Below are 975,175 nucleotides of genomic sequence, written 5' to 3' on the forward strand. Positions count from 1 at the left end.
AGAAGAATTTCCTAACTTTTAACTTTAACTCCTCTTCTGAACATTGCTCCAGAAGAGGAGTGGTCCTGACCTCCACTAACAAAAAATTGAAATATTTAATACAATTTAGAATATGCTTGATGAAAATCATAATCCAAGATGGTGCTTTGTGCAAGCAAATTGCTTTCACAGTGTAAGGCCCCCTGCCCAATGTGGGTGAGGCACATGAATAAAATCTACTCCCTGCTCAGAAGGCGTCCATAATCCATGGGAGAAAATAGACACATGCATAAATAACTCTAACTCAAGAGAGGCCCTGATATGTGATTTACTTAAGATACAAAGGGATGCTAGGAGAACAGTCAGGGAGAGGGAAGAAGGTTGAGGGCTACAAATGAAGGTTTCTTAGAAAAAGTGAGACATCGTCAGGCCTATTTGCTAATGGCAAATATAATTTTTTTGCCCACTTTACATATATTATTTCTTATATCTTTTAATTCTCACAATAACCCAATGAGCAAGTCGGATATGAACAAAAAGCTGGAATACTCAGGACATTCATTGGGTTTGGAGGTACATGTAGAAAACTGCATGGAGTTGCCCATATGAGAAGCATCTGGACCTTTGATCACTGCCAGCAGCTGGAGAGTATGCCCAATGGTTTGGATTTGAGCTCATAAAGTAGATTTTTTTTGCATGCCTCACAGTCTGTCTATTAAGTCTGACCATCCCTAACATGCCTTCCAGATTTGGAAACAATCCGTCTCAGGACTTTGGCATAATCTGGTGGCCAACAGATAGAAGAGCAGAGACTTTACCTTCTTGTATTGAGTCATATGAAATTGTCATCTTTGTGGGAGCAGTGACGTTTCAGATAGCTCAGCATAACTGTTCATAGACACACTGGGCAGCTGCTCCCGGGCATCTGATCTCTGTGGGGCACAATGCTAGTATTTCATGGCTGATAATTTTCATCTCATATTGGCCAGTTTAAAAAAATCTGAACAGGTTATCACGGGAAACTCAGAAGATGCGCTGGCATATAGAGTCCTGGAGGCAAGGATCAGGCAGGGTCTAGGTGAGATTTCATTGTGGGGGTTCTCCCCGACCAAGGCTGGGCTTCTCCAGGGCAGAGATCACAGCTCGTGCAAATGTCTTCTGAGAACAGAGTAGATGTCCCTAAAGAGCTTACTGAGTGAGACAGAAGATAGGAGGAAAGAGGACAGGAAGACCATGAGAATCATCCAGCTGCAGGACCACCAGAACTTGTACTTGAATGAGGAAAGCCAGGTAGCATGAAACTAAGCCAAGTGTTTTTGATGCTTCAAGGGGAAGAAGGAAGCCTACGGGTAGAAAGGAAGAACCATCAAACAATGCCTGTGGTCCACCTTCCACTCGTGGTTTCTGCCAATATCCTCCGTGACTGATACATGTGACGGGGAGAGGGTAGGATCTTGAAATGTTATGTTAAACGAAGACTTTGAGGACATGAGGAGCCCTGAGTGCTGATCCATACATGCCGTTTCCAAGCCCACCAAGATCCTGGGCATCTCCCTCATTCCCCTCTGACCCAGACTGTCTGGAAGCGCCTTATGTCTCCCTATTGAGCTCTGCATGGCAAGGGCAGCCCTGCCTAAGAACATGATACTTTAAAAATCCAGCAAGGAGATAGCACTGGGGAAGAAGCCAATGCAGTGTATTGCAAAGTTTGTTCCTTTCCAGAGGACATTAACAAGTGTAAAATATTTTGAAAAAAATTTGTGTACAAATACATTTAGGAAATGAGCTAAAGTCTAAAATGAATTTTTTCTTTCCCCTGACATATTTTGTCTCTCTCAGATATTTGTAAAGTACATTGTGAATTTCTAAAATAGGATGAGAATATGAAATGTTGCCTAAACTTACTTTACCAATACTTTTTTTTTCCTTAACAAACATTTTGTGGGCCTAGTGTTTTATGCCACTCACTTTGGGAAAAGTTGATATTAACTTTGCTTATGTGATATATTTTTAGCATTCTATTTTTGTGCGGTTCCCTTATTGTTGGGCTTTGCTGGTGGTTCATATGGTAAAGAATCTGCCTGCAATGCAAGACACCCAGGTTTGATCCCTGTGTCAGGAAGATCCACTAGAGAAGGGAATGGCTGCCCACTCCTTGTATTTTTATCTGGAGAATTCCATGGACAGAGGAGCCTGGTGGGCTACTGTCCATGGGGTCACATAGAGTCGGACATGATTGAGCAAGTAATGCTTTCACTTATTGTTGACTCAGTTTTCATAATAACTTGGTAATTAAGAGAGAAATCCACTAAAAACTTATAACCAGGTATTCAGTATAATTATAAAAATAATTTAAAAAACCTATCTCTAGGGAAAAATGTAAAATGAATTATTCCATGTTATCAACAGTGATCTTTTAGCATAGAGCAAATAAGTAATTTTTTATTTATTTCTTTCCTAAGTACTATTTAAGGATATATTGTTAATGGAAATAGAAAAAAAAATAAAAGGAAGATATTTTACAAGTTAAAAGGAAGAGTGATATAGGAGAGCAAAATCATAAAGTGAGACTCAAATTTTTGAAGAAGTTTGTCTTATGTAGGTTTCTTTCATTTCATTTTTTTTATGACTGAATATATTGCAGTTCTTACCTTGATCCTCGAGACTGCATATTGGGGTTATTAACAGTCATTGTCGGGTGGTGGAAAAGACCTGGGATTTGGAGATTTAAAGAATTTAGCTTTTAAGCCTAGTTCTCCTGTTTAAAAAAACAAAGATTCAGTAAGAAGTAGTTATGTGCATGGCACTGTCTTCACCTTGATAAAGAAAAAGTCTGATGTTTTTTACTTTTTGTAGAAATATATTCTCATTACAAAAACAATCTCATTACAAAAACAATCTCATTACAAAAACAATCCAACAACAAGAAACTTAGGAAACATGAAGAATGAGTCATAGAGCTGTAAACATCACGGATGACTGTCCACCTGACAATGTCCTCATTGCTGGTCTGTATCTATTCCACTGTCCACCTAACAATATCCACATTGCTGGTCCCTATCGCTGGTCTGTATATATTATACCATCAGAAAGGTGAAAGCAGGGTTTTATTATTTTGTGTGTTCCTGCAAGGAGATCCAACCAGTCCATCCTAAATGAGATCAGTCCTGGGTGTTCATTGGAGGGACTGATGCTGAAGCTGAAGCTCCAATACTTTGGCCACCTGATGTGGAGAGCTGACTCATTGGAAAAGACCCTGATGCTGGGAAAGATTGAGGGGAGGAGGAAAAGGGGACGACAGAGGATGAAATGGTTAGATGGCATCACGGACTCAGTGGACATGGGTTTGGGTGGACTCTGGGAGTTGGTGATAGACAGGGAGGCCTGGCATGCTACGGTTCATGGGGTCACAAAGAGTCAGACATGACTGAGTGACTGAACTGAACTGAACTGAACCATATGAGGAGACACTTAATAAATTTGCTCAATGAACATGAAAGCATATTTTCCTTACTATTTACCTCAGACTTCTCTTTTTCTCTTATTCAGACTTATGCATATTCTGTGCCTTAAAAGCATGGGGGTAGAAACAAGCACAGTCTTGCACCTTTCCTCCTGTATTTCCGCTCTCTGGTGTTAGTGTCTAATGCTTTAAAACTGTGTAATTACAAGAAGATGGGGCATGCCAGCAAAAAAAGGCCATTGATTTGGTGTGGTTCAGTGCCCTAGCAATTCAGCTAGTTAGCAGAATAATCATGACACAAAATGCTGAAATATCGATATAATTGGGGAGCAAGGATGTAAATGGGGTGTGACTAGAGATGAATGCACATGCATAGAAGATGGAGGGCCAGGGTGAGAAACTGGAAGGAAGGGCTTCCCCTCCCATTAAAGAGAAGTTTGCAGAAGGGTCCAGTGCCTGCCCATCCTTGGGCTTTCCAGAAGGTGTGGGATTCTAAGGAACTTCCTTCTCCTCTCCAGTCCAGTGTAAGGCTCTGCCCTCCTATCTGTGGTCCAATGTAGCAACCTGTGATCAAGCAGGGATGTTTTCCCAGGTTTCCTGGAGCAGAAAAGTCATAGAAGATGCTACCTCTTCTGTCTTGTCTTCAAACACTCATGTTCCCCAGGAACTCTCTCCTCCTGTGTCCTCTTCTGCTTCTAGCCCACCTTCTGGACTTTGCCAAGTACTTAGTCTATTCAGGCTTCCATAATGAAAACACCACAGACTGGGCAGCTTAAACAAGGGTCTAGTTCTCACAGCTCTGGAGTATGGGAAGGTAAGGGTGTGAGCAGGGTCAGGTTTTGGTGAGTCAACCTCCTGATGCATAGAGGCCCTTCTTCTCTTATAACCTCACATGAGGCGAGGAAGGGCAGTGGGACCTCTTTAATACTAGCGCTAATCCCACTCACAATGACTCCACCCTCATGACCTAATCACCTCCCAAAGCCCCTACTTCCTAACACCACCACATTGGGGTTTGGCTTTGAATTTGAAGGGACACAGGATTTAGTCCACAGTATCTACTAGCTATGACCAACCTAGACTGCATATTAAAAGCAGAGACATTACTTTGTAAACAAAGATCCGTCTAGTCAAAGCTATAGTTTTTCCAGTAGTCATGTATAGACATGAGAGCTGGACCATAAAGAAAGCTGAGTGCCAAAGAATTGATGCTTTTGAACTGTGGTGTTGGAGAAGACTCTTGAGAGTCCCTTGGACTGCTAGGAGACCAAACCAGTCAATCCTAAAGGAAATCAGTCCTGAATATTCATTAGAAGGACTGATGCTGAAGCTGAAGCTCCAATACTTTGGCTACCTGACGCAAAGAACTGACTCACTGGAAAAGACCCTGAAGGCAGGAGGAGAAGGGGATGACAGAGGATGAGATAGTTGGATGACATGACTGACTCGATGGACATGAGTTTGAGCAAGCTCCAGGAGTTGGTGATGGGGAGGGAAGCCTGGCGTGCTGCAGTCCATGGGGTCACAAAGAGTCAGATACAACCGATCTACTAGCTCATTCTGTGACCTGAGGTAGAGAATAGCAGGAGTAGCTTCAGTGGATTTTCTCTCCCTCAGCCAAGGACTGGAGAACTTTCAGGTGGCACCCACCACAAAGAAGCAGGACCTCTCAAAACGTGAGTTCATGTAGTGATCCTAGGCCTTTGGTGGTCTCCTGGGACACCTGTATAGTTCCCTCCAGGCTGACTGGTCATCATAATCCACCCTCTAGTATTTCTCATTTGAGCTTGAAGCTCCAACGTGTGTTAAATCCTACAGGCCCCTGGGGATGACTGAAGGTGTCTTCAGTCAAAATTAATCCACTTTCTCACCAGGATTGACTGTCAGTTGTTGACTAAAAAAATAGTTACAACCTGATAGTTGAGAGCAGGAGCTACTCCACGTCCAAGATCAGGAGCAGCGGCTGCGCTTTGCTAGGCAGCCGTGAGGAGATACCCCATATCCAAGGTGAGAGAAAACCAAGTAAGGTGATAGGCACTGAGAGAGGGTATCAGAGGGCAGACAGAGTGAAACCACAATCACAGAAAACTAGCCAATCTGATCACATGGACCAAAGGCTTGTCTAACTCAATGAAACTAAGTCACGCCACGGGGGCCACCCCAGATAGGCAGGTCATGGTGGAGAAATCTGACGGAATGTGGTCCACTGGAGAAGGGAATGGCAAGCCACTTCAGTATTCTTGCCTTGAGAACCGCATGAACAGTATGAAAAAGCAAAAAGATAGGACACTAAAAGATGAACTCCCAAGGTCAGTAGGTGCCCAATATGCTACAGGAGATCAGTGGAGAAATAACTCCAGAAAGAATGAAAGGATGGAGCCAAAGCAAAAACAACACCTATTTGTCGATGGGACTGGTGATAAAAGCAAGGTTTGATGCTGTAAAGAGCAATATTGCATAGGAACCTGGAATGTTAGGTTCATGAATCAAGGAAAATTGAAAGTGGTCAAACAGGAGATGACAAGAGTGAACACTGACATTCTAGGAATCAGAGAACTAAGATGGACTGGAATGGGTGAATTTAACTCAGATGACCATTATATCTACTACTGCGGGCAGGAATCCCTTAGAAGAAATGGAGTTGTCATCATAGTCAACAAAAGAGTCTGAAATGCAGTACTTGGATGCAATCTCAAAAACGACAGAATAATCTCTGTTTCCAAGGCAAACCATTCAATATCACAGTAATCCAAGTCTCTGCCCCAACCAGTAATGCTGAAGAAGCTGAAGTTGAACAGTTCTATGAAGACCTACAAGACCTTCTAGAACTAACACCCTTAAAAAGATGTCCTTTTCATTATAGGGGACTGGAATGCAAAAGTAGGAAGTCAAGAAACACCTGGAGTAACAGGAAAATTTGGCCTTGGAGTACAGAGTGAAGCAGGGCAAAGGCTAATAGAGTTCTGCCAAGAGAATGCACTGGTCATAGCAAACACCTCTTCCAATAACACAAGAGAAGACTCTACACATGGACATCACCAGATGGTTGACACTGAAATCAGATTGATTATATTCTTTGCAGCCAAAGATGGAGAAACTCTATACAGTCAGCAAAAACAAGACCAGGAGCTGACTATGGCTCAGATCATGAACTCCTTATTGCCAAATTTAGACTGAAATTGAAGAAATTGGAGAAAACTACTAAACCATTCAGGTATGACCTAAATCAAATCCCTTATGACTATACAGTAGAAGTGAGAAATAGATTTAAGGGACTAGATCTGATAGACAGAGTGCCTGATGAACTATGGAAGGAGATTCACGACATTGTACAGGAGAGAGGAATCAAGACCATCCCCAAGAAAAAGAAACGCAAAAAAAGTAAAATGTCTGTCTGAGGAGGACTTATAAATAGTTATGAAAAGAAGAGAAGCAAAAAGCAAAGGAGAAAGGAAAGATATACCCATTTGAATGCAGAGTGCCAAAGAATAGCAAGGAGGGATAAGAAAGCCTTCCTCAGCAGTCAATGCAAAGAAATAGGGGAAAACAATAGAATGAGACAGACTAGAGATCTCTTCAAGAAAATTAGAGATACCAAGGGAACATTTTATGCAAAGATGGGCTCAATAAAGGACAGAAATGGTAGGGACCTAACAGAGGCAGAAGATATCAAAAAGAGGTGGCAAGAATACACAGAAGAACTGCACAAAAAAGATCTTCATGACCAAGATAATCACGATGGTATGATCACTGACCTAGAGCCAGACATCCTGGAATATGAAGTCAAGTGGGCCTTAAGAAGCATCACTATGAATGAAGCTAGACAGAATTCCAGTTGAGCTATTTCAAATCCTGAAAGATGATGCTGTGAAAGTGCTGCACTCAATATGCCAGCAAATTTAGAAAACTCAGCAGTGGCCACAGGACTGGAAAAGGTCAATTTTCATTCCAATCCCAAGAAAGGCAATGCCAAAGAATGCTCAAACTATCACACAATTGCATTCATCTCACATGCTAGTAAAGTAATGCTCAAAATTCTCCAAGCCAGGCTTCAGCACAGTGAACTGTGAACTTCCAGATGTTCAAGCTGGATTTAGAAAAGGCAGAGGAACCAGAGATCAATTTGCCAACATCTGCTGGATCATGGAAAAAGTAAGAGAGTTCCAGAAAAACATCTATTTCTGCTTTATTGACTATGCCAAAGCGTTTGACTCTGTGGATCACAATAAATTGTGGAAAATTCTGAAAGAGACGGGAATACCAGACCACCCGACCTGCCTCTTGAGAATTCTGTATGCAGACCAGGAAGCAACAGGTAGAACTGGACATGGAAAAACAGACTGGTTCCAAATAGAAAAGGAGTATGTCAAGGCTGTATATTGTCACCATGCTTATTTAACTCATATGCAGAGTACATCATGAGAAACCTTGGGCTGGAGGAATCACAAGTGGGAATCAAGATTGCGGGAGAAATATCAATAACCTCAGATATGCAGATGACACCACCCTTATGGCAGAAAGTGAAGAAGAACTAAAGAGCCTCTTGATGAAAGTGAAATAGGAGAGTGAAAAAGTTGGCTTCAGTTCATCAGTTCAGTAGCTCAGTCATGTCCGACTCTTTGCAACCCCATGAATTGCAGCATGCCAGGCCTCCCTCTCCATCACCAACTCCCAGAGTTCACTCAAACTCACATCCATCGAGTCAGTGATGCCATCCACCCATCTCATCCTCTGTTGTCCATTCTCCTCCTGCCCCCCATCCCTCCCAGCATCAGAGTCTTTTCCAATGAGTCAACTCTTCACATGAGGTGGCCAAAGTACTGGAGTTTCAGCTTCAGCATCATTCCTTCCAAAGAACACCGAGGACTGATCTTAAGCTCAACATTCAGAAAACTAAGATCATGGCATCCGGTCCCATCACTTCATAGCAAATAGATTGGGAAACAGTGTTAGCCTTTCTTTTGGGGGGGTCCAAAATCACTGCAGATGGTGATTGCAGCCATGAAATTAAAAGATACTTACTCCTTGGAAGGAAAGTTATGACCAACCTAGACAGCATATTCAAAAGCAGAGACATTACTTTGCCAACAAAGGTCCATCTAATCAAGGCTATGGTTTCTCCATTGGTCATGTATGGATGTGAGAGTTGGACTGTAAAGAAAGCTGTTCTGAAGAATTGATACTTTTGAACTATGATGTTGGAGAAGACTCTTGAGAGTCCCTTGGGCTGTGAGGAGATGCAACTTGTCCATCATAAAGGAGATCAGTCCTGGGTGTTCATTGGAAGGACTGATGCTGAAGCTGAAACTCCAATCCTTTGGCCACCTAATGCAAAGAGCTGACTTGTTGGAAAAGACTCTGATGCTGGGAAAGATTGAGGGAAGGAGGAGAAGGGGACGACAGAGGATGAGATGGTTGGATGGCATCACTGACTCAATGGACATAGTTTTGGGTGGACTCTGGGAGTTGGTGATGGACAGCGAGGCCTGGAGTGCTGTGGTTCATGGTTTTACAAAGAGTCAGACATGACTGAGCAACAGAACTGAACTGAACTGATAGTTGAGAGTTATGTTTATTCAGTGGTGATTTTTAGGACTTCAAGCCCAATAGGCAGCATCTCAGGTAGACCTGAGAAACTGCTCCAAGGAGGCAGGGTAGGGAGTCAGGTTATATAGAAGTTTGTAACAAAGGGAGGCAGGCAGCCTGAACATCAGAGATATTGTTAATTGAGGGAACCAGCTATCTCAAGTTAAGGAATTTAGCAGTCTTCTATGTAAGGAAAGATGCAAGTTTTGGGCTTAGGGAAATCATTCCTTTCATATGCGTCTCAGCTATCTGGCGCCAGCAGCATCTTGTATTTTCACATCCCCCCCCACCACACCCCCTGGCTCAGAAATTCACATTTGGAGGGCCAGAAACACTGATGCCTGTGACATCCTAGTTTACAGATATGGCAGGTGATATTCCATTTCATACTCTAATGAGGAAAGGTCAGATGCTGACGTCCAGAGATGCAGAGATGAAACAGAGCAGGGTTGGAGGGTTACCCACCTTTGCAGACATCAGAAGCATAATTCCTGTCAGTTACGAGCACTTGTTTAGATTTTGTGGCTCTGTGGACTCAAGCAACCTAGTAGCTGGGTTTTCCTGAAGGCTAGAAGGCAAGACCAACCAGATGAGCAGAATGAAAGAATGGTGTCAAGTGGGTCTTTCTGGACAATTTTCTAGATTTTGCTGGGTTTTCACAATAAGCTGTATGCCTTCTGCCTCTTCCCTCAAGTTTCCTGGTGACACTGAAACATATATCACATTTTTTGCGAGGCCAGGCTCAGTCTTAATCTGTGGCCAAGGAAAGAGAGATGCTTCCTCTTGGCAAAGGCTTCTTCTTAGTCTTAAAACTGTATGTTTTTCTCTGCAGCAGTTTCAAATAGTATTGAGATTGTTGATTTGGCATGAGGGAATAAGGTAGCAATGGGGGGTGATGAGAAAAAATATGTTTCTACTACTACAAATGTTAAAATATTTTAAAAATATTTAAATGTCAAATCTCCTTGACTGACAAATTCTTGGTTCAATTTAACTATTTTTACTAAAATTGAAGGTTTTTCTAAAGACAGAAAACAGAGCACTTCCCAACATATAGTGTTAGCTTTTTGTATTAATGACCAATGTTTTAGGGTTAAAACATTGTGGGTATCTGAGTTTAAAATCTTCCAACAAGTTTAATTAACCTCCAAATAACACACAAGGGAATTCCCATAAGGATAACAATTAAAATAAATAAATTTATATTACAAAATAAAAAATAAACTCTTCCAACAAGTTTAATTTTGGGAAAAATCTTTTTTGGGGGAGAAGGATAAGGGAGGGTGGAAATAAAGACTAATTCCCTAGAAAAATCTGACAAGAAGCCTGCCTTGTGGGTTTTAATATTGCTTCTTAAACACAGTAGGCTGCTGACTATTTTAGATCCAGTGATTACATAATCTGTTATAACATATTGAAAGTCATTCAGTCATGTCTGACTCTTTGTGACCCCATAGACTGTAGTCCATGGAAATCTCCAGGCCAGAATACCAGAGTGGGCAGTCTTTCCTTTCTCCAGGTGATCTTCCCAACCCAGGGATCGAACCCAGGTCTCCTGCATTGCAGGTGGATTCTTTACCAACTGAAGCACATATCAATTTCAAGCTCAAAGGGATTTTCCAAGTGGGCCATGTATAAAAGCTCTTTCCAAATGAAACACAAAATCTGGTTGTAGTTAATTGTGAAATATTTTAGCTACAGAGAACTATAAGAGTGATTGATTCAGGTAAAGAAGTTAACCCATTTTCCATACAGTATCTTTTTCTGAAACAGAAAGCAAAAACAAACAGGTATATGTGACTTAGTTACTTGATTAATCTAGGAGCAAGTCTTACTTGTGCTGGTGATTGCATCATATTTGTATAGAACCGGTTGAGAATTAAATCACTTTTTCTTATTAAAATTATAGCTTTCCCTTCATGGAAAATAATCTAGTGTACACCGAATTTGGATGTCTGTAGGCAATATTTTAATTAGTGGGCTTCCCTGGTGGTTCAGATGGTAAAAGCGTCTGCCTGCAATGTGGGAGACCTGGGTTTGATCCTTGGGTTGGGAAGACCCACTGGAGAAGGCAATGGCAACCCACTCCAGTGTTCTTGCCTGGAGAATCCCAGGGATGGGGGAGCCTGGTGGGCTGCCGTCTATGGGGTCACACGGAGTCAGACATGACTGAAGCGACTTAGCAGCAGCACAGTCAAATTCCTGGCAGAAAGAGCTAGGGTCCTTAGATACATTAGTAAAGTTACTTAGATTTCATTTATAACAAGCATCACACGGTTTATAGGAATTATGTAGATTATTTGCTATCAGGAAAATTGCTAATTTCCAAAGAAAGAAGACAGACTTTGACCTAAGTACCTGGAAGATTTGTGTGACTGCTGTTTTGAATTCCAGAAATACTTTTGCAAAAGATAAAGGGCTTTCAGAAAGATTCTCCATTCCCATCCCATCCTGTAGCATCTATTAACTAACAGAATTTTGAGGTAACATTAACTAATTTATAACTTTCAGCCACATTTAATTAATTTTCCACCCCATTTCTGCTTACAAATGATATCTCACTTTGAATAATGGCTTTGCACTGGTTTGTTTGCTGGGTACATCATTCCAGATGGAATAAGAAATGGAAATCTGCAAATGCAAGGAAGCATTATTTAAACACCACCCCCAAATGTGGAGGGGTTTAATTTATTCTGTGGCCTCTAATTGTGCTAATTAAGAATTTTCATAAAAAATTTAAAACAGGGGTTCCTAACTTGGGGCCTGTAGACTATAGGTCAAACCTTAGACTGCATGAAGTCTGTGCATCTACTGAAATAAGCAGAATTTCAAATGTGTGTGCATATATACTTTTTACTAGATACAGATTTTTCTACTTTTTGAGATTCCCAGAAGTGTTCAAAATTCAAAAAGTATTTAACGATTATGCATGCTAAATTCTAAAGGAAAAATTAAAAAAATAAAAATATACGTCATTTGCAAAAGATGTCCTAGAATGAGTTTCCTTCCAAATGATAAGTTGGAGACAATCTCTTCAAATAAATATATTCATTAAGTATGTAAATATGCTTACATAAAGAATGCACTATACTTTACTGGTACACAGTACTCATTCTAGTATATAAAGCAGCAGGCTCCAACCTTCTTGGCACAAGGGATTAGTTTAACAGAAAACACTTCTTCCATGCACCTGGCATGGGGGGATGGTTCAAGCAGTAATGGGAGCTTTAGGGAATGCTGGAGAGCCACTCATGCCTGCTGTGTGGCTCAGTTCCTAACAGGCTGTGGACAGGTGCCCATCTGTGGCCAGGGGTTGGGAACCCTTGATATCAAGCATGGAGTTTGGGTTTTGTCCCACTGAATAGTGACAGCCATTTATAAAATTGAAAGCATGAAAAAAAAAAAAAAAGAACAAGTCAGCTATTTCACAGGGAATTGAATGTTTTGGTTACCAAAGAATTATATGATTTAATAAGCATGGATAAGCACATTTCTCACAATTTAATACATTTTTCTCTCACTTTTGTTCAGCACTTCAGAGCTTCCTGGTCACTTCCATGCCCACTCTATTGCTTGATCTTCAACATTGACTTCTGATGCATTTGTGGCATAATATATAATGCTGTTGTCAGAGATGAGCAAAGTGAAGTTGTCACATGACTTGAGCACAGCTAATATGAGCCAGACTTCAAGGTGGGTCTTTTTGTTCAGGTAGATAATAAAGAGGTAATAAGCAATATAGAACAAACAAATACAAAAATCATTTATTAGTTTTGGATGTTAAAAATAGTATACATAATAAATTCAGCATAGTGATGATAGTGGTGCAAGAGAAGATTTTACTGTTCAGATTATAGATTGTGCCAATGAGGTTGCTTTCCATCCAGAGTTTCAAAAATCCTGTTTTTATTACTAAATGCCTCTGGACTTCCAACTTCTCTGGTGGTGTAATACCTGACACATTGCAACTGAAGCTGTGTGACCATTGTCTTAAAGATCTTACTAAATCCTTGCATAGTGCAAATAAATGAGGCAAATACTTCCCCCCTTATGAATACTAGTCACCAAAACTGTCACAATGTCAAAATAAAAATCATTCCTTTCTCCTTTTAAATCTCAGTTACTCTTAAAGTACATGCATAAGAGGAAGTTAAAAACAAAAATGGAAACTTTATGCTGTATGCTATGTCAATGTTAAAATTCACAGACTAGTTTCTATTTATTTATCTAGCTGTGCTGGCATGTGGGATCTAGTTCCCTGACCAGGGATTCAACCCAGGCCCCCTGCATTGGGAGCTCAGAGTTTTAGCTGCTAGATCACTAAGGTAATCCCAACAGACTAATTTTTAGATGTAATCTTTCTAGTTCTGGTACTCAAAGAAATCAACTTTGTTTTTGCATTCAAGGAACTTGTATCCAATGGCGCTTTGGGACTCTAAGATTTGGTTTGTGTCAATCTGCATGTTTTATATCCACTACCTGTGTGTTGTGTATGTGTAAAGCATGGAAGCCAGAGTATCTGCATGTTGATGGATATCACCTCCCTTCTATCAGCTTCATGTTGTGGATGCAATAGAAAGTCCATGGTTACTTTTTCTGGATGTCAGTGCTTTGCAAAGATGAAAATTTTGCCTTTTGGACGCAACAAGTTCTCTTCTATGAAAGACCTTTCAGCAGAGATCTGATCAGCTCTTGGGAGGGGGCTGAGAGGGGCATTTAGACAGCAGTGAGTAGCCAATAAGGACAGCCAAAGTTTTGTTCCAATTTCAAGATTCGTTGACTTTTCACACTCAATTCAGCCTTATGTTTCTTTTTAGATGAACTAAAATGTTTTCTCTGTCTGCATGGTAGATATTTTCTAAAGAGTTAGTCAAATATATAGTGGTGCAAAGTTGCTGAAGATGAATAAATATTTTTGCTTGATTGCAGTTTTTTTTTAAACATATATATATATATATATATATATACGTGTTTTTTGTTTTTTGTTTTTTGTTTTTTTTTTGCGGGGGGTTGGGGGCACGGGGGTGTGCATCCCTGGTGGCTCAAATGGTAAAGAATCTGCCTGCAATGCAGGAGGCCTAGGTTCGATCCCTGGGTGAGGAAGATCCCCTGGAGAAGGGAATGGCAGCTTACTCCAGTATTCTTGCTTGGAAAATCCCATGGACAGAAGAGACTGGCAGGCTACAGTCCATGGGGTCAAAAAGAGTTGGATACAACTAAGCACATGTATACCTGTGGTGGATTCATTTTGATATTTGGCAAAACTAATACAATTATGTAAAGTTTAAAAATAAAATAAAATTAAAAAAAAATAAAAAAAGAAAAGAAACAACTAAGCAGCTAACAGTATTCCTTTTTTTAAGAAATGGAGTATAATTGGTTTCCCAGGTAGCTCAGATGGTAAAGAATCTGCCTGCAATGTAGGAGACCCAGGTTCAATCCCTGGATCAGGAAGATCCCCTAGAGAAGGGAATGGCAATCCACTGTAGCATTCTTGCCTGGAGGATTCCACGGACAGTGGCCCCTGGAGGGCTATAGTCTATGGGGTCACAAAGTGTTGTACACAACTGAGCAATTAACACACACACACACACACACACATATATCCATTTTTTTTAAGATTCTATTCCTGCATAGGTCATTACAGATTAATGAGTAGAGCTCCCTGTGTTATACAATAGGTCCTTATTAGTCATCTATTTTATATATAATAGTATGTATATACATTGACCCCAATCTCCCAATTCATCCATCACCCCCTTTTCCACCCCTTGTAACCATAAGTTTGTTTTTGACATCTGTGACTCTATTCTTTTTTGTAAATAAGTTGATTTGTGTCATTTTTTAAGATTCCACATATAAGCAATACCATAGGATATTTGTCTTTCTCTGTCTGATTTACTTCACTTAGTATGATCATCTCTAGGTTTCCCCTCCTACCATATTGCTGCAAATAGCTTTATTTCACTCTTTTTCTGACTGATTAGTCTTTCATTGTATATATGTACCACATCTTTTTTATCCACTCATCTGTTGATGAATTCAAGGGCTTCCCATGTGTCTCAACTGATAAAGAATCTGCCTGCAATGTGGGAGATCTGGGTTCAATCCCTGGGCTGGGAAGATCCCCTGAAGAAGGGAAAGGCTACACACTCCAGTATTCTGGCCTGGAGCATACCATGGACTGTATAGTCCATGGGGTTGCAAAAAGTTGGACATGACTGAACGACTTTCACTTTCCCTGTTGATGGATATTTAGATTATTTCCATGTCTTGGCTATTGTTAATTGTGCTGCAATGAGCATTGGGGTACATGTAGCTTTTCAAATTATGGATTTTTCTGGATATATGCCCAGGAGTAGGATTGTTGGATCACATGGTAACTTTATTTTTACTTTTTAAGGAACCCCCATACTTTTTTTAAGGTTTTACATAGTGGCTATACATTCCCACCAACAGTGTACAAACATTCCCTTTGCTCCATATCTTCTCCAGGATTATTTGTAGAATTTTTTATAATGGCCATTCTGATTGGTGTAAGGTGATACATCATTATACTTTTGGTTTGCATTTCTCTAATAATTAGTGATGTTGATCATCTTTTCATCTGCTTTTTGGCCATCTATGTGTCTTCTTTGAAGATATATCTATTTATATCTTCTGCCCATTTTTGATTATTTTTTATTTATTTATTTTTAATTGAAGGATAATTGCTTTACAGTATTGCATTGGTTTTACCAAATATCAACATGAATCAGCTATAGGTTTACCCACGTCCCCTCCCTTTTGAACCTCCCTCCCCATTCCAACCCTCTAGATTTTTATCAAGCCTCAGTTTGAGTTCCCTGAGTCATACAGCAAATTCCCATTGGCTATCCATTCTACATATGTTAATGTATGTTTCCAGTTATTTTCTCCATACCTTCCACACTTTCCTTCTCCCCCTGCCACCATGTCTGTAAGTCTGTTCTCAATGTCTTTGTCTCCCTTGCTGCCCTGCAGATAGGTTTATCAGTACCATCTTTCTAGATTCCATATATATGAGTTAGTATATGATAATTGTTTTCTCTTTATGACTTCATTCTGTATAATAGGCTCTAGGTTCATCTACGTCATTAGGACTGACTCTAATGTATTTATTTTTATGGCTGAGTAATATTCCATTGCATGTATGTACAACAGCTTCTTTATCCATTCATCTGCTGATGGGTATCTAGGTTGCTTTCATGTCCTAGCTATTTTAAAAAGAGCTGAAATGAACATTGGATAACATATGTCTTTTTCAATTTTGGTTTCCTCAGGGTATATGCCTAGCAGTGGATTGCTGGGTCATATGGTGGTTTTATTCCTAGCTTTATAAGGTATCTCCATACTGTTCTCCATAGTGGCTGTATCAATGTGCATTCCCACTAAGGGTGCAAGAGGGTTCCCTTTTCTCCACACCCTCTCCAGCATCTATTGTTTTTAGATATTTTGTTGATGGCCACTCTGACTGGTGTGAGGTGCTATCTCATTGTAGTTTTGATTTTCATTTCTCTAATAATGAGCAATGTTGAGCCTCTTTTCATGTGTTTATTAGCTACCAATATGTCTTCTCTGGAAAAATGTATGTTTAGGTCTTTTGCCCATTTTTTGATTGGGTAGTTTGTTTTTCTGGTATTAACTTGTATGAGCTGCTTGCATATTTTGTAAATTAATCCTTTGTCAGTTGTTTCATTTGCTATTATTTTTTCCCATTGTGAGGGTTGTCTTTTCACCTTGAATATGGTTTCCTTTGCTGTACAAAAACTTTTAAGTTTAATTAGGTTCCAATTGTTTATTTATTTATTTTATTTCCATTACTCTAGGAGGCGGATTTATGTCATAGAGTGTTCTGTTTTCCCCTAGGAGTTTTATAGTTTCTGGTCTTACATTTAGGTCTTTAATCCATTTTGAGTTTATCTTTGTGTATGGTGTTAGGAAGCGTTCTAATTTCATTCTTTTACATGTAGGCATCCAGTTTTCCCAGCACCACTTATTGAAGAGACACTTTGACCCATTGTATTTTAATGACTCCTTTGTCAAAAATAAGGTATTCATAGGTGAGTGGTTTATCTCTGGGCTTTCTATCTTGTTCACTGGCCTATATTTCTGTTTTTGTGCCAGTACCATACTGTTTTGATGACTATAGCTTTGTAGTATAGTCTGAAGTCAGGAAGGTTGTTTCCTCCAGCTCCATTCTCATTTCTTGATTTCTTTTGTCATTAGGACTCATTTGTGTTTCCATATGAATTGTGAGATTTTTTTTTGTTCTAGTTCTGTGAAAAATGCCATTGATAATTTGATAGGAATTGCACTGAATCTGTAGATTACATTTGGTAGTATAGTCATTTTCAAAATATTGATTCTTCTAACTCAGGAACATGGAATCTCTCTCCATCTGTTTATATTGCCTTTGATTTCTTTCAACAGTGTCTTATGGTTTTCTGCATATAACTCTTTTGTCTCCTTAGGTAGGTTTATTCCTAGGTATTTTATTCTTTTTGTTGCAATGGTAAATGGAGTCGATTACTTAATTTCTCTTTCTGATTTTTCCTTGTTATTGTATAGGAATGCTAGTGATTTCTGTGGATTGATTTTGGATCCTGTCACTTTGCTAAATTCACTGATTAGCTCTAGTGATTTTCTAATGTTATTTTTAGAGTTTTCTATGTATAGTATCAGGTCATCTGCAAACAATGAGAGTTTCACTTCTGTTCCAATCTGGATTCCTTTTATTTCTTTTTCTTTTCTGATTGCTGTAGCTAGCACTTCTCAACCTATACTGAATAATAGTGGTCAGTGTGGGCACCCTTGTCTTTTCCTGATCTTAGAAGGAATGCTTTCAGTTTTTCATCACTGAGAATAATGTTTGCTGTGGGTTTATCATATATGGTCTTCATTATATTGAGGTAGATTACTTCTATGCCCATTTTTTGAATAGTTTTTTTTTTTTATCACAAATGGGTGTTGAATTTTGTCAAAAGCTTTTTCTGCATCTATTGAGATTTTCATATGTTTTTTTAATCATTCAGTTTGTTTATATGGTGCATCATATTGACTGATTTGCATATATTGAAGAATCCTTGCATCCCTGGAATAAATGTGACTTGGTTATGGTGTAGGAGCTTTTTAATATGTTGTTAAATTTTGTTTGCTAGAATTTTGTTGAAGATTTTTGCATCTATGCTATCAGTGATATTGGCCTGTAATTTTATTCTTTTGTGTTGTCTTTGTCTGGTTTTGGTATCAGGGTGATGATGGCTTCATAGAATGAGAATGAACACATCCGTGTTCCTTCCTCTGCAACTTTTTGAAAGAGTTTTAGAAGGATAGGAATTAGTTCTCTAAATTTTTGATAGAATTCCCCTGTGAAGTTGCCTGGCTCTGCACTTCTGATTTTTAGGAAATTTTATATCACAATTTTGATTTCCAAACTTAAAGCTCAACATTCAGAAAACTAAGATCTTGGCATCTGGTCCCATCACTTCATGGCAAATAGATGGGGAAACAGTGTCAGACTTTATTTTTTGGGGCTCCAAAGTCACTGCAGATGGTGGTTGCAGACATGAAATTAAAAGACGCTTACTCCTTGGAAGGAAAGTTATGACCAACCTAGATAGCATATTCAAAAGCAGAGACATTACTTTGCCAACAAAGGTCCATCTAGTCAAGGCTATGGTTTTTCCAGTGGTCATGTATTGATGTGAGAGTTGGACTGTGAAGAAAGCTGAGCTCTGAAGAATTGATGTTTTTGAACTGTGGCATTGGAGAAGACTCTTGAGAGTCCCTTGGATTGCAAGGAGATCCAACCAGTTCATTCTAAAGAGATCAGTCCTGGGTGTTCTTTGGAAGGACTGATGCTAAAGCTGAAACTCCAGTACTTTGGCCACCTCATGCGAAGAGTTGACTCATTGGAAAAGACTGATGCTGGGAGGGATTGGGGGCAGGAGGAGAAGGGACGACAGAGGATGAGATGGCTGGATGGCATCACCAACTCGATGGACATGAGTTTGGGTGAACTTCGGGAGTTGGTGATGGACAGGGAGGCCTGGTGTGCTGCAGTTCATGGAGGTGCAAAGAGTCGGACATGACTGAGTGACTGAACTGAACTGAACTGAATTGGGGTGTTCATAAATCCTATTTCTTCCTGGTTCAGTCTTGGAAGGTTGAACTTTTCTAAGAATCTGTCCATTTCTTCCAGGTTGTCCATTTTATTGGCATATATTAGCTCATAATAGTCTCATGATTCTTTGCATTTCTGTGTCGTCTGTTTTAACTTCTTTTTAATTTCTGATTTTGTTGTTTTGATTCTTCTCTCATTTTTTCTTGATGAGTTGGTAAATGGTTCATCACTTTTGTTTATCTTCTCAAAGAACAAGCTTTTAGTTTTATTAATTTCTACTACTGCTTCCTTCATTTCCTTTCCATTTATTTCTGCTCTGATTAAAGATCAGAAATCATAAACTGATTTCTTTCCTTGTACTAACTTTGGAGATTTTTGTTCTTCTTTCCAGTTGTTTTAGGTGTAATGTTAGGTTGTCTATTCAATGTTTTCTTGTTTCTTGAGGTAGAATTGTGTTGCTATTAACTTCCCTCTTAGAACTGCTTTTGCTGCATCCCATAGATTTTGAGTTGTCATGTTTTCATTATTTGTTTCTAGGAATTTTTTGACTTCCTTTTGATTTCTTCAGTAACCTGTTCATTATTTAGAAATGTATTGTTTAATCTCCCTGTGTTTGTATTTTTTACAGTTTTTCCCCCTTGTAATTGATGTGTAGTCTCATAGCATTGCAGTCAGAAAAGATGCTTGTTATGATTTTATTTTCTTTGAATTTACTGAGGTTTAATTTATGACCCAAGATGTGATCTATCCTGGAGAATGTTCCATGTGCACTTGAGAAGAAAGTGTATTCTGCATTTGGGTGGAAATTTCTGAAGATATTGATTAGGTCCATTTGGTCTAGTGCTTCATTTAAGATTTTTGTCCTTATTAATTTTCTATTTTGATGATCTGTCCATTGGTGTAAATGGGGTGTTAAAGTCCCCTACTATTTTTGTGTTGCTGTCAACTTCCCCTTTTATGTTTATGTGTTGAGTGCTCCTATGTTGTGTGGATAGACATTTATAATTGTTATGCATTCTTCTTGGATTGATCCCTTGATCATTATGCATTGTCCTTTTTTTATGTCTTGTAATATTCTTTATTTTAAGGACTATGTGGACTAAGATGAGAATTGCCACTCCAGCTTTTTTTCGATTTCCATTTTCATGGAATATCTTTTCCCGTCCTTTTACTTTTAGAGACACTGTATGTGTCTCTAGGTCTGAAGTCGGTCTCTTGTAGACAACATATGTATGGGTCTTGTTTTGTATTCATTCTGCCAGTCTGTGCCTTGTGATTGGAGCACTTAATCCATTTATATTTTAAGTAATTATATATATATGAGGTTTAATTTATATATAATTATATATATATATGTATATATATTCCTATTGGCATTTTCTTAATTGCTTTGGGATTGTTTTTGTAGGTCTTTCCTTTCTCTTGCATTTATTACCTATATAAGTTCCTTTAATATTTGTTGTAAAGCTGGTTTGGTGGTGCTAAATTCTCTTAAATTTTGCTGGTCTGTAGAGCTTTTGTTTTCTCCATTAATTTTGAATGAGATCCTTGCTGAGTAATCTTGGTTGTAGTTTTTTTTTTCTTTCAGAACTTTAAATACATCCTACAATTCCCTTCTGTCCTGTAGAGTTTCTGCTGAAAGATTCGCTGTCAATTGTGTGCGTTTTCCTTTGTATGTTACTTCTTGCTTTCCCCTTGCTGCTTTTAATATTCTTTCTTTGGGTTTAATATCTGTTAACTTGATTAGTATGTGTCTCAATGTATTTCTCCTTGGGTTTATCCTTCGTGGGACCTTTGTGCTTCTTGAACTTGATTGACTATTTCCTTTCCCATGCTGGGGAAGTTTTCAATTATAATCTCTTCAAAATTTTTCTCAGTACCTTTGTTTTTCTCTTCTTCTTCTGTTACCCTTATAATTAAAATGCTGGTGCATTTAATGTTGTCCAAAAGGTCTCTAAGGCTATCCTCAATTCTTTTCATTCTTTTTCCTTTATTCTGCTCTTCAGCAGTTATTCCCACCATTCTATTTTCCAATTCACTTAACCGTTCTTCTCTTTCCATTAATCTGCTATTGGTTCATTCCAGAGCATTTTTAATTTCACTAATTGAGTTATTCATCTCTGTTTGTTTAATCTTTATTTCTTCTATGTTCTTTGTAATTGTGTTAATCGTGTTGGTTTCTTCTGGTATTTTCTCCATTTTATGTTCGAGATTATGGAACATCTTTACTGTCATTATTCTGAATTCTTTTTCAGGTAGTTTTCCTATTTCCTCTTTGGTTACTTGGTCTTGTATGTTTCTAATTTGTTACTTCATTTGTACAATACTTCTCTGCATTTTTTTTTTTTTTAATATTGTGTTTGGGATTTTTTTTTTTAATATTGTGTTTGGGATGTCCTTCTCTGTCTTTGAGGTTGAATTCCATCTTCTTTTTGGTTTCCGCTCTTGGTAGGTAGGGTTGATCCAGTGGTTTGCATAGACTTCTATTGGGTGTGACTTGTGCTTGTGCTCTGGTGGGAGGAGGTACTTTTTTTTTTTTTTTGCCTGTGGTGGTCAGGGCTGTATGAGGTGGTAATCCTGTTTGCTGATGATTGGGTTTGTGTTTTTGTTTTATTTGTTGTTAGGATGAGGTGTCCTGCACTGGGTGCTGCTGGAAGTTCTGTGATGCCAGGTCTTGTATACAAGTGGAGGCCTTTGTGGGAGTTCTCACTAGTTAATACATCCTGGGGTTAGAAGTTTCCTGGCATTCTACAGTCTTGTTGTTAGTGTTCCCACTCCAAAGGTTCAGGGCCCAACCCCTGGCCAGAGAACTGAGATTCCACAGGTGGTCTCTTATGGCATTATAGGGGATTAAAACATACACACTAAAACGAGAAACAAAATGCAAATCCCAGACAAACGGCAAATAGAAGATCAGGCAAATACTAACAAAAGTAATGGAATATATACACACACATACAGACAAAAAAAAAAAAAAAAGCAAAAAAACAAATCAGTCCAAAAAAAAAAAAAAAAAGAAGAAGAAATAAAGTAGAAAAGATTGGCTCCATGAGCAAAAGAAAGCAAAAATGATATAAATCAGTTGAAAACAAAACTAACTAAAACATAAACTGAAACACAAAACCAAAACAATATGCCAACTGGGGAACAAAGCAATGACAGCAAGACAGACTAATAAACATGGTGAGAAAAAGAGAGAAAAGGAAGAAAAGAAGAAAGAATAGAAAAACAAAGTCAAATAGAGATAGATAAAGGAAGTTTATATATATTAAAGAATAACTGGAGCCTATTATGCAGAGAGAAGTAAGCCAGAAAGAAAAATACCAATACAGTATACTAACGCATATATATGGAATTTAGAAAGATGGTAACAATAACCCTGTATGTGACACAGCAAAAGAGACACAGATGTATAGATCAGTCTTTTGGACTCTGTGGGAGAGGGTGAGGGTGGGATGATTTGGGAGAATGGCATTGAAACATGTATATTATCATACGTGAAACGAATTGCCAGTCCAGGTTTGATGCATGATACAGGATGCTTGAGGCTGGTGCACTGGGATGACCCAGAGGGATGGGATGGGGAGGGAAGTGAGAGGGGGGTTCAGGATGGGGAACACATGTACACCCATGGCTGATTCATGTCAATGTATGGCAAAACCAATACAATATTGTAAAGTAATTAGCCTCCAATTAAAAAAAGAATAACTACAACAGGAAAAGAATAAGAAAAGCAAACTAACTAATATATGTAAAAAAATAATAACAAATTAATTATTTTAATTAAAAAAGGAAAAAAAAAGGAGGGGACCTCAAAACCACAAAAGGCCAAAGTAGAGGCAGTGTATTTAAAGGAAATAAAAATTGTGATTAACAAAAACAACAAAAAATACTCAAATTGTAAATAGACTTATTAGTACTAATAAAAACAGCAACTATAGCAACAGAGGGAAAAAAAGGAAAAAAGAAAAAAAAATCAGACCCAGCTACAGAATAAGGTAAAATATAAGAATAATAGATGTTTTTCTTGGATCTCAGCTGTCAGTGTCTTTTCCCTCTGAATCACAGTCTATCTCACCCCTCTAGGAGGCCCTTCAGTACTGGGCTGGTATCTGGGTCTTTTGTGGGGGCAGATCAGACTGCAATCTAGTCCTACTCCTGTGTGTTCTTGCCTCTATCATCTGCATTTACCCGTGCTAGTGCATTTTCTTTTGTGGGACCTCTTATTGTCCTTTTATATATTCCATAGATTCAAACACTGCCTAGTTGATTGTGTGGATTTAATCTGCAGCTTGTACCACTGATGGGAAGGTTTTAGGTTCTCTTTTTTGGCCACATTGTGCCTGGGTTTCAATTGTGGTTTTATTTCCAACTCTGTGTATGAGTCATCCCCAGGGGTTTACTTCTCAGGCTGCCCTGGAGGACTTGGGTCTGCCCTAGGGAAGACCGGTGGGAAGGTGGTATGGCTGCTTGGATTGCAGGGGCCCTGGCGGTACTAGGTACTCAGGGGAGCTGGCAGCTGGGAATTGGCAGCTAGCAGGGAATATGGTGCTCTTGGGGCCTTTTCTAGCCTCTAGCTGCTCTGACCCAGTGGGGATCATGCATGGGGGGTGACAAGGAGAACTTGGCTCATGGGTACCCTGGCAATGCCAAATACACAGGGGTGCTGGTGGCAATTGTCACAGGAGGTATGGCACTATTAGCTTCTAGCTTCTGGGAGTTCTGCCCCAGTGAGGATTTAGTGAGGAGGTGGCACAGCTGCTTGGATCATGGGAGCTCTGATGGTGCCAAGTGTACAGGGACACCAACTGCCTCAGTCTCAGGAGCTATGGTCCTTGTTGTTCAGTTGTGTCCAACTCTTTGCGACCCCATGGACTGCAGCACGTCAGGCTTCTGTGTCCTTTTCTATCTCCTAGAGTTTGCTCAAACTGATGTCCACTGAGTTGGTGATACCGTCTATCTATCTCATCTTCTGTCATCCCCTTCTCCTACTGTCCTCAATCTTTCCCAGCATCAGGGTCTTTTCAAAAAGTCAGCTCTTCCCATCAGGTGGCCAAAGTATTAGAATTTCAGCTTCAGCATCAGTCCTTCCAAATAATATTTAGGGCTGATTTCCATTAGGATGGACTGGTTTGATCTCCTTGCAGTCCAAGGGACTCTCAAGAGTCTTTTCCAACACCACAGTTCAAAAGCATCAATTCTTTGGTGCTCAGCCTTCTTTATGGTCCAACTCTCGCATCCATACATGACCACTGGGATTGGTCTCCAATCTCTATGCCCCAGCTCCCAGCCACTGCACTTTCTAAGGGACTTGCATCCCTGTCCAGGGTATATGTGGCTGCAACAAGATTGCTTGTATGATTCTCATTCCACTCAGACTGTCACAGATTAGCTGTTTCACTCTCCAGTACCCTCAAATGCTTCACTTCCGTCCTAAAGATTTGTCCCATGTGGGGATCTGACCCCAGCTTCATTTGTTCCATCCCCAGTTGCAGATCCAGCCCTACTCACTCCCCTCTTTTTCACCCTCCTTCCTTTGTCCTACCAAGTTTTGTGTGGTTCTATATATTCTTTTCCAGTGGTCAGGTACTCCTGCCCGCTCTCAGCTGGAGTTCTGCAAGATCTTCTGTTTCTGGAGGTGTATTCCTGATGTATACCTGGAGAGAGATGCACTCCATGTCCACCTACTCCTCTGCCATCTTGGATCTTAGTTGTTGTTGTTTTTGATATTGAGCTGCATGAAACTGTATATATTGGAGATTAATCTCTCACTGGTTGCTTCCTTTGCAAATATTTTCTTCCATTATGTGGATTGTTTTTTTTTATCATTTTATTTTTTAATTTTACAATATTGTATTGGTTTTGCCATATATCAACATGAATCTGCCACAGGTATACACGTGTTCTCCATCCTGATCCTTGTTTTCATTTTCTTTATAGTTTCCTTTGCTGTGCAAATCTTTTGTGATGAATTAGGTCCCATTTGTTTATTTTTGTTTTAAATTTCATTGCTCTTGGAGGGAGATTGAAAAAGGACTTGCAGAGAATGTTCTGCCTATGTTTCCCTCTAAGAGTTTTATTGTATCTGGCCTTATATTTATGTCTTTAATCCCCATTTGAGTTAATTTTTGTGTACAGTGTTAGAGAATATTCTAATTTCATTCTTTTACATGTAGCTGTCCAGTTTTCTCAGCACCATTTATTAAAGAGGATGTCTTTTCTCCATTGTATAGTCTTGCTTCCTTTGTTGTAGATTAAGTGACCATAGGTATGTGGGTTTATCTCTGGACTTCCTACTCTGTTCCACTGTATTTGTGCCAGCACCATACATTCTTGATTACTATAACCTTGTAGTATATTTTGAAGTCAGGGAGCCTTATTCCTCCAACTTCATTTTTCTTTCTCTAGATTACTTTGGCTATTCAGGGTCTTTTGTGTTTCCTTACAAATTGTAAAATTTTTTGTTTTAATCCTGTGAAAAAATGCCATCGGTAATTTAATAGGGATTGCACTGAATCTGTAGATTGTTTTGGATAGTATAGTCATTTTCACAATTTGATTTTTCTAATCTAAGAACATTGTATATCTCTCCATCTGTTTGTGGCATCTTTGATTTCTTTCATCAGCATCTTTTAGTTTTCTGAGTACAGGAAATCCTCCTTACATAGGATTATTCCTAGGTATTTTACTCTTTTGGTGAGATGGCAAATAGGATTGTTTCCTTAATTTCTCTTTCTGATCTTTCATTGTTAGTGTATAGGAATGCAAGCGGTTTCTGCATATTAATTCTGTAGCCTATAAGTTTACGAAATTCATTGATGAGCTTTAGTTGTTTTCTGTTAGCATCTTTAGGATTTACAATGTATAATATCATGTCATCTTCAAATAGTGACGGTTTTGATTCTTATTTTTCCAGTGTGAATCTCTTTTATTTCCTTTTTTCCTCTGATATCTCCATCACTTGATGGACATTTGGCTTGTTTCCAGTTTTTGGCTATTATGAATAATGGTGCTATGTACATTCATGCACAAGTCTTTTTGTGGACATTTTTTTTCAGGTTGGTTATGATCTAAGAATGTAACTACTGGAATGTATGGTATGTTTAGGTTTAATATTTAACAAACTGCCTTACTGCTTTTTCAAAGTGGCTGTATCATATACATTTCCACCAGCAAAGCACAAAGATACTGGTTTCTTAGTTTCAAGTGACCTTGTTGGTCTTTTTGGTTACATTAATCCTGCATGATGTGTAATTGCACCCAGAGTCGGACACGACTGAGCGACTGATCTGATCTGATCTGATGGTTTAAATATTCATTTTTCTAATGACAAATTATATTGACCATCTTTCAATATTTATTGGCTATTTGTGTATTTTTTTTTGCAAAATACTTACTCAAATGTGTATTTTTAAACTGGGTTGTTTATGTTAGTGTTGAGATGAAGGTCATGTTTCTATACTATGAATATAAATTATTTATCTGATATGTGATTTGATATTATTTTATTCCATGGTATGGTTTGTCCTTTAATTTTTGAATGGGGCCTTTTAATGAACAGAAGTTTTTAATTTTTATGGAACATAATTTAACACTTTTAGTCTTGGGGATTGTACTTCTGTTTTTCCCTCTGACCAATCTCTGCCTGACTTTAGGTATCAATAACTTCTTGTGCTTTCTTTTAAGTTATTTTATAGTTTTAGACTTTACATTTAGGTCTGTGCTCCATTTTAAGTTAATTATGGTGTAAAAGATGAAGTGTATTTTTTTTTCTTTTAATATATGAAATTTCAATTTTTCCAGCAGCATTTGTTCAAAAAAGATTCTATGGTTTGTCCACTCATACTTTTGCACTTTTGCTACAATCAGCTGTCCATAAATAATTGAATTTATAGGTCTATCATGTTCCATTGATCTGTTTGTCTTTCTTTATGTTAACAGCACACTCCTTGATAATTGTAGCCATATGGAAAGCTTGGAATCAGGTAACAGAAGTTCTCCTATGTTGTGCATATTGAAAAGCAGAGACATTACTTTGCCAACAAAGGTCTGTCTAGTCAAGGACATGGATTTTCCAGTGGTCATGTATGGATGTAAGAGTTGGACTGTGAAGAAAGCTGAGCACCGAAGAATTGATGCTTTTGAACTGTGGTGTTGGAGAAACTCTTGAGAGTCCCTTGGACTGCAAGGAGATCCAACCAGTCCATTCCGAAGGAGATCAGCCCTGGGATTTCTTTGGAAGGAATGATGGTAAAGCTGAAACTCCAGTACTTTGGCCACCTCATGTGAAGAGTAGACTCATTGGAAAAGCCTCTGATGCTGGGAGGGATTGGGGGCAGGAGGAGAAGGGGACGACAGAGGATGAGATGGGTGGATGGCATCACTGACTCGATGGACGTGAGTCTGGGTGAACTCCGGGAGTTGGTGATGGACAGGGAGGCCTGGCGTGCTGTGATTCATGGGGTCGCAAAGAGTCGGACACGACTGAGTGACTGGACTGAACTGAACTGAACAGAAGTCCTCCTATGTTGTACTTCTTTGTCAAGTTTGCTTTGCTTCTTCTATGTCCCTTGTATTTCCATACAAATTTTAGGGTCAACTTGTGCATTTCTAACAAGTTTTATGGGAGTTTTGATAGGAATTGAACCTATAGTTGAGCTCTTTCAAATCCTGAAAGATGATGCTGTGAAAGTGCTGCACTCAATATGCCAGCAAATTTGGAAAACTCAGCAGTGGCCACAGGACAGGAAAAGGTCAGTTTTCATTCCAATCCCAAAGAAAGGCAATGCCAAAGAATGCTCAAACTACCGCACAATTGCACTCATCTCACATGCTAGTAAAGTAATGCTCAAAATTCTCCAAGCAATATGTGAACCATGAACTTCCTGATGTTCAAGCTGGTTTCAGAAAAGGCAGAGGAACCAGAGATCAAATTGCCAACATCACTGGATTATGGAAAAAGCAAGAGAGTTCCAGAAAGAAATCTATTTCTGCTTTATTGACTATGCCAAAGCCTTTGATTGTGATCACAATAAACTGTGGAAAATTCTTCAAGAGATGGGAATACCAGACCACCTGATCTGCCTCTTGAGAAATTTGTATGCAGGTCAGGAAGCAACAGTTAGAACTGGACATGGACAACAGACTGGTTCCAAAAAGGAAAAGGAGTAGTTCAAGGCTGTATATTGTCACCCTGCTTATTTAACTTATATGCAGAGTACATCATGAGAAACGCTGGGCTGAAAGAAACACAAGCTGGAATCAAGATTGCCGGGAGAAATATCAATAACCTCAGATATGCAGATGACACTACCCTTATGGCAGAAAGTGAAGAAGAACTAAAAAGCCTCTTGATGAAAGTGAAAGTGGAGAGTGAAAAAATTGGCTTAAAGCTCAACATTCAGAAAACAAAGATCATGGCATCCCATCACTTCATGGGAAATAGATGGGGAAACAGTGTCAGACTTTATTTTTTGGGGCTCCAAAATCACTGCAGATGGTGACTGCAGCCATGAAATTAAAAGACGCTTACTCCTTGGAAGCAAAGTTATGACCAACCTAGATAGCATATTTGAAAGCAGAGACATTACTTTGCCAACAAAGTTTCGTCTAGTCAAGGCTATGTTTTTTCCAGTGGTCATGTATGGATGTGAGAGTTGGACTGTGAAGAAGGCTGAGTGCTGAAGAATTGATGCTTTTGAACTGTGATGTTGGAGAAGACTCTTGAGAGTCCCTTGGACTGCAAGGAGATCCAACCAGTCCATTCTGAAGGAGATCAGCCCTGGGTGTTCTTTGGAAGGAATGATGCTAAAGCTGAAACTCCAGTACTTTGGCCACCTCATGCGAAGAGTTGACTCATTGGAAGAAACTCTGTTGGTGGGAGGGATTGGAGGCAGGAGGAGAAGGGGACGACAGAGGACGAGATGGCTGGATGGCATCACTGACTGGATGGACGTGAATCTGAGTGAACTCTGGGAGTTGGTGATGGACAGGGAGACCTGGCGGGCTGTGATTCATGGGGTCGCAGAGTCGGACACAACTGAGCGACTGAACTGAACTGAACTGAACCTATAGATTAATTTGGAAATTACTGCCTTTTCAATATTGTCTTATGGTTGATGAACATGATGTGTTCTACACGTATTTAAGTCTTTAATTTCTCTCAATACTTCACGGTTTCAGTGTACTAACCTTTCACATCTTTTGTTCAATTTAATCCCAAATATTTATATTCTCATATACTATTATGAATGACATGATTTTTAAAATATCAGTTTCTGATAGCATGTTGCTAAAATATTTAAATATAATTTGTTTTTATATATTCATGTTGAGTCCTGCAATTTAAGTAAACTTATTTATTAATTTTAAGAACTTCTTTTGAGATTTCATCAGATTTTCTACATTGATGTTTATATCTATGAATAAATTTTAATTACCCATTTCCAGGGTGGATGACTTACATTTGTTCATATTTTCTATTGCACTGGCTCAAACCTCCAGTTTAATGTTGTATAAAAGCAGTGAGTCCAGAGATCCCTATCTTGTTCTTAATCTAAGGGGTAAAGTGTTTACATTTACCATTAAGTATGATATTAACCATAGGCTTTTCATTGATGCCGTTTGTCAGACTGAGAGAATTTCCTTCTATTCTGCTTGTCAAGAGTTTCTGTCAAGAATGACTGTAGTTTTGTCAACTTCCTTCTTTACATCTATTGAGACAATTGTGGTCATTTTTATTTGTTGGTTGTTAATATGGTAAATTATATTGATCATTTTTGATATAAAATTTTTGTTTATGGCTATGAAGGAAACTGGTCTATAGTTATCTTTTCTTAAAATTGCGTTTGGAGCAGGACATAGTATAGATTGGGAAGTATTCTTTTCTTTTCAATTTCCCTGAAAGAGTTGCTATAGGGTTGGTATCATTTCTCAAGAATTGGCAATATACACTGGTAATCCATTTGGGCCTGGAGTTATCTTTGTGGAAAGGTTTTTAAGCTACAAGTTCAATTACTTTAAAAGATAAATAATTATTCATGTTATCTCTTCCTTCTTGGGAGATCATTGGGAGTTTGTATCATTCAAGGAAATTAATCAGTTTCATCTACATTGTAGATTTCACTGGCATGAAGTCATTTATGTTATTCATATATTAATGTTTATATATTATCCTTGTAATATATATAGAGTCTGTAGTTACTACCCTTTTATGTATCTTGATATTGGTAATTGTGTCCACTGTCTCTTTGTCACACCAGTATGACTAGAGTTTCACCCCACTCCAGTACTCTTGCCTGGAAAACCCCATGGACGGAGGAGCCTGGTGGGCTGCAGTCCATGGGGTCGCTAAGAGTCAGACACGACTGAGCGACTTCATTTTCAGTTTTCACTTTCATGCATTGGAGAAGGAAATGGCAACCCACTCCAGTGTTCTTGCCTGGAGAATCTCAGGGACAGGGGAGCATGGTGGGCTGCCGTCTATGGGGTCGCACAGAGTTGGACGTGACTGAAGTGACTTAGCAGCAGCAGCAGCAGCATGGCTAGAGTTCTGTTAATTTTACTTATTTTACTCAAGTATCTAACTTTTAATTTCATTGATTTTTTCTATTGCTTTTCTGACTTTTATTTAATTATTTTCACTGTAAATTTATTACTTTTTTTCTGCTTATATTGGACTTAACTTGACCTTCTCTTTCTAATTTCTTAGGATATAAATGGATGACAAATTCTTTTATATTTTGTAGGTCCGAAGAGGACTATGTTTATTCTTCCTGTTGACAAAATCAACATGAAGATAGAAAATCAGTTACTTTTAATTGCCTTTTAATATTTTAAAGACCTTATTCAACTGTTTTCTCACTTGATTGCTTCTGATGAGAAACAAATGTCATTCCTATGTTTATTATATGGTGGGTAATGTGTCTATTCTCTGGTTGCTTTTGAGATTCCCTTTTACCACTGAATTCATTGATCAACTTGATTATGATGAAAGCCTTGGTGTAGTTTTCTTTATGCTTCTTGTGCTTGGAGTTTACTGAGCTTCTTGAATATATGACCTTATAGTTTACAACAAATTTAAAAACATTTAAACATTAATTCTTCAAATACTTTTTCCTTCACTTGTGTTTTCCTTCCATTCAGGGATTTTTGATTGAAATTGCCCCATACTCATGGATACTTTGATCATCTTTTTAATTAAATTTTTTCTGTTTTATCTTGGTTGTTTCCATTGCTATGCCTTCAAGTTCACTAATCTTTTCTTCTGTAATGTTCAATCTGTCACTAATCACTTTCTAGTGCAGTATTTGTCTCACACCTTGTATTTTTCTGCTCTAGTACTCTTGCCTGGAAAATCCCATGGATGGAGGAGCCTGGTAGGCTGCAGTCCATGGGGTTGCCACAAGTCTGTCGTGACTGAGTGACTTCACTTTCACTTTTCACTTTGACGCAATGGAGAAGGAAATGGCAATCCACTCCAGTGTTCTTGCCTGGAGAATCCCAGGGATGGCAGAGCCTGGTGGGCTGCTGTCTCTGGGGTCGCTCAGAATCGGACACGACTGAAGCGACTTAGCAGCAGCAGAAGTTTGATTGGAGTCTTTTAAATTTCTTTCCATATTTCTTCTTAACTTTTAAGCATCTGGAATATAGCTATAAGGAAAATTTTAATGCTTTGTCTGACAATCTTAACATCTGTATCAGTTTTGGATCAGTTTTAGTTGATTTTTTTCTCCTCATAGATTTTATATTCTTGCCTCTTTCCATGACTAGTAGCTTTTTCTTGGTTCACGAGCACTGGGAATTTTATCTTGTTGGTCTCTGGCTATTTGGGGATTCCTATAACTATAATTTAGCATTGTTCTGTGACCCAGTTAACTTACTTGTGAAGAGTTTGACCTTCTCAGGCTTTGCTCTTTATGTCTGTTATGCAGAACAAAAGCATGTTTAGTCCAGGATTTCCCTGCGACTCAGATGGTAAAGAATCCGCCAGTGATGCAGGAGATCCCAGTTTGATCCGTGGCTTGGGAAGATACCCTGGAGAAGAGCATGGCAGCCCACTCCAATGTTCTTGTCTGGAGAATCCCCATGGACAGGGGAGTCTGGCAGGTTACAGTTCTTGGAATCATGAAGAATGGGACTTGACTGAGTGACTAAGCACAACCGATTACCACCAAAGAAACTAAGACCTATCTAAATCCTCCACATGGTACCCTGTCAGTTCTGAGACTAGTCTGGCTGCTATGAGAAAATATGATTTTTGGTCTGATGTCAGCCACATGTACTGTTCTCTTTAATCCTTTTGGGTAATTCTTACTCTAGACTAATTTCCTCACATTTATGCACTGAACAGTACTCAGTTGAATACATTATGAAACCCTTTGCAAATATCTAGAACTCTGTGTAGCTCTGTGCTTTCCAGTGTTCTCTTCTAAGAATTAACTGGCCAGTTTCCCCAGCTTAGAGAGTTGGCCATCTCTAACTAGTTTCTCCTTCCCAACAGGAAACTGAAGCCACATAAGTTCATCTTATTTACTTCCTGTCTCTCAGTGATCACTGTATTTTGTTGATTGAGGTATAGTCTTTTGAAAAACATTTTTTGAATTTTGCTTTTCTTTTGACTGGAAGGTAAATGTGATTCTTCACACGATAACTTTGCAAAACATAAATCCTTCTCAATATTCTTTCATAATAAAATTTTTTCTTATTTTCCATGAGACAACATAAAGACATACAACCTGTGCCTTGTACATTGACTTGCTAAAGACACGGTGTTTGAAGTTACTCTCTTAAGAAATCTTCTTGGTCAGTTTTCTAAACAGTGGCAAAGCATCTTTGCTTTAACCACTCATGGTACTTATAAGAACATAACAATTTAACTGATGACATTTATTTTGTTACACAGTTTTTAATTAGTCCTGGAAGCTTTTTTCTCACTGTTTTTCTCCTTTATGACTTGATTGCATTGCCAGCAAAGAAGCCCCATTCCTTCTGGAAAAGATTCCTGTGAAGAAAAGTTCTGGGGCCTGATTGTCCTAAAGATGGCTTTGTCCAGACGCAATTTAAGTGTGCAGCTGGAGAGCCTAATTCATTTGATCTCTGATCTCTGTGATAACATATGCCTCCCCCAAAAGTGGGGAAAGTCAAGGTCATCTGTTGCTAATCATCGCAGGATTTGAACTTCAAAAAAATGGAAATAGAAGATTTTCATGAAGAGCCCTTATGTCCTTTTGCTTCCTTTCCAAGACTTAATCATTTTTCAATCTCAGGGCAGAATGAAATAATTATTCAGTCTTATCCTAAGGGGATAAGAGTATAGCTAAACATCCATTTAAAAATATTTCTTTTTCTTTCAATGTACATTCTTCAATGGATTTCAGGAGGATTACTGAGTTCCTGTTTTTGTTTTTCCTTTTTCCTTTTTATAAAATAGGTCAGGCTCCTTAGAGGAAATAAGTCAATAAAAATGCTTGTCTAAAGTGTGAGGTTTAAAAGACATCTGTTTAAGAAGACAAGGCAAGGGAGAAAGAGAGGAAATGACTTATATATCTAGGCTTCTACAAACAAGCATGGCCACTGATTCTGTGGATGAAGACTTACTGGCAAATCCATTAGGCCAGCACGAAGGCTCTGGGCTCTGATTCAGGCTGCCTGGATTCAAATTCTGGTTCATTCACTTACTGGCTAAGCCGTCTTCACCAAGTTACATAACGTTACTGTATCTCTGCTTCCCCAACTCTAAGTGGAATGGTGATGTCACCTCTCTCTGATGTTTGATATAAAGATAGTTCGAATTAATATTTATAAAGACCTTAGAATAGTTCCTAGTGCATAGAAAGTGCCGTATATACAAGTGTCCTACAAAATATGCCTTTTAAAAATATATTTTCTGGGAAATACAACCATTTGCTGACCCAAGAATCACCCTATTTTGGGAACTGTCATTTTGTGCAATTGTTATTAAGGTTGGGTTCCAGTGGGAAATAGAATTGAAATATCTATGAAAGAACTTGTGTAGAAAGGGCTCTTATCTCTTACTACAATAAGTGAGCAGAGTATTTTTTCATAAAAAATGTATTGAGGTCTTCCTGGATATTCAACATAATGCCAGGTGCTAGGAATGTAAGGATGAACAAGGCTGCTGCTGCTGCTGCTGCTGCTAAGTCGCTTCAGTCGTGTCCGACTCTGTGCGACCCCGTAGACGGCAGCCCACCAGGTTCCCCCGTCCCTGGGATTCTCCAGGCAAGAACACTGGAGTGGGTTGCCATTTCCTTCTCCAATGCATGAAAGTGAAAAGTGAAAGTGAAGTCGCTCAGTCGTGTCTCTCAGTGACCCCATGGACTGCAGCCTACCAGCCTCCTCCATCCATGGGATTTTCCAGGCAAGAGTACTGGAGTGGGGTGCCATTGGCTAAGTTTCACATAAGGAGCATTGCAGTCAGCAGACCAATAAGTGGATCATTTTAAAACAATGTGGGGATGCAGTAGCAAGAATGTTTCTAAGGAGCACCAGATAAAATGTCCTAATCCAGTGTGTTGGAGGGTTGGAAATCAGGTCAAAGAAAGCCTCCTGGAGTTGGTGAGTGTAAGGCAACCAAGCCATGAGGAGGGAAATGGCATTCCTGGCACAGGGAGAGAAATGACAGCCGTTATGAATTCAGGGAATAAAGCGAGCTTTATGCTGAGCATTGCTGGAGACTGTACAGGCAGAGGAAGCACTGTGATTTGGTGGGCACTGCCCTTCTTGGTAGCTCTTCTTGCAAGTGACATCCTGGACAGAGCAGTACTATATTTCAGGGGCTAGGAAGCAAGGAAAGGTTGGTGGTAGCAAGGGTGGAGGCTGGGTCTGTGGGTAGAGGCTGGGTCCCATGGGCTGGCCATATCCTGAGAGATCACTCTAGGATCTGGAACTGCACCCAAGCTCTGGAGTTCAGGGCACAATTTCATCACTTTGCCCATGGGTGAACTGAGTCTCAGGTTGACACAAAATAACCAGACTCATAAGCAGCTGGTTTTCAAACAAATGTCATATTATAAATATACACCAAAATCTTAATCTTGCAGAATAACCAACATGCTCACAGTGCCTCTGATCCCCACTTTGTTGCTGAAATCCATTTCAGAAATCTAATTAGAGATCTGATTGCTGGTTGGTCAAAGTCATTCTTGATGTGCATTTCCAACAACCTAGACAAGTGGATTGCCCACTCTTTTATTTCAATATGCAATATTTCTACCCCAGTGATATATATTGGTCCTTGAGAGAGAGAAGAAGCTTCCTCTTCTGGAGAAAACTGAATAAAATTGGATAGTTCACTGCCTTATGGCTTCCTGGTTTTAGAATTTCCTTATCTCAGAAGGCTATGTTATGTTATGATAACTTGGCCACAGTTTTCTCTAACACCAGATCTATAATCATGTTATATTAAAAAAACACTGTTGTTTTCTCAAGTGGGTATGGGGGTTTCTTGTTTTCTTCACAAAATTAGGGTAAAACCTTGCCATATGATCCATCATTTGTTGATTTTTGTTAGATTTCAAAAGATAACTGTTTCCTTCACTTTATCTCTTAACCCAGGTCTTTGTTTTGCTTTCATTTTAATTTTTGGTGGTTGACATTGCAGACTAGTTTATAGCCTTTAAATGTACTTCTGGGGCCAGACACTAAGGAACTACTTGAACATGAATCTCTGATGAGTGGAGAGTATGAGAGCATTAGGATTAAATCTGGGTGACAAAAACAAAATACTATGAAAAATTACTATTATTCATTTGCAAATTTCAAAAGCAGGAGAGAAACCCCATATGCATCGTATTTTCATCCCTCAATTCTTTCTTCTTTGCTGTATCACAGGCCAAATTGCCACCTGGACCTCCTTAATGCTGCCAAGCAACTACTTGCCATATAAGCTCCCTGATTATTTTTCATGCCTTTTGAATTTTATCTTCCTTTAATCATGTCAGTAATGACTTGCTGTGTCCAGCAGTGTAGTATCTACCATACGGGACAAAGAATTACTAGTTAAAAAATAAATAAATAAATAATTGGAGAGAAGAGATAAGATGCGTGAAAATAAATCACACTTTTTTTTAAATTAAAAATCAATATATATATAAGTTGTTTTACTAGCGAATGGGGCTCCCGAGGTAACTCACTGGTGAAGAATCTGCCTTCCGATGAAAGAACCACAGGAGACATGGGTTCCATCCCTGGAGAAGGAAATGGCAACCCACTCCAGTATTCTTGCCTGAAGAATCCCATGGACAGAAGAGCTGGCAGGCTCTTGGAGACAGTCCATGGAGTTGCAAAGGGTCTGACATGATTGAGCGACTGAGCACACACGGGCAATCACTTATGAATTTGAAAGAAGAATTATAATGATTCAGTGCAGCTAAAGTATGCTGATAAAGGTGGCACTTGTGGTGAATCTTAAAGAATGGATACATAGATCACGTGTTGACACAAAGGGGATTTTAGAAAAGAAAAGCTTAGAGAAAATGGAGACGGGAGCGGGTTTCATGTGTGCCTTGTGTGCCTGTGTTGTTGAAGGGCAGGTCATAAGAAGAAGTAGTCCTGTGGAGGGAAAATGTAATGTGAAAGTGTTAGTCGTTGTCACTCACTTAGCCCCATGGACTGTAGCCCACCAGGCTCCTCTGTCCACGGAATTATCCAGGCAAGAATACTGGAGTGGGTTGCCATGCCCTTCTCCACCAGTTCTTTTTGACTCAGAGATCAAATCCCGGTCTTCTGCATTGCAGGCAGATTCTTTACCACCTGAGCTACCAGGGGAGCCCCTTATTGAGGGAGGCTGTTCCTATTATGAAATCCAGGTAAACATCTTTGACTAGGTAAACATAGCTATGATTTATAAAATGTTTCCAATGCTGTGTCCCACATAAATTATCTAATTTCAGTCTTAACCAGAGACCTGTGAAGTAGGTACCGCTATGGTCAGCCCCATTTTACAGAAGAGGAAGTCGAGGCTTAGTGCCTGAGTTCTCAGCCAGTGAGTGGTGGAGTCCGTAGAAATCTGGGCTACTGAGTCTGGGTTTCTTCTACAAGACCATCTGTCCTCATGCCAGAGGCTTTGCTGTAAGAAATGGGAGCTCTGACTGACTGCCTTAGGGTGACAGAAGGCCATTACTGCTCTGTGGGTGATGCGGTGAAAGTAGCATATAAGGAGAAGCGGCATCACAGGAACACACAGGGACTGGGGATCAGCTCGTGGAAAACCCGTGGGAGAAGGGAATGATCAGATCAGATAAGATCAGTCGCTCAGTCGTGTCTGACTCTTTTCGACCCCATGAATCGCAGCACACCAGGCCGCCCTGTCCATCACCAACTCCCGGAGTTCACTGAGACTCACGTCCATCGAGTCAGTGATGCCATCCAGCCATCTCATCCTCTGTCGTCCCCTTCTCCTCCTGCCCCCAATCCCTCCCAGCATCAGAGTCTTTTCCAATGAGTCAGCTCTTCGCATGAGGTGGCCAAAGTACTGGAGTTTCAGCTTTAGCATCATTCCTTCCAAAGAAATCCCAGGGCTGATCTCCTTCAGAATGGACTGGTTGGATCTCCTTGCAGTCCAAGGGACTCTCAAGAATCTTCTCCAACACCACAGTTCAAAAGCATCAATTCTTCAGCGCTCAGCCTTCTTCACAGTCCAACTCTCACATCCATACATGTGAGGCCAAATCATCAATAAAAAAGTGATGATTTCCTTGCCTCTCTCTGCATCTTTTAGCTCTACTACAGGCACATTTTGGGTATAGTTAAAAGTGGAATAGCATAGACCGCCCTCACCTGGTGCTACACACTTCCACTTCGAGTGGATTCTGATTCAGTGGAAGGATCTTGACTGGGTCCCATTTGCTGGCATATGAAGAGGTTTGGGGTAATTTGGCCAGCTGGAAGGAGGTTATTTTGAGCCAGGAAAGCAAACGAGTAATACTCTCGATACCTGGAGTGGGTGTAATTTGTTGCTTAAACATGCATCTTACTCACCTTGAGGCTCATTTGTGGGGGCTATAATTCAGGATAAGCCTTCATTTCTATGAACACACACCAGGACCATGAACTTGCTTCCTGTCTGCTAAGTAGGCAGTGGGACCCAATTTCTGATGATCCGTTTTCTTCTTCAACTTACACCTTGGCTCATAATGAAATCCCACCACACCGAAGGTCATTTTGCATGATTCATGCTTCTAATTTTTCTCAATAATCCTAATGTGCCTTGACACTAGTAATTCCATAAATCAATGAAATAAGTAGAGATATTAGTCCAAAGAGAAATACAGTTTTCTTTATTGTGGCAGACAGATATGCTCTACCGGTTTTCTAGTTAACCCAATACTGGAAGGCATATTCTTGTTAAAATATAAAAGGAAAAATAATAACTAACATATATTGGCCTTCTGTTTTGGTGCTTTCCAAAATTTTCTGTAACAGGAACAACAACAAAATCAGCATGCTTTTGTTGTGTGTACAGCCAAAACCTAAAACTCAATGAGCATTATTATTGCTCAGTTACTCGGTTATTGACCACATGGAATATAGTTATAATAACTGTTTTAATGTTCTTTTTCTACAAATTCTATCATTTGTGCCATTTTGGTGGCTGCTTCTATTAACTGATTTTCTTTTCCCTCATTATAGCTAATATTTCCCCACTTCTTTGCATATCCTTAACCTTTGAGTGTGGGCTACACATAGAATTTTGCATTGTTGACTGCTGATATCTTTGTTTTCTTTTAAATATTCTTGAGATTTACTCTGGGTTGCAGTTCAGTTACCTGCAAAGAGTTTGAAACAGTTTAAGGTGCTCTTTGTAGGCTTGGATAAGTGAGATAAGAGCAGCCTTTTTTTTTTTTTTTTTTAATTGGAGGATAATTGGTTTACAATGTTATGTTGGTTTCTGCCATACAACATGAATCAATCATAATTATATATTCCCTCCTTCTTAAACCTTCCCATCCCACCCCTCTAGGTTGTCATAGAGCACTGATCTGAGCTCCCTGTGTCATACAGCAGCTCCCCACTAGCTACATGGTGGTGTATATACATCAAAGCTGTTCTCTCAATTCATCCTGCCATCTCCTTCCCCTATTGTGTCAAGTCTGTTCTCTATGTCTGTGTCCTTTAAATGCAGGGTTAAACATTCCCAACTACTGAGGCCATGCTCTTCTAAACACTCCACCTGACACTTGACACCTTCTCTATTCTGAGTGTTTTCTACTCTGGCTGGTGGAAATCTGAACTACTTTCTGTTCTGTGTCAACTCAGTGATTGCCCTCCTGCTTCTGTTTAGTGGTGCTTTCCCTGCTCCCTGGATTAGTCACACACAGGTGCCCATCAGCTGATGACTCAAAGGGACCCCTCAGGCCACCTGCATGTAATGTGTTTGTGTGTGTGCTTTTCTCCCCTATTTGTGTGTATGTATTTCTTCCTTGTTTGTGCAGCTCTCTCCTGTCTAGGATTTTGCCTGCAGATCTTGCCTCCTGTGCCTCCTTGGACTCTCCTTTCTGTCTCCTCACTCGGGGTGACCGTTGTGTCCTGAAATACTCTGCTGCGGCAGCAGTGAGCTGGGCAAACCCTGTGGCTCACCTTGTTTGTTCCGTATCCCATTGAAATCACTTGTCTGTTCTGTTTCCTCTTTGCTATCTAAAAGCTCTTGTTGGACATATATTTGGACTGTTTTCTTAGTTACCTAAAGGTGGAGAGTAAATCTAGTCTTGGCTGGAACAGAAAGTCCAGTTACTCAGATTTTGGATGTGTCAAAAAAAAAAAGATAAAAATTTGAAAACTTTTGGTATTTATAATAAATCATGAGACATTTCCTTGTTCTCAAAAACAAATCTGGAATAATTCAGATGTTCTTTGGGCCCTGTGAGCAGAACACAGAACTCTTTCAGATCCTTGTTATATCTCTTCACTGCAAAAATTGATGTTCCAAAATTCTGTTGTCTTTACATCAATTTTTTTTTTTTTTTTTTGTGGGGAGGAATGAGATGAAAAAAGACTCTCTGGACTAGCAAGTGTGAAAGAGTATTAACTGTATTGGGGACAAAAATCATTGTGATATGTAGGTCTGTGTACCTACAGCCATGTATATGCATTTGTTTGAATGGTGTTATAATTGATAACTGACAATATTTGGGTGGAATACATGTTATGGTAAATTGAATTCTTGGTTAAATTAATATTTGATAGATATTTTTTCATGCCTTGTTGAATTATTTTTTAAAATATTTTATATATTTACCTGGCAATAGAGAAAATTCAGTGTGCTTTAATATTTCTCATGTATCTAGGATTCTAGTAGTATTTCCAGGTCAAAGTGTTGAACATCAGTAATCACTTTATACTACCCTATATGTGGCCAATGCAGTGTGAATGTGGCTCAACTGTGAATACTTTGGTCAGATAAACAATGCTTGGCATCCAGGAGAATGGGCACAGACATATTCCTGCATAAAAGAGTATAGTCAAGGCAAGGTTCTGGGAAAGCCAGGTTTGACAGCCAAGAATCCAACAATGTGCACCAGGTAACTTGTAGGTAGAAAGGAGATTTAGCAGCAAATAGAGGAATGTTCCAGTTCCAGGAGAAAGTGATTTTGGGGAGATCTCAGTATAAGTAGTATGTGTAGACACACAGAAATTAGAATTTTAGTCTCTGAAGAAGACAGTGTAGGGACAGGCAAGGCCCCTTTCTTCAAGGAAGTGGGTGAAAGAGAAGAGACTGAAATAAAAACCAGGGGGTTAAAATCCAAAATATGTAAGAATCCCGAAGAATTGAATCTTTTGAACTGTGGTGTTGGAGAAGACTCTTGAGAGTCCCTGGGACTGCAAGAAGATCCAACCAGTCCATTCTGAAGGAGATCAGTCCTGGGTGTTCATTGGAGGACTGATGCTGAAGCTGAAACTCCAATACTTTGGCCACCTCATGCGAAGAGTTGACTCATTGGAAAAGACCCTGATGCTGGGAGGGATTGGGGGCAGGAGGAGAAGGGGATGACAGAGGATGAGATGGATGGATAGAGTCACTGACTTGATGGACATGAATTTGGGTGGACTCAGGGAGTTGGTGATGGACAGGGAGGCCTGATATGCTGTGATTCATGGGATCGCTAATAGTCGGACATGACTGAGCGACTGAACTGAACTGAACTGAAGGACACTTACAACTCAGTAGGAAAAGAACTGAAATACATTTTTTAAATGGGCAGATCTTCTGCAAAGACATTTTTTCCAAAGAAGGCTTAAAGCTTTCTAACAAATACACAAAAGGTTGCTCAACATCACTAATCATCAGAGAAATGCAAATCAAGACCACAATGAGATTTCATCTCACACCTGTGAGAATCAGTTCAGTTCAGTTCAGTCGCTCAGTTGTGTCCGACTCTTTGTGACCCCATGAATTGCAGCACGCCAGGCCTCCCTGTCCATCACCAACTCCCGGAGTTCACTCAGACTCACGTCCATTGAGTCAGTGATGCCATCCAGTCATCTCATCCTCTGTCCTCCAGTTTTCCTCCTGCCCCCAATGCCTCCCAGCATCAGGGTCTTTTCCAATGAGTCAACTCTTCGCATGAGGTGGCCAAAGTACTGGAGTTTCAGCTTCAGCATCATTCCCTCCAAAGAAATCCCAGGGCTGATCTCCTTTAGAATGGACTGGTTGGATCTCCTTGCAGTTCAAGGGACTCTCAAGAGTCTTCTCTAACACCACAGTACAAAAGCATCAATTCTTGGGCGCTCAGCCTTCTTCACAGTCCAACTCTCACATTCTTACATGACCACAGGAAAAACCATAACCTTGACTAGATGGACCTTTGTTGGCAAAGTAAAGTCTCTGCTTTTCAATATGCTATCTAAGTTGGTCATAACTTTTCTTCCAAGGAGTAAGCGTATTTTAATTTCATGGCTGCAATCACCATCTGCAGTGATTTTGGAGCCCCCCCAAAATAAAGTCTGATGCTATTTCCACTGTTTCCCCATCTATTTCCCATGAAGTGATGGGACCAGATGCCATGATCTTGGTTTTCTGAATGTTGGCTTTTAAGCCAACTTTTTCACTCTCCTCCTTCACTTTCATCAAGAGGCTTTTTAGTTCCTCTTCACTTTCTGCCATAAGGGTGGTGTCATCTGCATATCTGAGGTTATTGATATTTCTCCCGGCAATCTTGATTCCAGCTTGTGTTTCTTTCAGCCCAGCGTTTCTCATGATGTACTCTGCATAGAAGTTAAATAAGCAGGGTGACAATATACAGCCTTGACATACTCCTTTTCCTATTTGGAACCAGTCTGCCATTCCATGTCCAGTTCTAACTATTGCTTCCTGGCCTGCATACAGATTTCTCAAGAGGCAGATCAGGTGGTCTGGTATTCCCATCTCTTGAAGAATTTTCCACAGTTTATTGTGATCCCCACAGTCAAAGGCTTTGGCATAGTCAATAAAGCAGAAATCTATGTGTTTCTGGAACTCTTGGTTTTTCCATGATCCAGCGGATGTTGGCAATTTGATCTCTGGTTCTTCTGCCTTTTCTAAAACCAGCTTGAACATCAGGAAGTCCACGGTTCACATATTGCTGAAGGCTGGCATGGAGAATTTTGAACAGTACTTTACTAGCATGTGTGATGAGTGCAATTGTGCGGTAGTTTGAGCATTCTTTGGCATTGCCTTTCTTTGGGATTGGAATGAAAACTGACCTTTCCAGTCCTGTGGCCACTGCTGAGTTTTCAAAATTTGCTGGCATATTGAGTGCAGCACTTTCACAGCATCATCTTTCAGGATTTGAAATAGCTCAACTGGAATTCCATCACCTCCACTAGCTTTATTCGTAGTGATACTTTCTAAGGCCCACTTGACTTCACATTCCAGGATGTCTGGCTCTAGGTCAGTGATCACACCATCGTGATTATCTGGGTCGTGAAGATCTTAATTGTACAGTTCTTCTGTGTATACTTGCCATCTCTTCTTAATATCTTCTGCTTCTGTTAGGTCCATACCATTTCTGTCCTTTATCAAGCCCATCTTTGCATGAAATGTTCCCTTGGTATCTCTAATTTTCTTAAAGAGATCTCTAGTGTTTCCCATTCTGTTGTTTTCCTCTATTTCTTTGCATTGATCACTGAGGAAGGCTTTCTTATCTCTTCTTGCTATTCTTTGGAACTCTGCATTCAGATACTTATATCTTTCCTTTTCTCCTTTGCTTTTCGCTTCGCTTCTTTTCACAGCTATTTGTAAGGCCTCCCCGGACAGCCATTTTGCTTTTTTGCATTTCTTTTCCATTGGGATGGTCTTGATCCCTGTCTCCTGTACAATGTCATGAACCTCCATCCATAGTTCATCAGGCACTCTATCAGATCTAGTCCCTTAAATCTATTTCTCACTTCCACTGTATAATCATAAGGGATTTGATTTAGGTCATACCTGAATGGTCTAGTGGTTTTCCCTACTTTCTTCAATTTCAGTGTGAATTTGGCAATAAGGAGTTCATGATCTGAGCCACAGTCAGCTCCTGGTCTTGTTTTTATTGACTGTATAGAGCTTCTCTATCTTTGGCTGCAAAGAGTATAATCGATCTGATTTTGGTGTTGACCATCTGGTAATGTCCATGTGTAGCGTCTTCTCTTGTGTTGTTGGAAGAGGGTGTTTGCTATGACCAGTGCATTTTCTCGGCAAAACTCTATTAGTCTTTGCCCTTCTTCATTCCGTATTCCAAGGCCAGATTTGCCTGTTACTCCAGGTGTTTCTTGACTTCCTACTTTTGCATTCCAGTCCCCTATAATGAAAAGGACATCTTTTTTGGGTGTTAGTTCTAGAAGGTCTTGTAAGTCTTCATAGAACTATTCAACTTCAGCTTCTTCAGCATTACTGGTTGGGGCATAGACTTGGATTACTGTGATACTGAATGGTTTGCCTTGGAAATGAACAGAGATCGTTCTGTTGTTTTTGAGATTGCATCCAAGTACTGTATTTCGGACTTTTTTGTTGACCATGATGGCTACTCCATTTCTTCTGAGGGATTCCTGCCCACAGTAGTAGATATAATGGTCATCTGAGTTAAATTCACCCATTCCAGTCCATTTTAGTTCGCTGATTCCTAGAATGTCGACATTCACTCTTGCCATGTCCTGTTTGACCACTTCCAATTTGCCTTGATTCATGGACCTAACATTCCAGGTTCCTATGTAATATTGCTCTTCACAGCATCAGACCTGGCTTCTATCACCAGTCACATCCACAACTGGGTATTGTTTTTGCTTTGGCTCCATCCCTTCATTCTTTCTGGAGTTATTTCTCCACTGATCTCCAGTAGCATATTGGGCACCTACTGACCTGGGGAGTTCCTCTTTCAGTATCCTATCATTTTGCCTTTTCATACTATTCATGGGGTTCTCAAGGCAAGAATACTGAAGTGGTTTGCCATTCCCCTTTCCAGTGGACCACATTGTGTCAGACCTCTCCACCATGCCTGCCTGTCTTGGGTGGCCCCACAGGGCATGGCTTAGTTTCACTGAGTTAGACAAGGCTGTGGTCCTAGTGTGATTAGATTGACTAGTTTTCTGTGATTATGGTTTCAGTGTGTCTTCCCTCTGATGCCCTCTTGCAACACCTACCATCTTACTTGGGTTTCTCTTACCTTGGACAAGGAGTATCTCCTCACCACCACCCCTCCAAACCTTGAACGTGGAATAGCTCCTCTAGGCCCTCAGGCGCTCGTGCAGCCACTCCTCCCGGCCGCTGCCCCTGGCCTCAGGTGTGGGGCAGCTCCTCCTGGCCGCTGCCCCTGGCCTCAGACACAGTGTAGCTCCTCTCAGCTGCTGCCCCTGACCTCGGACGCGGGGTAGCTCATCCCGGCTGCCGCCCCTAACTTCGGACGTGGTGTAGCTTGCCTCGGCCGCTGCCCCTTGGGCATGGGGTCCTCCCGGCTTCTGCCCCTGTCAGAATGGCTGTGATCAAAAAGACAAGTGTTGGCGAGGATGTGGAGAAAAGGAAACATTGCTGGTACAAATATAGATTAGTGCAGCCATGATGAAAACAGCATGGAGGTTCCTCGAAAAATGAAAAATAAGTTTGAGTTGCCACGTGATCCAGCAATCCCACATCTGGGACCCCATTTATCCAAAGGGAAAGGGAATACTAACTCAACCAATTTATTTACATCCTCATGTCCACTGCAGCATTATTTACAATACCAACACATGGAAATGACCTACATATCAATCAATGGATGAATGAATAAAGAAATGTAGTGTATGTATTCAATGGAAGATTATTTGGCCATGAAAAATGAGAAAATAATGCCAATTGCAACAGTGTAGGTGAACCTTAAGGGCATTATGTTCAGTGAAATCATTCAAAGACAAACGCTGTGTGATTTCAATTCTATGTGGACTCTAAACACACATACACAGCCCCCCACACACAAAACCAGAACTCACAAATACGGAGAATAGCTTGGTGATTGCCAGAAGTGGGGTGATGATGGGCAGGAAATGGGCAAAGGTAAGAACTTCTAGCTATGAGATAAATAAGTCCTAGAGAGGTAATGTATAGCATGGTAACTATAGTTAACATTATTGTGCTGTATATATTTTTTCATGTATTTAAAAAAATTTACTTAGTTTTTAATTGAAGGATTTTTTAATTTACAGAACTGTGTTGATTTCAGTGGCTGAGAGTATAAACCTTGAAAGTTCTCATCACAGGAAAAAAAAAAATCTAACTATGTTTGTTGATGGATGTTAACTGAACTTATTGTGGTGATCAATGAGCAAAATGTATATGTCTCAAGTCATTTTATAATACACTAAAATATACCCCTATATCAGTTATATCTTAATTAAAGTAAAAGTAAAAATACCTAGTAGTGTTTGGAAGTTACTTGAGACATGAAGTACTTGCTATAGGACTCAGGATGTGCTTTCTGACAGCATCTTGCCGAAGGCTGAGGGGTGACCCACTGAGTTTTAAGTGGATTCAAACCTAAATATGGAAATGATTTTAGAGCCCAGTGTGAGTCTTCAGAGGCAGTCAGCAGATTGTTATAATGTTGGAGAATGTGCTGACTGTACCAGTGCAGGCCCTTTAAATCAACTCAGTGTAACTCCACAAAGGTACACTAAGAGGTCATTAAAAAGAAGTCAGAGGTACGTCACTCTGGGATTAATCCACTAACCTGCTCACAACATTCTTCTGTGTTAGTGAAATAGGGAAGAATCTTTGTATTCTATTATAAGTTCATCACTAGAGGGATGTTGCTTATAACCTTAGATTATACATAATGGCTCTGGAAACCCTGCCTCCCAGGTAATGAGCATTAAGCTAAAATGCCTTTGTTTAGCTTTCAGGAAACATCCTGACCAGGCCCACCTATAAATAACTGCAGGAAGGAAGAAATTAATACATTCCCTCTGGAGGCTGATGGAACTAGGAAATGCTTGACTTTATTCTCTCCCCTTTTAGTGAAAAAGAAGCCTGAATTCTAACCTAGGTAAGATGAGTCTTTGAGGCATGAGCCCACTGTGTTCTTAGGTCTTACTGGCTTTTTAAATAAAGTCTCTATTCCTTGTCCCATCAACTCATTTCTTGACTTATTGGCATGTTGTGTGGCCAGCAGTGCGAGCTTGGACTCTGTAACATTAGCTCTTCTTGTTTATAAATCTCATCCTTCAAGTACAGATGCCCAGATTTTTTCTTTTGGTGCTTGTCACCTTGCCTTTGATTACTGTTCTTGTTTGGGCTGTTTCCAGGTATGTTGGGCCTCCCTCCATGACATGCCTTTGGACATTCACTCTCTGGTCCTAAAATTCACTAATCTGGTCTATGAGGCAGTCCTTTTATGCCTTCAAGGGTTCTCAGGGACTGACTGGTGTGTTCTTTCAGCTGCTTGATCAACAGTCTCGATCCTGAGTTAAAGCCTAGGAATGACATTTGAATGAATCCCTGGAATGAACCAGTTTTCAGTTCAGTTCAGTTCAGTCACTCAGTCGTATCCAACTCTTTGCGACCCTGTGGACTGCAGCACACCAGGCTTCCCTGTCCATCACCAGCTCCCAGAGTTTGCTCAAACTCATACCCATTGAGTTGTTGATGCCATCCAAACTTCTCATCCTCTGTCTTCCCCTTCTCCTCCTGCCTTCAGTCTTTCCCAGGATCAGGGTCTTTTCCAGGGAGTCAGTTCTTCCCATCAGGTGGCCAAAGTACTGGATTTCAGCTTCAGCATCAGTCTTTCCAATGAATATTCAGGACTGATTTCCTTTAGGATTGACTAGTTTGATCTCCTTGAAGTCCAAGGGACTCTCAAGAGTCTTCTCGAACACCACAGTTCAAAAGCATCAATTCTTCAGTGCTCAGCTTTCTTTATAGTCCAACTCTCACATCCATACATGACTACTGGAAAAACCATAGCTTTAACTAAACGGACCTTTGTTGGCAAAGTGATATCTCTGCTTTTTAATATGCTGTCTAGGTTGTTCATAGCTTTCCTTCCAAGGAGCAAGTGTCTGCTAATTTCATGGCTGCAGTCACCATCTGCAGGGATTTAGGAATATAGAGCCATCACCAAAATCCTTTAAGTGGGCAATTTTCATCATACTGCTCTCAGGGTATGCTTAGAGCCCAATTTCAGGAATTATCCATCATTTATGGCTCTGGGCGTAATTTCCATCTATGCAATTTGGGGGCTGTATCACCTCTCAGCCTTGGTGTCCCCATGTGTGATTATAGATGAGAGTTATCATTCAAGTGTGTCAGCTCTCAGTTCATCTCCTCTCAGTTCTAAATGCACTCTTCAATTTTGTTCTTTTTAAAATGGCAGACCTACTATATAGCACTGGGAAGTCTACTCAATACTCTGGTGACCAAAATGGGAAGGAAACCCAAAAAAGAGGGGTATATATAAACATATCACTGTTGTACTTTGCTGTACAGCAGAAAGTAACACAATTTTGTAAAGCGAATATACTCCAATAAAAATTAATTAAAAATGTACCCTTCAATATATGTGGTAATGGGATTATAACATAGATGTACTTTTCCTGTGTCCACAATTTAGCCCTCTAAAATGATTTTTGTGTTTGTTTCTTAAATTTAGATTCTTTTTTTCTTTTTTCTTTTTAAATTTTATTATTATTATTTTTTCTTTACAATATGTATTGGTTTTGCCATACATCAACATGAATCTGCCATGGGTGTACATGTGTTCCCCATCCTGAACCCCCCTCCCACCTCCCTCCCCATACCATCCCTCTGGGTCATCCCAGTGCACCAGCCCCAGGCTTCTTGTATCCTGCATCCAACCTGGACTGTCAATTTGTTTCTTATATAATATTATACATGTTTTAATGCCATTCTCCCAAATCATCCCCACCCCTATAGAGTCCAAAAGACTGTTTCTTAAATTTAGATTCTAAAGGTGCCATAATATATCACTCTATTAGCTCAGTTAATAGGGCTTCCCTAGTGGCTCAGATGGTAAAGAATCTGCTTGCAATGCAGGAGACCTGGGTTCGATTCCTGGGGTGGGAAGATTCCCTGGAGAAGGAAATGACAACCCACTTCAGTATTCTTGCCCAGAAAATTCCATGGACAGAGGAACCTGGCAAACTACAGTGCATGGGATTTGCATAATAGGCATGACTGAGCATCTAACACTTTCGCTTTCAGCTTGGTTAATAAACCCACAAATATTTTTCCCAGTATTTATCTATTCCATAGGCATATTACTTACTAATGTGATTTTCTTAGATTTTGTAATAGTCATGCTATGTGAACTTCACTTGGAAACATTTAGTCATTTCACCGTTATGCATCATAACCAACTCTTTCATGTCCCAAAAGGTTGATCCTAATGCAAACCCATGCATGACAGTGAGCTGGCAATGATACAGTGTAACATACTACAAGATAATATTTTCTCCATGCTATCAGATGGGTGCTTCATTCCACTAATATCTGCAACTTATTAGGCTTAGAAAATATACCTGAATTGCCAAAGTTTGTATGAAGTATTATGATATCTAGGAAGATTTTTGGGTCAGGGATCACATGGACATGTCTGTGGGATGCATTCTGTGGAGGTTTAACCACAAAATTCCTTCAGCTGTTAAAACATAACCCATCATTTCTGTGTGGATTAAACTGACATGCTGTAGGAGATTTTTCCCTTATATTTCTATAGCTTTCCCCCATTTCCTTCCTTATATAACACACATTTAGGTAGAAGTGTTTCTAATATTCACTAACTTAAATGAGGTTTATTTTGAGCATAATCATAGGTGCTGCTTGAGTGGGAGGAATTTGTGCTGTGGATGTGAAAGAGGAGAAAAGATGCTTCTTACATACAGAAGTTGGTGAAAAGATATGTAATAGACTTGGGAGAATACCACTACTGCCATTAATAGATTCTAGGATGTGGGCAGCTCAGAATGCAGAGAACCCTCTACTCACCCAAGTTGGATGCACCCCCATGAACTTGTAGTTTCTGATAGGTCGCTGAGTTCTGTTTCTCACTGGTGCTGCTGATAATACAGGGATATGATTTTTTTTTTGTTTGTTTGCATTTATTTATTGAAATGGCTGCATGGAGGTTGTAGCATGCAGGATCTTTAGTTGCTGTGCACAGACTCTCCAGTTGTGGCACATGGGTTCCAGGGCATGCAGACACAGTAGGTTTAATTTTTAAAATAAATTGCTGACATTTAAATGTTGAGTATCACCAATTCTTCCTGTGTATGTTTTCTGACAAAAAAACTCAGAATCTTGTCCCTATGCACATAAGATTTGAAAGACCACAATAAAGGACTAAGCCTGAATATTTGTTCATAACACTCGAACGCCTTGTACATGTCATCTTTATCTCTAAAGCGCTCTCTGTTTCAAAGCCCTTTTAATTCCTATAACTTCAGATAGAAATTCCCAATCAGGATGTTCATGAACATCTGGAAGTATCTTTTTCTGTTGGAAGATGTCAGCAGACAATGGCACGAGCAGTTAGTGAGGGATTGGCTGGGACCTGGCAACAGAACAAGGAGCAGATTCTCACGTTTGAGAACCTGAATCGCTTCTTGATCTTGACATCCTTCACAGCATACCCGATGAATGGATCTCCAGGATGATGACAAGGGGATGAGTCAGAAGACGGAAGCTCCTTGATGTGACTAGGGGTACCGTATTTTGAATCCTCTATTCTGCCTATTGCCTTCTCCTCTCCTTGCTTTCTATCCTTTTCCTGTTCCATCCTGGCCATATTCCCTTTGCAGCTCCTCTCCCACCTCACACTAAGAAACTCTAGACATTCATTCATTCAACAAATATTTACTAAGTTTGACTGTGTTCTCTGCACTGTTCAGTTCAGTTCAGTCGCTCAGTCATGTCTGACTCTTTGTGACCCCAGGAATCGCAGCACACCAGGCCTCCCTGTCCATCACCATCTCCTAGAGTCCACTCAAACTCACGTCAATCGAGTCGGTGATACCATCCAGCCATCTCATCCTCTGTCATCCTCTTTTCCTCCTGCCCCCAATCCCTCCCAGCATCAGAGTCTTTTCCAATGAGTCAACTCTTTGCATGAGGTGGCCAAAGTACTGGAGTTTCAGCTTTAGCATCATTCCTTCCAAAGAAATACCGGGGCTGATCTCCTTCAGAATGGACTGGTTGGATCTCCTTGCAGTCCAAGGGACTCTCAAGAGTCTTCCCCAACACCACAGTTCAAAAGCATCAATTCTTTGGTGCTCAGACTTCTTTACAGTCCAACTCTCACATCCATACGTGACCACTGGAAAAATCATAGCCTTGACTAGACGGAACTTTGTTTGCAAAGTAATGTCTCTGCTTTTGAATATGCTATCTAGGTTGGTCATAACTTTTCTTCCAAGGAGTAAGTGTCTTTTAGTTTCATGGCTGCAGTCACCATCTGCAGTGATTTTGGAGCCCCCAAAAATAAAGTCTGACACTGTTTCCACTGTTTCCTTATCTATTTCCCATGAAGTGATGGGACCAGATGCCATGATCTTCATTTTCTGAATGTTGAGCTTTAAGCCAACTTTTTCAGTCTCCTCTTTCACTTTCATCAAGAGGCTTTTAGTTCCTCTTCACTTTCTGCACTGTTAGGTGATTGGATATAGAGTTAGGTGATTGGATACAGAGTTAGGTGATTGGATATAGAGTAATGAATAAACAAATTGCTTATGTGGAGCATTTATTCTAGCAGGAAGGTTAGATCCTGAATTAGTGGTTCCATGTCACACAGTGGAAGAGCTCTTCACCAGCACTCTAAAGATCTGTCCTCTGTAATGAATGACCCTTAGCACTGGAGACCAGAATCCACATCTGGGGTTGCATGTAGAGGGAAGGAGTTCAAGTAGATTGGCGATAATGGAGGGCAGAGCTGAAGGGGGAGCACAAATGCAGTGAAGGGACCCAGAGGAAGGAAAGGGCTTTTTGTAGCTGCCTAATGTAAGACATTTTAAGGAGATACACATATAACTAAAGTGATTTTTTGAAGGCTGTGTGCATGAAACACTATACATAACCCCTGAGCTTTTAAAGTAAAGCAATAATAGTTGCTTTTACAATTATTCTTTAGGATTTTAATAGACTTGTATTTGTGTTTGTATTTCTGGGTAACAGATTGAGAGTTTTCATTATGATGATTTTTATTTAGTTCATGTAAAGCAAAATGTTCATGTTTTCCCTACCTTTTGGCCACTAAGAATGAATCACATAGAATTCTTATTTCAATACAACTGGAAGAAAAAAAATAGTAGCTAATACTGGAGTTACTTATTGGTGAATAACAGTTACACAAAGTGAGATTGGTGAGTAAGATGTGTTTTATGACTGAGAAAAACATGGGAGACTAGTCTAGAGGGCAAAATGTAGGGTTGGGGGGCTGCCTTCTGCCCTCATCAACTCATTCTCTCTCTTTCTCTTCCTTCCTACTCCAAGCAAGTAAATGTGTACAACTTTCTTATACACTTGAACTTAAATTATCAGCTTAATATAGACTGTTATAACTATAATATGTATTATGAAAGCCTCTTGGTAATGACAAATCAAAAACCTATAACAGATACAAAAATGATAAAGAGAAAGAACCAAAACCAACACAACAAAAATAAATTCTCAAAGACAGCAAGAGAGGAAGAAAGGAACTACAAAGAAATAAGAAAACAATGAACAAAATGAAAATAGTAAGTCTTTACCTATCAATAATTACTCTAAATATAAATGGTTTAAATTCTCCAATTAGGAGAAATAGAGTGACCGAATAGATCAAAAAAGCAAAACCTAACTCAGTGCTGCCTACATGACACTTAAGCTACAAGAACACAGGCTGCGGGTGAAGGGATGGAAAAAAAAATACTCCATGCAAATGCAAACCAGAGAGCAGGTGTAGCTATGTTTATGTCAGAGAAAATAGAGTTCAAGTCAAAACCTATTACCATAGAAAGAAAGCTCACCATATAATGTAAAAGGGATCAATTTATTAAGTAGATATAAATATATTAAATAGGTACAGAAATTTTAATTTATATTAATTTAATTTAATTTATATGCACACACAATATTGAAACATTCATATATCTGAAACAAATATTAACAAATCTAAAGGCAGAAATCGGAGAAGGCAATGGAACCCCACTCCAGTACTCTTGCCTGGAAAATCCCATGGATGGAGGAGCCTGGTGGGCTGCAGTCCATGGGATTGCTAAGAGTCAGACACGACTGAGCGCCTTCACTTTCACTTTTCACTTTCCTGCATTGGAGAAGGAAATGGCAACCCACTCCAGTGTTCTTGCCTGGAGAATCCCAGGTATGGGGGAGCCTGGTGGGCTGCCGTCTATGGGGTCGCACAGAGTTGGACATGACTGAAGCGACTTAGCAGCAGCAGCAGCAGCAAAGGCAGAAATAGGCAGAAATGATAGTAGAGAACTTTAACACTCCATTTTCAACAATGGATAAATCATCCAGAAATCAACAAGGAAATAAAAGATTTGAACTTCATTTTAGACCAAAGAACCTAACAGACAAATTCTGAAAATCCCATCCAAGAGCAGCAGAATACACATTCCTAAAGTGCACATTAAAATTCTCCAGGGTAGATCACATGATAGGTCACAAAATAAGTCTTCACAAATTTATGAAGACTGAAATCATCAGGCAATTTTTTTTTACCACAAATATATGAAACTATAAATCAATAACAGGAGGAAATCAGGACAATTTATAGATATGTGGAAACAACATGCTTCCAAATAACCAATGGGTCAAAGAAGAAATAAAAAAGAAAATAAAAATAAATAATGTCAAACAAAGAAAAATTTATAAAGAAAATTATGGGATGCAGTAAAATGTACTAAGAAGGAAATTCTAGTGCCAGATGCCCACATTAGAAAGAAACAAAAATGATCTCAAACACCCTAACCTTATATCTCAATGAAGCACAGAAAAAGAACAAATTAACCCCAAAGGTAGCATAAAGAAGGAAATAATAGAGATTATAGCAGAAATACATGAAATAGAGACTAGAAAGACAAAGATCAAAGACACTAAAAGTTTTTTTCCTAAAAGATAAACAAATTTGAGCAGTTAACTAATTAACAAAAAAGAGATGAATCAAATAAAATTATAAATGAAAGAGGGCACATAACAATTGATCCCAGGAACACAAAGTGATGAGATTTCAATGAACAATTAAATAATAACAAATTAGATAACCTAAAAGAAATGGACAAATTCCTAAAAAACATTTATCAGTCCTGAATCTTGAAGTAATAGAAACACTAAAGTGTCCTGATAATGAAGTGCAGCAGGGACACTACAAGGAAAGAAAATTACAAGCCAATGACCCTGATGAACACAGATGCAAATATCCTTAGCAAAACACTAGCAAACAGAATTGAAGGGCATGCTAAGAGGATCACACATTATGAGTATGTGGGATTTATCCCTGGGAATCAGGAAGGGTCCAACCTATGCATGTCAAAAATGTGATACATCAAAGTACTAGAAGGAAGGATAAAAATCCTATGAACATTTAAATAGATGTGGAGAAAGTATTTGATAAAATTCAACATCCTTTCATGATAAAAGTTCTCAACAAATTCATTATGGAAGGAATATACCACAAAAATAATAGAGTTCATATATGAGAAATCAACAGTTAACATCATACTTAGTGAAAAATGAAAAGCTTTTTCCCCATGACCAGGAACAAGACATAGATACTTACTCTTGCCTCTTCTATTCAATGTAGTACTGGGAGCCCCATTGCTGTTGTTAGTCACTAAGCTGTGTCTGACTTTTTACGACCGCATGGACTGTAGCACCCCAGGCTTCTCTGTCCTTCAGTATTTCCTTGAGTCTGCTCAAATTCACTTCAATTGAGTTGGTGATGCCATCCAACCATCTCATCCTCTGTCGTCCTCTTCTCCTTTTGTCTTCAATCTTTCCCAGCATCAGAGTCTTTTCCAATGAGTTGTCACTTTCGATCAGATGGCCAAAGTATTGGAGCATCAGCATCAGTTTTACTCAGCATTGATTTCCTTTAGGATTGACTGATTTATCTCCTTGCTGTCCAAGGGGCTCTCAAGAGTCTTCTCCAACACAACAATTTGAAAGCACCAATTCTTGAGCACTTAGCCGTTTTTATGGTCCAATTCTCACATCCATATGTGCCTACTGGAAAAATTATGGCTTTGACTGTGTGGACCTTTGTCCACAAAGTGATGCCTCTGCTTTTTAATACGTTATCTAGTTTTGTCATAGCTTTTCTCCTTAGGGGAAGCGTCTTTCAATTTCATGGCTGCAGGCATCACCCGCAGTGACTTTGGAGCCCAAGAAAAGAAAATCTGCCACTGTTTCCAATATTTCCTCATCTATTTGCCATGATGTGATGGGCCAGAATGCCATAATCTTAATTGTTTGAATGTTGACTCTCAAGCTAGCTTTTTCACTCTCCTCTTTTACCCTCATCAATAGGCTCCTTTGTTCCTCTTCGCTTTCTCCATTAGAGTGATATACTTTGTATGTCTGAAGTTGTTGATATTTCTTCCAGCAATCTTGATTCTGCTTGTGATTCATCCAGCCTGGCATTTCACATTATGTACTCTGTATATAAGTTAAATAAGCAGGGTGACAATATACAGCCTTGATGTACTCCTTTCCCTATTTTAAATCAGTCTGTTGTTCCATGTCAGATTCTAACTTTTGTTTCTTGACCTGCATACATGTTTCTCAGGAGGCAGGTAATGAGGTCTTGTACTTCCATCCTTTAAAGAATTTTCCAGTTTGTTGGGATCCACACAGTCCTTAGTGTAGTCAATAAAACAGAAGATGTTTTTCTGGAATTCCTTTGCTATTTTGATGATCCAATGGATGCTGGCAATTTGATCTCTGGTTTATCTGCCTTTTTTAAATCCAGCACGAACTTCTGTAATTTCTAAGTTCTTGTACTGCTGAAGCATCCTTGATGGATTTTGAGCATTACCTTGCTAGCATGTGAAATGAGTGCAATTGTGTGGTTGTTTGAACATTCTTTGGCATTGCCTTTCTTTGGAACTGGATTGAAAACTGATCTTTTCCAGCAATTAAGAAAATTCACACACACACACACACACACTCACACACACATATGAGTGAGAAAGAGCACCCAAATCAGAAAGGAAGAAATAAAACTGTCTCTGAAGATAGTATGCTCTTATATATAGAAAACTTCTCACCCAAAAATTGTTACAAGGAATATATTTTGTTAAAAGTTGCAGAATGGTGATAGAAAAGACAAAACATTTTCAGACATCTGTATGATAAGAACTAAATGTTAGCATGGAGATTATATTTAGAATCAACAGCAAATTTATTGATCTGATTATTTTAATGTCAAACAAATAATCTAAGAGTTCTATTCTGATTGTGGCAACTTGAATATGACAAAAACTGAGCCTTTGTCTTCCTTTGTAGCCCCCAAATCTGCATTATCCTAGCTTGTTGAACAAGCTGGTTGCAGGGTGTTTGTTCTGCTCCCTGCTCTCCCTCACCCATTTTTATCCTATCTACTACAAGCCCCCAAGAATCCTTGGAAGCTCAGCTTGTAAAGTATCTGCCTGCAATGCAGGAGACCCTGGTTAAACTCCTGGGTTGGGAAGGTCTGCTGGAGAAGGAATAGGCTACCCACTCCAGTATTCTTGGGCCTCCCTCATGGCTCAACTGGTAAAGAATACACCTGCAATGTGGGAGACCCAGGTTTGATCCCTGGGTTGGGAAGATCCCCTGGAGAAGGGAGAAGCTACCCACTCCAGTATTCTGGCCTGGAGAATTCCATGGACTGTGTAGTCCATGGGATTGCAAAGAGTCAGACATGACTTGGACTTCCACTTTCACCACGAAGACCCAGCAGTGATACCTCTCAGGGAATTTTGAATCCACCCACTTCTTTGCCTCCACCACCCCTGACCTCTACCCCCAGGAATCCCAGGCACTAATTCTCACAGGGGCTCTTCCAGAGACTTCAGAGAGTGCACCCTTGCTCTGGGAAATGGTCTCTAGGAAATTCAAAGCCCACTTCCAGATTCTCCCAGCACTGAATGCAATAGTTTCCTATGCTCTAAGGGTGTGACCGTTGTTCTCTAACTGACCAGCTTTTGCTGCTTTAAGCACTCAGGTCGTCACCATGACCCCCTCCCATACCGAGGTTTTCAGCACCTGTGGTTTTATCTGCCCAGAGTACACTTCCCTCACCCTTTTATTCTAAGACAGTCCTACTCAGTCTTCAATGTTATGCCCAGTCTCTTCTCCCTCTGTCTGAGACGTGTGGGTCTTGCTTTAGGGGTCCTGCAAACAAAGCAACTGACAAGGGATTAATCTCCAAAATACACAAGCAGCTCATGTAGCTCAATGTAAAAAAGATAACAAAAACAACCCAATCAAAAATGAACAGAAGACCTAAATAAATATTTCTCCAAAGGAAACACAGATGGTCAAAAAGCATGTGAAAAGATGCTCAACACCACTAGTTATTAGAGAAGAGCAAGTCAAACCTTTTAATATAATGAAGTATCACCTCACACCAGTCAAAATGGCCATTATCAAAAAACCTACAAACAAAAGTGCTAGAGAGGGTGTAGATAAAAGGGAACCCTCCCACACCATTGGTTGGAATGTGAATTGGTATAGCTACTGTGGAGGTTCCTTTAAAAAGCTAAAAATACAATTACCGTATGGTCTAGCAATCCCACTCCTGGGCAGATACCCAGAGAAAACCATAATTCAAAATCATGCATGCACCCCAATGTTCATGGCAGCACTGTCCACAATAGCCAAGTCATAGAAACAACCTAAGTGTCCATCAACAGATGAATGGATAGAGAAGACATGGTGCATGTGTGCAATGGAATATTACTCAGCCATAAATAGAAAGAAATAATGCCTTTTGCAACAACACTGACACGACTAGAGGTTATCATGTTAAATTAAGTAAGTCAGAAAGAGAAACAAATACCAGATAATAGTAGTTATATGTGAACCCTAAAATATGGCACTATGAACCCATGTACAAAGCAGAAACAGACTCACAGACATAGAGAACAGATTTGTATTTGCCAAGGGGGCGGGGCTGGGGTCAGGATGGAATAGGAGTTTGGGGTTGGTAGATTAAAACTATTACATTTAGAATGGGTAACCAACAAAGTCCTACTGTGTAGCACAGGGTACTCTATTCAGTATTCTGTGATAAACCTTAATAGAAAAGAATATAAAAATAATTAATGTATGTATGTATATAACTGAGTCACTTCGCTGTACAGCAGAAATTGGCATAACATTGTAACTCAACTATACATCAATAAAACTTTTTAAAAAATAATTACAGTTTTAAACTGATGCCTCTGCCCACGGCCCTTCATGTCAGTGATCCCAAATGACCCCTGTCCTGGTTCTGACCCGCAGCTGGGCCTTGGGTGCTGGTTCCATGGAGAACCCAGGCCGTGCTTGCACCTCCCTGTTTCTAGCCTTGCTTTGGATGTTCTGGGCTGGGCCCTGCCATCACCCAGCATCCTCAGCCTCATCCTGGACCAGTGTGATGTTGGCCTTCTGGCTACAACAGCCCTTCTCTTTCCCAAAGCCTGGTGGCTACTGATTGGTTGGTAACCTGGAAGTCTGATTTCCTTAAGAGATGACACAGGGAATGTATTCTGCTTGGCTGTCACAGGAGCACTGTTGCTGATAATTATAATCCCACAGGGAGCTTTGGAAGGTTTTGAAGCCCAGTTCCCAACCCTAGGGACTCCAAATTAATTGATATGAGATTCAGTCTGGATATTGGGGTTTTTAAAAATGTGTATAGTTGTCAAACATAAATGAAGCTGGATACTAAAGTAAGTACAGATGTTAATCAGTGATGCACAATTGCAGTGGGGAAAAGAGTTCAGTCTGAACTGAGCTCAGCTATGCTTGGGTGACCAGGTGCTTTAAATGAGAATGAAGGGATAGGAAGTGGGGGCGATGAGTGAGGGCCTAGCAGAGTCAGGGAAGGAAAAGTCACAGAATGTGGGAAGGGGGCTGGTCCATAGGAAACCCACTTGGGTTGGTTAATGACCACTCTGGAAGTCAGGCTTCTGCCCTCTCACAGAGCCTGGGACTCACGCCCCATCTGCACCTGTGGGCTGGAACAAAATCCTCCTGGCAGCTTTGAGTTTTCACAGGCAGACACTCAAGGGGAGCTTAGGTCATCCTAGGGGCATGGCTTGAACTGTTAGAAACAGGTTAGTGTTTTAAGAAAGTCTTTCTAGGCCAAGGTTGAGTGCTGGTGGAGAACAGGGCTCCGATCAATGTGGCTAGAAATTGGTTGAGAGAATCTTTGTCTCAGCCAAGTCTGAGAAATGCTGATCCAGTATTGTCAATGCCTGTCCCTGTCTCTGCTCTGAGGTCCAGGCTGCTGTTCATAGGAGGCTGATTCCTGATGTGCAGGCCTTTAAGACAGGATTCAACTGTTTCCTTTTCTCCTGGCCCCCCTCCTCCTTTACCTACATTTTTTGCTAGACCCTGATTAAGGGTGAAAAGTGAAAGTGTTAGTCCCTCACTTGTGTCAGACTCTTTGCGATCCCATGGACTGTAGCCCACCAAGTTCCTCTGTCCATGAAATTCTCCAGGCAAGAATATTGGAGTGGGTAGCCATTCTCTTCTCCAGGAGATTTTTCCCAACCCAGGGATTGAACTCCAGTCTTCCGTGTTGCAGGCTGATTCTTTACCATCTGAACCATAAGAGTACATTTGCCTTCTCACCTGTGGACTTAATTCTTTCCTGCCTGTGAGAACTTCCCTCCACTTTAGCATTTGAGGAGCATGCTTCCTTCTCTGCACTGCCCACCCCCACATACACAGGGACCCCATCCCCTCAACATGCTCTCATGTGGGCGAAGCTGTGGTCCCCCCACTGCGGCTCTTCTGTGACCTGGGCTTCAGCCAGTGCCTGGTCCTCTCTTATGCCTCATTCAGTTAGGCTCTGTGGGGCTGGCTTCTCCTCTCTGGGTTCTTGCCTCTGACCCTGAACCTTCTCTACCTTATGGCATAACTCTGAGGCGGGGGAGTTTATGGGGTTCACTGAGCAGCAGGGAGACTGGTGCTTCTCACCCGACTTCTGCTCGCTGCTCATTCTAATGCAGCACTTGACAGAGTTCTTAAGATCATCAATTTATTAACTCATTAACAAACACTCCGTGAGTGACTTGGGAGTCTATTTTTAGTTTTATAAAGTAATCGGAGTGGTTGTTACAGCATTTTCAGCTAGAAGCCAGGGGAGGGGTATGACTTTCTGAGTCAGTTAGCCTTGTGTGTTTGTGCTCAGTCACTTCAGTTGGGACCCCATGACTCTTTGTGACCCCATGGACCATAGCCTAGCTAGTTCCTCCGTCCATGGGGTTTCCCAGGCAAGAGTTCTGGAGTGGGTAGCCATGCTCTCCACTGAGGGATCCTCCCAACAGGGATCGAACCTGGGTCTCCTGCACTGCAGGCAGATTCTTTACTATCTGAGCCACCAGGGAAGCTCTCAGTTAGACTATTGTCATGAAAAGATAAAACAGAATGGGTCAACATCCTCGGTAATTTCAAAATGTCTTCTAGGACTTTAGTTGCTCAGGTGGAGTAAAGGTTTTTATTATTATAAAAAGAGCATAAACTTTTTGTTATTGAGTGTTTATCACATGACCAGACTTTTTGCCTACTTTTAAAAATACAGTTGAGTGGGATATCACACATGTATGAAAATATAAAAAATAACTGAATATATGATGTACAAACATATATGAGGAAGGGAGACAACAGATACTGTGGTAGAAGCACAGAAAGCAGCTCTGGTGAGGAGCAGACATTTGGAAGTCTTACTGAGAAAACATCATTGAAATTGTCTTGGAGACAGTAGAATTTTAGCAGATATAGATTTGGAGACATGGCCTGGGCACCCCAGGTCCGGAACCTCGAGTGCAAGGGTGATGCAGTGGAAAACTTGGTGGGAGAACTTCAATGTGCTGACATTATCAGCATGTGTGGTTTCAGAGAGGTGTGCACCCAGCTCTTAGTGCTGAGAAAGTGCCCATCAAAGCATGTCATTGAATGACTGACCTTGGAGAGATTCCTCGAGGGGTTCACTAGGTGGCGCTCTGTCTTCTTTGGCAGCCTCTTCCTAGTCCCTCATAATAAGGGGCATAATCCTTGGAATTACTGCTGAGATGTACCACAAATAGATGAAACCTGAGACAGTGTAGCCTTTCTGTCTCTGTGGATGGAATGCTGGGAAGGAGGATTTACAAGTGACATGGAAAACACCACCAGATAATTGAGATTCCTTACCTTTGGGTGTGATAGTCCAGAACTCTTTTTACCTTGGAAAAATTTTGTGTCTATTCACAATTCTTCCATTTAATTCCTTTATTTAAAGTTTTCCACTCCTGAAGGATGATTGTAAAAAAAATTCTGTATCTTGCATTTGTTTGAAACTCATCTACTGAATCTATTTAAATTAAAACATATCTAACCTTCCATTTTGGAAACAGGAGTATTGAGGTCTAAATGTCTGTAATCTCAAAGTCATACAACAGAAATATTATAGAAATGGGTTTTTTAAAAGGTATAACTGAAGAAGAGAATAGAATCTGAAAAAGATTAGACACATGTATACCTGTGGTGGATTCATTTCGATATTTGGCAAAACCAATACAATATTGTAAAGTTTAAAAATAAAATAAAATTTAAAAAAAAGAAAAAAAAAGATTAGACATAGACAAATATACAACTTAATATACATATATCTGAATCATTTTGCTGTACATCTGAAACTAACATTGTAAATCAACTACATGTCAGTAAAAACGGTTATAAGATTTAAAAAAAGAAAAAGCACCTAATAGCAAAAAATATATATAGCTAATAGCTTTTAATTGCAATCAATGTGTTCCGGAAATTGTTGACCTATGCAAACTCCGGGAGATAGTGAAGGACAGGGAAGCCTGGCATGCTGCAGTCCATGGTGTCACAAAGAGATGGACACAACTTAGTGACTGACTAACAAATAAAATCCACAAATGAAATTATAGCATATACTGTGTCACATGTTAATTTATTTATTTTTTGTTTTTTTACATGTTGATTTTAAAATGTATAACTTTTCATATGAATTCATCAAACATTATTTTTGCCATAGATTTTGACATCTTTGGACATAGATTGTCAGGTATTTTAATAAATATGCAGTAAGTGACAATTAAAATCCAAGTTCTCTGGAATAATTATGCTTTCAGTTACCCCTATTAGCACCACAGAGTGCATTTTTTTGTTGTCACTTCTCAATGAAATGGGAAACCTTGTCCTTATGTGCCCTGTACAGGTTCTCTGCCTACTTAAATGTTTAAAAATTACTTAGAAGAAAGATATTTAAAAGAGCAATATTAGAAACATGTGTCAGTAAAATCATATATTTTTAATGGAATTCTGATAGGAAAGTGGCAACAAAGTTTTCTGACTCCTCATTGAGGATTAAAAAGCAAAATTAGAGGGGGATGCAGACAAGTAATAAGCAAATGAACAAAACTTAGAGAAGATGTGGTACATACTTACAATGAATTATTACTCAGCCACTTAAAGGAGCAAATAGGGTCATTTGTAGAGATGTAGATGGATCCATGGAGAAGGCAATGGCAGCCCACTCCAGTACTCTTGCCTGGAAAATCCCATGGACGGAGGAGCCTGGAAGGCTGCAGTCCATTGGGTCGCTGAGGGTTGGACATGACTGAACGCCTTCACTTTCACTTTTCACTTTCATGCATTGGAGAAGGAAATGGCAACCCACTCCAGTGTTCTTGCCTGGAGAATCCCAGGGACGGGGGATCCTGGTGGGCTGCTGTGTATGGGGTCACACAGAGTCGGACACAACTGAAGCGACTTAGTAGCCGCAGCAGCAGCAGATGGATCTAGAGTCTGTCATACAGAGTGAAGTACATCAGAAAGAGAAAAAACAAATATCATATATTAATGCATATATATGAAATCTAGAAAAATGCTTCTGATGAACCTATCTGCAGGCCAGGAGTAGAGATGCAGACACAGAGAAGAGACATGTGTACACATTGGGGGGAAGAGGAGGGTGGGATGAACTGAGAGCTTAGCACTGATATATTTACACTACCATGTGTAAAATAGATAGCTAGTGCAAACCTGCTGTCCAGCACAGGGAGCTCACTTTGGTGCTCTGTGATAACCTAGGCAGGTGGAGTGCCAGGGAGGGAGGCTCAAGAAGAAGGGGATGTATGTATGCAGATAACTGATGCACTTCATTGCACAGCAGAAACTAACAAGCACTGTAATGCAATTATAGTACAATTTTTAACAAAAGACAGAGTCTACGAGTAGAATTTCGATGTGTTAGATGCCTGAATGCAGTAGGATATAATAAACATGGGTGAAAGGAGGAGAAACTAACAAAATAGATGTAAGGTTTTGTTTTTTCCCTTTTTATTGTTTGGAGATGAATTGCTAACTTGTCTGGAAAGACCGTTGAGATAATGTGCTGACAGCTATTTGGGAAAGTGACTTTCCTTCATATTTCAGATCACATTTCTGACCAGCACCCTCTGGACCACGTCTTCCGCGTCACTGATGTGTGTGTGCGCTGAGCCGCACCCTGGACAGACTCCCTTCTTGAGGTCTGGAAGACTACCCCCGCTTTCCCTGTGAATCCTTCAGGGCTCAGGCTGAACGTCTGTCCTCTCTGTTCCCTCCTTTCTGGTCCCTTCCCGACAAAGCCGCTCACGGTCGCGTGCTGCACAGGGGGTGCTGATGTTCACCAACTTTCAAGCTTCTCGCTCTCTTCCTAGGTACCCACTAAACCCTTTCCTAGCTCCTTTCCTCATTCCTTATGGTAAAAAGTGAAGAGGAACTAAAGAGCCTCTTGATTAAAGTTAAAGAGAAGAGTGAAAAAGCTGGCTTAAAACTCAATATTCAAAAAAACTAAGATCATGGGATCCAGTCCCATTACTTCATGGCATATAGATGGGGAAACGATGGAAACAGTGAGACTTTAATTTCTTGGGCTCCAAAATCACTGCAGATGATGACTGCAGCCATGAAACTAAAAGACACTTGCTTCTTGAAAGAAAAGTTATGACAAACCTAGACAGCATATTAAAAAGCAGAGACATTACATTGCTGACAAAGGTCTGTCTAGTCACAGCTATGGTTTTTCCAGTAGTTATGTATGGATGTGAGAGCTGGACCACAAAGAAGACTGAGTGCTCAAGTACTGATACTTTTGAACTGTGGTGTTGGAGAAGTCTCCTGAGAGACCTTTGAATTGCAGGGAGATCAAAGTAGACAATCCCAAAGGAATTCAATCCTGAATATTCACTGGAAGTACTGAGGCTGAAGCTCAAGCCCCAATACTTTGGCCACCTGATGCAAAGAGCTGATTCACTGGAAAAGGCCCTGACGCTGGGAAAGAATGAAGGCAGGACAAAAGGGGGACGATAGAAGACAAGATGGCTGGATGGCATCACCGACTCAATGGACATGAGTTTGAGCAAGCTCCAGGAGTTGGTTAAGGACAGGGAAGCCTGGGGTGCTTCAGTCCATGGGGTCACAAAGAATCAGACATGACTGAGTAACTGAACTGAACTGAGAACTGGTTCATTCCAGGGATTCACTTGAGAAAAACATAAAAGAGATGGAGAAATTAGAACACATAAACTAAATAAAATGGGAGCACTGAATATGGAATAGAAAAAGTGAAACAAATGAAATAAAGTAAAAGATCCTCATATATTCCAGTTGTTTTAAAACACGACTGCTCACTAGGGACATATCTGGAGTTCTAGGGAAAAAAAGCAATATGTGGACATTTGTATTTTTCAAAAAATTCCAAGATAATTCTGATATGCATCTGGGTTTTAAAAAGTGATTACAGATTTTTCTACTAGTACCTAGTTTTGGTGATATACAGTTCTATTATTTTTCTGTTGACCAATCACAATACAATGGTATTAAGTGAGTAATAGTTAAATAATCACAATGGTAAAAGTTGTTTATCATTTTCACAATCAAAAGCCAGACAAAAATAAAAGATAATTACAATTACAAGCCTTAATGGGAACATGATTAAACTAACAGTATAAAATACTTACATACAATTTGGGGGGTCATGCAGAGTGATGTGGTAAGTGGAAGTACGTGCATGCACATGTTTTCATCTGCTCAGCCAGTCTATGTCTTTCGGTTGGTGCATTTAATTCATTTACATTTAAGGTTATTGTATGTAATATGTATGATCCTATTATCATTTTCTTAATTGTTTCAGGTTTGTTTTCTGTAGGTAGGTCTCTCCTTCTCTTGTTTCCTGCCTAGAGAAGTTCCTTTAGCATTTTTCATAAGGCTGGTTTAGTGCTGTTGAATTCTCCTAACTTTTGATTGTCTGGAAAGCTTTTGAAATCTGAACAAGAGTCTCAATGGTTAGAATATTCTTGATTGTAGTTTATTCCCTTTCATCACTTTATTTTTTTTTTTGTCTTTTTTTTTCCCGTAAAAAAAAATTTTTTTTAACTTAACAATATTGTATTGGTTTTGCCATATAGCAACATGAATCCACCACAGGTATACACGTGTTCCCCATCCTGAACCCTCCTACCTCATCCCTCCCCGTACCATCCCTCTGGGTTGTCCCAGTGCACCAGCCCCAAGCATCCAGTATTGTGCATTGAACCTGGACTGGCGACTTGTTTCATATATGATATTATACATGTTTCAATGCCATTCCCCCAAATCATCCCACCCTCTCCCTCTCCCACAGAGTCCAAAAGACTGTTCTATACATCTGTGTCTCTTTTGCTGTCTTGCATACAGGGTTATCGTTACCATCTTTCTAAATTCCATATATATGTGTTAGGATACTGTATTGGTGTTTTTCTTTCTGGCTTCAGTTCAGTTCAGTCGCTCAGTCGTGTCTGACTCTTTGCGACCCCATGAATCGCAGCACTCCAGGCCTCCCTGTCCATCACCAACTCCCGGAGGTCACTCAGACTCACATCCATCGAGTCAGTGATGCCATCCACCCATCTCATTCTCTGTTTTCCCCTTCTCCTCCTGCCCCCAATACCTCCCAGCATCAGAGTCTTTTCCAATGAGTCAACTCTTCGCATGAGGTGGCCAAAGTACTGGAGTTTCAGCTTTACCATCGTTCTTTCCAAAGAAATCCCAGGGCTGATCTCCTTCAGAAAGGACTGGTTGGATCTCCTTGCAGTCCAAGGGACTCTCAAGAGTCTTATCCAACACCACACTTCAAAGGCATCAATTCTTCAGCGCTCAGCCTTCTTCACAGTCCAACTCTCACATCCATACATGACCACAGGAAAAACCATAGCCTTGACTAGACGGACCTTTGTTGGCAAAGTAATGTCTCTGCTCTTGAATATGCTATCTAGGTTGGTCATAACTTTCCTTCCAAGAGTAAGCGTCTTTTAATTTCATGGCTGCAGTTACCATCTGCAGTGATTTTTGAGCCCCCCAAAATAAATTCTGACACTGTTTCCACTGTTCCCCATCTATTTCCCATGAAGTGATGGGACCGGATGCCATGATCTTTGTTTTCAGAATGTTGAGTTTTAAGCCAACTTTTTCACTCTCCACTTTCACTTTCATCGAGGCTTTTTAGTTCCTCTTCAAGCTGAAGTTGAACGGTTCTATGAAGACCTACAAGACCTTTTAGAACTAACACCCCCAAAAGATGTCCTTTTCATTATAGGGGACTGGAATGCAAAAGTAGGAAGTCAAGAAACACCTAGAGTAACAGGCAAATCTGGCCTTGGAATACGGAATGAAGAAGGGCAAAGACAGAGTTTTGCCAAGAAAATGCACTGATCATAACAAACACCCTCTTCCAACAACACAAGAGAAGACTCTACACATGGACATCACCAGATGGTCAACACCGAAATCAGATTGATTATATTCTTTGCAGCCAAAGATGGAGAAGCTCTATACAGTCAACCAAAACAAGACCAGGAGCTGACTGTGGCTCAGATCATGAACTCCTTATTGCCAAATTCAGACTGAAATTGAAGAAAGTAGGGAAAACCATTAGACCATACAGGTATGACCTAAATCAAATCCCTTATGATTATACGGTGGAACTGAGAAATAGATTTAAGGGACTAGATCTGATAGACAGAGTGCCTGATGAACTATGGATGGAGGTTCATGACATAGTACAGGAGACAGGGATCAAGACCATCTCCATCGAAACGAAATGCAGAAAAGCAAAATGGCTGTCTGGGGAGGCCTTACAAATAGCTGTGAAAAGAAGAGAAGTGAAAAGCAAAGGAGAAAAGGAAAGATATAAGTATCTGAATGCAGAGTTCCAAAGAATAGTATGAAGAGATAAGAAAGCCTTCCTCAGTGATCAATGCAAAGAAATAGAGGAAAACAACAGAATGGGAAACACTAGAGATCTCTTCAAGAAAATTAGAGATACCAAGGGAACATTTCATGCAAAGATGGGGTCAATAAAGGACAGAAATGGTATGGACCTAACAGAAGCAGAAGATATTAAGAAGAGATGGCAAGAATACACAGAAGAACTGTACAATAAAGATCTTCACGACCCAGATAATCACTATGGTGTGATCACTCATCTAGAGCCAGACATCCTGGAATGTGAAGTCAAGTGGGCCTTAGAAAGCATCACTACGAACAAAGCTAGTGGAGGTGATGGAATTCCAGTTGAGCTACTTCAAATCCTGAAAGATGATGCTGTGAAAGTGCTTCACTCAATATGCCAGCAAATTTGGAAAACTCAGCAGTGGCCACAGGACTGGAAAAGGTCAGTTTTCATTCCAATCCCAAAGAAAAGCAATGCCAAAGAATGCTCAAACTACCGCACAATTGCACTCATCTCACACGCTAGTAAAGTAATGCTCAAAATTCTCCAAGCCAGTCTTCTTTCTGGCTTACTTCACTTTAAATATGTCATGCGATTCCCTTCTAGCTTGTAGAGTTTCTGTTGAGAAATTAGCTGATTGCCTGATGTGAGTTCCCTTGTATGTTATTCATCATTTTTCCTTTGTTGCTTTAATATTTTATCTCTGTCCTTAATTTTTGTCAGTTTGATTACTATGTGTCTAGGTGTGTTTCTCTTTGGATTTATCCTGCCTGGGGCTCTCTGTGCTCCCTGGACTTGGCTGATTATTTTCTTTCTCACGTTAGGGAAGTCTTCAGCTATTATCTCTTCAGATATTTTCTCAGGTCCTTTCTCTCTCTCTTCTCCTTTTGGGGCCCCTATAATGCCAATGTTTATGCATTTAATGTTTACATCATAAGGAGCCTTCCCAGACAGCTGCTGCCGGTCCCCACCACCCCTGCGGTGAGCCCCTGCTGACCCATGCCTCCACAGGAGACCCTCCATCAGTAGCAGGTCGTTTGGGTTCAGTTTCCTGTGGAATCACTGCTTCTTTCCTCTGAGTCTTGGTGTAGGAAAGGTTTTGTATGTGCCCTCCAAGATTAGAGTCTCCGTTTCTCCTAGTCCCATGGAGGTCTTGTAACAAAATCCCCCTGGGCTTCAAGGTCAGATGCCCTGGGGATTCTCAGTCCCTTTGTCAGGTCCCAGTTTGGGAAGCCTAATGTGGACTTCTGAACCGTCACAGCAGTGGGAGGACTCCTTTGGTATTATTGTTCTCCAGTTGGTGGGTCACCCACCCGGCAGGTATGGCAATTGCTTTTATCTTGATTATCTCCCTCCTATCATCTCACTGTGGCTTCTTCTTTGTTTTTGGACATGGGGTGTCTTTTTTTGGTAAGTTCCAGTGTCCTCCTGTCTATGGTTGTTCATCAGCTAGCTGTGATTTTGGCGCTCTCACAGGAGGAGATGAGTGCATGTCCTTCTACTCCGCCGTCTTGAACCAGAAGCCCTTCAGATAAAACGTTAACAATCATTTCTTCAGGAATGTCTGCCTGGTCTCCTAAACTATACCTCCTCCCAACATGTTCCTTGTACTGAGTTTATGTCTTTAGTGTCTACACTGTCCACTGTTATAGCCCCAGATCTTTACATACTGCTTAGCACAAAGGAGAATAATAGAGGTTAATTACTTGAATTATTTTACTTATTAGGCAGTGATGTAAACATTCTTTTCATGTATCTTTCTTCCACTATACTTTGAAGCTCTTGAAACCATAATCCAGAACTTTCATTGCTAGCACAGTGCCGGCACAGAATTGGCATCTAAAAGGACTGAGTGATTGAATGGAACAATTATTAACAGAAGTATCTGTGCTTGGCCCCTGTGCTGAGAGGGATGGGATGGCACAGTTCAGTGTAACAGGATGATGCTGGTGCATAGAGAATCCCGAAAGCCATCACGACTGCCTGGACAGAACACATATCTTCTCGAGATTTCTGAGCATCACGTGCATAAAACAGGAGCAGGTACTAAAAGTGCCTGACTATTCATGAGCTAGGTTTTCTCCTGCTCTTTTGAGAAAAGATATGGGTGGAGAGAAGGAAGTGAAGAGAGAGCCTGCATTTTCTGGGTAAGAACATAAGCTTTAGTGGAGCATTGAGAATGAGGTGTAAGGAGACAGGCTTTGGGGCAAATACAAATACAGGACAAGTGCAAAAAATTGGATGTGGAAGAGTGAATTTTAAGAACTCATGGGTTATAAATTCATGTTCAGTGAGGAACACAAAAGTATTTAATTAACGTGGGTGTAGGACTGTTTCTTCAAATGTAACTCTGCACTGACATGTGATCCCCTGGAATAAACAGATTTATTTAGCAAAGAAGAAAATATGTATTTCCTATTGATCTTACCACATAGCTATGCCATTTGATTTGCAATGATATTTCATGAATAGTTCAGGTAATCATTTTACACATAGAACCTGAGACTCTGAGGAGCTAAGAAGCCTCAACCAAATTCACAACCGGAACATGAAAATACAACATTAATGCACACACCTGTGTTCTCTCCCACCCTCCATGTTACTACTGAATAAAGAGGACAGAATATCTTATTCATTATTTTATAATTAACTTTTAAAAAATTATTATTGGAGAATAGTTTATTTACAATGTTGTGTTAGTTTCAGATGTGCAGCAAAGTGAAACAGTTACACACATATCTACTATTACTTAGATTATTTTCCATACAGGTCATTGGATGACTAAAGAAATCACTAATTAAGAAAAGAATCTTACAAAAATTTTATAGGACTATAGGAAACAAATCTTGTTTTTATGTCTTTTGAATATCAAGCATATGTGCTTATTTACTAGCATGGGAACTCTTATTATTTAAGTCCATTTCCTCAGATAGGTTGCAACAACTAACTGCTTTTTTAATTAATTAACTACCTTGTTAAACAGCCACTTGTTGATGCCAGCCAGAAGATTAAACTGCAAATAAGGTAGAGCCTCTTTTCTCAAGGAATTTCCCCTTCCTGGAAAGATGTTGTGATAGAAAATGAGAACTTAGTGGAGTTAAATGCATGGATAGAAAATAGACACAGAGTTATAGAAGCAACTAATTCCATCTAAGGTGGGCTCAAGAAGGCTTTCTAGAGCTTGGCTTGAGATGTGCCTTACAGGTTGCGGAAACACTTCAGGCAGTGGGCCCAACATACCTGTAGACTGAGACTATAGGCAGGACAATTTGTGTGTGTGTGTGTGTGTGTGTGTGCATGCACGTGATTTGACTACAATCAAGTGAATGTCTTGCTAAAGCACAATTTAATGATCAGAGACAAATATGAATAATAGTCAGAGGGTCTTGTATGTTATGTCAAGGTGTTCAAGCTTTATAAGTACACGATGAGGGATCCTTTAAAGGGAATGTCGTGATTATATCTGCATTTAGATAGGGGGCTCTGTCTATTGGGTGAAGGGAAGATTGAAGAGCAGAACACCAGAGATATTTTATTTAATTATTTTAGTCCAATTTATCCTATGAAGCTAATATCAATCTAATTAATATATTCATGAGTGAAACAATGATAATACAAATGTGCACAATAACAAGAAATTGTACACAATTGTATACAAGGAATAGAACACAATGCAATTTTCTCCTGTTTTATCATTTTGTTTACTTAAAATAGCATCTGAAAATTTTGAGACTTTAGATTCTAGACCTGCATTTCAAGTCTCCAAGATAAGGTTAAGCCATCAAATGATGAATTCATTCAGAAAATTCAACAAGAAATTCATTATAAAAGGTAATTAACTGTCTAATTCAGAAAACATGATTAAAAAATTACTTCTGAAAATAACCAACAAAGGAGAATTCATGAAAAAGATGCTGGAAACCCATGATATCAGGCAATGAGTGATCAAGGTTGACATATGTGGGGAGCATACTAAGTTTATGTAGCATCTGGACCACATGATTGAAGGCTTTTATCTGATTTTGTCATACTTGAAGGTATTTACTTTTGTTTGTTAAGAGAGGATTCTTAAATGATAGAAGATTGAGAATCCAGCCAATGCTTGAAGAGGAGCAGTGGTAGTTAATATTATGGACAAATGTTTATTTCTCGTACATTTTTCATGCATACAATGACAAGCACAGATATACCTTGGATTTAAAGTCCTACAAGGAAATTGTACTACTATATTTGGGATGGCAAATTGTTTCCTATTGATTAGAGTTTCCGGGACTCAGACAAATAGGCAAGAGTGAAGATCAATCTGGAGCATTAAGGGCTAAGACTGAATTTCTGCAAGTGGTATTAAGCATCATCTTTCTGAGTGATAATATTTACTCTATTACAAAAAGTGATATTCTTGAAAATAAGCCAAAAGGAGAAAGTTTGATGAACTATTTCTCCAAGTTGTACCACAAGGATAATTACAGCCCTGCACTCCCTGCCAGGCTGATATGAATGATAGATTCCAGGATACAACAGGGTTCACAGAGAGGGCTCTTTTCACTCATCCTGTGGAGTCAGAGGACTCAAAAAGTAACTTAGCTTGGAAGATATGGCCAAAAGAAAAAAAAAGTGGAAGCTATTTATTAATTACTTATTCATTCAAAACTGATGTTTTAAAAATTCCAGTATATCCAGCCATTCTGACTCTAATTATTCTTTTTCTTTTTCTTTTTTCCTCTTTGGAATCAGAATCACTTGAAGAGCTTGTTGACTAAATATTTCCCTGGGATACACCCAAAACTACTGAGCCAGATACTACGGGGTGTCTTATGGTTCCTTTCTGCTTTGCGACGTATAAAATGAGCAGGCTTCTCTTCTATGGGTGCAGCACAATAAAGTGAGGTTTTAAAGCTCCTGTCCTCTCCCCATAACTCATATTTACTTCTTCTGCTTTGTTGATGTAATTTAGGGAAAGGAAAAATCAGTACAAATAGTATGGTCAAAAGTTTATTAATCATGGCAGTTTCCGTTAGTTAACTTGAAGGGTTTAATTTTCCAAAGAAGAAGACATAGTCATGGTAATATTTGAATCTTTACAGTGATTATTATCTGAGACCTGCTCTTTGTAGAAATCTTGATCTGAAGTGGCAAGTGTGGTCTTAAATCTGTAGCTCTGGATTGGAACTACAACTAAAGAGAAAATTCAAGAGATTTATACAGTAAATAAAATTTGAAATGATGGACTCAGACCTCAGAGAGTTGAGAGGGAAGTGTCATAAGATTACCAAATCTCTTCATGGCCACATCCCCTTTGTGGGGAAGGAGGTCTCCACTATGAACTGAACACAGCAAACTTCTGGGACCCTAGGAACTTTAATAGTTGACTCATGATAGCCTAATTTTTATACTTAAAGAGGCATTTCTCTGGCTCAGGGATTGTCTTAAAGTGCTGTTGATGTGTGCACGCTCAGTTTCTCAGTCCTGTCTGACTTTTTGCGACCCAGTGGACTGCAGCCTGCCAAGCTCCTCTGCCCATGGGGTTGTCCAGGCAAGAATATTGGCGTGGGTTGCCATTTTCTCCTTCAGAGGATCTTCCCAACACAAGGATCGAACTGGCATCTCCTGCGTCTCATGCATTGACAGGCAGATTCTTTACTGCTGAACCACAGGTGAAGCCCTAAAGTTCTGTTAGCCCTTAGCATTTTACAGTAATTATATGAAAATTGATTCATATATTAGTTTATTTAAGAAAATTCCTTTTTTATACTTAGCAAAGAAAATGAGATGAGTTAAATATTGTTATTGATTGTGCAATAATTTTTTGTTAGAATTGACTTCAGTATTTTAGAGCTTCCCTTAGAAATAGTAAGTGAATACAAAGCAAAAATAGAAATTTCAAAAATTCACAAAAATAAGGATTCTCAACTTCCCTTTACTTGCTTTTAAGAGATTCACTCATTTGAACATGAAAATGAATTTTTTACAAAATTCTGTTCTTTCTTAGTGTATGTTCTTTGGAAAAGATTATATTTGTGAGATACTTGCAAGTTGGAGGAAATTGATTAGCTATCAAAGAAGGTTAAAAAAGGGCATGATATACTTTTTAGAACATTCTGTCATGGCCTGTGGGTTATAGAACATCAAGCTTTCTTTCACAGTGAAAACTTTTGTTTCCTGTATCAAAAAAACAGACCACAGTATTGTGACTTAGCAGAACTTAAATTTTGCTATCATGTGGTTTTTCTTAGCTTCATTGGAAATTTATTGTATTAAAGCAAGTTTTATACCATCATTTTTTCTGTGTATGCTGCTTTTGTTTTCATATTACATTGTATCCATTTTTTCTCAATGTCTAATTATAATTTTTTTATCTTTCCCTTTTATTTTATTGATTAAATTTGTATGTTTGCCTATCTTCTTTGTTTAATTTCATTTTCTTAATGTTGCTGATATGTAGAGACACAGATGATCTTGCATGTAGCCATGTTGCTAAATTCTCTTGGAAACTATAATAGCTTGTAGATCCTTCTGAATTGTCAACATGTATAAAATGTTTGGGAATAGTGAAGATCTTTTTTCAAATTCTTAGAATTAGAACATTTTTTCCTAAACTTACTGCACTGGCCAGGACCTTAAATATAATATTGGAAAAATGGCAAAAGCAGGTATACTCTGTATGATGTCAAGTCTTTGACATTTTGGGGGAACTTTTTCTATGGTTCAAATATACAGTTAATTTTGGAGTCAGTATATTATGTATGTTTGAGAAAAGTGTCAGTGTTAAGGGAAATATTCTATTTCATTAAAGCAAATTTCTTAATTTTGATTTTCTAGTCTTCTGTATCTTTTGGATTTGCATGCTGCGTCACACACACATTCTCTCACATGAGAGAGATGTGTTAAATTCTCCACTTAATGATTTTGGATTCTCCAATTATGGATTTGTGTATCTTTTTTTTTTCTTTTTTGGTATTTAGTTATATTTCCATTATTTATATCAAGGCTAGACCAAGAGGTCCCCAACCTTTTTGGCATGGGGACCTGTTTTGTGGAAGATAATTTTTCCATGGATCCAGGGCTGGGGGTTCGGGGAGTCAGTGGGGAGGATGGTTCAGGTATTAAAGTGAGTGATGGAGAGCCATGCGGAGCAGCAGATGAAGCTCCACTCCCTCCCCAGCTGCTCACCACCTGCTGTGCAGCCAGGTTCCTAACAGGCCATTGGCCAATACTGGTGGTCCAGGGGTTAGGGATCCCTGGGCCAGACTATAATACTCATCTAAGTTTGTAATTATTACATATTCCTATGGATTAAATCTTTTATCATCTTGAAATTTATTTCTTGTATCTACTAAAGATCCTTGCCTTAAAGCCTCTTCGGTCTGAAATTAATATAGATATACCAGGCTTTATTTTTTGCTTAGTGTTTGCATCTTTTTCATTCAAAATGTGATTACTATCATATTAATGTATGCATCATTAAAAAATTAGTCAAGCACACTTTGTAATATATTTAGAATATTTTGCCCACTTGATTTAAAATGCTTATGGTTATATTTGAGTTTAAAAGTACTATGTTACCATCTGTTTTCAATTTAAGCCATCTTGTCTCTTTTTGCATCCACTTTCTTTTTCCTTTACATTTACTTCTCTTCTTATTCTTCTTGAAATCAAATATTTTTGTTATTTATTTTTTCCAGTTTGTTAGCTTGCTAGTCATAGTTTATTTTAAATTAGAGGATGATTACTTTACAGTTCTGGGATGATTTCTGCCACACATCAACACACATTGGCCATGCTGCTGCTGCTGCTAAGTCACTTCAGTCGTGTCTGACTCTGTGCGACCCCATAGACGGCAGCCCACCAGGCTCCCCCGTCCCTGGGATTCTCCAGGCAAGAACACTGGAGTGGGTCATAGGTATGCATATATCCCATCCCTCTTGAATTCCCCTCTCACGTCTTTCTCCAACCCACCCTCTAAGTTGTCATGGAGCACTGGCTTTGGGTTCCCTGCATCACACAGCAAACTCCTACTAGCTACTCATTTCACATATGGTAATGTATATGTTTCAATGCTATTCTCTCAAACAGATATACATTTAAAAATTCTCTTTTAGTGGTTACCAAATATAAGAGTATACTGAAAGAATAAAATACTTAGGAATATATATACCTAAAGAAACTAAAGACCTATATATAGAAAACTATAAAACACTGGTGAAAGAAATCAAAGAGGACACTAATAGATGGAGAAATATACCATGTTCATGGATTGGAAGAATCAATATAGTGAAAATGAGTATACTACCCAAAGCAATTTATAGATTCAATGCAATCCCTATCAAGCTACCAACGGTATTTTTCACAGAGCTAGAACAAATAATTTCACAATTTGTATGGAAATACAAAATACCTCGAATAGCCAAAGCAATCTTGAGAAAGAAGAATGGAACTGGAGGAATCAACCTACCTGACTTCAGGCTCTACTACAAAGCCACAGTTATCAAGACAGTATGGTACTGGCACAAAGACAGAAATATAGATCAATGGAACAAAATAGAAAGCCCAGAGATAAATCCACACACATATGGACACCTTGTCTTTGACAAAGGAGGCAAGAATATACAATAGATTAAAGACAATCTCTTTAACAAGTGGTGCTGGAAAATCTGGTCAACCACTTGTAAAAGAATGAAACTAGAACACTTTCTAACACCATACACAAAAATAAACTCAAAATGAATTAAAGATCTAAACGTAAGACCAGAAACTATAAAACTCCTAGAGGAGAACATAGGCAAAACACTCTCTGACACACATCACAGCAGGATCCTCTATGACCCACCTCCCAGAATATTGGAAATAAAAGCAAAAATAAACAAATGGGACCTAATTAACCTTAAAAGCTTCTGCATATCAAAGGAAACTATTAGCAAGGTGAAAAGGCAGTCTTCAGAATGGGAGAAAATAATAGCAAATGAAGCAACTGACAAACAACTAATCTCAAAAATACACAAGCAACTCCTCCAGCTCAACTCCAGAAAAATAAGTGACCCAATCAAAAAATGGGCCAAAGAACTAAATAGACATTTCTCCAAAGAAGACATACAGATGGCTAACAAACACATGAAAAGATGCTCAACATCACTCATTATCAGAGAAATGCAAATCAAAACCACTATGAGGTACCATTTCACGCCAGTCAGAATGGCTGTGATCCAAAAGTCTACAAGCAATAAATGCTGGAGAGGGTGTGGAGAAAAGGGAACCCTCTTACACTGTTGGTGGGAATGCAAACTAGTACAGCCACTATGGAGAACAGTGTGGAGATTTCTTAAAAAACTGGAAATAGAACTGCCTTATGATCCAGCAATCCCACTGCTGGGCATCCACACTGAGGAAACCAGAAGGGAAAGAGACACGTGTACCCCAGTGTTCATCGCAGCACTGTTTATAATATCCAGGACATGGAAGCAACCTAGATGTCCATCAGCAGATGAATGGATAAGAAAGCAGTGGTACATATACACAATGGAGTATTACTCAGCCATTAAAAAGAATACATTTGAATCAGTTCTAATGAGGTGGATGAAACTGGAGCCTATTATACAGAGTGAAGTAAGCCAGAAAGAAAAACACCAATACAGTATACTAATGCATACATATGGAATTTAGAAAGATGGTAACAATAACCCTGTGTACGAGACAGCAAAAGAGTCACTGATGTATAGAACAGTCTTATGGAGTCTGTGGGAGAGGGAGAGGGTGGGAAGATTTGGGAGAATGGCATTGAAACATGTATAATATCATGTATGAAACAAGTCACCAGTCCAGGTTCGATGCACGATACTGGATGCTTGGGGCTGGTGCACTGGGACAACCCAGAGGGATGGTATGGGGAGGGAGGAGGGAGGAGGGTTCAGGATGGGGAACATATGTATACCTGTGGTGGATTCATTTCGATATTTGGCAAAACTAATACAATATTGTAAAGTTTAAAAAAAAAAAAAAAAAACCCAGAAAACTAAAAAAAAAAAAAAAAAAAAAAGATTATTATTTTGTTGCTTTCTAAACAATGCAAAAAATTTGGGTGATTTTAACTCTTTGTAACCTTCTCCCACCTTTAGGGCTATTTGTTATATATTTCCACTCTGCATGTAATTTAAAACACACAGGTCTTACTGACATTGTTACAGAGACAATATGCTGATTTAAAGTCACTCACCCGTTTAACTCCTCCATTGTCTTTAGTTACTTCCTACAGTGAACAAGCTTTCACCTGGGTCCATTTCTCCTTTGCATGAAGAACTGATTTTCATCTTTCTTTAGGAGAATTCCATGGTAGAAGAACTTTCCCAATTCTTCTCAGTTTCGCTTTTATTTTTTAAGAACATTTTTTTTGTTGTTGTTTTGCAGGAAATAGAATTCCAGTTATTTTCTTTTTTAATCTTTAAAGATATCCTTTTGTCTTCTGGCTTATGTCATTGCTGTTCTGAAGTCAGTTTCAATATTATTGTTGCTCATTGGAAGATAATATGCCATTTCTCAATTACTGCTCTAAAGGTTCTTTTTTTGTATTTGAATTTCAGTAGTTTAATTATGATGCACTTCTGTATCCATGTGTGATATCTATGTGTGTATATATATATATGAATCTATCTATCAGTCCATTCATCTTTGAAATTGCAGAGATTCATGAACTGTGAACTTCCAGATGTTCAAGCTGGTTTTAGAAAAGGCAGAGGAACCGGAGATCAAATTGCCAACATCCGCTGGATCATGGAAAAAGGAAGAGAGTTTCAGAAAAACATCGATTTCTGCTTTATTGACTATGTCAAAGCCTTTGACTTGTGTGGATCACAATAAACTGTGGAAAATTCTGAAAGAGATGGGAATACCAGGCCACGTGACTGGCATCTTGAGAAACCTATATGCAGGTCAGGAAGCAACAGTTAGAACTGGACATGGAACAACAGACTGGTTCCAAATAGGAAAAGAAGTATGTCAAGGCTGTATATTGTCACCCTGCTTATTTAACTTATATGCAGAGTACGTGAAAGTGAAAGAGGAGAGTGAAAAAGTTGGCTTAAAGCTTAACATTCAGAAAACTAAGATCATGGCATCCAGTCCCATCACTTTATGGCAAATAGATGGGGAAACAATGGAAAGAGTGTCAGACTTTATTTTTTTGAGCTCCAAAATCACTGCAGATGGTGATTGCGGCCTTGAAATTAAAAGACGCTTACTCTTTGAAAGGAAAGTTATAACCAACCTAGATAGTATATTGAAAAGCAGAGATATTATTTTGCCAACAAAAGTCTGTCTAGTCAAGGCTATGGTTTTTCCAGTGGTCATGTATGGATGCGAGAGTTGGACTGTGAAGAAAGCTGAGTGCCGAAGAATTGATGCTTTTGAACTGTGGTGTTGGAGAAGACTCTTGAGAGTCCCTTGGACTGCAAGGAGATCCAACCTGTCCATTCTAAAGGAGATCAGTCCTGGGTATTCATTGAAAGGACTGATGCTGAAGCTGAAACTCCAATACTTTGGCCACCTCATGCGAAGAGTTGACTCATTGGAAAAGACCCTGATGCTGGGAGGGATTGGGGGCAGGAGTAGAAGGGGACAACAGAGGATTAGATGGCTGGATGGCATCACTGACTCGATGGACATGAGTTTGAGTGAGCTCTGGGAGTTGGTGATGGACAGAGAGGCCTGGCGTGCTGTGATTCATGGGGTCACAAAGAGTTGTACACGACTGAGTGACTGAACTGAACTGAACTGAACTTGAATCTTCAACTGGATATAATCCATCATTTTAACAAATTTTTTGGTCATTATCTCTTTATATATTGCTTCTGCTATGATTCTCTGCCTATGTTTCTCTGGAATTTTCATTGTACATACACTAAAAGTGTATATCCTTTATGTTACTCAAGCTGTTTTCTTTTTTATTTCCATATTTTTTATTCTCCTTTAATCTGGACACTTTCTATTGACCTGTCTTATGGCTTGTTTTTATTTCTTCTGCTCTATCTAATCTGTCATTAAATCTGTTTAATTGTTTCTATAGATCAGTTCATTTTACATGTGATTAATTTTTTTTGATTTGATTTGATTATGTAATAAAGTCCAATGTTAGGATGAAATTCTCCACATTTTATTTTTTAGATTTTAATTGTTGTCTTAAATTCCTGGTCACTTAACTTCAATGTCTTCACCACCTAAGCATATAGTATTGCCTTTCTTCAATCTTGGCATTCAGTTGTTTTGTCTTGTGTCTTGGCGGTTGATTAATTCATAATTCATAAAGGTTGACTAATGTGTATGAAAAATATTATGGATATTTTGAGGTTTCAGCTGCTGTTTTATTGGATTTCCTTTGCCTTCTCACAGGCAGTTAGAGTTCATCAACCCAAATTGGAGTTGGCCCAGTTCTATGAAATCTGTTCTACTTCAGGGGTGTCCTTACTCCTGTGATGTTGTCTTTCTTACTCCCTCTTGATGTTGTCTCTTGGTTGTCTTTTCTCGTTCAACTTGAGATTTTCCTGGTCTTTGACATAAGAAGTTATTTTTTTATTGATTTAGATGATGGTAGTCAATCATTCCTCCAGTACTCTCGCCTGGAAAATCCCATGGATGGAGGGGCCTGGTGGGCTGCAGTCCATGGGGTTGCTAGGAGTCGGACACGACTGAGCGACTTCACTTTCACTTTTCACTTTCATGCATTGGAGAAGGAAATGGTAACCCACTCCAGTGTTTTTGCCTGGAGAATCCCAGGGACGGGGGAGCCTGGTGGGCTGCCATCTATGGGGTCATACAGAGTCGGACACGACTGAAGAGACTTAGCAGCAGCAGCAGCAGCAGCAGTCAATCATTCTAAATGAGGGTGGTAGTTGGGTTGTACTCATACCTGAAGCCTTTGCCGACACCTTCAGGGGGCAGTGGGGCGCTGCCTGTCTTTGCCAAGGGGAGGATGCCTGTTGGGCTCTGCACACACTCGCAGTAAACATGGACACCTGCCCACCAGGATGGGAAGTCATGTTCTGACTGCCAGGCTGTGCTGGTAATCAGATCTCTTTCTCAAGTACTCCTGATGTCAGCTGTCAGAGAAGATAGGTTTTACGGGAGGCAGTTTTTCTGAGGTTTGTCTGGTGTTATCCAAAAGGTTATGCCCTCTGTGGCCACTCCCTTCTAGTTCCTTTGGCTAAAGAAACCAGGCTTATTTTATTTTTGTTTATTTTCAATTTTTGTCTGCCCTATTGCTCTTTCAAGCTTCCAAAATTCTCCATTAACCAAGGCAAGAAGAAATCCAGAACTTGCCAGGTTATTGTTTGAGTCACAAGATCCCTAGAAAAGCTATCTTCTTTTTTTTCACCTGAAAGAATCTTCTGATGTTTGTTTCATGTATCGCATGCTTAAGAAGCAGAGACGAATTGGGTAAAATATTTCTATTCTGCCTTATCTGGAACTGGAAACCCTCCTTATTTTAATACTTATCCTTCATTTAAACATGATTTTGCAAACTTCTAAGTAACCAGCTTCATTCAGTATGAAATTCTTACACCACTCAAGCTCTGAGTGGGAAGGAGAAGTCGGAACAGAGTGGTACCCATGTCAATGAGACTCCAGCATCCCAGATCCACACCCAGAGAACTGCACCTTGGCGACCACTATCCTTTTGTGTCTTTTGTAAAATTGAGTTCACAGTCCTTAGTTTTCTGAATATAAAATAAACTTCTAGTCACTAGAGTAAATTTTAAAAATGTCTATTATTTTATATAAGGCTTAAAAATTGTGCTAGATCCCAACATCCAGGCACAAAATATATTCCTTTTATCTTGGTACATTTCATTGCATTGTTTAAAAAATTACTTAATAATTTTCTTTCAATCTAATATTTTATCTCTTGATGGCCTCCTCATTAGAATAGTTACATATTTTATTATTTAATATTAGAATATTACATATTTACCATTTGCTTATTAGAATGTTTACATACTTATTAAAATTAAACAACACCAACAAATTCCCAGACTCTACTCTCTTCTTGAGCTGCTGTGCCACCTGCCAGCCAATTGGCTGGATGCTTTGGTCTTCACCATCACTAGCCACCTCACAAGTAGGTACTGCCTTGCACTCTCCACACCACCATGAGTGTGAATTCTACCAGGTCACTGATTGACTCTGTCTTCCTAAATGCAGTGGGCACTTTCTGGCCTTTGCCTTCTTGAGCTGTGATGAGCATTGGATGACTCTGACATTTCCTCCATCTCTCCCTTTTCTGCTTTAAACAAAAGCAACATATCTATTGTTTCCAAGATGACTTTTAACTTTTTTTCTCTCTTTTTGCTATATCACAAACACAAACTCATGCTAGACATTCAAATGATGCTTAAGAAAAGCTAAAATTTGCTTTTCTTACTAAGACTCAAGGTACTTCTGCAGAGGAAGGCATGGTTGCTGCTGCTGCTGCTAAGTTGCTTCAGTTGTGTCCGACTCTGTGCGACCCCATAGACGGCAGCCCACCAGGCTCCCCAGTACCTGGAATTCTCCAGGCAAGAACACTGGAGTGGGTTGGTTAGGTTACCGCTTATAATTTCCTCACATAAAAACTTTATATTTTTCATGATAATATTTTGATACACCTAAAATGCATTTTTAATTCATGATAATTCTTTTAACTGCCCTCTGACAGTCCCCCATCAGACAATATTATCCCATGTCTTAAGAGAATAAAGGATATTTATAAAGGCAATTAAAAATTATTCCCCAGTTTTCTGAGTTTCAAAATAGTTGGTTGAAACATGTTAGAGGAATCATTTTGAGAAAAAAGTTTTTGAATTTTGGGTTGTGCTACTGGAGTTATTTGAGTTACAATACCTCAAAGATATTGCTGATTCAGTTCCAGACCACTGCAATAAGGTGAAAATCGAAATAAAGTGAGTTGTGAGAACTTTTTGGTTTTCCAGTGTATATAAAAATTCTGTTTACACTATACTGTAGTACATTAAATGTGCAACAGCAATATGTCTAAGAAGCAGTGTACAAAACTTAATTAAAATAGTTTATTGCTAAACATTTATAACAATTATCAGATAATGCAGGGTTGCCACCAATCTTCAATTTATAAAAATGCAATATCTGGGAAGTATAATAAAGTGAAGTGCAGTAAAAGATATGCCCCTTTTCAGTGTTTTCTATTTCACATAAGTGGTGTCTTTATATATACGTTTGTGTGACTCAGAAACCCAGAAGTCATCTGTACAGCTTATTCATGCTCACACTTTTATCCCATTTATTTGAGCATCCTATTAATTGTGTTTCCTAAACTTCACAAGGTTATTACAATTTTCCCTGTCACTACTACTGTCACCCTAGCCTAACCTACTAGTATCTCTTGTCTGAATTTCTTACTATTGCAGACACTGTTCTAATAAGTCTTAGATTTCTCTCTCCATATCTATGTGGCTCATCCCAAAACGACTTCCTCATTAATAGCTAGAATACACTTTTAGAGGGCAAAGATCATCTTCAGGTCTCCTTTTGAAATTCTCCAGAGATTTTTCATTGCTTTAAGAATGGAGGAAAAATAATGCAAATCATGGTTTCCAGGGCACTCCCTCCCTCTACTGTGATCAGGACCCAGGTATACAGGAGGATTTGACATCCTTGCACTTTTCTCAAATGTTTGTTCTTAGGTAATTTATCTTTTTTGATTTTTCATTATACATTCTGATATTTTTCATTTTTTTTTAATTTCCCAAAACTTCTTACTGTCTTAATACTTTCCAGAACTTATTTCCTGTAACTTTCAAATATAAAATTTTATTATTTTTAAATACTAAATATTGTACTACCTACTTTACAATATTTGTTCTGCCTGCTTTTCCCCTCTTGTTTAACTGCAGTGGTTAATACCCCTGAAACGTAATTATGAAAGAGTAAAGACAGCAGTTGCCTCTCACAATTTTCTAGTATTGTGTCACTAACCGTCTTCCTGATTTTATTTTTCGTTTTCTCTCTCTCTTTTCTAAAAGTCACCTCTGTTCCTGATGACTTTTTTTATTCCATGCTTGTTTCACTTCATATGTATCATGTGTAAAAAGGAAACAGTCTCTTTACTGGATAATCTGAGTGGCTCTCTCTCTCTTTTTTTTTAAATGAAAAAAAGAGAAAATTTAAACAATGGACACTTTCACTTAAATTCCAATAAAGTTCCTTCAATGGATGAATATATTCAATATACAATGATAGTTTATTTAACAGTTTATTGCCGTGTATTCAAAATGTTTTATTTTTTATTAAAATCTCTCTATAATATGTATATTTATACTTAAAACACCTTTACATGAATTTTAAATGATTCTGTCAGGGTATAGTCCTAGAAATGACATTCTGGATTAAACATATGACATTTTTTCAAAAGGTTATTGATAAAATAGCCCAATTCTCTAAACTGTGTTCTGGAAGTTTTCTACCAACTAATACTTCCATTAAAGTGGGATTAGTTTTCAAGTTTTGCCTGCAATTAAAGGAAGTAATCCCCTTGGGAAGGGGCAGTCTCGGACTACTGATTCTGCTGGAATCTTGCATTAGGTGACAGTCTTGCACCTCCGGGTCTTCCCTCTCTGCTCCCCCTTCACACAGGCATAATGATGCCCAGAGGCCAGGCCACATTCAGATGCTGGGCTGGACTTATTGAAGCTGCAGGCCCAGAAGTGCTGCCTGAGTCCTGGTATGGTAACTACAATGTTGGTGTTATTATTTCTATTCCTATCTGCTCTTGGCACAAATGACAGCAGTTCTGGCAAAGCCGAATCTGTTTTCCAATGCCAACATGTTCTACTAATGATTGCTGCAAAATGCCAGCTGTAGAGACAGAGGGAAAGATTTCTTCTGCTTTTTTTGCCTTTAGGGATGGAAGGAAGAAAAAGTCCTCAGTGAATGTGCATTGGGAGCCAATTACATGGAAGTTCCTCTGTTTCTAGGTCGGTACCTTCTGCCCAAAGCTCCCCGAGCTCTCTGCTCCAGGCAGAATTCCCTCTTCTCTAACCAGGTTTCTCTGCTTAAACTATGAATCAATCGCATTCTCATTACCCTCAGAAATGGTATGGACTGGGGTGGTGGAGTCCTCTGAAAATAGAAGTGCAGATTTCCCTCCTCCTAAACCACTCTGCTTGCCTGGATTCTGTAAAATTTCTGAAAGGACCCTAATCAGGACCACACTCAGGGAGCCAGAGCCACATTCATCCTGGGACAACTGCCTGTCTGAAGCATCCTGCAGAGGGGAGGGAGAAGGTTAATTGCCCGCCTTGCCCATTTAGGGCTTGCTCCTGAGATCAGCATTCTTCAATTCTTACAGTCTTCCTAGATGGCTCCTTTGGTTTCTGTCTTTAAGGTGAGAGAACCAAGGCTCAGAGAGGTTAAGCAGTTTTGCAAAGTCACACAGCTAAAGCTGACAAAGCCAAGACTTGATTCTAGATATGGCCGCCTCACTCGGGCCCTTCCTCCCCAGGAAGCACTTGGCCCCAGTCTTCGCTGCGCTCGCTGGAGCAGCCGGAGCATCCTACTCCACAGAGATCAACGCAGTAAAGGGAAGGGCAGAGTCCACGGTGGGGGCCCTAGGATAGTGCTGAGTGGGGCCTGGTGTTTAAATTCCTCTAGCGATTCTAACACAAGCCAGCCGACTGAGAAGACTCCTCAGTGAAGCCCTGCCCGGCTCTGCATTCAGGCTGCCGGCGGCGGTTAGTCCTTTCTGTCCCCCGCTCCAGGCTGGGGAGGATTTGGGGCACTTCTCAGACTGCAATCAGAGCAAGTCTGCTTGCAAAGCTTTACGATTTTCAATCCCCTGAAGGATTAATTCCAAATTCCCTAACCTAGCAAATTAAGTTCTTACCTTTCTCTCCTCTTCCCCTCTTTCTCCGTCCTGCTGTTATATTCTGCCTCAACTGAATTATGTGGGGTCCCCTTGACAGCCCTCCCTTGCCCAGGTCTCCAAGGCTCTGCATGAGCTCCTCCATCTGCCAGATGCTTCCTTCCTCACCTAGTGTCGCCTTCATTCCAAATCCCAGTGAGTTTCTGGTAACCTCATCTCCTCTCAGAACCCCTCCCCACTCCACCCCCCGACCCCGACCACCACCGCCATTGGTCATCTTCATTTTCTCCAGTGAGGCCAAATTTTGTTTTCTTCCTCCGTTGTTCTGGCCTCCCATCCTGACCAGGCTCAGCACACATCCTGCAGAGATGATTTTGTTTGCTTGCATTCTCTCTGACTGGACTGTGGCCTCCTTGGAAACCTGTCTTGCCTAGCAGTACATAGGATGCAGTAATAAACACTGAACACGAAGTGCCAAGGAAAGCTTGAGCTAGATTCTCTGGAAGTATCTAGATTCTTATCTTCCTTGGTTCAGAAAGGTGAAGGCTTCTGTAGGACCACTTTTCCAGCAAAGGAAGAATTAATTTGAATCAGTACAACTTCAAGTACTTATTGAATTTCTACTGTAAAGTCCTTGTGGAGTCTTTTGTCTCCCAGGTAAATATTAATAGAAATACTGTTAATCAAAAACCGTGGCTTTAATAGACAATGTTACAAGATAAGCTTTTTGAAACAAGAATTTGCTTCACTTGGTGTGTACGCACACTGGAATATTGCTCAGCCATTAAAAAAGAATAAAATACTGCCATTTACAGCAACATGGGTGAACCTCAAGATTATCATACTAAGTGAAATAAGTCAGAAAGAGAAAGACAAAGAATGAAAAAGACAAATACCATATGATATTGGTTATATGTGGAATCTAAAATGTGTTACAAATGAACATATTTACAAAACAGAAACAGACCCACGACATAGAAAACCAACTTATAGTTACCAAGGGGGAAAAGTGGGGAGGGGTCAATTAGGACTTTGGGATTAACATACACACTCTACTATATATATGTGTGTGTGTGTATGTATATATAACATGACTTATAGATAATATGTTGATATATTTCAATATATAAATATTGGTAACCAATAAGGACCCACTTTACAGCACAGGGTACTATATACAATATTTTGTGATAATCTATAATGGAAAATAATATGAAAATGAATATATAGAGAGTATATTCTATATATTTTATATTTTAACTGAATCATTGTGCTGTATACTGGAAATAATGTAAGTCAACTGTATTCCAATAAAAATTTTAAAAAGAATTTGCTTCAAATATGTGAAACATGTATACCAAATGGATCATATGCAGTGGTTTATAACATAGACTGAAGTCCCGAGCCAGTCTGTAGACTGACATCTCCTGTGATGCCGGACACGCAGGGAAGCTGGTGTCCTTGGGAGGAGTCAAATAATGTGAGTTGAATTTCTACTTAAAATGAGAGAAACACTGGAAAACAATTTGCTTTAGTTTGGCTTCGAATACCTTCTTTTTAATTTTTTTTTTCCTCATGGAGTCAGAGGAGTAAAGAATATGGTTGGTTTAATGAAAAAGTTCAGAGGAGGTTGAAATTTGCATGTAAATACAGTTGTTCTAGATTCCTAACTTACTGGCAAAACTCCTACATCTTATCATAGGTTTAACTTAAATGATTTAAAGAGCAGAGGGGCTGCTGTATTATTTTATACATAAATATAAAATAAAAGTGGCTGAACTACAGGACTGGACTCCACGGGAAAATCTGGATTTTCGATGAGTGCACTGCCAGACTCTGTGGTCTCCCAGTGGCATGCAGTACAGACACACAGAGAAAAGATAAAGGCAGGAACAGAGGGAATGTTTCTCATGCCTTCATGGGGACTCTGTTCATTCACCTAATTCACAATGTCCTTTCCTTTACAAGAGTCCTTTAGGGATCCCTTTTGAACTGTGGTGTTGGAGAAGGCGCTTGAGAGTCCCTTGGACTGCAAGGAGATCCAACCAGTCCATTCTAAAGGAGATCAGCCCTGGGTGTTCTTTGGAAGGAATGATGCTAAAGCTGAAACTCCAGTACTTTGGCTACCTCATGCGAAGAGTTGACTCATTGGAAAAGACTCTGATTCTGAGAGGGATTGGGGGCAGGAGGAAAAGGGGACGATAGAGGAAGAGATGCCTGGATGGCATCACTGACTCAATGGACGTGAGTTTGAGTGAACTCTGGGAGTTGGTGATGGACAGGGAGGCCTGGAGTGCTGCAGTTCATGGGGTCGCAAAGAGTCAGACACGACTGAACGACTGAACTGAACTGAACTTTAAAAAAATACTTTTATTGAAGTGTAGTTGATTTACAATGTTGCATTAATTTCTGCTGTATGGCAAAGTGATTCAGTTATATATACCTGTTTTTCATATTCTTTCCCATTATAGTTTATCACAGGATATTAAATATAGTTCCCTGTGCCATACAGTGGAAACTTGTCCATCCATTTTATATGTAATAGTTTGCATCTGCTGATCCCAAACTCATAGTCCTGTCTCCCAACCCTCTCCCCCTTGGCAGCCACAAGTCTGTTATCTATGTCTGTGAGTCTGTTTCCATTTCATGTGTAATTTCATTTGTGTCACATTTTAGATTCCACATTTAAATGATATCACGTGATATTGTCTCTCTTTCTGACTTACTACATTTAGTATGATTATCTCCATTCATGTTGGTGCAACTGGCATTATTTCATTCTTTTTTATGGCTGAGTAGTATTCCATTGTATGCATGTACTACATCTTCTTTATTCATTTGTATGTCAGTGGAAATTTAAATTGCTTCCATGGCTTGGCTATTGTAAATAATGCTACTATGAACATAAGGGTGCATATGTCTTCTTGAATTTTAGTTTTGTTTGGATATATACCCAGGGGAGGAATTGCTGGATCATATGGTAGCTCTATTTTTAGTTCTTTGAGACACTACCATACTTGTTTGCCATAGTGACGGCACCAAATTATGTTCCCACCAACAGTGTAAGACGGTAGGGATCTCTCTTAAAATAAAGTAGCATAACTCCTTAATGCAGAAAGGAATGAAGAGTATTATTTGAAAATTTTTCACTTCCAGAAAAACTTCCAAATGCTAACAGACTAAACCAAATATATATAAAATACTTGTACAAGCAGTTTTTTGAAAGTTTTTAAAAAACAGAGTAGATAGAAGTGATCAATGTGGTCAAAGAACAGACAGCCCTGACTAGAGTTAAGGAAATTCTTTCTAAATGGCTTATCCCACATCTCTCAGCCATTTAAAAACCATGCCCCACCAGATTAAATGGATTTTATAGAGTTTAACTTTCTGCATTTGCATTAAGAGTTCAAGCTCATGCTATTTGCTTCTCAGCTGAACCCCTTTATTATTAGAGATGCTTTTGCAAGCTGCAGAGTACCCTCATCCTAGAATCTCAGAAGTCACAGATCAACTTCTTTATACACAGAAATTCACCACATTCTTCCCACCAGTCACCACACTTAAAACCAGCTTTTGGCAGGGAAGAGCTCCCTGCAGGCATCCCCTTTGTCTTGTCACTAAAAATAAACCAGGCACCCTCTATGCTCTACTCATCTCTGGCCCCAGCCCATACAGAGGGGAAGGGTGATGACTCTGATCCTTCTTCTCAATGATTAACTGAGGTTATTTCCCTTTAAAAACGTTTATGGCCTAGCAGAATCTTCACAAGTGGGTTTTGGGGGACCGCACCTCCACCATTCCTCTAGATTGCCAGCATTCTGATTAAAAGCCACTTTATTTTCTGCCAACTTTTGCGAGTAGTGATTTTTAAAGTGGCGAGCATGTGGACCTGATTTGTTAAAAATGCTTTGGGTCGAAGTGCCTTAATGGGGTCAGCTTCTGCCTGGATTCATTATGTAGTCCTGGTCAAAAGGCTTATTAAGGAGGGGAACCCCTCCTGAAAGAGTGTTTTATGGACTGACTGACACCTCCAGAAGGAACTCATGGTAATATGTCTACTTATTTAAAGGAAACTAGGTGCAAAAGTGGTAAGATTAGGTAAGCACACATTTATTGTACAACTGTAGTTTCAGCTTTTTCCTTGAATTTCAATAACTAATGCCTTGACTCTATAAATGTTTGTATCAAGTCTTGTGTTCATGTAAACCTTCACTTCTAAATATTACATTACAAAGCTGTCTTATGTAATTTTTATGAAAACAAAATATTAAAAAAATTCTTGCTCTATATGTGAATTTATTTACATGATGGAATTTTATTAAGCTTATCTTAGATAGCTAATATTCCTTATTAAAAACTTGAAATTAGAAAAGATGAAGATTTTAGCCTTTTACTCCCTCAGGGGCTTTTAGTTTGGTAACCTGTTTACTGTTTCATTAGGTGAGCCATTTAATCAGATATTCATTGTAGATGTAGAAATTACTAAGTTTAATGGTTCAGGAATTCCCTGAAGAGACAAATAATAACTAAATGGAATACTCTAAATTGATGAGTTTTGCATGTATCATAACAGCTCCTGGAAACATAATATTGAATCTGTCACTTCAGTATTATTCATTAGCTCATTTCATGCATATGTCAGTATCCAAGAGCAATTGCACAATACAGTTTGCCATTTCATTCTTTTTTAAAAATTGCTTTGTCCTTTGGGGACTTTTATCTTTGATAATACAAATTTGATATGTAAACCTCATAACAAAATCAAATCGTATGATGAGGGTCATCTCTCTAATTCTTGAATTATACATTGAAGCACTGTACACATTGTATTGACTTTTTTCAGGGAGTCCACACCAGCCATATCATAAATAATAAAGATATTATGCATTGTAAAAGATACAAACATGTGAGGTAGAAAAATATATCCTTGAGGAGCTTACAATCTGTGACTTTGAGAAGGTAATGTATAAAATATTTTTTGAATGATATGTGACAGGCTTTGGTGATTAAAGGGCAAAATGTAATTTGTACATTTAATAGAATGTTGTCATTCAAAGAGCTACTTTGGCAAGCTATCTAACTATTAAGTTTGTTGACATTGCCCCAGTATAACTTTGGAATGCTGTCATTTGGATTTGTTTTCAGAGTGAATTACAAAAGCATAAGGATACTTGTTTCTTATTGACATAGCTTTTTGAAAAAACTGAAAATGCTATTGGCCTGTTCAATGGATAATGTTCAATAACTTTTGATGTTTTAAAATTACATTTCTCACCCTGAGAAAATTAAAATTATATATATGCCCAAACACCTGAGAGCAATTCCAATGAAGTTATTACCAATATAGAGTTGTATACCTGTGGTGGATTCATTTTGATATTTGGCAAAACTAATACAATTATGTAAAGTTTAAAAATAAAATAAAATTTAAAAAAATAAATAAAGTGGCAAAAAACAAACAAACAAACAAAAAAAAATTATATACATGCCCAAACACCTGAGAGCAATTCCAATGAAGTTATTACCAATATAGAGTCATTTTAACAAAACTGGATGATTTTTTAAGGTGACATATTTGAAGACATTGATGACTTGTAGTGCATTCATTTAATCCATACTTATAATATTTACATAAAATGTATATATATGTATTTATATAATATGTGTATATTTATATGATAGAGTGCAATGTTATGGAATCTCACATGAATGATGTTCAGATAACAGAAGGAAGGGACAGGGCATTCATGATAGAGAAAAAAAAGAAAATATTGGAAATAACTAAATGATAGTTCCAACCACAGGAAAGAGACCAGTGAGCACTTCAAAAATGATTGGAAAGTGATGGTGACACATTTGACTAAAAAAAAAAAAAAAAAAGCAATAGGAAGGGAAAAAAATTAAACAAGTAAAAGATTTCTAGTTTCTCTTTCTAGAATGAAAGGTGTTGACTTCAAAGGAAAGATGATGTTTCTATGACTAAAAACACGAAATAACAATTTAAAAGCCTGACCTTAGATATCATCTTGCTAGAATTCTCCTCCTTCTCAGAAAACAAAGAGAGAAAGTATTTGACCAAAAGCATGAAGCTCACCAATGGACAGCCAACATTTGATAATACTTCCACTTTGGAATAGATATGAGTAGAAAAGTCATGCTAGTAGAGGAGTGGTGATTTAGGAAAAATAAAAAAAATTTAATGGAGGAGGCTATGTCCATAGAGAGGTGAAGGTAGAAATGCAAAGCCTTGGGACGTTTGAAGAGAAGGAGAGTGATCAACCAGGCAGAGGACACCAAGAGCTTCCAAGTCTTTTGGAGGAGAAATGGTGAAAGATTGGATATTTTCCCCCTACAATCAAGAAGGCATGATGTTCATATTATCACATTTATTCAACATAATACTAGCAGACCTAACCAGTGCAATAACATAAGAAAATTAAACAGAAGATAAACAAATTAGAGAAAAAAAAAAAAAAAAAGAAAGAAAACTGTCCCTATTTGCAGATAGCGTAGCTATCTATATAGGAAATCACCAGGAATGTACAAAAAGCTCCTAAATATTGGCTGTAACTATAAAAATTCATACAGAATACATAAAGCCATTTTGAAAAAGAACAAATTTAGAGGACTCACACTTCCCATTTTGAAATTTATTACAAAACTACAATAATCATGTTAATGTGGTACTAGCATAAAGATGGAAATATAGATCAATAGAACATATTTTAGGTTACAGAAATTAACCCTTACATTTGCAATCAATTGATTTTCAATAAGAGTGTCAAGGTAATTTAATGAGAAAAGAATAGTCTGTTCAACAAGTGGTGATGGGACACACAAACGAATCAATTTGCAATGCACAATATGCAAAAGAATGAATTTGGACTCCAAACTTTACATCATATACAAAAATTAACTCAATACATGAGATAAAGGACTTCTCTGTTGGCTCAGATGGTAAAGCATGTGCCTACCATGTTGGAGACCCAGGTTCAATCTTCTGGGTTGGGAAGATCCCCTGGAAAAGGAAATGGCTACCCACTCCACTGTTCTTGCCTGGAAAATCCTATGGACAGAGGAGCCTAGTAGGCTACAGTCCATGGGGTTGCAAAGAGTCAGACATGACTGACTGACTTCACTAGTTGAGATAAAGCTATAAGTCATTTGAAGAAAGCATAGAAAGAAATCTTGTGACCTTGGATTAAACAATGGTTTCAGGGATAATACCAATAGCATCAATTACAAAAGAAAAAAAAAAAAACATATATTGAAATATATGAGAATTAAAATATTTGTGTTTCAAACGATATGGTCAAGTAATTGAAAAGAAAATCCAAATAATGTGAGAAAATATTTGCAAATCATATATCTGATAAGAGACTGGTATCAAAACAAAACAAAACAAAACACTTACAATCCAACAGTAAAATAATTAATAATAATCCAACTAGAAAATGAGCAAGAATTTTGAAGAGAAATTTCTTCAAAGAAGAGATACAAATGGCTAATACACACATTAAAAGATCCTTAGAACCATTAGCTTTTAGGTAAAAGCAAATCAAAACCACAATGAAATATTACTACATGCCTACTATTAAAGTTGTATTTTAAAAGGTGGACAATAAGAAGTACTGACAAGATGTGGATAAATTGGAACTCTTTTTCTCCCATATAGGTTGTTAGAAGGCATTGAATATAGTTGCTGTATACAACAGGGCCTTGTTTTTTGTTTTGTTTTCAATTTTATATATAGTATTCTGTATATGTTAATCCCAAGCTCCTAACTTATCTCTCCTCCCACTTTCCTGTTTGGTAACCGTAAGTCTGTTCTCTATGTCTCTGGGTCACTTTCTGTTTTGTAAATAAATCAATTTGTATAGTAGATTTTAGACTTATAAGTGACATATGACATTTCTCTCTCTACAGGCTGAAGATTGGGCCTAAGCTTCTGTAATAAGAGTGCTGAGTCTGAACTGCTGGATTAACAGGTAGCTTCACGCCCCAGGGAATATTAATCATAGTGAGGTATTCCCAAGGTCCACAACTCAGCACCAAGACCCAGCTCTGCCTGACTGTCTGCAAATCCCACTGCTGGAAATCTCAGGCCAAAAACTAGTTAGACACAGTCCCACCTATTAAAAAAAAAAGTGAGATGACAAAAAATATGTTAGAGATGATAAATGAAAAAGAAATAGGCAACCTATTTGAAAATGAATTTAGAGTGATAGGAAAAATGTTTCAAAATCTAGAAAACAGAATGGAGAAAATGCAAGAAACATTTGACAAAGATCTAAAAGAACAAAAGAGTAAACAAACAGTGACAAGCAACACAACAAATGAAATAAAAAATACTCTAGGAGGAATCAGTCACAGAATAACTGACCAAGAAGATCCAATAAGTGAGCTGGAAGACAGAATGATGGAAATAACTGCCAAAGAGCAGAATAGAGAAAAAAAAAAAAAGAATGAAATGAATTGAGGATAGTCTCAGAGACTTCTGGGACAATATTAAACACAGCAGCATTTGAATTATAGGGGTCCTAGAAGAAGAGAAAAGGTCTGAGAAAATATATAAAAGATGAAAGTTGAAAATTACCCTAACATGGGAAAGGAAATAGCCATCCAAGCCCAGAAAGTGCAGAGAGTTCCATACAAGACAGACTCTAAGAGAAACAAGATATGTATTAATCAAACTAACAAAAACTAAGTACAAAGTAAAAATATTAAAAATCAGCAAGACAAAAGCAGCAAATAACATACAAGGGAATCCCCATAAGGCTATCAGCTGATTGTTTAGCCAAAACTCTGCAGGTCAGCAAGGAGTGGCTGTATATATTTAAACTGATGAAAGGGGAAAAACTACATCAATGATTACTCTACCCAGCAAGAATTTCATTTAGATTTGATGAAGAAATTAAAAAGTTTACAGATAAACAAAAAGCTATGAGAATTCAGCATCACCAAACCAACCTTACAACAAATGGTAAAGGAATTTCTCTAGGCAGGAAACACAAGTGTAGAAAAAGACCCACAAAAACAAATCCCAAACAATTAAGAACATAGCAATAGGTACATACATATCAATAATTACCTTAAATGTAGCCATTTACATGTCCTCAACCGAAAGACACGGACTGGTCTAATTGGACACACACACGAAAAAGATCCATATACATGATTTCTACAAGAGACACATTTCAGACCTAGGACACGTACAAAATGAAAGTAGGGGGATGGAAAAAGATATTCCATGCAAATGGAAATCAAAAGAAAGCTAGAGTCTCTCGGGGGTGGAGGAATAGGACGGGGAGACCACGTTCTCCCCCACAAATTCATCAAAAGAACATTTAAACGCTGAGTAAAATCCACAAAACAACTTCTGAATGCTGGCAGAAGACATCAGGCACCCAGAAAAGCAGCTCATTGTCTTCAAAAGGAGGTAGGAAAAATATAAAAGACTAAAAAAGAGACAAAAGAGGTAGGGACGGAGCTCCATCCTGGGAAGGGAGTCTTAAAAAGAGAGGTTTCCAAACACCAGGAAACACTCACTGCCGAGTCTGTGCCGAGCCTTGGAAGAACAGAGGACAACATAATAGGGAGGAAAAATGAGTAAATAATTAAAACCCACAGATTATGAGCCCAACGGTAACTCCCCCAGTGGAGAAGCAGCACAGATGCCTGCACCCGCCACTAGCAAGCAGGGGCTGGGCAGGGAGGCGCGGACTGCATTGCTTAGAGTAAGGATAGGGCCTGAATGCAACCGAGGGTAATCAGAGCGAAATAATTTGGGCTAGCAAACCAGACTGTGGGATAGCTACCACGCGAAAAGCCCTAAGACACTGCCAGGCCCGCGCACAGAACAAAGGGCTGAACAGAACTAGCCATCTGCAGACCGTTCCCCTCGGGTGACAGGCAGCCAGAGCTGGAAGGAGGCAATCGCAGCTCCAGAGAGACATTATCTACCAAACTGCAAGCAGGCTTCTTTGCTAACTAAGATTTCTTGGGGTTCTGGACAGTCATCTACCTGAGAAGGTGTGCTAGTTGTACACCCAGAAAACCGAGAGGCAGGGACGGGAGAGGCGATAAGTTGCAGTGACCGTGCTCGCCAAACACCTCATCACCCGAGCTGCTCGGAGCTGGGAAGGGCACAAAACGCAGGCCCAACTGAGTCTGCGCCTCTAAGGACTACCCGAGTGCCTGAACCTGAGCGGCTTAGACCTGGGAGGTGCATGCAGCCCAGGGCTGGCCTCGGACAGTTCCCGGCGGAGCAACCTAGAGCCTGAGCTGTGTGGGCAGGGAGGGTGCACGAGCCGTGAGCAGGGACAGGCCCAGTGTGGCTGAGACACTACAAGCACACGCCAATGTTATTTGTTTGCAGTGTCCCTCCCTCCCCACAGCGCGACTGAACAAGTGAGCCTAAAAAGAGTGTCCACCACCGCCCCTTTGTGTCAGGGCGGAAACCAGACACAGAAGAGACCAGCAAACAGAAGCTAAAACCGAGGGAACCACCTTGGAAGTGACCGGTGCAATAGATTAAAACCCTGTAGTTAGTACCGACTACATAGGAAGGGGCCTATAGATCTTGAGAAATATAAGCCAGACCAAGAAACTATCCAAAAATGAACTGACCCCACACTGCCCACAACACCACCAGAGAAAGTTCTAGGTATATTTTTACTATTTTTACGATCATTCTTTTTTTCTTCTTCTTCTTTTTTCTTTTTTTAAACTTTAAAAAAATTTTAAGTCCTCTATTACTCCTTTAATTTTAATTTTTATAACCTACTATTACTTTCCAAAAAAAGACTATTTTGTAAAGCAAACTTCATATATATATATACTTAATAACTTTTGTGACTTTTTTCTTCTTCTTCTTCTTTTCTTTAAAAATGTATTTTTGAAAATCCAACCTCTACTCTAGAATTTTAATCTTTGCTTTTTGGTATTTGTTATAAATTTTATACCTTTAAGAACCCAATCTTCAGTACTTGTTTTTACTTGGGAGTGAGATTACTGGCTTGACTGGTCTCTCCCCCTTTGGACTCTCCTTTCTTTCCACTAGGTCGCCTTTGTCTCCTCCCTCCCCTTTCTCTTCTCTACCCAACTCTCTGAATCTCTGTGTATTCCAGATGGCGGAGGACACTTAGGGAACTGATTACTGACTGGATCTGTCTCTCTCCTTTTCATTCCCCACTTTTATCCTCCTGGCAGCCTGTCTCCTTCCTCCCTCTTCTCTTCTCTGTACAACTCCATGAACATCTCTGAGCGGTCCAGACTGTGGAGTGCACATAAGGAAGTGATTACTGGCTAGCTTGCTCTCTCCTCTTTTGATTCCACCTCATCTCATTCGGGTCATCTCTAACTCCGTCCTCCCTATTCTCTTCTCCATGTAACTCTGTGAACCTCTCTGGGTGTCCCTCACTGTGGAGAAACTTTTCATCTTTAACCTGGATGTTTTATCAACGGTGCTGTATAGAAGGAGAAGTCTTGAGACTACTGTAAAAATGAGACTGAAAACCAGAAGCAGGAGGCTTAAGTCCAAATCCTGAGAACATTATAGAACACCTGACTCCAGGGAACATTAAGCGATAGGAGCTCATCAAATGCCTCCATACCGATACTGAAACTAAGCACCACCCCAGGGCCAACAAGTTCCAGAGCAAGACATACCACACAAATTCTTCAGAAACACAGGAACACAGCCCTTAGCTTCAATATACAGGCTGCCCAAAGTTACTCCAAATCCATTGACATCTCATAACTCATTACTAGACACTTCATTGCACTCCAGAGAGAAGAAATCCAGCTCCACCCACCAGAACACCGACACAAGCTTCCCTAACCAAGAAACCTTGACAAGCCACCAATACAACCTCACCCACAGCGAGGAAACTCCATAATAAAGAGAACTCCACAAACTATCAGAATACAGAAAGACCACCCTAAACTCAGCAATATAAACAAGATGAAGAGACAGAGGAATACCCAGCAGGTAAAGGAACAGGATAAATGCCCACCAAACCAAACAAAAGAGGAAGAGATAGGGAATCTACCTGAAAAAGAATTCTGAATAATGATAGTGAAAATGATCCAAAATCTTGAAATAAAAATGGAATCACAGATAAATAGCCTGAAGGCAAGGATTGAGAAAATGCAAGAAAGGTTTAACAAGGACCTAGAAGAAATAAAAAAGAGTCAATATATAATGAATAATGCAATAAATGAGATCAAAAACACTCTGGAGGCAACAAATAGTAGAATAACAGAGGCAGAAGATAGGATTAGTGAAATAGAAGATAGAATGGTAGAAATAAATGAATCAGAGAGGATAAAAGAAAAACGAAGTAAAAGCAACGAGGACAATCTCAGAGACCTCCAGGACAATATTAAATGCCACAACATTCAAATCATAGGAGTCCCAGAAGAAGAAGACAAAAAGAAAGACCATGAAAAAATACTTGAGGAAATAATAGTTGAAAACTTCCCTAAAATGGGGAAGGAAATAATCACCCAAGTCCAAGAAACCCAGAGAGTCCCAAACAGGATAAACCCAAGGTGAAACACCCCAAGATACATATTAATCAAATTAACAAAGATCAAACACAAAGAACAAATATTAAAAGCAGCAAGGGAAAAACAATAAATAACACACAAGGGGATTCCCATAAGGATAACAGCTGGTCTTTCAATAGAAACTCTTCAGACCAGGAGAGAATGGCAAGACATACTTACAGTGATGAAAGAAAATAACCTACAGCCCATATTACTGTACCCAGCAAGGATCTCATTCAAATATGAAGGAGAAATCAAAAGCTTTACAGACAAGCAAAAGCTGAGAGAATTCAGCACCACCAAACCAGCTCTCCAACAAATGCTAAAGGATATTATCTAGACAGGAGACACAAAAAAGGTGTATAAACTCAAACCCAAAACAATAAAGTAAATGGCAATGGGATCATACTTATCAATAATTACCTTAAACGTAAGTGGGTTGAATGCTCCAACCAAAAGACAAAGACTGGCTGAATGGATACAAAAACAAGACCCCTATATATGATATCTACAAGAGAGCCACCTCAAAACAGGGGACACATACAGACTGAAAGTGAAGGGCTGAAAAAAGATATTCCATGCAAATAGAGACCAAAAGAAAGCAGCAGTAGCAATACTCGTATCAGATAAAATAGACTTTAAAACAAAGGCTGAGAAAAGAGACAAAAAAGGACACTACATAATAATAAAAGGATCAATCCAAGAAGACTATATAACAATTATAAATATATATGCACCCACATAGGAGCACTGCAATATGTAAGACAAATGCTAACAAGTATGAAAGGTGAAATTAACAATAACACAATAATAGTGGGAGACTTTAATACCCCACTTACACCTATGGATAGATCAACTAAACAGAAAATTAACAAGGAAACACAAACTTTAAATGATACAATAGACCATGTAAACCTAATTGATATCTATAGGACATTTCATCCCAAAACGATGAATTTCACCTTTTTCTCAAGTGCACATGGAACCTTCTCCAGGAAAGATCACATCCTAGGCCATAAATCTAGCCTTGGTAAATTCAAAAAAATTGAAATCATTCCAAGCATCTTTTCTGACCACAATGCAGTAAGATTAGATCTCAATTACAGGAGAAAAACTATTAAAAATTCCAACATATGGAGGCTGAACAACACGCTGCTGAATAACCCACAAATCACAGAAGAAGTAAAAAAAGAAATCAAAATTTGCATAGAAACGAATAAAAATGAAAACACAACAACCCAAAACCTGTGGGACACTGTAAAAGCAGTGCTAAGGGGAAAGTTCATAGCAATACAGGCACACCTCAAGAAACAAGAAAAAAGTCAAATAAATAACCTAACTCTACACCTAAAGCAACTAGAAAAGGAAGAAATGAAGAACCCCAGGGTTAGTAGAAGGAAAGAAATCTTAAAAATCAGGGCAAAAATAAATGCAAAAGAAACAAAAGAGACCATAGCAAAAATCAACAAAGCCAAAAGCTGGTTCTTTGAAAGGATAAATAAAATTGACAAACCATTAGCCAGACTCATCAAGAAACAAAGGGAGAAAAATCAAATCAATAAAATTAGAAATGAAAATGGAGAGATCACAACAGACAACACAGAAATACAAAGGATCATAAAAGACTACTATCAGCAATTATATGCCCATAAAATGGACAACGTGGAAGAAATGGACAAATTCTTAGAAAAGTACAACTTGCCAAAACTGAACCAGGAAGAAATAGAAAATCTTAACAGACCCATCACAACGACGGAAATTGAAACTGTAATCAGAAATCTTCCAGCAAACAAAAGCCCCGGTCCAGACGGCTTCACAGCTGAATTCTACTAAAAATTTAGAGAAGAGCTAACACCTATCCTACTCAAACTCTTCCAGAAAATTGCAGAGGAAGGTAAACTTCCAAACTCATTCTATGAGGCCACCATCACCCTAATACCAAAACCTGACAAAGATGCCACAAAAAAAGAAAACTACAGGCCAATATCACTGATGAACATAGATGCAAAAATCCTTAACAAAATTCTAGCAATCAGAATCCAACAACACATTGAAAGGATCATACACCATGACCAAGTGGGCTTTATCCCAGGGATACAAGGATTCTTCAATATCTGCAAATCAATCAATGTAATACACCACATTAACAAATTGAAAATTAAAAGCCATATTATTATCTCAATAGATGCAGAGAAAGCCTTTGACAAAATTCAACATCCATTTATGATAAAAACTCTCCAGAAAGCAGGAATAGAAGGAACATACCTCAACATAATAAAAGCTATATATGACAAACCCACAGCAAACATTATCCTCAATGGTGAAAAATTGAAAGCATTTCCCCTAAAGTCAGGAACAAGACAAGGGTGCCCACTTTCATCACTAATATTCAACATAGTTTTGGAAGTTTTGGCCACAGCAATCAGAGCAGAAAAAGAAATAAAAGGAATCCAAATTGGAAAAGAAGAAGTAAAACTCTCACTGTTTGCAGATGACATGATCCTCTACATAGAAAACCCTAAAGACTCCACCAGAAAATTACTAGAACTAATCAATGAATATAGTACAGTTGCAGGATATAAAATCAACACACAGAAATCCCTTGCATTCCTATACGCTAATAATGAGAAAATAGGAAGAGAAATTAAGGAAACAATTCCATTCACCATTGCAATGAAAAGAATAAAATACTTAGGAATATATATACCTAAAGAAACTAAAGACCTATATATAGAAAACTATTAAAAACTGGTGAAAGAAGTCAAATAGGACACTAATAGATGGAGAAATATACCATGTTCACGGATCAGAAGAATCAATGTAGTGAAAATGAGTATACTACCCAAAGCAATCTATAGATTCAATGCAATCCCTATCAAGCTACCAACGGTATTTTTCACAGAGCTAGAACAAATAATTTCACAATTTGTATGGAAATACAAAAAACCTCGAATAGCCAAAGCAATCTTGAGAAAGAAGAATGGAACTGGAGGAATCAACCTGCCTGACTTCAGGCTCTACTACAAAGCCACAGTCATCAAGACAGTATGGTACTGGCACAAAGACAGAAATATAGATCAATGGAACAAAATAGAAAGCCCAGAGATAAATCCATGCACCTGTGGACACCTTATCTTTGACAAAGGAGGCAAGAATATACAATGGAGAAAAGACAATCTTTTAAACAAGTGGTGCTGGGAAAACTGGTCAACCACTTGTAAAAGAATGAAACTAGAACACTTTCTAACATCATACACAAAAATAAACTCAAAATGGATTAAAGATCTAAACTTAAGACCAGAAACTATAAAACTCCTAGAGGAGAACATAGGCAGAACACCCTCCGACATACATCACAGCAGGATCCTCTATGACCCACCTCCCAGAATATTGGAAATAAAAGCAAAAATAAACAAATGGGATATAATTAAAATTAAAAGCTTCTGCACAACAAAAGAAACTATAAACAAGGTGAAAAGTCAGCCTTCAGTATGGGAGAAAATAATAGCAAATGAAGCAACTGACAAACAACTAATCTCAAATATATACAAGCAACTCCTGCAGCTACAGAAAATTCCAGAAAAATAAACGACCTACTCAAAAAATGGGCCAAAGAACTAAATAGACATTTCTCCAAAGAAGACATACAAATGGCTAAGAAACACATGAAAAGATGCTCAACATCACTCATTATCAAAGAAATGCAAATCAAAACCACAATGAGGTACCATTTCACGGCAGTCAGAATGGCCGTGATCCAAAAGTCTACAAGCAATAAATGCTGGAGAGGATGTTGAGAAAAGGGAACACTCTTACGCTGTTGGTGGGAATGCAAACTAGTACAGCCACTATGGAGAACAGTGTGGAGATTCCTTAAAAAACTGGAAATAGAACTGCCATACGACCCAGCAATCCCACTGCTGGGCATCCACACAGAGGAAACCAGACTTGAAAGAGACATGTGTACCCCAATGTTCATCGCAGCACTGTTTATAATAGCCAGGACATGGAAGCAACCTAGATGTCCATCATCAGATAAATGGATAAGAAAGCAGTGGTACATATACACAATGGAGTATTACTCAGCCATTAAAAAGAATACATTTGAATCAGTTCTAATGAGGTGGATGAAACTGGAGCCTATTATACAGAGTGAAGTAAGCCGGAAAGAAAAACACCAATAGAGTATACTAACGCATATATATGGAATTTAGAAAGATGGTAATGACAGCCCTGTATGCGAGACAGCAAAAGAGACACAGAGGTATAGAACAGCCTTTTGGACTCTGTGGGAGAGGGAGGCGGGGAATGATTTGGGAGAATGGCAGTGAAACATGTAGAATATCATATATGAAATGAATCACCAGTCCAGGTTCGACGCAGGATACAGGAAGCTTGGGGCTGGTGCACTGGGATGACCCAGAGGGATGGTATGGGGAGGGAGGTGGGAGAGGGGTTCAGGATGGTGAACACATGTAGACCCATGGTGGATGCATGTTGATGTATGGCAAAACTAATACAATATTGTAAAGTAAAAATAAAAGAAAGAAAGAAAGAAAGAAAGCTAGAGCAGCAGGACTCATATCAGACAAAATAGGCTAAAATAAAAAAAACTGTTAAAAGGGATAAGGAATGACATTATTTAATGATCAAGTGAACAATCTAAGAATATTTTTTTAACTATTATAAGCATGCATGCACCTAACATAGAAGCACTTCAATACACAGATCAGATCAGATCAGTCGCTCAGTCGTATCTGACTCTTTGCAACCCATGAATCGCAGCATGCCAGGCCTCCCTGTCCATCACCAACTCCTGGAGTTCACTCAGACTCACATCCATCGAGTCAGTGATGCCATCCAGCCATCTCATCCTCTGTCGTCCCCTTCTCCTCCTGCCCCCAATCCCTCCCAGCATCAGAGTCTTTTCCAATGAGTCAACTCTTCACATGAGGTGGCCAAAATACTGGAGTTTCAGCTTTAGCATCATTCCTTCCAACGCAATCTCCGGGCTGATCTCCTTCAGAATGGACTGGTTGGATCTCCTTGCAGTCCAAGGGACTCTCAAGAGTCTTCTCCAACACCAAAGTTCAAAAGGATCAATTCCTCGGCGCTCAGCCTTCTTCACAGGGAAATGATAACACCCATAAAAGGAGAAATTGACAGTAACCCAATAGAAGTGAGAGACTTTAAAACCCTATTGATACCAATGGCTGGATCTTCCAGGTAGAAAATGAAAAAGTAAATACAAGCTTTAAATGACACAATAGACCAGATACAATCAACTGATATTCATAGGACATTCCACCTGACACTGGCATAATACAAACAGAGCAGAATAAAGAAAAGAATAAAAATGATAGTTTCTCAACTGCACGTGGAACACTCTCCAGTATAGACCACATTTTGGGTCACAAATCAAGTTTCAGAAAATTTAAGAAAACTGAAATTGTTTCAAGCTACTTTCTGACCACAGAGATTAAAAATTAATTACAAGGAAAAAAAACTTTAAAAAACACAAGCACACAGAGACTACAGGGTGCACTGCTAAATATCTAAGTGATCATTGCAGAAATTTTAATAAATACATAGAAACAAGTGACAATGGAAATATGATGACCAAAAACCTATGGGATGCAGCAAAAGCAGTTGTAAGAAGGAAGTTTATAGCAATTCAATCTCACCTGAATAAATAGTAAAAATCACAAGAAAACAGTCTAAACTTACAACTAAAGCAACTAGAGAAAGAAGAACAAAGAAAACTCAAAATCAGAAAAGGAAAAAAAGCTTACAGATCAGAGAAGAAATTTAAAAAAAGAAAAAAAATGAAGAAAATGGCAAACATCAATAAAAGTAAAAGTTGGCTCTTTGAGAAGATGCACAAAACTGATAAACCTTTAGTCCGACTCCTCATGAAATTTAAGAGAGGGCTCAAACTAATAAAATTAGAAATGAAAAAGGGAAAATCACAACTGACACAGTAGAAATATAAAGGATCATAAGAGACTGCTACAAACAACTATACACCAATAAAATGGGCAACATTTGAAGAATAGGACAGATTCTTGAAAATGTATGACCTTCCAAGACAGAACTGGCATGAATCAGGAAATATAAACAGACCAATCACAAGTAATGAAACTGAAACTGTAATTAAAAATCTTCTAACAAAAAAAAGTCCAGGACCAGATGGCTTCACATGGGGAACTCTATCAAACATTTAGAGGAGAGCTAAAATTTACCCTTCTCTTCTAAAAAAACCACAGAGGAAGGAACACTCCCAAATTCATTCTACAAGGCTACCATCACCCTGATACCAAAACAAGACAACGATATCACAAAAAAGAAAATTACAGACCAATATCACTAATCAACATTTATGGAAAATCCTCAACAAAATACTAGCAAACAGAATCCAACAACACATTAAAAGTATCATACACCATAATCAAGTGGGATTTATCCCAGAATGCAAGGATTCTTCAATATATGCAATAGGTGAATATATTCTTCAGTATATGCAAATCAACCCATGGGATACACCATATTAAAAATTGTAGAATAAAAATTATGTTCATCTCTATATACACAGAAAAAGCTTTTGAGAAAATTCAACACTCATTTTGATTAAAAAAAAAAATTCTCCAGAAAATGGGCATGGAGGGGACCTACCTCAGCATAATACAGGTCGTATATGACAAATCCACAACAAACATCATTCTCAATGGTGAAAAACTGAAAGCATTTTCCCTAAGATTAGGAAGAAGGCAAGGATGTCCACCCTCATCACTCTTATTCAACATAGTTTTGGAAGTTCTGACAGGTTATGGCCATGAGTTGTGAACAGATCAGATATTCATGACCTCTGGAGAAGAGGATTTCAATCTGGAGCCAGAAATGAGCCTGATCACTCAGAGATTTTGTGTAGCAAAGTTTTATTAAAGTGTAAAGGGATAGATAAAGCTTCTGACAGACATCAGAAGGGGGACAGAAAGAGTGCTTCCTCGCTAGTTTTTTAGTAAAGCCGTATATACTTGTTTGCAAGCTGCTAATCATAGATAAAAGAAACACCTCAAAAAGACTGAGTTGAACCAAGCTCCTCTCCCACAACATCCATTTTGAGATGGATTCAGTGCAAGGGGAGTCATCCGTGGCCATAAAACAATTGACATGAGTCTTGAAGAAAAGCAGATTCCCAAGCAAATACATAGTTTCATTAACATAGTTCATTTCCATGAATAAGACATATTGGTTTGCTGAGCAATTAGCAGCTCAAGGTTTGAGATAAAGTTAGTTTTAGGTGCAACCAACTGTCATCATGGCAACACAGGATTAAAGGAGGACCTTTAATCCTGTGCAGAGAAGAGAAAAAAACAAAAACAAAAACGTCCATCATGTGTAGTTTATTTCCTCCTGCCACTTGGGGACTCTGGCCCCCTTACCTGATCATTAGCTTTTTCAGTCCTCATCATGGCAATGAGGGGAAAAAAAGTAATACAAGTTGGTGTTTGCAGATGACATATTACTGTACACAGAAAACCCTAAAGATGCTATGAGAAAACTACTGGATCTAATCAATGAACTTGGTAAAATTACAGAATACAAAACTAATGCACAAAAAAATCTTGCATTCCTATACACTAACAATAAAAGAGCAGGAAGAGGAATCAAGGAAACAATCTCATTTACCATGGCAACAAAAAGAACAAAATACCTAGGAATGAACCTACCTAAGGAAGCATACTTACTTAAATACCTACTCAGAAATCTATAAAAACTATAAAAACTCAGAAAACTATAAAACACTGATGAAAGAAACCAAAGATGACACAAACAGATGGAAAAATATAACATGTTTCTGTATGGGAAGTATCAATATAGTGAAAACGTATATGCTGCTCAAGTCAGTCTACAGATTCAATGTAATTTACCAATTGGATTCTTCACAGGATTAGAACAAAACAAATTTACAGATTGTATGGAAACACAAAAGATCCCAAATAGCCAACATAATCTTGAGAAAGAAAACTAGAGCAGGAGGAATAAGGCGCCTTCACTTCAAACTATACTACAAAGCTTACAGTAGAAAGCCCAGAGAGAATAAACCCATACACCTAAGGTCAACTAATCTATGACAAGTGCAGCAAGCCTATACAATGGAGAAAAGACAGCCTCTTCAATTAGTGGTGCTGAGAAATCTGTACAGCTACATGTAAAAACATGAAATTAGAACCCTACCTAATACCATACATAAAAATAAACTCAAAATGAATTAAAGACCTAATTGTAAGATCAGACACTATAAAACTCTTAGAGTAAAACATAGGAAAACCATTCTTTGACATAAACCACAGCAAGATCTTTTTTGACCCAGCTCTTAGAGTAATGAAAATCAAAACAAAAATAAATGTTTGCAATGTAATTAAAATTAAAGGCTTTTGCACAGCAAAGGAAGCCATAAACAAGATGAAAAGACGACCCTCAGGATGTGAGAAAACATTTGCAAATGAAGCAACAGACAAAGGATTAATCTTCAGAATATATTAACAGTTCATGGAGGTCAATATAAAAAAAATCCTATCAAAAAAATGGGTGGAAGCCTGAACAGATATCTCTCCAAAGAGACATACAGATGGCCAAAAAGAACGTGAAAAGATGCTCAACACCACTAATTACTAGAGACATTCAAATGAAAACTACAATCATGTGTCAACACATATAAGTCATACTGGCCATCATCAAAAATTCTACAAATATTAAATGCTGGAGAGGGTGTGGAGAAAAAAGGAACCTCTTACACTGTTGATGGGAATATAAATTGATATAGCCACAGTGGAGAACAGCATAATGTTCCATAAAACACTAACATAGAGCATGTACTCCAATGTTCATTGCAGTGCTATTTACAATACCCAGGACATAGAAGCCACCTGGGTGTCTACTTCAGATGAATGGGTAAAGAAGATGTGGTACATACATAAAAAGGACTATTACTCAGCCATTAAAAAAGAGTGAAACTAACTTACTTGTAGGGATGTGGATGAACCTAGAGCCTGTCATACAGTGTAAAGTAAGTCAGAAAGAGAAAAACAAATATCATATACTAATGCATATATATGCAATCTAGAAAAATGTTACTGATAAAACTACCTTCAGGGCAGGAATAGGGGTGGAGACATAGAGAACAAACACAATTTGGACAGGACAGGGTGGCACAAATTGAGGGACTAGTATTGACTTACATACACCACCATGTGCAGAAATAGCTAGTGGGGAGCTGCTGTTTAGCACAGGGAGCTCAGCTAGGTGCTCCGTGATGATCTAGAGAGGTGGAATGGGGGAAGGGTGGGAGGGAGGCTTGAGAGGGAGAGGATATATGTGTATCTACGGCTGATGCACATTGCTGTGCAGTAGAAACTACCACAGCATAGTAAAGCAATTATAATTCAATAAAAAAAGAAAAAAAGATGTCATGCTGAGGATATCCTATTTTTCATGATGAGCATCATCTTGATAGATTATGCTATGATAACCAAAAAAGGTCTACTACATTGTTCGTGATCTTTGTGTTTTGTTTTGTTTTTTTTCTGTCAATGATTGGGTCTATGGTCCATGATGTCAAAATAAGGAGGGGAAAGGGCTGGAATGATTGGGCTGGGTCTATAGCTTGTTTTGTGCCATAAACATACATGTGTGGAGGTTAGGAAAAACTCCTGAAGCTCTGTCTTTACTGGTCTAGTCCACATACCTAGGTTTGGACTTTGTTTATTTTTTATAATATTGAAATCTTCCCTGGACAGGGAGATTGATTCTTCACACTTTGCTCAACTCTCACAGGGTTACTCTGGGTGGGGCAACATTTTAAGGACTGGTCTCTTGCTCACCACTTCCAATGGATGGTCCCACCTGCTGAAATAATGACCATAATAAGCGTGGGTGAACCTTGAAAGCTTGATGCTGAATGAAAGAAGCCAGGCACATAAGACCAAAGAGTAGAGCTTTGTTCAGATGAAAATCCTTAAAAGGCCAATCTAGAGAGACAGAAAGCAGATTAGTTCTTGTTTAGGTCTGTTGGATTGGGGAAGAGTGGACTTATGGTTAAGTATAAGGAATTTCTTTTGGAGATGATGAGATTGTTCTGAAATTGACTGTGGAAATGGTTCTACTTGTCTGTGAGTATGCTAAAAACCACTGGATTGTACACTTTAGGTGGGTGAATTATGTGATAGATGAATTATATCTCAATAAAGCTGCAATCGGAGAAGGCAATGGCACCCTACTCTAGTACTCTTGCCTGGAATATCCCATGGATGGAGGAGCCTGGTAGGCTGCAGTCCATGGGGTCGCTAAGAGTCGGATACGACTGAGCGACTTCACTTTCACTTTTCACTTTCATGCATTGGAGAAGGAAATGGCAACACACTCCAGTGTTCTTGCCTGGAGAATCCCAGGGACGGGGGATCCTGGTGGGCTGCTGTCTATGGGGTCGCACAGAGTCAGACACGACTGAAGTGACTTAGCAGTAGCAGCAGCAAAGCTGCAATACTTAAAAAAAAGAACAAGTAAATATGAAAAAAGTACTGATCTCTGTAGGAATCAAGATTGAATTTGGAACACTTCTTCCTGGGATACCTGGTAAACCCTTGTTCTCCCTTCTCCATGCCCCAACACACACACACACACACACACACACACACACACACACACATGCACACGCACACACACACAGACTGAGTTAGCTTATTTTCTCTTTTGTTCTTTATTTGGCATAGTCCCCATTTCCTTCCTTTCCTCCTGGTCCACTATCCTGGGGATCATTGCACACTTGGCAATTGAGTCCTTTAAGGATTCCTTGGATTGAGATGTTGCCCACACACTCCTCAGTGCTCCTCAAAAATTGTAGAACATGGTTGCACAATGGGTAGTCAGGTTGAAAGCTGCAATAATTGAGACTATGTCACTTCATGAAGAACTAGAGGTCAGCTGTACTTTGATAAGTAAGTAAGTAAATAAGTATTAGTCACTCAGTTGTGCCCGACTCTTTGCGATCCCATGGACCTCAGCTCACCAGACTCCTCTGTCCATGAGATTTTTCCAGGCAAGGATACTGGAGTGGGTTGCCATTTCCTTCTCCAGAGGATCTTCCAACCTAGGGATCGAACCTAGGTCTCCTTCACTGCAGGCAGATTCTTTACCGACCGAGCTACAAGGGAAGAGATGTAGAGAAAGTTGTGTACACAGCAGCAAAGGCCATGGTTTTCCAGAAAAGCAAGTTGCCTTTTGCTAGAGTGAGTGATGGGTGAACTGGACACTAGAGAAGAGGCAGGGCAAGGGTGCTGGGGAGCTTGCATCCCATGCTGAGAAATATGGGGAGGGGAGCATCTTAAACAGTGGGCAATATGGAAGTGTTTGATATGTGAGCAATTTTAAGTAGAATTTTTGTCTCTATAATTATGGTGCTTCTTGATGGTTTCTAACTCTCTTCAGAATTTGCAGCATATGGTCACACAAAACTAATTTTCTTCCCTTGAAGTGATCATTTCATGTTTTAAAACCATCATTAATTTGATTTTTATACAAGTCTAAAGGTTATCATGAGTCACATTCAGCATCGTCATTTTTATTACATAAGTTTCCAGTTAAATATTAACCAGGCTTTTAAATGTCTTATTAAATATTTTATTGCACACCCTCAGATTTCATGCTAGTTATCTTGTAGCCATGACTGAGCAACCTGAATGTTGCAAAATTTTTGGCATGAAGGTTGCATAATTTAGAGATAAACAGCTTCTTTGCAAATGCAAAAGATAGACAATCAATAACACAAAATTTCTAGGTAAAACTAATATAAAACTCTCAGGAATCACATTGATCAGATTGTCAGATTGATTAGTTTGTGAATCACAGCCACACAAAGCAAGCAAGGTGTCCTTTAGTCACGGGCTTCCTGTTATTTTTCTCCCGACACTATTTTAATAAGATTCTGACAGGACCCAGAGAATCAGTTCTGATCACTGTCACTCTTTTTTTCCCTTCAGTCTGTTAAGGTAATTATTAACTTAGCTAAGCTAATTACCACCACTCTATTTGCAAGCAGCCCCTAGAACATTCTCAAATGGCAATGATTCAGTTGGCACTCACTCTGCTTTCACTATGCCTCACATGTACACCTTATGTCTTTAATTGTTGATAAGCTTCTTGAAGTCTAAAACTCTGTTCCACCCCAACCCTTGATTAGCAGAGCACCAGCTAAGAGCAGGCACTCCAGCATCTTTTCATAAATGAATGAATGAATGAATAGCATCATTATATTTTCTTCATTATCCCCTTTGAAGTTCCTCTCTTTTATTTCAACCTTGGCTAAAATTATTTCTTTAAGCCTTGCACTGAGGTTCCTTTAGATATTATTTCCAGGCAAGAATACTGGAGTGGGCTGCCATTTCCTTCTCCAGATTATTTGCCCTACCATATTTCAATGTAAATTATTAAATATCTACTTGGGAAAAAGCCTGTATTAAGAGGATAAAAGGTGGAGAGAAAAGACCTTCAAGGGGTATCTCTCTTTCTCTCTCTTTCTCCCTCTCTCCCAGATCAATTTTCAAAAACCAAAATATCAAAAATTGGAAACTGTCACAGACACATTTTAAACATATTTGTTACTAATTAAAGTTGCACTTAAAGAAATTTTTAAAGAAAGATGGCAATCTGGATTTGTCTGCTCACAAAAAGAATGTGTCTTTTTATGCTACCTTATATTGACAAGAGATGAGTTCCTTTAAGTTACAGTCACAGATTAAGCTCATTATGTGGTCTTTCTCCAATCAAACTTATGATTTTGGTTGAGAATTTAAGCAAATACTTATTTTTGATTTATATAAAGATTGGTAAATTTAATTGCTTTAAATTTTTCAAACTCTCAGCTTCTACATAAAATATCTGGCTCATGATCTTGTGATATATCCAGGGGTTGTAATTATTTTAGTGCCTCATTTTCAAGTGGCACAAAAAAGTAATTTGGTGGCAGGCTTTGGAATTATTTCTCTGTGAGTTGACACATACATTCCAAAAAAATACTTGATAAGCCCATAACTGGTAATGAATTTGGGATACACAATTTAAGTGCTGTATCTATCTGTTGCTTGACAAAAGGAAACAACTTCTAGAGCTCTCCAGACTTCACCAAGATTTAGTATGTAACTATGCCCCAAGGCTGTATTGGCAGGTGAGAAATCTTGACCACTGGGAAACGATTACTTTGAAATGTTGCAGATTTCTTTCATAATTTACGTTAGTGAAGGACAAGTGAGAATTGAAGACAGAGTGTAACTCAATGAAAAGATGGAGTGTTGGAAGGATAGAAGACTTGCACCACAGCAATTCCAGGAAATATGAAATTTATCAGGTCAGGCAGGATGAACCCAAGTATTTGAGGATTTGAGATCTGACATTAAAATATTAAGAGAAAGGATACACCCTTTCTGAATGGTTAATCATTCAAAAAATTAAAATTAGCTAGATGTGGCTAAGTTTGAGGTCATTGCTTAAAGAAGGAGAATGTAATCTTTGTGAGGGTTAAAATCTGTGGTGAAATATAATACTTGGAGAAGGTAGTAGCATTCTGGTGCTGTGAAGATAAATGGAGACTATTGAACAAGAGAAAATATTTTCCAGAATTTAATTTTGATGAGTATGTTGTGTCTTTGAAAACTTGTTGGTGGTTGTGCTTTGGTATTTTTATGCAAAAGGAAAATGATTAAATCAGAGAAACTGGACATAGGATTTTTACAATAGTTACTAAAATGGTCTCCCAATTTACATCAAAGTAAAATTCGGTTTTTACTGTGAGTGAACAACCCATGTGATTTGCTCTGCTCAACCACCAAGCTTCCTGCCCTAGTCTCCTGTGTGCACCCCCACCTTAATTCTCCCACTGCAGAGGCTATATGAGCTCCCTCTGCTATTCCTAGGACATGCCAAGCACACTCCCACTCAAAGAGTTTGCACCTGCTGTGTCCTCCTGCTGAACCCATGCTTTTTTCTTTCTTTTTTTAACCTGCATGTTTCGCTTGGCCATCTCCTTTACGGACTTCATGTTTCTGTTGAAATGTCACTTTATCTTTTGTCTTCACTGATACTGCTATATAAAATAGCACTCTCCTTATCAGTTTCTATACCTTCTATTCTGCTTCATTTTTATGACATTTAATGCCCACAGCACTTATTTGCTTCCTTCTATCTCCCCACTTGGAGAAGGCAATGGCACCCCACTCCAGTACCCTTGCCTGGAAAATCCCATGGACAGAAGAGCCTGGTAGGCTGCAGTCCATGGGGTCGCTGGGAGTCGGACACGACTGAGTGACTTCACTTTCACTTTTCACTTTCACGCATTGGAGAAGGAAATGGCAACCCACTCCAGTGTTCTTGCCTGGAGAATCCCAGGGACGGGGGAGCCTGGTGGGCTGCAGTCTGTGGGGTCGCACAGAGTCGGACAGGACTGAAGCGACTTAGCAGCAGCAGCAGCAGCATCTCCCCACTAGGAGAAGTGCATAAACTTGGATTCATCACTGTATTGCCAGTATCTGGAACTGTGTTTGGCACATGGTATGTCCTCAAGAAAAGATTTATCAAGTGAATGAATGGCAAATGAGAATATATATTGATTCTTTACAGCCTAAAGTCTTAGCTTCCCTGGTGGCTCAACTGGTAAAGAATGCACCTGCAATGAGGGAGAGCTGGGTTCGATCCCTCTGTTGGGAAGATCCCCTGGAGGAGGGAAAGGTTACCCACTCCAGTATTCTGGCCTGGAGAATTCCATGGACTACACACACGATCTAAAGTCTTAGAACTCCCTTAAAATAACATTTATGAATGAGGGAACTCTCCTGGTTAGTCAGAAGAACTTACAGAGGGCAGAAGTGGGGAAGTGTTTGTCTGCTTATTTCGATGTCTGACACTGTGAGGAAAAGGAGCAAAACAGACCAGCAAGAGCAGACAGTTAGAGACAAATGATCAGTGAAGAGTTGGAAGCAGCAGTTACACAGATAATCCCAAAGAGCAAGCAATTCCTAAATTTTTAAAGTGATACACACAATGCAAATCTTCCCCTTTTAAGGAAGAGGACTCCTGGAGCCAAGGAGCTCCTCTCTTGTGCGCAAGCGCGCGCGCAAGCGCGCGCTCTCTCTCTCTCTCTCTCTCTCTCTGTCTCTTTGAATTGATGCAGATCCAGGATGGGAATTTTCAATCAGAACATATGAAACAGTCAGGAAGACACAATACCTGTTAATTTACTGGGAATTATCTGTCAGGTAAAATACATATGCTCATTGATTTACTGCCAGGACCCAACTCTAGTGTTCTTACTAGCTTTTGATTTAGGAGGATTATCATAGAGTATGTTGTGCAGGTACTAATCATTGTGAGATAACCAGAGAAATAGATTCTCTGATCAGCTCGTGTTAAAAAAGCCTGGGCTAAGCAAAGTTGAGCAGGTCTCTGTATGAGAGAACTTCTCAAGGACAATCAGAGATCTAGATTAGTACCACCCAGCTGTAAGCAAAAAACTAACTGTGGCTCACCAGCCAGACCTACAAGGATTGAAGTTGTAACTCCCTGAGGTCAAATTCAACAGTACACTCAGAGAGGGAATAAAGACAATAGCAGAATGCTCTGTGCTATGGACAAGCAGGCTCCTTAGATGCTTAGATGTATACCTCAGGAAGAATTTTAGTGAACCCAGACTCTTGCACATTCCCATACATAGAAAAATCACGAAAATCCTTAACTTGCTATATCTGTTCCTTATGACTACCAGTAATTTTTTACTGAGATGGATGTTTGACTGCATGCATTCCCAGCCATAAATCATATATAAACTGGCTTTTTTCCTGTGTCTTCAGAGCAATTGCCCTAGAGCAACTGAAAGCCTGTCTCCCAAACTCTAGTCTTTTGCAAGGTCCCTGAAGGAAACTTAAACTCATACCCCTTAAACCATGCTTTACCTTTCAGTTGACACAGCCAAGTCTTTTAATATTTGCTAACTTTGTAAGTAAAAAAGTTTGACTTCCCTCTTTCTGTAACCATCACATGTAATAGTTGAGCCAGCTCTGAGCAACCTGATCCCTTATCTCAATTGTTTTCATCTGTTCTGAGAAGAACTGATTTAAAATATTTTCTTTGATGTATTTAGGAAGAACTGTACCTTTTTTTTCATTCAACAAAATGTTGTCTTTATTGATTCTGAGGAGTCAAAGTTCTGGGAGAAGATAAAAGCTCCTGGACCTTTGGGTTAGCTCTGCCAGGTCTGCAAATCAGAGCTAGAGGTCTTCCTGCCAAGCTTCTCCTTCCCTCAGTGTGACAGGGGGCAGTGTGGGGAGGGCCGCTAAGGCGGGGGTCCTCTAGCGTCATATCCAGTGGCCCCTCTAGGCTGAAAGTCCTGCCATCCAGCTGCAGCCTTTGCCCACTTTGCTTGTGAGGAAGGCAGTGTTCTCTTTTTGCTGCACCTCAGACATTAATCCATTCCTCCACAGCACAGGGGTGATAATCCACTCAATACCATGATTTGGCAATTGTCTTTCTCCTCTTCCCTCTCCACTCCAGACTCAGGTGAGGTGAAGATCCTGGGTGAGTCTGTCTGCTCTGCAGATCCACCATGTTCTCCAGGACACATCTCAGTACCTTTAGAGAAACTGCAAGTTTCTGGGACTTTGCTGGCGATCCAGTAGTTAAGAATTCACCTTGCAATACAGGGGATATGGGTTCCATCCCTGGATGGGGAAGTAAGAGTGCACAAGCCCCAGGGCAACTGAGCCAGTGCAGTGCAACTAAAAAGCCTGTGAGCCCCAACAAGGCCCAAGCACAAGCCATAAAAAGAAGAGGAAATTAAAAATTACTGTGGATAAGTGGGCTATACATGACTCTGTTCAATTTTTAAAAAATAAACTCTACTTTTAAAACAGTTTTAGATTTACAGAAAAGTTGAAATAGCACAGGGAGTCTCACATATCCTATATAGAGTTTCCCATGTTATTAACTTATTACATTAGCATATTTATACGTTTGTACATCTGTTACAATTAATGAATTAATATTGATACATTGATATTAAAGACCATACTTGATTCATATTTCCATACTTTCTACCCAGTGTCCTTTTATCTGTTCCAGGATCCCATTCAGGGCACCACACAACATGTCATCTCTTCTCCTTAGACTCTTAGCTTTGACAGTTTCTCAGTCTTCCCCTGTTTTTGATAAACTTGACAGTTTTGGTCAGGTATTTTGTGGAATGTCTTTCAGTGAAATTAGCTGGTACTACTCTCATGATTGGAACTATGTTTTAGGAGAAGGGTCACAGGGGTAAGGTGCCTTCATTATCACCTCATATTAAAGAATATATAATCAACATGACTTTTCACCATTGCTGTTGACCTTGATCATCTGGCTGAGGTAGTGTCTGTTAAGTGTCTCCAATGAAAAGTTACCCTTTTTGTCCCCTTTACCTGACACATTATTTAGAAGGTGGTTCTTGTGTACAACCCACATTTAGGGGCTTGGGAAGTCCTGCTCTCCTTGAGGTCCAACTGTATACTCTGTTCCGTTCTAACATTAAGCCTTTGATACATGTATCTGTTTCTGTGCATCATTCTACAAAGGAGTCATATGTTCAGTTACTAAGGACAGTTAGTAACTCATAGGGCAACTGACAAAATATTGTGACTCAAGTAAAGGTGCAGACTGGGTGAAGAAAATTCGGTTTTTCATTCATTGAACATTTACGATCAGTGTAACCCTGACCCTCAGACTTGATGCTCTGAGCATCAAAGACTTGTTCTCAGGAAGGTTATAGTTTGTCATGACAAACAACTACTCAAACAAAACAAAACAAAACAAAAAATTTCACTATTGACATGTGGGCAAAATTTAAGATAAAACACTCTGCTGCTTGAGAACAAATTTCTACAGAATAGTTTTCTCAGGACTTAGTGGGAATTTAGTGCAAGTAGCTAGAGAAATGTGTGGCTACTGTCAAGTAGCCAGAATGTGACCCTGTTGGTGTCGTAGAGAAGAAGATGGTGTGTAACCCTCAGCCTTTGCTGAAGGGTCCCTCCAGGGCCTCAGGCGAACATGAACCCCTGTGGGTAAGCAATGAAACAACCAGGCCAGTGAAACTAGTCCTCTCATCCTATCCATGTGGATTCTTCACAAACCACCTAGGTTTATGGGGAAGAAGTTCCCAAAGAATATCCTAGGATACTCCAGAATACTCAGAAAGAATATTTCCAGGTCACAGGCTGTAAATAGACATACACACACAATGGCTAATCTTGGAATTCAGTGGATGTGGTGAAGTTTAAAGTTTATTTTCACTGTTTTCTTTTTTGATTAATTAGACTTAAAATAAACATGCCAGGAGCCAAGAGTCTTATAAGTTTTGTTCATTTCCTACCTCTTTCAGGTTGCGAGAACCCTGATTCTGTATGTGTCCAGCTTTGCCCAGAGTCACTCCTGAGTAAATTTTGATTGCTATAAACTTGGTCCAGTGATCTTACACCTCTTTTAGAGGTTAGTTTGGAGTGAGTACTCTCCCATGTCTACCGAGACTTGGGGAAGGTCTACTGAGAGTAGGGGGCTTTGGGAAAGAATTTACATCACTCCTTGGGTTAGACAAATAAGGAAGAGACACAAAGTCTCTTCCTAGATGGATTAATTCCCTGGTATGCTGTGGCCTGAGGGGTGCTAGCCTGGGAAAGACAGACCCGCTAAGGATGGCATAAGGGAAAGACAAAAAGGACTTTGGTGCCATAATGACATTGAACACTTTAGTTTACAAACCATGGATCACTTGTTTGGAAGCTGACAAGTTTGCATCCTTGTTGTTTAAGCCGATTGAGTCAAGAACATTTGTTACTTGTGAACAAAGCATTCTATAGGATATGAGGGGGCTATATATAAGAAACCACACGCATGGAAGGATTTAGGGCTTTTAAAGATATTTTCAAGATAATTTTGTCCATAAGAGGTTGTTCAATGTGTGGCAAGTTTAGAACTTGATCCCTGCTAAGAGACAACTCCACAGAATATGTCTATTGATGAAGGTAGTATCGACTTCTTGGTCTGATATCTCTCTTGCTGTGCTGTCTTAGGCATATTTGGGGCATATTTAATGCATATTTAGGCATATTTAATGTCTCAAGTCATATTCCCCTTATCCAGGAGTGCTTCACTCCCTGGTTGGGTGAACTAAATTGTACCTCAGTATTCCTAATCTCTGGCTATCTGCAGACTAGAAGAGACTCCTGGCCCAAGCTGAGCCCTTAGACACACTCTTTAGGGTATTTGGATTTGGGTCTCTGACAGATGGATTATTTTTTATTAGCTTTGAAATTAAGAAGTGATGCAAACTAGGATCTGGCTCAGCCATGTTTAGTCTGGTGCATGTCAAAGGAGAGACATCAATTCTGCAGAAAAATAAAAATAAAAGGAAAGAAACAGGGATAAGAGACCATGCTAATCCAAAGAGACACAAGAGAATAGTTTTGGTGTTCTTCTTCTTCTTATTATTATTTTTAATTTAACTTTTGGTGTTTTTATTATCCTGTTTCTGGATCTATTTTCTCCAGAAGGTTGAACTTGGGTTTCATGAAATACATTTACATTTGATAATATTTCATCCCTTTTGTTGCAAGAAATCGAAGGAGTTTACATTACTTTGAGCTTTCTAATGCTTGACTAAGGTACTTGTGAACTAATAGAGATTTACTTAATAAGATTTTATTTTTTCATTGAAAGCATTTACCCTAAAGTTAGGAACAAAACTAGGGTGCCCACTCTTACCATGACTATTCAACATAGTTTTGGAAGTTTTAGATACATAAATCAGAGAAGAAAAAGAAATAAAAGTAATCCAAATTGGAAAATAAGAAGTAAAACTCTCACTGTTTGCAGATGACATAATCCTCTACATAGAAAACCCTAAAGACACCACCAAAAAATTACTCGGGCTAATCGATGAATAAAGTAAAGTTGCAGGATGTAAAATTAATACACATAAATCCCTTGCATTTCTATACACTAACAATGAGAAAACAGAAAGAGAAATTAAGGAAACAATCCCATTCACCATTGTGACCAAAAAAAAAATATTTAGGAATAAATCTACCTAAAGAAACAAAAGATTTATATATAGAAAACTATAAAACACTGCTGAAAGAAATCAAAGATGACACAAATAGATGGGGGAAATATACCATGTTCATGGATCAGAAGAATCAATATAGTGAAAATGAGTATACTTCCTAAAGCAATCTACAGATTCAATGCAATCCCTATCAGGCTACCAACAGTATTTTTTACAAAACTAGAACAAATAATTTCACAATTTGTATGGAAATACAAAAAACCTCAAATAGACAAAGCAATCTTGAGAAAGAAGTATGGAACTGGAAAAATCAACCTTTCTGACTTCAGACTATATAACAAAGCCACAGTCATCAAGACATATGGTACTGGCACAAAGGCAAAAATATAGATCAATGTAAAATAATAGAAAGCCCAGAGATAAATCTATGCACCTACAGACATCTTATCTTTGACAAAAGAAGCAGGAAAGACAATCTCTTTAACAAATGGTGCTAGGAAAACTGGTCAACCACCTGTAAAAGAATGAAACTAGAACACTTTCTAACACTATAAACAAAAATAAACTCAAAATGGACTAAAGATATAAATGTAAGACCAGAAACTATAAAACCCTTAGAGGAAAATATAGGCAGGACACTCTCTGACATAAATCACAGCAAGATCCTCTATGACCCACCTCCCAGACTAATGGAAAAAAAAGGAAAAATAAGCAAATAAGACCTAATTAAATGTAAAAGTTTTTGCACAACCAAGGAAGCTATTAACATGGTGAAAAGACAGCCTTCAGAATGGGAGAAAATAATAACAAATGAAGCAACTGACTAAGAACTAATTTCAAAAATATACAAGCAGCTCATGCAGCTCAATATCAGAAAAATAAATGACCCAATCAAAAAAATTGGCCAAAGAGCTAAATAGGTGTTTCTCCAAAGAAGACATACAGATGGCTAACAAACACATGAAAAGATGCTCAACATCACTCATTATCAGAGAAATGCAAATCAAAAACACAATGAGGTACCATCTCATACTAGTCAGAATGGATGCTACAAAAGGTCTACAAACAATAAATGCTGGAGACGGTGTAGAGAAAGGGGAACCCTCTTGCATCGCATATTGTCACCCTGCTTATTTAACTTATATGCAGAGTACATCATGAGAAATGCTGGGCTAGAAGAAGCACAAGCTTGAATCAAGATTGCCCAGAGAAGTATCAATAACCTCAGATATGCAGATGACACCACCCTTACGGCAGAAAGTGAAGAAGAACTAAAGAGCCTCTTAATGAAAGTGAAAAAGGAGAGTGAAAAAGTTGGCTTAAAGCTCAACATTCAGAAAACGAAGATCGTGGCATCTGGTCCCATCACTTCCTGGCAAATAGATGGGGAAACAGTGTCAGACTTTATTTTTTTGGGCTCCAAGATCACTGCAGATGGTGATTTCATCCATGAAATTAAAAGATGCTTACTCCTTGGAAGGAAGTTATGACCAACCTAGACAGCATATTAAAAAGCAGAGACAAAAGACCTATATATAGAAAACTATAAAACACTGGTGAAAGAAATCAAAGAGGACACTAATAGATGGAGAAATATACCATGTTCATGGATTGGAAGAATCAATATAGTGAAAATGAGTATACTACCCAAAGCAATTTATAGATTCAACGCAATCCCTATCAAGCTACCAACAGTATTCTTCACAGAGCTAGAACAAATAATTTCACAATTTGTATGGAAATACAAAAAACCTCGAATAGCCAAAGCGATCTTGAGAAAGAAGAATAGAACTGGAGGAATCAACCTACCTGACTTCAGGCTCTACTACAAAGCCACAGTTATCAAGACAGTATGGTACTGGCACAAAGACAGAAATATTGATCAATGGAATAAAATAGAAAGCCCAGAGATAAATCCACGCACATATGGACACCTTATCTTCGACAAAGGAGGCAAGAATATACAATGGATTAAAGACAATCTCTTTAACAAGTGGTGCTGGGAAATCTGGTCAACCACTTGTAAAAGAATGAAACTGGACCACTTTCTAACACCATACACAAAAATAAACTCAAAATGGATTAAAGATCTAAACGTAAGACCAGAAACTATAAAACTCCTAGAGGAGAACATAGGCAAAACACTCTCCGACATACATCACAGCAGGATCCTCTATGACCCACCTCCCAGAATATTGGAAATAAAAGCAAAAATAAACAAATGGGACCTAATTAACCTTAAAAGCTTCTGCACATCAAAGGAAACTATTAGCAAGGTGAAAAGACAGCCTTCAGAATGGGAGAAAATAATAGCAAATGAAGCAACCGACAAACAACTAATCTCAAAAATATACAAGCAACTCCTACAGCTCAACTCCAGAAAAATAAACGACCCAATCAAAAAATGGGCCAAAGAACTAAACAGACATTTCTCCAAAGAAGACATCCAGATGGCTAACAAACACATGAAAAGATGCTCAACATCACTCATTATCAGAGAAATGCAAATCAAAACCACTATGAGGTACCATTTCACGCCAGTCAGAATGGCTGTGATCCAAAAGTCTACAAATAATAAATGCTGGAGAGGGTGTGGAGAAAAGGGAACCCTCTTACACTGTTGGTGGGAATGCAAACTAGTACAGCCACTATGGAGAACAGTGTGGAGATTCCTTAAAAAACTGGAAATAGAACTGCCTTATGATCCAGCAATCCCACTGCTGGGCATCCACACTGAGGAAACCAGAAGGGAAAGAGACACGTGTACCCCAATGTTCATCGCAGCACTGTTTATAATAGCCAAGACATGGAAGCAACCTAGATGTCCATCAGCAGATGAATGGATAAGAGAGCAGTGGTACATATACACAATGGAATATTACTCAGCCATTAAAAAGAATACATTTGAATCAGTTCTAATGAGGTGGATGAAACTGGAGCCTATTATACAGAGTGAAGTAAGCCAGAAGGAAAAACATAAATACAGTATACTAACGCATATATATGGAATTTAGAAAGATGGTAACAATAACCCGGTGTACGAGACAGCAAAAGAGACAATGATGTATAGAACAGTCTTATGGACTCTGTGGGAGAGGGAGAGGGTGGGAAGATTTGGGAGAATGGCAATGAAACATGTAAAATATCATGTAGGAAACGAGTTGCCAGTCCAGGTTCGATGCACGATGGTGGATGCTTGGGGCTGGTGCACTGGGACGGCCCAGAGAGATGGTATGGGGAGGGAGGAGGGAGGAGGGTTCGGGATGGGGAACACATGTATACCTGTGGTGGATTCATTTTGATATTTGGTAAAACTAATACAATTATGTAAAGTTTAAAAATAAAATAAAATTAGAAAAAATAAATAAATAAAAAGCAGAGACATTACTTTGTCAACAAAGGTCCATCTAGTCAAGGCTATGGTTTATCCAGTAGTTGTGCATGGATGTGAGAGTTGGACAATAAAGAAAGCTGAGTGCCGAAGAATTAATGCTTTTGAACTGTGGTGCTGGAGAAGACTCTTGAGAGTCCCTTGGACTGGAAGGAGATCCAACCAGTCCATCCTAAAGGAGATCAGTCCTGGGTGTTCATTGAAAGGACTGATGTTGAAGCTGAAACTCCAATACTTTGGCCACCTGATGCAAAGAGCTGACTCATTTGAAAAGACTGTGATGCTGGGAAAAATTGAGGGCAAGAGAAGAAGGAGACAATAGAGAATGAAATGGTTGGATGGCTATACCGACTCAATGGACATGAGTTTGGGTAGGCTCTGGCAGTTGGTGATGGACAGGGAGGCCTGGTGTGCTGTGGTTCATGGGGTCGCAAAGAGTCGGACACTACTAAGGGACTGAACTGAATTGAACTTACACTGTTAGTGGGAATGAAAACTAGTGCAACCACTATGGAAAAGTGTGGAGATTCCTTAAAAAACTGGAAATAGAATTGCTATAGGACCCAGAAATCCCACTGCTGAGCATACACACCAAAGAAACTAGAATTGAAAGAGACACCTGTACCCCAATGTTCATTGTGGCACTGTTTACAATAGCTAGGAGATGAAAGTAACCTAGATGTCCATTGGGAGACGAATGGATAAGAAAGCTCTGGTACATATACACGGTGGACTACTACTCAGCTATTATAAGGAATGCATTTGAATCAGTTCTAATGAGGTGGGTGAAACTGGAGCCTATTACACAGAATGAAGTAAGTCAGAAAGAAAAACACCAATACAGTATATTAATGAATATATATGAAATTTAGAAAGATGGTAATGGTGACCCTGTATGCGAGACAGCAAAAGAGACACAGATATAAAGAACAGACATTTGGACTCTGTGGGAGAAGGAGAGGGTGGGATGATTTGAGAGAATAGCATTGAATCATGTATATTACCACATGTGAAGTGGATGACCGGTCCAAGTTCGATGCATGAAACAGGGCACTCAAAGCCGCTGCACTGGGACAACCTAGAGGGATGGGATGAGGAGAGAGGTGGGAGGGGGGTTTGGGATCAGGGACACATGTACACCGTGGCTGATTCATGTCAATGTATGGCAAAAACCACCACAATATTGTAAAGTAATTAGTATCCAATTAAAATAAATTAATTAAAAAATTAAAAGATTTTATTTTTCCTGTTTTGGTAATGCCACAGCAGTTCATACTATTTTATGGCTCCAATTTCAATCTGTCTTGTATTAGAATGACTTGATGACTTGCATAATCTATTAGTATGAGTTATGAGCAAGGATTAGCTTTATTCATTTTTTAATCTATTAAATCATGAAATATTATTCTTTGCCATAATAGGAACTTGAAATATTTATTGAGAGGTAACTATAGCCTGAAGAAAGAGAAAATAAAAAATTTCACCCACCCAAATTGAATTTTTATTTCATCTTTTTGGGAATGCCCTGAACCACTGAATAATCACATATTCAAATAAAATTCATTTAGTTTATTCCAAGTTATTTAACACAATTAAATCCTTTTTAGCAGTCAACAGCATCATCATCCTAGGAGCATTTTAAAATCATAACAAAAGCTATTGAAAGGTTTTTGCATATTTTTGGAGATTAAGTAGTCCTTTAAAAAAACAGACATGCTTCTTTTTAATGAATTTGAAGACAGTGCATTCCAAATGGGATTTCATTGTCAAAGACCTTAAAACTTTTAAGAGGAGGCAAAGCTATAGGGGTGGCATTGCTCTAATGACCCTTCTTTTAAATAATGCAAGAATTATCCCCTTTGAATAGTGAGAGTCAAAGAAACCCTGTAAATGCTGTGACTTAGGTGGCTCAACTCTATGCCCCTGACCTCCCTTTTCTCAGAACATTTACTTCTGAAAATTTGTAATTGCAAAATCTTTCTCTGACCCTTTGAAATGTACATAAATCCTTCCCTGACTTCTTTCCTGAATTACACTCCAGGAATGTCTTTCTCAAGGACCCAGGAGCCATCCCTTTGAAGTGTAATCACAAGGAAGATAGTGCTGTATTGTTGGCATATGATATCACTTACCTTCCAGTGCCCTTGGGAGGGTAGGAGCTAAATTCCTTAGGTGCTTTGCCCCAAGTTATAAAATTGCCTCCTGACATAAAGATTTTAGAACATAAGGCAAAAACTCCAGCTCATGGTTTACCGCTGAGTTTAGATGGAATTTTAATCTCTCTCTTATTGCAATAGTCTTAAATAAAGTCTTCTTTCCTGTTTAGTCATGTGGTAAAATTTTTGCTATGACTGTTTCCATAAAATGAAAAAGTAAACTTCTGCCAGCAGTATTTATATAATACTGCTAGGAATCTATCAGTATTACATGAATTTGATGTTAAGATATTCAACTGCTTTACACATTTTATTCAGGAGGTAATGATAAATTGTATTTAAATTAGGTTATACAGACAGGCTTTGCATGACCAACTGTCAGATAAACTATTTTATTCTGTTTAGTTGCATAAGGGGTATCACCCTAACTCATTGCTAGTTCTGAGGAGCCTGGAGATTCTGGAGTCAGTTGCTTCTGTTATGCGAGTGTATGTTCCTTGGTTCTTTGTCTCGTCACAACAAAGATTTGGAGTGATGGACATTAAGGCCCCCTTGGCGCGTCACAGCTCTCAGGTCTTGGATAGACGGTGTTATAGCTCTCAGGTCTCGAATGGACCATGTTATAGCTCTTAGACAAATCAGTGCTACAGCTCAGTGTTACAGCTCTATTTTATTTAGAAGATAGCAGGAAAATCCATCTTCAAGGCATGAGGGCACGTCGATCCAAAGACACGAGGAGAAGAGTGCCCCAGCGTGCGGGAGAGAGAGAGAGAAAGCTAGCTTTGGCTCCTCTATTTATATGTTTATCTCTCCCTGGGCCTGTCCTATGTAAATTGAGCCAGCCAGGAGTGTTCTTTGTTTTACCTGAGGTCCTCACTCTGGTCCTCGGACCTTCTTTTGTTCTATTTTCTCAGGCTTTTCCCTTCCTTGTCTTTTAGCCACTGCCATTTTGGACTCCTTTTCCCTATTCTACCTACCTAACACTTCCATGACACAAGGTGCACTTAGATTACTTTTGTAATAAGTAAGTGTTTTGCTATTGAAGGCTGCCATGCCATTCTTTCTGATTTTTACAATTTTTATCACTTATCTCCTAATGCTATAATTACTCTTGATAACAGACATTTCCAGTTTGTGACAACTATTTCCCCTTCCTTGGCAAGAGCATCTTTTCAGGTAAGCACACTCATGTTAGGGAGCAAACACCAGGTAAATAAACAAGGTGCTTTCAGTGCCCCTGGCTTCCAGCTCTGCTCATCTCCTCAGGCACCTACCTGGATTCTGCGAGTGGTCCCCTTGTCCTGGAATTTTCCAGGACTGGCCTGGAGAACCTCTCTCAGATGAGTGGCAGGAAGAGAAAGGAGAAGGTTCGTAAAGGAGTTTCTGTAAAGTTGAAGGAAGAAAGTTACTATGTGTCACAGAAGAGCACAGTGGGTTGATAGAAGGGATCTTTGATTTACCCCATAATGATTAAAAGAAAAATAAGAAGTTTGAAAAGCAAAAAAAAAAAAAAAAAAAGTTTAAATGAAGTGGAACATAAAGGGAAATAAGACAGGCACACATGTTCTTACCACTCAAGATTACCATCAGTGAATACTGGATCACATGTTTTGCACCTATCATTGCCCCAAGTAGAGAATTTAATTTAATTTATTATTGAGTGATAAACATACCCCATCTCTTCTGGTGATGCTAGCTCTTCTATAGTTTATTAAGGAAAAGGTCTTAGTCCTATAAATATAGGGCAGGAATAATGAGATTTAAAAAATTAAAAAAATTCTTAAATAACAAGTACTAATCCCTTTCAAGAATACTTAGAATTTGTTAAAGATTTATGATAATTTTAAAAATAATTATGCTTTATTTAGAATTTACAAATACCAGAAGTGAACTACTTTCTAAGTGTCATCAACTTTAACTAGTTGCTGCTTCTGCTGCTGCTGCTAATTCTCTTCAGTCATGTCTGACTCTTTGCAACCCTGTGATCTAAAGCCCACCAGGCTCCTCTGTCCATGTGATTCTCCAGGCAAGAATACTGGAGTGGATTGCCATGCCCTCCTCCAGGGGATCTTCCTGACCCAGGGATTGAACCTGAGTATCTAATGTCTCCTGCATGGACAGTGGGTTCTTTGCTACTACTTCATAAGAAATTTTAGACATAATGAGATAATAAGTACTTACTTGAAAGATGACCTATCTACTGTGTTCCATTCATGTAAGAGAGAAGCTGACTAGGTGTGGACTGGATGTAAAATTGTGCATATAGGGGTTGGGGAGTTGGGATCTGTGCAAGTCATATATAAGGTACTCATTTGCAGAAGACAATGCCATTGGGCTAATGGAAGTTCAGAGAAAGTGGTAGGAATCCTGGATAGTAGTAGTGGGATGGAAGAATGATTTGGGGAGAGATAGGCATATGGAATGTTGAGTGAATTAAACTGATTGATGTGTGTGCATGTAAACCATCCCTATTGTTCCTCCAAATTTCAGGAGACCAGCTGAAAACAGTCCCTGGGCCTAATCCGTGTTTCTTGCTGTTGCTATCCATGAGGGAGGATCTTTATGGTGAAAAAAGAAAGACTAACATTGACACCACATAGGCTCCCATCAGGGTTACTTCTAAAAGACTTTACACAACGCAGAGTACTAACCACTATTGTAAAGTTTAAAAAAAAAAAAAAAAAAAAAAAAGACTTTACACAGAACTCCTTCATGTGCAGATGGAAAAAGCAAATCAACAAGTAGTGTTTAATGAATGCTCACACTGTGTGGATCTTGTCTTAAAGTGTTAACTGAATTTTATGTCTGATAAATATTAGCATATGCTATTGTCCATTTTGGAGAAGGCAATGGCAACCCACTCCAATACTCTTGCCTGGAAAATCCCATGGGCAGAGGAGCCTGGTAGGCTGCAGTCCATGGGGTAGCGAAGAGTCGACTGAGCGACTTCAGTTTCACTTTTCACCTTCATGCATTGGAGAAGGAAATGGCAGCCCACTCCAGTGTTCTTGCCTGGAGAATCCCAGGGACGGGGGAGCCTGGTGGGCTGCCGTCTATGGGGTCTCACGGAGTCAGACACTACTGAAGCGACTTAGCAGCAGCAGTAGCATTGTCCATTTTACACTCTGAGTAACATGGTTTGTTCCATTGCATTTGCACAGCCTGGCTAGACTCAAATATGTAAGCCTGGTTTTATTATTCCTTTACAGTGGAATTACTCACTTTCTTCGGAGAAGGCAATGGCACCCCACTCCAGTACTCTTGCCTGGAAAATCCCATGGACGGAGGAGCCTGGTAGGCTGCAGTCCGTGAGGTCGCTAAGAGTTGGACACGACTGAGTGACTTCACTTTCACTTTTCACTTTCATGCATTGGAGAAGGAAATGGCAACCTACTCCAGTGTTCTTGCCTGGAGAATCCCAGGGACGAGGGAGACTGGTGGGCTGCCGTATATGGGATCCCATAGAGTCGGACATGACTGAATCGACTTAGCAGCAGCAGCAGCACTCACTTTCTTAGTTAGCATTTATTGGCAGTATTTGTTGCTGGTGATGAGTTGGACATGACTGAGCAACTGAACTGAACTGGTGACAACCTGAGAGATGGCTTTCTCAAGTCGCTTATTATTAAGGAGCTGAGACAGACATCTAAACAAATGATTTTGACACAACATAACCTGTGCAATAAGAGAGAAATTTTTAAAGTGTTACTAAGCATGGAAAAGGAGTCAATATTATTGGATGAAGAGTAGATGAGGAAAGATGCTAGATAGAGTACCTGCATATTCTAGTATCACCCATTATAGAATTTTCCTATGGACCATTATAAAGTCTCCAATTAGGGGTTGGAGACAAGAACTGTTCTAAAAACACAGGCATAGTTTACTAGAATGTGACTTCTATTTTTGTTTTCTGGTCAGTTAACAAACATTGGCATTAATGTGCTAGTTATAGAGCCTGGCACCCAAATTTTGGAATGCAGGAAAAATCAAAGCAATCTGCTCCAAAGTGAAGCCAACAAGATAGTTCTGCCAAAAGATGATGGCAGTGTTCTAAATAGAATCATTTTGTGATCATAGGCCAGTTTCTTAGTTTCCTTTCCTTTATAGTCTCTCTTGCTTACATTTGGATAATAAATACAAATGCAATTTATTTACCACAAAGTAGGCCACTTTAAAGAAGTATGTTTCCAGACAATTTCTTTGAGGCTATACTGACCCACATTTATCCAAGGAATCCCATCATTGTGTTACTCACTCTGAGTGCATTTAGGTTGCACCAAGTAATAGGGCTTACTGAGCACATACTTGAGTTTTATGTTATATGTTCATTTAGGCAGCAATGATGCTCTGAAGGAGCTTCTGGACTATCAGTGGAATTCTGTAATGTGATCAAGGTAGTGTGTACCAACCCCCAAACCTAAAAACCACGCAGGACGCAGGGGCAATTGTTTGAATAGTAATTCACACTTTTATTTAGAAATAAGATTTAGGGAAGATTGTGGTGTAAGCAGATAGAGAGCAGTTACTATTGGAAAATGTGTGGAATCTTGAATGCAAGATAAGGAATAAAGCAGGGACTGTCCCCTCACTGGGACTTCATCTCCAGGTGAGGTTGTTGTTTGTTGTGGTGTGGTTATTGTTGATATGGTGGGGTCTGCTTTCTGAAGGTAGTGCCACCTACAAACTTGCACTTGCCTTCTGCCTCTACAATGACTAAGGCATAAACCACTGTGGCTGCCAGCCTTCAACAGCCCTGAAAGGAGTGCAGGGTGGAGATCAGAAATGAAGACCTCTGTGCTTTGAGAAAAACTGCCAGAACAGGGCTTCAGATAGTCAGATATTTTTAGGAGAAAATTTTATGAGCCCAATCCTATATCTGCTCATATCTAGAAAAGCACTAAAATCATTAAGGTTAGCATCTGTTCCTCCTGACTAGCAGCAAGGCTTTGCCAAAATGTGTGTTGATTGCATGTATTCTCCCTTCATTAATATCACATATTAATTGATATTAATTAATATCACCTTCCCCCTACATCTTTGGAGCATTTCCTCAGAACTACCTGAGAGGCTATCTCTTGGGTGATAATCCTCATTTTACCCCAAATAAAACTTAACTCACTACTCTCACACTGTACTTTTTTTTTTTAAGTCGACAGTATATTGGTTCCTACTTTAGAGAATTTAAAGTTTATCTTCCTGAGTAGAATTAATTTAGACTCTGAACAAGTATAATATCCTCAATACTGGTGCTACTCAAACCTTGGTAGGCTCTAGAAATATTCAGGGGAGCTTAACTGAAAATGCAGATTTTCAAGCTTCACCTTCAAAATCCTGTGTTAGTACATGAGTATGGGGCCTGGGAGGTTGTATTCCTCTTAATATCCCTAGGGGATTTATCTTTATTTTTGTTAATATTATTCATACACTTTTATATTCTTGTACTACATCTTTTGCAAGAAATAAATAAATGAATAAATAAGGTATTAATTGCTCAGTCATGTTTGATTCTTTGTGATCTCATGGGCTATAGCCCACCAGAATTCTTCTGTCCATGGAATTCTCCAGGCAAAAATAATGGAGTGGGTAGCCAATCCCTTCTCTAGAGGACCTTCCTGACTCAGGGATAAAATCCAGGTCTCCTGAATTGCATGCAGATTCTTTACCATCTGAGTCACCAGGAAAGCCCTAAATATTTTTCACTGCTTTATAACAAATCTTGATATGTCCTTGTATACATCAATTTTTTACATGTATCTTACTATGTATCTCTCTTGATCTAGATAGGTAAAAACTTTGATCTCTTATGTGTATTGCAAAAATATTCCCTTGTGCTATTGCATTTTAGCTGTATTTTTGTTTGTGTGTTGGGGGTGTGTGTAAAATGAGCAGTGTGTACCATAATACACACTGGCTCTCTGCACTGTGATCTTTGGTGTATTTCACTGCTAAGAGACAGATAACTTGAATAATTGGTTTCAGTGGGATTATGATTTTGAAATATTAACCAAATTTTAAACAATATCACCTGACAGTTCCCTTTGGTTTCTCTATCCCTAGTTAAAAGAAGAGGTTTTTCTGGATTTACTGCTTTAGGGAAAAGATGTTTGGGCAAAAGACAGCAGAGGAGATGCTACTCTGGATTTTAAGCTAAACAGCTCAGGCCCTCTGAATAATGGATGAAGAGGAGCAAACAATAGGCTTGAGAAAAATATGATGTCTTTCTGCCCCAAAGTCTTAGTGAAAAACAGTGTTCCTTTGATTAGAGGGAGGGAATGTAGGGCTATGAGAGAGCAAGAGGTCATGTGAGGGGTGGTCTTCTTCCCCTCCTCCCAGGGGTGTATGTGCAGGAGCAGACCCCAAAAGGTGAGTGGGCTCTGGAAGGCAAGGGAACCTGGGGATGCCCGTCCTGGCTGACCCCTCTGGAGTTTTCTGGGGATATGCAAGTCCTGAGAAACAGTTAATAGGGTGGGTTCCCAAATCCAGACACCAGCTAGTCTGGTAAAGTTTCTAGTTCTCCAGCATGGTGGGGAAAGATGGGCCCTTTGTGCCTGAGAGTTGAGGAAAATAGCAGAAGTTGATACTGGTTCTGTAGGGCATTTGCAGATGGAAATAAGAGGTGACTCAACACCTAACTGTGGGAACTAATAGTTGTGGACCTCAGTCCTTTGCAACCCCTTGACCCCACTTCTCATTCATGTGTACTGGATGATCTGGGTAGATGCAGATCAGGGGGGAAGGGGAAAGGCAGAGGGAAGTGTCAAAATATGAGTCAAAGTGGTTTCTGAAAACAGACGAAGGAACCTTTGAGCGTGCCCATTCTGTGCACACCAGCGTTTGGCCTGCTGAGCTCTCACCTTGGAGCGGGTGCCCTGGGTGGTTTTGTCATTGGAGAGGGGAGTGTATGTATCTGCTGTCCATGGCCGCTTTGGACTGGGGTCATAGTCAGGCAGCTGTGGACAAGCACCCTGTGTCTGAGAAGCACTCTGGAACCTAGAACACTTTACTTTGCTCCAGATCATCCCAGCCTTGAGCTTGAGCAGAGTCAATGGCATTGGAAAAAGCCCTGTACTTATCCCACTGGGCAGGGCAGGAGAGGACAGTGAATATGAAAGGACAGGTGGCATCGTCCTAATGCTCCACTGGTCATTCCTGAGCAGGTGGTGAGCTTCAAAGGGGAGCTTCTGGGTAGGTTTCCTCCTCCACCTTCCTTAACTTGCTGGTTTCCTTGCATATCTTTTTATTGGAGTCTAAGCTTCTTCAATGTAGGTTAAATTTCATTGCCTTGGTTTTTTTCACCACAGAGCTAGCTTTCCAGCTTCTAAGCTTAGGCTACATTTCCTAACTTCAGATAGAGTGTTGGCAAACGTTTCTTCAAAGGGCCAAACAGTAAATATCTTAAAGCTTTGCAGGCTATAAGCTCTCTGTTGCAACTATTTGACTCTGCCACTGAAGCACAAAAGCAGCCATAGGCAACCAGTAAACTTTGGGCATGGCTTTGTTCCTGTAAAACCTATAGAATGAGCAGGTGGCAATCATGGCCATCACCTTAAAGTCTACAGATAATAAATGCTGGCGAAGGTATAGAGAAAGGGATCCCTCCTACACTATTGGCGGAAATGTAAACTGGATTGCAGCTGCTATGGAGAACAGTATTGTTGTTGTTTAGTCACTAAGTCTTGTCTGACTCTTGTGATCCCATGGACTGTAGACCTCCAGCTGTTTCTGTCCATGGGATTCCCCAGGCAAGAATACTGGAGTATGTAGTCATTTCCTTCTCCAGGGATCTTCCCAACCCAGGGATTGAACCCAAGTCTCCTGCATTGGCAGGTGAGTTCTTTACCACTGTGCCACCAGAGAAGCCTGCAGAACAATATGGAGCTTCCTTAGAAAACTAAAAATAGAGCTACCATATGACCCAGCAATCCCACTTTTAGGCATATATCCAGAAAAGATGAAAATTAATTTGAAAAGATACATGCAACCCAGTGTTCACAGCAGCACTAGTCACAATAGCCAAATCATGGCAACAACCTAAATGTCCATCAACAGGGAATGAATAAGTATATGTTACATATATATATATATATATATATATATATATATATATATATATATATATAAAATGGGCTATTACTCAGTCATAGAAAATAATGAAGTAATGCCATTTGTAGCAACATGGATGGACCTAGATATTATCATGCCAAGTGAAGCAAGTCAGAGAGAGAAAGATAAATATCACACAATATCACTTGTAAGTGGAATCTAAAAACAAATACAAATTAACTTATTTACAACACAAAAACAGATTCACAGACATAGAAAACAAAGGGGAAAGTGGGAAGGGGATCAATTAGGAGCTTGGTATTAAGATGCACACTTTTGTTGTTCAGTTGCTCAGTCCTGTTCGACTCTTCGTGACCCCATGGTCTGCAGCACACCAGGCTTCCCAGTCTTTCACTATCTCTCAGAGTTTGCTCAAATTCCATCTCATCTTCTGTCATCCCCTTTTTCTCCTACCTTCAATCTTTCCCAGCATCAGGGTCTTTTCCAATGACTCATAGTTCTTTGCATCAAGTGGCCAAAATATTAGAGTTTCAGCTACAGCATCAGTCCTTCCAATGAATATTCAGGGTTAATTTCCTTTAGGTTGGACTGGTTGGATCTCCTTGCTGTCCAAGGGACTCTCAACACCACATTTCAAAAACATCAATTCTTTAGTGCTCAGCCTTTTTTATTATCCAACTCTCACATTCATACATGATTACTGGAAAAACCATAGCTTGACTATATAGACATTTGTTGGCAAAGTAACATCATTGCTTTTTAATATGCTGTCTAGGTTTGTCATAGCTTTTCTTCCAAGGAGCAAGCATTTTTAAATTTCATGGCTGCAGTAACCATCTGCAGTGATTTGGGAACCCCCCAAAATAAGGTCTGTCACTGTTTCCATTGTTTTCCCATCTATTTGCCATGACGTGATGGGACTGGATGCCTTGATCTTAGTTTTTTGAATATTGGGTTTTAAGCCAGCTTTTTCACTCTCTTCTTTCACCTTCATCAAGAAGTTCTTTAGTTCCTCTTTGCTTTTTGCCATAAGGGTGGTGTCATCTGCATATCTGAGTCTATTGATATTTCTCCTGGCAATCTTAATTCCAATTTGTGCTTTACCCAGCCTGGCATTTCACATGATGTACTTTGCATAGATGTTAAATAAGGAGGTGACAATATACAACCTTGATGCACTCCTTTCCCAATTTGGAAGCAGTCTGTGTTCCAAACAGTTAGAACCAGTTCTAACTGTTCCTTCTTGACCTGCATATAGGTTTCTCAGGAAGTAGGTAAGGTGGTCTGGTATTTCTATCTCTTTAAGAATTTTCCACACTACTACTATATATAAAATCATCTACAAAGATCTACTGTATAGCACAGGGAACTAAGTTCAATATTTTGTAATAACTTATAATGGTGAGAATATGAAAAAGAATATATATATATATATATATATATATACACATATGTATACATTTATACGCACATGTATGTCTGAATCTCTTTGCTGTACACTTAAAACTAACACAACAATGTAAATCAACTATAGTTCAATTAAAAACAAAAACACACTAAGCAGCTGGCCAAATTTTGCCAATGAACCTAGTTTGCCAACTCCTGCTTCAGGCGTTGCTTCATCTCTCATTTTATCTATGAACTTGCTCACTGGAAATCAGGGTTCAGATTATGCAGGGTGGTGTGTGGAATAGTCACTCCTGGGCTTCTGTTTGCCTCTTCAAACTGTGTATTAGAAGGAAGTTTGCATAACATTATGTGGACTGGACAGCTGGTGTTATTTAAGATGAACTAACCCGAAGTTAGTGCGTGAGCGGCTGTGACCAGCACACTGAGCGCTGTGGAGAGGAGCTACTCCATGTCCGAGGTCAGGGACATCAGCCAAGAGTGCCAGGCTGCAACAGCGCAGGAATGGGCGAGAGGAGCTACCCCACGTGTGAAGTCAGGGGTGGCAGCAGCTGAGACGAGCTACCCCATGTCCGAGGCCAGGGGCGGCGGCCAGGAGGACCTACCCCACGCCCGTGGCCAGGGCCCATGGTCAGAAAGAGCAACCCCACCTCCTAGAAGCGGTGGCTGCACAGGCGCAGGAAAGCCTAGAAGAGCTATTCCATGTTTAAGGTCAGAAGGGGCAGCGGTGAGAAGATACCCCTCATCCAAGGTAAGGGGCAGTGGCTGCGCTTTGCTGGAGCAGCTGTGAAGAGATACCCCACGTCCAAGGTAAGAGAAACCCAAGTAAGACAGTAGGTGTTGCAAGAGGGCATCAGAGGGCAGACACACTGAAACCATACTCACAGAAAACTAGTCAACCTAATCACACTAGAACCACAGCCTTGTCTAACTCAATGAAACTAAGCCATGCCCGTGGGGCCACCCATGATGGGCGGGTCATGGTGGAGAGGTTTGACAGAATGTGGTCCACTGGAGAAAAGAATGGCAAACCACTTCAGTATTCTTGCCTTGAGAACCCTATGAACAGTATGAGAAAGCAAAATGTTAGGATACTGAAAGAGGAACTCCCCAGGTCAGTATGTGCCCAATATGCTACTGGAGATCAGTGGAGAAATAACTCCAGAAAGAATGAAGGGATGGAGCCAAAGCAAAAACAATACCCAGTTGTGGATGTGACTGGTGCTAGAAGCAAGGTCCGATGCTGTAAAGAGCAATATTGCATGGGAACTTGGAATGTCAGGTCCATGAATCAAGGCCAATTGGAAGTGGTCAAACAAGAGATGGCAAGAGTGAACGTTGACATTCTAGGAATCAGCGACCTAAAATGGACTGGAATGGGTGAATTTAACTCAGATGACCATTATATCTACTACTGCGGGCAGGAATCCCTCAGAAGAAATGGAGTAGCCATCATGGTCAACAAAAGAGTTGGAAATGTAGTACTTGGATGCAATCTCAAAAATGACAGAATGATCTTTGTTCATTTCCAAGGCAAAGCATTCAATATCACAGTAATCCAAATCTATGCCCCAACGAGTAATGCTGAAGAAGCTGAAGTTGAACGGTTCTATGAAGACCTACAAGACCTTTTAGAACTAACACCCAAAAAAGATGTCATTTTCATTATAGGGGACTGGAATACAAAAGTAGGAAGTCAAGAAACACCTGGAGTAACAGGCAAATTTGGCCTTGGAATACGGAATGAAGCAGGGCAAAGACTAATAGAGTTTTGCCAAGAAATGCACTGATCATAGCAAACACCCTCTTCTAAGAACACAAGAGAAGACTCTACACATGGACATCACCAGACGGTCAACACCGAAATCAGATTGATTATATTCTTTGCAGCCAAAGATAGAGAAGCTCTATACAGTCAACAAAAACAAGACCGGGAGCTGACTGTGGCTCAGATCATGAACTCCTTATTGTCAAATTCAGACTTAAATTGAAGAAAGTAGGGAAAACCACTAGACCATTCAGGTATGACCTAAATCAAATCCCTTATTATTATACAATGGAAGTGAGAAATAGATTTAAGGGACTAGATCTGATAGATAGAGTGCCTGATGAACTATGGATGGAGGTTCATGACATTGTACAGGAGACAGGGATCAAGATCATCCCCATGGGAAAGAAATGCAAAATCCTTACAAATAGCTATGAAAAGAAAAGTGAAAAAGCAAAGGAGAAAAGGAAAGATATAAGCATCTGAATGCAGAGTTCCAAAGAATAGCAAAAAGAGATAAGAAAGCCTTCCTTATCAATGCAAAGAAATAGAGGAAAACAACAGAATGGGAAACACTAGAGATCTCTTCAAGACAATTAGAGATACCAAGGGAACATTTCATGCAAAGATGAGCTCAATAAAGGACAGAAATTGTATGGATAAACAGAAACAGAAGATATTAAGAAGAGGTGGCAAGAATACACAGAAGAACTGTACAAAAAAGATCTTCATGACCCAGATAATCACGATGGTGTGCTCACTTACCTAGAGCCAGACATCCTGGAATGGGAAGTCAAGTGGGCCTTAGAAAGCATCACTACGAACAAAGCTAGTGGAGGTGATGGAATTCCAGTTGAGCTCTTTCAAATCCTGAAAGATGATGCTATGAAAGTGCTGCACTCACTACACCAGCAAACCTGGAAAACTCAGCAGTGGCCACAGGACTGGAAAACGTCAGTTTTCATTCCAATCCCAAAGAAAGGCAATGCCAAAGAATGCTCAAACTACCGCACAATTGCATTCATCTCACATGCTAGTAAAGTAATGCTCAAAATTCTCCAAGCCAAGCTTCAGCAATACATGAACCATGAACTTCCTGATATTCAAGCTGGTTTTAGAAAAAGCAGGGGAACCAGAGATCAAATTGCCAACATCTGCTGGATCATGGAAAAAGCAAGAGAGTTCCAGAAAAACATATATTTCTGCTTTATTGACTATGCCAAAGCCTTTGACTGTGTGGATCACAATAAACTGTGGAAAATTCTGAAAGAGATGGGAATACCAGACCACCTGACCTGCCTTGTGAGAAACCTATATGCAGGTCGGGAAGCAACAGTTAGAACTGGACATGGAACAATGGGCTGGTTCCAAATAGGAAAAGGAGTATGTCAAGGCTGTATATTGTCACCTTGCTTATTTAACTTATATGCAGAGTACATCATGAGAACTGCTGGGCTGGGAGAAGCACGAGCTGGAATCAAGATTTCTGGGAGAAATATCAATAACCTCAGATATGCAGATGACACCACCCTTATGGCAGAAAGTGAAGAGAAACTCAAAAGCCTCTTGATGAAGATGAAAGATGAGAGTGAAAAAGTTGGCTTAAAACTCAGTTTTCAGAAAACGAAAGATCATGACATCTGGGCCCATCACTTCATAGGAAATAGATGGGGAAACAGTGGAAACAGTGTCAGACTTTATTTTGGGGGGCTCGAAAATCACTGCCGATGGTGACTGCAGCCATGAAATTAAAAGACGCTTACTCCTTGGAAGAAAAGTTATGATGGACCTAGATAGCATATTGAAAAGCAGAGACATTGCTTTGCCAACTAAGGTCCATCTAGTCAAGGCTATGGTTTTTCCAGTGGTCATGTATGGATGTGAGAGTTGGACTGTGAAGAAGGCTGAGCGCCGAACAATTGATGCTTTTGAACTGTGGTGTTGGAGAAGACTCTTGAGAGTCCCTTGGACTGCAAGGAGATCCAACCAGTCCATTCTGAAGGAGATCAGCCCTGGGATTTCTTTGGAAGCAATGATTCTAAAGCTGAAACTCCAGTACTTTGGCCACCTCATGTGAAGAATTGACACATTGGAAAAGACTCTGATGCTGGGAGGGATTGGGGGCAGGAGGAGAAGGGACAACAGAGGATGAGATGGCTGGATGGCATCACTGACTCGATGGACGTGAGTCTGAGTGAACTCCAGGAGTTGGTGATGGACAGGGAGGCCTGGCGAGCTGGGATTCATGGGGTCACAAAGAGTCAGACACGAATGAGCGACTGAACTGAACTGTACTGAACTGAACCCAAACTTTGAGAAGTGGATTGTGAGCTCTGGTCCTAGATGTAGGGGTCAGAAAACCACACTATAGGGCAAAGATCACCAAAAGTGCAGTAGATTTTCTCCTAGCCAGCCTGGGCATAAAGGCCCATGGGGATATGAGCACATGAGTGGTGCACTGGGGTCCTATCTCACCTCTGAGGCTTGAAGGGTCCTGTGGTTAAGGGTGGAGGGTCCCTCACCACGCGTGACTCCACTGGGGTCTGGAAGGTCCTGAGGGATGTTTTTGCATAATTGTCTCGACTACTCCTCACAGCAATAATCTGTTGCCTTTTGGGCTGAGCTTCCTTTTTTTTCCCCCAGCTCAAGAAGAGACTTGATCACCATCACAATTCTCACATACCTCAGTTGGCCAGAGGGATAAAGGATGCAGCATTTCTGTCTCCTCCGTGGGGCCAAAGAGGGCTCCTTTGTGGTTAACAGCAGTCCATGGAGGAGAGCCTGGGAGGAAACCTAAGGGCTGGCCTGGAACATGTGCAAGGCAGTGACTTCAGAGACTCCCAGAACAGCTGCCAGGTATGTTGCAAGCAACGCAGACTTTTGACAAATGCACCAGTAGGGACTGGGGTTAAGATAAAAAAGAAATAAGCTCATGTCTTGTTTAGCACCTGGTGAGGCCACTGATATGAGGTACACCCGATTTCTAACCCTCACAAATTCACTTATCAATATACATATATTATGTTCTAAAGTTGCTTTGTCGTGTATACCTTATGGTCAGTTTCACTGCTGGATTTCTTCCAAATAAGAAGATTCAAACTTGCTAATGTTAAAAATAAGTTTAATAATTATTTTGGGGAATATAGTGTCATCAGCGATTTTCTAGCCATTTTTATGTTTTTTTTTTTTTGGCAAGTATCATTGTTTTCATCCCCCAGATGAAGAAGCTGAGATTCAGAAAGCTTAAGTGACTTTCTAGGGTCAAATAACTAAGAAGTTGTAGAAACGGGGATTCATTCTAAATTATGGATTTCTCCAATTCTTGTTCCATTGTATCAAATACCCTTAAAAAAGAGGAAATGCAGTTCTCTCAATATCTGTTTATGATTGTCTGAAAGCATCCTTTAAAAAAAATTAATTCCTGGAAAACACAACTGATGCTGAAAATCTCAGAAGTTTATTATTAGAGTTCAGAAAGTTTCATTCAAAGATGAAGGTCAACAGAGACAAAGTAGACACAATTCCAATCTGTTTTAATGAATCAGGACTGACGGAATGAATTCCATTTTGTAAAGAAAAAAAAAAGGTCTGTTACTGTGGTTTCCTCTAAAAGATTTTATTCAGTCTTTGATTAGACCAAGCAGAACATATTTCAAGGACAGAAATCTTTTTTTTTTTTTTTTTTCAGATGTAGAAACACCTTCTGATTTGGAATCCATACTTATTTTCTATACAAAATTAAATTTATAGAAAGTAGGGTTGGGGTTATGTCAAAATGGTGATAGAGAAGACTATAATGTCCTTCAGCAAAAGCTAGATGAAAACTTTGTTCCAGGTGACACTTTCTGCCGAGTCCTTGCCTTCTTCAGCTGTCAGGTTCTGCTTGGAGTTTCTGTCCCTGCACACTTGTCTCTTCCTCTGTCTCATCCCCTGACGTCTGTCTGTGTCTCTTGCTTCCTGCTTTGAATGTCTCCTTGTTTTCACATTTCCTCCCTTGGGAATCCTTCTCTGAAGGGTTCACTTGTGGTGGCTGCTAGGGCTGTTCCAGTCTGCTGGCCCGAGGGTGTGATTTAATTCTTGTGGAGGTAGATGGCAAGCACCCATGTCAAGTGTCAATTTATGATTGATGAAACCATCCTTTCACTGCAAGGATAAAGGCTCAAGGGTGTGTGGGTGGAACTTCTCTATAGATATGACTTGGAAATACAGGACTTGAGGTCCTAACAAGGAAACAGTAATTACAGTAGCCCCAGGAGGGCAGAGCAAGGGCCTCTGGCTCTGGTGCTAAAATAGCCAAAGATCACAGAGATTCATGTGTGGACATTTTGAAAAAACAGGAAACCAGATGGAAATTTAGAGCCAGGCCTAAAATAATGTTAAACAGTTACCTGACACCCTAATGTTTGAGGTTTTGTCCATAAGAAGAAGCTGTTGAAGATCTAGATTTTTGCAGAGAATGATCTCTTTTTTTTGAATGTGACTATTATATGCTGTAAGCAATTATGTCGCTTTCTTGACCTGGGAATGTTGGTAGCTCTTAGTAATGGGCTTAAGAGGGTAGGACATGGTACATACTTAAGACCAATCTATATTTTATGGGACAAGTTGTCTCCTATTTACTATTGAATATTGTCCTTAAGTACCAATGGAACAGAAGTTCTTTAAAAGACATTGTAGATAAAAATAAATTCACATTTTAAATTATTTCCTGGTATATTTGATCAATATTTTTATGATTTTATGCTTTCTTGATTTATAGACTGAAATTCTTACTTTTTAAAATACATTAATTTATTTTAATTGGAGCATAATTACTTTACAATATTGTGGTGGTTTTTGCCATACATCAACATGAATCAGCCATGGGTATATATGTGTCCCCATCCTGAACCACCTCCCACTTCCCTCCCCACCTCATCACTCTGGGTGGTCCCAGAGCACCGAATTTGAGTGCCCTGCTTCATGCATTGAACTTGCGCTGGTCATCTTTTTATATATGGTAATATACATGTTTCAAGGCTATTCTCTCAAATCATCTAACCTTTGCCAGCACCCACATAGTCCAAAAGTCTATTCTTTATATCTGTGTCTCTTTTGTTGCCTTGTATACGGGATCATCATTACTGTCTTTCTAAGTTCCATATATATGCATTAATATACTGTATTGGTGTTTATCTTTCTGTCTTACTTCACTCTGTATAATAGGCTCCAATTTCAACCATTTCATTAGAACTGACTCAAATGAGTTTTTTTTTTTTTTTTTAATAGCTGAGTAATAGTCCATTGTGTATATGTGCCACTACTTCCTTATCCAATCTTCTGCCGATGGACATCAAAGTTGCTTCCATGTCCCAGCTGTTGTGAATGGTGCTGCACTGAACACTGGGGTATGTGTCCCTTTCAGTTTTAGTTCCCTTGGTGTGTATGCCCAGGTGTGGGATTGCTGGGTCATATGGTAGTTCTATATCCAGTTTTTTAAGGAATCTTTGCATTGTTCTCCATAGTGGCAGTACTAGTTTGCATTCCCTCCAACAGTGTAAGAGGGTTTCCTTTTCTCCACACCCTCTCCACCATTTATTATTTTTAGACTTTTTGATGGCAACTATTCTGACCAGTGTGAGATGGTACCTCATTGTGGAGCAGCCATGAAGAGATACCCCACGTCCAAGGTAAGAGAAACCCAAATAAGATGGTAGGTGTTGCAAGAGGGCATCAGAGGGCAGACACACTGAAACCATACTCACAGAAAACTAGTCAATCTGATCATATGGACCACAGCCTTGTCTAACTCAATGAAACTAAGCCATGCTGTGTGGGGCCACCCAAGACGGGTGGGTCAGGGTGGAGAGGTCTGACAGAATGTAGTCCACTGGAGAAAAGAATGGCAAACCACTTCAGTATTCTTGCCTTGAGAACCCCATGAACAGTATGAAAAGGCAAAATGATAGGATACTGAAAGAGGAACTCCCCAGGTCATAGGTGCCCAATATGCTACTGGAAATCAGTGGAGAAATAACTCCAGAAAGAATGAAGGGATGGAGCCAAAGCAAAATCAATACCCAGTTGTGGGGACTGGTGATGGAAGCAAGGTCCGATGCTGTAAAGAGCAATATTGCATAGGAACGTGGAATGTTAGATCCACGAATCAAGGCAAATTGGAAGCTGTCAAACAGGAGATGGCAAGAGTGAACATCGACATTCTAGGAATCAGCGAACTAAAATGGACTGGAATGGGTGAATTTAACTCAGATGACCATTATATCTACTACTGTGGGAAGGAATCCCTTAGAAGAAATGGAGTAGCCATCATGATCAACAAAAGAGTCCAAAATGAAGTACTTGGATGCAATCTCAAAAATGACAGAATGATCTCTGTTTGTTTCCAAGACAAAGCATTCAATATCACAGTAAGCCAAGTTCCAACCAGTAATGCTGAAGAAGCTGAAGTTGAACGGTTCTATGAAGACCTACAAGACCTTTTAGAACTAACACCCCCCAAAAAAATGTCCTTTTCATTATAGGGGACTGGAATGCAAAAGTAGGAAGTTAAGAAACACCTGGGGTATAGGCAAATTTGGCCTTGGAATACAGAATGAAGCAGGGAAAAGTCTAATAGAGTTGTGCCAAGAGAATGCACTGGTCATAGTAAACACCCTCTTCCAACAACACAAGAGAAGACTCTACACATGGACATCACCAGATGGTCAACACCGAAATCAGATTGATGATATTCTTTGCAGCCAAAGATGGAGAAGCTCTATACAGTCAGCAAAAACAAGACCGGGAGCTGACTGTGGCTCAGATCATGAACTCCTTATTGCCAAATTCAGACTGAAATTGAAGAAAGTATGGAAAACCTCTAGACCATTCAGGTATGACCTAAATCAAATCCCTTATTATTATACAATGGAAGTGAGAAATAGATTTAAGGGACTAGATCTGATAGATAGAGTGCCTGATGAACTATGGACGGAGGTTCATGACATTGTACAGCAGACAGGGATCAAGACCATCCCCATGGAAAAGAAATGCAAAAAAGCAAAATGGCTGTCTGAGGAGGCCTTACAAATAGCTGTGAACAGAAGAGAAGCAAAAAGCAAAGGAGAAAAGGAAAGATATAAGCATCTGAATGCAGAGTTCCAAAGAATAGCAAGGAGGTATAAGAAAGCCTTCCTCAGTGATCAATGCAAAGAAATAAGAGGAAAACAACAGAATGGGAAAGACTAGAGATCTCTTCAAGAAAATCAGAGATACCAAGGGAACATTTCATGCAAAGATAGGCTCGATAAAGGACAGAAATTATATGGACATAACAGAAGCAGAAGATATTAAGAAGAGGTGGCAAGAATACACAGAAGAACTGTACCAAAAAGATCTTCACAGTGCAGATAATCACGATGGTGTGCTCACTCACCTAGAGCCAGACATCCTGGAATGGGAAGTCAAGTGGGCCTTAGAAAGCATCACTATGAATAAAGCTAGTGGAGGTGATGGAATTCCAGTTGAGCTCTTTCAAATCCTGAAAGATGATGCTGTGAAAGTGCTGCACTCACTATGCCAGCAAATCTGGAAAACTCAGCAGTGGCCACAGGACTGGAAAACGTCAGTTTTCATTCCAATCCCAAAGAAAGGCAATGCCAAAGAATGCTCAAACTACTGCACAATTGCACTCATCTCACACACTAGTAAAGTAATACTCAAAGTTCTCCAAGCCAAGCTTTAGCAATACATGAACCATGAACTTCCAGATATTCAAGCTGGTTTTAGAAAAAGCAGGGGAACCAGAGATCAAATTGCCAACATCCACTGGATCATGGAAAAAGCAAGAGTGTTCCAGAAAAACATCTATTTCTGCTTTATTGACTATGCCAAAGCCTTTGACTGTGTGGATCACAATAAACTGTGGAAAATTCTGAAAGAGATGGGAATACCAGACCACCTGACCTGCCTTGTGAGAAACCTATATGCAGGTCGGGAAGCAACAGTTAGAACCTGACATGGAACAACAGACTGGTTCCAAATAGGAAAAGGAGTATGTCAAGGCTGTGTATTGTCACCCTGCTTATTAAACTTATATGCAGAGTGCATCATGAGAAACGCTGGGCTGAAGAAGTACACCCTGGAATCAAGATTGCCAGAAGAAATATCAATAACCTCAGATATGCAGATGACACCACCTTTATGGCAGAAAGTGAAGAGGAACTAAAAAGCCTCTTGAAGAAAGTGAAAGAGGAGAGTGAAAAAGTTGGCTTAAAGCTCAACATTCAGAAAACTAAGATCATGGCATCTGGTCCCATCACTCCATGGGAAATAGATGGGGAAACACAGTGGAAACAGTGTCAGGTTTTATTTTTCTGGGCTTGAAAATCACTGCAGATGGTGACTGCAGCCATGAAATTAAAAGACACTTACTTCTTGGAAGGAAAGTTATGACCAACCTAGATAGCATATTTAAAAGCAGAGACATTACTTTGCCAACAAAGGTCCATCTAGTCAAGGCTATGGTTTTTCCAGTGGTCATGTATGGATGTGAGAGCTGGACTCTGAAGAAAGCTGAATGGCAAAGAATTGATGCTTTTGAACTGTGGTGTTGGAGAAGACTCTTGAGAGTCCCTTGGACTGCAAGGAGATTCAACCAGTCCATCCTAAAGGAGACCCATCTTGGGTGTTCATTGGAAAGACTGATGCTAAAGCTGAAACTCCAATACTTTTGCCACCTCATGCATAGAGTTGACTCATTGGAAAAGACTCTGATGCTGGGAGGGATTGGGGACAGGAGGAGAAGTAGATGACAGAGGATGAGATGGCTGGATGGAATCACAAACTCGATAGACATGAGTTTGAGTGAACTCTGGGAGTTGGTGATGGACAGGGAGGCCCAGCGTGCTGCTATTTATGGGGTCACAATGAATCGGACATGACTGAGCGACTGAACTGAACTTATAATGAGTGATGTTGAGTATCTTTTCACGTTTTTATTAGTCATCTGTATGCTTTCTTTGCAGAAATGTCTCTTTAGTTCTTTGGTCCACTTTTTGATTGGGTTGTTTGTTTTTCTGATATTGAGCTACATGAGTTGCTTGTACAATTTCGAGATTAATCCTTTGTCAGTTGTTTCATTTGCTATTATGTTCTCCCATTCTGAAGGCTGCATTTTCACCGTACTTATATTTCCCTCATTGTGCAAAAGTTTTTAAGTTTAATTAGTTCCCATTTGTTTTTTTTTTTTTTTTTTTCAATTACTCTGGTCGGTGGGTTATAGAGGATCTTGCTGTGGTTTATGTCAGAGAGTGCTCTGTATGCTTTACTCAAAAAATTTTATAGTTTTTGGTCTTTCATTTAGATCTTTAATGCATTTTGAGTTTATATTTGTGTATGGTGTTAGAAAGTGTTCTATTTTCATTCTTTTACAGGTGATTGACCAGTTTTCCCAGCACCACTTGTTAAAGAGGTTGTCTTTTCTCCAATGTACATTTCTGCCTTCTTTGTCAAAGATAAGGTATCCACGGGTGCTTGTATTCATCTCTGGGCTTTCTATTTTGTTCCACTGATCTGTATTTCTGTCTCTGTGACAGTACCATACTGTTTTGATGATTGTAGCTTTGTCATATAGTCTGAAGTCAGGAAGATTGATTCTTCCAGTTCCATTTGTCTTTCTCAAGATTGCTTTGGCTATTTGAGTTTTTTTGTGTGTGTTTCCATACAAATTGTTAAATTATTTGTTCTAGTTCTGTGAAAAATACCTTTGGTAGCTTGATAGGGGTTGCATTGAATATATAGTTTGCTTTAGGTTGTATATTCATTTTCACTATATTCATTCTTTCAATCCACAAGCATGGTATATTTCTCCAACTATTTGTGTCATCTTTGATTTATTTCATCAGTGATTTTTAATTTTATAAATATAGGTCTTTTGTTTCTTTAGGTAAATTTATTCCTAAATATTTTATTCTTTTCGTGAATGGGATTGTTTCCCTAATTCCAGAAATTTTCAGAATTTCTCTTTCTGTTTTTTTTTTTTTTTCATTGTTGGTGTATAGGAATGCAAGGGATTTCTGTGTATTAATTTTTCATCATGCAACTTTTCTTTGTTTATTAATTAGCTCTAGTATTTTTCTGGTGGTATCTTTAGGGTGTTCTATGTAGAGGACTGTGTCATCTCCAAACAGACAGAGTTTTACTTCTTTTCCAATCTGGATTCCTTTTTTTTTTCTCCTTCCTCTCTGAATGCTGTGGCTAGGACTTCCCAAACTATGTGGAGTAATAGTGGTGAGAGTGGGCACCCTTGTCTTGTTCCTGATTTTAGAAGAAATGCTTTCAATTTTTTGCCATTGAGGATAGTGTCTCCTGTGGGTTTGTCATATTAGGCTTTTATTATGTTGAAGTATGTTCTTTCTATACCTGCTTTCTGGAGAGTTTATCATAAATGGGTGTTGGATTTTGTCAAAGGCTTTCTCTGCATCTACTGAGATAATCATATAGTTTTTATTTTTCAATTTGTTAATATGGTGTTTCACATTGATTGCTTTGTGAATTTTGAAGAATCTCTGCATTCCTTGGATATAGCCCACTTGGTCATGATGTTTGATCTTTTTACTATGTTGTTGGATTCTGTTTGCTAGAATTTTGTTGAGGGTTTCTGCATCTATGTTCATCAGTGATATTGGTCTGCAGTTTTCTTTTCTAATGGCCTCTTTGTTTGATTTTGGTATCAAGGTGATGTTGGCTTCATAGAATGAGTTTGGGAATTTACCTTCGACAGCAATTTTCTGGAAGAGTCTGAGTAGGATAGGTGCTCAGTTCAGTTCAGTTAAGTCGCTCAGTCCTGTTTGACTCTTTGCGACCCCATGGACTGCAGCACACCAGGATAGGTGTTCAATCAGTCAGTCAGTTCAGTTGCTCAGTTGTGTCCAACTCTTGTGACCTCATGAATCGCAGCATGCCAGGCCTCCATGTCTATCACCAACTCCCGGAGTTTACTCAAACTCATGTCCATCGAGTCTGTGATGCCATCCAGCCATCTCATCCTCTGTTGTCCCCTTCTCCTCCTGCCCCCAATCCCTCCCAGCATCAGAGTCTTTTCCAATGAGTCAACTCTTCGCATGAGGTGGCCAAAGTATTGGAGTTTCAGCTTTAGCATCAGTCCTTCCAATGAACACCCAGGATGGGTCTCCTTTAGGTTGGACTGGTTGGATCTCCTTGCAGTCCAAGGGACTCTCAAGAGTCTTCTCCAACACCACAGTTCAGAAGCATCAATTCTTTGACACTCAGCTTTCTTCAGAGTCCAGCTCTCACATCCATACATGACCACTGGAAAAACCATAGCCTTGACTAAATGGACCTTTGTTGGCAATGGATAGGTGTTAGCTCTTCTGTAAATTTTTGGTAGAATTCACCTGTGAAGCCATCTGGTCCTGGCCTTTGTTTGTTGAAAGATTTTTAAATTACAGTTTTTATTCCCATGCTTGTGATGGGTCTGTTAAGATTTCCTGTTTCTGAACCATAAAGTTCAGTTTGGAGGGTTATACTTGTCTAAAAATTTGTCCATTTCTTCCAGGTTGTACATTTTATTGGCATATAATTGTTCATGGCAGTCTTTTATGATCTTTAGTATTTCTGTGTTGTCTGTTGTATTGTCTCCATTTTAATATCTAATTTTATTGATTTGATTCTTCTCCCTTTTTTTCTTGATGAGTCTGACAGTTTGTCTATTTGATTTTTCTTCTCAAAGAACCAGTTTTTAGTTTTGTTGATCTTTGCTATAGTCTCCTTTATTTCTTTTTCATTTACTTCTGCTTTGTTTTTTATGATTTCTTTCCTTCTACTAACTTTAGGATTCTTCTGTTCTTCTTTTTCTAGTTGTTTTCAGAGTAAAGTTAGGTTATTTATTTGATGTTTCTCTTGTTTCTTGAGGTAGGCTTGTATTGCTATGAACCTCCGTCTTAGCACTGCTCTTACTGAATCACATAGGTTTTGGGTTGTTGTGTTTTCATGTTTTGTTTCTATGCATATTTTGATTTTTTTTTCTTTTTGATTTCTTCTGTGGTCTGCTGGTTATACAGAAGTGTGTTGTTTAGCCTCCATGTTTGTCTCTTTTTTTAATTTATTTTTTTTCTTGTAGTTGACATCTAATCTTACTGCATTGTGATCGGAAAAGATGTTTGAAATTCTTTCTTTTTTTTCTTAAGTTTACCAAGGCTAGGTTTATGGCCCAGGATGTGATCTATCCTGGAGAATGTTCTGTGTGCACTTGAGAAAAAGTTGAAATCCATTGTTTTGGGGTGAAAAGCCCTGTAGATATCAATTAGGCCTAACTGCTCCATTGTATCATTTAAAGACTGTGTTTCCTTGCTAATTTTTTGTTTGGTTGGTCTATCCACAAGTGTGAGTGAGGTGTTAAAATCCCCCACTATTATTGTGTTACTATTAATTTCCCCTTTCATCCTTGTTAACATTTGCTTTACATATTGTGGTGCTCCTATGTTGGGTGCATGTGAAAGTGAAGTTGCTCAGTCGTGTCTGACTCTTTGGCGACCCCATGGACTGTATGTAGCCTACCAGGTTCCACCATCCATGGGATTTTTGAGGCAAGAATACTGAAGTGGGTTGCCATTTCCTTCTCCAGGAGATCTTCCCGACCCAGGGATTGAACCTGGGTCTCCCGCATTGTAGGCAGACGCTTTACCGTCTGAGCCACCAGGGAAGTCTAAATGTTGGGTGCATATATATTTATAATTGTTTTATCTTCTTCTTGTATTGATCCTTTGATCATTATGTAGTGTCTTTCTTTGTCTCTTATCATGTTCTGTATTTCAAAGTCTATTTTATCTGATATTAGTATTGCTACTCCTGTTTTCCTTTGGTCCCCATTTGCATGAAATGTATTTTTCCAGCCCCTCCCAGTCTGTATGTGTCCCTAAGTTTGAGGCTGGCCTCTTGTAGACAGTATATATAGAGGTTTTGTTTTTGTATCCATTCTGCCAGTCTTTGTCTTTCGGTAGGAGCATTCATCCCATTTACATTTAAGGCAATTGTTGATAAGCATGAACCTGTTACCATTTACTTTGTTGTTTTGGGTTTGTTTTTATAAACCTTTTTCTGTGTTTCCTATCTAGCAAAGATCCTTTAGCATTCGTTGAAGAGCTGGTTTGGTGGTCCTGAATTCTCTCAGCTTTTGCTTGTCTGTAAAGCTTTTGATTTCTCCTTCATATCTGAATGAGAGCCTTGATGGGTAGAGTAATCATGGTTGTAGGTTTTTCTCTTTCATCACTTTAAGTACGTCCTGCAATTCCCTTCTGGCCTGAAGAGTTTCTATTGGAAAGTCAGCTGTTATCTTATGGGGATCACCTTGTGTGTTATATGTTGCTTTTCCCTTGCTGCTCTTAATATTTTCTCTTTGTGGTTAACTCTTGTTAGTTTGATTAATATGTGTCTTGGGGTGTTGGAGATCCAACCAGTCCATTCTGAAGATCAGCCCTGGGATTTCTTTGGAAGGAATGATGCTAAAGCTGAAACTCCAGTACTTTGGCCACCTCATGTGAAGAGTTGACTCATTGGAAAAGACTCTGATGCTGGGAGGGATTGGGGGCAGGAGGAGAAGGGGATGACAGAGGATGAGATGGCTGGATGGCATCATTGACTCGGTGGACGTGAGTCTGAGTGAACTCCGGGAGTTGGTGATGGACAGGGAGGCCTGGCGTGCTGCGATTCATGGGGTTGCAAAGAGTTGGACACGACTGAGCGACTGATCTGATCTGATCTTATCTGGGGTGTTTTGCCTTGGATTTAGCCTGTTTGAGACTCTCTGTATTTCTTGAACTTGGGTGGTTATTTCCTTCTTCATTTTAGGAAAGTTGTTGGCTATTATCTCAAGTATTTTCTCATGCCCTTTATTTTTGTCTTCTTCTGGGACTCCTATGATTCAAATGTTGGGGTGTTTAACATCGTCCCAGAAGTCTCTGAGGTTGTCTTCATTTCTTTTAATTCTTTTTTCTTTCTTTCTCTCTGTTTCATTTATTTCCACCATTCTATCTTCCACCTCATTTATCCTCTCTTCTGCCTGTTATTCCACTATTGGTTACCCTCAGAGTGCTTTTAATCGAATTATTGCATTGTTCAATATTGATTGCTAAGCTAAGCTAAGTCGCTTCAGTCGTGTCCGACTCTGTGTGACCCCATAGACTGCAGCCCACCAGGCTCCGCCATCCCTGGGATTCTCCAGGCAAGAACACTGGAGTGGGTTGCCATTTCCTTCTCCAATGCATGAAAGTGAAAAGTGAAAGTGAAGTCGCTCAGTCGTGTCCAACTCTTAGAGACCCCATGGACTGCAGCCTATCAGGCTCCTCCATCCATGGGATTTTCCAGGCAAGAGTACTGGAGTGGGGTGCCATTGCCTTCTCTGCATTATTGATTGACTCTTCTTTATTTCTTCTAGGCCCTTGTTAAAAATTTATTGAATCTTATCAATCCTTGTATCTAGTTAATTTATCTGTAACTCCATTTTGTTTTCAAGATTTTGGGTCATCTTTATTATCATTCTGAATTCTTTTTCTGGTAGATTCCCTATAGCCCCCTCTTTTGTTTGGTTTTATGGGTTTTTATTATGTTCCCTCGCCTGCTGAATATTTATCTGCCTTTTCATTTTGTTTAGATTGCTGTGTTTGGGGTGTCCTTTCTGCAGGCTGGAAGTTCATGGTTCCTCTTAATTGTTAAATCTGCTCCCAGTGGGTGCAGTTGGACCAGTGGCTTGTCAAGGTTTCCTGATTGGGGGAACTTGTGTCTGTTTTCTAATGGGTAGAGCTGAATCTCTTCTCTCTGGAGTGCAATGAAGTGTCAGTAGGGGCATCAGTAGGTCTGGCATGGCTTTGGGAAGCCCATCTTTTAATGTTTAATGTTGTGTTTCTGTTTTGCTGGAGAATTAGCATGGTGTGTCTTGCACTGGAAATTGTTGGCTCTTTGGGTGGAGCTTAGTTTCAGTGTAGGTATAGGTATGGAAACTTGGATGAGTTCTTGTCTATTAATGTTCCCTGGAGTGAGGAGTTCTCTGATGTTCTAAAGTTCTGGAGTTAAGCCTCCTGCCTCTGGGTTTTGGTCCTTCTGTTATGTTAGCCTCAAGACTTCTTCAGACATACAGCATAGAAGATAAAACCCCTAGGTTAATGGTGAAAGAACTCTTCACAGTCAGGAACACCCAGAGAGATTCACCAAGTTATATAGAGAATAGAAGAGGGAGGAAGGAGATAGAGGTGACCTGGAGCAGAAAAGGGAGAGTCAATAGGGGAGAGAGTAATCAAGCCAGTAACCAAATCCCTAAGTGAAAATGGATAATGAAGATTAGATTCTTAAAGGTACAAAATTAATAACAAATATCAAAAAGCAGAGATTTAAAATGTAGAACAGTGGTTAGACTCTCAAAAATACAATACAAAAATGCAAAACAAAATTGAACACAAAAAATAGAAATATATATATATATATGGAATTTGTTTTTAAAAATATGGCTTTTTTTGAAAGCTATGATAGTAGGCTACAAAAATAGAAGTTAGAGTAATAAAGAACTAAAATTTTAAAGTGATAATAGTAAAAATATATCTAGGAATTTCTCTGGAGCTGCTGTGGGCGGTGTGGGATCAGTTCAGTGTCAGATAGTCCCTTCTTCCAACTTGTACTTGTTCTCATGGTCTATAGTTGCCCCTCGAAGGCACAGTATCAGAATTAACTGAAGGGTTTTAATCTGTTGTACCTGTCTCTTTCAGAGCCATCCACCCTTCTTTGTTTATTTGGGCTCCCTCTGTTTGCAAGTCTCTTCAGTGTCTAATTTCCACCCTGACATGAAGGGGCAAAGGTGGCCACTTATTTAGGCTCACTTGTTCAGGTGTGCTGTGGAGAGGGAGGGACTCTGCAAACAAACACCGCTGGCATGTGTGGGACATGCTTTCAGCAGATGGGACACACTAGGCTTGCCATAGTCCAAGGTGATGTGCACTTCCCAGGTCCACACTACCCAGACTCCAGGGTGCTCTGCAAGGGCACTGTCCCATGTGGACCCTGCATTTCAGGCACTTCCCAGGTCTAAGCCACTCAGGTTCTCTGGTGCTCCGCAAGGGCACAGACCCAGATGGGCTGTGTGTTTTGTGCCCTTCTTCCATCCAAGCTGCTCAGGTGACCAAGTGCTTGGTGAGTGCTCTGTCCCAGGTCAGCCATGTGTCTTATGCACCTCCCTGATCCCGACCACTCAGTTTCCTGGGTGTGCCACAAGGGCACAGTCACAGGTGTGCCTTTTGTCTCCTCTGGGAAGCTGATCTCAGGCTGTGACCCTCTTGGAAGATGTTAACTGTCCAGGATGCCAGGAAGACGTGGTTAGCAACTGACAACCTGCTCAGGTTGGTGGAAGATATGATCTATGTGGTTGAGATTACAGCAGCCCCTTGCCTTCCAGCTCTGGCTGTCGCACGCCTGCTTCTCTGCCTCTGGGGAGGGAGGCCATGAAAGCCAGCCGACTTGCTCTCCTTGGTGTTCACCCAGTCCTTTGTTTTGTAAGCATGCCAAGGATCACCATGTGGCATTAGAATCGTTAGTGGGAACGTTCCCCTTTTTTGTTTTTGTCTCACTGATGACCCCACAGTTTGGGTTGTCACATTAGCTCCCTCAGATTGTCCTCAAGGCATTAAAGTCCAGTCCTTACCCTAAGGATGGACAAAACAGCCCATGCCTCTCTGCCCAGCCCCAATCGCTGGTGGTGGAGGCAAGCGTCTAAGCTGCTTCTCCACTGTTAGCTGCAGTTAAGCGTGTATTCTGTGTTTGTTTGTTTGTTTTTTCCCAGTTATGCCACTCTCTGGGATTCCAAAGCTCCATACAGACTTGCCTGTGAAAGGGTTGTCTATTGTGTGGAAATTTCTTCATGACTCCCTCACCAGGATGGGTCTCCATCCCTAAATCTTTTGACTCTGTTTTCATCTTTTATATTCTGTCTGACCTCCTTTTGAGGAGTTTGGGCTGTCTTTCTGGGTGCCTGGTGTCCTCTGCCAGTGTTCAGAAGTTGTTTTGTGGAAGTTGATAAGCATTCAAATGATCTTTTGATGAATTTGTGGGGGAGAACAAGGTCTTCCTGTCCCATTCCTCTGCCATCTTGGGACCGCTCTTAAATTCTTAATGTAAATGATCTGACCCCTTTTTACTTTAAAATGATTGAAAGATTAACCAATCCCATATTATGATATGCATTAGTTTTCTTTTATTTCTTCACTGTTTCCCTTGTCTCTGTAACATATATGTGTATAGTCAAATTTTATTTTAAAGAAAACATTTAAATGGTCTGCCCAGAAGATTAAATTAGCTCCTTGAATATATTTTTCTTTCCTTAGTAGCACAATTTTAATAGTAAAAACATCAACATATATGAAAATAAAGATCACATTCAGGATCACATTTACTCCAGTATTAAGCCTAGAATTAGTGGCCCTCTGAATCTAATTTTCAGTTGTTTAGAAGCAAAGGACTCACTTCAGTTCAGTCACTCAGTCGTGTCCAACTCTTTGTGAACTCCATGGACTGTAGCACGCGACACCTTCCTGTCCAACACCAACTCCTGGAGTTTACTCAAACTCATACCCATTGAGTCAGTGATGCCATCCAACCATCTCATCCTCTGTCATCCCCTTCTCCTCCCACCTTCAATCTTTCCCAGAATCAGGATATTTTCAAATGAGTTAGTTCTTTGCATCAGGTGGCCAAAATACTGGCGTTTTAGCTTCAGCATCAGTCCTTTCAATGAATGTTCAGGACTGATTTCCTTTAGGATGGACTGGTTGGATCTCCATGCAGGGACTCTCAAGAGTGTTCTCCAACACCACAATTGAAAAGCATAAATTCTTGGCACTCAGCTTTCTTTGTAGTCCAGCTCTCACATCCATACATGACTATTGGAAAAACCATAGCTTTGACTAGAAGGACCTTTGTTGGCAAAGTAGTGTCTCTCTGCTTTTTGATATGCTGTCTAGGTTGTTCATAACTTTTCTTCCAAGGAGCAATCATCTTTTGATTTCAGGGCTGCAGTCACCATCTGCAGTGATTTTGGAGCCCCCCCAAAATAAAGTAGGTCACTGTTTCCACCGTTTCCCCATCTATTTGCCATGAAGTGGTGGGAACGGATGCCATGATCTTAGTTTTCTGAATGTTGAGTTTTAAGCCAACTTTTTCACTCTCCTCTTTCACTTTTATCAAGAGGCTCTTTAGTTCTTCACCTTCTGCCATAAAGGTGGTGTCATCTGCATACCTGAGGTTATTGATATTTCTCCCAGGTGTTAGGAAGATATTAAGAAAAGGTAGCAAGAATACACAGAAGAACTATACAAAAAAGATTTTCATGACCCAGATAATTACGATGGTGTAATCACTCACCGATAGCCCGACAGCCTGGAATGTGAAGTCAGGTGGGACTTAGGAAGCATCACTACAAACAAAGCTAATGGTGGTAATGGAATTCCATTTGGGCTATTTCAAATCCTAAAAGATGATGTTGTGAAAGTGCTGCACTCAATATCCTAGCAAATCTGGAAAACTCAGCAGTGGCCACAGGACTGGTAAAGGTCAGTTTTTTATTCCAATCCCAAAGAAAGGCAGTGCCAAAGAATGCTCAAGCTACCACACAATTGTGCTCGTCTCATATGCTAGCAAAGTAATGCTCAAAATTCTCCAAGCCAGGCTTCAACAGTACATGAACTGAGAACTTACAGATGTTTAAGCTGGATTTAGAAAAGGCAGAGAATCTAGAGATCAAATTGCCAACATCCATTAGATGATCAAAAAAAGCAGGAGAGTTCCAGGAAAACATCTACATCTGCTTTATTGACTATGCCAAAGGCTTTGACTGTGTGGATCATAACAAACTGGACAATTCTTCAAGAGATGGGAATACCAGACCACCTGACCTGCCTACTGATAAAACTGTATGTAGGTCAGGAGGCAACAGTTAGAACTGGACATGGAACAACAGACTGATTCCAAATTGGGAAAGGAGTACATTAAGGCTGTATATTGTCACCCTACTTATTTAACTTTCATGCAGAGTACATCATGAGAAATGCTGGACTGCATGATGCACAAGCAAAGGACTAATGAAAGTGAAATTGCTCAGTCATGTCTGACTCTTTGCAACCCCATGGACTGTAGCCTACCAGGCTCCTCCATCCATAGGATTTTACAGGCAAGAGTACTGAAGTGGGTTGCCATTTCCTTCTCCAGGGGATCTTTCCAACCCAGGGATCGAACCTGTGTCTCCCACATTGCAGGCAGACGCTTTACTGTCTGAGTCACCAAGGAAGCCAAGTACTAATGAGATAGGTATTATTTCTACGTCAGTTCTGGCAAGAAAAAAAAGTTCTAAATACTTTTGAAAAGAAGGTTTTCTTTCAGTTTAAACACCATATTGAAAAATGTTTGCTGTGGTTTATTATTTGTGATATCTTTAATATTAAAATGTTTAATGTAGCATTAATATTCTTTCTTAAACATTTGTTGAGAGAAATCTAACACTTGTAATTCCATGCAATGAAAACATCTATACTTGAATGTCATTTAAATGTAACGCTCTCATGAGAAAGGAGCTGCTAGGAGTATGTTTTTCCTTGTTGCACTTAATAGAACCATATGATCTTGTTTTAATTGAAATTTTATTAACAAAGTTCTCCCTGGGTGACGAGAGTTCTTAATTTAGCAGCATCCAACATCAATTTAAGAACTTCCAATGACTTCCCATTTATCAGTCCCTCGCCTAGTTCTTTCAGTTAAACAACAAATATTGCTTTATAATTAAGGAAACAGTCCCAAATGTTTCAACAGGTAATGAGAAAATAGGAAATAATTCCATGTCCATTTAAGAGTGGAGTGATTATTCTTCAATATTTTTTTCTTGAAATATTGCTGATTTACAGTGCTCTATTTGTTTCACTGCAAAGTGATTTGGTTATATATTATATATATACACACATATACATATATACATATATATATATACATGCACACACACACACATACACATATATACATATTCTTTTTTTACATTCTTTCCCTTATAGGTCATTACAAGATATTGAGTATAGTTCCCTGTGCTATGCAGTAAGTCCTTGTTGGTCATCTATTTTATATACAGTAGTAAGTATCTGTTAATCCCAAACCCTTAGGAACTGTGAGGGTGCTAGAGCAGTAAGAGGCTTACTGCCTGGGAGTTATGAGTATGGACTTGGTCCCTCTCTCATCAGACTTGTCACTTTAGGAACTGACTCTCCAAGATTCTGTTTCACCATCTATAAAATGGAGATAGTAATAATCGTATTCCTCCTCCAGGGACTATTGTGAATGTCAAATGAGATCTTGAATGAATGTGAAGATTTATCATTGAGCTGAATTTAGCACTGAATTCACTAGAGGCTGGTTTCATTTTTATTATTATATAATTATTGAGTCTATCTCTTTCACTTTATTAGATGAGAAAGTCAAGATTCAGCAACTTTAAATGACAAGGCCAGGGTACTTCAGCTTTTCTTCTTCCTATGCTTCTTCCTATGTTGTATAGAATCCAACCTGATTATCAAATTGAAATAAGAAATTCAATCTGGACTCTGGGGTCTCTAACTTTCCCTACATCTCTCTTTTTCCAGAAAATTAAGAATAAGGTCACTAAATGCTTGAGGGGGACAAATCCAAATCATACCTCCCAAGACACAGTTCGAGCAAATGCCTGCTGGTGTGTGGAGACAGAAGCAATACACTGTGTGTGTCACTCTGCTGTGGACCACTAATCGCTGAAGGCTAAGGGAGCACATCCATGTTTATTTTTATGAATGTTCTGCTCTGCAAACTCTGTGGGACAGGCAGAGACAGCCATGGTCCAGGACTCCGAATGCTTGTCTTTCATTCTGCTGCCCCTTCTAAGGTGCATGATGTTAATAAGAAAACCAGCTTTTCTGAGCCTCTTCCCAGATCTTCTGTCCTCATCCATGGATGGAGAATGATGATATTTATCTCCTGCTCTTATTATGAAGTTCAAGTTCAGCTCTTTTCAGGATATAAATCTGGATTTCAAGTGTTAAATGCTACACAACTGATTGGAATTAGTGAGCAAGTTTAAAAACCCAGTGGATGAAAGAAAATTATGAAAGTATGTATGAAAACCCATTTTAGTTAACAAGATGAAAGGAAAACATAGATTTTAGAGCTGAGGAGAAAATATATCAATAGGATTTGGAAATTTCTTTTTTTAGCATGACCTACCTTGCCTAGTGGGATAATTTAGACTAATTTTTCTTTTAAGTTTATGCTGTTTTATTTGCATATATTGTCTTTTAAATAATGTTAAGTTTGGATTTAAATACAACAGCACCATTTATAATAAAAATAATCTATTTTAAGGAAATGTGTTATATATAAGCACTCACTCATAATTAATCTATAAGCTTATAGTTTATTTTGAAAAAATTATCAAAGTATAGTTTATTTAGATTTATAGTTTTGAAGACAAAGAAAGAAAGAGTAAAATTGTACCTCTCTTGTACATGGAGAAGCACAGAAGGGCATGAGTAACACAGATCAGAAAAAATGAGCATAAAAAAGGACAAATGATGTCCTCAATCTTTTTTAGTGATGTTGAAGTTGGGTTTGCCATTGTTCATCAGCATGAACTCAGTTTCATTTTGAGATCCAAAAATGTGGTTAGTTACTGAACATAGGACAGTTAAAACATGAATAAGATGAAATTGTCTTAAGAGAAAGTAAGGCCAATATCAAAGGGCAGAGGGTGAGAAACAGAAACATCATTATCACTTCCAAACAATAATGAGATACGTGGGGGGGTAGCCAGCAGATAACGTGATCACTAAACACAGGGTAATGGCAGAAGTAAAAGCGGATGGATTAAAGGAAAAAGAGGAAAAGGGGTTGCATGACAGGAGGTGAGAGAGACATGCACGGTGTATGCAGAGTATGTTCTATAAATGGAAATGTTTGCAGAGCCATTTCAGTTTACAATCGAAAAGACGGTTCTCGTTGGAAAGCAAATAAAAAACAAGGCCGTTGCAGGGTGCGGGGGCAGGAACTAAAAGCCATTCCAAGAAAGGTTTTCAAATTCTCTTCCATTCGATACCTTTGTGTAATTTCTGTTAGAATGTGTGAGGAATTATTAGTAGCCAGAAAACGAAAGCTTTATCTTCGATTACTTTCCCATCATCTTCTAAAGACATCTTTTAGTGAAGTAATCCGTTTAGGCATTACCATGTGCGTTTATGTAAAGGTGTCCCTAAAACATTTGTATAAAGGTTACAGTATTAACAAGCATGTGCTAAAACAAGTACATCAAAATATTTTACATAAAACAGGAGTAAAGTATGTAACAGTGTCAGGCCTAATAGAAATCAGTGCCTTGTGATTTCAAGGTGTTAATTGGTATATTCAGAAAATTCACAGCATTTAATTTTAGGATGATTTCCAATTAGATTATTAAAATATTTTGGGCTATAAGAAAATGGTCCCCAAATAGCAAAGATGATTTAATTCAAGCATTGTGATTTCAATATGATCTTTTCAAATAAGTATTTATACCACCAGTTAAGTTTATAGAAGACCTTAATATATGAAACATGATGTTGGTAAAAATCAAACAACAAAAGATAATGGAATTTGCAAGGTAAGTTCTATACTTTGATTTTTGCTTTGTTTTAAACAGAGAAAGGTTTATTGCAGGGCCAGGCAAGGATAATGGGTTATTTGTATTAAAAAAAAAAAATCAAATTCCTATACTTTGTTAAATACCACAAAATATTAGTCTCATTACAGGCCTGAACAAAGGAAACTATTGAAAGCATTAATTTTTAATCGAGTGAAAACAGTCAAAAACTGTGAAGTTTATATGATTATAAAAATATGAAAGGGAAACAGCCATTCACTGATTCACTAACTTAAAAACACGTGGACTGCAGCACCTCCCAGGCACTGGTCAGTATTCTAGCCACAGCAGTGGACAAAGCAGACACTGTCACTAGCTTTGTGTTGGTGGAGGACACAAACAACAAACGCACATAAATTGGTGGCTGTGGGACTGTGGGGAGAAATTAAGCAGAATAAAAAATGACGGAAGTGGGAAGACACATTTTAGACGAGTGGTTAGGGAAACCTGAAGGAAGAGAGGGACAAGTCATCTGGTCATCAGGGGAGGATCACACCAACCAGAGGGAGCAGAGAATGCATGGAACATTTGGGTCATGTAGATAACAGAGAAAGTGGAAGGCAGCATGGGGTGGGAGAGAGGGTGGTGGAGAATTCTTGGTGGACCGGATCAAGCAGGCGCTTAGGACTTATTAAGAGGGAGATGCTAAGTTTGAAATGTGCATTGGGCATGGTTGACTCCAGATTTCAGGTAACATGCTTTGGCTAGAGAGGTGATTTTTGGAGTATTTGGCCCTGGAGATGGTGTTTAAAGTGGTAGGACTGGGTGTACCGTTTAGAGGATGTGCGTAGTTAAAGAAGGTAAGAGGTCTCAAAGATCTTCACGTGATCTAAAGAAGCTCTCCAACAGTTGCAAGCTGGGAAGTCAAGGAGGATCTAGTAGAGGAGAATGAGAAGGAATGACCAGAATGTCAGAGGAAAAGAGTGTGGTTTAAGGTGTGAATGATGACCTGTGTTGGATACTGAGTTATTGCGTCTGGCAGCAGGGAGGTAAACAAAGATATTGACAAGAGAAGATTGCAAAGAGCAGTGGTGACAAGTGAGTTGCTAGAGAGTGGTCATGGAAGGACAGAAGTGCAGAGAGAAGGTAAAGTCAACTCAGTTTCAAAGTTTTGCTGCAAACGAAGGAAGAAAGAGCAGAGCAGATTTTCAAAAGAGGATCTAGGTTTAAATATCAGTTCAAAACATTTTTCAAAGTTTGGATAATATAGACAGTGGGGGATGATCATAGAGGAAACAGCGATATGATTTTCAGTTATTCCAGCTGTTTCATTTGCATTTCTGAAAGTAAATCTGTGTTTTGATGCACATACTTATACTTAAAATTCATGGTGGAAAACTTGCCCAAAGCACAGTGCTCTTGTCTTCCTTGGTCCAGATTCCTCATAATCTTTGTATCTAAATATTAAAATAAGCATGTACCCATCCCACTTGCTGAAGGTAGCTGAATTGCCTTCAAAATAATAACTCAGAACATTTCTAAATCATGAGAATTGTGTTATACACTGTTAGTTTCCTTCCCAGAAGTCATACCTCTTCTTTCTTTTTAACAGAATCCCCAGTTTTGTGTAGACTGGAGATCTGTTTAGCTGTTAGCAAAGAAAACCTCATTCCTTTTAGCCAGGGCATTTTATGTGTGTGGCTGTGGCAGCTACCTTGTGATCATGAGGAAAAAGGAAATAAGCCAAAAATGGCAGATAAGAAAATTAAGAAGGGCCTTGGTTTTTGATAACATTTTGAGCTCCTGTACCACATCAATGGGGCTTCCCTGGAAGCTCAGCTGGTAAAGAATCCATCTGCAATGTGACCCTGGTTTGATCCCTGGGTCAGGAAGATCCCCTGGAGAAGGGATAGGCTACTTACTCTGGTATTTTGGGGCTTTCCTAGTGGCTCAGATGGTAAAGAATCCACCTGCAATGCAAAAGACCTGGGTTCCATCCCTGGGTTGGGAGGATCCCCTGGAGGAGAGCATGGTAACCCACTCGAGTATTATTGCCTGGAGAATCCCCATAGACAGAAGAGCCTGATGAGCTACATACAGTCCATGAGGTCACGCAGAGAGATACGATTGAGCCACATAAAGTTGCTAAGCACAGCACACACAGCACCATATCAGTAACACTTTACAGCTATATTTATTATAGGTAAGAATTAAATGGTTTTATTAATTAAATCTTGATTACTCAGGTATGGTGTTAAACTTGCAGCTGAAAACATTCCTGATATAATTTTGATTTTAATTGATGACTAGGAATCACAGGTGGAAGCATCTTAGATTTCTCACTGTGTGTGTGTATGCGTGTGTGTGCTCAGTTGTGTCCATCTCTTTGTGACCCCATGGACCAAAATGGGAATAACTCTGTCATCTCTTATTCCCATTTTGGTGCTTTCATTTAAAAAACCATAAATCTATTTTTAATAATAATAGCTAACACTTAATAGCACTTACTTTGATCCAAAGACTATTCTAAACACCTTACTTACAGTATTTTATTTAACCCAATAAGATATGTATTACTATGTTTTGAATTTTTACATATGAGAATCTGAGGCACAAGGAGATTAATAACCTCGCCAAGATAACACAAATGATGATCAGCACAGCTGAGATTAGAACTTCAACGTCTGCATCTCAGGGTCCAGACTCCCAGGGCTGAGTTAGGAGGAGTGTTCACCTGCTCCTGTCTTCCTTCCCCTTCTTCACTCCTGTGCCTCACTACCCCCTACAGTCAGATGTCCCTTCCTAGTTTATTCCTTCCTTTTATTAACATGTCTTCATCATATCACTCTAATTGTGGGGTCAAGCACAGCCTTTATCTCCCAAGAGGAAGGAGACCCTCATGATATTTTTGGCTGCTCCACAACATGTTATTTGGCTCTCTTTCCATCCAGTTATTTTGTGTGATTATTAGGTCTAATCGCTCTTGTCTTTCTTTGGTGAAAGTCCCGTGTTTCCTGGAACTATACCAATTCGCTTTGCCCACCTGCACTGCTAACATAGATTGTGACAAACACTTAGAATGTAGACACAACACACAAAAATAGAATCTCTACAAACATTCACAGCAAGCAATATCCCATTGCATGTACAATTACTAAATAGGGTATTTCAGTGGACATCTAAAAATTCTATAAATTATATGTTTATTTATATCAACAGATTTATACATACATAAATTATGTATGCATATGTACAAATTGCATATCTATACATATTACACATACTGGACATATTGTCATTTAAGTTTTACAAAAATCCTAGGACATTGTTGGGCTTCTTTAGGTGGCACTAGTGGTAAAGAACCCATTTGCCAATGCAGGAGACAGAGGGGACACAATTTTGGTTCCCATGTCAGGAAGATTCCCCTGGAGAAGGGCATGGGAACCCACTCCAGTATTCTTGCCTGGAGAATCCTGTGTATAGGGGAGCTTGGAGGGCTATAGTCCATAGGGTTGCAAAGAGTTGGACATGACTGAAGTGACTTAGCATGCATGATATATTGTTTGCACTCATTTTATAAGGCTCCCAGAGAGGTTAAGTTCCAGTAAGTGGCTTGTATCCTCAGTACAAACTTGTATAGCTTCTAGTACCTCTTCTTTCTAATGGCTGTCCTTAGCTGTCAAGTATACTCGTTTTTTGTGGAGCAGGGAACCACGTATTCTGCCGTCTGTTGGCACATTCTCGGAGCTCCCCTACCTGGCAGTCGCAGAAAGGCCTCGCCTTTGGGGTCAAGGCCTGTACCGCTTCACCCCTTGGCAGAAAGTTCAGAGCCGCGTGGTTTTCCCAAGCAGCCTAGTGTCCACTGGAAGTCCAAGGGACAGAACCCTGAACTCTGGCCGGCTGGCCCAGCCCTGCTTCTGGCACTTTGTAGGCCAGCAGGCCCTTGACCACCTGCTGGGATGGGAAAGGGAAGGGTCCACAAATTGCACCCTAGAAACTTAGTAGGGTGCATGGATTTAAAAACCTGGTGGCCGCCCAGGCAGGAAAGAAGGGGGGAGGGCACCTTGCTGCCCTTTCATGGCAGAATCTGTGGCTGTCCTGCTGTGTGGGCCTTTTCATGGGGACCTTGTGCAATAAAAGTTTGGTGTTTTGGAACTGAATAATTAGAACGTGTAAAAATTTTAAATTATGTGGTGGTTTAATTAAAAAAAAAGTATACTTGTTTTTACAAATTTTTTAAAATATTTAACCCATGTTATAAGGAGGCAGGACTCAATTTTATTTTCAATAAAAAAATTGAAAATTTTTCAATATTGAAAATAATTACATATTGAAAATATTTAAAGATATTTTATTTATGTAAAATAATTTAATATTTTAAAATTAATATATGAAAAAATAAATAAAATGTATAGAACTAACATTCAGATAGTATCAGATTACAAATCCAGTATTCTTTCGCTAGCTTGCTGATCTCTCAAAATTTCTAAGAAGCATCTGGATCAGGGGTGTCAAATCAAACAAATAGGGTACCACTCTCTTTATGTTCCTGGGGCACACTTTGCTTAATAATCATCATGTTTTTGCCCAATATGCCTTTTTGAGGCCTCAGTATTATTCTCCACTCAGGTCTTTAGACGTCACTACTGACCAATTTTTCTTGTCTAAGTTGAAATATATTTGCCATCCCAAATCTACAGGATAATTGCAGGAAAATTTTTGTCTTGTTTCATATATATATGCCCTGTTTCCATAAGGTTTTCCAACACTGAGGAGGGGGAAAGTTTGGATATTAGCAATGGCTACACCATCATAGAAATTAACAAATTCTGAGTGCAAATAATTCTCTACTATTTATCTATTTGTCAGTCTACCTATGTATCTATTTACCTGCCTTTGCTTCATGAAATGGTTTATCCTTTAAGGGATATTGCCTGCCAATTTTGTCACATTCATGGTAGACCCTAGTGGCAGAAAGCAAAGAGGAACTAAAGAGCCTCTTCATGAAGGTGAAGGGAGACTGAAAAAGCTGACTTAATGCTCAACATTCAAAAAATGAAGATCATGGTATCTAGTCCCATCACTTCATTGCAAATAGATGGGGGAAAAGTATAAACAGTGACAGATTTTCTTTTCTTGGGCTCCAAAATCACTGTAGACAATGACTGCAGCCAAAAAATTAAAAGATGCTTGCTCTTTGCAAGAAAAGTTGTGACAATTCCAGACAGCATATTCAAAAGCAGAGACATCAATCACTTTGGTGACAAAGATCTGTATAGTCAAAGCTGTGGTTTTTCCAGTGGTCATGTATGGATGTGAGAGTTAGACCATAAAGAAAGCTGAGAGCCAAAGGATTAATGCTTTCAAGAATTGTGGTGCTAGAGAAGACTCTTGAGCATCCCTTGGAGAGCAAGGAGATCAAACCAGTCCATCCTAAAGGAAATCAACCCTGAATACTCATTGGAAGGACTGAAGCTGAAGCTCCAGTATTTTGGCCACCTGATAAGGAGAGTTGAGTTGTTGGAAAAGACCCTGATGCTGGGAAAGACTGAGGGCAGGAGCAGAAGGGAGCAACAAAGGATGAGATGGTTGAATGTCATCACTGACTCAATGGGCATGAATTTTAGCAAACTCCGGGAGATAGTGAAGGGCAGGGCAGCCTGATGTGCTTTAGTTCATGGGGTCACAAAGAGTCAGACACAACTTAGCAACTGAAGAACAACAATGCTAGACTGGACCAGCCTCACGATGGCTACAATGCTTGTGGCTCCCTTGAGGAGACCTGCACTTTTCTTGAGGAGGGCAAATCCTAAAACATAGTTGCCTAACTGGTACTGCTTAAGCTCAGCTTTGATCACACTGATGGAACTGGACACTTGTATCAGCGTAAGGAAATAGTAGTAGGCTGGATACGGAGCCTTGAGGCCAGATGAGTCCCAAATATCTCAGGATGTTTCAGTGAAAGATAGCAGAGAAAGCTGAGGATGTTATCAGTAGAGGAAGGTGCTGGAAATACAGTACAGAAGTATACGGATGTCATGAGACAAAGGAGTTTGCAAGAGCATATTTTTCTGGTTGGTATGTGAAAAATACACACTGGTCTGGGTGAAAAATAAAAACATCAAAGCATGCAGATAAAGCTGTTCTAGTGTGCTGAGAAATATTTTTTCCTGTTTTTATTCTATGATATGGTCTGTATAGCGGCTTCCCAGGTAGCACTAGTGGTAAAGAACCTGCCTGCCATTGCAGGAAACATAAGAGATGTGGGTTCGATCCCTGGGTCAGGAAGATACCCTGGAGGAGGCCATTGCAACCCACTCCAGTATTCTTCCCTGGAGAATCCCCAAAGACAGAGGAGCCTGGAGGGCTACAGTCCAGGTTCACAGAGTCAGATATGACTGAAGTGACTTAGCATACACGCACATGGTGTGTATAAAATCAGGCTAATTCTTACAATGCCTTCATTTCAATTACTTTCAATAAATTCCATGATATTTTCCAATGTATTAAATTCACATTTAAAAAATAACTTTCAGGTTTGTCTATCTTTACTCTTCTAATAGTTAGCTGCTATTGGATTTGTATTCCCTAGAAAGCACATCTTCTGTTTATAGATTCTCAGAACTCTTTGTGCAGTTCCCAGGATGTTCTTCAGGTAACAATACCAAATATTTAAATTGGTCTGTAATGCCAAAGGGTGTGGAATATTCAGGGAAATGTAATTTTAACTGAAGAGATGAAGTGCCTCATATAGGAAGGAAAAATAACCATTGATTAGGGGATGAATGAGTATTTAGTAATGAATTGAGTAAGTGGGATTTGTAATTTTCTGTCTAAGTAAATACACTGATAAGGAGACTCAATTAGGTGGCTGTTAATCAGCATTTTTGTTATTGATATGCTTGAGATACACTGATTTGGCTAAGAATGTAGACTTCTAATACACGCAGTATGGCCCCATGCCTAAATTCTCCTGGGATATGCTTGGCGTGATTCAGCCACATTAGGAACCAATAGGAGCATGTTGGACAGCTCAACATGATTTGATGTCTTTTACACTCAGCTATATCATTATTAATTTGATTCTCTTATTAATATAATTAGAAATTTAAAATTTTGGGTCAAATATATTTTTATTTGATGCTAATCATGACAATGTTCTAGTATTTATTAATTAATTTTTATTTTGTTTTTCTAATACCCTTCTCAAGTTTATTTGGTTGGTTGTTTATTTTGTTTATAATTATGCTTTGGTCCATTACCTATGATTTTTATTATCTTTGGTTAACTTTTTATCTTTACAATGCAACCTGTTTTTATTGTAGAAAGTTGGAAAATGAAAAAAAGCATGAACATGAAAATCAGAATCTCTGAACTTCCAAAGACTTTATTTTTAACAGTATTTTATCCATTAACTTGAAAGAAATACAGGATAAATTTAGGTGTTGTGGAGCATTTATTTTCATATTCAATTAGAGAACTTATAAGAGTAATCAGATATTTTAACTATAAGACACAAATAAAAACTTAGATCAATCCCTCATCTTGAATATTAATCAGTTACTTTTACAACTAAACAAGTGAGAAACAAGAATAATCTCAATTTGTGTAGACAGAAAGACAATAAATATAAAAGCAGAATCAGAAAATTCACATGTGATGGTGAAGATCAGTGTTGCAAGGACTATTTGCTTTCCCTATTCAATTCTATTGTCTTTTTTTCCTTATTAATACAATATCCAGTATTCATATGTGCAACATGAATAATAACTACAGGTGTAGCTGGATGAAATTGTGGGAAGAGGTTTTGTTCAATATAAGTTAGTGAACATGTTTGGGAGCAGCTTTTTTAAATCATCCTTAAAGCTAGTAGACGTTCCTTGCCTGTTCCTTACTTACTTATCCTCCATTTTGGACCATGAGGATAAGATGAAATGATGTACTAAAAAGATCTTGACTCCTTAAGATCTTGACTAGAGCTGTTCTGTTGACCAGTAGAACCCTCTCTGATGTGAGAGAAAAAAATTCTATATTTATTAAGCCACTGTGATTTGGAATTTCCCTGTAATTGTCATCTAGAACTAACCCCATCTAATAAAATCAATTAATCCAAAACATGGTTCTTTGAAAACATACTAATATTTGAAAATGTCTAGGTAGACTTACTTGTCTCCCCCTGCACCCCAAAAAGAGGAAAACCATGGAACGAAAGAAAGAGAAAAGCCAAATATGTAATATGAGGAAATAGAAAACAGGACATAATTTCTCTGGCATTAAAAAGTAAGGTGGAAAAGGAAATGGCAAACCACTCTACTCTTCTTGCCTAGAGAATTCCATGGACAGAGGAGCCTGATGGGCTACAGTCCATGGGGTCGCAGAGAGTCAGACACGACTGAGCGACTAAACCACCACCACCAAAAAAGTAAGAGGGTAGTATGAAAAATGTTACACCAATAAATTTGAAAAAATATATGAAATTCCAAGCATTACATAGTATAAAATTGACTTGAGAAAAGATACAAAATCTGAATAGTCTTATAATCATTAAGAAAAATTAATAAGTATTTTTAAAAATCTTGCCACAGGGAAAATACCTGAACTGGCTTTATCAGTAAGTTCTATAAAATATTTAATATTTAGAATACAAGTGAATTTTTAAAAGGTCATGCTATGTACAACAGTCCTAAGATAGCTGTGTCATACACAGCATGTATGTATTTCTTGTTCACCTTAGGTCATATTCTCTTTGTTGCTGTAACCTTTCTGTAGCTCTTCTCCAGGTGGGCACTGGGATCATATCTTCTAATTCATGTCTTCTAGGACTCAAGTGGAAATAGCTACTCTTTTTCTGGATACATCTTTCTCACCAGAGGGGATGCAGGAGCAAGAAAAGAACCTACGTATCCATGCAATTAGGCTTCCATGATGGCTCAGATAATAAAGAATTTGACTGTAATGAAGGAGACCAGGGTTCAGTATTTGGGCAGGAAGATCCCCTGGAGAAAGAAATGGCTACCCACTTCCATATTCATGTCTGGAGAATTCCATGAATAGAGGAGCCTAGAGGGCTATAGTCCATGGGGTCACGAAGAGTTGGACATAACTGAACGACTGACACTTTCTTTTTTATCCGTCCAATTGCACTATGGTGTCTGCCTGAATGTGACATGTATCCCACCCAATCATATACTATCAGCTGAACTACATCACATGACCAAGTCTAGATCAATTGGATTAGAAAGTACACTGCTTCCAGAAATTATAGGATTTGGGAGGAGAAGTTTTGTGAATGAAAAGTGAAAGTGTTAGTCACTCAGTCATGTCAGACTCTTTGAGACCCCATAGAATGTAGCCCGCCAGACTCCTCTGTCCATGGAATTTTTCCAGGCAAGATTAACAGAGTGGGTAGCCATTCCCTTCTCCAGAGGATCTTCCCAACCCAGTGATTGAACCCAAATCTCCCACATTGCAGACAGATTCTTTCCATTTGAGCCACCAGAGAAGCTCTATTTGTGAATTGAGATTTACCATAAATAATAAAATAATAAGCTAGTAATCATAAAATAATAAACACTCTGTGGTAAATCCCAATTTTTACACCAAATCAGAGTATAAGGAATGAAAACCCTCCAACTCATTTATGAAGATATTACAAAATTGGAAATGAAAATAAAGTTAGAACAGTCTGAGAAAGAAAAGCAATTGCCAATATCCTTCAGGAATTCAGATAAAAAAATTCCAAACAAGAAAATAAATCAAATTAGACATGCTTAAAAATAAAATATTTACTGACAAAGCTACTTTATAACTATGAGTGGATGTTTTAAATTGCACTTGCACTGTAAAAGTCAAATAATGTAGTTCAACATATTAATTTATTTAAAAGAAAAATATAATAGATGTAAGGAATCATTGAATAAAATTCAATATTTTAATAAACCATTATCAGCAAGTGTAAAATGCATGGACATTTCTAAATGATATTTTATTTATTTATTTCTGAAACAAGCTCAGTCTTCCCCAAAACTTACAAAAATAATGTCAAGAATTCCTGTATACACTTTCTCAGCTTACTCAGGGGTTAAGATATAACAATAAAGTTTGTTTTTGTTGTTTAGTCACTAAGTCATGTCCAATCCTTTTGCGACCCCATGGATTCCTCTGTCTATGGTTCCTCCAGGTTCCTCTGTCCTTGGGATTTTCCTAGCAAGAATATTGGAGTGGGTTGCCAGTTCCTTCTCCAGGGGATCTTCCCAACCCAGGGATCAAACTCGCATCTCCTGCATTGCAGACAGATTCTTTACCAAGAGCACAGCTATTAAAACCCAGAAATTAATACGGGAAAAACACTATAATTAGTCTACAGGCCTTCGCCAAATTTCATTAGCTGTCCCACGAATTCACTTTTTCAGAACCAGAATTCAACCCAAAATTAGATGTTGATTTAACAGTCATAGTCATTGCTGCTGCTACTGCTGCTAAGTCGCTTCAGTCGTGTCTGACTCTATGCGGCCCCATAGATGGCAGCCCATCAGGCTCCACTGTCCCTGAAATTCTCCAGGCAAGAACACTGGAGTGGGTTGCCATTTCCTTCTCCGATGCATGAAAGTGAAAAATGAAAGTGAAGTCACTCAGTCGTGTCCGACTCTTAGTGACCCCATGGACTGCAGCCCACCAGGCTCCTCCATCCTTAGTCTCTTTTAATTACAGATAATCTTTCACTTTTGCTGGGGGAGGCTTACGATATTCTTGAAGAGTACTGCTCAGTTATTTTGTACAATATTTCTTAATTTATGTTTGTCTTATGGTCCTTAATGACTAAAGTTGAGTTATGTATTTTTGGCAGGAATAGCAAAGAAGTGATGTGAGATCCTGGAGCATCATTTCAGTAAACGTGATGTTTCTACCTTTCACTGATGGGAATGCTTTCTTTACAAACCTCTTAAGGTAGCGTCTGCTTGGACTTTCCTTAGCGTCTGCTTGGTCTTTCCTTTGCAAATATACTATTTTCCCTCTTTGTAATTAAATAGTTATTTTGTGGGAGGTTTCTTTGTGACCAGGTAAATATCTCATTTCTCACAGTAGTTTTGCACATTAATATCATTTATGATGTTTTACTGCAAGACTTATTACTGTGTTGCTTGCTAAAATGGCAATGTATTTACACAATTCTTTCTTTTTTCAATAATTAAATTTCTCCTGTGAGAAAGAGCTCTCCTCTCTCTCATTTACTCAATTATTCATTTATCATCATGATAAATTTACTCAATTATTCATTTATCATCATGAACTTGTGAATATTTGTCTTGCTCTGTGAGATTAACTCATTACTTTCATTATTTCTTCTATTGATCATATCACCCAAGCTTTGGCCATTGGGAGCCACTTCCAGTTTGATTTTATTTTGAATTATGTCCCTATCACATTTTGACCATTTTCTTGTTTTCTAAATTGAAAAGCGTTTTCAGGCTTAGCTTGTTCTTGCTCTGTCCCAGCTCTAGAATTGACTGTTTCTTTTAGGAGCACTGGTTCTTTCTGTTAGAAAAGGACCGTGTCAATAGAGTTGTGGGTGTTGGATGTCCTCCTTGCCAGTGGGGTGTTATTACTTTTTATTTTTTTGGGGGGGGTACAGTTGCTTCACAATGTTGTGTTAATTTCTGCTATGCCACAGTGAATCAGTGATACATATACATCCCCACTTTTCTGAAGTTTAGACTTCCATGAACAAATGGAGCTAAGAAAGATAGATGTTGACATAGATTAATAAATATTCATATATACCACATCTGTTTATAGATGTATATTGCAAGCAATAAATTTATAGTGACACCATCGATTCCAATCCCCATCTCAGAATCCATCTAGCCTCCCTCTTTCCTTACCTATAAATGGCCTTCTCTGACAATGAGTAACATGGCTCTCCTTATCCATGCTCATTTACTTATTACTCAGTTAGTCTCAGAACTGCTAACTCATCCCTCTGTGAAAAACAAATTTACTAGCTGGAGAACAGTATTTGTGGACAGCTCTTCTGGCTTCAGCTTTAGAATATGTTGTCAACATGCTTCCCCCAAGTTACAAGTTACTCGGCTTTTGCTACATCTCTGAGTTCTGCCTGTGTCTCCATCTTGTCTTGTCCTCTGTGTGTCTGCAGAAACCTCTCTCTGCCTCTCTTTCAGAAAGACTCTGTGGTTGCATTTAGGGCTAGCCTAAATAATCCAGGACCATCTCTCCATCTCAGAATTCTCCCATCTGCAAAGACCGTTTTCCCAAATAAGGTTCCATTCGCAGGTCCTGGGGAACAGTCTACGGATGCATCTTTGGGAGTTGTCCCCAGCCTCCACCAGTAACTACTGTCACTATGGCCCAGTCGATCTTTTCTGTGACTTTTGTTGTCAAAGTGGGGCAGGCAGGTGGCATTACTGGTAAAAGAACCCACCTGCCATAAGAAATATTGGTTCAATCCCTGGGTCAGAAAGATTCCCCTGGAGGAGGGCACGGCAACCCACTCCAATATTCTTGCCTAGAGAATCCCATGGACATAGAAACCTGGAAAACTATGATCCATATGGTTGCAAAGAGTCAGACATGACTGAAGCGACTTAATACAAACACACACATATATAAGCATGTGAAGTGAAGTGAAGTGAAAATCACTCAGTCGTGTCCTACTCTTTGCAACCCCATGGACTGTATAGTCCCTGAAATTCTCCAGGCCAGAATACTGGAGTGGATAGCCTTTCCCTTCTCCAGGGGATCGTTCCAACCCAGGGATTGAACCCAGGTCTCCTGCATATCAGGCAGGTTCTTTACCAGTTGAGTCACAAGGGGAGCCCAAGAATGCTGGAGTGGGTAGCCTGTCCCTTCTTCAGGGGATCTTCCCAACCCAGGAATCGAACTGGGGTCTCCTGTATTGCAGGTGGATTCTTTACCAACTGAGCTATATATAAACATACATAGTCTTATTTCCTTTTCTTTTTAAGATGGAAGACAGCATAGATTAGATAATCTTTTGTACTTTACTTTTAAAGTTTAACAATATATCTTGGAAATTTATCTGTATCCATTCCTAGACAGCATCTCATTTTCTACAGCTTCATAGAACTCAACTGCATGGATTGGCTATGGTTTATTCATCCACTCTCACATATATGGACATTCAGATTGTTACCAATAATTTGTAGTTTCAAACAGCATGTATGAATGTTTCTCTTGTTGAAAGTTTATCTTTAGTGTAAATTCCTCAAAGGATAGCTGGGTCAAAAGATAAGTGCATAAATAGTACTACTGGTATTTCCAAATTCCCCTCTGCCTTAGTCTGTTCAGGCTGCTACAATAAATTACCATGGACTGTGTGATTTAAACAACAAGCATTTCTCCCACTTCTGGAGGCTGGAAGCCTGAGATCAGGGTTCCAGCACCATCAGGTTCTGGTGGGAGCACACTTCCAGGTTGCAGTCAGCCACCTTTTCATATCCTCAGGCAGTAGACAAGGGGAGAGAGCTCTCTGGGATCTGTTTCATAAAGGTACTAATCCTATAGTAGCGGCTCTGCCCTCATGACCTGATCACCTTGCAAGCCCCACCTCCTAACGCCATCACATTAGGGGTTAGCATTTCAGGTATGATTTTAGGGAAGATACAGTTCACCCTTAGCACCTCCAGAAAGGGTTTGTGTTCTCAGCAGCCATATATGGCATTTCTGTTTCCTCATAGTCTCACTACAAACTACATCATCACAGTTTATAATATTCATGAGTCTGATAGATAATAAGTGCTTGAATTTTCATTTCTCTAATCATGAGGAAGGTCAAACATATTTTCATATGTTTAAGGACCACTGTAGAATCTTTTTTAAATTGTATTTTTGTGCATAAGGAACTTCCATAACCAGATAAATCATACTTTGAAATAAATCTGAAGACATATCATATTAATAGAGAATTGTTTAAAATATTCCATTTTAGATTAGAAACAAAGAAAGAATAACTGCTGTCATTACTTTCGTTCAGCATTGAATTGAATGTCCTAGCTAGTGAAATAAGAAGGCATGAAAAGAAATGAAAAGTAAAGGGATTGAGAAGAAAGAAACAAATCCACCATCACTCACAGTTAGCATGATTATTTATGCAGAAAAATCAAAGGAATCAGTAATTAACATATTAGAACTACTGAGATGACAATATTCCTGGTTACAGAATTAAAGATAATTGCATTTCTAAACATCAAAAAATGTACTTTTATAAAGTACATAAAAAACTTACAACAAAAAATAGAACGAAGTGCCAAATACCTAGAAAACCTTGAACCAAAATATTCAAGGCATTTACAGAGAAAATGATAAATTTTGTATTTTATTGAAAAATATTAAAGAAGATCTAATAAATGGAGATAGATGTTTATGAATAAAACAACACACTGTTATGAAATGTAATAGGTTGAGCTACAGATCCAGAATACTTTCGTTCAAAATCCCAACAGGTCATTGAAGTAAACAATTTACAAGCTGACTCAAAAATCTACTTAGAAGAATAAAGAATTAAGAGCAAGATTGGAGCATTTGGTCCATGAGTCACAAAAATATCAGCAGAAGAGGAAATTCTGAATGGTTAATAAGCACAGTAGAAGATGCTTAACCACTCTCAATACCATTTCACTTTTATGTAGTTAGCAAAAAAATGGTAAAGGTGGAAAAATATTGTCATAAATGGGAACCAAGTGGACACTGGTGGGAATGTAAAATTTAAAAATACATCCTAAAGCATTTAGTTTCATCCCCCAAAGCTTAAAATTGACATTTATTTTTACTGTAGAAATTGCATTTTTTGAGACATATGTCCTATAGAATGTGTTTGATAATAAACATCCAGAGATAAACACAACAAAGTTTGTAACAGCAACATTTGTGAGAATAAAATGTTGGTAAGAACCCAGATTTCCATCCACCAGGGAATAAATAAACCACAGTATGTCAGACAATAGCAAATCTATAAAGCAGTGAAAATGGATGACCTTCGGCTGCGTGTGTCAATGAGGATAAATCTCGAGAACAATGCAGAGCACAGACCAGGCTGCAGAAGAAGATATATGTGTTCTACAAAGCTTATAAATAGATAAAGCTAAACAACGTATTATTGAATGTATTGCTAGGGATACACAGTAAAACTGTCTTACAGACACTGTAGGACTGTGGCTGACTCAGATGTTGTGGGAGATCAGGAAAGGTCACACAAGAAGATTTAAAAGTACTGGAATGTTCTATTGCTTAAAAAGACCTATTCTTCATATTTTATGCATATTGCAAAAATACTCCTGTGAATACATAAAAACTTCAAAAAAAGATATCAATTTAAAGCATTGACATAACTCATGATTTTTGAGATGGTTACTTGAGTGCTTTGTTCTGAGAGTTCTTAGAGCCACTCTGTCCCCTGCCCCACCTCACCAGTATGTGTGCCCTTGTTCACCTCTTGCTGAAGAACTTGGTGGAGAATATTGCTCTCCACTCTAAAACCAAAACACACAAATAAAGCAAAGAGTATTAGAGTCCATATCTTGGGACAAAAATGTCCAGATGAGCAGTGATATCATTAGCAGGAAGCAGGAAGCTTTCTGAGGGAAGGGGGATGGGTGGGACAAGGCGTGAATGCTGCTAGTTGCCTATGCTCATCGTCTGAGTATCTAAAGGGGAACAATGAATGCAGTTAACTAACTGAGTTTAGGAAAGAACGTGAGTCTACAATGATGTTCCAAAAGAGAAAAATAATGTAAGTTGCTAGAAGAGATTGTATACATCCATATGAGTTAATTTAATATGAGCTAAGTTTTTCCCAGACAGAAGAAGAGATAAAGCCATCCAAGTTAAAGGAAATGGACTGCTCTAGTGGGTTTAATTAGAACAGTGTTCTCACTGCGTCATTCAAGTTGAAGCATTGGTGAGGAGCACTGTTTACTGTTTCCACTCTGGCTGAGATGTGAGGAATGTCTTACAGTGACAAGGACGGATGAGCTGAGTTAATACTGTGGGATGCTGATCTGAGAAAAGTGGCTGGCTTGCAAGAGTGGTTCCCAGGCGTGGCAGGAGGGATGTATTAACACTACTGGGTACAGAACCTTCAGGACTGAGCCACAGGTGTCTCCAGGTATGTGTTCCTCTCTTAAGAAGCAGGTAGAGATGCAGAGCCAGAATACATAACTAATAAGAGCCTCCTGTATAGCTGAGGGAACAATACTCAATGCTCTGTGGTGACCTAAATGGGAAGGAAATCCAAAAAAAAGGGGGGATACATGTATGGCTGATTCACTTTGCTGTACAGCTGAAACTAATACACCATGATAAAGCAAATATACTCCAATACAAATTTATAAAAAAATGAAATGAGAAGCTAACATACAAAGCATCAGCATGCTGTTTCATTCACATCCCACCTCCCTCCCCATCCCACCCCTCTAGGTTGTTACAGAGCCCTGGTTTGAGTTCCCTGAATGATACAGCAGATTCCCATTGGCTATCTCTTTTATGTATGGTAATGTAAGTTTCCACATTACTCTCTTCATACATCCCACCCTCTCCCTCCTCCCTCCCCCTGGCGTGTCCATAAGTCTGTTCTCAAGTCTGTGTCTCCATTGCTGCCCTGCAAATGATTTCATCAGTCCCATCTTTCTAGATTCCATATATATGTGTTAGTATATATATGAGCATTTTGGGGGGCTACTCCTTTACCCTGGACATGGAGTCCTACTTAGGGATAACAAAGATGTTCTCCAGGCTCTCGCCTAGACTAGAGAGACCTGATTGGTGTTCAGTCATTAAATCGGTGCTGTCATCACAGGGCAGGGGGATATACCCAAGGGTGATGGGTATACTAAAGATGCTACCCATAAAAAGGAAAGGCACACAAACGTGGGAGGAAACTGACTGTCATTCCCACTTAGGAGACCTCTATGAGCCTGGAACATGTTGATATCAGGTCTAGTAGGCAACTCAGAAATACATCCAAAATGGAGCTTGGCGTTTCTATTTTCCAACCACCCTCCAAACCAAATTCCTCTCATTCCTTCTTTTCTACTGGAGTAAATGGCACCACCATACACCCATGTCTTTTGGCAGAAAGTCTAGGAAACACCCTTGAAAGCTCCCCTTTGAGAAGAAATTTCGCCTCTTCACCTCAGTCTAATGCAAGTCCTAGCATTCAGTGATAGGTGTATATCTTTGAGCTGTCAGCCGTTCCTCTAGTTCTGGATTCATCCTCCAGTCTCTACCTGGGATATGACATAATCTTACAGTTTCTGACTGCACTCTTGCCAAGCCATCCTTTCTTACCTTCTAGACCCAAATTTGTTCCCTTGCAGCCATCGTTGTATAAAAGATGCTTATAAAAGCAAATTATCTTTCTTAAAATTTAAATTAACTGTTTAATTGAAGGATAGTTGTATTATAGAATTTTGTTGGTTTCTGCCAAACATCAACATGAATCAGTCATAGGTATAGATACGTCCCCTCCCTGTTGAATCTCCCTCCCTATCCCACCCTTCTAGGTTGTTACAGAGCCCCGGTTTGAGTTCTCTGAGTCATAGAGCAGATTCCCATTGGCTATCTATTTTATTTATGGTATTGTACGTTTCCATGTTACTCTCTTTATACATCCCACCCTCTCCTTCCTCCCCACCTTCCATGTCCATAAGTCTGTTCTCTATGTCTGTGTCTCCAATGCCGTCCTGCAAATAATTTCATCAGTCCCATATTTCTAGATTCCAAATAATGCATTCGGTTCAGTTCAGTCTCTCAGGTGTGTCCGACTCTTTGCGACCCCATAAATCGTAGCACGCCAGGCCTCCCTGTCCATCACCAACTCCCGGAGTTCACCCAAACTCATGTCCATCGAGTCGGTGATGTGATCCAGCCATCTCATCCTCTGTCATCCCCTTCTCCTCCTGCCCTCAATCTTTCCCATCATCAGGGTCTTTTTAAATGAGTCAACTCTTCACATGAGGTGGCCAAAGTATTGGAGTTTAAGCTTCAGCACCAGTCCTTCCAATGAATACCCAGGACTGATCTCCTTTAGGATGGACTGGTTGGATCTCCTTGCAGTCCAAGGGACTCCCAAGAGTCTTCTCCAACATCACAGTTCAAAAGCATCAATTCTTCAGCGCTCAGCTTTCTTTATGGTCCAACTCTCACATCCATACATGACCACTGGAAAAACCATAGCCTTGACTAGACGGACCTTTGTTGGCAAAATAATGTCTCTGCTTTTTAATATGCTATCTAGGTTGGTCATAAGTTTCTTTCCAAGGAGTAAGCATCTTTTAATTTCATGGCTGAAATCACCATCTGCAGTGATTTTGGAGCCCCCCAAAATAAAGTCTGACACTGTTTCCACTGTTTCCCCACCTATTTGCCATGAAGTGATAGGACCAGATGCCATGATCTTAGTTTTCTGAATGTTGAGCTTTAAGCCAACTTTTCACTCTCTTTCACTTTCATCAAGAGGCTTTTTAGTTCCTCTTCACTTTCTGCCATAAAGGTGGCGTCATCTGCATATCTTAGGTTGTTGATATTTCTCCCGGCAATCTTGATTCCAGCTTGTGCTTCCTCCAGCCCAGTATACAGTAATTGTTTTTCTCTTTCTGACTTACTTCACTCTGTATAACAAGCTCTAGGTTCATCCACCTCGTTAGAACTGACTCAGTCTTTGAATGCTATGATTAAACGTTTCCTCACTGCTTTTAGAGTAATGCCGTCAGTGTTCATGCAGGGTCTTGAGGCCCCATAAATTGGTACCCTGGCCCCATCTTCAGTATAATCTCATGCCACTTGCCCTGTTGCATCCCAGACTGTGCTCAACGAGATGCCTTACTGCTTCTCAAACGCATCACCTCTGTCCTGCCTTGGTTTATTTATGCCTGTTGTTCACTTGCCTGGCCCAGATCAGTCTTTTGAGTGGTGGCTGAAATGTTATCTCCTTACCTGGCTCCTTGACCACTAACTACTCATTGTCACATTGCCCTATTTATTATCTTCCTAGCACTAGTTTCAATCTAAAGTAATAGTGTTTACTTGTGTGTGCCCATTTTTGTTTTTCGCTTGTTTGTTTTTGTCTACCTCCCACCACTAGAATGTAAGCTCCACTAAAACTGCATTAAGTCTCTTTTCTCCCTCCTATACCCCAGCACCATACACAAATAAACAGATGCACCATGAATTCTTGAAAACGAATGTGGAAGACATTGAGAGACATGAGGGTATCATTTCTTTGGGAAACCCAACCGATTCAGTAAAGCAATAAAAATATCTACAGCAGTCATTCTTTATTGAATGTAGTTTTATGCCAAGTATGATCCCAGCCACTTTATATACACAATCTCTTTTAATCTTTACAGCAGCCTCATGAATTAGGTATTATTGCAAATGATTCAGTTGAGGTACAGGGAGATTGAGGTTAACTTTAAAGAATTTGTCCCAAATATAAGTGGCAATTGGAAATAAAGAAATTTAATGTAAACTTAGGTCTGACCTTAGCCTTTGTTTTCTCAGCACCCGTGCCATGGGTCTTCGCAGAGTAGCTGCTGAGATGCAAAGGATCCATCAGTGACTTGTCGACTGAGGCCTTCATTCTGTTGAAATTTCTATGATTCAGGTCACTTCTCTGGGTCTTCTATTTGTGTAACTAAGGTGCAATAGAGACATTTATTAAAATATTAGATAAATGCATTCATTTGCCTAATTTAGCATTGTTCCATTTCAGTTGATGCAGACTGTAGTCCCGAAAGAGAGGAACTAGGAAAGTTGAAGTTTGGTTAGACAGATTTCTGGGAGGAGGCAACTGAGAAGCTTAATCAGGTAGAAGAAATCATAAATAACTAAATGTAAAAATTATATATCCGTGTACCCAAATACAGACTTGAGGCGCTGGTGGCTCAGATGGTAAAGAATCCACCAGCAGTGCAGGAGACCAGGGTTCGATCTCTGAATTGGGAAGTCCCCTGAAGAATGGCATGGTAACCCACTTGAGTATTCTTGTCTGAAGAATCCCTTGTACAGAAGAGCCTGGTGGGCTACAGTCCATGGGGTCACAAATAGTCAGACAGGACTGAGCAACAGCCAGGGGAAGTATCATCTATATTTTGCTTAGACAAAGTTAGAAAAGCTAACTATTTGCCCACAATCGACCTGAAATGAGGAGTGTGTCTAGAGCAGAGGACACTGAGTTCTAAGTGAAGTGTTTGTTCTAATGTATCAGGTTCTATACATGATGCGGTAACCAGAATGTCTCATCCCAGCCACACTAGGATATCTAAGTTCTAATTTCTGGAAGTACATTATCATACATGAGAAATGGAACTTTTCAGATGTGATTAAAGTTAAGGACCTTGAAATGTGAAGATTATTTTGGATATCCTGGTGAGCCCAAGCTAACCACAGGAAACTTTAAAAGCAGAAGACCTTTCTTAGTTGTAGTCAGATGAAGATGTGAAGAAGGCTCAGGAAGATGCAATAATACTAGCTTTGAAGATGGAGGAAGGGGGTCATGGGGCAGAAAATATGGAGAGCCTGCAAAGCCAGAAAAGGCGCTGAAACAAATTCACCCCTGGAGCCTCTGAACAGAGACTGTGATTCCAGCTCAGTGATATCTATGGCAGGCTTCAGGCCTATAGAACCAAAAGATAATACATTTGTGTTGTTTTTAAACTACTTAAAATGTGGTAATTTGTTATAGCAGCAATGTAAAACTGATACATATCCAAATTAGAATTTTAAACTGCCATTTAACTTTTACACAGAAGGGTTCAACAGAGAGCACATTTCAGGAGGAGCTCCTTTTCCATCTTAAGGATTCTTTCATGAGTTAAATCATTTTCACGTCATGAACACTGTTGGGCTCTCTGCTGTTTCAGGGACTAAATGCAGTTTGGTTAAATAACATTAACTCCGCTTTCCCAAATGGAACCTAATTATTTTTCCCCCTCTGTCAGATGGTGACAGACAAAGTTTCTTGAGGGAAGTTATAGCTCTGATACTGGTCAATAGGTTTTGCCAATTATTTGTTTTGCCTTGTTCCTGATATGATTAGCTAGTATTGTCATTATTGTGAATTTGGGAACAAAGAAAATTTAGGATTCTTAAGCTATCAAAAGGTGAAACAAGCATTTTAAACACAGTCTGTGTTTTTATGAGCCTTCTTGTGTTTAGTTAACATCTTGTTTATTTTTGAGACTATGTGGAGGTTGCTTCCTCTCATTCATTATAGAAGTTTATGATTCATCTCATTTCCCTCCTTGCTCAGAAAGAAAAGTGAAAGCAGCTACATTGGGAATTAGAACTGTTATCAGTCTCAAACATTTAATTAAACAATGCATTTGGTTACTTCTAATCATGCTGCATTAATCTTAGTTTTGCCCTTACATCAGTCAGGCAAGTCTAGGCTATATTGTAGTAATAAATAAATACTCAAAGGCTAAACACAGCAATGTTTGTTTCTCTTCAGTGTCTGCAGCCTTTCTTCTCCAGGTTCCCATGTGTAGATGTGCCCCAATGTGTGGACGATCCTCCATTCTGGGGTATCCACATGTGCCCAGGCAGGAGAAGGAGGCTGGCTACTTGAGTGCACCAGCTTTTAAGAGTCCTTCGTTTATTTGTCTTTCTTTTTCTGATCTACATTACTCAGTAAGTGAAGTCACTCAGTCGTGTCCGACTCTTTGTGACTCCATGGACTGTAGCCTACTAGGCTGTGAGGAGCCTCTCAGTCCATGGAATTTTCCAGGCAACAGTACTGGAGTGGGTTTCCATTTCCTTCTCCAGGGGATCTTCCCAACCCAGGGATCAAACCTGGGTCTCCCACACTGCAGGCAGATGCTTTACCGTCTGAGCCACCAGGATCTAAATAATATTTTTAAAAGGGAAATGTATGTATATGTGTGTATATATATATATATATGTTTAACAGAATTACTTTGCAGTACAGCAGTAATTAATACAATGTTGTACTTCAATTGCATTTCAATTAAAACAGTTCTATCATTTTTGATGACTCAGACGGTAAAGAATCTGTTGGGAAGATCCCCTGGAGAAAGAAAAGGCAACCCACTCCAGTATTCTTGCCTGGGAAATCCCGTGGACAGAGGGGCCTTGCTGGCTACAGTCCATGGGGTCACAAAGAGTCAGATATGACTGGGTGACTAACAACAATCAGTTTTGAAAGGTCAAAAAACAAGCCTTGGTTTAAAAGTGACACATCATGTGTTGTTACGCAGCAGTCACATGGCCCCTAACTTCACGGAAACTAGAAATTAGGAGGATTACCTGGCTGCTCAATGAGAAATAAACGTTTCAGCCCCAGAACCCCAAGTGCTACTTTCCAATTTTACAAAGAAGCACATAAGAAATGGAAAAGTTCTTCTGGTAGTTTAAGGACAATAGATGTTTTCAGTTGTACTTTCGTCACTTTCGGGTGTCATACGGAACCACTTTGCTGGCTGTATGAATAACTGAATATCAGTCATTTTTTAAAAGCTGAATCACAAGAAAGTAAAGCAAGAAAGTACTAATACATGCAAAAGTATAATTGAGGTTTCCTTCGTAAACAGCAAGCACACGCTCATGTGGAAGGAGCAATGGATGAAAAGCTGGTTTCTTTTCCTAGCTCTTTTTGAATTCATAAAAAAGGGAAATGAATAAATTAATGAATGAACCCCCAACGTAACCAGGTTAAGTCTTTGCTTGCCTGCCTCCTCATCTGTAAAACAAGGAGCTTGATTACATTTTCTGTATCTAAACTGCTATTAGGTGCAGAATTTTAGTAACCCAAACTTCATAGTCTGTATCAATTTATTTAAGCAATCATTCTCACCCTTGGAATGGAGGTCCCTGCAACCTTTTCAGGATCTTTATTGATATTACAATGATGAATATTTGTCATTATAAGTTTGCCCAAACCCATAGAATGTACAACACCAAAAATGAACCCTGTTGTAAACTATAGACATTGGAAGATAATGATATGTCAATGTAGGCTCATCGTTGGTAAAAAAAATGTACCATCTGGTGAGTCATGCTGATAATGGGGGAGGGTCTGCAGGTGTGCAGGTATGGTTAAATGGGAAATCTCTGTACCTCCTTCTCAATTTTGTTGTAAATCTAAAACTTCTCCCCAAAACATAGTACATTGGATTAGGACCCAACCTAATGACCTCATTTTAACTTGATCATTTCTATAAAGATTCAGTCTCCAAATAAGGTCATATTCTTAGTTACTGGGGGTTAGATTCCATCATCAGCTTTTTAAAGGGGTTTTGGAAGGGACACTATTCAACCTATAAAAGCATGCAAACGTGCAAAGACATGTAACTATCAACTGGCAAGATTCCGTTCTCTGATTTCCTAACTTTTAATCCAACGCATTTTCTGCCAAAGTGCTGTTTCTTAAAATATGGATCACATTTGTCAGAACTAAGAAAATGCAGATATGTGTGTATGTGCTAAAATGCATTCCTAGGTTCCACCTCAGACCTCCTGAATCAAAAGATGAGTATGAGATTCATACAGACAATATATCTTCACATCTAATAATAACTTGTGCTTTATTGCCAAAATGCTTTTTACAGCAATTTTGAAATGTACTCTTAAAGACATACAGAGAGGAGATAAGGTATAAATAGTTGTGTTGAATAATTAATCCAGCTTTCTCTCTAGAAGTATATATTATTTATAAAAACTATTTCAGGTATGTTTTTAATTTTTAGGATTTCCTTCAAACATAAATTGATTTGAGATCTTCAGCAGTTAAACATGTAAACTCATGGTGATAGTTGGGGTTCAAAATCTCTTAGAGACTGAAATCTGTCTCTTAGTTCTGTGGGGTGCTATCAATCAATACCTCATACAAGCAAAGCAATTGGCTCAGTAAAATCATAGCACATATCTCAAATTGTACACACAGTATTAGAGCATCATTGATCTCAATCAATATTACTTACCAAAATGCAATTGGGTCAGCTAAAATTGTTAACAGAAAATAACTTAAAGCCCTGTATATGCTATTTGGGTTACACTGATTTCTACACCCATCATATTGATTTCTATACCCGTCACATTGATTTCTACACCCGTCATTGGAACCAATTTGGTACCATGTATCTTTTGCAATCAAATCAGTTATTTTTTGACTGAGATTTTCATATACAGTATAGCGATCAAGAAGAAAACATTAAAAATGTATTTCTGATGGACACTTATTCTGGGGGTTGATACATAGGGGACTCAAATGTGACCAAAAAGATTAGTAATAATAACAACAGACCTTTGTCCTTTCTGGTGTGTGTTTTGCAAATCTCATTATTTTTTGCAAAAGCCAAATTTCTTTCATCCTTGCTCCTTAACCCTAAATTTGGAACCAACTAATGTGATTGAATGGAGAAGGCAATGGCACCCCACTCCAGTACTCTTGCTTGGAAAATCCCATGGACAGAAGAGCCTGGTAGGCTGCAGTCTATAGGGTCGCTCAAAATCAGACACGACTGAGCGACTTCACTTTCACTTTTCACTTTCATGCATTGGAGAAGGAAATGACAACCCATTCCACTGTTCTTGCCTGGAGAATCCCAGGGATGGGGGAGCCTGGTGGGCTGCCTTCTCAGGGGTCGCACAGAATCAGACACGACTGAAGCGACTTAGCAGCAGCAGCAGCAACGTGATTGAAAATGGCTCAAACCATCTCTCTTGTTGGGTTTTTAGAGGAATAATTAATGAATATTCCTCTTGGGAATATCCCAAGTGCTTGGAAAATTTAATGTGCTATTTAAGTACTAAAAAAAAAAAAAAAAAAGGAAGAATCCTTTGGTACTTAAAGAAAAGACCTAATCGTCACACTAGACTAAAATTCTGTTTTCCTTTAGTGGATTCCATTTTTGCAAAGGCAGGATATGGTTGAGTGTTGATGGAGTATTCCAAAGACTCTGGTTTTAGTGCAGTTTTGACGTGCATGTCTGAAAGGCAACCCTTCAGTAACCAGTAAACCCCATCAGAACTGTTTTTAACATATCCAATAACAAACATTAATACTATGAAAAACTACATGTCACCTTGATCATTTCAAAAGCATTAGATATGGTGGGTGATTTGCTTGCTTTTATGCTAAGCTATCTTTACACTGTTGGTGTACATAGAATATCAGTATAAGACTCAAGGTTTTGTGTGTTTTATTAGTGTATCAGAGCAAGACACTTGGATTGCTGGTCTGCCACTAAATTATACTCAATCTTTCCAACCCTCAGTTTCCTATACATAGTGTGAAGATTTATTTCTTGCTTTCAGAGGTATTGAAAAGTTTAATTGATGTTGCAAAGTTCAGTTTACTTCATCTTATGAAACTTTCCTCTGGGAAGCTATTTAAGATAGATTATTCAAGTTTCACCAATCTGTTATTTACTATACTTTTCAGAGGGAATATATTAAAAATAATTTGTATTTGTTATAAAATATAATTAGGTAGATGTCACTTACACAATCTTTAAAGTCTAGTTAAGGCTGTGTTAGCTTTTTAAGGGCCAAGCATAGAAGCTTATGAGTATAAAGCCAGACACATAAATGTTGCTCAACAGAGGTGTGGATAAATGAACAAAGAAACTTAAAATAACTGAGATTCACCATTAACCCAGACAAAGTAATGCATCTTCCTGATTGCAAGAGATTTTAAATAATAAACCTTTTCTCTAACCAAATCAAAATCCCTCTATCCACAGAAATTATGTCTGAAAGAGAAATGACCAGAATAGCAAAATATATCCGATTTATTACTGTTTTAATAATATACAGTTTTACCTCTCAAACAATGGCCTTAGAATTAACTTTAGAAAGCTGAGAGCACTTAAAGCACAAAAAATAGCTAAAAAAAAAGGAAATGACTATTGCTGGTAATCACATATCTGAATACAAATTATTTGCTTCAACAGATCAATGCCTGTGGCTTGCATAGCCAACAGAGAGAAAAGGCAATGACAACCTCTGAAGAAATGACACCATAAAATTCAAAGCTCAACTTGGCAAGGGTGCTGAAAATGGAAAATAATACCCTTGAAACTTGCTTATTATTGCTTAGCAATTAAATTGATTTAACCTAAGGTGCCATTTATTGACAGACACACTACTATTTTATATATGACTAATGGCAGATAGATAAGGAAACAATGGAAACAGTGAGAGCCTTTATTTTGGGGGTCTCCAAAATCACTGCAGATGGTGACTGCAGCCATGAAATTAAAAGACACTTGCTCCTTGGAAGAAAAGCTATGACCAACCTAGACAGCATATTAAAAAGCAGACACATTACCAACAAAAGCCCGTCTAGTCAAAGCTATGTTTTTTCCAGTAGTCATGTATGGATGTGAGAGGTAGACTATAAAGAAAGCTGAATGCCAAAGAATTGATGCTTTTGAACTGTGGTGTTGGAGAATGCTCTTGAGAGTCCCTTGGACTGCAAGGAGATCCAACCTGTCAATCCTAAAGGAAATCAGTCTTAAATATTCATTGGAAGGACTGATGTTAAAGATGAAACTCCAATATTTTGGCTGCCAGATGTGAAGAACCAACTCATTAGAAAAGACCCTGATGCTGGGAAAGATTGAGGGCAGGAGGAAAAGGGGATGACAGAGGATGAGATGGTTGGATGGCATCACTGAGTCAATGGATATGAGTCTGAGTAAACTCCAGGAGTTGGTGATGGACAGAGAAGCCTGGTGTGCTGCAATCCATAGGGTTGCAAAGAGTTGGACATGACTGAGTGACTGAACTGAGACTAAAAGAAAAAAAAAAAAAAGGTTAATTCTATTTGTAGGATGTTAGATGTTACTGGCTATACCAATTTCAAAAATGAAAAGAATGCATTACAGAATGATTGTAATGTAGTATGTAAAGTGTCAGTTGGGGATAGCAAATAATCAAAAAAATCTAATCTGTTAAGAAGTTGGTCTGTTAATAGGGCTTCTGTAACAAAGTGGAGAAGGCTGGGTGGCATAAATAGAAATTTGTTTTCTCTCAGTTCTGGAGGCTGCAAGTCCAAGATCGAAGGGTCAGCAGGTTGACTTCTGAGGTTTCCCTTTGTCTTGTAGGAGGTGATCTGCTCCCTGTGTGTTCTTCTGTATTTGTCTGTGTCTTAATTTCCTTTTGTTACAGGGACACCTAGATTGGATTAGGGCCACTGAATGACCTCATTTTGACTTAATTACTTCTTTAAAGACTGTATCTCTAAGTACCAGCACATTGAAAGGTACGGGGTTAGGAACTAAACACTTGAATTTAGAGGGGGTCACAATTCAGCAAATAAAAAGTCTAAGTTGGTGTCAATGCCCCCTGAGCCTGCCTCAGGGAATGAGGTATGATTCTAATCTAGGTCTTTTTACTCCAAAGCCTATGTTCATTTCCTTATAGTATCAACATGATCACTAGCTATGGAATATTTATGACTCCTATGATGATTCGGTCACAGAACAAGCTGAATTCATCCAGCTTAAAAATTGTAATATATTAATACATAGTGAATACTGCATACAAACCACATATGAATATTTGTAAGTGAATACTTAGAAGTGGGAGTTAGTCCGATATGGTACAATGGAGTCCAATCAGATGCACTTACATTTAGACATTTATTCTTCAGGTCTAGACCTGTGCTACCTTCCTCCCAAGATTGTAGTGAACATTAAATGAGGTTATACCTACTAAAACTTGGCTTGAAGCAAAATATTATCAGCATTGCACTTATTTAAAGAGAACAGCACTGTGGCAATTCTGTCGGAAGTAAGAGAAACACAATTGCCTTTTTAAAGTTAAGCCTCACGATCATCACATGATGGATAAAATCTTCTTGTAGTGGCAGGAATGGGGACAGTATGACTGTTAACACAACTTATGGAAGGATGCTTCACATGTGGGATGAGAGAGCCCATGGCCTAGGAGAGGAGTCAGGGAGACAGATGTCAGGGGCACCCACCTGGGCACTTTCAGGAAACAGGAAATTAAAGCCAGTAGTTTTTGTTTGTTTGTTTTTTAAGATCGTATAGCCAAACTCCCAACTAGGGGATGAATTCTTAGGCCTGTTTCAGCTTTTATTGGAGTATGGTTGCTTTACAATGTTGTATTAGTTTCTCTTGTTCAGCAAAGTGAACCAGCTATACCTGTACTTATATCCTCTTTTCTTTGTCTTTCAGTTCAGTTCAGTCTCTCAGTCATGTCCGACTCTTTGCAACCCCATGAACCACAGCACACCAGGCCTCCCTGTCCATCACCAACTCCTGGAGTCCACCCAAACCCATGTGTATTGAGTCAGTGATGCCATCCAACCATCTCATCCTCTGTCATTCCCTTCTCCTTCTGCCTTCAATCTTTCCCAGCATCAGGGTCTTTTCAAATGAGTCAGCTCTTCGCATCAGGTGGGCAAAGTATTGGAGTTTCAGCTTCAGCATCAGTCCTTTCAATGAATATTCAGGACTGATTTCCTTTAGGATGGACTGGTTGGATCTCCTTGCAGTCCAAGGGACTGTCAAGAGTCTTCTCCAACACCACAGTTCAAAAGCATCAATTCTTCAGCACTCAGCTTTCTTTATAGTCCAACTCTTGCATCCATACATGACCATTGGAAAAACCATAGCTTTGACTAGCTGGACCTTTGTTGACAAAGTAATGTCTCTGCTTTTCAATATGCTGTCTAGGTTCTTAGCCTTAAACCATAAGATATTCATTCATTATACATTTTCTGCCTGAAAACCAGTTTAACCTGAACAAAAGTGGTGTCACTATGCTTGCAGAGGTCATGAGAGTCTATCATCCTAACTTGGGTCTTCAGTAATTACGTTATTATTTCTGTATTTAAGTAAATAGACTTTGATGACTTTAATGTCATTGAGCTATGAATCCCACATTCAAAGTAAATCTGGTTTCTGTCTCTGAAAGTCTATGGACTCAATTCTACCACATTATAAATTTAACTTATAAGATTTAATGTTTAGGTTTATCAGATTTAGTGAATATATAGAAAGCCCAATTAAATTTGAATTTCAGCTAATCCATAATTAACATTTTTTTGGAATAAGTCTGATCCATGCAATATAAAATGTATTCATTGTTCACCTGAAATCCAAATTTAGCTGTTCATTGAGCATTTTAGCCAGCAAATCTACAAAGACCTCTTTTAACACAGCTCCTAATTTTAATGCTTAAGTCTTATCACAGATTCTGGCACATAAAACCAAAATGGTAACACATTTGACCTTTTTATAAAAGATATTATGTAGGTTGAAAAGTAATCACATTAGTTAATATGGTTGCTAAAGAGAAAATCCACACATTTCTTTTTCCTTTTACTCTTAAAAATGAAAGCCTCAAAAGTTAGCTACTAATTCTCTGATCAAGAAAGGTCATATTTCTTCCTTTTTGTTTAGGAGGTGTCCAAATAAGAGGATATTTATGAAATGGCCCCCAATTTTTGCTTCCCCTCAAGCCTGAATGATTACAAAATGGCCTAAACTCATGTATTGAGTTGGACACCACAGAAGCAACTTAGCAGCAGCAGCATGTATTGAGATTTCTTCCATCTGCCTGGTATAGACTTATGGCTGACGTTAACCTGGGAGTGAACCAATGTGTAAAAGTGTTGACTTTCAGTCCAGCCACACATCTGATCACCTTCATTCTTCCCTTTTTTCTTTTTTTCTAATTGAAATATAGTTAGTTGAATTACAATGCTTTGTTAGTTTCAGGTGTACACCAAAGTGGTCCAGGTTTTTTTTTTTTCAGATTCTTTTCCTTTATAAGTTATTATAAAATATTGAGTACAGTTCCCTGTGCTATACAGTAGGTCCTTGATGGTTATCTACTTTATATATAGTAGTGTGCATATGTTAATCCCCAGCTCCTAATTTATCCCTCCCGATCCTTCCTCCTTTGGTAATTTTAAGTTTGTTTTCTGTGTCTGTGTGTCTGTCTCTACTCACTTCCTCTCAGCTCAATGGGAGCAGATCCAGGTGATAATTGACAGGAACATCTCTAAAACTTTGTAGACAAGAAGCAGTTGACATTCAGGGTGGCTGAATGTCCAAGAAGAAAGTGAAGCTTAGCGCGAGGAAACAACTATTCTTAGGGCTCCACAAAATCCTCGGAGATTTCTAAAAGAAAATCCTATTGAGTAATTAAAAAAATATCCTTTTCTTACCACATTTGTCTGCAAGACCAAAAATGTCAAAAAATTGAAAGCTGTTAACTACTGTTTTGAAACACTTGGTGGGTTGCTTGATTTGATGATTTGCGTCAACTAATCAATATATTCTTCCTTTTCTTTGTCTTCCTCATTCCTGTGCTGTTCTTGAAAGAGAACCCAGGTCACTCCCTGCTGGAAAGAACTCCTTTAACACAGGCCACATGGAGTAGAAATCCGACCTCTCATGGAGAAACACTGTATGTGGTCCCTGACTTGTGTTTATACAACCACATGAAAATGACCAGTGAACCTACATGATTAAGTTCTCATTGGGGAATTACTTCTGTACTTCTTCCATGAGTCTAATTTTGATATTATTTTTTTAATCACAAGAAGATAATAGCATTATCAAAAATTAATGAGCAAAACACCTAAGTGTCCATCAATAGAGGAATGGATAAAGAAGGTGTGGTACGTATACAGTGGAATATTGCTCAGCCATAAAAAGGAATGAAAGTGAATCATTTGTAGACATGTGGATGGATCTAGAGAGTGTTATATAGAGTGAAGTAAGTCAAAAAGAGAAAAACAAATATTGTATATTAGCACATATATGTGGAATCTAGAAAAATGGTATAAATGATCTATTTGCAAAGCAGAAATAGAGACATAGTTGTAGAGAACAAATGTAACAAATGTATGGATACCAAGTGGGAAGGAGGAAGTAGGAGGAACTGGGAAATTAGGATTGACATATTTATATTATTGATACTATGTATAAAATAGATAACTAAGGAGAACCTACCCTATAGCACAGGGAAACCTACACAGAACACAGTCTGTGTAGGTTTTCTGAATGGGAAGGAAGTCCAAAAGGGAGTGGACATATGTATACACATAGGTGATTCATTTTGCTGTACAGCAAAAACTAAAACAACCCTGTAAAGCAATTATACTCCAATAAAAATGAATTTGAAAACCAAATGAGCAGAACACATTAAAAGACATAGAAATAAGTTCTATTGCATTACTCTGCATTCTACATCCATAGATTTTAATAGAACAATAAAAATTTGAAATGAATATAATTGTAAGGCAAACTTTTATGTGTGGGACTTATACGGAAAAATTTTGGACTTTCTTTTTTAGCCTGTTTTAAAGAAGCATTTAAAATAAGCTCTCCTCCTGTTACTTAATTTCAACAAATAAGATAAAATGGAGGTTTAAATTACACGTCTTGTGGAGTGATTTGGTTAGCAAAACCGAAGTGTGTGCATTCTGTAGGAAATAATTACCCTAACAACAACAAGCATTCAATTGGCTTCTTTTCTAAAGACTCACAGGATGCCTTATAATTAAAACACAGCAAGCTGACCTACATTTTTAAGGGTGTGCAGGAAGAGGAATGAACAGATATTTCTTTAGTTTTAAGCGTCCAGACAGAAGAGTACTATGAATAGAATCTGGAAAGAAATTCTGGGGCTTCAAAAGCCTGGAGCTTAGGAGTGGGATAAAACAAATAGCCCGCTGACTCTGACCTTAATGATCGACCAGGGACATATGGTCGTCACAAAAGATCTAACAAATTTCCTGGGCCTCAGCCATTAAACAGCTCATCAGTGAGTGACACACCGTTTGAGTCAGCACTGGGTTTCAGTTCTGAAATGTGCAGCCTGAGGGCCCAGTCGCCTGAGCCTGCAATCAACAGAGCTGACCAAGGGCTACTTCCTCGTATGCACCAGGACCTAGTAGCTTACCTTATCACCAGTGACCAAGACTGAGCTGCACTCTGAAGTAGGGTGGTGGAGGAGAGGTCTCCAAGACCACAGTGGGAATACCAGTGGAGAAGAATTCTTGGGGTCAGCAGTAGTGACACCCAGGTGATGCTGCTGGCACCAATAGCTCCAAAAACATCATCTAACTTTTCAGGCCAGTGCAGCATTAGCCAAGTTCCTCAGCCATCTACTCTGGACTTAAAGGGGCATGTATGGGATTTCTTTGGAAGGAATGATGCTGAAGCGGAAACTCCAGTACTTGGCCACCTCATGCAAAGAGTTGACTCATTGGAAAAGACTCTGATGCTGGGAGGGATTGGGGGCAGGAGGAGAAGGGGACGACAGAGGATGAGATGGCTGGATGGCATCACTGACTCAACGGACGTGAGTCTGAGTGAACTCCGGGAGTTGGTGATGGACAGGGAGGCCTGGCGTGCTGCCATTCATGGGGTCGCAAAGAGTCGGACACGACTGAGCGACTGATCTGATCTGATCATGTATGGTTGACCTTTTTTACAGTTAGAGTCTGCTGACAAGACAGACCTGAATACATCCCAGAAATTTGGGCTCAACTCTCTGGTGTCCTTCTCCGAAGCTTGAAGATCCTCAAAGCTGTCTTCATCTTCAGATACATGCAAACAACCAACCAGTACTATTTCAGTATGGAAAGTACATTCAATGAAAGCAAGTGTCACATCTAAATTTGTCTTTTAATAACAAGTATTAAAATTATTCCAACATCAGAGTAGATCAGTGGTTCTCAACCAAGGGCAATTTTGCCCTTATCTCCACCCCAGGGGATATTTGGCAATGCCTGGAGACATTTTTGATCATCACAACTGGAGGATGCTACTGGCATCTAGTGGGTAGACCCAAAAGTGCTGCTAAACATCTCACAATATGCAAGACCCTCCACCCAACGAAGAAATATCCGGCCCCAAATGTCAGTCATGCCACGGGTGAAAGACCTTGAGTTAGATTATGCTGCATTTAAATTATCTTGGTCTATTTGGGGAATGTACGGAAAATTTGAGAAAGTTTAAGATAGCTAAATTGCACCCTAAATTTAGATTTAGTCATATGTCTTGCACGATTTGAGGGAAGCATTCAATCAAGGTGACATGAACAGGTCGGGGAAGGTTTGGGGAGGAAGGATGTTTTCAGGTGGACTTAACGGTTATGTAAGCAGAGAGATGCCATTGGTGGAAGGGGAAAGGGCACATCACAACTGGAGAGAAGTGTGAAAGAGTTGCAGCATGACCATCTCATGTCTCCAGCTCCAGGTGAATCTACACAGGACTGAGTAGCCTCATGGACGTGCATGGGGTTGAGTGCCTCCTTCTCCTTTTCTCCCACCACCCCCACATCTAGGTAGTGGCCCTAAAGATGAGACTTGGAGGAGAAGTGGATACCACGTCAGGACTGTGAGATGATTTGCCAGTTGCATAGCAGTTGCCTACATCAGATCAGATCAGATCAGTCGCTCAGTCATGTCCGACTCTTTGTGACCCCATGAATCGCAGCACGCCAAGCCTCCCTGTCCATCACCAACTCCCAGAGTTCACTCAGACTCACGTCCATCGAGTCAGTGATGCCATCCAGCCATCTCATCCTCTGTCATCCCCTTCTCCTCCTGCCCCCAATCCCTCCCAGCATCAGAGTCTTTTCCAATGAGTCAACTCTTCGCATGAGGTGGCCAAAGTACTGGAGTTTCAGCTTTAGCATCATTCCTTCCAAAGAAATCCCAGGGCTGATCTCCTTTAGAATGGACTGGTTGGATCTCCTTGCAGTCCAAGGGACTCTCGAGAGTCTTCTCCAACACCATAGTTCAAAAGCATCAATTCTTCGGTGCTCAGCCTTCTTCACAGTCCAACTCTCACATCCATACATGACCACAGGAAAAACCATAGCCTTGACTAGACGAACCTTTGTTGGCAAAGTAATGTCTCTGCTTTTGAATATGCTATCTAAGTTGGTCATAACTTTCCTTCCAAGGAGTAAGCATCTTTTAATTTCATGGCTGCAGTCACCATTTGTAGTGACTTTGGAAGTTGCTGTGCCAGTGGTCATGCAGGCTGAAGCTTACTGACTAACATGCAATTCAAATTTCTCACACTTTTATACTCCCTACAGTCAAGGATAAGGGGCTCTGCCTCACTCAGGTGGGCTTTATTGACAACATGTGTCACATATTTCTTTGCCCTGTACAGCAAAAGTCACGTGACTCTAAACCACACTAGCATTTCAATTGGCCTGAATATAGACAACCTCCTCCCTTTTTCAGTACATGGCACAGTAAGGTAGGGGTGAGTTCAGGAAAGGTAACTCAGGAAAGTCAAAGACAGTAGTGGATGAGGTTACACTTTTTCAGAAGAAACTCACTCTACTAGGTAGTTGTGGGGTGATCATTTCTAAGTTGCCATTTGACAGAACGGTATATGTTTTCAAATAGAGAGGTCTCACTTTAACTAATATGATGAAATTGTTACCTACAATGGTACTGGGCTCCATGACTAGCCTCAGGTATCTGATAAGTAGTCGTGATTGTTCAGTCACTATGTCGTGTCCGACTTTTTGTGACCCCATGGACTGCAGCATGCCAGGCTACCCTGTCCTTCTTGTTTCCCAGAGTTTGCTCAAATTCATGTCCATTGAGTCAGTGATGCTATCTAACTACCTCACTCTCCTTCACCTCCTTCTCCTTTGCCTTCAATAAGTAGTACTAGTATTAACTGATAGCGACCGGGTCATGGGTGATAATCAGAGGGGTTGGTTGGTAATTTGGTTGATAATTTGTTACCAGGAACCAAGTCATCTGTATCATCTGTATGGAGTCTAAGAAAAAGATAGCCAAGGAACAAGTATTTGGTCGTTCTCACCACTGTTGAAGAGCAGAATGTTCTGATACCAGAAATCCATTTACCCATCCTTGAATTAAATAGAAATATCCCTCCTACATAAGATGAGTTATTTCTCAGGCGCTTTGGGCTATGGTTCTCACTTTGATCTGATGTTGTTTTATTGAGTTATCCTCTGATTTTGAATTTGTTCCCTTCACCAGCCTGGCCAATTAGGGGGAAATGCCCTGAATGATGAGTGAGTTTCAGTTCTCAAGTTAAGGACCTCTACCAAAATGTTCCACTTGTAAAACACTTGGAGTTTCACATTAGCTTGTTGTATCTAGATCCAAGCCTGTGAGGTCAAGAAAAGAGTGATTTTTATTGATGAGCATATCTACAGAAAACAAAAATTAGAAAGGTCCATTGGTTTGTCAAAGTTCAATCAGTTGATATATACCAGCCAACTCTTTCCACAATACTCACATCTAAGGAGAGTTAATAGCACAGATATCAGAAGATGAGAGGATGATCAATATAGACAATATAGTGTGAATATTTCCCCCAACAACTGTCTCCACCTATGTTGCTCCCAGTTCTGCTGCCTCCCTCTCTCTGTGGTTTTGTGACTTCAGTTTCCATTCAGTAGCCTGTGGAATGACCCATGCTCCTCCCTCACACCTGGAGGCATTGGGATGACACAAGAGATGAGGGAGGTACTGTGGCATCTCCAGAGGCAAGCACAGAGGAGAGGTTTCTTCATGTGCACAGAGGCTAGACTGCCCCCAGGAGGCAGATATTTTGAATTCCAAACTTACCATGTCCTTCTTAATTTTTAGACTATTGGACAAATTCCTGCATCGGCTACCTCAATGTTGTTTGCAATTCTTGAATAAGAGTGCAAAAATGACTTGGTTAAAAAAAAAAAAAAAGGCAAGTCCTTTAGAGATACTGAGCTAACAAGTAATTATAATAAATTAGATTTCCCTAATCATTTTTAGATGTTATCAATTATTTCCTAGTCTCACTACATTTAATCAAGCAGGTGTGTTAATAACATTTCTCCCTTTTTTGCTTGCTTTGTAATAGTTTGCCAATCTAATTCCTTTGAAAGTGGGGCATATATGAGACTCTTCTTTGGGTATAGCTTTTTTCCTATTTTTAATATCTCATATTCACTTATTGCTAAAAGACTATATTAATAAATTCTAAAAAAATGAAAATATTTAAAGGCATATGAGAAGAATTGTGAACAAATTCAATCATACTTGACCATACCTAATGATCAAAGCAATTCAATAAAATATCAAAAGGGAATTTAACATTAACTTTTATATTTATTTTTTAAAATGTAGACTAGAAGTTTCAGTAGCTGAATTATTAAGGTGCCAGAGAGTCTGTGGTGCAGAGATAAAAGCATCAGAAAAGGGAATCCCATTCAGTAACAGATGAATTATTCTTTCTTGCTTTAAACTGTCAGTTATAAGCAAAGACTGGCCTTAAATGATACATAAGACCAGAGGAACTTACTATATATATATATACAGAATATTCTATCTCAAAGCAGCATAATGTACATTCTTTTTAAGTGCATATAGAATATTTTCCAGGATAGGTTACATGTAAGGCTATAAAATAAGTCTCAATAAATTTAAGAAGACTGAGATCATATCAAGCATCTCTTCTGACCATAATGGTATGAAACTAAAAGTCAAGTATAAGAGCAAAATTGAAAACAAAAACAAAAACAAAAAAAACAGAAGTACATGGAATATAAACAATATGCTACGAGACAACCAATCACTCACTGAAAACAATCAAAGAGGAGATTAAAAAATACCAAGAGACAAATGAAAATGGAACCACATAAATCAAAATCTATGGGATAGAGCAGAAGCAGTTGTAAGAGAGATAAGTTGGAAAACAAGAGAAATACAAATGAACAATCTAATCTTACATCTAGAGAAACTAGAAAAAGAAGAACAAATAAGACCCACATCTAGAGAAACTAGAAAAAGAAGAACAAATAAGACCCAACATTAGCAGAAGGAAATAAATTATAAATATCAGAGCAGAGACTTAAAAAAAAAAAAAAAAGAATGAATGAAAAAAGAAGACATCAAAGGAAATTAGAACTGGTTCTTTAAGATAAGCAAAATTGTTTAACCAGTTTCATCAAAAAAGAGAGAAGGCACAAATCAGTAAAATCAGCCATGAAAGAGAAGTTACAACTGACACCAGAGAAATAGAAAGGAATGAAGTGATTACTATGAACAATGATCGTTCAATAAAATGGAAAATGTAGAAGACATGGATAAATTCCTAGAAATGCACAATCTCCCAAGACTGAATCAGAAATAAATAGAAAGTATGAAAAGCACAATTATTAGTAATGAAATTGAATCAGCAATAAAGAGAAAAATCCCCAGCAAACAAATGTCCAGGGCCAGATAGCTTTGTAGGTGAACCTTACCAAACACTAACGCTTTAAAGAAGAGTTAACACTATCTTTCTAAAATGGTTCTAAAAATATTTCAGAGGAAGATACACTACCAAACTCATTCAAAGAGGCCAGCTTCACTTTGACAGCAAAACCAAAGATACTACAAAAAGGTAATTACAGACCAATATCACAGATGACCGTAGATAAGACAAAAAACTCTCAACAGGACATTAACAAATTGAATTCAACAATGTATTAATAGGGTGATTCAGTATCTGCTAATCAATCAATGTGATACATCTTATTAACAAATAATTAAAACTATAGGAACATGTCAATACGATGTGGAAAAATCTTTTGAAAAAATTCAACGTTCATCCTGGATAGACCTAGAGAGTACTATGCTAAGTGTAATAAGTCAAGCAGAGAAACACAAATACTGGATGATTTAATGTACATGTGCAATCTAAAGAAGTAACACACATAAAACAGAATCAGACTTGTAGATACAGAGAACAGGTAGTTGCCAGGGAGGAGGTGATGAGCAAAATAAGGGAGAGGTTGAGAAGCACAAATTTTCAGTTATGAAATAAATAAGTCATGGATGTGACATGCCGGGAATACAGTCAATAATTGTGTGGTGGCAGGTGATGCTAGACTCACATGGTGACTATTTTGTAATGTATGAAAATATCAATTCACTATGTCGAACACTTAAAATGAATATAATATTGTAAGTCAACTGAACTTCAACAGAAATAAATAATCTGCTAGTTATCAACTTCCAAATTTACTGAATATCTAAAGGAAGAGCATATTTGTTTACATTGAAGTATCTGTAGATGCAAAGATCTGTCACCTGATTTCAGCTTGAATTGATTGATTCCTTTGAGTTTAGTCATTTTTCTTGTTAAGAGGAGCAACCATGTGAAATACCAAAACTCTCATTACATTTTTTCATGATGTGCCTCGTGCCTCTGGACCTGTCCAGGTTCCATTATTATGTTTTGTGTGTTCTGACAATTTCAATTCATTTTTATTCCTTATGAATCTCAGTACAAGAAGATCTGGGAATAAAAAGGTTTGTATCAATAATACATGAACACACAAACCTGCTGCTCCCTATTGCTTTTATATCCCTAATGGTAGAAAGAAAATTGTTCTAAAATCCTGTGCTGTAAGGCCCCTGGAGAACTCCTCCCTGTATGAAGACAAAAACTCAAAATCTTCAGACAGAACGTTAGAACTTTAAAACACCCCTGATTGGTGTTTAGCATCTAAATTTAGCTGCTTTGCATGGACAGGTTTTTAATTTGGGAAGTGTGAGAACAAATGGAATCCTAAGCAAATTTTTTATTTGGGAATAGTCTTTTAACTCTGAGACTGAAGTATTACAAGAAATTTCCTCAGTTTTGCAAATTTTTTCTAATAGGGAAGAATTGGGGAGCAGTAGGTTTCTATTTATTTTTTCATACATAAATGTGTGCTTTTAATATCACAAGTTCTCACTTGCTGGTTGGAAAGATTCTTCTATAAGTCTGTTTCCTGAGACCCTTTTGCTTCTGTTAAAAAGACCCTTTTTCTTCTCTTCAGCTGACATCAGAGACACACAAGCAAAACCATATTTTCACAGTATAAAAATTTTATGGAGATGGATGTGAACATATTCAGTAACTTATATTTTTTGAAAATTACTTGTTTGGAAGTTTTAGATGTAATAGGGGATACTTTGTTAATGTCTTCAGTGAAGGGAAAACCTATGGAGACATTGTTCTTATTGGCTTTGATAGAACTTCAAAATCTTAGAAATGATAGAAGTTCCTGGTGATCTGTTTTTCAATTCTAAGAAATTTCTTTCTCAGTCACAGTTGGGAGCATTCAAATGAGTTCAACAGAATTGAGTTGAAACCTCGTAATAAAGATAGTGGAGGACACGGAAGTTAAGGAAGATGGTGTTTATCTGCTCCCTGAGCACATCTCACAGGATGCCGACATCAGAGGACTTACATTTATCATAACTGCGATGCTTCCTCTCCACCAGACTGCAAGTTCTTGGAATTCTAAGGCAGGTTCTCGCAATCTCTTTAGCAGCTGTAGCACAGTGCCAGGAACATAGTGACCCTAGAGAATGTTTATGGAGAAAATGACCACTTTTATTTTGTGATAGGAAAAGAAATGGCATCTAATGTTAATACATTTCTGTGCAGTTCCTTCTATTGACCCAGTCTTTTTTTTTTTTTTTTTACAAATATAAGTATTTTATTTTATTATTTTTTTAATTTTATTTTATTTTTAAACTTTACATAATTGTATTAGTTTTGCCAAATATCAAAATGAATCCACCACAGGTATACATGTGTTCCCCATCCTGAACCCTCCTCCCTCCTCCCTCCCCATACCATCCCTCTGGGTCATCCCAGTTCACTAGCCCCAAGCATCCAGTATTGTGCATCGAACCTGGACTGGCGACTCGTTTCTTACATGATATTTTACATGTTTCAATGTCATTCTCCCAAATCTTCCCACCCTCTCCCTCTCCCACAGAGTCCATAAGACTGTTCTATACATCAGTGTCTCTTTTGCTGTCTCGTACACAGGGTTATTGTTACCATCTTTCTAAATTCCATATATATGCGTTAGTATACTGTATTGGTGTTTTTCTTTCTGGCTTACTTCACTCTGTATAATAGGCTCCAGTTTCATCCACCTCATTAGAATTGATTCAAATGTATTCTTTTTAATGGCTGAGTAATCCTCCATTGTGTATATGTGCCACAACTTTCTTATCCATTCATCTGCTGATGGACATCTAGGTTGCTTCCATGTCCTGGATATTATAAACAGTGCTGCGATGAACACTGGGGTACACGTGTCTCTTTCCCTTCTGGTTTCCTCAGTGTGTACGCCCAGCAGTGGGATTGCTGGATCATAAGGCAGTTCTATTTCCCGTTTTGTAAGGAATCTCCACACTGTTCTCCTAGTGGCTGTACTACTTTGCATTCCCACCAACAGTGTAAGAGGGTTCCCTTTTCTCCACACCCTCTCCAGCATTTATTATTTGTAGACTTTTGGATCGCAGCCATTCTGACTGATGTGAAATGGTACCTCATAGTGGTTTTGATTTGCATTTCTCTGATAATGAGTGATGTTGAGCATCTTTTTATGTGTTTGTTAGCCATCTGTATGTCTTCTTTGGAGAAATGTCTATTTAGTTCTTTGGCCCATTTTTTGATTGGGTCATTTATTTTTCTGGAGTTGAGCTGTAGGAGTTGCTTGTATATTTTTGAGATTAGTTGTTTGTCAGTTGCTTCATTTGCTATTATTTTCTCCCATTCTGAAGGCTGTCTTTTCACCTTGCTAATAGTTTCCTTTGATGTGCAGAAGCTTTTAAGGTTAATTAGGTCCCATTTGTTTATTTTTGTTTTTATTTCCAATATTCTGGGAGGTGAATTGACCCAGTCTTGCTGGATCTGCTGAGTTAAAATAACAGAAAAGGCTCCCAGCCTCCTTTCTCATTAATCTGAGATCTACCACGTTTTTGTTGTTAATTTTTCTATTATGATACTATTTTAACCATATTTAAGTTCACAGCTCAGTGGCTCTAAGTACATTCACATTGTGCAACTCTCACTATCATTCATCTCTCAAATTTTTCACCTTCCTAAACTGAAACTCTGTCCCCATTCAACACTTAATCCCCACTCCCCTCACCCTTCCCACCCCTGGCCCCTGGCATTTATCAATGTACTTTCCGACTCTATGAATTTGACTATTCTAGATACCTTGTACAAGTGGAATCAAACAGTATTCGTCTGCACCTATTGTATGTTGGAATGCATTTCAAGGTTAATTTAATACATGTCCTACAAACAGATTGTACTTTCTCCCCTGTGCTATACAGTAAGCTCTCAATAGTTCTCTTTTACACATAATACTGTACATATGTCCTTTCCAATCTCCCGATTCATCCCACCACCACCACCACCCTCCCTTGGTATCTGCCACATTTACTAAAAGTAACGGGTAAGGTCTCATTTACAACAATAGGTCTCTTTTACTCTGCTTTCATGACTAGGACTCTCACTCTTATTGGCCCAGAGTCAGTTGGGGTGGGAGGAATTGGGGTAGGGACACCGAAATAAGATGAACATAAAGAGAAAATGTAAGCAACATGCAGTTTTGGACGGTCAAAACCGGACAACAACTTTTCAAGCCATGCTAATTTTCTGGAAAAGGAGTTCCCAAGTTCCTACCACTCCCATTTAGTGTATTAAGGAGCTAGGCTGCCCTTGGAGTCAGATGGAAGAAGGATTTCATGTGGCAAAGTCAAAGGAGACTCAGGCTCTTTCCAGCCTCTGGGTATTACGGTACAAGGTAAAAAGATGCAAGGAGAAAGGTGACCTGTTGTACGTGTTAGAGGTTTTTTTTTTTTTTTTTCCCCTGCATGGCTTCATCTCACTAAAAGTTGATTAGTAAGGGGGTCAAGACAGGCGGTGGGGGTTGGGAGACGCTCTAGCCTGTGCTCTTAGGTTTGGACTCTGGAAAGAGATATTTCCTTTTGCTTCTCTTAAACAACACGGGGCTTGGCCATGCCAACTTGAAGGCTCAGTGAGTAATCACAGGCATGAGTCATTTTAATTTCTCCAAACTACCCAGAATTACCATGGGGCAAGGATGCTGAGTTGAGCTATGAAGGGTCAGCCATCAGGTCCTTTGTGGCAACAGGAGCTGAAGATAAAGAGGCCAGGACGCTGAATGGAGGAAATGCACAGATTCAAGGGTCTTCAGGTGGTAGAGTTGAAAGGGACCCTGTGGGCCAGGCAGCTGCACCCAGCTCCGTCCAAGCTAAGGAGAGACTGTACATCCCACCAGTTCTGAATTCCACCAGCCACAAGCAAGCACAGGCAACTACAGCTAAATAAGACACACGTTCTCCTGAGATGGCGTGGCTAAACTTGCAGCCAGTAGATGAGAATTCCTGAAAACATCTAATCTTTATGGATGAACTGTGATCTTTTGTCTGAGCATCTAAATTGTAATCAAATTCTGCAAGCCCAGTCATGAGGACAGCAGTGATTTGCCAGAATCTGAGAGCAGAACGGTCTTGTTTCAACTTGTCCATGACCAGGCGGTGTTAGTACAACTCAGTATCTCTTTGTGGCCATGTGGAAATGGGCACTGGGAATTCCTTAACCAGAGAATGTTCCTGATAGGAAGAGTCTCTCCCTGCTTAAGCCTTCAGGGTTCATTATGCCAGATCGCAGTATAAACTCAGGTGAGAGTTCGGATCAGGAGGTAATGACTGCTTTCAATTCACTCTAGAATATTTACAGTAATGACTTATACTCAATAACGTATGTCCCTGTTACAAATGCTTGTTCTAGTGTTTCCTATGGAGTAGCAGAAGTAATAATTTACTGTATATCACATTTAATATGCAAATATGTTTTTTAATCCTCACAATCAGTCTGAAGATAGAAATTATTAGTCCAGACTTATAGGATCCTGACTCTTCATGTGTACAGCCAATAAGAGGAAAGGACATGTATTTATTGGATGAGTGATTATTATGGGTAAAGAGTTTTTCATTAGCTATTTGAAATATTCTTTGACATAATCCTCTAAGTTAGATGCTAATGTCTATTTACTGGGGCTTCTCTGGTAGCTCAGTTGGTAAAGAATCTGCCTGCAATGCAGGAGACCCTGGTTCGATTCCTCGGTCAGGAAGATCCCCTGGAGAAGGGTTAGGCTACCCACTCCAGTATTCTTGGGATTCCTTGGTGTCTTAGATGGTAAAGAACCCACCTGCAATGTGGAAGAGCTGGGTTCAATCCCTGGGTCAGGACGATCCCCAGGAGGAGGAAATAGCAACCCACTCCAGTATTCTTGCCTGGAAAGTCCCACGGACAGAGGAGCCTGGTGGGGAAAGATAAGTCATTTGGTCCAGATTGCAAACAAGACTAGAACTCAGTTCTGATTTCACTTAAATCCTGCTGTTCTTTCCATTTTCAGTAGTCTTTCTTCATAATTATCTGTTTGAAGATCAATTTGAACCACTATTCAATTCATAATATATTTTAGAGCCTTTATTTGTAGCTTCTTATATTATTTGAAGGATGAAAGGGCAAATCAAAGCATAACAGACTGAAACACAGTCTAAATTTTCTGAGTCCTTATTGCCCTATATTTAATTCTGTCATCTTTCAGGGATTAATGAGATAATATATCAAAAGTGAAAGGCAAAGGCCTGGTGCATAGTAGATTGTTAAATGATTTTATTGTTTCTACATTGTTAAACAATTTTATTTATTTTTTACCCATAAGCTCAGAATATCTATATCTATATATACATATAGATATATACACATATACATACTTATATACCTATTTCTCTTATATAATATATAATTCATTAGTACTATAAAACTATAAAAGATAAAGATAAACATTTGAGCAATTTTGCATAGAGTTTTTAATAGATACAAAAGAATATAGACCAAATTCTTACAAAGAATGCCTAACTGAATCAACACTTAAATGAGGAGACAAATCTCAATTCAATAAAGCCTAAAAATCTTAATATTACTAAAATTATAAAACTTTATTTTCATAATAAAAATTTCATTTGAAGCCATATAATATTTTTTTTATTCTTGGTGTTCAAATGACATTGGGTATAGTCAGGGGAAAGAACTTAAATGTGTTTTGAAAATTAAAATGCTTGAGAATAACAGACCAAACTGTAGGTCTAAGTAAACTGTACTTAGGGAAAATATCCCTTGACAACTGTGAGAAACAGAGACAGAGATGGTTTGCAGTGCTGAGCAGTGGAAGGTCCACATCACCCTCCCGCGCTCTGGGATTTCAGCCAGTCCATCTGGCCATCTAACAGGAGGCTGAAAGACAGTGGGTGATCTCACAGGCCATATGCACGTAGATACCTAAGAACCACTGGAGCTCAGATAATGACATGGCTAAACCTAAATTTGGGTTTAACTTGCTTTTACTGAGCAGGATCCAAAGTTATTGTTTTGTCTGTTTTTTGCACATTCCTTGCTTTGTATTTTATTAACTTAGAAATAGGGTTGCAAAAATATACCGTTTTTATTAGAGACATGATTTGACTGACCTGTTTAACCAATATTATGCCTCTCTTCCCATGGAAAAAAAATTAAAACCTGGGAGAGAAAAATGCTGCTATTCTCTTTGTGCTGAGAGATATTAAGATGAATCACCAGGGGTTGACACTGGTATTGCAGCTGTGAATGAATGACGGGGTAATGTCTTTTAGCCAAGGCTGTCTTTAACTCACATGAATGTACAACTGTGGAAACAATGATATAACAAGCCTGCAGAGGGTGACTAAACCCAGGAGGGGTGAGGAGAGTCCAAACAGGTGAAAATAAAGATCTGGGAAGATGATCATCAAAATCAGGTGATGATGGAGTCCTCCCAAAATGTTCCTCTTATTGTCTGTTCCTATATAAGCATCTTTTTCTGTAAGAGGCCACCTCATTTATATAGTTCTCAGGGAAGAGACATGTAAGGTAGATCACAGCAGGGAGCATTCTAAAGGAATGATATTAATAGCATTCTGAACTGGGTGTCTGTTATTATTATTTGGCCGTGCACCACATGGGAACTTCCAGGGACAGAACCCACATCCCCTGCATTGGGATTGTGGAGTCTTAACCGCTGGAGCACTAGGGAAGTCACTTGGTCTCTTATTTAAATCACTAAATATTTATTTTCTCCATCTCCAATTTCAGGCTTCCCTGTGGCTCAGATGGTAAAGAATCCGCCTGCAATGTGGGATACCTGGGTTTGATCCTTGGGTTGGGAAGATCCCCTGAAGAAGGAAAAGTCTACCCACTCCAGTATTCTGGCCTAGAGAGTCCCATGGGCAGAGGAGTCTGGCGGGCTTACAAAGAACTGGACACGACTGAGCAACTTTCATTTCACTATCTCCAATTTCACATTGATCTCTAGACCTAGTAGATAAAAGTCCAAGATTATTAAGACGCTCCTTCTTAATTCAAGATGAGTGCAACATACATTACAAGATGAAGGAAAATTCTTTCACACACAAGAAAAGCAGGGAAATGTGTTTGAGATGACTGATATAATTATTCTGCAGAAATTTTACACCTACAGAGAGCAAGTTGGCGTGATTTCCCCTGCAGACTCCTTTCCCAGCTCAGCATCTTTGTTAACAATTTGTACAGGATTAAAAAGCATTAACTCCAATCCCCATCCTTAGTTTTCACTTATTAAGGACTTGATCTGACGTTTAAAAGCAAATTAAAAGTCCAGTTAAGCTTTACATAAATGACGACTTCTATTTAATGTGTTTTTACAGAATAAAAATCAGAAGACTGTAAGGTTGTCTCTTAGTTCATATGGTGTTGCTTTAAATTCCATTTTTTTTTTCTGGTTTCTGATTTAAAAACTGGTAAATATGCCAGGGAAATGCCACATTTAATTCAACAATGTGTCATCAGATTGTTTGGAAGCAATTTTTTAATTCAATTGAAATCATTTGGGTAATATTAACTTTAATATTCAAAATTGCTCTCGGATTATTCTCAATATCACATTTAATGGAAGATTACAAAAAGGGAACTCATGCTTTGGTCTGGAGATAGTTCTGAACATCTTACGCACTAAATTCTCTCCATTAATTTATCAGTAGGCTATTTGGTTACACTAAGTAACAATTTATTTTGTATCTGTGGACACTGATACACAGAGTGATACTGGGAAATCAGAGCTTCCCTAATAGCTCAGTTGGTAAAGAATCTGCCTGCAATGCAGGAGACCCCAGTTTTATTCCTGGGTCAGGAAGATCCATTGGAGAAGTAATAGGCTTCCCACTCCAGTATTCTTGGGCTTCCCTGGTGGCTCAGTTGGTTAAGAACCTGCCTGCAATGCGGGAGACTTGGTTTCAATCCCTGGGTCGAGAAGATCTCCTGGAGGAAGGAAAGGCTACCCACTCCAGTATTCTGGCCTGGAGAATTCCATGGACTGTATAGGCCTTGGGGTGCAAAAGAGTCGGACACAACTGAGTGCCTTTCACTTTCACTGGGAAATAGTGGCTTATCAGTGTAGCAGTGGTGTCATAAGGGTTAGAAATGTATTTATGATACTGGTTCTAGACTCTGGATGCTGATTTCATATCATCAGAACAGAACAGGAACTCCTATTTACTCTAGGTGAGCAACTACAGTTAAGAGGACAATATATACTTCCATTCAACATAGAGGTGATCAAAAAAAGAACAATGGAAAATGGCACTGTGAAATTATGGTCACCAAGTTAGACCTAAACATGAAACAGGAGTCCAGATGGTAAAATTTCTAAACTAAGAGTCCTGTGGCTATTTTCCCTGAAAAGCTTGTGGTTGAGTCCCTGTAGGAATACATTTACTGATCCATTCAACAAATATTTACTGTGTGTATCAGTCAAAGCACAGTCAACAGACAGAAATTACATCAGGGACGTGAATAGAGAGAATTAAGTGTAAAGAATCATTAAGAGTATGGTTAAATGATAAGATTTTACTGGAAAGGGTTAAAGCAAAATTTTGGGTACCATGGTAATAGCAACTATAGAAAGCAACCACCATCCCTAGGGGTGAAGGAACAAGGGGAAAGATTAGAATTAAAACTTAGAAATTTCAAGAAGTTCCACAAAGCTGAAACATACTTCCCAGGAGGAGTTGTTGTGGGCCTGATGGTGGCATCGCTGAGCTTAAAGAATCACCCTGTGAGTCTGAGACTCAAACCTTTGAAGAAGGACCACCAAGCAGCGGTGTTGGTTTCTTGATCAGACACAATTTTGTCTGGAATGGATTGATGGTGAGTAAGGTATCCTATTACTCTATAGGTTGTCATGCTGGCATATGTGTGATGGACAAGGAAGGCAGAACAAGATCCAGAACAGATATGTATTGTGGTGAAGACCATGTCCCCCTCTGTAATGGGAGAGGTCCAGTATAACCAATCTGCCATCAAGGGACTGTCTGGTACCCAGGGCTCTGGGCCATGTTAGGGTCTCAGTGTTCACTCCTGCTGTTGATGGGTAGGGTATTCTGCCCCAGTGGGAGCCAGGTCAGGCCTAGTGAGGGTCACATTATACATAGGCCACTGGAAAAGGACTACATGTCTGGGAAAAGCGAGTCATGGACAGCACAAAGCACATTATTTGTCTGTCTTATCCTGGAAAGCTTTCTCTGTAATAGTTGCCCTAATTCTTTACCATCCAGCCAGCTCAGGAGTTACTGCCTCTAAATCCCTGCAGGTGTGTACTTATGACTATTTATTTCCAGACAGGTGGGAAAGCAAATAGAGGCACTCAAAGATCCGCCCCCACCCACTCCCAAAAGAGTCCCTGTCAGTGTTCTCTGTAAGTGGGGTTTTAATGATACAGATATCCATTCTTCTTTAGTGCCACCATTTGGAAACCAGGCCTATTATTTTACCTCCTCTATTAAACGGTCGTAATGAATTCACCCAAAGGGACACAAGTGTCAGTTGAGGGAGGGATTCAATGAAGCAGGTGTTGGTGCCAAAAAGCCAGAGGCTTGTGCTCATGCAACCTGCATGGGACTTTTGGACCTGCTCAAGTCTGTGTGGGATGTCACAGCTGGCCTTCCTTTCAGGACTATCTCAACATGCTCAATGAGTTGGTTCATGCCTACATTTGTTTGTGTTTTATCTCTAACACCTCGCATATGTCATACTAAGGCCTTTGTTGATATACTGTAGCTGTGAATGGCTGTCAATGGGCTTGGTGGGTCAGATAACATTCTAGTCAGTTGATGTCACCTGATTAAGTGCTCCATTTCTACGAGGACCAAAAAGCAGGGTAGAAGCTGTTTCTCAAAAAGAATGGTTACCTGGAGAAGTGAGCCAAGATTTGATCACTTGTCCCAGACATCTGATTCTTTTATAGCTGTTTGTGAGAGGGTCCAAACTGCACTCTTATCAACCATGCATTCTGAATGTCTTGGAATTTGCTATGTCTTTTGGTCCAGGTGCATTCACTGCCCTTTAGACTTACTGCAAAATTTACCCTGCTCTGCTTTTCACTTCAGATTGGAAGATTTATGAGTTACTTGATAGAGGTGTCAAGCTGGCATATTTGAACATGGAATATGCTGCCTCCCCAGTTCAAAAAAGTACATGAAGCATCGTTCTTCCTTCCTGTGGTTAGTAGTGCAAGATGGTACAGCTTGCCTTTTACTTTAGAAGGGATATCTTAACATGCTTTAGACCACAGCATTGAGGTGGCTCCTGGCTAAATTTTTATGTGGTTTATCTCTAACACTTCAGATACATTATATGAAGGTGTTGAAAATATTTATTACATCAGCTAATGGGATCCAAGTGGCATATTTTGATTATGGAGAGATCCAGTGAAATATTGGGTGAAATCAAGGTGGTCAAGGTCTCTTTTATGTTAAAGTATAGCATGTGAATGCATTCCCTCCTAGTGTCAGATTGTGAAGGGTGAAGTAAACTGCTTCTGGTCTTTCTTGAATGTGTGTGCAGAGGGATAAACATTTTTTTTCTAGGTCATATTTGCATGATAGATTCCAGAGTCTGTGTTGATTTGCTCTGGAACATATGCCACATCTGGGATATTGTTGCTGGTTAGTCACTAAGTCCTGTCTGACTATTCCGTGAGCCCATGGACTATAGCCCACCAGGATCCTTTGTCCACAGGATTTCCCAGGAAAGAACACTAACTGAAGTGGATTGCTATTTCCTTCTCCAGGTGATCTTTCTGACCCAGGGATTGAACCGTATTTCCTGCATTGTAGATGGATTCTTTACCACTGCAGACACCAGGGAAGTCTTACATCTGGGATACCAAATGCAACTGGAGTCAGCAATTGACAAATTTTATGATACTCCACTGTCACTCTCCAAAACCTGCCCACCTTCTGCATGAGCAAAACAAGGGAGTTAAATGAGAATGAGGTGGATATCACTATGTTTGCATATTCAAGACTTTGATGATGGCATTAATTTTCATTTTTCCAGGAATATGAATATTTTTGGCTGAATACACTAGTAAAGAGGGGACATTTCTAGGAAGTTCCATTTTGGTGTTTATTTTTGTTGTTGTTCAGTCACTCAGTCCTGTCTGATTCTTTGAGACCCCATGGACTGCAGCACACCAGGCTTGGCTGTCCTTCACTATCTCCTGGAGTTTTCTCAGTCTCATGTCCATTGAGTCAGTGATACCATCCAACCATCTTATTCTCTGTCACTCTACTTCTTCTCCTGCCCTCAGTCTTTCCCATCATCAGAGTGTTTTCCAGTGATGGGCTCTTTGCATCAGGTGACCCAAGTATTGGAGCTTCAGCTTCAGCATCAGCCCTTCCAATCAATAATCAGGGTTGATTTCCTTTAGGATTGACTGGTTTGATCTTGCAGTCCAAGGACTCTCAAGAGTCTTCTCCAGTACCATAACTGGAAAGCATCAATTCTTTGGTGCTCAGCCTTCTTTATGGTCCATCTCACATCCATAGATGACTACTGGAAAATCCATAGGCTTTATTATACAGACTTTTGTCAGTACAGTGATGTCTCTGCTTTTTAATGTAGTGTCTAGGTTGGTCATAGCTTTTCCTCCAAGGAACAAGTTTCTTTTAATTTCATGGCTGTAGTCACCATCTGCAGTGATTTTGGAGCCCAAGAAAATAAAGTCTCACACTGTTTTCATTGTTTCTCCATCTATTTGCCATGAAGTGATGGGACCAGATGCCATGATCTTCATTTTTTTGAATGTTGAGTTTTAAGCCAGGTTTTCCCCTCTCCTCTTTCACTTTCTTCAAGAGGATATTTAGTCTTCTTCACTTTCTGCCATAAGGGTGGTGTCATCTGCATATTTGAGGTTATTGATATTTCTCCAGGCAATCTTGATTACAGCTTGAGCTTCATCCAGCCAAGCATTTCACATGATGTATTCTGCATATAAATTAAATAAGCAGGGTGACAATACAGAGTCTTGAAGAACTCCTTTCCCAATTTTGAACCAGTTCATTGTTTCATGTCTGGTTCTAGCTGTTGCTTCTTGACCTGCACACAGCTTTCTCAGAGGCAGGTAAAATGGTCTGGTATTCCCATTTCTTGAAGAATTTTTCACAGTTTGTTGTGATACACACAAAGTTTTTAGTGTAGTCAATGAAGCAGAAGCAGATTTTTTCTGAAATTCTCTTGCCTTTTCTATGATCTGAAGGATGTTAGCAATTTGATGAGTTTCTACCATAGCGATCTTTATTCTTGTAACAAATTCATTAATGAACATGAGAAATTCACTTTTTGAGTGCTGTGTTGACTGTCCAGATGCTTTTCAAGACAGAAGAACTCATTTCCTGAGCTGCTGGAAATGTCAGCTGCAGACAGTTCACAGCTCTGTCCTTTTCCAAAAATTTCCATCAGCGGTAAAAGCTTTAGGTAAACTTGCATCTACTCCCCACCATCTTCCCACATTCAATGATGAGTAAAAACAGGATGCAAAATGGTACAAAGGTCAAACTCCCTTGCCGTGATCTGGGACATTTGTGAACAGTCATTCCATCTTGGAGCTTCATTAGAATCAACTTTGAGGTGCTGCAACCACACTGCCCCCAGAATTCTTTTCCTGCCTAATTCTGCTGCCTTCACTCCCTCCAAGAATTAGTCCACAGAGCGCTCACAAGAAGTTCCTCCTGAGTGAGGATCTCAAATCTAAGCACCTAGGGACTTGAGAAATCTCAGCTGGAATCTTAGGAATCAGATTTTGTAGTTGGTAATTGGCAGTCTGAGCAGCAAGGAAGACCTCAGCACTTGTGATGAGGATGGATATCGCCACACAGGCAGTTCAGGATTTCTCCAGTGGAGAATTGGGAAAAGGGACCAGTGCAGGGCACCATGTGGCACATGCAATCTCTCAAGTGTTTGTGAAGTACAGGAGAAATAGCCATTATAAAGACTATAACATTAAATATCTCTGGCCCAGGGTCAATAAATGTATTGGAGAAAGACAATGAAAGGATAAGTATGATTAACTATCAATTTAATGCAAAGTATAAAACCTGAAGGCTCTTTTGGGAAGCCTATACAGAAATTTTCATCCACTGCAGTCTGAAAGCAGAAAAAAAAGCTGAGAGGCATCAGGTCTAAAACTTAATCATAAGCATAATAACAACCAAAAAGATGTTGAGCCATCAACTTCAACAAATCTATTACATCGAAGCCAAGATCCTGATTGAAACGAGGTAGGTCTCTGTGCCTTGGAAAGGAACATTTGGCTAGAAGCACATGAAAATATTAAATCCCTGAATTCACTGAGATCTTCCTAAAATCTTTGCTGAGGTGGTCACCCCTCCCCCATTTATTGAAGACAATCCAAAAATCCCTGCCTTGTGGGGCCTCTATGCTGTCTCAGGATTTCCCCTACTTCCCCTGCTAATTACCAGAGCCATTGCTAAGTCACAATGTATACATACCTATGTGGCAAAGTGCTAAGTCTTATAATAGAGGGAAGATAAAATTAATATCCTGAAGGGACTGCAGGGTTCAGCCAACATATCCTGGAAGGAACCATAGCATATACAGGTGCCCTGATTCTGAACATCCTAGATTTGAAGAAGCAGCACAGAAGGTTGGATGAGGGAGATGTTACTGATATGGAGGCAATTGCCTATGATACAGGATTTACCACTCTAGGACAGACCTTGGGAGTTGGTGCTAGCATATTTCTGGGATGGAAATCCTCAAAGACTGGAGAAAGCAAAGATCTATGCTAATAGAATTAGAAATACCAGAATTGCCACAACAAGAATGGAAATCAAAAGGCTGGTTGAAGTGGACATTCTCCAGTGCTAAACCCCTGCAAGCTGACTATATAATACAGGAAGGCTCAGACAACTTGCTCACCTAAGTGATAGGATGCATCGCAGAGGGGCATGGGCATCACGGGGAACTCAAGGGAGCTGCTGTCTGTAGGCCAGGTCTGACTGTAGGATGGAGAGAAATGCTACCCTGGGTAGCAAAAGGAGGGTAGGCCCTGAACACTAGAGTCCAGGTGGTGGTTCTTATCTTTCAGAAGCAAGGTGAACACAAGTGCACAATCATCGTAATAAACAGTGAGCACAGAGTGCCATCTGAGAAAGACCCAGTTTACATAAAGGTGTGGGGGCGTTTAATAAAATACAGTAATCTCAGAAGCAAATGTCAATCTAAAATTGGCACTTGCCATCTTCCTCTACAAGGATTAAAGCATGTACTGCTGCAGTTGCTGGTTTTCAAGACCTCTTGAAAGGAGTTCAGGACAGAGAACAGAAATGAGGCATTCAGTGCTTGGGGAAAAGCTGGCAGAGCAGGTCTTCAGATAGACATTTTCAGGAGATAATTTTACAAGCCTAGTTCTTGCATCCCCTCTTACTGACAAAAGCACTAAAATTCTGACAACTGCTACTCGTGACTAGCAGAAACCTTGTAAAAACAAGCAAACAAACATGTTCTTGATTCTATATCCTCCCCCTTCACCAAAATCATATATATACTGACCTTCCCCTAAGCCTCTTCGGAGCAGCTTCTCAGGGAAGTCTGAAATGCTGTCTCCTGGACCACAGTCCTCATTTTGTCCCAAATAAAACTTAACTCACATGTTATGCTTTTTTTTTGTTTGTTTTTTAAGTTGGCGTAAGATAGATGGGAACCTAGCAAGGACATTGTTTAATCTGCATAAACCAAAGGAAGAAAGGATGCAAGTTTAAGGGGCTAAGTCAACTGCCCAATCAAACATTACAATCCCATGACCTGTTTCTGAATTTGACCCAGTTTTCAGATGTAGAAGCCATACCTGAAGGAGATTCTGGGATTACAGAAGGAAAAACCCTGAAAATTCATGGCCATGGCATATCATAATTATTCCTTCTTTCCTTTTCTCTCAAAGACCTACAGCCCTGTGCTCAAGTTATCACACTTTAATGAAAAGATACTGTTAGCTATTTGGAGCACTATTAAATACTGAATTTGATTTAATACTTATCTTCAGAGACTTATCTGAATTTTGTCATCCTATTTCTCCTGTTAAAGTAGGAAGTACGTTGGCAACATATACTCAATGGAATATTGGCTCAGGCTCCGTTCACCATGGACTATGTGTCTACTCCCTCATCCAATGATCGTTCTCTTGGTTTCCCAATATAATTAGCAGGGATATATTTTGCATTTGCCAGAAATAAACATTGGTTTTTTGACCTGTGAAGTAATAGCTACCATAGAAGCCAAACATAGAAACTTCTGATCACACCACCACCAGACCTTATCCCCAAATTAAGACAGTGTATCAAACACAGCATTGAATCATTAAGAAATGACAGGGATTTGCCATCATATCTTCATTGGCAACATATAATTAAACAACTATCTTCATTTAATTCATCATTTAGCCCCTAGGTAAATCCCATAGATCTTAGAGGGTAAAGGTCAGCTACCACAAACCTACCCATTTGTAGCTGCTGTGCCAGTTAAAATGTCTTTGCTAGAACAGGTTAACACAGCTTCAGCTTTATTTACGTATCTTTTATGTATTTACATTTTTATTATTTTTGAATTCCTATTTATATTTTGTTGAAGTATATTTGATTTATAATATTGTGTTAATTTCTACTGTAGAGCAAAGTGACTCAGTTATACATATGTGTATACATTCTTTTGTATGTTCTTTTTCGTTATGGTTTATCACAGGATGTTGTATAGAGTTCTCTGTGCTATACAGTAGGACCTTGTTATTTACCCATTCTATATATAATAGCTTACTGTCTACAGCTTCAGTTTTAAATATGGCAGTTATATTAGCACAGTGGTTCTCAATTGGAGTGGGTGCCATTTTTATTGTCATGACTGGGGTGGAGCTATGGTAGGTAGAAACTAGTGATACTGTTAACATCATTTAATGTACAAGACAGACATCCACAACAAATATGGAATATCTGGTCCAAAATTTCAGTAATGTCAATACTGGAAATCCAGACTTAATGAGTGCATTTTATCCCCATCTCTTTATCAGGAGGGAAGCTCAGGAGCAGTCACATTCACAAGGAATGGGAAAGAACACACACTTACACCCACAGTCCTGCCTTTGTTGCTTCTACTATCCTCTGTCATGATATAATTCAAGGGCACTTCAACCATCTGGATCTGGACATCCCACTGAATATCATGCGAGTTTATTATGTTGATGACTTCATGTCAATGAGGACAGATAAACCAGAACCAGCACGTATTCTGAAGGTTTTGATAAAACTCTGTGCTGCAGAGGGTTGGAGATAGTCTTCAGGGTCAGAAGTCCATATAGTCAGTGCTACTGGTTTGTGTCATGCAGAGAAATCCCCCTACAAACTGAAGAACATATTGTTGAATTTCGCACTTCCCATATCTAAGACAATTAAACAACGTGCAATAGGTTTCCTTGGGTTCTCAAATTCTGGAGGGAGCATACTTCTCCTTTAGGACTAGTGCTCAGATTGGTTTACTGAGTGACATGGAAGGCTTACAGCTTTTAGTGAGCCCAGAGGAGGAAAGAGGTCCAGGAAATACTGGCTGTAGTCAAAAGATTGCTGTCACTTGGACCACAGGACTCAGCAGACCCCAGGCTATTCAAGCTAACTGTGGTGGGAGAGAGTCCATGTGGAGTTTATGGCAAGTCCCCAACAGTAGGATCATTACATAGACCTCTAGAGTTGTAGAGCAGGGCCATGTCATCTCTAGCATAAAATTTCAAGCCATTCAAAAATCTGCTCCTAATATGCTGTTGCATCATGACACAAACAGAGTGCCTGACATGGGACCAGAGACCCTGGGTCCATAGCTACACATTATGAGTTGGGTTCTGCAGGGTGGTGTGTGTCTAGAAGCAGTCATAAAGCAGGAGCATTTTATCTAGTACTGGGCATAAATAAGACAAGAGGGTACAGAATGTGAAGATCACACATTAATGTTAATATCCCATATTAACATGTCAAAGACACTTAATCTCTAAAAAGAGAGAAAGACTCAGTCTGCTGTCACCACACAACCTCTGTCACCCTGGTGTTAGCACAACAGGAGCATGAAGAAAGTGCCCTGGTACAAGCACAGAGGCTCCTCCGCCTTGTGGACTCTCACACTGAAGCTGACACTGCAGCTACTGATGCTAGACCAATAGCACTGTCTATCTCTGGGCTCCTGAGGTGAGCCTTTTCCCTTAAGGACTCTGACTAGCCTGGTGGAAAGTTGATGACATTGAACCCCCTTTACCGTCAACATACAGCAATTCATCTTGGCTAAGATTGGCAGGTATATTAGGTATCTGCCTGCCTATCCAGCCTGCAAAGTGCAGATCTCACTGAGATTACAGTGTTTGGTCTAACAATGTGGGAAACCACTTAAAGTTGCATGAGACCACAGGACCTACTGTGTATCAAGGAGGTTGGCCACGGGCAAATGGCCATGGGGTCCTCTGGCTCCATAGCAAGGTGCACCAGGCAAAAGCTGCTGGCCTGATAGAGTGATGGCTTTTGAAAGTGTGGCTAAGATTCCAGCGTGGTGATGATAACCTGCAACAATGGGTCTTCACCCTCCCAGAGGGAGAACTCACTCTAAATCATGCTGTGTCTCTCATGTGGAGAATATGTGGGTCTGAAACTCAAGGGGTGAGACGGGCTCACATTTGCTGTTACTCTCAGTAACCAAGCTGGGGACTCTGTGCTTCCTAACCGTGCAACCCTGAGCACTGATGACACAGGGATGCTGGAGCTCAGAGGAAGAAAAATTCTACCACAAGAACACAGTGAGACTCATTTTAAACCATAAGCTAGTACAGCCACCTGGTTGCTTCAGTTTCATTGGGTCAGTAAGCTAGCAGTCAAGGCAAGGAGTCACCGTCAAGTTGGGAGTAGTAGACATTGATAGGATGGAATAAGGCTTCTGTTTCAGGATAAAGTGACTGAATGATGTGTTTGACATGGAGTATCTCACTGGCAACAAAGTTGGCAATCCCCTAACCAGTTTTGGTGGCAAATGGAAAAATGCAACAACTAGAATCTTCTTAGGGCACACTGGATAAGGGCCCAGATCCCTCAGGAAGGAGGCTTGGAACATGCTACCATGTTGCTTAGCAGCTGCTGCTGCTGCTAAGTCACTTCAGTCGTGTCCGACTCTGTGTGACCCCATAGACGGCAGCCCACCAGGCTCTCCCGTCCCTGAGATTCTCCAGGCAAGAACACTGGAGTGGGTTGCCATGTATCGGCAAAAGTTGAACAGAACCTAGAAATAGGTAATAAAAAGGTAAATGATGATCATCAGTTGTAACCCTAAGATCACTGTGACAGAAGAGACTGTAGTATGTTCTACTAACTTTTTTTTGAAGTTTCTACTGAAAGAGACCATTTAGAATACTGAGAATCCTTGTTTTCAGGTAGAGGAAGCATAGCATTTGAAATAAGGAGTTTGAGTACCATGACAGTCGACTCCAGTGGAGGCTGGAGTGTACTGTCTAGATTCCCCCTGGATGTGGGAGCTCACTCCCTTTCTTCTGGGACTGTCAGCTGCTGAGTCTTCACAGGTGTGTTCCTTTAGGAGAACTGCCTTTGCCTTCACCCAAGGTTATGTCTTCTGGAAGCAGCCTTCATCCAATCACTGATCAATGCAAATAGGAAGTTCTTCTCTTCCCTTGACTTGAGACATATTTGAAGGTAAACCTAGCTGCATGGTATCAACTATTCTGTACTTCAAGCTCTCCTTCTGCCAGATTTTGCTTTTTTTGATCACTGTAGATGCTCCAAATGGCACTTCCCAGTAAATCCTCTGCAAGCAAATCTCAGAGCTTCATAGTCTGTTTCCTAGGGAAGCTGACCTGTGGAGGCCACTAATTTCACAGAGCTTAGATTTGGTTTCAGTACTAAGGGGACTTATGGATAATAAACATGTAAACAAACAACCAAATAAAATAATTTCAGAAGATGATAAAATATCATAAAAGGGTACTTAAACATAATAGCTGATGGTGGAAATAGAATAGTCGATGGTAGAGGGGGAAGTGATCTAACATGAAGAGCTGAATATTTGTGCTGAAACCTCATAGGGGCTTACCAGGTGGTGCTAGTGGTAATGAACCCACTTGTCAATGCAGAAGACATGAGACACGAGTTTGGTCCCTGCATCAGGAAGATCCCCTGGAGGAGGGCATGGCAGGCCACTCCAGTATTCTTGCCTAGAGAATCCCATGAACAGAGGAGACTGGCAGGCCATAGTTCATAGGGTCACAGTTGGACACGACTAAAGCCACTTAGCAAACAAGCACACACTAAAATCTCACGGTGGCATGGAAGCAGGAGAAAGGTAATCTTTGAACACCAGCAACAGCTGAGTTTGTTTGGGGACCAGAGAACGAGAGGAGAGGATGCGAGGACATTGTATTAGTAGGAGGACCTTTGTGGATGGTGGTTGGCGTGTTTGGTTTTTACTCAATTTTCAGTGAAACCAATAGAAGATTTTTAAGCAGAAGAGTGGTATGATATGAATTACTCCTAAAAAGGATCATGTCAGTCATCTTGGTAAAAGGGACTTTTTCCTATCTAAACTGTTACTCTTATCTCTCCACACCTTTTCCAACTTTTCATATCCCTCTTTCTCTGCATTATATTTCTTGCATTAATCAGTAATATAAAGTAAGCTACTTCTTTATCTAGTATATGATCTAGCTCCCTAATAGAATGTAAGCTCCTTTGACCAAAGAGAGTACTTACTGCTATCACATAGCACATTCAAGATAAATACATATTAAATGGAAGAATAAAAGTAAAAGTTACTGTTATATAGATTATAGGCTAGGGTGAAGGAGGGGCAGAGAGAAAGTCTAGAGCAGCAGTCCAGATGAGAGATGGTGGTTAAAGCTTTAGTGGTGCAGAAAAAGAAAACATGGCTCATTTCAGTTATGTTTGAGAGTATAGTACTCGGTGATAAATTGGATGTTGGAATGACATCTGAGAGAGGGAAATCAAGGATAATTTCAGCCAGAGCAACTAAACAGCTGTTGGCATCATTCACAGAGGTGGGACAGATCAGAGGAGGAGAAGGCTTGTAGATAGCAGATGTGGCTGGAGAAGCTATCTCTATTAAAAATTCAGGGAGGTGGCACCTTCATTTCTGTGCTCAGAGTAGACTGGGAATTAAGTCCTTACAAGACTTAAGGGAATGAACTTGAGCATGAAGAACTTCTTTAGAAGAATTTATAAGTCCTCATTCTTTAATGGTCTTCTTGGTTATTAAAAATGTTGGAACATTGGTAAGAGGGTAGGAGAAGTGAGGATCTTTAATTACAATGGTTTAATGGAAAGGTGTATATACAATGGAATGACCACTGGTTACTATTTCTGTGACCTTATTGGATTTCTGAGCTGCACTGATTGATGGATACCTGTTAATAGTCCAGTCTCTGTCTTTTGTGGCAGTGTGATTTACACACAAGCATGTTAGTCCCTTAAGCAGTAAAAGTCCTGGACTTTTGAATGTTATACTTCTTTGGACATGCAGATGTAGCATGAATCATAATCAAACTATCTCAATCACATTATCAATATTGAATGCATCTGATAGATCTACATGTAATAGAAATGGAATGGCATCCACCTGGGACCACTAGAAAGAGTGTCATAATGATTGAACTGCAAGATTCTCCTTTCCAAACTGGAGAAGAACTTTTTCTAGTTTATGTCATGAAACATAACAGTATTCTCCAAGATGCTGCAAAGTGATTGTTCAGACAGCCTCAGCAACAGCAAAACACTCTCTTTTTCTCTTTTGTACAGATTCTCAACTTTGCCTGCATATTAGAGTCACCTAGGGAGCCTTTAAGAATCCTGATGCCTGTGTCACGTTATTATCCAAGTAAATCAGAATCTCTGGGTGTCACACCCTGACATCAGAATTCCTAAAAATCCCTAGGTGATTGTAAGGTGTAGTTAACACTGATAACCACCGCTTTGAGATTCTTGAAGCACACTAGTAAATAAACAACCTGGTATATGTATACCTATGTCTGATTCATGTTGAGTTTTGACAGAAAACAAAAAAAATTCTGTAAAGCAATCATCCGTCAATAAAAAAATAAATTAAAAAAAAAAACACCTGAGAAGTAGGGCAATAAAAATACTCATTTTGGGGGGTTTAATATATAATTTACAAAGTAAAATTCCTCACAGTTATGAATCATTTATATTATTTCAAGGATCACTACTATAATATGGATATATTCTGAAAATATTTCTGTAGATAGTTTAGAGATAACCTGCACTTTCTATGACAAAATTATGCAAATCTGAAGGATTAAAAGATAGCATCTCACCATTTTTCCCATTTGCATATCCTTTTTTATTAATGGGGTGAACATCTGTGCATATGTTTATTTAAAAGTCAGAAAGCTTTCAGGATTGCTGCTTATGGTTGTGAATAATTCAAACAAAGGATTAGGGGAAGAAGCTCCACAAAAAACAGGAAAAGAAAGGCAGTGTCCTGGGCCTGGTCATTGGAATCAGAGTCCCGGGGCTTCACTGCTATCAGCATGCATGGCATCATGTGAAAATTACAAGGATGGCAGCACAGAGACCTTTAATCATGTTCACCTACGTAGCCTCAAAACTCAGCCAGGTGTGTGTCAGAGCCTCAAAAAGCATTTATTAAATAAAGGATTAAGGTGTTGGCCTTTATCCTTCTAAGGCCTTTCTCCTTGACTGCTGGATGGTTCTCCTCTTTACACAGCTTTCTTTCGGTGTGTGTTTGTGTCTCAATCTCCTACCCTTTTTAATTTTTTTTTAAATTTATTATTATTATTATTATTATTTTACTTTACAATATTGTATTGGTTTTGCCATACATCAACATGCATCTGCCACGGGTGTACACATGTTCCCCATCCTGAACCCCCCTTCCTCCTCCCTCCCCATACCATCCCTCTGGGTCATCCCAGTGCACCAGCCCCAAGCTTCCTGTATCCTGCATTGAACCTGGACTGGCGATTCGTTTCTTATATGATATTATACATGTTTTGATGCCACTCTCCCAAATCATCACCCCCTCCCTCTCCCACAGAGTCCAAAAGAATGCTCTATACATCTGTGTCTCTTTTGCTGTCTTGCATACAGGATTGTCATTATCATCTTTCTAAATTCCATATATATGCATTAGTATTGGTGTTTTTATTTCTGGCTTACTTCACTCCGTATAATAGGCTCCAGTTTCATCCACCTCATTAGAATGGATTCAAATGTATTTTTTTAATGGCTGAGTAATACTCCATTGTGTATATGTACCACAGCTTTCTTATCCATTCATCTGCTGATAGACATCTAGGTTGCTTCCATGTCCTGGCTATTATAAACAGTGCAGCTATGAACACTGGGGTACACGTGTCTCTTTCAATTCTGGTTTCCTTGGTGTGTATGCCCAGCAGTGGGATTGCTGGGTCATATGGCTGTTCTATTTCCAGTTTTTTTTTTTTCTTTTTTAAAAAATTTTATTGTTATTATTTTTTTACTTTACAATATTGTATTGGTTTTGCCATACATCAACAGGAATCTCCATGCTGTTCTCCATAGTGGCTGTACTAGTTTGCATTCCCACCAACAGTGTAAGGGGGTTCCCTTTTCTCCACACTCTCTCCTGCATTTATTGCTTGTAGACTTTTGGATCACAGCCATTCTGACTGGCGTGAAATGGTACCTCATTGTGGTTTTGATTTGCATTTCTCTGATAATGAGTGATGTTGAGCCTCTTTTCATGTGTTTGTTAGCCATCTGTATGTCTTCTTTGGAGAAATGTCTATTTAGTTCTTTGGCCCATTTTTTGATTGGGTCATTTATTTTTCTGGAGTTGAGCTGTAGGAGTTGCTTGTATATTTTTGAGATTAGTTGTTTGTCAGTTGCTTCATTTGCTATTATTTTCTTCCATTCTGAAGGCTGCTTTTTTCACCTTGTTTATAGTTTCTTTTGTTGTGCAGAAGATTTAATTTTAATTACGTCCCATTTGTTTATTTTTGCTTTTATTTCCAATATTCTGGGAGGTGGGTCATCAATCTCCTACTCTTAAAAGAATACCAGTCATGTTGGATTGTGTGCATGTGTGCTCAGTCATGTCCAACTCTTTCTCAGGTCCCTATGTCCATGGAATTTTCCAGGCAAGAATACTGGAGTCAGTTGCCATTTCCTTCTCCAGGGGATCTTCCTGACCCAGAGACTGAATCTCCTGCATTGGCAGGTAGATTATTTACCAGTGTACCACCCGTGAAGCTGTAAAATGTTTACTTATTTATGTATGGCTATGTCAGGTCTTAGTTGAGATGCATGGGTTCAGTATTTCTGCATTTGATCCCTGGGTCGGGGATATTGGATTAGAACCTACACAAAGATTTCATTTTTTGACTCAATTCCATCCTTAAAGAACCTATTTACAAACACTCACATTCTAATGATTTGGGGGCAGGGCTTTCAACATATGAAATAGAGGGCTACACAATTCAGCCCATAACACTGTGTCAGTCAGTTCAGTTGCTTAATCGTGTCCAACTTTTTGAGACCTCATGGACTGCAGCACACCACGCTGCCCTGTCCATTACCAATTCCTGGAGCTTGCTCAAACTCATGCCCATCAAATTGGTGATGCCATCCAACCATCTCATCCTCTGTTATTCCCTTCTCCTCTTGCTTTCAATCTTTCCCAGCAGAGGGTCTTTTCCAATGAGTCAGCTTTTTTGCATAAGGTGGCTTAAGTACTGGAGCTTCAGCATCAGTTCTTCTAAAGATTATTCAGGACTGACTTCCTTTAGGATTTGATCTCCTTGCAGTCCAAGGAACTCTCAAACGTCTTCTCCAACATCACAGTTCAAAATCATCAATTCTTTGGTGCCCAGCTTTCTTAATGGTCCAACTCTCACATCCGTACATGACTACTGGAAAAACCATAGCTTTGACTAGATGGATCTTTGTCTGCTAAGTAATGTCTCTGCTTTTTAATATTCTGTCTAGATTGGTCATAGCTTTTCTTCCAAGGAGCAAGTGTCTTTTAATTTCATGGCTGAAGTCACCATCTGCAGTGATTTGGGAGCCCAAGAAAATAAAGTCTGTCACTGTTCCCATTGTTTCCCCATCTATTTGCTGTGAAGTGATGGGACCGGATGCCATGATCTTCATTTTTGATGTTGAGTTTTAAGCCAGCTTTTTGACTCTCCTCTTTCACTTTCATCGAGAGGCTCTTTAGTTCTTCGCTTTCTACCACAAGGGTGGTGACATTGCATATCAGGTTATTGATATTTCTCCCTACAATCTTAATTTCAGCTTGAGCTTCATCCAGCCCAGAATTTTGCATGATGTATTCTGCATAGATGTTAAACAAGGGGGTGACCAATATACAACCTTGATGTACTCCTCTCCCAATTTGGAACCAGTCCTTTGTTCCATGTCCAGTTCTAACTGTAGCCTCTTGACTTGCATACATATTTCTCAGGAGGCAGGTAAGGTGTTCTGGTATTTCCATCTCTTTCAGAATTGCCCACAGTTTGTTGTGATCCACACAGTCAAAAGATTTAGTATACTCAATGGGCAGAAATATATATTTTCCTGGAATTCTTTTGCTTTTCCTATGATCAAACATATGTTGGCAATTTGATCTCTGGTTCCTCTGCCTTTTCTAAATACAGTTTGTACATCTGGAAGTTCTTGGTTTATGTACTGTTGAAGCCTAGCCTGGAGACTTTTGAGCATTGTGTTGCTAACGTGTGAGATGAGTGCAATTCTGTGGTAGTTTGAGCATTCTTTGGCATTGCCTTTCTTTGGGATTGGAATGAAAACTGACCTTTTCCAGTCCTGTGGCCACTGCTGAATTTTCCAAATTTGCTGATATATTGAGTGCAGCACCTTCACAGCATCATCTTTTAGGATTTGAAATAGCTCCACTGGAATTCCATCACCTCCTCTAGCTTTGGTAGTAGCGATGCTTTACCTGACCTCATACTCCAGGATGTGTGGCTCCAGATGAGTGATGACACCATCTTGGCTATCTGGGTTATTAAGATCTTTTTGTATATTTCTTCTGTGTATTCTTGCTACCTCCTCTTAATATATTTTGCTTCTGTTAGGTCCATACTGTTTCTGTCCTTCATTGTGCTCATTTTTGCATAAAATGTTCCCTTGGTATCTCTAATTTTCTTAAAGAGATCTGTAGTCTTCCCCATTCTATTGTTTTCCTCTATTTCTTTGCATTGATCACTTAGGAAAGGTTTCTTATCTCTCCTTGCTATTCTTTGGAACTCTGCATTCAGATGGATATATCTTTCCTTTTCTCCTTCGCCTTTAGCTTCTTTTCTTTTCTCAGCTATTTGTAAGTTCCCCTCAGATAACCATTTTACCTTTTTGAATTCCTTTTTCCTGCAGATGGTTTTGATCACTGCCTCCTGTACAATGTCATGAACCTCCATCCATAGTTCATCAGGCACTCTGAATATCAGATCCAGTCCCTTAAATCTATTTCTCACTTCCACTGTATAATCATAAGGGATTTGATTTAGGTCATACCTGAATGGTTGAGTGGTTTTTCCCTACTTTGTTCAATATAAGTCTGAATTTTGCAATAAGGAGTTCATGATCTGAGCCACAGTCAGCTCCTGGTCTTGTTTTTGATGACTGTATATTCATGTTGATATATGGCAAAACCAATACAATATTGTAAAGTTAAAAAATAAAATAAAATTTAAAAAAAAAAGCGTCTCCCTCTTCAGCTGTAAAGAATATAATCAATCTGATTTCAGTGTTGACCATCTGGTGATGTCCATGTGTAGAGTCATCTCTTGTGTTATTGCAAGAGGAGGTTTACTATGACTAGTGCTTTCTCTTGGCAAAACTCTGTTAGTCTTTGCCCTGCGTCATTTTGTACTCCAAGGCCAAACTTGTCTGATACTCCAGCTATCTCTTGACTTCCTACTTTTGCATTCCAGTCCCCTATGATGAAAGGATACCTTTTTTTTTTTTTTTTGGTGTTAGTTCTAGAAGGTCTGGTAGGTGATCATGGAGCCATTCAGATTCTTCAGCATTACTGGTTGGGGTATAGACTTGGATTACTGTGATATTGAATGGTTTGCCTTGGAAATGAATAGAAATCATTCTGTCATTCTTGAGATTGTACCCAAATACTGCAATTTAGACGATTTCTTTGACTATGAGGGTGACCCAATTTCTTCTAAGGGATTCTTGTCCACAGTAGCAGGTGTAATGGCCATCTGAATTAAATTTGCCCATTCTGGCCCATTTTAGTTAACTGATTCCTAAAATAACAGTCTGTCAGTTCAGTTCAGTTCAGTTCAGTCGCTCAGTCATGTCCGACTCTTTGTGACCCCATGAATTGCAGCACGACAGGTCTCCCTGTCCAACACCAACTCCCGGAGTTCACTCAAACTCATGTCCATCGAGTCAGTGATGCCATCCAGCCATCTCATCCTCTGTCGTCCCCTTCTCCTCCTGCCCCCAGTCCCTTCTAGCATCAGAGTCTTTTCCAATGAGTCAACTCTTTGCATGAGGTGGCCAAAGTACCGGAGTTTCAGCTTTAGCATCATTCCTTCCAATGAACACCCAGGACTGATCTCCTTCAGGATGGACTGGTTGGATCTCCTTGCAGTTCAAGGGATGCTTCAGAGTCTTCTCCAACACCACAGTTAAAAAGCATCAATTCTTTGGCGCTCAACTTTCTTCACAGTCCAACTCTCACATCCATACATGACCACTGGAAAAACCATAGCCTTGACTAGACAGACCTTTGTTGGCAAAGTAATGTCTCTGCTTTTCAATATGCTATCTGGGTTTAGTTTAGTAAATTCGACCTCATCTTTTAAAATATGTGATTAGAAGCTACAGTGCAAGTTCTGGCTCTTTTTAGAACAGTTTCCCTTCTGGCTCAAATTCATAAAAGGAAGATGTTTGGTGAAATAAAATGATTTTAAATGTGTTTAATACTTGCATCTTGAGATTGTATGACAATTAAGTGAAAGGATGTACTAATAAAACATATACAACACAATAAAGAATTGGTAACTGATATAATTATTAGGATAGAGAGAAAGATTATTTCAAGGAGTCCTAAGTGACAACAAAACAGGGAAATAAAATGCAAATAACCATAAGGGAGAGCTTGTGGATGTTTTGTGAGAAATGGTCTGATCATTCCAGTACACCTGTGTGTCCCAGGATTCCACTTTCCTTCTATGGGGTAGATCTCTCAATCACAGTCCCTGCCGATCTTATGATTTAAAAACAAATAATTGAGTATACTTGATTTACAATGTTGTATGGTTCCCTGAGCTTTAGCCTAGGACTTTGTTTATCCATCCCATGTATAATAGTTTGCATCTGCCAGTCCCAGTCTCCCAATCCTTCCCTCCCACACTGCCCTCCCCCTTGGTAATCACAAGCCTGCTCTCTTTGTCTGTGGGTCTGTTTCTGTTCACAGATAAGTTCATCTGTGTCATACTTTAGATTCCACATATAAGTGATAGAATATGCTATTTGTCTTTCTCTGACTTACTTCACTTATTATGATAATCTCTAGGACCATCCATGTTGCTGCAAATGGCAGTACTTCACCCTTTTTATGGCTGAGTAGTATTCCATTGAATGTATGTGCCAGCCTTCTTTATTCATCTGTCAGTGGGCATTTAGGTTGTTTCCATGTCTTGGCTACTGTAAATAATGCTCTATGAACATAACAACCTTGTGATTTTTTAGTCTTTTTAAATTTTATCCTTTAAGATGTAAGACTCAATTCTGTTTACTTAGAGAGTGATTGGTCATAATATCTGTGATGTTTATTGTTCATGGCCCCAATCTTTTTGACATCTGAGAAGAAATATTTATATTATTATCTATTTCTTCTATACAATGAAACTGTGCAATAGTAATCATAAAGTGAGACAAACCATATTAATGACCAGAAAATAAACGTAGACTGTGACATTTTTCTTTTACTCAATTTTGTTATATAATCATGCCGGCAAATTTGTTTAATTAAATACAAAATAACTGTAAAGTGAAAAAGGGAAAAACAAATTGTTTAATACTGTTCAACTACAATAACACATTATTTGAAACAGGGGTTTAAATTTGCACCTACATAATGGCTTGTCACAGAAGTGAATAATAAAATTACAATTTCTGTGTCAATACCTATCTTTTGCATGTTTTTCAATGATTTTGTGACAACTGACTTTTTTGCATGTTCATTTTCAACAGAAGGCCAATCTTAGCTTACAGTTCAACAAAAAACACTTTTTATTAATTTTTATTTAAAAACACTTCTTTCCCAAAAAGTGACAGATACTAAATTTATTATGAAAAGTTTTTTATGTAAGGATGTATTGACAGCAATTTGTAAAATCTCATTTCATGATGAATTCTAGAATTTCAACATTTTTTTCCCAAGGATTGACTTCAGTAGTGGAAAGTAATTTGAACACAATGAAAAACTCCAAATAGTCACATAGAATGGCAGGATTGAAGTAATTAAAGTTCTGTTTCTTAGTCTTTTACCATCATTGTGTTATTAACTGCTTAAACACAGTAACACATTGGTTAGAAATACAATTGCATGCTGAGTGAACTCAAATTATTCTAAACTGTTGCAAAATTACTCTGTAAACATAGATATATAAGTCAATCCCTTTGTGTTGGGAGATTAATTGTATAATCAGAATTTTCTCAAATTAGCTTTGATTATATATATATAATGTTTACAAAATTTTATTGCAAATTTGCATATTATATTATTATTAAAGCTCAACATTCAACTATACTTGCCACAAGTATAAAATTAGAGCAGCAAAAGGTTTGATCTGATTTGGGAATGACATTATTTACAAACTTCTGCTTACCTTTATTGAATCTCCAGGGTAGGCCTCTTCCATCTGCTTTGGTCTTGGTACCTCACTGTTAGAAGACAGTTTCTTATGGGTGTCTCATACTTCAGATTGCTTTGTGAACTGAGGTGCTGATTGCCTTTTTTCTAGATTATTTTCCTAAGAATGTCTGCACTGAGAACAGTCTTAAAAGAAAAAGATGGCATCTTCTTCCTAATCGAAGGTCAGAATCAAAGAGAATTTCTTTCTCCAGGATAAAGAGCACATATGTGTATTCTCATTTATAAATGTTTGGAGTTCCCTAACCTTGAATTCTTTTCTGTAACATGACAATTACCTAGTCTTTTTCACATCACATGATGGAACTAGGGCTTAGAAAACTGGCCTAAATACTAGTATTCTGGCCCTTGCTATCGCTATGTGTAATAAAGTAGTTTATCTCTGAACCAGGTGTCTCATGCCTTCTGCCAGCATCCATAACATTGTGGCAAGTAGGGTGAAATCTCACTTAGCACAAACAACTCTGTTACAAATATCTTGTAGATAAATTAACCTGTTCAAAATACAAAGGAAAGTAGATGACATAAAAAAAGAAATTTGGAGGATTTCTTTGTGTCTTAGAAGGGGTTATACACAGAATACTCTAGTCTTTAGATGTTACTTTCATGGTGTTTAGGTCATTTATGTGTTGTCATGGTGACAAGAGGCATGACAGGCTAAAACCAGAAACAATCAAGGGCCATGCATAGAAACAATGAGTTGCCAAGTGGTACAGGAGGCAGTGACTTCTTGGAAAGGAGGCAATTAGGGTCTAACGTGAGTGGCTAATCAGGAAATGTCACATCCTGAGAGGCAGAGGTCAGAAATTAAGAACAAGGGGTAGTAAATGAAGATGAAGTAGATGAAAGTTGGCTTAGAAGAGGCAGGATGATAGCAACTTGTTGAACTCAATCTTAATCACCTCACATTGTCCCCCACACTTTAAACCTGCTTTGAGCAACATATGTTCCTCCACATCCTTAGATGCGGTCTCAGATCTGAAATCTGCAGGGAGAGTATTAGTATCATTTGCATCATATCTCATTTCTTTATAATCTTTTTCCAGTTTATATTATGTTTTTCCAAGTTTGAACATTTAAAGGGAAAAATCAATTAAATTTAGTTCACCACATTTTCACAACTCTGGATTCTATTATAGAAGGTGTTTATTTGTTTCCTTCTCTTTATTTTAATTTATTGTTTGCAATCTTTATTACAATCATTTAGAGACACTTTTCCCCAGTTACTAATCCCTTTAGAGCTGATGGGTGTATCATAAGTACTAACATCATCATTATTATGTAGCAGCATGTTCTTAGGGAGATGCAGTGGGAAACAGAAAACATTTACGTCTTCTCCCTGGAGGAGATGTTAAATGTAGCAGGATAGAGGCTATATTAATGCCACAGACTCTAGAGAATATATTGATGTGTACTTTTTCATCATACGGATATTATCAGGTTGACCATACACTGTATAAAAATTCCAAAAATTATAATTTAGACTGTAATTTTCAGTCTAAGATGACCATTAAAAATGTTGAAGTATCTATATGAAACCAAGATGCAAAGATATTCTTGTTCCCTGGTGTTTAGAGTTAACTTTCCACTCTAAGGAAATGAGACTGTGTTTAATTAAATGTCATTCCTTGTTTGCTGAGCAGCTACTGTGTTCCAAACTTGGAGTCGGTGCTGGGATCAGACATCAGCTAAAACACAAGACCCTTCTCTCATACAAAATTAAAAGAAAAATACTAAGTATTTACCAAGGGATATTAAATATATATATATATATATATATATATATATATATATATATAAACTTGAATAAGTGAATGATAATATTGTATTTAGGGACTGGAGATACTGGATGTCTTAATGGTATTCTTCCAAAATTAATTTACATATTCAATTCAACAAGAATCTCAGTGAGAAAATAGATGATAGGTAGGTAGGTAGATAGATTCAGTTCAGAATAGTTCAGTTCAGTCACAGTGTCTGACTCTTTGTGACCCCATGGACTGCAGGACGCCAGGCTTCCCAATCCTTCACCATCTCCCAGAACTTACTCAAACTCATGTCCATTGAGTTGGTGATGCCATCCAACCATCTCATCCTCTGTCGTCCCCTTCTCCTACAACCCTCAATCTTTCCAAGCATCAGGGTCTTTTCCAATGAGTCAGTTCTTTGCATCAGGTGGCCAAAGTATTGGAGATTCAGCTTCAGCATAAGTCCTTCCAATATTCAGGACTAATTTCCTCTAGTATTGACTTATTGGATCTCCTTGCAGTCCAAGAGACTCTCAAGAGTCTTCACCAACACCACAGTTCAAAAGCATCAATTCTTCAGTGCTTAGCTTTCTTTATAGTCCAACTCTCACATCGATACATGACTACTGGAAAAACCATAACTTTGACTAAATGGACCTTTGCTGGCAAAGTAATGTCTCTGCTTTTTAATACGCATTCTAGGTTGGTCATAGTTTTTCTTCCAAGGAGCAAGGGTCTTTTAATTTCATGGCTGCAATCACGACCTGCAGTGATTTTGTTTTTTGTGTTTTTTTTTCCAACTACAATTTTATTTTATTTTTAAACTTTACAAAATTGTATTAGTTTTGCCAAATATCAAAATGAATCCACCGCAGGTATACACGTGTTCCCTATCCTGAACCCTCCTCCCTCCTCCCTTCCCATACCATCTCTCTGGGTCGTCCCAGTGCACCAGCCCCAAGCATCCAGCATCGTGCACTGAACCTGGACTGGCAACTCATTTCATACATGATATTTTACATGTTTCAATGCCATTCTCCCAAATCTTCCCACCCTCTTCCTCTCCCACAGAGTCCATAAGACTGTTCTATATATCAGTGTCTCTTTTGCTGTCTCATACACAGGGTTATTGTTACCATCTTTCTAAATTCCATATATATGCATTAGTATACTGTATTGGTGTTTTTCTTTCTGGCTTACTTCACTCTATATAATAGGCTCCAGTTTCATCTACCTCATTAGAACTGATTCAAATGTATTCTTTTTAATGGCTGAGTAATACTCCATTGTGTATATGTACCACTGCTTTCTTATCCATTCATCTGCTGATGAACATCTAGGTTGCTTCCATGTCCTGGCTATTATAAACAGTGCAGCTATGAACATTGGGGTACACGTGTCTCTTTCCCTTCTGGTTTCCTCAGTGTGTATGCCCAGCAGTGGGACTGCTGGATCATAAGGCAGTTCTATTTCCAGTTTTTTAAGGAATCTCCACACTGTTCTCCATAGTGGCTGTACTAGTTTGCATTCCCACCAACAGTGTAAGAGGGTTCCCTTTTCTCCACACCCTCTCCAGCATTTATTGCTTGTAGACTTTTGGATTGCAGCCATTCTGACTGGAGTGAAATGGTACCTCATAGTGGTTTTGATTTGCATTTCTCTGATAATGAGTGATGTTGAGTATCTTTTCATGTGTTTGTTAGCCATCTGTATGTCTTCTTTGGAGAAATGTCTATTTAGTTCTTTGGCCCATTTTTTTGATTGGGTCATTTATTTTTCTGGAGTTGAGTTGCAGGAGTTGCTTGTATATTTTTGAGATTAGTTGTTTGTCAGATGCTTCATTTGTCTCCCCCAAAAAAGTCTGTCACTCTTTCCATTGTTTCCCTATCTATTTGCCATGAAGGGATGGGACCAGATGCCATGATCTTGTTTTTCTCAATGTTGAATTTTAAGCCAACTTTTTCACTCTCTTCTTTCACTTTCATCAAGTGGCTCTTTAGTTCTTCTTCACTTTCTGCCATAAGGGTGGTGTCATCTGCATATCTGAGGTTATTGATATTTCTCCTGGCAATCTTGATTCCAGATTGTGCTTCATCTAGCCTGGCATTCCACATGGTGTACTCTTCATAGAAGTTAAAATAAGCACTGTGACAATATACAGCCTTAACATACTCCTTTCCCAATTTGAAACCAGTGTGTTTTTTCATGTCCAGTTCTACAGATAAATAAATATATAGATATCAATATGTTTTTGGAAACTTAGAAGGTGAATTTAAGTTTGTTATGACAAAAAGAACCAATACATTTTGGAAAAAGTTTTGTGAATGTGAATGTCCTACCAGATATAAAAATAAAAAGCTGCATAAATAAAGAGACACATGTGGTCCTGAAAGAAGACTTAATACCTCAAAGAGGACAGAATTAATAAGCCAGATATAGACAAGGGATATACAAGGAACTCAGTGCATAATAAAGATGACATCACGAAAGACTGGAGGAAAATTATTCAATAAAAGACATTGGGGAAAATATATATGTACTTGAATGATCACTCCTCACAAATGGTTCTTCATTAGAATTAATTCCAGAGGTATTGCAAAGTTAAATGGAAGAAATTAAACTATTAAAAAAAAGAAGAAAACTTCATGGATGTCTATTTTAGTGACCTTGAGGTGGGAAATAAAATTCTATATAAAAAAGCAAAGCAAGAGCACCCGAAGAAAAAAAAATATATTTTTCTTAAAAGAAACAAATCGCCAGTCCAGGTTCAATGCAGGATACAGGAAGCTTGGGGCTGGTGCAATGGGATGACCCAGAGGGATGGTATGGGGAGGGAGGTGGGAGGGGGGCTCAGGATGGGGAACATGTGTACACTCGTGGCAGATGCATGTTGATATATGGCAAAACCAATACAATATTGTAAAGTAAAATAAATAAATAAAAAATAAAATGATAAAAAAAGAGGCAAAGGATTCTGTGCATAATTATGGTTGGAAGGCAAAAAGAATGAGAAGTTGGAAAATATATGCAATAAATGCAGCAAATTTTTCATGTACAGAGATTTTGTGGAGAAAACTCACTAAATCTCCCCATTGAGGAGAGGACAAAGGGCATGGGCAAAGGGCATGGGCAAAGGACACCATGGTGTGGGCTGCCAGCTGTCCAATGAAATCCATCCTGTCTTTGACATTGATAGAGCTGTAGTCTGGCCCATGACTAGTCTCACTCCCAACCTCCCTCATGGTTGCAGAGCTAAGATTTTGCATGTGGGCCAGGAGCAGAGTGATGGATCCACTTGAGGAGCAGAACTTCTCTGATAGGGAACGTTCCTGCCTAGATGCCTCTCATCCTGCCCGCTGAAGCCTGAGGTGCAGGACCCAGCACCTCAAGGTCAGCTTTATAGGGTGCAGAGCCACTGGGCAAAGGGTCTGGTCTTTCCATGACCATGTGGAGGACGTCCACCTGCCAGTTTCACATCAGCTGGGAAGGGTGACAGATAAGCCTCTACGTGTATTTTAGCCTTTGCATTAACCATGTGGCTTGTTATAGCAATGTAGCTCACCTTTTACACAATGCTAAAAAGAAGAAACGCATGTGGTTAACAGCCACACAAAATATATTCATTATTATTAATAATTAAGAACAATTAAAACTCTGATATGTTACTTTCATCTATTGAATAATTGTTTTGCAAATATATATATTTTTAAAAAAGCAAAATTGCTCAGTTTTGACAAAGATTCAGGATAACTGCCATTCTTAAATAGTTCCATGAGAATGTGTACTGGTTCAAAGTCATCAAAAATCATTTTACAATATATTATTTATTGAACAGTCTTAGAAAACATACATATTTTAACCTAGTAATTTGTCTTTAATAAATTTATTCTAATAATTAGTATTTAATGAAGATTTATGTGCAAAAATGTTCATTGCAATGTTCTTTCCAAAAAAAAAAAAATTTAGAAGCAAATTAATGCTCTCAAATAATAAAACAGATAATTAAAATTGGGTGTATTATTATGATGAATATATATTCATTAAAATTGTGCTTCAAAAATTTTAAGTATTGACACCTTAGTTACTAATATGAAAAGGTAGCACACAAAATGTAATATGCAGTAATAGAAAACATGCATCTAATATTTGGAGGAAACAACTAGGCTATACAAACTATAAATATAGATAATACATGGACAGAGATTTGAAATAATATTTGCTGAATATTATATTTACTGCAAGTTACTTCTATAATCTACATTTACCTTTATACACTTTTTAGAACTCTCTATAGCAAGTATTTTATTCATTTTTAATTGAAAATAAGCAATTTTGAAGGGAAAATGAGTTGCCAAAAACTTGAAGTAGGTTTGTGAACTTCTATTTGTTGATATACCAACTATTGCAGCAAATAGCTTAAAATGTGCTATTTAGAAGACTAGTCTAGGTTTATTTATTTTTGTTCTCTGGTTATGAAACATTTTCTAATATTAGAGTTTTAGAACTGCAGCATTTTCTACAAAGTGGTACAAAGCTAGTACGTTGGATGTCAAATATTAATTTTTTTTTTATTCAAGTATAACATATACACAGAATCATGCACATAGAGTAGATGGTTCCACAATCTGAAAGCATAACCATATATCCAGCATTTAGATCAAGAAACAAAAGACTTTTCATGTTCCCTTCTAGTCACTTATACCCAAGCTAACTAATTTTGTCTATATGTATTTAAAGAAGTTGAATCGTAGGATATAGCATCTTTTATGTCATACACCTATCACTCAATTTTACCTGTTTTAGATCGTTCATTCTTTTTGCTGTGCATCTTCCATTGTGGAAGTGTACTCTGTTCTATGTATATGTTCTACTGTTGATAGGCATTTACAGAGATTGGAATTTGGGGCTTTTATGATGAATTAGAATATTCCAATACATATCCAGTGAATATACATGTGCATTTTAGTTAAACGAATCTGTAGGAGTATAAAGTGAAGTTGCTCAGTTGTGTCTGACTCTTTTTGACCCCAGGGACTGTAGCCTGCCAGGCTCCTCCGTCCATGGGATTTTCCAGGCAAGGATACTGGGGTGGGCTCCCATTTCCTTCTCCAGAGGATCTTCCCTATCCAGGGATTGAACCCAGGTCTCCCTCACTGCAGGCAGACTCTTTATTGTCTGAGCCACCAGGGAAGCTTGCTAAGTAATAGGCAAGCAGATGGCCAGCCGTAGTAGATATTGCCAAATACTTTTAAAAGTTGTTTAAAATTTCTATCTCATCAGTGGTGTGTGAGTTTTCATTGCTTCACACTCTCACCAGTACTGGAAGTATCAGTTTTCCTTTTCTTCTCTTAGTCATTCTGGCAATAGTTACTGAAGTGGTCTTGGCATCTTAACATTATTGGGTCTTCCAGTGAATGAATATGACATATCTTTCCATTTATTTGGGTTTTCTTTAAATTTTCTCAATTGTTTTAATAGTAAATGATTTAGTTTATCTTTGTCTTTAGATTTGTTCTTATTTGATTTAAAATGGAATGTTCTTTTTTATTTTTTAATTTCTGCACTCTATGTGTTTAGTTCTGCACTCTATGTGAACTCTGGCCACCATGGTCTTCCAAGACATCCATCTCCATCTCTCTACCTAGGGTGTCCTCTGGGACGGTTCTGCATTCCACTTCTCTCAACACAGCAAGTGGGGACAAGCTTAAGTTTTACTTCATTAGTCCCTTACAGATTACAGTCCTTCATTTGCTAATATTTGTGTTTTTTTTTTTTTTTCAAATATGTTCTGGTGTTTTTTGTTTTTTGTTTTTTTTTCCCAGTAGAGAGTACAAGTCAGTTTCCTTATCCTCCATCTTGACTCAAAGCAGAAGACATAGACACCACAGGTGTTTGCTCTGTTATTGTTCTTCCAGACTATACGTATAGATTTTCCTTTTTTTTTAGCCGCATGTCATGTTTTACATATACACAAATACACAATTTTAATGAGTTTTTTCAAAGTTATGGAGAGTCCTTATTTTAAAACGTTATCACAGTTTAAAAACAAGTAGGCAAATTTTACAATTTTTTCAACATTCACTTTCTTCTCAAGCATTGGAAGAGGAAGCAACAGGAGAGTCATACAGAGACTTTGAAATAACCACTGAGGTTTGGCCACTGCTAAGTAGAAGCAGTAAGTGGTTGCTATTTCTCATTTTGATGACAATTGGGTTAAAGGAAGTCTGTAGCAGCAGGAATGTGACAAAGTTGTGGTTTAGAAATGTAAGAGCTGGAAATGCCAACATCAATTCAAAAATAAATAGCAGAATGTGGCTATTCTCTCAAAGTTTAAGAAAAAAAATATTGAATTAAATAAAAATCAATGGCAGTTTGCAGATTCCAATAGCATTAAATCCTACTTAGGTTTTCGAACTCTTAGATACCTTCTCTAAATTATGTTCTTTTGAAAATTCACATTACTTTGTTATCTCCTAGGGTGTACTTAGGTAACAAGAGACTCCAATTTTAATCTGATCTGTAGGCCATAAGTTTGGAAGCCACAGGTTTTAAGATTTTATATTTTCTAACCACCCCTCCATACGCCCTGTCCTCCCTAGTTATCATTACATGACATTAGTGAGACAGACTCCAGCTCATACAACTTGCAGCACAACAGGCCAATCTAAAAAAAAATTTGGTGGGCCAAACAAAGCAACTTTATTCAGCAAGCCAGCAGTCCGAGGACATGGTGAACTGATGTCCAAACAACCATCTTCCCTGATCTTCTTGAGTTAGAATTCAGGTTCCTTTTATAGTAAAAGAAAAAACATCATGGAAAATAGATGGGGAAACAATGAAAACAGTGACAGACTTTACTTTCTTGGACTCCAAAATCACTGTAGATAGTGACTGCAGCCATGGAATAATTTGCTCCTTGGAAGACAAGCTACGACCAAAGTAGATGGCATATTAAAAAACAGAGACATTACTTTGCCAACAAATGTCCATCTAGTCAAACCTATGGTTTTTCCAGTAGTCATGTATGTATGTGAGAGTTGGACAATTCATTTCGATGTTGGGCAAAGCTAATACAATATTGTAAAGTTTAAAAATAAAATTAAAAAAAAAAATAAAGAAAGCTGAGTGCTGAAGCATCGATGCTTTTGGACTGTGGTGTTGGAAATTCTTGAGAATCCCTTGGACAGCAAGGAGATCAAAGCAATCAATCCTAAAGGAAATCAGTCCTGAATATTCATTGAAAGGGCTTATGCTGAAGCTGAATCTCCAATATTTTAGCCACCTGATGCAAATAACTGACTGCTGCTGCTGCTGGTAAGTCGCTTCAGTCGTGTCCGACTCTGTGCAACCCCAGAGACGGCAGCCCACCAGGCTCCCCTGTCCCTGGGATTCTCCAGGCAAGAACACTGGAGTGGGCTGCCACCTCCTTCTTCAATGCATGAAAGTGAAAGGTGAAAGAGAAGTCGCTCAGTCGTGTCCGACTCCCAGCGACCTCATGGACTGCAGCCCACCAGGCTGCCCCGTCCATGGGATTTTCCAGGCAAGGGTACTGGAGTGGGGTGCCACTGCCTTCTCCGAAATAACTGACTAGTTGAGATCAAAAGGATATGGCTGCAAGAAGGGGTTACTTTCTGACCTTGTCCTTGTATCCTGGGCTTCTGGTCATGAGCAGGCTTGGGAGCAGGTCAGCAAACACACTGTGACTGTGACGTGGGGACATACGCCCTGCTGCAGGGTGCCCACAGGGAGCCGGCACTCAAAGGAAGACCTTCCACTCTGGCTGAGATGTTCCAGAGTGAGCCAGGGTCAAAGATGGAGACCAGGTTTCTCATTTCCTTATCAGTTAGGAAATCCTGCACTTTTGGAAAGGGAGCAAGGGAGTAAGAAGCCCCAAAGGAGTTCTTGGGATATAACCATATTCTACAAGTGCTTGCAGTTTATGGTGTGTCCGGAAAGAGAGCTTGGGTCACTACCTCCCCAAGGTGCTCTGTACCCCACAGAGTGGCCATTCATTCTGGTTGCTTGGTGTCTGCAAGAATTCACACAGATGTGACATTCAATTCTGACACATCTTCTACAGTCCCAGCTCCAGCAACTCCTTGCCAAATCCGTGACGATGTATTTCAACATTGTCACCACTTGCTGTTAAATGATGCTTGAACTCAAATGCCATTTCTTTGATTAAACATTCTGTAACCCCTAAACTTAACTATATTTTCATCTGTCTGCTTATGACACGGTTTCCACTTCCTTTGTCATTTTTTGTTTAATTTTGCATTATAACTGGTTTGTTTTTACAACTGTTATCCTCATAAAACTTTAAATCAGTTAATGTCCTATATCTACTCTTCAGTGTTAATGAAACACATCTAGAAAAATTTCCTCCAGTAATTATGCTACTAAATGCAACTTTGTGTGCTCTACCCACAGTGAAACCAAATAAGTGGAAACATCAGAGTTTGGAGCAGAGAAAGGTATATTGCAGGGCCATTCAAAGAGATCAGTGGCTCATAGCTAAACCCCCCAATTCCCCTAAGGATTTCAACCAAGCATTTTTAAAGGCTAGATGAGGGAGGTACATGGCTGCAAACTTCTTGGTGTAAGAATCCTTTGTTCTTGCAGTTGTCCACATAGCTCAGGTCAGAATGTTCCTGTAAATCTCCAACAAGACAAATGTTATTCTCTATTCTTAAACATTTTATCTCCATGTAAATGAAAAAGTGTTATACCCTTAAAGGTCAGAGCCTTAAGAATGGGCTCTTCTGTATATTTCAGGCAATAGGCAAAATTCTTAACTCTAAACAAAAGAAATAAAAAACTAAGGTTAAAGCAAAATCTGACTACTGAGTCAGATTTCTTCTCAGGATTACAGTTATTCAATAAATATGTTTAGAGAATAATTTGATTGAATGTCAAAATAATCCTCATGTTGACCATGCGGTGTTACCTAATCATGAAACATCAAATTTCGGGGGAGGGGGGAGTCTAACCAGTTTTTAATGAGTATCTATTATATTTTATGTCCTATTCATAATGTAATGTGCATTTCAATCAAGGAAAACAATATATTAAACTGTGCCTAACTACTTCTAGGATTAGAAAATTGATACCAACTTGAATTGGAGAAATCAGGAACAAAAAGGTATCTTTTCTGACAGATCATTGAAATTGAGTTAATGAGTTTAGGCACAGGCCAAAATGAAAATTTCTCAAATCAATTTACCATACTAAGGTGTAACCAGGAGTCAATATTTGATTAACAGCCTGGGTTTGGAGACTCAAGACAGAGAGATTTGAAACCTAAGGAAAAAGAAAGAAAAATAGATAATATAAGCCTGAGATTCGGTGAAGTGTAGAGCAGTGTTAATTTGGTCCAGCCTTTGTTGAAACAGGATGGGCTTGAGAATCTGATCATCAGGAAAGAACCTTTTAGGGGTTTTAAACATGGTTGAATTTAACATTGTTGTTTCTGTTTATTTTTAGCTTTTTTTAATTTCTTTCTTGCAGACTATAGTCTGTGTGTCCTGACCATCTTCTATTAAAAATGCTAATTAAGTTGTGACTTGAGGATAACATAAATAAAGATATAAATAGATAAAGACTTAACTAATTACTATAAGACCATCTTCAAAGTAGGTGAGTAGTTTTGACAGAGACAGTAATTCTTTTCAGTGTCTCATTCCCTTTCTAAATGTTCTATTTATATTCCATCTCCAATAATACAGATGTGCCCTACTTTTCTTAGCACAAACAAGGATTCATATTTTCAGGACAAAAAAATGAAAATAATTATTTCAATTATGAGATAAATACTTAACATGTCGACATTGCAAATATATATTATTTGATTTCACTAAAATATGTTGTTGGTTTTTGGTTTTGGTATAAATTCTGGCTTACAGAGGTTTTCCTGGAGATGGGCCAGAAAATTTAATGTAACAGATTGGAAAGTACAAACAACTAAAACATTGTTTAAATCTCAGTTCAAATTTCACTTCCTGGGTGAAGCCTTACCAAGATTCCTAATTAGAATCTGTCATGTCAACAGAGAGAAACTTGAATCACTAAATAATTCAGAAAAGAATATTTTTTAATATATATTTAAAAAGCAGTTTTGAACAACTCCAGAAGCTAACACATCACATAAGGTTGTATGCTGGGGTACCATCTGCCAAGTAGTGAAATACTGAGTGGAAATGACAGTACTTTTGACTTCCCAGTTTAAAGTTGACATTATGTCCAGCATTGTGTAAGGAAACAGAGAGCATTCACTTCATTGCATGAAATGGGCTTCCATAGTGGTGGTATTCCTTTGCTCTTTAAACAATTTATTTTTAATTGGAATATAGTTGCTTTACAATGTTGTGTTAGTTTCTGTTGTGCAGTAAAGTTAGTCAAAAATATGTTTACATATATCCTCTCTTTTCTGGATGTCCTTCCCATTTGGGTCACCATGGAGCATTGAGTAGTTTTCCCTATGCTATACAGAAAGTTCTATTACTTATTTTATATATATTACTGTATACATGTTAATCCCAATTTCCTAATTCATTCTACCCACCTTCTCCCTTTCAGTGTCTACATGTTTGTTCTCTATGTCTGTGTCTCTGTTTTTTCCTTACAAGCAGTCTCATTAGAAAAAATAATAATAATTATGCTTTAATAAGAAATCATTGAGCTAAAACTGTTTCAAACTGAACTTTTTCACTTTTGAGGTAAGTGCATTTGAGGTAGGCACATCACCATTTTGAGATTTAGTTTCCTCATCTGTTAAAAAACATGATGAGTCTACTTTACAGCCATTGTGAAAATTCATGGAGACTGAATACACAAAAAATGTCCTGCAGAGTAGCTGTTACTGAGAAGACAGCCTGGAAAGCAAAGCCTTGTTTATCTGGTTTATATGTTTAACCAGAGATGCCTGGAGTAACAGGCAAGTTTGGCCTTGGTGTGCAAAATGAAGTAGGGCAAAGGCTAACAGAGTTTTGCCAAGAGAACGCACTGGTCATAGCAAACACCCTCGTGCAACAACACAAGAGACAACTCTACACATGGACATCATCAGGCACTCAATACCGAAATCAGATTGATTATTTTTTTTGCAGCAAAAGATGAGGTCATCAAAAACAAGACTGGGAGCTGACTATGGCTCAGATCATGAGCTCCTTATTGCCAAATTCAGACTTAAATTGAAGACAGTAGGGGAAACCACTAGATCATTCACATATATCCTAAATGAAATCCTTTACAATTATACAGTGGAAGTGACAAATAGATTAGGGGGATTAGATCTGATAGACAGAGCACCTGAAGAATTATGGATAGAGGTTCATGACATTGTACACGAGACAGTAATGAAAACCATCCCCAAGAAAAATAAATGCAAGAAGGCAAAATGAGAAGGTCTTAAAAATAGCTGAGAAAAGAAGAGAAGTGAAAGGTAAAGGAGAAAAGGAAAGATATACCCCTTTGAGTGCAGAGTTCCAAAGAATACCAAGGAGACATAAGAAACTCTTCCTCAGTGATCAATGCAAAGAAATAGAGGAAAATAATAGAAAGGGAAGGACTAGAGATCTCATCAAGAAAATCAGAGATTCCAAGGGAACATTTCATGCAAAGATGGGCACAATATAGAAATTGTATGGACCTAACAGAAGCAGAAGATATTAAGAAGAGATAGCAAGAATACAAAGGAGAACCATACAAAAAAAGATCTTGATGACACATAGGTTTGTGTCAGGATGGTTTGATCACTCACCTAGAGCCAGACATCCTGGAATGTGAAGTCAAGTGGGTTTTAGTGAGCATCATTATGAACAAAGCTAGTGGAGGTGAAGGAATTGCAGGTTAGATATTTCAAATCCTAAAAGATGATGCTGTTAAAGTGATGCATTCAATATGCCAGCAAATTTGAAAAACTCAGCAGTGGCCACAGGACTGGAAAAGGTCAGTTTTCATTCCAATCCCAAAGAAAGGCAATGACAAAGAATGTTCAAATTATCACAATTGCACTCATCTCACATGCTAGTAAAGTAACATTGAACATTCTCCAAATCAGTCTTCAACAGTACACGAACTGTGAACTTCCATATTTTCAAACTGGATTTAGAAAAGGCAGAGGAACCAGAGATCAAATTGCCAACATCCATTGGGTCATCGAAAAAACAAGAGAGTTCCAGAAAATCAACTATTTCTGCTTTATTGACTATGCCAAAGCCTTTGACTGTGTGGATCACGGCAAACTGTGGAACCTTCTTCAAGTGATGTGAATACCAGACCACCTGACTTGCCTCCTGAGAAAACTGTATGCAGGTCAAGAAGCGAGAGTTAGAAAAAAATAAAATTAAAAAAAAAATTAATGTGTTTTCAAATGTTATTATCTTTACCTTTTTAAACAATATGTCCAGAATGTATATAAAATGATAACATAAAATAATGATGATACTTACATATTACCCAACATAATAATTGATAACACTGTTGAACTAATCTTTTAAAATTAACATTATCATTGTTGCTTTTATGAGTACTATCTTTTGATGCATCAAATATTGCTGCATAAGTAATTTAAATGATTTTATTGTTTTGAATTGTTTACAAACTTTATCTAATAAGAACTTTAAAAATCGAAAAAAAAAAAAAAAAAAGAACAAGACATGGAACAGCAGACTGGTGCCAAATTGGGAAAGGAATACATCAAGGCTGTATATTGTCATCCTGTTTTTTTAACTTATATGCAGCGTACATCATCCAAAATGTCAGGCTGGATGAAGCACAATCCGGAATCAAGATTGCTGGGAGAAATATCAATAACCTCATATATGCAGATGACACCAGCTTTATGGCAGAAAGTGAAGAGGAATTAAATAGTCCCTTGATGAAAGTGAAAGAGGAGAGTGAAAAACTGGCTTAAAACTCAACATTCAAAAAACAAAGATCTTGGCATCCAGTCCCATCACATCATGGCACATAGATGGGGAAACAATGGAAACAGTGACAGACTTTGTTGTCTTGGGCTCCCAAATCACAGCACCTGGTGACTGCAGCCATGAAATTAAAAGACGCTTGCTCCTTGGAAGAAAAGCTATGACCAACCTAGGCAGGATATTAAAAAACACAGACATTACTTTGCCAGCAAAGGTCCATTTAGTCAAAATTATGGTTTTTCCAGTAGTCATGTATGGATTGGAGAGTTGGACGTAAAGAAAGCTGAGCACTGAAGAACTGATGCTTTTGAACTGTGGTGTTGGAGAAGACTCTTGAGAATCCCTTGAACTGCAAGATCAAATCAGTCAATCCTAAAGGAAATCAGTCCTGAATATTCATTGAAAGGACTGATGCTGAAGCTGAAGCTCCAATATTTTGGCCACCTGTTGAGAAGAACTGACTCATTGGAAAAGACCCTGCTGCTGGGAAAGATTAAAGGGAGAAGGAGGAGGGGATGACAGAAGATGCGACAATGTGTTGGATGACATCACCAACTCTATGGAGATGAATTTGAGTAGACTCTGGGAGTTGGTGATAGACAGGGAAGCCTGGTGTGCTGCAGTCCATGGGGTTGCAATGAGTCAGATACAACTGAACTAGTGAACTGAGCTGAACTGAACACTTTTAACAGCATATAGATGAGACGTCTGTTCTTTTATCTGTTACTTTTTAAATGAAAGAAATAAGAAGGCAAAAGAATGATTTGTGAAAATGTAAACCAAAGAGATGTTTCTATAGTATGGCATCACAGAATTTTTTGAAACTGAAAAATTTTCTAACAGCCATATGTGTGGATCTTGGGGGTACTTTGGAAAATTCAGGCACTGCAGTTCCTGTGGGAAGTGTGGCCTGTGGATGTCCATTGCATAGCAGAAGCGAGTTTGGAAAAATGCTGACACTCAGGTTTATTGTTGACTTTGGTGTTGCTTTAAATTGAATTCAATTCCCCACAGGGGCATTTCTTCTCACGGTTGTATTTAACCTGTTATATTACATAATATACAAGTTGCTGTGTGATAACCCCTGACTGCATCTGAGTAACCATGCCCATTCCTACCTCTGCTCACAGCCAGATGTCAAAGAGGGAAAGAGACTGGGCCAGGGATGTGTAAGATCTTTTGTTCCTTTTCTGTTTGTTCATCCCTGTTTTTCTCAAACCTTAATCATAATGATGAGATCACTGGGTAATATTTAACCTAGGTACTAATTTTTGGTTTACTGAATGTACACAATACCTTGCCTAACCTGTTGGCTGCTCTTCTGGATTAAGAGTAAGAATGAATAATTAGGCAGATAAAGAGTGACTGCCTCTCTGCTCCTACCTCCTTCTCTTTAGCAAATTTGCAGGTGGATCCCATGGGTGCACCAGAAAGACAGCATCCAAAGGCAGATCAGGAGAAGTCAACAGGTCTTCCCACAATGGAAAAGTGCTGACACACCTGACATGTTACCTTAATGATTAACTGAGATTGTTTCCCCTTCCTCCCTTTAAAAAAAAGTCATGGCTGAGCAGAATATTCAGAGTTGGTCTCTGGACACAAGTCTCCCTTCTCTCCAGCCTTTTGGAGTAAAAGTCTCTCCTCTCTACCAACACTTGCCCCTCAAATATTGGCTTTTGAGCAGAGAACTGCTGGACCTGAGTTCAGTAACAGAAACAGCTCTTCTTGGACAGGAGGACTGGGATACAGGGTTCCAGCTCCATCTTTACCACTGTAATCTCTGGATGTTCAGTTTCCTTACTTGTCAAATGTGGGGTTTGGTTAGCACCAGCTGATTTACAAGGTCTCCTTTCACTACAAAACTCTGAATTCAGGTCTTATGAAGCTGAATTAAATGTTCTTTTGCTATCATCACAGTTCCTTCCTTCTTCCCTAGGAAATAGAAAACTTCTGCACTTGAGAATCAGTATTATCTGACTTCCAAAAAATGTCCATACACTTGTATTTTATAGGTTCTATTTTAACAAAACAAGCCTACTGTCAACCTGTGAATTCTCAGGATTGTTGAAATGCAAAAGCAAAGTGAAAGAGAAAATCATTTGATTATTTTTCTTAGATAGCAAGGAATAAAAGTAACTTTGTCTCTCCTAGTATAGCCGTTCCTGGCAATTCATTATATCATGGGAAAAAAATGGGTCAGGTTTAAATATCCTGCTGTTTATAAAAATATATGAAGCCATAAAGCAGTCTTTGTATGTGTCCTTTTTGAGAGAGGGGATGCTTTAAATGACCAGGCTGGCTTTTGTAGAGCAAGCCTTTTTTTGCGCGGCGTGACCATTGGCGGGAGGCTGGGAGGGGTTACCTCGTGTCTCAGACACAGGGCAGAATGCAGCTGTGAGTCAGGCACCGAAAGCCCATGATATTGGCTCTAGAAAGGATGATAGAAATTCTGTGTTCTTCTGATTTTATTTTTACCCACTTCTCACCTCTAGTTCTGAAGGTGATTAGAGGGGTTCCCAGAGACAAAGACATGTGCCGCACACTGCTCTCCACACTGATTTGTGGTCTTGGTTTTATAAGCCTCTTCATCGAGTCCCATATCCATACATTAAAGAAGATTTGTCTCAATGCCACTTGTAGGATGAACAAATCACTTAATTTTTTATTGCATATGCTTTCCCACACAACCACAGGAGCTCTTTTATTTTCATCTTATGCTAGAGAATGAGATTTCTTGAGTCTTCCGTGTGCTCTTTTATTTTTGAACGATTGCCATGATCTATTTGCAAGACTGGAAATCTATTTAAATAGCGTAGAGCTATCAACCTGATAACTAACGAAAAATGCATTTAGTTCTGCTTTTTAACATAAATCTCTCTGATCTAGATTTCCACTCCTAAGAAGGTCATGGGGCCACTTACTTAGGGTTGGGGAGGGTTGAAGAATAAATTATGGCTGCCTATAAATTGAGCGAGTGAGGCAGCAAATGACGAGGCAGGGAGATGTGGAGTCACATAGACCTTGAAGAGGCCACTTGGGGATGATCTTGCTGCCAAATCATCAGTATTTATGACATCTTCTTTGAGGTTGTAAAATGTTGGCCCTGGGTATTATACGGCGGTAATATTGCATGGGTCACCTATCTTGCTTCTGAATTTTTGCTCAAAATATTCCCTATACCTAGATGTGTCTCTCCCTGCTCCTTCAGTAAGTTTTATTTATGTATAAACTTGATTTCAAACTCTAACCTTGGCTTTTCAAGAATCCTGCCTGAGTTGACGTAAAAAGTCCATCATTTTACCATGTTAAGCGCATGTCTTCATTTTTAAACATAATTATTTATATTAAATTTAAAAATATATATATTTTAAATGTCCACTACAAGACAAGCAGCACAGTAGTAGACAAGCACACAAATATCGTAACCACATTTGCAGACATTGTAGGAATATAAAATTCTCTGCTTTGCTTGAGCTGGGTAGGACCTTCTGACCCCAAATAACCTTCCCATAAATCAGGGCAGGAAATCCAGTCTTCCTTGGTCCTCTCTCTTGTTCTAAATTAAACAATCTACCCTGGGTGAGGTGACAACGGAATTTGTCATCAGCATTTAGAGGTGATAGGTTTACTCAGCACTTCAAAAGGAAGGCTTTTCAGGAGGGGAAGGAGGACGGGCCACAATGGTAGGGCAGTGGTGACCATCTGCATGGAGCTCACCACACCTCAAGGCACACAAGCCAAGCCAGGAGATGGCTAGTGACCCTCTCTGCAAGGCTCCTCTTCAGACACCCAGCTCCCAAAGAGAGGAGAGAAGTGTGTTGCACACTCAGAAGTGTCCTTCTGGAAGGAAAAGCAAAGAGCTCAAAATAGTGAATTCCTGACCCTGAAGCGATATTGCTGTGTCAACTACCTGGGGGAGAATAACTGCTCCCCCTGAGCCCTTGTCTCACCATGTGCCTTGCTGTTACTCCCTGTGAAGATGAGAAGGTCCTTGTGGCATCTCTCTGTCTCCAGGAAGGGTGCGTATGAAGCAGAATTATGGGTATTAAACCCTACTCTGCATTCTCACACATCTGGAACTAGGACATGCTTTTTGGTTGAGGTGTCCATAAGCCCCAGGCCCTGGCAGTCCGGCTCCCAGCCTATGGTCAGACTGTTGGTATAGATTTCCTGATGTGCAACAGAAAATCCCAACAGGCAGGTTTTTTTTTTTTTTTTTTTTTTATGTTTAGTTAGAAAAGCAGAGAACTTCAAATCTTGCTTGGGGTAGGTCTTCAGAGACCATGTAGCTAGTGGACTTTTTGATTTAGTAATTGTGATAAATTCAAATTCTGTATCAAATATCAGTAGGTCACCATAAAGAAAACTCTCAGTATCCTTGAGGGCTCTGAGATCAACATCTTCAGTGAGAAATAAGACATAATTGAATACAGCCAAAAGGAGATGGCTTCTCTGTGGACAGAAATCTTCCTTTCTTCCCTTTCCCCTCATGCTTTCTGTCACATGGAAGTCCTGCTGCCTTCTCTTCCCCCAGAGCTGATCTCGCCCAGTGTGATCTTATTAAAGCAGGTGACACTGAGAGATTTAACACATTCAATGAAGATTTATTTTTTATTGGAGTATAGTTGATTTACAAGGTTATGTTAGTTTCAGCTTACAGTAAAGTGATTCAGTTATACACATGCATCTATTATTTTTCAGATTATTTTCTCTCTTAGAGGTTGTTACAAAACATTGAGTGAAGTTCCCTACACTATATTGCATATTGTTGTTATTTCATACATGGTAGTGTGTATGTGTTCATCTCAAACTCCTTATTTGTCCCCCTTCCCCCACTTTCCACTTCGGCAACCGTAAGTTTGTGTTCTGTGTCTGTGAGTCTACTTCTGTAGATAAGTTATCTGTATTTCCTTTAGATTCCACATACAAGTGATATGATTTTTGTCTTTCTCTGTCTCACTTACTCCATTTAGTATGATAAATAGCCTCTAGGTTGACTCATGTTGCTGCAAATGGTCTCATTTCATTCTGTTTTATGGCTATGCATGTGTATGTGTTAAGTTGCTCAGTTGTGTCTGACTCTTTGTGACTCCATGGACTATAGCCTGCCAGGCCCTTCTGTTCATGGTATTATTCAGGGAAGAATACTGGAGTGGGTTGCCATTTCCTCCTCCAGGAGATCTTCCTAACCCAGGGATCAAACCTGAATCTCCTGTATTTCCTGCATTGGCATGCAGATTCTTTATCATTGACCACCAGGGAAATTTGTTATGGCTGAATAATATCTAAAAACTTTTTAAAAGATTGAAAGTCATTTTAAAAAGAATGAAATGTGAGACTTAGAAAAGTGTGAGACTTAAACCATCAGGAATAATGATGAATTCTTTGTTAACAGCAGGATTCATATCCACAACTGTGTGATTCAGGCCCTCTGCCTGGAGGACTGTCAAATGTCTTGCTCTGGATGGAGCTTTTACTGAGCCCTGTGAGAGAGCAAGCAGCTCGCAGGTAAGAGGGATGTGTTACAACAGGCCTCTCCAATTCAGAGAGGAAAAAGAGAATCAGGGATCTCCCAGAACAAACTAGGGATACTGGAAAGACAAATGAGAAATTGAGTTTAAAATTCTTTATTAAGGATGTGATACATATATTCAATAGGATATTTCTCAGCCATAAAAAAGAATAAATTCATGCCATATAGTTTTGTTTGAAACCAACACAACACTGTAAATTAATCATACTTTAATAAATTAAAACATGATTTTAAATGGAAAAAAAAAAAGATGTTTGCCAACCCAATGCCTACACATAACTCTGAAAACCCTGTGTCCTAAACAGTAAGCTTGTGCTCTAACCTTGCCTTGTCTCCTGGTTTTGATGGTCAGAATCAACCACATTCAACTCCTGTAACTCTTTCTCTGACTTTTACCTGCATATTTCTGCTTTTTTATTCCTTAGCGAAGTTTGGCTATGACCTATTTGTTTGACAAGACACAAGGACATACGTTTCTAACAACCTCTTGCCTGCATCACTGCCTTCCCCATAAAGGTAAATCAATATTCTGTGTTTAAATCCCTATGTCTATGCACATGCTGTCTGTACTCAGCCAAATGTTACACCAGGATTTCTTCTCTTGTACAAATTTTTGTTAATCCTGATGTTCATATACCTTGTTTGTCATTTGATGAGTTTCATAATGATCACTCATCCTTTCCATAGTTTCTAACAACTTTCCACTGCAGTTTGCTATAAAACTGAATGTTCCATTTAATTGTTTTTCTAGAGGGTTCCCCTCCTGGAGGTCGGAGTCATATGCTTTAGCGTAGATGGGTGGTGGTCCAGGTCTGCTCACAGCTGTCACTCTGGGATGTCCCTACACAAGCACCAGAGCATCCTTCTGCCTGGACTCTGTGTAGGGTCTCTGGACGCCTGGTTCCCAGGGCCTCTTTTCTTGGTTAACTTCCTTGTTTTGAGAGCTCACACACCCTCCCTTTGGGTGGATTCCTGAGAAAAGAATGCATGGGAAGTAAGATCCTGATATCTTGGAAATCTAAATGTTGTTATTCTTCTTCCACATTCTTTAATTAAGATTCTGATTGTGTGCAATAATACAGGGTGATAATTTCTTCACTCAGAATTGTGAAAGCCTTTTGCTTCTCAAAAGCCTTTGCTTCGCAAAGAATCCGACACGACTGAGCGACTGAACTGAACTGAACTGACTTTGCTTCTCAATGCGGTTTCAAAAAACGGATGTCATTCTACTTTATATTCCTTTTTATGTAATCCATGCTTGTTCCGCACTGGAGATTTTTGAGGATAAATTTCTTTATCCTTCCTGTTATGAAATATATGATACATTGCCTCGATATTTTCCTTCCTTCCTTCCTTTGTCATTTCCTCCCTCCCTTGCTTTCTTTCTTTCATCATGCTTGGCTTTGGTAAACCAATTTAATCCATTGACTCATGGTTCAGGTTCAGGAAATATTTTGTATTACTATATTTTGATAATCCTATCTAATCCTCTACTGACAATTTAGGGGAGGTTTATTTTTGAGTAGGGATAAAGACATGTTAATTTGCCTGGATAATTTGCCTGGTTTCCCTAGGATTGTCTCGATATTAATGCATGAGTTAAGCTGGTCAGTATTCAGACACTTATTCATCCTACAAAATGCAATATGTGCCTTATATCCTTTTACCTGCTACATCCTAAACTCAGAGAGCCTGTCAAACTCCACTTGGGCTAAACCTCCTTGCCCTGCATCTTGAAAACTCTTTCAAGACAGTGAGCTCAGGGAATTACAGGACCCTTCTCATCTGCCTTCCTTCCCTCAAGGTCCATTGTTCTTTGTTGTTTGATATCCAGTATCAACTTGAGAACTCTTTTTCAGATATTTTAGTTGGTGTTGAGGTCATTTCCGGGGGGTGAGAAGAAAGGGTAATTCTCCAGTCTTTTTACTCCATCTTGACTAGAAGTAAAAGATCTGACTCATTTATATTTGAAGCTTACTTTTACATTATAGGAAGATTTAATCTTTGCTTCTACACACTTGCTCTCAGATATTTCATTTTAGCTTTCAGTGTATTTTTATAGCAGATAATAGCAGCTTCAATTTATGCTTTGTAAATCATTGATGTGAAGTTTTTCTCTTGTTACTTTCCCTTACTCTTGTATTTAGACTTCCCAGTCAGATAACTTTCTGATTCATAGAAAAATGTTTGTGTTGATGATCATTTTGGCATTAAATTTCCTTAGAATTCTTTACAGTATCCAATTTTTTAAAACGATTTCAGATACACTCTTTTTCTCAGTTTTATCACATCTTTCATTGCTTTCCACTTAAAAAAAACATAATGTAATCAAAAATATGCTGAGTACTAGTAAGAAAATAGCAGTGGTCATTGATTTCTATATGTGTTAGAGTTACAATTTCATTTTTATAAGTTGTAACAAAGTGAATTTTCTCACAAATAAATTGCAATTTTAATTCAGGTGCAGAGATTTTTAAAAATTTAACTTATATGAGTATTTATGTGCTCCAAAAAACAGCACATCATGCCTTATATTATCTATTTATGACAACAGTTATTTAAATAAAGTGTTTTGCTTTACTGGGGCAAATATGACTCAGGAAGGATCTTCCCTGAAACAATCTATCAATACCCTTCTTGGCAACAGTCAAGATCATATTATAAGGAAGCATGTGAAGAGTGAGTCTGATTTTTATCACATTTATAGCTTCATTGATGTCTATTGGAGAGAAGGCCTATAACACTTCTTACCTTTGTTTTTACTTTTTCTAATGCAGACTCATTTTTTGGGGAAACTCTTACTTGGAACTCAAGATGTAAAACAGATGATAACAAGTTATGCGTTGCTGAGCTACTGACACCTTGAAAATACTCAGCCAGCAGATGTGTGACAATCCAGGAGGCATTTATCCCTTTTGTATTCTTTCATTAGTGTCCTTGGTGTTATCAAATTTTAAGTAGGGTATTATGCATTTTCTCAGAAATCCAGTGTTTCAAATTTGATCCCAGTCCAGAATTAGTGTACACTTAGTTCTCAGAAACATCATTAAAAAGCTGACTCCTGTCTCTTCCACATTGTCTGATAGGATATGAGTGTCCTGGTCATCGGAGGAAGCTTTCAACAATCATCTTTGTGGTGATTAGATATCTGTGTTCATTCACCCCACTATGTATAAGCATCTATTAGGAACCTAATATTATAAAAAAAAATGTTAAAGCATCAGAGAAAACCTATGTCCTTTGGCTAGAACTTTGAGTTTATTGTAAGCTCTGATGTCTTCATTCTTTATAAAAGGAGAGGATGAAGTGGCATGTTAGTCTACAATATGAGGGGATCATTTGAACAGATTAGAAAAGGTGAGTTTTAATGTTTATCACTGCTCAATGCATAACCAACTATCCTCATGAGTAGGCCAGCTAATGGTGACCATGTGGAATAATTTGTGAGCCAGAGATAGCATCACTGCTTTGGGATAACATGTTTTCTTCACTGCTGGTTATTCATAGGCATTAAATCACTAGTGCCCTAATTCACAGCCATCGTTTTGTTAAGTCGGATCCACTGCCAAGCAAAACCTGGACTTGTATTTCAGGAGGAATCTTAAATAAAACTTTGTAGGTGATAAAATACACTTATAAAATGATGAGCTCCAGAATCCCATTTTTGTATTCTTTTTCCTCTAAATATATCCTTCAATTGTGGTCTCTCTGTTTTTGTGTTGACCTAAGACAACAATGCAGGAGATCCAGGCTCGATCCCTGGGTCAGGAAGATCCCCTGGAGAAGGAAATGGTAACCCACTCCAGTACTATTGCCTGGAAAATCCCATGGACAGAGGAGCCTGGTAGGTTACAGTCCATGGGGTCGCAAAGAGTCGGACACAACTGAGTGACTTCACAGACAGACAGAAGACAACAATAAAAAATTTCAGTACTGTTACTTGGGAGATGTGCATGTTAGTATTGGCTCTAGAACTCAGTACTGAGACCTTGGGACTTGGCTTTCTTGTGTGTAAAATGGGAAGTTTGAGCAGCATGGTTTGTAAAGTTTTTTAAAGCTTCCAGATTCTGGAATATTAACCTGTCTATCACTGAGGAAAGGACTTAATAAGATCATGTGAATTGTTAGTGACTTTGTCACAAATTCCCAATAAAGTTGTATCTAAAAGAAAAATATAGTAGTCCTTCTGTAAGAAGGACTGATTTCACTTTCTGCAGATTCAGTTACCAGCAGTCAACTGTAGTTTAAAAATATCAAATGGAAAATTCCAGAAATACATAATTCATAAATTTTAAATTGTGTGCTTTTCTGAGTAGCATGAGGAAGTCTTAGGTCATTCTTCTCAGGGATCCGCCACAACTGACATAACCATGGTTCCAGGACCCAGGCTCTCCCAAAGCAGGTGATGGCCCATACATCCTCAGATGGTCAGTATTAGATTATTGCTACTTCAAAACACCTCCATCATTCACTCACATTATTTCATCCTACTGACATTTTATCCTCTTCCATCATCACAAGGAGAAGGGTGGGTAGAGTCCAGTAAGATATTTTGAGAAAGAGACCATATTCACAAAACTTTTGTTATATTAGATTGTTATAGCTCTTCTCCTTTATTATTAGCTATTGTTGACTTCTCTGAAGGCTCAGATGGTAAAGAATCTGCCTGCAATGCAGGAAACCCAGATGTGATTCCCTGGGTCAGGGAGAATACACTGGAGAAGGGAATGGCTACCTGCACCAGTATTCTTGCCTAGAGAATTGCAAGGACAGAGGAGCCTGGAGGGTTATAGTCCATGGAGTTGCAAACAGTTGGACGCGACTGAGAGGCTAACACTTTTCACTTTCATTGTTGTTCATCTCCTTTTGTGTCTAACATATATTAAACTTTATCATAGGTATGTATGTATGTATAGGGAAATACATAGCATAGGTGGGATTTGGTGCTATCCATGGTTTCAGACATCTGCTTGGGGTCTCGGAACACATTCCCCCATACAGAAGGGGGGAGGACAACTGTATACTTGAAATGATTGTGTCAAGTTTTGAGAACTAGAGTAATGAGAATTAGAGCTTCATTATTTCTGCTAACATCATCATTCTGGGTGATCCCAATAAACACACTTTCCATTTCCATTAAGATATGATTTTTATCTACTTATGTACTCCACAAGTATCTACTCATTCATTAAATACATCTTGAGTGTCTACTATGGAACAATTACTATTCTAGGTATTTTGCAGGTATGTTTTAATTCATATAATTATTTTACATGCTAATATGAGGTTTGGGAAATTATGGGGTCTCAAGTGAGTGCTCTAGAAAATGGTGAAAGACTGAAAAGTACATTAGAAAACAGTTTTCCCACCTCACTGAGCTGCCTCATTCCCTACTTCCACCCCTGTTGCACCCTGGGCAATTCTTTGAATATTCTTCCCAAATATTTTGGGTGAAAGGGGAAGAATAATTTTGATGGATAGAGCAGGACTCCAAGAAGGCAATATTAACATAATATATTCAGGCAGATACACTCTTTAATGAGGATGGAAGAGAAAGTAGCCATATGAGATGGAGGGGTCAAAAATACATATCTTCTGTATAAGAATGCTTCCCAGAAATTATACTTCTTCTTCTTTTTTTTTTTTTGGTGAAGACACAGCCTGAGTGTGTGTGTGTGTGCATATACACAAGTTTTTTTCTACATTATATATATACACACGCATATGTGTGTATATATATGTGTGTGTGTGTGTGTGTGTGTGTATGCTTAGTCACTCAGTCATGTCTGACTCTTTGCCACCCCATGGTCTATAGCCTGCCAAGCCCTTCTGTCCACTGAGTTCTCCAGGCAGAATACTGAAGTGGGTTACCATTCTCTTCTCCGGGAGATCTTCCCAATCCAGGGATTGAACTCGGGTCACCATCCGAGCTACCAAGGAAGACATATAGGTCTTAAATGATCAAAAGGTTTTGGTTTGTAATTTTTACCTGGAGACATTACATTTTCCAATTTATTTTTAGCATATTTGCAATAAGTGTGCAGTTCGAGAGAATCCATCTATGCAAATCTATCCCTTCTTCAGTGGATCTTTCCAACCCAGGAATGGAATCAGGGTCTCCTGCATTGCAGTCAGATCCTTTACCAACTGAGTTATGAGGGAAGCCCATAATGTAGGAAGACACATCAGAAATAAGGGCCTGGAAGTTACGCACACCTCTGTGAGCACAAGACTGAGCCCTTTGTGTCTAAACTGTAGCATTCATTTTTCCAGGTTCCTCCGGCTCTCAGGCTGCACATTTGTCATCTTAATTTAGTTGTTTACATGTTTATTTTGGGAAAGCAACATTTAGAAAAGTAGAATCTGCTTCAAGAAATAAGAAGTGAGAATTCCATCACAAAGTAAATACTGAAATCAAGTGGCATTTATTTTTCACGCATCTTTTATTGAATTCTGTATTTTTGGATATCACCTTTTAGAGAGCTTGCAATGAGCAGGATATAAAATACAAACCAACTGTCAACTGAAATTCATGTGTTAAATTATGGTAAAAGTTTGAAAATTAGAATTGGGTGTGAGATTGTTTTTTTCCTTTCAACTTCAAGAAGTTGAAGAACTAATTGTTGAGAAATGGAATAATGTTTAAGCAAAAGCACAAGCTCAATAGTCTAAAATATTGCTACTGAAATGCTTCAGTGTAATTTTTGATTGTGTGATTTATTAATAAATCAGTGTGTGATTTATTCAACAAATGCATGTTAAAAACCTGATATGTATAAAACATAGTGTTAGAAATAGGACATGAAAAGAGACAATTATAGAAAGGTGTAAGGCATGGTCCTTACCTAAGTTTACAACAGAAAACAGTAATTATCTCTGCAACTCCAGTGTTCCTGATAAAATATATGTGACATTTTTAAAAAACCTCTTCTGGAAAACCCATGAGTCATTCACCTGAAGGCTCCTAATATTGTAACATGAAGCAGGACTTGTCTAGAGAAAAGTCCTTTAAATCCTTTATGAAGAGTTCACCACAAAACAGGATCCCCATCTTGGGAGGAATTCACTGTTCCTGCCCTTTATTCAAACGACCCTGACAGATGAGAAAATAATAAGACACTCTTAGGAAACCTAGGGCGGTGGCGCATTCACAGCCGCCAGCATGATATAACTGGCGTTCCACATTTTCTAAACGTGAATTAGTATGTTGCAAGTCACCCGTGAGGTGGCCAGCAACATCGTCACCTTCAGGTTTATGGATCATCTGTGTCCACAATTCATGACGTGAAAGTTCCCCAGAAGCAAAAGAAGACATGCAGACTTTGAAAGAAGGGGGAGTTTTACAGGCGACCCCTGATTCCTCCTCAATTCCCTTTGGGGATTAACTCTGTGGGTGGCCACCACCAAAGGTGGAAATTCTGGGCCAAGAATTCCATAAATTTAAACCTGACTCCAACTCGGTTTATTTCAAAATTTGTCTCATTTCTCTCTGAACTACTCACCTTAAAGTAAATCCTGACACTAATTTACTGCTTCCCAAGTCCTAAATTAGAACATTATAGGCTTGGATTGCAATGATTCCCTGAATTTTTAGTGTTCCTAAATCTGACCCTGAAATACATCCTTCAAATAGAATAACTGGATATTTAAAAATATATTGAAGAGAACACTTAAAAATGAAGAGAGACTGAATGTCAGCGTTGTGGGAAGTTAGCTTTTGGCATTTGAAAAACACCCGTTTTGAAACAATGTTAATTATACAGCTATTGTTTTGGTGCACGAAGATGAGACAGAATTTATAGAAAGTAAAGGAGGCTAAGTGGGAAATACAGAGAAGTTATCCACAGAGACACCATGTCCAACTTTCACAAGTAATCTTGGGATGCTGGAGCTTTGTGGGAGAGTGGGCAACCACTTAGCAGGGAAGATACACAGTGGCTCACATTTAATTATTGCTTTCTTTTCGAAATACTTTTCTGTTTTACAGCCCTGTGTTCTCATTGATTCAGACTAAACCACCTCCTTTTTTCTTGGTAACTCAAAGTTATACATCCTTTTAAATATCATATTATATTACCCAAATGTAATAATTCATTTGGGCTTCCTTAGTGGCTCTGGTGGTAGAGACTCTGCCTGCAATACAAGAGACCCAGGTTCAATCCCTGGGTCAGGAAGACCTCCTGGAGAAGGGAATGACAACTCACTCCAGTATTCTTGCCTGGAAAATTCCATGGACAAAGGAGCCTGGCAGGTCACAGTCCTTTTAAGTTATAATTTTTTGTGCACTAAGTTTTAGGTTCAATTACATGAGTTGCTAATCTGTTATAAGAATATGGAGTTAATTGGAGGCAGAGATCAGAGAGTTGAAGGGTTTTTCCGCACAACTTGAAAATGTCATATAGATAATATGGTATCTGAACCGTATCACCTTGAGCGAGATGTAGTGTGGCTGAACCCAGATCAAGAGAGAAGGCAGAGAGACTGTCACAGTTATGGCACATTGCCAGGAGCCGGCATATTGCATATTGAGTGCATATTGCATATTGAGTGCAGCACTTTCCACAGCATCATCTTTCAGGATCTGGAATAGCTCAACTGGAATTCTATTACTGCCGGTAGCCAGCGTGAGGAGCTCCGCCCATGACAAAGGTCATGAGGAAGGAGGCTTGGCACATGCAAAGGCGGGATCGAGCCTCAGGAGTCCCCCTGGAAATTCTCGAGCATTTACACCCAAAACCAGACTCTGCCTACTTTCTGCTTTGTGCTTTCACCTACACCTCTGACTTTACGGGGGGCTGTCCCCCACTACCTCTCTGAAAAAAGAGTTAGCTTACAGCTCCAGTTAATAATTCCTGGGTGTGACAGTGTTTCAACCTACAAACTCCTTTGGAAATCCTCTAGCCTGCCTGAATAGGTTTTTCCGGCCACATGTGATTGTTCAGAGCCTCCCAACTGTGAGAGGCAGGAGATGTTCTAAACTGTCTAAACACAGATTCTTTTGAGTAGTTAAAAGATTGATTAGAAATTGTATTGGTGAAGGGATTTTCACTTGTTGGGCCAATGTTTGCTGCTAAGTTTCCATATCCCTTACCTGCTGTGTCCCTGGCAGTGTATTGATTAATATAATTGGTGTAAGTAGTAGCTTTAATGTTTGTAACCTGGGACCCTTGAGTTAATTCTTTTTCTTGTTATAGCCCACCACACCTTTGCTCTGTAGGAATGCAACTTTATCTAATGCTTTTGGAGGGTGGCTCCTGACCAATCATCTTTAGAGAAAAATAAGTTTTCTGAAGAAAGAGTCTTAAAGTGTTAACAGGCCTCTGGGCCAGAAGATGATGTAAATCACCTAAGCTTTAGCATATGATAAGTTTGCAGGAAGAAAGCCTGGCTTGCTGCCTGACTCTACCCCTTCCCCCATTATCCTCTATGCATAACTTAAGGTATAAAAACTACTTTGGAAAATAAAGCGCGGGCCTTGTTCACCGAAACTTTGTCTCACCATGTCGTTCTTTCTCTTACCTTCTGGCTGAATTATTCAACCTCTTTTCTCCACTGAATTTCCTCACTGAGCTATCCTCATTCTATTACTCTTTATACCCTTAATTAACGTTTAATTAAGCAGTAGTTTCCTGATCTTCGCCTACGCCGTCTCTCCTTCGAATACCCTGGATCAGCTGGGGCTGGTCTCCGGCAGCACATTCTCTGGGAAAGCACAGCTTCTCAGGTTGCATGCCACTGGGGTTGGTCACAGGCACAGGGAGAGACATCTGTGGGGATGTGCTTTTATTGTGGTTTCTGTGGGAAGAACAGGGTGACACAGGATAAACAGGTTAGCATTGATGAGTTTGACAAACTTCAGCAGATTCTGGGATGTGGAAACTGACCTTGGATGCCTGCTACGTGGCCCTGCATGGGCTTTTTTGGGGGATGTAGAGTGTCCAGAAGTGTGCAAGTCCTGAGGGGAGTAGGTGGAATGGTGGCTACGTGGCTTCTCAAGAATGATAAGCCTCTCAGTTCAGTTCAGTCGCTCAGTCATGTTGACTCTTTGTGACCCCATGGACTGCAGCATGCCAGGCCTCCCTGTCCATCACCAACTCCCAGAGCTTGCTCAAACTCATGTCCATCAAGTCGGTGATGCCATCCAACCATCTCATCCTCTGTCATCTCCTTCTTCTCCTGCCTTCAATCTTTCTCAGCATCAGGGTCTTTTCAAATGAGTCAGCTCTTTGTATCAGGTGGCCAAAGTATTGGAGTTTCAGCTTCAGCATCAGTCCTTCTAGTGAATATTCAGGACTGATTTCCTTTAGGATGGACTGGTTGGATCTCCTTGCAGTTCAAGTGATGCTCAAGAATCTTCTGCAACACCACAGTTCAAAAGCATCAATTCTTCAGCACTCAGCTTTCTTTATAGTCCAACTCTCACATCCATACGTGACTACTGGAAAAACCATAGCTTTGACTAGATGGACCTTTTTTGGCAAAGTAACGTCTCTGCTTTTTAATATGTGTTCTAGGTTGGTCATAGCCTTTCTTCCAAGGAGCAAACATCTTTTAATTTCATGGCTTAACTCACCATCTGCAGTGATTTTGGAGCCCAAGAAAATAAAATCTGTCACTGTTTCCATTGCTTTTCCATCTATTTGCCATGGAGTGATCAGCCTATAGCCAGAGTCTTACCTCTGGGTCATGACAGCATCTTAGTAAAACATGAGAGATAGTGCCTAGCTCTGGGTTATAATATTGTGAGTGATCTCACTAGGAAGTCTTCTCCCCCTTGACTAGACCTCAGGTTTCTAGTTGAGGTCTAGAAAAAAAAGTTTCTTCGGTTCAGTTCAGTTCAGTCTCAGCCACATCCGATTCTTTGTGACCCGATGGACTGCAGCATGCCAGGCTGCCCTGTCTATCACCAACACCCAGATCCTGCTTAAACTCATGTCCATTGAGTCCGTGATGCCATGTTTATAAAATGTTTATAAGTAAAATCATATCTTAAATGCAATAATGAAATTGTATAGTGTCCTCTGATAATCTTGGAATATGAAATACCTTCAACATATATATATTTTTAATTTTAGCTTTGTTTTGGCATATCTTTTCAATATATTTCATAAACTGAATATATAGTAAAATACTTAATGAGATTACTTTGTGTGTCTTCATTGTAAAAGGGAATTCTCTCTCAATTAAGAATAGTTAAGTATAAACAAGAAATGGCTAAAACATAACCTGTTATTGAAAATTCATATATCCAGAAAAGACACAAACTAATTCTAAAAATACATCGCCCCCAATGTTCATTGCAGCATTATTTACAGTAGTGAAGACATGGAAGCAACCTAGATATCACCAGTACATGAATGGATAAAGAAGATGTCATATATATACAAATATATCTTGTATATATATATATATATACACACACACATACAAATCTATCTTTTATATATATATACTCAGAGATTTATAGAAAGACATATATATCTATGTTCAGTCTCTTCAGCCATATATATATATACACACATACAATAGAATATTACTACACAGCCATAAAAAATAAATAAATAAAATTAATATAAACATTAAAAAAAGAATGAAATAATGCCATTTGCAGAAACTTGGATGGACCTGGAGATGATCATACTAAGTGAAGTAAGACAGATAGAAAAAGACAAATATCATATGATATCACTTATATGTGGAATAAAAATAAGATAAAAATGAACTTAACAGAAACAGGCCCACAGACATGGAGAACAAACTTAAGTTTACCCAAGGGGAAAGGGAGAGAGGTTTAAATTAAGAACTTGGGATTAGCACATATAAACTACTATATATAAAAACAGGACATACAATATAGCACAGGGAACTATATTCAATATCTTGTAATAACGTATAATGAAAAAGAATCTGGAAGGGCAGTCCTAAGATGGCGGACGAATAGGACGGGGAGACTACTTTCTCCCCGACAAATTCATCAAAAGAACATTTAAACACTGAGTAAATTCAACAAAACAACTTCTGGATGCTGGCAGAGGACATCAGGCACCCAGAAAAGCAGCCCATTGTCTTCAAAAGGAGGTAAGAAAAAATATAAAAGACAAAAAATAGAGACACAAGAGGTAGGGATGGAGCTCCATCCTGGGAAGGGAGTCTTAAAAAGAGAGAAGTTTCCAAACACCAGGAAACACTCTCACTGCCAAGTCTGTGGTGAGCCTTGGAAGCACACAGGGCCGAAAAATAAATAAATAATTAAAACCCACAGATTACGAGCCCAATAGTAACTCCCCCAGCACAGAAGCAGTGCAGACGCCTGGACCTGCCACTAGCAAGCAGGGGCTGAGCACGGAGGAAAGGGCTTCATGGCTTAGAGTAAGGACCAGGCCTGAATACCCCGAGGGCAATCTGAGGGACCTAACGGGCTAGCAAACAAGACTGTGGGATAGCTACCAAGCGCAAAGCCAGCCCTAACCCAAGACACCGCTAGGCCTGTGCACAGAATAAAGGACTGAACAGAGATAGCCGGCTGCAGACCATCCCCCTCTGGTGACAGGCAGCCAGAGCCGGAAGGGGGCAATTGCAGCCCCAGAGAGACATTATCTACCAAACTGTAAGCAGGCTTCTTTGCTAACTAAGACTTCTTGGGGTTCTGGATGGTCAACATCTGCCTGAGAAGGTGCACCAGTTGTACACCCAGAAAACCAAGTGGCAGGGAGGTGATAAGTCACAGCGACTGTGCTCACCAAACACCTCATTACCTGATCTGCTCGGACCTGGGAAGGGCACAAAATGCAGGCCCAACTGAGTCTGCACCTCTGAAGACTACCCGAGTGCCTGAACCTGAGTGGCTCAGACCTGGGAGGTGCATGCAGCCCAGGGCCAGCTTCGGACGGTTCCTCGTGGAGCAACCTAGAGCCTGAGAAGTGTGGACCATGAGCGGGGGGCAGGCCCAGTGTGGCTGAGGCACTGCAAGCACATGCCAGTGTTGTTTGTTTGCAGCATCTTCCCTCCCCACAGCGCGACTGAACAAGTGAGCCTAAAAGAAAGTGTCCACCACCACCCCCTTTGTGTCAGGGCGGAAATCAGACACTGAAGAGACCAGCAAACAGAAGAAGCTAAAACAGAAGGAACCGCCTTGGAAGTGACAGGTGCAATAGATTAATACCCTGTCCTTAGTACTGACTACATGGGAAGGGGCCTATAGATCTTGAGAACTATCAGCTGGACCAAGGAACTATCTGAAAATGAACTGACCCCACAATACCCATAACAACACCAGAGAAAGTCCTAGATACATTTTTACTATTTTTACGATCATTCTTTTTTTTTCTAATTATTTTTAATTTTTAAGTCCTCTATTACTCCTTTAATTTTCACTTTTATAACCTACTATTACTCTGCAAAAAAAAGACCCTATTTTTTAAAAGCAAACTATATATATATATATAATAAATTTTGTGACTTTGTATTTTTTCTCTTTCTTTTTTTTTCTTCTTTTCTTTAATATTGCATTTTTGAAATTCCAAACTCTACTCTAGATTTTTAATCTGTGCTTTTTGGAATTTGTTATCAATTTTGTACCTTTAAGAACCCAATCTTCAGTACCCATTTTTACTTGGGAGCAAGATTACTGGCTTGACTGCTCTCTCCTCTGGACTCTCCTTTTTCTCCACCAGGTCACCTCTGTCTCCTCCCTACCCTCTCTCTTCTCTACCCAAATCTGTGAATCTCTGTCTGTTCCAGACGGTGGAGAACACTTAGGGAACTGATTACTGGCTGGATCTGTCTCTCTCCTTTTGATTCCCCACTGTGATCCTCCTGGCCACCTCTGCGTCCTTCCTCTCTCTTTTCGTCTCTGTTTAACTCCATGAACATCTCTAAGAGGTCCAGTTGTGGAGTGCATATAAGGAAGTGATTACTGGCTAGCCTGCTCTCTCCTCTATTGATTCCACCTCATCTCATTTAGGTCACTTCTAACTCCCTCCTCCCTCTTCTATTCTCCATGTAACTCTGCGAACCTCTCTGGGTGTCCCTCACTGTGGAGAAACTTTTCATCTTTAACCTAGATGTTTTATCAATGGTGCTGTATAGATGGAGAAGTCTTGAGACTACTGTAAAAATAAGACTTAAAACCAGAAGCAGGAGGCTTCAGTCCAAATCCTGAGAACACCAGAGAACTCCTGACTCCAGGGAACATTAATCGACAGGAGCTCATCAAACACCTCCATACCTACACTGAAACCAAGCAGCACCCAAGGGCCAACAAGTTCCAGAGCAAGACATACCACACAAATTCTCCAGCAACACAGGAACACAGCCCTGAGCTTCAATATACAGGCTGCCCAAAGTCACTCCAAATCCACTGACATCTCATAACTCATTACTGGACACTTTGTTGCACTCAAGAGAGAAGAAGTCCAGCTCCACCCACCAGAACACCGACACAAGCTTCCCTAACCAAGAAACTTGGACAAGCCACCGGTACAACCCCACCCACAGTGAGAAAACTCCACAATAAAGAGAGCTCCACAAACTGCCAGAATACAGAAAGGCCACCCCAAACTCAGCAATATAAACAAGATGAAGAGACAGAGGAATACTCAGCAGGTGAAGGAACAGGATAAATGCCCACCAAACCAAAGAGGAAGAGATAGGGAATCTACCTGATAAACAATTCCAAATAATGATAGTGAAAATGATCCAAAATCTTGAACTCAAAATGGAATCACTAGCCTGGAGACAAGGATTGAGAAGATGCAAGAAAGGTTTAACAAGGACCTAGAAGAAATAAAAGAGTCAATATATAATGAATAATGCAATAAATGAAATCAAAAACACTTTGGAGGCAACAAATAGTAGAATAACAGAGGCAGAAGATAGGATTAGTGAATTAGAAGATAGAATGGTAGAAATAAATGAATTAGAGAGGAAAAAAGAAAAGTGAATTAAAGAAATGAGAACAATCTCAGAGACTTCCAGGACAGTGTTAAATGCCCCAACATTCGAATCATAGGAGTCCCAGAAGAAGAAGACAAAAAGAAAGACCATGAGAAAATACTTAAAGAGATAATCATTGAAAACTTCCCTAAAATGGGGAAGGAAATAATCACCCAAATCCAAGAAATCCAGAGAGTCCCAAACAGGATAAACCCAAGGTGAAACAACCCAAGACACATATTAATCAAATTAACAAAGATCAAACACAAAGAACAAATATTAAAAGCAGCAAGGGAAAAACAACAAATAACACACAAGGGGATTCCCATAAGGATAACAGCTGATCTTTCAATAGAAACTCTTCAGACCAGGAGGGAAAGGTAAGACATGCCCAAAGTGATGAAAGAAAATAATCTACAGCCCAGATTACTGTACCCAGCAAGGATCTCATTCAAATATGAAGGAGAAATCAAAAGCTTTTCACACAAGCAAAAGCTGAGAGAATTCTGCACCACCAAACCATCTCTCCAACAAATGCTAAAGGAGAGTCACTAGACAGGACAAAAAGGGTGTATAAACTTGAACCCAAAACAATAAAGTAAATGGCAACAAGATCATACTTATTAATAATTACCTTAAATGTAAATGGGTTGAATGCCCCAACCAAAAGACAAAGACTGGCTGAATGGATACAAACACAAGACCCCTACATATGTTGTCTACAACAGACCCAAAACAGGGGATGCATACAGACTGAAAGTGAAGGGCTGGAAAAAGATATTCCATGCAAACAGAGACGAAAAGAAAGCAGAAGTGACAATACTCATATCAGATAAAATAGACTTTAAAACAAAGGCTGTGAAAAGAGACAAAGAAGGACACTACATAATAATAAAAGGATCAATCCAAGAAGAAGATATAACAATTATAAATATATATGCACCCAACATAGGAGCACCGCAATATGTAAGACAAATGCTAACAAGTATGAAAGGGGAAATTAACAATAACACGATAATAGTGGGAGACTTTAATACCCCACTCACACCTATGGATAGATCAAGTAAACAGAAAACTAACAAGGAAACACAAACTTTAAATGATACAATAGACCAGGTAGACCTAATTGATATCTATAGGACATTTCATCCAAAAACCATGAATATCACCTTTTTGTCAAGCGCACATGGAACCTTCTCCAGGATAGATCACATCCTGGGCCATAAATCTAGCCTTGGTAAATTCCAAAAAATAGAAATCATTCCAAGCATCTTTTCTGACCACAATGCAGTAAGATTAGATCTCAATTACAGGAGAAAAACTATTAAAAATTCCAACATATGGAGGCTGAATGACACGCTGCTGAATAACCAACAAATCACAGAAGAAATCAAAAAAGAAATCAAAATATGCATAGAAAACAATGAAAATGGAAACACAACAACCCAAAATCTGTGGGACACTGTAAAAGCAGTGCTAAGGGGAAAGTTCATAGCAATACAGGCACACCTCAAGAAACAAGAAAAAAGTCAAATAAATAACCTAACTCTACACCTAGAGCAACTAGAAAAGGAAGAAATGAAGAACCCCAGAGTTAGTAGAAGGAAGGAAATCTTAAAAAGTAGGGCAGAAATAAATGCAAAGGAAACAAAAGAGACAATAGCAAAAATCAACAAAGCCAAAAGCTGGTTCTTTGAAAGGATAAATAAAATTGACAAACCATTAGCCAGACTCATCAAGAAACAAAGGGAGAAAAATCAAATCAATAAAATTAGAAATGAAAATGGAGAGATCACAACAGACAACACAGAAATACAAAGGATCATAAGAGACTACTATCAGCAATTATATGTCAATAAAATGGACAACGTGGAAGAAATGGACAAAGTCTTAGAAAAGTACAACTTTCCAAAACTGGACCAGGAAGAAATAGAAAAATCTTAACAGACCCATCACAAACACAGAAATTGAAACTGTAATCAGAAATCCTCCAGCAAACAAAAGCCCAGGTCCAGACGGCTTCACAGCAGAATTCTACCAGAAACTTAGAGAAGAGCTAACACCTATCCTACTCAAACTCTTCCAGAAAATTGCAGAGGAAGGTAAACTTCCAAACTCATTCTATGAGGCTACCATCACCCTAATACCAAAACCTGATAAAGATCCCACAAAAAAAGAAAACTACAGGCCAATATCACTGATGAACATAGATGCAAAAATCCTTAACAAAATTCTAGCAATCAGAATCCAACAACACATTCAAAAGATCATATACCATGACCAAGTGGGCTTTGTCCCAGGGATGCAAGGATTCTTCAATATCTGCAAATCAATCAATGTAATACACCACATTCACAAATTGAAAAATAAAAGCCATATAATTATCTCAATAGATGCAGAGAAAGTCTTTGACAAAATTCAACATCCATTTGTGATAAAAAAAAAAAAACAAAACTCTCCAGAAAGCAGAAATAGAAGGAACATACCTCAACATAATAAAAGCTATATATGAAAAACCCACAGCAAACATTATCCTCAATGGTGAAAAATTGAAAGCATTCCCTCTAAAGTCATGGACGAGACAAGGGTCCCACTTTCACCACTACTATTCAACACAGTTTTGGAAGTTTTGGCCACAGCAATCAGAACAGAAAAAGAAATAAAAGGAATCCAAATTGGAGAAGAATAAGAAGTAAAACTCTCACTGTTTGCAGATGACATGATCCTCTGCATAGAAAACCCTAAAGACTCCACCAGAAAATTACTAGAGCTAATCAATGAATATAGTAAAGTTGCAGGATACAAAATCAACACACAGAAATCCCTTGCATTCCTATACATTAATAATGAGAAAATAGAAAGAGAAATTAAGGAAACAATTCCATTCACCATTGCAATGAAAAGAATAAAATATTTAGGAATATAACTACCTAAAGAAACTAAAGACCTGGAAAACTAAAACTAGAAAACACTGGTGAAAGAAATCAAAGAGGACACTAATAGATGGAGAAATATACCATGTTCATGGATTGGAAGAGTCAATATAGTGAAAATGAGTATACTACCCAAAGCAATTTATAGATTCAACGCAATCCCTATCAAGCTACCAAAGGTATTCTTCACAGAGCTAGAACAAATAATTTCACAATTTGTATGGAAATACAAAAAACCTCGAATAGCCAAAGCTATCTTGAGAAAGAAGTATGTTACTGGAGGAATCAACCTACCTGACTTCAGGCTCTACTACAAAGCTACAGTTATCAAGACAGTATGGTACTGGCACAAACACAGAAATATTGATCAATGGAACAAAATAGAAAGCCCAGAGATAAATCCACGCACCTATGGACACCTTATCTTTGACAAAGGAGGCAAGAATATACAATGGAGAAAAGACAATCTTTTAAACAAGTGGTGCTGGGAAAACTGGTCAACCACTTGTAAAAGAATGAAACTAGAACACTTTCTAACACCATACACAAAAATAAACTCAAAATGGATTAAAGATCTAAAGGTAGGACCAGAAACTATAAAACTCCTAGAGGAGAACATAGGCATAACACCCTCCGACATACATCACAGCAGGATCCTCTATGACCCACCTCCCAGAATATTGGAAATAAAAGCAAAGATAAACAAATGGGACCTAATTAAACTTAAAAACTTCTGCACAACAAAGGAAACTCTAAGAAAGGTGAAAAGGCAGCCTTCAGAATGGGAGAAAATAATAGCAAATGAAGCAACTGACAAACAACTAATCTCAAAAATATATAAGCAACTCTTACAGCTCAACTCCAGAAAAATAAATGACCCAATCAAAAAATGGGCCAAAGAACTAAATAGACATTTCTCCAAAGAAGACATACAGATGGCTAACAAACACATGAAAAGATGCTCAACATCACTCATTATCAGAGAAATGCAAATCAAAACCACTATGAGGTACCATTTCACACCAGTCAGAATGGCTGCGATCCAAAAGTCTAAAGCAATACATGCTGGAGAGGGTGTGGAGAAAAGGAAACCCTCTTACACTGTTGATGGGAATGCAAACTGGTACAGCCACTATGGAGAACAGTGTGGAGATTCCTTAAAAAACTGGAAATAGAACTGCCTTATGACCCAGAAATCCCACTGCTGGGCATCCACACTGAGGAAACCAGAAAGGAAAGAGACATGTGTACCCCAATGTTCATCGCAGCACTGTTTATAAGAGCCAGGACATGGAAGCAACCTAGATGTCCATCAGCAGATGAATGGATAAGAAAGCAGTGGTACATATACACAATGGAGTATTACTCAGCCATTAAAAAGAATACATTTGAATCAGTTCTAATGAGGTGGATGAAACTGGAGCCTATTATACAGAGTGAAGTAAGCCAGAAAGAAAAACACCAATACAGTATACTAACGCATTTATATGAAATTTAGAAAGATGGTAACAATAACCCTGTATACGAGAGAGCAAAAGAGACAAAAGATGTAAAGAACAGTCTTTTGGACTCTGTGGGAGAGGGAGAGGGTGGGATGATTTGGGAGAATGGCATTAAAACATGTATAATATCATAAATGAAATGAATCGCTAGTCCAAGTTTGATGTTTTGATACTGGTTGCTTCGGGCTGGTGCACTGGGACAACCCAGAGGGATGGTATGCGGAGGGACGAGGGAGGAGGGTTCAGGATGGGGAACACATGTATACCTGTGGCGGATTCATTTTGATATTTGTCAAAACTAATACAATTTGTAAAGTTTAAAAATAAAATAAAATAACTTTTTAAATATGATTTTGCTTTATGTAGTCTATTTTATTTCCTATAGCCTTAATTTGTGCCTTTACATGAATTATTTCCTTCAGTTCATTCATTTACATCATTTATTCATTTTTAATACATGCATATAAATGTCTCTAAATAGTATTCTAGCTGGACACACATTTAGCTATTTATTAGTTGTATTATCACTTTCAGTATTTTCTGGTTTTCATTGATTTCTTCCTTGATCTGTGAGTTTTTAAAAGCATATTTCTTAATTTCATATATATAAAGTTTTTCTAGATTTGCTTATCTAATTTATTACTACTATTGCTGTGTTTTAGTCAGAGAACATGGCCTGTAAGATACCAATTCTCTGAAATGTGATCTGACTTCCTTTGGAGCCTAGAAAGTAGAAAGATTCTCTATATATTCTACATAATATTCTATTGTGTTGAAATAGAGTATGTACTATGCAGCTGTTTCAGTCCAAGATTCTTTTATTCTCTCTCTACATTTGAAGAAACTTTTAAATTATGATATTTAGTCTTCAAATCTTTACTTATTTTTTATTTATTTGACCTATTAATTCCTGAGAAAGTTATGTTAAAATTCTTTCGGTGATTATGGAGTTAATTGTTTCTTCCTGCTTTCCTGTATATTTGCTTTATTCATTTAGGAGCTATGTTATTAGGTATTTAATTTTTTAAAGATTCCATAAATAATTGAAGTTTTTGCTTAAAAAATTTTTTATTGAAATACAGTTGGTTTACAATGTTGTATTGTGCTTAGTCGCTTAGTCATGTCTGACTCTTTTCAACCCTTTGGACTGTAGCCTGCCCAGGCTTTCTTCAGGCAAGCATATTGGAGTGGATTGTCATTCCCTCCTCAATGGGATCTTCCTAAGCCAGAGATATAACTCTCATCTCTCATGTCTCTTGCATTGCAGGCAAATTCTTCAATCTCTGAGCCATCAGGCAATTCCACTATGTTGTGTTAGTTTTTGTATACAGCAAAGTGATTATTTTTCAGGTTCTTTTTTTTAAATTTAAATTTATTTATTTTAACTGGAGGTTAATTACTTTACAATATTGTATTGTATTTAGAGTTAGGTTATTTATTTGACTTTTTTCTTGTTTCTTGAGGTATGCCTGTATTGCTATGAACTTTCCCCTTAGCACTGCTTTTACAGTGTCCCACAGGTTTTGGGTTGTTGTGTTTTCATTTTCATTCGTTTCTATGCATATTTTGATTTCTTTTTTGATTTCTTCTGTGATTTGTTGGTTATTCAGCAGCGTGTTGTTCAGCCTCCATATGTTGGAATTTTTAATAGTTTTTCTCCTGTAATTGAGATCTAATCTTACTGCATTGTGGTCAGAAAAGATGCTTGGAATGATTTCTATTTTTTGGAATTTACCAAGGCTAGATTTATGGCCCAGGATGTGATCTATCCTGGAGAAGGTTCCATGTGCGCTTGAGAAAAAGGTGAAATTCATTGTTTTGGGATGAAATGTCCTATAGATATCAATTAGGTCTACCTGGTCTATTGTATCATTTAAAGTTTGTGTTTCCTTGTTAGTTTTCTGTTTACTTGATCTATCCATAGGTGTGAGTGGGGTATTAACGTCTCCCACTATTATCGTGTTATTGTTAATTTCTCCTTTCATACTTGTTAGCATTTGTTTTACGTACTGTGGTGCTCCCATGTTGGGTGCATATATATTTATAATTGTTATATCTTCTTCTTGCATTGATCCTTTGATTATTATGTAGTGACCTTCTTTGTCTCTTTTCACAGCCTTTGTTTTAAAGTCTATTTTATCTGATATGAGTATTGTGACTCCTGCTTTCTTTTGGTCCCTATTTGCATGGAAAGTCTTTTTCCAGCCCTTCACTTTCAGTCTGTATGTGTCCCCTGTTTTGAGGTGGGTCTCCTGTAGACAACATATGTAGGGGTCTTGTTTTTGTATCCATTCAGCCAGTCTTTGTCTTTTGGTTGGGGCATTCAACCCATTTACATTTAAGGTAATTACTGATAAGTATGATCCCGTTGCAACTTACTTTATTGTTTTGGGTTCGAATTTATACACCGTTTTTGTGTTTCCTGTCTAGAGAATATCCTTTAGTATTTGTTGGAGAGCTGGCTTGGTGGTGCAGAATTCTCTCAGCTTTTGCTTGTCTGAAAAGCTTTTGATTTCTCCTTCATACTTGAATGAGATCCTTGCTGGGTACAATAATCTGGGCTGTAGGTTATTTTCTTTCATCATTTTAAGTATGTCTTGCCATTCCCTCCTGGCTTGAAGAGTTTCTATTGAAAGATCAGCTGTTATCCTTATGGGAATTCCCTTGTGTGTTATTTGTTGTTTTTCCCTTGCTGCTTTTAATTAAAAAGTGTTTTTAAAAGGTGGAAAAATTGCCTGAAAATATTAAATATCAAAGAGAATATGGTGCTCTGCATAGAGCAGTTATGTTCTACATCTGCAAGTGTTACATAAATTTTGGAATATAGTTTGGCATATCTGCTACAGTTGATGATGAACATACCCTATAACCTGAGGCACCTATAAACCAGAAACTATTGAAACTGCACTTGAAAACAAACAAAAGTAAAAAAATTCATAGAAGTACTCTCTGTGATAAAACAGTATCAATTTTTTTAAAGTGAAACAACATGAGTGACTTTGAAAGTAAAATGGACACACTGTAGCATGCTGCTGCTGCTAAGTCGCTTCAGTCGTGTCTGACTCTGTGTGACCCCATAGACAGCAGCCTACCAGGCTCCCCCATTCTGGGATTCTCTAGGCAAGAATACTGGAGTAGGTTGCCGTTTCCTTCTCCAATACCTGAAAGTGAAAAGTGAAAGTGAAGTCGCTCAGTCGTGTCCGACTCTTAGCGATCCCGTGGATTGCAGCCCACCAGGCTCCTCTGTCCATGGGATTTTCCAGGCAAGAGTACTGGAGTGGGGTGCCATTGCCTTCTGCAACTGTAGCATAGTCATACAATAAAGTACTACAGGGTAATTAGAATTAATGTATTTCAGTTATATACAATGGCATTGAAAAATCTCAGGAACAAAATATTGAGCTAAAAGAGCAATTCAGAGAATAATATTAATAAATAATACATAAACTCAAACAAATATGCAAGACTAAACGGTATATTATTATGGATTAAAGGTTAGCTGATGGATGAGAAACAACTAGCAGAAATCTTATACCATCAGAGGTCAGGATGTTAAGAAATAGGACATAAAGAAAGTATCTGTCGAGAGTTAAGAGAGAAAAATAAAGCTAAAAATGCCTTCAGTTGTGGTGAACTTGGAGAACAAAATAGAAGAATAGCAAAAAATTGATGTTTCACATCAGTATGTTCTCAGCAGATAAATCCTTGCCTACATGCAGCTTAAGCTGATCAGTGCCCACTAATTGGGATTTGTTGCCTTCTTTTTCACCTTTGTTCACCTTGCATCTCCCTCCCTGAATTCCTTCCTTCCCTCCCCCTCATCCTACTCAAGGGAGGATTAAAGTGTCACTCACGGAAAGTTGTCAGAGGTCACTCCCTGTTCTAAAGTGCTCTAGGCTCAGTCCAGCACTTAATTATTTGTAGTGACTTAACCAAAAGAACATGACTGAAGCAACTTAGCACACACATGCACCAATCACCTAGGAATCAGACTTCAGTTTTAAATATTCAGAATGAAACAAGAAATTTGGAAACAAATGGAAAAAGACAGATGATTGTGGGGAAAACAGCTGTCTTAAAGCCTGTGTATGTGTGAGTCAGTGTGACTTGAGCTCCTGTAACAGAGTCCCTTGGACAGCAAGGATATCCAACCAGTCCATCCTAAAGGAAATCAGTATTGAATATTCATTGGGAGGACTGATGCTGAAGCTGAAACTCTAATACTTTGGCCACCTGATGCAAAGAACTGACTCATTTGAAAAGACCCTGATGCTGGGAAAGATTGAAGGCGGGAGGAGAAGAGGATGACAGAGGATGAGATGGTTGGATGGCATCACCGACTCAATGGACATGAGTTTGAGTAGGCTCTGGGAGTTGGTGATGGATGGGGAAGCCTGGCACACTGCAGTCCATGGGGTCCCAAAGAGTCATATATGACTGAGCTACTGAACTGAACTAAACAGAATCCTCGGTATACCTATTGGCATTCTGGTCTCCCTGGAAGACATATATGGTTCATGAACTCTGTTCCCCAAAGTCCTGTTACAATGTCAACCAAAATTCTGTTCTGTTTTCACTGTTTGACAACCAAACTAGAGGAGAACCCTAAAAGCCAATGTTGAATTACCATTCTCCCATGAAAAGCTTCCAAAGCCAAAAAGCAGCACATGGGATATGGGATGTCACTGATATCCCAAAGAGAAAGACTTGGGTGAAAGGCTGTATTGACTATGTCTACGCTGGCTTCAAGTTGGTAACTGTGCGTGGAAGGAATTCAGCATCATGGGCACCTGCTTATTAGGTGAGTCAGTCAGGTTGGAAGAACGCTGAATCCTAAAGGAAAGGGAGAATCTATGTGACATTGTGGAATCAAAGCAGTGGAACCTCATGCCCCTAATCAGGGCAGCTCTGGGAGTTTGAGTTGAAATTCAAAAGTACTCCAATTCAAAGTCTGGAGCTTACATCTTGCTCTTAGTCTTTCTTGTCTAACTTGGGTACCAAACCTCCATAACTGAAAAATCCAAGGGGCTTATTTAGCAAGTTTTCAGTTTGAGGGTGACTGCCCTGGGAAGTATCTGATGAGTGGAGTGAGACCGCTGAGTTGCAGCCCTGAGATTCTGCTACTTAAAAGTTGCAGTAATGGATGGGGGATGGGCTGCTTTCTGTGGGACAGGTGCTGGGAATGAGAAAGGAATGGGACACAGCAAAACTAGCAGCTGAAAGTGTCGTGAAAATATGTAGAGAGGCCAGGGCAATCTGCAAGTCATCTTCTGCTGTCCACTAGCCTAAATCTGTAACTTTTAAGAGAATAGACACAGTAAGAAAATTTACCTATGAGAGTTGTCCCATTGCCCATCATATTACATCAGTGGGATGTTTTACACTGACTCACATTGCATTTTGCTTCCAATTTGCTGGGACCTTTTTTGTGTCTGCTGAAGGAAGTGCTTCTCTGAATCAACAGAGATCAAGAATGCAAAAACAGGAGGCAAAACCTCTACATGTAGATTACTACTAGTAACAATACTTTCACTTTTTGTTCCTTGATGTGTTTATTCTGGCCACTGAGGAATAGGAGCTAATACTTGATACTGGATTAAGGAATAAACCATATTCTGTGGCAAAACATAACAACTCTGCAGGGTGTGATGTCCCATCTGGGAGTATAACTGACTCTTCTTTGGGTCATTCCATCATTCTGTTGGACTGAAGTTTCAGAGAAGTAGAATGAGGAGTGAGATCACCGAATTCCAGGAGCACAGGTACAATTGTAGCGAAATGAATCGCTTGAGTGGAACAACGTTATGGGAAGAAAAAGGAACAGTGCATTGGGCTTTTTGAAAGTTCATGAATAAAGGCACTAACAGAGGGATAAGGTAGCTGGGAAAGACAAATCCTTGTCAGGAATATCAGCCAGTGGCTCTGAAGACATATCTCTGCCTCTTTTATGATCAAAGTCATCCAATGTCATCTAGTGATTACAGTGGGAAGACCAGGGGACTGCTGGTCCCCCCAGGGTGTGATGACTTACTGCAGACTCAGCACCAGCTCCTGATGTATGTGGGTGGAGCCCTTAGCAGAGGTGGTAGTTATATGGCACCTGCCTCCACCACTGTTCCACAGTCACTCTGTGCATGGCTCACTTAACAAGCAGCAGTCAGCTGACGTTCACAAGGCAGTTCATTGGGGTGGGATGAGGAAGGAGATGGGAGGGAGGTTCAAAAGGGAGGGGACATATGTATACCTATGGCTGATTCATGTTGAAGTTTGACAGAAAAGAAAAAAATTCTGTAAAGCAATTATCCCTCAATTAAAAAGTTAATTAATTAAAAAAGAAGTATAAATATATATATATATAGTACATATGCTCATGCTATTTATAATCTATTTTATGTCACCAGCTACTAATAAAGAACATAGTTTTTTTTTTTAAAAAAAAACCTCATTATTAACTTCTTGTTGTTCAGTTGCGAACTCATGTCCAACATTTTGTGACCCCATGAACTGCAGCACACCAGCTTCCCTGTCCTTCACCATCTCCTGGAGTTTGCTAACTCATGTCCATTGAGTCAGTGAGGCCATCCAACCATCTCCTTTCTCCACTTTCCATCAATCTTTCCCAGCATCAGGGTCTTTTCAAATGAGTTGGCTCTTTGCATTCGGTGACCAAGGTATTGGAGATTCAGCTTCAGCATCAGTCCTTCCAATGAATATTCAGGGTTGATTTCCTTTAGGATGGACTGGTTTGATCTTGCAGTCTGAGGGACTCTGAAGAATCTTCTCCAGCACCACAGTTCAAAAGCATCAATTTTCTTTTGATGTGTTTATTTTTTATTTTTATTTATTTTTAATTTATTTATTTTAATTGGAGGCTAATTACTTTACAATACTGTAGTGGTTTTTGCCATACATTCACATGAATCAGCCATGGGTGTACATGCGGTCCCCATCCTGAACCCCACTCCCACCTCCCTCCCCATCCCATCCCTATGGGCCATCCCAGTGCACCAGCCTTGAGCACCCTGTCTCATGCATCGAACCTGGACTGGCTATCTGTTTCACATATGATAATATACATGTTTCAATGCTATTCTCTCAAATCATCCCACCCTCGCCTTCTCCCACAAAGTCCAAAAGACTATTCTTTACATCTGTGTTTCTTTTGCTGTCTCGCATGCAGGGTCATTGTTATCATCTTTCTAAATTCCATATATAAAAAGCATCAGTTTTTTAGGACTCAGCCTTCTTTATGGTCCAGCTTTCACATCCATTCAGGGCTACTAGAAAAACCTTAGCTTTGACTAGATGGACATTTGTCGGCAAAGTGATGTCTCAACTTTTTAATACACTGTCTAGGTTCGTATAGTTATTCTTCCGGGGAGCAAGCATCTTTTGATTTCTTGTTTGCAGTCACTGTCCACATTTTGGAGCTGAAGAAAATGAAGTTTAACACTGTTTCTGTTTTTCCCCATCTGTTTGCCATGAAGTGATAGGACCAGATGACATGATGTTAGTTTTTTTTTTTTTAAGTGTTGAGTTTTAAGCCAGCTTTTTCACTCTGCTCTTAACCAAATTTAGTAATAGTCACTAATATTTTATGTACCAAGCATCATAGTGAACCAAACATCATGGTGGTCTCACACATAAATTCTTCTAGAAATACATGAGAAAGTAAAAATCTACAAACTTATAGTGCTAGATATTAATGTATATTTTTCAAAACTTAAAAATCAGACAAAAATAAAACAAAACACAGGGATTTGGAGATTCAGTAAATAAGTTCAATTTTATTAATATATATGTGAGTATATAGGTGTATATTTAATACACACACATATATATGTGTGCATTCATGTATATATGTATGTGTCTGTACCTATGGGCTTCCCTGGTGGCTCAGTAGTAAAAAATTCACCTCCAATGCAGGAGCTGCATGCTGCTGCTGCTGCTAAGTCGCTTCAGTCGTGTCTGACTCTGTGTGACCCCATAGACGGCCTCCCACCAGGCTCCTCCATCCCTGGGATTCTCCAGGCAAGAACACTAGAGTGGGTTGCCATTTCCTTCTCCAATGCATGAAAGGGAAAAGTGAAAGTGAAGTCACCCAGTCGAGTCCAACTCTTGGCGACCCCATGGACTGCAGCCTACCAGACTCCTCCGACCATGGGATTTTCCAGGCAAGAGTACTGGAGTGGGGTGCCATTGCCTTCTCTGGCAGGAGCTGCACACTAATACTCAAAACAATTTTTATTATACTCATGAAACAGGCCCCAAAATTCATCACATATAAGACTGAATTATATGAAATAGTCATTTTTATAGATTAAAAAATAATAAAATGTCAGTGCTTTCATATGTTTCAGTTTAATAATTGATAATTCTTTAAAACATAAACTTTATAAATAACAATATATAAGACAAAAAACAAACAATAAAAAGATGGTCTTGCCCTGCAAAAAGAGTCAGTCTCTTGGAAGCTGATAATGAAAACTTTTAATACAAGACCCCCTGAAGGAGGAAATGGCAACCCACTCCAGTATTCTTGCCTGGAAAATCCCACAGACAGAGGAGCCTGGCGGGCTACAGTCCATGGGGTCACTAAGAGTTGGACATGACTGACCACAACACAGCACAACAGTATTAGAAAGCTTTAAACCAAATGCACTAAGCAATCAAATTAATAAACTAGAAAAAGAAAGAAAAATAATCAAAAGGAAATCTTAAATAAATAAAGTAAAAAAGCAAAACAAAAAGCAACAACAACAAAACACATAGGATGGTAAAAAAAAAAAAAAAGAGCAAAAGCCATCACACATATGTAGAAATATAATTCATTTTGATACAATAACTTAAATTTCCTAACCTTGCCAAAGTTATTTACTAACTATGATACCTTTTTGTTTGTTCTGAAATTTTATATGTACTTTTCCTTTCCCATCAACATGACTTTTCTTCATTTTTCTATCTTATTGTATTTGCTAAGACCTCTCACAAAATGCTAAATTTGAAATAGGAAAGTTTTCTATCACCATTTCATATGTTGTGGGCTGTAGGTCTCTACTAGATTTCTTTAATAAATTTTTAAAGCAAGTTCTCTTTATTATTAATTTGCTAAGAGATTTGATCATTAATTGATATTGATTTCTTGTCAAATACCTTCTCTGAATCTGTTGATTTTTTTTCCTTTTGGTCTATTGGTTTGATGAATTATCTTGGTTGATTTTAAACTATTGAAGCCACTTCATATTTTGGAGAAAAATACTATTTGGTCTTGATATAATTGGTTGGTGAAAAAATTTGTTCATTTTTTTTCTGTAAGATGGCTCCAGTTGTCTTTAACTCCATTTGAAACAATTTTGTTTTTCAAGAAGCAATTTTATTATTTCAAGAAAGGTAAAAATGTAACTGAAACACAAAACAGAGTTGTGCAGTATATGGAGAAAGTGCTGAGACTGATCAAACTTTATACTGAAGATTTCTCACTGGACGGTGCTCACGGTTCAGTAGACCAGTTGATATTGATAGCGATCAAACAGAGACATTAATTAAGAATGATCAATGTTATACCACATAAGAGGTGGCCGACATACTCAAAATATCTAAATCGAGCATTGAAACATCACTTGTGCCAGCTTGCTTGTGTTAAGTATTTTTATGTTTGGGTTCCACATAAGCTAAGTGGGGGAAAAAAAAAAAAACAACCTTCTTGACCTTATTTTCACATGCAATTCTCTAATTAAAAGTAATGAAAGCATTCCATTTTTAAAATAAATTTTGATAAGTGATGAAAAGTGGATATTGCACAATAATGTTGAACAGAAGAGACTGTAGGCCAAGTGAAATGAACCACCACCAACTACATTAAAGGATGGTCTTCATTCAAAGAAGGTAGTCTTGTGTTTATGGTAGAATTGGAAGGGAGTCCTCTATTATGAGCTTCTTCTGAAAAACCAAAGGATTGATTCCAACAAGAACTGCTCCCCATTAGACCAACTGAAAGCAGCTCTCAATGAAAAGTTTCCAGAATAAGTCAACAGATAATACAAGACCCCATGTTTCTTTGATGACCAGGCAAAAACTGCTTATAGCTTGGGAGGAAAGTTCTGATTGATCCACTGTATTCACCAGATATTGCACCTTCAGATTTCCCTTTATTTTGGTCTTTACAAAATTCTTTTAATGGAAAAATTTTCAACTCCCTGGAAGACTGTCAAAGGCACCTGGAACAGTTCTTTGTTCAAAAAGATAAAAAGTTTTGGGAAGATGAAGTTATAAAGTTGCCTGAAAAATGGCAGAAGATAGTGGAACTCAATATTGCTGTTTTAATGTATTAGTGGATACAACATGCTACTGTTTTGTGAGGAATGTTCAGGTCTGTGTTCACGAGAGACATGCTCTATAACTTTTTATCTTGTTTTTGTACCAGGACAATACTGGCCTCAAAAAAATGTTCTGGACTTGATTTATCTCTTCTTTCTGAAAGAGTTTCTGTAGAATTGATATTATCTCTTCCTTATATGTTTGATAGAATTTCCTAGTGAAGCTATCTGGGTCTGAGTGTCCTTAGAGGGAAGGTTGTTAATTACTTCTATTTTTTAAAATAAATATAAGGCTTTCAGGTAGTCTATTTTTTCTTGTATGAGGTTTGTTAATATATGCATTTCAAAGAATTACTTTCATTTGTCAGATTCATCAGCATAAAGTTACCTCCTTACCTCCGGGTCCCATAAGCTTCAATTGTTCCATTGGTAAACTGCTGATATTTTACACTTGAAGAGAGATCAGGGACCGTAGCCACCAGCAGATAGTTGTAAGTATGGCCTCCTCCCCTAGACATCAACCGTCCCTGCACATGTGCCTCTGAAGCCTGTTCTATCCACCCTCCAGCAGTGGATTCTTGCTGCTGTTATCCAGGTCAGGGCTCTCTGCGTGAGCAGGCAGTGGGGTTGTTGGTTCTCCACCACCAGCCTTAGGCAGACCTTGTACCTGAGCCTCATAGGTAGCAGATAACCGCTCTCTCCTGCTGAGTCCAGGGTTAGAGCGTGTTTGGTTTCCTGCTCTCGCATTTTCCCTTGGCAACCAAACTCTGCTTGTGTCCTTTGGGGTCTGTTGCCTGGGATCAGTGTGCAGTGGGTCAGGGCAGCCTTACGGCTTCCCCACCCATCCCCAGCCACAGCCTACCTTCGCTCTCATACTTTGATCAGGAAGTTCGAGGTTTTCCTGACCTTCCCACCTGTCAGCTTCTGCCAATGAAGGGTCTAGAGCTGACCACCAGGTACCTCACATGTGCCTGGGATGTAGGTGCCCTTTTTCTGGAATAGCTGCTGCTCCCTCAACCACTGCCTGACCCTGAGTACCTGAGCCCTTGTGCGATTTTTCAGGTTTTTTTCCCCCAACAGGTGAAGGCCTGTGCAAAAGAGTGAGCAACTGAGTGAGAACTCCCCTTTACCTGAGACTCTCAAGGATAATAAAGGGTAATGCTAGCCCACATGTTCTTGTTGTTGTTCAGTCACTAAGTTGTGTCTGACTCTTTTGCGGCCCTTGGACTGTAACCCTCCAGGCTCCTCTGTCCATGGTACCACCCAGGCGAGAACACTGCAGTGTGTTGCCATTTCCTTCTCCAGAGGATTTTTTAGATTGGCAGATGAGTTCTTTACCACTGAGCCACCAGGGGAGACTTTAAGAATTGTGAGTAACGTGATTGTTTTCTTCTCATCAGCCCATAGGGATGCCCCTTCTTCTCCTATGTTCTAATGATGGTAAAAGAGGTTGTCATCTCTCTCTGCTGCTGTTAAGTCGCTTCAGTTGTGTCCGACTCTGTGTGACCCCATAGACAGCAACCCACCAGGCTCTGCCATCCCTGGGATTCTCCAGGCAAGAACACTGCAGTGGGTTGCCATTTCCTTCTCCAATGCATCGTCTCTCTCTAGAACCCTTTTAGAATTCAGTTCCCCTGATTTGTTTTGTGACGGCATCTCAGAGAGGAAAAAATGAAAAAAAAAAGAGAAATAAAAGGGTTTTCTAAAATGATAATTTTGAAATATATTCAGATATCTTCTCTTTTCTAGGATGGGAGCAATGTTTTCTTAAGGTTTTCTACATCCTCAGAGGAAGCAGAATTCTGGATGCTTCCATAAGTAGAAAACCTTGGAGACAGGATATCTTTAGCTGAATCATGAATAACTCATTAAGGATAGGCTGCTTCATCCTATAAGCCCACTCCTACATACCTGAGGACATTTAAGGCCTTCGTTGTTCTGGGATGTCATGGGAAGGGCCTTGTTTCAGTGTGTACCTTCCTGGCAGGGTCCAGATTGACTAAGGCAAGGCTCCAGAAGTATTTTCTTGGTGAGAAAATGACTTGGTCAGATATTTAGATGTCCACTACTTTATTTTACCTCCTCTGGGATAGTTTGAACCAAAGCACTTAAAACAAAGACCATCTGCTGGAAATCTTTTACCTTGAACAAAAGGCCCAATTTAGTTTCTTGGCACAGTTCTTCAATTCAGTCATTTGTTTATGGAACAGATATTTATTCAGTGCCCACTACATGCTGGGTTCTGTTCTGTGCCCTGAAGACTGTATAATAAATAATTGTATAAGATTGTATAATGAATAAGGCAAAGACTTTGCCTTCACTGTGCTCATGTTCTTATGGACAAAACAGACAATATGCAAAAACTTAGTTGGGTGTATGACATAAGTGCAGGTTTCAACTAAGAAAAAGAAGCAGTATAAGTAGATAGAGAGTAAAACTGTCTTCTATATAAGTAAGGCAATCTGAGTTAAGTCCACATGGTGACATATGGCTGAGCTTTTACTGTCCAAGGAGCTGTGTTTGGAGTCAGAGCACAGTGAGTGAAGAGCTTCAGAGTGGAACCACACAGTGAAACCACCATGTCAATGAGCATAGATGTCTCCGGGGGAGTCCTAGAGCGGTTTAGTCTATCAAAGTGATGTGCTTCTGAGAAAAAAGAGGATGGATCAAGGCTTGATACTGTAGGTATTAGTGAAAGTGAGATGTCCAAGTACAATATTGATATTTTCTAGGTCTGATAATATTTGACAAGTGCTTGAAAATTATTATATTTACAATACCTAAAGTAGGGAAAAACCCCAACATTTGGGATATTGTGGAAACCTAAATCCTGAAAAATCTTTAAAAAATTACTTTCAAGTGCATATATAAAATTGAACTAAGCTACTTTATTAAACAAGAATTATTTACAATTAGAATATCAAAATTTTTCTAATTGAGTGCTTATAGAATGCTTTCAAAACTGGTTCTAGATCACTGACATAGGTTCCCCAGGATATGTTGATACATAATATTAATTTATTCATTTAGCAGGTCCTGTCTCACAAAGTGTGGATTTAAAACCCTACCTCTTGGTCTTAAAGTTCACAAACCTTTATAAGACTATGCTGATTGAGATTAGTCTAATTATGAAGCTTTCTTATTACTATTTTGGTTACTTCCTTGGGCCACAGTCTGTCAAGACCCAGATCAGGAGTTTCAGATGCTCTGAGGAGCCCAAAACAGAATATTTTAGGAGGAATAGATGCCAACATTTTGAGCTTAAAATTTGCCAGGAGTGATGTTTTCATACTAAGGGATTCAGAAAGACAAGTACAGAGTCCCCATAAATAAGGCAGAGATTCATCTATGGTATGTTCAGCTTGTCAATGTCCAACTTTTTTGCGGGCAAAATTCAGAATGATTTATTTCTTGGTATGCTTTGGTATACTGGCATACTTTATTTTTTTTTAATTTCTTTCTTTATTTTTTTTTTTTTGGTTTTTATTTTTTTTATTTTTTTTTTCTAATTTTATTTTATTTTTAAACTTTACATAATTGTATTAGTTTTGCCAAATATCAAAATGAATCTGCCACAGGTATACATGTGTTCCCCATCCCGAACCCTCCTCCCTCCTCCCTCCCCATACCATCCCTCTGGGCCGTCCCAGTGCACTAGCCCCAAGCATCCAGCATCGTGCATCGAACCTGGACTGGCAACTTGTTTCCTACATGATATTTTACATGTTTCATTGCCATTCTCCCAAATCTTCCCACCCTCTCCCTCTCCCACAGAGTCCATAAGACTCTTCTATACATCAGTGTCTCTTTTGCTGTCTCGTATACAGAGTTATTGTTACCATCTTTCTAAATTCCATATATATGCGTTAGTATACTGTATTTATGTTTTTCCTTCTGGCTTACTTCACTCTGTATAATAGGCTCCAGTTTCATCCACATCATTAGCACTGATTCAAATGTATTCTTTTTAATGGCTGAGTAATACTCCATTGTGTATATGTACCACTGCTTTCTTATCCATTCATCTGCTGATGGACATCTAGGTTGCTTCCATGTCTTGGCTATTATAAACAGTGCTGCGATGAACATTGGGGTACACGTGTCTCTTTCCCTTCTGGTTTCCTCAGTGTGTATGCCCAGCAGTGGGATTGCTGGATCATAAGGCAGTTCTATTTCCAGTTTTTTAAGGAATCTCCACACTGTTCTCCATAGTGGCTGTATTAGTTTGCATTCCCACCAACAGTGTAAGAGGGTTCCCTTTTCTCCACACCCTCTCCAGCATGTATTGCTTGTAGACTTTTGGATCGCAGCCATTCTGACTGGTGTGAAATGGTATCTCATAGTGGTTTTGATTTGCATTTCTCTGATAATGAGTGATGTTGAGCATCTTTTCATGTGTTTGTTAGCCATCTGGATGTCTTCTTTGGAGAAATGTCTATTTAGTTCTTTGGCCTATTTTTTGATTGGGTCGTTTATTTTTCTGGAGTTGAGCTGTAGGAGTTGCTTGTATATTTTTGAGATTAGTTGTTTGTCGGTTGCTTCATTTGCTATTATTTTCTCCCATTCTGAAGGCTGTCTTTTCACCTTGCTAATAGTTTCCTTTGATGTGCAGAAGCTTTTAAGGTTAATTAGGTCCCATTTGTTTATTTTTGCTTTTATTTCCAATATTCTGGGAGGTGGATCATAGAGGATCCTGCTGTGATGTATGTCGGAGAGTGTTTTGCCTATGTTCTCCTCTAGGAGCTTTATAGTTTCTGGTCTTACGTTTAGATCTTTAATCCATTTTGAGTTTATTTTTGTGTATGGTGTTAGAAAGTGGTCCAGTTTCATTCTTTTACAAGTGGTTGACCAGATTTCCCAGCACCACTTGTTAAAGAGATTGTCTTTAATCCATTGTATATTCTTGCCTCCTTTGTCAAAGATAAGGTGTCCATATGTGCGCGGATTTATCTCTGGGCTTTCTATTTTATTCCATTGATCATATTTCTGTCTTTGTGCCAGTACCATACTGTCTTGATAACTGTGGCTTTGTAGTAGAGCCTGAAGTCAGGTAGGTTGATTCCTCCAGTTCCATTCTTCTTTCTCAAGATTGCTTTGGCTATTTGAGGTTTTTTGTATTTCCATACAAATTGTGAAATTATTTGTTCTAGCTCTGTGAAGAATACTGTTGGTAGCTTGATAGGGATTGCATTGAATCTATAAATTGCTTTGGGTAGTATACTCATTTTCACTATATTGATTCTTCCAATCCATGAACATGGTATATTTCTCCATCTATTAGTGTCCTCTTTGATTTCTTTCACCAGTGTTTTATAGTTTTCTATATATAGGTCTTTAGTTTCTTTAGGTAGATATATTCCTAAGTATTTTATTCTTTCCGTTGCAATGGTGAATGGAATTGTTTCCTTAATTTCTCTTTCTGTTTTCTCATTATTAGTGTATAGGAATGCAAGGGATTTCTGTGTGTTGATTTTATATCCTGCAACTTTACTATAGTCATTGATTATTTCTAGTAATTTTCTGGTGGAATCTTTAGGATTTTCTATGTAGAGGATCATGTCATCTGCAAATAGTGAGAGTTTTACTTCTTCTTTTCCAATTTGGATTCCTTTTATTTCTTTTTCTGCTCTGATTGCTGTGGCCAAAACTTCCAAAACTATGTTGAATAGTAATGGTGAAAGTGGGCACCCTTGTCTTGTTCCTGACTTTAGAGGAAATGCTTTCAATTTTTCACCATTGAGGATAATGTTTGCTGTGGGTTTGTCATATATAGCTTTTATTATGTTGAGGTATGTTCCTTCTATTCCTGCTTTCTGGAGAGTTTTTTTTTTTTTTATCACAAATGGATGTTGAATTTTGTTAAAGGCTTTCTCTGCATCTATTGAGATAATCATATGGTTTTTATTTTTCAATTTGTTAATGTGGTGTATTACATTGATTGATTTGCGGATATTGAAGAATCCTTGCATCCCTGGGATAAAGCCCACTTGATCATGGTGTATGATCTTTTTAATGTGTTGTTGGATTCTGATTGCTAGAATTTTGTTAAGGATTTTTGCATCTATGTTCATCAGTGATATTGGCCTGTAGTTTTCTTTTTTTGTGGCATCTTTGTCAGGTTTTGGTATTAGGGTGATGGTAGCCTCATAGAATAGAGCCTCATAGAAGTTTACCTTCCTCTGCAATTTTCTGGAAGAGTTTGAGCAGGATAGGTGTTAGCTCTTCTCTAAATTTTTGGTAGAATTCAGCTGTGAAGCCGTCTGGACCGGGGCTTTTGTTTGCTGGAAGATTTTTGATTACAGTTTCAATTTCCATGCTTGTGATGGGTCTGTTAAGATTTTCTATTTCTTCCTGGTCCAGTTTTGGAAAGTTGTACTTTTCTAAGAATTTGTCCATTTCTTCCACGTTGTCCATTTTATTGGCATATAATTGCTGATAGTAGTCTCTTATGATCCTTTGTATTTCTGTGTTGTCTGTTGTGATCTCTCCATTTTCATTTCTAATTTTATTGATTTGATTTTTCTCCCTTTGTTTCTTGATGAGTCTGGCTAATGGTTTGTCAATTTTATTTATCCTTTCAAAGAACCAGCTTTTGGCTTTGTTGATTTTTGCTATGGTCTCTTTTGTTTCTTTTGCATTTATTTCCCCTCTAATTTTTAACATTTCTTTCCTTCTACTAACCCTGGGGTTCTTCATTTCTTCCTTTTCTAGTTGCTTTAGGTGTAGAGTTAGGTTATTTATTTGACTTTTTTCTTGTTTCTTGAGGTGTGCCTGTATTGCTATGAACTTTCCCCTTAGGACTGCTTTTACCGTGTCCCACAGGTTTTGGGTTGTTGTGTTTTCATTTTCATTCGTTTCTATGCAAATTTTGATTTCTTTTTTGATTTCTTCTGTGATTCGTTGGTTATTCAGCAGTGTGTTGTTCAGCCTCCATATGTTGGAATTTTTAATAGTTTTTCTCCTGTAATTGAGATCTAATCTTACTGCATTGTGGTCAGAAAAAATGCTTGGAATGATTTCTATTTTTTGGAATTTATCAAGGCTAGCTTTATGGCCCAGGATGTGATCTATCCTGGAGAAGGTTCCATGTGCGCTTGAGAAAAAGGTGAAATTCATTGTTTTGGGATGAAATGTCCTATAGATATCAATTAGGTCTAACTGGTCTATTGTATCGTTTAAAGTTTGTGTTTCCTTGTTAATTTTCTGTTTAGTTGATCTATCCATAGGTGTAAGTGGGGTATTAAAGTCTCCCACTATTATTGTGTTATTGTTAATTTCTCCTTTCATACTTGTTAGCATTTGTCTTACGTACTGTGGTGCTCCCGTGTTGGGTGCATATATATTTATAATTGTTATATCTTCTTCTTGCATTGATCCTTTGATCATTATGTAGTGACCTTCTTTGTCTCTTTTCACAGCCTTTGTTTTAAAGTCTATTTTATCTGATATGAGTATTGCTACTCCTGCTTTCTTTTGGTCCCTATTTGCATGGAAAATCTTTTTCCAGCCCTTCACTTTCAGTCTGTATGTGTCCCCTGTTTTGAGGTGGGTCTCCTGTAGACAACATATGTAGGGGTCTTCTGTTTGTATCCATTCAGCCAGTCTTTGTCTTTTGGTTGGGGCATTCAACCCATTTACGTTTAAGGTAATTACTGATAAGTATGATCCCGTTGTCATTTACTTTATTGTTTTGGGTTCGAATTTATACACCGTTTTTGTGTTTCCTGTCTAGAGAATATCCTTTAGTATTTGTTGGAGAGCTGGCTTGGTGGTGCAGAATTCTCTCAGCTTTTGCTTGTGTGAAAAGCTTTTGATTTCTCCTTCATACTTGAATGAGATCCTTGCTGGGTACAATAATCTGGGCTGTAGGTTATTTTCTTTCATCATTTTAAGTATGTCTTGCCATTCCCTCCTGGCTTGAAGAGTTTCTATTGAAAGATCAGCTGTTATCCTTATGGGAATTCCCTTGTGTGTTATTTGTTGTTTTTTCCTTGCTGCTTTTAATATTTGTTCTTTGTGTTTGATCTTTGTTAATTTGATTACTATGTGTCTTGGGGTGTTTCTCCTTGCGTTTATCCTGTTTGGGACTCTCTGGGTTTCTTGTACTTGGGTGATTATTTCCTTCCCCATTTTAGGGAAGTTTTCCACTATTATCTCCTCACGTATTTTCTCATGGTCTTTCTTTTTGTCTTCTTCTTCTGGAACCCCTATGATTCGAATGTTGTAGCGTTTAATATTGTCCTGGAGGTCTCTGAGATTGTCCTCATTTCTTTTAATTCGTTTTTCTTTTATCCTCTCTGATTCATTTATTTCTACCATTCTATCTTCTAATTCACTAATCCTGTCTTCTGCCTCTGTTATTCTACTATTTGTTGGCTCCAGAGTGTTTTTAATTTCACTTGTTGCATTATTCATTATATATTGACTCTTTTTTATTTCTTCTAGGTCCTTGTTAAACCTTTCTTGCATCTTCTCAATCCTTGTCTCCAGGCTATTTATCTGTGATTCCATTTTAGTTTCAAGATTTTGGATCAATTTCACTATCATTATTTGGAATTCTTTATCAGGTAGATTCCCTATCTCTTCCTCTTTTGTTTGGTTTGGTGGGCATTTATCCTGTTCCTTTATCTGCTGAGTATTCCTCTGTCTCTTCATCTTGTTTAAATTGCTGAGTTTGGGGTGTCCTTTCTGTATTCTGGCAGTTTGTGGAGTTCTCTTTATTGTGGCGTTTCCTCACTGTGTGTGGGTTTGTACAGGTGGCTTGTCAAGGTTTCCTGGTTAGGGAAGCTTGTGTCAGTGTTCTGGTGGGTGGAGCTGTATTTCTTTTCTCTGGAGTGCAATGAAATGTCCAGTAATGATTTATGAGATGTCTATAGTTTTGGGGTGACTTTGGGCAGCCTGTATCTTGAAGCTCAGGGCTGTGTTCCTTTGTTGCTGGAGAATTTGCTTGGTATGTCTTGCCCTGGAACTTATTGGCCCTTGTGTGGTGCTTGGTTTCAGTGTTGGTATGGATGCATTTGATGAGCTCCTGTCAATTAATGTTCCCTGGAGTCAGGGGTTCCCTGGAGTCAGGGTTTGGACTTAAGTCTCCTGCTTCCGGTTATCGGTCTTATTTTTACAGTAGTTTCAAAACTTCTCCTTCTATACAGCACCATTGATAAAACATCTACATTAAAGATGAAAAGTTTCTCTACAGTGAGGGTCACTCGGAGAGGTTCACAGGGTTACATGGAGAAGAGAAGAGGGAGGAGGGAGTTAGAGGTGACCCAAATGAGATGAGGTGAATCAATAGTGGAGAGAGTGGGCTAGCCAGTAGTCACTTCCTTATGTGCACTCCACAACTGGACCACTCAGAGATGTTCACGGGGTTATACAGAGACGAGAAGAAGGAGGAAGGTAACAGAGGTGGCCAGAAGGATAAAAGGGGGGAATGAAAAGGAGGGAGACAGATCCAGCCAGTAATCAGTTCCCTAAGTGTTCTCCACCGTCTGGAACACACAGAATTTCACAGAGTTGGGTAGAGTAGAGAGGGGTTAGGGAGGAGACACAGGCAACCTGGTGGAGAAAAAGGAGAGTCCAAAGGGAGAGAGAGCAGTCAAGCCAGTAATCTCACTCCCTAGTGAAAAATGGGTTCTGAAGATTGGGTCCTTAAAGGTACAAAATTGGTAACAAATACATAAAAGCAAAAATTAAAAATCTAGAGTAGAGTTTGGAATTTCAAAAATACGATGTTAAAGAAAAGAAGAAGGAAAAGAAAGAGAGAAAAAACGAACAAACAAAAACAAACAAGGTCGCGAAAATTATAAAGAAAGTACAGGTAAAAAATTGATAACTAATACCAGAAAGCAAAAATTAAAAATCTAGAGTAGAGTTTGGAATTTCAAAAATACAATGTTAAAAAAAAAAAAAAGAAGAAGAAGAAGAAGAAAAATAAAGAGAGAAAACAAACAAACAAATACAAACAATGTCACAAAAATTATAAAGAAAATACAGGTACAAAATTGATATCAAATACCAAAAAGCATAAATTAAAAATCTAGAGTAAAGTTTGGATTTTCAGATATGCAATGTTATATAAAAGAAGAAGAGAAAGAAACAGAGAAGAAGAAAAAAAAAAGTCACAGAAATTATATAAAAAAAAACTATAGGTACAAAATTGATAACATATACCAAAAAGCGAAAATTAAAAATCTAGAGTAGAGTTTGGAATTTCAAAAATACAATGTTAAAGAAAAGAAGAAAAAAACAAAAACAAAAAAAAACAACAAAAAAAAACAAGGTCAAAAAATTATAAAATATATATGTATGAAGTTTGCTGAAGAAGAAAAAAATAGGGTCTTTTTTTTTTTTTGCAAAGTAATAGGTTATAAAAGTGAAAATTAAAGGAACAATAGAGGACTTAAAATTTTTTTTTTAATTAAAAAAAAATAAAAGAAAGAATGATCGTAAAAATAATAAAAATATATCTAGGACTTTTTTTTTTTTTTTTTTTTGTGGGTGTTGTGGGTTCAGTTCATTTTTGGCTAGTTCCTTGGTCAGATTTATATTTCTCAAGATCTATAGGCCCCTTCCTATGTAGTCCGTAGTAACCACAGGGTTTTGATCTATTGCCTGTAGCTTCCAAGGCGTTTCCCTCTGTTATATCTTCTTCTGTTTGCTAGTCTCTTCAGTATCTGGTTTCCGCCCTGACACAAAGGGCACGGTGGAGGACACTTTTTTTTTTTTTAGGCTTACTTGTTCAGTCGCGCTGTGGGGAGGGAGGGAGGGATGCTGCAAACAAATAACACTGGCGTGGGCTCGCAGTGCCTCAGCCACCCTGGGGCTGCCCCTGCTCATGGCGCGTGTAGCCTCCCTGTCCACACTGCTCAGACTCTAGGTTGTTCCGCCGGGAACAATCCGAGGCTGGCCCTGGGCTGCATGCACCTCCCAGGTCCAAGCCGCTCAGGTTCAGGCACTCGGGTAGTCCTCAGAGGCGCAGACTCAGTTGGGCCTGCGTTTTGTGCTCTTCCCAGGTCCGAGCAGCTCAGGTGATGAGGTGTTTGGCGAGCGCCAATGCTGCGACTTATCGCCTCCCCGCCACTCGGTTATCTGGGTGTAAAACCGGCGCACTTTCTCAGGCAGATGTTGACCGTCCAGACCCCCAAGAAGTTTTAGTTAGCAAAGAAGCCTGCTTACAGTTTTATAGATAATGTCTCTCTGGGGCTGCGATTGCCCCCTTCTGGCTCTGGCTGCCTGTCACCGGAGGGGGAAGGTCTGCAGCCGGCTATCTCTGTTCAGTCCTTTGTTCCGTGCGTGGGCCTGGCGGTCTTAGGTTAGGGCTGGCTTTTCGCGTGGTAGATATCCCACAGTCTGGTTTGCTAGCCCAAATTATTTCGCTCAGATAGCGCTCAGGGTATTCAGGCCAGATTCTTACTCTCAGCGATGCAGCCCACGCCGCGCCTCCCTGCCCAGCCCCGGCTTGCTAATGGCGCGTGCAGGCGTCTGTGCTGCTTCTCCGCTGGGGGAGTTACCATAGGGCTCGCAATCTGCGAGTTTTAATTGTTTATTTATTTTTTCTCCCTGTTATGTTGCCCTCTGTGCTTCCAAAGCTCAGCACAGATTCGGCAGTGAGGAGGTTTCCTGGTGTTTGGAAACTTCTCTCTTTTTAAGATTCCCTTCCCGGGACGGAACTCCGTCCCTCCCTCTTTTGTCTCTTTTTTTTTGTTTTTAATATTTTTTCCTACCTCCTTTCGAAGAGTTGGGTTGCTTTTCTGGGTGCCTGATGTCCTCTGCTGGCATTCAGAAGTTGTTTTGTGGAATTTACTCGACGTTTAAATGCTCTTTTGATGAATTTGTGGGGGAGAAAGTGTTCTCCCCGTCCTACTCCTCTGCCATCTTGGCTAATTTATTTTTTAATGGGAGGAAAATTGCTGTACAATGTTGTTTTGGTGTCTGCCATACAACAATGTGAAACAGCCATAGTAAAAATATATCCCATCCCTGTTGAGCATCTGTCCCCCAACACCCCTGTATCCCCACCCCTAGGTCATCACGGGGCACTGGCTGAGCTCCCGTGTTATACAGCAGCTTCCACTAGCTATCTATTTCACACACTGTAGTGTATATATGTCAGTGTTACTCTCCCAGTTTGTCTCCAGCCATGTCCACAAATCCATTATCTAGGTCTGCATCAAAGCTCAGTTCTTTTAATAAAAGTACATTGTAAATCTACTAAAATGAGAAATTTTCTTTATGGCTATTGTCTTCTATTTGACACAGCATACAGAGGAAAAATATCTATTTTTAATTTTTATCTTTTAGAGTATACAATACTACGATTCAACACTTGTAGACATTGTGAAATGATTGTCACAATCAAGCTAATTATAACATCCATTATCTCACATAGTTATCACTTTTTTTTCTGTATGGTGAGAATATTCATGATCTATTCTCTCAGCCAACATCAGTTATACAGCAAGATTTAGTAACTACAGTAAACATACTGTACAGTTCGGTTTCCAGAAATTATTCCTCCTGCACAGCTGAAACTTTATACCCTTTGACTGACCACTCCCCATTTCTCCCACCCACCAGCCACTGGCAGGAACCACTCTGCTTTCTGTTTATATGATTTTGACATTTTTAGATTCCACATGTTAATGAGATCACACAGTATTAGTTTTCTCTAGGGTTGGTTTATTTCATTTAGCTTAATAACATCCATATTTATCTACATTGTCAAAAATGGCAAGATTCCTTTCCTTCTGTGGCTGAATAACATTCTCCTGTGTGTGTGTGTGTGTGCGTGCATATTTCTTTATGTACATTCCTCTGTGGATAGGCACTTAGGTTGTTTCCACAGCTTGGAAATTACAAATAGTGCTGCCATGAATATATGGGTGAGGGACAGAGGTGTGAAATAATGATTTCATTTCCTTCAGGTATATACACAGAAGTGGAATTTCTGGGTCAAATGGCAATCCTACTTTTTTGAGTTATAAAAATTTTCCACAGTGGCTACATCAATTTGTATTCCCACTAACAGTGACAAGGGCTCCCATTTCTCCACATTCTCACCAATACTTATTTAGTTTAATTCAGTCACTCAGTCATGTCCACCTCTTTGCCACCCCATAGACTGCAGCACTCCAGGCTTCCCCATCCATCAACAATTCCCGAAGCTTACTCAAACTTGTGTCCATTGAGTCAGTGATGCCATCCAGCCATCTCATCCTCTGTCATCTCCTTCTCCTCCCGCCTTCAATCTTTCCCAGCATCAGGGTCTTTTCAAATGAGTTAGTTCTCATCAGGTGGCCAAAGTATTGGAGTTTCAGCTTCAGCATCAGTCCTTCCAATGAATATTCAGGACTGATTTCCTTTGGGATGGACTTCTTGGATCTCCTTGCAGTCCAAGGGACTCTCAAGATACTTCTCCAACACCACAGTTCAAAAGCATCAATTCTTCGGCACTCAGCTTTCCTTATAGTCCAACTCTCACATCCATACATGACTACTGGAAAAATCATAGCCTTGACTAGAAGGACCTTTGTTGTCTTTGATGTCTCTGCTTTTTAATATGCTATCTAGGTTGGTCATAGTTTTTCTTCCAAGGAGCAAGCGTCTTTTAATTTCATGGCTGCAGTCACCATCTGTAGTGATTTTGGAGCCCAAGAAAATAAAGTCTGTCACTGTTTCCACTGTTTCCCCATCTGTTTGCCATGAAGTGATGGGACTAGATGCCATGATCTTAGTTTTCTGAATGTTGAGCTTTAAGCCAACTTTTTCATTCTCTTCTCTCACTTTCATTAAGAGGCTTTTTAGTTCTTTTTTGCTTTCTGCCATAAGGGTGGTGTCATCTCCATATCTGAGGTTATTGATATTTCCCGTGGCAATCTTGATTCCAGCTTGTGCTTCATCCAGGCCAGCATTTTGCATGATGTACTTTGCATGTAAGTTAAATAAGCAGGGTTACAATATACAGTCTTGATGTACTCCTTTCCCGAGTTGGAACCAGTCTGTTGTTCCACATCCAGTTCTAACTGTTGCTTGATTACTTTGTGAAAATTTTAAGAGTCCTGATCCTTTAAATTTTGAAATCACTGTGGGAAATGGAGGAGGCAATTTTCCAAGAATTGGAAAGGGAAGAGGCAGTCTGACTAGAGACCAAAAAGAAACATTGAGAATTACACGTAGCTTGCAAATAATCTTGGACTGTATCAGTTGATTTTGTAAAAAACAAAAAAGCATGTCTAGCTGCTTTAAGTGAGTTCAAGTGCCCACACTTTGATGACTTTCATTCTAAAATACTAAAAAGTACTTGCACATATGATTACATAATCAGTGCTGTTAATAATAAGGAGTTTAAGGTCAAGGAAGAGGTGGTAGAATTAAGAGATGAGTAAACTTTTAATTTCTAATATTGAGGAAAACAGTGAATTCCAAAATAATGTGAAATATAAATTCTCAATAAAATTAAAAAAAATTTAGAACCAGTTATTGGGCAAATGGCTTGTGAATACTGGGAAAAAGAATTCACTAGAACTATCATGAATTTTCTAAGAGCAAGTCATTAACCAAGTTAACTTTATTTCCTTTTAAAAATACTGAAAAAAAATGTGTATTTTGGGGAATCTGAAAAAGTTATCTTAGGAATACTTTGTGGACATAGGGATTAAATTGTGAAGTTTGTTCCTCGTCTTGATTTAAGGGTTCAGGTAACTCTCTATTGGGCTCTGTGTGTTTACTAGTTTGTCAACTTAATTGACAATAAACATGCCCTGTTTAGCATACCTGGATATAGCAGAATCAGGAGGGTGGTTAACATGTTAAATGGCAAAATCAGAAATAAAAAAAAAAAAAACACAGTAGATAGAAAAAAATGAGTTAAAATGATGTCTAACCAAAATAACATAAATTCCGCATTGAACTAATAAAAAATCAATCCTAGAGCAAAAACTTAAATTAATTTGGAGCTTGACATCTATCTAGTCATTGCTTTTAGCATAAGTTCATACTGACAGGCAGGCTGAGAATATTACTTTTTTTTTCTTTTCATTTTGCTTATGTGTCTAATAAGTCTGTCTGCATTAGGCAATTGCTCTTTAGAAGGGAACAATGATTGTGACAGGGCACATTGTTGCTGGCGTGGCAGGAATCAGCCAGTCTGGTTTAGGCTGTGGCTGGAAGATGAAGTAGTAAAGAATTTACAAAATAGGACATTTATCCAAGTCCTGAGGTTCAATGTTTGAAGCAAAATTTGACAAAATTAGGCCCGAAGGTCAAATCCAGCACACCAGCCTTTTGTAAAACTGGTAAGCTAAGAATGGGTTTCACATGTTAAAAAGGTTGAAAAAAATCAAAAGAAGAAGAGTATATCAGGACACTTGAAAATTATATAAAATTCAAGTATCCATAGATAAAGATTTATTGGAACACTGTCATCAAGTTCTGCCATTAAATATTCAACTTTGCTCTTGATGACTCTAAGACATCCTTTTTTGTATGACACGTTTGATGAATCCCTCACTTTGGCTTTAAATACGTTTTTTTTTTAATTATTTTTTGTTGGAATATAATTACTTTACAATGTTGTGTTACTTTTTTGGTGTATAATGAAGGGAATCAGCCAGTTCCATTGTCACATCTTATCTCAACAGACTTCCCATATTCATTAAAGTAACTGTGTACAGAGAGAAGTTTCCCTGAAGTCCTATGTATTAAAACAGTTAAAGTTTAGTTGGATATAATTATAATAATTTGTGATGCCAGAATTTAATTATAAATTATTGCTTTACTTTGGATAATATTGTAAGTGAAAATCTTCGTTCTTTGCATTTGTAATTTAAATTTTTGTCTCAAAAATTGTTTTGTCCATATGATAACCATAAATATAACTAACAAAGAGGAAAGAACTCAAATAGTATCTTTAAGTGAGTTTAATCAACTTGTCACTAAACTGTCTAAAATATATATCTTAAAAACAAATACTTTCCATCTTTGCTATTTCAGCAACTAAAATGATAATCCTCAATTAGGAAATTTTACTGTCTCCTCAGGGTTAAAAACAAAAAACAAAAAAACAAAAACAAAGAATGGACCTAAATTTTCCCCATCAAACACTAAATTTTCATGAATAAGATATTGTTCTGAAATTATTTGCTTAAAACTGTGTCCATCTCTGACCATTTTTTTCCAGACAAACTATCCATACAGTAATATTAGTGAAGACACCAATGTCAGCTTTCAGCCTCAACTGCTAAGTCACTTCAGTCGTGTCCGACTCTGTGCGACCCCATAGACGGCAGCCCACCAGGCTCCCCGACCCTGGGATTCTCCAGGCAAGAACACTGGAGTGGGTTGCCATTTCCTTCTCCATTCAGCCTCAACAGCTACATGCAAATCGATAAAGGATGGAAACCCAACTGAAGGACAAGAAAAGGCAGAGATATCCATCCTTAGGGATGGACACACAGCTAGGAAGAGAATTGCTTGATTGCATGGTAATTCTATGTTGAACTTTTTGAGGAACTGTCAAATTATTTTCTGCAGTAGTACCTATACCATTTTACATTTCCATAGCAATGCACAAAGGTTCCAACTTCTTCACATCCTTGCCAACACATTTTTTCTTTCCTTTTTTTTTTTTTTTTTTTGCTTTGTTATGTTTTTTTCTGGAAGGTGTGAAGTGGTTGGTGTCTTGTGATTCTGATTTGCATTTCACCAGTGATTAACGACGCTGGGCATGTTTTCATGTGTTTATTAGCTATTTTTTTTTACCTTCTTTGAAGAAATATCTATTGAAGTCTTTTGCCGAATGAAAAACGCATTTTATTAGTTAGAGCAGTTTTGGGTTAAGAGCAAAATTGAGAGGAAGGTACAGATTCCCCCTATGCCTATCATACCCACATACACATAGGCTCTTCCCCTCTATCAAAATTTCACATCTGAGGGGTACATTTTTTATAATCCGTGAACCTATATCCATCATTATCACCCAGAGTCCATGGCTTACATCAGGGTTCACACTTGGTGTTCTATATTCTCTGGGTTTTGATGGTACACAATGATGTACAGTATCACACAGAATAGTTTCACTGCCCTAAAAGTCCTCTGTGCTCTGCCCAGTCATCCCTTTCCCTTAACTACCACAGATGTTTCTCCTGTCCCCAGAGTTTGTCTTTCCCAGAATGTCATATAGTTGGAATCGTATAGTATGTAGCTTTTTCAGACTGGTTTCCTTCTCTTTATCATATGCTTTTAAGGTTTCTCCGTGCTTTTCCTAGGTTGATAGCTCATAACCTTTTAGCACTGAGTGTTTGAATGCTTGGATGTATGCAATTATTTACCCATTCACCTACTAAAGGACATCTTGGTTGCTGCAAAATTTTAGCAAGTATGAGTAAAGTTCCATTTGCCTGCCTGTTTTTGTGAGGATGTACTCTTTGGGGTAAATACCAAGAAGCACATCTGCTGAATCATGCAATGAGAATATGTTTGGTCTTTCAAAGTAGCCACTTCACGTGGCTTTCAAAGTACCATTTCATGTTCCCACAAGTAATGAATGGATTTTTTGTCATATAGATCTTACACATGTTTGTTAGCATTTCATTTTGGAGGATACTAATGTAAATGATTTTTTGAGTTTTAATTTCAAATTCCACCTGTTCATTTATGGTCTATAGGGAAATGATTGCCTTTTGTATAATAACTTATCTTGCAACCTTGCTATATAATTGCTGATTAGTTGCAGGAAAGTTTTTTATTTGATTGTTTGCCAGGCAGTTTTGTATCTTTCTTTCCTAATCTGCATATCTTTTATTTCTTTGCTTTATCATCACATTAGCTTAGGACTAACTGTATGATGTTGAAAAGGAGTGGTAAGATGGGACTTCCTTGCTTTGTTCCTGGTTTTAGTGGAAAAGCATCTAGTTTCTTGCCATTAAGAATGATGTTCATTGTAAGTTTTGCAAATCTTCCCCTTACATATCTGAAATTATTCGTTTTAATTAAAAAAAAAATCCACTGTTTTTTACACAGTCAGGTAAGGTTATTTTTGCCTAATCATAAGTATCATAACAGTCTTGGAGGTGTGATTTGCTATTAAAGAAACAGATTCCTATCAGCCCTGCCCCCACCTGCCTCTTCTCTCCTTAGATTCTGTGGAATCACACCACGGTGTCTCTTGCAACAAGTTTATTCTAACTTTCTTGTTCCTTATACTGGCACCTGTTTTCTTTAGAGTATCCCACTTATTAAAACTTACAAGCTCACAGAATATTAAAACAATGATTCTTCATGAACATCCGATCCCATTCAAACAGCAAAACTTCACCTGTATTGGCAGTGGTATAGGGATTTGGAAGAAAAAAAAAAACAACAACAACAAAAAAGCAAAAAAAAGAGATTGTAGATGTCAGATCCATTGGCCTCATTTAGAATTTTAATCAGTGCCTCAAAATATCTGCTCATGTTTGTACATGACAATCTCAGGATAGTGGGATTTTTTTTTTTTTGAGACTATATATCTGTATTGTGTAGATTACTGTGTATGAGAAATAGATGGCTAAGATGCAAAAGAGAGGAACCATAGCTGTCATGTAAGACATACTCTTAGTATCTCTTTTCCATTTTTAGAGAATGACTGTATGCCTGCTCTTTTTAAGGTATGAGAGTGAAAGTGAATGTGAAAGTTGCTCAGTTGTGTCCGACTCTTTGCAACCTCGTGGACTATACAGCCCATGGAATTCTCCAGGCCAGAATACTGGAGTGGGTAGCTATCCCTTCTCCAGCAGAGCTTCCTGACCCAGAGATCGAACTGGGGTCTCCTGCATTGCAGGTGATGTCTTTACCAACTGAGCTATAAGGGAAGCCTTTTATAAGTAAGCATGTAAGAAAAAAGAGAGATCATAAATGAAATTAAAAATTCAGTATATGAAAGAAATCTGAGAATTATTTTAATGTATTAAATTCCATGATAACATGATTCATGGCAAATACTTTGACATCGAGGTTATTCTGAGCTGGAGTCTTAGACCAACTAACCTCTCAACTAGCACCTCAGGGCATGTGTTTAGACAACTGACTCTTGGTACTAAGAACATTACTTCCAAAGCCTTCTCCAGGGAGTCTTCTTTCCCTCTCACCCCACTTCTCCTGCACTGATAGCTTTAGTCTCAGGTGGCTCTGTTTTGCTTCCAGGGCTCTGGGCTTCTCACTCCCTTAGAAGCCCACCCCCAACTTCAGCACCAGACTTTCCAGAGTTGGAGCTGTGCCACCTCTTTAAGGAAGAAGCACCTCTCATGCTTTGACATTTGGTTATTCTTGCTGTGATTATATGATATCATTAAATAAGTCAAGATAAATCATGCTAATAAGCATGAATTTAAAAAACTGCAATAATACAACTATTACTAAACTATTGTTTCAATTATTCCCTCCTCAAATACAAAAACTATGGCAGTTAACTCTAAAGCATAATAATTTCCAGTTTCTTTTGAAAAGGAACATATTCAAGCTTTCATTATATGCTAAGGACCATTTCCCTAAAAATTGGGAGGATGTTATGCTCTATATCTGTAATTATGCTGCTTCCACAAAACATTTCTCTATAAATTTAAGAAGTAGTATTCCATCTGGAATCCTAGTCATTCCACATTTAGTGCATCTGCTAATTATTATGGTATAGGCCTTCCAGACATAATTTTAGGGATTCCAAAAAGCACTTTGCTAATGATTAAATATGAACATTTCTGTTCATTAAGGTATTACTTAATCATGGCATCTTTGTCTTTTAATTTTACAATTGCTTGGAGAAATATATTATTTAAAATAATATGAGTCTTAATTTAAGCAAAACAATGTAAAAATAAAGGTTTTTTCAAGAATAAATTGGGGGTGTGACTACTCATTTTACAGAAAGAAATAAAAGCTTAACTTAGATCAGGGGTTGGTTAACTATCACCTGTAGACAAAGTCCAGCCCACTGTTTTGTAAATAGTGGTTTTAAAAAATAGTTTGTACCTCCAACTCCCCCAAGCCTATTGCTCCTCCCTCCTCTGCACTGGTAACCACTAGCTTGTTTCTGTATGTGTGAGTCTGCTTCTTGTTATATTCAATAGTTTGTTGTATTAAAAAAATATGGGAATCTAGTTGATTTACAATGTAGTGCTAGTTTTAGGTATACAGTAAAGTGATCTGTTATCATATACATATATCCACTGTTTTTTAAAATTCTTTGAGTAGAGTTCCACGTGCTATACAACAGGGTCTTATTAATTATCTGTTTTATAAATGGGCTTCCCTGATAGCTCGGTTGGTAAAGAATCCATCTACAATGCAGGAGATGCTGGTTTGATTCCTGGGTTGGGGAGATTCGCTGGAGAAGGGATAGGATACCCACTCCAGAGTTCTTGGGCTTCCCTTTTGGCTCAGCTGGTAAAGAATACGACTGCAATGTGGGAGACCTGGGTTTGATCCCGGGGTTTTATATATATTAGCTTTATATTTTTATATTTAGTTATAGCTACTTTATATAATTTTTAATAGATATTTATATTTAGTTATAGTTTTATATTTAGGTTTTATATCCCTGGGTTTTATATGTATTAGTACATATGTGTCAGTCTCAGTCTTCCAATTTATCCCTCCCCACCCTTTTACCTGGTAAGCATAAGTTTGTTTTCTATAACTGCAACTGTTTTTCTGTTTTTTAAATATGAATCTTTTTAAAGCTTCCATATATAAGCAATATCATATGACATTTATCTTTCTGTTGTCTGACTTACTTCACCTGATATGACAATCTCTAGTTCCATCCATATGATGCAAATGGCATTATTTTGTTCTTTTTTATATCTGAGTAATATTCCTTTATGACTGACTGGAGATCAAACCAGTCAATTCTAAAGGAAATCAACCCTGAATACTTACTGGGAGGACTGTTGCTGAAGTTGAATCTCCAATACTTTGGCCATCTTCTGTGAGGAGCTGATGCATTAGAAAAGACCTTGATGCTGGAAAAGATTGAAGGCAAAAGGAGAAGGGGGTGGCAGAGGATGAAATGGTTAGACAGCATCATCAATTCAATGGACATAAATTTGAGCAAGCTCCAGAAGATGTGGAGAACAGAGGAGCCTGGCATGCTACAGTCCATGAAGTCACAAAGAGTCAGACACAACTTAGGGACTGAAACACAATAATATTCTATTGTATATATGTATATATGTATGTACTCCGGAGAAGGCAATGGCACCCCACTCCAGTACTCTTGCCTGGAAAATCCCACGAACAGAGGAGCTTGGCAGGCTGCAGTCCATGGGGTCGCTAAGACTTGGACATGACTGAGCATCTTCACTTTCACTTTTCACTTTCATGCATTGGAGAAGGAAATGGCAACCCACTCCAGTGTTCTTGCCTGGAGAATCCCAGGGACGGCGGAGCCTGGTGGGCTGCTGCCTATAGGGTCGCACAGAGTCGGACACGACCGAAACGACTTAGCAGCAGCAGCACCATATTCTTTATCCATTCATGTATTGACCATACTCAATGGGGAAAAGATGAGAATAAATCCAATCAAAGAGGTAAAAGATCTGTTGTATTTTTTATATTTCACATATGTCATATGATATTTGTCAGTCTCTGACTGACTGACTTCACTTAGGATAATGCCCTCCAAGTCTATCCACGTTGCTACAAATGGAAATACTTTGTTCTTCTTTATGCCTGAGTAGTAAATAAAGTTGTATTGGAACATAGTCATGTGTACTCATTTGCATTGTCTGTGGCTGCTTTGCTGATACAAAAGCAGAGTTAAGTAGTTGCAACAGAGATCACATGGCCTACAAAGCCTGAAGATTTTACTATTCAGATCTGTACAGAAAAAAGTTTGCCAGTTTTTTTTGCCAGCTTAGGTTTTCAAATAGGAGTGTTTTCAACTGTAGGCATTTCTGATGAATTAGAGAGCTTTCTTGATAAAATTTAAGCTTGCTCATGATTTTGGGGGGGTGCATCTGTCATTTATGGGGAGATCCACCCATATTAACAATGATTTTAGAAAGTTCTGTTGTTTCCTTTCACTGAAGGTCACTGGCTAGTGTTCTATTGAATGATGAGAAAATATAGGTCATCCTTCTATTCTGTCTATAATTTAAGAATAGAATTGTTTGTCCTTAAACAGCAGCAACATTTATTTATATTTCATATCAGTGGAATGGTGGGTGCAGTGCAAAGAATAAGGTGATCTTGGTTTTTAACACTTGTCAACACCCCCTACATTTTTGTCTCTTTACAAAATACACAGACACTACCCTGAGGTAAAACATCTCAAACTTGGGTCAGTGCAGTCCTCTATATTTTCTGCTCCTGGGCCCAGACTGCTTAGCGCTGTTGGAGAAAACTCAGTTCAAAGCAAGGTGTCGCACTCTCATGGGCCTGTAATTTCAGCCAAGCTTTTCTAGCACCTTCATCCACATCTCCAAGACACATACATTCTACATTTCTACAAGCCATGTAACATCAGGACTGTTCTCCTCTCATGAATTACTTTCACGGGGATACCTTTACCTCCTCTGTTATAAAACAGGAATTTCCTCAATGTCCACCTCTAGGGTGAACTAAATCTCTAAACCAATTATTACCTGCATTTCTTCCATTTTGCAATAACATGCAAGATCACATTTTCAAACCAAAATTAAGTGTCTATCAAGGAGTAAGAGAAAGCTTGCTAATAATTTCAGGGATACAAGTAAATAGAGGGCACAGACAAAGCAGAGAGAGGTCCAAGATCACCAGCTTAAGTACCCATCCCAGCCTTTCTGCCCCAACCACAGACCCCTAAGCCAATTCTAACACTGATTCCATCCCAACCCTTGGTACTAGCCACTCTACTACAGCTCAGATGATGCTTCCTCACCAGTCAAATCTCAGTTTAGATGCTGCTAATTTGAGTAAACATCCCCCAAGTCTCTGCCTGGGAGGATTTGCTCAATCTTCATCCTCCATGCATCATAAACCAATTCTGGTTGTCTTGTAACAATTTATTATCATTCTCCTGGACGGTAAGCAACTTGTAAGTGGAAAGTTTTTACTTCCTTTTATTTCTGTATCTCTAGCTACTAGCATCGAGCCTTCATCAGATTTGGTGTTTAATAAATGCTTATTAAAGGATAAAAACATTAGGGATATTTTCCCTCTGATACAGTAAAGATCTAAAGTGGGAAAAACAACAGGAAGAAGTGATGAAAGGACAATGTCATAAGAGTTATTACAGATGCAAAAAGCTGTAGAAACATTGAAGGGAACCACTAACTCTGCTCCAGGAAGTCTTGGAGAATTTCACAGAGACAGAGGAGAAATAAAGCTGCGTCTGAGGGGAGAATAGATTTTTTTCAGGCAAAGAAGAGGGGGAAGGTTGTATGGGACAGAGGGAATAGTGGTTCTGAAGTCATCATTATCATTCTGCAGTGCTCAAGTATAATGATGAAAATTAGGTACCTCATGTGATAAATTATTCAAGTGTTATGCTTTGTTTATATAAAGCATCTGGTATTTCAGTATTTACAAAGGAAGTGAATTTAGCCTAAATTCATATTATTGGATGAGGAAAGTATTTTTAAAATCAGTGCATAACTTGAAGACAGATTTTTTTGGTTGATCGTTATGCAATGATTATTACAGATGTCCTGTGAATTATTGATTTAGCAAGCAATTGAGTTTCAAAACTGAGAAAACTGAACTTATATGCATTTTATTTTTATGAGTCATGTATTTGAGTATAGAAGCCAGTTACTTATATTTGGAAGAAAAACAAATATTGTCATTAATCAATGTTTAAATAACAAAAGAAAATGCTCCATCAATTACTCTGAAGTTCATGGTGATTTCAGATACTCAAGGTAAAATTTTTACTATGCAAAAGGATTGGAGAAAAGAAGCCAATGACATAAAATCTGGGTTTAAGGGTAAATACTGCTATTGTCCAAATGTTTTTGTCCCTTCTCCACCCTTGATTTCATAGGCTGAAATCCTAACCCCCAAGGTGATGATATAGGAGGTGGAATTTTGGGGAGACAATTAGGTGAAGAGGGCTCTGCTCTGAGGAATGGGATTAGTGCCCCCATAAAAGAGGCCTGAGAGGGCTCCCTGGCTCCATCCACCATGTGAGGACACAGCAAGAAGTCACCATGTATCTTCTTGACCCTTGGTCTTGGACTTCCCAGCCTTCAGGATGGTGAGAAATAAATTGCTGTTCTTTATAAGTCACTCTGTTTACAGCATTTTGTTACAGTAGCCCAAACCAACAGAGGCAAGTACTATGTACAGCTGCTGACATGTACACATTCATCAATATCTCGCAGTGCTTTGTAGAGAATTGTAATTTGTGACAGGAACTGCATTCCTTACTGATTGTTGGCATTGTTGACATCAATAAGATTTAATACTCACCAGTGACCAAAGGTGGCGAATAAATGGGCTAGGAGAAGGGGCAGGAAACACGCAGGGATAGTGAGCATTCCTGTGCTCTGAGGATTTACATGGATGGTTGCTTGCAGGTTCACAGGCTCCGGAGGAGCACAGCATGGGACCTACAGGGCCCTTTACATACTGGAGACTCCAGGCCCCGCCACATCTAACATCTGTAGGGAAACCAAAGAGACAAAGATGCACAAGGGAAATAGTGTCGATGGGACCTAGCGGGGACCCCAGAACAGTAGTTCCCAACCACAAGTGGCCCTCCTCACTCCACTGCGGAGGATATTTGGCAATGTCTGAACATATTTTCAATTGTCACAAGTGAAGGATGCTACTGGCATTTAGTGAGCAGAGGCCAGAGATGCTGTTAAACATCCTGCCATGCAAAGGACAGGCCCACAAATAGAATTATCCAGCCCCAAATGTCAATTGTGCTGAGATGAAGAAACCTCTGTGCTAACCCACTATTGATGGCAGATTTCCTTTGACTATTAAGAAGTAAAAGAAATACGGATAAGGAATGGATTGGCATTACTTTTTGGATTACAAATACAAGGCATAGTTTTAGAAGTTGTAAGTATGGAAAATTCATTTGGTATATACAAAATAGTATAAAGAAGAAAATAAAATTCACTTGTGGTCCTGCCATACAGAGGTAACCACTATCAAACTTTTAATGTTTTCCAAGTAATTTGTGTGCAAATATGTTGGAAAGGCACTATAAATCAGATGGGAACTTGTAGCAATGGGGAGGGCAAGCTATCGAGTTTAATTGGTAGAAATAGCAGAAGAGAAGTTTAGTAACTGTAAAGCAGAAATGCACAGGTTAATAAGAACTTATGAGGAGAAAAACAAGGAGACAGGAAATCAAGACCATTTTGATGAGGTAGTGAAGGGTCTGTAGTAATTAAATAGTGCTCCCCTACTCCCTGTGGTGCTAGAAATGGAGCTGGGATCTTATAACAATGTTCAGTGAAAAGTAAAAATAAAACAAACACTTGCAAGTGAAATAAATAGTAGAAGCAGACATCTTGGCTCAGAGCCTGAGAACTTTGAGGGAAGATTTTGCATCGTGCATGGGGCTTCCCAGATGGTACTAGTGGTAAAGAGCCCATCTGCCAATGCAGGAGACATAGGGGAGTGTTGCTCTCTGGGTCAGGAAGATCCCCTGGAGGAGGAAATGGCAAACCACTGCAGTATTCTCGCCTTGAGACCACCATGAACAGTATGAAAAAGGCTACAGTCTATGGGCCACAAAGAGGGACGCGGCTGAGATAGAATGGCTAAACTAGACCAGCCTGTCCAAGAACCTCAGGTATGGCAGGCACTAGTTTTTCCCCGTGGTTGTGTAAACCAGTTCTCCCAACAATGAAAAATTCACTTATTTTGTCTGTTCTGTTTACTTCCTTTGCGGCCCAGAAGACTTTTGTATTAGGAAAGTGGAGGATGCTTTTTCTTGGTGGTCCAGGTCAGCTCTCTTAGAATTAGTACAATTGAAACCATCACCACCGCTGACTCTTCCTCCTCTCTAGATCCCCTACAGGAGTAACAGGAATAATCCAAGGGATAAACAATACACACGGTGGGTGGACACACGTGTCTTACAACTGCATTATTTTAAAACTTGAGATGATAAAGCACAGAGAGATTTCCATATCTTTTTTTTTTTAATTTGGCAATATGCCATGAGGATTCTCTCATTTCACTTATGTTCTAAACAGGTTTTATCACCTTCTACTCACATAGCTTTATCTTCATTTATATATCTAATCCCTGTTGCTGAACATATAAGCTACTTATAACTCTTTTTTTTTTTTTTTTTAATAGAACAGTTCACACTGATCATCATTCTACAGTGAGGTTTTGTTATAAAATGCATTTAGAAATCAAGGTTGGATAGATAAGCAACATATTGGACTTTTCTGTTATTAACAAGTTTATTGAAGTACAATTTATATGTTATAAAAATCACCCATTTAAAATATACTACTTAGTAATTTTTAGTGTGTTCCTAGGGCTGGGCAACCATCACCACAATCTAATGCTAGAATATTTTCATGACTCCAAAGAGAATTCTTGTGCCCACTCCCATGCCCAGCCTTAAGCAAATGTTAATATACATTCTCTCTGTATAAATTTAACCTTTTGTGGACATTGCATGTAAATACAATAGTACAATATGTTTTCTTTGGAGTCTGACTAATTTTTTCTTTTGTTTCAGAAATTAGTTGTTTTCTGTCACACCTCAACATGAATCAGCCATGCTGCTGCTGCTACTGCTAAGTTGCTTCAGTCGTGTCCGGCTCTGCGCGACCCCATAGATGGCAGCCCACCAGGCTCCCCTGTCCCTGGGATTCTCCAGGCAAGAACACTGGAGTGGGTTGCCATTTCCTTCTCCAATGCATGAAAGTGAAAAGTGAAAGTGAAGTCACTCAGTCATGTCCGACTCTTAGCGACCCCATGGGCTGCAGCCCACCAGGCTCCTCCATCCATGGGATTCTCCAGGCAAGAGTACTGGAGTGGGGTGCCATTGCCTTCTCCGGCCATAGGTATATATACATTCCCTCCCTTTTGAATCTCCCCCCACCCCTCTAGGTTGATACAGAGTCCCTGTTTGAGGGCTCTGACTTCTTTCACTAAGTCTAATGCTTCCAAGGTACATCCATGCACCTAATGTGTTCATACATTATTCCACAGTGGACTCTTACCTGCCAAGAGCATCTACAAATCTCCAGGCAATTAGACTAAGAAGCTTCTGATGCAGGCAGGGCTGATGGGGGTCTTGGCTGAGTGGTTACATACTTCTGAGCTGCGAATATGTATGGTGAGTGACTTGTATTTTAACACCTTGATGCAGTTTAGGGCCAAAGAATTCTGTTCTTCCCAGTTGGAATACACACAATGACTTCCTGCAATCCTTTTTTCTAGATGAGTATTTCTGGCATATTATGGGTTTTCTAGGTCTAAACACGACTAATGAAAGGGCAAAATATATTTGTTTGACGTGAAAATTTAACCTAACTGAAGTCACTTTGCTGTTGATTAGCCATGAGTTTGATTTTCCAGGCTGATACACCAAGAGGCACATGTTTTAAAGAAATCATTTTTTAAAAGCCATCAATCAAGTGCATAAATGAAAACTTATCAGGGTACAGTTGACCAAACCTTTGTAATGAAGAGTAGGAATACTGTAAAATGGCCCAGAATGTGTTCTAAAATGGCTGAGGGAGAGGATGATTTCAGAAAATACTATCAAATGCCAAATGAAATGCTAGCATTTCTGGACTTCGCTGGTGGTACAGTGGATAAGAATCTGCCTACCAATGCAGGGGACAGTTTGATCCCTGGTCCAGGGAGATTCTACATGCAGAGGAGTGACTGAGCCCCTTTCCCAAACCACTGAACCCACACTTTACTGCGTGCGAGCTGAAACTGCTGAAGCCCGTGAGCCATAAAGCCTGTGCTCCACAATACGGGAAGTCATCACAATGAGAAGCCTGTGCAGTGCGACTACAGAGTAGCCCCCACTTGCTGCAATTAGAGAAAGCACACACAAAAGCAATGAAGACCCAGTGCAGCCATAAATAAATACACAAATAAAAATGTTGAATGTTTCCGAAAACAAAGAATCCAGCTAAGAATCCAACTGTGGTAGGTAGAATAACGTCTCCCTAAGATTTGTACAATCCTAATCCCCTACCTCTGTGAATATGTTACATTTCTTGGCGGGACTGATTTGGCAGATATGATTATGTTAAGGATCATGAGGAGATTATTCTGTATTATCTGGGTAAACCTGATGTAATTACAAGTATCCTTATAAGGGAAAGAAGGAGATAATAGAGTGAGAGGAGATGTGAGGATTGAAGCAAATGTCAGACTCGGGAGAACCTTGGACCAAGGGATGCAGGAGCCTCCAAAGCTGGGCAGACAGGCAAGGAGACAGATCCTATTCCAGAACCTCCAGGAGGAACACACGCCACTGGCGCTTTGATTTTAGCCAAGCGCAAGCTGCTTGGGGTTTCCATGCTTCCGAACTATAAGAGCATGTGTCTGTCGTTTGAAGCCACCATGTTCTGGCGGTTTGTCCCAAAAGCAGTGTGAAACTATTATGCAGATGCTTACCACAGTGATAAAGGGAGGGGAATCTGACCCACTATCAGGAAAGGAAACACAAGGCCATGAGGGCGGCAGAGCAGCTCTGAGGCAGCCAGTCTCTGATTGAGCCTGGAAACTGCCCCCAACCTCCTGCCCACCGCCGCTGAGCCTGGACCAGGCCTGACTCGTCGTCTCTGAGCTCTGAACTGGAACGTCCCACACCCTTTGTCCTCTCTTCCCCCAATATAGGTTACCCTACAACCACTACTTCCAGTCTACTTTCAACTCAGGACTCCCCTAGAACACAGTTTAAGTGCCCCTCAGTCCTCTAGGTATCTTTTACGTTTGCAACCTCATATGTGATTGAAACTGGGATGAGCAGCCGGATCCAGGTTTGCATATGTCTTTTCCTCCAGCCATCACGGTGGGCAAGAGACACAACATATTTAAATGTTAGTGCCTTCATGAGAAAAATGAGGAAATGTCACCACCTGTTTCCTGGAGTCATTGAGGAGATCAAATGAAGCACAATGTCTCCTTCTCAACAGCCGTCAACATCAACAGCCTATAGTTATCTCCACCATCTCATCATGGAAAATCACTGGTGCCTGGCACGTAGAAATGCTGTGTAAGTGTCTGTACGTGTATATTAACAGATCAGAAACCAGGCAGATTGCTTCCATGTTCTGGCATTATTTGTGAATAATGCAGCAATGAACATGGGGTGCATGTATCTTTTGAATTATATTAACAGTTTTTTTTTTTTTAATATGCCCAGGAGTGAGAATGCTGGATCATATGGTAGTTCTATTAACATTTTTAGTTTTTCAAGGAGCCTCCATAATGTAGGAGTTCATCAAGGCTGTATATTGTCACCCTGTTTATTTAACTTATATGCAGAGTACATCATGAGAAACGCTGGACTGGAAGAAACACAAACTGGAGTCAAGATTGCCGGGAGAAATATCAATAACTTCAGATATGCAGATGACACCACCCTTATGGCAGAAAGTGTAGAGGAACTCAAAAGCCTCTTGATGAAAGTCAAAGTGTAGAGTGAAAAAGTTGGCTTAAAGCTCAACATTCAGAAAATGAAGATCATGGCATCCGGTCCCATCACTTCATGGGAAATAGATGGGGAAACAGTGGAAACAGTGTCAGACTTTATTTTTCTGGGCTCCAAAATCACTATGGATGGTGACTGCAGCCATGGAATTAAAAGACGCTTACTCATTGGAAGGAAAGATGATCAACCTAGACAGCATGTTCAAAAGCAGAGACATTACTTTGCCAACAAAGGTTCATCTAGTCAAGGCTATGGTTTTTCCTGTGGTCAAGTATGGATTTGAGAGTTGGACTGTGAAGAAGTCTGAGCGCCGAAGAATTGATGCTTTTGAACTGTGGTGTTGGAGAAGACTCTTGACAGTCCTTTGGACTGCAAGGAGATCCAACCAGTCCATTCTGAAGGAGATCAGCCCTGGGATTTCTTTGGAAGGAACGATGCTAAAGCTGAAACTCCAGTACTTTGGCCACCTCATGCGAAGAGTTGACTCATTGGAAAAGACTCTGATGCTGGGAGGGATTGGGGGCAGGAGGAGAAGGGGACGACAGAGGATGAGATGGCTGGATGGCATCACTGACTCGATGGACATGAGTCTGAGTGAACTCTGGGAGTTGGTGATGGACAGGGAGGCCTGGCGTGCTGTGATTTATGGGGTCGCAAAGAGTCAGACACGACTGAGTGACTGATCTGGTCTGATCTGATCTGATGTTTTCCATAGTGGCTGCATCAACTTACACTCCCACCTGCAGGGTAGCAGGGTCCCCTTTCTCCACAGTGATACTGTATGTAAAACATTTAACTAATGAGAACCTACTGCATAGCTCAGCGAACTCTCCTCAGTGCTCTGTGGTGACCTAAATGGGAAGAAATTCCAAAAAAGAGGAGATATATGAAACATATAGCTGATTCATTTGCATGAACAGTAGAAACTATTCACAACACAGCGTTGTAAAACAATTACACTCAATAATAATTTAAAGAAAGAAATCAGGCAGGGCCCAGAAACAGGTGATTCTGTGACATCAAAGACATACTGATGATTAGATATACTTTTTGCAGATTTTCTGTGACAGATTAAGAACTACACAAAGCATGTTTCATCATGTTTATAGCTGTACAACCTCTTACTTGACCAGCTTTAAGGAAAGTGTGACTATTTCAGCTGGCACTTCTGGAATTTACTTAATGGAATGAATAATAATTTGATTTTTTTTCTCTTCCTGTCTGTTGTCTTTGTGATTACAGAAAAGTTTAAAGGAAAAAAAAAAAAGACTTGCTCTGTAAACAAACCAAAAATTACATGTCTGTGCATAGATTTTTTTTTTGTTCCAGTGAATTACCCCTGTATTTTCCCATGGTATGCATATTTCATTTCTTACTGCACCATGTAGTCAAAATATATTTTGTACTTTGATGTTATTTAACTCGTTCACCACAGTGGTGTGTATCTTCAATATCACATATGCAGTTGCAAGTAATTTTTGCACAAGTCAGGGTCAGTGCACTTAAAGGATCTGGCTTGGTGGCAAAAGCCAGCGTCCGCTTCCTCTGAAAATTCCTAACACACACATGTTAGGTTGTCTACACAGATCCCTTTGTCTCTCCTTCAGATCCTGTTTAAACAGTATCTTCCCATGAGGCCTTATAATCCAACAACCACATTATTTAACATTGCTCTGTCTATTCACTCTTTTGTCAATATTCACTGTTCTTCAAAGCATTTTTCTCAGAGACACAGTCTCTGACATACTATATATTGCACTTATTTATTTTCTGTCTCATTTGTCTACATATATGCTCCACAAAGCATGATTTTTGCATATTTTGTTTACTTCTGTGTCACTAGCCCCGATAACAGTATTACCTAAATTGCAGACATTCACCAAATATTTCTTTAATTGATGAATGAATGATGCCATGTTTGCTCAGTGTTCTATTTCCAGCAGGTTGAAGTAAAATTGCAAAATTGTCAAAATCTTTTCAATATATTTAGTGCACCTTGCAGAAGAGTATAAGAGAGAGCTTGGTGGCTGGAGTTAAGACATACTCCTTGTCTGCCCAGAAATGCTAAAAATCACAAGCTGTTTCAGGGAATTGGGGGATGATCATATTTGCAGATCCCCAACTCAGGTGTAGGAGACTGGAATGAATTCTATTCTATTCATAGACACCATTCTGTACACCCTTCCTTTGAAAGGTTTGCCCCTGGAAAAATTCTGTCCCAATGGTCTGTGTGCCAAGTGGGGTAAAGTCCAGGTGAAACAGCAGTCAAGCATGCAGACCAGCCCTTCCTCAGGGACCCATCCACTTTCATAATAAGGAGGATCTGGCTCCCTTGGGAGGAGCCTTTCATCACTGCTATAGGGAAGCAGATGAATGACAACTTGTATCATTTTCTCCTACTCTAGTGGAGAGAGCTGTGGATCCAAGCCATTCATGAACAGTATTTTCCAGGCTCTTCCACAACCTAAATGAGAACATGCCTAGTTATGCCTGGTGCCCTGGTCTGATTGCAAGCTGTGATGTGCCTACTCAGGAAGATTTTCTCACCAGGAGTGGAGCCCTCTTCTAATTTTTACTCAGTCATTCTGAATTGTGAATTAACAAGATATCATTTCCCAAGGCTATGTTTATTTATCTTTGTAAGAAACTGTCAACATATCTTCCAAAGTGGTCGTGCCTTTTTAAATTCCCACCAGCAGTGGATGACAATTTCTGTTGTTCTGTATCTTTGCCATCATTTTTCAGGGTTTCTGGGTTTTTTTATTTTTTATTTTAGCCTTTCTCATAGCTCTGTGATTGCTTATTGCTTATTTCATAGCTCGTTGTTGTTTTGTTATTCCTTAATGCAAATCATACTTGGCATGTGCTATTTTAACATCTGCATATCTTCCTTGGTGAGGTGTCTTTTCTAAGCTCTTGCTCATTTTTCAGTTGGGTTGCTGCTTTCTCACTTGTTAGTTTAAAGATTTCTACATGTATTTTGGATTCAAGTATTTATCAGGTTATGTGTTTTGCAAATATTTTCTCCCGGCCTGTGGCTTTTAATTTTCTTAGTAATATTTTTCATTTAGTGAGTGAAGCGAAAGTCGCTCAGTTGTGTCCAACTCATTGTGACCCCATGGACTATAGAGTCCATGGAATTCTCCAGGCCAGAATACTGGAGTGGGTAGCCTTTCCCTTCTCCAGGGGATCTTCCCAACCCAGGGATCGAACCCAGGTCTCCCTCATTTATCAGGTATGTGCTTTGCAAATATTTGTTCCCAGCCTGTGGCTTTTTATTTTCTTAGTAGTATCTTCCATTTAGAGTAAATTTTGAATTTTAAAATGTCTAAACATTTCCATTTTTTATTTAAAAAATGGAAAATTTTATTCCAAGCAACTGGAGGATTTTAACCTGGGAGACAGTCTTTTAGAAAGCTCTGAGGACTCATTAAGAGCCAAGAGGTATATGGGATTTTGGCAAAGGGATATGTGCAAGCAAGCACACCTCTTGATAGATGATTACTGTTATATGTGGGAAACAGACATCTAGGTTAATGGTTTTAGTGCTTTACAAAGTATGCAAAGATGCAAGAAACTTGGTTCATAAATTTTTTCCTGAAAATATCTCATTATCTGAGGGCCAGTTTTTCCATAGCTCAGAATGCCACATCCTGGCCTTAACCCTGAATGCCGTTCAGGATGTAGTGATGATCAGCAAGTGGCTAACAACTTGATTCTTGTATAATTGGGTGGTGGGCAACATTCTTTATTTAATAGTTCCCTTCCTCTCAGTCTTAAATTTAATCAAGGATTGGGAGGCATTTTCTAATCAACTTCTCCCACATGCTAGGGTTCTATTGATATGTCACACCACATGATATTACTGGACTATTAACAGATTCTATTAACAGTAACCAAAAACCTCTAGATCACCTGTTTTACTAGTCTGTTTTGGTCCAGAATCTGATTCTCTCTTGTTGCTTCTTCCCATATCTAGAATTACACCATTACAATCATTGATCTTATAGATCATTCTTTAACACTATACACAAAAATAAGTTCAAAATGGATTAAAGACCAAACACGATCCAAAAGATTACATGTACCACAATGTTCATTGCAACACTGGTTATAATAGCCCAGACGTGGAAGCAATCTAAATGTAAATTGACAGAGGAACAAATAAAAAAGGTGTGATGCATCTATTGAATGGAATATTATTCAGTCATTAAAAATAAAATAACGCCATTTGCAGCACCATGGATGGACCTAGATATTGTCACATTGACTGAAGTTAGATAGAGAAGGAGAAATATCCTATGGTATCCTTTATATGCAGAATCTAAAAAGAAATTATACAAATGAACTTCTTTGCAAAAAGGCAGAGGAACGAGAGATCACATTGCCAACATTGGATCACAGAAAAAGCAAGAAAATTCCAGAAAAACATCTATTTCTGCTTCTTGACTATGCTAAAGCCTTTGATTGTGTGGAACAGAACAACTGTGGAAAATTCTGAAAGAGATGGGAATACCAGACCATCTTACCTGCCTCCTGAGGAACTTGTATACAGGTCAAGAAGCAACAGTTACAACCAAACATGGAACAATGGACTGTTTCAAAATTGGGAAAGGAGTACCTCAAGGTTGTATATTTTTCACCCTGCTTATTTAACTTGCACGCAGCATATCTCATGTAAAATGACATGCTGGATGAAGCACAAGCTGGAGTTAAGATTGCTGGGAGAAATATCAATAACCTCAGATATGCAGATGACACCACCCTTATGGCAGAAACTGAAGAGGAACAAAAGAGCCTCTTGATGAAGGTAAAAGAGCAGAGTGAAAAATCTGGTGGAAAACTCAACATTCAAAAAATGAAGATCATGGCATCCAGTTCCATCACTTCATGGCAAATAGATGGGGAAAAAATGAAAGCAGTGACAGACTTATTTTCCTGGGCTCCAAAATCACTGCAGATGGTGACTGCAGCCATGAAATTAAAAGACACTTGCTCCTTGGAAGAAAAGCTATGACCAACCTAGACAGCATATTAAAAAACAGAGAGATTACTTTGCCAAAAAAGGTCCATTTAGTCAAAGTTATGGTTTTTCCGGTAGTCATGTATGGATGTGAGAGTTGGACCATAAAAAAAGCTGAGCACCAAAGAATTGATGCTTTTGAACTGTGGTGTTGGAGAAGACTCTTGAGAATCCCTTGAACTGCAAGATCAAATCTGTCAATCCTAAAGGAAGTCAATCTTGAATATTCATTGGAATGAGTGATGCTGAAGCCAAACCTCCAATACTTTGTCCACCTGATGCAAAGAACTGACTCATTGAAAAAGACCCTGATGCTGGGAAAGATTGGAGGCAGGAGGAGAAGGGGATGACAGAGGACGAGATAGTTAGATGGCATCACTGACTCAATGGACATGAGTTTAAATAAGCTCCAGGAGATAGTGAAGGACTAGGAAACCTGGCGTGCTGCAGTCCATGGGGTCACAAAGCATTGGATATGACTGAACAACTGAATAACAGCAACAAACAGACTCACAGACCTAGAGAACAAAGTTATGGTTGCTAGGGGGAAAGGATGGGGAAGAAAGGATAGTTAGGGAGTTTGGGACTGACATGTACACATTGCCATGTTTAAAAGGGATAACCAAAAAGGCCCTCCTGTATATCACAGGGAACTCTGCTCAATGTTACGTGCCTGCCTGGATGAGAACGGAGTTTGGGGGAGAAGTAATACATGTGTATGTATGACTGAATTCCTTTGCTATCCACCTGAAATTATCACAACTTTGTTAACTAGCATACTCCAGTGTGGGCTTCCCTGTTGGCTCAGTTGTAAAGAATCAGTCTAGCAATGTAGGAGATGAGAGTTTGATTCCTGAGTCAGGAAGATCCCTTGGAGAGGGAAATAGCCACTCACTCCAGTATTCTTGCCTGGGAAATGCCATGGACAGTGGAGTCTGGTGGGCTATAGTCCATGGCATTGCAGAGTCAGACCTAACTTAGCGAATAAACAACAACAACATACCTCAATATAAAATTTTTTAAAAGTTTAAAAAATATGAGATTGCTAACAAAAAGATAAATTATTCATTTTAAAATTATAGCAAGAATATTTCCTTTTAAGCAACAGAAAAAGTAGTTTTCTCAAATATACAATAAGCCAAAAAAAAAGAAGAAGAAGAAGAAAAAATACAGAATCAATGAAAGCAAAAAACAAATGAAAAGCAGATTAGAGTACTTATCATACCATCAGAAGCCATATCCCAGGCTCATCTCAATGTAAGGAGAAATAGAACTCCAAAGAGAACAGAACATTATTAGACTAACGAAAAATTTTCTAACAGAACCTAAGCATAATATTGTACTTCTGTCTACTCCTTTTTGGTGCTCAGCCAAATACAGTTACTAACAGTAGTAAAAGTATTCTGGAAATTGGAAAATATGGTTTATGCCAGTTAACAAACTGGAATGGAGGCTTTTATAAAACCCTTAATTTGTTTTCAGGAAAATCTGTTCTTCATCATTATTTGTTACTGTTATTGGACTATGGGGAAAGCCATTGTTAATGACTTGAGAGTTTATGTAAGATATATGAAATTATTCCTGGGAAACTTTGAAGGTTAGGCTCATTTTGAAGCTGGAAGTGATTAAATAATTTATTGGGGGCAGAATGCCATTTTGCTGTCTTGGTTTTATAACTATTAGTATCTATACACATACATGTACTCATAGCACATGCAAACACACTTCTTAATATAGGTGCCAAACAGTTATGATTTGAGATGCAATGATGGTTTAAGTAATAAAATCTTTGAACCCTTTACACTAAAATGCAAGAGAGTATAATAACCAAACGCCTGAAACTTGTATTGAATTAAAATTCTTTAACTTTTAAGAGAAAAGGAATCATCTTTTACCCTGTCAATTATTTAACTAAATATTCAGCAAATCTCCACCCCCTTTTCCTTAGTTGTCCAGAATCAAATGACACACTACCTAATAGTCACCCTCCTTTAAAACTTGCACAAAGGTGAACTGTTGATCTTACACACCCATTTCAAGGAAAGGAATGATGCAAACACACACAGGTGGAAACTATTCAAATTGACCCTACTCTTTTAAAATAAGATATTTAATAATCATGTTTTGCTGCCTGGAATCTTTGAGAACACTGTGTGTTTCTACCTGAAGTTTATTTACTATTGGCAATTAAGCAGTTCAGAGCAAGGAAAAATGCTTTTACAATTTCACACCATTGGCAGGACCAAAAATTATTATGCATATTAACGAGAAATACAATGTGAATTAAATCTTCATACTTTATTGCAGATTTTTTTTCTTTTGCTGATCATGCTTTTGATAATATCTAAAGACTCATCATCAAACTCAAGAAACTGAGATTTTTTTCTCTTACATGTTATTCTAGAAGTTTTATAGTTTTGCATTGTACACATAGGTCTCTTTTACACTTTGACCTAATATCTTTGAAAAGCATAAGATTAATATATAGTTCATCTTGTTGATATGGATGTCCAAGTGTTCTAGAACTATTTCTTATAGGGCTACCCAAAACTTCATTGAATTGACTTTGCTCATTCCAAGGCAAACCTACTTAATATCACAGTAATGCAAGTCTACCCCAACCACTAATGCTGAAGAAGGTAAAGTTGAAAAGCTCTATGAAGACTTATAAGACCTTCTACAACTAACACCAAGAAAAGACGTCCTTTTCATCATAGGGAACTAGAATGCAAAAATACAAAGTCAAGAAATACACAGAGTAACAGGCAAGTTTGCTCTTGGAGTACAAAATGAGGCAGGGCAAAGGCTTACGGAGTTTTGCCAAGAGAATGAACTGGTCATAGCAAACACCCTCTTGCAACAATACAAGAGATGGCTGTACGCATGGACATCACCAGATGGTCAATACAGAAATCAGATTGATTATCTGCTTTGCAACTAAACATGGAGAAGCTTCATACAGTTACAAAAAAACAAGACCAAGAGTTGACTGTGGCTCAGATCATGAACTCCTTAATGCAAAATTCAAACTTAAATTGAAGAAAGCAGGAAAAAACACTAGGCCACTCAGCTATGACCTAAGACAAATCTCTTATGATTATACAGTGCAACTGACAAAGACATTCAAGAGATCAGATCTGATAGACAAAAGGCCTGACGAACTATGGACAGAGGTTCATGACATTCTACAGGAGGCGGTGATTGGAACCATCTCCAAGAAAAATAGTGCAAACAGGCAAAATGGCTGTCCACAGAGGCCTTACAAATAGCTGACAAAAGAAGAGAAATGAAAGGCAAAGGAGAAAAGGAAAGATATACCCATCTGAATGAGTTCCAAAAAATATCAACGAGAGATAAGAAAGCCCTCCTAAGTAACCAGTGCAAAGAAATAGAGGAAAATGGAAAACAATAGAATGGGAGATACTAGAAATATCTTCAAGAAAGTTAGAGATACCAACGGGATATTTCATGCAAATATGGGCACAATTGAGAACAGAACCGGTATGGACCCAGCAGAAGCAGACGTTATTAAGAAGAGGTGGCAAGAATACACAGGAGAACTATACAAAAAAGATCTCAATGACCCACAAGATAACCACAATGGTGAGATCACTAACCTAGAGTTAGACATCTTGGAGTGTGAAGTCAAGCGGGCCTCAGGAAGCATCACTACAAATAAGATACTGGAGGTGATGGAATTCCAGTTGAGCTATTACAAACTGTAAAAGGGGATGCTGTTAAAATGCTGTAGTCAATATGCCAGCAAATTTGGAAACCTCAGCAGTGGCCACAGGACTGGAAAAGGTCAGTTTTCATTCCAATCCCAAGGAAAGGCAGTGCCAAAAAATGCTCAAAAAACTGTACAGTTTCACTCATTTTACATGCTCAAAATTTTCCAAGCTAGACTTCAATAGTACATGGACCAAGAACTGTCAGATGTTCAAGCTGGATTTAGAAAAGGCAGAGGAATCAGAGATCAAATTGCAATGATCTGTTGGATCATAGAAAAATCAAGAGATTCCAGAAAAACATCTACTTCTGCCTCATTACTAGAGTAAATCCTTTGACTGTGTAGATCACAGCAAACTGGAAAATTCTGAAAGAGATGGCAATACCAGACCACCTTTCTTGCCTCCTGGGAAATTTGTATGCAGGTCAAGAAGCAACAGTTAGAACTGGACACGGAACAACGAACTGGTTCAAAATTTGGAAAGGAGTATGTCAACGCTGTATATTATCATACTGCTCATTTAACTTATATGCAGATTGCATCATGTGAAATGCTGGGCTGGATGAGGCTCAAGCTGGAATCAAGACTGCTGGTAGAAATTTCAGTAACCTCAGGTATGGAGATGACATTATGTGCATAATGGCAGAAAGTAAAGAGGAACTAGAGAGACTTTTAGAGTGGAAAAAAAAAAAAAAAAGGCTTAAAACTCAACATTTAAAAAACTAAGTTCATGGGATCTGGTCCCATCAGTTCAGAGCATATAGGTGGGAAACAAGGGAAACAATGATAAACTTATTTTCTTGGGCTCCAACATCACTGCAGATGGTGACTGCAGCCACAAAATTAAGACATTTGCTCCTTGGAAGAATAGCAAGACAAACCCAGACAGCATATTAAAAAGCACAGACAATACTTTTCCAACAAAGTTCCATCTAGTCAAAGATATTGTTTTTCTAGTAGTCATGTATGGATGTGAGATCTGGACCATAAAGAAGGCTAAATGTTAAACAATCCATGCTTTTGAATTGTGAAGAAGACTCTCGAGAGTCCCTTATCTGCCAGGGGATCAAACTAGTCAATTCTAATGAAAATCAACCCCAAATATTCACTGGAAGGACTGATGCTGAAGCTGAAAACCCAATACTTTGGCCATCTGATGCGAAAAGCTGACTGAATAGAAAAGACCCTGTTGCTGGGAAAGATTGAAGGCATGAGGAGAAGGGGACAACAGAGAATGAGATGGTTGGATGGCGTCAACCGACTCAATGAACATGAGTTTGAGCGGGCTCCAGAAGATGTTGAAGGACAGGGAAGCCTGGCATGCTGCAGTTCACGAGGTCACAAAGAGTCGAACGTGACTGAGCAACTGAACATTTGTCAAAAATTAGCTACCTGTATTGTGAATCTTTTCGGGCTTCATTTTCTGTTCCTTCCCTGTTTCTATTTTTTTTTTTTTTTTTGCAATACCATGCTATTTTGTTTACTGTAGCTTTGTAGTAATACTTAAAGTTGAGTTGTCTGATTCTTGCAGCTTTTTCTTTTCAGTATTGTTTCGCCTCTTCTAGGTCTTTTACCTTCCCATTTAAACTTCCGAACCAGTTTGTAGATATCTGCAAAAGAGTTCAGTAGATATCAAAGCCTAGTTGTTGAAATCATTTGCAAATTTTTTTCTCCCTTTCTGTAAGTTGTCTTTTCACTTTGTCAATGCTATCCTTTGCTGTGAAAATATTTTTAAGCTTCATTAGGTCCCATTTAGAGCTTCCTTGGTGGCACAGACAGAAAAATGTCTGCTTGCAGTGTGAGAGACCTGGGTTTGATCCCTGGGTTGAGAAGATCTCCTAGAGAAGGAAATGGCAACTCACTCCAGTATTCTTGCCTGAAAAATTCCATAGATGAAAGAGCATGGAGGGCTATAGTCCATGAGGTTGCAAAGACTCAAACATGACTGAGCAACTAACACACAAACACACACAGGTTCCATTTGTTTATTTTTGCTCATATCTTTTGTTTTAGGAGACATATGTAAAAAAATATTGGTATGATTTATGTCTAGTGTATTCCACCAATGTTCTCTTCTATGAATTTTATGGTTTCAGATCTTACATCCTTTAATCTATTTTGCTTTTGTATACAATGCAAGGAGATGGTCTAATTTCATTCTTTTACATGTAACTGTCCAATTTTCTCAGCATCATTCATTGAAGAGACTGTTCTTTTCTCTATTGTACATTCCTCTCACCTTTGTTGTGGATTAATTGGTCACAGGTGCATGTGTTTATTTCTGGGCTCTCTTTTCTGTTCTGATGATATGTGGGTCTGGTTTGTGTCAGTACCATGCTGTTTTGATTACTATCACTTTGTAGTATAGTCTGAAGTTTGGGAGGTTAATACCTTCAGGTCTGTTCTTTTTTATCAAGATTTTCTCAACAACCTCTTGTCTTTTGTGGTTCTGTTTAAATTTTAGGATTATTTTTCTTGTTCTGTGAAAATTTTCATGGATATTTTGACAGGAAATGCATTAAATGTCCAGATTTCTCTGGGTAGTATGACCATTTAAGCAATAATTATTCCAATCCAAGAGCGTAGGATGTCTTTCCACTTCTTTCTACCATCTTCAGTTTCTGAGAGTTAATTACTAGTAGGTAGGGCATTAACATATTTTTGTATATTAATCTTATATCCTGAAATTTTCTGAATTCAATTATGATTTCTAACAGTATTTTGGTAAATAACCAAAGGCTCTTTGGTGGTATCCAAAGGGGTTAGTACCCCAAAACATAAACAGACCATCCGAATCAATATCAAAAAAGCAAACAACCTAATCAAAAAATGAGCAGAAGACCTATGTGGACATTTTTTTTTCCCCAAAGAAGACATACATATGGCTAGCAGGCACATGAAAAGATACTCCGAATTGCTAATTATTAGAGAAATGAAAATCAAAACTATGAGATATGTATCATCTTACATCTATCAGAATAGCCATCATCAAGAAGTTCATAAATAACAATTGTTGGTGAAAATGTGGAGAAAATTTAGAGAAAATCCCTCCTCCTAGTAGGAATGTCAGTTGGTGCAGCCAATATGAAAAACAGTACTATGGAAATGCCTAAAAAAATTAAAATTGAACTATTAATACTATATAATCCAGCAACTCCATTCTTGGGTATATGTCTAAAAAAAAATGTGAAAAGATATAAGCACCCCAATGTTAATAGCAGCATTATTTATAATAGTCAATATATGGAAGGAAGCTAAGTGTCCTTCAACAGATGAATAGACAAAGAAAATGTGGCATATGTTATATATACTATATGTATATGTATACATGTATGTATAAAATGGAGCATTACTCAACCATTAAAAAAATAATGAAATTCTGTCATTTGCAACAATGTTGGTAGACTTAGAGAATATTATGCTTAGTGAAATATATTGGAGAAAGACAAATACTGTATGATATCACTTATATATGAAATCTAAAAAATAAATGCAAATTGTAAAACAGAAACAGACAGAGATACAGAAAACAAACTAGTGGTTACCAGTGAGGAGAAGAAAGGTGGGAGAGATTAACAGATACAGAGTACTCTTTGTAATATAGGTAAGCAACAAAGATACAGCAAATTATAGCCACCATTTTGTAATACTTTAAAATTTTTTATTTGGCTGTACAAGGTTTTAGTTGCAACGTGTGGTTCTACTTCACTGACCAGGGATAGAACCCAGACCCATGCACTGGGAGCAAGCAATCTTAGCCACTGGACCACCAAGAAAGTTCACTGTAATAAGTTTTAATGGAGTATAGTCTGCAAAAAAATGAAGCTATACACCCAAAGCTAATAAATTATTGTAAATCAAGAATAATTCAATGAAAAAATTAAGCCTGCATCCAACAGCAACAGAACTCATGCTTCTCAAGCTCATATGGAACACTGAACAATAAGAATCAAAGCATATTCTTAGGCATAAAACATCATAATAAATTCTGACAAATAGAAGTAATGCAAAGAACATTCTCAGACAATGATGGAATTAAATGAGCAACAAACACTACACAGAGAACTGGAAAATCCTCCATTATCTGGGCACTGAATAACCATTTTCCAACATCACATGGAGACAAAAAGAAGTTTCAAGAAAAATCAAGAAATGTTTTGTGCAAAATGAAAATGGAAATACACCTTATTAGAATTTGTGCAGAATGCAACAAAGCAGTGCTTAGAGGAAAATTATACCATTACTTTTATATATTAAAAAAAAGAAACAAGAATCAATAAAGTAGTAAATAGTGGAGAAATTGTAGAGAAAATCAAGTAACTCTAAAATATGATTTTAGAGAAGATCAATAAAGTTGATAAAGCCTCTATGCAAGGTAATCAAAAGTCAGAGATGGAGAGTGGGGGAAAAAAATTACCAATATCATAAATGAAATAGTCATCACTATTGAAACCATGAAGCTTAAAACATGATGAATATTAAGAATAAATTCATGCTCACAAATTTGATGCCTTAAATGAAATGGATCAATTTAATGAAAATCATAAACTGTTCAAACTCATACAAGGAGAGAGACATAACATAGACAGGCCTATGTCTATTAAATAAAATAAATCAATAATAAATAAACTTTTAAAAAGAAAGCATCAAGCTTAAATGGTTTTACTGATATATTCTATTGAATATTTGAACAAAAATGTTATATCAATTCTTCACATTCTATTCCAGAAAATAGAAGCTAAGGGAATACTTCTTAATGCACTCAATGAAGCCTGCGTTGCTCTAATGCCAAAACTAGACAAAGGCATTACAAGAAAAGAAAAATGCGGACCAATATATCTTATGTCAATCAATCAGTTCAGTCGCTCAGTCATGTCGGACTCTTTGCGACCTCATGAATCACAGCACGCCAGGCCTCCCTGTCAATCACCAACTCCTGGAGTTTACTTAAACTCATGTCCATCGAGACGGTGATGCCATCCAGCCATCTCATCCTCTGTCGTCCCCTTCTCCTCTTGCCCCCAATCCCTCCCAGCATCAGGGTCTTTTCCAATGAGTCAACTCTTCGCATGAGGTGGCCAAAATATTGGAGTTTCAGCTTCAGCATCAGTCCTTCCAATGAACACCCAGGACTGGTCTCCTTTGGGATGGACTGTTTGGATCTCCTTGCAGGCCAAGGGACTCTCAAGAGTCTTCTCCAGCACCACAGTTCAAAAGCATCAATTCTTTGGTGCTCAGCTTTCTTCACAGTCCAACTCTCACATCCATACATGACCACTGGAAAAACCATAGCCTTGATTAGACGGACCTTTGTTGGCAAAGTAATGTCTCTGCTTTCGAATATGCTATCTAGATTGGTCATAACTTTCCTTCCAAAGAGTAAGCAACTCTTAATTTCCTGGCCGCAGTCAACACCTGCAGTGATTTTGGAACCCCCAAAAATAAAGTCTGACACTGTTTCCACTGTTTCCCCATCTATCTGCCATGAAGTGATGGGACCAGATGCCATGATCTTCATTTTCTGAATGTTGAACTTTAAGCCAACTTTCTCACTCTCCTCTTTCACTTTCATCAAGAGGCTTTTTAGTACATAGATGCAAAGATCCTCAAGACAGTATCAGCAAATTAATTCAATGTGTAGAAAGGATTATACCAAGTGGGATTTATTCTAGGTATGTGAGCTGAATCAATACTCAAAAGTAAGATAATAAATCTATCACATCAGCAATATAAAAGGATCAAAGACATGACTGCATCAGATAATGCAGAAAACAGAATTTTAAATGCATTTTAACAACACCAAAGCTTAATCTGTGAAAGAAATACTGCTAAGTTGGACTTTTAAGAAAAATCTTAGGATTAAAAACTCTGACAAAAGTAGAAACAAAGGGGCACTTACTCAACTTGATAAACAGCATCTGCAAAAACCCTACAGTTACACAGACAGCCTACTTCATGATGAAGAGCAGGACAATGCCCTTTCCCCTAAGATTGAGACCAAAGTCAGAATATCTCTATTCATCACTCCTATCCAACCTCATACAGGTAGTCCTGGCTAGGGAAACAAGGCTATAAAGTAAAATAAAAAGTGTGCAGATTGAGAAGGAAGAAACAGCTGTTTTTATTCATGGATGACATGATTGTCTATGTGAAGAATCCTAAAGAACAGGCAAAGAGCTCCTGGAACTAATAAGAGATAGTAGTAAGCCCATGGGATCCAATTGCTTTTCTATATTCAAGCAATGCTGCTGCTGCTGCTGCTGCTGCTAAGTCGCTTCAGTTGTGTCCAACTCTGTGCGACCCCATAGATGGCAGCCCACCAGGCTCCCCCGTCCCTGGGATTCTCCGGGTAAGAACACTGCAGTGGGCTGCCATTTCCTTCTCCAATGCATGAAAGTGAAAAGTGAAAGTGAAGTTGCTCAGTCATGTCCGGCTTTTAGCAATAAACAACTGCAATTTGAAATTTGAAAACATAGCACTATTTACAATAGCACTACAAAAAAGAGAAATATTTTGATATAAATCTTATAAAATACATAGAGAATCTAAAAACAGAACATCATAAAACACTGGTAGAAGAAGTCAAAGAAAATATAAATAAAAAGATATTCTATGTTCATGTGTGTGTGTGAAGTTTCTTCAGTCATGCCCAACTCTTTGCAATCCTATGGACTATACCCTGCTAGGCTCCCCTGTTCACATGGTCCTCCAGGCAAGAGTACTGGTGGGGGTTGCCATGCTCTTCTCCAGGGGGTCTTCCTGACACAGGGATCCATTCCACATCTCTCAAGTTTCCTGCATTGGCAGATGGATTCTTTACCACCACCACCACCTGGGGAAGCCCTCCATGTTCATAGGTAGACACAGTTGTCAAGATGGCAATGCTTTCCAAATTGATCTGCAAATTCAATTCAATTCCAGCCAATATCCTACCAAGCTGCTTTTTATTTAAAAGGGATTTTGCAGCTTAATTTTTTTATTTTTATGGAAGTACAGTTGATTTTCGATATTCTATTAGTTTCAGTTGTACAGCATAGTGATTCTGTATTTTAACAGATTATACACATTAAAAACTATTACAAAAGATTGGCTCTGCTTTTCTCTGCTGTACAATATATCCTTGTGGCTAATCTACTTTATACAGAGCACCTTGTTTCTCTTAATCATTTTCTCCTAATGAGCCCCTCCCCCCTTCCCTCTCATATGGGTAACGTCTAGTTTGTTTCCTATATCTGTGAGCCTCTTTTTGTTTTGCTATATGCATTTCTATGTTTTATTTTTAGAGTTCATATATAAGTAATAATATATAGTATTTGTCTGACTTATTTCACGAAGCATAATAATCCCTAGGTCCACCTATATCATTGCAAATGACAGAATTTCATTCTTGCTAATAGTTGAATAATATTCCATTATATATATATATATATATATATGTATGTATGTATGTATACCATGGTTTCTTTATCCATTCATCTGCTGATAGACACTTAGGTTACTTCCATATCTTGGCTATTGCAAATAATACTATTATGAACATTGAGGTTCATATATCTTTTTTTAATTAGCACTTTTATTTTTGCCAGATATATGTCCCAAAAGGAATTGCTGGATTATACGGTAGTTCTATTTTTTTGAGGAACCTTCATATTCTCTTCCATAGCAGCTGCACCAGGATACATTTCTGCCAACAGCATACAGGGATTATGTTTTATCCACATTCTTGTCAACATTTGTTATTATAGACTTTTTGATGACGGCCATTCTGAAGGTGTGAGGTGACAACTCATTATTGTTTTGATTTTCATTTCTCTAATAATTAGCAATGTGAGCATCTTTTCTTGTGCCCATTGGCTATTTGTATGTCTTCTTTGGAAAAGTGTCTATTTAGGTCTTCTTCCTATTGTTTGTTTGGGTTGTTTGCTTTTTTGATATTGAGTTGGATAAGCCGTTTATATATTTTGGATATCAACCTCTTAACAGTCATATCATTTACAAATATTTCCTCTCATTCTTTAGGTTGTTTTTGTTTTGTCTATGGTTTCCTTTGCTGCGTGAAAGCTTTTATTTTTTTATTTGGTCCTTGACTGGACTACTTTAAAGATGGATTCTATTAACATGTAAAAATAGCTAATACCTCTCCCTCTCAAACCATTCCAGAAAACTGAAGAAGATGTGGTCTTTAAATGCTAGTTTTTAATCAAATTGATTGATAGCACTGTTCAGGTTGATTTTCTTCTTACTAATTTTCTTTCCCCTAGATCTATCACTTACGGAAAGAAGGAAGTTTATTTATTTTTATTTTTTTTTAGAAGGAAGTTTAATTCTCCAACTACAATCCAAATGCCTCCTTGAAGTTCTACCAGTTTTTGTAGTGTATTTTGATGCTCTCATGTTAGATTCATGCAGCCTAAGAATTGTTATGTCTTGGAGAATTGACTTCTTTATTGTTACCCCTCTTTAAGACTGATAATTTCTGTGCTCTGAAGTTCACTGCTTCAACTTTCTTTTGATTAGTGTTAGCATTGCATGTCTTTTTCATTTCTTTTACTTTAACCTAGTGACTCCGAATTTAAAGTAAATTTCTTATAGACCATGTACTTGGGTGTTTTTTTTTTTTTTTTTTTTTTTAATTCACTGACAGTCTTCTCTCATTATTTGGTATATTGACATTCAGTTCAGTTCAGTTCAGTCACTCAGTCGTGTCCGACTCTTTGTGACATCATGAATTCCAGCATGCCAGGCCTTCCTGTCCATCACCAACTCCCGGAGTTTACTCAAACTCACGTCCATCGAGTTGGTGATGCCATCCAGCCATCTCATCCTCTGTCGTCCCCTTCTCCTTCTGCCCCCAATCCCTCCCAGCATCAGGGTCTTTTCCAATGAGTCAACTCTTCACATGAGGTCGTCAAAGTACTGGAGTTTCAGCTTTAGCATCATTCCTTCCAAAGAAATGCCAGGGCTGATCTCCTTCAGAATTGACTAGTTGGATCTCCTTGCAGTCCAAGGGACTCGCAAGAGTCTTCTCCAACACCACAGTTCAAAAGCATCAATTCTTTGGTGCTCAGCTTTCTTCACAGCCCAACCCTCACATCCATACATGACCACTGGAAAAACCATAGCCTTGACTAGATGGACCTTTGTTGGCAAAGTAATGTCTCTGCTTTTTAATATGCTATCTAGCTTGGTCATAACTTTACTTCCAAGAAGTAAGTGTCTTTTAATTTCCTGGCTGCAATCACCATCTGCAGTGATTTTGGAGCCCAGAAAAATAAAGTCTGACACTGTTTCCACTGTTTCCCCATCTATTTGCCATGAAGTGATGGGACCAGATACCACAATCTTCGTTTTCCGAATGTTGAGCTTTAAGCCAACTTTTTCACTCTCCACTTTTTCTTTCGTCAAGAGGCTTTTTAGTTCCTCTTCACTTTCTGCCATAAGGGTGGTGTCATCTGCATATATGAGGTTATTGATATTTCTCCTTGCAATCTTGATTCTAGCTTGTGCTTCTTCCAGCCCAGCATTTCTCATGATGTACTCTGCATATAAGTTAAATAAAGCATGGTGACAATATACAGCCTTACTCATATTTTAAAATGTTTTGGTGTAAAGTTAAAAAATAAAATTAAATTAAATTTAAAAAAATACCTTATATTTGTATCTACCATATATGTATCTGTTTTCCACTTGTTGTAATTATTCTTTGTTGCTTTTATTTTCCTCTTTTTTTGCCTTTGTAATTTTTTGTTAAAAGCAGATTTGACGTATTGGTAATAGGAACCAAAATGAAAGACCTTGTGTTCCTGGACTGAAAGTTGGGCTGTGTTTACAGTTTTCTGTAGCTATGCCTGTCAGAAGTTTCAAATTCTTCTAGGGTCCTTGTTTTAATGTCTGCTTTTGTCTCTTCACTTCCCTAGAAACTTCTCCTTAAATAATGTATTTTCTTGCAGCTCTTGTAATCAGTAATCTACTCTTATCATACTAAGACACTTGTAATTTGGTGACAAATTGTAGGGGAGGGGAGTACTCTATAAACTACATGCTAAGTCACTTCAAGTCATGTCCAGCTCTTTGCCTCCCCATGCATTGTAGCCTGCCAGGCTCCTCTTTCCGTGGTATTCTCCAGGCAAGGATACTGGAGGGAGTTGCCATTTCCTCTTCCAGGGAATCTTCCTGACCCAGGGATCGAACCTGCATCTCTTACATTTCCAGCATTGGCAGGTAGGTTCTTTACCACTAGCACCATCTAGGAATCCCCCTATAATCTTTGATTAAATATTATTCTTTTACTGAGCTGGTTTCACTAGGCAGTGACCCTCCCAGGTGTTTCTTAACTTCTCCCCTCCCCTTTAGGGAGACAGCAAGGATAAAAGATTCTAGGGTTGAATAAGGGCTTCCCTGGTGGCTCAGATGGCAAAGGATCCGCCTGTCATGTGGGAGACCTGGGTTCAATCCCTGGGTTGGGAAGATTCCCTGGAGAAGGGAGTGGCAAATCTACTCCAGTATTCTTGCCTGGAAATCCCAATGGACAGAGGAGTCTGGAGGGCTACAGTCCCTGGGGTCACAAAGAGGCAGACACAACTGAGCAACTCAGCACAGTGGGGTTGGATAAACTTTTATTCTCCCTAGGTGGGATAAGGCTATGGTAAAACTATTTTTCCTGGAGAGTAGTTGTGGGGAGAGCAAATTAACCCAGATGGAGTGTTCAGGCTCTCTTGCCCCACGTTTTGTAAATACTGACTATGTAACAGCTGAGATCATCTGTAGCACTGTACACCAGCATTACGAGGCACTTGGTTGGTCACAAGTTACTTTGTGCTGTAGGGATATAGGGGCTCCACCTAGAAAGTGGTGGTATTTACTGCTGAGTCACAGCTGTGTCCATTGGGTCAGCCACAAAAGGAGCGAATATAGGGAGTCTACTGCTATGGCTGCTGCATCAGCCTAGAGGGAGGCTATGCTATGGCTGCCATGCCAACCAGGAGAGAATAAACATGTCTGCAGTTCCTACAGCTCCTCCAGTCTCCTTCAGTCTCTTAGCTCATGCCTTGCCTACCTTGGTTTCAATGAACAGTGCAAACAGGGTGAACAGCAATACAACTGGCATCAAGAACAGGATTGGCGAGACAGTAGCTCTCTGTAATGGAAGACACTCAGGGTATGTTTCAAAATGATATTTCTCTCTCCCTCTTCTAGAGCCATAAGAGGACTTTTATTGGCTCCTCACTGTGAGAACATTAAGAAACTTTTCCTTAGGGTGAAGTAGGTAAATCGTGGAGGGGTTCCTTTAAAACTGCAGCTCCAAGGAGCTTCTCCTCGCACTAGTCTATACTCATCCTCTAGCAGTTTGTTAAGATTACCATTTAAGTGTTCCCACCAGTTGCGGGCTCTGCTCCCAGTAGTCGTGGTCTCAGCTCTGAGTCTCTGCGTTCTCCTGTCTCTCCAGATTTTGGTGTGGTGGTTTGCTTTGTGACCTCAATTCTCTGATGGCTCCAAGAAAAGTTACCTTTCAATTTGTTATATATATTTTTTCCTTTGTTGTAAGATTGGGAGTAGCAACTTGCAAATTCTTTATACGACAAAGCTGAACACAGACATCCCCATGTAGTTCTTAATCTTTCATTTCCTACCACCATGAATTGTCTTCCCTGTGGCCACCATGGGGTCTCAGTACTCACTGATCCAAACAAGCCAGGGACTTCTGATTACTATAGCAGAGGAAATGGTGGTACTTAGCCAGATCATGCATGGTAGCTCAGTTTCTCCTCGTGAACATGTCATAGAGACAAGGAACTGGTTTCATTTTTGATGCATCAAGTTTAGCTGACCTTTGTCAAAAATAGTCACATTGATCAACATTTGATTCTATGCTGGTGAAGTCCTATGTGAGGATGATCAAAGAGGAAAGGGGAAAAATCACCTCAACTCTTCTTGGCATTAAAATATGAGTTCCTTTATGGTTTCTAGAAAATATTTGGATCATAATAGGGGAGATTCATCTCCTAGTTTGAGAAAAACAAGTTTATTCTATTATTACAAATATATGAAAGAAAAACTATATGAGTTCCTTTCTTGGAAATATTGATATTTAAGTAAATTCCACTACATTCTTCAGTGCTGGGTCTGAAAACATTACCAAGAAAATAATATTTAGGCTTTTGTTGTCTAAGCAGAAAGTTTGAAAAATTTCCTTGTTAAAAGTAAATATTCTACAAAATGTATATTCATGATTTCAGTATAATTCAACTTCAGGTGATGTATTCATTCAAAAAATTATTAAACATAGATTTTGACATCCAAGTAGTTAATTCTTACTTTAGGAAATAATAACATTATTATAATTAGAGTTAACAATTAGAAAAATGTCCACATTTCAGGCAGAAAGTGAGAATAAAGGGAAGAACCAGGATTGGGGGGAGGTTGAGAGAGAGATGTTTGGGGAAATTGTGGATGATAGAAAAAACCTGGAGAAATCCATACATGGAAGCTCTGTCTGAAATACACAGTTATGTTAAGAAGGTAACCTGAACACAGGTGACACTTGGAGGCTGGCAAATGTCCCCAGCAGAGGTTAATGCACAGGCTATGGCTTAGACCCAGGGAACAAGAAGAAACCAAAGGAGATCTCTCGGGCTTAGCCAGACCAGTGGGACTGTTGACACAAGTACAAGGGGCCAGAGGAGAGGAGACTCCACAAGTAAACCTCTGTTTGCTTTCAACAGATCATTTTCTCTCCTTTTCCCAGATGTGACCGGACAGCTTGAAGAAGCTGGTTAATTTCCTCAACTGCCCAATTCACTGAGAAAACTCAAGAATTTGGTGCCAAGCCTTACAAGATTAAAAAAAAAAAAAAGGAAAATATAAAACTAATTTAAGGGTCATGGTGAGGTCTGATGAGTTTCAACATGACGTCCAATCACAGAGAGGCAAAGTAACTGCAGACTCCAAAAGATGCCTGTTCAACCAAAGACAGCGGCGACTATTGCTGAAGTGTTTATAGATCATCCCCGAATAGTGCTTCTGGGATAAACTTCTAAACCCATTTTTCTGCTTGCAGCCTCAGTTTGCTTTATGAAACATGTGATACATTTTAACAATCCATCCTTGTGGTCCACCCACCTCTGCCCAGACCATGCAGACTCATCTCTGTACGATGCACCCTGACCATGTTGTCTTCACCTGAAACTCTCCCATGACTTCCCCTCCCCTTGTGAGAAGGGCCGGAATTCTTTATGTACCTACCACACCCTCGTGTGGTGTGGCCCTAACCATCTCCCCAGTCTTATCTCCTACTTACTCTTCACTAGAAGAGCAGCACCGAACAGAACTCTCTGTGAAGAGGGTCATTTCAATACCTATATCTTTGGTGTCCAACACAGAAGTCACCTGTTGCATTTGACCAATTAAATTTAATATCAAGCACATGTAAAAGTCAGTTCCTCAGTTACACTAGACATATTTAAGGTGCTTGACAACCACATGTAGCTAATGACTGCTGAGATGGACAGTCAAATACAGAACTTTTCCATCAAGGCATGAGGTCCTTTAGGGCAGTACTGATCAGCACAGACTAACCTCACTTTCAGTCAGTTCAGTTGAGTCACTCAGTCGAGTCTGACTTTGTGATCCCATGGACTGCAGCACACTAGGCTTCCCTGTCCATCACCAACTCCCGGAGCTTGCTCAAACTCATGTCCACTGAGTCGGTAGTGCCATCCAACCATCTCATCTTCTGTCGTCCCCTTCTCCTCCTCCCTTCAGTCTTTCCCAGAATCAAGGTCTTTTGCAAAGTGTCAGCTCTTCGCATCAGGTGGCCAAATATTGAAGTTTCAGCTTCAGCATCAGTCCTTCCAATGAATATTCAGGACTGATTTCTTTCAGGATTGACTGGTTTGATCTCCTTAATGTCCAAGGCACTCTCAAGAGTCTTCTCCAACACCACAGTTCAAAAGCATCAATTTTTTGGCACTCAGGTTTTTTTTATGGTCCAACTCACATCCATCCATGCCGTGAGTACTGGAAAAACCATAGCTTTGGCTATATGGACTTTTGTCAGCAAAGTAATGTCTCTGCTTTTTAATATGCTGTCTATGTTTGTCATAGACTTTCTTCCAAGGAGCAAGCATCTTTTAATTTTATGGCTGCAGTCACTACCTGCAGTGATTTTGGAGTCCAAGAAAATAAAATTTGTTACTGTTTCCATTGTTTCCTAATATAATTGCCAGGAAGTGATGGGACCAGAAACCATGATCTTTGTTTTTTGAATGTTGAGTTTTAAGCCAGCTTTTTCACTCTCTTCTTTCACCTTCAAGAGGCTGTTTACTTCCTCTTCACTTTCTGCCATAAGGGTGGTGTCATCTGCATATCTGAGATTACTGATATTTCTCCCAGCAATCTTGATTCCAGCTTGTGCTTCATCTAGCCTGGCATTTCACATAATGTATTCTGCATATAAGTTAAATAAGCAGGGTGACAGTATACAGCCAACTGTGCAAAAAGAGATGGGCATATCAGACCACCTTACCAGCCTCACTTTAGGACCTCTAAATATTTTCTTACTTGAAAGTCTTTCCAGATGTCCCTTCTGTCCCCATCTCTCTCCTATCTGTCTCTTGTAATGTCTTACTTTTTTCTTTATTTCATTTGGAAGAAGTCTTAAAACACAACCTAGGTTATATTCTTGTGTATTACCTCATTAATAGAGCTGTTGATCATTGTATGAATGATTTAATGATTTTTTCTCACTAGGTTGTAATCTTTATTATGAAAGACATTATATTTGTATTCCCATTTCTGACAGCAAAAATGACCTTAATGCTACCGCTACTGCTAAGTCACTTCAGTCGTGTCCGACTCTGTGCGACCCCATAGACAGCAGCCCACCAGGCTCCCCTGTCCCTGGGATTCTCCAGGCAAGAATGCTGGAGTGGGTTGCCATTTCCTTCTCCAATGCATGAAAGTGAAAAGTGAAAGTGAAGTCACTCAGTCGTGTCCGACTCTTTGCAACCCCATGGATTGCAGCCTACCAGGCTCCTCTGCCCATGGGATTTTCCAGGCAAGAGTACTGGAGTGAGGTGCCATTGCCTTCTCCATGACCTTAATGGGAGCTCATTAAAATTTATTTAGAAAAGAAAAATTAATAAATGAGTAAAGGAAAGATATGGGACTGAAAATTTATCCATAAAGAAAATGCTTATTAAGTATGGGAGTGAAGAAAAGAAACTAGTTTTGGTAGAAAGGGTGTTTGTGTTTGTGTATGTGTGCTCAGTCATGTGCAACTCTTTGCGACCCCATGGGCTATTGCCCACCAGGCTTCTCTGCCTATGGATTTCCCAGGCAAGAATACTGGAGTGGGTAGCCATTTCCTACCCCAGGGGATCTTCCCAACCCAGGGATAAAACCCATGTCTTCTGTGTCTTTTACATTGTCAGGCAGATTCTTTTCCACTGAGCCACAAGGAAAGCCCTTACTTTAACATTAGACAAATTGCCTTTGAGGTGATGGTGGGCTAGGATCATTTGTCCACTGGAAATATGGACCTGAGTCTGGGAGTGGAAATGGAGCTGGAAATGTGAGAACTCAGAGTTGAAGCCTTGGCAGCCAGTGAGATCTTTAAAATAGTGTAGGCAGATACAGGATAAAATTGTGCCACCCATGGATGAGAAGAGAGACGGGAGGGCTTCTTTTGTGGTCCAGTGGTTAAGAGTCTGCAGTCCCCTTCCAGTGCAGGGGACACCTGTTCAGTCCCTACTGAGCCCTCACTCTAGAGCCTGCAAGCCCCAACTACTGAAGCCTGCCACCTAGAGATCATGCTCTGCAACAAGAGAAGACACTGCATTAAAAAGCCTGCACACCACAACCAGAGAGGAACCCCCACTTGCTACAACTAAAGAAAAGCTTGAGCATGGCAATGAAGACCCAATGCAATCAAAAATAGATGTAAATTATTTTTTAAAAGAGAGAGAAGAGAAATCATTGGTAAAACCTGTGAGACTGAAAGAGCTCCAAAACTGTCTAATGTCATGAAAGCTCAGGAAGATGGGCAATGGAAGCCAGGGATGTCATGCAATAAGACCCTCCATCTGGAAAAGCTCTTCATTCAATACCCTGATACAGAAAGTCAGTTACTCAGGGTTAGTCAACATGTAGGGAGAAAAGGTGGCAAAGTTGCCTGTAAGTTAGGGCTGCATTTGAGCAAAAGATCCTGGAACGCAGGTTGGTTGGCTGTCATTCTACCCATGAAGGTGGGTCTCCTGGGATTAGGGATCCAGAGACTGAAGTGGATGATAAGAATGAGTAGGCATAGACTCTGAGAGTGTGACCCACATGTGTTCCAGGTCAGGACCCCCAGGAAACAAACTGTGGACTCTGATATTTATGTGCAGCAAGAGCTTGTTATGAAGTGTTCTTGGCACTAATGGGAGAGAAAAAAGGAAAGAGGCCTGGTGGTGGTGGTGGTTTAGTTGCCAATCATGTCTGACTCTTGCAACCCCATGAACTGCAGCCTGCCAAACTCCTCTGTCCATGGGATTCTTCAGGCAAGTATACTGGAGTAGGTTTCCATTTCCTTCTCTAGGGGTTCTTCCTGACCCAGGAATCGAACCTAGGTCTCCTGAATTGCAGGCAGATGATTTACCAACTGAGCTATGAGGGAAGCCCAAGAGGTCTGGAAAGAGTGCAAAGTTGAACAGCGATGGAAGGAATCATAGCAGAATTTAGCAGAATCATAGCAGAGTTTCACCCGATCTCCACAAGGAGCTCCAAAACAAGGCCCTGCAGGAATGTCACTAGTGGAAGCCAGGAGACCAGGCTTTTGAATGCCTACTTTGGACAGTTATCAGACGTGGGCTCTCCTGGGGAGATGGTGTGACCTTGAGTGAGGCAGATTCCTTATGTCAAAGGCAATTCCAAGAAAGAGATGCAGATGTGAGCCACCAGAAGCCAGTCCCCCCAGCATATGGGAAAAGTATGCATCAGCACAAAAATGAGACCTAGGGGGACACCATGGCACTCATTCCTGTCCACTCCTTCTGCTGCTTGAATCTACTTGTTTCGAAGAGTGTGTTTATCCCATTTGGGAACAACTCTTCCAGCATCCTGGTTAGTCTACATTTGTGAGGCACCTTACAAAAGCAAGGTTAGTGAAAAGCTGGAACAGTGGATCCAGAGACCATGACTGACCCTCATCATCTCTTTCTTCTGCTACTCAGTGCACATCATTCTTTGTGTAGTAGCTAATCTGGCCAGATGTCCCAGACCACTAACCCTTAAAATCCTCGTCTCTTGATCACCACACCTTTCTCAGGCTTTGGCTAATGACCTTGCCAATTTTCCATTAAATGGACATGAGAGTACCAAGAGACATTCCAGACATTCCACATCATCTGAGCATCACACGTGTCATGGAGTTCCCTGACCACCATCATGTAGCTTCCTGCTTATGACCAGAGTCAACAATGCCTGCAGCATAGACTCCTTTTCTTTGATGGTTTCTTGGCACAGAGGTGGAAGTGACTGAGAGGCATCCATAGCTTAAAGATAAATGGGAATATTTCTGTGTCCCTGAGGGGAAATATTCTGTCTCTGTGAATCTCTGGACTGGCAGAGCCTAGGTGTATGGGGTCGAGAAGCACAAACTCTCCATGAAGCTACTTGAAATGATGGTAAAGGGGGGACACTTCAACCTCTTGCTGTTTGAACTCATATTCTGATTGCAGGAGATACCATACAATATTATTTCCATTGATTTTAGAGTGTGTATTGAATTTTGGAATATTGCACTTCACTTTTATGGTATTAATTTCATATTCAAACCTATTCCTTCAGGGCAGTAGTTTTGAGGTGGTACAGTATGTAATAGGACTGGTAGATTCCAAGATCATGGGCGCATTCCTTTTGTTTTAAATTAGATCTCTTAGTCTTATTGGCTATATGTGGGATTCTCTGTTAGTAGTTTAGAAACTCTATAAGCTCTAAGTTGATATACTTGCTGAACTTTGGTGAGCAAGAAAGGCAAATACATAGCCAGAGTATGTGCTGATTCCATCCAGATGAGTTGCTTCCCATTCCAGGATGCAAAGAGTTCAGTGAAATCAACTTGCATCCCAGTGGCTGGTTAGTGTTCTCTAAAGCTGGTGCTATACTGGGGCTCAGGGCTTACCTCTGCTTCTGGTAGATTGGCTCTTTGGCATCAGGAGGCCAGATCAGCGCCATTGAATTGGAAAAATATACATTTGGATCCATGTATACCTACTATCTCAATCTCATGATTACTCTGTTCATGAGCCTATTGTACCAGCCTTGGGATCATCAGTAACTTGGTCATCAATGACACAGCATGACAGGCATCAGCTATCTCAAACATCCTGCCTACTTAGCTGTTTAGTACTTTTACCTGATGGATTCTCTCTGTTAGGCATGATTATGAGACAAAAACGTCTTTATACTTTGTGCCGCCTCCACAGTTCAATCTACAGGCCTCTTATCCAGATCTCCTTGTCTACAATAATTCTCCTTCCAGACCCCTAACCAAAACACTAAGTCATTCATCTTCCCATGAAACTGTATATAGTCTTGTGGTGGCTGTTGTTGTTTAGTCGCCAAGTAGTGTCCAACTCTAGGAGACCCCATGGACTACAGTACACCAGACTTCGCTGACCTTCACTATCTCCTGGAGTTTGCTCAAACTCATGTCTATTGAGCCAATGATGCCATCCAACCATCTCATCCCCTGTAACCCCTTTCTCCTCCTGCCCTCAATCTTTCCCAGCATTTGGGTCTTTTCCAATGAGTTGACTCTTCTCATCAGGTGGCCAAATTATTAAAGCTTCAGCTTTAGCATCTGAGCTCATTCTGCTGTTTTTAAGATTATGTCCAAGTACTGTATTTCAGGTTCTTTTGTTGACTTTAAGGATTACTCCATTTCTTCTAAAGGATTCTTGACCACAGTAGTAGATATAATGGCCATCTGAATTAAATCTGCTCATTTCTGTCCATTTTAGTTCACTGATTAAGATGTTAATGTTCACTCTTAACATCTCCTGCTTGATCATGTCCAAATTTACTTTGATTCATGGACCTAACATTCCAAAATCCTGTGCAGTATTGTTTACAGCACCAGATGTTACTTTCACCACCAGATGCATCCACATCTTAGCATCATTTCCACTTTGTCCCAGCCTCTATATTCTTTCTGGAGCTATTTTTCACTCTTCCACAGTAGCATATTGGACATGTTCTGACCTGGAGGGCTCATCTTCAGGTATCATATCTTATTGACTTTTCATACTGTTCATGGGATTCTCAAGGCAAGAATACTGAAGTAGCTTGCCATTCCCTCCTCCAGTGGACTGCGCTGTGTCAGAACTCCCCGCTCTGACCAATCCATCGTGGACAGCCTTGCACAACATGGCTCATAGTTTCTTTGAGTTACACAAGCCCCTTCATCACAAGACTGTGATTCATGGAGGAGCTATATATTCTTACCTTGAGCCAATCTTTTTCCACATAGAGTAGATGACTAATGTACTGCCCAAATCTCTGACTGTTAAAGGGTTTTCCTTTAATGGTATCTTTCAGGGTCATGCTTGAGACCTACAGGGATGCAAAGACGACCTACATTTGAGCCATGATAAGCCTTTTTTCCCTTAGTCAGCTGGACATAAAGGCCTTCTCATGCAGCTATGGTCACGAGCTGGTAGACAGGATTTAGAGCCACCTGCTCATATTTGTGCCCTCCAGACCAGCTTATGTCTACTAACAGAGCATTTACACCTTACTTGTATTGCTTCTGGACCTTCTGACCTAATGACACAATGCGACTGGTATAACCCAGCTCATGATAGGGAGTTTGGGCTGCATGCTTGCTTGTATCCCATGATTAATGTGTTCCATTACTACCAGGGCCCTGGACCATGCCAAGTGTTTTTGTTTATTTTCAAATACTGTATAACTTGCTGCTTCAGATAGTATGGCCTTGGTCAAGCCCAAAAGATTCATATTGTGATTCTCCTGTTGGAGGGTGAGATATGGCATTGTTCCCCTAAAGATGCCTGTCTTTCATTAGATACTCTAATACTAGTGTCTGCTGGGTCACATGGAACAAGCTGATGGAATACTGAGCCATAACATGGACTTAATTCACGGACTTCTCCTGCTCTGCTGCTGCTGCTGCGTCACTTCAGTCGTGTCCGACTCTGTGCGACCCCATAGACGGCAGCCCACCAGGCTCCTCCCTCCTTGGGATTCTCTAGGCAAGAACACTGGAGTGGGTTGCCATTTCCTTCTCTAATCCATGAAAGTGAAAAGTGAAAGTGAAGTCACTCAGTCGTGTCTGACCCTCAGCAAACCCATGGACTGCAGGCTACCAGGCTCCTCCGTCCATGGGATTTTCCAGGCAAGAGTACTGGAGTGGGGTGCCATCTCTAAACCCCTCTAAAAACGTTTTGTATCATCCAGTATTTGAGAGTATTGGGAGCAGTATTCCCAAGTGGGGAGCCAAGTTGTCTCTAAGACCTAAAGAGGCTCATCAGTTGTGAGAGATAAAAGATGCAATAAATTTTCCTTTATGTGGATTGGGATGGTTCCTGTTTTCTCTCCACCGCTAGACCTAGAACTTCACCAAGGGGTCAAGTCGCTGAATCTTTGTAGAGTTTAGTTTACTCTCTTAGAAGAGTTTAATGTTTTACAATGGTTTTTTATGTATTTGTGATTCCTTGCTCATTCAGTTTGATTAACATGATGTTACCAATGTAGTGGAGAGATGTGATGTTCTATGGCTTGGCTCCACAGCCTGGGTGTCTTTGAATTCTATTATGAGAGAGATTAATGGGGTCAACAAAACCCTGTTGTGCAGTGTAAATGGATATGCTTGTCCATTGTGGGGCTTTTATTTTTCATTTTTTATTGGAGTATAGTTGATTTACAGTATTGTGTTAGTTTCAGATATATGGCAAAGGAATATATGTATATTTCTGAATATCTGAATGATATGTATATATCATAAAATGATATACATGTATAATATTATATCTGATATGTATAAATATACATATATATATATATATATATATATAACTATATTGTTTTTCAGATTCTTTACCATTATAGGTTATTACAAGATATTAAGCATAGGTCTCTGTGCTATACAGCAGGACCTTATTGTTTATCTATTCTATACACAGTAGTGTGTATATGTTAATACCAAAGTCCTAATTTATCTTTCTCCCTTTTCACTTTTGGTAACCATAAGTTTGTTTTCTATGTCTGTGTGTCTATCTTTATTTTGCATATAAGTTAATTTGCATCATTCTTTTCAGATTCCACATATAAAGACATCATATGGTATTTGTCTTTCCCTGTCCAACTCACTTCACTAAATATGATAATCTCTAGGTCCATCCATGTTGTTGCAAATGGCATATTTGTACTTTTTATGGCTGCCTAATGTTCCTTTTTAGGAATCAATGAACTAAAATGGACCAGAATGGGCAAATTTAATTCAGATGACCATTATATCTATGACTGTGAGCAAGAATCCCTTAGAAGAAATGGAGTAGGTCTCATAGTCAACAAAAGAGTCCAAAATGCAGTTCTTGAGTGCAATCTCAAAAACAACAGCATGACCTCAGTTTGTTTCTAAGGCAAAACATTCAATATCACAGTAATCCAAATTTACAACACTAACAACAGAAGAGTGGAGGTTGAATAGTTCTATGAAGAACTACAAGACCTTTTAGAACTAACACCAATAAAGATGTCCTTTTCATAACAGAGAACTGGTAGGCAAAAGTAGGAAGTCAAGAGATACCTGGAGCAACACAAAAGTTTCCTTGGAAATTAAACAGGGCAAAGGCTGACAGAGTTTTACTAAGAGAATGCACTGGTGATAATGAACACCCTCTTCTAACAACACAAGAGATGACTCTACATAGGGGCATCACCAGATGGTCAATACTGAAATCAGACTGATTAAATTCTTTGCAGCCAAAAATGGAGAAGCTTCATACAGTCGACAAAAACAAGACTGGGAGCTGACTGTGGCTCAGATCATGAACTCCTCATTACAAAATTCAGACATAAATTGAAGAAAGTAGGGAAAACCACAAGACCATGCAGGCATGACCTAAATCAAATCCCTTACAATTATACAGTTGAAGTGAGAAATAGACTCAAGGAATTAGATCTGATAGAGTGCCTGAAGAACTATGGATGGAAGTTAATGACATTGCACAGGAGGCTGTGATCAAACCCATTCCCAAGAAAAAGAAATGCAAAAAGGCAAAATGGCTGTCTGAGGAGACCTAATAAATATCTGAGAAAAGAAGAGAACCAAAAGGCAAAGGAGAAAAGGAAAGATATACTCATCTGAATGCAGAGTTCCAGAGAATAACAAGAAGACATAAGAAAGCCTTCCTAAGTGATCAATGCAAAGAAATAGAGGAAAACAATAGAATGGGAAAGACTGGAGATCTCTTCAAGAAAATTAGAGATACCAAGGAAAAGTTTTATGCAAAGACTTGCAAAATAAAGGACAGAAACAGTATGGACTTAACAGAAGCAGAATATATTAAGAAGAAGTGGCAAGAATATACAGAAGAACTATACAAAAATAGATCTTAATGACCCAAATAACCAGGAGGGTGTGATCACTCATCTAGAGCCAGACATCTTGGAGTGTGAAGTAAAGTGGGCATTAGGAAGCATCACTACAAAGCTCATGTAGATGATGGAATTCCAGCTGAGCTACTTCAAATCCTAAAAGATGATGCTGTTAAAGTGCTGCACTGAATACACCAGCAAATTTAGAAACTCAGCAGTGGCCACAGGACTGGAAAAGGTCAGTTTTCATTCCAATCACAAAGAAGGGAAATGCCAAAGAATGTTCAAACTACTGCACAATTGCATTCATTTCACATGCTAGCAAAGTAATGCTCAAAATTCTCCAACCTAGACTTCAACAGTATGTGAACTGAGAACTTCAATTTAGATTTGTTGAAACTGGATTTAGCAAAGGCAGCAAACCAGGGATTAAATTGTCAACATCTGTTGGATCATAGAAAAAGCAAGAGAATTCCAGGAAAACCTATGCTTCTGCTTCATTGACTACACAAAAACCTTTTGCTGTCTGGATCACAGCAAGCTGTGGAACGCTCTGAAAGAGATGGGAATATCAGATCACCTTATCTGCCTCTTGAGAAACCTGTATGCAGGTCAAGAAGCAACAGTTAGAACTGTACATGAAACAAGGGATTGGTTCAAAATTGAGAAAGAACTGCATCACGGGTGTATATTGTCACCCTGCTTATTTCACTTATACAAGCTGGAATCAAGGTTGCCAGGAGAAATATCAATAATCTCAGATATGCAGATGACACCACTGTTATGGCAGAAAGCAAAGAGGAATTAAAGAACCTCTTGATGAAAGTGAAAAAGGAGATTGAAACAGCTAGTTAAAACTCAACAGTCAAAAAATGAAGATCATGGATCTGTTCCCCTTGCTACATGACGAATAGATGGGGAAACAGTGGAAATAGTGATAGACTTTATTTTGTTGGGCTCCAAAATCACTGCAGATGGTGGCTACAGCCATGAAATTACAAGATGTTTGCTCCTTTGAAGAAAAGCTATGAGAAAACTAGACAATATTCAAAAGCAGAGATATTACTTAGCCGAAAATTGTCCATATAATCAAAGCTATGGTTTTTCCAGTAGTCATGTATGGTTGTGAGAGGTGGGCCATAAAGAAGGCTGAGCACTGAAGAATTGATGTTTTTGAACTGTGGTTTGGAGAAGACTCTTGAGAATTCCATGAACTGAAGGAGACCAAACCACTCAATCCTAAAGGAAATTACCCCTGAATATTCATTGGAAGGACTGATGCTGAAGATGAAGCATGTGATGCAAAGAGCTAACTCATTAGAAAATACCCTGATGCTGGGAAAGATTGAAGGCAGGAGGAGCAAGGGGACAACAGAGGATGAGATGGTTGGATGGTATCACAGACTCAATGGACATGAATTTGAGCAAGACCCAGGAGATGGTAAAGGGCAGGGAAGCTTGGCGTGCTGCAGTCCACGGAGTCATAAAGAGTCGGACATGACTGAGGGACTGAACAGCAACAGATATTACATTAATACTGAATTTGTTGTTGCTGTTCATTCACTGAGTTGGGTCCATCTCTTTGCAATCCCCTTCATTATGGCACACCAGGCTTCCCTGTCCTTCAGTATTCCTAGAGTTTGCCCAAGTACATGTCCATTGAATCAGTGATGTTATCCAACCAATTCATCCTCTGTGGCCAATATCCATAATATCAGATCAGATCAGATCAGTCACTCAGTCGTGTCCAACTCTGCGACCCCATGAATCACAGCACTCCAGGCCTCCCTGTCCATCACCAACTCCCAGAGTTCACTGAGAGTCACATCCATCAAGTCAGTGATGCCATCCAGCCATCTCATCCTCTGTCGTCCCCTTCTCCTCCTGCCCCCAATCCCCCCCAGCATCAGAGTCTTTTCCAATGAGTCAACTCTTTGCATGAGGTGGCCAAAGTACTGGAGTTTCAGCTTTAGCATCATTCCTTCCAAAGAAATCCATATATATAATGTTCCACTTATATATAATGTTCCATTTATATATAATGTTCCATTTATATATAATGTTCCATTACCTATAGGTAATCATTATCTATCTATCTATGAATATATATACATAAGCACACACACATATTGGGCATGCATGCTCATTTGTGTGCAACTCTTTGTGATCACACAGACTGTGGCCCACCAGGCTCCTCTGTCCATAGGATTTCCATAGGCAAGTATACTGGATGCATTGCCATTTCTTTCTCAAGGATATCTTCCTGACTCAAAGATCTAACCCACATCTCTGGCATCTCCTGCACTGTCAGGCAACTCTTTACCACTAGCACCATCTGGGAAGCCCTACACACACACACACACACACACACACACATATACCACATCTTCTTTATCCATTCATCTCAGTGGATATGGAGGTTGCTTCTAAATGAACACTGGGAAGCATGTATCTTTTCAAATTATATTTTTTATCATTTTTTTCTGGATATACACCCAGGAGTGGGATTGCAGGATCATATGGTAGTTTTATTTTTACTTTTTTAAGGAATCTCCATACATTCTCCTTAGTGACTGCACCAATTTACATTCCCACCAACAGTGTAGAAGGGTTCCCTTCTCTCCACACCCTCTCTAGCATTTATTATTTGTGGACTTTTTGATGATGGCCATTCGGACCAGTGTGAGGTGGTACCTATTTGTAGTTTTGATTTGCATTTCTGTGATAATTAGTGATCATAATTAGTGATCTTGACCCTCTTGTCATCTGCCTCTTGGCCACCTGTATGTCTTCTTTGGAGGTAAATTGCATCTGGAACTCTTTCCCAGAAGAGTAATGAAAAAAACATATATTCGTTAGATCAATGTCTACATACAATGAACTTGAAGACATGTTAACTTGTTCTAGGAAACTTACTATATCTGAAAAAAACAGTTAAAATTAGGGCTACTATTCAGTTTATTTTGGGCAAGACCGTTGTCATTTCTAGGATTCTGTGAATTAAGTGAGTACACGAGGGAACCAATCAATCCCATATACTTTTTTTTTTCCTATTATGGTATATCATAGGATAATGAGTACAGTTCCCTGTGCTGTATATTAGCACCTTGACTAGCAATACTATATGAAATAGTTTGTCTTTAATTTTTCATTGGTAGTGATATTCTCTTCCATTCCTCTTCAGTGTGCAGTATTGTTTTTATTCACTCTCCTGGTCTAGTGGGAGATTATTGAAGAAGTTTCTACTTGATTTCTCTATTACAGTAGCTCTTATCTCACAGACCAAGAAGCTAATTGGGGATTCTGCCAACTTCCAATTATGTCTATTTTAATTATATTCAGAAACCCAGGAAATGACTAAGGGGAACAGTAAGCCAGATCCAGTGGATGGAATATAAGCCAGACCTGTGTCAGGACTTCTTTTTAAAATTAATATTTTATACAGCCCTAATTTTAAAAAGAGACAATTATGATACTTACCCTGTTTATCAAATTCAGCTCAAACCCTACATTTGAAAGTTCTGAAAAATGGTAGTTTTAGTGCACAGGTGCCTGAGAAGGTGAGTGTGGGTCATTTGGAGAGTCATTACCATTATAGACTTGTCCTGATTTTGCAGTCTCCGTACCTGGGCATGTGTACTTTTTGAAAACGGATTTTTAAGTCTTAAAAGTCACCCAAGGAAGCTACCCTTTGTCCCCTGATTTGTTGTTTAGTCACTCAGTTATGTCTGACTCTGTGTGACCCCGTGGACTGCAGCATGCCAGGGTTCCCTGTCTTTCACCATCTCCCGGAGTTTGCTCGAACTCAAGTTCATTGAGTCGATGATGCCATCCAACCATCTCATCCTCTGTTGTCCCCTTCTCCTCCTGCTTTCAATCTTTCCCGGCATCAGAGTCTTTTCCAATGACTTGGCTCTTTGCATCAGGTGTCTAAAGTATTGCAACTTCAGCATCAGTCCTTCCAATGAATATTCAGGGTTGATTTCCTTTAGGATTGACAGGTTTGATGTCCTTGCTGTCCAAGGGACTCTCAAGAGTCTACTCCAGCACCACAGTTTGAAAGCATCAATTTTTCAGTGCTCGGCCTTCTTTATGTTCCGACTCTCACATTGGTATATGACTACTAGAAAAACCATAGGTTTGACTACATGGACCTTTGTCAGCAAAGTGATGTCCCCATCCCTTGATTACTATCCTTTATTTCTAATCATTATATAGATGGAACAAATCCTTGTTTTCTGTATTTGAATAGATGGATCAATTAGCCATCTCCATAGCTGCTGCCTCTCCGATCATGTTGCTTCTTATAATAACTGTATCTAATTTTCTTCTGATGGTTAAACACCACCTGACCTCTATAATTTTGGAATTGTCTGATACTCATTTCTGTCAGCGAGTCTAGTTACTTCTGGCCCGGAGAAGAAGCCACCACTGAGTTTTTTTATAGATGTCAGTTGCCCTTTCCACCAGCTTCTAGAATACTGCTTTGATACATGGAGTGTCTTCCAGGGTCTTGTTCAAAAGATATTTGGCCGTTAGCTTTTATGACCTTGTATGATATACCCACACTAGCAAGCTCCTTTCTCTGCGTCTTTTGATCCACTGTCTGCCCCAGCAGTTCTGGTATTTCTAACCCACTTACTATGGACTTTCACTTTCCCCACATTTCAAACATCCATCCCAGTGATATGTCAGCAGTGCCTCCCCAAACCCTCACCAGAGTATTTTGTCCTGCAAATGAGAAAGTTTGTCTGTGTTCAAGTCAATAAGCTCTCTGGTTTGTGACTTTATTTCCAGGCCTGCTTAATCCAAGAGAGTCAGGGTTCAGTCCCCTACATACATCCTCGGCTCCTCCTGCAGGGTGGCCAGTCCTGTGGCTCCTTCAGGGTGTGGCCCATGTTCTCTCCAAGCAGGCTCAGCATGACCCAGCTGGGTTATATAGTGACTCAGGCCTGTCATTACTGGCCTGGTGGCCAAGAAGGGAGGCAAAGAAAAATCTTAGGGGAGATACTACATCTCCCTTCAGTTAAGGGTTAGCCCTGGCACTTAACATAAGAGAAAGCCACTTTGGCTGGCTCAGAGAGTTAAAGCTCTCTGGGGATTCAGTCTTTCTGAGAACATAGGCCCAGATGCTTTCATCCCATGTCTCAGACATCCAAACTCCCTCCATTCAGGCTCTGATTTTGGTGTAGCTGAATTATTGAAGTTGAGAATTCAACCACTTAAGGATTTCAACCACTTGGAGAATTCAGTCACTTGGAGAATTCAACCACTCAGGTCTGAATATCATCTTTGTCTGTTTTATAGCTGTACAAGATGAGACTCTTGGTACATGCTGCTAAAGAAGCCCTTTGACTTTTACACTTGATCTTTAATTGATGATTAATTGCCCTCATTTAATGTCTCTATCCAGTGAATTCATTTCACTCAGAAGCAGCCATCCAATTCCAGTCTTTATAACTGTAACTTTTTCATGTCTCTCAAGTGTCAGGGATGTTGCACTCATCAGAGTAATCCTATGCATTGCTGCCCATCCCAGCTCACTCTCAGTGAAAGTTTGAACAATTGTATGGCTGCTGAATGAAGGCTATGTGTATTATGCCTACCACCAATGGGCTCTTTATCACCAGTTGGCCAGCAGGTGAGTCAGCATCATAATCCCATTTTTAAGTCTGCTTCCTTGGACCACTCCTGATAGCACCTGCTGTGCTTCAGGTTCCCAGGGAAACAGATGCAAAAACTCTGTGATTAGCAGGCAAGAGGTTTATCATGCTATACTTTTGAGAACACCTGTGAGGGACCAAGGAAGGGTGAATTTGATGGGGAGAAAAATTGAATATCCACACAGGTGCAAAAGTGCATGCTACCAATTACACAGGATCTCTAAAGATGCTTCCCTTTTTATAACAAATAAACAGGCTGGATCTTTGTAAACTGCAGCCTTGACCACTCATTGAATGAGGGCTTCTTCAAGGAAAGGAATGTAAGGTGAGACAGCACTCTTAATCTAAATGTCTGCAAGCAACCAAACTCCCAGTCAGAGAGGTAATGAGTGCCTTGGTTCTGAAGGAAGATCTCCATGAAACTTGACTACATCCACTAGAGTAAGCATTCTATTTCTAAAAACAGGGTGTGTTACATCCAAGGTGTCTGAACTAGAGTCAGTTGAAAAGTAACTTATGAATTGAAGAAAATGCGTGGAAAATTAAGTCTTGAAAGAAACGAGGGTGACATCGTTGTAAATGGATGTTAGGATTTCTCAGTACTTAATAAAACAGTGACATCACAATTCAATGGTTTCATAATCCTTTTATTCTCACCTTGACCTTGAAGTAGGATCACTCTCTTTAGACTACAGCTCTTCCATATGCTGCAGTACTATGACAGAGAATGGGTAAAACACATAACTTAAACATCGTGTGAATGAAATATGCTCCAACATAGAATATAATGATGTACTGTTTCCTAGGTAACTCCATAAAATTTGTCTACCTATCAAGGACCACATGCCAACTCCTGAATCAGTCCCCATGCCCAAAATAATGCTATTCCTTGTTTCAAAAGGAAAGTAAGTTTATCCCTTGATTTAGGCAAAGAAGCTCCAAACAGGAAGCTGGAATCAATCCCTAAGCTGTACATTTCTAAGAGTGAAATAAAAGGTGCAGATGAGAGCACCATTTGAGGTAAAGAATAAGACAAACATTTTCATCTGCCTTCTTCATTTTTGTTTTAAAGTATTTATGGAGTCCAGGGAATCACAGAGGTTGGTAGATAGATTCTCATAAACCATCACCCAGCTTCTCTCAATGGTGACATATTATATAACTGGAAAGTGAAAAGTGAAGTCGCTCAGTCATGTCTGACTCTTTGCAACCCCATGGACTGTAGCCCACCAGGCTCCTCTTTCCATGGGATTCTCCTGGCAAGAATACTGGGGTGGGTTGCCATTTCCTTCTCCAGAGGATCTTCCCGACCCAGGGATTGAACCCAGGTCTCCTGCATTGCAGGCAGACGCTTTAACCTCTGAGCCACCAAGGAAGCCCAGGAAATTGACATTGGTGTGATATTAACTAGACCTTAGTCCATTTTCAGCACTTAAAAAATATACATCCAAGTACTTGTGTGTATGTCTGTGTATAGTTCACAACCAGACCACTCTCATCCTTACCCTGGCATCCACTAAACTATTCTCCATCTTTATAATTTTATTATTTATTAAATGCTATAAATGGAACCTTTTGGGAAGGTTCCATTTGGTTTGAGCAAAGAAGCTCCAAGTAGGAAGCTGGAATTAATCCCTAAGCCACAGGTTTATAAGAGTGAAATAACAGGTATAGATGAGAACCATTTAAGGTAAAGAATAGGATAAATGCTTTCATCTGCCTTTAGTTTCTAGTGTGAATTATTTAGAGAGTCCATAGGATCACATTCTTTGCCTACATGTGACCTTTTTGGAATTATCTCTTCAGTCACCATCATTTCCTGAGATTGGTCCAAGTTGTTGCCTGTGCTAATAGTTAACTCCTTTTTGTTGTTTAGCCTTCCATTAGTATGGATGTACAAGTTTCTTTAACCATTCACCCAGATAAGGACTTTTGGGTTTTTCCCAATTTTTGCTATTACTAATAAAACTCCCATAAACATTTGTATGTAGGTTTTTGTATGAACAAATGTTTTTATTTATCTGGGAATAACTCTCAAGATACTGATTGCTAGGTTTTTTAAGAAAATTATTTGGGTATAGTTGATTTGCAAAGTTACAGCCTTGTCTAACTCAATGAAACTAAGCCATGTCCGTGGGGCCACCCAAGAAGGGCGGGTCATGGTGGAGAGATCTGACAGAATGTGGTCCACTGGAGAAGGGAATTGCAAACCACTTCAGTATTCTTGCCTTGAGAACCCCATGAACAGTATGAAAAGGCAAAATGATAGGATACTGAAAGAGGAACTCCTCAGGTCAGTAGGTGCCCAATATGCTACTGGAGATCAGTGGAGAAATAACTCCAGAAAGAATGAAGGGATGGAGCCAAAGCAAAAACAATACCCAGCTGTGGATGTGACTGGTAATAGAAGCAAGGTCTGATGCTGTAAAGAGCAATATTGCATAGGAACCTGGAATGTCAGGTCCATGAATCAAGGCAAATTGGAAGTGGTCAAACAAGAGATTGTAAGAGTGAATGTTGACATTCTAGGAATCACCGAACTCAAATGGACTGGAATGGGTGAATTTAACTCAGTTGACCATTATATCTACTACTGCGGGCAGGAATCCCTCAGAAGAAATGGAGTAGCCATCATGGTCAAAAAAAGAATCCGTAATGCACTACTTGGATGCAATCTCAAAAACGACAGAATGATCTCTGTTCTTTTCCAAGGCAAACCATTCACTATCAGAGTAATCCAAGTCTATGCCCCAACCAGTAATGCTGAAGAAGCTGAAGTTGAATGGTTCTATGAAGACCTACAAGACCTTTTAGAACTAATACCCCAAAAAGATATCCTTTTCATTATAGAGGACTGAATTGCAAAGGTATGAAGTCAAGAAATACCTGGAGTAACAGGCAAATTTGGCCTTGAAATACGGAATGAAGCAGGGCAAAGGCTAATAGAGTTTTTCCAAGAGAACATACTGGTCATAGCAAACACCCTCTTCCAACAACACAAGAGAAGACTCTACACATGGACATCACCAGATGGTTAACACTGCAATCAGATTGATTATGTTCTTTGCAGCCAAAGATGGAGAAGCTCTATACAGTCAACAAAAACAAGACCGGGAGCTGACTGTGGCTCAGATCATGAACTCCTTATTACCAAATTCAGACTTAAATTGAAGAAAGTAGGGAAAACCACTAGACCATTCAGGTATGACCTAAATCAAATCCCTTATGATTATACAGTGGAAGTGAGAAATAGATTTAAGGGACTAGATCTGATAGATAGAGTGCCTGATGAACTATGGACTGAGGTTCCTGACATTGTACAGGAGACAGGGATCAAGACCATCCCCATGGAAAAGAAATGCGAAAAAGCAAACTGGCTGTCTGGGGAGGCCTTACAAATAGCTGTGAAAAGAAGAGAAGCGAAAAGCAAAGGAGAAAAGGAAAGATATAAGCATCTGAATGCAGAGTTCCAAAGAATAGCAAGAAGAGATAAGAAAGCCTTCCTCAGTGATCAATGCAAAGAAATAGAGGAAAACAACAGAATGGGAAAGACGAGAGATCTCTTCAAGAAAATTAGAGATACCAAGGGAACATTTCATGCAAAGATGGGCTCGATAAAGGACAGAAACGGTATGGACCTAACAGAAGCAGAAGATATTAAGAAGAGGTGGCAAGAATACACAGAAGAACTATACAAAAAAGATGACCAGATAATCACGATGATGTGATCACTGACCTAGAGCCAGACATCCTGGAATGTGAAGTCAAGTGGGCCTTAGAAAGCTTCACTATGAACAAAGCTAGTGGAGGTGATGGAATTCCAGTTGAGCTCTTTCAAATCCTGAAAGATGATGTTGTGAAAGTAATGCACTCAATATGCCAGCAAATTTGGAAAACTCAGCAGTGGCTACAGGACTGGAAAAGGTCAGTTTTCATTCCAATCCCAAAGAAAGGCAATGCCAAAGAAAGCTCAAACTACTGCACAATTGCACTCATCTCACATGCTAGTAAAGTAATGCTCAAAATTCTCCAAGTCAGGCTTCAACAATACGTGAACCGTGAACTTCCTGATGTTCAAGCTAGTTATAGAAAAGGCAGAGGAACCAGAGATCAAATCGGCAACATCCGCTGGATCATGGAAAAAGCAAGAGAGTTCCAGAAAAACATCTATTTCTGCTTTATTGAGTATGCCAAAGCCTTTGACTTTGTGGATCACAATAAACTGTGGAAACAGTGAACCGTAAACAGCAGCAGCAATTTTAGTTTGTATATGTTATACTAATCTTCCAATATATCCCTCCTCTTCCTTATCACCTGGTAACCATAAGTTTTTTTTTCTACATCAATGACTTTATTTTGTTTGTAAGTAAGTTCATTTGCACCCCATTTTTAGATTCCACATGTACGTGATATCATATTTGTCTTTTTCTGTCTAACATACTTCACTTAGTATTATAATCTGTAGGCTCATCTATGTTGCTGCTAATAGCGTTATTTTGTTCTTTTTCATGGCTGAGTAATATTTCATTGTATGTAGGTGTCAGATCTTCTTTATCCATCCCTATTTTTTTTTTTAAGAGTAAATCAAAAAATTTTCTGAAAAGATAAGTACACGTGGAAAAGCACACAGGCCAGCTCAGAAAAGAACTGCACCTTTGGGAAGTTTAAATCCTTTATGAAGGAGTAGCATTCTGGTTCTTTGTCTTCCCTCAGGCCAATCACCTTACTTTGTCTCCCATGGTTAATTTGTCTCAGGACCCTCCCCTGGGGTGTGCACTCACACCCTAGCCAAGATAGATCTCAAAGTGAAGGCTTCTGGGAGGACCAAGACTCATTATGGCCTGGAATCATCCCCTGGCTTCTGACTCCAAGGAGTCTTTCTGCAAATGTGTAGTGTTTCCCTTTTCAGACAGGGTGTTTTCCTTTCTTTGTTCATGCCATTATTATTCCCTTGAGGTAACGGACAAAGACTGGCTATTTACCTTTTTTTCCCCCCCTTCAGTGATGTTATTTTATTTTGGATTTTATTTAATTAATTTATTTTAATTGAAGGATAATTGCTTTATAGTATTGCATTGGTTACTACCAAATATCAACACAATTCAGCCATAGGTTTACCCCTGTCCCGTCCCACTTGAACACCCCTCCTGGCTCCCTCCCTATTGTACCCCTCTGTTTGAGTTCCCTGAGTCATGCAGCAAATTCCCACTGGCTACCCATTTTACGTATGTCAATGTACATTTCCATGTTACTTTCTCCATACCCCCCACTTTCCCTTTCTCCCCCAGCCAACTGTGTCCTTAAGTCTGTTCTCTATGTCTGTGTCTACATTGCTGCCCTGCAAAAAGGTTCATCAGTACCATCTTTCTTGATCCCATATATGTGTGTGTGTGTTAGCATACAAAAATCTGTTTTTCTCTTTCTAACTTCACTCTGTATAATAAGCTCTAGGTTCATCCACCTCACTCAGTCATGTCTGACACTTTGTGGCCCCTAGATTATACAGTCCATGGAATTCTCCAGTCCTGAATACTGGAGTGGGTAGCCATTCCTTTCTCCAAGGAATCTTCCAAACCCAGGGATCAAACCCAGGTCTCCTGCATTGCAGACAGATTCTTTACCAGCTGAGCCACCAGGGAAGTGCTGTATATATCTACTAGTAGATGATAACTGGTTTTCTTTTTCTGACTTACTTCACTCTGTGTAATAGGCTCTAGGTTCATCCATCTTATTAGGACTGACTCTAATATGTTCCATTAATGGCTGAGTAATATTTCATTCAGGCTTCAGCAATGCATGAACCGTGAACTTCCAGATGTTCAAGCTGGTTTTAGAAAAGGCAGAGGAACAGATATCAAATTGGCAACATCCGCTGGATCATGGAAAAAGCAAGTGAGTTCCAGAAAAACATCTATTTCTGCTTTATTGACTATGCCAAAGCCTTTGACTGTGTGGATCACAATAAACTGTGGAAAATTCTGAAAGAGATGGGAATACCAGACCACCTGACCTGCCTCTTGAGAAACCTGTATGCAGGTCAGGAAGCAAGAGTTAGAACTAGACATGGAACAACAGACTGGTTCCAAAAGGAAAAGGAGTACATCAAGGCTGTATATTGTCACCCTGCTTATTTAACTTATATGCAGAGTACATCATGAGAAATTCTGGGCTTGATGAAGCACAAGCTGGAATCAAGATTGCTGGGAGAAATATCAATAACCTCAGATATGCAGATGATACCACACTTATGGCAGAAAGTGAAGAGGAACTAAAAAGCCTCTTGATGAAAGTCAAAGCGGAGAGTGAAAAAGTTGGCTTAAAGCTCAACATTCAGAAAACGAAGATCATGGCATCTGGCCCCATCACTTCATGGGAAATAGATGGGGAAACAGTGGAAACAGTGAGAGACTTTATTTGGGGGGCTCCAAAATCACTGCAGATGGTGATTGCAGCCATGAAATTAAAAGACGCTTACTCCTTGGAAGGAAAGTTATGACCAACCTAGATAGCATATTCAAAAGCAGAGATATTACTGTGCCAACAAATGTCTGCAAGTCAAGTCTATGCTTTTTCCAATGGTTATGTATGGATGTGAGAGTTGGACTGTGAAGAAAGATGAGTGCCGAAGAATTGATGCTTTTGAACTGTGGTGTTGGAGAAGACTCTTGAGAGTCCCTTGGCCTGCAAGGAGATCCAACCAGTCCATTCTAAAGGAGATCAGTCCTGGGTGTTCATTGGAAGGACTAATGCTGAGGCTGAAACTCCAATACTTTGGCCACCTCATGCGAAGAGTTGACTCATTTGAAGAGACCCTGATGCTGGGAGGGATTGGGGGCAGGAGGAGAAGGGGATGACAGAGGATGAGATTGCTGGATGGCATCACCAACTCGATGCACATGAGTTTGGGTGAACTCCGGGATTTGGTGATGGACATGGAGGCCTGGTGTGCTGCAATTCATGGGGTCACAAAGAGTCGCACATGACTGGGCGACTGAAATGAACTGAACTGAGTATTTCAATGTATATATGTACCACAGCTTCATTGCCCATTCATCTGTGGATGCACATCTAGGTTGCTTCCATGTCCTAACTATTGTAAATAAAGCTCCAATGAACATTGGGTTGCATGTGTCTTTTTCAATTTTGGTTTCTTCAGGGTATACACATAGTAGTGGGATTGTTGGGTCATATGGTGGTTTTATTCCTAGTTTTTTAAGGAATCTCCATACTGTTCTCCATAGTGGCTGTATCAATTTTCATTCCCACCAAATGTGGCTCAGCTAGTAAAGAATCTGCCTGCAGTGTGGGAGACCTGGGTTTGATCCCGGGGTTCAGAAGATCCCCTGAAGAAGGGAAAGGCTACCCACTCCAGTATTATGGCCTGGAGAATATAATGGACTGTATAGTCCATGGAGTCGCAAAGAGTCGAACATGACTGAGTGTCTTTCACGTTCATTTTCTTTCAACAGTGCAAGCAAGTTCCCTTTTTCCATGCCCTCTCTAGCATTTTTGATGATGGCCATTCTGACTGGTATGCAGTGATATCTCTTTGTAATTTTGATTTGAATTTCTCTAGTAGTGAGCAATGCTCAGCATCTTTTCATGTGTTTATTAGCCATCTGTATGTCTTCTTTGGAGAAATGTCTGTTTAGGTCTTTTGTCCATTTTTTGATTGGGTTGTTTATTTTTCTGCTATTAACTTGTAAGAGCTGCTTGTGTATTTTTGAAATTAATCCTTTGTCATGTGTTTCATTTGCTATTATTTTTTTCCATTCTGAGGATTGTAATTTTACCTTGTTTATAGTTTCCTTTGCTATGAAAAAGTTTTTAAATTTAATTAGGTTTCATTTGTTTATTTTTTTTAGTTCCATTAAACTAGGAGGTGGTTCATAGAGGGTTTTGCTTTGATTTATGCCATTAAGTGTTCTGCCTATTTTTTCTATAGTTTTATAGTTTCTGGTGTTATATTTGGGTCTTTAATCCATTTTGCATTTATCTTTTTGTATGGTGTTTGGAAATGTTCTAATTCCATTCTTCTACATGTAGCTGTCCAGTTTTCCCAGTACCACTTATTGAAGAAGCTATCTTTGCCCCATTGTATATTCTTGCCTCCTTTGTCAAAAACAAGGTATCCACAAGTGTGTGGGTTTACCTCTAGGCTTTCTTTCTTGTTCCATTGGTCTATATTTCTGTGTTTGTGCCAGTACCATACTGTCTTGATGACTATAGCTTTGTAGTATAGTCTGAAGTCAGGAAGGTTGATTCCTCCAGCTCCATTTTTCTTTCTCAGATTGCTTTGTCTGCTCAGGGTCTTTTGTGTTTTGATATGAACCGTGATTTTTTTTGTTCTAGTTCTGTGAAAAATGTCATTGGTAATTTGATAGAGATTGCATTGAATGTATAGATTACACTTGGTAGTATAGTCATTTTCAAAATATCAATTCTTCCAGCCCAGGCACCTAGGATATCTCTCTGTTTATATTGTCTTTGATTTATTTCATCAGTGTCTTATAGTTTGCTGTATACAGCTCTTTTGTCTCCTTGGGTAGGTTTATTCTTAGGTATTTTATTATTTTTGTTGCAATGGGAAATGGATTGAGTCCTTATTTTCTCTTTCTGATTTTTCATTGTTAGCGTTATGTGAATGCAAATGATTTCTGTGTATTGATTTTGTATCCTGCCATTGCTAAATTCACTGATTAGCTATAGTAATTTTCTGATGGTCTATTTAGGGTTTTCTATGTATAGCATCATGCTGTCTGAAAACTGTGAGAATTTTATTTATTTTTTAAATTTTATTTATTATTATTATTATTATTATTTTTACTTTACAATATTGTATTGGTTTTGTCATACATCAACATGCATCTGCCATGGGTGTACACGTGTTCCCCATCCTGAACCCCCCTCCCAATTCCCTCCCCACACCATCCCTCTGGGTCATCCCAGTGCACCAGCCCCAAGCTTCCTGTATCCTGCATTGAACCTGGACTGGCAATTCGTTTCTTATATGATATTGTACATGTTTTAATGCTATTCTCCCAAATCATCCCCCGCTCCCTCTCCCACAGAGTTGAAAAGACTATTCTATACATCTGTGTCTCTTTAGCTGTCTCGCATACAGTGAGAATTTTAATTCTTCTTTTCCAATATGAATTCCTTTTATTTCTTTTTTCTTCTCTGATTGCCAAAAACCATGTTGAATAATAGTGGTGAGAGTGGGGACCCTTGTCTTGTTCCTGATCTTTGAGGGAATGCTTTCTGTTTTTCACCATTGAGAATAATGTTTGCTGTGGGTTTATCATATATGGCCTTTATTATATTGAGGTAGGTCCCTTCTGTGCCAATTCGTTGACTTTTTTTTCTTTTAAATATAAATGTGTGTTGAATTTTGTCAAAAGGTTTTTCTTCATCTATTGAGATTTCCATACTGTTTATATTTTTCAAGTTTTTAGTATGGTGTATCACATTGATTGATTTATGTATGCTGAAGAATACTTGCACTTCTGGAATAAATTTGACTTGGTCATGGTGTATGATCTTTTTGACATGTTGTTGAATTCTGTTTGTTAGAATTTTGTCGATGATTTTTGTATCTATGTTCATCAGTGATATTGGCCTATAATATTCTTTTTAGTGTTTCCTTTGCCTGGGTTTGGTATCAGGGTGACAGTGGCCTCATAGAATGAGTTTGGAAGTGATTCTTCCTTTGCAATTTTTAGAAGAGTTTTAGAAGGATAGGGATTATTTCTTTTCTAAATGTTTGATAGAATTCAACTGTGAAGCCATCCAGCCCTGGGCTTTTGTTTTCTGAGAGATTTTTGAATACAGTTTTGATTTCAGTGCTCGTAATTGGATTGTTCATAATTTCCATTTCTTCCTGGTTCAGTCTTTGAAGATTTAACTTTTCTAAGAATCTGTCCATTTCTTCCAGGTTTCCCATTTTATTGGCATACAGTTGTACATAATAGTCTCTCATGATCCTTTGTATTTCTGTGTTGTCTGTTGTAATCTCTACTTTTACATTTTTAATTTTGTTAATTTGATTCTTCTCCCTTTTTTTCTTAATGAGTCTGGCTAGTGGTTTGTTAATTTTTATCTGTTGATGGGTAACATCCATCTGTTTTTATCCATCAACAGAGGGATGGCTAAAAGAAGATATGTCACATATATACAATTGATATTAACTTTTTTTTTAATCTTCTTTATTCATCCCTCTGTTGATGGGCATTTAGGTTGCTTCCATGTTCTGGCTATTGTAAACAGTGCTGCAGTGAACACTGGAGTGCATGTATCTTTTTGAATTATGGTTTGCTCAAGGTATATGCCCAGAGTGGGATTGCTGGGTTATGTGGTACTTCTGTTTTTAGTTGATTGCTGAGTCTTATGGTGAGTATATTAGTTTTAGAGGAAACAGCCAAAGTATTTTCCAAAGTGACTGCCACATTTTACATTTCCACCATGAATGTGTGAGAGATGTATCCTTGAAAGCATGCTTTCCCTGCATCCTTGAAAGCATTTAGTATTATCATTATTTTTATTTTAGGTGTACTGATAAAGCATACAGTGATATCTCATCATGGCTTTAATTTGCATTAGTTTTAATTTATTTAATAACTAATGATGCTGGTAAATTGATAGGTCTGACTGAAGTAAATTGTCTAGCTTAATGTTCCTGATTTTCTTGCCTACACATTCCATTATAATGATACTCTTATCTCACAAAAAATGTTCTTTATTTATTAATTACTGCCTGCTATATATCATTCCCTGTCTCTTTGTATGTTATAATGTTCAGTTCAGTTATTCAGTTGTGTCCGACTTTTTGCGACCCCATGAATCACAGCACGCCAGGCCTCCCTGTCCATCACCAACTCCCGGAGTTCACTCCGACTCACGTCCATCGAGTCAGTGATGCTATCCAGCCATCTCATCCTCTGTCGTCCCCTTCTCCTCCTGCCCCCAATCCCTCCCAGCATCAGGGTCTCTTTGAATGAGTCAACTCTTCGCATGAGGTAGCCAGAGTATTGGAGTTTCAGCCTCAGCATCAGTCTTTCCAATGAACACCCAGGACTTATCTCCTTTAGGATGGACTGGTTGGATCTCCTTGCAGTTCAAGGGACTCTCAAGAGTCTTCTCCAACACCACAGTTCAAAAGCATCAATTCTTCAGCGCTCAGCCTTCTTCACAGTCCAACTCTCACATCCATACATGACCACTGGAAAAACCATAGCCTTGACTAGATGGACCTTTTTTGCAAAGTAATGTCTCTGCTTTTCAATATGCAATCTAGGTTGGCCATAAATTTCCTTCCAAGGAGTAAGCATCTTTTAATATCATGGTTGCAGTCACCATCTGCAGTGATTTTGGAGCCCAGAAAAATAAAATCTAACACTGTTTCCACTGTTTCCCCATCTATGTTCCATGAAGTGATGGGACCAGATGCCATTATCTTCGTCTTCTGAATGTTGAGCTTTAAGCCAAGTTTTTCACTCTCCACTTTCACTTTCATCAAGAGGCTCTTTAAGTTCTTCTTCATTTTCTGCCATAAGGGTGGTGTCATCTGCATATCTGAGGTTATTGATATTGCTCCTGGCAATCTTGATTCCAGCTTGTGCTTCACCCAGCCCAGCATTTCTCATGATGTACTCTACATATAAGTTAAATAAGCAGGGTGACAATATACAGCCTTGACGTACTTCTTTTCCTATTTGGAACCAGTCTGTTGTTCCATGTCCAGTTCTAACTGTTGCTTCCTAAACTGCATATAGGTTTCTCAAGAGGCAGATCAGGTGGTCTGGTTAGAGATGGCTAGACTCTTAAAAATACTGGTAGAATACTGAATTTTACATAATTAGGAAATTAGGTCTAGAAATATTAAGTAATTTTAAGAAATAAGAAAATAAGAAAAAAATTAGGTCTAGAAATATTAAGTAATTTTAAGAAATAAGAAAATAAGAAAAAATTTTAATAAATAAGAAAATAAGAAAAAAATATTGTTCAAGATTGCACGCTTAGAGTTGGAACCGAAATCCTGATGAACAGTGTCTTGGTTCACTCCCTATTTTGACACAATTATATATTGATGTTTGGTCTTCCTTGACAAATTGGAAGTGCTTATTTAACTTATATGTGTGTTTCATCTTACCTCCTTCCACATCAAGCACATTCCCCTGAACACAGCAAGTGTTCAAAATATAGTTATTTGTTTATTAATAGACTGAGAGTTACAAACATCTCTCCTCCAGCTCAGTTTTTCACATTTGTTTTTGTCAACTGCCTGTTTTTCAAATACCCAGCCCTTGATTGATTTTTACTAGAGTTAAATTCTGCATTGTATTAATGATGGATGTGTGTGTATGAAAGTGTGTGTATGGTCAATGAATGCTTTTAATTTACTACTTTCTCTAGCTCCCTGGCCTTCTGATACCCTTAACCAGAGGATAATTAGATAACATATACTTGTCTTTAACTTCACAAAGCATTACAAGTTCTATCTAGCTTTTGGGACATACACAACTGAAAGAGTAGTGGAAGGGGCAGGATAACCAGGGATGAATAGAGGTAGAGACAAAATTCTGTTGGTAGAAACGTGGATGGAGATCTGAGCTGTTAAGTTTTGAAGGAGAGAGAAGTAGACAGAAGCAGACCCAAGGGCAAGTAGCACGTTTAGAAATGAATGGATACTCCCATAGGGACTTCCTCAGTGGCTGAGATGGTAAAGAATCTGCCTGCAATGCATGAGACCTGGGTTCAATCCCTGGGTTGGGAAGATCTCCTGAAGAAGGGAATGGCCACCCACGCCAGTATTCTGGCCTGAAGAATTCTGTGGACAGAGGAATCTGGTGGGCTATAGTCCATGAGGTTGCAAAGAGTTGGACACAACTGAGCGACTGACACTTCCACTTCCTTAGCGAATGAACTGGGAAGAATTTATTTGCTTGATAGGCTCTTTCTTAAGCCAAAATAAAATCATATCTAGCATTAGGTTTAAAATCCTTCCCTTTCATTTTGTAATTTGCTTTGATTCTACCCATTATTTTGATGAAGACTGATAAACACACCTTACTATCCATGCATGTGGAGAAAGGAAGAAAGAATCAGAATTACTTTCCAAATCCATTTTCCACTTAAGATGTTGTTATCTTTGTAGGTAGGTAAAATTTAATGTTCCTTTTTAGACAATTCCATCCATCTTCCTTTTCAATAAAGAGATTGATTGTATACAGAGGAGGAATTCACTCCCATAGTGGGGAGGATGGCACTAAGACTAGTGCCTCAACCCATCTGGTATAAACACTCAGAAGGCACTCTCAGAAGGACAGAGCTAATAAATAGTTATAGCATGTAAGAAGGAGACTCTTCATATCACACAAAACCACAACCAAAGAGTTCTTAAGAAGTTACTCAAAGTAGAGAACAGAATGTAGAGAAATTATGCTCAAACCCTGCCAATTAAACATTCTAAGTGTGACTAAAATGGAAGATGATCAGTTTCAAAAGAATGTAAAAGAGGCCATGAACTCTGATACTCTGATTTTTTTTTAAAATCAGGAGATAAGTATTGCAATAACTCAAAGAGAGACTAGTTAAGAATATTTTTATTCTTCCAAGAATTAATTGCTTAGAAGTATGTCCAAGGCTGGTGTGACCCACCAGGCGAGAACAGAATCATGTTCCTTCTAGGTCCAAGGACCAAGACAGTCCCACACATTCAGTTGCTCATGAAATAAATGACAATAGTGGAACCTTACCAAAATTCAAATTAAAATAAGAGTTTGGTTGAATTCGAGTAAAATCTCATATCCACTTTCAGCCAAATATTTTAAGTGAGATCACATGAGAGTTAAATGTTTGCTGAAGCCAAAAATACAACATTGTTTTTGTAAATAATGATAACTATGTATAAATAGGGGGACCATATCATTTGTCATCCAAACTAGAACACTGTTAAGTGAAAGAAGATGCTGTTTATACAGGAGGCACAAACTCAGACAGTCCTGGGTAGACAGGGACACGTGATCAACTTATATGGAAACCATTTTTGTGTAACGGCATAGGTGCCCATGACAATATGTGAATAATATACAGGTTGAGATGATGATAAATTAAATTAAAACTCACTGTTGCCATTCACTGGTTAGGCGAGACTGCTTAGGTGTTGAAGATGTTCCTAATTTATTTCCAAATTTTCCAGAAGTTAAACATTGCAACTTTCATAATTGTAACGAGTTATATGGAATCCTAACATCACGAAAGCGCTAATTCCTTGGAGTAGAAATTCCCTGGAGGAGCTCATCTCCTGTGTTTCCTCCTCTCCTCTCAGTGAACCCCCCTCCCTGGCCCATCTTCTGTTTCTCTAGGGCTCTGCCCCTTCCTGACTTGAGCCTTGTGTCCATTGCCTTCCTCAACTTGGAACACTCTGAGCCAGGCATTTCTTAGAATATATATAAACTAAAATACAAAATAAATTAGTCCCACTACTACAAAAAAAGAAAATGCCTTCTTCTTCTTTAAATCTCTGCCTACAGAAGCCGTCCTTAGGACACCATGACTACCCACTACCCACAGTTTACTTTCTATTCTATACTGCAAGTTATTTTTTAGAGCAATTATTAAAGTCCCTGTTCTTGTGTTTATTTAGTTATGACTCTTTCTGCTCCAATCACATTGTAAGCACCTGGAACAGAGGTCGACAAACCTATTTCTGCAAGGCAGATAGTTAATATTTTAAGTTTTGCTGTGGTTTCCACTGTACCATCATAGCAGCAAGGCAGCTATAGATATTACATCAATCAATGGGTGTGGCTGTGTTCCAATAAAACTTTATTCACAAAAACAGGCTTTGGGCTGCATTTGACTCATGGGTCATACTTTGCTAATCCTTCTAGGGCCATTAACTTATATTCAGTCTTCACTCCCATAGCCTCAGAGCCCAGCTTTCAATATTACCAAAATCCTGGAAGCTGGATAGTGTTATTTACATTTTATAGATATGCAACATAAGGCTCAGCAAGGCATACTTCACCCAAACACACATAGATGTTGTAACAACTTTCTAGGGCTTCTATAGCAATGCAGCACAAGTTGCAAAACTGCTTGAAACAATAGAGATTTAGTCTCTCACAGCTGTGGAGGCTGCAAGTCCAAAATCCAGGGGTTGACAGGCCAAACCTCCTCCCAGATATGCAGAGGAGAATCCTTCCTGTGTCTACCAGCTTCAGGGGCTCCCTGTGTTTCTGGGTCTGGGGCTGCCTCTCCCCGCCCCCCGCCCCCCCTGCCTGCTTCCACATGGCCTTCCTCCCTGTGTATTTGAGCCTCTCTCCTCTTATAAGGACAAAAGTCATTGGGCTTAGAACCCATCCTATTACAATACGATCTATTTCATCTAATATCATCTGTAAAGATCCACTTCCAAATACAGTCATATTTTGAGGTTCTGAATAGACCTGAACTTTGGGGAAAGGCAGTTTTAAACTCATTACATCTGTCAAATGGTATAGTAAGGATTTGAACCTGACCTCATTTCAGTGATTTTTCTACCTGGAAGTTATAGTCTTCGCTACTAAGTTAAACTAGCAGTTATCAGTGATGTTGAATTTTAGACATCTTTCAAGAAATGATGATTTGAGGACATCAGTGGAAAAGAGAGCTTAGAATTTTACCTGAGAGGAGCTTGGTCTCAGCCATCTCTTCTGACTTAAGTCCTGAATGTAGGATTAGTGTTGACCTGACAGGCATTTGATACATATCTTATGAATAAAGATTTAAGACAGTTTCCCATAGATTTCATTGGCTGGGCAAGGGGCATCTCAGGAGAAGTTTCATAGTCTCTCTAGTCAACATCTCTGAGTGCCAAGCTTATAAGATGAGATTTTTCCCAGTACTTGTCCAAAGTATGCTTTGTCCCTTAGGGAAATGGGCAGTTTCATCACTGTCCAAACAGAGTTGGGAAATGCCAGGCCAAACCAAGCAAAACAAATTTTGTTACTGCAGTAAATAACTTGCTTCTTAGTACCTTTTATTTGTTAAGGTAGCTTGTGAGTTTCTAAGGAGGAAGTGAAAGTTGCTCAGTTGTGTCCAACTCTTTGTGACCCATGGACTATACAGTCCATGGAATTCTTCAGGCCAGAATACTGGAGTGGGTAGCCTTTCCCTTCTCCACGGGATCTTCCTAACTCAGGGATCGAACCCAGGTCTTCCGCCTTGCAGGCAGATTCTTTACCAGCTGAGCTACCAGGGAAACCCTGTAAGGAAGAGGTATTATGCATATTTTTCTATGTTTATTGGATATTTTTTGTACAGTATCTTCAGGAACTAATCATCTGTGCCACACACTTTGGCACATCTACCTTGGGCATTTATTTGCTTGCTTAAGTGCATATAAGTCTGATTTTCTGGAGGAAAATATAAAGAAATGTACTTCTCTTGGATTTGAACCCCTTGATAATGGATGGGATCCCTGACAGAGGGGACACATCGATGGGTATACCTTGGCATCCACTAATTCATTGGTCAATTCAGTCTCTCCTTTATTCATTTATCCACTCGCTGATTTCACACTCAAAAGAGAAGGCAAGGAGTTGTAAACATAAAGATGATTGAGACCAGACTTCTTATCATTAAATCATTTAGATAATACACTTCAATCACCATTTCCCAAAGTGATTCTAATAAATGGAAACCGCTAGTAATGGACTAGTGGAACTGTGTGCCCCGCACCCTGAAAGTCACAGCCGAAGCCCTAATCCTGAGCACGTTAGAATGTGACTGTATTTGGAGATAGGACCTTTGAAGAGGTAATTAAGGTTAAATAAGGTCGTAAGGGTGGGGAGCCTAAATCAACAGGAACAATGTCCTTATAAGCAGAGGAGTGACAGCAGGGATGGGCCTGCTCAGAGATCAGGCCATGTGAGGACACAGCGAGAAGGTGGCCAAGGAGAGAGGCCTCAGGAAAAATCAATCCTGCCAACACCTTGATTGTGGATTTCTAGCCTCCAGGACTGTGAGAAAATAAATTTCTGCTGTTTACCCAGCCTGCAGTATTTTGTTACAGCAGCTCTCTCAGATGAAAACCACACTGTTAATTGTTCATTAGGCCCCTACCTTCGAGAACTTCATTTAACTAGTTCTAGTGTCTACTGAGGGTTTCTCATTCCTTTATTGACATCTTAGAAGGATTTCAACAGCTTGATTGTCCACCATGTGAGGACACGGACCTTGTTGTGTCTTCACATGGAACAGCAGAGAGGCAGGCGTCAGACAGAATGAACGTGTCGCCTGCATTTCTCCTCCCCTTTGAACATCAATCACGGAGAGATGGCCTAAAACATCCTTTGCAAGAAAAAAAGAGGACTAGAAAATATTAGGCACACAGCTAGATGCTCCAAATATGCCTTCTAATTTAACATCCCTCTTCTATTTTGAGGTGAGTATCTTTACTCCTCTTCCTAGGGGAAGAAACAGAGATCCAAAGAGGATAATGGATTTGCCAAGATCATGAAATTACTGATAGAGTCAGAATTCAAACTCATATATCTTTCCCTCCCAAGTATATGCTGGTCTAAGGGAAATAAGGCTAATTTTTTTAAGTGAAGAAAAGATGCTGATTAGAGTGTTTTCATCAATTGCTTAATTAGAGGAAAGGGGAAATCTGGCTAGGCAGTAGCAGTTACAAAAAAAGGACTGAAAATTTTAGAACTATGTGTTTATTTCAGCGACATCCTCATAACCAACATGACTACCAAAAAGACGGGCCAAATGTTAAGTTGTGCAAATAAAAATAATGATTACAGAGCAAGCGTCAGGCCCTGTTCTTGGTTCTTTCTGTGTGTTCTTGATACCGCTATTCAGGAAGGCTAGTGAAAAACCGAAGAAGGCAATGGCACCCCACTCTAGCACTCTTGCCTGGAAAATCCCATGGACGGAGGAGCCTGGTAGGCCTCAGTCCATGGGGTCGCTAAGAGTCGGACAAGACTCAGTGACTTCACTTTCACTTTTCACTTTCATGCATTGGAGAAGGAAACGGCAACCCACTCCAGTGTTCTTGCCTGGAGAATCCCAGGAATGGGGGAGCCTCGTGGGCTGCTGTCTATGGGGTCGCACAGAGTCGGACACGACTGACGTGACTTAGCAGCAGCAGCAGCAGCAGTGAAAAACCACCAGAATGTCCCAAGGCAGGTGACAAAAATGACCATATTTTGAAATCATGCTACAAGATTGTTGGTTGAATAAACTGGGAAGGGTTACTGTGGAGAAAATGGAAGATGATAAGATGGGCATCTCAAGGAACAGAGAGATTTTCAGGTAGAAGGGAAATTTAGATATATGGATAAAATTAAGAGGTAGCAAAACTTCCATTACTGAGATTATGCAAATGAATGTGTCCAGATAGAAACAATACCCCCCTTCATTCAATGGGAGATCAACTAATTAAACTCCTAAATTTTTTAAACTAGAATATTTTAGGGCTTTTAAGCACTTATAAATGTCATCATCCTTATCTTCTTTATTAACAAAGTTAGACTTGGAGGGAAAATTAAAAAAAAAAAAACTAGATCCCTTCCAGAACTATAAAAAGAATTGGACGGGAGAGAAACATCACATTTTTCCAACACCATTGCTAAGAGAAATTGTTGTTCAATTTGCACTCTTCTCTATATTAATTTTTTAAATAAATATATTGACAAAATTCAGTCTCAAGTATTGAAAGCCAGTAACATCAACAGTTTTGAAAGGATTGTCTCTTTTTGCCTTTATCAGCAAGGGGACCTCATCCTTAATGCTTATCATTGGGCCAAGCATTGAGCAGAAGCTTCTCACAGTAGGCTGTGGTGGAGTGGTTTTCTCATCTGGGATCGGTGATTCTTGAGAAGTACCTACAGAGGCTAAGAAGTGAATGCATGATGATAGCGAGCATCATTAGAGGAATTAGAGAAGATAATCCATTTGCCAACAGCAGAGAAGTGCAGTTATGTGATAAGATGGACTATCCAGAGGCCAAAATGACAAATTAAAGATTCGCCGTGGTGCCTCTGGAGGGGGATTTCAGATACATTGCACAGCAGGAACGCAGAGGGTGGGTCAAGGAAGACTGGAAGACCCAGAAAACCCAGGCTGGTGTGTGTGTGTGGAGGGTGGAGGGGGCGAGGTGGATCAAAATTATCTTTAAAAAACACATCGTTGTGGCTATGAACACTTGATCAGTACATGAGAAAGATACTGTGGAGGGGAGGAAATGCATGCTGAGGCTGTTTCGTCCTGTTCAGAACACCAAGGGTGTTCTGATAATACTAATGATCCACGAAGAACATGGGGAGCGGGGATGATGACGATTAAGGCAAACCGTGGAGACACAGGGCTGGCGAGGATGGCAGAGACTAGGGAGCGGGAGAGGCAGGATGAGTCACGGGCCGAGGTACCTGGGCTGGAGCGCGGCAGTGTTCACGCCGGCCAAGGGCGGGGGTAGGGGGCGCGCGGGCCCGGGCCCGGGAGTGGGCGGGTGGGCGCCGTGGGCGGAGCGGCTCGGGGCCGAGCGGCTGGCGGCAGTGTCTGCGAGCTCAGCAGCATCACCGGAGCCGAGCCGCGGAGACTCCGCCTAAGTGCCACCCAAACTCTCCTCCCGCACCGCGGACGCACGGAGGCGGTCGAGCCGGAGCATCCTAGCCGAGCCCCGAGCATCCTCGGCCCCGTGCGCTCCCGCCCCCGCCCGGGAAGGCTGGGCTGCGGGAGGCGGCCGGGCGCCCGCGCCTCGCCAGGGCCACCAAAACAAAGGCGGCCGCCTCCGGGGCTGGGTGCAGGCGGAGGACCATGACAGCCCGGGCTCGCGCGCTGCCCAGTCCCGCCGCCGGGAGGGCGCCGCGGTGAGCCGAGCAGGGACGCGGCCGCCGCCGGGCGTGGATCCGAAGGTGCGCTCGCGCCGAACCCAGGCCATCGAGGAGGGGCGGGCCAGGCCGCGAAGATGTCCTCGGCCGTGGGGCCCCGGGGTCCCCGCCCGCCCACCGTGCCTCCCCCGATGCCCGAGCTGCCCGACCTGAGCCACCTGACCGAGGAGGAGAGGAACATCATCCTGGCGGTGATGGACCGGCAGAAGGAGGAAGAGGAGAAGGAAGAAGCCATGCTCAAGTAAGCCAGCCGGCCGGGCCCGCCGAGCCTCCCTCCCGCGGGCCGTTCCCCGCTGCCGCCCGGTCCTCCCGGCTGGGGGTGGGGGCGGGGCGGGCCGGGTGCTGGGTGCGGGCGGAGGCGCCTGCCTGGGGGCCTGGGGCCCCAGAGGCCGGTGCAGGGAGGCGGGTGGGGGGGGGGGGGTGCAGGACAGGTGTCAGACGAGGATGCGCTGAGCCCTGAGCCGAGGAACCTGGGGAGACGATGGCTGGGGACCGAGGTGCAGGAGAGGACTGGGTGTGCGGGGGCCACCCGGGGGTGGGACGTGTGGAAGCTCAGAAGAGCAGATGCCGCCCGAGTGGAAGGAAGGGGCCCCGGAGCCGGAGCAGAGGAGGGGCAGGCGCTAAACAGGCAGGAAGGCGAGGTGGGGAAGAGCTGCCAGAATAGCTCTTCTTGCCTTGGAGTTGTTGAGCAGGTTGGGGTTACCCCAGCCAAGGGTGCCAGCATTGATGCAAGAAAGATGCTTATTTTGAGTGTTCATTTTGCTACTCATTCATCTCGCAGCCCGAGGTTGGGTCTTTTTTTTTTTTTTAGGCAGTTGCCATCTTTGGTAACCTGCCTCCCCAGCTTCTCTTTAACCTTTGATTCAGGGTCTGCTACACAGAAAACCTGTGTGAAGACATTTTCTTCCCTACATGTGATGCCATTGGCAATGCAAAGTTTTTTAACAATGGGAGAAGCTGATGGGCACCCTGGCCTGAATAAAATACAGGTTCCTCCTTACTGGTTTTCAAGGGAGCACCAGGGCCTGCTCCTTCCTGGTGCAAGCCTTACAATAGAGGACTGAATCTTTGCACACATCAGCCCTTCTTTAAATCCCATCAACCAACCCTGCAAGGGACCTCTGTCCAGTGCCCCTTTTAGCTGGGTTTGGGGAGGGGACGGACTGGTGGCTGGAGATGTAGGCATGGGTGACCCTGTCCTGCCACCTGCCTTAGTCTCAGGCCAACCCGCCCTGGGGTGCTGGCCTTCCTGCACCTGCTTCCCATCACTGATGATGAGTAGAGTTGGAGGGGACTTCCCCTAAAGGGGTCTCCCAGTATCGGGCAAAGTTTTCAACTTGGCAGTGAGGGGCTTCAGAGCCCCGATGGAGACGAGCTCCTTGGAGCCCCAAGTTAAGGCCAGAAGGTGTGTCCGGGGGCAGAAGATTTGTGTGAAGAGCCAAAAGGGAGCCTGTTGCATCTGGAGTTAGTGAATAGAGAAGGAGGGATGGCAAAAGGGTGATACCCACTAGAGCTCAGGGCAGCCAGGGCCTCTCCCCGACCCACCCTCCGGAAGGCCTCCAAAAGAGAAGATGCTGCCATAGGAGGGGGGATTTCCTCCTTCTGCCTGGGTGCAGCGGAGGCTGGCAGGAGAGAGCTGGAGGGAGCTGTGTCCCTGACCTGTTGGGTCTCCAGCAGCATGGCTGCAGCCCATATGGGGGAGGGGGGCTTTGAGGACAGCTGTTGGGGCCGATCATAGCACACAGGGAGAAACCCAGTCATCCCTGCCCTTTTATGGTAGACTCCGAGAGGAGCCATTAACTTGGAAGGCCAGAGTTGGCCTGGTTCTATGAAGAGCAGCAGGTTTCTAAATTCCCTGTCCCTTCTTATCCAAAACAAAAAACAAAGACTTTAAGCCTCCCGGCTTGAGGGAGGCAGAACCTCCTTAATCTGCTGTCTGTCCCTGGCGCTGCAGGCTTCCCCTCTTCTGAGACTGGAAGTAATGGATGGTGTCTGCTGGTGCTACTGTCTGTCTGTCTGGTTGTCAGTCCGTCTGTCCTCCCCGGCCGCCACCCCTGCCACCTGTCCCAGACATCTCTCCTGCCGGTCAGGACGCACCGTTTGGCTCCCATTTCTTTTGGTGTTCGCTGCACACAGCAGGTGGACGGAGGCCTCCAGCCGCTGTGGAAAACATGGGAGGCTGCCTGACAGGGTCCGACCGGGAAGGGAGGTGCAGGGCACGCGGGTGGGCGTCACGCCTCTTCATTGGCTGTTTCAGGGCTGGCAAGGAGTGAGGGATTCTAGTGGGGAGGGTGCATCCTGGTAGTGATCAGATCCTACCGGCTTCTATGGACAAATAAAAATGAAAGATGCTGTCCAGCTGCTCACGTGGAAAGCATCGTTCCCGCTGCTGTGCCCGAAACTGCTCTCCCGCACACAGCGCTTCTTTATTGCAGATTCACAAAACGTGATAGGGTGTGATGCTGTCACACCACAGCCTCTGTAACCCGGGGCCTGAGCACTAACTCTGTCAATCAGCCTAATGTCTTGGCCTTCCTTGCCCTGGCAGATTGGGCATGCTTTGGAATCCCAGTTTGCTGCGATGTAAGTCTGCGCTGTTATCAGCTCATTGGTGGAACAGAGCTGTACTTTTTTTCTAGAGGGCACTTTATGTCTTAAAAATAGGATCCTTAGGGGGTATTCAGATGACACACCTATGTGGGAATGTAATGACACACAGTCATGGGTGGTAGCCCTTTCTAAACTTTGCATAAAGATAGATTGGAAAAAAGCAGGAGGCTTTTCACAAGGTTTTGAAACAGTTGTTAAATCAGAGACAAGTTTTTGTGATAATGCGTGGTCATCATAGCACATACCTAAGAAATTGCTCTCACAACAGGTCTTACAAAGCTAAGCTCCTGGTAACAGAGCATTTAGACTTGAAATTCACTTTAGTCATTACTGTAGAGTCATCCCCTTGGGCTCCTTACCTACTGTGTGTACTCGCTGTTCACAATTTGTAAAATCAGATATCAGCAGAGAGAAGAGAGAAAACTGATGGGTGAACATGCCAAAGAAATGTTATACAATATCAATTACAATATATTCATGCAGTTTCATCAGTCTTGATTTTATATTACTGCTTGAATTTTGTCTTGATAATGTCTTTAAATTTTTATAAATAGAAAAGAATAATGAAGCTAGTTTCACCTTAAGATTTCAGAACAGGAATTCTTTGAAATTTGTAAGTAATTTGTCATACAAATAATTTGTTTTGTTGGCAAGGTGCACTGCTTTTAGACACCATTGCCATATAGTAATTACTAGATGTAATTTACTCCTGCAAATAATTTCTAATGGTTTGATTTATTTCCCTGCAAATAGAAGGTCTTTCTTAATCTTAGGATTTCGAGGTGTGTTGGTGTGGGTATGACTATGTGTTCCAGAAGTTTTTTTGGAACCTAACTTCCTCAATGAATACTCCTTGAGGTAACTGTCACCAGACACCAAGAGCCAATATATTACATGGGTTGAAAACTGTGTTATCCTGGGACCTAAATCAAAGAAGATCTCATTAGATCTAAAATCTTATTCCCTTTTTATAAAAGCTTCATAGAGAAAAGAGCTACAGAGTAGTGAGACAAGAGAAAAAAAATATAGAAGCAGAAAATGAAAGTGATTGCTAGAGGCAGGGAATTGAGAATCGTGTCAGAATATTTAATAGAACTACTAACATTTATTGAGCATTTACCTCATATTGGCCATTATCCTAAGTGGTTATTGAAACAAATGCCAAAGAGCTGAACTGTGTTCAAGTTCAATATGTGTGTATTTGGATTTTCCCAAAGAGCTTGTGTAGAAGGTAATCATGTCATCCACAGATCCTTGTCCTGCCCTTAGAGGTTTCCTGTGGTACCTTGAACCGCCTCACAAAACATAGCCCAACCAGGTCCAGACCTTTTATGCTAGGTCCGAGCACAGTTCCCACATGCCACTCTGCCCTTCTACCGAGAAGAAGAAACCTGCGTTTCATCCACCTCTTCTTTAAGTTGGTGCCTGTTCTTCTTTCAGTGTCAGAGAAGGAGTTTGGCAGAAGGTTAGGCTGATTCAGAGGATGAGCTGCTGATTATAGGAGAACCAGGAGCTTCACCCACACTCTTAATAGGGTCTCCCAGTGGAGTGAGGGCAAGGGAATTATCTCCAATTTGAAGGTTATAAAAAGCATAGTGGAAAGTCCATTAAAGTTGGATCAAACATTTGGGGGTTCAAGTTTTAGTTCTGCCACTTACATTGTATAAATGTGGGCAAGAAAATTCATTTGGGATTCTAGGAGGTTCTGTCTTTCTTACGAATCCTGCAATTCATGGTGTGAATTGATTTATAAAGGATATTGAGTTTGGACTTCTCCATCTCTCTTAACAGGGAACCTTGCACCCACTAACTCTTCAAACCTCCGTAACGCCTACTTCCTTTGTGAGAGGAGAGACAAAGGAGGGGGTAGAACCCTTGTACCTTCAGCTTTTTTTTCCTCCTTTTTCTCCTCCAACCAATTATAATATTGTGACTCAAAATTCATCCAGCAGTCTCAATTGGCAACTAGGAAATGAAGGAATGGTAGCAGAGGGCTTCTGGAGTGGAGTGAGGGCAGAGTCCCCAAGAAGGCAGATATCATCTTTTCATGGACATTTGCATAGATTTTTGTATATTATACCCCAGAATACTCTCTCATGTTGCTGAGGCAGGGGTGCATAAGGGGAAAAGTAAATATTAATTTGAGAATGCTGCTAATGCATTCACAGGCCCAAGGTGCTGTGTTAAGTAGAAAAGTCTGGGGGATAAAATGTACCCTTTCACCCAGAGTCTAGTCTCATTCACACCCCTAATTGGATAGGGTTAAATTTAGGGAAGATTGTTCTTGAATTATTGTAGTTTTCTGATTCAACAAAAATCTATCTTAGTAAATATACATACCTAGTACTAGGTCCCAAAATGCTCCTGGAGAAAATTCAGAAAAAGAGAAGCCTTAAAAAATGAAAATGAGGCATTATCAAAGAGAAGAGAGGGTAAGAAACATAACACTTAGTTCACATTTTTGCCAACCTGTCTTGCTTCTCTGGGGCTTCCCTGGTGGCTCAGACAGTAAAGCGTCTGCCTGCAATGCGGGAGACCCAGGTTCAATTCCTGGGTTGGGAAGATCCCCTGGAGAAGGAAATGGCAATCCACTCTAGCACTCTTGCCTGGAAAATCCCATGGACGGAGGAGCCTGATAGACTACAGTCCATGGGCTCCCAAAGAGTCGGACTCGACTGAGCGACTTCACTTTCACTTCACTTGCTTCTCCTTTACCTCTGAGTATTCTGTCTTAACCAGAAGCAAGGGGCACCACTGCTGAAGTAAATAGATTCCTAAATCTGCAGTAGAATGTGGAAACCAGTGTGGACTGCAGGCACCCCTGCTGACTTGAATAGAAACACAGCATCTTGTGAGTGTTACTTGCTCAACTGGTCAGATGAGAAGAAAGGTTTGAGTTCAACCTATGCAGAAAGAGTCAGCTACCTGCAAAGATATCAAATAGCAAAGTCTGCAATAATATTATTGCCCTCTAACATCTGTAATATGCTGGTGAGATTACTGTACCATGGATTGTAAAGCCTGTTGTATGGCATTTCATTCATCTTTATGGACTGTTTTATATTTTTAAGCAGCTTTCTACATATTGTTCTATGATAGGAGCTGGATATTTTAGAACTTGTCCTGGGAGTTGAATTAAGTTGGCCTGAGGCATATGACGATGAAAGTAATAGAACCCAGAACCCACATACATGGACTCCATATCTTTAGTGTTCTTAAAAGTCTTTTCAAAACTGCATCAAGCTGTGGATATCAGGGTTAGTTTCCCTCTTCTGTCGGGGAAGGAACTTAACATTTGGTCATTTGGCTGCATACATTACATATTTTACTCTGCCCCACGCTCATCTCCTGAGAGGGCTATTCTGTGAGTATTCTATTATTACTAGTTTCTGTTAGTGAAATTCCCAGAACTAACTTGGTTCCTTCCTTGCCTTTTAGTATTTGATCCTGGATCCAGAAAATAAACCTAAAAGGAGCAAAAAGATGTCATGTGAACAGTGGCATTTTTCAGCCTTTTCTGAGGACCCCAGTCACACTCCAGGCTCTGGATCTGGCCCACCCCATGTACATCTGGGTTCTCTAATCTGGCTCATTTGCTCACAGAATTCTCGAATCCCTTTGCACTTTCCCACAGTGAGGTTCTCTCTTCTCTCTACTATTGTGATAAATTTTATGTGTTAGGTAGGTTATTTCTAACAAGATATCATGTGATAATAAATTCACCAAATAAGACCATTTTATCTGGTGTTAGGGTTGGGTCAGGCATTGGGCTGTTGGGTAAAGAGAAAATCTTTTGCTTTAGCCAGATGTTGACTAGTTCCTACCACTTAAAAACTGCCATGGCCAGAAAGGAAGGTGAGCATGAGAGAGTGTGACAGAGCAGGGGACTACATTCAACTCAACATTGTCATATTCCATAGGTGTAAACATAGATAAGTTAACTCATCTGTGCCCTGATTTCTTCCTGTGTAAAGTCAAATTGCTAATTTCTGCCTTTCTAACTTATGAGGCTTTAACATGATGGTACAGGCACCCTTAAACTTCCAATTGCTGTACCAAGAAAGGTGGCATTATTAACTTTACTCTGTAAAACTACAGAAGATTCCCAGGAGCACCTTTTCCTGTGATGGCTGCAGCTACTAGAGGTCCTGCTGAGACTGGTCCTTGTGGAAGAATCCATCCATCGTATTGTGCTAGCTGGGTGGTGTGACCAGGGCTGCAGCCTCCAGGGTGCAAATTTGGCAAAGAGATCGAAGGTAAAATGAGTCCAGGGTTTGACCTGAGGTTATTTTTACCTTCCTTCCAGTCTTCTTTCTTTCTCATTAAATAGCTCATAAATGTCTTTGCAGGAAAAGCAATGTGGGCAAAATGATAAAGTTTGAAATGACTAAAAGACAACCCTAATTCAAAAATGAGAAGAGAAATTAGCTTAGGGTCATTCCATCATCTTTTGCTAGAAAAAAAATGGAGAAACAGAGTGATGATTTTAGTGTCACAAGATTTAATTAATTATTCACTGTGAATTAGAATATGGGGCCATTTACTTGCCAAGCAGAAGTTCCTGTTTCATGTCAGTTAAGTGTTGGGTACAGAATAGATTTAAATATGGTATGTGTTGAAGAATTTTTTAAGATTCTGTGGTGGATGTCTTGGGTTTTCTGTATTTATTTTCTTATGCTTTTACATCAGGCTTATGTACATTTATTATGATCTAAGTAAGTGTTCTTTGGATGATGAGAGGGGAATATATTGCAGAATTGACATTAACTTTTAAAAATTTGTTTTGGTGAAGTACAATGTTGTGTTAGTTTTTGTTGTAGAGCAAAGGGATATATTTATATTTATATCAGTAACAGCAAAGTTATTTATATATATATTATTTTTTATATTCTTTTCCATTATGTTTCACTACAAGATATTGTATAGTTCCCTGTGCTGTACAGTAGGACCTTGTTGTCCGTCCATACTGTAGATAATCCTGTATATAGTAGTTTGCGTATGCTAATCCCAAATTCCTAATCCATCCCTTTCTCCCCCGACCCCTGGCAACCACAAATCTGTTCTCTGTGTCTGTGAGAGTGTTTGTGTCTTGTAGATATGCTCATTTGTGTTGGATTTCAGATTCCACATATGAGTGATACCATATGGTATTTCTCTTTCTCTTCCTGATTTATTTCACTTAGTCTGATAAACTCTAGGCCCATCCATGTTGCTGCAAATGACATTATTTCATTCTTCTTTATGGCTAAGTGATATTCCACTGTATATATGTACCACAACTTCTTTATCCATTCCTCCGTCGATGGACATTTAGGTTGCTTCTGTGTTCTGGGTATTGTGAATAATGCTGTAGTGAATATTCAGATGCATATATCTTTTCAAATTATGGTTTTCTCTGGGTATTTGTGGGGCTTCTCTTGTGGCTCAGTGGTAAAGAATCAGCTTGCAGTTCAGGAGAAGCAGATTCAATCCCTGGGTGGGGAGAGTCCCTGAAGAAGAAAATGATGACCCACTCCAGTATTGGTGCTAGGAAAATCCCACAGACATAAAACCCTGGCAGGCTACAGTCCATGGATCACAAAGAGTTGCACACGACTGAACTGAGCACATGTGCACTAGATATGTGCCCAGGAGTGAGGTTCCTGGATCATATGGTAATTCTATGTTTAGTTTTTTTGAGAAATCTCCATACTGTTCTCTAGAGTGGCTGCACCAATTTACACTGCCACCAACAGTGTAGGAGGGTTCCATTTTTTCTCCACATCTTCTCCAGCATTTATCATTTTTAGACCTCTTCATGATGCCCATTCTGACCAGTGCTAGGAGATAACCTCATTGTAGTCTTGATTTGCGTTTCTCTGATAATTAGTGATACTGAGCATCTTTCCACGTGCCTATTGGACATTCACATGTTTTCTTTGGAGAAATGTCTATTTAGGTCTGCAGAATTAGCTTTAGATATTCTTTAATCTGTTGCTAACTTGTGAAAACTTTTCATACACATAAACATTTATTTAACCGTAGAATAAAATATTAAAAAGGAAAGTAGTTATGTGTTGGCTTGCCCATGACAGTATCTGCTGATGCCAATTTCTTCCTTAATTAGAGCTCGTACCTCTTTCTCGCAATTTTGAATTTCAGTCTGAATGATAACTTAAATTATCTCCCTCTTTATAGATTTTTCTTTCCCTGAGCCAAATTATTCATCAGAAAGTCAAGTAATTAACGGTCATAAAATATAGAAGTTAGTAATTATCAATAAGTAACACAGCAAGATGTAGACGTAGAATCTTGAAAATCGTTGTTTGGTAAATGGAAAAGCGTTTGCTGAGAATCAGGTATTATCTTTTATGGATTCTCAGTGAAATGCTACATTTAATGGCAAAGGTGAATTTAAAAGTTCAAAAGACTTTTCAAATAACAGTAACTAGAATGCAACTATATGCAGGACTCTCTCTATGAAGATTTTTCTTTGGGACTTGCAAAGGAGCAGCCTATGGTTTAGAGAAGATATTTAACTAGATTTTAGGAAGAAATATACTGATAATTCCTCTGTATTATATATAGTAAAACAAGATAATTTTATAGAAAATAATTTCATGAAATTTGAAAGCAAATGCTTAATTAGATATTAAAGAACCATAATGAACCAAACATATATGTGTATCTAGTATAAAGTATAACACTTAGCTGATGATTTCCATATTATTTAGTACCATATTTTCTGTATTTCCCACAATTATGCCAGATAATTATCCTCTATTTTTGTACAACAGCACTCAGTTGTGCAACTCTTTGTGACCCCATGGACTATACAGTCCATGATATTCTCCAGGCCAGAATACTGGAGAGGGTAGCCTTTCCCTTCTCCAGGGGATCTTCCCAACCCAGGGATTGAACCCCAGTCTCCCTCATTGCAGGCAGATTCTTTACCAGCTAAGCCACAAGGGAAGCCCAATTATCCTCTGAGAGATGCCATTATATTCAGATAGAGAGGAGATGTGAATTGAAAACCAATTAAGGTATCTATGCTGTCTTGTAAGTGTCTTAACTGCTTAGCTTTTTTTCATAGACTTTGATTCATGATCTGCATATTCACAAATGAGGACTAGTGTAGTAGTGGTTTTTGATGGGGTTTTCTGTCTGTATTTGCTAAACTTTATGTAGTCTAGTCGGAGAAGGCAATGGCACCCCACTCCAGTACTCTTGCCTGGAAAATCCCATGGGCGGAGGAGCCTGGTGGGCTGCAGTCCATGGAGTCACAGAGTCGGACACAACTGAGCGACTTCACTTTCACTTTTCACTTTCATGCATTGGAGAAGGAAATGGCAACCCACTCCAGTGTTCTTGCCTGAGAATCCCAGGGACAGAGGAGCCTGGTAGGAGGCCATCTATGGGGTTGCACAGAGTCGGACACGACTGAAGTGACTTAGCAGCAGCTTAGCAGCAGCATGTAGTCTATTAAATTAGTTCTGACTTATGTTCCTGTACCCAAAGCATTCTTGATGGATATTTGAGAAGTGTTCTTAATTTCAAGCATATCAAGTTATTTATTTATTTATTTTTTTAATATAAGTTATTTTAAAGTTGTAAGTGATGAGTACACAAGGGTCATGTGACACATTTTTCTTGTTTAAATATAGTTCTTAACACACAAGGAGGAGCTCTTTGTTCTGTTTTCAACTTATGGGGTTTATATTTTAGAAAAAATAGACGGTATACGAAATAGCTAAGGAATTCCTAAATCCATGTATCAGGTCTTTTTAAGTATGGAGTGGTATCCCAGGTAGCTCAGACAGTGAAGAATCTGCCTGCAGTGCAGGAGACCTGGGTTTGACCACCGGGTTGGGAAGATCACACGTAGAAGGGCATGGCAACCCACTCCTGTATTCTTGCCTGAGAATTCCATGGGCAGAGGAGCCTGGCAGGATTCCTTTGGGGTCGCACAAAGACGGACTTAACTAAGCGACTCACACACTCACAGGGATCCACATTCAGAAGTTCTATCCAGGTCAGAAAGATTAGTTAGTGTCTTAGTATAAAGAGATGAAAACAAAAGTAAAGTAACCCGATGGCTTTCTTTTTACTTTTCACCCAGTGTAGCAGATTTATCTGCCTTAGCTGTCTCTGTCTTGTAATATATTGAAGCTTAAGTCTTCTTTGCTAACCCTTTTTTTTTCTTCAGAAAAACATGATATATTTTACATCCTGTTATCTGAAATATAGGACTATAGGTATCAGCTGGCTAATATACTTTAGATATTAAATTTTTGGTAAGAGTAAAAATTATAAAGAGATTCTGTTTTGATATTCTTCACGATAGTCATGACAATTGTCACAAAATGTGATTTGGAGAAATAAAATAACATAAAATCTTCCAGTCTTTAGGCTGAATACTTCAATGTACAGACTCTCTGTTCCCTAGGCCAAAAATAGTGACCTAATATATAGCAGCCTGAAGTAAAATCTTGATACCTGTCTTAAAAAGATTGTACCATCTGAGTATTGTTCCAGACATAAGTATTAGAAAGGGATTTCATGGTATTTGGAGCTTCAAAGGTCTGAGCTATAATATTCACTGTATGATAGATAATCAGTCAGGTGACTTTCCAGTCCTGCCTTCTAGAAAGACAGCAAAGTGGAAGATTCCTGGAGGCACAGGTGCAATTTTAAAAAGTCAAAGTCCTAATGGATAAACAACAAGGTCCTACTATACAGCACAGGCAGCTACATTCAACACCCTGTGATAAATCATAATGGAAAAGAGTATGAAAAATAATGTGCGTATATGTATAACTGAATCACATTTCTGTACAGTAGAAATTAACACAACACTGTAAATCAGCTATACTTCAATAGATTTTTTTTTTTTAAGTTAAAAAAGAAAAACATGGTCCTGACCATTGGGGTCAGATATGGTAAGGTAGTACACATCTTAGAAAACATGACATATGTACTTTGGAGAAGGCTAATTAGGTAGCAAGACAAATTGTGCAAAATGAGTGGTGGTTATAAGAGCTGGAGGACTTTTGGAAGCTTCCTCTTGCCCTTCCTTCTATAATTCCATTTGCTTCTGATTTGCCTTCTTCTGTGTGGTTTCTGGTCATGAACTCAGTCACCCTTATGTGTTAATGATCTCAAGTCTATATTACAACACTGAAATTATCTACCAAATCCTGAATTCACATACCTTGCAGCTGCTGCTGCTGCTAAGTCGCTTCAGTCGTATCCGACTCTGTGCGACCCCATAGACGGCAGCCCACGAGGTTCCGCCGTCCCTGGGATTCTCCAGGCAAGAACACTGGAGTGGGTTGCCATTTCCTTCTCCAATGCATGAAAGTGAAAAGTGAAAGTGAAGTCTCTCAGTCGTGTCCGACTCTTAGCGACCCCATGGACTGCAGCCCACCAGGCTCCTCCGTCCGTGGGATTTTCCAGGAAAGAGTACTGGAGTGGGGTGCCATTGCCTTCTCTATCACATACCTTACCACTTGCTAAATTGTCTCCACCTGGATGCCCCATGGGTGCTTCAAACTGAGTGTTATCCTTCATCCATTTCTTGATTTTCTGCATCAGCCCTACAAACACTTGTATGAGTCTTGTCTGTGTGGGTAGATCACCATTGCAACCCCTTACTCACTGTGTTGTCAAATCCTTCAGGTACGATCATCTGACTGTGTACACTGTCACCTCAGCATCAGCCCTGAGAGCAAGGTCGTTCTCATCTATGTCTGTCACATAAGCACAGAGCTTGCCATGGGATAGGTACCTGATTTCTAAACTGTGTGCATGAATGAATGAGCACATCCAGAGGATGTGGGGCAGAGGAGTCATCTAAGGCTGCTGGATAGATTCATAGGGTATGAGTAGGTGGCTGGAGTGGGAAGTTTATTCTAACTAGAAGAATTCTATCAGCATATTCTGAAAGCAAAAAAAATGAGCTGTGTATTTTGACTATTGAGAGAACCATGTTGGCCAGACTTTATGAGAAGAGCATACTGGTTGTTAGATATCACAATGTGAAATTGAAGTAAGATTTTCAGATGATATGTTGTACTCTTAATTTATCATTCATGGCTTTGTGAAGGACAGCATTCTGACAGTGTTTGAATGCCAGTGTCGGAGGATGTAAACAACACATTTTAAAAAGTAATCCTCTAGACAGACAAGCTTAATGGAAACATTTCCTTTGAATTCAAACATTAGTAACTTCAGTGAGCGTTTAAAGCATAATATGGATTCTCTGATTTGATACTTAGAATTAGATCAGATGCTTATGACTGTAAAGTATTGTACTTTTGTAAAGTATTATATTTTTAAATGTTTTCTGGTTAAGTCATCTTCTAAACTTTTTTTAAAATTTGAAATATAGTTGATTTATAATGTGTTGATTTCAGATGTAGAGCAAAGTGATTCAGTTATATGCACATACACACATATGTATTCTTTTTCAGATTCTTTTCCCTTATAGGTTATTATAAAATATTGGCTATAGTCCCTTGTGCTATGTAGTAGTCATTGTTGATGATCAGTTTTATATATATATTTATACAGTAGTGTGTATATGGTAATCCAATCTCCTAATTTATCTCTCCCCTCCTTTGCTCTTTGGTAACCATAATGTTGTTCTATGTCTGTGGGTCCATTTCTGTTTCTTAAATAATTTCATTTGGATTAATTTGTAGATTCCATGTATATTCCATGTAAGTGCTATCATTTAATATTTGTCTTTCTCTTTCTGGTTTACTTAAAATGATAATCTTGATAACCTCTAGGTCCATCTGTGTTGCTGCAAATGGCTTTATTTCATTCTTTTTTATGGCTGAGTAGTATTCCATTATATATGTGAACCACATCTTCTTTACCCATCCTCTTCCAGACTTAAACCCCTCGAAGACAAGTATCTGCTCTTAGTCATTTTCATATTTCCATTGCCTAACCTGTGGCCCATAAACAGTGGGACCTCAGTAAGTGCTGCTTGAGCTGAGCTGCACGCACTTGTTCTTTGACACAACACAGATGGAGTTGAAATGTGAATGGGAGCTTAGAGGCTGCCTTGTCCAGGTCTGGCAAATATTCAGAATGCACAGACAACTTTCTGAAGCTAGAACAGTATTGCCGATAAATGTCAGATGCCTCAAAACCCTTCTGCATGGAGTATCCCAGGCCATCAACTGATGAGAGTTGCAATCAAGATAACACATTTTAGCCACTGAATATTTATTCCAGTTCCACTTTTAATACAAGAAAACTGAAGCCCAGAGGTTGTTTCAACTTTAATTAGTAATTGGCTAGAGAGTTAGGTATAAGACTTGGGGTTTTCTTTCTCCTGGTCCAGTGTTTTTTCTACTGTCACACTCTCTCCCCATGGTTTCATTTTAATGACCATCAAATTCAAATGATTATTTTTTTTCAAATTTGGTTTGTCTGCTCTATATGGTTATATCCTGTTATAGAAAACTCCAAGGAAACCTCTTATTTATTTTGATGATTTTGAATTTGGTTATATTTAATATTACTTATAATAAGTAGGTCATTTACAGGGATCAAGACATACTTTATTTAAAGATTTCATTTTCAGTGGTATTTGTTACAGTTGAATTGAACTGAATTGAATAATTATTAACTGTGATCATTTTATTTTTAATTTTTAATACATCTTGAAAGCGACAATGTTTTCAGTATGCAGTAATTTATTCATGATTCCAAAGAGCTTTTCCTACCATGCATTTGAATTATATACAGATTAAATTCATGTTTTGTTTTATCAGTAGGAAAAACCAGTTGGTCTTTATTCATTCTGAGAACTTTCCTTGGTTCTCTCTCATCTGAAGGTTTGATTTCAGTTAGATGATTGGTCAGGTTTCCCAATTGGTCCTAGTGGTGGAGAATCTGCCCACCCATGTGGAACACTCAAGGGACACAAGTTCAATCCCTGGGTCGGGAAGATCCCCTGGAGAAGGAAATGGTAACCTGTTCCAGTATTCTTGCCTGGAAAATTCCATGGGCAGAGAAGCCTGGTGGGCTACAACCCACGGGCTTGTTAAGAGTCAGACACGACTGAGCAACTGAACACACACACGCAGACTATTGGTCAGTGACCCAAAGAAAGAATCAGTAGGTTAGGGAAGGGGGTGGTATCCTATATATAGATCTGTGAACACTCCCACTCATATATCCATCTGTACTTATACACCTCACACCCACACACCGGAAAACGTATTCTTTCTAGAAAGTCTTTTTTAAGGAGTTTAATTTTATCTCATTTAGAGAATTGGCATGATCTAGACATTCCTCACTTTTTTGCATTACATAGTTTCATTTATTTATTTTTAAATTTTATTTTATTGTGGTAAAAGTCATATAATATAAAACATACTATTTTAACCATATTTCCTGTACAGTTCAGTGGCACTAAGAATATTAATATTATGTACAACTCTCACAATCATCCATCTCTCAAAATTTTCACTTTCCTGAACTGAAACTCTGTCCCTATTAAACAGTGAGTTCCCATTCCCCCTCCCCACCCCCTGAACCCCAGCCCTTGGCACCTCCCAGTGTTCTTTCTGACTCTGTGTATTTGACGATTCTAGGTATCACATGTAAGTGGAATCAACAGTATTTGTCTGCACCTAAGTATATTGGAATGCACTTTAAGGTTATCTTAATATATGTCCTAACAAACAGTTATTCCTTCTTTTTTTCCCCTTGGGCTATACAGTATTTTTGTAGGCACAACCTATCCTGTGAATTTTGCCTCAATGAGCATTCTGGAAGAAGCAGTCCTGTTTCCATATGTGCCTACCCTGGCCATAGTGATTGGACTAAAGATAAAAGATATGATCCAAGTCCAGATGATTCATTGACCAACCAAGAACTAGTAAGGTTCTCTTTCAAAATGAAAATAAGAAACAATCAGGGAGTCAGGAGGGTGAGTGATACCCATTCATTTTTTCTTGGAACAGAAATGGATTGAGCATTTATGATATGCCAGGAATTGTACTGAAATTAATAGAATTATCCAGAGTCCATGCCCTTTGCAGGGGGAGATGTATTTCACTTAAGTCAAATCAAAATTAAATGAGGAATTAATATCTCTGATAAATGCAACACAGGACAATACATGATCCTTTGATAATATAAGCCAGGAATTCTGATTGAGATCAAGCTGGCCAGGAGTGGAAGTGACAGTGAGACTGAACTAAGGTCTGAGGATGAGGAGGAGTTAGTGGGGCAAAAACAGAGAGAGGTACCCAGCCAGTGAGGGAATCAGAGGGTCTCAGGTGGGAGAGGGAGGGGTGATTCTGAAAAAGGGGAAGGAAACCAGTGTCATGGAAGAGCAGAAAGATGGCTTGAGAGGGTCTTGGAGACTAGAAGCCTGACAACGTGAGGTCTTCCAGGTCATGTAATAGAGGTTTATCTTCATCTGAAGAGCCAAAAGACTTTGAGGAGAGAGATGATATAAGCCTATTGGTATAAGATCCATCTGGCTCCAGTATCTAGAAATGATTGGATGGAGCACAGGTGTGTGTAAAGACTTGGGGAGGCTATTGCAGGATTCTAGGTGAGAGGTGATTGGAGAAGGAAATGGCAACCCACTCCAGTGTTCTTGCCTGGAGAATGCCAGGGACGGGGAAGCCTGGTGGGCTGCTGTCTATGGGGTCGCACAGAGTCGGACACGACTGAAGTGACTTAGTAGCAGCAGCAGCAGGTGAGAGATGTTAGAAGCAAGGGCTTCTTGGAAATGGCAAAATGTTAGGACTGGAGAGATTTTGGTATGCCAGAGCCACATTTTTTTTTTCCTTTTAATATCTTGAAAATGGGTTAACTTCTAGCTTGTACCACCAGAAAGGGAGATCCTATATCTTGTCTTGGTCATTTTGCTTCTGCAGGCTGGAGGTTTGGACCTTAGAAGAAAGATGGTTGGAAATGTAAACTCCCAGTGAGTCGTCTCTGCACAGGTGTCAGAGATGCTACAGATGAAGATGAGTGATTAGATCCAGAGCAGGAGAAAACCTAGGAATTAGCCTTAAAGAAACTTTACCTTTCAAAGCAGAAAAGCAACAGTAACCTTGCAAAGGCGGTGTAGAGAAGCAAAGGATAAAACTCTGGAGACATCTTGTTACACCAAACAAAAGGGAAGAGAGAATTTCAAGGAGGATAAGGCACTCTCACTAGGATGCCTAAAATGAAGGAGACTGGCAACATCCCATGCTGAGGAAGGTCATGAGGAAGCAGAACTCTCAGTTACTGTCTGTGAAAGCATAGTATGGTGTACCATCTTAGCAAACTCTTTGGTAATTGCTGTAGAAGTTAAACATGCTTTTATATTATGGTCTAGCAATTATTTATACCATTCATAGAGGTTATAGAAAAGAAATGAAAACATTTATTTGCAAAAATTCTTTTACAAGAATATTTAGATCAGCCTTCTTCATTATAGCGCTAAACTGGAAATAGCCTAGATGTACATCAGCAAAAGAATGAACTAAAAACCTGTGGTATATTCATCCAATGAAATATTATCCAGCAATGGACAGGAGTAAACCACTGGTACATGAACACACATATGAATCTCAGAAGCATCATGCAGAATGAAAAAAGCCAGACACAAATCATACAGACCATAAAATTCCATTTACATGAAGCTCTAGAACACACCAACCTAATTCATGTGTTAGAAACTAGACTGGCATTCAGCTCTGATAGCACAGGTGAGGGGTTGACAGGAAGGGGATAGGGGGCAATTTTATGGAGCGATAGAAATGTTCTTTATTTTGATAAGGGTTTGTATTATATGTGTGTATGTACTTCTCAAGACCAATCAAACTGTACACTTAAGATCTATGCATTTCACTATATGTAAATTATATCTGAATTAATAGAAAAGGAATTCAGCTAAGACAGATAATAGAATTAGAACTGATAAATAGCTATTAGAGTCAGTAACAAGAAATACCACTGTAACTTCATAAAATACACACACATAGCTGACAAATGCATTAATTAGCATGGACAAATCTTTTCAGAACTTTGGGAAGAGGGGCATAAGGTGTAGCAGGGGGTATGGGAGGCAGGTCCAAGGTGGGCCTCCTTTAAATGCTGTTTGAATAGAATATATGCCCATTGGCAGATGAATGGAAAAGGAATTTGTGGTACATATACACAATGGAATATTATTCAGCTATAAAAAAGGAAAGCATTTGAGTCAGTCCTAATGAGGTGGGTGAAGCTAGAGCCTACTATACAGAGTAAAGTAAGTCAGAAATAGAAAGACAAATATCATATGTTAATGCGTGTATATGGCATCTAGAAAGATGGTACTGATGATCGTACGTGCAGGGCAGGAAAGGAGACACAGACACAAAGGACAGACTTTTCAACACAGTGGGGGAAGGAGAGGATGGATGACTTGAGGGGATAGCATTGAAACATGCACTTTAATATGTAAACTAGATAGCAAGTGGGAGTTTGATGTATGAGGCCAGGAACCCACCAGTGCTCTGTGACAACTTAGAGGGCTGGGGTGGGGACAGAGGGAGGCAGGAGGCAGGTTCAGGAGGTTGCAGGTACATGAATGCCTATGGCCGATTCATGTTGATGTGTGTCACAGGCCATCACAATATTGTAAAGTAATTATCCCCCAATTAATTACAAGGTGACAAAAATAAAAATGTTGATGGAAATCATATAGCAAACAAGATGGCTTGAATAAAGGAAGGTATAAGTTTGTGACTGGAAAGATGAGGGACCTTATGTCTGATGGTTTCTGTTTTTCTGGGAAGTAGGATTGGAGTCATCTTCTGAGAATGATGGGAGTTGGAGATTTGAGGGTGAGGAAGAAATTCTGAAATATTTGAGTTGGAAAGCAGGATTGTAGATTTGCAGAAGTATCCAGAGGAAGCCACGTTGGGTCATGTGCAAGAGGAGTCAGTGGTGGGGATAGTTTCAGGTAAAAGGCGTGGCTGCTGAGAGAGGCCTTCTGGCTCCCAAGTGAAGAGACTTTGGTCCTGACCTCTGGGCGGAGTCACAGTGAGGCTGTCTGAACTCTTGGCTGTTCATCTTGATCTTATTTGAGTAGGTTTCTATTTCTTCCAGCCTAAAGAAAGCCATAATTAGGACTTTCTAGTTCTGCTTCTTTCTGCACTAGAGATGCCAGCTATTCTCAAGTCTGCATCTTTAGTTTTCACATTCTGAGAGGATATTTTCAATTCAGTAATGAGTACATATTGGGCTAGCTAAGAAGTTTGTTTGGATTTTTCTGTAACATCTTACAGAAAACCCAAAAAACTGTTTGGTAAACTCAGCATATATACATATGTGTGTGTGTTGGCTTCCCTGGTGGCTCAGACAATCTGCCTGCAATGCAGGAGACTGGGTTCCATCCTTGGGTCAGGAAGATCTTCTGGAGAAGAAAACGGCTATACCCACTTCAGTATTCTTGTCTGGAGAATTATATGGACCAATGCCTGTGAAAAGAAGAGAACTGAAAGGCAAAGGAGAAAAGGAAAGATATACCCATTTGAATGCAGAGTTCCAAAGAACAACATGGAGAGATAAGAAAGCCTTCCTCAGTGATCAATGCAAAAAAATAGAGGAATATAATAGAACGGGAAAGACTACAGATCTCTTCTAGAAAACTAGAGATACCAAGAAAACTAGGGATCATGCAAAGATGGGCACAATAAAGGACAGAAATGGTATGGACCTAACAGAAGCAGAAGATATTAAGAAGAGATGGCAAGAATACACAGAAGAACTATACAAAAAAGGTCTTCATGACCCAGATAACCACGATGGTGTGATGACTCACCTAGAACCAAACATCCTGGAATGCAAAGTCAAGTGGGCCTTAGGAAGCATCACTACAAACAAAGCTAGTGGAGGTGATGGAATTCCAGTTGAGCTATTTCAAATCCTGAAAGATGATGCTGTGACAGTGCTGCACTCAATATGTCAGCAAATTTGGAAAACTCAGCAGTGGCCACAGGACTGGAAAAGGTCAGTTTTTATTCCAATCACTAAGAAAAGAGATGCCAAAGAATGCTCAAACTACCACACAATTGCACTCATCTCACACGCTAGTAAAGTAATGTTCAAAATTCTCGAAGCCAGGCTTCAACAGTACATGAACCGTAAATTTCCAGATGTTCATGCTGAATTTATAAAAAGGAGAGGGACCAGAGATAAAATTGCCAACATCTATTGGATCATTGAAAAAGCAAGAGAGTTCCAGAAAAAAAAACATCTATTTCTGCTTTATTGGCTATGCCAAAGCCTTTGACTGTGTGAATCACAATAAACTGTGGAAAATTCTGAAAGAGATGGGAATACCAGACCACCTGACCTGCCTCCTGAGAAATCTGTATACAGATCAATAAGCAACAGCTAGAACTGGACATGGAAATAGACTGGTTCCAAATCGGGAAAGGAGTATGTCAAGGCTGTGTATTGTCATCCTGCTTATTTAACTTATATGCAGAGTACATCATGAGAAATGCTGGACTGGATGAAGCACAAGCTGGAATTAAGATTTCTGGGAGAAATATCAATAACCTCAGATATGCAGATGACACCACACGTATGGCAGAATGCAAACAACTAAAGAGCCTCTTGATGAAAGTAACAGAGGAGAGTGGTTTAAATCTCAACATTCAAAAAACAAAGATCATGGCAACTGGTCCCATCACTTCATGGCAAATACATGGGTAAAAAAATGGAAACAGTGAGAGATTTTATTTTGTGGGGCTCCAAAATCACTGCAGATGGTGATTGCAGCCATGAAATTAAAAGAAGCTTACTCCTTGGAAGGCAAGTTATGACCAACCCAGATAGCATATTCAAAAGCAGAGATATTACTTTGCCAACAAAGGTCCATCTAGTCAAGGCTATGGCTTCTCCAGGGGTCATGTATGGATGTGAGAGTTGGACTGTGAAGAGGGCCAAGTGTTGAAGAATTGATGCTTTTGAACTGTGGTGTTGGAGAAGACTCTTGAGAATCCCTTGGACTGCAAGGAGATTCAACCAGTCCATTCTAAAAGAAATCATTCCTGAATATTCATTGGAAGGATTGATGCTGAAGCTGAAACTCCAATACTTTGGCCTCCTGATGTGAAGAACTGACTCCTTTGAAAAGACCATGATGCTGGGAAATATTGAAGGTGGAAGGAGAAGGGGAAAACAGAGGATGAGATTGTTGGATGGCATCACTGACTCAATGGACGATACTGAGTAAGCTCCAGGAATTGGTGATGGACAGGGAGGCCTGATGTTCTGCAGTCCATGGGGTCGCAAAGCGTCGGACACGACTGAGTGACTGAACTTAACTGAGGAGCCTCATGGGCTACAGTTCAACTGAGTGACTAACACAACAATAATATATGTGTATGTGTGTGTGTGCTTGTGTATGTGTGTGTGCACATATGCAAACCTTATTTGAAGTCTCCATAAATGAGCACTGTGCTAGCAAAAGACCTTGTCCTCCTCCTCTTCCACATACCTCTCTTAGTTTATGTTCTGTCCTCTCTCTCAGGATGCTCCTGTTTATTTGAGTTGAATGTATTTGGGGACACAGAATAGAGAGTGACATGATTTGCTTCACATCTTTACCGTGAGGGACAGCCTGGGACACACGATGTGATGGGAAAATCTCTGAACACCTTAGTTTGACTTGTTTCCCATCTTTGTGGCTAGAGAGTCATTTAGATTTGCTGTCAGTCAGACTCCCTAGGAACAGACTCTGAGATGGGGATTCTTGTGCAAGAAGTTTATTAGACAGTGCTTTGGGGATTGACATCTGGATAGGAAGGAAAGCAGCAGATTATAAAGAGAGAGAAGCTAGACTGCTGAGCAGGTCCAGTAAGACTCTATCAGCCCCTTGGAGGCAGTAACAATAGTTACAGTATTCTTGCATTGAATGGTCACCAGACTCATGCCGCCCAGGCCATGGGACCTGGCCATTGGAGAGCTGGCTCTGGTTAGCAGAGGACAATTCAAAGAGAGGTTTGCCAGTTAAGAGCATCCCCTGTGTGTGCCCACAATGAATGGGGCATCTGGACAGCTTTGGGCAGCACCACTTCATAGTTTTAGCTGAAAATCAAACTAAGAAATTTGGTGAATTAAATATTTTTTTAACTGCCTGAAAATTTAAGGAAGCCAAATGCTATATATGAAGTCATTAATGAGCTAAACTTATCATTTATGAACAAAATTGAATATTTAAATCAATTTTTGAGACTGTCCAAATTGTACATCTATTTGGGGTTTGACAATATCACCAGAATATTAAATTATAAGTCTGTCCATAGATTGAAAGCAGGAAGAGAAGGGGACAATAGAGAACGGGATGGATGGATGGCATCACCAACTCGATGGACATGAGTTTGAACAAGCTTTGGGAGATGGTGAAGGACAGGGAGGCCTGGCGTGCTGCAGTCCATGGGGTTGCAGAGTTAGATGCAACTGAGTCACTGAGCAACAACAAAATAGAACATTTGAAAATTCCTGAGGCAGTGAATAAGATTTGTAGAGGGTGGTGACTTCACTTGGGAAAGATATCTCTGATTTCTTTCTGCATTTAATTGGAAAGATGAGCCTTCATAAAATCTTAATCTGTATAATATTTCTTCCCACCAGTTTTCCCATAAACAAGACAATTGACCTGGTACTTCAAACAGTATGGAAGATATGCAATTACAGGATTTTTATTCAGTGACAAAACTTTTGGGACAACTATGATACATAGTTTAGCACATGAGACAGCTATGACGCATATGACTCCTCCTATTTAGACCATTCTTCCCCAAATATCCTTACCTCATCCTCTGAAACATGTGCTTCTAAAGCACTAAACTCTGTGGACCCATTATTATCTGTGAAAATAGACAATTAATTGAATTTTAGGGATCTACTCAGGGTTCAGCCTGAATATCCTTATTAAATTAAAAGTGTATATTTGCCAGAAAAAAATGAGCCAAGCAACTTTCCTGGCTTAACATAGTAAAACTTCATTTCTCACGAGTACAGCTCTGTGTGGGTTGAGTGGGCTCTTCTTCCAGAAGGTAGTGACCTCTGGACCACATGGCCACAGCCAGGGAGGGGATGGATAGGTGAGGTTGAATGAACCTGTGTCACTGCTGTCCATGGGCCACTGGCGGGGTCCAGACAGCTGTGAGAGAGGAGAGAAGCTGTGAGAGAGCATGTGGACATTGGATGAGCAATTTAGAATGATTTAAAAGTCAGTGTTTTATTAATTAAGCTACTTGATACAAAAAAGAAATGTTACTTTCCTCAATATAGAATTATTAACCCATTGAAGATAGATGTCAGTATTTAGGCTCATGGAATTGGAGTCAAAGGGGGACTTCAGCATCCAAATCAGAGGTTTCCACACTGTGTCTGGAGGATTTCCCCAGAGTTTGGGGAGTGATAGTGAGCAGAGAAGAGAAAGTTGGTGAACAGGGTCTGAGCACATGGATGCTATAGTGCCATAGCTCCTGCTTTAACCCCAGATCTCGACTTTAGCTTCTTTATAGTTTGCAATTTGGGTATCTTACTAAAAAAAAAAAGAACAGTTTTGCAGCTAAAGGAAATGTCTGAAAACCACTCATCTATTCCAATTCTACTCCTTTCATAGCTGTAGAGGTTTATTCATCCATTTAACCAATATCTCTGTGCACTTGCTATGCAGCAGGTGCCGGTGTGGGTTGTGAGAGCAGGATCCCTGTCCTGCTCAAGAGAACACTCTGGCATGTCCCAGAGAGCGCCAGTGCCCCCAGCATCTAAGTAAGATCTAGAGCCGACTGAAATTACAGTACTCTGTGAACTGAGAATATTTTTAAGACTGCCCAGAAATGACTAGCTCTGCAGTGTCTATATTTCCCATGGAAAATGGCATCTGTCTTGGAGAAATAACACTAAACCCCTTGAAGTTTTTTTTTTTTTTGAGTCCAAAATATGGGCATCATTTGGACTTCTTTTCTTCCTTACTTCTAATATCTAGTTGACCACGGAATTTTCCTCTCAGAGTCCAGCATGCATCCATTGCTGCATGCATGATAAATCGGTTCGGTTGTGTCCAACTTGTGATGCTGTGGATGGTAGCCCATAGCGTAGGCTTCTCTGTGCATGGTATTCTCTAGGCAAGAATACTGGAGTGGGTTGCCATGCTCTCCTCCAGGGGATCTTCCCAAACCAGAGATTGAACCCGCATCTCTTACCTCTCCTGCTTTGACACGAGAGTTCTTTACCACTAGCACCATCTGGGAAGCCCGATGCATCTGTTAGGACCAAGTATTATCATTAACAACTAGCATTTGTACCTGGAGCAGAATGTGCTTGCATGCACACTTCTCGTATGTTCTTACTCTGGTGCTATGAAGTAAGACAATTATTACTACTATTTGTACTTACATTAAATAGAGAAAAAAGTGATTTAAGTCAAGATTACACAGACGAGCAGTGAATGCTCCATGGACTTGGGAAATTAACTTCATTACTATGTGTTATTACAACCAGATACTGAAATACAAATCGTAAGGGAGAGTCTCTCTGATTGTGCACACTTACCCCTCGTTGTGGCAGGAATTATTGTGGGATGCAGAGGAGGGAGAGCTTAAACATGTGAACTTCAGAATCAAAGAGGCCTGGGCGTGCATCCCAGACTCTAGGACCCACTATGTCATCTTGATCAGCCATATTTCCCTCCAAGGTCTTATCTGTGGTACAGAGCTGGTGGAGCAGTAACTAAGAGAGCAACAGTTACGTGATACACTTGGCACAACTCTTCATCCAAGGGCAGCATTAACAACTCAGGCTGTCATAATCAGTATTTATAACAGTGTGAATGTAAATAGTACTGTGCACCCAGCATTCACGTGTCTTTGAGTATAAAGACAGGCGCAACTACACGGTGTGAGCCCTGTTCCAGCTCAGAGGTACAGAACTTGCTGTGTGGATGCTACATAAAGGAATTTTGAATCACAATTGGAGCCTCTTTCTCAAGTGTGCTGAGCCTGAATACCCTATTCATTGATGTGGTTTTAGCACAATTCAGTTACCTGAGCTTTGGGAACACACAGAAGAAGGGGGTGCTTTTTTATCCAACTTGGGTAATATCCTTATTTTAGCAGCAATTTGAAATAGGTTTACCATGCATTATACCAGATTTAACTCTCCCCTTTTGTTGTTTTACTAAGGAAACATTTTGACTCACCTATTTGGTTTATAATCTCAGATGAATGCGTAAGGATTTACATACATAATTCATATGGTTTATATTCAGTGAGACGGACTGAAACTCAAATATCCTATTTCCAACCAGAAATAATCTTTGTACAAGACTTCCTTATTTCAAAAATTAACAGATTTCCACACTGAATCAATGATATTCCTGAGTAAGTACTCACAAGAAATGCTGAATAAAATATAAAAATGTTCTTCAAAAACATTGTTTAAATGAAAGGCAAGAATGAATTTATACTGGTGAATAGTTGGAATAATGCTGACATTTTTATACAAAATTGGAAGTAATGAGAATAAATTTCTGGTGTTTTAAAGAGGCAACTGCATCATAGATCTGTACCTTTGCTGAGACTAAGGTGTAATGAAAAAACTGAAAGATATAATAAAAACATCTAACCATGACTACCAACTTCTAGCTTATAGCAAGTGTCTGTGCATGTGTACAAATCACCACATATATCAAAATGCCTGCTTTTAACTCATGAGAAAATCAAGTGCCCATAATAATGACCTGTGTTTTACTGGTGAAACTCTGGCAAATTGAATATATATTCTACAGCACTTAATGCAAATTTTCCAAAAGATAAAGCTCCTTCTAGATGCTTGCTCCTTGGAAGAAAAGCTATGACAAACCTAGACGGCATATTAAAAAGCAGAGACATTACTTTGCCAGCAAATGTGTATCTAGTCAAAGCTATGGTTTTTCCAGTAGTCATGTATGGATGTGAGAGTTGGACCATAATAAAGGTTGAGCACCAGAGAATTGATGCTTTTGAATGGCAGTGTTAGAGAAGATTCTTGAGAGTCCCTTGGACTGCAAGGAGATCAAACCAGTCAATCCTAAAGAAAATCAGTCCTGAATGTTCATTGGAAGGGCTGATGCTGAAGCTAAAGCTCCAATACTTTTGCCACCTGATGGGAAGAGCTGACTCATTATAAAAGACCCTGATGCTGGGAAAGTCTGAAGGCAGGAGGAGAAGGGGACAACAGAGGATGAGATGTTTGGATGGCATCATCACCTCAATGGCTATGAGTTTGAACAAGCTCTGGGAGATAGTGAAAGACAGGGAGGCCTGGCATGCTTCAGTCCATGAGGTAGCAAAGAGTTGGACACAACTGAGCGACTGATCAAAAACAATAAATACAGTGATGACTTGGGCTTCCCAGGTGGCAAGTGGTAATGAATCTGTCTGCCAGTGAAGGAGACACCAGAGAACCAGGTTCACTCCCTGGGTAGGGAAAATCCCTTGGAGGAAGAAATGGCAACCCAGTATTCTTACCTGGAAAATCCCATGGACAGAGGAGCCTGGTGGGCTGTAGTCCATGGGGTTGCAAAGAGTTGGACACGACTGAGTGACTGAGCACACACACAAAAGATGACTTAAAAGAATCAGTGTAATTCTGAGAATTAATCCTTAATTTTGTTTCCTTCAAATTTGAAATTAAGAGGCTAAGCTGTTTGCCTGTATCCCACCAGCATCGTTAAATCTTTTATGCTGTAGGTCTGTATGCTGCTGCTGCTGCTACTAAGTCACTTCAGTCATGTCTGACTCTGTGCAACCCCATAGACGGCAGCCCACCAGGCTCCCCTGTCCCTGGGATTCTCCAGGCAAGAACACAGGAGTGGGTTGCCATTTCCTTCTCCAATGCAGGAAAGTGAAAAGTGAAAGTGAAGTCACTCAGTCTGTCCGACTCTTCGCGACCCCATGGACTGCAGCCCACCAGGCTCCTCTGCCCATGGGATTTTCCAGGCAAGAGTACTGGAGTGGGGTGCCACTGCCTTCTCCCTTAGGTCTGTATGAGCGGTGGTTAATCTTAAGGTAGATAACTGTATGTCTGTTTAACCTTTGGACTCTTGGTTCTGGTGGGCAGGTTATCTGCCCCTCCCTGTTGACACCCTAAAAGATGGCACTCTTCGGCTTTCAGTTTCTGTTTTTCTTTCTTTAGGGAAGAAATTATGGATAATTTAGGCTGAAATTTAGGGACTTTATCTCCGTCTTCCTTTCTTTGCTCTCTCTTCTCCTCATTACACGAGATGGAAATCTGAGAGCCTCAGTGGGGAATTTTCCCAGAAGGGATAGATGAAATATCCATTCATCTATAATGCCAGTCATTTCCGGGGAGGAGTGATTCTTGTTTGGCCCTTGGGCTCTGCTCTGCTGGGCAAACCCAACTGTTCGAGTGATCCTCCCAGGGCTGAAGGAAGGGAGACTTTTTAGCAGAGAAGCTGTGCAGATAGGAGTGAGCTCCTTCTGGGAGAGTCAGCCTCCTAGGATGAAGTCAGCATCTTGGACTCTATGGGCATGTGGGGTACTTAATTTATTTGTAGGCAGAACAGAAACTGTGGATGAGGCAGAACAACAAATTTAGAAAGGAAGAGGATGTTGTGCTGTCTGCACAGTCATTGTAGAGTTTGGGTACCCCCCTATTATTTTCCCTTCAGTGTGATGTTACAGTATGTTTTGTTCAAGCCTAAATGAACCTTTTATCTGGTAATTAACTTTTTTGCAGTGTTTCTCCTACCACCATATATTTTTGTTTAGAAAATTAAGACCCAGAGCCACAGTCAGTGTTTGTTTTGCAGAGAATGTATTTAAACCCGTACGAGTTGATTAGAGGGTAAAATGAGAAAGTTAAAGCTCATTTAATCTCCACCTCCTTGATTGCCCCATATATCAATATTTTCATCCTACTGTCTTTGGGGTTTCTTTCTTACTTATATTCATTGAATTTGTTTCTGAATTCATCTCTTTCTAACATTACGTGACCCGTGCAACCATCAGTGAGTTTAGTGGCCTCCTTTTGAGGACTTGCACCTCAACGAACATGAACATGCGTACTCAACTCTGAGCTTGAAATGACTGTGTGGGAGCCCCTGTCCTAGTCACAGGTTAGCTCAGGAGATCCTGGATTTTAGACCCGATTCTACTGTCTGTAATCTAACCCTCTAGGGTCTCTGAGTTGTCAAGAATGTTCCATTCTTCTTAATTCATTAATTTCTTAATTAAAATATTGTTCTGGCTCTGCCTTGCGGAGGTGTACTAAAATGAACAACAATTACATTTTAAGTTACTGCTGATCATATTAAACTTTCAGGAAGCTCTGTTTTTTATGTACATGTCAGAGTGAATTTTTAATTTATCTGAAGAGGCTTGTAATTACTGTAATGCTGACCATAAAATGTATGCTCTTTGGATCAGAAAAAAAAAAATGGTATGGATTCAGTCTTTGGTTCGATGTAATCTGAACTGGAAACTGTGCTTCCTGGCATCCCTGTGTTGTGGTCATCCTGCCCTCTGCCCTCTCACAAAGCACAAAGGCCACCTGGACGAGAAGTCAGCCCACTTCTTTTGCAACACTGATTATTTGCTCTGAGCAGGACGGTCAGAGACTTCATTCAAGTTTCTATTTAGAGAGCTAAGCTACAGCAGAAAAGAGTTTACACTTAGGAAAGAACGTATTAGTGCTAGACGATCTTTATAGAAATCAGAGAGAAGCATTTCTCTGTACACACTTGCTCTGAGATCAGGAGAAAATAAAAGATGACTGCCCATTTGATAGACTCTCAGCTAAGCTGACAATCCAAGGCTTCAGAGGAAATCTGAACATTCCATATTTTTAAAATATATAACTTTAGGAGGATGGAGAACAAAATAAAATGTAGGTTTCAGTGTGCTTGTCTGACAGTGGAAGCTTTGTCACACTGTGAAATATTGTGTATTTTTGGACACACAATATCCAGTCCAGGAATACACACTGGGCCACATTATGTGTACCAAATTCTTGATAAGGTCCCATATTCTATACTGATAATTTGCAATTCTCAGTGCTATGTAATTTTCGTATGCATCTGGGTTTTTTAAAACAGATTTTTAATGCTAAGAAGCTACTGACTTATGGCTGGATGGCATGACCAATGCAATATACATGGACTTGGGCAAACTCTAGGAGATGGTGAGGGACAGGGAGGCCTGGCATGCTATGGTCCATGGGATCATTAAGAGTTGAACACGAATGGGTGACTGAACACCAACTGATTTATATTTGTTAGGTTCATGTTTTTCAAAATCCACTAAATGCTGCTACTGCCACTCTGAACTTTCACCCAGAGTTTTTGACTTGAACTTATTCCTTCCTGGTGACTTTCTTGATCCCATCAAGGCACTTACCCTCTTTTCTCTGTTCTGTATCCTTTGTGATCCAGCGTTGCTTTTAGGCATATTTCACATACATTTTTGATGATGTGTGGTACACATGATGTCATTGTCCTTTGCACCTACATCCTGTGCTTTTGGTAGTGTGAAGATCCAAGAGATAAAGGAAGTTAGTTAGGGTTGTATCTAAGTAAATGTGGGTACTTCAGGGAAGATGTGTATAAGATACCCTCCAGCAGCTCAGAAGTTTGTCCCAAGTCAAAGGTTAAATACAAGAACCTGGGAGGGCTCCCAGCTCCAAAGAATCAGAGGCGTCAGTGAGTCTGGCTCCACCAGAGAGACTGGGCTAGAAAAAATTGCAAGAGTGATGCTGATGGTGAAGTTAAATCTAATTTGTGCGTTTGGTTCCCAAGGCAATACAGTAGATCAGGCAAAACTTGAATATTGTTGAAATTGCTTTTGAAAACTCTGCCAGAGGAGTCACACTGAAGGTAAACACATCCTGTCTATCACATCCACACAGGCATTTACCTTCTGGCCCTAGAGGAGGCAGCTCTGTTGAACACCAGAAGATGTCGTTGGCTTGTGCTTTAAGGTCCTTATTAGATAAAATATATGCATCACTATACCATTGAATCCAGTGACTACCAGTGTCCTTTAGTTGGACAGGGTTTCTCTCAATTGGTGAACCACATAGGACCTGAGGCTGCCTTGAGTGGAAAATTTGCATGCTTACTCAGAGTAAATGCTTATGGAGAAAACTGGAACACTGAAGGGATTCCTGTCGACTATTTAAAATTTTTTCTTGCCTACTTCTCTGTCCCATAAGTGTGGTTCCATTCTCATAAGCTAAGTGCTTGTACAACACAAATGGACATTGTTTGTGGTCAATTGGCCAAAGCAGAGGAAAGAAGATTCCCGGGATCCTCGTACTCCATTTCTTGGTGGATGAAGCACTGGAAATAAAAATGTCCACTGGTAAAGATTCCTCTCTTGGATATCCATTGTATGGATTACCTCTACAGAAATGGGCTAGATTTGTTCTCACAAAATCACATTCACCAGAGACTTAAAATATGCAAAACTTTGGAAACATTTGCTTCCCTACCACACATCAGTCTAATGATTAAGGATTGAAGGGCATTTATTTGTCAAAAATTTGGCAGTGCTTGAAAAATGTAAGGCATCACCTGGCCCTGGCACATCAGTGTATAGAAGGGACATAGAAGTGTATGGAAGGGGTTCATGTTGCAGCCCTTGTAGGGCTTCCCTCTGAACTTGGTCTTTCTGTTTCTCCTACACTTGACCTCATCACATCCCCACTTAAGACCTGGGAGTGTGAAGTCCCTTCAGGGGTGCGTCTACTGAATGGATGAAGCACTCCGTCCACACCAGGGCCAATGCTCATATTCAGTGTCAGTGTGGCCTTATGTTCTCAAGTTCTTGCTGCTCCCCACTTCATAGAAGGTTTTTATTAAATTTTCAAATTCATTCAAATCCACAGGAGAGTTTGGAATTGTGTATAGAGGAAAAAACATCTGAAGTTGAGGAATTAGGCTTAAAAACTGGCATTCAATTTTTCTGTAGTCTATGAACTTATATCAGAACTTATATAAGAATGTGCTTCAAAGATCCAGGGCCAGTTCTTTCACTGTTTTTAGGTAATAGGTTTTTCACTTAATCAAAATATATTTTGCTATGAAATGTTTGTAAACAAAGTCTCTGACCCTCAAATTAATTCTTTATTTCTCAACATTCATTCTTTCCCTGGTTCCTTATTTCTTCCAACATTGTGTTTGCTATAAAGCAAACAGAAAGAACACTCTGATCTCTACAATATTGGAATAGAATTTAAATATCCTACCTACTTATTGCTATTGTTTATTGTAATTTCTATTACATTATAATACATGTATTTTTCTGTAATGACGGTTAGCTTTAATGACTTTCTTCCCTATGCTAACACATTTATTTAAAATTTTGTAGCATTGTTCCCAAGGCTGGTTTCCATAATCTTCTCCAAACAATGACTTCTTGTAATGATAGGGAGCCTCTTTAATGGTAAAAATGGTGCTCAGAGGTCTTGGCAAATATTAGCCCTTAGAAATGAACACAAGCTTAACTATTCAATTTAATTGAACAAATATTTATTAAGTATTATATGTCAGGTGCTGAATCATATTGCCCAACATAAAAAATCTATTATTAAAATAAGTGGAATTTTAATGCAGAGAAGCATTTGCTGCCTTCTTTGAAGCCAGTGGCATGGGAAAGAATGATTGGATGTTTCAGTATTATTTTGCAAACAAAAGATAAGTATGTTTTATTACAAAACCCTTGGTAAAAACAAATGTGAAAAACAGACTTCATGCAAGCTTCTTGAATTTCATGTACTATCTTTTGTTCTGAAAACAATTGACTGCAATCAGATATAGTTTGAACTTGTTAAAGGAAGTGCACTCAAACATTTTTTTTTTTTAGCCATAAGCCACCTTCAAAGCCAAAGCTTTGAAATTATAAGTTGTGTAGTTTGCATTAAAATACATACTTATTTAAAATATGGAGATATGTTATACCATTTAAATGATTAGGAATATAATTTTGTTTTGCAAAATATCTGTAAACAGATCCTTATGGTAAAACATTCCTGAGAAATAGTTCGGCAATAGGACAAATGGATGAGTTTTCATGAATGCTCCTTGCAGGGTGGGGGAGACTGGAAGGGCAGGATGGGTGGTTGACCACCAAATATTTTTTTTTTTTAATTTTATTTTATTTTAAAACTTTACAATATTGTATTAGTTTGCCATATATTGAAATGAATCCGCCACAGGTATACCTGTATTCCCCATCCTGAACCCTCCTCCCTCCTCCCTCCCCATACCCTCCCTCTGGGTTGTCCCAGTGCACCAGCCCCAAGCATCCAGTATTGTGCATCGAACCTGGACTGGCGACTCATTTCATACATGATATTATACATGTTTCAATGCCATTCTCCCAAATCTCCCCAGATGGGTGGTTGACCACCAAATATTTTTTAGATTACAGTGTTGTTTAGGGGAATCTTTTTATACGTTTTATAATCTTCTTTAAATGTGTTTGAAAAATATATTCTATAACCACCCCCCATTCTCTTTCTATTTATACTGGGATTTTTATAATGCATCATCCTTAAATAGAGAACAGTTGCATCTAATCCTATTTAAAATGGTTGCTAAGGGACTATTCAGAGGAGCTTAGAAATGAGTCCAGATCTCCCTTTAAGAAGTAAAGGAGAAAAAGTAAAGAAAAGAAAATGTATGGAAAGAATTCTGGTATATGAGTTTGTGTCACACATTTCCTGGTGTTTGGATTCATTTCCCAATCTGTGAAGTCTAGGCCTCCCCTGAGCCCTGAATCTTCACCCATTTGCTGGTCCCCTGTACACCTGAGGACCCTCCAAGGGTACACAGAATCAGGCAGAGAGTGCAGGCTAAGAGTGATGCACCCTTCTAGGACAGCTCTGGCCTGATAGAAAATGATAACTAGGTTTCCATGCATATCTACTAACCAGTTCCTCCAGAGAGGAGATAAGGGTCCTTGCTGCGGGGAGGGAGAGTCAGGCTAGCTGACCAAGAGTTCTCCAAGGTCCATTTAAGGAAACACGGAAGTTCCTGCTCTTCCTATCTTGGGATGAATGGGATGTGATGGATACACATTATGTACACACACACACACACATACACACACACACACACACACACACACACACACACACACACACGGCTTCCCTGGGGACTTAGCAGCAAAAAATCCTCCTATAATGCAGGAGACACAAGAGAGCCCTGTGTCAGGAAGATCCCTGTGTTGGGAAGATCCCTGGACTAGGAAATGAGAACCCACTCCAGTATTCATGCTAGAAAAATCCCATAGACAGAGGTGCCTGAACGGCTGCAGTCCATAGAGTTGCAAAGATTTGGACATGACTAAAGCGACTGAGCACACACACACATATATACACACACATGTGTATATAAACACACATATATGTATACACACATGTAGTTATGCACACATACATGTGTGTATGTGTATATATACACCCAGACATAATACATATATGTATATATACTCACATTTACATATATTATTTTTGTTTTTCTCTGCAATGGGAAAAATATGAACTCCAAGGCTTGCTATAACCCAGGTAGAGTATATTTCTACTCTAAACATTGTTTGTTTGCTTTTTTTGGCCTGTTTCAAAAACAGGAGCTCATAAGAGGGAACTATGAATGCCAACGAGACATTTCTTCTGACAAGCATTCAGTAAGAGATCTAGTAGCTTACAAAACAGTTAAGAGTAGATAGAGGGTTTTTTAAAAATCAAAACCTGTCCAGAGATTTTAGAGCAAAGAATATAGTGAAAATCGTAGGATGAATTAGTTCTCAAAAACTAAAGGTGGAACTAAGTTGAGATTACATATGACACTTTAATAATGAAGGTGTCAATTTATTTTTAGGTGTTTCTATTTAAAACAAGAGCTACATAGATATGTTCATATACCAATGCTGGCTAATATTTATTGATTATAAATATAGATTGGTCACTCTATAAAATGGCCAAAATAAGGTCAGACATTGTTATGGTCTTCATCTCATTTTGCCAAACAGCTTTGAGATCTATCCAAGGCGCTGTAATTTATTGTTTGCTCTTTATAAAGCAAACATAACTCTTTAGGGAGAAATGACCTCTGACTGTTAGCCTGTCATGTCCAAACAAATCAAATCTTAGGAAACATAAAGCGTGCTACAAATTTAGGGCCATTTTTTGCTGGATTTAAGTTTTATGAGGATCTGGGTCATCCTAAGTTGCTGACCTCTGTGTTTCCTCTAGCACCTCTGTGTTTCCTGCAGGAGTGTCTAAAATACAGTGAAACTCAGTGGGTGCTCTTGTTCTAGTGAACTTAAGTATATAATCATTTATAGTATGATTTGAGAAGCTTTGTTTTCATAATCAAAATACCAATTGCAGAAATATTGCTAAGTTATGCACATGGACCCAAGGCTTCCTTTTCTTCTATGTGTGGATTATTTGGTGTTTTTTTAATTACTCTGAACCTCTGCCAACCTATATATTGACTACTTTCCTATTTACAAGATTTCCTACCAATGTTATCTACAAGGTGTACTCCTTCCCCCTTTCAAGGTCTTATTCTTTATATTTCCCAGATCCTGGCATATATGATTTTCATCTTTGCCTCTACTTCCTCTCCAACTACGAGATGATCAAGCTGCTCCCAAAGCAATGAGTCTAGTGACACGTGAGGTCATCTGCCTTTCTTTAGAACAATGGTTCTGAAAAGAGCAGCATCTGAGGATCCATTTGCTCTGTGTAGGTGGTCCCAGCCCTTTTCCAACTGTCTGCATGCTTTCTATTCAAACACCTCTTTGTCTCCTTCACTGTCCTTGGCTCTTTCTTCCTCACAGGGGTTCTTCATGGAAGATTACATAGCCCGGGCAGGTCGCTCAGCTCTTGGCCTGTGTCCTGTTATCACAGGGTTGTTGGGAGAATTAAATTAGATAATATTTATGAAGCACTTAAAACAATCCCAAGCACAGAGTAAACTTTGAATCATTTGATAAACAAAATAAATGAAAATGGGTGTGGAGGAAAATCAGTGGTGAAGAAACTGATATGGAGGGCATAGGAATCCTTCACTCTCCAGTTCTGTGAGTTAGTGGTTAGAGAAGAAGAAATGAATACCAAGAAGAGCTTTGCCACATAATGGGTCAAAGTTATTCCTGTGAAAGCCAACTAAAGCCCTGGGCATTCAAAAAGATCGCTTTGTGGATTAGCATGTTTGAGGGAGAGCTTATAAACTGTTTCCAAGGTTACAGAGCATTTTCCAGCAGACTCCTTGCTAAATCCATTGTCCCACTGAGCAGTGATGAAATTTTACTTTTCTATAATTCCTTTTAAAAATTCAGTGTCTGCTCCTCTTCCAGAGGTTAACAATCACCTGGTTTTATACTGCTAAGAATTTACCCTAACTTTGAGGGGTCTAAGCCAATTTTTAAATTAACTTTATAAGATTATTCTTACTCTAGATTTCTGAGTATAATATTAATTTGCTAATCTGAAAGTCATTCATTTCTAGCACCATGAGGAATAAGGCATAAATTTTTTAATGTCTTAAGAATCAAAGGGGATATTACTCAGCAAATTGTGTCTTACAACACTTTATTCATAGGCTGACACTTTATTCTTAGGTAAATAAACCCTTTAGGGTCTCACACTGAGGCTGTATATTCTACCTTGTTTAGGTAGTTATTAAATGAATTAATTTAATGAGTTAATTAGTTGCTTATTGTCAGTTAGGAGGGGAAGGGGGTCAAGCAGAGGAAGATGCATTCATCTTTTTCACCCAGTCGGTACTTATTTACAGAGTGCCTTCAGTCCAGGGACTATGACAACACAGTGGCAACCAGACAAACTCCCTGCCCTCCTGGAGGTTACATTCTGATGGAGTACTGGTGTGATGGATATGGTGAAGTCACTCAGTCATGTCTGACTCTTTGTGACCCCATGGACTGTAGCCCACCAGGCTCCTCTGTCCATGGGGTTTTCCAGGCAAGAATACTGGAGTGTGTTGCCATGTCCTTCTCCAGGTGTGATGGAACAGGGCCTGTTTATATCCCAATGGTTGATAAAAGTACTACTTACTGTGGGCCACACCAAGAGTTTCAACCTCTGTATACCTTAGTGTCTCTATACGTGAAGTGAGAATTATGAAGTTACTTACATTGTAGGGTTATTTTGATGATTAAATGAGTTAATATGTGTAAAGTGCTTAAAACAATGTCTTACACACAGTGAGTGCTGTGTAAACATTAGCTTCTATTATTGAGAAGTTATTTAACATGCATCACGTAAAAACATAAATGGGGTGAACTGGGTGAAAGAGACCATTCAACAGTCTACTGCAGAAATTCAGATAAGATATGATCATAGTTTGAACTAGAGCAGAAGTGAGAGTCGGTTGGTTGATGAGCAGATTGAGTGCAAGTTATCTAACAGAGATGGAACTGGCAAGTTTCTTATAAATTTTAATGTGTGTAAGTGAAAGAGAAGAGTCAACAATCTCTCCAGTTTTGTATGTAGGCATCTGAATGAGGGAGGTGCCATTTACTGTAAGTAAGTAAGTGTTAGTCACTCAGTCGTGCCCGACTCTTTGTAACCCCATGAACTGCAGCCCACCAGGCTCCTCTGTCCATGAGATTTTCCAGACAAGGATACTGGAGTGGATTGCCATTTTCTTCTACAGGGGATCTTCCCAACCCAAAGATTGAACCCAGATCTCCTGCACTACAGGCATATTCTTTACTGACTGAGCTACAAGGGATGGTGTCTATTTGAGGATGAGGTCTAATTGGACCAAAAGTCCAGTTTGAGACATTATCACACTGAGATGCTGATTAGGTAAACGCTAGAGATACTGGGTAAGTTGTTGAATATTCAAGTTTGAGATACAGAGAGATATTAGGGCTAGGGATATAAATTTGGAGTGACCAGGTTATAGATATTTTGGAAAGTTGTGGAACTTGGATTTTATCGCCAAAATCCGGGATAGACAGAGAAGAGTGGAAGAATAAAGAGGGAGCTGCAAGATTGCTAATTTTTAGATGTAGAGAAGAGGGTGCAGGGAGAGTAAAGGAAAAAATATCAAAGTGGCCACTGAAATAGGGAGAAGACTAAGAAAGTGTGGAGTCATGGAAGCCAAGTGAAGCAACAGTTTCAGGAAGGGGAGAGTGACCCAATCTTGCCGTGTGTTCTTGAGGAACCAAGTAAAAAAAAATGAGCCCCAAGAGGGTCTTATGGAGAAGGCAATGGCACCCCACTCTAGTACTCTTGCCTGGAAAATCCCATGGATGGAGGAGCATGATAGGCTGCGGTCCATGGGGTCACTAAGAGTCGGACACGACTGAGCGACTTCACTTTCACTTTTTCACTTTCATGCATTGGAGAAGGAAATGACAACCCACTCCAGTATTCTTGCCTGGAGAATCCCAGAGAGGGGGAGCCTGGTGGGCTGACGTCTGTGGGGTCACACAGAGTTGGACACGACTGAAGTGACTTAGCAGCAGCAAGAGGGTCTTATCGGATTAGACAATGTGAAGGTCACTGGTTCTCTTTTCAAGAGCGTGTGCCTTGGGGTGGTTAAGACTGAAACATAATTTGAGTAGATTCAGCAGAGAATGAGAAACTCCAGGGATGGATAACTCCTTTGAAGAGTTTTGACATAAAAGAGTCTGAGAGATTGGGTGCTATTTGCAGAAAATGTGGGGTTATCTTTCTCTTTTTTAGAGGTGTTTTCAGAAGTGTATGTACTACTGAGAATGGGTCAAGCTAGAGCTTAAAGGAGAAATCTTGATGGTGCAGAGGACTATGGGGTAATTATGGGACTGAAGTCCTTGAATGGGGAGGAAAGGAGGAGGGGTGGGCAGGTGAACAGAGCATCATAACTGTGTAGAGAGATATTCAGTGGTCACAGAGCCAGGAGGTGGAAGACAGGAAAGTTGTGGGAAAATGTCGAAATTTTGCCTTGATCACTTCTGTTCTCAGAAATATAATGACCAGCTGAGAACAATGAGGAGTTAGGGTTGTTCTAGGAGGAAAAGATGCAGATTAGCAAGCGGGGGCTGGGCAGGGAGGCGCAGCTGCATCGCTTAGAGTAAGAATCTGGCCTGAATACCCTGAGCACTATCTGAGCGAAATAATTTGGGCTAGCAAACCAGACTGTGGGATATCCACCACGCGAAAAGCTAGCCCCAACCTAAGACACCGCCAGGCCCGCGCACGGAACAAAGAATTGAACAGAGATAGCCGGCTGAGACCTTCCCCCTCCGGTGACAGGCAGCCAGAGCCGGAAGCGGGCAATCGCAGCCCCAGAGAGACATTATCTATAAAACTGTAAGCAGGCTTCTTTGCTAACTAAAACTTTTTGGGGGTCTGGACGGTTAACATCTGCCTGAGAAGGTGCGCCGGTTTTACACCCAGATAACCGAGGGGCGGGGAGGCGATAAGTCGCAGCATTGGCGCTCGCCAAACACCTCATCACTTGAGCTGCTCAGACCTGGGAAGAGCACAAAACTCAGGCCCAACTGAGTCTGCGCCTCTGAGGACTACCCGAGTGCCTGAACCTGAGCGGCTTGGACCTGGGAGGTACATGCAACCCAGGGCCAGCCTCGGATTGTTCCCGGCAGAACAACCTAGAGCACGAGCAGTGTGGGCAGGGAGGCTACACGCGCCGTGAGCGGGGGCAGACCCAGTGTGGCTGAGGCACTGCGAGTGCACGCCAGTGTTATTTGTTTGCAGCATCCCTCCCTCCCTCCCCACAGCGTGACTGAACAAAGAGAAGAAATACAGCTCCACCCATCAGAACACCGACACAAGTTTCCCTAACCAGGAACCCTTGACAAGCCACCTGTACAAACCCACACACAGCGAGGAAAAGCCACAATAAAGAGAACTCCACAAACTGCCAGAATACAGACAGGACACCCCAAACTCAGCAATTTAAACAAGATGAAGAAACAGAGGAATAGCCAGCAGATAAAGGAACAGGATAAATGCCCACCAAACCAAACAAAAGAGGAAGAGATAGGGAATCTACCTGATAAAGAATTCCGAATAATGATAGTGAAATTGATCCAAAATCTTGAAACTAAAATGGAATCACAGATAAATAGTCTGGAGACAAGGATTGAGAAGATGCAAGAAAGGTTTAACAAGGACCTAGAAGAAATAAAAAAGAGTCAATATATAATGAATAATGCAATAAATGAAATTAAAAACACTCTGGAGGCAACAAATAGTAGAATAACAGAGGCAGAAGATAGGATTAGTGAATTAGAAGATAGAATGGTAGAAATAAATGAATCAGAGAGAATAAAAGAAAAACGAATTAAAAGAAATGAAGACAATCTCAGAGACCTCCAGGACAATAATAAATGCTACAACATTCGAATCATAGGGGTTCCAGAAGAAGAAGACAAAAAGAAAGACCATGAGAAAATACTTGAGGAGATAATAGTTGAAAACTTCCCTAAACTGGGGAAGGAAATAATCACCCAAGTCCAAGAAACCCAGAGAATCCCAAACAGGATAAACCCAAGGCGAAATACCCCAAGACACATATTAATCAAATTAACAAAGATCAAACACAAAGAACAAATATTAAAAGCAGCAAGGGAAAAACAACAAATAACACACATGGGAATTCCCATAAGGATAACAGCTGATCTTTCAATAGAAACTCTTCAAGCCAGGAGGGAATGGCAAGACATACTTAAAATGATGAAAGAAAATAACCTACAGCCCAGATTATTGTACCCAGCAAGGATTTCATTCAAGTATGAAGGAGAAATCAAAAGCTTCTCAGACAAGCAAAAGCTGAGAGAATTCTGCACCACCAAACCAGCTCTCCAACAAATACTAAAGGATATTCTCTAGATAGGAAACACAAAAATGGTGTATAAAGTCGAACCCCAAACAATAAAGTAAATGGCAACAGGATCATACTTATCAGTAATTACCTTAAACGTAAATGGGTTGAATGCCCCAACCAAAAGACAAAGACTGGCTGAATGGATACAAAAACAAGACCCCTACATATGTTGTCTACAGGAGACCCACCTCAAAACAGGGGACACATACAGACTGAAAGTGAAGGGCTGGAAAAAGATTTTCCATGCAAATAGGGACCAAAAGAAAGCAGGAGTAGCAATACTCATATCAGATAAAATAGACTTTAAAACAAAGGCTGTGAAAAGAGACAAAGAAGGTCACTACATAATGATCAAAGGATCAATCCAAGAAGAAGATATAACAATTATAAATATATATGCACCCAACATGGGAGCACCGCAGTATGTAAGACAAATGCTAACAAGTATGAAAGGAGAAATTAACAATATTGTGTTAACAATAATAGTGGGAGATTTTAATACCCCACTCACATCTATGGATAGATCAACTAAACAGAAAATTAACAAGGAAACACAAACTTTAAATGATACAATAGACCAGTTAGACCTAATTGATATCTATAGGACATTTCATCCCAAAACAATGAATTTCACCTTTTTCTCAAGCGCACATGGAACCTTCTCCAGGATAGATCACATCCTGGGTCATAAAGCTAGCCTTGGTAAATTCCAAAAAATAGAAATCATTCCAAGCATCTTTTCTGACCACAATGCAGTAAGATTAGATCTCAATTACAGCAGAAAAACTATTAAAAATTCCAACATATGGAGGATGAACAACACCCTGCTGAATAACCAACAAATCACAGAAGAAATCAAAAAAGAAATCAAAATTTGCGTAGAAACGAATGAAAATGAAAACACAACAACCCAAAACCTGTGGGACACAGTAAAAGCAGTCCTAAGGGGAAAGTTCATAGCAATACAGGCACACCTCAAGAAACAAGAAAAAAGTCAAATAAATAACCTAACTCTACACCTAAAGCAACTAGAAAAGGAAGAAATGAAGAACCCCAGGGTTAGTAGAAGGAAAGAAATCTTAAAAATTAGAGCAGAAATAAATGTAAAAGAAACAAAAGAGACCATAGCAAAAATCAACAAAGCCAAAAGCTGGTTCTTTGAAAGGATAAATAAAATTGATAAACCATTAGCCAGACTCATCAAGAAACAAAGGGAGAAAAATCAAATCAATAAAATTAGAAATGAAAATGGAGAGATCGCAACAGACAACACAGAAATACAAAGGATTATAAGGGACTATTATCAACAATTATATGCCAATAAAATGGACAACGAGAAAGAAATGGACAAATTCTTAGAAAAGTACAACTTTCCAAAACTCGACCAGGAAGAAATAGAAAACCTTAACAGACCCATCACAAGCACGGAAATTGAAACTATAATCAAAAATCTTCCAGCAAACAAAAGCCCTGGTCCAGACGGCTTCACAGCTGAATTCTACCAAAAATTTAGAGAAGAGCTAACACCTATCCTGCTCAAACTCTTCCAGAAAATTGCAGAGGAAGGTAAACTTCCAAACTCATTCTATGAGGCCACCATCACCCTAATACCAAAACCTGACAAAGATGCCACAAAAAAAGAAAACTACAGGCCAATATCACTGATGAACATAGATGCAAAAATCCTAAACAAAATTCTAGCAATCAGAATCCAACAACACATTAAAAAGATCATACACCATGACCAAGTGGGCTTTATCCCAGGGATGCAAGGATTCTTCAATATCCGCAAATCAATCAATGTAATACACCACATTAACAAATTGAAAAACAAAAACCATATGATTATCTCAATAGATGCAGAGAAAGCCTTTGACAAAATTCAACACCCATTTATGATAAAAACTCTCCAGAAAGCAGGAATAGAAGGAACATACCTCAACATAATAAAAGCTATATATGACAAACCCACAGCAAACATTATCCTCAATGGTGAAAAATTGAAAGCATTTCCTCTAAAGTCAGGAACAAGACAAGGGTGCCCACTTTCACCATTACTATTCAACATAGTTTTGGAAGTTTTGGCCACAGCAATCAGAGCAGAAAAAGAAATAAAAGGAATCCAAATTGGAAAAGAAGAAGTAAAACTCTCACTATTTGCAGATGACATGATCCTCTACATAGAAAACCCTAAAGACTCCACCAGAAAATTACAAGAACTAATCAATGATTATAGTAAAGTTGCAGGATATAAAATTAACACACAGAAATCCCTTGCATTCCTATACAGTAATAATGAGAAAACAGAAAGAGAAATTAAGGAAACAATTCCATTCACCATTGCAACGGAAAGAATAAAATACTTAGGAATATATCTACCTAAAGAAACTAAAGACCTATTTATAGAAAACTATAAAACACTGATGAAAGAAATCAAAGAGGACACTAATAGATGGAGAAATATACCATGTTCAGGATTGGAAGAATCAATATAGTGAAAATGAGTATACTACCCAAAGCAATTTATAGATTCAATGCAATCCCTATCAAGCTACCAACAGTATTCTTCACAGAGCTAGAACAAATAATTTCACAATTTGTATGGAAATACAAAAAACCTCGAATAGCCAAAGCGATCTTGAGAAAGAAAAATGGAACTGGAGGAATCAACCTACCTGACTTCAGGCTCTACTACAAAGCCACAGTTATCAAGACAGTATGGTACTGGCACAAAGACAGAAATATAGATCAATGGAACAAAATAGAAAGCCCAGAGATAAATCCACGCACATATGGACACCTTATCTTTGACAAAGGAGGCAAGAATATACAATGGATTAAAGACAATCTCTTTAACAAGTGGTGCTGGGAAATCTGGTCAACCACTTGTAAAAGAATGAAACTAGAACACTTTCTAACACCATATACAAAAATAAACTCAAAATGGATTAAAGATCTCAACGTAAGACCAGAAACTATAAAACTCCTAGAGGAGAACATAGGCAAAACACTCTCTGACATACATCACAGCAGGATCCTCTATGACCCACCTCCCAGAATATTGGAAATAAAAGCAAAAATAAACAAATGGGACCTAATTAAACTTAAAAGCTTCTGCACATCAAAGGAAACTATTAGCAAAGTGAAAAGACAGCCTTCAGAATGGGAGAAAATAATAGCAAATGAAGCAACCGACAAACAACTAATCTCAAAAATATACAAGCAACTCCTTCAGCTCAACTCCAGAAAAATAAATGACCCAATCAAAAAATGGGCCAAAGATCTAAATAGACATTTCTCCAAAGAAGACATACAGATGGCTAACAAACACATGAAAAGATGCTCAACATCACTCATTATCAGAGAAATGCAAATCAAAACCATTATGAGATATCATTTCACACCAGTCAGAATGGCTGCGACCCAAAAGTCTACAAATAATAAATGCTGGAGAGGGTGTGGAGAAAAGGGAACCCTCTTACACTGTTGGTGGGAATGCAAACTAGTACAGCCACTATGGAGAACAGTGTGGAGATTCCTTAAAAAACTGGAAATAGAACTGCCTTATGATCCAGCAATCCCACTGCTGGGCATACACACTGAGGAAACCAGAAGGGAAAGAGACACGTGTACCCCAATGTTCATCGCAGCACTGTTTACAATAGCCAGGACATGGAAGCAACCTAGATGTCCATCAGCAGATGAATGGATAAGAAAGCAGTGGTACATATACACAATGGAGTATTACTCAGCCATTAAAAAGAATGCATTTGAATCAGTTCTAATGAGGTGGATGAAACTGGAGCCTATTATACAGAGTGAAGTAAGCCAGAAGGAAAAACACCAATACAGTATACTAACGCATATATATGGAATTTAGAAAGATGGTAACGATAACCCTGTATACGAGACAGCAGAAGAGACACTGATGTATAGAACAGGCTTATGGACTCTGTGGGAGAGGGAGAGGGTGGGAAGATTTGGGAGAATGGCATTGAAACATGTGAAATGTCATGTATGAAACGAGATGCCAGTCCAGGTTCAATGCACGATGCTGGATGCTTGGGGCTGGTGCACTGGGACGACCCAGAGGGATGGTATGGGGAGGGAGGAGGGAGGAGGGTTCAGGATGGGGAACACATGTTTTAAAATTATTAAATTAAAAAAAAAAAGAAAGAAAAAAAATATAAATAAATGTAAATGGATTATATGCTCCAACCGAAAAAAAAAAAGAAAAAGAAAGAAAGATGCAAAGCAGTAGCCCCAAGAGAATGGGTGAATAAAATCACCAGAGAAATATAGAGAGTTGAAAGCAGTCCTGAGGATTTATTTGAGGTTGGAGATTATACATTTTTAATTTGAATTTAGTTGACATGTTGTGTGATTTTTCTCCAGCTGTATTCAGCTGTTTGGATGTAAGCAGTGGGTGAGTGGAGAGTGGGATTGAACCAGGGTTAGAGTTTCACCAAATGAGTCTGAACACTCAATAAAAGGCAGATGCTCTGAGAGTGTGTATCACAGTATGGTTATAGGGAATTATGGTCCTTGAAATCTTCATGGGTAACAGGGTAGAGTCCATGAGTGTAGGTACTTCTGGGCTAGAGGATTGTGAAGAAGGATTTCTAGAGTGAGTGAGCAGAAGAAGAGAAAGTGATCTTGAGTGAGAAGAATCTTTGAAATTGAGAATTGGTCCAGTCTGTGATTGTGGCAGTGAGCATCTGAGTCATGGCAGTGAACTGGAAAAAGAGGCTGAGCCACTGAGAGGCCAGTGGTCAGATGAATGATCTACATGTGCACTGAAATGAGCTCCTCTAACAAAGTATACTTAGGCCACCTGATGCAAATAATTGACTCATTAGAAAAGACCCTGATGCTGGAAAGATTGAAGGTAGGAGGAGAAGGGGACAACAGAGGATGAGATGGCTGGATGGTCTCATTGACTCGATGGACATGAGTTTGAACAAGCTCTGGGAGTTGGTGATGGATGGGGAAGCCTGGCATAGAAATATATCTCTCACTGTTCTGTAGGACAGAAACCTGACATCAGGGTGCCAGCATGGTCAGGTACTGCTGGGAGACCCATTTCAGGTTGCAGACGGCCACATGTTCATTGCATCCTCATGTAGCAGAAAAAAATGAGAGAGCTCCCTGAGGTCCCTTTGATGAGGGCACTAATCCTATTCTCGGGGACCCCACCTAATCATTCCACAAGTTGTCACTCTATAATATAATACTGGGAGTTAAGATTTCAATGTAAAAATTTTTTGAGGGAGTACAAACATTCAGTCTGTTACAACTGGAGAGAGCAGTGGTGAAGAAAAGGATGATAAGTCACTGCAAATGTTTTAGGTGACCAGGGCTTTGCATCCAAAGCTACATAGGAGATATAGGTTCATGACATGTACTTTGACTTTTAAGGGTCTTATTCTAGGTATGAGAGAGTTTAGTACCTATAATATGCAGGTGCTTCAGGGGATCAAAAGATGCATCAGACAATCATCTTAAGGAGTTTGAAGTCATTTCATAGGTGAGATGAAAATCGTGCATGAGTGATATAAAAGCAGGGTAATGTGATACAATAGACCATAGCAGTATAGCTAAAACACAGACTGGAGTTAGCAGAAGCATCTCCTTTGAGATGGGGAAGAATCCATGGTGAGCTATTGGGAAGAAGTGCCTTTCATATGGAATTTGGAGGCTGGAAAGAGTTTGAGTGTGGAGATAGGATAGAGAAAGCTTCACACAAAGAATAATGGAAGCAAAGGCATGGAAATGAAGAATTACAGGGACGCAGCAAGTGGTGTATCTTGACTTCCACGATGCTTGAAGAGAGAGAGAGCGCTGGAAAATCTGAATGGAACCAGATGAAAGGAATCTAATGCCAAACAAAGGCCTTTCCTTCCACAAGCAGCAAGGAGGGGAGCAGGATGTAAAGGCACACAGATGATGTGGTCGGATTTGGGCTTCGGAAAGAGAAGTGACAGCCCCAAGTCCAACGGAGAGAGGAGGAGGAGTCTACGAAAGAGGTGAGTTAATAGCACAGGCAGAGAGTGATGTGTATTTATTTTATGATTTACGAAGCCCACCATGGCTGGGATGATAGTAATAATAGCAATGGAAAAGGATTGGTGGGGTCAAATTAATAAAACAAGCAGAGATTCAGTCAACGCATATTGACAACTGATTGGATGCACTTAGTATTGAGAAGTATGGAGTATGAGAGTCAAGAAAATGACAAAGTTGGTGATAAATAGAGGACAGAGGAAGGAAAGGACCAAGGGCAGGCAGAAAGATGATTATTTTGGTTTTGGCATATCTGCAGGTAATCTGAAGGATAACCCTGGCACCTGGGAGTCTTCAGTGCTGATGGGAGGAGTCGTGAGCCCAGGTTAGAATGCCAAGGAAAGGGTGGGTGTGAGAGAGAGATAAATAATATCAATGGAAGTCTTCGTGGCACATTTTTATTATGGGGGAAGAATGAGGAGAAAGGGCTATAGATTAAGGCAAATAAGATATAGTGAGGTCACCACAGAGCATACCTAGGAGACTATAATGTCCCTGAATCCAAGGGAAAATTTTGAATGAAAGTGCTATTTAATTTCATCAAACAATCCAAGAGCAATGCAAATAAGAATCGAAAATATGTCGTTGGATTTTTAACTGAGAAATCACAATTGATGGACAATAGCAAAATAACATGAATAACAACCATCACAATAGCTTAGACTTTGTGAACAATTCAACAGCAGCATTTTATCATCAGCAGAGAAAACACAGTCCAAACACCAGGAACATGAGAATGTACTTAGGTTTGTACTTTACAGGGCCAGATAGTTTGAGATTCAAAGAATGCGACTCATTTAAGCAAACCCTGGAGGAATTGGTAAATTATGGTATGGTTTAATTAGGCACATTTGTTTATTTTTTGCTTTTATTTCCATTACTCTGGGAGGTGGGTCATAGAGGATCCTGTTATGATTTACGTCAGAGAATCTTTTGCCTATGTTTTCCTCTAGGAGTTTTATAGTTTCTGGTCTTACATTTAAATCTTTAATCCACTTTGAGTTTGCACAATGAGGGAAACTATAAGCAACATGAAAAGACAGCCTTCGGAATGAGAGAAAATAATAGCAAATGAAGCAACTGACAAAGAATTAATCTCAAAAATATACAAGCATCTCCTTCAGCTCAATTCCAAAAAAATAAGTGACCCAATAAAAAAATGGACAAAAGAACTAAGCAGATATTTCTCCAAAGAAGACATACAGATGGCTAACAAACACATGAAAAGATGCTCAACATCACTCAGAGAAATGCAGATCAAAACCACAATGAGGTACCATCTCACGCTGGTCAGAATGGCTGCTATCAAAAAGTCTACAAACAATAAATGCCGGAGAGGGTGTGGAGAAAAAGGAACTCTCTTACACTGTTGGTGGGAATGTAAACTAGAACAGCCACTATGGAGAACAGTGTGGAGATTCCTTAAAAACCTGGAAATAGAACTGCCATATGACCCAGCAATCCCACTGCTGGGCATACATGCTGAGGAAACCAGAATAGAAAGAGACATGTGTACCCCAGTGTTCATCACTGCACTGTTTACAATAGCCAGGACATGGAAGCAACCTAGATGTCCATCAGCAGACAAATGGATAAGAAAGCTGTGGTATATATACACAATGGAATATTACTCAGCTATTAAAAAGAATGCATTTGAATCAGTTCTAATGAGGTGAATGAAACTGGAGCTTATTATACAGAGTGAAGTAAGTCAGAAAGGAAAACACCAATACAGTATATTAATACATGTATATGGAATTTATAAAGATGGTAATGATGACCGTATATGTGAGACAGCAAAAGAGACACAGATGTAAAGAACAGACTTTTGGACTCTGCAGGAGAAGGTGAGGGTGGGATGATTTTGAGAGAATAACATTGGAACATGTATATTATCATATGTGAAATAGATCGCCAGTCTAGGTTCGATGCATGAGACAGAATGCTCAGGGCTGGTGCACTGGGATGACCCTGAGGGATGGAATGGGGAGGGAGGTTGGGGAGGGAGGGTCAGGATGTGAAACACATGTACACCCATGGCTGATTCATGTGAATGTATGACAAAAACCACCACAATATTATAAAGTAATTAGCCTCCAATTAAAATAAAAATAAAAAATATTATGGTATGGTGCAATTGATGCCTATAATATCAAAACATAAGTCTTTAAGAAAAGGTCAATTTACATTACAGATATTGGTTTAAAAATCACTGATGTTGAATGCAATATGAACCCTGAATTTCTTCTTGGAACAGTAAAAGAATACAAGTGAAAAACTAGTGAAATAAAAATTGAGTCTATAGTTTAGTTAATAGTCATGCACCAATGCTAATTTCTTAGTATAATATTCCATGTATGATGGAGCATTAGGGAAGCTAGATGAAGGGTCATGAAAATCCTCTACTGCCTTTGTGACTTTTCTATAAATTTAAAATTGTTCCAAATTTAAAAGCATATTTTAAAATATGTGCCCCCATATTTAGATGTGTAATATAAACAGATTTTCCAGCCCAAATAGTTAAATTAATACTTTTGGTGCTTACAAAGGTAAGTTTTAGTTAATGGAAATTTAATTTTTCAGAACTAACTCATTCCTCACATGGTTTTGTATGTATGAGGCATTGTTGTTCTGAGGTCAAATAGTAAAACTGAATAAGATATCCTTCAAGTCACCTCCTTTCTCCAGTTGACTTTTTGATCTATAACCTGAATAGACAGCACCAAATAAACCTATTTACACAATGAAATCAGATATAGTTTTATATTTGTATTTAGTATTTTTTCATAATAATAATTCATATATGTTTTTCCTCACTAGGAACTTAAGACCAGAAAGAGACATGTGGCCACTGTTTACAAATAAATAAATACAGTTGACCCTTGAACAGCATGAGTTTAAACTTCCTGGGTCCACTTGTATGTGGATTTTTTTTTCAGTAGTAGATACATAACTACATCGTCTGTGGTTGGTTGTACCTATGAATGGGATAGAACCACAAATGTGAATGTTGACTGTAAATTATTTGCAGACTAATCTTTCAGTTGTTCAAGAATCAACTTTAAATCGTTGTCACTAAGAAAAGGACTGGCTTCTCCTTCTGGAACCCCTATAATGAGTCTTTTTGATGAACTAGAGAAAGGAAAGCACATCTTCCCATTTAGAAGTCCATGTTACCATGGGCAGAATATTTTACAGGATCCCTCCAGTGAAGCAGCAGAAGTGTGCTGCCTGGGAGACTGGGTCAACTGCCAGGTCTGAGCAACCAAAGAGACCAAGTCCTTAGCCATTGGAGTGAAAGTACTGACTCCAAGACCCTAGACTGCCAGAGAACTAACCCTAGGGAGTATCAAACAGTGAGAACTCACACAAAGGAAACCACTTAAATACAAGACCTGGCATCACCCAACCACCAGTAGCACCCTATTCAGGACACCTCATCTAAAAACAAACAAAACAAAAATACAAACCCAATCATCAGCAGACAGGATTACCACCTCACTAAGCCTTGCCCATCAGAGGAAAAACAAACAAACAAAAACTCAGCACAAATCTCACCCTATACGAAGCTTACACAAACCACTGAACCAAACTTAGGAGGGCAGAAATCAAAAGGAAGAAAGAATTCAACCTTGAAGCCTGGGAAAAGGAGACCTCAAACACAATAAGTTTAAAAAAAAATAATGAAAAGGCAGAGAAATACTACTCAAATAAAGGAACAAAGTAGAAACACAGAAATTCAAATAAATTAAGAGGAAGTAGACAACCTACTTGAAAAAGAATTCAGAATAATGATAGTAAAGATGATTAAAAAAAAACTTGAAAACAAAATGGAGAAAATGCAAGAATCAATTAAAAAACACCTAGAAGAATTAAAGAATAAACATACAGAGGCAAACAACACAATTACTGAAATTAAAAACACTCTAGAAGGAATCAATAGCAGAATATCTGAAGCAGAAGAATGAATCAGTAAGCTGAAAGATAAAATGGTGGAAACAACTTCTGAAGAGCAGAATAAAGTGAAAAGAATGATAAGAATTGAAGATAGTCTCAGAGACCTCTGGGGCAATATCAAATGCATCAACATTCAAATTATAGGGCTCCCAGAAGAAGAAGAGAAAAAGAAAGGGTATGAGAAAATTTTTGAAGTGGTTATAGTTGAAAATTTCCCCAACATGAAAGAGGAAACAGTCAATCAAATCCAAGAGGCACAAAGAGTCTCATACAGTATAAATCCAAGGAGAAACAGACCAAGACACATACTAATCTAACTGGCAAAGAGTAAACGCAAAGAAAGAACATTAAAAGCAGCAAGGGAGAAACAACAAGTAACAAACAAAGAAAACCCCATATGCTTAACAGCTGATCTTTCAGCAGAAAGTCTGCAGGCCAGAAGGGAATGGCAGGATATATTAAAAGTACTGAAAGGGAAAAATCTACAGCCAAGATGACTGTACCCAGCAAAGATCTCATTCATAATTGATGGAGAAATAAAAAGCTTTGCAGACAAGCAAAAGTTAAAAAAATTCAGTACCACCAAACCAGCTTTACAACAAATGTTAAAGGGACTTATATAGTTAATAAATACAAGAGAAGGAAAAAAATCTACAAAATCAACCCCAATCAATTAAGAAAATAGCAATAGGAACATATATCAATAATTACTTTAAATGTAAGTGAATTAAATGCTCCAACCAAAAGACACAGACTGGCTGAATGGATACAAAAGCAAGACCCACATATATGCTGTCTATAAGAAACCCACTTCAGACCTCAAGAACACATAGACTGAAAGTGAGAGGATGCAAAACTATATTCCATTCAAATGAGAAGCAAAAGAAAGGTGGAGTAGCAATCCACATATCAGACAAAATAGACCTTAAAATAGAGCAGATTACAAGAGAAAAGGAAGGACACTACATAATGATCAAAGGATCAATCCAAGAGGGAAACAACAGTTGTAAATATCTAGGCACCCAACATAGGAGCACCTCAATACATAAGACAGACACTACAGACATAAAAGGAGAAACTGACAGTAACACAATAATAGTAGGAGACTTTAACACCCCACTCACACCAGTGGACAGATCATCAAAACAGAAAATTAATAAGGAAACACAAGTCTTATATGATACATGAGATAAGATGGATCTCATTGATATCTTCAGGACATTCCATCCAAATGCAGAAGAATACACCTTCTTCTCAAGTGCACATGGAACATGCTCCAGGAGAGACCACATCTTGGGTCACAAATAAACCTCAGTAAATTTAAGAAAATTGAAATTGTATCAAGCATTTTCTCCAACCACAATGCTATGAGACTAGATATTAATTACAAGAAAAAAGCTAAGAAACACAAACACATGGAGATTAAACAACACATTTCTAAATAACCAACAGGTTACTGAAGAAATCAAAAAGGAAATAAAAAAAATTTCTAGAAACAAATGACAGTGAAAACACAACTCAAACCCATGGGATGCAGCAAAAAGCAAGTCTAAGAGGGAAGTTTACAGCAATACAATCCTACCTCAAGAAACAAGAAAAACATCAGTCAACTGAACTTTACACGTAAAACAACTGGAAAAAGAAGAAAACAAACAAAAAAACCCAAATTAATAGAAGGAAAAAATCATAAAGATCTGAGCAGAAATAAATGAAAAGGAAATAAAAGAAACAATAGTAAAGATTAATAAAACTAAAAACTGGTTCTTTGAGAAGATAAAATTGACAAGCCTTTAGACAGACTCATCAAGAAAAAAAGAGAGAAGAGTCAAATCAACAAAATTATAAATGAAAAAGAAGAGGTTACAATAGACAATGCAGAAATACAAATGATTATAAGAGACTATTATGAACAACTATATGGCAATATAATGGATAACCTAGAAGAAATGGATAGATTCTTAGAAAATTTTAATCTTCCAAGACTGAACCAAGAAGAAATAGAAATTATGAACTAGCCAATTGCAAGCACTGAAATTGAAGCTATAATCAAAATTCTCCCGAAAAACAAAAGCCGAGGACCAGATGGCTTCACAGGAGAATTCTATCAAATGATTAGAGAAGAGCTAATGCCCATCCTTCTAAAACTCTTTCAAAAAATTGCAGAGAAAGGAGCACTTCCAAACTCATTCTGTGAGGCCACCATCACCCTGATACCAAAATAAGACAAAGACAATACGAAAAAAGAAAACTACAGGTCAATATCACTGATGAACATAGATGCAAAAATCCTCAACAAAATTTTAGCAAACAGAACTCAGAAACACATCAAATAGCTCATACACCGTGATCAAGTTGGGTTTATTCCAGGAATGCAAGGATTCTTCAATATATGCAAATCATATATCAATGTGATTATGATTTATATATATCACAATCAATGTGATACAGTATGTTAACAAATTGAAATATAAAAACCATATGATCATCTCAATAGATTCAGGCAAAGCCTTTGAGAAAATTCTGCACCCATTTATGATTAAAACTCTTCAAAAAATGGGCATAGAAAGAACCTACCTCAACATAGAAAAGGTCATATATGATAAGCCTACAGGAAACATTATTCTCAATGGTGAGAAACTGAAAGCATTTCCCCTAAGATCAGGGACAAGACAACAGTGTCCACTTTCCCCAGTAGTATTCAACACAGTTCTGGAAATCCTAGCTATAGCAATCAGAGAAGAAAAATAAAAGGAATCCAGATTGGAAAAGGAGAAGTAAAGCTCTCTCTGCAGATGACATGATACTCTACATAGAAAACCATAAAGATAGTGTCAGAAAATTACTGGGGCTAATCAGTGAATTTAGCAAAGTTTCAGGATACAAAATCAATACACAGAAATCACTCTCATTTCTATATACTAACAATGAAAAATCAGAAAGAGAAATTAAGGAATCATTTCCATTCACCATAGCAACAAAAATACTTAAATATCTAGGGATGCACTTACCTAAGGAGACAACATAATTGTACACAGAAAATTATAAGACATTAGTGAAAGAAATCAAAGATGACACAAACAGATGGAGAGATATTCCATGTTCCTGGGTAGGAAGAATCAATATTGTGAAAATGACTATACTACCAAATGCAATATAAAAATTCAATGCAATCCCTGTCAAATTACCAATGGCATTTTTCACAGAACTAGAACAAAAAAATTTCACAATTCATATGGAAACACAAAAGACCCCAGATAGCCAAAGCAGTCCTAAGAAAGAAGAATGGAGCTGGGGTAATCAACCTTCCTGACTTCAGATTATACTACAAAGCTACAGTCATCAAGACAGTATGGTACTGGCACAAAAAGAGAAATATAGACCAATGGAACAAGATAGAAAGCCCAGAAATAAACCTTCGCACCTATGGATATCTTATTTTTGACAAAGGAGGCAAGAATATACAATGGGGCGAAGACAGACTCTTCAAGAAATGGTGCTGGGAAAACTGGACAGATACATGTAAAAGAATAAAATTAGAACACTTCCTAACGCCATGCTGCTGCTGCTGCTGCTGCTAAGTCTCTTCAGTCGTGTCTGACTCTGTGCGACCCCATACACAAAGATAAACTCAAAATGTATAAAAGACCTAAATGTAAGACCAGAAACTGTAAAACTCTTAGAGAAAAACATAGGCATAACACTCGATGACATAAATCAAAGCAAGATCCTTTATGACCCACCTCCTAGAGTAATGGAAATAAAAACAAAAGTAAACAAGTGGGATCTGATTAAACTTAAAAGCTTTTGTGCAGCAATGGAAACTGTAAGCAAGGTGAAAAGACAACCCTCAGAATAGGAGAAAATAATAGCAAATGAAACCACTGACAAAGGATTAATTTCCAAAATATAAAAGCAACTCATATAGCTCAATGTGAAAAAAACAAATAACCTACTTTAAAAGTGGGGAAAAGACTTCAACAGACATTTCTCCAAAGAAGACATACAGATGGCTAACAAACACCCGAAAACATGCTCAAAATCACTCATCATTAGAGAAATGCAAATCAAAACTACAATGAGATATCACCTCATACCGGTCAGAATGGCCATCATCAAGAAGTCTGCAAGCAATAAACGCTGGAGAGGGTTGGAGAAAAGGGGACGCTCTTGCACTGTTGGTGGGAATGTAAATCGATGTAGCCACTATGGAAGATGGTATGGAGAACCTTACAAAACTAGAAATAAAACCACCATATGACCCAGCAATCCCACTCCTAGGCACATATCCTGAGGAACCCAAAATTGAAAAAGACACATGTATCCCATTGTTCATTGCAGCACTATTTACAGTAGGTAGAACATGGAAGCAACCTAGATGTCCATCAACAGATGAGTGGATAAAAAAAGTAGTGGTACATATACACAATGGAATATTGAGTGAGGGAGTGGGTCCTTCAGTCGTGTCTGACTCTTTGCGACCCTATGGACTGACTGTACAGTCCATGGAATTCTAGAGGCCAGAATCCTGGAGTGGGTAGCCTTTCCCTTCTCCAGGGCTTCATCCCAACCCAGGGATCAAACCCAGGACTCCCACATTGCAGGAGGATTGGTTACCAACTGAGCTATCAGGGAAGTCCTCCACAGTGGCTGTTCCCAGTTTCCATCAGCAGCATCCGTGTAGGAGGGTTCCCTTTTCTTCTTCTCCTCTCCAACCTTTACTGTTTGTAGACTTTTTCAGTGGCCATTCTGACCCATGTGAAGTTATACCTTGTTGCAATCTTGTTGCATTTCTCTTGTTGCAGCAGTGTTGATAGCTTTTCATGAGATATTTTTTAAAATGGTGTGAGTTAAATTTACCTCTTGTTGTTGGCTCCTTGGCCATCTGCCTTGTTTTGAATTCTTTTTTGCTGACCAACCGTAGGATATTTCAGGTGCAGGCGTTTTTTTTTTTACTACAGCCCTAAAGGCTTTGTTAAGTAGTTAAGTGCCCCTCAGCGCAGGTTTAAGTTGTTTTGAAAAGTGCCCAGAAGGTGGCAGCATTTCTTAACCCCCCTTTTTTCTTCTTGTAATTTGTTATTTCATACTGGAGTAGAGTAGGAATATTACTCAGTCATAAAAAGGAACACATTTGAGTCAGTTCTGATGAGGTGGATGAACCTAGAACCTATTATACAGAGTGAAGTGAGTCAGAAATAGAAAGATATCATATCTAACAAAAATATCATATCTAACATAAATAGAAAGATAAATATCATATCTAACATAAATAGATAAATATCATATTCTAACACATATATACAGAATCTAGAAAAATGGTACTGAAGAATTTATTTACAGGGCAGCAATGGAGAAACAGACATAGAGAATAGACTTATGGACATGGGGAGAGGGGATGAGAGGGTGAGATGTATGAAAATAGTAATATGGAAACTTACATTACCACATGTAAGATAAATAGCAACGAGAATTTGCTGTATGGCTCAGGAAACTCAAACAGGGGCTAAGTATCAACCTAGAGGGTGGGATGGGGCAGGAGATGGGAAGGAGGTTCAAAAGGGAAGGGATATATGCACACCTATGGCTGATGCATGTTGAAGTTTGACAGAAAAGAAGAAAATTCTGTAAAGAATTATCCTTAAATAAAAAAATAAATTAAAAAAAAAAGAAAATGACTATCCACTTTTACTGGGACATATTTCAGCTTTGTGGGTAGTGATATGTGTGTATAATCCACATTAACCCAAAGCAAAGCCATGCTCCATCTAGTCCTGGCTAAATGTTCATCCCTGCAACTGAGGCAGAGCATCTCCCTCTGGTCTTTGAAGCCAGTGAGGTTGTAACCAAACCTCTGGTCTTGAATGTATTTCATTCTTCCGCCATTTGACAGCAAAGGGAAGCTCATGCATCTAGCTTTTATTTTTGAATACAATATATTTCTGGATAATTCCCACAAACTTTACATCTCTTTTTGTGCTAAGGCTTGTGCTGAGCATCAAGTCTTGTCCAACTCCTTGCTCAGTCTTGTCCAACTCCTTGCAACCGATCACCAATTCTCACAGCTTGCTCAAACTCATGTCCATCGAGTCACTGATGCCATCCAACCATCTCATCCTCTGTCATTCTCTTCTCTTCTTGCCTTCAATCTTTTCCAGCATCAGGGTCTTTTTCAGTGAGTCCATTCTTCGCATCAGGTGGCCAAAGTATTGGAGTTTCAGCTTCAGCATCAGTCCTTCCAATGAATATTCAGGACTGATTTCCTTTACGATTGACTGGTTGGATCTCCTTGCAATCCAAGGGAATCTCAAGAGTCTTCTCCAACACCACAGTTCAAAAGCATCAATTCTTTGGCACTCAGCTTTCTTTATAGTCCAACTCTCACATCCATACTTGACTACTGGAAAAACCGTAGCTTTGACAAGATGGGCCTTTGTTGGCAAAGTAATGTCTCTGCTTTTCAATATGTTATCTAGGTTGGTCATAGCTGTTTTTCAAGGAAGAAGTGCCTTTTAATTTCATGGCTGCAGTCACCATCTTCAGTGATTCGGGAGCCCAAGAAAATAGTCTGTCACTCTTTCCATTGTTACTCCATCTTTTGCCATGAAGTGATGGGACTGGATGCCATGATCTTCGTTTTTCAAATGTTGAGTTTTAAGCCAGCTTTTTCACTCTCCTCTTTCACTTTCATCAAGAAGCTCTTTAGTTCTTCTTTGCTTTCTGCCGTAAGGGTGGTTTCATCTGAGTATCTGAGGATATTGGTGTTTTTCCTGGCAATCTTGATTCCAGCATGTGCTTCATCCAGCCTGGCATTTCACATGATGTACTCTGCATATAAATTAAATAAGCAGGGTGACAATATACAGCCTCGACATACTCCTTTCCCAATTTGGAGCTAGTCTATTGTTCCATGTCTGGTTCTAACTATTGCTTCTTGACCTGCATGCAGATTTCTCAGGAGACAGGTAAGGTGATCTGGTATTCCCATCTCCTGAAGTATTTTCCCCATTTTGTTGTGATCTACACAGTCAAAGTCTTTGGTGTAATCAATAAAACAGAAGTAGATGTTTCTCTGGTATCCTCCTGCTTTTTGAATGATCCAACAGATATTGGCAAATTGATCTCTGGTTTGTCTGCCTTTTCTAAATCCAGCTTAGACATCTGGAAGTTCATGGTTCATGTACTGTTGAAGCCTGGCTTGGGGAATTTTGAGCATTACTTTGATAGCATGTGAGATACGTGCAAGTGCAATAGTTTGAATGATCTTTGGCATTGCCTTTCTTTGGGATTGGAATGAAAGCTGACCTTTTCCAGTGCTGTGGCCACTGCTGAGTTTTCCAAATTTACTGGCATATCGAGTGCAGCACTTTCACAGCATCATCTTTTAGCATTCGAAATAGCTCAACTAGAATTCCATCATCTCCACTAACTTTGTTGGTAGTGATGCTTCCTAAGGTCCACTTTACTTCACATTCCAGGACGTCTGACTCTGGGTGAGTTATCACACCATCATGATTATCTGGGTCATGGAGATCTTTTTTTTGTATAGTTCTTCTGTGTATTCTTGCCATTTCTTCTTTATATCTTCTGCTTCAGTTAGGTCCATACTATTTCTGTTCTTTATTGTGCCCATCTTTGCATGAAATGTTCCCTTGGTATCTCTAATTTTCTTGAAGAGCTCACTAGTCTTTCCCATTCTATTGTTTTCCTCTATTTCTTGCATTGATCACTGAGGAAGGCTTTCTTATCTCTCCTTGCTATTCTTTGGAACTCTGCATTCAAATGGGTATATCTTTCCTTTTCTCCTTTGCCTTTAGCTTCTCTTCTTTTCTCAGCTATCTGTAAGGCCTCCTCAGACAACCCTTTTGCCTTTTTGCATTTATTTTTCTTAGGGATGGTCTTGATCACTTCTCCCTGTAGAATGTCATGAATCTCTATCCATAGTTTTTCAGGCACTGTGTCTATCAGGTCTAATCCCTTGAATCTATTTCTCACGTCCACCATATAATTCTAAGGTATTTTTTTTTAGTTCATACCTAAATTAAGTCTGAAATTTGCAACAAGTAGTTCATGCTCTGAGCCACAGTCAGCTCCCAGTCTTTTTTTCTGCTGACTGTATAGAGCTTCTCCATCTTTGCCTGCAAAGAATATAATCAGTCTGATTTCAGTATTGACCATCTGGTAATGTCCATGTGTAGAGTCTTCTCTTTTGTTGTCAAAAGAAGGTATTTGCTCTGACCAGTGTGTTCTCTTCGCAAAATTCTGTTAGCTTTTTCCCTGCTTTTTTGTAGTCCAAGGCCAAATGTGCCTGTTACTCCAGGTATCTCTTTGCATTCCTGTCCCCTATGATGAAAAGGACATCTTTTTTGGTATTAGTTCTAGAATGTCTTGTAGGTCTTCATAGAACCATTCAACTTTAGCTTCTTCAGCATTACTGGTTGTTGCATAGAGTTAGATGACTGTGATATTGAATGGCTTGCCTTGAAAATGAACAGAGATCATTTTGTCATTTTTGAGATTGCACCCAAGAACTGCATTTTGGACTCTTTTGTTGACTATGAAGTCTACTCCATTTCTTCTAAGGGATTCTTGCCCACGGTAGTAAATATAATGGTCATCTGAATTAAATTCGCCCATTCTAGTCCATTTTAGTTCACTGATTCCTAAATGTCAATATTCACTCTTGCCATCTCTTGTTTGACCACTTTTTATTTACCTTGATTCATGAACCTAACATTCCAAGTTCCTATGCAATATTATTCTTTACAGCATTGGATTTTACTTCCATCACCAGTCACATGCACAACTGGGCATTGTTTTCCTTTTGATTCCATCGCTTCATTCTTTTGGAGTTATTTCTCCACTCTTCTCCAGTAGCATATTGGGCAACTACTGACCTGGGAAGCACAGTGACACACAAATGTGGACTCTTCTACAATTTTGGTCTCCTGCAGAGTCACATTCATTGACCTGCATTTTGGCCACAGAAAACATCTGCCTGCTACATTAACAAGTGTAGAAATCAAAACTGCTTGAAGTCTGTGGGGGAAGGCAGGGTGGGATGATGTGAGAGAATAGAACTGAAACATATATATTACCATAGGTGAAATAGATGACCAGTCTAAGTTTGATTCTTGAAACAGGGCACTCAAAGCCAGTGCACTGGGACAACCCAGAGGCATGGGATTGGGAGGGAGGTGGGAGGGGGGTTCGGGATGGGGGACACATGTACACCCTTGTCAATATGTGGCAAAAACCACCACAATATTGTAAAGTAATAAGCCTCCAATTAAAATAAATAAAAACAACTGCTTATAAAACAAGAAATGGTGAATTTTGGAAAGCTTTTCCTATAAAGTTGTTGAATCTTTCAAAGTTTAAAATTAGCTTGCATATTGTACTCTATCTATTGGGAACCACAAATACAAAAAATAGTCATTTTATCCAAATACTACCCAAAAAAGAACCTGCTTTGGTGTTTATTATGCAAATACAGTTGAGGAAAACTGGCCACCACATCATATAGTACTTCCTTTATGAGAATCCCTGATGACTCTTCTCTGGTTTCTTTACCAGTATTTTTCCCTGGCAGTTGCTCTGTTATATTATGGATATTGTGAGTTTTTGTTTTGGTTGTTAAGAAAATCAGAACAAAATATGCCTTTACGTTTAACCACTGTGTTGAACTTGATAGCATATGCATGTGTACTTACCCAATTTCAACCTATTTTCTCATTTTTATTTCACTTTCTTTCTGTCTCTCTGTCACACACATGTACGCATACACACACACACACACACACACACACACACACACGCATTCTGTTATATGTATCTCACTCCTTCCTCAAATTCCTTTCTTTGGTGTGGTTAAAATATGCACATCAATATTTTTCATTTTAACCATTTATAAATGTACAATTCAATGGCATTAAATGCATTCATAACGGTGAAGTAATCATCACCACTCTCTACATCCTGATTTTTTTCTTCATCTCTAACAGAAACTCTGTATCCTTTAAGCCATAACTTCCCCCTCAACCCCTTCCTCCCATCCCCAGCTAACCTCTCTTCTATTAATATTTTTTGTCTCTATGATTTTGCCAATTTTAGGCACCTCATATAAGTAGAATCCTATAATATCTGTCCTTCAGTGTCTGACTTACTACACCAGGCATGATGTATTCAGGCCCATTCACATGGTAGCATGTATCAAAATGTCATTCCTTTTTATAGATGAAAAAAATTCCCTCAAATCCATTTTGAAAAAAGACATGTTACTGAGTCTAAGCTCATCCTGCTTGCCCCCCTCTATAGGAAACAGGCCTTGCTGACCCAGTAACCAGTTTGGTAACATCATCTTCAAGGACATATTTTTTGTTGCTGTTGCTGAAACACTTTGAGTTTAAGTTGTTGACATATGGTCTGTACTTAGACAAATACTATGCTGTCAGTTCAGTTCAGTTCAGTCATTCAGTTGTGTCCGACTCTGCGATTCCATGGACCGCAGAACACCAGGCCTCCCTCCCTGTCCATCACCAACTCCCAGAGTTTACTCAAACTCATGTCTACCGAGTTGGTGATTCCATCCAACCATCTCATCCTTTGTCATTCCTTTCTCCTCCCGCCTTCAATCTTTCCCATTACCAGGGTCTTTTTCAGTGAGTCCGTTCTTCGCATCAGGTGGCCCAAGTATTGGAGTTTCAGCTTCAGTATCAGTCCTTCCAACGAATATTCAGGACTGATTTCCTTTAGGATGGACTGGTTGAATCTCTTTGCAGTCCAAGGGACTCTCAAGAGTCTTCTCCAACACCACAGTTCAAAAACATCAATTCTTTGGCACTCAGCTTTCTTTATAGTCCAACTCTCACATCCATACTTGGCTACTGGAAAAACCATAGCTTTGACTAGATGGACCTTTGTTGGCAAAGTAATGTCTGTTTTTTAATATGCTGTCTAGGTTGGTCATAACTTCTCTTCCATAATTAAAAGCAAGCATCTTTTAATTAAATTAAAAGCTGCAGTCACCATCTGCAGTGACTTGGGAGCCCCCCCAAATAAAGTCTGTCCCTGTTCCCATTGTTTCCCCATCTATTTGCCATGCAGTAATGGGACCAGATGCCATGAACTTAGTTTTCTGAATGCTGCGTTTTAAGCCAACTTTTTCACTCCCCTCTTTTACTTTCAGCAAGAGGCTCTTTCAGCATGGGAAAATACCACCTTTGTCATTGCACATACCAATGAATAAACACATTTGGACCAGGATACCAAAGAGTTCTCATGAAGGAAGTTTATTACAAGTCAATAAAATATAATGGTTTGTTCTTGTCTGCATTCCCTTCCTCCGTTTGTTTTACACAGAGGCAAACATTGCTAGAAATGGCATCAAGGGTGTTGACTTCACCAGTAATCCACCGTCTCTTATTTTCAGATGTGCAATGTTCTCCTGTTGAAGAATGCTCTGAAACAGTCTGAGGGTCTCAGAGGTGGGGACTATGCAGGGCAGTCTTAGCAGGTGAAATCTGGTGGGTTCTTCCTGAACAATCCTGAGTGTTTGCATCAATGCATGATAACTACTTATAGAAGAGTTTAACATATAATATGTTTTTATAACACTAATGGGTAATTAGGATTAATTTTGGAAGACTTAAATCCATTTAAGAGTTTAAATGGAGTATAGTTGCTTTACAATATGGTGTTATTTTTGCTGTACAACACAGTGAATCAGTCATATGTATGTGTGTGTGTATATATATATATCTCCCCTCCCTCTTGGACCTTCCTTCTTCCTGTCCCATCCCACCCATCTAAGTCATCATAGAGCACTGAGCTGAGCTCCCTGTGTTACAGCTTCCCACTGGCTATTGTTTTACCCATGGAGTGTATATATGTCAATCCTAATCTCCCAATTCATCCTAGTCTCCCTCCCCTCCATGTCCACAAGCCCATTCTCTACGTCTGCATCTCTATTCCTGCCCTGTACATAGGTTCATCAGTACCGTTTTTCTAGGTTCCACATACATGAGTTAATATATAATATTTGTTTTTCTCTCTCTGACTTGCTTCGATCTGTGTAACAGACTCTCGGCCCATCCACGTTCTGCAAATCCACTTTGAGGTTTCCCTGCCATCATTCATTTTGGCACAATAACATCTTTCAGTAACTGGCTTTGTCAATTTGGGCCACTGAATGGCCTTCTGCTTGAGTGAGTCTCTCCCTTACCATGCCTCTCCAGCTGCAAAAGTGTGAGATCAGTGTGATGATGTCTGTCAGAGCTCCATTCACCATTTGTAAAAAAAACATAATAGGACTTCATGAAGTTTGTATGAGAAAAGAAGTTGAGAAAGGGTCAGGCATCTGATAAATTAAATGTTATTTTTCTTCTCTCTTATTTGAATCACAAGTTGTAGGGCAAGACAGATGGGACAAATGGTTGTCAAAAGGCTGCAAGGCAGGAATTTAAGTTTAAACGCAATTGAGAAAGTGATTTGATAAATAACCAATGTCCTGTTAAGTTGGAATATTTGTTCGACATGGATTTTGAAGCATGACCTCTTAGGTGAAACACTTAACAACATCGGCTGATATTACAAATTATAACATACCACAACAGAATTTGTGATTGATGCACAGGTATGAAATAGTCCAGCTATTTAGCATAGTAACTACTTCTCTATATAATCTAGTTTGAAGACATGGAGGAAAGTTTAGACACCAAAATAAGATTAGGTCTTTGTAAAAACATTCAAAACTAAAAATCAGCATTGCTCCAAGTGTTTATGTCTTTGGTCAGCCCTGTTGTCTTTTTACCTGTCATTTTATAGATATTTATCTCTGTGATTTTAAAGCTGGTATTAACTGGTGCTTCTTTATAGCAGCCATCGATACTATTATATGTTTAATTAGATGGAGAATTGGTAAATTTTAATTGATTCAGCCAGTTTAGACATGAACTTTGGGTTGTTCATATCAAGATTAACTTCTCCTTTAAGGAACTTTTCCATATATATTGATACAGATGTCTTCTAGCTCGGTCTCACATTAATAATGTAAATAAGAGTTTAAAGATTCAGTGTTATCAAGTATGAAGGATATAATGCACATTAAAAACACAATTGTAGAATCATGTACGTGGTGCTAATGCAGTCAGCATCGAACAACCAACCTGAAACATTTTCTCATGTTATCAGCAGAATCAAAAATAAAGTATTCCCAGCATGTTGAGGAGGGGCAGTTGATATACCTCAAGTAAGGTGATGAGGAAACTTTTATTGAATTCAACATACAGCAGTAGCCCAGATACTTATACTTGTTAACATCAGCCTGATTACTTTGATCTTTAGTTATGACATGAACTTTAAGTACATAGATACATTTCATGGTATGATTTTACAAAGTAGTTTAGTAATGTTAATTTCTTTCTACCTGGATACCCACAGATCATAGGTTCTGCTCTGAGACATGGTAAGTAAGGAATTATTAAATTCATTTTACATGTTAGAAATCCAAGGGAAGCACATACACCCAGTGAGTGGCAAATCAGCATATATATTAAAGCTTTCTCTCTTTTTTTATTTTTGGAGGGGAGGCTATTTTGCCACTCTAAATTACTGCCGTTTCAAGATTAAGTTTAGGGAATTCTCTGGCTCTCCAGTGGGTAAGACTCCACACTTTCACTACTAAGGGTGTGGCTTCAATCTCTGGTCAGGGAACTAAGATCCTGAAAGCCAAAACAAACAAACAAACAAACAAACAACTTTATCTGAACTGATTAGAGGTGGAGAAAAAGGCAGAATAAATGTGAGAATGAGTGAATGACAGTGAATAATTTCTTTTCCTCATTCATTTTTACTCAGAAGTAGAGCAATGGGGGAAAACAAGAATACCTCTCAACTCCCCAGGTACTTCCCTACCCTGACCTTCATCAACCAGGTCATTTAAACCAGCAGAGCCTGGCTCTTCTGTATAACCCAGCAGAGTTACTCTGTTGGATAAAAGCATCTGGATATTTAAACCTGACTGATTCACAGTTTTCTTGTTATTGTGCAGTTCTGTGCAATGGTTTGTAAAATTGTTACAGTCAACCACACAACATAATAAACTCAAGCAATGTTGAATATATTTTAGTGTATCCTGTGATGAATAGAGTCACAGTGAGTTAGACATGAAAGGATAGTTTTGGTTGAATAAAGGTGAATGTTATTAACTGACTGATTAAATAAGATTCAGCTAAGTTCTTAAGGACCTGCAGTTGGTGTATATGACTGTGAATTTGGACATGTGAATATCTGTCAAGTTTTTTCTTTGACTTCATAGTAGGAAAATATATTATTGAATGATGTTAAAGGATAGTCTTTAATTGCTAGAGAAGCCTTCACTCTGTAATATTCTGGCTATATACCAGGTAATGGTTAACTTATTTGGGGGCTAATGGAGAAATATCTTGGGATTATTATCATAAATCTTCATATCATAAAATAAAAGTATCAATTTATAACATTTGAAGAATGATATATTAAATTTCCAGGTAAGTAGAATGCATTTGTAAATTTCCATTTGGCCAATTTTCTTCTGAAATGACACACTTTTATATTAAATTATACAGTTGTTTTATAGTTGAATATGAAGACTTATCCTATTCTTTATAAGCTGGCAAGTTATTGTTCTTTGTAGAAATTTTAGAAATCAAAAACTAGTGTTTTAAAATAAAAGAATGCATGCTTATCCCTTTAAAAAGCTGAGCAATATGTAATTTTATGAATGAAAAGGCACAGCCGTTTCATTTTCTTCCCTCAGCCCTAACCACATTCTGCAGTGTAGGGATTCCAGAGGTCACTCTTTGTATTTATTAATATAAACAAATGCATTGGTTTTCATATAGACATACATATATACACATTTAATTACAAAAGATAACTTGTTTCATTCAAACTGTTCTGAAATCTGTTTTTTTTTTTTTTTAACTTAACAGTGTATCCTAGACATCTTTTCCTTCAGAATGTATGTACATGCTTAATTGCTCAGTCATATCTGACTTTTGTAACCCCATGGGCTGCAGCCTGCCAGCTCCTCTGTCCATGGGGATTCTCCAGGCAAGAATCCTGAAGTGGGTTGCCATACTTTCCTCCAGGGGATCTTCCCAACCCAGGGATTGAACCCAGGTCTCCCTAATTGCAGGTAGATTCTTTCCAATCTGAGCCACCACCAGGGAAGCCCAAGAATACCAGAGTGGGTAGCCTATCCTTTCTCCAGCAGATCCTTCCTACCCAAGAATCGAACTGGGGTCCCCTGCATTGCAGGTAGATTCTTTACCATCTGAGCTACCAGAGAAGCCCTCAGAATAAATAGAATGACCTTAATATTTTTACTGTTTCCCCACTGTATCATGTAATAATGTTTATTTAACCAATTCTTTGGTAGTAGGGTCTCCTTTTCATTATTTGAAGTACTGTTCAGAGAATATCTTTCAACATGTATCCCCTAAGTGATTAAATTTGGTTTTCTCCAACTTAATATTATATTAGTATGATTATTATATATTATATAACATAATCATGTTATATATATTAATTTATATTTTATATCATGTTACTTATATATTCAGCATGAATCACTGGATTGCAGAATGTTAGGAGAAAAAACATATATAAACTAAAACTTAAACCCATATATAACCTTTATATCTGTATATTCTATGTTAACCAATAATATATACAATAAACTAGCTAATATACATTTTTTCTTCATCACGTCCTTGCATTTGTAGAAAGCACTGCATATAACAATGCTTCTCAATTTTGGTTGCACTTTAGACTTTTAAAATCATGATTCCCAGATTGCATTAATTAAATTAGAGTCTCTAGCATGGGAGACCCAGGCTTTGCAAAGCTCCTCAGGTGATTCCAGTGTGAATCAGTGTTGAAAACCACTGACTGTGTAACACAAGGAGCCCAGCCTGGCATTCTGTGATGACCTAGGATGGAAAGGTGGGAGGCACTATATATATATATATACATATATATATATCCCCTGTAGATATACCTATATATATATGGTTGATTTATGTTGTTATATGGCAGAAACCAACAACCACATTGTAAAGCAATTATCCTACAATTCAAAAAATAACAATAAAGAAAATAAAGAAAGAAGACTGACTAGACAGAGTAACTTCTTTAGAATGAGATGCTGCTCAGAGAGAAATAGAAATAGAGAAATGCAAGGAAAAAATTTCAGTAAGTTAGTCATCAAGAATTTTATGTATGTGAAAAACATGTCTACAGAATGCTAATTTTTTGCACGAGACCTTAAGTGTCCTTTTTCTGGTTTAATTTGATTAATGGAAGTGAAGGAACAAGTTGCAGCATCTTGCTGGGCTTGAAGAGGTAACAGGATGGGGTAACAGGCTCCCCACAGGATGGGACCTGTTACCAGCTATGCTGGCTCATGGCATCTCTCCTCCGAGGCAGTTGTTTGGGTGGTATTACTTCTCGATTTATTGTCCTCCCTTTTCCACTCATGCTTCTCTTTCCTGGTAGAGGGGACCTTCCTTGAGCAGGGACCCCATCCCAAGTTCATAGTAGAGCTAACACAAACAACTTTGAATCAGCATTGTTTCATAAATAAATGACTTTTGTCCTCCAAAGGAAGGTAACAGCTAACTAAATAGAGCTGATCACCATATGAAAAGATTGGTTCTGTTTTCACTCTGTAAAATTCTTATAAGCCAGATTGAGAATAAAATACATTTTATTTGGAGAGATATCAGAATGCATTTCACTTCCAGTTGGATTGTCTTTAAGAAAAATAGAAGAAAGGTGATTTTGCATCATATACAACTGGAGTAAGTGTAAGAAAAGGATGATAAAGAATATTAGGAAGAAAAAAAGACATTTTATTTAATACGGTAATGAGTACATTCTTCAGAAAGGCAGAGAAATATTATTATACTCTTTTCTAAAAAAAAAAAAAATTGTATTTAAGCAAGAAATAATCGTAAGGAAACCTGGTTCTGTGAAAGTACATTTTCATCAGAATGGGAAAGATTTCGTGTGGAATAAAGACGGTACCTAAAGAAACCAGGAAGGGTCAGATCAGCACTGGAATGAGGTTTGACAACTACATTAAAAGGAAATATTCTAGAAGTTCAGTTAAAATGACTGAAAATATGAACATTATCATGTTTAATGTCTAATATTAAAATAAATGAGACAGGCATGACTCAGGAAAGAATGAGAATGATTCTGCTGTACTCCAGGAATCTAAGAACTTGGTGTAAAATATCTCATTCAACTGTTGGAGAAAAAACAGAATAGTTTAGCCATCCTTGCAAACTTGTACTTGTAATATCTGAGGAAATGAAAAATAGTATTTTAATGGCCCGAGGCATGATGTAGGTGATGACACACATTGTCAGTTTAATATAGATTTGATTTCACTACTGTGTAAATTCAGAAATAGGAAAGGCCCAAGTGTATGGGAATAAAGGTGTGAGTATATGAAGATGTGGATTGTGAAAAGGAAAAATATTTTTATCATGTTTGTAATCATAATTATCTGCAATAAATCATTTCCCTGCATTTATTTCTTATATTTAATATCAATACTTTCAAAACAGTTTTAAATTTGACATCCTTAGAAGCATAATGGTGAAATAATTTTATCATGATCTTTTGTCTCAAAAAACAAAACCAGTCCACCTCTATGCAGTTTTTATTCTCCAATTTATTATTTTATTCTGAACATCTTCAGTTGTCTGTGTTGTATATTTTATCATTATCAGTGTTATGTTGCTGCTGCTGCTAAGTCGCTTCAGTCGTGTCCAAATCTGTGCAACCCCATAGATGGCAGCCCACGAGGCTCCCCTGTCCCTGGGATTCTCCAGGCAAGAACACTGGAGTGGGTTGCCATTTCCTTCTCCAATGCATGAAAGTGAAAGTGAAGTTGCTCAGTCGTGTCTGACTCTAGCGACCCCATGGACTGCAGCCCACCAGGCTCCTCCGTCCATGGGATTTTCCAGGCAAGAGTACTGGAGTGGGGTGCCATATGCAGGCCTAATTAGGAATGTCTTTTCTCCCATATAAAGGGATCAAGCATTTTCAAGTGGCAACTTTAAAAGAGAATTTTAGGACAATACTTGTTTGTTCAAAGTAATTGTTTTAATAAAATAAACTAGATAGACAGCATATTAAAAAGCAGAGACATTACTTTGCCAACAAAGGTCCATCTAGTCAAAGCTGTGTTTTTTCCAGTAGTCATGTATGGATGTGAGAGTTGGGCTATAAAGAAAGCTGAGCACCGAAGAATTGATGCTTTTGACCTGTGGTGTTGGAGAAGACTCTTGAGAGTCCCTTGGACAGCAAGGAGATCCAACCAGTCCATCCTAAAGGAAATCAGTCCTGAATATTCATTTGAAGGACTGATGCTGAAACTGAAGCTTCAAGACTTTGGCCACCTGATGCAAATAACTGACTCATTTGAAAAGACCTTGATGCTGGGAAAGATTGAAAGTGAGAGGAGAAGGGGACAACAGAGGATGGCATGGTTGGGTGGCATCACAACTCAATGGACATGAGTTTGACTGAGCTCCAGGAGTTGGTGATGGACAGGAAGGCCTGGTGTGCTGCAGTCCATGGAGTCACAAAGAACCAGACATGACTGAATGATGGAATTGAACTGAACTGAGATGGCCTTTTGAAATGTATGTGGTTCATTATTTCATAATATTTTCATTTCTAATACCACGTTTTCTTACTCTGTTCTTGAGGATCAAGGTGTAGCTTTTAGTAGTAAATTATGGCATTATGAAAAACTGTAGTCATTATTTAAAAATCTACTTCAAGACTACTTAAATATGATGTCTTCCATCTTAAGTTATTTTACAGTATTTTGCAAATAAAGATAATTTTATGATTAAGCACATGAGAAGGTTATCATAATAAAATCTGAAACCCAATGAAAATTGGTATCAAGTTCACTATGACAGTCTCCCAGATTTTAGAAGGTATAAACATTTTATAGAATCAGAATTATATTGCTGGTGGAAAGACTCTAGAGATTAGCCATCCATTACCTTCTATTACAGATGAAAAACCAGGGCCCAACAGGTAGTTATTTAGATACTGATGAGCTGTGAGTACAATCCTAACTCTTGATTCCTAGTTTACTGTTCTTCTGTGTCATAATACACTGATTTTTTAAGTGAATCAAGACCAAGTATTTGTCCTCTGCATTCCCCCTTTCCATTAGCATTCCTTTTCATCAGGAAAATAAAAAATTGTCCTCTTCCTCTACTTTAAAGGTTGCCTGAAAATGTACAGATGGAAATAATGTTAGCACAGCCGGAACCAGAAGATACCTGATCTGAGTATTTATATTATATTATGATAAAGGTCAGGTTGGAAAAGTCAGCCTGGATTAAAGGCAAAAACCAGCATAAGCACTAAGACCAGTATCTATTAAAACTCTAAAGCAAAGACTGACCACATGTTGACCTTTTTTTTTTTTTTATATAAAGCCACTAAAAATATAAATAAATCCTTGCATCATAAATTATGTATTGTTGACACTAATTTTTTGACTTTTGGAATATATTTTTATAATTATATTTTCATGTATTCATATATAACTCTGGTTGAAAACACAAATCCAATGACCCTAAGGAACTTAATTCTCTCAGCTCAAAAATAGGACTTTCTGAATGATTTCATCAGAAGGTTATTATGCTTTCTTTTAAAAGGGTCATGTAAGACCTCAGGAGAAATATTTGCTTTATGTTGTGTATTTAAACACAGGGCATTTTTATCAAAACTCTAATTTACATATGCTTATGAAATATAAAAGAAAGAGGAGAAATAAAATCTGACAGGAATATCTTGACAAATGGCCCAAAGAAATATAATCTTACTTTGCAATGGGTAGGTTCTGCCATGTATAAAGGAATTTAAGGACACCCTTTCATAGACAAATTAGAAAATCTGTCATCTTAGGATAATGATGAATTATCATTAGCTGTGTTTAATAGATGGCATTCTAGGATATATATCTTGACATACAACTTACCTTGGATTTTTTTCATCTTTTATAGATGGGCTTCCCTGGTGGCTTAGATGGTAAAGAATCTGCCTGTAATGAGGGAGACCTGGGTTCAATCCCTGGGTTGGGAAGACCCCCTGGAGAAGGAAATGGAAACCCACTCCAGTGTTTTTGCCTGGAGAATCCCATGGACAGAGAAGCTGACCAGACTATAGTCCATGGGGTTGCAAAGAGTCGGACAACACTGAATGACTTTCACTCACTCACTCATACATGAGAAGATCCTCAAATAAACTGTTATGGAGTACGTAGAGGAACTATATAAGTTTGGGGGACACACTTGATTAAAGTTACATATTTGAAGAAAATTATAAGGACCAAGGAAGGGAACATTAATCAAAGAGTCTTTATTGGGTTCCTGATCCTTTAAATAATATTTATGGTCCACATATTTATGTGGTAGGCATTAGGGCATATAACAATGACTGAAGTGGACAATAATACATTTTAGCAAGGCATACTTTTTACTGTCAAAGGTGTATCATCAGTGCTTTGAATGCTTACAAAGAAGGGGGTGGTCGAGAGTAAGCCTGGGGATGCAGAGAGCAGATAGAACAGAGAGCCCTGAAAGGCAGAACCGCTGTAGGGTACAGGCGGGCTGAGTTTTGGGACTTTGTCCACTGTGGAGCCCCCTCTGATGCAGATTCTGCATGGGCTCCTCTAATGGACCCTGACTGTTGTTGCCCACTTGCTAAGTCAGGTCCAGCTCTTTGTGACCCCATGGCCTATGGCACACCAGGCTCCACTGTCCTCTGTTGTCTCGCGGAGTTTACTCAAATTCATATCCTTTGGGTCATGACCCTGGAAGGTCTGTCTGTTTCCCACCTTGTAGTAACCATCTCATTCCATTGCCTCTCCCTTTGGCACACCCGCCCCCCGCAACTCCCCACCATGTTTTCTTACCTTTTCTCGCTCCTGGCTCTGAGTCATTTTGAGCCGTGAATTTTCTCGCATCTGAGATCCAGCTCTGCTGCCTGGCACAGGGCAGGTGCTCTGTGGTTTCTGCTTAATCGATATGCTAGCAGTTATCTGACAAAGCGTACAGGGGTTGTAGAGAAACATCATCTCCGTGCTTGACCATCTGCATTACATTAGAAACATAATGATTGAAAACATCTTTCCCTTTGAATTGTTTAAGACCGAATACCAGTGGCGGGGAGGAGAGGTCCTATGGGAGAGAGGGTTGTAGCTGCCCTACTCTCTCCAAATAATATCTGCCTCAATCACAAGTCGGAGAAGGCAATGGCAACCCACTCCAGTACTCTTGCCTGGAAAATCCCATGGACGGAGGAGCCTGGTAGGTTACAGTTCATGGGGTTGCTAAGAGTCGGGTATGACTGAGTGACTTCACTTTCACTTTTCACTTTCATGCATTGGGGAAGGAAATGGCAACCCACTCCAGTATTCTTGCCTGGAGAATCCCAGGGACAAAGGAGCCTAGTGCGCTGCCGTCTATGGGGTTGCACAGAGTCGGACATGACTGAAGTGACTTAGCAGCAGCAGCAGCAACCACAAGTAGATATAACTGGACTTAAAAAAAAAATGTGAATTTACCTTCAAAGCATCTCATAGGCCTAGGTTCCAGTCAGATATCCACTCCAAAGCTATTATACTTCCAGCAAGTTGCTGGCTATTGCAAATCACTACAAATAATTATTTAATCATGTTATAAAAACACAATCTGTATAACAAAACCCCAACCAAGCCCCCTGCCCTAGATGCTAGAGGGAAACCCATGCCTAGAGGGAAAATGGCAAGTGGAAATGTACTTGAATTCATGCCTGGAAACCCCCTCCCCGCACGTCCTTGAACTCCCGCAATGAGAACTGTTTTAGGTTCTCTCTGGACTCTGTGCAGAAATTCTGGTTGTGGGAGTAAAAGCATGAGCATCCCTGTGTGCTAAATTCACATAGCGAAAATTAAATTCCAAGCCTTCCCTAGAAGAACTATGCAACAACCTGACCCAGCGTTACCCCTGGTATTTGCTTCAGAAAATCGTTTGAAATATAACTGTTGTCTTTGGTTTCAAGTTTATAATCAGAGCGGTTTGAAATCTATTGGCACTGAACATAAAAGCCAAGGATGAAAATGGGAACATATGAACACTGAATATAGGTAGCGATGAATCACAGTGTGTCAGCTTTCAAGTATTACAATTATCCACCTAAAAATACCCTAAGGCGCCCTGTGCCCTTCCCTACTGTTTACCCTGCTTGCTGCCTGAAAAACCTCGAGAGCTGCTACATGTTGGCTTTTAGGTGATAATGTTAGAACTCTTATATATATATATATATATATATATATATATATATATAAAATGTGTGTGTGTGTGTGTGTGTGTGTGTGTGTGTGTATATACTTTTTCTACTTACCAATTATCTTTTCCTTGTTATATATTTATCTTGTGAGATAAATATAACAACTCACTAATCACACTAATTGTGGGTGGGCACTGGTAGCATTATGGGATTTACAGATTAGTCACACTTAGAAGGAGAGGGAGTCAATGTTAGCTGGATTATATCAGTGCTGCAAATTAAAAAGGAAAAACAAAACAAAACAAAAACTTAGTGCAGACTTTGATCTTGGACTCTGAGCCCTAGAGTTAGCTGCCGAATGATGTCAGATTCCTATTGTTAACTATTAAAGAACCCAAACAGGGTTTCGGTTTCTAGCATCTCTGGATGTTTATTGGAGCTCAGAAAATCTCCGCCATTATTATGTGTAACTACGATGACCTTGAGTTTGTGGAAAGACCATCTTTCCCTCTAGAATTTATGTGTGCGTGCATGTGCTTGTGTGCTCAGTCCCTTCGGTTGTGTCCCGCTCTTTGCAATGCTGTGGACTGTGTAGCCCACCAGGCTCCTCTTTTCACGGGATTTTCCTGGCAACAATACTAGAGTGGGTTGCCATGCCCTACTCCAGGGGATCTTCCCAACCCAGGGATCAAACCCACATCTCCTGCACCTCCTGCATTGCAGGCAGATTCTTGACCACTGAGCCATTGTGTGTGTTTCCTCCTTAAATAAAAGGGCGGGGGGTGAGATAGAACAAAAATTAAAGCTCTACAAATAAAGTTCAACTATTGTCAACATTGAGACCAGTGGTGAGGCAAGTATATTGAATAAAAAGACAAAATAAAGTGCAGCTGGAGTCGGGGGAGAACAGAAGAAAAGAAAGTACTACATAGCAAGAGAGAGGCAGAAAATAACCAGATGGGTTGGTTTCCTGGGAGGTTTCCCTACAGCTCTGGATCAGACGAGAAAATAACTTTGAAAATTAACTCTTGCCTCTCACTTGTAGAAAAACACTTAATTTAATATTGTACTGAAAGTCCTTGAGTTCAAACAGAGGTGAGGGATGAAAAATTTACCAAGTCAAGTGGATTTCCTTTCCACCAGCTTCATGTCTTACTCTGTAAACTAGAAAAGTTAATTTATGTCCCAATTAAAAATGTGTCAGAACGCAATCTTACCTGATTTAAGTGCTTATTTAAAAATAAGCACTTAAACAATAAGCCCTGATTTAAGGGTTATTTTTGTAATGCCATATATTTTCACATTTGTGCTGTCATTATTGTTATAAGACAAAAATCGAGAAAATATACAACCCCATAATTAATGTCTAGAAAAAATGTTTTTACAAACATGGGTTTCTTTCAGTGACATACACTTTTGTCTAGACACACATGGATGTGGGTGAACTGCAGGAGAAAGCCACCTGCATTTGCTGGGAAAGAAAAGGCTGTCGGGAGTACACTGGCTGCCCTGTGGCCTGTTTGCTTTTTGCCTCTCTCCCAGTTCACTGCTATCAGCATCTTTTCTGAGTGCAGTGTGATATGCCCTTAAAAACGTGAGCATATACATGTTGTACCTGAGACCATGAGCTGAATTATCCTGAGAAGGAGAGGAGAGCTTCCTCTGGAGAGCCTGCCTGAGATTATGCAGTTGGGATTAAGCTCATGGACAGCTGAATTTAGACAATTGCCTGTTAGATGTGAGAAATTCCAGAATGAGGTCTTTGACTGGGTTTCCCAGGCAGTGCAGTGGTAAAAAACCCACCTGCCAATGCAGGAGACTCAGGTTCGATCCCTGGGTCAGGAAGATCCCCTGGAGGAGGAAATGGCAACCGACTCCAGTATTCTTAGCTGGGACATCCACATGGACCGAGGAGCCTGGTGGGCTACAATCCATGGGATCATAAAGAGCCCGACATGACTGAGCATGCACGCACAACAATGTCTTTGACTTTGGGGAATAAAATGCCCCTCAGTGGCTATTCTTCTATCCCATGGTGTGTCCATGTCACAGGACTGACTCCGAATAGAGTGGTTCAGAGAGCCAGGCTTTGCTGCAGAGGAGCTTCTGAATGTTCAGTGGATTTAGAAGTAACTCCCTAAACTCTTTCAGTCTTCTTGACTCTAAGCAGAACTTGGTCCCCAAGTGTTGGCTCCCAGTCCATATGGGAGGTTTCCCATGCACTCCCACACAGTGCTCCCACACCCTCTTGGTGCCCTGAATCAGCTCAGCTCGGACTCCGTGGAGCTGGAGATGGATCACATCCTGCAGGTCTAGGGCTCAGTCCCTAGGACTGCCCCACCCCTGCCTCAGAAGGCAGTCCCAAGTCCAGGTTTTCACTTAGGCACATGACCAACTGTATAGATGGAAGGTTCCAATGCTATCAGGTTATATAGCTGCAGATCCCAGGTCCCAGTGATCCTCTCCCTGGGTTCAGTTAATTTTCTAGAGCAGCTCACAGAACTTGGAGAAGGATTTGACAGGCACACCTCAGATACCCTTCAGGCTGGATTCCAGTCCACCACAACGAAGCAGACACTGCAATAAAGTGAGCCACGTGGCTTTTTTGGTTTCCTAGTACACACAAAAAGGTTTGCTTACACTATACTGTGATCTGTTAAGTGTAAACTAGCATTATGTTTAAAACACACATTGTTGTTCAGTCACTAAGTCGTGTCTGACTCTCTGCGACCCCATGGACTGCAGCTCACCAGGCTTTTCTGTCCTTCACTATCTTCTAGAGTTTAAACTCATGTCCACCGAGTCCGTGATGCCATCCAAACATCTCATCCTGTCGCCCCCTTCTCCTCTTGCCTTCAGTCTTTCCCAGTACCAGGGTCTTTTCATTGAGTGGGCTCTTTGCATCAGATGGCCGAAATACTGGAGCTTCAGATTCAGCATCAGTTCTTCCAATGAATATTCAGGGTTTATTTCCTTTAGGATTGACGGTTGATCTCCTTACTGCCAAGGCACTCTCAAGAGTCTTTTCCAGCTCCATAACTCAAAAGCACAAATTCTTTGGCACTCAGCCTTTTTTATGGTCCAACTTTCACATCCGTACATGACTACTGGAAAAACCATAGCTTTGACTATATGGACCATTGTCAGAAAAGTGATGTCTCTGCTTTTTAATACACTATCTAGGTTTGTCATAGCAAGCGTCTTATAATTTCATGGCTGCAGTCACTGTCCACAGTGATTTTGGAGCCCAAGAAAATAAAATCTGTCACTGCTTCCACTTTTTCCCCTTTTATTTGCCTTGAAGTGACATAATCTTAATTTTAAAATACCGTATTGCTAAAAATCACTAACTATCATCTGCGCCTTCATGGAGTCGTAATCTTGCTGATGGAGGGTCTTGCCCCCATGCTGATGACTGCCGACTGATCATGGTAGTGTTTGTGGCAATTTCTTAAAATAAGACAACAGTGAAGTGTGCTGCACTGATTGGATCTGCCTCTCATGAATGATTTCTCTGTAGCATACAGTGTTGTTAGATGGCATTTTACTCACAGCAGAGCTACTTTCAGAATAGGAGCCAGTCCTCTCAAACCCTTGTGCTGCTTTATCAACAAAGTTTATGGAACAACCTAAATCCTTTGCTGCCGTTTCAGCAATCAATCAAGTTTGCCATCTTATGTGAGCACTATTCATGGTGTCCCAAATAATTACAATAGGAGCCTCACTGATCACAGATCAACCATGATAGATATAATAATAATTAAACGTTTGAAATTGTGCAAGAATTACCAAAGTGTGATTCAAAAACTTGAAGTGAGCAAATGCTATTGGAAAAATGGCAAGACACAGGACACAGGGTTACCACAAACCTTCAATTTGCAAAAAACAAAAAAAAAAAGAGAGAAAGAAAAAGAAAATGCGATATTTGCAAAACAATACAATGAAATGCAATAAAATAAAATGAGGTATGTCTGAGTTTATCAGATCACTGGTTTGTCCTATAAAGGTGTAACTCGGGAGTAGCCATATGGAGGGGATGCAGAGGGCAGGGGATGGGGAAAGGGCACAGAGGTTTCGTGGCCCTGTCAAGTTCATCACTGTCCCAGAATTTCCATGTGTTCAGAAGAGCCTGAGTAGAGCTTTTTCAATCAAAAAATGTTTGTCAGTAGCTACTGTTTTTGTGAATCTGTGGTGGGGGTGATGGGATATTATAAACCAGAGTTTACAAGTCATCTTCCAAAATATTCTTTGGTGATTTAGTGTAGAGCATCTATGTGATCTGTCTACAGGTTATGGACCACAGATTTCCAAACTAAGGTAGATCCTCATGCTGGTAATTACACAGACTAGTTAGAAGTTTTTGGAGGGTGTTGATTTGCAGGGTTTTTTTGGGGGGTCCTCTTTTTAGCCCCTCCTTCCTTTCTCTGTTTCTTATGATACTGAAGTCAGCCCTTTGGTTTATCGCTTCCACACTATCTCTTGCCCGTGGATCAGGCCTTTCTGCTTCATGTTATAAATCTGTGCTGACTCTATTTTCCACACACTGAACTGCTGCTTCTCTGCTGGCCTCTTCTGATTAAAACTTGGGTTGAGCTGTCTGCTTGGCTGTTGGGGTGGGGCATCGCATTGTCCTTGTGCTTTATGGCTTTGACCTAGTGCTGTCCTGACCTAAGGCCAGGCCAGGCTTTCTGATTGGGATCAGGGGCCCCGGGTCCAGGGAGGAAACCTCCAGTGATTTCCAGTCACTGCTCTCCTAAGCGTGATGCCAATTCTACAGGACCACCCTTTCTACCATTGACACCCTGCCTATGAACAGTGAATCCTTGGTAGATTATCCTGCAGTTATGCTTCGCTCCTTACCTTGGGTGCTTGCTGGGCCAGTGCTTTAGATTCTGAGGAGGGCCAGCCTCACCACCACGGGGCCGGGTGGATGAAGTTTCCTGGTCCTGTGGCATCCCTGCTGTGACGCAGGCACAGCAGAGGGCAGTGCCTACTCTCCCTGTGTGTAAGGCCAGCCCAGGTAAGGCCACAGCCACTCAGAGCCGACTCACCATTGAGAATGGCGTTAGCTATGGGTTCATCATGTATGGCCTTATTCTGATGAGGCACATTCCCTCTGTGCCCAGTTTCTGGAGATTTTTTATCATAAATGGATGGTGAGCTTTGTCTAAAGATTTCTTTTTAATCTGTCGAGATGATCATATGATTTTTAGCGGAAATAGAGACACAGACGTAGAGAACAAACCTATGAATACCAGGGGGAAAAGTAGGATGAGTTGGGAGATTAGGATTGACATAATATACTATAGATACTGTATATAGAATAGATAACTAATCAGATCCTACTGTATAGGACAGGGAACTCTACTCAATGCTGTATTCTAAGGTGACCTAAATGGGAAGGAAATCCAAAAAAGAGGGGGTATATATACACACATAATGGATTCACTTTTCTGTACAGCAGAAATTAATACAACATTGTAAAGCAATTATACTCCAATTAAAATTAATTTTAAAAAGTTGAGTTACACAGGCAACCAATTCTGTGTTTATTGCTCTGTTATTAACATGAGGATTAAAGGTAAACTTGTAAATCCTCCCTTGACTAGACTCCACAAGCAGGTCATAAATGGCTTGTAAAATTGATCACCCTAAATGTTATTACATATCATTTTTAATAGATGTCACTAGTTTATTTCCACTATACATAGATTCTGGAATTTTTATTCAGATATCAAATGATTCAAGCATGTATAGTAAACTATTTATTTTTCCACAGCATATTTTATTTTATGTACTTTACAGCTTTAGTTTTGCCCTAAATTTAATTGTAACATTCATAAACCAATAAACAGGTGCATGTAACTTTCTTAGAACTCTGGAGGAATTTTCTTAATGAATTACCTGTTGCTATACTACCAAAAACATCCTGGTGTTTTATAAAAGAAACAAAAACAAAAGAGGCAAAAATTAAAATAACTCAGAGACAAAGAAACAATACTATGCATAAAAATTAGATGCTTGTGTATTAAAATTTTTCTGAATCTCTGAATACTAATAATTGCTCATACATAATTTATCTAAAAATACTTGTGCCAATTTAGAGCAATACTTTCAAGAAGAAAGGTTTACAAATATTAAATGTAAATTTATGTAAGTATTAAAACTAGCCATAGATACTTAAAGACTGCTGTGTTAAAAATGGAAAATGTACTAAAATGAAAATATATGAGTGAAAAGATCAGTGAAAGTGAAAGTTGCTCAGTCATGTCCAACTCTTTGTGACCCCATGCACTGTAGTCCTTGGAATTCTCCAGGCCAGAATACTGGAGTGGGCAGCCTTTCTCTTCTCAGGGGATCTTCCCAACCCAGGAATCAAACCCAGGTCTCCCACATTGCAGGAGGATTCTTTTCCAGCTGAGCCACCCGGTAAAGCCAAGAATATTGAAGTGGGTAGCCTATCCCTTCAACAGATCTTCCTGACCCAGGAATCGAACCAGGGTCTCCTGCGTTGCAGGAGGGTTCTTTACCAACTGAACTATCAGGAAGCCCATTGAGATCAGAGATATGTTAAAATCTTGATTCAAAAATAAATATAACTACAGTATATTAATGCATATATATGGAATTTAGAAAGATGTTAACGATGACCCTATTTGCGAGACAGCAAAAGGGACACAAATATAAGTAACAGACTTTTGGTCTCTTTGGGAGAAGGCGAGGGTGGAATGATATGAGAGAATGGCATTGAAACATGTATATTACTATATAAGAAATAGATGACCAGTCCAAGTTCGATACATGAAACAGGGCACTCAAAGCCAGTGCACTGGGACAGTCCTGAGGGATGGGGTGGGGAGGGAGGTGGGAGGGGGTTCAGGATGGGGGACACATGTACATCCATGGCTGATTCATGTCAGTGTATGGCAAAATCCACCACAAAATTGTAAATTAACTAGCCCTCAATTAAAATAAATTAATTAATTAAAAAATAAAAAGTCAATATAACTAGTATTCGAAAGAGTCAAGATAAAGTCCAGGTTACTTATGCCCATTCTTACATAGAGAAGTTACTCCTAAGATAGTGCTGATGTCTTTATTAAACAAAACAAAAACATTACCTACCCCTGAGTTGTAAATAATTAACATTTATTTATAGCTTGAGATGTGTAGAGGTGAAATTTCACCCTTAGATTTTAACTATAAATTCTGAATTTGGTTATATTTCCTGGCTGTGCTTAGTTATTTGAAACCTATGATATCTGTGGCCAAGCAGAAGGAGATTCCTTTAGGAACAATGTTGCTGATTTGCATTCATAAAGTAGGATCACTTAACACATTTCCCCCTGACACTGTTTCCAGGCTTTTTTTTTTTTTTTTGGCCCACAGACTCAGCACTCTAGGAGGAGTAACAATTTGCAGTTTCTGTCAAAAAATTGTTTCGCAAGGATTAGAAGTCAGCCACTCTTAAAAAGGACAAAACTTGCTCTTTAATTTGTTGAATTTTACCTGTGCTCAAAATTGGCACTGCCTTTCTTCTCGGTAATTCTAATCCTGTATAATATGCACGGATTCTGTGCATACTCAAAGCCTGGTTGATAATGTGAATGTAGCATAATGCAGACTGGTTATTTAAGAGCAGTTTGACTTTGTTTAGCATGTACCAAATAATATAGGCAATAAGCAATTTTTCCTTCTCAAGAGCAGTAGGTAATTCTTATAAGTATCAAAATTGCAGCTGCCATGGTTAGTTTTCTCCCAAATTGTTTGAGCATAGCAACTTTCTGGAGTATTTGAAAGCCAAAGTTGTGATCCATTCTTTGAGTTGCAACTCTCAAATGTAAAATGTCAATCCAAATATTTCAATGGCTTAAACCTATTAAGTGGTAGGAGGTTGTAAACTGATAGACTCAAAATATTTTATATTACTCAACACATGGAAATAGACTACTTCGTTACTAGTTTTAATGTATATAAAGGAAAATTACTTTAAAGCATTTTTAATTAAAATGATTTTCTTAATTTTTTGGAACACATACTTATGTAAAATGCAATGATAAAATAAATGATGCCTCTTAGTCTTAGGCATTGTTTATATTACTTGTTAAAATAATATTATGATTAATATAAATTCAGAGAAGCATTTGGGTTTATTTTCATATTTACAGTGTCTTATTACAAAAATATACCACATTAGACAACCATTTAATATTTAAAATAGGTTATATATACATGAGTTAGCATTAGGAATTTTAAGTGAATACTGTACATATTTTTAAAAAGAAACAGATTGTTTGAAAATAGATGTGTAAGAGTAGAACTGTGCTGCTTCAAAAAGGCACCTCTTCTTCTTGGGGCCCAACCTCTTCCCTGCTGGAGGGCATGGTATGGGGGGAGCCAGCTTTACCCCAAGGCTTGCTTCAGGAAGATGGGCAGCCTGCTCACTGTGCTGTGAACCTGGCTTAAGTTGGAAGTGAGGGAGGGTGGGGTCTAAATGCTGTGAAGGATGCAGTGGTGTTAGAATGTGGAGCTGGCTTGCAGTAGATGCAAGAGGGAGGAGGGGAAAGGGAGGACCCTTTGTGTGGGCAGAAGGGTCATGAGTCCATGAGAAGGGCTTCACATGAAGGAAGCAGTGACAAATAAGGCTGAGAAGATTCTGAGTCACAGGCTACAGGCATTGTAACAATAACAATAAAAACTATCCCTCACATCGTATGTGGACTTTGTGTGATCTACATAGAAATCATGCATAATGCCTGCCCTGGGGATACTCAGGTCATGTGTGTACATCTGAACTGGAATTCAGGTCCCTCAATAAAGCACCCTTTCCACAATGCTCCACTGACATCTCGTGATTTATCCAGAAGATGACGTGTTCCCACCTGTAGGAACAGGTCCGGCAGGAGATTTGATCACTTATGGAAAAGTCTAACACCTGTGTCCTCTTTATGTATCTGAAAATAGTGTGTGTGAACTTTCTGGACTTCTACCTGAAGTCCTATAACAAATGGCATGAGAAAATGGGTAGTTTGGAGAGGATTTAGTAAATGGACTGACTATAAAGATGTGGGCAGTGATTAGAACAGACAGCAAGGGATGGCAAAGGAACCTAGAGCCAGGCCAGTTGGGAGGGGCCTCTCCGTCTTTAACCCTCGAGGAGCAAGGGTGAAGCCAGAGACAGCTGTGTGGTCATGCAGATGTCAGGGTGCGGCCTTCATTAGAGAGACAGCCTCCCTAAGGGGATGCTGGGAAGATGGACACCTCACCCGAGGTCTCTTCTATTTGATAGGCTTCAGCTGCCTGCTGTGGATAAAGTCAACCCAGCACCAGGAAGGAAGGAATCCCATTGTTGCAGCTTGAGTAGCTGAGCCCCCAGGCCCCAGAGCAGTGGAGACAGGGAGAAGGATTGCATCTGAAGAGATGGACAGAAAGTGTCTAGGGACAGTCATCCCCAGCCCACCAGTCACTCATCATAAAATCTTTATGATTTATGATTGTTTCTTAGCGCTTATTTCCTTGTTGATGTTTAGTCGCTGAGTCATGTTCAACTCTTTTGCAGCCTCATACAATACTGGAATGGGTTGCCATTTCCTTCACCAGAGGATCTTCGCGACCCAGGGATCAAACCCATATCTCCTTCATTGCAGGCAGATTCTTTAACACTGGGCCAACAGGGAAGCCATCAGTTATTACTTATAATTATTTATTTATGTATCCATTGCTTATTTTCTATCCTCTGTCTCCTCTCATAAGAACAAGGACCTCATCTGACTTGTTTTCCCTTCTACCTCCAGTTCTTAAAGCAGTACACTGCAAACCATGGTAATCAATAATTTCTTGATTGGATAAAGGAAAGACATGTATTAAACATTCATATGTGTACACACTTTTATTACTTATATATTATATATAAATATGTTAATTATGTATATATATGCATAGTTTGGGTAAATTCTCTTTCTTACACAGGGTTATATTTTATAATTTAAACCCTAATAATATCTAACACACTGATGTCCATAAGTAGCCTCTCATTAAAAACTTACGAAAGGGTTATAAGTGTATCTGTTTATGATGCTAAATGAATATATTCAAGTAAGTTAGTTCAGTTCACTCAGTAGTGTCCAACTCTTTGCGAGCCCATGGACTGCAGCACACCAGACATCCCTGTCCATCACCAACTCCTGGAGTTAACTCAAACTCATGTCCATTGAGTCGGTGATGTCATCCAACCATCTCATCCACTGTCGTCCCCTTCTCTTCCTGCCTTAAATATTTCCCAGTGTCAGGGTCTTTTCCAATCAGTCAGTTCTTCTAATCAGGTGTCCAGAGTATTGGAGTTTCAGCTTCAGCATCAGTCCTTCCAATGAACATTCAGGACTGATATTCTTTAGGATGAACTGGTTGGATCTCCTTGCAGTCCAAGGGACTCTCAAGAGTCTTCTCCAACACCACAGTTCAAAAGCATCAATTCTTTGGTTCTCAGCTTTCTTTATAGCCCAACTCTCACATCCATACATGACTACTGGAAAAACCATAGCTTTGACTAGATGGACCTTGTTGGCAAAGTAATGTCTCTGCTTTTTAATATGCTGTCTAGGTTGGTCATAGCTTTTCTTCCAAGGCACAAGCATCTTTTAATTTCATGGCTGCAGTCACCATCTGCAATGACTTTGGAGCCCCCTAAAATAAATTCTGCCCCTCTTTGCATCATTTCCCCATCTATTTGCCATGAAGTGATGGGACTGGATGCCATGATCGTGGTTTTCTAAATGTTGAATTTTAAGCCAAATTTTTCATTGTCCTCTTTCACTTTAATCAAGAAGCTCTTTAGTTCTTTTTCACTTTCTGCCATAAGGATGGTGTCATCTGCATATCTGTGGTTAATGATATTTCTCCTGGCAATCTTGATTCCAGCTTATGCTTCATCCAGTCCAGCATTTCTCATGATATAATCTGCATATAATTTAAATAAGCACAATGACAATATACAGCCTTGACGTACTCCTTTTCCTATTTGAAACCAGTCTGTTGTTCCATGTCCAGTTCTGATTGTTGCTTCTTGACCTGAATACAGATTTCTTAGGAGGCAGATCAGGTGTTCTGGTATTCCCATCTCTTGAAGAATTTTCCACAGGTTGCTGTAATCCACACAGTCAAAGGCTTTGGCATAGTCAATAAAGTAGAAGTAGATGTTTTTCTGAAACTTTGTTGCTTTTTCAATGATCCAGCAGATGTTGGCAATTTGATCTCTGGTTCCTGTCTTTTCTAAAACCAGCTTGAACATCTGGAAGTTCATGGTTCACATATTGCTGAAGCCTGGCTTGGAGAATTTTGAGCATTACTTTAATAGCATATGAGATGAGTGCAATTGTGCAGTTATTTGAGCATTCTTTGACATTGCCTTTCTTTGGGATTTGAATGAAAACTGACCTTTTCCAGTCCTGTGACTACTGCTGAGTTTTCCAAATTTATTGGCATATTGAGTGCAGCACTTTCACAGCATCATCATTTAGGATTTGAAATAGCTCAGCTGGAATTCTCATCACCTCTACTAGCTTTGTTCATAGTGATGCTTCCTAAGGCCCATTTGACTTCACATTCCAGGATGTTGAGTTCTAGGTGAGTGATCACACCATCTTGATTATCTGGGTCATGAAGATGTTTTTTGTATAGTTTCTCTGTGTATTCTTGCCACATCTTCTTAATATCTTCTGCTTTTGTTAGGTCCATACCATTTCTGTCCTTTATTGAGCCCATCTTTGCATGAAATGTTCCTTTGTTATCTCTAATTTTCTTGAAGAAATCTCTAGTCTTTCCCATTTTATTGTTTTCCTCTATTTCTTTGCATTGATCACTGAGGAAGTCTTTCTTATCTCTCCTTGCTATTCTTTGGAACTCTGCATTCAAATGGGTATATCTTTCCTTTTCTCCTTTGCCTTTCACTTCTCTTCTTTTCATAGCTATTTGTAAGGCCTCCTCAGACAACCCTTTTCCCTTTTTGTGTTTCTGTTTCTTGGGGATTGTCTTGACCCCCAAGATCTTTTTCTTAGGGATGGTATTCAAGTAAAAATGCAGTTAATTTCATATCAGTTGAAATCAATATTATTAGCATATAGTCATAATTTGTGACCTTTATTATTCACCACAGGATTAAAAATACCCATCCAGTTCATATATTAAGCATTCATCATATAAGCTACATAGGCATTGCCAAGTCCTGATACTATCAAGTGAAGTCATCATTACTGTTCACAGATATTTCTGGTTTGCCATCTTCCAGGCACTTGCTAGGATTATACCTCACACTCTTAAGTTGGGTGTGGTCATGACACTTGTTCTGGCAATGAATAGGAAGAGAAGTGACATTCCATTTTCTGAGCACAGGTACATCAGAGCCCATTTTTAGTTTGCCACTTCCCCTCCAAGTGGCCTGGAGCCCTCCTGGGATGAGAACAATGTGGAGAAGAACACCCCCACGCTGGCTGAGATGATGCAAAATCCATGGGAAATCAGCCATCATGATTTTCAACCACTAAGATCTGGAAGCTGTTTGTCATACATAATAACTTGATTAATGTGGGATGATACAGCAAAGTAAATGAGAGTGAGTTTTAGCTCCCAAGGACTTCATGATTTAATGAAGGGGGTAGACTTAAAAGCAAATTACAGTAAAGCATCTCAGAAAGTTTAAGTAAGAGTTATCAGAGACATAGGAACACAGAAAATGAAACCTCCACATGAGTTAGGGCAGGATTCAGGAGGTGACACAAGAATTTGGGCTCGAAGAAAATGTAAAGCGTTCTCAGATGCCTTCCAGGATGAGGAGCGCCATGAGTCATAACATCAAGCCCTGACTTGGGACACATATTTATACCCCAACAGACACTTGGACCAACTCTAGAGTCTTAGACACTGCATAGTGAAATGGGGACAAGTGTGGCCTCTGGAGTAGCATTACCTGGATTTGAATCCTACTTTGATATTTGTGGTCTCTTAACATACTACACAGCTTTCTAAGATTCACTTTCCCCCTACATAAATTAGAGACAATGAGGATGCTGTGAAGATGATTTTTGATGCATTTAACAAAGTACATGTTGGAAGCGATCTGAATGTTCGTCAACAGAGGAATGGATAAAGAAGATGTGGTATATATCCCACATCTAATTTTCATATATATATATAATGCAATACTACTCAACTATAAAAAAGAACAAGGTTGTGCCATTTGCTGAAACATGGATGGCTCTAGGGGCTCTACAGGTGGCACTAGTGGTAAGGAACCCACCTGCCAATATAGGAAACATAAGAGACACTGGTTAAATCCCTGGGTTGGGAAGATCCCCTGGAGGAGGTCACTGTAACCCATTCAAGTATTTTTGCCTGGAGAATCCCACAGATGGAGGAGCCTGGCGGGGTACAGTCCATAGTGTGACAAAGTGTTGGACATGACAAGTGACTTATCGTGCACTCATGCACAGATGGACCTAGAGATGGTCGTACAGAGTGGAATAAGTCAGAAAGGGGAAGAAAGATATCATATATTAATGCACAGATGTGGAATCTAGAAAATGGCACAGATGAACCTGTTTGCAAAGCAGAAATAGAGAGCCAGACGTAGAGAACAAACAAACGGTACCAAAGGGATAAAGGGTGGGGGTGGAATGGTGTAAGGAATTGGGAGATTGGGATTGACATATATATATATATATATATATATATATATATATATATATATATACTACTATTGGTAAAGAATCTGCCTGCCAATGCAGGAGATGTGGGTTCAATCTCTGGGTCAGGAAGATCCCCTGGAGAAGGAATGGCAACCCATTCCAGTATTATTGTCTGGGAAATCCCATGGAGAGAGAAGCCTAGTGGGCTATAGTCCATGAAGTTACAGAGTCACACATGACTTAGCAACTAAACAACAACAAGAACAATGTATACAATAGATAACTAATGAGAATCTACTGTATAGCACAGAGAACTCAACTCAATGCTCTGTGGTGACCTAAATGGGAAGGAAATCCAAGAAAGAGGGAATATATGTTAACTATAGCTGACTCACTTTTCTGTACAGCAGAAACTAATACAACATTGTAAATAAGCTATACTCCAATAAAATTAATGAAAACAATAAAAAGTGATTAACACCTAATAAGTGTGTAAAATGTGCCTCATAATTATTGCTAGTAACAGTCTGTGGGCTGTAAGAGCTTCACAGATGGAGAAAGGGGAAGGCAGGGGAGGAGGGCTGGATGGTGCTGGCCTGAGGGCAGATGGGAAGGGGCACTGCAGGCTGAAGTGACCTGGGAACTCCTCCGGGCGGTTAGAGCAGGGAGGCCCTGGGGATGTGTAAAGATGCTAGAACGCTGACCTTGCCAAATCATATCCATTTATGTTTTTGGTCTTTATGCATTAAAAGGGTCTAAGTTTACCCGTCAAACCTATAAATGGAGTGAGGGCATAGCTAATTCAGGCCTGCAAAGCAGAGGTGAGGGCAATTACCAGGGTCCCTAGTATAGACATCACATGGTCCCTGGCGACAGACAAGCGCATTTCAAACTGGGCTGAGGACGTTTTTACAGTAGGAAAATTGGTCCCTGTAAGTGCTTATGGGTGTATTTTTATAGCTTTCAATGCAATATCTTAATGCAGGTTGAGGGTGTATATGGAATAGGAATGGAAAAACAGACATGACTTGCAAACTTGATCTCAGTATAATTTAGTAGGGTTTAAGCTACCTTGGGATGTCACTTCCTAGATCCTGGATCTGAGCATAGGAAGTTAATAAGAAAAGTGCTTTATATCATGTAGCATACTTTCTTCTTCTTTCTCTGAAGGTCCAGAATAAAACAGAATGAAAAAGAACAACTCTCTGTTCTGTTTTCCAAGTATTATTAAATGTACTGTTGTAGGCAACACCCTCCTCTGGTGTTTGCTACACACAGTGGGCTTTGGAATCACAGCACCTCAGATATTTTCACTTTCATGCATTGGAGAAGGAAATGGCAACCCACTCCAGTGTTCTTGCCTGGAGAATCCCAGGGACGGGGGAGCCTGGTGGGCTGCTGTCCATGGGGTCGCACAGAGTCAGACACGACTGAAGCGACTTAGCAGCAGCAGCAGCAGCAGTTAACATTCCAAATTTTGTCTTATTTCATGGGCAAATTAACCACTTTAAGCTTCAGTATTCTCATTAAAATAAATGACAATATTAAGTACTCTCTACTCGTAGATATACAGCAAAAATGAAATGAGACAGGCAAACTCTTAACCTTCATAAATGTTAGACTAATGCAAGTTGAATGGCTATGAATTGTCAAGTCATCCTGTGGTCTTACATACAATGGTTAAGTGTAATGCTTCCATTGACCAGTTAAGGGATTAGTAGTTGAAACTTTTCTATACTGCTGACAGAAATATAAAGCAGTGTAGCCACTTTGGGGAACAGTGTAGCAGTTTCCTCTAAAATGAGCATGCACTGGCCAGATAACCCACCGGTTCCACTCCTAGGTGTATCCTTAGAAGGAATGAAGAAATATGCCTTCACCAAAGATCTAGCCTCAATTTGTAGCAGTTTTATTCATATAGGCAAAAACTGGAGACAATAAAATAGCCATCAACTGCTGAGTGAATGGGCAAGCTGTGATACATCCATAAGATGAAATACTGCTCAGCTCTAGAAAGGACCCAAATAGTGATTCATGGGAAAACACAGTGGGTCTCAGATATATTACGCTAACTGAAAGAATTCAGACAAAAAGACTACAAATTGGATGATTCTAGAAAGGGAAAATTTATAGAGGTGAAAAAGACATTGCTGGTTGTCATGGGATAGAGTTGGGGCAGAGGTGAGAAGAGTGGAGGAGATGGACACAGGAGACAGGAAAGAACTTTTTGGGTGATAAGAGTGTTCCATATTTTGACTGCGGTGTTTGGTACAAGGCTGTATACATCTGTCAAAGAACTGATAGCCATGAACTTTAAATGAGTGAATTTTATTGCATGTAAGCTATATCTCAATTCTTAAAACTTAAGGAAGCAGATATCAAGGAAATCTCTGAGGAGGGAGAACATCACATAAATTTGCAACCCAGAAAATCATTCTAGAAAGGAGAAACCAACAACTTGGACAGTGCACATGTAGCCATCCTGACATTTGAGTCTCTAATTAGGATCTGGTGATAGTGAATTAAGTAAAAATGTGAATTCAAAAACAGAAACATCTTAGAAAATCTGCAGTTACAAGTTTATTAGAATAATTTTAGAAGTCTCTTCTAAAACTTTTGTATGAGTGTTTGAGAACTATGAATTGTCCAGAAATTTCAAGATTTATTTTGAAAAATAACTTGCTGTTTAATCTTCCTCCCCAAAATACTTTTTTCCTACTACAAGAAAACTTCTACCTTTAAAGCTGGTTTTTAAGTGCCATAGTCTGATATGTTTTATCTGAAGTGATGAAATAACACAAGCTTCCTCTTAAAAAAAAAAAAAAAAAAAAAGGAAGAAAACTCAAAACACTGCCTGAAGCATACCTTTTGTGCATTTTTTTTCCATGTTTACCTCTTTTATTGGACTGCCTTTACCAAGAAATCCATAAATCTAATATTTAAAGTGCAAAATTATATGTAAGTAGCTGTAATACTTGGCATTTAAATGTGTACTTAAAATCCGCAAGCAAGAATCAAATATATTGTTGGTTAGTTGACTGTGGTTAGATGGAAGACATAAGAAATCAAGTAAGCTTACCCGAAGATTGGGACACTGGTTTCACATTCTGTTCCCCAGCCTGATCTCTTTAGTGTGTTGATAACACGGTAAATCCAGAATTTTTCCACAATTTTTTTCTGACCTAGCTCCTATTTTAGCTTCAGCTTGGTTAGTTCCTTGCTTCAGGAGGTTTTTTGTTGTTCCCCTGCTCTCAGAACCACCTTGCACTGACTACACAACCCTGTTAGTAAGGTCATTAGTCAATAGGATGATATGTCTTCTACATTCTCATACACAACATTTTTGAAGCACCTCTATTTCCAAGGTAATGTTCAAATCAGGGTGAAAGAATGACTTTTTAAGATAATATTATACAATGTGATAGTGTCTTCAATGCATTTTTAAATGTAGTGTTTCATTTCCTATTGCTAAGAATCCTCAGCATAATAGAATCCTCAATAATATTATGCTCACCGTGTCCTGCAATAAGGAGACACAGAAGGTTACTCATCTAATGTTTTCTAGTCAGTAGGTGGCCAGTGCACCTAGAACTCAGTTCTTTTGATGCCTTTTTCTGCTTCTCTACCATCCTACCTTTCTATGTTAACCTTCTTGCTCTCTGATAAAATAAACAAATTTGGACACCTGTATTTGGTTGGCAATTGTGTTTTTCCATCCAGGTCTCTTGGGATGAGAGTCAGTAAGAGGTCCAGACTGATATGATTTTCATGACTTTTTGCATTTTTCAGTATCTTTTAATAAAAATATTTTACACTTTTGGCATAAGGTGTATAGAAATTACAGCTAATGCTCAGAATTCCTTATAAAAGAAATGTCATTTGCTTTATCATAAGGCATATGGCATAGGGCATATTTTCAGTTCTACATAAATTGTATACTGAGTCTTCCAAAATACCAATTTTAGGATTTTTTCCCCCACCATAAATGCTTGTACCAGTCTTCCATAATATGTTGTGTAAAATACTGGAAGCAAATTTACCTTTTAAATAATCTGCATATGTGACAGGTAATAATTTAAATATGGTTTTAAAACCATAGTGCCATGTTTGTCCTTTTCCTGAACTCTATTTTAAAACCTCCTTTAAGTTCTTTAAGTGTACTTAATATTTCATCTTGATGAAAAATATCCCTACACAAAACATATTTCTTAGCTTTAATTATGTTTATATTTACCATTCTGACAGTGCATAAAGGAATACAGTGTTTGCTTTGAAAATGTGTATTAATTGACTTCCACAGTTGTTTATTGGAGTTACTGTTTTCTAAAACACATTAAACTGTTTTCTACTTACATGAAAGATGATATATCTTCAAATTACTAGACTTTTGACTTCTTTCTTTGAGCTATTGGTTATTGTTATTGCTTATTTTTTACTTTTTTATTAAGATGTAATTTACATACAATGAAATGCACAGATCTGAAGTTTTTGGCTTGATGAATAATGACATTTGCATTCACTTGTGTCACCACATCTCAAAACAGGATATAAAACATCCTCATCACTCGATCCATCCACCCCACCTGTGGCAACTTTGTTCTTAATCTTGACACATGGAGGACTTTTTACCTCTTCCTTATAAAAGTTTAATCACACAGTCAGAAACCTTGTGTCTAGATTCTTTGTTCAACAAAATATTTTTGAGGTTCATCCACACTGTTGCGTATAACAGGAGTACATTTCTTTTTATGAATATACTAAAATTCTTCTCAATAAATTCTTCTGTTGATGGGTTGCTTCCACTTTTAGGCTCTGAATATTCTTGTATAAGTCATTTTGGAGACATATGTTTCATTTCTCTTGAGTAGTAGACTAGGTTGCTTCTTTATTGATTTATAATAAGTATTCTGGATACAAGCCCTGTATATGTACATATAATTAGTATATAATGAAGATTTATAAAATAAATATTTTCTCTCAGTTTGCGACTAGCATATTTTTTACTTTAATGTGATTTTTGGGGAGACAATTTTTTTTTGATATTAATGAGTCATATATTAAAATTTTTATCACTGGTGAAAGATCAGTAATTTTTAATTATTTAGTGTCAAAACCTATAATACTTTTCCAAAGTAAAAATGTCATTTTAAGTCATTGTTGTTTGTTGTTGTTGTTTGGTTGCTAGGTCATGTCTGACTCTTTTGTGACCCCATAGACTGTAGTCCACAAGGCTCCTTCATCCATAGGATTAACCAGGCAAGAATACTGGAGGGTGTTGCCATTTCCTTCTCCATGGGATTTTCCTGACCCAGAGATCAAACCCACATCTCCTGCCTTGCAGGCAGATTCTTTACCACTGAGCACCATGAAGACAATCTTCCCGATGCCGTATTTTGGGGTAAATGTACTACTTCAGTTCAGTTCAGTTCAGTTGCTCAGTCGTGTCCGACTCTTTGTGACCCCATGAATCGCAGCACACCAGGCCTCCCTGTACATCACCAACTCCCGGAGTTCACTCAGTCTCATGTCCATCGAGTCAGTGATGCCATCCAGCCATCTCATCCTCTGTCGTCCCCTTCTCCTCCTGCCCCCAATCCCTCCCAGCATCAGAGTCTTTTCCAATGAGTCAACTCTTCGCATGAGGTGGCCAAAGTACTGGAGTTTCAGCTTTAGCATCATTCCTTCCAAAGAAATCCCAGGGCTGATCTCCTTCAGAATGGACTGGTTGGATCTCCTCGCAGTCCAAGGGACTCTCAAGAGTCTTCTCCAACACCACAGTTCAAAAGCATCAATTCTTCGGCGCTCAGCTTTCTTCACAGTCCAACTCTCACATCCATACATGACCACAGGAAAAACCATAGCCTTGACTAGACGAACCTTTGTTGGCAAAGTAATGTCTCTGCTTTTGAATATGCTATCTAGGTTGGTCATAACTTTCCTTCCAAGGAGTAAGCGTCTTTTAATTTCATGGCTGCAGTCACCATCTGCAGTGATTTTGGAGCCCAGAAAAATAAAGTCTGATACTGTTTCCACTGTTTCCCCATCTATTTGCCATGAAGTGATGGGACCAGATGCCATGATCTTCGTTTTCTGAATGTTGAGCTTTAAGCCAACTTTTTCACTCTCTTCTTTCACTTTCATCAAGAGGCTTTTGAGTTCCTCTTCACTTTCTGCCATAAGAGTAGTATCATCTGCATATCTGAGGTTATTGATATTTCTCCCGGCAATCTTGATTCCAGCTTGTGTTTCTTCCAGCCCAGCGTTTCTCATGATGTACTCTGCATATAAGTTAAATAAGCAGGGTGACAATATACAGCCTTGACGGACTCCTTTTCCTATTTGGAACCAGTCTGTTGTTCCATGTCCAGTTCTAACTGTTGCTTCCTGACCTGCATACAGATTTCTCAAGAGGCAGATCAGGTGTTCTGGTATTCCCATCTCTTTCAGAATTTTCCACAGTTTATTGTGATCCACACAGTCAAAGGCTTTGGCATAGTCAATAAAGCAGAAATCGATGTTTTTCTGGAACTCTCTTGCTTTTTCCATGATCCAGCAGATGTTGGCAATTTGATCTCTGGTTCCTCTGCCTTTTCTAAAACCAGCTTGAACATCAGGAAGTTCACGGTTCACATATTGCTGAAGCCTGGCTTGGAGAATTTTGAGCATTACTTTAGTAGCGTGTGAGATGAGTGCAATTGTGTGGTAGTTTGAGCATTCTTTGGCATTGCCTTTCTTTGGGATTGAAATGAAAACTGACCTTTTCCAGTCCTGTGGCCACTGCTGAGTTTTCCAAATTTGCTGACATATTGAGTGGATCACTTTCACAGCATCATCTTTCAGGGTTTGGAATAGCTCAACTGGAATTCCACCACCTCCACTAGCTTTGTTCGTAGTGATGCTTTACTTCACATTCCGGGATGTCTGGCTCTAGGTCAGTGATCACATCATCGTGATTATCTGGGTCATGAAGATCTTTTTTGTACAGTTCTTCTGTGTATTCTTGCCATCTCTTCTTAATATCTTCTGCTTCTTTTAGGTCCATACCATTTCTGTCCTTTATTGAGCTCAGGCCTGGGGTTGCTCCTCCTGGCCCCCGCCCCTGGCCTCGGGCGTGCGGGTATGGGGTATCTCCTCCCGGCCACCTCCTCTGACCTCGGACGCTGGGTATCTCCTCTCAGCTGCCCCCTGACCTTGGACGCAGGATAGCTCCTCTCGGCCGTTCCTGCGTGGTCGTGGTCTGGTACTCTTGGCCGCTGCCCCTGACCACGGATGTAGGGTAACTCCTCTTGGCCGCTGCCCTTCGGGCATGGGGTCCTCCCGGCTCCTGCCCCTGACCTCGGACATGGGGTGGCACGCCCGTCGCAGCCGCCTGCGCTTTGGTGCGCTCTCTCTATGGGGAAAAAAATATATATATATACAGGAAATTTGTCTGAAAAATAAATGTATAAAATGTATGTATGAAAAGTATAAATTTTAAAGGTTTGTGGTATTTTTTCTCTTATATTAGTGTGACAAATATTCTTACCTATTGCAGTAATTACATTTTTATTTCCCATATATCTTACTTAGGAATTACAAAGAAGAACATTGGGATTTCTGCACTTTTAAAAATTATTTCTCTCAAATTTTACATAACTATATTGATGGCTTTTGTTGAGTATGATGACTACTCCATTTCTTCTATGGGATTCTTGCCCACAGTAGTAGACATAATGGCCATCTGAATTGAATTCTCCCATTCCTGTCCATTTTACTTCATTGACTGCTAACATGTCAGTGTTCACTCTTGCCGTCTCCTCTTTGACCACTTCCAAATTACCTTGCCCTCATAGTCAACGAGAGTCTGAAATGCAGTACTTGGGTGCAATCTCAAAAATGACAGAATAATCTCTGTTCCTTTCCAAGGCAAGCCATTTAACATCATGATAATCCAAGTCTATTCCCTAATCACCAATGCTGAAAAGATTGTTGCAGTGTTCTATGAGGGCCTAAAAGATCTTCTAGAAGTAACACCCAAAATAGATGTCCTTTTCCTTTTCATCGTAGGGGACTGGAATGCAAAAGTAAGAAGTCAGGGGATACATGGAGTAACAGGCAAGTTTTTGGAGTACAAAATGAAGCAGGGCAAAGGCTAACAGAGTATTGCAAAGAGAACACACAGGTCATAGCAAACACCCTCTTCCAACAAAACAAGAGATGGTCATCACCAGATGGTCAATACTGAAATAACAATGATTATACTCTTTGCAGCCAAAGACAGAGAAGCTCTATACAGTCCGCAAAAACAAGACTGGGAGCCAACTGTGGCTCAGATCATGAACTCCGTATTGTCAAATTCACACTGAAATTGAAGAAAGTAGGGAAAACCACTAGGTAACTCAGCTATGACCTAAGTCAAATCCCTTATGATTATACAGTGGACAGAAAAATAGATTCAAGGGATTAGATCTGATTGACAGAATGCTGGAAAAGCTATGGATGGAGGTTCATAACATTTTACAGGAGACAGTGATCAAAACCATTCCCAGAAAAAAAGAAATGCAAAAAGGCAAAAGGGTTGTCTGGGGAGGCCTTACAAATAGAAGATAAAAGAAGAGAAGTAAAAGGTAAAGGAGAAAAGGAAAGATATACCCATTTGAACATTTGAATGCAGAATTCCAAAGAATAGTAAGGAGTGATAAGAAAGATGTCCTAAGTCATCAATGCAAAGAAATAGAGGAAAACAATAAAATGGGAAAGATTAGCGATCTCTTCAAGAAAATTAGAGATACCAAGGGAACATTTCATGAAAACATGGGCTCAATAAAGGACATAAATGGTAAGGACCTAACAGAAGCAGAAGATATTAAGAAAAGGTGGCAAGAATACACAGAAGAACTACACAAAAAAGATCTTCATGACTCAGATAACCACACTGATGTGATCACTCATCTAGAGCCAGACATCCTGGAGTGCACAGCCAAGTGGGTCTTAGGAAGTATCACTACAAACAAAGCTAGTGGAGGTGATGGAATTCCAGGTGAGCTATTTGAAATTCTAAAAGATGATTCTGTGAACGTGCTGCACTCAATATGCCAGCAAATTTGGAAAACTCAGCATTGGCCACAGGACTGGAAAAGGCGTTTTCATTCCAATCCCAAAGAAAGGCAATGCCAAAGAATGTTCCAACTACTTCACAATTGCATTCATTTCACATCCTAGCAAAGTAATGCTCAAAATTCTCCATGCTAGGCCTGTCGGAGAAGGCAATGGCAACCCACTCCAGTACTCTTGCCTGGAAAATCCCGTGGACAGAGGGGCCTGGTAGGCTGCAGTCCATGGGGTCGCTAGGAGTCGGTTACGACTGAGTGACTTCACTTTCACTTTTCACTTTCATGCATTGGAGAAGGCAATGGCAACCCACTCCAGTGTTCTTGCCTGGAGAATCCCAGGGATGGGGAGCCTGGTGGGCTGCTGTCTATGGGGTCGCACAGAGTTGGATAGGACTGAAGAGACTTAGCAACAGCAGCAGCAGGCCTCAGCAGTACATGAAAAGAGAATTACCAGATGTTCCACCTAGATTCAGAAAAGGCAGAGGAATGAGAGATCAAATTGCCAACATCCATTGGCATAGTAAAAGCAAGAGATTTATAGAAATCTATAAATAGAGAAAGCAAGAGAATTCCAGAAAAAAACATCTACTGCTTCATTGACTACTCTAAAGCCTTTGACTGTGGGGATCATAACTAACTGTGGAAAATTTTTAAAGAGATTAGAATACCAGACCACCTTACCTGCCTCCTGAGAAACCTGTATGCAGTTCAAGAAGCAACAGAACCAGACATGGAACAACAGACTGGTTCCAAATTGGGAAAGGAGTACAAACGGTCTATATATTATCACTGTGCTTATTTAACTTGTATGCAGAGTACATCATGTGAAATACTGGGATGGATGAAGCACAAACTGGAATCAAGATTTCTAGGAGAAATATCAATAACCTCAGATATGCAGATGACACCACGCTTATGGCAGAAAGTGAAGAGGGACTAAAGAGCCTCTTGCTGAGGTGAAATAGTAAAGTGACAAACATGGCTTAAAGCTCAACATTCAAAAAATGAAGTTCATAGCATCCGGTCCCATCACTTTATGGCAAATAGATGGGAAAACAATGGAAACAGTGTCAGACTTTGTTGTCTTGGGCTCCAAAATCCCTGCAGATGGTGACTGCATGAAATTAAAAGACTCTTGCTCCTTGGAAGAAAACCTATGACAACCTTGACAGCATATAAAAAAACCGAGACATTATTTTGCCTACAAAGATTCATATAGTCCAAAGCTATGGTTTTTCCAGTAGTCATGTATGAAAATGAGAGTTGGTCCATAAAGAAGGCTGATCGCCAGAGAATTTATGATTTTGAACTGTGGTGTTGGAGAAGACTCTTGAGAGTCCCTTGGACAGGAAGAAAATCAAACCAGTCAATCCTAAAGGAAATCAATCCTAAATATTCATTGGGAGGACTGATGTTGAAGCTGAAGCTCCAACACTTTGGCCAACTGATATGAAGAAGTGGCTCACTGGAAAAGGCCCTGATGCTGGGAAAGATTGAATGCAGGACGAGAATGGGATGATAGAGGATGAGATGGTTGGATGTCATCACCAACTCGATGGACTTGAGTTTGAGCAAGCTCTGGGAGATGGCCAAGAATGGAAACCTGGTGTGCTGCAGTCTATGGGTTTGCAAAGAGTCAGACATCACTGAGGGACTGGAAAACAGCAAATGATTACTACCTGCATAAAAAGCTATCCAACCAACATACAAAATCTTTAAGCTTTGCCCAAAGGATTGCTAGTTTAGGCAAAATCTGTCCCTTTGATGATCTGATATTGATGGTTAATTATAAAATAAAATAATTTATTATATAACTTTTGGTGTCATCTCTCAGTGAAAGTAATATATAAGAATAGAGAAAAATATGTACTCTTAATCTGTATTGTCTTACTTGGAAGATGAACTTTCTGAGAGTTGGGTGATACGTTTATTCCATGGACCAAAATGTAAGGCCTTTGCCTATGTTCAGGTAGACACAATAAAGCTTTTAGACTAATAAGTGGCCACATCAAGATATTCTCCCCTGAAGTTTAGTGCAGTTTTTGTTCTTCTGTGTCACCTGGAATAATTTACCAAGCATTGATTCTGTCCTGTGAAGAATTCTTATTTTTCTCATGTTGCAGTTATCAAGTGCCACATCATCACTTTCTGAACTGTATTTTATTCCTTGGAAAATGCTACATATTATGCTTCTGTGTTTAGAGAACAGTGAACACTAGCATTTTGAAGAGTCTGAAAATTTAAGCAGTAAGAAAACCTACCCTGCCTGTCTAAATTAACATTCTCCTCATTTATTTTATTTGATCATTAAATCATTTCCTTTCTGTGTTTAACAGTTCCTAGGGAGGGTTTCCCTGAAACAAAAAATTCTTTCTGAAATGCTAATTTTGTATAACACGTCAACCTTAGAAAGATGTCATTATCATCATTATTATTCTTTTATATATATATTTTATATTGTGTTTACATATTCATATATTAGATGCCAGGTATGCTCTTTAAGATTTATTAGAGTTTTATAATGTAACAAAAATTTAATTTAAATTTTCCTGATGGGATAAAATTTTAACCTTTTTCTATTATTCTTTTTTACTTTTCTCAAATATATTTCAACATAAAACATTAGTAAAATGTAGATTGAAACTTTTAAGTAAGAAAAAATGAGGTTACAATAACCCTGTATACAAGACAGCAAAAGAGACACTGATGTATAGAACAGTCTTTTGGACTCTGTGGGAGAGGGAGAGGGTGGGATGATTTGGGAGAATGGCATTGAAATATGTATAATATCATATATGAAATGAGTCGCCAGTCCAGGTTCAATGCACGATACTGGATGCTTGGGGCTGGTGCACTGGGACAACCCAGAGGGATGGTATGGGGAGGGAGGAGGGAGGAGGGTTCAGGATGGGGAACACATGTAAACCTGTGGCGGATTCATTTCAATATATGGCAAAACCAATACAATATTGTAAAGTTAAAAAATAAAATAAAATTAAAAAAAAAAAAACCTCTTTGGATGGTTCTGTGACCGTGTTTTGGAAGCCATGCACTGATAATTTCCCCTGAATATCACTTCTGTCAATTGGCCTTTTTCTAGGACCTGGATATTAGAGGAGCATCATAAAATTTGAGTTTATATTCCTTTCTGTGGACCTAGAGGGAAAATATTGCACAAAAAAATGGAGCCAGGTTTTAAGAGAATTGTTAACCAAAAGAATTGCAGCTAGAGTGGGCCAGTTCCCTGAGCTAATGCCTTAGGAGACTACCTGCATAAAAAGGAGACATAATTGAGGGGCTGATGAGAAAGAAGCAAAGATTTGTATAGCTGATTCACTTTGCCATGTTGAAACTAACACAAGATTGTAAAGCACCTATACTTCAATATTTTTTTAAAAGTATCTTAGTTCTTGAGGCTGATGACCAAAAGGTCATCCTTAAAATTTTGAAAGGACTCATAAAACAAAGATGATATATCTTTCAAACTCTTTCTTCTTGATGAGTGATCATTTTTCTATTTCCATGATTTTTAAAATATTAAAGGACTTTGCTTTTGGAAAAAGAAAGAAAGTAGCAAAGAGATTTAATTCAAGTACACGGAGAGATGTCTCTGTGGCTTTAGGTTTGCCTACAGCAGAAGCATAAGAGCCATAGAGGAAATTAGTGACTTGGATGGAAGGTGTGTTGAATTTAAGTCTTGGAGTTTAAGAACCTCTCATGTTTTTCTTTACTCATAATATGTACATAAGAGGTGTATTCCAAGGAAACCCTAGGAATGACTAGCTGGAACTCTGGAAATGATAGCTAAAAAGCAACCTGAACATTACTTATATGTTATAATGGAATTATAATTATTTTATGACCTTGGAGAACTGACATGACAGTGTAGATATACATTTAAAATAAAAGAGACTATAGTTTTTTTCTTCAAAATGAATATAAACTTTATATTTAAACATTTGGTGGGGGCAAGAGGCAGCCTCTATTCCATTATTAGCCTAGATTCCTACACTTAATCTTGTTGTTTCTGTACTTGAAGATAATATTTTATATTAAAATAGGAGGAATTTAAGCAATTTCAAATAATTAAAATAGTATACTAATAGAGCTCAGTTGTGGAATGAATACCGTTGCAATTTACACGTTAGGCTTTTATAAATGCTTTGTCATGTGGTTATTTAACTTGCCCACCATACAGAGTTGTGAGGATCACATGAGTTCATGCATATAGGGGCTTAAAAGAGTCTGTGTGATCAATGCTCAGTAAACGTAAGTTGGTAATTTCCTGCTGCTATTGATGAGCAAGCTGATTTGCTTTCAGGTTGTGGTATAGCACAGGGCATGGTACTTGGCACAGAGCAGCTGTCCTGTAAGTGTTCATTCATTGATCACAAAGATGTCATGGTCATTGGAGCTTCCCAGTCAGGTCCCTGGAACACACTTTCATTTCATGTCCTATTTCTAAAACATGTATTTCCTGAATGCCTTTCCAGCTGTTAACAAAATTTTTCATCCATACATAAGGACTAATTTGTTTCTTAGAAGATGCTAGTGAAGGATTAATGGAAGTCTTTAGCCTGGAAGGCTTCCTAGAGTTCAGTGCATTTGAGTTGAATTTTGTAAGAACTAAAAATGAATGGAGAGGGAAAAGGAGGCAGAACATTTTAAGCAAGAAATGTGGCATATGAACTGGAGATGCAAGCGACAGAAGGATGTTCTGAAATATTGAGATGGATGCACCTAACTTGAGAAGCAGACTCTGTTAGGAGTTAAGAGGAAGAGATTAGTGAATGAGGATGTGTGTAGGTGGGACCCTGGAACTAGACAGTGGTGTGTGTATTTGACATGATCGGGGATGGGAAGTGTTTTGTGGAATCTGAGGGCAGGAGAAGATGGCACTTGAGGAAGATCAACTCAAGCAGTTCACTCCAGAAAGAATATGACTTTGGAAGCAGAGGACTAATGCCTTACTGGCCATTAGAGAAAGTAAGAGGCCACAGGGCACCAAGATTGTGGACATCAGTAACGGGAGGGTTTAACTGACTACCAGGCACACTTTGGGAGGTGTTTCAGTCTAGGGTGGGGGGGACACTGAGTTTAGTACTTTAGTCTGATCTGGCTCAGTCATTAGGAAGGTTTTCAGGTAGACAGATTTCAGACCTGATAGGTAGTGGAAATTGAATTCTGGAAATAATAGTTCAGGAATCATCAGCCCCTCGGAAGCCACAAGAATGATGCTCTTATTAAGTCAAAAGTGCTCAGAGAGTGCTTACCCTTGTCAATGAGGAGTCAGCAGTCCTAGTCTGTGGATTACTTTTCCAGATCTCATACACCTCTTATTTGTCTAAATATCTTTACATATTTTCATCAGTTTGGTTGAAGGGGAGAAGAAAATGATTTACAAGTTTTTTGATATTTTCATTCTGAATGTCAAAAATACTTAGAACAAGAAGCAATCATATTCAGGTATTAAAGTTTCTATTGATGTGTCCAAATGATTTGGATTCATCCTTTTGTCATATTTTGGGTAAAAAAAAAATAAAGCATCATGGCCTCTTGAAAAAATAAAGAAATCTTCATTTACTATAGGAAAGGAATAGTGTATATTTAGTATTGAGCACTTTCATATTTATATGAAAATTTATATATATAGTCCATGGGCAATGTATTTTCATATCTGATTGACTCCAGTTTCTCTCTAAGTTTCCAGCCAGGTGAATCAGATGAGAAATTAGTAATAATTAATTGAATACAATACCTGAAATATTTCATTAATTAATGCTTTTCCAAGTTCCAATTCCCCATTTTATCTATTTAAAATCCACTTAAATCCCACCAAGGAACTATTATGGACCTCTTAGTAGATATTTATTTAGCTATCTGGCTTCCCATGAGCAAGGAGAAGGAATACTTGTGGAGAAAAGGCACACGTAGAACAATCCTAAAGTCATTATTTAAAGAGCTATGGCTTTGTGTTACAAATAAAAAGCAGGAAAATCATTAGTTGTAAAGAAGCTCTGGCAATAATCCTTACAAATACCATTCATCCCTCCTTGCTACCGAATGGAATTTTTTATCCTGGACATTAAACTGTAGATAAGCATTATCAGACAGCTCTCTATTCTTCTAGGATCCTGAAATGTCCACAAGAGGATGTGAGGTGCTTAAAGCTTGAAATACTCAATTACAATCTTGTGTCTCATGCTAACACTTGAATGACAATGGAATAATTTATTTGATCAAAACAAAGCACTTCACAGAAGTGTGTAGTTTTTGAAATGAGTTGTGCTTCTGAGAAGAAATGGTAATACTGCACAAGTAAACATGTAACTTGGGTGACACCAAGGGCCACCTATGACCTGTGAGCAGATGGCATTCTAAAGGCATATGGGATCCTTAGCTCAGCTCCTGGCCCAAGGCAGACACTCAGAAATGTGAGCTGATATCACTCACTGTCCTCTTCCTGTTCTGTTATTGTAGAGTTTTTGTATCTGAATAGATTTACATTTCTTGAAATTCATCTTGTTTTGCTGAATTGCATTTTTGATTAATGAAGGCAGTTTTACTTACTTGACTCTCTGTGTTACTGTTTCCTTGTAACTTGATATCATTGCTGATCCAGCAGACTCTCTCATCTCAGTCATTCAATCGTGTGGCCCTCTGTGTAGGTGGAGAGACCACCCTCAGCCAGGCTTGAGACAGAGCCCCAGTTCAGAGTAAGGATCCCACGTTGGGCTCTAAGGCCCAGGAGCTGGCTGTGAATGGCCAGCCATTCACATGTGTGCATGTGTACTCAGTTGCTCAGTCATGTCTGACTCTTTAGGACTCCAAGGACTGTCGCCCTCCAGGCTCCTCTGTCCAAGGGATTATCCCAGCAGGGATGCTGGAGCAGGTTGCCATTTCCTCCTACAAGGAGATCTTCCTGATCCATGGATCAAACCAGGGTGAGGTCCTATTTATGAATGGAATTGAAGTACTAACAACTATAAACAATTTCCCCTTTAAGATAACCATATGTTAGTGGATGAGTGTTTGCTCAGTCATGTCCGACTCTTTTTGACCCTGTGGACTGTTGGGGTCCTCTGTCCATGGGATTCTCCAGGCAAGAATATTGGAGTCGGTTGCCATTTCCTTCTCCAAACCGTATGCTGGTTCCAAGATTATTCCTCAGTACTACCATTCTCATTCACTTTAGATCAATATGCTTTCTCTTGTTGTTGTTCAGTCACTCAGTCGTGCCCAACTCTTTGCCACCCCACAGACTACAGCACACCAGCCTTCCTTGTCCTTCACCGTCTCCTGGAGCTTGCTCAAACTCATGTCCATTGAGTCAGTGATGCCATCCAACCATCTCATCCTCTGTCACGCCCTTCTCCATCCATTCAACTTCTCCCTTTGTCAGGGGGAGTTCATCACCTGGGACTGTGCCTATAGATATAAAAAAATTAAAACCTTCCTCATGACTCTTTTCACACCCTACCTTACCTCACTCTCTATTTTCACATTGCTCTTTCCCCTCAACCTTCTGCCTCTCCACTGAAGTCTCCCCACCCCCCACTTTTAGTCTTGGAGGGTCCAGAAGGTGGCTTAGGCCTCCCTTGCCTCATCGGTGCCTCTGCTGCCTTGATTCTAGGATTGTTTCTTCTGGCTGGAAATACCTTACCTCTTAATAGATGAGATTTTTTTCCCCTCTATTGAATGCACACAAGTCATTCTCCCTTGCAGGTTTAGTGGCAGGAATTTTCTCATAATCTTCCTTTTTTCTAAAGTTACGTTCTATCTTGCAGGCAGCAGGTGGCTTCTGGTGAATGCACACAGATTAATAAGTAGAAAAATGTCAGCAGGATGGTGTGTGGGGAATGGTAGCAGATATAAATCCATAGGTCTATGTAACACTTCAAGAATGGCAAATGGAGACAGGAACTGATTGTGTTAATAGGAAATATTAGCTTGGGTAAAAGGTTAATTGGGTGTATTGCTGCCATGTTGGAAACAATATTAGGACCTTATAGAACCAAACCTGTTAGCATCCTGGAGACATGAGAGGTGATAAACAGGCAGATTTGAATGGTCCAGAAGACCAAGGGCTTGATTTCTTATGTATTATTTTCCTTCTTATCAGTCTTTGAGAAAATTGTTTTTCCCACATTTAAAATCACCCATTAATCTCTGTAGCAAATCGATATCTTGTTATCACCTTTATTTGAGAATCCTATACTTTTTAGTCTGGTTTTGTGAATAAATTCCTGGCCTAGTTAAGGGAGATTTAACTGTCCTCACAACTTACTGTGGAAACTGGCCAGCTGGGTTCCCTTTTCTTACAATTAACAGCCTAACTTACCTGTCCTCATTGTCTTTTTTAAAATAAAGGTCACTCTTATGTAGCTTCTGAGCATTCTCTGAATATACATCAGAGGTAGAACACACCCTGATGATCTGTGATTAGTACATCTGGCTTTTCAACATCCACTTTTTCCGTCTGGTGTAGAATTGTCACTGTTTCATCTTCATCTTAGGGGTAGCAGTTATCACGCTTATCAGTTCACTGCTAAGTAGACATAAATATGCAACTTTTAAAATGCATTTTGTAAAATAATATTTTCAACTTTTCTGCTTTCAGTATTAGTAAATGGAGATGAAAAGATCACTTTTGAAGATTTCCTTTGAAAAGTATTTTTGAAGAGATTTTTATCAACCAAATTATATTTGTCTTGCAAGTAATTTAAAATTTTTTTTCACTTTCTTGACTCTTTCTTATATAAGTTGCTTTTCTCTATATGCAGGATGACCCGCCTTGAGTTTTACATTCCCACTGGTTTCAAGGTCACTCTGCATTTCTAATTTAGCCAATCTGACACCTGCTGTCACCATTGTTCTGCTGATATATTTGGAGAATATGGTCTTGGAATACTAGAATAATGTTTCAAGAACACTCAGCTATGTGAGATATCTGAATAGTTTCAATAATATACCTATATCATGAAATCAATTATATTGAAACATATCTGAGGATACTGGACTCTGTAGCTTCATGATTGATTTGTATTAATTTTCATTCATCTTTTGAGTGTTAATGTCAGAGGGCATCGTTGAATGATGAAGAAGACATTACCTTTGGTCCCAAACAAAACTTGATACACATCTTGGCTTCTTAAAATATTAATATTTGCCAGTTATCATTGGAAAATAAATTTAATCTCTTAGAGTTGTAGTTATTTCATTTGTCAAATAGGACAATCAGATCTCCTTGCAGAGCATTGTGAAGATTAAATAGGATATTAACTGAATATTCTTGAACATTTTCAAAATAGATGACAATAAACAGAAGTTTTTTGTTAGTTTCCTACACTGTTTAGAAAAATCAATAGAAAGGGGGATTAATTTTCTATCTTTACTATTAAGGAATTACCTTATGTACAATTATTTTAAAGTTTTATTTGATAAAAGAGCAGGATACTAGATGTTAAATAGTGTCTCATTGTTTTGAAGTAACAATGTGACACTGAAGAGTCTTTTCCACAAAATTAATCATTAAGGAATTACCTTATGTACAATTATTTTAAAGTTTTATTTGATAAAAGAGCAGGATACTAGATGTTAAATAGTGTCTCATTGTTTTGAAGCAACAATGTGACACTAAAGAGTCTTTTCTACAAAATTAATCAGTTTTTTCTTGTTTAGAAAGAGAATGAACCTTAGTCATGTCATATAAAAACAAATATAATAGATTATACAAATCATAAAATTTGTTGGTCATACGTTAATTTATATTTTGCAGATATTTTATATAAATATGCTATAATCATGCAAAAAAGTATTACTTACATCTATTTGTAAATAACTGTATTTTAGCATGTTAGTTACTGAGGCTGGAAATATAAAGCATTTTGTCTTATTCATTTAACAAATATGTAGTGAGTGACTATGATGTTCTATGTGACTATGCCCTGTTCTAGGCTCTGGGCCTTTGCCAGTGAACCAAACAGACATCCTTCCTCTTGAGCAGCTGGTATTTCAAGCTGGGTTGAAGAGGAGAGGCAGATTTACAATGGCAACCCACTCCGGTATTCTTGCCTGGAGAATCCCATGGACAGAGGAGTCTGGCAGGATACAGTCCATGGGGTCGCAAGAGTTGGACATGACTTAGCACCTAAACCACCACCACCACCAGAGCAAGATGAGGTGAAGGGCACTGAAAGTCTGGTGGGGGCAGACTGTAGCAGTAGGGAACCACCAAACACTGACACTTGAGCCAAGACTGCAAAGTGGGGAGGGGTTAGTCTGATACATATCAGGGAGGGAATCTTTGGTACAAAGGTCCTGGTGTGTCTGAGAACCAGCAGCAAGGTCACTGCAGCTGGGTAGCATGAGTTGGGTGTGGATGCTGGGGAGGAGATAGTAGGAGAAGAACATTGGGAATTATGTGAGGCCAGATGACACTCCAAGGACTCCTGCGTTTTTGTGAGTAAACTGTAGTACCATTGCAGGATTTGGAGCAGAGGAGTCATGATTGATTTATCTTTCCAAAGGGTCTCTGCCAGCAGCCAGTGAGAAGTCTAATTCAGGAATCCAGTGAAAAGTAGCGTTGACCCCATCGAGGTAGCCATAGGGGAAGGAGGAGAAATGGGCAGATGGCTGCACATATTTGAAAGGAGAATCAAATCTGATGGACTGGACACAGGTACAAGAGAAGTGAGGCCTTGAGACTAAAGCTTTTCGCCTGAACAGCTAGAGAAACTTTTTACAACCAGCCAAGATGGTGCTGGCCCTGGAGGGTCAGGTGTCTAAGAAAAGGTGGATTCCGACTGAAAGTGTTGATTTTAAGAAGCCTACTGGAAACCCAAGCAAAAGTGTTGGGGAAACAACTGGATGCCTGCAGTTAAGAGAGATTCAGGGTGAAGACAAGACTTTTGCATACATTTTCATACTTTTGCCTAATGTCTTATGTAAGAAGGGTCTCAAGTGCTGAATAGAAGGTTCAGAAGAAAACAACTGATTACAGAGCCCTATTCTTGCCTATTTTTCCCTTACTTCTTTGTGTCTGATTGGTGATCAGCAAATTAGAATACTGTATGTTCGAAAAGTATTTCATTTTCTCAACATGATGTCATTATAACTGACAAACTCTTGTGACAAATGCAGACTAGTACAATCCTACCCAGGGAGTAGGCACAGACACACTTCCCCTAGCCTTGGTTCAGTGTAATTGTCTCTATCACTGAAGGAGAAACCCCAGTAAAGTCCAAAACCACAAAAAATGGAGAGTAGAAATGCATAGGTGTCATCCTCTGTGGTACGCTCAGTGCTCAGTCACTAGACTCATGACCTTGTCATCTAGCTGAGTTGAGATAAACTTTCATAAAACAGTAAGGGGTTTTTTTTTGTTTGTTTGTTTTGTTTTTTAGTTATTTTGCAGGGAAGGGGAGGCAAAAGTGGGGCTGGTGACTGCAGGCACCAAAATAGAAACTCAAAAGAGAGAAAGTGATTATGTAAATTGTGCCTTTTGAAGGCATTGAGAATGTTTCATTCACATACTCTAAGTCTCTGGAAGCACATTTAGTTCCTGTTTGGGGAGATGAAAGCCTTGCCACAGCCTCATCTGCGGGCTTGCGGCAGGGTGAGTTTCTCTTGTGTGTACGGTGCCGGGAAGGGTGGGCAGTTGGCAGTGGTTCAGCATTGATTGCAGTCATTCATAAAATCCAACCGCGCGGAAGGCGGAGTCCGGGGGAGCTTCTCTGAGATGCTTGCAGGATGCCTCATTTGAACAAGTCCTCAGTGATGCTTGAGGGATAAGGGGTGCTCGCAAGCACCGCCAAGATGGTGAGGGGTCCACCGTCCTTCCCAAGTAACTGAAGACTTTGCAGGAATCAGAGGTCACGCCTCTTGGACTCCTGGTCTCTCCATCCACAGCCTTTCTGGAAAGTCGGCTTTGTAGCTTATCTGTGGCCTCTTTGTGTCTGGATGACGGAGTAAATCATATGTAAGGAAGACCCTTCGGAGAACGCAATGGCACCCTACTCAAGTACTCTTGCCTGGAAAATCCCATGGACGGAGGGGCCTGGTGAGCTGCAGTCCATAGGGTTGCTAGGAATCGGACACGACTGAGCGACTTCACTTTCACTTTTCACTTTCATGCATTGGAGAAGGAAATGGCAACCCACTCCAGTGTTCTTGCCTGGAAAATCCCAGGGACGAGGGAGCCTGGTGGGCTGCTGTCTATGGGGTCGCACAGAGTCGGACACAACTGAAGTGACTTAGCAGCAGCAAGGAAGACCCCTGGGGCTTCCCAGGTGGTACCTGTAAAGAGCCCTCATGCCAATGCAGGAGAAATAGGAGATGTGAGTTTGATCCCTGGGTCAGGAAGATCCCCTGGAGGAGGGCATGGCGACCCACTCCAGTGTTCTTATCTTCATGAACAGAGGAGCCTGGTGGGGTCCCTAGAGCATTCATTGCAAAGAGTCTCACACACTGAAGGGCCTTAGTGCACAGCAGTGTGCTGATATATCACTATGGTGTTTAAGTATGAGGGGTCCCTGTTATTGTGTTACGATTAACGCCTGGGAGAGGATGGGAAGTGGTCGGCTGAACAGTTTCCACACATTACAACTGGCGACACCACTTTGGTTTATCCCTCAAACTGCAATAGGACAGACAAAACAATCCAAATATAACTTTAAAGAAATGCTAATTCATTCAGGCTGACAAAAATCTGAGGAGGGCGTTGTATTATTTTATGTATCTTATTCTGAATGTAGGGATTTTTTTCTTCTTCTCTTTCCCTGGAATTTCAATTTCATCTTAGAAAGTCAGATTAGAAAATGTAGGAATACATATTGGCATAGCTTCGTGCCCCCTCAAATTGGTTGAATAACTAGCAATCTGAAACTGATCACTTTCTCCCTGAGAACAGATTCAACAGCTAGCTGATTCACTCTAAACCTGAGATCAGGATATAAGTTAGTATGAAAAATTAGTTTTTTCTTATTTTGTTTTAAATAAAGTATATTAATTAAGTTAGTATATTTTAAATTAAATACATTAAATTCTAGCAACATTGTTTTTGAGTATTTATGTGTTTATTCTTATTATCCAAAAAGAGCTTTAAATTTTAGAAATTCAAATGAGGTTTTTATGGGCCAAAAAACTAAACAGATATTTCTCCAAAGAAGACATACAGATGGCTAACAAACACATGAAAAGATGCTCAACATCACTCATTATCAGAGAAATGCAAATCAAAACCACAGTGAGGTAGCATCTCATGCTGGTCAGAATGGCTGCGATCCAAAAGTCTATAAACAATAAATGCTGGAGAGGGTGTGGAGAAAAGGGAGCCCTCTTACACTGTTGGTGGGAATGCAAACTAGTACAGCCACCATGGAGAACAGTGTGGAGATTCCTTAAAAAACTGGAAATAGAACTGCCATATAACCCAGCAATCCTGTTGCTGGGCATACACACTGAGGAAACCAGAACTGAAAGAGACACGTGTACCCCAATGTTCATTGCAGCACTGTTTACAATAGCCAGGACATGGAAGCAACCTAGATGTCCATCAGCAGATGAATAGATAAGAAAGCTCTGGTACATTTACACAATGGAATATTACTCAGCCATTAAAAATAATACATTTGAGTCAGTTCTAATGAGGTGGATGAAACTGGAGCCTATTATACAGAGTGAAGTAAGTCAGAAAGAAAAACACCAGTACAGTATACTAATGCATATATATGGAATTTAGAAAGATGGTAATGATAACCCTGTATGCGAGACAGCAAAAGAGACACAGATGTATAGAACAGTCTTTTGGACTCTGTGGGATAAGGCAAGGGTGGGATGATCTGAGACAATAGCATTGAAACATGTATATTATAATATGTGCAAGAGATCATCAGTCCAGGTTCGATGCATGAGACAGGGTGCTCAGGGCTGATGTACTGGGATGACCCTGAGGGATGGGATGGTGGCGGTGAGGGAGGTGGGAGGGGGGTTCAGGAGGGGGGACAGATGTACACCCATGGCTGATTCATGTCAATGTATGGCAAAACCACTACAATATTGTAAAGTAATTAGCCTCCAATAATAAAATAAAAATATAGTAAATAAAATAAAAATAAATAAATAAGATTCTATAACATAGGCAGACCGATGAAATATGCCAGTTACTATAGTTTTAAGTAAAAACTACTCAATTCTTAAGATTAAATGAGAATTTTCTTACACAGACATGGTCTTTTATGCTGGCTAATAATCCACTTTTATTGGAGAAGAGTTATTTAAAAACATATTGAAGGAAAACTCTAACTGAGTGGCAGATTTCTTTTCTTCCCAAAACTTTGCCTAAATACCTGAATTTTCAGGAGGAAAAAGAAAAAGAAAAAAGGAAATGAACTAAGACAGAAGGTTGCATATGGTTTCTCTACATATAATTCTTCAAGATTTTCTCCGAAGTTGGTGATATTTCCGATATTTTCACAAACCAATGCGTGTAAAAATTCAACATGCCATGTGGGCTATTTTTAGTTGAGTGAGAATTGCTAAAGATTTCCCAGTGCAGTGAAATGTAACTTCCTGTGCACTGTACTTGAGTAAGTTATATTAACATTTCATAGCTCAGTAATACCCCAGGGTATTACTTCTCCTTGGCAACTGCCTTCTTGAATGTTCTCTGAACCTTCCTGCCAGAGGGTCCTTCTCCTCCAATGACTGGTGACCAGTCCATTAAGAGTTTAGCATTCACTCTAGACAGTTACCACATTTCTTTCCTTTGAACCCAGGAGGGGTGTCTTTGAAATGGCACCGTTTTCTTTTCTTGTCACATTATATACTGATTTCTAAGTCTTACTTGATCCTGTTTGGACTTAGCTGTGTGTGTGTGTGTGTGTGTGTGCACGCACGTTTCTGTGCAGTGTCCACGTTTGCCTGTATCATTTCTTTCAGAAGTGGAGAATTTTGCCATGCAGCTTTTAGCTCTGGAAAAACAGTTTATCTGCCACTACCTCACCACTGAGCCACCCCTTGAATAGCATGACTGGCCTTACAGGTAGTCAGATCTCCAAGTGCAGTCCAAACCACTGTCAAAGTTAAGAACCAGGTCCATGCTTGAGAATCCCAAGTCCTGTGTGGTTTTTCCATTTAGCAGAGTCTAAGAATCAGGGTCTCAACTTTCTAAACGGGGCTTCCCTATTCAAACCAAGGTTTGTTCAAGGCTTCTGAGGTAGAGGGATATCTGAGCCATCCAAGGACAGCCTCAGAGGGCTACGTTTTCTGGCTTATGCCGTGATTCTCTCCAGTGCTCCATTAAGTCCTGTTGACATCAGGTTAAGAGCATCTCCACCTGCTGCCCTTTGCAGCTGTGACCCATCCTCTGCATTTATTTATTCTGTGATGGACAACTTAAGACCCAAAGACCTTTTCCTGCCTATTTTCACACTGTGCAGGCATCTTGCATATTTATTTTGCATACTTATGGAGACACACACACTTTATATATGCACATTTCCCTCTGACTCTTCCTCCTTTCTTAGCTTGAATGAATTTAGAACATGGGGGATATCCTGAAACATCTCAGATCTCTGTTTTATTTTTTTTATTTTTTTTTTTTGCATAAAGAGAAGGGCATGAAGGGCATGAAAAAAAGTCCATGTCTTTCAGTAAGAAAGCCAAAGCCACAGAAAGTCCTGCCTGTTTTTAACATATCAGCACAACAGCTGCTCCTGTGTTTACACTTTCAGATGTCTCCATAGGGTAAAGCCAAAGTTTTCAGCAGCTTTGCTTCTATGGGGAAGCCTAATGAGGATCATTTTATTGATACTAAACAGGAAATCCAATACTGAGGCCAGCACCAGTATGGAGTTCATCTGGGTGTAATTGAGCTCTTGGAAGCATGAGCTGAAGGTTCCTAACTCCCAGGGCTTCTCAGGGTCTCCAGGTTAATACTTAGGGGCTTGCAGACAGTTCCCTTAAACTTGTTTTCAGTACCGTGTTTAATTTCCAGATGTTTCTCCCCGTTTTATAATTAATAGTGCGTTGTGCTGTCTATCATGCGCCCCAGGTGTGTGGTCAGGGACATGGTGAAGCCTGCTGCCTGCAAAGCCCCAAGAAATGTTGAACACCAGCCCCACCAGCCTCCACCGTGAGTATGGCATTGGTTTTATTGACTGAAAATGTCGTCTCTAACACAGATCTCTGGTTCCAGATGTATTAATTCACATTGCATGTGGGAGTGCAAACTCTGGCTGCTCTGGGGTGTCTGGGGGTAAAAGACTGCTACTGAATTAGATAAAATGATCTGGAAACTGAGCTCTGTGTTTCAAGCATCTTCATTAAGTGCTGTTTCTAATGCCATATGGAAAGCATGAAGCTAATTATAGGAAAGAGACATGTATTGGGGAACTCCGTGGTATCAGAAACTCTGTACCTTTCAGATTTAGAAAGTATGTGGATTCGAGCCTGAGACCCTTTCCGAGAAAGTAATGCAAAGGTGCAGAGCGGGGATGCTTTCCTAATTGTGAAGAAGGGAAGTGCATGGCTCGTTCATAACCACCCTCGCACTGTGTCAGGTAAAGGTCAGGGACAGTCCGAAAGAGGGATGGACCTTCAGTTTATTTTTATTATTGTAACCTCAAGTGTGGATATTCATGAAGGATTAAATGGCCCACCAAAGGGAATTAAAGGAGAAACTAAGTAAATGAACTCTGTGTTGCAAATGTGGATTTCTGTAAGGTGAAATGTAAAGAGCTTTAAAATCCTGCAGAGCAGCAAAATCTATTCAATCTTCTGAATAAAATTATGCTCCTGGTAAGAAAAATTAAACATTTCCTTAAAATGTCTCAGCAGTGGTAATACTGTTAGCATAACCAATACAGCCAAGTAGTTACTCCCAGGGAAATGCCTCCTTCCAAGTTATTTTTGCAAAAGCCATTGAAGAAATGTGTCTTAGGAGTGATTTTTCTATAGGTTTCCTTAGCTATCTGACAATTTTTTGAAGTAAAACCAAAATAAAGTAATAAGATTGTCCAAAGGCTATGAAAAGAAAAGTAAATTTTTGTAATTCTTTTGCTGTGTCAAGTTTTTATTCCCATTGGCAAAACTAAAATTAAATGAAATGTTTAAATGCTTATATTTTGCATACACACAGTCACAAATACAAAATTATTTATGGCTTGAGATATAAAATTTGGGTAAATAAATTTCAAGAGGCTCCATAAATGGGTTATAGATTTTATCTATGTGTATTTGAATATCATCTTCCACAGTTGATCAGTACTTCTCAAGGAACACGAATAATTTTCACCTAACTGTAGTAAAAATGGTTTATAATTGCATTGAAAAAAGTTTTAAGTTGGAAGAACTGTTTGTAATGATGTTGCCATTTTGTTCTATATATGTTCTAGCCATAAATCCATTTTCTTGATGGTGGAACTTTTTTTGAAAATTCATGGAAAACTTACAATCCCCATTTTCCATCATATATTCCAGGCATTAGAAAACAAGCAACTTTGGGGAAAGTGCTTTGAGGAATTAACATGAATTTTAAGATGTGTTATATTTCATATATTGAGGTTCCATTTTTATTTGTACCACTTATTCCAGTGTCCACCTAAATTGGAATTATCAGATACGAAGCAGCAATGGACATCCTTGCCAAAGAGACATTAATTATCTTTTCTTATTTTGCTTCTGCTTTCCATGGACTCCTAGAAGTGGAAAGCTGTTGTAACTTACCGTGAACCTAGTAGAACCTTCCTGGCTGCCTTTCTGAGTAAAGTGAATGAGAGTGGCTTTTGGGTTCTCCTTTCTGATAATCCTTTTCTTCACTCCACGCTTAACTAATCACAACAATGGACCTCTCTTTAGGTGACTTGAAGAATTTAAAGTTCGCAGTCCATTCCTCATTTCTACTGATTCTCTCTAGAGAGGGGTGTTTATAAATTGAGCTCTCCATTTCCATATAAGCCCCTTTCTAGGCTGCTATGAAAAGAATGACAGTAATTGGGGGTGGGGAGGACACTAAGGATGGGCTTTAGCCTGTAGGCCGGTGTTTTTAAATATGTGCATTACAACCTATCAGTGGGGCTGAAGATCAATAAAAGCTAGTTCTTTAGTGTGGAGGTTATGTTTAAATTTTGAATGGAACAGAAAATATAAGATGACATCCTGGGTTACTATTGTAGGATGAGCTTAGATTTCTGTACATGATAACTGGATCAAAATAAAATTTAATAAACACTACATTTAGTTTTGAGCATGCACTGATGGATTTTAATTCATCAGATTCTCATTATGTGTATGTATGTGTGTGTGTGTGTATAAAATATGTATAACTTACTTTAGCAGAAGTAAGAATAATGGCATATGAATAGGATGTGGGCAAAACTGGAGACAAGCAGATCAATTAAGGGACTATTGCAACTGACCAGAGAAGGACGAGGTCTTGACCTACAGAAGTAGCAGAGGGTGTAGGAAGGAAACATTTTAAGAGCTCAGTAAGAAGGCAAATGGGCAGTGCTTAGTTGCCAATTGAATATGGTTTGTAAGGAAAGAGTTTAAGGGGGGCGGTTGTATCAGTGGTTTGGGTGATTGAGGACCAGCAGCTGATGTGGGGAAATAAAGAAGTAAACCAGGCCAACCAGTAGGGTGGGCAGTGAGGAGTTCAGATCCTGATAGGATGATTTGGGGCACCTGTGCATTATCCAGGAGTATATGTTCAAGAACGAATTGGGTGTATGAACCCAAAGCACTCAGCTGGGGCAGTAGATGACATCACCAAAGGGTACAGAGTTAGAAAAAGTAACAGAGTGCCTGGGTAAAACCAGTGTTTAAGGAGTGGGTAAAAGAAGAGGCTCCCCTGACTCAACTGAGAAATAATGGTCAAAGAGGTAGGAGAACCAGAAGCTAAGTGGGAGGAGTCACGGAGGGTGCCCCAGAGTAGCAAATGCTGCCAAAAAATGCTAATAATAATAATTCAAGAGATTAAAATTTTTTTGGCCCCTTGGGTCATTGGTGGCATTTGTTGTAACACTTTAAATATCTGAGTGGGTGGAAATACTTTATTTGTATAGATGTAAGGGAAAAAAAATAGTCAGGAGGAAGAGATGGTGATTTTGCATGGGGAGCAGGAAAAGAGAGAGAGATTATTACCATGTGAATCGGTGGTAGAGTCATTGTATTCAGGTCACTCAGTGCCATCTGTTTTACAAGTTAGGTCAATGGCTGCACATGTCAATATAATTTGTATTTTGATAATCATGTATGTAAATGATCTGAAGATTCATTTTTCAGTTATTATTAAAATGTCACTTGGTCATATTTTAAGCATGCTGCTTAAGTTGTCATCACTTAATCAAAGTTCTGTTCAGTTCAGTCATTCAGTAGTGTCCGACTCTTCGTGACCCCATGGACTGCAGCACGCCGAGCTTCCCTGTCCATCATCAACTCCTGGAGCTTACTAACTCATGTCCATCGAGTCAGTGATGCCATCCAACCATCTCATCCTCTGCTGTCCCCTTCTCCTCCTGCCTTCAATATTTCCCAGCATTAGGGTCTTTTCCAATGAATCAGTTCTTCCCATCAGATGGCCAAAGTATTGGAGTTTCAGCTCAGCATCAGTCCTTCCAATGAATATTCAGGACTGATTTCTTTTAGGATGGACAGGTTGGATCTCCTTGCAGTCCAAGGGACTCTCAAGAGTCTTCTCCAACACCACAGTTCAAAAGCATAAATTCCTCAGTGCTCAGCTTTCTTTATAATCCAACTCTTACATCCATACATGACTACTGGAAAAACCATAGCTTTAACTAGATGGACCTTTGTTGGCTAAGTAATGTCTCTGCTTTTTAATATGCTGTCTAGGTTGGTCATAGTTTTTCTTCCAAGGAGCAGGTGTCTTTTAACTTCGTGGCTGTAGTTACCATCTGCAGTGATTTTGGAGCCCCCCAAAATAAAGTCTCTCACTCTTTCCCCATCTATTTGCCATACCAGATGCCATGATCTTAGTTTTCTAAATGTTTATCAAAAAGATTAGTGGAGTTGAACAGATTGAGTTTGATAGCTGCTATTCTTCAGGTATGAGATTCACAGCTAAAGCCCTCTCAAGTTGGGGGCAGCAGTTATATAATCCAATTAACTATTACTACATGATAACTGCAAGATTAGAAGTATGTCTATAAAAGAGAAAATGGCCTGTTCTCTTTGGGGTTGATGAGGTCAGACAAGAACTTTCAGAGCCTGAATTTAGAACAAAGTCTCCAGAAGAAGGAAATGATTAACTAGTGCCCCAAAACATCAAGTTGTGGGTGGTGATTTGAAACATGTACTCATTGCTGGAGCCTGAGAGTGTGCAAGTGTGTGTATCTGTGTATTTGTGTGAGTAAGAGTGCATGTGTAGGAGGGTGGGGTGAATGTGTTTGGGTGTGGTGGAGAGATTTATAACGACTTCAGGAGGTGCAGCACCAGTGTCTTTAAGGAAGAGAAAAGTGAAACTGAAGTCGCTCAGTCGTGTCTGACTCTTTTCGACCCCATGGACTGTAGCCTAACTGGCTACTCAGTCCATGGAATTTTCCAGGCAAGAGTACCAGAGTGGGTTGCCATTTCCTTCTCCAGGGGATCTTCCCAACCCAGGGATCGAACCCGGGTCTCCCACACTGCTGCCGCTAAGTCGCTTCAGTCGTGTCCGACTCTGTGGGACCCCAGAGACGGCAGTCCACCAGGCTGTCCTGTTCTTGGGATTCTCTAGGCAAGAATACTAGAGTGGGTTGTCATTTCCTTCTCCAGTGCATGAAAGTGAAAAATGAAAGTGAAGTCGGTCAGTTGTGTCCGACTCCTAGCGACCCCATGGACTGCAGCCTACCAGGCTCCTTCGTCCATGGGATTTTCCAGGCAAGAGTACTGGAGTGGGGTGCCATTGCCTTCTCCCTCCCACACTGCAGGTAGATGCTTTACTGTCTGAGCCACCAGGGAAGCCCCAAGGATGAGGATGTTGGTCTAACTTGGAAAGGATAGGCTATACACTTGGTCTTGTCTTTGGTTTAGTTTTAATACAGTATTTTGAAAGTTGACCTAACATTATGAGGTTTTTGAGTTTTTCCAAGTGATCATGGATTTTAGAACACTGACAGTCCTTAAGTCTACCAATCAGTTCCAGCTGTGGATGGAAGCAGGTCTAGGCAAGCGAGGCAGTGGTAGGGCAAATTTGAGAATGTTTCCCGGGTGGTGTAATCAGAGCACAGTGATTCATTAGCTCTGATAATAGAGTCAAGTGAAGAGGAAATAATTCACTTTATCTCTGGAGAGTAGGTGGATGTGATCATAGCAAGAAGAGTTAATTTAGGCACTAAAACAAGTTTAGATTTAGCTTTAGATGTATGTGAAAGTTGAAAGTGAAAGTCGCTCAGTTATGTCCAACTCTTTGTGACCCCATGAACCCCATGGAATTCTCCAGGCCAGAATATTGGAGTGGGTAGCCTTTCCCTTCTCCAGGGCATCTTCCTAACCCAGGTCTCCCAGATGGCAGGCAGATTCTTTACCAGCTAAGCCACAAGGGAAGCCCAAGAATACTGGACTGGGTAACCTATCCCTTCTCCAACAAATCTTTCTGACCCAGGAATCAAACTCGGATCTCCTGCATTGCAGGCAGACTCTTTACCAACTGAGCTATCAGGGAAGCCCCCTTATATATATATATGTATTAGTGGCCAAAGAAATCTCTGATTGAAATATCCAGAAGGTAGTTGGCTATTCATACCCCAAACTCAGGAGAGACTTACATGACTTAATTTGTGAACAATTATTTTATAATAAACTATGAACACAAGTGAAATAGCATTTAGAACTATACTCAGTATTCTGTAACAACCTGTAAGGGAAAAGAATCTGAACATAGTGATATATATACACACACGCACACACACACAATAATGTGTTATTTTCAAGTGTATGGCACGGTGATTCAGATAAATTTAATTTCAAAGTTGTTTTACAGAGTATGATTTCTATAAGATTAATTTTATATCTCTAAAAAGTAAATTTTAGGAGTAACTTTATTATTAAAATACTTGAGATTAGAAAAAAGGAAAAAGTAGGATGGAGAACATGATAGGAGATTCAGATAAATTTAATTTCAAAGTTGTTTTACAGAGTATGATTTCTATAAGATTAATTTTATACCTCTAAAAAGTGAATTTTAGGGGTAACTTCATTATTAAAATACTTGAGATTAAAAAAAAAGGGGAAAGCAGGATGGAGAACATGATAGGAATTAAAGTGAAGAGGAATTAAGTAAATTATACAAAATCAGGCAGGAACAAACTTTGCTCAGTTTTCCTGGAATTTTCCATGTTTTAGTGCTGAAAGTCTCATGTCTTGGAAACACCTGCAGCCCTGGGAAAACTGGAATGATTGGCAACATTAGAACTGGTAAATTTAGAGTATGAGAGTAGAAACTTAGAAAAAGAATATATAGCCAAGGAATAACCGTGTTTAGGCAAACAATTTTTACATTACTCTGGACAGTGACATGATCAAGAATAACTTGGATTCAGGAAGGTACATCCATCATACTTCAGCTCAGTCTTTTCAGTTTTCCTTTGTTTTGTTGGTGGTTGCCTGCTTTTAAAAATAAATAAATGCCACACTTGCAGTTCACCTTTTCAATGGGTAAAAGTTAGTGTTTTTATTCAATTGTTCAGCTGCTCAGTCCTGCCTAATTCTTTGCGACTCCATGTACTGCAGCATGCCAGGCTTCCCTGTCCTTCACCATCTTCCAGAGTTTGCTCAGACTCACGTCCATTGAGTCAGTGATGCCATCTAACCATCTCATCCTCTGCCGTCCTCTTCTCCTCCCGCCTTCAATCTTTCCCAGCATCAGAGTCTTTCCCAGTGAGTTGGCTCTTCGCATTAGGTGGCCAAAGTACTGGAGCTTTAGCTTCAGCTTCAGTCCTTCCAGTGAATATTCAAGGTTGATTTCCTTTAGAATGGACTGGTTTGATCTCCATGATGTGCAAGGGACTCTCCAGAGTCTTCTCCAGCAATACAGTTTGAAGGCATCAATTCTTTGGTGCTCAACCTTTTTCATTGTCTAGCTCTCACATCCATATATGAGTACTACTGGAACAACCATAGCTTTTGCTAGATGGACTTTTGTTGGCAAAGAAATGTCTTTGCTTCTCAATATGCTGTCTAGGATGTCATTGCTTTTCTTCTAAGGAACAAATGTCTTTTAATTTCATGGCTGCAGTCACCATCTGCAGTGATTTGGGAGCCCAAGAAAATAAAGTCTCGCACTGTTTCCATTGTTCCCATTTCTATTTGCCATGAAGCAATGAGACCAGATGCAATGATCTTCATTTTTTTAACATTGAGTTTTAAGCCAGATTTTTCACTCTCCTCTTTCATGTTCATAAAGAGGCTCTTTAGTTTCTCTTCATTTTCTTTCATAAGAGTGATGTCATCTGCATATCTGAGACTACTGATATTTCTCCCTGCAGTCTTGATTCCAGCTTGTACTTCATCCAGCTCAGGATTTTGCATGATGTACTTTGCATATAAGTTAAATAAGCACAGTGACAGTATACAGCCTTGATGTACTCCTTTCCCAATTCAGAACCAGTCCACTGTTCCATGTCCAGTTCTGTTTGTTCTTGGCCTGCATACAGATTTCTCAGGAGGCAGGTAAGGTGGTCTGGTATTCCCATCTCTTTAAGAATTTTCCACAGCTTGTTGTGGTCTTCATAGTCAAAGGCTTTAGAGTAGTCAATGAAGCAGAAGTTGATGTTTTTATGGAAATCTCTAGCTTTTTCTATGATCTAATGGATATTGGCAATTTGGTTTCTGGTTCCTCTGCCTTTTGTAAATCCAGCTTGTATATCTGGAAGTTCTCAGTTCACATACTGTTGAAGCCCAGCTTGAAGGATTTTGAGCATTACTTTGCTAGCATATGAAATGAGTGCAAAAAAGTTAGCAGTTTTTACAAAATTGTGCAACTTTTTCCACTATGCAATTTTGAAACAATGCTGGATTATTCCAAAAAGAAACATAATATTCATTAGAATCATCCCTATTCCCCTCAAAACTGAGCTTCTAGAAGCCACTAACCTATTTTCCATCTCTATGGATTCACCTATTCTGGATATTTAGTATAAATCAAATCACATAATGTGTGATTATTATGCTCTCATTTTTATAACTTGGTTTAACTTAGCATATTTCCAAGATTCATTCATATTATAGCATTTATCAGTACTTCATTTCTTTTATTGCCATATAGCATTGCATTATACCGCTTGTACAGTGAAACATATGCACCACTCTTGTGTCTGTATTTGAATTGTTTCCAATTTTTTATGCTGTATAAAGTGACCCTTAACATTTATGTACAGGTTTTTGCATAGACATATGTCCTTACTTCTCATAAGTATAAATCTAGGACTGAAATTTCTGGGTCATTTGGCAACTATATGTTTCCATTTTTTAAGAATTGTCAAACTGTGTTTGAAAATAGCTGCAGCATGTTACATTTCTACCAGCAATATAAGAGGGTTCCAATTTCTCTACATCCTTGTAAACACTTGTTATTGTTGGTCTTTTTAGTTATAGCCATCTTTGCAAGTGTGATGTGTATGGATGGTTATCTTATTGTGGTTTTGATTTCTTTCCCTAAACAATAATGATGTTTAACATCTTGCCACACGCCCATTGGCTATTTGTATCCTTTTTTTTTTTTGGAAAAATATAGATCAAATATTTTGTCTATTTTTTATTGGATTATTTGTCTTTGTTGTTTATATATATATATGAAAGTGAAAGTCACTTAATCATGTCTGACTCTTTGCTACCCCCCATGGACTATACAGTCCATAGAATTCTCCAGGCCAGAATACTGGAATTGGTAGCCCTTTCCTTTTCCAGGGGATCTTCCCTACTCAGGGATTGAACCCAGGTCTCACACATTGCAGGTAGATTCTTTACCAGTTGAGCCACAAGGGAAGCCCAAGAATACTGGAGTAGGTAGCCTATCCCTTCTCCAGTGATCTACCCAGCCCAGGAATCAAACCAGAGTCTTCAGCATTGCAGGCAGATTCTTCACCAACTGAGCTATCAGGGAAGCCCCTAATATTATGGTTATATATATATATATATATATATATATATATATATATAATGGATGCTATATTCTTGGCAGATAAATGATTTACAAATACTTCCCCTCATTTAGTGACTTGTCTTTTTGTTTTCTTGTAGGACATAATTTTTAATTTTGATGAAGTTGAATAGTTATATTTTCCATTGATTACTTGTAATTTTGGTGTTGTATTTAAGAATCTCTTGTCAAATTCAAGGTCATAAAGATATCCACCTAGGTTTTCTTTTAAGAATTTTTATACATTTGTTTCCTACATTTATGTCTTTGATCCATTTGGGGTTATTTTTTGAGTATGGTGTGAGGTAAGGATCCAGTCTCCCATGTGGACATCTAGTTGTCAAAATGTGGTGATCGCAGACATACATGTCTTGTTCCTGATACTAGGAGGAAAACTTTCAGTCTCTAGTGATTAAATATGGTGTTAATTGTGAGGTTTCAATTCATATTCTTTATCAGTTTTAGTGTTCATATCTTGAAAGAATGTTGGATTGTCTCAAATGCTTTTCCCGCATCTATTGAGATAATAATGTGTTTTTTGAACTTATTGTATTAATATGGTGTAATGCCTTGATTTATTTTCACGTTTAAACACTCTTACATTCCTGTGATAAATCCCACTTGATTATCTATTTTATTTGTTGCTTTATTTGATTTGTTAACATTTCTGATGATTTTTTATGCATGTATATATAAGGGATATTGGTTTACTGTAATGCCTTTGTATGATTTTAGTATCAGGATAATACTGGCCTCCTAGAATGAATTTGGAAGTATTTACTAGCATTCTATCTAGGAAAAGTTTGTGAACTATTACTATAATTTTTTCTTCAAATGTTAGGTAGACTTCACCAGTGCAGCCATCATCTTTTCTTTGTAGTAAGTTTTTTTCTTACTAAGTTCATTTTGTTTAAATATTTGTAACAGTTTTATAAGAATATATATGTATATTTAGGTAAGTGTATCATGTGAAATCCCTGCATCTTTAGAACAACTCACATTCCAAAGTCAGTTCTATTTAACTCTTGAACCATTCTTGATTTGTGGTTATTGATATCTTGGTTTCCAGTTCCCATAAAATAAACGTAATTCTCTCTCTCTCTCTCTCTGTGAGACTAACTAATCATTATAAAAATTATCAGTGTAACCTCAGAGTCTGGGATCAATGTAGTTAAAGGCCAATCAGAAAGAAAATTAGTATCTAAAAGAGCTTGAAGGTATAAGTTCTTAAATCTTGTTGAGATTCTTTAGTTGGAGTTTATCTGATTACCACTGGAAAAATTGAGAAACTGGTTTTGATATAGCATTTATTTTTACTTCTTTTTCTTTTGTTTTGCTAGGTAGATGTTTGTAGGTCCTATAATTAATTATCAATTTCATTCATCTAACAAAAAATGAATTTAGGTTCTGGATAAAAAATACAAATTATTTAGTCTCAGGATTTTACTTGGCCACTCTCTCTCTGTCCTCTTCACTTCCTCCTTCCCAGAAATGGTCTTCCTGTGCCATGGGAACTCACATCCTGAACTGGATCATTGGGTACATCTGCGTTGAGGCTTTTGACATGGGCGTGTGCACCACATACACTCTGTTCTTTTCCCTTCTCGCAGCTTCGGATGAATCAGCCTTGAATTGACAGGGAGCCTGCATCCAAATTTTTCTTTTTACTAGACATACTTTTTCAGATATCAGGGGCATGGATTTTTTCAGCAGTAACAGTCACCCTTCAGATTTGATTATAACACAGGGACTTCTGAGGACCAACATGTATGGAACTAGAATGAATTTAATAATCATGGAAATGTGGCATCTGGTAGTAAACTTAGTTTTAAAATATTTGGCAAAACTAATACAATATTGTAAAGTTTAAAAATAAAATAAAATTTTAAAAACATAAAATAAAATAGTCTACCTTTAGGACCAAAAATATGATTGAAAAATACCTATTAATATATTTACTTTTCCCATAATACTACAGGAAATCTACATATAGGAAATCTACATAATACTACAGGAAATCAAAAATATGATTGAAAAATACCTATTAATATATTTACTTTTCCCATAATACTACAGGAAATCTACTTGAAAATATGTTTTTTCACTAAAATCACATCTATAACAGCAAAATTATATATCATAATGGATAACAGATCAAACAGAAGTGTCTTTGAGGTTTTAAACAGTTGGGCAGCAACCTTTGTCATTGTGTGACTGCTTTTAAGGTCTGCTCACCACATGTGATCTTTAGGTTGTGAGTACTGATGCCCAGAACTTTGTGTCTTGCTGTAGTAACAGATGGCAGAAGGTGCATGGATAACACAGAAAACTGGGAAACCCACTGGCAGACATTCACCACCTCAGACATACCTCTGTCATGAATCTAAGGATTCTTCTGCATAGCCTAGGAGAGATGCCTTGGGTGCTGAAATCGAGCCTGCTTTTCCCTGATTTCCCTGATCTTGACCCTCAGCTCCTCCTGAGCCTCCTGGTGTTCTGTGCTCCTGATGTTCTGCAGATTAATACCCAATCTTTTCCAAAGTCTCCTGAGTTCTGAACTCAGCCTGGCTGTGGTCTAGTTCTTCAGTGAGAACCTCTCAAATCAGCTTTGGATGAGAAGGTAGCATTGAGCAAAGGGGGTTTGAATGTCTAAAGTTGGTTGGAAGAGTGTGCAGTAGGGAAGCAATGCACTGCTGGCTCTGCAGTGAATCTGTCTAGTCCTTCTTCCTTCACAAATATTTATTTACTCTGTGCCATGTGCAGAGCCTGGCACCAGGCACTGGAGGTGATGCTGAATAAAGTAGAGTCTTCATAGAACTTAGTGTGTGGAGGGGAAGATATTAACAACAAAATAAAATATGTGATAGAAACTCTTCCTTTTAATCCAGGGCCTAAACCAAGTGCAGGGATGGAGAGCACACGGGGAAGCTGTCCAGGGAGCAGACTCAAGGAGGACTTGGGAAGAGATGACATTTAAGGAGAGACTTGATGACCATACAGGGGAAGCTGTCCAGGGAGCAGGCTCAAGGAAGACTTTGGGAAGAGATGACATTTAAGGAGAGACTTGAAAGATAAGAAGTTGGCATGGAGAAGAGTCAGCGAAACGGAATTCTAGGCATAGAGAATGCTACATGCAGTGGACCTTATAAGGAAATTTGTGTAGTGGGGTTGGAAAACTAAGAGAAAGGCAGAGAAAAGTGAGGAGGAGGTGGGTGGTGGAGGAGATAAGCAAGGTTCCACCCCAAAGACTTTTCAGGTTTTGGGGTTTTATGTAATACTATGAACAATCCCTTGAGGCCTTTCAAAGAAGGGAGAATCATGATCCAATGTGGTGTGGCCAGTGGGTAGGAAGAAGATGAGGGACTTTGGGAGGCAGTTGGGGTGGTTTGGACTCTGCTGGTGGCCAGAGATGTGGAGGAAATAGAATTCAGTGAAGTTTAGTGGCATTTAAGGAAGTTTTTAAAGCAACGAAGGAGAAATTTCTGATGAGAACTGGAGGGAGGGGACTTCAGTTCATGTTTGTGATCCCCAATATACTTGATCAGTCCTCTGTTCATTAAATGCATAATGTGTGGGAACATTTTCTCATAAAGTCTTAAGCACCCTATTATATATCTCCAATTTATCTTCAATGGCTTATATAAGTGACAAATTTAGAAATCTCACTTTATCACTTTAGGTAAATTTGCATAGAACTTCAAGTATTGAGATTAAAAATAGTGAAAAGTAAAACTGAGTATAATTGAAACATGATTAGACTTTACCATTTTAAATAAATTTTTTTTGCATGATTTTTTTTCACTCTAATATTCTGTTGGGATAGATTTAATAATTTTGTAGGGGTTTGCATACACTAGAGGAAATGAATATTTAAAAATATATACTCCTTATAAAAATAATAATCCTTTTCTGAAAGGTGTCTCATTTTTCTGAGTAAAATTCAGCCAATAAGAAAGATAATGTGTTTTCATTTGCTAATAATCTTTTAGCTATAGATTTTATTATGAATGAATGTATTATTCAGAGGCAGGCAGCTGTTTCTGGACTTCTTTTAGCTACATGTTTACATCAAAATGTGATGAGTTTTTTATTTTCCTGGGTTCATTTTTTTTTCTTATACTATAAAAGATGTTCAATGTCATAGTCTATAGTTCTATTACCAAACATAGTAGGAATCGTATTGAGCAAGTGATAATAGAAAAAAGTTTCAAATAAAAAACATGTTTTTGTCTTTTAGAATAAAGTCAGAACAGCCAGTAACTTGAAAATAGAGAGTACTGGGAACACTGACATTTCCAATTCATGGTTATAATTAGGAAGTGACAGAATTTTTTTTAATTGTGTGGCTTTTATAGACTTCATTCTCTTTGTATGATTTGCTAGTTTCTGCAAGTCATTTTGTGCCAGTTTACAAAGTCTTACAAAGCTCCTCTTTCTGATGTAGCTATTTTAATTTTGTGTTTATCTCTGTCTGAGTTCTCAGAGAAGATGCCTCCTTCAACTTCCTAATATTAAAAGAGTTTAATTCTTTAATTCTTTAGGAATAGAGCCATAGTAGTTTTATATGTAACAGTTATATTTGGTGGAACTTTACTAGGCATTAATTGCTATCACCAATTATCCCTTGTTGACTGAGCTAGGTCCTCTTTTAATGATGCTCTGAGCAGTACCTTAAGCTGAGGACCAGACGTGAGCAGCCAGCTCAGTGGATTTTCCTACTTTCCACTTTCTTTAACTAAGTGATATATGTCCATAAGAACAAAGAATTATGTTTAAAAGATGTCCATGTCCAGAGGAAACTAAGGTTGTACAAACCCCAGCAAACCTTTGATTGAGTTCATTTAATGTCAGCTTTACCTTGAGCCACATATGGGCAACAAACAAGCTTGGAGGATATGTGGATTTCATCTGCATATGGTGAACACCACATAGACCTGGGAAGTGCCTCTCAGCAGGAGGGGGCAGATCTAGGTCTATAATTCATGTTTTCTGAGTTCATAGTTGAAGATGGATCCAAATTATGCAGATAATCCACATTATTAGCAAGGAGAAGAATTTTGCTGTTGTTCAGTTCAGTTTAGTCGCTCAGTCCTGTCCAACTCTTTGGAACCCCATGAACCACAGCATGCCAGGCCTCCCTGTCCATCACCAACTCCCAGAGTCCACCCAAACCCATGCCCATTGAGTCGGTGATGCCATCCAACCCTCTCATCCTCTGTTGTCCCCTTCTCCTCCTGCTCACAATCCCTCCCAGCATCAGAGTCTTTTCCAATGAGTCAGATCTTTGCATCAGGTGGCCAAAGTATTAGAGTTTCAGCTTCAACATCAGTCGTTCCAATGCACACCCAGGACTTATCTCCTTTAGGATGGACTGCTTGGATCTCCTTGCAGTCCAAGGGACTCTCAGGAGTCTTCTTGAACACCACAGTTCAAAAGCATCGATTCTTCAGCGCTCAGCCTTCTTCACAGTCCAACTCTCACATCCATACATGTACATACACCACTGGAAAAACCATAGCCTTGACTAGACGGACCTTTGTTGACAAAGTAATGTCTCTGCTTTTTAATAGGCTGTCTAGGTTGGTCATAACTTTCCTTCTGAGGAGTAAGCGTCTTTTAATTTCATGGCTACAGTCACCATCTGCAGTGATTTTGAAGCCCAGAAAAATAAAATCAGCCATTGTTTTCACTGTTTCCCCATCTATTTGCTATGCATTGATGGGACCGGATGTCATGATCTTAGTTTTCTAAATGTCGAGCTTTAAGCCAACTTTTTCCACTCTCGTCTTTCACTTAAATCAAGAGGCTCTTTAGTTCTTCACTTTCTGCCATAAGGATGGTATCATCTGCATATCTGAGGTTATTGATATTTCTCCCAGCAATCTTGATTCTAGCTTGTGCTTCCTCCAGCCCAATGTTTCTCAAGCTGTTCTTCAGGGAATAATAAATAAATTCTAGCTTTAAGGCTTCAAGCTATGTATTTTTTATCCTTGCTCTGATGTTCATTTGCTGGATGATGGTGGCCCAGTTATTTTAACTTCCTAAATACTTAGTTTTCTCATCTGGAAAATAGGAAGAAAATAATTTCTAGTTATCCCATTGGGAGCTTTTGAGGATGAAATGAGATAAAGTACAAGAGTTATATATAAAGCACCACAAAAAATATTATTCTATGAACGTATACATCAATAATCTTTACATTATTTATTACTTCATCCATTTGACAAATATTTGCCAAGTCATTACAGTGTGCTATACTGACACATTTTGAATATATATATATATATATATATTTGCTAATTCAGTCAAAACATAGACTATCTTTTCTTACCTATTACTGTTTCTTCTTGAGAGGAGTGGTGTAAAAAGCATACACCCACCTCATGCTACCTCTTCACATGTATCAAATGTTCCCCTCTCTCTTCACGTGTATCAAATGTTCCCCCCATACATGGGTAGGGAGGCCAGGAAATGTGTATTTGGATCATTTTCCCAAGTTATCCTGATCTAGTCTCTTGATTTAAAACCACTGATGTGTACCACTGAGATGCTCAATAAAAGTGAACATTAGCTGAGATGAGTGATCATTCATAATTCCAAATTAATGTGAATATCACTAAAGTGCACTTCTCTAAAATTCACGTAGAGAGGAAATAAATACTGGCGGCATTATTATTAGAAAGTCACTGTGCCTTGGGGCTAGCCTCATTTCTCTGTGAATCACTGCTATTTCCTCTACTCTTCTATGGAGTCTTTTGTCCGGGACAAGAACGCTCTCCCTGTGCCAAGAAAATAGATTGTGTTTGTGCAAAAACAGGGATCTATAAGATCCAAAGGAGAATATGTACCCATGGCTACTTCTGCTGGTATTAGAAGGAAGGTATTAAATAAAAGGAAGAGATTATTTCCAGTTCCTTGGCAATCTATGCAGCAAATGAATGTTTATTTAGTGAGAAATGATTTAGGTAGATAAATAAATGCACTCATCTATTATGCATGTAACAAATATTAAACCTTGTGGATGTGTCTAGCTCTTTAATGATTTCAAATAGTGTCGCTAGCGATCTGTAATTAAGGTCATTGGTAGACAAATTCAGAACATGGCAGGCTGAAGCAGACCTCTAAGTCTTATTTAACTCTAGGTAATGTTAAATAAGATTTCCATCAGTTCAGATGACCCAAATATGTAGCATCTATTGTGACATTTATTCATTAATTTTTACTCATTCATTCAACAAATACTAGAGACTTATAAAGCTATTAAGAAGATGTAACTTAGTTAACCTGACATACAGGTAAACAAATAATTACAATAAAGTACAAGATGAAGCTAGAAAAAGGCTTACAGGTTCCTTTGAGAGCAGAGAGGAATCTAGCTCAAAATGGGAGGTGAGGAAAAATTGTTAGAGCCAGTCAGATTTTATCATAATTACATTAATATTTAATTATATGCTATCTGATATGTGTCTGGGATGAAACCCCATGTCCCAGGACAGAGAAGCCTCAGCAAGATGGTAGGTGCTGGAACAGTGGCTGTGTGGTGCTGGAGTGACTTTGAGGAGATACCCCATATTCAAGGGCAAAGGAGAAGCCCCAGCAAGATGGTAGGAGGGGCGAAATCACATTTATCATATATAGCTTTTATTATGTTGAGGTATGTTCCTTCTATTCCTGCTTTCTGGAGAGTTTTTATCATAAATGGATGTTGAATTTTGTCAAAGGCTTTCTCTGCATCTATTGAGATAATCATATGGTTTTTATTTTTCAATTTGTTAATGTGGTGTATTACATTGATTGATTTGCGGATACTGAAGAACCCTTGCATCCCTGGGATAAAGCCCACTTGATCATGGTGTATGATCTTTTTAATGTGTTGTTGGATTCTGATTGCTAGAATTTTGTTAAGGATTTTTGCATCTATGTTCATCAGTGATATTGGCCTGTAGTTTTCTTTTTTTGTGGCATCTTTGTCAGGTTTTGGTATTAGGGTGATGGTGGCCTCATATAATGAGTTTGGAAGTTTACCTTCCTCTGAAGGTATGAAGTATGAAGGAGAAATCAAAAGCTTTTCAGACAAGCAAAAGCTGAGAGAATTCTGCACCACAAAACCAGCTCTCCAACAAATACTAAAGGATATTCTCTAGACAGGAAACACAAAAACAGTGTATAAACTCGAACCCAAAACAATAAAGTAAATGACAATGGGATCATACTTATCAGTAATTACCTTAAACGTAAATGGGTTGAATGCCCCAACCAAAAGACAAAGACTGGCTGAATGGATACAAAAACAAGACCCCTACATATGTTGTCTACAAGAGACCCACCTCAAAACAGGGGACACATACAGACTGAAAGTGAAGGGCTGGAAAAAGATTTTCCATGCAAATAGGGACCAAAAGAAAGCAGGAGTAGCAATACTGATACCAGATAAAATAGACTTTAAAACAAAGGCTGTGAAAAGAGACAAAGAAGGTCACTACATAATGATCAAAGGATCAATCCAAGAAGAAGATATAACAATTATAAATATATATGCACCCAACACAGGAGCACCACAGTACGTAAGACAAATGCTAACAAGTATAAAAGGAGAAATTAACAATAACACAATAATAGTGGGAGACTTTAATATCCCACTTACACCTATGGATAGATAACTAAACAGAAAATTAACAAGGAAACACAAACTTTAAATGATACAATAGACCAGTTAGACCTAATTGATATCTATAGGACATTTCATCCCAAAACAATGAATTTCACCTTTTTCTCAAGCGCACATGGAACCTTCTCCAGGATAGATCACATCCTGGGCCATAAAGCTAGCCTTGGTAAATTCGAAATCACATTTAAAATCAAATCCCATACCAACTAGAGACAGAGGGCTCAAATATACCTTGTGTGCACCAGGACCCAGAGACCCCACAGAGACTTAGATCTGTGCTTGGGTGTCTCCTGAGGAGGCATGGGTCAGCAGTGGCCTGCTGCAGGGGCAGGGGCTCTGGGTGCAGCAGACCTGGGTATGATATAAGCCCTCTTGGAGGAGGTCGCCATTAACCTACCATAGAGCTACCAGGACTTACACAGGACTGGGGAAACAGACACTTGGAGGGCACAAACAGAACTTTGTGCACACCAGGACCCAGGAGAAAGGAGCAGTGACCTCACCAGAGACCAACCCATATTTTCCCGTGAGTGTCCAGGAGTCTCTGGTAGAGACATGGCTCCATGGCGGCCTGCTGCAGGGTTGGGGGCACTGAGTGTAGCAGTGCATGCATGGGACCTTTTGAAAGAGGTTGCCATTATCTTCATTACCTCCACCATAGTTTGGCCTCAGGTCAAATAATAGGGAGGGAACAAAGCCCCGCCCATCAAAAGAAAATTGGATTAAAGATTTACTGAGCATGGCCCTGCCCATCAGAACAAAACCCAGTTTCCCCCTCAGTCTCTCCCATCAGGAAGCTTCCATAAGCCTCTTATCCTCCAACAGAGAGCAGACAAATTGAAAACCACAATCATAGAAAACTAACCAATCTGATCACATGGACCACAGCTTTGTCTAACTCAGTGAAACTAAGCCATGCTGTGTAGGGCCACCCAAGATGAATGGGTCATGGTGGAGAGTTCTGACAAGATGTGGTCCACTGGAGAAGGGAATGGCAAACCACTTCAATATTCTTGCCTTGAGAATCCCATGAACAGTATGAAAAAACAAAAAGATAGGACACTGAAGCTGAACTCCCCAGGTCAGTGGGTGCTCAAAATGCTACTGGAGATCAGTGGAGAAATAACTCCAGAAAGATTGTAAAGACAGAGCCAAAGCAAAAACAACACCCAGTTGTGGATGTGACTGGTCATAGAAGCAACGTCCAATGCTGTAAGAGCAGTATTGCATAGGAACCCGGATTGTTAGGCCCATGAATCAAGGCAAATTGGAAGTGGTCAAACAGGAGATGGCAAGAATGAATATTGACATTTTAGGAATCAGTGAACTAAAATGGACTGGAATGAGTGAATTTAACTCAGATGACTATTATATCTACTACTGTGGGCAGGAATACCTTAGAAGAAATGGAGTAGCCATCATAGTCAACAAAACAGTCCAAAATGCAGTACTTGGATACAATCTCAAAAACAACAGAATGATCTCTGTTCATTCCCAAGGCTAACCATTCAATATCACAGTAATCCAAGTCTATGCCCCAACCAGTAATGCTGAAGAAGCTGAAGTTGAATGGTTCTATAAAGACCTACAAAGCCTTCTAGAACTAACACACAAAAAAGATGTCCTTTTCATTATAGGGGGCTGAAATGCAAAAGTAGGAAGTCAAGAAATACCTGGAGTAATAGGCACATTTAGCCTTGGAATACAGAATGAAGCAGGGCAAAGGCTAACAGTGTTTTGCCACGAGAACACACTGGTCATAGCAAACACCCTCTTCCAACAACACAAGAGAAGACTCTACACATGGACGTCATCAAATGGCCAATACCAAAATCAGATTGACTACATTCTTTGCAGCCAAAGATGGAGAAGCTCTATACAGTCGGAAAAAAACAAGACAGGGAGCTGACTGTGGCTCAGATCATGAACTCCTTATTGCGAAATTCAGACTTAAATTGAAGAAAGTGAAGAAAACCACTAGGCCATTCAGGTATGACCTAAATCAAATTCTTTAGATTACACAGTGGAAGTGACAAATAGATTCAAGGGATTAGATCTGATAGACAGAGTGCCTGAAGAACTATGGACAGAGGTTTTTGACATTGTACAAGAGGCAGTGATCAAGACCATTCCCAAGAAAAAGAAATGCAAAAAGTCAACATGGTTGTCTGAGGAGGTCTTACAAATAGCAATGAAAAGAAGAGCAGTGAAAGACAAAGGAGAAAAGGAAACATATACTCATTTGAATGCAGAGTTCCAAAGAATAGCAAGGAGAGATAAGAAAGCCTTTCTCAGTGATCAATGCAAAGAAATAGAGGAAAATAATAGAATGGGAAAGACTAGAGATGTCTTCAAGAAAATTTGAAATACCAAGGGAAATTTCATGCAAAGATGAACATAATAAAGGACAGCAATGGTATGGACCTAACAGAACCAGAAGATATTAAGAGAAGGTGACAAGAATACACAGAACTATACAAAAAAGATGACCAGATAATCACGATGGTGTGATCATTCATCTAGAGCCAGACATCCTGGAATGTGAAGTCAAGTGGGCCTTAGGAAGCATCACTATGAACAAAGCTAGTGGAAATGATGGAATTCCAGTTGAGCTATTTCAAATCCTAAAAGATAATGCTGTGAAAGCACTGCACTCAATATGCCAGCACTTTTGGAAAACTCAGCAGTGGCCACAGGACTGGAAAAGGTCAGTTTTCATTCCAATCTCAAAGAAAAGCAATGCCAAAGAATGCTCAAACTACTGCACAATTGCACTCATCTCACATGCAAGTAAAGTAATGCTCAAAATTCTCCAAGCCAGGCTTCAGCAGTATGTGAACCATGATCTTCCAGATGTTCATGCTGGATTTAGAAAAGGTGGAGGAACCAGAGATCAAATTGCTGACATCTGTTGGATCATCAAAAAAGCAAGGGAGTTCCAGAAAAACATCTGCTTCTGCTTTATTGGCTGTGCCAAAGCCGATTGACTGTGTGGTTCACAACAAACTGTGGAAAATTCTTCAAGAGACAGGAATACCAGACTACCTTACCTGCCTCGTGATAAATCTGTATGCAGGTTAAGAAGCAACAGTTAGAACTGGACATGGAACAACAGACTGGTTCCAAATTGGGAAAGAAGTATGTCAGGGTTGTATATTGTCACCCTGCTTATTCAACTTATGTGTAGAGTACATCATGAGAAATGCTGGACTGGATGGAGCACAAGCTGAAATCAAGATTGCTGGGAGAAATATCAATAACCTCAGATATGCAGATGATACTACTCTTAGGGCAGAAAGTGAAGAAGAACTAAAGAGCCTGTTGATAAAATTGAAAGAGGAAAGTGAAAAAGTTGGCTTAAAACTCAACATTCAGAACACTAAGATCATGGCATCTGGTCTCATTACTTCATGGCAAATAGATGGGGAAACAAAGGAAACAATGACAGACTTTATTTTCTTGGGCTCCAAAATCACTGCAGATGGTGACTGCAGCCATGAAATTAAAAGACACTTGCTCCTCGGAAGAAAAGTTATGACCAACCTAGACAGCATATTAAAAAGCAGAGACATTACTTTCCCAACAAAGGTCCATCTAGTCAAAGCTATGGTTTTTCTAGTAGTCATGTATGTATGTGAGATTTGGACTGTAAAGAAAGCTTAGCGATGCAGAATTGTGCTTTTGAACTGTCGTGTTGGAAAAAAGTCTTTAGAGCCCCTTGGACAACAAGGAGATCCATCCAATCCATCCTAAAGGAAAAATCAGTCCTGAATATTCACTGGAAGGACTGACACTGTAGCTGAAACCCCAGTACTTTGGTTACCTGATGCGAAGAACTGACTCATTCGAAAAGACCCTGATCCTGGGAATGTTTGAAGGAAGGAGGAGAAGGGGACAACAGAGGATGAAATGGTTGGATGGCATCACTGACTTGGTGGACATGAGTTTGAATAAACCCCAGGAGTGGGTGATGGACAGGGAGGCCTCGTGTACTGCAGTCCAGGTGGTCACAAAGAGTCAGACATGACTGAACTACTGAACTGATCTAATATTTTCCTATATTATTTTTAAAGTGTTTATTAAGCCCAAGCTAGGTTCTAAATATAGTATATATTAGAAGATGAGAGAAGTTAGCTTCCCAAGGTAGTGTTAAGTAATAGGATTTGCCCTCAAGTAATTTATACTTTAGCTGTTGAAGATGAAGTATGGATGTATGGATGAATGGGTGGATGGATGGATTTATGGATGGATGGATGAATGGATGGATGGTTGGATGGGAGGATGAACAGTAGATGGATACGTTGGTGGCTATGTAGGTCTACAAGATACCCTACTAAAATCAGGTGAATTCCTTAAAAGTTTATATGGAGTTTTTTTTTCACAGAGGGGTAAAAAGTACATAGGTAAAATGGTGTGGAGTTAGGAAGAGCTATGGGGAAAAGAAGAGCTTTAATTTTCCATCAAGAATGAGTATTAATTGTGGAGAAAGAGAGTTTAGGGCATCCCAAACTATGAAAACAACTTGGGTAACCGTTCAGAGTGAGAATGAGCTAGTCAGGCAAAGAGGGCCTTGAATATAGACTCTGGTTTGAGAAGCATGCTTCACAAAGGTTTTGGGGAATATCAACCTATGGAGCAAGATTGGTTCTAGTTTATAAATATCCTTATCCTTCAGAATCAGTAACCAGGTATTACTCTGAAGGGAGACGTGGAAATAGCTGACTGTGGAGCTATCCAATTGAAAGGTACATTTAAGAATGATGGATTTCTTAGAAGTACCCATGATGGATGATAATAGGGCTTTCCTGGAAAGAAAGAGATCAATTGGAGATGATTAAAATTGACCAGACATGGTTAATAATAGCAAGGACAATGTAGTGGTTAAGAAGAAATGGATGAGAGAGAGAAGCATCTGGAAGGAATAAGCAGCAGCTTTGGTGACAAATGAATGAACCAGAGAAAGGGAGAGAGAGAGAGAGGAAAGAGTCTAAAAACATCTAAGAATTTGAGCCTAGGAGTTCTGTAAGAAAGTTAATGAAAAAATAAGGAAACTGAAAAGATATGTAGCTCTTGGGAATTACGTTCCCTAAGATATGCACTTTTTTCTAATGATTTAGGAAGATCCTTAGGAAAGAAGTCTCTGTGGCTTCTTACAGGGGAGAGAAGTATCTGGTAGCATCACAAAGGAAAAGAATGCATACCTAATTTTCAGAATCTAAGGGATGCATCAGGTTGGGGCAGAAGACAGTCTAGTTTTAGCTCTTGGCTGGTTTTTTATCCACAGTAGTAACAACAACTGGAGAAGGCAATGGCACCCCACTCCAGTACTCTTGCCTGGAAAATCCCATGGATGGAGGAGCCTAGTTGGCTGCAGTCCATGGGGTCGCAAAGAGTCAGACACGACTGAGTGACTTCACTTTCACTTTTCACTTTCATGCATTGGAGAAGGAAATGGCAACCCACTCCAGTGTTCTTGCCTAGAGAATCCCAGGGACGGGGGAGCTGGTGGGCTGCCATCTATGGGGTTGCACAGAGTCGGACATGACTGAAGTGACTTAGCAGCAGCAGTAACAACAACTGCAAAATGTTAACAATTGCAGTTGAGGTGGCTGGGGGATTAATTGTATTTTTCTCTTTAGTTTTCTATATACATTTCTTGTAATAAAGGTAAACCCCATGAAAGTCATATGTTCTTCTGTCTTAGGCACTTCATGTGTGTTCAGCCCTCACAAAATTTTGTAAAGTACAACAATTATCTTCATTTTATAAATGAGAAAATAGGTACAGAGATTGCTCTGCACCCACACGCACTGATAGTGAAGCAGGATTTGAAATGAGGCAGATTCCAAAGCTTCCTCAGAGGCTTGCTCAGAAGCAGCCACTGTTAGTAATTCATTTCAGAATCCACGTGAGAACCTCACTTATGGCTCCCTTCCTGCTCAGTCCTGGGCTGTGCTCTATGAGATTAGAAGACAAGAATGTCATCGTATTTTTATTTTTTTCTTACTGAACTATGGTTGATTTACAATATTGTGTTAGTTTCAGGTGAAGAGCATTGTAATTCAGTTATTTTATATAATCTTCAGATTATATTCCATTACAGATTATTATAAAATATTGGGTATAATTCCCTATGCTGTACAGTAAATTGCTGTTGCTTTTCTATTTTATATGTAGCAGTGTAAATTTGTTAATCCCAAACTCCTAATTTATTGCTCTCCCTCTCAGTTCCCCCTTGGTATCTATAAATATGTTTTCTAAGTCTGTGAGTTTGTTTCTGTTTGCATACAGATTAATTTGCATTGCTTTTTGGATTACACATATAAGTTATATCATATAGTACGTCTTTCTCTTTCTGACTTATTTCACTAAGTGTAACATTCTCCAGGTTCACCCATGTTGCTACAAATGGCATTGCTTCATTCTTTTTATGGCTGAGTCATATTCCATGATATATATCACATATTCTTTATTAATTCATCTGTCAGTGGACATTTAGCTTGTTTCCACTATAATAGTGGCTATTGTATTGTAGGTTCAGTTCAGTTGCTCAGTCGTGTCCGACTCTTTGCGACCCCATGAATCACAGCATGCCAGGCCTCCCTGTCCATCACCAGCACCCGGAGTTCACTCAGACTCACATCCATCGAGTCAGTGATGCCATCCTGCCATCTCATCCTCTGTCGTCCGCTCTTCTCCTGCCCCCAATCCCTCCCAGCATCAGAGTCTTTTCCAATGAGTCAACTCTTCGCATGAGGTGGCCAAAGTACTGGAGTTTCAGCTTTAGCATCATTCCTTCCAAAGAAATCCCAGGGCTGATCTCCTTCAAAATGGACTGGTTGGATCTCCTTGCAGTCCAGGGGACTCTCAAGAGTCTTCTCCAACACCACAGTTCAAAAGCATCAATTCTTTGGCTCTCAGCCTTATTCACAGTCCAACTCTCACATCCATACATGACCACAGGAAAAACCATAGCCTTGACTAGACGAACCTTTGTTGGCAAAGTAATGTCTCTGCTTTTGAATATGCTATCTAGGTTGGTCATAACTTTCCTTCCAAGGAGTAAGCGTCTTTTAATTTCATGGCTGCAGTCACCATCTGCAGTGATTTTGGAGCCCCCCCAAATAAAGTCTGACACTGTTTCCACTGTTTCCCCATCTATTTCCCATGAAATGGTGGGACCAGATGCCCTGATCTTCATTTTCTGAATGTTGAGCTTTAAGCCAACTTTTTCACTCTCCACTTTCACTTTCATCAAGAGGCTTTTGAGTTCCTCTTCACTTTCTGCCATAAGGGTGGTGTCATCTGCATATCTGAGGTTATTGGTATTTCTCCCAGCAATCTTGATTCCAGCTTGGGTTTCTTCCAGCCCAGCGTTTCTCATGATGTACTCTGCATAGAAGTTAAATAAGCAGGGTGACAATATACAACCTTGACGTACTCCTTTTCCTATTTGGAACCAGCCTGTTGTTCCATGTCCAGTTCTAACTGTTGCTTCCTGACAGTGTTGCTATTGTAAATAGTGTTGTTATGAACCTTGGGATGCATGTATCTTTTGAAATATGGTTTTCTCTGGATATATGCCTAGGAGTGGGATTGCAGGACTATATAGTAACTCTATTTTTAGTTTTTTTAAGGAATATCCTTCCTGTTCTCCATAGTGCCTGCACTAGTTTACATTCCCACCAACAGTGTAGGCAAGAGGAAATTGAAGGCAAAAGGAAAAGGGAGTGGCAGAGGATAAGATTGTTAGATAGCATCACTGACTCAACAGACATGAATTTGAACAAACTCAGGGAGACAGTGGGGGACAGAGGAGACTGACGTGGTGCAGTACATGTGGTCAGAATCAAACACGACTTAGCAACTGAACATCAAAAGTTTAAGAGGGTTGCCTTTTCTCCACATTTATTAGTTGCAGAATTTTTGATGCTGACCATTCTAACTGGTATGAGTTGAAACCTCACTGTAGCTTTGATTTGCATTTCTCTAATATTTAGTGATGCTTGAACATCTTTTCATGTGCTGGCTGGTCATCTGTACGTCTTCTTTGGAAAAATATCTATTCAGTTCTTCTGCTCAGTTTTGTTGTTGTTGTTGTTTATTTTTGGTATTGAGTTGCATGAGATTTCTGTATATTTTTGACATTAATCCCTTGTTAGTCACATCATTTGGAAATATTTTATCCCATTCTGTGGGTTGTCTTTTCCATCAGTTGATACTTTTTCTTTGCTGTGATGTCAGTGTCCTTGATTTGGAGAATTCACGCTAGTTGGGAGTTTGGGGCATAATATACATAGTCAGGCAATAAGTTTCATTGTCCATGGAGTTGACCACAAGTTGGAACAAATTCATGGAGAATATAAAACTGGATTGATCTGGAAGAATGTAAAGAATTGCTCTCATGACTTTTGCACCTAAGTTTTCTCAAATATGAAGTAAGTAGATTCTTATTGTTTTGCTTGCAGAAAGGAGAGGTTGTATTTAAATTAAAGATGCGCTTCAACAACATTTTAAAAGCATACCAGTTATTTGTTGATAAATTGTGTGTTGCTTTGGGATGTGTTTTCTTTGGTTGCCTTGGTTGATTTAAAAAAGAAACTATTAATTTTTCAAATGTTTTTATCTTCCCACCTACAATGTTAACTTCTTGAAGGTGGAGCTCGTATGAAAGTCCTTGGTCTTCTATAATGCATAATACTGTGCTACACCATTTCAGCTTGGTATAAATACCTTTCTTTTGATTTGAATTATGATTTGGTTTGATCTGAATAACAAAGTCCAATTGCAAATGATTTCAAAATGGATCCCTTTATCTCTTTATTGGGAATGGTAAACTGGTCTGATAAACATGAAAAATTAGAGAATATGGAGAATTGGGGAGGATAATGAAAGCCTCTTTCATTCATCCCTTAGATTTTTCTAGCTCTGCCTTTCCATGCAAAGCAGCAGAGCTGTTTCTCCATCTGTTATCCTTTGAAATATTAGTTGAAATACTTAGGCTGGTCCTTTGTGGAGTCATTCACTCTGAGAGTTCAGGGGATAGTTTTGGGTCATATTTATGAGAAAAGTTCAGACTTGGAAAAAGTATGACTTTGAGTTATATTTAATTGTTTCTGTGTATATCTCTGTGTGTAGATTAAATTTATCATTCTTTGCAATTATGTTTAGTGGGATCTCATGTATCACCATACTCTGCTGCAGCCAGCATAGAGCCTTATACATAAGTGTACTTAAGTACCATGTTATTTGGACCAAGTAAAACAGAACTGAATATGTTAATTTCTTCCAGTTGTGTGCCCCCCCACCCCCACCCCAAACAGCATCTTCTTCCACCTTCCCTCCTCTGTTCATGCTATTTCCATCCTCTGAGTCATCTAGACAGGAACCCCTGGTCACTTTCCACTCTTGCTTCGTTGGGTCCTTGGTGTCAGTCACTGAGTCCCATCAGCTCCATTTCTGAACTGCCTTTCATACCTGCTCCAACTTTCCATCCTCACTGTCATCCTCCTATTTCTCTTCTTCTCTGTCACCTGGAGTCGGAAACCTAGGTGTCCTTTGTATATCCCATTCATTCTCCAGTCAAAACCATCCCATGCAGCTTTGGACAGAGCAGCTGCCCCCCTTGGAGGCCTTCAGCCTGAAAATCATCCCACACCTTTCACTGCCCAGTAACTGCCTATGTATGCTTTTAAGATGTTCTTTCCTAAATTTTACATTCATTATATTCCTTTCTGATTCAAAAATGCATTTTGGTTTGCAGTTACATGTCAAGTTAAGCCCAAAATCCAATGTCTGTGTTTCCTGGCTTGTCCTCATCTTCATTTCTGTTATGTTTCTGCATGCTTTTAGCAATATACCAAAACTCATAAAACACTCTAATTTTTTTACTTATTGGTTGATCTGTTATAAATTGCTGTTACTGAAAATTTTAACAACTGTAATCAGAATGTATTAGAAATAAGGGGACTATAATCTGATTTCTGCAATGTGTTTATATCTGAGATTGAGGAGAAGGCAAAAGGCTTGAGAAACATCTCCCTACTCTGAAACTCTTAATTGTTAGGTGGTATAGAGGGACACTTAGGAAAATGAGAGGTAAAAGTTTCCAACATGCCCACCATAAGGACTGCAAGCTAAAGTTAAGAGGATGGTCTTTAAGAAAATAGGATGGGGAAAAGAAAGGAAGCTTTACTGCTGCGGCCACACTGGGAGAAATAAGGGAGTCTCCACAGAAGCAGCACACGTACATTCTCCTGGAAGGATACAGGGATCCACAGTCATACAAACTTGGACTATCTTCTCACAATTTTTGGTTTAAAAACCATTGCCACATTAAAGCTCAGCTCATTTTCTTGGCTTGGAGGAAGTGTTATTCTTCCTTTTCTGATGCTCAAACTGGCTAAATCATTACTAAATGAGAGAGTAATAGACCTCTGACGCTAATCCTCCTTTTATTGCATTGCACAGGGATGGATAGGACCTTCAGTAACTTGTCTTAAAAGTCAAGGTTGCAAACCTCCAGTATTCTGTCTGTCATCATCATCATCTTTCTATCTCTATCACCTATCATCTCTCCATATACAGGCTATGGATGTTGTATAAAAGGCATGACTGACCACAGACCCTTCCCACATCCCCCTGCCCTGTTCATCCATATCCCCACCTTCTCCTCCCTCACATACACAGACACCTTATACTCCAGCAGAATAGACTTTCCTGCTGTTCACTACACAGAAAATGATTCATAATGGAAATTTTTCTTTTAGGATAATGTATGTATAGTTAAGGGCTTCCCTGTTGGCTCATGGAGAAGGAAATGGCAACCCACTCCAGTATTATTGCCTGAAAAATTCCATGGATTTAGGAGCCTGGTGGGCTACAGTCCATGAGGTCGCAAAGAGTCAGACATGACTGAGCGACTTCACTTTCTTTCTGGTGGCTCAGACAGTAAAGAATCTGCCTGAAATGCAGGAGACCAGGGTTCGATCCCTAGGGTGGGAAGATCCACTGGAGAAGGGAATGACAACCTACTCCAATATTCCTTCCCAGAGAAATTCATGGACAGAGGAGCCTGGCAGGATAGAGTCTATGGTGTCACAAAGAGTCGGACACAACTGAGCAACCAACACTCACATGTACAGTTATCTTACTCTTTTTCTTATCTAACGTGTATCCCTACATGTTTCTGTTGGATAAAGTCAGGAAGTATTTCTGTGGGATTTGAAATGACATAGTAAGACTTGTGTCTTATGAAGGTAAGCTTTAGACTTTAGATGAGAAATGGTTTAGAAGTGGAGATGGTGGAATTAGGGCAGCTAGACTGGAGGTGAAGGCAAGAGGCAGAATGAGTGATGATGTGTGTACTGGGAGTGCCAGAGAGTGCCTGGAAATGGGGAACAGTTGGAGAGAGAACAGCTAGACAGGATCACTGGTTATAGATGCTAAATAAGGAGAAAGTAGAAACGACTCTGAAATTTCTTGCTTTGGTATTGGAGTGCTTGGAGATTCTCTTAGCTGGGAGGTAAATGTCTGACATGCAGCAGGTTGGAATGAATGAGGATAACTGTGGAGGTCTATGTGGGACATGTTAAGTTTGATGTTATGTGGCCAAGTGTGCATTAAGAATATTTAGCCACCAGTACAGCATGGACACTGACAATGAAAATGAGATACAAACCAATGGAAATGGATAACAGCCATCGGCCAGCAGGCATTGGCACTGTATGACAGTGCTTTCAAGTCAGCAACAATATCCAACCCACAACTTTGGGTCTGGGACACAGGAGAGAATTTGGGTCTGAAGATTTCAGAGTCCTTGACTCAGGTGATATTGATATTCTAGGAGTAAGTGAGATCATCTGTGGAGTATTTGAAGCAGAGGGTGAACGGTGCATCCATAGTATATTAATATTTACAAGATGAGAAGGAGAAGTAAAAGTAGGAAAGAAGAAAAAGATGAAGTGGTTAGATTTTGTGTATTGTGGAGATGATGGATTTTCTTGCTTCCACTTCAACCACCACATTTTTTTCTGATGGACCAGTACTTTTGAATTGTGTTGGAGAAGACTCTTGAGAGTCCCCTCCTAGCAAGGAGATCCAACCAGTCCATCCTAAAGGAGATCAGTCCTGAATATTCATTGGAAGGACTGATGCTGAAGCTGAAACTCCAATAGTTTGGCCACCTGATGCAAAGAACTGACTTATTTGAAAAGACCCTGATGCTGGGAAAGATTGAAGGTGGGAGGAGAAGGGGACACCAGAGGATGAGATGGTTGGATGGCGTCATCAACTCGATGGACATGAGTTTGAGTAAGCTCAGGGAGTTGGTGATGGACAGGGAGGCCTGGCGTGTTGTAGTCCATGGGGTCAGAGTTGAATACGACTGAGCAACTGAACTGAACTGACTGAATTGTTCTGTTAGAAGTGAGGTTATATAGGGGCTTCTATAAAATAACAGTCACCACAGAGATTGGAGGCTTGAACTTTTGTGCAATGGGAAGACCACCCTTCATTGGACTGATGGGTTGACTAGATATATCGTTATCACTCCAGGAGCACCTGCTGGGAATGAAAACAAAGATAATCAGTCAAGGAAGGCAGAGGGCTTATCAGGGCTCAAAGATGACTTCCCAGCAGCCTCTCTGACTTCAGCCAGTGATGGAGAAGAAAGGACTGGGAATAAAAAGTGGCCTGTGTGTGTCATTGACTGTGTCCTTAGCACACTTCTGCTGTTGTGATATTTCTCAAACATGATAATAGAAGCAATTATGAGATGATGAGAAAGCATTTGCATTTGAACAGTGAGTTGTTCTAGTTCTGTTTCCCAAGGAGTTCCTGAGGAAACCAAGGCTACCACAGTCCATATGGTCTGGAAAAGAACACCACGCTCAGGCTCAAATATGTGTGGGTCAGCAAACTGCTGTTTTTTTTTTTTTTTTTCCTTAGGATTCTGAAAGGTTGCTTAATCATTTGTCTTGTTATTGCAAATGTTATCATAATAATTATAAATGTCCTTTGCTTTCTAGGGCAGCCAATCTAAATTTTTCCAGTTGACATCAAGATCCAGGCTACCCCACCTGCAATAACATCCCCTCCCACATCTAGGTGCCCTCAGATTATACATCTCAGATTATACCACTCAGATTATACATCTCAGATTATACCACTCGGATTATACATCTCAGGTTATACCACTCAGATTATACCACCAGATTATACCACTCCGATTATATAAGATCCAGGCTACCCTACCTGCAGTAACATCCCCTCGCACATCTAGGTGCCCTCAGATTATACCACCAAATTATACATCTCAGATTATACCACTCAGATTATACCACCAGATTATACCACTCAGATTATACAAGATCCAGGCTACCCTACCTGCAGTAACATCCCCTCCCACATCTAGGTGCCCTCAGATTATACCACCAGCTTTACTTTCAAGGCTCTAAGTCTGTGATTGTCACACGGGCACAGCATGTTGACTCCCACTGCCATATCTTTGTCTTACTTCATTCCTCAAAATTCCATCCAATTTCTGCTTTCCTATCCAAGGTGTTTTGAGTCCATGAGACCTAAATTCATATATCCAAGATTCTTATATCGGGAAAAACTTTCAAAGCAACTGTGTATACCTGATAATCCTACTTGTGGGAATAGGTCTGAGAGAAATACAGCGCCAATACATAGAGATGTATCTGCAAGGATGTTTATTTCAACAAATTGGATAAACAGTGATAGGAAAATGGCTAAATAACTTATGGTACTGCATGTAGAGTTCAGTTGTTGCTACAGCCACAAGGTCACATGTATGTACCTAAGCTGAATTGAGTCTAATTATTGCACAAATTATTAAGCAACTTGTAAAGCACAGGTACATGCCTAGCAAAAGAGATCTTGGCTCTGAGCAGCGGCATGGTTTACCAGATTGTAAACAGCTCAGTGTCAGCCCTGTAGCTCAAGGTGTGCATGGGCAGTGGAAGACATGTGCAAGGTTACATCAATAGGGTTAGACTTATTGATAGTGGCTCGTTAGGCAGGTGGGGCTGCAGCAGGGCAGGGCTGTTCTATGTGAAAACTGTCTTGTGTGAATTGTCCTAATAAAGAAGTATTACTTTCATCACTAAAATGACTGGAGTGTAAAATACTGCTTTTCTAGTAGAGACACCAGCACATATTACATAGCTCAATATTTGGTAACTACTGTGGTCATTATTTGGAGAAGGACATGGCAACCCACTCCAGTGTTCTTTCCCGGAGAATCCCAGGGACGGAGGAGCCTGGTGGGCTGCTGTCTATGGGGTCGCACAGAGTCGGACACGACTGAAGTGACTTAGCAGCAGCAGCAGCAGCAGCAGAAGCAGTGGTCATTATGACTGTTTCAAGTTCAGGAAAGTCTGGAAACAGCATCTATCCTCTCCAAATTTGGACCGTAGAAACACTTGTGTGGACAGTTCATTTATAATACATGAAATTGCATGGACAGGTCTTCATTCCCTGTGGCCTTACCTGCAAAGAAGTTTTGTTTTGTTTCAAAAACATAGTATTTTTAAGGTGGAGTCACATTATACGCTTAGCTTACTTTGTTGAGTAGTATCAGAAAATGGAATTGCAAGCAAAATGTTGACAGATAATTGCATTTGTTTCTTTTAATGAAAAGTCATTTATTTCTGAGCCACAAGCTCTTGATTATGCTTGGTGGTGACCATTGATCGATTCCTTTGTTGAAGAATACCTGCTTTGTTGAGCAGGTATATGTGAGCATCTGCTGTATACCACCAGGCACCTCTGTGAGGTCCAGGAACACAATAGTGAAGAGGACAGACCAGGCCCATCCTGGAGTGGAATTTGTTTTCAGTTGGGGGAGGCACTCCAATACATTTATATAGATTTAGATTTGCAAATATGTATAGATAAATAGATCAAATAATTAGAGATTGTGATAGGCACTAGGAATTTAACAAGTAGGTATGATGGTACAAAATAATGGAAGAACATACTTAGCACAAATGTCAGAGATGGACTCTGTAGACACCTGTACCCTGCAAATGAGAAGCTGGGATGAGGGTTCCCTGGCAGGAGGCACACAGGCTCCCAGTGGGAACAACCATGCTCTGTGACCCAGGATGGATGGAGCAGCCTGAGCAGGGTTGGAGGAGCAGACCTTAGCTGGGGCACAGTAAGGACTGGGCTTATTCCAAGTCTGATGGTAAGATTCCCAAATAATAGCATCTATGAATAATATCAGGCCATAGCCTTAGAAGTCTTCATGAAATATATTTTAAGCAGTTAAGGTAATTATGGAGAGTTTTCATATTTAAGAAAGTATATCTCAGAATGCTTTAAGATATACTTCTGAGTCAAGTGCTACTTGTTGTTCATAAATAATATTTAAAGAATTAATGTGAATACAGAAAAACCAGTGAATCTTTTCCAAGGTGAAAGTGACCAGCCTCATCTCAATTCTGTTCCTTTTGTCTAGAATTCGCCTCTCTAAGCCACACTAAAAGGAATGTAGTAACTGCTTTATTTTTACAAATGACTTCCTTTAAATTGCCTCAATACTCTGTGAGTCACTTGTCTTTTTATATTAAAAAAAAAAAAAACTTTAAACAATTTGACAGCATTTTATGTCATTTACTCAGACCATCTGAATGTGTTTTTTAAAATGTCTAAGATTGTACCATTTGCTTGACCATGTCCTTTATTTCAGTAGCACATCCTATTCTTTGCATTTTTTAGGTTATATAAATGCCTGTATCTTTAGGAGATATTCCCCAAATTAAGCATAGTTCATTCAGCATTTATTAACTCATCATACATAAGCAGGTGCTCCGTGCAAAATGTACTTAAGTAAAGGAATCATCAGTGAAATCAAACCTGTTCCTACCTTCAAGGATATTCAATTAATAACAGTTTCAGTCTAATACTGAAATACAAAGTAGAGCATATTATATGGTACCTATACAGAAGGGGGCAAGAAAATACTGTAAGAATTTAGGGAAGGCATAGATGGAATGGCAGCTACAAATACATTGTAACAGGAATCAAACTGACATTACAGAAAGAGCCTTAGACTCCACAGTGTACTAAGATAATGTTCAAAATATTATTTTCCTCTGTAACAATTTAAAGTATTAAGATTTCACTGTGCGTTGTATTATGTACCTCTCTAGTCAAAGTGGTATTATAAACAATCTGTGACAATGAATCAGTGTTAATCATAAATCCTTGATCCTCTGCAATGTGCTTGAAAACACACACAAACCATTTGGGTTACAAATCTTTAACATCTGTTAGAAAGAATTTCTCATGTGCGCTCAGAATTTTTTAAAATTTTCCCCCTGTATGCATTGTACTGGTTGTTGACCACCAGATACCACATTGCAAATATCTTTTCTTATATTCCCATATACCTAAATAATGATATTTGTAACAGAAGACATTTATTCTTTATTGATTAGAAAAACAGAAAGAAGAAATTATTTCCAGCCACCACAACTTATGCAAAGGTGTGCTCATCTGTCCACTCTCCTTTACTCTTAGATCAGATCAGATCAGTCGATCAGTCGTGTCCAACTCTTTGCGACCCCATGAATTGCAGCACGCCAGGCCTCCCTGTCCATCACCAACTCCCAGAGTTCACTCAGACTCACATCCATCGAGTCAGTGATGCCATCCAGCCATCTCATCCTTTGTCGCCCCTTCTCCTCCTGCCCCCAATCCCTCCTAGCATCAGAGTCTTTTCCAATGAGTCAGCTCTTCACATGAGGTGGGCGAAGTACTGGAGTTTCAGCTTTAGCATCATTCCTTCCAAAGAAATCCCAGGGCTGATCTCCTTCAGAATGGACTGGTTGGATCTCCTTGCAGTCCAAGGGACTGCCAAGAGTCTTCTCCAACACCACAATTCAAAAGCATCAATTCTTCAGTGCTCAGCCTTCTTCACAGTCCAACTCTCACATCCATACATGATCACTGGAAAAACCATAGCCTTGACTAGATGGACCTTTGTTGGCAAAGTAACGTCTCTGCTTTTGAATATGCTATCTAGGTTGGTCATAACTTTCCTTCCAAGGAGTAAGAGTCTTTTAATTTCATGGCTGCAGTCACCATCTGTAGTGATTTTGGAGCCCCCGAAAATAAAGTCTGACAGTGTTTCCACTGTTTCTCCATCTATTTCCCATGAAGTGATGGGACCGGATGCCATGATCTTCGTTTTCTGAATGTTGAGCTTTAAGCCAACTTTTTCACTCTCCACTTTCACTTTCATCAAGAAGCTTTGTAGTTCCTCTTCACTTTCTGCCATAAGGGTGGTGTCACTCTGCATATCTGAGGTTATTGATATTTCTTCCAGCAATCTTGGCTCCAGCTTGTGCTTCCTCCAGTCCAGCGTTTCTCATGATGTACTCTGCATATAAGTTAAATAAACAGGGTGACAACATACAGCCTTGACATACTCCTTTTCCTATTTGGAACCAGTCTGTTGTTCCATGTCCAATTCTAACTATTGCTTCCTGACCTGCATACAAATTTCTCAAGAGGCAGATCAGGTGGTCTGGTATTCCCATCTCTTTCAGAATTTTCCACAGTGTATTGTGATCCACACAGTCAAAGGCTTTGGCATAGTCAATAAAGCAGAAATCAATGTTTTTCTGGAACTCTCTTGCTTTTTCCATGATCCAGCGGATGTTGGCAATTTGATCTCTAGTTCCTCTGCCTTTTCTAAAACCAGCTTGAACATCAGGAAGTTCATGGTTCACATATTTCTGAAGCCTGGCTTGGAGAATTTTGAGCATTACTTTACTAGCGTGTGAGACGAGTGCAATTGTGTGGTAGTTTGAGCATTCTTTGGCATTGCCTTTCTTTGGGATTGGAATGAAAACTGACCTTTTCCAGTCCTGTGGCCACTGCTGAGTTTTCCAAATTTGCTGACATATTGAGTGAAGCACATTCACAGCATCATCTTTCAGGATTTGAAATAGCTCAACTGGAATTCCATCACCTCCACTAGCTTTGTTCATAGTGATGCTTTCGAAGGCCCACTTGACTTCACATTCCAGGATGTCTGGCTCTAGGTCAGTGATCACACCATCGTGATTATCCGGGTCATGAAGATCTTTTTTGTATAGTTCTTCTGTGTATTCTTGCCACCTCTTATTAATATCTTCTGCTTCTGTTAGGTCCATACCATATCTGTCCTTTATGAGCCCATCTTTGCATGAAATATTCCCTTGGTATCTCTAATTTTCTTGAAGAGATCTCTAGTCTTTCCCATTCTGTTGTTTCCCTCTATTTCTTTGCATTGATCACTGAGGAAGGCTTTCTTATCTCTTCTCGCTATTCTTTGGAACTCTGCATTCAGATGCTCATATCTTTCCTTTTCTCCTTTGCTTTTCGCTTCTCTTCTTTTCACAGCTAATTGTAAGGCCTCCCCAGACAGCCATTTTGCTTTTTTGCATTTCTTTTCCATGGGGATGGTCTTGATCCCTGTCTCCTATACAGTGTCACGAACCTCATTCCATAGTTCATCAGGCACTCTATCTATCAGATCTAGGCCCTTAAATCTATTTCTCACTTCCACCGTGTAATCATAAGGGATTTGATTTAGGTCATACCTGAATGGTCTAGTGGTTTTCCCCACTTTCTTCAATTTAAGTCTGAATTTGGCAATAAGGAGTTCATGGTCTGAGCCACAGTCAGGTCCTGGTCTTGTTTTTGCTGACTGTATAGAGCTTCTCCATCTTTGGCTGCAAAGAATATAATCAATCTGATTTCGGTGTTGACCATCTGGTGATGTCCATGTATAGAGTCTTCTCTTGTGTTGTTGGAAGAGGGTGTTTGCTATGACCAGTGCATTTTCTTGGCAAAACTCTATTAGTCTTTGCCCTGCTTCATTCCATATTCCAAGGCCAAATTTGCCTGTTACTCCAGGTGTTTCTTGACTTCCTACCTTTGCATTCCAGTCCCCTATAATGAAAAGGACATCTTTTTGGGGTGTTAGTTCTAAAAGGTCTTCTAGGTCTTCATATAACCATTCAACTTCAGCTTCTTTAGTGTTACTGGTTGGGGCATAGACTTGGATTACTGTGATATTGAATGGTTTGCCTTGGAAACAAACAGAGATCATTCTGTCGTTTTTGAGAATGCATCCAAATACTGCATTTCGGACTCTTTTGTTGACCATGATGGCCACTCCATTTCTTCTGAGGGATTCCTGCACGCAGTAGTAGATATAATCGTCATCTGAGTTAAATTCACCCATTCCAGTCCATTTCAGTTCGCTGATTCCTAGAATGTCGACATTCACTCTTACCATGTCTTGTTTGACCACTTCCAATTTGCCTTGATTCATGGACCTGACTTTCCAGGTTCCTATGCAATATTGCTCTTTACAGCATTGGACCTTGCTTCTATCACCAGTCACATCCACAGCTGGGTATTCTTTTTGCTTTGGCTCCATCCCTTCATTCTTTCTGGAGTTATTTCTCCACTGATCTCCAGTAGCATACTGGACACCTACTGACCTGGGGAGTTTCTCTTTCAGTATCCTATCATTTTGCCTTTTCATACTGTTCATGGGATTCTCAAGGCAAGAATACTGAAGTTGTTTGCCATTCCCTTCTCCAGTCGACCACATTCTGTCCGACCTCTCCACCATTTCCCGCCCATGTTGGTTGCCCCACGGGCATGGCTTAGTTTCATTGAGTTAGACAAGGCTGTGGTCCTTGTGTGATTAGATTGACTAGTTTTCTGTGAGTATGGTTTCAGTGTGTTTGCCCTCTGATGCCCTCTTGCAACACCTACCGTCTTACTTGGGTTTCTCTTACCTTGGGCGTGGGTATCTCTTCACGGCTGCTCCAGCAAAGCACAGCCATTGCTTCTTACCTTGGATGAGGGGTATCTCCTCACCGCCCCCCTTTCTGACCTTCAACATGGGATAGCTCCTCTAGGCCCTCCTGCGCCCACGCAGCCTTGGAAGTGGGGTTGAACCCCCGGCCACCGCCCCTGGCCTTGGGCATGGGGTTGCTCCTCCCAGCCGCCACCCTCTGCCTCGGGCATGGGGGCGTGGGGTAGCTCCTCCTGCCCGCCGGCCCTGGCCTCAGGCTTGGGGCGTGGGGTATCTCCTCCCGGCCACCGCCCCTGACCTTGGACGTGGGGTAACTTTACTCTTAAAAGTATACCAAATAGAGAAATAAAAATTTAGAGCTGAAAGAGGTTTACAGGATCATCCAATCTACATCCATGCTTGAACAGAGACATTGAGGTGCAGAGGTAAAATGACCCCACTGCCCAGTGTTACTTGGGAAGAGAGTGGTAAAGCTGATTCCAAGCCTGGGCTGCTTGCTTTCTCCAACATGGACACAGGTGCTGATTTTCCAGGGAAGATGCTACGACAGTCAAGGTTTATCCAAAGAATGTGCTGTACAGTTTTTTTTTTTAATTTTAAAATAATCACATTTTATTTTCAGTTGACTTTTAATTGGAATTTAAATGAGCAAGTGCATTTTAATCAGAGTCTTCTTATCTAAATATATAGAAGACAGTTAAGGGAGAAATTGGATTTAACAAAACCAGTTGAGGTGTTGATTGGTCACGAGTGAAGCTTCTTCTTCATGTTCAGGTGGGTCAGAACACAGGCACGCTCTATAAAGAGAGGTTTCTGAGTCTTAGATCCCAACATTTTAAAGAAAGAAGACTGTTTTGCCTATGGTTCTCAGATATTACCTTGTCACAAGGTCTGTCAAGGCCTCTGTGTTCTGTGACTTTAAATTGTTGTTGTTGCTTCCAAAGCTATGAGGAAAGGGCAAGAAAGCTCCAGGTGGAACCTGCTGACATCTGTCTGTTTGTTTTAAAAGTCCATGGCAGCAAAATAGAAACATAAACAGGAGTGATGCTATTTTGGTGTGATTGGCATCTTGACTAATTGCCGAATACTTTTTTAAATGGGAAGATGCCTGGGTAGAAGTCAATCATAATGCAGAAGGCCTCTTCATCTCCTTCCTGTCTTTGGTGTAGACGGAGAAAACAATCACAAATTAGTCTAGCCAACCTGGTCAGCTTAGAACTTCTAGAGTGAAAGCTTTGTATAAGCTGCAGGTTGGCCCCGGATAAATAGTTATTCTTCTCCAGATTTATCATTATTTATTATAAGGCTTCCCTGGTGGCTCAGAGGTTAAAGCCTCTGCCTGCAATGCGGGAGACCTGGGTTCGATCCCTGGGTTGGGAAGATCCCCTGGAGAAAGAAATGGAAACCCACTCCAGTACTCTTGCCTGGAGAATCCCATGGACAGAGGAGCCTGGTGGGCTACAGTCCACAGGGTCTCAAAGAGTCGGACTTGACTGAGGGACTTTGCTTTTACTTTTTTTCATTATAAACTTCACACTGTTTGATTCGTGAAGGATTCTGTCTAAGCTTTCACACAGTGGTAGGCTGGAGGTTATTTTCTTAGAATTTTCAAAGTTGGATTTCTTTTGAAAATTATGGCTAACATATGTACATTATATATTATTTCAGTCACAAGCAGACTTCTTTTACATTGTCATGGGTTGAATGAATGCTGTTCAAGAACTTTTGAAACATTTTTATGTGATTTTTGGGAAGTGCTTTATTTCCTAAAAATGGTTCTCAGATGACTATAATTGACTCCTAAGTCAGTGAGAGTGGAGAATTATTCATTACTTTGTTTTATCAAAACAGTTTATGGAAGATAGGAACTAGAATTCCCCAGAACCTTTTGTTTATTTTCACCTCCTTTGTCATTTTAAATGTAGAGGGTTTATGTGGGGTATTCAGTATTATACTTTAAACTTGATCTTCAAAAAATAAAGCCAAACCACTTGGGGTTTGGTGAAACATTTTGTTAGAGAAAATGTTTCCATCAAATACATGTAGTAGAAACCCATGGAATAAGTCAACAGTTCACGTAATGTCTAGAAGGATTAATGTGCTGAGAGTAAGTGACTGCTTGCAAGAAGCATCAAAGATAAGATGGACCATGGATGAAACATTCTAATAGACCCTGGACAAGTCAGTGGACAATGTCACAGGTATATATATGTGTGTGTGTGTATATATATGTATATATATATATATATATATATATATATATATATATATATATATGGTCATTGTCTCAATACAGATTTTTAATTGCTTAGGAATGGGCTTGATGGATATCTTCTCTCACCCCCTGAATTTCTCTCTATTCCTGAGCTTTATCTGTAAGGTGTCTTTTGTACTCATATTTTGGACTCAGCTATCCCAATGGTGTCTTTCGGACTCAGCTAATGCTCCACCCAAATCAACTATTCTTTGAAAGGGGAAAATAAAATGAACAAGAAGGAGCACTGTCAGTATTGTCAGCGGAATGGATGGAGACTGCATTTTAAACATATTTAAATGATGTATGCTGATTTTCTCCTGAAATTATCTAGCATGCTCTGTCTCCAAGTTGGGCTGCAATACTTAGTGTTCAAGGAAGAAGAGGTGCGTGTACTGCCTAGTAAGAAAATGTCATCATTCTGTTTCTGCGTCTCAGTGCTGACTCTTAATACGGTTTTCAGCAAAGAAAATATTCTGAAATATAAGCTTTGTTAGGAAGTAATTGATTTTTGGAATTGTCGTAGATCCATTAGCATATCAGGAACTCTGCTAAGGTGATAGAATTTTCTTACAGTGAAGGATGAATGCTCCTTCTGCCATGCAGGCTGAGCCATACTTCCCTTGCTCCTCTGGGATGAAAGGACCCGTGGTGTTGGGGAAGCACCCAGAGCCATTCCCCAGGTGTGGTTTCTTATAAAGAGAGAGGAGATGAGGCAGAACTCTGCAAGACTGAGCTTCCTAAAAGGCTCTGTTAGAAATCAAAAGAAAATAATTTAGAAATGAGTGATTATAATTGGAATTTCCAAGTTTAAACTAGTTCCTTAGCCATTTTTGACCCAGACTACATTTTCTCTGTTCTTCTAGGGATGAAACTATTATAAGTTTTGACTTCATTTATATCAATATGGACTTAGACAAACTGCTCTATTTCTGGTTTTCAGTGTTTTGGTTTGTCATATGATGTGTGTGTGTGTGTGTGTGTGTATAAAAGTGTGTACAAACTGTGTACTACTTGATCCCTTGTGCACAAACATGCCTCAGAGGGATTATGTGTTCAGTTCCAGACCATCATGCTGCTGCTGCTGCTAAGTCGCTTCAGTCGTGTCCAACTCTGTGCGACCCCATAGACGGACGCCCACCAGGCTCCCCCGTCCCTGCAATTCTCTAGGCAAGAACACTGGAGTGGGCCGCCATTTCCTTCTCCAATGCGTGAAAGGGAAAAGTGAAAGTGAAGTCACTCAGTCGTGTCCGACTCTTAGTGACCCCATGGACTGCAGCCTACCAGGCTCCGCCATCCATGGGATTTTCCAGGCAAGAGTACTGGAGTGGGGTGCCATTGCCTTCTCCACCAGACTATCATAGTAAAGTGAATATTGCAATAAAGTGAATATATAATAAAGCAAGTTACATGAACTTTTTGGTTCATATAGAAGTTATACTTACATTATACTTTAGTCTATTGAGTGTACAATCAGTTCAGTTCAGTTCAGTCGCTCAGTCTTGTCTGACTCTGCAACACCATTGACTGCAGCACTCCAGGCTTCCCTGTCCATCACCAACTCCTGGAGTTTACTCAAACTCATGTCCATTGAGTCGGTGATGCCATCCAACCAGCTCATCCTCTGTCGTCCCCTTCTTCTCCTGCCTTCAATCTTTCCTAGCATCAAGGTCTTTTCAACTGAGTCAACTCCTTGCATCAGGTGGCCAAAGTATTGGAGTTTCAGCTTCAGCATCAGTCCTTCCAATGAATATTCAGGACTGATTTCCTTTAAGATGGACTGGTTGGATCTCCTTGCAGTCCAGGGGACTTTCAAGAGTCTTCTGCAACACCACAGTTCAAAAGCATCAATTCTTCAGTACTCCAGCTCTCACATGCATATATCATTACTAGAAAAACCATAGCCTTGATTAGATGGACCTTTGTTGACAAAGTAATGTCTCTGCTTTTTAATACACTGTCTAGGTTGATCATAGCTTTTCTTTCAAGGAGTAAGTGTCTTTTTATTTCATGGCTGTAATCACCATCTGCAGTGATTTTGGAGCCCTCTCAAATGAAATCTGCCACTGTTTCCACTATTTTTCCATCTATTTGCCATGAAGTAATGGGATCGAATGCCATGATCTTTGTGTTCTGAATGTTGAGCTTTAAGCCAGCTTTTTCACTGTCCTCTTTCACTTTCATCAAGAGGCTCTTTAGTTCTTCTTCACCTTCTGCCATAAGCGTGGTGTTGTCTGCATATCTGAGGTTATGATAGTTCTCCTAGCAATCTTGATTCCAGCTTGTGCTTCATGCAGCCAAAGTGTACAATACCTTGTGTCTAAAAAAGGGAACAATGGCACAGTGGTAAAGAGTCTGCCTGCCAGTGTAGGAGACTCAAGAGACACTGGTTCAATCCCTGTGTCAAGAAGATCACCTGGAGTGGGAAATAGCAACTTGCTCTAGTATCCTTGCCTGGAAAATTCCATGGACAGGGGAGCCTGGTGGGCTACAGTCGATGGGGTCACAAAGAGTCAGACATGACTGAGCTACTGATTACTAAGCACATTGCTAAAAAAGGCCAAAACATTTATAATACTAACATCAAATATCACTGATCACAGATCACCATAACAAATATAATAACAATGAAAATGCTTAAAATATTGTGAGAATTACCAGAATATGATACAGAGACACAAAGTGAACAAATGCTGTTGCAAAAAATGGTAATGATAAATGTTTGGCACAGGGTTACCAGAAATTTTCAATTTGTTAAAATAAAAAAAGCAGTGTCTGCAAAGTATAACAAGGCAAAATGCAGTAAAATGAGATCTATATTACTTTGCTCACACTGATAGAACTAAATACCATAGACTGGGTGAATGAAACAGGAATTTGTTTTCTAGCAGTTTTGGAACAGAGTCCTGGATTAAGGTTTGCCAGCATCCTTGGATTCAGGCAAGGGTTCTTTTCCTGGCTAGTAGAGTCTGTGTTCCCTCCATGTCCTCACATGGTCTTCCCTTGGTTCTTACAAATGGAGAGTGAGGACAAGCTCTCTCATGTCTTTCCATATAAGGACACTGATCCTATGCAATCAGAGCCCCAATCCTTGGAAGCCCTGCCTCCAAATACAGCCACACTATGGCTTAGAGCTTTAACATTTGTAATTGGGGGGATTAGATTAAGTTCATAACACCTCCAAACCAAAAATTTTGTTTTCAGTTTATACTCTTAGGTTAAATTAACCCCATATTCACGTATTGAAAGTGTTAGTCGCTCAGTCATGTCCAACTCTTTGTGACCCCATAAACTGTAGCCCACCAGGCTCCTCAGTCCATGGAATTCTCCAGGCAAGAGAACTGGAGTGGGTAGCCATTCCCTTCTCCAGGGGATCTTCCCAACCCAGGGATAGAACCTGGGTCTCCTGCATTGCAGGCAGATTCTTTACTGTCTGAGCCACCAGAGAAACCCTAATTTAATGAGGTTGGCTGTAAATATCATTAGTCTAAATTCTAAACTTTATGAAAAATATTAAAACCTTGCTTCCCAACTAATGCTCCATGCTTATGTTTTATATCTTTAGGTTTTATATACTTTCATTATTACATTTTTCAAATTCACCATTAGCAGAATTAGAATGGCTTAAGAAAATTATACTGGTTTGGGGGTTTGGTAACAGCTCAAAGCATTCCCTCAGGACCCCAGGCTCTCTTTTATAATCTGTGCTTCACTCTCTTCTCTTTCAATAGTTGTGTTTTCTCTACTACCGAGAATAAAGATAGCAGAAAATGGCAGACTCATCTATGAGTTTGTGGTACACCCCAGCCGTGGTGCTGCTGATCAGCTGTGAAGATACTTTACAAGGGCCCCACTTGGCACAAACCTCTGTGCAGACAGAAATAAAATAGTACTAACTGACCTCCATACTGGTAGAGGGAGGTTCTCTGGGGGGGGAAAAAAAAAAGGAATGTCCCTACAAAGCTGCTTCCTAATCTGACTAATAAAATTGCACTAGATTTGATAATTATACACATTTCTAATGAATAAAAAAATTAATCTGTCAACCTAATAATTGTTGGGCAATAACCAATCAGGGGTACCAACTGTTCTGTGTCCACAAATAAAGTTTTCATGTGGAGTGAGAGATAATTAGCTTCAATGTAGTTTATTGGAATTTTACATTGGTTTTGATAAATGACTTTTTCCTTAGAGCAATACCAACATTTTGTCTGAAATATTTCCCAGTGACTATTCAGCACAGAAAATACAATAGTGAAGTAAATCAATTACTTTTGGAAGGAGGCAGAGTTCACTTTCATATAATTTTACAAAAGAGATGAAATAAACTTTTTTGTATTAATGAAGAGTTCCATTACCTGTCCCTAAAATGATTAAACCTTGACATGACTTTTCAATATTAGCTTCATTTTAGAATTAAAGGAAATAGAAAAAGAATAGCATGCTTATAAGCCAGGTGATACATACAGGTAACAAGAATTCTTTGCAGAAAGATTCAAACTTCTTGGTTATAAAAAGCAAGCCAGCTAAAATTCAAAGGGATTGCAAAAGCCATAAAATAAAATAGCCATTTAAAATATTTAATGAAGTGTGAGCAAAGCTCTTGTGCTTTAAATGCCTGCCCCTTTCATTAATTTCTTCTCTAAAACCTGAGCAATTAGGCTGGAATGTTAAAGTCATTACAAAACTTAAATAGCACTTCTGGGAATAAGGTGTTTTGAAGGAAGTGTTATTGCATAAGAACTGCAAATATGAAAATATCTCATCACAAGAAATCAAGCTGTGTTTTATATGTGGGATGGGTGAAAAGAAGGAAATTTTATCGTAATTATGAGCAGCCACACCCTCACAGTATGCAGGAGAGAAACTAGTTAATACAGGCTACTGTTCTAGGAATTTCAGTGTCTCTTTCTAATACTATATCAAAGCAGATAGGGGATCAAAATGAGTAAATCATTTAAACATTGCTTTAAAGATCTTCGTTTTGTAGTTAGTACTGTACTACTCTACTTCAGAAACAAGTAAAATCACTGGCTCTTCTCAGAAGCTTCTAATGATGAAATGATTTTAAATGTTTAGGGATTGAAAGAAGACGGCATTTGTTGTTGTTCAGAATTATGGGTGGAAATAGCACATCCACAGTAGAGTGACTCCTGAGAAAACTGGGAGGCAGCTAGCTCTCAATGTGAGGTCTCTTGGTGCCCTGGCCCCCCTTTTCAGCTTGGTTTTAATACTTTGAATATTCTTCTGCTATGTCTTTAAAAGATGTTCACCTATTAATGCAGTGTTTGGAGTTTTAATGTTTGTCTTTCTTAAACTCAGGGTATTTGCTGTGATCTGGGCTCCAGGGTCCCCACCCCTTATTCACTGCGCCTTGGGTGCAGACTCTCCCTGCAGCTCTCTGCTCTGTTCACCAGTTTAGCAAGCCCTGTCTTGTGCTTGCCTCCACCCCCATGCCTCCTCCCTGTGCTGTTTTATTCTTCTTTAGGGCACATGCCCCAGCCCTACCTTCAGTGAGTGGTGTGTCCACGTGTGGCATGGTTATGTCCGTCTCTGCCCTTAGGGTGGCAACTCCATAAGAGCAGGGCTCTTGGAGATCTTGGACGCTGCCTCCCGCAGAACCGTCATCACATTGTACCTGGGGAAGAATCATCACTCAAAGGAAGCTGAATAAAATAATCTGTGTTTCCTCACTTATTTGAGAGTCCGCATTTACCACATATTTTAGAGTCTCTTTTCATTTGGGATCTATTTTCTGCTTTTACCATTTATTTTTAAATTATTGTAACTTTAAAATATACTTTCCTACTTAAAGGAGTCCCTCACTCCAATACTGTTTCAAATATATTTTGACTATTGTATGTGTAGTTTTCCAAGCTGAGCTTTAGAATAATCCTATCAGGTTTCCAGTGAAGCTACCATTAGATTAATACTAAATTTGTAAAGGAATTTGCCTCTTTCAATATTGACTCTTTTCACTCCAGATCAAGGATAGAATACCACTTAATTCTTATTTATTTACTGTACATCAAATTAGTACTATATATTTTTTAAATACATCCTCCACAATTCAAGTTATTTTGTGTTCTTTTTCTCTATTTTTTAAAAATAAGATTCACTTTATAGTATTTTTTCCTGCCTGTAAAATAATTTTAATTTTTAATATAACTGAGCACCTAATCAAAATCTAATTTCTATAAGTAACTTAATTTTAATTTGGTATTCTTTCAAAGTAGACAGTCATAGCAAACATCAGTAACTTTATTTCTTCTTCTCTAAATGTTAGATTTCTTATTTCCTTATTGAAATCCATTGTAAAGGACTCCACTAAATCCCATGGACGGAGGAGCCTGGTAGGCTGCAGTCCATGGAGTCGCTTCGAGTTGAACACAATTGAGCGACTTCACTCTCACTTTTCACTTTCATGCATTGAAAAATGAAATGGCAACCCACTCCAGTGTTCTTGCCTGGAGAATCCCAGGGATGGGGGAGCCTGGTGGGCTGCTGTCTATGGGGTTGCACAGAGTCCAACAGGACTGAAGTGACTTAGCAGCAGCAGCAGCAACTATTGTTACAAAAGGGTTAGCCCTGGCTATTAGTGCTGAGATGAACAGAGATATAGAGACTCAGATAGAAATATGGTTACAACATGTATATCCTTTGTTATACAAATTGTATATAAGTTCTGTGCTACCTTTGTTAAGTCTTCCTCCTAAGATTATTTTCTTCTGTAAAATAAACTGGCAGGAATCCCAACCTCCTCGGATAGTTTTAATTATGTGGAAACATTCTGACAGCTTTAAACAATCTGAGTCTGGCATTTTGAGACAAAGAAGTGGAGTTCTTTGGTAATTAAAATCTATCCATTTTTATTAATATGTCTCAGAGTTACACCTCTTTTAAATTAATGCTTGTAAACCATTGATATTTATTAACGTGGCATCAGGCTGGTAGGGTTGTCCGAATTTTCTGCCAGCCTCACCTTGTTGGCTTCCCTGGTGGCTCAGACGATAAAGGATCTGCCTGCAATGCGGGAGACCTGGGTTTGATCCCTGGGTTGGGAAGATCTTCCTGGAGAAGGAAATGGCAACCCACTGCAGTACTCCTGCCTGGCAATTTTCATGGACGAGGGAGCCTGGTAGGCTACAGTCCATGGGGTCACTAAGAGTCGGACACGACTGAGCGACTCCACTGGTTACCTTTGTTGTTTGTCAGTGGTGGGACTAGGAGGATTTTGGAGAACTGTTTCTGTCTTTTACAGTTACTTGGGGTTTCCAGTCTTCTCTTTCATAATGGGTGTTGTGACTTAAAAAAATAATAATTTCTTCCACTATCTATGACTTGTTACCACTGTAAAGGATAACTGAATGTCAACTTTCAGCATCTCATTACAGTGTGGATTGAAATACTCTATCTGGCAGACACTTCTCAAATTTGAGATGGTCATTACTTTTAGCACTGATACAGTTTTTAACCTAATTTGTCCTTTTTATTTATGTCAATCACTTTCTGAGGACTGGGGCAGGAGGTGAAAGGGAAGTAGTGTAACCTCACACTTTTACCCTGACTTCATCAAGGATGCCATTATATCATACAACTTCTTTTAAGTCAAGAACAAGTATATCTTGTATTGTAAATAAAGCCATACAAAGAACCCCAAATTCTTCAGACAGAATTTGAAATAACAACCCAAACTTTTTTCTATAAGTCATTTATTTTTCATTGTTTAAGTTCAAGATATAGAAAACTTCAAGTTACAAAACTGTATTGTATTAATAACACTTTGTAAATATAGTTTACAAAACATGCTTAGTAAGTTCATTGCTTATAAGATTTAGTATAATAATTTCTACTACATTATTTATTTTCAGTTTCTCATCTTCACAGGTCTTTTTTCCTTTATCCTATAGTCACACTTAAAGTCGGCCCAACCAAATAATCCCTCTGCAAGCAAATAAGCAAACGAATTTTCCCCTAATCCGCTGCACTTACACTGAGGTCCGTTTCACCTTCTGCTTGACTTCCAAACCTCATCAAAGGAAGGGGCTTCTTCTCAGCTGTGGGCGTTCTGTTGCATTTGCCAATACTTGGAACCTGCCCGCTTCAGTCACAGATAATTTCAAACTGCCAGATTTATTTGTTTTGCTTTCATTTTCAAACTGCTTGCTCACATTTGGGCTCTCCTCTGTGAAATTCTCCCCACTTTGCTTACACAGGTACTAATCTATCCAGACCCTCTCCCCCCATCCCAGTAATTTGTTCTTCAATGACTTCCTTCATCAACTCCCCTTTAACATTTTTTCAGTGATTTTTAACCACCACTGTGAGGCACACAGATTCAAACACACATGAGAGACAGGTTATGTTGTGTATTCTATTGACTGAGTAATGCTATCTGTATATTCCCCAGTCATCCCAAGTGAAACACCCAAACAAAATACAAATACTATCCTTATGGTCAGTGCATTTTTCAACGGGCATTAGAGTCATTAATTCTACTCTTTCCCTAAAGTCACAAATCTCAGCCTGAAGAAGGAACCTCAGCGTCCTTAGCTGATCATAAAACCTGTGATAGGCTGACCACATGCTCCATTTCCAGGCCATCCACCAGCCAGCCTCTCCACACTCCCCTTTGTGCTCGTTTAGGCTAAACAACATGCTTTCTTGCATGTCTATACATATCACTTCACTCTTCTCTTGTCCTAAAATACATCTTCAGTTCTCTGTAAAAGTATTACCCAAACATCAGTACATAGTTCAAATATAATATCAGTCCCTTAATAAGCACTTCTTGCTCTATGATCACAGTATTTGGTTCATGTGCTATTTTAGAACCAAGTATATTAGTATTTACTGTAATTTATGCCTGTTATCCTCTCCCTGGGCTTCCCTGGTAGCTCAGCTGGTAAAGAATCTGCCTGCAATGCAGGAGACAGCAGTGAAAATCGTGGGTCAGGAAGATCCCCTGGAGAAGGGACCTGGCTACCCACTGCAGTGTTCTGGCCTGGAGAATTCAATGGACTGTGTAGTCCATGGGGTTGCAAAGAGTCGGACAGGACTGAGTGACTCAATTTCCCTTTCATCCTCTCCCTAACCCCACCCCCATATTAACTAGAATGTGTTCTGGAAGGCAGAAATAGTACCGTATGTTATTATACTGCATAAACAACTAAGCTTTACTAAATTATAAGAGTTCAATAATGGGAGAAAAAAAACAAGCATTCATTCCCTTAGGTAGATATAGTCTAAAACTATGACTAACCTATAATCTTTCTGATGTATATTTGGGTACAAACTGTAGACGTTATGGTTGTCTACACCCATATAAATAGTATTCTGCTGCTGCTGCTGCTAAGTCACTTCAGTCGTGTCCGACTCTATGCGACCCCATAGCTAGGGCTCCATTATAATAAATATGTCATTCTTGAGGTCAGTTTTCATTCCAATCCCAAAGAAAGGCAATGCCAAAGAATGCTCAAACTACCACACAACTGCACTCACCTCGCACACTAGCAAAGTAATGCTCAAAATTTTCCAAGCCAGGCTTCAACAGTATGTGAATTATGAACTTCCAGATGTTCAAGCAGAATTTAGAAAAGGCAGAGGAACCAGAGATCAAATCGCCAACATCTGTTGGATCATTGAAAAGCAAGAGTATACCAGAAAAACATCTATTTCTGTTTTATTGACTATGCCAAGGCTTTTGACTGAGTGGATCACAATAAACTATGAAAAATTCTTAAAGAGTTGGGAATACAAGAACATCTGATCTGCCTCCTGAGAAATCTGTATGCAAGTCAAGAAACAACAGTTAGAACTGAACATGGAACAACATACTGGTCCAAAGTGAGAAAGGAGTACATCAAGGCTGTATACTGTCCCCCTGCTTATTTCACTTCTATGCAGAGTACATCATGAGAAACACTGGGCTGGAAGAAGCACAGGGTGGAATCAAGATTGCCGGGAGAAATATCAATAACCTCAGATATGCAGATGACACCACCCTTATAGCAGAAATTGAAGAAGAACTAAAGAGTCTCTTGATGAAAGTGAAAGAGAGAGTGAAAGAGTTGGCTTAAAGCTCAACATTCAGAAAACGAAGATCATGGCATCCGGTCCCATCACTTCATGGGAAATAGATGGGGAAACAATGGAAACAGTGGCAGACTTTATTTTCTTTGGATCCAAAATCACTGCAGATAATGATTGCAGCCATGAAATTAAAAGACACTTGCTCCTTGGAAGAAAAGCTATGACCAACCTAGACAGCATATTAAAAAGCAGAGACCTTACCTTACCGACAAAGGTCCATCTTGTCAAAGCTATGGTTTTTCCAGTACTCATGTATGGATGTGAGAGTTGGACTATAAGGACAGTTGAGTGCCAAAGAATTGTTGCTTTTGAACTGTGGTGTTGGAGGAGACTCTTGAGACTCCTAGGACTGCAAGGAGATCCAACCAGTCCATCCTAAAGGAGATCAGTCCTGAATATTCATTGGAAGGACTAATGCTGAAGCTGAAACTCCAATACTTTGGCCACCTGATATGAAGAACTGACTCTTTGGAACAGACCCTGATGCTGGGAAAGATTGAAGGCAGGAGGAGAAGGGGACGACAGAGGATGAGATGATTGGATGGCATTACCGACTTGATGGACATGAGTTTGAGTAAGCTCCAGGAGTTGGTGATGGACAGGGAGGCCTGGCGTGCTTCAGTCCATTGGGTCGCAAAGACTTGGACACAACTGAGTGATTGAACTGAACTAAACTGTTTCTTGAGAGATCATGGCTGTCAGTTATAAGAGTCACGTGGCTTGTATTTGGGCAGTAAGAAGATCTTATTCTGTCCAAAATGTGGTGCAGAAAATTCTCCAAAATAAAGGAATGAATGATGAGGACATGGAAGTTCTCAAAAGAGCTCAAAATGCTCATTTTATTTTCTTCATGTCCCTATGATATAAACAAGCAGATGATTTTTAAAAATAAAAGTTAAAACTAAAGGCACAACAGGGGAGATTTCATTAAAATCTGCCAGTGTGCCAACAAGAGAGCCCAATAGTAAATAGAATGCTATTTTTTGCTCCTCATGGTCCATCTTGTTGCTACATATATTTTCACTTATAACTTGTAAACTTTCCTGCAAAAGGCAGTAGGTTAAGAACACAACGAGAAACATCTTCATTCTCACGGACTTTTTAAAAAGCTGCCTGAACTCCCTACTGAGGGAAGCTGCTGCTGCATCTCCAACTGGAGAAGAAATGATGTTAACAGCAAAAAGATGCTCTAAAATATATAGACTATGAAGGGTGATATACCACCTCTGGCATCATTACAGTCAGGCCTGGCACTAATGCTCTCAATACCTAGGAAGATAGATTTTTAAAAAATAGGCAGAAAATGGCATCCTAAAGACAAAATGTATTAAAATACCTCAGTGGGACTGGTGAGAACAAAGGACCAAAAGCATACGGGGTGGGAGTGCACAGAAGGAGCTAGCAGCCACAGAAGCACAGCTTTGCAGGCAGGGAACCTGCTTGGAGGCCTGGAGGGGGCAGGGGCAGAACCAGTTTTCACTGAGAAAAGCAAAATGCTTGTGTATCCAGAAACAAGATCACCACGGATGCCCGTGGACCCCAGTGTGAACAGGTAACCCAGGGCAGATCAGCGGAATGCAACAAAAATAGGATTGAGCAGGGTAAGAGTGGTTAGCAGATGAAGAAGCTGAAGGTCAAGAACACAGGCAAAAATGGAAGTCACCTAGGGTGCTGTTTACCCTTTTATCCCTGAAAGAAGGTAGCTAAATCCATGTCAGAAATCCCATCAAGGAAAATGACCCGTGGAGTAATTGTCCTCGCTCTCAGCACAGGGACCGCAAGCCTCAGGATGCCGGTCTGTGCGCTTCCATCCTCAGGGTCACAGGTATGCTTTCTAGCCCCTAATGAGGCATCTGCTTTTATGGTGTCTCCACAGCAGTCAGCCTGCGGTGGGCAGAGCATACGCGACTTATCACGACTCAGTGACAAGGGCAGAGATGAGGGAGGACTCAAAAATAGCTGGGACAGTGCTGACGGGGGTGACGCTGTGGGGGGCTGGGTGTGGAGGAACCATCCGTTGGCACCACTCGATGTGCACGGAGATCTTTTCACCGTCAGGCCTTGCAGCCCTTTGAGTGTCTGAGCCTCCTGAGTGCTTCTGCAGCACTCCACCCCCTTAGCTGACTATCTCCAGTCCTATCTCCTCTGGCAGCAGAGCGCAAGCGGTCACTGTTCTCTCACAGCACTTTCTAGAAGCCTGCCTGCCTGCATCAGTGGATGCATACGTGGATAATGAATGAAGCTGTTTAGCCCCCTCCTGACCATCCCCTTCTATTTCCATGGACTCCTGTTTTTAAAATGATTAGTATCTAATAATCACTTACTAAAATGATGAGATATGCCATTTTGCTGATGGGCATAAATGTGTGTGTACTTGTCATCAGAATTCATCTGGATTCTCCACCTAAGCTATCATTGCTCTTCCCACATGGATGCCTCTAAAAATGGGGTCAAATATCAATTAGATGTATCAGATGACCCTGGACAGCCTTGTACTTGAAAGAACTGTCCACTATAGTGGTTCTCTTTCTTCAATTAGATTTTAAATAATTTTTGAAGAATAAGGCCACAGCTCCTCCATTTCCTACCCCCGTGGAACTAACACTGAGCTCAGCAGTGGCTTTTGCTGATGAATCAGTTGCTTGGAGGCAGTTTATTGCTTCCAGCTTTTCAAAAAATCATTTATCATTTGAGAAAATTAGCTTTCTTTTCCTTAAACTCAAGTAAGTAAAATGACTTAGAACAAGCATCTGGCACAGAAAAGGCCATGAGTGATGCCTCATGATGACTAGCCTCTGTTACAAGTACCTCTGGAATTCAAGACCTGCTGTGCTCATGAGCAAAGCTCTTTTGATCAACAATTATTTACTTATTATTCATCTAAAATCATTTCTTGGCTGTCTACTCTGAGATTCATATGGGGAATACAAGAGTGAGTTGGATAGATGAATTTGATCTCTGCTGACACGCAATATAGATTAATAGGAGACAAAAAATATGAAATAAGTATATGAGAAATTCCAAAAACTTAAGTTCTATGAAGTTAAAGAATGCAGGATGTAGTAAATGGGAAGGAGTGAGGGTGGTCAAATCACACTTATTTGAGAAGAAAACATTTAGGTTGAGACTTGAAGGATGAATAACTAGCTGTTTAAAAAATAAAAAAGTAGAGCCTGTTGAAAAGAAAGAAATGTAGCTGCACATTCCAGGGGGTGGAAGAACCAGGACCTGAGAGGAAGTTTGTCTATTTGATGTTCAGACACACTTTGGAGACATTTCAGGTTCAATTTTCATATCACCACAATAAAGTGAACATTGCAATAAACCATCACGTAATTTTTTGGTTTACCAGTGCGTAAATAAAGTTATCTTTTACTGTAATCTTGTAATTTTTTTAAGTGTGCAATAGCATTTTGTCTAAAAATAGAGTCTACATACCTTAATTTAAAAATGTTATTGCAAAAAAAAAAAAAAAAAAAGTGCTAACCACCATCACCTTCAGCTAGTTGTAATCTTTTTACAGGTAAAGGGTCTTCCTTTCGAATTTACTGACCAGGATGGTGGTTGCTGGAAGCTGGTGTATCTGTGGAAATTTTTGAAAATGAGATGACAGTGAAGTTTCCCACATTAAGACACTCTTTCTATAAGGAACGGTTTCTCTGTAGCATGCAGTACTGCTTGATAGCAAACTGTTTTCTAAAATGTTTGCACCATGTTTTAATCCCACAGGCAATGACAGAGGTTTCTGATTGTTACATGTTTGACTTATTATTGACCATCTTTTAAAATTTGAGGTATCCTAGTGGATATGAAGTGTTATATAGTTGTGGTTTTGATGGGCAAATCTCTAATGAATAGTTAAATTTGAGTTTCATGTACTTATTGGCCATTGTATATCTTCTTTGGAAAACTGTGTAATCAAATCATCTGCCCATTTTTATACTGGGTTATTTCTTTTGTCATTGTTGAACTGCATTTTCCACTGCCAGAGTATAGAAGTACGGTTGACTTTTGTACGTTGATTTTGTATCCTGCACCTTTCCTGAGCTCACTTATTAGTTCTAATTAGTTTTTTATGGCTTCTTCAGAATCATCTGTATAGAAGATCATGTCATCTACAAATAGAAATCGTTTTTCATATTCTTTTCATCCTTTCTGAATGTTTTCATTTATTTTTCTTGTCTAATTCCCCAGACCAGATCCTCCAGTACAATTTTGAACATAGTAATAAGAGCAGACATGCTGGTATTGTCCACATCTTGAGTGAGGAGCTCAGTCTTCCTAATTTAAGTGCAGTATGAGCTGTGAGTGTTTCATAGATGGGATTTATCAGATTGAAAAAGTTTTGTTCTATTTCTAACTTAATGAAGTTTTTATGATGAAAGTTTTTGAATTTTGTTAGTTACTATATTTGCACCTTTTTGGATGATCATATGGTTTTTTTCCATTATTATATTGCTACAGTATTTTACAGTAATTGACTTTCAGATGTTAAATCAACCTTGCATTCCTATGATATTATACATGGTTATGGTCTGTAATCCTTTCTATATGTCACATAGATTCAGTTAATTAGTAAGTTTTCAGTGACTTTTATATAAATATTCATAAGGAATATTGGCCTGTAGTTTCCTCTTTGGGTCATATCTCCTTTTACTGTCAGGGTAGTATTGTCTTTCTACTCTCTATTTCATTTATTTCCACTGTTATTTTCATCATTTCCTTCCTTCTTTTTGCTTTTGGTTTTGTTTGCTTTTCTTTTTCTAGTTAAGAAACTAACTCCTAGGCTCCTGTTTTTCATGGATACTTTGGTTCTGGGGCAGATGGTTTTGAAAGCTACTGAGAAGCTAAGAGGGGAGAAGTGGGAAGAGAACAAGAGAAAATGCCATAAAGCACACTTTTCTTACCCAGATTCAGCCATCTTTCTTGAATAAGTGGATTGTCGCAAGTTACGGTAATTTCCAGAGTTCTGAAAAAAAATGATTTTGACAAGTTTTGTCAGTGTCCTCATTTTATGGAGGACAGGATTTTGGGAGGGCCAAATTCTCCCATTCTAGAAGTGATTCTCTCTGCTGTGTTATTTTAACCACATTTGAAAGAAGAATGATCCACAAAATTTTGGAGCGGCATTAGCTGTTCCTTTATGTGAACACAAAGTAGTTGATGATACAATGTGGATAATAATTAAAATGCGTCTCAAATGCCTATGATGGGGAAAATAAAGCATGCTTGACTGTCACTTGGTGAGTATGTGCCAGTGACATGGGACCCTGACAGTCGCAATTGTTATAGAGTGGGAGTCCTGATTATTTTTGTTCTAGTGAGTAAAGGCTAATGTGCCCATGGGCTTAAGAAAAATATTTGCTTTTATTAACTGAGTTGAGTCCATTAAATCTTAAAAAGCCACCTTTTGAGAAAAGTGCCCATGTTACTACACCTTTCAGTTCAGTTCAGTTCAGTTGCTCAGTCGTGTCTGACTCTTTGTGACCCCATGAATCGCAGCACGCCAGGCCTCCCTGTCCATCACCAACTCCCGGAGTTCACTCAAACTCACGTCTATCAAGTAAGTGATGCCATCCAGCCATCTCATCCTCTGTCGTCCCCGTCTCCTCCTGCCCCCAATCCCTCCCAGCATCAGAGTCTTTTCCAATGAGTCAACTCTTCACATGAGGTGGCCAAAGTACTGGAGTTTCAGCTTTAGCATCATTCCTTCCAAAGAACACCCAGGGCTGATTTCCTTTAGGATGGACTGGTTGGATCTCCTTGCAGTCCAAGGGACTCTCAAGAGTCTTCTCCAACACCACAGTTCAAAAGCATCAATTCTTTGGTGCTCAGCTTTCTTCACAGTCCAACTCTCACATCCATACGAGACCACTGGAAAAACCATAGCCTTGACTAGACGAACCTTTGTTGGCAAAGTAATGTCTCTACTTTTCAATATGTTATCTAGGTTGGTCATAACTTTTCTTCCAAGGAGTAAGCGTCTTTTAATTCAGCGTGGCCCATATTCTAGACCTGGACAGTGACACAGCATGTTCACTGTGGCTGCGGTGAGAGGGAAGACTGCATCTCCTTCTGTTAGCATCTACCAGTCACTCTTAGCTCTTCTCAGTGTTAACATTCAAACATTGTAATTAGATTATCAACACCTAATTTCATTCTCATGCACTCACATTAAAGCTGAGATATATTTCCGGCCAGAACAGTAGTGATGCTGAGCATTCGGTTTTGGTGACTGAGTGATGCACAGGTGCCATTATGGTGGTCTGCGAACACTGGGCTTTGCATCTTGAGATGATGCATAGTGCCTCTTTGGATGCAGCACTTTCCGTCTTTCCAGTCATGTGTGGAAAAGCCAGAAGGGGCTTGACCTGAGGCATGGTTTAACCAGATCACTCTGGCTGCTGTGCTAACCATGGCCGTAGGGGTGAAGGGTCGGGAACAGGAGCTGTAACTGCAAGCTACGGCAGTACCATTCCTGAGAAATGATGACCTTGGTAATTGTAGTAGCAGTCTAGGTTTTAAAAATATTTTGGGTTCTGAATAGTTTTTCACAATTAGAGCTGAAAGGATGGCCTTTCACATATAATATAGAGCGTGAGAAACAGAAGAGAGTCAAGTGTGGCTGAGGTTTTTCTGTCTGGCCTGAATAAATATAAAAATTGAGTTTTAGTTTAATGATATAGGGAGAACTTTTAAAGGGGCAGATTTTGTACATTGTAGGGGGAGGCCGGAATATCAAGAGCTCACTGTTGGACCTGTAGAATCTTGGGTGCCTTTTAGACATCCTAGATGGAGATGGAGATGAGGCAGTCTTTTACACAGAGCTAGAGTCTAGGGAGACATGTGAGCTGGAGGTCTATTGTGAGAGATATGAGTTTATAGGTATCATTTAATGAATGAGGACCCTGATTGAAAAGAGCAAGATCCCAAATGTGAGCATTGGGGTACTCCACCCTTTAGAGGCTACTAAGAAGACGGAAGCAGGGAGCATGGTATCCTAGAACCCAGGTGAAGAATGTCTCAAGGAAGAGAAACAAAGGATGTCTCAAGTGAGCAGATAAGAACTGAAAACTGACCATTTCATTTAGTAATATAAATACCATTGTTCCATTGGGAAGATTATCCCCCAAATAATGAGTTTATCGTTGCAACAGGAATTCTGCTCTGAATTTCAGAACATTGTTAAATGATTTCATGGTAGAAAGTATCACAGTCACAGTCTTTGAGTATTTGGTCCTCTACTACCTCATTAGGTGACCCTCCTGATGGGATGAGACAGTACCTAGAAGGGGCAGCATGAGGCATACCCTGTGGATGCACCATGGTATTCTGGGGTGAGATGTACAAACTTACGGCTCTTATTATAATTTCTTGCCAAAATTTCTGTTTGTTGGATAAATTCCTATGTGAGTTATGAGAATTCTTTGACCTCATAGGATGAACATATTTATATAAATTTGGAATGAGTCAGATTTGTCTTTGTGCAGTATAAATGTGCTTTCAGAAAAATATTATTGACCTTTAATTTAGAATTTGATTCACCTATTAAACTATTATTGTATGGGAGATTTCTTTACAGATTGCAGTCAACACAAATCTTGGTCAACAAATTAAGTCACTAATATTTTCTTTTTTACTTGACATTTGTTTAAAAAGTGGGGATCAGATGAAAAGATCAGCAGGCAAAACAAGTGAAATTACTTTGTCATACATAAATATCTGTGCATATGATGGATTATTACAGTAAGCCATTTTAACTTTTTTAATTAGAGGGAATCGATGATATAGGCAATACAAAACATGGAATAATCAAGATGTTAATTTTTGATTTTGTAATGTAGTTTGAATGGATATAGACCTAATATACTGGAAAGTTATTTCCCCTTGATAGTCTGACTAAAGAAGCTACTTGAATCTCCCTTCCCTTTCTTGTTCTCCTTGGTTTCTGTGTTCTTGGCTCTCTGGCAGTGTGGGTTATAGATCTTTGTAAGGAGATGAGAGTGGTGGGATTTTATCAGTTTAATCTTTGCAGTCTCACTTGTTGCAGCTTTTCCCATATAGACATGTGAATTTGCATGTACTGCTCAGAACACTGGTCCTGATGTGATGCCCACACTGTCATGTGAGGTTGCTGGAGGTAGTTCAGTTAGTTCTTTCATGTACTCTTTGTGCTGAGCTGTGCCAAGTTTACTGTAAATTTGAGTTTGACACAAACTTTTAAAGAGCTTAGGTTTCAGAGACCAAAAATTAGGGTTTGAATCCTGACTCCATCACTTCCATGACAAGTCTCTCCACCTCTCGAGCCTGTGTTCTTACATGAAAATGACAATAATTATATTTATTTAAAACAATGTTTCAGAGTAAGTTCTGAATAGAACTATTACTCATTAGTATAATATGCCAATCAGTTAATAATTACTACTACTAGTATAGAGATATTCTGTGATTCTAGGTGTACCTTCAGTGAACTGCTTCTCCTCATTTCTTTGGAGGCCCTGGAAATAGTAAAATATCTTCATGGCAAAGTCCTTCTCAAATAGTCTGTGCAACAGCCAGAGCAAACTTTTAAAATCACAGAAATAAGTTTTCTTTGCTTCAAACCTATCAGTGGTTTCTTTAGGGAAAACCCTACAGTAAGATATGACCAAGGACTGCTATCCCCTTTAGTGGGCTAGTTCTGTGTACCCTCAAAGAGGACACTGGTGAAGAAAGTTGGAGAAATGAGGTAGATGGATAAAATTACTGGAAGTAAAACCCCAGACTCCAGAAGGGGTTCTGACTCAGTTTACCATCCCTACATAAGAAATGAGATTCTCAGAGATGCAGACCTCTTAACTTCTCATTGTACATGAAAGATCTCTCACTACAGTTTATTCACTGGCCTAATGTGAGGTCAAATTGAGACAACAACAAAACAACAAAAAGCCACCTAAATGTCCCAGCAGAGTTGCCAAAAATAGTAAATGCAAAAGGGGATGAGATCCTTTGTACAGTACCATGCAGTACCGTACAATAAGACTATTGGTTTCAAATTTTCTATCTTATAATCTCATAAAGAGGATGGGTAAACACGCAGACATTTTCCTCCCCCTCCCACCATACTAGTGGATATCTTCCCCTGCCCCTTGCTTCCCTAAATCACTGGAATCTGTCCTTTATTCACCATGCCTTGCTGTATAGGTCTTCCTGGCTCTAGGGAAGCAGCTGTCAACACTGATTGTGGAGGTCTTAGGATAAATCCCCCTGGAGGTTCCTACTCTTCTTTCTATTAGACAAAGTGATCCAATGCCCAAATTCTGAGCTCATCCTGCCAACTATCAAGCGGTGGGTCCTGAAGTACTCCACTTCTCTCTCAGTCTCCTCTTCTCTGTGGGGGTACCAGAAGTGACAGAAGTGCTCTTCCTTCTCACCAGGGAACTAGGCTGATTTCTCTGCCCAAGAACTCCCAGGAGAAATAACTCATCAAACCTGTGTCAGTCAGGTTCCTGGAGAAGCAGATGCTGAGAAGGATTCTATTAGGGGAGATGCACAGAGAGAGAGAAGACAGTCAGAAAAGACTGGAAGACTCATTGAAATCTGACACCACGAGAAGGGTGGAAGAAGAGGGAAGGGAAGGTTGGGTGGAAACACCCTAGGTTGCTGTGCAGTCTAAGGAAGGTTCCGCAAGGTGGTCAGAGAGCCTTTAAGCCAATGTTGGTGATGAGGTGAGTGAGTACATTTTTTCCTGGGAACAAAATTGACCTTTGCATCCCTGCCTGGCTCAGTGGTGGCCTAGAAGCAGCTCATAGTGGTGTGGTCTCCACGCAGTAGCTATGGGTTTAGAAGATGGACCTGTGTCAATTTGCATCTCCTAATCCAGCCATTCCCGTGACAGACAGCATGGCACAGTGATTAGGAGTGGAACTGTGGGTTCCTACTTTATATCGGTTTCGGTCTCAGCTCTACCGCTCATTGGCTGTGATATTGTACAAGCGACTGACATTTACCACCTCTCCATGTCCTCATCTGTACAGGGAGGAGACTAAGCCTTTCTAGGCAGTGGTGGTGTCATGATATTTAACTCTTAGAAGACTCCCTAGCACACAGGGAGTGCTCAAAAGCACATTACTAAAAGGATGAACTAGCACAAATATACTTAACCTCAGACCCCATTATCCTCCTCCTATGATGACACTGTAACTCCTGGTGAAATGAGATGAGATGGTTTTATATAAAACTCCTGGGATGATGCTAGACATAGGATAAGCACTGAATAGACAGTATAGGTAACACTGATCATTATCAGCTACAGAGGTAATGGTAACAGCATCCTCACATAGCTTCTTTTGTTATACGATCATTCTTTTCTAAAAGTCAAGCCTATTAGATTAATAACCATTCTTTCAGTGCGCTGTTGCTGAGAACCCTCTCTGTGTTTGACTCTTCTAGGGACAGAAGCTGTTTTCTCTTCATTCCAAGCTATTCCAGATCCATGTTCTAATTAAAGTCGTAGCGAATGTGACAGAGTAGATGATTTAGTCCCCTCTAATTTGGCTTTACTTGTAAAAACATGTCCACAGACACATAAAGGTTAATGATCTTGCCCTGTTTCCCATTTTAAACAGCTGGCTCATGTTGGATTGGAATTGTCTTTTAATTCTTCACCCAGGAAGGCTCTAAATGTGAGATCATCTTTTAAGATAATATTAATAAATGTGTTTCCTTCTTCTGAAATTAAAGCTCTGAAATATGTGTATCTAAAAAAAAGTCTTAATAAAAATTTGTTGTTGTTATAGGATCTCTTAGTGTTGAAACTGACAGGTTTTGATGAACTGGACTTGCCAGTAATGCACTCAATATAGTGTATAAGGAGGATTTTAAACATTTATTAAGTCTGTATTATTTTCCAGGTCCTTAGGGGATAAAAAAATGACACAGTGTCTATCTTAGAGGCACTTATCCAGAAAAATAGATACTCACAATAGCCTGCTGATAAGCTCTATGCTAAGCTTAAGCCAAGATGTCTGGTGCACAAATAAAGGACGTGGTGTCATTTAGGATTAGAATCACCTGAGAGTAATAATAAAAGCAAAATACCCCAAACAACAAGAGGAAAGTTTATTTCTCTCACAAGTCCAAAAAAGGTATAGTGATCAATGTAGGAGGTGAACAGGGCCTCACATTGTCAGGAGTTAGGCCTCTATCCTGTTACTACTCTGTGAGCAGTATCCTTTCCCTACGTCACTCGTGGCCCATGTTGGTTGCTGATATTCAGTTGTATCTGCATTGAGCCATCAGGGAGGAAGGAGAAGAGAATGCAGGACTCACCGGAACCTTTGACAAGTAAATCCTAAAAGTTTTGTACAGAACATCTGCATGCATCCCCTTGATGTGGAGGGTGTACAAAGGGAGTTTGTAAATATAATCTTTATTCCAAGCCATCATGTACCCAGGTAAAATGGCAAATTATTTTTTCATACAATGTAAGGTGGAAAGAATGGGTAATTGACAACAGCAATTCTGCCATAAAACCCAACCCAGATAGGAGTGGGAGTAGAGGAAGCTGTCAAGTGTTATTATTAAAATAATAATATTATTAGTATGTGGCATTTTAACTGATAAGCTATATTGAATTTCAAAAAGCATTTACAGAAAAACTCCCAATCTAACTTAAAACCTAATGTAACCAATTTGCATTCATTGACAGCAAAATGTTTATGTTGCTTACAAGTGAAGACAGAAGGGTGTGGAGTATGCTGTAGGTGGAGGTTAGCTTTCTTTCACTAGAACAGAGTCTGTGCTTAACTTCTTCAAACTTGGTGGGCCATATCATGATTGTCTTCTTTAGATTATTACATGGAAACATTTATATGAAAATGGAAAAGCTTGGGAGGGAAGTAGGTAATCTGTCTTTCTAACATATTCTGATATTTTATGTACATTGACATTACAGTATATATTTGTTACAATATAGTTGTGGTGGTGGGTTTAGTCTCAAAGTCAAGTCCAACTCCTGGGACCCCATGGACAGTAGCCTGCCAGCTTACTCTGTCCATGGGATTTCCCAGGCAAGAATCGTGGAGTGGGTTGCCATTTTCTTCTCCAATTGCAGTAAAGAAGATGCCTTAATACTCAGTGCTTTAGCGTATTACTTCTAACTTCAAGCAAAATACCTAATGAGTTCATTAAGCATTAAAAAATTAGGTAATTAGTGTCCTAAATGCTTTGCATTATGCAAGCATCCTTGGTGGCTTTTTTATGTTTAAGAGGGTTTTACTCATATTTGGTGAAGTTTATTAGGTTTTTTGGACTGATAGGAAGAGTTTATTACCTCTCCCATTTAAAATACTGGAAGGTAGGCTCATGCTATCAGAAAATTCACAATCCAACACATCGTCAGAAACATATTAGGTGCAGGCAAGAGGAATATCTCTAATTAATCCTTAGAATATGGGCCCAGAGTGGGAAGGAGATAACTAGCAGGGCAGAGACACTTTTTGCAATAATCTGTTCTAAATGTAATAGGAACCACTGAGAGACAAACATATGCACACCAAGATACATGTAAGTATGTGTTAGCTTCTTTATCTGCTTACATCTAGCTTTTTATCCACTATCAGTTCTCCCTCTGTGGCAACATTTGGGAGTCACAGGTTGCTGCTAAGCACATCTCTAAGTTTTGAGTGATTTTGAATTAGTATTTTGGTTTTTGCAAAGAAAGTTAACAATAAAAATTAAAAAAAAGATTCAATCTTAATTAGAGTTTTCAGTGTTATTTCAGTTACCTAAATCATTTTAAAAGACTCTTTTACATCCTAAAAGAGCAAAAAAATGTTATTAAATGTTTGGTGTTGATTGTAGATATGTAAATTAGATATGTAATATAGATCAACATAATGTTTATATGTTGTATTTAAATAGCATGATATGTTTCTACTATAATAAGTTTTTGAAGTATTTTATATAATCATATGTAATTTCAATAATTCTTTTTATAATCTTTTATAGTTGTAGGCAGGGGGTTGTTATTATTTTAATGTGGCTAGTCAGTCAGTCAGTTCAAAGCTCAGTCGTGTCCAACTCCTTGCAACCCATGAATCGCAGCACACCAGGCCTCCCTGTCCATCACCAACTCCCAGAGTTCACTCAGACTCATGTCCATCAAGTCAGTGATGCCATACATCCATCTCATCCTCTGTCGTCCCCTTCTCCTCCTGCCCCCAATCCCTCCCAGCATCAGAGTCTTTTCCAATGAGTCAACTCTTCACATGAGGTGGCCAAAGTACTGGAGTTTCAGCTTTAGCATCATCCCTTCCAAAGAAATCCCAGGGCTGATCTCCTTCAGAATGGACTGGTTGCATCTCCTTGCAGTCCAAGGAACTCTGAAGAGTCTTCTCCAACACCACAGTCAAAACCATCAATTCTTCGGCACTCAGCCTTCTTCACAGTAGAATTAGTTCTTAACCTAGATTTAGAAAATGTTTAGGAAAATATCTGATTTTATGAAATATCTTTTCCTAGTCATTCTTTTATGAAAATAAAAGAAAAACTTCTACTGATTATTATTTAAAATATATTATTTGAAATATGCAGATATAGATAAAACTTTGCAATTTTTAAAATTTTATAAGGATTTTTCATTTCTTTGCTATTTGTATCTTAGTGAGCCTAGAATTTCATTAATTTGTTTCAGAAACCAAAATTATTTCATGTTAAATTGTTTCACATGTATATAGATACACACTTATATGTGTAAACTTACCTCATGGATATATTTAAATAAATACACCTTGCTAAGCTAAGTCACTTCAGTCGTGTCTGACTCTGTGTGACCCCATAGACGGCAGCCCAACAGGCTCCCCCATCCCTGAGATTCTCCAGGCAAGAACACTGGAGTGGGTTGCCATTTCCTTCTCCAATGCGTGAAAGTGAAAGTGAAAGTGAAGTTGCTCAGTCGTGTCCGACTCCTAGCAACCCCATGGACTGCAGCCTACCAGGCTCCTCCATCCATGGGATTTTCCAGGCAAGAGTACTGGAGTGGGGTGCCATTGCCTTCTCCGAAATACACCTTAAATTGTATTTAATAAAAATCAAGTGTTAAACACATGTTATATCTCAGGCACTATTATGACAATTTTAGGTGAGCTAACTTGGATCCCTTTGACTATAGTCTCCAATTATTGATAAGAAAACGGTCTTAGTGAGGCTAAGCTTCTCATTCAGTGACACAACTTAGGGGTGTCACTAAGTCATTTTCCCCAAAATCAGGTTATAAAGCATAATTTTTATGTTTTAACGAGCTTTAAAGGAAATGCCATGGTGAGATTGTGGAAGGGATTTCCTTAACTTGATTTTCAATTGTGTCTCTTGTTATGTCTATCTCCCTGCACATTTCTGATTAAAAATTTGTTTTACTGAAGTAGAGTTAATTTACAATGTTGTGTTAGTTTCAAGTGTACAGCAAAGTGCTGCAGATGTATATACTGTTCCGTATTCTTTTCCATTATGTTATTACAAGAAATTGAATATAGTCCCTGGCACTATACAGTAAGACTTCGTTACTTTATGTATAGTGGTTTGTATCTGCTAATCCCAAACTCATGATTCATGCACCCTGCCCTCTTTCCCCTTTAGTAACCATGAGTTTTCTATGTCTGTGGGTCTCTTTCTGCTTTATAAGTAAGTTCATTTGCGCCATTTTTTAGATTCTACATATAAGTGATATCATGTGACATTTGTGTGTCTCTGTCTGACTTACTTCAGTTAGTGTGATAAACTCTATGTCCATCCGTCATTTCTGATTTTTTATCTTCCTTCTTGATGTCTTTGTTCCTCATTTAGATGCAGGTCCATCTTCTTCTGTTTCTTGTGAATTCTTTACAACGTGTTTTTACCTCTATGCGAGCAGTTTTCTCTGGTAAGATGCACTCCCAGTTCTGAGTTCAGTGAACTTGGGTTTTATCACAGTTTGCACGTATTGTTCAGTCTCGTTTTCCTCATGTGTGAAACAGATGCTAATCTCAACCTCATAGGGTTATTGTGAAAGGAAGGACATCAGTTCATACACATGAAATGTTGAACGTAAAATACTTGACGTGTTAAATTCAAATGGCGTTTGTTATTTGTATTAACATTTAATTTCTATGACTTCAGCTGTCTTTGTCAATATGTCCAATCAGACATGAATCTCTCAAACCCACTCACTTTCGGATTTCCTGGTCACCTCTCCCTGATAGTAGGTGCCTCCACCAGCTGCTTTGGATCAAATAACAGGCTCTCAAAGACTGCTCTGAGCCAAGCAGTGTGCTGGGCACCATCCACTACACTATCCTATTTAGGTCCCACAGTCATTACCCATCTTTATGAACAGAGAAACAAATCACTGGAATTCCAAAATAGCGAATCACCCAGTGTCAGGTCAATACAGCAAGTAGCAGAGCTAAGATTTGAACCTAGGCTTCTCAAATTGCCCATTCACTTCACTGTGTATTTTTACATTTGTTTTACACTTTTACGCAGACTTGCTGCTTTAAATTTGGCTCCACCCAGGGAACCAGTGTGATGGAAGCAGGGCAACTGTTTTTCTCACCCTGCCCACTCCCCTTCAGGTGCAGAAGTGACAAGACTTAACCCGTATAGATGGCAGAGATGAAATTCAACAGTGGCTTGACCAGCTTTTATGCCCTGTGTCTGCTGCTTCTCTAAAGTGAAGCCAATATTTTCTAATTTATTTTTCCATATCTTCAGATGATAGTCTAACTAAAATGTGATACAATTAACTGCTGCCACATCAAAACTCTGCCTATACTAGAATATCTATCAATAGAGCACGTAGAAACATCTGTTCTGTTCAGTTGCTCAGTTGTGTCCGACTCTTTGCGACCCCATGAACCACAGCACTCCAGGCCTCCCTGTCCATCACCAGCTCCTGGAGTCCACCCAAACCCATGTCCATTGAGTTGGTGATGCCATCCCACCATCTCATCCTCTGTCGTCCCCTTCTTCTCCTGCCCTCAGTCTTTCCCAACATCAGGGTCTACATAGTCACTCTCATTTTCTAAAATAATATTTTGTCTGGTAGAACTCATGGTTGAGCAGATAGTTAGGACCTCTTTGTGTTAGTTGTATATTTCTTGACTCATATAAATTACCTCCAAATTTAGTGGCCTAAATAGCTGTCATTTTTTTTTTTTTTTTATGTGTAACTGGGGAGTGGCAATGTGAGAGTGGTTCAGTCTTGGATTCTCCAGGCTGCAATGGGATGTCACCAGCTATGAGACATGCAACTGCAGCTTGACTGGGGATTTGAGACCCACTTGTAAAGCAACTCACTCCCATGCTGGCAAGTTGGTACTGGGAGTTGGTTTCTCTGCAGATAGTCTGTGCACAGGGCTTCTTGAGTGTCCTCCCAGTGCGGCAGCCAGCCTCCATCATAGCAGGCAATCTGAGTAGGCAGGGTGGAAACTGCAGTGCCTCTAAGACCCAGCATTGCAAATCACATGCTGTCACGCCCTCCATATTCTGCCAGAACATGGAGATCCAATTGCAAAGGGACTATGGAGGGTCTGAAATGCACAGGTGTGGACTTGGGGTGGACATCTTGGAGGCCAGCTACCAAGTTTTTCAGACGAAACAGCAGTATTTTCTCCTTATCCAGAACAGAAGGCAGTGGATTTTGTGTGAAAGGGCACAAGTATGATCAAGGAAAACCGCTGTGACAAAATTGTATGGCCCTTCATTGCCACTAGAACAGAGTGAAAACCTTTGATCTTTGCATGAAGCAGTCACCAAAACTCTGTCCCTAACCTTCTTTACTCCCTTTATTTCCCACTATTATTTTTAACTGAGGAATAACGTACCCATAGTATAGGTATCAGGAAGTCCTCAAAACTCAGGAATTATATAAAATAGTATTGTTGTTGTTGTTGGTATTCACTTGTTAAGTCAGGTCTCACTCTTTGCAACCCCATGGACTTCAGCATGCCAGGTTTCCCTGTCCTTCACTATATCCCAGAGTTTGCTCAAACTCATGTTCATTGAGTCAATGATGCGATCCAAGCATCTCATCCTCTGTCACCTCCTTCTTGTCCTGCCTTCAATCATTCCCAGCATCAGGGTCATTTCCAATAGGTCAAATCTTCACATCAAGCAGCCAAAGTATTAGAGCTTTAGCATCAGTCCTTCCAATGAATATTCAGGACTGATTTCCTTTAGGACGGACTGGTTTGATCTCCTTGCAGTCCAAGGGACTTTCAAGAGTCTTCTCCAACACCACAATTCAAAAGCATCAATTTTTTGGCGCTCAGCTTTCTTTATAGTCTAACTTTCACATCCATACATGACTACAGGAAAAACCATAGCCTTAACAATATGGGCCTTTGCCAGCAAAGTGATGTCTCTGCTTTTCAATGCTGTCTAGGCCTATCTTTCCTTCCAAGAAAGCTTTCCTTCCAAGGAGCAAGTGTCTTTTAATTTCGTGACTGCAGTCTCCATTTACAGTGGTTTTGGAACTCAAGAAAATAAAACCTGTCACTGTTTCCACTTTTCCTCTGTCTATTAGCCATGAAGTGATGGGACCAGATGCCATGATCTTCATTTTTTGAATGTTGAGTTTTAAGCCAGCTTTTCACTCTCCTCTTTCACCTTCATCAGAGGCTCTTTAGTTTCTCTTCACTTTCTGCCATTAGAGTGGTATCATCTGCATATATGAGGCTGTTGATATTTCTCCCAGCAATCTTGATTCCATCTTGTGCTTCATCCAGCCCAGCATTTCACATGATGTACTCTGCATATAAGTTAAGTAAGCAGGGTGACAATATACAACCTTGACGTACTCTTTTTCCAATTTTGAAGCAGTCTGTTATTCCATGTCTGGTTCAAACTATTGCTTCTTGACCCACATATGGGTTTCTCAGGAAACAGGTAAGTTTGTCTGGTATCCCATCTCTTTAAGAATTTTCCACAGTTTGCTGTGATTCACACAGTCAAAGGTGCTAGCATAGTCAATGAAGCAGAAGTAGATTTTTTTTCTGAAATTCCCTTGCTTTTTCTATGATACAAGGAGTGTTTTTAATTTGATCTTTGTTTCTCTGACTTTTCTAAATTCAGCTTATACACTTGGAAGTTCTCAGTTTATGTGCTGCTGAAACCTAGCTTGAAGAATTTTGAGCATTACTTTACTAGCATGTGAAATGCATGCAATTGTGCAGTAGTTTGAACATTCTTTAGCATGGCCCTTCTTTGGAATTGGAATGAAAACTGACGTTTTACAGTCCTGTGGCCACTGCTGAATTTTCCAAATTTATTGACACATCGAATACATCACTTTAATAGCATCCTCTTTTAGAAATTTAATAGTGTACATAGTAATATATGTACACTTCTTTTTTTGACACTGAAATGTTCCCAGATTTTCTACTGTTACTTCTTTCCAGGGATAGATTAAAGGAAGAATTTTACATAAAATGTTATCTAAACTGCTGAAAGATCATTCCCACCCTCACTCTACCCTACTCCTCAATAAACCTTACAGTATTTGGTGAATTTTTTCAATGTTTCTTTCTTTTCAAATTTATTTTATTATTGAAGTGTAGTTGATTTATAATGTTGTGTTAGTTTCAGGTATACAAGTGATTCATATATATATATATATATTCTTTTTCAAAACTTTTCTCCATTATGAATGATTACAGAATATTGAGTAGTGTTTCCTGTGTAATACAGTAGTTCCCTGTTGGTTTTCTCTTTTACATATAGTGGTGTATATATGTTATATTATGGTAGTTTTGGCATACTACCTCCTGTCAACATTTTGAGTTAATGTCTCACCTCTTCAAAAAAAGCTCTAAAGGCTTTGATAGCAGAAGTCATTTCTAAATTATTTTTGATTCTCCAAACTTATATTTTTCTAAAACAAGTAAAATATCTTCATTTTAGAAAACTTGGAATATATGGAAAATTAAGTGAGGAAATACTTCTCACTCTAAATTCAATGAATGAACTCCATGAATGCATTTTTAATCATTCATGGGAACAAGGATGAGTGATTTAAAATGTTTTCACATGTTTTTTGGGCCAACTCATTTTGACAGTCAGAATTGTTTTCTTGTAAAAAGTGGCTTCCTAATTTTCTGTGCTTTCTAAGACCAAATTCAGATTCTTCTGGCTTACTGGCTGCCACACAACATCTACTTTACATCAGAAGTGGATGAGCCCAGAACTGTGCCCAGGAGGACTGTAGTTCATTAGCCTAGAAGACTTAAGTTGTCAAATAGGTCCTGTGGTCCTGTGGCTGGAGTGAGGACTGTCCACCTCTCTGAAGCGGTGGTCACATGGGTAAGCTGCAGAAAATGATCAGTTTAACCAAATCTGTACCACCCAAATACTTAAGACTAATACAGCAGGTATAACAGGAAGTACTTGAGGATGCCCTCAGAATGTGGAACATAATATAAAGCAAAGCTGTTTTATTATTTCGTGACAATAGGTTAAAGAAAATATCTCCTTTTGTTCATGCATTATGAAATTCTTAGAAATGGACTATCAAATCCTTAGAAATGAACTGAAATATCAATTGAAAATGTATCCTTGCCAACTTCTTCATTAAAAAAAGCTGTATGAAATTTCCTTGATCACAGCCTCTTTTGTTGATGGCTCCTTGCTGTCCTTATATTACCAATAGGATTGTAATCCAAAATGACAACTACTTTAATTTTTGTGGACTTTTTCATAGCAGTAGAGAAGATATAAGAAACTCAAGGATTATGTGATTTGCCACTTTGCACAATTTAGATTTTGAAACACCTATTGCATGGATGCTCATTGTAGTATCAATACCAGTGGTCTCAGTTTTTATCTCTTGCTGTGCTCTTGAGGCAGTAAGTGGACCAGAGAGGCATGTTTGCATTTTCATGTGTATTTGTCTTTGCTCAGTGAGAACAATATGCAAAATTACTTATTTTAAGAATTCAGATTAAAGAAGAGATTAAGTAATCAAACAGATACATATCAGGTTGTATAGGCTATCAAACTATTACCAAATGAAGGAAAACATATTCTGGATTCTACCTGGGTCTGTTAAGTACAGTGATTATTTAATGTAGTGAAACTGTCACCAAGAAATGACCTTATTTAGTTATGTAATATCAATGCATTAAACAAACTCATAGCCTAGTGCAATTCCTTAATCTCTTGGCCATGATGTTTCCATTGTAATATTTCTAAAAAGACATTTAATAAAAAGTAAATATTTAGATACATTTGTCAAACTATTAATTGACCTAAAACATTTATGTTCATGTACGCGTGTGTGTGTGTGTGTATCTGTGTGTGTGTGAAAGATTTCTTGGAAATGTTTTATTTTCATATTGTACCAAAATAGAATGTTGAAAATATAATTTGTGATTTGGAACTTCATATACAGTTGGGAAATCTACATAGTCTTCCAGACAGACCAACAAAGGAAGCTGAAAAACGTTTTCACAGGCTTGTCCTCCTAAATCAATACCATTTTCAACATGATGGAAAATGGAATGCTTCCTTTCTTAGCTTCTTCATTATCATATTGGTGATGAATCAATACAACTTTTTGCCAACTCCCCTCCTAACAAGCCAAATGAAAGCATGAATATTTTTCAGTTATTTTAGTTGAGTTTGCACGTATTAAAATAGTATATTCCTCAAAATATTTCAGGGATTAAAAGGATCAGAATACATATTTCTTTCACCAAACATATAGAGTCTTCGGAGTTCCCTTGATTCTGAATGAAGAGTCTAAGTAAAAGTGGAGATTCAATAAATATCCGTGCATTGTCCACCTTCTATGTATCTGCCCCTCTGTGAGAATTAGCAGAAACCCACTGTGGACTGGCTTAAACTATGGTCAGAAATGCCCCATGTCCTTATGAAGGAAACTGACAATGCAGTATTTACATTACTAACGTTATGTTTCTTGATCCCAAAAGACTTTTCCCTCCATTAGTGACTATAGAGACTTTGGCTGCAATTTCCACAGAATATACTTGTGACTTTTCATTTTTACTTAAACTGTTATGTTGCTAGTATTACCATAGTATATGTTTGAAACTAACCTATCAAAATGTAATGGAAGAAATATAAGTTATGCATGTTCTATAAATATTTACAATTGCAATGACATTTTTCCATAAATCTTTTGCTATAATTTGCAGATATTTTGACCACTTCTATAATCGAAAAATACTATAAATTTTAAAAGACAGTTATATTTGAGTTATTTCAATAAATGTGTGATTCAACTTTTAAATGAGATTTTTAGTATGGTTTAATATCTTCAATGAAGTAAAAAAGACTTTGACTCCAAAATACATATGATCTGTTTAAACACAACTACACTGTATAGCTAGAAAAACAAAATTAAGGAGATGCTGCTTTCAGTTGCTTACTTCTGTTTTATTTTCACCCAAGTGTAGATCACAATAAAAGTAAAGAGATTTAATTCAAACTCTCCTTGTCTAACTCTTGTTGAGATAGAAAAAAGCAGGGGAACAGTTTAAATATATTTCTGTGGATTTGTAACTTTGGTTCAATTCTTTACTATTCTTGTCTACAAATCTTATGTGAAGGCTTTGAGATCTCGTTGGAATAAAAGCAAACAAGTAAAATAAATACAAGACACGGCACGATTATTTTAGCAGCTTTGTGTCTTGTGGTCATGAAACTCTCCCTTGCGAAACTTTAGATTACCTCTGATCACTCCATGTAACCAAAGATTATACAGATGGCCATAAATAGAAATAAGAAAAAACTGCAAGATGACAGCTTGAGGTTCCATTAAAAGAAGTACTGAAATGAGAGGTCGTCCCTTACATTTTCTGTCTGGTGGAGATGTCCGCCACTTCCGCTATATATTTAGCAGTATATGAAGGATTAAATGATACTTCTGTCAGAGCCCACAGCCGACTCTATTCCCCAACTCATCTTCCCAACAAAGCATTTTCATTTATAGCCTAGAATAACAGTCTATCTATATGCGGGTATAATTTTCCAGTGATTCCAAATAAAGAAGTTGTTATTCTTGAAACTGGGATTAAAAATATAGAGAACTTTCTCCAATATGGAAAAGTAATTATAGAACTCAGAGTCTCTTGAACTGGTGTAAACTAAATTCTGGGGGAAATAATTAAACAGGCACAAGATTCCTATGGACAAACAGGAAGCAATAAACACAAATCTTAACAGCTTGATGGTCCAGCCAGGCAGAGGTGAGACCTGCTTTGCAGGTCTAGATGATGCATTTGGGTAAAATTCAGAAATCCTTAAACTTTAACATCTACATATTCCACTACCATCATTTATTACTCACATGCTTGTTACTTGAACACTTACTAGGTACAGAGCCATATACTTTGTTATCAAAGAAGACAAAAAAGAATAGAAGAGAAAGACTTTGCCTTTGAAGTTATAATAATAGAGATGGAAAGAAGAACAACCACATATACAATGATGAGAATCAATGAGCCAGTGTTTGATGATACAGTGTAAAGTATTGGTTTTAATAGCAAACCATGAGGGATGTGTCCGAGGGAGTCCTCTGTAAAGGGTCCCATTTGGAGACGAAGGAGGCTTGTATTGGAGGAGAGGAGGTGGGGAGAAAACGAGGTGTCAAGTGTAATCGGTTATAGAGTGATGTCAGGGGGAGCCAGACGGGGAAGGGAGGGAGGGAGGAGAAGGGGCAGGAGGGGCTAGGGGAGGGATGGAGCGTGCAGGAATGAGTCTTGGAGGCATGTTGGAAATATGGGTCTGCATTAGGGCATTTCTGTGTGGTATTAAAAACATGACAAACCATCCTGAATTAAGCAGAAAGACCAGGATGGGAGACAAAGAGGAAAGCACAGAGCTGGCTGCCAGCCAGAGCACACTGTGACTGACTCAGGATCCTCCTTTGTTGTTTCACGATGCACACCCAGACCCCTCAGGGGACCCCAGCTTCCAGAACTCTCTCTAAAGACCATTTTGTTCCTGCAGGGGTGGGTTTGGAGTCTGCTTACCCTAGGGTCCTGGGCTTTTTTCATTTTCACTGGAAATGGTATCTGGGAAGAGGAGACAGGATACTCTTACAACATTGTGGATTTGCATTTATTCATGAGGGCTTGTTTCAGAGGAGTTCTATTGGTATAACTCTTCTGTGAGTAGAAATGCTTTATTGCACTTCAGTCAGATTTCACCCCAACTCCTTAAGAATAAAATTAGAATTTTTAAAAATAAAATGTGTAAAACACATTCCTAATGTGAAGCGGAGGAGCAGAGGAGAGGTGAATCTGAATAAAACATCGTTGATTATTTCTCTCGTCGGTCATGTGAGCACTTCCGTTTTTGTGCATTCATTCAGAATGGTCTCAGGATACTCCGGAGGGGCACAGCTCCTGACGTCAAATGAAATCATTCTTGCCTTTTAGGGAAAGCAGACATGCAGATTCCCAGCTCCATCTGATAATATAGCACTAGCTCTGTGGGTGCAGCAAGGGGGTAAACAGGTCTACGGAGTCCTAATGAAGAGTCAGCTGAGTAGGCCTGTGAGGATTTGTGCAGATGGACAGACAAATGGTGAAGAAAGATTTCCCGTGAGACACAGAGTTTGGGTCCTGTGAGCTAAGTAGGCATTTCCCAGGAAGTGAACAAGGAAAAGAACACACTTGTTGGTGGCAATGTAAATTGGTGCTGCCACTGTGGAAAACAATGTGGGTGTTTTGCAAAAAGCTACCAGATAGCCCAGTAACTCCACTCCTGGAGATAAGCCTGAGAAAAACAAAAACTCTAATTTGAAAAGATACATGCAAGCCAATGTTTCAGCAGCACTGTCCACAGTAGCTGCTGTGACATGGAAGACATGGAAGTGACATGGAAGACATGGAACAACATGCCTATCAACAGTATGAAAATATATATGCTTATGTATAATATATAATTATAAATATCATATATATATATATATATATATATATCTCCCATATATTTTTTTAGTCACATACCTTACGTATCAGGGAAGGGAGCCATGTCCATGGTAATTAGTATGGTGAATAATTGCATTGAATACATTTCAAGACATTTTTGGTTGTGTCTCAGGGAATTTAATGCTGTACATTCTTATAAAAATTAAGCATGTATGTACTCATGTTTAGATTATTTTGACAAAATGATTAAAGTAATGAGATGGAAAAAACACAGGTGGATGGTGAAGAAAAGAAAGTATGTATACATAAATATATGTATATATACCATGGAATGGTATTTTATGACTAATAAAATATTAGTGATAAAAATAATGAAATAATGTCATTTTCAGCAACATGAACGCAACTAGAGATCATCATACTAAGTGAAAGTAAGTCAGAAAGACAAATATCATAGTATCACTTGCATGTGAAATCTAAAAAGTCCAACACACTAGTAATGCAGCAATGTAGCAAAACAGAAGCAGTCTGACAGATACAGAGACCAATCTAGTGGTTACCAGTGTGGAAGGGAAAGTGGGGAGGGGCAGTATGGAGAATGGGATTAAAAGGTACAAACTATTAGATGTCAAATAAGCTGCAAGGAAATATTGTACAGCCTGGAGAATATAACCAATATTTTATAACTATAAATGGACTATAACATTTAAAAATTGTGAATCACTATGCTGTACACCTGTAACATTTAATATTGTACATCGACTATACTTCAGTCAAAAATTTGTCTTAAAAAAACAGGAAAGGAACATTCCAGGCTGGCCTAACTCTCTTGCATCTTGGTAACTGATTGCTGTCTTTTGCAGGCTGCTGCTTTTTACCATATCCATCCTAGATTCACAGTTTTTCGTCACAGGTGCTTGGCTACCCTCCAGACATTTACCATCCAGAGGAAAGTTGTGTGGGTTATGCTGCCTTCAGCAGGCAGGCTAGGGCTTTGCACGGATACTTTGTCCACTAGATGTGATTTCTTGCCCTATCTGGGGCATATAATATGTCCATGTTAATTACCTAATTATATGAACTGGGTTCCTAACCATCACTCAGGTCTAGGCTTACATGCTTTAGTCCTTATATCACATGTCTCCTTTCAATACCAAATTCTGTGGACTGTCTCTTCCCTCCAAAACAGCCAGATGCTTTTGTTTTTACCTTTCATGGCCACTTCCTTTCTACTAGTATTGTCATCATTAAAGAAAACTCATCAGAGTATTAAAGAACAACAACCCTGTGAGGGCTGGTTTATAGAAGATTTTTTAAAAGATTCTACTGTCTGTAGCATGTTTGAACAGGAACCAGAAATGTAGGTTAGTCTTTTTGTATATATGTATGATGTTATAACTTGGTATTGGGTAGGTACAGGAATTTGAGGAACAAGAGCTGATACCTTAGGCTAGCTAGCATTTCTCACTCAGATGCATGCTCAGTGGTTCATAAGTCCTAATTATTTTCTTTGGGTTTCATGTTTTCACCTCAACCAGGTGAGTCATTTACCAGTAGATTTGCCAGATAAAATACAGGTGCCCAGTTTAATTTAAATTTCAGATAAATGATGAATAATTTGTAAGTATGTCCCTAGATTTTAGTACATCCCTAAACATTTTAGGATAGCACATGTTTATATGAAAATGCACATCCCTCAGTGTGGTGGTGGTGGTTTAGTCACTAAGTCATGTCTGACTCTTGAGACCCCATGGACTGTAGCCTGCCAGGTTCCTCTGTCCATGGAATTCTCCAGGCAAGGATACAGGGTGTGCTAAGAAGTTATTCACTGTTTATTTAAAATTTCAATTTAAATGGGTGGGTATAGTCCATATTTATTTGCTAAATCTGGCAACTCTGTTTATTAGTGATAGAGATTAAATTTCTCTTTTTCAGAGATGATTCACATTTTCATTGTATAAAATGATATTTTTGAATCAGTGTTTCTCAGACTGGGCAACTATGGAAATATTTTTGTCAGTTCTCAAAAGTTATTCTTTCCTTGAACAATATCTGTTCCATATTTAGGTTTCTAATATGTTCCTTTAAAACTAGGAAACTGTGTAAAATTATTTTTCATTATCAGATAGAACACATATCTAGAGTTTATAGAATTCTAGGAATTTGGAGCTCAAGGGATATGAATATCCTTAAATAATCTTTGTTACAGTTAAGGAATAGGACCACAGCTTTTAATGTTAAGTAACTATTGATAAGTTAAAAAGTTAGCAGGTAAATAAGCTGAAACTGATCTTACATCTTCCAGCTCTTGGTCCTGTGCTAAGAGGAATGTGAATATGAGGGTATATTCTTTCTCTTCTACAAAGGTATCAACATGCATAGCTGTGAAGTAATTAAGAAGAAGAAATTAATTGACTTCAATATCTTGTTTAAATGCACTGGCCTAGGTGTTATCGACCATCACTAACAACTTCCAGTATCACTAATTACTTACTGTATTCAACCAGTTCAGTTCAGTCACTCAGTCGTATCCGACTCTTTGCGACCTCATGAACCACAGCATGCCAGGCCTCTCTGTCCATCACCAACTCCCAGAGTTCACCCAAACTCATGTCCATTGAGTCAGTGATGCCATCCAACCATCTCATCCTCTGTTGTCCCCTTCTCCTTCCGTCTGCAATCTTTCCCAGATTCAGAGTCTTTTCAAATGAGTCATTTCTTCCCATAAAGTGGCCAAAGTATTGGAGTTTCAGCTTCAAAAATCAGTGCTTCCAATGAACACCCAGGACTGAACTCCTTTAGGATGGACTGGTTGGATCTCCTTGCAGTCCAAGGGACTCTCAAGAGCCTTCTCCAACACCACAGTTCAAAAGCATCAGTTCTTTGGCGCTCAGCTTTCTTTATAGTACAACTCTAACATCCATACATGACCACTTGAAAAATCATAGCCTTGAATAGATGGAACTTTGTTAGCAAAGTAATGTTTCTGCTTTTTAACATTCTGTCTAGGTTGGTCGTAACTTTCCTTCCAAGGAGTAAGTTTCTTTTAATTTCATGGCTGCAATCACCATCTGCAGTGATTTTGAAGCCCCCCAAAATAAAGTCAGCCACTGTTTCCACTGTTTTTCCATCTATTTGCCAAGAAGTGATGGGACCAGATGCTATGATCTTAGTTTTCTGAATGTTGAGCTTTAAGCCAACTTTTTCACTCTCCTCTTTCACTTTTATCAAGAGGCTCTTTAGTTCTTCTTCACTTGCTACCATAAGAGTGGTGTCATCTGCATATCTGAGGTTATTGATATTTCTCCTGGCAATCTTGATTCCAGCTTGTGTGTGCTTCACCCAGCCCAGCGTTTATCATGATGTACTCTGCATATAAGTTAAATAAGCAGGGTGACAATATACAGCTTTGACGTACTCCTTTCCCTATTTGGAACCAGTCTGCCGTTCCATGTCCAGTTCTAACTGTTGCTTCCTGACCTGCATAGAGATTTCTCAAGAGGAGGTCAGGTGGTCTGGTATTCCCATCTCTTTCAGAATTTTCCATAGTTTATTGTGATCCACATAAAAGCTTTGGCATAGTCAATAAAGCAGAAATAGATGGTTTTCTGGAACTTCCTTGCTTTTTCAATAATGCACTAGATGTTGGCAGTTTGATCTCTGGTTCCTCTGCCTTTTCTAAATCCAGCTTGAACATCTGGAAGTTCCCAGTTCACATATTGTTGAAGTTCAATCAGTTAGCCATCATCGATTAAGAGCTAACAGCCATGCTTCTTGCTTCACAATAAACTGGCTGTTTTATTTTCACCAAGTAACCTCTCTGTACTTCGTGTTTTCATCTGTAGAAAGGGGTCATGGTTATGAGAGTGCCATAAAAAACTGGGGTAGGAATTACATGGGAATACGGCAACCCACTCCAGTACTCTTGACTGGAGAATCCCATGGACAGAGGAGCCTGACAAGCTACAGTCCATAAGGTCCCATAGAGTCAGACATGACTGAAGCAACTTAGCATAGCACACCTACAGAGGAGCCTAGAAGGCTACAGTCCATAGGGTCACAAAAGAGTTGGACATGACTTAGTGACTAAACAAAACAACAGATCTGTAGGGAACATCTAACAGTGCCTGACACCGATCAAGATCTAATAAGGGTGACTTCTTGTTGACTTGTTATTGGCCTTGATATTGTTACTCCTCAGATACCCACAAATAGTGAAATTAATGTCCCAACCCCAGTCTGAGTAGATGTGATTAAGAATGGGATTAAAAGCTTCAATTTAGGTATAGATTTTATGATTTTAGAAAATATTTGATGCTCAGCATTGTATAAATTGCTGTTTTTATTTTTTAAAAAGTAATAGTCCCCCATCCTACAACTTCACCAATCAAAGGGGACAACCCAAATTCCTCTCCTATTGCTTTCAATGATACCATATTGGAGATTTAGCCTTGAATTTCTTTCATTTTTTCAGGATTAATTAGAAAAATATGCCCCTTCCAGTAGGAAATGCCTCTCCCAGTAGGAAAGCCTTTGACTGTGTGGATCACAACAAATTGTGGGAAACTCATCAAGAGATAGGAATACCAGACCACCTTACCTGCATCCTGAGAAACCTATATCCAGGTCAAAAAGCAACAGTTAGAACTGGACATGGAACAACAAACTGGTTCCAAATTGGGAAAGGAGTACATCAAGGTTGTATATTGTCACCCTGCTTGTTTAAGTTCTATGCAGAGTCCACCATATGAAATGCCAGGCTGAATGAAGCACAAGCTGGAATCGAGATAGCTAGGAGAAATATCAGTAACCTCAGATATGCATATGACACCACACTTATGGCAGAAAGTGAAGAGGAACTAAAAAGCCTCTTGATTAGAGTAAAAGAGGAGAGTGAAAAAAGCTGGCTCAAAACTCTACATTCAAAAAACTAAGATCATGGCATCTGGTCCCATCACTTCCTGGCCAGTAGATGGGGAAACAATGACAGAATTTATTTTCTTGGGCTCCAAAATCACTGCTGATTGTGACTGCAGACATGAAATTAAAAGAAAGTTGCTCCTTGGGAGAAAATCTATGACAAACCTAGACAGCATATTTAAAAGCAGAGACATTACTTTGCTGACAAAGGTCTGTATTAAGCTATGATTTTTCTAGTAGTCATGTATGGATGTGAGATTTGGACTATAAAGAACTCTGAGCGCTGAAGAATTGATGCTTTTAAACTGTGGTGTTGGAGAACACGTTTGAGAGTCCCTTGGACTGCAAGAAGATCAAACCAGTCCATCCTAAAGGAAATCAATTCTGCATATTCATTGGAAGGACTGATGTTGAAGCTGAAGCTCCAACATTTTGGCCACTTGATGTGAAAGGCTGACTTATTAGAAAAGACCTTGATGCTGGGGAGGATTGAAGGCAGGAGAAAAAGGGGACAACAGTGGACTACATGGTTGGATGGCATCACCAACTCAATGGACATGAATTTGAGTAACCTCTGGGAGTTGGTGATGGACAGGGAGGCCTGACGTGCTACAGTCCATGGGGTTGCAAAGAGTCAGATGTGACTGAGAGACTGAACTGACTGACTGAGTAAGAAATTAGTATTTGAATTTTTGAAGTTATACAGTCCTTTTAGAGATTAAAACACACACACACACACACACACACACACACACACACACAGGAAGAAAACATTGTAAGCATTCAGGTTCTTTGGTGATGTCCCAAGAGGCTCAAGTAGTCCCTTGTGGGAAAGAGAAAAAGAGTATCTTCACACTGTAATTCTGATCATTCCAATTAGAGGTTTATATCTAGAACATTTGGGGATACGTTTCCAAAATTAGTGGCTGCAGTGTGTTAAATTCCAGAAGAGTCACAAAGGAGGCTGACTATATTTAGCTCAGTAACGCTTTGGGATAGAAAAGACCAAGTCATACTTTGGGGTAGAAAGTTATTTTTTTTTAAACAAAGCAAGACTCCACATCCTTGAAAATTAACTAAACAAGTTATTGTTGTTTAGTTTTTCAGTCATGTCTGACTCTTCTGTGACCCCAGGAACTGTAGCCCACCAGGCTCCTCTCTCTGTAGGATTTCTCAGGCAAGAATACTAGAGTGGGTTGCCGTTTCCTTCTCCAGGGAATCTTCCCAACTGAGGGATCAAACCCATGTCTCTTTCATTGGCAGGTGGGTTCTTTACCACTGAGGCACCAGGGAAGCCAAGCTAAACAAGTAGATAGCTGTTATTCTGTAGATTCAAACTCAATATAATCCACTGAATGGCAAAAGATAGCTTGCATTTGTGTTCCTGAAGTACTCAAATTCACAACATTTTGCTAACAATTTATGTAACACATTCTAAACAAATTTCTTCTGTGTTGGTCTCCTAGCATATCTGTGAGACCTGTGGTCCCTGCCAAAGAGTAAAAGTAATTTCAGGTGTGAAGACCCAAGTTCATAACTCAGAAGGCCTATTGATTACTTGTTTTCAATGTAAGAGCTTGAATTTAGATTATAATTCTCTTCATTTTTCAAAAGTTGTTGATAAAGAGGAGTTGATTGGAGCAAGCAACAGAGAAAAGAATGACTTCCTGATGTGCAATGATGCCAAGTGTGTCTGCTGTGGGAAACCCTTCCCATTCCTATGCCCACAGATGTGTATATGTGTGGTGAGTATGCATAACTGAGCTCGCCTGAACTGAGAACCATGTGTTTTGATAGATGCCTACAAAGACAAAGAAGCATAGTTCCTGACCTCGAAGCTCTGTCTGTAGCTCACATGAGAAGCCTCCAAACAATCAGGTCTCCCTCCAGTCTCAGTTCTGTGAGTCATTGAGATAAATCCAATAAAACCATGGACAATTCCTGATGCCTGATAACTGGGCATCAGAGCAAATTATAATATCTGTATTAGCAGTGATCACATGTTTAACACAGTGTGGGCTGTATATTAGGTGAATGGTCCTTTAAAGAGGAAGTAGAATCTAGATATATTCTACCAAAACCATCCTTCTTGTAGATACAAACAGGCTGAAACAATCTGAAGCTGTCACTCACATAAAAAGCTTTTCTTAGGCTAAAAATGGAAGTGGCCAGCATGGGAATTTCTAATGGGCTAGGGAAATGTTGTATCTTCCAAGTCTGCTTTTAGATCAATAAATGCATCTTAGCCTTGAACTTTCTCCTAGCAACTGATGTCTCTGAGTAAGTATCTCATGGGGAACCTGAGACAACAGCTGGGATTCTTAGAAAATGGCTCATGAGGACAATAAAGTATTTCCCAGCTTTCTGGTCAACAACCCTTGGCCATCATCAGCCCCTTGGCAGTCTGAGTTCCATATGTTTGCTTCCTTATTCTGAAGGCAATTTGGAGGTGAGGAAGTAGGGATGCAGTCAGTCTTCTAGGTTGGCATGTGGATGAGGTGACAGGAAAATTTTAGCAGCCCGTGGGTGGGTGTGCGGGGAGCAGGTGGCATGGAGAAGGGAGTGACTGTCAGGATTCGGTGGCATTTGGGGGCGGGTATAGGCAGGCACAAAAAAAGAGTCAGGGATTCTAAAAACACTTCGGTATTCTCGTCACGAGAAATGTAATCCAGGGTTTCTGACATTCTAAAGCACAGTGTTTAATTTGTCACTCTGAGCAGAGTTAGAGGAAAAGAACTCCAAGAGTTAAAAATAATAGAAGCAAGTAACCTATTTACATAGTGTATTAGCAAAACCTGCATGATGGTTTGAATTTTGAAGCAATGCTTTGGCAGGTCAACAGTGGGCTTTTTATGTTCCTATCTTCTTGGGAAGGAAACAATTTTCACCCCATCATTGCTGTTGTGGGGCGGTTTGTGAGACCTTGGCTGCCTCAGTTAAAATAAAGTGGTTCAGTGTTGATATGAGCCACATCACCAACCTTTAGCCATTGGCCTCATGTGGCATCTATGTTCTGAACCAGTCCAGAAGTGTTCATCTCTTAACAAATTTGGGCTGTCTCCCGTGGTAGAAGATCTTCTGTTGGTGATGGGACAATGTGGTTCCAGTCTCTTCTGGGACATGGAAAGAATCCATTTTTATTCCATTCTCAGTTGAACAAACAAAATATTAACTTCTCCACTCCTACTTTCCAAAAAGACACTCTAGAAATCTTCAGGAAAGAAGGTTAAACAAGAGAGAAATGTAAAACCTCGATACATGGACAACAATGTCATGACAAAGATAGTTCTAAAAATGAATAGTCAGTCTCTTTTTCAGATAGGCTGTCAATAAGCTGTGATCACATGTAAGCCCTGTCACATCAGAACCATAAAAAGGACATATTCAAACCTTTGGGCAACTGGTTTTTCAGAATTCATGATAATGTTTAAAGATAAGAATATCCTTCGAATGGTCCCATCACTTTAAAGACATAACAGAACTTACATGCTTTACAAGTTCAAGTTGAAATATTGTACATTTGTAAGCTTGCGTTGAAATAGGAAATGTGAAAGTCGCTCAGTCGTGTCCGACGCTTTGTGACCCCATGTACTATACAATCCATGGAATTCTCCAAGCCAGAAATACTGGAGTGGGTAGCTTTCCCTTCTCTAGGGGATCTTCCTAACCCAGGGATTGAGCCCAGGTCTTCCACATTGCAGGCAGATTCTTTACCAGCTGAGCCACAAGGGAAGCCAGAAATAGGAAAAATGAGGATTTAAAATAGGTGTTTAGGGACTTCCTGGCAGTCCAGTAATTAAGATTTTTGCCTCCCAATGTAAGGGGTGCTGGTTTAATCCTTTGTCAGGGAGCTAAGACCCCACAGGACAAAAAACCAAAGCATAAAACAGAAGCAATATTGTAACACATCCGATAAAGATGTATTATTGGATGTTTTTTTAAAAAAGATGTGTTATTTTAAAAATAGAAAATAAAGTAAAATAGGTGTTGGCTTGCATGTTTATGAGTCAGGGTTCTGGAAGGGGAGAGAGTAGAGGTTGGGTGTGGGCAAGTCAACAGTCATGGTGCAGCCATGCTAGCAGGCGCCAAGCTGCGTATTTTGCTCCTCAAAGGAACAGCATTCAGATTGCAAGCGCTTTGGAAAGAGGAGGGCACTTCTCACTGCTCTGGGTTTTTTAGGATCCTCCTGAGAGTGAGGTGTACGTAGGGCTCTGACATCATTTGTGTTGGGGTTTCTTCAAGTTCCCGTAGTGCGGTGTTTCCCTGTTGCCTGGAGCTGGCTGGGCTGTAACAGAATTCTTATGCAATGACTGTTTAAAGCAGTAGCTGTCTCTTGGGTGTCTCTTAGTGTATTTACATTTTAAAAACTTGAAATAACGGTTTCTTTTAATTATCAGTGGAATTCTAAAAATAAATGGAAATAGCATTTCACAGAGGCTTCAACATACAAATCAACTTGCTTTGACTTTTCCTAACAGTTTAAATGTGGTTTAGCAAAGTTCTTTTGTTTGCCATAATTTCTGTTCCAGAGATCACTGTTCAGGACATGCTTTCCAACAGGAAGAAACACCAATACATTTTAGAAGTAACGGTGTGCCTTAGCCACATGCATATTTTGAATAATATCTATTGTGAAACATGACGCTGTTAACAGTATATGTCATTTAGAAATCAATTTAATTATTCTTAACATGTTTTCCATCAATGAAGAGCAAAAACTAATATAAGGCACAATTCTCTTCATCTTGCAAATTCAGAGAGAAAATGTTAATTTTTTCCCTTAAAGTAGATCTTCCTTTTTACTTGATGTTCATTTTGACAGTATGAAAAAAACTGCAGGTTGTTTGGTCAAATGTTAACATATTGATGTTTCCACACGATTCAAATGATCTCTGGTATTCAGCAGAGATGATGGCTTCATCTGCAAGTCAGCCACAGTGCTGAAATACGGAAACACTACTCTCCCACTCAGATAAAGACCCCCTTTCCTAAGTGCCCCCACAGGGCTCCTTCCTCCCAAGCACTGGGACCATCTGTGAAGCAGCCTCTCAAGGAGTTTAGGATGACTTATCTTTGAATCAGGCACTCTAAGCGGTTTTGTGATTTCAGCAGAGTCATTAGTTTACATTTTTAGTATATATTAAAAATCTTAATGGATTATGATTAACCTCAATAGCCCAAATGAGATTTTAACTCAATGTGTTTTTTTTGGTCAAACGATTTGTCTAATATAGTACAATGGTTCAAAGCATTCACAGCACTTTCAAAGACTGGTATAACTAGGACAACTTTCTTCAGGAGGCAGACCTGATGGACCCACTAATAAGGAAAGAAAAAGAAATAGTGGCCTCATACAATTACCATCATATTTCCCCTTCATGTTTCTGCCATTCACTTTTGCATTACAAAAGAATATATGCCAGGATCGGTCACTTTATATTCACAGAGATTGCAAATGTGTGTTGCACACAGCACATCGCTTTGAATGCAACATGGGGAGTGTTTCAAAGTAGTATTTTGGACTTTTCTGCTGAAAGGTTCTGTGAAAGGGGATAGAAGGCACTTAGTATCCATGCAGTTCAGCTTTTCATCTGCAAGATGAAGAGGGGAACTAGGTTGTCTCTGCAGCTCTGTGAGCTGTGTTCCCTTCCCATGTTTCCCCTTGCACGTGATTGTTCCACTGGAACACGAGTGACGAGCGGTGCTGGCTTACCGTTTCCAACCATCTGTTATTTGGAGCAAAGTGAGAGCAGTAACAGGACTTAATCAAGAATAGACTTTTCCGGGCAACAAGACAATAGCATGGTGTTAGGATATGCTTGTCTACATTTTAAATCCTTGTGTCTAGGCCAATGCCCATGTCATACAGATATAATGTACTCAGCCCTGAGAGGTATGTCTGGAGGCAAGTTAGAACATTTCTTGAACTAAAATGTAGAGCTCTCAGCTAGTATATTTGGGGAAAATAGATAAAATTTTAAAATAGGGTTTGTACTTTTTCATTTATTATTATTATTATTATATGAATTGAAATGGGCTTGCCAGATGGCACTAGTTGTAAAGAACCTGGCTGTGAGTACAGGAGACAAAAGCAAGACAGGTTCAATCCCTGGGTTAGGAAGATCCTCTGGAGAAGGGAATGGCAATCCACTCCAATATTCTTGCCTGGAGAATCCCAGGGACAGAGAGGCCTGGTGGGCATCCGTCCATGGGATCGCAAACAGTTAGACACGAGTGAAGTGTTTGATTCATATTCAGTTCACATGTTGTGACTTAGCAGCAGCTATGAAGTGAAATAGTGAAAGTAAATTTTGTAGCCTTACATTATACCCAAATGTTGCCTTATATTATATTTTGTCTTTCTATAGTTACAGTGTTTCTGAGTATCATAAAAACACCCTTTCTAAATGAGCCTATTTTAAGATAATGAAGTGAAGTTGCTCAGTCCGACTCTTTGCGACCCCATGGACTGTAGCCTACCAGGCTCCTCAGTCCATGGAATTTTCCAGGCAAGAGAGTACTGGAGTGGGTTGCCATTTCCTTCTCCAGGGGATCTTCCCAACCCAGGGATTGAACCCAGGTCTTCCGCACTGCAGGCAGATGCTTTACCGTCTGAGCCACCGGGGAAGCCCATTTTAAGACAATAGCATATACAATGACCTCCCAGGCGGTGCTAGTGGTAAAGACTGCCTGGTAGTGCAGGAGACGTAAATGACGAGGGTTCAAATCCCGGATCAGGAAGAACCCCTGGAGGAGAACATGGCAACCCACTCCAGTATTCTTGCCTGGAGAATCCCATGGACAGAGGAGCCTGGAGGGCTACAGTCCAGGGGTCACACAGAGTCAGGCACGACTGAAGTGCCTTGGCACACATGCACACAACATATACAATATTCTTATTAGTTGCATTAAAATTTTACTACATTCTCATCCTAGCAATCCAGATCAGACACTGTGTTAAGTTAAACAGTCTTAACACAGTAGAAAGCTGTCAACCTTGACTGATCTCCGCTGCACATGCCCAGTAGTTTGGACAAGAAACCTTGCTAACAGGAGCTGCCCTCTGATGGCTAAAGCCTCTGTCATATGTGTTTTTCAAAAGTATCATTTCAGTAGTTGTGCTCTAAGGTTCAGATGAGCATCTTCTCATCTTCTAATTTTATATATAAAGTTTTTTTTTTAATTTAAATTTATTTATTTTAATTAGAGGCTAATTACTTTACAATATTGTATTGGTTTTGCCATACATCAACATGAATCTGCCACGGGTGTACACGTGTTCCCAATCCTGAACCCTCCCTCCCACCTCCCTCCCCATATCATCCCTTTTTTAAAATCTAGGTAAATAAAAGAAAAAAATTTAAAAATCATTCCTTATTTTACCACCCACATGTAAGTCAAGACTATACAAAGTTTTATTTTTTTTATGTCAATAAGCATTCTTTTGCCACATTATAGTTAATATTTGGAGGGTATGCTACCATACAGGTGTGTTATAATTTACTTCAATAATCTTTTATCTACAGGCACTTAAGTTGTCTCCTCTTTACCCAACATATTAGCAGTGCCCTATAAAACACTCTGGTGCATCTTCTGTATGCTGCATTTTTCCTTCCTTAATTGAGGTGAGCATGCTACGCTGAGAAATTTCAGACAAGTAGCAATGTACTCTAGTGTATACCTCAAAGAATATTTCTAATGCACCTGCCTTTCCCTTTCCTGTTACTAAGGTTCTTTACATATAACACACAGTAAACTACTGAAAGATGGGTTCACGTGACTTCTCCAAGTGGCATTTGATGGCCAGGTGGATATAGAGGCAGGGTTAAAGAAGCAAAGCAGAAAAGCTGATGTTAGTCTTCATATTCAATTCACATGTTGTCTGAAGCTTTCTTCTTAGGGGATTCCTGTTTATTAAAACTATACTATTCTTGAGTATTTTGAATATTAAAAGAACATTGTTTTTTCAACTCAATCTCATAGATTGCCCTTTGAACCAAGTATTTTAGGCCATCATTTTATATCTTATGCTAACACCAGTTTGGGAAATCATGTCCACCCATTTTTATTTTACCACATAAGGCATCTCTATTAGAAATATCTTTCAGATATACTAGATTGGGCTGTTATTTATCTGTAATTTCTAAACACAACATGTGAACCTCTATTGAGAAATAAGGAAGAAAAAAATGCAGCATACAGAGTGTTTTATGAAGCACTGTTAATCATTTGAAAAATTTGGAGACAACTTGAGTGTTCCAACTATCAGAAATCACCCGAAAGCAAGCTTTAGACAGGACTTGAATTGAATGTGACTTTCCTTCTTAGCTTTTTTAGCTCTTACACTACTCCCACTTGGTACTAATTATATTTTTTGCCATGCTTCAGTTTTTCTTAGAGTCGTGCTATATAATGCCATAGTCATGGAACATACTCACACTCACACACAGTCACAGACTTGCAAGATTATTTGCATCACTGATATTATGAATGTAAAATAAGAAGTTCCTGAAAAGGCAAGTTCCGCTCTGCCAAAATTATTATTAAAAAAAAAAAAATAAGGAAAAGGATAAAGAAATAGAACTGTTCATAGTTGTCATTTTTATCTTTCTACCTTAAAATCTAGGGGGACAATCTTTAAAAACAATCACTTGCTATCCATTGATGTTTTTCATTCACTCAGGTTCTGGCAGAAAGTCCTTGATCATCAGTGAGCATGTAGAAAGTTCAGCATTAAAATTGGGTGGGATCACACAATATAATTGTATGCCTAAATCATTTATTAATTATTTTTCTTTTTTCTTTTTAAGGATATAGTCTGTTGCAAACTTTTGGTTTAACTCTAAAATTCTGTCTATTCCTTTGAGATTAATCAATTTAGCAATGAAACTGTCAAATATAATCTGATACTGTTTTAGAAAATTGTAAGGTACTTTTTACCAGATTTTCCACTTTTCTGTTGATGTACAATGTTTCATTTATTTATGTGATTATTTCTTCCAATTTTAGCATTAAATAGAGTTATAACTCAGGAATCTGTTTCACAAGTTTAATGAATAAAATTCCAAAATTTTATTATAATTTATATGTACATTTATGAAGGAAAATGCAATTAGATATAAAAATAAAAGTAAAAATATCCACTATATAGTCAAAACTCAATAACCTTGGTGCATATATTTTGGTATGTTATGCTCCAGATTTGTATATACATTTTGTTTTTAAGATTTTTTTCACATAACAATGTGTCATTTTAATACATTATTAATTAATCTGTTATAAAAAACACTTACTAAAATCTGCAGCTCTCTGACATAATAATACACAAAAATAATTATGTCTTATAGAGTAGGTCCTTGTTTTATAAAACATAATTATTTTTTAGGGTTAAGAATAGACATATGTATATATATATATAACTGAATCAATTTGTTGTACACCTGAAACTAACACAACATTACTAATCAGCGATGCTTTTGCTCTGTTCTGTCTGACTCTCCGTGATTCCATGGACTGCAGCATGCCAGGCTTCCCTGACCTTCACTATCTCCTGGAGCTTGCTCAAACTTATGTCCATTAGTCAGTGATGCCATCCAACCATCTTATCCTCTGTCACCCCCTTCTCCCCCTGCCCTCAATCTTTCCCAGAATCAGGGTCTTTTCCAATGAGTTGGCTCTTCACATCAGGAGGCTAAAGTATGGGAGTTTCAGCTTCAGCATCAGTCCTTCCAAAGAGTATTTAGGGCTGATCTTCTTTAGGACTGACTGGTTTGATGGCCTTGCTATCCAAGACACTCTCAAGAGTCTTCTCCACCACCACAATTTAAAAGCATTAATCCTTTGGTGCTCAGCCTTCATTATGGTCTAAATTTCACATCCATACATGACTACTGGAAAACCCATAGCTTTCACTATAAGGACCTTTGTTGGCAAAGTTATGTATCTGATTTTTAATACCCTGTCTAGGTTTGTCATAGCTTTTCTCCCAAGAAAGAAGCATCTTTTAATTTCATGGCTGCAGTAACCATCTGCAGTGATTTTAGAACCCAAGAAAATAAAGTCTGTCACTGTTTCCAGTTCTCTCCCATCCATTTACCGTGAAGTGATAGGGCCAGATGCCATGATCTTCATTTCTTTGAAAGTTGAGTTTTAAGACAGCTTTTTCACTCTCCTCTCTCACCTTCATCAAAAGGTGCTTTAGTTCCTCTTTCCCTTCTGTCATTAGGGTCGTGTCATCTGCATATCTGAGATTGTTGGTATTTCTCCCAGCAATCTTGATTCCAGCTTGTGAGGCATGCAGACTGACATTTCACATGATATACTCTTCATGTAAGTTAAATAAGCCGGGTGACAATATACAGCCTTGACATACTCCTTTTCCAATTTTGAACCAGTCTGTTGTTACATATTCAGTTCTAACTGTTGCTTCTTGACCTTCATACAGGTTTCTCAGGAGGCAGGTAAGGTGGTCTGATATTCCTATCTCTTTAAGAATTTTCCTCAGTTAGTTGTGATCCACACAGTCAAAGGCTTTATTATAGTCAATGAAGCAGAAGTAGATGTTTTTCTGGAATTCCCTTGCTTTATCTATGGTACAATAAGTTCAGTTCAGTTCAGTCGCTCAGTCATGTCCAACTCTTTGTGACCTCATCGACTGCACCACACCAGGCCTCTCTGTCCATCACCAACTCATGGTACAATGGATGTTAGCAATTTGATCTCTGCTTCCTCTGCCTTTTCTAAATCCAACTTGTTCATCTGGAAATTCTTGGTTCACATACTGTTGAAGCCTAGCTTGAAGGATTTTGAGCATTACCTTGCTAGCATGTGAAATGAGTGAAATCGTGACATTGCTTGAACATTCTCTGGCACTGTCCTTCTTTGGAATTGGAGTGAAAACTGACCTTTTCCAGTCCTGTGGTCACTGCTGAGTTTTCCAAATTTGCTGGCATATAGAGTATAGCACTTTAACAGCATCATCTCTTGGGATCAGAAATAGTTCAGCTGCAATTCCATCACCTTCACTAGCTTTGTTGTTAGTAATTCTTCCAAAGGCCGACTTGACTTCACATCGTGAATGTCTGACTCTACGTGAGTGGCTACACCCTCATGGTTATCCATGTCATTAAGTCCTTTTTTTGTTCAATTCTTCTGTGTATTCCTGCCACCTCTTTTTAATATCTTCTGCTTCTGTTAGGTCCGTGCCATTTCTGTCCTTTATGGTGCCCATCTTTGCATGAGATGTTCCCTTGGTATCTCTAATTTTCTTGAGATCTCTAGTCTTTCCCATTCCATTGTTTTCCTCTATTTCTTTGCATTGTCCACTTAGGAAATCTTTCTTATCTCTCCTTGCTCTTCTTTGAAACTCTGCATTCAGATGGGTATATCTTTCCTTTTCTCCTTTGCCTTTCCCTTCTCTTCTTTTCTCAGCTGTTTGTTAAGACCTCTTCAGGCAGCCATTTTGCCTTTTTTCGATTCTTTTTCTTGGGAAAGGCCTTGGTCAGTGTCTCCTGTACAATGTTACAAATTTCTGTCCATAGTTCTTCAGGCACTCTACCCAGTCTAATCCTTTGGATCTATTTGTCACTTCCATTGTATAATCGTAAGGGATTTGATTTAGGTCATACCTGAATGGCCTAGTGATTTTCCCTATGTTCTTCAATTTAAGTCTGAATTTTACAATAAGGAGCTCATAATCTGAGCTGCAGTACCCAGACTTCTTTTTTCCAACTGTATAGAGCTTCTCCATATTCAGCTGCAAAGAATATAATCAATTTGATTTCATTATTGACCATCTTGTGATGCTCATGTATAGAGCCGTCTTTTTTGTTTTGGGAGGAGGGTATTTGCTATGAGCTGTGAATTCTCTTGGCAGAACTTTGTTAGCCTTTGCCCTGCTTCATTTTGTACTCCAAGGCCAAGCTTGACTGTGACTCCAGTTGTCTCTTGAGTTCCTACTTTTGTACCTGAGTCCCCTATGATGAAAAGGACATCTTTTGGGGTGCTTTTTCTAGAAAGTCTTGTAGGTCTTCATAGAACAGTTCAACTTCATCTTCTCCGGCATTAGTGTTTGGGGCACAGACTTGGATTACTGTGATGTTGAATGGTTTGCCTTGGAAACGAACCGAGATCATTCTGTTGTTTTTCAGATTGCACCCAAGTACTGCATTTCAGACTCTTTTGTCAACTATGAGGACTACTCCATTTCTGCTAAGGCATTCTTGCCTCCAATAATAGAAATAATGATCATATGAATTAAATTTGCCCATTCCTGTCTGTTTTAGTTCACCAATTCCTATATCTATGGCTGATCCATGTTTAAGTTTGATAGAAAACAACAGAATTCTATAAAGCAATTATCCTTCAATAAAAAATAAATTAATTTATTTTTTTTCTTAGATTTTTATTTTTAAAAAATAAATTAATTTAAAACATGTCAATGTTCACTCTTTCCATCTCCTATTTGACCACTTCCAGTTTGCCTTGATTCATGAACCTAACATTACAGGTTTCTATGCAATATTGTTTTTCGTAGCACTGGCTCAGCCTCTGTAATTTTTCTGAAGCTATTTCTCCTCTCTTTTCCAGTAGCATGTTGGATACCTACTGACCTGAGAGGTTCATCTTTCAGTGTCATATCCTTTTGCCTTTCCATACTATTCATGCAGTTTGTAAGGTGAGAATGCTGATGGGGTTTGCCACTCCCTTCTCCAGTGGACCACATTCTGTCAGAACCCTGCACCATTGCCAGTCTGTCTTGGGTCACTCTATGTGGCATGACTCATAGTTTCATTGAGTTACACAAGTCTGTTATAATTTTGGTTACTTTTCCGTGATTGTGGTTTCCATTCTGTCTGTTCTCTGATGGATGAGGATAAGAGGACTGTGGGAGCTTCCTGATGGGAGGGACTGGCTGTGGGGGAAACTGGGTCTTGTTCTGATGGGAGGGGAGGGGCTGTGCTCAGTAAATCTTACCAATTTTCTGCTGATGAATGAGGTTGTGCTCCCTCAAAGTAGTTTGGCCAGAGGCAGCCTAGTCCTGGGGTCTTGTATTCTTTACAGAAGGGCTATAGTGTCGTCTTAGGCCTAATGGTGACCTCCTCCAAGAGGACTTATGCCAACATGCCTCACCTCCCAGGAATGCTGCTTCCCATGCCCCTGACCCTATGGCAGGCCTCTGTGGAACCACGCCTCCATGAGAGACTCCCAAACACTCACAGGCAAGTCTGGCTCAGTCTCTTATGGGGTCTCTGCCCCTTTCTATCAGCTATACCCCATTATAAAATGTAAAGTTTAAAAAATTACTAGCATAAAAATAATTACATGTTGTCTTTAAATTATTCTGGGGAACTTTTCAAAGGTGCCAAGGTAATTCATTGATAATCAATAGTGCTAAAACAGCTGGAAATAGAAATGCAAAAAAAAAAAAAAAAACATTTAGACCTTTAACTCATACCATATACAAAAATATGTCAAAACAGATCAGACTTAAGTATAAATTATTAGAAGAAAACATAGGAGACTGTTTTCTTTCTAAGAAAATTACTACTGCTCCTATGAAAGCAAAAGAAACTATTTTGGTTCACAGATAAGTGGTTTGATATTTGGACTAATAGTGACTAATCAGTGACCACGTATGTCTTGAAATCTCAGAAAGGTGTTGAATTCCAGGGACCAGCCTGTGGTATGAACCTTAATCTCAAGCTCTGAGTTTACGTAACCATCAGGTCTGTTTAGAAAGTGTTCCAGTTGGTGTCCTCATCCACTTTTGTAAGTCTTGAGTCAGAGAGTGGCGTGGGGGCGAAATGATGTACAAGTTTTATTGTTGGGGGGATGCTGACATGGAGGAAACTTGACCATGTTTAGACACTAGAATCCATAGTTCTGGAAAATTTTGAGGCTACAAAGTAGGAGGACAGCTGGTGAACTAGCGTTTCTGAGGATGCTGCAGGGTTTCCAAGTCTATTCAGAGAGATCACCCTGGATTAGAAAGAAGTTATCATTACTGAAGTGAGAGGGAAGGATGGGAACAGGAATAGGAATATTTACCAACAAGTCAGAAGGACTCTGAGGGGAAGCCTACCCAATTGTGTTTATTTGTATTTTCATTTGCTACTTTTAAGCAAGATGATGTGCTATAAATTAGGATTTGGAGACACATGCCAAATGGTTTAGGATGGTTTAGAAAAGTCATACTGAGAACTGAAATTTTAGATTCCATTTTTCCAAACAAGGAGTTCTGAGAGAATTAGACTTTTGTAGAATGTTTGCTTCAAATATTCATTTCAGGCCAATAGATCATATAAAGTAGGCACTTAACACCATTTTAACAATTTCTACTGTGATAGTTAACTTCCCTCATCTTTTACTATAAGCTATTATATTCTGTCCTCCTGTGACCTGAGTCTTTGCATAAAATAGATACTTTTTAAAATAGACTTAGACTTAGGAAATAAATTTTGAAGTCATCTGACTTGGGAAAGTAAATAGTATTTATATCAATTAGTCAAATACTTCTGTCCTTTACAGGAAGATTAAAATATATAATTACCCCCAAAAATCTGTTTTTATGGCATAAAATGATATGCTTTGTAATTGGAAGTGATCTGTGTAAAGAAACAGTAGATTTTTTTAATAACAACTTCAAAATTCTCCTTTTAGCTGCTATGAATTATTTGTGTGACCCTGAAAACTGCAGAAATTGATTTTTTCTTGCACTCCTCACTGCAGGAGATTCTTTGAATGAGCTCATAAGACTTTACTTATTAGAGTTTTACCTCTTAGAAGCAGCACTGTGACACTCGACTCAACAATTCCAAATTAAATTCAAATGCAAACCATGGAATTTTCTGTTTCACAATTTCTTTGGTGACCTGGTAAATACTACAGAGGAGGAATTCTGTGGTGAAGTAAATCTAGAAATGATGACCATGTAAGATGTTGCTGGGCTACCATATTTTAATTCCCAGTGAACAGCCTTAGGCAGTTTGCTAACCTGCCTGAATTAAATGCTTTGTAATCCCAGATTTAAAGAGATGGACATAATTACAAGAGACAAGAGGCTAATGGAACAACAACAAAACTACTTTCAAAAAGTTTACCTGCCACCTCTGTAAGCTACGGAGGTGACTTTACAGCTTCTCTGAGGTAGGTAGCAATGCAGAACTAAAGGAAGTACAAACTCAATCCAAATCTTCCTCCCATAAAATTCACATTCAGCCTCTAAAAGAAACATGGTATATTAATCATATGGTTGTATTGGGTGGCTTTCAACATTATCTTCCTAATCAGGAAGTCTTAGTTAAATCTGTGTTCTTTTATGTGGGTTATACTTTAAAAATCAGTTACATACTGATTGGAATTATTATTCAAAACTTTCAGTTTATTGGGCAGTTATTTTTGAATTGTTTCCCATTTCCATCATCCCGTGTTGTCAGCAAATCATAGTGGATTCAAACCAAATACTACTGCTAGTGAAACAAGTTATCCCTTCAACAACTATGAGAGGTTGCCACTCTTCAAGGTTTTGGGAATACAGACTGAATAAAACTAGCAAAGATACCTCCCTTGTGGAGTTTATATTACATTGGGAAGAGACAGAAAATAAAATTAACAAGCAAATTTTATATTATATTCAGTTCAGTTCATCAGTTCAGTTCAGTCACTCAGTCATGTCTGACTCTTTGCAACCCCATGAATTGCAGCACGCCTGGCCTCCCTGTCCATCACTAACTCCCAGAGTTCACTCAAAATCACGTCCATTGAGTTGGTGATGCCATCCAGCCATCTCATTCTCTGTCATCCCCTTCTCCTCCTGACCCCAATCCCTCCCAGCATCAGATAAATGACAAAGAAAGGAGAGAAGAGTCTCAAGAGAGACTCCTTGATCAGGGGTCTCACGGGAGGGTGCATTTGCATATTCAGATAGCATGGGTATTCTCCTTTATCACTTCACAGTGGGCCTCCCACAGGGCCATTGTACAATGGCCATTGTGGCCATTGTACCACGAGGCTGCCTCAGGGATAAAATGACATTCCAGCAAGGACTTAGAAAGGACACCAGAGTGAGGTAAGCAGAGAAGTAGGGGAAGATATGAAGCAGTGGTAGCAGTGGAAGCTCTCAGGCCAGGGTTTTCCCAGGGAATTCTCAGAGCAGTAAGGAGCCAACCTGGCTGGACAGGAGGACATGGGGAGGAAAGTGGCAAGGGTGAGGCCAGAACGTGACATTTTGTGGCTGTCCCTCCAACAGTCAACATGAACAATGCAGGCTCCACAGGTGGTTGCTGACTCCTGCATTATCACACTGCATGTAATTTGTAAAATTAGTGTTTTGTTTTCCTTTATGGAAAGGATGGCCTACTTTTCAGCAGTAAAGACAGAATGTTGAATGTAAAAGCATATATTTTAGAAAACAAGAAGAGAGTTATTACCCTATAAAAGCATGAAATCACTCAAAATACAATCTGAATTTTTGCCATTTATATTTAATACAGTGGCTTTACCTTAACCGTAGACTCATTATCATAGGCATGAGTTCTTCTTATCCTTTTCCAATGCCTCAGAGCCAAATCTGATTCTTGAAGCCAGACTAGATTTATGTTTTAGTGGAAGTTGACCAGTAAGTACAAGGTGTCTGTTGTCTATAAAGGAGAGTGAGTCTGATGGGTGCCTTTTGATTGCAGTTCCCAAGAGCACCCAGCTGATCCATTGCATCACTTCTGCTTGAAAGAGAGCCTCCAGGATGACTTCAGGTCTCATTTATGACTTGACAGTGGGCTTTCCATTGGGTCATGGTTGATAGTCACCAGGGAGACTCCCCAGTCATTACTCAGAGCCTGGCATGTCAGTTACCTCTTCCTCCCCCAGCTTCCAGTCATCTCAGATCTGCTAGTCTCAAAGGTCTACAGAGATTATGATGAAGCCACCTCAAATCTCAAAATAGAAATTTCATTAAATTTTCTGTTTCAGAATATTTTCTTTCCAATATTAGCTTTAAGTGTGAGTTTTGGAGCCCTAGGGCTTTAGGAGTAAAATGTAAAAAAATAAACTGAGAAGAGGGGAAAGGATATATATTTTGGTGCTCACGGTACAAATTCTAGTAGAAACCAGGAGAGTAAGAAGGAGAAATGAGGTCTTTCAGAGATGAGTGGTATTAATCTAGCTTAAAATTTCTTTCAAAAAGTTAAGGTTGCCTTACTCCCCAAATCTTTTCGTATTCCTTACAATAGGATATAATTCAGAGTTAGACTTATATTCTTAGCTTGAAGGGAAAAGAGTTATGTAAAATCTATATTTCCAAAATGTCACTGTTACAATACTTAAATGAAACTACTTTGGTAGGGGTATGGGGGTGGGTATTGTATGAATAAAAGGGATTCTGAAGAATGAAAAGAATTATCACTCTTTATGTTGGTCTTGAATATAACTGAATTGTTCCCTCTGGTCCTGCCTTCTGATCCTTGTGAAGTGAGGGAAGATTGGCCATTAAACTTTTGTCTGCCACCCTTTGGTTAAAATAGCATATTTGTTGAGACACCTAAAATCTGTGATGACCTGTCTACAGTGGTGAAAATATATGCATAGCATTAGGTATGGTAATGAATTTAAGTAGAAATGGTAGACAAAGGAGCACAAAATAAATATTAAAAATATCTTCACTTGCCATATTACAACAAGTTACTTTAGGTCAGAGTGTAAAAACCCAGGCCTGTACCAGGGAGTGGTTCAGAGGCCTTTGCATCCACAGTGAGAGGATTTCCCAATGAAACATGGGGTTCAGCCATTGTAGCCTCAGTGTTTCTGCTCAGCCCTTCTCCAAGCCCTGTTGTCCTTTAAAGATGCAGGGAAGATTTTCCTTTCAACAGGGACTGGCAGCACAGTGTGACCTCAGTGTTGCTTTCTCAAGAATTACAAGATTCATTTTGTTTGACTATGTCTACAGAATGTAGAAACAAAATAAAAGGGATAATTAAAAGTTTGGGAAGGAACAAACTATATTTATAGTAGTAGGTAATAGTATCATAATGTAAGAACTGGGCCTGGTGGGTAAAGTGTTTCATCAACAGTCTGCTGGAAAAGAGGATTAAATATAAAAATGTTAATGAAAAAGGTTATTATCCTATCAAAAGTTATTTTCTTACCTTTAAACTTTAATTATGAGAAACAGATTGAGAAGAGGGAATATATTCAGGACTTTTGCCTGAGATTAAGCTTCCTGGTTCTCAGTGCAAGTAAAACACTGGAAGGAGGAGTGTTAGCAGTCTGTATAAACCCAGCATAAATGACCTTCAAGCCCTTGATCTGCTGTCGGTGTCTTACCCTGGCTGTAGGCATGATCCAGGATGCTGGCAGGCAAGCAGGGGAGGATGATAGACCTGTAGGCAAAGATGGGGCAAAGATGAACACAGGACCCAGGGGAACTGATGAAGAGATGCTGCTAGAGGGGACCTAGGGCATGGCCAGTAGTAGAGCTGCCCTATGGGTGAGTTCATTGTAGACCAGAAGGACCAGGCACTCGAGAGCAAGATGTGGGAACGTCAAAGGTCAAGTGCAGGGGACTTGGAATGGGGTCAAGCCATTGAGGAAACGTGAGCATTTGAACTCTGGCAGCCAAGAAAGGACACAAGCAGCTGAAAACTGCTGGCTTTCTCTTGGGGGAATTTTTTTTGTTGTTTTCCCTTGTGTGTTCACTGATCAGGTAGGAACCAGCCTCAAGAGTGTAGAACTTAGAATCTGGGAACTCATCATTTCTAACAATTTGGCAGTGAAAGCAGATGATGGAAAATCTTTTATTGTAGAAGAGTCCACACACTGAAGCATCTAATTGTCTGATTGTAGTTGCAAGGCCAGGTTCTGTAGCTGCAGGACAGTGGGCATTCAGATAGCATTTATTGCAGATCTGGATGTTAGGAAGTGGGATGGTTAGGTGTCATTGTGTAACTTAACCAGTAAGGAATGAACAATCCCCAGATGGTTTTGTCCCTGTAAACCCTGTAAACTGAGGGGCAGGAGCAGGTCACCAGGCAGCATGAAACATACTGTGGCCTCTCCCACAGCCCCCCAAAAGAATCCAGTATAAGTTTTCTTTATAAACATATAGCCGTTGTTTGTGGAGAAGCAGTACAAATAATATAGAGAAAAAGTAAGTGTAACGTTTCTCCACACTTCCATTATTGATCCCTGCTACCTCTTCTTAGCAAGTTATTTTTATTAATTTACTTTTGGAGTGTAGTGTTAGTTTCTGCGGGTGGGTTATACTAATACTTTTATAAATTTCTTTTCCAAGAGAAAGCACTTATTTTTTATTATAGACATAGATGTAATTACATATTTTATGTATATAATAGATGTATATAAAGTGTGTGTGTATTTGTTACTCATGTGACAATCACCTTCATTACTGGACCCAAAGTACATTTTTTTCAGTGTAAAACTGAAGAATGCATGTTGAAGGCCTGGCCAAAGAAATCAAAAGAGAAGCCCATGTCTCTACTTCCCCAAACTTGGAGAATCCAAATCAAGGAAAAGCTATTTCTAAGAGGCTGACATGCTCACTAGAGACCAGGCATCTGCACATTCCTCTTATGGTGAAAACTCCAAGACATAGCACTGTGGAGGTTAGTGCCATATTGGAGACAGTAGCAGCCAATGACCCCAAGATCCCAGCTAATTTAAATTTACTTTCTGTCTGAATAAGGAGTATTGAAGTATTGAAACAAATTATAATTATCAGCACACTCTCCTTTGATAGTTGAATTAACAATTTATTTTGCAAGTATTAGAAAATTTAGCGGCTTTAAAAAAAAAAATCTAATGCACACTAAGCTGATCTACAATAGATTTGTTAGACAACCAAAGAAATTTAAAAACATGATGCTGACAGCAGATTAGCGGTCATACAAACAAGGGGGGAATAAATGCATCATTTTATGCATTCATCATGATATACTAGACTTTGCTAAAATTTTAGTCTTTAGTAAGTCTCCCAGAATCCTATAGCTATTATCTATAGGACAATGATGTACATAGCTAAGTTTCTAGTGGTGAAAACTGTTGGGTTGCCCTCCAGCACAGCTGTGCTTTCTCAGGGGCAATGGTGTTCTGTGTGGCTCAGGCTGAAGTGCGGTCCTTGCAGCCTTCGAGGGCCCCCAGCAGCTGCTACAGAAGCACATGTAGGAAACAGCATGATTCCTTTTGCGAGTCAGAGAATCCCATCTGGGTTGCTTAAGAGACATTGGGGTTTCTTGCAGAATCCAAGGAAGAAGGATAAAGAAGGACCAGATGAACAGTTAGAAATAGGGCGTGGGGTACCCAAGGGAACCATGGACATTTTGCTTCTAGCCCTCATCTCTATAGACCTGCCTCCTTTGCTGGCCATTCAGTGATCTCTGCTCATACTTCCTTGACATCTATTCAAATGACAAAAAAACCCATCATTAAGATTTCAATGCAGCGTGACTATGGTAAACCATCAAGATCATCAACTTTGAGACCCACCTGACCTGGATTTTGTATTTCAGGTTTGTCCCTTGATGGCTCTGGCAATTTGGGGGTCTCATTTAATCTCAGTTTCTTCATGTGTGAAAGTAATATGAAAGCTCCTGGCTGGCAATGACAACCAAATAGATGTGATATGGAGAGCATCTGTATTGTTTGAACAAGTGTTATTCTCTACCTTGTGGATTACATGGCCACTTGACCAATAATGTAACAGAAATATAGCCGTTCATGACTGTTATTCACTCAGATGCTTGTAAATGCTCACTCTTTGGATGAGAAGGGAAACCACAAGGCTCTACCCACAAACAGGTGGGGAAATAGCTTTTTCAGGAAAGCCCCTGTGGTTACCCCAGATCTGCTGGGCTGGACAGGTGACACGTGTGATGAGCCCGCTTGGGAGAGTATGCAACAGAGGCAAGGGGAACTCAGGCTCTTCTGCAGAGGTCACCTCCTGCTTCCAAAGTGCAAGCCCCAGCTTTAGTTAGGACCCAGAACCAGGGCTTGCCTTCCCGAGCGGCCCCGCCTCTTGGCCCCCACAGGGGCAGAGGCCCTCTGTTATCCCCGCCACGGCTCACATACCTGTCTGTCACTCCGCTGCATGTAGAAATCTTTGCTCCATCGTCTCCTTTGACCTGATAAGCTAGGTATATTATCTATTGCCTTTCTTTCTGTGTTTGTAAAATGTTAAAGGGGGAAAAAAACAGAGAATGGGTAGACTCTTCTTGGCTTTTATGGTTTAATATCTGTTAGCTTCGCTGTGAGTCCTGTGGTACTTTGTCACCATGGGAGCACAGATTTGCGTTGCTTAAACAGTGAGAGGACCTGAGTAGGGGAAAAGATAAAACAGTGAGGGATCTCAGTGAGGTAGATCTTGCCATCTACCCTGAGTCTTCTTAGCATCTCGCTGAAAATTCAGGAATTTCGGTCACAGAGGCATATTTAATCACTCTAGCCAAGGGAGGTACATTTCATTCCTTTGTGAAGAACAGTCCTGGGAATCAGGCAAACTTTAATGGCTGCTGTTAGAAGTAAAAGAACAGGAAGAGGTATAAAAATAATACTTCTGAACCAGGACATAAATTCAGGTTTGCAAAACCTTATGGTTGCACACCAGATCTCCTGGTGGTTAATATATGTGACATGAATAAGTTTATTATGTTCTCCAAAGGCAATGAAGCAATGTGACTCATAAAAGTGTTTCAGTGAGTATTGAAGTCAGTCTTCAAGTGTTACTTTCTACATGATGTAATAGAGGGAACTTTGAGAAATGGGAAATTCACAGAAATCTTGGAATGCAGTTTTTGTGATTGTTAAGGAGCTGCTTTTCTTTCCTTTTAAAATAAGAATAATTGCCACTTAATGAGCATCTGTTCCAGGCAGGCATACTCCTGGGTTCTCCTTACATATAATTATATTTTATTCTCACAAAATGTACATGAAGCAAATGCTAACCATATTTTAAACATGAAGAATTTGAGAGTCAGGGAGGTAAATTTTCTTATCCAATGTCATACAGTCTATCCTTCCGTGTGTATCCTAACTCATTTTCAAAAGAACTATAAAGGGACTCCTGTGCATTATTATGTAAAATTGAGTCTCTGTGATGTTTTTCTGCTCCAAACCAGCAAGACAAGTCACTTTTTCCCTTTCATATTTTGACTTTGGAAAATGAATGACTCCTTTGCCTATCAACTTCTAACCATTTTCTCTCTGCACAAAGATTATAATTACTTCTAGGATGAAAAGAAGATTTTAAACATTTATTTGAAATCTTAATTTTTATATTTATTTAGTATTTTCAAGTTTACAGAAAGAGTTGAAGTGGCTTGTCAGTTAAACATAACAGAAAGTAATAAAACAAAGGTTAAACAAGATCTGCTAAAATTTATAGATAGTAAAGTATACTTAAGAAAAGCTAATTTAGATACCTAGTTTCTAAAATTATTTAAATAAGAAAAGTACGATTTATAATCTACATTATCTTTCCTAATAACAAAACATGTAGAATAGCGTTTTGATAGTTTTCAAAAGCTATGCTGAAGAACAAATTTTCATATACACAGATTTGGGGGTGGCCCTGTGCACTAATGGATTTCAGGTGATGCTGAGGTGACATGGTTTAAATCACTGCTTTCTGTCCCTCTGGCTATAGAATAAATAGATAAACCAAACATAGGAGAACGTAAAGTACCCTGTGAACAAGGTTGTTGAAAATGTTGAATTGGAGTAGAGTCTTTCGCAATGCTTTAATCCAGTAAAGTCGGACTCAGGTCCTTTGACTGTGGTTGCTATGCAGAAAATACCTAAGGTAAGGTGCTGTGTTTATACAATTTATGGTCCAAACTGGGGTACTTGAGAGGAAAAAGGAGAACTGATCATATTATACCAAGTGAAGAGTTTTCATCAGAGACCATGCCAGGCACATGGGGACTACGGGGGCCCTAGGTAACAGCTGTCTTACCTGAGGTCAGCGCACCCCTGGAGCAGCCCCAGTGGCACTGAGGTGTGCTGTGCTAAGTTGCTTCAGTCGTGTCTGCCTCTTTACGACCCCATGGACTGTAGTCCACCAGCCTCCTCTGTCCATGGGATTCTCCAGGCAAGAATATTGGAGTGGGTTGCCATGCCCTCCTCTAGGGGATCTTCCTGACCCAGGGATCAAACCCATGTCTCTTGTGTCTGCTGCATTGGCAGGTGGGTTATTTACCACTAGCGCCACATTTTAATCCTCATCTGTGCAGATGCCAACCTCCTAAGGATGGTTTCTGTTGCATAAGTGCCTAGGAAATAGATCCAGATACCTTTACAAAATGTTTTCAGCAACCTCATGGACTTTTAAAGGACTTCTTTGAGTCTCCTGACATCTGGATACCAAGTTGTTGGAGAAATCCATCAGTTCTCTGTTATTTATTTATTATTTTTTTAAGAAATCAAACGCTGGACTTGACCCTTATGCCCAAATGTCCCCTCCTAATGGGGTGTTCTCATTCATCCCCACTAAAGCCCTCAGACTGGCTTCAGAGAAGCTCTATGAAGGTCAACTTCCCCCATGAGTCCTCGTTTCAGAGTTGACCCTCATCTTTATCTTATAAACAACATTCTGGACAAGGCTCAGAGATGGTAGATGAGTAATACATGCACAGTGACAAGTGTCTCGGTGACCTGATTTACACAGTGGGACTGACTCACCATTTTGGAAGGCCTTCTGAGCTTGGGGTGACTGCCAGGTGCTAAGCACACCTCCACCTGCCGAGCCCATCTTGTTCCAGCTGTGTGTTGGAAGAGGGTCGCTTTCAGGAGTATGTGCCCTCCAGACACCCCAGAAGAGTGTCAGTCTCCTCCCCCAGGCTCTGGTGTCTCCCTAAACCTTCTTTCCTGGGTTATTAAGAGCAGGACTGTGGACACTCTGAAGCTTCTTTATCTTAGTCTTTCCAAAAGCATCCCTAATTCTCTGTGCATCACTTATTAAGCATAATTTGAGCACAGTAGACACAAAGAGAAGTGTAGGAAGATGACTTGGCTGCATATGATCCATGGGAGTCATGCTCTTGGCATGAAAATATGATTAAAATAGTACCAACTGAACTCTTTTTTCTATACAGCAAGTGTTGAAAATATTTGCCTTATTATAACTAGCTGTGAGAAATTGAAAATATTTGCATTATTATAACTAAATGTGAGAGAAAAGCAGCCTTCTAATTGGCTGTTTAAGGTATTAAAATAGAACTCTTAATCAATTATTTTAATATGTTATTAGTAATAGTAAATGATTCTTCATTTTGGACAACATTGCTACTGTCCATATTTATTACTCAACTTACTGTTTCTAATTTTAACTTCATGATCATCGTTTTTAAGGCATGTGTGCATACTAAGTCGCTTCAGTCATGTCTGACTCTTCGCAACCCTATGGACTGTAGCCCGCTAGGCTCCTCTATCCAAGGGGTTCTCCAGGCAAGAATACTGGAGTGGTTTGCCATGCCCTCCTCCAGGAGATCTTCCTGACCTGGAAATTGAGCCTGTATCTCTTTACATCTGCTGCACTGGGCAATCGGGCTCTTTACCACTAGCACCACTTGGGAAGCCCTATGATTATCACTGGGGACATATATATGACCTTTTCAGAGATTTTATCTAATTATGATATGATTCCATTAGATTACCATTCAAACTTTTTTTTTTTTTTAGTCTTAATCATTTTTGTTTGACTTAAGTGACAACTAAATACAAGAAAATGGTTGGGAAACCACTGGCAATGTAGTAAACTTTAAAGAATTTATATATTTCTTTTTTTTTATGTGTGTGTGTGTGTGTGTGTGTTAGTGTGCAGGTATGTTAGTCACTCAGTCATGTCTGACTCTTTTTTTTTTTTTAATCTTTGCAAAGCATTTATTTATTTTACTATTTTTTAAAAAATTTTAATTGGAGGCTAATTACTTTACAATATTGTATTGGTTTTGCCATACATCAACATGAATCCACCACGGGTGTACATGTGTTCCCAATCCTGAACCCCCCTCCCACCTTCCTCCCCATACCATCCCTCTGGGTCATCCCAGTGCCCCAGCCCCAAGCATCCTGTATCCTGCATTGAACCTGGACTGCCAATTCATTTCTTTTTTTTTTTTTCTTTTAAAATGGAAATTAATTTTATTATATTAATCTACTGAATATTAGATATTACAAATTACAAATGTTAAGTTCTAAATAAAAACTATTATTATACTCTAAGAATAAACATTAATAAACGTTAAGCTAAAATGAAGACCAATACTCTGAAAAGTAATGAAATCAATTAGCACAAATTAAAAAATCAAAAAGTAACATCATAATCCATTTTTCCCACTTTAACTTACTGAATGAACCCTTTCTAAATTAAAGAAATAGCCAATTTGTTAATATTTTTTGCCTGAAAGATACTGTTTCTACTCATTTTTATTTTTACTTTATCTTTATACATGTTTCTTATACATGTTTCAATGCCATTCTCCCAAATCATCCCCCCACCACAGAGTCCAAAAGACTGTTCTATACATCTGTGTCTCTTTTGCTATCTCACATACAGGGTTATTATTACCATCTTTCTAAATTCCATATATATGTGTGTTAGTATACTGCATTGGTGTTTTTCCTTCTGGCTTACTTCACTCTGTATAATAGGCTCCAGTTTCATCCACCTCATTAGAACTGACTCAAATGTATTATTTTTAATGGCTGAGTAATATTCCATTGTGTATATGTACCACAGCTTTCTTATCCATTCATCTGCTGATGGACATCTAGGTTGCTTCCATGTCCTGGCTATTATAAACAGTGCTGCGATGAACATTGGGGTACACGTGTCTCTTTCAATTCTGGTTTCCTCGGTATGTATGCCCAGCAGTGAGATTGCTGGGTCATATGGCAGTTCTATTTCCAGTTTTTTAAGGAATCTTCACACTGTTCTCCATGGTGGCTGTACTAGTTTGCATTCCAACCAACAGTGTAAGAGGGTTCCCTTTTCTTCACATCCTCTCCAGCATTTATTGCTTGTAGACTCTTGGATCGCAGCCTTTCTGACTGGCATGAGATGGTACCTCATTGTGGTTTTGATTTGCATTTCTCTGATAATGAGTGATGTTGAGCATCTTTTCATGTGTTTGTTAGCCATCTGTATGTCTTCTTTGGAGAAATGTCTATTTAGTTCTTTGGCCCATTTTTTGATTGGGTCATTTATTTTTCTGGAATTGAGCTGCAGGAGTTACTTGTATATTTTTGAGATTAGTTCTTTGTCAGTTGCTTCATTTGCTATTATTTTCTCCCATTCTGAAGGCTGTCTTTTCACCTTGCTTATAGTTTCTTTTGTTGTGCAGCTTTTAATTTTAATTAGATCCCATTTGTTTATTTTTGCTTTTATTTCCAATATTCTGGGAGGTGGGTCATAGAGGATCCTGCTGTGATTTATGTCGGAGAGTGTTTTGCCTATGTTCTCCTCTAAGAGTTTTATAGTTTCTGGTCTTACATTTAGATCTTTAATCCATTTTGAGTTTATTTTTGTGTAAGTTGTTAGAAAATGTTCTAGTTTCATTCTTTTACAAGTGGTTGACCAGTTTTCCCAGCACCACTTGTTAAACAGATTGTCTTTTCTCCATTGTATATTCTTGCCTCCTTTGTCAAAGATAAGGTGTCCACAGGTGCAGGGTTTATCTCTGGGCTTTCTATTTTGTTCCACTGGTCTATATTTCTGTCTTTGTGCCAGTACCATACTGTCTTGATGACTGTGGCTTTGTAGTAGAGCCTGAAGTCAGGCAGGTTGATTCCTCCAGTTCCATTCTTCTTTCTCAAGATTGCTTTGGCTATTCGAGGTTTTTTGTATTTCCATACAAATTGTGAAATTATTTGTTCTAGCTCTGTGAAAAATACCATTGGTAGCTTGATAGGGATTGCATTGAATCTATAGATTACTTTGGGTAGTGTACTCATTTTCACTACATTGATTCTTCTGATCCATGAACATGGTATATTTCTCCATCTATTAGTGTCCTCTTTGATTTCTTTCACCAGTGTTTTATAGGTTTCTATAATGAAAAAGTGAAAAAAAGAAAGTGAAGTCGCACAGTCGTGTCCGACTCTTGCGACCCCATGAACTATAGCCTACCAGGCTCCTCCATCCATGGGATTTTCCAGGCAAGAATACTGCAGTGGGTTGCCATTTCCTTCTTCAGGAGATCTTCCCCACCCAGGGATTGAACCCAGGTCTCCCACACTGTAGGCAGATGCTTTACCATCTGAGCTGCCAGGAAGGTCCCCAGAATAGGAATATATATATATATATATATATATATATATATATATATATGTATGTATATATGTATATATATATATATATATAATTCAACAATAAATGCTTAATGCTTTAACTTTACAATTACCTTATTTGCAGAACCTTGGAAATCATTCCAATTCAATGGGGGAAAAGTACAAAAAAAGTTTTATAATTCAAAATATATTTAAAATAATATTTTTAAAACAGCCAAAACCTTTAACCAAAAATTGCATGTAACTGAGACCTGCTTCTACCAGGTAGTTTTAAATTCCTTCTAAATCATGTTACCTTAAGGTTGTTGATTACTATGTGTTAAAAGCTAACTTATCAATTGACTAAGTGTAAGAAAAAATGACTACACATGTGATAATGCTGTTGCTATCCCATTTGAGGCCTCATCAATTCATGCCAAGATCATGCTAACATCCTTGTTACTTGTGGACCCGTTGAAAGCTGTCAGCACAGAGATCTAATACCACTTTCATCCATCAGTCAATCAATCCATCCAGCAGTCAGTAGAAAGCTCCTTTGGAATTATGTGACATCCAGGAATTAGAAAGGTTCACATCAAACTCTGGGTTTCTAGTTGTTCTGAAGAAAACAGGTATCTGGCAGAACTGGACCCGCTGAGTTTCCTATGGGCTAGAACAACGTGGTCCCCCGAGACTGCTGGCACAGGGCCCCAGGCCTGATAGGCACCCGAGTTTGCAAGCCCTGATCTAGACACCCACATTCCAGCTGCCTCCAGATTAGACCTCTGGTGCCTCACGGTAAGTATGCCACACCCCACTAGGACCTCCCTTTGCTCCATCTATAGACTGCAGTATAATATTCTGATACTCGGGACTCAGTACCATTGTTCTGGTCAAGTGGGGCTGGTTGATACCAGATTCCACCTTTTATTTTTATACACCTTCACTTTTTGGATGCTTTTCTTCTGCCTCACATTTCTTCTCATCTGTATTCATGTATGAATACTGGACCCATTGTTTAGATCCAGTTAAAAGTTTGTCTCATATTGTTCTTCCTTGAGCAGCCGAGATGGGTCTACACTCATATCACAGATTTGTCCAACTCTCAAATTCCTGAACATTATGTTGAAATTACATTCAATCAAGTTTTATCTTGACTGTTAAGTAGGGTCTAAATCTTGTTCAGTTTGAATTCCATGGATATTTGGCACAATTCCTTATACTTATTTGAGACTCGGTAGTTATTTGTTGAATGAGAAAATTGTTTTCTTTGTTCCAATATTCTCTGTGTAACTAACATTGTGTGAGACACAGATGTTGATATTTATGCTTGTGTTCTCATTAGGTAGATGACAGATGTGTGTATTTAAAATACTAATTTTTGTGATGTATGTGAGTCATTTAAACTCTAGAGCTTTTGTGTAATCAAGTATTTGACCTTCTTGTTTAATCTTTTCTTTCCAGTTATTTCCATGATGTATTTTGGTTCTTTATAGCTCTCTCCTATGAAAATAATTCAGAAGTAATTATGAAATACCAGTGGTATGTCTTTCTTGACAGTATAATAGTATCATGTCCAAACTATAAGAAAAACTGTTACTCCTAAACTGTAACATTGTGCTAAATTTTAGGTTAGTGGGATTCAATGTTAAGTTTGAAGTTTGGGAATTTGTAGCTCATGGAAGTCCTTTAAAACAAAATACTATAATATTCCTTTCAGTTACAGAGTTTATTAGAGTAGTCATTGCTCCTTGTTACTCACTCAGAAGGGTGTGCTTATATTTACGTATGTGTTACATATGTAACACACGTGACACATGTGTTACATGTGTGTTATATATGAGTGTGGATCGACAACCTTTTGCTCCCATTGATAGACTCATTCCTTTGTTAGAACTCACTTAGCAGCCAGTTTTTCCAGCTCCCTGCCTTCCAGTCTTCTCACTTGCTTATCTTCTTCCCAAAGCTGGGACCTGGGCCTTGCCCCCTACTGCCCTCCTTATGCTGAGGAGAGTGCAGTGGCAGATGGCAGGGGGTATGGAGACCAGCCTTGGCCACCAGGAACCCCCAAGCCTGGCTCAGCATCTCAGAGCAAAGTGAAGAGATGCCCTGTCAGGCATGTACCTTCATAAACTTCAGGTAGAAGCATTTTCCTTTTAACATTTTAAATCTGTTACAAATCATTCTAGAAAAGATTTGCAACATAATAACGTTTTTATTTTTCCCCAGAGGGAAATTTTCACTGCTTTCAAAGACAGAAACAATTGCATTTTCATAAATATAGCCATCACAGTGTGCATAAATATAATTATTCGGCATATCCCTATCAGCAGAGCTACAGGGGAGACTTGTGCTTGACCTTGAATCAGAGTGAAAAAGAAATAGTTTCTGGTGGCCCTATAAGCATCTCAGTGGACCACTGCAGTGGAGGAGTCGCTTAGGATGAATGGCATTGAAGCTTATGCAACATCTAAGGCTCCAAAAATGCCCAGATATTTTTTATCAAGGACTTAGTTTTTTGTTTGCTTTTTTCCTTCATTTTATTAAAGGGAAATAAGTAATGGGATGACAAAGTACAACAATCTTGTCCTTGTAAAGTGACTATGATCCAGCCTTTTCCAAGTCATAGCTCTAGTTATTTCTCCATTTATCTGTTTACATGCACCAAACCACTTCTGTCCTAAGAGTTCTTTTATCACTTCCTCCCTCCTTCCCCCTTTCTTTCTCTCCTACTTGCTTCTCTTCTGCTCTTTCTTTCTTTCTGTTCTTTATATTGATCTTCTTCTTTTGCCTATGCCTCCACTCCTTGCCTGTGGCAACTGCCAATCTGATAACCTGATTTCTGTATCTATGGGTTTGTTCTTTAAGATTCCAACAGTTAAGTGTGATCATACAGTATTTGTCTTTCTCTGACTTATTACCCTTAACATGATGCCCTCAAAACTCATCCATGTTGATATATATATATATAAAACACTTCACTTTGCTGACAAAGTTCCCTTTAGTCAAAACCATGGTTTCAAATTCATGTATGGATGTGAGAGTTGGACCATAAACAAGACTGATCATCGAATTATTGATACTTTCAAAGTGTGGTGCTGGAGAAGACTTTTGAGAGTCCCTTGGATTGTAAGATGATCAAGTCAGTCATCCTAAAGGAAATTAACCCTGAATATTCACTGGAAGGACTGATGCTGAAGCTGAAGCTCTAATATTTTTCCCACATGATGTGAACAATTGATTCATTGGAAAAGACCCTGATGCTAGGGAAGATTGAAGGCAGGAGAAGGGGATAACAGAGGACAAGATGGCATCACCGACTCAGTGGGCATGAGTTTGAGAAAACTCCTGTAGAGACTGAAGGAAAGGAAGACTGGCATGCTGCAGTCCATGGGGTAGCAAAGAGTCAGACACCACTTAGTGACTGATTTTATGAAAACGTGAAATTTTCCCTCTGGGGAAAAACAAAAATGTTATTGTATTGCAAATCTTTTCTAGAATGATTTGTAACAGATTTAAAATGTTAAAAGGAAAATGCTTCTACTCCATTCATCTGTAGACACTTAGGTTGTTTCATCCTTTTCAAACCTTTATTAAACTTTGACACTATGGAGAGTATTTTGCTAGTAATCAGAAGAGTTAGAAGAATTAGAATGGTCAGTATTTTTTCTAAAGTATCTGACAATCTAATCAGGGAAGTTAAGCAGACCCTAAAATAAAAATTCAACTACAAACACTTGGTTAGGGGCAGGGAGGAGTCAGTGAGTGGGAGCATGGATGTGGGAACAGAGGTGTGCTGCTTTCCCAGGGCTGCCTTCACAAAGCACTGATGACCAGGTTGCTTAGAACAGCAGAAATGTGTTATCTGCTGGCTCTGAGGGTGGCTAGCAGGCATGGAGATGCCGGCAGGCCTGGCTCCCTTTGGCAATGCTGGGAGAGAACCCTTACCCATCTTTTTCTCTGCCTCCAGTCACCTCACTGTCCTTGCAAGTGTTTCCCCTACCCTCCTCCGTCTTCCATCCCTATAGGTCCGTCTCCATGGCCATATCCCCTCTTTGCATGTGTCCTATTGGATGGGGGCCCAAGATAATAAGCTCATTCTTAACTGGGTTACTCCATAAAGGCCTATATTTCCAAATCAGGCCCTCTTCCTGAGGGACTGGGATCAGAACTCCACACGTCTTCTTGGGGGACACACCTCAATTCATAAGAAGTAAGAGAAGAAAGTCAAAGGGCAATGTTAATTCTAGTAAAGAAGCAACAGCTTCTGGCAGCAGTTGTGAAGACAGAGGCCTCAGGTTCCTCCCTAAATGGAAGGAGGGAGCAGGGGCCATGATTACAAGGCCCCATGGGTCAGGGGCAGGCAGTGCTCAGCGCTTCTCTCTTGAGCAAAGAAAGCCCACAGGCAAAGGATGAGGCGCTCAGAGCTGGGAACTGTGGCTCCACTGAAGCAGTGTGTGTGTGTGTGGGGGGGGGGGTGGTATGGGAGGGGCACCCTCAGTCTGTGTGACCATATGAAATGTCCTGTCACCAGCCTGTCCCAAAGCCACAGGAAGCAGGTAAAAACCAGGAGTCAGCGTTACCCAGAGCAGGTAACACATGCAGTGCTGTCCACTGGTGAGAAACGGAGCAGGAAACAGCAAAGCCCAGAGACCCCATCACACCTGTCACAGCGGTGGTCTGTGTGCAGCAGACGGGAGGAGGGGCCTTGCACCACCGTGGTACCTGTTCCAGGCGGAGACTCGCCTGTGCTGCAGGGGGAGTCCACACTGCATCCTGTGCTTTGGATGATTTAGCCACTGCCTGCTTCTCAAAGCTCCTCCAGCTGTCAGTTGGTATCCGCTTTATCCATAAAAGTTAAAATCTGTTTCAGTCTGTTAGGTCCCACAGGTGGAGTGGCTTAAATAACAGAATGTATCTTCTCAGTTATGGAGGCTGGATCCCAGTCATGGATCAAAGAGCTGGCAGACTTGGTTCCTTCCAAGGACTGAGCAGAGACTGTATTGCAGCCCTCCTCCAGGGCTCAGTCCTCTTCCCTCTTCCCTCTGTACTTGTCTGAGTCCACATCTGTTCTTTCTGCAGGGACAACAGTCACACTGGATCAGGACTCCCCCTCATGGCTGTGTTTTAATTTAATTATCCCTGTAAAGACTCAATCACCCCATAGGGTCACATTCAAAGGTACCACTACCTAGGACTCCAGTACATGAATTTCTGAAGGGACACAGTTCAGCCCATAACACTTTGCCCCCATGAGTCACGTCCTTCTCCCAAGCAGAAAGCACTTGCCCTCTCCCAACTGACCAGAATTCTTAATCCCATCCAACGCCAATTCTAAAGATAAAATCTAATTTTTTGTTTGCTTTTGTTTTGTGTTTCCTATTCATCTACTAAGCAGATGTCCACCTGGCATTTCCTTCCAAATGATTCCACTCTACTTCCTTCAGGCTTCCCTTTGCTTGCTTGTTCTCTCAAGGTCCTGTATTTCCCTGTGGTAGCACGTGTCACAGTCAAATTCAGGGTTAAATGCACTCATCACTCTCTAAGACAGGATCCTGTAAGAAAGGAAAGCCTTCCAGAGGGAAAGAAAAGAAGGAAGGGAAGAAGAAAAGAAGGAAAAGGTTTATTTACATGGAGGGAAGATGGGCTCAGAGCCTACTTGATAGGAAGCTTTGAATGCAACCTGAGACATAAGAGCTAGGCACGTCACCTTGTTCAACTGATTTAACCTCACTGGGCATTATCTGACAAGTAAAAAAGCTAGACTTCAGTTTTCTTATATCCTTTAAAATGACGTTTGTGTGTGTGCTAAGTCACTGCAGTCGTGTCCAACTCTTTGTGACTCTATGGACTGTAGCCCCCCAGGGTCCTCTGTCCATGAGAGTCCCCAGGCAAGAATACTAGAGAGTGGGTTGCCATTTCTTCCTTCAGGGGATCTTCCCAACCCAGGGATCAAACCCAGGTCTCTTACGCCTCCTGCATGGGCTGATGGGTTCTTTATCACTAGCGCCACCATGATGATGCTTTAAAAACTTTATTTTCAGCAGCTGTGAGTGGATTTAAGCTATTTGGCATGGGCTGGACTCTGAAAGACCACCTAGGAATCACTTATATAAATACAGGTGTGAGGTTCTGTTTGGAAGAAAGTTAAAATGATGGATTTGAGTTGGGAATAGGGTTTGGACGATCACCACCTGCATTATGGTGCTGTTTGTATAGGTCGTCTGCCTTTGGAGATGTGTGTTTGCTGTAACATGGGATTGGTGTGTGTCATCCTATACCAGAGTCACCTCTGTACAAGCATTATCAGTGTTATTGATGCTCAGTGTATGATGGATGGTGTGAAGGTATTGATTTGAGGTCTGGTTAAAGTGTCTGTATTGTTCAACTGAATTATGCTGCTATAATCAATTATTCAAGCCTAGTGTGCTACAGTCCATGCGGTTGTGAAGAGTCTGACATGATTTAGTGATAGAACAACAACAATCAGTTATTCATCTGCTGTGATTAGAGATACAATTTAGTTAAAAGGTCCAGGGAACTCTTCTGTGAATTCAAATGAAGGAGAAAGAGAACCCTTTGAGGCTGAACAGATCTTACCCCAAACCCAAGCCTGACTGTGATGCTGTGGCACCTAATGGGTACCACACTCTTGCCAAGGCTCACCTCTCCTCTATACCCAGGATTACTGAAAACTGGCCATAGTATTATGTTATGTTGGATCATAATACTGGCTTGAGCTCTCCAATAGGCATATATGAAAGGATAAGTACCTAATTTTATTAATGGAAATTGCAAAAGATTTCTACAAAATAAACTCTTTTAAATGTTAAAGCTTGAAAGAGTGACTACTGTTGGTAATTTTACTTTTTTGAATAATTTATCTTTTGTTAATGGTTTCTTCCTCTTCTGGAGAGAAAAGTAGATATGGGACACATGAAAATCAAGGGACTTGTAAAAATAATAGTAGTACCAATGAAAACAACAACAGTAATGGCAAACCTTGATTGATTCCTTACTCTATGCCAGATACCTATGGTATCTCATTTAATCTTCAGCATAACCCTGTGATAAGGCTGAATCATTATCTCCACTAGACCAGTGAGAGTGTCTGTGAGGCACAGAAAGGTAATAGGACTTGCCCCTGAGCACATACTTGGTTAGTGGTTGAACCAAGATTCAAATCCAGGCTGTCTGGAAACCATGCTCTTAACCATACATGCTATAGTTAGGGTGGTTGCTAAATAATCACTCACAGAAAGTGAATCTGAAACAATGTCCAGAGAGAAGCAACAGAATTAGGAGATGAAGAAAAGGAATGCTGGATCCCAGCAATGCAGCTGAATATATATTGTGCTAGGAATTCATCAGCTTTATGCATGGGAAGAAGTGAATTTTCTGTTTGATTCAACTCATTCTCAGAGTTGCTTCTTTAAAGGCACATAAAGACCATGGGGGAATTCCAATCACACTGAGGGCTTAGACAACTCCTTTCTTGGGATATTTAGTGCAGTTTAGAGACATGCAAGTGTAATAAATGATTCATCATTATCTTCTTACATATTTATAGATTTCAGTGCTCCCTTTTTAAATCTACAGTGAGCCAAGAAAAAAATATTTGGCTTTTCTAGTTTTGTTCATTGCTTTCCAGGTACATACTTGGCGGACTGGGCCTATTCTATATCTGTGACTTTATGAAATATGTCCTTGCATTTCACTGACTGTACACCTGGAGCCTTCTTTTTGAGGTCATTCAGTATTATAATTAATGCTGAACTTGAATCTCAGCCAGTAACCAAGTTTGTATTGTATATCTATCTTGTCAGATTTTTTTTTTCTATTAACTGTACTTAGATTTATCCCCTCAACCAACCCAGATGTGAGCCCAGCTACTGGTAAACTGTTTAGATCCTTCTTCTCTTTTGTTTTATTTTTTTTTCTTTTGTAGGTGATCATTTTATTATTTATATAAATCCACATTCTCCTTTTTATCTTGTTTAGGGAAAAAGACACTCTCAGAAATCAGTTGAAATCATTGTTTGAAGTTACCATTTGATAACCTTAAAATATCATTGAACTGACCATGTTTTAACTGTTCACTGACTCTAATACTTATTATAACTTTAGCATATCTTTTTTTTTTTTTTTTTTTGGGATCAGCCTTATAACTGGAAATCAGGATTCCTGGGTCATATCAAGTTCTACTATCAATTTATTGTATATCATTGAGTAAGTTACTTCCTCTTGCTGTGTCTCAGTTTCTTCAACTGCTAAATTATGTGTATAGACTATGATTTTTAGGTACAAACTAATCACAAGAATCTGTGATGTTAACTAGAGTTGTGACTAGGGATTGGGAGACTCTTCTCTGAGCCTGTGCTATTAACTGACTGTGTAACCTTGGGCAAGTCACTTCCCAATCAGACACAGACTTTCTCTTTTGTTTTAAATTGTAATCTTTCTCTGTGCTCAGAAGCAAATTGTGTTGTTTATCCAAGTGTGTTTTCTCTTCTATAAAAATGAGGTAATAATAGTTCTCATGTCTTAGAACCATGTGAGCATTAAACAAGACTGTATATTTGTATCTCTAGCCTAAACATTTTCCTGAGCAATATGTAATTACTTATGCAGCATCTTTGCTCAGATATCTAGTAGACATGCCAAACTGAACATGACTCAAGCAGTGAAGTTTCTCCCTCAAATAAGCTCCTTCCCTGACTTTCTAGTCTCTGTAATTGACCCAATTCCTCAGGTCATAAATTTAGGACTCAACCTTGAATTGTCTTTTCCAATCATTCCTTGAAGAGCTCTACCTTCAAAATCAGCCCAAATCTGGCCATTTTCAGTAACTTCCTTGCTCATATACTTTAGCTAATCACAAGTCATCATCCTGCTCCCCAAAAGCAGCCAGAGAGATTCTGTACATCTTTTAAATAGAGCATGTCTCCTCTCTGCTTAAAATATTCTGGCCAGTTTCCATCCCACCTGAAATAAAATCTATGCAATTTATCAGGGATGGTGGGACCCCAGGGGTGTGGACACACCCCCGTATCCACCCGCCTTGCTCCTGCTGGCACTGCCCCACTGGCCTTCTTGCTGATTCTTTGGTACATCAAGCTCATTCCTGCCTTGGTGCCTCTGAACTTGCCATGTCCTCCATCTAGAATATTCTCCCACAGATATTTGCATCGTTTGCTTCCTCACTTTATTTAATCTCTGTTCAAATCCATTTTTTCATGAAGAGGTTGGATCAAGCATTTTTAGCATAATTTATCTAAAATATTCCTCCTACATTCCTGGTCACTTCCCTAACCTCTTCCTCAACAATCACATCACTTGTTACATATTTCTCCATTCTGCGGGATATTTTTCTCCATTTATGTGTTCTCCTCATTCAGGATGTAAGCCCCTTGAGTGCAGGAACTTGCCTTATTCAATGCTGTATTTCCAGTGTCCACAGCAGACATGGTATATGGTAGGTTTTTTTATACAGATTTGTTAAAAAATAATTAATAGAAAGCATACACAGTCTGAAGCATAGTAAGTCCTCCTGAATGTTATTTTTATATAGATTTGTCAAAAAATAATTAATAGAAAGCATACACAGTCTGAAGCATACTAAGTCCTCCTGAATGTTAGTTCTTATCTCTCTTTCTGCTGAGACACATTACAAAGTCAGAACATGTTCTATTTGCCATTGAAGTGTATTATGCACTTTTAATTGAATTTACTTATATTTTCCTCATGGAATCTGTTAGGTCAGTGTTTTTATTTCACAGATGAAGTAACTGAGGGTTATGTGCTTAACTGGCCCAGAATGACACAATCATTAGATGTTCAGAGTTGGTCCAAACTCGTATCTCTATGTCCAGGGATCATGCAGTAAAAGGTTGTTTAAATGAAGGGCTACCATGCTGTTGATAACAAAGCTGACTTGGTTAATGTCACTGTTGGGTCAGTGCCTCCTCTTTGTTTACTGCAGACTGCTCATGTCTGGGAGAAGATAACCCATTCCAGAAGGCCAGGAACATGTTTGATTCATGGTACCAAATGAATACTCAAAGCTATGGTCTTTCCAGTAGTCAGGTACAGATATGAGAGTTGGACCATAAAGAAGGTTGAGTGCCAAAGAATTGATGCTTTCAAACTGGTGGTGCTAGAGAAGGCTCTTGAGAATCCCTTGGACTGCAAGGAGATCAAACCAGTAAATCCTAAAGGAAATCAACATGAATATTCATCAGAAGGACTGATGTGGAATCTGGAACTCCAATACTTTGGCCACCTGATGTGAAGAATTGATTCACTGGAAAAGACCCTGATGCTGGGAAAGATTGAAGGCAGGAGATGGGGACAAAAGAGGATGAGATGGTTGGATGGCATCACTGAGTCAATGGACATGAGTTTGAGCAAGCTCCAGGAGTTGGTGAAGGACAGGAAGGCCTGGTGTGCTGCAGTCCATGGGGTCACAAAAAATCACATACAACTTAGTGACTGAACAATAACAACAACCAAACTTTCTAGAATTAGACATGTTCTAACATCCAACATTATTGTATGATGCTGTGTCTGCCTCCCAGATCACTGCCAAGAAACCAGCATCAGCTCTTTTTCTTTTGACCATTGTGTGTAGGCTTTAAATTTTTTAAACTAATTTTCATTCTATACACTAAGGGTAGTTGCTACATGAGCCAATTAGGAACAGTTTTTTCTCCCAAAAATCCACCATGCTTCGCACTAGATAAAACCATTCCTGTACTGTTAGGCACTAGTTGCGGGCCTGCTAAACTGTCCTCAGAGGCAGCAGACAGGTGTGGGAGAGAATGCAGATGGCAGAGGAGCTAGAGAGGGGACAGTGGGAAGGGACGGAAACATGGAAGAGAGGTGATGGATGTGCCGCAGCCTCATCAACGAGGATGCAGCAGAGGTAAACCAGTGACGATCTTCCAAAGTTCCAGGCATTGAGGGCCATGCTGAGGGGAACAGAATAGAAGCAAGCAGAGGAAGAACATAGGCAGGAACTGAAGACAGAGTGTGGTCCAGGTGACATGATGGACATGTGACTGGGGTGATGCAGTGATTTACATATCACAGAGGTTAACAGGGGTTGTGACGCTCAGGATGAAACTGGCCTGTGGCTGTGAAACCCGGGATTCAGACTGCGCCAAGCTGAAAGAGAAACAGGAGGCTACACCTAGCTCTGCCTGCTGCTGATCTGACCAGTGGGAGACGCAGGGCACCCGGAAATGCTGCACTTAGGGCTGCTGTTGGGGGGCAAATCTGAGCCAACAGCTGCTTCCTCTGCCTGAAGGCAGTGTAGACAGGGGAGGCGGCCCCCAACCCAGAGCTCGCTGATGGAGGTCTCTGGTGATTTGTTGAGCTTGGAGGACAAACTAAAAAGTGCTTCTGAAAAAAAAAAAAAAAATCAGATTAGAATTGAGGAAATGATTTCTGCATGTTGTGTATGTGTGTGCTCAGTCGTGTGTGACTCTTTGCAACCCCATGGGCTGTAGCCCACCAGGCTCCTCTGTCCATGGGGTTTCAAGGGCAAGAAAACTAGAGTGGGCTTTCTGCACGTTAGTGCTGTGGCAAAGGTAAAATGAAAACTAGACTCGTTCTGGGGTTTTTCAAAAGGAGGCAACTGTTTCTGTTTCTTTTGCATATGCAAAGCAGTCATCACCTCCCAAGCCCCTGCCTCCTGACTGCACCCTGTGTCTGCTGCTCTAAACCTGCATTCTTCCTGAGGCTCCAAAGAGAAGCAGGTTTCTCCTTCTCACAGTGTCTTGAGCAGAGGGCCAGTGGCGTGATTTCCGTTTTTCACCACCAAACTGAGGCAAAGGATTGAGCAGTTTATCTTAGACTAGGAGTGCAGCCATCCGAGTGGTCTTGCTTTTGTTTTTTGACCCCTGGTTGGTTTAATTGGGTTTCATTTGTGTGTGTTGGGGCGTCACATGGGAGTCAGGGAGTATGCAGATGTGGAGCTGAGAGTAACTGCATGGATTGTCGCCTCTTTGGAAAATGTGTACCACACCTTGATTCTATTTTCTAGTTTCAGTACAAGTTTTAATTTGACATGTTCCTTCTGTTTATCATAACTTTCCATTTTCTCTCTTGGCATATTTATTTACACTTATTCAGTTCACATACTTGAATACCCACTATGTGTCAGGCAAGGTTCTAGGTGAAGTGAAGTTGCTCAGTAGTGACCCAACTCTTTGTGACCCCATGGGGTGTAGCCTACCAGATTCCATCCATGAGATTTTCCAGGCAAGAATACGGGAGTGGGTTGCCATTTCATTCTCCAGAGGATCTTTCTGACCCAGGGATTGAACCCGGGTCTACCACATTGCAGGCAGACGCTTTGCCGTCTGAGCCACCTCTAGGTACTAAGGATATAATGGTGAATAACATAGTGTGGAAAGATTCATTAACACAGCCATTTTATAAAATACGTTGAAATCTACCACTTAACAGAAGTAAAATGGAAAAGCATATAAATAATTTTAAATACCATTTTATTCATTAGCAACTATTGATCTCGGATTATGAATGGTACAATGGTGTGGGTCATAAAGAGCCTTTAGTCAACTGGGGGAGAGGCATTGTAGTAACTGATTTCTACGCATGTACCTCTATAATAAAGTCTGTCAAAGGAGACTCTGGGGGGACATGATAGATAACACTCTTCAAATATTCAGATGAATGTCTTATGGGAAAAGGATTAGGTTTATTCTATGTGAGCCAAGGGTATAAAGTCAGTGATGGAGGAGCAGAGAGGAGGCTCAGTATAAATAAATACTCATTTGAATTATTGTTCAAATATGGGATTTTTTTTTGCCTCAGAAGGTAATTCCTTTTCCTCCCTGGAAGGTGTGGACAGAGAACTCTGAGTTACGATGTTGTTAATGGGATCAGAAGATCAGAAGGAAATCTAGATTAAATGACATGTAAGATCTCTCTTGAAACTGAGCGTCCCAGAGAGTAATTGCCATGAATGCATTTTGATATTCCTTGTGCACTGACTGCATAGTTTATAATTGTGAATGAGACGAAGGAAATCCATGATGTGGATTCAAAGGGGGACAAAAGAAAGACACTTGCAAATAAGAGATAAACACATTAAACATCAGGATGAGTGATGTGTAGACTGAAACTCCATGGTCATTCAAAGAGCATGGGGTCAGTGAACATTCCAGGAAAGGGATGAGCTCTGAATGAGCTTTGAAGATTGGTTTTAATTTGGGTGGGTGGTAATAAGAACACAGAGGCTCTAGGTGATAAGAGCAGTATGAGCAAATATCAGTCAAGGAGGGGTAGGGTAGGAGATGTGGACGGTGGGGAGAAAAAAGGTTTCTTAGAGCAATGATTCATTCCACACTGAAGGGGCACCCATTACAGGAAACCACAATGCAATACAAGAGGTTACTAAGATGAGTACAATAAAGATTCTTGTCCTCTGGAAACTTCTAGCCCAGGAAGAGGAAAATCAATGCTGACGACTCTCGACAGTAGCTTCATTCCTAGGTGATTCAGCCACTAGATGAGTTACTGGAAATGTCTTGAACAAGCTTCCTCCATCTTAAAAAACTCACCAACATGCATTGAACAAATCCATGTTGAACTCCAGCATTGTACTGGCTCTTGGAGATGGGTCCGTGGACAAAGCAGGAAGAACCCTCATGACCAGGGTGTGATCTAAACATGATTTTGTTTTTCCCTGGTCCTTCAAGTAACATTAGACACTATTTATTGTTTTGCAAACACTGAGAGGGCAAAATCAATGTGAGAAACATCTTCTGGGGGCTTTCAGAAGAATATTTAGAGCTCCATCTGTAAAAGACTTAGCAGTGTCTCTTAAAATCTTTGCTCCTTCCTTGAGCAGCATTTGTATTTTTGTCATCCATTCCATTGTGATTTTGGTTTTGTTTTTTAGCACCTGCAAGATTTAAACTGGAAATTTCATCCTTTGTGTCTCAGCTCTTGTCACTCTACACGTTTCTTGTTGGGTGGAATCAGTATTGGCTCTTCATACAAATAAAATGCAAATCATATGCTTGTCAGAGCTAAACGCTTATCTCAATGAACAAGTATTTGAAGGTTAAAACTGAGATGCGTTGAGAGAAAAACACTGAATGCAACTTGAATTTTCCATTGAGATGAATTCAGAAGACAAGCCAAAAATTCAGTAGAGATAAAAATACTTCTCATACCAAATGATGGATTTTGATATCTAGAACCAAATAGCACACTTATTTCATTTTTTTTTCACATGGAAAAAACATTTTTTAATGTTGAGCATCAGATTGCTTCTCACTGTTGAAAAGGCCATATTAGATTTCACAAAAGGTGAGTTAACTCTGGGGTCCAGGTCAAATTGCTTTCCAAAGGAAACAGCTTCCCTGGTTTCCCTGCAGAACCAAAGGTCTACCTGCTGGTGGACTGGGGAGGTTCTGCCTTTCCCTCTGTAAATCACTTTTCCCCTGGCTCCTGGCCTCCTCATCTGTTAACTTTTGAGTCTGTGAATGTCGCCTTCTAAGGGTGGCTTTGAGGCATAAAATAAGCATCAGCATATTATATTTTATTGTATATTTTTAAAAAGTGTTCTCCTTTTATGTGTCCAAGAAGTTAGAATGATCATATGTATTACTACATTTTAAATGTGTTCTTTTAATACCTGGATAACTTTTTCAACATAATTGATTTCCTTGATCATTATACCTATTTTATGATCTATGCTTGAAAGTATCAGTGTGAGGAGGGATCTGTAGATTGACAATGAAGTCTATAACCCCAAAATGGTTCAGAACCCCAAATCCTGTACTTTGCTGTGAAAAAGTGGGTGCTTCCTCTGACCCACTCTCCCATGCCCTTAGGTTGCCTTGAAAGAGAGAGGCAAGACCTCAGCCAGGTTTGCTAAAATGATTCAGGGTACAAACTACAAAGCCACATTCATTCACATAAATGGATTGCATAATATAGCTGGTATGTTGTGCTAAGTCACCTTAGTCATGTCTAAGTCTTTGCAACCCTATAGACTGTGACCCACCAGGTTTCTCTGTGCATGAGATTCTCCAGGCAAGGATATTGAAGTGGGTTGTCATGCCCTTCTCCAAGGTATCTTCTTAACCCAGGGATCAAATCTGCATCCCTTATGTCTCCTGCACTGGCAGGTGGGTTCTTTACCACTAACGCCACCAGGGATTGCATTACATAGCTGGTATTGGTAGTTATTTTTATTTCATCAATATATCTTTTGTTTGAATATGAGGCAAAAACAAAGCCAAAATGATTGTTAATAATCATTGTCAGAGTGAAATGTGGTGTCTGCTGGCAGGCCAACATTTCCAAGATGAATAAGTTGGGGAAATGATAGTATGTATATAGTTTCTGCAGTTTCCACAGCTACTGGATGTCACCAGTCAGCACTTCTCAAGAGAATAAGCTGAATTCTGGACCTAAATAACAAGCAGCTACCAGTCACTGATACCGCAGACACCAGGTTTGATGCTTATTGGATCTGTGCAGTTGGAATCAACCCCTCTCTGTGTTCTTAAAAAGGAAGAGTCTGTATGTATAGGAGAGGGGCTCCTTTCAAACAGTGAAGTCCACCGGTTCAGAAATAATTCTGAGAGGAAACTCAGACTATCCTTTGGAGCATGGGATACTTCCTTATGCCATGTTCTGGGGAAGGTGAATTTCATTTTTCAGGCCTATATGGACTGTAATGGTTAAGGAATTTCATCCCGGCATCTCTTGTTTAATGAGGTTAAAAGTTATTATTCTGCTTAACTAATAATAGAAGAATAAAACAAAAAAGCATGTTCACAAGCTCTAGATCTATAAACGCTCTGGAAATTCTCTCCTCGGGTGTCTAAATAGCACAGGTCTGAACTAATTTTAAGTCTATACCTGTACAATAACACTGAATAAGTTTGCGGGTTTTTTTTTTTTTAATTAATAAGGATTTTTTTTTTTTTCAGGATTCTACCTTGAAGGCTATTTTTACCCTAGTCTTTTAAAATATCCACATGAATAAGAAAAAAAATTAAAGCACTTTTTTATGAGAAAAAGACAATGATTGGAAAAGCTAAAGTTAATTTTGCTTATGCTCAAAGTTGTAACTGCAGATAAATTTTTGCAATGAGTTTCTTGTGAATGTGTGACCTGTTTTTTCAGGTGTAATTATATGTGACCTACATTTCTTGTCATGTTAAATATTCTCCAGCAAACTAAGAATTTTCAAAGCATTTGTTCCTAGGAACTGATCCTTATATTAATGATGATGACTTGAGGAAGTTTTAAATTCCATTGATAGTTGGTGATGCAGACTAAGCATGCTAACACGGGCCAGACCTTGACTTTGCTCAGCTTCCCCTCTTCAGGCCCCACAACAGCCCCATGGAGTGGACCAGGCTGTTGCCCCGCTGAGAGGTGAGGGCATTCAGTGTCTTGGTCAGCTCAGGCTGCATAGCAAAGTGCTGTAGACTGGGTTACATGACAAGAAGTCAGTCCTCCTGGTTCTGGAGGCTGGGTGTCTGAGATAATGGTGCTAGAGGAACTGGTTCCCCTAAGGGTCTCTCTCTGGGCTGCAGACAGCTGCCTTATCACTGTGTCTTCATGTGGTGGAAAGTCCCCAGCCCTGGCCTCTTCTCCTTCTTGTGGGGATGCTAATCTCATCAAAAGCCCCAACCTCATGACTTCATCCTCACCTCACCAGCTCCCGGAGGCCCCACTCCAAACACCGTCTCGCAGGAGGTAGGGCTTCACCTTAGGCATTGCAGGGGGAGGGCAAGTACATCGTGTCCCTAGCACTGAAGGTTGAGGAGGTTAAGGAATTTGCTTTTTGTTACAGAGCGAGTGGGTGTCTCTGGTGGCTCAGGGGTAAAGAATCCACCTGCAATGCAGGAGCCGCAGCAGGTAAGGGTTTGATTCCTGGGTCAGGAAGTTCCCCTGGAGGAGGGCATTGGAACCCCCTTCAGTATTCTTGCCTATAGAATTCCATGGGCAGAGGAACCTGGCAGGGTACAGTCCATGGAGTCCCTAAGAGTCAGACACGACTGAAGTGACTCAGCACACATGCATGCACACATAGGGCAAGTAAGTCCTTAAAGATGGAGCAAGCCCCTGGAACTTGCTAAGATACATGCTTATGTTGGAGTGATGGCTTTAAAAGACGCTCAGTGTGACTTTACCACCCTCCTGACAAGCACCCCATCAAAAGACCATGCAGCTTGCTGCTCTGCTGAATGCCCTGCTGCGCACATGTTCTCCACACAATAAACTGAGGAACCCTTGCACTCCTCAGCTTCATCATATCAACTGGTCACTCAGCCCTTCAGTGGCCTTCGACCCCATTCAGGAGCAAACAGAAAGCCCTCCATGATTCCAGAAGTGCTCTGGCCTCTTCTGATGGTGACCTTGTCTCCAGTCCCTGCCAGACTCCGCCCTGCCTGCCGGAGCCTGCCACCCCTTCTCTGGGACCCTGACCACCCCATCTCTGGGACCATGCCCCGCCCGACCTGAGACTGTGTTCTTTACCCTCTCGTATTCATCATCAGAGCCCACACTGCTGCTTGACAGAACCCTACCCTCGGTCCTTTTCTTACTGTGTTTTCACACCCACCTCCCTTAGTTAAATGCAGGTTTCCCCTGAACAGAGAGGCAGTTGTGTTTGTGTTGAGTTCGCCAATATCTCTAACAGCATCCAGCACATAGGAGATATGCATTATTTGCTGAATCTACAGAATAATGAAGGGTAACTCTAAATGGTCCGAGTTTATCCCTTCCATGGAGGTAAAGAAACCTGGGTCAGAGGTGCCAAGGGCTATATCTGAAATTCTCCTGGATGCAGAGGCAAAACAAAGCCTGAAACCCACGTCTTCTTTCTCTACCGGTCCTTCCATCCCTACTGCTGGCCTTCCCTGCAGTGGCACAGAGTCAGGAACAGGCATCCTGCTGAGAAAGGGGGGAGTGTAGGCAGAGCTGTAGGGCCACTGAGGGTCAGGTCAGCACCCGATACACACATGGTCATCCCTCTAGAGGCCCAAGGGGTAACAGTGGCTGTTCTCACTTTCCAGACAGACTTTGCACTTGTTGACATCACTCAACAAGCCCCTGGCAGAGCCTCTGCTCAAACCCTGGCTCTGACATGGTAGGCCTGCCCTTACCAGGATATGCTGCCCAGGGTCCTTGGATGAATCACCTTCCCAGCCTCATTCACTCAGGAGTTTAAGGGGAGAGGATGGCTTGGCCTTAGCCAAGTTTTCTAGAATGTAGAAGACTCCTTCCTCAAATTCTTGTTCTTCTGTTTACTGTGAGGGTAATTCAAAACTCAAACAAAAGCCAGAACCCTCTAGGTTCTGGAGGAAATATGTTAAATCTACATATAAATCATGTGTTTTTAGAGCCAAGAGTATTTACACACAAGGCCTGCAATCTTATCCCTTTAGACAGCTGGGATGGTGTGGCTGAAGCAAGCTTTGCGGTGTCATCTCACACAGATTCCAGGGAAAGGTGGGCTGCGGGTGCATACAGAGACAAGTGAGTGGGCTCCCTGCCAGGCCATTTACATTATTTTTAGGCAGGAGACACACTGTACTCACCAGGCGTTAGATGCGAGTAATTAATTTGAAAAACGCCCTCCCTCTTTGCCTGTAGTCGCACTGAGGAGGGTTTCTCTCTCTCTCTCTTCCCAGGTCCATTGCCTGGGTTCTCATGTATTGTCCATCTTGCAGATTGCCCTGTTACTGAGAAAAATGTTCTTGTTATACTGACAAGAATGTGTGTTCTCTAAACCAGGCACTGGTGGCAGTACCCCTGCCCGGAGCCCATAGTGCAGAGGCCCGAGACCTTGACTCCCCTTCTGTCATGGACCAGAGGCATTCACTGGTGTCTGATCAGGGGTTGGAAGGTGTTTATTTAGTTCACCGCCTGTCTACTGAGACCCTCCATTAGTTAGACGCTTTCTCCTAGACTTCAGAGAAGCAAAAGCGAAAACAGAACAAAACAAAATAAAACTCAAACCAACAAAAGGAACAACAAAAACCAAAACAAAACAGAAGTTGATAGAAGGGATTATTTGAAGAAGCATGTCCTTGGCATCTGAGCCAATTTCCCATCCCCTCCTCTATCTGTGTTTTCAGCATCACACGGGTTTTGGGTGTTGTTGTTCGCTAAGTCATATACATACATATGATACTTTGCATGATGTGTAATGTGATATCGCTTATATGTGAAATCTTACAAAATGATACAAATGTAGATTTTTACTTACATATGTATATATATATATCAAATATGTATTTGACTTACTTCACTTCATATGATCATCTCTAGGGCCATCCATGTTGCAGCGTGTATAGTATATTGATGGCTGAGTAGTATTCCATTGAATATATGAACTACATCTTTTTTATCCATTCATCTGTTGCTGAAAATTTAGGTTGTTTCCATATCTTAGCTATTGTAAATAATGCTGCTATGAAGATAAGGATGCATATAAAGATAAGGATGCATATATCTTTGTGAATTATAGTTTTGTCAGGGTATATGTCCTGGAATGGGATCCCTGAATTATGTGGTAACTCTATTTTTAGAGTCATTTATGAAACAGACCCACAGACAGAAAACAAATTTATGATTACCAAAGGGGAACAGGGAGAGGGATAAGTTAGGAGTTGGGATTAACATATACACACTCCTATATGTCAAATAGATAAACAACAAGGATCCACTGTATAGACAGGGACCAATACGCAATATCCTGTAATAAACTATAAGGGAAAAGAATATAAAATGAATACATATATATGTATATGTGTATAACTGAATCTCTTTTCTGGTCTCCTGAAACTGTGCTGTGCTGTACTTAGTTGCTCAGTGGTGTTCAACTCTTTGTGACCCCACAGACTGTAGCCCGCCAGGCTCCTCTGTCCATGGATTCCTCCAGGCAAGAACACTGGAGTGGGTTGCCATTCCCTTCTCCAGGGGATCTTCCCAACCCAGGGATTGAACCCAGGTCTCCCGCATTGCAGGCCAATTCTTTACCATCTGAGCCACCAATGGAAGCCCTGAAACTTAAAAGTATGACATTGCAAATTAATTATGCTTCAATAAAATGAATAGAATTTAGAAAGGCCCTCTGCCTACCTGCACAGGCTCTGGGAGTATTTGAAACAGAATGAAAGGGAGAATCAGATTCTGAGCCCAGCACCACCTGCACCCCTGAGCTGGTGTCCAGACCTCCATGTCAGATCGTCATAAGGCCTCATTAAGGACAGAGGAACCACCTGGATATTGTAAAAACCTAATTCCAGTTGTATGGTGCCTCCAGGGGCTTCCCATCACCCAGAGTAAATGCCATCTGCTAACAGTGACTTAAAACTCAATATTCAGAAAACTAAGATCATGATATCTGGTCCCATCACTTCATGGCAAATAGATGTGGAAACAGTGGAAACAGTGACAAGCTTTATTTTGGGGGGCTCCAAAATCATTGCAGATGATGGCTGCAGCAATGAAATTAAAAGATGCTTGCTCCTTGAGGGAAAAATTATGACCAACCTAGACAGCACATTAAAAAGCAGAGACATTACTTTGCTGACAAAGGTCCATCTAGTCAAGGCTATGTTTTTTTTTCCAGTAGTCACATATGGATGTGAGAGTTGGCCTATAAAGAAAGATGAGCGCAGAAGAATTGATGCTTTTGAACTGTGGTGTTGGAGAAGACTCTTGAGAGTCCCTTGAATGGCAAGGAGATCCAACCAGTCCATCCTAAAGGAAATCAGTCCTGAATATTCATTGGAAGGACTGATGTTGAAGCTGAAACTCCAGTACCTTGGCCACCTGATGAGAAGAGCTGATTTATTGGAACAGATCCTGATCCTAGGAAAGATTGAAGGCGGGAGGAGAAGGGGACAATAGAGGATGAGATGGTCGGATGGCATCGCCGACTCAATGGGCATGAGTTTGCGTAAACTCTGGGAGTTGGTGATGGACAGGGAGGCCTTGCATGCTGCAGTCCATGGGATCACAGAGAGTCAGACACAACTGAGCAGCTGAACTGAACTGAACAGTGACCCAGGAGATGGACAGAACCTGCCCCTGCCTGACACCGCTCTGCTGCCCAAGCCTCTCCAGCCACACCAGCCACACCCGCTCCCTGGCTCCCCTGCCCCTCTCACCCTCTGCCTGCTGACCCTCCTTGACACCCTCGCTTTGGAACATGTCCACTTACCTCTTGCAGGTCCTCACTCAGTTTAAACCCCTCCCAGTCAAGCCTTCCCCAGCTTTCCCATCTCTCCTTTCAGAAGCAGGAAATCAACAGAAACAAACATTACTTAGCATTCAGAGACCTCAGATGATGGCAAAATATGACTTGCAATCTACAGAGATACAGTATTTTCTGTTATATTCCTGGCTTTGCCTCTAAGAGGAGCTCAGAGTAATACAGTTTAAAGAGAAGGAAATTAGTGGATTCCTCTGTGTGATAACAAGGTGACTTTCTGGGCCACTCCACTGTATAGATTCCAGGTAGATAAACTCTAAATATTTATCTAAACTCAATTTAGATAAACTCTAAATATTTACTGATCTCCAGTTCTATAGGACTCTGTGCAGGTGTTACTGAGCGGATCAGAGAGCAAGGGACCCAGACCTTAAGTTTTCGATGCTCATCAGAGGAAGTTAAATACTCAAGAGAAATCACCCCAAAAGGTATAAGATTAGGTGTTACCCATCAGTGAAGTAGAGCAAAGCATTCTCTGCAGTATTGATCAGATAGTTGAGCTGAAATTAGATGATGCGGAGAAGGCAATGGCACCCCACCCCAGTACTCTTGCCTGGCAAATCCCATGGACAGAGGAGCCTGGTAGGCTGCAGTCCATGGGATCGCTAAGAGTCGGACACGACTGAGTGACTTCACTTTCACTTTTCACTTTCATGCACTGGAGAAGGAAATGGCAACCCACTCCAGTGTTCTTGCCTGGAGAATCCCAGGGACAGGGGAGCCTGGTGGGCTGCTGTCTATGGGGTTGCACAGAGTCGAACATGACTGAAGCGACTTAGCAGCAACCTGATGGATAGGCCTTCTTTGTGGCTCAGACTGTAAAGAATTGGCCTGCAATGCAAGAGACCTGGGGTTTATCCCTAGGTTAGGAAGATGCACTGGAGAAGAGAAGGCAACACACTCCAGTATTATTGCCTGAAAATTCCATAGACAGAGGACCCTGGTGGGCTACAGTTACGAGGTTGCAAAGAGTTGGACATGACTGAGCAACCTTCGCTCACTCACACTCTGATGGATGGTTACAGGGACAAAGGTTGCAAGATTTTCTGTCCATATTCTATTGAACTAAATGCAGTTCACATTTAAAGTACCTTGATGCTATACAAAGTTTTTTCATAGATAATGCAATATTATGAAGGGTAAAATAGACTGTTTCTAGTTTTGTGTGCACTGTGATTAATGAAAGCTGATTATGACACATTTTTAGCCTCTAAATATAGCTTAAGATGGTAAATTTTAAAAATAGACTTGATTATTCCTAGGCAGTGGCTGGTGAGGGTAGATGATGTCTGGAGTTGATTAAATAGTGGTTGGGGTTCTGGGTCACATGGCAGAGATATAGAGTCAATATACATTTGGATAAATTAAAAATTCTTCCAATATTCTCTGGCATTTTAGCTTCTATATTTGCCAAACCATGTGAACAATCCACTTTATGATCTCCCTTTCACAGTATTAAAAGAACTTAAGTTATTTACAACACCTGTTAAATTATTTAGACGATCATTAAATCTTAAATGCATATTAACAATGTATTTTAATTAAAGGATGAAAACAGATGTCACCATTAGCAAATATAATGGGGAGGAAATTACATCTTGTCACTTGTCTTGAAATGCACTCCAGAATGGCTTAGAAAATATGGTACCTAATGATGGCTGACTAATTCATCTACATGGCAAAAGTAGAATCCAGGAAGCTTGTATTTCTCTGCTTTTAAGAAATAGCAAAAAGGAAGCCGTTTTGGAATAAATGTCTTAGTCCTCAGATATTCAATTTAGGCTCTAAAAGTAGGATATTTGGTGGTGCTACTTTTAGAAATCTGAACTCAACCTAAGTACTCTATATTTTATTATTTTAAATCCTACTTACATATTGCAATCCATTAAAAATAACATTAGATGTCACAGAACAAAAACAGATGCTTTATCTGATAGTGTTCACTATTTTCTCTGTATGTTATAAAAGGAGCAAATATTTTATGGAGTACTTACTATGTCCATACCTACCTAAGCACTCTACATGCATTAGCTGTTTTAATCCTCACAACCCTTTAAGTCGTTAGGCATTATCAACCCCATTTTATAAATGAAAAAGTGAGGTCCTAGAGTGTTAAATAACTTTCCAGGCCACAGAGCTGGTGTAAAAGGAAGAGCCCAGGAAAGATTTGCACCCAGGAATTTGGCCCCAGAAGCCCTGAGCTCTGCTGTTTTCTCAGGTATTGGTACATACCAATGTTTGCCAGATTCAAAACCAGGGAAATATGCCTGTGTTCTCACTTCCTGGGGTAACAATCCATTTCCTTCTAGACTCAGAGGAGGGTTGACACTTCATTACCCCCTCTCTAGAGATGAGACAGAACATATGACCAGACAAGACAGGAGAGTGACTGGTGGCCAAACAGAGCCTGGTAGCTGGGTGGGTAAGCTCAGCCTTGACCATCAGAAGGATTTGTTCATGGAGGCACTCTTTAGAAGTCTGCAGATCAGGGCATGTTGCCCATCTACCTCCTGCGGCTCTTTGGTTTCTGGGAAACAAAGGCCCTTACATGGCTTTGTGGGCTATTGACTTTTAAAAGGAATTATTCTGATCAAATACTACAAATATAAGGTAAATATTTGTCCAAATTACATGTAAAGGTTCCCCTTATATTTTATCATTCAAAAGAACACATAGCAAAACTTGGTTAACTCATTGGTAAGAAGGGTAAATTCAGTGTGCATAAATTGATTGGACATTAAAAACAAAAGGGTGGATCATTCATCCATCCACTATTTCAGAGCATTAGGGACACTTGTGATTTGGACAATCTACCTTTCTCAGTTCCACTACCCTCAATAATAATATTCTTTTTTTAAATATAAGATTTTAGAATCCCCCTTCTCTTTTTCTGTTTGTGTGAATTAGCAATGACCATTTTAAAAAGTGCTGACCGGATGAAATGACGTGAATTTCCCCAGTGACTGTATCTTCTAGACTTTTCACAAAACAAGTTGTACTAGTAGGTTTGCCTTTCTCTCTGACTTTTGTCTTATAAAATGTCCTTTTTGTCCCTTACTCCTGGGTCTATTGATAGATGATCTTGAGTCACTCACACTGGTCCCTACATGCCAGGAAATCCTGCACAAATAGCTGCTTCCCCAAAACTTCAGTGTGAGGTCCTTTCTTCCCTCGTGTATGATCTGTGTCTACAGGTAATAATAATATGAGTAGTAATAAGAGCTCAGTAATAATTTGAGCTCAGTTAAGGTTTACTGAGCTCATGCCACCAGCTATGCCGAGCTCAGCACTTTAACTGGAGGAACTCAGCTAACCCTCCCCAGGGTCATGTCAGGTCACCAGTTCATACCTGAGAAAACTAAGGAATAGAGAGTTTATGTAAGTTCTTTCTTGGGCTTCCCAGGGGGCGCTAGTGGTAAAGAATCCATCTGCCAATACAGGAGAAGCAAGAGACTCAGCTTTGAACCCTGAGATGGAAAGATCCCCTGGAGTAGGAAATGGCAACCCACTCAAGTAATCTTGCCTGGAAAATTCCACAGACAGAGGAACCCGGCAGGCTGCAGTCCGTAGGGGTGCAAAGAGCTGGGCACAACTGAGCACGGACACACACACAGTCATGGTCAGAAGCTAAGAACAGAACTAGATCTGACGCTGAGCAGGCTACCCTAGATTTGTCCTTCAACTGTTATGTTGAATCTGAAGAGCATCCAGTTGCGGACTGAAGTCGGTTTATCTTTCGCTTCTGTACTCTAGTAAAACATAGCCAGGCTGGGGAAGATGGTCAAGATGCAGCAAAAGCAAGGCTGATGGCGTTGTGCCTCCCGGGAGATGCAGGCAAGAGAGGGCTGCTCAGCACTTTGACTTTATCATATGTGTGGACACAACCTTCTAAATGGTTCCCACGTGTGGTTTGGCCTTTCTATCTCAGATGGATTAGCATCAAATGACATGATACAGACAGAGAAGTCTGCATGGAATGCAACTTAATATTGATCAATTATATCTTTTATCACATAGGTGGCACCACCATTACCTATTAGATTATTTTCTTCAAAAAAACTAACTTCCTTCCTAGTTAACTTTATGGTACTTTATGGTTTCTCTTCCTCCTCTCACTTGACTTTCTTCTCTTGGACTGTGCTGTGAATGAATAACCTGTTCCTCAAAGTATTAAAATGATCCCTTCTTGGGCCTATTTTCAGGTTTAGGCCTCTGGTGTATCTCAAGTGTTAGAAGCAGTAATCATATCCGATCATTTGGAATCAATAGCTGTAGGATCTAAGACAAATTTTCTATACACACAGGGCCTCAATGTGCAGGAGTCCAGGGAGAGTGTTTCTTGGGAGATGAAGTGGAACGAAAATTGTGAAGTGTGCAAGGGGGCCTCTGTGTCCTGAGATGCTCACTTAATGCTGACTCAGGAGTGGCGTCCTGTGGTAAATTGAAAACAGAATTAAAAATAAATGCTTGACTGAAGTAACAGACTGTGAAACACTTGCAGCTAATCATCCGCTCAGCTTTACTTCTCCAAAGTGTCATTTCTCTGTGCTTTCAGAGCCCCGTGGGATGCTGATTGGATGAGCTACATCTTCAAGAGTTCTCTGCCAAACCAAACAAACAACAAACAAAAATAAACGACAGAGTTCTTATACATAATTTCTATCAGGGCATGTAGAAAGAGGTCCTCCAAAGAAGAGCAGAAACTCCACCACTTTGTACATTGCTCTTTTATTCTTTTTCAGCTGCCTCTGAAAACATATATTTTTCTAATAAGTTACACCTCCTGCTGATTGGTCTGGTTTGATTGAACATAATAGGTACTTTCAAGAAAAGCAGTTTCAATTACGAAGAATTCTATATGAAAGTAAGAATCTTGGGCGCCATCTGCTGGACATTGATAATAAGTAAAAAGCATGGGGCTTCCCTTGTGGCTCAATTGGTAAAGAATCCGCCTGCAATGTGGGAGACATGGGTTCGATCCCTGAGTCAGGAAGATCCCCTGGAGAAGGGAAAGGCAATCCAACTCCAGTATTCTTGCCTGGAGAATCCTGTGGACAGAGGAGCCTGGCGGGCTACAGTCAATGCAGTCGCAAAGAGTCAGACGCGACTGCGCGACTGGGCGTGCATACATGCATGCTCATTTTCAAGACTAAATATGGTCCTAAATACAAACTGAAAAGTAGTCTTTTCACCTGTACTGATTTATTTGAAACTGAAAGTTGCTCAGTCGTGTCCGACTCTTTGCCACCCCATGGACTATATAGGCCATGGAATTCTCCAGGCCAGAATACTGGAGTGGGTAGCCTTTCCCTTCTGCAGGGAATCTTCCCAACCCAGGGATCGTACCCAAGTCCAGCACTGCAGGCGGATTCTTGATCAGCTGAGCCACAAGGGAAGCCCAAGAACAGTGGAGTGGGTAGCCCTGTCCCTTCTCCAGCCGATCTTCCCGACACAAAATGGAAAGGGGTTCTCCTGCATTGCAGGTGGATTTTTTTTTACCAGTGGAGCTATCAGGGAATTAGTTAATAATATCTGGGGTATAATTTTGAATTACTGAAATGTTGAGACCTATGAATAGTATTATATTTATATGAATGTATTATAGACACCTTTTCTATATAATAACATTGCTATTGCAACCTTTCTCGGACAGTAAAGTTTTTTTTAAAACAGACTTTAGTATTTTTTCAAGCTCAGTTCAGTTGCTCAGTTGTGTCAGACTCTTTGCGACCCCATGGACTACAGCCCTCCAGGCCTCCCTGTCCATCACCAACTCCTGGAGTTTAATCAAACTCATATCCATTGAGTCTGTGATGCCATCCAACCATCTCATCCTCTGTAGTCCCCTTCTCCTCCCGCCTTCAATCCCTCCCAGCATCACGGTCTTTTCAAATGAGTCAGTTCTTCACATCAGGTGGCCAAAGTATTGGAGTTTCAGCTTCAAATATCAGTCCTTCCAATGAACACCTAGGACTGATCTCCTTTAGGATGGACTGGTTGGATCTCCTTGCAGTCCAAGGGACTCTCAAGAGTCTTCTCCAACACCACAGTTCAAGAGCATCAATTCTTTGGAGCTCAGCTTTCTTTATAGTCCAACGCTCACATCCATACATGACCACTGGAAAAACCATAGCTTTGACTAGACGGACTATAGGAGGCAAAATACTGTCTCTCCTTTTTAATAAGCTGCCTAGTTTGGTCATGGCTTTTCTTCCAAGGAACAAGCACCTTTTAATTTCATGGCTGCAGTCACCATCTGCAGTGATTTTGGAGCCCCCGAAAATAAAGTCTGACACTGTTTCCATTGTTTCCCCATCTATTTACCATGAAGTGTTGAGACCAGATGCCATGATCTTAGTTTTCTGAATGTTGCGCTTTAAGCCAACTTTTTCACTCTCCTCTTTCACTTTCATCAAGAGGCTCTTTAGTTCTTCTTCACTTTCTGCCATAAGGGTGGTGTCATCTGCATATCTGAGGTTACTGATATTTCTCCTGGAAATCTTGATTCCGTTTTGTGCTTTATCCAGCCCAGTGTTTCTCATGATGTACTCTGCATCTAAGTTAAATAAGCAGGGTGGCAATGTACAGACTTGACATACTCCTTTCCTGATTTGGAACCAGTCTGTTGTTACATGTCCAGTTCTAACCGTTGCTTCTTGAGATGCATACAGATTTCTTAGGAGGCAGATTAGGTGGTCTGGTATTCCCGACTCTTGAAGAATTTTCCATAGTTTGTTGTGATCCATACAGTCAAAGGCTTTGGCATAGTCAATAAAGCAGAAGTAGATGTTTTTCTCTCACTTTTTCGATGATCCAACAGATGTTGGCAATTTGATCTCTGGTTCCTCTGCCTTTTCTAAATCCAGCTTGAGCATCTGGAAGTTCACGGTTCACGTACTGTTGAAGCCTGGCTTGGAAAATTTTAAGCGTTACATTGCTAGCATGCTAGATGAGTGCAATTGTGTGGTAGTTTGAGTATTCTTTGGCATTGCCTTTCTTTGGGATTGGAATGAAAACTGACCTTTTCCAGTTCTATGGCCACTGCTGAGTTTTCCAAATTTGCTGGCATATTGAGTTCGGCACTTTCACAGCATCATCTTTCAGGATTTGAAATAGTTCAACTGGAATTCCATCACTCCACTAGCTTTGTTCATAATGATGCTTCCTAAGGCCCACTTGACTTCGCATTCCAGGATGTCTGGCTCTAGATGAGTGATCACACCATCGTGCTTATCTGAGTCATGAAGATATTTTTTGTATAGTTCTTCTGTGTATTCTTGCCACCTCTTCTTAATATCTTCTGCTTCTGTTAGGTCCATACCATTTCTGTCCTTTATTGTGCCCATCTTTGCATGAAATGTTCCCTTGGTATCTCTAATTTTCTTGAAGAGATCTCTAGTCTTTCCCATTCTGTTGTTTTCCTCTATTTCTTTGCTTTAATCACTGAGGAAGGCTTTCTTATCTCTCTGCTATTCTTTGGAACTCTGCATTCAAGTGTGTATAACTTTCCTCTTTTCCTTTGCCTTTCACTTCTCTGCTTTTCACAGCTATTTGTAAGGCCTCCCCAGATAACCATTTGCCTTTTTGCATTTCTGTTTCTTGGGAATTGTCTTGACCACTGCCTCCTGTACAATGTCACAAACCTCTGTCCATGGTTCATCAGGCACTCTATCTATCAAATCTAGTCCCTTAAATATATTTCTCACTTCCATTGTATAATCATAAGGGATTTGATTTAGGTCATACCTGAATGGTCTAGAGGTTTTCCCTACTTTCTTCAATTTAAGTCTGAATTTGGCAATAAGGAGTCCATGATCTGAGCCACAGTCAGCTCCCAGTCTTGTTTTTGCTGACTGTATAGAGCTTCTCCATCTTTGGCTGCAAAGAATATAATCAATTTGATTTCCATATTGACCATCTGGTGCTGTCCATGTGTAGAGTCTTCTCTTGCATTGTTCGAAGTGGGTGTTTGCTATGACCAGTGTGTTCTCTTGGCAACACTCTGTTAGCCTCCGTTAATATTTTTAGATTTTATTTTTTTAGAGAAATTCTAGGTTGACAACAAAACCGAGGGGAAGGTACAGAGATTTCCCAAGGATCCTGTGCCCCGACACATGCACTCCCCCCCACAATTGTACAAAGTAACAACTGTACTTTTGTTACAATTGATGACTTTCCAGTGACAAATCAGTAACATCCAGAGTCCATAGTTTACCTTAGGATTCGCCCTAGATGTGGTACATCCTGTGGTTTGGATAATTATATGATGACACCTATCCATCCTTATAATATGCAAAGTGGTTTGGCTGCCCTAAATGTCCTCTCTGATCTGCCTATTCATCCTTCCCTCTCCACAACCTCTACTATGATTATTTTTAAAATCTATGAATGCTAATGTGTACGTATCTGCCATTCATAAATCTGTTAAGCTTTAAACAATGGTGGAGATCCCATTAACTCAGATAACACAATATTTACATTTTCAGGATAGCTTCACACAGGCCATACCCCAAATTTTGCATTTATAATTGAAATTTAATAATGTGATGAGGACTATTTTAACAAGTGATATGAAAGATATATGAAAAATGCCTTCATTTTCTTATTTAGCCTTAATGTAGGATCTCTACTAAATTACAGTCCTCAGATATTCAGGATCACCTGGGTTGACTATTAAAAAGGCAGGTTCCTGGGATGCACCCCACACCTACTGACTCAGAAACACCTGAGGTTCAGCTGCATTTTAATAAGCCCCTTATATACTTTTGGTGTTATGTTTGAGAACACCTGGGAACATCCCTCATAGATTGGTAATTTTCCATTCCTTCAGCCATATTCAGATGAGATTCTGAAGACAGGAAGGTGTAGTAGAAATACTGGACCTAATTATCACAAACCAGTTTCAGGACCTTGCCTAGATTTTCCCATTTTATAATGAGAAGCTTATCCCCAGAGATCTTCAAGGTCCCTCCTGTGTCTCTATTTTCATAAATATTTCCACTGAAAACAAGTTTTGAAATCTTTTCTTTATCTTTTCTCGCTCTGAGAATGAGGTTCAAATGACTCCAAAGTTGTGAAACCCAAGTCCTAGCAAAGAAACAAGGGTGTTGATTCAGATGTGTACAATTGGATTTCTTAAATGTCAAGAACTACTGAAGTAGAAAACAAAGATGGAATGTAGAATAGTTCAAACTTGTGTCAAAAGAAAGCGAACATGGTCATATAGAGAAAGAGCATATTGTGTTCCTACATGCCAGTGAAAAATTAACCCAAGTAAACATAGATTAACAAAACATTGAGAAGTAAAGGTTTCTAATACTTGGTAAGGGTTCAGGTTGCAAAAGACAGTTCAAGGCTGCAAGGAAAATACACTGCTGCAGAGGTGATCTCACGTGAATTATATGAATTTGCAATCACAATCATTTCCTTCTGAAGAATATTATATATACATATATATATAAACCCCACTCCAGTACTCCAGGAGGAGCCTGGAAGGCTGCAGTCCATGGGGTCGCTGAGGGTCAGACATGACTGAGCGACTTCACTCTCACTTTTCACTTTGATGCATTGGAGAAGGAAATGGCAACCCACTCCAGTGTTCTTGCTTAGAGAATCCCAGAGACGGGGGAGCCTGGTGGGCTGCCGTCTATGGGGTCACACAGAGTCGGACATGACTGAAGTGACTTAGCAGCAGCAGCATATATATAAACACCTGCAAATAACTTGTTATACTATGTATGTTTTATATAATCTGAAAACATTGCAAAAATACATTTACACATTTTAACTAAGACTAATTATTCCTCTAAGTAACAAAAACTACTTAATTTAATCAAGAACATTAACAAATCATAAACCTTTCTTAATTTTGTGACTAGAGCCTAGAAATTTACATTTTTAAAATAAATTGTTTTGTTTTTATCATCAAATTGCTCTACTTTTTTTTTCAGATATCAGCATGATGTCTTCTTTTAATTGAAGTATAGTTGAGTTATAATATTATGTTTATTTATAAGTAGCTCAGTTGGTAAAGAAACTGCCTGCAATGTAGGAGACCAGGGTTTGATCCCTGGGTCAGGAAGATCCCCTGGAGAAGAAAATTGCAACCCACTGCAGTGTTCTTACCTGGAAAATCTCATGGACAGAGGAGCCTGGCAGGCTACATACAGTTCATGAGATTGCAAGGGTTGGACACGACTTAGCGACTAAACCCATATTATAACTCAGGGAAACAGTGTAGTGACTCAATATTTTTATAGATTATACTCCATTTCAAGTTACTATAAAATAGTGGCTCTATTTCTCTGTGCTGCACAATATATCCTTGTAGGATATTCACTTTACATTTAGTGTTTGTGCCTCTTCATCCTGTCCCTACTGTGCCCCTCCCCCGCCACCTCTCTCTCCCCACTGGTTTGTTCTCTGTATCTGTGAGCCTGCTTCTGGTTTTTTAATATTCATTCATTGTTTTATGTTTCAGATTCCAAATATCAGTGATATCATACACTATTTGTCTTCCTCTGACATTTCACTAAGCATAATACTCTCTAGGTCCATCTACTTTGTTGAAAATGGCAGAATTTAATTCTTTTTCATACCTAATATTTCATTAGATAAATATGGATAGATTAAAAGTGATATTAAATATCATTAAAGTGATATTACATATCACTTGTTTTTGCCCATTCATCTGTTGATAGACATTCAGGTTACCTCCGTATTTTGGCTATTGTAAATAGTGCTGCTATGAGCACTGGGGTACATGTACCTTTTCAAATTAGTGGTTTTGTATTTTTCCAGTATGTATACTCTGGAGTGGGATTGCTAGATCATGTGATAGTTCTATCTCTAGTTTTCTGAGAAACCTCCATACTGTTTTCCACACTGGCTGCACCAATTTACATTTCCATCAACAGTGTACACTAGGCTTTGAAGATTAAAAAAGAAAATAGTAATCTCTAATGTAGGGAGGATGATTTCCATGTACAATAGAAAAGACCCATTTTCTGATATTTATCAAAAAGCCTTAAATAAAGTAATAAAATAAGGGAAACTTATACTTTCTTATGAAGAAGGTGATGGCACCCGACTCCAGTAGTCTTGCCTGGAAAATCCCAGGGATGGAGGAGCCTGGTGGACTGCAGTCCATGGGGCCACAAAGAGTCAGCACGACTGAATGACTTCACTTTCACTTTTCACTTTCATGCTTTGGAGAAGGAAATGACAACCCACTCCAGTGTTCTTGCCTGGAGAATCCCAGGGAGAGGGGAGCCTGGTGGTCTGCCGTCTATGGGGTCGCACAGTTGGACACGACTGAAGCAACTTAGCAGCAGCAGCAGCATACTTTCTTATGTTGTCTTACATTGTTCTCTTTGTACCCCCAGAGAAGCAAGCAATGCCTGTTGTACAGTTGCAGCTCAGTAAATGTTTTGCATTGCTGCTTGTAAGATTCTACTGTGTTTCATAACTAGGGAGAAAGCTTGATGCAAGAGCAGCTATAAGATATATGGGAAGGGTTTGTGAGAGACACTGATAGTAAGTAGATAAGTGGGAAGGAGGGAGAATCACCTTGGATCTCGGGATGGGGAATGGACTCTTAGAAATGATACTTCAGCTGCTAACCAATGTAATTGGTTCAGTTTTTCAAGGGAGGTCACTCAAAGAGTGTGAACCAAAGTGGCCAGAGCCTCACTAAAACTTGATGAAATAACCCAAGCTAAGAACAGTGAAAGTCCTCATTAGAGGTGGTAGGTTGGGCTGTGCATCATGACCACAGGAGCAAAGTTGGATGTGTGTTCATCTGATTGTATGTGTATGGTATCTGAGTCTGAGTTTCACCTTGACTTGCCGTTCTTGCAACTTGTTTGCTCGAGGAAACGGACTGGACAGACAGAGCTGCATACATGTGTATGAGAGTTTCTCGGGGGGCTGTGCTCTATGCTTAGTTGCTCGGTTGTGTCTGACTCTTTGTGGCTGGGGGGCTCAGTGTAGCTCTGGGGGTGGCTCCCGGACCAGAGCACCTCAGCTGAGGAGTTGGGTCTCCAGCACGAGCTCTTTGGGCAGTGGCTTTCTGATTCCACAGCTTCCTGGCTGAGGAACTTTGAGTTGCTGGTTTTGTGCTTTAGTTTTGGGGGTCATCCTTGAGGACCAGGCCAAGAATCGCTTCTTTCCCCCTTTCAACAATTTAGTAGCATCAAATTCTATTACCTAAACTTTTTGCTTAAAAGACTGTGATGTTTGTTATTTTCAATATTTTCAAATCAACTCTCATACAGGGGCCATTACTTCCAAGCATCATTTAAAAGAAAAAATCAGTCCCCACTGAAATGTAGTGGAAGTTTACTTCCCCTCTGTTACAGAATAGAATCAAAAAGACAGTTTCATGAAAAAGTGGATAATTGTGTTTTGGGGTCAAGAAACCATTTTTAACTGCACCTGTGTCTTGACTTCATGGACAGTTATGTATGATTGGAATTGTCATTTACTAGAACACACACATCTGCATGCTTGTTTGCTGATACACAAAGAATCTAAAAGGTGATTTGATTTAAACTCCATTTCTGAGACATTTGGGAACATCCATAATTATTTTATTATTATCTTAGCATGCTTTCCTATTTCTTTGTGTAAGTACTTCTATTAACTCCACCATGAGCTAGATTTTTATTATTTCGGAGAATATTCCAAGTTCTAAATCATCTAAGAAAATATTTTTGACCAGCTAAACCAAATAAATCTCCCTAATCATTTCACCCAGAATTATTACTCTCTACTGAACAATTTATTTGCATTCTTTGTCACTTGGCATATCTTGCCATAAGTGCTAATTTATGTTTACATATAACTTACTTCCTAAGTATAAGGAACATTCCTGGGAGTAAAGCATAAGGAATGCTCTTTAGAGTTGAGATTCGTGTGAGTTTGCTGTCAAAAATTTCTAAAGCAAGCCTTCAGCATATCAGGCTAGCAGATGTTTAATTTCAGTCACTACTGGGGCTCCCTTCTGGACATCCCCCAGGTCTTCTGGAGGCACTTAACCAATTCAGAATTCTCAGAACTCTCCTGACTGTATCTGCCCTGTCACAGCTTGCACGGGTCCTGGCAGGTGGCCTGTGGTATGTGTTCTGTGCCAAGGTTTGGAAGGAAACAAAGACCATGCTTGCTTCTCAGTACCCCCGCCTTCCTGCCTCATGTATGTTCCAAAACATTGTCTATCTCGGGAGCAACAGTTGTCCATCTCGGGGAGCTGCATGCAAACTGCTCTCACCTTTCTTCAGTTTTTGAAACTTCAAAGCCCTGGTTCCCATCTCCTCTTACTCCAGGAAAATCTACGCTAGACTTTGTAAAGCAAAGCCAGGAAGAAAGGCAAAATTGTGGTCTTCCAGCTTCTGATGACTTTGGGGTTGGAGGATGGAACAAAAGAAGTAAATTAGGCACCATGCTGACTATAAAGGTCCCTCTTCATGCACTCAGCATCACCAGTTATTTATAGTAAGGGATCCACATATATGCATTAACTGGTAAAGAGGTTATTAATAACTCCCTGTTTAAATAATTTATTTTGCATTATAGGATGATACTTATATTTTAGATGTACAGAGAATAATATTTAGTTTTTTAGGCATTTGTCATTATTTCCTTCAAATACGTGTCATTACTCATACAAACAGTTTGCTTATAAATGAATTCTTGGAGTTTCTTGAATTGAGTGAAGAGATAATAAAATAATGCAATGATTAGGACATAGTGAAACAATGGAAAAATTACATCCAGGGAGAAAGCCAAGGTTTCCATCAGTGCTTTACTTCTGATAGCACAGCATATTTTAGAATACTCTCTATTTCCTTCATAGAAAATTTAAATCAGAGATCTGTGATCATATAGTCTGTCAATGTTGCTAATCAGTAAGAATACAGTGTTGATTTTAAAAGTGAAAAGTACCAATACATTTCACAAAAGATTCTACATTTGTGTCCCTGCCTTTACTGAAATACCATATAATCAAATATGAATTTCCATGTATTATTCATAATAGAATACTGTCACATATTTGATGTGGATTAAAGCATTAAAACGTTAGATACAAAAAATAAATATACTGTTTACAGCTTCCTTCCCTGTATCCTGATTCTAGCAGCGTATGAGGACAGCATCTTGATGGTGCGCGGTGTGAGTGACGTGGGGGGAAGAGAAGGGCGTTGAGGTCGGTTTGTGAGAGAGAGTTTTCTAGAGCATTTCAGAGGGTTATGGAATAAGATTTCGAAGAAGTCGAAATCGTGAAGGCTGCTTCTGCCTGTCCCCTCCTCAGTTCAGTTCAGTCGCTCAGTCATTCCCAACTCTTTGCGACTGCTCCCCTCCTGCTTTCCTTCTATAATTTCTACTGGCAAAAACAAGGAGTCCTCTAGGGAATAACTTGGAGAGGATGATGAGGACTTGGGTTGGGCTTTTTCTTTCAGGGCACAATAAGGGAGTCCCATCTGGAAGCAGAGGAAGAAGCCCAGGAAGAAAGAGACGTGAAGATGTGGCCTGAGTTCTGTGCTGAGAAACAGCGGGGTCTTTCTTCTTTGGTTCTGCTCTCTGTGATAGCATACAAACCAGTTGTATAAACAGGGCCTATTGCTGAAACCAAGAAGGAATTTTAAATTCATGTGAGAAGAGGATTCAGATGCATACTTGCCACCAAGACGTGGCATCCGGAAGGGTGTGAGTCCTGGTAGGGGCTGGAGTGATCCCTGTGGGTGAGGCACGTGGGTACATCCTTCTGGGAGAAGAGCTCTGTTCCCTGCTGGCTCTTGTCCTGATAAACTACTCTGTGGGCTGAAATTTTCCTCACTTTTGGTGAGACTGGAAGGGAATGCCCCTCTAAGGCATCCCGTGGAGAAAGTACGAACCTGGAGACCTCACCCTCAGACCCAATTAAGAAGCCTCATCTTGCCGACCCTTTGCTGTGGCCTCTGGGCCTCTTGGGAATGCAGTGCTCATCTCCCAGTGTTACTGCGACTTAGACTGTGGGGTCTCCCAAAGCCACAGCAGCACTTAGGAGACCAGCACTGAGTTGCCAAGCCACAAAAATAGCATTTTTGAGTTTCACAGAAGGACACAGTCACTTGAAGTCAATTTGGGGAATAAATACCATAGAGGAGCTGAGAGATGAGTGGAAGCATAGTTGAGCAGGAGTATAGACTCTGTAGACACATTGCAGCTGAGCTTCTCAGCATAGCTTTTGCTTTTCCATAGTCAGCTTTGTTCATGTACTTTCAATTAGTAATGATCCAAAGTGGACATTCACTCCCAGTGAACACTGCTGAGACCAGAAATGTTTTCCTTTGCAAGTTGAATCGTATTTATTCTCATGTTTTGTGTAAGCTCAATATAAAATCTGAAGTATGTCATTATTTATGTATTTACTTTTACTTTTTTATTTTTATATAATTTTAAAGTTTATACTCCATTTACAGATATTACAACATAGGCTATACTCCCCACATGGTAAAATACACACTTTAAGTCCATCTTACACCAATAGTTGTACCTCCCACTCCCCTGCCCCATACCACACCCCCCAAACTGGTAAACGCTAGCTTTTTCTCTAGATCTGTGAGTCTGATTCTTTTATGTCATATTCACTAGACTGATGTATTTCTTAGATTCTACATATAAGTGATCATCATAGAATATTTGTCTTTATCTGTCTGATTTCTTATTTTTTGGTCCACCACTTGGCTTGCAAGACCTTAGTTCCCTGACCAGGGATTGAACTGGGGCCCTGGCTATGAAAGCATCAGGTCTTAACCTCCTGATAGCCAAGAAATCTCCTGAGAGACATATTTTACTTAGCATGAGATCCTCCAGGTCCATCCATGTTGCTGGAAATGGTGACTTTTCATTCTTTTTATGATTGAGTAATATTCCATTATATATATATATATATACATATATATATACACACACATACATACACACACACCCCACATCTTTAGTCCTCTGATGATGGATATGTAGGTTGCTTCTGTGTCTTGGCTATTGTAAACAGTGCTGTTATGAACATCAGGGTGCATGTATCTTTTTAAATTACTATATTTTTTTCAGATATATACCCAGAAGTGGGATTGGCAGACCATGGGTATCTCTATTTTTATTTTATTTTATTTTTTTAGAAACTTCCATACTGTTTTCCACGTAGCTGCACCAATTTACATTCCCACAAAAAGTGTCCAAGGGTTCCCTTTTCCCCACATCCTTGCCAGTGTTTTTATCTGTGTTCTTTTTGACAGTCGCCATTCTGACAGATAGGAGGTGATATCTCATTGTGGCTTTGATTTGCATTTGCCTGATGGTTAGCCATGTTGAGCATCTTTTCGTGTGCCTGTTAGTCACCTGCATGTCTGCTTTGGAAAAATGTCTATTCAGTTCTGCCCATTCTTTAATTGGGTTGGTTGGTTGGTTGATGTTGAGTTCTGTATGCTGTTTATATATATTGGATATTAACCCTTTAACAGTTATATCATTTAGAAATATTTTCTTCCATTCAGTAGGTTGTCTTTTCATTTTATTCAAGGTTTCCTTTGTCGTGTAGAAGCTTTTAAGTTTCATTAGATCTCATTTGCTTCTTTTTGCTTTTATTTCCTTTACTTTGGGAGATGGATCCAAAAAAAATACTGCTTTGATTTATATCAAAGAGTGTCTACCTAGGTTTTCCTCTGATTTTTATAGTATCTGATCTTAAATCACTAAAACATTTTGAGTTTATTTCTTTATATGTTGTTAGAGAATGTTTTATTTTAATTTTTTTACTAAAGCATGCAGATTTAGAAAGATATATTCAGGTAGAAAATAAAAGCAAAGTCCCAAACAAAAATTAGTTTCCTCATCAATAAAACATGAATAAGACTGTATACTTCATAAAAAGTCATTATGTGGTTAAACATATGCATTTCTTCTTAAAATTATATTCCATACATGGTAAATTCTTTTGTAGATTTTAATGCTCTCAATACATTCACTTTTTAAATTCTTTAACAGCACTCATTTGTTAGCCAGTGATACCTAATGAGAAACAAATTTTCCTTCTTTTTAACATAAAATATTTCACACCTACAAGAGTATTATGTTACACATATGTAGAACATAAAGAAAAAGAACAAAACATACATCATTCATTTGCTATGCTGCTTAAGAAATAACACATTTCCACTTACTTTTGGGGCCCAGATTTGGAAAAATTTCATATCTCCTTGAAAAAATATGTATTTCTTGAATATATTTACTGCACTCAGCAAGTTAAAACAAGTTTAGTTTACTGGACACATGTATACATATACACATATAAACTTGCTCAAACCTCCCCTGTCACTGTTTACTTTTGATCTGTCAACTACATAGATCAGTTCAGTTCAGTCGCTCAGTCGTGTCTGACTCTTTGCGACCCCATGAATCGCAGCACGCCAGGCCTCCCTGTCCATCAACAACTCCCGGAGTTCACTCAGACTCACGTCCATCGAGTCAGTGATGCCATCCAGCCATCTCATCCTCTGTTGTCCCCTTCTCCTCCTGCCCCCAATCCCTCCCAGCACAGGGTCTTTTCCAATGAGTCAACTCTTCACATGAGGTGGCCAAAGTACTGGAGAGAGGTGTGTAAAAATATTCTACTGTGTTAGTAGAATTCTCTGTCCTATTAGTTTTATCAGTTTTTGGTTTTATATGTTTTGTGCAGAGAAGTTTAGAATTACCACATACACATGAAATGAACACTATCTTAAGTAATGTTTTTTGTCTTACATATATTTTTCCATATTTTTATTTAAAACATTCTGTGCTTTTATTTTATAGTTTGAGTATTTCTTATCTAGGACTCATTTAGCTGAATTTTAAAATCTAATATTAAGAACTTTTAATAATGCTGTAGTCTACAATTCTGAGAAGGCAATGGCAACCCACTCCAGTACTCTAGCCTGGGAAATCCCATGGACGGAGGAGCCTGGTAGGCTACAATCCATGGGGTCATGAAGAGTTGGACACAACTGAGCGACTTCACTTTCACTTTTCACTTTCATGCACTGGAGAAGGAAATGGCAACCCATTCCAGTATGCTTGCCTTGAGAATCCCAGGGACGGGAGCCTGGTGGGCCGCCGTCTATGGGGTCACACGGTGTCGAACATGACTGACGTGACTTAGCAGCTTAGCAGCAGTCTACAATTACTGTGACTCTTGATAGGCTGAATTGTCTCTAAGAGCACATGCTGTATTCTGGATTTTGTGTTTGTTTGTTTCAATTCTTATCTTCCTTGTATTGACTTTTTCCTCGTTCCCTGTTTTACCCTCTCCTGGTTTGAATATTATACATTCTACTTTAATTATTTTTGGTAGCTACCTAACTAAAATTGTATTTTCAACCATTGTCATTCAGTCACTAAGTCGTGTTCGACTTTTTGAGACTCCATGGACTGCAGAACAACAGGCCTCTCTGTCCCCCACTATCTCCCAGAGTTTGCCCAATATCATGTCCATTGAATCAGTGATGCTATCAAACCATCTTATTCTTTGCCATCCTCTTCTCCTTTTGCCTTCTTTCTTTCCCAGCATCAGGGTCTTTTCCAATGAGCTGGCTCTTCGCATCGGGTGGCCAAAATATTGGAGCTTCAGCTTCAGCATCAGTCCTTCCAATGAGTCTTCAAGGTTGATTTCCTTTAGGATTGACTGGTTTGATCTCTTTGCAGTCCAAGGGACTCTCAGAAGTCTTATCCAGCACCACAATTCGAAGCCATCAAGTTGTCGGCACTCAACCTTCTTTATGGTCCAAGTCTCACTTCTGTACATGACTACTGGAAAGACCATAGCTTTGACTATATGGACCTTTGTCAGCAAAGTGATGTCTTTGCTCCTTAATAACCCATCTAGGCTATTTACAATTACATGTACAAAAGTTAAAACTGAAGTTCTTGGTCACAGAGCCTCTGTCTTTGTTTCCAGGGAAGCCATTGGTTTCAGAGCTATATTGTATCTGAATTACTGCTCCTATTTCATGTTTCTCATTTGAGGATCTCCATTGTATCTGCTAAGCTCAAACATAAATTCAAACATAAAGTTATCCTTTTAAATATTTTATCCAGCATTTCTATCATTTTGTGGTAGTAAGTATGATGGATATTTAGTCTTCAGTATAAACTTCTTTATAAATTGTGAGTTTTACTTTTTTTCTCAAAATGACATATATATATATATATATATATATATGTGACATTTCCATTCATAAGATGTATGATTTTACTATCTGACAGAACTGTGCATTTCTAAACCATTTACCATTTGGTATAAGACATGTATCATGTCCAGAAACACTAGTAATATATGGTAGAAATAGTATGAAGTAGTTTTTGAGGGACCGAAGGAAATGCTATGAAATTGCAGTAGAGGAGTTTTCATTTCAGTGGTCAGTGCTCTGCACAAATGTATTTTACAAAGCTTCCTTGAAACAGATCTATTTTTGATTGGACCCAATAGGGCAGATAAAAGGCCTTGTGTTTGAATTTTTTTAATTTACTTATATTTTAAATATTTTTTATTTTTTAAAAATTATTAAAGTATGATAGCACATACTTTCATAATTTACAGGAGACTTGGAAAATACAGAACAAAGCTACATATAGTTCCACTATGAATTACAATTATTTTTAAGTAAAGTAAGATTTTCAGTTGGAGTTTCAATATCAAACTTTGAAAAATTAATAGAATGAATATACAAAAATTAAAAGCACCATGAACCAATTCAACGTGATTAAATGTATACAATTTTCATACAACAGCAGAATACAGATTCTATTCAAGTCCCCATGCTGCTGCTGCTGCTGCTGCTGCTAAGTCACTTCAGTCGTGTCCAACTCTGTGCGACCCCATAGACGGCAGCCCACCAGGCTTCCCCGACCCTGGGATTCTCCAGGCAAGAACACTGGACTATAAAAAAAGAGATACTAGAATATATATGGGGACATAAAACAAGCTGCAAAAATTTCATAGTCTAAAGGTATTGAAATCATAGAGTCTGTTCTCTTATCACTGTGGAATTATGCTAGAAATCAATATATCAGTATCAAACTATATTTGGAGAAAAGTGTGATGTGATATTTACCAACAGAGATCTTTGACTTAGCCATCAGAAGCCTCAATAAAGTTAGAAAATTGAGAAAACACAGAGGGTGATTGCAGAGAAGAAAGCATTTAAATGAGAAATTAATACCAAAGATACTTTAAAAACCCCATGTATTTGAAAATCAAACATCCAATATTAAATCATGGGTGTACCTTAGAAGCCATAACAAAGAAAATTAGAAAATATATATAACAGAATAAAAATGAAAAAATGATTCATAAGAATCTGTTATATGCAGGCCAAGCTGCTCAATGCAGATAAATAAAATGTGAAATCTTGAATAAAGTATGAAAACAAATAATGGATACTAGCATAAAATTTTGTGAAATTTGAAAAAAAAATCTATATTTAACAATACTATATTGCAGGTCAGTTTTCTGTTTTTTACAACATAGTATTTCTTTCTCAGAATTCGATTAGAAGTTTCAAGCCTCATTCAAATTATTTTTGATTCACTGAAATGATAAGCTTTCTAGAGTTTTAGTAGTAATACTAGATGCCAGAATAAATGGAACTATATCAGTGTTTTGAGTAAGTGTAAATTAGAAATCTAGCATTCTATTCATATTTAGTCAACATATAAACTAAAATGTCATAAATGTTTTAGCTAAGCAATAGTTTTTGTTTTCTAAAGTATATATATTATAAATACTATACACACACAAGTTTTCCTACTATACTTAATATACTTGTTCTTCTTGTGAAAGAACAACAACAAAAGGGATGGACAAATTGGGGAACATAAACTAAATGAAATGGGAGCACAGAATATGAAATAATAAAAGTTCAACTAAATTGAAGTAAAGCATCATCATATAATGCAGTTGCTTTTAAAGATGGCTGCTCATTAGAATCACATCTGGAACTTTAGAGAAAAACAAAACAAAACCTGGACATTTGTATTTTTCAAAAAAATTCCTAGATATTTCTAATGTGTATCTGACTGGGACGACCCAGAGAGATGGTACGGGGAGGGAGGAGGGAGGTGGGTTCAGGATGGGGAACACGTGTATACCTGTGGTGGATTCATGTTGATATATGGCAAAACCAATACAATATTGTAAAGTTAAAAAATAAAATTAAAAAAAAAAAGTGATTACATGTTTTTCTATTAAATGGTAGTTTTAGCTATAATTATTTTCTGTTGACCAATCATGATACAATGTTAAAAAAATAAGGAATAGTTACATAATCACAACAGTAAAAGATGTTTATCAGTTTTCACAGTCAATAGCTAGAGCCCCCTCAAAACAAAGTTATTTACAATTGCAAGCCATAATGTAAACCTGATTAACCTAACAATAGAAAATAATTGCATATAATTTGAGTGGTTAAGTAGAGTGATGTGGTAAGTGGAGGTGTATAGTCGCATGCTTTCGTCCACCCAGCCAGCCTATGTCTTTGGGTTGATGTATTTAATCCATTTATACTTAAGCTTCCCTGGTGGCTCAGTCGGTAAAGAGTCTGCCTGACCCAGGTTCGATCCCTGGGTGGAGAAGATCCCCTAGAGAAGGAAATGGCAACCCATTCCAGTATTCTTGCCTGGAGAATCCTATGGACAGAGGAGCCTGCTTGGGCTACAGTCCATGGGATCAAAAAGAGTTGGACATGACTGAGTGACTAACACTTCCACTTTCATTTTTTATACTTACGGTAATTACTGATATATATGATTCTACTACCATTTTCTTAACTGTTTTGTGTTTATTAATTGTAGTCTTTTCTTTCTCTTGTGTTTCCTGCCTAGAAAAGTTCCTTTAGCATTTGTTGTAAAGCTGATTCGGTGATATTGAATTCTAACCTTTGTTTGTCTGAAAGTTTTTGATTTCTCCATCAAATCTGAATGAGAGTCTTGCTGGGTAGAGTATTTTTGGTTGGAAGTTCTTCCTTTTCATCATTTTAAGCATATCATGCCATTCCCTTCTGGCTTGTAGAGTTCCTTTTGAGGAAATAACTGGTAACCTTATGGAAGTTCCCTTGTATGTTATTTGTCATTTCCCCCCTGTTGCTTTTAATATTTATCATTGTCTTTTTGTCAGTTTGATTACTGTGTGTCCTTGTGTGTTCCTCCTTGGGTTTATCTTGCCTGGGACTCTTGCATCTTCTCCATTCATTTTCCAAGATCAGGACCATCTTCATTATCATTATTCTGAATTATTTTTCTGGAAGATTTCCTATCTCCTCTTCCTTTAGTTATTTATCTGGGGTCTTATCTTGTCCCTTCACCTGGGACATAATCTTCTGCCTTTTCTTTTTGATTAACTTTCTGTGATGTACTTTTAATTCTGGCAACTGCACGATTGTAGTTCTTGCATCTTCTGTCTGCCCTCTGGTGGATGAGGCTAGGAGACTTGTGTAAGCTTCCTGATGGGATGGACTGGTAGTGGGAAGAACTGGGTCTTGCTCTGATGGGCAGAGATCAGTAAAACTTTAATCTGATTGTCTTCTGATGGGTGGGGCTATGCCCCTTTCCTGGTAGTTATTTGGCCTGAGGCAACCCAGCCCTGGAATCTGCAGGCTCTATGATGGGTCAGTGGTGGCTTCCAAGAGGGCTCCCACCAAGGGGCTCCTCCCAGCAGTGCTGCTGCCAGTGCCGTGCCCCTGTGGCAAGCCCCTGTTGACCCACATCTCTGCAGGAGACCACCCAACACTGCCAAGGAGATCTGGCTCAATCTTCTGTGGGGTCACTTCTCCTTTCCCTTGGGTCCTGGTCCATGCAATCTTTTGTTTGTGCCCTCCAAGAGTCAAGTCTCTGTTTCTCCCAGTCCCATGGAAGTGAAATCCCTCTGGCCTTCAAAATCATAATTCTGGGGGATTCTCAGTCCCATTGCTGGATCCCCATGCTGGGAAGCCTGATGCAGGGCTTAGAACCTTCACAACAGTGAGAGAACTGTTGATGTTACTATTCTCCAGTTTATGGGTCACCCACCTGGCAGGTATGGGATTGGGTTTTATCATGATTGTGTCCTTCCTACCATCTTGTTGCAGCTTCTTCTTTGTCTTTGCACGTGGGGTATCATTTTTGGTGTGTTGCAGCATTCTCCTGCTGATGAGTGTTCAAAGCTAGCTGCGATGTTGGTGCTCTCTCAGGAGGAGATGAGCACACATCCTTTTAATCTGGCATCTTAACCAATTTTGGGTCTGTGTTTGAAATTTTAAAAGTCAGAAAATCTTTACTTTGCAAACTGTTATGCTGTAGTATAAATCAGACACTAAGTCAGAAGTTGACAACCTGGTGCACTGGCTAAATCTGGGTTACCATTTTTTTTTTTTTTAAGTTTAATTGAAACACAGCCATGCTTACTATTTACATACTGTGTGTGCCACTGTCCTGCTAACTACGGTAGAACTGAGTACTTTCAACAGAAGTTTCCTGGCTCACAAAAGCTTAAAATATTTACAAACTGGCCTTAGACCATAAAATTTGCCAATACCCAAACTAAATCATATTCTATATCACACATTCATAGAACAGCTTTTTCCTAGCCTAGCTTTCCCCTTTGCATTATATATATTTATGATTTGGTGGCTCTCACAATAAATATTTATGCATGTACTCTTGGTCTGCTTAGCATTTTAGAATGGGTCAAACTGCTCTTCAATATATTGATCAGATATTCTTATATTCATTAAACCAAATATCAAAATATCCTTCTCTGAGCTGAAATTTGCTGGCTTCTAAACTAGGGAAGTTTTAGATTCTAAACTACTTTATGTGCTAGTGCAACTGTGTTTACTTTAATTATGGAAATTTTTTTTCCTTTTTTTTAAATTTTATTTTTAAACTTTACAATATTGTATTAGTTTTGCCAAATATCGAAATAAATCTGCCACAGGTATACCTGTGTTCCCCATCCTGAACCCTCCTCCCTCCTCCCTCCCCATACCCTCCCTCTGGGTCATCCCAGTGCACCAGCCCCAAGCATCCAGTATCGTGCATCGAACCTGGACTGGTGACTCATTTCATACATGATATTATACATGTTTCAATGAACTAGAAAAAGTGTCAATTGGTAAAGCAGGAAAGGGATTTCAGAATTTTTAATCATTAAAGTTTTGCTTAAAAGTTGTTGATGTTAAAAGGAAAATATAATAAAATCCTAGTATTTCAACAAATATAGTGCTGAGAATTAACTTGATTCAGTTTCCAGGGAGTCCCAGACCCCCCATGGTTATTGTAGAAGTGGAACATCACACAAACTGCATTAATTAACAATAGCATGTGTTTTCTTTGATCATGGAGAACTCACATCCAGAAAGAAGCTTAGATACACAGATGCATCTGCTTAGACATTTCCCATGAGTTTCTCTTCTGGTGTAAGAGACAATGACTGTTAGGCCTGGGAAATGCTCTCTGTTCTCATTTACTAAACAAAGGCAGCTTCCTCCGGGGATTTAGAGGATGTCACCCTGCTCTGTTTCTGTTTGTAGTAGTCTGAGAGAGAGGAGTTTGGACTGATGGGAAGGCTATGTAGCCTCAATCACATTAAGTGTGAACATTCTTCGTCTTGGGGAAATGCTTTGCTTCAGCAAATTTAGTTGTCCCACTTCCAGTAGTTATCAATAAAGAGGAATAGGGATCCTCATACGTAAAAGGTGGGAGAGAGCCAGTAAAACTGGGGCATGTAAAAATCTGAATATTTTCAAGTTATGGTTTAGAACTTGTAAGGTGATGCAGCAGATCTAAGCAAGCTCAACTATTATATATATTATATTATATATTCATATATATTAAAGTGAAAGTGAAGTCACTCAGTTGTGTCTGACTCTTTGTGACCCTGTGGACTGTAGCCTACCAGGCTTCTCTGTCCATGGGATTCTCCAGGCAAGAATATTGGAGTGGGTTACCATTTCCTTCTCCAGGGGATCTTCTGACCCAGGGATTGAACCCGGGTCTCCTGCATGAGAGGCAGACACTTTAACCTCTGAGCCACCAGAGAAGCCCATATATATTAAACATATATATTATATATTAATAATTATATATTAAATCTATATTCATCTAAAAATTTATGTGTGTATGTATATGTATGTGTGTATGTATATGTATGTGTGTGTGTGTGTGTATATATATATATATATATATATATATACATATGGAGATAAATGTCATACTCTGTGTACTGTGTGAAATGTTTGATGCCAAACAAAAGTCTCCAGGAATGGAAGTGAAGACAGCTTGCTTAGCCATGCAGCTTAAAATAGTCAACTCCCAAGCATGCATTATACTTCATGAATTCAATTTACTGTGACAAACTTCTTACAGATAGTAATCAGTATTTGGGACTTCCCAGATGGCTCACTGGTAAAGAATGCAGGAGATGCAGGTTTGATTCCTGGGTGGTGAAAATCCCCTAGAGAAGGAAAAGGCAACCCACTTCAGTATTATTGCCTAGGAAATCTTAAGGACAGAGGAGCTGGTGGGCCAAAGTCCATGGGTTACAAAAGAGTCAGACACAACTTAGCAACTAAACAAGAACAACAAAACAAATCACTATTAGACTTCAAACAGAGTAAGACAAAATTTCAAAGCAAATTCTGTAGAGTTGGCCTAAGAACATTGTATAATTTTGCCTCAGTTGTATACACACATACTTATTGTTGTAAAGTGTTGAGTCCCAGTAAAATACTTTGAAAACTGCCTGTCAAAGAAGCAGAGGCAATGATTGGATACAGGAATTCCACTGTTGGGGAAAATAGTGATTATTTAGAGTCAACTAATATATGGTTCAATGCTGTTGCAGTATGATTAGAGGAGAAATGAAAAGTAAAAGTCGCTCAGTTGTGTCCAACTCTTTGCAACCCCATGGACTATACAGTCCATGGAATTCTCCAGGCCAGAATACTGGAGTGGGTATCCTTTCCCTTCTCCAGGGGATCTTCCCAACCCAGGGAGCGAACCCAGGTCTCCCACATTGCAGGAGGATTCTTTACCAGCTGAGCCACTGGGGAAGCCCATTATTGAGGGAAGTGGCTTTATATGTTTTGCTTTAGTTTAAGTAACTAGATGTCTCCTCTGCTAGGAAAAAGTGGGTTTTTTTCCCCAGCTCCTTCATCTACTTAGTTTGTGCCCATTTTCTCTTCTGTCTAGGAGATTGCATCAACAATTTGAAAGCTATAAAGAACAAGTGAGGAAAATAGGGGAAGAAGCACGGCGCTACCAAGGAGAGCACAAGGACGATGCTCCGACCTGCGGGATTTGCCACAAGACCAAGTTCGCGGACGGCTGTGGCCACCTGTGCTCCTACTGCCGCACCAAGTTCTGCGCGCGCTGTGGGGGCCGCGTGTCTCTGCGGTCCAGCAACGTGAGTACCGTGGCCGCGAGCATCCAGCGTCCTTGAGCGCAGGTGGATGCGCCCCACCTGCGCCTAGCCACTCAGGGGATGAGTGATGCAAAGAATTCACAAAAGATGCTCTTCGTATGTATGCATCTCAACAAATGATTGCCACTCAAAACCAACAGGTTACTTGTGGGAGCACATTTGTTTTCTGAAGAAGGTTGGAAATTTATATTTAGTGTCAGGAATTATGAAACGCTTGAAAGTTGTGGTGGCCAGTTCTTCTTGTACAAAGCAACAAAACCTAACAACTTACTTTTAGTTTCTGCAACATGTTTCAGATTGAATGAAGATAAAATCAATAGAATTTGTATGGCATTAATTTAATCCAATATAATCATTTATGAAGTGATAATTAGCCTCTGTGAGAATCACTTCATTTACTATCAAGTCTAAGAAATGTAGTACGAAGCTTATCTCATGAAAATTATTTGGATATTTAAAGAGTGTGTCAAAATACTGTTTGTTTGTTTTTAATTTTAATTTCATGGAGTCTTGCACTTATGTCTCCCCAATTTGGAAAAATCATAGTTAGAATTAAAGTGAGGTTACCACTTAATATTGTTTTTTAGTAGTATATTTGAGTTGTAAGTAGGGTATTATTCTAAAATCTCTCTCAGGGGAATTAAGACATTCAGTAAAATAGATGCATTATTATACTTAAGATGAGCCTACTATTATCTTTGTAGCTTTAACTTATCTGAAAAACAACTTCTTTATATATGAAATTGTATGGTAATAATTACTATATATGGTTGTTATGAAAATTAAAACAGTTCAATTTTTCTTTAGGTTCCATTCTTTTGACCATATACGAATTTTTTTCCTCCTAAAAATTATGTGTTTTAGTTAATCTTCATATGCTACCTTACAGACTTTCTAGAGCAACTTTGGATTGAGATCTTGTTTGGCACATGAGAAGTGCACAGGGTCTACTTTTGGAATAATATCTCACAAATAAAAGTTGTGATGATATTCAAAATATTTAACAACTCATGCAGCACCCTGAAAAGTGTTGGCCCTGAACAGTACAATGCAAAGGGGTTAAGTGTTAATTCAGACTGAGTATGCATAGAGTTGGATGCTTTTAAATTCACATTATAGGTTTGAAGCAAGCCAGTAACAGAGTCAAACTCACGTTTTAAACAGGAGATGTGTTTAAAGGAGATTGAGCTAAGGGATACTTATGCTTTCAAACAGAAACCCAGGCCTAATGAAGTTCATCTATCTTTACTATACCCATTCAATCTTGAGAAAAATTAAAATTAAAAAAAATAAAAGAAAGCACAACTTACAATTTTTAATCTTGGGCAAAAGACAAAAGTTGTATACAGTTGGTATTTCCTGTGACATTGTAAATGTTGAAATTCATATTAGAAATAAATCAACCTTGTGAGATAATTTATGGCTAAAATAGTATATTTCCATTCTCTATTTATTACAAACACTTCCCTTTCTTACATTTTTCCAATTCATAACTATAAATATTTTAAAGACAATTTGATATAATTATTCATTCAAAGTTTATGCATTTTAATATAATCTTTTCAATAATAAGTAAGCCAAATATGGTAGCAAATTTTTTCTTTCTAAAAAATATTTTAAATGTAGACTTAATAATCCAAGTTCTAAAAAAATTCTGAAATTGTAGTGTCCAACTTTTGTACCTACCATGTAGCAAGATGAGCATATGTGCATTTCGAATGAAGGATTGAATAGTGACTATTTTTTGGTGAGAATAAACATTTACTTTTCAAAGTACCTGTATTTTTATACTTTAAAGTAACATATGACTGTTTTCTTAAAATCTGCTTATTAATACGTGCCTTATTTTTATTTTTCTCTTCTTTTCTCTCTCCCTTCACTCCGCTTCCTTGGATGCTTTCCCAAAGGAGGACAAAGTGGTTAGAATCCATGATTTCTTTTCTATCACTTGTTATTTCAATGTTGTGAATTTTATTAAGAGAATGTTTCACTTTCAAAAAGAAATTAAATGCTAGGAAGAGCTCATTCCCATTTCTCATGGAAAAATAAAATGAACATCTAGGAGCATTACAGAGTTTTATATTAATAGGCAAAGACTGGGTAATAGTTATAGAAATAGTGATATTTTAATATAATTAAATTATTATCAAACTCATTTGTGCTCTTAGCTCCCTGAGTTCTGAGGATGATCTATTTGCCTTTAGGAACAATAATGCCTAATGAGCTCTACCTTTCTCAACACTCTTTAGATGCATAGACAGATGATTTGAAACTTTCTGGTAGAAGAAATGGAATGCATTAATTTAGTAGAGAGGAAGGATCAAATTAGGATCAAGAGCTCAGAATAAAATGATATTTCTCTGGAACACAAGTAGTAGAGTTGTCATATTGAACCACAGTTTTGCTCTTTTCTTTTCCCTCATTCAATGAAATCACTCCCTCAGGGAGTAAAAATTCACCTTTAATTTTTATCAACCTTGGAAACCACAGAGGCTGTACTCAGTAAGATACGAGATAAGTGACATCTTCAATCAGCCTGTCCTTTGTATACATACTATACACTTCCGTTTGGTGTAAATTTCAATTCCCACCAAACTCATTAATTTCCCAGTATGAGACGGAGGCAATGAGCATTTCAGGTTCAATATATCAACTCAGCTGACCCTGTTCAACTGTTTTTAATTTTAGATTACATACTATAGTGCATAGGTAGTCAGTGTGACATTAAGTTGAACATTAATTTGTGTTTTTAAGTTTGTTGCTAGTGTATGTTATCAGGTTTTTTTCTATGAATAAGAAATTAGGTTGAAAATTATGCAGTTTAATTATTTTCACTGCATTTGCTTGTAACATGGGTGGTATGTGAGATCATTTTAGGGGTTGTTATTTTAATGCAATACAAGTTTCCCATGCTATCTGAAAGTAGAGTGTTTCCAAATGGCATATAAAAGGAAGAATCAATTACCTCTGGACACATCTTGCTAACAGATGCACAAAATAAATGAGATAAAGCACAGATGTCCAGAGACACAGGTCAGAGTATGGTGGCCAGATGCTGAGATGCTGGTGGGTGTGGGAAAGGAGCCTGGTGGTCCCACTCTCTCTGCTGTGGCTGAGCACTGCCTCTATAACAGCTCACTCTAAAACAAACACAGCATGCTATTTTCACATCTCACCTTTTTTTCGTAAAAGTGAAAATCCTTTTTGAATTTCCTTCATTTAGTCAAAACAGGTACAAGTACAGGTCTTTCATGAAAGTAAAGTGGAAAGAAGTAACTTTTGAAAAGTGAAGGACACCAGTAGTGTATCACGTTAGAAAAAAGAAATTATAATATCACACTTTTGGTTTCATGAATATTATTACTTTGGACACTTTGAATTTGAAGTGTAGATAATTTTTAAATCCTTTAAAAAATAAAAGTTAAGTACATAAATAATGCTAGTGTCATGCAGAACTGGTGATAAAACTTTAGCCACTCCGTAGAACTGGCCAGGTTGACTGTTCTATATGTGCTTGTTATGATTACTGACTCTGTAACAAGAATTCAGGTGGATTTTGTGGTTCTCAGGCTAATAACAAAATTAAAAGACCTATAAAATACAATAGCTTTCAATTATTTTCTTCACTTTGATTAGAATGTATATATCTTAAACCTACCATTTATGTTCAAGTAGTTGGTCATAATTTCATTAAAACCCATCGTAGCCTATTGACGTTGTTCAATGAATTACTTTCTAGTCCAAGGAAACTGAAACCAGATTTTGTCTTTGTGTTAAATAGCTGAGTATTAAGCAAAGTGCTTACTGTTTCTTTCTCTATTCCTCTGGCATCTTTTATTTTATTTTTTTTAAATTTTTGTTTAAATTTTATTTTATTTTTAAACTTTACATAATTGTATTAGTTTTGCCAAATATCAAAATGAATCCGCCACAGGTATACATGGAGAAATTATAATTTGCAAATGTGTGTGTAGCGGGAGGAGGCGGCTGTTGGTATAAGAGGAAAGCAGAGAGTAATAGGATGAATAAAACCTTTCTAAAATCAATCTCCATCTTGATCAATGCAATGATAATGAAGTCTACATAGGTGGTTAAATTGATGAATAATGTGACTAAAATACTACTATATATGATATGAAGACCTAAGGTTAGCTAAGATATAAATATTTCTTTATTGAGTCCAGTGAAAAATATTCATGACCCTATTTTTTTTTTTTTTTTTTTACAGCCTGGCAATGTTTTATTTTAAAATTTTACTGTTAGTCTAAATCAGCTCTAGTAATTTGGGAGAGTGTATACTTGCTTAGAAAGAAAATGACTTGTCATATATAGTCACTTTGCAATTGACCCATAATAGTTCATAAGAGATATGCAAAGAGTTGACTCATTGGAAAAGACTCTGATGCTGGGAGGGACTGGGGGCAGGAAGAGAAGGGGACGACAGAGGATGAGATGGCTGGATGGCATCACTGACTCAATGGATTTGAGTCTGGGTGAACTCCGGGAGTTGGTGATGGACAGGGAGGCCTGGCGTGCTGCAATTCATGGGGTCACAAAGAGTCGGACACCACTGAGCAATTGAACTGATATTATTTTTGTAATGTTTATTTATATTATTTTAAAGTGCACACTTTCAGAGATAAAATGGCAGTTTTTACTTCATCAAAAGGTCTCTCCAAAGTCTGAATACATAGGGGTTCTGAGAATTTCCCCACAACCTGTTTAAATTGTTTTGGTCTTTGTTTTATCCTCTGCAGAGTATTGAATTTAGATAAATCCTTTGGTAAATTAACAATTTGCTTTTACTAAATCGACTGAATTGAGTCCTCTAAGTTCAATTCCTTAGGGTTTTCCTTAAATTTTCATCAGTATTTCCTTTTGGAGAGGGTGATTGACTGTCAAAGCAACTAAAAATGAACTACCTTGCTACTTTTCTATTTAATCTTTATTTTCATACAAAAGAAGCGTCATGTATTATAAGTTGAGTATTTTGTAATAAATGTAAGCAATATTCAGAAAACAGAACATGACCATTTTCTTTGCTGTTTTATTTAAATGTGAAAGCTAAACATATCTACCTTTTAAATGTCATGTATAAAAATAATAAAACCTCTTTTTCTATCAAGATAATAATTAATGAGGGTCAGTGTTTACAAAGTCATGATTTTTTAAACTGGCTCCTCATATGTTTTCATTGGTGTTTATTTATATAATTATGCTAAATGATATGCTGATAAAGTAAGTATGTTTTTGTAGAAAACAATTCATAAAGTGTAAGGGTTGGGTGGAATGGGATAGCACCAACTGAGTTTGGAATTGGTCTCATCCTAAGGTGTTATCTGTGGAATAATTGACACTTGACATCATAAAAAACTGCTCTCATAGACTCTGTTTTAAATGCCAAACTTATTTTGTATTTTCTCTCACTAGGGTTAGATAAAGAAAAGCAACTCAGTAGAAGTATATCCATTTAAAAAAATTATTTGCATGATTGCATTATTTATTCTTATGAAAAGAACCCTCAGAATTATCCATATTTAGTCCATGATATGATGAGTCATCTAGTCACAATTTTCCACACTCACTCTTGGAAAAAAATGACTGAAGAGTGTTCCTGGACCCACTTTCATGTTCCCTCTTTCTCTCTCTATTTATTCATTTTTTTTGTGGTAGACGTTTTGGTGATGGTTTTCTCTGTAAGAGTGTTCTCTTAGAGATTCTGCCCAAAAAGATAGTATGGGCCTAAGTAGAGAAGTTTATAAACATATCAGTAAGGAAATGTAGGGTAAATTGAGAGGAGGACATTCACTAAGCAATTTAATTGATTAAATTTGTTAAGGTGCCTCTTAATGTATTGTGCTTGTCCCAGTTGTTGTTATTATTGTTTAGTCCCTAAGTTGAGTCTGACTCTTTGTGACCTCATGGACTGTAACCCGCCAGGCTCCTCTCTGTACATGGAGTTCCCAGGCAAGAACACTGGAATGGGTTGCCATTTCCTTCTCCAGGGGATCTTCCCAACCCAGGAAACCTTCTGCATTGGCAGGTGGATTCTTTACCACTGAGCCACAAGGGAAGCCTGCTTGTCCCAGAGAGAGGGTAAAACATCAAGTTGTAAAGACTTTTATTAGATAATTCAGAGTTTTTATTCCAAATCTGTTTTAAGAATTTGCTACACTGTTCTTCAGGAATTTTAATCTCTTGAATTTAGCCTTCCTGTCCTGGAAATGCTTGTAATATTTAATAATTAGGAAGTTTATAGTCCTGGTTTTGCCCCCACTCCACAAACCATTTTTAAAATGTTTAAACAATTTCTTTCCAGAAATCACAATTTCACAACAAATGTTCAATACAGATGCATCTTAGGGTGCAGAGAAACCCCTTTTAGTTTCAGGAAAGGGGCTGTGGAAGTCAGAACTTTCACAAAGGCAGACTAACCCATGGCAAACTCTCTGGTATTTTGAAACTTAAGTTGTCAGATCTGTTTCTCATTTGCCTAGGAGTGGAATTACTGGATTTCATGATAGCCCTATGTTTAACAATTTGAAGAACTGATCGTTTCCCCAAGCAGCTGCATAGCAGTGTTTATGGGTTCCAATTCTCCACATTCTCATCAACACTTGTTACTAGCTGGCTTTATTTTTACTCTAGCCATCATGTTGCATGTGAAGTGATGTTATATCCTGTTGCGCTTTTCACAAAGCTGTTTTTAAACCAAAATTATCAAACTAATTTGATATCTCCAAGAATTCACTTTGTATCTTACAAAATAAAAATGTTTCTAAGTTAGCAATTTCTTGAGAATGAATTTTTTTAAGCTTCCATATTCAAAGTATTAGCCGTTTGGTTTATTTCTTTAGTGATTCCTTGTCTCTTATGTTACAATTACACAACTACTTAATAATCTACATAAACCAATCAGAACAGGAGCTCTGTTGAGTTTAGGATAACTTGGAATCTAACATCTGTCTGCTTAGACCATCTATCCCTAGGATGCACACAAAGTTAGAGACTTTATTACCAATTGAAAAGACTGTTTTTTTAAACACATAGTGAGAACTAGCAGCTTCTGTTTTTCCACTCAGCCATAGGCCCAAAATTAAAACAGATATTTAAGCCCAGATTTTAAAAGATCATTCTTTTTTCAGCGTGTGCAAGATACTTTTTGAGTCATGTGAGCTTGCAGCAGTATGCAAACAGACCCACATAGAGACTAACCATCAACCAGACTTTTTGTCATCCGCCACCCAGCTTTCCATACCTCCCTGCGGTCTGCCTCCAGCTGATTTCAGTAGTAGACAGATTCCCTGTCATTGCTGCTGCTAGTGGGGAATACATTTTAAGTTGCAAACAAAGCCTATTTTATCTGATATTAGTATAGTTACTCCAGCTCGATTATGTTTGCTTTTTGCATGGTATATCCGTTTGTATTTGTTAAAATTGAATCATACAGTTATCTTTGAATCTAAAGTGTGTCTCATATAAATGACACGTACTTAGGTTTTGGATTTTTTTTAGTTCACTCTAACAATCTCTGCCTTTTGACTAGATTTTAATGCATTCATATTTAACATTATTACTGATATGACCATATTTTTTCTCCTAGTTCACATTTTGCTTTTTATGTTTTTTGATTCTCTGTTTCTCCTTTACTACTTTCTTTTGCATTGAATGAATTCTAGGCATGCCTTAAATATTTCAGTGATTTTTAACTATATTTATGATGTATTTTCTTAGTGACTCTAGATTTTCCAGTTTGCAACTTTTTTTCTAGTTTTATTGAAATATAATTGACATGCAACGTGTAAATCAAAGAAATTCAATGTGATGGTTTGCTGCATATACCTACAAATCCATCTTGACAGAATCTACTTCAGCTTTACACTACCTTAATTCAAGTGAAAGATGTTTTTCAAGATTTTTTTTTTTTTTTGATGTGGACCTTTTTCAGAGCATTTATTAAATTTGTTACAATATTTCTTCTGTTTTTTTTTTTTTTTTTAATTTTCTGCCCCCCAAGGCATGTGGAATCTTAGTTAACCCACCAGGGATCAAACCCACACCTTCTGCATTGAAAGGCGAGGTCTTAACCACTGGCCTGCCCAGGAGATCCCATAAATGTTAATTCTACATAGCTCTATGCACCTTTCTCCCTTTTTGGTGCTATTATTTTTATATATTTTATGTCTATATATTTTACAAATCCAATAATACGTTGTTATAACTAACACTTTATATGGTTTTGCCTTTTAATAAAGCCAAGAGAGGAAATGAGAGCAAGTATATATTTATAGGATCTGTTATGTAATGTTCTTATTTACTATTTTTGGTTCTCTTCATTTCTTCCCGGGGATTCAAGATACCATCTGGTGTCATTTCCCAACTCCAATTCATAGTTGCTTCTATCCATCTCCTTTGTTCTGTTATTGCCAAATCTATCTGATTTCTTTACATTATAGGCTTAACAATGCTAGTATATTAATACTGTTTTATACTATTTTTAAATAATTTAAGATAATGAAGAAATATGAAATTATACTTTTATAATTACCCCTATAATTATCTTTATCAGAGTTCTTTTTTATGTGAATTCATGTTTATATCTACCCTAAAGACTTTCCTTTAGTATTTCTTAAAAGTGAGTTTCCTAGCAATGAATTCTGTCAGATTTTGTTTACCTAGGAATATATTTCACCTTCATTTTTGAAAAATAGTTTGCTGAATGTAGAATTTTTGGTTAATAGTTTCTTTTTCTTTCTTTTAGCACTTCAAATATACAAAAAAAGAAAAAAGAAAACCAAATATACCATCCCACTGCCTCTGACCGCCACTGTCTCTGATGAGAAGTCAACTGTTAATCTTACTAAAAGCCCGTGTGTGTGTGTGTGTGTGTGTGTGTATGTGTGTGCGTGTGTGTGTGTGTGTGTGTAAGATGAGTGTATTTTCTCTTGTTATTTTCAAGAATTTCTCTTTTCCTTTTGTTTTCAGTGTTTATTGTGATGTGTATGTATCTGGATAATGGATCTCTTTGCGTTGTTCCTAGCTGGGTTCATTGAGCTTCTTAGATGTACAGATTGATGATTTCCATCAAATCTGGGAAGGTTCAGCTTTTAATGCTTTGTGTTTGAAAGGAATTTCTTTCTCTCTGTCCTCATTATGGCAGCTCCTACTACACATATATTCGTGTGGCTGATAGTCTTCTACATTTCTTCAGGGTTCTGTTCATTTTTCTTCATTTTCATCCTTGTTTTCACCAGGTTTCATTATCACTATTTATCTTTATATTCATGAATTCTGTATTCTGCCAGTTTAAAACTTAATATTGAATCCCTCTAGTGATTTTTTCATTTTGAATAATTTTATTTCTTTAATAAGTTATATATCTTTATCTTCTCTATTAGATGAGATGTTGTTTTCCTAACTTCTTTTATTCTTTGAGCATGCTCATTTTAGTTCTTTGAACATATTTGCAACAGTTTTTTTAAATGTCTTTGTCAGGTATGTTCAACATCTAGGCCTTCTCTGAAGAAGGTTAGTCATATTTCTGTTTATTTGGATGCCTCATAATTTATAGTTGCATATTGGCCATTTTAGATAGTATATTGTAGCAGATCTGGATACCGATCCCTGTCCTCACTCCCAGGGCTTATTTTTGATTGCTTGTTTCTTTATTGGTTTCATGAGTTGGCTATATTATTTCAGTAAAGCCTATTTCCCCTGTAGTGTGCAGCCTCTGATGTTTCTCAGTTCAGTTCAGTTCAGTCACTCAGTCATGTCCAACTCCTTGCGACCCCATGAATCGCAACACTCCAGGCCCCCTGTCCATCACCAACTCCCAGAGTTCACCCAGACTCACGTCCAGTGAGTCAGTGATGCCATCCAGCCATCTCATCCTCTGTCGTCCCCTTCTCCTCCTGCCCCCAATCCCTCCCAGCATCAGAGTCTTTTCCAATGAGTCAACTCTTCGCATGAGGTGGCCAAAGTACTGGAGTCTCAGCTTTAGCATCATGCCTTCCAAAGTAATCCCAGGGCTGATCTCCTTCAGAATGGACTGGTTGGATCTCCTTGCAGTCTAAGGGACTCTCAAGAGTCTTCTCCAACACCACAGTTCAAAAGTATCAATTCTTTGGCACTCAGCCTTCTTCACAGTCCAACTCTCACATCCATACATGACCACAGGAAAAACATAGCCTTGACTAGACGGACCTTTGTTGGCAAAGTAATGTCTCTGCTTTTGAATATGCTATCTAGGTTGGTCATAACCTTCCTTCCAAGGAGTAAGCGTCTTTTAATTTCATGGCTGCAGTCACCATCTGCAGTGATTTTGGAGCCCCAAAAAATAAAGTCTGACACTGTTTCCATTGTTTCCCTATCTATTTCCCATGAAGTGATGGGACCGGATGCCATGATCTTTGTTTTCTGAATGTTGAGCTTTAAGCCAACTTTTTCACTCTCCACTTTCACTTTCATCAAGAGGCTCTTTAGTTCCTCTTCACTTTCTGCCATAAGGGTGGTGTCATCATGGGCAAAACTTTACCATGTATGCATCAGTCTTGCCTTCCCATCAGAGATGCTGGTGTTTTTAACCAGACTGTCTTTAACCATCATTCTCTTTTCTTGGTCTCCAAGTTAAGATTTTAACTATTCTGCTCAAATTGGAGCCAGTCTTTAAAACCTGTTCCATTTCCAGGCTCTTCTCTGTCTCCATGGTTCTTTCTGCTCAGCTTCTTGCTTGCCTTTTGTTTTCCTTGTTGTTATCATAGAGCTGTCGGTCTTCTCCTTACAGCTGGGCACCAAAATCTGCATTGCTTTTGACTGTGCTGCTCTGCTTGAATGTTCCTAATCTCTATTCCAGATAAAATCCATTCTCCTAGAGAAAAATACAGAGCTCCTTATTCCTGTGTATGACTTGCCTCTTCTCCTAGTCAGAACTCCATGTCACTGTCCTGGAGCTAAGGTTAGGGACAACAGCCTGCTTCTCTCGGGCAGACATTCCTGCTCCATGAGTGTGGCACTGGATGAAGTCACTAATTCCTGATAGGCTTGATGTACTTTTCCTCATGTGGAACCTCCACTCCATGAGGTAGCTGAGATAAGGATGTTTGGGGTCCCACAGTCTTGGCCTGCCCAGCAGAGGTAGAGTTTTAACCCTACAACTGGGAGACGGGTGGGGGACCCTTTGACCACTAAACAGCCTTTGCCTGGGGAGAGATTCTGCATGATGGAGCTGGAAGTGGAGATAAGGAGCACTGGTGGCCTTACCTGCTAGGGCAGATGCTATAATGCTTGACCAGGGCTGGAGGTAGTGCACTCACTCAGGTAGAACTTCCATCTTTCTGAGCTTCGAGGGGAGAAGGAAGGGAGTGGGTTGTAGCTCAGAAGCCACAGACCCTCCCTCACTGTTCTGATTGATTTTAAGTAGAGTTTCTTGAATAAAACTTTCTCCATTTGTTATATGCCCTTCAGACAATTTCTAGGGATTTTTAAATGGTTACTTTTGAAAAGTAATTTTCACCAGTCATGGAGAAAAAGTCTGAAAAGCTCCTCAGTTTATGATTCTAGAAATGCCTTTCAAAGAAACTCTTCATGGTTCTATGTTAAAACTCACCTATTCACTTATTAATTCATTTTTCATTTTATTATTAGTTTATTCTTTCTCACATGAGGTTTTTATATATAATTTTGTCCTTTTAGAATTAACTACTATTTGATTCAACAAACACAATTTTGATGGGGATACATGCCAAGATGCATTCTTTTTGTTTAATTCATGTAAAATTATTTCTGTGAGCTTATTATTTCATAAATCCAGATTAAAATTGTGAGTGTGCATGTGTTGTTTTGACGCATAAAAATATTTAAGAAACACCACATTAAGGAAAATAAGATTCTCAAAACCTTCCTCTTAGTGTACATGATAACAAGTATTGGATAATTCTATAAACATTCCTACTCAAACTTTTTAGTGCCACAATATCTGTGCTTATTTGTTTTAAAGCCACAAGTTTAATAAACTATGACTACTCCCCATATTCTATATGTTATTTTCTTTTTTTCATGTTAACATTTTATTTAAACCAGTAAAAGCACCATACTTAACAGAAGTCTGTCCAAAATAAACATGCAATATAAACTTTCACATTTTCTATTTAGTAAAGCTGTTTTGGAGAGATCTTTAAAAGTTTATAAAGTATGTTCTAAATTTATTAACTTTGCATACACTTAAATATTTTTAAGTATGTGACAGAATTTGGTCCACTGAAGAAGGGAATGGCAAACCACTTCAGTATTCTTGCCTTGAGAACACCATGAACAGTATGAAAAGGCAAAATGATAGGATACTGAAAGAAGAACTCCCCAGGTCAGTAGGTGCCCAATATGCTACTGGAGATCAGTGGAGAAATAACTCCAGAAAGAATGAAGGGATGGAGCCAAAGCAAAAAGAATACCCTGCTGTGGATGTGACTGGTGATAGAAGCAAGGTCTGACGCTTTCAAGAGCAATATTACATAGGAACCTGGAATGTCAGGTCCATGAATCAAGGCAAATTGGAAGTGGTCAAACAAGAGATGGCAAGAGTGAATGTCAACATTCTAGGAATCAGCGAACTCAAATGGACTGGAATGGGTGAATTTGACTCAGACAATCATTATATCTACTACTGCGGACAGGAATCCCTCAGAAGAAATGGAGTAGCCATCATGGTCAACAAAAGAGTCCGAAATGCAGTACTTGGATGCAATCTCAAAAATGACAGAATGATCTCTGTTCATTTCCAAGGCAAACCATTCAGTATCACAGTAATCCAAGTCTATGCCCCAACCAGTAACACTGAAGAAGCTGAAGTTGAACGGTTCTATGAAGACTTACAAGACCTTTTAGAACTAACACCCAAAAAAGATGTCCTTTTCATTATAGGGGACTGGAATGCAAAAGTAGGAAGTCAAGAAACACCTGGAGTAACAGGCAAATTTGGCCTTGGAATACGGAATGAAGCAGGGCAAAGGCTAATAGAGTTTTGCCAAGAAAATGCACTGGTCATAGCAAACATCCTCTTCCAACAACACAAGAGAAGACTCTGCATATGGACATGACCAGATGGTCAACACTGAAATCAGACTGATTATATTCTTTGCAGCCAAAGATGGAGAAGCTCCATACAGTCAGCAAAAACAAGACTGGGAGCTGACTATGGCTCAGATCATGAACTCCTTATTGCCAAATTCAGACTTAAATTAAAGAAAGTAGGGAAAACCACTAGACCATTCAGGTATGACCTAAATCAAATCCCTTATGATTATACAGTGGAAGTGAGAAATAGATTTAAGGGCCTAGATCTGATAGAGTGCCTGATGAACTATGGAATGAGGTTCGTGACGTTGTACAGGAGACAGGGATCAAGACCATCCCCTGGAAAAGAAATGCAGAAAAGCAAAATGACAGTCTGGGGAGGCCTTACAAATGGCTGTAAAAAGAAGAGAAGCAAAATGCAAAGGAGAAAAGGAAAGGCATAAGCATCTGAATGCAGAGTTCCAAAGAAAAGCAAGAAGAGATAAGAAAGCCTTCCTCAGTGATCAATGCAAAGAAATAGAGGAAAACAACAGAATGGGACAGACTAGAGATCTCTTCAAGAAAATTAGAGATACCAAGGGAACATTTCATGCAAAGATGGGCTTGATAAAGGACAGAAATTGTATGGACCTAACAGAAGCAGAAGATATTAAGAAGAGGTGGCAAGAATACACAAAAGAACTGTACAAAAAAGATCTCCACGACCCAGATAATCACGATGGTGTGATCACTCACCTAGAGCCAGACATCCTGGAATGTGAAGTCAAGTGGGCCTTAGAAAGCATCACTATGAACAAAGCTAGTGGAGGTGATGGAATTCCAGTGGAGCTATTTCAAATCCTGATAGATGATGCTGTGAAAGTGCTGCACTCAATATGCCAGCACATTTGGAAAACTCAGCAGTGGCCACAGGACTGGAAAAGGTCAGTTTTCATTCCAATCCCAAAGAAAGGCAATGCCAAAGAATGCTCAAACTACCACACAATTGCACTAATCTCACATGCTAGTAAAGTAATGCTCAAAATTCTCCAAGCCAGGCTTCAGCAATATGTGAACCATGAATTTCCTGATGTTCAAGCTGGTTTTAGAAAAGGCAGAGGAACCAGAGATCAAATTGCCAACATCTGCTGGATCATGGAAAAAGCAAGAGAGTTCCAGAAAAACATCGATTTCTGCTTTATTGACTATGCCAAAGCCTTTGACTGTGTGGATCACAATAAACTGTGGGAAATTCTGAAAGAGCTGGGAATACCAGACCACCTGACCTGCCTCTTGAGAAACCTGTATGCAGGTCAGGAAGCAACAGTTAGTACTGGACATGGAACAACAGACTGGTTCCAAATAGGAAAAGGAGTTCATCAAGGCTGTATATTATCACCCTGCTTATTTAACTTATATGCAGAGTACATCATGACAAATGCTGGACTGGAAGAAACACAAACTGGAATCAAGATTGCTGGGAGAAATATCAATAACCTCAGATATGCAGGTGACACCACCCTTATGGCAGAAAGTGAAGAGGAACTCAAAAGCCTCTTGATGAAAGTGAAAGTGGAGAGTGAAAAAGTTGGCTTAAAGCTCAATATTCAGAAAACAAAGATCATAGCATCAGGTCCCATCACTTCATGGGCAATAGACGGGGAAACAGTGGAAACAGTGTCAGACTTTATTTTTTGGGGCTCCAAAATCACTGCAGATGGTGACTGCAGCCATGAAATTAAAAGATGCTTACTCCTTGGAAGGAAAGTTATGACCAACCTAGATAGCATATTCAAAAGCAGAGACATTACTTTGCCAACAAAGGTCCGTCTAGTCAAGGCTATGTTTTTCCTGTGGTCATGTATGGATGTGAGAGTTGGACTGTGAAGAAGGCTGAGCACTGAAGAATTGATGCTTTTGAAGTGTGGTGTTGGAGAAGACTCTTGAGAGTCCCTTGGACTGCAAGGAGATCCAACCAGTCCATTCTGAAGGAGATCAGCCCTGGGATTACTTTGGAAGGCATGATGCTTAAAGCTGAAACTCCAGTACTTTGGCCACCTCATGCGAAGAGTTGACTCATTGGAAAAGACTCTGATGCTGGGAGGGATTGGGGGCAGGAGGAGAAGGGGACGACAGAGGATAAGATGGCTGGATGGCATCACTGACTCAATGGACATGAGTCTGGGTGAACTCCGGGAGTTGGTAATGGACAGGGAGGCCTGGTGTCTGCAATTTATGGGGTTGCAAAGAGTCGGACATGACTAAGCGGCTGAACTGAACTGAACTGAAATATTTTTAATATGTTCTAAATCTTGTAGTCATAATTAAAGTTACACACCTAGATCTTAAGACGTCATTGTTTTCATTTATATCTCTACCACATCATTTAACAAATGTATTTTTTGAGTAATTTATTTTTTTATGTATAAATACATCCAATAGATATGTTTCTTACATCAACTTCAATAGCAAATATTTGGTTTCCAAAATTCCACTGAACTGTTTCATAATGGAGGAAAAAAATGGGAAATACTTGTTTTGCCAAAAATTTAATTCTCATAAAACTCAATTATTTTTATGGACTAGTAAAATATTGTTGTAGCAAAGTATATGGTAAAAGTAGAAGGCTCATCTTCCATGAGAAAAATACTACACCACTGAACACTTCATTTATGCCTAGGGGATTTGAAAATGTCTGTGCTTTTAAACAGAAAATCAAGCATGCCAGCAACTGAGTAGAGTGTGCAGTTATATACATGTACCAGATGTGATCATCTCAGGGAAATTGGTACTTGGAGGCAGTAATTCAATACTCAGGTTGGGGGTTGGAATAGAAGATCACAAAAGTTTCTTTATTTGCATTTTTTAATGTTTTCCTTGTTTTGTTTGTTGTTGTTTACTTCTAGATGTGGTTAAAGTTTCATTCCCTTCTCTAGGAGATCTTTCCAACCCAGGGATCACACCCGAGTTTCCTACATTGCAGGCAAATTCTTTACCATCTGAGACACCAGAGAAGCCCCATAATTTTATTTCTGATTACAATTACTTCATAGCATAGTTTGAGCTTTCCAGGTGGCACAATGGCAAACAACTTGCCTACCAATGTAAGTGACACAAGAGAAGCGGGTTTAATCCTTGGATAGGGAAGATACCTGGAGAAGGAAATGGCAACTCTCTATAGTATTCTTTCCTTGTCATGAAGAAGGGGCTTGTGTAACTCAGGAAGCTATGAGCCATGCCATGTTGGGCCACCCAAGATGGATGGGTCATATTGAAGAGTTATGACAAGTGTGGTCCTTTGGAGGAGGAAATGGCTAACAACTCCCGTATTCTTGCAAAGAGAACACTATCCACCATATGAAAAGGCAAAAAGGTATGACAACAGATGAGCCCTCAGGTCAGAAAGTGTCCAGTATGATACTGGGGAAGAATGTGTGTTAGTCCCTCAGTCATGTCCAACTCTTTGCAACCCCATGGACTGTGTGTAGCCCACCAGGCTCCTCTGTGCATGGTGTTTTCCAGGCAAGAATACTGGAGTGGGTTGCCAGAGCAGAGGGCACTTACTAATAGCTCAAGAAAGAATGAAGAGGCTGGGCCAAAGCAGAAACAATGCTCAGTTGTGGAAGTGTATGTTGCTGAAAGTAAAGTACAATGCTGTAAAGAAAAACATTGCATAGGAACATGAAGTTTAGGTCCATGAAACAAGGTAAATTGGACGTGACAAAACAGGAGATGGCAAGACTGAACATCAACATCTTAGGAATCAGTGAACAAAAAGGGAGAAGAATGGGAGAATTTAATTCAGATGACCATTATATCTACTACATGGGCAAGAATCCCTTAGAAGAAATGGAGCACCCTCATCATTAACAAAAGAATCAGAAATGCAGTATTTGGGTGCAACCTCAAAAATGACAGAATGATCTCAGTCTGTTTCCAAGAAAAACATTCAACATTACAGTAATCCAAGTCTATACCCCAACCACAAATGCTTGAGAAGCTGAAGTTGAACAGTTCTATGAAGACCTGCAAGACCTTCTAGAACCAACACACACACACACACAAACAAAATGTCCTTTTCATCAGAGGGACTGGAATGCAAAAGAAGGAAGTAACAAGAGACCTGGAGTAACAAGCAAGTTTGGATTTGGAGTACAAAATGAAACAGGGCAAAGGCTAACAGAGTTTTGCCAAGAGAATGCACTGGCCATAGCAAACACCCTCTTCCAACAACACAGGAGACAACTGTATACATGAACATCACCAGATGGCCAAAAATGAAATCAGGTTGATTATGTTCTTTGCAGCCAAAGATGGAAAAGCTCTATACAGTCAGCAAAAACAAGACCTGGAGCTTACTGTGACTCAGATTATGAGCTCCTTATTGCCAAATTGAGGCTCAAATTGAAGAAAGTAGGGAAAACCACTAGGCCATTCAGGCATGAGCTACATCAAATCCCTTATGATTATACAATAGAGGTGACAAATAGATTCAAGGGAATAGATCTAGACAGAGTGCCTGAAGAACTATGGACCTCACCCTGATGAAAAGAACATGTGTGTGTGTGTGTGTGTGTGTGTGTGTGTGTGTGTGTGTTAATTCTAGAAGGTCTTGCAGGTCTTCCTAGAACTGTTCAACTTCAGCTTCTTCAGCATTAGTGGTTGGGGTATAGACTTGGATTACTGTGACGTTGAATGGTTTTCCTTGGAAACAAACTGAGATCATTCTGTACATAACATTGTACAGGAGGCAGTGAACAAAATTATCCCCAAGAAAAAGAAAAGAAAGAATGCAAAGTGGTTGTCCAAGGAAGCTTTACAAATAGCTGAGGTGAAGAGAAGTGAAAGGCAAGGGAGAAAGGAAAGATATACCCAACTCAATGCAGAGTTCCAAAGAATAGCAAGGAGATATAAGGAGCCCTTCTTCAAACAAACAATGTAAAAAATAGAGGGAAACAACAGAATGGGAAAGACTAGAGATCTCTTTAAGGACATTGGAAATATCAAAAGAACATTTCATGCAAGGATGGGCACGATAAAGGACAGAAACTGCAAGGACTTACAAAGCAGAGGAGATTAATAAAAAGTGCCAAGACTACACAGAAGAACTATACCAAAAAAAGGTCTTAATGACCTGGATAATCACGATAATATTGTCATTCATCTAGAGCCAAATATCCTTACATGTGAAGTCAAGTGGGCCTTATGAAGCGTTATGACAAACAAAGCTAGTGGAGGTGATAGAATTTCAGATAGGCTATTTAAAATCCTAAAAATGATGCTGTTAAAGTGCTGCTATTAATATGTCAGCAAGTTTGAAAAACTCAGCAGTGGCCACAAAACTGGTATAGGTTACTTTCCACTCCAATTTCAGAGAAGGACAATGCCAAAGAATGTTCCAACTACTGCACAACGGCACTCATTTCACAGGCTAGCAAAATCCTTCAAGCTAGGCTTCAACATTACATGAACAGAACTTTGAGAAGTACAAGCTGTGTTTATAAAAGGCAAAGGAACCAGAGCTCAAATAACCAACATTCATTGGATCATGGAAAAATCAAGGCAATTCCAGAAAAACTTCTGATTTCTTAAATAGATTAAAGCCTTTGACTGTGTGGATCACAACTGTGGAAAATTCTTAAGGGGCATCAATACCAGACTACCTTACCTCCTTCCTGAGAAACCTGTATGCAGGTCAAGAAGCAACAGTTAGACACAGACATGGAACAACACACTGGTTCAAAATTGGGAAAGGAAAACAACAAAGCTGTATATTGTCATCTTTATTATTTAACTTATATTCAGACTACATCATGCAAAATGTTGGGCTGGATAAAGTACAGCTGAAATAAAGATTGCCACGAGAAATGTCAATAACCACAGATGTGCAGATGACACCACACTAATGGCAGAAAGTGAAGAGGAATTAAAGAACCTCTTGATAAAGGTGATAGAGGAGAGAGAAAAAGCTGGCTTAAAGATCAACATTCAAAAAACTAAGATCATGGCATTCAGTCCCATCACTTCATGGCAAATAAATGGGGAAACAATGGAAACCATGATAAACTTTACTTTTTACTTTACTTTTTCCAAAATCACTGCAGATGGTGACTGTAGCCACGAAATTAAAAGACTGTGGCTTCTTGGAAGGAAAGTTATGACAAACCTAGACTGCCTATTAAAAAGCAGAGACATTACTTTGCCGACAAAGGTCCGTCTAGTCAAAGCTATGGTTTTTCCAGTAGTCATGTACGGATGTGTGAGTTGGGCAGTAGAAAAGGCTGAGCACCAAAGAACTGATTCCTATGAACTGTGATGCTACACAAGACTCTTGAGAATCCCTTGGAAAGCAAAGAAATCAAACCAGTCAATCCTAAAGGAAATAAACCCTGAATATTCATTGGAAGGATTGATGCTAAAGCTGAAGCTCCAATACTTTGGCCACCTGATGCGGAGAGCTGACTCATTGTTTTGAAAAGACCCTGTGCTGGGAAAGACTGAAGGCAGGAGGAGAAGGGAACAACAGAAGACTAGATGGTTGGATGGCATCACTGACTCAATGGACATAAGTTTGAGCAAATTCCAGGAGACAATGAAGGACAGGGAAGCCTGGTGTGCTGCAGTTCATGGGGTTGCGAAGAGTTGGGCATGACTGAGTGACAGAACGACAATAAGACTGTGTATCAGAGACATCAACAAATGGTTTTTTCAGTAGTCATGAATGTATGTAAGAACTGGACCATAAAGAAGCCAGAGTGCTGAAAAACTGATGCTTTCAAATTGTGATGGAGAAGCCTCTTGAGAGTCCCTTGAACTGCATGGAGATCAAGCCAGTCAGTTCTAAAGGAATCCACCATGAATATTCATTGGGAGGACTAATACTGAAGCTGAAGCTCCACCTGATGTGAAGAGCTGACTCACTGGAAAAGACCCTAAAACAGGGAAAGACTGAGGGAAGGGGCAGAAGAGGGGAGCAGAGGATGATATGTTTAGGTAGCATCACCAACTCAATGGTCATGAATTAAAGCAAACCCTGGGAGATAGTGGAGGACAGAGGAGTCTGTTCAGCTGCAGTCCATGGGTTCACAGAGTAAGACAGAACTGAGCCACGGAACTACAGCACCAACACAATTACTTTATTTGTATGATAATACGATATCTTCTTATATCTATACATTCTTCTTATATCTATACATTTTAGTTCTTAACATTTAAAATTATTAGAGATGCCTAAATTATTATTAGATTCATAAACCATTTATTTTGGGTTTTGTAGAGAAGATTCATCCATCATGTTACCAATTAATAATAATATTAATTTCTCTGAATGTATCATGCTCTTTTGTAGTTTGATATCTTTGCTTAGGTTCTTTCTGTACTAAAATAATCTTGCCACGTAAAGCACTCCCCACAAGGGTCTCAGGCAGAATTAGTTTGTTCTGCACTTTTTATACATCTAAATTATCATATACTCCACTTTGATTTATGTTTCTTGTAGGCAAGGAAATATTAAATACTCTTTTGAATGCTCAATGATGTGGACACTGCTTGACACCCATTAGGTATCTGATTCATATTTGTTAGAAAAACATGAATTCAACGAGGTAACAAATAATTTCTCTCCAACTCTGACATTTTCTATGTCTTTGAAATATTAGTATCAGTAGGTGCAGCAAATCTTTCCTAGAAACTAACTAGTGTTTACCTGGCATGCTTTTTCCAGCCCTAGATCACAGGCCTAATTCATGTGCAGTTTATATCAGAGAATCCACAGCATCCTTTGCATTTGCTGGTGTCAGCCCAGCTCAGTCTTTAATTCGTCATCCTTCTGGATCACAGCATCACCATCATCCCTGAACTATTTCAGGAAACATATCAACATGTCACCCAACTCAGTCTTTTCTTTCTGTTTACCAGAATAGTATGTTCTCCTTATTTTTATTTGAGTTCTCTATTCTCTTGAAAATTAAAGAATGAAAGACTATCTCCCTGCCTTTCTTGTAGATTAAGTACAAGGAGGAACTTCTCATTTTACCTGATGTCTGACTGACTTGTTTTCTCAATCTTTGCTTTATTTTCAGTTTTTCATAAGAAGGTAAAGTTGGGGTATTAAGGTGAATTGCAAGACATAGTTTAAAGATAATCAGGGATTGTGTAAAATAAATTAAGAAGTTATGTAATGAATACAACTGTATTTCTACTTCAAAATTGTTCTTTAAAATGGAAAACAGTTTTGATGATGTCATAAAACTTGGTTTATAATCAATATAAAAGAAAAAGGTGCAAAGACATGGTCAGTTGTCTCTGTCTTACTGATGTTGCCCGTTTGCTTGTGTGTGTTTCTGATCATATTACATGTGTTTTTCTTCAGCTGCTCACACTAACTGCTTCCTTGGTCATTGTTTCTCAGCAGGATGATTTGCCCCACTTTCTATCATATGTATATTAAATTTCCTGCACCCATCTCTTCATATTTTTTCGCATCATATTCACTACTTTTCATTGCTAATAGTTCTCAGAATCTCAAAGCTCTTTTTATATAATTATCCCTTCATGTGAATTTTGAATTATCCAAAAGCAAATTTTTTTATATCAGATTGTCTTGTTTCCATGAAACACATATTTTCTCAAAACTCCTTAATATGAATTATGCATTTTCTTTTTAATGTCAGTTTTCCCCCAATTCATCTAGTATATAATGTGATTGTTATTTATGGAAACACTTGCTGTGATTCCTCACAAAATTCCAATTTTTATCAAATGAAAATTTCACCTTTTGGTTCATCCTTAAAATTTGAGTTTGATCCCTTTTCTAAATTTTAGATTTAGGTGAAGAAGAAAGTTTTCATTTTCTAATAGCCCTATCTGTCAGTTTAGGGGAGGGTATGAGCACGATGCTGTGGGAGGAAGCCTTGATGCAGGGAATTTGGGGCAGATTCCTGGGTTCCCCTCCTTGCTATATGCCTCTCAGACTTGAGCATTCAGGCCCCTTTCCTTTGGTAAATCCTCAGCATCATTCAGGATCCAGATTTCCTTCCCTCCAATACTTTGACGTGTGGATCACAGTAAACTGTGGAAAATTCTTAAAGAGATGGGAATACCAGACCACTTTACCTGCCTATTGAGAAATCTGCATGCAGGTTAGAAAGCAACAGTTAGAACTGGACATGAAACAACAGACTGGTTCCAAATTGGGAAAGGAGTGTGTCAAAGCTGTATATTATCACCCTGCTTATTTAACTTCTATGCAGAGTACAGCATGCTAAATGCCAGGCTAGATGAAGCACAAGCTGGAATCAAGATTGCTGGGAGAAATGTCAATAACCTCAGATATGCAGATGACACCACCCTTATGGCAGAAAGTGAAGAAGAATTAAAAAGCCTCTTGATGAAAGTGAAAGAGGAGAATGAAAAAGTTGGCTTAAAACTCAACGTTCATGAAACTAAGATCATAGCATTTGGTCCCATCACGCCATGGGAAATAGATGAGGAAACAATAGAAACAGTGACAGACTTTATTCTTTGGGGCTCCAAAGTCACTGCAGATGATGACTGCAGCCATGTAATTAAAAGACACTTGCTCCTTGGAAGAAAAGTTATGACCAACCTAGACAGCATATTAAAAAGCAGAGACATTACTTTGCCAACAAAGGTCTGTCTAGTCAAAGCTATGGTTTTTCCAGTAGCCATGTATGGATGTGAGAGTTGAACTATAAAGAAAGCTGAGCACCAAATAATTGATGCTTTTGAAGTGTGGTGTTGAAGAAGACTCTTTACAATCCCTTGGACTGCAAGGAGATCCAACCAGTCCATCCTAAAAGAAATCAGTCCTGAATATATTCACTGGAAGGACTGATGCTGAAGCTGAAACTCCAATACTTTGGCCACCTGATGTGAAGAACTGACTCATTTGAAAAGATCCTGATGATGGGAAAGATTGAAGGTAGGAGGAGATGGGGACAATGGGAGATGAGATGGTTGGATGGCATCACCGACTCAATGGACATGAGTTGGTGTTGGACAGGGAAGCCTGGTGTGCTGCAGTCCATGAGGTTGCAAAGAGTCAGACACAACTGAGCAACTGAACTGAACTGAGTGCTTCTGTTCCTCATAATTTTCTCCTAGCCTTGTGGGCACGCCTGAGATTCTCAGTATTTGTGACAGGTTGGAATTCTAACTGTGCTAGTGAACTGTTTGCGGGGAGGCACTCCAGGGGAGAAGCCTCAGTGTGGCAGTTACGTGCATCTGCAGATGCTCAATAAGCATCTCTAACTTAACACAAGTAACACCCAACTCCCATTTTTATCTCCCAAGCTAGCTTACTCCACAGTCTTCACTGCAGGAAACAACTCCATTCCTGAAGAAGCATAAACCAAAGACCTAGGAATCCTCCTGACTTGTCTTTGCTTTTGGTTTTGTTTGTTTGCTTTTCTCTCATGTCTCACATCCAGCCCATCAGGAAATCCTGTTGGCTTTGTCTTCAAAATATATCAGGAATGCAACCTCTTCTCACCATCTCCTCCATTTCCAGCCTGCCCTGAGGCATCATCCAGGCTGAATTATTGCATTCATTTGCTAACTGAACTCTTCCTTCTGCCCCAAAAATGTCACTCCCCAAACCCAATCTTAGCTGTGATTTTTAAGATGTAAAGCAGACCATGTGATGTCTCTTCTCAAAGCTTCATGATGGCTTTTCATCTCATGATGAAAGTAAAAGTAAAAGCAAAGCCCCTCAGAGTGGTACTCAAACTCTCTGTGACCTGATCTATACCTGCACACACAGGTGCCCTTTCCAGTCATCTCACCCTTGCTCACTGCCTTTGCTGGAGGCCTTCTTCCTGTCCCTGCCGCACATTAAGCAGATACCTGTGTGGGTCCAGGCGCAGCTGCAGCTTTTTCTGGAAACTCTTCTCATATCTCAGTCCTGAACTCTCTTCTGGTCTTTGTTCAAATATTGTTGTATCAAAGATGTCCTCTGTAATCACCCCATATAAAATCTCAGCACCCTCCTCCACCACAATATCCTTTTTTCACATTTAATTTTTCTCCATACATACATACATACATACATATATATATATAGGAAAATACTATGGAGATATATATATATATGTGGATATAAGTACTATGGAATATATATATATATTCCATCTGGGAGACAGTGAAGGACAGGGAAGCCTGGCATGCTGCAGTCCATGGGGTGAAAAGAGTTGGACAAGACTGAGCCACTGAATAACATATATGTGTGTGTGTGTGTATTTGTTCAATATGAGTTCTGTGAAGACTGGGCTTCCTTTTCATTGTATTAGGGTTTTCTAGAGAAACAGGTCCTATATATATACATATGTATATATATAAGAAATTGGCTTATGCAGCTACAGAGGCTGAGAGGCCCCATGACCCGCTGTCTGTAGTAGGAAGGCCTAAGAGTGATTACTTCCTAGAAGGCAGTGGTTACTTCCAGTCCAGGCCAGAAGGCCTGAGAACCGGAGGGGCCAGTGGTCAAGTCCTGACTTCAGTGCAGGAGGAGAAACTGAAGCCCCAGCTCAAGCAGTCAGGTGGACAGTGAATTCTCCGTTTCTCCACCTTTTTGTTCCATTCAGGTCCTCAAGGGATTGGTTACCACCCACCCACACTGGGGAGGGCCATCTGCTTTACTTAGTTTACCAATTCAAATGCTCATCTCATCTGGAAACACCCTCACCGACACACCCAGAAATCATATTCAACCCAGTATCTGGGTAGACTGTGGCCGAGTAGAGTTGACCCGTGACATGAACCATCTCAGTGATGAGGGCTGAGAAGTTAGTGTCTGTGGCATGAGCTTCAGGTCAGCAGGACAAAGGACCTCTTCTCCACTCAGCACCATCCTCCTGCCTTGAGAATCTCACTGGACACAGGACTGCTGTACTTCACATGCTGTATTTGCATGTTAAAGTGAGGAGTGAAATTTGCAGCCCAGGTCTGCATGCAGAGTGGTGGCATAATTTTGGAAGTCTTTTCTGCCCTCTCTCACTGGACCGTGGACCATCGCCATCCTGAGACCACATGCTCCTTAGCTCAGGCATCTCTGGGAACTTGGTCCATGCCCAGCCTTCCCTTTGTCTCTGTCAGATCACAGGCTAACCATGTCCTACTCAGATTGATTCTTTTTTTTTTTTTTAAACTGTTCTGGGTCTTCATTGCTGCCTGGGCTTTCTCTAGCTGCAGAGAGTAGACAACTAGCCTCCTGTTGCCAAGTGCAGGCTTCTCACTGTGCTGGCTTCTCCTGTTGCGGACCACAGGCCATCGGGCATGTGCACTTCAGCAGTTGTGGGGCATGGGTGCCTAAACGCAGGCTCGGCGGTTGTGCCTCACAGGCTTAGTTGCTCGGTAGCATGTGGGATCTTCCTGGACCAGGGATCAAACTAGCGTCCCTTGCATTGCAAGGTGGATTCTTAGCCACTGGGCCAAAGGGGAAGCCCTCAACTTGATTCTTACCTGGACCGTGTCTTCTAAAATTTTCTCTAAGTTTCTGACTACTAATGGTGCCCATCCTTGTTCCACAGAACATATCCAGATGCTATTCTTACCTTTGTATTTCTGTAGCTTTTGGAAGAGTAGGTAACTGCCTTCTTGAAATGAAAATTCGTCAAGTAATTTTGATGAGGTTGAACTTTTAGACAAATAACATAAGATCTTATATAGAATGATAAACTTTCCCCCAATTTAGAAATTCTGAGTCTTTATCCTGGCATTGGACCTGCATGCTTTTAAAGTTAATTTTGTTGTAAATATTCCTTTTTGTGAATATTTTCAAAAATTTAGTGCTTTTAGTTTTTTCTTATATGACCCTGACTAATTTTTTTCTTGAATTCTTGTCACCTCCAAGTCTTATTGGGTTGATTGGCCCATTAGTGAAAATCAGTAATGCTAGTTATAGATTACTGAAAACCAATAATCCTAGTTATTGCAATGAGAAAATGTATATCAATGATATTATAATATCAGAGAAGTATTTAAGTAATTTTAAACCTGGTGATTAATGCTGTATAAATAAATATTTGATGTGAGACACTTCTTGATCATTTTACTCTTTCCCCTAAAACTCATATACAGATATAAAATACTGTAATCTGTAGTATTTTTAAATAATGAGAATATTTTATGAAAATTACTATGTCAAACATCAAATGAACAATTGAAGTAGTTGTTCTCTGATGTATCTTGAAATTCTTTGAAAAGAAAATATTTGGCTTATGTAAAGATGTTGTTGAATTGCACACTTTCTCATTGATGAAGTATTGTGAAGGTTAGAGAAAATGAGAGGATTACAATTTGACTTGGCACAATTCAGTGAATGCAAATGAGCCCAAACTATACTTTCGTAATATGTCTTTTAATTTGCTTAACATTGTTTGAATGTTTTGCAAAGTAATTTCCAACTTGCATTAGGTGGCTCAGAGGTTAAAGTGTCTGCCTGCAATGCGGGAGACCCACCTGGATTCGAACCCTGGGTCGGGAAGATCCACTGGAGAAGGAAATGGCAACCCACTCCAGTATTCTTGGCTGGGAAATCCCATGGACGGAGGAGGCTGGTGGCCTACAGTCCACAGGGTCCCAAAAAGTCAGACACGACTGAGCGACTTCACTCACTTGTACATAGTCACAATAGTTCTTTTCAGGTAAAGATGAAAAGTATGGCTAAATAAGTTGAGTGATATTTTTCTACATCAAAATGTTGACAGAATGTGGTTGGATATCCAATTTACTTGCCTCAGAACTCATGGTTTTTAAAGTAAGGTGATGTGATTAATTTCTTCCAAGACAAATTCTCTGGTTATAAAGCATCTTTGTGTTCATAACAGATTTTAAAGCGAGTATGAAATCTTACATTATATTTGTGGATATGTTTTAACTCCTTCACTTTGCTCTAACTAACTGCAGGATGACATGGGCCTTTTTTTTTTTTTTTTTTTCCCCTTGAGAGATATTTGAATTGAAAAGAATCAAAGGAGGCTCCCCACAAGCTTTTCAAATTACCAAGTCCAAATTCAAGTCAGCCTCAGTAGTGAATGGCACAGGCATGAAGAATGAGCACATATAGGTTTTTCTGTTTTAGACTATTAATTCAATATCTAGAGTGGTAAAGAATTAGCTTGCCAATGCAGGAGACACAGGAGATGTGAGTCCAGTCCCTGGGTAGGAAATGGCAACCCACTCCAGTGTTCTGGCCTGAAATATTCCATAGACACAGGAGCCTACAGGCTACAGTCTATGGTGTCACAGAGTCGAACATGACTGAGAATGCATGCACACAATCTGGCTTCCATTTCATTAATCCTTTTTAATCATGCACTTGGTGGGCACTTTATTATTAGTTGGAATAAATTACTTTGCTTCAAATTGTATCTTTTGTAGGCATATGAATCTGGTTGAAAGTCAAATACATATTACAGGCATTGATTTTCTTGATATCCATAGAATAAATAACATGTAAATTCTTCTAAGGGATTCTTGCCCACAGTAGTAGATATAATGGTCATCTGAGTTAAATTCACCCATTCCAGTCCATTTTAGTTCCCTGATTCCTAAAATGTCTATGTTCATTCTTGCCATCTCCTATTTGACCACTTCCAATTTGCTTTGATTCATGGACCTAACATTCCAGGTTCCTATGCAATATTGCTCTTGAAAGTATCAGACCTTGCTTCCATCACCAGTCATATCTACAACTGGGTGTTGTTTTTGCTTTGGCTCCATCTCTTCATTCTTTCTGGAGTTATTTTTCCACTGATCTCTATTAGCACATTGGGCACCTACCAACCTGGGGAGTTCATCTTTCAGTGTCCTATCTTTTTACCTTTTCATTCTGTTCATGGAGTTCTCAAGGCAAGAATACTGAAGTGGTTTGCCATTCCCTTCACCAGTGGACCACATTCTTTCAGATCTCTCCACCATGACCCGCCCATCTTGGGTGGCCCTACATGGCATAGCTCATAATTTCATTGAGTTAGACAAGACTGTGGTCCATGTGGTTAGATTGGTTAGTTTTCTGTGATTGTGGTTTTCAGTCTGTCTGCCCTCTGATGGAGAAGGGTAAGAGGCTTATGGAAGCTTCCTGATGGGAGAGACTGACTGAGGGGGAATCTGGGTCTTGTTCTGATGGAGGGAGCCATGCTCAGTAAATCTTTAATCCAATTTTCTGGTGATGGGTGGAGCTGTGTTCCCTCTCTGCTGTTTACCTGGAGCCAAACTATGGCAGAGGTAATGAAAATAATGGTGACTTCCTTCAAAAGATCCCATGCATGTATTGCTACACTTAGTGTCCCCAACCCTGCAATAGGCCACCACTGACACACACCTCTGCTGGAGACTCCTGGACCCTCACAGGCAAGACTGGGTCAGTCTCTTGTGGGGTCACTGCTACTTTCTCCTGGTTTCTGGTGCACAAGGCTCTGTTTGTGTCCTTTAAGAGTCTATTTTCCAATACTGTAAAGTTCTGGTGGCTCTATAGTGGGGTTAATCGTGACCTCCTCCAAGAGGGCTTGTACCATACCCAACTCTGCTGCATCCGGAACCCTTTTCCCTGTGGCAGTCCACTGCTGACCTGTACCCCCACAGGAGACACTCAAACATAGTCTGTCTAAGTCTCTGTGAGGTCCCTGGGTCTTGGTGTGCACAAGGTTGAAGCTGGTTTTAGAAAAGGCAGAGGAACCAGAGATCAAATTGACAACATCCGCTGGATCATGGAAAAAGCAAGAGAGTTCCAGAAAAACATCTATTTCTGCTTTATTGACTATTCCAAAGCCTTTGACTATGTGGATCACAATAAACTGGAAAATTCTGAAAGAGATGGGAATACCAGATCACGTGACCTGCGTCTTGAAAAATCTGTGTGCAGGTCAGGAAGCAACAGTTAGAACCAGATATGGAACAGCAAACTGGTTCCAAATAGGAAAAGGAGTACGTCAAGGCTGTATATTGCCACCCTGTTATTTAACTTATATGCAGAATACATCATGAGAAATGCTGGGCTGGAGAAAGCACAAGCTGGAATCAAGATTGCCAGGAGAAATATCAATAACCTCAGATATGCAGATGGCACCACCCTTACGGCAGAAAGTGAAGAAGAACTAAAGAGCCTCTTGATCACAGTGAAAGAGGAGAGTGAAAAAGATGACTTAAAGCTCAACATTTAGAAAACTAAGATCATGGCATCTGGTCCCTTCACTTCATGCCAAATAGATGGGGAAAAGTGGAAACAGTGGCAGACTTTATTTTTTGGGGCTCCAAAATCACTGCAGATGGTGACTGCAGCTATGAAATTAAAAGGCGCTTACTCCTTGGAAGAAAAGTCATGACCAATTTAGACAGCATATTAAAAACCGGAGACATTACTTTGCCAAAAAAGGTCCATCTAGTCAAAGCTATCATTTTTCCAGTAGTCATATATGGATGTGAAAGTTGGACTATAAAGAAAGCTAAGTGCTGAAGAAGTGATGCTTTTGAACTGTGGTGTTAAAGAAGACTCTTGAGAGTCCCTTGGACTGCAAGGAGACCCAACCAGTCCATCCTAAAGGAAATCAATCCTGGATATTCATTGAAAGGACTAATGCTGAAGCTGAAACTCCAATACTTTGGCCACCTGATGCAAAGAACTGACTCATTGGAAAAGACCCTGATTCTGGGAACAATTGAAGGTGGAAGGAGAAGGGGATGACAGAGGCTGAGATGGTTGCATAGCATCATCAACTCAATGGACATGAGTTTTTGTAAACTCTGGGAGTTGATGATGGACAGGAAGGCCTGGCGTGCTGCAGTCTGGACACGACTGACTAAACTGATCTGAACTGGGAAAGTATGATATTATTAGAAACTGATTTCATCTGTTCTCTAAATTCACTCTTTTATCATAAGGAGCTTATTTTTAGAAGTATGTGACCCAAATACATAATGCAAATAGTATTTTTGTCATCCTCCATAAGCCAATTAAAACATACATTATCAAGTTAGATTTATAAAATGATTATATTTATTCCAAACATTTGAGATTGTCTTTATTCAGCCTTGTCAGTATTCCTTAAAAAGTGTTTTCGCTACTTAGACTTTTGGTTAGTGAATTAGAGAATATTTAAGCAAAAAAATAGAATATTATGCTAATATAATATCCTTCCAAAATAAGTTGCTACATAATTTTTTGACTTTTAAAGATTTTTTTGTGGCGCTATTTCTTTTAATTTGATTTAGGAAAGTTAAAACTGTGTAACTAATTCTATTACTTAAGTAGTAGGCTATAAAAATATCTAATGTCCTACTTTTATTCAATTGTGAGGCCTCTGTCATTTAATTTATATTATGAAATGTAAGTAACTTCCTACAACTGCAGCAAGAAGGTCAGTCATATTCTTAATTGCTTGTATTAAGATGTTTTCTTCTGAACCTGATTTTTCTGTTTGCATTCACAGAAAGAGCTAAAGATAATATTATTTTTGCAATATTTAGTTTCAGTGATACAAATGTAAATGTCAGGTATAAACACAGTGTAGAAGCAGAAAGTATGGCTTATGAGAGTAATTCTTTTATTAATTTATTTTATTGGAGTATAGTTGATTTACAGTGTTATGTTAGTTTCTGCTCTACAGCAAAGTGAATCAGCTATACATATATACGTTCTTTTCATGTTGTTTTCTGTTACGATTTGTCACAAGATATTGAATATAGTTCCCCGTGTCACACTTTAGGACCTTATTTTCTATCCATTCTGTGTATAACAGTTTGCATCTGCTAATCACAGACCCCCAATCCATCCCTCCCCCATACCCCTTCCACTTGGCAACATCAAGTCTGTTCTCTACATCTTTGCATCTCTTTTTGTTCATAGATAAGTTCATTTGTGTTGTATTTTAGATTCTGCATGTAAGTGTATCATATATTATTTGATATATATGACTTAGTTCACTTAATATGATAACCTCTAGGTCCATCTCATTCCAATCCCAAAAAAGTTTTCATTCCAACCCCAAAGAAGTTTTCATTCCAATTGTTGGGGATTTTCTCCCTGGGACTTGGAAGCGATGAACCTGAAAGAATGACACTCGGACAGTCTCTTGCAAGGACTGACAAGTTTATTTCTGCAGTCAAGCCTTTTTATAGAAGCAGGAACAAAAAGCTTAGAGTATACAGCCAGCAGAGTGCATATGGGGTTAACACCTAATCAGTAAAAATATTTCAGGGACAGCGCGCTCTAAGTGACCCATGTGCTTATCCCATAACCCGTTTTCTCAAGCAACATCCTTAATATTTATTATTAAATCTTGGCTATTATTAAATATACATTTATTTATAGTTCAATAAATATATTGAACTATATTCAATAAATAATATTTAGTATTAAATCTTAAAACATCAAAGGCAGGAGATGTTTTTCTGCCTGCAGCACCAAGCCGGGGTACTTCTGGCCCTTCGCCATTTTCCCAAGGACTTCCTCCAACCGGCTATTTTGTACTGGGCTTCCCAACACCAACCCCAAAGAGGGGCAATGCCAAAGAACGTTCAAACTACTTCACAGTTGTGTTCATCTCACATGCTAGCAAAGTAATGTTCAAAATTCTCCAAGCTAGGCTTCAACAGGACATGAACTGTGAACTTCCAGATATTCAAGCTGGATTTAGAAAAGGCAGAAGAAACAGAGAACAAATTGCCAGCATCCATTGGATCATAGAAAAAAAAAAAAAGAAAATTCCAGAAAAATATCTACTTCTGCTTTATTGATTATGCCAAAGCCTTTGACTGTGTAATCACAACAAACTGTGGAAAATTCTTCAAGAGATGGGAATACCAGACCACCTGACCTGCCTCCAGAGAAATCTGTATGCAGGTCAATAAGCAACAGTTAGAACTGGGCATGGAACAACAGACTGATTCCAAATTGGGAAAGGAGTACAAGGCTGTATATTGTCACCCTGATTATTTTACTTCTATGCAGAGTACATCATGTGGAATGCTGGGCTAGATGAAGAACAAGTTGGAGTCAAGATTGCCAGGAGAAATATCAGTAACCTTAGATACACAGATGACACCACCCTTATGGCAAAAAGTGAAGAGGAACTGAAGAACCTCTTGATGAAAGTGAAAGAGAAGTAGAGAAGTGAAAAAGCTGGCTTAAAACTCAACATTCAAAAACTAAGATCATGGCATCCAGTCCAATCACTTCATGGTAAATAGATGGGGAAACAATGGAAAAGTAACAGACTTTATTTTCTTGGGCTCCAAAATCACTGTGGTTGGTGACTGTAGCCATGAAATTAAAAGACGCTTGTTCTTTGGAAGAAAAACTATGACCAACCAAGAGAGCATATTTAAAAGCAGAGACATTACTTTGCTGACAAAAGTCTGTCTAGTCAAAGCTTTGGTTTTTCCAGTAGTCATGTATGGATGTGAGAGTTGGACTATAAGGAAAGCTGAGTACTGATGAATTGATATTTTTGAACTGTAGTGTTGGAGAAGACTCTTGAGGGTCCCTTGGACAGCAAGGAGATCCAACCAGTCCATCCTAAAGGAAATCAGTCCTGAATATTCATTGCAAAGACTGATGCTGAAGCTGAAAGTCCAATACTTTGGCCACCTGATGGGAAGAACTGACACATTTGAAAAGACCCTGATGATGGGAAAGATTGAATGCAGGAGAAGAAGGGGACAACAGAGGATGAGATGGTTGAATGGCATCACCGACTCGATGGATGTGAGTTTCAGCAAACTCTGGGAGTTGGTGATGGACAGGGAAGCCTGGTGTGCTGCAGTCCATGAGGTCCCAAAGAGTTTGACACGACTGAGTGACAGAACTGATGGACTGAGGTCCATCTCTGTTGCTGCAAAGAAATGATTCTTAAAGACAGAATGTAAATATATTTAACTACTTTATATTTTTTAAGGAGTGTATGAATCATTTTCTATTCCTACTTAATATTATTTCTTGTGGCTGCTGAGATGACCACCGAGGAAGTCTCGAGTTGAGTGAGGAACATGAGAATAAAGGCTAAAGAGTCTGAATTTGGGCAGGAACCCAACCCATCTTCTAGAGAGGGGAGCCACATGAAATACCCCTGACTTCCAGTCTAGTATTGGCAAAGGCAGCGGACTGTCCCCAGGGCTCATCTACTCACTGCTTAGCCTGGACATGGGGATCTAACAGGTTCTAACAGGAGTCATCAGGGTGTGTCAGTGTGAATGTTGATGGTGGTGGTATCACGTTAGAATCTGCAACTCTAAGTGTAGTCTTAGATTCCATAAGAAGCAAATGAGTGAGGATTCGATCAAGAAGCCACTGTCAGAACCAAGAAAACTGGAAATAAATTGGAAATAGACTTATTATGTTCTACTCAGATTAGGTAACACACGATGCATTCCTAAGGACTCATAACCACATGATTTACTGCTTCAAAGCCTCCATGTAATCACACTTTACATATATATATTTTTTTTAATTTTCAGAATTTTCCTACTATATTTGTGTGCATGCTCAGTCACTTCAGTCATATCTGACTCTGTGACCCACCAAGCTCCTCTTGTCCATGGGATCCTCCAGCCCACGGGAGTGGGTTACCATGCTCTCCTCCAGGGCATCTTCTTGACCCGTGATTCTTCTATGTCTCCTTTGTCTTCTATGTCTCCTATTCTTCTATGTCTCCTACATCTTCTACGTATCTTCTATGTCTCCTAAATTGTGGGTGGATTCTTTACCCACTGAGCCACCTGGAGTCAATCAACTTTCTTGTAAAGGGCTAGATAGTAAATGTTTTAGGCTTTGTGAGCCTTCAAACTTGTCATATCCACTCAAGTCTACATAAATGAGTCAATGTGGCTCGCAGTCTAACTTGACTGAAACATAATTTTCATGTGTCACAAAATATTCTTCTTCTTTTGATTATTTCTTGACATTAAAAAGTATAATTATTATTCTTAGATGCTGAGCTATTCAAGCAGGGGTGTCAGGCAGGGTTTTGCCTATAGTTTCCAGCTGCTGATCCTGCGTTAGGACCATCTTTTGATCAATACTATATATCAGCCGTTAGTGGAACAATAGGAGTAATTAGTCTCATTGCATTATCATTAATTTTATCCACTATTTCTCTTACTTCCCAAAGTGTAATTTTATGTGTGTGTATATCAAAGGGAGAGAGAATATATTTTTAATTTCCTTATGAATATTAAAGTTGATTATAAGTCAAAGATTTAACAAAATATCTGGTGTATAATAAATGTTAACAAACTAATATTATATATATATATGTTACACATTAATGCATAGTAATGTAATAATATAATGCCATTAATGTGTTCAGTTCAGTTCAGTCGCTCAGTCGTGTCTGACTTTTTGCTACCCCATGAATCGCAGCACGCCAGGCCTCCCTGTCCAGCACCAACTCCCGGAGTTCACTCAGACTCACGTCCATTGAGTCAGTGATGCCATCCAGCCATCTCATCCTCTGTTGTCCCCTTCTCCTCCTGCCCGCAATCCCTCCCAGCATCAGAGTCCTTTCCAATGAGTCATCTCCTCGCATGAGGTGGCCAAAAAAAGAGTTTCAGCTTTGGCATCATTCCTTCCAAAGTAATCCCAGGGCTAATCTCCTTCAGAATGGACTGGTTGGATCTCCTTGCAGTCCAAGGGACTCTGAAGAGTCTTCTCCAACACCAAAGTTCAAAAGCATCAATTCTTCAGCGCTCAGCCTTCTTCACAGTCCAACTCTCACATACATGACCACAGGAAAAACCATAGCCTTGACTAGATGGACCTTTGTTGGTAATATATGACTATTTTAATAAAATTCATTATTATTGCTGAGATCCAGTCACTAAATCCTGTCTGACTCTTTGCAACCCTGTGGACTGCAGCACACCAGGCTTCTCTTTTCTCCATTATCATCTAGAGTTTCCTCAAATTCACATCCACTGAGTCAGTGATGCTAACAACTTCATCCTCTACCACCCACTTGTTCTTTTGCTCTTATTCTTTACTAGCATCAGGGTCTTTTCCAATGAGTTTACTTTTCGCATCAATGGCCAAAGTATCGGAGTTTCAGCTTCAGCATCAGTCCTCCCAATGAATATTCAGGGTTGAGTTCCTTTAGTGTTGACTGGCTTGATCTCCTTGTTTTCCAAGGGACTCTCAAGAGTCTTCTCCAGCACCACACTTCAAAAATATCAATTCTTCAGTGCTCAACCTTCTTTACGGTCCAACCCTCACATCCATACATGACTACTGGAGTGGGTTGCCATTTCCTCCTCCCGTGGGCCATGTTTTGTCAGAACTCTTCACTATGATGTGGCTGTCCTGAGTAGCCCACCATGGCATGGCATAGCTTCATTGAGTTATGCAAGTCTCTTTGCCATGACAAGGCTGTGATCCATGAAGCTGAAATACATTATACAAACTACTAAAAGAACATATATGTATGTTTGTATATACATATATCTATGATTATTTTTATTAAATCATGAATTCCTGAATGTGCAGGCCAACTGAAGTCCCTTTCTATGAATAATAGAAATTATCCTAAACAGTTTGATGTGTATATTTTAAAACTAAACATATAATTAGTATTTTAAACATTTTATTGTGATAAGAATAAGGTATCTATATTTTATCACAAAACAAAACAGAAACCTATTTCCTTGACAATATACTCATTATAATGCATATGCCTGGTTTCTCTCCTAAATTATTAAAATTACATTAAAAATTGATAATGTGTAACATATCACAAGTTAAAAAGGATGAGAAAGCCTTCTTAGGTACATTTTGGAAAGATCATCTGTTTTATACTTACAAGTATTCTAAAGCTATAAATGGGAAATTCACTTCTTCCTTTTCTCTTTTAAGTGTAAGAGAGTCACTTTTCAATAGTGGAGAAATATAAAACCTGTACATACTTAGATTTCCTTATTTTTTTTTCTATCAAGTTTAATTTTTATGTAGCATTCTTACTAAAATCATTATTCTGATATTTATTAGAAACATGATTGTGGATTGCTTTTCCAACTTGCAAAGTTTTGAAGATGAAGATCCAAAATTCCTCACAAAGCTTGTTTGTTTTAATGTCTTATAACTGCTCTCCTAGCAGAGAGGAGGCACCCCTTTACCAGAAAAATTTTCCAGATATTTTATACTTAAATATGGTATTATTAATGTTAATACCTTATGTGAACAAAATGCAAAGGCATCAGGTCACTTTTGATTTATGAACTTCAGTTTCACTTCTCTAGCTGTGATCATCATTCTCCTGTGCTGTAGGCTAATGCCAGTACATACAGTGACAGTTTTTTCCTCTTAATTTGTGTATATTGTTTTGCAAGCAAATGTTCTGCTCAGCTGTGTTCTATTTCCTAAATTTTAGTGGTACTAACAATGTAGTAAGGACATGGAGTCTCTTGAATCATCTTCACTTCCCTTAATATGATTATGACTGTTTGATTTCATCCTATGAGACCAATGGGAAATTTCGTCTCAGTTATCATTAGATCCACTCCTCCTAGCCACCCCGACTCCCAGATATGCACCTTACTTATACACTACCAAGGCATCTTACAGCTCCTCCAGTCCCCCAACCCACATCAGCAACCACAGACACTATTGGAGGCTTGGTGCCATACCTGGAACCTGGCAATCTTACGAAGCAGAAACTCTGTGCTTCCTGTCCAGCTTTATGGAAAATCAAATTAAAAACCAAAGTGTTTCTAAACCCAGAAAACCTGTTGACAAAGACAGTGAAGAAAGAAAAAGACTCTCACTATCAAATAAGCATTAAGCCAGGATGTGAGGCAATCCACTAGGAGACTGTAAGACAGAGAGACACCCTACCCTTTAATAGAGCCTAGTGGATGCAGCTCACTGTACGTGTTCTCAAGATAAACAGAAACTAGCCCTCAAGTAAAAGGGCTTGATAGCACTATTCATCACAGGTAGTTCATGCTAACTTCTTCTGGTGTATGGCCTGCATTAGCTGATTGGCTTTATACAAAGATAAAATGAACTCATCTCTCTAGGACAGGAGGTTGATTTGCAGTTTGTAGAGAGTCAGCTTCTACCATCCTGGAGAGGGTGCAGTCCTCTTTGGTGATGGCATTTCAAAAAGAAGGCTGCAGGTCTTGGGAAAGACCTCCTTGAGTTTTTAAAGCTGACAAGAGGACTTTTTTAGCATTTAAAAATTTTACAGACATTTCAAAGGGACAGAGAAGAAATTACAAGTTTTGCAAAATAAAGTCTCTCTTTAAAAAAGTAAAGAGGGAAAGTCTCTTCCCTTACTTTCAACAGCAAGAACTATGCCTTTTTTGTTTTTCTGAATGAATTTTTGCCCTTAAATCCTCCCTGGATCTGCACACATCAGTTAAGTTCAGTCTCTCAGTCGTATCCAACTCTTTGCGACCCCCATGGACTCCAGCATGCCAGGCTTCCCTATCCCTCACCAACTCCCAGAGCTTGCTCAAACTCATGTCCATGGAGTCAGTGATGCCATCCAACCATCTCATTCTCTGTCGTCCCCTTCTCTTCCTGCCTTCAATGTTTCCCAGCATTAGGGTCTTTTCCAGTGAGTCAGTTCTTCGCATCAGGTGGCCAAAGTATTGGAGTTTCAGCTTCAACATCAGTCTTTCCATTGAATATTCAAGACTGATTTCCTTCAGGATTGACTGGTTGGATCTCCTTGCTGTCCAAGAGACTCTCAAGAGTCTTCTCCAACACCACAGCTCAAAAGCATCAATTCTTCCACACTAAGCATACTTTAGGGTCCAACTCTCACATCCATACATAACTACTGGGAAAACTATAGCTTTGACTATATGAACTTTTGTTGGCAAAGTAATGTCTCTGATTTTTAATATGCTGTCTAGGTTGGTCATAGCTTTTCTTCCAAGAAGCAAGTGTCTTTTAATTTTATGGCTGAAGTCACCATCTGCAGCGATTTTGGAGCCCAAGAAAATAAAGTCTGTCCCTGTTTCCATTGTTTCCCTATCTATTTGCCATGAAGTGTTGGGACCAGATGCCATGATCTTCGTTTTTTGAATGTTGACCTTTAAGTCAACTTTTTCACTCTCCTCTTTCACTTTCATCAAGAGTCTCTTCAGTTCTTCGCTTTTTGCTATAAGGTTGGTGTCATCTGCATATCTCAGGTTATTGATATTTCTCCCAGCAATCTTAATTCCAGCTTGTGCTTGATCCAGTCCAGCATTTTGCATGATGTACTCTGCATATAAGTTAAATAAACAGGGTGACAATATACAGTCTTGACGTACTTCTTTCTCAATTTGGAACCAGTCTGTTGTTCCATGTCTGGTTCTAATTGTTGCTTCCTCACCTATATACAGATTTCTGGGGAGGCAGGCCAGGTCATCTGGTATACCCATCTCTTTCAGAATTTTCCACAGTTTGTTGTGATCCACACAGGCAAAGGATTTGGCATAGTCAATAAACCAGAAATTGATGTTTTTCTGGAATTCTCTTGCTTTTTCTATGATCCAGTAGATATTGGCAATTTGATCTCTGGTTCCTCTGCCTTCTCTAAATCCAGCTTGAATATCTGGAAGTTCACAGTTCATGTACTTTACGGTTCATGTTGAAGCTTCACTTGGAGAATTTTGAGCATTACTTTGTTAGCATGTGAGATGAGTGTAATTGTGCAGTAGTTGGAGCATTCTTTGGCATTGCCTTTCTTAGGGACTGGAATGAAAACTGACCTTTTCCAGTCCTGTGGCCACTGCTGAGTTTTCCAAATTTGCTGGTCTATTGAGTGTAGCACTTTCATAGTATCATCTTTTAGGATTTGAAATAGCTCAACTGGAATTCCGTCACCTCTACTAGCTTTGTTTGTAGTGATGTTTCATAAGGCCCACTTGATTTTGCATTCCAGGATGCCTGGCTCTAGGTCACTGATCACACCATCATGGTTATCTGGGTCATTAACATCTTTTTTATATGTGGCCCCATGGACTATATCACTCAAGGCTCCTCTGGCCACAGAATCCTCCAGGGAGGAATACTGGAGTGGGTTGCCATGCCCTTTTCCAGAGGTCTTCCCAACCCAGGGATCGAACCCAGGTCTTCTGCATTGCAGGCAGCCTCTTTACCATTTGAACTACTCAGGAATCCAGATCCACACTCACCCATCTATTTAAAAGTTTGACCATACACCCAGGGAATCATCAGCCAGCCCTGCCTTAGTTTCTGCTATCCACCCCACAGCTGCCAGCCAACCCCAGTCTTCCAGAATCTTGCAGTATTCCTCTCATAAAATCTACAGTGTGCTCCTTTATGTTGGAAAAACTCCTCAAGACAAGGAAACAGAGGTTACTTAAGCTGATTTGGGTATGGCTATGGAACACAAGGGCCTCCCCTGGTAGCTCAACTGGTAAACCACTGGTCTGCAATGTAGGAGACCCCAGTTCGATTCCTGGGTCAGGAAGATTCATGGAGAAAGGTTAAACTACCCACTCCAGTGTTCTTGGGCATCCCTGGTGGCTCAGATGTTAAAGAATCTGCCTGCAGTGCAGGAGACCAGGGTTTGATCCCTGGGTTGGGAAGATCCCTTGGACGAAGGCATGTCAACCCACTCCAGTATTCTTGCCTGCCGAATCCTCATGGACAGAGGACCCTGGAGGGCTACCCTCCAGGACTACCCATGGACCCTGGAGGGACCACGGGGTTGCAAAGAATCAGACATGACTGAGAGAATAAACATCTGGAATCCAGAGGCAGAAAATGCAAATTAATATCTTAATAACTTTCCATCACACCATTATTATTGTTTTTACTCCTTATGTTTTGAAGTATACTGGATCAACCAGATTACACGGATTACAGGATGTGTCTGTGTGTGTGCACATGTGCAAATACCACTTCCTTCTCTAGCATTAGCACCATATACATTATCAAGGTCTTAATTTCCTTTATGAGTATAATAATAGCCTCTCGTTAGCAGTCCTACATTGCTCGTGACAGTTCCAGATCATCTTATGACATTAAATCAACTCACTAGGCTGAGTCCCATCTCATAACTTTTGATCGCACTTCATTGCTGCCACTGAAAAAATCGAGTGTAAGAAATGGCCGTGTTTGGGGTGGCCTTACTAGTGGTCCCTAGGAGCTGAGTCATCTTGGTCTGAGTAGCAGTCCTATGACCTGGAACAAAAAAATCAAGTCTTCTCTGGATTAGTTTTCTACCTGTAATATGGAAATAATATTATTACCCATTACCTATTGCTCAGAGCTACTGAGTTAAAGTAGTGGGAAACTCCTGATATTGGAAAACTTTACAAGTATAAGTATTTTTTATTCACATTTTTACATAAGACTTGGGTTGTAAATAGAAGAGAGATGAGTATTTATGATTAGTGCTCATTTGATGCAGGCGGGCCTCTAGTTATTTTTCTCTTATGATTGATTAAACTGTATTTCTTTACTGGTTGCAAATCACTAGAAAATGGACAGTCTATCTCTTAGCTGTGATATACACAGTAAAGTGGTAACTGTCCGATCATTATGTTATGGTTGCCTATCCACACAGCCTCCAGAGTATCATGAATCATAATAAACCAAATGTGCCCTGGCCATTCACACTGTAACACTGGACTGTTTGTTGCCTATGATTCCTGTTCAGATATTATAAGGTATGACTTTTCCATGATCCTCCTCCACAAGTTTTGTCTTCTATCCACATTCCTTAAGAATGAGATCATTTTGAGTCTTCCCAAATAATTAGAAAGAATTTAAAACTTGTCCAAGTTTTAGTTCCTAATTTTAGTTATTAGGAATTTCCCAGATTTTATTTCAGTTATTCTAAAAACGAAGTGCATTTTAGTTTCCTTTTTGTCTTGTCACTGTTTTGAATTTAAAATTATTTTTTTTCTATCTCCTTGTCAGTTATTTCTGTCAGCCCAGACTCTCTAGCTAGGTGATTATTTCAGTAACCTTATTATTTAATGTGCCTGAATGACGTTTCCTTTTATGTGGTATAAGTTATTCCAGCTATTTTTTCTTAATTTATTTTGTACATCAGCTTTATTTTCCAGATAAAAGCATAGTTTACTTTATTCATATATTCATTTCTTTGTTGTGAGGTTTGATTATTTTTAGGTCAATATTTTATCAATGCTGCTGTAGCAGTTAAGCATAAATTGTGTATATTCCACATCCATTTTTAAAGTCAATTATCAAGGTAGAGCCTGATTATGGAAGTAGGTCATAATGATGGATAATCTTCTTAGAGACATGTGTTTGGGGGATACTGCGTGGTACAATATACACCAAATTCTCCTACAGCATCAACATAATTCTATTCTTTATTTTAGTGTTTTTATTATTTTAGCGATAATTTATTATTCCACAGGTAACACATTGCTTTTAAACATATTTTGGAACACATGCCTGATAACTCTTATCTTGGAGGGGCAAAATTCTGTTCTATAAGCTATTTGGAAAGTTGTAAAAAGGTCAAAGGATTGAAACTTTGATATTCCCTGAGGAAAATACACTAAGGCACTGGAAAAGAATTTCCTTTAATCAATAAAAGAAAGACAAGCAATTCTTTTTAAAACAAGGAAATTGGCAAGATATATATTTTTAAAATAACCTTGAGGGACTCCCCTAAATTATGAAAAATTCCACATTATTATTTCAAAGAAATCTGAAAGTTTAGAAAATACAGCATTAAAAAGGAGATGTTCTAAGAAAGAAATAGGAATTGATCAGTTTGATTTCCCAGGCATTGATTAATCACCGACTGTGTTCTCAGTGCATCTTTTTGGGCCTGTTGCTTGCTTTTAGTGCAGAGAGACCTGCCCCCTACATCTGCTGGTCACACAAACCATGATTAGTGAGGAAGTGCTTCATCAATCTGCATTCTCAAACATCTCAGGGATTAGAATCCTCCTGCACTGAGAAGGGTGGAAAATGGCCTGATTCTCCCTGAAGACAGAAGAGGAACAGGATGCCCCAAATGTGACCAAGTTAGCATTAGTGTTGGCAGTAATATTATAATGAAAATCGATTTGCAGAAAATATCATTTGAAAATAACACCAATCGTGGAAGCAGACATTTGGGGTTAATGTATGCTGAGCACAAAATACTGTGGCAGTCAGGGCTCTGGTGTTCTCTGCAGTGTGTGTGTGTGTGTGTGTGTGTGTGTGTGTGTGTGTGTGATAAATTTTAATATATATTTTATTTGATCATCTAGACAACCTTAGTTCTATCTTCATGGGACAGGTGAGGAAGCTGAGTCATAGCCCGTAGTTCAAGGTCATGCTTAGCTGTTCCATGCTTGGCTTGGAGAAGGTTATTACTCAAATCTGTGCTCTTTAAAATCTAAATCTATGCAAATGCATCCCTTGAGGAGCAGTTTTTTATTTTTTTTTTAATTGAAGGATAATTGTTTTACAGTTTTGTTGTTTTCTGTCAAACGTCAACATGAATCAGCCATTGGTATTCATATATTCCCCTCCCTCTTGAACTTGCCTCCCATCTCCCTCCCCATACCACCCCTCGACATTGATATTGAACCCTTGTTTAAGTTTCCTGAGCCATACAGTAAATTATCATTGCCTATCTATTTTACATATGGTATTGTAAGTTTTCATGTTACTCTCTCCCTACATCTCACCCTCTCCTCCCCTTACCCATGTCCATAAGTCTATTCTCTATGTCTGTTTCTCCATTGCTGCCCTGTAAATAAATTCTTCAGTATCATTTTTCTAGATTTCGTATATATGCATTAGAATACAATGTTTATCTTTCTGTTTCTGACTCACTTCACTCTGTATAATAGGTTCTAGGTTCATCCACCTCATCAGAACTGACTCAAATGTGTTCCTTTCTATGGGTGAGTAATATTCCATTGTGTATATGTACCACTACTTCTTTGTCCATTCATCTGTTGATGAACGTCTAGGTTGCTTCCATATCCTAGCTGTTGCAAATAGCGCTGCAGTGAACAATGGGATACATGTGTCTTTTTCAGTTTTGGTTTCCTCAAGGTGTATGCTTAGGAGTGGGATTGCTGGGTAATATGGTGGTTTTGTTTCTAGTTTTTTAAAGAATCTCCATACTGTCTTCTCTAGTGACTGTACCAATTAACATTCCCACCAACAGTATAAGAGTGTTCCCTTTTCTCTACACCCTCTCCAGCATTTGTTGTTTGTAAACTTTTTGATGATGGCCGTTCTAACGGGTGTGAGGTGATACCTCATTTTAGTTTTGATTTGCATTTCTCTTATAAAGAGCGACGTTGAGCATCTTTTCATGTGTTTGTTAGCCATCTGTATGTTTTCTTTGGAGAAATGTCTGTTTAAGTCTTTTTCCCACTTTTTGATTGGGTTGTTTGTTTTTCTGGCATTGAGTTGTATGAGCTGCTTGTATATTTTGGAAATTAATCCTGTGTCAGTTGTTTCATTTTCTGTTATTTTCTCCCATTCTGAGGATTGTCTTTTCACCTTCTTTATAATTTTCTTTGCTGTGCAACAGCTTTTAAGTTTAATCAGGTCCCACTTGTTTACTTTTGTTTCTATTTCCATTATTCTAGGAGGTGGGTCATACAGGATCTTTGTTTGATTTATGTCATTGAGTTTTCTGCCTATATTTTCCTCTGAAAGTTTTATAGTTTCTCGCCTTACATTTAGGTTTTTAATTCATTTTGAGTTTTTTTGTGTGTGTATGGTGTTAGGCAGTGTTCTAATTTCATTCTTTTACATGTAACTGTCCAGTTTTCCAGCACCATTTATTGAAGAGTCTGTCTCCTCCCCATTGTATATTCTTGCCTCCTTTGTCAAAAATAAGGTACCCATAGGTGCATGGTTTATTTATGGGCTTTCTATCTTGTTTAATTGGTCTATACTTCTGTTTTTGTGCCAGTACCATACTGTCTTGATGACTGTAGCTTTGTAGTATAATCTGAAGTCAGGAAGCTTGATTCCTCCAGCTCCAGTCTTTCTCGGGGCTGCTTTGGCTATTTGGGGTCTTATGTGTTTTCATATGAATTGTGAATTTTTTTGTTCTAGTTCTGTGAAAAATGTCATTAGTAATTTGATAGGGATCACACTGAATCTCTAGATTGCATTTGGTAGTATAGTCATTTTTTCAATGTTGATCCTTCCTATCCAGGTATATGGAATATCTCTCCATCTGTTTATGTCAGCTTAGATTTCTTTCATTAGTGTCTTATAATTTTCTGTGTACAGTTCTTTTGTCTCCTTAGGTAAATGTATTCCTAGATATTTAATTCTTTTTTTTAATTGTTTGGCATTGAGTTTGTAGATATTTTTTTCTTCTCTTGTATTTCTTTACTATATAAATCCCTTTCACATTTGTTGTAAAGATGGGTTGGTGGGACTGAATTCTCTTAACTTTTGCTTGTCTGGAAAGCTTTCTATTTCTCCATCAATTCTGAATGAGACCCTTGCCGTGTATAGTAATCTTGGTTGTAGATTTTTCCCTTTCAGTACTTTAAATATATCTTGCCATTCCCTTCTGGCCTGCAGAGTTTCTGCTGAATGATCAGCTGTTAAACATATGGGGTTTCCCTTGTATGTTACTTCTTGCTTCTCCCTTACTGCTTTTAATACTCTTTCTTTGTGTTTAGTCTTTGTTAGTTTGATTAGTGTGTGTCTTGGAGTGTTTCTCCTTGGCTTTATCCTGTATGGGTTTCTTTGTGCCTCTTGGATTTTATTTACTATTTCCTTTTTATTGTAGGGAAAATTTTCAACTATAATCTCTTCAAAATTTTTCTCATATTGTTTCTTTTACTCTTCTTCCTCTGCAACCCCTATAGTTCAAATGTTGATGCATTTAACATGGTCCCAGGGGTCTCTGAGACCATCCTTGGTTCTTTTCATTCTTTTTACTTTATTCTGGTCTTCAGAAGTTATTTCCAACATTTTATCTTCCAGCTCACTGATTCATTCTTCTGCTTCAGATATTCTGCTATTGATTCCTTCTAGAGTATTTTTAATTTCAGTAATTGTGTTGTTTGCTTCTCTATGGTTGTTCTTTAATTCTTCTAGGTCTTTGTTAATTGATTCTTGCATTTTCTTAATTTTTTTAAAGGTTTTTTATCATCTTTACTACCGTTATTCTGAATTCTTTTTCAGGCAGTTTATCTATTTCCTCTTCATTTATTTGGACTTCTGTGTTTCTAGTTTTTTCCTTCACTTGTGCAGTATTTCTCTGCCTTTTCATTATTATTATTTCTTTAAGTTATTGTATTTGAGGTCTCCTTTTCCCAAGCTTCAAGGAAAGTTGAATTCTTTCATCCTTTTGGTTTAATGCCCTCCTAAGTTTGGTCCAGTGGTTTGTGTGAACTTTGTATAGGGTGAGATTTTTGCTGAGTTTTTGCTTGTTTGTTTGTTTTTCCTCTGGTGAGCAAGGCTGAGTGAGGTGGTAATCCTGTCTGCTGATGATTGGCTTTGTCTTTTTGTTTTGTTTGTTGTTTAGATGTGGCATCCTGTACAAGGTGCTACTGGTGGTTGGGTGACGCCAGGTCTTGTATTCAAGTGGGTTCCTCAGTGTGAGTTCTCACTATTTGATACTCCTTAAGGTTAGTTCTCTGGTAGACTAAGGTCTTGGAGTCAGCACTCGCCTCCATAGGCTCAAGGCTTGACCTCCGCCCAGGGTCCAGCACAGAAGCATCAGATCCAGATCCAGAAGGTGTAAGAGAAACTCATTTGCTTTGTGCTTGTCCTAGAGCTTCAGCCTGAGGGGCACGCAGCAGATCTGACACACTCTGGGAGTCCTGCAGGGCACCCTCCTGCACAAGGACATGGGTTCCATCCCAGGAGCAGGTTTATATGGAGATTTCTTTGCCTTGCTCCCAGACATTGTAATTCAGTGGGTTTGGGGTAGGGCCCAGAAATCTGCATTTGTAAACATCACTCAGGAGACAAGTATCCATGGATTTTGAGTATCATTGGCCCAGGTAACTACTATATTTATGCATTGCTGTGAAGTTTCACATTATATCCTAGTTTAGTAGTAAAGTAACACCTCATTCCTGTACACTTCAGCCTTTAATCAGCTTCACCTTCTTGATAAAATCAGGTGAGAGACAGAAAGGAAACAAAAAGATACTGTGGAATTTCACAGATGATTTTTCCATGTCCAAAGAATTAAGTGTGTACTATGAATTCATAAGAGAACATATTGGCTCTTAGTTCATTCAGAAGTCTTAAAAGCTGGATTTGATTTTTAGTCTTCAAGTTTGGAAAACTGGATCAGAAGGGAAAAAAAAAAAAAGCCTACTCCAGTGTAGCAGGTGCCTGCTGCTAATTATGTGGCCCTTCAGTGGACAGTCAAAGATAGAAAGATAAGCACAAGAATCCAAATGGACAGCACAATCCAACTAGCCTGCCCATCACTGTTCAACTATGATTCTCAGTTGTTGTAGCAGGAGCAAGCACACCTGTCCTTAAACAGTGATGGCTTCAGGGAGAGAAAAAAAAATAGGATTTAGGATAAAACAGAGTAGTTTCAAATCCTAGCTGCTCCACTTCCTGTATGCATATGACACTAAGTTTTGTGAAACTATATTTTCTCATCTGTGAGATAGTCATAACAACTGTCTCCTTAGATGGGATAAAAAGACCAGGTGGGCAGGTTCCCAAAGACAATGCCTACTGCACAGTAGGGACCCAGGTTCCTGCTCTGCCATCCTCGAGGTTATGAAGGATGGGGAGGGTAAGAGAGGAGCCAGCCAAATCCAAGCCCAGATGCTGGCCACACACCCACCAGCTGGGTGACAGGCAGGCTACTTGAACTCAGTGCTTCATTTTACCTGTCTGCAAAAGAGAGTCACCTAATGTCTTTTTTCTGGGTTAGTGTAAGAACTATAAATTATAATAGTATTCTGCTTATATCTTCAGTAAATGATAATCGTAAAGACTATATGTATCATTTCCAGTTTCTTTCTTTTAAAACAATATTGCAAGTATGCTACACGCTTTGGAAATATTTGTATCCTACATGGCAAACATTAAACTGAAACCAACAACAAAATGAATCATTGGTAGTTCAACATAATTTATTCATTAGAATTCTGGTTGTTTTTAGTTTCATTACAGAAAAACAAATACATAGTTAATATCTTGTTTTACTTGTGATGGATATGAATACACATAAATAGACATGTGTCTATGTATAGGAAGACTGCACTTCATAGATGTTGCATTTTTTTATCAAATTCTAGATCTGTGGTGACCCTGCACAGAGCAAGTCTGTTCGTACCATTTTTCCAATGGCATTTGCTCACTTCATATCTCTGTGTCAGTTTTTGGCAATTCTCATATTTCAAGCTTTTTCATTATTGTTATATTTAATATATCATATTTGATAATCTGTGAACAGTGATCATTGATACTACCATTTTAATTATTTGGGGGTACCATGTATAGTATCCATGTAAGTTGATGAACTTAATCAGTAAATGTTATGTATGTTCTGACTGCTCCACAGACCAGCCATCTCTCTCTCTCTTCCCTCAGGTCTTCCTGTTCCCTGAGACATAATAATACTTAAATTAGGTTGATTAATATTCCTACAATGGCCCCTAAGTGTTGGAGTGAAAGGAAGCGTCAAACATCTCTGATTTTAATAAAAAGTTAGAAATGACTGAATTTGGCAAGAAAGTCATGTAGAAAGCCGAGACGGGCCAAAACTAGGCCTCTTGTGCCAAACAGTCAAGTTGTGAATGTAAAGGAAAAGTCCTTGAAAGAAATTAAGTTCTACCCCAGTAAAGATGTGAATGATAAGGAAGGGAAACAGCCTTATTGCTGATATGAAGAAAGTTTTAGTGTCTGGATAGAAGATCACTATAAGAAACCCACTATAACATTCATTCTGAAGCCTATAGATCAAGAAGTAATGTTAACCTTCAAGTCATTATTTAAGCAATATAGTTTGTAAGGCTACACTTCTATAGGTAGATATTCCTCTGATGAATCTGTACAAAATCAATTGACAACCTTCTGGAAAGGATTAACCATGAAAGATATTGTTAAGAATATTTGTGATTCATGGAACAAGATCAAAATATCAACATTAGATGGTGTTTGGAAGAAGTTGGTTCCAACCCTCATAGATGACTTGGAGTGTTCAAGACTTCAATGGAGGAAATACCTACAGAAGTAGTGGAAAGAGCAGGAGAACTAAAATTAGAAGTAGAGACTGAAGATATGACTTAACTCCTTCAATCTCATGATAAAACTTGAATGGATGAGAAGATGCTTCTTAGGAATAAGCAATCAAAGTTGTTTCCTGGTATGGAATCTATTCCTGGTGAAGATGCTGTGAAGATCGTTAGATGACAACAAAGGATTTAGAATATGACATAAACCTAGTTGATAAAGTAGCACAAGGATTTGAGAAGAATGACTCCAAATTTGTAAAATTTCTACAGTGGGTACAATACTATCAAATAGCAGTGCAGGTTAAAGTGTTCATGAAAGGAAGACATCTTCGTGGTAAACTTTACTATTGTCTTATTTTAAGAAATGCCACAATCACCTAACCTTCAGCAACCATCACTCTGACTAGTCAGTAGCCATCAGTATGGAGGTAAGGCCCTCCAACAGCAAGATTATGACTCCATGAAGGCTTAGATGAGGACTAGTATTTTTATCAGTAAAGTACTTTTTAATTAAGGTATTGCATTATATTTTAGGACTTCCCTGGTGGCTTGGACAGTAAAGAATCTGCCTATAATGCAGAAGACCTGGGTTCAATCCCTATGTCAGGAAGATCCCCTGGAGGATGAAATGGCAACCCACTCCAGTATTTTGAGATGAAACTGCAATACCAATAATGGTATTGCATACTTGAAATATTATAGTTCAGTGTAAATATAACTTTTATATGAACTGGGAAACCAAAATATTCATGTGACTTGCTTATTGTGATATTTGCTTTATTGCAGTGGTCTAGAACCAAACCCACAATATATCCAAGGTATGCCAGTGTGTGTGTGTGTATAAGAGGCAGGTGTGCTCAGTCATGTCTAACTCTTTTGCAACCCCATGGACTGCAGTCCACCAGGCTCCTCTGTCCATGGTAATTCCCAGGCAAGAAGAGTGGAGTGGATTGCCATTTCCATCTCCAGAGCATCTTCCTGACTCAGGTATTGAACCCGAGTCTCTTGCACTGCAGGTAGATTTTGAGCCACTAAGCCACTGGGCAACAGTGTGTGTGTGTGAACTAAATATATTTATTTAATTAAATATATTAAATATATATTTAATATATTTATTTATATATAAAATATATTATATATAATTTATTATTTATTTATAAATTATATATTAAAATATATTATATATTTTCATATTTATTTATATAAATTTATATATATTTATATATATTATATATAATATAATATATATTATATATATTTATATTATAAATATAAATTTATTTATATATATAAATAAATATATTAAATATATTTAATTCACACACACACACTGTTGCCCAGTAATATATATGAATTCATATATATATGTATGATTTTTAATTTAATTTATATCATTAGCTTATATAAAAGGTTTTTTGCTCAGGAATTTGACATCTTAATATGCTGTAATAGTGATAATATTTTCTAAGAAAATATAGAAAAACATAGTTATGAGTCTGAGCTTAAAAGTATAACACAAATAAAAAGTCAGCTTCTCTACTCATGATATTTGTGACTTAGGATGGTCTACTTAACTATACTGAACCTCAGTACCTCATTCCTAAAGTGGGATAATATTCCCTACTTTCTATGTTTTGGGGATGATTACTAGCATTTATAGAGTTTTCCCAGGTAACACTAGTGGTAAAGAATCTGCCTGCCAACACAGGATATGCAAGAGAGATAGTTTCAGTCCATGGATTGAGAAGATCCCCTGGAGTAGGAAATGGCAATCCCCTTCAGTATTCTTGCCTGAAAATTTCCTGGATGGGGGAGTCTACAGTCCATGAGGCTGCAGAGTTGGACATAACTGAGCAACTTAGCACTAGCATTTATAAAGTGCTTAACATGATTTATATTATAAATTATCAACAAATAGTAGTTTTGTCTAGTTATGTGCAAATAGTTGAGGAAATCATTCAGAATGTTAAGGACATTTGGGTTCTCCTCAATCCCCACTCCTACTTCTTTACATGTGCACCTAACAGAACAGGGCAGCAGCATGGTTGACTCTTAAGCTCCACACTAACTCTCTAACACAGGAGGACTTGACCACACGCTAAAAAAATTTATTTATTTGTGGAAGGTGCCTAGTAGAAGAGTCAGGGTCTGGAAGGGAATCATAAGGAGTCTGGAAGGGAATCAGAAGGAGCTTTAAGTTTTAACTTGGTATACAAAGTTGATTTGAAAGAAGAGAAGTATAGCATGTACATCTGAGACAAACTCACAGAGAACAGTCAACTTCCTTTTGATAAATAAAATACTAAGAAAGGTTTTTGTGTGTTTGGTTGTGGGTGGGTGTTCATTGCCTTTATTCACATGTGTTCTGTGCTCCAGTAATGAAAATCAAGCCAGGCAATCAACACATTCACCCGCTTACACTAAACTCATAGTGAACTCTCGTATTTAGAAATAGGGAAATACCCTATGATCTGCACAATGGCAAAAGGAAGGCACCCCAAAGTAAACAGAGATGATTAAGTGAGATTTGATATAACTCAGAGAGATTTGCATACATAAATTAAAACACTTTCCTATTTAAAAGGGGCTACAAGTGGATAAGAATGAGTTAGGAATTACAATATGTTTGTAAAACTTGGTCTTAAAAGTTGATAGAAGTCTCTGAACCAATGTCACCCACCAAGGAGCAGACACCAGAGCAAAAGGAACTACAGTCTTGCAGCCTGCAAAAAGGAGAGCATAGCACAGTAAATTTGACAAAATGAGACAATAAAAAAATATGTTGCAGATTAAGGAAAAAGAGAAAAGCCCACAAGAACAAGTAAATGAAGATGAGATAAGCAATCTATGCAAAAAATATTTCAGAGTTATAATAGTGAAGATGACCCAAGATCTCAGAAACAGAGTGGAGAAACAGATTTTTAAGATACAAGAAACAAAGACCTAGAAGAAATAAAGAACAAAGAAAGATGAACAAGACAGTAACCAAAATAAAAAATACACTAGAAGGAATCAATAGCAAAATAAATGAGCCAGGAGAATGGATAAGTGACCTGGAAGACAGATGGTGGACATTTCTGCATGGGATAGAATAAAGACAAAAGAATGAAAGGAAATGACTACAGTGTCAGAGGCCTCTGGGACAAGATTAAAAGCACCAACATTTGAATTACAGGGGTACAAGGAGAAAAAGGGCCTGAGAAATATTTGAAGAGATCATAGTTGAAAATTTTCCTGACATGGTAAAGGAAAGAGTCAGCCAAGTCTAAGAAGTGCAAAGATTCCCATACAGGATAAACTTAAGGAAGAAAATGTAGAGACACATATTAATCAAACTAATAAAAATAAATGCAAAGAAAAAATATTAAAAGCAGCAATGGAAAGGCAATAAATATATACAAGGGAATCCCCATAAGGTTATCAGCTGATTTTTTTCAGCAGAAACACTGCAGGCCAGAAGGCAAGAAATATCTACAGTGATGAAAGAGAAAAATCTACAACCAAGAATATTCTACTCAACAAGGCCCTCGTTCAGATTTGACAGAGAAATAAAAAGCTTTACAGCAAAAGCTAAGGTAATTCAGCACCACCAAACAAGTTTATAATTAATGTTGAAGGAAATTTTCTAGGCAGGAAACACAAAAGAAGAGAAAAAAGAGGAAGAGAAGAAAAAAGGAACTACAAAAACAAACCCAAAATAATCAAGAAAATGGCAGTAGGAAGATATATATCAATAATTACCTTAAATGTAGATAGATTAACTGCTCCAATCAAAAGACACAGACTGGCTGAATGAATACAAAAGTAATAGGCATATATAAACTGTCTAAAAGAGACCCCCTTCACACCTTAGGTCATGGACAGACTGAAAATGAGGGGATGAAAAAAAAGATGTTCCATACAAATGAAAATCAAAAGAAAGCAGGAGTAGCAATACTCATATCAGAAAAAAAAATAGACTATAAAATAAAGCTATTACAAGAGACAAGGAAGGGCACTAAAATAATGATCAAGGGATCAATTCGAGAAGAAAATGTAATGATTGTAAATATTTATATATCCCAAATAGGAGCACTTCAACATTTAAGGTAAATGCTAAAGCTATGAAAGGAGAAATCAACAGTGAAGCAATAATAGTGGTGGATATTAACACTTCACTTTCATCAATGGACAGATCATCAAACCAGAAAACAAATAAATAAACATGAGCCTTAAATGACACATTAGTCCAGATGGATTTAACTGATATTCAAACGACATTCCATCTTAAAAGCAGCAGAATACACATTCTTCTCAAGCGTACATGGGATATTCTCCACATCTTGGATCAAAAATCAATCCTCAGTAAATTTAAGAAAATTGAAATCATATCAAATATCTTTTCTGACCCCAAGGCTAATCTAATCTCATAGATTAGAAATCAATTACAGGAAAAACATTGTAAAAAAACACAAACACGTGGAGGCTAAACAATATGTTACTAAATAAGCAATGAATCACTGAAGAAATCAAATAATAAATTTAAAAAAACCTAGGAAAAAAAAATGACAAGAAAAACATGGTGACCAAAAATCTATGGAATGCAGAAAAAGCAGTTCTAAGATGGAAGATTATAGCAATACAATCCCACCTCAAGAAACAAGGAAAATTTCAAATAAGCAACCTAATCTTACACCTAAAGCAACTAGAGAAAGAAGAACAAACAGAACCCCAAGTTAGTAGAAGGAAAGAAATCATAAAAATCAGAAGTAAATGAAATATAAACAAAGAAAACAATAGCAAAATTCAATAGAACTAAAAGCGGGCTCTTTAAAAATAGAAACAAAATGGTAAATGTTTAGCCAAACTCATCAAGAAAAAAAGGAGAGGACTCATATCAAGAAAATTATAAATAAAAAGGAAAAGTTACAGCTGACACCACAGTAATACAAACAATCACAAGAGATGAATATAAGCAATAATAGCCAATAAAATGGACACCTGGAAGAAGTGGATAAATTCTTAGAAAGATACAACCTTCCAAGAGTGAACCAGGAAAAAATAAGAGCAGACCAATCACAAGTAATGAAATTGAAGCTATGATTTAAAACCTTCCAACAAACAGAATGCTAAAGCTGAAACTCCAGTAGACTCATTGGAAGAGTTGACTCATTGGAAAAGACTCTGATGCTGGGAGGGATTGGGAGCAGGAGGAAAAGGGGACGACAGAGGATGAGATGGCTGGATGGCATCACTTACTTGATGGACGTGAGTTTGAGTGAACTCCGGGAGATGGTGACAGACAGGAAGGCCTGGCGTGCTGCGATTCATGGGGTCGCAAAGAGTCGGACACGACTGAGCGACTGAACTGAACTGAACAAACAGAACGCCAGGATCAGTGTCTTCACAGGTGAATTCTATCAAACATTTAGAGAAAATATAACAACTATCCGTCTCAAACTCTTCCAAAATTGCAGAGAGAGGAACGCCCCCAAGCTCACTCTATGAAGTCACTTTAACCCTGGCAATGAAATCAAACAAAGATATCACACACAGAAAAGAAAAGAAGCATCACAGGTCAATATCCCTGATCAACATAGATACAAATATCCTCAACAAAATACTCACAAACACAATCAAAACATGTAGCTGGAGGAATCAGCCTCCCTGATTTTAGGCTATATTACAGAGCTAGAGCCATTAAGAGAGTGTGGGACTGGCACAAGAACAGAAATATAGATTAATGGAAGAGAGTAGAAAACCCAGAGATAAACCCACACACCTATGTACACCTAATTTATGAAAAAGGAGGCAGAATATACAATGAAGAAGTCAATGTCTTCCAAAAGTGGTGCTGGAAAAACTGGACACCTACATGTAAACGAATTAAATTAGAACACTCTCCAACACCATGCACACACACACACACACACACACACACACAAACCTCAAAAAGGATTAAAGTACTAAATACAAACATATATATAACTATACATATATATATAAAAATATATGCACACATAACTTATTCACTGATTCACTTGACTGTACAGTAGAAACTAACATAACTGTAAAGCAACTAAATTCCAATAAATATTAGAAAAAATGAAAACAAAGAAACCAACTAACAAATCAACAAGCAAAGAAATCTAATAACAATTAACAGGAGCTCCAGAGGATAAGAAAAAGAAAATGGAAACATACATACAAAAATTGAGAAAACTATTCCCAAGTTGTTGGAAGACTTGAATCTTGAGATTAAAGAGATATATATCAAGTATTAAGTGAAATTATTGAGAAAAGCTGTACACACAGATGTCACATAGTGAAATTTTGTTACTATAAATATGCAGATGAAAGTCCTAAAAGGATTTAGGAAAAAATGAAAAATGTTGATATACAAGCAAATGAAAAGCAGACTATCATGTGATTTATCACTGACAGACCCAGAAGGATGGTACGGGGAGGGAAGTGGGAGGGGGTTCAGGATGGGGAACACGTGTACACCCGTGGCGGATTCATGTTGATGTATGGCAAAACCATTACAATGTTTTAATTAGCCTCCAATTAAAATAAATAAATTTATATTAAAAACAAAACAAACAAACAAATCAATGTTTTGAAGCAAAAGTGTCCTGAATCTGGAAATCTATATATAACCAAGTGTGAGTACAAATTTAGCACATTTGGGACATAAAAATATTCAGAAAATTTACCTTTTACAGACTCATTCTGAAATAGTCAGTCTAGGTTTAATGTAACAAAATGATCAGGTAGCAGCCACTATAAATTTGATAAAGTACATCTAACAACATAATTCAATGTATCAGACATGTAAAGAAGAAAGTCATATAATCATATCAATAGACTCTTCAAAAACATTTGATAAAACTGACAACCATTTCTAATTAAACACTAAGAAAGCTAGAACCATAATAAAGCCTCCTAAATATGAATAGGAATATTTACCAGAAACTAACAGCAACTATTTTTCTTACAGGTGAAAAACTAAAGGCATATCAATAAATGACAGAACTCAGCTTGATTACTATTTTTATTTTAGTCTTAGACTTTTTGATGAAAGTAATAAGACAAGAAGATAAAGTAACTAACAAGTGAGAAAATAGAAAAAGTAAGGAGGTATCTTTTGGCTAAGATTGTATACCAAAATGGAAATGAGAAATTCAGTATGATACCTAAATATGAAACAAATATGCAAAACTCTCTATATATCATAATTTATTCTACATTCTTATGGTTTCAAAAGTTTTTTTTTTCACTGAAAATAATACTATAATGAATGTCCTTGTCAATATATTCTTACTTTTTAATGTTTTACATTTTAGGGATAAATTTTTAAAAATAAGTTTTCTGAACTGCTTTCCAAAAGCATTTTAATGATTAAGAAATGTTTGGGAGTTCATTTCTCCCACAGATCCAACAGTAATAGCTGGTGACATTCTTTTTTATTCCTGTCAACATAATGCACATAAGTTAGCATTTAATTATTAATTTGTTCTACTTAGATATTTGTTAAGTTATGCTTTATTTCACATATTTTGGGCCACTTGGGTTTGGTTTTCTTAGAATTTTTCATTCATAACTTCTGTTTATTTTTCTTTTTTTTCTTATCAATTAGTAAGCACTGTGTATTAAATGTATTGGCATAGTATCTGTTAAATACAGTGTGTGTGTGTGTGTATATATATATATATATATATATATACTTTTTTTTCTGAATTGGTGTCGTGTTTGTTTACTGATTTTGTTTTGTTTTCACAGCTATTTTGCTCTTCTGTGCTAAAAGTAGGGTAAAAATATGTGTCAGAAGTTAAAGTGTGTATGATCTATGTAATGCAAAAATCATATGTGAGTGTGTGTATGTGTATTTGTGTATAAACAATACAGAAAAGGTAGATTTTGAGACTCTCTGTACTAACTTGTGGAGATATCCATGATATATTGTTATTTGAAAAAAGTTGCTGAGTAATGTATATATTTCTTTTATTAAAGTAACTTGAAATATACATATAAAATTCATCTCTTTCAAACTTACATTTCAATGAGTCTTAGTACCTTTACCAAGTGGTGATACCATCATCATAAATCAATTTTAAACATTTTCATCCCCCTAACATTTTTCATTCCCATTTGCAATTAACCCACGTGTCCTACCCCAGCCCTAGGCAGTCACTGATCTACTTTTTGTCTCCATATACTGCCTTTTCTTGTGTTTTCAAATAAATAAAAACCAAACAGTTATATATATTTGAAAATAGGCTTGCATATGTTTGTATGAACAAGGAGATAGCTGAGAAGTGATACACATTGGTTGTTTGCACTGGTTAAAAATCAGACATTTGTGGTAAGAGCAAGGGAGGCAGAATAAAGACAATCAAATAAGCACTCTCTAACACAAGAGAAGTATAACCTAACAAAAATAGAATTTCCTAACAGGAAATTCACATAAAGCATATTACAAATAATGTAGAAGTGCATGAAGTATAGCGCTAATGTGCAATGAATTATTGTTCACTACCAGATTGATAGAACTTTACTAGACCACGGATCCCCAAACCCCAGGCCACAGACTCATAACAGGTGATTCTGTTAGGAATCTTGCAACACAGTAGGAGGTGAGTGGCAGGCAAGCAAGTGAAGCTTCATTTGTAATTACAGCTGTTCCCCATCTCTTGCATTACTGTCTGAGCTCCACCAGATCAGAGGCAGAATTAGATTCACATAGTAACCTAAGCCTTACTGTGAACTGAGAGATCTAGGTTTCTTGCCTCTTAAGAGAATCTAATGCCTGATGATCTGAGGTGGAGCTGAGGAGGTGATGCTAGCGCTGGGGAGTGACTGAAGATACAGATCATCATCATCAGAGAGATCTGACCACACAGAGACTATAATAAATCAATTTCCTGTAGACTCATATCAAACCCTCATCAGTGAAGAGCAAGTGAAAATTAAGCTGCATCCAGTGAAGGGCTTGGAGAAGGCAGTGGCACCCCAGTCCAGTACTGCTGCCTGGAAAATCCCATGGACAGAGGAGCCTGGTAGGCTGCAGTCCATGGGGTCTCTAAGAGTCGGACACGACTGAGCGACTTCACTTTCACTTTTCACTTTCATGCATTGGAGAAGGAAATGGCAACCCACTCCAGTGTTCTTGCCTGGAGAATCCCAGGGACGGAGGAGCCTGGTGGGCTGCTGTCTATGGGGTCACACAGAGTCAGATACGACTGAAGGGACTTAGCAGTGGCAGCAGCAGCAGTGAAGGGCTTTAAGTCAGAATCCAACACTGCATATGGCTCGCCCTTTATTTTATTTAGTACTTTCTTCCATGCCTCTTTCCCACACTGTGCACTTTCTCAGTCACAGTTTTGGTAAGCCCACAAGCTAACCCTAGCCAAATGAGTTAAAAAAAATAAAAAATAAGAACAAAATCTCTGGAGAGCTCCTTTGAAAAGGCGGAAAGACCCAATGATGAGACAGCAGAAGAGTCTAAGACTGTCAAGCAGAAAGTTGCATTTGAAAGAAAATTCCAAGTCCTACTTAAATCACAACAGGTGATTTACATTCTCCAAGCACACTTTGTATTATGTTGATCATCTATACAAAGAAGTCAAGAAAAAAAGGTGCTTTGCCACATGGAGACCAAGCACCCTGCATAAAAGATAAGCCTTTGGAGTTTTTCAAAAGAAAACATAAACATGAAGAACAGAAACAGTTATTGAAGTCCACCACTTCATCAAATGTGTCTATACAGAGAGCATCATTCTTAGTGGCTAACCACATTGCTAAAGCTAAGAATCCCTTTCTTACTGGTGAAAAGTAGATCCTGTCTTCTACTAAGGATATTTGTCATGAACTTTTAGAAGACACTGCAGTTCAAAAGATCGCACGCATTCCTCTTTAATCTAGCACTATAACTAGACAAATTGATCAGATGGTAAGAGAATATTGAGGCACAACTGTTAGAATTAATGAGTGACACATAGTATGCAATCCAGGTTGGCGAGTCTACCAGTTCTGACAACAAGGCAACGATGCTTGTTTTCATCAGATATATTTTTCAGAATGATGTGTTTGAAGATATCTGCATTTTGTTGCCAACCAACACTACAGTTACAGAGCTATTCAACTCTGTGAATGATATGTAGTCATTCATATGGAAAATGGAATTGGTCATTTTGTGTTGGTATATGCATGGATGGAGCAGATGTCATAACTGGACAGCTTTCTGGTTTCACTACTCAGGTCAAAGAGGTCGCTTCCGAATGTGAGACTACACACTGTGTTATCCACACAGAAATGCTGGCTAGCAAAAAAGTGTCATGTTTTGTATGATGTGATTAAAATTATCAACCACATTAAAGTATATGGCCTTAAACCACATCTGTTTGCATCTCTGTGAGGAGATGGATGTAGAGCACACGTTTCTTCTCTTAAACACAGAAGTAAGGTGGATTTCTAAAGGTGTATCACTGCCCAGTGTTTTTGAGTTATGAGATCTGCTCCAGGAATTTCTTTTAGAAATTAACCACTGGCAGTACACTGCAGTGACACAGTTTAGTTCAGTTGCTCAGTCATGTCCGACTCTTTGCGACCCCATGGACTGCAGCATGCCAGGCTTCCTTGTCCTTCACCAACTTCCGGAGCTTGATCAAACTAATGTCCATCAATTCGGTGATGCCATCAAACCATCTCATCCTCTGTCATCCCCTTCTCCTCCCACCTTCAATCTTTCCCAGCATCAGGGTCTTTTCCAATGAGTCAGTTCTTTGCATCAAATGGCCAAAGTATTGGACTTTCCGCTTTACCATCAGAACATCCAACGAGTATTCAGGGCTGATTTCCTTTAGGATTGACTGGTTTGATCTCCTTGCAGTCCAAGGGACTCTCAAGAGTCTTCTCCAACAGCACAATTCAAAAGCACCATTTTTTTTTTTTTTGGTGCTCAGCTTTCTTTATGGTCCAACTTTCACATCCATACATGACTACTGGAAAAACCATAGCTTTGACTAGATGGACCTTTATGGCAAAGTAATGTCTCTGCTTTTTAATATGCTGTCTAGGTTGATCATAGCTTTTCTTCCAAGAAGCAAGCATCTTTTAATTTCATGGCTGCAGTCACCATCTGCAATGATTTTGGAGCCCCCCAAAATAAAGTCTGTCACAGAATGGATCACAAAACTTGCTTACTTGTGTGACACATTCAACTCACTCAGCAAACAATCTGTCTTTTCAGGGGAGAATGACAATTGTGTTCAAGTCTACAGATAAAGTGGCTGCATTCAAAACCAAACTGGAATTATGGGGGTGATGAGTGAACACTGGGATTAGTACAGACTTTGGAACATTATCAGAGATTTTGGAAGAGACTGAGCAAGGGCCTTCTTTCTTCCTGCTGGTCCATGATCACCTATCACATCTTTCAAAAGAGTTTGTGCATTACTTCCCAGCCACAAAAGACCCCAAAACTGGGCAGGCATGGATCCAAGATGCATTTCTAAATAAGTTTCTGTGAATTGACTTTGTCTATGCTAGAAGAGGATCAGCTGCTTGATACCTCAAATGACAGTGACCTTAAAAGTATGTTTGATAAAACTTTAGATATCCATACAGTCTGTATTAAAGTCAAGGTGGTATATCCTGAGATTGAAATAAAAGCACTAAAAGCCTGCTTCCATTTCCAAAATCCTACCTTTGAGAAACCAGATCTTCTGCAGGGACTCAACCAAAACAAGATTACAAAGTAGACTGGTCAGAGGCAATACACTACAGGTGTCACTGTCTCCCGTCACCCCCGGATGGGAACATCTAGTTATGGGAAAACAAGCTCAGGGATCCCACTGATTCTGAATTATGGTGATTGTATAATTATGTCATTATATATCACAATGTAATAATAATAGAAATAAAGTGCACAATAAAGGTAATGCATTTCAATAATCCCCAAATCATCCACTCCCCAGTTCCATGGAAAAATTGTCTTTCACACAATTGGCCCCTAGTGCCAAAAAGATTAGGGACCTCTGCCTTAGGCCAATGAAACCTGATATTGTTGCAGATTTTGAGAAATGGCTGTTCTCATACATTGCTGGTTGAAAAGTAAATCAGTACAGCCTTTTCTAAAGGGTAATTTATTAACATTTGCCAACATTTAGCATAACTTTACCATGAGTTACTTTTATATTTTTTAACTTATTTTGTTAAAATATAGTAGATTTAACATGTTGAGTTAGTTTCTGGTATACAGCAAATGACTCAACTATATATATATATATATATATATATATATATATATATGACAAGGGCATGGAAACCCACTCCAATATTATTGACTGGAGAATCCCATGGACAGAGGGGCCTGGTGGGCTACAGTCAATGGTGTCGCAAAGAGTATATATAAACTTCCAATCCATGCCTTCCCCAACACCCTCTCCCTTGAATCCTAGGGAAACTGCATATGAGCAAAGTTGTATTTTGTAATACCTAAATAAAAACATCTATACACAGCAACACATTTATGTGTAAACACACATATGTGTGTGTATACCCATACATATTCCATCTATCTATCTATCCATCCACGCATCCATCCATCCATCTATTTACATCTCAGTTCAGTTCAGTCACTCCGTCATGCCTGACTCTTTGTGACCCCATGGACTGCAGCATGCCAGGCTTCCCTATCCTTCACCAACTCCTGGAGCTTGATCAAACTACTGTCCATCAAGTTGGTGATGCCATCCAACCATCTCATCCTCTGTCATCTCCTTCTCCTCCTGCCTTCCATCTTTCCCAGCATCAGGGTATTTTCTAATGAGTCAGTTCTTCACATCTGGTGGTCAAAGTGTTGGAGATTCAGATTCAGCATCAATTCTTCCAATGAATATTCAGGGCTGATCTCCTTTAGGATGGACTGACTGGATCTCCTTGCAGTCCAAGGGACTCTCAAGAGTCTTCTCCAACACCACACTTCAAAAGCATCAATTCATCGGCACTCAGTGTACTCCATGGTCCAACTCTCACATCCATACATGACCACTGGAAAAACCATAGCTTTGACTAGACAGATCTTTGTTGGCAAAATAATGTCTCTGCTTTTTAATGTGCTGTCTAAGTTGGTCATAACTTTCCTTCTAAGGAGCAAGTGTCTTTTAATTTCATGGCTGCAGTCACCATCTGCAGTGATTTTGGAGCCCAAGAAAACAAAGTCTGTCACTGTTACCATTGTTTTCCCACCTATTTGCCAAGAAGTGATGAGACCAAATGCCATTATTTCATTTTTTGAATGTAGAGTTTTAAGCTAGCTTTTTCACTCCTCTTTCACTTTCATCAAGAAGTTGTTTAGTTCTTCTTTGCTTTCTGCCATAGTGAAGTCACTCAGTCCTGTCCGACTCTTTGCGACCTCACAGACTGTAGCCTAACAGGCTCCTCCATCCATGGGATTTTCCAGGCAAGAATACTGGAGTGGGTTGCCATTCCTTCTCCAGGAGATCTTCCCAACCCAGGGATTGAACCTGGGTCTCCCACCTTGTAGGCAGACGCTTTACTGTCTGAGCCACCAGGGAAGTCTTTTCTGCCATAAGGGTGGTGTTATCTGCATATTTGAGGTTATTGATATGTCTCCCGGCAATCTTGATTCCAGCTTGTGCTTCATCCAGCCAGGCATTTAGCATGATTTACTCTGCATAGAAGTTAAATAAGCAGGATTACAATATACAGTCTTGATGTACTCCTTTCCCTATTTGCAACTAGTATGTTGTTCCATGTCCAGTTCTAACTGTTGTTTCTTGACCTGCATACAAATTTCTCAGGAGGCAGGTAAGGTGGTTTGGCGCTCCCACTCTTGAAGAATTTTCCACAGTTGGTTGTGATCCACACAGTCAAAGGCTTTAGCAAAGTCAATGAAGCAGATGTTTTTCTGGAATTCTTTTGGTTTTTCTATGATGTAACAAATGTTGGCAATTTGATCTCTGGTTCCTCTGCCTTTTCTAAATCCAGCTTGAATATCTGGAGTTCTCAGTTCACAAACTGTTGAAGCCTAACTTGGAGAATTTTGAGTATTACCTTGCTAGTGTATGAAATGAGTGCAATTGTGCAGTACTGACGTGAGTCTGAGTGAACTCCGGGAGTTGGTGATGGACAGGGAGGCCTGGCATGCTGTGATTCATGGGGTTGCAAAGAGTCGGACACGACCGAGCGACTGAACTGAACTGAACTTGAACATTCTTTAGCCTTGCCTTTCTTTGGGATTGGCATGAAAACTAATCTTTTTCCATCCTTGACCACTGCTGAGTTTTCTAAATTTGCTGGCATATTAAGTGCAGCACTTTAATAGCATCATCTTTTAGGATTTGATACAGCTCAGCTGGAATTCCGTCACTTCCACTAGCTTTGTTTGAAGTGATGCTTCCTAAGGCCCACTTGACTTCTCACTCCAGGATGTCTGGCTCTAGGTCAGTGATCACAACATTGTTGTTATCTGGGTCATGAAGATCTTTTTTCTTCTTCTTCTGTATATTCTTGCTGCATCTTCTTAATGTTGTCTGCTATATATTTCTATATGGGCTTCCCAGGTGCCTCAGTGGTAAAGAATCCCCCTGTCAATGCAAGAGATGCAAGAAATGTGGGTTCAATCATTGGGTACGGAAGATACCCTGGAGAGGAAAATGGCAACCCATTGCAGTATTCTTGCCTGGAAAATCTCATGGATAGAGGAGCCTGGCAGGCTACTGTCCCTAGGGTTGCAAAGAGTCAGACACAACTGAAGCAACTTAGCATGCTGCATATCTATGTATATGTCTCACTATACACATAATATTTGCTCTCAGTGTCCTTTATCATCTGTTTCTTCCCACTGTCACAGAAGCTTCTTGATGATGGGAACTTCTTGCTTCCCTAAGGCCTAATACCTGGCACAAGATGGATACGGAATAGTGACTGTTAAATAAATGGGCTAGATTGTAAAGGTTATAAGAGACTGCATGAAAGGAAAATGTCATATCTCAATTATCTTTAATTACTTTTGATTATTTTTAAAGAATATGTTTCCCTTATGTGTGGATTATTTTATTATTTTAGAAATCACAGATGAAATCTCTCACACTTCCAAATTAATCCAAGAAATGTGCTTTTAGTTACATTCTTCAAATGGCCTAAACAAGTCCAAGCTTAAAATAAAGGCCTTTGTCTTAAAAAAGATAAGAAATTTGAAGGTTGATTTAAGGTTTTACATGAATAGTCATAAAGAAAACAGCGTGTTAGTATCTTTGTACTTAACTTTGTGGGGTGCAACGTTGGTCCAAGTTTGGGGAGAGCTTGCTTTCCTTATACTATGTCAGATGAAAAATGTTCCTTATTTTTATGGACATGTGATTTCAGACTAAGTTTGGAGCTATAATGGTTAGCAAACTGTTCTAATCAGTGATGTACAGCAAACAATAATTATTTCTTTTAATGTGACCTTTTGAGTTAAAAAAGCATTTAAGCAACTGACCTTTATTTTAAAACAAAGATTTTTTATTCTCTTTACATCACTTTCTTTAAATTTATGATTTAAAGACAAGAAGAAACACTATTGTTTTAGTTTGGATATAATTGTACATGCCTGGTGATATCACAATGAGAATCAGAAATTATGTGGGTGACATGGTTAAACAGAGACAGAACAGTCTGTAGTGAGGGCATGTTGAAATTTAATCAATTTAATCAGTTTAGAGTATTTCAGCACAGTTAGAATTCTTTAAAAATACTTTGTTATTCTGCCTGGCAGAAGTTACAGAGCACTGGAAAGAGGAAATATTACTATTACATAGTATTACTCATTATGCTTTAATATTTCCACTTGGTGTGATTGTTATATTTAAAACGTAATGCCTGAAGTTCCTTATTGTGGTTATTTTTATTTTGTTTCAGTTTGTGAGAAAAAGGCAACCTCATTTCTCCAGCAAGAAAACAGATCGCTGTTACGTGTGTTTGTGTGTGTGTGTGCGCGTGCACGTGTGTGTGTTATCAGACTTCTCACAGCCCAGATCATTTCAAACCAGGAGTTAAGACATCCAGAGTTGCATTTCTCATCTTCCTTCCCGTTATCAAAGATTAAGTTACCATCTTAGTTCAAATGCATATCTCTGTCTTTAAGAGACATCGAAATTTACACAATATACATAAATACAATATATATTATAAATACATAGAATATATAAGGTAAATATATAAAGTTAGCCCAGTGGTAAAGAATCAGCCTGCCAATACAGGAGATGCAAGAGACGCAGTTCGATCACTGGATCGGGAAGATTCCCTGGAGTAGGAAATGGCAACCCATGCCAGTATTCTTGCCTGGGATAATCCCATGGACAGAGGAGTCTGGCAGGCTACAGTCCATGGGTAACAAAGAATCAGACATGACTGAGCACACATGCAATGCAGTGCAGTGCAATGCAAGTATATGAAGTATATATATAAAATATATTAAGGAAAAAGTTGCATCAGCTTGCTTTTTATTGTCATGTGAATGAAAATGTATATACGTTTCTGATACTCCTCCCGAGGGTTTTGGGGTGAAAAAAGAAAGTTGGCAACAAGTTCAAAAGGAAGGAGAAATCAGTCGTTCCCTAAGGTGGTAATGTTTCCTGAAATGGTAGAAAAAACAGTAATTTATCAATGTTCCCAATTGCTGATAAGCAAGTTACAAATATCTCGTATTTGGGGGTTGGTACAATTCCAATTTTTTAAAACAAAAGTATGGTTGATTTACAATATTGTTTTATTTTCAAGTGTACAGCAAAATGATGCCGTAATACATACACACACAATACTATTTTTTCAGATTCTTTTCCCTTATAGGTTATGTGAATTCCAACAGTGCCAGCACCATACTGAGAGATTATTCTGCACAACCTTTAGGAATAGATCATTGATTTCTTAGTAATTCTTTCAGAATGTTTCATAAACTCTTTGAAGCAGCTATAAAGTGAGCTGTCAAGTAACAGTTATGGCATTTGGATCATGACTCTCTGAAAAGGGGTGTGGTCTGAGTGGCAAGGGCAGGAGTGATGTGAGGGAAGGCTGACTCCCCTCCCTGCCTCACCAGCGGTGCAGACCAAACCTGTGCACAGTAGCGCTTAGTTCCCGTGGGGCTTTTCTGCTATTATTTATTCCTAATCCCCCCCTGCAAAAAAAAAGTTTTAAATATACTTACAAGCTATGTGTATCTAAATCAAATGGCTGGAGAAGGCAGTGGCACCCCACTCCAGTACTCTTGCCTGGAAAATCCCATGGACGGCGAGCCTGGTAGGCTGCAGTCCATGGGGTCGCGAAGAGTCAGACAAGACTGAGCGACTTCACTTTCACTTTTCACTTTCATGCATTGGAGAAGGAAATGGCAACCCATTCCAGTGTTCTTGCCTGGAGAATCCCAGGGATGGGAAGCCTGGTGGGCTGCCGTCTATGGGGTCGCACAGAGTTGGACACAACTGAAGTGACTTAGCAGGAAGTCTTAGAAACCATATTTGTTACAATTGTTAAATTAGAGGCTGCATTTTGTGGCAAAAATATCACAAGAAAATTATACTTTCTCAAAGAATTATAGTGTTTAATGATGACCAGTATGTTTAGTAATTGAAAGGAATTTCAAAAGGATGAGGATTCTTGGTGTTATATTTAAAAATTACATTTTTAAGAATTTAATGCGCTTAGAGCTTAGAGTACAGCTGGCATGAAAGAAGCTGGTGATAAAAATGATAAATCACTAGACTTTGACTAAAGTGCTCTGTTCTCACCTCAATGAAGTTGCTAGTCCAACACCTCACTGTGTGCAAGTGATGTAAGTGTCCTTTCCTTTCCTGGGAAGCAGTGGATGTTGACTTAGGTGACCTATCAACTTCCTTCAGGTTCTCACATTCTGGAACTAAAAATGTTTATAATTTGCATTTTAATGAAATACTTTATATCATGCTTTTAAAACAGTTATTAAAAGTGAAATTTGCCTTCGCTACTAGTAGGGTTTTTAATTTTTTATGATGTTTTATAAGACATTTAAATTCACTATCTTAAAATCTGTAAACTGAATTGATGAGTAGGAATTAATTTAGCCTCCTTTTAAAAGTCAAGCACTATGCTACCCATACTGTAGAAACTCTCTTTTCCGGCCTCCATCCAGATTTAGCAAGTTGAGTATTATTGTCTTCAGTTTACAAAGAAGGAACCTTAAGTCTGTATATGTAAGTTGACTTGCTGTACTTCAAAAAGCACAAAATTGGGTATACCTAACTCTAAAGACTGTTTTATTCCCCTCACTGTACTATTTTAAATGAAAACACCTTCTTTACTCCTTGGAACAAAATATGACATACTTGGTTATCATTTTAAAGTAATTTTCTAAGAGAAAGTGGTAGAACATTAAAACTAATCAATATGTCTTTTAGCAGGTTAGACAGTACATTCCTCCTTTATAATATGATATATTTTCATTTACTGAGAAAAGTAGATAACCATTGATATTTGTTTCTAAAATTCATCAGAATTTACTCACAGATCATACACAATAACAAGGAAAGGTTATTTTTTAACGAGTTGTTGCAGAATTGTGTCAGTGTGAAATCTGTGTCAAGTCACATTTTCCCATTATGTATACAGAAATGAGGTTAACTCCAGCTTAAAATTAAGCAGGAATCATCTTCCAATGACAGGTGTTTCTGCTCTGTTATGATATATTTCCAGGGTAACTCAACAAAACATCACAAAGGAAGGATTATGTTGGCAGGTGTGAAATAAACAGCAGGAGAACACTTCACAGAAACTTCATAAAACTTTGAAAGTAGATGACATTTTTGGTAAACATTGCCACCAGCAATGATACATATAGGATTATGAGAGGTTCAAAAATCACCTAGTACATGAAGTACATGATGAAACCTAGGTCAACGTTAATTTACTAGAAATAAGAGAATTTATGCACACAGTTTTCTCCATGATACAGTTTAATGGAGCAAGCTATATTTTAAAAATATTACTGAAAGACAGTTGATTTACAATGTTGTATTAATTTCTGCTGTACAGCAAAGTGACTCGTTTATACATGCATGCATGCTCAGTTGTGTCTGACTCTACAACCCCATGGACTGTAGACCACCAGGCTCCTTTGTCCATGGAATTTTCTGTGCAAAAATACTGGAGTGGGTTGCCATATCCTCCTCCAGGGGATCTTCCCAGGGATCGAACACATCACCTATATTAGCAGGCAGATTCTTGACCACTGTGCCACCTGGGAAGCCTCAGTTATACACACATACGTTCTTTTTCATATACTTTCCCATATGGTTTATCACAGGATAATGAATATATTAATAGTTCCTTCTGTTATACCTTAGGATCTTGTTATTTGTCCATCTTATAAATGCTAGTTTGAAGCAAGCTACTTTGTCAAGTTCTTTGATGATCATGGGTCTGTTACTTATGATAGGTTAGTGTACAGTGAATACACTTATGATCAAAAAACAGTGTTAATGTCGAATTGGTATGTGTATGTTTTTCTTTCTTATTGAAAGATGTTTCAGTTAGTTTCTAACATATAGTTTGGTTCTGTTCAGTTCAGTCACCCAATCATGTCTGACCCCATGGATGCAGCATGCCAGGCTTCCCTATCTATCACAAATTCCTGGAGCTTACTCATACTCATGCCCATCGAGTCGGTGATGCCATCCAACCATCTCATCCTCTGTCACCCCCTTCTCTTCCCACCTTCAATCTTTCCCAGCATCAGGGTCTTTTCCAGTGAGTCAGTTCTTTGCATCAGGTGGCCTAAGTATTGGAATTTCAGCTTCAGATTCAGTCCTTCCAATGAATATTCAGGACTGATTTCCTTTAGGATTGTCTGGTTGGATCTCCTTGCAGTCCAAGGGACTCTCAAGAGTCTTCTCCAACACCACACTTCAAAAGCATCAATTCTTTGGCACTCAATTTTCTTTATAGTCCAACTCTCACATCCATACATGACTACTGGAAAAACCAAAGCTTTGACTAGATGGATCTTTGTCGGCAAAGTAATGTCTCTGCTTTTTAATATGCTGTCTAGGTTAGTCATAGATTTTCTTTCAAGGAGCAAACGCCTTTTAGTTTCATGACTGCAGTCACCATCTGCAGTGATTTTGGAGCCCCCCAAAACAGTCTGTCACTGTTACCATTGTTTCCCTATCTATCTGCCATGAAGTAATAAGACCAAATGCCATTATCTTAGTTTTCTGAATGTTGAGTTTTAAGCCAACTTTTTCACTCTCCTCTTTCAATTTCATCACGAGGCTTTTGAGTTCCTCTTCACTTTCTGCCATAAGGGTGGTGTCATCTGCATATCTGAGGTTATTGATATTTCTCCTGGCAATCTTGATTGTGCTTCATTCAGCGTGGCATTTTGCATGATGTACTATGTGCATAAGTTAAATAAGTGGGGTGACAATATACAGCCTTGACATACTACTTTCCCAGTTTGGAACCGTGTAGGCTTCTAACATATAGGCTAGTCATAAAATGCTCTAGAATACGATGTTTATCTCAAAACAGCAGAAAGACACATAGTTCCTGGTCATCAGTGAGTCTTTTTGAGGAAGGAAGACAGTTTACAAACTTGGATGTGGAGTTGGTCCTTTTTCTCTTTCAATGGACAAGCCATATCAAAATAGAAGATTGTTTAAGGGTGTAGTTCAGGAGAGGGGTGTGGGGGGATCCATTTAAATTGCTTCACGGAAACTGAAATCCAGAGCAAAACAGTGGGTCAACAAAGTCTCCACCATTCAGCCCTGGGTTTGGGAAGAGTGACCAGTTTTAGAGAGTGTGGCAAAAGGATGGAGTCAAGAGTCTGCCACCAGCGGGTTGCAGAAATGTGTGCAGAACTTCATAGCTTCCATAGACGTCCTAGATTGTGACTCCAGGAGCAGGGTGAGCAAGCCATTAAACTGAAACCTAAGTGATGGTCCCAGGACCTTGCCTTTCCTCCATCAAGCTGTGTGGATGCTCAGCTGGTGCTCAGGGCTGTCTGTGAAGATCAAATTCCATTTTGAGCAGAGGAAGGGTCCAGAATATGACAGAGGGACATAACTAATTCCATGTTGCAGTAAATGCCCATCTGCATGATCACATTTCTACATCTTTTCTGCTAGAAGTATGACACTCCAGCAACATGTGGCACGTTACTGGATGAGGTTCTATTACTTGAATGACAACTCTGAGCCATTCATAGCTTGGCAAGGAGAAGATAACATTATACGTGAATCCTGAAAATACTGAGAAAAAGGATGGGGAAAGTGAAGAGAGAAAAAGTCAGATGTAACTAAGGGCAAATATGAGCTAAATACTATATATTTTAGAGAATGGATAAGCAAGGTCCTACTATGCAGGGCAGGGAACTATATTCAATATCCTGTAATAAACCATAGTGGAAAAGAATATGAAAAAGAATTAATTTGCTGTACAGCAGAATCAGCACATCACTGTAAACCAACTATACTTCAATAAAATCATTTTTTTCTTTTTTTTTAAAAGAGTAAATGTGAGCTGGGGACAGTTTTCTGGGGACATATTCATAATTGCTTGATGTCTTACCTGTAGCTGCTGACATTCCCAAAGTTGCAAATCATTAATTAAGAGTAAACACCTTTTCATTATACAGTTAGCCACCATGCCTCCATTAAGTGTTATCCAAGTACTTGATCACTAATGAGATGGTTTACATTAAAGCCAAGTATGTTTTTACAAAGGCTAGTTAACTCAGAATGAGTTCTCACTATTTTGACAATGGTCCTAAACTCCATAAAAAGAGCTGACTGCACTCTGTCCAAGAATTAACAGTGAAGACTGTACCTCTACAGAGCTCTTTCCTGGGGAAAGAAGGAATTTGAGATGCTAACTCTCAGGGACATGCCTTATGTCCTAATCATGTGTCAGGATGTGAGGTGATGGAAACTTGAAAACTAAGGCTTGAAAAGATTTGCTCATATTTATGAGAAAAATATTTGAGAATCTTTGACCCCCCTCACTAATCACAAATATACTTTATTGTGTAGAAAGCTCTTAAGCTAGCATAGCCAGAATTGTTCACTTTGCAAGCATCCTAATGTCTCAGGCTTAGTTTTGCAGGAACTGAAGCAGACAGAAATTGGAGGTAATTCTCTGTTCTGTTTGTTCATCACCATTCATTCATCTCCTTCCCTTAAGTCTAACACTTTGTTTTCATTTCATCCTTTTCCTGGGGTTTCCATGCATGCCCTTACCCTCAGATTAAGGATGGCTGCCCTGCAGTGCCAGACTGCAGGATCCACATTGTATTATTACCTTCCAAGGCTCTTTTCTGCTTCCCAAGGCTTTGCAACCTAATAATGATGGTCAGGAATATTGCTATATTGGATTCAAGTTGACCTTAGTGACAGTCATAAATGCAGTTGACAATCATTCTGGTCTAGAATTTCTGAATGAACTGAAAGCTGGAAAGGCATATATTCTACTTGAAAAAGTAGTTGACTAAATCAGGATAAATGTTGAAAGAAATGGTTTCAGAGTTTAAAAATTACAAAGAAGCCATCTTGAGATTTTTTTACACTCTCTGATCTTCATTACAACCTGTTCAAATTAGCAGCTGAAACTCAGATTAGTAGCTGTATGGGCAAGACAAACATGCCATCCCGGTGCTGTATTTGGCATCTCTTATTGTCAATAAACTCTTCCTTGTATCAGATGCTAATCTTGGCACTGCTATACGTGTGTGTGTGTTGTCTCTGATACCTTCTTCTGGAGCCAAAAGAGCTTCTAAATCTCACTTTCCCTCTCCCTCTTTTCTCTGTGTAATAACATGTTGCATATAAGACAGGCCGTTTTACTTAAGGGAAGACAGCATGAGTTGGATGGAAAACGCTCATTTTTAAACCCCACATTTAATTTGTTTACCAAATATTTTTATAGCACTTACTACGTGTCAGGCATCACTCCAACTACTTCACAAATGCTAATTCATTTAATGCCTTCATGACAAGCCTGTGGGGGAGGCATCATTAGTGATCCCATGTTGCAGACAAGGAAGCTGAGGCGCAGGGCAGATGGGTAGTTTGCCCAGGATCCCAGTAACTGATGCGTGACCCAGGTGGCTCTCAGTTGCTGTGCTGCATTCCTCTCCATGAAAACGTCTGCATGATTTTCTCCAACATCTTGAATGTGTTCTGTTCCTAGTAGTATCACCAACCCTGCATCTATGCCACAGGTATCCTGAGCTTGTTATGCAGTGTGTGTCTAGCCTATTGCCAAACCCAACTTGGATCCACTGGCCCACACACAGTAAATCCAACCTGCAGACACCAGCTGTGGCAAAAAGGGAAGAACAGCATTTATTGCAGGTGCCAAGCAAGGAGAATGGGCAACTTGTGCTCAAAAGACCCAAACTCCTTGATGCCTTTCTGGGAAGGGATTTTGAAGGCAATGTGAAGGAGGGAGTGGCAGGATGCATAATCGGCTTGTGCATAGTTCTCTGGTTGGTTGGCATCAAGATGAAGCTTCAAGCCCTCTGGTTTCAACCAGTCTAGGGTTTATGTGCTTGTGGTCAGCAGTTTTCATCTAGTGTGAGTCTACATCCTGCAAAAACAACGTAGGAATGTGTGTCAGACCTTTATCTATATCTTTCAGTGACTCTGCTATGTGGCTGGTTTATAATCTAAGTTGTTTCCAGTTTCCCAGCCTAAGAGCTATTCTTTATTTTTACATCTTCACGTCTCCTAACCACTATTTCTTGAGCCAGCCTTTAGAGACTCAAGGAAGACCTGGGAGACTAAAGCAAAAGTGATTTACTTCAAAGGACAGGGGCACAAGGGGCTTAGACACCAGATCAGCCTACGTGTGTGCAGCAGTGTGAGCTCGTGTGCAATGCTGGTCATGTGTTGTTTTATCGCAGCGTTTTTGGAGATGCTAACACTGGGGAACCTTAAGTTAGGAAGCAAGAAAAGAATATATAACAACTCCCCTCCTCAAAAACACAAATTCCTAACTAATTGCATTGTGAGACCCTGAGCAATTCATGACCACTATGAGTCAATTTCCACATTAGCAAAGTAAAAGAGATGGATTTGATTTTTTTTCTTTTTTTTTTTTTTCATCTTCAAATTCTAAACCTGGATCAGGGTATATATTGATTTATAAAGCAGCCAGTAAAGAAATTTCTTCTTAAGACTGAGTAGACTTTTGACATTTGAAAAACTATACCCCCAGACTTTAATAAATCCCTATGTTTGCAAAACAGCATCTGATCCCATAACTAAATATGCTAAGAATGAAAGTAAGTAAATGAAAATTTTACTTCTAGTCTCAGCTCTAAAATAAATAACTTATGAAATTATTACAAAAAAAGCTATGTAATAAGACCAAATTTACACTGTTGTATTATATAATTAATCAGATAAAACCTCAGCAGCAGTATACCTGCATTCAAACAAAATTGGGTTTGTGTATTTACTGCACAGAAAAAGAAAGTTCTAGAGGAGCTTCAGGAAAGATCCTGAGGAGGGAGTGGGAGAAGCAGACCTAATATGGTATAATTAGGTGATGAGTTTACTGAGGAATATAGAGTTTACTAGGAATATAGATAGAGCCGGCTAATCTATAATGGACTTTCCTTAAATGCATTATTTTGGAAAATATGATGTGTTAAGCTGTTGCATTTTTGTTTTTGCTTGTACAGGTGGTTGTCATACTATAGAAACAGTTTTTAATTTCAAAATGATCAAATTTACAAACATATAAGGAATAAAATGGACAGAATGTATTTGTAAGCCCAGTAGGTATAAAAATGAAGGAGGAAACACTGTTCAGAACATAACTCTCACCAATGAAGGCATAGAATTAATTATAAGCTTGAATATGCAAATGATTATACTGCTTCATAATATCTTTGCTGTTTGGTGAGATGACTTATTTCTGCTTGGCAAACTGCTTGATTTCTGGAAAAATATATATATATACATTTACGTATATATATATGTATATATATATATATATATTTCTATAACAGCTATAAAGTTGCAAGCTGAGAGGATAATCACACATAAAAAAAAGTTACACATTTGCACAAAATGCAGAATGTTTCTCTTTTCCTTTTGCTTAATGTTTTTGGCTCTCCCAAACAGCAGCCTGTTGCCATGCTTACTGACAACTGACCCTTGGATGGATATATTGATTATACAACTTTGTAGAATAAAAAGGAAGCAAACACTTCAACAGAAATTGACTGAGAATCAATTACACCAAAGGCATATGATGGTTTCCCTATAAGATGAAAAGGAAAAAAGGCCTAGCTTGCAAGGAGCTACGGTTTAATGGAGATAACAACAGCAAAATGCTAGAAAGTTGTATGAATGCAAAAATGTATCCACTGAACGACTTCACTTTTCCTTTTCACTTTCATTCATTGGAGGAGGAAATGGCAACCCACTCCAGTGTTCTTGCCTGGAGAATCCCAGGGACAGCGGGGCCTGGTGGGCTGCCGTCTATGGGGTCGCACAGAGTCGGACGCGACTGAAGCGACTTAGCAGCAGCAGCAGCATACTGTGAGAAGTTAAGAGAAGAAAAGCTGGTCAGTTGGCTAATGTGAAAATTCTAACAAATGAATAATCATCTGTCTACCTGAATTAATATTTTACTAATCCACATTTATCAGAATAATTAAAATACTTGAATATAAGACTACCACAAAACCAAGGCATATGATCATTGTGAATCTTTTACCACAATTGCTGTGTGCCTGATTCAGCCAATCATACTCAGTGTGGGGGCTGGATTGGCCCTTGTGGTTCTTATTGTAAGTGCAAGAGGCCCTTAGCAATAACCATCAGGAAACAGAAAAAAAAAGAAAAGTTTATTACTTATGGTTCCTGGAAATACGTTGGCACACCTGGGAACACACAGCACAGTCTTGGGTAGACAGGTAGACAGGAATAGTGCTTGGCCTGGGGTTCTGATTTTATTGGGATTGTGGGTAGAGGTGTAGGTTTCCCAAGTCTCTCTTTATTGGTGAATTAAAAACAGAAGAGCAGGAATTTGAAGCATCACTTCAGTTCAGTTGCTTAGTCGTGTCCGACTCTTTGTGACCCCAGGAATCGCAGCACACCAGGCCTCCCTGTCCATCACCAACTACCGGAGTTCACCCAAACTCATGTCCATCGAGTCGGTGATGCCATCCAGAAATCTCATCCTCTGTCGTCCCCTTCTCCTCCTGCCCCCAATCCCTCCCAGCATGAGTCTTTTCCAATGAGTCAATTCTTTGCATGAGGTGGCCAAAGTATTGGAGTTTCAGTTTTAGCATCATTCCTTCCAAAGAACACCCAGGACTGATCTCCTTTAGAATGGACTGGTTGGATCTCCTTGCAGCCCAAGGTACTCTCAAGAGTCTTCTCCAACACCACAGTTCAGAAGCATCAATTCTTCAGTGCTCAGCTTTCTTCACAGTCCAACTCTCACATCCATACATGACATAGCCTTGACTAGACGGACCTTTGTTGGCAAAGTAATGTCTCTGCTTTTGAATATGCTATCTAGGAAAAGAAAAAAACAAGGGCCCCAAATAGTCAGTTATGAAATGAGCCAAGATCTCTAAAACAAAGGAGTCAGTGTGGGGAGGTAGCCTGTCTTTTTATTCTTGTGTTGTGACTGGCTAGGTGTTTATTTGGGAAGGCCGTTTTTGAAGTGGATGCCTCCATAATCAAAGCTTAAGTCAGGCATTTTCATTGTAAAAATAAATAAATAAATAAATAAAAAACACCTGTTGGAGCTTAATGATTTTTTTTTTAATTGATAAGAATCGTCTGTCTAAATAATGAATAACTGTGCAAGTGGCCTGATGGCACTGCTTTAAAAAAGTAGTTGCAAAATATTTGCAGTAAGGGAGTAAAAAGAGTCTAAATCTGAAATTTTTCTTTTTCTATGTGATTGTTTTAGTTATTTTTGGCCTTTAGCTTTCTATAATAATAATTTTAGAATCACCTTATTCATTTCCAGGAAAACATAGTGGGATTGTGTGTGTGTGTGTGTGTGTGTGTGTGTGTGTGTTGAAGATTGCACCACATCCATACAGCATTGTTAGATGTACACATTTACACGTTTGTGATTCTGCAGTTAATGAACACAGTTCTGCTTATTGATGAGGGCAACGTTGTTCAAATCTTTATAACTTTACTGATTTTATTATGCATGTTTTATTTTATATATTAAGACTATAATGTTAATACATATACAATTAGATATTAGTGTCATTGAATGGATTTTTGTTGATCAGTTGCTGAGTCATGTCCAGCTCTGTGACCCCATGGACTGCAGCATGTCAGACCTCCCTGTCCATCAGTATCTCGTAGAACTTGCTCAAATTCATGTCCATTGAGTCAATAATGACATCCAACCATCTCATCCTCTGTCATCCCCTTCTCCTCTCGCCTTCTATCTTCCCCAGCATGAAGGTCTTTTCCAATGAGTCAGTTCTTTGCATCAGGTGGCCAAAGTATTGGAACTTCCGTTTCAGCATCAGTCCTTCCAATGAATATTCAGGACTGACTTCCTTTAGGGCGGACTGGTTTGATCTCCTTGCAGTCCAAGGGACTCTCAAGAGATTTCTCCACCACCACAGTTTGAAAGCATCAGTTCTTTGGCACTCAACCTTCTTTATGGTTCAGTTCTCACTGGAAAAAACATAGTTTGGACAATATGAACCTTTGTCAGCAAAATAATGTGTCTATTTTTTAATAATGTGTCTAGGTTTACCATAGCTTTTCTTGGATGGATTAATGTTTTACTATATTGAAATGTGTCTTTTTATCAATATTTCCACCAAGTCTACTTTGCCTGACATTAGTATGACTACATTAGTTTTCTCCTGGTCAGTGTTTGCGTGATATTTCTTTTGTTTTCTCTTTGCTTAATCTCTTTGTATCCCTATACTCAAGGAATATCTCTTTTAGTTAGCAGCTAGGTTGTTTACAAAATCCAGTCTAATGATTTTCTCCTTTCAGCTGGAACATTTATTTGTTTACATTCTATGCCATGTCACTGTATTTGTGTTTAAATTTACCCTTTTGCTTTGCATTTTCTATTTACCCTATTATTATCTAATTTTTAGTTTATTATATATAGCATTCTATTATTCATTAGCTAATTAGAAATATTGGGTTGGCCAAGACGTTCATTTGGGTTTTTTATAAGATTGTAAGAAAAACCTAAAAGAACTATTTAGTCTTTTCCAATGAGTCAACTCTTGGCATGAGGTGGCCAAAGTATTGGAAGTTCAGCTTCAGCATCAGTCCTTCCAATGAACACCCAAGACTGATCTCCTTTAGAATGGACTGGTTGGATCTCCTTGCAGTCCAAGGGACTCTCAAGAGTCTTCTCCAACACCACAGTTCAAATGCATCAATTCTTTGGAGCTCAGCTTTCTTCACAGTCCAACTCTCACATCCAGACATGACCACTGGAAAAACCATAGCCTTGACTAGATAGGCCTTTGTTGGCAAAGTAATGTCTCTGCTTTTGAATATGCTATCTAGGTTGGTCATAACTTTCCTTCCAAGGAGTAAGCATCTTTTATTAATTTCATGGCTGCAGTCACCATCTGCAGTGATTTTGGAGCCCAGAAAAATAAAGTCTGACACTGTTTCCACTGTTTCCCCATCTATTTCCCATGAAGTGATGGGACCAGATGCCATGATCTTTGTTTTCTGAATGTTGAGCTTTAAGCCAACTTTTTCACTCTCCACTTTCACTTTCATCAAGAGGCTCTTTAGTTCCTCTTCACTTTCTGCCATAAGGGTGGTGTCATCTGCATATCTGAGGTTATTGATATTTCTTCCAGCAATCTTGATTCCAGCTTGTTCTTCCAGCCCAGCGTTTCTCATGATATACTCTGCATAGAAGTTAAATAAGCAAGATGACAATATAAAGCCTTGATGTACTCCTTTTCCTATTTGGAACCAGTATATTGTTCCATGTCCAGTTTTTACTGTTGCTTCCTGACATGCATATAGGTTTCTCACGAGGCAGGTCAGGTGGTCTGGTATTCCCATCTCTTTCAGAATTTTCCACAGTTTAATGTGATCCACACAGTCAAAGGTTTTGGCATAGTCAATAAAGCAGAAATAGATATTTTTCTGGAACTCTCTTGCTTTTTCCATGATCCAGCGGATGTTGGCAATTTGATCTCTGATTCCTCTGCCTTTTCTAATACCATCTTGAACATCTGGAAGTTCATGGTTCACATACTGCTGAAGCCTGGCTTGGAGAATTTTGAGCATTACTTTACTAGTATGTGAGATGAGTGCAATGGTGCGGTAGTTTGAGCATTCTTTGGCATTGCCTTTCTTTGGGATTGGAATGAAAACACCTTTTCCAGTCCTGTGGCCACTGCTGAGTTTTCCAAATTTGCTGGCATATTGAGTGCAGCACTTTCACAGCATCATCTTTCAGGATTTGAAATAGCTCAACTGGAATTCCATCACCTCTACTAGCTTTGTTCGTAGTGATGCTTTCTAAGGCCTAATTGACTTTACATTCCAGGATATCTGGCTCTAGGTGAGTGATCACACCATCGTGATTATCTGGGTCATGAAGCTCTTTTTTGTACAGTTGTTCTGTGTATTCTTGCCACCTCTTCTTAATATCTTCTGCTTCTGTTAGGTCCATACCATTTCTGTCCTTTATCAAGCCCATCTTTGCATGAAATGTTCCCTTGGTATCTCTGATTTTCTTGAAGAGATCTCTAGTCTTTCCCATTTTGTTGTTTTCCTGTTTCTTTGCATTGATTGCTGAGGAAGGCTTTCTTATCTCTCCTTGCTCTTCTTTGGAACTCTGCATTCAGATGCTTATATCTTTCCTTTTCTCCTTTGTTTTTTGCTTCTCTTCTTTTCACAGCTATTTTTAAGGCCTCCTCAGACAGACGTTTTGCTTTTTTGCATTTCTTTTCCATGGGGATGGTCTTTATCCCTGTCTCCTGTACAATGTCAGGAACCTCCGTCCATAGTTCCTCAGGCACTCTGTCTATCAGATCTAGTCCCTTAAATCTATTTCTCATTTCCACTGTATAATCATAAGGGATTTGTCATATATAAGCAAATTAAGAGAGTTGGGACTTCACCATATTAGTTGGGGAGGGGGTCACAGTCCAGTCTATAGCAGTATTTATGAATTTTTCTCAGGAGCATTGTATAAATTTTAGTGTAGAACTTTTTACATATATTGTTGCTAAATTAATTTTTAAGTATTTATATTGATTTTTTTCTATTGACTTTGTGACTTACTGCCAGATACAACCACTTCTTTTTATCCAGTAGCGTGTTTTGTTGATTCTTTAGGAATTCTTGCATGTATGGTTATTACTTCTGTAAATAATAATAGATTTAATTTTTCCTATTTATGTTTTATTTATTTTCATTGTTTTATTGTGTTTGCTCTGATCTGTACTATAAGGTTAATAGTGGTGTTGAAAACAGAAATCCTTGCTTTGTTCCTGACATTAGGTAGAAAGCATTTGACTTTCACATTAAATATACTGCTTATGGTGAGTTTCCTATAGATTTGATAAATCTTTTCTTAAAGATTTTTGCTTCTATGCTTTTCAGGGATTGTGGTTTTTAACTTTATTCTCTTATAGCAGGGTTTTCTTGTATCAGAAATTGAGTTTCAATGCTAAGTTGGCCAGATAAAATGAGTTCATAAGTTGAAGTGATCCATTTTCCACTTTTGTACTAAAAAAATTTTGTATTATTTTGGTATCATTTACTCTTTTAAATTTTTAAAGGACGTTTCCATTAAAGATATCTGGTTCTGGAATTTTCATTGTATATTGTCTTTTAATTATGAATTCAACCACTTTACTACTTATGGAGCTCTTCAGGTTTTCTATTTCTTCTTGTATTGCTTTTAGTAGTTTGAATTTTAATGGAATTTCTCTATTTAATGCATGTTAATTAATTTATTGGGGCTTCCCAGGTGGCGATTGTGGTAAAGAACCTGCCTGCCAATACCAGAAATGCAGGTTTGATCCTTGGGTTGGGAAGATCCCCTGAAGTAGGAACTGGCAATCCACTCCAGTAATCTTGCCTGGAACATGCATGGACAGAAGAGCCTGGTGAGCTACAGTCCATGAGGTCACAAAAAGGTGGACATGACTGAGCCACTAAGCACACACATTTTATTTAAAGGCATAAATAAATATACTATTTATATATATAGTATACTAATTTATAAACATATTCAGTATATATATTTCTATATAAATATATAATATGTATTATATATATAATATATATATTTATAATGTTAAAATATTAAATTATAATGTTAAAATATTAAATTATAATATTAAAAATATATATGTATATTTATATATAAATATATATACTTACGGAGAAGGCAATGGCACCCCACTCCAGTACTCTTGCCTGGAAAATCCCATGGATGGATAAGCCTGGTAGGCTGCAGTCCACAGAGTTGCTGAGAGTCGAACACGACTGAGCGACTTCACTTTCACTTTTCACTTTTCACTTTCCTGCATTGGAGAAGGAAATGGCAACCCACTCCAGTGTTCTTGCCTGGAGAATCCCAGGGACGGGGGAGCCTGGTGGGCTGCCCTCTATGGGGTCGCACAGAGTTGTCCACGACTGAAGTGACTTAGCAGCATATATACTTATATATAAATAAATATATATTATGTTGTTCATAATATTCCCTTATTTATCTTTTTAATGAATCTAGGGTCTGTGGCACTGTCTTCTCTTTGGGTAATTCTAGTTCCTTTTTTTTTTTTTTTTTTTCAGTGAAGTGAGATGTTCAACAATTTTATTAGTCCTTTCAAAGAAGCCAGTTTCTAATTTCATTGATTTTCTCTAGGTTTTATTGATTTTTCAATTTTATGTGTAATGGATTTCCCCTCTCATCTTTATTGTTTTCTTCTTTATTTCATTGTTCTTGTTAATTAATTTTATTATTTTTGTTCTTTTTATTGTTAAAACTGAGATAATTGATTTTGTAATTTTTTTCTTTTGGAATGCAGTATTTAAAGCTATGATTTTCTAAAAAGTACTTTAGCAACATCTCAAAAATTTTGATAAGTTGTATTTTATTAACATTTAGACCAAAAACACATTTTAATTTTGTGATTTTTTTCCTTGACATTGGCATATTTAGATTTGTGTTCCTTTATTTTTAAAATTAGGATATTCTAATACTTTTGGGATTGTTTTATAATTTTATTCAAGTACAAAATAAAATTATTATTATGTTATTTTTCTATATATTTTATATACATTATTCTATTATTATTCTATATATTTTTAATCTCATTCCTTTAAATTTATATTTTGCAAGTTTTATCCTGCAAATACTGTGTTAATCTAATAGATATGTATATAATTTATTAAATAAATACCCATTTATTGTATAAGCTTCAAAAATACTTTGTGAAGCTTCACAGGCAGTCCAATGGTTAAGACACCACACTCTCAAGCACAGGTTTGATCCCTGGCCATGAAACTATGATCCCACATGTCACATGGCATGGCAAAAAGGGAGTTCTGATGAAAATGGAATAAGAGATGCAGAGAAGCAAGAAGTCATGCAGGTCCATGAGTTTAGGAATAAAATTCTCAAACAGAAAGAATACTTTACCAAAGAGACTGACATTCTGAAAAAGATCCAAACAGAAATTTTGGAGCTGAAGACCTCAATTAAGGGCAAGAAGAATGCATTAAAGACATTGGAAATAAAACAGACCATATGGAAGAATTAGTGAGCTCAAAGTTGGAAGTCTAGAAATCATACATGCACAAGAGGAAAGAGAATTAAGACATTTTAAAAAAGAAGAAATTCTGCAAGAACTATCTAACCCTATTAGGAAGTGCAAAATTAACAGAATAGTTATCCCAGGAGAAGAAAGAAGAAAAGAGTAGAGAATTTATTTAAAGAAATATTAATCGAGAATTTCCCAAACCTTAGGAAGAAACTGGACTTACCATTCCATGGAACTGAGAACACCTAATTATCTCAATACAAAAAGACCATTTCCAAAAGACGTTATATTAAAACTATTGAAAATCAATGACAAAGAATTTTAAAGTGGCTGGGGAAAAATGGATGGTCACTTGCAAAGTAAACCTCTATTAGGCTGCCAGCAGATTTCTCAGCAGAAACTCTGCAAGCCAAGAAAGGAGAATAACATTCTCAGAACACTGATAGAGGAAAAATATCAGGCAAGAATACTCTATCCAGGAAAGTTACCCTGCAGACATGAAGGAGAAATAAAAGCTGTCTCAGAGAGACAAAAGCTGAGGGAGTTCATCATCATCAGACTTGCCTTACTAGAAAAGTTGGAAGGAGCTCTTCTACTTGAAAAAAAAAAAAAAAAGTCAAAAGTACTTTGGTGGGACTTCTCTGGCAGGCCAGTGGTTAAGACTTCACCTTCTAATGCAGGGACTGTGGTTTGATCCCTGATCTGGGAATTAAGATACCACATGTCTCACGGCCAAAAAAACAGAACTTATAAAAAACAACAGAAGCTATATTATAACATATTAAATAAAGATGTTAAAAATTGTCCACATCAAAACCAAATTTTTTAAATACATAAATTTTGAATAAGTAGACAAATAGAATCAGACTGAAGAGGTTCTTAATCAAATAGGTTGTTAAAGAAGAAAAAGCAATTAAAAAAAAAAGCAATAGCTACTTCAATTTGGTAACAAACTCACAACATAATAAAATAATAATTTGAGACAACAAAAACATAAATAGGGAAGAAAAAAAAAAGGATGATATCCATGTAGGCAAATGAAAATAAGATGTCATCTGCATTAAACAGATTGTGTTATTTATGAGATATTAATAGAAAACCACCAAATTAAAATGACAGACAAAAACATAAAGAATCAATGGAGATATAGAACAACCAGAAAAGGAAAAAATAAAATGGCAATACTAAGTTCTCATTTATTAATAATCACCTTAAATATAAATAACTTGAATTCACCATTGAAAAGACACAGAGTGGCTGGATGGATTAAAAAACAGGACCAAACTATAGCTCTAAAGACAAACATAAGCTCAAAGAGAAGGGATGAAAGATTATATGCTAAGGAAATGGCAGCAAAAAGACAGTACAGCCACGTTCATATCAGAGAAAATAGTCTTCAAGGCAAAACAAAGATGGGTGTTATATAGAGATAGAGGGGATCATTCATCAAGAAGACATAACAGTGACTAATACATATGCACCTGGTATAGAAGCATCAGTACATCAATGGATGGATCATCTAGAAAGAAAGTTAAACAGGAGACAGAGGCCCAAAATGAAACATCAGATGTAACTGTGCTCAATCCCTCAGTTGTGTCCAACTCTTAGTGACCCCATGGACTGTAGCCTGCCAGGCTCCTTTGTCCACGGAATCTTCCAGGCAATCCTACTGCAATGAGTTGCCATTTCCTCATTCAGGGGATCTTCCCAACCCAGGCATCAAACCTATGGCCTCTGCATTGGCAGGAAGATTCCTTCCTAACTGTGCCAGCTGGGAATCCCCTTATACAAAATGGACTTGAATGGACTTGATAGATTTATACAGAACATTCCATCCAAATGCATCAGAATACACATTCCTTTCAAGTGTACATGGGGCACTGTTAGGATAGACCATAGATGGGGACACAAAAAATTTAAGAAGATTGAAATTGTATACAGAATCTTTTCTAATGACAAAGTTACGAGACTAGAGATCGATTAAAGCTGGAAAGCTGGAAAATCACAAAACATGCAGACTAAACAATGTGCTACTGAACAACTATTGTGTCAACAAAGAAATCAAAGGATATGGAGTAAAGAGAACCCTCACATACTGTTGGTGAGACTGTAAATTGGTGAAGCTAATATGGAGAATTCTTTACCAGTTGAGCTACCAAGGAAGCCCCAAGGAATTATAGGTGTTCCCACCCAAATTACAAATATTACTACCATATGATCTAGCTATTCCACTTCTGGGTGTTTTATTCAAAGATTATAAAAGCACTAATTAAAAAAAAAGCCCCCCTATATCAGGAGAAGGCAATGGCACCCCACTCCAGTACTCTTGCCTGGAAAATCCCATGGATGGAGGAGCCTGGTAGGCTGCAGTCCATGGGGTCGCAAAGAGTTGGACACGACTGAGTGACTTCACTTTCACTTTTCACTTTCCTTGCCTGCAGAATCCCAGGGACAGAGGAGCCTGGTGGGCTGCCGTCTATGGGGTTGCACAGAGTCAGACATGACTGAAGCGACTTACCAGCAGCAGCAGCCCCCCTATATTCACCATAGCATTATCTACAATAGTCAAAATATGGAAACAACCTAAGTTCCTGTCAACAGATGAATGTATAAAGGAGATGTGTCTCATATAACAGAATATTACTTTGCCATTAAAAAAGATAATTATTTTTTTCCGTTTGTGACTACATGGATTGATCTTGAGGGCATCATGCTAAGTGAAATAAGTCAAATAGAGAAAGACAAATAATTTCACACATAAGTGCAATATAATAAAACAAGGAAACGAATGAACAAACAAAACAAAACCAGAAGTTACAGGGAATAGAGCATCAGTTAAGAGTGAAGGGCAGGTTGGGGAGGCTGAAATGAGTAAAGGTGGTCAACTCAATGGTGACAGGTGGAAACTAAATTTTTGGTGGTGAGCATGCAGTCCTGCATACAGAATTCAAAATAAAATATTGTACATGTGAAACTTATATGATGTTATAAATCAAAAGAATAAAAAGTACTTCAATATTACTTGTGAATTTCCATAATGCCAGTTATCTATTGACCAAGTAATATCTATAATAAGAGTCATTTTACTCAGAGTAGAATATTTTATTAGACTTTATACACTTTCTTTCACTGGAAGGGGCTTCCCAGGTGGCGCTAGTAGTAAAGAGCCTGCCTGCCAATGCAGGAGACATAAGAGACACAGATTCCCTGAGTTGGCAAGATTCTCCTGGGCAGGGGGGTGGAGGGGGGGCATGGCAACCCATGGACAGAGGAGCCTAGTGGGCTATGTATGGTCCATAGGGTCACAAAGAGTTAGACACGACTGAAGCGACTGAGCATGAACATGTGCATGTCATTAAAAATGACAAATTTGAACTTACTTGTGAATTCTCATACAGAGGTCCTCAATACTGTCCCTGAAAACAACAGATGTGATTCTGCTCCTTAAATTAAGATTATAGTGATAATAATTGCCACAATTTATTAAATGTCAATAAACTTACTGAATGCCAGGAAAGGAGTATGAGTCAGGACTTCTAAAATAAGGACTGTGCATTTCTAGATGCTACTAAAACACAAAAATTAGACAAATAAATACAATTCAGTCTTGTGCTGTATATGAGAAGAGATTCACCACCAACAAAATGACAGGAAAAAATAACCTACAGGGCTTAAAAAACATGTATAGCAAAAATGAACCCAAACAGCAGGATACTAAACCCCCAACATATAAACATTCAAGTTGCAACATTTCAAAGATGTGAACGTGTGTTCCACCAGCATCAGGCATGAGTGAAATTGCAGCTTGCCTCCGTCTGCTATTGCTGATGAGCCTTCAGCTCCACCATCTCCCATGCCCTCTCCTCCAGTCAGTAAGTCCTCTAGTCTGTTCACGTGATGCCAGCCCCTGTATGCCAGCTGCTATGCAGTACTACTTTTCAAGGTTACTGCACTGTAAAATTAAAATGCTTTATTTATTTTTTGTGTTTTTATGTATAAATTGTGTGAAAAGTATTACAAACCTATTACAGTACATTGCTGTATAACCCACTGTGTTAGCTGGGCTACCTTTATTGAACTTACAGACTGGACCTATGAACAAGCTCTTTGAACAGAACTCACACTATGTAGGGAACTTACTGTGTTAGAATTCAATTCAAAAAGATTTTCAGCTGAGTCTCTGCATTTTGTCCCCAACACAGTAGCTAGAAGGATCCTATCAAAACATAATACATTAGGTCACTTCTCTGCTCAAAACCTTCCAGGAGTTTCTGTTACTCTCATCACGAAAGTCAGTCTTTGCCATGACTCCCAAAGGTCCATTTACTCTGACCCTAGTTGCTTGGTGAACCTACTACTGGGCTCTGCCTTCACTGCCTTGAAATCAAAAGGTTTATATCTCCCCAAAATCGTCTTCACTTGCTATTGTTACAGCTGGACTTTTTCAATACCCTCTCTCAGTGAAATGTTCCCAACAGCTAGTATGAAGGTAAACCAACCCTGTCCACCACCACACAGAATGTCTGTTCTTTTTCATTTTTTTCTATTGCACTTCTCACTACCCAGCATTCCTCATCTATTTACTATCATTTCACTGGAATGTGAACTCCATATGTCATTTTGTTCACTGCTGTATGCCCATGGCCTAGAAAAAAAAAAAAAAAAAAAAACCAGTGCGTTACAGAAACACTTGTTTAAATCAGAAATATGTCCAGAGTATGGCACTTTTTACAGAAAACAAAAAAGACTTCTTACCTTTAACTAAAGTCATCTTCAGTGAGTTTTTGTTTGCTGTTAATCATTCATATGTATTGAGTGCTTTCCATGAGCTAAACAAGGTTGTATATATTTTCTCACTGACTAAATCCTAACACATAGTCTATGAAAGCATCACTATTATTATTTTCCCTATTTTATGAATGAGTAAACTGAAATACAGAGAGATGATGTAACTTCCTCATTAGCGGAGCAGGAAGGTGGGTCATCATATTCAGTGTTCACCACTCCCTTTGACGTGCCATGACCCACACAGATAGTTACACAAACAGGAGCAGTGAGAGACACGCCATCAGGCAGCCCACGTGGAAGTGATCAAGACAGAGGGCTATGCGTCATAATTTAACTGACGGGGTTGGATTAATAAGTGCTCGGGAACATCTGTTTGTTTCTCTGTAGGAACAAAATACAAGTTTCTTGCTGGCTTTGTATGCTACAGAGAGCCCCCCAAATTTTACACATATGATTAACGAGGTGATGATGATGGTAATGATTAGTTGTTAGTCATAATTAGACATTACTACGGTGATCAGTGCCTGGTAAGCTTTTACTGTCTGTCAGGCTCTGTGCTGAGTGATTTAGATGAATTATGCCATTAATTCCCAAAATGTCTCAGTGAGTTAGAAACTGCCAGGATCCCAAGTTTACTGATGAGTTATGGAGGCTATGAAAGGGGCTGGAGTAAACAGCAAACAAGGGGTGGATTTGAGGTGAGAACCTGGGCTGTTTAGACACGACATGCTTCTTTCAAGTTCAGTGATGAGATGAGAGATTATCCAGTACATCATGTCAAGATTGTTAGCTATGAGGGCAACACAACCACTTTAGATCCCTGTCTCTTGTCACATATCAAGATAAATTCTGAGAGATCAAGAATTAAGTTGTAACATATTAAATCATATAAATAGCCAATGAAAATAAAAGTGAATATTTATCACAGAATTTTTGGTGCTAAATTAGAAGCAACAGAACAATCATTAAGGAAGAGCACAACAGATTAGACAACGTAAAATGAAAAGTCATCTTTGTAACAAAAAAATAGTTGATATGACAAGTAACAATTTGAAAACTCTATCAAATAGTTATTAAATGGGTAAGAAAATGCTACTAATTCAATTGATAAATACACAAAAGGCTGGGGCAGTTAATATCCTAGTGGGTATGTAGAAACACTGGTACAACTGAAATGAACAAAAGTAATAAAATCATCAATAAATGGCAGTAAATGATCAGTGTACACCATTCTACTTTTAAAAATATATTATGAATATAGTTAAGAGGTAAATATACCAGTAGATGTATATATACATATACATATAGACTTATATATACATATGTCTTCTCCTCTTTGAAAAAAATCAATTAAGAAAGGATCCCCAACCCACTTGTGGACTTTTCTACAGTTACAAGCAAGCATAATAATTAACAATCAATTCAAAAATAGAATCTTTAAGCACAAATAACTGCATTGCTTATTAGCAACTAATTGGTTATTTTTATACATGTCTGCAATGTTTGATATGAACTGTGTTGAAAAATATGACTAATATTTTATTTTTAATTAATTTTTAAATACAAATATAAAAAATACTGTGGTACACAAATAAATAAGATGTAGGAAAATTTGGAATTAAACAAGAGTTTTCCTAACTGTTAGAGTTTGACAAATATAATATCACAGATTTAAATGAATAAATAATATTACAAAATGCTAAAGTAGCTGCTTCTACTAACCATTAACTGTAACTTTTTAAATAAATCAAAAATAAAATTAAGTGAATTGTAAAACTTAATTGACTTCAACAGTACATGAATAGGGAACTTCCAGATGTTCAAGCTGGATTTAGAAAAGGCAGAAGAAACAAAGATCAAATTGCCAACATCCATTGGATCATAGATGAAGCAAGAGAGTTCCAGAAAAACATCTACTTCTTCTTTATGGACTATGCCAAAGCCTTTGTGTGGATCACAACAAATTGTGAAAAATTCTTCAAGAGATGGAAATATCAGAACACCGTTCCTGCCTTCTGAGAAATTTGTATGCAGGTCAAGAAACAACAGTTAGAACTGGACATGGAAAAATGGACTGCTTCAAAATTGGAAAAGGAGTACATCATGACTGTATATTGTCACCCTACTTATTTAACTTCTATAGAGAGTACATCATGGAAAATGACAGGCTGGATGAAGCACAGGTTGGACTCAAGATTGCCGGGAGAAATATCAATAACCTCAGATATGCAGATGACACCACTCTTACGGTAGAAAGCAAAGAAGAACTAAAGAGCCCCTTGATGGTAGTGAAAAAGGAGAGGGGAAATATTGGCTTAAAACTCAACATTCAGAAAACTAAGATCATGGTATCTGGTCCCATCAATTCATGGGAAATAGGTGGGGAAGCAATGGAAACAGTGACAGACTATTTTCTTGGGCTCCAAAATCACTGCAGATGGTGACTGTAGCCATGAAATTAAAAGATGCTTGCTCCTTGGAAGAAAAAGCTATGACTGACCTAGATAGCCTATTAAGAAGCAGGGACATTACTTTGCCAACAAAGGTCTGTCTAGTCAAAGCTATGGTTTTTCCAGTAGTCATGTATGGATGTGAGAGCTGGACCATAAGGAAAGCTGAGCACCAAAGAACTGATGCTTTTGAACTGTGGTGTTGGAGAAGACTCGAGAGTCCCTTGGACTGCAAGGATACCCAGCCAGTTCAACCTAAAGGAAATCAACCCTGAATATTCATTGGAAGGACTGATGCTGAAGCTGAAACTCCAATATTTTGGCCACCTGATGTGAAGAACTGACTCATTGGAAAGGACCCTGATGCTGGGAAAAATTGAAGGCAGCAAGAGAAGGGGACGACAGAGAATGAGATCGTTGGATGGCATCACCGATTCCATGTACATGTGTTTGAGCAAGCTCTTGGATTTGGTGATGTACAGGGAAGCCTGGTGGGCTGTAGTCCATGGGGTCACAAAGAGTTGAACATGACCAAGTGACTGAACTGAACTGAATAAAAAGCACATTCTGTTTGCCTTTATTAATCCTACAGCAGTTTTGCACATATTCAAAATTTGGAACTTGTCCAAATCTGACAATTACTTTTTATTAGTCCATTTTTATAATACTTAAAATCATGAAACAATCAAATAAAACTGTGATAACAATTTTATAAGAAATATGCAGATGTGTGCTCTTTTTCTGCCTGTTTACTCAGCTTAATTTCATTTTCGAACTTGTGTAATAATTGTAAATTTTGCTGTGTTCTGTATAGTTTTAAAGGAAAGGTATATTTATCCTAAGTACACCTTAATGTTTTTGTAGAAAAGAAACTAATTTGGTGCTAAGTAATACTTTGCAAATTATTAGTGCAATCAATACAATTTTAATATCTACTTCAGATCAGATCAGTCGCTCAGTCGTGTCCGACTCTTTGCGACCCCATGAATCGCAGCACGCCAGGCCTCCCTGTCCATCACCAACTACCAGAGTTCACTGAGACTCATGTCCATCGAGTCAGTGATGCCATCCAGCCATCTCATCCTCTGTCGTCCCCTTCTCCTCCTGCCCCCAATCTCTCCCAGCATCAGAGTCTTTTCCAATGAGTCAACTCTTCCCATGAGGTGGCCAAAGTACTGGAGTTTCAGCTTTAGCATCGTTCCCTCCAAAGAAATCCCAGGGCTGATCTCCTTCAGAATGGACTGGTTGGATCTCCTTGCAGTCCAAGGGACTCTCAAGAGTCTTCTCCAACACCACAGTTCAAAAGCATCAATTCTTCAGTGCTCAGCCTTCTTCACAGTCCAACTCTCACATCCATACATGACCACAGGAAAAATCATAGCCTTGACTAGATGAACCTTTGTTGGCAAAGTAATGTCTCTGCTTTTGAATATGCTATCTAGGTTGGTCATAACTTTCCTTCCAATGAGTAAGCATCTTTTAATTTCATGGCTGCAGTCACCATCTGCAGTCATTTTGGAGAAAAATAAAGTCTGACACTGTTTCCACTGTTTCCCCATCTATTTCCCATGAAGTGGTGGTACCAGATGCCATGATCTTCGTTTTCTGAATGTTGAGCTTTAAGCCAACTTTTTCACTCTCCACTTTCACTTTCATCAAGAGGCTTTTGAGTTCCTCTTCACTTTCTGCCATAAGGGTGGTGTCATCTGCATATCTGAGGTTATTGATATTTCTCCCGGCAATCTTGATTCCAGTTTGTGTTTCGTCCAGTCCAGCATTTCTCATGATGTACTCTGCATGTAAGTTAAATAAGCAGGGAGACAATATACAGCCTTGTCGTTCTCCTTTTCCTATTTGGAACCAGTCTGTTGTTCCATGTCCAGTTCTAACTGTTGCTTCCTGTTACTGTGAAATAGTCAAAATTTCATATCAGTGTCCTAGCACTCTATGAATTCAGACTTTCTCTTCACTGTCTTAGCAACAATGAGGCAGCCAAGGAGGAAGGGTGTCACCTGTCCTCATCCAGGGTCTGGGGAGAGGAGACATGGTGTCACTGTTGATGGAAGTCCTGGTTATAGAGCATCATCCTCACGACGTTATCACTGATACCTCTACGTTCAATCAGTCAGAATTTGAGGGACCTTATTTACAACATCAAAGAGATGGACGAATGCTGTGCAAAGTATAGCCATATTTGGCAAGCATGTTAAATTGAATTTCCACTCCATAGATCCTTTATTTTGCTATAGGCATACACAGCATATTGCTCATCTTGTCTAACATTTCAGTAGATGGAAAGTCCATGATATAATACACTGTGCAGATGTTATAATTAATTGATTTTGTGGACCACATTTTCTTTGTTTTATGACCCAAGGAAATATAGAGGGCTGAGTTAAGTGTCATAAAGCTTAAACATATTATAGCAAATATATTTGCTACATCCTAGTTTTCCCCATATTATTAATTCATTTGAATTTTCTTTGTTGGAAAGGAGTTCTCAACAGTTCATCTGCAATATTTTTCTTTTTAAAATGTATTGCTTTTATTCTCATTTCCTTATTATCACTTTAGCTTTAGTCTTATAAACAGTAACAAGTGATAATTTTCCTCGTATCCACTGGAAAGTTTTCAGTATTCTATTTTCTTCTTTTTGCCAACTAAATGCTGCTTCTTCTACTGTCTTGCATTTCTTCTCGCTTGATGTATCTAGGATTTCTCCATTCTTGAACGGTATATTTGAATGACTGTTGACTTAGTCTTATTAGTGGAAATGGGCACCTAGAGGTAGGTGATCAGCCTTCCTGGAGGTGCTGGGTCTGAAATACAAAGAGAAAACTGAAGTGCATTCTGAGAAGAGTAAGTGAGGCAGGCTTGGCTGTTGTATTATTATTCATTATTTCTATGAACACCATTGTCACTAAGTGTGCCCAAGAAGAGAGCAGCTATATAGATTTTAAGTGGTGATACATTTCATAATTTATCAGCGGATGTGTTTCCCAGTGATGATTCCAAAATAGCTCTTACAGCTGAGCTTAGTTGATTACTAGTAAACTAGAGAACATATATAGCCTGTCCTGTTCTTCAGCGACTACCTTTCATTGTTTGTTAATTCCTCCTGAATATCTTATAATATTGATTTTAATAATGGATGGTTCTTGAGAAGACAGCTTCTAAATCCTTTGACACACTGAGGCGTATATACATAAATATTAATTCCATGGTTCCCTACAACATTTTTCTAATCAATCAACTACCTTGCTTAGACCATTTTTACAAATATATTTTATTTTATTTTTTTATTTATTTTTTGGAGTTTCTGCTTCTTTTTTTTCTCTTTTTTTTAAAATTTTATTTTATTTTTCAACTTTACATAATTGTATTAGTTTTGCCAAATATCAAAATGAATCCGCCACAGGTATACAAATATATTTTAAATGAAACTTCAGAGTCAGTCATTCAAAATGTGGTGAATACATAGTAATAGAAAACTCAGAATCATAGATTATGAATGCCAAGAAAGGCTCTGTTCTGGTTACCATAAGTCTATGGTTTCCAATGGGTCATGCTGCAGGCATTCATAAACTTGTTCAGGGGTCATTTTCATAAGAACTGCTCAAGGATCAACATAAAAATGACAACCATTCTGTTTTGCCTTAAGAGATATTTTAGTGTGATGAAAATAAATTTATTTCCACAGCACAGAAAATTTACACTGTTCTCTGTTCTTCAAACAGGTTATGTGGGTATGCAATTTGTGTCGAAAGCAACAGGAAATCTTAACCAAGTCAGGGGCGTGGTTCTTCGGCAGCGGCCCTCAGCAGCCCAGTCAGGACGGAACGCTCAGCGACACGGCTACAGGGGCGGGTTCCGAGGCGCCTAGAGAGAAGAAAGCCCGGCTCCAAGAGCGCTCGAGGTCGCAGACCCCCCTGAGCAGCGCCGCGGCCTCCGCCCAGGACCAGGCTACCCCCGGCGCACAGGTGGACAGGACCAAGGGCGCTGAGCCCGCCCCGCAAGCCGGGGGCCCTGAGCAGAAGCAGGCATCCTCCAGATCTAGAAGCGAGCCTCCCAGAGACAGGTAAGAGGTCAGCAACCCACAGGCAAAGGGCAAGATCTTAAATGGAGAGCAAACCCATCTTCAGGAATCGAACCGCTAGGATATGCAGAAAGGGTGCCTCTCAGACTCAACCAGAAAAGCGATAGGGAGCCCACTGCCTTTGTCTCTCTCTAGAACCTATCTTTCCTTAGGAGGCCTTTGCTGAGAAGCTTGTCTTTCACGTCCCACATGGAGGTAAACAAGTCACCCAAGTGTACTACGAACTTCCAACCCTTTGGTGAGAACAGCCATTGGCTGTTATTGGCTATTAGAGTGAGTCCTGCAGTTGAATCTGTGCTCTGAGAGAAGAATATGGAGAACAGACACACTTAGGGCTGGGGGTGCATCAGCAAAGGCTTCCTGAAGGATGCTTTCTTCTACACTGAGCTTTGAAGGTGACTAGAGATGAGCCAGGTGAAGCAAGGGATGGGTGCATGGGTGTCTGGCCAGAAGGAACAGTGGGACCACCCAGAGGCTGGTCTTGGCTGGAGGGTGATTTGGAGAAGGGGGGGGAGCAGGGGATGACGGTGAGGTCTGAGCGCCCAGGTCACACTGGGCCTTTTAGCCAGGTTCAATTTCACAGACTTTATCCTGAAAACAACGGAATGCAATGGAGGCTTGTAAGTTTGGGCTCACGTGATCAGCTTATTAATTTCAGTTTGTCTACTGTATCATTCATTCATGGAGAAGGCAATGGCAGCCCACTCCAGTATTCTTGCCTGGAAAACCCCATGGGCGGAAGAGCCTGGTAGGCTGCAGTCCATGGAGTCGCAAAGAGTCAGACACGACTGAGCAACTTCACTTTCACTTTTTCACTTTTTCACTTTTCACTTTCGTGCATTGGAGAAGGAAATGGCAACCCACTCCAGTGTTCTTGCCTGGAGAATCCCAGGGAAGGAGGAGCCTGGTGGGCTGCCGTCTCTGGGGTCACAGAGTCGGATACAACTGAAGCGACTTAGCAGCAACCGTGTATTAATGCCCAGACAGGATGCTGTGCAGTAGGTGGGGACAGCGTTAACAAGGGGGGATATAGCCCTTTTCTTCCCGAGGCTGGGAGTCTGGGACACCTGACGGTTAGCACTGGGTGTGGCTGCCTTCGCCTGTGTGACCCTTATTTATTCCACTGGGTGGGAGGACAGGATCCGAGGGTAGGACCCAAGGAAGGCTTCTGATCTGCTTGTCAAAGGAAATTCCCACAGTAAGCTCAAAGACTTCAAAGCTGAAGTGATCCAGATTCCAGGCCTCGCTCTGTCACCAGGGATTCTCATGGGCATGTTGGAGGACTGAGTGAGCACCTGTGCTCAGCAGCAGGCCCATGGGAGGCCTCTAGTGAATGCAGACAGTAGGCACCATGTGTTTACCATTACTGAACACTGCAGGAGCCAGAGGGCATCAAGATGACTGGGGCATAGTCCCTTTTCATTCAGATCCTGGGAAAGAGACCACACCGGCCCCTAGGGAAGACACCACCCTGGGCAGTGAACTGGCCCAGAGGGCTGACATGATCAGAGCTCGACAATACAAACACAAGTCCTTTGGAGGGCACAGGAAAGGGGAGCACCTTCTGAACACAGGCAGATAGGACACCCAGAAGTTGTGGGATGGGCAGGCAAAATCGGAGAGACCATGATGGCAAGACACCAGAGCCACCCTCGTGATGGTCAGACTTGCAGCATGGTGACAAAGTGCTGTGAGTTAAGGAAAGAAAGGATGCTGAAAGGGCAGCTCACGATTGGTCAGAAAAGGATTTCTTTTAAAGGAGAGGAAGAGTTTGGAAGTATAGAGTTTCCAAAGAGAAAATTTGAGTCCTGCTTATGATGAACTGTGAAAAACTACAAAGAAGTTGAGAGTAGGCACCGAGGAGAGGCTTTTTGATGAAATTTGAAAAAGACTGATAAGGACAAATAGCTTTCCTGATGATATAAATGACTTGCTGATTATATAAATATCAAGGACAACAGTGAGGATATTGGGGCTGGAGAAGGAGGAAGAGGGGGACCTGGTTGGTAGTCAGGGTCCTTGAGAGAATGAGCCAAGCCTGAAGGAGTGGCTGGCTGTCTTGTTTTACATTACATTATTTAAAAATTTTTATTTTTGAAGTACAGTTGCTTTTCAGTGCTGTGTTAGTTTTTCTGATACAACAAAGTGAATCAGTTATATATACAGATATACCCCTCCCTCTGTGACCCCCCTCCCACCGTCCATCCACTCCCTAGGTCATCACAGAGCACTAAGCTGAGCCCCTGTGCTCCACAGCTGCTTCCCACGAGCTATCTGTTTTACACGTGTGAGTGTGTGTGTCCCTGCTACTCTCTCAATTCGTCCCGCCCTCTCTTTCCACCACTAGCTATCTGTTTTACACGTGAGTGTATGTATGTCAATATTACTCTCTCAATTTGTCCCACTCTCTCCTTCCCTGATACCTCAGTTGGTAAAGAATCTGCCTGCAATGCAGGAGACCCTGGTCTGATTCCTGGGTCGGGAATCCTAATCTGCTAGAGAAGGGATAGGCTACCCACTCCAGTATTCTTGGGCTTCCCTTGTGGCTCAGCTGGGAAAGAATCCACCTGTGATGCGGGAGACCTGGGTTCGATCCGTGGGTTAGGAAGATCCCCTGAAGAAGGGAAAGGCTACCCATTCCAGTATTCTGGCCTGGAGAATTCCATGGACTGTATAGTCCATGGGGTCGCAAAGAGTCGGACGTGACTGAGCTTCACTTCACTTCACTTCACTTCTCCTTCCACCACTGTGTCCACAAGTTCTGTTCTCTATGTCTGTGTCTCTATTCCTTCCCTGCAAATAGGTTCATCTGTACCATTTTTCTAGATTCCACAAACATGTGGTAACATACCAAATTTGTTATTCTCATCCCAACTTACTTCACTTAGTATGACAATCTTTAGTCACATCCATGTTGTGGCAAATGACATTATTTTCTTCCTTTTTATTACTGTTATTTTGTTCCTTTTTATTACTGTATTCCATTGTATATTATATGTACCACATCTTCTTCACCCATTCAACAGTTGATGGACATTTAGGTTGCTTCCATGTCCTGGCTATTGTAAGTAGTGCTGCAGTGAACACTGGGGTACATATTTCTTTTGGAAACAAGATCTTAGTCTTTTTGATCCTAATTTGTACACTCATCAGGAGCTAGTGGGGATGGAAACATTAGAGGTGAGAAAAGGCCTATTTTGAAGACAAGAATCAGAGAGACTGGAGAAGAGTCCCATTTGCATATAAGGCTATCCTTTCATAAAGCATCTTCACAGATGCTGTCTCCTTTAATCTGCACATGAACTCTGCAAGGTAAGCATCCTTGATCAGTATTTCAACAGCAACAAAAAAATCGACTCTATAGAAACTTCCACAAGGGCAACTCTGCTTTAATGAGCTACTGAGGTTTGCAGTACATTCATCACATTTTTATGAAAACTCTAATTATGATGACTGCATTCATAGCAGACCCCTTACACGGGAAAACATCAATGCTACCTGTGAAACTCCACCCTCCCTGAAAATCTCTCCCACTTCAAAGGACCAAGTAATCTAAAAGCCTCAGGCAGAGTTGACCATGCTTCTGTTTTGCTTTTGTGTCATTGGAAACCCTCTCCCCTTTCTTTCCATTATCACCAGCCCCTGCTCAAACTGATCCCACAACATATTTTAGCAATTACTACTTTGATAATGGACAATAGAAACCGCTCTACTTTTCCCCATCTTGTATATTATTCTCAGTTTTTGTTCATGAAGTCTGCTTTTGGACTTCCAATGTTCTCTCTAGAAAGCCCTTTCTATGGATCTAAGGATTCCAGAAAGAGCTTATCTGTCCCCATTTTAACTGCACAGTAGAGCATACAGGGTCTGAATGCTTTGGTAAGGCATCCCCTTTCTGTAACTTCGGGTGTCCTTGCTGAAAGCTGCCCAAAGCAGATGGACTACAATGTTCAGAAAAGGGCTGCACAGGGGCATCTTAAACAATGTAATTTAAATATTCAAACTGTGAAACACTTTTCCTTTATCTTTGTCAGTGCCTCCTACAAGATGGAGAGCAAAGTAGAACACAAACTGCTTTTTATTTTCATATTCTTTTTTGTTATGATTATAGGATATTGAACATGGTTCCCTGTGCTCTGCATTTTGGAATGAGGGGAGAAGGCCTGAGAGGGAGGAAAAATGAATAATAATTTCAAAACGTCAACATTTCTATAATTTTTGCTGGGGAAGGTACAAAGAAGGCTCAGCTTCAATCTTTTTTTTTTTTTCTAACCAATTCCCTAAAAAGTGTTGGACTGCACATGATCTCTTAAAAAGTACTTTTGTTCTACAACTGAAGTGCTGCTGCTGCTGCTGCTAAGTCGCTTCAGTCGTGTCTGACTCTGTGCGACCCCATAGACGGCAGCCCACCAGGCTCCCCATCCCTGGGATTCTCCAGGCAAGAACGCTAGTAGAATTAATTTCTGAAATGGACATACTTATATTCACATTTCCTTGAATGTTTCCGTTATAAGAGATTACTATATATCGCCCAAATATATGTCAGGTATTAATTTTTGAACTGATATATATCTATTAGCGTTTATCCTAACTTATTATTACCTATATCATTTTATCTACTACCACTACTACTAAGTCGCTTCAGTCGTGTCCGACTCTGTGCGACCCCATGGACTGCAGCCTACCAGGCTTCTGTGTCCATGGGATTCTCCAGGCAAGAACACTGGAGTGGGTTGCCATTTCCTTCTCCAATCATTTTATCTAGAACATGTTAAAGAGGTTAGCATAAAACTTGTTCTTTTAGTGAATTAATTCATTGATTTTTAAAATGATCTGTTTAACTGATAGAGAATTTAAAAATCTGAAAGCCAGTTGTGAAGACCCTGAATATCTTGTAACGCAAAGGAGCCTTATTTAGAAAGCGACTCGGGTATACGGGTTTAATGCGCCTTTTTAACATCTCGCTTTTTAATTAGACATCGAAGAACTATTTCCAAGGATGCTGCTTCTGGGGTCTGGTCCTCGCCTTGAGTTTACACGCGATTCTCCTTCTCCACGTTTCTTTGTGCATCCCAGGAAGAAGACCCCAGGGCTGGCTGAGCAGAATGGCAAAGGCGCTCCAAAGGGCGAGCGCAAACGCGCGCCCAGGACCTCGGCGCCTCCTGCAGAGGCGCCCGCGGAAGAACGGGAGCGGAAGGAAAGGCGGGAAAGCCGAAGGCTGGAGAAAGGCCGGTCCCAGGACTACTCCGTCGTGCCGGAGAAACGCGAGGAAGGCCCGGTGGCTGAAGCGGAGAAGCAGCGGAAAGAGGAGGAGTACCAGACCCGGTACCGCAGCGACCCGAACCTGGCGCGGTACCCCGTCCAGCCGCCGCCCGAGGAGCAGCAGATGCGCATGCACGCGCGGGTGTCCCGCGCCCGGCACGAGCGGCGCCACAGCGACGTGTCCCTGCCGCGCACCGAGGCGGCCGCGGGGCCCGAGGGCAGGCCCGGCCCGCGCGCGCCCCACGCCGCCCGGGGCTCGCCGCCGGCCTCACCGCGCGCCTACTCGGCTGAGAGGACCGCGGAGGCCCGGGCGCCGGGCGCCCAGCCGCTCGCCGACTCCAGTCCGCCGGCGCCCCGGCCAGGCCCGGGCCCCGCGGAGGTCCCGGAGCCGCTCCGGAAGCAGAGCCGCCTGGACCCCGGCTCGGCCGTCCTGGTGCGCAAGGCCAAGCGCGAGAAAGTGGAGACCATGCTGCGCAACGACTCGCTCAGCTCCGACCAGTCCGAGTCTGTGCGGCCGTCGCCGCCCAAGCCGCACCGCGCCAAGAGGGGCGGCAAGCGGCGCCAAATGTCCGTGAGCAGCTCGGAAGAAGAGGGTGTGTCAACGCCGGAGTACACGAGCTGCGAGGACGTGGAGCTGGAGAGCGAGAGCGTCAGCGAGAAGGGTGAGCGAGCCGCGGCGCGCGGGCTCTGGGCGCGGGCGGGGCTGGCAGGGTGGGTGGGAACCGGGCGCTCCTGTGGGTTTCTGAGGTGTGCGTTCCGGGCTGGGGGCGTGTGCTGGAATCCGAGATATACGCTCGGGGCTGGGGGTGTGTGTGCTGGGATCCGAGGTGCGCGCTCCGGGCTGGGGGCTGGTGTGCTGGGATCCGACAAGTGCGTTCGGGGCTGGGGGCTTGTGTGCTGGGATCCGAGGTGCGCGCTCCGGGCTAGCGGCGTGTGTGCTGGGATCCGATATATACGCTAGGGACTGGGGGCTCGTGAACTGGGATCCGAGGTGCGCGCTCCGGCCTGGGGTCTCGTGTGCTGGGATCCGAGATATACGCTTGGAGCTGGGGGTGTTTGTGCCGGGATCCGAGGTGCGCGCTCCGAAATGGGGGCTCGTGAGCTGGGATGAGAGATATACGCTCAGAGCTGGGGGCCTGTGTGCGGGGCTCGGGGATTCGCCAGAGTGGCTCAGAGGCGCGTGTGCTGTGCGCTCAGGGTGCGCGCCTGCAAGGTTTACAAGCGTAGCTGGTAATGTCTAGCACGGTGACTGTGACTGCAGTTACCACTGCTTTATGGTATATTAGAAACAAGCTACGAAGGCAAATCCTAAAAGTTCTCATTACAAGGAAATTATTATTTTGGTAACCGGATGAAGACGTAGATGTTAACTAAACTTCCTGGGGTAGTCTTCTGGCCTCCTGTGTATGTCTGATGGTTAGTTTAAGTTCACACGTCGCTCAGCAGTGTGACTTTTTGCCGTGCCATGGACTGTATAGCCTGCCAGTCTCCCCTATCAATGGAATTTTCCAGGCAAGAATACTGGAGTGGATTGCCTTTTCCTACTCCAGGGGATCTTCCAGACCCAGTGATAGAACTCGCACCTCCACTGGCAGGTGGATTCCTTGTCACTGGGCCTCCTGGAAATCCACAGGTGGTTAGGGGTACACCTTAAACTTCCATGGAAAGTGAAAGTGAAAGTCGCTCAGTCATGTCCCACTCTTTGCGACCCCATGGACTAAACAGTCCATGGAATTCTCTAGGCCAGAATAATGGAACGGGTAGCCTTACACTTCTCCAGGGGATCTTCCCAACCTTGGGATCCTAGGTGCGACCAAGGGATGAGCGGCGTGTGGGACTCGGGGCTCGTGTGCAGAAATCTGAGGTGCCCGCTGGGGACTGGGGGTGTGTGTGCAGAGTGCCGGATTCGCGAGCGTGGCTGAGAGGTGCGTGTGCTGGGCTCAGGGTGCGCCCCTGCAGGGTTCGAACCCAGATCTCCCGCATTGCCGGCGGATTCTTTACCAGCTGAGCCACAAGGGAAGCCCAAGAATACTGGAGTGGGTAGCCTTTCGCTTCTCCAGCAGATCTACGCACCAGGAATCTGGTCTCCTGCATTCCTCGAGGATTCTTTACCAACTGAGCTATCAGGGAAGCTGTATGTCAATTAAGTCTCAGTAAAAGTGGGGGAGGAAAGTGGGGCTTGGAATGCTCCAGGCAGTCTCCCAGCAAATGGAAGGTTTTAGTGTTTTGTTTCCTTTTATTTTTGGATGGGGAGTTTAAAAATGTCACCTCAGGCACCGAATGAGTTACAAGAATTTTTCATGACGTTCAGTTCAGTTCAGTTCAGTCGCTCAGTCATGTCCAACTCTCTGCGACCCCATGAATTATAGCACGCCAGGCCTCCCCGTCCATCACCAACTCCCGGAGTTGACTCAGACTCACGTCCATCAAGTCACCGATGCCATCCAGCCATCTCATCCTCTGTTGTCTCCTTCTCTTCCGGCCCCCAATCCCTCCCAGCATCAGAGTCTTTTCCAATGAGTCAACTCTTCTCATGAGGTGGCCAAAGTACTGGAGTTTCAGCTTTAGCATCATTCCTTCCAAAGAAATCCCAGGGCTTATCTCCTTCAGAATGGACTGGTTGGATCTCCTTGCAGTCCAGGGGACTCTCAAGAGTTTTCTCCAACACCACAGTTCAAAAGCATCAATTCTTCAGCGCTCAGCCTTCTTCACAGTCCAACTCTCATATCCATACATGACCACAGGAAAAATCATAGCTTTGACTAGATGGACCTTTGTTGGCAAAGTAATGTCTCTGCTTTTGAATATGCTGTCTAGGTTGGACATAACTTTCCTTCCAAGGAGTAAGCGTCTTTTAATTTCATGGCTGCAGTCACCATCTGCAGTCATTTTGAAGCCCCAAAAATAAAGTCTGACACTGTTTCCACTGTTTCCCCATCTATTTCCCATGAAGTGGTGGGACCGGATGCCATGATCTTCGTTTTCTGAATGTTGAGCTTTAAGCCAACTTTTTCACTCTCCACTTTCACTTTCATCAAGAGGCTTTTGAGTTCCTCTTCACTTTCTCCCACAAGGGTGGTGTCATCTGCATATCTGAGGTTATCGATATTTCTCCCTGCAATCTTGATTCCAGCTTGTGTTTCTTCCAGTCCAGCTTTTCTCATGATGTACTCTGCATATAAGTTAAATAAGCAGGGTGACAATATACAGCCTTGACATACTCCTTTTCCTATTTGGAACCAGTCTGTTGTTCCATGTCCAGTTCTAACTGTTGCTTCCTGACCTGCATACAGATTTCTCAAGAAGCAGGTCAGGTAGTCTGGTATTCCCATCTCTTTCAGAATTCATGACGTTGGTTCCTCTCATTCTGGGAAATTTAGTATTCTATAGCTATCATCACAGAAAATCCTTTAGATAATACTGGTCTAGAAGATACATCAATTTCAATTTAAACTCCTGTGTTTATTTTGAAGAATTTCCTCCTTTTGCTGCTATTCACTTAAACTGACCACAGCCATAAATTCAGTTGGTGGCGGTTATCATCTTTGTTGTAGGGCTGGGGCTTCCCTGGTAGCTCAGATGGTGAAGAATCTGCTTGCTGTGTGGCATCACCGACTTGATGGACATGAGTTTGGGTGAACTCCGGGAGATGGTGATGGACAGGGAGGCCTGGCCTGTAATTCATGTGGTCTCAAAGAGTCCAACACGACTAAGCGACTGAACTGAACTGAACTGATGCTCCAATGAGGAGAAGGAAATGGCAACCCACTCCAGTATTCTTGCCTAGAGAATCCCATGGACAGAGGAGCCTGGTAGGCTGCTGTCCATAGGGTTGCACAGAGTGGGACATGACTAAAGCAACTTAGCATGCATGCAGCATGCCCCAATGATCTTATGCTATATTTGGGAACAATTTTAAAAGCTCATTCTGTTGCTATTAGTACTACAATTCAACTGGTAATAGGTATCTTTGGAGTATGGGGGAGAGAGGTGAATTTGGCTTTTTCAGTTAGGCATTGATGTTTATAAAGTGCATATTGGTTTTTTAAAAGTCAGATGATGTGTAGACTTTTGCTGTCTTTGTGCCTCAATGTTGTGTTTTGTGAACATGTATTTTTTTTTCCCTTAAGTCATAAGGGAAGTGTTAAGTAAGTGGATATGCTTAATTGGTGTGAAGAAAACCCCTTATGAGGATGGATATAGATTGAGAAGGCGATGGCACCCCACTCCAGTACTCTTGCCTGGAAAATCCCATGGACAGAAGAGCCTGGTGGGCTGCACTCCATGGGGTCACTAAGTCCGGCACAAATGAGCGACTTCACTCTCACTTTTCACTTTCATGCATTTTAGAAAGAAATGGCAACCCACTCCAGTGTTCTTGCCTGGAGAATCCCAGGGATGGGGGAGCCTGGTGCGCTGTCGTCTGTGGGGTCGCACAGAGTCGGACACGACTGAAGCAGCTTAGCAGCAGCATAGATATAGTTACATATGTATATTTTCCTACTTTGTAAAGAAAGGGTGTACACCAGCTCCACTTGAATGTGTTTAATAAATCACAATGGGCGTGAAACTAGAAATGAAGCTCAGAATTATTTACAGTAACAACAGATTATGAAAGAAACATGAGGAAGGCAGCTAGTGTGATGAGAGGCGCTTATTGTCTCTGGCCGCTATCTCCCTTTCTCATGGATTATCTTCTGGGCACTTGGGTGATGACCTGGAATTTAGCCACCTCTGAAGTTGGGGTTCAGTTTCTTCATATGGAAGCATAGGAGCCATCATCTGATACACACAGCCCTGATTTCTCTTCATTTGTAAATAATCTCATTCTCAATGTCTATGAATGTAGCATAGGCATTTTCCTCCTTTAACCTTAATCTGTAATATTGATTAATGCCTTTATTGCCAAGGCTCACCACTGCTGACCAAGAGCTCAGCCATGATCATCTCCAGCACGCTGTGACCCTGCACGACTTTTTTAGCATCCCTAAGTCTCAGTTTTCTTATTGCCACAGTGGAGATGAGAGTTTCCACTTTGTCAGGTGACAGAGTGGTTTGGATGAGCTCATGTAGCTGCAGCAGGATGCTAAGTTAGCATTTGTCCTGTCTTGATGAGCCTGTGGCATATGCCCCATAGATCTAGTATTGCAATGAAGGTGAGATCATTGTATATATATATCATATATATATATAAATCAAAGAAGAGGTGAAAGAACCCATTTTATATCTTCCAGGCTCTAGAGGGATGAGAAGGGGACGAGTAATCAGGGAAGAGCCATTTTCCCAGGAGAGGAAGCCATATAGCGACCTTCCCGGTCAAGGAAGGTGATCTTCATGAAATAAATATAAGAAAGCAGCGTTTTGACTATATCCCGAGTATTCACTTGCTCAGTTTTATCAGTTACATGTATCATGTAACAATTGAACACTTGAATGGCTCTGCTAGTCTGTTTGGGCTCCTGTAACAAAATTCCACAGACTAAGTAGCTTATACACAAAAGAAATTCATTTTCTCACAGTTCCAGGGGCTGGGAGGCCCAGGGTCCAGGTGCCAGCATGGTCTTGTCCTGGGGAAGGTGCTCTTTCTAGCTCAGGTGGAGTCGCTCCTTCTCATTGTGTCCGTACATGGGGGAGGCGGCAGGGAGCTCTGTGGGGTCTGTGATGAGTGCTAATCCCACTCATGAGGGCTTCACCCTCCTGATATAAGCATCACCCAAAGGCCCCACATCCTATTTGAGGGGTTAAACATGTGAATTTTGAGGGAATACAAGCATCTAGACCATAGCTCTGGCACAAGGCATCTACTTAATATATGTGTACTACTGCTACTGCTGCTGCTAAGTCACTTCAGTCGTGTCTGACTCTGTTGGACCCCATAGATGGCAGCCCACCAGGCTCCCCCGTCCCTGGGATTCTCCAGACAAGAACACTGGAGTGGGTTGCCATTTCCTTCTCCAATGCATGAAAGTGAAAAGTGAAAGTGAAGTCGCTCAGTCATGTCTGACTCTTAACGACCCCATGGACTGCAGCCTACCAGGCTCCTCCGTCCATGGGATTTTCCAGGCAAGAGTACTGGAGTGGGGTGCCATTGCCTTCTCTGATATGTGTACTACTTTTGCCATTTATGTTGTTATCCTTCTCATTATGCTGAGTTGGTTTGTGTGTTTATTGGTAAGTGTAGATTTAACACTTTCAGTAGATACACAGATGTCAAAAACAAAGACATGTGCTGCATGCCCTTATGGAGCTTACATGTTGTTGAGAGAAATAAAGTATAATTACACAATGAAATATAATTTATTAAATGCCTCAAAGGAGCATTCCTTCCAGATGTATTGATACAGTTTTGCTTTGTGTCCAGATGTTTAACCAGAAAGGTTCCCTGGGCAAATGGTGTCTGAAAGTCAACACATAGATAGTCAGCGTGATGCTTTGTGTGCAGTGTAATTACACACATACACACACACACACACATGGATTAACAGTGAGCTCTATCTAGTGGGCTTGTCTAAAAAGTGAGGTCAGCTACTGCATGTTTCAAAGAGAAGGCTATTTGTTTGGTATTTGTACTTCTCTTTGCCAACTGGAAAAAATTGGGCATCTCTGATTTCTTAGATGAGGGGACCCCAACCCCTGGGCCTGGGACCACTGCTGGTCTGTGATCTGTTAGGAACCTGGCGGCACAGCAGGAGGAGAGCTGCAGGCTAGGGAAGGAATTTTCATCTGCACTTACAGCCACTCCACATTGATCCACCTCCTGTCGGATTGCTGGTGGCTTTAGACTCTCCTAGGAGTGTGGACCCTTCTGTGCACCGTGCAGGCGAGGGTCTAGGTTGTTCACTCTTTACAAGAGTCATCTTGAAACTTCCCTCTCCACCCTGGGCTAACTGTCTTTCGTGACACAGTCCCTGGTGCAAAAAGGTTGGAGACCACTATGTTAGACTATAAGTATTGAATCTCTCCATGCAGAAGAAAAACAGAGAACTAAATCTTACTTGTAATAAGAAAGCAATTGAATTTACATGAAATGTGTATCAAGATCCCCTGGGGCAAGGTCCAGTGAAGATTTGTGCCCCTAAGGGATTGAGTCAGGAGGCCTAAGGAGAAAAACAAGAGACAGGCGGTGCAAAGTGGATGAGAGGAGGAAAAGGCACCATAGCTCAGAAGAAGCAGAGCATCACTGCCTCAATCAGGGGATTCATCCACTTACACTTAGAAGGAACCTGAAGCCCTCTGACAAAGCATACTGGAAAAAGAGTCTGGCGTGGGATAAAAGGATTTCCTTTCCTTTTAATCCTTGCCTTCTTGCTGGCTTTGAGTGACTGGGAAAAATACGACCCAAATTAATGTTACCTTTGAACTTTTAAAGCACTTTGTGAATGGCTTCTGATGAACGAGGGCTAACAGGTTTCTTTGTAGCTGTTACTGCTAAGCATCATTTAGCAGTCCTTGTAGGAGTGTGTGTTACCTGGATGACTAGCAAGAAATAATACTTCTAAAGGTAGCAAATAATGAGGGATTGAAAAGAGAGACCAAGGACACTTAATCACAAGGTTGAATTTTCCCCATAAAACTAAAACAGTTTCAGGGGATCCGTGTGTCAGTTGTGGGCTTTGTGAACTATTCACTATGTAGTCTGGGTCCCTGACAGCTTAAACAGTGGGGAGTCAGGAACAAGCGTTGGGAAGCTTTGCAACTATCAGGTACTAAATCATTTAGATGTAACTAATTCATGTAGTGCTTTGTATCATCCTTTAGTCATTAAGCTAAAACTGTTAGGAGTCACCTGTTTGGGCTCCAGCAGTATATTGCCTGTTGCTTACATAGTACTTTTAATTCTACACAGAAGTTGATTTACTTCCATTTCTTGAGAGCACAGAATGCATTTTATATTCTTTTGTTGCTCCTGGTGCTTCTTCCTATAACTTTAAAAGGGTTTTCAATTAAGGAAGGTGGTCACCATTCAGTCATGTATTAATTTCTGTGTGATATTACACAAGTATTACATTATTTACATGATATTAAGCAAGGTATCTACAAGAATCTGCTGAATTCTAGGCACATTGTGCTAGGTTTTAGAGGTACAGTGATCAAATAAATACAGACATGTACATAGATACAGATAGATATGTATGGGGCCAGCCCTGGTTCTTGATCCTGTGACACTTTTCTGGGCAACCAAGAGAACTGTTATTGAGGACTTAATAGAGAGGACATATTCCTTAGAAGGACTGATGCTGAAGCTGAGGCTCAATAATTTTGCCACCTGATGTGAAAATCTGTCTCTTTGGAAAAGACCCTGATGCTGAGAAAGATTGAGGGTAGGAAGAGACGGGGGTGACAGAGATGGTTGGATGGCATCATCGACTCAATGGACATGAGTTTGCCCAAACTCTAGGGGATAGTGAAGGACAGGGAAGCCTGGTGTGCTGCAGTCCATGGGATCACAAAGACCTGGACATGACTTAGTGACTGAACAACAATGTGTCTAATGAATATGTTCTCTCTGTAAAGTCTCCAAGACACTCCAAAGTCAAGTCAGGTTCTGTGGCTGACGTTAAAATCTGAAACCTTTAAATAATTACAACTTGGAAAGACTTCTCTATTTTTTTATTTAAATTTTGTTCTATATTGGAGTACAGTTGATTTACACTATGGTGTTAGTTTCAGGTATACAGCAAAGTTATCCCATTATACATATATACATTCTTTTCCAGATTCTTTTGCAATTTAGATTATTACAGGATATTGACTAGAGTTCCCTGTGCTATACAGTAGGTCCTTATTGATTATCTGTTTAGTATCTAGTAGTATGTATATGCTAAACCTCAAAGGGACTTTCTCTTTTAATGTCTGCTCAAATGTAGGTATTTATTTTTCCTACTCCATGAGACCCAACAGCAGTGAAGAGGAGAGGAAGTGGACTGTGAATAGATGGTGTAAAGAGGCAAGCAGGCTACCTTGGGACAGAGGAGCTTGCTGAGGAGGCGAGAAGGGTTAGGGCAGAGGGAGGCCTCCTGGCTCAAACCTGAGAGTCAGCGAAGCTGGGAGTGAGAAGTGGAGCTTCTGATCACAGACATACTCAGTGTTTGTTGACAGAGCCCCTGCAGCACACTCTTCATCCTTCCTACCGTTTCCTCCTCCTCCTCTATCCCCCTGCCACCCAGCAGGAGCAGCTCTGCATCTAATTCCCAGGAAAAATCAAGAGGCAATGCAGTGAGCTGCCTCAGCAAAGCCGGAGGTCCTGGAGAAAATGCTCTGTGTTCTGGCACCCCCACCTTTCCAGCAGCTCCCGCCAAGCCAACACCTCATTCCCTGTGCGGGGAAGGGGCCCACTCTCAGGCGCCATCCTTCCCAGATGTCAGAGACGGCAACAGTGTCTGCAGGAGGAGCGCCACTGATCACACCTGTGTGGTACCCACCACAAGTGTCCACCTGAAACCAAATGTTGCACGAGGCAGCACCAACGGCTGTGAGATACGAGCATAAATAAGGGGACATGTGGACCCTAGAAGTAAGGGATAGCTCAAAAGCAGAGGTATGCTAGAAAAGCAAACAGAAAAAAATGCTACACATTGTAATCGAGTTCAGTACAGCCTGAATTTCCCAGCACTCATCCCCGGGGCAGTGTCCCTGCCCAAACCTATGGATGTTCCCTGCAAAATATTTTTATATTAAAAAATTAATAAATAATTAACTTTAATTTACTAATACTATTATTAACAAAACTCTGAGTGTGCAAATCCATTGCTCTGAAGTGCTTGGAAGACATATTTGGACAACATACAAGACTGTTCAACTGGACACAAGATTAAACTCTTACCTGCAAATATTGATTAATTCTTCTGAACAGGAAGTAAGATATCTAGATCTGAGGTCTTAAAATAAAAGCTGATATTAAATCTGTAAAAATTCTTTTGGGTCCAGAAAGAAGCAGCCATACAGAAGCAAGCCCGTTACAACCTTGGGAATGCCCAGAAGATGGCTCCAGGGATCAGTCGTGAAAGAAAAAGGAAATTCAACACCATGCCAAGGGAAAAAATCTATACAATTCTGGAGGTTAAAGAATAAAGGTTATATGTAAAATAGGAGGTTATATGTAAAATGGGAGTTACACTGACTTTACATTTCTCATCAATAGTGGATTCTAGACTACAAATGACCAATGCCTTCAAAGTTTGGAGTGAAACCCATCCTAGACACATCTAAGTTATCAATCAGTTCCCATTTTCAGAAATTCTACTTTGCAGTCTCCTGAGAAAATTGTTTAAATTTGTATGTACTCAAGAAAACTGAGAAATAATCATGAAAGTGGGACAAATGAGAAAGAAGAAACAGTGGAGCTGACTGAGGAATCCAATTCAGAGAAATCCACGAAGGACACTGGAGATCATATATAGGAAGCTCTGCAAAGAATATTTTTTTGAGAAGTATGCTGTGGATTCCAAGAAGTATCCAATAACTAATCAGTTGCTTGATATTATTAATGTGGTAAAGAAAGGCTATCTTTCTCAACAATAAAGAAGAACAGTTAAAACTTGATGGGGGGGGGGGGGTGGTGCGGGGGGGAAACTGTTAAGGAAAATCATGGTCCAAACATGAAGCAATCAAGAATATGGCATTATTTTAGTAATTGACACAGACTATTTGACTGTTAACCTAGGTAATCTTTCCTCTAAGTGAACAGGAAGCCTGAAAGTTCATCTGTAGAATAGGAAATTTAACATCTGCCTGTTACTGGTTTTATTTGGTCCTGAAGTATTTACATGTAATAATATGGTCAATGCCAGTTTTGTTGTTCAGTCACAAAGTCATGTCTGACTCTTTGCAACCCCCATGGACTGCAGCATGCCAGACTTCCGTGTCCTTCACTATCTCCAGGAGTTTGGTCAAACTCATGTGCATTGAGTCAGTGATGTCATCCAATTGTCTCATTCTTTGTCACCCACCCCCGCTTTTCCTCCTGCCTTCAGTCTTTCCTAGCATCAGGGTGTTTTCTATTGAGTCAGCTCTTTGCATCATGTGGCCAAAGTATTGGAGCTTCAGCTTCAGCAGCAGTCCTTCCAATGAATATTCAGGGTTGATTTCCTTTAGGATTGACTGGGTTGATCTCCTTGCTGTCCAAAGGACTCTCAAGAGTCTCTAGCGTCACAGTTCGATGCCAGTTACTGGTTTTCAGTTTTTAGAATAAACCCCTTTCTACATTGAATATATGTATACTTATTTGGTCTCTTTGTTTTACACAATTGAAGATAAATATTGTGTACATGTTAAAATAAAGAAAAAACTGACACATATGGGAGACAAATGATTTGGAGAACAGAGAGTTAGAGATGCATATGGATATTCTTTAATCATCATCTCTAAAAGATGATGCTGTTAAAATGCTGCACTTAATATGCCAGAAGATTTGGAAAACTCAGCAGTGTCCACAGGAATGCAAAAGATCAGTTTCATTCCAATCCCAAAGAAAGGCAAAGCCAAAGAATGTTCAAAGTACTGCACAATTGCACTCAGCTCACATGCTAGCAAAGTAATGCTCAAAATTCTCCAAGCCAGGCTTCAACAGTACATGAACCGTGAACTTCCAGATGCTCAAGCTGGATTTAGAAAAGGCAGAGGAGCCAGAGATCAAATTGCCAACATCCATTGGATCATCAAAAAAGCAAAAGAATTCCAGAAAAACATGTACTTCATTGACTATGCTAAAGCCTTTGACTGTGTGGATCACAACAAACTGTGGAAAATTTTTCAAGAGATGAGAATACCAAACTACTTTACCTGCCTCCTGAGAAATCTGTATGCAGAACAATAAGCAACGATTAGAACCGGTCATGGAGCAATGGACTGGTTGCAAACTGGGAAAACAGTACATCAGGACTGTATATTGTCACCTTGCTTATTTAACTTATATGCAGAGTACATCATGCAAAATTCCAGACTGAATGAAGCACAAGCTGGAATCAAGATGCCAGGAGAAATATTAATAACCTCAGTTATGCAGATGACACCACCCTTATGGCAGAAAGCAAAGAGGAACTGAAGAGCCTCTTGATGAAAGTGAAAGAGGAGAATGAAAAAGCTGGTTTAAAACTCAACATTAAGAAAACTAAGATCATGGCATCTGGTCCCGCTTCATGACAAATAGATGGGGAAATGATGGAAAGTGATAGACTTTATTTTTGGGGGGCTCCACAATCACTGCACATGGTGACTGCAGCCATGAAATTAGAAGATGCTTGCTTCTTGGAGGAAAAGCTATCACCAACCTAGACAGCATATTAGAAAGCAGACATCACTCTACTGACAGAGGTCCATCTAGTCAAAGGTGTGGTTATTACAGTAGTCATGTATGGGTGTGGAAGTTGGACCACAAAGTACGCTGAGTGCCGAAGAATTGATGCTTTTGAACTGTGGTGTTGGAGAAGACTCTTGAGAGTTCCTTGAACTGCAAGGAGATCCAACCAGTCAATCCTAAAGGAAATCAGTCCTGAATATTCATTGGAAGGACTATGCTGAAACTGAAGCTTCCAATAATTTGGCCATCTGATGTGAAGAACTGACTCACTAGAAAAGACCCTGATGCTGGGAAAGATTGAGGGCAGGAGGAGAAGGGGACGACAGAGGATTATATGGTTGGCTGGCACCACAGACTCAATGGACATGAGTTTGGGTAAACTCTGGGAGTTGGTGATGGACAGGGAGGCCTGGTGTACTGCAGTTCATGGGGTCGCAAAGAGTTGGACGTGACTGAGCGACTGAACTGAACTGATGAATATTCTTATCTAAAATGTTCAACATCCCGCTCAAATTTTAGGCCAAGAAATAGGGAATTAAGATTACTTAAGTATACAAATATATAAATAGAAATAAATATATTGGTTTTGAAAGCAAAAGGGTATCAGTATCACAGTAAACTTAATAAAGTCTCTTCTTTCATTGGTTTTTAATATGATGTCATAAAATTAGAAATCAATAGAGAATGTCCTAAATAGAGTGGTTAGTGGATAGAGCAAAGTTATTTAAACATTAGAGTGCTTTCCATAAGAACTCAGAAAGTGATCATTTTGAAATAGGTTGGGTAGTGGAGACGACAGTGTGGGCAAAAGGGCCATGAGGATAAATGAGTTATTGTAGCCGCCTCAGAAGTTTATTTTCATCATGTGCACAGGTTCACTTGATATCCACCAAAATAGGAAAACAGAAAACTGCTATTTAACTTCCCCTTGATAAGTTCCAAGTGATCAGTTTTGTTGTCTTCTGGGCCCTCTCATAATTTTACCCACCATCTATCAGCGGTTGATCCACATAGAACTCTGATAGCCTTTGCTTCTCTTTGACCTTTTATACATTAATCTTTCACTGATTCCTACTATTTCTGTGGGGAAGAGGAATTTAATTCTCCCTTGCAGCTGTTGGAAGAGCCAGCGTTTACAGAGTGTTAGGTGCTTCAGTTTAGATTCCATCGAGAAAGTCTGAGAATTAATTTCTTCTTTCAGTGTGTATAAAATGACCTTGACTGTTTTAATCATCTATGTAATTTAAATCTTAGAGACAGAGTGGATATAGGTAACTGTTTCCATGCATGTGGGGGGTTGTCAGAGCTAATGTGCTAATTCCTGATTTCCAAGAATATGGGATAAGAACATTTTGGGAAACATGGTAAGGAGCTGAGTTTTTCAGAATTACAGTTTCTCCATAATATATAAAGGACTGGAAAATCTCCTTGATTCTAAAGCAGGAGCTCTGACTTAAAAGAAGTCCTATAAAAAGAAAAGAAATTAAGTCTATAAATCTAACCTGATTAGATCCAATAATATTTTCCCCAAATTAATCCATGGCTAGAAATACCACTCACTTAGCTACATCTGAAGGAGATTTCTATTCTAGAATCAGGAGAAACTCAATTAAAATCTGGTTTACATCTCATTTTCAAAACTAATCAAATACAAATTTGACACGTATGCTGACAGTTTTTTAAAGTGGAATGTTTGGGTGTATGATTGAAGGAAGTTTTAAGGGAAACTATCTGTGCTTCAAAATGCATTTAGAAGAAGAGTTGATATTGAAAATTTCAGTGCGTCTATTTTATCTCCTAGGTTATTACTTCAATATCCTTTCAAAATGCAGAATCATACTGCAGTGTTTGTGACCCATTTTATCCAGTGAATGGAAAGGTTGTCCTTACTTGGGGTTCAGTTTCACAGAATAACAAAACATCAGAACCTGGGAGAGACTTGGGAAGCAAGCAAAGAAAGAGAAAGCCACCCCTGTCACACACTGTTGAACTGAGAAGTGGACATCGTGGGCACTGTCAGCTGTCCTGCCCCGGCACCATTTTCCATTTGCAGCAAGAAGAGGTGGAATGCATAGTGGTCCCAGCTCCAGCCAGACTTCTGAGGACCAGCAGTGAGTCAGTCCTACCACTGTTCTGTCCTCAGTCAAGGCCCAGCCCTAGCAATCTGGTTTCTAACATATTCCTGAGACCAGGCCCCTAGATGGTGCCTGGTTTTCGTTATTAGATTCCTATCCCTGGATCTTTGTGAAAAGTGAAAGTGTTAGTTGCTCAGTCGTGTCCAACTCTCTGCTGGAGTCCCTCTGGAACTAATGCTTGGCCCTAACCAATCCCCCTGTAGGAACTAGGAACTGGATTGCTGATACTGACTCCCTGGTGCCAGTTGCCAGACTGGAAATCTAGGTGTTACTTTGTGTGTCATTCTTACTCATACTTTATGGGCATCCACCTGGCATTGCTAATCTGCACTGAATGGTTACTTTCTGTGGCCATCTTCTTTGAGCATCTTGGTGTTCTTCCTGAGCTGGACTTCTACATTTGGGTCTTCTTAAAAGCTCCAGTTCTGCACCAAGGGCCAGACTAATTGTAATTCTGATGAAGTCTTCTGAGGCTGGTGTGTACGAGGTAATAATATATTAGTTTCTTAGGCTGCTGTAACATGATGCCACAGTGAGAGAGTCCATTCCTAGGCAGGTTGATAAGAAGTCCGGGGTCCCCAAAATGAAAGGTTGTTGCTGAACCACGAAAGATGCCGGGATTCTTAGCCTCCAGAGGAGAAGAATTCAATCTGGGGCCAGAGACAAGTCTTGATCGCTCAGAACTTTTTGGGTAATAAAGTTTTATTAAAGTATAAAAGATATAGAGAAAGCTTCTGACACAGACTTCAGAAGAGGGCAGAAAGAGTGCCCCCTCACTATTGTTATCAATGGAGTTATATACTTTTAATCAGTTGTTGCAGTGAATCAAAAGAATGTCTGGAGGTTGTAAAGACCTTACTAGACCCACTCTCATAATTTACGTTTTAAGATAACAGGATTAGCCAGAAGGTTTTTTCCAGAAATTGTCCTCAAGCAGGATACATTATTGTTATATAATCCTAAGGAATGTAGGAATAGATGTTTTTCTGGAACTCTCTTGCTTTTTTGATGATCCAGCGCATGTTGGCAATTTGATCTCTGGTTCCTCTGCCTTTTCTAAAACCAGCTTGAACATCTGGAAGTTCACGGTTCACATATTGCTGAAGCCTGGCTTGGAGAATTTTGAGCATTAATTTACTAGCATGTGAGATGAGTGCAATTGTGCAGTAGTTTGAGCATTCTTTGGCATTGCCTTTCTTTGGGGTTGGAATGAAAACTGACCTTTTCCAGTCCTGTGGCCACTGCTGAGTTTTCCAAATTTGCTGACATATTGAGTGTAGCACTTTCACAGCATCATCTTTCAGGATTTGAAATAGCTCCACTGGAATTCCGTCACCTCCACTAGCTTTGTTCGTAGTGATGCTTTCTAAGGCCCACTTGACTTCACATTCCAGGATGTCTGGCTCTAGGCCAGTGATCACACCATCGTGATTATCTTGACCATGAAGACCTTTTTTGTACAGTTCTGTGTATTCTTGCCACCTCTTCTTAATATCTTCTGCTTCTGTTAGGTCCATGCCATTTCTGTCCTTTATCGAGCCCATCTTTGCATGAAATGTTCCCTTGGTATCTCTAATTTTCTTGAAGAGATCTCTAGTCTTTCCCGTTCTGTTGTTTTCTTCTATTTCTTTGCATTGATCACTGAGGAAGGCTTTCTTATCTCTTCTTGCTATTCTTTGGAACTCTGCATTCAAATGCTTATATCTTTCCTTTTCTCCTTTGCTTTTCGCTTCTCTTCTTTTCACAGCTATTTGTAAGGCCTCCCCGAGAGGCCATTTTGCTTTTCTGCCTCTGTTTTCGATGGTGATGGCCTTGATCCCTTTCTCCTGTACAATGTCACGAACCTCATTCCATAGTTCATTAGGCACTCTATCTATCAGATCTAGGCCCTTAAATCTATTTCTCACTTCCACTGTATAATCATAAGGGATTTGATTTAGGTCATACCTGAACAGTCTAGTGGTTTCCCTACTTTCTTCAATTTAAGTCTGAATTTGGCAAAAGTTCATGAGCTGAGCCACAGTCAGCTCCCGGTCTTGTTTTTGCTGATTCTGTAGAGCTTCTCCATCGTTGGCTGCAAGGAATATAATCAGTCTGATTTTGGTGTTCGCCATCTGTTGATGTCCATGTGTAAAGTCTTCTCTTGTGTTGTTGGAAGAGGGTGTTTGCTATGACCAGTATGTTCTCTTGGCAAAACACTATTAGCCCTTGCCCTGCTTCATTCGGTATTCCAAGGCCAAATCTGCCTGTTACTCCATGTGTTTCTTGACTTCCTACTTTTGCATTCCAGTCCCCTATAATGAAAAGGACATCTTTTTTGGGTGTTAGTTCTAAAAGGTCTTGTAGGTCTTCATAGAACCATTCAACTTCAGATTCTTCGGCATTACTGGTTGGGTCATAGACTTGGATTACTGTGATATTGAATAGTTTTCCTTGGAAATGAACATTGACTATGCCAAAGCCTTTGACTGTGTGGATCACAATAAACTGTGGAAAATTCTGAAAGAGATGGGAATACCAGACCACCTGACTGGCCTCTTGAGAAACTTATATGCAGGTCAGGAAGCAACAGTTAGAACTGGACATGGAACAACAGACTGGTTCCAAATAGGAAAAGGAGTACGACAAGGCTGTATATTGTCACCCTGCTTATTTAACTTATATGCAGAGTACATCATGAGAAACACTGGACTAGAAGAAGCACAAGCTGGAATCAAGATTGCCAGGAGAAATATCAATAACCTCAGATATACAGATGACACCACCCTTATGGCAGAAAGTGAAGAGGAACTAAAAAGCCTCTTGATGAAAGTCAAAGAGGAGAGTAAAAAAGTTGGATTAAAGCTCAGCATTCAGAAAACAAAGATCATGGCATCTGGTCCCATCACTTCATGGGAAATAGATGGGGAAACAGGGGAAACAGTGTCAGACTTTGTTTTTCTGGGCTCCAAAATGACTGCAGATGGTAGTTGCAGCCGTGAAATTAAAAGATGCTTACTCCTTGAAAGGAAAGTTATGACCAACCTAGATAGCACTATTAAAAAGCAGAGACATTACTTTGCCAACAAAGGTCTGTCTAGTCAAGGCTATAGTTTTCCCAGTAGTCATGTATGGATATGAGAGTTGGACTGTGAAGAAAGCTGAGCACTGAAGAATTGATGCTTTTGAACTGTGGTGTTGGAGAAGGCTCTTGAGAGTCCCTTGGACTGCAAGGAGATCCAACCAGTCCATTCTAAAGGAGATCAGTCCCGGGTGTTCTTTGGAAGGAATGATGCTAAAGCTGAAACTCCAGTACTTTGGCCTCCTCATGTGAAGAGTTAACTCATTGGAAAAGACTCTGATGCTGGGAGGGATTGGGGGCAGGAGGAAAAGGGGACGACAGAGGATGAGATGGCTGGATGGCATCACCGACTCAATGGACGTGAGTTTGAGTGAACTCCGGGAGTTGGTGATGGACTGGGAAGCTGGCTTGCTGCAATTCATGGGGTCGCAAAGAGTCGGACACCACTGAGCTGAACTGAACTGAAGGAATGTAGAGGGAAAAATATGTTTCTCCTTTCCTCCTCCTTGAGAATTCTAGACCCCTCTCTCCTTGGGGACCCCTGGACTTCTTATCAGCCTGCCCAGGAATTGACTCTCTCAATAGCCTGGGTAATCTGAACAAGAGAAATTTGCTTTTCCCAGTCTGGAGGCTGGGACTGCAGCGTCTGAGTGTGGGCAGGGTTGGCCCTTCTGTGGTCCGTGAACAGACTTCTGTCCTTGGCCTGTGAGGAGCTTCCCTCTCTCTGAGTCTCTGCGTTGTCTTCCCTCTCTGTGTGCATCCATGTTTCCTCTCCTTCTGAGGACACTGTGCATCTTGGATTAGGGAACATCCCAATGAGTTTCTTTCAAATTGATTATCTCTTTAAAGATGCTATCCACAGATATGTTTACACCCTGAGGGAGTCGGGAGGAGGGCTTCAACATACGAATTTTGGCAGGAAGACAATCCAGTCCATAATTATCGCATTCTCAGGACGAAAGCCCACAGCCTCCATGTGTTTGTATCCACACATGGTAAATAAATACTCATGTCTGGAGCTTGACTCCATTGGTTTCCATTTGTGAAAAGGATAAGATGATCAGGAATGTCACTGGGTTGTTACTTTGTAAAGAGGGTTGCCATCCACAATCAGCAAGATACAGGCAGTTTGAGGCACTGCCAGGGACTAAACCCATTGGGCATGTTTCTTAACCTCTGTAAGGCTCAAGTTCATTCTGTTTGGAACTTGTGGAGTAATTAACTGTACACGTTCCATGGAGTCGTTGTAAATATTAAAAGAGATGATGGTAGACAGCAAATGCTCAACAAGTGTTTCTATTTCTGTGACACCAAGGAGGATGCAGAGACAGTAAACGTAACAGGAATCAGAAGGAAAGCTGGGATGCCAGGGCTTCATGTCAGAGCTGCAGTAGAATTTTGTGGGAAGAATCAATGCGGCATTTAAGTCAGAGAGGTGGGCCTGAGCAATGAGAGATGCGGAGACACACACATGTGGAAACAGGAGACTCCCAGACCTGTGAAAGGAAACAGCCCAGAGGCCAGTGATTGAGGGAACAGTTTGAATCCTAGTTTGAAGGACTAGGTTACCTTGGACAATAGAATTAGAGGGATAGAATGTGCCAGTGATTCTCATTCTTGGGTACTCTTTAGAACCTCCTGGGGGAGCATAGAGGTTATTATACTACATAAAATAAGTCAGAAAGAAAAGACAGATGTTATGTGATATCATATGGTTGAAGCTGAAACTCCAATACTTTGGCTACCAGATGCAAACAACCAATTCATTGGAAAAGACCCTGAAGCTGGGAAAGACTGAAGGCAGGAGGAGAAGAGGGCGGCAGAGGATGAGATGGTTGGATGGCATTACTGACTCAGTGGGCATAGGTTTGAGCCAACTCTGGGAGTTGGTGATGGACAGTGAAGCCTGGCGTGCTGCAGTCCATGGGGTTGCAAAGAGTTGGACATGACTTAGCGATTGAACAGCAACAACATATGATGTCACTTTTATGTGGGATCTAAAGTATGACAACTACAAAACAGAGACAAGACTCACAGACATAGAGAACAGTCTCGTGTTTGCCGGAGGGGTGGGGTAGGGGCGGGGTGGACTGGGAGTTTGGGGTCAGTGGATGCAAGCTAGTATATATGAGATGCATGAACAGCAAGGTCCTATTGTACAGCACTGGGAACTGTATCCAGTCTCCTGGGATAAAGCATAATGGAAAAGAATATTTAAAAAAACAATGTGTATTTGTGTAACTGAATCAATTGGCTGTCCAGTGGAAATTGACACAACATTATAAATCAACTATACTTCAGTTAAAAAAAAAGTTGAGGCATCACGAAGAGATTCTGATTTGTTCAGTGTGGAGTCAAGCCCCAGTTTATTTTATTAAAGCATGTAGCTGAATTGAGAACTGTAGGATTACTTCAGAGTACATTATAATCACTTGAGGAACTTCACTAAAAAAGGTACCAGTGTTCAGGTCCCAAGCCCAGAGCTCCTGATCTGATGGTTCTGGACTGAGGCCCAAGCATCTGATGTTCTTGGCATCTCTTTGGTGAGTCCATTCTGAGGTCAAGGTTATGGCCACAGAGCCTTCAAGGACCTTTCCAAGTCTCAGACTTGACCCTTCCTAAATTATGAAGTGCTGATTCTTCGATGAAAAATGTTATTTTGTATCACACAAACTTGCCATGAAAAAAAGTTGCTTATTTATACGGGGAAACATTTGGCTGGAAAAAACAACTTAATGACTACTAATGTTTACAGGACAGAATAGAGTTGGCTTTGTCCAGGTGTACTTTGGAGCCCTGGCCCAGGTAGAGTTGAACCTCAAACAACACAGGTTTGTACTGCACAGGTGCACTCATACATGGATTTCTTGCACTAAATACAGTACTACATGATCCAAGGAATCCAGGGACATTTGGTATATAAGATGTTATTGCATCCCAAAGAGTATCTTGGCAGATTAACCTTTTATGATGAATATGGGTAAATACTTCTTATTACAACACTTTATAATACAGGAATTGGAAGCCAGCTCAGCTTTCAAATTAAGAAGCTCTGGTTAAAGGAATACTGTGTTGCAATAAAAGTTAACATTGTATATTCTTATATTTACAACATAAAATATGTTTGTGATTATTGAGAGAGAGGTAATGCTAGTTGTATACATACTATATGGTATGTTTTTGAAAAAGAATGTTTACAGAATATGTGTAAAGAAAACTGAAAGATCCAAGTATTGTATCTACTTATATCTGGATGATGAAACAGCACACATTCGTTATTTTTCTTTTTGTATTCTTTGTATGTTTAAACTCCCACCATGAACATATTCCTTCATATTAGCTGTATTTGGGTTTTCTGTTTGCCAGTCATTCCTTTGCTTGGATCTTTCTCTTTATGCCTTCTGTAAGATTGACAAGGTACTTTCATGTGCTTTTTCACTTATTTTCAAGCTGAAGGCATTATATTAACACATTCCTGTGGTAGTCTTAATGCAGACCTGAACTTTTCAATGCAATACTTAGTTTTATAATTTTTTAGTGAAATCTAAAGAAGGAAAGTTATGAACAACCTGGATAGCATATTCAAAAGCAGACATTACTTTGCCAACAAAGGTCCATCTAGTCAAGGCTGTGGTTTTTCCAGTGGTCATGTATGGATGTGAGAGTTGGACTGTGAAAAAGGCTGCGAGCTGAAGAATTGATGCTTTTGAACTGTGATGTTGGAGAAGACTCGAGAGTCCCTTGGACTGCAAGGAGATCCAACCAGTCCATTCTGAAGGAGATCAGCCCTGGGATTTCTTTGGAAGGAATGATGCTAAAGCTGAAACTCCAATACTTTGGCCACCTCATGCAAAGAGCTGACTCATTGGAAAAGACTCTGATGCTGGGAGGTATTGGGGGCAGGAGGAGAAGGGGAAGACAGAGAATGGGATGACTGGATGGCATCACTGACTCGATGGACGTGAGTCTGAGTGAACTCCGGGAGTTGGTGATGGACAGGGAGGCTTGGCATGCTGCGATTCATGGGGTCGCAAAGAGTTGGACATGACTGAGCGACTGAACTGAACTGAACTGAAAATCACTAACTCTAAGAAAGATGACTTTAACACATTTTACCTTTCCTCTAAAATTTACTGCTTTTCCTACTGTCTATGTTATTGTTGTCTAGAATAGGTTCAGATTGTCCTTCCCCATTCATATAAGTAGGTGTTACTATTTTTATAATTGACTTATTTAGATTTGCCAACATCTTTAATATGTTTTACCTGATTTCATGTTCGTTATTACCTTTTACATCTCTTTTCTTTCCCGCTTTCATTTTTCTTCTTGTCAGAGCTTATCCTGTATTCATTCTTCCAGTGAGAGTCTAGGAATAGCTTGTTATCATTTCTTGCAGGACACCCAACTGGGTGTACAGCACAGGCTTTTTCTCTTTTGAATAAATATTAAAAAGTACTATTTTTTGGAATAAATATTTTATTACATTTATGGCGCAGAAGTGAGGAACATAGGCATGTTTTATCTGGACCTGAAGCACATATATCATTTTTAAGATTTTTTTGAACAAAGTGCAGGAGGACTAAGCAAACCAGAAACACTGTGGCCCTTCAGTCATGGTATAAAGCAGAGAAAAGACTGGCCTTGGTGTAATTTGGCTGGAAATTCACTTGAGGTGGAACTTAGGGACCTCCTGTTCTGGGAAATCAATGGTTATGGTATGTTTTGCTTAATTCCTAGAAAGATTTGAAAAATCCTTCTAACAAAAACAGAAAAAGGACAGCAATTAGGATAAAAATAAATAAAAAGGTAAATAGGGTTTAGAAATAATGAAATAAAGCTATAGGTTTTTATGTTGTGTTTAATTAATTAGCTTGTACATCATGTAAATAGTCTTCCACCTCTCCTTGACAATGTGATTTCCTTAATAACTTGCTGTTGGAAATCTTGTCCTTTCTAACATTTCTACTAAGCCCTTTGAATTAGTTGTTTTCTTTATGGAGAAATAACTCGTGTCCACTGCTATAGGAAGCTAGGTATTTGGGCCACAGGTTAATAGCAAAAGGTATCATTATTCACCCCACTTCAATTGCTGAGTGCTAAAGAATTGATGCTTTTGAACTGTGATGTTGCAGAAGACTCTTGAGAGGTCCTTGGACTGCAAGGAGATCCAACCAGTCCATCCTAAAGGAGATCAGTCCTGGGTGTTCTTTGGAAGGACTGATGCTAAAGCTGAAACTCCAATACTTTGGCCACCTCGCATGAACAGTTGACTCATTGGAAAAGACTCTGATGCCGGGAGGGATTGGGGGCAGGAGGAGAAGGGGACGACAGAGGATGAGATGGCTGGATGGCATCACTGACTTGATGGACGTTGAGTCTCAGTGAACTCCGGGAGTTGGTGATGACAGGGAGGCTTGGCATGCTGCGATTCATGGGGTCGCAAAGAATCGGACACGACTGAGCGACTGAACTGAACTGAAAGACAAATAAACATAATATATCCCCTTAATGGATTTTGAGCTTACCCATTTAGATTTTAAACTGCCATCATATCCAGGTGAAAAAGCTGAGCAGCACACCCCCGGAAACTATTTCCAGTTTATAGTTACAAGTCTGCCTAAGCTAAAGAAACTAAGATCAAACAGAACCAACTTCCACTGGCAAAAATCTATAAATGGTGGATGTAGAAAACATTTATTTAAAAATGCATCACTGAGTTTGCATAAAAGAGAAACCTCCAAATGGCAGAAGTGAAATGAGAAAACCATCTACATAAGGATGTGGGATGATGCTTCAGCAATGCCTCTAGTTGCATAGAGACAGGTGATGTCTGGGGCCTTAAGCAACCCGGGGCTGTGAGGAGCAGTGGTCTCTGCAAGAGGCAGGTGATTGGAACTGGCATCTCTGCGTGAGAATATGACCCTCAGAATGCTTCCCCCACAATGAAAAGAAAATTAATATTAAACTTCACATAGTTTGGATAAATGAGAAACCTTGTTTCTGTCTGAATGCTGGGAGGAAAACAAAAAGCAATGTATCTCTTGTAAGAACTTGAAATCTCTTTCTGTTCCTAAGGTGGATTTTGTAGACCGAATTTATATTACATACATTGTGATTTAATCTCAAGGCAAGAAATTAATATTTCCTTTGGCCCTTGATCAGGGAAAGCTTCAAGCTCAGAAGCCTTCCGTTTCTTTATAATCAATGACCTATGTTCTGAAGAATGGGCTTCCCTCGTGGCTCAGTGGTAAAGAATCTATCTGCTAAGGAGGAGATGTAGGTTTGATCCCTGGGTCCAGAAGATCCCTTGGAGAAGGAAATGACAACCCACTCCAGTATTCTTGCCTCGGAAACTCCATGGACAGAGGAGCCTGGCAGGCTATGGTCCCCAGAGTTGCAGAGTCGGACTTGACTTAAATAAAAACGATGACACCAATGTTCTGAAGAACAGACAAGTACTATGAAGTGGCCCTCAGAGAATCAATATTTTGGCTTTATCATTTGGGTTTCTTTTTCTTTTGACATGTTTTCTGTTTTACAGAGCAGCGCAGTAATGGCTAAAGCATTCGTGCCAGGCTTTAGGCTGAAATGTTCAACTTCTGACTGTCCTTTAAAGTATCTCAGCACCATGAAAAGCCCTCAATTTCATTCTGTTTTATTTCATTAATTTATTTTATTGAAGTGTAGTTGATTTACAATGTTGTGTTCATTTCTGCTGTACAGCCAAGTGACTCAGTTATACATGCATATATGTATACATTTATGTGTATACACACACACACACGTGTTCTTTTTTCTATTCTTTTCCATTATGGTTTATCCCAGATGGGATATAGTTCCCTGTGCTATCTAGTAAGACTTTGTTTATTCATTCTATGCATAATAATTTGAACTGCTAATCCGGATCTTTCAATCTTTCCCTCCCTCATCCCCCTATACCCCTTGGCAACCACAAGCCTATTCCCTATGTGAGTCTGTATCTGTTTCATATATAAGTTCACTTGTATGATATTTAGATTCCACGTGTAAGTGATACCATAAAGTCTTTGTCTTTCTCCATCTGAATGACTTCACTTAGTTTGATCATCTCCAGGTTCATCTGCAGTACGACGCATGCATGCTCAGCTGTGTCCAACTCTACGACCCCATGGACTGTAGCCTGCCTGGCCCCTTTGTCCATGGGCTTTTCCAGGCAAGAATAGTGGAGTGGGTTGCCATTTTGTCTTCCCAGGGACCTTCCTGATCCAAGGATTGAACCTGTGTCTCCTGTGGCTCCTGCATTGGCAGGTGGGTTCTTTACCACCAAGCCACCAGGGAATGTTGCCACCAATGACATTAACAATTTCCAATTGTCCTGCTTTGCTAGGTCTCCTCTAGGAGATGTGTGGGACGCATCAGAGGGTATGTATTGGAGGAATATTCCATGGTGAGAGTTGGGCTTACAAAGAGGTCACTATCCATAACAAACATTTGCCTTTTCTTTATTTCTCTACCTTTCATAACTCAGTTGTCTTTCCCCTAATCTCCCTAAAGAGATTCTCACTTAAGTTTTCCAACCAGCCCTGGCTCATATCCTTTCACTATCTGATGTGTTGGGCTATTTGCTGTTCTGATACCTTTATTCTATACCAGGTAGAGGTATGGAACATGATCTGGGAGCCTTAAGATCCCAAGCTTGGAGAGCACAGACCAAGGAAAGCTGGGTGACCAGTTCTTCCTGAAAGATCCCTTTCACACACACACTGTGAGACAGAGGACAGGGAGGGTCCTCGGGGGACTGTGTTCATTTCATGGAAAATGGTTTCATTAGTACAACTTGGAAAGAGTAATTCCCATACCTGTATTTCAGAATTTCAGAGTGATCTGGGATCCAGAGGTCCTTAATAGCATCACATTCTTTGAGTGTTTTTGACCTTTGAAACTTTCTCAAGCTAGTTTATAGACAGGGTCCTTCTAGTATCCAACAAATCCTTGTAGAAAAACTATAAATCCTGATACAAGAAAGGCTGCAGCCTTATGGCTCAGGAAAGGCAAGTGTGAATGAAGTTCTCAACCTGGAAAAAAATGAATTATTTCTATTATTACACCAATGCATTAAAAGAATACACGTGTAGCTCACAGAATGAGTTATTTCCACCTGGACTGTCTCTAGTCTGTAACCTCTTGGAAAAGTAGATGCTTTACTTATCTCCCGTCAGGTGTTTGCAATCTAACTTATAATGTCACTGTTTATAATTACTCAGTATATCTGTCTACATAGAGGTGTACCTTGTTTTTGTCTGAGATATGGTTGTGAGCAGCCAAGGACATTACACAGATGAGTCAGCTGAGGGATAATGGATAAATTTACTGTACAGGACCTTGCTGTGGCACAGGGGTAAAGAATCCACCTGCCAGTGCAGGAGACCCAAGAGCTGTGGCTTTGATCCCTGGATCAGGAAGATCCCCTTGGAGTAAGAAATGGCAACCCACTCTGGTATTCTTGCATGGAAAGTTTCATGGACAGAGGAGCCTGGCTGGCTACAGTCCCTGCAGTCAAAAAGAGTTGGACATGACTGAGCATGCACACACAAATCATTGCTGGACAGTATTTCAGTGCTGTTTTCCTTAATGTTCTGGGGTTATGTAGAACATAGAGATTCAATACATATTGATTATTACTTCAGTGTGCACTAGTAGGAGATTTGTGATTTGAAGTCAGATTTTGTTTTGTTTTAATTACTAGGACTGCGGAGGGAAAAACACACACACACACACACACAAACTTCTAGTTCTCAGGGTATTGTAATTGTAATGTGATTAATATTTCAACATTAGCAGTATTGGCATTTGACTGTAATAATTTTTATCTCTATTTTCCAGCTGTTGTATTAGTACTAAAGTTTAATTTTAAAAATAAAAGCTTGGTGTAATAGAAATATTGGTAATATAAGAGTTTAGTTTCCAGGAGATACTAGTCTGGAAGTTTACTCCCTATCTCTTTCTATAAGCGGCTGATTCTCTTGTAATGCACTCCATCCTTGTCCCTTTTCAGATTTGTTTTAAAACCCATGGAGGGATTCCCCTGGCAGTCCAGTAGTCCATACTTGGGCTTCCAATGCAAGGAGTGTGGATTCAATTCCTAGTCTATCCCACATGCATTGAGGCCAAAAAACCAAAACATAAAACAGGAGCAATATTATAACAAATTCAATAAAGACTTTTAAAAGGATCCACATTAAAAATAAAACCCTTGTACGTATTTTGGGAAGTATGAGATACCTGAATATACATCATTTTTACAATTTACATTGTTTGTATTAAAATCCAAAAGCTAATGATCACCTGCACAATAGTATATTCTTAAAGTTATATGTATCTGTTGTTTTAGTTAGTAGACGAAAATATAATTCCCTAATTCCTTTTTGTTCCCATAAAGTTGGAGTTTGCATTTTATCTAAAAGAAGATACAGCTGTTTATAGTCTAGAAATGTTATATCATGTCACAGGTAGTTGAAAAGAATCCCAGAGCCAAATGTGTGTGTGTGTGTGTGTGTATTTAAAGGATTTGCCTCTGCTGAGAAAATACAGCAATAGGAAGAAGGAATCTACCTTTAAAAGTTTATGTAATAGGAGAAAAATATATAAAGGATATATTGTTTTTCTTCACAAGTCAGAGCTCTAATACCAAGGAACCCTCTCAATTTACCTGGCTTTAATGTCCCTGCACAGAAGCAGAAGACTGGAGCTTTAAGGAGTCATCCTATGGGCGACTGGCCATGTGGTTGTCATAAAAAGCCTTTATTTAGCGCCCTCTACAAATAAGCACACAGCAGGATAAAGGACACTAGTTAGAATGACTGGGGGGTAGGTAAACAGAAGGAAGGACTTGGAGCAGAGTGTCATCTGGCTGAGAGCTTATTTCCTGAATCCTGTGGATCTGGTTAAAACCCAGCAGAGATGCCAATATGTTTCTGTTCAGTAAATGCTACCAGGCTCCAGGCCACCAGGCCACCAAGGCTCACGTGCGGCGTCCCGTCCAGGCAGTGCCTGCGATGACCTGAGTTAGGTGTGCAGAGCGACTTTCTCCCGCTCACAGCAGCATCCCTGGGTTCCGTCTGCTGCTGCTCCTGACCTCCGGGTAGCTCAGTGGCCTGAGCAGAGGGCCAGAGGAGACACTGTGTACGCCACTTGGATGAGATCTTGAACTTGTTTCAGAGCCAGGCTGGACTTCTCTGAGAAGCTGCTGTCACGTGTGCCCCCGGGACACCTGTGTCTTCAGAAGGGTGGGAAGATATGAGGGCGGTCAACCCCAAAGAGGGGAGCGTGGAAGCCTGGAGAGCAGGTGCTGGTAAGCCTGACCAGAGTCTGGGGCTCGGGGATCCTGCTTTATTGTTTTGTCCAGTCAGATGCAAGTTTGTATTTAATGCTCACGCTGTATCTACCTCCCATGAAAATATTAACAGTGTGCATCAGGTAGAATATGATTTTGTTCCATTTTCTCAATAGAGCAGTTTCCAGCTTTCAACTTGATCGTCCGTGTTTTTCTTTGAAAAGACATGATAAGACGTGTAAGATAGCCCTAAAGATTACAGGGTGATTAATCATATTTGTGTTTTTATTTTCTTGAGTAATAGCTAAGTCAAGAAAGAGGTAAAGAGGTAATTAGAATGTCAGTGTTTTCTGAAGAGAAAACAATAGCTGGTTGTTTAATTGTGCATGAGTTTTGTTTGTAGTCCATGTTTTCTGTGCTTTGCTATCGTGCATTCAAAGAATGAAAAAGACTTGAGAAGTTGGAGTCATTATTGGAAGGGAATCAGTCCCCAGATAGGAATTTTTAAATTAATTTTATCAGAGTATAGCTGGTTTACACTGCTGTGTTAGTTTCTGCTGTACAGAAAAGTGATCCAGCCGTATGTATACATATATCCCCTCTGTTTTGGCTTTCCTTCCTATTTAGATCTCCACAGAGAACTGAGTAGACTTCTCTCTGCTATACAGTAGATCTCTTTAGTTACCTACTTTGTACATATGATCAGTAGGGTATGTACATCAGTATCGATCTCCCAGTTGGTGTCCATATGTTTGTTTTCTATGTCTGTATCTATTTCTCTCTCGCAAAAAAGATCGTAGACACAGAATATAGAAAAATGCTATAATGATCTTACTCCCAAATGTGAAGTTTGTGTCACTTTATCCAAATAATGGATTCTGAATGCTTGTGAAAGGGCTGAAGCTTTCCACAAACACAAGCCATGACGCTGACCACAAAACAAGCAGTCAATGGTGTATGTGAAGCAAGCTCAGCATCGTGGTTGGTGTTAGGTCTTATGTGTCTTCTCCTAAGAGACAGAGGGTGCGATGGCTGCATGGTATCGCCGTTGCAATGGACATGAAGTTGGGCAAAACTCAGGGAGATGGTGAGGGACAGGGAAGCCTGGCATGCTACAGGCCATGGGGTTGCAAAGAGTCAGACATGTCTAGGCAACTGAACAGCAATGACAAAGGCAAATTAGCTGGTCTTTGGGGTGACTGTGGTCCACAGCTGAGTAGGAGGCTGTGAGACACATAGCCCCAGAGAAGGATGCACATGGCTCAGATAGACCAAGTGGTAGAAATATTTTCACTGAGTAAATATTGTTAATATACGTTTCTGAATTGATAGATGGAAGTGGGATTTTTTCCTCCTATTTACATGTGGACAGTGGCCTCCATGAAAGACATTCTTCACCTTACTGTTGATGGGATGTCAGACTAAACAGTACCCAGACACAAGAGAAAGGGTCTTTGAAAATAAGGTCAACCTTAGCCAATCTTAAAACTCAACTTTCTATTTGGGTTCTGTAATTAGGGAAGCTGTGTGTACCATTTCACAGACTTTACTTGGTTTATCAAGCATCTTTGGTTAGAAATAGTAATTTGTTTCCATGTAGGGAACTCAAGATAATTACATCAAATTAACATAAGTTTCTAAGATGGAATGAGGGATAGGTATTAGATGAGCAGCATTCAAATGATGTTATCATTTGAAACAAGCCCATTCTAGGTGCTAAACGGGAAAAAAAGAAGTAGAAGAAGAGAAATATGGAAAAGAAATATGTAAAGGTCAGGCATGATGATAGCCACAGAAAACATTAGTACAGAAAAATTTTTTCAGATCCATAGACTTTTTTTTGACTGTGCCCTAGGGCATGTAGGATCTTAGTTCCTGGACCAGGGGTGGGACCCATACCCCCTGCATAGGAAGCATAGAGTCTTAACCACTCGACCAGCAGGGAAGTCCCAATATCCACAGCCTCTTTTACTTCCCCACAGTCAGACTCCATGGTGCCAGGCTCAGCTGGGGGCGAGGGCCCTGATTACTGAGGGTGTGACTGTCCTTCCCCTGGTTCTCACCAGTGCACCTGTGGGGCCAGCCCCTCCGTCTCTAGACCCGGATGCTTGTGTGTCTGTATGACAGAGCCAGTGTTGCCCCATAGGCTGGTCTGAAGAATATTCACTGGCTCCCAATGTGGGACACAGAGGTAGATGAATGTCAGCCCTCCTGCCTCGCCAGTTTCCACACCAAATCCCTAGCACTTTGACAAAACCTGAGAGGACTTCAAGATGATCTACAAAAAATAGTCTCTGCAGCGACTATGTACCGGGTTCATGAAAAGCTGGGCCTCCTAGTTGGATGAGGCCAAGTTCCAATCCCAGCTCTGCTAGTCATGAACCATGTGACCTAGGGCAAGTTCGCTGGCTTCTTGAGCCTCATCTATAATATGGGATAAATAATATCGACTTTGCCATATGCCTGTGAAAAATACATGAATTAAAAACAATGCACGTGCTTATTTAGCACAATATTTGGCACAGGCTCACTCAACTAATGTGTATTTCCCTTTCTCTTTTCAACTAGCAACCATCTGGCTAATTTTTGATTCGAGCCAGTTTATTAAAGCATATTTGAAAGTTTGGGGTAAAGGAAAAAATAAGGATTCTAGGTAGAGATCAAAAAATCTGTTTTTGTTTGTTTGTTTGCTTTAGGAGGAGAATGTTCAGATTAGTCAGTTTGTTTCAGGCTGGTATTTTGCACTTGCCTTGGTAATGATGAGATGATCCATCATAGTTCAGTATAATTTTTTCCTTTGCTGATAGTTATTTTTGACCATTATCTATACTTTAAGCACAGTGTACTTAGTTTAGATAAATGAAACCTGGGTCTTAATTCTGCCATTATATTATTTGATCATTTCATTTTCTAAAGCAAACTAGAAGCAGTCGGCGCCAATTCTTCAATGATTTTCCCTTAGATTAGATTAGAGAAGTTTGTTGTTTCTGGAAACTGAATGATAGGCCACAGTAAACATGACTTTGGAGGAGTGACATCATTTGAAAGCATTTCAAAGTTTCGTTGTGATCATTGCTGTTCTGTCATCCGTGGTCGTGGGGGAGGGGGGTCAAGAAGTGTAGGAAATCTGGTAAGAGGAGGGTGATTCAGTCTCAGGGGGGAAAGTCTAGTGGGCCATTAAGTGTGATCCCACAGTCATCAGAGGCCTGCATCTTTAAAAATATCGAAGCTGAGAGCCCACCCCATCTCCCGAGCTCTCAGATACACCAATTTGGGTTGTCCTTTTGCCCCCTGGAGATGAGCCCTGTGAGCGGCAGGCTGGGCGTCCGTCCAGCACAGCTGGAGGAAGCTCTGTGTCCTGTTACTGGTCACTCATGAGCTCCTGGCTGACGTCTCCTCCTGCCAGTCGTCCCTGGGCTGAGTAAAGTCCCAGGTAGGGAGACTGCAGAGGAAGTGATGGGGTTTACAGAGCTTGGCAGGACCACAGCCCGAGATTGAGAATGGGATCAGATCATCTAAAGTGAGTGTTCTGGGGTCTACTGACTGGCAAGGGTCTGCTTACGTTTGTCATCTGAGTCCATGAATGTCTCTCTGAAATGTCAGAAGAGGGATGAGAGGAGGGGCTTTTCAAGCCTCTGCCTGGGACTTCTCTCCAGTGCTGGCTTTAAGGGACCACAGCGTTTCAGGTCTCTGCCTACAGGAGGGTAGCATCTTCTGTGCATTGGTTCAGGAAACGGTTAATCAGACTTGCCAGGGCCTCAGTGCTTGCTACAGCAGGGTTCTCTGTAGCATAGCACAGAGCACTTTGGATCGGTAATGCGGTAATCAATGAGAATCTGTACACTGCAGAGATCTGTTTTGATGACAGCGGCACTTCTGGCCTTGTTTAATGTCACCACTCTATAATGTTGGACACTGCAGGATTTTTTCGTTTGTTTCTGATTTAGAATGCAAGGACCACAGGGGATGCTATTTAGCATTTCTTTTGCATTTCAGTAGATTTCTGACTGTGTTGTGGATTTGCTGCCATTGCTAGCTAGAGTTTAGTGATCTGATGCCAGCAGCCTCTCTTTAACCCCTCCAGTGCTGCTGTTATGTTGGCTGTGTTTCTGCAGCTTCGACTCCTTCATACATTGCACTCAGGAACAGGTAAACCAAGCTCTAATATTAATCTTATGCATAAGTGTAAAATGAATGGGATATTTGTTTCATTATCCGAAACAGTCAGATATGACTCAGGAAACTCAAACAGGGGCTCTGTATCAACCTACAGGGGTGGTATGGGGAGGGAGATGGGAGGGAGGTTCAAGAGGGAGGGGATATGTGTATTCCTATGGCTGATTCGTGTTGAGGTTTGACAGAGAACAACAAAATTCTGTAAAGCAATTATCCTTCAATTAAAAAATAAAATGCTTTATCAAGAGTCTATCAGGAGAGAATAAGGAATTTGACCAGGGAAATTGCACAGATATGTTATTAACATCATTTTGGAATGCAATGGTAATCATCTAGTTATATGAGGTTATTTTCATGTTTCATGCTTCAAGTGAATACCTGAAGTGTGCATTTAGTTGTCTATGATTTAGTATTTAACTCTCAACTTGATGTATGTATAATATACAATTAATTCAGAAAGTACGTATTTTCCTTTTCTTACTGACCCAAGACAACTGTTTTCCTTGCTTACTGAATTTTGCTGAAATCAGAAGGCCTCATACCTTAATCTTCTTAAAAATACAAAGGAGTGAGTTTATATATAGATTGCTATTTTGAAGCATTTAAACAAAGGTTGCCGAGGCTGGGTTTCCTGTGACTGATAGCCCTAATTGTAGAGCATGTTATGGAAATGCCTGAATTTCTGTGTGATCTTAAGCTGTGGTTTGAAGGAAAACCTGCTAGGATAAGAGGACCGGGGAGTCAAGTCAGAAAGAAGGGGGAGGGCCAGGCAGTGCTTTGAGTCCAAGATTTGGGTATGTGTCCTCAGATGATGGAGCAGCACCCTGGCCCCCGTTTCCATATGCCAGTGTGGGGAAGACTCTGCTGCTCATCTTAGTAGGGGTAGCATCACAGTGTTCAGGTGCTCAGAATTGTCTGATGGTTCTGTCTGTGCAGAAGAAGACCCCACTGTGAAGTTTTTAAAGGTATACAATCTTCTGAGTAAAGGGGGGCCATGGAGCTCTTTGAGTCCTCCCTTCACAGCATTTTAGAAACTGAGGCTTTTCTGAAAGGGAGCTTACAGCTCTTTTAAACTGATAAATCTCTCAGCTCCACTCTAAGTCATTTGCCAAACAGGCCTTGAGGAGTCTGCGGTGTCCTGAGGGCCCCTGCTGGCAGACTGCCCCCCAGGAGGGACAGGAGTCATAGGGTCCTGCTGCAGTGATGCAGGGCTGATGCAGACTAAGAGTTCTCTGGATGCCTTCCAGGGCTGCAAGCGCACCTCCCTCCCTGGCAGTACACGTGTTCAGAGGGCAACTGAGGGCAGCTTCCATCTTCTCTTCTCAGTAGAGGACTTTCAAGAGGTTCGCCTCCTGCCGAGGGCAGGCGTAGGATCTGACAACCAGAGGTGACCAGAAGAGCAGCTTCCAGCCACCTTCACCCACCCCTTGATGAAGTGTGAATCAGTTGCTGCCTGTCCAGTGCCAGCTCCCATCCCTGAGTCTAGACACAGTTAATGTTGCTTCGGGGAGGATAGAAGGATTTGATTGTAAACTGAGTCACATGCTGGCATCGTAGCTGATCATCCCTGATGGATGAAGACAGTGGATCTTGTGTTCATGCTCATCATCACTGGGTGATGCAGACCCACCTGCAGGAGGAAGGCTGAGTCTGTGACAGTCCCCCCTCACTGTGCAGGAGTGGGTGATGAAAGATGAACAGCATGGTGGGCTCCTCTGCCCAGCTCCAGGGAGCCCATCTTGTGTGAGACATGCATGGAGGGAAGTGGCTTTGTTAGGAAAGTGACTCTCCATTGGGTGGAAGGGGGTCCCCTCAGCTGTTTTCTGACTTTCTGACTTTACATGGTGCTGTTAGTCATTGCCTGTGGTTGGAAAGCTCTTCAGGAGAAAGTGGTGTGCTCATTTTCAAGGACTACCTGGGAATATTCCTGAGGAGAGCACTGTCAGAGGTTTGGAGAAAGGCATTTGCAAAAGAAAGATAAAAATCTGAGTTAACTTCAAGTATATATTCTTTATATTCTTCCCTGTACCTCTCCAGGTAATCCACAGAAACTTTTAATAAATGAAATAAATGATTTCTGTTCTCAATTTTCCAAGGCCAGGGAGATTAGGAAGAACTATGTCAAGTTACAACATAGAGGAATCAATGGAAGAATTAGTAATTTTAATAATAAAAAGCCTCTTGACGAAAGTGAAAGAGGATAGTGAAAAAGTTGGCTTAAAGCTCAACATTCAGAAAACTAAGATCATGGCATCCAGTCCCATCACTTCATGGCAAATAGATGGGGAAATAGTGTAAACAATGGCTGACTTTATTTTGGGGGGGCTCCAGAATCACTGCAGATGGTGATTGCAGCCATAAAATTAAAAGACAGTTACTCCTTTGGAAGGAAAGTTATGATCAACCTAGACAGCATATTAAGAAGCAGAGACAGTACTTTGTCAACAAAGGTCCGTCTAGTCAAGGCTATGGTTTTTCCAGTAGTCATATATGGATGTGAGAGTTGGGCCTATAAAGAAAGCTGAGTGCCCAAGAATTGATGCTTTTGAACTGTGGTGTTGGAGAAGACTCTTGAGAGTCCCTTGGACTGCAAGGAGATCCAACCAGTTCATCCTAAAGGAAATCAGTCCTGGGTGTTCATTGGAAGGACTGATGTTGAAGCTGAAACTCCAATACTTTGGCCACCTGATGCAAAGAGCTGACTCATTTGAGAAAACCCTGATGCTGGGAAAGATTGAGGGCAGGAGAAGGGGACAACAGAGGATGAGATGGTTGGATGGCATCATCGACGGTTAGATCGCATCATCAACTCAATGGACATGAGTTTGGGTAAACTCCAGGAGTTGGTGACGGACAGGGAGGCCTGGTGTGCTGTGATTCATGGGGTTGCAGAGTCGGACATGACTGAGCAGCTGAACTGAACTGAATTAAGGAGACTGCTACAGTATTTATTATCTGGCTTGTAAATTGCAGGCTAATGAAATGGGTTTAGGTCTTGGACAGCCTGCTTCAGGCAGCCCATCTTTGGTCATTAAAGAAGGGAACTGTTGTAACCATATAATGAATTGGTCAATTTGTTGCAGATGTGCAAGGAAGAATTTTGGATGCCCACTTAATTTAGATAGGTTGTTTCAGAGGAAGTTTTATATGTATTATGTAAGTTTTAAAGATTTGAGAGAGAAATGTTGACAAACTCTAAACATTGAACAAATTTTAAAGCTGACTTTAGTAAAAGGGGGCATATTGATAGTAATAAAATGTACGTTCTATCAAATACGTTTTCAGCAGTGTAACATCTGTTGTATATTTTAGACTTACTAATAGTTTCTGACAGTGTTTTTCTTTCTTTTTTTCTCTCCAGGGAATGCTTAGCCCTTGATACTTGTTCTTAACGTTTAAGCAGGTCCAAATTAGAATAACATTTATTCACTTGAAGTTTTACTTTTATTTCAAAATTATAATTTCTAATAACATTTAAATTATATAAAGTTTATTATTTATTCTGTATTTTCGCATTTAGCAAATGTCATTGAAATGAAGATGCTCATCAGGGAGATCAGAGAGGAATAGCATGTCTGTATATAGTATTTCTCTTGCCTGTCGATACGAAAGGCTCTTGAAAATGTGCTTTATGAGTCTTGAGAGCACACGAATGTGCTTTCTGATGTTAATTTCTTTGCTCTCTATATGTAACCACAAAGCTCATTTTCCCTAAGTATGGTTTCTGGATTTCCTGAATGTCTAGCTTAAATGGGGGTCTTAATGAAAACCTCTCACTGAGGCTGGGGCTCTGGGAGAGGAGCTTGAGGTGATGCACCTGGGTAGTAGAGCAGATCCCAGGCTGAGTCACCTTCATCCAGACTCGTCACTCCTTTGCTGTTAATTTGGGTAAAGATCATGGACCCTTTATAGAATTTGAGGAAATGGAGCACTTACTCACACACACACAATTTTACATGCAATCTCAAGGAGTGTATTGAACCCCGGAGTCTAATCAGAGACCATGTCCAAAGGCTCAGCTCACATATCCCAGGTTATAATGCTGTGCTGTTCTTAGGACTCTGCAACTCCATGGACTATAGCCTGCCAGGTTTCTCTGTCCATAAGGATTCTCTGGGCAATAATACTGGAGTGGGTTGCCATGCCCTTCTCCAGGGGATCTTCCCAACCCAGGGATCCAACCCAGGTCTTCTGCATTGCAGGCAGATTCTTTCCTATCTGAGCCATCAGGGAAGCCCCAGGTTATAAACCTTGTCCTAAAGGTCACAGAAACAAGAGACTTGCAAGAGACTTGACATTCAGTGGTAGAGAAAGTCTGCCAACTTGAAGGTAACCTGTTTCCCATTCTGAAGTTAGTAGATAAAACCAAGCTCCTTCATAGGGGAACAGAGGAGGTCCCCGCCCCTGGGTGCTAACTAGGATAATCAGAGACCTTGGCTTGTTGGAGCCCAGACCCCAGGCCTCACCTGGGAAGACCTGCTTCAGGATTTGTTGTTCAGTTGCTAAGTTGTGTCCAACTCTTTGCGACCCCATGGACTGCAGTATGTCAGGCTTCCCTGTCCTTCAGCATCTCTCAGAATTTGCTTAGATTCATGTCCATTGAGTCAATGGTGCTATCTAACCAGCTCTTACTTAAAAAAACAAAAACAAACAAACAAACAAAAACCAAAAAAAAAAATCTTAATTTCCATTTGATGTTTTTATGAGTTATGTTATTGCAGGTCATAGTGAAAAAAATCCATCCCAAGCTGAATTCTGTGAACAAGAATAAATGATTAGATACCTTGATATAAGTAAATGGATTAGAAATGACTGAAAACCCAAATATAACAGCATGCCAGCCTTACTTCCCTGAACCTGGAGGTCTGGACAGGGCTTGTTTCTGTTCAGAACAGCTTGACAGAGACCAGGTTTTTCCTGACAGTAGGTCTCTTTGACCAAATGCTGTGATACCCTGACTTAGAGGCCAGCATTGTTCTAGGTGGAGACACATAGTTTTAGAAATCTCTGTGCAAGATTGGCCTTAGTCTATTAGATTTTGCTGCAGTCGGAGCTATTCAGTGAAGGCAGGAAAGTGATAGAACAATTGAGCACAAAACAAAAGCCTCAAAAAATCCCAGTTTATTCTGAAAGACCCCTAGAGGTTGGTGGGATACCCATGTTTTGTCCTGAGAAGGATCCCTCTTTGGAGTGTTTGCTTGAAATTGTCTCTGCTGTGTTTGTTGTACAGAACACACTGTCTTTGGTCTCTACCAGCCCTGGTTGCTTTGACAGAGGTCAATGGCAGTGGGCACATTTCTGTGCATTGAAGTAACAGCCCATCTGGACGTTTGCACTAAAATGTGATACAGTGACAATTACCCCGACCAAAGATGGTAGCAGGTTCAAAGAAGTGTGTAATTTTTTGTTGTCAAAACTATTAGTGCATCACTTTAGAAAACAAGCAGAGCTGTTGAAATTCTTGGTAAAAAGTGAAATTATAAAGGCGAGCAAGATGTTGTCTTTGAATGTTTTGACCCTTTTCCGCAGGAGAAAAGGCAAACTAGACAAGCAAGAATAATACAGAGTTTCTCATTTGAAAAATAAGTATTTAGTTATTAGAATGCAGTTGCAACAATTATTTTAATACAAGTTCTTTAAAAATATATTTGAAATATGAATAATAAGCTGCTTATACCTAAAAGTGTATACTACACTTAGAGTCTTGCCAGGTAGAAAGAATATGAGCTTGAACTTAAGAGATGTTACTGACTCATTTTAAAATGGAGATTAGACTTTAATTTGATTTAAAATATATATAAAATAAAAGTCTGTATATTTAGGGAAATTTTAAGTCAAGCTCTTGTTTTTAATAACATTGGAACCATTAATATTATAATCACTATAATAATTAGTTATTTCTCATAGGTTATATCCACTTTTCCAGCTCATTTTTGCTGTGATCATTAAGATATCTTAACTGAAATTTAAGTTTCTTTATATAAAATCAAGTGCAGTATAATGATCTTATGTAGTTAAGATCATTGAAGTTATTTGAGCAATCTTAAATGTGCTCATTGGAGAAGGCAATGGCACCCCACTCCAGTACTCTTGCCTGGAAAATCCCGTGGATGGAGGAGCCTGGTGGGCTGCAGTCCATGGGGTCGCTAAGAGTTGGACATGACTGAGCAACTTCACTTTCACTTTTCACTTTCATGCATTGGAGAAGGAAATGGCAACCTGCTCCAGTGTTCTTGCCAGGGAGAGTGGAGCCTGATGGGCTGCTGGCTATGGGGTCGCACAGAGTCGGACATGACTGAAGCGACTTAGCAGTAGCAGCAAATGTGCTCATAGTTATTGGGAGAAATTACATAAAGGTTTTTTTTATGGATTTATAAAGTTTGATATAGAAATTACATGTAAAAAGTATTACTTTTAACATTATTGAAATGACATTCAATTTATTCATTTTATGAAGGAGTTAAAAGGTAATTTCAAATTTCAGACTTAATGTCACTGAAAATTTTTCGTAACAGTGCTCACATTATTCAGTTTCAGTTTTTTTTTCAACAAATGTCTGTTTATTTCATAATTTAATTCTGTTGCATAATCAGTCCTCAAGAAAAGGAAATCAGTCCCCAAGAAAAAGAAGTGCAAAAAGGCAAAATGGTTGTTTAACAAGGCCTTATAAATGGCTGAGAAAAGAGAAGTTAAAGGCAAAGGAGAAAAGGAAAGATATAACCGTTTGAGTTCAGAGTTCCAAAGAATATCGAGGAGAGATAAGAAAGCCTTCCTCAGCAATCAATACAAAGAGTAGAGGAAAAGAATAGAATGGGGAAGACTAGAGATCTCTTCAAGAAAATTAGAGATACCAAGGGAACATTTCATGCAAAGATGGGCTCAATTAAGGACAGAAATGGTATGGACCTAACAGAAGCAGAAGATATTAAGAAGAGGTGGCAAGAATACACAGAATAACTGTACAAAAAAAAAGACCTTCATGACCCAGATAATCACGATGGTGTGATCACTCACCTAGAGCCAGACATCCTGGAATGTGCAGTCAAGTGGGCCTTAGGAAGCATCACTATGAACAAAGCTAATGGAAGTAATGGAACTTTGCTGAGCCATTTCAGATCCTAAAGATGATGCTGCGAAAGTGCTTCACTCAATACTCCAGCAAATCTGGAAAATCAGCAGTGAACACAGGAGTGGAAAAGGTCAGTTTTCATTCCAATCCCAAAGAAAGGCAATGCCAAAGAATGTTCAAAGTACCACACAATTAACACTCATCTCACATGCTAGCAAAGTAGTGCTCAAAATTCTTCAAGCCAGGCATCATCAGTACGTGAACCATGAACGTCCAGATGTTCAAGCTGGATTTAGAAAAGGCGGAGGAACCAGAGATCAAATTGCCAGCATCCGCTGGGTCATTGAAAAAGCAAGAGAGTTCCAGAAAAAAAAATCTACTTTTGCTTTATCGACTACGTCAAAGCTTTTATCTGTATGGATCACAATAAACTGTGGAAAATTCTTAAAGAGATGGGAATACCAGACCACTTTACCTGTGTCCTGAGAAATCTGTATGCAGCTCAATAAGTTAAAACTGGACATGGAACAACAGACTGGTTCCAAATCGGGCAAGGAGTACATCAAGGCTGTATATTCTCACCCTGCTTATTTAACTTCTAAGCAGAGTACATCATGCTAAATGCCAGGCTGAACGAAGCACAAGTTGGAATCAAGATTGCCAGGAGAAATATCAATAACCTCAGATATGCAGATGACACCACACTTATGGCAGAAAGCAAAGGAGAACTAAAGAGCCTCTATGAAAATGAAAGAGGAGAGGGAAAAAGTTGGCTTAAAACTCAACATTCAGAAAACTAAGATCATGGCATCTGGTCCCATCACTTCATGGCAAATAGATGGGGAAACAATGGGAACAGTGAGAGACCTTATTTTTGGGGGGGCTTCAAAATCACTGCAGATGGTGATTGCAGCCATGAAATTTAAACAAGCTTGTTCCTTGGAAGTAAAGCTATGACCAACCTAGACAGAGTATTAAAAAGCAGAGACATTGCTTTACCAACAAAGGTCCATCTAGTCAAAGCTATGATTTTTCCAGTGGTCATATATGGATGTGAGAGTTGGACTATAAAGAAAGCTGAGCACCAAAGAATTGATGCTTTTGAACTGTGTTGTTGGAAAAGACTCTTGAGAGTCCCTTGAACTGCAAGGAGATCCAACCAGTCCATCCTAAAGGAAATCAATCCTGACTATTCATTGGAAGGACTGATGCTGAAGCCAAGGCTCTAATACTTTGGCCACCTGTGTGAAGAACTGACTCACTGGAAAAGACCCTGATTCTGGGAAAGATTGAAGGCAGGAGGAGAAGGGGACAACAGAGGATGAGATGGTTGGATGGCATCACTGACTCAATGGGCATAAGTTTGAATAAACTCCAGGAGTTGGTGATGGACAGGGAGGGCTGGTGTGCTTCAGTCCATGGGGTTCCAAAGAGTCAGACTCGAATGAGCGACTGAACTTAAGTGTACTGAGAAAAGGCAGTTTTGTTTGCTTCACTTTGTTCTTACTTGAGAGACATCACTTTTGTTGAACATCTTTAGAAGACAGTTCAGCCACTTTGTGTGTAGGACATTATGCAAAAAGCAATTAACCATCTTTTTCTCGTGTTTTTTAATTGCATTCACAAAATGTCAAAATACAGCATTCAAAGGGAGAAAATAAATAATATTTATAGTGCATGACTCTTTAATACATGGTAAATTTAAAGCAGTATTTGATAAGCAGTTACTACATGTTTCTGTTGTTCATAGTATTGATGAGTGATAATTTTGAAATTGTGAAAATGTAGCCTCCAACCCCTGGATTGCTGAGTTTAACCATATGCTTAATATTTACCGGCCACCTTGTTATTGATGCTATTCCTTTTTTATAATTTTAAGTCAGATACTTTTCATCAGAATTGCAACTTACTCTTTTTTGTTTTAAATCAGGAAAGGGGGGGAGAGGGTTTCATCTTCTTTTCATAAGAGTTTATATGTCATAAAGTAATAATTGTTGCCTAATGGATATTGTCTTACCTTTCATTTATTTTGTTCCCTGGTAGTACGGTTGTTTTTTCATAGCGACTCACAGTTTTGAAGTGTTGAGGGCAGGTAAAGCCTTGCCAACTTGTTTGACTTGGTTTTGTGCTTTTTTTTTTTTTTTTAAGTTTCCCATTCCTGTTCTCTTAGAATTCTCATTGTTGTCAATGTGTTTGTAGCAACTCCTTGCTGGCTTACAATGTGCATCTTCAGTGATCCTGTGGGGTTGAATGTCAGAGAAAACTGTCATATGATTGTGACCATAAAGTTATGAGTGAAGCCTGCTGGATTTTTAAAAGAGTACAATCTAGGAGCTCAGATTTGTGATACTGGTTGTCAGATGAGAATCTTTTTTTGCTTGCTTTCCATTCTTTGGCAAGATTCCCAAGTAAAGTACAGTAATTTGCTATTTACTGAATGCTTTGGTTTAAGCTCCGGATAAGCTAACATCTGTATATCAGTTGCATCTTAGTTATTTCTCATGGAAGCAAGGACATTTTGAGATTGATAGATGGAAAAATCTATATTTTAACAAAAGCAGGGTTTACAGTTAATATAATAAATATTATTCTATGTATATTCATTTTTATTTTATTCCCACTATACAGTCTACCTTTATACCAAAGAGACTTAACATTTTCACTAAAATGTAAAAATACAGCCATATGGAATCAGTGAAAAATGTGTGAAAAAGATTGGGAAGGGAGAATCAAGGTAGGCATTTAGTTGTAGATTTAACCATAAACATCTTAACACATGTGCTTTGAGAAAAATATCATTAGTTAAAAATGGACAGCATCCATAACATGAAAACAAAGTGTTTGCTCAAGTGCTCACTGATGGTCCTGACACAGACTCCATAAAGATGGCTCCTCTATACAGTTTCCTGGAGAAGACAGTCAGTAGCGGCAGCAGTGTGATCTGTGTGATAATCTGTGTAATATATAACATGCTGAAGGACAGCATAGCAGAACAGTGGGGCAGACTGGGGATGGCGTGCAGTCGAGGTGCATGGCTGTGGTCTGGGTTAATGCCAAGCTGGATTTTAGAACAGCTAAATGCATTCATTGCATCTCCCTCACCAAGACCTTGCTCTGCGTTACTGCTTTGAGTTAAACATGTCAGAAATATCCAGGGATAGGGTGTTCCAGAATCCCCCCTGAGCTGTGCCTGGGTAGGTCAGTGTAGCTGGATGACTGAGGAGTCCTGGGTTTAAATAACCAGCGGAAGCCCGTCCTTCCCAAGACAGCACCCATGAGCAGCCAAGAAACCATGCTGAACACTTTGAAGGCCAGCAAGCTATCCTGATGTTTCCAAGTAACAAGCTTTGGTAGGAAGGTTTAATCTAAGAAGGATGTATTTTGAAATGATTGTATTGGAATTGTAACTTTGGTTTCATCTATCCAAACCTTAAATGTTCGGGGCCTCTAGGAGAGAATTCCTTTCCTGTGTCAGTAGGTTAATCTCTGATCACCTGAACTGAGATGTCTGTGTGACTAGCAGTGTGTGGCCTGTGCACGTGTGGTTTGAGGATGCCTCGTTCCTTTGGTTTGTTTTTGCTTTGATACTTGCATTGCCTCCTCCTACCACCTGGAGTGGGAGCCCAGTTGAGAGGTTGTGCCTGTGAACAGCTTGACTGTTTTGGCACTGTGGTGGCGATCTAGGCCAGTGACCTTGGGGTGTTTTGCAGTCTGGTTTCTGATGGCTATAATTTTGAAGGTGTATGAATATGAGTACTTAGCAGTTTTCTCTAGAATAATGTGGAGGTGTAAAGTGTTCTCCAGATTGCTTTGCCTGTTGATTTCCCATTGCCGGTCAAGGAATTTCCAACTTAAAACAATCTCCTTTAGTAGATCTATAAATCATTTGCTTCCATACCCAGAATAAAAAAATGACAAATTAACAAGAAAAGAAAAAAAGAAACAGTATTTATGATAACTTACTTGGCAGGAGGGAATTCTGGTTTTAAAACATGTTTTTATTGCAAAATGTTTGCTAGGGTGAATTTATTTTCTACTCTTTTATAGTTTCACAGTGTATTTATAAGAGGTAAGCTGTATCAGTCCCTCATAAGAACTTCTGTTTTGATCTGTATAACCTTAAAATTCATCTTTGTCATTTGAGTATTATTCTTGTTATTTATATCATTAAAACCAGGAGAGTGTATTGGTCTTCATTGATCTCCCTATTTTTCCTTTTTGTGTCTTTGGGATGTAAAGGCAGGTGGAAATTGATCGACAGTCAGGATCATTGCGGTTAATACTGTTTTGCTAGTGTTGCCTGGGCATGAGATCTGGATAAAGACTAGAGTTTTCCTTGATCAGAGATGTTTGTATCCAGAATCTCTGCTAGGTCATCACCCAGCACTACAGCTACTGAAACCTGTGGGTAACACCCAGTCCCCAGACCATGAAAACAAATAAACCCTGGTTTCTTCCACAGGGTTTCCTGGCTGGCTTTTCCGAGACTTTGCACGTGACAGCCGGTCTGCCCGTGAATGGAGTGCTCAGTGTCACAGAGGAAGCCTGGTCAGTTGGGAGTGGCAGGGACACCCTACCTCCTATAGGAAGAGTGCCCAAGTCGATTATGAAAGGTCCTTGTGCTGGGAGAAAGGGAGCAGAGTCCCTGTGATTGTAAATTTGGGGATCTGCTCCTCAGGGCAAAACACTGTTCTTTGTATGTGTAGATTCTGGGAAGGCAATGGCTCAGTCGTGAAGCCTTCTCTAAACTATTCTACGTGGACATCCTCTTCCCGTCATCAGTCACCTCAGACCTGTTTTTAGACCCATTTTTTATTGTTATATAATATGGGCAATATATACAGTCTGCCGTAGATTTCCTAAAGACTATATAAACATCCTTATTTTATTATTCTAAAAGCACAGATGTGTGTGTGTGTGCGTGTGTGTGTGTGTTTTCTGTTGCTGTGGTTGTTTAGAACTTTTAGAAATTGTACTTTACTTACTTCTTTGAAGATCTGTGACATCAGATCCACATGGCAGTAAGGGTATGGACATCACAGTTGTAGGAGTAGTTCTGAACCCTGAAACTTTACATAGTCTCAAAAATACACTTTTATATAACTTTTAAAGCTAGGAAAAATAAAATGACTCATATTTACTGTGCGTAATAACTTTTCATGTATTCCTCTCTGTCTTTTAGCCCATTTAAAGTAAAACAAAATTTTCTGTGCTTTGCCACAACCCCATCATTCTGAGTGAACCCAGTTACAGATTTAAATTTACAGTGGTTTTCATTAAGACCATCCATCTTGTTATGATTTAGATTGTTTTGTTTGGAATGTAAGCTAAAAAAAAGGAATATTAGAAAGTTAAGAATCTTATAACTATTATAATATAAATATTGAAATATATCCCATAACTTGTATCTGTACCACATAATTTTAAGACCATAATACAGGCTAGTTTCAAAAAGTAATTTCAGGGATATCTTTGAATTATCAGAAAAAAACATATAAAGGGATAAAATAACCTCCTTGTTTCAAGATACGGAAGATTTCAGTCACAAGTATGTGACTTATATACCAAAAAGTGTTTCATTTTTCCACATGAAAATGTGATCTTATAAAGAAAAATGACAAAATGCTTATCATTAGACTAAAAATATATTAAGCAATCTGGTCAAATTAATTCCTTCACATATTTGGGATTGGGTTAATCAGTATACATGTTGGTGTATGAAAAACCTCCCAGAAAAAGTAACTACTGTCTCATTCCCTGGCTCCTGCTAGCTTTGCAGAGATTAACAGGAAGATTCCTGCCCCAGTTTCTGTACATGGTGGCTGCTTTTCTCACCTTTTAGCAGTCAGAGTTAAAGAACTATTCCTTCCTTCTGAGCACTTGGGTGTCTGTTTCATAGCAGGCCAGTTAATAATTTTTATAAACAAAATCACTTAACATTTTTCTAAGCCCATTTCAACTCATCCTTTGAAAAGATTACTGATACTGCATGAATTTTAGCTGTGGCTGCACTTTCAGCATCAATCTGATCTCTTCACACCATGACTTCATATTCCTATTCTCAACTGTATAATTAGACAATAAAACCTGTTTCTAAAATCCTTGACACTGTACAAAACTGGCAGATCTCATTTAAACCTCGTGGAAATTTCGTGAGGAAGTGGCATCTTCCTCCTTTTCAGTCAAGGATTATAGGAATGAAGGGATATTATTAAGTTGGTGCACTTGATATAGTAGAGTTAGGGTGAGAGTCCCAAGTCTCCAGCTTCGAGTGCTATGCTTTTTTTATATCACATCTTGTTTTTTTGTATGTTTTATAGAAACAGCATAATTTTAACTATTAGGTAAGATGATACTGCTAACAGAGAAATTAAAATTCAGGGAGATTATTTGATTTGTCATGATTTAAAAAGGTAAACTGTAGATCAGAAAAACAAAATTATATAATGTTCGAATCGACAAAAATATTTATCAGTATTATGATGGGAAATACTTTTCAGTGTGTATTTTTACACTCAAATGACCACTTGCATATTTGGGATGCTCTACAGTTTATTACAGAATTTCACATTCATTGTCTCATCCTACCCTGGAAAGAGTGCTGAGATGTCATAAGAGTTAGTATTTACAAAGTGGAGGGAACTCAGTGCTCAGCCAGAAATGCTCATTCGCAGTTACACATCACCACTTTGTAGAAATCTCTCATGGTCGGGTTGACATACCCAAAATTAGCTCTCAGACTCACCAAATGACACATGTATTGAGAAAAGTACCACCTCCACCAAAAAGGCTTACAAATTCTCCTTTCCCAAATTGGCTACCAGCCTTCCTTCCTGTGCTTGAGATTGTAAACCACAGAGACAGCATTACAGGCCCTGAAACATATATTTCACCTTTCCCTAGAGGTAGTTCACCTCTGTAGGTTCTATTTAATATAAATAATCTCTGAATGCAAGCATCTTTGACACCTCATTAACTTAGCAACTGATAGTTGCTGAATTTACTTGAACTGCCAAATTTATACATCAAAGACAGAGAGATGGTGGTATTGTTGGTTCTGTGATAGAAGAAGAGCACATTGTCAACAAATGGGGATTTTGAAAGTGAAATTGCTAAGGTACATTTGGAAAACAGACCCTTTTATTGAATCCCTAAAAGCTGGAGATAATGTAATGCTCATGGGGAGGGGGTGTGTCTCCTGGCAAATGGCAAGTATGTGTCTGCTTTCAGCCAGCTGAGGGCAGGACCCTGGGGAGGAAGTGTGCCCCCCAGTGATAGATGGATCCCTGACAGTGTTGGAACAGCCCAGGCACTGAATGGAGGCGTGCAGGATCTTAGTTCTCTGACCAGGGATGGAAACCTTGGTCCCCTGCAGTGGACGCACAGAGTCCTAACCACTGGACCACCAGAGAATTCCCATCGATATTGTCAACATATGCACTATTGTCGATGAACAACAACATATACAATATTGTCTATGAACAACCATTGATAGGAGAATGTTGGATCCCACAAAAAAACGATACCCCACGTTAAAGGGCAATAGAGAAGCCCCAGCAAGATGGTAGGAGGGGCAAAATCATCTTTAGAATCAAACCCTATAGTCACCAGAGACACTTGGAGGGCTCAAACAAAACCTTGTGCATACCAGGACCCAGAGACCCCACAGAGACTGAGCCAGACCTGTGTTTGAGTCTCCTGTGGAGGTACAGGTCAGTAGTGGACTGCCACAGGGGCAGGGACTCTGGGTGCAGCTATCTGGGTCACACAGCCTGTGGCATAATCCCTCTTGGAGGAGGTCACCAATAAGCCCTCCATAGAGCCACCAAGCAGACGACCCACAAACTGCAGAACAATTAAACCAAAGAAGTTCTCACACTGTTTAGAAAGTTCCAGGACCCACAACAGATTTCCCAACCTGAGGATCTGGCAAAGGGACTGAGAATTTAACAAGGAATTTGACTTTGCAGATAAGTGGGGTTTGATTACAGAACTTCCACAGGACTGGGGAAACAGACTCTTGGAGGGCACAAACAAAACCTTGTGCCCATCAGGACTCAGGAGAAAGGAGCAGTGACCCCTCAAGGGATTGACTCGGACTTGCCTGTGAGTGTCCAGTAGTCTCTGGCGGAGGCATGGGTCAGCAGTGGCTTGCTGGAGGGTCTGGGACACTGAGTGCTGCAGTGCCTGCAAAGGACCTTTTGAAGGAGGTTGCATTTACCTTCATTCAGTTCATTTCATTTCAGTCACTCAGTCATCTCCAACTACTTGCAGTCCAGGGACTGCAGCACAATAGGCTTCCCTGTCCATCACCAACTCCTGGAGCTTACTCAAACTCATGCCCATCAAGTTGGTGATGCCATCCAAGCATCTTAGCCTCTGTCATCCCTTTCTCCTCCCACCTTCAATCTTCCCCAGCATCAGGGTCTTTTCAATGAGTCAGTTCTTCGCATCAGATAGGCAAAATATTGTAGTTTCAGCTTTAGCATCAGTCATTCCAATGAATATTCAGGACTGATTTCCTTTAGGATTGACTGGTTGGGTCTCTGCAGTCCAAAGGACTCTCAAGAGTCTTCTCCAACACTACAGTTCAAAAGCATCATTTTCTTTGGCACTCAGCTTTCTTTACTGTCCAACTCTCACATCCATACGTGAATACTGGAAAAACCATAGCTTTGACTAGACAGACTTTGTTGTCAAAGTAATGTCTCTGCTTTTTAATATGCTGTCTAGGTTGGTCATAGTTTCTTCCAAGCATAGATCTTCTTCCAAGAAGTAAGCATCTTTTCATTTCATGGCAGCAGTCACCATCTGCAGTTATTTTGGAGCCCCCAAAAATAAAGTCTCACACTGTTTCCATTGTTTCCCTATCTATTTGCCACAAAGTAATGGAACCAGCTACCATGATATTCATTTTCTGAATATTGAGTTTTAAGCCAACTTTTTCCCTCTCCTCTCTTACTTTCATCAACTGGCTCTTTAGTTCTACTTTGCTTTCTGCCGTAAGGGTGATGTGATCTGCATATCTGAGTTTTTTGATATTTTTCTCGGCAATCTTGTTTCTAGCTTGTGCTTCATCCAGCCTGGCATTTCTCATGATGTACTCTGCAGAAAAGTTAAATAAGCAGGGTAACATTATACAGCACTGATGTACTCCTTTCCTGATTTGGAACCAGTCTGTTGTTCATGTCCAGTTCTAACTGTTGCTTCTTGACCTGCATACAGATTTCTCAGGAGGCAGATCAGGTGGTCTGGTAGTCCTATCTCTTTAAGAATTTTCCACAGTTTGTTGTGATCCACACAGTCAAAGGCTTTGGCATAGTCAGTAAGACAGGAGCAGATATTTTTCTGGAACTCTCTTGCGTTTTCTGTGATCCAAGGAATGTTGTCAATTTGATCTCTGGTTCCTCTGCCTTTTCTAAAACCAGCTTGAACATCTGGAAGTTCTCCATTCACGTACCGCTGAAGCCTGTCTTGGAGAATTTTGAGCATTTCTTTGCTAGCATGTGAGATGAGTGCAATTATGCAGTAGTTTGAACATTCTTTGGCATTGCTTTTCTTTGGGATTGGAATGGAAACTGACCTTTTCCAGTCCTGTGGTCACTGCTGAGTTCTTCAAATTTGCTGGCATATTCAGTGCAGCACTTTAACAGCATCATCTTTTAGGATTTCAAATAGCTCAACTAGAATTACATTACCTCCACTAGTTTTGTTTGTAGTGATGCTTCCTAGGGCCCACTTGACTTCACATTCCATGATGTCTGGCTCTAGGTGAGTGATCACACCATTGTGGTTATCTGGGTCATAAAGGTCTTTTTTGTATAGTTCTTCTGAGTATTCTTGCCACCTCTTAATGTTTTCTGCTTCTTTTGGGTCCATACCATTTCTATCCTTTATTGTGCCCTTCTTTGCATGAAATGTTCCCTTGGTGACTCTTGTTTTCTTGAAGGGATCTCTAGTCTTTCCCATTCTATTGTTTTCCTCTATTTCTTTGCATTGATCACCGAGGAAGGCTTTCTTATCTCTCCTTGCTATTCTTTGGAGCTCTGCATTCAAATGGGTATATATTTCCTCTTCTCCTTTGCCTTTAGTTTCTCTTCTTTTCTCAGCTATTTGTAAGGCCTCCTTAGACAACCATTTTGCCTTTTGCATTTCTTTTTCATGGAGATGGTCTTAATCACTGCCTCCTGTACAATGTCAGGAACCTCTGTACACTGTTCTTTAGGCACTGTGTCTATCAGATCTAATCCCTTGAATTTATTTGTCACTCCACTGTATAATCTTAACGGATTAAGGTCAGACCTAAATTACCTTCATTACCTCCACCATAGTTTGGTCTCTGGACAAACAACAGGGAGGGAACAAAGCCCTGCCCATCAACAAAAACTTGGATTAAAGATTTACTGATCATGTCCCCTCCCATCAGAAGACCCAGTTTCCCCCAAAGTCAGTCTCTCCCATCCAGAAGCTTCCATAAGCCTCTTATCCTTATCCATAAGAGGGTGGACAGAATGAAAATCACAATCACAGAAAACTAACCAGTCTGATCACATGGACCACTGCCTTGTCTAACTCAATAAAACCATAAGCCATGCTCTGTAGGGCCACTGAAGACAGATGGGTCATGGTGGAGAGTTCTGACAAAATGTGGTCCACTGGAGAAAGGAATGGCAAACCACTTTAGTACTCTTGCTTTCAGAACCCCGTGAACAGTATGAAAAGGCAAAAAGATATGACACTGAAAGATGAACTCCCCAGGTTGGGAAGTACACAATATGCTACTGGAGAAGAGTGCAGAGATAGCTCCAGAAAGAATGAACAGACACAGCCAAAGCAAAAACAATGCTCAGCTGGTGATGTGACTGATGATGAAAGTAAAGTCTGATGCTATAAAGAACAATATTTCATAGGAACCTGGAATGTTAGGTCCATGCATCAAGGCAAATTAGAAGTCATCGAACAGGAGATGGCAATAGTGAACATCAGCATTTTAGAAATCAGTGAACTAAAATGGATGGGAATGGGTGAATTTAATTCAGATGATCATTATATTTACTACTGTGGGCAAGAATCCCTTAGAAGAAATGGAGTAGCCATCATAGTCAATAGAAGAGCCCAAAACACAGTACTTGGATGCAATCTCAAAAATGATACAATGATCTCTGTTCATTTCCAAGCCAAACCATTGAATATCACAGCAATCCAAGTCTATGCCCTAACAAGTAATGCTGAAGAAGCTGAAGTTGAATGATTCTATGAAGATGTACAAGACCTTCTAGAACTAGCACTCAAAAAAGATGTCCTTTTAATTATAGGGAACTGGAATGCAAAAGTAGGAAGTCAAGAGATTCTGGAACAACAGGCAAGTTTGGCCTTGGAGAATAAAATGAGTCAGGGCAAAGACTAACAGAGTTTTGCCAAGAGAACACACTGATCATAGCAAACACCCTCTTCCAACAACACAAAAGACCACTCTACACATGGACATCATCAGATGGTCAATACTGAAATCAGATTGATTATATTCTTTGCAGCCAAAGATGGAGAAGCTCTATACAGTCAGCAAAAACAAGATCAGGAGCTCACTGTGGCTCAGATCATAATCTAAAAATTCCAAAATTCAGACTTAAATTGAAGAAAGTAGGGAAAACCAGTAAACCATTCAGGTATGCTGCTGCTGCTGCTGTGAAGTCACTTCAGTTGTGTCCGACTCTGGGAGACCTCATAGACGGCAGCCCACCAGGCTCCTCCGTCCCTGGGATTCTCCAGGCAAGAACACTGCAGTGGGTTGCCATTTCCTTCTCCAATGCATGAAAGTTAAAAGTGAAAGTGAAGTCGCTCAGTCGTGTCCAACTCTTCGCGACCCTTACCAGGCTCCTCCGTCCATGGGATGTTCTAGACAAGAGTACTGGAGTGGATTGCCATTGCCTTCTTCATTCAGATATAAACTAAGTCAAATCCATAATGATTTTGCAGTCAAAGTAACAAGTAGATTCAAGGGATTAGATCTGATAGACAGAGTGTCTGAAGAACTATGGATGGTGGTTCATGACTTTGTACAGGAGACAATGATCAAGACCATCACCATGAAAAAGAAATGCAAAAACGCAAAATGGTTTTCTGAGTAGGCCTTACAAATAGCTGAGAAAGAAGAGAAGCTAAAGACAAAGGATAAAAGGAAAGACGTGAATGCAGAGTTCCAAAGAATAGCAAGGAGAGATAAGAAAGCCTTCCTCAGTGATAAATGCAAAGAAATAGAGGAAAACAAATGAATGGGGAAGACTAGAGATCCCCTCAAGAAAACTAGAGATACCAAGGGAACATTCATGTAAAGATGGGCACAATAAAGGACATAAATGGTATGGAACCAACAGAAGCAGAAAATATTAAGAGGTGGAAAGAATACACAGAAGAACCATACAAAAAAGACTTTCATGACCCAGATAACCACAATGGTGTGATCACTCACCTAGAGCCAGACATCGTAGAATTCAAAGTCACGTGGGCCTTAGGAAGCATCACTATGAACAAAGCTAGTCAAGGTGATGGAATCCAGTTGAGCTATGTCAAATCCTTAAGAAGATGCTATGAAACTGATTCACTTAATATGCCAGCAAATTTGGAAAACTCAGCAGTGGCCACAGGACTGGAAATGATCACTTTTCATTCCAGTCCCAAAGAAGGACAATGCCAAAGAATTTTCAAACTACTGCACCTTTGCGCTCACCTCACACACTAGCAACGGAGAAGGCAATGGCACCCCACTCCAGTACTCTTGCCTGGAAAATCCTATGGATGGAGGAGCCCAGTGGGCTGCAGTCCATGGGGTCGCTAAGAGTCGGACACGACTGAGCGACTTCACTTTGACTTTTCACTTTCATGCATTGGAGAAGGAAATGGCAACCCACTCCAGTGTTCTTGCCTGGAGAATCCCAGGGACGGGGGAGCCTGGTGGGCTGCCATCTATGGGGTCGCACAGAGTCGGACACGACTGAAGTGACTTAGCAGCAGCAGCACACACTAGCAAAGTAATGCTCAAAATTCGCCAAGCCAGGTTTCAAAAGTATGTGAACTGATAACTTCCAGATATTCACAATGGATTTAGAAAAGGCAGCGGAACCAGAGATCAAATTGCCAACATCCAATGGATTGTAGAAAAGGCAAGAGAGTTCCAGAAAAACATCTGCTTTATTGATGACTCCAAAGCCTTGACTGTGTTTAGTTCAGTTCAGTCGCTTAGTTGTGTCTGACTCTTTGTGATCCCATGGACCACACCATGCCAGGCTTTCCTGTCCATTACCAACTCCTGGAGCTTACTCAAACTCATGTCCATCAAGTCGGTGATCCCATCCAACCATCTCATCATCTGTCGTCCCTTTCTCTTCCCTCCTTCAGTCTTTCGCAGCATCAGGGTCTTTTTCAGTAAGTCAGTTCATTGCATCAGGTGGCCAAAGTATTGGAGTTTCAGCTTCAGCATCAGTCCTTCCAATGAATAAACAGGAATGATTTCCTTTAGGAATGACTGGTTGGATCTCCTTGCAGTCCAAAGACTCTCAATCTTTTCCAGCACCATAGTTCAAAAGCATCCGTTCTTTGGGGCTCAGCTTTCTTTATAGTCCAGCTCTTAACATCTGTACCTGACTACTGGAAAAACCATAGCTTTGACTAGATGGACATTTGTTTGCCAATTAATGTCTCTCCTTTTTAATATGCTGTCTATATTAGTCATAGCTTTTCTTCCAGCGAGCAAGCATCTTAATTTCATAGCTGCAGTCACCATCTGCAGTAAATTTGAAGCCCCCCAAAATAAAGTATGACGCTGTCTCCATTGTTTCCCCATATGTTTGCCATGAGTTGATGGGATAGGATGCCATGATCTTATGTTTCTGAATGACTGTGTGCTGCTGCTAAGTCACTTCAGTCGTGTCTGACTCTGTGCGACCCCATAGACGGCAGCCCACCAAGCTCCCCCGTCCCTGGGATTCTCCAGGAAAGAACACTGGAGTGGGTTGCCATTTCCTTCTCCAATGCATGAAAGTGAAAAGTGAAAGTGAAGTCCCTCAGTCGTATCCGACTCTTAGCGACCCCATGGACTGCAGCCTACCAGGCTCCTCCATCCATGGGATTTTCCAGGCAAGAGTACTGGAGTGTGTAGATCACAACAAACTGTTGAAAATTCTTCAAGAGATGGGAATACCAGGCCACCTTACCTGCTTCCTGAGAAATCTGTATTCAGTTGAAGAAGGAACAGTTAGAACTGGACATGGAACAATAGCCTGGTTCCAAATTGGGAAAGGAGTACATCAAGGCTGTATATTGTCACCCTGCTTTTTTAGCCCATATGCAGAGTACATTTGCGAAATGCTGGGTTGGTTGAAGCAGAAGTTAGAATCAAGATTAGGAGAAATATCAATAACTTCAGATACTCAAATGATACCTTTATGTCAGAAAGTGAAGAGGAACTAAAGAGCCTTTGATGAACATGAAAGAGGAGAGTGAAAAAGCTGACTTATAACTCAGCATTTCAAAACTAGGATCATGGTATCCAGGCCAATCACTTCATGGCAAACAGATGAGAAAACAATGGAAACAGCATCAGACTTTATTTTCTTGGGCTCCAAAATCACTGCTGATGGTGACTGCAATCATGAAATTAAAAGACATTTGCTTCTTGGAGGAAAAGCTATGACCAACCTATAGAGCATATTAAAAAGCAGAGACATTGCTTTGCCAATGAAGGTCTGTCTAGTCAAAGCTATGGTTTTTCCAGTAGTCATGTATGGATGTGAGAGTTGAACTGTGAAGAAAGCTGAGCACCGAAGAATTGATGCTTTTGAACTGTGGTGTTGGAGAAGACTCTTAAGAGTCCCTTGGACTGCAAGGAGATCCAACCAGTCCATTCTGAAGATCAGCCCTGGAATTTCTTTGGAAGGAATGATGCTAAAGATGAAACTCCAGTACTTTGGCCACCTCATGCGAAGAGTTGACTCACTGGAAAAGACTGATGCTGGGAGGGATTAGGGGCAGGAGGAAAAGGGGACGACGGAGGATGAGATGGTTGATGGCATCACCGACTCGGTGGACATGAGTTTCAGCAAGCTCTGGATACTGGTGAAGGACAGGGAGGCCTGCTGTCAATGGACAGGTGTTGCAAAGAGTTGGACATGACTGAGGGAGTGAACTGAACTGACTGAATATAATTCTTCCAAGACTGACAGTTTCTGTGTGTGTCTTGGGCCAGCACCAGACAATTTAGTTAGAATTACTGAAGAGATTTCTGCTAAAGACCAACAGTTTAGAGATGCCTCCAGCCGTGCCTCAGGCCTTGCATTCAAGGGACATAAATTTGCTACTTAATTACACAAAATTTGCCATCAGATTGTGCAGTGGACATGGTGGGATTTGAATGAAGTCACCAGAAAGCGTTTGTGGGCTGATACTTTTACTCTACTAGGAGCTTAGACTATCAGGATTCCAGTCATGAATGACAGTTTGCTGATTTTGCATCTGTGCAGAAATCCTCTATTTTTTCACAGATTATTTGGTTAATCAGTAAAGTTAATAAGGACATGTTCCAATTTAATTTTAATGCCTAGATTTTAAGTGTCTTTAAGTAATATTTGTTTCTTCTCCTGGATTGTTAAAGTACCTGAGGTGAGATTAGGTTTTCTGGCACTCTGTTGTATAACACATTTTTACTGAGTGACTGCACAGACAGCTCCATTATTGTATATGACTTAGAGTGAGAGTGAACACACTTGCCCCTGGAAGGCATCAGTTCAGTTCAGTCGCTCAGTCGTGTCCAACTCTTTGCGACCCCATGAATCGCAGCACTCTAGGCCTCCCTGTCCATCACCAACTCCCGGTGTTCACTCAAACTCATGTCCATTGAGTCAGTGATGCCATCCAGCCATCTCATCCTCTGTCGTCCCCTTCTCCTTCTGCCCCCAATCCCTCCCAGCATCAGAGTCTTTTCCAATGAGTCAACTCTTCGTATGAGGTGGCCAAAGTACTGGAGTTTCAGCTTTAGCATCATTCCTTCCAAAGAACACCCAGGACTGATCTCCTTTAAAATGTAGTGGTTGGATCTCCTTGCAGTCCAAGGGATTCTCAAGAATCTTCTCCAGCACCACAGTTCAAAAGCATCAATTCTTCAGCACTCAGCTTTCTTCACAGTCCAACTCTCACACACATACATGACTACTGGAAAAACCATAGCCTTGACTAGACGGACCTTTGTTGACAAAGTAATATCTCTGCTTTTGAATATGCTATCTAGGTTGGTCATAACTTTCCTTCCAAGGAGTGTCTTTTAATTTCATGGCTGCAATCACCATCTGCAGTGATTTTGGAGCCCCAAAAAATAAAGTCTGACACTGTTTCCACTGTTTCCTCATCTATCTGCCATCAACTGATGGGACCAGATGCCATGATGTTAGTTTTCTGAATGTTGAGCTTTAAGCCAACTTTTTCACTCTCTTCTTTCACTTTCATCAAGAGGCTTTTTAGTTCCTCTTCACTTTCTGCCATAAGGGTAGTGTCATCTTGCATATCTGAGGTTATTGGCATAGAACCTTCTAAAAACATAAGGAAACTATTTCACGCATTTTTGTTATATCAATCAGAAGTTAAGTTTTTTCCTCCATTCTTAGACTTCATAGTTTATTTCCTGTTTATGAAAAGAATGTCCTTGTAATGTATTAAAATCAATAAAATGGATACATGCCTCTATTATATCATAACAATAGCAATTTAGCAATATTTATTAACTTACATGCTGATCATGGTACATAGTATTAAAAATACCTTGCTTTGTCTCAAATTAAAATATAATTCTTATAACTGAGTTGGCTTTTATGTATACACTGTGTATAGATATATAATAAATGTAACATATTTTAATTTTAATTAAAGAAATAATATTAATTATTTAAATTAATTAAATTTAATTTTAATTAAGATATTAAGACATATTTTAATTTGCCTAGTGCTGTGCTATAATAAAGTACATTAGGATTCATCTATTAATAGTTTCATTGAGTCTCCACACATACCTTGCCATAGAGTGTAAACAAAAAAGAGGAAAAATTGAAAGAAGTATATGAAACCTCTGGGAAGACTTGTTCTTCTGATTTTGGCCCATGATTTTTATAATGGTTTTGAATGATACAATCTGTTCTATGTAGGAAGAACAATCCATTTATTTTGAGATAATAAGTCGCAAAATTATGGATATATATTGTTCAGACTTTCTGTGAGTCTATCTTGTAATTGATTTAGTCCCCTCTTTTATTATCACCCATTATAATGATGTTAAAAATACACCATCTATGTCTTCTGGTGATGGAGAAGTCCACATTTTCTAATGCTTCAGGGGTTTGATGTTGATACTCTTTCATTTGCTACTTGAACATTAGTTAGACCTTCAGCTTGATCAAGTATATTTGTTATGTGAGTTTTTAAGTAGATATTTAATGTGTGAAGTTATGTATGGTTTTCTCCTTACAGTTTTAGTATATTCATACACATGCACCCATCCATATGTATTATTTAGAAAGTGTTTTTGTTCATTGCCTTTGATTGGTCTTATTGAAATCTCTTGTGCTTTGAAATTAGCTATCACAAGATGCAAATATTTAAATCATAGACATGTATGTTTATGCACTGTTACATACTCTTGCCATAATAACCTGGGTTTAGGAAAAGCAAGATCTCTTTTCAGAAAGCTCATATGTCACTGTGCTGTGCTATGCTTAGTCACTCAGTCGTGTCTGACTCTGTGTGACCCCATGGACTGTAGCTCGCCAGGCTCCTCTGTCCATGGGGATTCTCCAGGCAAGAATATTGGAGTGGGTTGTCATGCCCTCCTCCAGGGCATCTTCCCAAGCCAGGGATTGAACCAGGTCTCCTGCACTGTAGGCAGATTCTTTACCAACTGAGCCACTAGGGAAGCCCATATGTCACTCAGTTCAGTCGCTCAGTTCGTGTTCCTACTCTGTGACCCAATGGACTGCAGCACGCCAGGCTTCCCTGTCCATCACCAATTCCCGGGGTTTGCTCAAACTCATGTCCATCAAATCAGTGATGCCAACCAACCGTCTCATCCTCTGTCATTCCCTTCTCAATCTGCTTTCAATCTTCCCAGCATCAGGGTCTTTTCTAATGAGTCAGTTCTTCACATTGGGTGGCCAAAATATTGGAGCTTCAGCTTCAGCATCAGCATAAGTCCTTCCAGTGAATATTCAGGACCAATATCTTTTAGGATTGACTGGTTTGTTCTCCTTACAGTCACTAGCTGACTTTTTTGTGTGCAGTGAAACCTGTGTGCTTACTTATGAAGTTTAATTAACCTGCTTTTTCAACAAGGGACAGGATAAAACTCTGCTTTTAATGTTTTCACAAAAATTAATCAAATTATAACACTTCATTGAACATGGATATTTATGAACTTCAGTCATTTCTGTAGACTGAAGTATCTATTTCCTGGATCTAAATTAATGATAATACTAAATGTACTCCTTTACAGTTACACTGAACATTAAAACCAGGATGCTTTTGCATCAATTCCATAAGCAAATGCCATGAATTTATCATTTTGTGGTTATGCCACTGGCAGTCAATATCTTTAATCACCTATTAGGAAATTTAATTAAGAAAAATGTTTTATACTAATGAAATTCTAGTCTGAATATTTTAGGAGGGAGGTTTGTTGAGTGTTATTTTTATTAATAATAGATAAATGTCTTATAAAGACAAATTAGAGTGCTTAAAAGTCAATGACACATTTACAGCTTCATAATGCACAGAAAGATGAAGGACATATAGTTTAAAACAGCATATTTAGATTTTATAATATATTTTTTATAAATGTTTAAGCAAAACTGTTGTATTTTAATGTGTGATGATGAAATTCATGCTAAGAAAGCTGTTAAAACTTTCGGAATGTGAGGGAAGTATATTCGTGTACTAAAATATACGCAACTGTTAGTGTATACTGCAGTACTTAATGTGCTTTTTAGATTTATGTTAATTAGTCATTTTTAGTCACTTGCCAGGATTTAAAAGCAGAGTTTCCAAACTGCAAAATCTATTCCATCCAAATGAGCATTAATGTGCTGGCCACACACATGAATGGCCTGGAAAAACATATATACATACATATGCACATACATGCATGTGTTCCTGTTCAGTTCAGTTTAGTCGCCCAGTCAGGTCCGATTCTTTGTGACCCCATGGACCACAGTATGCCAAGCCTCCCTGTCCGTCACCAACTCCCGGAGTTTACTCAAATTCATGTCCATCCAGTCGGTGATGCCATCCAACCATCTCATCCTCTGTTGTCCCCTTTCCCTCCCACCTTCAATCTTTCCCAGCATCAGGGTCTTTTCCAGTGAGTCAGTTCTTCGCATCAGGTGGCCAAAGTATGGAGTTTCAGCTTCAGCATCAATCCTTCCAATGAATATTCAGGACTGATTTCCTTTAGGATGGGCTGGTTGGATCTCCTTGCAGTCCAAAGGACTCTCAAGAGCCTTCTCCAACACCACAGTTCAAAAGCATCGATTCTTCAGCACTCAGCTTTCTTTATAGTCCAACTCTCACATCCATACATGACCACTGGAAAAACCATAGCTTTGACTAGATGGGCCTTTGTTGGCAAAGTAATGTCTCTGCTTTTTAATATGCTGTCTAGGTTGGTCATAACTTTCCTTCCAAGGAGTAAGCGTCTTTTAATTTCATGGCTGCAGTCACCTGAAGCCTAAAAAAGTAAAGACTCTCACTGTTTCCATTGTTTCCCAATGTATTTGCCATGAAGTGATGGGACCAGATGCCATGATCTTAGTTTTCTGAATGTTGAGTTTTAAGCCAACTTTCTCACTCTCCTCTTTCACTTTCATCAAGAGGCTCTTTAGTTCTTCTTCGCTTTCTTCCATAAGGGTGGTGTCATCTGTGTATCTGAGGTTAAGCCAATTAAATTAGAATCTTTATTATGATCATTTCCCTACACAGTTTATACCTGATAGAAAACCATTGCCTGAAAGCAGTCTTTTCATAATAAAGTGTATTCAGTGTCATTACTGAATTATACCAGATACATTAGCTTTTGACTCTTTGCATATAAGGAGCGCTTTTTGCACAACAAACATTCACTAGATACAGATATCCAGATTTGCTCAGGAAAAGGTGAGTGAAACAATGTTTAAGTCCATACAAGGATTTGGAGGAAGAGACAGAGAAGGGCCCAAGGATTCTAGTTTCTAAGATCTCAATCAATTCCTGAAGGATGCAATGAACTGTTTCCCTAAAGCCTTTAAACTAGTGAGGATTTTTGTCATTTCTGCATCCTTAAAGACTTCGCAAAGCAGCTTCCAACTTAATGACTAATTTTTTTTTTCTTTAAGCCCCAAGCATATCTCAGTAAGTCTATTAATTTGTCACAGTATTTCAGAGTGAATCAGAATTTGAGAAGTGATCAGCCTTATTACTTGGTATGTGAAATTTTAGGGAGAAAGCTTTATGAATTGAAATAATCCTTTGAATATTTGAAGTTACTGCTTAGTAGAAATTTTAATTTTATTTTTATTGTAGATAGTTTTTCTTTCAAGAGGAATGGTGTCATAATATTAAAGATGAAACAGCTTTAGTGAAATATATTTAAACTTTAAAATATGAAGTTTCACAAACAGTAAAAATAAAGGAGAAAAAAATATTTCTTTTACAGCTTTCCTTATATTCCATTCCCTAAGCCCGTCCAGAAGAATATTTGAGATCTACAGTCACAAATTCATGTACAGCTTTTAAAGTTTGTGATTTGGGGAGGGATATAGACTCCATGTGGAGTAAATTTTAACAGAATACGGCTTCATAGAATATATCGCTAGTTATTTCCATGCCGTATTTGAAAAACATTAAGTGTTTATTATAGTATGTATAACACTCTCCCACATTCCTAACACATTATGTAAAAGGAAAAGAGGCAGCTACTAAAAAACTGAAATGCATGCAGTTTTTGTGCCTACACATTTTAAACTGTTTTTCCGTTTCTGTCATATTTCTTCTATCATGCTTATTATGTTTGTCATGCCTGTCACCTACATAAAATCCTTTATTTATGACCTTCACAGGCAGCATCCTAACATTTTCTTAACAGTGAGTTGGACATCTCACTGTTAACTGGCACGCTTTACTCATTCTCCTAGTATTTTCCTCTTTCAGCATCCATGAGGAGAAAATTTTTCATGGATTTAACCTGATGTTTAAAATGTTAAAGGTCATTAATTCTCAGACGGTTACCCGATTTGGACTTTCTTCCTGTGCGGATACTTACAGCCCTGCTGCTTTGCGTTGATTTTTCTTCTTCTTTTTTTTTTTCCTCAAATGCTTTCTATCACATTATATTTTTAAACCAAAAAATCCAAAGTAAATGTTCATAAACTCATGTTTAAAAAGTTAGAATTTTTAAAGTCTTTTTTATGATTTAGTAAAAGTGAATTCTGTCAGTTGTATGTACTCTTTTTTAAAATATAAATTTATTTCCTTTAATTGGAGGCTAATTACTTTACAATACTGTATTGGTTTTGCCATACATCTACATGAATCCACCACGGGTATACACGTGTTCTGGAACACGTGCATGTACTCTTTTGCTAAAAGTTTTTTTGGATCTTTAACTTTCACATCACTTTTTCAAAAATGTCCTTAAACTGTGTGTCCAGTTATAGAGACTAGAGAATAATTTTGAAAAACGATGTAGTTCAGAAGAGTTGAAGAAGAGGCACTAAATTTTAGTACTCATCTCAGTGCAGTGAATATAATTTTAGCCAGTATCACTCATGACAGTCTGTGTCTTGGCATGGGTAGTCCATTGTGGGGCAGTGCGTGAGATAACCTAGTTCTTTCTATACTTTTTATGTGTTTCTAGGATGAGAGGAAAGATAACCCTCCCGTAGGACAATATGCATTGTTGCACCCACTCATTCTGGGCGTGCAGGTCACAGCCTGTGCAGCGCAGATGTGTACAATCTGAGATGCACACACCCGAGATTATGAAACTTATTAACCCTTCATAGATTGAGGAAGTTGCACATAAGGTATTCCTTCTCCACTTCAAAGCCATTGCACTTTTCCTTCTCTCCCTACTGTGCAGGTGACTTGGATTATTACTGGCTGGATCCCGCCACGTGGCATAGCCGGGAAACATCACCTATTAGCTCGGTGAGCATCCGGGGAGGGAGATTTGGGAGCTCCGGGAAGATGTAGGCCGTTCATCCTTTGCTGATATGTGATAGACAGTAACCTTATTCTGCTCCATTATATATCTTATGAAAGAAAATACTGATTTCATTTAAGACAGTACAGTTTTGAAGAAAAATAAGTTAGCACTGAATAATACTTCAAACAAATTTTAAAGTAGTAAAAGCAAGTGTTAAGTAATGGCTATTTGTAAATGAGATATTATTTGCTTAATGATATCAACATCACTGACAACTCAGAATACAGAATCGACTTGACTGATATCAGCAGATACATTTTAATATTTCATTTCATTTCATTTCAGAGCTGTATTTTGGAGAGGTACTTAGATTCTGACTTTTTAGAATGATGTAGTATAATAAGTGCCTATTTCGAAAAAATTACAACTGTAAATGAAAATTGTTATAAGCCAAGGATAGAGCCCACGAGAAGAAGGAATCCCCTCAGAGTGTCCTTAACTGAGGAAATTGCATCACACTACAACCAGTAATTATGTGTGTATAGGAAAGAGAATAGCTGGTTTAGCTTCTTAACTTTGTTCATGTTTTAATAGCATCCTGTAACGTGGCAGCCTTCTAAAGAAGGGGATCGATTAATTGGACGTGTTATTCTTAACAAGAGAACAACCATGCCCAAAGAATCAGGTGCATTACTGGGTCTGAAAGTAAGTATCCTGGTTTATAATGTTTCTTAAATGATGAATTAGTGTGTGACTGCATTCAACAAAGTTTCTGACAGTGGTCATCCTCTCCTCTTCAGAAAAAGTTCTTCTAGTAAATATATCTTGTTAATATATTGATGGCTTATGGTGTATTTAGTACCTTTATCTGGGCAGTATTTTAAACTCATTTTGTTAAAATGGCATACAGATACGTTAGGAAATTGCAATAAAATGTTGAAAAATAGTAGAATTCTCCTCTGAACATAAAGTTAAAGGACTGTTTTTACATTAAAATAGTTTTAATGGAAAGTAATAACATTAGATAATATGAACCTCATAATTTTATTATATTTTGACAAGCAACCTCAAAGATCACTGAAAAGATTGTTTCCTAAGTGCAATAAAATTTATACCCAAAGAGTAAAATGTACCTTTAAAAATATTAACTGACTTCTAACAGATAACAAAGCAACTAAAAATTACAAATATTTTGTTTGGCAAGAAAAAATATATATATATATACATTTTGTTTTATTGTGTGTAACATGTATGAATGTTGTCACATGGTTTTATTTGCTTTCATAAACACTCATAAATGTTGCTTTAAAATGATTATTTATCAAGAGATTGTATTGTATAGTTGGGTAATAGTTTGATCTCCTTAAAACCATTGCCTATGAATCCAACTAAAAAATTTTTTTCAGCTAATGTCACCTTATTGATTATTATCATTAATTCTCTTGTTATGAACTAATTCTGATCACCTCCACTATTGGCCATGTCCCTAATGATCAACTTCAACTTTTGATGATACCCTTCCCATTTTGAATCATATGTATTGAACCCCTGCATTGGGAGAAATTAAACTGAGAACCTTTCAGATATGTTTAATTTTAGTTATTGAGGAAAATCCAGGTGAGCATGTTAACCATTCAGTGCTTTAACTTAGCCTTGGAGACTCAGATTGGATCCTCTATGTATATCAGATGAGGAGGTCATTCAGGTGTTCAGGAGATGTGATAAACTTAGGCCGTTACTCTGCACCATGGTGAACTGCTTCCCCAAAGTGGTCTGTTCTTGGTTTAAATTTTAAATCCTCAGTCTTTGTCTTAGACTAAAAATATATGAAAAGGATCAAGTTCCCATGTCACAATAGACCATGGTCAATTATAGAAATTCAAGTGAATTTAGATAAAGAAAAATGAACTCCAGTATTAGTAAAGTGTCAAACACCTGTTGTCTGATGGTGAAAGGGGACATCATGTATTCTTAGGGGCACATTGTCCCAGACACCCTTTTGTGTGAGGTTGGTACAACGAACCAGTATATAAACTTCCTTAGGACACATTATCTCACATGCAATAGGGTAAGTTCTTGTTGCTACTATGCTGCAGCCCCCTTTAACCAAAAATAGATTTCATGTCATTTTTGTTCCTACATTCAATTCTAAACATATCACAAAATATGTAGGAATAATTCCCCAAACTAAGAGACTTTTGTTTCAGTGTGAGTCTTGGGAACTTACCAATGTATAATTATCCAGGTTGTTGGAGGAAAAATGACTGACTTAGGACGCCTCGGTGCCTTCATCACCAAAGTAAAGAAGGGTAGCCTTGCAGATGTGGTTGGACACTTGAGAGCAGGTAAAGTTCCTCTTTTCATATCTAAGTCATATGTACTCTATGCATGAGTTGGTGGTTTTCAATTTTGGGTAAGTTATGTATGCCCATTAAGTAAACAAGCAATTTTCATGCAGGCATACAGATATTTTTCTGGATATGAATATTTAATTGATTGTCATAATAGACAACTATACATGAATAGCAGTTTGGAGAGAATGAGTCAAATCTTTGCATTTATTAAAAATAAATAGTTGCAAAATGCCAAAGGATTACTGATTTTTGTATATGGCTACATAATGTTGCTACAAAAGTCTTAAACAGTTCAGCCTGTGAAAAAAATAATGTCAGAGTTTAGTCCTTTATTTTATAAGTCATAGTAATTACTAAAGTTTCTCATAATGGTCCCAAAACACTTATTCATTACTGGAGTTTTTAGTAAAATCTCATCACAATCACATTTCTTACACAGATTATATATTATTTGTTAATTTAAATGTGACATATACTGTTGTATTCATACAGATGTGCTACTTCTTAGTATTTGGAAATTTACATTTTGTTACTTTGTAACCTTAATATTATATAATAACATCATTTACATGTTGAAATGTGCCATACTTAGTAGCAACATATTTTAAAATGTATTTTTGATAAATCTTTTTATTTTTCATTTAGTAAAAGCCATATAAACATATTTTTTTCCAGTTTGCTGTACTTCAGAGTTTAGTAAAAATCTTTTGGTGAGAGTATTTGCTTACTCATTTGCCAGACAATCATAAAGAAAACAGAGTAAGCTGACCTGTCAAAGTGAGGATTAATGACCCATAGCATGTGGAAAGAGAACATTTCTGGACTATTTATTTTCAGTTTTTATACCTTAAGGTTATAATTATTGGAACCTTTAGAAAAATATTCTATTAAGGACAGTTTTGCTGTAACTGATTATGAGAGTGTCAGTTCAAAATCATTCAGATTTTTTTATTTGCTAGGGACGTGCTCTCCAGGTATTATATAGAGGGAAAATCCAAATGAGAGGTTTTTCTCCATCTGCTATATGCACATCTTTGAAGATATGTACTGTCATTGTCCTCTGTTATTTCTCATCAGGGACTATTATGATTCTATAAGAACATAGCTCAATCAGGAGTGACTATGTCATTAAACCGATTCTGCTTGTTTAGGGGCTTGAAGACTTGAAATGTTGTAAGAATCACTTGTCTACTCAAATGTAAGATAACTTTGACTACAGAAATCTGAATTTGGAGATCAGATTCTAAACATGACATTTTTTTTTATTTTTGTGGTTTTTTTTAATAGTTACTTAAGAAAGTCAGATTTTCTATAGTATATATATCCCTTAGTAATTAATTTCACTTATTTAACCCTCTTATGTGCCTAGAGTCTGAGAAACTTTAAAACATTAGAAGCTCTACTTAAATAACTGTAAAACATATAAATGTAGTTTTCACTTGAAGCAATTGATGTGCTTGAAAATTAGACAGTATGTTCTGTTTGGTTTACATGTTATTTAGGAACTGTTTTCCTTCTGTTTACATATAAACAGCTTTAGCCTGTAAAACTATTTTGTTTGTTTAGCATGACATTTGTTCAGCATCTGCATTCTTGCCTTAATCTGCGGTAGCTTTTCCTACTGCTGTTCCCTTCAGTCCTTGCCCACTGCTGGATGATGGAATCACAGACACCCCCCTTGTTAAGTCCCTCCATCATCCCTCAGGCACCGTCTGCTCGGGTTGAAGCTCTGCAGTCTGCCCTCCGCTAACAGTCCCGCCCCCTCCTTCCGCTCCCCCCGCCCCCCCCCACCCCGCCGAGGCCGTGCTCCACCTGCGGACCTGGGCGCTGTTTGCACCTGCAGGACCTGGCCGTGCCTGTCCTCCTCAGGTGGCTTTGCTGTTCCTGGGCTCTGCCTGTTGATATCCTTGCCATCCTTCGAAACTCTTCTAAAGTTGCCTTAACTGTGAAGCGTTTCCCGATACTTCCCCTGAGCAGTAACTACTCCCCTGCTCCCCGGTGCAGCTGGACTCTCCCTCTGTTCCTCACATGGATTTCTCTCATTGCATACAACATTTTATTAAAGGGATTCACTCTTGTATTTCTCCTCCAACAAATTTAAAGACAGAAGAAAGCCTCCTTTTCATCTTTGTTTACCCATTATCTTTCATAAATAGTTTTAAGGAGACCAGCTTCTAATTTAGGAATTCTTGATTTGTAAATAAATCAATACATATAGTAAGTTAATTTTATATTAAAAGTAGTGCTGCTAGATTGCTGTCTATAAGAGGAAGAATTTTATAATGCAGGGTTTTTTGCAAAATGTTGATTGCTGCACATTACTGGATAGTAAAGTTGACTTAATGGATTACATTCATTATTTTTAAAAAAATGAAATAGAACAAAATAGAATAGAAAATATCAGGGTAATTATTATTTTAGAAAATATTTTTTCATACAGACACGCATATACATTCACATGATGTAAACTTTCTTTTTTCTTTTCTTTTTTTGGTCAGTAAATTTAAAAGACTCCTAATACATTTTAAAATTGTATTACTTTTTTTTAATAGAGTGATGTGTGTTCATTCCTGTTTGAAAAACTGCAAGTTAACATCTTAGGTCAAATGATCAGAAGTCATTTAACTATTTGTACTAACCATACTCTTTTGTCATACCTAAACAGCATTATATGCTTGTCAAATATTTGCCTTTTTACTTTTGAGTAAGCAAACACTTGGGGGTAGGGAGAAGAATTATTTTAAAGTAAACCTAGCAAAGCAAAAATCTACTTTTTTAAAAGGCATAACTAAAAAGTTCCATATTTGTCATTAGCTTTAAACGTATGATGGTGATATTGATCCATTTATTAGAGACATATTTCATTTGCTACTGAAGTATTACAGGAACTGATAACAGCAAAATAAGCATACACAAAACAAGCACAAAACTAAGACTCTGCAAAGTATCCCTGTGGCTGGGATATTTCAGCTGAGCCTCTATTGTCAATTCAAGGGTACATTGCAGAGACATTTGAGAACTAAAACTGCTCTAAATATTTGTGAAAATAAGTGTTTTTTTCCAAATGTTCTTTGGTGAAAGCTCTGGTTAATATAGGAGGTGATTAGTCCTTGTATTTTAATACTGTGTTACTCTCTTCAGTGAATCTTCAGTTATTTAACAACTTAATATGTATTATATTTTTATTAAAATATTTTCTAATTTTACCTTAATTACCATGATATGTATTATGTATAGAATGTGTGTGTATGAACATCTGGAAGTAGGTTGACTGTCATGCAACAATTTTACATCTGCTTGCTTTGTAATTTTGCCATAGCTCCCTGCGTTACCCTCTGGGTATGAATTCAAATCCTTTCATGCATTTTTATTCTGTTGTGCATCTGGAGAAGGCAATGAAGCATGACTTATAGTTGGAAAATTCATGCCAACAAATGTTAATTACTATTTCTACCGAAAGTAAAGCAGGATTTATGCAGCATTTAATAATCTTTCATGTATAGAGCCGCCTACATTTATATTATGGAGGGCATGCTGCTAATTATTATTTTTGATATTGCCAAATGAGCTATGCTAATTCCATCCCATAGCATGAGATGATTTTTATATTATTTCTGATATTTCTCAAAAGATAGTTTGTGTTGTACTGTTTCAAATGACCAGTAATCTTTTATGGGGGAAAGAAAAAAACAAAAAGAAAAAAGTGTTTAGAAAGAACCATTTAGCTGACATTATATGGCAATCAATTTGCTTTCAAGAGCAGAGCCTAGATGATTAAACTATTTGTATATGTTTTGCATTTCTTTGTTTAAAAAAAAAAAACAAGAAAAGATAAGAAAAATAAACAATATATAAGGTAAAAAAATACCCTTCTTTTTAAATTCAAGGGGATGAAGTTCTAGAATGGAATGGTAAACCCCTGCCGGGAGCTACAAATGAAGAAGTTTACAACATTATTTTAGAATCAAAATCAGAACCTCAAGTTGAAATTATTGTTTCAAGGCCTATTGGGTAAGGCTAAAAAAACTTGCTTCTTAAGTTTAGTAAATTACATGTATTAGCAGGGTTTCTAAAAGAAGTTTATACATTCATACAGTACATGTTACAATGGATAGTTTTTTCTTCAAATATGGGCATACATTTTAGATCTTTCAAATCTCAATTTTTTAAACTTGGACTGAATTTCCTTCACTACATTTTAGGAGCTCCACTATTTAACAATTGTAGTATCAAAAAGTATGTATTTTTCATAAGTGGGCTATAAAGTAAAAATATTTTCTTTTAATGGTAGAACTATTTATTTTTATTAATCCTAAATTATTATAGTGTTTCCTTAAAGAGAGTCACTTACAAACTCATCTTTTTGTGATATTTAAAATAGTAGTCATTTCATACATCTACATGACTTTTTGTTATTCTACTAAGAATGGAATACTTTTTCTATATCTTTAATTATGGATAGTTCCAAATTTTATTTAAAATCAAGCAAGTGTGAAATATTTAAGCATTTTAATTGGCCATGATAATCTGTGTGATATTTTTAAAACTCCAATTTTCAGCATAATTTAATAATCTACAGTCAATGGGATATTTTCTCTCTGTATATAGAGTTCCCATATTGGTATTTTTTCCTAAGAAACCCACAAGTCCAGAATATTCATTTTGCCTGTCTATAATTTTTTGGAAGGCATTTTGAACTGTTTCATAATTAGCTTAATGTTTGAATATATTTTTTGAAATTATTCCTTTTTCTATTCTCTAAAATATTATAGAGCCATAAATTCAAGACTTTTTATGGAAGAGTAGTAACCTTAATTTTTTGTTGTTCTCATGAATGCATATCAATGCAAAACATGCAAGAAAATATAATTATCCTAATTCTCAAAGAACTTAAACTGTATGATCATATATTCTAAAGAATAATATACATATATAAAACTCGAAAGTGAAGGCAAGCTTATAGTCAATTTTAAGTGGTGATTATTAAGAATAAAGATTGAAGGCATTTGCAGAAGTATTGTACATTTCCATGCAGATTTTTTAAGAATAACAACACTATATAATTTATGCTAGTTTTACATGACGTGTTCTAGTGCTGAGGTAAACATGAGGCTGGAAAAGAGGTAAGTAAATTGGAGAATGAATCAAAAGTATAAAAAACAAAACTTAAAGCATTGGGCACATTACCAAATACTTTCAAATATATAGTGGTTTTAAAAGTAATCAGCCAAAATACCATTGATTCATGGTGATTTAAAAAATAAAAATTAACAGACAGTTAAAGTGGACTGGAATAACATTCAAATTATCTTTAGTGTAAAGATAATTTTAAAAGTATTCTTTGCAAAACAGACCTAAACCATCATGGATTGTGGGACTCAAAGAATATGGGAATACAAAGATTATATTTAAATAAAAATTAAATCTGATATCAACTTTCTAGTTAATAGGGAACTTATTAGAATCTTGGAAGAATAATTCTAGATGTATTTAGTAATTATGTTTCATGTAGTTCTATAATTAAAGCAGAAAGCAGATATGTATTCATTGTTTAAGGGGATAGTTATAGTGATTCCAAGAATCATCCCAAATGTAACTTACACGCACACTGACCACCATGGTCTAATAGACATCAGCCATCCTGAGGTACCACCCGTTTTTGCTAGCCCACCTAATGTAATGTTCTTTACCTTTACGATGGTAACTATAATTTTTTTTTAATGATTGTAATTTTTATCCAGACTGTTTTACCACCTTATTTGTGAGCAGAACAATTTCAGAAGGCTTATATAATTGTCAAGAGGACATTTTTTGCCTGAAAATATTACTGAAGCAATTAATAAACATTAAATATATTTTAATTCTGTCTCTTCAAAAGAATTTTTTGTAACTTCTCCACAGTTCTTCTTTCACAGACACATAAAATTCAAACTTCTATCTAGTTTTGAAGTTTCAAATTTTACTTTCATAACTGAGGCTAATTTTCAAAGAAGTAACATTATCTAAAAAAATATTGTTTCTAGATTTTTAAGAATTGATTTTTTGCCTTTGAATTAAGAAGAAGGTAGAAGATAAATAGTTGCTTTCTTGTGTCTTAGGTATTGAATAATTAGCCTCATTATCACATAAAATATATATTTCAGACACATTATTAATTGTACATGATTATATAATAAAATTTGGCTTCCCAGATGGTGCAGTAGCAAAGAACCTGTCTACCAATGCAGGAAACACAAGAGACACAGGTTCGATCTCTAGGTTGGGAAGATCCCTGGTATTAGAAAATGACATTCCACTCCAGTATTCTCCCCTGGAAGATCTCCTGGAGGAAATGGCAACCCATTCCAGTTTCTTTGCCTGGAGAATCGCATGGACAGAGGAGCCTAGTGGGCTACAGTCAGTCCATAGGGTGGTAAAGAGTCAGACTCAACTGAAGTGACTTAGCACCAGCATTCTTGCCTGGAAAATTCCATGGACAAGAGGAGCCTGGTAGGCAACAGTCCATGGGGTTGCAAAGAGTCAGACATGACTGAGCAGCTGAGCACACATAACATACACAAGATTAATTGTCATTTGTAAGAAGTAAAAATTGTAGGTGGTTGGAATTACTTTGCCCAAAAATGTGAAAATGAAGAGTCAGGAAAATAAATCACCAAACAGAAAACTGTTTTTGTTTCAATTCCCTCCAAAAGTGCAAAGAAAAATCAAAGTAAAGTTAGTTCACAAGGTAAGTGGTTAGAAATTCTTAAATAATATTCTGATAATTTTATTGGGACTAACTAACTCCAGTCTGCTTTAATTTGTCCTGTTAATACTTGTATATTGTTAATGGCCTTACACTGATACAAAAATATCTTGGAAAAAAGAAGTTAAATAGTTTAATACAATATAATTCCCAAACCCCAGGGTTCTAAGGCCACAGTGGATAATGGACGAAGCTGAGGTCATATTAAATATTTATTCAGAATAATTTGTGAGTGTGTCAGGAGTGGGTGTTCTCACAAGTCACTTTCTGATCATCTAGTAAATGGCCATATATTTAGCTAATTTGAGCATAGAGATATGAATCTCTGTATAGGGTTATATATGTGTATATGAATTATATATTCACATATATAATATATTTTGGCTTTTTTGTTGCTAGCTTGAACCATTTTTAATTTCCAAAGCAATCCATCTTTTTTGTTTTATTAACTTTGCCCATGATATTCACCATATTATTTTATTCTCAGGAGATGTTTCCATTCCTTTCATTCAGTAAACTCTTTCAGATGTGTTTGTAAAGCATATTACTGATTTGTAAAATATGTGTCATTTTGATTTTCTAGAATTGAAATAAAATATTGCCTTTAACATTTTTTATTTCCAAAACCTGCTGTTTTGGTGGTAAAAATATTGTGGCGATTTTAGCCACAATATTATTCTGATTGTTGTCATGTTAAAGTGTTTTGGTATTAAATATATAAAAACTTGTTTTTACTGAAGTTTTTGTGTGTGTGTGTGTGTGTGTGTGTGTGTGGTGTTTGACATTCATGCACATTAGAAATTGCCTTAATGGTAACTCTTGTCCATTTCCACACCAAAAGGTTTTTTGACACCACTGAGATAAAGTGTGGTTATGATTGCCTCAGGCAGGGTGGTTTAGCTAATGGGATTTTCACCATGCCCTGTTTTTTTTAGTGACATTCCAAGGATTCCTGAGAGCTCCCATCCACCACTGGAGTCCAGTGAGTATAAAATTTAAGGTCTTTTTCAGTTATTTGATATAAATGAGTTGTCAACCATGGGAAATCCAAAGAAGATCTGCTTTTTTTTCTCTTTCTATTCTTTGTGTATGGGGGGTGGGGATGTGAAGTAAAAGTGAAGTCACTCAGTTGTGTCTGGCTCTTTGCGACCTCTCCTCCATCCATGGGATTTTCCAGTCAAGAGTACTGGAATAGCTTGCCATTTCCTTCTCCAGGGGATCTTCCTGACCCAGGGATTGAACCCTGGTCTCCTGCATTGTAGGCAGACTCTTTACCATCTGAACCACCAGGGGATGTGAATATGTCTAGCAAAAGTTCAAAAGTCTTTCTTGGCAGTAGCCTTCTGCATCTTAGCATTTAAGATGCACAGGGCAAAATTAATGAAACAGTAACAGTTCTATTTGTCTATTTGTTGTTGTTTAGTTTCTAAGTTATGTCTCTTTTGCGACCCTATGGATTATAGTCCTCCAGGCTCTTCTATCCATGCGATTCCTCAGTTTTCTCTGTATTTCACAGAACACTAGAGTGGATCAGCATGTCTTTCTCCAGGGGATCTTCCAGACCCAGAGATCTAAACTGTCTCTCCTGCTTAGCAGGCAGGGAAGAGGAAATGGCATCCCACTCTAATATTCTTGCCTGGGAAATCCCATGGGCAGAAGAGACTGGCAGGCTACAGTCCATGGGGTCACAAAGAGTTGAACATGACTTAGCAACTAAACACAACAACAATTCTAGTTGCCTTACATAAACATGTGTTTTGATGCTGGATTATTCTGTTTCATTGGAAACTGACTTCATGGCATGAGCAGTCTAGTGAAGGAAAACAGGCACAGAAGCAAATGATTTTAATTCAGTGTAACAGTGTGGAATATGACCATGAAAGTGATGGGTGGGGTAGAGGGAGATTTCAGTGCAAATAAAGGGGTTGAGGCTAGAGGGTTAAGTTATCTACAGGGACATTAAAGGGACTCCAAATGAAAGATGATAATGTGGGTAATGAAGTTTTCAAGGACAGTGTGGAAGTGACTTAAATATTTACTTTGCAATGTATTGGCATTAAATTGATAATACTAGGGCTTTATCACCAAGCGTTATTATGTAACCTAGCTTATTGGAATAGAAAATACAAGGTGATTTTAGGATAAAACAAGTGATGGTTATAAGAAGGAAATTTACGGGTGGGATAAACAAGGAAGTAGGGATCAGATGAATTATTCAAATGTATAGCATCGTGTTCCACATTCCCGCTGGACATGAGCCCATGGTTGGTTTTGAGTTTTCTAATATGAAGGGAGAAATGGGACCAACTGGATAATTTACAATGTTGATGTTGTATTTAAAAAAAAAAAAAAAGTCTATAATATTAGAAAGGTACTGTTAGAAGCAACGATGTCTGAGAACTAAGAAGAAAATTATCCTAAGAATACTTCATCAAGGAGACACAGTTAACAAAGAATTTTATAGCACTGTATCTTATATTTAAAAGTCTTTGGAAGGTGCAGAATGACACTGTGTGATTTAATTTAACCATATTGATAATTTGCATGTATGGAAAAAAGTGTGGATGATGTACTCTTGGGAAAAGGTTCATACGTACTGTTTTCTCAATAAAACTAAGTCTTGATGGCTGTGGGTTCAAGGTTATACTTGCTGGGGATATAGCATTCTGCAGACGCTCATCCTGCTGGTTGTGGACACTTTATCAGTGACCCAGGAAAAGTGGACTTTCATTTGAAAGGGGGGAGAAGACCCTCTCTGCGGTGCTGTGTGGGAAGCCACTGTCCCTCCTCCACAGGTGAATCACTGGACAGCATCCTCAGACAGTCAGGAGACAGATCTGTAAAATCACAACCGAAAGAGGTGGAAATCTTGTTTTAAAAGAGTGGTGAATACTATCTTAGGTAGACGCAGCTCATAAATTATATGATACGTGCATTCATTTTAATTTCAGTGAGGGCAGTTCGTCATAGATGATCCTAAGATAATTAACATAATGGGTACCATCTTTCTTATCGTTAAAGCATGAAGCCTTTAGCTCTGGATAAGGCTGTACAAGAACCTACATTGGACAATATCCTCTAGAAACTTAGAAAGTCAATGCTAACAGAGTGAAGCAAACAAATCCAGTATGTGTTTGTATCACTTTGCTACTACTGCTGCTAAGTCGCTTCAGTCGTGTCCGACTCTGTGTGACCCCATAGATGGCAGCCCACCAGGCTCCCCTGTCCCTGGGATTCTCCAGGCAAGAACACTGGAGTGGGTTGCCATTTCCCTCTCCAATGCATGAAAGTGAAAAGTGAAAGGGAAGTCACTCAGTCGTGTCCGACTCTTCACTACCCCATGGACTGCAGCCCATCAGGCTCCTCTGTCCATGGGATTTTCCAGGCAAGAGTACTGGAGTGGGGTGCCATCGTTAAATTCCCTTAAAATAGACAATCCAAGAACACGTGAGAATAACTTTCTAGGACCTCCCCACTGCAAGTGGTTTCTGCTCTTATGGGTGGCACTGAATTATGATTATATACCAATAACATATGCACTTAACATTTCATGAAAAATATGTATTCTTCACATATAGGTTATAATTATGTTGTTAAAAAATACTTAATTTCCCCCCTCATTTTAGGTTCTAGTTCCTTTGAGTCTCAGAAGATGGAAAGGCCTTCCATTTCTGTAATTTCTCCCACAAGCCCTGGAGCTCTCAAAGATGCCCCACAAGTATTACCAGGACAACTTTCTGTATGTATCTGCAGTGCATGTTGCTGACCATTAATGTCCGCTCCCTGCTCTGCTTCTGTCTTTAAAGTGTGTGGCTTTGCTTGAAAACTGTGATATAGTCAGAATCATTTAACATCATCATCTACTTCATCAATTTTTCATTCACTTATTAGATTGTTCCTTTACTCACATATTTATTTGAACATATCTATGGAGTGCCTACAATATGCCAGATGTGCCGAACATTAAGTGATACCTTAAGAAAATAAACTATCAATTATTTTTGTGTGTGTTGGATGAAAGTTTCTAAGGTAAGTAGTTTAGATATAATAAAAGCAAAGAGTTGTGTTCTGTTTACTTAACAACCTCATTGTCCTGGATCTTGGAAAACTTAAATTTAACATATTTTTTAACTTCTTAAGACATTTGATGAAACTCTCCGTTACTGATCTTAGTGTGAAAAAGCTAGTTTTCTTCACTACTGTTTTATATGTGATCTGGGAAAAGCTGAAGTCAAGAAGCATGTCTAATACAGGATATTTGTGTTAATAGCTGATAGAAAATCCTGCTTCACACAGTTCTCTAGTAGCTGGTCTTCTGCTACGTCGGTAATGTGTGCATTTCTATAGTCTATTTTTGGCTGTTCTCCTCTTAGTTTTAATTAAATAAAAAAGGTAACTGTAAAATTGTTGCTGTTTTTAAAACCTTTCCTGGTTTTAGCTTCTGTTTTTAGTAGGTTGAAGACCTCTGTCTAGTCCCTGTGCCACTGTTTCAGTGTGTGTGAGAATCTCTCAGAAACATCACCTATATTTTAAGAGGGATAAAAATCCATCTCAGATTAATGAAAAACACACCTCTGGAATTAATTGAGAACAGAGATATGAATTGGTACAGATCTGGATTTGAATTCTTAATCTGTCCCTTACCTTACTGCTGCTGCTGCTGCCAAGTCGCTTCAGTCGTGTCCGACTCTGTGCAACCCCATAGATGGCAGCCCACTAGGCTCCCCTGTCCCTGGGATTCTCCAGACAAGAACACTGGAGTGGGTTGCCATTTCCTTCTCCAATGCATGAAAGTGAAAAGTGAAAGTGAAGTCGCTCAGGCATGTCTGACTCTTAGCGACTCCATGGACTGTAGCCCACCAGGCTCCTCCATGCATGGGATTTTCCAGGCAAGAGTACTGGAGTGGGGTGCCATTGCCTTCTCCTTACTACTCCCTTGTTAAATTAGCTTATTTTGTTACAATGACTCTTAAATGTATTACAATAAGTACCTATTAAACAACTTATCTTGATAGTTCTTATTTAACCATAAACCCAAAGCTAACTTCTAAATTAAAAAAAGAAAAAGAATTAAAGCTAACATTGTCTCCTGCCAGTACAGATACTGCCCTGACTGTATCCACAGTTTTGCCAGTAATATTTCAGTATGTGCTCTTTTCTTGGTTTTCTTTATTCATGCTATCATGAATCTTAGTTAAAGAAATATCGCTTGATCTTCATTTGGTTTGAAGGCATCATATATGCAGGATACCTTCCTTTTTGCTTTTCTTCTCTCATGAAAATTAACCTGTAATAGGTTAGTTGAAAATTAAATGAGGAACGCAGCAGTACCTGGTATAAAGAGGCCTAAAGTAAATGTGTTTCCTGACCTCTTCCAAGTTATTTCAGTGTACTGTTTTTATTTATTTATTTATTTATTTTATTTCAGTGTACTGTTTTTAGCATCAGACGTTTTGTTTCAGCCACAAGTGGCGCTGCAGAATGCCTTTAGCCATGCTGTAAATCATTAAGATACTTATAATCACCAAACAGTTGCATTCAGCATTTAAAAACAAGAAAAATTATTTCAATATTTCCCTCTTCCCTTATTATTTTTCTAAAATTTTTACTATTATTTTTATTTCATCACACAGTATAAGAGAGTATATATCAACACTGCAGGCCTGCCTGTTGTAAGTCATGTTTAAAATGCATGAAGAGGAAAGTCAAGTTCTAAAGTGGTTATGCTCTCATGTCGGTATTCTTTGCTGAAAAGTATCTATGATTCAGCTGTATTTTGCAACTTGAAATGTCCTTCAAAAATAATTTTAGTACTTTTTTTGAAATTTTAATACCTTGTGATTTTTATAAATGCTAATTTCTGTGTCCCTTGCGCTTAGGTGAAGCTGTGGTATGACAAGGTGGGCCACCAACTGATTGTCAATGTTCTGCAAGCAACAGACCTACCCCCTAGAGTAGATGGGCGTCCCAGGAATCCCTATGTAAAAATGTATTTTCTTCCAGATAGAAGGTATGAAATTTTTTAAAATATTTTTTAAATAAAATCTTTACTTATAGAAAAATCTTTATTTATAGAAAAAGTAGAATTTCTTCTCCTGGGATATAGTTTCATTTAGTTTTTAAAGTTTTATTGAAGTATAATTGATATACCAAAATTTCCACATAATTATTTATATTTTGATGAGTTTGCATATATGTGTACACCTTGATATAATTTTAAAATATAATAGGTAATCCTCTATGGGGGGATAAGCTATATATTGTCCCTAAAAAATTCCCTCAAGCCTTATATTTCTTTAAAATAACCTGTCAATTAAAAATTTTTTCATTACCTTGTTTCTATATCTGTTGGTCTTTGAGAGCTACATCATTTAGCTTGTACCCTTGTGTGTGCGTGTCTATAATCATAACAACTGCTTATATCATAGTTAAAACTAGAATTGTAATAAACTCAGCTGTCTTTTCAGACTTTTATATAACAGGTATAAATTACAAATGGTAAAAATATTCCAAGATCAGTATTGCATGTAGCTACAGTAGGTGGCAGCATATACTTGCGTTTGCTTTTTCATTTACAAAGCATACTTACTTTTCAGTGATAAAAGTAAAAGGAGAACCAAAACGGTAAAGAAAGTCCTCGAACCAAAGTGGAATCAGACTTTTGTCTATTCGCACGTGCATCGTAGAGACTTTAGAGAACGGATGTTGGAAATAACCGTGTGGGACCAGCCCAGGGTGCAGGAAGAGGAGAGTGAGTTCCTTGGAGAGGTGAGTATATGGTCAAGACCCGAGTGAGATGCTTCGTGCAGCTTCTGCAGTGTGCATTATTCCTTATGCCTTTCCTTGATCTAACCCGAGGGCTGTCCTTTCAGATCCTCATAGAGTTGGAAACAGCGCTTCTAGACGATGAGCCACATTGGTATAAACTTCAGACTCACGACGAATCTTCACTACCTCTGCCTCAGCCATCGCCCTTCATGCCGCGGCGACACACCCACGGCGAAAGCGCCAGCAAGAAGCTGCAAAGTAGGTGGACGCTCTGCTCAGTTGCCAGGAGCAATTGTGTTGTTAGGTCTGAGTTCCATATTGACGTTCAGGGTATTTTTTCAAATGTTCATTAGAGATTATTGAAAAATTAGTCATCTATATAAAGAAGCCTGGCAAGACCGTTTTCTCCTTTTCCCAGAGAAAGTAATACATACAATATAGGGGAGTCATTCCAGAGGTGAAAGTTTAGAACCTGTGAATTATAATCCTTTGTGCTGATGGAGTTGTTCATTGGCTGACCGATGGGGCAGTTATTGCCTTAATTGATGGGTTGCTGTGTAGAATATCTTAATAACCATATAATTCCTGGATATTTTAGTATTATTTATAAGAAACATTTTCTCAAAAACATTATAAAATCTGTTTGCTTTTACTCTTCTGATGATTGGAGGGGGGAAAAAAAGTACTTTTTTGCATTTATTTATTAATTTTTGAATTATGACTAAATCTCTTATTGGACAAATGAAACTTAGAAGCCTCATTTTGGTAACCTGGAATCAATGTTCAAATAATTGTTCAAATGTTCATATAATTAAATGTCATGTTAGTGCTTCTCTGATGAATTATTTCCTCAGATTAAATCTTTAATGCAGTGTAATGGCTAATTTTGAAGGCTAAACACACATATTTATAAAGGGACCTGATACCCTTTCAGTGACATGAGTTCCACAGAATTCCAGCCGAGAAAGGTCTCTCTGAACCTTTCCACTCAGCCCCATCCTGCCTGCACTGTGCAGGAGGGTGTATAAGTGGGTAGAAAACAGTATACACTTTGCTGTAGACCTTAATTAAAGAATAATTTGAAAAGTCAAAATGCTATTCTATGAAATCTTCTTTCTTATGTGTGTCTTCAGTGCTTATAAGGATGCTGAGAACATGGTGTCCTTGGAGAACAAGTACTTGAAAATCAACTGCACATGAACTTCGCAGAATATATATGTACAAGAAAATCACTTTTTTGCACCCTGAGACATTGAAGTCAATATGCTTCATTCACTAAAAATAAAGTGTTTAGTAGTAATGTAATTAGCATTTAAAGAGAAAACTGTGACCATGCCCTCCACATTTCCTGACCCGAGCAGACGCAGAGGTATCTGTTTGCCTTCCTGTCGTGCAGGGTCCCAGCGAATCAGTGACAGTGACATGTCAGACTATGAGGTTGATGATGCGATTGGAGTGGTCCCTCCAGGTGCGTGGGGGGAGCGGGGTGGCGTCACGGTGCTTCTGTGCTTGCTGTCCTGTGGGTTTCCTGACTTCCCTGGGTCCCACGCTACAGATCTATAGCACAGAGAAGTCTGAATGATATTATTCCATGGTGACTTGTGTTCCAAATTATTGAGAAAGTGTGAAATGGACTAGTAACTATTCGTTAACATCCCCCTTAAATTAAATTAGATAGGTTCTCCTTTAGAAGCATGGCTCGTGAGGTTAAAACTGTCAACTCAAAATTTTCTGAGCAGAAGTGAAAATATGAATTCTGAAAAGATATAGTTAATTTTAAATAAAAATCCCACTCTCCTATGTTTTATATTGTATCTCTGTGACTTTCCTTCCCGTGTTTCTGGAAATAATGTAGCCGTCCATGGAATATACCGAGAAATGTGCATGGCAGGGTTTAAATTGCATGTGGCATGGCTTAACTTCAATGCTTTTGTGATGTGCTGATTATACATAGAATGATTATACCTAGAATGTGTATGTACGTTTTACAAAAGGAAATGCTTTAGAAAAGTTTGCTATTTAAGTCAATGTCTTTTGTCACTGTATAAATTAGTAAAATCTCTGTGATATTTTGCAGTTCAAGTCTGTTTCTCACCTGACTCTAGTCAGAAAGTGAGTAAAACCAATTAGTAAAGACTTATTTTCTTGGCACTAACCCTGTTCCTTTTATTTGCTAATGAAAAGTAGGGAGATATTCAAATGAGAAAAAAATTAAGAGAACATGTTAGGATATTAAGAACATTTTCTTAGGATGATATTGACATATGCCCCCTTAATTTGCATAATTCTTCAGACAGGGATGCACCTAATTTGAAGGCAGTGATTTTGGTAAATGTCAATAGACAGATGCCACACTAGTGACTGAGTTTACAATTTAAAGATTTTTTACGACTTCATTAAAACTGGGAGAATATTATGGAGAGTTCCTTTAAATTAGGTTTCATTTGCTCCCTGTAATTCAGAGAAAATGTAGTCTTTGATTGCTGTATGAAGTGTCAGATATCCTTAACAACAATAAATCTGGCTCTGTATATCTATATACTTAGATTACCCCTTGATATCAGACCATCAGGGAGAGTTTTAAATAATAGTGGATAATTGTGGATTACAGTTCATGTTTTGCTTTCTGAGTTTGTTGGTTTCTAAAAGGATCAGAATAATTAGACACACTCACTCTACATGGAAACTTCCACACAAAATTCAATAGAATATTTTTTATGAAATTGAAAGGGGGAAGGTAAATTATACCCCTTGGCATATTTAATAGAACTCAGATGATTCCTGATAGGAATGGGGTCTTGTTATCAAATCTTTCTAACAAAAATTTTGCCTTCCAATTACCTTAATGCTGTGATTTCCAACTTATCTAAATAGAATTTGCTTCTGTGGGTGGTTCTCATATTTGATTCACCTAAAACTTCATACTTTTATGATGAGGCAGGATAGCAAATGAAGGGCTAATATAATAAATATTACATGTATATTTAGTTGATCTCTTTCTAGGCTTAATATTACAATTTCTGAACAAGGAAACTCTACATGAAATTAAAAATAATACATGAATTGCTGTTGTTTTTGTTATGAAAGTATATGAAATTATAAATTAATAGCACTTATGTTTATAATTATTTGGTTGTTTACTGATGTTTTTGTGGTTGTTTAGTCACTAAGTCATGTCCAACTCTTTTGCGACCTCATGGACTGTAGCCTGCCAGGCTCCTATGTCCATGGGATTCTCCAGGCAAGAATACTGGAGTGGGTTACCATTTCCTTTTCCAGGGGGTCTTCCCGACTCAGGGATCGAACCTGAGTCTCCTGCATGGACAGGCAGGTTCTTTACCACTGCACCACTATGTAATTATTACTTTTTTGCATGAATACTAAATGAAAATGATTTTGCACCACTACTGTTTACATTTCAAACATTCCTGCCATTCCCTATCTCCAAAACAAGAACACCAAAAGCTACCAAGTTTACTGTTGTCTTCACAGTATAGTGCTTCTGGACTTGTTAATGTCAACAAGCATTCTTAATTTACAAACTTTCAGAGTAATGGTACAAATTTAGCTTTCTCCTTGGAATGGAAAACTTGCTTGGAAGTTATTTCAGTTTTTTTTTTTTTTTTCCTTTCAAGTCCATCTTGTAGCACCAGCTGCTAGATGTTTTTAGAGAGTGATAAAATGGCTGAATTTCTTTGGTGTCAGTATTGTCAAATCAGCCTTTATGAAATATCTGAAGACCTTCCTTATATGCTAAGTGAGGTCAAAAGATTATACAATCACAACAGATACACTGTTGGGGAATTTTAGTCTGCCTTTAAAAATGATGTCACATGGCCTTTAAAAATGATGTGGGAGTTATCACGTAAATAGATGAGCATTAGTCAGGCTGCCCAGTTAAATTTAATGTTTTCATAGGTTGTGTACATTTTATGTAGTTGTAAATATAGTTATTTTTCCTTTGGCCACATAATTTTTAATTTTCTTGCAACAATAGTAATAATGACCCTTTTGAAAAATACTTAACCTATTACTATGTAATTGAGATTGCTGTTTAACTAAATCAGAGATTGTAAAAACCTTTTTGTTTCATGGGAGCATGACTGTTAAAATTTAATTTGAACTATTAATTTAATTACTTTAGCTTAATAGCACATTTGTGGAATAATTTCATATGTCCAGGGTAGATTTTATTATTATTTCTTTAGGAGTTTTAATTTGTTCTGTGTTATTTCCATAGTCATCTCCACCCATACCATATTTTCATTTGAAAATTGCAGTATTATCTGTGGTTCACAAAATTCACAATCAGTATTTGTAATAGTGAAGACCTGCTACTCTTCTTTAATCATTAAAATTGGTATGATATTGATTTTATTTTCTTATTATCGAAGCCATCTGAAACCCAAATAACATATAGTGTCATTTGGATGAAAAAATCAAAAAACACAATTTAAAAAGGCACTACATTTCTAAGCATTGACTTGTATATGAATAACAGTTCACTGGCAAGTCCTCGATTTGTATTGCTGAAAAAAAAAAAAAATCACTAATTCTTTCTTTAAATTAAGCCAGTATCCCAACTCATCATGATTTTTGAGGCATCATCTGTCATATTCATGACAGTATCTCCATGGTAACCTTTGAGTCGAGCCAAACTCTGCTTGGTCCTCATGCATGTGTATGTTACACTCCATACCTGTACTTGGTAGTTTTGAAGATAAGCCTGATAATACTGATTGCATGGCACTTATCTCCATAGGTCAGTGGCTGCTTTGGGTATAATTTGACGTCGCCACATTAGCATTGACATTATAGAAGAATATTGACTTGTTCTTCGTGTGTACTCTCACCAGTAGGTTATAGGTCTAGCACTCGAGAAAGCAAACCTTCGACATTAACCGTGCCAGAGCAGCAGAGAACAACTCATCACCGCTCACGGTCGGTGTCTCCTCATCGCGGCGACGATCAGGGGAGGCCACGGTCACGTTTACCAAATGTGCCATTACAGAGGTAGGCTTTGAGAAGGGCTTTGCATCCTTGACGGGACATTTTTTACGTTATGTGCATGCGTGCTCAGTCCTGTTGACTCGTGGAGGCCCCAAGGACTGTACCCCGCCAGGCTCCTCTGCCCATGGGATTTCCCAGGCAAGAAGATGGGAGTGAGTTGCCATTTCCTCATCCCTACAGGGGATCTTCCTGACCTAGGGATTCGAACCCGCATCTCCTGCACGTCCTACATTGGCAGGCAGATTCTTTACCAGTGAACCACCGGGGAAGCCCTGACAGCACATTTTTGTTATCATAACATGCAAACTTATAGGAGACTCTAAGGGCAATGAAAGAACGGTTTGGTCAATCAGTTATTTTTCAGAACCCTGTGTGGGCAAAATGCCATCTTATTCGTAACCCAACCTGTGCAACATTCTGTTCTCTAGTCTCAACACATCTCCCAGGGCGTGGAAGAAGTTAATGTCACAAGCACGGTTTTTTAATAACTGTCTTATATTCTCTTTGCTTTTTTTTTTTCTCTCCTGTTGGGAGAAATTGTAGGATAATAAATTAGCTTGGACAGAGAAGTGGCAGAGAAAATAAGGTTAAAAGGCAGAATGTATTTTTAAGAAATTTGGTGCTGTCTCTTTGAAGCACTGTAAATGTTTGGAAAAGCATATAAACCATAAAGAATGTCCTTCTGTATTTCACCTAACCCTGAAATGCAGTTCTGAAATTTTATTTAAGTATGCAGATGAAAACTATGGTCCTTTTTTGATAGTAGTTCAAAAGGAGATTGGGGAAATACAGCACAGGCAAAGCAACAACAGACAATAAATACCTTTAAAACAGGTGTTTGGGGATATGGCCAGAGGTTTATAAGCCATGTCAGTTGTTTGCCAATTACTATCAGTTCGTTCCTGTCAGTCTCTCAGACTGCTTGGGAAAAATGTTGTATTTTGAGACATATAATTTTTTGTAATCATTTTAGGAGTTTAGATGAAATTCATCCAACAAGAAGATCACGTTCTCCAACCAGACACCGTGATGCCTCCCGAAGCCCAATTGATCAGAGAATCAGAGATGTGGACAGTCAGTGTTTATCAGAACAAGACAGGTATTTTTTCACATTATAATCTCAACATGATACATTTTCTTTGCCATGTTTTCATATATGATAGATATCTTAGCAGAGCACAAAAGACAGTAAAAGAATTCCATCTTTCAAAACTGAACTTCTCCCAAGGAATGCCTTTTGAGATATTCTAATAGAAATGCACCTCTAGGAAATATTTGACTAATAGTATATTGTCATAAAATGTGCACTATTTTACAAAATCAGAATTTATGTTTAGCCAGTTTTAAATATACAGTTTGTTGTTGACTTACATAACTAAATTACAGAAGGGAGACTATATAAGCTACTTTTAAATATTTTATTTTTTGTGTATTTCAGTCTTAGGAATATTATTTGTATAATTGCGAAATTATGTTTTTTCTGTAATAAAAAAGTACAGGTCATCTGAAAGACTGTTACTTTCACAGTATCTGTGAGAACTTCAATAGTAATATTTTTTTAGTACACCTACTTTTCATAAAATGTAGTAACCTAAAATGTCTATAAAGTACAAAATGTTGAAATGGACTCTTTCTTCTATGGATGTGTATGTAAACTTAGTTCTGCATTTATTTATGAACAAGGTACTTCCTGTTACTTACAGTTACTGAAAATCAGCGTTCTGGTTCCATCGTTCTATATTTCCAAGGACCTGCTCCTCTGGCCAACCCTCTTCGTGTAGGATGTGCTTGACCACTAGCTCAGGGTTTGATTTAGTTGTTAGAGTCCCCAGCTGGTTGGATAATGTCTTCTGGGTTTTTGAAGTGGAGCGGTTTTTAGGGAGGGGTAGGAAGGGAGTGTGGTACTCGGTGGCCAGTTTTTTGCTGTGCAATCAAGGACACAGAACTCACAGATAGCCCTTTAGCTCCATAATTGTCACCCTGCCGTAGAGGGAGTGGGGCCAAGACCTTCAGGATAGGGTGATGGAACTTACTGGGACTTAACACTGCTCTCCAGAGTAGGGTTCCAGGCTACTCAGGCTGGAGTGATGTCAGTTGAGGGTCCCTTTGTTGCCAGTCACCAGGGCCGCCATAAATTTATGTGAACGAGGGGATAAAAAAGGACTTCTAGACCAGGGTGTTCAATAGAATGAAATTAATTTGAGTATAGAAAAAGTATCAATTTTAAGATAAACATTCCTAATCAAATATTTTCCTAGTCAGAAAATGAAAAACAGAAAATGAGATGTTGCATTTTAGTGGCTGTAAAAGCTGAGAAATCCATTGTGCTTTGAGTTGCTAAAAAGAAATGTACGGATCTAGAGTTCCCATTAGAAGTGGAAAAGCCAGATTTTATAGGGCTTTTAAAAGCTATTAAAATAACCAAATGTCTGGAATTGGAAATAGATTTCTGGGTCTTACATGGGAAGGGATCCATTAAGTTTTTTCTTGATACTCTATAAAATCATTTTGAAGTAGAATAGCAAATCAGCAACAGCTAGGACTTTGACCATAATGTTTGCACTTTATTGTTTAAATTTTTAAAAATACTGTCATGTTTATTTTTGTTTGAACTCTCAAGCAAATATGCTAGTGCAGACAATCTGGTTTCTTCCCTTTTCCTGTTGTCATCGGCATACCATTGGCAAAACCCATGTCATCTAATGCCTCATGACCTATCTGTTTCACTCACCACCCATCCTGTCTGTGCAGTGAGCTTCTCATGCTTCCCAGAGCAAAACGAGGACGAAGTGCAGAATGCCTACACACCACCAGGTAACTACAGGAATTTGGTGAAGTAACTGTGTGTGATGACTCTTTCCATTCTACTCTGCTTCCATCTCCCCCTCAGCGGTATGATTACAAATACGTAAAATCAATTTAGCCAGTATTCAGTTGGTTTTGTCATATATGGAGGTTGTGGAAAAGGTTCCAATATATTTGAATTCTAATCCAGGAAGACTGCTTTTCTGTTTGTACATTCGAAATCCAGAGGCTAGTGAGCCTCTCTGCAGAACTGTTTACACATTGCCAAAACCAAGGAACCGATTTCTGCAATTAAAATTCCATAACCTCGCTGTGAGGGGTCCCCAGGCCTGCCACATACACCCATCGAGGCACAAAAATCTGATCAGCTGTGCGTGGCAGTGTTACTGTTTACATCATTGTAAGTTAGCTTTGTTTTAGCCTTTTTTTTTTAATTTTTGTGTGTTTCATATTCTATTGTTTTCTTTGATTTTAATAAAATCTTGACCGTTTTCATTTTTAATAGCTGAGCTTCAGTTCCTATCTTGATAAAGAGTGAGGATATTTGACATGTAAACTTCCAAGCCCTCCAGTCCTTCATGCTGCCACCAGTTCAGAAGTGCTCCACTACAAACATTCTCATGAAAGCACATAAGGGTATGAAGGCTTTTTAAAGATGAGACCAAAAGGGGCATAATACCATCCTCGAAATTGGAACCTAGAGCTTTATTTTCATCTTATTACATCTCTTAGATCTCATATCTCAGATAAACCATCTTACAGATTACTTACAGGATAATCTGTGCATATTTATTGTCAGTGTGGGTAATAGTATGTCAGTATGTCAGTAATAGAAAGGAAAGAAGTAGTAATTCAGTAAAACAAACAAACCAACACACAGATAAACTCAAATATTGTGGCAGTAAAGAGTAGGTAGGAAAGAGAATGAAAGAGCTGTACTGGAAATCCTCCCCTGCACAGGCAGGTTTATTGTGTCTTTGAAGACATGGGCTTCTGCTGAGGTGGTGAACATGGTCATTGCCATGACCATGACAAGCACATATGCTTACCACAAATACGTGTTTAACACAAATAAGCCCTAATGTTTTACACGTATAAAACATGCCTCGAATAAAAATGGCTCTCTGTGCAGTGCCACAGTGAAAAGTGAGGAATGTCAGTTCTGCTTCCAAACTGGATAAATCATGTAAAATCATAACTATTAGAAAAATCAACTCAGATTCTTCATAATGCTGAAGTCTCAAGCTTTAGTATTAGTTGTCTTGACAAACAGTTTAATAGGAATGATTTCTTTACTGATTCAGAAAGTTTTCTCATATATTCCTGTTGACATGACTCCAACCATAAAACAAAAGCAAAAAACAGCCTTCATGTTTATTAGGCACCAAAGTGTGGGTATTTTTAATACTCTTACACCAATAATATACATAGAATTACTAAATATGTGGTTTTTCTTTCCCTTATATTTCATTTTGCAAGGTAAAATATCATAATATGCACAATAAAATAAAGTAGTAGTTTCATCATTTTATAAAATTTTATCATCAAGATACAGCCTGTCATATTCACATAGGACTTTAAAGAATAAAACCTGTGGATTTACTACTTTTCAGTAAACAAGGAAAATAGCATTCATTGACTACGAAGAACTGTGCTAATTAATTAATGTATTTTTTCTCATCATCCTGACAAAGTTGTATCACATTAATATTATTATCTTCATTTCCCAGTTGAGGAAAGAGGCTAAGAAAGTTTTATTTGATATGTAATTTAGCAAGGATTCAAAATCAGTTCTATTTGAAGTTTTCCACTAAATTAGGTTTTTTTCCCCCAAAAAAAACATTTGACAAGGAGTTAGTTTTGCACCAAGTTCAAACAATTTAAGAGTTTGCAAGTCAAACATATTTTGAAAACTTTACAAATTAAAATCAGTGCCTAGATTTTACATGCAAACCATACCAAACTTGTGTGCTACAGATATCTGTCCCATATCGTTTAATTCATCCCCTGCTATGATTGTCATATCAAATAATCTTTTCATAGAGCATGTCCTGAGAAAGTCATGTGGTACAGAAAATGCGGTGGCTTCCTTACTGTGTCCTAGATCCTTTGTACCTGTTATTTCATTTAATGCTCACAGACAGCGTCCCCATCAAAGATTATTTCTCCCGTGATACAGATGTAGAAAAAGCCTGGATGATTTGACTTGAATCACCCAGGTTCACAGTCAGTAAATGGCAAAGTCAATGTGGACCTTCATTCTGTAAACTGTGTGCAATTTTTCATTGTTTCCATTCTCTTCTGACCCCAATTACAGTGTACTCCTCCCCAAATCATTTTTGAACCAATTGCTTAGAAAAATTATTTGGCAATCTATTTCGTAAGATAGTTGCCTTAGGTTTAGGAGTTGAGAAGAAGATTCTACTGTTTGTGAGATAAGCTGAATCATTTGCTTCAGTTTAAGTGTCCTTGACTGGTGCTTGAAGGTGGTACTTTAATACATTTTAAACCAATGTTTTAAGAGATTTCCCGATTCAACCATTAGTATAAACATGAATAAACTGGGAGGAGGGGGTGTTTGATATTTAATATGTCCTAAGCAAATGTTTAATCCATTATCAATTTATCAAACTTTAATGTAAGCCAAATGGACAATATATTTTCATAATTGATAGTTAAATTTGTAGAAATATTATTAAATTTAAATGATCAAAAAAATTAATTGACTGGGACTCGTTTGTCCTATAGACAGCCAGAAGCCCTCATAGGTTTTAAGTGAATTCAGATGATATTAGGCCTTGTTCCTGCCATTTGTTCTGCCAAATCAGAATTAATATTCTGATTGCAGCTAATATCCATCTCACCCAGTTTCCAGTGATTGTTACCTGTTGCTGGGTTTGTATCCAAAAGCTAATAAGTGGAAAGGACTTGCCCCTGCTTTGTCATCTCCTAATCTTCCCCGCTTTACTGCCTGGTCAGTACCATGACCAGCCTTTTCCCTGAAACACTGGTTAGCATTTTCCTTCTTATTAGAATATTAACTTTTAGTCATATTAATTCCCAAGTTTCATGAATTATTTTGTTAGTGCTTTTTAACTATGAGTTGTTATTTCCAAAGAAGTAGGTATAATATTAAATCAGGAGTTAAATAGTAAGTTTCATGCCTGATACTGGATAGAGTATAGGTTACAGATCTTTTTCAAATTAAGGCTTTTGAACTATAATTTAGAGTATCTTAATTATGCACACAGACGACTGTAATTCCATACTTAATAGTTCTATTCCTACCTTCAAATAATCAAGGTGGTCCTTCTGAGAAAAACAAAAGATTCATCTTTTTAGCTTTCTAGGCCTCTTATTTCGTATTCTAATAAAACTCACTTCATATATATTTTTCTGTTTTCTGCGTGTCTCCATTGCCACGTTCCAGACATCTTGTTAGGCACTATAAAACATTACCGCCTAAGATGCCCTTATTAGAGACCTGTTCTCACTGGGATATTTACAGGTAAGAGTCCTAACAGTGAGTCTCAGTTATAAACTAATCCCTAATCCCCAGCCTACTAAAAATAGCAAATGTACAGTCCAATAAAACACTAGCATTTCCTCTTAAAATTAATTATACACAGAGAAACACTAATGATTTCTAAAAATAACTTTAAGGGAGGGAAGGGGGAGGATAAACTGGGAGACTGGGACTGACAAATAAAACACTATATATACACAGTACTGTATTTAAAAATAGACAACTAATAAGGACCTACTGTGTAGCACAGAGAGCTCTACTCAATACTGTCAATACTCAATACCTATATGGGAAAAGAATCTAATAAAGAGTAAATACACATATATATATACTGATTCACTTTGCTGTACAGCAGAGACAACTCAACAGTGTAGAAAAACTAATAAAAATCAATTGAAAGTAAAAATAAGATCATTTTAATTATAAAATTTATGCTAGACTACTTCTCTAAATGAAATCTACATACTCAAATGTCAGATTTCTAGTCATTGTCATCTTTTTTCGTGGTTTTTTTTTTTTTTTTTGCTATGTTACTTGTTGATTTGAATTATGAGAATTAATTTATTTTATTTTATTTTTGGATAATTTTACTTTGTGGAGCTCAATTCTGCCTGCACATACCAAAACCCAAACCCTTCACCATGAATGTTTTCACTCGAGAGCACTGAGGTTTACTGATGAGATTCTGGTTGGGTAAGGACGTTTGGACGTCATACCTTCCACCTCCCCTGTCTAGTGTTTGATCCAGAGTAGCTGAGTTGTAAAATTTTCCTCCTCTGCTGTCCTTCATTTTGTTTTGGTGTGGCATCTGTCCTTGGTAACGGAGTGTTAGGCATTTCGTTTCAGTGCTTTCTGTATCCAGTTTTTTTCATGAGTAGGTGTGACTTAGTCTTATTTATTTCCGTCTGAGACCCTTTTAAAAATTATGCAAAGCAATTCGAGCATAATATTTGTTTAGTGTCACTTTCTAAACAAAACTGTGCATGGCCGTCCTGTCGGTGCTCAGCCCTTAGAACGCGGCGCAGCGATTCTGCACTCTGTGTACAGGGGCAGGCCTGGATGGGTTCCTCGCTAACCGGTCTTCCTCTCTCTGTTTTCTCTGTCCTCCTCCTCCACCCTGGACGCAATGCACTGGCACTAGTGACCTGCAGCCCTCCCTTGACAGGGCGAGGAGTGCTAGTACCAACTGCTTGAGACCAGATGCTAGTTTGCATTCACCAGAACGAGAAAGGTATACAGTAAGACTTTCTTACTCTCCTATCATTTTGTACAGTCACCTTTTTTCCCATCACTGTGTTTCGTGTCACGGAGCTTCACAGGTTGCTCATCCATGTTCACCCGCCGACTGTCTGCCTCTCCCCTCCCTCCCGTCCAAGTCCATGCAGAGACATATGTGTACGTGGGGGAGCCCGAGGGCACACATACACATATTTCCGTGCGTGTCGTTGCGAATGGCGTGATGTGATTTGTAACTGCTTCTGGCTGCTGCTTTTCCCTTTTGTTGCCTTTCTGTGGTTTTCTTTACGTCTACTCAGGGAGCCTTCAGTACGCTGATATGGTTATGGGGACAGGGAGTTATTTGAAGGAGAAAATCACGTGGTAGATCTGCTGATAAATAGTTCTGTAGGTTCAACAACAATCTTCTGTAAGCTCAAAAACAAGAGTCTTATTTAGATAGAGTACTTCCTTTGTGCATCTACATTCACTCATTAAATCAACTTTCTCTTTGATATAGATCATGTTGTTATTAAGTTATGTTTTGACAACAAAATGTGGTATGTTTATCATGGATTTCCTGATGCTTTACAAAAATAAATGCACATTATATACACACATACATAATTTTGCTTAATGCTTTTAACTGATCAATGAATAAGTCTGATTTTAATTTAAAGGTATTCAGTGATCACATGTTAACCTGTCACCTATGTGAGCAGCTAATTTTCCAGTGGAATTTTCTATTCCAGTAAACTTGGTTATACTTGATAGTGTTCATTATAAATGTTATCTCTCTTCAATTGGAAGTCATTCACTGGAGATAAGATACTACCTCATCACGAATCCTGAATAAAAATGTTTCATTCTGTTAATGTAACCCACTTTTCCTCTTCTTTTGAGGCTATTTAAAGCTTTGCTCTAGCAATCTTTATAGTTTGATTCTATTCATTTGTTTATGAAACATTTATTTCTAGAATTGAATAATAGGTTCAGGTAGACATATTCATTTTCAAATATTCATTTTCAATGTCTTCATAAGATTATTCTAAAAAAAATCTGCTTTTGAATTTTGTATTATTTTGTATTGGCAAAATTTATGTTAGAAAACAATGGAATCTAACTTATGTTTTGTATTTTTTTTACATTTATAGGAGAGATTTTAGTTGAAATGACTATGGGCTCTTCTAAAAGCACAATTGAAATTGTTTCACTGTTCGCATTTGTTTTATATTCCCCTCCCCCAATTACAAGAGTAACAAGAAAAATATTTTATATTATTCACTTACTGTTATTTCCTTATATGTTTAGAGTTGGTGTTAAATCAAGGGTAGAATGAGTCAGTGGAACCTTCTGATGACAAAACACCACCCAAACATCTTAAATATCATCTGTATTAGTTCTAATTTAGAAGATTTGAGTCACAAGCATAATTTAAAATTTTCTGCTTGCCATCTTAAAGATGTAAAATTAGTACTTTAGTATGTATGTGAACTGTTATCATTTTAACATATAATCAATTAAAAACTGCTAGTGAGACATTCGGCTTTCCCTTTTTCACAGTGCTCTGTGGCCACTGCATTGGACAGTGACATGTCATTCTTTTGTTGAATCCTGTCTAGCACGTGTTCTCTTGTTGCTCTGAAGCTATAGAATTCACAAACCCTTGTGCTGCTGAATTTAATCTCTCGGATAATACCCTTAGAACAGGCCAACCTGTAGGCAGATAATCCAGCCACAGTTATTTTACAGGCCATAGTTAAGTCTGAGTACACTCACTTGTGATATTTAATTTTGATGGAAGAAGATAAAAGATGCATGAAACTCATGTTCACTCTATGTGTTGAAAAAAAGAGAGAAGTTTCCCATTAAAATGAAAAAGGGGCGAGAATTCAAGAATCAGTATTACTAATGATCTTTAATTTATTGGGGTCAGTTTCTTGTCAAGGAGAAACTAAAATGAGAAGAGTTTTCATCAGGAAGTTTGCAGACATTATAGATGCATTTTGGTGTGGAAGATGCTGCTCATGCATGCTCAGACCCCTGAACAGCTTCAAGACAGGACAGAACAGGGCCAGCAGTGGGGGCTTTGTGCTTTTTGGAAGATGCACTTGTCCATCCACAGATGGGACGTGAAAACACTGGGAAGGCTTCCCGGGTTTCCAGATTACTTAGCTCTTGTGATGGAGCAGAGAGCTGGTTAATGCCTGATACGTACGTAGTAGGCACAATGTTAGAGAAAAGTTGTTAGAAATATAATTTCATTTTCTTGAGATAGCACCACATTTCCACAGCTTTATCACCTCTTGAGGTGAAGCAGTTTGCTGATTCTCAACCATCTCGATGACCATTTCTATGGTGTTCTACCTACTTAGGAGGCTTTCTGAAGTTTCCTCACTAAGCTTGGGAGCAAAGGAAGTTCTGTGTTAGTACAAAGCATGAACTTCTTAAAGCTGAGTCAACACTCACTGTCACACATCCCTAACGATTCCAAGATACAGGAGCAGCAGGTACAATTAGCATGTTCTTCTCCTGAACTACCCCCAGACTGTCAGAATGACCTTGTATTCCTTAGGAGAATGGTTTGGCCCAGGTTAAGAAATAAATTTCCATATAAGCCAATGGAAATCCTGTTTTCAAAGGAGGTCATTTCCATATTTGAGCACCTCTGTTATGTATTCTGAGGATTACATAACTAGAAAAAATACATATTACCCTTAGCCCCATACAGTCATGGCTCATAAGTCAAGAAATTTGAGGTTCATTTACAATGAAAGATAACCCGAAAGACTGGTTATACCCAACTGAAAATGTCTAATAGAAATGGCTTGCTTTCATCTCTTCTCTAGCAAATACCACTGCATGTTTACAAGGAGATCCAGTCAAAGTCACTGTACTTTCCTTTCTCTGTGTCAAGGTCAGCTTGAGGTCATCACTTCCCCCTTGTACCTGATTTCAAAGGAGTGAGTTACATGTCTGCTCCTAGCCTTTCCTTTCCCAGATTTTCAAACAGAATGTCGCTTATGTATCTGGAAACACTGATTTTTAGAGCCACTGGAGAATGAATCCTTTTCTTGGATGTTTTATCTTCTTCTTAGACCTTTTGAAGAAACCGTAGCCTTGCTAAAGTCCATCAGAGAGTCGTCTATACTTGCCACCTCTTTTTTGTACCTTCCAGAAAGTTCTGCAGTCCCGCCACTTTGCTAAAACCCTGCCATGGGTTACCTTGGTCTCTACCGGCACAGCAGCATTTTACAACATCTTACAGTCACTGCTGCCTCTAGAATCTTTCCTTTCTCAAGCACACTCTACAAATTCCCTAACACCTCCGTGTCAAGTCAATCTCCTTTACAGGCTTCTTTTCCCCCGGTCTCCCTCTCACCTTTCCTCTGTTGCTCACCCATCCCATCTCTGAAATTCAATATCTATCAAAAGTTTTCACACTAATACATATGAGGACCACAGTCCACTGGAGCTGGTCAGGCCAGACCTTCCCCTGAAAATGCCTAAGTTCCTCAGTGATTGGCAGACCCTGCAGGCATCAAATTCACTGTCTCCCCTCACACCCTTTGACAGCAAAATGCTTTGTTTTCTGACATGTCCCCGTGCTTTGACAAATTTGACATGTAACCATCCACATAATCTGGAAATACGTCTCCTGCTCCTTTGTCTCATTGAGTAAAACAGAAAGTCCTATCAATTCTCCTTCAAGAATCTTCAAAACAGATTACACCAAAGTCCTCCTCCACTTCCAGTGTCATTCTTGCCCCCTAAATTTCTCATAAGCTCTACTAATCATTCTGTTAGTTTTCGTATGAAGTTGTCTTTCCGTTACAATTAAAATACTCTTTTCTTTTTGTTTTTATTCTCATTTTTCAAAAAGGGGGTCAAATAACCGTATCTCCTGTAGAACTTCTCCTAACCTCCCTCCCACTTCCCTTTCTCTGCCAAGCAGAGTTTTCGATGCTGTTTTCTGGATTCACATAGTACTGCATACTTTCTGTTTCACTTAGGCAATATTTTTTTCCTTTTACTGGATTTTCCTCCTGGAGGGCAGGGATCGTATCCTGTTTGTCCTTGCTGTTTGTTGCAATAGCATTATTATTATTATTTTTACTTAGTAAATGCTCAGTTTGGGGATTTGAGGGCACTTAAAAAACACTCCCTATTTTCTGCTCCGAAGTCTGTGTCCAGTTGTGAACTAGACCCAGGAACTGCAAGGTGGGAGATGTAGTCATCACCATAGATACAGTGAGCAAGTTCAGGAGCCAGACTTCAGGCCGTAAGCTTCCTGATGGCTCAGCAAGAGGCTGCTGTTTTGCAGTCAGACTGATTTGGAAAGAGGAAATCAGAGAGGGCTAAATAATCTGTGCCTGATTCTTTACCACAAAGTCTTCCCTACTCCCTCCTTGTGGTGGACAGACACCCAAGGCAGGACTTGAAAGAATTTCCCTCCATGTGAAAACACGAGGCCTAAGATAAAGAAGTTCCTGCCTAAAACTTAGCAACTGTTAACTTGAATTGAAATAGATAAACCTTATTCCAAAATGTAAGTACCTATATTAATTTTAATTTTAAATAGTATTGGGGAAAATGTTTTAAAGAACTCCATGAATAATGGGAATAGACCATAAAAATAAATGTAATCAATTCTCTCCTTTGGTCAGGTTTGGTTTCTAATATTACAGAACTTCACAGATACTTTTTATGTGTGCTGCTTATGGAATGAAGGATTTGCATTTCTAAAAACTTTCTCTTTCGGGTAATTAAAGGAGCCCTGCCAAGAGTTGTGCACCACTGAAAGCTGTGTACACATGCAAGCATAAATACTAGTTACACATTTAAATACACATGCATTTGGCTTAAGGTATATCCATGGTAGGGAAAAGCCCCAAGATAAGAACCATTTGATTGCTTGCTGAGGACAGTCAGTTCTAAGTCCTTGTATTGCCTCACCACTATCGATTTCTCAGTTTAGTTTCTCATTTCTTACTAGTATTACCCCCAAACCTTAAATCTTATCCTCTTTATTATCTACTTAAATATTTGCAAATATTTATTCATTATTTATTCTGTGCTGTGCATAGTTGATATCACTGCCAAAACAAAGCCAAACAAAACTTTGTAGACCCTTATTTAGGGACCTCCTCTGCAGCCTGTTCCTTCAGTCCCACAGCCATCAGAGGGACCTTTGCCCCCTGTTCTGAGGCCAGTGAAAAGGATGAGCTCTCAGTAAACAGACTTCCTGAATTAATGAGTTTAAAGTATCTGAGATTAAAGCATTATTAACGTAACTTGCAGGCAAGATGATTTGGAAGGAGAAATAAAGAAGCAGCTGTTGTAGTTCAGATTTGCAATGAATGCCCCCAGCGTAGCGTGCCTTTTTCACTTCTAGCATGAAAATGCATGTGGAAGGTGTTTCATTCAGTAATAACGAATAAAGATTCAAACTTTGATCCTCTTCATCTGTTTGACAGTAGGAACAGAGAAAGAAGTTGCACACATTTTAAAAACATATAAAACATTAGTATATGTAATGCTCATAAATATATGTTATTAAAACTTAGGTAATCTCTGATCTTTGGGGGAAAAAATAGGTATAAGTTGATCTTGCTCTTATCATATCCAAGATACAAGGGAAAAGCAAACCTTGCTTTTACTGGGACTACATATCAGCATATTCAGAAGGACTTTGAGTGTACAGATATAAATGTATGATGCTAAATGTTTCTTCAGAATTTCCCTTTTAATAGCTTGCATTCACTGTGGCTTGCTTCTAAATGTACGTCTCTCTTCTTCATGGCTTTCCTTGCATGTTTCATAATTATAGCATTTTCTTTAATTTTTGCACTTAAATAAACACAAGGACTGGAATTTTGCCTCAGGAAGCAAGGTTATTCATAATCCTGTTGAGTGAATACTACTTGTTCCTTCACAACTGTTCAAAGAAAATCATAATGACTCTATATGTGTATTTTCAAAGAACACCTTAAGCTTTCTCATGACTGAGTACAATTTCATGTAGAAAACACTATAGCTGTAATTCTCTTTAAAAACTTTAGAAATATTTTTCTTTATTGTGTCTGCAGAGCAAAAGTCAGTGAAAAGATATTTTTTCAAGCATTCCAACTGAATTGACCAGCTATTTAAATCATTTAAAATAATTAACTCACTTGAATGCAACTTTATTTTTGCCTTCACAAACGTGTAACACATTACAGAGGACATGCCACACAATTTTGTCTTGTGCCCAAATTCTGCTACTGAGTATCTCTACTTGCTGTACCGATTGCACACAGCCCTCCTTGAATCCATCCAAAGCTGAGAGATGATGAACAGGTTTCCTGGGGGCTCTCAGAGATGAGAGCCTGCTGACCAAGGCTACCCTGGTCATGTCTGTAGCCCTCTGCTGCTTTTGTGCAGATTGATAAATCCAGGAAGCCAAGCTATTAACGGCAAGGAAAGATGGCTTTTAAAAGATATTACGACTGATCTTCTTTGGATTGTTATAAAATCTTATGGTTAGATGAGCCTTAAACATCATTCAGTGATTCTTTGTTACATATGAGGAAGCCAGTATGCAGAGAAATTATCCTGCTTGCAATGTGCATATCTAATACATTAAAATTTCCAAAATAGGGCTGTTTAGTCCCTTACTGCCTCTTTTCAGTATTTGCCCAGATTTTTGTAATTTGTAGTTACACAGACTTAATATCAAGATAGCTTAACAAAAAAATGAACCAAGTTTTGAAAGTTCATTTGATTGTTAATCATAAAAAATTAGTATTCTTCTAAATGCTGAAATAAGAAAACAACTATGTAGCTCACTGATAGATCCTTTTGCAAGTTAAGATTAGCAGACTATTTTAAAGGTAATGCTATTTTACTGTGGCATTTATCTGCATTTCCCACTTCTATACATCAGTGGATTTTGTTCACAATATTTTAATTTCAATTATTAACCCTCAGTTTTCGCCAAGGAAACTTATGTAGATGTCACTAGTAGCATTTCTGTGAGTTATTTCTTCGTGTCATTGTTTCTACACTAGAGAGTACATTTATTTCTTCTGCCTTGTATCAAATGTACATACCTCATCTTTGCCACTTTAATCCAGTAATTTCAAGACCTTGTATCAAGTAAGCATTGGCAGCTTCTTAAATCTATTTTGTTCAACATCTGCTAGATTCTTAACCATGCATACTTATAAAGTTTTATATACATATATGTAAAATTATATGTACATACATATACATATATATATCTCATACATATATAGAGATATGTGTCTATAGATAGGCAAACACACACAACCACATTGAAAAGAAAAAAAAAATACACTTACTATATTTTAGACATCTTCCCAAATGAGTTTCCCTATTCACATATAAGGCTACCAGTTTTCTTTCCTTACAGCATTATCATTTATCTTTCCAAGGCTTGTAAAACTGAAGAATACATTATGAAGCAAAAAGTCTACACTTTGCCTTTCTGGGGTGCTTTTCCAGTCCTCTTGTTCCATATATTCTTTTACTTTAGGAGTTACTAAATGTCCTGTTTTTTCCTGTCTTGTTCATTGGGCAAACAGGGGTAGATGGTCCCCCTCCCTAGATAGGAGACGACCTCCTAGCCCCAGGATTCAAATCCAGCATGCATCTCCGGAGAATGACAGGTACTTCCTCCTCCCAGACAAGTGGCTTCCAGAGGCTGCCAGGCCATCAGGTGGAGGGTAGCCAGACGCGTGTGGTTACTGCGCCTTTCTTTCAGGGGGGCAGAGCCCAAGAGGTGGAGATTCCAAAACTGAATGCGTCCACCTCTGATGAAGCACCTCAGAATATTTTCTGAAATGAAAGTTGTATGCACAGGGCGTGGTTCCAAGAAAGAATGTTGGGTCCAGTGGGAGAATTTTCTTTTAATGAGCATTTATTTCAGGGTTTCAATTTTCTAGAAACATATTTAACTATTGCTTTTGTTTACACTTTACTAAAATTCTCAGGTGCTTTAAGATATTTTAAAGACTATCACAGAGCCTATTCTTTTTGTGGTCCTGATTGATGGTTTGATCTTCACCATCTTGTTTTGTCAATGATGAAGTTTAGGCTTTTAGATATATTCCCTGATTTAAAGTAGAATACCTGGTTCTTACCTGTTTTATGAATATTGTGTTTTTAAGCCAAATATTGTCAAGGGCTAGGGTCAGTCATCAAGGTAGGTTTTTGAAAATAACATCAGTGCTTTGAACCCACTCCGTGCTGTGATGTCGTAAGTGCCGAAGTGTGTTTTTCCCTTGCTTTGTTTTCCTTCTGGGCTGTATTAAGAGTTGGCCCCGTTCTCCTATTTTGTGATAGTTGTTATACATAGCGCATATCTTCTCCCAACTGGCCATGAAAGGCTTCGGGCGTTTTGGTTGTTTTGCTTCGGGTGAAGCAGAAATTCAATCAACACATGGGTAACATTTATTAAGCAGATAAGCAGATGGGGTATCTCAGATATGGAGTCATGCCAGCACACAGGTTTTTATTAATTTATCTTTTAGTATGTGTGTATATAGTAAAGTAATTGTACCTTTAGTTAAGAGTGATATGATTTATTTTCTGTATCTGTAAATTGTCAAGATATCGTCAGGATTACAATTTGAAAGAAAAACTAAACATCATCACTCAGAAAAAAATGAGTAAGTCATCTTACAAATGTTGGACCCCAAGATGATATTTATGGAGGTTTTTCAAATATGTTATTATGCTTAAATCTTTAAGACCTTAATATGACTTACATATTTGAAATGTAAATCTAATGTTTTCTACTGCTGTCTGATTTCTAGGATAATAGAAATCAGACTAGAAACATTAGTAAAATTTCCAATCTAAACATTATTATAAACATAAAGTCTTTTTGAATAAAAATATAAAATAATAATGTATATTAAAATTTAAAATGTGCATCCACAGTGCTACTCATCCATTCAACAAATATTAATTGTGTGTTTATTTATGTGCACTGTTCTAATGGCTAGAATCACAGCAGTGTTTAATAAAAACTGTCATGGACACCAAGGAAATAAAATTTCCTTTTATGAAAGGCTGTTCTGGGTTTCATTTTATATAATGCCTGCCAGAGTATAAGACGATTAAGTATGATGCTCTTTGTAATGAATATAAACATAAGTTTAACTGGGTTTAGAATAAGCAACATGGAAATCCAAATAATAATTTCAGTTCTTAACATTATGTGAGATGAGGATTAGTTGAAAATTAGTTGATTTTTAATAACCTGAATTAACTCTGACATTTGATTTAGTAGATTGTATATATCATTGTAAAGGTAGATTTTAGAAGCAGAAATAGTCCTTTTAGATAAGATTATTAAATGAAACTCTTACTAATAAATAATAATTTATTCCTAATAAGTAATTCTGAGCATACATTTTACTTGTTATTATAATTTATTTGTAAGTAAGTTCTGGGTTCAACAAAGGGAAATACATTTTAAATGGCTTGATCCTATGATTTATTACTGTAGGGAACAGAATATTATTTATAGTATTTAAAATATACTTTTATTAAAATATGAGTAACAAGTGCCCATAAAAATTAGAGAGAAATTACTGTATCAGCTGATGTAGAAAAAAGAAATCCATTGGTAACCTGAGCAAACACTTAATACTTGCTTTCCTTTTTACCTCTTATAAGCTTTATTTACTAATTTAGAAAAATTTGCAAATTAAGTGAACATGGCATCAGATTTGGAGATAGTGAATGTTCATAAGAATTTGCCATCAGATAAATTTTGCACTAGGAAATGGGTAACTTTAAAAAAATATTCTAAAATCAGTGACAGTTTATGTTATCAGCCATTGGATGTCCTGCATACTTGATTATTTTGAAAACAGTATAGTAATACAAGAGGTAAATATTTGATTAAGAGAGCTTGCTCGTGAGTTAGAAAGCATTGATTTGCTGTCTTGTTTCACATAAGGCATGTACACACACACAAAATTTTTAATGTACCATTTCTCCATAATTTTAATTTCAACAGTAAAAAATATTGATGTCATTTCAAGTGGTACAATAGCTTTATTTGGAATTAACATGGAATATGTTTATCTAGGTCAAAAAAATTTCCTAGAAGTTGTAGGATTTTTTTAAAACAATGATGAGGAAAAAATACGTAAATCTGTAGCCCCCTTTTTTTTTTTTTACCGTAAAGTTTAGTGTACATTTTCTTGTAGTTTTATTACTAAAAATATTGAAACTTCTAAGAATCACCTTTCCAATAACAAAGTATTTCTTTGTAAATGGCATTATTTTAATATATAAATAGTAGCTTTTATGAACCTGTGTATACATAATTCTCTTATAAATTCAGAGCTACTTATGGCTGCATATTTAACCAAAATTTATGAATAGCAAGTTAGAAAAAACGTATTTTAATAGAACCCTAAATCGTCAAGTTTCTGAGTTCAGTACTCACAGTTGAATCAGTCATCTTTAAATGTGAAAGGCAAGTATAAATTACTATCATTATTACTATCATCTAAATTACTTTTTGGTAAATGTTTTTTCAGGAAGATACATATATTCTTTTTAAATACATTAAAAATTGATAGTGACCATTCTAATAAATGTGAGTTGATAGAATATTTTCTTTTTTAGTACGTTTTAAGATGTATTTTAATGCTTCACTAGCTTGAAGGTACTGACTCTAATGTTCTGATTAAAAATATTTTTGCATGCGTGTACATATTTTTGTACATGATATTTTTAAAGATGCAGTTTATTGATGTGACTTTGATAAAATGGGAAATATGAATGGAATAACACTATTTTTTGCGATTTTAATTATTAGAAAAAGTAAAGTATCCCACTGTGTTAAAGATTAATTCTTGAATTACTCTGCTGTTCTAGTTCTAATTTCTTTTGCAAGTAACCAGATTTCTGTAGTTGCGCACACTTGCAACTTGGAAGCAGCTACTTGCCAAGGAATTTTTAACCAAAAATATCATGTGGTTCCTCTTATTCGAAGTGGATGGATCTTCTTTCTCCACTGGAAATATTTCTAGGATAAAGAAATTATCCACTTTTCCACTTCCAGAATTCATACTTTTGCAGTGTAGGTGCAGAGTTAATATAGAACCACTTGTAAATTCAGTATATTACTGGTCATTTTTGTTTGCTTCATAATACTTATTATCTATGCTTTGCAAAAATGTCCTTTATTTAAAGGAATGAAATATACTCATATACTAAAATACTTAGTCTTTTTAATGGCTGTAGTCATATACATAAATATCAATAATAAGCAAAAGGGTAAATGTATCTAAATTGTATGCATCCATCTTTACTGCACATGAACATTGCTTAAGTAGATTCTTAATCTAAATTTAATATTTTCTTCCCAAAATTATGAGGAAACAACATGATGATGAAGATTTGCATTTCACATCAGACCATCTGGAGAATCAACCAGAATATATACAGAAATATTCTTATGACATCAGTGTTAATTATAATTAAAACATTATGTGGTAGAACTTATTACTCCCCAAAGCAGAACATATTATATTTTCATTTTATTTACATGTTAATTTTTCACTTTAATAGAATTTTAGTATCTTTAGAAAAGTAGTGTTTATCAGTGTCTTCAGGGAATTGTTCTAATTGAGCCTAGTTATTGATGAGGAAAGGAAAATACCACAAAGACAGATTTTTAACAATTGCCTTGCATTTCATTAGTACATTTTATGAATCTTCACACTTAATCTAATAGAGAATGATAATTGAAAATAGGACGTCCAGAAAATTAACTTTAGTTAGGAACACCCCCACTGTTATGATTATTTCTCTCGCTTCCACTTAATGATGTGATAATTGTTGTTATAACATATTTGAATAGACCTTTATAGCTTTTAAAGAACTGGGTACAAAATCGTACAGCTATAAGTTGTGATTAAGAAAAAAAAAAACAAAACTGAGGATTTTCTGATTCTTGCATACCTAAACCAGAGAAACATTCTTTAAGAATAATAAAAGATCATTAAAAATTTTAATGTAACAAAATGCATGTTAGAACCCAAAATAGCTAAGACATGATGGAAATGCTATCACTGTTTTTATTTGATTTTGTTGAGGTATCCCTTCAATGAATATCAAATCATTCAGAGTTGCTGGATGGCAGAAGGGCAGGATCGTGGGCCATGATAGCAGTGTCCTCACCAATTGACTGTGGCCTGTATTTCCCTCAACTAGTCACTCAACCTTCCTGGGACTCATTTCCCTTTCTGTAGATTTAGGTGGGTGTAGATGGATTAGCTGAATTCTGACATGGCTTAAGACCCTAAACTGAGTCCATGCTGCCTGGTTGCATCATGATGAACATGCGTTGGGCCAGTAGTGATAACTCTTCCTTATGCCTAAGGCAGTAACCAGAATGCGTTTCTTATATATGGTATTTTATGTTATACTGATGATCAGAAAACAATGTATGTCTAAATTGATTGATATAAGCTGAATGTATAGTCCTAGTTAGGTTTTTACTTGTTATAATCTTTTAGACTCTTAAATTCCAGTAGCATACTTAAAATACTACTTTTTAAACCACTTATTTATTCAACATATATTTAATGAGAAGCTACTATGTGCTGGGTGTTGATATTACAGACACAATACCTGCCCATAAAGAACTTAGGAAAAAATGGTGTAAGGTAGAAGGTATTTCTTTTCACTGTGATCCTTTTTTATGATTCTGTGGCCAGTAGTTTCAGGAAAACAGTACATGAATATAAATTGATGGTTTTAACCCGGGTGGCACTAGTGGTAAAGAATCTGCCTTCCAATGAAGGAGATGTGGGTTCAATCCTTGGGTCGGGAAGATTCCCTGGAGTAGGAAATGGCAACCCATTCCAGTATCCTTGCCTGGGAAATTCCATGAACAGAGGAACCTCACAAGCTACAGTCCATGGGGTTGCAAAGAGTCAGACAAGACTGAGCGACTGAGCACAAGCACGTTTACACATCACAAAACTATTCCAAGAAAAATCTGTCTTTACAATGTACAATATATTCAGAGAAAAGACAGTAGAATTTTCTATTTTCTTCTCTATTCTTGCTTTACACTGAATTATTACAATCAAGTGTATGCCATTTTTACTTAACTCCAGGATTCTTTTAAGTGGTTAGAAAAATTATAAGGACATATCCTTTGTAGAAATCTTTAGAAGAATCTTCAATAGTGTAATTGTCTGTAGCATTTGAAGAGAAAAAAGGGGCATCCTTAAATAGAGGGTTAAAAACAAAAGCAAAAACACAAGTTAGACACATGAACCTCTGTGTGAATATTTATCATCTAGTTATGGGGCACTGACTCTGAGGTTGATAACGCTTATAGATGAGTAAGAGTTTTTACTTTAGGGAAACAAATACATATTATTATCATTTTAAATAAGACTTTTATAGCATTGATCTCTTGCTATTCTAAGTAATGCTAAAACTAAAATGCTTATTCTGTGTCATACTACAAATACTATAATACAAATAGTAATATTGACATATTTAGAGTTAGCAAGGGAGAAGGCAATGGCACCCCACTCCAGTACTGTTGCCCAGAAAATCCCATGGATGGAGGAACCTGGTAGGCTGCAGTCCATGGGGTCGCTAAGAGTCAGACACGACTGAGCGACTTCACTTTCACTTTCCACTTTCATGCATTGGAGAAGGAAATGGCAACCCACTCCAGTGTTCTTGCCCAGAGAATCCCCTGGACGGAGAAGCCTGGTAAGCTACAGTCCATGGGATCGCACAGAGTCGGATACAACTGAAGCGACTTAGCAGCAGTAGCAGCAGAGTTAGCAAATCTGTGAGGTGATAGTATTTTTGCCACTTTGCAAGTAGAAGAAACCTGAGGCACATAGAGTTTGAGTAAATTGACTAAAATCACCCAGCGAAAATCACTCTTTCATCATTCAGAAAGAGGGTGGGGAATAAACTCAGTTTGGCTCTGGGATCCGTGTTTTTAGCTACCACGATCCAGTGTCGTTTGTGCCACAGATGCAACACGTTCCCAGATACTGAGATTATAGACTCTCAGTTTACGTCGTGGGTTTGACAGGCAAGGTCCATGTAAGAGCAACTGACTTCACCCCTGCAAGCCTCAATCTGCTTCTTCTTAAAAGGATGAAAGTGAAGTAAGCTTTCATTGGATGGGAGAGCTTAGATGAGAAAAGACAGCAAGTTCTTAGTAGATATTTGATATTGTTAATATCAGCGCTGTCATCATCACTATCACCAGGCACTGTGATGATCAGTCTTACATGTGAGCCCATTAAATGTTAGAGATGAGAAGAGGAAGAGTGGAAGTTTTATAGAGGAAATAAAATCTCCATTGACTTTGTAGCAATGACTAGGGATAGAAGAAAAGCAGAGAAGGTCTAAAGGATGCTCATCACCTTTTCATTGCAGGGATGTAGAAAGTTGGTACAAAAGCCTGCCTGTTGCTTCTGGTCCTGCCCTTTGCACCCACACACACTTCCAGAGCATCTTCCTTCAAACTGCAACCTGCTTTTATCTGAGACCCAGTCCCTCAGGCACGTCTCTGAACTGTGTTGCCCTGGTTGACTTTTTCTCGTTGTTCTCATTATTGATCTGACATGTTATATAGTTTACTTGTTTGAGGGGTTCTTGTTTATTGTTTGTTTTCTACCATAAAACACAAATTGTTTGAGGGCAGAAATTTTGTCTACCTTGTTCGCAGATGTAGCCCAAGCAGCTGGAGCAGCATCTGGCATATAAACACAGTATTTGTTCAATGAATGAGTGAAAACCCTTAGTGATTGTGAGTTTCAGGAACTGGCCTGAAACTCTGTGTCTTCACTTGGCTCTCACACTTCTCATAGGGCACAAAGGACTCTGGCTCTCTCGGTCCCAGGACACTCTTGGGACCAAACATGTGTGTGTTAGTCATTCAGTCATGTCTGACTCTTTGCAGCCTCATGGACTGTAGCCCACCGGGCTTCTCTGTCTGTGGAATTCTCTGGGCAAGAGTACTGGAGTGGGTTGCCATTTCCTTCTCTGGGAGATCTTCCTGACCCAGGGATCAAAGCTGGGTCTCCCACATTGCAGGCAGATTCTCTACCATCTGAGCCACCAGAGAAGCTTGGGGCCAAGTATAAATTTCCCCAGATAATGGACCACATGTTGTTTAGAGCTCAGGCCCCTGGGTCTGCAGACCTCTTTCCTCTGCCTTCCCTCCTGATCACTTCCTGCTCTGCACCTGGTACTTCCCTCTGCTCCAGGAGAAATCTTTGTCTATCAGTGACTTTCCTCATTGATCACAGGCATGTGCTCAGGACTCCTCTGCTCTCCTGCACCCCTGGGCCTTACAGAACTGGATGTGTGCTGGACACTTAGAGCATCTGGCATTAATATATCAAAAGAATAGAGATGAGAGACTAGATCTTAAAGGTTCCCATCAGAAGAAATTTTCTGACTTGAGTGGTGATGGATATAGACCAGGCTTATTGGGGTGGTCATTATGTCACACATCTGAAACTAGTATAATGATGTATGCCAATAACATCTCAAAAAAAAAAAAAAGCAGAGTTTTCTCCTTAACATTGTTGGAAGGAAAGGCTATCAGAAAATAAAAATATATTGTAGGCAACCAGTTATCTGAAGTGAGAGTCATTCAGTCGTGTCTGACTCTTTGCAAGCCCATAGACTGTAGCCCAACCAGGCGCCTCTGTCCGTGGAATTCTTCAGGCAAGAATACTGGAGAATTCTATCCCTCAGGATAAACTTTATTGCTTTTATAGTTTCTCTGTTTTTTTTTTTTTTTTTAAATAAGTGAGCTTCTTGACCACAGTATTTCTTATTTATTTCAAATGTATTGTAGTCCAGACACATTTTAGGATGAATAGATAGATGTATGTAAGCTGCCTTGGGGAGGTCAGTTGTATGTATAAGCATTATTTCTGTGGGAAATGCATTTCAAGTTTCAAATGTTCAATATACATAAGTACTTTTAGAATATAGAGTAAATTGCAAACTTTATTAGTTCTTTGGTTTGCAATGGACGATTAGCTTTTTAAAATACTACACAAATACAAAAGTATATGATAATTTTAAAAATAATTTGAATAGTTGATTTTTAAATAGTTTTCTTTATGTCAAACACATTCCCCTAGAGCAGCCTAGAGCATATTTTTGGAGGAGAAAAAAAGCAAAGGAAAACATCTTTGTAGCATCAGGTTTGAGACTTTCAGGGTGGAGAGTACTTCCCCTGTGTGTGATCTTTCGGCACCTAAACCACGACTGTCATCATGTTTCTCATCACTGCGTTTCACCATTGAGTTTGTTTCCACCTCAGTTGCCAGCAGGAGTCTCCTTGACATCAGGACTGTAGACTTTCTCATCTACACTGGTGGGGTGTCAGCTTCTGTGCCTCCTGGTGGGAAATTGTGTCTTCTGCACAACACCTGTTCTCATTTTTGTTTTATTTTAAGAAAGTACGGATTGACAAAACCATTTAGTAAAATAGTTGCCATTTTCCATGTCAGTTGCTTTTTATCATTGTACAAGATGACCAGATGACTGTAGCGTGATTCATCATATATTTTGTGTTTCTTTAACATTTCATTCCACAGGCACTCCAGAAAGTCTGAAAGATCTAGCATCCAAAGCCAGACTAGGAAAGGCACTGCCTCTGATGCAGAAAGGTAGGCTCGGTGTTGTGCTGTGCAGCATCTTCTGTTTCACTAAGATGTTCTGGGGCACCTCCTCTCTCATTTTACAAGATTGGTGTTTAAACACAATTGTAATGCTTAGAGAGACATTCCTGTTGAGAAATCTCCTACATGGGGATAGCCTCATTCAAAAAATGAGAGATGGATAGTTTGAAGGCAACCCCTAAGTCTTAGGGCTTAAGAAAATTCTCATGCATTTCTCTTAGTGATCATTCTGATCACTAAAAAACGATTAAATGCAGTGTAGTCCTATATACATATTAAGACATTAATATTTTGTTTCTGAGATGATTGAAATGTTACTGATGAATATGTTACCTGAAATATGCAAGTATTTTGAGTGTCTGTTATTTATCCAAATGATGCCATCTTCTTTAAAATCTGTTCTACAAATGCATAATCTGAGTCTACTCATAACTACAACTTAAGATACTCGCTAAGTTAATGTAGAAATTAAGTGATTTCTTGTATTTTGTTTGCAATTTTTATAAAATTTTAAAGTGCTTTTAGGTTCAAGATACAAACAGAATTTTTGCATAGCTGTAAAAAAGAAACACCAAAAATCCAGTTAACATATATCCACTCATGCCATCAGTATTGAGAATGTGCAGGGTGACATAGATGTAAGTGGATACATGCATTCAGGTGTCACAGCTGCCATAGCGGTAACACAAGGGATAGTGAGAACACAAGGAAAAGAGAGGCTGCAGGTGAGATTAGATGAACTAATCTAGGTGTATAAAAGTAGGTGTCAAGAGGAGCACGTTCTATGAGAAAGGAACAGCATGTGAAAACACTGAGGACTGAAATACCCTCTTGAGTTTGTGGAACTCATGCTTACTGGGGACGATTCAGGAGATGGGAGAGAGGCTGAAAACAACACGGGAGAAATTCTTAGAGATTGCTATCAATGACCTTACACGCTGTGGTATAGAATTTTAACTTCTACCTTATTACTCCTTGAGCCATGGCAGTTCCCTCCACATGATTGGTCTGAGTCCCAAAGTTGTAGATCACTTGAACGACACTTTGGAAAGTGGATTGAAAGACCCAGGGGTAGATGGGAAACACCCACAAGGCTGTCACAGAAGGAAACTTGGTGGACAGGGAAACTGCAATTCAGTGATCCATGCAGTCAACAAATATGTGCCAAACTGTGTGTCCAATTCAAGGAATAAAGTAGCAAGCAACAAAAAAAGGAAAGCTTTCCAGAGGATAATACCTCTTAGGTGAGGTTAGAAAAATGAGTAGGTATTAGTCACATCAAGCATAGTGGGTGAAGAGGAGGTTGAATTGGTTTCTGGCTGATGATCTATGGAGATTTGGACTATATAGGCAACTTAACTTACAATGGAACAAGGATCCCAGGAGCCAAAAAAAGTGCTGAATAGAAATTCAGTTTTGCAGAGACACTGAATAAATAGATACATACCCATCTTATAGAGATAGAAATAGATAGGTAGATACATACATACACACTTACATAGATGGACAGGTAGATAAAATAGACCAGTAGTGGTGATAGTGGTGGTTTAGCTGCTAAGTTGTGTCTCATTCTTTGTGATCCCATGGACTGTAGTCGGTCAGACTTCTCTGTCCCTTGGATTTCCAAGGCAAGAATACTGGAGTGGGTTGCATTTTCTTCTCCAGGAGATCTTCTCAACCCAGAGATTGAACTGTCATCTCCTGCATTGCAGGCAAATTCTTTACCACTAAGCCACCAGGGAGGCCCTCAATAGATATGTACATACATAAAAACACAGATGGACAGAGAAATAGATACATAGATAAACAGATAGATAAACAGATAAAGACAGAAGGAGTGCCTGAAGAACTATGGGCGGAGATTTGTAACATTGTACGGGAGGCGGTGACCAAACCATGCCAAAGAAACAGAAATGGAAAAAGGCAAAATGGTTGTCTGAGGAGCCCATACAAATATCTGAGGGAAAAAAGAGAAGTAAAAGGCAAAGGCGAAAGGGAAAGATATACCCAACTGAATGCAAAGTTGCAGAGAATGGCAAGGAGAGAAAAGGAAGCCTTCTTAAGTGAACAATGCAAAAAGAGAGAGAAAAAAAGAGGAAAATAGTAGAGTGGGAAAGACTAGATATCACTTCAAGAATATTGGAGATACTAAGGGAACATTTCATGCAAAGATGGGCACAATAAAGAACAGAAATGGTTAGGACCTAACAGCAGAAGAGATTAAGAAGAGGTGGCAGGAATACACAGAGAAACTATACAAACAAGGTCTTAATGACCCAGATAACCACAAAGGTGTGGTCACTCACCTAGAGCCAGATGTCGTGGAGTGTGAAGTCAAGTGGGTTGGAGGAAGAATTACCATGAACAAAGTTAGTGGATGTGATGGAATCCCAGCTGACCTATTTAAAATCCTAAAAGATGATGCTGTTAAAGTGCTGTACTCAATATGTAAGCAAATTTGGAAAGCTCAACAGTGGCCATAGGACTGGAGAAGGTCAGTTTTCTTTCCAAATCCAAAGAAAGGCAGTGTCAAATAATGTTCAAGCTACCATACAGTTGCAGTCATTTCACATGCTAGCAAGATAATACTCAAAATCCTTCAAGCTAGGCTTCAGGAGTACGTGAACTGAGAACTTCCAGATGTATAAGCTGGATTTAGAAATGGCAGAGGAACCAGAGATCAAATTGCCAACATCCATTGGATCATAGAAAAAGAAAGGAAATCCTCCCACAAAAAAAAGTCTACTTCTGTTTACTTGACTACACTAAAGCCTTTAACTGTCTTGATCACAACAATCTGTGGAAAATTCTTAAAGAGATGGGAATACGAGACCATCCACCATACCTGCCTCCAGAGAAACCTGTATGCAGATAATAAAGCAACAGTTAGGACCAAACGTGGACCAACAGACTGGTTCCACATTGGGAAAGGAGTATGTCAAGGCTGTAGTCACCCTGCTTATTTAACTTACATGCAGAGTACATCATGTAAAATGCAGGGATGGATGAATCACAAACTGGAATCAAGATTTCTGGAAGAAATATCAACAACCACAAACATTCTGATGATACTGCTTTAGTGGCAGAAAATGAAGAGGAATAAAAGAGCCTCTTGATGAGAGTGAAAAAGGAGAGTGAAAAAGTTGGCTTAAAACTCACCATTCAAGAAACTAAGATCATGACATCCGGTCCCATCACTTCATGGCGAATAGATGGGGGAACAGTGGAAACAGTGACAGATTTTATTTTCTTGGGCTCCAAAATCATTGCAGATGGTGAGTTCATCCATGAAATTAAAAGATGCTTGCTCCTTGGAAGAAAAGCTATGACAGATCTAGACAGTATATTGAAAAGCAGAGATGTCACTTTGCTGACAAGGTTCATATATGGATGTTAGAGTTTAACCATAGAGAAGGCTGAGTGCTGAAGAATTGATGCTTTTGAATTGTGCTAGAAAATACTCTTGAGAGTCCCTTGGACTACCAGGAGTTCAGACAAGTCAATCCTAAAGGAAATCATCCCTGAATATTCATTGGAAGGACTGATGATGACGCTCACTTTATAAAATTTAAAGTGAATTTTCCACTTTTTCTCCTCCCCCCAAAACCCTAGAAAATACCTTCAGTAGGCAACTTTGAAATTTCAGACTCAGAACTTACATAGAGCACAGCAGCAGCAAGTGAGTACATCAGGATAATTCAGAAGGGATTGCTTTCCATTGCAGAATTCCTAGTTTGCCATAATGGCCTAGTAGAAACCAAGATTTCCTGAAAAAGTGAGAGTGTTTTTTGCTCAATACTTTGTTGGTCAATGCTTTGGCCACCTGATGAGAATAACTGTCTCGCTCATTGAGAAAGATCCTGATGCTAGGAAATATTGAGGGCAGGAGGAGAAGGGGGCCACAGAGGGTGAGATGATTGAATGGCATCATGGGCGCAATGAACATGAGTTTGAGCAAACTCAGGAAGATAGTGAAGACAGGGAAGCCTGGCGTGCTGCAGTCTATGGGGTCACAAAGAGTTGGACACAACTTAGGGACTGAACAACAGCATGTGTACATACATACATGCATACAAGCACGCATTCATACATAGGTGGACAGACAGAAATAGATACATGGCTAGCTAGATAGATAGATGATAGATGAGAAGAATGTAATGAAAATACTGATTGTGTAACTGTTTGCATTTTCTTTACTCTCAATAAATCTAATTATAATACAGTCTCTTTACCAGGTTGTAAATTACTTAAGTTCCTCCCATTTGTTTTCATAAGATTAAAAATTTTCCTCAAGTTACATATTCATTATATTCCATTGAAGCCTTTTTAATTCATTTAACAATTACTAGTTAAATATCTACCATGTGTCATTTTCCAGAATCAATGAACAAGGTTTTTTGACAGTCAGATACGGTTTTACAAAATGTTAGATGATTCTAGAGTCAACTGACCGTGTTTTCCTGAACACGTGTGTCGTTGTTGTTAGTCACTCAGTCGTGTCCAACTCTTTGCAACCCATGAACTGTAGCCCTCCAGGGTCCTCTGTCCATGTAATTCTCCAGGCAAGAATACTGAAGTGTGTTGCCATTTCTTTCTCCAGGGGACCTTCCCAACCCAGGGATCGAACCTGGGTGTCCTGCACTGCAGGCAGATTCTTTACATTCTGAGCCACCACATGTGTGTGGATAATCACAAATCTTCCCTCCAGTAAGAAGAGAAGAGATTCCATTCCCCCTAGTCTCAAATGTTTGCTCAAGAAGAAGAAGAGTCGCTCAGTTGTGTCTGACTCTTTGCAACCCCATGGACTGTAGCCTACCAGGCTCCTCTGTCCATGGGATTTTCCAGGCAATAGTACTGGAGTGGATTGCCATTTCCTTCTCCAGGGGATCTTCCCAACCCAAGGATCGAACCCGGGTCTCCCGCATTGTAGACAGACGTTTTACCGTCTGAGCCACCAGGGAAGTCTAAGGGCCATATTCGTATTACTCTTTCCATTACTTACTTTGCTTATAGGTTTCATGTAGAAAACTCAAGCCTGTTAGGTATTTGAATTTGTTTGATTATAATTAAAGCTCCTCGTTGATTTTTATTAGAGTGTAAGTCACATGCTTAGCTTTCAAGGGAATTGATGAATAGCTCATTACAATAGAAGAACTGGCCTGGATTCTCTAGGTTTACGTTAGCACTCATTTCTTTTGACGATACCTTCTAAGTTGATGTTCAGCTACAGGTGAGTGAGGCCACAGTATGAATGCTCTGGACACTGATTCTTGGCCTCAGGAATTGACGGCTCCCCAGAGGAGCCCCAGCACAGACCCATGTTGGCCTCAGGCAGAATTTGCTGTGTGACGATCATAATTTTTAAGGCCCTTTGTTGGCCTCAAAAAAAGTGACCTTTTCAGGAATAGCTGTGTAATAAAATGTTTTGAAAGCTATGATAACCATTTCTAGATAGAAGAAAGGCAGAACTGATTTCTGACTTACATGCCTAACCATTGAAGTAGAGCTTCAGACCCTGTGAGGAAGCTCCTTAGTAAATAAATGTCTATCTTTTCACCCTCATGTGTGTTGAGCTTTGCAGACTGTTAGGACTGCTGCATGTCCTGCTCTGGGGACTTTTCTTCTTGTGGAACCTGCTTTCTGAATCCTGACTCGGGGGTGTTTGGTCAGGGTTGGTAAAGAATTGCATACACATTCATTTTCTGCTGTGCTGGTGCTCCTGAAAAAGGCAGTCACCACGGGAGGAACCATGGTGACCTTAAGTACCTCATGCATGTCTATCCTTTAATAAGTAATTTTTTTTAAAAAGGACTCTACTTTTAAGCAGCAATAGAAGCAATGTACTGCAAGTCTCCTTGCAGCAACAGAAATGTCTAACAAGCTAAGATTTTGGTGGGGAAATATTAACTTTAGTTCAGGAACACTAGTCTTAAGTGAAGAGAGTAGGCAGGGGTTGAACATAGCAGTAAATATTTAGAAACTCGTTTGGAGACGGTGAACTGGAGTTGTAGCTAGATTGAATTCATATTTTGTTCTAGAACCCTCACTATTATTATTTCAATAGTATGTTATGTGTAGACATATGAAGCAGAGTTGATGTTCATTAAATACCATTTTCCATATATTTTGTTGCTATAAACTCTCAAAATAGAATTGTATGAAATCTTGTCAAATAATCTGTTACTGGACATGCATTTATGTTTTGTTTTGCAAGATGAACAATACATCGATATTACCACGTTTCATCTCATGATAATAGAAGCCAGTCCTGTCTCAAAGGCAGAAAAGAGAGCAGTGTTGGCGCTTCATATACTCTGTGGGTCCTGCCTTAATCAAGCTAGTTATTTGTCTTTTTGCAATTCACACTACAAGCCCCCAGTTTTCCCATCTATAACATAGGAATGATAATACTTTGAAGAGCTGTTGTGAGAATGCAAAAAAAAGGACACGTGTATGTATGTGATATGTACACCACAGCACACACATGTACACAGACAGACACGCTGGAGCCTGGCGTATGCAGACGGCACCACGTGGATGCCTGGTGAGGAACACTAGCTCCCATCACCCTCCTTCTCCATCATTCACTCCCTGTCCATCCTCTGTCCTGCTCCTTGCCGGTCTCTTTCCCTCGGATACCTTTACTTTCTCAGCACATCCCATTTCATGGAAAAGTCTGGATTTCCTCCCATCTCACTCCTGGACCTCAGAATTTCCTGATTCACCCTCCTTCCTCTTCTATGAAACAAACTTGGCTCCACCATCTCTTTCTCCAAAGCCTGGCCCGTCTCTCTCTAGCCCTTACCTTGTCACTCCCCTCTGCCTCGCTCCTGTGATCCAGCCTCCTTTATCCTCAGGCGGAACAGTTTCCACTCCTCCTCAGAGTCAGTGCTTCCATACTAGTTATTGATGGCAGGGGGTGGGGGGGATCAGAAGCTGTTTTGTTCCTGAGGGACTTGTGATTGGTTTCAAAGGAAAAACAGCCCTGGGCTAAGTAATTAACCCCCAACAGGGCACACTATTCTTGGGCCCTGAAAGCTTGTGGCTTGGGAGGATCTGTGTAACATTCATCGAGAAATGAATTTGCACTTATTTGCCCCTGAAATTACTTTTCTATATTTATACAAAATAAGTGGCAAATTAAATAGATAGATAGATATTTGACTATGTCTCAAGGCATGGGAGCTCTTAGTTCCCCAACCAGGAATTGAAACCACGCCCCCTTCAGTGGAAATGCAAAGTCTTCACCACTGGACCACCAGCAAACTGTGCTTTTTATATTTTTGTCATTTACTTTGTGGCCGTATAGACTCATATAATTTATTTATGTTTCAGGTTGCATTTAGGAAGTTCTTTTAATTTATGAATTGCATTAAGAAATGAAGCAAGATTTTAGTGAAATTGCAAGATCTGTGAAATTTGGACTAGGGTAAAAACTATATTAAACTTTCAAACCACATTAAAGTGTATTTTGTACAAGGGAGTGTTGAATTTTATTCTCATGATAATGACTTTTAAAGAATAATAGATAAAAACTCATTATTTATCATTGGAAAGGACTTGATCATACCTTGATCCTTCCCATGTAAGTTAATTATATAGAGCTGAGTTCATGTGAGAAGTCAATCCAGAATGAATGAACAGTTTTGATACATGATGCCAGGGCTTTCCTCCATTAACTCAGAAATCAAAATGACCATCCAGGTTTCTGGATATGCCTTAGGGTCTGATGCAGCATTAATCCAGAGCTCAAAAAGGTTAAATGCACATTAGATACCCAAGCTGTACCTTTTTATGCTCTAAAATCTGACATTTTCCCATTTTATTGTTTGAAAATAGAGGATATACCCTGAATCAATATAATCACAGCTGCAGAAGATATTCTATTTAAGAGAAATATTGTCAATCCAAATGAAAGCTGAATAAAGCACTTGGTAATTAATGTACCACTACTTCCTGTAGTGATCAGTATGGATTCTTAACTCACCACTTTAAATTACTTAGTTGAATATTACAGCATTGTTTTCAAAAGGATGAAGTGTTATTTCTTGGCTTCTGTGACTATGAAAAATAATACAGATTAGGTATTTTAAATGTGCACTTTATTTAAAATACAAAAAATGATAAAGCAAAAATGTACATGTTTTAAAGAAGTATATATATAATATATACATACATCTATTCACATGTAAACATCAGTTTTTAATTCTTAATCCTTAATTTAGAAATTGGCTTCAGAATAATTTTGAACACTATATTAAAATAGCTGTCAATATATGGACAAATATCCTTTCTGATACTTTTATGCATTAGAGGATGTGTTTTTATCCATATATCAGCCACTCGCATTTAGTCAGCTCAAAAGCAAAGAATTCTCTACCTTATATCATTTTAATTTGTTGATCTATTTAAATTAACCTCAGAAGACAGCTTCCCTTTGCTGTTTGGTAGGAACTTCCTATTGCAGAGTACGATTATGAACATTGAGAATGTGCTGAGTGTATTGCTCCTTTTTGAAGGCAAGTGCTTCAAGTTTCCCCCGGTTCATTGTCCTGATGGTGCTCACTCGTGCAGCCCTAATCTCTTTACTGAGGTCTTGGTCTCTGTGCTGCTGTGTTCCAGGCACCAGAGATCAGCTCAGTAAGACACAAGAGTCCGAAGTCTCGGCCCTGTGGGCCTTGAAGGCTTGTCTCCCTGAAGGAACCCAGATGGGTCCTCTCAGGACCACTGGGCGTGCACGTTCCCAATAACGCGTCGGTTTGATGTGAAGTCCCGTTCAGTAACATTGTGATGGGTTTGCTCCTGGGTTTTAAAAATCACTGTCTTGTACGAGTAACCAGGTTTTCCTTGGACAGATGTGCTGGTATCAAAGTGGATGTGACCTGCTGACTGAAGATCTTTTCTGACCCTAATGTTTTAGGGTTCTCCCACCATGTCTTTCTAGAAGGGGATACGCAGCCGCGAGAGCGACTGATCAGCCAGTCCTTAGGGGGAAACATCCCGCTCGCTCCCGCTCGAGCGAGCACCCTAGTGTCAGAACACTCTGCTCTATGCACCACCTTGCCCCCGGAGGGTCCGCGCCACCTTCTCCGCTCCTGACAAGGTCGCTGTTCAGTGTCTGCCTCCAGGTGTCGCTGTGGTGTTGTGCCTTCCTGAGCTCTCGCCACTGTCACTCATTACGGCACCATAGCTCTTGATCCTTTCTTTGTGACACTTAAACCCCTCCACTTCCACCCTTGCCTGCATCTGCCTTCACTGTGCTGGTGACCTTCTCTTCTATACTTCCTGCCAACTAGCCATCACTGAAAACTGAACTTGCCTGTGTTACGTCCTTCCATCTGTTTGTGGCATATTCATATATACTTTTTTTTTTTTTAAATTATGTGAAATTCTTTATAAGAAATTGCCTGGAATTAAATGTATATTTGCTTTAAAATGTATAAGAGGAATTAGAAGGGAAAAAAAGTCTTTCATCTTTGTTTACAAAATTCTGAGAGTGCTTTAAAGTTCTTAAGTATAAAAAAAAAAAGTTTGAATAACAACAGATAGAGGTCAGCTTACTCCGGTACAGTAGTAATGTGTCTGCACGCTTCTTAAATTTATATTTGTAATTTTGATCTGTTCCCCAGGATATTTCATAGCATGTGCCCAAGGTTCTTTTTATACATATCTTTTCAGACTTTTCCTATTTAAAAATAAATTGCAAGTGAATGGTAGCTTACAAAAGTCTGTAGCTATAACTACTCTCGTCACTTATATGGATTTAATTGTAGCAGTCTAACAGCCTTTCTTAAATAATTGACACACGTTGTTAAGATTCAGAGGCTGTGAGTACATACATTCCGTCCAGTACTACCGAAAATGGATACCTGAACAGCAAGTCACAGCTTCATACACAGTTTATGAAAAGAAGTGTGTTCAGTTCTGCCCGGTTCAGGAATTCATCCTGCAACACTGTCTGTGGCCGAAAGCTTCCTTTCTCTTTTAGCCCCTTTTTTGGTCATAGTCATTTTATGCCCATCATGTAAGATAATTTGATTTTACTTCGAAAGGCCCACGTAGGGGTTTTATGTCTCTTTTCATAGTAGCAGGAAGAAGTAAGGGATTTTTGTCGGGCCCTCCGGGGTTTCATCTTGTGACTTGTCCCTCTCTGTCTCCCTCCGCAGGACGCACCGGCAGGCGAGCCCCACCCGGTCCCCGCCCATGGACGCCGCCTTCAGCAGCCGCAGGGGCAGGCAGCTCCCGCAGGTGCCCGTGCGAAGCGGCAGCATAGAACAAGGTATCCACAGAGGGAGCCTGGCCAAAAGCCTGGGTTCGAGAAACCCCTCTTTATATATGCCTTCTGTTAACAGAATCATATTCTGGTTGCATGTAGTCGGATGAATCCTAAGAACTCAAGTTACCTAGATCTTTATTCCCAGCACCTGGTTATAACAATTGGTGCCTCGGTGCTGTTTTTGCTGAGTGAGTGAATGAATAAATTTTAGATGGTCGGTTAAAAGAAAAAAACGAGCCCTTAGAGATACTTCTTCCAACGGTACCAAGAAAAAAAAATAAAACTTTAAAGACCTCAGTACAATACGGTATTTTTGGTGTTAAAGGAAGACTTATTTAACCTTATTTTTAAAATATTTTTAAATGAAACAATCGTATTAAAGGCTTTGCTAGTGTTTTTTCATTTTAACTTACTTGCAATAGCTCGTATTTTTCATATGTCTGATGATGAAAAACTGACTTAGAAAACACATTTTAGTGTTTTTAAACAGTTAACATCACTTAAATTTCCCTTATTTTAAGCATATACCCATTGTTTTTATCTTCTAGATAGAAAGGGGGTGGGAATGGGGGATATATTTTCCTGGAAATTAAATTCACTAAGCTACCTGGCCAAGAGTTAAACACAGTTGAAAGAGTCAGATTTCTTCATGTGACTCAAAGTGCCTTCCCATTTCTCAGTAAGTGAAATGATATGTTATCAGTAAATGTTATCATAAATTTCTTAAACAAATTAGTGAAATAATGTTTAATTTGGGGTTGTAATGTGAATACAGTGGACTCATATTTAAAACATGTATTAAAAATCTTCATCCCTGTGAAAAACTGAAAGGTTAACATTTTGAATATTTTTTTCAACAGTGTTGGTTGTTGTTGATGTAAAACTTGTATATTTCCTTCTATATTGCTGAATATGTGTTCTACTCACTCAAAGCACTTTGATGAATGTATCATTGAAATATTAGTGGTCAAAAAAGATAAATATGTGTTTGCAAAGACTGATATGACAGTTTGTACACAGAATACTTGGTTATAAGAAAATTAGTGTAGATTTTAAGAAGTGTCATCTTATTGACAGAAAAATGTTGCTACAATAAATTCTGAATTTGTATTCTTTTTTAAAAATCATGCGTCCTGTTGATATGCCATGCTTTAATATTCAGGGTCATTATAACATTATTCATTTAGCTAATCAGAAAAATAAAAGGCTATGTGAAACTCTGACTTTCTTTTCTAAAATAGCAATTAATTCATGGGAATTCTCAATTCATGTCTTTAACAAACTTTCTCTTATTTGGGAACATTTTGGGAAGATAATTCATAATTATCGTTATTAAGGCTGTAATTAGTGATAGTCTAAATGAAATTGTCTTAAAATTTATCTTAAAAAATGTGGTGTTTGTTTAAATTACCCAGTCACGGACTCCTGTTGCACAACCAAAAGAACTACAGGTTCTGGTGTTCAGCTAGCCGCAAACTCACTACTGGCCATAGTGTGCTAAAGATTGATATCCAAAAATCATGTGTTCCTAAAATTCTTTGCATTTCCTCCAGTTGCTAAAACACTTAAGATTCAAAAGCATATGAGGGTATTGAATATAACTCTCATATAGTGAGATTATAGTTTTATTAATCTATAGAAATAAGACTTGCTTCTACAAAATAAGATGGAATGTATGCTAGACTTTGTGTGTTTTTTTTAAACTCATGTTTGGTTGTTAATGTCAATCAACATTACTGCTTTATGATATTCATATTCACAGTTGTCTTTCAGAGAAATCACCAATTTGTAAGGATTGAATTGAGGTGGGAAGAAAGGACTGACTGAGAATGAAATTGGTGGAGTTATTTTGATAGTTAATATCACAAATATATTCCTAGCCACTTGCTATTTGAGGTTCCTAAAGCTCATCAAGAGTCGTATAGATACAACCTTTTAAAAATATAACAAGCATGTACTATTTTATCTGTGTATTCTATAATTAAAATGGATCTGATTTACTATATGATGTTACTGTGTGCTTCAGGACATTGGTAAATGATGATACTGCCCACCTTCGTCTTATTATGGATCTATTTCAAACTGAAGAGTTCACATGACATCTTTGTATTTCCTAGAATATGTTTTTAAAAATCAACATCTAATTTTATTCATGGGCTCAATAGAATTTAGCTCATTTTACTGAAGATGGAGTTCATTGATGTTCTTAAGGCGATATAATCATGTCATTTTTTTCTTTAATATTATATGTTAAATTTTACATCTGTGTTCTGTGAAGACTAATGCCAAATGCAGTTTATTTACAATCAATGAAGGCCCTACCGTATTTGACTTCCTTCTTTCCAGTCTCATTTTATGTTTATTTTTACTTAAAAAAAAATTTTAACAAAGGATAATTGTATTTTATTAAAAGAACTGAGTTGACAATTGGTTGGTAAGAGTGAATATTTCAAATGACTTAGATTCCTGAATAGTGCTATAACTTCTTGATGAACTTATAATTGTATTCATGCATAATTTCTGGATATAATTATCTGCATTATTGTGTTTAGGATCTGTAGATTGCTTGGATGCTTATTTTCTTCATTGTAATTCAGTTCTACCATTCTCTCTTTGTACAATGAAAACTGTATATATATATATATATGGCTAACATCATGTGAAAAAACACATTTACTTAAACTTCTAAAAATGTATTTTAAAATTTCTTTTAAAAATTAGGAATGCTAGCCTATTTTCTACATGGAATCTGATTATGTTACAGTTAGGGAGGAAGCACAGTTGTGGTTATGATACAGATTTTGAGATAAAGTAGCTGAAAAAGTAGCCTTAACATTTAGGTAACTCTAAAGGTATGTGATAATTGAGAGCAGAGGCTTTCAGGAAACTCTGGGTATATTCCAATGTTGTATTCCAATGTAACCCAAGGCAGTATGAGACAGAAAAGCAAGATAATCAGTTGCATTAAAATGGATGGTTTTCTGAAGCCAACCAAGTGATTTTGTATGTGTGTGTGCAGCATAGGTGTTTTTTTTTTTTTTTTTTTTAAGAAGACCTAGTTAAAGATCACTCATAAACTGACACAATGTGCCAATTATTTTGTTGTTGTTATTGTTCTGCTATTCTGGTACCTAACATTAATGGCACACCCCTTCAAAATATCTAGATAGGCCATTGTTTCTCAGTAATGGATGTGCCAACAAGGAGGTAGATAAATGCATAAGAAATGTGTGAGAAATATAATCTCCAGAGAACATTTCACTTTGAAATAGTTTAATATAATTAATTTGAGAAGGAGGAAAGGATTACTTGAAGTAGAATATATTTTTTTCCAGGTGGAAAATGTTCTAGAATACTTTCCACAGTGAAAAGAAAATGCCTACGACCTATCAAAAAATGGAATTTATGTTTTTATTTATTATATAATATTTTAAATTATCTGAAAGGCTATCATTTTTGAAATTAAATTGTTAGTTTTGGAATATTAAATATGCTTTTAAGTACATTTATAATAAACTGTCATGATATATTAAGATTAAAATGTCTTAGTTAAGTCGGTGCTGAAATATTGTGCAATTCTTCAAAGGCAAGAAGAGTAACACAAAATATACTTTTTCAAATTCTAAATATATTAATTTCCCAATGTTTATGCTTTTATTTAAAATCTTTAAATTGTTGCATTCATTCTTTCTTTGATTGATTTTAGTGCCATGTTTGAGACTTCTTCATGGTTTGTCATTAAAGTTTGTCATATCACATTATATGTTACATATTTTTATTATTCATGCCATTGTGTTGATTCACATTTCCATGTCTAACTATAAATTTGCTGATTTCTTTCTTTTGTTTCCATCATTATGTGCATTTAATTCATTGAAGAACAAGAAAAATATAACTCATCCACAAAAGGTAAATATTAACGTAACTTTTTAACAATTGAATATTGTTTCTTTTCTCTCATAGTATATGAGTTATGTATGAGCTACATTATTTAACGGATAGCTTTTTTGCCTGCATTGATTTTGTAGGGCATTTGGTGTCAATTGTTTTGTATTGTGAGCAGTTCACGTCAAAGAAGAGAGGATTAAAATTAAAAGTAGCTTTGCTTCAAAATTTAATTTTCGATACTGACAACTAGAAAGTAGTTCTCTTTAGAAATGAGTAGCATATTTATTTTATGTTTTTTGCATTCCCTTGCACTCATAGATACAGGGTTCAATGGTTACTGTCTATGATGCAAAGGAGTAGAAAATCCCTAGGTTTTCCTTCTAACCTTATGGAATATTTGGCCCCTGCAGTCATGCATTGGAAAGTGGCTGCCAGAATTCCTGCTCCTCTTGGCCCCAGGAGGGTTAGAACATCCATCAGTTCTTCCTTCTTGAGGGACACTGGAGGGAAACCATTTATCCTGCTGTTTTGCCACCTTGCTGACCTGCCCTGCCCTTCGAATCACATGTGATATTTGGTCTTTGTACTTGAATCTCATGTAGATGCAGACGTCAACCCACTCTCACGTGCCATCTTATTAGATGTGACTATTAGCTTGATAGTTAAATATTTGAATATGAGATTTCAGCTTAAAGAAATAATATTAGCAATGCTAAAAGATTATATAATTTAACAAAAGTACCTTTGCTCCCTATTTGTAGCTTGATGATGTAATTATTGTTCCCAGTAACTCTAAAAGTTAGTCCTGAGAGGACCTTTTATGAAAGATAAAGCTCAGATTGAGAGAGGTTCAGAGATTTACCCATCCACCCTGGTGATGTGACATAGATTACAAGCCCATCTCCCACTTTGGACCTCCTTCCTCTATACTTGATTGCATTCTATTTTAATAGGCACAAATCCCAAGTTTACTCCTAACTTTGAGTACAGTGAAGTATGTGTTATATCTCTCAATGTCATAGATTGAAAATGGAGGTAATATTCAAGTACTTATATTAGTTTGAGTTTATGAAAATTTATTTATATTCTAGCACATAATACATATTCTGACAAAGTGTCTGAAATACTAGACAATGAATAGATATTAATAAAAATAAAATGTTATTCAGATCAAGATGTTATGAGATGCTAGGCTTTGGTCCCTAGATTTTTCATAGATTTCTGGCCATCTTGCATTTTTAATTCAGGTATCAGAAACACAAATTTAGGTTCAGTGGTATGGCCAATGCATTTGTGCTTACATTCAGAAGAATTTATTTAGACTTGCAAGATAAATTTTAGTATGCTAAAAGATGTTATATTGGAGATGGGTCAATGACCTCATTCGTTTAGCCGAAAATAAGTATAATAATTGTTCAGTTGGAGAGCTCTTCCCCTATATTATTACTAGCCAAAGCTTTAATTTGCTAATCGAAACAATGCAAAATTCATGGGTTGTACAACTTCAAGTGTAGGAAGTATGGACCTCTGCAGCCTCACTACAGAGCATGTCAGGTGGTTACATTTTAACAAGGTCGTTTTTGTCCTAACTGAGGTGTGTCATCATTCTTCCAAGTCTTCCTGGGACATGGGATGTAGATAAGTTTCATGGGATGTACCATGTGACTGAAAACAATCGAAGAGACTTGTTTCCAAATGCAACCAGTAAGGCAGAGAGCAGTCCAGGATACTGCATTTCTCTCCTGGGATTTAAGGGAGCCACAGCTTAGCCATGAAAAGCGTGGGCAACCTGGAAAAGATATAAGCAAATTCAAGAAATTTCTTTTGAGTCAGATTGTAGGTTCACCTGCCCCATAGGAAAGAAAACGTTTTATTTTGCATAGAAACCCTGCTGCTGTGAGCTGACCTTTCTGAGGTCGACTATATTTAGAATTAGGTTATCCTGAGTGCTCCCTGAGTGTTAGGTACTGCCTTAACTACAGGAGGTAACAGCCTGCAGGCTTACAGGACCCCTAGTGAGAGGTGGCTTTTGATGAATTGCAGACAAATTTGTAAGATGTTTCCAGTTTGTCCAGGATTTATGAGGTTTCATAAGACACAAGATTTTCAGTGTTAAAACCAGGAAAGCTCTGGGCAAGATCACCAGGTCACCCTACCCAAAGGGGACGTAGGGGACCAGTATATAATTTTCAAGCGTATTTTGTAAAACACATCCAGAGAGGTATAATATACTGAACATTTTTAAAATGAGTTAGAGATTATAGGGCACTTCCTCTAGGTCAGTGTCTTGACTAACAAGGTCATCTCTTCATCTCATCATATTTCTGCCCCAACTTGAGACATAACTATCCATATCCTCATTTATCAACTGAGGGAGTTACAGCATAGAGAGATGCAGAGCCAGACCCCAGGTCAGCTGCTCATTGGGGAAGTGCTTGGCCAGGAATCGGGGCTTGAGCCTCACTTTGGAGCCCTTATGCTGAACCACTTTGCTCGGCTGCCTCTCCCACATTCAGCACTGACCAAGCACCCACTGAGGGGTGACACTGCATAATCAGGGTAATGACCCAGGACAAGCTGAAGGAAGGTGTAGTGATTCCTCTTTTAGAAAGAGGGCAGAGGATGCCCGGAAGAGCAGAGCTGCTGCAGGACAGAGCTGGACCTCGAAGCCGCAGCCCGCGTCCTGGCCACTCCCTTGGGTCGCGGTCACCTCCCCTTCCTGTGGAGGAGGCCCACTCAGGAGCCCTGCCGCCCCCGGTGACCCATTTTTATGTCTCTCAGCCAAATCTTCCAATCCCTGGCTTGCTCTTCAAATGAACCCTGCACCCTGAGAAAAGGAAACCACTCTATTCGGACTAAGATGACGCGGTCTAGCGTTGAAAAGTTAACTGAGGAAATAGAAACGTTCACACAGCTTGTTTACCTCTTTCCCACCTCCTCTTTGTATGTTGGAAGCTGAGGTACCCTGTCTTTCTAGGATTCACAGACTGTTTTATAGGCATATTTTAAATCATTCCTTCTCAAAGTAAGCCAATTTTTCCCTCTCTGCTACATTTCTTGGACAGTTTTAAAGAGCCCATGAATGTAGTTTGGGGGCATCGAAATAATGATATAAGAAGATCAGAACCAGAAATTAAAAGGCTTCAGGTGAGAAAAAATGTTATTATCATAATAAGTTTCTAATTTATATGCCTTTAAGATAGGATCTCTAAAATGCATTAACTTTTTGCCTTTTGGAAGCAATTTGGAATAACAAAACCCATTATACTGTCTTTTCTACAAGTAAACTTCCCTTTATCAAAAGAAATGTGTAGTTTACCCACAGAATGAAGTGCAATTACAGTTCAAGTAACTAAAGGGTTGAAAAGGAATGAGCTAGCATCTGTTTTGTGGTCCTGTTTAACTAATAAAATATATAATAATTATTGTAAGCAGGTCATGAGGGCCATTTAAGGATTATCTGTAGTCAACTGAATTTTTAAACTTCTGTTAGAAAAATGCTCCAATGAATTATCTGTCTCTTCTTTTTGAAGTGTTGACAAGAGTAGTTTGAATGGCAAGCACTCAACCTATAATCTTTATGGAACTATTAGCATTAATCTGAATTAAATGTAATTCAGATTAAAAGTGAAAAACATCATTTTAATGGTTTTATGTTATATTGTTTATTGTTTATGGAGTTTCTTTTGAAACATGTTATAGGAGAAAAATCATGTCTCTTGGCTTTTGCCAATATAAGTAAACTAATTTATTTGTAAATCCATGGAGGCAGAATTATTTTAACTGTCATTATGTAGAAAAGGATTTTGGCTTTATTCACATTTTTCTTAACTGCATTTTGAGTAGGTGCATATTACCCAGGTGAGATTCATTTGATGTTACTGTGTGTAAAGATTTCAAGTTATTTAATCTTCTAGGGCTTTGCTTTTCTTGAACACTTATGATGAATATTCATGAATATTTAGTCATAAACATTTAGAGCTCTGTTAGTTAAAGCATCAAACTGGTCCATTTCTCTTTTTATCACAAACCTATGTTTGTCATTCTAGCCTTCTTTTCTTGTTTGTTTTTGATTACTGTCTTTATTTTTCTTTCTTTTTTTCTTTTTTAATTTAAATTTATTTATTTTAATTGGAGGCTAACTACTTTACAATATTGTATTGGTTTTGCCATACATCAACATGAATCCGCCACGGGTGTACACGTGCTCCCAATCCTGAACCCTCCTCCCACTTCTAGCCTTCTTTTTAAACTTTAGGGACATATGAAAGTGGTCCATGTACAGTAGTTCTGAACTCTTGGTTTGGACCCATTTTTTTCTGTTCTGCTGATTCAAATGTGATGCTTTATAATAGTATTAAAGACTCGTAAAGTTTTAAGTATTTAATGCTTGAATTGACCAGGTGTCAGTTTGCCAGAAATGCACCCTTGAGGGAGAAGAGTTTTGCCCCTTCCTCCCTGATTCTGCAAGAGAAGGTAAAAGGTGGATGTCTAGCCATGAATAGACCTTTTGGGTTTTCTCCTCTAAAGCTGTGTATTTCCCCTAAATACTGTAATTTTGTTTTCTAAACTTTAAAATCTGTCAACACTTTTTGCAAAAAAGAAAGGAGACATTGAATTTAGTAGTTATGCCACATCAAACCTTTCAAGATAGATTCTGTTGCCTCCAGTGTAATTGGATTAACAAAAAATGATGGATAAACATGTTAAGAGATCCTGGGGATGAACAGCATGACCCTTTGTGTTCCCAGAGAAGCCTTAAGTCCATGGACTACTCTCACGAAGATTGTGTTCTATGCAGTGCCTTGTAAGGAGGACAGTGTTTGCTCTCAAGACCGACATACACATAAAAAGCTATTTAAACCTGTGTAACAAAAGGGCAGGGTCAAATGACAGATTTTTCATTTGACTTTCTCATCTGCCCAGTATCAGATTAATATTTTCACTGTTACTCTGGGGCTTGGCTATTTTGACACTGAAAGTGATATATGGGGCTGGAAATCCTGAACTTTGTTTTAGGTAGTTGAGTGAAAATCAGCTAAAACAAGAGATGACCTTGGGGTTTTGGCTGCAGACAAAAGAGATTTAAGTGATAATACATGGAAGTTACCTATTTCCTCTAAATCAAAATTCCATTTCAATTTTCTATGCCAAAACACAGCCTCTTTTCAAATTCTTAAAGGCGATATGGTTCTTTTCACTTTGCATGTGTTATTTACTTGTTACATTTTATCTTTCTCATCCTGGATAGACAGTATCTTTTATTTTATTGTTTATATTACTGTAGCATAATCCTTAACATCCAAGAGAATCGTGAAAGGGCACATTTCTCCCCTTGCAAATTGAAATTCATTTTATTCTAGGAAAATGACCCCGAATATGGGCATTGCTGTAGTGTCAGAATATTTGAAATATTTACTCTTTAGATACACATGTTCTATATGTTGAGGCAAGAGAAGTGGGTATTGTATCAAAGTTGCTTATTATGCTTGTATGACTCCAAAGATAAGGATAGACGTAAAAAGACTGCTTTATCTTTTAAAAAAATGATAAAAAATAACCAAATATAACTGGTAATTTTTGCCCCTTAATTTCTATGGTTTTGGTAAATTGGCAAACAAAGAAAATAGTAAAAATGCTGGAAATTCGGGCAAACAAAAAAAAAAGTAAAAATGCTGGAAATTCGTTAGTTGCGCAAGAGACAAAGTTGTTAGCTTCCTATTTTTTAAAAATATCAGAAAAATATCAAAATTTATTGAGACGGTACAGAGTCAGAGTCTACAACAGCAGGAAGTTACTCTAAGTGATGTCTTAGAGTTTTCATTTTCTTTACAAGTGAAAACTCCGTAAAGGTGAGATGTCAGGACTGATAAATTCACACTGATGAATGGTGTGTGTCTGAGGTTTTAATCTCTGCCAAGTATTTTTGAGTCCTGAGCTCTTACCATGCTACCCCATTGCTTCCAGGCGTGTGGAGAAGGTTCCTACATCTTAACAGTTTGCATTCCTCTAAAGTCTAAAAACCCATGTGTAGGGATAAGTTTTGCAGTCTTGAATTTCCTAATATAAAAGCATCTTCCTTTCTCTTCAGGCTGTGTATACCTTACAAAGTTTACAGATTCAGTCAGCTCATTTTTTTTTTTCATCTTTTATTACTTTCTAATCTCCACATTTCCTGCTACATTGTTCAGTGTATTTGAGTGCCCACCAGGAGTGATTTGTAAAAATAAATCCTTCAGAGAAGGGCTTTCCTCAGGGCTGTCAGTAACAGGCATTGCAGATATCTCATTCATATGTTTAATTCTGACAGCTTTCAGGCCTGGGGTCATTTATCATCACTTTGAGACACATTAGACCCAGATCAGGGCTTCACTGTCGCCAAACTCGTTTTGATGCAAAGGCACTAAAATTTCATACAGTGTGATAGCAAGCTTTAGACAAGGTTGTTATCCTGTACAAATGTTACCATGTTTTACTTTTCACACATGTGTTAGCTAATCTTGTTATAAAAAAAAATACTCAATAACCTTTTTGCTGCTAAGTTGCTTCAGTCGTGTCCGACTCTGTGCGACCTCATAGATGGCAGCCCACCAGGCTCCCCCATCCCTGGGATTCTCCTGGCAAGAATACTGGAGTGGGTTGCCATTGCCTTCTCCAATGCATGAAAGTGAAAAGTGAAAGTGAAATCGCTCAGTCGTGTCCAACTCTTAGCGACCCCATGGACTGCAGCCTGCCAGGCTCCTCCGTTCATGAGATTTTTCCAGGCAAGAGTACTGGAGTGGGGTGCTTTACTTTAATATATTTAATAATACAGAAATTTTCATTACCTCTATTCCCTTTTATACTCGTATTTCACCTAGAATACTCGAAAATGTAGGTTTAGCAATAAATTTTATGGATTGTCTGTTTTGCCTATAAACACAAACGTTTGAAATTGCAAATTCATGTTAATTTCTAGATGCACAGGGAGAAATGTGAAAGACTTAAGGAATTTGAACAGCAGAACAAAATTTTATTTACATAATTGTAAATTCAAGAATAATATGTAAAATATATTTATGAAAATTTAATGTTTAAATAATAATTATCTTACATTACACAGGGCCATGATATTTACAGTGTTTTAAAGCAGGTCATGAACGTCTACCAAGTCAAAGGAGTTTCCCCGAAAACTGCATTTCTCTTCGGAAGAGGTGATACCTTCAAAATTTTTCAGTGATGGATTAGGGAAGACTTATTAATGATTCTTTAGCTTTATTTTAAGTCATAAGCCTCTTTAATAATCTTATGAAAGGATAGATCTAGAAAAGTGCATATAGGTCCAAACGCAATATTTGCAAATGATTGCAGCTTCTTCATAGTTTCTCCCAAGATCACCTATAATACTGGATTAAGGATTCACAGCACAACATGGAGCATGAAAATATAAGTAATTATATTACTCTGTCTTTACCTTTAATAATATCTAATATTTTCCATTAAAAAAACTCTAGAAAATCTTACCCTTTGTGTTCCAATCAGTTATCCTTGTTGAATTTAGAAGACAAGAAATGATTTCACAAGTTTTTTTTTAACTTAAACTCTTTTTTTTAATTTTATTTTATTTTTTAACTTTACAATATTGTATTACTTTTGCCATATATCAAAATGAATCTACCACAGGTATACATGTGTTCCCCATCCTGAACCCTCCTCCCTCCTCCCTCCCCATACCATCCCTCTGGGTCGTCCCAGTGCACCAGCCCCAAGCATCCAGTATCATGCATTGAACCTGGACTGGTGACTCGTTTCATATATGATATTATACATGTTTCAATGCCATTCTCCCAAATCATCCCACCCTCTCCCTCTCCCACAGAGTCCAAAAGACTGTTCTATACATCAGTGTCTCTTTTGCTGTCTCGTATACACGGTTACTCTTACCATCTTTCTAAATTCCATATATATGCGTTAGTATACTGTATTGGTGTTTTTCTTTCTGGCTTACTTCACTCTGTATAATAGGCTCCAGTTTCATCCACCTCATTAGAACTTAAACTCTAAGAAAAGTTCTAAACTTTCCTTTTTTTTAAAGAATTTTATTTTATTTAAATATAAATTTATTTATTTTAATTGGAGGATAATTACTTTACAATATTGTATTGGTTTTGCCATACATTAACATGTTGAGTTGATATTTGATATAAGTACATTCATTGGATAAAAATGTCATAGTTTAAAATTAACTGAGGGTTTAAAGTTGATCTAAAGAAAATAGATGAAATTCAATAAGTATCTTTTAGGAAAATTAATACCTGCTTTTTAAAAGACATAATTTATTTATCATCAGACACATCAGTCAGCTTGTAGAAAGCATAGTGAAAAATTCTGGCTTTTTAAAAAAAGCTTCTATATAAAATTACAGTGTTAATTATACTCTAGTGGCTAGGGGAAATGAATTATATTACTATCACTCTATGGGAATTATAACTGAAGCTATATTTTCATTAAAATACTAAGTGAAATTATGTGATAATTACATTTGTTGTAAAACATGAGCAAGGTTGTTTAACTCTCTAGTATGTGGCAGTATTGAAATTTAAAAAAAATTAAAACCCAGATGTTCTCCAAATTTAAAATCTTTTTAAAAAGGAATAGTGACTGGCATTTTGATGATTTGTTAGTTTCCAATGCTACCAGTATTCAGAGTGCTCCCAAAATGTAAATTTAATGCTAGGATTTATGGAAGAATTAGAAAATATTTTATTTCATATTTTAATTTTGCTATTAGCATTAACATTGTTAATATAAAAAATTTAATAATGAATAATCATTCTTTTCAAAGTAAGATATTTGAGCTGTCTGGGCTGTGGTTAATTTTACTTTTAACTGCTTACTCAAGAGTTAATCACATTCCAAGGATTTATTTCTAATCATTACCAAGTATATTATTCTCTCTATAAATCATGTACATTAATAATCATGTATTCTTTATCAATTTGTGATAAATGTTCTATTTTAGCTGATAAATTTTCTTCATATTTAGATTGACACATCAATAATCCAGAATTGATGTCATTTCATTCCATAACGTACAGTTGAAAAATAAAATGTACAATACACAAAATATGTAGAAAAGCTAACACACACACAGAAGTCGCTCAGTCGTGTCTGACTCTTTGTGACCCCATGGATTGTAGCCCACCAGGCTCCTCGGTCCCTGGGATTTTCCAGGCATGAATACTGGAGTGGGTTGCCGTTTCCTTCTCCAGAAAAGCTAAAGAACTGCCCAATTCACACTGAAGCCTCTTCATTGATGTTTACGAAAAGCAATTTTACTGCAACATGACGACTTGTATCAAGAATTATTTTAGAATACACACTAATGTGCACACCATCCGGAAATAAAGAGAAATACTCTTTAAAAATGTGAATTACATGTAATTACCTGACTTTTTTATATAGGTGAACAATAAGCTGTTTGCATTTCACTTCTGATCTTGGAATCCGAGAGCAAGCACAGAGGACATAGAAATGACATTACTGCTGATGAGTCAAGGGTGTCCAGTCATGATTTTGAAAAGAAAACTATTTGGAGATTTTCTTTCTTTGACAGCTTAGAGGATGTCAACTTTAACTTCTTTAGGAATAAAGATAGTATATTAATCACTTAATCACTTTTGGGAGGTCAGAGTGAAGTCATTGAACCATTGTAGGACTCAGTTTGTTGTTGGTATTTTTTAAAGTCGTTAAAAATCCTGCCGCTGCTGCTGCAGTTCGCCTTTGGTATCCGCCGTGGCCCTGTCCTGCCTCTGAAAGCAGAAGGGCCGACATCCCTTGCCACCAGCAGGTCCTCCTGAGAGCGATACAACACAGACACAGCCTCCTCTGGTGCGTGGGAGGCAGGGGATAAGACTGCATTTAATAAAGGGAAAGAAAAAGAAATGAGAGTAAGAAAGAAAGGAAATCTCATTTCTTTTTGTAAACTTTAGAAAAGCCTTCAGAATTGCTAGTCTGGATGGAGTTGCCTTTAGAAAAGAATAAAAACGAAATATAGCTGGAGATATACTGCTGCTGCTAAGTCACTTCAGTCGTGTCCGACTCTGTGCGACCCCATAGACGGCAGCCCACTAGGCTCCCCTGTCCCTGGGATTCTCCAGGCAAGAACACTGGAGTGGGTTGCCATTTCCTTCTCCAATGCAGTGAAAAGTGAAAGTGAAGTCGCTCAGTCGTGTCTGACTCTTAGCGACCCCATGGACTGCAGCCTACCAGGCTCCTCCGTCCATGGGATTTTCCAGGCAAGAGTACTGGAGTGGGGTGCCATCACCTTCTCCGTGGAGATATGTAGCTGATGACAAACCAGCCTGTCTGTAGGGTCTTCCAGGTGTATTAGATGGAAAGCCATCCTTCATTCTTAGGGATGAAAAACCTGGTCTTCTCTAAGGGACAACTGTAACCTGCGTGTACTTTGCTAATCACACATCACCTTCAATCTGAAGCATCTTCCTTAATTTTTCCATGACTTCTTGGCCACCCTGCTGTGTGTTTCTCAGGCCCACCCCAGGAATTCTGTGTCTCTTATTTAAAGAGATGAGGTGCTTTCCTGGCAAGGTTAAGTCACCAGAACTATTTCAGACTGCTTTAGGCTGTAGTTCTTGGGAAATAATCTTTTCAATGCTCCCCACCAAGAATTACATGATGCCAAATGTGAAGGTCACAAAGCTATAGGCTAACCAATGTCAAAAATTTATTAAAATGTCTGTCATTGCTGAGAATATTAAGCTGACATCATTTAAATCTGCTTTTATTACAAGTCGAGATTACTTGGATTTGTTTTAAGCGTTAATTGTAGAGTACAGCTGCTTACAGTTCATCTGTCTTCCTCAAAGCCCAAAGCAGATGACCTAGGCGTTACCCACATCACAGGCAGATGGCAAGCAGCAGACTCCTGTACATTTTCTCACTGGGTATATGGCTTTCTATAAGTACAGCTCACATTTTCAATAATTTTAATTCTCTTGCATAGCAGTTTGCTTTGTTATACTTACTATGACTCCTTACGTATTGTCAAGTAAGTAACACATTTAGAAACTGCTCTTCCCAAGGTCTTTATTGAGCCGCACTTTAATCACAATAGTATCATTTACAACCATGAGTCAAAGCAAGTGTTGTGACTGCTTCATTCACGTAACTGTGTCATTAGGGGTTGATATCATCTGTCTAATACACTGACTTTAAGCAAAGCAAAACATCTAATAACTTGGTGTGAAAAGACAATTAAAACATTTACCATACATTTCACACCATGTACTTATCTCATGGGCTATTAGTCTGTACTTGGACACACAGCAAAAGCTACATATTTACTGAATTTCCATGAGTGTCAGTGTCTTTTATCAAGGATCACAGGCCATGTTTAATCACTGCAGTGGAAAAGATTTGTTAGCAAGTGTCTTTATAAACTCCTGGTTAGATAGGAAATTGACAACCAGGTCAATTAAATGTATCAGTATTCCCATTCTCCTTTAAATCACAAAACCTCTTGGCAGAAACCCCAGTACATTCATTACAAAACAATGGGTTTTGCTCAGATATATGTGTATGTAAGCAACTTAATAATAAACTCTAGCACTTGTTGCAGAGATTGGCAAAAGATAAGTTATAAAGCATAAACATGGTCCTCATACAACACAGGTACATGTACACAACTGTACTCTTATTTTTTCATTTGTAAGAATGTAAAAATTAAAGACAGGGTCTTTAAGCTCCTTGTGATAGATTCTGACTTAAAATAGCTCGTACTTTACTGAAGGCAGTACTTCACATCTATACAGTCACACCTGCTACACTACTTAGACGCTTAATAAAGGCTTAACTGGAATACACTCTTTTATTTACAATTTAAATTAAAAACCTAAAGTTCTATATCACATCTTCAAGAAGTATGAATTTCGTTTTTGTGGTCAGACAGAGCTTTCAGAAATAGAAAATAAATCTTGTCCTTTAGCAAGTCCAGTTTTTAAGATTGGCAAATATTCATGAAAAACGGTTGGTAGAAATGAAGGATTTAATAAGAATGCCTCAGAAAAGCGGATGCTCTTCCGTTAGAAGAGATTTTTGGAGCCTGCTTCAGCTGACAATGTTACCTGGTGTGCATGTGTCTCAGTAAACACGTGGAGTTTTGTGTGATGTGTTCACTTTATATGTACAAGCAACCAGTTCATTCAATAGGGAGCATATTTTCACAATCAGACTCAATTTTACATAATCACTTATGAAGAATTGATATTATTTCATCTCCGATAAACTCACAGGGTCCTTAGCTTTTGTTACTAACCTTTGTGTCCCCCATCCTGTGTGATTTGAGTCACATTCTTTGTTAGAGCCCCAGTTGCTAGCATTTGATCTTCTGCCTTTTGTTTGTTAATCATGTCATTTTGAGATTTTACTTGAAATCATTATCAAAAGCATTGCAGTCTTAATTAAACCATTCGGTTCCCCAGAGGTGCTTCGGTGTTTTAACGGATTGCCGTTGTGTGTTTTTGCAGCAAGCTTAGTAGTGGAGGAGCGAACGAGACAGATGAAAATGAAAGTGCATCGATTTAAGCAGACAACAGGGTCTGGTTCTAGTCAAGAACTTGATCGCGAGCAATATTCCAAGGTAAAACCAGTAACTGACCAATAGTTTCCCTGGTAACAAAAAAAAAAAGTACAGTGTGGGTAGCAGGTAGGACCAGTGAGCCCTTAAGTTACAGGAGAGAAATTATGCTTCAGATGATGGCCTTGCATCATGACTTCTCTGCTCTTAACATGGGCGCAAGATAGAAGTTTAGTAATGTATCATTTATGAATTTGGATTAAATGTTTTCTAGAAAAAAGAAAATGCTTGATGTTACAGTCATTTAATGATTGTCAGTAGTCAAATTCACATCAGTAAGGTAAATGAAGCCATTTTATCTCTTGAATTTCATTCAACACTCTATTTTAAATATTAAGATGTAAATTTATAGTCATATACTATTTGTGGTTGATAATTCCTATGGACATTTCACAGTGAGTGAAAATTGTGTGATGTGAGATTTCTTATCGATCTGTCTTTAGTAAGAAAACTGATTTAAACTCTTAGAAACTGAAATCCACATAATTTTAAGAGATAATAAAAACTTATATTTCAAAATTATTTTGTAAGGATGCATTGAGGAGTTTATAAACTGCTAAATAGTATCTGATAATTTTGATTAAAATATGATTTTTAATTAAAATAAGAGTTTTATGCTTCATTAAGCAATTTTGAATATATTATCTGATTTATTTTTAAAATATTTTTTAAAAGACTACAAAAGCTACAGGATGTGCTAAGTTGTTTCAGTCATGTCCAACTCTTTGCAACCCTGTGGACTGCAGTCCACCAGGCTCCTCTGTCCATGGGATTCTCCAGGCAAGAATACTGACTGGAGTGGGTTGCCACGCCCTCCTTCAGGGGATCTTCCTGACCCAGGAATCGAACTCAACTCTTATGTCTCCTGCATTGGCAAGTGAGCTCTTTACCACTAGTGCCACCAGAGAAGCACACTACAGGATACCCTGTGTTATAATTTGGTATCTAGAGCCCTTTTACAAGTAATGACCTTTTAGAAATTCAAAATTAAGTAAAAACTATACTAAATTAATGTTGTTAGCTTGTTGTATGAACCTAGTAAAACCTACTCATTTTTAAATAGTGAGGTTGTTCATTATGTAGCCAGATATTCAGAAACTAATACAAAAATATACAGGCGGTAACAAAATCAGATTTGTTACCAGCCCACCATACAGGCATGTGTGTTGAACATCGTCTTATCATTTTATGACTTTATGTCTTAGTTTAACTGCAGAAGGTTCCAGCTGGACAAAGCTCAAGGTCACTGTGATCTGGTGGAGCCCAACTCCCTAGGAGTCTGAAACAATATTTTAAAAAGCAAAATCAGTAAGGCAAAAAAAAAGAGAGAAATATTAGTAAGCAGAATATCTTGATGTTGCCCAAAGTTGCTGATTCCTTCTCCACATGTTTTTTCCTCCAGTTTGTACTTTATGATATTATCACTTAATCAGCTATTTGTCTGTCTTTATGGATATCATCATCATTTTTGTTTTCCTTTACACAAATGCGGTAAGCATTATAAAACAGGTTAAGTTAGAATTTCTTCCTTCACTGTGGCATGTGCTTATTTGGGAAGGATCTTTAAACTAGAAAAGCTTAATCAAAGATGGAAATGCTTTCTTAATTTCTTAGCATCATGTCAGAGGATGAGGTCAGATTGAACCACAGAGAGAGGTAGAGCCAGTACAGAAAACAAGAAAGATTCTAATAAAGAATCAGCATAAAATCCTGAAAGCCTTTCTGAACTGGGCCTCTAGTCATTCATCAGGTGATCAAAAAACTCTAAGATGAAGTGCCCTAGCCTCTAAACCACCCTAAACCACCACTACCGCTTGTTTTCGTAATGAATCAAAAGTAGGTGTATCCTGATTGAGAGATTCCAGAATCTGAAAATACCTAAAAATGACCCTCTCTAGTCCAGCTGTCTCATTTACCAGATTTATGAAAACTGAGGCTCTCTCTGAAGAAGGGAGATACTTTCTCTTCATTAGCAGACTTCCTGTTTGGTGGTCAGCCCTCCATTCCCTAGCTGGAACTTAGATGCCCTTTGCTCTTCCTGTGACACCAATGAAATGTATACATGACTCCAGCCTGATTCAGAGGCTCTCCTATGGCTTTTAATTTGTATATAGTTGAATTATTATATTCTAACATTCCTTTCTTGTTTGCATAGGCATCCTTTTCCTTTTTCTCTTTCAATGTATTTGAATATTAAAAAACCCTTTACTTTTAAATATGTTACAGTTGCTTTCACTGCATATATTGATACTATATATTACATAAATAAAATTATTATAAATTATACTGATAAGTGTGAGATCAAAGATATGGTATCTTTAAAAACATGAGACTATAATACAGGAAAAATATTTAGGGTAAAATAACAAATAATTGGCTTATATTAAATTTTATGGGTTAAGTAAAAGGTAAATACTCTGCATGATTCTAATATGCCTAAAGCTTACAATGAATTTCTAAAATAATGTCCAGTAGTAATTTCTGTTAATCCTCTCTTCTTTTTTCTTTCTTAAATTTACCCTTTTACCCCAACCTCTTAACAATTTACAAAGATCTATTTGTATTTGTATAACTGAGAACCAATAATTTCATAAATTTAATGTACACTAAATTTTGAACTTTATTCCCTGATTGATTTATTTTTAGTCATTCAGCACTTTGCTAAAGCAAAGCACCTTAATTGAAATTCTGGCAAATTAGAAATTGATTAACTGTTTTCAAATATTTATAATGAAACACCAACAGAATTCGATTTTCTTCAGCACAAAGAATTACCAGACAGATGTAGTATAATTCCTAAGATGTTTCAAGCCTGACACCCCCTTAAAGTATTAAATGAACCTAACTCCATCCTGAGTAAGGAATTAGCAGTAACTTGGTTTCTGAGAAAATACAAAACTACATCACTGTCCCTGAAATGTGACACTGCTACATTTTCATTGATATTAGAGCCGCATGCCCTGGCGATGGAGTGGATTTCATCAATGGGTAGTGAATTTTCATATAGGTCTCACATTTGAAAGAGCACTTCTGTTTCTGTAACTTAGAAACAGCAAGAGTTGACGTGATAGGTTTTGTAGGAGCTTCTGAATGTTTATTATAAGTTATGAAAACGGTAGCCCTATTATCAAGGCTTCCTTCACATCAAGGACTAATTTCCCTACTATATGATCAATATGAATTTCTCCTGAGGATGCTACATTTCTCAAAATACATTTAATGTATTTCCATTAAAATATTTAATTGTTAAATAGGAGTTTTAAAGAATCATGCTTGATGAAAAGTCAAAGTTATTAAACTTTTAACAGATTTTGAAAATAAATAGATACAGTAGTATAAAGTGAGTGTAAAGTCTTTCCTTCAAATTACACATGTGAAGAAAACTGTGACATTGTGTCAGAATGACGAATTATTCTTTACCCCAATATAAAAAAAAAATGTTAACATGACAGTCTTTCAAACTTTTTTGTTTTGTTTCTTGACAGGAGTAGCAGAAGTCTATATACAAAAGGAGAAGAACAGATAATTTATAGGAAAGGAGAAAATCTTTAGTTGGAGAAATAATTCCATGCATATTCCATTACCCTTGGTTTATAGTCCTCACTGCTTGTTATTGGCATTTGCCAAATAAGGGGAGACTTTGTTCTAGGGGTCAACACCATGCCAGAATATTTCCTACAGCTATTAATTTTCATTGTATTAGAAACAAATTAGTTCATATTCTCTCAAGTACAAGCTATTATTTCAATTTTTGGAAATATTACAGGAATGACATATTTACATAGCAAAATAGTTTTAGAGACAAGTGATATTGGAATTATGTTTTTACCCCAGCAACAGTATTAAATTCAGCTTCCACCACGTGAGCATGTTATGTTTTTACATCTATGTAAATAAAAACCAGTTCTGATTGAAATGAATCCTGCCAGTTAGTGTCAGGCTACCAGATATGACAATTTGATGATAAAAATTACCATGCTACTTTAAATACATTATCATAACTCATGTTAACTTTAGGTCACATACAAAGTTGTGTAAATAGCTCATTTCTGAACATATTAACATATATGCATTTTCTTTTGGATTACTATTTAGCATATGGCTTTGAAAAATAAATCATGCAATCATGAAAAAATTATCTGAAAATAGAATTTTATAGACATTCTATAAATTTGGAGTTGTGAAATTTTTTGCCCAACACATACATGTGAGAGATGGAAAATTAAAGCTAACATTTAAATACCTTCACCCTGAACTGCTGTCATATGAAGAATTATTAAATAAACATGGTCCTTTTTCTAGAACTTTTAAAGTAAGTATTATTGTCCTATAATTGTATATATAGAACCACAATTAAGCATCATTTTACATAGTATTCTTTAGCAAGACAATTGTTTATGCAAAATGTTTAACTAGTTAGGATTATTTTAGATTTGTTAAAACTCACATAATATGGAGCATAGAGGAAGGGTGAGTTTTTCTACAAGTTTAACAAACATTTGATGTTTTCACACCTGAGCACATAAATGCAGAATTAAATTGCTTGATAAGAAACATAAATAGCTGGTGTTGGTCGTGTGTCCCTTTAGTCATATGTTCTTTTATTTTATGTAAGAAGTTATCTTACCTTCCAGTACCTAACAATAGAAAATCAATTATGTATTTGTTATTTCAAAATTGTAGATACTTCTATAACCTTACTATTTATTATGATTTAAACACACATAAAAATATAGACTGTATAAAGCTACTCACAGTGTGATTCGTTGCAGTAAGACAGTAAAGTAGAAATAGAAAAAAAAATACTTTTGACATCTTCACCAATTTTAACTTTTACCTAATGATTTCTACAACTTTAGATAATAAATACTTAAGACAGATACAAAGACACATTGAGGGGCTTCGCTGGTGGTTCAGTGGCTAACCCTGTGCGCTCCCAATGCAGAGGGCCCAGATTTAATCCCTGGTTGGGCACCTAGATCCCACGTGCCACATAAGACCTGCCTGCACAACTAAATTAATTAATTAATTTAAAAATAAAGACATTTAAATATGAGATGTAGCATATACTGAAATTTTAATAGGAATCCTTTTTTTTTTTTTAACTTTCAACACTTAGTTAATAGTTTAATCTGAAAATGAGTAATTAAACCGTAATAGAGAGAAAGTCAAAGTTCTGTCTTTGCCTCCATCACCTCACTTGAATTTGGCATAATCCCTTTGCTTTCTTATCAACTCTTTTTTTTTTTTTTTTGAGAGTTTTATTTTTTGGTAAAATGTGAAAGAATGTGACATCTTAAAATGGGGAGAGTGTGTAGGGTAAATTAAATATCAGTTTTAGAATGCCTCAAGAAGCACAGACAAATGGAAGTAGTCTCTTTCATGAGTAGAGTAGAAGGTGAGTAGAATTTGTAGGCTGTGATGAAAATCAAGAAAAGAGAAATTGACGTACTGGAGAAGAGGAATAATGCAATTTTGAGGTAGTAAGTAGGTGCGAGTCATTTATGTAGTAAATTTTCCACCCAAGCATTGACACTTCTGATTATTTTGTCAGTCGGTCCTCATAGAGCACTTCTTACCGTTCAGAGGACGCGGGATGGTTCTGTTGGAAACCATACATCATGCTAGCGTTGGGTCACTTTAGATTTCACACCTAGTTTTATAAAAGTGCACTTTTGCTTGATGCGGGCAGAGTAGCCGCTAACCTCACCGTGTTATCTCTGCTTCCCCCCACCCGGTAACGGAGCTCACACGCTCTTGTTTTCACTCCTTAGTATAACGCACACACAGATCAGTACAGAAGCTGCGACAACGTCTCCACCAGATCCTCAGACAGCGACGTCAGCGACGCGTCTGCCGTGTCCCGAACCAGCAGTGCCTCCCGCCTCAGCAGCACCAGCTTCCTGTCCGAGCAGTCTGAGCGGCCTCGGGGCAGGATCAGGTGAGTGGCCACCACTCGTGCCAACCAGGTAGAAGTGCACCTAGCCTCCTGCTTATTCTCGCTCAGAGTTTAGGTAGAGGAGCCAGAGCGTTTCACTGAAATGACCAGAAATAGGGTGGCTTCAGCCTTGGTTCACTGTTGTGTAATATTGCCCAGATTCTGTGGTCCTTCCTATCAGGTGGGGCTTGTAACCACAGAGCAATCTCTAAAATTCCTTATAATATCATTAAATCCATAAAGCATTCTTTAGTCCTGTGTTGGGAAGCCTCTCTGTAAAGGGCCCGGTAGTAAATACTTCAGGCTCTGCTGGACAGCCTCTGTTGCGATGATTTACAATGTCCTTGTACAGAAACTCTGCAAACGAGTGAGCACAGTCATAGTCCAATAAAGTTTTATTTACAGAAGGACAGAGAGCAGGCTACATTTTCCCGTAGGCTATAATTTACTGAGCTCGTCTTCAGTCCCCAAGCAGTTGGTACACCTTCAGGTGGGGGTGATTGCAAAATACACATACCTCTTTTTTACATTATGGGACTTGTAAGAGATTTGCATGTAGTTTGTTTAAATCACCAGCAATTATCTTGGTTCTCACGAGGTAAATAACCCTGCTAAAGGGGAAAAGACCTCAGGAATCTGGTCCTGTCTTCAGTAAAACAGATTCAGTATGGACAAGGCATATTTTGTATTTGTTCTTAACTAGTTCCCAGAAGTAGAAGTTTGACTGAAGGCAGTTTTGGGTTGTTGAGAGGCCCATAAAATGTAAATGTTCAAAACAGGAGCAGTTATCTTCCTAACACTCTGAAAGCTGGTATGATGGCACGTTTGAATGATGATCCTGGAGTGTTCTGTCTTCCTGGATTTCTCTGCACCTTGCTCACCTGTTGATGTAATTTGAGAGCAGTTATCTTACTGTTAATTGACAGTGTCTCACTGAGAATCTACAAGAGAAGTTCTGATCAGTCAAGATATTAGTGGAACGTTTTATCTTTATTTTGAATATTCTCTGCCTCTGGTCCTAACAGAGTATTAAGTTCTCTAAAAGTGAAGAAAGAATTAGAAGAGCTAGAGAATATATCTATTGAGCTGCTAGGTTAGAGGGTGTAAAAATGATTCTAATTGATCCCCTTGTATTGAAATATTATTAAGATACTGTGTTTCAGAACCTATTCAGTTTAGCAAGAATATTGATAAATAGGGATTAAACAAAAACTTTTCACTTTTAATCACTAGAAACAATTTATATTCATGATAGACTCTAGTGGCCTGAGTCTTATGGTATAAAGTATAACTAATTAATAGAATTCATGTCACAAACCAACTCTGAGAATGCTATGTGGGTCCACTGTCATTCTCTTGAAATTTCAGGAGAATAAAGTCTTCAAAAATTTATCTTCAGAAAAAACTTGGCAGCATGGCTTTTAAGGAAGAAAGCAAAGAACAGAAATTTTAGGCAGCTCAAGAGCAAGGTACTATGATTTTGTACAAAGCGTGAGAAGGAATTACATAATAGTGATTAGAGCCAAGGTTACTTCGTGGGAAAATGATAGTTTATCAGATCAGTTCAGTTCAGTCTCAGTTGTGTCCGACCCTTTGCAACCCCATGGACTGCAGCATGCCAGCTTCCCTGTCCATCACCAACTCCTGGAGCTTACTCAAACTCATGTCCATCACTTCGGTGATGCCATCCAACCATCTCATCCTCTGTCATCCCCTCCTCTTCCTGCCTTCAATGTTTCCCAGCATCAGGGTCTTTTCCAATGAGTCGGTTCTGTGCATCAGGTGGCCGAAGTATTGGAGTTTCAGCTTCAGCATCAGTCCTTCCAATGATAACACTCACTATATTATACCATGATACGAAGTAGAAGATAGATGATGTTTTGCCTCCTTGATTCATATGATTTCTATTTATTGAAGTTGGTGAAGACAGAGATTAGACCTGGAAACAGTACAAGTGAATTTCTTAGTGACAAATCTGTTTTCTCTGGGCATTTCCCTGTTTTCAGCTCCTCTTTCTTTTCTCTGTAGCTTGGAGCATGTTTGAGTTATTTTTATATAAGTGGATTATGTAAAGGCAGGCAGTTAAACTAATGGCTAAACAAGTTTCCCCTGAAGCTAAGGTGAAGAAGTATTTTCCTGTGGCCCGATGCTCAAGGTCATAATTGGTAGATGTTTGATTTCTTAGAACACTTAGGAATAAAGAGGGTAGGATGAGATACGGAGGGGCATGACTTTCTTTTGACATTTAAAACCTAGTTATCTTTTGATATATGTTCTTCCCAAGGAATATCCATAGGTGCACAAACGCACATGTTAACACACATGCGTGCACACACACACACACACACACACACACACACACACAGTTCAGTTACTTTGCATCCACCATTAGCCTTGTGGTAAATACTTGAGAGTTAGACTGTGAAGAAGGCTGAGTGCTGAAGAATTGATGCTTTTGAACTGTGGTGTTGGAGAAGACTCTTGAGGGTCCTTTGGACTGCAAGGAGATCCAACCAGTCCATTCTGAAGGAGATCAGCCCTGGGATTTCTTTGGAAGGAATGATGCTAAAGCTGAAACTCCAGTACTTTGGCCACCTCATGCGAAGAGTTGACTCATTGGAAAAGACTCTGATGCTGGGAGGGATTGGGGGCAGGAGGAGAAGGGGACGACAGAGGATGAGATGGCTGGATGGCATCACTGACTCGATGGACATGAGTCTGGGTGAACTCTGGGAGTTGGTGATGGACAGGGAGGCCTGGCGTGCTGCGATTCATGGGGTCGCAAAGAATTGGACACGACTGAGTGACTGAACTGAACTGAACTGAAAAACTTGAGAGGAGGGTTTGTAATGGAGAAACAAAGAACAAAATGATATCAAATGGTTGCAGGCTCTTCAAACTTAAATATTCCTAGTGCTTATAACACTGTGAATATTTATTTTTCTCAATATAATACTGTTTTGCATTTCTTTATTTTTAGTAACTACCTTCATAGGTTTTAAAATTCTATGTATTCAAGCTCATATATAAAGTATCTGATCAATATGATAATAGATATATTTACATTTCATAATAGATACCAGTAAACCTTTGAGATCCAATCAAGCATAAAGACTTTATTATTTCCCAAGACTTCATGATAGTATAATATCTATGCCACACGCTTAAGGAGATTATAATCTGTTTAAGAGTTTAAAACCTATTTTTTATGTTCTGGTTCCCTATACTGAGCAACTGATCTGATCTGATCTGATCTGATCCCTATACAAGATCTTTGACAATGTGGGCAGGAAGCTGAGATGGTTAAGATAAAACCAGGACTCAAACCCTAGCCTTTTCTTTCCACACTGAACACAAACTTTCCCCCACACTTAGTAAATTTAAAGATTAAAATATGTGCTATATTTATTTTAAAAAATCAGCATGTAAACCCACTCACTTCAAACCCATGTTGTTCAGGGATCACGTATAAGTATCTTTGCTTTTATCTTCCTATGAAGATATAACATGGAATGCTTGGCTCTACGTTGCCTGGGATGGGTTTTATACTGAAAGTCATTAAAAGCATTAGGAGACACTGCAGCATCCCCTGAAGACAGTGTTCAGTATCTAAAAGTCCACCAAGGGTCCAGTACACCCCTGAAGGACCCAGAGAGAGAGAAACCACTGACTTCACCTTGTCCAGATCATATAGAACCATAGTATGCAGGCAATTAAATACCATATATGGTTCTGATTCCATCTATGCAAGTATGTGATGAACCAAGAAAATGTCAAGATAGGCACCTCTGAGATGAGCAGTGGGCTGCAGAGCGTGATACATAGGCCAGCATCTCCCAAACACTGCTTGCTACACTTGCCTGTTGGTGATTCACAGGACAAAGTACAGTTCTTGAGGTTTTGAGTTCTACCTTGTAATAGCTTACCTCTGCTTACTCCAGCATATACCAAGATTACTTCATTCTGGAAGACCTATTTCCCAAGGACATCAATTAATGTGTTACATAGTTTTCAAGTGAAGTTTGAGAAATTCCATTTTAGATAGCCAGCATCCTACTGCCTAAGAGATAATAGGCAGTAAAGAGAGCTTTAAAAACCCTGTTTGGGGAAAAAATGAAATTAAGCCCTTACAGAATGTGTATAGGTTGAAGAATACAAATATATTTAGATCAATCTCTTAAAGATCATTTTCAGAATATTAGGAATTCACAGACCGTATATTGAATCTTTTGTGTTTGACATAATGATTAGGCAAAAGATACTTGACCACTGGGGGTGGCACCAGCTAAACCACATGTTTCTGTGTAAACTGAAATAAGGACGTCTCTCCCCCTAGGTGCATTGTAAATGCTTCATTCAAAATAAACCAAAACATACTTAATGTTTTCAAAGGTTATGTAAACAGGGAACTACAGTAGAAAAGCATATACTATACTGTTTATATTAATTAACCTTTTGTAGGTAGAATGAATTTAAAGTTCTTCCAAAAAAATGTTATCGTGGATTCGAAGTACTTAAAACTTAAGTAATTTCTAGGATGATTCTTTCAGGACAAAATCAACAGAGTAATCCAAAGTGCATGTGTGCTAAGTTGCTTCAGTTGTGTCTGACTCTTTGCAACCCTAGGGACTGTGACCCACCAGACTCCTCTGCCTATGGGATTCTCCAGGCAAGAATATGGGACTGGGTTGCTGTGCCCTTCTCCAGGGGATCTTCTCAACCCAGGGCTCAAACCCATGTCTCTTCTGTCTCCTGCGCTGGCAGGCAATTTCTTTACCACTAGTTCCACCTGGGAAACCGAGTTCAAAATAATAAACATCAATAAAGATGTGAGGTCCCTTGTTTTTCAGATTTGTTCTGCATGTGACATATAATTTTCATTTAGTATTAGCTTAAATAGTTCTCGAAGAACATTTCCTTTCCAACCATAAAGAATGTAGAGTGTATTAGTAGAGGGAGCATGACAAGTGAAAGTCGATTAGTCATGTCCAACTCTTTGTGACCCCATGGACTGTATGTAGCCTGCCAGGTTCCTCTGTCCATTAAATTCTGCAGGCCAGAATACTGGAATGGGTAGCCATTCCCTTCTCCAGGGGATCTTCCTAACCCAGGATCAAACCCAGGTCTCCCACGTTGCGGGAAGCCCCGCAATTGATAATAAGAAATGCACATGTTCTGGAAGTCAGAAAGAGTATGTTAAGTTTCTAAGTTTTATTTATTTATTTATTTTTTTTGCATCAAAGAAAATGTTCATCGCAAAAAGAGGCTGAATTTTTATGATATAGCTCTGAATTTTTTTCATCTTCATCATATATCAATTTTTTTTCCAGACAGACACATTTCAGATGTTTTATGTAAGATCAAACTACAAAACCAAATATAAGCATAATCCTATAAAATCCTTTAATTGTACTCAGATGATACATAATTTTAGTTCTGTCAAAATCAACAGTTTCCCAGCGACCTTCACATATAAACTTTTGTCAGCATTGACAAAGGTTTGCCTAGATCTACAAGGTTGCCTTTCTATATCAAGGTGAATTTTGATAAACAAACTTGCTGAGCATATTTGATGCAAATAGTTTTTGGTCTTTTTATCATCTCTTTTTAGAAGAATATTTTCAAAAGCAGTTCTTTTCTACAATCATAGTTTGAAAGATATGAGAGCTTTTTAAGCGAAGCTTTCTCCTATAGACAAATAGTAATTTCAGAGCAGGAAATTTACTAAAATCTGGCAGTTGATGTCAGTAGGCATAATAATAAGTAGGCGCATACCTAAGGAAATATGCTTATTGAGGGATTTTAAAACATTGTAGGTTAAATTATTCGATATTTTAAAATGTGATAGAGAATGAGTGCATAGTTTACTATCTCCTGGAAAATCAATCTTGATATTGCAGTTATGCTTGAAAAATATTACAGAAAATTTCAAATGCCCTTAATTTCATGGTAGTTCTTCAGCTCCACAAGGGAATACAAGATACCATTTAAAAATAATCTTTGGAAATTTTGTGATGGCATTTGAAAAATACTTAACTTCAAAATTATTTGCTGTATCTATAGCTCAGAATAACAAATGAAACTTTCATTTTTATATACTTCTTATTATGCCTACTGACACTGAATATAGTCAAGAGGACCACGAGGGAATTTTAAAGCTGTCCACACAATTTTGCATGCCCTCCTGTTCTCCTATGGAAAAACAAAGTCAACTGAGATCTGCAGAAGTACTAAAAGGAAAGGAAAATAACATGGACATTTGGTGATGGGGAGAAACTAACTGGAACACAGTGAGAGATGCTGGATATTGAATCAATATCTGAGGAAGGAAATATATTTTGGCATTCTTCTTTCATGGAATTTCTTCATTTTAATTGTCTAAGACTGATGAGTGGACTATTATTATTTCCTATGACCAGATGGAAGCAGTAGAGAGATGGGAAGACTGTGCCATGTGCCCTTTAAAAACTCTCTGCCTTTATGGTGAAATTACTAAATGATACTGTTAGTATACCATATGACTGAAGGGGCCATGCAACTGAGTTGCTAAATTGTGCCATGTCCAGCACATAAACACAATTCTTTTGACCTGTGAATGTAAGTAACAGACAGTCCTTAGAGTAGCGAATTTGAGCTCTTGGGGCAAGTGAGTAGATTTTCCTGGTGAGAGTCTTCCTTGCAAACCTTTAGTACTACTGCAGGGGTCTGGTTCCATTCCTGGCTGGGAACTAAGATTCTGCAAGCTGTGCAGTCAAAAAAAAAATATATATATATATATATAAAGGACTGCAGTTTGAAGGGAAGCAGCAGCAGTCTGATATGAACAGCTCCATTCTGTGTGTTTTTACTCATGTGTTCTGTCAGTTCCTTATAGGTTTACTGAGATGTTTTGTTGAAATCTGGGAAAGTTAGCAGAGTATTAGATAAATGCTTCCTACTTAATAGGCAATAAAAATGGTCAGTTATAATAAAGTTTTCAAATTTTGATGGAAACCCAGAATACCTCATAAAGATGGGAGTTACTTGTCAAAGTGATCATTTGTAATTAGATCTCAGACACGACTTCTGTCTCTTAGGGAAAAATAGCTACACTTCATATGGAGTTTTAAAGTATGCTGTAACATTTTGTTAATTTGTAGAAATCGAATTCCCTGTAAGGATTAAATCAGATAATTTTTAACATTTCAAATATTTTAAAGAGCATGCTCAATGGACATCATAGATACTGTTAATTAGAAACTTTTCTTTAATGAGAAAAATAAGACTGTGTTTGGAAGAATGTATTAAAAGATTTATTTCATTTATTATTTTATTTGAGGTGAAAAAAATCTTTGAAAGTTCAAACCAACAAACTATATTAATAACTTTGCTTGTAAGTACATGCTCATCTATTTATGATACTAAATCATACTTGATTTTATTTAAGAGAGTGTAATTTTCCAATTTAATTAATTATCCTAAAAGAAGTTACACATTTCATTTAATACTGTTGTTAAATGAAATAAAAATGTAATTCTCTCTTCTTATTATTTCCCCACAATACACAAGAAATTAACTTACATACTTCTAACAGCACATCTTCAGTGTAACAAATTATTAGAAAGCTATAGTTTATACATCTTTTAAGTGCAAGGAAAATAACATAGGTTGTGAATCCTATAGTGAATTGACTATATTAAAGCAACTTTCAAATAAAACCAATTTATTTCCTAGGAATAGTTTGGAAAGAGAAAAAGAATTCAACTTTGGGGTTCAAAACCCCGTTCACTGTGAGGGATATGATTGTAGTTGTGATCTTGGTTTTTGACAGCAGGCATGAGCAGTGCATTTACTCTGGGGCTATGAGTGATGTCCAGAAGTACCACCTTTGGATTCGGGGCAGAGTCAGGTGTAGGAGGCCACTCCTGTTGGTAAGGTGTTGACTAGCTTTGCTTCAATGCTCTGTAATTTCCACAGCACGTGAGGGCTTCCTAAAGGACCACTGATGTGACCCTTTTGTTTGATGTGCGGTCACTACTGCACACACTGGCTATAGGAAGGATGCCCTGTACTCTGTTCGCTCTCAAACAGCAGGGTGACTGTTCTGCTGCTGCTAAGTCGCTTCAGTCGTGTCCGACTTTGTGCGACCCCATAGACGGCAGCCCACCAGGCCCCGCTGTCTCTGGGATTCTCCAGGCAAGAACACTGGAGTGGGTTGCCATTTCCTCCTCCAATGCTGTTCTGAGAGGAACTCAATTTGTTACTGTATTTTTATGCCAAAACATAAAGGGGTATTTCTAATGGGAATTTTCTAACAGATTCTGAAGTTTCTATTTATCTTACTGTGTTTACATGTTTATATCTGCATGTTGGAGAACTGATTGCTGATTTTAAACCTGGCAGTATTACATAAACAAACAGCTAATAGTTTTTATGTCTCCATGTATGAAGTCTGGTTGTCGACATTAAATATCTGTTCTTCGGGACAGTCTTCATATTTCCATGGAAATTATCCTATAATTTAAAGTGGATATGAATCCTTTCACTCCAAACCAGTGCTTCCCAAACTTCAGTTATTTCACATGTCACGTTTGTAATTTTTCCATGACTGTGTAATACATACATAATTTTTAATGTGTTAAAAATGTGGTGACATGTAAAGTGTGTTTTATGATTATAAGATATTCCAATAGATGGTGTACATGCAATATCATGAGTGCTGTAACAGCCCAGTAGTGTAACTGCTAATAGTCTCTTTTTATAAATAAAATGTGAAGCAACATATTGACTTCACTTGGCAATAAGCAGTAGAGCTAGAATTGAGAGCCAGATGATTTAACCTTTTGTCTTTATGTAGTAAATCTATTTATCTCTAATAATTTTTTTTTGCTTTAAGTTGATTTTGTCTTACATGAAAAGTTTTAAAACCAGTGTTCAGTCTAACTTTTCACAGCCTCTTACTTTTAACCTATCTGTTAAAGGTTATAAGTTATATATGAGTTATATCTCTTATAACCAGCACAGAGCTGGATTTAGATTTTTTTTTTTCCTTCTTGCTTGCCAATCTGTATTATTTAATTGGCTACCTAATTCTTTTACATTTATTTTGATTTCTTATGTATTTGGAATTCTTTCTACTATCTTATTTAATATTTTCAGCTGTTATTATTTTTTCTCTTTCCTGATTGGTTATGAATTGAATTGTTTTTATTTCATTCTCCATTGTTATGGAAATTATATTATTTCTTTGATTTTAGTGCCTAATTTTGTGCTTCAAGGATATATATATATTTCATTAAGCAATAAATCTAAAAGTTAATAATTATTTTTGCTGGCCCAGAGGGAAAAAAAATGACTGTAGTACACTTGAGCTCCGTTACCATCCCTCCACCATTTACATATTTTATGTCTAGTGTTTTAATTATATGTTGTTTTCTTTCTTGCACTATTGGATGTGGTTTTTTTAAATGCTTTAGAATGATGCATGTTTTTTCTAGTTTCTCTGTTAACCATTTTTTGGTGCATTGTAGAGCTTCCCTTGGGGGAGCATTCTCTGTCTTCCTGAAATATATACATTATATTACATTTTATTATTTATTTAAGCAAATCTATGGCACCAGTGAAGGTCCCAGAGGGCTTAGACAAAACCCACATTTTTCCTTTTTCTTCAATTGTCTTGACTCGTGCAGGGGTTTCACTTCTAAGTCTCCCCTGACCCTGGACTCAAGTATCAAAATTTCTCATCTGCAAAACCTCTCAAGACATTCATACTTATTTAACAACCTGTTTTCAGGCCCTCTTGGTCTTTGGGCCACAGAATTTCTCTTCCTTTCTTAGGAACTTGGGTTTGTATTTTAAAACATATTTGTTGTAATTTTCCCATCAGTTCTGGGTATTGGGGAAGGAAAGGATTTTTTTAGAATGTATCATCTACTACTTTGCTAGAAATAGAAGCTCCTATTTAAATGTGCTACTATTTCCTTAAATTTTTTAAAGGTTTACTCAAAAGAATATTGTTTAAAACAAAAGGAACAAATAAATAATTGTAGCAAAAAGCACTGTGGCCCTAAGGACCTTGTCCCAAGGCAAAGGGCAAATGCCAGGGCAGGGAAAAGAGAATTGAATCTTGAACTGGCAGTGAGATCTAAGGCCTAGGAAGACAAAATGCTGGGATGGGAGGAGGGAGCTGAGGACCAGGAGGGAGCTGAGGACCAGGAGATAAGGAAAGGGAGGGTGGGAGAGAGACAGAGGGGAGAAGGAGGGGGGAAGGAGAGAGGGAGAGGGAAGAACAGAGGGAAAGAGGGAGGTCCAGAGGAGAAAGTGCTGAGGAGACATGGAAACCAGGGAGAGAGACGTGAGCTGTGGTAAAAGGCAGATTATGGTCCAGATGGAGGAAGAGACTCTGAGGATGTCAGAAGTTAAGGGATGGCGCCTGAGTGAGCCATACATTGAGGGAGCTGTTGGTCATCCTGGAATAAAGAGGCCATTAGAGGTTGCTTTGGACTCAGATGCCGGTCTTTGGTCAGCTGTGGCTGAGGTGACAGGACAGCCCAGCATGTGAAGCTGGGCCTGCTGGACACCTGGGGCCCCTGTATTCACCCGGGGAGCAGGACCAGCGCAGGATGCTGAGAAGCCAGCAAGCAAAGCAAATCGACAACAAAATCCTCAACCTCTAACATCCCATCAGTTCAGTTCAGTTCAGTCAATCAGTTGTGTCCAACTCTTGGCGACCCCATGGACCGCAGCACACTAGGCCTCCCTGTCCATCACCAACTCTGGAGTTTACTCAAAGTCATGTCCAGTGAGTCATTGATGCCATCCAGCCATCTCATCCTCTGGCATCCCCTTCTCCTCCTGCCCTCAATCTTTCCCAGCATCAGGGTCTTTTCAAATGAGTCAGTTCTTCACATCAGGTGGCCAAAGTATTGGAGTTTCAGCTGCAGCATCAGTCCTTCCAATGAATATTCAGGACTGATTGGACTGGTTGGACCTCCTTGCAGTCCAAGAGACTCTCAAGAGTCTTCTCCAACACCACAGTTCAAAAGCATCAATTCTTCAGCGCTCAGCTTTCTTTATAGTCCAACTCTCACATCTATACATGACCACTGGAGAAGCCATAGCTTTGACTAGACGGGCCTTTGTTGGCAAAGTAATGTCTCTGCTTTTTAATATGCTGTTTAGGTTGGTCATAGCTTTTCTTCCCAGGAGCAAGCATCTTTTAATTTCATGGCTGCAATCACCATCTGCAGTGATTTTGGAGCCCAAGAAAATAAAGTCTGTCACTGTTTCCACTGTTTCCCCATCTATTTGCCATGATATTAACATCCCACAGATTGATATAAAATCATTTCACTACACCTGAGAAGAACAATCACTGCCTCACAGTAACTAGAATTCCATGGACAGTATATTACTGAGGCTTGTAATGATAATACTGGGAGCTACTATTTATTTACAATCAAGCATAATTTTAGGCAAAGGTGATTTGCTGTCATCCTACAAAGTAGACGTTTCTCTTTATTTTAGAAATGAGAAAGTGTGATATATGAGATTTTAAGAACTTGTGCAAGGCCATGAATAGCAAATAATGATACTGTCATTGGAATGTAGGTCTTTCCTTAAAAAAACAAACAAAAAATCTAGGTCCTTATTATCTTAAAGCTTATAGGCTTGCTGTTGTTATTTTTCTTTTTTACTCTGCACACCTACTTTTAAAAACTATTGAAGTTTTTAAAGACATAAATAGGAAAGAAAGTAAATTCAATGCTAACATGACTTCAGTGATAAGACCTGTGAAGCCCAGAGTGAATTTAGAAAGTTCCCCACCCTGCAGCCATAGGGACAGACCAGAAATCTGACAAACTCTGGAGCTTTGCATCTTGAGGTTTCTGTACAATAATCCCTCTTTCCCTCTGATGTCCCTACACTGCAGTGAGTGAGGCTAAGAAACCCCAGGTGGAAGTGTGTGAGTTTGTACAGGTGTCCACTTGTCTCTGTAGAAAGTGTTAGTCCTCAGTTGCGTCTGACTCTTTGCAACCCCATGGACTGTAGCCCACTAGGCTCCTCTGTCCAAGGGATTTTCCAGGCAAGAATACTGGAGTGGGTTGCCATTTTCTTCTCCACAGGATCTTCCCAACCCAGGGATCGAATCTGGGTCTTCTGCATTGCAGGCAGATTCTTTACTATCTGAGCCACCAGGGAAGCCTACAGTTGTCTCTGTAGGTTCTAGAAAATACTGAAGTGAGCCTCTTCCCCAAGCCCCTGACTCGCATGAGAGAGCACCGAGTCTTCACCCAAACTGCATTCTGTCCAGAGCAGAGCCAACTGTGGCTTCCCAGCCCTTTGTCAGGGATATCCTTTGTGACTCTGGGTAGAAACCTGGAGACAGCCACCAAGATCCTCGGTCTGAAGTCCAAAGTTAAGGTCTGGAGAAAACTTGCAGGAAATGGGGACAGAAAGCTGATGGGGACTGCAGGTCATCTAGATCTTGTACCTCTATAGTCAGAGTAGACATATATAAAGGGGTGTTAAGTTTGACGACTGAAAATGAGTGTGAGGAGTAGGCCTTCCCCAGATTGAAGAATTTTCTGAGAGTGTGTTTTACTGAACTTAAGGAAGATCACCTTTGTGGGCAGAGTTCTCCACATTGTGTAGCTGCCGCTGACCTCCTGCATCTTGGTTGTTGCTCGCTTTAGAGTGGGACTGGGTTCATGAACCCTCTAGCGTCAGATTCTAGTCAGAGTGGATGGAAATGTGCGCATAAATCCTACCAGGTCATTAGGAAGCCGGGATTCTGAAGGGAACGGAGATCAGCCATTACGGATCAAATCTTTGCAGAAAGATTCTATTACTTTCAAAACACTGTCAAATATCATCTCCTTATTCAACTTTTAACTGAATCTGCTCCAAATATTTCTGTGTCTGTGCATAAAATCTTTTTTTTTTTATTTTATTTTATTTTTAAACTTTACATAATTGTATTAGTTTTGCCAAATATCAAAATGAATCCGCCACAGGTATACATGTGTTCCCCAACTAATACAATTATGTAAAGTTTAAAAATAAAATAAAATTAAATTACATTAAAAAAAAAAAGAATTTATGCACAGACACAGAAATATTTAGAGCAGATTCAGTTAAAAGTTGAATAAGGAGATGATATTTGACAGTGTTTTCAGCCATTACGGATCAAATCATTGCAGAAAGATTCTGTTACTTTCAAAACACTGTCAAATATCATCTCCTTATTCAACTTTTAACTGAATCTGCACCAAATATTTCTGTGTCTGTGCATAAATTCTTGATTTTACTTTATTAAAACATAGAAAAGATAAACTATAAGAAATTCTTAATATTTACATTTACTTTAGTGATATAAAATGAATGCTAAATATCTAATTTTTAGCATTATTTGCCATATATTAAATGATATTATTTAATAATATTAAATAGTAAAAAGTATTTAGTTGTATTATCACACTTACAATGTTAGTTTATAGTTACTTGTATCAGTTACTTATGTATGGTTTTATCTAATATAAGTTCCTAGTTCCAGAAAGTGGTTAGGTTTGCATCTCAGGTATGAAAAAGGACACTTGGAAACATAGCAAGAGCCCGTGTGAGGAAGTTGAGGGATTCAGAAGGGTGTGAAAAAGGGGAAGTAGATGATTATTTAGTAGGAAGTAAAGTACTAATGGGCTTCCCAGGTGGCACTAATGGTAAGGAACCTGCCTGCCAATGGCAGAGACTTAAGAGACTCAGCTTTGATCCCTGGTCAGGAAGAGCCCCTGGAGGAGGGCATGGCAACCCACTCCAGTATTCTTGCCTGGAGAATTCCATGGACAGAGGAGCCTGGCAGGCTGCAGTCCATAAGGTTGCAAAGAGTCACACATGACTGATGCAATTTAGCACACACAACGTACTAAATAGATAGTATATGCAGAGTAAATAAAGAACTGAAAGTACATGCAGACACTATCTACTATCTGTCTACTCTATTATCTATCTACCTGTTATCTGTCTCTCTAGCATCTGTCTCTCTAGCATCTGTCTATATCTACCTATCTATAGGTCTATCTGTCTATTTATCTACCTATCATCTGTCTATGGAGAAGGCAATGGCACCCCACTCCAGTACTCTTGCCTGGAAAATCCCATGGACGAAGGAGCCTGGTAGGCTGCCGTCCATGGGGTCACTAAGAGTCAGTCACGACTGAGCGACTTCACTTTCACTTTTCACTTTCATGCACTGGAGAAGGAAATGGCAACCCGCTCCAGTGTTCTTGCCTGGAGAATCCCGGGGAGGGTGGAACATGATGGGCTGCTGTCTATGGGGTCGCACAGAGTCAGACATGACTGAAGCGACTTAGCAGCAGCAGCAGCAGCATCTGTCTGTCTATCATTATCTCTCTAGCATCTATCTATATCTATCAGTCTATCTGTCTATATCTGCTTTGATACTATCACTAACCAGTATTGAAAACTTCAACATGTACACTACTTCTGTAGAGCTGAATTTACTTTTCTGTTTAGCCATCCATTCATTCATTCATTCATCCCTTACCAGTCATTTATTGAGTCTCTATTACATGGAGGTACCATGCTGCTGCTACTGCTGCTGCTAAGTTGCTTCAGTTGTGTCCGAATCTGTGCGACCCCATAGACGGCAGCCCACCAGGCTCCCCCGTCCCTGGGATTCTCCAGGCAAGAGTACTGGAGTGGGTTCCATTTCCTTTTCCAATGCATGAAAGTGAAAAGTGAAAGTGAAATCGCTCAGTCGTGTCCGACTCTTAGCGACCCCATGGACTGCAGCCCACCGGGCTCCTCCGTCCATGTGGTTTTCCCGGCAAGAGTACAGGAGTGGAATGCCATCTACTTGATGCCAATTATATGGTGCAAAGCAAAACCGACTCATAGTATATATGTAATATTAGGATGCATATATTCATCTGAGAAATGAGACTCAACCTGCCACTCCTGCCTCACAGGACTGTGAGAGAATAGAATGAAGGGTAGTTATGCTGCATGTTTATAACTCAGCTACTGCACACAAATGTCAAGAATTAAGTGAGTTACTTTGTCTTTTAAAAGTTATCCTTACATCTGTCACAGGTCAGATGACTACATAAGGTATGACACAACACCTTTCTTTTTTTTTTTTATTATCCAGATTTTGATTATTAATATTTAACTTTTCCACTTGACTGGGCTTTATGATGAGCTGAATGAGTGTATGTTGGCTTGGAGAAGTCCAATTTCATTAGTGTGGAAATTTTCAGAGTCATGCCCCTGGACTGTGGTACTCTAATGAACAGTAACTGTCTGCAAATTGCCACATACAGGTTTGAAACAGGAATATTAAAGGATAAGAAGAGGAGACTCAGATAGCAGGGCTCTGAGCTTTACCCTTCCGAGAGAGCAGTTTTACTAGGATTTGTTTTATTAATTCAAGACTTATGAAATATATCATTAAATATAAAGAGGAAATATCAGTGCCTTTAAAAAAGCATATTTTAAAACAAATGTGGCACAATAATTTCTAGTGCTATCATTTGAAGGAAAAAATTAAAATATGAGATTCAGTTCTAATTCTTTAGCTATTAAGTATTTTTAATTCAGATAGTATCATAATTTGGCCAATGGTTTGTCTAGTATGTTGCAAGTCCTTGGCATGATACATTAGGAAAAAAATCTATTTCAAAGAAAAAGGAAACTTGCAGACTGCTAGGTCTATGTTGAGCTTAGATGGTCTTTTTTCCCACTGCATATTTTATTTATGAATCATACACCTGGTGTATGAAGTAAAAGAAGTGCTTGGGATTGCTTTTTAGTACAATAGCTTTACACAGTATGATACATACTATATAAATAATATATTTTACTTTCAAATCCATTGCTTTAGCATACATACTTAACAGATTTCATACTACACTTGGTAACTTAAATTTAAAACAATATGGTAAAAATTGTAAAGGCTTTTTTTTACTTTATCATTTTTTAAAGAAAATAATCACTTAGAGCTACATTTATTTACTCATTTTTAAATATGATTACCTTGATTTCAACCAGGACATCGTAAAGCACAGACACAATAATGAAATTGGTATAATCAGCACTCACTGACTGAATGCATAGTACATACCCAGTTTAATGACTCAAAACCCTAGACCTTGAAGGATTCTCAAAAGACCTTATGCCCTAGCTTCCTATAATTAGTGGAAATGTTTTATAAGTTATTTGCATCATCCAAAATAATTGATGATCTTTGTTCCTTTGTAAACTAAAACAGCAGTTACATTATGAAATCACTTGTGTGTCCATCTTCAGCTTTCTGACTTTATCATTTTGTGACTCATTTATACTATTTTATGGTTCATACATGATATGAGAAAGTATTTACTTTTTTATATTTTTTTTTACTTTAGTTTGATTTGCTATGTTTCAGGTATACAGCAATGTGATTCAGTTACATTTATGTGTGTGTGTGTGTGTGTGTGTACACATGTATGTATATGAGGGGAATGGTTTCCGTGTGGCACTAGTGGTGAAGTACCCACCTGCCAAAGCAGGAGACCTCAGAGACATGGGTTTGATCCCTGGGTCAGGAAGATCTCCTAGAAGAGGGCATGGCAACCCACTCCAGTGTTGTTACCTGGAGAATCCCATGGACAGAGGAGCCTGGAGGGCTACAGTCCATTAGAGTTGCAAAGAGCTGGACACGACTGAAGCCACTTAGCATGCATGCACTCACACATATATATGTGTATATGTATGTATATGTATGTATATATATATGTATGTATGTATATGTATATATGTGTATATACACATACACATATACATGTATGTATATTTTTTTCCTATTCATTTCCATTATAGGTTATTATGAGATATTGAATATATATAGTTTGCTATATAGTTGATCCTTGTTGTTTATCTAATTTATATATATATATATATAAATATTTTAGTGTGTGTTTGTTAATCCAAACTCATATTTTATCCCTTCCCTACCCGCTTTCCATTTTGGTAACAGTAAGTTTTTCTTTATCTGTGAGTCTACTTCTATTTTGTCAATAAGTTCATTTATATCACTTTTTGGATTCCACATAAATGATATCATATAATATTTGTCTTTTTCTGACTTACTTCACTTAAAATGATCATTTCTACTTGCAGCCATATTGCTAACATTGGCAAAATTTCATTTTTTATGATTGAGTAATATTCCATTGCATATATGTACCACATTTTCTTTATCCATTCATCTGTGGATGGACACCGGGGTTGCTTCCATGTCTTGGCTACTGCAAATAGTGCTGCAAGGAACACTGAAGTGCCTGTATTGCTTTGAATTATGGTTTCCTCTGGAGTGGGATTGGTACATCATATGGTACTTCTCCTTTTCATTTTTTGAACAACAGCCATACTGTTCTCCATAGTGGCTGCATTCCCACCAACAATGTAGGAAGGTTCCCTTTTATTTTCTAATGTTTCAGTATTTACTGAATATTGTAGACACACCAGCTTTTGTTGAACAGTGTGTGTGTGTACACACACATGTATATTTGGTTGAATTCATGATAGACTGGAAATACATGTGTATATAGTTAGTTCATTATTTATAATCACTAAGGTCCTTAAATGTTTCTTAGAATAATAATAAACAAATGATTGATTGATTTAGTATTTGAACAGAATAAGTATATTCTTTCTACCCCATTAACCACCTAGTTTCCAAATCAAAAAGTTGGAAGCTGCCCTAGTTTTAACTCCTCCCAGTCCTCTTTCTAACACTTTATTTGTAGCATTATCAGCCCCCACTATATTTCTGGATGTTCTTTCCCTAAAGACCTCCCCACATGACATTTTAACCTCACAGGTACTCTGTGTTTGTCTTGATACACTGTGGCTTCTTGGAGGACCCAACCGGTGTGTTACCTGAGATCTTTTCATTCCTCCCACCTCCAGGAACCAGTGATTACCTTTGGGAGACTTAATCACTCTCATAAAGAATTTGTGTTCAAGCCAGTCATCGAGTAATACAATAGATTTTACTTCCTAAATAGAACTCATGATCACAGACTGCAGATTGAAGACAATAGATATTTTTATTCATCTCTAATTGCCAACTGAAAGCTACCCAAATTTTGTAAGAAGAAGATTAAACTTTTGTCTACTATGAAACTAGGAGACAACAGCATCCTTAAATTATAAACTATAGAAAACACCTTTCAAATCCAGTGAAATCTGTACTAAAAGGAGGAGAAATACCAAGAGTAGATGCTGACTTATTCAGCTCCTGAATAATGTAGAGTTCTCTAAATGGCATAGCCTTAAAAAGCCCAGTTAAAATGTGCACCTCAGATCTGTGGGAACTAGAGAACTTCCAGACCTGGGACATCCTGAAGCAGTGATTCATACCTCAGAGGAGCAGCTGACATCTGCTCAGAGGAGAAGCCTTGCCGGTCTGCCAGGCTGTGTGTCACCTACAGCCTGTCAGGGAACTGTGAATAGAAGCAAGTTGGAAAACACTACCCAGTGTAGTTTGCAAAGAAATGAATTGCTACAGCCCTATAACACATACCTCTTCATTACTCACCAAGTGGAGATTTTGACACCACCTCTGGTCCTGATGACTCTAAACTTATTCAAAAGTAAGGAGTGAGTTGACACAGCCTGTCCAGTTGCAGGTGTGACGAAGTAGCTGGTATCAGATGGATCATCTCTCCTACAAAGCTATAAAAACTAAACCAAAACAGATGAACAGATAAAAAACTATTTGACAGCACTTATAAGCAATATTTCAGACAAAGAAATTGAAGGGGCTGCAACCCTTGAAAGAAGAAAAGGACATAAAGTAATGCCACATGGACCCCTTTTCCTCTGGAGGGACTTTGCAATCCAGTGACACAGATATTCAGTTCAGATCAGTTCAGTCGCTCAGTTGTATCCGACTCTTTGTGACCCCATGAACCGCAGCACGCCAGGCCTCCCTGTCCATCACCAAACTCACGTCCATTGAGTTGGTGATGCCATCCAACCATCTCATCCTCTGGCGTCCCCTTCTCCTCCTGCCCTCAATATTTCCCAGCGTCAGAGTCTTTTCAAATGGGTCAGCTCTTTGCATCAGGTGGCCAAAGTATTAGTTTCAGCTTCAACATCAGTCCTTCCAATGAACACTCAGGACTGATCTCCTTTAGGATGGACTGGTTGGATCTCCTTGCAGTCCAAGGGACTCTCAAGAGTCTTCTCCAACACCACAGTTCAAAAGCATCAATTCTTCAGTGCTCTGCTTTCTTTGTAGTCCAACTCTCACATCCATACATGACTACTGGAAAAACGTGGCTAGACAGACCTTTTTTACAAATTGAGTGATAATTTTAAACTAAAAAATGCCCCCCCCAAAAAAAAACCCTAACAGTACATTTAATAGGTGGGTTTAATGGCATGTTAGAAACAGCAGGACTGAGAGTTAGTGACCAGGTCTGTGGAAAGTATTCTTTGTTGACAAAGTAATGTCTCTGCTTTTTAATATGCTGTCTAGGTTTGTCATAACTTTCCTTCCAAGGAGTAAGCATCTTTTAATTTAATTTCTGCAGTCACCATCTGCAGTGATTTTGGAACCCCAAAAAATAAAGTCAGCCACTGTTTCCCCATCTATTTACCATGAAGTGTTGGGACCAGATGCCATGATCTTAGTTTTCTGAATATTGAACTTTAAGCTAACTTTTTCACTCTCCTCTTTCACTTTCATCAAGAGGCTATTTAGTTCTTCTTCACTTTTTTCCATAAAGGTCATGTCATCTGCATATCTGAGGTTATTGATATTTCTCCCAGCAATCTTGATTCCAGCTTGTGCTTCCTCCAGCCCAGCGTTTCTCATGACGTACTCTGCATATCAGTTAAAGAAGGAGGGTGACAATATACAGCCTTGACGTACTCCTTTTCCTATTTGGAACCAGTCTTTTGTTCCATGTCCAGTTCTAAATGTTGCTTCCTGACCTGCATACAGGTGTCGAAAGAGATAGGTCAGGTGGTCTGGTATTCCCATCTCTTTCAGAATTTTCCACAGTTTATTGTGATCCACACAGTCAAAGGCTTTGGCATAGTCAATAAAGCAGAAATAGATATTTTTTTCTGGAACTCTCTTGCTTTTTCGATGATCCATCAGATGTTGGCAATTTGATCTCTGGTTCCTCTGCCTTTTGTAAAACCAGCTTGAACATCTGGAAGTTCATGGTTCATGTATTGCTGAAGCCTGGCTTGGAGAATTTTGAGCATCACTTTACTAGCGTGTGAGATAAGTGCAACCAAGCAAAGAGCGGCATCTTCCTGGGGTGAGGATACAGATGTCACAGTACAGGAACTGACAGAGAAGTTGGAAACTGAGTTGGGAAGAGGCAGTCCCACAGTTTGTAACAGATTTCCCTAATTTATTGACTGCTGAGCTGTGCATGCACAGAAATTAACCAAGAAATTAACCAAACAGCAGCAGCTGGAGGATGAACTTCTGAGCAAACTCTCCAGCAGCTGCCAGGTGCTGGGAGACCCCATGCCCACTTCAAGTGCATGGGAAACACTTTGGTGTCCTGGACAAATTCCAGGAGGGCCAAACTCTGGAAATAGCATCACACTCTCAAGTAACAGCAGACCTTTCTTTAAGCACAGCTCTGAACAGGAGCAGGACTTATTCTCTCTGCCAATCAAAAACAATTTCACTCCTGTTGGAGGAAAATAATATCATCCAAAGCCTCTGTAGGTTTTCACCCACAAAGTCTGGCATCTAACTTAAATTAATGAAGAAAAGGACCAACCAACTAACAAGGAAAACGATTTTTCTTAAAATAATCCTAGGGAGGGGAGAAAGAGATTATGTTCAGGAAAGAAACAGTGAGACTTTGGCTGGAAATTCAGCAGATGTTATCAAAACCCCAAACCCATGGAATGAAAAGAAGAATGGTAGAGAAAAAAAGAAAAACATCAGACCTACTGTTTATGCTTGGTACATGTTGCAGCTGCTGCTGCTAAGTCGCTTCAGTCGTGTCCGACTCTGTGCAACCCCATAGGCGGCAGCCCACCAGGCTCCCCCGTCCCTGGGATTCTCCAGGCAAGAACACTGGAGTGGGTTGCCATTGCCTTCTCCATGGTACATGTTACTCAGTGAAAATATCCTTCAGATAGTGCAAGGATGAATGGATGAAATTTCTAAGAATTCATCACCAGCCAACCTACTCTTCATGTGGAAGGAAAAAGTCTCTGGTTGGGAGCAAACTGGAAGAAGAAATAGGGAATACACGGGAGGGGTAGTAAGAATAAAAGTAACAGGAACAACATATGGGGGAGAGTTGGCAATAATAACAGTAACAACAACAGTAACAAATCGGTTGTGCTTTTATGTGCCAGCAACAAACATTAGGACATGAAATTTATAAAATACATCAATACAGTATAATTAGAAACATGAAATACCTAAGAATAATTCCAAGTAGGTAAGCTAATTAGAAATAAACTAAATGAATAGGGATCGATCAATAATATCTAAGTCCTCAATATGAAGAGTGTTTATAGGCTCATAGATAAATCCAGTTGTGTGTGAGTGAAATTCAATAAGAATTACACAGACACAACTACTTCAAAAGGTCTGGCTATTTGAGGGATCGAATGTAAATAGCGATCTAACTGGAGCACATCCCTTGGTTCTAAAGTGATGCTGCTGTCAAAATAGGTCCAGTGGATAAGCTTAGATGGAATTTGACACCATCCTGTTATCAGTCCCAGATTTTTAACTCCTAGAAATTATGAGTGAGATGCCTGGGGGTTTCTTGATCAGCAAATTCCTTTTGTGTTGACCATTTATCATTAACAACTTGTGTATTGATCCAAACAAGTGTAGGACTCAAATAATTTGAGGAGATTTCTGATTTATTTGAAAACATATAGTGAATTTGTCCTGGAAAATCCCATGGACGGAGGGGCCTGGTGGGCTGCCTGCCGTCTATGGGGTTGCACAGAGTCGGACACGACTGAAGCGACTTAGCAGCAGCAGCGGTGAATTTGTGTGTATTATAGCCATCTTTTCATATGCTTTAAATTACTTATCCTTTTTTGGCCTTAGGGTGGAGTCATGGTAGTCGTCTACCTTCTTTTGGTGTGTCCAAGATACAGAAATTGATTATGATTTTTAGGCTAAATTTATTATTAAGAGTGGAAATCATCTTTACGTAGTGTCTCATAAACTTTTCCTAAAAGTTGCCTTACTTTCTGAAAATTAGAAGCTGTATCAGGCCCATTTTTTTTTTCATTCTGTTCCCAAATTACATGCCAGTCATCTTATATTAGAATAAGGAGACAGAGTATGACAATGAAAGGTGCAGGTTTGGTTCCTGTGTGGTTGGTCTCTGGGATGTCTATAGGTAATGCAAAGTCTTTTTGTCTACTTTAGGGAAAGTGAGCTCACAGGGTTCCAGCTTCATTTTATCAACCTTTAAAACAACGCTTGATTAAAATGAGTTTCTACATTGCCTGTTACCGTAATTTCATTGGCTCTATTAATACAATGCACACTGGTAGGTACTATGCAATATATGAATTCCATATATATATTTTACAGTTGATGGCATTTTTCTTTCTTAAAATACATAAAATTTGATGTGTCTTAATATTGAGCATAATTGATTTGATTTGTTTGGTCACTGAGTTGTGTCTAACTCTTTTGTGACCCCATGAACTGCCAGACTCCTCTGTCCATGGGATTTCTCAGCCAAGAACACAGGAGTGGGTTACCATTTCCTTCTCCAGGGGATCTTCCTGACCCAGGGATCAAACACACATCTCTTGCATTACAGGCAGTTTCTTTACTGCTAAGCCACCAGGGAAGTCCTATTGATTTGATTAAGTGCATATTGATTCTTCATTTTAACAGAAAACCCAATTCTAATCTTGCATTAATGTAATATTTGTCAGTAAATGGTTCATACATCTTTGTTATATATTATGAAGATTTCCATTAAATAGAGCCAATTAGTTAAAGTTCTGCTTTTGTTTTCACTTTAGACTTACTGTTTACAACAGACAAGAGTAAATAGTTTATTTTCCTCGAACCTCCTACAATTTAATATATTCACCCACCTTCTGTTGTTTACCATCCCTATTTATATTCCAGTATTTTACTGTAAAGAAGGATTTCCTTACTTTATATAATAAATAAAAACACATCTACTGTCTTGAATATGTGGTATATTTTTGTCACTTTTTATAGTTTAAAAAGAACCATCTGTACTAATTGCAACTTTTAAAGAAATTTAATGGAGTATAGTTAACTTCAAAATATTGTATTAGTTTCTGCTGTACAGCAGACTGAATCAGTTATATGTATACATACATCCCCTCTGTTTTAGATTTCCTTCCCATTGATCAACTTTTAACCTCAGCTTCTATTTGATAGAGAAAATCTGGAGGTAGATAATTGAGCATGACAATTTGTCTGTCATATACAAGCAATTTTGCAGCCTAGCAAGTAGCAGCACATATAATAAACATCCTACAAACAACTCAATCAAAAATGGGCAGAAGACCTAAATAGATATTTCTCCCAAAGAGACATATAGATGCCAAAAGACACATGAAAAGATGCTCAATGTCATTAATTATCAGAGAAATGCAAATTAAAATTACAAAGAGGTGTCCCCTCACACCAGTCAGAATGGCCATCAGCCAAAAATCTATAAATAATAAATGTTGAAAAGGATGTGGAAAAAAGGGGAATTCTCCCACACTGTTGGTGGGAATTTAATTGGTACAATGGTATGGAGAAGAGCATGCAAGTTCCCTAAAACCTAAAAATAGAACTGCCATATAACCCAGCAGTCCCACCATGGACATATATCTAGAGAAGAAAAAAACTCTAATTCAAAAAGATACATGCACCTCTACAGTGTTCATAGCAGCACTATTTACAATAACCAAGACAGGAAACAAGCTAACTATCTATTGACAGAGGAATGGATAAAGAAAATATGGTGTGTGTGTGTGTGTGTGTGTGTATAAAACACAATATTCAGTTCAGTTCAGTCACTCAGTCGTGTCCGACTCTTTGCAACCCCATGAATTGCAGCACGCCAGGCCTCCCTGTCCATCACCAACTCGCATGAGGTGGCCAAAGTACTGGAGTTTCAGCTTTAGCATCATTCCTTCCAAAGAAATCCCAGGGCTGATCTCCTTTAGGATGGACTGGTTGGATCTCCGTGCAGTCCAAGGGACTCTCAAGAGTCTTCTCCAACACCACAGTTCAAAAGCATCAATTCTTCGATGCTCAGCCTTCTTCACAGTCCAACTCTCACATCCATACATGACCACAGGAAAAACCATAGCCTTGACTAGACGGACCTTTGTTAGCAAAGTAATGTCTCTGCTTTTGAATATGCTATCTAGGTTGGTCATAACTTTCCTTCCAAGGAGTAAGTGTCTTTTAATTTCATGACTGCAGTCACCATCTTACTCAGCCATAAATGAGAATGAAAGCAATGCCATTTGGAATAACATGGATGGAACTACAGATTATCATACTAAGTGAAGTCAGAGAAAGACATATATAAATTTATCAGTTTATATATGAAATGTAAAAGTACAGATGAGCTTATTTATAAAACAAAAACAAACTAGCAGACATAGAAAACAAACTTAAGGCCACTGAAGGGGAAAGGGGGAAGAATAAATTAGGAGTTTGGGATTATGGTACATATAACACAGTTCAGTAGTTTTTAGTATATTCACAATTAGCTATGCAACCATCACCACCATGTAACTTGAGAACATTTTTTTCATCTCCCAAAGAAACCCATAACCCTTGGCATATACCCCTCCCCCTGTTCTTCTAGCCCCTGGTCATCACTTATCTACATTTGTCTCTTGATTTGGCATTTAATTTAGATGAAATTATACAGTATATGAGCTTCCCAGGTGGCGCTAGTAGTAAAGAACCTGCCTGCCAATGCAGGAGATGTAAGAGATGCCGGTTCGATCCCTGGGCTGGGAAGATCCCCTGGAGGAGGACATGGCAACCCACTCCAGTATTCTTGCCTGGAGAATCCCATGGACAAAGGAGCCTGGCAGGCTACAGTCCACGAGGACACACAGAATCAGACATGACTGAAGCGACTTAACACACATGCACCCATATAGTATGTGACCTTCTGTAGCTGACTTCTTTCATATAGTATAATGTTTCCAACTTTGTAACATGTACCATTCATTTTTATGAGTAATAATATTCCATGGTATGGATAAAACACGTTTCCATTCATCATTTGATAGGCATTTGGGTTGTTTCCTTTTTTAAAGTGTTATGAATAATGCTGATCTGAATGTTCCTATGTCAGTGTTTGGATATGTTTTCAATTCAGCTCATGAATGTATCTCTCATGGGCTTCCCTGGTGGCTCAGAGGTTAAACCATCTGCCTTCAAGGATAGAGACCCAGGTTCGATCCCTGGAAGGAAATGGCATCCCGCATCCCACTCTAGTATTCTTGCCTGGAGAATCCCATGGACGGAGGAGCCTGGTGGGCTACAGTCCATGGGGTCTCAAAGGGTCGGACACAACTGAGGGACTTCACTTTCACAGATGTGATAGGAATGAAATTACTAAGTAGTATGGCAACTCAAAGTTTAATTTAACTCTAAGTTTTGTTTTAGTTTAAAACTCTAAGTTTTAGTTTAACTAAACTGCCAAACTATTTCCAAAGTGACTGCATCATTTTACACTGCCACCAGCTGTGTATGAGGCGTCCAGTTTCTTCAGATTCTCGTCAGCGCCTGTTAGCATCCCCTTTTTACTGTAGCTGTCCTGTGCTTGCAAAGTGGCCTCTCATCATGGTTTTCATAAAGCTTCTTTTAAGCCAAATTTATCAAACTTGTTTGATATTTCAAATAATTCACTTTGATTGTGGATTCAGATTCTTATATTAAAATTCTTTTGAGTCATCCATTTCTTAAAAATGGCTTTTTCTTGAAAGAGAAGCATATTCACAGTATTAGAAGTTCAGTTTCTTTTTTCCCCCTGGGAATTCTTTAGCTAACTGCATGAGAACTATGTCTACATAGATCAATCAGAGCAGGAGCTCTGTTCAGTTGATATCTGTCTGCCCAGACCAGTATTCCTAGGGTACAGAAAGTGAGAGACTATTTTCACCAATTGAAATGACTTTTTTTAAAACATGCAGAGAAAACTAGTAGTTCCAGTTTTACCACTTGACATAGATGGAAATGGACACAGAAACCTAATCCCAGAACATGAAGGGCTGTTCTTTATTATGGACAAGACATTTTCTTGAATGATATGAACTTTTGTAGCTTACTAACAGACAGAAAAACCAGATTTTCTGTCATCTGCCACCAAGCTCTCAATACACCTCTGAGATTTTCTATCGACCCGATTTCATCTGTAGACAGACCCTCTATTGTTGCTGCCACTGCCACAGACAAAGCAAAAGAAGAGCCAGATTCAGCAGGAAGCAGAACCAGCAGCAAACAAAACAAGGCCAGAGTTAAGAACACAAAACAGAGATTGAAAGCAACGTTCTCTTGTCTCTTGATATTAAATTCAGGAGCCTGAAAAAGGCATCCCTGGGCTCAGAGCATTCATGGGGCACCCTCCCCAGAGGTCCAGCAAATATCCATCTGGGCATTTTTACAGGATCTCTGACACTCTTAAAACATAATCCCCAAATTTAAAACAGTTGTCAGAAAAATATATAGGAAATGTCAAAATTTTAACTCATTAGTGAGCAAACCAACAGAGAAACAAACTGGTTACTCAGATGATGTGCATGTAGACACAAATATATAGTCATTAGGGAAAAAAAAGTGAAAATGCTGGAACATTGTCCAGTTTGATCCCAACTGGATCATGTTCTCTAGGTCAATAAAACCCTATCCTTTGGAGTTATCCTCACTACCAGGTAGTGATCATTTGCTCCTTATAAGTTCTTTTCAAGTTAACATCTTTTTTGTTGTTCAGTCACCTAGTCATGTCCTACTGTTTGTGACCCGTCTTCATAGCATCTTTTACAGAGTTGTAAAATTTTTGGACCATAATTATTATAAGAGTAAATAGTAAGTCAATAAATATTCCATTCCCTCAGAGAGTCAGATGCTTGTAGGCCCTTGAGGTGCTTAGTAGATAATCCTTAAACATGGCATTAAGAGGTAAACCAGATTTTTTTTTTCCTAATCTCATTTCCAAGTTTAGATTTTTCCTTTCTTAACAGGTAGGAGGCAGGTATTACTCTGAGCAGCTGGGTAAGTGGCATGCCCTTAATGTAATATGCAAGATTAGAAAAGGCAGTTTTTTCATTGGGTTGAACACATTTTTGAGAGCCTTATCAGACAAACCCAAGCAGTTCACAAGAAAGGTACATAAATTCAGAGTCAAGGCCTGCAATGAGGTGGAGAAAAGCCATGCAAGTTGGCAGAACATAGAAGAAAGTAAAACCTGGAACCAGCTGAGACACCTAGAGGGTCAGTCTCCTGAAGTTATAGAGGTGTGGGGAGCAGGTATCGAGAACTCCGGTTTTAGTGATGAAAGAGAATGAAAGTCTTGCCAGGAGGCACAAGGTGGGAAAACCTATGAGACCAGAGTGTCCCAGGATCAACAAAATCAAATACTTTGTCTAATATATGATGTATGAAGATGTCAAAAAGATGAGGACTGAAAAATAGTAGGATTTTGTTATGTGGAGTCATTTTTCGACTTTGATGAAAGGAAAAGGCAGAATGGATGAAGTGCTGGTGACAGAGCCTGGTTTTGCTTAGTTTAGGAGAGAATAGAGAGAGAGTTGGATGTACAACCCAGAGGTTTCAGCACAAGGTCAGGAGCTAGGGGAGAGTCTTCCAAAGGAGGAAGGAGGGTTTTTTGTTTGATCTTTAAATATGGGTTGTGTCAGCCTGTTTGTATAGTGAGAACTCACTTATTCAGCTTCAATTTAGGGGCTTCCCAGATGGGTAAAGAATCCACCTACCAATACAGGAGACACAGGAGACATGGGCTGGCTTTGATCCCTTGGTTGGGAAGATCCCCTGCAGGAAGAAATGGCAACCCTCTCCAGTGTTCTTGCCTGGAAAATTCTATTGACAGAGGAGCTGGGCAGGCTACAGTTCATGGAACTGCAAGGAGTTAGACACAGCTGAGCAAAGGACTGAACTTCACTTTACTCAGCAATGGGAGGAATGCTGCAAATGTTTAGTGTGTGCTGATATTAGGTATCCAAGTCATAATGTGACCGGTACAAAATATAAAATACAGGGGTGGGAGGTAGCAGTCAGTGCTTGACAGAGACCCCCAAAAAGCTTTATAAGGCAAAAGCCCTTCCAGGGCACCTTGAAGGACTCAGGCACATCTAAAGGACAGGAATCAGTTTTTGGATAATGGAAGCAGAATAAAGGAGAAACAGGCAAACAGAGGTAAATCTGTGGTAAGACTCTGACCTTTCCTTTAGTTTAATTGATCTGGCTGATTAGACCCAACTCCAAACTTCTCCCTTCAGTTAGCTGACAGAATTGAAAATGCCCTAACATGTTCCATTTGAACATATGATGCTGTAGATTCTTCAAGAAACTATTCAGATCACGTAATAATGATTTTTGAGCTTCTAAACAAAATATTTTATTTTTTGAGGGAAAAAAATGTGTCTTACTTATTCATAGACTTACTTTTAACATAACTTCTTAAATCACCCCCCACCAAAAAATGGCAATTGTTTACTGTACAGATTTATCTGATTTTTTTCAGAATTTTTATTTGTTGACATCGTAGAACATTTCATTGCTGTAATTAAATATCCATGAAAAATTTGTGAATCTTCGTCATTGGATACATTTTTATAATAGAACTATTATAGAAAACACCTTCCTGTTCTTTCAAACTTCTCTATAACCTAAATAACAGCATCTAAAATTTAACAATAGTACTTTTGTGCAGTGATTTTTAAAATGCAGATTGAGAGTTGTGATATAATTCTGTTTTCATGAATCATGTGGAGAAAAAAGGTGTGTGTTGGTTTATCTGTACTTTAAAGGTAAAAATAAAATCACTAGAAAAGACGATTTCAGTAACCACTGTGGGGAGTGTGCTGAGGAGACTGATGAGAGATGAAAACTATGGATTTCTCAGTCTCAGGTGTTTGCTTGAAGATGGGTATTATAGTGGTGAAATTGGCCAAATCCTGTCATTTCTGTATATCATTCAGCAGAATCGTGTGAATAAAATAGTAGAGAAACCAGACACTAAGAGAGGACTTGAGCAGGATCACAGAGTTAGGAAATACATTCAAATAAATTGGTGAGGACACGAAATAAATTGGCCATAATATTTATCTGAAAAGGAAGTCCACTAGAGTTGGGTATATAAACCTCTCAGAAATCAGTGTTAAATTTATTATATTGAAAACTGCCTTTTTAATGTTTGGAAAAAGAGACTGCATAAAATGCATAGTGAAATTACCAGGTTTGCAAATCGCTTTAAAAAGCATTTGGCTTGATGAAAAGGTGATTAGAGTAAAGGGAAACAATGTGAATACCTGAATACTGTCGGTGAATGTTGACATGGACAGATTCAAGAAACACAGCTAGGGTTTAACATTCCAAGTTATTCTGGTCAAATCAGGTCTCAGTTTCTGTTCACGGTCTCTGAAGTGATCCTAAGGTCCAGACAGTCCTCTGTTTTCCCTGCCTTCTGAGCCCCCATACCAGTTTTCCTTTCTGCTGAAACACTCATTGTGTGTGTAACCACAAACATGTTATGTGATCACCAAGGCTTTCTGTTTTATTGTTTCTCATCATATTAGGGTCTACTCTGGCTTGTATAAGAAGTGTCATCACTTAAGCTATATTCAATGATATCTTTAGTATTTCCAGACAGGAAATAGAAAGTCCAGATGGTGGTAAAGGTCATGGGAGCCAGTTTTTGCAGATATTTTGAGGACACATAAAATAAGAGGGCCATTTCAAAGATATCAAACAGGACTTTTTGGACCAAAAACTGGATAGTCTATGTCAATAATGTAAATGCATAAGTAGCACAGTTAAGATAGAAAGGATCCTACTCCCCTGGCCCTCTCTGCCCTGCCTTCAACTCTAGCTCATGGACACACCTTTGCTTGGGCAGGTAGAGAGGTTTGTCCATTAACCTTCTATGGTACCTGAGCAGAAATTTATTCATTTGGGAAAGAAGTCCAGTGATCTTGTCAGATACACTGAGGCAAGCTCAGGACACAGACGAGTAAGTTTTGCAGAAAGGAATGAAAACAAGGATATCTGGACTCAGAACCTGTGGGTTTGAAGGGTCTAAGGATGAAAATGAGAGGAAACGTGTGGAGGAGATAGACCAGGAGGGGCTAAGTAAGGAGAAGGAGAGAGGCTGGGGGGTTTTCCAGATTAACAGTCTTTCCTGGGTTCACTAAGCCTCAGAGAATAAAAGATGTGCCTATGAGTTGGAATCCCAAAGAGAAACCAGCACAAACGCTGTTTTCATTTTTTTTAACCTTGTCATATGGCAAATTCAGAGTATCCATTTTTAACAATATTTTTCCCTCCGAAATGTATATGAACTTATCTCATCAACTGAAATATTTTAGCTTTTCCCTGAAAGTAACAGAGGAACTATTGACAAAATTGATCAGTTACATTTACTCCCCGATCATTAGCATCTGTTGCATTTCCTTTTCCTCTCTTCCAGGAGTTGATAGATGACTCTGTGTTGAGATGCTTGTTGCTTCAAGCTGCATCCAGTAAACATTTGACAGTGGTGATGTGATCTTAAGAGTATTCATAGCTGTAGGACTACTACTCAACGGGCTTTTCACTCTAGAATTTTGCCTGGATTATTTCAAAATGAATGAGATTTAGAGTTTCAGTTATGCTGACCTGTAATTTATGGATGCATATATGTTTTTACTTTGTAAATATAGTTCATTTACCCCTAAAATGCAAGGCAGACGGATGGGGACTTCCGGAAGAGCCATCACCAAGAGCACAAGCATGAGCGGAGAGATGTACACACTGGAGCATAATGATGGCAGCCAGTCGGACACAGCTGTGGGCACCGTTGGAGCAGGTGGGAAGAAGAGGAGGTCCAGCCTGAGTGCCAAGGTGGTTGCCATAGTGTCTCGAAGGAGCAGAAGCACATCCCAGCTGAGCCAAACAGGTGAGTGATATGAACTCAAAAATCTCAAGTTCTTACTAGAAAGATGGAGTTGATCTTCATGCTGTGTCTTGTGATGGGCTTTACAGTGTATTGATGCTAAGAATGTTTATTTCTGTTTCTGGAAACCTGTTCCATGTGTGAGTTTATTCTTCTTTTCTGTACAGCTGTCTAACAGGGTATCATTTGTCAACCCTAAAGTGGTCAGATGTTTTGGAAAAAAAATTAAGCTGTGTTTACAAATATGCAAGGAAATGCAAAGAAGTATTAAAGAACCAAATTGTTTGAAATGCAAGAAAAGCAACAGGATTCTCCTTTTCAAAATGTTCCTTAATGCAATTACTTCTAATTTAGACTAACTCCATATTGTTATAGAAAAGAAGGTCAGTTGTGCAACTTGAAAAAGTGTGTGATGTAATAATTGGACTGTGATTGCTGTATTTTCAATGCAAGTAAAAAATCTAGCAGTTATTTTTACTTTAGAAAAAAATGGGTCAGTGTATTCATGCGACAAATAATGTTTTAATACAAATTTGAGTTTCAAACATTTTCTACTTCTCATAAATCTTAAAAGCTTTATGTCCACAAGGTATATAGAAGAAAGCAAACACAGAAGGGAGGATGGTTATTTATGTATTCTAAAATATAAAAAAAAGACTGCCTGAAATTATATAACATTTGTTCTTACGTATTAGATAATTTGTTACTAGGCTGAGTACTGCAGAAAACCGAAGGTAAGTGAAATATACAACTGATATCAGCACTTGTTTCTCCTGCCATAATCTTAGTTCCATTTTTTGTTCCTTAAGAGTGAAAGTCTTATTGCAAAATTTAGTTATGCTAAAACACTTTCATGAAATGCTTTTTTATAGTTAACTTGGCATCCTGGAAACTACATGTTTTATATTATACATTCTACTGGACAAAATGATGAATAAATTAGAAATTGGAAATTTTGAGCCATTCAGAAATTGAACTAGTGCACATAGCTGTTTATCAGAACAGAGGTTTGTCTTTCTGAAAATCACAGGATTAGAAAGGACCTACATAAGCCAAGGTCTAGGAGCTGCATCTCTGCCGTCCCAGGGGGTTGGGCTGTTCATTTTGAAGGAAAATCATGTGTCTTCCTTGGGGTCCTACTTCCTTAGGAGTAGGAGGTGTTTTATCATTTCTTTTGCTTCTTTTATTTTTGACGCTGGTGCTTAGTGGTTTGTAGGATTGATGTAATAAATGATCCTTTCCAGTGGGGGGTGTGGATGGACTTTAACCACCAGATTTCAAATCGCTTTATCACTTGGATGAAATGGAAATTCTCCTTAATGTCCTTCTAGGGAACCAGTGTTTGCTGCAAGTTCGGGGATGGCTTATCTTCTTCCACGGCTTCCACAGTCGGTCTCTTCTCAGTTTCCCCCATGGTTAGCGTGAGTGGAGTTACCTTTTCTTAGACTAAAACACAGCAATAATTAAACATAAGAATTATATTGAGGCACTGCTTTGCAGGTAATAGATTCAAATGAGTGCCACTGAAACCCTCAACCCCTTTAGTTTAAATTTTATCCCAATTATAATCTTTGCTGAATTTTGAATATCCCCCTCCCAAAAGTTGCATTGTTAGTAACTTCCACTGAATACCCGGGTTTCAGAGATCAGGTTTCAAGGTATATGGGCAAAAAGGCTGACAAAGCCAAGGTAACAAAAATAGTTCTCTTCCGAAGTGACCGAAGGAATGAAATGTGACTTGCCCTCGGGCTCAGTTTGCCTGTATAGCGGGTGGGTTTGACTGAAAGTCCACCTCTGAACTTTCCAGGTGTAGGAATTGATGTTTCTTCTACTGCATCATAATTGTATCTTACATTTGATGACAAGTTTTCTCATTCTTCTTGATCTTCCCAAAGTAATTGACCAACAGTGACAAACCTCAGTTAACTTTCTCTTTGTTTCAGTGGATGGCCTGGTTTGTCTCCCTATTGCTTCTTTTACAAGTGTTTTCTCCCCACTTTTTCAGTGGTTATATTCTCTCCTGTGAAGAGTCACCAAAATTCAGAATTCTCATTCTAAGAAATCTTATTTTTTGTTGCTTCAGCTACTGTGTGAAAGTGAGAGTTGTTCAGTCGTGTCCAGTTCTTTGCAACCCCATAGACGATACAGTGGAGAAGGCAATGGCACTCCACTCCAGTACTCTTGCCTGGAAAATCCCATGGACGGAGGAGCCTGGTGGGCTGCAGTCCATGGCGTCGCTAGGAGTTGGATACGACTGAGTGACTTCACTTTCATTTTTCACTTTCACGCACTGGAGAAGGAAATGGCAACCCACTGCAGTGTTCTTGCCTGGAGAATCCCAGGGACGGGGGAGCCTGGTGGGTTGCCGTCTTTGGGGTCACACAGAGTCAGACACAACTGAAGCGACTTAGCAGCAGCAGCAGCAGCAGATGATATAGTCCAGGGGATTCTCCAGGCCAGAATACTGGAGTGGGTACCCTTTCCATTCTCCAGGGGATCTTCACAGCCCAGGGATCGAACCCAGGTCTCCTGCATTCTAGGCAGATTCTTTATCAGCTGAGCCACAAGGGAAGCCCAAGAGTACTGGAGTGGGTAGCCTGTCCCTTCTCCAGAGGATCTTCCCATCCCAGAAATCAAACCGGGGTCTCCTGCATTGCAGGCAGATTCTTTACCAAATGAGCTATCAAGACTGTATACGATCATCAAATTTATTTTTCCATATTTGTCCTCCAAAGAATTATTCCTTAATTTTAACTTCTTATAAGAAAGCCCCTTGGATGGCCTACTTTAAATAAGTGGAACATCTCCACAATTCTGAATTTCGAGGACTTCCTTTCAGTAACGCCATAGTATGTATAGTTACAAACCCTTAGAATAGTTTTCTACTTTTTAAAATTTTCCTTTAACTTGCTTTTCCCCAGGTCCATCATTCCAGAGAAAGCTATGTGATACTTGTCCAATTTTAAGAAACATTATTATAATTGATTTAGATGTCTTTAGTGTGAATTGAACCCAATAATTGCAGACAGGTGAGGGTTTCAGGGGGGCTCCTAAATATATGTATATTTAAGACAAATTTTTAAAATATATTTCATTAAAATATAGTTGATTTACAATGTTGCGTTAATTTCTTATATACAGCAAAGTGATTCACCTATATATATAAACTATAATGCATGTGTGTGTGTTCAGTCAGTCAGTCATGTCAGTCTCTTTGCAACCTTATGGACTGTAGCCCACCAGGCTCCTCTCTCCATGGGATTGTATAGGCAAGAATACTGGAGTGGGTTGCCATTTCCTCTCTGAGGCAGATTCTTTACCACTGAGCTACCTGGGAAGCCCAGTATTATAATATGTGTATATGTAGATATATGTCTATTATTTTTCATATTCTTTTCCATGATGGTTTATCATAGGATACTGAATTTAGTTCCCTGTGCTATGCAATAGGATCTTAGTGTTTATCCATCCTATATATAATCATTTGCATCTACTAATCCTGAACTCACAATCCATTCCTCCCCAAGTTGCCTCCCTCTTGGCAACCACAAGTCTCTCCTCTATATCTATGAGTCCATTTCTGTTTTGTGAATAAATTCATTTATGTTGTATTTTAGAGTCCACATGTAAATGATATCATATGTTATTTTTCGTTCTCTGACTTACTTCAGTTAGTATGATAATCTTGAGGTACAGCCATGTTGCTGCAAGTAGACATATTTCATCCTTTTTTATGGCTGAGTAATATTCTATTGGATATATGTACCATATCTTTATCCATTTAGCTAAGACAGATTGTCTTATGGTGTCAATTTATCAAAGATTTTGAAGAAGAAAGCAGTCTTACTTATGTATTAAAAGAAACTGGGTATTCTGTGGAAGAGAATGTATTATGTTTAATGTAAATGTCTTCTTATGTTTGTAAAAAAAAAAAAAAAAAAGACTTTAAGGGCTTCTATGACAGTGAGTCTCTGGGATCTTCCCCAAGCACCTCTGCCACACAGATGATGGATAATCAGGGAAACATGAAGCATTCAGAAATAATGTTTAACCGGCTCTTTTTAGAATGGGAGATTTCAAGTATGTTGTTTTATTTGTTTTCTTTTTATAGCTACAGGTTTGCTCAAGGAGTTTATTTGATTATTTGTTCAAAATCAAGTAAAATCTATTTCCAAAAAGTGAAGAGCATAGTAAACTATATATATACATACATGTATGTAGTAAATTATGTATGTGATATGTAAGTATGTTCCATTTACTTTGTGCTTATGTGTAACTTGCTGTGCACCTCAATATATTTACTGTGCTCTTCAATTATGTATAATCATTTATGTTGAATATTTCAAGTATAAGCAATGCTAATATTTTAAAATCACCTTTAGCACAATATTCATAATGAAAGTAGCAATTTTTAAATGTATTTTTTAACTAGGAGACTGATATAAACAGAAATGTTTCCAAAAACGCTACCGCTGATGAATGGGTTCAAACCATCAGGCACATAGCTCAAAATTTGTTCAGTGTGCAATAGCTGAATTAGATTGAAAAGGGTGTGAGGAGTGGGAGGAAGAGGAAACTTTAAGAAAAAGCTCCTGATCCAGGAGTGTTTTGGAATTGAATGAAGCTCTGGTTCATTCAATGTAGGGCCAGGCCTTAGGATATGAGGAAGTTTGGTGCCTAATGTAGGTATAGCCTGGCCTGTATAGCCTGAGGTTTGCTTCACTAAATGAAGGCTCTTTTGAGAAAGATCATCCTTATGTACACCCTGTATTTACTTACAAGTGAAGATAATTGTGGTGATAGTTATCATAATAATGATAAGTATTCATATATCTAAATGATTTAAACCAGGGTATTTGCATTTCTAGAGCTTTTTCCATGTACCCCTAAGTTATACAGATACAGGTGTGTGTGTATAACTTCAATCCATGATTGGTGACAAAAACATTGTGATTAGAACTTTTAGCTTTTTTGAAGAAGACACCTATAAATGTAAAAGTATTATGAGCTTTATAGGCTAGAAACTACTTAATTTATTTTACCATATTATTGAATATTTGTCTCTCCAGGACTGTACCAGGAACAATGGGTATTTCAAAATTTAGAAGCATCATTCCCAGTGGACATAAATCATTCATATTTGAAATAAACAAGAATTGAAGAGCTCAAAGAGAAAACGTAAAGCCAGATGCCAAATGTAACAAAACCCAGTGCCATTTGTGTGTATTACCAAGGGAAGTGGGAAGACAAATAGGTCAAAGGACTAAATTTCTTAGGATAAGAACACATGCAGAATCGGCAGCTAATTATAGTCTAGACATTTAATGTAATTATTATTTGTTATATCATTAACAACTGATGACACTTCATTAACTAGATTAATATCATCTTTTCCTACAATGCCAAATGTAACAAAACCCAGTGCCGTTTGTGTGTATTACCAAGGGAAGTGGGAAGACAAATAGGTCAAAGGACTAAATTTCTTAGGATAAGAACACATGCAGAATCGGCAGCTAATTATAGTCTAGACATTTAATGTAATTATTATTTGTTATATCATTAACAACTGATGATACTTCATTAACTAGATTAATATCATCTTTTCCTACATACTGGCAGGATTTTGGTGATTGTGCATTGATTAAATTATGGAAAATGTTGCAGGACTTTGTTATACTGTCAGATTTTCCAGGCAAGAGTACTGGAGTGGGTTGCCATTGCCTTCTCCATCATGTACTAAGACCATACTAGAAAAGTCACTTCTGTGTTCCTTTAAGAACAGATATTTTGTACCGTTCCAACATTTTCCACCATCCACATTTCTGCTTCCCCTGTGAAAATCCTTTCTTTAAAGACCTGCTCAAAATCCTCTTAAGTCATCTTGTGGTGTTATTTCAAGGTTTTCTAGTGTCTTTTTCCTCTGAATTCCTGTAGATCCTGACTTCACTGTCAACTTGCTGCAAACCCAAACATTCTGGGGCCACTGCCATGAGCAAAGCAATAAGGAAATAATGATTAATAAAAATTCTCACCTGGACACAGAGAAACAAACAAAAAACAAAAATAAAAAAAATTCAGTGACCTGAAAATGATTCACACTCCCTCTGAGAGAAATCTGAGTCTATATATAAAAATACCTTCCAGCCACACTGTGCTTCTTCCTCTTGTCCTGTGTACACCAGGGTGAGTGGGACAGGGCCCAGGTCCCCATGGACTGCACCGAGTCCAGAAGCCCAGCTACGCTTGCTCCTTCTGCCTTCCTGACCCGACACATTTAGCATCATCTATTCTAGGCACAGACATTTCCAAAAGACTGAAGTTTTAGGCCTGCCTTCCTGCTGCTGTTTTTCTTCAGAAATCCTGAAGCAAGGAAGCATAAACTAATTTTGTGGCAATTATTAAGAGGCCAGTAATTTTGTGGAAAGGGGAAAAGAAAATACTGGAAGAAAAATACAAGATGTATGTCAATAAATTACCTAGCCTGTGAACCCAATTTGGCTTGAAGCAAAGATGTATGAAAGAGCCGTAATGGGAAATATGTTTTGGAAAGAAGATTGGAGCCAGGTCTTCAAACCATCTAAAGTACTCTGCTCACTATTTTTATGGAGAGCTTTTAATTGAGAATAGAAGAAACGAAACTGTGTCCCCAGAAGCTTAAGTGGAAGCAAGATGTACAAAATAGTGAGGAAGCAGAAAGGTCAGAGTGAGGCTAGTGAATGAAATGGAATAATGTGACGTAGGTAGAAAAAGAGCCATAAAGAGGGACAGGGATGAGCTTGTTGCAATAAAGTAAGAACCCAAATGGAGAGAGAACAAAATGAGAGACCCACATTTAGGGGTAACTGGTGAGAGAACTGGGGGGTGTGTGGGTCAGGATTCAGGGAAAGAGTGAGTGAGCAAGGAGAAGGAGAAATAGACCCAAGGGAAGGCAGGGTTTCCCAGAGAGGCTGCTGAATCCCCAGAAAGAAAGGGAGGCCAGGGAGTACAGACTGCTGGAGTCTGCAGCTTCAGGGTCACTCTGCCTGGCCCAGTCGGGGAGGACAGGGGTCCTCAGTGTGGGTGGCTCGCCAGGGGGGAGACCGTTCCTCTCTCCATTCGGTCTGCATTTCAGGTGGAACTACCATCTCCTAGATTTGGGATGGGCCTGCTGGAGATCAGGCTGGAGGGTCTACCATGATATATACTGGGGATTCCCCCAAAACCTATCAGATGAATGGGGCTGGAAAGATGAGAGAGAGGGAATTACTATGAACTTATCTTCAGAAGGCATCATGAAGGGAAGAGCTCAATGTGAACAGTCTGTCTTTCATTCATTCTACCAGCATTTATTGACTATTTTTCATGTACCAGACTCTGTCATCAAAAGGATGTTAGGAGCAGGTAAAGTGTGTGTGTGTGGACACGTGTGCACACATGTGTCTCAGAACAAAGGGGATCTGGGCATTTTTCCAGGATGACATGTGGAAGAGGCACCTCTGGGTGAAGATATGGAAAAATTTGAGATACAGTACAAAGAATTTAAAGTACTGGAGCAAAATCCCAAAGAGCAAAGTAGTTAATTTGAGGACACAAAGTTATTCTTGGAGAGAGGGCAGGATGGTTCTGTCCCTGTTTGATAGAAAAGAGGAAATGGTTGAAATCCAGAGGAGTATTGCAGTGGGGTTCCTGAGTAGTGAAGGAGCCTGTGTCCAGGGCGATATGAGTAAAGGAGGGTTCAGGGTGAAGAGTGTAGTAGAGAGATGGTCATTTGTGTCGATCAGAGTACGGCCAACCCGTACCCATGTTCCTGAGTTTGGATGATGGAAGTCTCCAAAAGTAGCTTTAGAAACATCTCCCAGGGTCCGTGTCATCCCTGCAGGCTTCTGAGTCATCGTGGCTATTCTTTTATCCCTCAAGTCATCCCCGAAGTTTCTGCATCTCTGCTGTCCTCCCAGGATTTCTGCAGTCATTGTTGAGTCTTTGAGTTCTTGTGGATTCTGACATGAGGAATGGTTGGATCCAGACCCATTTTGGAAGCTCACTGTCTTGGGATGCCATCTGCTCCTTAGGTGACTGTCTCTATTGTGAATATTATTCTCACGGGAGAAAAGGGAAGTCCTGCCTTCTCTCTTATCTGTGGATATTCCTCTTCCCAAGGCAGAGAGCAGACCTTTTTTCTCACTCAGAATATGGGTCAGGGGATTTCCCTGGTGGTCCAGTGGTTAAGACTTTGCCTTCCAATGCAGGGAATGCAAGTTCAATCCCTGGTTGAGGAGCTGAGATCCCACCAAAAGTCCAGAACATAAAAACAGAAGTAACAATGTGCGTGCATACAGTGGCTCAGTTGTGTCTAACTCTTTGTGACCCCATGGCCATGGACTGTCGCCCATCAGGCTCCTCTGTCCATGGGATTTCCTAGCAAGATTACTGTAATGGGTTGCCATTTCCTCCTCCAGGGGATCCTCCCTACCCAGGGATCAAACCCTCTGCATTGGCAGGCAGATTCTTTACCACTGAGTTACCTGGGAAGCCCGTGAAATAATAGTGTAACAAATTCAATGGAGACTTTGAAAATGGTACACATTAGGGGAAAAAAAAGAAAACTTAAAGAATATGGATTAAAAAGAATTTTTTTTTTTTTTTTTTTTGCTTTGGCAATTTAGCTCAAGGAAATTATTTCATTACCATCATGGGGATGAAAAGAAACATTTCAGAAGGTCCATAGAGTATTAAAAACTGTATAGATAGAGTTCATTATTCTACAACATCATACAGGTAGAAACTTAAGTATTCTAAGAAGTTTTAGCTAGACTTATGGATAGTTAATTTCAGAGTAGCTTAATAAGAGTTAATGAATATCCAAGGCATATCTCTAACCTCTCAAGACATAGATAGAAACTAACCATAGTACCCTTGATCCATTGTCAAGAAAAGAACAATATACACAAAACTTGAACTGTAATCCACTTATCCCTAAAGGAGTAGTTCCTGAAAAAGCTAATTTACCCATGAGCTCAAGGCATTATTTTAAGATTTATGTTGTTCGTAGTCAATAAGCATTCCAAGAAAATGTCCAAGTCATTAAATGCTCTTCTGCTTATCTTTTTTCAGTTTTCTTCTTCAAAACCTCGCAGTTAAGGCGAGTCATGAAATAAACCACGCACCAGCTTAGACCTCATACTTTATTTACTTAGAAAAAATGATTGTCTTACATTTGTCTTAGGACTTGTTTTTAATCTTTCCAAGCTATCCAATTTACCAGAATATTCTGCATAGTTTAAATCTAGTGCTTCTTTGTCCGTGCTCTCTGCCTGTTCCTTTGCACAAGCAATTGTAGAGCTGGAGGAGAGGGGGCCACAGTGATTTTACTGGACAGTCTAAGAAAAGTTTTCTTGACTCTACTGATGTTAATACTGGAAGCAAAACATTTTTACAAAGAATGGGCATCCCTCCTCCAAAGTTTCAGAAACTGAGAGCTACTGTAGATGAAAATCTACTGAAATTGAAGTGCCTTGTTTGTGCCTCATTTAATCATTTAATAGTGCTAGGGAAACATTCTGAGGAACGTCATGTTTCATGTTCTTTGTTTCCTGAACGCACAGTCGTGGTGCCAGAAATGATTTTCGGTCTGCAAAACCATCAGATGAATGTAAGCATGGGTTCTTTTATTTACCGCTGGTGTCTGGCTTAGGAATTCACTACTGTTAATAGAGATTTAATGCCGCAAGAGTAACTCATCTGCATCAAGAGATGCCCTAATAAGGATTCGTAGTTTTAAACATACGCCAGCTGCTCTATTTTTGTTCTTTTCCTTGCTCTGAACTATAAATTTTGGTGTGGCTAATAGGTAGATACACTTTTAGTTTGGTTTGGCAGAAAAAAGTGGAATTCATTTTTATAATAATTTGAATTTTAGGACTTGGAGGAAGAAAGAAATATATTTATTAAGTAATTTAAAAGCATAATACTAAGTATACCTTTAATTATAAATTCCTTTCATTATAATTATAAATTCTTGTTGACCAGTACTAAGGTAATTTTTACACATGAGATCAGTTTCAGAATGGATGTTCTAAAGTACTTCAGGTAGCTCAAATGTAACAATAAATATGTCTGATTATTTTTCCAGATGACCAATTTCAGTGCATCCTCATCTAATGCAGACTGGCTTTCAATAAAGATTTTTTTATTGATTTCTTTGCTAATGATTTTTTTCAGTTTTAAACCCAAAAAGAGTAAAAAGCAGATTCATCAAACTCCCGTAGTATCACCACTTATTGCAAATTCACTGCAAAAATATTAGGAGTGTATGATTAGCTAATCATTTATGCATTTTATTATTAATGTTGATAAAGCTATCAGCAATTAAAGCTATTATTTATTAATCACCATCAGCCAGCTGGCATTTTAATTATTTTGCATATATTAATGTCTGTGGTTCTCAAGACACAGCCACGAGGCACTATTATTATTGACACTATGGGTTTCATGACTTGTCCAAGGCCAAACAACCCTTAGAAGTTCAAGTAGAATTTACATTCATAACCACTTCACTGTAATCTCATTCAACTGCGTGGACACACAGAGAAATACCTTTCTTTTTAGCTTTTTAGAAACAATCATAGTCTCATAATATTTCATTTTGTTCTAAAATACGGCCTTTTTTTGGCTTTTAAAATAACCTGTACTTAGGATGACCACTGCAGAAGGTTTGTCTAGGGTTGATTTGGGAAAAGGTGGATCCGTGTAAAAGGAATCACAGCGCTTTGTATCTAGGAGTCAGTGGTTCAGGGGATGGGATGTCAGACATGAGAGTGTGTTATGTTGCCTTTTAAGGAGAGAGTGATTGTTGGCAAAAAGCATTATTTGTCACTTTGGTCCAGTTTGCAGTGAGGGCAGTGATTGGAAAGGGTTTTTGAGGAGACTAAGGATCCTCAGCATATAAATGGCAACTGGGGTCAGTGAATGTGCTTAGGAAGAAAATGCAGATCGATTTTCCAGATCCTCTTCCAAAAGGGAAGTAGATCTATAAAACAGAAGAAAACAGAAAGGGGAAGGCCTTTCTGAGCCTCAGTTTCCCCAACTCTGAAATGGAATGATAAACCACACCGACCTGAGAGTACTGTTGAAAAGATTAAATGAGCATCTACGTTAAGAGTTTAGCAAAGGACCTGGCATATGAAAAGGAATCAATAATAATAATGGTTAGCGACTTTAATAACTCTGAGAAAACAAAGATAAGAATAGCAGGCAGAGAACAGTGTCGGTGACATCGCTCATTGGGTGGGAGGAGACTGGACTTTTCCTGCATCAGTGCTTCCAAAGTTCCTCTTATCTGACACCCTCTGAGGAGCTGGTGGGGTCGTAGCACTGACCTCAGGTACCTGCCTAGATGTGGTTGCACACACCACCCTGCGCACACACAGGGCATCTGTGGGCTCCCTGACCTGCAAGGCCTGCTCCAGGGCCTCCTCCCCAGACCTTTACCCAGCCTTTTCTATACAAGATCCGGGGTCAGTAGGCTCTGGCCCACAGCCTGTGTTTTTTAATGGCCCATGAGCTAAGCATGATTTTTCTGTTTTTTTCAAATGGTTGGAAAACAATCATAATATTTTGTGACTCATGAAAAGATGTGAAATTCAGGGTTGGCATCCATAAATATAGTTTTGTGCAGGTGTTCAAAACACCAGGTTTATACAGGTGTTCCCCGGCTGCTTTTATGCTAAAAAAGCAGAGACCATGTGGCCAGTACAGCCTGAAATATTAACTCCCTGGTCCTTTAAAAAGCAAGTTTCAGGATCATTTTTATAGACTCTATCTATATCTATATCTATATATGTTAATATATGATACTTGTTTTTCTTGAGTGGGATAGGAGGTGGGATGGAGGCTCAAAAGGGAGAGGATACATGCATATTTATGACTGATTCATGTTGTTGTACAGCAAAAACCAGCAAGACTTTGTAATGCAATTATCCTCCAATTAAAATTTATTGTTATTATTTTTTATTAAAGAAAGTTTTATGGCTGTTGCTCCAGCTTGAGAGCTCAGTGGTTCTATTAGGGAACAGGATCTTTTCTAGAGTTCCCTAAACAGGGTCTCTGCTTTTCAAAGGCAGTTGTTAGTTTACACTATTACACCATGAACTTTGCTCTTGCCTCCCTTACTCATGCAAAGGTTACATTTAAACGGTGGGCCCATCGATATCATCTGTCATTAGATCAATGAGTCTCCAAAATGAAAGTATATCTCTGAGAGAACACGAATCTTTAGATCTTCAACTTTGCCCTAAAAATTGATCCCTGAGTTAGCTGCTGACATAAAGTAGTAAAAGCACTTTCCCTCAAAAGCACTTCGTTTTCACAGTTGGGCATTCAGGGACTTTGTTATTTCACTGGTGATTATATGCCCAGCATCTAGCATATGGCCTGGCCTGGGCACACACAGATTGTTCAGAATGCATGAAAGTTCGGAAAGAGTTTTCTGTATTCCCTTTCTTCACAAGCCCCTGAGTCCTCCTCACACTCCGGTCTGAATTCTGCCTACCCAGTTTCCCCAGACTATTCTTATGAAGGTCACAGAAAGTCAACGGGCATGAATTTGATTGGGAGAAAATTTAACGTACAGTAGAGGTCATAGGTATTCTGACCTATGGTACAAACAGGAGATGTGTATAATAGAAAAATGTTTGTGAAGATTATTTATTTGTTTTTATTTGACATGACTAAATGTTTCTCTTACACATGTCACTTCCTAACAATGCCCCAGCCAGACTTACCTACCTTCAGTTCACAAAACACCTTAAAGCTTCCTTCTTTGTAGCTTTACAGGTGTTGAAAGTTCTTTTTTTTAAATTAATTTTCACTGGTATATAATTGATTTACAATGTTGTCTTAGTTCCTGTTGTACAGCAAAAGGAATCAGTTAAACATACACATATATTCATTCTTTTTAGATCCTTTTCCTATATAGGTCATTACAAAGTGTTGAGTAGAGTTCCTTGTGTTATACAGCAGGTTATCAATTATCTATTTTATATATATTAATGTGTGTATGTCAACCCCAATCTTCTAATTTATCCTCCCATCCCTTTATCTCCTGGGTAACTACATGTGTTTTCTGTCTCTGTGACTGTTTCTGTTTTTTAAGTAAGTTCATTTGTACCATTTTTGTAGCCTGTCAAAATCCTTCTCTGCATCCAGGCCCTACCCAAATCCCAACCTCCTGTCGGGGCTAAAAGCGGTCTCTGAATTCCTGCAAGATTTTTCTGGTTCTCCAGTGGTGTGGTTTAAGTATTTATCTGCCATGTAAGTGTCTGTGGAAGTCTTATCACAAGATGAACTTAGAAGTTACCCAAGGACAGTTATCCTGCAGCAGGTGTGCTTCGCCAGGGACAGTTATCCTGCAACAGGTGTGTTTCCCCAGGGACAGTTACCCTGCAGCGGGTGTGTTTCCCCAGGGACAGTTATCCTGCAGCAGGTGTGTTTCCCCAGGGACAGTTGCCCTGCAGCAGGTGTGTTTCCCCAGGGACAGTTATCCTGCAACAGGTGTGTTTCCCCAGGGACAGTTACCCTGCAGCGGGTGTGTTTCCCCAGGGACAGTTACCCTGCAGCAGGTGTGTTTCCCCAGGGACAGTTATCCTGCAACAGGTGTGCTTCCCCAGGGACAGTTATCCTGCAGCAGGTGTGTTTCCCCAGGGACAGTTAACCTGCAGCAGCTGTGCTTCCCCAGGGACAGTTACCCTGCAGCAGGTGTGTTTTGCTCTCACACAGCCTAGTGTCTTCAGAGCAGGAGGATCCTGGATGCATGTGATACTGACCTAGTGAGAACAGCTCAGATGATGACTCACTGATCCTTTAGCATTGAGACATGCTTTGATGAGTGGACAACTTTCAAAAGGTAATTTTTCTTCTATGTTGGGTTTTGTTATTCTTAGGAAATCTACTCAGAAGTAGAAGTAACTTTTCTATACTTCTTCTACCTACCTTTCCCTTATTTCTCTTCTTGGCTTATACATCACTTCAGAAGCACCTAGGCATTGATCTGGATATGTTTTACTGGTCACTTCCACCTGCTTTCAAGTATTAATGCTTCTACAAGTAATTATAGATAATTATCGTTTGAGTTTTGAGACAGTAAATGAATTGTTGTGATGGTAACTTCCTTACCTTTACAATAAAAGTCAAATAAAGTAGCACTTTATTGGGAAATTGCTGAGAGACAAAAGTTGGCATTGATGATTTATGATGCTACTATGTATATCACTCCAGTTAATAAAGGTTTGGCTATTAATCTTGTGAAAATGCTTAGTAAGAAATGCAAAAATATCCATTTTTAAAAAGAAATCTTTTATTGGCAATAGAAACAGAAGGTCCTTCTATATATAATGGCCCTACTATAACTTCTTTGCAAGTCAGCTAGTGAATTCCTACATGGAAAATAAAACTTCTGATTTGGGGTCAGTACATTGTGATACTTATTATAAAATCATTTACATTGTAAGGATTCTTTTCTTATGAATAAAGAATGTGTACACACAATGATTAGTCATAGTTGTAGTGAGACTTAACAGACTTTATCTAGGACTGCAGGAGAAATAACAGTTAATATTCCAGATTCAAACTCAATTTCTTGGGATAATTTTGAAAGTAGAAATAGCACATTCCTTCCACTCTTAATTTGAAACTCTAAAACCTCTGACGATTTATCAAATAGTAAAGTTAATAATCTATTATACTTAGGAAAGTTTCAAATGGAAAAGGTTATAAATTATACTTAGTAACTAAGTAAATTTGCTTTTATACCTAAGCATATACCTTCATTGAAACATTTGCTATTATCTAATGAAGTAAAGGTATATCAATTGGGAAATAAAACCAAATTGATGAAGATGTTAATTTAATACTTTTAGCATTCTGAAATTGAAAAGGTAAAACAGAGTCCTTGATCTGTCTCCTTACATTCTGGAAACTGGAAATAGCTGCAAAGCTGCTAGTGAGGGAGAGCTCTTGAGAGAACCTGTTGATTTGAAGCCCACAGGAAAATACATCCAAGAGATAGTTAATTGACTTTAGGTGGTCTAACCTGTTGCTAAAAATGCCGGCCTTATTTACAACATCTACCTCAGGAAATTCACCTAAACAATTACTTGGTTGTTTTTAAAATGAAAAAAAAAGAAAGGAAGGGAAGATGGAGAGATAGAAAAAGAGTTAAAATTATTTTAAGGGAGTTGCATAAAATTTCATGGAGATTCTTAGATATTCATCAAATCATTGACCATCAAAAATTGATCAAATTTTGATGAATATTTGATATTCATCAAAATATTAACATGTATATTGGAGACTTACAGCAAGATCAGAGAAGGAACATTTTACCCCCAAAGTAGAAATTTACTTTCAATTCTGTCTTCTCATGGATTATTCCTTATTGTTTCTTTCAAAGTAAACACTCAAAAGTATTATATTTTGTGAGGAGAACCCATCCACTTATGTAGATTATGAATGATTTTGATATTTAATCTAAATTTTACAGACAGAAACATGAAAGAACAAAGGCTGAATTCAAATATATGTTAATGTTGCATTCAGTGCATTGACCAGGTGATAGAGCATCTTTATTTCCAGAGTTGCTTAAATCTAGTCTGAGTGCAGTTGCGAGCAGTGTATTGATTTTCATTTCAAGGTGTATGTGGCCTGAGTCCCAGGTTCCTTGGTGAGACTGCCTGCATCCAAGTGGTAACAACTCAGTGATGATGGGAATCTGCCAGCTCCCTCTGCTTTTCCAGACCCCTCCCTGGGCTTTTTAATTCATATTCTGCACGTCCTAGATTCTCTGGCCCAGATAGAATGGTCTGACAATTGGGTACACATCCTTTCACTCTGTAAATGGCTTCGTAACACTATTCAGAGTAATGCCAGTTCTCTTACTCTTTTGTTCTGCTTTTATATTTTTAGAGTTGTTGCTCATCACATACCCTTTAGCTAAGCATTTCAGAAAAAGCCTCTGCCCTTTGGAACTCTGCCCTGGGTATTCTTCGTGGTCCACAAGAAAGGGAAAGCATTCCCCTTGCCCTTCATTTGTTTACAAGCTCTTTGACTAAGTAGCGCATCAACAGGGGAAGACCTGCCCTACCTTTTTATATTCGACTAAGCACACACACACCTTTTTATAAAACTTTATAGTTTTATAAAGTCTCATTTTTATCATTGAACGAGTGCAAAATGACTGAAAGATTTTAAAATCAGAGCTTGAATCATATGAGGAAAGATCAGAAATGCATTAATTGAAGGAAGTGCCCAAAGAAAATGAGTTTTAAAGTGAAATGTGATATTAATGATAATCCCTCAAGGTTTCCATACGTTTTAATACATTCTTAATATAATTTCCCTTCTTTCTACCCAGAATACAATTGTGACAATTGAATGCAACCACAAGGAGCATAAATATTTTGAACTGCACGTGCATATTAATCTGTAAAAAAAAAAAAAGTCTGTTTTAGCAGCTTGTCATCCTAAGCATTGATGTTCATTTTTAGTTATGTCCTGCTCACCTCCCCAGGATAAGAAGAAACCATCATTTTTGTTTTAAGCTTTAATTTTTCCCCATCTTAATGTCAGTAGTGCTTGAAACCAGCAATTGCTCCCCAGTGAAGTTTAGCGGTGACTGTTTTTACTGCCTCTATTGCTGGTGGTTGCTCACATGGTAAAGAACCCCCGGGCAATGCAGGAGACCCAGCTTTGAGACCTGGGTTGGAACGATCCCCTGGAGAAGAGAATAGCTGTCCATTCCAGTATTCTTGCCTGGAGATCCCATGGACAGAGGAACCTGGGGTGCTACCATCCATGGGGTTGCAAAGAGTCGGAGCACTGGTTATAATGCTGTGTGATGAGAGACCGTGGGGACTGTGATGCAGTCCACAGTTGGGGTCGCTAAGAGTCGGACATGACTGAGCGACTTCACCTTCACTTTTCACTTTCATGCATTGGAGAAGGCAATGGCACCCCACTCCAGTGTTCATGCCTGGAGAATCCCAGGGACGGGGGAACCTGGTGGGCTGCCGTCCATGGGGTCACACAGAGTCAGACATGACTGAAGCGACTTAGCAGCAACAGCAGCAGCAGTATAGTGTTAGTCACTCAGTCCTATCCAACTCTTTGTGACCCCATGGATTGTAGCCCACCAGGCTCCTCTCTCCATGGAATTCTCCAGGCAAGAATTCTGGAGTGGGTAGCCATGCCCTCCTCCAGGGGATCTTCCCAACCCAGGGATCAAATCCAGGTCTCCTGCATTGCAGGCAGATTCTTTACCATCTGAACCAGCAGGGAAGCCCGATTAAGTGTGTGCTGCTGCTGCTGCTGCTGCTGCTAAGTCATTTCAGTCGTGTCCGACTCTGTGGGACCCCATAGACAGCAGCCCACCAGGCTTCCCCGTCCCTGGGATTCACCAGGCAAGAACACTGGAGTGGGTTGCCATTTCCTTCTCCAATGCATGAAAGTGAAAAGTGAAAGTGAAGTCGCTCAGTCGTGTCCGATTCTAGGGACCCCATGGACTGCAGCCTACCAGGCTCCTCCATCCATGGGATTTTCTAGGCAGAAGTACTGGAGTGGGGTGCCATTGCCTTCTCCGAATTAAGTGTGTAATCATCTACAAATATCCAGAATACCCAGTACCAATAGTTGGTATTTTGTCGGCTCTCTAGAAGTTTATATAACTAGAAACATATTTTATTCAGATTTCCTTTTCCTTTATAGGGAATCTGAAAGTGTTAGTCGCTCAGTCATGGACTATAGCCCCCAGACTCCTCTGTCCATGGAATTCTCCAGGCGAGAACACTGGAGAGGGTTGTCATTCCCTCCTCCAGTGGATCTGCCTGACCCAGAGATCAAACCGAGTCTTCTGCATTGCAGACAGATTCTTTACCATCTGAGCCACCAGGGAAGTACCCCTTTATCAGGGGAAAACTATAAAATGTATATCTGTATGAGTTTACATACTGAAACTAAAGTCAAGTCACTGTTTTTCTTCTTCAACAATATGAATCACTTTGTTACTAGTTGTCTTTACTCATTAGGAAAGGGAAATGCCAGTTGAGGAACTTGCAGGAGTCCACACCAGTAAGGGCAGAGCTGGTCTTGAACCTGGCAGTCAGACAGAAGTCTGTGCTCCATGTGGGGCAGTGTCAGCCAGCAGTGTGGCTCCAGGCCCCCAGTCCCCTGACAGCTTCCTGTCTTCAGACACAGTGAGGCCCGGTACCATACTGTGTTTCTTGTTCATTTCACCAAAAAAAAAAAAAAAGAGCTTGCTGGACATCTGTGGGCTTAGCAAATGCTACTAGATGTTTCTGTGGGGAACGGAGTATATGAAGAAGAGATCATATCGCAAGTTGCATAATCTTGTCTCAAAGCAGTGAGTCATGTTCGGATTGGTGCTGGTTTTTCTCTGGACCATGTCACTGTTTCTGAGCCCCAGTGGGTGGGGTGCAGGGTGCAGTATGTGAAGAAGAAAAGATTTCCTCGGAGTGTCTGGAGCTGGGGAAGGGAAGTAAAGGGCGAAAGAGTCCAGACTGTCATATGCATCCAGTGAGCGGTGCCCTGGGCCCCTGTCACCTGAGCTGTGTGCAGGCAGGCTGCAGCAGCCGCTGTGAGGGAGGCGTGTGCCCATAAGTCATCAGATCATCATCTACTAGGTTCCCTAACAGGGTAAGTCAAAAACAAGACGGTTGTGTTGGGGGAAGATGGGAGATGTAGAAGCAAGTGATTTGTACCTTGAGGAACGCCTCTGCATATTTACAGGAAAGCTGGATGCTTTTGCTGTCTACTCAACTGATGCATTTATTCACAGGAATACATCTCATTAAATATAATAATAAAGGTTGAGTTTATCGAATCCTTAAATGATGAGCCAGACTGGCACATTCAGGCATTTCAACCAGGTAACCATTCTTATCAGGGGCCTCCCTCGTGGCTTAGAGAGTAAAGAGCCTTCCTGCAATGCAGGAGACATAGGTTCGGTCCCTGAGTTGGGAAGATCGCCTGGAGAAGGGAATGATGACCCACTTCTTCCTGCCTGGAGAACTCCATAGTCGGAGGAGCTTGGCAGGCTACGTCCGTGGGATCACAAACAGTCACACACAACTGAGAGACTGGCGCTTTTACTTCCTCACTTCACCATTACTGTCCTTTTCTGGATAAGGAATATCCAGCTTATCTGGATAAGGAATATCCAGCTTATCTGGATAAGCTCAAGAAGATTAAATGTCATTTTCTCAGCAACACACAGCCAGTAACTGGTCCATTCAGGGTGCTACCATGCTTATTCTTAGCCCTCGTGCTGTGCTGTCATCTTCAAAGCTGGATATGTTTAAATAATTCTACTTGCTGTAAAAATTGACCCTAAAATATGCAGATTCTCAAACTGAATGAAACGATGTTCCTTCTTCCTTCAGTAGCATGAGCAGGTGCTCGTAGCTGACAGCCCTTGCTTCCACACAGTGGCTCAGGTACCGAGGTCCTAACGTCTCATGCTGTTGTCCTCTGAACCCACATGGCGGAAGGATGAGAACAGATGGAGAAAGTATATCTGCTTCTTAAATGCCTCGCCCCAGAGGTCCACATGCCTCGAGCCACACGGCCATGTCCACCTGCTAGGGGACAGGCCCTGGGGAAATGCGATGCTGGCTGAACAGCCGTTAGCATCAGTTTACTGCAGTGGAAGGGGATGGACAGCAGGCTAGCTCCCACAGGAGTGACTTCAAATATCTTCCATTATAATGAATTAAAGCATTTGAGAGTTTTTGTTTGTTATTTTTTTAAGCAGAGGCTGAAAATACTGGTGATTTCTCTTCTTTTGTTATTTTTGTATCTCTTTTTTAAAATTTTATTTATTTTTTAACTGAAGGATAGTTGCTTTGCAGAATTTTGTTGCTTCCTGTCAAACATCAACATGAATCGGTCATGGGTATACATATGTCCCTTCCCTCTTGGTATTTCTTATGTAAGAATTGTACATAGCCAGTGTGATCCAGTACCTGTTTATCTCAGCTCCAAAGCCTCGAATAAAAATTGGTTTCTGTTTGTTCCTCACTTTTAAGTTTTCGTGGCCTCTTCTGACCCTTAGATTCCTCTGCCCCATTTTACATATACCAGTGTGTGAAGTTGAGCCATTTCTTTGCCTTTTTTTTAATTTTATTTTTTATTGAAGTATAGTTGATTTAGAATGTTGTATTAGTTTTAGGTGTACAGCACAATGATTCAAATAAATACATATATGTACATTTACACATATGTATCTTCCATATACCTGAATACATACACACACACACACACATATGTGTGTATATTATTTTTCAGATTCTTTTCCATTATAGGTTATTACAAAATATTGAGTGTAGTTCCCTGTGCTCTACAGTAGGTCCTTGTTGGTTATCTATCTTATGTATAACCGTGTGTCTGTTAATCCCATGTCTTTGCTTTTTAAAACAAAACTGGCATGTGCCAGCATGGCTGAGTTTAGCATCGTTTGGTGAAGATGTCACGGGGAGCGGGGCTGGAGGAAAGCAGATGGTGGGAAGTGGTCAGAGCACTAGACATGCAGGATTTTGCCACTTTTTCCTCCTTGGTCTTCTCTCTCCCCCCTCTGCTCGTCCATTATTTCTCTGGGAATCTGCCATGTTGCTCAACAACAAGGATGTGCTTATATCCCTCTTCTAAGTTGCTTCACCAACATCTATTTATTTAATGTTTAATGTAGCCTGTGATGGGGGGCTCTGATAGCATCTTTCCTGTTTATCAGTGCCAACACTGCAGGGCGGAGAGTGAATGGTGATGGCCTGGCTCAGATGTGAACCGCAACTGCTCAGCTGCAGTCTGCCCTCATGGCCATGAAAGCATTCTCCCTCTCAATAGGGACTTTCTCACAAAGGAAGATTCTGGTGCCAGCTCTCACGGTTCAATTCTATTTTGTTAAATGTATTTCTGAAGTTCATCTGAGCTGTAATCCTGCTCTTAAGTACTCACTGTGGTTATAATTGTAAGGACCACAAAGTACGTCCTACGCTTTAACCAGAAAGGAAACTGTTATGTGAACCATCATTGGATGCTATTACAGCTGATCCTTACATGCTCTGTGTTAGTTCTTAAGAGTGAAAATTGCTTTTGGTTGCTTTAACTGTAGGAGATTTATTTGTAATTTCCCTAGGATTCTTTTGCAGATCAGAATAAAGATTTTGCTGGATGGGCTTAGTTTGCACACCTCTGTTTAGGCACTCTTGTAGCCAAACCTCAGCATACTCAGCAACCTGTTCTGTTCTTCAGACCTTTTTCGGAGCTTGTCACACAGTCAAGGCCCAGAAGTAAGTCCAGACACCGCCGAGGTCTTTGTTGCAGCTACTTTCTGCAAAGAACCCAGCTTTTACTCTTTTTTTTTTTTTTTTTTAACTGAAAATCCTTTTTTTTTTTTTTTGGTGCTCAGTGGCCTGTTCAAATATTGAACATCCAAGGAAAGTTCATATATTTACATAACCAAATAGGAGGGAAAATCTATTATGTGTTGTGACTGTCCCTCCAAGATGTCTCCAGCGAGTCCTAAGATCATGCAGTGTGGTGGGAAGGAATACTTTCATGTTGTACAGCTAGGGTTTTCTTTTAAATTTTTAAATGATATTATGTGTTGCTTTATAATTTTGACACAATGAAAATACAAGGGTGAAGAAAAATGGGATTATTTTCTAGTAAATCTGTGTTGGATTTTGTGCTCTCTGTAAAGTTTATACAGTTCGGTACTTACAAATAATCCCTTTAAGGATTACAGTTTACATGTCCTTTTTTGAACATTCATTTATTAGAGAGGATTTCATTTGATGTAGATATTATTCATATAACTGGGATTTGATGCCTCAAAACAAGAGAATATATGTATTCACACTCAAAGAACATAAAGCAGAAATAACCTGCAGAGCAATGCCTTTGTAATTTATTTGGGCTTGAAAAGATTTTTTGTTTCTTAAAATGATTGTCCTTTGGATGTTTCTCTTTGCTTTAAATGCAAAAACCTAATTCTGTTTCTCTTCTTTTGTGTGAGTAAAGACACATGAAGCCACTGTTACCATAAACAGTTCATTTTTCACGCTGATAAACTGTGCTGCAGTGATGTTCTTGGTTAGAGGACACCTTGACAAAAGACACTGGATGTTCCCGCTTCTCAGATTGCCTGACATTATAGTGAAGATTTCCGTCTACCATCTATGCTTTCCCGGTAGCTTCATGCTGTGTTTAGATGAATTTGGGGGCTGTTTATCATTTTCTTCTGTCTCCAGGTCTGTACCCACTATTTATATCCATTTTTCCTGCCCCTTCAAAAAATCGGTCATGAGTATAATCTCATGTCTGCTGATAAAACACACTTTTTCACTGAAGTGTAGTTGATTTACAGTGTTGGATTAGATTCTGTTGTACAGCAAAGTGATTCAGTTATACATAAAGGCGTTCTTTTTTACATTCTTTTCCATGGTTTATCACCGGATATTGGGTGTAGTTCCCTGTGCTACACTGTATGTGCTGTTGCTTGGCCATCCCATGGATAACACTTTGCATCTGCTAATCCCCAGCCTTCCAATCCAGTCCTCCCCTACCTTCTCCCCCTTGGCAACCCCAAGTCTGCTCTCTATATCTGTAAGTCTGTTTCTGTTTCATAGACAAGTTTATTCGTCTCATATTTTAGGTTCCACATTTAGTGATATCATATGGAAAATGTCTTACTCTTTCTGACTTAACTTAGTTGATGACTTCTATCTAGATCCATCCGTGTTGCTGCCCATGGGAGTATTTCATTGTGTATATGAACCACAACTTCTTTCTCTATTCATCTGTTAATGAACATTTCAGTTGTTTCCACGTCTTATTTTGTAAATAGTGCTGCAGTAAACACTATTTACCGAGGTATGTGTATCCTTTTGAATTACTGTTTGGTCTGGATATATATACCCAAGCATGGGATTGCTGGATTTTATGGCAATTCTATTTTTAGTTTTAAAACACACATTTGACATTTTTATTATGTACATAATAAGAGCTTGTTGATGTCCAGAAGATTAGGATTATATATACTAGATGGTTCTTGGTCTCAACATACATAAAGGAGGTTGGATATCATCACTGACCTAATTCTTCCACATACTCTAGAAGGTGGTTACAGCCCAATGTATTAAGCTGTTGTGTGATACCCCAGAGACGGGTTGACATTCTCCATCCAGTGAGTTGACTTGATATCTGAGATATGTCATTTTATGCTGATCCAGACGTTATTGCTATTTTCAGAGCATAATCATTTCCTATCTGTGGAATGAATGAAATGAGAACTGTTTTAATGCCAAACCACTAATCTCCAAGAAGATTCAAAATTCTGTTACTTGCTTTCTGGAATTTGGAAGTGTGCTTCTGGGACAGATAAAGAAATGTTCATGTTTCTCTAACTCTTCCCTTGAAACGCATCTAGTGGCAAAAGAAAGCCCATCTTCGACGGGATGGAGGCCAGAGCCCGAAACAGCAGCAAAGAAGGAAGGTTGTTTGAAGTCTTGAGTTTTACATTAAAAATTCATGAGGCTTTAGCCTTTCTCTGACAATATACTCATGTTTCTTTTACTATAAAATTTCCCCAAAGCTTCTAGCAAATGCAGAATAGCATTCTCCTCTAAGTTCCATGCTTGTTTGTTATCCTCAAATATCATCTGAAACACTGCTTCCATCTCCCCTCCAGAGTCATTAGCCAGAACCTGAAGGCCAGCTGTCCACATCTGGGGGCTTAAACAGCGGGGTTTTCAGTGCAGTCCATGACTGTGGAGTAAAGGACAGCTAACCGGATGGCAGAGAGGACAAGCTGGGGGTCTTATCCAGCACCAAAATCCGACTGAGCTAACTCTGATTCATTCTGAGTGAAAGTTAGCCTGTAGCTTGAAGAATAAAGGATCTTTTCCGGGGATCTTCCCAAGAAAGGACTTCTCTTTGCTCTCGTGGTTCTCAGGAAGTCTCAAAAACTTTGATGCAAACCTCCTTTACTTGAGTTTTACAGATATGTACTATTGAACACTTAGCATTTCTATAAACTTGAAATTAAATATGCCTATAACCATCTTAGTTATAATTCCACATTTCTGATGTTGGTGATTGACAATCATTCCACTCAAGATTTGTTTTTTTTAATTTTTTTCTAAGTGCAAAAATACATTGAGTCAGATTATTTACAGAGATTGAGAAAAGAAGAAAGCAAGCCATTAATGGCTTATATTACTTTGTGATTCACTTTTGTGTAGCCCTACCCTTCACATGTGATTCACTGACTCCCTAAAAAGCAGCTGCTCCCTGTGAGGAAGATTCATTTGCACAGGTGTCACCCCTCTTGGCTGTACAGCACAGTTATGTAGCAAAACAAGAGCTGGGTTTGTGCAATTGTAGGAATGTATTCTCTTTTGCCTTTCATAGAACCGGATGAAGTTAGGGTTAGGAAAAAATAGTGTTGATACTGATGATAAGAAACATAGCCTTCAGAAAATATAATTCAACAAAATAGAATTAAAGACGGTGTCTAATAGGGGAGGTGGAGGCGAGTGCTAGAGAGATCTTTAAAATTCCAGGGTGATGATCATTCTCAGAAACATTCCAGTGAGTGTTCTTAATGCAAAGTAATGTTGTATATTTGCATGAGAAATGGAAGAATGCTTAGAAGGGGCTACTGAGATTCCACAATTTCTGATTAGCCAAGGCTGCTTTGATAAATTGTGGAGAAATTCTTGCTTGCAAGATACCAAACATACCTAGAGTTTATATGGGGACGGATACAGAAAACATTGTTTAAATGTAATTTCTTAAGATATGAACACAGAAGAGGGGCCTGTTAAGTTTGTCAGGAAAAAGTATGGGTTTTGAAAAACGTATATTCTAATGAAAGGAAAACTTTAAGGTTAAAAATGGAGAGAGAATTACTTCCTAGAGCTTCCTTGAGAAGGCAAGAGGGAGAGGCAGCTGACCAGACTAGAGAGACACCCTTTGCCTCGTGGGAGGAGACATAGGGGCAAAGGTGAATGTGGAGGCTTAAGCGCCTGTGACCTTCTCACTCATCACGCTTCACCAAGCTTCTGGTTCGTAACTGCCTGTATGCTGGCTCCATGCATAGCTGGTCTTCAGATGACACGCTGATCGCCCGCAGTGTGCAGAGCCCAGCCCCAGCACTACCATCAGCTCTGATGAGATATGCTCAGGCCAATATGTCACTTAAGGCATGTAAGTGACATATAAGGCACCAGCTAAGTGACAGGTAAGGCACCAGCTAAGTCTGTCTGGTTCCTTAAGTCATATCATTAGAAAGCCATTCGCCTTATTTTTCTGAATGATGACCTTTTCAAATAATACCTGGTCAGTCAGACGCATCTTCAGTGGCCCTGCTTAATACTGAATGTTTCAAGTAGTAACGTAATCCAGCATAAATGACAGTTTATTAAATTAACATTTAGCATTCATGGAGTCATAGAGTCACCAAAACCTTTCTAGGACAGGGAATTTAATTAATTATTATACTTGGACTTGCATTTCTTCTAATTCATATGTAAAATAACAAAGTTTACCTGTCTAAATGACAAGACTTTTCCTTCAAGGGTCATGTGAAATAAATAATGCTCAGAAGACATTAATTACAAAGGTTGGGTTTCAAATATATGTTATTATGTTTATAAAGTCACCTTTCTCCACAAGTACATGTGTGAAAAATTACTGTTAAAAATCTTGACAATGACCCAACGTAAAAAATTTGTTTTACCCAATTTTCTGGAAGAATCTTACATTCTCTACATTCAAACTTACATGTGATAGGCAGTTACTTACTTATGCAAACTTACTTTTAACATGCAGTTGTTTTCATGGATTTTTAGCAGAAGTTGTGTGAAGTTTATCAGGTATGTATGCTTGCTTTAACGGGAGTGACGAGGCTAAAGGAGGACTATTTCCCTGTCAGCGTTGGGTTGACTCTTCAAATTCCAATGATACAGCCCTTTTGTGTAAGGTTAAGTGTTGTATTAAAGTTAATTTGTGTTGTATTTTATCGCCTGGCTTCTAATCAGAACGCTGTGTCTCTAGGTTCCTTATAAAATGGCTTTCCTATTAGCAACCATTTTTCAGGAATATGTGTGTGTGCTTAGCCATGTCTGACTCTTTGCACCCCCATGAACTATAGCCCACCAGGCTCCTCTGTCCATGGAATTTTTCAGGAAAAAATCTTGGAGTGGGCTGCCATTTCCTTCTCCATTTCAGGCATATATGGAAATGTTATTAGAACCCTTATTTGTGAGAAAATGCAAATGGTCTGCAGTGCAATATTATTTCAAGTAAAAATGCATAAATACCAAGTTATTATTAATGTAACAGCTGTTTGTCTTTAGGTATCAGACCCTGCCCTTGGTGCTTTACATCATTTCTATTTATCCCAGAAAACTAAGCTATTTCCCCTTTACACAAAAGGAAACTTAAGATTAACAACTTGCCAAATATTATCTAGTGGTGGTGTTAGCATTTCAGCGTAGGTCTGTGTAGAGTCTTAAGGGGAAATGTGTGTGCATGTATACATCTAAAGATAGGAGAAAAGGCAGTTTTTATGTGTATTGTTCTTGGCGGGCTTAACAAACATTTGACTGAATGGGTTCTAATTACCAATGACTCTGTTGTCTGTAGGTGTGAACTTACAGCATCTATAGTAAATTACGTTTCTTGGCCTGAGAAATCCTCCTTACAAATGGTAATTTTTTAAAAAAATTATTTGGAAACCTTCTATAATTATTCTTAGGATTTGGATCATGAGATCATCTTTTAAATGAAAGAAAAGTTGAGGGAAGTCTCTTGCAGAGTAATAACTTTCTGAGTAATCTTGTAGGAGTAGTGTATGAATTTGTTTTTGCTGCTGTAATAAATGTAGTTGCTTAAAACACAACAAAGTGTATTATCTTGCAGTTCTGGAGGTCAAAAGTCCAAAGCAGGTCAAGATGTGGGTTGGGCTGTGTTTCTTCTTGGGGCTACAGGGGAGAATCCACTTCTTTGCCTCCCAGTCTCTTGGGGCTTCTGTCACTCCTTCACCTTCAGCCCTCTTCCACCCTCAAAGCCATTATGCCACTCTTACTCAGACCTGCATCTCCCTTCCCCTTGTAAGGACCTTCCAATGTAACAGGCAGACACAGGAGGTCTTCTCAGGACCTTCCAATGTAACAGGCAGACACAGGAGGTCTTCTCCGGACCTTCCAGTGTATCAGGCAGACACAGGAGGTCTTCTCCGGACCTTCCAATGTAACAGGCAGACACAGGAGGTCTTCTCCGGACCTTCCAGTGTATCAGGCAGACACAGGAGGTCTTCTCCGGACCTTCCAGTGTATCAGGCAGACACAGGAGGTCTCAGGACCTTCCAGTGTATCAGGCAGACACAGGAGGTCTCAGGACCTTCCAGTGTATCAGGCAGACACAGGAGGTCTTCTCCGGACCTTCCAGTGTATCAGGCAGACACAGGAGGTCTTCTCCGGACCTTCCAGTGTATCAGGCAGACACAGGAGGTCTTCTCCGGACCTTCCAGTGTATCAGGCAGACACAGGAGGTCTTCTCCGGACCTTCCAGTGTATCAGGCAGACACAGGAGGTCTTCTCAGGACCTTCCAGTGTAGCAGGCAGACACAGGAGGTCTTCTCAGGACCTTCCAGTGTAGCAGGCAGACACAGGAGGTCTTCTCCGGACCTTCCAGTGTATCAGGCAGACACAGGAGGTCTCAGGACCTTCCAGTGTATCAGGCAGACACAGGAGGTCTTCTCCGGACCTTCCAGTGTATCAGGCAGACACAGGAGGTATTCTCAGGACCTTCCAGTGTAACAGGCAGACACAGGAGGTCTTCTCCGGACCTTCCAGTATATCAGGCAGACACAGGAGGTCTTCTCAGGACCTTCCAGTGTATCAGGCAGACACAGGAGGTCTTCTCAGGACCTTCCAGTGTATCAGGCAGACACAGGAGGTCTTCTCAGGACCTTAAAGTGTAACAGGCAGACACAGAGGTCTTCTCAGCACATTGGGTGTTCTGAAGGTTTGCAGGTCCTGGGAAAGCTCTGAAAGGGGCCCCCTGGGATGGTGGCCATGAGGTTTCCTCCAAGACCTGCAGGACGAGATGAGGCAGTCAAGGCAGATGGGTGCGGGGAGAGGAGATTTCAGCAAAAGAAACAGTATGGGTAAAGACTGGTGCTGGGAAAGCTGATACAGATTTTAAGAAGGTGAAAGGGCAAGACCCTGTAGTCTAGGGAGGAAGGGAGAAGATGGTGTGAGAGCCTCCCTGAGAGCAGGTGGGGGGCAGGTCAGAAGGGGCCTCAGGACAATGCCTAAAGGCTTGGTTTCATCTTAAACGCAGCAGGATGCCAAGGAAGGGTTCTAAACAGAGATGCAGAATGATCTGATCAGCAGGTCAAAAGCTTTTCCTGTTCCTTTGGAACAAACGACCGGCAAGTGGGGAAAGGCAAGAGTAAATGTAAGAAAATGTTAGGATAAAGAGAAGTACTTAGATTTTAAATAAAGACTTGTTAACTATCTTCTCCTTTTCAAAAGGATTCGGATATATATGTCTTTTCATTGGCAATGATTCCCTTTTTTAAAAAGTTATTCATTAAGCACTATTTAAGATACACAAAAAATTTAGAAGGCATATGATCACTTGCTTTTATGCTGAGAGATGTATTTAGTTTCTTTGGCCAGGTGTTTGTGTTTTTTTTTTTTTTTTATAAGTGATCATTTTTTTTTCTCCGGGTGTTTGTGTTTTATTTCTAATTGTGTAATGAATGTAGTTTCCTTAAAAGGAGGCCTTTGGGGCATCAACAAGCTGGTTAAGGGGAGATTGGGGGAGTTAGAAAGTTCCTTCTCGGGTGGCACCAGGCCTTCTGTAGCTGATGGTAAAGATTACCTGATTTAGGACTTGCTGTTGGTGTGGGGGAGGCTCCTCATACAGCCCCCCAGTCCCGTGAGACTCCCTGGTGGTGGGGACCCCTGGTGCCCCTCCACCGGCTTCCAAGGAGTACACCTTGTCTTTAGTGCAGGTGTTGACTTCTCCCCTCCAGGAGTCTCACCTCCTTGGCCCACAGGTCAAGCCCCATTCTTACTCCCATTAATACACCTCTGGAGCCCCCCTTTTTCTGCCCTGAGATTGCCAGAGGCATCCGTTGTGATCTCTGTGTGGTTTATGCACATCTTTTAACGTTTTCTTACTCTAGTTTCCCTTCTGATGTAGTTTCTACTTCTTTTTGCTACATTATGACAAGGAAACAGACCGTTGATATATATTTCCCTGTTGATGGAGGTTTGTGTGCATGTGTGCTGAGTTGCATCAGTCGTGTGTGACTCTTTGCAACCTGATGGACTGTAACCGCCAGGCTCCTCTATTCTTGGGATTCTCCAGGCAGGGATACTGGAGTGGGTTGCCATGCCCTCCTCCAGGGGATCTTTCCAACCCGGGGGTTGTACCCGTGCTTCTGGCATTGCAGGCATATTCTTTACTACTGAGCCACCGGGGGAGCCCCGATGGAGGTTTGCTCATACCTTTAGAAGTAGTTGAGGTAGACAGCCGTGCATGAATGTCCACACGATAAAGGACGAAGAGCTGAAGGAAACTGCTGTATGTGTGTTTCTCACATGCGTCTATGGAAAGCTTGTCATTATAGTTTATGTCAAGTAAAACTTATGTTATTCTAATCTTTGTAAAATACTAATGAATTGACTAAGAAAAATTTTTTCATTTCCCAAACATCTGCTAAAACCAGGTATCTCTCCAGCTCTAAAAAATGAAGTAAGCTTCTCTTTGGCAGCTGTGTGGGTTGGACTCACCTGAAAGCAGACCCCGAGTCAAAAGTCTGAGTGCAGAGAGTTTACTTAGAGGTGATTCTAGGGCAATGAGGCAGGAAAAGGCAGTCAGTATAAAGTGCGTTATTTAGTGGATGGGTGCCCTCGGCAAGGGGCTCCAGCCCATTGGGGTACTATGGGAGACAGTGTAGAGGTGTCACCCTGAGGGTGAAGAAGCTGGCGTTGATCCAGCAAGTCCCACTGCTCATTGACTGGGCACTGCTTCCAGGGTCCTCAGCTTCCTGGAACTTGAAGCCTCTTTACTGTGTGGGCCCAGCCGACAGCGGCCAGGGCCCCATAGAGTCACGGGTCCTGCCAGGAGAAGCAGTCTTGCATCTGGGAACAGGAACTGCCCAGGGGACTGGGCAGGGCCCCCGCAGTGTCTGCTCCTTTGGCCTCTGCCCAGCGTTTCCCCCTCGAGTTGCAGGATGGGCACCCAGCCCGTGGGTTCCCGCAACCCCCGCACGGGCAGAGGTGGGCGGCTGTGCCAGCCACAGGCCCGGTGAGATCATGTCTGCTGGTCCTGGTTTGCCCAGACATGCAGGACTTGCTCAGGGAGGCCCCTCTCCCGCCTCCTCTCTCTGTGCCATCCAGTTCCCACTGGGGCTAAGGCTGGACTGCTCTCTTGGCCTTCCATCATTGTCCAGAACATTCTGTTACAGAGGAGGACCCCCCTCAATCCCCTCCGCATGCTGCTCTGATGCACACAGTGGTCAGTAAGGTCTGTGCCCACCCATCTCCAGATCCCTTTGGTTGATTTTTCTCTATGCTCCACATTTTGGCCGCACACGGAACACATCTTATTAAAGACATGCTCTTAACAGACAGCATTACGTTGTCCAAAGTGGAAGGGCTTCATCCTTTGAGGGCAGCTGCTGTTGATTGGAGGGACCCAGTTCTCATGGCAGGATGTCCAGGGTCACTCTGAAGAACATCCAAAAGAAGCAGAGTAGCAGTTTGAGGGGTTCCCTGCTGGTCTTGAAAGACTGCCCACATATGTGCTGTTTTATATTAGAAAGTTCTGTTATAACCTTGTCCCTTTTCAGTTATTCTGACCTCAAGTTTAAGTGCTTCAGTTGTGCCAACAGAGGTGGCTCCGTCAGCACAAACATACGTTTCCCCATGCAGAAGACCCAGGTAAGCAGCCCAAGTTCCAGGAGCGCTGGAACGCACGCCCTGTGCCCCACAGAGCCTCCAGGCTAGACTCTTGAGTTCCACGGGCTTCTGTTCTTTGGTGTTTTCATGCCTTGTGATTTGAATAACTGTCTAAATGAAATTTCACAATGTCACATAAAAATGTTTTGAGGCAAGTGTAGTTTAGTTGTTTAACTTGTTACTGCTCTCCTTTTTATATTGGTATATGTATGTGGACTACATAATTTATCATTCAGACTGGAATGTCTTAGTGAATGAAAAGGAAACATTATTAATCACATGTTACAACAGTGGTCACAAACCAGGGTTGTCCTGTGTTACTAGTGAGGAGGATCACCCTGCTACATCTCACCTATTCATGTTCATTTTTAAGGTGAGAAGAGACGATAGGAAGAAACACGGTCATGGTCAAAACAAGCAGCTACACATACTCAATTTCATAACCCAAAATAGAATAGTGTTAAAATATTGTATCACTGGGGTAACTGTAATAACAGCATTTTAAAGATATTTTTGCTTGGTTCTTTGTAACAGTTTACCCCCAACTCCGAAAAGGATCTGCTTAAAACAAAAAAAGAAGTTCCTATCTTTCAAATAATGCTTGTTTCTTATCCAAAAAAACAAAAAACAAACATGATCCTAGTAAGATGGTTCTGTCACTGCCGTTTTTCCCATCTTCATGGAAAGGGCTTCGATTGAAAGGAAGCAGACTTACTTGGAAGTGGCATTAAAGGGTTTGATGTTGCTGCTGATGGTAGTTTTGCGTGTAAATACTAACTGCTACTGAAGTCTGGGGCCTGTGTCCTCATTCTTGTAAAACACAGCAAGCCCAGCAATGCCAGCAAATTTGAGTAGGGGGAACAGAAATGTGTGGGAAGCAGTGAGCTTGGTGTGTGAAAAATGTTCAGCAAGAGTTGGGCTGTTTACCTCTTCTATGCCTTCCCATCTCCCTTGCCCTAGAGCTGCCTCCTGGCAGGGTGGGGTGCGGGAGAAGCCCTGAGTGCGTCTGGAAGGTGATGCTGCTGATGCCTGGGCATATTACGTGTGCATTACAGGCACTAGGGCAAGACATCCGCACGGGACCTTCCTCTTGCCCCTCTAAAAGCCCTTTAAACAGATTTACCCGGGAAATCATGTGTTAAGCCCGGAGCTTTACTTCTTGAATTTTTATTAAATACTAGAGAAGCTACATGGTATTTCATAGATTAACAAACAGACTTTCAGTTCATTTGATTTAAATACGTCTTCATTATATAGTTTGTTTAAAAATTTGTGACTATGTAGCAGCTTTCAAATTGTGCTATTTAGCAGTTTTCAAATTATGAGATGATGCATAGCAAATTTACTGAGTGATTTTTCACTTCATGGTCGTATAATATAATAGGCTCTGGAAGAAACACTCCGGGCAGAAGCAGTTTAATCATCCTGTTGTAAGTGTGAGGAAGAGGGGCGGGGGAGAGAGGGTTGTGGGGGGAGAGAGAGAGAAAGGAAAGGTTTGTCAGAGCTCTGATATTTCTCCCCGAGGCAGCACAAGTTATTTAAGCCAGGTCAAAGCTTCTTTGGCTTCAGTTTTCCTCTGAGGACAACCTAATGCTGATTCTTCATTTTCTCAAGATAAACACGGTAAGTCTGTGTTCTGTATACGGATTTACTGAGTCCTTACAGGAGTTTGTTAGTTGATATATAACATCTTATGAAACTAAAACCAAAAGCCAAATTCCTGTTTGTCTGAAGCATTCAAAAAATGTGTAAACAGTTTTTGCAAAGGTATATTATACTTTATTATTAGAGTACTAATAATGGAATGAAAAAGAAAAAAAAAGTAAAAGTAATGTAGTGGATGAAGTACTTACAGAAGGATGTTGCTGCTGTAGGTGTATTTATAAAATTGTAATGTCTAAATATGATAACTTTAGACCTAGGCTTACAAGATTTTAAAACTGGGTTTGAAATTGAGCAGTGCTTCAACTCAAACATACCTCGTAATGTTATCACAAAATTATATTTTTCTTTAAAGCAATTTGATTTGTATTTAAAATTGTATCAACTGTATTGCATATCACATAACCCGTTTATATACAAATAAATATGAATACTTTTATATGGACATAGATTTTAGAAATTTAAAAGTTTATTTTCATTACTTTTTAAAATTGTAAATCATGTTAGTTTCCAAAAATTTTGCCTTTCATGTATTATAGTCAGGCAAAGGCCAGAGAAATGTAACTTTTTTGTGTAAATAACTTAATGATGACTCATTTCAACTGCTTTATTTAATACAGTTTATAGTTTTGGGTTTTTTTTTTTTTTTTTTTTTTGGTTTCCTGACTACCTATTTTGAAGATCTTTCTCAGCCGTATTTCAGAGAAACTAATCAAAATTCTCAAATGATAAGTATGTTTTAACTATCTTTAGATTAAAAGAAAACACACATTTTAAGGGTCTAAATAATATTTTGAAATAGACTTATTTTGTGCTTTCAGATAGTTCATGTGGAGAAGTGTTATCTGGTCATTGTTTCCCCCTAACTCATTTTCTTGTTCACTCGTATGCTGTTGCCACAGAAGATGTGGCTGAAATTAGAAGTGTTGTTTGTCATTGCTAAACCTTGTATCAAAGCCATTCTGAGAATCTTCTAGAAAAGGGTAGTCGTAGTTGCATATATTCACAAGCAGTGCTGCTCTTCGAAGACTAACCATGTAATATGTGTGGTAAAATCAACACTTTGTTTCTTGCTTTTTTCTACGTTTTTTTTTTTTTAAATAACCTCTACATCAAAATCTGAGCGGCATGTAGAGGCTTTTATACGGTAGCAAAGTCTTCAGCATAAGACTTGTGTTTTGTTTGTATGTTTATTTTATATTCTGGTTAACACTTGTATAGAACTAATTCCTGATTTAGTTCCAGTTAACACTTCACCCAACTTCAGAAGCAGGGCTCATCCACAGAAAGAAGCCATAAACATGCTTAGGATGGTTGTAATATGTCATGATTTTTATCTTCCCCTTCCCTAATCCCCAATTTAGTTTAAGTCATTTGTCTCAAAAGGAATCTTAACATCTGTTGGTTTCACAACATCTTCATGTTTAACCAACTGAGTGAAGTGGCCTCTTGCTTCTTATATGTGCTTATTATTAATGGGCAGTAAGAAATTATTTTTCTACTGAAGTAAAAAGTATATTTAAAAAAATTATTTGAGTATAGTTGATTAACAACGTTGTATTTGTTTCTGCTGAACAGCGAAGTGAATCAGCTACATATATATATATCCACTTTTTTTTTTTTTTTAGATTCTTTTCAAAAAGTGTATTTTTTTTTTGCCCTTCACACTTTAAACTTGGCGTAAAACTAAGAGTGCAGAAGCAGTGTGTTCTGGATTTTATTTTTTTAATCGGATTGGCCAATGATTAGGAACCACTTTGGGCTAATCTGTGAAGGTGTATGCACAGTTAATGCTCTCGGATTTAGTTACAAGATTCAGTCAGTGGCTCACTCAGTAAGTATTTTTGGGAGAAACTGGTGTCTCACAAAGCACTCTGACCAGGAGGGTGCTAAGGGGAGAGGCATGAAAGCATATCCAGAGGAAAAATTACATGTAAGTAAAGGATTTTATTAAAGTCTATCACTTTCATCTAAGCGTTTTCATAGAGCAGTTTATAGTCAATTACCAAGTAATTTTTAGGGAAGCCACCAGTACAGGAGTAGAAAGAGCAGGGTCACTGTAGCTTAGGCTGGTCTGACTCGGTTGCAAGTACATATGCTTGAGGTGATCTTAAAGGAATGGCAGGGGTCATCTCAAGTAAGTAGGATAAAGTACAGCTTGGAGGCAGAAAACATCAGCTCATACATCAGGAACAGGCTGGAGGCAGCCTGGTTGGCGCAGAAGGTTGCTATGGGGGAACATAGAGAGGCAGATGAGGCAGAGTTGGAGCCAGAGACCAACGACCAACATCTTTATGAAAGTTAATCTGCTGTGGTTGTATAGACCCCAGCTGAAATGACAAGCATCTCAACATAAGGAGAGTAATGGAAGCAAGAAGGAAGGAACGGATGGAGAAGATGAGGCTGGGAGAGACACAAAGATAACCACGTTCAATCATGGAATAGTGACAGCCCCTTTAACAGAAATGGGATGTTAGGAGAGAAGACCTCTTGGGATCTGTGACGCTCTTCTGGTCAGGTTCAGCCGGAGGAGCAGAATCTGTAGGAGACAGACATTAAGAGATTTATTACCAGGCTTCTGTGGTTATGGGGCAGGTCCGAAATCCACAGGGCAGCCCTGAGCTTGGACAGCCTAGGCCCTCAGGAATGGCTAGAGCTGCAGCCCACACGGGGGAGTACCCCCAATCAGAGGGGCCTTAGTTCTGCCCTTGAAGCCTTTAAATCATCCAGATTGTCTGAAATAGTCCCCCTTATTAAAGTCAACCGAGTATGTCCTCTAATCACACCTACAAGGTATACCTAGACATGTGTTTGATTGAATGACCAGGACTGTGGCCCAGCCAAGGAGACATAGAATAAAACCATCAGAATCCTCCAACTTGTTATGAACTCCAAGGGGCTGGTTAGGTTTCTTAGGTGACAATGGAAGAAATACATCAGAAATTCAGAATTGAAATTCAGAAACGGTGCTGAGACTGGAGGGCTTCCCTGGTGGCTCAGATGATAAGGAACCCACCTGCAATGCAGGAGACCTGAGTTCAATCCCTGGGTCAGAAAGATCCCCTGGAAGAGGGCATGACAACCCACTGCAGTGTTCTTGCCTGGAGAATCCCATGGCAGGAGGAGCCTGGTGGGCTACAGTACATAGGGTCGCACAGAGTCGAACACAACTGAAGCGACCAGCACAGCACAGCAGAGCACTGATATTAGAGCTACCGTGATAGGAGTTACCCACTAGAGGTGATATGTTCATGTCAGTCAGGAGTTTGGGAGGTCCTCGTACAAGGCTATAAGCTTCTACATCAAAGATGAATTCTTGGGAGAAACCATCTTTAAGGGGCAGAAGAAAGAAGAGTTGACTAAAAGATGCAAAGAAAAGATTAAATTTAGATTAAGTTTAGATTAAGCACTAAGAGGAGTACTATAGCATCATATGACTTTGGCTGTCCATCTCTGCTATACTTTCTCACTCGTTTCACAAGACTTCCAGTGGGGCAGGGGGACACTGTGGTCCCCTGGTTTCCTCCTATACTATATTGACGGATCTTGCTGCCAGGTGGACCCCTGGCAGAATCTGCACTGAGAGAAAGCCAGTGTTTTTTTTTTTGTTTTTTTTTTTTTATTGTGAACTTTAAACATACAATTGAGTAAGGTAAAACATTCCAGACTGCAGATGTTACAGACATAAAGAATCAGATACATATTCCAGACAATGAAGAGTTAGAGGTACAGCCATCTGCATACTTAGTGGAGAGATTTTGGGGAAGCTTCAGCCCACAGTCTTGAATGCCTTGTCTCTTGCTCATCTGTTGAGCATTTTCTTTAACCTTCAATGTACAGCTCAGATGTCTCTTCCTCTGAGAGAAGTTCATTAACTCACTGTGGCAGGGATGTTAACTCTGTCCTTTGTCCTATCTCTGGGGCCTATTTGCACTTGTTATCCTGCTGAATGGGACTTCCCTGGTGGCTCAGTGGTTTAAAAAAAAAAAAAGAAAATCTGCCTGCCAATGCAGGAGATGTGGGTTCAATCCCTGGGTCAGGAAGATTTCCCCTGGAGAAGGAAATGGCAACCCATTCCCATATATTTTTCCTGGGAAATTCCATGGACAGAGGGCCCTGGAGGGCTACAGTCCATGAGGTCACAAAGAGTCTGGCATGACTGAGTGACGAAACAGCCACACCACCATCCAGCTGAGGTAGAGCTGCTTGTATGATTTTCTCCCCCACCAGCTGGTGGTCAGCTCCCTGCAATTTTGATGGTCAGCTCCCTGCAATTTTGAACCCACCACCCTGGAAGGAAAAGTTTCTGGGGGTTGAAGAGTAAGTTTAGGAGAATAAGGTAGAGAAGAAGAGGAGGGGAAGTGAATGGCAGGAGCATTGCAGGAGGTGGGGGAGGTGTTTAACATGGTCCTAATATGGACTAGGTGGAGGATGGAGTTGGAAGGGAGGAAGCCTGGGAGAGATCTGTCTTCTGGAAAAGTAAAGACAAACAAATGCGAAGGAAAATGTGCCTTCTTTAACGAGGATATTTTTTCTGATGTGAAAAGCTCGTTGATTTTTATTATATACAACGATATTATTATCGTTGTATTTGTTAATTTAATATAAAGCATGTAAAGGGCTTATAACAATGAAATCTGCTAGTCCTGTGTATGTGTGTGTATGTGTTGATCTGAGTGTGAATGTGTGTGTGATCTGAGGGTCTATTACAAGTTCGTTCTTACATATTTTGTTTAATTGACATTTTACCTGTTTTTCCCAGTCATATGCTCTCCTAGTGTTTGGTTACAAATGCTATTATTGATAAGTCAAAATATGGTTCCTTCCCAACTAATTGAAAGTATTTTACAGATAGTGGAATTCTATGTGAACATGATTATGATGCATTGGGTTGCAAGAAAACAAGAAAAGTGATTTTCCGTATCAGCATTGTCTTGCAGTGCTTTGAGAGGAAAATATAAAGGTTAAAGAAAAGTGTCTCATTCTAAAATTGAAAGTTCTGGTCTGTACTTCCAAGGTGTTTAACTTTTCTCATCAGAATTGTTTAATGTATTCCTAATACAATTATTTTCACCCCTGCCTTCCAGGGTTCTATGTTTTATTTTGTTTTTATTGTCTTTAACTTAGCAAAAAGTGTGTGTTAGTTGCTCAATCATGTCTGACTCTTTGTGACCCCATGGACTGTAGCCCGCCAGGCTCCTCTGTCCATGGAATTCTCCAGGCAAGAGTACTGGAGTGGGTTGCCATTCCCTTCTCCAGGGGATCTTCCTGACCCAGGGATAGAACCCAGGTCGTCCGCATTGCAGGCAGTTTCTTTACCATCTTAGCCACCAGGGAAGCAAAAAGTAGATTTTTTTCTTGATCTGTAAAATCTATAAAAATGTTTTTCTTTCCTCAGATTGATTTAGAACTTGACTGCTTAACTGCTTGACTGCTTAGCATCTTTCAAAAAATGTGAACTTGTTTGCAGAGAAATTCAGCTGAAATCAACTTTTCAAAAATTTAGGTACCAGGGACATACAGTATTTCTCTCCTTTTGTTCTATTTTAGGGGTGATTTCAAGAAGCATTATCAAGAGCCTTTTACTGTAGAATTTCAGATTTAAATTTGCAGACAGAATCTTCCTGGCTTAAGGAGAACTGCAGAACTAAGAGCCCTGTCTCTAGACCATATCTAATGCACAGTGATGCGGGTCCTTGTTGGTTAAACACCATACATGGCTGCCTCCAGGTGGCACCACCTGTTAGGTAACCATTTATTGTAGCAGGGATGCTCGAATCCCTGGAGGTTGGACTTGGTCTGTTCAAGTGTGAATAAATGGAGTGTGACAGTGTCTGTTCTTCCTGAAACAAACAATCCACTCAGGGCCTCACCGCTTGCATGATCAGATTCTTCGTCTTCTTTTTCTTTTATTTACAAAATGGGAATCGAAATTTCATCTACAGTAGAACCAGACAGAAAGAGTTTGGAGCAGAAAGTTTGAGGCTCTGATCTTCACTGTGGCTTTAGAAGCCATGTGGCCACTAGCTAAGGATTTACATCCTGACCCTTTAAATAAAGAATTTGGATGAGATCACTCATTTTTAAAGTTCCGGTGCTAAATTTCAGATCTATTCTGTTCTAAAATGCACCAGTTGAATCCACCTAATTGTATTCATTTTGGGATGTCAGCTCCGTGTTTAATTTTTGTATTCTTTTAATCCTCGTTTGAATGGAAAATAATTATTGCCAGTATGAAATTATCTTACTGCTTTCATATCACAGAAGCCTCAAGGTATATTAGGAAAAGTATTTAATATTCTGAATTCACTTCTGGTCTAGTGAGGAAAATGTCAGGTTTGTTTTCAACTGTATCCAGTTGTTTTCCCTCCAGGAAAAGAGTTACTAGCTCTGCAATCTTGGTCGTGTTTATCTGTCTCCACCTGACAGGGTGTAATGTCTCAGTCAATCTGGGCTGCTGTGACAAAAATGCCATAAACTGGGTGGATTGTAAATGACAGAAACTTGCTTCTGGAGGCTGGAAGCCAGGGTCAGGGCACCAGCATTGTCTGCTTCCTGGTTCATAGATGGCCATCTTTTTCTGTAACCCCACATGGTAGAAGGAGCAGGCATACATTTTGGGGTCTCTGTTATAAGGGCCGGAGAAGGCAATGGCACCCCACTCCAGTACTCTTGCCTGGAAAATCCCATGGACGGAGGGGTCGCTAAGGGTCAGACACGACTAAGCGACTTCACTTTCACTTTTCACTTTCATGCATTGGAGAAGGAAATGGCAACCCACTCCAGTGTTCTTGCCTGGAGAATCCCAGGGACGAGGGAGCCTGGTGGGCTGCCGTTTATGGGGTTGCACAGAGTCGGACACGACTGAAGTGACTTAGCAGTAGCAGTAGCAGTTATAAGGGCACTAACCTCATTCATGAGGGCTTCACCCTCATGACCTAATCACCTGCCCAAAGCCCTGGCTCCAAGTCCCACACAATGCAGGTTTCAATATATTAACTGGGGGGATGGGAGACACAGACATTCAATCTGTAGCCTGCAGCTGAACCAAAATCAAAACATTTTTGTGTCATTAACACCTAATGCTTCTCTAACTCAAACTCTCAGGACTGTCGTTCTTTTATTGTGCAGTCAAGTTAGGACAATGCCTTGAGAATAATAAACAAAAACGGGAAAAATGAGAGGCAGAGTGACTGACTTTGCTAAGAATGTCAAGTTAGTATCAATAACATGTGCATAACTCCTATCCCTCATTTGGTTCACATTTTCATTCTGTTAATGCTTGGGTACCTGCTCATTAACATTTATTTTTTGGCAACAGAATCTTTAAATACTGTGCTTGACCCAGCTCAGTTAACTCCTTAGATGCCCTAAGATACAGGTAATGCTGTGCTGTGGTTGGTGAATCTTGGTCATCAATTTCCCTTCACCAGTACACATTTTAGGCTTTTCTTATATATTTCAAATTCTGTTCATCTGATTTTCTAAAGATGGAAAGTAGAAGGGTGAAAATGAAAGACCTCAAATTTTTAATATTCTTATTTACCATTTTTTTAAAAATTTCCCAAGGATTTCTTTTGCTCTTTGGACGTGCAACTTTATGTTTTATTTAACACTTATGTTTTGTATTGAAGTATAGTAGATTTACAGTGTTGTGTTAATTTCTACTGTATAGCCAAGTGACTCAGTTGTGTGTATATATGCTGCTGCAGCTAAGTCACTTCAGTCGTGTCTGACTCTGTGCGACCCCATAGACGGCAGCCCACCAGGCTCCCCCATCCCTGGGATTCTCCAGGCAAGAACACTGGAGTGGGTTGTCATTTCCTTCTCCAATGCATGAAAGTGAAAAATGAAAATGAAGTTGCTCAGTCGTGTCCGACTCTTAGCAACCCCATGGACTGCAGCCTACCAGGCTCCTCCATCCATGGGATTTTCAAGGCACAAGTACTGGAGTTGGGTGCCATTGCCTTCTCCGTGTGTGTGTGTGTGTGTATGTGTATATATATATATATGTGTGTGTGTGTGTGTGTGTATATATACGTATTATTTTTCATATTCTTTTCAGCTATGGTTTATCCCAGGATATTGAATATAGTTCCCTGTGCTGTATAGTAAGACTTTGCTGTTTATCCATCCTATGTGTAATAGTTTGTATCTGCTAATCCCAAACTACCAATCCACCCCTCCTCTACCCAATCCCCCTGTAGCAACCACACATCTGTTCACCATGTCTCTGAGTCTGTTTCTGTTTTGTAGAGAAGTTCACTTGTGTTGTATTTCAGAGTCCACGTATAAGTGATGTCCTATGGTATTTAATACATTCTAACCACAGTCAGTGGAGAGCAGCCAGCAGGTTCCCAGTGACCCGAGTGGACCTATTTGTGTGCACGCAGCATTCCTGTCACTCATGGACTCTCATCACTGGGCACAGCCAGACCCCAAATTACTCCCAAGACCTGTGTGGCCAGTCCTCCAATTACCACTGTTTACTTAACTTGCCCATTTGCTGCCTGTTTGGCTCATTCTCCAAGGCTCAGTTTGATCTCCCTGCCAGCCGGAGTGGTTTGCTTTACAAGGACCAGCTGCTCAGAATCCGCTGTGCAGACAGCCACCCTCACTCTTGTGGTCTTTTTTTTTTTTGGCCCAGGACAGTTGCTTTCTCTTCCTCGGCCTCCCTCTGCCTATTCCTGGTGAATAATTCACTCTTCTCTTTCCACTTGGAATCTGAAGATTTTTCTCTTGAATCAACTAACTTAACTCCTTCCATGCCTATTTGTAATATTGGTATATTTTACCTCTTAAAACATAAATTACCTTTATGATCATTCAGTAAATAGATATAACTACTTTTTAAAAAATTTTTATTCCCATCCTCTAAAATAGGTGTTAGAATTTAAGCTAACGATACGGTAAGTAAACAGAAATCTAAATAAACCTCCAGTTATTACAGAACAGGGTCCTACCCTGGTAGCTCTGATGGTAAAGAATCTGCCTGTAATGAGGAAGACCTGGGTTCGATCCCTGGGTTGGAAAGATCTTGCTTCCCTGGTGGCTTAGATGGTAAAGAAACTGCCTGCAATGCAGACGACCCAGGTTCTATCCCTGGGTCAGAAAGATCCTCTGGAGAAGGGAATGACAACCCACTCCAGTATTCTTGCCTGGAGAATCCCTTGGACAGAGGAGCCTGGCGGGCTACTGTCCATGAGATCACAAAGAATGTGACACAACTGAGCAGCTAACACTTTGTTCACTTTATGATATAACAGACTGAAACATTTCCAGATAATAGTATTGCAGAAGATTAGAGCCACCTCAAGCTGCTCATACTCTCTCATGGTGGATTTTGCTTCCTGTGTAGTGACACATAAAATTTCTGATGTTTGGGTGCAGGTCTATGGGTCAGGTAAGGCTTGGGTAGGATAGGGTAATGAGGATGGATAGTTTTGTAATTAACTTGCCACCTGTATGAGATTCCTACAGTATTTCCTGGCTACTGATCCCCTGGAAGTTTGCCAGTTGATTTGTCTTCTTTGCCACTGCACTGAAAATATCCCATGGACTAATGAAGTTCTCAATGTCCTTATTAATAAAATGGAAACTGGATTATTTTTAAAAGCTACCAGTAGTAAAGATGTCTCTTTGACCACCTGTATTTCTTACCTTGTAGTTTTATAAATGCAAAAGCAAAGAGATGGCTGCTGCCACCTCTGAGTTAACTTTCTCTTAAAAAGTTTGGACTTAAAGATGACAATTTTCCAATTTTATGGCTTCAAAAATATTGATCCCAGTACCCCAGTTTTCTTTGAATTCTTTGCTTAATCAGATCTTAGCAAATAATGCTTTGGCATACTATTAAAAATCTGTAGAGTAACATCCAATTACTTGAGGATTATAAATCAGACATTACGGTAGGTGCTGGCACGTCCTGTTTTACTCTGCAAAGTGTAAGTGCTGCTGCCCTGCTCTCGTGCCATGGGTTTCCATGTGGAGTGTTCTCTCTGGATCTGTAGGTTTTGTGGCCCCAGGATCTCAACATTATGGAGACCACCAACCAGAGGGACAGAGCAGTGAGCCTTCAGAGAGACACACACCCATGATCACTGACTGTAGTGATTGCCTGTCACCTTCTTTCTTGATCTCCAAGTTTCCTGAATTGATGGAAAGTTTAGTAAAACCTTGAAAGAGAGCAGGATGCTGTGGCCACACTGTCCTTCCCTGGGTGTTTATCATCAGAATTGATCATAAGTTTTCCAAAGTCTGATCAAAGCTCAAAAAAAAAAAAAAAAAAAACCCAGTAGATATTTTTCTAATGATAATCCTTCAAGTGAATCAAAATAGGATTTTCCTTATATTATGAAGCATGAGATAGTTTCATCCATGAGAAACGCTAGACTTGGGCCTGTTCAAAAAAACAGAACCCCACATACCTGATGTCACTTAACGGTTACAAACCAAGCTAAGAAAATGCTAAATTTTATTTTAGTTTCCTACCTTGACAAAAAACGTTTGCCAACACCAAAGAGGTCAAGTTTCAACTTAGAATTCTGACTGCTGGGAGCTCCGTGCTTGACTGTGACACACCCCCACCGTCTTCTGGGACCCACCACCTGCCCCCTTCTGTTCCCAGCTGCTGGCTCTGCAAAGCACCTCAAGGGGCCCTGCCTGCTCCCACTTGGACTTTGGGGTGTGTACATCGGTGGTGCTGTTCATCGTTAGGAGAGAGACATACAGGCTGGCCCTGGATGTGGGATTGGGACCTCTGGGTGGGAAATTATAGGCTCCAAAGATCTCGGAGGCTTCGTGTAGAAGCCAGCCCACAGGCTCTAGGTGGGCAAACCCTCTGGACACCCTCCTGGTCCCTGGGGAGGGAGAGTCTCCATTCTCTCTGCAAGAATACAGCCACAGGAGGGACTGAGCCAGGCCCCAGAACGCAGGAGAGGAGGATTTAATGGTCCTCCAGAGATGATCTTCCATCCAGAGATGATCTAGAGATTCCTAGAGTATCATACATTCTTTTAAACTGTATGGATTAACTCATTTTGTAGTGTGATCTTTGTCAAATTTTGTTTTACATACAGATTCTTTATATCCATCCCATCTGTTCGGGAATGATGGGTAACGCCAGCGTGATTAATGTGCCTAACCAAAGAGGTAGGAGGGAATCTCAGAGTCCTCTTCACATGAACTTGGCCTTTAAAAGTTGGCCAGGCCCGTTTCGTTTCGTCCTGTTTCTCTGGACAGTGTGTATCCCGTCCTTTGAGTAATTACCTTGTGGGTCATTCTGTGATGACTGCTCTCCCTCAGTACAGAGATGCACAGTCACACACGCCGCTTGACTCTGCAGTGTGGATTGGGAAGAGCATAAGCCTGAATACAGTTAATTCCTGCTCAGGGGCCGGTTCAAGCTAGACTGGCTCCCCAAAGAGGAGACTGTGTGATTGTCCCCATCACTCACTATTTTGGGTGCCTGATGCTGTGACCTTGCATTTCAACGTGGGTCCCTCTTGGTCATGGGTGACTCTCCCAGATCAGTGTACCCCTGACTCAGACTCTGTCAAGAACTCCTGCCCATCTCTTTAAAGTCACCCTGCTGGTCTCTGAAATCCCTAAAAAGAACTCCACTTGTGCTACATAGCTCATATTTCAAATCAGACTATCCTGATTTTGATGAAAATCCATCCAGTTGGTTTGAAGGGATGTAGTAAGAAGCAGAGAACCTACTTTGTTTTATAGAATCTGGAAAGAAATTTACTCATGTAATTTGTGACCCCATACTGTTTTCTTCCCATAATGACCAGTGCAGCAGGTCATTGCTACACAATAATGAGGAACTTCATATGTGCAGATTATAGAACATTAAACAGGAAAAGAGCCACATACCTAATGTCACTTAACAGTTACAAACCGAGGACTTATAACTTAGAAAGGACCCCTTTATGTATTGAATCAGTTATTGCTAGAGTCTCCCCTTCTAATCCCATTTTCTTGAGACAACACAGAGAAGAAAAGTTTCTAACTCTGCTGAAAATAGAAGAGGAGCCTTCTATTTTCTAAATAGGAAAGTGTTGCCAATCAATTCAGTAACTCAATTCTCAGATCTAAAGTCAGAGAATTGAGTGCACTCTTCACAAAAATAGTATTATATTTTTAAAATCCACTCTACATTTTATTTATAATCCTATGTACCATGGTACAGATTAGGCTACTGTAACAAGACACTCAAAAATAGAGTGGCTTAATCAAGACCCTCACAGAGTAGTGCAGGTAGACCATCTCTTCTGGGGCTGGCATAACAACTGCAACACATCAGGGACCCGGGCTCTGCCAGCTTCAACATATGCTTGCATCCTGAGGCACAAAGTGGCTGCTGCAGCACCTGCTATCACATCCCTATGCCATTCACAGTGGAGATGGGATGGGCAATGTGGTCAGCCCTTAGCTGGGAGGATGAGGGAAGTTCTATCACTAGAGAAAAGGGTAAGTATGGATACCCAGGACATGAAAAGTCTCTGTGCTCCATTTTATTGGCATATAATTGTTGATAGTAGTCTCTTATGATCCTTTGTATGTCTGTGTTGTCTGTTGTGATCTCTCCATTTTCATTTCTAATTTTATTGATTTGATTTTTCTCCCTTTGTTTCTTGATGAGTCTGGCTAATGGTTTGTCAATTTTATTTATCCTTTCAAAGAACCAGCTTTTGGCTTTGTTGATTTTTGCTATGGTCTCTTTTATTTCTTTTGCATTTATTTCTGCCCTAATTTTTAAGATTTCTTTCCTTCTGCTAACCCTGGGGTTCTTCATTTCTTCCTTTTCTAGTTGCTTTAGGTGTAGAGTTAGGTCATTTATTTGACTTTTTTCTTGTTTCTTGAGGTGTGCCTGTATTGCTATGAACCTTCCCCTTAGCACTGCTTTTACAGTGTCCCACAGGTTTTGGGTTGTTGTGTTTTCATTTTCATTCGTTTTTATGCAAATTTTGATTTCTTTTTTGATTTCTTCTGTAATTTGTGGGTTATTCAGCAGCGTGTTGTTCAGCCTCCATATGTTGGAATTTTTAATAGTTCAGGAGATAGTGGAGGACAGAGAAGTCAGGCATGCTGAACTCCACGGGGTCACAAAGAGCCAGATGTGACTTAGTGACTGAAAAGCAACAGCAGCACAGGTCCTTTGAGAAGTCTTAAAAGGAACATGGCTGTTGAAATGGGAGAAAGGATGAATAAAATATCAGATAAATTGGGAAAAAAAAAAAAGAAAAGTCTCTGTGCTCTGTTGCCACTTAAACTTGATTCCGAAGAGCATTTTGAGATAAATATGTGAAAGATACAGAAAGATGTGCTTTGAGTTGAGCATGGGAAATTAGTGTTATTCTACTTGGAGACCCAATCTATGCAAAACACTTTGAGATCTCACATTGTAGCGGGAGGTAAGTTCAGAAGCACGATCTTTTCATTCCTGCTCAAGGCAAGCTCCCATTTCATAGACAAGGAAAGTGAGGCACAGAGAGACAAAGTGAGCCACCTGCAGACTCAGAACTAACACAGATGGGGCTGGGATGAATCACAGGCTCTGATCCCACGGAAGGCCCTCAAACCACTTCCTATCCAGCCAACACTGAGTGTATTAGGCTGCCTTTTCAAATTGGAAAAAAAAAAAAGATTCCCTAAATAGTAATTATTGTTGTTCAGTTGCCCGGTTATGTCCCGACTCTGTGACCCCATGGACTGCAGCACACCAGGTCTCTCTGTCCCTCACCATCTCCCAAAGTTTGCCCAAGTTCATGTACATTACATCAGTGATGCCATCCAGCCATCTCATCCTTTGACACCCACTTCTTCTGCCCCTCAATCTTTCCCAGTATAAGGGACCTTTCTAATAAGTCAGCTTTTTGCATCAGATGACCAAAATACTGGAGTTTCAGCTTCAGCATCAGTCCTTCCAATGAGTATTCAGGGTTGATCTCCCTCAAGATTGGCTGGCTTGATCTCCTTTCAGTCCAAGGGACTCTCAGGAGTCTTCCCCAGCACCACAATTTGAAGGATTCAATTCTTTGGTGCTTTGCCTTCTTTACAGTATAGCCCTTACAACCTTACATGACCACTGGGAGGACCATAGCCTTGGCTATATGGACCTTTTTTGGCAGAGTATTGTCTCTGCTTTTCAACACACGGTATAGGTTTGTCATTGCTTTCCTGCCAAGAAGCAAACGTCTTATGATTCGATGGCTGCAGTCATCTGCAGTGATTTTAGATCCCCAAAAGAGGAAATTTGTCACTACTTCCATTTTTTTCCCTTCTATTTGCCATGAAGTAATGGGGCCAGACTTGGCTTCAATCCCTGAGTTGGGAAGATCCCCTGGAGAAGGAAATGGCACCCCACTCCAGTACTCCTGCCTGGAAAATCCCATGGGCAGAGGATCCTGGTAGGCTGCAGTCGATGGGGTCGCAAAGAGTCGGACACAACGGAGTGACATGAATTTCACTTTCTTTTTCACTTTCAGTTTAATGGGGCCAGATGCCATGATCTTTTCTAATATTGAGTTTTAAGCCAGCTCTTTCACTCTCCTCCTTCACCCTTATCAAAAGGCTCTTTAGTTCATCTTCAGTTTCTGCCATTAGAGTGGTACCATCTGCATACCTGAGGTTGATGTTTCTCCCACCTATCTTGTTTCCAGCTTGTAACTCATCCAGCCCTGAATTTCTCATTATGTGCTCAGTGTATACATTAAACAAACAGGGTGCAGCAGACAGCCCTGTCGTACTCCTTTCTCGATCCTGAACCAATCAGTTATTCCACAGAGGGTTCCAACTGTTGCTTCCTGACCCACATACAGGTTTCTCAGGAGACAGGTAAGATGGTCTGGTATTCCCATCTAAATAGTAATAACTTGGTTTAAACATTTTTTTAAAAAGAAAACCTAAAACATGCAATAAAACATTTGTTTTTTGTAGCTTTCAGCCTGAAGTATTGTTTTACTTTTACAGTCAGAAGGTCATATAATTAAGGAGCTATTCTAAGTTTACACTCAGTGAGTGAAATACAGTTTCAATTAAGGTGTTAATTTAGAACAAAGAAGAGTTAAAAAAAATATATGTGACATAAATGTGGTATGTTTTACTCCTGGGAAAACAAATCTGAGGCCTTATTTTCTTTTTTTGTTGTTGTTCTTTTTTTTTTAATTTTATTTTATTTTAAAACTTTACATAATTGTATTAGTTTTGCCAAATATCAAAATGAATCCACCACAGGTATACATGTGTTCCCCATCCTGAACCCTCCTCCCTCCTCCCTCCCCATACCATCCCTCTGGGTCGTCCCAGTGCACTAGCCCCAAGCATCCAGTATCGTGCATCGAACCTGGTCTGGCATCTCGTTTCATACATGATATTTTACATGTTTCAATGCCATTCTCCCAAATCTTCCCACCCTCTCCCTCTCCCACAGAGTCCATAAGACTGATCTATACATCAGTGTCTCTTTTGCTGTCTCGTACACAGGGTTATTGTTACCATCTTTCTAAATTCCGTATATATGCGTTAGTATACTGTATTGGTGTTTTTCTTTCTGGCTTACTTCACTCTGTATAATAGGCTCCAGTTTCATCCACTTCATTAGGACTAATTCAAATGTATTCTTTTTAATGGCTGAGTAATACTCCATTGTGTATATGTACCATAGCTTTCTTATCCATTCATCTGCTGATGGACATCTAGGTTGCTTCCATGTCCTGGCTATTATAAACAGTGCTTTTCTGAATCCACTTGATTTATAATATTGTGTTAGTTTCAGGTGTACTGCAAACTGATTCGGTTATACATATACATATATCTATTCTTTTTCACATTCTTTTCTAATTTATATTATTACAGAATATTGGAATAGAATTCCCTGTTCTGTGCAATAGGTCCTTATTGTTTATCTATTTTATATATGCTATTTTTTGCTACTGTTTAGTTGCTAAATCATGTCTGACTGTTTGCATCCTGATAGACTGTACCCACCAGGCTTCTCTGTCCATGGGATTTTCCAGGCAAGAATACTGCAGTGGGTTGCCATTTCCTTTCTCCAGGGGATCTTCCCAACCGAAGGATATAGTAGTGTTTATATGTTAATCTCATCCTCCCAATTTATCCCTCCCCACCTTTCCCCCTGATAACCGTAAGTTTGTTGTCTGTGTCTGTGAGTCTGTTGCTGTTTTGTATATAACTTCACTCGTATCATTTTTTTAGACTCCATACGTAAGTGATATCATAAAATACTTGTCTCTGTCTGACATACTTCACTTAGTATGATAATCCCTAGGTTCGTCCATGTTGCTGCAAAAATTGGCATTATTTCATTCTTTTTTTATGGCTGAGTATATATATCCCTTGTACATATATCTTTGGCTGCTCAGTGGGTAAGGAATTGGCTGGTAGCACAGGAAACTCAGGTTCGATCTCTGGGTGGGGAAGATCTCCTGGAGGAGGTAATGGCAACCCACTTCCATATTCTTGCCTGGAGAATCCCATGGACACAGGAGGCCTGCAGGCTAGACCATAGGGTCACAAAGAGTCAGACACAACTGAAGCAACTTAGAACGCATTCAAGCTCGTATATATATCACAGCTTCTTTATCCATTCATCTGTTGAGGGACATCTACTTTGTTTCCATGTCTTGGCTATTGTACATAGTGCTGCAATGAACTTAGGATGCATATATCTTTTCAAAGTATGGTCTTCTCTGGAGGTATGCCCAAGAGTGGAATTGCTGGATCACATGGTGGCTCTGTTTTTAGTTTTTTAAAGCACCTTCATTCTGTTTTCCACAGTGGCTGCACCCCCTTGCATTCCCATCAGCAGTGTAGAAAGGTTCCCTTCTCTGCACAGCCTCTCTAGCATTTATTGTTTGTGGACTTTTAAATGATGGCCATCCTGACTGATGTGAGGTGGCACCTCACTGCAGTTTTCATTTGCATTTCGCTAATAATTAGTGATGTTGAGCATATTTACATGTGCTTTTTGTCCAACTGTATGTCTTCTTTGGAGAAGTTTCTAGTTAGATCTTCTGTTTTGTTTTGTTTTGTTTTTGAGCTATTTGAGCTGTTTGTATGCTTCGGAGGTTAATCCCTTGTCAGGTTGCAAATATATCTGAGGCCTTATTTTCTGAACATTGAGTTGTTAATAAACACTTTAGATATCTCCATGTCATGCTTTAGAGCACTTTTTAATCAAGTCAAGCTGAAATAAGTCCATCCCAGGATTGGGGGCTTAATCTCATCCTCAGAACATGTCGGTTGTCATTGATCCCCAGGTGCTTTAACTTGTATGCATCACATTTATTAAACAAGAAGACGACCGTATATAATATCCACTCCCTAGATATATTGGTTTGCTCAGGCTGCATGACAAAATATCACTGACTGGGTGGTTGGAATAGCAGTAGTTTATCCTCTCACAGTTCTAGGGGCTAGGTGTCCACGATCGTGATGTGGGCATGGGTGGTTCCTCTGAAGCGTCTGCCCTTGGCTTGGAGGTGGGATTTCTCAGGCAAGAATAATGGAGTGGGTGCACAGCCATTTCCTCCTCCAGGGGATCTTCCTGACCCAGGGACTGAACCCACGTCTCCTTCATTGGCAGGCAGATTCTTTTAACACTGCACTACTTGGGAAGCTCTGAGGTCACAGTAACAAACATTTTCCTGGAAAACTCAGTGTGTGTGAGGGAGCCGACATGGTCTGACTGCAGGCATTCCAGGCACTCGGCAGGATGCCAGCTTCTCACCAGGGAGCCATTTATAGTCATGGTTAGGCTGAAAAGCAGAGGTCAGGGGTCAGCATTGACCTTCTAAAGCCATGTTTGCAGAGCACACAGCAGCAAAGGAAGCACCATAACAACCTTCAGGTTACTGTAGTGAAATAAGAAAGCATGCTGCTGCTGCTGCTAAGTTGTTTCAGTCGTGTCCGACTCTGTGCGACCCCATAGACGGCAGCCCACCAGGCTCCCCCGTCCTTGGGATTCTCCAAGCAAGAACACTGGAGTGGGTTGCCATTTCCTTCTCCAAAGAAAGCATAGCCAGGGTCTTTCCCTGGTTGTTCAGTGGTTAGGACTCTGAGCTCCCAGTGGAGGCTACATGAGTTCAGTCCCTGCTCAGGGAACTACGATCCTGCATGTTTAAAGCAAACAAACAAACAAGCATCACTACATCACCGGGAAAGACTGAAAGAATTCTGAAAATATTATTAAGGGCACTTATTCCATCCATCTCACAAAAAGTATTCCTAACTATTCTATTTTTAGCTTCTTGACCATTGTGTATCTTTCATTATAAACCTCTTTGGAAAATGGGAAAACTGTAAACTTTATGGCTTGTAGGATTAAACCAGAGAATGAATGAGGGAAACCATAAAAGTGCAAGAACTCTCATGCGGTGTTCTAAAAATATTCTTCAGACTTATGAAACTTTTACAAGTTGTACTTATCTGGAGTGGGGTGAGGTATATTCAAGAACCTTGGCCCAGCACAAAAGGAACATTTTTGTTTGTTTAAAAATACCCAGAAACTCCACTGTGGCACCGTTGGAACAGACTGCCTAATAAATGTTTTCCGACTGTGTGGTTGCCACAACATTGGAAGCGTCTGACAGCAACAGGAGAACTGCTGGGTCTTTTCTTGTAAAAAATGATCACTAGAGATCTGTGTTGTATTGTGCACAGTACAGAGTACACACAGCTCTGTGTGGCCCTGGGGGGCCAAGAGTTTGATGCCAGTAAGAACAGCATCAGTAGTCATACAGCAGCCACAGCCACCCAGGTGGTACATAACCATGCATCTGGAGAGCATCAGGTCAGAGGTCATGTAGAGAACTCCCTCTCTGCACTCACCACTCACAGTGTCAACTTGAGGTTAACGAGTCAACTTGGAAATGTGCCCACTTTAAGAGACCATGCTGCCCCTCACTTGAGATCTTTATATATGATGTTCTCCTGGCATGAAATACAAATGCCTCTTCACCATCTGCACAGAGTTAAAATTGCCTTTGAAAATCCCTTGGGTATCAACCTGTAGTGTCTCAGGGAGTCCAGTCCCATCAGTTAGACTGTTTTGCTGCTGCTCTGTTTACACACTAGATAAAGTGATTGGTTTGCGTTTAGGCAATATATTTTATTAGAGGTCATCATAAACTCTGGAGGGCCTCCTAGTGGCTCTGACAGTAAAAAAAAAAAAAAAAATCCTCCTGCAATGCAGAAGATCCGGGTTTGATCCCTGAGTCAGAGTCAGGAAGATCCCCTGGGGAAGGGAATGGCAACCCACTCCAGTATTCTTGCCTAGAGAATCCCATGAACAGAAAGGCCTGGTGGGCTACAGTCCATGCAGTCACACAGAGTTGGACATGACTGAGTGCCTAGCACACACAGACACACATAGACTCAGAATTCTCTTGAGGAACTGACAAAAGTGAACGAAGAGAAGTTTTGCATTTCTCACTTCCTGATTCTGCCAGGTTACTGCTCATTTAGTGGCGGGGCAAGCAGCAGACCCCTCACTGTCTAAACCGTTCTCTCTCTCTTGCTCTGTCTTCTCTCTGTGTTAGTAGCATTACATTAGATAAAAACCTGAAGCTCAATACATATAAATCCTCCGTGTTGCACTGACTCTTCAGGATCAGTACATGCCCGTCCCTCCTCCAAGGCCGTGAGCTGCCTGGAATCAGGGACTCTTTCCTTTCCAAGTGTACATACACAGCACTAGCCCGAAACATTCAGGGACAATTTCCTTGAATAAGTTAATAAAGGAATGAATAAACAAAATGGGCCACATTAACCACAACAACATTTCTGTTTAAAAACAACTGAATTTTGCCACTGTACATATAAACAAAATGAATCTTATCACTGAGCTCAGTTGTTACTTTCAAGACAACCAAACTGAAGCACTTCCTCTGTTCTTTCTATGAGTTGATAAGAAGGACATTATTGTACTTATCTTTTGAATTCAAATTTTTAATCCATTAGTTTATATTCTCTTACTGATATTTCCAGTTGCTGGATGGGATTGACTTTTCATTTGATGGTTAGATACTGCATTGATTGGACGGTGATTTTTTGGACATTATTTATCTTTATCCACCTCTCCAACCCATGATATTACACCTGACACTGTTGTGCTTCACTCTATGCATTTATGGATTCCCATCTGCATAGATCTCTAACATCTTAAAAAATAGACAACCTGCCCTCATCATGTGTGACTCTCCAAATACTCTCTCAGTCACTGCAAACCTTTTGGAAATGGTCCTGGAGCCTCTCTGCCTCCTCATCTCTGGTTCTCTCTTCTGACTGGTCCCCAGCTCCCCTCGAAATCAGTGCTGCCATGGAGGCAGCCCTGTCATCCACTCTACAGGTCTGCTTCTTACTAAAATTCTAAGTAGTAATCAACAGTTAATTATCTTACTTCCTGAAATACCATATTCTTCTGATTTCTGCAGCATGACGCTTACCTCTTTTTCTCCTGAAAAGGTCTTCCCATGGAGACCCCTTAGCTGCCTCGATTTTCTTCTAGACCTTCAAATGTGAAAACATCCTGGGCTCCACTCCAACTCCCCTGTGTATCTCTCTGTGTTCCCTGGAGGTCAAACTGGTACCCTACATCTCCATCCCGTCTGCCTGCCAATGTGTCCTGTCTGCCCATCTCCCACCTCTCTGGCCGCAACCTGACCCTCTGGTCCTGATCCTACATCTTCTTCCTACTTTACTCTCCACACAGCTATTGCACAAGCTCCTCTTCCATCCACTGGAGAACCCAGAATTTCTACCACCCACGAGTTCCCCTCCCAGTAAGTGACACTGTCATCCAACTAGTTGTTGGTGTTTAGTCACTCAGACCACCCATGGACTGTGGTCCAACAGGCTCCTCCAACCATGGGATTTCCCAGGTAAGAAGACTGGAGTACGTTGTCATTTCCTTCTCCAGGGGATCTTCCCGACCCAGGCATCGAACCCGCATCTACTATACTGGCAGGCAGATTCGTCACTACTGAGCTACCAGGGAAGCCCCTCCAACTGGTTATCCTAACTGAAAACCTGAAAGTTCCTGATTTCTCCTGTTTTTCTGAGCCACTTGCACATGAATGAACAGGACACGTGTCAGCTACACTGCAAGAGAAGCTCAAAGCCTCTCCCCACTGATCTGCCCTGCTGCTCTCCGAACGTAGTCTCGATTTCCCTCCTCAGGGAGGAGAGCTTCCCCACCTCCTCCACTTCTACTCCAGGAGCTCAGCCCCACACAGTGGCTCGGTGACCCTGTGAGAGGGGAGATCAGAATGGGACCCTTCCCTGGGTTCCCCAACACTCAAGCACAGAGTCCAGGTAGGCACCCAGCAGAGCCTGAGCCTCTCCATCTCCTCCTCTCCTTGTGCATAGTCTCAGACCCGCCAGGGCAGGCCTGGCCCTCCTCGGGGTCTGCCTCTTGCTCCTCTGCCTGGACTGGCCTTCCCCCAGACCCTTGCTTGGCAGCCTTCTTGTCTACAAGTCACCTGCCCTGCCCAACTGATCAAAAGGAACTCTCTCAACGCAGGCAGGCTCTTCTTCATTTTTCTGTGATGCTATCCAGTATCTAGATGATATTCAGATGGAATTCCAGTTGAGCTGTTTCAAATCCTGAAAGATGATGCTGTGAAAGTGCTGCACTCAATATGTCAGCAAAGTTGCAAAAGTCAGCAGTGGACATGGGACTGGAAAATGTCAGTTTTCATTCTAATTCCAAAGAAAGGCAATGCCAGAGAATGCTCAAACTACCGCACAATTGCACTCATCTCACATGCCAGCAAAGTAATGCTCAAAATTCTCCAAGCCAGGCTTCAAAATGTCCATGAACCTTGAACCGTGAACTTCCAGAGGTCCAGGCTGGATTTAGAAAATACAGAGGAACCAGAGATCAAATTGGCAACATCTGTTGGATCATAGAAAAAGCAGGGGAGTTCAAGAAAAACATATCCTTGTGCTTTATTGACTATGCCAAAGCCTTTGATTGTGTGGATCACGACAAACTGTGGAAATTTCTTAAAGAGTTGGGAATACCAGAGTTGAGAATACCAGACCACTTTAACTGCCTCCTGAGAAATCTGTATGCTGGTCAAGAAGCATCAGTTAGAACCAGACATGGAACAACAGACTGGTTCCAAATCGGGAAAGGAGTACGTCAAGGCTGTATATTGTCACCCTGCTTATTTAACTATATGCCATATACATCATGCGAAATACCGGGCTGGATGAAGCACAAGCTGGAATTAAGATTGCTAGGAGTAATACGATAACCTCATATATGCAGATGACACAACTCTTATGGCAGAAAGCAAAGAGGAACTAAAGAGTCTCTTGATGAAAGTGAAAGAGGAGAGTGAAAAATCTGGCTTAAAACTCAACATTCAAAAAACTAAGATCATCGCATCCGGTCCCATCACTTCATGGCAAATAGATGGGGAAACAATGGAAACAGTGACAGACTTTATTTTCTTGGGCTCCAAAATCACTGCAGATGGTGACTGTAGCCATGAAGTTAAAAGATGCTTGTTCCTTGGAAGAAAAGCTGTGATAAAACTAGACAGTATATTAAAAAGAACTGACATTACCTTGCTGACAGAGGTCCATCTAGTCAAAGCTATGGTTTTGCCAGAGCATGGCAAGCTTCAGTTCACAGGGATCACAAAGAATTGGGACACAATGACCAAATAACAATACAATAACATAACTTTCTCTATTCTTTATTTAACTATGAACTGCTCACATCTGCCAAAGTGAAAAATATGAGTAGAGTTGATGCTAAATTCTGTCCATGAAATTCATGCACTGATACGTCTTAACGAAGCAATTTAGTACAAACACTTTTGTGTCTATTGATATATTGCATGCAATTGTAATTGTAATGGTGATTGAAACAAGAAGAAATGTGTTTAAAACTTAGATTCTTTTGAGACAAGAAGATTAAAATAAATTTAAAGTTTTGTTATAGAAAAACTGTCAAGGCTATTAATAAATATGTTGAATATAAAACATAAAAAAAAAGAAAAAAGAAAATTGAGCACCAAAGAACTGATGCTTTTGAACTGTAGTGTTGGAGATGACTCTTGAGAGTCCCTTGGACTGCAAGGAGATCCATCCAGTCCATCCTAAAGGAAATCAGTCCTGAATATTCTTTGGAAGAACTGATGCTGAAGCTGAAACTCCAAGACTTTGGCCACCTGATGCGAAGAACTGACTCATTGGAAAAGCCCCTGATGCTGGGAAAGATTGAAGACAGGAGGAGAAGGGGACGACAGAAGATGAGATGGTTGGATGGCATCACATAAGTTTGAGCAAGCTCCAGGAAGTGGTGAGGGACAAGGAAGCCTGGCATGGTGCAGTCAGTGGGGTTGTTAAGAGTAAGACATGACTGAGCAACTGAACTGATCCAGAATCTAAAGTCATTATTTTTCCGTTTATATTATCTTTGTTTATTTTTAAGCTGAAATACAGATGATTTACAATGTCATATTAATCTCAGGTGTACAGCAAAATGATTGAGTTATCTATCTATCTATCTATTCTTCAGATTCTTTTCCCTTTGGTAAAGAGTAGGTTCTTACAAGATATTGAATACAATATACAAGATATATGATACAGTATACAATATATTGAACACAATATGCAAGATATTGAATCCAGTTCCAAATACTATACAGCAGGTAATTTTTTTAGCTTTTTATTTTGTGTTGGTATATAGCTGATTGACAGTGTTGTGATATTTCAGGTGAACAGCCAAGAGACTCGGTGATAGATATACATGTATCCATTCTCCCCCAAACTCCCCTCCTCTCCATGCTGCTTAACATTGAGGAGCGTTCCACAGATCCTCATTAATTATCAGTTTTATTAGTATATAGTACTGTATGTATTAATCTCAAACTCCTGATTTCTTTCTCCCCCTGCCCTTTCCCCTTTGGCAACCATAAATTTGTCTTCTATGTCTGTGAGTCTGTTTGTAAGTAAGTTTATTTATATCGTTTTTCCCATTCCACATATAAGCCATATATGATATTTGTCCAGAATCATCATGTTCCCTGACTTGCTCTAGCTGTTACTGGATGTGCTTTCCTATTACTTATGTGGCTTTGACACCTAGAATGCTATCAGACTATCAAATTATAGGCCTTTGATGCTTAAGAAGCATTTGCAGAATGAACTAATACATCCATAGGTTGTTTCTAAATGCAGCATTTCTAAATATGAAAAGTGAAAGTTCATATATAAGTAGGACACATTTTGGAATATTCTATGTAAGTATGTCTATTTTTCCAAAGCATGAGTATAGTATTGCCCCCCCCCCAATATTATGGATTTTACTAACTTTTACATGTCTGTGAATGTAGAATATTAAAATATACTAGTTCTCTAATCCTTTTGTTCTTTGTATAGTACTTGGGACAGGGTTTCAGGTCAAAGGTCTCATGACATCATCTGCCAGTAGACTTCACGTCTTTTTCGGGTTAATGATTCTTCAGTGGATACAAGTAATTATTAAATACTGAGGGTATCTTTAATAGGCATAATAGTATTTTGTAATATTTAGTGATTTAATACATTATATTGGTATTAAAAATGTCATATATGTAACATATTTATTCTGTAATTATAGCATGTATGCTCAGTAGCTCAGTCATGTCTGATTTTGTGACCCCATGGACTGCAGCCCATTGGGGTCCTCTGTCCATTGGATTTTCCAGGCAAGAATACTGGAATGGGTTACCATTTCTGACTCCAATTATGGCACAGAGGGATGAATACAGATAATTATATACACTTGTATAGAATATGTGTGATTTTTTCAATGTTTTCAAATGAATTTGTAAGCCCATATGAAAATGCATACATGAAAATATCTATAGCTAAACTTTTGTTTTGTTTGTAAAGTCAATCAGATCAGACTCTGTGTTTTCCTACACTGTGGTATAATGGAATGATCACAAGACTGAGGTTCAGAAAATCAGGTTTCTCATCTAGCTTCCAGGCTAATGAGGGGGGGATACTGAAGAAGCCATCGTTCCCACTAAAATGTAAGCTCCAGCGGGCAGAGGTCATGTTGGTTGCATTCACTGCTCTATCACCAGCATGCAGAAAAGGTGAAGACCAGTTCAAATGCTGGACAGTTACTTGTTGCATGAATTATACTTCTCTTGTGTACAGTTTCCACGTCTGTAAAACTCTGATCCTTCGAACCTTTACATTCCAGATAATATGAGAGCCCTTTGAATATAAATCAGAAAGATTCAGAGCTAGAATTGCTTATCCAGCTGTTACCTGGGCCTTTATACAGTTGTGAGTGCATCAAAACTCTGTGTTGAATATTTCTTAACATGAGTGAGACATCGGTCCATGATCGCCCTCTTTAGAAGGCTTGAAACAAAACCTCTAAAATGAAAAATATATTACCCAAACTCACAAAGTTAAGTAAGTATAAAAGAAAGTTCAATAACCGACCTCTTACATGATGTTTTTGCGAAGTGTGTAGCACTTAGATTTATTTTGGAAGCTTTGGAGGTTTAATACTGCTGTAAGTATTTGGGGACACCCTGTAGACATACCCCTCTTTGAGAAAAACTTGAAAAATACAAATTGATAAAGAACTCTTAACTTTTAAATGTTTTCTTTTCATTCATCAAACACATATGTCACTACAAGCACCTGTAGCAGGCGTTAGGAGAAGCGGGAGAAGCCAGGCTCTGGTAGTACCTCCGTCATCCGGACAGCCAGGCACACAGAGCCTCCTGGCTGGAGTCAGCATCAGCACTGGAAACGTCACAGAGGAAACCTGTGGACTGGGGGCTGATGACCAGACCGACATCACTCACAGCCTCCCCAGCACAGCCACCTGGACCAACCCAGCTTTGGGGGCCACCGCCCGGTCCCCTCATATCCTCCAGATCGATGTTTGATGAGACCCTGACCCCTTTTTTATAAAGCCGCTGCTCAGCTCCATCAATCTCCATCCCCTTCTCTTGCCTGTTTTTATCCATAGCAGTTGTTACCGGACCTGTTACGTATTTGTTGACTTGTTAATTGCCTTTCTTGTGTAATACATGCATGTAAGCTCCATGACAGGAAATTTGTCATTTGGCAGTGTTTACCCAGAACCTAGAACAGTGTGGGACACCTGGCTGGTATTTAGTAAATATTTCTTGGATGGAGGGATGGATGGAGGAAGGGATGGAAAGAGGGAGGGAAGGAAGAATGGATGGAGGGAACGATAGATGGAAGGATGGAGGAAAGATGGTTGGAAGGAGGGAAGGATGGATGGATAGAATAAAGGAGGGAAGCATAGATGCATGGATGGGGCTAGGGATGGATAGATGCATGCATGGAGGGAAGGAAGGATGGATGGATGGATGGATGGAAGAAGGATGGACAGATGGAGGAATGAATGGATGAAAGTGTGGATGGATGAATAAAAGGAAGGTTGAATGGATGGAAGGAATGCTGACTGGGTGGATAAATTAACACCTTAATGAAAAGATCCTTGTGGCTGATCCTCTTAACTATTTCTCTCTAGTTCCCAGCATCCTCCCTTCCATTTACATATAAAGTTTGCTTTCATTATTCTAGCTATGAATCTCATTATTTTCAGTAGAATTTGGTGTTCTACCTTTGTTCATTGCCTCGGGATGCCTGGGGTAAATGTTTGTCAGGATTCTGGCTGGCTCACTTGAGTAACATGCCATGGGGGCTGCCTCTTGCTCTCAGGCGGTGTGGTGCTGATAGGCATGCAGGGATGAAATGTTGCTTTACGTGGTGACTTAATACAAGAGTGACGTCTAAGAGGGAGCCACAGGACACACATAAACACCCAAACTAAGCTAATGGCAGCCATCACTGCCATAGGGGATGTCCCTGCCTTGAGTCCAGTGGGTGGGACAGAAACCAGGAGCAGCACAGGTGGAGAATCTAGAGCCATAGGTGGGAAAAGAGACGCATCCATGTGACGGTTGGTAGGAGCACACATTGCTCTTGTAGAGGGCAAGTTAGAAACAATAAGATCAAACAGATTCCTACCCTTTCATTAGCATTTCAACCTCTAAAATGTATTCTGTGAAAGCACCTCTAACAACTGGAAACATAACCGGTAATGAGCCCTATGTGGGTAACCTCTGTGCTATCTCAGATGAGATCCTGTATGTTAAAGTGTTACAGAAAACATTGAATAAAATGCTGCTTTTTTTTTTTTTTTTTTTCCTTTTATGAGGATTGTGGATAGCTGGCTGTACCAAAACAGTGGTATTTTCCATGCTGGGTTCCAAGTGCCTCTTCTGTAGACATTCCCAGTCATTCAGATCTGTCTCCATGCAGTTGGAACCTTCCAGATTAGAAGAAACCTGTTAGCTTCCACAGAACAGTTCAGTGCAAAATCCAGTTTTTCACTGAAGCTGACGACTTGAGCAGCCACAATACAGGGATGCATTTTGGCTCACTGGGAGTCAGGTGGTCTCTGAAACTGGGCAGTGGTCTGCCTTCTACTGCTGCCTCCTTAGCCAGAGCATCCTGTAGCAAAGAGATCAATTTATCAGAGTATTCTCTTAGACATTATTTTTGTGAGTAAAACTTGAATTATTGCATAATTAACGATTGTACTTGCAGAGTCCATATCCAGGGAAACTGTCTGAAAAAAAAAAAAAAGAAAGAAACTTAGAGTTGCTTTTACTCTCTCCTGCCAGAGTCAGGCCACAAGAAGTTGAAAAGCACCATCCAGAGAAGCACTGAGACAGGAATGGCAGCTGAGATGAGGAAGATGGTGAGGCAGCCAAGCCGGGAGTCCACGGACGGCAGCATCAACAGCTACAGCTCCGAGGGAAAGTAAGTGGATCAGCACATGCACGAGGCCTGGAGCCGAGAGTCCCGAGTCACAGGGCGGGTAACAAGGCCCCCGTTACCCTGCAGTTGCTTTGTACAACTGGGAGTTCAACCACCCACTTTAAACAGCCTGACCTTTTAGGATACAGACACAGACACATCTCCGCCCCTGGTCACTCAGACCTCTCAAAGGGATGAGGAAATGGCGGGTTAACATGGATAACTGGTTTTTTGTTATCCAGAAAGGCTCAGAAAAGTCTATGACCAGAGGCTTATGGTAGAAATGCCACATTTACTGGCTTCTTTCACATGGGAAATTCGTCATCTGGCCCAGTTGCAAAAATCTGAATTAGAACATAGAAGTATGAAGCTAATTGTCCATATTCCTGCTTTTCTCCAAACTATTTTGGGATTCAAGTTGTTGGAAGTCTAACATTCTTATAATAGCAACTTATTTTTCTTATTTTTAAAACATCACCATTTCATTTTCACCTTAGGAAAAATGCCCAGGATCTACCTACTTAGTTATTTTTCTGATGAAAGCGTTTTCATTAATCTTGAAATTGATTAATTGGGGAAAAATATAACTAGATTTTTGTTTTTTTTTTTACTTGGTGTGATTTTTTTATACAAAATCTACACTTTTCTTATGCTTGAGAATTTTTCTGGTGAAACTGAAATAATGGTTTTACTGATTGATAGTTTGATAGTTGACAGGTTACTGAGGTGATAGATTTTACAAATAATTAAGTATTATCCTGCAATGGGTTACTTGGGGATTTACCGTGTACAAGTTTTCTATAATTATGTATTACCATGCAAATATCTTTTACCCATTCATTATTAATAATTTATTTTATTTTACTGGCATTTTTAATTTGGTTCAGAAAATAAAATAAATTCTGCCAAGTTAATGTTCATGATATTGTTTCCCATTCCTGAAAGTAGTGAGTCCCTTTATTTGATCCAATGATGGATATGCATTCCCCCAGCAAGATACAGCCAGGAACAAAAATCAGAAGGCATGAAGTTTAGGAGTTAAGTTTGCTGACAAAATACCAATATTTGTTGAAGTATTATGAAGCAATGAGCAAATAAAAAACTGGAGACACTGTTTTCTGATATAAAAATCAACAAGTGTAGATTGGAATTAACAAATACACTCCTATATATAGATAGATAGATAATAACTAATAGGAACCTAGAGTATAGCACAAGGAACTCTACTCAACTCTCTGTAATGGCCTATGGGGAAAAGAATATTAAAGAGGGTGGACATATGTCTATTTCCAGATACATATAACTGATTCACTTTGCTCTACAGCAGAAACTAACACAGCATTGTAAATCAACTATACTCCAATAAAATTTTTTTTTAATTGACAAATCTAGTAATACTTCCACCATGGATAAGCCACTTAATGTCTCACGGATTTATTTTATGGTCTCTGGATAGAATAATAATCGATGCTCTGTCAAATCCCTTTGATTATGAACAAATAATATGTATGAAAGCGCATGGTTGATGTTGTTCGGGCACTCAGTCGAGTTTAACTCTTTGCATCCCCACGGACAGCAGCATGCCAGGCTTCCCTGTCCTTCACTACCACACTGGAAAAGATCGACCCTTATACAAAATTGTTATTCCAAAAAATTACATATCGAAGTTTAACTATGTGAACAGCCTGGTTCTTGTTACCCTGGACACATCAGGTAACAAGAGCACAGTCCCTGCTCTGGGCAAAGATATAGCCTGGGGCTTCAGTCAGGCATGATGAGAAACAGACAAACGTTTTTGCATTTAATTTAAATTAAATTAAACATATTTGCATTTAAATACAAATCTCATATATGACATATAAATGTATTCAAGATGTTAATTCATTCAAAACTGAAAAAATTAAGCATTTTGTTTTGTAATAAGAATCTGTTTTCAAATAATATTTATTCAATATTACAAATTAGAGATACCAAGAGAACATTTCATGCAAAGATGGGCACAATAAAGGACAGAAATGCTATGGACCTAACAGAAGCAGAAGATATTAAGAAAAGGTGGCATAAATACACAGAACTGTAAAAAAGATCTTCATGACCCAGATAACCACAATGCTGTGATCACTCAGCTAGAGCCACATCCTGGAATGCAAAGTCAAGTGGGCATTAGGAAGCATCACTGTGAACAAAGCTAGTGGAGGTGATGGAATTCCAGATGAGCTATTTCAGATCCTAAAAGATGATGCCATGAAAGTGCAGCACTCAGTATGCCAGCAAATTTGGAAAAGTCAGCAGTGGCCACAGGACTGGATAAGGTCAGTTTTCATTCCAATCCCAAAGAAAGGCAATGCCAAAGAATGCTCACATTACCACACAGTTGCGCTCACCTCACATGCTAGCAAAGTAATGCTCAAAATTCTCCAAGCCAGGCTTCCACAGAACATGAACCATGAACTTCCAGGTGTTCAAGCTGGATTTAGAAAACGCACAGGACCCAGAGATCAAATTGCCAACATCCATCGGATCATCGAAAAAGCAAGAGAGTTCCAGAAAAATATGTATTTCTGCTTTATTGACTATGCCAAAGTCTTTGGCTGTGTGGATCACAACAAACTGTGGAAAATTCTGAAAAATATGGAAATACCAGACCACCTGACCTGCCTCCTGAGAAAACTGTATGCAGGTCAGGAAGCAACAGTTAGAACTGGACATGGAACAACAGACTGGTTCCAAATCGGGAAAGGCTATATATTGTGACCTTGCTTATTTAACTTCTATGCAGAGTACATCCTGTGAAATGCTGGGCTGGATGAAGCACAAGCTGGAATCAAGATTTCCAGGGAAATATCAATAACCTCAGATATGCAGATGATACCACGCTTATGGCAGAAAGCAAAGAGGAACTAAAGAGCCTCTTGATGAAAGTGAAAGAGGAGAGTGAAAATGTTGGCTTAAAGCTCAACATACTGAAAACAAAGATCATTGCGTCTGGTCCCATCACTTCATGGCAAATAGATGGGGAAATGATGGAAACAGTGAAAGATTTTATTTTGGGGGGCTCCAGAATCACTGCAGATGGTGAATGCAGCCATGAAATTAAAAGACGCTTGTTCCTTGGAAGGGAAGTTATGACCAACCTAGATAGCATATTAAAAAACAGAGACATTACTTTGCCAACTAAAGTCTGTCTAGACAAAGTTATGGTTTTTCCAGTAGTCATGTATGGATGTGAGAGTTAGACTATAAAGAAAGCTGAGTGCCAAAGAAATGATGCTTTTGAACTGTGGTGTTGGAGAACACTCTTGAGAGTCCCTTGGACTGCATGATGATCAAATCAGTCAATCTTAATGGAAATCAGTCTTGAATATTCATTAGAAGGACTGATGCTGAAGCTGACATTCCAATACTTAGACCAGCTTACGCAAAGAACTGACTCCTTAGAAAAGACCCTGATGCTGCGTAGATTGAAGGCCGGAGGAGAAGGGAATGACAGAGGATGAGATGGTTGGATGGCATCACCAACTCAATGGACATGAGTTTGAGCAAACTCTGAGAGTTGGTGATAGATAGGGAGGCCTGGCATGCTGCAGTCCATTGGGTTGCAAAGAGTCAGACACGACTGAGTGACTGAACTGAACTGAATATTGCAAATAATATTTATTTAAGAAATTGTTAAATGTTTCTTAAAATTTAGCACTTTAATGTTACTTAATGCTTGTGAGCAACTATTTAAGTAGATCATGACATAAAATATCACATCTTATATCTTATGTTAGTCATACATTTATGTAGGGACTTGTGAAATGTGCCCAAAACTTACTACATTAAAAACTTTAATTAAGCCCTCCTCAGCATCAGATCTTCTTTTTTATTTTATATTGGAGTAGAGTTGATTAACAATATTGTGTTAGTTTCAGGTGAATGGGAGGGAGGGATATACTGGGAGTTCAGGATCGACATGTACCCTCTGCTGTGTTTAAAGTGGATAACCAACAAGTACCTACTGTGTAGCACAGGGAACTCTGCTGAATATTCTGTAAATTGATAGGGTAGATCTTTTCTTGTTCAGCACTGAGCCTCATATGCTTGGTTCAGAGGAAATGCAAAGAATCAGTAAGTAAACCAGTTACCCAAGTACTGTTTGATTCATGTTCAGAACTGTATTCTAATGGAAAGTAATGAAAAGAGTTCTAGGAGATCTAATGTTTTGTTTTTGTCCTTTTGCCAATAGTTTAATATTTCCTGGAGTGAGACTAGGCGCAGATAGTCAATTCAGTGATTTTCTTGATGGATTGGGACCAGCCCAGCTTGTTGGCCGCCAAACCCTTGCTACCCCTGCAATGGGTAAGAATAATTTTTCCTGAAAGAAAATGAGTGTTTCACGGTTGACAAGATTATTTAAAGTAGCATAATAGCATTGATAATACAAGTGAGAAGAATACTTTATCTCAACTGCTGCTGGTTTCAAATGACTATTCTAAGTTCTAATGCATTTTTCTAACTTGATACATATTTCCAATGCATTTTCCTAACTTTGCTGACAAAGGTCTGTATAGTCAAAGCTATGGTTTTTCCAGTAGTCATGTACGAATGTGAGAGCTGGAACGTAAAAAAGTTCCAGAAAACTGAGCACCAAAAATTAATGCCTTCAAACTGTGGTGCTGGAGAAGACTCGTGAGAGTCCCTTGGATATCTAGGAGATCAAACCAGTCCATCCTAAAGGAAATCAACCCTGAATATTCATTGGAAGGACTGGTGCTGAAGCTGAAGTTCCAATACATTGGCCATCTGATGTGAAAAGATCCTGAAAAGATCACTGGAAAAGATCCTGATTCTGGGAAGGATTGAGGGCAAGAGAAGGGGTGACAGAGGATGAGATGGTTGGATGGCATTACTGACTCAATGGATATGAGTTTGAACAAACTCAGCGAGATAGTGAAGGACAGGGAAGTCTGGTGTGCTGCAGTTAGTTCATGGGATCTCAGAGTCGAACACGACTAAACAACAGCAACAACTTGACATGTAATGGAAAATGAATAAAGTTCGTCACATATCTTTGAATTATCGAAATTCTGTCAATGTAATGTCTACAGTATATCCAAATGTAGGAGAAGGGTAGCACGTTATAGCATGGAAAAATCAATAGATCAGTTGATCAAGAATGTTGGTGTGAGTGTATTGTTATGCAGAAAAATTCATGAAATTGCCTCCCTACTTCAGAACTCAAAAAAGTAGTATTTTGGAGTCAACTGTAAAAGAGACACAGGAGGTGAAGAAAGACATTAATAAATCCTGAAAACACTTAATGTTTCTATACTCTTGGAGTGAGAAAGAATTTCCAAACCAAAGCCAGATAAATCAAAAAACTTCTACTAACAAAAATACCATAAATGAAGATTATAAGAGGTGATAAATGGAGAAAATTATATGTAACATGTGCAATAAATATCTTCCTGAAAGGCATGAGATTCTAGCTTGAAAGGACCCACAGAGTAGTCAGCAAAATCATGAGAATATTTCAAACACAAAAACAATATTATGTCATTTTATAGTACCAGATATTGATAGAAAATCCCATAGCTTTCCTAAGACGCAAAATAATTGTATCCAAACTATTAAAAATCTGATTCTCACTGGACTCTTCAGTAGTAATAGTGGAATCCAGAAGATGAGCATTGTCTTCAAAATTCTGATTAACAATTTATTTCCAACATGGAGTACAATAGCCAGCCAAGTCATCTAGTAAATCTGAGGCTAGAACTAACATATGTGCAGACACAAAGGGCCTCAAAACACTTTCCTAATACTCAGCATCATTCAGAAACCTGTTGGAGGACGTGCTTCAACAAAATGAACTAAGTGAACTTAAAAATTGTGAACTAAAAAGGAGGAGCATGAAATTCAGTAAATTAATGCTTTTGTACAAGAGAGAAATGGATAGGATGCCCAGAATGGCAGTGAAGGAAAATCTAAGAAAACAGCTACTGCTTTAAAAGCAACCTGTCCAAATTGCAGCCTGTCAGATTCTTAAGCTAAATCTATAGAAAACCTAGTGTGTTTGATTTTGTAGAAGAACTAGACAAGCAGGACAGAGTGAGGGGTTGAATTAGCATAAAAATACATAAAAATGTAAGCAAGTACTTTTTAAAACACACTTAAGTGGGCGTAGAGAAAAGGAAGAGTGTCCAGGAAATGAGAAGTAATCACAATATTCCATTGTACTTAACTACAATATTGCATAATCATAATATAAATATTAATATTGGGAGAACAGCATGACAGAAAATGTCAAGTGTATACAGGGGACAGGAAGACAGAGAAAGCAAAAGTAGAGGTGAATAATAATATCTATTACTGAAAAAAGGAAGGTATCTTATGAATATGATATTTAGAGATAGGGATGCAAATGCCAAAAAGTAAAAAAAAATAAAAATAAAAAGTTAAAATATTGCAAATTTTGAAAGCAGTGACTTTTGAAAGGGAAGAAGTTGAGAGAGAGACTAGGAATATTTTATACTAATAACAAGGCTTAGAGAACAGTTTGACTCTTTAAACTGTGTTGTGTATGTGATTAAAAGGAAAAAGCCTGAGAGTCCCCAGGAGCTAAGGTTTAAAACAAGAATTATTATAAAATTAATGAACAATCCAGAACCACAACATTGATCACTAGATGAGGCAAATAAGAAGAATTCACAAGTGAATTCTTTCTCACAGCTGAGAAAATTAAGATGATTCAACCAACTAAAACCAACTGAGAAATAAGTGTATTTAATATTTTGGAGGATAAAGTATCATGTAATTCAGAAAAAGTTTGGCATCTTCTAAAAATGGATAAAGGGCATGAACAGGGAATACAAAAGAAGAAATAAAAATTGAAAATATTTGCAAATATGTTCAATCTCCCTAATAACCAAAGAAATACTAACTATAACTTATGGAACATCAGACTGGCAAAAAAGTAGACATATTGCTCTTAATGTTATTAGTGGGCTGTGGAAATGGGAAGACAGATTTTTTTCTGATCACAGTGTACCATTCTGAAGGATAGTTGGCAGTATGCATGAAATTATTGAATGTCCCTTCAATTAGACCTAATGATTACAAATCTGGGAATTTATGTTTAAGAAATAATTGATCATGGGTGTAAAAATTCTTCATGAAGCTGTTCTTTCTAGTGTTGTTTAATGACAACAATATAGATAAGCTATATTTCCATCCACAGGGATCTGGTTAAATAGGTAATAACATTCCTATTCCATGGTTCATACGGTCAGTAAATTGAGGGTGTATGGTCATGAAAGAGGTTAGATAAATTGATAGAGGCAGGTGGGTAGATAGATGTATAGATAGAGTGATGGAGAGAGAGAGATGGATTAATAGAGGATAGATGAGATAGGCTTATAGCCAGAGAGAGAAAAAAAGATAGGAATGAAGGAAGGAACTAACAAATTGTGAAATTGCTAGGGTATTTATCAAGATATTAATGGAGATTTTTGCTAAATAGTGGAAATGCAGATAATTGTACTTTTTATTAAGTATTTCATATACTCAACATAAAGGATAAGAAACCTTAGGGTACAGAATTTCTTAAATACTTCAGTGTTGTTACAGTTAAGCAATTTATAAACTAGTACGAGACTCTCATAAGTTGAATGAGTACCAGAAAAATGAAGAGAAACATTCAAATCCTGATTTGGATGTAGGGAAGAAAAGTGGGGTTGGGGGCTCTAAGTATTAGTTTTTTTATGAGGATCATGAGGATCATAATTTGGAGTCTGTTATGACCTTTTTTTTTTTTTTTTTAACTGAATGCGACTGCAAAGAAGCTGACACATTTTGCTTCTGCTGGCAGGTGATATACAGATAGGAATGGAGGATAAAAAGGGCCAGTTAGAAGTTGAAGTGATTCGAGCACGAAGCCTCACGCAGAAACCCGGCTCCAAATCCACACCTGGTAAGACGCAGAATTAACTGTTCATATGAGAGTCTTCCGTGGACAGAAGCTCAAAACGTGTTGTATTTGAATTGCACACACTCCGTATTGCATTATCTGTCCTTTGATTGTATAACAGTGGATCTGGGTTTTCCTTGCACAATTACTCTGTTGAAAGTATTAGGAAAAGTCTTGTGTTAAGACAAATTTAGTTATGATGGCTTCTTAGCTCGTGTCAATTATTTTTGTCTGCCCATGTACAAAGGCAGCATAAAAGTTCAGTTCTAATCGTAACAAGGATAAGCTTTTAGATAGAAAATGAGTTTTAAAATATAAGCCTATGTTGTATTGCCAGCCATAAGCCAAATAAGTCAGAATCTTATCATAACTTTGCACACTTGAAATGAGGAAAATTATGTTAGTAGTAACATATGGGTTTTAAGGGGTAGCGTTCATGGAGCACTGAAGACTTCAAATGATTTAAATAATCAATGGAAAGCTTTTAGTAAGCATCTCTACTTCTCTAAGAAAGCATTTGCTAATAAAATCAATTTAATTTGAAGGATTAACTTGTTATCTGTTAATGTTACCTTTGTTCAGCTCCTTATGTCAAAGTGTATCTTTTGGAGAATGGGGCCTGCATAGCCAAGAAGAAGACAAGAATTGCACGAAAGACCCTTGACCCTTTGTACCAACAGTCCCTGGTTTTTGATGAAAGTCCACAGGGTAAAGTCCTTCAGGTCAGTCCTAGCTGGTTTGTCTTTTTACACTGTAACAGGCCTACTGTCTACACCAACATTGAAGAGGTGGGCAAACAGAAAGATAATAAATTCCAAATTATTAATTTACAATATAAGTGATATGTGGTTGTAAAATATCTCTAGGTTCCAATGGAGAACAAGATATTTATTTTCACTCTCCTTTTCTCCCTTCTCTCATCCTTTCCTTGTACTTTTGCCCTACTTTGCACCCCTTTCGTCTTCTAGATGTTAGATAAGTAGACCAGATGGTTAGACGAGATAGATAGAAGGATGGAGAGATAGGTAGATAGACAGATATATAAATACATAGACTAGATGGATGGAAAAATGTATGCATGGTTGGGTAGACAGGTAGATGGATAGATATATAGATAATTAGGGCAACCAATGTTAGTAATAGTTTAGTGAGCAAGACATGATGCAAAGAGGAAGAAAGGAAAGGAAGCAAATATTCATGACTGGTTGAGTGTCCGTTTCACTGTTAGCTGCTTCCACATGTTATCTTTTCTAAATATTTTGACCACCACTGCCCTGCCCCCAGCTTTTTTTTTTTTTTTTTGGCTTTTCATTTGCATTTCTATAGCTACTAATAAGATTAAACAAATTGTTCATATGTAATTGACCATTTGGGTTTTCTCTTGTGTGAAAAATTAACCGTTTTACCTGATACTCTTTTGAGCTTGTTGAAGTTTTGTTTGTTTGTTTTAAGCTGTTCTGGATACTGGTATTTTGTTATTTACATGAATTACACACACATTAGTCCTACTGTGAGTTTTCTTTCACCAAACTCTTTACATCTTTTGATGAACAGAAGTTCTCAATTTAAATATACTTTTTAAAAAACCACTTTTATGTTGTTTATGCTTTTTTTCTGACTTAGTTTTTAAAAAATCCTTCTTTATACCTTATTAGGTATAATCCTTCTTTATTTTTATCCTTCTTTATAAATATATTGGGTATACATAACCTGAAAGTTATAAATATATTATTTTCATAAAGTTTTATTATTTTGGTTTATGTTGTGAAGTAGGGTCCAATTTAATTTTTCCTGTTTCTATGATTATTTGTCCAGAAATTATTTATTGAAAAGCCCTTGTTTTACACCCATTCTATAATATCAGCTTAGTCATAGACCATTTCACTATCTGCATTGTCCCCTTTTGAAAGATTATGTCTGAGAAATACAGGCATTAAATGATTTGGCAAGGTTACTCAGTAAATTGAAAAACAGATTTGCAACCCCTGCCTCTGTAAAACAGGTGAGTGAGTTCATTTGGGAACCTCTACAGAGCCTGGAGTAAGTGTAATGGGAATCTTACCTGACACCACAAGAGTTGGTTTTGGTGTCAGATTGTTCTGTCAGTTCACTGACTTATTAATCTTCTGATCAAGTCAAAACTGTCAGGCAAGTCCTCAAAAGGCACCAGCTTATAATTATTGTTCAGTCTGTCCCTTCAGTAACAAGTTTATAATATAAAAGAACTGTAATGAATATTCTCATTCTTTTTGCACATTCCACCATGCACACACTCCATGGTACCAGAAGTTGGGTTATCTTGCCCTCCTAGCTTGCACAAAATTTAATCTGTATATCTCTGTGGTCCTGCCCCTTGCTCACTAGACAATAGTTGCTAAAGAAGGTTTTGAATTGATAAGTAAATAAGCTTCCCTGTTTGTTTTTAACATGGTTTATATAAACAGTACCCCTCATGGACTAGGAAAATATAGTATGTATTCCATCACATCAAAAAATCATGATGAAGTGTCTCAGGGTACCTGAATACTTTTAATTATTAAGTCTCCTTGGTCTTAGTTTTATTCACTTCACCTCCTTCCCTGTCTGGCTCAGTTTTACAGACCAGTTTGCTCTCAGCTCTTCGTGTGTGAAGGAGAGGAGCTCAAGTTTACTGCACTCTCTGTTTCTGCAGGTGATTGTCTGGGGGGACTACGGCAGAATGGACCACAAATGCTTCATGGGGGTGGCTCAGATCTTGTTGGAGGAACTCGATCTTTCCAGCATGGTCATCGGCTGGTACAAGCTGTTCCCACCGTCATCACTGGTCGACCCCACGCTCACCCCTCTGACCCGCCGGGCTTCCCAGTCATCTCTGGAAAGTTCCACTGGGCCCCCCTGCATCCGGTCCTAATGAACTCACACCACTAAGACTCTACCTTCAGGATAATAATCTGAACCAGATATTTCATGAGCATTGTTGGAGACAGACAATCAACCTGTGTTTTGCCTGTAGTCGTTTTTCAATAATATGTCCCAATCGTTGTTTAAAACCTGGCTTCACATGACAGAACAAGGCAGTCTATCAAATACAGGAAGAGTCAACGTGCTAGAGAATCACTGATGCTTCTAACAAATGAGAGAAAGGAAACTGCAAATTCACACACATGCGCGCACATGCACACACCAAACTGAACAAACTGGAAACTGTCACTCTTGTGAAAAGCTGTATTTCATGTGTTTTTTGCACAAACCACAAGGAGTGTTATTTCCCTGGTGTTTAAGTTTTGTTTGTGTGTTGTTTGTTGATTTCAGTTGATTTCAGATTTGTTTTGATTTAATTCGGTTTTCACTGCATTTGTTGTTTCTACTCGTTTTCAGCTGTGTCATGACAGGGCTCGTGATGTTTACAGAGACCCTTCCTTTCTTTTTCCAAAAGCACCAAAAAAAAAGGGCTGAAGCAGTCTCTGTAGCATCTCTGCAGAGTGTGCACCATGAGACAAAGTGAGGCCAATGAGGGCCTCACTAACTTTTGCGTTATGATTCTTCAAGTTCTTATGAGAAACCCAGAAAATGAAAGTGATCTTCTGAAAACAAATAATCACAGAATCACTGTTTTGAATGGAGCTCATGTCTGTTTGTGTTCTAAATCATTAATTTATGTTTTCCATTGTTTTGCATGGAAGACTTTTACAGAACTGAGTCTGCAGCGAATGCTGGGAACTAACCTAAATGCATCGTTGTACCTTGGAAACACTCCTTGTAATGCCTTTTCCTTCCTGACATCCAAAATAAAAGCAAGTATATGCTCATGTGTACAAACCATATGTTTGACTTCCCAAAATGGTGACTAGAAATGGATTTGAGCCTCAGACACTTTGAATGATGCCCAGGCTCCTTGGCCACATCTCAGTGTAGACTTAGTACCCGTCCTGGCAAGAACATGGTATGGGCTATTAATATTCCACTGGAAATTTCATTTGAAATATTCTGCACTAAACTAATGATTTTTATCAAATTTTAGTTTACATTTCTTTGAAATTGATGCAAGCACAATGCTTGTTTTTTTTAATGCAAAGTATCTTACTTTGGGGTGGGGGAAATAAAACAAAGTCCAGTTCAATTTGCATTTTCTTCATCTGAGTTTTTCTTGGCCTTGAATTCCCTTGTGACCTTCTGTATCTGTGCTAACAACTGCAGACTCTGCAGGTGCATCAAGACCTTCTCCCTCCTTTTATGAGTCCCTCCACTTTTGTGACTCCACAAATAGAGCAGCATGACTTGGAACTGTTCAAAGCTGCATGCACGTTTTATTAAAAAAAAAAAAAGGATGAAAAAAAAGAAAGGAAAAAAGAAAAGAAACAAAAGGTTATTTAATAATGTATGTTAGTTCCACATAGGCCAGCTTGTATGTTGCATGTACTTGTACAGTTTGCTTGTTAATTACTCTACTGAAATAACCAAGAAATCTAAGCCATCCATTTTTGTTATAGACATTTTGCAAGTTTTAGCCAGACTCCATCTGTGAGTCTGAGGTGAAATGTCTGTAGATGGACTTTATTTTTTACCCTCTGGAAAATGTGATGTAGTATGGACCAAATTCCTTCTAATAAATATTTTGGTGTAGATTCCTCCTGTGGGGCTGTAACACATGTAGACACTGTGTACACATAGGTTTTAATCCATAGACATACTGCCTGCACCAAGTGAATTATTTATTATTTACACACGCCAGAATGACCTGCCCATTGTTCCCAGGGCACAGATTGACCACGGGTCACCATGCTGAGCAGGAAGGACTGAAGCATTGGTGTACTTCTGCTAGATACTGTTCTGTCTTAGTGGCCAACGATCAACTGATTCTAATTGGGTAGTATCTTTCTATTTGACCACTTGTCTTAACACTTCCCTGTGCTTTTAAATGAACTTCCAACTCATGTATGTAAACATGTTTAATAAAATTTACTTTTCATGTCAGTCTACAGCCATCTGTGTTCTGTGTTGTGCCAGACACTCATTGTGGGTTCCACTGGGCAAGAGGGGAGCTGGATTGCGGGAAGGGAGGTGGGATTTGTCATCTGCTGGGGGCACTTGACTTGTCACTGCACGGTGTGTGTCTTCATCTCCAGCCCAAAGGGTACTTTGCATCACATACAATTTTTTACTCTGTCAGCCTGTCTAAGTGAGCACATGAGTTTACTTCTGAAAAGTGGCATTACTGGAAACAATAAATCTCAGTAAGAATCAAATGGAAGATTGTTTTTCTGCTGCTCTTTAAGTATGCTGTTGTCCAACTGCCTAATCATTTCAAGCGTGTGATATGTCAAAATATCAATTCCTGCACCTGTTACCAAAGCATCTGGTTCCTCCTTCCATTGGTTCCTTCTGGTCCCCTGACTGATTCATAGAAACTTGCCTTAGGGTTGATCAACTTAAACCAAACAATATGTTATATCATCTCCAACAGAATCTTTGAGAATAAATATATCTTCAAAGATAATAGCTGAGTCTCCAAAAGTAGTATGTTAAATAAAATTTGTTGGCTTTATTACTTCAACTTTATGACATTTTCTTTTCTTCCCCAAAAGTGTGTTCATATATGATGCCAAACCTGGCCTCTGTACACCAACACTGAATTAAAATTTGAAGACAAGAGTTTGGGTGAAGAAGAAAACATATCTTTATTGCTTTACTGGGCAAAGGGGGACACAGTGGGCTAATGCACTCAAAACTGTGTCCCCTCCTGCAGGGGGTAGTGAGGAGTATTCAAGTGTTCAAGGAGCAGAGCATGATCAGCTTATGGACAATGTTCTGATTCGTTGGTGGTGAGGGAAGAGGGAGTCAGGATTATCAACCTTCCGGTTCCAACTGGCCTGATATCTTTGTGCTTGTGGGCAGCATGAAGTTAACTTCTCCTACCTGGTGGGAGTTTCAGTATCTGCAAGACAGCTCAAAGATACTGTTCTGTGTATCTCTTGAGGCCGAATCAGGACCCTGCCCCAAAGCTGCACTATTGTTTCTCGACTGCTCCTCCCTTGTCTCCACACCCCCTCCCTTCCCTGGTTAGTAATTGTTTGAACCCGACCTTTGGAGCTCTGGGAAGGTCATGGAGGCTGAATGAAGCCTGTTTCCTACCATTAACCAGGGATGCAGAAAGGCTTTTGTGCCCAGGAGCTCCACAGAGTCAGGCTTAGTTCCATACATTTCATCACTGTCACCCTCATGACACTTGGTGAGCATTAATTTCGTGTTGCATTCCTGTAAGATAATTGCTGCGATCTAGTGTCCACCTTCTAGGAACCCTTAAAATTTTACAGAACACACTGGCTTTAACTTTGTAAATCAAAGTAAACACAACTAAATCAAAATCAAATTGGAGACAATCAGTTGTTTAGAGTGTTTTAAACAGTTGACTGAATTTTACCCTACTGAGTCAGCCAGTTGTTTGGTCTACAAGACATGAAATTATCTGTGAGGCTGGGTCAACAGGAGACAAAAACAACTGATCAGTTCATTTCAAAACAACCTGTCAGAGCACAGCTGTCTAATGGCCCTACAGCACATCACTGGGGGTGGGAGGGGGCACTTCGGCCACTGAAAGAGGATGCAGCTGAATGTGGTTCAAGAATTCTTTGTCTGGACAGGCACAGAAGCAGAAATCAATCTTCAAGTCATATAGGATTGCATGGTGTTATGATTTCAGGGCCTGCATGATGGAGCGGAATTAACTAGAAGGGTGACCATTTTGCTAAATCTTCAGGATTTCTTGCTGACTCTGACAAGTTAATTTCTGGAAATCTCAGCCTGAAATATGTGATCTGATTTTACTTAACCAACAGTGTTAAGAACTTTGATATAAGTACTTAACTTTGATGTTAAGTACTTGGGATATAAAAGCAAAACAGATACTATCTTCAAGGAACCCCATGTCTACTGAGAGTAATCATTACCTAAAGAAAGAATTGCAATGATACATGCTTGATTTGCATGCAAAGGGCTATGGGTTGCAGTTAATTTTCCCAATAGCCTGTGAGTTAAGTACTCTTATGACTCCTACATCCCATAAAGGATCTGCAGCATGGAGCAGTTAAGCTGCAGGTCAAAGTTGCAGTGCAGGTTTAGTGATGGAGCTGGAATACCCACCAAGGTCTCGCTATCTTCAGAGCCTGCCTTCTCAGCACTTGGCATCTTCCCTCAGTGCTCACAGCTGAGCTCAACCTTCACATACGACAAGTCCACAAAATGGGGAAGAACTCCAACCCAAATTCATCTCTCCACTCAAGGCAAGGGTAAAGGAATGAACAAAGTAGTCTTTGAGCCCCAGACTGATCCTTTCAAGGGCAACACTGTCTTGGGTACCCCTCCCCATCTGTCCCCAGACACGATGTAATAACTGTAGTTCTTACAGTTCTTCATCAGTCACAAAATTTTGCATCTTAGGGTTGAATCCACCCATGGAGCTATTGGGTCTTCCCAGTCATCCCATGCACTCTCTAAGTTATTTGCTTCCAAAGCATATTCAATGATCATCATTGAGATGTAGAGTGCCCTCTCCCCAGAAGCTCCCAGAGGTCATCCCTCCACTCTGCAGCCCCCACACTTGACTTGTACTCCCACCCCGATTCCCCTCCAATACTTATCAACAGGGCCCAAGAGATGCCAAGTCTTCATATCTGAGTGCAAAGCAGACGTGAGCAAATCACAGGTACCACGTAATGACGTTTTTAGTAGTTGGTCCCATGCAGGTTTACTCTAAGCTCCTATCTTGGGACAAAGTCTTAGAAGTCATGGTTTTGGCTATTTTGTTCTGTTTGAATCACCACAAAGAGATGCTCTGAGGTCACAGTATACAATTACTACTCAAATTTGTTCCTTTCTCCCATCATCTTCCAAAATGTGAAATATTAGCACACACACACACACACACACACCATACGTGTGTGTGAGATGATTTCTTATATTTTGGATTAGGTCTTTATCATCAGGCCAACCTTTCACTACTACCTAGATCCATCAGTTCTATCCCTCCCTAAAATGATCATTTCAGTCCTGCCTCCAATACCTCACCTACTGCTCATTCATCACCCCTCTGGAAGGCTTCCAGATCAAAACACAACATATCCACATTCATTTGAATTTCATATAAACAATGAGTAATTAAAAATAATCTTAAAATTAGTTTTATCAGCCATTCAAAATCAACTTGGCATCCTGTATTTTTATTGGGTAAATATGGCCAGTCTATCCCTGTGGTGGGTGGTTTGTGCCCCTACCACTTTGCTGAAATGCAGACACATCCAACAGCATTTTCTCAGCATAGTTATTGACCCCTCCTCTGCATCGCCTATTGAGAACTTCCTTCTTGGAAGTTTTTCTCTCCTCTACTTATTGTTCTCATCCTCCACCTTGAAGACTGGATTATGTGTCCAATTCCTCACTCCTTTTGAAAGGATCACACACTCAGACCTGTTGCCATGTTGTTTTGCACCCCCTCACAATATAACAGGATGACAGTCTACATCCCTTTGCCACTGACATGGGATTGGCCAGGTGACTAGCTTATCATTTTTAAATGCATTTTATTGAAGTATAGTTGATTTATGATGTTGTGTTAATTTCTGCTGTATAGAAAAATGATTCAGTTTTACATATATAGCTATAAAGATACAGATATAGTAGTAGTGGTATTTATTGCTCAGTCACATCTGACTCTTTGTGACCCCATGGACTGTAGCTCATGACGGTCCTCTGTCCATGGGATTCTCCAGGCAAGACTACTAGAGTGGGTTGCCATTTCCTTCCCCTAGGGATCTTCCTGAGCCAGGAATCAAACCCAACTCTCCTGCATTGCAGACAGATTCTTTACTGTCTTAGCTACAGGGAAGCCATAAATATTTAGATATATATATATTCTTTTTCATATTCTTTTCCATTATGTTTTGTCTCAGGATATTGAATATATTTCCCTGTGCTGTATAGTGGGACTTGGCTGTTTATCTGTCCTATATTTACTAGCTTACATCTGCTAATCCCATTTCTCAATCATGCACTGCCCCCTCACTTGGTAACCAAAAGTTTTTTCTCTATGTCTGTGAGTCTGTTTCTGTTTTGTAGATATGTTCATCTGTGCCATATTTTAGATTCCACATATAAGTGATATCATATGGTATTTTTCTTTCTCTATCTGATTTACTTCACTCAGTATGATAATTTCTAGGTCTATTTATGATGTTACAAATGGCATCATCTCATTTCTTTTTCATGGCCAAGTAGTACATATATGTATATATCTGTGTGTGTGTATATGTGTGTGTGCATACATATCTTCTTTATCTATTCATCTATCGATGGACATTTAGGTTGTTTCCATACAAACAACTTGCTCCTGGGCTGGTTGATGAGCTGGTTAGTACCTAACAGGAAGAATTAGTGCTGTGACACAGCAAATGCAATTCTCCATGGGAAGGCCTCCCTGCAGGTTGGCACTGATCATTCAACCTGGTCCTGGAATGAACGTTGTGTAGAGCAGACCTGCATCCACCTCCCAGACTGAAGCAGAGCTGCTCCAGACCTGTGCACAATAAAAAATGTTTTGGTAGCCACAAAGACTTGGAAGTTATTTGTTATGCAGCCTCATTACAGGCTTGAGTAACACGTGAACCAAGACCATCCAGATGTACAAGCTGGATTTAGAAAAGGCAGAGGAACCTGAGGTTAATTACCAACATCCTCTGCATCATAGAAAAACATCTACTTCTGCTTCATTGACTAAGCTAAAACCTTTGACTGTGTAGATCACAACAAACTGTGGAAAATTCTGAAACAAATGGATACCAGACCACCTTACCTACATCCTAAGAAACTTGTATGCAGGTCAGGAAGCAACAGTTAGAAATCAACATGGAACAACATACTGGTTCAAAATTGGGAAAGGAGCACATCAAGGCTATATATTGTCACCCTGTTTATTTAACTTCTATGCAGAGTACAGCATGTGAAATATGGGCCTGGATTAAGCACAAGCTGGAATCAAGAGTGCTGGGAGAAATATCAATAATCTCAAATATGCAGATGACACCACCCTTATGGCAGAAAGTGAAGAAGAACTAAAGAGCCTCTTGATGAAAGTGAAAGAGGAGAGTGAAAAGTTGGCTTAATGCTCAACATTCAAAGAACTAAGATCATGGCATCTGGTCCCATCACTTCATGGCAAACAGATGGGGGAAAAGTGGAAACAGTGACAGATTTCATTTTCTTGGCCTCCAAAATCACTGTGGATGTTGACTACAGCCACAAAATTAAAAGACGCTTGCTCCTTCGAATAAAAGCTATGACAAACCTCAGTTCAGTTCAGTTCAGTCGCTCAGTCGTGTCCGACTCTTTGCAACCCCATGAATCACAGCAAGCCAGGCCTCCCTGTCCATCACCAATTCCTGGAGTTCACCCAGACTCACGTCCATCGAGTCAGTGATGCCATCCAGCCATCTCATCCTCTGTTGTCCCCTTCTTCTCCTGCCCCCAATCCCTCCCAGCACCAGAGTCTTTTCCAATGAGTCAACTCTTCCCATGAGGTGGCCAAAGTACTGGAGTTTCAGCTTTAGCATCATTCCTTCCAAAGAAATCCCAGGGCTGATCTCCTTCAGAATGGACTGGTTGGATCTCCTTGCAGTCCAAGGGACTCTCAAGAGTCTTCTCCAACACCACAGTTCAAAAGCACTAAGCTTTTCTTCACAGTGCAACTCTCACATCCATACATGACCACAGGAAAAACCATAGCCTTGACTAGATGGACTTTTGTTGGCAAAGTAATGTCTCTGCTTTTGAATATGCTTTTGAATATCTAGGTTGGTCATAATTTTCCATCCAAGGAGTAAATGTCTTTTAGTTTCATGGCTGCAGTCACCATCTGCAGTGATTTTAGAGCCCAAAAAAATAAAGTCTGACACTGTTTCCCCATCTATTTCCCATGAAGTGATGGGACCGGATGCCATGATCTTCGTTTTATGAATGTTGAGCTTTAAGCCAACTTTTTTACTCTCCACTTTCACTTTCATCAAGAGGCTTTTTAGTTCCTCTTCACTTTCTGCCATAAGGGTGGTCTCATCTGCATATCTGAGGTTATTGATATTTCTCCCAGCAATCTTGATTCCAGCTTGTGTTTCTTCCAGTCCAGCGTTTCTCATGATGTACTCTGCATAGAAGTTAAAAAAGCAGGGTGACAATATACAGCCTTGATGTACTCCTTTTCCTATTTGGAACCAATCCGTTGTTCCATGTCCAGTTCTAACTGTTGCTTCCTGACCTGCACACAAATTTCTCAAGAGGAAGGTCAGCTGGTCTGGTATTCCCATATCTTTCAGAATTTTCCACAGTTTACTGTGATCCACACAGTCAAAGGCTTTGGCATAGTCAATAAAGCAAAAATAGATGTTTTTCTGGAACTCTCTTGCTTTTTCCATGATCCAGCAGATGTTGGCAATTTGATCTCTGGTTCCTCTACCTTTTCTAAAACCAGCTTGAACATCAGAAAGTACATGATTCACATATTGCTGAAGCCTGGCTTGGAGAATTTTGAGCATTACTTTACTAGAATGTGAGATGAGTGCAATTGTGTGGTAGTTTGAGCATTCTTTGGCATTGCCTTTCTTTAGGATTGGAATGAAAACTGACCTTTTCCAGACCTGTGGCCACTGCTGAGTTTTCCAAATTTTCTGGCATATTGAGTGCAGCACTTTCACAGCATCATCTTTCAGGATTTGAAATAGCTCAACTGGAATTCCATCTCCTCCACTAGCTTTGTTCGTAGTAATGCTTTCTAAGGCCCACTTGACTTCACATTCCAGGATGTCTGGCTCTAGGTGAGTGATCACACCATCATGATTATCTGGGTCGTGAAGATCTTTTTTGTACAGTTCTTCTGTGTATTCTTGCCACCTCTTCTTAATATCTTCTGCTTCTGTTAGGTCCATACCATTTCTGTCCTTTCTCAAGCCCATCTTTGCATGAAATATTCCCTTGGTATCTCTAATTTTCTTGAAGAGATCTCTAGTCTTTCCCATTCTGTTGTTTTCCTCTATTTCTTTGCATTGATCGCTGAAGAAGGCTTTGTTATCTCTTCTTGCTATTCTTTGGAACTCTGCATTCAGATGCTTATATCTTTCCTTTTCTCCTTTGCTTTTCGCTTCTCTTCTTTTCACAGCTATTTGTAAGGCCTCCCCAGACAGCCATTTTGCTTTTTTGCATTTCTTTTCCATGGGGATGGTCTTGATCCCTGTGTCCTGTACAATGTCACGAACCTCATTCCATAATTCATTAGGCACTCTATCTATCAGATCTAGGCCCTTAAATCTATTTCTCACTTCCACTGTATAATCATAAGGGATTTGATTTAGGTCATACCTGAATGGTCTAGTGGTTTTCCCTACTTTCTTCCATTTAAGTCTGAATTTGGCAATAGGAGTTCATGATCTGAGCTACAGTCAGCTCTTGGTCTTGTTTTTGCTGACTGTATAGAGCTTCTCCATCTTTGGCTGCAAAGAATATAATCAATCTGATTTCAGTGTTGACCATCTGGTGATGTCTAGACAATGTATTAAAAAGCATAGATATCACTCTTCCAACAAAAGTCTGTCTAGTCAAAGCTATGGTTTTTCCATTGGTCATGTGGTGGCTCTGATTGTAAAGAGTCTGCCTGCAATGTGGGAGATCAGTGTTTGATCCCTGGGTCAGGAAGATCCCCTGGATAAGGAAATGGCAACCCACTCCAGTATTCTTGCCTGAAAAATCCCATAGACAGAGGAGCCTGGCAGTCTACAGTCCATGGGGTTGCAATGAGGTGGACACAACTCAGTGACTTCACTATGTACAGATGTGAGAGTTGGACCATAAAAAAGGCTGAGTGCCTAAGAATTGATGCTTTCCAATTGTGGTGTTTGAAAAGACTCTTGAGAGTCCCTTGGCTATTCGAGGTTTTTTGTATTTCCATACAAATTGTGAAATTATTTGTTCTAGCTCTGTGAAGAATACCATTGGTAGCTTGATAGGGATTGCATTAAATCTATAAATTGCTTTGGGTAGTATACTCATTTTCACTATATTGATTCTTCCAATCCATGAACATGGTATATTTCTCCATCTATTAGTGTCCTCTTTGATTTCTTTCACCAGTGTTTTATAGTTTTCTATATATAGGTCTTTAGTTTCTTTAGGTAGATATAAATACAAAAAACTTCGAATAGACAAAGCTATCTTGAGAAAGAAGAATGGAACTGGAGGAATCAACCTGCCTGACTTCAGGCTCTACTACAAAGCACAGCCATCAAGACAGTATGGTACTGGTACAAAGACAGAAATATAGATCAATGGAACAAAATAGAAAGCCCAGAGATAAATCCACGCACATATGGACACCTTATCTTTGACAAAGGAGGCAAGAATATACAATGGATTAAAGACAATCTCTTTAACAAGTGGTGCTGGGAAAACTGGTCAACCACTTGTAAAAGAATGAAACTAGAACACTTTCTAACACCATACACAAAAATAAATTCAAAATGGGTTAAAGATCTCAACATAAGACCAGAAACTATAAAACTCCTAGAGGAGAACATAGGCAAAACACTCTCCG

The 975,175-nt window shown here is 39.2% G+C and overlaps 1 protein-coding gene across 50 annotated transcripts; it reads left to right on the forward strand.

Moving 5' to 3' along the window:
- The first annotated feature begins 360,408 nt into the window (after nt 1–360,408).
- On the forward strand, nt 360,409–966,532 carry RIMS1 (regulating synaptic membrane exocytosis 1). Of its 50 annotated transcripts, XM_027550929.1 has the most exons (34): nt 360,409–360,950; nt 471,395–471,475; nt 624,971–625,184; nt 627,110–627,121; nt 717,146–717,486; nt 722,581–723,428; nt 783,962–784,029; nt 784,622–784,732; nt 786,273–786,372; nt 790,269–790,392; nt 794,062–794,108; nt 796,753–796,865; nt 799,006–799,136; nt 799,723–799,894; nt 799,999–800,152; nt 801,291–801,362; nt 804,751–804,907; nt 805,878–806,003; nt 807,656–807,718; nt 811,140–811,217; nt 811,836–811,928; nt 812,377–812,466; nt 820,037–820,120; nt 829,085–829,156; nt 838,089–838,271; nt 839,335–839,447; nt 855,860–855,972; nt 861,744–861,910; nt 892,850–893,085; nt 953,489–953,627; nt 957,853–957,965; nt 961,474–961,575; nt 962,155–962,294; nt 964,244–966,532. In XM_027550929.1, exons 1-34 carry the CDS (start codon nt 360,787–360,789, stop codon nt 964,460–964,462), a joined length of 5,040 nt encoding a protein of 1,679 aa, XP_027406730.1. In that variant the 5' UTR covers nt 360,409–360,786; the 3' UTR covers nt 964,463–966,532. The 50 variants fall into 50 exon arrangements, with proteins under 50 accessions (XP_027406730.1, XP_027406683.1, XP_027406687.1 ...); XM_027550882.1 differs by lacking the exons at nt 811,140–811,217; nt 811,836–811,928 and adding an exon at nt 843,324–843,353; XM_027550886.1 differs by lacking the exons at nt 811,140–811,217; nt 811,836–811,928 and adding an exon at nt 843,324–843,353 and having other exon boundaries at nt 892,877–893,085.
- Nucleotides 966,533–975,175: the final 8,643 nt, after the last annotated feature.

The sequence above is a fragment of the Bos indicus x Bos taurus genome, chromosome 9 (genome assembly GCF_003369695.1).
Source record: "Bos indicus x Bos taurus breed Angus x Brahman F1 hybrid chromosome 9, Bos_hybrid_MaternalHap_v2.0, whole genome shotgun sequence".
Classification (NCBI taxonomy): domain Eukaryota; kingdom Metazoa; phylum Chordata; class Mammalia; order Artiodactyla; family Bovidae; genus Bos; species Bos indicus x Bos taurus.

Coding starts and splice junctions, on each gene's coding strand:
- RIMS1 (XM_027550929.1), top strand. CDS start 360,787: ATGTCCTCGGCCGTGGGGCCCCGGGGTCCCCGCCCGCCCACCGTGCCT. Junction 796,866..799,005: donor TATTACCAGGACAACTTTCT/GTATGTATCTGC, acceptor CCTTGCGCTTAG/GTGAAGCTGTGGTATGACAA. Junction 855,973..861,743: donor ATCGCGAGCAATATTCCAAG/GTAAAACCAGTA, acceptor TTCACTCCTTAG/TATAACGCACACACAGATCA.